Source organism: Acanthochromis polyacanthus, chromosome 21 (genome assembly GCF_021347895.1).
Source record: "Acanthochromis polyacanthus isolate Apoly-LR-REF ecotype Palm Island chromosome 21, KAUST_Apoly_ChrSc, whole genome shotgun sequence".
Lineage (NCBI taxonomy): Eukaryota > Metazoa > Chordata > Actinopteri > Pomacentridae > Acanthochromis > Acanthochromis polyacanthus.
Genome location: NC_067133.1, coordinates 10,622,920 through 11,776,352, shown reverse-complemented (window position 1 = coordinate 11,776,352; position 1,153,433 = coordinate 10,622,920). Strand labels below are relative to the sequence as shown.

Below are 1,153,433 nucleotides of genomic sequence, written 5' to 3'. Positions count from 1 at the left end.
GGGACATACTCCAGCATCCACATGACCCTAATGAGGGTTAAGCAGTGTATAGATAATGGATGGATGTCATTTCATATCATTTTTTCAAAGTGAAGTTACCGTAAAACGGGGCTATAAGGGACAGCGGGGTAATAAGGGACATTTTTCCGGAAAATGTTTTAAATGTAATTCTGCGGTTTTTACCTAGATTTCTTTAAGAATTCATGGATAATTGATAAAAACAACACAAAACCGCATCCTGCTCAACATAAAAACCGCAGAATTACATTTAAAACATTTTCCGGAAAAATGTCCCTTATTACCCCGCTGTCCCTTATAGCTCCGTTTTACGGTAATCATCTATCATCCAAAGTTAGTGACCTGGTAGACAAGAACAAATGTTCTACTTTTGAATTCAGTTGTGAAAATGACACATATTATCTAACGTGCTTCTTAGTGCAGAGGTGGTTCAAAGTTGGGAGTTTTGAAGGTGAAAAACAGCATAAAGTTACTTTAGATGTGTGACATCAAATGATTTCTGTAGGAGAGGAGTCAGTCATTTCAACTTTAAAATTTCAAAGACTTGTAGTTCGTTCTGTCTACCCTCTGAGCTGCAAAAATGAAATGTTTTCTTGTGCCATTTCACCTTGTTATATAATTGCAACAGCATATGTTGCACAAATTGGAAAAGGATCAAGCAAAAACTGAATACATGTTGTAAAGCATAAACAAGGAGGTATGTTTAAATGTAAAATATGGCCTCAGTCTAAATGAATGGAGCTGTAAAGTAATTGCTAAACGACAGAATTTTCAAAAAGCTGAATACATTAGAAACTGTGCATTGTAAACACATCCAAACAGTTGCTTTTATGTGAAATTGAGACTAAAATGTACATGTGGATCTATGTGCAGCACAGTGGATGTATGTTGGTGTGCTCAGTGCTTCTGAACTGCTTCCACTGCTTACCCACAGAGGACTCCAGGCCTCTTTAAAGGCCTTGTAAAACAGTTGCAGCTGTTCTAAATAACTTCATCTAACATGTTAAATGCACTGCATGTCAGATGCTGAGGAAAAGATAGTGTTGAGGGATAAGACACTAAAGGCTCATTGTATATTTTCTGTGCATCTCGGTGCACTGCGGGCAAGTGTGTGTGTGTGTGTGCGTGCTACTCATTAGTTATTGAAACTACATCTGCGTTTCCATCTAAACAATGTTCTTGTAGGGGATTAGGAACAATACGGAGATGGCATTGATCTTATCCCAGGAGGAATGGTTGGAAAATAGATGCCTCTTTTTTTTTCTGTCTCCTGAGCTGTAGACCGTGGGATTCTCTGCTGTCTGAGGCATGTTGATTTAATCTTACCTTTCATACGCCATCACCTGGCCATTTTCTTTATTCAAATCACATGCCAGCCATATGATGTTTCATATATATATCTACTTTCTGTTGTCTTTGATCAAGCTGTCACGGTCAGTTTCCTCATTTGATGACGCGTATGAATAATGCATTACATTGCAATCATCACCATTTGTTTAAGTCGTCTATGTTAATTCAAACAGGATTGGATTTGTTTCATAAAAATGATTTACAGTTTGTTGTTTTGCTGTCAGACATGCACATATATGTAGATCTATTGTTTACTAGTGTTCTCATATTCTTTTTTAATGATTGTCTCAGGGCCACCTCAAACAATGTGTGGGCCATATGAATCAGTCAAGATTCAGTTTTTTAAGGATGTAACGAACCGATTTCAAAGATAGGAATCGGTGCTGATTGCAGCAGATTTAAACTGGTATCAGTTATTTTCTAAGATCAGTCCTTTCTTCCTTTGTTTTTTACTATAGAGTGTCAGCTTGCGGAGGCAGCAGGTGAAGCAGGTCATTCCAGACATCGCTTTCCTGAGCTATGCTTTCCAGTTCCTCTTGGGCATCCCTAAGCCAGATGGGATATGAAATCATTTCACTGAGTTCTGGGTCTACCTTGTGATCTCCTCCCAGCTGGAAAATGTCTAAAGTAAGTCAACCAGGACAAGTCCAATCCTTTCTTTACATCTGTTGTCACACATGTCACAATAAATGTAAACAGGTTGTGCTGGGATGCTTCATTTGACTTAATACAGCTTTGGCCAAAGGGCATTAAGTTTCACTGATGTCTCTGTCATGGTGCTCCTTGCTAGCTAAACTCCTACAATGCTCTTTGCTTGTCAACCAAACTAGCTGTAGTCTGAGTTACCTGTTTCTTGGGTCACAACAGTTTAAACACTTATTCGTGCAACCAGATGTTACAACTGATCTACACTACAAGTTGACATGGATGTAGAAAATACAGGTTTTTGCCGTCTTTTGGAGTTTATAGAGCTGATGCAGGAATGCAGTTTTTCTCCTAATGCTTTGCAGAGTTGTTCAGTTGTCAGACCTATATCCTGGATTGATTTTAATGACTTTGATGAGTTTGAAGTCTGTATTATTCCGGGAAAGCAGTCAGTATTGGCAGAGATGAAATATTAAATATCTCAAATCTTGAACATCCTTAGTTTGAACCCTGAAGTTTGTAACTAATCTGCTCCTCACACACATGGGGTTCCACATTCCTCTACAAGCTGCGAAGCCCTCGGGTGGTTTGGTTGGTATAAAATTGTGGACAGACATCACACATCTTTAGGAGCCTCCACGGCACATCATGGCCCTCATAAAGATTTCATTTACGGCTGTTGAATCACCCTTCTGTCTCACTTGTTTTCCCCCCATCATTCCTCGTCGCTGCCACTGTGCTGCTGCCCACACCCTCATTGTAGATGACAGGGCTGCCTACCCGAAGCCGCCGTATTACTCATCACTCAAAAAATGGTCGATCTGTACTGCTTCAACCCCCTCCTCATCCTCGAACGCCACATCCCCCTCCTCTTCACCCCCCCATTCCCTATCTCCTCTAGTGTCTGCTCCACCTCCCTCACTTTAATCTCACAAGAGTGGATCTCTGATATAGCGAGTGAGAGGGCTTTTAAGTGGATGGTATTGAGGTTGGTATAGATGGTGTATGATGGGTGCGAAGCAGAGGGCAGAGTAATGCAATGGGCAGAAGGCAGGTGGTTCCTGTAATGGCTTCTGCCCCTCCACCTCCCACACTCCCTCCCCATCAGCCACTAATGAGCCTATATAGACACCCAGTAGTGGGTTTATGATGTTGTGGTGAAAATGAGAGCTGGACACTAAGAGAAAGGGGAGAAAAGAGACTGCAGGTCCACCGAGCGGCGCAGCACAGCCGGTCACTTACTGATATCGATCCGCATCCCGATCCATCTCAATTTGCCTCATATGTAGTCACATCCAATTATATTTTGCCCCATCTTGAAAGCAGCATGTTTTCAGCACAGGCATCCAGAAGCTGCATGATGAGCTCACATATAGAGAAAAATGCACGATGCTCGGGGACTCGGGCTTTGGACACAGTGTAGAAGAAGTGCACACCTTTTATGTGTACAATCCACTTTTCTCTGTCCAAATGCCTGAAAATCCCTGGGGTGAATGTGCTACTTGCTTTGTTGTAACATCTCCATTTGAGGAGAAGATGAATGCGTTCCCTTCTTCATTTCCCTCCCCTCCTTCCCCTCCCTCTCTCCCATATTCCCACTAGCTGAAAGCTGCAGTCTGGGTGGTAACTCTGTGGAGATGCATGAATGTAGGAAACTCTCTCAAAAGGCTGTCATGTACGTGTGTCTTTTTTTTCTCTGCATGCATGATAAATCTTGTGTACTTACTGAACAGTAGTTGTGTAGATCCATCCTCTGGTTCTTATTATACTCAAGGACACACAGAGAAAGAGCCTCTTTGTCTTAATGACAGCAGTTATTTCAGCAGAGACAGAGACCCTTGAAAAATAAGATGTTAAAGATATAAGTGCTCCTTACAGACTAACAATCAGTTGCTTGTGAATTGTATTTAGATGCACTCAGGGAAAAACTTCTGTGTTCACCTAATGAGTCTTTTTTTTTTCATCCCCGGGTACACAATGGTTTTTTTAGTTAATATTTTCCCTTACTTATCCAAGGGTAGTATCTCTATAAACCTTTTCATAATGAAATCTTTACAGCAATTTATTTTAGCCTTCTTTTATGGTTATATACATTATTTAAATACATTTAATCTTAGCATTATTGCTAGAAAAGCCTTGAAATTATCAGTTTAAATTAGATGTGTAACACTATAATGTATGCAAATAGACAAGTTTCTGTATTTATATAATTCAAAACATTTGTTCCAGAAAAGAATAGTACAGCCTGTACCACAACACCATCTGCCCTTAGACTTTACACATGACTGGCAGCAGAATTGCATTAACTTTCTGAACCTCAAAACCCACAGGCGAGTTTGAAAGCAGTGTTATCTTTTTGAAAAATCACCAAAATGACACCATTAATCAGAGCCAGAAACTTCTACATTCTACATGTCTCATTTAAAACTATGATCAAGAATCATGCAACAAAAATTCATGACTTTCCAATTGAATTGTAGGCAGTGTTTACAGAGAAAAACAACTTTTATCGATTTTTTTTATTTTTTTTATTTTTGGTAAAATAAACTATGAATGAAGTTTTTGTTGTCATGATTTATGGCATTCTTAATTTGCTATGCTGTACAAAAGACATTTATTAAAGCATCTCTCCTTCTTTGTGGCTGTGCTGTTTCCATAGAGGTGCAAGACTTCATGTTGCAGTGAAAAATGAGCTCGCAGAGAGTAAAAAAATAAAATTAGAAATGCAAGAATTAATACAAAGTGACAGCAAAGTAGTGAAGTGTCATCATGAAAATTGTTTAAATTCAAACTTGACTTTGTCATTGACCTTTTCCAATGCATAACTAAAACTAGATTATGATACTTCACTGTAATCTAAACTACAAGTAAACCATGAAGCCTGATGCCTGAATCTCTCCTAACTTTGGTTTCTGTCTGTCAGAAGGTGCCTTTAGATTGTGCAGGTTTGCTGCACATTGAGCGAGATGCAATCTACCATCTTCTCTTGCAGTTTGTATCAAATTGTACAATATCAACTTGAAATCCTGCAGAGTGTGGAATGAATCTGTGATGAATCTCAGACAGACCTGTGGAATGTGTTCCGTCTGTTGTGTTAAAGTGGAATACAGCAGGTGCAGATACGTCTGTGTTAGGTTTGTTGTTTGGTCTTTCAGGTGTAATGGTGTTTTTCTGCTACTTTGCATTTGATACATTTGATGCATTGCTTTACAACTCATCTATGAAGAGGAAAAATCACTTGAGAAGAGCAATAGGGGAGGGATATCTCTTTTTATTTGTGTCTTTGGGAAGAACAATTGAGTGAAGAGCAGGCTGCTATCTAGTTTTACTACTGTTCAATTAATGCACCTACCTGAACCACTTCACTATGCAAACCAGGCCGGAGATTCTGAATCTAATGCCACTCCTTAATGCGTAAAAATATGTTGCTTCATAACAAATCAAAAATACAAATTCTCTGTGAAGCCCAAACAGATTCTGTGTGGGGTTTTTTTCATTTGTTTGTTTTCGTTTTTTTTGCTCCCGTCAAGGTGCAAAAAAGCATGAAAAAAGAAAAAAATTGACTTCTTTATTTTACAAAATAAAAAATATGTAATCAATATGTGCATATTTTCACAGCTGTTACCAATACTGGATGAAATGCTGCCTGTACATTGTTTAGATATTTTCATACTTATATTTTCAGTTTGCCTCCATATTTTGCTCTTGTATGTGTAAACACAGGCTGCAGTTCAGCTCTGAAAAAAGTAGCCCAAATTTTGTGAATGAGTGTTGATCCTAAATAAGGCACTAATGTCTTCACCGTTCTGTCAGGGACTGCAGAATTGTGTGTGTGTTTTGTTTTTCAGACTATGGTTAGTGCAAATGGTTAATTTTTGCTAAATAAATGAGACGCAGCATAAAGTGTTTTTGAAGAGCTCTCGTGATTTTAAGCTGAGATTTCGTTAAGTTTTGTGGCAGAATTACATGTGGCAAAAGAGTGTTTTAAGCAACTGGAAAATTGAAAATCTGAGGAAGTTTTTACAGTTTTTGGCTCGAATGAATGGTATCATTTTGCAGATTTTTGTAAAAGATAAAATTCCTTTCAAAGCTGCTGGTGGGTTTTGGGGTTTAGAGGGTTAAAGAGTTAAAGAGAGAACAAAAGCTGTAATTTAAGTCATATTTCACATTGTAACCTTATCGGTTTTGCATGAGTGGGGTGAATATCCTGAGTCTGATTTCAACCTTATCTTCTTTTTATAAAGAAAAGATTTTTACAACATTATAGGAATAGGAAACTTGATGGAGAGCTTTTGTGCTTCAGTTCAAGAAAGCCTGTTGTGAGATGAATGATCTGTAATTCATCTCGGTCATCTGGGACTAATATGTGACACAGTTTAGAGGACCTCAGTTACTATGAACCCACTGAAAGCCTGACCTCTAGCATGTGACAGTCTATAAAAGTTCAGTCTGAAGTCAGTGCTGTAAAGTATGTTTTCAGAACCAGTTAACTGATGGAAAAGCCTGCTTTGAGTTACATGACATTCTCAGGTAAGTTTCCATAGCGTCTGCGAATTGAGGCCATCTCTGACTGGGAGTTATGGGACGGGACAGCCGACAGTGATGGTGCTGGGGGAGGTGTTAATGGACTGAACATGCACATGGAACTGTCCCAAGATTTTAACAACTGTCCCAAAGTCTAGTGAGGAAACCAGATGAGTCGAGGAGATCTTTATGCTGCAAATGGCAGCTGTTCAGGTCAGATTTGTGTTTCTAATGTTGGAACAAAAATATCAAATTATAGCCAATGTGAGGACATCTGTATAGTGTAAAGCCGAATGGATCTGGAAACCAATCTTCAGATGAATGAACAGGGTTCAGGGCCTCAATGCTGGTGTTTCCATAACATATTTTCTGCACAATTTGAAGTATTTCACAGAAACTGCAAAACTTGAAAAAACAAAAACATCCTCAATTTCACCAAAAACCTCTCCTGAAGTGGTTTTTCATGCCTTCAAAAAAAAGTTATTGTGAAGCTTTAGCTCAAATATTGGATCAGCTGTTTCCACTTCATGCATTGTCTTTGAAACATGGCAAGTACCCGCTGACATGTAAGAATAGATACGTTCCCAATTGAAAACAGTTTCTGAGGACTGTTTTTCTCTCGTCGGTGGCCAGCGTTTTGTTTGCGTTGTCGTCTTCTTCAAGCTTTTCTTGGCAAACAACTGGTTTTGTTTCTGGCTTCCTCTTCTCCGTTTATTGCAGCTATTTGTGACATGGTCTGTCCTTCTGATGACACTATGCAGCCGAGTTTATTTAGTCCAAAGCGGTAAATGGAAACAAGCCTACTTTGCGCTGGCCTTTTGAAATTTTTTTCACTTTCATTTGACAAGTATATGGAAACACAGCTAGTTTTACTGTGACTAATACAAGTTATAAGAATTTAAAAAGTTCTACAACTCTACTCTTATACTATACTCAAGTCCTCAGATCCGGTTAGCTGTCTGCATGTTGTGTATAGTGATTGTAAATGGTATTCACCCCTTTTGGAATTTTTTTGGCGATCAGACTGTATCAAACACCACCCATCATCACAAACACACTGTCTGCATTGTAGAGCATGGTGTTGACGTCATCATGATGTGAGGATGCCGCTCTACATCAGGACTTTCCGGACTAAACCACAAGTGAATGTTGAAAAGCAACTGAAAGGAAAAACTGATGAGGGGGCTTATCAGCACTGTATTAGATTTGTCCATGGTTGCCTTTCCAGTAGCTTTATAAAATGACTAATTAAAATATGAATTTCAAAACTTAAAAACTTCGCAGAACACAGGCACAGTAATCAGTTTTTACATGTCGGATAATAAAGGTTTATAAATCCATTAAGATCTCTCTTTGTCACTTTGAAATAAAAGAAACAATACATTTACATTTTCCAATCACAGTTGTCACAATCCTTAATTGAATGAACCTTAATAGAACCTACAGTATCCAAGTAAAATGTTGATGTTGTCAGTTAATTAAGAATCAGTTCAGGTTAAATCAAGTTTTTTGCATCATAACATACCCATATAGAGTGTTTTTATATCTTCAAGAACACATGCTGAGTGAAATAAGCAGTCAAAACTACAGCTGAGCATTTTCACCTTGAAGCTTCAGTGTACAGACGATGGTCTCAAAAACATGGATTCAGACTTGCTGGATTTCATACATTACAAACCGAAGTCCTATCAGCTTACATGCTGGGATTTTCTGTATCATTAATTTTCTTAGGCTTTCTTTTTGAACATGTACTGTATGGCTGAAATGCTCCAGTGTTACACCTTTCTGTTGTGTAGTCCAGAATAGTTTGAGTGTTTGAGCAGAGTTGGAGTTGAGCTGGGGTGCTGAGCTGCAGCGAGTCAGGAGGAGTGAATGAAGAGAAACAGAAACTTCATAGATCCACACATTCTAGAGGAAGCACTGGTGCATAGGTACTGTTAAGCTATTTTAAGGCAGGAAGGGATTGCTTTCATGGCAAAACTGAGTTTTTAGGGGGTTAATCGTTATTCAGAGATTTTAACTTGTTAAAAGGTAACTTAGGTTTTTGTTTGTTTCAGTTTGAAATGATGAAAAGTCTTTTTTTTCCCCTAAGACAGCTATTTTCTTGCATGTATGGTGTTCACTGTAACAGAGCTATGTGGAATTTATGAGGTAGGATTTTTCTATGTCAAGACACCTCCCAGTAAGTACGCCATATGTACGTTCATAAAATGCTCGCCCATATTGATTCAATATTTTTCATTCTCAATCATCCTCTTAAGTGCTTAGAATTGGATTTTTCATGTAATTTATCACCCGTGGGTGAAGCTATCTTTTTCCTCTTATAATTACTGCATTACTACCCCTCCAGGTGGTAGATCAGTTAAAAGAAGTGCTCCCGTTCCCACAGTTTCGACATTTATTGATGGCCTAAGCTAATCTCTAAGTGAATCTGCACTTGATATTGATAAATCTATCCATTAACTCAAAAGTCCCTGAATCTCTGCTTCATGGCTGCTGTTCTGTGGTCAACCCTGACCCTTAACCTGTGAGAAGAAGAGTGTATCTCCCTACAAAGATCAATAATGTCTCTATTAATCCCGTAAAGCGTTTTGTCATGTATGTCAACTAATACAGATATGTCCAGAAAAGATGGTCAGAAATGTTGATATTAGAATTTTGCATTACCTTTGATAACTTTTTGGCATGTAAAAACTCTTCTTGGTTAATAAGTGTTGGCTCTGATGTTCAGCTGGGCCTTGTATCAGTAGAAAATCTCCAGTTTGTTGTCAGTGGAGCTTTTTCATGCTGTAAAATCGTGACAGTGTTGATCTCTGGAGGAGATTTGTCCACATTTACAAACATTGATTAAAGTGTCCCTGGCCACTTGTGCTTTCTTTTAAGTTTACTCTATTCCCATTTGACTGAGCCAACACAACTGTAACGGATATCAAGTGCTAATGAGTAACAGCAGAGAAGCATGTGTGTCCTTAATTCCTTCTATGTGTGCGTAGGTGTGTTTCCGTGTGTGTTTACATGCAAAAGAAACTGTTGTGGAATTTGCTCAGTCAGTGCTGTCATTGCTAACTCTGCCCGAATGCCATAAACATGCATGCTCTGCAGTGGGACACCCACAGCTGTGATGGAGTAAACACCCTGAACACTAACCATCACCTCTGATTTTAACAACAAACTCATACAAAAGATTCTTGACAGTGTTGATGTGACGCTTCACCAACATCAACACAAGTGGAGGTCAGTCAAAGCGGTTTGTCGAGGGTTTGCAGACACATGTACAGTCCCACAGACAGGCCTCGCTTTACAGTCGGCCAGAGAAAAGAGGGGGATGTCATACTGGATGGTGTCCAGGTTTGCCTCTCCCACTTCTGTCATTAAACTTCAGGCCTGTGGGAAGGACGGTTTACTGGGCTCCGTTGGGCTTTCTGACCCCGAGATGAAGCCATCAGGACCGCCTCGGGTTACTGCTAACATCTCATCGCCATAACTCCCCAACAGTCAGATGCTCCAGAAGTCACGACGAGCATACAGTATTTATTGCTCACATTCTGCTATTAAATAATAATTGCTCAGGTGTTTCACTGTGCGCATGTCCCAGTGATGACATGTTTATTTCATCTGGCAGCTTATGCTCAGATTGATATACTTACTGCCCCGTCTCTGGACTTTACCAACAGCTGTGGGAATGAAGGAACTGACGCTGTGACACTTTGATCAAAGCATTTGCTGATCATAGCTGTCCATTAAAGGCCCTGCTCATTGAGGTGCCTCTCAAAACCCCACAGTAGTCATGTGAGTTTTGCTGGGAGAATTAATGTCTGAGTTATGTCTGTTAAGAAGCATTTTGCACAATGTGGCCATCTCACAAATCCAAATATAGTGTAAAAAGCTGCCTAACAGACCGGAGCATGTATCTTATTATTCAAATGTTTGAATAACAACACATACTTTCAGACAATCTCTGTTAAAAGGCATTCACAGTGTTGCACACAGTTGGCAATAGATAAAAAAGAACCAATGGTAGAAACAGCTTTACCGTCAAGTGACTTCTGATCGAATTTATTGCTTATTTAATCCCTCCCAAATAAAAAACACATGAACTTTGGATAAAAGTAAAGTCAACAATACGAGGTGCGATCAAAAAGCTCCAAGATGGTGTCTATAAAAAGCAAAAACCGACCTGATTTAAAATGGAAGCAATTTCCGTTCAAAGTTGTGCAGCGATATGCTGCTCCCAGTGCTCCTGCCACGTTTGAAACGCATCAAAGGAAGTTCTGCAAGTGGACCAGGCATCATATGCTCACTCGATCTTTTATACCATGCCAGAATGATGAAACTTCAAGTTGACTTTTAATTTGTCCAGGAGGCAAATCTGACAAAAAGCAGAAAATTGTTATTGTTGCGGCTAAAAAACTTGCAGACTTGCGTGGCAGATTATGATGGAGTATTCAGTTGCCTTAATGGTAAATTTCAGGTCTTTTGCACGAATATTCTCCCCTTATAGCAGAACTTTCAATTTTTGAAGACAAATTCATGGTGCGCAACCCTGTGAATGTCGAACAAAATGAAGAGCTTCCTCTTGGTCGCGCTTCTAATCTCATACAAGATATTTTGATACTGAATGCTCCTTCTCTGTAAAGACTGCTGTTTGGGCTTTAGGTGGCTGCAGATCAGTAGATTCAACTGTCACCACCAATGTTCCTCAACATGAAGGCTCGATCATCCCGGGCCTGTTGGCTGCTACTGCTGCAGATCCATGGTGAAATCACAAATGTGCACCAGCAAATCATCCCACAAAGTGACTCACGAAAGTTGCTGCTTGCTCCTGTTGCATATGCATGACACCTCATAGCACACAGGGAGTAAGTTGGGCTTGGAGAGTGCTGTGACAACATATCAACATATCACCAAAACACCAGGAAAAAGCTGAGTAATATACACCAGGATTGAATATCACTGGATGTCGCTTGTAATCTGGAGTGCACAGAAAGCTGTAAAAACTACTGAATAAAAGGCCCAAAAGTAATGTTAAAGGCTGCCTTGTCCTGTCAATTCCACTGAGAATCAACACCCACTCTGCTGCTACACAGTGCAGCTTACAGCTTGTTGTTTTAGTTTACCATAATCACATTGCTTCAGTTCTCTGTGATCGCTCATGTAAAACATTTAATAACCATCCAGGCCAAAAAATTTGACAGGTCAGTCTTGATCTTAGGAGCACCATTTGAAAAACATAATTTTAACTCAAGTAGTCCAAGAAACTGTCAAACTGAACTTTTAGGCCAACATAGACATGCTCATAAAAATGAAAACTTGGTGTCTTCCATAAAAACAAATCAGCAAATCTCAGAATATCTGACAGCAAAGGTGCCATGAAAAATAAATGAAAAATATATCTAATATAATGTTCAAGAGTTGTTAAAAGGGTGAAAATAATAGCAAATATCTAAAATAATAATATTTTTGCATATTTTTTGTTTTTTATTACAGTTTAATTTTACAGTCACAAACTGTGCATGAACAAATATTTATATTTTAAAAAACACATTTTTGATGTGTTTTTTTTACACTTTCCAGTTTTTTTGTTTTGCTATTTTTTCTGTGATTTTACCAGAAATTATTAGTAATTTAATAATGAAGTTCAAATCTGTAAAATAAGTTAAACACAACTTTTGCATCAATTTTATTCCGTAATATACAGCATTTATCAGTTGGTGATTGCATATATCTATAAAATTATACTTTGAGCTGATTTTAATTGAGTGAAATTTTATGGTCAAATGTTAGAAAAGAACAAATTAGTATTTTAAAAAACATATTTTTATCATGGAAATTATTTACAGACTTTTTCTAATGTGTGGTTGAACAGGTTTTGTCTGTGATTTTACTATCTGTAGTTTATCAAAATGGAAAAAAAAATCTGTAAAATGACCAAAAAAATTTTTTTTACAGTGTACAGTTTTGTGAGACTCAATTTTCTAATGAAGAGGATCATGCGATCTAATCAACAGCTATAAAACAAGTGTGAGTGGATTTTGAGTTGAGATTTCTACCTTGTTTGTGCAGTCACGAATGAACCAGTCAAGCTCAAACTTTCTCAAAAATGTAACCACAAGAACCTGAAGATTTTATACGTTTGATTCCACAGTTCTTTTCTGAATCTGCTTGTTTTTTCACCCACATGTGGAGCATTAATTATGACGTATGAAAACATATAAAAGTAATCATTTAGTATGAGATACTGAGAGTGAGGTGGATGAGTGTAGATGGATTCTGTCTGTCAGGGGATGAGTCAGAAAAACCAACCCTGGTGTTGACACCATTAACTGGCCTGTAGGAGGTGGGTGGGGGCCTTTCCTGTGCCTATCAGACACACTGGCTGTCTAATCCACCCTGGCAGCCGGAGGTCCAGTCTAAAAGGGTTTTCTCACTCCGCCGGCAGACAGGTGAGGTTTGATGGCTGCTGGGTCTCTTGAAAATGCTGTTATAACCCAGTGAGCGGGCGGTAATGCAGCAGAGTGAACTTTGACTCTGCAGGAGAAACTGGTTGCTGGACTTGTGTGTCCCAAAGTAACGCAATCATCTGTGAAGTTTTGACAGATATGCTGTTGTTCAACTAGTGAGATAAGAGCAGTGTGTAAACCGTACAGCATGTGTTCAGCCTCACATCACTTGTAATCGATTTGCGATGGTTACATGAGCTACAGATACAAGAAAAAACCCTGTAAGATTACTGACGGTGAAGAATGACTTTTCCCACGTGCTCCGTGTGGTGAGTGAAGCCATGCAGGAATATTACATGGAAAACTAATTTCATCCATTTCTATAAAGTCCTCATGTCAACGGTGATCCTTATGAATTGTCTCGCTCATGTCCTCAAAGTAGCTCCTTATTAAATGGGAGTTTTCTTGTTCTAGTTCACTGGTGAGGAAACCGATGCTGTGAAAACACTCTCAGCCACAACTCCTCCTTCTGACATGAGAGAAATTGGAGGAAACCAGTCGAGGCTAATGGTAATTCCTACATTCCTTGCTTTGATAATATCTGCATGCATGGTTAACCCTCGTCACTCAGCCAGCGGCTCCTGGGAGTGTTTGACAAGACGGTTTCCTCCGTAATTTGATGTGTGTGCAGCGACTTGTCCCACTCTCGAATTTACACTCATCTATAATGAACAAAAATACAAATGCAGCATGAATTGTTCTATTAAATTCAATCCAATCTAGGGGAATAAGTGTTTAGGCATCTCTACAATAGAATGAACATCATGAATGAACCAAGTATATTAAAATGATAGCGTGCAGATGGAGAATTGGATGATAGGCCACAAATGACAAATCATTAACGAGTGCAACATTTATGAAGCATTAACTGATCCTTGTGCTATTTTGTCCCACTAATTTTGAAGGACTCAGTGAAGCTGATGGACATTTTCATGGACAGGATTGCAATGTGAGATATCCAAAACTGTCTGAAATGAAATGGTGAAGTTGTGGACTTTTAAGTGTGTGGTTATTGCCGTGACTGATGTGACTCTTGTCATCTGTGGCATTGTGTCATTTGAATAAAGCTGCTTTCAAAGTAGCCTTTTATAGTCACTGGTCAAAGGAGTGTCTGGCAAGTTGTGACGCTGATCATTGTCCTTAACTCAGTGATCGAGAATTTGTCACTAGTTTAACAGCTCAAAAATTTTTTTGTGCACAGTTGGCTAACTCTTTTCTAATCAAACAATAGAAAAGGTAAGAAAAGAAGAGCATTAGCAGGCTGTGTTTGGACTTTTGTTCATGTGAAAATAGGATAAGATAAATTACTATCAGCGAAGATGCAACTTAATTAATCATAAAAGAAACAAAAAAAGCACTCGGAGTGCAGTACTCCACCAAGGCTCCTCAGTCGTATCGTTTCTGATGGCTGAAATCACATCACCATAGAATGTGACCATTTAATATAGATGTACCCACAAGTAAAATGACCTTGCGCTGAGCACAGGTGTGTGTTATGCATGTGTACAAAATGTATGGATACCAAATCGCGTGACTTAAATGTGTCGCAGCCGCTGTTAATTGATGGGACTAACACCCCCACAATTTAATCAATTGTTTCTTGTATGATTTCCGATGAGTAAGTCCACAGTGGTAGAATTGTAGTAGGATTGCGATCATGTGATTGTCAGCATTCACTTGTTGTCATAGTTACAGTTACGCCTTGGCGCTATCTTGCAATGATAAAGAAATCTAAGCCGCATCACTGCCAATGAGGTGGTCCCTGTGCCATTTCTGACCATCTCTGAAAGTTTCATCCAAATCCGGTAGTTTTTGAGTGATGTTGTGCACAGACAGAATGACAGATTAACAGACAGAAGAACAAACGTACGCCGATCGTAACATAACTCCACTGCACTCCTTGGTGGAGTAATTAATGATAAGTAACGTGCACAAATGTAGGAAAAAGTGAAAAGATACAAATACACAAAGAGCGACTCTGGCTGCCACTCAGTAGTAGAAGAGACACATGGAAGCATATAGGTAATCCTTAGCATATGAGATGTAACTGCTGTCACCATAAAAAAGCACGATGGCTCCGAGGACTGTCTTTAATTTCCTAAGGGAGCAGCAGTACCTCAAAGATGCAGATTTGTTTATTGTGGCTTCTGTCAACTGAAGGTTAATGTTTGCAATAAAACTGTTCTAAGGTGCAGACAGATTGTTAGATGTTCAGTAGTTTTAATGCATCAGATGCAAACTCCCAAGAAAGCACATAACAGAAACCCTCAGCATACTCCATCCCTGTTTGTTTTCTGTGTTTACTGTGCACTGGAATAAGGGAATTGTTGCAGCAACTTTATTGAATTGCCTCAAATAATATACAACATTGAACTAAATTTGGCCAATTTAAGTTAACAAGTAATTTCAATGTCACTGGTTTAAGATGTACTGAAGATGCACACTAGATGTGCTGAAATAATTAGTTTTCTCTCAACTGATTTACTTATAAATCATTTAATTTTAAATAACATCTTCTTGAAGCTTCAATTTTCCAACTTCAAACATGAGTTTGTCATTATAGTTATTAGTCATTCCTTTTCTTTAGTCTCTAAGTCTACTAGAAGAAAACAAGCAGGAAAAATGTAAGAAGTGCAAATGACATGACAAGTAGTAAAACACATTTTTGTGCTTCTGCTGACATTACGAGTTTAAGGAGACAGTGTGGTATTTCAAAAGTAAACTGCCATCACCAAAGCAGAAATATCAATGACATTCATTGTGCTTTACTTCAACTATAGCTCAAAAAGTCGTTTCAAGTCAGCATTGAAGTGAGATCATGTTTTAGCCTTTTTTTATTTTTGTTTATGTAATTGAATGGAATGGAAGTTCTTGATTGGCTTCGAAAACTTGCAACTAAACTAATCAATAATCTCTTAATGCATTATAAAGAAATACAAAGTGCATAAGTAGGTAGTAGGAATTGCGAGTAGCACTTAGGTCCAGACAGTTAGAGTGCACTTATGTGAGCACATTTATCTATGTTTGTGTTTGTCACTGTTGTGTTAGCATTAAACGTATTACCTTTGTGCCTCGATAAATAGGCTAAAGTACACTGACAGTCATGAAAAACTTTGAGACCATATTTTTCAACATAATTTTTATTTTTGAAGCCCGAAACTGGATTTTCTTCATATGAATCATTTGTTTAGCATATTGGCATACAGAAACAAAAATCTAAAGTTTCAAGAATGATTTCAAACTAAAGAATTTCACAAAAGAAAACGGCACCTGCAAAGTCACAACAGTCAATACCGAGTATGGCCTCCATTTGTTTCGATGCAGGCAGCAATCCGTCGGCGCATGCTTTGGACCAGGCTTCTGATTGTGGGTTGAGAACAGCCCATACGCCTGGCTACATCACTGTAGCTCAAACCGGCCTCCACCATACCCAGTGCCCGGAGACGTTGTTCATGTGATAGACGCGGCATGATGCTGTTCACTGGACTAACAATGGTGGCCTTTTTTGGGCCTTTATATAGGCCTTCAAAACCCATTCTCAAATTGTGCAGATACTCACTGAGTATTGTTTGGTGTGTATTTGGTTCACTTTTCCAAAGTGACCAACCCATGTGCAATGAATCATGACAAAATGACAACTCATCATTATCTCAACTACCAGGGCACTAGATCATCAGTAAATCCACAATGAATAATTACAACCCCACTACAAGTAGAATTCTGCGTACATTTCTACCTCACAGTTTCTATTGACTGTCAGTATAGTTAAATTCTTCAAATTAAGCCTTTCTTCTGCTGCTTTTTGTTTCAAAAATATTGATTAAAATGATAAATATTGAATGAAGTGGCATATTTTACTGTGGTAAACTTTGTATGTAAGCTGTCTGACTGTAGATGTGTTCGCTCTGGGTCATTTATCGTCTCCTTCGCTCATCATTTTTCCATCATCTTTTCTCTTGTGTATATTAGTGGACGACATGGGAATTATAGCGTGATTAGTTTGTTTTAAACTTTCTCTCACCGTGTTCGTCTCCAGGCGCTGCCATGATTAGAAACAAGCCCCAGTGACGCTGACATATGGGAAGCATCAACTCTTTCCCCAAGTTGTCGCTTCCTTCCTCTTTATTTTCTCTGCTGTGATGGAGGACCGAAGGCGGCGTCCATCCTTCACTGCCCCTGCCCATTAGAAAGGTCACCTCAGGTCATTACGCCAGTCGCCTGTGGGCCCGAGGAAGACTCTGGACCAATGAGAACGCAGCAGGAAGTGGCCTGTGAATGTGAGCGGGAACCTTACCTGTATTTTCAGTTGATCTTTACGAGGAAGGAAAGGCTCAGTGGTAATGGCTTGTTTACTCGGTTGATCTTTTGATTCATGTAATTGGCCTCCGACTCGATCAATCAAGGTATCAGTCAGCGCTCTGAGCTTTAAGTAAACATACTGTTTTCTGCTCTCCAATGTGGCCCCAAAGAAAAACAAGTGAAAATAGTGTAAAGAACCTCACTGGAGGCAGTTTTACATCATTAAAAAAAGACAAAGATTAGTTAAATAAGCAACATTGTCATGCAAAGAGCAAAGACTGTGTTTCTTCCATGGAGGCAGGAAGGAGCAGGTTATAAAGGCAATGGCTCCCAAAAGAGTTTGAAAAGTGAATTATCTGTTTCAATCAGCAAGAGGACCATTTGCCAGAACTGCACGTAGTGTTCTCAGTTTTTGGTGAACAGTCAGAGTCTGCTCTATTACTGGTGAAAATCTCGCTGTTAAAGTCAAAGAGGCAAAAAAGAAGTTCCGATTTGGTGAGTTTTATATGCAAAAGACCTGAATTAAAGGAGTTCTTTAGCCAGTTTATGGATGGTAACTTTACTGATGCAGCTTCAAGAAACTATGTTTAAGTCAGAGCAATGCTCACATTCGTTTTTTTTACATTCTTACCTTAAAGTAGACTCAAAGTTAAAATTTATCCTGCTAAAAAGTGATATTTTTTACTATGCTTGCGACTTGACTCTCAGGACGGAACTGGAAACCTTTTTGTCCGACTTTGGTGCAACTTGAAATGTCACAACAACTAGTGAGTAAGCTGCCATGGAACCAGAGGATGACAAACCTTTCTTCTCAAAATTAAGTTCCTATACAACTAAACTGCATTTACAAGTTGAAAGAACGGTAATTATGTTCTGAAAAAAAACATATTTTTGCACCTGTGACGTAGTAGATGGGGTTGGCTGTTTGAGACAACCAAAAGTAAGAAGGTAGGGCAGGAGGATGGAGACAGAGGTCAACGTCCTCACGCTCACCCTGCAGTCTGGGTCTCATATCGACTGTGGGACCATTATTTTTCACCCTCTGAATCCCAAAACCTGTCGGTGTGTTTGAACAACCCGGTCTCACGGGGATTCGTGAAACTGTGACGTAAGTTTTTGTTTCGGTTTCGTGCGCACCAACACGATGTCGTCATGTTTTTCGTCCAGCTCACCACGAACGAAACCGGCTGTGGTAATCACATCTGAAAGTGGTTTATACCGGCGGATTCATGACGATCTAAGCTGTCCATTGGCGTTTGCAGCCGCCGCGGCCACCGCCGCGGCCGCTGGACATTCTTTAAATTCCTATGCAAATTCGTCGGATTCATGACGATCTAAGCTGTCCATCGGCGTTTGCGGCCGCCGCCGCAAACGCCGATGGACAGCTTAGATTCGGCGGATTCATGACGATCTAAGCTGTCCATCAGCGTTTGCGGCCGCCGCGGCCGCCGCCGCCGCGGCCGCCACCGCGGCCACCGCTGCGGCTGGATGTCCGGCGGCCGCGGTGGCGGCCGCAAACGCCGATGGACAGCTTAGATCGTCATGAATCCGACGAATTCGCACAGGAATTTAAAGAATGACCGGCGGCCGCGGCGGCAGCCGCAAACGCCGATGGACAGCTTAGATCGTCATGAATCCGCCGGTATAAACCACTTTCAGATGTGATTACCACAGCCGGTTTCGTTCGTGGTGAGCTGCACGAAAAACATGACGACATCGTGTTGGTGCGCACGAAACCGAAACAAAAACTTACGTCACAGTTTCACGAATCCCCGTGAGACCGGGTTGGTTTGAAAGGCATGTCGTCTCTGAAAAATATCACCAAAATGACATATATCGCTGTTAGACACTATAAAACAGAAAGAATTGTCAGATTTTGTACTTTCTGACAGCCAAAAGTTAACCATTTTTTCTGAAGAAATTCTGTAAAAAAAAAAAAAAAAAAAAAAAGCTAAAATTCTGCGCTCCTCCATGCATCTGGCTCAGCAGTGACTGACAGTCTTGTGATAAAAAATTGTGGGACTTCTCGACTGGATTGAAGGCTTACACAAAGGGTTTACACAGACTGGAGAGAAGATAAGTATTGAAAATAGAAAAATATCTATAATATGTAGAGTTACCATTTTATTTGCAGTATTGGTAACAACTGTGGACACTTGCAAATAATGTTCTGCATGTTGACGAGATTTTTTTTCTTTTTTATATATTTGGAAAAGAAATTCTACTTTTGTTTTTTCTTTATTTCAGATTTATGATACCATACTTTTGTTTCACTGCACAGAGACTATTTCTGAGTCCCTTGCCTTCTAGTCATGCTTGTGCTGTTTCCATAGAGGTGCAGGACTTCAGGTTGCAGCAAAAAATGAGCCCACAATCAGTAAACATGTGACAGGCGCAACAAATACCCAGAATAACATGGGGGTTCAGAGGGTTAAATTTTATTTTCACTTGTTTACTTGCTGCTTTGTTCAGTTTACAAAAACTGCTTTGTATGTTGATTAAAATATAACTCTTTTGATTAAAATATTCCTTAAAATGTTTAAAGGTTCTGTGTGGACATCGTGATGAGCTTGCATCATCTCTGATACAAAATAAGTTTTCCTCTAAAAATAATCATCCTAGTTGTATAGGAGCATAGTTTTTAGCAGGTTTTTATTGAGGATGAATCCTACTGACTGTGGTGATCCTCTGACTTTTCCTTCAGCGCCTCTGCTAGACTGACATTTGTGGTTCAAAGTGGCACATTTTGACAGCTACTAGATGGATTACTGTGGTATATGGAAGCCTAAACGACAGGAACCAGAGCAGAGTCATTTCTTAACTGTGCATTGTTCATGACAGACTTACAGTTTGGTTTGCTGTGACATAGCCACCATCCTCTCTCTGTCTCAACCCTCTGAGGTTCAGCTGTTTCTCCAGAGCACCTCAGCCACCCAAAAATGTTTGTACGGCTCAAATTACTATCTGCCTCTCCCACTCATTGTCACTGCTGAAGTTTTTTCTCAGTCCTTTACATGCATGGCAACTTAGCCACCCCGGTGGTCTTTCACTCCTCTAATTGCCACTCAGCCCATCCCCACCTCCTCCATGCCCCCTTTGCTGCACCGTTCCTCCAATCACCAGTGGATCTGCAGCTGATCGCTGTTGCCATGGACTGTATCATCTTGTGCAACAGTAAAACAAGTAGTTATTAAATGGAGGCTCAAGCGGTCTTACCTTACAAGCTGAGTGAAGTGTTGCACGTCAGCGACCTGTCAGCTCTGCTTGGTGCGGTCAGTCAAAATGTGGTTCTTTATAAGGATTTGTCTCTTAAGTGTTGCACTTATGTCGGCTCCATTGGGGTTGAAAGGACACCTTATAAAGTCAGGCTGAAGATCAACTCGCTCCGGCTTCATTACAGTGCACAGACAGGCCGCTCCAGTCATTAGACAGATCCCAGCACTACTGTAACCGCACTGAGGCTGGCTCAGCTCATACACACCTCCTAATGGCTTTCCCAGAGCGGCCCCCGGCTGGAACAAACTCCTGTAATAAGAGGTTGGGATTTTAAAATAAAACAGACATGCCATACCTCCAGCTGGGCACAGCGCTGTAGAGAACAGAAGAGCAGAAACCAGGGATCCGTTGGATTTAGTGAGCTTATAATGGAGTACAGTAACACTGCAGGTACACTGTAAAAAGAAAAAAGAAAAAAAAGTGATATTTTAGCAGCTGGGGAGTCATAAAATACTGTGAAAACAATTAGAACTGATCATCTTTAAAAGAGGGGAAAATCTGTACATTTCCAAAAATGTTTTTTGAAAGGTATTTTTGGTGTTTCATAAAACACATTTACGTTTGTTCAAAAAAATGGAAGTGTTTATAATAGAGAAAAAAAAGAGATATTTCTGTAACCGGGGTGACAAAAAATGCTAGAAATGAATGTAAAATAACCATTTCTAAAAAGTCCAAAAATTTTACATAATTAAAATAATTTTTCTAGCCCTAAATTAACGTTGGTTCATGAGTATTTTTTTTCCACTTTTTAATGTTTAATGAAGAATAATTGCATGTAATAAAACAATGAAATTGCTTATAATCTACAATTACATAGATAAATTATATATAACGATAAAAATTGTATTTTGAGCTGTTTCCAAGCCTTACATATATTAATGGAAATAAATAATAATAATAAAATAAAATAAATGGATTCAATGTTGTCGTGAAAAGTATTCATTTAAAAAATAAATGTATGCAAAATTACATAATCAATATTTCTTCTGTTAACTATCATGAATTGTAATTAACTGTAGAAAATATTATTCACAGTATTAATTTTAACAGCTCTAATGTTTCATTTTTTTTTAAATGAAATATTTTTAGAACTACAATCATTTTATTAATGTGTTTTGATATTTTTCATGTTAAAACTTTAAAAACTAGATTATATATTTATGTTTATTCACAGTTACAGGTTTTAATGTTGTTTTCCATCAGTGGAATGTTTCATTATTATGTGTAATATTACTTTACTGCCAGTATTGCTTCTTATTTTTGGTGTATTTTAGCCTATTTGTTTACATTTGCAGTCTTGTATTGGATTTATATCTTATTGCTTTTCACTGCATTTATTCTCATGTTCTGTAAATTTTATTCTGAACAACTGCTGGTATAATAATCTATCTTATCTTACATATAAATTCACAGTCTATTTTGTAATTCTGTAGACATTTTTGTGTATAAAATGGTGTAGACATTGGTAAAATATAGATATTTTTTACAGTGTACTGCAGAGGAATAGAGGGAAATGTCTCGAGATGCTACTCATGAGAGCAGAACCTTGGTGTCCTTCCAGACATGCACTCCAGCGTTTTCACCCCCACATTCACTCCCCTCTTCACGGTTTCTCGTGTCCCAAACATCTTGGTGCTCTCTTGCAAGGTTAAGAGTTTGTTCTGATTCCTCCATTCTTTTTTTTTTCTTTAACATGGGATGGTGAGGCGGGCGGACATCAGGCATGTGCCACAGAGAGGATTTAACACTCATCACCTTCTCCTCCCCCAGAGCTCAACACACTCGATCTCACAGACAGCAGGTCCCAGACTTCCCTAACTCACAGCCAAACACATGCCAGACAGTGCAGAAACAGACAGGTAACCCCTCGCTGAAACGCAGCATATGTTGTCTTGTTTCCAAGCTTCATGTGTGACTCAACCGCCTGCTTCCCTGCATATATAATGTATATATATTGGACTTTGCTTTATGGGACTCCTTGAGCATGGAAAGCGTTGACCTCCCATCAAACTACCTCATAAATTAAAGTGTTCCCTTCGACATCACAAGTGCACTTAAAGACCAAACCAGCCCTGCAAAATGGAACATATTAAGATCATTGTTTTAATAAAAAGAAAGCAGCTAAATTCAATTATATTGAAGCAATCATGCTGGACCACAATAACGGCCCCGGGTCTTTTCTTTTCATGTGACCCGTTTGGTGCAAACATTTGAAGCCGAGCCTTGAAATAAGCAACCTTCACACCTTTTTCCTTCATGTCGCTGAGTTTTTCTCCAACACATTTCCAGACCACTGTAATATCAGTGTACATTAACTGCACTGTGGTGGCATGGCATTGACATTTCCCATGTGTGCATCATATTGCCTTTTAAGTCAAAGAGATGGGAAATGAGCTGTGCAGGAACTGACAAGAAAATCAAAGGAAAGTGGCCTCTAATGCTTAAATTCTTCCTCCATCTTCATTTTCTACTATCCGCTCAAGAAAATGTGTTAAAATTGGGCATCCGGCAGCCTCGCACAAGGACGGTGGTCATGATTCTTGGTGCCCACAGCTGGAGACTACCCACAAAAATTTCAGGAGGATTATTTTAGTTACAGTGAGGGTTTTTTTTTTTTCTCGTGGGGGGTCCTGTCTGACAGCTGTCTGGATTCTTTACCTTTTTCTTACTTCAACTCGCTTTATAAAGTTCTTCACTGTTTTGCTTTCCCACACTAAATCCATGCAATACCCACATCCAAAAAGGCAAAATGACCAAAAAGATATGGGAGCTGAGTCAAACAGGCTTGTATTGAAGCTTGTGTCATAAGTTTAAATCTCAAGGGAGTGAAAAAAAAATGTGTATTTTGGATGGAGATGCTGCGTTATGATGAGAGCAACGTGTTCGGGATTCGAGCCATCTTGTCAGTAGGTTTTTGGTGCAACAGAAAGCAAGAAAGAAGGGAGAGAATATATTAATGTGGGAAAGAGTAGAGAAGCAAATAAAAACCAGGACTGCTCATTTATGTGCACAGCTTTTACCCCATTGTTTAAATGTCACAGTCAAAAATAATAATAAGAAAAACATACCCGCCCACAACCTGCTATATTGGCTGTAGCCAAGCATGAATGAAAAGGCATTTTTGTGAGAATATCCAAAGAAACACCTCGGATAATTGTTGTTGAAAACCTGAAAAATACCCTGGTAAACAAAGGAAACAAGTCCGTCCTCCGCAAGTGTTTTTAATGAAGGTAAACGTGGATCCTGAGAGCAACTTGAAGCAGCATTTAAACACTGTTCAGGGTCAGGAGGAGAAAATCCGATTCAGAGCGAAGGGTCTCCTCTCGGGGGGTGAACGCATGAATGTGACACGAAGCCGGTTTGGCCTTTCGCTGAGGTTTAACACGGTCGTAACCACTGGCTGCATGTTGGCCTGTCTGCCACTTTTATAAGGCAATTATGTAAACTTAGCATTTTAAAAGGAAAACAGTATGGCTTTAACTTTGTTTCTGCTCTGTGTTGGGTGTCTGGCAATTTCTGTGGCTCTCGTAAAGTGGCCAAATGCTGAAGCATTTCTCAGAAGAATATGGAGGCTTCTGACATTATGAAATGCATTGCAACATGCATTTTTCATTATTCTGGCTGCAGTGGTGGGAGTCATTTTAGATATACAGCATTTGGGAACACTTAGATGATGAACATTCTGCTGCTTTATGGCTTCTTTTGACTAAAAACCAATAATAATCTTACATTATGTCGTCATATACATATAAAAGATAAAACTTTATTAATCTTGAAGCAACTTCTTCTGCTAGATATTGCTCAAAAAAAGAAATGATGTAATATAGGAAATGCAGTGCTTTAAAAGTAAGAAGCAATAACATTTGAGTAGGATACATAACTGAAATTACTGAAATAAATGAGCTAAAATAAGTCTGGAGTAGAACAGTAAAATGTAAAGTATATTAGTGTAAAGTGTTTTTTGTGCAAAGATAACTATTTATTTTTAACCTCCATGTTAACAGGTTTTGGGTTATAGTGTCCATCGGATCCATCATTTCTATGTTTCCCATTCATTGTCTATGTAAGCAGCTGTGCAATACATTCTAGTAGTGTAACCTTGCCTTTTTAAAGACAGGGCATCCGTTGGCAGCTTCTAATTGGAATAAATTTGGCAACTAGACCACTTTTTACAAACATGTTGTGTCTAAGGTGACTCGCCACTTCTGGAAAATCCCATAAAGCTTCTAAACTAATTGTTCTCTGTGTAAAATGAAGACTGATTCAGCAGCTACACAGCTTATTTCTCACCTCAAATGTTTCCAGAAACACATTCAGTGAACTATTTTTGTAATATGCATTTCTAAACAAGCTGCCATGTTGGTCTGATTTGGAATCTGGGAGCAGACAGCCCATGAGGGAAGCGTTTGTCCAGTCAGATGCACACAGTATTTGCTCAGTTGTAGGAGGCTGTAGCCCGCATTAGTCTTCTGTTTCAGGTGAGGAACACTCCTGTCAATCATCTGACTAGTCACACGTCCATCAAAGATCCAGTGTGTAGCAGCACGACCCCTCATGTCCAGAAACACCCCTGTGGACCCACATCATGAGAGGTGAAGCTTTAGCCTCTCACAGAGCCGGTTTTTACTCCTATGAGACACGAAGTTCAGTTAAAACTGTGAAAGGATCTGTTTATAGGTGTATTGACGTCACACTTTTCACTAGTTTTAGTGCTTATATTTTTTGAGTAAGTCACCTATATGAATTTTAAATAGTCATTTCCTTTTTATTTGTTGTATCCTTTTCAAATTAAGTCGTTTCTGTGGTCAGAGTTCCTTAATTTCTCTTTTACTGTTTTGTATTATGAATGCAGAAATAAGAGCTAATTTAACACTGTAAGAATCTTCCATTTGAACACAGTGTGACTTCAGTTAAAGTGCAGTAAAGATTCAAACATTGAAGTGGTGAATTATCCAACAATCAGTTTATCATTCAGCAGTTATTAGGCAAAAACAACTCACATTGCAAATCAGTCTGTCTTACAACCAAAGTCATATCAAGCTGCAACAAATGCAGTCTTTGTTGGTGACATAAACACGAAGCTCCACTCCCTGGATACTTGCCTCCTAGAAATTCTACTCATATACTACTGATTTGTGATAAATACGTTTTTAATGAAACTTAAATTCGCCTGGATTATGGCTTCTATTAACAGAGTGAAAAAATGTGTTGTAAATACCATGTTGCAAAATGCAAAACATTTTAGTGGTTATATTCAGCCTCTAGATCAGGAAACAATCATATTTAGTCATTGAATATTGGAAAAAATCAATATTTGACATATTAACTTAAGGAAGGATCTTTCTCTCACTGTGACCAAATGTGACCACAGACAACTTAAAGTGCAAACCTCAGGCTCTCTAGCGCCAAATTCCTGAACTTTATGCACCAACATTCCACTTTGGCCACATTCATCCAACTTGTTTGTGTCGTACAGTAACTACTCCTTTTGCAAAATTGGGAGCGAAACCTGCAACCACATATACTTCAAAACATGCATTTACATTAGGTGCTACAACTTGAAGTAAAGCGACTAAATATTGCAAACAGAATGCTTTCACGTTTACTTTATGAGACTGATCAAGCCTGTCGCAAGGCAACAGGTAACTGGTATTGACCTCTTGGTTTTCCTCCTCTTCGACTGCTGGCTGAGATGTAACTGATCCTGTTAGGCTGATATTGACTCCGATGGGCTGGCGAGCTCGTCCTTCTCCTCGATGCTGGAAGCACTGCTCCTATTGATCTCATTCTTTAAGTGTTACCATAAATTCCCTCCCCATTAGTTTAAAACTGGATGGCGTTTCGTCCACGCCGTGATTCATGCAGATGGAGAAAGAAGCATCCTCCTGTACGCTGTCTTCCTCCAGCTGCTCTTCATGCCTCCTGCACTCCTGTGTTCCCTCCTCTTATGTTACCTCTCCATCAGCTGCTCTTTCTCTTGTCTGTTTAAGTGTTATGCTTCCTGGATTCCTGCAGTACAAAGAGCCTCTATTGGGGAGATTGAATTCCCCCCGATTTGGTTTTCATCCTTTTTATCTGCGTCGTTTGCTTGTTGGATATGTGGCCACTGTCTTTGCTGTTGATACCTGGGACGGACTCGATGTGCTTTTAAAGCAAGAAATTTGTATAAATCTTAAAGGGGAAACAGTCAGTTTACAGCAAACAAGCTCTGACAGAAAACCTCTCCATGAAACTTAAGCGCTCCTCCTGAACAGGGCGTTTTAATGGACTACAGATGAGTTTCAGCAGTGCACATAAGAGCAGGGTGACATTGCATTTGCAAATACACTTTGTGGTTTGTTGGTTTGCACCAGATATATGTGGATCTTAGCATTTAGTTTCTGCGTTTTCTGTTATTGCCGATTTACCTTTCACTATCTGGTGTTCCTCTTGGGGTCTCTCCAGAAATATCTTTGAACAATTGCATAAAAAAAGTCTTAAATTTGACCCGCAGCAGCAGAGTCAGCAACAAACACCCCAACCAAACATCCACAACGATGCAAATGCTGTCAGATTTTGCTCCGATCGCATATCTCATGATTGCCCTTCTGCAGATTCTCAGGTGTCGAGCGATCACAAGAGCCCCGGGTTCAATTCCCCAGGTCAGTGTTTCTGCAAATTTATTCGAATTATCCCGCCTAAGTGTTCGGAGTTCCTGAAGTGTGAAACTCCGGGCTCGCAAATCATCCGCGGTCGAAGCCATATGTGAGGCTTTTAAATGCAAAGAGTGCAATAATAATGTTGGTCCGGAGCCAATGTCTGCAACAGAGGAGCTGTTAGATGGATGTCTGCATGACCCACCTGAGTTTCGGTAAGAGGATGAAATGCAGTGGTGTTTTCTGCAGTACAGAGCTCAGACCCTTGGGAAAACAATCCATGTGGTCTCTTGTGTGTAAGAAAGTTGATCTTAAGTGTTTTGAAGGGCTTTGTGCAGCTTGATTGTGCGTTTCCCACATGCATCTTCTTGCATGCACATATACATGCACGTGTGATCTGGCAAGGAGAAGCTAATTTGGCTTCAGGAGATCAAAGCAGTAATCTAATCTTAGTCTTTCAAACACACTGCAATTTGTGCAGGAAGTTTTGATTAAAAAGCATCAGTGTGAGGAGCCTTGCCCACCTCCATGGCAGCCAGTTAGCTGATTAATACCCCAGAGGACCCGATAACCAGCGGCCGGCCCATTACTGCTGCTGCACTGCTGCTCAGGAGGGAGGGGAAGAGGGGCGGATAGAGACCTGAACTGCAATAAATCAAGCTCCATCCAGCACACAAATGTACACGTTAATAAAATTTGTGTATCTAAAAACAACACCCGCTCGAACATCGACGCTAACAACAGTGCAAAGCAGCGCCAGGCTCTGTGGTTTGTCACAAATAAGAGCACAAAGAGCAGCACCTCCTCCAAATGTAAGCAACTGCAGAGAAAGAACAGAGACGCTAAAGTGGTTTAAGGAGTCTTTACATCACACTCAGCTCCACTGTAAACCTCTCAGCAGCAGTTAGACAACAGTTAAGACAAAGTCAAATAAACCACGTCTGCAGGTAGATTTGCAAACAGAGCTGATGATACTAGATGTACTGGACTGGGCATTTTAAAGGCTGCAACTAAAGTATATGTGTCATTATCAAGTTACTCTGATGGCTGTTTTTCCAATTTATCCCCAGAAACCCCAAGCAGCTTCTGGGCATTTTAGCTCCTGTTACATTTTTAGTCACCGTTGGCTCATTTTTCACTGCAGTATAAAATCCTGCACCTCTATGGAAACAGAACAACCATGACTAGACATAGAGGAGACTCAACAATGTCTTCTGTGCAGTTGAGGAAAGTTATAATGCCAGAAATCATCAAAAATAAAATTCTTTGAGTTATTTATTTTTTTCTGCAAAAAATTAAAAAACAAACAAACCGGAATCAACATCCATTCATCCATCTATCCATTCTCTATACACCGCTTAATCCACATTAGTGTCGTGGGGGTGGGCTGGAGTCTATCCCAGCTGACTCGGGCAAAGGCAGGGGACAATCTGGAGAGGTCCCCAGTCTGTCACAGGCCTACATATACAGACAAACAATCACTCTCACATTCACACCTACGTACAACTTGGAATCATCAGTTAATCTCAGCATGTTTTTGGACAGTGGGAGGAAGCCAGAGTGCCCGGACAAAACCCACACATGCACAGGGAGAACATGCAAACTCTATGCAGAAAGATCCTGGGCCCAGGTCAAGATGCGAAAAACCACAGATTGCACTTGAATAATTCAAGGACAGTTGGAAAGTTGAATATCCACTGATTCTTGATGTATGTCTGATAAAAGCCAACATGACTTCCAGAGCTCCTAGCAAGGTTCGGGATTAACTACTGCTTAATTATTTTATTATTGTTATAAGGTGTAAAGCTGCAGAATTATAAAAAGATGAAGTGATGACTTAATCATTTTGATATAAATCATGGTAAAAGAAATAAGACAAAACAAAGTTATGATAAACAAATCTGTGTTCAGTTTTTTTCAGGGATCTTGTTGCTGCAAGGCAACCGTCCTAACCACTGAGCTACTGTGTAGCCCTGTGGAATCAACGTGTAACATTTATTAACTGGAAAAAATGGTTCCTCCGATAACGGCAACAACTGATTACCACACTTTCCCGCAATCCAGTGTGGGATTTTAAGATGTTTTATTTTGTTCAAACACCAGTTCAAAAAACAGATCAACAAATGAACAAATTCACAGTGATATAAAACCAAAAAAGCAGCAAATCCTCACACTGGAAAATATGTAGCTGTGCAATTTTTGCTTGTAAAAATATATAAAAACAGGTGTAGACACATTTAATTGGTCTATATTTGTATAAAACCAGATTTCTTTTTTTCTGTGGGCTAATTTTAGGTGGATCTCTTCTTGCTGGTGTCTCATTTTCCAATTTGTCATCAACCTCTGTTGGTTTTAAACATTGGCTATAAATCTAATCCTTCAAAATGATCTAATCCATTCATTACAGAAACAGCTTCTGTTATGAACCGGTTCCTCAAGACTGAGCAAAACTATAATCTGCCTCCAAATAAAAGAGAACATTCAACCGTCTGCTTCTGCTTACGTCAATAAAAACTGGGGGAGAATTGGCTGCTGGAACATTATTTTTTTCACTGCTTTCCCATTAAGGGTGTAACACTGGAATGCTTGTAGGTTTTCATGGAGAATAGAACACACTGAATGACCTTCTGTCCCTAATGCTGCAAACATCCACCCGCACAGTGCCGCTGTGCTACATATCCACCTCATTAGCGCCGTTAATCCGTACTTCTGGCTCTGACGCTGCTTGTATGGACCTTTTTCATTATCTGGCTGATTTACTGCTCGACATCGCTGTCTTGAAGAGCATCTTGAATGCCCTCTGAAGCGGAAGGAGGAGTTTGATTCCTGGATTCTGGGTGTTGCTCGCCTACTGTACGAGTGCAGAGAGGCAGCAGTGTGACTCGTGTTGCACCAATCGGAGGTCACGGCTTCCTATGATGTGATCTAAGAATTAAATGTCAATGAGTATTTAATCTATTTGGTTGTGCACCGAGGTGTTTCTGGATAAGGTCGAGCCGAGTGTAATGACGTGTTAGGTTCGTCGTAATGTGTTTTTTAGTGGGCTGTTCTTGCACTAAAACTACATTAGTATGCGGCGTGCAGTGGAAAAATGATTTCTACCATCATGAAGAGCAGCGGAATAGTTGTTAGATTCAAAGTCACTCTTGGCAGCTAACAAAAGGTCGAGATTTAATCACTTCACTTCGTCCATCAGCCAGGCTAAACACTCCACTATTTTTTATGAGGTTAATCAAGAAAATGTGGCACTAAGACACTCCAATCTGCTGTAACATCTCTGTCAAATAAATGCTTCATATTGATGAGATAACATATCGAAGTGAAAGATTTTTTTTTAGCATTTATGCACTTAAAACCCTGTTGTTCAATAAGTAATTTGCAGATTGAGTTTTATTAAGAAAGGTGAGGCTGGTGGTCCATTTGAAAACATAAAAGAAAGATCTGACAGCTGCCTCCGCTGGCTGCATACACACTCAGTCCACCCAGTGACCCCATTCACCAGCATCTCCATTAACCAGAGCAGTGTGATTTCATTACACCGGGCTTAATTGTGTTCACTGCATCTGTACATGCTCTGGTAGAAACAGTGGCGTGAGGGCGGCTGGAGGAAACAGAAGATGGGAACGGCTGCAGGGCTACGGGGCAGAGGGGATGTCAAAGCTTTTATTCACAGGCTTTTAAAAAGCTCTCTATTCCACGCCACTGCATTTCCCTGTCCGTAGGGCTGAGAGCACTGAGAAAATAACCTCCAGCCTCTGTGCTGCCGCTCAAACAAACCACAATGACAATATGCGGATGGGTGTCTGCGCTACGGGCCCAATCAGAGGCGGTGTGTTTTCCAATTTAGTGAGGCAGGAGAGAGAGGTGATGGTCGCCGATGGTCATCAGCTCATATTGCTTTGTGCTTTTTGTTGTGCCGATGCAAATTAGACAGAAAGCAATGCTGTAAAAATGGGAGAAAGCTCACCAAGAACGAAGGTAAATGGGTTCAGAAAACAGAACAAGTGAAAGCAGGAACTACAAAATAAAAAGAGGAGCAAAGGTTCTGCAAACTCATTTAAAAGAACTGATTGTGGGTTTTATAATCCTTTCACATAGGCTGCTTCAAAAAGCTTGATTATGCACTTATTTCTTTCTGACAGCTGGTGCCTATTTACAGCTATTGTGTAATCAGTTTGGACAGCTTTAAAATAAGAGCAGTGAGAGCGGCAGCAGAAGGAGACCTCACAGTTTGGTAGAGAAGGAACTGGCCCCAGTGGGGATAAAAATTAAGGTATTTTATGGGCAGGTCTGTGGTCAACACCGGACATAGTTTGTTTTTTTTCTCCCCCCAACTGGAGTTGAAACACCTGTTGTGATTTTGTGGAGTTTTGTTCTCATGTCAGTCCTCTCAGACACCCACTGCTGTTTCAACTGTCACAACACAGCAGACACTGAGGTTCTGTCCACTGATTTCATGTCAAATAAGTTTCAGAGGGGTTTGAACCTTCGCCTGCATGTGCTCACATGACAGTATGTTTATCTAGTGGGGTATTTTGTGCTTTTGGGAAAAGCATTACTTTGGAAGGAAAAATCCCGTATTGGATTCTGCTTTTTAAAAATGAAAATGTTATTTTGGTAGTGTTTGGGCATCAGCCTGATTGCATAGCATCAACACATTCAACTAAGGATTTGGAAACAGTAAAAATTATACATACAACCAAAGTAGTACACCCCTGTGCAAAATCACTTAGATATCCAAGTATTCCACTCAATGCCTGCATTATTTCTATTTTTGACAAGTCAAGTATGTCTCTTAGGATGAATTTACAAAACAAATACTTGATAAACTTATTTTTACCTATTTTTCTAGCAGCCAAAGTACAAACACAAAAACAAGACAAATGGATATACCAGTCATCACTGAAACATAGTTAAGTATACCTGTGATTTCCAGTCACCCTAACAGCATGAACATTGTTATGAAGTTATCTGTGGACAGCAGAACTTTTACAGTTTTGGACCTTTCAGCTATGTCAATCTACTTGTCTGCATTATAGCTCCACATGAAAAAGAACTGCCAAAGAAGTGGATCTGATTGTGAGACATCATAAAGATGGTGAAGGATACAGGAAGATCAGTGACTCACTAAAATTAGTGGAAGCACAGCAGCACCAGTTATTAGAAGGTATAATTTGATTATTTGAATTTGATTGCCGTATAGTTATACAATTTGGAATTAATTGATACTAAGTGACATTGCACACATTAGTTATACACTCTGTATCCTGAGCAACCACATGTTAGTAGACTGACATTGCCATTTAGCTCAGCACAGTCCCACAAACTGGCTAACATCCCTGTAGACTCTTGTTTAAAATTTAGACTGCCAGCCTTTGGAAACAAAACCAGTAGCACTGGTCTAGATCCACCTTTATACATGCTACCTTTGATGAGCTGATCCGAAGCACTTGGAGGTCACTTTGAAACAATATGGAACCACTTCACAAGTTAAATGAGCAACCCCTGTAGGAGGAAAAGACAAGTAGCAGGTGTGAAAAAAATCGTAGAAGATGTAATAAAAAAAATGAGGTGCACGGAAGAGAGAAGAATGATCAGACTTCCCTGCAAAGTGCAATGCTTTCTTAAACTACAAATATTAGATGGTTTCTCGTGTATTAATGGAAAAATAAAGATAAAATCTGCACATCCTTTCAGCAACTGCAGGGCCTGTGTTCTTTCAATTAGGCTTTTCCTGTAAATATTCTTCCTGCAGCTGTTTGTGGGATCACAAACTGTTCCCTGATCTGCAGTAAGAGAGGAATCTACCTCCAAACCAGTTGAAAGGCCTGTGGTTAGCCGACGGCTTTGAGTGCACCTCGAGCTAATCTAACGCTGTAAACGTTTTCTACCAGATTTTAAGTTTATGATTCGGAAACTATTTGACTGAAATTGCATCCAGGCAGGTTCGGAGCGTCGTACCTTTGAAGATAAGACTCAGGAGATTTTATTGTTCCGAATACGGTGTTGAATTAAGGCAATAATGAAACAATTACGGATAACAAACACTCTATTTTCACATGTCATTTGAATACTTTATTGCTTGTTACCATGGTCGGATTAAAGACATCCGTGGGTGTAATTAGAAAAGACTCTGACCTTTATTAACGTGGCACGTGATGAATGTTTTGCAGCCACATTCAAGGAATGGTTCCCACTGTTACTTTTAACGTAGTTTTTTTTTTTTTTTAGCTCTACCTGTAAAACCCCTTTACACCAGCATATTAGACGAAACATTTACCACGAACGCATGTAAAATACCACTTTTAGACACTTTAAATAAACCAATCACAGCTTTTGTTTTTCTTGAATGTTGTTGGGTGAACATGTATTTGAAATGGGTTCCCGTGATGTCAGATTGCTATTTGTAGTCATGTCAGTAAGTAGAGTTTACAGCAGAAGTAAGCATGCTAACATGTGGATGTTCAGTGTGTGCAGTGAACAACAAAAGTATGCAAAATGACCTAAATGTCATGTCATTGAAAACTGTGTCACATCTCAGCAATTGCATCACCTCTAAGTTGAGCAGTAGAGCATTTACTCTAATGTAAAATTAATACCAAGAGATTAGATTTGCAAGATAAAAAATACCGGCCTCACTTTCATTACTGAGATTCAAATCTTTTAGATTTTCGATCCTTTGTATGTCCACCTTTACCCTCAACATGGAGGATACCAAATATCTGGAGAGATGTCCTGCCATTCCTCAGATACTTTCAGCAGCTGATTTGTGCTGGAGGGGTTGTGTTGCTTTGATGTTCACTTTAAAATACCCTAAAGTGTTCTATTGAATTCAGGTTGGGCAACATCTCTGATCAGGCCATAGTTTTCACTTTTTCCAATTTTCGAAACTATTGTGTGATTCTGGCAGTTTGCTTTCGATGGAAATCATGGTGGATTATTCCTCTTTTTCAAACTTCTCAAGACTGGGAGTCATGTTGTTAGCCATTATTTTTTTGGTATTTTCACCAACATGTGTCTATAAATGTCATCTACCAAACACCTTTTGCACCCATGCATCCCCATATCATCACACTCTTACCTCATTGGTTCACTGTCAGGACTATGCATTCACTGTGGTATTTGTGGTCAGATTTACACCAAACATGCTGGACACCATCTTAGCTGAACAATCTATTTTGGTCTTATCTGACCAAAAATGTTCTCCCAGTATTCATCACACGTCCATTCATGTTCTTTTGCAAAATTAATGTAGTTTTGTGCCAAAGAGAGTGGGTTTTTTTGGATGCACTGTTCTTCACACGGTCTGAGCTGAAATCTGCTGTGACAAGTATGAAGCACTTGCCCACACTTTATTCAGAGCCAGACTGTGCAAGTAGCGCCCTGTTTGTGGTGTAATTTTAGAACGATGACCACTGCAGCTCCTATTAGTGGCACTATGACTCATTCTGTACCTCCTGATTATTGCTGCCACCACTGACTTTTGGTGGCTGATTTTCCTGTATCCTTTCCCTTCTTTGTTAAATCACACAATCACATTGTGCCTTTCCTCTGTCAACTCTTTCTCACATGGACCCATGATTCAGACATGCAGATAGACAGTCCATAGGTCCAAAAACTGAGAAATGTGTGGTGTTCATAGGTCATTTTTAAACCATGTTAATGCATTTAGGGTGGTAGAAAAAAATCAGATGTACTCAGTTTGATTATTAGTTTTGTAAATTGTGTGTCAGTCATCACAGGTATATTCATACATACAGTGCTTAACAAATTTATTAGACTACCTGTCATAAAAATGAGAAGACACAAAGATCTTAAAAATCTGTCAAAAACTTGTTTCAAACTGAAAATTGCATTGTTATTTATAAGAAAAATAACAAATTGGACCAACTAAATGGTCCTTATTCACATATATTAACCAAAAATCTTAATATTTTGTATGACCTCCTTTGGCTTGCACCCTTGCTTGTGTTGTTTTTATGTACTTTTGGGCAGTCTCTTTTGTTCCAAATGCTTTCTAGCTGTTACCTAAAGTAACCTAAAGTTTGCAGTATTTTGCTTGATGGAAATTACGAACCAAATGAATTTAGACTAACTTTTGAGAGATTGCTTTCATTCATGTAAACATTTTAGATTTGTGTAAAAAGATAATTGGGAGTAGATTTCAGAGTGGAGCAGGAACATTTTCCAGTAGTTTGAACACTAAATTATCCACTGAACCAGACTGAAAGCAGACTGACTTCCACCGCCGCTGCAGCTCAATTCCTTTTTTAGCTTCATATCTTTTACTGGCCTTGTTAGTGTATTAAAATATTGCTATTAAAGCTTTTTTACTACTTGTTTATGCTCCCCAGTCAGTTATACAGTCCTCACTAGACCTTGATAATGTTTGGTTTTCAGGTGGATGTGACGCGATAGATAAAGGTGAAGATGAGATTTCTCCACAGAAGGGGCACCACGCAGAGGAGAGCATCTGCTGTCTGTGAGCTGCAGAATCCATCAGCCGTGACGACAGCAGTGGACGCAGGAACCTTTGAACCACAGAATACTGCATACATGTGCAACACGTGCAGCATGGCCGAGGCAGGATGTCACCGGAAAGAATCTGTAAGTTCCTACCAGAAGACATTCCCATAATGCATTTTAATGCAAGAGTTTGTGTGTTTACATCAACCTTGGTTATATTCTGACTTTAAAGGGTTAAAGTTTATGACTCCAAATCCTCAGTGACCTTTTCTTTTCTCATAATCGAACATCTGAGCCATCCTAATTATAGACCTACAGTAATATAAACAGCTGAATGACGCCAGACAGAAAGTGCAGTTTACATAACTAACGTTCTTAACTTTGCTATCACTGAGCTCATTATAGACCGAAAGAGAGGGCTCTATGCTGCACTGATGCTTTCATCCGAATCCATTAATGCACTGTTTGCATTTATATCTAAGCTCGCTGCGGAGACGGCGAGCTATCTGAAGTTGTGCGATATCTTAAGGGTGGCATTTATAATGAACATGTCCACTCTCCCGGATGGCCCTGCAGGCAGCAGCTCAGGTCTTTGTTTTTGATCTTCCCCCGGCTGTCTGGTGCATTAACTCATTTCTTTCAGTGAGATGCACTCACAAATGTGTCACGTCATTTTTCATGTTGAGGGGCGGCTCTGTGAGGCTCGTTGTAAAATCTGGTCCTCGCTACACAATGTGACTCTTCAGTACATTAGGACACCCATCTCCACACAGACACATTTAAAGCCGCGAACATATTACCAATGTTGTGCATTAGAGGGGCATTATGTTGCTCTCAACACGTAATGTTATTGTAGTTTGCACTGAATACAAATTAAGTTTAAACGTTTGGCTGCATGAGCTGCACAGGTTCGGAGCATGTCACTCTCTGGGAGATGGGTTTGATAAAATGTGTTGCTAATCTGTCACACTGTACACTACTGGTTATTGCCTCCTTTTCAGGTTTTATGTGGTGAAAATGCAGCAAAACTAAGAAGAAGTTTTGTTAATAGAGTTCTACTACCTCCAGTGTCTTTTTGTTTTGCTCCCATCTTTCATGCTATCCAAGTGCTTCAAGCTTACAGATATTCTTCTCTCTAATCTCAAACATGCACACACAAAGCTGGAGAACAATGCTGCATCACACATCACAGGATATTATTAAAATGATTGTGCAATCCAAAAAACACTGCACCAAATCACATGATCCCATGGGGAAACAGATGTAGATAAAACAGAGACTGTGGTGCAACAACTTGCTGTGATGCTAATAATGCTTTATACTAAAGTTGCCTGCATAAGAAACTGTATGATAAGATACATCCAGCATGGTTTTTCTTTGCTTCACTGAGAACCAGAAGTAAGTTTTTAATCAGTTTTAATATCTTTCGCTAACGTTAAACCCAAGGGTAGTATCGTATCCCCTGCCTCAGGCTCTAGCATGATAATCTTCACCATCTTAACAGTTTTTGGGAGGTTTATGGCTGGATCTATAATCCTCTTACAATACAAAATAATCTGGGCTGAATATCACCTCAGACCAAGATCCCAGACCTGATTTCTCCTGCGATTGTCACATGGGATAATATGGAGGTAAACTGGACCAAAACTCATAGTCTGACCTGGTATTACAGTGTGGTAGTATCCAGTACATTGTGTGATTTTCTACACAGTATTTTGAGTTGTCACTTTGCGAGAATTTGGTCTTGAATTTCTGAATGTTTATGCAGCCTGTCTTTGGGTTCCAAAGTTCTGAACTGCAATGTCTATGAAAATTCACAACTGAAATGTGTTCAGAAAAAAGCCAGAGTGTCTGTGGATCTTAAAGTCTGCTTGGCTTTGTCCATGATACTTATTTTTGTGTTTTTTGAGAGACATGGTGGAAATGCTTGACTGTTTGCTTGTTTCACTCATGAGATTTCATTTTACTCATGACAGTTTCAGAAACACTGATTCACACTTTCAGAGTTTCTTGTGTAAAGAACCTCAGGAACCAAGCTGATCCACTTACAAAATGAGGCTTCCTTCATCATTATTTTTTTTTCAGAATCCATTTTCACTTCAAACATATATGGCTGAATTGCTTCAGTATTACGACTTTCCATTGTGTAGTGTAATTTTCAGTGTTTATTAAGGGTTGAAGGTGAGCTGGTGTTCTCCAGCTGCAGAAATGTAGAGGTGTACGGGTTCTAGAGGAAATAATGGTGTAGATTTACATCTAATCCATTTTTAGGTATGAAGAGACTGATTTTATGATTGAAAGCACTTTTAAACCTGTAATTTTGATACACAACGAGGAGTTTTTAGGGGTTAAATCACTTTCGAAATACCTGGCATCTTCATCCAGATTTGAATATTATTAATGTTTCTTATTTTGCTTGATCTCAGTACCTGGCATCTTCATCCAGATTTGAATATTATTAATGTTTCTTATTTTGCTTGATCTCAGTACCTGGCATCTTCATCCAGATTTGAATATTATTAATGTTTCTTATTTTGCTTGATCTCAGTCAGAGTTGGTTCAGTTCGACCTCAGCGACCTTGTTTGAAATAAATCTCTGTGGCCCGTGAAGCCAGTTTTGTTGTTGTAGGTTGCAGACTGTGTGCCAATACCACCAGTGCCATAAAGCTAACAAGTGCTCATTTAGTTACTCTCCTCACAGCACTTAGTGCAATAATGCAGTTTTAATGACTCTCTCTAAGCACAACTTAACTGTATATCTCGTGTGTTGTGAACAGGACCTCTGGGTATTCCAGCATAGTTACTGTTACAGAGTAGAGCATCCGTTCTGTCCCGACAAACCCTCACAACCACTAACTAGATACAGACACGGGGCTTGTCCACTATTACTGCTTCACTGCCCTCATCACAGACCGGATGCTGCAAACAGTGTGTACTGAAACACAGGTCAAATAATCAGCTACTCTGACAGTACACTGAAGAAAATAATAAAATTATTATCAATGTTATTATTGTTGTTATTTAATCAATATTCTCATTTTTTATTTTTTTGCTGTATTTTTGCTATAAAATTACATGAACGGCCTGTGAAGTTACATGTCTAATGTAAAACAGCATTAAAAATCTGCAGCTCTAACAGTTAAATGTCTTTAGAAGAAAATTTTATTTTTTTATATGCATAACGAGTGTTCCAACACATGTGTAAGTCTACTGTAATTTTAAAATAAAATAACATTTAATTAATAAATATTTCATTATTATTTAATTGTTCAAACTGCATAATTGTATGTCACTATATATAATAGGTAATTTCACAGCTTGAACACGTGAAACTTACCTTAATTAAACATTCAAAAGCCAAAAAACCCACAGCATCGTATGTATAAAAATTTTATTTTTATTATAGAAGAAATACAGATTTTATTAAGATGATAATTTCAATTTGTTTTGTGTAATTTTTGCTGTTTTCACAACAAAATGTTGAATGAAAGTGGTTCGTAAATGTATAATATATAAAAGCATGGGTAATTGGTCAAGATACATTTTTAATAATTGTAAAAAGAATTTATCTAGCTGTCATGTATATAAATTATTAGATATTTTCACAAATGTTCTTGTTTTTATTAGACATCTAAGAATTCTGCATGAAAAAGCATTCATAAAGCCCCCAAAAAACACATGATCTCATCTAAAATAAAGAGTAGAAAATTCATTTTATGCATGGAAAGTTCCCTATTTATATGAAATTTTTATTTTCCTTTATTCTACATTATTATTTTGGTGTGCCAGCTGCCGAACTATTACTGCTTTCTTTATTATTTCATTTTTATACTGTGACTGGTGTTGCTTGGCGAGAGGGAGTTTTAGACCAGAGAGGAAGGGAGGGGAGGAACGCCAGAGTCTAATATAATACAATTTAGTGGGGGCATTTCCATAAAGATGGTGAGTGGATCCACGTGGGCTGACTAACGACAAGCACAGCTGCATCTGCACATTTCGGCTCGGCACAAAATGACCGTCTGGCTGTTGGTGAGCAGCGCTGCTTCGGTTTAAGGCGGCTGCTTGGCCCTTGTTGGCTTGCAAATTCTCTGTTTTTCTTTCATTTGGAAAAACACTGTGCCTATTCATGGTCTTGTTCCAAATCCGTGTCAATAGCAGAGTAATATATTCATCCAGTAGAGTGGAATTTCCAAAGATATCTCAGATTTTGGCTTGTGGTGAGATGTGTCTCTGATATTTTACTGCAGTGCCACGAGTGTGTCGTGAATTCTTGTCGATAAGTTCACCAAGTTGCAGTGTGGCGTCATGGCATTTGGAGGCCATTCGTTTTCCATCTGTTACAGGGACTTTATGTTTTAGAGATCCCACAAAAACAGGGACAGACTTTAACTTAACAGATGTTCACCGACTTTGTTTATAGATCAACCTGTTCATGCAAAGTCAGCTCTGCTACAGTGAAACCCAGTGCTCCATGTCCCCCATTCATTAGCTCACATGCTGTAACACCAGCTCTGCCTCATCAGACCGGTGGGGTCTCTGCAGGTTAGCGGCGGTTAGTCAGGGGTCTTTAGTTTCACACAGCTTTTCTTTTCTGGAAGGCCTGGAGGGAAACCGAGAGCTCAGAGGGCTGTTCGGGGATCCAGTGACGCTTTAGGAAAACACGGTGTAAAAATGGATGGGAACACTAACTTCTCCAGACAGATGTGTTGATAAGACCTCAGAAGGAAAAGGCAGCGAGAGGCGAGAGGCAGCAGTGGAGGAGGAAGGAGCACAAAAATACCAGAATAGGACGGAGATTGAAAATGTTCTTTTTTGTTCATTTTTTTTGCAGCTCGGTCATATTCTCGCTCTGAATTAGCGGCTGTCAGACGGACTCGCACAGCAGTGCTGATTGATGACCTCATCTGGGAGTTAACATGACACACTTTGTGTCGAGTGTTCAGACTTTTAGTCAGGACCTTGAACCATTCATTACCTTTCTGCAGCTTATTGTTACCTGATCTCTGCCGTGCAGCATGTGGCGAACAGACAACGACACTTAATGCTTTTGGCCAAGTAACAGATTAGAAACACTTCACTGTGAAAAATGAACTTCAGTTTTACTGTATGTTTTTGAATAATTTACTGTTATTTTCCAGATAATCACTTTTTTTAATTAAATTACAGAACCACCAAATGTAATAATTTTCCTGTAAACGCTAAAGAAGAGGATCAAAACTGTGAATACATTTTATGATAGCTGATTCATTCATTTACAACCATGACTGTAAAAGTCCACATTTTTTTTGTAGTACTTTCACATATATTGTAAATTATTTGTAAGAATTCCCTTGTTTTATTACATTACAGATAATACTTACTATGTCACAGAAAAATAATGTATTTATTTATTTGTTAAATTAATTAATACATGCCAAGGCATGATTCCAATGTTCTGGTTCTCCATCCAGGCTTTAATGGACCTTGTCGTGTGGCAAGGGGCATTGTCTTGTTGGAAAATCCAGGAAAGTGTTTTCCAGCTGATGGAAGAAGACTGTTTTAAGAGTAGCCCTGTACATGACCTAGTTCATTTGCCCTTCACACAATTGCATTTGCCCTGTTCCACCCACACTGAAACAACCCTAGATGGTCACTGATCCACCCCCATGTTTTATTGTAGGGGCAAGATAGTCTGGTTTTGCTTCTCCAGGCTTCCTCCTAACCAGTAAGTTGGCTGGAGTGGACATCAACTGAAAACTGGATTCATCACTGAAGATAACCTTATCCCAATCATCAACAGGCCAATCCTTGAAATCCCAAGCAAAGAGTAACTGGGCTTCCCTCTGCCCTTTTCCTTGATGAAGGCCTTCTTCCCTGCCCTGTGTGACTTCAAGCCAGCTTCAAGAAGTCAGTTTTGAACTGTCCTTACCGAACAAGTCACATTTCTTGAGAGTGCCCACTCCCTTTTAGGGTCCCTGGAGTTCTGACGACGATTCTTGACACAGGAACAGATGAGTGCATGGTCATCTCGTGGGGTAGAAAAACGTTTCCTTCCATGACCAGCTAGCAATTTAGTAGTACCATGTTCAGCTTGTTTTTTCTTGGTGTAATGAAGACCTTCAGTTTTTTTTTGCTACCTGTCTCTCATTCATGCCAATTTCCAGCAGTGCCAAGATGGCTGCCTTTGTGACTTTACATAATTCTTTTAAGGCATTATGTGAGAGCTGAAAACTTCTGAATTGTGTTACAGCTTGACTGTAAGCAAGAAACCACTCTAGACTTTTGCATGTGCAGTGCTGCTGATGACATGAAATGGCCTCTGATATAGCCTGAGAATACAATTAAGCTTAAGCATGTCAAATAAGACATAAAGTATTATGTAATCAGCTGCATTTTTTGTCATGTTCATTGTACTCTTCAAGTAATATACCTTTAGTGGTACCAGGCATTAAAATGAACAAGAAATTGAAGAAAACAAGGGCGGTCTAATAGTTTTTTCTTTGACTGTATGTTAAAGATGGAAAATCAGTGTATCATTATATAAAATGTATAGAATAAAAAATATAAAATAGTATTTTTTTTTTACTGTTTGACTATAAAAGCACACTGTTGGACTTTGTTTAAAACTACAGCTAAAAAACACCATTATTTTACATATATTTGCTGTTATTTTTAACATTTTTGCAGTTTTTGAGTTTTTCCAGCATTTTTTGGCACCCCTGCTGTTTGTCAGAGTTTTTTGCAGAATGTTTTCTGACAGTGTTGTAGAAGAAAAACGATTTGACTCTGTAGGTTTCAGTGAGGAAGAAGATTTAGCCATCCAGTCCCTCCCAACACTCCCACATCCTTGTGGTGTTGATGAAACTGCAGCTCTGATTGATGACTTCACCTTTACTCTGCGCTCTGGGCTTCATCTACAGTATGTGGGTGTCCTCTGAGTGGAACCTTTTATTTCCTGCACAGACTCAAGGGTGTGCATGCTTTCTTTTAAGATTTTCCACTAAGTAGAAGGACTTTTTTCCCCCCTTAATCTCCTCTTTGTATTGTCTATTTTGTGCCCTGTAATGGATCCTGCAGTCGCTCATTGTTTTAATCACCACTTTATCTCTCATTAAGATGACTCAGCAATCAGGCATCGGTCAGCAGAGGATTTTAGTGGGAAAAGAAAGCTTTTTTTTATGGCGATATGTCAACATGCCAAGCGTGTTGTGAAATCCGGCATTGTTTCGGCGTGGCTTTTCGGAACAATAAAAGCAGCTGCGGTTGGCGTGTGGCTTTTTACAGGAGAGGTAATTATCCATTAGATGTGTCAGATCTATTAGACGTCCTCTGAATGGTCAGTTAAAATGCATGTCTGGGATTTGAGTTTGTTCTGAAAGTCTGCTTGTAATGACAGGTACATACGTGACTTAAGTGCTGGTGAAGCAGCAGCATCTTCAGATCAATTAGCTGCAGCCAAAGTGGCTCCTCATAAATAAATACACTTAGAATAGCAGGTATGACATATTTTAGCTCTCAGTTCTTCTAGATGCTTTAGTTCTATCTATCTGAATCTAAAAATAAAAGCATAATTTGCAAAGCTAATCATAAATTTCATTCTGAATCATTTAAGCTATTGTGCCTTTCATTCCCTTTGTGTGTTTGACATCTTGTGCTCTGCATGTCTTTGTAGTGCATTCTTGGTTAGCAGAAAGCTGCAGGAGACTGTTTTTTTTTTCACCAGCTAATCAACAAAGCCACAGATATTGGTAACATGCACAGCTCAGTTCTGCATTTTATATTAGCAGATCCACATGTGGGTCAGTCACATGTCATTTCTGGGCTGCAGAGCTGTGCACATTTTTGCAGGAATTCAGGAGAAATCCATTAATGTGCTGCAGAAATGTGAAAGAAGCAAACTCTCAGTGAGCAATTCAAGTTTGTAATACAGAAGTTTTATTGCAAAAAGTGATAAATCTCTTTTAACAACAGTTTCGTTATGACAGCTGGGAAAATCCCAAAACTTTTGTGTTGACTGTTATTTCTTCTGTAATAAAGCTGTTAAATTCACTGAAATCAGAAAAAGTAATCAGAAAGCAAGTAGGGCTGCAGTTAATTATTGTTGCTGTTGATTATTGAATAGTTGTTGGTGTATAAAAACGGCTGAAACAGTCAATCAGTGTTTCCCAAAACTCAAGGTGACGTCCTCCTCACATGTCTTGCTTTGTCCACAACTCAAAGACATTCAGTTTACTGTCATAGAGGAGGAGAGTAACCGGAAAAGATTCACATTCGAGAATCAGAGAATTAGACTCAACTATAAAATGGTACAAAGGTAAGTGGTGAACTGCCAGGGGTAAAAAAAAATAAAACAAAAAGAGGGAAAAATGGTACCCAAAAATTGAAAAATAATGTACTTTTCAGAATTATACCACAAGGCCTTCTTTTAGGGAACAACAAATGGATTAACAACTTAAAGCTGTTCTGCAGCAATGAAGGTTGTTTCAGCCTTGAAAGTTGGTGCTACCGAATACTGCAGGTGTCCTAACTTTACTTGATTACTTACAACCCCCTCTCTCTACATAAACAACACGGTCTCACGGGGATTCGTGAAACTGTTACGTAAATTTTTTGTTTCTTTTTCGTGCGCACCAACACGATTTCGTCATGTTTTTCGTGCCGCTCACCACGAAATGTTTTTCGTGTTGCTCACAACGAAACCTGCTGTGGTAATCACATCTGAAAGTGGATTATACCGGCGGATTCATGACGATCTAAGCTGTCCATCGGCGTATACTGCTTGTGTGATCGCGTTTGCGGCCGCCGGCCGCCGGACATTCTTTAAATTCCTATGCAAATTGGTAAGTGTACCACCGGGTTATGGTTAGGTTATGGTTAGGTTATGGTTAGGGTTATGGTTAGGGTTATGGTTAGGGACGATGTCATGCAAAATATAGCGTTGGATTCGCCATGGTTTTACATTAAAAATATAATACACACATTCGTTTGAAATACGTTCTGGGTGGCACGAAAAGTCCGCCGTTTAAAATACATTGGTGCGCATTTCGTGGTGAGCGGCACGAAAAACATGACGAAATCGTGTTGGTGCGCACGAAACCGAAACAAAAATTTACGTAACAGTTTCACGAATCCTCGTGAGATCGGGCTGACATAAAAGTAGTTTTGGGACACACCATGGCACCATACCCTCGACGGCATTTGAACAGTACTATATAGGGAGGAAAAGGCAATTAACAATAGAAGAGAGACAGGCCATCATAACACTTAAACATGTAGGTCTTTCCTACAGAGAAATTGTGACGAAAGTCAATTTGTCAGTGAGTACAGTTTTCTTCACCATCAAATGACACTCAGAAACTGGGGGAAACTCTGACAGGAAAAGATCTAGAAAACCCAAAGCCTAAACAGAATCAGAAGACAAGTTTCTGAGAGTCAACAGCTTAGCGATAGGCAGCTCACCGGACAACACCTTCAAGCACAAATTAATAGTGGTCGTAGTAAGAAGTCTCAGTTTCAACTGTGAAGAGAAGACTTAGAGTTGCAGGTTTGACAGGTTGATTCACAGCAAGAAAGCCATTGATAAGACATCAGAATAAGAAAAAGAGGCTTGTTTGGGCTATGAAAGACCACCAATGGCCTACTGAAGGCTGGAAGAAGGTATTATGGACTGAAAAATTGAAATTTGAAATCTGTGGTTCATCACGCAGGATTTTTGTACATCATGGAGTACCCAAAAGGATGGTTCCTGAGTGTGTGACACCACTAATAAACATGATGGAGGAAGTGTGATGGAGGGGCTGTTTTGCTGGATTCAGGGTCGGTGACTTGTACAGAGTGAGAGGAACCCTGAACCAAAATGTCGACCACATCATTCTGCAGCGCCATGCAGTACCCTCTGGTATGTTCCTAGTTGGTCAGGGGTTCATCCTACAACAAGATAATGAACCGAAACAAGTCCAAGCTATGCCAGAACTAGCTTAGGAAAAAAGAACAAGATGATAAGCTTGCAAACATGGAGTGGTCAGCACAGTCTCCAGTGTTAAGCTCCATTGAGTTGGTTTGAGATGAACTGGACAGAAGACGGAAAGCAAAACAACCTACAAGTGCCACATATTTATGGGAACTTCTGCAACAAGAATATTTGACTTCCATTGTGGGAAGAATGCCATGAGTGTGTTCAGCTGTTGTATTTGCCAGTGGTGACTACTTTGAGTCAAAAGCTTAGAATATATTTAGGTTTCTAAATAGTTTTTTTTTTTTAAACTTTATTTGTTTTGTGCTTTCATTTCAGAGGACAATAAGACATTGACATGTATAGTTGCCTATAAAAAAACTGGAAATACTGGGGTGTTCTAAAACTTTTGACCAGTAGCGTATATTTTTGTCAAGCTTTATTACAGTGTAAATCATCAATGTTTGCCAAACTCTCTGCATTCCTTACTTCATTTTTAAGGGGCTGTTTCCTCATACTTGTCAAACAAGAGATTAAAATGACACATTAACATGCATTCATATGAGGATACCACATGATAATAATCTTATTTTATTGAATGCCTTCTGTAGCCCTTTTCAGACATGGAATATGTACCATTTATGGGTGCAGCAATCAAGATAAGATAAACTCTCTTGATCCCTCACTGGGGAAATAAAAACTTGTCCCGACTGCCAAAACCCTGTTAAAATAACAACATTCTTTCATTCAGACATAGATAACGCTATATGTACAATACGCAAGAGATTTGTCAGTACACAAAGTCATGTGTGATGCATGATAACTCATTATGAGTCCAAAGACTAAATCTAAGCCAATCACAATTTTATCAAGTATCAAAATATCTACCAGACGAGTTTTTTATGACTTTCTAAACATTGAAGATTATGTCCATGTATCATGATAATCTAACTTTACCTTCAGTAAAAAAAAAAAAAAAAAAAACCATCCCAACAGCTGTGATGAAGTTCAGGATTCAACCCGCGGACAGCCACTCTGTAACTAATGATTTAACTGCAGCTGATAAACTATGATTGTTTGTTTGATGCTGCAGGTTCTTGATAAAATCGAGCAAAGACTCCTACAAACAGTTTTAACCAATAAACTAAACTTAAGCTTCTGTTGAAGATTCGTTCATTAATGCTGAATGTCATTGTTCTGGCCCGTTATAGACACACAGTAAAGACAGATTTTTAGGGGTAGTTAAGTTTGTAATAGATGTGAAATTGTCGAACACAGTAAATGAGAAAGGTGAAAGTGCAGAAAACTGTGTCTTTGATGTGTATTCTGATGTTTTGGATCAAAATTTGATGCTGAACTGTAGAAAATTCCTCCCCTGAACCATTAGTTTGTACTTATCCATTAATGCAGCTGCAAACTTATACCGTGACAACAGTGACATGGAAATAATATAGAAAGACTGACATTGAGACTTTTGCAGAAAAGTGATGCTGTCAGATTAATGTAGAGGAGTGCGTGTCTGAAACCTTTGCATGCTAGACTTTCTGTTATGTTCTGTCATTTCCCTGCTAACGTGGACATTTATTAGTACTGACGGCAGCTTTTTTGCTTGGCAGTAACATGGTTTTAAATAAAAAATATTCATCACGCATATCAGATATTTTCCCCTAAAGCCGGGTTTCTTTTCACACACATCACAGGTTATTGCTGTTCGGGATTGTTTGCCCCCCAGCTATACAGCTATACATAGCTAAATATGAGCAGCAGGTCATCCACAGTCACAAAAAAATACTGAAAGAGCCTTTCGCATGTCAGCAGGGAGATTTTTTAACATTCGTACCAGCCTTTACTTAGAATTTGGTTTCTATGGAACTTCTTATCTCTATAGTACTTACCTCTACTGCTGCAAGTTCCCCTTTTTATGCCTTTTAAACTTCTCTTGACGTCCTGCAGTTTCTCACACCAAATTTATTTGATTTCAGCCACTCTTTCCCTTGAAACTGATCTCGACTGTTTGTCGGTCGTCTCCCACCAGTTCTAAAGTGATCAATTAGTAAATGTGCTGCTATGTCTCCATGATCTGTTCTTTCCTCTCTGGCAGTTCTACGTCCCTGCTGGGTGCTGCTCTCTAAATAGATGGAGTGGAAAATAGGATTTCGGTTAACACTGTAAAGGTCACTGAGCTCCCTACTGTTCTCATGTCTCAAGTCATGCAGGTTTGGATGAATTGAACACTCTGAGGGTTTGATTGTGAAAATGTTTGGCTGTGTGTAAGTCCTGTCTACAGCATCTATGAGGCCAATGCATGCTGGGAAAGGCTCTATAACCCCCTGCATCTCTGAACAGGAGGTAAAGAAGGAACATGACAAACAATGTGTAGCTACATTTGCAGCTCTGTAGTTCTGTGCTTAGGTCTGGTGTTAAAGTGTCCACATGTGAAGCAATTTGCTCTTCGCCCAACATTTTGTCTCTGACACTTGGTTGCTGGTGGATATTCCAGCCTCTGGTTGCCAAGGAAACCCAGTTTCCATGTTAAACTGGTTAGGTTTTGCTTCAACAGTGATAAGTCACCCACTTTTAATTAGTTTTAACTCGCACATAAACACACTGATCCAACTGAACAGAACTTGAGGGTCATGCCAAGGACCTCTAAAGGCCAAAGGAAGACTGAGCTGGTTAGTGTTAGAGGAACAAAAGAAGAAATTCACTGAAGATGAGGTGTGTTCTTGTTCCCAATCCATCATTATATTAGACTTGTTAATTCCTTTGAATAGTGTAGTTTTTATACAAAGAAAACCACAGGTTTTTCTTTATCCCTTGTCATTTTAGAGTATTTTCTTTATCCTTGGCTTTTCAGATATTAAATATTGTTTGAGGAAGGCAAGTCACCGTCGGCCCTCTCGTATTCTCTGCCTCTATAAATGATGACTTCTGCCAGGGAGCTTTTCCAGCAAATAGCAGAGAGGAATGGTAATAATTCCTTCCACAGTGAGACATTTGTGCTTTATTGGTTCAGTGTAATAGTCTGGGCCACCGACGTATGCAAAAGATAATGTTTTATCATAAAACCAATTTCCGGGTCTATTTGCTTGTGTAGCAGAGCAAAATGTCAGCTTACTGTCACCTAAACATGCTATGGGTATCCAGCATCTCCGGTCTCAAGGAGAAAACTCCATAACAACCCAACTTCTGCTGTTAATTTCCTCCACAAAACATCCGCTTTTCTTTCTTGTCATGCATCCGCTTGTATTTACAGCTTATTATTCATCCCAAACACTCCAGTTGCTGAATTGCCCACGCAGCTTCTCCACTGAGCAAACACTCAAGGGGGATTCCACCTGTCCTGCTTTTTTTTTTTTTTTAAAATATGTGTGGATATTCAGTGTTCACATTGCATCGAGCTGCATCACCCACAGCAAGCAAGAAAAAGCAGCTCTGAATGCATCAGTGTTGACAGAGAACAGAGTCCATTATAAGGTGAGAATGGCAGAGTAATGAGAAAAGCCTGATTGTTAGATTCACTTAAGTTGAAAGTTGTGTTCTTGCTGTTGGGGCTGGTTTTGTTGTGAGGCAGGCTGTGGAGCGCTCTGAGCATTTCACTTTATGTAACGGATATCAACAACGTTCTATGAAGTGGAGTTCAGTGCAATGATTGAAGATCTCTTTACCTTGCCCCGTTTTTTTCCCTTGTTATCATCGTAAATGTCAAAAAGCTGCTGCGATGCCTCTGATCAGCCTCAAGACCCCGAGATAGTTTACCCATCAACTGCCAAGTGCGGTTCATACCTCCGTTTGTAATCGGGGGAAAACGTTAATTTGTCCATACAAATGCTTAAATACATGTTTGTATGTGTGTGAGCTGTTTATCTTTTGTCATATACAGAGAAGCCACAATGATTAGAGGGTAAAAAATCAAGCCTGGTGCTGTAATCAAAGAGAGGAGAAGGTGTGTCACAAGAATTAACACAATCTGTGTGTTCTGTCTGATTGTTTCTGCCTGCTGGTGATTAAAAAGAAGTCCAGAGAGCACGAAACTGAGCATCCCAACTCAGTACAAGATAGTTTCTCACAATAGGGGAAAAATACATGATACACTAACTTAACCATTGGCAATAACTGGTTTGTAAATGTTTATACATCTCGTGGTTTTACATTATGTTCCATTTTTGGGGAGATGCTACCTGTGGGTGTCACATAAACATATTGTGTAGAGCTGTTGCTGTGGTTGAGGTGAATACTTGAGTAACAAGGACAGAGTTTCGACAAATCAAATTTGTTTGTTTTACTCACAATCAAGGGCGGTATAATGTCTCAGTGAGCTTCAGGATCTCTCCACAAAACAAGGATGAACAGTGAATGCAGCTAAAACCAATAATAGAATAACAAAATATCGAAAACATGTAGTGAGTAGTTATAATTCAGTTATATTATTTATGATAAGCCTAATACTATTGTATCTGTAAGAAACAAATGTCAAAGGGTTCACTGAAATAGGTCAAATGGAAAAAGTAACATGCCAATGCAGATTTCTGCTTGTTCAGGCATTTTGTTTTAAATGCTTCAGACACAGATCAAGAACTTTATTTAAACACAATTTAGTAAGAAATTCCTCGATTCCACTTGTCTGCATCCATTTATAGTCAGTTATTTGATGCGAGCAACATTACGCTCCAAAAAAAGAGAGAAACAAGAATATAAATGAATTCACCTTGCTGAGAAAACAGCCAGTAGCAAATGAAATTAGCTTTAAATATAGTTTCAAGTCTTGGCTACAGAGTCACAAATGGCATCGGTTGTAAAAATGGGAAATAATATTGCTGTATTTGTTAGAAGTTGCTATGGTAAAGATAAGTCCAGTATCCCCTATCTGGTCATAAAAGTCAGCTTGCAGGGCTGCGGTGTTTGTATTTGCTCATCTGTAGCATCGACCAATTGAGAGGAACAGTATAATGCCTCCAATGATAAGTAGTTGTTTGCTGTTACTGGGATAATCACACTAATGACGGAGATCAGAAGGTATTTAAAATAATAGCTTTGTGCGAGGGTTTACGTGCATTTAGACATCAAATATGTACATGTTTGGAGATGTGGCATATATACAAAGTCTTTATTACTCCACCAAGGAATATGGTGGAATTATGTGACGACTGGTGTCTGTTTGTCGTTCTGTGAATCTGTCAATCCGTCTGTGTGAAACATTACTCAAAAACGGACAAACAGATTTGGATGAAATTTTCAGGGAAGGTCAGAAATGACACAAGGACCACCTCATTAGATTTTGCCAGTGATCTGGCTGCTGTAGCTTGTGAATTTCTCCAATGGAGGATCATTAAAGTTGATCTTATCTCTAATGCAGAAAGAATTGATCATGTGATATACGGAGTGATTATGGGGGAAAAAAAGATGAATAGAAGTATATATAGTAGTGTGAAATGGGAATTTGCAGAATTTGTAATCATTCAAATGCACAGTTATCTGTATTTAGCACTGACTCCCAGGAATTATGATCTATAATACTGATTTGTATTCCTATTTATATTTTAACAAGAAGCATAGTAGCTGTCTAGAGTGTGTCAGTGTGTCTGAATATTTTCTAAATGAAACAAGTGTCATATATTTGTAGCACATAGAAGTCATAGTAAGGCCACGGAGTGGAAAACAACATAGATTGTACATAAACATGGGTGTAAACTACAAATATTTTCTATAATCCATCTTTCTACATCCAATTTACTTTATTTACTGTAATTTAAACAAAATACAGTAAACTTGTATTGATTGAGGAACACATAGAGGATGATTCGGAGTGAATCATCAACCCATGCACCCGAACTGACTTCCATCCCTTTGGGGAATCAGTTCCAAGTATACACGCCTTCATCTGTTACTGGGAATTATTGTTTAGTTTTGTTATTACATATGCTTGACCTCATTGTGGTTCAGTCTACGTTTTCAAAACATCATTGTGACAAATCTTGAATTATTAGTCAGTAAATATAAGAGCCTTTAAGCCTATAATGACTCCTTTATCAGCAAATATTGGTATCGGCAACTGTCAGTATAAATCATCGAATCATGTACCTGTTTTCTGCTTGCATGTTATCACATTAGCACATCTTTTTATTCTCATTTTCCAGCTCTCATAACAAAATTGTGTTTACCCATCTGGTCAGTTTCTCAGGTGACGACAGAATTATTGATTCGACCTCAACCATGAGGTAAACTTCTACAGGTTCTCTGTTTGTTTTAGATAAGATGTCGGGAAAATGACACAGCAGAAGCCTTTCGTCTGTTTCTGGTACCTTTTTTAGTTTTGCCATTTAATAAACATGAGCTTATTGTTGGCACTAGTTCAGTCTGTCATTTTTAAGGCATAATTGTAACAAATCCTGAATTATTTAGTCAGTACAAATAGGAGCCTGCTATCCTTCTAACAACCAGCAGGGGGCGACTCCTCTGGTTGCAAAAAGAAGTCAGATTGTATAGAAGTCTATGAGAAAACGAGCCTGCTTCTCTGTTAACGTGTTACTCAATTAAAAATTTTTCCTAAGTTTGTGGTCTCAGTTGGTAGTTTCAAGCTTTCTTCAAGACAGAATGATTATTGTTTTGAATATTATGGTCCCATTTAGAGTAAGATTGACAAAAAACAGTGTATGGTTTAAATACTAAATGCAAAATCAGTGCTTTAGTTGTTTCTTCTAGTTATTAAATAGGAGCTGAAGCGTGAACATTTTGCAACTAGTCAGATATGTTAATGAAAAGCATTCCCTAATTATGTTTATTATAAGCAATGACATCCAGATGGTATTGCATTTCTTTCAAAACATGCTGATTTGCTGGTGTAAACCAGTAGAATATAAACATATTTTCTCAGAGAGAGTCTATATGGGTTTTCTTTTCAGCAAAATGTGCTTTTTTGTTATTTTCCATACTGTCATTACATTGTGTTTATTTACCGTTTGTCACCTTTCCCGGTAAATATGACATAGTGGCTTTTCACCAAGAGAATTTCTGGGGGATTCAGTAGTGTTTGCTGCTGAAATGACCTAATTTCTGTGTCGCCTTCTGCTTTGTTTACTGTGAAACAAAGTATCTGCATCCTACAAGATGAATTGTCGAAGGTGGCTGCATTACAACGTTGGGCACACTATCATTTTTCTCTCTCGCAGGCGGAACCCAGAAAAGCAAAATAAGATCTAACTGCCCTAAAATAATTCATCTCTATCTTGATGTGAGGCGACAGTCAAGTTATGGATGTGGGTAAGCTGAATCCCACCAAGTCTCCATTAGTCAGCCATGTTGTCCACACTACTTTGTAGCGGTGCAGGAAAAAGAAAACCACATTCATGCATGAAAATCCATTTAGTTGCTGCACCACTGCTGTGTGAAGGCATATTTTAGTTTTTTGTCAATAAAGCTAAAAACACAGGGAGACAGAGGTATTTATTTCAGAGATTATTCATCTGACTTTGATGAATAAAATGAAAATAAAAACTATTTATGGCAATTTTTAAAGGAAATATGTAAAGCTTTTTCACGAAATATCACAATTTTAAGCATAGATTTGGTTAAATCCTCTGAGAATGGCGCTTCAAGGTCCATTGAAAAGTTGAAAATCCAGCACTTTTTTCCTGTTGTTGCAGTTCAGTGATTTTTTTTTAAAGATAATCTGTCTTTCAGACCTGCCACTGTGTTTATCTTTTCTATTGCAAAGGTGTAAGTAGTCGCGGGGTGCATATGGACTTGATTTATGGATTGTGCAGAGCAGAAGATGAATGTGGTGCTATGTGACACCTCGAAGTTCATATTTCTAGACGGACACAAAACACTCTTCCGTTTCTTTTTGTTTCCAGATGACATGCCTCAGAACTCCCTCAGCAACAAGTGCAACGTGATAAATTCAAATATTGCTGACTGATGAGGGTTTTGCGGTGGGGTGTGTTTGGCTTTGGTTGTCCACCAGAGCGAGGTGTTGCAGGAAGGAGCTCTCACAGCTGGCCGCCATCACTCTCAAGTCTCTCCTTTCCCCACCTCCAGTCCTATCTTTTAATCTTGTTCTTCTTTAGCTCTTCTGTCTTTATCCAGAGCTCTTTGTGAGTTGGGACAGGGTGGTCCCCCTCATTTCCACGTAGGCTGCAGGCAGATGGGAGAGGCCACGGGTGGACCGGTTGATTTGTGCTAACTGCTGGCGTGCCGGATGGTTTCCTCATGTGCCCGACACATGAAGCCGGTATTCAGGCCTGCAGCCAGCTCTCCCACGCAGACTTCTCACCCTGCAGAGACATGAATGAAAACACTGATAAAGCAGAAACACAAACATCACACATGACACAGATCTTGCCAGAAATCTCCCCATGTTCCCAGTTTGTTCTGCAGCTGCGTGTGCGCGCATGCTGGGTATTTATTCCTATGTCTTGTATGTTTATCTGTCAGGTGTTTCAACATAAGAGAGTTCAACCACTTGGAGCCTGTTGAAAGACCTCAGCCCTTCCAGTGTGTGGAAAAATGCCATTCTGATTGCAAAAATATCCTTCTTTGCAACGTCAGCTCACATTGTTTGCAGATGCAGATTGACTGGCTGAAACAACAGCCCCAAACTTGTCTGCACTGATGTGGTTTCAGCATTTTGATTTCACTCCATCCTTCTCTTGAGTCAGAGGTGCAGCATGTTGTGCCTAATGTTTTAAGAATGAAAGCCACATTTCCCATAAATCCTGGTTCTTTCTGTCTCGGCAGACGTTGCTGTTTTCTATCTCATCCTTGTTGTTGGGAGTGTTGAGAAAGTTTGCAATCTAAAAGGAAAAATAGAAATAAATGACAGTCCAAATGCATTCAGATAAGGCAAAACATTATAACCTGAAATTAAAATGTTGAGTTGGAATATTAGAAATATGATAGAATTTTATCGTAAATGAATACCACAATGAAAATCTGTGTCATGAAATGTGTAAACATACATAGGAGCTTGTTAAACCCCCTCAAGTGATATTATCCACAGCATACCTTACTCTGTCTCACTATTTAGACATCTGAAAATGGTAAATGTAGGGTATTTTGTGAACAGTATTTTCAAAATGATGATGACAAAGGTGTTTTGTGTACTTGGTGGTGACTTCTCAGTCAAAGGCAAGCAGAAATCTCCAAAACTGAGAAATCAGTGCAAGTGCTAAAAACTGCAGTTCCTTGAACGTCCACTTGATGCTGGTTCCAAAAATCTGTCACTCCCCATAGATTTCCATGTTAAACTGTCCAATTTTACAGCAGGAACAAACATGTTTATAGCCTGGTATAAAGAAGGGTTTTAGTTGTTATAGCAAATATGCTCATTCATGATAACTACACAGGGGTGACATTTTGCAAAACGTATTCTTTTAAATGGTATTAAGGCTTCGATTTATGCATAATTAACAGCATGGCTGCTTGGAGTGACAGGCGAGTACTGTCACAGAACAATACATGGGATGCTTCAGCTCCTTTTTGAATTTACCAAGATGGCAACAGCAACCAGAACAAGCTTCAAAGCTGTTTTTCGAGAAATGTCAGTGGTCTTATAAGTGACTAACGGGCTATATTAAAGTAGACCAGAGACATAACATTTAAAACCACAAATTTTTGTTGGGGTACAGAGAGTTAGTATTCAATATTCAGAAGGGATTTTTTCCTTAAATGTGATCAAAATCTATTTTTTCATCTTACTGTGTCCATATGGTGTGTTTTATATGACACGTCATGAGCATATTAAGCGTTTAGTGCCATGGTTTAGCATTTCCACTTTGACACAGTAGCGTACCGATGACGGTCTCAAAAACTTCCTGCAGAGTGGAGCTTTCTGTATCATTATTGTCTTTTTAGAGTTGGTTTGTAGTTGAACAGCTATGGCTGATTTCTTATGATATACCAACTTGCCATTGTGTAGCGTAGAGTAGTTTTGCGGTGTTTCAGTAGTTTCAGAGTTGAAGGTGAGTTGGTGTGCACAGTCTCAAGGAAACAGCCCGATCTCACGAGGATTCGTGAAACTGTCACGTAAGTTTTAGTTTCGGTTTCGTGCGCACCAACACGATTTCGTCATGTTTTTCGTGCCGCTCACCACGAAATGCGCACCAATGTATTTTAAACGGCGGACTTTTCGTGCCACCCAGAACGTATTTCAAACGAATGTGTGTATTATATTTTTAATGTAAAACCATGGCGAATCCAACGCTATATTTTGCATGACATCGTCCCTAACCATAACCCTAACCATAACCATAACCCGGTGGTACACTTACCTTTTTTTTTTTTTTTTTCCCAATTTGCATAGGAATTTCAAGAATGTCCGGCGGCCGGCGGCCGCAAACGCGATCACACAAGCAGTATACGCCGATGGACAGCTTAGATCGTCATGAATCCGCTGGTATAAACCACTTTCAGCTGTGATTACCACAGCGGGTTTCGTTGTGAGCAACACGAAAAACATTTCGTGGTGAGCGGCACGAAAAACATGACGAAATCGTGTTGGTGCGCACGAAAAAGAAACAAAAAATTTACGTAACAGTTTCACGAATCACCGTGAGACCGTGTTGAAGGAAACAACAGTGTAGAGTTACATCTAAGACACTTTAGGCAGGAAGGGATTATTTTCATGAGAAAAAAACTTTTAAACATGTAAGTTTGATTCACAGAGATGAGTTTTTAAGGGTTTAATCAGTGAGGCACTTTGTTGTTTTTGTCTGTCCTTGCGCTGTAAGTCTATGAGATGTATCAGGTAAAATGAATAACCAGTAACTTCAGGCACATTTCGTGTGTCATGTCTATGTATTTTAGGTATTGAAATGACACGAGAAATGCTTAAATCTGTGGTGACTCGGCATTTTATCCATAGAGTACTTCAGGATACCAGGCTGCACCAGATAAACTTTAGTGCAGCATGTGCTGATGGAGCCTGTCAGCGTCTTCGGCTGAGTAAAGCAATAATCTGCTGAATTAAATTACTAATAGAATCAGCTATAAACAAACAACAGCCTGAAAAACAGCCCAGACATTCTTCTTATAACTGAAGGTGACTGTCGTGTTTCTGGATGGACTGAGTTAGTCATGTAGACTTTGAGCTGTTTGACTTGTATCGCCTCAAGCGTCTTCTAATGTCTTTGCTTTTCCAGTTGGCATGTCTGTTTCCTTTTATCTCTTTATGGCCTTTTCCTGTCATTTCAGCTGCCTTGCAGTTTTGATTAATCTTGATAGAAGGAAAAACACATTTTGATTAGTGTCTCCATGTAAATGTTCCCTGCTGATCAAATTAAAATTTTGCAGACTATCTGTCATCCCCATCTTGGTCTGGTTTGCTGCATTCAGAGCTGCATATAGAAACCAGTCAAGGAGGGAAAAAAGGCTGTACAAAAATGTTTCAGGACTGCTCTTGACACCGCAGTGTTTTCCCTCCCAAACTGCAGCAATACAGACATCTCTACTGTACTTAGGGACTTTTCTTGTACTGTGACATTTTTTTGTGTGTCTGTGGAGGATTTATCACAGAGGATTAATCTCTGACACGTAGCAGGAGGAAAATCCCACAGCACCCAGAATGTTTAAGTGGTGATAAGACTGGAGAGAGCCACCCTCCTGGTCCAATGGACCTTCACATATGCTTCTGCTTTTAACTGTGGTTTGGCTGCCAGCCCACCATGCCATACTTTCTGGTTTTAGGATTTTATTTTCATTTGCTTGAGGTCTTTTTCACAAATGCTTTTGGGTGTTTTTGTGAGAAGGGGAACAAAACAAAAACTGCAGTTCTTAAGCCTAACATCAAGTCTCTGCATCTCACATTTGGACGATTCCTCAAGATTCTGACGGTGATAAATTCAACTTAATGTTTACACTAACCAGCTACCAGCAGCCATTTAGATTAGCTTAGCATAAGGGCCAGAAACAGGAGGAAACAGTGAGCCTGAATCTGTCCGAAGCAAACAAAATCAGCCTACCAGTGTCACTAAATCTCTCCACTTAATGTGTGAGTTATGGAAATGTTTAGACACTCCTTGGTAAACTGTAGATTTAAAATACTATCCCTGCAGCAAAAATACATCACAAAATGAGCAGACAATGTAGCAGGAAATGGAAAGGGGGAGGAAGTGATTCCATAAAATATCAGCAAATTCTGGATGCAAGTCAAGAAACTGAAAGGAGAATCCAAACAATCCAAGAAAGCTTACTTCCAAAATCTGATTCAATAATCCTTCAAATAGATGAGACGCTGAAGGCTGAAGCCTTTGCAGTCTTCAGTGCCCTCGGAATCAAAAGATCTACAAATCACAAGGAGACAGACGACTAGCAAGCTGCAAAAGCTTTTGCAAGTAGGGTTTTTACTAAGTGCTGACTTTGGGGTTAAAGTGGAAAACATACAGTATATATATAGATTTTTTTTCTTTTTTTATGCACATGAAATGAAAAGTTACAGTGCAGTAGAAGAAAGGCTGTAATGGACCTTTAGAAAATAAGATCTAACCTGTTGAAATTTAAACTTTTGTGGCTTCTGGGCAGCACCTTATGCTTTGTTCCCAACTTTATCTTGCAGTTCAATGACAAAGACCAGGTAAGGATGGTTTTTTTCGGACAAGGATGACAGTGTTTGATGTTTTTCCCTGTCCTGCACATTATATGAGCTGTCACAGAAACTCTCATTTCCATTTATAACTCTTGTGCCAAGTCTGAAGCACCTGTTCTGTTTTTCAGAGCTAAATTTTGAAAGTCAGGCACAATATTTGGCGTCATTTGAGGAGGACGACCACTGTGGCTCTGATTAGTGGCAGCTCGTTCAATACCCCCTAATTTCTGCTGCAACTGAGATTTGGCTGATTTTTAATTGTACACTGATCTTCCCGTATTCTTTGTGAGGTTTCATTATAATAATTTTTCAATTCCTCTGTCAGTTCTTTTTCCTCTGGAGCCATGATGCAGACATGAAGACAAACACGGCTCAGTGATTGAAAACTTGAGAAGGTTCTGATGTTTACAGCTCGTTTTCTGCAATTAGGTTGATTGGAAATCAGAAATGTATTGAGTTTTCTTTTAATCATCAAACATGCATGTCAGTGTCCACAAGTGTGTTTACTTCTGTGTTCCTTCTGAAGTGTCTGTTTTTCATAGTTCATAAGAGGAAATACTGAACTTATCAGCTTAGAAAAAAAATATTGAGAGCTGATGTAATTTGGAGTCATTTGACATTTAATTGACTTTGCACAGGGGTGTGCTCACCTGTTGTGTACTCTGAGTATTAATCTTCTCATTTAACTCTCTACAAGAAGCATATTCCCCAAAATGTCAAGCTCTTTTTATAATGAAATGAATCATTTCTCTGTGTGTTTGAACACAGCCAGTGATAATTTGGCTACAAAGACAAACTGGACACATAATGCAATGACATCTCTGTTTATTTTATTATAGATGTTCATTTCACTTGCACACATTTTTTTAAACATTTTATCGTGTATTTTTGTATCTTGTATCAACTCTAAGAAATTCACATTTACACAATGCATTTTACATTAGTAGCTAACTACAGATGACATTCAGCTTTTTTTGGGACCAGGTCCTGATCTGTCTGTATCCGGTAATAATGTCACAGAGAATCACAGTGAACCTCCCCATAGATTTCATGTTGCTGCAGATTACATGTCCTGTTGCCTCTGAGATGGAGGTACGTGATAAAACGTACGGTACATGCAAAACATCTGCACAGTCGAGCTGAGTTCTATTGACAAATAGCATATGTGAGTTTTAGAATAGTCGTAGGTGACATGTAAATGTTTTCATAATGCTACATGACCCTATTAGTTGCCAGTATCTATAGCATGTTAACATACAGTATGTGTTCACTGGCAACCTATTGGTTTGTACTGCAAGTCTCTCTATACTGGTGCCAGGTTTATACAGTTTGTTTGAGTCTCCAAGGTTCATCTATAGTGCTGACTTTGATTTACTAAAAACCTTCATTATCTCTCAAAATATTAAAAAAAAGAAAATTCACATAAAAACACAAAATAAATGGAAAACTGCCAAAAAAATATAGTCACACTTCTGAACTCAAAGACACTGGACACTGTACACAGGCACTTGAACTGTGGTACACTCTTTGAGTGCATTCATATTACGTCTAATAAGTGCTACAAAATAACATCAGTTAGAAAAAATACTGATTCCAAAAGTGTAATACTATTCAGAATACAAATAAAACAGGAAAAGCAAAAAAACAACAACAAAACAACTCAAAATTCTGGGCAAACTTAAACCGTATCCTTGAATATGTCTTGCATATTTTTTCGGTTTGTATTCAGGTTGTACATTCTTACACACAAGCTGTTGGGGAAACAGAATAAGCTGGTTCAGTGCGCTGCTGGAGGGCTGATTGGGCCTCAAGGGAAGATGGAGTCGAGGAGCGAGTGTGTCTTTCTTTTTCCGTTAAATCAACACTCTGGTCAGTCATACTGTAGCAAAGTCTGCTTTAATGTCACAGCCACAGCAAGAAGCAGGATGAATCATAGCGGTTCTCTCAATAGAGGAGTGAATCACAGCCTGCGTGTGTGTGTGTGTGTGTGTGTGTGTGTGTGTGTGTGTGTGTGTGTGTGTGTGTGTGTGTGTGTGTGTGTGTGTGTGTGTGTGTGTGTGTGTGTGTGGTCACATGTCCACACCACATCAGCTGTGAGCAAACTAGAGCCGAGGTTCATCTGCTTCCATTCATTACGCTGCAGTGACACATGAATCACAAGAGAGGAAAGCTTAATTGTGTTGAGATGCTGGCGACCATGTGATGCATCCACGCAGCATCACACAGGATGTACAGTAATGACTCACTTTCTCTTTCTTCTCCCTGCTCTGTGACCTTTCTTATCAGTGCAGCATTCACACAACTCCACAAGCTCTGCTAACAAGTAAACACATTTCACTTCCCTCTCAGTAGCGGTTTGTGTCCATACTCAAGCTCAGAGTAGAGGATTGACGCCACTTGTGCAGGGATAACGGCATGGACACCCCTGCTAAAACACTGTTGTGTTTTTAATTGTAGTTTTTGGATGAAACAAATGGGAATTGATGAGTTTATTAGTGAGCTTTGAAGGTGCTGGTTTGTACCTTTGGAAGGAGCCAGGCAAGCTCTTTGTCCTTGTTTCCAGTCTCTATGCTAAACTGAGTACCTATGAGTTATCCGGAATTCATTTGGAATTCAACAACAACAACAACAAAAAGGTGGAAAAAAGAACGCTTTAGATGTCACAATAAATGAACAAAATACCAACAAAACATGGTCTATGTTTGGTTATTGGCAATTTTTAGAGTCGTCGCATGAGTGTTTTGTGTTTCAGTGATGCTTGGTTTCTAGTGGATATTCCAGATGCTGGTTGCCTCAGTAATCCTGTCTGAGAGCAAAACAGGCTTGCTTACGTTAGCATTTTACATTTGTGTACAAGTTTAATGTGTTTTATTTTGCATTTATGCACTTTAATGGACACTAATAAATGGATGTTTTGTTTATGAACCATAAATTGTGGAAAACTAAACTGTAAAAGCCAAAAAAAATGTCTGAGGTGCCAAAAAATACCATAAAATAACAGAAATAACATGAGATCATGTGTATTTTGGGGCTTTTTAAAGTGTAGTGAAGCATATTTACGTGTGCAAGATGGATGGATGGATGGATGGATGGATGGATGGATGGATGGATGGATGGATGGATGGATGGATGGATGGATGGATACAATCTGTCCTGAATAGGAATTTGCAGAAAACAACATTGGAACATTTCTTTTGTTTGGTTTTCTCAGTGTTTAATTGAAAGCAAAAAATCTTTGGGTTTTTAGTTACTAAAATAGCTGAAACTAAACTAAAACCTCTCATGACTTCTGGTTGACTTCTGGTTTCCGAACAAAAAAGGGAAAGGAGTTGCCAAAACCCAAAAATGCACCATGCCTTATTAGTTATCATCTTTTGACTGTGACTCCTGAAACTGTCGGTCTGTTTTTGGTTTTATAAAGAAAGACAGAAATGTGTTTTTGAATTACAAATGAATTACAGATCGCCCAATGATATCCAGAGCTGCTGCCTGTAGCTTCATGGTCTCAATTTTCTTCATCCACATCTCAGCAAGAAGCATCCGACTTTAAAACCATCTGTTCCTGAATCATGCTGGAATTCGATTACTGAATCTTTCTTCGCGGCTTTATATCTCGATCATACATCTATAGACAAATTTACTAAAATTTCTTCATAATTTTTAGTTACCACACCAAGAGGGACCCTGAGAAGGACTGTGCCCCTGTAGGAATGAAAGCAGTGCAGTTCAGCTCAGCTACAGTTTGCTTCTTTTACAAGGTATCTACTGTTTGTCAGCTGCTTTTACGGATATTTCGAGAAGCAGGAGGGGGGCAACATGAAAGTGGTCCTCGGTGATAAAAGGTGCCACCCAGCCTTAGAAGTGAGCCTGCTCTAAGTGCTTTATATCACCATGGCGGTGTAGTAAATGTCAGCGGCCTCAGCGTTGGATAAGGGATCTGTAATGTCACGTTGAGGCTTGTGCACTCCGTCGCCTCTGTGCTGTCCGCTGCATTCATCCTGATGGGAGTGGAGCAGAGGGTAAATGAAGCTGAAACCCTGAGGTAATTACTACCTGCTTGTCAGGACGTCACTCTAATGGGCTCAGTGTTGAGCGCCGGTGACAAAGCATTAGCGCCTCGGCACTGTTTATCAGGCAGAGCTGTATGCAAGATGGTGAAAGTGAACGTGTGGAGACTGAAGTGCTTTTTGGAAAGTGTGCCTCTGAGGGGTGTCCCAATTTTCTGCTCAGTAAGTGTAAATTATTCTAAATGGGATTCCTTGTTCCAGATTTCAGCTTTTTTTTCTTAATGATGATGCCTTCCCTTTCCCCCTCATTGCAGTGAGTCAGCAGAGCTCCACGGTCCAGAGATGTTAAACTGGAGGCTCCCTGCTGAATCAGCCACAAAATGAAAGTGGCTCTCCGCTAACAGGAGGCAAGCATTTGGGGCGTGTTACATTGTGAGCACAAAATCACTGAAACGCAACCCCTGGAGGCACCGCCAAGAGGGATTCAGTCAGCGGGACGCTGTGGAAGAACACCGAGCGGCCTTGTACAGTAAATGGCGTCACATCCCGGCCAACGTGGCCGAACAATGACGCAAAGACAACATGACGTGAAACGCGGGTTAAGCTATACAAGAAAGTTCAGAAGAAGTTGGGAATGACTCATGACTTCCCCCTCACTTCTTTTTGTGTCACTGATGACGGCGGGGGTCTAATAGAGTGAATCCTATGGAGAGAGACAGAGGATTATCTGAGAGTAGTGGAAGATGCAAGGGTGGAAAAAAGCTTCCCCACTCTCTTTGAGGCGCAGGAAAAAAGAAAGAAGTCATAATGTTGTACCTTTCTGCCTATTTACCTTCCAGGCACAGACGTTTCATGGCATGTGGTTACAGAATTAAAAGCGTAGAAAGGGGCAGAAGATAGTAAACTGGCAGCTACTGACATACTGGAATTAATAGGAGATGCACTGGCGTATATCTACGATCTGTGTAACACTAGTTAAGATAGTGGTTGGTATTGCCGTAGAGGTCGTGTCCAGGCACACTGAATGACTGAGTTAGACTCTATATGCAGGGATGAAGAGTCACACTGTGGCCCCAAGGTGCTGGGAGGTCCGTAGAAGTCAAGTCCGCGGCCACTCGTCAGTTTTTTACATTCTCTGCATGGCCCAACCCTGCTTTTATTTTGGTCCACTCTCTTCTCCCTGTCTTCAGCTCCTCTTCCTCCTCCTCCTTGTCTTCCTCAGACTTCAGGGGGAGGTGAGTCAGGCTGGGGGCCGCCGTCCACCCTCACCACTGCAGGGAGAAAACAAAAAGAAATGTGTCAGGCTTGCAGGTAGGAGGGCATGGGTGATCTGTGGTGATATTTAAATCAGCGGTGGCTCCTTTTATTTAATCTATCTGAATTCTCAGTTGTGCCAACACAGCCTTCCTGAGTCTCCTGCTAAGCAGCTCCTTTTCAGGAAGTGGGAAATCCTTTGATTAAGGACACCTTGATTAGGTTCTGAATAGTGGGCAAATGTTTTTTTAATTAAATTTCCTCCGCACAAAGATTATAACTTCCTATGGTAATGCTTTAGATTACAGCCCGCCATGTACAGCGTAATTACCCCGCAGTTACGGTGTAATCTTTTCTCTACCTGTTGTAATGTCCCGGGACGTTGTTTTCTGTGTCTGTCAGCTTTCTGTCTCAGCAACCTCTGCAGTCCCCACACACCTAATTATGTGTTCTTTTTATTTCATTAAGACTAATTACCTGCGTTTATCCAGTTTTGTTTTCTCAGCCTCCTGAGCATGATCAGAACATACGGGGGCTCATCCGGGATGCACGGTTTGGCATCTGATAACATATTTTTGGTTATTTTTTCGAGATTTTGGCAAAGTTTGCTCCCTTAAGAAAGTTGTCTGTGTCTTCCTATTGACTTGATCGACTTGATCTTACAGAGAACCTGTGCTGTTTTTGGATTGCTGTTCTTTTACTATAATATGAGATGAGTTTGCTTGTGAGGTGAACAACATCTGAGAGGCTGACAATATCTCTGGCAATGCACTGTTTCTTGGAATTTTTTTCCCCTCAAAGTAAAAGGACAAATGTTTCCCATAGTTATGTGAAGTATCCCAAAATTATAAAGGAATGACCTGGTTTGAATATTTGTTGGTAATAAGGACATTTTGTCCACATACACTAAATTTTCTTAAGTGCTGTATTTAAGTTCGATTTTAAGGTACTTTTCGGAAATAGGTCTGTTTCATGCTTCTTTATACTTCCACTCTACCACATTTCAAAGGGAAATATTTCACTTTTTGCTCCACTACATTCATTTCTCAGTTTATTTTTAAGATGGAAAGCATAAGAATACAACACATTAAAAATTAAGTTAGTGGTTTCCAAACTTTTCTGGCTTTTTACATAAAGCAATGTGTAGTAGGGGTCGCATATCAGGTGTCTGTGAGTTGTTTCAAAAAGTCGACATTAAAGATTAGAGAAAAAGTCCAAAAACTGAGCATAGATTTGATTATCCAAACTTTTGTCTTATTTCTTCTACCATGATTCATCTCAGAAATACTAAGTCATCGCTACATCTTATTATAATTTTGCCGTTTTGCACTCTGTAATAATAATAAAATAGTTAAGCAGTAGTTAACTCTGAAATTTGCTAGCAGCTTTGGAAGTCATGTTGGCTCTTATCAGAACCAGAAACTGAAAACAAAGAATCACTGGATATTTAAATTTCCAACTGTCCATATTCATGTACAATCTGTGGTTTTCGCGTCCCATCCTGGGCATAGGATCTTACGGTGTGGAGTTTATATGTTCTCGCTGCGCATGCGTGGGTTCTCCAGCTTTTTCCCACAGTCCAAAAACATGCTGAGGGTAATTGGCGACTCTAAATTGTCCGTAGGTGTGAATATCAGTGTGTTTGTTTCTCTTTAAATGTAGTCCTGTGATAGACTGGTGACCTGACCAGGATGTCTCCTGACTTCACCCTAATTCAGCTGGGATAGACTAGAATGAGGATTAAGCGGTGTATAGATAATAGATGGATGAATCTGTGGTTTTGTTATCGTAAACTCTGGATTTTTGTCAAATTCACTTCGTTCTACTTCAGTATCGGCTGTTAAATTTGCTGAAATGAAAGTGTTTGCTGTGACCACATTCTGTTAAACTACATAAAATCACTCTCCATTCCTAGTGGAAACTGAGAAGCTGTGACCAACAGTCACATGACAAAAAGCTTTAAGGACTTTTCAGCTGAACTGCATTGCTGACTTAATACTGCAGTGAAAATGAGCCCACAGTGAGTCAAAATGTCACATGAGCAGAAGATGCTCAGGCACTGCTTGGGTGGGATTACAACTTACTCATTCACGTTGTACGTTAGAGGCTGCCATCTAAAGCTACCAATACACCAAAATACGTGAATCCTGCATGTTTTTCTTCATTTAGAAGCTCTACAACTCCTGACAATCCCAGTCCTCCCTGCAGGGGGCCCTGTGGCATCACTCACTCATCCAAACCTGTTAAACCAGAGTCATGAGGATGGGACACAAATGCTCTCTTTTCCCACAAACCTCTTAACCTGCTGTCAATTGAGGGGAAGCCATGGAAACCCTTTGGGAATGCAGAGGCGTTCCTGAGAGGACCCCCAAGTCCGCTGGGTGTTTTCTAGTCTGTATCAATGCATCCTTGTATGGCAGAGTTTATTTTAAAGCTTTAGAAAGAACAGGCTGAGCTATAACGTCTCCAGTCTTTCTACAAAATCCAAACATTTCACTGTCAGAGCTGCTTCCTTTCCGTCTCCACCCTGATTCTGTCCTCCTCTTCCGTCCGATTTAAACAGTCTGCAGACGTCCTAAGTGACACTGAGCAGAAAGAGGATGATGCTGGCCAGAGCTCGGCCATCTGGAATACACAACAGTCCAGGCACACACTCAGTGGTTTGCACCTGTACTTCAGTCCTGGCTCTGTTGCAGCACTGACAACAACAGCCACATGGCGCTGCGGTGTCTTATAGAGTCCGACCTCTTTCCCGGAATCAATACAAGCTGGCTTTCACTGAACCAGTTCAATCAGGTCTCTTCTGAAATGTGAACTCCCAATCAGAGCAGAGCTTCTCCTTTCTAATCAGCACTCTCACGCAGCCCTGATTGGACCCTGAGCCACAGTAAAGCTCTGAAATATTCTGGTGGAGATTGAATTTTAAACGACTGCACGGTAATCACAATACCTCCCAGGGACAAGTTAAGAGACGGTGTGATTGTTTAATAATTTATAAAATATGTTGCTTGTTTTTCATTTTGCTGCTTTGCTCATCGCTCCGTGGGGGGAGATGTTCGTTTCACAACTTACTTTAATACTTTTCTGTTTGAACAACAAAGGCAATAGGCAGATGATGAGTCAATAGGCCTCAAAAGACAGAAATATAAAAAGGTCCTCGTTTTACCTGCCAGAGAATCCCACACTGTAAAAATTAAATGTTTTTAACTAGTATTTTTTCTGTTATTTTACAGATTTTCTCTGTTGTGTTCAATTACAGAGAAGTAGTAAAATCACAGACAAAAATGCATTAATTTACATGTTAGTTGTAGAAAGAAACAAAAACATCACATCAAAAATCTGTATTTTTACTAATAAGTTTTGACTGGTAAATTTCAATTTTTTTACAGTATTGAAATGAGCAAAACAAGGTACTGAAAAACGAAGGATAGAAAAACATTTGTTCATCATTTTACCATATTTTTCATGCTTTCTTAAATTAGAGATTATATCTAGTAAAACCACAGAAATACAAGAAAATGCAGTAAAAAAAATGTAAATAGTGTCCACAGACACATCAAAAATCTTTAATTAATTTGTTCTTATAGACTGTGTGGGCATAAAATTACACAGTTATACTGTATTTAAATCTGTACTGTATTTAACAGGAACCTCAAATAAATGGATTTTGATAAAATATTTTTAGCTAAAATTTGGTTAATTTTCCCAACTGAACTGCATATCACAGATGATTAGTTCCAGGACTATCAGAGAGTTTGAAAATCCAACTAATTTTTCTGTATTTACGGTTTCTGGCTCCGATCTGAGAGCATCGATGTTCTACTGTGCATTAAATGAACTTTAGATGAATTCAGCTGAAACTCCAGCTGTCTCCTCAAATGTTAAATCCTTGGAGTGTTGGGGAAACTTCCAGCAAGAGAAGTTTGATCAAAACTTCCTCGTGTGGGAGGATGACAAGCACTTATGAATCATCCCCACTGTATTACTGACATTATGTTGTTAATTCATAACATGACTCAGTTACATTATTACAATAACATGAAGTTGTATAATTTTACAGACTGAAGAATGGGTTGTTCAGATCTTCCAAGTGCTGCACATTGTCATCCAAAATCACAAATTTTGGAAGACAAAGCAGCTGATTTTTACTCGTATCTGATAAATAACACAGAGTTACTTAAATCCTGGACTGCACACCTGCTGCTGCTTGATCTTCTGTGACTCTTGAAGCTCAAATTTCCTTAGTTAAAATCTGCTTTTCACACTGACCCTGTTGATCCTTTAAATGGTTTTTGAGCGACAGCTGCTTTGACTCCACTTTGTGTTGGCTGTGAGGTCAAACACAGGACAGGGATCCACGGGTGGGCAATATGATCGAGAGCTCGGAGTCTTGTTTAAATTTTAAATGCCCTGAATATTCAGAGACGTGGGGGAAGCAGGCGAGCAGAAGAGGTTGCACAGATAGATGGTTCTTTTTAATGGAGATGAGCAGCCAGAAATGAGGCCGAGCAGCCTTCATGTAGGAGGTGTCACCTCTCAGCAGTGACTCACACGGGGGGAAAACCTTTTTGGGGGCTGTCAGTAAAAAAAAAAAGACATTTTCATTGCCGTGTTTGTCTTTTTAAAAGCTCATTTGACTGAAGGCGTTCCCACCAGTTAAATATGGTTCGCTGGGAGCAGGAAACCTCCTGTGATTATCATGGATTTATTGTGCATATTCTCGCCCCCTCGTGTTTTTTAACAACCCCTCTCCTGCACAAGAGCTTTTGCTGCCTGTTTTAATGGCTTCCGGCGCTAATGCCAATTAGCATGTGCTAAACACTGATGCTACACGAGGTTTGGGGAAGGCAGGCCTGGGTCCCATCTCCTAACACCTGCTAATGAGCCAATCAGTTAGCAGAGGCGACAGGGTTAACCAGGCAGCCATCCTGTCACTGAACCAACGCCAAGCTGCCCCTCCAAAAGAAATTCCTTCTTTTCTTCGACATACAGCGGGCTTTGCATTCGTGGAGTGGAAGAATGGAAAGAGGTACTCAGACAAAACAACAAAAAACACAAAATAAGCTTTTCCCAAGCCTCATTAGGATGTAATGGGTATTCCAGACAAGACACAGTGGCGTGGATTGTTCGGGGGAGGATTTGTCAGCAGTTTGGCTTGTTAGCGCATTATTATCCTCGTATAACCATTTCTTAATCTTTACACAATAAGCCGAGGAAGGAGAAAAAATGAAATCCTGAGAAAGACAGCCAGCGGGAGAAGCATGAATGAATGAATAACGAGATCACGACTTCTTCTCCGGGTAAAAAAATCCTCTCAGGTTTGTGTGTGTGAGAGAGCTGGTTTCATTCCTGTAATGTAAGTGTTGTTTGAGTATCGAAGGAAGGTCGTGTCTTGTTCATGCACCACTTGCTTTTACTCTGCCGTCAGCTGTTTAAAGGTTATCCCCCCCTTTTTTTTTTTAATGCTCTGTATCAATGTCTCATTGATGCACATAGACGCAGTTTGTTTGTGCTCACTTCAGGTAAGTGAGTTAAATCCCCCGACAACTTCTATGGATACATTGAAACACAATTGGAAGGACAAAGAAGACTTCATTTAGCTGAAATATAATGAACATTTAATGTTTTTTGACTTTCTATAGACATTGTGATGGTGTAGTTCCTGAAATCTAGGCAGCTGTTGGGCCTCTTTTTGCTCTTTGTCACATTTTTATTCACTGTGGGCTCATTTTTCACTGCAAATTAAAGTCCTACACCTCTGTAGAAACATCTCAACCATGGCTAGAAGTAACAAAAACTTCAGAAATGTCTTCTTTTCAGTATGACACAGTGTTACAATGTTGTAAATCCACAAAAGAAAGAAAGTTTTCTGATTATTATTTTACAAATATGAAAAAAAAACTTCTTTCAAGTGCCCATAGGTGTTAAAATACTGGAAAAAAATGTGTTTTTTCATGCTATAGAGATTTAATCATCTAGATTTTTAATTTGTCTACTCTGTGTAAACACAGCCTGCAGTTCAGTCTAGCTTATTGTTGGTCACAGCTGAGTCTCTATTGGCTTCCACATATCGCCAAGGAGCACAGAATTTTTTGGATTTTTACCAAATCTGATTTGAGCAAATGTTTTTATGTTCACCAAATTTTTAAACGAGGCTTGTAAATTTGAGTAATTTTGAAGAAATGGCTATTTTCCAATGGAACGGCACATCAAAGATAATTAGAAAAGACCATCAAAAGTTGAAAATCCAATTATTTTTTTTTCTTTTTAGAGTTTCCAGCTGTGATTAATGATGTACTTTTGGATATTAGATAGATTAAACATTATTTTTGCTGAATTTTATATTGAGGTATGTAATATTAAGTGAATGAAATATCACAATTTCAAGATTCCATGCAACATTTACTGACAGAAAGACACTTGATTTTTATTAAGCCACGGTTGATCACAGTTGAGTCACTACATGTGTGCTATGGAATGCAGATTTTTTATTTTTTTTATTGAATCTAGTTAAAGCAAATGGTTAATTTTTGGTGTTTTTTTTTAGATGAGATATGTAGAATTAAAGGATTTTGATGAACTACCACAATTTTAAACTTAGATTTGGTGAAGTTAATGTCACACGATTGATTCAAGTCCATCTATACCTTGAGAATTCAATGATTCTTTAGAGTTTGTACATTAAGCTGAGAAGCTCTGGTGCCATTTCAATGATTTTAAAAAAAAAAAAGATAACCGATGCCCTTCTAACCTGCAAGTGAGTTCTGGGGTTTAAGTTTTAAAAAATAATGCTGACTAAATTCCATTCACTGTTTCCTACTGTTGGCAAATCCAGTGAAGAAAAGCAAAAACAACAAATTATTGATCCTTTTAACAGCTACTGTCTTTGCTGCCAGAGCTCGAATACTCCTTTCCTGAAGACCTCTTATTTTTGAGTGAGTCCCACACACACCATCCTGCTGCTTTCGCACTCACTTGACCATTAAATATGTATTAATCTCCAGCTGAAATTAGTCCCCAAAAATGCACAATTTTCTCCTGCTAGAATAACGCGTGCTTTTAGCAGAAACCACAGGCCATGAGGCTGACAGCCAAAAGTTGGAGACTTTAAGTAGTTTTAAATTGCACAATTTATATACTCTCAGGTTTTCTCAAGTCTCCCTAAGTGTTAATGCAGCGATGGCAGCTAATTGAAACAAACAAAAACACTGAGCCCTTCGTCTGTGTTGCTCTCTCTTACTGCACTGCACCACAAGAAGTAAATTAAGCACAAAGTAAATTGCTTTATAATAGATCAGTAAAGTGCATAATGTTGGTTCCCAAGCTAGACATCATTTACTGAGTTCGTCTTACAAAACCTTTTAGGTTTCGTCTGGATGGCGAGACGACGTGGCAAAACCTGTCCTAAAGACCTGCACTCAAAATACTGTCTGAGTCCCCGGAGACGAATATAGAGCAGCAGTAAAAGTACTAACGGCAAATATAGATCACACATATGCAGTTACGACCTGCTTATAGGTTACATTACCTATAAGTACTGGCTGAAATGGAAACTGTGTCAAACTTGTGTCAACATTGAAATTTCTAACCTCATTGAGAGAATGGAAGCAGAATAAATACAGCCGAGCTAATGCTTGACAGTTTTTGGTGATTTTTTTTTTAGGCCTCTGTTACATTTTTATTCACTGTGGGGTAATTTTTTTCACAGCAATATAAAGTCCTGCACCTCTGTGGAAACAACACAATCATGGTTACAACTCCTAAAAGGCTTTTGTGCAGTAGGACAGCTAGTTTAGTTTCTTTGATTATAATGGGTTGATTAAAAAAAATACAAGAAATATGTCCAACATGTAACCAATACTAAGGGAAAATGGTGACTGTACATACTATAGATATTACTCTACTTATATATTTTGATTTCCATACTTCTCTTTGCTCTGTGGAAACACTGCCTGCAGTTCAGTTGAAAAGTTTTTGAATTTTTGTCATGGGACACAGCTGCGTCACTAATAGATTCTCAGTTGTGCCCAGAAATGCAGAATCTTCACTTTTTTTACTAAATTATCTTCAAGCAAATGACTTAATTTTGGCAAATTTATGTACAGAGAGCACAAAAACATCATTTGTGCAGCTTAATGCAGGTATAATGCCAGAAATCATACTAAGGTTGAATTTTTAGAATATTAATGTCTACCAAAATGAGCAAAGCACAACCAATGCTAGGAAAAATATGTGTACATTCTATAGATATTTAACGTTTTTCTTTTTGTTTTCCATGATTGTCTTTTTTTTGCTATGCATAAACACTGCCTGCAGTTCAACCTAGTTCAGACAAAATTTAGAATTTTTGTTTGGTGACTAGTGGTTATGGCTGAGTCTCAGATGGATGTATTATGATGTCATGTAGCACATGATTTTTAGTAAACAATTCATTTTTGGCTCATTTTTATTTGAAACGCAGAATTTAGTGACTTGATGAAATTCAGTTTTCTGATGATGAAGTTGAAAATCCAACCTTTCTTTCTGTTTTTACAGTTTTTAGCTCTGATCAGGGGTGTACTTCTGCATAATTTTTTACATAAAGCATGGCTTTAAAACATACCTGTAGGTGTTAGGGTTCAAAGAGTTAAAGCATTCAAGCAAAAATACATTTAACGTTCAGCGCCTGCCTCACATTGCACTTCCCCTCAATCATAATCTTTACATTCCTGCCGTCCAAAACATCATGCATACATGTAAGATTTGGCCTCACCTATCTGCTGTTGGCAGCTACATGCAGGTGGGAGTCCTGCTGCTAGGTGATATATTGTTTTTTGATCTCAATCCCCAGAAATGTGTGTTTGCTCTGCAGGGAAAAACTTGCATAACGCTGAAAAAAAAAAGTCACTACACATCTCAGTTGATATAATCGATGATGACTGTCTTTGGCAGCTAGAAAACCGCAGTGTGAAGGAGGAATGTCTTCAGTCTGGAGTGAGTTTTCTACGATAAGACACCAGTTATAATGTGAAAAACACCTCAAACTCATCATTGTCATCACTGTTTTTTGGAACAAGGCTGCACAATTTCCAGTTTGTGCTTTCAAGGAACTCAGAAAGCGAATTGCAGAAAGCAAAAGGCAATCTGAATGTACTGTTTTTGAAATGTGAAGCATTTTAGATGCATGAATGAACACATTTGAGTCGTTTTCTTGCAAGTTTAAGTTCAGCTTTGATAAAAGTTGTTGAAGATGAGACTAGAGCTGTTTTTTGCTCATATTGTTGATTCTTTTATCGACATACACACAGTGTGTATTTGAAACTGCTGTTTATCCATAAAAAGAAAGCTTACCTATCTGTTCCTGTGTGTGAGAGCGTGAAGGCTGAGTCTGGACTTCAGCCTGGGCCTGCTGCTGCTGCTGCTGCTGCTGCTGCTCCTGCAGACTCTGACTGTCCACCGAGATGCCGCTGTCGCTGTGCAGCTTCTCTCCCTCCGGCGTCACCATCTGGTTGTTTGTAGCTGCACGGTTATTAGCCGCCTGCTTGTTCTGCTTGCAGCTATTCCACCTGTGGAGAAGTAGCATGTAAGATATGAGCGGATAAAATACAGATATGTGATCCTGTCTGATTTTTAAATACTCGCATTTTGCAGCCAAGAAACAATAAGTTTAGTTTGCTGTTTGTAACTTTTCCCATATGGTAAAATACTGGCAAAGGTACCCAAAATAGCAAAGGTAACCAAAGCTTAGATGTAGCCACACTAGGTTTTGTGGTGCTGATTTTAATTGCTCAAATAAATTGTTGCTTCGTGTAGTTGCAACAGCTGCAAGACACTGTTTACAGAAACCCCGTTTTTGGTCAACATCATCCTTTCTGTATCCAAAATATTTACACCATTTCCATTTTTTGCAACCAAATCTTCCTTTAATAATAATTTTTGTCTCCTGTTTCTTGCTCGTTTTGCTGTGCAAATGTGGAACCTCCATCTCAACAAACTTTGTACAATGTAAATTATGTGAAGGAAGAAAGTCCAACAACAGTGATTATCAGAGTACATAATGTTCTATCAGACTTCTCTTGTGCTTTAAACATGGAAAATGAGAACCAGGCAAGTTTTCTTTTTGTGTCAAGCAGCAAAAAACTTGTGGCATGATGTTTCTCAGTTATTTTGCTTTACTTAACATGGAACTCCCTGCAATGTGACTGCAGTTATGCATGTGATTTTGTATGCACACATCCCAACATCGATGCTGAAATGATATATCATGTGGCTCTAACTGATGGCCTTGGATGCTATTGTAAGATCTCTGAAGGGCTATTGACTGAATGTGTTTGCCAAGTATTTAGCTTGGCTCTCACTCTAAGAGTCTTTTCTCTTGACTTAAAATGTTTGCAATAGAGCTTATAATAGAGCTAAATGACAATATGTGACATGATCCTCATCATGCTTACACACTACCGTTCAAAAGTTTACGGTCATCCAGAGAATTTCATGTTTTCCATGAAAACTCACACTTTTATTCATGTGCTAACATAATGGCACAAGGGTTTTCTAATCATCAATTAGCCTTTCAACACCATTAACTAACACAGTGTAACATTAGAGCACAGGAGGGATGGTTGATGGAAGTTATCCTCTGTATTCCTGTGTAGATATTCCATTAAAAATCATCTGTTTCCAGCTACAATAGTCATTTACCACATTAAAAATGTCTCGACTGTATTTCTGATTAATTTAATGTTATCTTCATTGAAAAAAATGCCTTTCTTTCAAAAATAAAGACATTTCTAAGTGACCCCAAACTTTTAAACGGTAATTTATTACCAAGAGTAACTAGCTCTATGCTATAATACAACAACCTGGATTTTTTTTTTCATTCCTATCTTCTGTGTTGCTTATAAATTAGTGAAGATGCTGACTTTTTGCCAGGAATTTGTGCCTTAAGTGTCAATATATCAGCACAGTATTGTGCATTTGACTTTCAGCAGCCTAATGAAGGCCTGTTTATAAAGCATGTGTTGATGCTGGTGGACTGGAAACGATATAAAATCTAAATGGAGATAGCCTGTTCATGGACATGTCGTTAATTAACTGCTAAAATCGCACTGACAGTGACAGAAAAATCCAGTCATTGGCTTGAATTGAGGAATTTACTTTTGCACTGTTTGAGAAAATACTATGAATTAACTCTGCCTTCAATATTATTTCAAATTGCATGTGTTTCAGTTTTAATACTTCCATTTATTTGTGTGGAAATAGAATAAAACTATAATTAGATGCTCATAAAATGTTCAGAAAGCATGCAAAAGCTTAACAATTCCCTGCTGCGGCTTCTCTCGCAGAAGATAAATGACTCATGAATCTATGATTAAAATATTCATGAGGTATTGAGTGGTACAGTACAGTCAACACCTCTACTTGTAAAATATTGGGTGTTGTAGAAATTCACATCATTTACCGTCTGTTTATGCATGACAGTAAGTACATGAAGGAGTATTAGGCAGATGTGATTGTGACTCTGCTGATAAATCTGGCACTCAAATTTCCCCTGGTCGGCACTTTTCAAACAATCAATGTCTCTAATGAGCTTGTTTGCTTGCTTCAGATGTGTTTTAGGGCAGACTTGTATCTGTCTGTCTGAGTGCTGCATGTGTGGTTGCGTGTTCTGACTTAATGTGTTTGTGTGTGCGCGACCTCTGCAATGCATTAAGTGTTGTAAGAAGAACTCATTATGGTGTGCATCAGAAATGGGTCAAAGTCCTTTTCAGCTGAATATTTCATTGTTTACGGACACTTTTTGTAAAGACTGGATGTGTGCCTGAGGCTAACATCCATGTTAGAGTGACAGATGTTGCCCCCAGCAGGAGCCAGAACACCATCTCCATCACTGTTCTCTGTCCTGGATATTGCCGAGGCCGTGGCGCAAGACATGAAATGTGTTAATGACTTCCATGACAGTGCAGCTTTTCATTCTGTTTCTTCCAACTGACCTCTTAAAAACGATATAAGCCACAAAGCCGACCACCACGGCCGCTAGGATGGAGCAGTAGATGGGGATGAGGTTCTCGTTGAGGCCGTGACCGAGGAAGCGAGGAGAGCCGGCGCTGGACGTGGTCGTCTCTCCACCTGGCAGCGGGCTGTCAGAGCCGTCAGGAAATAAGTAATTGGGGAAGGAGGACGAAGACACGTCCATGTCGGTGGTGGTGGCATATGTAGGGAGGGAAGGATCTGTAGGGAAGATAAGGAAGAGAAAGGAGCATTTATAGAACAAGAAATATGCATAGATATTACTTTAGAGGTCCCATAATGTGCCCCTTTTCAGCAAATGAATCAACATTTGTGTCCCATTTAAATTTTTCAGCAAAATCCTGCAAAGATGGTTCATTATCCTAAGACTGTATAACTCTCAGTTTTAGCCCTCTCATAAACAGGCTGTTTCAGTGCCCATAGCTTGAAATGCAGCTCAGTTGCTGCTGTCCCTGCCTCCTTCAGGAAGAAAACTCTCTCTGCATCTGAGAGTGACAGTACAGAGAACAACAGTTGACCTTGCAGCCGCCGACAGATGTGAATGAACGTGTGTTACCAGGACTTTATATTACTTCTAACTTTCTCCCTGATAAATCATCTTACATAGAAATATCACTAAGCTAACAGCACTGCAGCACTGATGCTGTTTTTAGTTTGTGTGCTTGGTGAGTTTGTCAGACGACGTTGCTATTATGAAATCAGTCGTTCATGTTGCAGAACGGCAGCTGGGGAATGACTTTAAAGTGACTGCTGGTTACCATGTAGTCTTAATTGGCTAAATCTCAATCACTATTTTGGATTCGTTCCATTGTCTGACAACAGACACAGAAAAAAATATGTAAAGGCAACCAACTTTACTGGGAATATGACTGTGTTGAAATGCAGTTTATGTGAGCACACAGAGCAGGAGAAAAGTAAACAGCAGCTTCGTTTAGGTTGCACCGAAGCAAAGGAGGTGATGTGAACACACAGTATCCTACTCAGTCCTTGTTCACTGGTTTCAAATTGGTCCTACAGTTTCCAAACAGCTCTTACCTGTGAGCATACGATCAAAGCTAATGGGAACATTAGCCACATTAGCATCAACAATAAAAGTAATCCACTGGGTTCTCAGTTCCTCAGATGCTGGGAGTGCATGAAGACTTGTGTGTCCACTAGCAGCAAAACATGTGGCATGCCTTGGCCATGACTGATATATTTTAGAGTTAGCAGAAACAGTTCTAGAAACTAAATAAACCTGCCCAACTGTGAGAAAGCTGCTCGTTCTGAATGGCTCATCTCTAAAGCAGTGAGTGGGCAGAATATACAAATTCTCTCTCTGACTATATTCTTACTTCTGTTCCTACTTCCAAATGGAATAAAATTCTAACTTGCCTGTATAGCTGGGAGGCCATTTAGTTGTGGGGGGGCTTGAGAAATAGCAGAAGTAAACCTTTCCATATCTTAACATCTTTTACTTTACACCTCCAACAACCACAAAACAATAAAAATGGATTTCTACCATATGGGACCTTTTAAGTCATTGCTTTGAGCTAAATGCTAGCATGCTGATGTTTGTAATGTCTGCACTGATCGCCGTTTTAGTTTCACAGTTGATGATAACCGTCACTACTTATAGAGGAATTTTGACATAAATCAAAGCACTGAATAACTGAAGAGATCGCTTAAGTTATTACAAATTATCTTGAGGGGTTTGGAACATCTGGGTCAAATTTGAAAGCAGCCCATCTTGTAGTAGAAGAACATATTTCCACCTCATTGTTGTGGTACAGAAAATTGTCAATGGCTCACAAAAATTCTTATGATACATCCTCAGGGTACCATGAATGCATGTACAAAACTCTGTACAAGTCTGTTTGGTATATATTGAAATATTTTATTGGCTAAAGGGAAACTTTGGCCTTCAGGTGACTCGAGGAAAGTCAGAGGATCTCCAAAGTTATTAGAACTCATCCTCTGAACATGATGGACATCTGTACCAGATTTCAGTCCATCCTGTAGTTGTTGCTGAAGAGAAATGCTATCACGATGACACTTTAATATATTTGCAGAGCCCTCATTTGCTGGGTGTAGTCACCGAGTCCCTAACCAGATGTCTGATACGCCACATACATGCAGCAGCTGTTTCTGATAGACAGATGGGTTCTGGCTGAGTTGCTGTGTGCAAAAAAAGAAAGAATGTTCCTCAACTAGGGGGGCAAATATCTGTCACCCACCAGCCCACCCCACACCAGGCTTGAGCCCTGCACGCCAGGTCTCCCTTCACCACAGCCCCATCTATGCAATCTCTCTGCACATTGCATGACATTAAGGCCATATGGATCCATGTAGAACAAAGTCCGGGGCTTTAGGGAGGTCATCGCTCCAAGTACAGCCTTTACAGAGACCAGAGAGAGAAGGAAGGCACTGGGCTACTGGATGGGTCTGGTTTCTATCAAAGCTAAGCTTGTTCAGAAGTCATTTTCATAAATTGTCCTAGTTCCTCTTTCATTGTGAGCTCCATTAATGATTCAGTGTAATTTCTCTTCGTGCGGCAAACGCCATGCCCACTCGGGTGGGTATGACTTGTCCTGAAAACACAATTTATCCATCAAATCTGCCCTACAGTCCTGTCACTTTCTGCTTCTGCTTTGAGAAGCTCTGTAAGTAACACTGTAATGATTCTGTCCAATGGTAGGAAGGTTCACGGTGCAACCTGATGATTATTCCTGTCCTTGGGGTACGGTACAGCAGGCCGTGGCGGGAACCCGTCCGGCCAAAGCCAAACTCCTCTGAGCTCAGCGGGCCTGGTGGGGATGGAGAATGTGCAGACTGGTTCAGGCCTGAGTCTGTAATTCCCAGCAGAACCTCAGGCTGCTCCTCATTAGCTTTGTACTTGCGCTCACAAGATTAACTCTGCGGAGACCCCTGAGGCTTCCTTCAAGGCCGAAGACTGGGACGCTGGATCCCAAATACTTCAAGGGTCATCCCACTTCACAAATGTTATGATTTGTTGCAGCTGCTGACTGGTCAACATGTATTGTAACCCTGGATTGCAACACATATTTATCATGTATAAGCACAATGTAAACCTTTTAATAAAAACCCGAGAGCACACACAACAATGCAGCTCGCAATAAAAGATGGAAAATGTAGTTGTAAGCAGATGTGTGACATTTTAACTCTCCCTTTGCAGACATATTTTATAACTTTACAATTGTTTATCTGTTTATTCAACAGCCTACACTTCTTGGACTCCAAGGCAGGAGTGATAGTTGTTAACAAATGCATTAAAGAACATTAAAGCTACTTACGATGCATTATTGTGTGCTGTGAAGCAGTTATTGAATATACTGCCTATAAATGAATAAATAAATAAAAGTGAGGGTGGAAGTGGTTCCCAGAGCATTACATGTATTGATTCAGTATATATTTAACACTGAGGATTCAAACAATTACTACATGCTCTTATATACATACTGAATCTCCCCTGGCCTTGTGGTATATGTGCAGTTTTTCCATGGTGTATGGCATTAATTATCTTTTGTCTATTCTTCACTGCTGGAGCTGATCATACTCTCATGGCTGCTCATGCTTTTGCACTTTATGACCCGGACATTAATTTGTTTTTGTTTTGTTTCTTTAACTCACATTTGTACATGTTGGTGTCTCTTTTCACTTTATGTTGCAGCTCATGAGTTGTAACATAAATTGAGGCTCATCCAGGATGTTTTGGAAACTTGTTTTTCTATATTGTGTGAAGTTTGACTTCAAGTGTTGGTTGTGATTAAGGAAAACTTCTTTTTTTAGAGTTTCATCTATGCACTCGCTTTATTTTGTTGGTTTGTTTATTCCATTTGGTGGTTATCTGGTGGTTTGCTTCAGGGCTTGGTACCTTATATCTCTGGTCTGCTTGGTGTTTAAAGCTGCCTCCATTATGCTATACCACTTAAATATTAGTAGGTGTAGTTTGGCCTTCTTTTTCATCGGGTGTGATAGTTTAAGGGTTGTTCCATGGGTTAAAACCAGTGACGACAATGCCGTCTTTCCGTGACCTGTGTGGCTGTAATGAGCTTGGAGAACTTTGCAGACCAGTTGGGAGAGATGCTCTTGTGTTCAGTGCCATGCACATCAAATAAACCTCCATGTTACAGGTGTATGTGGACATGTCCGCTGCATTAGTGTACATCTTTACACTAAAGAGGTCAGTTTTGCTGTGTTTTTTTGTTATTTGACCTTTAATGTTGAGGAGAAGTTGGCCCATTTCTGGAGAATCACTTGTGGATGTTGTTTTCTGAGTAACTGCAGTTCTCCTCTAAATGTCTCTAATTGTGTTGTAACTTGTGCTTGGGTGTGACTTTCCATTTCTGGTTGGTCACTTGTGCTCACCTCACTGAATTTTGCGGATCTAGTGACGTGTGTGACCATTTGTATTGTAGAGAAAACAGTTTACTTTTAGTTTTTGTTTGCTCTTGCTTTTGGCTGATGTTTAGTAACTTAGTGTGAATAATCTTTTTGGTTTGACGCGAGTCTTAATTATAATCTGTATTGCACTGGATGAAAGTTGTTGGACATTTAAGAGATTGTAGAATTGTAGATTGTGTGATTTAAGCTACTTTGTTGGTTCATCTGTTGCCTTATTTAGGGGATTGGAGCAGCTCTGTGTAGGTGACCCTCTTGGCTGCTGCACATTTGTGCATTGATCCACATTTGTTTCCCCCAAAGTCTTTGTTTTTGTTCAATGTCTGAAGGATTGAAGATAGAAAGTCTTTGTCCTAATTTTTACGGCTCCGAGAGGAACCCTACATGTAGGTGGTGCATGGGCGTTGTCTTAATCCTATTCATGATTTTTTTAATGATTTATGGCTTTATAACTTTGTCATACTGCACAAACGACATTTTGGAGTTGTCTGTACTTCTAGTTATGGTTGTGCTGTTTCCATAGAGGTGCAGGACTTTTTATTGCAGTAAAAAATGAACCCACAGTGGGTAAAAATGTGACAGGAGTGAGGTTCAGGGGGTTAATAATAGAGCAGTTTCAACAATAGGGATTAATTTACCATAACTGACATTTAAACATTTAGTGACTTGTTAAGTTAGAATGACTCAAAGAGGCAGTTCACTCTATGGATATTACACTACTTAGACTGCAAAGAAAAGCAGACGTTCATTATTTTTATTCGCCACGGTTGGAGATACTGTCCTACTGAAATGTGTGCCTCCACTCCTGTGGCACTCGGAGTTTCATTTGTGGAGCTCACAGCACAGAAAAATTACATTTCAATAATTTAACAGCAGTGTGCCTTTCCAGAAACAATGTCCCGGTTCCTCTGAATCATCCTCAAAACCTCACTCACAACAGTTTTCACTTGAACTACTTTGAACCACCGAAATATGAAAACCTGCAAAAACTTGTGTGAATTACACACAGCAATTGGATTTTTAAGTCGTTATCTTTGCTTTTAGCACCGCAAATTTCATTCACCTCTTCCCTCATGGGCTGACAGACCAAAGATCTGAGTCATGCATACCAAAAGCTGTCGTCTTCTTTTTCTGTATGATGTTGTTTAGCTTCTATTACTTCATATCACTCAATACTAGTGACTGTAGAGGCAATTTTCAAGTGGATGAGGTCCCAAAAACTAATCATAAGAAGAGAAATGCATTAACTGCTGTGGACTACTCGAAAAAAGACTTTCAGTGGACCATCACAGCCAAAGACTGTCTACACATATTCACTGACATTGCAGATATTCAGGTTTCTCTGCATTGATTTGTTGCATAATTTACACATGGTCGCTTATTTTACGATTCTTTCTGTTTGTCATTAAAGGCCCATGTCGGACCGTATGCGTGGCAATGGCGACGCGATTCTGCCTCCCGTGAGGGGATTGGTTTACCGAAACGGTAGAAAATATCTCTCAGAAAAGCACAGCACATGTGCATGCCATACTTAGAAACACAGAAATAATGCGGAGATCTATTTAAAGCAGCGCTATTGATTCGGATCCGTCTAAAAGGAGGGAGTGTTCGGAGGAGTGGAACATGGGTGTCTGTATTACATGCATTTCTTGACCTTTCCTAGGATGTAGTCAGGTTTCCTCAGTGCTGCCATACATCATCCGGCTAATGCAGCCCTGGCTAATGGTATTAGCAATGCAACACGAGCTTGCAAATAGAATAAACTGTGAATGGAAGGTGTGAAAGTGAGCGAAAGTGTGCAGACCGTCTGGCTTTATATACAGTTTGTTAAAGAATCCGAACAGCCATCCTGCAGTAGTAAATGCTCTTTGATGCAGCGGATGTTTCCTCCATGCAGATGTCATTTGCACCTCAGGACTTTGAAAATTGTCTTTCTCATTCCGAGCCAAGAAGGCAGCACTCCTGGGAGAATGCTGCACATAACACCGACTCAAAGCAAGAAGCTGAAGTACAGCGAGCAGCGTCTTTATTGTAATTCCTGCTCCGGCTGCAGGACGCTGCATACCTTCAGCTGGAACAGGCAGCGGCGCTTTAACAATTTGGCTTTGGCGGGTTTAAAACACTCAAGAAGCAAAATAAAAGTGGATTTTATGAGCGTGGCGCCGTGTGCGCAGGGAGATGTGTTTATTAGCAGGGGTGTGGACGAGAGGTGGGGAAAGAGGGGGGAAAAAAAGATTTAATTTTTATGAGCCATTGAGGTCTTTATGGTGGAGTTAACCCAGGGGTCTCGCAGCAGAGGTGGATGTCTCGGCTGCTGCCAGTTCAGGGTGGAGATGAGCGACTATCGGGCGCAGCACATTGCACAATGACCTCTTTATCAGCCGCCAAACACTCTCCCTTCTGTCTCAGCTCAGCCTCTATCTCAATCAGCCGCCGTGAACACATCCATCACACTCGCACACTCTCAGATTATTCAAGTGAGCGCTCTGTCTTCTGTGAGGGAGGGTTAATAGGAAGAGCTGAGGGGTTGGGCAAAGACAGAGAGGCAGAGTGTTGGGAGAGAGTGAGGAGGGGGTGCACATGAACAGAGGAGCTGCTGTAAAGTGCTCTGATTAGCAGGAGTAATTATACTGCAGTGGCAGAGGCTCTGAATGCACACTGGCCACCTTCCACCGCTGCGAGTCCGGCCACTCGAGGGCCGCTGTGGGAAGAAATAGAAAGATGCTGAGAGAGTGGAGCAATTAAGAGAAAAGAAGTTGCTTTATCTGCATTTTTAATCTTCTCCAGCTCAAACAGATGCGCAACATTTCATGACCAAACAGCACCTTTTTTGGAAAATCCGGTAAAAGATGCACGAGGTGTTTTCAATTTCACATCAAAGCGTCTCACACATGTGCAGTGTCCGGAGTTTTAAATGAAAAATGCAGAAGTTAAATCGCACTTGGCAGCGTGCATGTTTGAATGCTATCAGCTGTATTGATTTTGGATGCTCGTGAAAAAAAGAATTTGTGTGTCTGAAGCCGGGCAGAGGACTGAGCTCTGAGAGTGTGTCCTGCAGTCGAGTGTGGGTGCTCATAGAGGTCACTCAGCGAAACCTGAGCATGAGCAGAAGAAATCCCAGGACTCATATCGACCCCCTCAGCATAGAATACCAGCACAGCACATATGCTGCAGCTCTCCCTGCCTGATTCCATCTCGGTTTCTTTCTCTTGCTCTCTTTCCGTCCCTGTCATTGTATCGCGTAATTGACACTTGGTGACAGCTGGATATGAAACGGGGATTTGGGGAATTCAAAATCCCCCCAATCCAATTGTGTTTTTTTACTGCATGCATAAGTTTGACGAAGATGGGAATTGGAAAAAAAAAAAAATTTTCCTCACATAAATAACATAAATAAATGCACAGACGGGATGAGGATTCCAGCGAGGAGGTTTCCTGTTTGCTGCAGAAAACATATCTGCTCCCGGCCATCAAAGACCATCGTGGAGGGTCTGGAAACATCATCACAACCACATGTGACTACAGCCGTTACCCACAGGCCCACTGGTGCTATTGGACAGGGCTCTTCTTTCAAACGGATGTCCCAGAAGGTCACTTATCGTGCCATCTCCAGTCCCCACCGTCGCTGCGGCTATCGCTAAGGACAAGCCGGGTCAAAGTTGAGCCTCCTGGGTGGGCGCTGAACGGTCAGCAAAGACTGCATTGTGGCCGACTGTACGTCAGAATGTCTAGAGTATATTGTGAGTGTTTAAGGGGGTTTCTACTGTAAATGACTGTCAGTCTCGTCACTTTAAAGGTTGTGGACATGGCCTCCCAGTCATTGTATAATGTAAATCTTCTGTTCTGATGAAAAATGAGGAAATTCCTGTGCTCTTGCCAGTGAGATCTGGTCTGCAGTCTTGCTTCCAGGAGTAAACTCTTCTAGCAGTCACACCGCCTGCATGAGTCAGGAAACTGGAATAATATTTTAACCATTATTTTTTTCCCTTGCTTCAAGTCTGTTGTTTTCATTTGAGTATCTTTTGCATCTTCTTTCTCCTCAATCCACAATTGAACATGATCTGAGCTAAACATTAATGTCAGCAGACTAACATGCACACAATAGCCCAGTCCCTGTCTCCACATTTGTGTACTTTGAGGCATATTTCTGAAAAAATAAAAACTTTTCGATGCTATTATGTATTTTTCTTTGAGTCTGAGCATCTGCAGACTTTCCTGTTTGCTATAGTTCATGGTGAAACTGGTGACGCATTAACGTGGTTGTCCTGCATCCCACAAAATGCAAGCCAACTAAGCATAGGTGGTGAAAGCAAGAAATCTGCTAGGACGTTTATGTGCAAGTGAACATATTAAAGTGTGGAGTCCCTCGGCACATTCTGGACGAAGCGACAATGTAGAGCTATGTCTAAGCCAATTATAAGGCAGGAAGGGATTTTTATTGGGGGCTTCTGAACTTGTAAGTTTGATGCACAGAGATGAGTTTTTAGGGTTTGAATCTATGACTGGAGAGGAACTTTAAAGGTCCACTGTGAAGTTTTTCACCTGTAGTTGTGCTCTGGAGCAGTTTCTTCATATGTCGAGTATTATTCTGTTCTTTTTGTCAATGAGGTTATACACACATGCAATAAGGCTAGTCAAAGTTGCATGTCATGACAAACAGCGCTGTGCCAACAAATGCTGAAGAGAAGAAAATTGAAGCTACTACCACATAAAGTAAATTATAGCAATTTATGTAAAAGAGCCAATTAGTTCTTGGTTCAATTTCTAGGAACCAATCTCTCTAGTCAGATGTTTCATACAGATGGTAAACTGTTTTTTGAAGGCTAAGCTGACAGGTTGCTGCTATTGTTGCTAGTACTTTGAGCACTCTTTTGTAATTTAGCATCGAACATGTGTGAGCTAAATTGTGACAAATAACAAAAGAAAATACATCTTGCATGCATTCAATGACAAGTTTTGTTTCAGACTTTGATTCACTGAAAGCAACAAAGCTCATGCAGGTGGAGCAATAAAATGGCTTCAAGTGTCGACAACAACAGCATTTTAAACTATTCACCACAATCCCCTTACCATTAGTTTCATCAGGAAGGAAATGCATTCAACTTGTTTGATCGATCTCAAGGAAACGCAGTAGTTCTTGCCATTTATCCTGAGTGAATCTTAAATGTTCATTATTACAATCCATCCAATAACTGTTGATGCACTTTCAGTTAAAACCACAAATCTGTTGGCAGCAGTAGATCAAAAGTCAGTGTGATTCATTATCAAAGAGCTGTGAAAGTTCCATTTTAGTCCATTTATTAGTTTTTTTTAAAATATTTCAATTAGGACTAAAAAGGTGGAAGATCCAAACTACTGAAAAACATCTCTCTGTTGTAAATCAATCTGACAAGTTTCGTTCTAATCTGACCTGGTGGCTCACAATTTAACATGCAGTCAAAGAGCCAAGTAGAAGTTCCATTCCAAATGGTCTTGTTTGTGTTCAGAAATCACTTTGGGTGATGATTTCTTGATAATAAAAAGCTAAAAGTAGCACCTCTGATGGTTGCAAATGGAAGGAAAGGTGTGAAGTCATCTCCTGTGCTGTTCGCCCTTCTTCCACCTCATCTACCTTTCTGCTCTTATCTTTCCAACAGTCAATTTCTCCGCTACTTGTCATCCTTTTAAATGAGGAATTTAAACCATCGATGTGGAACTTCTACATCCACTGGATGACAACAACAAGGTAGATCCAACTATCTGCCGGTTTCTGATGCCATGAAATCCAGAAAATTTCAACTGTGTCAGCCGTTCCAAGAGGGTTATGAAAGCTCAAGTCTAGATGCTAACATTTCTATCATTAAATTGTTGATATATAAATGATAATGTGCACAAACGATTGATATATTAATCCTCTATTAGGAGCTTACTTGGAGTGCTCGATCAATACACAACTGAAGTGCTTTATTGGTCAACATCTGCATTAATAATCCCACCAAGTAGAAGAAGGAGGAGCAAACTAGAACCACCAACTTCTGAAATTGAGTCCACTGAGGAGATTTTCACTCAAAAAAATCCAGAGAAGGACCAGCTAAGTCATTTCACAACCCAAGTTTGAGCCATGTGACCCCTGATGAGGTCGATTTCATGCCTCGTCTGACCAAGAAGAATTTACAGCTTCCTCGAGTCTGAGCTGCCTTTACTCTCGCATATGAGGACTCAGCTCTTCCAGACTCGGCTTCTGTTTGGTGGGAGATCAGAGTATTCATTGTCTCTGTGTTGACACTGCAGTCGACTTTGACCTTTTAATGCTCAAACCTTCAACTTCCTGGTGTTTGAGAATCCGACCTCCGAGACAGATGCATGTTGAAGTCACCCTTGGTGGCCTGCTGAGCTGCGATTATACATATAAGATGACTTTAATGCCACTTTAAAATACTTTCAGCCAGTTTGTGGTCCAGAGCTGCTTTTCGTCTTCTCGTATTGCAAACTGTGGCGGGTTTGCCTGTTTGTTTCGGTTCTGATGCAGACCAAACAACTGCACCCAACTGCTTGAAAAATGAAGGTTTTTGTTTGTTTTCTCTGGTCCAGATTAATAGGTGCCTCAGGAAAACTGTTGCAATCTTTGGTGGGTTTGTTTTCACACACACACGTGAGAATGTTCGCTCTGCTAATTGGTTAGATTTATCTAGTGACAAACTAAACACAGGGATATGATTCTATCTCCGCAAATATCAAAAAGCCAACACACTTTGTTATTTTTAGCCCAACCAGACCTTAGCCAGTTCTGTGAGAAGTCTCCACTTTGCTTGTCGACATCATGGTATGCAAACCGCTCCTGACTACAGCAGTTAGGTTGCTCAGACTTGCAGAGTCAAATCACGTTTCACACCACAAACAAACTGCAGAACCAGAATTTATTTGTGGTCCAACGCCAACCACTTCCTCTAAAGGGACTCTACAGTTGTTTTGGTCTGCACCCAAGAACCAGTTCTGTGTTCACATCTGCCCAAACCAACTGTGCTGAAGGTTGAGCTCAGTTGAAAGCACGCATCTTGCTTGAAGTAAACACTGGTTTTGTTTGAGGTGCAAATGCAGAAGAAACCAAGCACCAGGATGAATTCAAAGTCTGAACGTCTGCCGACTGTGGGAACTTGTCATGGAATAAATGTCATATGTTTGACTGATTGAAGCTCTATCCATGCTGGACTATTATTTCCTCTGGACAATGAATGAAATTTCTACGATGGGTCTATTTGATGCCATCAACAGCATTAAATGCTCTGAAGGGCTTTTTTTTTTTTGCTTCTGTCACATTTTTACTCACTGCTCATTTTTCACTTTAATGTAAAGTCTTATGTTCAGTCTTTTGCGTAGTATGACACTTATAATGCCATAAACTATAAAAAAGTAAAAAATAAACAAGTTGAACTTTTTACAAAACTTGAAAAAATAAGAATCCTCTCGGACAACATTTTTCTGTGCCCACAGGTGTTGTCTGGACTGGAGAAAATGGTGGTTCTACATTACATTGTTCATTTCTGTCCATACCTAACACCTATCTGCTCTGTTTAAACAAAGACTGCAGTTCAGCTGAAAAGTCCCAGATTTTTTTGTCACGTAAATGTTGGTCACAGCTCAGACACTAAAGGCTTCATAGTTGCACCAAAGAGCATGGAATTTCTTGTGTTTTGAAGAATCTCATTTATGCCAAATGCATTTTTTTTTTTTTGCAAATTCTTAAATAAAGAAATTTGGAAGAAACACCACCATTCAAATTTTTTTAGTTTTGGATAATTTTTCCTGACAAAACAGTATAGCACAGAGACGTAGCTCAAGATCCGGCAAAAAGTTGAAAATGTGGTGTTTTTTTCCTGTTTTAACAGTTTCTTCCTCTGATAAATGTTGAAATTTTGGTGATTTTTGAAACCCTGAAACGCAGCGTTTGGTTTTTGAGTTTTGGGGGTTAACTCACTTAACCATCCAATGAATAGTTCATCTATGAGTCATACACATTCAGGTTTCAGGTTCTTAATTTGTTTTGAATCCATATGAAATGAAGTAAAACCAACAGGCCTATCTTTGAGTGTGTGGCAGACTTACTGTGACAGACAGAGTCTCTAGTCGGCGTGCAAAAAGCCATCTGAATCTCAGTTTCTTCGTCACAGATGGTGCAGGGCAGGCAGGGTTCCAGGGAGCTTTCCCTGTCAGAGAAGGTCTCGTCCACGCACTCCTCACACACCGTGTCGTGGTAGTGGTCGCAGTGGGCGTACACGCCCTGACCCACCGGACACACCGTGCATGGCTCGCAGCGGTTTGACACCGTGCTGAAGAAGTAGCTGTAGTTGCAGACGCATCGGGCGTCGTTGGAGTCGGTGCAGGGCGTCTCCATGCGCATGAGGCCGGTACACTCGGTGCACGGCCTGCACTGCTCTGTGTGGCTGTAGTTCTCCGAGTAGGTCTCACCTGCAGATCAGAGGGAGAAGGAAAAGTGAGAAGGAGGAAACGGGAGAAGGGGGCAAAGAGGAGGGAATATGAGGCGATAAACAGGGAGATAAACAGTGAGTCTAATGACATTAATCATGTTTACTGCACATTCATTAGAAGGACGGACACATTGATCCACTGGGCTCTCAGTGATTTGTGCGCCGGGACAAGAAAGGTGCTCTTGTTGGGGAGCGAGTCAAAAGCCTGCTGTGCTCATTACGATATCGATCCCGATGTGTTTGTGCTGTGCTTAGTAAACTGCTTTAATCTTAGTCATATGCAGGGAGGATGGAGGTGCAGGTGCATCCACATATTGAAGAGCATCTTTAAATAGTTATCAAGACATGAGTTAGTTGGAATCAGATGCTTTAAGGAGCGCTCTGCAATCACTCTGCCAACATTTCTGACATCCCTTAACTGAATTTGTGTAAAATGTCAATGCCAATAAAACTGACTGGATTAAGTAGAATATTTGTTTTGAAGGAGCGACAACATGAAACATTTTCTGCCTATGAAAATGCAGAACAAGTTGGTTTGGCTTGTTGTACTGTTTTTTTTTTTTGAACAATGCACTTTTATTTAACAGATTTTCCCAGTCTTGTTTAATGCAGAAAAAGTATTAATTTACATTTTAACTGTTTAAAATAATTGAGGTAAAAAATATCAACATTAAAAGTCTGTATTTTTTAGAAATTACATAATTTTTTATTGTATTTAAGTCAGTACAAATATTATTCAAAAACAGATGAATGCCAGTTTGTAAAACAATTCAGTATCTTAGGAACTGAGTTTTTTCCCCAATTAAAATGAACTCAAAATATTCATTGAGCTTTTTTGAAATAAAATTAATCATCATATTAGCAAACTGATTCATCCTCTGGGCACCATGAATGTCTGCAAAAAATTATATTGCAGTCCTTCCAATAACCATCAAAGTGGTGGACTGACTGTCATCCTGAGTGCATTACTGCATGACTAAAAGGGATGTGTTAGTTCTGGTTTGTGTCAAGTCTTTGCTAAACCTTCATAAGGTTTGGACTTGCTGAGATAAATGGATGTACTTGTATAATCCGACTGTGTTCTCTCTCCGGTAGGATGAAATTAGCCCCTCTAAAATCAATGCATGTGTCCGAAAGACATTCTTTCTAAGGCACAACTTCATCGCGTTGTATAGATTTTCTTTTTGCTTTTTTTAAAGGGTTGTGAGCGGAGGAGATAGCAGACCACAGCTGAGTTGAGGAGAACAGAATGAGGTAAAAGCTATGGTGACTAATTGCCTGCTGCTTTTCAATTACTTCAAACACTTCAGATTTGCTCTCCAGGAACATTCGGCGTCGGGAGGATTTGGGAATTCATCACCAAGGAAGTGATGACCTCAAATTAGCTTATTCTTACACTGACAGTTCCTAGGGGCACCAAGTAATCTATTAATATTGCATGTTCATATAGAACTATTTTCAGATATAATTGGATGCCTGCTGAATTATGCATACAGACGGAGGGAGAGCGCCTGCGCTGCCCTGTGAGTGTGTTTTAGTGGTTGAATGAGATGCGGAGATGTGGAGTGGGGGGGAGGGGGGGGACTACAGCTCAGATTCATTACAGAAGCAGCTCCACTGTTCTCCAAATCCCTTTTTACGTTTTCTGTGGTGCTTAACATGAGATCGGTCACCTTGCACAAGCTGCAGGTCAGACAGGAACACTATAAAGCCTGACTTCTTAACCCTCTGCACTCCGAGCAGTTTCTGTTGCTCCTGTCACATTTTACTTGCTGTAGGCTCCTTTTTTACTGTAATATAAAGTCCTACACCTCTATGGAAACAGAGCAACCATGACTAGACAGAGACAGAACTAAAAAATGTCTTCTGTGCAGTAAAACACAGTTAGAATGCCATATATTATAAAAATGAAAAAAACAAAAGTTGAATTTCTCAGATTTTTTTGCTTTCCTAAAACTGAAAAATACTTAAGCATGTACAACATTTTTCCAAGTGCTCTTAAGTCTTACCGGTATTGGAAAGAGAAAACACTTCAGCCACAAGCTCTCTCAATTCATTTCCATATTGTCTCCTATCTGCTGTCTGTAAACACTGCCTGCTGTTCAGCCAAAGAGTTCCTGAATTTTTGTCACGTTACCATTGGTCACAGCTGAGACAATAATACAATTACAGTTGTGTTGCAGAACACAGAATTTTTTGGTTTTTCTAAAATCTAATCACTGCATTTAATTATTTTTGCTAGATTTTTAAATGGATATACAGAGATTTTCTCAAAAAAAAGACTTAGATTTAGTGAATTTTCCTGATGAAACAGCACAACACAGATGATTGATTCAAGACCAGCCGGGAAGGTAGAAATTTGAGACTTTTTTCTGTTTTTGCAGTTTCTACCTCTGTTTAATGGTGTAAGTTTGGCATTTAAAACAACATGCCTTTCTAACCCTGGGTTTGGGGGTTCAGAGGGTTAATCCCTGCTGCATACACAAAACATTAGAGGGGCGTGAAAGTGTAGCTGCAAGTTTAGTTTGAAAGTTTCATAACATGAGATTATGGGACAAAAATGCATGTGAAAGCAGCTTTGTAAACTGTTTAATTGACACCAGAGGCCGCCTGCTTCGCGATTGATTCCACAAAACGAGGGATGTAGCAAGTTTACACCGGTTTAAAGCCTCCGCTGTGGTGAAATGCTTTTGTCTTACAGTGAAATAAATCATCGTAAAGCCTCGTGACTGTGTGGATGTGTGAGACTTTTTGCGCAACTTTTATCTGCACATCCATATGTTTCAGACTGTGTGTTTTTCACAAGAGCTGCTTGGCGGGTGTCGTGTTGAGCAACAGCATATTGTCAGTGTGAAAAAGCCTGCAGCAATGTCCCAGCGCTTTGCTTTTTGCGTAGTAAGCGGCTCTGGCAAGTAAACACTGGCACCAGCCGGAGCTCTAAGCACCTTGTAAACAGCAGCGAAGCTAAGAGGGCCGACGATGAGGCCTGTCACATTACCGCCTGAGCCGAGCAGATGGAGGTAATGATATAGAGGCAGGTACGGAGACGGATCAGCAAGCTCCGCTGCTCGATTCACTCGAATGAATCTCGAGGCTGCAACATAATCGGAAACAGCCTTTGAGGGTGGTCCGGTGCTGCGAGTTCAGAGCGAAAACACGATTTGCTGATCAAAGCGCTGATGTACGGCTGCAAGGGGAAGGGTCAGGGGAAACAGGGCAGCAGGGGATGCAAGTTTCTTCCTCAGATAGATGGGTGAAGCACGAAATCCGGCGTTTTTCCGTTGCATCCGTCATCGCCCTTCGCTCTTATTGCTGTCTGGAGGCAGAAGTCATAGAGGAGCGCGACGCAGACGAACAGCAGACCTCCGAGCTAAACTTGAAGCCTTTTGTTTTCTTTGCAGTCAGGCTCAACCTCCTCATTCATTTCAATTATCCCACAGGCTAATTTCAACTCGCATGCATGAGCCGCTCCTTGTAAACACACCTAAACGCCACCATATGCAGCAGAACAGCCGCAGAGAGGGAGGTGTGTGTCTCATTTACGCTTTCATCTGAAGAAGGCCATCAAGAATAAGGCAGGAAGTGGATTCTTTAATAAAACGTGGCCTCCTTTCTGATTGTCCCCTGTCGAGCGATGACCGGCATTTAGAGTTTTCGTGTTTGTTGGTAAAAGGAGACGAGATGCACTTGAAATCTGCCACTTCAGCCCACGACTGATGTGTCTCGGGTCCCATTAGCGTTATAAATAATGTAGCTCCGGATGGCCTCGGAGCTGCTCAGTGATCTCTAACAATCAGCACTTTAAGGTGTGAGCTTTTATGGAGCTTCAAACAGCCGGTGACCCTCTGCTGACTGATAAATTCTGGGAAAAGCCGCGTGACGTTTTTTTATTTGTCTTTTAAATGCGAAACATTTCTGCGTGCAATTATCACCCCGTTGCGCCGGTCCACTGAGCTTCCCTTTAAGATTCGAAACAGGTGTTTAAGGATATTATCAAAGACATTATTAAGAGACCAAAGGATCCTAGCTGCAATTTAAGAATCAACATTTACTCTGGCATCCTGCGCTAATAGGGGTTTTTCCTCGCGAGTGCAGGGCAGAAGTTTCCTCCGCAGCCACCGCGGGGAAATCTCCATTTCCCTTCTTTCTTCATCCCTCATGATCCTGAAGTTGGAAACGATTCTGTGTTTGTGTGATTCTACTCTCCTTCCTGCTTCAAATCCCCGATGAGCCTCAGGTCCAAATCGGCCGGCACTGACTCACGAGGCCGTCCCCCCCCTAAGTCGGTTTGTAGGACAACAGTTTGTGAATGGTTCACTAAGTGAGGCAGGTCTCCCATGACAGCAGGGAAAAGTGGAGGAGACTGATAAATATTTCAGGGCTGCTGACGCTGGCACTCGTCCCGATGCTGGAATCGGGAGGCTAGCGGGGGGGTTACGCTGTCAGGAAGTGGGAATTTAAGGAGGGGGGTCGTGGTAAATACAGATTCACTCATCTTTACCATGAAGCGGAAATGGATGTGTTGGTTTTAACTCCTAAATTATTCATTTCTGCACTTTAGAAAATGTATTTATAGCGTTAGCTTTGCAGGTGAGGTCAGTGTTTTAGCCCCATGACTCCCATTCAGCTTGATTTTTTTAGTGCGGCCATTTGGGTACATTAACATTTTATCAGCAGAGACCAAAAAAAAAAACAATATAAAAATATATGAAAATACACCGAATATTGAGTGCAACCTCCCGGATAGTTGAGCCTTAATTGTGGAGTGTTTATCAGCAGTGTTCCTGTACTGCAGAGCAAGGTAATTGTTGCGCTGTTAGGAGCACAATAGGCTTTTCAATATGGTTTAATTAGCTGGATCAAATGGGTAAAAGATGCATTGATGTAACAGTATGCATGATAAATGAGCAGATCGTGCCCTTTGGTGCCTGGATCTCTAATACCATTTTATCCGCTAATACAGACGATGAGTCATAGCAACGAGGAGGAGGAGGATGGATGCAGGGAGGAGGGATGCTGGTGGAGGAAAGTAGAAGGAAGGGGAGACACGACAAGAGTTGGTGGGGTTTGCTGGGAAAAAATAGGAGGAAAATAAGGCTGCGGTTTAGCATCTACGCATCATCTGCCTGTGTTATACGAGTATGACATGCGAGACGAACTCCTTGTGACGTCAAAGCATCAAAGATAAAGTCCAGACGCTCGCGAAGCAGCAGCAGCAGCGTGTTTCCCTACAAACTCCAGGCACCAGCCACCCTCTCAGATGCATTGTTTAATCACGACTATTAATTATTCCGCTCACCCGCCATCCGAATTTTTCACAGGAGAGGTCTGCTTTCTCTGTCATGTTGGCACAGCGATCCCATTTTTCCTCAATTTCATGCCTCTACCTTTTCTAACATTGGCTTTGTTTGGCAGAGTTGGTTTATGTGAAATTGACTTGGACTGCTTTTTTTTTTTTTCCTTCGCCCCGTGGCACCGTCGCGCTCTAGATGTGGAGAATTGGCTCCCTGCCCTTGTAGCCGTCACTGCAGCTCTTGAGATACTCCAGGCGAAAAATAGGAAACTTCAAAGGTGCCAGACTTGATGCTTAATAACATAACACAACGCAGAGATTAGCATCGGTTGTGCAAACATGTCCACAAATCCAAGAATTGATTTTCTCCAAACACAACCAATTCCTGGTGTTGGGCCAAGCCCCGGAAGCTTCTAGGCCTGACTTCTTAACCCTCTGAACTCAAAGCTGCTTCTGGGTATTCTCTTTTGCTAATGTCATATTTTTCACTGAACCATAAAGTCCTGCACCTCTATGGAAACAGCACAACTATAACTAGAAGGAGAGAGAACTCAACAATGTCTCTAATGCAGTTTGACATGGCTACAGGGCAAAAAAAATCTATTAAATTAAATGAAACTGAAGAAAAATTGGTTAATTTATAATTTTTTTATGTAGACAAAGCCTGGAATCAAAAAGTACATTTTTTTTCCAAGTGCCCACAGATGCTATCTGGGGGGTGGCTGTGGATCAGGTGGTAGAGTGGGTCGTCCAATGATCGAAGGGTCGGCGGTTCGATTCCTGCTCTCGCCTAGTCATGTGCTGTTGTGTCCTTGGGCAAGACACTTAACCCACCTGGCCTCCAGTGCTCTTCACTGGTGTGTGAATGCGTGTGAAAGTTGGTGGTGGTCGGAGGGGCCGTAGGCGCGGATTGGCAGCCATGCTTCCGTCTGCCCCAGAGTGAGAATGTGTGAGTGTATGGTTGAATGGAAGCAACTGTTGTATAAGCGCTTTGAGTACTCTGATGAGTAGTAAAGCGCTATATAAGAGCAAGTCCATTCATTATCAATACTGAAAAAAAACAGAAGATCCACATACCAGAGACATTTTTCTGCTCACATTTTTGATTTGTTTCCATACTTGTGTCTCTTTGCTCAGCATAAACACAGTCTGCAGATCAACTGAAAAGTTCATGAATTTTTCTCACAATACTGTTGGTCACAGCTGAGTCATTTCTAGCTTTTCTGTTGCACCAAGGAATACAAATTTTTAATTTTAATCCAAATTGTTTAGAGCAAATGTTTTATTTTTGGAGAATTTTTAAATATGAATCGATAGATTTTCTCTATACTTTTTTCTATACTCCAGTCTGCTTAATGTTAACACAGCTCCAGTTTAACCATAAAGTCTGAATTTTTGTCATGTGACTGTTTGCTGCAGCTGAGTCACTAATGTTTTATCTGTTGCACCAAGAATTGCAGAATTTTTTTGCTTTTTTTGCCAACTTTGTCAAAGCAAAGACTTTACTTTTGGCTAATTTTTAAAACGAGAGTTGTCGAATGAAGTAAAAAGATAAAATATCACCATTTTATGAAGCTTAGATTTGGATCACTTTCCTGGTGGAGCAACATGGCACAGATGATTGATTCAACTACAGTTGGAAGACTGAAAAACTGGTGAATTTTTCAGTTTTTATAGTGTCTGGCTATAATGGAAGGTGTAATTTTAGAATTACTTTCAAAAATCAGATGCCTTTTAAACCAAGGTATTGGAGTTCAGAGGGTTCATCTCTGCTGCAAAAATAAAACATTTGACAATTTTTAAATCAGAGTGTTATTGATAACAAATCACCCAATTTTAAGCTAAAAATTTGGTTATATTTCGCAATGGGACAGCAGACCACAGAGGAGTAGTTCAACGATTTCTGAAAGCTGAAGATCTGGTGATATTTTTTCCTGGTTTTACAGTTTCTGACTCTGATAAATGGTGTGATTTTGGAGATTTTTTTAAAAAGATGCAACACCTTTCAAAGCTGCCGGCGGGTTGTGGAGGTTCAGGAGGTTAAAAGACTTTTACTGTGTGTGTACAGAAGGGATTTGTCAGTGTGTTTACATGTTGTCATAATGGATTAAAGCAATCAATCAATGCTCAGCGATCCTGCAGCTTTTCCTGAGCGATGCAGCGTGATGCTGGTGACCTATACTCTGACGTTTACTTAGCGTGCTGACAAAGCTACAGACCAACATCTTAAAGGGCAGAGAGCCGCAGAAAGAAGTTCTGAATCAAGAGGAACACATTTGTTTGCTGCATCGACTCTTCGTCTCTCTTCTTGGGGCTGTTGTAATGTTGGCACCTCTCCCAGCTCTGGTCTGAAGAGCGAGTGCTAATGGTTCGCAGCCACAGCCGAGCTGTAAGCGAACACATTTGGAGCCACTTAGGAGCATCAAACATATGAATTCCTGCCTTATTTCTCAGGACAACCGATAAAGGGAAATCATACACTTCTGACAAATGAACAAATTGGACAATAGCAGTTTGTTTTGGCTTTGACGATGTCTTTGTTTGGAGTTCAAGCCCTGAGCTTCATTAGAAGCCCGAAGAATGAAAGTGAATGTATAAATAAAGATGATGTGAGCGCAGAAACTTTGCATTAATCAGGTGTGAGACTGTGTAATACTCGTGGTGACGCTTGCAGCTGTGCATCAGTTTACATTTGAATATATACTGTATATATTTGATTTTGATTGTTTCCAGGTTGAATTTAATCCTCTTACACTTGACACATTTCAGGAAGTGGAGTAAAATGTCACATTTTAATATGAACGTTACTGGTCTATCAGTTTGTTAAGTGAAATCACTGTAATAAGAAACAGATTTTAAAATGCTTCTTTGAAACCAGACTGGCACAAAGATGAAAACTGTCGACAGTGAGGTTTCTGGTTCTTGTCTGTGGACAGACACGCTGCTTTTGAGTTTTGTTAGATGGAGCTTTCCAAGGCTTTTAGTGGATGACAATGAAAACTTTCAAGTCAGACATCTTGAAACTTGATGTCTTTCAACACTTGGAAAGAGTTTATAGATTTCACTTTACACTGTAAAAAAAATGGTAAAAACTGTAATATTTGGGCAGTTGTGGCACTGAAAAATACTGTAAAATAAGAGAGAATAACCATCTTATAAAAATACAGCAGTTTTCCACAATCAAAATAATGTTTTCTAACCTTAATTTTACATGAGACATGTATTTTTATGTCCAAATAAGAATATTTTCATGCATTTAAACAAATAAATTACTTCTAATATACTATATAGAGAATTATATGGATGGATATAATGATAAAAACTGTATTACCAGTGTTTATAAATATTATACACTGATGAAAACACATTCAGTCAACATCTTTGTAGTGAAAACTTATGTAATTATACAATATATCTCTAACAAATTAATGTACAATTTCTAAAAAAAATAGTTTCAACTTCTGCCCCTTTGTTCCTAATTTATCTAATTTTAGAGAAAAAATCTGCGATTAAACTGAAGTAAACTGTTTCAGTTCAGACACTAAATATTTATAAAATGTCAACACATACTCATTTTCTTGAACAAAAAACTATAGTAATACGTTTTTTATGCCTTTTCACGTGAGACATTTACAATTTTTGGGATTTTTTTCATAATTTAACGACATTTTTGTGTATTTGTCCATAATACTATAAAATTAATCTTAGAAATAACACTGAAAAAATAAAAATTCACAACATGAATTTATTATTATTCTCATTGTTTTAACCGTACAGTAGGGCTGGGCGATATGACGATAGATATTGTCTGGACGATAGAAAATGTCTATCGTTTTATGTGAAGATCCTATCGTTTATATTGCAGCGTCGCAAAACACGCTTTATGGCAGTATTTTACGTCACCGACATGCCTTACGGCAAGGCCAGAGTTGCCACCTTAGCGACTTTCTCCCTAAATCTAGCGACTTTTTTGTCAAAAGTGACTAGCGACAAATCTAGCGACTTTTTCTGCCGTTTTCGAGACACTGACAGGAAAACGCGGATCATTCTGCAGTTACTGTTTTCAACAAGGAGCAGGTGCTGCTGTGAGCTCCTCCCTGTCCCAAAGCACAGGCTGTCAGTCCAGTAACCCCGCAGCAGTCCCTGTGTCTGATTACCCCCAATTTCCACATCACGCGAAAGTGCCGCACTTAGAACCCATTCTCTTCTATCAGACAATTTCCACTGCACACGCTGCGGAGCGCCAGCGCCGCGTCCCTGAAGCACCGGCGCGCGCCACGGCGCTTGAGATTCACTTTAGGTCTATTTTCTGCGCCGCCGCTTCAAAACCTCGTTAAATTCACTGTCGTTGAGAAAGCACCAGACAGGAAGTTAAACCGGAACTTTCAAAATAAAACACAAGGCACGACCTCTCGGACGTAAATTTTTTCCTATATGTTATTATTAAGCCACCTCCGGAGACACAAGTATCAGGCCAACAGGGTCCCAGACACAACACGACGCCATGGACGAAGAGAAGCTGATCACTGAAGTGGAAAAATACGATATCATTTATGATCCAAAACATCCTTTTTACAAGGATACTGGCATTTATTTTCTGTTTATATCATGTGTTATCGTGTGATATCGCTATTCACATGAGAGCCTCTCCGAGGAGCAGCCCTCCCCCTCCGGACAGCGCGCCACTGCGCTGCGCTTCCAGTGTGCTTTGACTTTCGGAGCACGACGGCGGTGCTTCGCTGCACTGCGCTGTGCGGCGCTTTCGTGTTATGTGGAAATTGGGGGTATGCCGCTGCCCGGTCCCAACAACAGACTCGAACACAAGTAACTGTTTTTATCACCTGAAAAACATGCTATATCATGATGTATATCATATCGGGATATAAAATAAGCTATATCAGGATATAAAATTTTGGTCATACCACCCAGCCCTACCATACAGGATTTACCAGTAAACATTGTGCTTTTCTGATAGAAGTGGGAAAAAGAAGCAAGATCATTTTTGTTGTTTCCAAAGTAAATAGTCATGAGCCATTAGAGTAACAATGACTCACAGTAAAGTGAAGTTATAAATAACAATGAATCATAAAGGGTCCTCTTCTGGCTTTGATTAAACCCCTAAAAGCTCATTTCTGATCATCAAAATCACATATTTAGAACTGTTTTCCATGAAAGTAATGATAAAATAATACATGAAATTCTAAACCTTCATGTACTAGAGTGTGCAGATTTATTAATATGCAAATAAGCTGGACAGGATTGTTTTTTTTAGGTTTGTTATATATGAATCTGTGATTTTCAGTCCATCATCGCAAGTTTTAATGTGAAAATACTCAGCCACTGTGCTTGTTTCACTCATGATGTGTGTACTAACATATAAAAACACCATATGGACATGTTCAACTGGGTTTTCATTGGAGGGGATTCTTAACGGAGCATATTTACAATATTTAATCAAGCCAGTAGTTGTAAATGTTAATAAACACCTTTTGTAGGGGGAGTTTTCACAAGCTGGCAGCTGTTCTTATTAAAGCATGACTTAAATTATTTATTACCCATCAGGAGACGCATTTGTTTGAACTTCTGCAGCCTATGTAAAGGCTACCTTATTAGTTTGCTCAGTTTTACTGCTTTTTAATTGCACGAACAATCACAAGTGTTTACTCACTGTCCAAACACTGGGCGCAGACGGTCTGAGCAGCGCCGCATTTCTTCACCACTCCCTCCCCAGGTGGACACTCCTTGCAGCATTCTCCACCGTTGGTGTACTGACCCGAGTCGCAGGGCTGCAGCACGGCTCGCTCCGTCTTCGAGGCGGACGCCAACGCCGCCTGGCAACACCGGGAGAAACGGTTACGGTACGTCAGAGCAGCACACGTGGACAGACAGAGCAAACTTTCACACGAAGCAACTTAGAATATACACAGCAAAACAAATTGATGAAAATTACTGCCAGGTGCGTCCAAGCTGTTCCTCAAACCCACCCGCCATCAGGATTCATCATATATCACGCTGTCTCCGCCTACATTAGACACACTTTGAACAGAGCAGTCATCTAAACTGCCCTAATAGCCCCCCTGAAGGCACATCAGCTCCAATAGTGAACCTGTGAGGCGCTGTGGCCGAGGCAGTTAGCGTAAAATCATGTGTGCATGACATTATTCACATGCCCGTGCTGATTACTGTCTAAAGGTGAGAGCTGCTGTGAACGGTGCACACTGCTGGTGCACAGGCAGGGTTCTATTTCTATACTAGAGAGGACTTTTCATTGAGACAAACCATTTCCTGTCACTGAACTCCCAACTTTACCCATAACATGCATGTTTAAACCTGATTAGTTGAATATACTCTGCAAAAAAACAACAATTTTACCAAATTTGTGCTTTCCATTTTACAGATTTTTACCTTTTTTTTTGAAATACACAAAAATGTGCACAAAAACTTTACAAAAATAGTGTGTGAATTTTCTTGTATAAAAATAATATTAGAGTAAACTTCCTTCAAAAAACATTAAAAACACACAAAAAATGATTTCAAGAAAGCGAAAAAATATATTTTAATGACATTGTCTTTCATTACTTTGCAAACTTTTGCTTTATATTTTATGCCGTTTCCTATCAACTAATACTCAATTTTGCTTGTCATAAATTTAAACTGCAAAAACAATAATAATAATTAAAAAAAATCTGTAATTTTACCAGGTTTGTGCTTTTCATTTTACTGATTTTCCCCCCATTTTTTTGAAATATACAAAATTTGCACAAAAGAGATTACAAAAATAGACTGAATTTACATGTATAAATACAGACAGTATTTATATTTTGTTGTCAATTTCTTTGTTTTGGCAAATGTAAATATTCTTTTAAAAAAAAACATAATAAGCCACAATTTTATATTTAATCTAATGTAAAGTTAAGACTAGACAATGTACACTAATTATGAAAAATGACTGCATTTCCTTTGTAGAAATTGTGCTTTTTATTTAACAGCATTACCGATCACCCTATGTCGAGCTGAACCTTTCTTAAACCTAAACTGTAAAAAAAAAAATGTAATTTAACAAAAAATGTTTTTCCACCCTTTTCCATATTTTTGAAGTAAACAAAATATCAGCAAAATTACAAAAGTAGACCTTGAATTTGCATGTATAGAAATATACAGTATTTTTATTTCAAATTTAATTTAATTATTTTTGCTCAAGTGAATATCCTACATTAAAAAATAGAAACACAAAAATACACTTAATCTCAAGAAAATAAGGAAATTTATTTTAATTATGGAACATTTCTGTATTTTAATAATGACATTGTTTTCTGGTATTTTAATTTTTTTTTTAATTTTACACCATTTCCTACCAACTAAAGCTCAACTTTAAACTCCAAAAATCTAAACTGTAAACTTAATTTGAAAAAATACATAATTTTACAATTTTTTCTTTGTATTTTACAGCATTTTTCTGTATTTGTTTTAAATATGCAAAACATCAGCAACAATGACTTAAAAATTCACCTTAGAATTTTTATGTGTAATTTAAAACAGCATTGAAACCAGCATTTGTACAAAAAAATAGGAATTTTTTTTAAAGAATAGTGAATCGTTTTTTACATTAAAAAATGTTAAAATACATGAGTAACGTGACTGTTATTTTCCACAAATATGTCCTTTTTTTCATAATAGACAAAACTGTTGAATTCTAGTTTAGTATTTTAAATATCATTCTAAAATTACATAAAATTAGTGACAGTTTGTCACATGTAAATATCCTTCAATAAACATTAAAAAAGTTAAAATATGCAAATGATATCATGTACAATTAAAGCAAAATTTCAAAAGAGGGTTATTTTCTGTTATCTTTGGAATACTACTGTTTTTAGCACTAACTTCTCTCTTTACCATTAATCAGAACTTGCCAAAAAGCCCTCGTGGTCTAAAACCCAGAATGGTCATAATAAACATAGACGGGCAAGTTCTTGAGTCTGATGTTGCAGGACATTGACCTAAATGACCCAAAAAGCATGACCATGTTTACCTTGTGTGGATTTTTAAACCCAATTGGGAGGCTACCAGCTCGCATATTGTGACAGCGCGAACAAATATTTGTCCCAGGACTTTAAAGTTTAATTTCTACTTTTACGTTAAAAATGCCTACGCAAGTTACCTCTACCATTGTGAGCGTTTATATGTATGTACTGTTGTGTCTGCATGGCTCTGCAATTTCTTGACCAAAAACACTAGTTAGGAACGGTGTTTCAGTGTCACTGGGTTGAGTTTCTTTGTGTATTTCAAACAATTGTGGTTGAAATCATGGACTGTATATACAAGATGGATGTAGCGACCATGACGACGCCTCAGGTTTGGTTTGGTCTTTCGAAACTGGATGTAACGTGACTGGTGGATCTGACTGAATCACTTGAGGACACTATGTATGGTGATACGGTATCAACCGTAAATCAGAAGGTAGCCTTGCTTCAAAACATCCCTGCTTTATCATCTATTTCACTCTAAATGGAACCAAAATGTACTTAATGAACATCATGTTGTGTTGAATAAGACTTCAAACTATTGACTGAGATCATTGGCGCATGAAGAAAAGGTTGACTGAAGTAGCAAATGAAGTGAAAAATCATCTCACTTTCTCAAGTCTAAAGAGTTTATGAGGGGTCCCCTGCTGGCTGTCAGAAAGAGTGCAATTTTAGGACACTTTGGCATTCAGACCTGGAGGTTACTTTAATCGTTTATATATATATATATATATATATATATATATATATATATATATATATATATTAACTGATACCTAAAACACAGTGGATATTACTGGAGATGGAGCTAATTAATTTTGAACAGTTAAAGAAAGTCCTCAGAACTTCATACACAGTTTTGTAGAGCTAGGAAGATAAAGAAATTTTATGGTTTCATTTAGCAGACTCCCTTATTGTAGCATTGTAGAAAAATGGCATTGGGCTACTTCAGTAGAATACTGGCTCTTATGTTTCCATTGTGAGTATGACATACATTTCCAACATGTTTTATATTACATTTTGTGCCACTAAAGCATTATCTTTGCACAAATCAAACACAAAATATAAATACCAAGAGGACCAATCACAGCTATTTTAGAAGTGAAAATCGAGATTTACACAGAAAAAAATGTTACAAATTTTCACTCTTTTTAGATCCACAACACAGGTGATAAAGATGTTTTCAGATCTTTTTGTTTTTTACAGAATTATATTAATTTGAATATGTCATTTGAAAGCATGCTTTACTGTAAATAGTAGAGGTCGACTGATTATCAGTGTGGACGATTATTCCAATTATTCTTGGTATTGTCATTTTTAACAGATTTCCAATTAAATCATTTAGAAATTTGCTACTTTAGGTTCTGTAGTCTCAAGTATTGTCCCTCTAACAGCACTATAACATCGGCTTCAGGCTACAAATAACACCCAATCAACACTTAAAGTTAAGTACTGATAAGTTTTTCTATAAATAAAAAGGATGATTTTCATTATTCAGACATCAGTAATCCATTTCATTGATTACTAGTGATAATTATTAGCCTTTAAAACCCACACCAGTCGGCCTCTAGTACAATAAATCTGCTTTTTCTTGTGCACATTTTAGTTTTCCTCACATGCGCCTACTTCCATATATGATTTAGTTGAAGCTTCTTGCACACACAGTTCACTGTTTTCCCTCTCATCCCGTCTAAGATGTCTGATCTCCTCCAGTTATCACCTCCTCTCTGCCTGCCGCTCTTGTTGCTTCCTCTCTGATGAATGGCACGCAGCTTTACTGGAACAAGAACTGAGGCTCGTTCTGCTGGTGTGTATACAACAGCCAAAGGAGAATTCACATCCAGACGTTTCGGAACAAAGAAAATCGTTACACTGAAGCGCTTTCATGTCCTGTGGCTTTTATTATGCAACGAGCACAAGAAAAGAGGAAAAAAAGCCCCTTTCCACTTAATTCACATTTGCTGAGACATCATTTCGGTCTTTACTGTCTCTTTCTCATTCGTGCCTCAATGCTCCTCCTCTCTGCTGTCCCTGCTTTCATTCAGAAACAGATGTACTGAGCAGGCACCAGCTTGTTCTCTTATCCCTGCTTCTCTTGCTCAATATTTCCCTCTTTCTGTCATTCTGCTTTTTGCTCTCTGAGTGGATTCCTCCCCCTCACCTTTTCTCAGCATTTTATTTTTGCACCAACCTCAGTTTTTATTCAGGGAAAGAGATCAGAGTTCACATTTATGTCTGCAAAACTGAACTTTGGATGCAGTCCAGAAAGCTGCAGAGGAGAGGATTCATGTCCCAGCCTCCTCTGCCAACTCCCTTTTCCTCTGACATCTCCCTGGAATTTCGCTCAGCTGAAACACAGACTGATGACAAATTCTCTGGGAAATAAGCTCACTGACAACCAGCACAGAGGCACACATGCTCGCAAAGAAAAAAGAGAAAATAAAAGCCCAAACTGTACAGTGACGCAGCTGTGATGTGCTTGGTTTATATTCGGCCCAATTTCATGGTCAATTTGAGAGTTTATTTCTGAATTTAATTCTACCAAAGTGCACCCGACCGCCGAACACCCTTTAAACCAGCTGTCATAACAGAGCGTCCCCTTGCTCACATGATGACTGAAACCCCCAATTAGACCAGCTGCTGTGGACGTTCCAGAGAACTGGGGAGGATGTGCCCTCCTGCTCCGCGCTTTATTGCCACCATCTTCCATAATCAACTTTCTCATATTATCAGAGGAGCCTCATGTTTTATGCAATGACAAAAAAAAAAAAAAAAAAACTGCCACATAATTTAAGCTCTTCTTGTTGGATGCAGATTTAATGAATCAATTTGCCTCCCATATGGCTTCACAGCAGCATCTTTGTCTTGGTTAGGAGGTAAAACATGCACACATTATGCTAAAAAAAAGAAGAAACAAAGGAGCTCTTGGAGGCACCTGCACCAGAAGCAACTCACAGCCAACTTTTCCAACAGGGAGATGTAGGGGAATGTGTGCAGAACTAAATATAATAAAACCAGAGTTCAAAAATCAGAAGCAACATGCACCTGCATTATAAGCCTCTTAATATTTGTGAGGGGGAACCACCACACCTGCACTGCCTTCAAAATATTGCAAAAAGTCCACACAAGTCTCTGCAGGGTTATTTTAAGTCTATTATAGCAGTAATATAGAGTGATATCGATCATTTAAGACTAAAAATATAGAAAAGATGCAATGAAAGTGCATAAAACCAGCAAAAACTCACTTGATATGAGAAAATAAAGGGGGGATGCACAAATTACTCACCAGAGCGCACAAAATCACCAGCGATAAGGTAGAAGTCATCCTGCTCCGTCTGCTGGAGTCACATAAAATCAGCTCTTGTGCAGGGAAAGGCAGCGCTATGTGGAGGAGGAGGAGGAGAGGCGCGCAGCAGGAGAGCTCATTTTAATTCCAGCGGCACGGATTCTGTTAATGAGTCCGCACCATGGCGCGTCTGTCCGGGGAGCTTCTGGAGTGAGCTGCCGGTGCGCACCGTCCAACACTGTTATCACACAGCAGCTCACAGAGAAGAAGAGGAAGAAGAGGTGGAGGAGGAGGAGGAGACCGTCCTGTCCGGAGAGCTGCTCAGCTGCAAGTGCACTGCGGAGGAGGCGAGAGGAGCGTAAAGGAGGCACGTCCACCCTCCAGCTTTATTACCCGACAGTCCTGCAGTGCAACCTGCTCCTCTCTCTCTCGCTCTCTCTCTTCGGCTTTAGTCTCACGTGAGGTCTGATTCATTGCAAAAGTCTGACACATTCAGCAATAACACACCCCCTTTTCTTTATTTATTATTTACCATGTCGCCAAAAGTATGTGGACAGCCTCCATCGGTATAACCCGTCAAACTGTCCACATACTTTTGAACACGAAGAAGAGCTACTTTAGATTTGAGGCGGTTTTTCCTGGTTTGGATTAAACATCTTTGCACATGTTAAAGTAAATGTTCATTTTACATCATGTAGTGATATTTTAGATATCAGTGTGATGTTAGAAGGTTAGCATTGAGGAAATTGATTGGGCTTCCCCCATCTAGCTTCTCAGAGATGATCCTCTCTGCATCACCTGCATAAATTTGTGAGGGATTTCACTGAAGCTCTGGAGAATTAGTGTAGCTCATCATGTCAGATTGTATGCCTCTTTTAATATTTAGAATACATGCATTTGTTCCCCCCAAATAGAAACAAAAAAGCAAAATATTAAAATATAAAATGATTTGTATGTTTCTTTGTGTAAAACATAAAAAGCATCAAAACAAAGTGTAAAAGGCGCATAAAGCGAAATTTAAAAAGACAGCTCAATGTTTAAAATGTTGAACACAGAATATACAACACCACAGTTTGAGTCAGAATTGGTTTAATTAAAGGCATATGGAGAAATCTTGATGTCAAAGAAGTGAGAGTTTTAGCAGCTTTGCAGATTTTTAGTAGTTTGTTCCGGATTTGTGGTGCATAAAAACTGAAAGCTGCCTCCCCGTCTTTTATTTTGACTTCTGAAACAGAAGGTACACCTGTTCAGGATGACCTCAGAGGTCTGGCTGGTTCATAACCCTGTGATACATATCCATAGGGGTGTTTTTAAATGCTTCCTTACATTGGACATGTGATGGACATATGACCAGGCAGTGCCTCGATATATGTCTGACAGGTGCTCTTCAACAGGAAACTAATACGACTGCACCCTCCTACAGCTGCAAAAACACTGGATGCACCTGATTGGACAATGTTCACTCAAAGGTTGTCTGTGTCTGGATTTGAAAGTGGACCAACATGGTGGCTCTTTTGGAATTTTTTTTGGCTTATATAACTAAAACATTTCACTAAAATGTGTTTCTGAAAACATCTGAGGTGAGAAATAAACCTCACGGATGCTGAATCTGCCATCAATTTGGTTTGACAACGGTTAGTTTAGAAGTTTTTCAGGAGTTTCTCATTTGCGTAAGGTCGCTTTGACCTTAACTTTTTGCAGGAATTTGGACGCCTCGTGTCCAGACAATGCATTGTAACAATACTGGAAGGCATTAGTCAGCTGCTTACACAGACCATAAATGGGAAGCTTAAAAATAACGGCGCCTTTGTTCATATTAGTCAAACTGTCAACTACAAGCTGTGACACACTCCTGTATAGCCAATCAAAACCAACCTGGACATGGGAGACTGAACAGAGAAAAAGTTGATGTGAATCTGAAATCCCATATTTATATGGCACAAGTCTGAGCTTGTATGAAGACCTGAGGAGGAAAACTTGATCTTTAAACAGGTTTCCATTCAAGTAGGCTTGTCAGGTGTGTTTTACCCCTTATTATACAGATAATGGTTTTAACAGTCAGGTAGTAATTTAGCAATATGTCCAAACAGAGCTTTGGTTTGTAATGGATTTCCCCATATTTAAGCCCCATGAGCCCCATATTTTGCCGTCATTGTTACTCAGCCCTCTGCAACTCCCCACCGCAGTATAATGTATCCTAAATGTGCAAAAAAGTTCTGAAACATGAGCAGAAATCTTGCTGAAACATAAATTTATCCCAGTTATTAAAGTCCAGGGGTGTTGATATATCAGCTAAAAGATGTGAAGAAGTGCCATGTGAAAATTTAAAAAGGCTATTTCTGGAAGCACATGATCAAATAGATGACAGAAGAGTAAATTGGGCCTATATATGTGTGTTGAATCGGCAGGTATTATATTATAAAAGGAAAAATAATCCGTAGCAGGACACACATTTGAAAGCAAAACAGAATAACTGGCAGCTTTACTGCATTAGATTCCATTATATTTGGAACTTGTGTGTTCTCCACCATAAACTGACGCAGGAAAGATACGTGTCAGTGCATAAAACTTCACCAGAATGCAGAAAACAATGTGTTTGATGCTTGAAATTTCTTGGAGAACTTTCAGACCCCCCATCTATTTTACTCGCCACAATGTTCAAACAAACTCTTCAGTGTCCACAAACATTTGACTCTTTTTTTCTTCTTTATTTTTATTTTAATGTTTCTGACAAAGCACCACAGTCTGCATAATGCTTTATTGTAGTTTTGCTGCTTTGATGCTCTGGAATGCATTTGGCTAAAGTGTGTTTCTAATGCTTCTATATGTAAATGAAGGGCTGCAATATTTGAAACACCTTTCTGTCCAATGTGATCCACAACGAGACCACCACAAAGTCTCTCAGCCTCAAAACTGATACAGATGTTTGTGATTTTCTGCTCATTAATAAATGTCACTTCCTGCTGTTTTTTTTTTTTATTATTATTATTATGCATGTATTATGAATCTGCTGCAACAATGAAACATCTGAGTCCAAACTAGTTCCTCTCAGGTGGCCTAAAGAAGCTTCAAGGTTTGTTGTCTTCATGTGCCACAAGAGGGCGCCTCAGCTCAGACTCAGTTCAGTGTGAGAGCTTAACTATGACGGATGAGGTTGTTCTTTCACTTCACCAGGAGAACAGACTTCATTTTCACTGCATGCAGGTGTTACTGTAAGATGCTGCTGCACAGTTTGACACTGTCTATATTTGAAATGAGGTGAAATAACTTGAAACAAGGCGATTTGGAGTAAGATTGCAAAGATGTTTCTGCTGCTCAAATAGAACTTTATAGATTTTTTATGCTTTTTTAAAAAAAAAAAAAGATGCATCTTTTATACATGCATTGCTGCATTTGATTATTGTATATTATCTGTATATATTATTTAATGGGCAAAATATCATTGGAAATTTTTAATTACAAGGTATTTGTATTCCTCGTCAAAACCAAACTGGAAGAAAAAAAACATGTTTGTTCAGGTAGTTTTTTCCATTGTGACACTTTAAACCATTTTTTCAAATTCTATGTGGAAACAAAGAGTCATGCTTTGTTGTGTCTTCTTAATTACAAATGAATCACAGATTATCAGATGATAACCAGACTTTTGTTGAAGAATCTTCACACGGTATGCAGCTCTTCTTTTCAAGATGTAGTTTGCTGCACTTGTTTGGAACCCTGCCGAGCACGTTGAGGTTTCTTGAAGTTTGGATCCCATTAATCTAATCAGCTCTGTCTAGTCTGCTGCTGCACTTTTGTTTTTTCTTCTTCTTTTTTTTCCTTTGTCAAGATGATACTAAATTTGGTGAGACCACTCCAAAACCACTAATGCAGGTCTACGCGGTGTAATTGTGTTTGGTGCTCGTTGAGGTACTCACCCTTTACACTTAGGGGAAACCAGCGTTGATGAATATTGATCCAAGACACTGCAAGACAATAGAGCAGCTTTAGTCTAAGAATGGACTCATTTACCTGCTTCAAACATTTCTCCATCTCTACAGTCCTTCTCACTCTATTTCCACCTTCTCCACACTGATCATGGAGGATGCAGAGGCCGACGTCCTGCAGCAACAGCAGGACGATTCGGTTACACTGTTGGGATCCGAATGCTCTCCAGTATTGATCTTGGGACACATCAATTTTCCCACTTCCTACATCCTCTTTTGAGATCATCCCTGCAGCACCTACAGCTAACCCCCATTCTGATGACTTTGACAGCGCTCTTCTCTATCAATACAGCCTTCTTAGCTGCTGTGCTGGATCCAGTATTTACTACCTATAATCACTGCAGTGGGAGTAAATCCACTGCATCACCTCAGGAGCACAGTCACTGTGAGCTCAAACAGAAGCTAATAACTCAGCCGTGTTGTTGCTGCTGTCCGACTCCAACAATGGTGTAATGGAGATGTTCGACAACACAGCCAGAAATAGAAAAGCGCCCTCTGAATGTGAGCGCTATTAGAAGTGGTATGGATATATGATTATGTGCTGACAGCGCCTTCAGTAGGATCCATGTATTTTTCTCCACACGTATCACGTTACAGCCGTATGATTGGTCAGCAAACGGAAATGTCACGTCAGTGTGCAAGGTCACCAACAAAACACAATCTTGATGAAGACGACTTGCCATCTGACGGAGGTCGAGGACACTAACATATTCGCTGTCAGATAGTTTGTGATTCGATTTTTGATTGAGCACTTATTTATTTCGTCTAAAACTGATTGGGAAAAAAAGCCACAAAGTTATTCCTCTGTCCAAGAAACACAAGTGATACAACCTCTCAGCAACACCAGCAGCAGATCCCATCAATCATACTACCCCAAAACAAAGTAACTTGCAATCAAGAAGCTCAAATTCCGACATCTGGATTTGAGGTTGGTGAGGTAACTTCAGGTTCACTTTTTATAATGCTGAACAGCTAAACTGCTCTGGACCAGGTTAAATCCGAGATAACAGACATCATAGATAAAAATGCCACCTACTGACTGATCAATTTTCTTTCCGTGGATCCTGAGGATCCCACTGTGCAGATAGTGAAAGAGTCCGTGAGGAGGTCAGGAGCTTCTTTTCATCTAAATCTTTTTCTTTCCCTGGCAAGCACAGATATAAGAGATAGAATTCACAGTGGGGGTAGTTCCATTCTTACTTGCTTTATTTTTTTTCCTGTCAACCGCAAGCAATTTCAAAGCAAGTAAAGCATTAAAAATCTTTAAACACAGATTGAAAAAACACTGGAGCCTTGTACCAGTTGATCTAATAAGGACTGCAGTGAGAGTAGTGGGAAATTTTAATGTTTTATGTTTCTTATGTACAAACTATTGCCTGTCTTTACCCCCAAACTGTTAAACATTGCCAGGGTTGCAGCTGAAATAGTAAGACTAAATTGCCTCATGCAACTTAAAGGCTAAATCACATTTCTATGCTCACAAAGGTCTGCAAGAGTATGAATGATGTCAATTTTGTCATTCACCCAAGTTCACAATTGTACTAGTGACTGACATAGTCCAGGAAAGCAAACATAGTTCTTATGAGACTGTACGAGGACACAAAAGAAGTGTAATTAAAGTAGCTGCTGCAGAGCTTTGGAAGTGCTTTGATTTGTACATAGTTTCTGTCATTGGAGATCTGACACAGTAAGACGTTCTAAATTCTCCAGAAGTCCTCTGCTATATCCATCTCAAGGAAAACACAGTGCTGCAAGAGAGAAGGTGTAGGCAGCATGTTCAACAAGCTAAAGATGTTCAATATAATCAACTTATTTTACAGATTTGCTTCACTTTTACACTCTTTAAGTGTGAAGACTTTCTTCTTCCTTTAACTGTTAGAGAAATTTTTGACCAGATTCATTGTTAATTGTTGGCATAAAGGAAAAGCATCGATTGTAAGAACTGAATTCTGTATTAAGCGTTTTCATAATTAGAGGAGTTTTGAGGTTTACGATTACAAAAGACTGGCTTTAACAAATAAGAGTAATAAAAACATTTTATTAATAAAGTGCTTTACAAACAAAGACACAGCAAGTTTCCACCAACAAAAAGTTAATTTTTTACAGTGTACAGTTTTATAAAGTCTTGCATTTGTATAAAATAGAGCAGAAAGTCACCTGCTGAAGTGAAGCAGAAAATATGAGATGAAAATGTGAGTTTTTATGTGTTTTTACCAGTATTGGAGACTGTGTTCAAACATTAGACACTCTCCATGTCTGGTGGCCATCTTTGTACCTTTATTTATAAAAGTCTCCACGGATGAGTCCCCTGGTGTGTTTCACATTATCTCTCGGATGGTTTGGTCTGTCTCTCATGTTGCTTTACAAGCTTTTAGACTTATCACCCTCTGGCTCTGAACTTCTTTCATTTTTCATTTTCCAATGTACAAAAAAAAAATAAGTGCCAGCCCAAAACACTAAATACTCAGAAACTGTGCAGCACTTGTAGTAGTAGAATCTCAGCTAGAAGTCTATCTGGTTTTCTCACCTGTTTTAAAGCTTTTCTTCCGTGGCATGGCTTTGCTCAGGCTTGAACAGAGCAGAAGGTTTCTTGGCCGTGCATGTAAAGAAAAAGAGCGATCCGAATAATCAATCACTTCGCTCGCATCCTGAGTGTTGAAATAAGACAAATGACGTTCAGGTTAACACCGCTTTTGTCAGAACGTGGCTTAAGATCTGAAGGAAACTGAGAATTCAAACTGGAGGAATGTGTGTCTTGCATATTGGTCAATATAAAATACAGATGTGGCGCTGTTTAGACACAGAGAAGTTTAGTGAAGACTGCTGCAGCTCAAATATAGTGTGATCTTGGTGTGATGTTACACCCACGCCATGATTTCTTATCTGAGGTGACAGATTGGCGCTGATATATGAGTTGGATGGGCCACTGTGTAAAGTTACGGCCCAGCATGCATTTGGAAAAAAATCTGCTGGGATTCGAAAGAGTGGACACCACATGTTTTGAACAGACTGCCAAGTAGGGGATAGTACATCACCTGCGAGTGGTTACAGATCTAAAAACAAAACTTACAGTTGCATTGAATACAGGGGAGGAGATGCATTCACCCTTCTCAAATCATTTCACAAATATAAACCACGAGAAGTGCATGCTTGAAGGCTGGAGGCGAGCCAGATCCATAGAGGAACGTACACTTTCCTCCTGGCAGGCTGTCTTTACGCTGTCATATCTGTGGTTGTTTTTCATTTTCTCCTTGGTTAACTTTAACTCTGAAAGATTGCCTGTGTCCCAAACATTACACTCAAATATTGAAGGTTCAAAGAAAGGAATAGAAATGGATTTTTAAGCAGATGATCCCATCAGAGTCATTTAACCGGCATTGTTACGGCACCATTGAGGGACCCAGAGAGCTTTTCTGACCAAAGCCTTCCCATATATCACATACATTATGTAAAACAGATACTGTAAATGCCAACGGTGCTTTTTCATCTGGAAATTCCTGGTTTATTTCTGACTCAAGCTATAATCAGGGGTTTGGAATTTAGTGGTTTCTCTTTCCCATGGTTTTCCTATAGCATTTCCCGCTAATATATTTAGAAAAACGCAAGCTATTCGTGGCCATATTTTTGACCAAACTTGTTTTTGTCTGCTCTGTTCACTGTGTAATATACTTAAGCGTGAATTAACTTCCCTGCTAATGAGAGTAGGTGAGTGAGGAACGATTTCCACTGCACTAAAATCCACAGAACAAGATGAAATTCTAATTATTCTTCTGTAACTTTCATGTGGAAGTTTCTTTCTCATCTGCATCTGTCCATGTCTGATTGTAAAAGAAATTGTCCCTCTGGGTAATGAGCTTCAATGATTTCAGTGTTTACAATGCTTTTTCTTTTTTTTTTTTTTTTTTTAGCAAAGCCAGATTTTTTCTTTTTGAGTTCAAGAGCAATTTATTGGAAACACACAAGCTTTGCACGAAACCAAACGCACAGAGTCAAAACTTTTCATCATTCGGTTTGCCTCTCATCTGTTGGATGTTCAAAGCGCTGTTTTCAGCTGCATACTTCCAATATACATTCCATAGTGAAGGAGCAGGAGGGATGAGCTGCAGCCAACAGCTCACACAAGAGGCCAGAGGCAGACGTCAGAAACGTTTAATAAGATTTATCAGCTGACTGTTAATAATAAACTGCACAAATTCCTAAATAGTTTCCATAAAAATAAAGAGCAAATCAGAAACTAAATGATGATTAAACACTTAGATCATGTGAAAATCTTTTTTTTTTATTGTGGTAACATGTTCATATTATGTTTTTTATATGTTAGGAGACATATAATGAGTAAAATACACAGTCAATGTCATGACTGAGGATTTCCACCTTAAAACTGTACCATCTCAGAAACAGGAATTCAAATTTCCAAGTTGTAGTCGTAACAAACCCGAAGAACCAACTTTGTCAGCTTGCAGGGTGAAGTTTCTTCAGAATCCAGTGTTTGCACATGTATGGGTTAATACATCTGTATAGAACTTGCCATTGTGCATCACAGAGTAGTTTTACAGTGTTTGAGTAGATTTGTAGATGATCTCGTGTGCTCAAGCTGCACCGAGTGGGAGAGAGGTGAGATATCTGAGCCTTTTTAATGCAGGCAAGGATTAATTTAATGTAAAAGCTTCTAAATGTCTAGTTTTAATACACAGAGGTAAGTCTTTAGGGGTTTAATCAATGACCAGAGAGGGACTTTAACCAAGTCGCTACTGGTCAACATGTTGAAAATGTTAGATTACCTGAGAATGAACTTAAAAATATAACCTTGTAATCTGGCTAATGCTTTGTTCATATGTTGTAGATGCTACGTCAACATGTGAAGTCACTGAGGTGCTGTACCAGGATGATCTCATTGATGCACAAAGTCAGAGATAAAACTTTCTGTTGAACACATAGTCTATTTATTTTCCTTCTTTTTTCATAGAGCCGATTAAGTTTCAACATGTCAATAGAATACACGAAAAATACTTCTAGAAATGTGAGCAACAGGGATTTCCTGACCAAGTTTTATATTTAACAGCTGCCATTTTTATTTTTCTAGAAAAGAAATGCTTCAAATATTGTGCATTTGCTGTAGTACCTGGTTGCACCTCCAGGTGAAGCCTCTTCCTTCTGCTTGCGAGTCAAGCAGAGAGCATTGTGGGAGGTTTAGCTGGTAAAGGGGCACCATGACAGTCTTCTATGAGATCTAATGACCTCTGATGTTTTAAAGCAGTTTTGTAAATTTTGCAAATATTTGTACCCAAACAATAACATCATTGGGCTTATAAATAATGTGCTGATTTTATGTTAACAGTTATTGATTGAGATTGCTCCAGATATCACGTAAATATTTCTAAATTTATATGACGTGTGACAACAAGGGTTCGAATTAGCTACTTGTTAATACCAATAAGGTAAAAATTGATCATCAGGATCAAAGGATCAGACTTGGGAGATCTTTAATATAAGTACAATATACATTTTAATTATGGTATATGTGTTAAATTTCTACTTTAGACATGGTATTGTTTGATTCACCTCATGATGTCCACATTTTTGGGATTTAAATACGTTTTTTGCTTTTGCAGTTGATATGACCTTTGATATTGACATGTCTCTCATCATAAACTGCAGTCACTTTGTTGATCCAGCTGTCAAGTGAACTAATTAAGAAAATATTTTGGTGCAACATGAGATGATTGTGTTCAGTTTTTCCAAACAGTCACAGTGGATAGCTGCTGTCGCTGGGACATGATATCATTTAACACTGTGGATAGCAGCGCACATGTTCAGACAGTGTATCCTGGAAAACAACAGTGTGACACTTGGCTGAGCACAATAATGAGATAACAAATGAGAATGGAGAGGGAAAAGTTCAAAATCAGCCATTGTCCTCACCTCAACACATCTGCTTATTCACAATACGACATAAAAGTCAGATTGCAGGAAAGTTACAAAAATGGTGAGACACAGACCCCCAAGTCTAAAATGAAATATTTATATTCATTTCATTTTAATTCTGACAAGGCTGTACTGTTGTCCTTACCATAATCTTTGGCAGATTTTGGGTGGATTACTGTGAAATTTAATATTGATGTTACTCATAGCAGTAATATCTACAGCCATTATCAAGTAAAATAATTAGCAGAGTTTATGATGAAATACCAATGGCGATATGTAGTTTTTCACAAGAATCAGGGTGGATAGTTGTCTTTCACAGAGACATGATATCCTCGTGATAACACTGGGGAAAGCAGTAAATGTGTTTGGATAGTTTATCCTGGAGAACAGCAGTGTGGCACTTGGCTGAGTGTAGAAACAGTTGGATGAGAAATGAGAACTCCAGAGAGAAATTCAAAGCCGAGCTCTTTCTTCACCTCCACACAGCTGGTTGTTCACAACATAAGGTAAGAGTAGAGGAAAGTTTGTAAAGTTAGTAAAATGGTGACATACAGATCTCAAAGTCTGAAATCAGAAAGGTGTGTTCGTATTATTCGTTATTAAAAGTTTGTTGTGTTGTCTTTCACTGTGGCCATTTTTAGGACTTTGGCTTATTTCCAGTTTGAGTCAACAAAGCTGGTTCAGTGGGGGGGCTGCGTGACCTCATTAAAAATCTGGTTTTGATGAGAATATTTACCTCAGTTTATTTCTGTTGAATGTTCTTTTTTTATTAGAAGTCATTTTTCCAATCAGAACAACACTTCAGTTCAGAGGAAGAATTTTAATTACTCCAGCAGAGCTGCACAACAGAGGTTGTTCTTTATTTGCACTTGAGATAAGTGAGAGTTTTGGAGCAAACAGAACCTCCTGCATTCAGCTTTCTCGATGTGAACTCTGGTGTTTGCACCAAAATTTCTCTTGTCTCAGGCAGAAATTTTCATTAAATCTTCCTTGCAGATGAAGGTCACAAAACAGATTATCATCAAAACAAAAAAGTAATCCTGTGAGATATTGAAATACTGTAGTGTACAGGGTTATTAAAAAAAATTGACTGATTTCATTACGCAATATTTTAATAAGGAAAAGCAAGTAGACTACCTGTGACTTGGCTGGAGTTTTCTATTGCTTTTCCTTATTAAAATGTTGTGCAATGAAATCGGTTCCTTCTTTTTGAATAACCCTGTATTTTTAACCCTTCAAAGCCCAAAACCCACCAGCGGGTTTGAAAAGTCATGTTCTAGTTTTAAAAATTGCAAAAATTACACCATTTATCAGAGCCAGAAACGATCAAAACTGGTTGGATTTTCTGACTTTATGATGGTCTTTAAATGTATCGTCTATGTCATTCACTTACATCAGGAAAATTAACAAAATCCCAGCTTAAAATCAGATTAAATCAAGGTAGATCCTTCAAAAAATTAACCATTTGCACTGTCAAGATTCTATAGAAGACGAACAATTCTGCACTGATTAGCGCAATTATGAAATTATTACAGACTCCACTGCAAGCATCAGTTCAATAACAAAAAACCTGGGGACTTTTGGCTGAACTGCAGGCGGTGTTTATGTGGAGCAGACAGGGGAGGAGCATGGAAACAAAAAATGCTAAATATATTTTTGTGTCGATTTTTTTTTCCAGAAATGGTAAACTTGTGGAAAAATGTTGTGCATGTTGATTCCAGGCTTCTTCTTCTTTAAAAAATGTTTTTGTATAATTGACTTTCAAAGAACTTCAACTTTACATTTTTTAATTGATTTATGGCATTATAACTGTGGCCTACTTCACAAAATGGGTTTTTGAGCTCTCATTACTTCTAGTCATGGTTGTGCTGTTTCAGCAGAGGTGGAGGACTATGTATTGCGATGAAAAGTGACCTACAATGAGGGTTATATAATTTGCAGTAGATTTACACATGCAGCTCTGCAAGCAGTGTCACTCAGTAAGAACACAAAACTAAATATGTAGCTGCAATTTTGTGACTAACAATTATTTATTTCGCAGTTGCAGCGTGAGAACATAAAGTTGTGCTTGTGGCTTTGGTGCACATGTGCTGGATGACCAGATCTTCTCAGAAAGCCTCTATTTCCTGCCAGAGTGGGCGATGTTTTTACTCTGGCAGCCACAGGATGCAGTAAAACATCTGAGCCAGTGTCGTATTGCTCCTGAGATGGTTCACTGTGTTTACAGTGACCCAGCTCTCACACAGCTACCAGAGCTTTCATACCTGATGAAACCAGACAGACGGAGAATAGAGAACTGAGCAGGTGGACGGTTACATTTCTGCAGCATCGTTAAAGAAAAAAAAAAGAAAGAAATGCCCTCAGTGCTCTTCCTGTCTGAGTCTCCACATGGCTGGTGGTCAGAACGTGCTCGCATCCGCATTCAGCCTCAGATCCCCTGCTGTCACCGAGCGCTGGGGCAGTGGCTTGAAAGCATCAGGTTGTAAAACATGTGACCCCTCAGAGCAGATGACCCGCATGTACCTGGAACCAGAAGCTAAGAGCTGCAGCAGAAAGGTTGTATTTACAGAGGCGATGCTTGGACAACTGACACGCTCACTGCAGAGAAATTTCAACAAATCATTTCAGCTCATGTTTATTTAGAAATGATTTATCTTGGTGCACATGGAAAATGTCTGGCAACAAGATGAGATTGTGAAGCAGCTAAGAAATTCCCTACAAACTTAGAGGGACCACTCTGGAGTGAGCAAAATGTTCCGTAACGTTGGCTAACATTACCTACAAGCTCTAATATTATTTAAAAGAAAACGTTTTACTCTAATGTTCAAAGATTGTTTTCATTTTTAAACACTTCAAGTAATGTTCCTATGATGTTAAAAGCAAACTAAGACGGAATGTTTTAACGTTCAGGGGAGGTTTTGAGGATGTTGTCTATGGAGCCATAATGCTGAGTTTTGGCATTGAAAAATGTTGAATTGAAAGTGAAAATACAAACATTGAAGTTTCAATCTTACTGGCAGTGTTTTCGCGTGAGGGGCGGGGGCTAGGGGGGGCGGGGCTTATAGCGTGAGAACAGGCTTCTTGGTTTTGAGGAAAGGTGACAGGAGCACATTGCCCTGTACTGGCTAACGCCATTTTCGTTTGACCAAGCATGGATCAGAGTTCACCTGGACCTGGGACTTCGAAAACGCCAGTAAGTCTGTTTCTCTTTGTACGTATTAGTATATAATATTTTTCCACACAGAATCTTGTGGTGTTAAAACCACTTTAGGCTTCATATTATGCTAATTTAGCAAACGTGCTAACGTTCTCTAAGCTAGCTAATGCATAATCAAGGATTAAGCCCGCAGAATCAAGGTTTTTTTACTCGCAGAATCAAGGATTTTTACCTGTGTTTTTTCTGGAGGGGCTAAGTTGTGGCAAAAATAATATTTAAGTTATTTAATAAATAATATTAAATAATAATATTAACAAATAAAAATAATTTTTTTTTTTTTTGCCTTTTTATTGTGATTGCAGCAAAGGGCTGCAGGCAGGAATCAAACCCAGGCCGCTGCGTCGGATTCCAGCCCCTATACATGGGTCGCCTGCTTAACCCTATGAGCTATACGGGCATCGGGTGCCCAATAATCAAAATTATTTAATAAATACCAGCGTACCGGCCCTTCGGTCAAACGACCGAATGACATAACGTTCAATCCGCTCCTGAGGTGAACTCGGATCCATGCTTGGTCAAACGAAAATGGCGTTAGCCAACACAGGGCAATCTGCTCCTGTCCCCTTTCCTCAAAACCAAGAAGTGCGTTCTCGCGCTATAAGCCCCGCCCCTCATGCGAAAACACTGCCGGTAAGATTGAAACTTCAATGTTTGTATTTTCGCTTTCAATTCAACATTTTTCAATGCCAAAACTTACTGTCAGCATTATGGCTCCGCGAAAACACTGCCAGTAAGATTGAAACTTCAATGTTTGTGTTTTCGCTTTCAATTCAACATTTTTCAATGCCAAAACTTACTGTCAGCATTATGGCTCCATAGTTGTCAGATTATTTTCCAACACAGACAAAGAACGTTCTCAATCGAACATTCAAACAATGTTTTGAAGATGGTATCAAGGCCTTAGAAGACAGAATGTGTTTTTATTGAGATGTTCTGATAACTTAGGTGGAACATTTTACCTGTAATATTCTGAAGATGATTTGAGAATGTTGCTGTTGAGAACATTCCTCTGTAAATCGTTTCCACAGTGTTACATGACAACAAAGGAAGGACGTTCTCAATGCAACATTTGAGTGTCTTTTAAGAAATATGCCTTGATTTTAGCAGGAACATTCCGGGAACTACAAGAAAACTTCCCACTGAAAAGAATTCTGGAAGCCTGCAGAACTTGCCCAGAATATTTTCAGAATTCAAAAATACTAGCAGGGCTTCACCTCATTATCATTCTGCGACAGGTTAAAAAAAAACTGTTTGACTTATTTGTTGTATTCCTTTAAACATAATATTATAATCGTACTGGGGTGGAGCTTAGCAAAGAATGTTGCAGCATTCTTCCTCAAAATAGTGATCAAGGATTGTTTTTGTGGAACATTTGCACAATGATTAATAAATAAAATAGTAGGGCTACATCACTGCACGATCTAAATCCAAAAACTTAAAATTTTGTTGTGCGTTTCATTGCTGGCTGGAAGTTGATATTGTTTAGTGAAGTGGATTTTGAAAAAGGTCTCCGCATCAAATAAAGTGTTAAACTTGAGGAGAAAGCTACAGGAAATGTTGCCAACAATCGACATCCGAGAATAGAGTGTTCACTTTGTAATTTAGCAACCGTTACTGACTATAGGTTTGGAAATTAACTGAGAAAATTAGGGTGTATATTTTAAGAACAATGCGCTGGTTCCGCAGAACAATCATACCCCTCACTGAGAGATAGGAAGTACATTCTTTAAAAGAAATAAGGCAGCTTTCCTCAGGAGGAAGTCGGTTCGGCCATTAGCAATGCACCTACATTTCCAAGAATAGACTTCTAATAAGCACCGTGAGGCTTGTTGTTTCCATCGAGGTGTTGGATTTGACAGCTTCGGCCACGACGTGAACTCGGAATGCGTCACAAATACTCGATGTAACTCCAGTTCTATGTGCACACAGGAAACAGAACAATTGAGGTTTGCTATTTTAGCCTATACGGTTAATTTACAGTGTTGATGGTGATGTTAGATAGGAGACTGCTACTGGATAAGCACATTAAATAAGCAGGAAATAAACGATGTTGTCTTCTCTGAGTTTAACCAATCAGCACTGAGTCCCAGCAGTTTATTCAGGACTGCTGAGAAGCACTTCCCTTCAAGTAGGTACTTTATTCTCCACAAAACCAGCCCTGAAAAAGCTTCTACAGGGTAGCTCTTGCAGTTGGAACATGCACAAAGGTTTGGGCCTCCATAAAATGACCTTCAAGTTCCTGCAATGGAAAACTGCTCATAGTCCCTATAAAAAATTTTAAAAAAACCTGCAGAACTGTTTATAGTGAGGTTTGTGATTTATCCAGAGTAACCACAGTGTTTATTTGGAAAAGAAAGGCTTGGAATATGCAAACAATCTTCCAATTTTTCCCAAGGCAGCAGAAAAATGTAGATCTGTCAACACCTGCATCACAAATCCGAAATGATGTGTATCCTGATAGTAAAGTTCTGCACTGTAATAATGAGTTGGGTAAGAATTACTTACCCAAGACTTCCATCTTCGTAGATGAACTGCTGATTTAACATTCGGTAGTAAAAGTACGCAATGCTGATCCCCAGTGAGTAGGCATATTTAATAATATACTGAGCATCTGCTGCTCTCCACTGATAATTCAGTTTAATGTCGAGCATGATAATGTGGCATTTAGGATGACAAATCACATATTTTAACTGCTTTAAACTGGACTAAGGGAAAATGTGCAGTGTGTGGAATTTTCCTGGGGCTGACAAGGGTGAAGTTGTGCCTTGATTTGCTAGAAGAAGCTTTTTGAAAACACTGTGCAATTTTAAGGAGAGCCGTCACAATAAAGCACATGCAGACAGGTAACAAATTAAAAGGAAAACCAATGTAAAGCTCATCTCCATGTTTCTGGAGCTCCTAATCCTAGTTTCATGTTTTGATGATGTTTGTGTCTGTTATGCCAGTCCAATATCTCCCCCAGGTGTTCAGTTTGGTTGAGATCTGGTGACTGCGAAGGCCATAAGGTATGATTCACATTATCTTTAAACTCATGAAGCATTCAGTGACCCCTCATGTCCTGTGTATAGGAGTCATCCTGATGGAAAAGATGACTCCCATCAGGACAGAAATATTTCATCCTCAGGCTCAGAGCTGCACAATATACTGTAACTTTGCAATGTGTGCACGTATAATAGTCACATCACAGGAAGTGGGATGTGAAGTGAGGCAAATTAACTCAAACACATCCTCTCACGACTTTTTTTTGATGCTTGACACAAAAAAAGTCAAACAGTTCTCATTTTCCATGACTAATCCACAAGAGAAGTCTGTCTGATAGAACGTAATTTACTCTGATTTGAGGCTTCTTCCATACAGAAGTTTTAAAAAACTTTCTTTTAAAAGACACACAAGGTTTGTTGACCTGCAGGCTTCACATCGGCACAACAAAATAAGGAAGGAATAAGAGAGAAAGATGCAAAAGAAGGTTTTTTGTTGTGCGATGAGTGCAAAGCCAGATCTCAATAGTATCCAATGCCTTTGCCAGTGTGAGTAAATAACGTTTTTCAACTGTTTTGGGGCTGCACAGTGGAGGTTAGCACTTTCGCCTTGTATCTAGAAGATGACCAGTTTGTGTCCCAGCCTTCCCAGGTCCAGGTCATCTGGTGATAATTCCTGTATCTTTACATTTTGCAATGTGTATCTCAGAACAACAAAAGATTGGCTTAGTGACTCTACCCTCTAAAGGCTCTAGAATACTAACTTTCAGACACAGTTGTTATTTTACTCCTTTGTTTAGTCAGCTTGAAGGACTACATATACATATATCGTAGGTTTTATTTACTCACACATGCACACTGCTAGCAAGCACATGATTGCACCTGTAACACAAAAAAAGTAGACGCAAACAAAATGCAAAATGCCTCCAATAATACAGCAGAGCCCCTGAATCCTCTCACTGGCAGTACTTTTCTTCTGCTCTTTAATACGCTTAATTTTTTACTATTTTTTCTATTTTATTGTGTATCTTAACGATACCATTCCATGTAGTTTTTATATTATAATCTGTATTTTTTATTCATGTCTTTGACGTGTTTTTATTTTTCTTATCGTTGTCTTTTCCTTCTGTTTTAGGCAATCAGTTTTAGTTATTCTACTAAACTTGTATGTGCTGTGTTCAGTACTTGTCTTTACTGGCTTTTTGATTTATTTAATGTAATAGTTTAAATTCTATTCTGCTGTTACCTTTTACCTGTAAAGCACATTAAATATCCTCAAACTGTGTAATGTAAGGTGTTCTGTTATTTGTACTGTTGGGGGCCAGAGCTTCAGGGTTCTCCTTTAATTTGTCTCTTGTCTGTCTTTTATCTCGGACATGTGATAATGTAAAGAGAAAATGGCCTCTTGATTTTACTTGTTGGGGTTTGCCTTTCCTTGGTTTTTCCCTGTTGTATCCTATTAACTTTATGACTGTCTTTTTATTGCCCCACATGAGTACTTTAAATTTAATCATATTTTCTTTTTTTTGTTTCAGTTATTGCTTTGATCCTTTTCTTCCCCTAAAACATGACAAGTTTGGAAAGAGCTTCAAGGAGGCCTTTGCCAGTAAGTAATAACAGATTCTCCATTTGTCGCTTTCTCGTCTCCCTGGAGTAGATTGAAGCAGATAAGATCGCTCCATTATCCACTGTAAAGAGAGAAGTACTTCTTATCTGCTTTCTTACCTGCTTTTCTCGATCCTCTTCATGGCGACACTTCAGCTAACCATCATAATCGTCCAAATGGATGAGCTGCTTCACTCGGGGTGATGGTGATGGAATATTGATGCCGTTGTGCCATTTCAAACCTCGGTGTGTATCTGCGTTTGATTCTCTGCTCTTGGAGAGTGAATCGAGCAGCTCGGAAGGTAAATACGCCGTTTTCCTTGGCATCAATCATAAATGTGATTACTGTGGTGCACAAATTGTGATTCAAATATATTCAAAATTGAGAATTGCATTTATATTCATTGTACTTGCACAAACAGAAGCAAAACAACATCTGCATAATACCGCTGCAGGAGGGACACATTTAAATTTCTCTTGCTTCGTATGCAGTTTGTCTCATGCAGCCGTGACGTGCTGGGATCAAAGGAGTTTCATGTGCGAGAATAAGGCAGGACATTGTCATTTTAGGCTTTCTTTGATCCGTTGGAGCATCAAGGCCACCACAGTTTGACTTCTGAAGCAGCCAGAAGGAAGAATGATTGGTATTCAAGTCACGGTTACGGTCTATAATGCTGTAATGCAGAGTCTAAGCAGATTGGGTAGTTGAAAATAACCAGCAGGGTTAAAACAGCAATGACAGAACACCTGTCTTTCAACACTGTCTATGAAAAAACTGGTTTGAAAGACCTCTCACTCATTTTATCTTCAGAAATAATATTGTAGAGTCTGCAAATACAGCGCCTATCAAAAGCATTCACCCCCTGGAAGTTATTCCTCTTTTATTGCTTTTCAACATTTGAGCATGGTCAGTTTAGACAAGAATTTAGGAAAAGAATGAAGAAATTTCTTGTGGAAGTGAAAACAGATTTCTACAAAGTAATGTCCATTAATTGAAACTGTAAAATAAATGATTGCGTAAGTGTTTGCCCCCTCTAAAGTGGCTAATCCAGCACAGATGCAGCCAACTGGTGCAAGAAATGGGGATAATCTGAAAGCAGTGAATGTGTCTCAGTGATTGTAATATAAAGACAGGTCCAGTCTCTGGTGGATCAGTACTCCTGGAAATAACTACACCATGAAGACGAAAGAACACTGCAAGCAACTCTGGGAAAAGGTTAATACATAGCAATAATCAGGATGATACAAGAAAGTTTCCAAGTCACTGACTATTTGTCACAGTACAGTAAAAGAATCATTAAGAAAAGGAATGTGTACATCTGCCTCAATCAGATTGTCCTAAAAAAAACAGGAAAAGAGATTAGTAAAGGAAGGCCACCAAGACACCTATGACTCCTCTGAAGGAGTCACAAGCTTCAGCAGCTGAGACAATAACTGTTGTTCTTCACCAGTGAAAGTTTTATAAGAAATAGGCAAAAGCAGTTCACAGAAGGGATGTGAGAGATTCTGAAGTCAACCAGAAGAATGTTCTTTGGGTTTATGAGACCAAAACCAATGTTTTTGTTTTTTTGATGCTGTGTTTGGCAGACTCTGGCCACCATGCATCATCACAAGTGCACCATCCCCACGGTGAAGCACGGTGGTGGTAGCATCATGATGTGAAGCACGGTGGTGGTAGCATCATGATGTGAAGCATGGTGGTGGCAGCATCATGATGAGAAGCACAGTGGTGGCAGCATCATGATTTGAAGCAGGGTGGTGGCAGCATCATGATTTGAAGCACGTTGGTGGTAGCATAATGATGTAAAGCACGGTGGTGGCAGTATCATGATGTGAAGCATGGTGGTAGCAGCATCACGACATGAAGCATGGTGGTGGCAGCATCATGATGTGAAGCATGGTGGTAGCAGCATAATGATGTGAAGCATGGTGGTAGCAGCATCATTATGTAGGGATGCTTCTTACCAGCAGGTCCTGGAAGTCCTGTGAAGGTAGAATGCAAAATGATCTCATCAAAGTATAGAGAAATCCTGGAGAACAACCTGATAGTCTACAAGAGAACTAAGACTGCTGAGAAGATTTGCTTTCCAGCAAGTCAATGACCCAAAGCTACACAGAAATGGTTTTAAAACCACAAGGTAAATGTTCTGGAGTGGCCAAATCAGAGCCCAGACTTGAATCTCAAGACTTGAAAATGGCTGTTCACTCACGATTCCTGCACAACTTGACAAAGCTTGAGCAGTTTAGCAAATAATATATTTTTTAAAGTTGACTCAATGCTAGAATCCGGAGTCACATATTCTACCTTTTTTATTTGTATTTAATAGACATCCCATTGTAGAAATGCTTTTTTCACTTTGCCACGAAAGAGTCTGTATTATAAACTCTCATCTTAAAACCATAAAATCATGATTTAATGTTGAAAAACAATACAAGAGGAAAACTTCAGAGGATAGAAGAAACTGGAATGAAGGAATGTTTCCGTACATGGTTTTATATGTGTTTATTTTGTGCCGAGTTATGTATTTTTACTTTTATTATCATGTTGTCTGTAGTTAAGTTTGCATTACTGCCCAGAACAAATGTTCCATTGGGGACAATACACTATATCTATTTTATCTTTATAAAGCATCATATGGAAGGAAGCAACAGAAATCGAAGCAAATGAAAAGAGGTGCTCAGAGCAAAGCAGTGGAGAATAGATGCCCTGGTAAAAAATGAGCTGTTCACTGAGAGCAACCTGAGGATGTCTATTGACGGCCAGCCACCAAAAGGAGAGTAATGCGATTAGCTGGATGGAAGGTATTGAATAGCAATCATACATAACCTGATCCTCTTCCTCTACCTTCCTCCGAGCATCCTTTACTTCCAGAATGTGATCTTCCTGAGCCCTGGACTTCCACAAACAGCTCAATATAATTAAATAATATTGACTAATGAAAGCCCTAATTACTTAATCACATTCCGTACATGCAGAGTTGTGTGTTGCCTTCTGGTATTTCCTCATCTTGATTTAATTGTGCAACAACATGCAGGCTAATAGGGGCGTTTGTGTTGTCGTTACACGTGTTTGTTAGGTGTGTAGTCGTATTGCGTTTCCATCTCGTCGTGTTTTCTGTCTCGTTGGCTTCGATCAAAGGCCATAACCTTGTGCGCACCGGTCATGTTCACTCATGGCTGGCTCTTAATGTCCTGGAAATCCTCGACACACAGGCAAAATAAACACTCATTGGTGCGTGTGTGCTTACATAAGAGTCTGTGTAATGTAGCCTTTATGTCCATGTCCCGTAATTCTTGGCTCTAAACGTGAAATCTGTATTCATTTGCCTGCTTTTCTTTCCTGTTCTTGTTCTTTCCATTATCCCGTGTCCCAGCGAGCGCCAGCATACATCTCCCTTCACACAATATGCATCCAAATAACCGTTTTACATCCCTTTAGGTTGCTGTCATTCAGGTTTTCTCCACTCAACCATTCATTTTCTACCTCAGGAAGAGGTCACAGGCTGCAGATTAGAGTCAGTCATCTACGTTGAATGGTAACAGATCCTGCCTCGTATAGAATTTATGTGTTAATTTGCCACAACAGATAAGCAAATTAATGCTTTTTTTTGGCTTGTGCCACCTTAAAATGAAGGGTTTGGGTTAGGAGACATTCACCATCACACTGAGAGATGCAGGTCAGGTCAGAACAACCAGAAAACAGTTTTTCCGCATGAGATGCTTTCATTTTGTCTGCTTTCAATACATTTGAAAGAAAAAATAATAAATAAATGCATGAAGAAGTAAAACTGCCTAAAACTTCAGAGTTTAGAGAGAAATATTTACTCTGAATAGATGTGTTTAAATATATTTTTATGTGCCTTTTAAAACACTACATTAGAAGAAGTTAATAGAAATGGAAATTTTTTTGAAAAATCCCCAATTTTGTAAAAAAAAAAAAATTAGACGTGTATTTTTTTTTTACTTTTTTGATATTCAAGTAATTTCACATAATATGATACAGAAACATATTTTTTGAATGCCAACAAGTATCTTTACGATAGTGGTATATTAACTGATATAAATACACTAAATTAGCCACACACTGTAAAAGAAACAGCTAGTGTTTGTTAAGACACATTTTTGTTCACATGTACTGATTTGGTCTGTCTTTATGCCATGTAAATTCATACTTTTCCCTCTAGTTTTACACTAAATTTTCCTCAAATTAACAAAACAGGCAAAATGTGTGAAGAAACAGTGAAAGGCAATAATTATAGCATATTTGCTGTTCCTCTGCATCCTGCACAGTCTGTGGTTAAGTTGTAAGAGAAGTTTGGACTCCATGATACATTTCTTTTTTAAGTGCTACTGACACTCTGCAGTGATAAAACGCTGTGAAAGCATTCTGCTTCATCGGCCGTAGCTGAGAGTTGAACGTCTGAAGGTGAAATCGACTTCAGGGTCAAACCACAAGCCCGGTAAGCCTCCATTGATTTACAGGGGGCTCTCCTCTCATCTCTCCCTGTAATAGCTCTTGTAATAGCCACTTGCCAAACAGATGGCGTCTAAATTTTTAACATACAACTCTGTTACTTTTCCTCTCTTGTGGTCTCCAGTCGTCGGGGTTAATGATTTAACGAGTGAGAAACAGACACATATTCAAAATGGAAGTCCACTGGTGTGCAGTTATTTTCCTTAATTGTTTCCTGAACTCTGCCCTTGAGGTTTTCCCTGACCCGGCATATCCTGATGGGGCACTGTGACAGACGTGCATTTGGGAAGATGGAAGAGGGGAGTTCTGGATGTGTGTGTTGGTGTGTGTGTGCGTGGTTGTGGTTGTTCGGGTCTGGACCAGGTGGCAGTGAAGCCCAAATGTAGCTCATTTAGTCCTGACACTCGCTCCTCCATCACCTCCTCATGTGAAGCCTGGATTTATTCAGACTGGTCCTGAACCATTCCAGGGAAATTGTTCCCACCGGCTAAATGTGATGCTGTAATGGGGTCACATTAAAGGCCTGTGTTGCCTTGATTGATAACAGTTTGGAATCAGAGCTGAAGATCTGAAACCTTTTGTCAGACTTTACTGGACAATCATCCATTTTTCCTTCCATCTATTCTCCAAGATGACCCAGATGTCTTTCCTCTCACCTCCATTTACGATCTTTTCCTCTTTTCATGTCCACTCAGTGTGACTGAATTTCATGATAACAATAAAAGGGAAACCTTATTTTCACCTTTTTTCCTCCATTTTGAGAGTACCATCCAGAGCAGGGCGTTCTGTGATTCAGAAATAAGAGCGAATACATCAGACCAGTGGCTTCATCACCTGGAAGTCTGAGTTTGTTGTGTCGCCTTTGTGTTTCATTTATGCAGGTGGGACTCAAAGAAAGTTGAAAAAAAAAATGTATTACTGCTAAACAAAAATGGACCATTCTTGTCAAAAAAAATCAAGACTAGCATGTGGCGAAGCACTATAAAGAGGCACAACAGAGCAAATATTTGTCCTTAAAGCCTTTCAGTGCAATTCAACCTTTTTTTGTCTTGTTTGTATGTCCATATGGTGTTTTTTTTAATAAACTGGACAATGTACTATCAGCAAAATATGTAGCCGTCACTGAAGCTAAGCCATTTTCTGCCAGACAGCGCTTATTTGTAAGGGGGCTAAAAGGAATTTTTAATGGTTTAATCAACAATCAGAGAGGAACGTGTAAGATTCAGGACACTGAGATTATAAAATCATTCTTAATTAGGGGTGACAGATTGAAATTGTTGCATCATTGTGAAAGATTTTGGATTTAGAAATTGAAAGCTATGGAATATGGAATGCCATTTTATTTACTATTAGATAAACACATATGTAAACGTAGACATAATCCTATGACATAAATAATGGCATCTATGAAATAAAATCCTGACATAAATAAATGTGGCATTAGGAAATAAAAGTCATCTAAAATAACTAGAAGTATTCCATTTCAAAATGTCCTTTTACTAAAATATAAACCTACATAAGTATTGATTAAAATGGCATTCCATCATGAAATATCCTATAGTCCCAACGAAGAAATAAATTTTAGACCTTGTTTGTGAAAGTTGAGTGGTTTATATGTACAAACCAACATAAAACCCTTTTCTTCAGTAAGAATGTGTAATTTTCTGTGCATTTGTGAGATTGTGTTGAATTACTTGCAAGTAATTCCTTTCATGTAGGTTCTTTTCTTTTCTAATTCTTGTCCTTGCTGCTGTTTCTTAAGTGGCTTTGGAGCAGAGAGACATCTCTTCACATCAATTTACTAGATTATCTGTCCAGTGAAATTCTACTGAAGGACTTTCGAGCATTGTTAACTGAGAGCCTGCACCTGTGCTCCTGCTTGATTGATTCATTGAACTTCTATATATTTTGACCCGCCTTCCTCGGGGCATTTGCAGCTTAGCCTGAAGAAGGCTTGAGCTGCTTTTAACAGTCCAGGTAGGACATACCAATAAAATAGACATTTTAATCAGAAGAGTGCCTGGGTTTGAAGAGAGTCATTTTCTCTGCAGCTTTTGTTCCTTTTGTGATCACAGCATATATTTAGCTACATAGTGGCTCGTCAGTGTTGGGTTTTAGAGAAGAGATGTAGACTTGAGATTTACAACTGTGAAGAAAGCAGGACTTGAATTAGATGTTATAAAGAGTTCAGGAGGTTGCAAATAAACTCGGTTGTGCAAAGCATCATCTGGACATGTCTAATGGTGTTTATATGATTTCACTTGAAGATAAGGTAAAATACTGCTGTCTTAAAAAAGGTGAAGTGTAACGGATTGTGAAAAGGTAGAAAAAAACAACCACAGTTCAAGAGAGGTTCTTCTTTTGGGCATTAATTGGGCCCATCTTAATCAGTTTTGTTGTCAAACTACGTGAAATTTGACTCCCAGCATAATTAAAATACTTTATAAAACAGTCTATCTGATTTATTTAATAAATGTATTTTAATATGTAGATCTCATATCTGTACATAAAAGTAACAACAGCGGTCTTGCTGGCTCTTTTTGTAAATTTAAATTTTATTTTTTGCTGTTATTGTCATCATTATTGTAGTTTTTGAATATTACAGTAGTCCGCCATTTTTTCGGACATCCTTGTTACCAATTTTTTTTTCACGGAATTTTTTTTGTTTTACAGTGTTGGTTTTAATCTGCAATGAAAAATAAAAGCAACATGCCTCGTATTTACTAGATGTATACTGCATAGGAAGGAATTCTTGGCACAGCTTTCAAATTAAGACGTTCACTTTCACCCTTTGACTGCTGGAATCCATCTGGAACTGAGCTTTTATCTGAGACTTGACTAGGATTTGCTTTGAATTGCTAAAGATTTAGGTTGTCTTTATTGACATGAAACTTGTCTGGGATCCAAGTCAGTTCCAGAAAAAGCTCTTTTACTGACATGAATGTGAAATTGACCCAACTGAGGCCTAAAAGTTCGTATCTTTCTGTTTATACAAACAATCCTTTTAGCACTCTCCATGTCCACACCCTGAAATAAAGCCTCTTCCTGTAGGTCATCACAGCACCGACCTTAATTAAATTTCAGCCTCTGAGATTTATGCATTTCCAGGGACTTGCATCACATATCCATGACCCAGTCTGATCATCTGATGCAGCTGTTCCTATGCTACACTATCATTGTGAAACCTCATGATGGAGACTTTCTTTATGGGCTGAAAAAGGTAGAAAAGTTCCCACTGAGGTGCGCCGGTCGACACCAGACATCACCCCACAGTGAATGTCAGCGTATCGGAGCATGAAGGGAAGTGGAGGATGGATGATTTCTTTACGCCAGGTCTTAATCATCCCTCTCTTCCTCGATCTACATTCCCATTCCCATCGCTGGCCACTTCGACTCTCCGCCTGGCCTTCTTTTTTCCACCTGGAATAATAGCAGGCAGTGAAACGTGATACAGAACAGCGGGTGGGGGGTCGCGGCAGTTGCTGCGCCGTCCCACTAATGGAGATGGATGTGGGCTCAGAATTGTCTCCTGAACAAGCCTTCGTGACGGAGAGAGGCTGGAGATCCATTTCTCCCGTGCTTCCTCCTGGACTGCAGAACTCCTTTAATGAGAGGGGAGGACTGAGCAATCACAGCTTGATTTCGGAGAAGGAAGGCAGAGAGAGAAAATACATGTAGAAGGATAAAAAAAAGAGGCAAAATGAGCAGCGGGAGAGTCGAGAGGAGCAATGACATGTTGATAACAGAGGAAGATGGATGATAAGACAGCAGGGAGAGAGGCTGGAAGGAGTAATGATATTCAAAGAGGTATAATGTGAAGAGAGGAAATGCCAAGATCAAGACTGGCAGAGATAAATGGAGCAGGATCGCGGATAAATCACTTGTTTACTATTACGCTTTTATAAGTCCATCCTCAAAATGTGTCTGTCCTTTTCCTGCACCTCCATTGTTGAAAATTCTTATCTTTATCATGAAATTTTTGAGATTTGGACTGAATTGGGAGGTTTCCTGCCTCTCAAACTAAAACTATACTAAAACAAGAAAAGGCACCCAGAGCACAGTAATCTGCCCAGTGTTAAAACAGCAAAGATTTAAGGAATATAGTACAAAAAATTAAAAATAAACCAAAATATGTATCAATATGAGCTCTAAAAATAACATTATTATCACAAATCAGTGGTATCGCACTGATTTTTTTGATTAATAGAAATACTAATACTGAGTACTATTATTACATAGATTGTACCTAAGTAGAATGCTAATGAAATAACATGTATCCTGGTGTTTTTAGAAAAATAGATATTGCACAGGGTTTTTAAAGTAAAAAATATACATAGATAATGTAACTTTTGCTAACACAACACAACCAGTGTCATACACAATGCTTTGGACACCACTGTTCTCACATGATGTTTGCTTTAAACAACATTATTTACATTCTTGTCTCCAGAGGTTGATCCCTGAGACTTTCTTCCAGATGTTATCATGGAAGACAGCAGTCTATGATTGGATCTGTCTTTGAGCCAAGTTACTTCCATCATATATTTAGATACTCTGAACGTCTTATAAGACAAAACTATTCTGTTCAGCTTCAGTAGTCTGAACCTGGCATAACAGTATAAGATACCATCTAACCATTTTCTTCAACTTATCCAGAATCGGATTGCAGTGGCAGCAGGCCAAGCAGCATTTTCCAGTTTCTCCTGAGCGGTTCCCAGGCCAGATCAGATGTGTAATCCCTCTAGTGAGTTCTGGGTCTTTCCTGGGGTCTTCTCCCAGTTGTACTGTACCTATCAAACGTATTCACAGGTGCCATTAATAACAAGGGTTTTCTGAATGTTGCGCATATCCTTGCAGTAAAATCTCAAGTTGAGTTTCTTGAGTCAAGTACAACTGCCTTCCTGTAGAAGTAAAATACAAATCAAAACTCGTACTTGACTTGAAAAGCAAAACACTGGTTTCATAATTGTGACTTGGTGTCTCTTTGGTTTAGTGACATTTTTACTTTAACTACAGTCAAAAATTTTTAACCGTGCCAGTAACATGGCTTTAGGCAAAGAAATGTCAGTCTGTCAATGAATTGATGAGTTCACCGTTTTGATCCTGACTGAAATAGTCCAACCACAAGATGGACTAGAAATATATTTTTCTCAAATTCTATGACTTTGGTGGTCTTGCGATTGCTAATCTTGAGTTTCAAGGTTTGTGGTTTTGAGTGAGATTTCTGAACAGTTATTAGCTGTAATGTGCCAACAAGGATGAATTATAATCAGTTTGGCCATTCCTGTGACATTTCACATAGGTCACAGTGTTGATTTGATTTTGATCAGTAGTTTTTGCAATAGTTTTTGATCAATTTTGCAATCAAATACCAGCAAAACTGAGCAGCCTGAGCAGCACTTTTGTGTTAGTTCTAATGCTAGCATGCTAAAACGCAAATTTAAGGTGGTATTAGTAGCTTTGCCATTGCAATTGTGTTTATTTCTGGCTTAAACCATTGCTCTGTCCAAATAAAGCCATGCAAGTTATTAATCACGCCTGACGTACACGTCAGCGGGGTTACTGCATTCGCTTCGGTTTCTGGCTTTCGGGCTGGGTAAGTATGTATGTGTGTGTGTATGTCCGTTCATGGGCGTGGTTCTGCCATCTGCTGAGGGCTCGTCTAGTTTATATATGATGTAGCCTATTTTTGTGCACATTTTGAATTATGGCATCAGAAAAAGTTCGTGGACATGACAAAATTATTTTTAAAAAAGTCTTCTGTTTTGCAAAAATGTTTCCATATATCCCAAAACACTTCTTTGTGTGTGTGTGTGTGTGTGTGTGTGTGTGTGTGTGTGTGTGTGTGTGTGTGTGTGTGTGTGGATGTCTCAAGTTTCATTTGTGTCTGTTACTAAATGTTTTTTAGCTGACAGTGGCAGAGAAGTGGTTTTGTTTTTGGCTTCTTCTGCTCTCTTTATTACAGCATGGATAATGGGGTTGGATGTAGAGTAAACCAGTTTATCAGTTTCAAAGCATTTAACGAAAGAAAATCTGATTTCCAGTTCAAAAGTTCACTTAAAATTCCACTGACAGTTACTTGTCGCAGCTGTAGACTCCTAAAAAGTCAACATTTTTACATCATAATCATGACTTGACTCCCTATATCATCGGTTTTACTTGATCTTTTCATCATAATGTTATTATTTTTTGTTTAGTAAGTCAAACTTTCACTCACAATGTCATATGTGTGACTGTGACTATCCTATCAAATCACATCCTTCTGTCAGTAGGAAGCAGTTCAGCAAACCTCAAATTGTAATGAGTCATAATAAATTTCATAATCTTGCAAACAGATGGCATTTGGTTTACTAATATCACCTTTACACGATATCTGGTTTCAGAAGTTTAAATATTTCAAGTTCTTATCTGTCGACAACATGTGGCGAAACCGACTTGCAAAGATGCTGAATGCAGCTTTAATGAAACGGATGGAAACAGTTATGTTGCTGAGGATGAATGAATGCATCACGCCTTTTGATTTCTTCAGATTCCAGATATTTAAATACTTCATATTTGCATCCAAAGAAGAAATCAACAACATAAAACAACTTCACTCCCTGCTGTTGCCACATATTTATATTTAAGGGCATCTGTATGAAAATCAGCTTTGGAGTCGATGGACTTTCACTATGTTGACTTTGCCGCAGCCTTGTTGGCCTCTGCTGTTGTGTGTGTCTTGGTAAAGTCTAAAGAGTAAGAGCTGTGCAGATTGTCTGTTTCCTCTACAAAGAAAACAGTAGGTTGGATGATCTTTCTATTTTTGAACACTGTCAAATTCTTGGATGGTGAAGAGTTTAAACTGGAAGAAACCAACATGTGGACTTCGCTGCATAAATGAGCACAGTTAAGTTCAATCTTTGAAGGCTTTAGACCTTCTGCAAAAGGCCGTTAAATTTAATTAGATCCAGTGTTTACTTTGTTTTCCCTCTGAAGACTCTGTTCTGACTATAAGGCCAAAAGTTTCTGGACAGCCTGACTGTGCTACCTACATTGAGTCTTCTTTACCCAATAATCAGGTTATGATCTTCTTTATTGAATTAATTTTGTTATTTTGAGCTTCCATTGAAGTATTTGTGTCATTGTTTTCTTGCTTGTCTTGATTTGCAATCATTGTTAGAATGCACATCTGAAAGATCTTTGTTTCACCAAATGTTTACAAAGTGGACTGTACCAAGTGGGACTTTATGTCAAGTAAAACTGGAAGTACCTGGAGTTTAGATGGTTGGTCGTAGAGTTGTACATCTCAGTGCCTCAACAGAAAGGCTTTTACCTTCACTATTAGCAAAATAGGCTGACCAGGAAATACTTAAAGCTGTTATTTGATTGATCTGGTCTTTTGTCTGTTGGTAGGACCCTCTGAGAAAGTTTTATTTTGCCACTCAACAACCCTTAATCATCAGATTCATGTGAAGATTGCCAAATTGTCTTTGACCAGAGTTTGTAAAGTTCTCTGGAAATTTCCTGAACCTGCAATGCCAAATCCTGTTAATTCATCACATACACCTGGTGCAGTAATTTTAAGAATGATGCTGTTAAACCTCTCCCTTGATTTGTGGTCTTTTGTGTTCTTTTAATTTGTAGTTTCTAGTAACTCGTAGTCATTTGGCTTCTTGTATAGTTTGTCTTCTCTCCAGAGGTCTGTACTGTGAAGCTGGATTTGTTGTTGCTGAGGTAACTTCTGGTGTAATTCTGTGTTTTTAGGGCTATGGTGGTGCTTTACTTCTTATATATCATTATGTTGCACACCTGACCTTCTCTAGAACAGGTTAAGTTTCAGAAAACAGACCAATGTATATAAAAACTTCACCTTCTGACCAATCAGATCTCTTAGAAAAATGATAACACCACTTCTAAAGCTCAGTGCACCAATAGTGCAAGGCCAGAGTTTTTGCAGTCTGTCTAAACCTTTTTCTTTCCCTGACAAGCATAAATACAGGGTATTAGTGGTAGGAACTCTGGTGGTGTTTGCTTTATTTTTTGTGTTGACAGAAAAAATTTCAAAGCATTTTATTTTTCCACGGGCCTTTAAACAGAGACTGATTAAAGCACTACTGTCAGGATTCAGCCCTCTGGCTGCCTCTTGCCCCACTTTTCCTCCCTTTTCCTTCCTCCCCTCGTTTGAATTTTGACCCTTTGTGGACTCTGTTGTTTTCTGTTTAAGATGTGTGCCCGTTTGTTCCTTCTGTGTTGGTTGCTTGTCTGTGTGCATTGTTGCTGGTGTGTCTTTGTCTCCCTCTGTCTGTGGTCCTTCTCTCCTGTCACTTCTCCTGGCTTGTCACCTGTTTTGATTACAGCATGAGCATCAGCTGCCACCAATTAGTCAAGTCTAATCACCTGTCTCCTGTTATTTAAGCTCTGCCATTCCCCTCAGTCTTCTCTGGCACATAGTTAGACAACATGCAGTTTCCTCTTCACTCCCCACAACCCTCCTCCACTGGATTCTCAATTGTTGGACTTCGCCATTTTTCATCCCTTCTCTGGATTACCCTCACTGGACTTGTTACTTGTTGAGACTTTAGTTTGTTCTTGTGTTAGCTGTTCGTTCTCCTCCTGTAAGTACCTCTAAGTTTAGCCGTTGTTTTTGTCTATTTTAGTTTTTGTCTCCTCTTTTTAGTCTTGCTGTGGTCTTTGTCTAGTTTAGTTCCCTCCTGAGTTTGCTGTTCTATTAGTTTTGGTCCACCTAGTCTCGTTTTCAGTTGTTAATGGTTCTTGATTAAGTTAATAAATTCTTTAATTATGCCTAACGTTTTGTCGGTGATGTCTGCACCTGGGTTCTCCACAACCACCAGTCCTAACAACTACAGCCTAATACTTGTTGTCCTTGGCATTGGCAGTAAGCTCACTTTCCTGTTATGTTTTAATACTTGTTCTTTACTTGCTCTCAGGTCCATGCAGCTGAAAGAATAAAGCCAAAATTGACAATAGAAGAATATATCTAAGGAACACTATAATTCAATGGAATGCACAGTTGTAATTATAGTCGGATCCCCTCTTTAGGAAATGATATTAAAAATTTGTAGACTGACACAATCACACAGTTTGCCAGATTTTTTTTCCTGACTTTGGCTGCAGCCACTAAGCTGCCTTTGCTTTGTATTATAGTTTTAAACTTCTAGTTGACACTAAACCCAACTTGAACCCGACCTGGAAGCTTTAAGCCAAACTTGAACCACAAATGGACACAGTAAACCAGAGCTAAAACCTTTAACCGACACTCAAACTATGGATACTTTAAAACAGACCACGAGTTGATACTAAACTAGACTTGAACTGGACTTGGAAGCTTCAAAGCAGACTTGAACCAGACTTGGACGCTTTAAACCAAGCCTTGACACAATTAACCAGATCTAAACCAGACCTGAAATTTTAATGCATACTGGAATCCTGGAAGCTTCAAGCCGTATCCGGACTCCTCACACCAGATCAAAACCAAACCTGGAGACTTTAAACTAGGTTTAAACCCGACCCAAACTCTTCAAACCAGACATAAACAGAGTGGGACTTCCTGTCTCACAGCATGCATCACTGTTTTTTGGTGTTTTTTTTTTTTCTTCTTCTTTTTACAGTTGTATATCCTGATCAGCTTATTCCAACACTACAGTTTTTTATGCTAACATGCTGGTACCTACAATTGTAACCTCTGGATTGGAGTTTAACAGGCTTAGTGAAGCCAGATGACAAATACATATTTAGTTTGTGGCGAATTTGCAAAAGTCATGTGGGTCAGGAGCTTTGGCATCTGGAAACTGCCTGGCATCCTCCTTGATCCATACTAGTCATATTTTTACAATCTATGATCTTAGAATTGTCTTTTTGTTTCTCAATATTGTCGTCTATACAATCCAAATCGCATCTACAGAAGAAAATGTCAAAACATGCATGAATCATAATTGTGTGATTTGTGACTTTGACTTGTTTAAATAAAATGTACTGGGCTCTGATCTCAACCCCATTCAGTACCTTTGGGATGAACAGGAATCCCACCTGCAAACCAGACCTTACAACACTAATTCCACTGGAAAAATAAAATGGATAAAATTAACTGCAGCCAGACTTGAGTGAGGCGGTTCCCTGCAGATTAATGCCTATGATTCTGGGATGAGAAGCTTAACAATCACATCTGGCTGTAATATTACAGTTTTTACATACATTTGGTCTCTTCATTATGTCATCTTAGTTTTAATTGTTGTTGAAACTGCGTCTAAGCCAAGACTGTAGTTTACGGCTTTGTACTGTTGGATCCAATTATGTTCAAGTATGTTTCTAATACTTTTGTTGCCCCACACATGTGAAAAAGAGAGAAATATTAATGCCAAATGGCTGCATTTGTCCAAAGCGCTTTGCAGAGTTTCAAGTCTTTTGTGAGCATTGGGTCATGACAGCAGAAACTGAAGAACTTTGAAGGAAAAACTAGAGATTTTTCATATTCAGTGTGCAACAATGTTTATATACAGGACTGTTTTATTGGAGAAAATGTAGCTTTAATTACAAAATCATCCTTAATGCTTCATCTATTTCAAGAGTTCTGATATTTTCAGAAAAAAAATAGAAATTCGAGGAATCAGCAGAAGCGTACTATAGAAAATCTACTCTTATACAATGGCTCCCTCTTGTGGAGAAATGGCTTAACTGCTGCCACATTTCTTTTTCTTTACATCCATTTATTATTTTGGCTATGAAAAAATGATTATTTCTTTTTTTCCTGCCTGAAGTTCTGATAATTGACTCTTCTTTATTAACATGTGTCATCTTGGCTCCGTTTGTTTTTGTCTCCAAGCTCCTGAATGGCTCTCCAGATTCAGTTTCAGCTCCACCAGATCACTCCGGATCTCCTCGAGGAGCTCCAGCTTTGAAAGTTTCCTGTCAATGGAAGAGAGAACCTCCTTTTCCTTCTCTTCTGCAGCCTCCTCGATGACTGCGTCCAGCTCTGCAGTCGCACGGTCGGGTTCGGCATCCTGACATGACCCCATGGTCTCCTCCCACACCATCTCAAAGTAGGAGTCGATGAAGGCCTCCAGCTCCTCCAGGCTGCTGCTGCCCCACTGATCGATGAGCATCTGCAGGCCTCCAGACTCAGAAAGCCTCCTGAGAGTCCGATCCTTCAGTACAGGATGGCAGAGGCTGTGCACACTGATGGTGTCTTCCTCTGCGAGTGTCCTGTGGTGATTGTGAGATGAAACCAGAAGCATTGTTTGGTTTCTGGGATGCATGAGGCTGTTCAGTGTCAGGTGAGGAGCAGAGAGCCAGACAGGTATATTCCCCGTCGACCACCTCAGTCCTTGTGCGCCAGAGAGCACTGAGCCGATGTAGGACATGTCCACGATGGTGAATCCAGTCCTTCGTCTGGCTCTGTGCCCTGGTAAAGTCACAATTTGAGCAGCAGCGGTGCAGTCTGGCGTAGAACTGGCTGATTCAGGCACTGTAAAGGAAATAATAGCACTTAATGTGATTTCATGTGAGCTATAAAAAAAGTCCAGCCCTTCTTTTAGCAGCCGCCTCCACCCATCCTCTGATAGACATCTGCTTATCCCTCTTTTACAGCCGCTGCTACCTCATTCTTTACACTGTCAACCATATTTCATTTCATCTCTCCCCATGTTACACCTGATAGGGCTGTTTTTCATATTTCAGCTTTGTGCTGTTTACGCCATATTTTTTTTTAGAATTTTCAGTTTCGTATATTACACAAGAACTGATTTTGTTTATCATGCTTTATGTCTGATTACTACCTCATCTCTGCCCAAAGACTATATTTACACATTCATTTTGTTTTATTAGTACACTGTCCCTGTTAAATAAATCAAACATACCGACTAGTTTGTAAACATAATGAACTGATTTTGGATAATTGATGATATAATAGTTTATATGTTGACAAATCTAAAAATAGTAGTTACATCCCATTCCTCTTCTTCAAATGTATGACAAAGGTTCACTCGAATTCGAGGATGAACTGATTAGATTTAGATGTTCAAAGGTCACTGAGGCAGATGCTGTAAATTCCCAACTGGGCAGGTGATGTTGAATTGTGACTCATTTGTGAAGCGTCCTTGTTTGTTGTTCACGAAAACAACAAAGCAGCCAGTCATCAATGAGGAAGTCATTTTTAGGTTTGTGTTAGTAAAGATATTCTGTAACCGATGAGAAAAAATTCTAAACTCATGACTGATTTAAAAATAGAAAAATATTGTTTCTAATTTCTGTTAACTGTCTTGTGGTCCCTTGGACAGCATGTAATACATATAATAAAATACAATAGGTAAGTCAAGTTTTGTTCCCTTTTATTCTGTCATAAAACACATTTATGCCACTAACTGCTGCATTAAAATTCCTTCCAGTAAAAAGGATAATGGTTGGCGGTACTAAAGTAACCTAACAAGTGTAATTTTTTGGGTTATGACCCTTTCGTGTCATTTATGATGATTTTACTTGAGTAATTTACATATTTGGGATAAAAACCAACAAAAGCTAGACAAAATACAACTCTGCTTGACTATAATACATATTAAGGCTGAAACATTGTATTGTTCATTATACAATATAACTTGACCATTGTAATAATAAAACTAAGACTTTACAGTTTATTAAACTGCGGCACTGACCCTAACTATTATAAATATAATGGGCAGGACCCCACAGTACTGTTAATTATGAAAATAACCCCAATGAATTTAGTTTTGATCTGACAAAATACACATGAAAACCCAACAGTTCTGAGGATTCTTTGTTTTCTGTTCTTGTTTTATGAAAAGTCCTTCAAACAGAATTCAACCCACAACTAAAAGGCTGAATATGTATTGGTTAAACATACTAGTGAATAATACTCACAGTCGCTGAACAGCTGATGTCTTCTCTTTATGAGCTCCTTTATATCCTTCTTACTTAGAGTCATTGCATCTCGTGCCGAAGAAACACTTTTGGACATGTGGTCACCTCCCTGGAGAACATCCATCCTTTCTTCAACCATCATCTCCTCCACCAGCTCCATCAGCTCCTTCACCTGAGCTCCATCCCTCCAGTGCTTGTTATCCACAACATGATATCTGTTCCCACATTTCTCCACCAATCTCTGCAGAGACTCGCCTTCGCTCTCGATTCGCTGTTCGATGCTCGTGTCGCCCAGCCAGTCTCCGTAACTGAACAGCACCATGGTTCTCCTCCACAGCCGGCCTCCTCCGGCCTCCAGCTGCTCCTCCAGAGCTTCTCTGTGGGCGTCTTTGAACGAGGAGCTCACGTTGATGACCAGAAGGATTGCACTGGATGCTGTCAGGACATCAGCGGTCACTGAGAAGCAGCCTGGTGTGTCCAACACTGACACCAGCTTGCCGCCGATTTCGCCTCGTTTCTCTGCACAGGAAATGGTTTGGACGTCGGTGTCGAAGCTCTTTTGGTTGAGGATGGTGTTTCCGCAGGAGCTTTTGCCTGTTTTCCTGCCACCAATGAGGACTATTCTCATCTCTGGCAGAGAGTTGAGCTTCTCTGTGAGAAAAAAGAGTCATATTTGTTCAAACAAAAAATCCAAACAGAACAAGTAAGGATTAATTAAATGTATGCAGCTCACCCAGCTGAGACTTCGCCATCTGCCTTTGCGTCTTCCTTCTCATCAGCCTATCTTTGGCTCTGTCTTTCTCTTGTTTCATCTTCCCCTCCAGCTGTTCCAACACTCTCCTCTCTATTTCATAATGCCGTCCACTGCTGCAGCCACTCATCATTATCTCCTCCAGCTTCCCAATCAGCTCTCTGACCTGGAACTCGTCTCCTTTAGTTTTACTGTTCAGAATGTGATACCTGTTGTTGCATCTCTCAACCAGCCAGCGTAAAGGTTCTCCTTCACTTTCTATGTACTGCTCCGTGGTCGTTCCTCCCAACCAGTCGCCGAAACTGAACAGCAGGAGGACGCGGCTCCAGATGTGCTGGCTGATCAGCTCTAGATGCTCCTGAACCGACCTCCTGTAGGTTTCAGTGAAGGCTCGGTCCACTCGGATCACCAGCAAGAAGACGTGAGGTCCAGGAGGGCACAGAGACAAACCCAACACCATCTCCCTCTGATCAAAGATGGCACTCTCAGCGCAGAAATAGTTCATCCACCAGCCTGGAGTGTCCACCACGGTCACCTGCCTCCCAAACAGAACACCTTTTCCCACCACACACTGAGCTGTTCTGCTGGTTTGCTGGATGCTCTCTCTGCCCAGGATGGTGTTCAGTGCTGAAGTTTTCCCAGAACCCTTTGCTCCGAGCAGCACGATCCGGATGTCACTAACTGGCCTTAATCTCTCTGCATGAAAAAAGTGGTAAATGTAGAGCAGAGGGAAGGATTTTAGATGATTTTCAGCCAAGATGAAGTGAGATGCTAAGGTTGAAGGCATAGTTTGGAGACTCAAAACCTTGGCATTCAGTCTACAAACCTTTGGAACTCTACTGAAAGGATAGATAACCATTCTCCCATAACATATTCCCACAATTGTTGGGTTTTTTGATAATCAGATCAGTTGTAGATGACTGTGTTTTCAATGAAAATGATTCATATTATTTTCATTGAAAATATTGACCTGTCATGTCCTATGAATGGGGACACTATCATCTTGGAAGAGGCCACTGCCATCAGAATAGAAATGTTTTAACATGGGATAATGGTTCACTTAGAACAACTTTGTTCTAATTTGTAGTCACTCTTCCCTTTAAAGGAACAACTGGAACCAAACTATTCCAGTTAAATGCCCCAGATCTCCCAGATCTCCCATTGTAGAAGCCAAGCAATCTGGTTTTTCCTTCAGTTTGTCAAATGTTGAAGCAAGTTTAGCTTGCTGTTTAACTGTAGCTATCACATTGTGATTTTATAAGTGGACTGTTTGCTCTCTGGTGTCCAGCTGTTTTGGAAACGTTCTTACTCATTTACCATGTGTTATCTGTTTTCTAGAGTTTGCATATTCAAGAACATATGGAGCTTGGTACAGGGAAATCAGAAAGTACTGAGAGATAACACAAATTGGTTTTGGTGTTTGATTTGCTGACTGTATTAGTAGGTCTTTTTCCACCGAAGACACTTGTGGGCTGTTTCAGATTGGCTTAACTCCTGGTGCATGTTTTGAGTGTAAGAATTGCCCTTGTAGTAAATCCTTTAGGGCCATTTTTGGAGAAGAAATAAGTACCTGCGCAGGTCTTGTTTTGTGAGACTTTGAAAGGACGATGATGCCAGGCAGTCACATGAAACTGGTTATCAACTCTGTAAGTCTGTTTCTAATTTTACCTCTAACCACGTTCACATCAAAGGGTCGATGTTGGCACCAGATGACTACTGACATGAACGGGTCTGGAGCTGCATGTTTCTAACAAGAGCTATTATCTTAAATCAATATTAGGAATGTCAGAATAATCCAGGCTAAAAGCTACACAGCTGTTGCATCCAGAGTAGGTGGGAAAACTTGTTGGACCATGTGAATGTGCAAGTTAATGCACTTTTTCTGTTTTCTCATTTGTGGTTCATTTTAGGGTGGCCTGAACCTTTGTCTTGTTCGGACTACAACAGTTGTCCCTGTAAATCCTCTCGGCCTCGGTTCCAGGGTAGGTATTCCTAAATGCCCTTGAAAAACTGATAAATGCTAAATTCACCGTATAGGAAACCTCTGTTGTTTTATTTTTTACGTAAAACTGAAGTTAAGTGCAGAAACTATAATTTGCTGTTTTGGTGCACTTGGAGTTGATGTCATGGTTGAAGTTGTTGGATTCCACACTGCACTGGAAACAGAAATGCTGAAATGGTGCCATTCATGCAAATATTAGTGCAGCTTTGTGTCTGCTCTGAGTTGATGCAGTGGAAAACTGCATAAAAGGAAGACTGAAGAACACCACCAGTCTTACACTGTGTCGGAGCATTGAAAGAGGTGGAGTTTTCAAAAGTTACAGCAGATCTACCTTACAATATCTTTTCAAGTGGGAAACTCCTCAGTTTGTTGTAAACACCTCAACAACGAAGATGCCTCATTTCTGTTGGCTACGTGGCCGTACATCATAGCTGATGATTTGGTCGGCACAGCAACTACAGGGTTGATACATGGAAATGCTGTTGTCTGAAGGACGACTGTCTTTTAAAATACACACGTGGACAAAATTGTTGGTACCCCTCAGTTAAAGAAGGAAAAACCCACAATTCTCACTGAAATCACTTGAAACTCACAAAAGTAACAATAAATAAAAATTTATTGAAAATTAAATAATCAAAATCAGCCATCACTTTTGAATTGTTGATTAACATAATTATTTAAAAAAAAAAAAAACTAATGAAATAGGGCTGGACAAAAATGATGGTACCCATAACTTAATATTTTGTTGCACAACCTTTTGAGGCAATCACTGCAATTAAACGATTTCTGTATTTGTCAATGAGCGTTCTGCAGCTGTCAACAGGTATTTTGGCCCACTCCTCATGAGCAAACAGCTCCAGTTGTCTCAGGTTTGATGGGTGTCTTCTCCAAATGGCATGTTTCAGCTCCTTCCACATATGTTCAATGGGATTCAGATCTGGGCTCATAGAAGGCCACTTTAGAATAGTCCAACGCTTTTCTCTCAGCCATTCTTGGGTGTTTTTGGCTGTGTGTTTTGGATCGTTGTCCTGTTGGAAGACCCATGACCTGCGACTGAGACCAAGCTTTCTGACACTAGGCAGCACATTTCTCTCCAGAATGCCTTGATAGTCTTCAGATTTCATCGTACCTTGCACACTTTCAAGACACCCTGTGCCAGATGCAGCAAAGCAGCCCCAAAACATTACTGAGCCTCCTCCATGTTTCACCGTAGGGACAGTGTTCTTTTCTTCGTATGCTTGGTTTTTCAGTCTATGAACATAGAGTTGATGTGCCTTACCAAAAAGCTCCAGTTTGGTCTCATCTGTCCAAAGGACATTCTCCCAGAAGCTTTGTGGCTTGTCAACATGCATTTTTGCAAATTCCAGTCTGGCTTTTTTATGAGTTTCTTTCAGCAGTGGTGTCCTCCTTGGTCGTCTCCCATGAAGTCCACTTTGGCTCAAACAACGACGAATGGTGCGATCTGACACTGATGTACCTTGGCCTTGGAGTTCACCTTTAATTTCTTTGGAGGTTGCTCTGGGCTCTTTGGATACAATTCCAACGATCCGTCTCTTCAATTTGTCATCAATTTTCCTCTTGCGGCCACGTCCAGGGAGGTTGGCTACTGTCCCGTGGGTCTTGAACTTCTGAATAATATGAGCCACTGTTGTCACAGGAACTTCAAGCTGTTTAGAGATGGTCTTATAGCCTTTACCTTTAAGATGTCTGTCTATAATTTTTTTTCGGATGTCCTGGGACAATTCTCTCCTTCGCTTTCTGTTGTCCATGTTCAGTGTGGTACACACCTTTTCACCAAACAGCAGGGTGACTACTTGTCTCCCTTTAAATAGGCAGACTGACTGATTATGAGTTTGGAAACACCTGTGATGTCAATTAAATGACACACCTGAGTTAATCATGTCACTCTGGTCAAATAGTTTTCAATCTTTTATAGAGGTACCATCATTTTTGTCCAGGCCTGTTTCATTAGTTTGTTTTTTTAAATAATTATGTTAACAATTCAAAAGTAATGGCTGTTTTTGATTATTTAATTTTCAATAAATTTTTATTTATTGTTACTTTTGTGAGTTTCAAGTGATTTCAGTGAGAATTGTGGGTTTTTCCTTCTTTAACTGAGGGGTACCAACAATTTTGTCCACGTGTGTAGATGTATGCACATTTAGGACTGCAGGAAAAGTATTGTTCAGATAGATAAATGCTTTTTATGGCTGCAGCAGCATAAAAAGCAACAGAAAATATGGCTGCAGAAACTGAAACTTTACCAGAATACCAAAAAAATCTTTGTGAAGCACCTCAGACAACACAAAATATTTGCAGCACTTGATCATTAAATTGCACAATTTTGACTGTATTTAAATTTGCAAAAAAAAAAACTATATTCAAGATTTGTAGGAAGTATGTGGTTTTTCAACTGTTATTTTACAGATTTTCCCTGTTTTGCTACATTACAGATAACTAGTAAGATCCTAGAAAAAAAAGTATTAATTTACATATTTAAATGTATGTAAAAAAAAAAAACAGAGACCAAAACAGTACATAAAAAATCTGCATTTTTACAGATAGTAATTTGTTATTTTACAATGTGTGATGACAAAATGATTTGTTTTGCTATATTGAAATCTCCTAAAATTATTTTCAAGATACATTTTTCCTGAATCATCACTGTTGATTTAAAGGATTAGTTTTGCAGTGTCTAAATATTGATTATAATAATTACAGTTAATATTTTGCTACAATTTCACACGGTAAATGAAAACACACACTCATATTTAACTGCTTTATACACTGCTGGGTATTAAGACCTAATTTGAGGGTGTCCCCTTGAACAGACAAATTATACAAAGCATTTTGGAAATCGTCACTGACTCACCTCTCATCTGAGATCTCTGCTTTTTCATCCTGATAAACCTTAGCTGAGCCCTCTCCTCCACCCGCCTCTTCTCCTCTGCAGTCGCCTGTAAGATGTTTTCCTGCATTTCAAACACACTGTTTCCGTTTTCCATGACCAGATTCTGAATCTTCACCAGCAGTTCCGTGACTTCAGCACGGTCACTCAAGATAACACTGTGACACCTCTGGCTGCACTTGTCGCTCAGCCATCGGAGGGCCTTTCCTCCTCTTTCCAGACACTTTTCTGCTCCAGAGTGTTCGACCCTGTCTGCAGAGGTGAACACCACGATGCAGTGGCTCCACACCGTCTCACCCAGCAGGGCCACGTGCTCCTCCACTGCCCGGCGACGCCTCTCCGAGAAGGCCGAGCTGGCCTTGACCGTGACCAGGAAGACATGTGGGCCTGGTGAGCACAGAGAGACGCTGCTGAGGATCTCTCTCTTCACCAGCTCAGATGTGTCTTGAACACTGAAGTCGCACCACCAGCCCGGAGTGTCGACCACCGTGATCCACCGTCCAGCCACCACACCCAGCCGCCGGGAGCAGGAAGTCCTCTCTCTGGTGACAAACTCCTCTTTACCCAGGATTAGGTTCCCCACAGAGTTCTTCCCTGAGTTTCTGCCCCCAAGAAGCACAATCCGTAACTGTGACATACACCAGCCATCCACTGACAAACAAAAATGATACAAAAGTATGAGAAAGGATAATTATAGCTAAAGCTTCTTTGCCAAAAATCACCTTTCTTGTTCAAAACTGATGACTAATTTTCATACACTAAATAAAAATTCCTAAATGATTTACACCATAGACCTGTAGATCTGGAAATATTTGTTAAAAATAAGCAGAAATTGTTTTGATAATCCATCAGTGAAGTCAATTTCTAGACAAAAAGGCCAAACACTCACAGATGCAGCTTCTTAAAGGCGAATATTTACTGTTTTTCTTTGTCGTGTCCTATTTTCAACATATCTGATTACTTCAGAGAAATTACAGTCAGTGATAGAAAAAGAAAATAGTCTTTTTCTTCAGTGAAAGCAGCATAACTGCAGTGTAAATGAACCGTTACGAGTGAAAGTTCTGCTGTTTGAAATTATACTTGAGATAAGTACAGAAGTATTGCCATCAAAATTTTGAAATGGGAAAAATATTACTATACTGTAAATAAGCATTTCAAACAGATTTTCAATGTACAACATTTACTGTTTATTTCTGTTTCAGTAAATGAAAGATAATTAATAGTAAATGCAAGGAATAAAATATTAAATTATTGACATACACTGTAAACCAAGACAATGAACAAAAACAAGTTGCCACATTAAAAAAATCTGTTTTTATAATTATCTTTTGCTCTTTTACAACATTTCATCATAAAATTACACTATTTTCACTGTATTTAAATCAACAAAAAATATTGTTATTTAACAGATATTTGCATCTTTTAAAAAAATAATTGTATACATGAAAGATTTTTAAAAGTGGTAAAACATTTTTCAACTAATTACCCTGTTTTCTTAAATTACAGATAATATTATTCACTTGTTTTCAATATTTTGTCTGTATTGGTATTATAGAATTTGTGTCATCATATGAAGGCTGGAATAAAAGAAGCAACCTGCACAAAATGAAAATACTCAAGTATTTCAAGTACAATACTTGAGGAAATGTCCTCGTTTCCATCATGGATTATATTGTGCATTTTTGGCTATGCTCAAACACTCAAATGACCTTTTACAAATGAAAACATTGATTATTTGCTTGGGATCTCAATGAAGCCGCTAGAGGAATCAATTATGAAAGTAAATGGCATCAAATTTCATGAAACAACAAACAATTACACATACCTATATTACATAACTTGTTAAATCAATATAAGGACATTTGAAATATGATGCTGAGAACTACTGTTCAAGTTTTGCAAAGTAAGACATTGTTTTTGTTTGAAATTGAAACAAGCAAAGTCATGGATGTTATTTAGTTGATAAGATTCATCAGATATGAGAACTTACATGCTGACAGCTCGCTGGTTGCCATCTCAGATTCTGCACCATCTATGAGCTGCTACATTTAAAAACAACTGTCGCTTATTCACATGTCACGTTTGTGCTTCCGTGTTTCAGCATGACAAAATGTGACCAAAGCTTGTTGCTGAAGGAGTTTGTGTTTAATGAGTCTGAAGGTCATTTGTAATGAGTAATCACACTGGCATGCAGTGGACAGAAGGAACCACACCTCTGTAGAAATAGCATTTATCATTTACCAAACACAGACACACTGGACACGTCATTATGTAACACAGAGACACTGTGATGAGCAGGATAACTTTGCTATCATGCGGCAATGAATATGTAAATGAGAAAGCAAAAATATGAAAATAAGAGTAAATCATGTCAATATGCATAGTGATGTAAAAGCTGCTGATTTTGGATGAATAGTAAGAGTTTTGGTGGGATCCTTTAGAGTAATCGTGTAAATAAATACATTTATTGTATTATGTATCATCAGTATATATTATCTATCTCTGGTAATCTGTTAAAGGTTTCTAGTATTTCATATATATAATTTATTTATCTATCATCTGTACGCACACAGACATACATATATAAATATTTATGCATCTGACTGCATGTTTATGTTTATACAAGGGTAATTTCATAGTTTTATTCCTGTAAACATCCTTCATTAAATGTTAGTAAGCCAAAGATAATACATGTGATCTCATGTAAAATAAAGAGAGAAAATTAGTTTTGATCATGAAAAATGACTGTATTTTTATGATTTTATGAGCTGTTATCAACCCTATTGAGTGATTAAACCTGAGCAGCAGCTTCTCATAATCTCTGTAACTGTTTTCCTTTTTACGTCAGAACTGCGTAGACTTAAATCACTGCTTACTTTATCTATTTTTTGTGTTGTAACCTTTTACTTTGATTATTTTATTGCCTTTTATTTTGATTTGTTTTCGAGTCATTGTGCTTTATTGTCTTTTGTGGCCTGATGTTTTAAATTTACACCACTTTGGTTCAACTCCTGCTATTTTTAAAGGTGCTTTATGTATAAATGAGACTGTGACGTTTGCTGTTGCTATGCTTTAGTGCAGCTTAGTTTCTCTACAGTGCCTATAAAATATATTCACTCCCCTTAGAAGTTTTCCATTTTTATTTGTTTTCAATATTGAATCTTGACCAGTGTGATTGGGCTTTTTTGATTTTACAGATTTTACAAAAAATAAACAGTTTCATGTCCAAGTGAAACTTTGATAACTGTCCACCTTTACAAATTTTCCAGGGCCTGCTACCGAGAAGATGATGCTGCCACCACCATGCTTCACATCATGATGCTGCCACCACCATGCTTCACATCATTATGCTGCCACCACCATGCTTCACAGTGGGGATGATGCATTTGTGGTGATATGCTGTGTGTGGTCTTCAAAAAACACAGTGTCTAGTCTGGTGAGTCAGTTTTAGTCACATCAGACCAGAAAACCTTCTTGTAGTTCACTTCAGAATTTCCCACATCCCTTCTGAGAAACTGAAGTCTACATTTATTATAAGCTTTATTCAACAGTGGCTTCTTCTTTGCCACTCTCTCATTAAGATTTGACTGGTGAAAAATCCAAAGAGCAGTTTTTGTGTACACAGTCTCTCCCATCTTAACTGCTGAAGCTTGTAACACTTTGAGGGCACTCTCGTAACTGTCTTGGTGACCTCGTTCACTAAATTTTGTCTTGCTCTGACATTCAATTTTTGAGGATAACCTACTCTTCTACTGTGGGTCCTCCTGTGTCATATTCTTTTCATTTCTTAATGAGGGATTTAACTGTACTCCAAATGACTTCTTGTATCCATCTACAGACTTATTCTTTTTATTAAACTTTTCACAGAGTTGTCTGGAGTGTTCTTTAGTCTTCATGTTGGAGTTATAGCCAGGAGTGCTGATTCCCCATAAAACGGACCTTCCAGATACAGCTGTCTTTAGAATACAATAACTTGTGATGCATTTCCTTCCATAATTGTGTAACTCGAAGCACTAACTGACCACACCTGTGTTGAATTAAGGGAGTCATATTAAAAGTTGGGGAATGACTGTGTATGATGTATATTGATAATGTGTGTGTCTTTTATATGACATTGTTTTAAATTAAATTTTTGGTCATCCTCTGTATGTTTGACAAAGATGTGAAACAAAAAATATCGAATGCTTTTTGTAAATGTAAAAATTAAGGTGTTTCTTTCTTCACACTGGTTTCGGATGTGTTGATTGACAGCTGCAATTTAGAATAAGCCCCGCCCTTTCCGGCAGTGTGGAATAAGCCCCGCCCCTTGTCGGCTGTGTTACGAGAGCTGCTGTTAGCTACTAAAGCAGGAGGAGATCTGCTCTCGTAACACAACGCCGCTGGAGGAACAATGGTAGTGAAAATTGAAGTCGAATACTGGTATTTATCATTTTTCATATCTATCCTCATTTGCTGTGACAGTATTTGCTCAGTTGTGCCCGGTTTCTTCCTTAAAATCTAGGTTTAAAGACGGTTACAATGTACATTACCGATCGCTAGCATCATTAGCTCTAAGCTAAGTGACTGTCAGAAGCCTTGCTAGCAGTGTTTAGTTTCTTATTCTGCAAGCTGCTGTTGAACTATGTGTTTTTTTCCCATTTAGTGGCGCTTGAGGCTACGGACCCCGCTATCAGGAGCTCCAGCGAGTCGTGGAGGGGGAGTTTCCTGATGCGGATGTGTCGGGCTTCGTGGGAAGATCAAGTAAATAAGTATAGTTTTATGTGACAGGAGCAATGTTTGAGCTCAGCACCCAAGATTTATGTTCTCCGTTCGTCATACTGAACCTTGATCATACGTATAGTACAATAAATAATTCAGTTATTGCTTGCAAATCAAATCAAAGCTCTCCTCTTTTTTCCTGGTGATTGTTTTTGCTGATTGTTTGTTTGGATGGGGTATTCCAGGCAGCTTTGAGATCAAGATCAATGGGCAGCTGATCTTCTCCAAGCTTGAGTTGGGCGGCTTCCCACAGGAAGATGACGTAAGTACCTTAAAGACAAACTGCAAAATTACATTTAACTTAATACACTGATTGCACCAGTGCACCTAACCGGTTTATCAGAACGGAAAAAATGTCCACCTCACCTTTTGGCAGTGAGTAATACGTTCTAGGCGTTCCCTCTATTGTCAGTTTCCATACATCATGATTACTTCTTAGCATATTGAAGAGGAAAGGTTAACATGTTAAAGAGGAACAAAGCTGCAGATTAGTGTTTGTCAGCAGGATTTAGGTTTTGAAATACCACACACTTGTCTTAGCAGAGGGCGTGTTTCCTGATGACGTTATGTTTATTAACTTAAAATGTTCAGTGCTCTGACAGGTTTGATGAATCGTGTTGTTTCTTTTATTATGTCTCAGTGTTCCCCACAGGTTGATAATTTACCTGTGGTGGTGGGCTGCAGTCGTGAACAATGTGAAAGGAGAGATTTATGCAGTTTAGTCAGAGAGATTGTAAGCCAGGTTGAACTTAGATTACCGCCTCACATGCCAAACTCTTGGTACAGAGTATCAGTGTTCAAGCCAAATAATTTTTATAGTCATTCCAACTCCACACACAAGTTGCATAGTGGAATGAAACTGCATTCCCTTCAAGACCAATGCAAGACAACAGCTATGACAGGACAAAATGCACATATCATGAAGACAGAGCACGTATCAAAAATAAACAAAAATCACGGCATGTAAAATGTTTTGTAAAAAGTGAGTTAGAAAAGTGGTTTAGTGCAATGAAAATAAATAATAAATATTGTTCAATTGTGGTGTGCCCCGTTATGTATAGAAACTAAAAACTACTAGTTTTATATAAATTTAGGTTTTCAAATACAAGGAATTTTACTTGGTGTTTTGGTGCGTGACAGTCATTTCAAGATTTTGTCATTTCTTGCGTATTTACATATGTAAAAACAAAATGCTGTTCTCCCAAGCTCAGTAGAGTGCACAAATACAAATAGTGATACTTTTAAATAAATAACTATAAAAATACATTGAAATAACTATAAAAATACAACTAATGACCTCAAAGAGTCTTATGTATAACTAAGACTAACATAAAAAGATTTAAAAAGCAGGTATTGCATGTCAGTAAACAGTGATGTAACACAAAGAAACAGCAAGTGTAGCGATCCAAGGAATTATACAACATAATTAAAGTAATAGAAATATTTACAGTCTGCAAGAATGTGCAAATTATTTACCTGAGAATGTAAGAAGTTAAGCAGTATCTGGTGTAGACAGCTTGAGATATTGAGGATAATATAGCTATGAAATGTCAGTGCTCCCTGCTGTGACTAGAGCTAAAAAACTACATAAAAAGAGCTAAACTATATACCCAACTTGCAGACTGTTGGTAGAATTTGCTGATCAAATGCCACTGGGAGACGCTACAATTTACCAAGGTTCATAAACGCCTCGCAACAATAGACAGATGCTAACCAGGAGGCTGCGGAAAAATGAACACGCAGACTGGACCATACTGATGCAACTAATTCAAATATTAGCTACACTGGAGGCCTGATATGTAAATCACAGCAGCCTAAGTGTGCGTTTTGTATTTAATTTTTCCTTCTTCCTGCCACAGGTCATGAATGCGATCCAGGATGCCTACGATGGGAAACCCGTGGCGAAGATCACCAAAAGCCGCCCACCATGCGTCATCATGTAAACCTCCCTCCGTTGCTGCTTTAACATCTGCAGCATCACAACAGGCCGGTGCGACTGCAAACTGCCGATGCCACCTCTGGTTCCTCCGGTCTGACCTGCTGGGACCCACAGCACTTAATTTTAACCCAGCAGAGAAGCACTAGGTGCTTCCTGTGATGCCAAACACCAAACATGTCTGCTCTCTGGCTCCTCTCTCTGCTCCTTTTCTGGTTCTCCAGGCTGTTAATGATTACTGCAGCTGAAAATGTTGAAGGTTACAGTATGATGAATCCATTCCTGGAGTTTCCCTCGTATAGGAGCAGAGATTTGGAGAAGATGTCGCAGATATTTAGGAGGGAGTTCACTTTTATTTTTCCAATGGCCTCATTGCCTTTTTTGCTCTTGATCTCGCATGCAAATTTCAGTCAATGCAAAATAGTTTCACATGAGTTCTAAAAATAAAGGGAGTGTCAGCGCTGTTCTCAATGATCTGTTACTAACACATCTTACCTAATTTTGATTGATTGGAAACACTCTGTTTACGGGTATTAAGTAGTGATGCAGTGTCAGTTTGTGGTGGATGAATGCAAAATTTGCTTTCCTATTTATGCATATCAAATTGGAATATTCTTAAACATTAGTAATTGGTTTTAATGCTGCTGTTGTATGCAGCAGCTTAGCTCTGCCAAGTACCCGATCTGAATTTGTGTCCATTTTTTGTACAAATGGTACGTTATTCCAGATTTAAACTGGTAAAAAAAAACTGGAGCGATCATCCATTGTGCTTCTGAAGACCATCACCCACTGGTCTGTCACACTCACAATGAATAGATTTCAAGCTCTTTTTCCTCAAATCACCTCAGATTATTTACTCTGATGTCAAAACTGTAGACTTTCAATAAAACTAACGGTTGTTTAAGTTCTGCGGTTGTCACTGTTCATGATTTTTATTTCTCATTTTGAAGATGTCTCGAGATTCTTACCATTACGTTATAATTTTCCAGTTTGGGCATGGTGTTTGTGCACACACAGCTCTATTCTCTGGTTACATTCCATTATTGGCCCTTTGAGAAAGTTGACCAGCAGCTGCCAATTGTCCACCAGCACATCTAAAACAGGTTTTTCAGTTTGTTTAATCAGCCTACATAACAACCGTTGCCATCGACTGTAGTCAAGTGCAGTGATAGTGGCATTTCAGCAAATAAAATACAGATTTGTTTAAACAACTCATGTTCACTACTGGGAAAGAAAGCAACAAAAACACTTTATAACGCTGCTAAACAACAGAAATCATGTTTACACAGCCTTCACAGTGGAGAGCTTTTTCATAATGGAGCTCTGTGAGGCAGAACAAAACACGAATCCTTTAGTGGAGCAGCATTTTGTCACATTGTTTACACTACGGGGCGCCAAACTCATCAAAGACCGACATCCTGAGCACTGAGCCTCCGGCATCACCTCAATCAAAGATACTGTCACACTGGAGTCAGGGTTTTGCACGTTCTTTAGCTATAAACTGTTTTTAGACATGAAAAGTTGTTATTTTATAAAGACTTTCAAATGTAGCTGTGAACTCATTTTCGTCTTAGACATAACAGACATAAAGCACTGCAACAAATTTTTAAAGAAACGTGAATGTGCTGAAATACTTGATCCAATATCTGAATAAGATACAGTATGGTCATGGTCAGGCCATGAGGAATATACATTTTTAAGAGTATTACTTTGGTGATAGGCCACACTGTATTGTCTTTTAGTTAAGCGATGGTATGTTGTGTAGCAAAGTGTGACTAGGTGGGTCTTTGGTCTTCATTTCTGGCTCTTGGTGATAACTCAGAGCAGCAGGCTTCTTGTGCTGATAGAGCTCATCTATGCTGCCTGACCAAACTCTAAAACAAGAGGTTTGAAAAGGTCTCAAATGTATTTTTAAGCCTGACCTTCCAGCTGCATGTACACTGTAAAAAATTTAAGCTTTAAGCTATTTTTAATGATACAGATTGTCCTCATTTTTGTTAAATTATGGAAAATAACTAGTAAAATTTGACACAAAGTATTAATCTGCTCATTAACCATGAAAAATACAGGCCACCAAAAAACTTCTATTTCTATAAATGATCATTTGTTGTTTTACGTTTGACCATGAAACTACGCAATGTTTCACTGTCTTTAAATCAGCAGGAAATATAGTTATTTCACAGATGTTTGATGTTATTTTTAAGAAAAAACTTTGTATTGAATATTTTCTCTGTGTTTTTAAATTACAGATAAATCCAGTACAATCACAGACAAATGGTATCATTGTACATGTTGACTGTTAAAAAACAGACCAAAACTGTACATAATGTCCACATCCCAAATCTGTATTTTTATAAAATCTGTATTTTGTCTTTTCACATTTGAAAGAATAATTGCGCAATATTTAGAGAAAAGATTGGTACTTCACAGATACTTGTAATTATTTGAAAGAAAAATGACATATTTGTATATGGATTGAAAAATTGTTAGTTGTTTTGCTGTTTTTTATAATGTGTCATTGTAAAATTACACATTTGCGTAAATCAGCTAAAAATACAAATATTTTACAGATATTTGCCACTGGACTGTTTTTCTAGTACTGTTGTTGCCACATTTTTTACAGATCTTTTCTTTTAAGTGTTTGTTTATACTTCAGTCGGTCACTGCACACAGGTGAACTTCATTTAACTAATTATGTGAATCTTGAGACGAGCTGGCAGCAGCAGTGATGGTTTGGCTGCATCTATTTAAAGAGACTGAATAGGTGAGTACTTACTCACGCATTCAGTATATACTCTAGTTTTTTAATTTGATCAACTGCAAACACTCATATGTTTCAGCCACTTTGTGTTTTATCTCATCTTTTCCATCTTTCACTTGTAATTTATTACCAACTATGTTAAAGTCCAACTCACACATTGATTACTTAACACCTCATGTTTTGTCCTTTGTCAGATATTCTACCAATTATTAGCTGTTTAATCTTTTCATACATGACATCCAGTACAGTTATTCAAGCTTCAACTAAAAGCACAATATTTACTCCAAATCAGACGCAGATGATCCCTCCGGTCCTCACAATATTTTTATAGGATTATTGTCATTATTACTATTTTCCAATCTGGAAAATTACATCATAAATTAAAAATGGTGGTTGAAATGTGCTTGTTGGCTCTGGAATATCTGTGAAAAACTTTTTTTTTTCATTCCACAAGAAACTTACAGATACAAAATTATGCTCTGATCAACCTCAGTGTCAAGAAAACTTTGATCAAAGTTTAATCCCAGTGGATTTGTCTTTTATTTTTTTCCCTCAATGCATGAACATGTAACTCTGCCCTGTAGAGGACGTCATACATCACTGGTTATATTCTGCTCAGCAGGGCGTTGTGTGGCAGTTTAGTGAAAAGCTATATTGTAAATGACTGTGAACACTGCAAGACAGACAGTGGTCATACGTTTTTATTAAAGTTTCGACCTGTGTTTGTTCACTTTGAATCTTATATGTCAACGAAATGACACAAGAATTTTGACGCTAGCTCAGATTTCTGTTCTGGAAATCAAATTGGCAACAGTTAATCTGCATATTTTAACATAAAAACTTGTAACACAAAAATTAACTGTTAGTGTAGTAATCAGCTAGGTAGACTTCACAGTGATACAGAATATTTTTTTTTGCACTGTTCATCTGTTGCTTTTTGCACATAAAGTGCATCTTAAACTGTTGATGCATGGTGTCCTCAATAGTGGATAGTTGTGTGTCTCACTTAAAATAGATGAAGAAAAATCTTGTTTGGGAGTTTAAAAACAAAACTTCTCATTTAAGTTTTTTAATGATCCATGCATGAAAAAGTTCAATCTTGCACTGTAAAATTAAATTGTGTTTCTCTAAAATGTCCTAAATTGTGTGCAAAGACTAATGCAGAAGCAGTTGCGTGTTCGGATGAAATGCCCATATGAAGACTGGGAGTGTCTGATGCTGTATGTTGAGACACATGGACACAGCAGATAGCTTCTATAATTGGTGATAAGTGGAGTCTTCAGCTGGGGCCCGTCGTCCTTCACTGCAGGGTGTATGGACACAACACAAATACAAGAAAAGCACTCAGAAGGGGCAGAACTCTGTCAAATTTCAATTTACCCAATACTTGTTTTTGATTAAATTCATTCAACACTAATGACACTAAATCAAAGTCAAAATGAACTTTATTGTCAATATATTAAATCCAGAAAAAATTCAAATTCCACAGCGTACAAAAATGAAAAAAATCAATATATAAAGATATATAAAAATATATATATAAAGAATATGAATACATCTATTCACAATTCAAATTGAAAAACAAATACAGTGTAAATAAATATAGGATTGCAGTCATCATCCTCCCTGTTAAACATTAGCATGTTAGCATTTAGCTTTGGCTGCTCACTCTACAGCCACACAGAGCTGCTAAAGCTGTAGCATGACTCTTGTTTTGAGGTCTGTATTTTCTTTTCATTTCCTGTACTGTTTAAACATATTATGGTGATTTGTTCACGTCTGTGTTGTCAGGATTTTTTTCAGCTAAAGCTCTTTTATTAGATGGCGAAGCGCGATTGTAACCACGATTTGCTTGTATAATGTAAAGGCTATGATGTGTTCATTAGTTTGACAGAAATCCATATAATTTTTTGTGTTATTTTTAATCATTTGTCAAACAGAAACGTCTATTGTTCCTTCTTTTTTTGCAGTCTATTTTCTACTGCTTATCTGGGTCATGGCAGCAGCAGGCTAAGTGGGGATTTCCAAACGTCCTTCTCCACAGCTTCTTGTGATGGACCCCGAGGTGTTCCCAGGACAGATGAGATATGTAATCCCTCCAACAACCTTTTTGGCTATCACCTGATCTCCTCCCAGCTGGATGTTCCCAGAAAACCTCCAAAGGAAGGCACCAAGGAGGCAACTTAATCAGATGTTAAACCACCTCCTAGTCAGATGCTTAGCTTTTCACCTTAAGGCTGAGCCCAAACACACCATGGAGGACATTTATTTTGGAAGCTTGTATCTGCAATCCTCTTCTTTTAGTCACTACCCAGAGCTCGTGACCACTGGTGAGGGCTGGAATGCAGACAAGTAATAAACTGAGAGCTTTGACTTCCGGCTCAGCTCCCTCTTCACCTTCACAGCAACCATATTACTGTTGAAGCAGTAAAGTCTTCTATGTAACCTTGGAGGTGGGTGCCAAAAATTCCCCTATGCTGGAAAAGCCTACAAACTTTATATAAGACATGTGATGTCGAGTACTATTGGGAAGCCTGAAGTTTAGCATTTAGCTGTCTTTTGAAATCAGCCGTAACAAGCACTATTTAACTGTAAATGGGACTGCGATTTACACTGAGCCATTGAGGCTATAAACTCATTAGGAAATGTTTACTCAGGTAACAAATTAATTAAAAAACATGCTCATTTTGTCATAGACTTCTATACAATCTGATTTCTTTTGGCAACCAGAGGAGTCGTCCCCTGCTGGCTGTTAGGAAAAGTGCAGGTGCAATGAGCAATACTCCCACTGGTTGCCTTTCTATTATACGAGGAAACCAAAATGCTCAAATTTGCTCAAATATCACAGTTACTGAAGTCATGAGTCTGTGAATGCAGCTGACAACAGTTTGCTTATTTTCAAAACACAAAAAGCTTGTGTTGTGGCGGATGGAAATCTGAGGTTTTGGCAATGTTTTCTGCAATTTACACAATAATTGCTGCTAAATGACTTCAATAGCAACCTCAGACAGTCATGGAGCCCACATCAAAGCTTCTCAGCTGACATATTACATATCCAGCCTTCATGGTGGAGCTGCTGCAAAGAAACCACTACTGATGGAGACTAATAAGAACAATAGAACAGCTTGGGCCAAGACTGGACATTAGACAAGTGGAAATCTGAACTTTTATTTCCAGTCTTTGTGAGACTCAGAGGAATCTGCATGTGTGGTTTCAACCATGAAACATGGAGTTGGAGCTGTTTGTGGCTTGGAAGCTTTGTGTGCAATGCTATTGGATAAGCCGACATCCTGCAGGGACACTATCACATCTGCTTTCAGCTTATTTTTAGTTTGTTTTCCAACTTTCTGTTAAACATACATTATTAAAATGTTTTTCTTTCAGATTCAACTTAATAGAAGTTTGAAAACTTGTAAAACAATCATTAGTTAGTCTTCAAAATACAAAAGTACAAAAATAGGCAAAAATAAGTTTATAGATGCCACATCACCCATAAACTACAATATAAACTGAAGAAATGTGTAAGTATGGACTGTCTGTAGTGTAACTTTCATTCTGTTGTTTGTGCATTTTGCAGCCTCAGTTTGAAAGTTACTTTTTTTTCTGCTGTTCTTTGCTGATTTTGACTGAATAGACTTGTCTTGAAATATCTGACCAAAGAATGTGCTCCCAGTATTGATCTAGCCTTGTGAAAGTATAATTCTGCAAGTTAAAGCTGAAGAGCATAGAAGAAGAAGTTGATGTTATCAAGTCTCCGTCACACTGTCTTGGCTATCATAGAATCTCTGATTTCCATTAATAACCTCTGTGACAAGTCTGAAGCCCTTGTCCATCTGTTTTTCAGCGCTAGATTGTGCAAATAGTTCACTGTCTGTGGCATCATTATAGGACTTCCACCACTGTAGCCCTGATCAGTGGGAATATGACTCTTTATCTCCTGATTACTGCTTCACTGATGCTTAGTTGATCTTCCTGGATTCTTTTCTGTTTTTATGATGTCTCACAATCAGATTTTCCCATTCCTCTGGCAATTTTTTTCCCATGTCTGCCTGCTTTGCAAAGAGTCTTTGAGTGTTTTAAAAAGCGCATTATAAATATTATGTATAAATATGGAGCCATGATGCAGACGTGCAGACAGACAGACAGTCAGTAGGTGCAAACCTGAGAAAGTTCGAGTGTTGACAGCTCACTTTAAAACCATGATCATACAGTCAGACTGATTGTACTCAATTTCAACTTGTGTGACAGCGATCACATAGTGCCTTCATTTTTTTTGCTTTGTTTGTGTTTTTTTTGTTATGGAACCTATAATTTCAATACAGTCTTTCCAACACCTGTATTTTTGATTATTCAAAAGAGGAAATGCTCTATGTGCAAATTTAGAAATAGTGCAATTGTTGAGAAGTGATGCAATTTTGATTTATCTGACATTTAAAAGATATTGCACATTCTTATGTATAGTTTTCTGTTCTTTGACAGCAGTGTCCTTGCACAAATTGACTTTTACAGTTTTATGTAGCTTTATGGATTGCTTTGTTGCTCGTATTAACCTTGACGTTTTCCTCTTTCACCAGTCGGCCCTACATCCGCCTATCACCAGCTGCACAGGCCCGATGCATCTGTGTTACAAAATCTTGAGGGGAGAAAAGCTGAATTGAATCTCTTGGAAAAACCCCCAACCTGCATCATGAGGGAATCCCCACTATGTAAACAAGATGACGTAGGAAGATGCTCTGATCTTGATATTGCATGTTGCCCCCTTAATTACCCTCTTTGCCCCTGGTGTGCCCCTCAGACAGGATGAGCTTCATGCTGTTGCTTCGTCTGAAAGCATCTGTCCAGGCCTGGACTTGGTTCATTCTGAGAGGGCGGAGCGGGCAAATTTGGGCTGGGATATCCCTGCATCAAGGTGTCTCTGACTGATAGGGATGTTTGTCAGCCGTAGACTCCACCCCTGCGCCAGGTTGCGTGGCAACCAGAGGGGTCGTGGGGTACTGCACCTCTTCAGGTCGACGTAGTTTCGCATGGGTGTTCCCGCTCCGCCACTTGTCTGTCTTTATCGTTTGTCCTGGCTCACTTTGTCACCGGGTTTGTGGAGGCTGACAGAGCAGCGATCGTCCTGTTTCCAGTGCTGGAGACCAGGTGGGAGTACCTGCATACAGGTAAGGGTGTGACCTTCACTGGTCAGGGGTCTGGCATGGCTAGTGGTACTACTGGACTAAAGGGTAGAGGTCAAACAATATGAATGCAACACAACAGGGAAGAAGTTTATTCTCAGCTTTCAGATAAGCACAGGAGGTCAGTTATATTCTGCAAGTTACCTTCTAGGAAACAAAGCACAAAAAGTTTGTTGTGCATATTCTATTACTATATTTCAAGCATTTTTTCACTCATTTAAACACACGATAGAGTGCAGTTAACATAACTATTTGCAAAATTGTTGCATTTTTAAAAACACCTAACATTGTCTAGTTTTGTGCTAAAATATCCGGATATTCTCAGTGTGACAGAGGAAATCTTTTTTTGCCCCATACATTGGCCATATTTATGTTGTTGTTGTTTTTTCCCCAAGAATTGCAGCCAATGATTCCTAAAAATTCTGAGCAGATGCATTTCTACTAATCTCTCTTAAGGCTGTCTGGCAACAAACAATGTTTCAGTGCAATTTACAAAAACAAGAAGTGCCAGTCTCGTTCTGTTTGTTAATGGATCTGCAGTGACATTCTGTAAACTACACTGTCACTAATTAGCAGTATTTTTGTCTAAATGTTGTGTGTTACTTGATGCTGCAGTAGCTGCACAACTTAAAGTTTTTGACTTTCTTGTTACTGAGGAGTACTGAGATGTCTGGTTGATGGGTGTAACTCCAAGATAAGACTCAGTACGTCAGCTTTATAAACTACAACGTAGTTCACATTCTCAACGGCCGACTGGTTATCTGCCTGAGCCACGACTCAGAGGACAAAATAGATGGTAGATGGCAGTGTTTTCAAACAAGGGGCCTCCAAAAGGCTGAAAGCAGATCCAATTGTGAAACAGCTAACACCCAACCAAGTTAATTATCAACCAGTGGTGCTTTAATTGTGATAACTCCCATAGTATATAATAAATATTATTGGTAAATCACTTTTTTGAATGCTGTAGTGCATCTACCAGATAGAACAAACTGTCTGAATATGCAACATAGTTGATCCCCAGTGAGCCATTTATGGTTTCAAATTTGATTAAGGGAACTTTTGTGAATCTAATATGTTAATTTCTTGATTTTTGTGTGTTTTAATTCACTTTGTCTCAGGTACTGTATAAGCGTAGCTGAGAGTTGGAGACCGATAATTCAGCATCCATGGAAAACAATTTAACTTTTGATGAGGTTGGTCACAAAACAATAAAGCTCCAATTGTTGTTTCTGCAGAAATAGGTAATTTCCCTTTTCAGCCAACACTTTTCCATTGATTCTTTTTCAATCTTCCTTTTATCCAGAGCAGTGACATGTCGTATGAAGACAATGACTCAGCCTTCCCCTCCCCACTGGCACTGTGAGTTCATCCTCTTATCGAAGTCTCTGTTTATGCAAAACTTAGACCCTACTTTGTGTTTGCATGGAAATTCTGCATCCAGTTTCTGATAAGATAATGTCTTGTTCTGAACTAAGAATGTTATGTATGATGGAGCAAATCTGTGGAATGTTTTAGCCGAACTTTATTGCTCCTTTTTACCACTTTAATATACAGCTGTCCTAAGTGGGATAACCTACAGCTTTAGAAATATTTATTTTACATTTCTTTACAAATTCTACTCAACAGACCATCATTGCTCATTTTGGTTGAATTTAATTACAGTGTTAAACATGACATTAAAAATGTCTAATAATTCCACATGTATAGTCATTTATGTTTAACAATATGATGTATCGAAGCTGTAAAGATTTTAAAACATATTTAATGACTGAAAACATTTTTCAGGCAATATTATTTTATCTTTATGATGCACATGCAAAGTCAACAGACAATGAAAAATAAATTATCACTCAACAATGCCACAAGGAAGTATGTGAGATGACGAAAAGACAGATGTCTTGATGTTGCAAACTAGCTTGGAATCAACAAAACAGCTTTAAATTACAACCCTAAGAAAAAAACAGTGTGGCTCCACTAAGAACTAGAAAGAATAAGGTCGAAAATTGTGGTCACAGTGGTCTAAAAATGATTTCCAAAGCTGTAAATACATTACATGCCCACTTCTGAACAAAGATTTTAGGAACACAGACCAAAATATTTCCTTGAGGAGCTGGTGGAGACCAAAGCAGAGCTGGGAGTAGGTTAAGTATGGCACTTGCATTAATCAGATGGCAACAAACATGACATCAAGTCGCCCTCCAGTGGTAAAGTTTGGGATTGTGGCAATTTTAGGCCATGTGGAAATTTGGAAAAAAAATGACTTAGATTATGGATACAGACCAGTTGTCTGAACTTTGATGCTGCTGTAAACATGATACGGCTTTAATAACCCCTTTAATACTAACACCAGTTCTGGCCAGGACTGTCATGCAACCTGTTGATCAAGATGCCTGACCATCTGAAGTCTCAAAGCCAGAAAGAAAGTAGCGAGGAAATTGGTTGAGCAATCCTGCCATCTTGTGGCAACAGAATAGCACTGTCACAATTTGAAAATGATGGGCAGTTTGACCGAGTTAATCACTGACACTGAGGCACTGGAGTCACAGGCTTCAAAGTTAGTTTGCCTACAAATGCATTTATTGGAGTGCATGTCCAAAAAATAAATAAGAGCTGAGTTGCATCACTTTACAAACAGAAAGAGCAACTTCTGCAATGTTGTCTGTGGGATCTGATGGGACACTATATTCATTTCCACCTCTGATTTTATAGAATGTTTCCCCACATCGTCAGCTCTCCACCAGACTTTGGCTTTGGCATGAGGAGGCAGGATGAGGAGGAGAATGAGCCGCCGTCAGAGGCCATCGTCATCCCCAGTGATTCAGAAGGTAAACTTTCCTGACGGTCCAAGCAGCTGCTGCTCATTCAGCTTTAAACATATGTGCATAAATCACTTCCCTTCCTCTTTATTCCAGCTTTTCTGAATGTAAACACCAATGCTACCACGAGAGGGGACGCTCAGGTTGGTCAGCCTTCTTTAACTCCTCTGATCAGATGACATAAACAGTCATTTATTGATATCTTTTGTAACAAACACAGTGTGTTATCTCAGGCCTACGTGGAGCTGAATGAGCTCCAGGGCAGCACCTGGCAGGAGACGGCCCGTTGGGTCGGCTATGAGGAGAACTTCAACCCTGCTACTGGAACATGGGGTCCTTCTCATGTCTCCTATTTGACCTTTAAGAGCCTGATTCAGCTCCGCAAGACCATGAGCACAGGTGACTGTGGAACCTTAAACTAAATTCAGTCATCCAGGTCATGGTAATTGTAGGAGATTCACTAGAAATGAACTGGACCTGTTGATTTGTACTTAAGCTCCTATGATTAAATGAGTGCATGTTTCCATAAAATTGCATCTTGCTGACATCTTGAAGCTTCTGTTCCATGAAGGTGCTGTCATCCTGGACCTGAATGCCAGCAGCCTGTCCTCTATTGCTGAAAAAGTAGTGGATGAGCTGCTGAATAAGAATGAGATTCGTTCTAGTGATCGAGATGGTCTCCTGAGAGCTCTCCTCATGAGACGCAGGTATCTCAATATATTTCTCCTGCAAGATTCTAATGTTTTAAACATGTCTGCAACATTCATTTAATGCCGCATTTTATCTGCGTTTCCAGCCAGACTGGGGGACCTGTGGTGACTCCCGCTGGAGACATTCAGATGCAGACTTTTTCTGTATCAAAGCAGGTACATTTTCTGCAGTTTCATCCTTTATTTAAGTGTTCTGTTTTAACATAACAGAGTTGATTTTTACTGTATTACTGCTATGTTTCTGCAGAGAGACTGCTCTGACAACATGGAGGCCTCAGTTGTCCTCTCAGGTGAGTTTCTTTTTCGTATTCTGATGCCATCATGCTTTTCTGCAGTAGATATCCCTAAAGAATGTGTTTGCTGCAGGTGTGGTGGAATCCCTGGAGAAACCTGTGGTGGGCTTTGTTCGGCTGGTGGACTCTGTGGTGATGGAATCTGCTCTGGAGTCTCCTGTCCCTGTGCGATTCGTCTTTATCCTGGTGGGCCCAAGCCAGAGTGGAATGGACTATAGCGAGAGTGGCCGAGCCATGGGAGCCCTGATGGCCGACTGGGTGAGCAGCAGCAGATGTAGCATTGAGTTCACACAATCTCACCAAAACACTGTGTAATTTAATGAGTCTGCAGCAAAGGAGGCTGCAGTCTCAGGACCTATTTTTCAGTAACTTCGTCACAACAGCACCTCCTGCAGAACTAAATGATCACTGAAACAACTGGTTTTAAAGGTTTATTCCACTCAGGTAGAACTTTCTAACAAACAAGTTGTGGTTTTAAAGATTTATTCCACTCAAAATACTATTCTTTGTCCAAGTACTTACAGTTTTAAAGATTTACTCATTCAAAATAATATTTTTTAGTGGAGAAGTTATGTTCTCAAAGGTTTACTTAATTGAAAACACCATTTTCTACTTAAGTTCTTATAGTTTCAAATGTTTATTCCATCCAAATAGTACCTTTAACAAACAAGTTGTGTAAGATGTAAAGTTAGTTTTAAAGGTTTTTTTTTTACACCCAAATTGTACTTTCCAACTAATGAGTTATGGTTTAAGGTTTAATATCGCCTCAAAAATGTGTTTACTCTTCTACTTCTGTCAAAGTACTTATGGGTTTAAATCTTTATTTCATCCAAATAGTTCTGTCTAATGAATGCATTATGGTTTTAAGCTTTGTTTTCCCCTCCAATAAACTACTTTGTTTTCAAATTCCTGTAGTTTTAAATGTTCATTCCATCTAAATAGGACTTTCTAATGAACACGTTGTGGTTTTAAAGATTAATGACACTCAAAATACTACTTTCTATCAAAGTACTTATTGTTTTACAAGTTTATTCCACTTACAAAGTATTTCAAACAAACCAGTTATGACTTTAAAGGTTTATTACACCTAAAATCACTTTGCATCCAAGCAAAGATAGTTTTAAATGTTCATTCCAATGTTCATGGCTCTTTGTTGTGGTCTATATCCAAATCTCAGGACGCTGGAAAGCAGAGATTTGCTTTCTAGCGTCCTGAGATTTGAATACAGACCACAATAAAGAGCGATCGCCGGGTAATGTGGAGGCTTTCGTTCACTTCTCATCTCTAGTATGTTGTGGGACCCTCATTGAGACTATCTGAGCCGGTCAGTGTGGGGCAAAAAGCACGTTAGGGCGGACTTTGACACAGGGGGGTCAGCTGCCCCATACTTCTCGCTAGCCGAGCTGGTAGCTGAGCTGCTAAGTTGCCTGCCTGGCTAAATACTGGAGCTATGTCGAAAATTCATTTCTCCATCACTCACATGTATGAAATGACATATGAAAACGGACCCCAGGTAGAAAAAAAACCTAAGTTCCCCTTTAATTGACCTGAAAATGTGTGGGTTTTTTGTAGCCTCAATAAAAACATGAATTGATGAATGTTCTGTATCTTTTCTCTGTCAGGTTTTCTGTCTTGAAGCCTTCTTGGCCCAGAGTGACAAAGATCTAACCAATGCCATCGCTGACTTCATGGACTGCAGCATCGTGATTCCTCCCACTGAGATCCAGGACAAGGCCATGCTGGAGTCCATTATCGACTTTCAGCAGAAGATACTGCGAGACAGATTGCGTCCCTGTGACTCCCGGCTGGCCTTCGGAGACAGAGTTAAAGGTCAGCAAACAACGTAAAGTTATATCTTAAACCCGAACCCAGTCTTCTACTGGAGTCTAAAAAAACAGTTTGGCAGAAAAAGCAACACCCCCTAAAAGAATAACTTGTTTTTTGATTTTGATTTGTGTATGGATTAAACAAACAAGACATATATTTATGACCTTTGGTGCTACCATGTACAAAATATTGCGGCTAAAAAATATTTTCAGCCATCAAGTGTGAATTTTGAAATACACAGATTCAGTACATCAAATCTCCAAACATAATTCAAAGTATATATTGATATATTAGACTATTTGTTTGCCCCATAGAGATACTGTAATGAGCTTATGACTCTCAAACAAAATAAAAGTTCAAGGCTGGTCTAATAATTATTTCCACAGCTATACATGGAAATTGAGGCTCTCAGTCTGGTCATCCTTGAGAAAACTGATGTATAACTCATCATACCTCCAAAATCTGTATTTTCATGAATCTGTTCTTTTGCAACATTTTAACATAATATTACATTATTTTTACTGTATTTAAGTCTGCAGAAAATATTAATTTACAAATATTTGCCCTTATTAGACAGAAAACAATCAGTATTTAAGGATGGGATAATGACAGTCTTTTTCTATGCTAAATGCATAAGAGAAAGGTTTGAACTAAATATTTCAAATTTGTGTATACGCTTTAGACACATAAAAGAGAAAAGAATATAAACAACATAAACAAAAGAGCAAAGATGTAGATATAGGAGAACAGTGGCCTTCAAATCCACTTTATCATGCATATTCATTAAAACACAGTCAAACAACAATAGAAATTAGAAAGGAGGGTTGGCAAAGCAGGAGAACAGAGAACATCAATGTTAAAGTCAGTTTGATTTGGGTTTTTTTGTCCAGTTGACAAAGGTCCAGAAGAGCCTAGGGAGGACCCTCTGGCCCGGACAGGTTATCCCTTTGGTGGGATGGTGAGAGACATGAAGCGGCGTTATCGCATCTACCTCAGCGACTACACAGACGCTCTGAACCCTCAGGTGCTCGCCGCCGTCATCTTCATCTACTTCGCTGCCTTGTCCCCGGCCATCACCTTCGGAGGGCTTCTAGGTAAAAAAACAAAACAAACAAAAGCAAAATACCATCAATATCAGCTCATCTGCGTAAATTCACAGAGTCTTTAAGTATCTAATGATTCTCTCCCATCTCTCTTTGAGTCTAGCCGACAAAACAGAAAAAATGATGGGAGTGTCAGAGCTCATGATCTCCACCAGCATCCAGGGAATCATCTTCTGCCTCATCGCCGCCCAACCAGTCCTGGTCATCGGCTTCTCTGGACCCCTGCTGGTGTTTGAAGAAGCTTTCTATACTGTATGTAGACTGAGAAACACTATCATACAAGAGAAACTGTGAAAATCTGGCAGCAAGGATGCCAGAGATATATTCAAAAAACAATGGAATGCTGTAACATTCAAAAACTGGAAAAAGTGTGAATGGATATTATCTGTAATTATGTTAAAAACAAAACAAAACAGAGAAGCTCTGTAAGATTTAAGTGCAGTAACATTTGTGTAATATTACGGTAATTAGTTGTAAAACATTTTTTCACTGTCAACATACAATTTGGTTAAATATTATCTGTAAATTGACAAATTTTAAAATCTTAAAAATATCATTTAAAATTGAACTGATCATTTTTAAATCCTTAAATACAGAATTTTTGTAAATTAATATATTTTTTGCAGATTTAAATACGATAAAATAGTGTAATATTTTCAAATGTTGAGAAACACTAGATCACTAAAAGAGGAACATCTGTAAAATAGCAGGACATTGTACAAAAAAATTACACCTAAAAATCACATCTTGAATCACACCTCTTACAGGGTAAAAGCTGTCAAAGTACTGAGAAAGTCCTTCGAAAGCTTCCTTTCCTCATTAAAATCCATTCTCCATTCCATACTAGTTCTGCAAGACCCATGGAATCGAGTACATCGTGGGTCGTATCTGGGTGGGAATGTGGCTGATCGTGATCGTGGTGATCATTGTGGCCGTGGAGGGCAGCTTCCTGGTCCGATTCATCTCCCGCTTCACCCAGGAAATCTTCTCCATCCTCATCTCACTCATCTTCATCTACGAGACCTTCAGCAAGCTCTTCAAGGTCTCCTCATGTCACAGCTCGACTCGTTTCACACCTCAGAGATCTGTTCTGCTTGTGGTCTCACTCTGCTTTCTCCTCCTCAGATTTTCAAAACCCACCCTCTGATCCTGAACTACGATCACCTGAACGACAGCCTGGACAACCCCTTCCACCCGATCATCCACAAGCGCGAGGAGTCCCGTCCGGATGGCAATGTGACCGTCGTAGAGGTGGAGTACGAGAGGCCGTACCCCAACACTGCCCTGCTGTCCATGTGCCTGATGTTTGGCTGCTTCTTCATCGCTTTCTTCCTCCGTCAGTTCAAGAACGGCCATTACTTCCCTGGCCCGGTGAGCCCAGCTTTTCAAATATTTTAAATGGAAACAACTTTTAATCACATAGGTGCAGAGCTGTATTTTAAACCAAGCTCTTTTTCTCTCTAGCTGCGTCGCTTGATTGGAGATTTTGGCGTCCCCATTGCTATTTTCTTCATGATTGCTGTAGATATCAGCATTGCAGATGCTTACACTCAGGTGAGAAGTGCTAAAAATGTTCATGTTTTTGTCCCTAACAGATAAAAAAGTCATTATTTCATAGATTTTTAGTGTTATTTGAAAAAAAAAGTACACTAAGGACTGAAAGGGGTGAATAACTTTTTAAAATTATGTTACAGATTTCTACTGTTTTGTTAAATTACAGATATCTAGTAAATATGAAGTTATATGTTAAGTATAAAAAACCTGTCATGTAGCAGTTTGTTCTTTTACATTACGTGACTATAAAACATTTTTAAAATACTGTAATTAATTCAGCTAACAAATATATTACATATATTTCCAAATTTTTAAAGTTACAATATTATGCTTTTTTTTAGAAATTTTTTTTCTGATTTCTTTCTTTTCTTTTTCTTGTTTTCTTACAGTCCATAAAATATCACCAGAGCCAATGTAGCCATTATTTGTTTATTATATATTTTTTAATCAGGAATATTTTTAGACAAACAACGACAAAAAATTGTCCTTATAATATGGAAAATGCTGAATATCAGATCAGACAACCATCCGGGCCGATAATCACTCGACTACTCTGTTTCATTTGTTTTAATTTTTGTGTGTCCATTTAAAAATCTCTTTAAACTCATTTCCTGCAGATAAAAAAGGAAGATAAATTCCTGTTGTTCTCCATAACCTTGTATTTAATCTAAATCCTGTAATTTTTATCTCTTCAAAACTCAAACAGTCTTGTAGATTCTCATCAGATCAGATAAATTGCTAAAAGTCTAATTCTGTTTGCTTTTTGTTTCCGAATGAATCAACACCACCTTGTCGTCTTGTAGAAACTGGTTGTGCCAAAAGGTGTTGAAGTGACTAACCCTAAACTCCGAGGCTGGTTCATCAACCCGACGGGAGAGAAGAAGCCTTTCCCCATCTGGATGATGGGCGCCTGCTGCGTTCCTGCCCTGCTCGTCTTCATCCTCATCTTCCTCGAGTCCCAGATTACTACGTGAGTCTCACTTCCTGTGAACTTAATCAAAGTTTGGAGCAAATTTGTGAGAAACGTCTGTTTTCTTTGGATCCCAGGCTGATCGTGAGCAAACCTGAGAGGAAAATGGTGAAAGGATCTGGTTTCCACTTGGACCTGCTCATCCTGGTCACCATGGGAGGGATCTCCTCCATCTTCGGGGTGCCTTGGCTGAGCGCCGCCACCGTGCGATCCGTGACCCACGCCAACGCCCTCACCGTCATGTCTAAGGGCCCCAAACCAGAGATTGAGAAGGTGGTGGAGCAGAGGATCAGTGGGATCCTTGTGGCCATCTTGGTTGGTAGGTGCTGCCGTCTATCACAGCAGGGTCACCAGAAATAAGCAGTATATCTACCAGTTTAATAACCGTCGTCTGTCTGATTGTCAGGTGTTTCCATCTTCATGGAGCCCATTCTGAAGATGATTCCGATGACAGCCCTGTTCGGTATCTTCCTCTACATGGGTATCACCTCTCTGAGTGGAATCCAGATGTGGGACAGGATGCTTCTGCTCATTACGCCCAAGAAATACCATCCCTCTGATGCCTATGCCACCAAGGTATGTATACACCTCAAATACACGTCATGTTTCTTGAAGCATCCCAGATTTTCATGGGGCGCACACTCATGTTTGGAGATTCGGCTTTAAGCTTAGAATAAATAGAATGTTGTGTTTATTTGTGGTTGTTTTGCATCTCTGTAAAGGTTTTGTGTCTTTTTTTATCACCATTGCATGTCTTTTTGGTCATTTGGTGTGTCTTTGAGGACGACATATGTCATTTTGGTCATTTTGTCTCAGTTTGTTGTTGCTTTGTAGCTCCCTGGAATGATTGTGTCTCTTTTTGTGGGCATTAGATGCCTCTCTGTGGTCATTTTATATGTCTTTGTGTTGTTTTGCATCTCTGTCATGGTTTTGTGTCTTGTCGCAATATAGTGTCTCTGATGTCATTTTGTTCCTCTTTGTTGTTTTGTGTCTTTTTGTTGACATTACGTATGTCTTTGTCATCCTTTTGTGTGTCTTTGTGGGCATCACATATGTCGCTAAGGTCGTTCTTGTCCGTTTGTTGTTGTTTTGTAGTTCTCTGTAACAGCTTTGTATCTTTTTGTGGGCATTACATGTATTTATGTGGTCATTTTGATCCTCTTCATTGTTGTTTTACATAAGTAATTTCTACGGGTTTTCCAATAGACTTGTTCAGCAGTCCTTCTATGCATAAGCCTGTCACATTAGATTACACAGGCTACTCCACTTTTCCTCATATTTCAGAGTCCTTAAACTCATCACATCCTCCCTATAAATGATAAATATGCAAACTGGCATCTTCTTCTTACTTCCTGACCTAATGTCTGTCTGTTCAAATCCTCCTGTGTTGCCGTTTGTGCAGGTGAGCACCTTGCGGATGCACATGTTCACTCTGATCCAGCTCGTATGTCTGGCCGTCCTGTGGGTAGTGAAGATGAGCTCCTTCTCTCTGGCTCTGCCTTTCGTCCTCATCCTCACCATCCCTCTTCGCATGTTTATGACTGGAAGGGTTTTCTCTGTGAAGGAGATGAAATGTGTAAGTATCTCACTGTTGCTAAGTTATTTCACATGTATATAGGTTTCTGTGCCGTTAACGAGATGTTTGTGTTGCAGCTGGATGCAGATGATGCCAAAGTGGTGCTCGACGAGGACGACGATGAGTTCCCACTGGCATAAACATCACCGATAATATTTGATTCACAAACTTTTAAGTGAAGTATTTTTTTCTTTGCAGTTTCATACTGCTGTCATTGTTATTAATCTTTTGAAGAAATTACCTGTCATTTTTAGAATTCAGACATTATTCCTGCAGCTGTTTTGTGATCACAATAGACAGCCATCCATGTCGTCATTAGGATGCATCACTGTCTGTCCTAATCTCTCTCACATTCCATATTTTATCATTTCACGTGGCATTAAAATACTTCCCTTTAGTTTTCTATTTCAGATATTGATAATGACTGTTTATACTATAGTTTTTTTTAATGCTTTAACTTCGGGACATTTGAATTTTGAAAATGAGAGGTATTTTCCTGCAGGATCTGAGGTAAAGCCATTTATTCAGTGTTGTTTTTCTTTCAGTATTACAAGAGCAAGGCTTTAAAGTGACTATGGTGCAGTCGCAGTTTAGATCTGCCCATATAATAATTAAATGTAATGGTATTTTATCTTTATTACTTAAGTTAAGCATGTTTAATGCAGTCACATCTTTAAACACATGCACAGATAATAAACTTTATGGTGCCATTTCCACATACACAATCCTGTACTTTTCCCAAAAATGTGTGTTTCTCTTGGTGGTATGTACTTGTATCTGATTTTAAATGTGTAATTGCTTTATGATTTTAAAATTGATGAGCATTATAGGTCAATAGTCAGTGATGACATATAATTGTTTGAGTGAGTCAAGGAAAAACTTCTTTGTAAATGTCATAATATGCATTTTGTGTTGCAGATCAAGTTTGTGTGCTTGAAACACTGTACATGCTTTGGTTTTCACTTTATTAAAAATAAAAGAACAACCTTAAAATGCTTGTTTTACCTTGTATGAATGCACTAGGAAGCAGTATTTCACATCATTCACAGGATTTCGCTCTATTTGATCCTGAAGTAACAGCAGAGGGGGATCACTGGGACCGTGATGTCTGCTGCTCAGCTGCATGCTGCGTTCAAGGAGGTCAGGTAAACTCCAGCTTTTTACTACTGCTGTCTGATTACATACTGTTTAGCTGCTCTTCAATATCATTTATCACCGGGATAAAATAAATAATCGTTCTATTTTCTTACTGCTGCCGGCAAAATGCGTTCAGAGCAGATTTTCTGCACATATGAGGTCATTAATTTTTAAGAGTAAACGTTACAAATGAGGATGAGAAGGTTCAATAGTGCAAAAATGCTGCACAGAAACCAGTGGCACTACAAAATACATCACATGCTGACATTCTGTAATTGATTCTAAATAATACTAATTCTTAAAATTGTTATTTTTCAGCTATATTACTGTCATAGTAATAGTATATTTCTTTCCAGCTGTTTCTTTTTCCTCCTGCATGCATTTTTAAAACTGCTGTACCATATTTATACTTCCTAATACTTGATTTGCACCCTGTTATTCTTTTGCGTAATATGTGTGAGCTGTTGGATACTTTGACTTGGTTATCTATGTATCTATTATTTAGTATGGCTTTATTTCATAATGCCATTTTCAATCCAAGTATTAAAGGAGGACAAAAAATATCTGAATCAATTCTGTTTGGCTACTGCTTTATTAGTAAAAATCTGTTGACAAATAATGACATTAAACAGCAAAAGAGGAAATTTACACTGAAAAACAAATATTAGATTTTTGGAAAATTGACACTTTGAAAATGAAAACTGCAAAGTCCTAAAAACTACATGTAGTATACCCTTTTCATGTAAAAATAAGTGAAATAATTTTTCAAAAAAGAATGACTTTACACTTTGTGCTGCATAAATGTCAGACTTGCCTGTTTATAAGTATTAAGTTTCGAGTGTAGGAAAAAATACAGTAAAGAATATGAAATTTAATCGCCCTGAACTATTTGGGTCACCATGCATACTACCCACATTCATTAATCCTTGTTTAAAGTCTGAATACAATGAGATATGGAGTCCTCCTTCATTTCTAGATACATAAATAAGAAATAAACAAGTGAAATAACTACAAAATTAACAGCTGCAAGTAAATAAAAAAGGAACTTTGCATATTAATCCAACGTAATACACTGTATTAATATACTTTGCAGGTCCCTGTAAGACATACATAGTGAAAAAAGACAAACAGAATTTATAATTTAGCTAATGAAAACTGAAAACAATGAATTACTGGTGATTCAAAAGTCGTGACATATATAAAAAAATAATTTTTCCCACAGCATTGGAACGCAGCACTCTTTAACAAGGCCGAGTGCCTGAAAGTCATTTGTTTTCCCCGAGTCGGACCCACTGGATTGGATGGCCTCGGGTTCCGCCCACAAACACACAAGGTGGAGTTGAAAAGAAAAAACACGCTGAGGCCAAAATGAAGCTGTCAAACAGCCGCTTACAATTTACTAAAAAGAGCCTTTGGAGCAAAGTAAAGAGAGCGGGCGCTGCATGGTGGAGCTCCCACATAGTTTAATCTAAGAAAAAAGAGTGGCACATCTGACATTGATAAGTGGAGATAGTAAAGTTTTAAATTATGTTGTCTATATTAACAGATGAGCCATTAAATTGGACAACTTTCACGGGGCTACCTGATCAAACACTCGGGGCTGCAGATGTGAGCGGCTTCGGCCTCCGGGAGCGAAAAAATAACGCGTCCGAGAATGTACCGGAGCGAGGTCGGAAAAAATGTCTCGGCGTAGCGAAATGGTTGGATGGAGAGAGACGAGCTGCTGAGCGCTGACTGGAGGGAGACAGCGAGTGAGATGGAGGCGGGGGGGAAGGACCATCTCTGCGGGGACTGGAGCCCAGGACCGACGGCGCAGTGCTGGCTATCGTTCAACCCTCCCCTTCTTCCTCCACAACGACGCCGAGAGACAGGTAAGCCCGCACAGCAGACGCTCAGTTTCATAATACGGCTAGAGAGAGCCAGAAAAAAACACAAACATAAGAAAAAAATGCACATTTATCGTCGGTGTTTATGTTCTGTAAGGGCGCCTGTGAATGTTCGGTCGGTAGCTTCTTTGTACTAGCGAGATAAACCGACCGCGGTGGCAGCGTACACACGAAGGCGGCCATACCCGAATTTTTGTGCCGAACAGCGGGGAAGGAGCTGCACGTAGGACCGGGAGGTAAATACGCTATTAATGATAAAATTACCCCCGCTCCTTTAAGCTAATTCCTGACTCGAAACGTGAGCATTTCGGCTGTAACTGGGGGTATCTGCGTAGGGGGGAATACACGGTGGTTTCCGCGCCGAGACCTCCATGCGGCTGTTGGCGGAACAGCGAGCCGCCTCTCGGTTAGCCATCAGGGATCTCGGTTTAATATCTCACCGTGCAGAGACTCGCCCTCTCTCTCCCCCTCTCTCTCTCACCGACTAGCCCAGAAACAGCGACGGACCGAGCTCGGGGAGAGAACCCGCCTTCCTCGTCCTCGCTTATGCGCTTTTTGGATCGAGGGAAGGGAGTCTGCAACGCCCTGGCTTTAGCTTTAAGCCCCGTTTTCTGTGTTTGCAGTGCGCCACTGGACCTTGTCACGGTAGGTTTCCTTGTCGAGCTGAAGCATGGCGGATCTGGAGCTTGTTTGTCGCGCCGGAGAGGAGCCCCTCAGCCGCGGAGGGTTCATTTTTGACCGGTTTTGGCTAGACAAATGTCGGTGTAGTTTAACTCTAAAGCACCGCATCCTCAACTGTTAATGAGCGACTTGTAAATTGACCAACTGGGGTCGATTCTGTAAGGTTTTCAAACCAATATTTCATATTTTCCTCTCTTCACCTCCGCAAGTCCTTCCAAGCCAACCGCGGTGATTCTTCTCGATTTTAAACCTTGTTTTCCCGTACTTTAAGCGAGGGAGCCTATAGCGGTTTTAAACAATTTCTTGTAAACACCATCCGATCGTATCATGTGTAAAAGCTTTCGAGGTAATCCAAAAATCTCATTAGAATCTTAAATATGTGTATAAAATAATTTTTTCTGGTAACATTTGCCGATAAATATGTAGGAGAACCGACCGATTTAAGCTACATTCTCCGTTGCCCTTGGTCGTGTAGCGCCACGGTGCCCAGTTTTTAGAACCTCCATATGCTCTATTTCCACCGAAATTTAGGCTCAATTTGATGTAAACGGCTTCGAAATCACGAAATGGCGTTTTTTCGGTTGCATAAACGGAGGTATCGACGGTTTTAATGCAGCGAGGTCACACGGTGGACACCACATTGAGCTGGGGGCCATCAAGGACAAGATGAACAACGAGCAGCCGCCATCATTGGAGCTCAGTTCGGCTACGCCTCGCTGAAGAATGCTCTGGGTTGTGTTCTCAAAATACGGCAAAAAACTCGAACAAACCGCTCGATAAATGCTCTTTAAACATATTTATTAGCTCTACTCGAGTATTATTTGGGTTTCCCAGCTCCTGCCTCGGTGAACATTGGAGGAGAAGATTATAGGGTTTGATGGCGGAGCGAGATCCGCGTCCACACGGTGATGAGGCGCCTCTGCCGAGTGGCGCATTTGGCTGCAGTGCTTCCAAGCTACCATTCCCCCTTCTCGGAGTCCGAAAGCAGATCCCCCCGTCCGTGGTCAGCTGGTCGCCTACAGCTGCCTGTCCGTCCACGTCCATTCGCTTCCTCCTTCCGTGGATCCTCCCCAACCTCCGCTCCCGACAGAAAATCCTCCATTACCGAGCGGGCCGAGCGAGAAAATGGTCGCTGCGGTGCGTCCACGGTACTTTTGTTGCGGAATAAGGACAGTGTTAATACGCCAAAAAATTCCAGCTGGCAGAATTTGCTCGACGGAGACGCCTGTTGTCGCCGCTTTAGTTGTGCTAGTTGAAGCCCTCCGCAGTGTTATTTGAGATTTGAAGCCGTCACAAGCAATAGCCTATGTCTCACCATGTAGCGTAAACGTTTAAGGGGCGGTGTAATGAACATAAACCATTATGTCGAGGCAAATTTAAATTCCAAGACTGGAAATCATCGCTGACAACAGACTAGTTCCAGAAATCACTTTTAATCACATGAATAATATACATATTAAATAACATTATTTAAAAATGTTACATTTAAAAAACACATAATTTCCTGATTCTTAGAAATGAGTATGAACCTATGTATTACAGATTAGTTCAGGACTGAAGTTCTTTTAGGAGATTTGTTTGATAATATGTTTTTTTTTTTTTGCTTTTGCTTTTGCAGATCCAAGAAAGTACACTCACAAATGAATGGAGAAATGGAGGCAACGACTCAAGGCCAAGGTGGGATTTAGCACCAGCTTTGTTTTTGTTTTTTTTTCACAAATTCTGCATAGAAATAAGTTATTAAATATTTATGCTGTATTACTGCAACACTACTACACTATGTGAATGCACTTTTATTAAATCGAACAAGGCAGTGACACCCTGTGAGGTTAAAACGGGAACAGAATTTATGATTTTTCCCTCTGATAATCTGGTATTACACAGTATCACATCCCATTATTTAGTAAACAAGACTGAAATCTTAGAAACAGTCTTCAACGCTTAGTTATTCAACAGTTATATGTCCATACATACAACAGAAGCAAAGAATAAAAGAAAACATGTTAATCCAACAGTAATGGATTATATTAATGTGCTTGTAGGAAAGATAGTATTGCAGTGACACCCTTTGAGATTAAGAGTAAAGCAGAATGTATGATTTCAGCCACTGAAAACCCATTATTGTGTGTCACCGTTTTTTTTTTTACTCAGGAGGGATGAAAACCTTGGAAGTATTTTGTTCATAATGAAAACAGTGAACAAAAACAGTAAATGCACAGTGATTCAGCAATTACATATTCCTGCATACCGCAGAAAGCGACATATTAATTAGCAAAGATTAATACATTGTATTAATGTACTTTGCAGGTCCTTTAAGAAATACGTGTCATTACAAAGACAAACAGAATTTATGATTCAGCTACTGAAAACAACAGCTTATTGATGATTCAAAAGTAGTGACACACATCAAAATTCACTTAATCTTGTTTGGACCACATGTCAATTCATGTTTTGTCATTTTCGAAGGTGCTACAAACTACATTTAGGTATTTCCTCTCATCCAAAGAGAGACTTTATTTTGCATTGTTGTATCACTGTTATTGATACAAATTCATTTTCCGGTGAAAGCTAGGAATACAATTTATGGCTATTTGTATTGTTGAATATTCTGACGATTATGATCTTGATTAATCAATCAGTTATTTGATATTTAGAAAGTCAAAAAATGGCAGCAAATGTTGATCAATGTAGAAGAAGTTGGAATCTAGGGGATGGAGACTTGTATTCCTTTTAAAACTTCTCACACAAATTCACTGATTATTATAATAGTGTGCCATTGATTTAACCCTCTGATGCACAACATGGGTCAAAAGTGACCCAAATCCAATGGAAAATGGGTATCTCCTGACCCATGCTGCACACCAAAAGGAATAATTGCTGCAACTCCACTGAAAAACACAGTCTCACAAAGTACTACATACACAATCTTATACCTTCATATCTTCCCCCCACGTTACTAGAGACAGCTAAAGGGGGTAAAGGGTCATTGTAATTCTAATTTCTGAATCATTTTAGAGACAAAGCGGCTCTTGAACCTTTTGGAAGGGTGAGTTAATAATTTTTGTGTCTTCTTTTTGTTGTCTTGTTATTACAGTGTGGGCGCAAGACGACCTCTTAAAGCTGCTGGAAGCCATGAAAGTTGCTCTGCCACAGAAAGACCTGACTAAATACAAAACCTCAGAGTCCCACCTTGACTGGCAGAAGGTGGCTTTCAATTCTTACACAGCAGAGATGTGCAAGCAGAAGTGGCAGGAGGTCTCTAAAGAGGTGAGACGGTCGTGGTGATGTTGCACGGATTATTGTCTGTTCAAAGCCAGATTTAGTGCCCCTCTTATTTACTGTAAATTTTCTTTTTCTGCCACAGATTCGTAAGTTCAGGACCCTAACAGAGCTGATAGTTGATGCTCAAGACTACATAAAGAACCCATACAAGGGCAAGAAAATAAAGGTGAGTGGAACCCAATATTTAATGTCACTAACATACAACTAGCTGTGTGAGTCAAGCTCAAGTCTTTCAACTTGTTTCCCTGTTACAATACACAGAAACACCCAGATTTCCCCAAGAAGCCTTTGACTCCATACTTCCGTTTCTTCATGGAAAAGAGGGCCAAGTATGCAAAGTTGCACCCTGAGATGAGCAACTTAGACCTCACTAAAATCCTCTCCAAGAAGTACAGAGAGCTTCCTGACAAAAAGAAGGTCAGTCAAAAAGAAAACACTACTACATTTCACCACGAAGCTTTGCCGTTTCTGAAATTCTAACACAAACGTTTCCTTTCAATGGCTACAGAAAAAATATGTTGATGACTTCTTACGAGACAAGGAATCCTTTGTGCATAGCATGATGAAATTCAGGTGAGATTTTCTCATTTTACTTCATTATGAAACCTAGTAGTCACTCTGGGTACATCAGCTTTCTGAAGTCCAAGCAATTTCTGCAAGTTTATTTGCTCCTGTCAGATTTTTACTCACCGTAGGCTCATTTTTCACAACAAACTAACGTCCTGGTGACTGTACATACTACAGATATTTTACTACTTACAATTTTAATTGGTTTCGATACTATACTTGTCTTCAATCTACTCTGGAAACACAGCCTGCAGTACAGCAGAAAAGTTCCTGAATTCTTGTCGATAATGGCTTCACAGTTGTGCCAACGAGCACGTCGCTTTTATATTTTTCTACAGAAACCTGTTAGTCCTGACAGTATATTTTTTGCAAATTTCTGAGACCTATAGAGTAAAGTGATTTCGATGAAATATCACAATTGTAAGCTTTGATTTAGTGAAGTTTTTTAAAATAGAATAGGTGTCACAATGTTGAAAATCCAATCATTCTGTGTGTTTTTACACTTTCTGGCTTTTGTGAATGGTATCGTTTTGTCTTTTTTTTTTTTAAAAAAAAAAGGTCATGTTTTTGGGATTCAAACAGTTAATTCTAAAATTTAATCCTGTCTCTGGGTTCTTTAAACATGTACGTACGGCATCATAAGGGATAAAAATTGTGCTTAAATGTTGGTTTAATGGTGTTTAAACAGGGAAGAACATCCGGACCTTGTGGAGAGCATGACCAAGAAGGGCTCAAATGTACCAGAGAAGCCCAAGACGCCCCAACAGTTGTGGTACAACCATGAAAAGAAAGCCTTCCTTAAGACGCGCCCAGATGTAAGCTCCACAACACACAGATTGCGGCATCTTTATTTAACTGTAATTTTATTATTCCAGAGATGTTAACTTTCATTGTCTGGCACCAGGCGACCACCAAAGACATTAAAGACAGTCTTGGCAAACAGTGGACGCAGCTCTCTGACAAAAAGAGGCTCAAATGGATCACCAAGTCCCTGGAACAGCAGAAACAGTATGAGGTAAGACAGCATTGTTGGTGATACGTTACATATAGCGTGTTGAAATGTTTTCATTCGTGTTAACTCAGTTTTTTTTCTAATATTCTAGGAAACAATGCGGGAATACATCCAGCAGCACCCAGAGTTAAACATGACCCAGGGGGATATTGTAAAATCCACTCTGACCAAGGCAGAGAGGCACTTGAAGGACAAATCTGACGGCCGACCCGACAAACCTCCTCCGTGAGTCGCAGCTACGAAACCTCCACTCATGCACCTGAATTATCCTGTAAACTGCGAGATAAGACCACTGCAATGTGAGTGAGTTATTTAGACATAACATATGGCATGCTACTGCTTTCAGAAATGGTTACTCTATGTTCTGCGCGGAGCTGATGTCGAGCATGAAGGACGTTCCCAGCACAGAGCGTATGGTGATGTGCAGCCAGCGGTGGAAGCTGCTGAAACAGAACGAGAAGGACGGCTACCAGAAACGCTGCGAACAGGTGAGCTCAGAATCATCAACTCACGCAGTGTAAAAAACCAGCATCGTTCAATCTTGTCTAATATATAATCATGTTTGTTTTTTCAGAGAAAGAAGGAGTATGAAATTGAGATGAACAGATTTCTCAGTGTAAGTCTTATTGTCTTCGTTCCTTGTCACTCAAATCATTTGTGTGCAACTGGGAGAGTTTCTGATGCTGTTTTGAACATCTGCAGAGTTTATCAGAGGAGGAGCAGCAGCGAGTGTTGGGTGAGGAGAAGCCAGGTTTTAAGAAGGGCAGCGGAGCCAGCAGTCCTGCCTCCAAAAAGAAAACATCCAAAGCAAAGGTAAGACCAGCCCATTTTCTTTGTGTTTTGCCACTTTTATGTTCAGATATTATTTTCCACTTGTTTGATTCTTTGATCTCTTGAAACAACTATAACTTTTTACTTTGATATGTTTATGTATTTTCCTTGATCTTCTCTTATCTGTGCCTTGTAGACCAATCCAGAGAAACCCAAAAGGCCCATTTCAGCCATGTTCATATTCTCTGAAGAGAAACGCCCCAAACTGCAGCAGGAGAGGCCAGACCTTTCTGACAGCGACGTCACAAGACTCCTGGCTCGCATGTGGAACGAGCTGCCAGATAAGAAGAAGGTAACATGTCGACTGGATGTTTTAAGTTCATTCTTATTTGTATATAGCACCACTTCTCTTCATGAATCTTCTCATCACACTTCACATTGTGAGATCAAGACTTTCCAGTGTTATATTAGTAAAAGAGTCCCAACAATTCCTCTGAGACAAAGTACTTAATGACGGTGTGGAGGAAAACAACTTCCTTTTAGCAGTAACAAAACACTGTCCTGAGCAAAATGCCTCAGCAGTAATGTGGATCAGGGGAGCCAAGAATTCTGATATGTACAGCTTGTAATTCAGTTGTTTAAATATGTTTTCTAATGTTCTGCTTGTCTTTGCGATTTAGGAGAAGTATAAACGTTTAGAAACAGTCCTGAAAGCAGAGTCTGAGAAGAAAGAGAAGGAGGATCGTAGTCGTCTGCCGGATCCGCCCAAGACTGCACAAGACATCTGGCAGCAGAGCGTTATAGGAGACTACCTGGCCAGATTTAAGGTATGCTTCAATCTCAAGACTACTGCTACAGAGACACTGCTATGGCTCTTATTAGCTTTAAATAATAACACAAATGCTTTGCTTGAGTTCTGGGATTTTACCATTATATCAAAGATTATAACACTGGAATAAAAGTTCATAGATACTATAAATATTAGGGATGGGCATTTCGACTAATTTCCCCACCGACTAGTTGCAAATTTTGGGGAGGGGAGGAGGAGCAATTCTCTCCCTGGCTGCTCAGCCTGTTTACAAAGAAGCAGAGGCACGAAGAACAAGGTGCATGATGCTTAATGCAGTGTTTAACTGACTAGTAAAATACTAAACGTTTAGTAAATGAGTAGGCGGTTAAACGAACAGTCACGCACATCCCTAATAAATATGTCCCAAAAGATGCTGTTTTTTTTGTGTAGACAGCCAAGTTAAAACAGTCTTTTGCTAAGAAATACTTGGAGAGATTATTAAGAATAGAAAAATACAACAGTTTAACTACAGCTGTACAGATCTTTGACTCTCAAAGCACTGGAAAATACAAAGAACACACCTTAAAGTGTATTTAACGTGAGCTGGTGCTTTGCAGAACGACCGGCCAAAGGCACAGAAAGCAATGGAAGGAACCTGGAGCACCATGGAGAAGAAAGAGAAGATCATGTGGATCAAAAAGGCAGCAGAGGACCAGAAAAGATACGAGGTTAAGAAACAGTCTTCATAACATCTACACTGTCTGTATTTAATGCTAGTGAGAGCTAACCGCTGATTTGTGCGACCTCTGCAGAGAGACCTGTGCGAGATGCGCTCACCTGCTGCCGTCATTGCCTCAGGGAAGAAGATGAAGTTTGAGGGCGAACCCAAGAAGCCACCATCGTGAGTTTGTGATTTCCATTCCGCCTGTGCTGCGTGTTTAAATCAGTTAAAGCCTGACGATTATTTTTCCTCATTTTTGTCTTTCCAGAAACGGATATCAGAAGTTCTCTCAGGAGATGCTGTCCAATGGAGAGCTGAATCACCTACCGATGAAGGAGCGCATGGCTGAGATCGGCAGCCGCTGGCAGAGGTTACCGCTGAAGGAGAAAGACCGCTACAAGAAGATCGCAGAGGAGAAGCAGAGGCAGTACAAAGTCCAGCTGGAGCAGTGGCTCGCTGTAAGAAGCGGTTGAATGTGTTAGAGGGGAAAGTAAAGATAGCGTTTGAAAAATCCTTATCTAATATATGCTTTTGGTTTTCCACAGAGCTTGTCTTCCCAAGAGAGGAACACTTACAAAGAATATAATTCACAAGTAAGTGTTTTTTTTTTTTTTTTTACTCAGCCATGGCGAGCATTGAGTTCTGACAAACCAGAAAATACAAAATATGAATTTCTTTTGGTTAAACTGACAGCATCTGAATGTGTTGGCTTGATGTCTGAATGAATTGAGTGTTCCTTACCATAAGTCTGAAAGGGGTTTTGATAGGTTTCTTGTTTTTTTAATTAACTGTTTATTTCCCTCAATGTTTCAGAAAAGGAGAAATACAGCAAAACCAGGAGGCCCCAAGGCAAAGTCCAAGAAATCTGTGAGTGCTTTAATTTCTTCGTTTACTGTCACAGAACTCATCCATCAGCTGTGTGTAAACTATTTATCTGCAGGCAGGCCGTGAATTTAAAGGACAACAAATGCAAAATGCCTTAGTAAATTGTTGGGTCACCAGGTCCCTTCTTAGGAACAAAACAGAACTCTCTTGGAAGAATAAAGTATTTCAAAGAATGTTTTGATGATGCTGGAAAGGGCCGTCTGACAGAACGCTCCAAAATCTCCCATCTGGCCACTGTGAAGGTCATAACATATGATTCACAACATTTTCATTAAAGCAGTCGGTGACTCTTTGTGCCCTACGAATCATCATTATCATCCTGGAATATATCACTCCCATCAGGAGGGAAACAGGAGGATAAAGCTGATCTCATCTTCTTCCTAATGATTTGCTGTGAGCCTTCCCTCTAAGGCAGGGCTGTCAAACATACCAGTTTGACTAATGTGCAAAATTTATATATTTAAAAGGCAGGGGATGACTTAACCTTTTCCTGAATAATTCCCACTTTAGTTTGTATAGAATGTCAGGATTCCCAAACGGATGTGAAAATTAATGTAAATTTAGAATAATCTCTAGCTCTTGACACGCCTTTTGTGCCTTTGTAGATACACTGTGATCTGTAAGTTGGAATGCACAAATGATAAACTGAGGTATATTGTTAAAATTGCACTTATTTTTCTGAAGAAATTTCTGATTGTTCGCAATGTTTTGTAAAAAGATGGTTCATTAAATGTGAACAATTTCAGAATGTACATATTTGCACAAAACAAAAGGAAGAATTTGAAGTTCTTGTTACTTAGAGGTTATTATGCTGTGATTTTACTGGTCCAGCCCACTTGAGATCAAATTGGGCTGCATTTGGCCCCTGACTTAAAATGAGTTTGACACCCCTTCTCTGAGGTAACAAGCAGACCCTGTCCATGCTAGCAACATGCTGCACATAGCATGCTGACGAGCCCCTCACTGTAGAGGTCGAGGGTCTGTGTTTTGTCTTTAATCTGCTGCTTGTTTATTGTCGACTATTCAATCAATCACCAAGAAACAAAGTACAAATGATCTGATTCCAGCTTGTTAGATGTAAATATTTTCTGTTTTCTTTCCTTCTTGATGATGGTAAACTGAATGTCTTTGTGTTATGGACAAAACCAGATTAATTAGTAATGAAAACAATTGTGTGTCGCAGCCTTATCTAACAATCTTTGTTTTCACAGGACACTGAGGAGGACGATGATGATGATGACGACGACGATGAGGACGAAGATGAAGATGACGATGAGCGGGAGAAGGCTTCTTCTGAGGCTGACTCGTCCAGCGAGGAAGACGACGAAGACGATGATGACGTGAGTAAAAAACGTCTCTTTGCTTTGAGATAATGACAAGAAGCAAATGAGAACTGAAATATAATATCATGTTTGGACTTTGTGTTCTCTTTATATCTAACTCTTTATTCCCTTTTTCTGTCTTTATTACTATTATTTTTTATGTCCAAGATGAAAGGTTGAATGTTTAATTGTAAATAATTTTGCAAATGCCATTTAAAGACAAGCCAAACTTTATAAATGCTGTCAAATGCACTGCAATTTATTTTAGGCATGCATAAAACTTTGTAAATCTACTCGTAGCAATACTGATACTATAAAGAATGATAAATATGAGATGAATGCTTTTCTGAACTAAAAATGCAATTTATAGAGTAGAAAATCATGCTAAATATGTATTCTTTGAATTATTTGTTAAAAGAAGGAGGCAGACGACGATGATGACGACGAAGACGATGACGACGACGAGGACGAGGCGGAGGACAAGGAAAACAAGTCTGAGGACAGCAGCAGCGAGTCGAACTCTGCGGGGACGTCGGACTCTGATTCGGACTGAGACGGAGGCCGACGTCGTCCCCGAGACGAACTGAGCAGCGCTGAGCTGAGCCAAGAGTCCAGGGAGCTCTGCCACTGTGCCAACCCTGCTCTCCTCCCACCACTAGAGGGAGCCCCTGCACCGCCTCATCCATTTCACTCTTTGTGTTGCTGGTGATCTGTACTCAAGGAGGGACTCTGCCCCGATCTCCAAAATCCGTTTAGCTTCCTCCCCGCTGTGTGACGGTCACATAAATGCCAAAAAAATAACAAAACAAACAAAAAAAACAACAGCATCCCACTGGTTTGGTGATGTCATGAACGTTTCTGCCGCTGGTTTCAATCTGGTTTAAGGGTTAGAGTTTCAACATGTAGGATGAAATAAAAACCCTTCAGTGTTTGTTAGTGTTAGAGTTCTGGTTGTTAGTTACAGTCAGGTGGCAGGAGATGTAAACAGGCTTCATTGAGCCAAAGAACATAGAACGGTGGATCACTTTAGGGAGGGGGGGATGTGCGGGGTACTGAAAAAATTGCACTCTTCAGAATGTTTCCTTTTAATTTTTTTTTCCAGAACATTGTTGTTGTTGTTCTCTATTCTCAACTTATGATGTAGATTTTATGATTTGGTTCTTAAAGAGGTGGTGTTTTTTTCAGGAAAAAAAATCAAGCCATGATGAATGTCTTTGTTTTTGTTGCTGGAAAACTATTTTTTTTTTTTAGATTTTGTTACTTACCCATGTTCTCATTTAACAAGAAGATTACAGTGCCTGTAAAGGGTTCACCCCCCACTTGGACTTTAATGTTTTATTTTACAAGACTGAATGGAAGCAGATGTAATTAGGCCCTTTGACACCGATCTGCATGAAAAAGAAAATGAATTTGGGCATGTTTTAAAGTGCTGCAGGCTGTACAGTGCTAAAGTAAAAGTGATGTTATGAAAATATGAGGTTTTCTTGTACTACACTGAATATGAATCTTTACAAATGCATCTAAGTTAAGCACAAATATAAAACACAAATGATCATGTTATTTGGGTGTGTAGGAATCTGTACACTCATTAAGGATGATCATTTTCAGTTACCTTGCTGCAGTTTATTCGTCTTCGTACCAGAAAAATAACTAATTTGGGCTTCCGGGTGTAGGTCAAACTTTTTAATCAAGTAATTTGATTTTATATTTGTATTTAATTTAGATCTGGTTCTAAAGGTTGTGTTCACGTTGTCAAAAAAGCCTCATTACATCCACTGTTTCTCGTATTTTACAACATAAACTGCAGGTGGGGGTTGAACAGGCGCTGCAGGATCCATCGCCACGTGTCTGAAAGTTCTCGTCAATCCGTCAGTCTTAATCAATCCTCCGTTAGTTCAGCAGGTTGCTCTGGCCTCTCCGTGATGTGAACAGTGTGTGACCGGAGCACTTTGTCATTGAAGGGATCCGCGTTTTGAGCTCGATGTGACTCAGTGTTTTTAAGAATACATATATTTGTTTTCTTCTTTTACATTTCAGTTACAGTTTATTCGCTTCCAGGTTTGTTTTAATCCATCTGGAACTGAATGGTTGCATCTGTTCTTTGTTTTCAAGGTTATCTTGGAATTTTAATGGTATTGACTGTAATCCGTTTGGGTTTTAGTCTGATGCTTATCCCAAAAAGAGTGTGCACTTAATGTAAATCTGTCCCTCAGTGTGAGTTAGTGTGCATGCATGCACAAGACTGTATATGAGGGTGTGTGTGCGTTTCTTTGCTTTAATGTGTGCTGTTCTTGCTGGTTCGTTGCATTACCATGATGCGACTGCAGTGTGCATGTATGTGCCTGTGTGGGGACATCATACCAACACCATGAATGTAGATATTGTTGACTCTTCATTTTTTTTCTTCCAAAGGTCTTTGCTGTCACGCATTGATTACCTGAAAATGGACTGATGGCTTCCTATCATTTTTGGGTCAGACTAAGTACATGGCAACTATTAGGACTGATTTTGACCATTATGAATCTCATCACAGACTGAAACAAAACCAGCGTGGACTATTTAAATACCTGGGGGAGGGGGAGGGAAAGTGATTGCTCACGTTGACCGATGGGAGTTTGTAAAAGGGATCTGGGGGAACTGAGTTGCCAGTGGACTTTGGGTTTAAAAACTGTAATTTTTCTGTAAATACTGTTTTTTGTATTGAGTGCTTATTGTTTTTTTGTTAGTACTTTAATTTGGCAAAACCCTCATCTGTGATTTTCGAGGCCAGTGAGTCTTTCACTCACGGGGGAGAGTTTTTTGGTTAAATTCACCTGTTTTAGTTGTTTCTTCTCTCCCTTCTGTTGGTTTATAGAGATATCTAAGACGGCAAAGCTTTACAAAGTTTGTACTGCTCATCATTTGACAGAATTTGATGTTTTCTATAGCTGAGGGTGTTCTTATGTCCTTGTAGTTCAAGTATTTGGGCAAATAAAAAATTATCTTTAACAGGTAGAAGTGTATGTTCTTTTTCAGTATGTTTTATGACCAAAAATATGCAATTTACCCTGTTGGGACACAATATTTTTTGTGGCAGTAGTTAAGGAAGGCTTAGTGCTGAGGATATATTAGCCTTCTTTGTCTTAGATTCAACAGTTAGCATGGCCTGATTAACCTCCTTTTCTCACATTTTCTACACAAATCTTGCAGTTTCGCTGTGCTGCACTGCTTCTTATGCTGATTCAACACAAGGCAACGTCTGCAGACCATCTCTTTTAATGTCTCTGGGTTCTTCCTGGTTCAAAATAGGACCACAAATGAATAAGTAACAAAAAAGTGGGAATTTAAGAGACAACTGTAGGGTAGATTTCAAGGGTGAACCATAAAAAACACAGATCTGACCTGTAAAATGACATTCAGATGATGAAAAAGACTAGACTATGAATAACTGCAACCATAACCAGTAGTAAAATAAAGGCAGTTGGTCCTGACAGAAATCTTTACATTTTCTGTCATTTCTCACCGCTTGATTTCAAAAATAAAAGTTTTTGATGCTTGAATAAATGAAAGCCCAGTTAACATAACTGATTTATGAAACGACTTGCTTGTGTCTATTCATAATTCTTGTCCTTTTGGTGCTAGCAAGAGTTTCTTTGGGAGGCTCCAAAAATTCCTCCATGCAGAAATACCCCAGACTTATGAATGTCCCCTCTTAAAACAACATAGTTATTTTAGGGCATCCAGGATTTCAGACAAGGAAATGATTGTAAAAGGTTGTTTTCAATTCTCTCCTGTTCAATATTTAATCTGATTATTCTTTGACCCCTGTAGAACTCCTAGCATCTACTTTGTACAGTACCAAACTGAAAACAATTCTATAGTGCTGGATTAGTTTCCATGATTTAGGAATGAGATTTCAGTATAATGTTCAGGTGTCCTAATACTTTTGGTCATTTATTGAAAGTGATGACCTCATTCAACCAGTCAGGCCAAACAAATTGATTGTAGATAAGAAGCGAAACTCCAGTGATCGTTTATTGATGTCTGCAGTGAAAAGTGAACATTCAGGCTGCCAGTAAGAGCAGAAACTGGACCTTCAAAATAAAAGCACCAAACTTGTATAACAGAAAACTCAAGCTTCCAGCTGGAAACCACAGCTTGGCTGAACAGGGATGAAACAAGGATATAATAGGGACAGTGTTATGCAGGATGACAGGTGACATTTCTAAAACAAGGACATTTTTTAAAGCAACACACTACAACAAATAAACGCTTGAATCAACTCTTCTCTGACACCTTCCCAATAGAATTTATCAGGACTTGTCTGTGGTGAAAGAAGTGAAAGCATCACTTCCTGTCTGCCAACCTATTTTCATAGGCCAATAACAAACAGGAGTGACCAAAAAAATCCTGTCTTCTCAGTTGGGATTTGCTGCTGAAACAATTAATATGATTTTGTACCACTTCTTAGTTTGACCACCACCACAAAAAAAAAAAAAATGACATTACAATTTGAGTTATACTAACCTGTGTTTAATTGTAATTAAACTGTTTTTTTGGAAAGACTTCAATTTTAAATTAACATTTACAAATTTTAACTGTTTTAACAGACTGGCGACCTGTCCTCCAGTAGGGGGGGCAAGACCGATTTGTGGCACTGGCAGCTAGCAGTGACACTTTTTGTGGCACCGCTGCCGTGCCACGGTTAATGCCACTGTTTGGGCGAGATGCCACAGTGGCATTTCCAGTGGCCTCTGGAAATGCCAGCAGAGGTGCCACGGTTAATGTCACTGTTTAGGGCAGGGGTCAGCAAGTAGATGTGGCTTCGGGACAAAATGTTTGTAAACAATCGAACAGCGGGCCAACCTGCGAGGGGGTGCGCTCCGATACCGCGAGCGGGGGGGGCGATACCGCGAGCAGCGGAGCTTCTACAGCTGATCGCTGCTGCTTGGGATACACGTCTCAATTCTGATCACAGATGTATTAAAAATGACTCCCGAGACACACACACGTTTTGCACACACTGTTGCTCAGTGAAATCTGGCTGGTACAACCGTGTCCGACCAGTAGCGCAAACGCGGAAATGCCCGGCAGCAGCCGACCACGCGAGTTTCGTGTTGCGGTGACGGACTGGCTTGGCTCCGTGCCAAATCAAATTTTCAAAATCATCTGGTGGGCCAGATATTATTCCTGACCGGCCAGTTTTGGCCCACGGTCCGCCAGTTGCCGACCACTGGTTTAGGGGATACCACGGTTAATGCCACGGTCTGGTAGAGATGCCACATTTTAAGCCAGTAGGCTACTTTCACCGCTGTTTGGACGAGATGCTACGGTTAATGTCACTCTTTGGGGGAGATGCCACTACTACTACTACTATCTGGATGGGGTTATCCGATTCTGTGGTTTGTCCAGTGACCGTATTAACCTGAACGAACTAGTGGTCGTTGCCCCTAGGGGCGCTAAAGACACTAGTTATTTGAGGGAAGAAACTGCTGCCAAATGCTGGCAGACTGGAGTAATGTGAAACAAATTCATCCTGAGTTCTCTTGAAATAGGCTATTTTATTTCCATTTTCATTCAGTTGTTACACATGTTGTGTGGATTGTCACCAGAAAATATGTTTACTAAAACTGTTTGAAATAACTTGTCTGTGTGCTTTCTTGGTTATTACAGCCTTTACCAGGCGTGGGTTACAACTGCCACAAAGATGCCACAGCTGATGTTGCTTTTTGGGAAAGATGCCAGGGATGTAAACATGATACATGAATAAAAGCATATAAACAATTGTGCTACAATTTTGAGGAACAATTTTACAATTTATATATTCTACATATCTAAGTCTACTTCTGTAGACTTTGACTTGGTCTGACTGTACCGTTACTGGACTGTCATGTCTTATGCTGTTTGTCTTTCAGTTACGTCTTTCAATCATGCATTTTGCCTCAGGTTTTGAAAGTTATATGTTGCCAAAATATGTTTCTTGTAGAGACCACAGATCCAGACATGTCATGCTCACAGTGTCAGTACATTAAACCAATCAGCCTTGAAACCAGCCTTCTGGTTTTTCTGGTATATTGCACAAAGAAGAAGGTATTTTAGGTGTTAATTAGCCTCGTCTTAACAGGTGATAGAGATCACAACATGCTTGATTTTTCAAACCAGGAAAAAGGATTATAAAATCCAGACTAATGAAACTGTTGCATCTTAACAATAATACCAGGTCCACACGTTCAAACTGTTTAAATTCTGGTAAATAGTTGCCACATCATGTAGGCCTACATCGACCACTTTGTTACTGGATTGACGCTTCAAACTGGACCTGGCAACCCAGCAGGTCTTCAAAAAGGTAATCACACAGCTCACGTCAGCCACTCTGGATTTGGAGAGACAGGAGCGATGGTCTTGTGGCATTCAATCAGCAAGCCTTCCACGACACACTGGCTACTGGCGAGGCCTTGCTAGGTAAGTAAGTGTTGCTAAATGATTTTACTAATGATTTTTACTATGTCACTTTTTTCCGAGTGAAATGATAGTTAAGTAGGATGCAAATTTCAACCACACTTGAAGCAAGCAAACCCTCCCCCACCCCCTTAACCTGTTACAAGGTAGTTACGGTTTTGCCCGTAATTTCTTATGCAAATACTCCATTTAACTCCGTGCAAACCCCATACGGTAGGTCTATCCTTATTAATGAGTCGGGATATAGTAAGGCTGGGCAGTTCCTAGGTTATTTACCTCCGCCAAGAAGGTTGTGTTTTCGGGAGAGTTTGTCCGTTTGTTTGTTTGTTTGGCTGTGAACACGATAACTCGAAAAGTTATGGACCGATTTTCATTAAATTCTCAGGAAACTTTCAAAATGGGACAAGGAACAAATGATTAAATTTTGGATTGGATTAAAGGATAAACGGGTATGCCTTGGCAGAGGTCTGCGCTCTCTTGAGTGCTTTTCTAGTATAACGCTGCTGAACAGCGGGCCACAGGGGTGTCTAGTTCCAGTACTGGTCCCAAAATCTAGCAAGATTTTTTGTAGGCCCTACTCCCATACAAAATGTGTTTACCAAGCAAAGTAGATCCAACGCGAATATTTTGTGTTTTATTAACACAATGTTAGCAATTTAAATGTTTACAGTCAAATTTAATTAACACATTACACTAACAAACATTAAAAAAAACTTAAAAAAAATTGCCTCTCCACATTTATAGCTACTTTTACATTGTGATATACAAGCATAAGTGATATTCATTTACTATCATTCCTTGTTGACCATTCAGTTCAATATTTCCACAGAGTTTTGAGTTGGTGAGAAATAGCAAATGGAAATTAAAGGTGAGAAAAGCCACTTTCCCAAGTACCTAAAATAACTTCCACCTTGACTTCCACCTAGCATCTCATGGTGGAACGTGCTGTTATAACCAACATTGTTACTGTTCTTCACAGGTTCTCATCAGGTGTTCTGTGATACGGAGTCATTGTTGGCCTGTGTTGGTTCACAGTGCATTTTCAGAGGAAAATACAGAACCCGTAAGAAATTATTCTATTTCTGCACTAACCAACAACTTAATATCTACTTCTCAGAAAGTAAAGTATGTGATAATATTTCCTTGAAACTCTATGCTCTGTGTTGCTTGAAACTTATACAGAGATCTGTACATTGTCATATTCATTATTTTATGTTCTTATAATGGCATAACATTGCAGCTGAATAAAAACCTGGGAAATGAAGTTTTGTCAGTGTTCTGCTGCTTGTCTGTAAACAGACACAGACATCCTTCACCTAAGCAACACCATTCTGCTTCTCCTAAGGGATCCTGTAAATACATAAAAAAAATAGAAAATACAAAAACTTTAACGTTAACCTAATTAATCCCATAAAGTTTTTCACATTAGATATATGTTGCATAATAATGAAATACAGCAATACTTAACTACGTGGCATGAGGCAGATTTTATTTGCTGCCAGTATGCATTAACTGGGACAAATATAATAGACAGTTTTAATATGTACCAAGTGTGATCTCTTTAAGAGTGTATAGTAAATACTCTGTAACTTTAAAAACTAGTTGTGAAAGATGTATACGCAAAATACCTTGATGAGGTTTTTCTCTTTACTGCAGGGAACAGTGCTTCTAATGCATGCCATAGCTGCAGCTGACTGGTGCAAAAATTTCAAATTTGGGGGAGCCTTGAAGCTGCCAGCTGTCATTTCAATGGACAAAGGGGAACAAATGGAAGTCCTCAAAGAACTGCAGAGCTGGGAGGGTGAATTTGATGAGTCCTCTCCAATGGAAATGATGTCATTTGTTTTTGAAAAACATGATGACTATGAGAACTTCATTAAAGAAATAGTCGACAAAAAAAACCCTGAAAATATTTGCCAGGTTTGAGGTTATGAACCTGAGAAAATAAATTAATCCAGGAAAACACCCCCCCACCCCACCCCCACACACACCATATATGTTGTATTTACTATTTTACTTTATTTTGTATTCTGTATTGTATTTATAGTGTATTAAAATGGTTGAGTTGTTCGAGACAAATATGATGCACACACCTCATATTTTGTATTTTATTACTGTATTTACTAATCTACTTTTTGTATTCTGTATTGTATTTAAATCTTGATAGTAACTAATATTTACTTTCAATTTAATCAGTTTAAATTTCCATCTGCTTTTAACTGCACAACTTTATTTCTGTGCGAGGCTCTGATGAGAATTCTTCAAAACCGCATGGAGACGAGGGAGGGGGCTAAACGCTGATTGCCATTCATAGCAGAGTTGCTGGAGTGCTGGTAAAAACAACAACAACAAAAAAAAAAACTTTAAGATCCCAATGCACCGTGGCATGAACCATGGCATCCAGGGGTGAAAGTAGTTGACCGTTCCGGCTTACTTTCACCCCATTCCGTCGATGCTAACCATTGTAAATCCTGTTGAAAGTTTTTCAGCCAATCACAAGAACGTGTGGAATTTCACGTGTAATTTATTGCTTGTCCCAGTGCAATAAATCAAGCGCACCTATTTGCTATTGGCTGCTACTGGCCATAACAATCGCTGTGTTACGGAAGTAGACACGCATGCGCACTCACGTACTGCTGAGTGAACTCCGGTCGATATCTATGGATAGCAGGCAGGCCGGGCGGCGTACCGGCGTACCGGCGTACCCATAGATACCGGTGGAAGAGCGGCGTACCACCAGCAGATCTTTTGCCGGTACGCAGTTCCGGACCGTTCCGGCTTACTTTCACCCCTGGTGGCATCTCCCTCAGACAGCGGAATAAACCATGGCATCTCGCCCAAACAGCGGTAAAAGTACTGGCATTAACCATGGCATGTTCCCTAAACAGTGGCATTAACCGTGGCATCTCTGCTGGCATCTCCAGAGGCCACTGGAAATGCCGCTGCGGCAGTGGCATCTCGCCCAAACAGTGTCATTAACCGTGGCACGGCGGCGGTGCCACAAAAAGTGTCACTCCACAGTGGCATTAACCGTAGCACGGCGGCGGTGCCACAAAAAGTGTCACTGCTCGCTGCCAGTGCCACAAATCGGACCTGCCCTCTCTCCTGTCCAGGGTGTCCCCTGCCTTTGCCAGAGTCAGCTGGGATAGACTAGGCTCCAGCACCCCCACTGTGGTATCCCCGAGGATAAAGCGGTGTATAGAGAATGGATGGATGGATGAAGTTTTAACTGTAATTTCTTGAACAATTTGTTGTTATTTTACAGATTTTCCTTGTTGTAAATTACAGAAAATAACTAGAAAAAATGTAGAAAAATATTATTTTCCATGTTAAAAGTAAAAACAAACAACAAACACGCAAGCAAAAAAAGGCCAAAGGTGTAAATGACACCCACATCAAAAATTATAACCTTCACAATTTTTTTTTTTTTTTTACAATGTATAACAGTAAACACCAGTGCTTGGATTAATTAAACTCAGATAAAAATATAATGATTTTGCTCTTTTTTTCGCCATTTTTATAGTTAATGAGCATTACTGTATTCCATCCCTTTTGGAAATTTTTATTTATTGGTGTATTTATTTTTTGTTAGTTAATTAGTTGATTTGTTTGTTTTAAACGGCACAATGAAGCGTCTTCTCAGCTCTCGGGGCTTTTATTTTCCCGTGCTAACCCGGAAGTGAGTTGTGCCGTATTTGTGTTTCTCAGCTCTCTGTTGTGTTTGGCCTCCTCTCTGTGAAGCGGCTTCCTCGTTCAGCAAACCTGTCGACACCTGCGACAGCAAACACTTTGACGAGGATTTTCTTTCACCGGCGACGTAAACGATGGCTGCGGCCGAACACCGGAATTCTTCTTCTTCTGGTTCTTCTTAACGGTTGTTACAGCGGCCCGACTCGGTGATGTTTCCTCCCGCAGAAAAGATGCCTGCTTCGGGCTGAGTTTTCTGTCAACACCGGGTAAGCTCAAACTGGTTTTAGTGACATTATAATGCAGCTAACGTCTCTATGTTGCCTGTATTAATGTCAAAACAGTTTTTCTTTATGTTGAGGTAGCTTAACAAGCAAATACGAACACCGAAATGTAGCTAAAGTGCTAATTTGGCTAACAAACTGTCATCACCTGCGTCTGTATTGTGTTCACGTTAGCTAGCCGTTTGTGAGGTGGTTTGGATGTTAGTTTTATGTTATGAAATCTAGATTTTCTTGCAGTGTTCATGAGTACCCCACACTGAATCCCATTTACCGCCGCTGTATGATGTCCTAAATTAAATGCAACTGTCTGAATATTCATGCTTTAAAGCCAAACTATTCTTCTGTTTGTTGTATTTTATTTTTATTTTTTTGCTGAACAGCTCTGACGGTGCTTATTCCTCCTGAGTGCCACCGCTTTGTTCTTAATGGTTTCTCTGTTAAAAATAAGAATCAGAGATGTCAGAAAAATGAAGAAAATAAATGAACTCAACTGCTCTTCGTGTGTAATGTTGATTCTATATTTAGAATTGCTTAGTGTTGTTTAATTCAAGAAAAATACAGTGTGATACTTGATATGTGGCATCAGCTATTGATTTAACTCTTCTTTTCTTCAACAGCATGAAGATAGATCTATACCAAGTACCAATAACAATTTTAAAGGTGCGTATTGTGCAGCTCGACTAGATATGGACCCTTAATTTCACATTAGCTTTGCCATTTAGTTAAATTAAATGTAGCTTTAATTTGCGTTTGTCTTTTAGTTATTGTGTTTGTATTGCTGCTATTTTAATTGTGCAGCTTTTAACTTCCTCTTGTGCTGTTTTTCAATGAGCTTTATGAATAAATCTGACTTTAACTCACTTGTGCATGTTCGAAATCCTCAGGTCAGCATCTTATTACCTTGCGATCAAGATTTCCAATACAGATTTTCAAATGAAAATGGAGGATATGCCCCTCTCAGGCCCAGACAACACCAAGCTGGAGGTGAGGCACTGATGTGTACAATAGTTTGACATTTTTCTATCTTAAGCAGGCATTTATTTTTCATCCAATCAAGTTTGTGTTCAGTGTCCCTTTGTCTCTTTGATGTTCTAGTCCTTGGTCCATGACATCTACTCTGAGCTGGTGGAGGATGCCTGTTTGGGCCTGTGTTTTGAGGTGCATCGTGCAGTGAAACAGGGCTACTTCTTCTTAGATGAAACGGACCAAGAGAGCATGAAGGAGTTTGGTTGGTGCCGAGGCTTCCAGTTAGTTTTGGTCCATTTGTCTTTGGTGTTTCTGCTTGCATTATATTCGGTTTTTTGTCTTTTTTCCTCCCCCAGAAATCGTGGATCAACCGGGTGTGGACATATTTGGGCAGGTGTACAATCAGTGGAAGAACAAAGAGTGCGAGTGTCCCAACTGCAAAAGATTAATAGCAGCTTCTCGCTTCGCGCCACATTTGGAGAAATGTCTCGGCATGGGACGCAACAGCAGTCGCATCGCCAACCGCAGGTCAGTCAGTGGAGGTCCTCCAGGACTGATAATTTTCTTGATCCAGATATTTACATCTAATATTTACTCATGTTTTTGTTCTGCTTTTAACAGGCTAGCCAGCAATAATAACATGAGCAAGTCAGAGAGTGATCAGGAAGACAACGATGACCTAAATGACAATGACTGGTCGTATGGGGCAGAAAAAAAAGGTGAGCATTCAAAAACAATTCCGTTTAACTTTCTGGACCCAAAAATCACCCAGCAGTTACGAAAGACATGCTGTCATTGCCAAAGTTACATCATTTATCAGAGCCAGAAATTGTGACAACAGAAACAATTGTCGAATTTTCAACTTTCTGATGGTCCTTGAACTGCCATCTTTGAATCAACTCCATCAGAAACCATATACAAGCTGAATCAATAATAAAACATTTGCACCAGATTCTGTAAAAAGAATTATTTAAGAAAGCTCCAAGTTGCTTTCACATAATAAACTTCTGTCTTGTTTTTTGCAGCCAAGAAGAGAAAGTCAGACAAGGTGTTTTTATTTATTTTCTCATTTGAACAATTTTGTAGTAAATTTAGATGTTTAAATGTGTATAATGAAGGAGTTTTAACTTCAGCATTTTTCTTTGTGCAGAATCAGAATTCTCCTCGAAGATCCAAATCTATGAAACACAAAAATGGTGAGTCTATGAGATGTTTAGTGAGGAGACTCCAGTATTTTTTGGAGTTGAACTTCAGCAATCTTAAAGCTGTTAATGCGTTGTAACGCTGACCAAATAATCGTATTATCAGCATTATCGCAGTATGAAAACACAACTAGAAGCACAGTTACAAAACACAGCCTGAATGCAATGAATATGAGAAATTCCGTTAATTCACACACCGCATGCAAACTCCAGCTAGCTGTCAACTGCTCTCAGATTATTTGTTACAAAGTTACCAAAGAGAGAAGAGCAAAGACAATATTTTAAAGAGAGTAGCACGCAAAATTGAACTTTAAAAAAAAAAAAAGACATCTAATTAAAATTTTAAATGTTAGCCTGTTTATTCTGTTTATTTTGTTGAGTATTCATGTAGAATTTGTTCAATAAACACAAATTCAAAGTTTTTTGTTCTCTATTCAGTGGCAATAGGCTATTAAATGTTTGGGAACTGTGTTAGCAGTGTAGCTAAAGCAAAAAGAGGAACTGTGTATCTAAAGTTCTTCAGTTTATGTTCATTCATCGAAAAACATGTCGTCATTGCAACATTGAACAATGGTGAAGTAGATTTTTGTCATACAGCTCAGGCCGGTTTTGTTGCAGATCAGGTTGTTCTGTTCATGCAGTTTTATCAGTCCCAGTAAAGTAGAATACAGGCGCCTGCTAATACAGATTAACAATAACGGTGAAGTGCAGACAGCAAGATTAGCAATGACAGCGACATCTGTGTAATCATAACTTATGTGCTGTGTAGCTGCAAGGTACTTTCATAGTCGATAGCTTGTGACTTTATGTTTTTCTTTGATGAGGACAGTTTAAATTTGATGATGCTTTGTTGTCTGGAATAAAGAGAATCAACAGTGTGTTTTTTTTGTTGCAGGTGAGCTTGGGACTAGTGTCACTTCGGAACCTTACAAGGTGACGAATTTTCCTTTGTTCTTTTAACTGCAAAACCATAAAGTACTGTAAACTGTCTTCTATTTGATTACATAGTGCAGTGCACAGTATTTTAATGGGCTCTCATTCTGTGTTTTGTTTCAGTACAACTTTAATACCGGCATCAGTTATGAAACTTTAGGCCCAGATGAAGTCAGATCCCTTTTAACAACGGTGAGTAACTTTCATTAATCCGCTTAAGCATGAAAATCTCTCTGCAGGTGATTAACCCTCTGAAACCCCCAAGCAGTATCTGGCATTTTTTGTTTGTCACATTTTTGCTTACTGTTGAGCCATTTTTTTTCTTTGTTTACTGGAATATAAAAGCCTTCCCCTCTATGGAAACAGCACAACCATGATTAGAGCTCCAATATGTGTTTTGTGCAGCATAACAAAGTTAGAATGCCATAAATAATAAAAAGTTTTACAAATAAAACAAAAAAACTGGAATCAACTTGTACAATATTTTAAGTGGCCCCCAATACTGGGAATGCTGAAGATATCCACTACTTGCATTTTTAGTTCGCTGTGTTGTCACTTATCTGCTCTGTGTAAACACAGCCTGCAGTTCAGTCTAAAAAAAATATTAAATGACTTTTGATCATGGCTTAATCATTATTAATGGCTTCATAGTTGGGCCAATCCGCACCGAAGTGTTAGTTTTTTACTGAATCTGGTTAATACAAATTGTTTATTTTTAACATGTTTTTAAATATAAAATGCAGAATATAATGACTTCGATGAATATTAGAAGTTTAAGCTTAAATTTAGCTGCAAATGGAGTATACGCCACACATCATTAGTTCACTGACTAACAGAAAGTTGAAAATTGGACGAGTCTTTCTGTTTTTTGTCTCTGATGAATTGAGATGATTTTGACAACTGAAAACATACCATGCCTTTTAAACCTACTGGTGGGTCTATGTTCAGAGGGTTAAGATAATATTTATTCTTCTCTTGTTTTAATTATCTCCATATTGATTATTAAATCACTATTTGTTTCTACAGCAATGTGGTGTGATCTCAGAGCACACCAAGAAGATGTGTACCAGGTAATTATTCTATAAGCGTCTGACACAAAGATGAATTCCTGATTAAAGCTTTCCACTTTCAGAAAACAGTAAACTGCTTCTGTGTAGCTCACATTTGAAGCCATAGTTTCAGGTACTGTAAGACCTGGCCGAGTGTTGGTGTCACCATATGATTTGAATCCAGATTCTGAGTTCTGTGTTTTCATGTCCCATAGTTGTGTGAAACTCATAAAAATTCTATGTTTAAAACTGAAAGTGAAATCTGTAAGCATGATCAGTTTCCGTGTTTGTGGAATTGATCATGTATGTTGGGACTAACTCATGGGTACACAAGTGGCAACTCTTTTCATTTTCTATTTCTGGATCAGCAATTGACTTTTTCTTCTCAAAATTTCACACCAAATTCTGCAGAGATTTCAGAAACGGTAATGTTTACATACCACGGAGGACCCCGTCACTGACCAACCTCTAATACTTTGTAACCCTAACAGCATATTGGTCACTGACTGTGTCCCAGCAGTCCGTCCCACCTCTGTGTGGTGGGTGCTGGGCGGCCGTCAGTCAGGGATCTATAATGCCACCTTGTGTCCCACCAGGTCTCAGCGATGTCCCCAGCACACGGACGAACAGAGGAGGGCCGTCAGGGTGTTCCTCCTGGGGCCGTCCGCGTGAGTCTGCCCCGTCCTTATAACACAGTCATGCTAGTGTTGTGGCCCTCATGGTGCAGGTGTTTTGCTGATACAGTTCACTGGTTTCAGGAGCAATGCTGCTGGTCAGTGTTGTCAGTACGCTGTTGAACAAGCTGGTAAAACAGGTGTTAAAGGAGAGTTCTGGTTTATTCATTTTCCATTAATGTGGCTTCAGCTGAAGAGATTCAAGGAAATAAGGAGCGTGTGAACAGCGTTCAGCGGGACAGTTGCTATGAACTCCCAGCAATTTTAGCTCTTTATAGAGTAAGAAAATTAAAAACAAAAGTCTTAGAATCATTTATGTAAAATCTGCCTTCAGGGAGGTGATGCTTATTGCCCTGGAAATGAGTGCTAAGCTGATGTGACATTTCGAGCTAAAGTAGCCACATTAATGGACAATATAACAGGTTGAAATAAACCAGAGTTGTCCTTTACCAGATTAGTGTGTTACATTTGTAGAGCCTTGAGTGTTACGTGATCTTTTGTCGCTGAAATGCATATGAATACTGCACTTAATTTTTTTTTTGAGAGAAACACCTGTGTCAGTCTGTACGTGACTTACTTACAGTTTAAGTATGTGTCACTCATGCATCTAACTTTTAGATCACGAACCCCACAATGACTTCAAAGCTTTCAAAAATGTTCTATGGTATTTATTCAAACTTTTAGATTATTTTATGGTAGAAGTCCCAGACATACCATGTATAAAAACTTAACAGAACTCTGGTTTATCACAAAAATATTGACAAAGTGTTACTGACTTCTCAGGGATGTACTGAATTTGTTGCAGTATTAACTGATAAATTGTTGGTAATTAAATGTGACTGATATTTACTTCAAGGAACCACTGAGAAGAAAACAGAAAAATCAGACGTCATTATGACTGTTTATAGCTGCCACAAATCTATAACAAAATAACATTCATGTGTAAAGGGGGAAATAATAATACTAAACCCATCCCTTACAACTCCATTATGTCTGTATTTTGCAACAATAATGTTACAGTGTCATAGTACTTTTTCATTTTTTTACATTTCTATATATTTTTTTTAAATTTTGAATTGCGTTCCATAGAAATATTATTTTCTTAAGTAACTGATAAACACTTTATTCCACAAAATTACAAAAAGTCATTAGACATTGTCCAGATCGTTCCAGATCTTTTAGTGCAATATTTAAATGTTTTGTTTTACCTGAACTGTCCAAAATATATTTTATATCTTATATTCATGAAAGATGAACAGCGAATTTCCACGTTTCCAAAGCTTTAACCAGAGAACCTTTTTCACTTTTGTTTGGAAATGTTTTGAGTTCATGTATTAGTCAAATACTGTTAGTTGAATGAATTATGTGTTGATTAACTGATTAAATGACAAATTCAAGTCTAGATATAATTAATTTTAAAAAAATGAAAGGTGATATTTTAATGTGCAACTCGTGTAGCTGTTAGAAGAAGTGACTGAGTGAGAGACCTTGGTTGAAAACTGTCAGATTGTGATTTTTAAAAAGCCACAACCGTCAACACCTGATAACTGAAGCGCTGCAACAAGCAGATAAGTGACTCTGTTCAACAACTGCAAATCCGCTGTGGTAATTTTGTACTGTAGAGCTGATAAACATCTTACTGGCCGTGAAACTGAGGCTTTAGGAACATGCAGACATTTGTACTTTTGTGTGGTTAAACTGTTGTGTTACTGTGTCTGGGTTTCGTGTAACAGGCCGGCGCTGCCTGACGCGGATCCTGTGGTGGAGAACGACGGCTTCGACATTCCAGATGGACAGACTTTAATGAGCCGCTTGCAGTGGGAAGACTCACCTGATATTTCACCCACTGACTCTGCCTCATCCAAAGCCAGTAAGAAGCAAACACTCCGTACGCTTAGAGCGCATGTCCACCAAACTGCTTATTACTGAGACAGTGTGTTTTGTTAGCTCGTTGCAATGGGAGTGCTGAGTACAGCGTCCTCCATAATTATTGGCACTTCTGGTTAAGGTGTGTTCTTTAGCTTCTAATAATTCTTTTTTTTCTAAATAATATAGGACCACAATGGGGAAAAAAGAGGAAAATCCAACCTTTAATTCAAGTGCATTTTTTCAGTGGGGAAAAAAAAAATCTCACATTAAGAAATAATTCTTTTACATCAAGTCATGTGTGCCACAATTATTAGCACCCCTGATGTTGATACTTTGTACAACCCCCTTTTGCCAACAAAACAGCACCTAATCTTCTCCTATAATGTATTTTTCTATAAATTTCAGTGTGTGAGTATGCTTCTGCAATAAAAATGTAATTTATTTTAAGGCTTTCAGCACATCTTAACCAGGGGTGCCAATAATTATGGAGGGCGCTGTATGTACATGAATAAATGGATACCAAAGAGCCATAGGAATAGAGACCTTAGGATTAATATGCTACTGTCACAGCCAGAGCATCATCTGAACTGCGGTTTAGAGATTTTGTTTCAGTAGAGGAAGAGCAGGATGACTTGTACAAATAGCACTAAATAGCAACGGAGAAGAAGGTAATATTGCTGCCCTCTAAGTGTCCATGTCTATACCAACTGACATCCTCAGACTGCCACAATATTAATATGAAAAATACTGCTTGGTAGAACATTTCAATCAAGTAAGAAGCAGTCAGCTGAGTCAGTCAGTGGATTGTGATTGCAACGAACAAGCATCTCAGCTGAAAATAACATTAATATCACTATTTATAGAGCAGTTGTGCACACGGCAGCACAAAAACAGAAAAGTCAGAAAATCATCACGTTTTCAAAGACAGAAAGAAACACAATTTGGTGTGTAAAAGTCAGTACAGTGTAAAAATATAACTGCATGAAATTAAAGTTCTTTCAAAGGAAACTAAAACTGAAGTAGTATCAGGAAAAACTGTCTGATTAAAGTATGTTTTATATATGTATGTCAGCTGCATCAATGGACCAGACACAAGATTGTACAAGTGTATAGTACTACCAGGTCAGAGATTAAGTTGGGGAAAAATAGAACAAACTGGTTTTGTGTAAAGATGCTAAAACAAGAGTGATGTGATCATGTCTCTTGATTCTTGTAAAAACGCTGCCAGCTAAGTTTTGCACAGTTTGTCCATAGATTCTTGGTTCATGCAGCTCTAAAGGCTGTTGTAGTCAACCAGGCAGGATGAGATAAAATGTGTAAAATGCTCTTTGTGTCTTTAAAAATGAAGATGGATTGCTTTATTTGCCGTAGTTTTGTGGTCTGCTACTGAAAACTCAGATTACTGTCAGACCAGATGCTGAGATTCTTTACAAAAGGTTTGACAAAATGCATCCAAAATGCTCCCAGCTGGGTGTTTTCACAAGAAAGCCTAACATTCTCAGCTGGCAACATACACTTTAGTGGACATAAAGCCTTGAAGCCATTTTTGGATTAAACTTGGAGTTAATAAATGAATTTCTGTCCCTCTCACAGGCACCAACCATTCAGATTCCCGGAGGCCCAAGAAGAAGAAGAGGCCGTCTCTGGGTTTGAACAGTGGAGGTGGAGGAGGGGGAGGAGGAGGAGGAGGAAGCTCGAGTCTGACTGGAGGCAGCAGCAGCTCTCAGAGTAATATCAGTTTATCAACCAAAAAAAAGAGGCCTAAGCTCTCTGCACCGTCTATTCCAAGCATCTACGATGACTTAAACTAGCCCAGGCCTGTCTGTCAGACCAGCTCTTGCCTCCTCTGGTAAATCCCTCCTCTCAAACTGAGATTTATAAATCTGAGCAGGATGGGATGAAACTTGACTTCATAGTTCTTTCATCATTTGGCCTTGACAACATCTACATTTTAGAGATTTCTTCTTCTGCATTATGAACACAGTGTTCTAAGAATGGTGGTCAGAAAGAGTCCAGACTGAGTATCTGCAGGTACTTATTGACCCAGTTCCATCAAAAACTGCACATTCATCCTGATGCTCAAGTCAATTTTAACCCTCTGAACCCTTAGTAGTTTCTGTTTCTGTCACTTTTTTCCCCTCAGTGTGGGTTTATTTTTCACTGTACCTTTATGGAAACAGAACAACCATGACTATAAATAGAGAGAACGCAAAAATCTCTTTTTGTGCAGTATAGCAAGTTATAATGGCGGAATGAAAATGTAATTTCTTTGATTACTTTTAAAGACTTGCTGAATTTTTGTCACATGGTTGTTGATTTCAGTTGAGCCCGTCATCACTTTAAGGCTGCACTTAGGAGCACAGAATTTTTAGTTTTTATATGTAATCTGGTGAGAGCAAATTGTATTTTTTGGTAAGTTTTTCAATTAAGCATATGAAATAATGTGATTTTGATAAAATATCACAATTTTGAGCCTTGATTTGGTTAATCTTCATGGAAAAGCACGGCAGAGATGAGTAGCACAAGTTGATTAAAGTTAGAGGTTATTTTTCGGCCAGTTACTAGCGTGAATTTGGTGGACATAACTTGCCTTTAAAACGTCCGGTGGATTTTGGGGTTCAGAGGGTTCACGCACTTAATTTGATGACTTAATGATGCATTCAGGTACCAAACCAAACTGGTAAAACCTTCCAACCAATATAGAACCTTCACCAAGCTTTTGCAACAAGGAAGGAATATACTAGTAAAATATTATTACTAATAAAATATCATTAATATGTTCAGTACTTGTCAGTGGAATTAGTTAATTTTCATGAATCCAGAAAAGACATCATGCCTAGGTCTTCGATTCTTCCATGTGACCTTCAGGTACTCTGTCAGTGTTTTGGCTGTGTAGCTTGTCCAGCTGTTAGACTCTGTGTTCTGTCACACTCAGTTATGAGCAGACATATGAACTGCAACCGCTTTCAGTTCAACACTTGACACGTGTACTGGAGTACTCATCAGTGGCTTTTAAATTCTAGCATTATATTGCACAGTTGTGTGTGTGTGTGTGCGCGGGGGTGTGCGTGCGCCTCTATGCTGACTTGCATTCAGTCTGAATGCTATGTGGTTAGAAGGTGTGTGTGTCTGTGTGTAATCATTTGTATTCTCACAAAGTTATGCATCCTTGAATGTGACTTTTTGTGAAAGAATGCGTGCCATTTTAAATATTTAACGTTATTTGTTTACATCGACAATATATTTAAGTTCCTATTTGTCACTGCCTATGTAGTGATGGGTATATTATTTGTGTGCAAATGCAGATTTTGATATTTGATGAGCCAGTAGGGCTCTTGGGGCACATGTACAGTACGTGTGAGATGGAAAATGAATCATGAATCAATGAAACTTTCTTTGTTCCTCTGTATTTTTGCCGATTTTCTGTTTATAGATTCCATCATGCATGAAAGTAGATCAGTACTTATGTTTGTTGCTGACTGTATATAAAAGATGGACCTGGACATAGTGATGTCATTCATTGATTTGTGGGCTGCCGTTTTGAAGGCTCAAGTTTGGCATTTTTGATCGTTGCCTTCTTGGTCTTTGGAAACTAGATGTGACACAATGTTGTGTAAAGTGGTCTGGCTGCACCTCCTTATCATTCCACTATAGAGAAAAAACAGTCTGGCTTGTTAGTATTTCTTTAAAATAAGAACAATCGCCTTAGATGCTGCTAAGACCAGGATGCAGTGATGATGCCCCTGCAACACATAGTGACAGGGGAATAGTTTTCATGTTAAACTGGGATGTGCGGAGATGACCGCTGTCATTTTAAAATGACAAATTAACAGATTAATCAAGAAATACAAATCTTCAATGTGTTGCTCAGAGCTTGTTGATGCCTACTGTCGTGAATAGGATTTTAAAAATGGGGATCGATAGATAGCATAAACAGAGGGGAAAAAAGTCTTGTGATCTGTGGTAGAAATGGCAGATTTATGCTTGAAGTCGACATTCTAACAGACTAATCACAAGGCAATCCTTCCCTGAAACATCCCCTGGCTTATTGTCTATTGCAGTCTAAATGGGACCATAATTTGCAAACGAAGCATCACAATGTATTGAAGGACACATGGAACTAGCAGTTTCGACCATAAACCCATTCAGAAAATGTTTCCTGAGGTAGCAGTTCGAGCGTGAAGCAGCTTCATTTTCTCGTAGACTTCTATACATCTGACTTCATTTTGCAACCAGGAGTCGCCCTCTGCTGGTTGTTAGAAAGAATGCAGGTTTGAGGCACTTCAGTGTTGGCCACACCTTTCAGGCCTTGAGGCTACGTCTGTCCTTTATATACAGTCTGCTTCTTGTAAGCTCACATTGTCTGATGTACATTCTAAAATGTTTTTTTGCAGTTAATGTCTCAAAAGAATTTCCATTTTTATTTCATATAAATTGGCTTCACAAACCCAAAGACTTTACCTGTGCAGTTATCAGAAATGCATAGGAAAATACATGGATGTTGTATGTGAGGGCTGTAGTCTCCAAGTCGACTGATCGATTAGTTGGTCAATATGGTGTTCTCCTGCCGAACAGTCGCTGGTGTCACTTCCAGGATTAATTGCCAATTTAGAAGTGGTCCAACCCAGTGTACACTTTTTTTTTTTTTTTTACATATTTTACAATATTTATTTGGAGTAGACTCCAAACTATCTGACAACACGTCAAAGAAGTCACTGATATGGCTCAAAAAGTTGAGTATCAACAGCATCTAACTTACCTGTGTTACATTCCTCAATAGATTTTGTGTTGGATCATGAGTAGTTCTTTCAGAAATCATATGAATATCAGCAGGCGTCTGTAATCATTACAGTATAAGATACTGAGGTTAAACTGTGGCTAATTGGGCTCGCAGGTAAAGATCATTCAGTAGCCGACCAATCGATTTAGTTGAAGAATAGATACGATTTTCTTTGGTCGACTGTAGCCCCAGGAAATTAAATTTGTATGCATCACTGTGATGCTGTACTACTTGGGGATTGTACAAAACTTATTTGTTTGGAGACAAAAGGCTTGGAAACCTGAGAGGTGGAGGTTAGTTTGTGGCATTTTCATGTCTACGCTTGTATATCAATACTAGAAATGTGCACCTGAAGAGGCCGCCTGAAAATGTGCACAGTATCTCTATTTTTATGCCCTTTTAGCAGTTGGGTTTCCACTGCAGGAACTTGGGGCAGGCAAAAGTTTCCAGGAACAGCACTTTTAACTGACTCTGAGCATTTCTGTTTCCATTTCCCTGTAGAATTGGACACATAGTGGACATGATTCCAGTTTGAGGGGTTTATGAAAAATAGAACAGCAGAGATTTGTTTTGTTAGCGTATGTATGGTGAACTTTACATTGCTGTTAGAGAGGACAACACTGCTACTTAACCCTTTGATGCACGACATGAGTCAAAAGTGAGCCAGTCTGATGACAAATGGGTATCTCCTGGCCCATGCTGTGCATCGAAGGGTTAAATGGAATCTCAAGATGGTAGAAAAATGGTGCAAATCTTTCTGTTATAGTTTAATCAAGCACCGGGCGGTAAGAAGTACTACCTACCCTTGAGCAGGTACTTTTTTCTCCCTGAAAGCAGCCCTAAAAGAGATTGCACAAAGGTTTATTGTGCCCTAAAATGCCCCATAAGTTCCTGTAGTGGAAAATTGCTTTATGACGAAGTGGTTTTCCCACTCTTTGCCTGAATAGGTCTGCTTCGGATTGACTACTTTTATCTTTTGTCTTAGTTGAACAATCCGTCACATGAGCCCGTTCTTTTAGAGCACGTATTACTCACCGAAAGGCTGTTGGCCTGAAATTTTCTGCAGTTCTTGCTGTGAGATGTATAGGGGGAAAACTCTATTTCAAAATCCACAGATAATAATCGTGTCTGTAGCAAAGCTTGGTTGATACAGTTGGACTAAGAAGTTAGTTTTGGAAGAGGAAGAGAATAAATTGTCAGCAACAGCAGAGACCAGAAAGCATTTGGTTGATGAAATAACAACCAGTAATGTCTCCTTATTCAAAATGGCTCAAATGTTCACTAGGTTTTAGCTTTGTCAGTATTCTCAGGTATTTGGGAAAAGGTGCACAAAATAGATTCATTTTGGTCATGGAGAGCTTTTTATCAGTTGTAAAAAAAAAAAAAGTAACATTCAAGCCTCTTCACCTTCCAAATAATTTTTATACAATCCCTAAATTCAAGTGCATTCACTTTTTTTTGTCTCCAATGTGACAATCTGCCAGAGCCTGATTTTAATTCCAATATGGAGCACATTTGTCAGGTTTCTGTTAGTTTCTGCAGCAGCATTGGCTGTGCCCTTGTGAATCCTGTCCAGTAAAGTCTTGTAATGTGCACTAACGATAAAATGAACTGTAACTGAGGTAGTTAGCTAAGTATGATCCGATGCTCACGCCACCTTTAGCGAATGAAGCTAACAGCAGATGTTCTCTTGTGGCTCTTTGTGTATCTGTGTGCAATGACAAAGAATGCAATGTTGAGATATTTTCTCATGCACAAGCACAAATTATGAGTGCATGTGTGAGTGACTTGTATCTGAACATGATGTGATACATGGGTTATTTTTCTTCACTGCCATGCATTCTGATGTTTGTATATAAATAAACACATACTGGACGTAGAGACTGACTTCTTTAGAGCGCAGGTTTGGTTTGAAATGCTTTAATTTGAGATACCACTGACACCAGAGCAGTCCAGCATAATCAGAAGGGTAGAACGCCCCTCCTCCAAATCTTTAAGTGCCAGATGCAGGTTCACCTGATTCATTCTATCATCTTATTTACAGAAAATACACAACATATTTACAGCATCTTCTCAAAAGGTGTCTATTTCCATGTCTAGTGATTGTTTAAATTAGCCTATTTCTACAGAGCAACATTTTGGAGCAACAGAAAATAATCATAATTCAGTCTGCATTGAGGCAGCTGTACAGTTTATATTAGCGTACAGAGAGCTTGAATCAGTCAAATAACATAAAATAAAGATACAGAGTCAAACTGGCACACACAGCACAACAGTGAGTGGTTCAGAATGATTTCAGATTCTTGCATCTTGCGCTTTTTTTTTTTTTTAAACATAGAAGCAGTGCTTTGAAAAAGAATAACGCCCAGGAAAGCATGATGACGAGATAAACCCAGAGTGTTACAACATGGTGTGAACCACTAAGTCATGTTTGCAGAGAAGCTAAATTAGGTTTCAGTTAAAGCAAACTCCTCACTCACTGCAGATTATTATTTACTGCACTTGTACTGTACAATCACTCATCTGTCTTTTCTTGGTATATGCACCAACAGGCTCACCTATCCACCCACAAACACACACACAACGATCAGCTGTAGCATCTGCACCCAGGCCCTTTTAGTCCATCTCTCCAGACGCTCGCCCACCGCTGCAGCTATTTTTGACTTCATCTCCCAACATTCAGCTCTAAGCGTGAGCCCTCTTCTTTGCCTTTTCAGCGGCTGTGCATCCCAAATATCAGAAAGCTAAAGAACACAGTGACTCCCACGAGGGAGATGGTCGCGGGGGCGGTGAAGAACTGCCGGTAGTTGATGCGAAAGTACCACACCACGGCCAGTATCACCACGAACACAGGCACCACCAGGCTGCTAGTGCTGATTGCCACGCCGGCGGCCCTGAACCCTCCGGAAACCCCAGACCCAGCTCCTGCTCCGGCCCCGGACTGAGCCCCTTCCTCTGGACCGGCCTCGTGCAGGGTCTGGGAGACGTGGCAGTGGATCACGCTGTTGTCCGTGATGTTCAGGGAGAGCAGAGTCTTCTTGGGATCCTGCAGCAGCTGGCCTTGGTAAATTAACTTAATTTGATGCTCCCGACCTGAGAAACATTTGCTGGAAAAGAGGACAGGAGAAAAAGAAGAGCCATTAGAAGACATTCCCAAAATGACTCCCATTTATCAGAGCACTTTATTCTACATGCCTCATTTGAACACTGGCCCAAAATAAAACCTTTGCACTAATTAGGTTCTGTAAAATTAAAAAAAAAAAAAATGCTTCAACATTTTCCCACCTGATACAACTCCTCAAGTAAGTACAGAAACAAATGTCAAATTCTAACTACTGTAGTAAAAATCTATAGTATGTAGAGTTTTCTTGTGTGGGTAGCACATGTTGATTCCAGGCTTTTCAATTTTTAAAAAATACATAATGGAAGAATTTCAAGTTTGCCCTTTTTTAAGCTTTTGATTTGTGGCATAATTGTCACTTTACAGATGACATTTTTAAATTCTTCCTACTTCTAGCCATAGTTGTGCAGTTTTAATAGAAGTTTAGGACTTTACATTGCAGAGAACAGTGAGCCCACAGCGAGTAAAAAAACACACCCAGAAACTGCTTGAGGTTTCGAGGGTCAAAGGAATAGTTTGTGTTTTGTTTCAAGAGTTGGATGAAAGCCCACTCTTGTGTCTGTACAATAAACCTAAAGTTGCAGCAATCTGTCAATTAGCTTAGCTGTAAGCCTGGAACCGGTTCATCTGGCCCTGTCTCAAGGCAACACAATCTGTCTTCCGGCACCTTTGAAGCTAAATAAAATGTGACATCTTGTTTGTTTAATGGAAACAAAAGCCTACGTGACAAATCCACACATGGTCATTTGTGCGTGAAGTCTCGTCATCAACGTTAACCAGCAGAGACTCCACAAAATAGTGCCAAAAACAACTTCCTCTAAAATCACACGAACAAGTTTTCATCCTTTGTTTCCTGTCAAATTTAATAAGAGAGGAGCAGCATTTTAATTAGGAAGCTTTACGGCTGGCAGGCAGATTTTTTTAACTGCTGGACAGAGTTGAGAAAGCTGGTTTCAGTTTTTCTTCTAAGTTAACTGGCTGCTGGCTTGTCTGCATGGAAGCTATTATGCAGATGTTCCTGAACTTTTTCTTTAACCAGCTCTGCATAATGCTTGATGGAGGATGTTCAGGGTTATTTCACCAACCTTTTCAGTATTCCCACTGTGTCCTGTGGTTCTACGACTGCCACTTCCTCTGTGTCGTTTAAAAACTTCAAGCGGACAGAGATGGAAGTGGTCGTACTGGCGGTGGTCAAAACTGGCTTTATAGCCTTCTTTTCTTCCTCCTCCAGCTCCTCATCTTCCTCATCATCCTCCTCATCCTCTCCATCGGAAGTGTTCAGTCTTCCAGCCTGAGGTTGTTTGCTCTGTATGTCCAGCAGAAGATCTGTCCAAACCCCCTCAGCCCCTTCCCCCGTCCCCTCACCCTCTCCCCTCTCGGCCGACGGCTCGCTGTCGTCCGGCTTGTTCTCCTGTGAAGGTGGAGGAGTTTGCTGTTCGGGGGCGTCAGCACCGGCAGGACCCCCGCTGTAGTTGTCATGGCCCCCCAGTCCGATCAGGGAGGCGTGAGCGCCCACAGTGAGGATGGTGCCCAGGATGTGGTCTCCCCGGTCGGCCACGTGGGTCGAGAGCCAAGCCAAGATGAGGGCCAGGACCAGCAGCAGAACGCCGCCTGCTGCCGTCACCTCGTCCTCCATCCCATCCAACATGGTCAGTGCACACACTGCCATCTCTGTCCTCCAAACCTGTAAAGCACAAGACACACATGAAGAGCAAGAATAAAGTTAGGTGACACAAGTTTCAAAGGGCTTTACAGTCCTAATAGTAAACTTCAGCAGAATATAATAATTTATATAATTTAAAATACTGCACATGGTTGGAACCTGTACAAATTAAATTTTAACTTTTTGCACAGACATCCATCCATTCTCTATACACCGCTTAATCCTCATTAGGGTCGTGGAGGGGCTGGAGTCTATCCCCCTGACTTAGGACGAAGGCAGGGGACACCCTGGACAGGTCACCAGTCTGTCACAGGGCTACACACAGAGACAAACAATCACACTCACATTCACACCTATGGACAATTTAGAATGACCAATTAACCTCAGTGTGTTTTTAGACTGTGGGGGGAAGCCAGAGAACCCAGAGAAAACCCACGCATGCACAGGGAGAACATGAAAACTCCATGCAGAAAGATCCCAGAAAGACAAAAATGCTAACCACCAAGCTACTGACTTCTTCTACATAATTTCCTAAACGACTATGTCTTGTCCGGTACAGGCTGTAGCAATAACAGAAAAAAAATATCACGATTTCTAGATCACGTTTAGGTGAAAAGAAATGTTAGAATTAACATTCATGCTATGATTTGCAGTCAGATCACATTAGCAATATATGGACAAACAATTACAATCTCATTTTTTTGCATATCTTCTCTCTAAAATATATCAAACTGTAGCAATCAATAGGGAGTCTAAACATTGAGTTAACTGGGACAAAGTACCTTCATTTATCACATAAAAATGTCACATTTGAAGTTACGATAAACATACTGCAACACAATATTAGGACTGCATCAAGCAGTTTTTTTTTATTACTGATTATCTTGTCAGAAAAGAGGGACAAAGTTAGGGACAAATTAGGAAAAGTTTGGATCAATTCAACTGTTACAACAGCTGTTGGCTGGTCTTCAGATTGCAGACTAATCATTGCAGCTCTCTGTCATGTAGTTAATTTCAAGTTTAAAGGTCAATTTGAAACAATGCAAAAAAACAACTCACAGGGCTACAATTTAGCATCTATGTCATGCATTGCAGAGTTGAAGCTGTTGTGTTCATAGTTTTACCAATTACTGCTGGCTTCCTTGAGTGACAGTCACACTTTACATGGTATCTCGTGTGTTATTGATCCATCACGTGTTTTAAATCTATTACCTAGAGAATACTGAACTGAAGCTGGAATTGAAAAACTGCTAGAAAACCTGCAATGGGTAATTTTCCACAAACCATTCAGACTTTATGTACAGTAAAATTAAAATACAATGTTGTGGAAGATAGATTTTTTGCATGTTCCACACATAACTTGGATGATGACAGAGACAAACTAAACAGGATTCAATATTTGAGTACTGTTTTGGGGTATGAAATGCAGTAATAAGGGGATTGTAATACAGAATTAATTAATGAATTTCAATAAAGCTCAAACCTAGCATCAGTGACAACTAGATTCAGGTTAAATACATTGATCTCCTGCAAATCAGGACGACACATTGATAAAGACTGACAAAATGGCCTTTGTTAACATTTGTTTTACTCCTAATCTAAAAACAAACTATACTGACGGCATTTCACAGCTCAGCAGTTACATATAGTGATATGTTGTTGTTGCAGAACACACATTAATGTTTCTATTTGGTATTTACATGGCCTCATTCAGGATGAGTTAATTTACATACAGCTAGCTAGCACTTCTGCTCAACAGCTGTTTCTTGTATCTCTGAAGCTACATCTAGCTATGCAGTCATGTCAGCAGTGTTTGTCATGCCATTTTGTTCAACTCGACATTCACCCTTTATCTATACATTAGCCTTTATGAAAGAAAGCCTGCGGAGGTGCTAAGTTGTTATGTTATGCTGTTGTTGTCGAGCTAACTTAGCCTAGCAGCTAGCGACTAGCTGGCTTGAAAAATAAAAACGACCTTCGACTGTTTGCGGTTCGGTTTGTTGGTTTCGGTCGCGACAGTTTTCAAACACAAAACAGAGACTTCAAGCGGAGAGCTAAAAGTGTTTGGTGTGTGTGGGTGTTTGTGAGAGAGCTGGTACCTGGCAGGTGTAGAATCAGAGCATGTTTGAAGACGAGGCTCGGTGCTAGTTAGCAGCTTCTGCTTCAAAACCACATAACAAACACAGAGGCGGCGTGACGTCAGCGCGGCGCCGCTTTTAGACCTGAGTCTCAACCTGTTGATCCTCCGAGCTGCCCGGTAATAACCGGTAATAATGGCGCTGGGACGGCTTTATGACCGGAATTTATTATGCCATAGTTTTTATTATAGGAAATGTAAATTATGCATAGTTACATATAGACAGCTTTGGCGTTTCTTGTTAAAAAAAAAACACAAAAGTGTACCAATATCCAAAATATATATCAACAAACAGACAGAACATTCAGCTCATAAGTTTTGCACCAATATTGTAGTAGTTTACAAAAAATAATGGAATGAAATTTGCTGTAGCCTGAAAATCTATTAGGGTAAATAAATAAAATGTAGAAGAAAAAATGACATCCAAACTGACATAATTTGGATTTGTTGTTGATTTTATTTTCTCTATAATTTTGTAAGATCTTTACTTACTTCAGTTAATTGAATTATAACCCTTTGTCAGCCAGTGACCACACATTTATAACTTACTTACTCTCTTCTTTTAAGTAGAGCTTGATCAGTTTATTCGTTGATTGATAATTGTTATTAATTCTGATACTTGCAGCACCCAATAATGTCGTAATTTACTGAAAATGTCATCAAATTTGCCTTGAACCTTATCAAACATGTAGTAAAACCCATTTGTGTCATAGCTTGACCAATAGCATAATAGCAACTGCAGTTGCAGCATACAAATCCAAGAAGATTAAAGAGCTGGAGGCTATTGCCCATGAGGATTGGGATAACGTTCCTCAGAAAAGCTGTCAGAACCTGGTGTCTGGTTATACATCATGTTTGCATCAGGTCATAGCAGCAAAAGGGTGGTCTACTAAAGATGCTTGTTAAGAAAGGGTTGAATAATTTTGAGACAGCAGTAGTCATTAAGAGTGACATATTGTCTTGAATTTGGAGAAACCATTTGTAATACTGGTTGTATTGAGCTATTTCAATTGTTCTTGTTTGAGATCTTCATCATAACAGCTGTAAGTTTGTAAATTTTGCCAATAAACCTGATTTGCAATTAGGGTCGAATAATTTTCAGTGCAACTCTATGTGCAATTTAATAATGTTTGGGCAGTTTTTTGTGGACAATTTTTATTATAATAGATACAATTTAAACACAATTTCAAAGAAATAGTCCTGGGATTTGTTATAAAAAACAAAGAAAGTGGAATATATTCATTATTTCAGATACTGAACCAACAAAATCCACATAGAACTGAGTTATGAAACAGTAGGATTCCTGCGAAGATATCTTCTTTTGGTGTGTTAAGATCACTATGAAAACAGTACTGTAATAGAATGCAGAAATGTAGTGGCTTTTAGTCGTGCAAAAAGTACATACAAGACGTACTTTGATGTAAACATTTGTGCAGGTCTAGTACAAAAAAGAAGGTACTTTTGTTTGGCAGAATTCAGCGGCAGCAGAAGTTGTTTTTCAATGTATCTGTCTGTGATTCCATGGACCTGAAGCGTCTGCTGGAGGGCAGCGGGTCGAACAGATGGTGTTCATCTGTTTACTGCCTTACTGGGGCAACAAGAGCTGAATAGGTCCTCCAAAGAGGGCAGTGAGCAGCCACAGAAATCAAGAAATGATAACATCTGGTTTGCACATGCTATAACTCCATTATTAATGCCAGTGTTAGGCCAGTCTTTGGTCTTAATTATAGCTCCTGCACATACAGACAGCTGCAGAAGTCACAGATGAGTCGTCGTTGTAAATGAAATAGTCGAAATATGCCTTCAGTGTAATCTAGAAAACAGATTTTCAATATGGCCTGTCGGCATAAAGCTCCACTCTCAACACCAGTCGGGACATTTTATTACACTTTCAATCTAATTAAGTACAAAATCAATTACATTTCCAGTTAATTATTATTACGGTACTTGGTGCTACAATATTTTCAGTGCAAGTGTGAACACAAGACTTTTACTTTATATTATGATATTGCTGCTGTTCACAAAAAGGTGTGAATGCTTCATCAGCATCTGTTTGAAATATAGTCAAAGATTCATTTGGAATTATGCACCTAATTACTGATCAAAATGTGCAGGTGCTTGAAAAAGACAGACTGTATTTTGGATAGAATTTTGCAAAATTTGTGCACTTTCGCCTGAAATCTGAAAGCTCCACACTCTGATAGTATTCAAACATGGATTCTTGACTTATAGCTAGGAAACATATGGAGCACAACTTCAAATATATTTACTGTTTTTGATCTGCTCTTTCATGAGTTTCAGGCTAGAAACGAGGTAAATGAATGGGAGTTATTGGAAGGGATGCAAGAGAAGACTCAGTAAAGTGGGCTGTTATTTCCTCATTTCTGTTCGTCCATGAATTCATATTTCATTCAGGTATTTGAAATAAATATTTTACACTTTATTGGTTTATTAACACAATCCGACACTCCAGAAACACCACCAACCAATCCAATATAAATGACAAGTTAACCCAAAAAGAGGTAAAATTGTGTTTATTTGTAATTCCACAAACTCCATCTAAGTATTTCAAGTTGGCAAAAACACGTGTTAGTTTAAAAAAAAGCAACAGGTTATTGCAATGTAAAAATAAATCTTAGATACTGTTTCCAAAGAGGCACCATACTGTTAAATATATATAGACAAAGTGTGAAGTCAGTACAGCGTCCCGTCGTTACTCAGCAGCAGGTAATCCATCACAGAGCCGGGAATGTCCAGTTTACTGACCGCCGAGTGGCACCGAGCTCCTAAACGCTGACGTAAAGCGCATCGACAGAGATGCTGCAGAGATCGAGGCTGGCCGCTCCGCTGACGCAGCAGCTGGAAGAAAGGCTCCTGAGGCAGAAAACGGAAAGAGTGGGAGGTAAACGAAGAGCAGCAGAGGAGGTTCAACACTGCAGAGAGACAAACTCACCTCAGAAACATCAGAAGAGTCCATCCAGTCACAGGGAGAGATGGAGGTGTAGGAGTTCAGCATCACCTCCAGAGTGGCAGGAGAGAGGAGGCACTGCTTAAGCTCCTGTAGAGGAAGGATAAAAATAACATTATTGAACTTATTTAACTAAGTCTCTTAGGTTAGAGTGGTAATACGTCAAAAGAGTAAAGAAACCAGATTTTAGGGATTATTCTTTGTGTGTCTGAGTGGAATTCTAGAACATATTTAGTGTGGTTTTTTTTTTGAAATAGTTTTTTTGCCTTAGCTTGCACGATATTTCCTCAAACAACTTCTCATTTATCTTGACTATTAGTGCATGAAAATACTGGTCAGATTCAGTTTTATTCAGTTCAATTCAAAAAACTGAATTTGTCCTCCCGGTGCAATTTAAGTGGAGAGGATTTAGATCAACAAACAAAACATTTAAGATGGCTAACATTTGACTGTTCCATGTGAGGTTAACTGGTGGTCCTAAATTGGTCGCAGGTGTGAGTGTGAACGGGCACGCTCGTCTGTCTCGATGGCCCACTCCCAATCTCCACACTTGGTGACTTTTAAGGCTTCTTCCCTCCAAATGTCTGAGTGTCAATGCCATTATGTATCTCTTCTGTAAGATTGCATTTCTGCACACTTTCCTGAAGGACTTTTTCATGTTTAATAGCAGAATTTGTGATGTATAAACGGGGTTGTCTTCCCCTCCACAATATATGAACAAGCCAAGCATGGATGGTAAAAGTACAGAAATCTTCAAGGAACTTTATCTGGCTACTTTCTGTTGTGGTTATTTACTGCACGTTTGCAGAGTCATATGTGTTTTCACAGGATCAAAGATCAAAGGAGCATCATGTGTTTGACTGATAGGATAGACAATGTGAGTCTCTACACTAACAGAATGTGGTAACTGCTGATTCAACATACAGCAGTTACCGCATTCTGCCAGTGTTGCTGTTTGACTGAACCTTTGGGGAAACCGGCTTCGCTCCATGGTTCAGAAGAGACCGTGCTATTGCTTCAGGTTGCTGGTCTGGGAAATCCTCGACCACCTAAAGGACCAAGAACAAAAGTATGACTGTATTTACAGCAATAAACTTGTTTTCCTTAAATCTCCAACAGTTCTCATCTGCTACCTGCAGCAAACAGTCCATCGGCGTGTATCCCGCGCAGTTCTCAACATCAGCCTTCGCTCCATGTTGCAGGAGGACGTCTACGATCCTGTGGCAACAGTTTGCACAGGCGTTGTGCAGCGGGGTGTGCTGCTTCCTGCCGGCAGTTTTAGGATCAGCTCCTGCATCCAACAGTCTTTGAATCACACGGAGGTAACGTCCGGCCTCAGATGGCCTCTCGGCTCCAGAGCAGGCAGCGTTCAGAGGCGTTTCCCCCTCTCGATTTGTGGCTAAAACGTCTGCTCCGTGGCTCAGGAAGAGCTCCACGTGCTCCTCCAGGGCTCGCCGAGCGGCCACATGTAAAGGTGTCAGTCTCGACTCTCTGGTCCTCACATTGACCTCTGCACCTCCTTCTAGAAGCAGGTCAGCACAACTTGGAAAAACACACATTATGGTCATGACTTACCAGCATCATTTAGTTTCAGCTGGAAAACCATTTGCTTCATTATACTGTATATAAATAATATTTGACAACAGTAGCAGAAATGTTTGTTAAAGATGAACATTTTTGTACAAATTAGGACGAAACTCAGCTTTAGTTTACATGAGCCTAATAGAGAACAAAATTTTTTATGCAGATACTAATGTGAATTATTTAAAAAAAAAGTTGTCAACTTCTCTTCCACTCACTGGAATGACTGGGCAGAAGTACAGAGGTGAAGAGGAGCGGTACCATCTGCAGCCAAAAGTTCAGGATCTGCTCCATGAGACAGCAGCAGCTGGACACAGACAGAATGACCTCCTATACAGGCATCGTGGAGGGCCGTGCTGCCTCCAGGGTCGTCATTCACCTCAGCTCCACGAAACAGCAGCTCCTCCACACAGCCGGTGTGTCCTCTGCTGGCAGCCAGACGGAGAGCTGAGGTCTGTTTCACCTTTGAGCTCAGCGTCCACATGCCTAACACAGGAGAAGAAACATAGTCCAATCAGTAGTAGTGGTGATATCGGTATAAATGATCAGATGTTCAAAGTCGTACCCATCTCTGGAGTCCACACCATCTCCTCGTGCACCGTCTCCATCAGGGCGTTGACCATTGCAGGGTCCTTCAGGACAGCATAAACTCCTTTCATGTCTCCACACATGAAGGTGTTGTGGATGCTGGTGTCTCTGCAGTGGACCTGCGGTGGAGGAGCTCGGACCTCCTGGAGCCGCTGCTGCTGCCTGGGAGGAGGCCTGGGAGCACGAGGCAGCGGGGCCCGGGTCATGGCTCTCCTGTGAGCCAACGCTCGCCGTGCATCCTCCCAATCCTGCAACTCCTGCTCCAGCCTCAGAGAGCGCAGTGAGGTAGAGGAGAATGGAAATGTCTCTTTGGACATGACACCTTAAAGTCATTCAGATAAAAATATTAATTTTTACAGCTTATTAAGAGAAAGGAAACCATTTTTCTGTTTTATCTGAGCAGGTAGTCCATACGTGAACCTTCTGAGTGTCTTGTCTCTGAAGCACTGTGCAGTTACTGTTTGCAGAAATGTCAACCTGCAGCTGCTACTCACCCTTTACTGGAGCTGCCCAGAGTCACAGGAGTCCGAACAGAGGTCAGGTAAACACTTTCATTATAGGAATCAGTCCCAATTTGCTTAAATTAAGCTAATTATGGAGAAATTAAATGTCCTTGCTTTGTGGACACAGTCACAAGATTGTTGCTCAAGCACAAGTTCAGCACTAGTTATTATTAGATCAGAATGCAAGTTGATACCAGTCTTGTCCACAGCAGCCACTGGATGGCAGAGTAGACCCAGGATTAATTTCTCTGAACAGTAAAGCAAAGCAAAGAACAAGGGAATGTCAAGATCCACTGTGTCTTAATCCAGTTTATAGAAGAACAGGTCAGGATCACAACTAAAAAAGAATGTGCTGCAGGGCACAGACTGAAGGATTTTTGATGCCACAGTATTAGATTTTCAGGAATATAAGGATTAAAGCTTGTAAATGCATGCTTCCAAATGATTCAAAGACTAGAACGAGGAAATTTGCATTATGAGAGTGTCCTCAAATCCACATATTATGCAAAAGTAAGCTATAAAATAAATATCTGTGAGAGGAAAAAAGGCAGTTTGACTTTACAGGGGATATTTGACTAAGAGCTGTTTATTTAAGTACTTATCGTTATGATGTAAAACCATGTAAATGCATGAATTGTTTTTTTGCACATCAATTTTCCTTCATGGGATTTTGTTGACCATTTAGAGATATACATTGTGTAGAAGGCTGGTCGTCCTCACCCAGTAAGTTTTGAGCATCAAGGACCTAATATAATTTCCTGCATGCTAGTGATTTTTTGTGAACTATTTGTTCTACTTCCAGATCAATTCATGGTGGAAATGTTCTTATTTATCTAAATGAAAACAAAAAAATCCAGCCACCAGGTTACACTTCAAAATATAATTAAATATAATGCAGTTAGAGTCTGAGGAAATCTGTGTTGTTATAAAATATTTTTTCTCCTGTTGCCACATCAGTTTTCACATATGAGAAATTTGATGTGGTTATTTGGTGCATTACAGTAAGCACAGACAAGTACAACATTTTTAAAGAAAGATCAAATATTCAGAAGAAGGGAAGAAAGCAAGCATTTCAGGTTAACAAACAGTATGTATTACAAGTCACAAAAACAGCATGTGTAGCAAATCCAATGAATTTTAAGAATTTAAAAAATAATGGATGTGCATGTGTTAACTCACCTCCAGTCAATGTTTTTTCTTTCTTTCTTTTTTTTTTTAAAATTTTACTGACTTTGCCTTTTTGTATTTTTAAGTTGTTGTTATCCAAGTTTCTTATTTGTGTGTCTTTTATTTTCTCATTCAGCTACATTATAAATAAGACCTCTATACTTAAGTGTACTTTGAGTGTAAATTAAGCTTTGATTAATTTATGCATAAATGAATAGCATTAAATGAGTGAAATCTAGTCCTATGAAACACGCGTCAGATTTGATGAGGAGTGAGTCATCTTGCTCTACTTCCACACTCTTTGTATAAACACGCCTGACGTCATCACGTCATGTTTGAACGTACGGCGGGTACCAAGCAGGAGCAGCACCAGTCGAGAAAAGATTCTACTAGCCTGTTAGCTAGTCGCGTTTTCTCGCCAAAGCACATATATCGATAAGAGAGAAGAAGTTCTATTCAAACGCTGATATTGGATGGCATTGTGTGTCTTATTAAGTTTGGTGTGTTTGTCCAAACTTGTGAAAAACGGCTTTCATCGCGATATCTCATGACTGCGATGGTAAGTGAGCCAAACTACAAACTGAGCTAATGTGCTAACAACACAGTCACCACTCACAGAAACACCAATGAAGGACACGTTTTTGGTTTTTGTTTTTGTTTTTTGTTTTTTTTTGGGGGGGGGGCATTTTTATATGCTAAGTAGCATCTGGACGTTTATTAACGCAAATACATTTTTTTTAAACTTCTGTTACAGACCTGCAAATTAAGTGGCCTGTTCAGCATTGGCGAGGACTTTGATGATGAGGTGATTAACAGCAGGCTTTTGCACACCCGATTTTCACTGTTACTTAATTGTCAGTGTTCTGTAATATAATGATGCTCCTTCTGCTTGCCTTCCCTCCCACTGTGTGTGTGTGTGTGTGTGTCTCTCTGTGTTTTTTTTTGTGTGTCCCAGGACCTGCTTGGGACAGACTGGGCTGCCTGCTCAGCGTCCGGACCAGCCGATGTGGCAGCTGCTGTGTCATCCTGCGCCCTGCGTGCCTCCTCGGTTGCTCACAGAGAGATGGAGAACATTTGCCTTCAGCAAACTGGAGGCAAATCAGCTGCCCCGTGTGGTGGCACAGCATTAAGCAGTGGCACGAATGCTGCTGCTGCTGCTGCTGCTGCTGCTGGTCGAACTGTTGCTTCGGGTTTGAGGCAACTCTCCTCCTTCTCATCCTCCTCTTCAGCTCAGCTCCCTCCTCCCGCACATTTGGCATCACAACAGAGTCATTCAACGGTGCTGCTGAAGCCCTGCGTGGCTCAGGATGATTTCGATGACTGGGATGTTGACCTGGCAGACCTGGACGAGTGTGACGGCCAAATGCAGCAGCTGCCTCGACTTCCTGCTCCCTCTACACCTGCTGCTCCCACAGTCAAGCCTTCATCTTCGGCCAAAACGCTGCGGCCCTTGACCAGTGGAGGGCCACTATCTGATTGGACCCTCAGGGGGCTCAGCAAGACCTCCAGCTTATCTAATCATAACGTTCCTCCTCGGACACTTTCTGTTTTGCAGGCTGTGAACTCCCGCCCCAGTCCTCTGCACAGTCCTGGTGTTTTCCCCAGTCGACCTGCGACCTCTCCTTCCCCCAGCACCTTTTCCAGAACACTGCAGCAGCCGCATAATCCACAAGTAACTCCGAGACCCTCCCCTCAGACCCGCAGCCTCTTTGAAACAATCTCCCCAGCTCCTTCTTCCTCTCCGTCCTCCAATCTGAGCCCTCATCCCCTTCACACACCGGTTCTAACCAATCGCCTCGTCCAGCTTGTATCTGCATCCAACAAGCTCCCAAAGAAGAGGCCTCGCTCTGAGCCTCACCGAACCAGGACCCGGCGCTTCCCTGGTCCTGCAGGACTTTTACCACAGCAGGTTGGTCTCATAGTATCTCCCTCTGCCCCCTCTGAGCAGCGAAATCGCATGTTGTCCCACCTGAGATGTTGCGCTTGTCAGAATTGAATAAATCATTATCAGAGAAATCTGTCAGTTATGCATTTGTCTTTCCATCAAGGCACAAACCTAATGATTGAAATCGTCTTTCTCAGCCTCAGGGTCAGAACCTGGAGGAGATCGTGGTTTCCGTTCCTCAGACCCCTGCTCACGGGGCTGTCGCCCGACTGCCAAGCCAGGTAAATAAAGCACGTATCACATGAAAGCATTAACCAAAACCCTGACACATCTTCAACTGATGATTCATTTGTCTATCAGTCAGTCGGTCTGTAATTTTCTTGATTATTTGATTGTTTCATCACTAAAATGTCAGATAATAGTAGAAATGATGTCTCAGTGCCCAAATTTACATAATTTAATGTCCAAAAAGCTGACCAAAAATTAGAATGTTCAGTTTAACAGCATATAAGGCCTAGACAGACAGGAAATATTCATTCTGCAGAAATTTAAAACAGTGAATTACTGGAAATTTTATTAAACAGACATGCCTATTGTTGTTATTTTGATTTCTTTTAGCTCTAATGTAATTATTCCACTCGGTCGTTGTATCTTGACAGGGTTTCTGCAGGACATTAAAAAGCATTAATAGTCATTAAGTTGATTTTGCAAAAAATAAGGCATTAAAAATCATTAAATTTGATTCTCAGTAACATTAAAAATTCTTGCTGCAGTTTTCAAGAAAATATTTGGCTATAATAATATATAATAGTTATAGACTGCCGTTCGTCAGATATATGCATCTGCGTGAACATGCTGAACCATCGCGATAGTTGCTACTGGCCAGTTGGGTACAATTGCCAAAAACTGTGTGTTTTTAGTGTGGCCGACAGGCTGGACCAGGTGGAGGAGCTGGGAAATGGGGGAACGCAAATTCGAGCAAAAATGGCTAGAAAACGTGGATTTCAGAGAATGACTGCAGCCCATGGGTAGTCAGGAGTGGTTTCCCAATTCAGAAATAGTGAAATATAAGGACAGTTTTTATATAAAAATCATCTTTTACAAAAAACCAAACCCATGTCATTTGCTGAGTTCACGGTCATGCCATTCAAATTTTTACAGTATAGCATTAAAAAACATTAAATTTGACTGGTTGATTTCTGCAGAAACCCTGTGACATAAACAGTGGTTATATTCGTTATCCTCCACCTCCTTCAGTATCAGAATCACCATCTCACAGACTAACATAAACCTTGAAATCTACTCTGACTGTACAACTTTGCCTCCTTTTCTTTGACGTTATCAAACAGCTGTAATAATACCGCAGCATGATCCACATTATACTTTATTCAGTTGACAACAGCGTTAACTTCATTAACTATTTACGCCCTCTGACATGTCATTGTGACTGTGCGTAGCTTTACTAACCACAGCAAACGGAGCGGTTGTGCTCAGATTCACAGTGAAATCATCGGGAACAAACCGATTGTGTTGTTGATGAATCCAGCACCATCAGCTACAGTTTTATTCTCAGCAGAAGCTCAAATGTCATTTTCTTCAGAGAACGTCATTAAATTTTTCAGTTGTATGAGGTGGATTACTGCATGGATTTGTCAATTTGGCTGCTTAAATGCTGTAACATTTACAATCATTGCAATTATTGCAAGAATGGAACTTATCTAATCACTTAAATGAGGCAAGAGACGGGCGCCTGAATAATGAAAACAGTTATTATCCTCAGTCTAATGGCTGCTGCGGATGCTTTAGTTGGGACTGTGCAAAGTGTTTTTAATGAATGGCGGAAATGTCAGCGTTTCCTGAACCGTCAGTTAAATGCAAATATTTATCAGACTTGTTAAATAGAAATTAGGCGGCAGCGTGTTTGCAAATAGGGCTGTATATTTGAGATCATGTATTAATATCTTTTGGAAATTCACAGAGCTTAATAGAGGGGAACATTTTATTCATCAGATTAATTTAAATTGTTGCATCATTCAAAGGAGCAAAAGATACAGAAAGTGCATACATCAAATGGAGTGTAGACATTTCGACAGATTTAATTGGACACAGCATACTGTACTTTTTTTTTTTTAAATTTAGTTTTTAGTTTGATGGCAGTTACAAAAATTCAGCTGTAATATTTCATTCCAGGAACAATTTCTTGCTTGCTTTGGGAAACCCACAGAACACAATGCTTACAGGTGTCACTGGAACAACTTTCAATCAAAGAAATGGTCTCTTTTTTCTACAGTCTGTAGTTTGGTCTATGAGCCCTGACCTCACTGAATGAGGGCTCCTATTCTTCACAAACCCCATTTTAACCTCTGGTCACAAGTGATCTGCTGTGTTTAGTCCCGCTGAGCTGCTCCTGGTCACTGAGTGTTACCTTCACGACCTGCTGGGAAAATGTTACTTTAAAGTTTTAAACGATTTATCTTCCTTGAAACCAAAAACTGAAAAGAAAAGTGTTTTTATCTTCAGTGGAAGCAGATTGTGACACAGTAGCTTTCCCCTCTGCTTCTCACTCGGTTCACTTTGGGATAAACTCCACCTTCCTACAACACAGAATCAGAAAAGAGGACAGAGATGCTGCAAACGATGAGCGTTCATGTTTTGATCACTTTCCAACAAAAGATATGCGGCACAGTCATTCTTTTTTTGTATGCAGAGCGGAACAGAGGAGCAATAACTGCTAATTTTCCTGCCTTCTGCTCACATGACTTTGTCTGTTTCCAACATGACTGTTTGGGCTTCACAACAAAAGCCCTTCCAAAAGTCTTTGTGTTTTACTACTTAATAATTACAGCGTGCTGAGATTTGTGTGATTTGACTTGAAGGCTGTTTTGATCTCCCAAATGCTCCAGTATGCTTTCTTCCCTTTGTGTTGCTTCTAAAGTAGATAAAATGACTAAAATGACACAGAAATAGACAGTGGGAGATCAGGAAACAGATGTTTTGACCACATGGGGGCAGCGGAAACAAGATGTGAGAAACAACACTGAGCTGTGATGTTGACAAGCGGGAAACCTGTTGGCAAATGTTTGCTTATTTACACATCCAGCTTGTTAGTGGCCAACATATGTAAAGTCAGTCTGCTGATTAGTGCTTTGTTTTCACATAACACATGGCATTGTGTACATTTCTAGACTAAAAATATCTTTTTTTTCATCACAGTGGGTTCTTTTTTTTACCGCATTAAAGTCTTGCTCCTCTATGGAAACAGCACAACATTGTCAAGAAGTAAAAAAGAAAAAGCTGAAATTCTTTGATTATTTCTTTTATAAAAGCTGAAAATACCAGGATTCCACATGTCTGACATGTACTTTAAAGTGCTCACAGGTGTTGCCAACAGTGGAAAAAAATGAGCTCCACATGCTGCAGATATTTTACTACTTACATTTTTACGTCAGGTGTTTTTCACACTGCTGTGCACATTAACTCTGGAAAGATATTTCACCTTGCTGAATGTGTCCTGCAGCAAAATTGCGCCACCGTTTTTCAGCCGCGCTGCATTTATTTTATTGCTCCAGTCTGTTTTATTTCCCTCCATACTTGTTTTCAATCTGCAGCCTGCACCTAAAAAGTCTGAATTTTTGCCACGTCACTGTTGTTCACAGCTCGATCCCTTGTGGCTTCTTGGAAGCACTGAGGAACGCAGAATTTTTTGTTTTTTATATGATTTGTTGAGTGTAAACAGTTGATTTATGGCGATTTTTTAAAATAAGACATTCAGAATAAATAAATTTTGATGATGCATAAAGACTCCTAGTGTCTGACTCTAATAAATAGTGTAATTTTGATATTTTTTAATTGAAAGATAACATGCCTTTTATACCCTCTGAGAGGTCTTGGGCTTAATGATCTGGAGTATCAGTAGCATAGTAGCTTTTTTGTGATTTTATAAACAGTTTTGCTTTATTTTAAGGGCTCCAGCTCACAGGCTGAGGAGGATGAGTTCAGCGGCGGCGCCTGGGCAGCGATGAAGGCAGAGATGGGTTTGGATGAGAGGAATCCGTCATGCTTCCTTCACTCCTACAGCGTGGTCATGGTGCTTCGCAAGGTATGCTCTCATTATCATCACACATCTGCTGCTGTTCAGAGAAACCACAGGAAAACTCCCTCAGACTGAAGCAGCGTTGGGTATGCAGGGATATTTAGGCCAAGCAGTTTCTTTAAAGTTACTTATCCTCCATCATCGCAGCCTTGGTGTCACTGCTGGATTGATTGATATAATCAGGATAAATGACGGCGCTGCTCCGGAGGTGTTTTGTGATTATAAACAGTGCGATCATTCATCAATCACGCTAATGGAGACCGGGCCGTTGTTCTGCTCTCGCTGTGCAGCTACCGGAGGCGGCCTCTGTGCAGCAGCTTTGAGTGGCAGTCGTCCTGAGTACTTACACATGTCGGTTTCTGCTGTGTTTGCTCGTCGGCGACTCCATTTATATGCGCCGAGTCACCGGCAGGACGCTGGCTAAGCTCATTCAGGTTAAGCTGTTTACATGAATGTCGGCTTTCCAAAATCCTTGTTTGCATGAATAAACAAATTAGCACACAGCCCTGACATGTTCCATCTAATGCAGTGGAAAGAAAGGATGATCCCAGTAGTAAATCCTGCTCGCTGCTGTTTATTTATTGACGTTGCTTTCCTTCCCCTCTGTTTGTGCTGTTAGAGAGAGAGAGAGGAATAGGATTTCAAGCTGAGGTGATTAGATATTCAGTAGGTAAACCTTGATTCAGGTTTTGAGTTTCCTTTAAGAACAACAGGGAGCAGTAATTTGTCAGAATGACTAAACACCCCTCAGTTAATGTTAAACAAATAAAACTGCAGCTGTGTGCGTCCCTGTGGTCCTAATTACTGGCTTAACTTCATGGCAAAGACAGCAACTGTAAAAAATGTTATAGGTGTAATTTCAACCAGTCTGCAGATAAAGAGTGAGACTGAAATACAGAAAATGTATTCATTTACACTTTTAAAAAGCTGTTATTTTACATATTTTCTTGTAGTATTTCTGGGAAATGTGTGATCCCAGCAAAAGTAAAATGTTTAACCCACAAGCTAACACTTCTGTTATGATTCAGTATTCCTGAAAATTGTTTTGCCTGAAAAAAATTCAGAAAAGTCAAAATATTTCCTGATTTTTACTGGGTTTTATGTTGTTTTCAACATATAATTTTGAAGAGTCGGTTTGGTAGTCTGTTTAAATGTACAATATTGTTGGTTCTAATTCTAATTTGAATCTTAATATTGTGTTTATATTATATTTTTATTATTTTTTTGGTGAGGTTATTTAACACTGTGTATATTATTGTCGGACTTAACCTGAATATTTAATTTCAACTGGTGCATTTGTATTTTATATAATAATACAGGGTCTGAACAACAATATTTAAGCTTTCTTGTGCTCGTATTTCTGTATTTCAAAGCACTTTGGTTCCATGGCTGTTGTCTAAAACATGCTGCATTAATAGTGTAGACTTCACTCTACCCAACAATCGATCAGCCACAACATGAAAACCACCGACAAGTGAACTGAATAAGATTAATGACCTCATTATAATGGCACCTGTCAGTGGGTGTGACGTATTAGACATCAAATGAACAGTCCGTTCTTAGAGTTGACGTGTTGGAGGCAGATAAAATGGGCAAGCATAAAGATCTGAGCGACTTTGACTGTGATGACTGGACGATGGAGTCAGAACATCTAAACAGCAGCTCTTGTGGGGTGTTGCCGGTATGTAGTTGTTAAAAGTGGTACAAGAAGGACGACTGGTGAATTAGTAACAGGATCATGGGCGCCCAAGGCTCTTTGATGTGTGGTGGGAGCGACGGTTGGCCTACAGACGAGCTCATTTAGCAGAAACTGCTGAAAACCTTCATGCTGCTACAATAGAAGGGTGTCAGAAAATACATTGAGAAGTGGAACATGGAGCAAAGGAAGAAGGTGGTTTGGCCTGAGAAATCGTGTTTTCTTTTCCATCATGTAGACAACCAGGTGTGTTATTGATATTCTGGGTTGATTAATTGCTGTAAATAATAAACCAAACAAACTTATGTAAAGCTATAAAGCAGAAGACATGCATGTTAGAAGATGTTTTGTACGTTAGCCGAGCTTCTTCTGGTTTTGTTTGTTACTTGGTTACTCTGGTTTTCTCTTCAAAAGTCTTTCACCTTTTGCTAAAACTTCCATGTAGAGAGACACCAATGAGCTTAGCCTATTTTTGGCAGGATTTTCCGCCTGTCAGAGCCGCATTTTTCAGAGAACTTCCTCATGGGAATGAATAAAATGTCTGTCTGGTGTTTAAAAGTATCAAGGACTATTCAAGATGGAAGCCTGAATTTTTCACTTTTCTTTCTCATGTCATTGATTCAGAATCTGCAATAAATGGCTGAGTTGAAATACGAAAAAAGAATGAAGCCATCATGAAAAATTCCATCGTGTGAGCTCTCAATAACCAAAAATGATCCTAGAAAGTATTTAATATGACAATCTAAAAACGTATGGATGGCATTTTAATTCAATAGCCATGGGTTATGATTAAAAAGAAATTGCCAGCAAATCAGAAATGATAATTTGAAATGCAATAACTCAGCTTTTTTGGCAGCATGAGCAGGACCTATTTGATATTAAGGTGGTTTTAATGTTGTGGCTGATGAGTGTATTCAGCTTATTCTCATATTTGACACAAAGAAGCTTCACATCATTGCATTTTACAAGCATGACTAAGCAAATGTGACATTTTTGCTTGAAACGTCATGAAAGATTAATTATCAGAGTGGCTGCCAATTAATTTAAGCTGTCAGTTAATCCATCAATTAACCAATTAAAAGGATTCTAATCAGTGTGCCGGTTTCTTCCACTCAGGCTGCACTGAAACAGCTGGCGAGGAACAAAGTGCCCAACATGGCTGTGCTTCTGAAGAACATCATCCACACGCATGCTGACGCCAGGGCTGTGTTTAAAGACCCAACAGGTAGTCGACACACACACACACACACACACACACACACACACTTATGAGGTGATGCAAAACACTCCAGGCTCCGACTAAAATGTAGTAGAAAAAAGACATTTTGTTTGTGGGGGAACAGCAAGCTTCCTGCCTGACATTTGACATTTGACTGAGCTCCACATAGTCTGGGAGCAGAGTTCAGCCTTTGTTACATGCTTGACTACGCCGAGACGGACACACGTACGTGGAATACACAACTATGGCCTCTGCAGCACTCATTTCCCGCCTTAAGCCTTCACCCTTTTGTCTGATCCACCTCTGAGCTGAGCCGGTTGCCATGGCCCCCAGAGAGCAGCCACACGAGGTGTACAGATTATCAGCGCTCCAGAGAGGATGTTGTACTCAACAGAGGCCTTAAGTGCTTATTAGTGATTCAATAGCAGTAGATTGGCATTAGTGGTGGGTGGGTATTAAGTGCTTCCGACACCACCAGGGACCATTCTCTCGGTAATGTGCCTCCCACCTGCTGGACACTTTGCAGCTTTTTATTTCCCCTGCAGGCAGTTTTCTGCTGAGAGCCTGTGGTGATTCCACACTAGTTGCAGGGAGATTAATTGGTGGTAAATAAATCAACAAATCAGTGGCTCAAGGTGTTTATCTATTCCTCTTTCCTCTTTTTAACCTCTGAACTCCAAGTGTTTTTTTTTTGTTTGCTCCTTCCACAATTTTAATCGCTGTGGGCTCACTTTGACTGTTTCAGGATGAAAAAAAGAATGGAATAGACAAGTGCAACATTCTTCCAAGCAAACCTATGGGTAGATTAATTGCTGCTAATAATTAAGCCAAATGAAAATACATATACTGATAAAGCAGCAGACAAAGGATATGCATGTTAGAAAACGTGTTGTACGCTAATTTGTCTCCTACCTGTCTTTGCATAGACACATCCTGCAGCTCAGCCCAAAAGTCCCTGAATTTTTGTCTCGTGACATTTGCTCACAATTGAGTCAACAAAGTCTTCACAGCTGTGCTGAAGACAGCAATTTTTTTTTTGTTCTTTACAGAATCTAGTTAGCAAATGGTTAATTTTTGGCAGATTTCTAAATGAGACGTGTTCAATATTCCTCATGTTCACAGGCTTTTGAGGCAGAGGCTCCTGCTTGTAAAATGTACATGCACAGTGAATTGTAATTTGTTAATTTAAACTATTTTCTTATTTTCTTAGTCAAAAATAACTGAAATACATTAGATTTATGATAAATGAGTTGTCAGCTTTTTGATCTGAGCTAAAGCTCTGACAGTGGAAAATACAATTGCAATGTTTACTTGATTAACTGATTAAATGATTCCTTTTATCAGCCATGAACAATTTTGATAGTTTAAGTGTTTTTTTAAAGGAACAAAACATAAAATTTCTCAGCTTCCATCTTCCTGTGGTTATTTTCTGGTTTCTTTCCTCCTCTATGACAGTAAACTGATTATCTTTGGTTTGTGGACAAACAAGACATTTGTCATCTTGGGCTTCTGGGAAACACTGATTAGTATTTGTTTTCCGTTTTCTGACATTTTTAAACCAAGCAACAGATCGATTAATCAGTAAAATACCCACCAGATCAGACAGGAGTGGAAATAATTGTTTCCCTCAGCCCTATTGGGGAAAAAAAAAATTCATCTGCAGTAGGTCTGAGTCATTCTTTCATTAGCGAGTCCATGTTTTGTTCTTATTTCGTGCAGACACACGTGCACAGGGGTGATGTGATACATATTCATGCTGAAGGATTCGTGCTATTTCAGCAGCGGATGTCGGATGATGGTTACACATCCAGAAAAATAAAAATGACCCAATAAAGGGAAAGAAGACGAGGACTGCTGACTAACAGACGTGAATGTAAATAATGCAGGACTTCAAATATTTTTAAAAATTTACTCATGATGTCTGTCTGGCCTGAAGGATACATGCAGTGTGTTTGGGTGACCTCAAACTTAACATTTTTGACCAGAAAATGCCACAAGGCCTCTCCAAGACAATATTTAAGAAGAGGACAAATAAGTGAAGAGCTGTTACATTTCTACTCACTGCAAAGTAAAGTCCTGCACATCTGTAGCAACAGCACAATTCTGACTAGACATAGAAAACACTCATATCTTTTGTGTGGTATAACAAAAAGTGACTACAGTTAAAATAGCACAAATCATATCAAAGAAAAAGTCAAATTGCTGTGATTATTCGGTTTGCATAAATTGAAAAACCTGCAATCAGCATGTACAACATTTTTCCAAACTGCAGCTAATGTTAGGTAGACTGGAAAACATGATGACTTTACATACTGTAGTTATATTCCTACTTATGTTTTTAATTTGTTCCCGTATTTGTCTCCTGTCTGCTCTGTGTGAACTCATCCTGCAATTTAGCTGAAAACTCCTTTAATTTCTCTCACATGGCTGTTGGTCGCACTGATGGCTTTGTGGTTATTTTTTGTTTTGTCTAGAGTCTGATTAGAGCAAATGATATATTTTTGATGAATTTTTTAATGCAACATGTTCAAGATTTTGATGAACTATCCCAAATTTAGGTTTGGATTTGATTAGTTTTTCTCAGGGAAATTCACATCTTATGATTATTTCTGTTTTTGGCTCTGATGAGTGGTATAATTTTTGTGATTTGTTTTTAAATTTTTTATTTGTTACAATTTTAATGTAATTTCTTTTTTTTAATTTTTTTTACAGATAACATTTCAAACCTCAGTGGGCTCATATTTAGATTTTGAGGTCTTGTTGTCTTGTGTGTATTTAAATGCTATTTTATGTTTTTCACACACTCCTCTACATTATGTTTTTATGGTTGTACATATTATTTACCTTTTGGAGTAAAATTTCTTTCTGTTAGAACTGATGCTAGTTCAGTTGCACCTTCCCTCCAGTATATCTTGTGCTTCTAACCAGCCATTTTTGTAACACTGTGCTGCTTCCTCTCATTCTGTCACACTCTCAAGGGGAGATTCAGGGAACTGTGCATCGGCGTCTCTTAGAGGACAGAGTGGAGGAGCTGAAGGTCGGAGCCGTGCTGCTGCTCAAACAGGTAACTCTCAGTGGCCTCCATCAGAGAGAAATATCTCCCCTGTGCTTGGCCTGATTCTGTTTTCTTGCTGGTGTCAACAGGTGGGTGTGTTTTCTCCCTCCCATCGTAACCATTACCTGAACGTGACCCCCAACAACCTGCTGAGAATCTACTCCCCTGATGGAGTCAGTCTGTCTTCCACTCAGCTCCCCCCACTGGTCCTGGTGAGCACCACCGCCGCTATCAGCTGAGAATAGCGCCGCTACATCCCAGCATATATTAAACCTCTCATCCGGAAATGTTCTGTCAACCTGTCATGTGTCCCTCTGAAACATTTTCATTCCAGGAGCCGCTGCTGCTGTCACCCGCTTGGCGTCCCGATGTCCTCCGGGAGCCGGTTTCTCGCATGCAGCTGGTGTTCGATGAAGAGGACGAGGAGGGAAGAGGGCCTGGAGCTCCGGCAGACACTCGTTCCAGCAGAGGCCCCCAAGAGTGCGCAGGGAACCCAACGCCGCAGGAGCCCGGCTGGGATGCAGGTGGGTCTCCGTGAATGTAGTCAGACTGGTCGCCAGAGATGAATTCTGGTCACATCCCGAGTTTGCCAAATGTCAGGCTGCAGTATAATTTGGCTTTGCTGAGTGAAACATAAACGCTGTCTGGTAATGTTGTGAGATATTAACATTTGGCTGTCCTCCCAAAGCCTGTGGAAGTGGAGCAAAACAAGAGCTGTGTATCTGGAGATACAACTAAGCAGCGTTACATTTCTGATTAACCTGTTGATTTCTACTTAATATTCATTTAGCAGTGAATGTAGATGCAGCGCCTGATGCCGGATTTGAAAACTGTCTGCTTTGTCAGATCTGAGAGCTCGTGTTTCATTTGCTGTGCCAGGATGCATCTGGCTTACCTCCCACTGGCGCAGATTACCGCCCAACCTCGTCCGTGCAGGGCCAATGATCATCATTTATCTGATATGGATGTGTTTGGTTCGATCTCTGTACAGAGGTGAGCCTTTGATGTACTTGTGTGGACAATCAAGATGGCTGCTGCTCCTGAACTGGACAATATATTTTCTCTAAAAGAAGAAGAGCAAAACCTTTTGGCTTTTGTCAATTGCTCACCGCTAATTCACACGTTTCATTCCTCTGATTGGTTGTCGGTCTCTGCAATTGCATCCAAAGGCATCTTGATGACTTGGAAATTGAAAATGAGCTCATAGGTTTCAGGCTAGTTTGTATTTTTCACATTTGTCTAGATCAGCAGCTCGCTCGTAAATATTAATCTACTAATGATATTTTGGATTCTAAGTCAACACTTGAAGCTATGAAGATGCTAAAGATGTAAGATCGTGCTGTGACATGTTCTGTAAGCAAAGCGTGAGACAAAACCTGCAGTTGGACACTTGGTGAATTTATTTTCCTTCATTGTTCATGTGGATTATTAAGCTGAAATGTAGACTTAATGACTTTTGCAGCAACCTGTTGTCTCATCAGTCAAGAAACGTTTTATCTTTCTGAAAAGACAAGACAAAGATTGATTCCTGAGAGCTGACTGACTTCTACAGATATGAAACCCAAAGTCTACAATCATGTCCCTCAGTTTCATTTAAATATTAAGCACAAGGTCTTTTAAACATCTGTCACCTAATTTTCCACATTCTAATGAGTCTTTATGCAGCAATTTGTGCCTTTTCTGCATCAATTCATGTTGGAAATGTCTTCATTTATGGAACAAAAGACACAAAAATGTGGCACCAGGTGGTCTGGTCATCTTTGGGAGCTCTTTAATCTCCAGCAGCTGTCTGTACGTTACTGTTTTTAAAGTCAGCTTTGCTACAAGAAACAACAACCTCCGACCAGTGACCTTCCACACTGAAAATGTCAAGTTTTGTTGAGGATTTGGACTGTGCAGTAAGGCAGCCCTGCTCATTTAGTTTTTGATTAATTATACATTTTAGTGACAGTACTTGTCTACTTGTGTGCGAATGTTCCTCCAGAAGAGTTTCATGTTTTCCCTTGTTTCGAGGGAACAGGAAGCCACTTTCTTAGCTTAACCCTGCCACTGTCGACTGTGATTTGTTCCAAGAAATACGAACAAGTAAAACAGTTTTATTTCCCCTATAGCAGGATGATGATGAAGTGCGGCCAAAACGTTGTTTATTGCAGAATGTTTTGGTTAAATGACTTGGCACAGTTCAAAATATAACGGAATACATATATATGGATCTAATTATGTTTCCTCAGTGGGTTCAGTAGTTGTGTTTAGGTTCAGTGGCTCATAATTCCTCATTTGAGAGTAAAAAAAATGACCTTGTGTTGAAGAAAAAACACCTTCTCTGAGGCCTTGTTCTGTCTGATAGTAATGCCATAGTGTTTTTTGTTTTTTTTAAATAAGGTCTTCTGCTTCATTTATGTTATCATTGGGGGAGCAGATGTCCATGTTCTATATAATGAGGAGGACATCCCCCCTGTAAAGCCTCTGAAATCTAAACCTGTGATCACAATAGTGAAATGGCTCTAAATTCTCTCCTTAATGTTAATGTGAAAGTGAGACTGGTCCAGAGGCAAAAACTGCGATCACATGAAGTTTTGTAGAAATGTTCAGCATCTCTGCATGATGTATTCTAGTCTATCAACAGATCAGAATTTCCACTCGGAAATGTGGAAACGCTGCATATTGAACTGAATATACATAACGTGGAGCAATTACGGCGGCGGAGGTTCAGGAGGTCGTGGTTCATCCACAGCTCGCAGAGTTAGCAGTTTGATCTCCAGCTCTTCTTGTCCACAGTTACAGCAGTGATTTGCATGCCACCGGCGTGTGCGAATAAAAGGTAAAACCAGATAGAACTGCTACATGCAGTCCATTTACTCTGTAAAACTGTTTTGATTTGACTAACAACAAGACCTTTGATGTTGCACCAGCCTCAAGCCACACTTAACATTTTGCCGTTTTCAGTAAAGTCTAATAAAGGAAAAAAGGCCTCACTTTGTTTTTCATCATCCAACAGGATTTTGTTTTTGATGTTGAAAGAAAATTATGGCCTATTTGAAGGGGAAGCCTCGCTGTAGACTGTGTGTTTGTAAATTGATGATTAACTCTGTGAGCTCTAAGCAGCCTCTGGCCGTTTATTTACTCCTGTCACATTTTTACTCACTGTGGATTCATTTTTCACTGCAGTATGAAGTCCTGCACCTCTATGGAGACAGAACAACCATGACTAGAAGTAAAGAAAAAACTCATATCTTGTGTGCAGTGTGACCCAGTTATAATGCCATAAATCATAAAAAAGAAGTATGAGACTTTGAATTTTTGTGAAAAAAATCTGGAATCAACATGTGCAACATTTTCCCACGTGTCCAATGTTGGTCTTTCCAACACTAGACAAACAATGGTTACTCTAAATATTATAGTTGCCTTACAATTTACATTTTTTTCTACTGGTTTTTATGTTTATTATTGACTATCACCTATGTGTAACACGACTTGTAGTTCAGTTGAACAGTCCCTGAGTTTTTGCCAATGACTGCCATCCAAATCATTAATAGCTGATCAGTTGTACAAATGTGCGCCAAAATCTGGTTACAAATAATTGATATTTGGCAATTTGTTAAATGAGACATGTAGAATGTAGTGATTTTTAATTAAATACAATTTAGTTCATTTGCAAACAGAACTCCATGGCACAGAGGAGAAGTTCAAGGGCTGTTTTAAAATGAAAAATCTGATGATTCTTCCAGTTCTGATGAACTGCGTCATGCTCACATGCTTTTCAAACCCTCCACTGAGTTTTGAGGTTCAGAGGGTTACCACTCATAGAACTGCAGATATGGATTATTTTCATTTCCAATCAATCTATGGTTATTTTTTTCCATTAAGTAATTGATTGAGTCTAAGAAATGTCAATAAATAATTAACCAAGTCCCATTACAGTTCCTCAAGGCCCAAGATGATGTCATCACATGTCCTATTTTCTTTTTCCAACCAGTTGTCTGAATCGATTAATCAATTATTAAAATACTGTTTAATGTCCTGTGCTGTGCAGATGACGACCTGGATGAACTGCTGGGAGAGTTACCTGAGGACACCTACAGCCTCTGATTTATTGACTGACAGCCCTGAAACACTGTTTTCCTCACGTCACCTCTTCAAGAAAACCCCTTCTGACGACTGAAGAACTGGTGAACAACCTGTGTTGATTGTGTGCATTACTGATGACTGTGGTGTTTCTGGAACATCTGCTCATTATTTAATTGGCTCCACATCCCACATTCTTCGTAAGGACTTTAATTCAGATTGTTTATGCATTAAGGATGTTCCTTTCACTTTCCCATTCGTTCTTATCCGTTGTGCCTGCTTCAGTGTCCTTGAAATGAAAAACTACTCGAGACGTCATTGATTTGCTAATTATGTTAAATGAAAGCAACATCAGACTTCTTTGTCTGCCGTGTTTTTTCTGTTCGCTTTTGTCCTTGACCTTCATTTTATCAGTCGCATCTTTGTCTCCGAGCCTCGACGTGGGGGAGCGCAGACTGACCCTGTTTGTTTGCTGTGCATTAGGAGGTGTATCGGAGGTTTTCAGGCGAGGATTGCAGGGAGGTAGTTTCAGAGAACTCTAGCAGTGTTTACCCAGCTCTATCTGCATCAGGGTGGAGTTGCACTGTGACTAACAGGCTCTTATGGAGGCTTTCCCAGCGGCATCTCATCCCCACATCCAGACTCCTCCAGTAGCCCTGCCTCACTGTAACGGATTCAGGTTAATCCTCATCCTCTTTGTCATTTTGAGCGTGATGCAGCTGCTCCAGAGTGCCTGGTTTTATGTTCAGTGGGAAGAGAATGGGGATGATGAAATGGCTTGTGTTTACGGTCTCCACTCAGAGCCGTGCCGCTTAAATAAGTACAATTTACAGTGCAATCTGTAAATATTAGGACAGTTGCGCATCTTGCGTTGTTTGGGCTCTTGGCTTCTGCACATTGGATCTGAAATGAACCAGTAAATGAGAGTTTAAAGTGCTGACTCTCGGTGTCGGTGGAAGGGTGATTACATGGTAGCCCTGTTATTGCCCTCACGCTTCAGCGGCGATGTTGCCAGAAACGGTGTCCTGCTACTTTATACTGCAGATAAACCAAGAATCATTTTGAAAGTGTGGTCAGTCGATTGTCCCAAATCACCGGGGGACTCTTTCTGAAGTGTTATTTTCCTGGTAAATTTCTCAGATGGACATCTCAAATGCTTGTCACACAAACAAAAGTAGATCTGTGACAAGATACAGTTATGGTGAAAGTTTATTCAAGCAAACTTTCGATTTATCATGAATTTGTCTGTGACTAATGGGTTTCTTCTGGCTAGAAATGACAAACAAGCGACAAAAGACAGGTAGACATTGTGTTGGAGATGATGATGATTAATTTGAACTATTTCTACCTCCATTTCATTTATCATGCCCAAAGTTATTTACACCCCTTAAAATTGTTGCAAGTGTTGGGGTAAATGCAGCTTCGATCCTATTCCATATGATTCTGGTAATTTCTATCTTATTTCTAATGCTTCTTAACACACTACAAACAACTGTTGCAGTTGTTCTCTAGTCAGTTACTAGTAAATTTTAAGCCTAAAATCAAAGATCTGAGTGAACTACTGTTATGGAAACAACTGACAGAGCTGTGCATTGTCAGTTTGTAGTAGTAGTAGGAAAACAAAAGTGAGCCCTGCACTGGCAAAAATGTTAGATGCCATGGAGAGTCTAAGATCAGCACGACGGCCACCCTGATGAATCTGAGCAACATGACAGCAAACGAGAAGGACTCCACTACTCTAAGGCAAGCACAAAGAAGAAGGCTTTCTGTCATTGGTTCTGTAGTTGGAGGAAGTTGGAGTTGTTTGGACACAAAGAGAATAGAAGCATTCAACCCTAAGAACACCATCCTCACAGTCAGACATGGTGGTGGGAATGTGATACTTCAGAGGCTTTTTTTTTTTAGCCAGTGGACCAGGCAGCCTTGTCAAAGTAAAATACATAATGAGAAAAAAGAATAAAAACATCTAGCAGTTGCCAGAAAAACATGCCCTTTGGCTGCAGTGAAGCTTCCAACAAGACTGATTTGAAACAAAGTGATCAAGAGATGGTTAACAGAACATGACCATCTAATGCAAGGTGTTGCTGACGTTTGGCACTGATTTATGTATGTTTCAGCCAGAAGAAACCTATTGGTAAAATGCTAATTCACTATAAATCAAAACCTCTTACTACGTTTTTTGTCTTTACGGTGTATACTTAAATTGCAGACTTGTCATTGTGCTGCTACTCTAATAATTTGGGGAATAGAAAGGGTTTTAGTGTTTCCCCAGTATTGATTTGAAAACCTGAAATGCAGAAAGTCAGCAATCGATTCTAATAGCCATCGATTCATTTCAAATGAAAAAGTGCTGTGGGGCAAAATAACAAATCCTAAAGAGCTGCAGTTCGCACCGAGCAGATGAGTGGTTTCCTAAACTGTGGGTCGGTGCTTTCCAAGAAGTCAAAAGATAAATCTGAGGAGGTCATCAGTGTTTCCAGACTTTTGTTTTTGTCTTGTGGCCCTCTTCAAAGGCTTACACAGACTTCAAGGGAAAGCTCACCAATAATTGACAAAGAACACAATTCAGACAAATAAACCAGTTCTTTTTGTAGCACAAATGTATATTCTTGCTTTTAAATCCTGCTAAACATCTCACAAGCCTTCATATTCATAACTTTATTTATATTGCACAATTTATACAGTCAGGGCAACTCAAAATGCCTCACATTGGTAAAAAAAAAAAATTGGAGAATAAAATGAAAATAAAGAACATATAATAAAACACTAAAGTCCTTAAACAGGCCTGGTACCAGTCACTTGTGTTAAATATATTACCTAATACTACTTGAATGCTGCCTAAAAAGAGGAGTTCTAAGGTTTCATTTAAAGGTCTGAACACCTCTGGAAGGTTTTTCCATTAGTGAAGGCTGCTGACACACAATGTGTCCTTAAAACTACACTAAAGTAATGAGAATATATATTCATGTGGCACAAAATTCAGTGATTTTTTTAAATATGTATTTTCTGAAATGTTTGAAACCTGTTGCTTATTCCAAAAAAATTAACAACCCAAATAGTCTTCTGTCTATACCCGAGGTTTTTTGGGGTCAGAAGACAAAAAAAGGCAAAATAAGTTGAGATCCACTGTTGGAGATGCAGCCGTCTACTGTATATAATACATAGAGTCAGTGTTAGAACCAGCAGGGGGTAGCATTTAACACCCTGTCTGACAGCTCAGGTCCTTGTGGACTTCATTACTCCTGTTCAGGAGCTTATGAGAGCGCTCAGACATCCTACACCCAGCTAACAGTCCTGATGATAAAACTCCAAATTGGAAGGGAACTTAATTTGACCAGAATAAGGCTCTTTGAAACTGTCTGTGTTTATATGTGTGTGTGCAGACGAGGGGCTGCTCCTTCAATAATCTGCACATCTACCAATTAAGACCTTCACTAAAGGGTGGGGGCTTGGTTCCGATGAGTCTGCAGCTATTGCTGCCACGTTAGAATAATTTGCCCTTCGACTTCAATTGCCTCTCGCCAGAGGTAATAATCAGCTGTGCCCAGTCTCTCCAACTTTGGTACTTATGCTGCCTAATTATCTCCTGGTAAGAGCTTATTATTTTCATAATCCATTAAGATAGTCCAAGAGTGTAATTGCTCATCTAGTCTCGCCATGTAGCCTACATAGTTCAAGAGGTGCCTGGTGACCTCCCAAAAAACATTCAAAAAGATATTTTAAAAAGTATTATCTGTGGTTTACTCATCTATTATGTAAAGCACTGTTAACTTTATGAGATCAGATTGAAAAGTCCCACCATACACAGTGTTTTTAACAAGGTTTTAATAAATAGTTATTAATATGAAAAATGCAATCAAATTTGCTTTTTGTTTGCTACTACAGAACCTAAAGAAGTCGCATCGCTGCAGTGTTGATTGTCTTACGCATATGAGTGAGGTTTTGGATTAAAAATTGGGTCCAGATGTGAAATGTCGCTATGGAGTTCATAAAACAAGACTAATAAACCATACAAACACTACCTGACAGAACAGCTTCAACTTGAGGTCAATGAAACAGCTGGTCTGGAGACTTGGATTGTATGAGGCCCATAAAAAATATTCACTTGACTTTTTATTGCTTTTCAACATTGAATAATAGCCATTTTGGGGGGGCAAAATTCCAACAAGAATAGTTCTTTCATGCCAAAATGAAAACGTATTTCTTCAAAGTCATGTCAATTCATTAAAAATATAAAATCTAAAACAAAGTGGCTGCATAAAGCGACTCAGCTAGTTGTTGCTAAAAGTCACACAAGAGGCTATTTAAGTGCAGTGAATGTGTCTTGGTAATAAGTCACACCAGTCACTGGTGAATAAGTACTTCTAGCTATAGCTGCACCATGAAGACTAAAGAACACTGTGAAAAAGTTTATTGGAAAGCATAAGTTAAAGGATGGATTGAAGAAAACTTCCAAGTCTTTGAATATCTCTTAATGTACAATTAAATCACTTAAATTGGAAGGAAAACATGGTGGTGGCAGCATCATGATGTGAAGCATGGTGGTGGCAGCATCACAATGTGGGGATGGTTCTTGACAGCAGGTCCTGGAAGACTTGTAAAGGTAGAGAGTAAAATTAAGTAACAATGAGCCAAAAGGAAACAAAAATTAGTTTAAGGATAGCAAAGTAAATGTTCTGATGGAGTCGATTCAGAGCCCAGACCTCAATCCAACTACGGATGTATGACTGGACTTGAAAATGGCAATTTACTCATAAGTGCTGTATAGCCTGGTAGAGTTTGATCAGTTTTGCCAAGAAGAATGAGTTAAAATTGCAGTGTTCAGATACACAAGGTTGACTGAAACTTCTCCATTCAGACTAACTTCAGCCAAAGGTGCATCTACTAAAAACACTGATTTGATTTACTACATGTCTTGTCAAAAAAGCCAAATTACACCATGATTTATTGCTGAAAAGAAGAAGGATGAGAATTTTTTAACAGCACTGCATTACATGGTGGTTGCCAGTTGTCATGGGATTAAAAATGTTATTGAATGACTCTCCATTTGTGTTGGTGCAAACACACTGAAGTCAAATTTTATTCTCAAAGTTGGAACAGCAGTTGACAAAACGGTTTGTGATTTACTTGGTTCTCTTAAATTAATATTTATTTGTTTTTTAAAAAAGTGTTCAAGGTCATGAATGAACTTTGAATTTCTGGTTCTAGTGTTCATGTGCTCAGACCTTGACTTGGGATTCTTTAGTTAATCGCAGTTAACAAGATCAAGATTGAGGTTTTTAACTGTGATATCAGAAGAGACACAATAACAGTGAAGTAGAAATGTGTTAGTAGATTGGTTTCAGTTTAATTTCTTTCTTGTATTCTGTTCTGTACATATAAAATATACTATTTACTTTAAGGGGAAAACATGAATAAATGAGTGCAAGTACAACAAATGCAGAACACGGGAGGTCACTGATGGTTTGAAGAATGAAAATGATTTGAATCCTGGCCTTCGTGGTCACAGATCTTAATCCAGATTAAGGCCGGTGGGAGATTATAGAACAACATATTTATTATCAAAAAATCAAAGGAGAGAATATGCAATAATGCTCTTCATACCTTCAGTAGAGGGAATCTATGTCAAGATGGACTCCATAATGAAACCGCTTTTTGGTTCTCTTTTAATTTCTTGGTGTATCTTTAATTTGACGCCTCTAAATTTCCGACTGATTATTTGCCGTCAACGTTCAGTGAAGAAGCATATTTACACTTTAACCCAGTGACAGAAAAACTAAACTCAGACTCATATTCCAGAATGCTGCGCTAAGCTTTTTAGCATTAATACCATGCAAATTAAAAAAGAGAAGTATGAGGAAAGGCTAACAATCCTGCCGCCTTTTCTAATCCGCTGGATAGAAAGTTGGTTGGATGGATAAAGGCAGATAAGATTGCTAACGCATAAAGCCTTATTTTCAACCCCGGAGACTGTTTAATCCCTGTAAAACTACGCTCATTACCTCAGTGGAAAAAAGGGAGATTTGCTTAATTAAGTTGTTAAGAAACCAGCAAACCCTGCAGCTGTCGGAGACCACAGCAAATTTCATTTGGGAGAAAAAGCTGTGAGATCGACTGACAGCGTGTGTGCGCGGATGAGTTAGAGATAACACTAAAATATTCTATCTTTCAACTTCACTCTTTCTTTACTTTTAATTAGGGTTTCTGTGTTGTTGCAAATTGCTGAACTTAGTCTGAAAGGGCAGAATGATGGATAGATTCCTCTAAATGTGCTCTAACATACACTCTTATTAGGGACAGAGAGAGTAAAGGCTGCCAAGCATGGACACAGTTCAATCATATACACTCATTAAATGGGGAAATTAACAAACAAATACAATGCAGTTGGTGTTACAGGTCCAGCAACTTTTAGAGCTCTTTTTCCAATTTGTGCCAGACAGTATTGAATAGATTAGAATCAGAATGTTTTCCCACAGCTAATTCACCACCACTGACTGTCTGAAAACTATTTCAGCTTTTATGAAAGTTTGTTATATTCGTCTGAAGCAGGAAAAAAAACAAAAAGACGGAAAATGGCGGCTGGATTCACCACCGACGAGGGTGAAGAGCAGCAGGATGTGAGGGTGAAGTTTCTGCACCAAAGTGGACCAGCTGCATCTATTAAGTGGACTCCATATGATGGTATCTGTTGGTGCCAAAAGTACGTATCCTGTCAGCACCCCAGCTCCAACCATATGAGGAGGAGAAAACATTACAAACTGGACATTTAGACCGACAGAGACATCGAAATGGCTTCTGAGAATTTCCCAAGTGTGATGTAAATCATTTTAATGAATGATAGCTCTTTGGCTTTCTTTTATTGCTTTTGCTGCTGAATTAATATCTCGTTTCATTTGCCTTCCAATAAACATGAGATTTATTGTGATGTGTGTTAATGTGATGTGCATTTCAAGTATATTCATTAAAACAAATCAAGCCCCATTTGTTGCTAAATTCAATATAAAGACAACATGGAAGCAGCTTGTAACTGTGCACATACACTGAGAATATATAAACCCCCATGAACACCGGTTTTAGTGCTTCTACCAGTGAGTCCACATCTCTGTTCTGAAATGTCAAAATGGCAAAAACTGGAACCTTAGCTTACTATTCTTGCCAAACATCAAATTCTACGAAAGTGAGAGGCCTCAAACGTTGGTGAAATGTCCACTAAAGACTGCATTTTTAGTTGTAAATATGGACACTTCCAACTTAAAATATGGATTTTTAAAAGATAAAAATAATCAAAAGAATAGATTTTTCATAATTTTTCTTAAAATAAAGATACATCAATTAGAAAGCACTTTGCCTCAATGCCTGCGGTCTTAAATTTTCTTAATGAATTGGCAAAAAGGCTTTATAGTTAAAAAATAAAATAAAATCACAAAAAATTACATTTATTTTCAAAGCTAAAACCTTCTGAATTTTTAAAAAAAATTACATTATTTTTCTTCTTAAAAAAAGAAAAGCAAAGAAAGCACTTTCCCACAGTGACTGTAGCCAAAATTATGGGTATCGCCAATTAAAATGGCAACCAAAATGAGAACATTCATCAAGGCATCAGTGTAATTCATCTTGCTCTATGGATCTGACTCATGGTCACAAACGAAGACACTCTCAAATAGAATTACAAAACATCTCCTGGAAATCACACCTCACCAGCAAGTCGCTATGTGGTTCACATCCACACATGTCAACCATTAAGGAAGGTGCTAGAAGAAAACACTGGTTTGGAAGGCAAAGAACTTTTAACTGCAATGCTGGACAGAAGGAGCTGGATGAAGAACTTTATTCATGTCACCAATTACAGCAGACTGACTGACTGATTTATCTAAATTGCTTTCTAGTAAAAAAAAACAAAACAAAACAAAAAAACCTCAAAAACAAATCAATGAAAAATGTTTTACCATTCCTAAATTTTCAAGGGCCAGTGTGGGCTCTGCTGGAGACGTTCAGTCATTTGGATCTGCTTGAAACAACGTCTGTGTCCTTGCCGATTTTCATGGCTGTGAGAGTTTAATTTCTGGAGATACTGAACACTTTAAATAGCTTCTCAGGTAAGATGAGACTTTTTTGAGCGTAAAAGTGAAAAAATATGCAATTCTCAAAATGCAGAATATTTTACTTTGGGTCCCAAATAGCAAACAAGTAAACTCATATGAGTAAAATCTGAGGCTGTGCAGCAACATGTCTATCTGAAAAGACATGAACTGACCCAGATGTGAAATTACTGTACAATATTTTACTGTTGCAAATGCATTGAATTCAATATATTGAACTGAAATCTGTCACTGGTAGATATCATCTTACTGTTAAAGTCTATCACATCAGGAGGTTTTTATGTTTAACTGTAGGATGTGTGCAGCAGAAACGCATCATTGAGCATCTCATTTTTGAAGTACCTACCAAAATACTGCAACAGGTCGCCAAAGAAAACACATTTTACTGAATCATAACTTGATAAAACCTCATCACACATGGACAGTGTTGAAATCATGGGTAAACTCTGGATGTTTTTGTCTTTCAATATGGCAGCATCTCTTCACCTGGACTGTTTTAAACGGTGATCCAACAACCAAAACTGCACCCGCATTAGTCCATGCACATTAGATTATTAGTAACTGTGATACAAGCTGCCAAAATACATCAGTATATGATTTATTATGTCTCATACTGACTCAGTTTTCAATGTTAGGACCTGTATTGACTTTTTGAAAAGTGTAAAACTGCATAATATGAGTTGAATTAGTCCTTTCAAGCGATTTTTAATGATAGAAGCAACTATATTGGTTAAAATATTGAGCGCAGATGAGGTAAAATAATGCAGAGACTTTAGGATAATTGTAAAAGAGATCATTTCTTTCTATCCCGTGTTTAAAATGGGTGATGCTTCTTTAACAAACGGACTAATCAGTTCCTTCTTGAACACCTGCTCAGCTTCATCCAATCAGTTTCCAGGTTAGCAGTACAAGGATGTTCAGCGGTTTAGCTCGGAAAATACGGAATATTTATTCTTTACAGTCTATTTTAAACGTGTTTACAATGCGCTCATGAGCAGAGAGAGCGGCTAAAAGCGTAAATTTATTCAAAAATGGATGAAAATGCGGATTTAAATGGCGAACTGGGCGACGAAACCAACGTGTTCCCTGGACATGCGGTTCTCCACACGTGAGCTAATGCACCACATACACGCTCAAAACACTGTTAAGCAGAAATAAACCCCCAGAAAAGTCTTTAAAAGTAGTGAAATGTGGATTAAAAAGAACATTTAGCGAAGAAAATGTGAAGAGTCGAACTGAAAATTAGCATACAGGTGATGTAATTAATGAATTGGATGTTGAACCTATAAAAAGTTGCATAACGTTGGTGGAAAAATTAACTGTGTTCAATGAGTGCCAATAATTACTCACTATTTATTAAATTATTGAATTATTCAGTCCAGAATTCACTTTACATGGGGGGGTGGCGGTTCACGTAAATTTAATGGAACTGCACACTGCTCAAACTTTGGGTTTTATCCTGGAGGTATTAAGACACATTTTTATGACCGCTCATTATTTTTTAACCACTTCATTAAGGGTACACAGTAATTGGCCCAGTAACTTGAGAAAATGAGGTTCTGGTGACAGCAGATTTCACCCACAGGGGCTCTTGGATTTTTAGAGGAGTTAGGAATTTTTGCAGCAGACTGACCTGCTGGTTGGACTGTAAGAATCAGTGTTGTCTTGTGGTGTTCTTTTTCTGTGTAAGTCATGTTTACAGATGGGAATTAGTTGTAAACATGGCAGGTGTAATTCATCTAGTGTCAGGTAGAGCTGCTAATGACCTGGTAATGACCCACATAATCACTGTTTTATACATAAATACAGATCATTTCTGTTTAATGTGACATTTAGGTGATTTACTGTTACATTTTCCCTGGAGTAACTTATCTTGCAAATATTATGACGCTCTTGTTTGGTCATAAATTCTATAGAAGTCGCAATTTTATTGAAATTCAATCTGTTGACAACAATAAATAAAGCTTTCCTGACAGAGGAACAATAATTGGTAACAAAAATTAATGACCTGCATCTAAAAGAAAAGAAACTTGTCCACACCTCGTGCCAATTAGTGCTAGTTGTTTGTTAGTTGTTTTCTGATTGTTATTGATAGAAATTTAAGTTTGGGGTGGCAACTAGCTATTGTTTGTTGGTCCATAAAATGTCAGAAATTGATTAAGAATGTGAGTCTAAGCTCAAAACGATGTGTCCACAACCCAAATATTTTTAGTTTATGGCACTGGAAGAGTAAAGAAACCAGGGAAAATTCAAATTTAAGAAGCTGGGATCAGAGAATTTACATTTATTTCCTGAGTGAAACTGATTGACAGTCAAAATAATTGATGATTAATTTAATAGTTCACAAAAATGTATCTACTGTAGCAACTTTAGTGAAATTTGTGCTTAAAATGTTTCTGCTACTGTTTATAGGGACCAAGATTAGGAAGTCTTTGTCATAAATGGTAAGTTTTTATGATAAAAACATTTCACCAACTGCAACCGAGTGCATTCAAGTTTTTTTTTTAAATTAACTGAAATTTTATGTCTATAAATTAGAATAATTAAATCATTTTTTCAAATCTTTTAAAATGGCTGTGGCTAAAGTGCTTTCTAGTTAAATAAAATTATATATGTGTATATGTAATTTATTTATTTGAAAGTTATTTAAAGCTTTTTTCAGAATGTTTTTAGACAAAAAATAATTGTCTTAAATTCTTAATTAATTAGCCAAAATGCTTTCTAGTTAAACAAACAAAAAAATATGAACTTAATTTAAAATCCAAGAAAAAATTATTAAATTTTTGCAAAAAAATATTTATTTTTATGTATGTGTGTATGTGTGTGTGTGTGTGTGTGTATATATATATATATATATATATATATACATGGCTGAAATTGAAAAGAACAGCTCTAACAGTGTGCCAAAATCCCAGTTCCCACATTTCATGGAGGAGGGTAAAATTGCAGTTAATTAGTTTATATACGGTATTATAAAATATGTCACTTTTACCACAGATATTTACATTTACACAAGGGATTAAAACCCTCAAAATTATATCTAATACATTAAAATGTGTTTTCATATTAAAAGTAATATTTGCTTGTATTTTGTTTGAAAGAACTCTCAGCTGTCAGCATTGGTATTTAAAAACCTCCAGTATCAACAGTGTTCCCTCTGTTTGTGCTATTTCTAGTTTAGTAAGCTTTAAGTTTTCTTTCAGCTGAAGGTGATGGGTGAAATTCAGACTTTTTTGTCAGCCATCACGTTGACAGCTTGTCTATTTCCATCACGTCTGAACACACGCCGAGGCTTTTTCTTTTCCTCTTTCACCACCTTTTAATGCTCCTGCACCCTCGTTGTTTTCTTCTCGCCACTTTTCCTCCTGCTGTCTCCTCGTATCGTCTCACGCTGCTTCTTGCCTCTCCTTATTGATAAACACGCTGCTTCTCGGGTGAAGGATCAGTCTGATTCCTCTGCGATTTTAAACGTCCCATTACGCCCGACAGACGCACTCTGCGCCTCTTATTATTCCCTTTACATCTGCGTCCCTCTGCTGCGACGTCTGAATTACTTCCCTCTGCTTGACATCGCTGCCGCCCGCCTGCTCTTTTTTTAGTTTTCCTCTCTTTATTTTTGTCCTCATCCCTCCCCTCAACCTACATCTCCCTGCCGTTACTCCTCCATCTCCACTTCTGCTTCACTTCCCATGACATCCAGTCCCCTCCTTCTCCATCTTCTATCTCTCCATTTTTATTATTTTTTTTGTGTGTGTTTGGTGAAAGTGTGAAGGGATGCACAGCGAGCAAAGGTGGTGGTGTTTGCAGGAGGATGAAGAGGGAGGTTCAGTGAGACTTTGAAAAGGGAGGAGAGCGTTGTCTTACCTCCCTCTCCCTCCCTTCCTCCCTCTCTCGCTCTCTGTCTCTCTACTCTCTCCTCTCTCTCTGTTGAAGCATGTGTGTTGGTGTGTGTGCCTCCTATCTCTCCCGGCTCCGCTGTTGTTCGCCGCGGCCACAGATGAGCTGGAAAGAGGAGGGAAAGCGGATGTATCTGGCCAGAGGAAAACAGGAGGAGTTTTGGATCGGCATGCGAGACTAACCGGCGGCTCTTATCATCAACGTCTCTCTCTCTCTTGCTTTTGCTTTCCCTCTCTCTCTCTCTCTCTCTCTCTCACACACACACACACACACACTCACGCCGGCTGGATGTCTTCTCGCTAGGCTGCACGAGAGAGAGGTGCTCAGGCTTGTCATTAGTTGAGGGCATGGGAAGAAGCCTTGTGTGTGTCAGTCTGCATGCGTGCACGAGCCGAGTGTGTTTGAATGGAGATGAGTCGGGATGTTAAAGCACACAGAGGCAGCTTTTCATTTCCTCGCCGCTTACAGTGGCTCTCACCTCTCGCTCTGGGTGTCACAGAGGACTTACCTCGTGGTGAAATCGAGCAGAGGGCATGAAACAGGAGGGAGGCGGGCAATTTCTGTTTGGGATTTTGGGTTGAGTGTGCGTTGAGGGTTGTAGGAGCCACAGGCAGGCTGGCAGCCACAGTAACTCTCAGCTGAAGGGAGTGATTGAGCGGAGAGGGATGCCCTGAGGGAGCATCTTTCTCCTCCAACTCCCCGTAGTAGTTATTTGGGTTGTGGAGATCTTCCTGTGTGCACTTTCTCTTTCCTTGTATTTTTTTCCCATCTGCTGTTTGAGTCTCTTTCATCCGTGCAGTCGACGTGGATTGTGAAGTATTGACTCCCCCCGTCTGTGCAGGTGTGAGTGAGAGGGGCTCCCCGGCTGAGGAGGCGGTGGGCTGATGATGGATCTGAAGGAGAGCTGTGGCAGTCAGGGGAGCCAGGAGAGCTCCAGCCTGCGCCCCACCTCCTGGCAGGCCTTTGCCCACACCAGCACGCTGCACGGCCTGCGCTTCGTTTTCCCGTACGGCCAGCCCAGCGCCCGGCGCCTGCTCTGGGCCGCCGCTCTGCTCGCCTGTCTGGGACTGCTGGCCCTGGAGAGCGCCGAGCGGCTCGCCTACTTCCTCTCCTACCCGCACGTGACCAGCGTGGACGCCGTGGTGTCGAGCAGCCTGGTCTTCCCCGCCATCACCATCTGCAACCTTAACGCGTACCGCTTCAGCCGCCTCACGCGCAACGACCTGTACCACGCCGGCGAGCTGCTGGCCCTGCTGGACGTGCACCTGACGATCCCCCAGCCTCACCTGGCCGAGCCTGACGTGCTCGCCTTCCTGCAGGAAAAAGCCAACTTCACAGCCTACAGGCCCAAAGCGTTCAGCATGAAGGAGTTCATCGAGAGGGTAGGCCATGACCTGAAGGAGATGATGCTCTACTGCAGGTACCAGGGCCAGGACTGCAGCCACAGCGACTTCAAAACCGTGAGTCCAGTCATATCTTCTTGTAAATGTCAGATGTGGTGTGTGCTTCGTTGGGGTCAGACAGTCTCTGCAGTCTGGTAACCTTCAGAGGACTTGGCTTGTGAGGTGCTCTGAGCTTGGAAGGTTGATTTCATGCTTTTTCTGCAAGTCAAAGGACTTGATGTATGCTGGTAGCTGCACTTTAAGTCCAAGGCTGCACCGTTTGGCTGTTAAGATTTGCTGTTTGAGCTGTTGCCTTGTTGTTGTCCTCGGCCTTCACGTAATAGCAGTGCACCGCTTGCAAATATAGTCCTGCGACAGGTCTCAAGTATTTTAGTCACCGAGGCGAAGTAACTGTTGGTGACACTGAATAGCAACTTCCCTGAAATCCTGCAGCCACTTTGTTTTTATCTGTGCAGCCAAGTATTTTCTTTCTTTTCCAAGCAACTCTGCACATTAAAAGGATGTTGGTCTCCCCGTTGGACTGTCTGATCAGGCGTAAAATCACAGCCGTTATTTGAAAGCTTGCAGGTGTTAATTTCTGCCTGTAATTTGGCTTGATGTTGAGCGCGGCACCCTGCTGTTCTATTTGTTCTGTGTCGGCGCTGTGCTGTGTGAAACTTGAAGCCACTGACCAGAGCAAGGGGCTGTTCTGCTGCTGTAATGTGCAGTATGTTGTTGCACCTACTGATTCAAAACTGAAATGCTGATCGTTTATGGCGTTTATGCTTCAAATCTTCTGTTTTTTTGGCAGATCAAAGAGAGCAAGTTCTGGCATGAAGTTGGTTTTGACACTAAAACACAATATTCTCAACACCCACTTGTTGCTTAAGACTCCCTCTGGTCGATTGTTAGTCCATCAGTGAGTAAGTGAGCAGCACGCACGCTGCCTGCAATAAATGAGAGCTACAAAAGGGAACGTTGAAGCTTTTACAACAACCTTGTTTTCATGTCATTTCACACTTCTTTAGATCTTCTAAAACATTTCAGGCATTGGAGTTGGTTGTTTAGTGTTAAGATTATAGGGATCATCCCAGACTGTAAACCATAAATCTCACATATGTAGCATTTCTGCAGACCATTTGAAATCTGTGCTGCACACTTTGAGAGTTTTGGGTGCATTTATTTTGCTGTTCCACTGTTGGCAGCCTCTTGAGTTGTATAATCCATCACACTGAGTCCGTATTAGTTTTGTCAGTGTTGCACTATTATAGCCTGCAAGCTGAAGACTTTTTCAAAATCAATCTGCACCTCATTATAGTAATAACTTAAAGGGTAGAAGTTGGATGGCATTGTATAAAATTTGAATCCACTGATTAATTTTTGAGCGCTTTAATTTAGCTGGAACATCTGATAAGTAATCAAAAGCAGAAGTAACTAAATCTGTAAACGCTTTGTGGTGGTGAGAAGACAAAAGCTGTTCTGTTTTTTTTCTGGTAACAACCAGAAAATCAAACCAACAGTATTGACGAAAGATTATTAGCAGTTGTGTACCCACTCATTTGTCATGAGCCACTTCAGTTCACATGCTGACTCATAACTAGAAAAGGTAACGTCATTAGATTGTGGTTGTAGACCGGAGTTACAGATTGTTTCTTTTAGAGATGCCCTTTACTGTTTGCATGTTGATAACGGCATAAGTCAATGTAACCTCATGTTCCTGTACATAGATTTGTCCCCACTGATCTCCATGCAGTCAGAAAATTGATGTCAGATCTGTACGTAGCATTGGCAGTGTTTTTTGCATCCTGTAACATTTGTCATCACTGTAGGTTAATTTTTCACTGTTATATAAAGTGCTGCACCTCTTTGGAAGTAGCAAAACCATAACTAGAAGTAGAGAGAACTCACAATTACTTTTGAAGTATGAACCAGGTATAAAGCTATAAATTACAAGAAAGAAAACAACAGAAGTTAAAATTTTATGTAGTATTTATTTTTAAAACAAATTGATAAACCTGGAATCAACATGTACAACACTCTTCCGACCACTCACAGGTGTTCCCAATGCTGGGGAAAAAAGGTGACTATACACTATGAATCTTTTGCTATTACATTTTTCCATTTGTTTTCAGACTTGCATCCTAGCTGATTGGTGTAAACACAGCCTACCATTCACCTAGAAAGCCCTCAATTTTTGTCATGTACCTGTTGATTGCAGCTGAGTTATTATTGGCCTCGTGTTTGCACTGAGGAGTGTAGAAATTTTGATCGTTTACAGAATCTAGCTAGTGCAAATGGTTTATATTTTTGAAAGGCATGTACAAAGTGATTTGTGATATTATATTAGGTTTAGTTACCTGACTGTGTGGCTTGTTACACATGATTAGTTCAAAGACCATTAGAACGTTGAAAATCCGAGGAGTATTTCTGTTTTTACAGTTTCTAGCCAATTTATATATTAATTACCTTTCAAATCCGCTGGTACGTTTTGGGCCTCAGACGCTTCGTTAAAGGAATTATATCAGACGAGAAAAATCTTGAAACGATGCATCTTTTAATTTTCAAATAATGTTTGGCTTAGTTGTACAGAATAAGTGGAGAGAGCACAAACTGTAGTGACACTATTTGACCTGATGAAGACGCGTGTTACTGATGTTGCAACCTGAATGTTTGGGACAACATGGTTTTCCACTTCAGAACAATGAGAGATAAAGGGTTCCTGAAGATATTTGTCAGTGTTAGAGAGCAGCAGATCTGTTATTTTGACTGTGAGCGAGATAAGAAATGAAAATGGCTATTATTATGCAAACATGATGTTCGCTGTGATGGATTGCGGCTTTCAAACAAACTTTAGGAGGTTGCCAATAGATTTTGCACAGAAATGAATGGGATGGAAAATGTATTCAAATTTCTAAAACACAATTGGGTTGATTGCAGAACGGTTCACTGTGTACGTGAGAGCAACTATGGAAAGTAAGTTAACTAAAACTTGCTGAAGTATTCACAGTACACAGTCTTCTTGTACTTTCCCAGTGAGGTTTAGCTTTGTTCCTGTTTCTATCATGACTCGAGGTCACGTAATGTCATGGGTTTCTATTTAAAACTTTCACACAGATTGCAGTGGATACAGATCTGTATTAACTAGATGTTCTCTTTTTTTTGCTGACCTCAAATCTGACTAGTGATGCGAGCAGGATGCAAACAGCTTTATGAAGCTGCCCCTGGGACTTGATCTGCTGTGATGAGCTCTTCATTTCATAGAGTGGACTCTGTTGTCATTCACAGAACACATCAGCGGCTTTACTGCGACTCAGTTGTGCGTAATCTGAGCCATTAAAGCTGCTGCTGGGTCTGTGTCAGTTACTCTGGGATTGATATTTTCATGTTTCACGCTGAGTGATGCTCAATGCGGAGACACTAATTGGAAAAACAACAATGGTGGATCACACGTCGGCTGTAGTGATTTTCTATTCGTGCCTTCAGACGGATGCTACCCCTGGAGCTCTGATCCATATTGTTTCTTCTGCTTGCAGCTGCCAGGAATTTTACTCGGTCGGATCTTGGGAGAGTTAATGCAAAGCTCGCTGGGCCCCATCTTCGTATGCAGCCCCATGAGTCTCAGTTTAACTCCCCTTAGTAACCGTCTTGTGTGTTTTGTGACACGTCTCTGACCTCGAGCTGGGTTCAAAGATAATCATGTTGACAGAGAGGCTACTAGGAGGCACTGTCATCCTCTGTGCCCTCTGCCTGTTGCTGCTGCCGCCTCTCTGTCGACTGCTTCTCCTTCCTCTGTCACTGCAGCGACACACCTTCATATTCCCGATGCCTTCTGAGAGGAAAGAAAAAAGCAAAACAAAACAGCAGGCCCCCCAAAATAGAAAAAAAGCGCACGCATGAATGCGCTCAGACACATGCATTCAGACAAACGAATACTCAGAAACGCCAAAATATATGCATACATGAATGAGTACAAACACACACACCGAGGAACGACATTACCACGACACTCCAGGGACCAGAGTCAGCGTTTGAGTGACACTGTGATGAATGACCGTGGGGAGGATTGTGGGGACACGGGAGTCAGTGTGATGTGACTGATGGAACTGGAGCAGAGCACTGCACAAAAGGGAAACAGCAACAGTGGGCACATTTCCACCTATGTGCATGCAATGTGTGTTGCCTCACATAGTTTTTAGCATTTTCAAATGCGCCGACTGCTCATCTTTTTAATTTATGTTCAGACGCGAGTTCCTCTGCAGCCGACTTGACACGATTCCTTCTAAATAAGCACGTCGGTACACTTGTTTTTCAAGGATGCCGGAAAAAGGAGGGCACGTCTCAAGCCAAATTCAGCATCCTGCCTTCCAAACACAGCTGGTGAACAAGACGGGAAGCCTTTTTTCTTTCAACGCAGCATCTCTGCGAGGATGCCGAGTGGTCGCAGCACTGCTCCATCCCAGTGTGTACGGTGTGACTTCTAATCAACTGCAGAAAGTTGGATAAAATAAAGAAACTCCAGAACTTGATCTCCAGCCACGTCCACCTCTCCAATACAGACAACTGAATCTTTAAAATGCAAGGAGGAACGCACAGACATTTCACATTTATTGCATTATTATTTGCAAAATATGTTAAGGACATGATCATATTACCTCATCATTAAGAATAACACTCTTGTTTGAAGTCTTGATTCCCAGCAAACTGTTAACTAAAGTTGTTGATACCTTCAGCTGAAAACTAAGAAGAAACTGCATCCCAGAAATACAAAGAATTGAGGTAGTTTAGAAGCTAACAGCTTTATTCTCCAACTGTAAAATGTATCTTCATCACATTTCTTAAATAACATAACTTCAGGCATCCTAATGTTTTCATAGAAAAAACTTGGTAAAATATATTTAGCATTTTTAAAAATCCCATCCCAGATCACATCTTGGTGTTGTAGTGCATTGTGTGTATGTTGTGTTGGCTAACTTGTAGTTTTGCAGTGTTTCCCCTCCTATATGACCGATGAGGCGGGCCGCCTCGCTGGTATAGGCCACCGCCTCACTGCAATTTTGCCGAAATTGCCGCCTCACTGGTCCGCGCCCAAAAAAACAAACAAAAAACCCCCCAGAAAGCACCAAGCCACCGGAGCTGTCATTTTTAACTCTGCGGGTCCACCGGCTGCTCTCCCCCGCTAACTGGTCGGCTAACACCTGGCGCCGCTCGTCTGCCCGGGACAAACCGTGCCCCCCCCCCCGGTGGCCCTTGCCTACACCCCACCGCCTCACCCCTTACCTCTATGAAAAGTAAAAGGAGGGTTCTGTTTATATCTGGTAAATACAATTTCAATATTGATGAAAATAATTGTGATTATTATTTTGACCTTAACTGCGCAACTTTATTATATTAATATTAACTGGGTTTTTTTTGGTTGTGCTGCTTTGATTGTTGGATAAATCCCACTTTTTTCCAGAAACAAAGGCCACTTCTGCTAAGCTAATAAGATAAAAAAAAAGATGAAATAAAGCTTTAACCTTAAATGGATAAAGAGCCAGTGCCAGATGCCATATATTTAATGAGTGTGACCATCACTGAGGCCATCATCTATTAACTAAATTGACCATGAGCTGAGCTGCGTGAAGGCTAAATATTTTCTTAAGCTAAATCGTGCTCAGCCTCAGGAAGCTGTGATGATGCAAATGGATCATATGTAAAGCGTATGTGTATTAATGGACTTCTCCCTCGTCTGTGTTTGTGATGCCGGCTCTGATTACAACTATGATTAAAAGCTGATTGATCACAGTGACAAGGCACATCAGTGTCTGCCAGAGTGAATCAGTTCAGTGTGCTGCTCCTGCACTCCCTGCATGCCTCACTAATATTAATATATATATATATATATATATATATATATATATATATATATATACCCCTGGAACAGAGCAGGCCAGGGAGGATCCTATCACACTCTCAACCTTAATGTGAAACCTGATAGCAGCCAGACCCTGAGCTCTGTATCACACAGACACTAATTAGCCACTCGTCTATTCCTCTGACCAGAGCCTTGTTGGAACAGCATCGCCAACGTAATGGTGTTGGCTGTTTACAGCTACAGCAATTAGCCATTACATGCAACCTGTGGCCTTAGCACTTCACTGGCAGATTATTGCATGGCTGGATTCGCCGAGCTCTCGCCAGCCATGGAGCAGCAGCAGGACAAAGCTGTCAGTCACCCATTGGCAGGGGGATTGTATGCCTTCTAATCTGTCCTGCCCACCCCTCTTCCTCCTCTGGCCACTCCATCTCCCTACCTGCATTTCATCACTTTTTATTAATTCCTCAGTGTTTGAAAGCCCAATGTGCCACCTTTAGTAGACGTACTGTATTAATCACTAACGTGGCATTACCATGGCATTTTACATTCCTGGCAGGCATGATGTCTCAGTCTCTTAAAGGGCACGAAAAGCACTGCTGCCACCCACAAGCCCGCCTCTCTGAAACACCCCGGAGAGGCAGCGGCAACCTGTGCTATTTAACCAGCTTGGAAGAAAAGCTGGAGTGCAGCCACAGACAGACAGCGCCGTGTGGATAGTGCTTATGTGGTAGACACTGCAGCTGTCTGCAGTGGTGGATTACGGGAGGCTGATGATGGAGTGTGTGTTGTGGTGAGGCTTAAAGGAGCAATAATTTCCCCTGAAGGGTTTTCCTCATCTTCAAACAACTGATTTGGGGCTGAAAGCTATTGCCTCAGTAATTCACAAAGTTATTCATCGATTTGGTATGTTGAAACTAAATTTTAACAGAAAAGACAGAACATAGATACATCTGGGAATGTTGTGGTTTGTAATTTAAATTACTGGTGTTAATAATTTAGTCTATAAAAAAATTATTTTCAGATGAAGCAGAAGAGGGATGTGCAAGTCAAAATTCTCAATCTATCATTTGTACACAACTGGGTACACGTTTTTCTCTCAACCTAAAAGTTGATATTGAACATATTTGCTGGAAAGGAATGTTGGGAATTGGAATATTCACTCTGAGATTGAAATGGCAGTGGTAATAGACATTTTAATCAGTGAATACTAACTGCAAAGGCAATGTGTGACAAAAATGAACGTTGATGGATTATTGTCAGTATTTTAATTGCTGTTAATTTATTTTAAAAATATATTCAGGCAGAAGACAAGGGATATGCATGTTAGAAAATATGTTGTCGATTTGCTGTAGTACCTGGTTGTACCACCAGGTGGAGGCTCTTAGAGATGGAGTTACAGTTGTGGTTGCATAAAACAAATGCACCTCCCTGCTGTCTAATTACTAACTGGCAATTGGTACCTGGTGAACTTTGCTGCTTAAAGTTGTTAACATATGTATCTGGTGGCTGTCTGGTTTAACTATTTGAGGGTCATGCTAGCAGTGCTAAGCTAGGATTTTTAGATGCTAACGCAGACTGGGAGCTGAGAAATGCTGCTAGCGTTCAGAAGCAGCAGGACTCTGAATCCTTTCAAAAACTTATGAAATTGATCAGCTATGCTCTGAGTATAAACACATTTTATAAGTGGCTGTTAATACTGACAGATTGCTAGTGGGAAGAAGTTGCTCTATCAGTAGCCATCTGTACACTGCTGTTTCCTGCAACTGGATTGACAACAGAGAAAAGGTCACTGCATTGTGTAGATCAGCTATGAGGACAGTTCCAGTTATTTGCTGTAAAAGACAGCAGTTCATTTGCTGTGTTCAACACTTACAATTTTGTTGTAACAGTCACTGGGTAGATTTTTTTTTTTTAATATTTCAGGCAACTTGGTAATGGGTAATAAATTCTTTACATCTCAGAGGTAACTGAGCAGATTTTGTTTTGCAAAAATTAAGTGTTAACGGAAGAAAAAGGGTTGATCAGGCTATGACAAAGCAAATTTAATTTCTTCGATAGTTTTCATGGCCGATTATTAGTTCAAGAAATTCTCCAACCCTACATGCAATGCTGCTGTCTTTCATCCACTTCCAAGTTTTAATAGTAACAAGGACACATAGATGCTCTTTAATGCTGCCATTGAACCAGGTGGTGTCATTCAACCTCGACTCACCAGCACATTAAATTATGTTTTAACAGTAGGTGAGCTGAGTAGTTGCAGCTGTATAGAACAATGCAGAGTTGCATTTAAGTTATTTTGAGGAAAAAAAGAAATTGACAAAGAACTTGTAAATATACAACTTTGATAGGAGTTTTTAGTGGATTATTCAACTGCTCATCCCATATTCCATGAAACTGTTTTATTTTGTAAAACAGACAAAAACAACAAATTTTAGAATTTTGTGTTAAAAATGGCACATGGCTGATTATTAATCTGTAAATTCATTGACTGATTAATCGGTTAATAGTTACGGCTCTTTTATTAGTTGATGTGTACACTTCATTGTGCAGTTACAGCATTTTAATGGAGCACAGTTTGACTCCACGTGGTTTGGCAGCATATGGATCTTGTAGATCAGATGAGGACATCTCTTAATAACAATCCATTATTTTCCTGGCCGAGTTAATCACCTCGTAGCCCCGTTAGCAAGGCAGAAAATGAGAGATCTATGGCAGAGACGGAGCGCTGTGTCGATGCGTGACATCGAGTCGTGGTTGGAGATGTTGGCTGCACGAGAGGAGGCAGTACGGGCCATTACCTAAGCAGCCTGTCTGGAGACATACTTCATCATGGCCACGGGAGGAGGAGTGTGTGCACTGGTTCACGATTGTGTGGTTTAAAGGTGCTGCAGGGTGTGTTTATATTTTTGTGTGTGGGGGTTTGGGTTGTAATGTGCTGTCAAATGCACTCTGTTCTGTCTGTGCTGCAGCTGCTCGGATGCTTCAGCCGTCAGTTGCTTTTAGCAGATATTGACTAACGGTTATGAAATCGAAGGTCAGGAGGCTACTTAACTTGAAATCGCCGGCCTGTTCTGACACTGCTGAGTGGAAATTACGTGTTGTCCGCATCAGTAGTTAACATCCCAGAAATACTGTCCTGCGCGGTTTATTGATCAGCAGAGGAAATCCTCTTTTTGTTTAGCTTCTTGTGCAGATGATCCGGTCGGCCATGGAGAAGCACTCAGGGACATGAGAACACAATGAGTCAGTCTGAGGACATACAGTATGATGACTAGATGTAAGGGTGCATTTAAATGGTCTTGCTGATTGCACTTTCACTAGGACTGCAACTAATGATTCCACTCAATCAGTGAAGGACAATAGTGCAAAATACCAATCATTGTATCCCAAAGCCCAAGGTTATGTCCTTAAAGGTCTTGGTTTCTCCATAACTCCGTAATTTTCTGCCATTTGCTGTCACAGAGGAATAAAGAAACTACACAACTATTAAAATTCAACAGGCTGAAATCAGACAGTTTTCACTTTTTTAATTCATCGTTGCAGCTCCAATTTCCACAACCAAACTGAAACCGAAATTCTTTTGTGTTGTTGAAACTGCAGCATCTAATTCATAGTGAATTTCTGTTTTAGTGAGGAATTCATAAAAATGTTAGGTGGCTGCCTGTTTAACCGCCATTCTATTTATATGCTGTCTTAGCATAGAGTTTACTCCATACATCATCTGGTTTCTCATGTGTCCTTGGAAAAGAGTTTTCTGTCCTTGGAAAATTCTTGGAATATGGTGGTGATGGTGCAGCAACCCTCAAATGTATTCTCAGACATCAGCATAAAATCGTATCGATCATAAAAAGTCAACATATGTGAGGTAAAAGTTGAGTCAAGCTGTTTGCTGCATTCATTGGCCAGTTGTGAAGTTGCAAAACATAATTTCAGTCCTCACTACATCTGTCAGGGCATTGACTTTTACACATGCATGCATCTTCATCTGTAGCTGATTCGCTCTCTGATTCCTCTGGTGCAGTTTCGATTTAAACTGTTGCTTTGCATCATACATGCTGTCAGTTTGACTTCTCACACTAACTGTGCAGACTGTGTGCTGTTTTGCTGGTGTGATGGAGTCATTTTGTTCAGTCAAGTTGTAATATCTCATACATTTTATCACCTTTCAGATTAGTATACAGATGCGACAGAGTTGATATAGAATTCATGGATTTTTTTCTGTGATACAGGTGGGAATCTGAAAGGCTTGACATGTATGATAGAGAACTGGAATGAACTGTTAAGATTAGGATAATGATAGTTTCCTACTTTCCTTCTAATGATGAAATGTTCATGAACTGGCAGATGTCGAATTGCTGCATCTGACTTGGTGAAACATTGTTTGGTCCGTTTTTGATTAGTTGTGGTGTAATGGTACACAAAATTTCTGATTAGGTCTGAATGGTTGAGTGATGGTTTAGTATGTCTTTGGTGCTGCTCAGACAAAAATGAATATGTAAATGTAATATGTAAATGAAAGTGTTACCCATTTTGTCAGGATGAAAACATTCAGAAGTGTCTAATTAATCATATTCTACTGTAGTTATTATGACTCTGAAATGCTGCACACTAAAATACTGGCTTGTTTATAAAAGGAGGGATTATTTCTACACAGATGCAAACTTGTCGCAGTCAAGTGACAGTTTGAAAGTGTAACTTGTTTTATCTGGTTTGTGTCCATGGTCTCAGCATTTCCCAGCAGTTGTTTGATGGGCATACAGCTAGGTTCTTTCAAAATAGATGCAAACAGTGACTCCACCTGAACGAAAGCCTGACTTATGTGTTGTCTGCTTCCGGATTTAAAACCGGACCAACATGGCAGCTCGTTTTGAAAACTCTTCACTTAACAGGTCATCAAAATGTGTTTCTGGAAACATTTAAGGTGATAAATAAATCATGCAGCTGTAGAATCTGGCTTCATTTTAGACCCACAATAGTTAGTTTTTGCTCCCGAGTTGCATATAGTATTCCGTAGACACAAAATTGAGGATCACACAATTGACACATGTGGCACCAATATGAAACATTTGTATTTTAAAGAGTTTGCTGCGCGGATGGAATTCAAACATTACACTGAATATTAAAGCTGCAATGATTCATTAATTGCCAGCTATGTTGATAGATGAATAATACGTTTGACGACTTTTTTATGAAAAAGTGTTAGCTCTCAGCCTCAAGCTTCTCTTCTTCTGCACCTGACCAGGGATGCAGGGAACAGATGTAAATTAACTGCTAGCCAATTCTGGAGTGTATTGCTTTTAATTGTGCACTGTCCTTGCAAAAATAAGCAAATAAAAAATAGAAGATATTTTGTTTTCTCAACTCTGCTGTCATGTCAAGCCAAGCTTATTTATATAGAATGGTTAAAACGACCAGAGTTGACTGAAGTGCTGTAAATTTTATTAGTCAGGCAGCAGAAAAATACATGCAAAAAACTATCATTTCGTAAAGGAGAATAAAATGGTCTGAAATGTTAAAACAAGACAAACAGGATAACACGTTAGTAGAAAAATACTGAACATTAAGGCCATAAAAAGCTACCAAAAGCCATTAAAAATGTGTTTGTCTTGTATTGTACGCACAGCTCCACGAATATCTTTGGTTTGCGGACAAAACCAGGTATTTGAGGATCTCATCTTTTCATATTTTTCACCATTTTCTGACGCATTATTGACCAAACAAGCAATATTCCAGAAAATAAACACATTATTCTGCAATGAAAATAATCGCTACTTGCAGCCTGACTGAAGATATGAGAAGAAGCTGAACCTCATCCATCACCTTTCCACTACATGATCCTCATTGCTTAATTTCCTACTGTGGTGACATGAATGTGGTCGATATTCAGCTCTCCTGTGGTGTAAATGCTGATAAAGAAGACTGCATCTACAATTCCTCTGCAGACTACAGACCGCTCTGTGGGTTTTATCAACACAGTAGCCAAACATGCGATTTCATGCTGTCTGCAGTGATACCGTGCCTCCTGCACTCTCTGGCTCTGTTTCCCGATTACCTTTCATGTCTCGGCCTTCTTCTCTTCTCCATAATTTACTACACAGTGTCTGAGCCGAGCATTAGATGCTCAAACCTGACTGGCTCATGTTGAAACACCACATTCCCTCCTTAAACAGGTTGACAGACTCTTTCAGACTCCCTTTTTGTCCACCTGTCTTTCTCTCTTTAATCTCTGTAAGCTGCCCAGGAGCTCTTTTGATCTCCGAGTTCATACTCACCTGAGAGCTGTGTGTTCTGGGTCTCATGTGTCTATTTGCTGAAGCAGAGAGATTTAGGCAGCTTTGATGGAAAGTGACCACTGCTTACTTTGATGCGTTTAGTCATCGTGGCTTTTGTCACCTTCACTTGTGCGCCTGTCACATTTTGGAAGAGCGAGGAAAGCACTTCCTGCATAAAAGTGTGGGCATCAAACACAAAAGGTTGCACCCATTGTTATGATTTATCGGTTAAAATTGACAAAATCCTTCAAGGCTTGACATTGTTTAAGCAAGTTAGCGATTGTTTTACTTAAGTATCTTTTGGTTTGAGTAAGCACAGAATGTTTGAAGAGGCGCTTTAAATTGAAATGTAAGTTTTTCTTTCTCTGACTTTATCAAGACACCAGAGTAAAACTTCTGATGTCAAGATATCCTTCCAACAGCTCCTTATCTCCAGGTGCGTCTGCTGTCCTGCTGGAAAGGACCTCTCATCGATGTCAGGACAATGTGCGCTCTTTTTGTCAAATTGACGCTTGTGTGCAGGACAGCATAACGAGAAATCAGACATTTGCCCCACGAGGCCAAAGTTTGGGATTGATTCTCTGTCTCGTCTGTTTCTGTTTCTCTTCTTTGACCACAGGCTTTTTCACCAAATAACAGGGTACATAACACACTGACGAGTAATGTCAGTCGAAATGCACAGTACATTTATTTGTGTTATCTGAACTCTCTGGTCAACTGAGTTCACCATGTTCAACCCTCAGAGGCTGATGGTGAATGTCGGTAAGAGATCAAAGTATAGATGAAAGCATCTGACAAACACTGCTGTTATAAAGATACTAAGAGTTTGTTTTAATATGAAATAAGTCTGAACATGGTCGAGCATGCAACAGCTAAAGAAATGGATAAGATAATGTATAATTTCATTATTTAGATTTTTCACTGTCATATATGGATTGATTGACGGTAAATCAGTTTATTTCGAACAATAATGGAACTAAATATGTTAAACAATAAATCAGAAAATGGACATGCATTTCAAAAAATATATTGCTCATTAGCTATAGGATCTTGCTGGGCCACCAGGTGGAACTGTTTTGTCTACAATTGGCAAGAAGTAAGCATTGTTGGGGTTTAGCTTGCAAAAGGGCCACCATGACAAAGACTTCTGTGACAGGTAATAGCTACCCATAATGAAGTCATGCATTAGTCTACAAAGACAGAACTTCTACAGCCTATAGGCACATACAATGAACCGTGTTAGTGGCAAATGTCTTAACCGTTGACAAATATGGCTGCATAATTGTATGCAGTAGTGTTTGTTGCACTCACGTCGTTTTCACGATTATTTATTGATCGAGCTGCTGACTATTGAAGAAAATGGTTCAAAATTTGCTTTTCTATTGTATTACCAATAAGTAGATGCATACCCATTCGTAATACTGTAGCACAATTCCATTCATAGCAGTTTGTTTTTCTAGGGCAGTAAGTACACATTTCAGACATTTCTTGATACCATCTTGTTTAATATGTGCTAAAAGAAGGCCTTTTTCTTTGAAGAATTTGCTGTCACTCAGGAGAATGTTGCAGGTGTTGCAACAAAGTCAAGTGGACTTTGTTGGACTTTGTTCGATTTGCTTTTGCGCTCTAAAAACATGGTTAAATCATTGTAGTTTGTTGACATTCTGGCTGCAGTGAATTCCCACACCTGTAGTTTATTTTTGCTCTTGCAGCCTAGAGGCACATGCAGTCAAGCAGTGTTGATTGCATGTAGTGTCTCAGTTATCAAAAATGATTATATTATCATGTACAGTAGTTACTGCAATACTCACTTCATTTTATCACTTAATCAGTAATTGGATATTGCTATTGCTTATTGGTTATGAAAGTTGTTCCAAAATTGTACCTCTAGTGTAGTAGCAATAAAGAAAGGCATAATGTGGAAATTACATTTATTATTTCAGGTCAGTAAGTACACATTTAATTAATTTCTTTATAGTATATTGTTTTATAAGTGCAGTAAGAAGTACTTTACCTTTGAAGTACAGCTAACTATCACCTGAGAGAATGTTGCATAAACCCAAAGGTGGTAGATTTGTATCCACAAAGTCCAGTTCTTTTTCATCTTTGTCAGTAACAAATGGAAATTTGATCCACATCAAACTTGCATTTCTTCACTTTTGTATTATTAAAAACATGTTTATTAGTCTTTGTATCCTCGTTAGTTGTCTCCATCTTTCTGGTTGCAGTCAATCCCCAGACCTGTACTGTATTTTTGACCATCTACTCCTGCCTGCAGCAAAGTTAAAACTATCCACTCTCATGAGATTTGCGTTCTGCTGGATCTGAATACCAATGAACTCTTTAATATGCTTCTTAGGAATTGGAGAAAATATTCAAAACACTGCAAAATTTGAGTAAATGTTGAATTTAGTGTTTTGAATTAGTCATGACCACGACTCCAAATGAATGCTATTGCTGCTTGGTAACTGTTAGATATCTAAATGGGCAGCTGCTTTCAGGTTTTGGTTAGTTTTGTAGATCAGTTTTTCCCGATGACTGCTTTAAGTTACAGGAAAAGCAGCTTGATATGCCCACTTACCATCTTGCAATTAAGTGATTGTCACACAAGTTTTAAATTTACAATACAAGTCTTTTTTTTTTTTTTTTGCTTCATCATGCCATCATAAAGTTAAGTTTGATTCCACAATATAATGACAATATAGTATCAATACCATCAGTGTTTCGACTGGCTCCCTGTAAGCTTTGCTTTGACTGTGCATTTCTGTCTGTTGCTGGGTGTGACATCTCGTGGGAAAATGAGCACTCAATTTACAATACAAAGACCAAGTGGAATATCTGTGGAAACTCTACCTGGCAAAAGAAAAAGATCTTTGTTGTCAGAGGATGCAAAGAAGACAAAGATAGAAATCGAGGTAACACAAGAGTCAACCTCAGATGGATATTTGCTCGATGGATAGAGCTCTGGGACTCGAGAGGGTTCAAAATCAACATTCAATTCTTTATTTCTAGATCAGCGAGTCAAAAATGCTGCCTACTTGTTAATACAGCCAGATGTTTTACTCAGCCTTTGTCAGGGTTTCAACTTCACATTTGGATTCTTACGATTGTTTCTTGGTTTAGACAGTGGTTGGGCTGTTAGCAGTTGTCATGTTGCTACTGTTAGCAGCTAGAAAATGAAGGAGGATGTACTATCTCCCCTTATTTTATGAGTGAGCTTGACTATGTTGTGTCCTATGTTGCTGGTAGATGGAAAAAGGATCCAGTCTTTGTGAAAGTGAACTGCAGTTCCTAAAATGGCCATTTGAGGCTGGCTCTAAAAGTGAGTCAATCAATCTACAAAAACCTCAATGTTAAAATGTCTAACTTTACAGCCGAAATAAACATGTTGTCAGCCTGGTACAAAAACGATTTTGGTTTATTTAGCCAATTCCCCCATTCATGAGAAACGTACATGGGATGAATTTTTATACAAGTCACCCAATTAAATTCTGTTATGGCTTAAACTGAAGCATAATTACAAGAAAGGCCACTTTAACAGGTGATTCATACAACAGTTTATTGGAATGTAGTCAGTTTCTCTTTTAAATATTTTCATATACTCCATTAGTTAATTATTCTACATTTCTCATATTGGCTTTTTTAAGCCACATAATGGAAGCATGGACTCGCTGCTTTCACAGATGCGCATGTGTTCATGTAAATTTAATCAGTTTAAATGTAATGCCAATGTGATTCCAAACGCAACATGTCCTGAAGCTACGTTTCATTCTTGTCTGTCACTGAAATTAGACTTGGGAATATTGGAAATTCCCTTTCTCTGCGCCACTTACATGTTGTGATGCAAGACACTGACCCCAAAACTTGTTTGCTGCTGTTTTTAAAGATTAAATTTTTGTTCTACCCAGACCTTGTGATGTCTCACTTCCAGCTGCCTCCCTTCTTGGTTTGGCAGTGGCACCATGGATGAAATAAGGCAAAGTCTGCATGAACAACGGTGGCTGTAGCCACTGTTATCGTGGTCAGTGAAATTAAAAACAGTTGAATGAATAAACTTTGCATTATTCTGTCCTCTGCCTCACCAGACCTTACCTCAAAGGGAGGTGTCTGTTTTAAAAGCACAGGGCAGCCACATAAACTCTGTTACCATAGGTACAACAGAAATAAACAACAAAGCAATGCGAATACACGAGCTGATGGCACAGGCAGCACACGGCATGTCCCCATTTCCTTACTTAGAGGAAGAATAGGTTGGGCAGCAGTGACACTGAATTTGAAGCATCTGCCTGATGAAATGCCCCCAGTGTTTACTGAATCTGCTTTGTGAAACACACAAAAGCCTCAGATAACAGACAGATCTCAGATGCTGTTTCATATGCTGTCTCGCATAAATCCAGACTTTTCCACATAATGCGTCGGTGCGCTCTTAGGTGTGTTCGCTCCGAGTATCCTTTGAGAGCTCATTTGGGTGAATATTTTACAAATTCTAATCCTTTCCTACAACTCTGTGTCATAACCACATGAGTTTTCTTTTCCCCTACAGTGAAACTATTTTAAAGAAATGTATTATTTTCCTACAAGTTACACGTAAATGAGCAACAAACAAATGTCTCAATTTCTCTTTTCTAACTCCGTCACCTCTTCAGTCGTCCTCAGTCTGATAATATTTTGCTAAGTTTGTGTCTGCTCTGCCTTCTTTACTTTCTCTCTTCAGCATTCACACTCGGCTGTGCTTTGGCAGTTGCCGCCTTGCTTTCCCTCCCCATTCATTATTCAAGGAGCAGTTGCTTGGATGTCCACGGATCTGGATCCAAACTCCATCCTGAGATACCACATGTGGCACCGTAGGGTGACTAGTACCATTAGTAACTGTCTCTATCGCGTCACGCCGCAACAACACTCTGCTGTACCACTGTCAGGAGAGGCGGCGGCTGGTGTTCCTGACAAGATGAGTGCATCCCTGTGAAGTGAACGTGCGGCCTTATCGTCGGTGTTGACTGATGCAGGATGGTCGGCAGTTGTGGCATTTTGACTTGTTATGAATACGTACTGACAGCAGGTGGGCAGCAGAGGCACTGTTTGATCTGGGATCTCCATTTGGTCGGCATGAGGCCGACTGGCAGGGAGAAGGCTGTAAGGGAGGCAGGAATGTGGAGGAGTGGAGCTCAGCTTGGACGTTAATGTTAGAGCGAGCTGTGAGGAGGCTGCTGACACCCAGAGTGGTGCCGTCTCACGCCTGGCTGACTGCATGATGAGGCCAGAATGAGCAGAGAAGGTAGAGTTAGTGGAAGTTTGTGTGACAGACGGAAAGGGAGAGATTCAATGATACACGGGGCAGGTTGGCTCAAACGTCAATCATAGTTTGTTTACTCAAGGACTCATTTAGTCCACACACATTACATAAAATATAAAAAACATTATATATTATTGTGAGATTAATCAAGTTTAGACTTGAAGCAAATCCTCATATTTAGGAGTCAACGGAGAACCGATTTTTACAAGAACAATCGAGATATGACTGAACAACTAATGAATTACAGCAACTGTAAATTGTTCAGAAGAAAATGAAAAATTACTCCTCTTCTTTTCTCTGACACCCAAGATGGACAAACATTAACCCTGAAAAATACTCATTCATTCCAGTGAAGTTCCTGCTGATACAAAGTAGTGTACACTGATACACTGATACAAAGGAACAGACATGGAAACAACTTCAGAGTTACACTGGACAAAGATAAATGAATCATAATGATAAATGAAACACAAGAAAGCTTTTGTAAGTAATGCTTCTCTAATTTACTGCATTTTTGTTGATTTTAATTGTCTTCATGTTTGTCTGCTTAGGTGTGGAGTGTAGCCTATTTAAGTTCTTGCCTGTAAAAAATACTTTAAATTACAAGTTTATATATCTATATATATCTATCTATATATATCTCTATCTATCTATCTATATATATATATATATCTATATATATATCTATATCTATCTATATCTATATCTATATCTATATATATATATATATATATATATATATATATATGTCAGGGTAGAGACTGCGATTTGGTAGAATTGGAGTTTCTACCAATAGAGATTGCGATTGGAGTCTCTACCAGTAGAGTTTGCGATTGTAATCTCTACCAGTAGAGATGGAACTTTAAATCTGACCCCTGACCTGACCCTAACCTTAACTAACCCTGACCTTTAAATCTGACCCCTACCCTGACCCCTGACCCTAACCTTAACTTACCCTAAACTTTTAATCTAACCCCTGCCCTGACCCTAACCTTAAAAGTCTAACCTTAGCCTTGACAAATCTCTACTGGTAGGATTGGAGTTTCTACTGGTAGAGATTGCGATCGCAATCTCTACCAGTAGAAACTCCAATTCTACCAAATCGCAGTCTCTACCATGAGACTGCGATTTGGTAGAATATATATATATATATATATATATATATATATATATATATATTATTAGACAACCCTTGTTTTCTTCGATTTCTTGTTCATTTTAATGCCTGGTACCACTGAAGGTATACTACCTGAAGAATACAATGAACACGACAAAATTCTAGTAACACAGTTGAGAAATGCGACTTGTTCAACAAGGACAGCTCAAAACCAATTCAAAACTGAAAATCTGAAGTCACACAGGGCACGGAAGAAGCCCTTCATTAACGAAAGGCAGAGGAAAGCCTGGTTAGTCCTTGCTGGAGATCACAAGAATTGGACTGTTGATGATTGGGATAATGTTCTTTTCAGTGATGAATCCAGTTTTCAGTTGATGCCCACTCCAGCCAGCTTACTGGTTAGGAGAAAGTCTGGAGAAGCCTGCAAACCAGACTGTCCTGCATCTACAATAAAACATGGGCGTTGATCAGTGACAATCTGGGGTTGTTTCAGTGTGGGTGGAACACTGCAAATACTATTGTGTGAATGGCAAATGAACTAGGTCATGTACAGGGCTGCTCTTGAAAACAGTCGTCTTCCATCAGCTGGAAACCTCTTTCATGCCTCAATTGACTGGATTTTCCAGAGAGACAATACCCCTTGACACACAGCAAGGTCAGTTAAAGCCTGGACAGAGAACCAGAACATTGGAACTGTACCTTGGCCTGCTCAATCACCAGATCTAAGTCCAATGGACAACCTGTAGAAAATCATCAAATGCAAAACGGAGAACCACAAGCCCAAAAACAAAGCAAATTTGTTTGGATTTGTGCAATAGGAATGGGTTGCTGTGACAACAGAACCATGTCAGAGGCTGGTGGAGAGCATGCCAAGACACATGGCTTCAGTCATCAAAAAATAATGGTTATGCAGTCAAGTACTAACTCCTGTGTGTACCATGTGACTAAAACAGACAGAAAAGAAAACATGGAATGCCTAAAAGCACTGTTTTTGGCAGTACAGTGCCATCGCTATTGATGTAAGAACTTAAGTGATTTTGGTGATTATGAAGAAAACCATGAAAATGGCTAGATATGAGCTCATAAATTAATTCTGTATGAGCTATTTTTGTTATCATTGTATTTGTCCAAACAAATGTACCTTTAGTTGCACCAGGCATTAAAATGAACAAGAAATTGAAGAAAACAAGGGTAGCTGTACTCTGTCATATCTGTAATTTTACACCAAATTAGTACCGATGTTAAAAAGCAGACAAAACTTTCTTGGATAGCATCTGTAGGTAATCACACCTCTGAGTCATTCCATGAACTAAACTTCTGTCGTTAGCTCGGCAATGCTAGAAAGACACAAGCAACACAATTTTCTTAATTTGTTTGGATAAATGAATACTTTTGGAAACTAAATATAGAGCACAGAAAAGCTTAGGATAAGTGGAAAAGTTGTTTGTTCTTGTCAGTCCAGATGTTTTTAATGACTCTGGGTGTGTATTAGTGGTTGCTGTCATGCTGTAGAATTCATGAGCGATCAGCTGCACAAGATGCACAGTTCTGTATCTCACCATATGTACTATTTATTTTGACACTGAAGGCTGTTTTTAAGTCAACCTTGTGCTTTACTTTCATCCTCTGCCTAGGAACCTGTAATTCTTTCTCCTCCCTTTCTGTGTCATCAACCAATATAATCAACTTGTGCTGCGATACACTCCGTCACTGTCAGTGTCATCTGGCGACATCCAGCTCACATTCTTGGCACATTATTCTGCTGTTTACCTTCAATCGTCAGGACAGAAGATTAAATCATTGTTGCCACAGAGTTGTAAAACCCTCAGTGAGTTATTGACTGCTGTCAGGAGCTGTTTTGGACACTGAGGTCATGTCCTTGGTACATTTTTCTGCAGACCTGAGGGTTTTAGCAGCCTGATGGGACTTTAAATTCAACAATTAAATACTTACACATTTCATGAAGTTGCTGTGATAGTATTTGGAGGCATCTGTTGTTTCCAGCAGCTGTATTAACTACAGTGAATAAGTCACTGCGTCATGTCTGTAGATCAGTTATAAAGGCAGTTGCATGTTATATACTGTGGAAGACAGCACCTCATTGGCTGTGTTAAATACTTTGGATTTTGATGGGTCATTTGTAGGATTGTAAGTATTATTTTTTTTTTTTGCTTTTTAATTTAAAATTTGAGTAACTTGTCATGTTTTTTCTGTTCTTTAAATTCTTGATGTGACCGAGCTGATTTTGCAACAAACATTAAATGTCAGTGGTTAAAAACATTGAACACATTGCATCAACTTAATATTATATTTAACTTAAACTCAGAATTCAGGGTTAATTGATTTCAAACTAATTTGAAGTTGTACGTAACTTCAATTTAGTTATCAAGCCATTAAAACTGGCTTTATAACTTCATTTTTAGGGTCCGAGCACCGAGGGTGCGAAGGACAGGCGGTGCCAGGGCACCGACTGTCCAAGGCACCAGCGGTGCCAAGGACCCTATTGAAACCCTAGGGTTTATTATTAGGGTCCGAGCAGCACCGAGGGTGCGAAGGACAGGCGGTGCCAGGGCACCGACTGTCCAAGGCACCAGCGGTGCCAAGGACCCTATTGAAACCCTAGGGTTTATTATTATTATTATTATTATTATTATTATTAGGGTCCGAGCACCGAGGGTGCGAAGGACAGGCGGTGCAAGGGCACCGACTGTCCAAGGCACCAGCGGTGCCAAGGACCCTATTGAAACCCTAGGGTTTATTATTATTATTATTATTATTATTATTATTTTTTTTTTTTTTTTTCTCCCGTAAAGTAAATTGGCTTTTTGGCGGCCTTATCATACTCCAAAACGCGTGAAATTTGGCATGCACATCAGGACTGGCGAAAAATTTGATATTTTATGGGAGTTGCGCATGTGCGTGGCAAAATGGCTCTATAGCGCCACCTGCAAACTTGAAAAAGTAGTCATTAGGCCAACTGCCACAATGTTTCATGTACAGCTACAATATTTGGTGGGCATATGCAGAACATCTGGACACACCAAAAAGTCAATTACAGCCACGCCCTAAACCCAACAGGAAGTCGGCCACCTTCAATTTGCTGTAAATTTTTCAAACTTAATCGCTCCTCGGGAAATGACTTGCCTTTTTGGCGGCCTTATCATGAACCAAAACGCGTGAAATTTGGCGTGCACATCAGGACTGGCGAAAAATTTGATATTTTATGGGAGTTGCGCATATGTGTGAAAAAATGGCTCTATAGCGCCACCTGCAAAATTGAAACAGTGGTCATTAGGCCAACTTCCACAATGTTTTATTTACAGCTACAATATTTGGTGGGCATATGCACCACATCAGGACACACCAAAAAGTCAATCACAGCCACACCCTAAACCCAACAGGAAGTCGGCCATCTTGAATTTGCTGTACATTTGTCAAAATTTATAGCTCCTAGTGGATAAGTCTGAGAGAACTGAAATTTGGCCAGTACATGCACCAGACCTTTCTGATGAAAAGTTATCAAAAACTCAACCAGAAGCCAAAAGGTGTGGCCATGGCGGAGCCTCAAACAACTGATCCTTCGCCATGAAACAGGAAGTGGTGTCTAATTCTTCTCAACATGCTCCAATCTGCCTGAAACTTTACATGTATGATGACAGTCCTGTCCTGATGTCATCCACATAGGGATATTCATTGACAGTCATAGCGCCACCTTGTGGTTTCAGGAAATAGACATCTTTTACACTTTCATGCCCTATTGTTACCCGGTTGATCATATTCACTTCAAATGCAGTGACAACAGCCTAAACACATTGATGATGCATCCCAGTGAAAATGGTGACTTGTCATCAAAGGGCGTGTCTGTGGCGGCCAAACCAATTTCGATGTTTCGCCATGAAAATTTAACGATTCATATCTCAGCTGAACAACATCCTATCTGCCTCAGACTTCACATGCTGGATACCAGGTCCAGTCTGAACACATCCACACTCATAAATTTTGAAAAAGTCATAGCGCCACCTGTTGGTAATAGTAAGTTTAAGGCCTTATATTTTCAGGTACAATGGCCCCAAACTTGGTGATATCATGCTGGAAATTGGTCAGTCGAGTCTTCACCTCTTGACAATCACACACTGTGAAGGGTGTGACATTTCATGTAACGCTGTTGCCGTAGCAACCAAATATCGCCATGAAAAACAAAGCCCTTTCTGACAGGTTAGGAATACTCCAATGCTCACAAAAATTACCACACACATCACCATTGACCCAAGGAACAACACTGTATGCATCTCGGCACTGCACATGCTATAGCGCCCCCTACAGTATTTTTAACAAACAGCCCCCCCAGCACGTTTCACCTACATCCATGAAATTTGGGAGGCTTATAGAGCACATCAGGACGCACAAAAAAGCCTCTTGGAGCCATGTCCTAAACCCAACAGGAAGTCGGCCATCTTGGATTAATTGTGAGATTTTTGATGATTTTTCTCATTTTTGAGAGTTAATACCTCCTAGGGGATAATTCCAGGAGACCTGAAATTTTGTCAGTCCACACAGCAGGACTTGGTGATGAAAAGTTATCAAAAGTTTAACCAGAAGCCAAATGGCGTGGCCATGGCGACCATCAGCGTTTTGATGCTTCGCCATGAAACATCAACTGCTGTATAACTCTCCTCTGCATGCTCCAATCTGCCTCAAACTTTCCATGTGTGATCACAATCCAATCCTGATCACATCTACAGGCCAACAGACACTCTCAGTCGCAGCGCCACCTGATGGAGGGACAGTAAATGCTGTATAACTGGCCTCTACATCATCAAATCAGCCTGAAACTTTTCATGAGTGATCAGAGTCCAGCCCTCATCACATCCACTGTGTGAAATACACTCTGAGTTACAGCGCCACCTGGTGGATAGACAGGAAATGCTCTATAACTGCTCTGAACATGCTACAGTCTGGCTGAAATTTTAAATGTATGATTGGACTCTGGTCCAGATGCGATTCAGAGGCCGACATACACTCTCAGTCACAGCGCCACCTGGTGGACGTGCGTGGATTCACGACCAGCATGGATGCGAGGACCCGTCCATCGCTGCTTGCAGCTTTAATTATTATTATTATTTTTTTTTTTTTTTCTCCCGTAAAGTAAATTGGCTTTTTGGCGGCCTTATCATACTCCAAAACGCGTGAAATTTGGCATGCACATCAGGACTGGCGAAAAATTTGATATTTTATGGGAGTTGCGCATGTGCGTGGCAAAATGGTTCTATAGCGCCACCTGCAAACTTGAAAAAGTAGTCATTAGGCCAACTGCCACAATGTTTCATGTACAGCTACAATATTTGGTGGGCATATGCAGAACATCTGGACACACCAAAAAGTCAATTACAGCCACGCCCTAAACCCAACAGGAAGTCGGCCATCTTCAATTTGCTGTAAATTTTTCAAACTTAATCGCTCCTCGGGAAATGACTTGCCTTTTTGGCGGCCTTATCATGAACCAAAACGCGTGAAATTTGGCGTGCACATCAGGACTGGCGAAAAATTTGATATTTTATGGGAGTTGCGCATATGTGTGGAAAAATGGCTCTATAGCGCCACCTGCAAAATTGAAAAAGTGGTCATTAGGCCAACTTCCACAATGTTTTATTTACAGCTACAATATTTGGTGGGCATATGCACCACATCAGGACACACCAAAAAGTCAATCACAGCCACACCCTAAACCCAACAGGAAGTCGGCCATCTTGAATTTGCTGTACATTTGTCAAAATTTATAGCTCCTAGTGGATAAGTCTGAGAGAACTGAAATTTGGCCAGTACATTCACCAGACCTTTCTGATGAAAAGTTATCAAAAACTCAACCAGAAGCCAAAAGGTGTGGCCATGGCGGAGCCTCAAACAACTGATCCTTCGCCATGAAACAGGAATTGGTGTCTAATTCTTCTCAACATGCTCCAATCTGCCTGAAACTTTACATGTATGATGACAGTCCTGTCCTGATGTCATCCACATAGGGATATTCATTGACAGTCATAGCGCCACCTTGTGGTTTCAGGAAATAGACATCTTTTACACTTTCATGCCCTATTGTTACCCGGTTGATCATATTCACTTCAAATGCAGTGACAACAGCCTAAACACATTGATGATGCATCCCAGTGAAAATGGTGACTTGTCATCAAAGGGCGTGTCTGTGGCGGCCAAACCAATTTCGATGTTTCGCCATGAAAATTTAACGATTCATATCTCAGCTGAACAACATCCTATCTGCCTCAGACTTCACATGCTGGATACCAGGTCCAGTCTGAACACATCCACACTCATAAATTTTGAAAAAGTCATAGCGCCACCTGTTGGTAATAGTAAGTTTAAGGCCTTATATTTTCAGGTACAATGGCCCCAAACTTGGTGATATCATGCTGGAAATTGGTCAGTCGAGTCTTCACCTCTTGACAATCACACACTGTGAAGGGTGTGACATTTCATGCAACGCTGTTGCCGTAGCAACCAAATATCGCCATGAAAAACAAAGCCCTTTCTGACAGGTTAGGAATACTCCAATGCTCACAAAAATTACCACACACATCACCATTGACCCAAGGAACAACACTGTATGCATCTCGGCACTGCACATGCTATAGCGCCCCCTACAGTATTTTTAACAAACAGCCCCCCCAGCACGTTTCACCTACATCCATGAAATTTGGGAGGCTTATAGAGCACATCAGGACGCACAAAAAAGCCTCTTGGAGCCATGTCCTAAACCCAACAGGAAGTCGGCCATCTTGGATTAATTGTGAGATTTTTGATGATTTTTCTCATTTTTGAGAGTTAATACCTCCTAGGGGATAATTCCAGGAGACCTGAAATTTTGTCAGTCCACACAGCAGGACTTGGTTTGGAAAAGTTATCAAAAGTTTAACCAGAAGCCAAATGGCGTGGCCATGGCGACCATTAGAGTTTTGATGCTTCGCCATGAAACAACAACTGCTGTATAACTCTCCTCTGCATGCTCCAATCTGCCTCAAACTTTCCATGTGTGATCACAATCCAATCCTGATCACATCTACAGGCCAACAGACACTCTCAGTTGCAGCGCCACCTGTTGGAGGGACAATAAATGCTGTATAACTGGCCTCTACATGATCAAATCAGCCTGAAACTTTTCATGAGTGATCAGAGTCCAGCCCTCATCACATCCACTGTTTGAAATACACTCTGAGTTACAGCGCCACCTGGTGGTGGATGGGCAGGAAATGCTGTATAACTAGTCTGAACATGCTCCAATCTGGCTGAAATTTTACATGTATGATTGGACTCTGGTCCAGATGCGATTCAGAGGCCGACATACACTCTCAGTCACAGCGCCACCTGGTGGACGTGCGTGGATTCACCGACCAGCGTGGATGCGAGGACCCGTCCATCGCTGCTTGCAGCTTTAATTTACTTTGAATTTCCTCAGCTATTGAAATTGTGACCACATTAATTTCAACAATGAATCGGTTAATAATTGGTCATTTTACGAGAAAATTTGCATTACTGTTTGCACTGCTCAAGTCCCTTATTAATTTCTGAAGCTTTAATCAGATCAAGCTATGACTTTCCAACTTTGATTGACTTTGTGAAGTTTTCCTTGATGAAACTCTAAGAGAAAGGACAGAGGAAGATAAAAAGGAAGGAAAATAGTAGGTGCATGTTGATACATATGAAGTGTATTTAATTTATTCTACCAATGAATCAATTGTTGATTAATGTGGCTGACTATTAGTGAAGGAAATTGTTTAAAACTTGCTTTCCTAGTTTGAAACAACCTGTAATGGTCTTTAAATGCCATATGTTAGAGCACTTTTGATACTTACATGATTTATTATGGTAAAAACTATGGCCACCGAGAGAATCTTGAACAGTTCTGGTTTAAAAAATGAATCACAAATCTTAATTTCCTGCGTTTTTTTTGTTTCCTCTGCCGTGTCAACCACGACCTCAGAACCTCGAGTTTTGTTCCTCCCCTCTGGTCAGACGTTTCCCCATCTTGTCTCTTTCTCGGTGCAGTTTCAGTAAAACTCATCAGGCTTAATGAGAAACTAATTTGCACCAAATCTCTGGCGAACAATCTGCGGCCCGATCACAGAGAAAAGTGTGTGATGAAAGAGTAAAAAAACACCAAAGAGATTGCTGCCTTTCATTTAATTCTGGAGTGTACACATAAGAATTAATGTAGAACAGTGCACATTATATTTTATTTCTGCTAATATTTTTCCTCTTGAGTCTGCTTTTGAATATGAATCGTGGTGGATTCATGCTTCAGATGATGTGAGGAAAAAAAGTTATTTTATCTCAGCGGGAGAGAAGAAACAAAATGAACTTGGCGAGCACCACTAATGCAATGCAATGCAATTTTTTTTCTTTTTTACATTTGTTATGAACAGCCTTGGCAAGATCCCTTTTTATCTCGGCTTCGTCTGCAGTAATCTTGATTTTTATTTTCAAAAGCTACAGAAAACAAACACATGGCCTGCAACATGAATAAATCTGGGCTGATATACAATCATTTATACATCAGATCATCACATTGTAGAAGGTGGAAACTGCTTAGAAAAGGGCTGAAATGAAAATAACAGTAGCTGTAACGACTACTACCTGCAAATTCAACAATATCCAGTTTGTTTATTTGAACACATTTGCAACAACCTGTATCGGCAGCTTGGGATTATGGCACTAACCTGCCTTTTGCACAAACCAATGGAGTGTTAAGAAATAAAAATGAGCACATTTCAAAGCAGAGCAGATAATCTGTCACTTGATGGATAGAGAACATATTGTCTCACAGCGCAGACGCAATTATTCCATGCTCTGTTGAGTGCTTAGGAAAACTGCATCCGAGTTTTGCAGGTCTGCCGTTTGTCATTTGCACTGATCAAAAACTTTTATATATTTCAATTTTCTATCTGTTTTCTCTCAAGCACCAGAAATGTAGAGACAGAAATTTAGAGGAAATGTTGCTGTGGCCATGATGTTTTTTTCCAAAAAATGCCAGAAACTTGCCATTTTTACGACATATTTATTCAGTTTTTCATTAGCCTGACTGTTTATAGTAGTGTGTGTTTAGAATTGAAGACGTCGGCAAAATGATCTAATTTGGAAAAGAGGTAGGAGAACTAGCTATTTAAAGGAGATTATTATCATAAGAAGTCTAATTAAACTCAAGAACTCGGCACATCCCACCCTTCCTTCTGAGGCTTGAGCATGTTACTGTTATTTTGAACTGACCAGGAGGATGAAAGGAATAATACAAACAGGTTTCACAGATGTTCTTGCATAGATGAGGTGCAATTAAATCCAAAAGTGCTCTATTTATTTTTAGGTGACTCAAAAGTTCTGCTATTCATATACTACTTCTATGCAGTAGCTGCCTTGACAAAACTTAAAATCTCAGTCAAAGATGATGTATGTCCTTGTGGTCGTTTGCAGGTTTCTTTGTATCGAGGTTGTGACAGCTCCTAGGCCTCAGGACCTGTTCCTGTTCAGCTGGTTGCCAGGAGCTAGGAGAGTGGCTCATTGGCCATGATGGCTGACACCTGGGTGCACTGCTGACCTGATTGCTGACACCTGGGTTGTCTCCTATATAAACTGGTGTTTAGCTGGCAATGGGGCTTATCCTCCATTTTCTGTTGGGTTTCCTAGGGTAATGTTTTGGCTGGTTTGGTGAAGCTATTTTCTTCTCTCACACACGATCACACATCCATTCACTACAGACATTATTGATGAACTGATTGCACATTTACCTCAGTTTTGTCAATAAATTGCATTTAACTTTAATTTGCCATGGGTCATCTCCATCTTTTGTCCTTCCTTTGAGCCAGGTTGTGACAAAATGGGGGCTCGTCCAGGATTTGAACCCGGGACCTCTTTGACTTTTTTGTGATGAGCATGTAGTTCTGAATTGTTTGGGGGTTCGTGGTACTTTGACTGGTGTTCTCCTCTGTCAGGTGTAGCAGCAAGTTCTAATAGAGAATCTGTTGCAAGAAGTTCTTAGTGTGACGGGGAAAGTGGTTGGAGCCATTGACTCGGGATCACATTCATGGCTTTTGGAGTGTCGCTGTATTATACAGTTGCTCTCCAAGACCACTGAGTTTAAGTGAATAAGTACCCGCTACAAGTACCTGTACGAAGACTAGGGATGAGTTAGTTAATTTGTTTGGCTAGGTAGTTAGCAAGAGGAGATGCTGGTTTTGTTTGGTCACATGCATATGTCAGTGATTTGTACGGCAGTTTGATTTGGTTTTGATAAAGTGTTGACTTTGATTGGTGGGGATGACTACCATTGTTAAGTTTATTTAGTCTCCCACAGAAGAGCTGCTGGAACAATGCACCAAGGAACAGTTGGTGAAGATTGCTCAGCATTACTCTATTGAGGTTGATCTCAAACGCACAAAGGAAAACCTCAAACGTGTCATAATGGCTAACCTGCAAGAGGGTGGGATTCTCACTGGTACAGAAGGTAAGAGTGGAGTAAGTACCACTCAAACTTTGACATTTGAACAGCAGAAAGAACTGCTGTTATTGAAAATGGAGGATAAGCCCCATTGCCAGCTAAACACCAGTTTATATAGGAGACAACCCAGGTGTCAGCCATCATGGCTAATGAGCCAATCTCCCAGCTCCCAGCAACCAGCTGAACAGGAACAGGTCTTGAGCTGTCACAAGGTTTTCTTCATAATCCTTCCATGAAAGGAGGCATCATTTGGCTGTTCTTTCACACATTATAGACTAATTGTGGGCCACCTACTTCAGTAAAGAGAAACAGGTTGTTGTAATGGGGAGCTGTGAGGAAAATAAAAATTCATTAGGGTAAAAAGCGCTGTGCAAATGATGCAAGAGAGAACTGCTGGTAGAAAACGGTTAATGGTGCTAGTTAATATATTTATTTTAGCACTCAGTTCAGCGGCTTATTTCTACTACAACAGCAGCACTTTTGAGCTTTTAGGCTTTAAACAGACTCAAAGAAGTGCATTTAGGTCTGACGCTGTCTCATGATGGAGACGTGGAAATCACTTTAGCCAGATCAAATAGAAAAATAATGTTGCTAATTGAATATTCTGTGATCAGCGCATAGCTTCATAGAATTACTATTGACCTTTGCACATTGCAACTTGTTTACATATGATGTTGTGCAGTCTTGCACATTCTCAGATGAATATTTCCTTCACATCATAACTACTTCTTTTACTTTGATTTTTATATTTTCTATAATTGTGTTTAATTGGCATGTGATGTTTGCTTTTTTCAATCTTTTATCCTGCTTTAAAATATTTTTTCTTGCCAGTGTTTGTCATTCACTTGAACACCATATCTTGTAGTCTTTGTGTGTGAAACCTACCAACAAACTTATCCTTTTTCTCATCTGTGTTCTACAAGTTGCGCTGCAATAAATTGGGACTGTGAATGTGAACGTGTTTGTGCATTTTTCTGTATCCCTACCTGAATGCATGCAGGTTCCCATGGCAGCACAACACATACCATTTGCCTGCTCTAACCGCACAGCTTGGTTGACTTGCAATACTGATGTACAGCTCAACAGGTTGTATATAATCTGCATCATTTGTAGATTATATCATCAGTAGAGCTGGCCCGAATAGTGGTTTCTGGCCTCCGGATATTCGGGCCCTATTAAAGACGAATATCCAAATATTTGTTCCGCCCTGTAACGTCCGACGGAGGGCAGGGCTTGTGGCGGAGACGGGCCGAATATTCGGATCCATTCGTCTGGTCTCCCGGGTCCAAATTTTGCCTTCATTTTGTCTTCAGTTAAACTGAAGAATCCTCGAAGAGCGGAGGTCTTCGGCATCTTGTCTTGTGTTTATGCAACGAAGTGAAGCGTTACGTCCGAGTCGGCAGCCACCTGGCCATTCGATTGGTGGTAACAAACACGAACGGATGAGCCGAAGTGGGCCGGAGGCAAAGGGAAGAGACGAGCTCCGAATATTTTTTTCTAGGGTGGTGGGGGGTGGTAGTGATCACATAGACATATGTGTATATGTCATAGACATATATGTATGTTTATGTGATCACACGACGGGATGAGCCGGTATGAGCCGATGTGGGCCGAAGGCGGAGGGAAGACGGTAATGCCGCATATTCGTTCTGCCCGGTAACGTCCGACCGGGTGGCGCGAATATTCAGATACCAAAATTAATATCCGGATACCGTCGTAGTGAATGGATATTCGGGTCCAGCCCTAATCATCAGAAGACGACTTTTCTTACAGCTGATCTATCTCCCAAACTCTAAACATGACCTACTCCATGGGAGGCTATTGGTGTAGCATCAGTTATCATGGCGATCGCCTTTGTGATTTTGCAACCAGTGACTTTACTCTTTATCCCATTCAACTCACTTTTTAGTACACTACTCTGAAGAGCATATATCAGCAGCTACATCATCCTTGATTGGCCTCCACCTGTGCTCATGGTTGGTGTCACTGTGCATATCAGTTAGACCTGGAGGCAACATTTACATGAGGTCATTGTCCTCTTTGAAGAAAAATCTCGTTGCACTTGTAGCTGAAGCTCATTAAGCTCCATGAGGAACTTTCAAAGGGCATTTACTAATAAATCCAAAACAGAGCACAAAAGGTAATTAAGCTACACGATGAAGTGAGTGATTGTTGCATTTTAGTGACTGCTCCCTGAGTTTTCCTCGGCAGAGCACTCTACGTGCAGCCACTGTGTTATTGTGTGGCGCTGGCGCGGAATGCTAAAATATGAAGGAGCTGTGGAGCAGCTTCCTAAGTTGTACTTTGGAAAAGATTAAGTTGACATGTCTGAGCATGACTGCCAATAGAGGTATTCTTTCTAATGTGTAGGGAAATAATGACACCCTCGAGGAGATCTGCTTGTCATTTTCTGATATCTTGATCAACAACATTTACTTTTCAAATATTGACTGCACATCTCTGTCTGACAAGTCTTTCTGCAGTCTATTGCCCAGATAAAATTGGAGATGATTTGAGCACAGTTGTAGATTCATCTCTAGACAGAACCAACAATACTGGAATTACATGCAACTTTCAGGCAGCAGAAATCTTAACAACTTTTCTCATCACTTTGGGGTTGGTTAAGGCTTGAAAACGCAGCTGCAGCCTCGTTGAACAAACACTTTCCCACCAAAATGCATGTTCACCCTTAAAACCAAGTGTCTGCATCCTCCTGATTGGCATATCCCACTGTTCAACCTGTAATTTTACATATACAGAATATGTAAGATTGATTTGATTATAATTGATTCTGGAGCCAAATCTGCATGAATACTGACCACATGACTAAAAATAGATCCCTGCCTTAAGGATAGAAGAATGGAATCACATGCCAGGTCAAGCTTTGATTACAGACCTCTGTTTCACCACATATTGTCAGTTTTTCAAACAGGTCAGGTGTTACAGAGTTGTGAAGTTAGAGGAGCTATTTTAGATACCTCTGATTCCTGAAGTAAGAATCCCACGCATTTTTCCACATGGATGGCATGAACGTGACTCACACTTGTACGGTGCTGATTGGCATGAAATTCTCCTGGTTGAATCACCAGTGCAGGAGATTAACCACAACATTAGGAAATATGGTCCTGCAATTAAGAAATTGGAAGTTCGTAAAACCCATGTAAACCACGACTCATGAGCTGCATTGCCGCAAGAAACCTAAAACTACCGAGCTTCAGATTTCATTACGTGTGTGTGCTAACCCTATGAAGTCCCAAGCAGTTTTTTTCCATGTTCTTCTTCACTGTGGCTCATTCTTCACTGCAGTATAAAGTCCTGCACCTCTGTGGAAACAGCACAACCATGACTAGATGTAGGAGCGCTCAGAAATGTATTCTGTGCAGTATAATAAAGTTATGATGCCATGATTCATAAGTACTGCAAAAACTGAAATTGAATTTGTGTATTTCTTTTCCAAAAATTGAGAAAAAAACTGAATTCAACATGTACGAACAGGTGCTACCAGCACGTGGGAAACATGGGGACTGTGTATACCAATGGTTCTCAACCCTGTTCCTCAGGACCCACTGTCCTGCATGTTTTAGATGCTTCCCTGCTCCAACACACCTGACTCAAATGATCAGCTCGTTATCAGGCTTCTGCAGAGGCTTGATGATGAGCTGACATTTGAATCAGGTGTGTTGGAGCAGGGAAGCATCTAAAACATGCAGGACAGTGGGTCCTGAGGAACAGGGTTGAGAACCGCTGGTGTATACTATAGATACTTTACTACTTACGTTTTGAATTTCTTTTTGTACTTGTCTCCTATTTGCGCTATGCAAACACAGCCTGCAGTTCAACCTGGTTTAGCCAAAAAAGCCTTTGGATTTTTGCCACATGGCTGTTGGCTTCTGCTAAGTCAGTCGTTGCTTCACAGTTGCACTGAGGAATACTGAATTTTTTTGCTTTTCCTGATTACGATTTATGAAGGTGTTTTATTTTTGATGGCTCTTTGTTTTAAATGTGTAGAATAAAGTGATTTGGATAAAATCTTGATTTTAAGTGTAGGTATGGTCAAGAATTTTCAACAGAACGTCACACCACAGACGAGTACTTCAAAGAAAATCTGCCAATTTGTTGTTTTAACAATTTCTAGTTGACAAATGGTGTAGTTTTGGTAATATTTTAAAGATCTTTTCGGGGTTCAGAGAGTTAATTGAAGGAGTGGAAGCTACAGTTTTGAGATAACCGAAAGTACAATCTGCAGTTTACACTAATTCTCTTTTTGTTATAGGTGGATAAATTTAGGAGTTATTGTGGTTTGTTTTGTTCTCAGCTATAACAAGAAAACATGTTGGATTCACTGTTGCTCTAAATATCCTTGATATTGTGTCAATTTGTACCACAAACCCTCTCCAGCATGTTGAAGCCTTGATGTAAATGAGGAAAATTTTGCAAAAATAGTTGGTTGTGCTTAGTTTACCTTAGCAATTTTCACAGAGCAGCCATCTGTCATGGGTTTTAGCCACTCTGGGTTGGCAGAATAAGGCTGCTTCTGGAATAAAAAGCTATTACTGTCTGCCAAAGCTGCACAAACTGCAGGAATAGATTTTATATCTATATATTTATTGGTTAAGACAAGATGAAAGAAAATACCATCATTACAAATGAGAAATTAGCTGACAAGAGCAGAACATCAGGCCAAATGAAATGGAGTCTGATTATTAGATTAGAAAATAGTAAAAAAAAAAAAAAAAAAAAATCACAGATATAGCAATGTATGCAGGAAAGGAGAAATACATCTTCTTTAAATGTTCTTATTCCTTGCATTTAGCCTTTGAAGTTGATTTTTCTTCCCTGTAGCCACCACTTACTTTCTTTTGTCCTTGTTTTTTTTTTTAATCTTTTCCTTTCGACTCTGTCACATTAAGATTTGAATGCAACTCCTTTTGTCTCTCATTTAATCTTCAGTTGTTTTGCAATTTTACAAAACAAACAAATCCACACCAGTGTGTTAATCAGTCGAAAATGTGCTTTTTTTCTTTCTTTTGTTGAACAAAATGACAAATCGGTGTGGGATTTGATGGATGATGATTGCAACTTAATTACAGGGAAATAATGCAATCACCATTTCATTTTAATTTCATAGTAAATGTTGAAGTGTGTTTGTGCCCTGTGTGTATTTTACTCTTCTGTGCTTCTTTCATTGCTACTGTACATATTGATTTTGCAATGCGGTATTTTCACTCAATTAAAACTGTGACAGAAGCCTGCAGTTTACAAGCCCTCCTCGGTGACCTGGTATAAAATGCTTTGCCATTTAATTTGCTTTCATGTTAACTGTGTGTTTGCATCCTGAATGAATACTAGGTTACAACATGTGTGGTGATAAATTCTTGAGATGCTACCTCAGCTCTCACTGTCTCAGCACAAGGTCACTGGTGAAGGACATTTTCCTCCTCATCTGTCTGGCATTTCACTATCCTCTTACTCTTGTACGATGTCAATATACCCTCATATGCCTCTTTTTGACTAATTTGATCCAAATAAGCAATTAAATGCATGCATACATAACGCACATCAGCTGAAATATTCAACTAAGCAGACATCCCTGCAGCAGCATCCGTGTTATAGTTTTTAGCCGATGAATAATCTATGATTTGCAGGGATTTGCAGCTCACCATGTGACAAACTGACACCGCCGAAGCTCTTAAAGTGTGCGCTTCCCTTCCTGCATGGTGATATTTTCCTCTGCTTGGCATGTGTGCATCTCACCTGTGATGTGATAAACTGACTCGCCTGCGAAACAACCTGGACTCGTGACAAATCCTTAGCGAGAAAATGTTGGTCTAAGTGAAAAACACCTCGAAGTAAGAAGGAGAGGAAATGTTTTTTCGTGCTACACATGCATAAAAGTGTAGACAGAATTGACTGCTTTGCCTAAATGACGCACATTCTCACATATTCTGATTCATCTCTTGTTTTAACGATGGAAAATGAAGTGGAGGAAGAGATGAATTCAGGGCACAGTTCTCCTGACTGAAACATTGTTCACACAGAATAAATGTACGACTAGATTCCAGGCAAATACAGGTCTGAAAGTTGATGACTAGTTTGAAATATTGAAATCATCAAATGAAAAAAGCCAACTTTTAAAGAATGTGTTCACTGTGCTGTGTTTTCAGAACATTTAATTGGCATTAAGTGTTAATCCAATTATCTGTTTTCAGATTCTTTGTGTGCTTGGCAAGACTATTTTCTTTGCTCTTTATTCTCAGAATCCTAAACAATTTGTAGGCATTTTTGCTCATTGTGGACTCAATTTTCACTGGAATTTAAAGACCTGCACCTGTTTTTTGTGCGGTATGACAAAGTTATAATATGCATGCAAAGGAAGACCATGCAAAGTCCATGCAGAAAGATCCCAGGTCCAGGCCGGAACACAAACTGGAAATCTTCTAGCTGCAAGGCAACAGTGCTAACCACTGTGCAGCACAAAAAAAAAGATTATCTTACAAAAAAAAAAATCAACACATAATAACCTAATAACCAAAAATGGTGACACTGTGTACTGTATTTGACTTGATTTGTTTCCCTGCTTTACTTACATCTATATGTAAACACGGCCTGCAATTCCATTCAGTTTTGCCAAAAATTTCCAAAATTATTTCATGTGACTGTTAGTCACAGCTACGTATGATAAATATTTTATTATTTCTGCTTTTAATTTGTTCCTAAACTTGCATCCTCTCTGATCTGTCTACATATAGTCTGAAAAAAATCCCAGAAATTTTGTTGCATACCTGTTAGTTGCAGCTGAGTCACAAATGGTTATGGTTGTGTCAAAGAATGCAAATTTTTCAATTGAACATGTAGAATAATGTGATTTTGATCAAATGTCTTTGATGTGGTTGTTCTTCCCAACAAAACTGAAAGTCATGATTGATTCATGAGCTGTTGGAAAGATTCCTCCTATATTTTCAGTTTCTTGCTATGATAGTAATATAATTTGAACCCTCTGAGCCCCAGGTGGGCTTTTCGGTTCAGAGGGTTAATGTCTATGGGCCACATCTCTATTTATACTGCTGTACTCATTATGTAAATTTAGGGACGCTGCTTAGCTGTTCCTGTTACAGTATCCTTAGAAACATACCATTTGTTCTGTGCACCAGATGTTTTTTTCCCAGGAAAAATGCACAGCACATTGTGTTTACAGCTGCAAGTAATTGAATAACGGCTGTTATTCAGCCCCATCACCGCTCTCCTCCACTGTACTGCCTCCGCTTCTCATCCTGTTTTCACGCCTGTATGTGCTTCTTCCTTTTTACCCTCGGTCAGAAATATTTACAGTTCTACCTTTGCCTGTGAGCTCTGTGAGCCCTAAAGCTGTGGTAGCAGCTTACAAAGGCTCAAGGTCAAGGGTTACAGGAATCAGAGTGCAGCAGACTTCCCCATATCTCACAGCCTCAGGTTTGGGTGCATTAGTTGAGCTGGTATCGACTGGTTTCTGCTTTGCATTTACACCATTGTACTCCCAACTCCCTGCTACGAGGAGGCTTCTACGCTCCGAGTCGTCCTAAGGCGTTCATACTCTTACCATAATCAAATCTGTTCACTTATGGAAAGCTCCAAACACTGCTCTGCTCTGTGTGCATAAATATAAATGAGCATTTGATACCACTACAGATACAGAGCTGCAGGCCAGCTGACGAGAAATTAGTCATCTTCTGTTCCGTGTTGGTATAGAGGAATAAATGTTTGTGAACATGCACCGAGCAGCTTCACTAGAAATCCTGCATAAACACGCATGTAATGAAAATTTCACTTAAAGGAGTACAATTTTCTGTCACTGTTGATCTAATTTCGTATCTTGGTAGTGATATGCAGTAGATTTGGAATTGGTTTACTTGAAAATCAAATGAGAAAAACATTCACATATATATATATTAAGAACGGGGATGTTAGCCGATTGTTTATGCCAGTAAATATTCTCTGGATATGTGGCCTTTGCTGTGTGGTTTAATGCCTCGGCTTGTTTATCTTGAACCCTATTATTACTTTATAGCTTTAATTTCTTCTAAGAATGGTACGGTAAAGATACATGAAATGTAGTTGGTCTAAACCTTGGTATATCGACAGATAAAACAAAACAATAGCATAAATTGCGTTTTTGTGACTTATTTGGAAAAATGTAAACAGTGAGTCATTGGCTGTAATTTTGAACACTGAAAATGCATATGCATATCATAGATGGAGTGAAAATATCTTTTTACATGCTCCATCCGCCGTGCAGACATGGTGTAGGGTTGTGTTTCATTAGAATCAAAAATACTTAATTGATGCTCGAGGGGAAATGCTTACGTTACAGTTGACCCCATTCCAAGTCTTAGAAATCTAAATAAAATGTATATATAAACATAGCTAGAAAAATATGTCCTAATATATAAGCATAAGTGGAAAAGTACAAGCTTAGCATGTAAAACAGCATGTAGAATGTGCATTTTCTAGGAAATTAAATGCAAGTATACAGCGTCATAAGTAGTGTGTTATTACACATTCAGTGTTAACTGAAGAAATGAAGTAAAGACAGAAATTACAGGTAGAATAAGAATGTAAATGTTCATATTGGGATTGTCTTCAATTCAGCACTTTGAAAGTTGAAGTTTTCCAAAGTTCCAAATCTGTGCATTAAATGTATGTTAACGTTATTCGACACAAGTAGACTCTGTGAGGGATAAAGTTACTAAGCCACTGATAGCAGCTAACTAGCAAAATAAACGTTGACGGTGATTAAACTGTTAGATATGATGTCATTGTTTCTTGGCTACTGGTTGTTTGAATTAGAAAATATATGCAAACGGTTTATGACCCGTATCTGTGTGTAACAAGCTGCACACATTATGAAACATAACGCATTACGCAGCCTACTTTCCTTGACTGTAGTAGAAGCGTAATGTTGCAGCAGCTGCTCCACAAATAGTCCACATACAGAATGTTACATGTTCAGTGTAGAAACAGCTTTACTGATAATGCACTGAAATGCTGCCATATTAGAAACATAAAAATCCATCCATCCATCGCTTTATCTTTATTTGGGTTGCGGGGTGGCTGGAGTCTCTCCCAGCTGACTTTGGGCGAATGCAGGGGACAGTGTCATGTTTTTGGACTGTGGGAGGAAACCAGAGTACCAGGAGAAAACAAATGTATGTAGGTCGGGATGCAAACCGGGGATCTTCTAGCTGTAAGGCAAGTTTATTTGTGTAGCACCCTTCATGTCCAAGACAATTCAAAGTGCATGACAACAGTGCTAACCACTGGACAACAGTGCTAACCACTGATCCACTGTGCAGCCCATTTCATAAAAATGACATAAAAATTACGTTGACCTGAATATGTTCAAATGTAAATCAGCAACAGCAAATGTGTGGCATATCTATCCTTCACTTGGCAATTAAAGGTAATACAGTTACAGTGCTCAAATTTAAAAAGTTTGTGTCAACATTGAGGACCAAACTTTCCAGTTGAAATAAATTTCTGTACTAATTTTGTTTTTTGCAAGGCTACTGGCTGGTTGATGTCTGTGACATGTGGGCAAAGAAATTGCAGGTTGTGGTCTTGCAAAAAAGCCAATTTAAAATGTGTAGAGTGAGTTAACACTGTACAGGGTTAATACAAATTGCAGTGTCTGTCCATCTTTTATGGCTTCCTCTATTAGCATGCTAAAGCTAAGAAACAACAACGATTTGTTGCAGCTGTAAAGATCACAAGGTCTCATACTCAGCTGAATTTGGCATACGAAGTGGTTGTGTGCAGGTGCACATGTTGTTGCTCCTCTGATTTCTGACATTTTATATGATGTTCTGCGTTTCAGGCGGGGTTAAACTCTTATGAAACAGAGAGAAGCCTTGAAAAATCCTGTAGGTTGTATTTGTTCACCAATTATGCATCTTTAATTAGTAAATTGAAGAGAATGTCGTCACACTGAAGGAAAAAATGTTTGCTCTAAACAATTCTAATCTTTCCATGCAACATAGCCTCCTCTAGCCCAATACATCTGGATTTATTGAGGGAATGTTAGAAATGGAACTAAATGACAAATTTCTGTGAAATCACTCGACCCTACGTTGCTCAGGTCACTGTTCGGTCTATAGGTAAAAGTTTATATTTACATCCACAGTGATATTATTGAGCAAACACATCTCTGTTGAATAGCATAGATGAAGCCTTTTCACTTTTCTTTTCTCTTTGTGGCTTTTTGTTGTTGTTGTTTGGTTCCAAATTAGACGGAGCCATCAGACGGCGGGGAGTACGGTTGATTGATACCCTTTCTTTGCATGGTTTGTCATTATCAGAGACAATCAATAGGACAGAAACCCAAAATTAATCTCATCTTAGGCTGCAGTATGTGAACGGAATGCTGAAGGCTCCGGCTTTCTCATGCAAATAGCGATAATAATTATTCCCTAAGTGCCTTCCTCGCTCACCCCAAATAGATTCTAGTCAGTCAAAGAATCAACCAGCTTTAGGCAACGGGGAGATAAAATGAAAGACATGTACATTCGAAGACAATTAGAGAGCTTGGATGTTAAAAATGTGCATTTCCACAGTGTCGGCTAAGTCCACGCTTGCTCTTTATATCTCCGGGGTGTCAGAACTTGCAGTAAAAAAGAAAAAAAGAAAATTAGATGAGAGACTGTCATTAAGGATGACAGCGTGACTCTGACACCCCGAGTGTGGGAGAGAGCATGTGAAGGAGAGATGTGGAGAGCGATAGAGAGACATCATTACAGCAGGGATCACAGCGAAAACTGGAAGAGGCCATCAACATGGTGGGGAATAGATGCAGCAGATAGATGGCGGAGAACAAGGAGGATGAGGGAAGGAGGGTTGAAGGCAGAGCTTCAGAGAGAGGCTGTCACATATACAAGTGACCAAATGCAGTGCGAGCGACATGGAGCTCGGGGGTTAAAGAAAAAGTCTGTAAGAGCTCCCTGCTGTGGCTCTGGGGGCTATTCTGAGTGACTCAGTTGGCGGTGATAAACCTGTCATCCTCTGCCTTCACCTCTTCCTCTTTGCAGATGCATCTCACTGTAGGCAAAATCCTGACACACAATCATCACATCAGGAAATTGAGCAGGATTACTTTTTTAACTAAAAAAAAACAGACAAGAATTGGTGTAAATTAAGCTGTCTGAGAACCCAAGGAAACTAGGAAATGTGATGAAGTGTCAAATGTTTTACAGTTGGATTTTCATGGACCACTCGCATGTATGCGTTTGTCTGCATATAGGTGAGTAAAGCAGCTAGAGCCTATAGGTCCCATCATTTAGCTTTATCTTTAAGGCCATAGTGAACTGTGTGGATTAGCACAATAGGTGGTTATGAGCTGAGGGAGCAGAGAAGCTAGTTATGAGCTCAGGGAGGGAGAGGATTTGTAAAATGGAGTGTGATGGAGCTTTTGTTTGTCAGACACCTTGGTTTTAAGATGCTGTTTTAAAAACACGAAGAAGAATCCATCCTTGGGCGCTGTGGAGAGCAGATACACAGAAAGTAGCTACGAACAAAATGCTGATGCATGTCAACCCTGGTTGGTGCGTTTGTTTACCCTGTGAGCAACTTCGCAGTCACTTGATGTTATTATCCTCATAAGGAGAGCTTCACTGATTTTTTTTTTTTTTTGAACTTCATTTTTTTGCACATGAACACAGTTTGCTTGTGGTTGGGAGTTCTGGAAGAGCAGTCTTCAGTGGTTCTGGGGGAGCTTTATCATGACTGAGAAAATTGCCTTGCCACGATTTTCTTGGCTTGAGCTTCGAGGCTACAAATTTATGACGGAAAGCCGGCGTGTGGAGTTTGAAAAATATGGGCATCCACCAAACAGGGAATGTGAAAGATGTTTGGGGGTGGTGTTGTGGGAGAAATTGGAGCCAGTGTTTTGGAGCTTGACCTACACACAAATTCGGGATATGCTTTGTCAGTTCTGGAAGTAGTTTGTTGGTGGCGACGATGACAAGAGAGACTTTATTACTAAAGACCCCCACTGATTAGCATTTCCATTTGGTCCTTTTCATACACTGCAAGACACAGCATGAGTGAAATAAGCGGCAGATGCCATAGCTGAGCATTTCCATCATGAAACTGCAGCAATTACAGGTTCAAAAACATGGATTTAGACTTTTTTCAGGGTTCTTTCAGCCATTTCAGGGCAGCATAAAGCCTTGGAATGTTTTCTGACCACAAAAATAGACCCTGTAGAACCTCTTTCAAGGCAACAACAAAAAGTACCTCCTCCAGGGAAAGAACTTATGAGACTTAAAAAAACTGCTGTGAAGGTCCTGATGCTAATTTATCAAACTCATAAAAGACCACAGCCACCATTTTTCTGCCTTCTCGATGTCCTGCAAAACTGTCTATCCGCAGCGGATGGACAGTGATATAAGCTCAAGGCTCAAAAACTGAAATGTTTGACATCTTTTCTTTCGAAAATCACTAGGTGAGAGGAAAACCAAAAAAACAGCACAGTTGGCAGAAGCAGCCAAATGTGCCTTTGAACTGAACCTGACTTGCGCTTGCTTGTTTCCCAAATCTCACTTACACACGTGGACAAAATTGTTGGTACCCCTCAGTTAAAGACGGAAAAACCCACAATTCTCACTGAAATCACTTGAAACTCACAAAAGTAACAATAAATAAAAATTTATTGAAAATTAAATAATCAAAAACAGCCATTACTTTTGAATTGTTGATTAACATAATTATTTAAAAAAACAAACTAATGAAACAGGCCTGGACAAAAATGATGGTACCTCTATAAAAGATTGAAAACTATTTGACCAGAGTGACATGATTAACTCAGGTGTGTCATTTAATTGACATCACAGGTGTTTCCAAACTCATAATCAGTCAGTCTGCCTATTTAAAGGGAGACAAGTAGTCACCCTGCTGTTTGGTGAAAAGGTGTGTACCACACTGAACATGGACAACAGAAAGCGAAGGAGAGAATTGTCCCAGGACATCCGAAAAAAAATGATAGACAAACATCTTAAAGGTAAAGGCTATAAGACCATCTCTAAACAGCTTGAAGTTCCTGTGACAACAGTGGCTCATATTATTCAGAAGTTCAAGACCCACGGGACAGTAGCCAACCTCCCTGGACGTGGCCGCAAGAGGAAAATTGATGACAAATTGAAGAGACGGCTCGTTGGAATTGTATCCAAAGAGCCCAGAGCAACCTCCAAAGAAATTAAAGGTGAACTCCAAGGCCAAGGTACATCAGTGTCAGATCGCACCATTCGTCGTTGTTTGAGCCAAAGTGGACTTCATGGGAGACGACCAAGGAGGACACCACTGCTGAAAAAAACTCATAAAAAAGCCAGACTGGAATTTGCAAAAATGCATGTTGACAAGCCACAAAGCTTCTGGGAGAATGTCCTTTGGACAGATGAGACCAAACTGGAGCTTTTTGGTAAGGCACATCAACTCTATGTTCATAGACTCAAAAACCAAGCATACGAAGAAAAGAACACTGTCCCTACGGTGAAACATGGAGGAGGCTCAGTAATGTTTTGGGGCTGCTTTGCTGCATCTGGCACAGGGTGTCTTGAAAGTGTGCAAGGTACGATGAAATCTGAAGACTATCAAGGCATTCTGGAGAGAAATGTGCTGCCTAGTGTCAGAAAGCTTGGTCTCAGTCGCAGGTCATGGGTCTTCCAACAGGACAACGATCCAAAACACACAGCCAAAAACACCCAAGAATGGCTGAGAGAAAAGCGTTGGACTATTCTAAAGTGGCCTTCTATGAGCCCAGATCTGAATCTCATTGAACATATGTGGAAGGAGCTGAAACATGCCATTTGGAGAAGACACCCATCAAACCTGAGACAACTGGAGCTGTTTGCTCATGAGGAGTGGGCCAAAATACCTGTTGACAGCTGCAGAACGCTCATTGACAAATACAGAAATCGTTTAATTGCAGTGATTGCCTCAAAAGGTTGTGCAACAAAATATTAAGTTATGGGTACCATCATTTTTGTCCAGCCCTATTTCATTAGTTTGTTTTTTTAAATAATTATGTTAATCAACAATTCAAAAGTGATGGCTGATTTTGATTATTTAATTTTCAATCAATTTTTATTTATTGTTACTTTTGTGAGTTTCAAGTGATTTCAGTGAGAATTGTGGGTTTTTCCTTCTTTAACTGAGGGGTACCAACAATTTTGTCCACGTGTGTATGTATACCATTTTTAAAGTGATGAGGATGAAGTCATACATGCTATTAAGTTTCTGGTGACTCAAGATGCGACCGTCTCCCACAAAGAGACAGTGAAGCTTTATAATTAAAGTGCAAGTGTTGATAAATAATTTTAAGAGCCATCTTTCTGCTGTGATAATTTCTGGTGATACTGAGAACTTTTTGAAGTATCCTTAGAGACTAATTTAACTAACCCTCGATTGTTCTCTCTTCTTAATGCTCATAGAACTGATGTTATGATGCTGTTGATGATGCAGTTGAGTCAAAGGAAACGGACAGAATGGAAAAAGCCAGTTATGAACCATTCATGTCAACGTTTGCACCACCACAACAAACAAAAAAATTGAAAGAACCGGTCCTGTCAAACTTGCAGTGTCAGCCTTCCTGTATCATAATTTTTCTTCAAAATTGGTTTCCGGCTCAAATATATATGACTGAATTACTCTAATGTTGCAGTTTGCCAGTGTGTAGTGTATAGATGGGGTGGTGTGGTTAAATTGCACTGAGTGGATGGAGGGGACTTCATAGATCTCGGAGGTGTAGAATTGCATCTAAGTCATTTTAAGACATGGAGGAATTATTTTCATGATTAAATGAAGTTCTAAATATGTTACTTTAACACACAGAAATGAGTTTTTAAGAGGTTACCCCATGGCTAGAGAGAGACTTTAAATTTTCCTGGCGTCTGCAAACATTCCTAAAGACGTGCATTCACTATGGTGATGTTAACGTCTTTCTTTTAACACCATCATCCTTCTACATGTTGGGTTCACGAAAGACTTTACCTGCTGACATGATATCCACTCATGAATGAGAAATGCTGTAGATTTCTTCGTCTAAACTGCGTCCACTGCAGCACCATCAGGCTAGTATGCAGTAAGGAGATTCAGAGAAGTCACAGTAAGCAGCCTTTGTTTGCCTTGCAGAGACAGAGAACAAAGTGTATGGGCAGTCAGTATACTCGGGGGGTAAAGACAATGGTAGTGGGCTGTCCTGCAGGATAACAGCAGACTGAGGACAGTGCTGTGGGTAGAACAGTAACAGAAATGCAGAGTGGGCAGCCACAGTTAAAAGCCATGACGGCATTGGTCGGTCTCAAGGACAAGTACACGGGAATGCTTTTAACTGCTGGTCCCTATGGGAGAAAAACTGAAATTTTATTAAATCAAATTAAGTGGCTTGCGGGATGAGCCAAGACTGAAATGTCTCTCGTGAAAAAGCTTTGTAATTTTCGTGTCTGTGTTTGTACAAATGCTTCCCCTTATAAACATCTTGTTTTTCCTTCCATTTACAGGCGTTCATTTAGCCGTAAAGACTCTGAAGTGAGTTTTTATTTGTTGCTGTTTTTGGAATTGATGCATCTGAAATCAAAATGCAGCCAGTATCATTTGACTGTTTGACACCAGCAGTCCAAACTGTGCCATCCAGGAGAGGGACGTTTCTGCTGTGTAGGCGTAGACACTTGGATCATCTGCAGCCAATTATGTTTTAGAAAATAGTTTGTTTTTTTTAAATATACTGATTAGAGAAACAGCAGAACTGTTCTTTCCAGTAACCTTTAAAAGGTGCCTTATTTCAATGTAGTGAATAATGTGTTGAATCACTGCGTCTTTTCCTTTAGATTGCTACTTTGGACAGCACTTCTTCCAGCCCTTTTCTAAATTAAAGTCTTCTGCTGTTGTATCAGTTTTCTTGAGCTGCTTGAATTGTCATCAAGTTGGATTTGGATTTGACATGGATTTGGAGATTTTATTAGGTTTTGATTTACGATGCTTCCACAGCTGATTGAAAAAGGCTGAATGCAACTAATTTGATAGTCTGTCAATATCAAGTTTCCTTGTTGTACTACTTAGGAACGGACGATCTGGCTGAAAGTTTATATGATGTTTTTTGGAGTAGAATTAGCATCCACAATCAGAACTATTAGTCTACCCAAAGATTTAGTTGAACGTGTGTGTTCTGACTAAGCGGCGACTTGTGTCTTTGGCACTTTGGTAGTTGTAGAGTTTCCACTCGATATGACCACCTGGAAAGTCATTTTAATAGCTGCAGAGAACCCAGAGTGCACTTTACTAACAGCATAACATCAAGCTAAACAAGCACTTAAATTTCTTAGTGTGGGAAGTAATAATAAAAATAATTTTGACTGAACACTATTAAACAGGAAAAAAACTAATTTGTGTGAGAAAACTTGTCGCCTCTGGCTATACCAATACTAGGGATACAAAAAATTAAACTTTTTCCTAATCAGTAGTTGGCAACACTATCAGCAATCAATTAATTTTTTAGATGAATAAGTGGGGTGGATATTGGTTGTTGTGGCATTTTAAGTTTGAATGACTGTTTCAATTAGACAAATAAGATGTGTAAATCAGATTTTAGAACAAACAAGACTGGAAGACCTAACATGTCAACTAAATCTGAAACATGAGTGAAATGTCTGATATTCACAAGTTGCAAAATTTTCTCTGCTACAGCTGCACTAAAAGCAAGTTTGATTTTTAAATTACAGATTATCCCCACTTCTGTGTCCTGTGTGGTGCATTTACACGGAATAAGCTTTATTTGCCTTTTAGTTGAATTTATCCACTTTATCTCTGGATATTATATGACTGCGCTGCCACATAATTGTTGAGTTGGTAGAAGGACAGAAAAATTTTGGTGTTTTTTTTTTTTTTTTTTACCACAAGTTGCCATGCATGTCAACCATCTAAACATGCATGAAAATGTTGCTAATCTGATGGATTTCAGTTTGGTCTTTCTGTGAATGGGTCTCCATGCTGTGAGAATTTCCACCTGAAGTCTGAAGCCGGAAATAGACGGAGAAAAAAATCAGAGAGATACAAATTTACGTGGGACTGTTATCATCATCAGACCTCTGTGCAGTTAATTTGTGGTGGAACTTTAACTTGAAAAGTTACAGACATGGCAAATTCACACAGGATTAAGATCACAGATGACTGCAATTACTACAAATTACCAGACGTCCCCAGGTAGTACTGGCCCTGTGTGAATAGAGCTTTAGTTATTGCTGCAGATAAGTAGGTGAATTATGAAAACATAAACGTTATTGAATGTGGATGAGAAGTTGAGCAACCTCCACTGACATTGAAGAGTTTATTCAACACCAGACGATAATGACCATCATTGCATCCACAGATACCTTTTTATTGTTTTTTTTTGCTGTCATGGCTGTAAGATTAAATTAAAGATCGAAAAAACAGTATAATGTTCATGTCCATGAAGATAAAGGTCATAACCCCGCTTTGTAATCTGGTTTTTCTCAGTTCTATATTGAAATGAGGAGAAAAGGAAAACAAAAGAGGCAGCTTGTCCGATTACCTAAATGAAACATGGTTATTTGTGTCTCTTATCAGTGTGGAGTGTGTTTGTAGTTGTGGTGGTTCACTTGTTATCTGGAGTGTCATTAACATCCTACCTGGAAAAAGACCTGCAGTGTTTTTCCCTGTGTCTGAATGGAAACTGCAGTGGCAGCCTCATCATACTGTTACTCGCTTTTATATAATGTATGTGTTTTTTTTCTCCCGTGTGTGTTTTCATGCAGATCAATGCACATGGTTCGTCTTCAGTGACAGCATAGAGAATATGTGATGCATTATTCTTGTTTTCCCATGGCAGAGCTTGTCCTTCACAGAGATATATTAATGTGAGAGCATATATCATGCTTTTATGGAGACACAGGAAGACTGAACAATACACTTAACCGAGATTGGCATTTTAAATAGAAAAGAACCAACGCTGCAGTATTGACTTTTGTTAAAACATTTGTGATGTGTGCAGGCTGTGAGTGAAGTGTAGAAGCTTCTGACAAACTCAGATTTATTAAAATCTGAAATATTGCGTGAGGTCATAAAAAAACCCACAACACTGACCTTCAAAAGCAAACTATGCCTTGAATCACATGAGACCTAACTTGAAGATTTATCTGTGCGTAGTATTACATATCTGTCAGAGTAATAGCGTTTTAAATCCATCACACAATATGTATTTATACTCAAACAGATCCTCATGCTGACGTTTCTTTGTGGAAACTTTATTGAATTGACCGTTGGCTAACCTTCAGTCGTCCAGCTTTTTGTTCTTGCACTGCACATAATGCAATTTACAATAATAACGGTGACAGATTTCCTATCAGAACTCACTGTAATGAGCATCTGATTAAGGTGATATTTATCATTGAATACACTGAATGATAAAAGATAAATCAGAAACGTCTTAACATCAGAAACCAATGTGCCACACATCGATTTGAAAGCTCCTCTTTCTGAATTTCTGGGAGCAGAATATTGTCACAAATAAGCATAATCTGAAATCCAGCATCACTAATTAACGTGCCCTCAGTGGCTGGATGCTCTCTGTAGCCTGCACCCTGTAAATAATGCAGAGAGTCTGGAGCTAAGTGGGCAAACGAGGCGACACTCTTTCAAACTTAGGTCAGCAGAGGTGTCCATTTATTCTCATTCTATCTCTGGGGGACTGATAATGTGAGCTACATATAGAGTGAGAATGCATTTGACCAATCTTTCATTATAACCAAACCTCCTTAACATCAGGCAAATGCCCTTTTTTTTTTGCATCAAGACTCATTAGTGTTATGTTTAATATTTTCTTTAGGCACTCAATCGCCTAATTGTAGCTTGTGTTTGTCTGTTTTGGACAAAACCTTTTTAATCTGGATTCTTTAGAGGAAAAATGCCCTTTTGGCTGTTACTGATGTAAATAGTTTGTAGTCTGTATTTAGCTCTCTTTCCAGTTGTTGCACTAAGTTTGTACTAGTGTTTATAAGTTCAAACTTCTGAACCTAATTTAGTTTCTGGGCATCTGTGTTTGCACCTGCCACATTTTTACTCACTGTGTGCTCATTTTTCACTGTAATATAAAATCTTGCACCTCTGTGGAAACAGCACAATTATGACTAGAAGCAGAGAGAACTCAAAAATGTCTTTTGTGCAGTATGATACATCGATAATGTTATACATTTTTTATAATTATTTTACAAAAAAAACATGCAATCAACAAGTATTATAGGAGTAATAGTGGCTTTACATACTATAGATATTGAACTGCTTTTTAAGTTTGTTTCCGTTCTTGTCCCCCGTCTTAATTGTGTAATCACAGCCTTCAGTTCAGCCTGGTTCAGCTGAACAATTCCTCAATTTTCCTTATCATGCTTTTCAAACCTGTCGGAGGGTTTTTGGGTTTAGAGGATTCAAGGAATCTATGTTTGTGTGTGTGTGTGTGTGTGTGTGTGTGTGTGTGTGTGTGTGTGTGTGTGTGTGTGTGTGTGTGTGTGTGTGTGTGTGTGTGTGTGTGTGGTGTGTGTGTGCGCGCAAGCAAATTAATAAAACAATATAAACTCTACATTATTTTACATCTATTTTAGACTATCAGGTGGCATTACAATTGCATCCACAATCTAACAGCTCATGTTGTGTTGAAGACATATCAGCTACTGGCATCTTACAAGAACATTTTTTTTATAGTAAGAACATCCCAGTGTGATAAATGGATATAAGCCCGCAGTACTTCTCTGAGGACTTTCTTCAGCAGCCATTGCCTTCTGTCTCTTGCTTGTGCTGTAAAACTTGACTCGTGTTTGTAATGGACTCATCGCTGTTGTGATGATTCCACATCTTCTCCTCTTTGCTGTCTGCAGCTGTTGAAGAATTTTCTGGAATCATTCCTCTGAGCTTTTCAGCCTCGTATTTGTTGTTTCTCTTAAAGCTTCATGTAAAGTGAGTCAGTAGGAATCCTGCGCTGGCTGCCTCGGTGTTTAAGAGATTATAAAGTTGACAACACAACGCATAAGCAGGTGGGTGGGGCTATCGTTGGCTGGGACACAGACAGATGTGATGGGAAATACGACCACACAGTGGGCACCCAGCTGCACTGAACTGATCGCCTCCTCGCTGAAATCCATCTCCTTTATTATTGCACTCACTTGCTCTCTCTGCTGCTCTTTGTCCATCTGGTCTTTTAGCTTTTTATCATACAGGCTCAGTTTATGCAGCTGGAATAAAAAAGTCCTGATGCACATATACAACCGTTCAAAAACACTTTGTTTCAACATTAAATTAACCAGAAATAAAATCTAGACATTGTTAATATGGTAAATGACTATTCTAGCTGGAAATGGCTGATTTTTAATGGAATATATCTATGGGGGTACAAATGGACTTGCTCTTATATGAACTTGCTCTTATATAGCGCTTTTCTACTCATCAGAGTACTCAAAGCGCTATTACAACAATTGCTCCCATTCACCCAGACACACACTAATGTGCAGGTTGCTAATCAACCTGCAACATCAGTCAGTATACATTCATACACCAGTAGAACAGCCACTGGTAGGCAATTCGGGGTTAAGAATCTTGCCCAAGGAAACTTCGTCATGCAGCACATGACTAGACGAGAGCGGGAATCGAACCGCCGACCCTTCGATCATTGGACGACCCACTCTATCACCTGAGCCACAGCCGCCCCATACAGAGGAACATTTCCAGCAACCATCACTCCTGTGTTCTAATGTTACATTGTGTTAGCTAATGGTGCTGAAAGGCTAACTGATGATTAGGAAACATTTGTGCAATTATGTTAGGACATGAATTAAAGTGCGAGTTTTCATGGGAAAACACGAAATTGCCTGGGTGACCCCAAACCTTGAATGACAGTGTATATATATATTGTTTTGTGGGTGTGTTGTAGGATCCCCTTATTTTTATGCTCCGCTACAGATGGAGTGGAAAGCACAGGTTGCTCTGTTTGTGTTTTGTTGTGCATATTAATGAATCATGCAAAATTGTAGCAGCGGTGCTCATAATTCATGTATTGGTATCATCAGACCTGTATCAACTGTCCTCCCTCTTCTCTTCGCCCTCTTTGGGGATTAATTATATTACCCTTATCCATCATCGGGATATTTTTTCTGCTTTGATGCAGCTACAGCTGATATTTGGCTTTAATAATGTATCAAAGGACAAAACTAGCCACAAAGTGAAAGAGATGCTCGTGCTGATGAAGTTACTAAGAATGATCACCTGAACATGTCCCATATAGCAAACTATGGGTGAATCAATGTTGAATCTATGTTGAGACCTAACGTAGAAATTATACAGAAAGCGCAAGGTTGATAAAATGCTGAGTCAACGTTTGCTTTTCAACCATAAATCACACTTTACCCAGATAGCAAAAGATGTTAAATCAATGTTGAATTAGGGTTAAGAAGGTTGAATTGTGGTTACGGTTGAAGACTGATGGTTGGCTCAACGTTGATTCAACAACATTTTGTCAACATTTAAGTTTGTGTTTAAAAGATACCATTGAATCTACATTGTATTTTGGTTTAATTAAAATGTTTGACAGGTCAATGTTTAATTAATGTTGAATCTATGTTTGCAAACATGTAAATCTATGTAAGCAAACGTTGACTCAACATTTTATCAACCTTGCACTTTCTGTAGAATTTCTACGTTAGGTCTCAACATAGATTCAACATTGATTCACCCATAGTTTGCTATCTGGGGTAGCTCCTCTCAGCTTTATGGAGCTTTAAAGACCTCACCGATATAACTTTGTTCAGCACGAAACAACTGACAGATACAATTAGAGATAAGCTTGTGAGCATAGTTGAACATGGAGCAGAATGAAGTGAAATTTTTCCCACTGAAGTCAGTAGAGACTTCAGTATTGTCCAAAAACAGAGTGAAAATATTAGATTTAGATTCTCCAGGTTGGCCAATCTGTGATTCCAAATGAATCCTGTTTGTGCTCTTAGCTACGAGATGTACAGACATTTTGACTATGTTGCAAAAAAAGGAAAAACTGTGTCCAAAGTCTGTTTTTGTAAATGATAATTCACTCTTTTACAACATTTGACCCTAAAAATTATGTTTTTACAGATATTTGCAGTTATTTCAAATAATGTTTGTTGAAGGTTGAAAAATGGTAAGTCATTTTTCAGATTTTTCCTGTTTTGTTAAATTACAGAACATCTCTAGGAATTCAGAGAAACTGAATTTACATTCTCACTGTAAAATAAGAAACCAAAAGAATTAACAGATGAAAACTGTAAATGATGTTCACATCAATTATGTTTTTACATTTGACAATAAAATTACACTTTTTACTGCAAATAAATCAAGGAAAAGTATTTTAAATATTTATTTCAAAGACAGATTCCGTATATTAAGGATAGAAAAATGGTAATTATCTCACAGATTTTCCCTGTATTGTTAATTTTCATATAATCAAGCTTCTCATCAAATATCTGAAGTAGTGCTAAAAATGTCCACTATTTTTTATTTATTTATTTTTTACATTCTATTTGTATTAGCTGTACCAACCAAAAATGTGACCATGTGTCAGTACTGGGTTTATGACTTGTTTTTGCTGCCTCCAGTTGACCAGAAAATGAGTTACAGCAGGTGTAGCTGAAGCAAGAGAGCACTGATAATATTCAGGTGATGAAACTGGAATCTGCAGTCACTTTTCTGTTAATATACCCAGTATTATTTGTAAACTGGCACCTTACAAGTCAACATTTCTTGTACTACCAGTTAGTTAAAGATGCCTGTGGTTCATCTTAGTGAAGGATCCTGAGGTGTTTATCTAGGCCACCGATGTGATGTCGAAAATAACTTGCCTTCCCCAAAGCAATCTTCCAGGGAAAACTCCATGACAAGTGATGATGGCCTATTACCAAAAGCAGCCTGTCCCTCTTGTCTCCCTTTTTAAAGATTAATAACTGTGTCCTGATCTGTGAGTGCACAGGAAATACACATTTTAAAAAAATCTGCATCAGAAGTGCCAGAAAAACCCAAAACAAAAAACAAAGTAGCTGGCAATTAAGTTTTAGTGCTCGAGATCACATCTTTGTCCTTGTGATACTGTAAAATCCCTGCTGATCGCTGCACGCAATTTAGAGGAGCTGAGCTTCCTCCACTCAGCTGCTCTTCAGCTAAATGTCAGTAAACTGCAGTCTGAGGTCAGCAGCCACAGCATTAGCAATGATAAAAGTATTCTCAAGTAGCATCAAGAGGGTTTGTTTTCATGTTTATATGATGACTAGCTCTGCCACATTTGCATTACAACCGTTTCTGACTCTTTAATGGACTTAATTCACAGTTTTGTCTTCACTGACGAAGCACAAATGGCTGCTTTAACTTCAGTCGATGTGTCTGTTTTCTAGTTTATCATCACCTCTCAGTTGGATAGCTGATTTATGTGGAAATGTACCTCATGTCTCTCTGTTCTCTCGGCACTCCCAGTGGGTAGCAATTTATACAAGCCCCGGAGAAGTTTACAGTTGTTGTGTTTATTGCAAATATTAAATATACAGCTTTCCAGCTTTGTAGTGAATTTGAAAAACATACTTCTGAAGCTAGTAGGTAGTGCAACTGCTTGCAGATAACTCAAGGTGACAACAAACTGCTGCTCAACAGGAACAGCAGTGTATTCATTTTAAAGGAAACAGACATCTTCCACTAATCCTAAGAAAAAATAATTCTACAAAGTATGTCCAAAGCTTGATATAGCTGATTTAGCTCCATTATTTCCACATTATGTTGTGGCTAACTTGTAGTGCTGAGAGGATTGAGGAAAATGTGTGTTTTTTGATAGATTCTACAGTCAATCTCCAGTTAAATATTTACTGTTTAACAAATTTAAAACCTGTGATGAAGTGTTTCCATGAGATACCATCAAAAGTTTGACTTGCACACACTGCCGGTCAAAAGTTTAAGAACCCTCCAATTTTTCCAGTTTTTCATTGAAATTCAAGTATTTCAAGGCCAGTGAATAGCTTGAAATGGTACAAAGGTAAGAGGGGAACTGCTAGAGGTTAAAACAGGTAACGTTACCCAAAACTGAAAAACAATGTACATTTCAGAATTATATTCCCTTTTTCAGGTAACAAGAAATGAGTAAAGAACTTAAAGCTGTTTTGCAGCAATGAAGGTTGTTTCAGCCTTGAAGGTTGGTGCTCCTTGGTCCTACAGGTGTTCCAGCTTTACTTGATTACTTACAACCCCCTCTCTCTGCATAAAAGTAGTTTTGGAACACACTGTGGCACCATACCCTCGACGGCATTATTTGAACAGTAATGCAGAAAATATTGTGTTGCTATAAAAAGACGAGGAAAAGACAATTAACAATAGAAGAGAGGTAGATCATCATAACACTTAAAAATGCCAGTCTTTCCTACAGAGAAATTGTGAAGAAAGTCCAGGTGTCAGTACAATTTTCTTCACCATCAAAAGACACTCAGAAACTGGGGGAAACTCTGACAGGAAGAGGTCTGGAAGACCCAAAGTCACAACAGAGGCAAGTTTCTGAGAGTCAACAGCTTGGTAATAGGTGGCTCACAGGACAACAGCTTCAAGCACAGATTAATAGTGGTTGTAGTAAGAAGTCTGTTTCAACTGTGAAGAGAAGACTTGGAGTTGAAGGTTTGACAGGTCGAGTTCCAACAAGAAAGCCACTGCTAAAATGTCAGAATAAGAGAAATTAGGCTTGTCTGGGCCATGAAACACTGCCAACGGACTACTGAAGACGAGAAGAAGGTATTATGGACTGATGAATCAAAATTTGAAATTTTTGGCTTATCATGCAGGAATTTTGTATACTGTTGAGTGGGAGAAACGATGGTTCCTCAGTGTGTGACGTCAAATATGAGTTTAAACCCATGGAGCTGGTTAGGGATGAACTGAACAGAGGAGTGAAAACAAAGCAACCTGTATGTGCCCCACATCTATGGGAACTTCTGCAACAGTTTGGAAGAACTTTCTGAAGAATATTTGATTTCCATTGTGGAAAGAACACCACGAGTGTGTTCAGATGTTATATCTGCAAAAGGTGGCAACTTTGAGTCGTAAGTTTAGAATAGTTTGGTTTCTAAATTGTTTTTTCTTATTTATTTGTTCTATGCTTTCCTTTCAGAGTACAATAAGACATTAACATGCATAATTTACAATAAAAAAAAGAAAAATTGAGGTGTTCTAAAATTTTAGATGGGTAGTGTATGAATTTGTAAAACCACTGACATGAATCTTGAAATCCCAGGTCACGTGCTGCATAACATACGAGGTGCAGTTGTTAAATAATGAAACTGGGATGATGTCAGTTAAACCAGAGGGTTCATGTCTCTACTACTTATTCATTGATCAATGAGCTACCTAAAAAAAACAAACTTGAAGTTTCAATCCTTTTGAATTAAATACAGTTCAAATACAGTGTTTGTGTCATTATTTCAAAGCCACACTTCATATTTCAAATCGCAATTTTGATTTGAAATCAGTTAACTCTCAGAACCCCAAGCAGCTTCTGGGTGGTTTTTTTGTGCCCTTGTCACATGTCTACTCACTGTGGGCTCATCTTTCACTACCATTTGAAATCATGCATCTCTATTGATAAAGCACCATCATGGCTAGAAGCAAAGGAAACTCAAAAATGTCTTCTGTGCAGTACGGCAGTCATGCCATAAATCACAAAAAAATGAAACACAGAAGATGGATTTCTTTGATTCTTCAGTGTGAAGTGACCACAGGCATTACCAATATTGGAAAAATGTCGGCTCTACATACTGTAGACATTTTGCTATTTGCATTTTTAATTTTTTGTCTATACTGGTATCCTATCTGCTCGGTATACACACATCCTGCAGCTCAACCGAAAACTGTGTTTTTCATGTGGCTATTGGTCAGAGATGAGTCAGTAATGATTTCTCAATTTGCCAAAAAAGTGCCAAATTTTTTATTTTACAGCATCTTGTTTTAGCAAATGTTTGTTTTGTGTGACTTTTTAAAGAAGACATGTAGAATAAACTGACTTTGATCTAATATTACAATTTTAAGTGTGTGATTTGGTGACATTTTTGACTAAACAGCTCCAAGGACCAGCTGGAGCTCTGATTATTCTTTTGTTTTAATGATTTAAGCAGTTTCATTTGGGGTGTTTAACTTATTTATTTTTAGATGTAACACCTTTAAAACCCATTGGCTGGTTTTGGGGCTCAGAGGATTAATTGTTCAGCCCAAATAACTTGTTCCTTTACCATGACTGCAAGCATCATAAATTATTTCAGTTCACTCCTCTAGTTGCTTTATTAAATACCCACCAGATCACTAAATCTGCAGCTCAAAATAGCCTCCAACAAGTTATTCCTACTTGACTGACATTTGCTTAAACCTGCAATGCCCTACTCTTTTAAGAAGTCACTTAAATGCAACATGCACTGTCTGTATCTGGGAGTGTCGCATCATTTGACCCATGAAATTAATGCGTGTACGCTTTAATGCGTCATACAGAGGGAAGTGGAGAAGGTGCACTAGCCGGAAAGTGTTAATCCAGGGTCTCGTTTTTTTGGAGAGTTGCAGTGAATCACTGCTTCAGAATATGACAGTAACTTTTTGACAAGACACTGACAGTGTGTGTGGGAAACCACATACAGAAAACCATGAGCGTAGGCGTCTTACGAAGTGCGATTTGCCTTTAATGTGTGCTGTCATTTAGAGGGGGAATTTAAAGGTGGTCTGCTCACTGAAGTGCAGGAAGATTCCAGTATCATCCTTGGCTTGCTGCTGAATCTTGTCTGTTAGCGGTGATGTGGTCCAGCAGACTGGTGCAGTGGTGTTTAAACAGCCACAGCCTCCTCCCGTGTAACCCATCCACCACCCAGTGGGCAGCTCGGCTCGCTGTAGCCGCCTCATCCCAGCAGCCGCCTCATCCGTGAAAATCGCTGGAAATGTGACTAAACCGACCTGTTCTGGGAAACACTGCCATGTTGAGCGCGTATCGATCTCGGTTGCATGAGTCGCCTGAGTTGTTATCTCATTAGCTGTGGGGCTGCAGCGCCGACTCACTGACGGAAGCGATGGATCAGAGGCAGGATTACCATCAGACCATTTGCCAATTAGCACCCGTGGCACAGTAGCCACCCAGGGTCTGAGACGGCAGAGGGCCGGGGCACACCGATGAATAATACAGAGAAAGAGGCAGTGGCAAGATAATAATGAGCACGCTGAAGAAACACACCAGCGGCTGCTCTTTCAGACCCCAGCTGGATCTTATACCGAGCAATAAGCCGTATCCACCTCCCATTTGGTTTCATTCTGTTTTATATTCCTTCGTTCGTTCAGCTCATCCTCTCCAACTGAGCCTGAATGTTTACTGTCAGTATGTGCTCTCTGGTCATAGAAACGGAAATCGGCTCATCTGAATTAATCACACCGCTAAATGGTGACTCGGAGGTGTGTGCAAGCATCCACCCATGGCTTTTGGAGCAGTGATGCCATTCTAGTAATTATGCCTCTGCACCACGCTTAGGGCAAGCTGTTTTGATGCAAGACGCAGTACAATGGCAGACGCTCATTTTAGCATGCAAAAAAATACCCTACCTCAAAGCAAAATTTATTGTTACTTCAATTAAATCAAAACTGCGTTTTCAAGATAAACCTCCTCAATGTGGGGCTTCTTTTGTGGAAAGTGATGTTTAATGTTTTGGCATCTGTGTGTCGTGACTCTGTAATTTATGGGCTCTGGCAAGTGTAGCAGTGATTTTTGCCCATTTTGAAGCATCGTAAATGCATTATATATGTCTGTGGTGCAGCAATTTCTAGCCACAACTCCTGTTTGAATGTTATGGGAGAGAAGCTGTGGCCAAACTACCGCACCATCTCTATAGAAAATTGTGTAATGCATAATACATAACCTCCAGAAATAAAATCTCTTATTCAGTGGCACACCACAGCAGGTAGAAGCGAGTTAATTTCCTGAAAGGTGTTTCTTTTTCACACTTGAGTAAAATAACAAAACAGACGAGACAGATGAGATGATATATTGTCTGAAAGCCTGTGTACTCTGTTGCTAAAGTTTTCTAAAATACAAATTTCCATATTTCTCTAATGCCCTGCGCTGTCATAGTGGTTATCACTGCTGACAGCAGTTCGGTGAAAGCGTATAGATGGAAAATGCAGGTTAAGATAGGGGTGTAAGGAAAGATGAAAACATCCGAGCCCAGAAATGACTGACTTATCTTTCATTTTCTCACCCACTCTATTTGTCTTGCACCTAAGCCTTGGGAAAACTTCTGAAAGCTGCAGAAGTCCCTGTTTTGCTGCTCGACCTTTTTCTGTATCCCTAGCAACTGCATGCATTACATTCATTTTTATGATCTCCCATACCGTCAGAGTCTCTAGTTAGGTACTCCACCAGTTAGACGTTTATCAGGAGATATGTGATAAGAAGATAGCACAGAATTTTCTTGGGAGAATGCAACCAAGTAAAATTTGTCATTCCTCTTGCAGACATGTGGAGTGCTGAGGGCCGTCTAAATTCACAATTCATCAAGTCTGCAGTGGCCTCAAGTACACTTTGTGCTGACTTTCAGAGAGCAGGTTGAGACATCACGAACAGCTAAAACACCGGCATCTATCATTAAAGCACCCATGAATCATTACTTCCTTCTGAAGTAACTTAACACTAAAACCACTTTATTGGGTTAGTATGTATGCAGACTGACTTTTTAGGTTATTGAATGTGAAATTATATCACACATTTAAGCACGTCCAGAATTTTCTTTGCTGTGTCGCTGTTTAATGTGTTTGAAGTGTTTTCAGTTTTTTGTCATGTCCCATACACATTAACAAAAGCACTTTTTCCAACATGTCCTTATCTGCGCTCTTTGCGGTAATTGCATAATGTTGATCATTTTGTTATATCCTGGTGTTTCGCAGAGGTTTAGAATTTACTTGGTCCTCGGTTTCAGAGAATTATACAGTTGAGAAGATTATAACCCAGGCTGTTTGCTGAAACCACAATTTAAAGATGTAATGGATGCATCAGTAGACGCCACTTTGCAGATTGACATAGAGAAGCCTCTAGTCTCCAGAGTTTAAAAAAAAAAAAATCATTTCTGACTCCTTGCTGCTTCCTGGCGCAGAAACACTGCCAGGAAGAATGCTTCTCTATCGTTTCATCTCAGAACCTTAATGCACTGATAGCTCAGGCTGTTTCCAGCCATGCTTCGACTCTATTTTTTGCGGTAAATTCAAAGCATAATGTTTGTCGTTTTCTTATACTTAAGTTTTTCCTGTGGTGTGGCATGATCAGTGTGAATACAGGCACTCATGCATTTTAGAGGAGAGTGCAACCCAGACTGATCTCTGAAGCTACAATTTAAAGATATTTTGGATGCATCAGTAGACGCTACTTGGCGGATTGGCACAGAGAAGCTCCTAGTCTCCACAGTTATTTTTTAAAAATATTATTTCTGTCTCCTTGTTGTTTTGGTTTGTGGCTACCTGGTGCAGAAACACTGTCGTTTCACCTCAGAACGTTGACACGCTGACAGCTAAGGCTCTGTTTCCAGCCATGCTTCGCTTCTATTCTTTGTAAAGAATGTATTTCCTGTGTTGCTGGACTATTGTGCATGCAGACTCATGTAGTTTAGATAGGGAGATTGTAGATATCTTCTTAAAGTCTCTGATGCGTCAGTGGATGCTACTACACTGCTGTAAATGCAACTCTGACAGGAATTTCTTATCATTTCTGACTATTCGCCGATTCGATTTACCTTCTTCTTGCACTGAAACCCTACAGGGAAGAAGGCTGTTCTGCTGGGCTTCCACCTGTCATGTAACAGGACAAGTTTCTTGAAGACATTGGGCTTTTTTTAATGTCTGTTTGGAAGGTTGCTTCTCTGATAGCAAAAAAAAAACAACAAATCCCTGTTGTGCTTTGGTTCCGCTCTCTGCAATAAATGTATTGCCTAATGTTGTCATTTTATCATGTTTCATTGTGTCCTGTGCTGCATGACTAATATCATGCAGAAACTTATGCAGTCTAGAAGGGGAGAGTGTAATCTAAGTTTATTTTCTTTTTCCTTTTCCTCATTTCCTTTTTCTGTAGATGCATTCTACCAATGTTCCCTAGAGGTGCATTAATTCTCAGCATATGTGCACAGAGAAACCTCGAGTTCCCACTGGCACATACTTTGACAAGTGTTCAGACAAACCTTTGTAAGATAGAAAATAGTTCAAAGGAACTCTTGCAGGTTTATCTACATATGTAATCTGTAGATCTGAGTCTTTCTGAGAATGCGGCAGGCCTTAAGTATTCTTATCCTTGGTAGTATTCATGATTCTCATTTTCTGTATGGTTCTGAAAGTAGTTCTGTGGAATGTTTTAGTATTTCATACCTGTTTATGGAATGTGGACTATGTGTCTAGCACTGAAACATTGCGCTAATAAATGCATCTTTGCAAATTAAGGTGGAAGATAGAAAGTAATGAGATAAGGCTTTTTCATGCCAGATTTAACTCTGTTCAACCCAAGGGATTTTATCTACCTGTGCAGATACACACAGATTGACCTGGTAAATGTCAGGCAGAATGCTGCAGCTGATTAAAATGTTTAGTCATACCAGAGAAGTTTTTGATTGCATGCTGGAGAACTGTATAGTCATATAACTGTATAACTACACAGCACATCTACATATGTAAATATTAGAGTTTTTGAAATTGCATTAGCATTGTTTCAAATCGTGATTTGAAGGTGATTAATTGTTCAGTCCTTGTAGGTGTGAGTAATTTGCTCCCTTGACTCTCAAAAATCCTACAGTGTCTCTTCATGTCTTCTGCCATCATGTGAAAATGCAAGCAAAAGGACAAGGATTCATCGAGTGTCCACTCAATGTGGAGTAGCACATTGAGTGTTTGCTGTGGAGCCAACTGTAAATTAGCAAACAAGGGAAATCCATCCACTATAACAGAGTGAGGATATTCTCAGATACACAAACAGTGATTCTGCTCTATTTCTAAGATTACAGACATGTTTATGAACACTCAAAAATAACACAATATTTCAAAGTTCACCTAAAATTCAGAGTTAAACAGTCACCTTTGGGGGTTTTCTTACTGTTTCTGTTTAGCATTTGATGTTGACCCTCACTGAACGGACTATAAAACAGTAAAATATTGGATTTTTGAAATTGGACAACTCTCCCCTTTAAATCTGCAATGCTGATTTACCCAGGGGTCATGCCAAGCAGCTAAAAAGCTTCTAAATCCTCTGGATATTTATTCCTTTTGCATTATACTGCTGTGTGTGCGCGCATGTATGTGTATATGCGTGGTGTGTGCACGGTCTCACATCTTGTGTGCGCGATTATCTGTGCATCGTGCCCCTTTGTGTTCGCCTGCGTCTGTGCTGTGAGAAGCAGGCATGCTGATGTCTGATCCAATCACACTCAGCTCTGGTGGGCTGTAGGCCTGCAACAGCGAGAGAAAATAACGGGAAATGCAGAACGATGGAGAGTGTGTGGGCTGTGCATCTATAATACCGTGTTCAGTTTGGGGTATTGTACTTCACCGTGGTCAGGGCCACACTGAAATCCATTACACATAAATGAGGACATGGCTGAAATTGGTGTGACGAAACACCTGATTAGTGCAGCTCTGTAACGTATGCTGCTCTCCATTCCTTCTCCTGACTGTGTTGACTGCAAGTCTTTTGAGGAAGATATCAGTGTAATCCAATTTACAGATCGCATTGCAGATAGTGCTGTCATCAGCAGCTGTAATCAGGTTAGCCATCTTGTCGTTAGTCTTTACACCCGTTTAACTATCAAAGCTGCGTCTTTTGTTGCTCTGTCAGAAGTTTAGAAGACAGTAAATGACAATGTATATAAAGACTTCTAATTGTTCCAACAGGCCCAGCAAACAGATTTCTCTATCTTAAACAGAACAAAAATGGACAGTGTTGCTACTACCTCATGTTTTTTTCTTATATCATTTATTTATCTGTCACATTACAGCAAATGGAGTATATACATACACGAGGCCATATTTAGCAGCACAAGGTTTTTCGTGCAAAGCTGTAAGACAAATAGACAAAAAAGAGATGGAGAGAACCCAGCACAAGTATCACATTGACAGTACAGGCACACAAACCAGGCATACAAGCCCTCGGCCATTATATGTCATGCACATGGTAACCAGTCATGACCAGCCTGTCCATTCAGTTAGTCAAAATAAAACTCAGTCCAGAGGAGTCCCCTGCCTCTGCTGCAAGTTGCCAAATCTTAAAGGTGCAAAATGCAATATTTATATGCAACATATACAACATTAATACATCAATCCAGCAGCAAACGACTATCTGCTATGTGAAGATATAGTCAAGCAGTGGCATCATTACCAAACACTGAATCCACACTTTTTTGTGTGTGTGTTGTGATCTGAACGTCTGTTTTATATTTTAGCAGTGGGCCCAGCATTGTTTTAGTGCATGTTGATGCATCTGAATCCCTCCCATTGAAATTGCTTGCTTATAAACAGACCAACTATTCTGCATTTGTGAAGTGAAATGGCAGTCCAGCATTCATCTGGTACCCTACAAAGCCAAAAAATTTCAAACAAATCCTTTATTATGTTATTTCCCTCATTTATGTGCACTCATATCCTTCCTGCTCAGTGTGAGAATCTGTACCGCTGTTTTAAGACTCTCTTCTGCTATTCCACCCATCAGCAAAATCTAAAAAAAATCTGAGCAACAGCCAGATCTAATGTGTACCTGATAGCATATAACCCATTTGCACTACACTTTCATTCAATTTGTGTTTAAAATCTGTGTGAAATTAGCATCTGATTTACTCGGGCAACAACTCATCATACATTCTGATGACATGACACCTTGTCGATTTTTGTCAGAGAAGAACAGCTCAAAGGAAAAGGATCAGGGCTCACACTTGCTTGAGCTCAGAAAGATCAGAAAAGAAGTAACAGTGCAGAAATTTTAGTTAATTATTTTACCTCAAGACCACAAATAAACCTTGATTTGTAAAATATTTTGCTTGTCTTTTGCCCTCATGGTAATATTTATTTATTAGATTTGCCCAAGAAACACACCCAGCTAACAAACCCATCAAGAGGGGATATGGAGTAAGCAAAAAGGAAAGATTTCACATTAAAATACAAACCACAGCAAATAATCTATGGGGAATATACTATAACACAAAGAAACGCCAAGCCATACGTGAAGAATTCCCCATCTGCATAAAGAAACCTTCCTTGAACAGTGTGTTAAGAGCTTCAAAGGAGCTGAGGTTGTTTACGAAGTGTCGAGACCGATGGGTGTTAACATGTGTTCAGCCTAATTAATGCAAATAAGCAATGTGCTGCACACCTGGTTTTTATCCACTCTTGTTTCCTGACCCTCCATCTGATCCTGACGGCGATTTTAAAGTAAAACTGGCAGACTGACACTGCAACAACACTTCTGTTCTTTTTATTTGGAGTAAATTTACTCTTATACAGTATATTGGAGAGAACAAATGCCACTGAAAGTTTATTTTAGACCCACTGATACCCTGGATTACCATGTGATCTGCATTTGATAACTAATTTAACTCGGGTACAAGTGAATAGAGAACAGAAATGCAGTTTACTTGCTCAATTTGACCACATAACTGAGAAAATAATCTGCACTGCAAGTTAAATTGTCACCCACTTTTCCCTCTGCCTGCTGTCTTAACCTATCAGAAAGCTACAGACTCCATCTTCAGACAAGCTAAAACAAGTATAGCAGCAGACCCAATGCCACTTGTCTGGCTCTCTACCAGGTTTGTTGACAGCTCTGCCTCCCTAATTACAAATCTGACATTGCATCACTATTGTAAGCCTTTTTCACAGCGGGCATTTTTTGACTGGTTAAACCAGTGTTAATAATAACATGGATTCAAGTGTGACAGCGAGCAGCTGCATGGAGTTCATGCAGCATTAATTTTCTGATTTACATGTGTGATTTTCGAACTTGTAATGTGAAAAAATGGCAAATCTGTTGAGACAGTGTTTATTAATACCAGGTGTAAATGGGGTTTGTGATAATCTGCACTGAGATTGGTGAAGTGTGATTATTCATTATTTATATTGCAAGTGAGACAAAGCTTTTCTTCTTTCAATGTAATTACAGAACTGAACATCTTATTAGGGCTGTACGATATATTGCCATGAGCACAATACAGGATCTGCACAGTATTCTTAGTATTAAGAGTAATTATGCAGCCACTTATTTTACATTTTAATAAACTGACATTATGTAATCTGTTTTCACTTTGACATGACAGTCTTATTTTGTGAATTAAATTGACCATGATTCAATCTTGAAAAGACGGCTTCCAAGGGAGGTAAATACTATTTTTTAATACTGTTGTAGTTGCATTTAGGCTTGTCACGATACCAGAAATTTAGTAGTCGATACCAATACCACTTAAATTCTACGATACTCGATACCACTCGATACCACGGTAGCGGAGGTAGCAGGCGCGTTGTGCCACAGAAATGACCGCCCGTGTCAAACACCGTGAGCTGTATAGTAGTCCAGATATATATTTTAGATATATTTATATATTAAACGAGGCTTCGAGGCACACAATTTGCCCCGAGGATATTTTGTAATCGAATTATTCGGATTATCCGAGGAATCTTTTCAGCCCGAAACGTCACAAAACTATTATGCGGGACAAACAAGGCTGGACACGCTTGTTATTTTGCCATGCAGCTCATTTACTATGGGCTGGGCTCATCTAATCATTGTAACGTAATTAGATATGAGCAACAATGAGAACACGTGAATTCAAATGCACTCACCTTGAATTCTGTGTACAACTGTGTACAACTCTGGTACAACGCGGGCTGTTTTGATATCTGCATAAGCATTTTTCGAAATAGAACGACACTGCCAACTCGATGATAGAAACATTATACACCGATGGAAAGCTTAGATTCTCATGAATCCGCCGGTATAAACCACTTTCAGATGTGATTACCACAGCGGATAATATAAACACATTTGTCCGACAAACAACGAATATCCATCCATCCGTTCTCTATACACGGCTTCAACGTACATAGCGCGACTCACAGTTGCGGGCTCATTATTACATGCAGATGAAAATATTCCACAAAAACCGGCCATAATCCAACCTTGGACATCCAGACGAAACAAGCCAGTAAAATATTTTGTCCAAAACATGTCTTGAAGTTGGTATATAATCCATGAATAGGTCGTTTTCGAGGAAATGCACCTCGCGATGCGCGTCCAATATTCCCTGTATTTCTCGTCATATTTTTATTTACAAATAAAATATTAGCGATTTTTTTTTTTTTTTTTGTACTGAAAATGCCTGGAATTGACTGTACCTTATAGGGCTACATGTTTCGCCAAGTTGGACGTGTTGCTCCCCTTCGCTGTGCTGCGGTGACGGCATTTTTTGCAGACGGGTTTTTCAGGATCAATAACCAATCCGTCCTCCTCAGCCTCGAATCCAAAATACTTCCAGACGCGACTTCTGGCGGGTTTTTTTTTCCAACTAATTGAGGGGCAGCTGCTGTTGTCGAGCCAGGTGCGTGTGCCTCCGCCATGCTGCATGTAGTTGATCTCTTTGCAGCGTAGTCAGTCATGTGATCAGCACTGTGTGAGGGTTGCCAGATAATCGCTCATTTACAGCCAAAAAAAAAAAAACGCTAAAGAAGCGGCCAGATCTGGCTCCTCGGTACCTACGGTACTTTGGGTAGTCTAGAAAAGTCAGTACCGTCACATTTTCTGAATCTTGGTACCGACGTATCGGTTCTCGTGACAAGCCTAGTTGCATTGCAGGAACATAATTTGCATGATTTAAGGGTTTATGGAAACAATTTTTTGGTCCGTTACAGCTCATTCACTCTTGGAACCATGTTTGCGCTGAGCGGTGCAGATTTTTTTTTTCCTTTTTCTGAAAGAATCTTGTTGGTGCAACTGGTTGATTTATGGCAAGTTTCAGAATGACACAGAATAAAGGGATTTCGATGAAATGTCATGATTTTAAGTTCACATGTACGTAGTTAATTTTTCCAACAAAACTGCAAGTTGCTCATTATTACTTCCAGGCCTGTCAGGAAATTTCAAGTTTGATGGTTCTTTCTTCTTTTACAGTTTCCTGTTCTGATAAATAGAGTAATTTTGGCAATTTATTAATAGTAACATGACTTTTTAAAACCTGCTGCTGGATTTTGGTGTTCAGAGATGAAATGAAAAGGTGACTAAATGAGACATGCTTTATTCTAGAGGCTGGTTTTAGTGTTCAAATGCTCTGTGAGTTGCTCTTAGATCATGCAAATCATGTGAACTTGGACATCAGGTGTTTGGTGTGGAGCTCCGGTGATCAATCATTTACTTTGTGACACTGGAAGCAAATGGTTGTCAGCTCAATTATTTAAAAAAAAAAAAAAAAAAAAGTTGTGCTAACACTTCTCACAAAGACCTGGTCCAGAGTGAAGTGAGTGATGCTTGAAATATCCAATGGATATCTCCCACCAGATCTCTTGATTTTTTTTTTTTGTCTCTTCTCTATCATTGCTTTTACAACATCTCCTGTCTTATCCATTTCATTACTCTTCCAATCTCTCATCACATCTTGCATTGATACGTACCTCTCCTTAGCCATTTCATCATTCCAGGTCCTCTGTGTCTCCTCCCGCTTTGATATATCGGATGAAATGCATGAATACGTCTTTGAAAAGCTTGAATGCAGCCTGATTGCCTGTACTGCTCTCATTAATATATGAATAAAACAGGTATGCCTGCACATTAGCTGTGCATTCTGCATTAGTGAGATGAATACAGAATAGTGTTATTCTGGTATGAACATATATGCCACGTTAACCTGGAGCCGACTATTTTTTGAGGCTAAAAAGCTTTGCTTGACATAATCGCATTTAATCAGATGCAGGTACATTGCTGAAGTGTGGAGAAAGCAGCCCGAAATAAATGAAGAAATGTTCTCAGGTTTCAGTGCTAATATACACTGAAACGGTTGTCATTGTTGCCCATCGCACATTTCTTGCAACACGCTGCCTCTTCGTATTAATGATGGTTATGATTAACTGACGCTGAGTCGTCATTGCGGTTTGGAAGATCCTGTTCTCCACAGTTTTCCGGAACTCATCCATCAGTCAAACTCTCTCAGGTGATTTGTCTCAGAGTTGAGGAGCAGATGCCGTAGCCAGGTAGTATGGAAACGTCTGGATGAATAACGGGTTCGGGACAAGACGGGGTCGGCTGGGGCGAGGTCCTGACAGGTGACAAATAGTATTGATAGACTGAAGGATATAGGACTGCCTGGATGGTTTCCCCATCTCCTTCTGCTCTTCTCTTTGCTTTACTCTGAGAATCGATCCGAGTCTGCAGGTCGACTACAGAGAGAGGTAGACATCCTTCAATGCCTGTCCTGGGTATTACCTTATCACCCGCTAATGTGATTCCCCTCCCCTCACCTGCCCTCAACTTTTACTCAGTTTGGCTCATTTGGAAGTGGAAAATGGTTATTGAAAAGCCAGTTCTTCCTCCTCTTTAAAAACTGAAGATGGAGTTGTAATGAACTGAAATAACCACAACAGCAAGTCTCAAAAGGCAAAATTTTTATGGATGAAGGTAGACAGAGGCTGCAATCTGGTGCACTGAAACACACTTCATCTGATTGCATGTAAGTCTGTGATATGTGCCATACCAAATAGGCTTGTATCTTTACAGTTAATCTGCAGACATCATGCATTTTTTATCATAATAATAAACATTCATGTAATCTCAGCCACTCAAGACCCAATAATTTTTTGTGTTTAGTATAATTACCAAGTAGGAGAAGCTGCAGGTTCTAGTTCTGTTTTCTCAACTGTATATCCCTATACTTTGCGGTTTTACAATACAATATTACTGGACAGAATTATGAGTCTCTCGGATAAATACAAAGTACCACATGGGCATATTTGCTGCTTCAAAGTGTTTCAACTTTGTTTCCATGGAAATCATCTTTTTCCATCTATTTTGTGTGTTAAAATCTGAGCTAAATACTACAGTGCTCATGAGTAATGTTGTGCAAGTAACTGAAAATTACTAAATGGTTTCAGTTGTTACTTTAAAAAAGTAATTCAATTACTTTTCCATTGACTGTATTCAAAAATAATTTGTTCTTATTGATGTGAACTTTTGCGTTTTACTTCAACTTGACTCCTCACCACTGTCTGCTCAGCTGTGATATGTACTCTGAACTCCCCCTCAGTGGGTCAATAATTTTATTTTCCACTGTCCTGTCATTGATCTACACCGTGTAATTTGTTGAGAACAAAATGACATAAGAATGAAGTGTTCCCTTGCGATTTTTGCAGTCTAGTTTGTCTGATTTGCTGGACAAACTACATCATGACACCATTTCTAAACTATCCTACGTATCTTTTTCTGCATTATCTTATATTTTATTAAGACAGTTGTAATATTTAGATATTTCAGACAATCTATGTGATGCTGATGTATTTGCAGTATGTATTCATGGATATATTGGCTCTGCACAAAGCCACTGTCAGATTTGAATTCTGAACACCCATTGTGCACAAGCATCGATCAGGCTGAAACTGGCACACAGTAGTGAAGCAGCTGTTTTTAGAAGCGTCCACTTCAGATTGTTTGATTTTCCTGTTTTCTTTGACTCAGTCAAATTCAGTAACTTTCTCTTTTGATCAGTTACTTTCAGTGGAATCCATCTGGGATTTGAACAATCAACTGAAAAGACCACAGAGAAACATTTGCTTAAACACAGAAAATAAATACTCTACATCTGTCTCCCAGAGAGACATTTTTGATGACATTGTATATAAGGCTTGATCCATTGTTGAGTCTTTTCCAATTAATTTCAACCTTCTGTTGCTTCAGATGACTTTACCTAGTGAGGGTTTTGGTAACAAGCCTGAGATTCTTTTGTGTTTATTTTTTTGGAAAATAAAAGTAGTTGAAACAAACCCCCCAAAATGAAGAATGCCTCTTTCAGCCCTGTGTGATTGATCAAACCACCTTCTCATTTTTTCTCCTTTCACGTTCTGACATATCCACTCTGTTTGTCAGTCTCTAACTCTCACTGCATCTATTATTTACAGACTCTGAGCATCCTCAAGTTCCCTCCCCGAGGCCATGCCTTTACACCGAGCTGGAATATAGATCTGGGTTCTGCTGTTAATGAGTTATCACCACAGAGCGAAGAAATCATCGCGTTTATGCCAAATGGCCAATTTTATGTACTCTATGTGAATTTGTTTTGGCGATTCGTTCTGCCCAGCTGCCTCTCTATAAGTTAGTTTTCCCCTGCCGTTTCTTTTGTGATAAATATCTCCCCACTCCTCTCTCCTATCATCCCCCTGTATTTTAAATGTCTCAGGATTTAATCTCAGCTAATATATCAGTTGATCTGATTCCCCTAGGCCATTTGTGTTGCATGGGAAGACAAAGCAGGGGATGCAATCATGCTTTATTTTAAAGACTGATTAAAAACCCGGGGTGTGCTCTGACTCCCCTCCGGATCCATTCAGTTATTAGAACCAACATAAAAAATACAACAGCAGCTCTCTCTCTCTCCCACTCTGACTCCTTCCCTGTTGCTTTTATTTATACTATCTCATATAGGGAGAACCACAGAGCAGGAAAGGGTTGAAAGGCCTGAACTCTGAAAAACAAGAGACTGGACTGGAGTGTTCAGCTGAGCACGGTGGGAGGGATTTAACACTTTATTTGGACACTGAGACTTATGAGGAATTTCTTCCTCTGTTCTTCCTTTGTGCATAATTGACCAATCAATACAGAGTGAGTGTGCGATCATAGCTTAGCAACTGTAACTAGGCACAGCAGGCCTGACAGGCTGTGGAGTTCTCACATGGTTGTATTAAAAGAATTCGATATTGGACTCCAATGTTGGCTCCATTTATTTTAGATGAAAACTTCTCGCCCAGCTCATAAACAAAAGCTATTTTCTCGCTTCCTCTTTTGCTTCTAAATTGCAACATCAAATTACATAGCACTCAGTGCTCCTCTACCTTTGACTTAGTGTCTAGACAAGACTTTGGGAAGACACATAACTGTAGCTCCTCTTCTTCTCTCTGAATATTTTGCTTGTACAGGGTTTCTGTCAGTGTGTTGCAAGTCCAGTTCCAAGACTGTGCCTATGAAGATCAAAACTGCACCTAATCTTAATTTGCCCACTGTCCCTGTTCAAAGCTTTGCAGCGATACAGTGCCTGGATCTTTAAACTCAGTCAAAATGGTGACTCTTCACTTTATTTTGGCCAAGATAAAGAAGTTGCAAAGAATCAAATCTGCAGAGTAAGGCAGGTGGAGAGTGATGATTGTGTTGTTTTGGCTAAAAAATCCCATGTGTATTCGCAGTACCGCAGCACCCATGGGCCATTCGGTGCAGAATAGATGCTATGGCAGAACTCTGGCTATACAGTCCGACCCTGGGAGACAAATTCATGCTGCACAAACACGTGAATGTTGAAGAGAACATTGAGCCTGCTCGTGGTGCTCCTGATCTGATATACCATGTCCAATTTTAGAAACTGTTGATGCTTTCACCATGAAAGCTGTTATTTCTTCTCCCATTGGCAGCTGCAAACCCACCAGTGACTGACACATGCTGACACAAAATGCGGTGTTTGTGTGCACTTCTGCCAGTTATCACAAAAACATGTACTTGACAGGTCCCATTATTGATACTGTGGTGTCATGCAGTCTATTGACAGACACGTGTTGCATGTTGCGTTAATGCGACACGTTCTCTGCATCACGAACAATGAACAGTCCCAGAACTTTCCAGAATTTTTGATTGTCATTCATAAACTACAGTGACAGTGGGGCAGCTTGTTCTTTTTAAATGATTTAATCAGAGATATTTAACCGTTGCATATCCACCAAGTCAAGTGCGCTTGGCGAGCACCACTACCTTCAATTTTTACAGAATTATAGGGTCCCACCATTGCTGCCATTAATTTATTGATGGACTGCACCAGCCAAACGCTTAGCTACAACGGTATGTCTGCCATCGGACTGTCAAATAAAAACCACAAGGTTTTTAACAGCCCTGTCTATCTGTTTATCGTCTATCTGCATGTCTTTTAGGGTGTGCGTAAATATCATGCACATGTATTAAGTAGCTGCAATTTTATTATTTCAGCCGACAAGAAAATGATTTCCCTTGAATAAAATGCAGTATGACGTTTCTCTTGTTTCCTCTGCAAGGCAACTTTCTTTGAAAGTTTGAGTTGTAAATCTACATCCACACAAATATTACTACTACTGACAAACACAGCAACAGCAGCTGTCATTCTTTAATGCGTTTTTATGGAGGTGTCATATTAGAAAAAGATTATGCAAACTATACATTTTGAATATATGTGCTTAGTTTTGAAAAAAAGTTTTCATGCATGCTGTGGTTGTTTTTTGACTTTTATTCTGAAAAGAGGCAGTGTGCTTCATGGTAGATTGAAACACCTTTTCAAGTAAGTTCTGATTGATAATCTGTTTCAGCCTCCTCTGCTGTCTCTGGACAGTATGAGATATGGTTGATATCGGATGACAAAAGATTAAGTAGAACTTGCCTGATTGAAAACATTTTTTTTTTTCAGTTTTTCTCGTAGATGGACAAAGTTTTTTTTTTTTTCTTTAGTCGGTGGCAAACGTCTGCTTTTGTTTTGCTTTCTTGTTCTGTATATTACAGCCATGAGTAATATAACATATTGCGCCACCTCCTGACACACGATGCAGCCTGGTTTGTTTGCTCCAAAATAGTTTTTGGAAGCAAGACTGACTTCCATTCTCTTTTTAAACATTTTAAACAACTATTCAGAAATTTCCTATAGATTTACTTGGCAATTTTATGGAAACATGGCTCATGAATAGTGTTAATGGGGTTTACAAACAGTCAGGTTGTAATCTTCTTTCCTCAACTCCAGCCAGTGTCTTTTGGTATTTCACTGAGGAGGAAGAAGATGGAATGGACTGAAAAGACTGACAACCTCTTGCTTTAAAGATACTCAGTATTTTTTGCTGTCACACTCAGGGCAGATAATGAATCAATCAGCAAAGAGCAGAAATGTGGCTTCACTATCAGTCCCCCTTGAGCTCGCTTACAAATGTTTGTCAGACCATCTACGCGTTTGTGTGAATTTTTAAAACATCCAGTAAACAAGAAATATCCTTTAATAATCTTGTGTGCCGGAGGGGGGGGGCTACTTATTTATATCCTTCATGTATTTTATTCATAAACGTGTAAACAATGTCTAGATGTTTGACTCAGCGTCTTGGCGTCTGCATTGTGTTGGAGTTGCAATCGAGGAATTGTACTTCATAGAAATTTCCTTTTGTGTGCACTACTTGCCTGAAGGCCTATTTTACTGTTGAAAAGCTCTTTATAATCAAACAGCAGTTCTGCAGCTGCATGCCTCCACGCTGTGATCATTGGTATTCTCCTTCTCTTGTCTTTTATCGAGTGTAGCATTCCTCCAGCCAAACACAGTGATGAGGGGTCAAGTTTCAGAGCAGCTTCTTTGTTTACCAAAGGTCCGTCTGCACTGTCCGCTACGGCGGCGGCATGAGATGAAACAAGGATGTGGGAGACGGTAACAGGAAGGTGAGGGAGTGGAAAAGGTGGACTGATGAGTCGGAGGGCGAAGGAGGGGAGGCACTGAAGGTTGTGGTGTTCCCTCTAGCTCACCCCAGCTCATTAATTTTCTCATTTAGTCAGAACAGTGGAGTGTGCAAACAAGATCGGGGGCCTTGCCTACTAATGAGGACAGGAGGAGAGTAGCAGACAGCTTCTACACTGTGTGCTAATGGGAGTTTTTGTATGACAGAGTGAGTGTGTGAGAAGAAGGGATAGTCAGGGAAAAAAAGTGTTTTTGTTGGGACTTATGGGAGTTTCTTTGCTGCTGTCACTTTTTCATCATAGTGCGTTAATTTTTCACTGCATATTGAAGTCCTACACCTCTATAGAAACCGCACAACCATGACTACATGTCTTCTGGGCCGAATAAAATAGTTAATGCCATAAATTCTAAAAAGAGAAAAAAAATCTTTATTTATTTTGCAAAAACTGAAAAACCCTGGAATAAACATGTAAATGCGCACTGGGGAAAAAATAGTGACTCTACATGCTATAGATATTTGAAATTTTACAATTTTAATTTGTTTTCCTTCTTGTCTCTTTTGACCCTATGTAAAGTCTGCAGTTCAACCAAAATGTTTCTGAATTTCTGTCACGTGACCGTTGGCAGCATTTCAGTCACTAATGGTTTTTTAGTTGCACGGACAAGTGCAGGATCTTTTGAATAATTAAGTTTTTTATTTATTATTTTTTTTAACATAATCTAGTTAGAGTAAATGGTTTATTTTTGCTGTGTTTTAAAATAAGACAGAATTGAATGATGGTGAAGTAGTTCAAGGATTGTTGCTGTTATAGATTGTAGTGATGATCGACTGCATACCGTTTGTGTTGTTATTAATTAATTAATTTTTTTTTTAAAGTTGAGAGGCTTTTTAAATCCACTAGCAGGTCTTGGAGTTCAGAGGGTTGAAGGACCTACACGGATACAAACTTAAAAATGTCAAGTATCTTCAGTCTTTAGATTATTTGTCGGAGTAACCAGGCTCTTGGCAGAAAGAAAACATCTCTGTCCACAGATGCTGTTCTTTTGCTTTGGCCTTGCTTCCTTAAGAAGGCAGTATGGAGCTTGACATTTTCTCGAGCTTCTAAGGCAATAAACTGTTTGTGAACTACAATTTTAGACAATGTAGTGCTTCCAGCTTGGTGACAGCACTTTAGCAGAGACTCTTTCGCATTTCTGTGTGACATGACCTGCGCAGAGCACTGACATCAGCAGGAAAGCCAGCTTTTTCCTATAGTTATAAGACTTAAGAGCTACGTCTAAGCTGAAATACATGGGAATGAAGAACACTATGCTTCGAGAGAAAAGATGTTGTATTGGTCTAAATATAAGTGAGGATTGTGTTATATTTGCTGACTAGACCAGCGGTTCTGAAACATTTTCAGTCACGACTCCACAGAATATTTTGGAAAATCATTACTGTAAGCCCCACAGCTAAACAAGTGGGTGTTTGTGCTGTGAAATGACTATATGGATAAATTAGAGGAATAATGTGTAGGTGGGATGCTGTCTATAGCACTGAAACAGACAAGAAGGGAAAAAAATGTCTTTTAAAATTAAACTGGTTCCAAACACGTGCAAACACTGAACTCACAACCCACTATGTATGTTTCATGTTGTTTTAGACTGTGCATGTAAATTTCAAAAAGTCAGGCTGATATTTCTGACGTTTGATGGAAGCTTTGAGCTCTCGTAGAACAGAAATGCAGACTTTGAGCTGACGCACCTCCTGTTTGCCCGAGTCTTGAGCTGTTACGTTTTCTGGGAAGGCAGTGCTCCATAATGGTTCCATGTATTCAAGATTTTAGATTTTCAAGACTCGCATGCGATTATTGGCTATATAGCTGCGTGGTTAAGCACAATGCTGCTGCACCAAAGCTCCAAAAGGAGGTGGTTTTGTTTTGTGTCCAATCAAAATCTCATCTGTACACACATTCTGGCTTTCACAAACACGCTCAGAATCCATGCTAAGTTTATTATTTCTCTGGTACAGACACTACAATGTAAAAACTAGGGCTGAAAGATTTGGGAATAAATACCTAATTGCAATGTTCCTTGCAGGATTTGAGTTGCAATGTTATTTATTTACACTCAAACTTCAGTCCAGTATTCATTGTGCAGTAAATATTTAAACATGTGATGAAGTATTACAACATGAAACATTAAAGGTGCGACTGTCATGCAAGGACACAACAGTTTAAACTCTGGCTCAGACACACTGTTGTGGCTGTTAATTAATGACTTTTTTTTAATGTCAAACACAGCTTGCAGCCTGAACCACTGAGCATTCATTGATCAATAAGGAGCATTAACAAACCCTGAAAGTTTCAATTTGCGTAAATTAAATAGAATTGTATTACAGCATTTGTCTCATTATTTAAAATCCATATCTTGAGTGGTCTAAATTGCAGCCTTTGTGATTTGCTTTTTGCATTGTTACAAATTTTAGCTTTGAATCAACTAAGTCTAGTGTTACAGCAGAAAACATTCCTCCCATTATGCTATTATTTTTATTATGTTGTTTTTTTCCCTCCAGAACGAAGAGGCAATTCACGGTTCATCCACTTGCGACCCATTAGGTATTTTTTTGAATGAAGTAATTACAAGTGTAATTAAAGACTTAAGCAGAGAGTGATGTATTTAATTTTCTTTTTTCGGGTAGCTATGGCTCACGTCAACAGTCGAGCGATTTTTGGGGTTTGATTTTGTTCCTCCTATTTGCTGAAGAGTCTTTGGGCATGCTACTGAACTCTGAGTTTTACAGACAAGCAACTTGAATGGCAGCTTTGCAAAGCAGTTTATACACACGTGGACAAAATTGTTGGTACCCCTCAGTAAAAGAAGGAAAAACCCACAATTCTCACTGAAATCACTTGAAACTCACAAAAGTAACAATAAATAAAAATTTATTGAAAATTAAATAATCAAAATCAGCCATCACTTTTGAATTGTTGATTAACAATTATTTAAAAAAAACAAACTAATGAAATAGGGCTGGACAAAAATGATGGTACCCATAACTTAATATTTTGTTGCACAACCTTTTGAGGCAATCACTGCAATTAAACGATTTCTGTATTTGTCAATGAGTGTTCTGCAGCTGTCAACAGGTATTTTGGCCCACTCCTCATGAGCAAACAGCTCCAGTTGTCTCAGGTTTGATGGGTGTCTTCTCCAAATGGCATGTTTCAGCTCCTTCCACATATGTTCAATGGGATTCAGATCTGGGCTCATAGAAGGCCACTTTAGAATAGTCCAACGCTTTTCTCTCAGCCATTCTTGGGTGTTTTTGGCTGTGTGTTTTGGATCGTTGTCCTGTTGGAAGACCCATGACCTGCGACTGAGACCAAGCTTTCTGACACAAGGCAGCACATTTCTCTCCAGAATGCCTTGATAGTCTTCAGATTTCATCGTACCTTGCACACTTTCAAGACACCCTGTGCCAGATGCAGCAAAGCAGCCCCAAAACATTACTGAGCCTCCTCCATGTTTCACCGTAGGGACAGTGTTCTTTTCTTCGTATGCTTGGTTTTTGAGTCTATGAACATAGAGTTGATGTGCCTTACCAAAAAGCTCCAGTTTGGTCTCATCTGTCCAAAGGACATTCTCCCAGAAGCTTTGTGGCTTGTCAACATGCATTTTTGCAAATTCCAGTCTGGCTTTTTTATGAGTTTTTTTCAGCAGTGGTGTCCTCCTTGGTCGTCTCCCATGAAGTCCACTTTGGCTCAAACAACGACGAATGGTGCGATCTGACACTGATGTACCTTGGCCTTGGAGTTCACCTTTAATTTCTTTGGAGGTTGCTCTGGGCTCTTTGGATACAATTCCAACGAGCCGTCTCTTCAATTTGTCATCAATTTTCCTCTTGCGGCCACGTCCAGGGAGGTTGGCTACTGTCCCGTGGGTCTTGAACTTCTGAATAATATGAGCCACTGTTGTCACAGGAACTTCAAGCTGTTTAGAGATGGTCTTATAGCCTTTACCTTTAAGATGTTTGTCTATAATTTTTTTTCGGATGTCCTGGGACAATTCTCTCCTTCGCTTTCTGTTGTCCATGTTCAGTGTGGTACACACCTTTTCACCAAACAGCAGGGTGACTACTTGTCTCCCTTTAAATAGGCAGACTGACTGATTATGAGTTTGGAAACACCTGTGATGTCAATTAAATGACACACCTGAGTTAATCATGTCACTCTGGTCAAATAGTTTTCAATCTTTTATAGAGGTACCATCATTTTTGTCCAGGCCTGTTTCATTAGTTTGTTTTTTTAAATAATTATGTTAATCAACAATTCAAAAGTAATGGCTGTTTTTGATTATTTAATTTTCAATAAATTTTTATTTATTGTTACTTTTGTGAGTTTCAAGTGATTTCAGTGAGAATTGTGGGTTTTTCCTTCTTTAACTGAGGGGTACCAACAATTTTGTCCACGTGTGTAGAATAGAAGATTTTTATTGTGAATTTCTCTATATATCCAGAACATATAGAGGAACCGAAAATACGTTTGTTTCACCTTTGGATTAGTGCCATACATTAAAGAAAAACTAAATAGTCAAAATACAATATAGATTTAAAAAAGTATAGTGAAATATATAAATATCAGCCCATGTACACTGGCAGTAGTGCAATATATTGACGGCTTATTGAGGTGAACTGGTTCAGAAAGTGAATCATTAAGTTCATTTTCAAATTTAAATAAAGCTAAAAGATAAGAGCATGGACCATTTCGCATGTGTATGTTTTCTTGAATGTTTTAAACTCTCCCAAATTGAAGCCAAGATGTCTTGGAAATGTGTGTTGTCATCTTGCAAAGATGCTTGCAAGATGATCTGATTGCAAGTTATGTCATCAGTGTGAAATGGCTTTTTTGACATATTTGACTTCACTTTAGCACAACTGGATGAAGTAGTGACACATTATTTATCTTAAATACAGCCCTAATGTTTCTCTGCTAGTGAGTCTCTCAGTTAATTAGACATCACCATTCCATCTGCAGGAGTGATTGAAATCTCTGTAGTGTTCTGCTGCAACGGAGAGAAAAAAAATTCTTCGCTGCAGAAATGGGAGGGAGAAAATCCAACTAAATCAAATCAAACAACCAAGAATTACGGCTGTCACACATGATGAGTTCAAAAAGAGAGTTTAAAAAAATGCTGTCAGACAAAATCATTCAGAGAGGAGAGAAGAACTCACTCACTACAGTAAATCAGTTAGCTGGCCAGGGGCTGCACTCACCGAGGTGACCTCCCTACAGACATCTGGCCGAGCTGTAATTTTAGTAAGTTGCCAAACACTGCTGCAATGTCAACTGACTATGGGCATGCAAAAAAAAAAAACATTTTGGTTGAATAAGATCAAATTTTGTTGGGGAGAGTCACCACAGCAGCTGCAGAAATGAGGAAAATCCTGAAAACCAGAGCGACGAGGATGTCAGAGCAGCAGATTAGTGATTATAGTTCAAGAAGGAGATGCAACAAATTACACATATGGATTAATTTTATGTTCAAAATATGTGAAAAATCCACATATTTTAAATATAAAATTGATCAAAAATTAAGATATGAAAAAATGACTTGTGCAGTCCAAAACCCGAAGATTAATGCTGAATTCTTCACACTTGAGAGGCTTGTAGTTTTCAAACATTCGTGTTTTCTTCTTGAATTCATGCCAGTTTATGACGATGACTGTTTATGCCTGTGTGCGCCAAGTTTTGCTTCAAAGCTGTATGTTCTGTTCAGTTTGTGCTTTACTTTGAGGAAAGTTATCTGTACTTTGGTGTAAAGCCCGTGGTTTATGCAGCCAGTTCAGCCAAGGGCATCATGCATCTTCATTTGCTCACTGTCATTTTTTTTTTTTACCCTTTTGCTGATACTTATTCTCACTGCTGCTGGAAAAAAAATCCAACATGTCTTTGAAACTTTGATTTCTAGAGTTTTCTGTGTGTTGTGAAGAAAAATATCAAGAGAAGCATGTCTTGTGAGAAGCTGTGGAAGACTGGCAGGCGTATCTGATTGAGCCCAGACTGTTTTTAAATGGCATCGCCTTCATGAAGCGGCTCTGGTTTTTCTCTTTTTTAGCTCACAGCCTAAAACCCACCGACTATCCTCATGGTAGATAATCAGATTGAGTCTGTGCAAATCAACCAAGTAGTTTTTTTCCTTCCTCTGTGATTTAAAGGCAGTATAAAGCACTAATTGGAAAAGGAGGCCATTCATTCCAGTGTGCGAGTTGGTGTGTTCTGCCTGTTTCATTATTAACCATTGTTTCCCAGGGTTACGTGTTAGCCAACACTGTCTGTTTGTGAACAGGGAGATTAGTTTTCTGGTCTAATCACAGAGGACAGATTAACTCTACAAGGGTCTTATTGCTTGACCCCTGTTGATAGAGACGGAGTGAGACTGAGGGTGAGAGCGTAATTTAGTGCTTGATTTAAAGTATTCAAAGGAGTCGTTATTTTCAAGTGGTGACACAGTTACTGCAACGTTTTGTGCCATCCTCCCGAATGAAAAATGAACCAGTCCAATAAATTATGAGCACTTGGAGCTGATGGAGGCTCATGTTGAACTAGAATCCTGGGAGGCTGCAGTGGGTGTGGAGTGTGATCGTGGCCATGAAACCGTGTGTTTACATCGATCTGTATAAGTGGAAGCAGCACATAAGGACGCTGTAATTAACTGCTTTCCTGTTTGATATTGCCATGCTTGCTGTCAGGATGTATAGATGGCAAAGTTACTTGTTTCAAAAGTTTGATTCAACAGGAAATATCTCCAAAAGTGTGTGGAGTGCCATGAATTTGGAGCAGAAAATCATTCATTTTGATCCAAGATTAGTCTTTAAGTTAGAATAAAGAAATAATTTAACAAGTGAGGTATCCAATATTTGCAGCTTTCACCAGAAGTTAAATATTGTTGGATTGTTGATTCAATCAACAATCCAAAAATAAACTACCTTTTAAACTGCTTTTATGCAATCAACTTGATTGTAAGAAAGCAGTTTAAAAGGCTGTTTGTTTTTCTCACTTTTTTTTTGGGTCAGCGGATCTTCATTTTTTACATTCATCCAAAAGTCACTTTCCATCTCATCTGTCTGTATCCAAGTTGTCCATAAAGCTAATCCCTTTCTACCTTGAAATTATCAAGATGTAACTATATATTACTGGTTCCTCTAGTAATACCCCATATTTTGATAGTGATTTGCCTTAGTAGCATGTTAAAAAAACAACAACTTCATTGTCACTGGAGAGGGGTTTGAACTACTTTAACCTGGTACAAAAATAGATTATTTGCTATTTTTAATTAAATGACTGACTTTGAAAGGTGAACATTGACATTTGTGCCTTTAGTCTGTTTACATGTGTATGTTACATCTAATACTTGTGGTAATGGTGACGTTAGGGTTGCTCAAAGTGCGAAATGTCTGTATTGTGAAAATTAGTTAATAGAATTTGTATATAAGTATTAGTTTGAGTCACAAAGCAACATGTGACGGCTGCTTTCATTTTAAAACAATATACAATGTTGTATTAATTTTGTTCAAATGAATTTTCAAGGATTAAATGTGACAAAACTGAATTTACATTGATATCAAAGCCAATATCCAACTTAAATCCCTATTATTTACAGCTGTGCTTTGGTGATCCTTTGGCTTTCCATGTTGCCCTACCAACAGGTCACAATGTCCCCTTGTCTACTGCCTAAATTCCTCCAGAATGCCTCTAAAATGACTCTGCCAGCCACTTGAAATTCCAGCTGAGCCTCAGAGCTGCTGTGAACTCAACAAAAGAGCAGGTAAACAGAGTTCAGTCTCCCAAATTGAGGTGGCATATTAGACCGGTGTGGGTTAGACGGCATGCCTGATTATTAGCCTGAAAGGTGACCGTGGTGACTTGTGTGATGGCAGAACACGCAGCAGTTTTTATTTCGTGGCTGTGAATGTGTGCGTATACAAATGCCTGCAGGTGTTTAGTGATTCACAGCCTGTGCAGGCCATAAAGCTAAGCTCTAGGTGAGGAAAGGATATTTTCTGAGGTTGATTTCTGCAGAATGACAAGGAAGCAATATCCAACACGAGTGGCTGAATACATATTTACAGGAGAATGGAAAAACAGGTTTTCTCAAGTGCCAGTGCTGATGCAACTCTCTGCCTCTTTTCACCCTTTTCCGTTTTCCCACATGTTCAGTTTGTGGAGAAACGCATGTATTTAAGTGCCCTTGGTGCTTGTTCTTGGGTTAGACAGCTGAGACACTGTAAACTTGAAAACACATGCCCCGAGGCTGCAATGCATTATTCTTGTCAGTTGTGACTACACTGTGTGGCAACGGGGAGGACTGTTGTCGAGTTCTGTCAGACTGCAAGTCCAAAACCCTCAAAATATTCAGTTTATTATAATGCAAGACCAAAAAAAGCAGTGTAGTGAAGATAATTCTATTTTAACTGATTAATTGATTTACACACTCTATGTTCCAGCTCCAGTAAGTAATATTTTGGGCATCTTGTGCTTAAAAACAAATATTTATTGCTGCTAAAGGAACATGAGCAGTGCCACAATGCTAAGAACTGAGAACAGGGCAAAAACAATTACACATAATAGACGTGTTTATTAATTACTCATGAATGGCAGGAAAATGCACAAATGAAGCAACACAGACTTGGTGACTTTGTTGTGCACTCATGCTCATAACTTAAGGCTCATATGACCCCCCCCCAGAAATGCACAAATGCAGATAAATATTAACAATGGTGCAAACAGAACCCAACAGTTTGGAAGACACAATAATCATGAACAAAATGTACCAAGTGTGATGTTAACAAACTCTATTTAAACAACTTAAATTACATTTTTGTGTCACTGAGATTCTGAAATCCAGCAGGACTCCATGAAACACATTTATTTTACTCGTCATTAGTGACCAAACTGAAACGCCTCAGTGTCCATTTTTGTGGTTTAGATTGTCAGTCCAGGAAGTAAGAGATTTTTATAGCAATATACCAAATGGGTTATGAACAGTGAGATGGGATTAACTTGGTGCTGGTTCCTCACCTCACAGTTGATTTTTGAACGTCAGCCATTTATCCATTTGTCTAAATCTAACCTTGAAGATAGACTCATTAGTGTCCTTCTACTGTGTTGTCATCTTGTTAGCATCATCTGGACTGTAGTCACACTGGACAGTTTTAAATGCGAACATTGCTCACAGAGAAACCCCCAGTGCAGCCAGAGACAACATACAAAATCTAGCAAACTCATGGGACAGTATGTCATATTTTGCAATATTTCTGATTTTCTGGACAGTCTCTTGCTTGTATGACTCCAGTCTGATCCCCTCAGCTGGCGTTGGTGAGTCATTGCTTGATTCACGTCATGATCAGATGAAAGAACTCCACTTTTACTACCATTAAAAAGTTATGCCAGCAACTAAACTGTAAAAATACGCTTCAGTGCTGCTGGCGGTCAATATTGAGCAACTCTCCGCTTTGAAATCTATGACGTGCATTTCAAGCATGCTTATATCTGATGTCTTACCTGTTGTGCAACATCAAAACCATCTGTGCGCATTTATTGACTCGCTGCTCTTGTCTGGAGGTTGTTTTTCCTGAAGCAGCTGCATGTAAAATAGACAGCAGGTCACTGGCAGATCTCATAAATCAACAACAGCAGCTTTACATCATCCTTTGATTCTCTCTTCCTCCCAGTTCACAGGAAGCTAAAGACATTTTTACATAATAAAGGACATATTGAGCACTTGTGTTGTAAAATTAATCCTGCTAAATTAAGGAAGAGTGTCCACAAGGAACTGATATCTTTAAGTACTGATCTTTATTGACGGTAATAGGCAGGATGCCTGTATCAGAGTTATTTTGCTGTAAAACTGTATCAGAACTATTTTCCAAACATTCTTCGACATAAATTATTGCTGGTGAAATCTGTGTGAGAAACATTAGTTATCATTAAGGCTGCAACTAACGATTGTTTTCATTGTCGACTAATTATTTTCTCAACTATTTAATTACTTGTGCAGAATGTAAATATCAGAAGATGATGAAAAATGTTCATCGGTATAAGCCATAATCTAAAAATATTCCATTTACCCTCATAGACGAGGAACAAAACCAGAAAATATGTAATTTTAAGGAACTGCTTTTACCTTTTCTTCTTAAACATTAAAATTAATTAGCCATTTATCAAAATGAATTGTCGACAACTAGTCAGTCGATTTGTTGCACCTCAGTTTATCACTGATCCTTGTCATGTAAAATGTATATTGTGCAGTGAATTTCCAACTCCTTTAGCGTGTTTTTTTTATTTCTACATGATGTATTCCTCAACAAAATGATGTATGATCCAAAAACATGACAGCAACCATCTGCTCCATGCAGCTGTTTGTTATTTCTGTATTTACAAACGGATCAACTGTCAGTGACACCTCCCATAGGTTTAATAAAGAGCCAACCCAATCTGAATGTTCACCCCATACTATAGCCACAGGACAAGGTGCTCGGGAAGATTTAAGTAAACTTTGATATAAGTATAAAACTGATATAAGTAAAGTTTGATTAGCTTCTCAGTTGTTTTCTTCTTGTTTATAAAATTCAACTAAAAGTCAGGAAAGGCATGAACATCTATAAACTCTGTGTCCACTGTGCAAATGTGCAATAGATAACCACAACATCAAGCTGCGAGATGAGTTAATTACACTTGTAGATAATTTCTTCTCTTCACCATGTATGTTTGGTTTGTTTACAATTTGTCAGAAGCAGAACAGCCACATTTATACATCTGTAGTTTTTCTAACAATGATGTCATCAGGAAAGTCTTGAGATATGAATGCTGAAGAAATGCCACACAATAGCGTTGAGAAGTCGGATCCCACATGTGGGCTAATGCAATGACTCTGGCTGTTGACATCTTGGCAGTGGCAGACACTGCCTAATACCAGGCTGATCCACAAATGAGCAAAGAGATGAAAAGTTAGTGGAACCGGGCGTGACTTTTATAAAAAATTTCAACCCCTGCAAAGTCATCATGAACAAAGAAACTAGCTAAAAAGACAAAAATCTCTTCTCCCACCATTCTGTGAATATGTTTATTTATTCTTTAAAGCAGGGCCACACTCAAGGACTATTCTGCTTTTGCTTCATTTTCCATTCCCAGAGGTTGCAGCTTGTTCTGAACAAGTCCAACCTGCTCCTGCGAGGCTGCAGTTGACCCTCTCTGTGACCTCTTTGAGGCAAAAAAAGCAAGACAGGGTCAAGAGAACCTCCTATTATTATAAGTTCATTCCTATTGTACCAAACCAGATGGATCTTTCTTGTGCTCCGTTAAGTCGAGTGGAGTTAAGCATTTTTGTTATTGCCAAAAAGGAGCAGAGCTGTAGAAAGCAGCAGGCAGTATAGAATTAACTGAGTGTGGAAAAAAAACCTCAGACTTGTGTTGCATAAAACTGAGACTCAGCCAGAGAGAGAGAGAGAGGGAGAGATTTGGCTATTGTGCTTCTATATCTGTATCCATCCCAGAACAGCAAACAGAACAGAATGGAGCAGATGATTTGGATTCCCTCCTAATCCAAACGGCATTATTGGCATTAATAAATGTGTCTCCAAAAGCCTTACGTATAATCAGCTTAATGGTAAAACCAGCGCGAGCAAACACAAGACACAAGTCTGTCTAATGCGGCTAATGACGGTTTAGTGCCACCCACTAAAGCTAACCGATGGGAATCTCTCTCAACCCCCCTCCAACCTCCTACTGTTGACTTTCCTCTATTAGCTATTTCCCGTGAGCGCTCCCAAACAGTACAGAGCAAAGAGAGGGGATTTTTGTTTCAAACGGTGCAGAGCAGGGCATTTATCTCATGTTTGAAGTCAGGTTTCTGGTTTGTTTGTGGTCTAGAGCAAGCATCAGGTGCTCAGTCACCATCTGAGCGTCTTTTTGTCAGTGGGGGTGTTTCTGTGAAAGCAGAAATCACAACTGATGGTCTGGATCCTGCTGCATTCTAGCCGATCGACCTCGTGTTTTCCAGTCGACCCTGAGAAAGTGTGTTTGCTGGTTGATTGTACACGGAGGTTCACATGATACAAAGATGGGTGTTCTGGTTTTTGTGGTTTCTTCCACAGATAACAGAAAAATATATATTTAGAACTTTTTTTTGTGTGTGGAAATGTGAGTTGCACTATTCATTTATTTTTCTCCTAATGAAATAATAGTGCTGAAGCATTTAGTCAAATATTGTGATTTCATGCAGTTTTCTCACATTTTTTTTAATAGCTCAAATGAACATTTGATTGAAAAAGTGATTCATCCATCCTTTAATAATGCACCGTATAGCTTTCTGTGAATGCATTGTGCTCTCACAAAGAGATAGAAATAATCACAAACCATAGATAGAGGTATTGACGAGTCAGCTCCTGGTTGGTGTCTGCATTACTACCTTTGCTGTCCAGCGTGCCTTTTAAACAAACATGAAAAAAAAAACAGATCTAAGCCAATTCATGCACAGTTGCTTATTAATCTCACATCATTTTTATACCTGAGGTAGCCAGATGTCTAATGCGCCCACTCTCTGCTCAGTATTGTGAGTGAAAAACTGTGAACTTGTGAGTCCAAACAGTAAATAGAGCGGTCGTATGTCAGTGTGCAGCATAAACTGTCAGTGGAGATTTAATTTGATTTAAAAATGTAGATGATTTGCATCTGCTGCATGTTTCTTCTGCATTATACGTTTCTCAGTACTATACTCTTTGTAAAGGACTTAAATCCTAGTCTGGCACCACTGTACTGCAGTTGGTCAATGTATACTCTGGCATAAACTGATCAGCCACAACATTAGCTTGAAGGTGAAGTGAGCAATTAGTCTTTGAAGTGGATGTTTGGAAGCTGGAAAAATGAGCAATGTGAGGATCTGAAAGGTTTTGACAACTGTGTCAGAACATCTCCAAAACAGCAGGTCCTGTAGGGTTTTGTAGATATGCAGTGGTTGACAAAAATAGTCCAGATGAAGAATTACTGAACCAGCAACAGGGTCATGAGTGCTCAAGACTTATTGATGTGTGCTACACAGTAGCCTTTCTGTGAGATCTGACAACATGGAGCAACCTTGACTGTACAAACTGTTAAAAACATCAATGCCGCAATGAGATGAGACAAAGATATCAGAACATAGTGTTGAGCAGCTTGCTGTGTATAGAGCCGTGCAGCTGCAGACTGGTCAGAGTGTCCATGTTGACCTCAGACAACTACTGAAAGCTCCTACAAGGACATGTTTGTATCATAACAGGACCATGGAGCATGGAGAAAGGGGTGATGGATTATGTTTTCTTTGACATCATGTGGATGTCTGGGTGCATTGTTTACATGGTGAAGAGATGATATCAGGATGTATTATTGGAAGAAGGTGAGCTTCTTCGCATACCAGCCCTCTAAACATTAGTGCAGACTAAGTACATCCCTTTTTATCAACTGTATTCTGTGATGGCATCTTTCAGCAGGGTAATGCTCCCTGCAACACTACAAACATTGTTGGGGAAAGGGTTGAAGCACATGACAAAGAGTTGCAGGTGTTGACTTGGACTACAAATTCCCTAAATCTCAGTCTAGTAGAGCATCCGAGAAATGTGCCAGAAAAAGGTTGCAGAAGCTCCTTAAAGTCTTGGAAGCTTTAATTCAACTCTCAATCCTGACAGGATCTTCTTTTAACATCTTGGTGCCTGAAACCAGAAGACACCTTCAGAGGTCTGTGGAGTCCAGTCCTTAATGGGCCAAAGCTGCTTCAGTGTTTTCGTGTTGTGACTGATCAGTGTATTTCTGTAAGAAGCTGATGTATTAATGCAGATGTGGTCACGTCACATCTCAACTTCTCTCTCAAGCTCCAAAATATCCTCTTGACTTCTTAGACGATTTGCAAAGCTGACCGAAAAATGTTAAATAACAGGAAAGGAAAGCTACAGAAAAGCATGTTGTTGTCCCTGTGCACAACTCACCTGTTGCTATGATTGAAATATTTGATTTTTTGACATGACATCTGTAAAAATCAAAGAAGTAGTGGTATTAGCTGAAATTATGTTGTTTTAGCTGATGGAAATATCCAGTGGCTTGAAGATGCTCAGCATTCATTCTTGAGTAACTGTTTACATCTAAACATGAGGCCTATCTCATTTTAGCACGCTATTGTTGTGTACGTTTGTCCTCTTCGTTGAGATCTCGTACAGTAATTAATTTGTTGGTGGTTGCTGAAGGGTAAAATCCTCCCAGGAGCTGCGTCATATCTCAAGGTCTCTTTCAAGCCGAAATTCCCTTCAGCATTATTGGGGGGGGAGGGGGGGGGACTCTTCTCTGGAAATAAATTTATTAAAATAAATTAGACCAAGACTTTTTGCATATTCATGCCAAGTGCCGTAGATGTAAAAACAACAGACATGTCTTGGTTCAGCAAGAGCTCCGGCTATGTGTCTGACAATGAAGGTGGGTTTGCTGATTACTTGTGAAAAGGAGACGCTAGGAGGAAATCTCCAGTGTGAGAGGACTGCTCTGCTAACTGAATACATTAACTTGCATTGTGTGGGGTGTTCTTTGAGTATAAATGAGTACTTTGAGTATAAAATCTTCATTAAATCCTCAAAGTGCTTTGATGGTAAGACGTAGCTGTATTTCTGCACTGTGTGGTGTTATAATTATCCAGGGAGAAGCATTATTTATTCACAGAAGAAATCTGGAGTTTTTCTGACTGAGGCAAATGTGGCGTGTTTTAATGCAACTGTGGAAACAACATCAGAGTTGATTTTTCGCAGCCTGGTTAATTATAGTGTTTCCCAAGGACGTTGGACTTTACTGGTTGACTGTGTGGTGACTGAGATGTGTAGACTGAGAGGATTTTCATGTGGTTCTGTAAATCAGAATCAAGTGTTTGACCTCAGATAGTCTTACACTGGTCCAGTAGGATATTTATAGGGTTTCCAGCCTTATCCCAGTGGATCCATCGAGAATGCACACAGAGAGCGAAATAAATATATATTGAACTTGATTTTAAACATTCTAGTCAACAGTTTTTCGAGACAAATGAGATTTTCCAGGAATGTTAACAAGCTGCTGCTTGACCCTGAATATTTAGAGATCAGGATCAATGTGATCAGAATATTATTTAGATTTACAGGAAAATATCTGTTTGGCTTAAAATACAACCCAATCACAACATATTTGAAGCTGTTTCTCAGTTTCAGGCTGACGAGTCCCTCCACATCTAAGATATGATTATAAAACCATAAAAGAAATGGCAAATATATTTGTAATGTCACCTAATTCAGATGTCATCAGATGATGAAATATCCTACTTTAGTCACTGCCATTCACTATTAAAGTACAGGGGCCTCATTTATAAAGCTTGCGTACGCACAAAACAGGGCTATAAAGTGGCGTATGCCACTTTCAACGCAAAGGTTGTGATTTATAAAAACAAACTTGCCGTGAGAATGTGCGCACCAGTGCACCAACCTTGATGCTTGCGTATGCACAAAACAGGGCTAGAAAGTGGTGTAAATCACAACCTTTGCATAGAAAGTGGCATACGCTGTGTACGTTGTGATTTCTAAAAACAAACTTGGCGTGAGAATGTGCGCACCAGTGCGCCAACTTTGATGCTTACTTACGCACATTTTGGAGACGGAGGGAACGACAGTGCCGGAGGGTGAAGTGGTGAATTGAAACCAGATTGATCTCAAACCTTTATTGTCATCACATATTAGACTTGTAGAGCCGGATAATCATAACCCCTCATTGTTGTAGATGTTCATATAGTGCGCCATTCGTCCTACGACTGTATTTGCAGAACTATGTTCATATATCAACAGTGGCGGATTGAACGTTATTTCATTCGGTCATTTGACCGAAGGGCCGGTCCACATCTAGGCCGGTGAGCTGGTCTTTATTAAATAATTTTGTTTACTAATCAGCCGGCACCCGTATAGCTCATCGGATTAGGCAGGTGATCCATTTGTTGGGGCTGGTCTCCGATGCAGCGGCCCGGGTTCGATTCCTGCCCGCGGCACTTTTATGCATGTCTTCTCCCCATTTCCTGTCACTCTTCACTGCAACTATCACAGTAAAAAGGCAAAAAAAAGTAAATAATTTTGTTTATTTATCCATATGCGGCCGAATGGGATGAGCGTCCAACCATTAATCAGCCCTGTACAGGCACACAGGCACTCAGGCACGCAGGCCCACATGTGTCACACCACAACCACGCTCAGCCCCCGGCGCTGTGTAAAATGCCGTGGATCAGCAGCTTATTTATATACAGATACATTCATGAGTTACTTTGCATTGACCATTCATGGTAAAATGTGGGTGTGTTGTGGGCGGAATGTGAGGTGGATCCACCTGTGCAATCTTCCAGCTGGTGTGTGATTTATAAAGAAATTGCGTGCAGCTGTGCTTACTCACAGTTTTATAAATCAGGGGCGAGGGGCATAAGCCCATTTCAGATTTTCGGCGTACGCAAACTTTTAGTATGGATCCTACGCAATGTTTTATAAATGAGGCCCCAGAACAGTTGCACAATAAGAAGAATATCTGCTGGTTTAGCTGATGTTGGTTTAATCTGCAGACTGAACCTTTTCAGTTTAATAATGGGTTTGAAACAAACATGTTGAATTCACTAGACTGACCTAAATAATGACCTAGTGTGTTTTTGATTTTTTTTTTATCCTCAAAGTAGAGTTAACCTCAGTTTTGCACTTCATTATTTCAACTTTTGTTTCATACTGTACTGCATTATGTAATGACATACAAATTGTCAAAATAAAATAAACATGGTCATTTTGCTTTTTTGAAGTAAAATTAATTAACTTTTAACTAACTGGTAAAACAGATGATAGATTAATAGAAACTTTTCTTTACCCAGCTCTACGAGAGTAAAAGAGAGCAACATAAAACAGATTGTTTTCGGTGTAGCAAAGTTATATGTTGTGTTGTAGCATTGTTAGTAGAAAAGTAAAGAGGCATCGATGGAGAGAAAAACAGCCTGTGGTTGTTGTGGCCTAATATTATTCCAAATTACTAAATTGCCTACAAAAGTAAAAAAAAAAAAAAGAAAGAAAGCAAACTGAAATACAAAAGCAGCGGCGCCCTGCTCTGCGTGTAGCTACCAAAGAATTACTGATAAGTGTGTGCAGGTGTGTGAAATTAGCAAAGTCTGGCCCAGTTTCCAGACAGTGGAATAAGTGTTTCAGTACAATGGATCACAAAACTACATTACCAGTCAAAAGTTTTGACACACTTTCTCATTTAATGGTTTTTCTTTATTTTCATGACTATTTACATTGTAGATTCTTACTGAAGGCATCAAAACTAAGAATACGCACATAGAATAGCCTTTATTGTCACTGTACCAGGTACGAGATTAGGATACCAGTTCCCATTTGGTGTCAAAGCAAAAAAAAAAGTAACACTTTAAAAAGAACAATAAATATATGTACACAAGGGCATAAATGCAATATATGAAATATATATAAATATATATTTTTTAAATGTTGCATTCCAACTTTGTAATTCAAAGTGACGTTGGTATCTGTTGAATTGTTTTTATTGGACCCCAGGAAGAATAGCGACAGCTCTGCTGTGCTAATGGGGATCCCCTTCAATAAATAAATAAATAAATGGAATTATGTAGTGAACAAAAACATGTGAAATAAGTCAGAACATTGTTATACAATAATTATTGTTTTATTATAAAACATGTTTTATATTTTAGATTCTTCAGAATAACTCCCCTTTGCTTTGATTACTGCTTTACATACTCTTGGCATCCTTCATGAGGTAGTCACCTGAGATGGTTTTCCAACAGTCTTGAAGGAGTTCTCAGAGAATCTGAGCAATTGTTGACCCTTTTTTGCCTTCACTCTGCAGTCCATCTCATCCCAAACCACCTGGATTAGGTTTAGGTCAGGTGACTGTGAAGGCCAGGTCATGTGACGCAGTACTCATCATTCTCCTTACACTGACTGGAGATGCGTTTGGGGTCATTGTCCCGTTGAAAAATAAATGATGGTCCAACTGAACGCAGATCGCATGGGATGGCATGTTGCTGCATGATGCTATGGTAGCCATGCTGGTTCAAATCCAAGCACCCCCACACATCACACCTCCCTCTCCATGCTTCATGATGGAAACCATGCATGCAGAGACCATTCGTTCACCTTTTCTGTGTTGCATAAAGACAAAACGGCTGGAACCAAAGATCTCAAATTTGGACTTATCAGTTCAAAGCACAGATTTCCACTAGACTGTCCATTCATTGTATTTCTTGGCCCAAAAAGTGTCTTCTGCTAGTTGCTTTATCTTAGTAGTGGTTTCTTAGCAGCTATTTGACCATAAAGGCCTGATTGGTGCAGTCTGCTCTGGACAGTTGATGTAGAGATGTGTCTGCTACTAGAACTCTGTGTGGCATTTATCTAGGCTATAATCTGAACTGCTGTTAACTTGTCATTTCTGAGGCTGGTGACTCGGATTAGCGTCTCCTCAGCAGCAGAGGGGATTCTGGGTCTTCCTTTCCTGGGGCAATCCTCATGTGAGCCAGTTTCGTCGTAGCACTTGATGGTTTTTGTGACTCACTTTAGGATACGTTCAAAGTTTTTGCAATTCTCTGGACTGACTGGCCTTCTGTTCTTAAATCAGTGATAGACTGTTGTTTCTCTGCCATAATATGGATTCTAACAGTTGTCAAATAGAGTTGAACTGTGTATCAATCTGACTTCTGCACAACTGATTGTCTCAACCTCATTAAGAAGGCAAGAAATTCCGCAAATTAACTTTGACAAGGCACACCTGTTAAGTGAAAACCATTTCATGTGACTTCCTCATGAAGCTCATAGAAAGAATGCCAAGAGTGTGCAAAGCTGTAATCAAAGCAAAGGATGGCTATTCTGAAGAATCTAAAATGGAAAACATGTTTTGACTTATTTCACACTTTTTGTTTACTACATATTTCCCTGTGCTCATTCATACATTTGAAGCTTTCACTGAGAATCTACACAGTCATGAAAATAAAGAAAAAACATTTAGTAAGAAAGTATGTCCAAACTTTTGACTGATAGTTTACGTTGACCTACGAGAAACTCATTTTTGGTGACTACAGATTATAGAAAGACAACCAGATATCACTCTCAAGCAATTAGGGAATTGACAAAGACAGCTAGTAGCCTCCAACTAGCAGATTATAAAGAAACACAATGCTGCAGAATTACAAAGAATGCACAAGGATAGCAGAAGATGTTGAATCACTGTCACAAAGGCTTATAGGTTAGATGTATATTTATGCTCAGGTATAGTGGTTGCAGCAGCTTGATTGGTGCAGGAGATCAAGTTGGAGAAGGAGCAGTCAGGATGATAAGCACCAATCCTGGGCAGCGACTGGTATGGCTTGTGTAAATGTGCGTCCAAAATCAGGCAATGTTTAGGTGGTTTCATATTTGTTTGTGACAACCAGGTGCTTTATCTTGTGCCTGGATAGCACACCGTTACTGTCTGCAAGAAAACGGTTGCTGGCAAATACATTGACTTAACTGTGTTTTTGCATGTAAAATGAGTAAAACCAGCAAAGACAATATGTGCAGCTTCTGCTGTCTCTCAAACAACAACAGCAATCTTGCTAAGGATCACAACAGTAATGTAAGATGGCATGGTTTCCTTGGAGACTGCCAGGTGTGATTAGTATGACCAGACAGGGTGCTGAGGAAGGAAATAACACAATAGTTGACATTTCATACGTGGAAAGGCATGATTCCTGTCCATCAGTGTTGTGTTCTGTGACCGTTGCACAGCTGCTCCTGGTGGCTTTCTCAGAATGTTTACAACATGTAAAATGATATTAGTGTGGCTCTGTGGTGCTTTATTGAACATACAGATCTAGTTACTGTAGAAACACTTCAGGTACTGTTTTGATCTGAGTTTATGTGAAGAGAAGCAAAACAAAAAGCATGATCTGTCCATGAGACTGAGAGTTTTTGGTTGTCCAACTCTTAAAAAAAATAAGAAAATGAATATTCTTGTCTTGTAAGTAATGCTGTTGTTCTTGTTTATGATTCGCTTGACTCGCATAAAGGGCTGATTGTGTGCACATGATAGGAGAGCTTCCATTCCTATGCATGATCTCCATACATTTCTGCTCCTCAAAATGCAGTGATGCTTTCAAACGCGTATCCGCTGATTAGAAAATCTTGCAGTGATGCACCAGCAGGTTTGATTAGCCAAACACAAATGCATACTTACATCCGCACACACACACACACACACACATGCACACACAGCGCGACAACAGAAAGAGAAAGCAAGACAAACGCAGACCAACAAACAAGTCCGCAGCAGGAGAAATCTCACCAGCTCAACATCACATCAATAATTCAACAGCCACTGGCGTGAGAGGCAACACAAAGACGAGAATGAGAGAGGGAGAGGAGGAAGAAAGGCAGACTGAAAGAAAGGACGAGGCTCGGGAAAGCAGAACAAGAGAAGTGATGGAAGTGAAGGATGACTGAGGGATACAAAATGAGAGACATTTGCCTAATGGTATTATTAGAGGAGGTGGGGGTTTGCCTGCAGGGAGACGTATCGTCTGGTCTCTGAACTGATCATCATTCTGTCCTCAGAGGAGTTAACCTCAGTGCAGAGGCTCAGATCCTATTAGTCCAAATCACTCTGCCATAATTAGTGTCTCACCAGTCGCCTGACCCCTGCTCACCACATCTGCATAACTCCAATATGTTTTCCTTCACCACTGTGCCCTGTCTCACCTCGGACATGAGGCACTTCCACTCTGTGTCACAGTTGGACTTACTAACCACAAAAAGTCATTTTACATATTGTTTTGTACCTATTTAGTGGAAATCCAGTATTTTATCCTGTCAAAAACTGACCATGTCCATTTGGTGTTTTTTATGCTATACGACTCAACATAAGCCAGATAAACAGTCAACATTTTACAGATGACAGTCTCAAAAACAGAAATCCAGTCAACTTGTAGAGTAGGACTTTCCATATCATCAGTCTTCTTCAGAATTGGTTTCTGACTTTAACATATATGGATCATTTACTTTAAAGTGTTTGAGCTGTCTTAGGTGAGCTGATGTGCTCAAGATCCCTATATTTGGTCTAGAGTTGTATTAAAGCCATTCTAAGACAGGACTGGATTATTTTCATGGAAAAGAAAGTTGTCAATATGTGATTTTATTACATGGAGCTGAGCTTGTTTGAGTTTAATCAATGACTGAAGAGGAGCTTTAACTGTGTCTTGGCTGAAAGCAGTTGCTCATTACACTGGTCATTGTTGTCGTTCCAGCCACAGCCATGAAATTCTTTCTTCCCATCAGACAACTGGAAAAAGAACTTCTTAGTCATTCACACTTATTAGCTTATGTGTGAATTATCAGACAAAGTAGCCTGAAAGTCCACTTTTGTGCCCATTTTTTGCAGTAAAATTGAAACAGAGTACTACCTCTAATTCTAGTTTCCTACTGAAACCTATCTAAACCCTATGTGGGCTGGCACCAAATAAGTTTAAGTGAAATGTTTCAAAAGCAACCAAACTACAGTCATTACTATCAAGAATACAGACAACAAACTGAATGCAGCTGATAAGTAAACACTTTTCCTGAGAGCACTAATGGGAACTAATTTTAAATTTGATACTGTTCATAGTTCCGTGTTGGTGACCAGAGAGCATTGTGGGGGTTTGGCGAGTAAAGGGACACCATGACAGTCTTCTCTAACTGTTCATGATTGCCACTTATCATTCATGCAGATAAGATTAAGATGAACACTGTTAGGACAGTGTTCCTACAGCCCAATGGAACATAATATTCAGCTGTTTTATTGGGTGTTATGTGTTTATCAAAAATAATTATGTTGTCATATGATATCCTATTTACTACATTCAGTTTGTGTTGTGTCAATTGATTATTGATTGATAAGGCTGCCTATTATTATTGGTTAAGAAAAGTCTTCAAAATTTGCATTCCTGCTACAGCTATGAGCTCCCTTATTTCTAGCTGCATTTTTTTTTTTTTTTTGTGTGTTTGCTTTTTGTTTTGCTGGGTTTGACACTTATGGCTGAAACTTAGGGTGCACTTTTTTGAGTTTATATGTCCACACATCACTTATGTGCAGCAACTCATCTAGTTGCCTGGCAACATCATTGTGACAACAAGACCTTGTGAGGTCACTGCATTTTGTTGGTGATTTGACAGTAAGCAGTAAGAGGCACCACCATCGGATATTGGTGATTAAATGATGCTGTGACGCTGTCCGTGGTGCTGAAAAGTAAATCACAGCAGAGTATGATTTCCGAAAAACACTGATGCAGTCCTAGCAGACTTAATGCATTAACTTAATTTGAGTCAAAGGTGAATTGAGTGGATACTCAAAACATCCACCTAACTCGTACTATCACTGCGACTGCACACGGTAACAGCATGACAGCGCCCCTTTGGCTTGACTGTGGATGTAATTAAGCTGTCCAAGTGGCTCATATCACATGACAGTGGTCAAAAATGGCAACATCAGCATATGCAATAATGTCTGCTGTAAACATTTTATATTAGTCTATCACTGATTGATAATGCTGTTGACTATCATTGAAGAAAATTGTTCAGAATTTGCATCCCTAGTCTAGTATCAATCTCAGTTTACCCTCTCAACCACCGCTGAGATGCTTGATTAGCGGGTGAACATCAGAAATTGTATAATTATGTTGTAACAATCACATTAATTGGACAAATGCTGCTACAAAACACTTTGCAATGATAGTTTTATACTGTTACAGTAAAATACCTGGAGTAAACACAAAAATACACAGCAGCTAGTTATAGTTATCTGGTTATATCACTAATAAATAATGCTACAGTAATGTGATGTGAACAGAAGCTCTTTATTTGTCATCTGTGACAGCAGACACAACTAGTCAGCTTATTGAGACTTGTTACAGCTGACTAAAATAACTGCACTGCCCTTACAGCAACACTTCATGCTTTTTTTCCAGCAGTGAAGTGCTGCTACTTCTCCAAAGCACCAAGAGAGACTTGATTCATATGACAAATTCACTCTTCTATGTCACCACTTTTCTTAAAGGGGATTTGTAGTCAGGCTGTGGCTTTGTAACTTCACTGGTTAGCAGACGTAGTAACCTAATTAATTTGTTCAATAAATAAATGCACTAATACCACACTCTAAAAGTCCTGCACTGAAAATGTTACTTAAAGTTAAAGAGTAATTGGAAATATATATTATACTTAAAAAAAAAAAATACTCAATACAAAACAATATATTTTTGACTGTCATATTATCATACACTGTATCATTCGATCATTGTTTCTCATGCATTAATGTAAAAGCAGGATTTTGTTGTTGTCCTAACCACCTCTCAAAGAATCAGAATTAAGAATTGTTAAAATACAGACGATACCTGGGCGCCCAGGTGGCTCAACTGGTTGAGCTGGCAACACACAAACGCAGTGGGCCTGGATTTGATTCCAGCTCACTATAGGTCTTCCCTCCATTGTTCTCTTCCTTCCTTCCTGTCTGCCTCTCTACTGAACCTGTCAAATGAAGCCAAAAATGGGCAAAAAAATTCAGACGATACCTATTCACAGCTGCACACTACTCCTGACCACCTCTGTAATCTTTACCCTCATTTCTTTTTGCTACAGTGGGTCTAAAATAACAATTTTCTCACCTAAAAAAGTTTAAAACAGACAAACTAAGCATTAAAGGTGTATACTTTGTAGGGCTGGAAACAAATATCCAAATATTGTGTCGTGATGATGGTATCTGAATATTTTGAGTTTTGAGTAGTCCCACCCCCTCCGTCGGACAGTGTCATGTGATCGGTATTCAACTCGTCGACGATACGAACTGATCCTATTTTTCGGCTGCCCCCCCCTTCATAAAGGCAATTTTTAAGGGTCACACTGGCCAAATAGACCAGGTGTTTATAAAGTATCCTTCTCTGTGATGACAGTGTTTTTCTATAGTTATTGCCCCTTCATGTTCAAATAAACCTGAGCTCACACTAGATTATTCTTATCAAGGCACCTCCTGTGGTTTTTAAATTTTCCCCTGTGTGTCAGTTGAGTGGTGCATTTGAATAAGCAGATTCCCCATTTGACAGGAGTGTTCCAAGAAAAGATGGATGATTTTAATATTATTTTCACTGATCAGTTATACAACAGTTATCCAAAGCACATATGTAGTTTTTTGTTTTTCTTCCCAAATGTTTCTTATCACATTTAGTCCTCCAGCTTGAGGCGGAAGAGACACATGGAGCTGCTGGTGATTTAGCTCAAATCATTTCCCTTTAAAACGCCCTGGACAATTACTGCCTCCATCCTGTGATTTGTCACTGACTAAAATGCTGTCAGGAATGACGAGTTTGGTTACAGAGCTGCATGTCAAATATTTCATTACCCAGCTCTCTCTGGAGCACTAATCCAGTTCCGACGATGGTTAACTGAAATTTACTGACTAAGTTTATCTCTGGAGAAAAGCAGCCTTGTCTTTAAGGAGTCATGTTGAGCCTGCTGGAGACAGAAAAAGGTCCTTACCAAATGTTGCTGTGCATCTGATCTAGTTTATTATCTTTAAAGGTCCCATATTGTGTCCTTTTTCAACAAGTTAATGAAAGTCTTGCATGTTCCTAGAATGTCTTTTTTTCTCGTATTTCACCTCAAAATACTGCAAAGATGGTTAATGTCACCATGACTGCATATCTCCTGGTTTTAGTCCTGGTCTACATGGCTGGCTTCAGCATCTAGAGCTTTAAAAGCAGCTGAGTTGATGCTGTAACCTAGCCTAGCTGCGCTAGACCCATGCTCTGAAGATGCAAGGGTCTAGGCATGCTCGACAGGGAGGGAGGCGGGCTAAAAGGTTGTCTATCAAATCACTCTGCAGCAATTGGGTAGGTATACAACCAATCAGCGCAACGAATAGACTGATGTAGTTCCTAGAGCGCCGGATTGTGGCTAAGTCCCATTAGCTTCCCAACCAGTGGAGCCAACTGGTATATTAAGGATTTGCCATTTCCCGTCAGCATAAGTCCAAATACGTCTTTCTTCTCAATGAAACACTTCAGTGCCGTCCTTTGTTTATCTTTCAAGTTGAATTTTAGCTTCAAATCTTTAAGGGCTGTGGCCAAAGCCGAGTCGAAAGATAACTGTTTATTGTGCGCCGGTTGTTTCTGTCAGAATCGTCACGCCTCTGTCGTCACTTAGTTACGCCCGCCTTCTGACTCTACACTTCATGAGGATTCGTCCGGCCAGTTTTAGGAGCATCCAACCTCGAGCCTTATGGAGGGTGACTAGACCCACCCTGGCAGAGAATTAAATTCGTTGCCGTGGGTTGTCTAACGCGGCTAGGCTAGCTGTAACCAAAACCTTCAGGAAGAAAACTCTGCCCCCTTATCTCATTTCACTAATTGTGCGTCCTCTATTCCTCTTAGACAGATTCAAGTGGTGGAGGTGATAAAAAAAAAGTTGATTCAACTGGTTTTTAACAGAATGAAACATCCTTGTAAGTTTAAAGCAGTGTCAATTAAATATGACACATGCTGCATTGCCTGCCCATTGTTTTCTTATAACCTACCATTGTTTTATGATTTCTGTGAGATGAACAGAGCTTTGTTTTAGATGACTTACAGTATATATTTACTTAATCAAGTCACAATGCAGCAGAACGTGATGAGAATGTACGGTTGTCACATGATCCACAGTGTGAAGTATTAAAGAGCTGTGGCACACAAAATAGTACCATACAAATCGAATGACATATATTATTATATATACACGTTTGTCTGTGCTTGGTTGTATGTTCCAGCTGTGTGTCATGCCGTATTTCTAACGGGCGTGCTAAAGACTTGATCGAGTATAGATTTAGAGTACACAGAAAAAACAGTTTGAAAGTTTGGGGTGACTTAAAAATGTCTTTTTTTTTTTTTTTTTATAAAGCATTTTTTTCAACCAATATAACATTAAATCAATCGGAAATCCAGTCTACACATTGCCAGTGTGGTAAATGACTATTCTAGCTGGAAACGGCTGATTTTTAATGGAATATCTGCATAGGGGTACAGAGGAACATTTCCAGCAACCATCCTATGTTCTAATGCTACATTGTGTTAGCTAATGGTGTTGAAAAGCTAATTGATGATTAGAAATCCCTTGTGCAACCATGTTAGCACATGAATAAAAGTGAGTTTTCATGGAAAACATGAAATTGTGTGGGTGACCCCCAAACTTTTGAACGGTAGTGTATGTAAATGAGAACAGCTTCATTGGGAATACAGCTGTATTAAAATGCAGTTCATGTGAACACAGAGGGCAGGAGGGCAGCTAGCAGATGTAAACACCAGCTGAGTTTAGGTTTCACTGAAGCACATTTAAAAACAAAGTAACCCGCCCAGTCCTTGTTTAGTGATTTCAGATTCAAGCTTTATCACCTGAATCTTGCCTTTACAGTTTTCACAGAGCTGGGCAGATCATGAACTAAGGATTTTCCTATTGTTGTGGTGAGATTACTATTAAAAATAAAAATGACCCACTGGATTTTCAGTTCCTCAGATGCTGGGAGTGCATGGAAACTAGTTGTACTACTACTTTTTCTTTTGTCTTCACTCTTGCAGCCAACAGCAGCACATTTGGTGAGCTTTGAGGTTTTTTAAGAGTTAGCAGAAAGTAAATAAACCTGGTAGACTGAGAGGCAACTGCTCGTTCTGAATGGTTCATCTGGAAGCAGTGAGGGGGTAGAATTATACAGAGTTACAGCGAAACAACCAGCGGTTCTTCAGGTGGAAAGTAGCAGCTGAGTAAAATTCTTTCTTTCTTCATGTCTTAACAGCTTTTGGTTTGGACTTCCAAGTTTGTAACAACCACAAGACTATACAAATGGATTTTCACCATTTGAGACTTTAAACAGTTTGTTGCTTTTCCATCAAGCCTTCCTCTGGTATTCATGGTTTGCAACAAATTAAATCTCCTCAACTTGCACACAAAAATGCCATCAACTGCAACCTTAATAGAGCTCAACCCAAAAGAGAAAGGAAACCAGTATAGAATAGTTCTGACGCAGATTGGTATAAGAACGATTTTTAATGTTTTGTCTTATTTTTCTTCTTTGCATTCTTATATATGAATGTGTATTTTCTAGATAACTGGTACACAGAGTCACACAGCATACCAACCACATGAAGCAGCCCCCTGAGGTCTCAACCTAGTAAGCAGTCGAGTCATACGCCATCTTTAGATGCATAAAAATGACTCATTGAAAAGTCATGTGGGGTGGAAGCTGCTAGCCTAAATTGCTAGATTGTCCACAGAACAGTTCAGGGCCCAAAGAGATTTTAGTTCAGTTGATTAGTTGTCAACTATTACTAGCTGTTCTGATCCTCTGTTAATCTGTTTGAATAATTGTTAAAATACAGAAGTCACAATTCCTTGATTCCAGCTTCTTAATGTGACTATTTTCTGTTTTTTTTTCCTCCTCTGTAACAGAAAATTGAATAGCATTTGAAGTTGTTGTCTTGGGCTTTGGGAAACACTGATTAACATTTTTCACCATCTTCTGACATTTCAAAGACTAAACAAGTAATCAATTAATGGAGAAACAATCAACTGTGAAAATAATCAACCCTAGTTCATAGAGAAAGCAGAAGCAATCCTCCAAACTGAGAAGCTAAAATGAGGCGATATTTGTCATTTTTGCTTGACAAGTGACTGAAGCACGCATTAGTGCCTCGGCTGGAATTACTGACGTTTCGTTCCCTTAAATGTCACACGGAAGCCTGAGTGAAGTGTGGATTATCTCAGCTTCTTGCCAGTGGACCGAAATGACGACATCATCTTTATGGTTTCATATATTCCACGTTTTGATTTGTGGCTGCTGTTCTGACCTGCAGTCAGACCATGATCTCTGAACCTTTGAGCTCAGTACAGTAAAGTCACCAGCAGAAGCCTGTTAGCATCCTGTGGGAAAAGTCCGAACCAATGTACTTTCCCGGCAAGTTTAACCTTCTGTTGACCTCATTCAAGAACAGAGACAACTCACTATCTTCCCTCAGACAGCAGTGTTATTTGACTATCTTCCTCTGCTCCTTGTACCTCTGTTACAATAGAGGTCTTTAAAATATACTTTCGGTCAAAAGACCTCTCTTTTATGGCACCTCAGGCCCTCCGACATAAAAGGTTTTTGCTGAGCAGGTGCAGAGCTGTGGTCATTCAACCTGAGCGTCCGAACAAGGAAGTAAAATCTGCTGTTGCCTGAGTGTAATTACTTGCCTACAGCTTAGCACAAATGTAATGAAACTTGCATTTTCCTCTCTTCCTCTTGCCTGCTCCAGGACATGAGTGGGCATATGTTAAATCATTCACAGGCTGTCTGGTGTTACGAGTAGGTCTGCGGTTAGAGGACATGGACAGAGGAGAGGCATAGAAGACAGAGCTGATACCAAACATCCTGGAATTTGATAATGTCTGCATCCAGAAACCAGGCAATTACTATCAGATTTTCAGCTCTGACTACATCAGTAGATGGCTTGCTTTGCTCGTGTGTTCGCTCCACTGCAAATATACAACAGCAGCATTAACTGGGATGCTTTGTTTCGCTGCTCTTTCTGCAGGTTGCCAGTATATCTTGTATACACTGTACAAACTGCATTGGAGCTGGAGCTGAAGAAAAGTTTGCATTTGCGGATTCTACCAAGTTGAACTTAAACCTTTAAACCAGTTTTCTTGCTTTAGCCAAAGTGCAGAATTAGCTTTGCTAAAGGTCTCAGCATTGTGCAAGTAGCGTCATAATGTTCATGTTTCTTTCACTTTTTCAACTGCTGATTACAGAGTAAAGGACAGGGAAAAGCAGTAAGTCCAGTAACAAAATCATATTTAAATGCGCCAGTGCAAAAGCATCGAAGTACACTTTCTTAAACATGTTGCTCAACTTGAAATGATGTGTTTTGTCTTTTTGGTAGTGATTCATTTTACGGTTTTTATAACATTTGAACTAAACTGTTTTAAAAATCCCCATTGACGTGAACGTGACGTCTGCTAGACAACTGCCAAACCCAGCCATCTGTGGAACTGTGTAGCTCGGCACATGTTATAGTAGAAACTTCATTCAGTGTTTAAATGGGTCATGAGGCTTTGAATGTTTTTTTTTTTGTTGTCCGAATGCATGTTTTGATATTCTTTGAGGTTTTCATGCAATTGCAGATTAAGTTTTTTAAAATTCTGAATTTTTGTTTGGCTAGAGTCTAAATTTTGATCTGAATTTTTATTTTAAAAAAAGTATGGATAACCTTGTCTCCTTAATCACAATTTCAACTCGACATGAGTAATTTATACATAGAAATGTATTTTGTCCTTTCACCCCATCACCTGAGTCTTATTGCTGTAGGACTTCACATTTTTCATACATCACCTCAGCGCTAAGACCACAACTCTGACTCTCATTATATCTACGCTCCAAAATGTCAGGTGAAAATCAGAAACGGTGAGTCTCTTTAACCTGCCACCGAATCTGTATAATACACAGTACGGACACGAAAACACGACCTTATCAATGCAAAATGTTCATTTAAAGGATTCAGATGATTTAAGTCCATCTTACTCAGAGAGACATTAATATTTCTTGCTCTCTTAATTTGAATGAACTTAGTACAGTTGTGTGTTTCTGATCAAAGCAGTTTATTTAAGTTGGACCACAAGTTCTCTTTTTTTTCCCCACAGGGTAACGCCAGAAACGTGCAGCGCTTATGCATCAGATAAATAATAGTTTTCCGAACTGACAGAGGTCATGTTGTCCTTTATCCTGAGACGCTAAGTGACAGAAAATCGATGGAGGAACACAAATTAATGCTGTCAGTGAAGAATGTTTCTGCGCTTACAGATGCGGCACATTTGTTTAGCACTTTGCCTCATTGACTTAATTGTATAGTTATTGACTTCCCACTTCTCCCAGAACAACTTTCAACAACCTTCAGAAACAGTGTGAAGATGTTGCTTATCTTTGGTTTAACACTGAGACCTGAAGGTGTAAATTCACCTGACGGCTACAGAGCTAGTGCCAAGAATAAAATATATCACTAATAACAATAACTGAAATAGTTAGTCAGCTCAGGAGACTGGCGGAAAATGTAAATTCTAAAAACTATTGGTGATGTATAATTAGCAATTAAGACTAAACCTACCGTTTAAATATTTATTCAGCAAAAATGACAAACTTTTCTTGGTCCCAGCTTCTTATTTAAATATGATGATTTGCAACGTTTCACTGAATAATATGGCTGTAAATTAAATATCTTTGGGTTTCAGACTGTTGGCATGGCAAAACAAGCAATATAAAGATGCCTCTTTGGGCCAAGATGAGTGTTCCCCTCCGTTTTGTCGTATTTAACAGAACAAACAACCAATCAGTTCACTCTCCGAATCTCAAACAGTTTCTTGCCATTCGGCACATTTTCACTCACCGTAGATTCATTTTTCACTGCAATATAAAGTCCTGCACCTCTATGGAAACAGAACAACCATGATTAGGAGTAGAGAGAACTCAGAAGTGTCTGCTGTGCAATATGAGAAAGTTATGCCAAACATTGTAATTATTTTACAAAAAATAATTAAATCTAGAATCAACGTGCAAAGTTTTACCAGTGCCAACAGATGTTAAAAATACGAGATACGATACTTATTTAGCTGCTTTGTATTGAGAGGAAACAATAAAAATAAACAAACAAAAACACTAATGCATTGAATTATGTATTTATCTAACAGTTTTCAGCTGTAATTTTCTTTTAGCAATTTACTGGTATTTTGCAGATTTTCCCTGTTATTGTAAATTAGAGGTAATTACCTGTAAAATCACAGGAAAATGTGTCAATTTACATTTTGACTGTAACAACAAAACAACAAAAATGTTCACTTAAAAAAATCTGCATTTCTACAAATAGTTTTTACATAATTTTATCAGAAAAATGACACAATTTTTATTGTATTTAAGTCAGCAAAAACCTTATTTTACATATTTGTCGTTATTTGAAAAAAAGGATTACATATTGACTAATAAACAAAACAAACTAACAAATATCCAAAATTGTTCATAATATCAACATCATATTTTGATGACGACAATAAAATTGCACAATTTTACTGTATTTAAAGCTAAAATTCATGTTGTTTTACAGTTTTTCTTTGCTTTATTTTCAATTTTTTATCATTTATGAGAAATATATTCTAATGGGTTCTTTTGACTGTTTTTTCAGGCACATTTGCAGCCAGATATTTACAGTTTTGTTTTTTGTTTTTTTACAATATACAATCCACTTCTAAAAAGTGCAGTATCAACAATTTTACAGACTTTGTGATTGAAATTGAGGCTCAGGATTTATTGCAATAAAATTCCAGCTTTTTTCCATTTGTTGCAGGTAAATGTCACCGACTCTTTATTATTATTAGCTTTAAACTCAGACATGAGCATGTTGAGCGATCTACAGGTGTGTTTTATTCACCGGCACACTGAGGACATGAACATTTTCCTGTTTCCTCCGGGCCTCTTCCTTTAATACATGCTTGGTCTGACTGCCTGCACACTTATTTACACATGATGAATGCTGAAGTGAGGCTGAATCGAGGACACTGGAGCTGCTCAGGTGTGAGGTGTGTTGCAGTTTGCTGTGCAGAGATTAGGTGTCTCTCTGGACCAGTGACCGTTTACAACATTATTTTTGCAGATGGAGACGAGATGACATTTTTATTTCACCTCTGCCGTCTCGGCTTGCCTCGGCATGCTGCCGGGTGGAACCGCTCCTTCGTCTCCATATCTAACTCGATGCCGGGTGTTAACAGTTAGTGCCTGCTTGGTAAACGGGCTTTTGTTTTTACTGCTTCTTTGGGAGGAGTGGCTGATCCTTGCAAAGATGTTTTGTCTCCATGACAATGGTTTTTAAGAGGGTTTCTTAGCCTCCTCTCGAGCACTCCTGCATTCGGCCCGCCTGCCTCGGTCTCATCATGACTGTTGTCTTGTTCTCCCGCCTCCGGATAAATGAACTTCCCCGTGAGTGGCGGGAAGTGCAGATTAAAGGTGGCACAGAGTATTTCCTGGAAAGGTGGGCAGCCATGGAGGAAATGAGCTGACACAAGAAACTTAATAACACAAAAGTGCATTGCGTATGAGCGCCAGGAGGCAGACAGGCTGCTTTAGGCTCTAATAAATGAGAGCTGCTGCATTCGTACAGTATATGTGGATATTTGTGTCTGCAGCTTTTTCCCTGCATAACTTTTTGATCTGGTGTATCATTAGACAGTATAGATATTCATGTGTAATTACATGAGATTAAGACAACCCTGATGCATATAATCGCTCACAACAGTTTACCTCTCCTCATTTACTTCCATTGAGTCATTATGACTGAGGTTCTCTGCACAACATATGCTCACCTCACCTCCACCATATCAGAGCATTTTCACGCTTCCCCTCCCCATTTTCCCCAAGAGTTTTTTTTTTTTTTTTAATGTTGTTGTCTTGCACACTCTTTGGTTCCTACACACTTCCTCCTCATCCGTCGCCCACTCATCTATTATTTATTTCCATCACTGGCTTTCTTTTCCCGCTTTTTCTCTTTCTGCACCTCTTTTCCTTTATGTATCCCTGTTGCACCATCCGCCGTTTGATTTATAAGTGATCATAGCTGTGTGGTGAGCTCATCTTTCAGCGGGTAAAGGAACCATCTGGAGCCCAGAGTGACTGATGACAGAGTGGTGAGGAGGTTTGAATTCATACATATAGAGAAGAGAAACAAGTGGACACAAAAACAGGAACATCAGAGCAGCTAGGAAGAGACACTACAGTTTTCATGCACTGGTCAGTTTTAGGATTTCAGCCTATTTTGCTTCCATAGTGTGTGCTTTTTCAGACTAATGGAAAAACATTTAAGATACACATTTAGGTGTGTAATTTACTACACTTGATGTGTTTGGTGTGTAGAATATGATTTTAATCCATATCTTCAGGCTGCTTTTTCATAGAGATTTGTTTTATCACTCTGAGCCACAAATCTTTTTTTATTCACACACACATCCATCAAGCTGTTTTGAACATTTTTAGACGGGTTTGTTCGTCTTTCATTCACAGCTGGATTTAAAGAGCATTTTACTTTTTAAACATGTAGAAAATAGCTTTCACAGTTGACAACTGGTTTTGTCCAATGTTCAGATTCCTGCTCTCGAATTGAATGCAAATGTGGGCATCTTTAGATATAAATGAACTCATTTGCACACTTTCAATGTATATTATATTGATACATAACAAAACCTATTGCAAGTAATTAACTGGATAAGTGTCATGATGACATTGGAGTTAAAAATGTTGTCAAAATTACCTGTAGTGTCTACCAGTTCATGCAGTGGACCCATAACCTTTAAAATTACAATACAAAAAACAGAGTTTTGCAAGGATTTTAAAATTAAAATAAAAAAATCATATGTGATACTTGGGGTATCAGCTAGTTAGCTAGCAGTACAGCAAGCAAATATAGCATTTGATTACTAACTTAACATAAAATCAGCTAGTTGGCCTTTTGGACAGATAATACATGTTTACTTCTTTGCTTTTGTCAACAATCTCGCATTAGCAAGGTTGGAGTTAATCAAATCATTGATATCCATATTACAGCTATAGTTCTAGTTAACTAATGGATAAGTTCATATGACTCTCATGTTAGCAGTGAAGAAAATTGTATGTATGCACATTGCTTTAAAAAAAATCCCCACAGAGATCTATTTTGTAGCCTGAAGTCAGAATATTACATAATCTGACCTAGAAACAACTTATTCTGATTTCCTCCCACCAGTAAAATGATTTCAGTACTATTTAAAGATTAGTGAGGTCACTAACATCCAAGAAAAGACATGGAATATCTAGTGGTCAGCAGAGGAAATATGTTGGAAAGCTTCTGTTTTTGCCATTGGCATGTACGAAATCGCCAGTAAATAAAAAAACCTGCAGACAGAAAGATATGCTCTGCCAGTTACATTTCACTTACTTTTGCTGCTTTCATTGCAGAGACTCATTAACAACAAATGTGTGCAGGATTAAGTCATCGTGTTGAAGAAAACCGTAAATTAGCTGTGTGCAAATGTCATTTTTAGAGAACAGGGTTGCTGCAAGAAACTGTAGCTTCCAAAGTCATTATAGATCAAATCTGCTCCTCTCTGACAGCGGCTCAACACTATCAGCTTCACAAAGGTTGTATAAATAGCCCGGCTGTTACTCTGTATTACATTCTATTGTAAAGGTCGGTATGTTATTGTGGCCTCCCCTGTGCACGCTGACATTTTCACATGTGGTCGCTTGCAAACTAGTGGACGAAATTCACTATTAATATAAACTGAACGCATACTGAAAAAGCCCCGACATACTCACATGTGCCTGAATGCATACTGATCTTCACTAAACCTTGTAGTACAAATGTGTTGCACACACACAACCAAACACACACTAATCTTTCCCTTCTGTCACTGACCAGATTGATCTTACCATCCATTAATAAAGATGAGGTTCCCTCTGCAGGTGTGATATACCAATAGGCAATAAGTGCTCAGCATTGATGCCATAAAAGGTGATTTGCTGAAGCCTTAATAATGGTTGTTTGCTGCTGACTGTGGGAGTCGAGCACCCCAGGGAACCTGCTTCTTTTGCAGCTGGAATAACAGTTTGAAACCCACTGGTGCCTGGAAGGAGTGGAGACTTGAGTCAGTTTTTTTTTCTTTTTGGGTGCTAATACAGACACAGCTGGAATCCACAGACGCCCTCCCATACTTCTGCTCATTTAGTGTCTGCATGATTGGGCCAATAAAAGTACTGATGAAATCATAATTGCGTTTGAACACAAAGGAGTGAGAATTAAGTCGGAGCATGGAGGGGAAATGCATGATCAAGCACAACTGTCAAAGTAATGGAACAAATTATTCTTTCAGTTTCAGTTACGCAATTGTTAAATGGCTTGGAAAGGTTGTTTTGTGGCTGCCTTGTAATCGTGTAATTTGTGGCCCTATGTGCACATTAAAAGCCTCTAAAAATATGAGAATACAATTAGGTTCCAATTTAGAGACATTGCATTTTCCTTGCTTCTTGTTCACTTACCTGTGTACTTACAGTTTACAGCAGAAGCGTGTAATGTTACTTAAATGTCAAATGATTTAAAGCAGTACAATACCTGCATCACTTCAAAGTAGAACAGTAGGGTTCCTGTTCTAGTGTAAGATTCAAACAAACCATCGAGCTACTACATTCAAAATACAAAAACCACAGTAGGAACAAAAGATAGTTCCTGTTTCACTGTTGGGATTTAAATCTTTCTTTTTACCCAATACTTGATCTGTCCTCTTATTCTTGATGACAGACTTTATCTTCCTCTCTCTACATATATATATATATATATATATATATATTAGCTGCTCTTTGCTCTCGGGTTGAGCTGCTCTGCCATTCTCTTTAAAATACCCCAAATGTGTTCTATTGGAGTCAAGTCAGGTGACATTCTAGTCCAGGTCAGCTTTTCTTAGTGTGGTTTTGGCAGCGGGCCATGGATCAATATCATGCAGAAATATTCCTCTTCTGTCAAGCTTCTGCACACTGGGAGCCATATTGTGTTTTGACAGATCCATAGATTCGCAAGGTGTCATCTCTTTTGTCATCTCCACATTTTTTATGTGTTTCACTGTCAGGACTATGCTTCCACTGCGGTTGTCCCGGTCAGGTTTACATTAAACACAAAGAACCTCATCTGAACCTCTTCTAGTCATCAAATGCGCTCTTCACATTAATCAGGCTGCTTTTGAAGTTCTTTAGCAAAATTATATCTTTCAGTTTTGTTCCCAACAGCTAGAAAGGATTTTTTTCTTGGATGCTGTCCGTAGAGGTTGATGTTATGAACCATTCTTCATATTCACTGAGCTGTCACAGAAACTATGATTTAAATTAATAATCTCTGTGCAAGTACAGCTACATTGTGAGAGTAGTTCACTGTCTGTGGTGTTATTTTAGTAAGATGACCACTGCAGCCCAGATTAGTTGGACTATGGCTCCTTTTGTACGCCCTGATTGTCATTGCATCTGTGTTTCATCTGATTTTTAGTTATTCATTGATCTTCCTGTATTCTTTATCATCTTTGTAATGTCTCACAATCGGTTTTCAGTTTCTCTGGCAATTATTTTCCATGTGGAGCCATGATATAGTCATGCAGACAGACATAACCCACAAGTCCAAAACTGGAACAAAAAAAATCACATCTGTACTTGAGTTTCAATGATCACAGGTGAATACACTTTAGCTGCATTGAGTTTACCTTTGGGGTTTGTAATTTCATTAGATCCACTTGACATTTGAATAAATTTTACTGTATTCAGCACATTGTTTTTTTTCTCCATACAAATTTCTCAATTAAATGTTGTATTACCCCCCAAAAAAAGCCATCACAAGACGAGCAAGGTGAATGAAGTTATTTCTGCTAAAGAGAAATTTGAGTGTGAATATGGCATGACTCTTGCTTGGCTGATTGATTTAGTGTCAAATAATTTAATTTCATCAAGACAACCTGTCTTAAGAGGTGAAAACTGAAAACTGAAGTAGTTCAGTAACAGAAACAGGGATATGCCAGTCTTACTAGGGCAAAATGTATCTATTCCAGCGAAGAAAATTTGGAAATAAAGACCTGTGTCTTATAGCAGAATTCTTCATAATAAAGCCTTGTCTCTGCAGTTGAGGTAAATCCAGGTAAGTACAATCTAATTTACAGTTCTCTGGTGGGCACATTTCTTTCACATTAATTTTATTGAGCACAATGAAGAGAGAACTCCGCACGTCTTCATTGTGATATTTCACTGCGGTGAAGGCACGAGTGCATGCACTAATTTTCCAATTTTAAGTGCGAGTAATTTAATAAGCACTGTGGCAAATGATTGCTCCGAGGGGGTACTAAGGAAAGTAGTAACAACTTTTGGTATTAGCTGTGAGTAATGAGTATTACTTGAGTTATGAGCTCCAGCAGTGCTGTCGGATCTTTCTTCCTCATCTCCTTCTTTTACTTTTCACAGCTAGAATTTCTGTCACTCATTTTCTCATTTATATCCATCCTTCTCTGTAGGACGCCACTGTGTGCGAGACAGTTATGATGTAAGTCTTCTCAGTGACATCCAGCACTCGTTTTCTTTCATTTTTCCAAACTACTTTTACCCTGCAGCTGATGAAAAGGACCTAATGAGCTAAATAAATGTAATTATGTACGGGCAGTTTTTGGGTGTCATTTTGCTGCGATATCAAGCAGAGATGCTGCATATTTTACAAAGAGGACACTGTGCGGGTATATATTTGCAAAATATTTACACTGGGACAAGGTATTGCACACATGGCACCTCCATGGGGTTTATTTCTGCAGGGAAAGAGTCTATTCAATGAGCAGCTGTGGCCTTGCCTGGTGAGGGAGAGTTTCTTTATTAATTTGATTTAATTAGTAATACTGCAAATAAATCTATTAAATCTATTCACCAAGCTCCTCTAAAGGATATTTTATCCTGTAGAATGGGCTGGTTTTCTCTACTCATTTTCTGTCTTCTGTACTTTAGTCAGCTATTTGAAGAATTCTCTGCTCAAATACTTTGCAAGCTGAAAAAAATATGTGTTAATATTGCCAGTTTCTAGCAGAAATGAAGTCATAACTGTGTCAGCTTTATATTCTCATTTGTGTGTTTTGGTTTGTCTTTTGGCCAAGCTGGGTTCTGGTGGATTCTGAAGTCTTTTTTATGCCGCCACAAAAAAAAAAAAAAAGCAGCCACCAGTTGAAGGATTTATTTCGGAGCAGAAAATACAGAAATTCAGTCCAGTCAGAGGTCTGTTAAGTCATTGACAGCTTCTGTCATCAGCGTTGGAGAAATACGCAGCTCTCTGAGCCAGAAAATGAAGTGGGACATAAACTTGTGCAAGGAACATGCCGTAATTGGAGGCTGTCTGGACCGGAGTCACACATGACATTTTTATTAAAATATGACTTTTACATTTTTTGGAGTATTGAAAATGTATTTTAATGAACAGAGTCAGATATTATGAAATCAGGTCACAGCCAAAGTCTCCGATATTAAATTAAACACTGTAATATGTAGAATGCAGTGCTTGTTGTGCTTTGTTGAGGATTAAAAAAAAAAAAAGTTTTGCTGTACTGCATGAAAAAATGCAACACAACAGACACAGAGTCTGGATGCCAGATGTAGAGCAGAGGAAGATGGTGTGGATTGGGGAAAAGGTCTAATTGCAATTTTTCTGACAGATACTGCGTTTAGATATACGATAAAACAAAAATTAAGTCTATCTCCTAAAATGTAGTCTTCGCTGTATGTTTTAAATTTAAAACACAAGATGGACATCAGCACATCAGAAAGCTTGACTGTCGTACAACAAGGATGAATTTGTGAAACACTAACACACTAGTTTGAACGCTGGTTCAGGATATGCAGGAAACATAAACTAATAAGTGATATTACATCAGTGAATAGTACTGCTTCTTACGCTCACCATGCTAATGTCTGGATGTTGTAAACTAGCAAAGTGGAAAGTGGGATGATGACATCTGACAAACCAGTGTGGATGGGCAGTAATTGTATTAAGAAAATAAAATAAGGTTGTATATAGGTAAAGAATATGAACACTCGAGTGCAACCTCACTCATGTAGATGTTAACATGCAAGATAGTTTTCCTTTTTTATTAACTTTTACTTACTGAGTTGTCATTTTTTGGGGATAATGTGCAAAATTTGCTGCAACATTAAACATGATTTGAAATATGATTTTGTTATTTAAGAATTAACTGATTCCTAAATAGGTACATGGAACATTTTTCCCTAGAAAGTATTCAATCTTATTTCTAAATTGTGATCAGTTTTGATAGTTTTTCAGTTTCTCACTTTAAACTCCATGAATAGCAACACTTTCTGGATGTTTTTCACTCCTGTGACATTTTTGTAGCCTAGCCATGCTATACCCATGTTTCTGACGGCACAAGGGTCTAGGGAAGCTCGACAGGGAGGGAGGCGGGCTAAAAGGTTGTCTATCAAATCCCTCTGCAGCAATTGGGTAGGTATACAACCAATCAACGCAACGAATAGGCCGAGCATAGGGTTCTGAGAGCACCGGCGGATTGTGGCTAAGTCCCGTTAGCTTCCCAACCAGCGGAGCCGCGGAACCAACTGGTATATTAAAGATTTGCCATATCCCGTCGGCATAAGTCCAAATACGTCTTTCTTCTCAATGAAACACTTAAATGCCGTCCTTTGTTTATCTTTCAAGTTGAATTTTAGCTTCAAATCTTTAAGGGCTGTGGCCAAAGCCGAGTCGAAAGATAACTGTTTATTGTGCGCCGGTTGTTTCTGTCAGAATCGTCACGCCTCTGTCGTCACTTCGTTACGCCCGCCTTCTGACTCTACACTTCATGGTGATTGGTCCGGCCAGTTTTAGGAGAACCCAGCCTCGAGCCTTATGGAGGGTAACTGGACCCACCCTGGCAGAGAATTAAATTCGTTGCCGTGGGTTGTCTAGCGTGGCTAGGCTAACATTTTTGCTCACTATGGGCTCATTTCTTACCGCAATATGAAGTCCTGCACCTCCATGGAAACAGAACAACCATGACTAGAAGGAGAGCTCATGAATGTGTTGTACAGGATAGCACATTTATAATGTCGGAAATCTTTCAAAAGAAAGATATTAGTTGTACAAATGAATAGGAAAAAGCTGGAATTGACATCTGTTGCTTGCTGGTTTAATCTTTGCGAATTTTTAAATGAGACATAGAATGAAGTTATTTGAAGTGATGAAATATCACAGTTTTAAACTGCATTTCACACACTATTAGTCTAAAACCTTCTGTTTTTAGCCTTCCTGGTTCTGATGAATAGTCTAATTATGACCTTTTTAATTAAATTTTTAATTATTTTTTAAAGCACAATATGGTTTTAAAAAATGCTGATGGGTATTGCGGTTCAGAGGCTTAAACTAATCAACTAGTCTATATTAAAATTTCTGTTTAATTGACTCGGAAATCACTGATTAGGAACATCCCTATTACAGACTGTCGGCTAAAGAAAATGAATGTGTGTTTTCATTTGCTGTATTTATGTTTGAACTTTTGGCACATGCAGCCGGTTACAGTCGCTCCTGCTCGCTTTCTAATTTAATTTCTTTGAACTGTCTTTTGTTTTGTTTTTGTTGTGCTTGTTCGCATTACTGCTGGTGACTTTATGGAACGGTGCATGATGGTTGGGAGAGTCTTTTGTTGTTTCTTTGTTAATACTTTAATTCAACTGCGCTGCTTTTGCTCAGAAACTTCACGCTCGCATTGTTTGCACCAGGGGACCAGTGAATCATGCTAAAGGTGCAGAAATTAGGATACAGAGAGGGACGAAGTAGAAGAGCTAGAGATTGGTGGACAAACGGATATTAGCTGCATTTTTACTGTATTATAACAGGCAACATGAGATCACTTGACATTAAGATGAGGGACTTTTGTGAACGTAGTTTTATGTTTCACAGTGGCATGGTAACAGGAACGAGTCTGGATCCCATCAGATGGTTCAAACAGACAAGAATCAATCTGAAGGTGGAGTGCAAAGAGACGAGGTCTTGTTTCCACCCTGGTCAGTTTCTGCAGCCCACATATCGAGCTGTGAGACTACAACTACACTCCGTACCGAGGGAGGTTCACATGCCATGTTGGTTGCTGTTTACATCCATCCCTCTGCGAACCAGAAGCTGCCCTCTACTCTGTTATTGGCAGACTCCAGAGCTTTGTTGCCTTTTAAAACATTTTTTGGTCTTCTTGTGTAAGTTTACAACTTCTACATTTTTGAAAAAAACTGCTGGAAAAGCAACATCTCTGCAGGGGTTGGAGCAGTGTTTCTGATTTACAAGTTTCTTGTGAAAGAATTAACTTAAATGTTGGTTGGGTGCCATTAAAATACAATGAGAAAAACACAATAAAATGGCTTCATTAAAACAGTGCCTGTGGAGTGTTATATGTGGAAAATAAAAATGTAGTGTTTATGCTGGTTTCGTGTATTAATTTGAAGAATGATAGTCTCCTTGTCGCTCCATTGCACATCTCCTCAGCAGACATTGAGTCGCAGGTTCGAGTACATTGTTCTGAGAAGTTAAGGAGAGATTTGGTGACTTTGATGCCAAAAACTCTTTTTCTTTCAGCTGTCAAGGATGATTTCTTTAACCCACTGAACCTTAAGCAGTTTCTGAGAGTTTTTCTGCTCCTGTCACGATTTTACTAATTTTTCACTGCAGTGTAAAGTCCTGCAGGTTTATGGAAACGGCACAGTGACGACTAGAAGTAGCAAGAACTCAAAAATGTTTTCTATGTAGTAAACACAGCCTACAGTTCAGCCAAAATGTGGAAAAATACTTTTTGTCAAGTGACTTTTGGTCATGGCTGAGTAATTTATACCTTCACAATTTTGCCAAAGAGCTCAGATTTTTTGGTTTATGCAAGTGATTTGTTTTTAGTGAATTTTTAAAAGATGTGTAGAATAAAAATTGCAAATGTCACAAATTTAAAAAGTTTCCCGACAGAATTGCACGACAGCTGAGTAGTTCAAGCACTGTTGGAAAGTTGAACATCCGATGATTCTCTCCTCTGTTTTCACAGTTTCTGGCTCTGATACATGGTGTTGTTTTGGCTCATTTTATTTTAGACACTTTCAAACCAGCCATCTGGTTTAGGGTTTAAACCACAAACATAATCTTGGATAGGGGAAGTAGCGTGATTGCCTAAAACCTAAACAAATCTTAATCATAGAGCAGCTAGATTTAGAAACTGCCAAGTAAATTAGCATATGGTTTTTGAAAGCACGACAAACCGATGTCAAGTTCCTACTGAGGAATTTAGTTTAGTTTTTTTTTTTTTTTTTTTTTTGGAAAGAAATGATACACATCTGTCATGTTGTGTATATTTTAAGCTCTTTTGTGGTTTCTGCTGTATGTGTAATACTTGGGCTGAATATTTCTGCAGCTCCTCTCTTGAAGCGGTTGATGATGGCAAAACAAATCTCACACCTGTATGGCTCCCTCTGGAATTTAAAACTATTCAAACATGCTAATTAAAAGTATCATTTAGAAGCAGCATGAAACATTCAGTCATTCACAGGGGTTTACTCTTGAAGTCCCTGCCAGTGCTCGTTGAAAGCGTTTGTGATATAACCTTGTTTATCCCCGACTTTCAAGAGGTTTTTCGTCACTTGGAGGAGCCTCTAAAAGGATCAACAGTCTGTGCTGTTTTGTCTCCAATGAGCTGCCCTAGTACATAAACGCTGCTCCTCTTTGTCAGCAGGGTGTTGACTGACGGCTACTGTATGTCGCCGCTGCTGCTGAGCTGTGTAGTTTTCGTTTTACAGCCCTCGATTCATCCCGGCCTTTTGTTTGGAGTGTCAGCCGGTGGCCTGCTGGGCTTCGAACAAAACTGCTTGATGAGTGTTTCCTAGGAGACTGCTGTGCTCAACTTATCACATGAGTCTCTTAGCCTCCAGTGTGAGCCTCCAGCTCTGCAGCCCTGATTGTTCCCGTCCCTTTTGCACTCTGCAGTGAGTGATTCAGGCTGTCCGGCTGCTTGGACCGAAAACCAGTGGAGCTGCGGCGCCCCGGGCTTGAATTTAACTTGCTCTGACTCAGGACATGCTTTGCTGCTAACATTCGAAGCTTTGTGTTCCAGTAAACCAACTCGGAGCAAACACAGGTTGAGACTGTCAACATGGAGCGCCATCAGTAATTCATCATCCTCCATCTCGACACTCGCTGAGCTGTAAATTAACTTATTCTCTGATCTGATCGTGGAGCTTCCTGTGAGATGCTCCTCTTGGCTTTAATCTTTCATCTTGCTTCAGCCCATCTTCCTCCTCCACCCTCCTTCATTTATCTGAGCCTGGAGCTGCAGTAGGTGGCGCCAGGTTCTCTCCTGGGCCGCCGTCCTGTGGGAATTTCCACTATGCTGGTGCAGAGTATAATTTTCTCCACCTCCGTCTTTTCCGTTCTTTCCATTTTCTCCCTGTCCCCACAGCTCCATTCACCTGCAGCTCTCAACAACCATAAATACTACGACTCCCATGATGCCGCTCTCTTGTTTGCTTTGCTGAGAGGCATTGAGTAAACAGGAGCACAGTGAGGAATTTCAACCAGGTGTGCGATGAGTCAAGCTTGTCTGACCTTGGCGTACGACATGGCTTTGCAGAAAATGACAAATGACAGCAACAAGAAGCTGTCAAAAAGTGGCTCCTTCACAGCCGATCTGAAATTCAGATCGTCGCTCCCTTTGAAGACAAACTGTGTTGGTTTTTTTGGGGGGTTTTTCTTGCAGCATCTTCCTCTCGTCTCTTGCCTCTCCACCCCCGATCAACACACACATTGCGTTGGCCTCATTTGGCAAAGAGAGAAATGGAAGGCGAACGCACCAAAAGATTCTGCTGAAAACCTGCATGTAGGGCTCTGTGTGTGCTCAGACACAGATTTTGTGTTATTGCTGTAGATCTGTTCTCATTACACACTTTTGCCCACGGGGCATGGAGTGATGATTGCTGTTTTTCTCAGCCAAGCAGCCAGACAACCATTTATACAGTGAAAGATTTGCATAAAATTGAGGAAACTGAAGGAACACTCTTTGAAGCGACATCGTTTTTCAGTTTAGAGTGGATCATGTGTTAGCATGTTTTTTTTTTCTCCCCCTCATCACCTGTGCCGTTTTATTATTTTCCCTGCATGACTCGTACTGCTGCTGTGTGTGTTAGTCATGTTCCCTAAAGACACATGATTATTTAAATTGAATTCAAGTGGTGATTATGAGGACTATTTGTCTGCCAGATGTCATGTTCAGTGACCTTCACTCCGAGGAGAGGAATGTTGTGTTACAGGTATTGCTATTAAGTGAAGGTACAGTTGTGTTGACTAGGTGTTTGGGCTGAGGGATATTTAAAAAACAAAACACTATGTTGTGAGTATTTTGACAGATATTGCAGTAAGAGTCTTAACTTTTGTGAAAATGGTAATATTGCAATTCTTTTTCACTGAAACAAATGTAGAAATGATTCGATTTTTGCTGCAGTTTATCCTAAACAAGTTATCTAGAGAATACGATTGGTAGTTATACATTTACCTTATTCTAAAAATTGCACCTCCTGTGATTTGAACATACTGCAATTTTGATATTTCAATTAATTATTCAGCCCTGCAATATATTCTAATAGCCTCATTTTTTGGTATAGGAACTGTATGCACTTTGAGATCCCTCATACATCACCTTACATGTCTTTAACCCTGCCAGACTTTCTTGTGTGGTCAATTAAAATAAGATATGCTTATTAAAAGCAGCAACCGGAGATATAAAGCAAGCTGGGTTTAGTCACAAAGAAATGAAAATAAAGGCATACACAAGATGTGTATGTGCATGTAGAATACTTACCTTTAATAGCTATACAGTCGTAGCCACATGGCATCCTCAGTATGAATATTTCATGAGATATATTATTTAAATAATGTCTTGGATTAAGTGAATACATATTAGGTCTATATGTTGTACTGTCATATAATCTTCAGTTCCATAAAGACAAATTTAACTCTCTCCTCCCCTAATTTCACCGTTATGTTTTGAAGGCATGTTAATTACGCCTTCTGTTGTCTTGACAGTGTTCCATTGGGCAATTAACTAAATATTTAATCAGACTGATATTTTCATTTACCCTTTTACCATACCAACAGAGCATTTGGAGTAACCAAGTTCTGTAAAAAATGAATTTGTGACCATCAGCAAACTAAATAAAACAAAATAAAAACCGAACAAGTCCAAAAACATTTCTCTTGTTGACGTGAAAAAATGTTGTATATGTCTGATTTTTTTTTTTTTTTGGTACAACTAATTACCATGGTTGTGATTAATGGCATAACTTTGTTGAAGTGGACACAAATCTTTTCACAACTTCTAGCCATAGTTGTTCTGTTGACAGAACTTTATAGTGCAGTAAAAATTGAACTAACTCTACTCAGGAGCGATGTAGGTTCAGATGCCAAACTGAGGAATGGACTTCAATGTCCCTCCCGTTGGTAAAGACTATATTGTCTGTAGATCTTGTAGCTTTGCTCAGTTGCAGAACATTTTTGCTTTCTCTCGTAATCCATTGGAAAAGTGCTGCACACATTCCGAATTGCTAAAGTGACAGAATTAAAGGTAATAAATATTTTGTCACTGCAGGAACTGACAGACCATCTTAGGACAGGGCAAATGTTTGTACCCGTTCTGATCACGTGAATTGTCCCATAGAACCTTTCTCAGGGGAGGAAAAAAGTACCCAGTTCTGAAAAACTGCTGTTTGGGCTCCAGCATGGATTATTTAAACTCAGTGAAAAGAACTACTCTTCTACCATTCTGAGTAGGCTAATGAACAGATCTCCATTGTTCCATTTTTATATGAATTGAAGCAACTGGATTTTCATCTGGTATGTCATTTGTCATTGTTTTAGCAGACTCTTAAATATTGCCGTCAAATCTATCAAATTTCTACACTTAGTGGAAACAGAAGGACCGAGGGTGAAAAACTGCCTAATCTGGTTTATATATCTGTATTTTCACAACCTGTTTGATTGTGTTTATTAACATAACTAATGAGATGTTTTCAAAATCTGAACCAGAGTTGTAATAAACAGAAGTTTTCCATTAAAATAATAAGGAAAAATAAAGTATTTCACATTGCTCTGCTGATTGTCGTGAAGATAAAGTTTTCTATTTTGCCTCTTTCACTTCACCAGTTTTGTCTTTACTTTTGCCAAAGAGGATAAACATGTTGGGAGTGTTTCTCCCCCCGTCAGCTCTCCACTCCCTGCACCATCTGACACTGTGAGAAAGTTTCAGCCTTGTTTGGTGCCACTTGAGCAAACTCGCTGCCAAAATCTGAACCAGTGTCGTATCATCTAACATTCAGTGTGGCGGCTGCCAGTCTGCTTGGCAACGCTCTTGTTTACATGCACTGGTTATACTAATGTCTCAAAATTAATGTGTTGATCTTTTATTAATGTGAAAACGCTGCATTTAGCACCTTTAAATATACATGACAGTGTCTCTCTCACACAAACTGACACACACTCTCTGGCTTCTTTTCTATAGAAATCTCTTGGACATCACAGTTTTTCTTCTCGAGAGATGAAATAATTAAGCCACTCGAGGAAAGCAGTAATCACAAATGTCATCAGAGATATTGCTGCTTTAAAAATATTTAAAACGGTTGGAAATGTGTCTCCTTTGTGTGGATAAACCATCTTCAAAGCAGTAATCTGACTACTCTACTGCTTCCTCGGGGATCTGACTTCGCGCTGCCTATATGTGATTTAATTCCACTCTGCATTCTTTGGTAATTGAATTCATTACGAGGACACCGGGCCAAATCGGCTGTTATTTCGCAGTCAGTCGAGGTTGCTAATTAGAAATTAGCTCAAACATTCTGGTGCGCAGCCCTTGGGGATCGGCGGCGTCACTCTAAATCTCTGACATACCAACCAATAGCTCGTAATTACCACCACAGCTTTGCAGATAAGTGTACTGTTATCATTATCTTGGTGTTGATTGGCGATGCTCTGTCACTCACTGTCCATATCTGTGTAAATATACAGGCTTCGTGGTGTCGATATGGAGCCTTTTTAAATTCCAAGCTCCTCTGTGAAGGAAAGCTGCTGAATGCTGGTCGTATGTGTATGAATGGCTCTATATCATGACATGAAAGATTTATTTTTTCCATCTCTGGGTGTAGGAGAATTCATGTTCAGAGCTCCCACAGGAGGCACAAGACTCAGGAAATTGTAGGAGTGCAGTTTTTCCTCCCGTTAAATCCACAGACTGAAATTGAAAGACGAAGGGGATTGATGGAGAAGAATTTTAGAGCTTTAAAATTAGTTTTTCTACATGTAAATACAGGAACTCGTTAGCAGTACAACATCCCCAAAAAGTTTTCTGCGTGATTTTTCACTTCAGATTGTTTTCCGAAGTCTGAACACTGATATCTATAATTTACAGAAACAAGGGAGAAAATAACTACAATTTAAAAAAAAGAACAAGTACAAGAAATATGAGGTTTCTGATTGGGAATGTGTTCAGATACAACAGGTGATGTGAATGCTGGAGTGATGCTGGTGGGTTCAGAGATTACAGGTAGTAGAGGAGCGTTGTGCTGCAAAGCGGATAATTAAAATGGATGTCAGCGGGTTGTAGTTGAAGATTTTCTCTGCCTTATAAGCACAGAGCACAACACTGCCAGGGTTTAATGTTTGTTTGTGATTCGGAAAACTTCCCACCAGGGACTCCTACATTTTGTAACCATAAATGAAGTTGCTGTGGGTACTCAAGAATAAAATCTCTTGGCTCCCTGGATTTGTGTTCGTGCTGGTAAAAGAGAAGTCTACGAATAAAGCTCTATTCACACGGGACTAAGTGGACTTCTTGTAATTGTAGTAACTGCAGAGTTCATCTGGGATCTCCCACCACAAATTATCTACCGTATTTTGCAAAACACAGAGGTCGTGTGATAATATCGGTACTGTGAGAATTGACATCCCTGCGGGTAGTTTTCTGTTTCCCACTTTGGAATTATGGAGGCTGCATTTGCAATTAAAAATGATAGTTTGGGGCATTTTTGGTGCAAATTCAAGAGGCTTGTGTTGCTGCAGAACATGGAGACTTCGTGATAGAAACAGCAAATATAATAGAAAAACTAATTCTTGAAGCTCGTTTAGATGGATGGCATGCAAGCAGCATTCGCTGAGCAACATTTAGCTGTTCTTGAGCAGTTTTAACAGTTATGTGGCCCATTGACCCTCTGAACCCTCAGTAGTTTCTGAGTGTGTGTTGCTCAGTTCACATTTTTATTCACTGAAGGCTCACATTTCGCTGCAACCTCTATGGAAACAGAACAACCATGAACACAAGAAGAAAATACTTAGAAATGTCTTCTGTATAGTGTAGCAAAGTCATAAAGCTATCAGACTTTAAAAAAAGAAATAATGTCAAATTTCTTTGTTTATTTTACAAAAATGTGGGAAACCTGAAATCAACATGTGCAACATTTCTCAAGGTACCTACCGGTGTTGCCAATCCTGGAAAAGAGGTGGCGCTGCATACTATGAATAGTTTACTGCTTACATTCTTATTTTGTTTCCATACTGCTCAGTGTAAACACTGCCTGCAGTTTAATAGAAAAGTCCCTGAAATTTTGTCATGTTGAGCCACTAGCAGTCTCATTGTTTCATCAAGGATCTTTTTTTTTCTTCCAAAGGATCTAATTTTTGAAAAATTTTCAAATGAGACATGATTTTAAGCTTAGATTTGGTCAACTTTTCTGACAGTATGACACAACACATCATAGATAATAGTTCAAGAACTGTTGGAAAGTTGAAAATCCCACAACTCTTTAAAAAAAATGCAGAGCCAGAACCTGTAAGAAATAAATCTTTAGATTTTTGGGTTAAGAGGGTTAATCCAGTAGGGGTATAAATAGAAACTGCAATTTGATGTGCAACATAATTTTAAATGCAAACAAACAAAAGCTATTTTCAGATTTAAAACATTTGAAAGGGACATTATCACATAGGTAGTATGACTGTCATACAAGGAGGATATCATGAATTTTTAAAGCCACAGATGTCCTGCAGCATTTCTGATTTACTAATTGTGTTGTTTCAAATTGTGATCTGAGTTGAAATTTATGAATGATAATGATGGTATCAGTAAATTTTTAGTAAAACACAGACTTGACTTGTCCCATGTGAATACACCTCTACTAATTTCTAAAGCACATCAGGTTTTCAGATATTCTTAGCTCTGTGCAAAGTCTACATTAATACTGATGTTTTGTAAAATGAATATTTTCCTTTATGTTTGGGTGTCTCATCTGCGTGCAAACATGAGGAGTCTTTTTTTTTTAAATCACCCTCTATGAAGAAGATTTTAGTTTATGTGCATCTTGGTGGAAATGTAAAATGTAGAATATGAAAATTATTGATTTCCTAGCTCAATACCTGCACGCCTAATGCTGCTTTGTGTGAGGAGCATACATATGTGGGTTTCTTCATGTTTGGTGTACATTAGCAGTTGCAAGTTTACAACTGAACTTGGCATTGCTGCACTAATAAACCGGCACCCTGAAGCCATCTAATATTACCTGGTTTGTAGCATCTGCAGTTTGTCTGCAGATATGATTATTGTTCCCTGCTACTGGATGTATCCTGATGTAAAGCAGCCTGATGTACTTGTTAGATAGCTGGTAGTCATTTTGGTGCCCTTATGCATACGCAAATATTTTGGTAAATGATGCTTGCATGGACAGAATATAAAATATCCGTATTATTGTGTAGAAGGCTTCAGTTTCATTTTATTCTACCTTAAACAACAGTATCTAAATTTGCTGTTCTAATATTATAATATACAATATTTGTATGCGCATACTCTGAAGTAGAGGGAGCAGGGGAAACAGAGGCAGGATGTTTTTTGGATGTTGGTAGAAAGAGGTAGGAAAGTGACTGTGTGGAGTGAAGTTGCTAAGCAACTCCATTTACCTCTGCACAAATGCAGTGGGATATGAATCAACGTGCCAAAAGAGTGACTGAGAAGACAGCAATGCAAAGGAAAACAGTTTGGAGTTGACATTTGTCGAGAAAGACTCTGTGTGTGCAGGAGAAGATTTACATGCTTGGCTGCAGCGGCCCGAGACGACATTCCTCCCTGCTGCTACCACCACGGCGCTGCACACATCCCATCTGCAAAGATTAGCCTCAATTGTAGAGACTTGTACTATTTTTAACTGACCTACCAAGCACAGTGGCCAACGAAGAGGAGAGTCAGGTCTTTCTCCATGAAACAAAGCCTGATTTGACAATCCTCCTTTATATTCACTTCTGTGTTCTGCATCCATCCTCATTTAGCTTTTCTGGGACATTATTTGATCAGCAGATGGTTTAATATCAACATTAATCTAATATTTTTTTTGCATGCTGGAGCCAGTTTATCTCAAGTAGAAACATTGTTTGATTCATTTACCAGCTGATTTTTCAGTTTGTCTCAAAAGGATGCAGATGCTGATTTCTATTGCAGACGTGTACGATGGCTTTACATGATGGTATTAGCACAGTGTGGTGATAAATATGGGTCTAATTGAAGTCGTGCTTCAGCTCCAGGTGTCCTGTTGTTTATGCATGGCCTCGGTGTGACCCGCCAGCACTGAGTCATGCTCTAAAAGCTCACACGCTCGCATTACCGACTGACTGGAGCATGTGCAAATCCATCATCAGCTGGCACTGCAATACCCACAACCCCCCTCTCCTCCATCAGTCAATCTGTCTCCCTGCGGTACGTCTCTTTCACTCTGTTTCTCATTTACTCTTCATCTATAAGAGCCTCCTTTCTTTTGTCCTCTCTCTGGAGACATCCCTTAAACCTCTCTTCCCTTCGTCTTCCTCCTCCTCGGCTTATTTAACCTTGGCTCGTCTTCGCTGTTTTGCCCTCCATCGCATAAATGTGCTTCCTTGCTGCCTCAGTTGCTTGTTGTGCAGGTTGTGTGTGAAGGAATCTGAAGGCAGTTTGAGTTTTGTGTCCCACATTTACTCTTGGAGCATTTTTGGGATGTTTGAATCACAGGAATTTAGTCTGAGACGAAGGCAGCTCAATGCTTCCTTATGTTAGAGCCCTGTGTGACTTTCAGCTTGTCACATCCTGCTGCTTTGTCAGAACCACTTGGTATTTAAACACTCTGGGGAACTCTTCAGAGTAATTTTTCAATCTGCAGGATTGTCCAATAGATCTCTAAAAATCTGTGAATGTCAAAAACAGACGCAGTGACTGTTATGCTCTCGATCAGTCTCTACTTTTCAGCCAATGTGAAGTTGAAACATGTGGTTAATGTTGTGAAAAGGTGCATTTTAACCCAAATCACAATTTTCCTAACCTTAACCAATTCATTTCCAGAAAGTAAAAAAAAACAAAAAACATTGTCAGTCATGGAATATGAACATCTGTCACCTGTTTGAAAGTCTTGTAACTCACAACACTTACACACACATGCTGAAGTTCTTTTAAAATGAAAAAAAAAATTGCCTTATCTGCAGCAATGTTAGCACCAATGACACAGGACAATCTTTCTGGTGACATAATTTTTTGATGCGCTGGGAGTAAAAACTGGTTGGACATTAATATTATAAAACCCTGTCTTCAAATGTTTGATCAGATTTGTAGCTAAATAAAATGGAAACTTTCAAATATTTACTAAGTTTGACCTTGCTCCCCCCAAAGAGAAAACATTTGTGTAGAAAAAAGAAAAATGTTTTTATATTAGTTAAAGTAAGGTGTCCAAGAAAGCATGGTCTGTGAATAGCTTCAGAATCTTGGTGATAAAATTTTAACCAGTATTATGAACAAATGTAATTTTTAAACGGAGCAAGAACTAGAATAATGTTGTTGATAGCTCATTGGATTTCAGCTAAACTTCAGTATGCCAGTAAACCGTAGCACAGTTTGGCTGCAGTACAGTGTTTCCACCTTTGCTACTACATTTGAATTCTAAGGAGAAAAATACAAAAATCGGGAAATATTTTGCCCATATTTCTTCATTTATGTGCACTCGACTTGCTACTGGTCATTGTGAGAACAACATTTTGTAGTTGCTAGTTTCTCTCTTCTGCTCTGTTTAACTGTGTACAACCAGCCTGAATCTGGCAACAGTATCAAGGATGCTAGAAGTCTGACCAAACAGGAGGACAGACTTTCACTATTCTTGGTGCTATGTGATCTATATTGTTCAGAACTTTACAGTTTGCATTTGTGAATAAATGCCTGTGTGTTAAAACCCTAACATGTATTTGTACAAGCACAGAGAATGATGACTTAAAAGCAGTCACAACGATGCAGGTCAGAACACAGAAGCATTAACAGACTTTGAATGCAGAGTTTTATTCAGTGACCTGCAGCATCTGTGGAATCACATGCTGCAGCTGAAAGCTTGTTTAGTAGGTTTGTTTTTTGACCTGTTGTTCTGCCATTAAAGAGCAGCACCTTACAACAGTAACGTTGTCTGTTAGTAATGTTACCTGGAAAAACAGGCTCATGAAATGAACTCATTACCATAGAATAGAATCACTTTATTCATCCCCGAAGGGAAATTCAGTTGTCAGGGTTCTTATCTGTTTAATTTTGAATTGAATAGCCTGACTGCTGATGGCAAGAAAGATTTCCTAAATCTTTTGGTCCTGCAGCGCAGGGATAGGAGCCGTCCACTGATGTTTCGTTGTTCATTGAGGCAGATGTGAAGTGGATGATCCATGTTTGTAAGAATGGCCTCCATCTTGCTCAGTGCCCGTCTCTCGACCTCATCCTCCAATGTGTTCAATGTGATTCCAACCACAGAGCAGCTTTTTTAATCAGTTTGTTCAGACGCCTTGCATCCTTGTTTTTTATACTGCCTCCCCAGCAGACTGCAGCATAAAACAGGACACTTGCTACCACAGACTGATAAAACATCTGCAGCATCTTACTGCAGATGTCTAGTGATCGAGGTCTTCTGAGGCAATAAAGTCGGCTCTGGCCCTTTTTGTAGACGAAGTCTACGTTTGTAGACCAGTTCAACTTATTATCAAGGTGGACACCTAAATATTTATATGATGTCACCACCTTGATGTCCACGCCACAAGTGTTCACTGGCTGAAGAGGGGGTTTGGATCTGTGGAAATCTATGATCATTTCCTTTGTCTTTGAGGCGTTGAGTAGCAGGCAGTTTTTGTGACTCCAGTCACTGAAGGCACTTATCAGATCTCTGTATTCAGCTTCATGTCCATTTCTGATACATGCCATGATAGCAGTGTCATCAGAGTATTTCTGAATGTGGCAGGACTCAGTGCTGTATTTGAAGTCAGATGTATACAGAGTGAACAGGAATGGAGCCAGTATTATAGCAACACACTAAAAAAGAAACAACAATGTGTTGGCAGTCGTCGACATTTAAGCTAATTATAGCACTGCTAATGTAACACAGACAATGTGGAAACTTGTCTTTGCATATTTTTGCATGCTTTCTTCACCTGTTTATGCTCAAATTTATTTCATTTCATGGCTCTGCAAAACAGAATAATAATAATAAAAAAGTAACTGCAACCAAACTTTGGGCAGTTATCACTCAACAGTAGTCATCTCCTCTGAACAGCCGACAGGATCTAAAAATGAATCTAACTGATGCCTAAAAAGCATCTCAGAGTGCTTCCAGTTTGAGATTTTCAGTGTCTGAAATGTCAGAAAGAAATGGTAATGTAGGGAAACCGAGGAAGGCAAGACAAATTTGTAAGATAGAGGAAAACCTACAGGCAAAACTGTGAAGAAAAGCAAAATAAGAACTTAAATATGACAGCAGAAGGAGCTGCAGGAAGGTGAAGAAGAAGCCTTACCTCTGAACTCATCACAAACGTAAAGTTGTGAGAAACATTTTGTTAAACCCGAGTGAGTTTGGAAACTGGAGCTGTGAGTAGATGTTCAGAACTGCTGAGCTCTTTGGCCAGTCACTAAAAGTACAACTGAAAAGAAAAGAGCAGCATTTGATGAAAAATCACCTCACCAACCATTGACTGTGAGGTTGTTTGTTGTGTTTTTTGGTGCAGGAAACACTGTAAAGACAAGAAGGGGTTCCACCAAACTTTAGTCTGAAAAGAGGCTGTTTGCTACAACATGACATCGATCCAAAGCATACCACCACGAACTACTTCACCGAACACATGCTGATCCTTTTGGAAATGGCCCTCACAGTTTCTTGACTTGAACATCAATGAAAATCTGTGGGCAGATCATAGTGTTTGTGACTTAAGGTGACTTAAAATCTGCCAAAAGGGGATTACAAATTACTGACTTAGCAGGGTGCTCAAACTTGTCATTGTTTTGTTCGGGTTTAAATTTCCTGAAACAAAAGACAACAGTGCATTTACACTGTGTATTTGCTGTAGGCATTGTGTTTAAAATGGAACATGTTCAGAGATGCTCAAGTTTTGCACCCACCTGTATCTATCAGCACCTCGATGTAAAACAGATGGTGGTGAGTGCAACTGTAAAAAAAAAAACAGCAAAAAAACATGCTGTCGACTTGCTTCACGAGAAGTGTGTTTGAACAGGACCGGGCCTCTTCACTGACGTCTGACAACAACATTTACCTTCAGTGTGACAACTGTGAGTGTAAATCGAAGCGACAATGCAGAAGTGGGTCAAAGGAATAAGTCAGAAGTAGCACAAAGTGACTCAGGTTGAGTACAGGTGTTCAGGACTGAGAGTCTGGAACAATTTTTGATTTACTGTGGATATGTGGTGATCTGCAAGAGTTTAATGCAGCATTGGACCTGAGGGCTAACAAAACCTAAAACCCCATGTTACAACAAAGCTACTGCAAGTTTGTTACTGTGTTTTTAGTGTTAAAATTGTAATTTAATTAAGTGGTTCATTATTTTATAAATGATTCCAGTTACTCGACAGTAGAATGAAGTTTACTTTTAAATACTATGACTAGAATTTAAAATAATGTATTTCGTGTGTTCTTTTTTGTTTTTTCTTGTATTGCGTTGTCAGTGTCACCAACATTAACTTTAACTGTATTTGCCTGTAAACTATTACATTTTCTTCTTGAAAAGTACAAACATTGGTGTGTTATAGGAAAAAAACCTAACAATTCAAACAAACATGAACCTTCCGTGAATGTTCCCTGAAGTGTCTTTCATATTTAATGCAAAATTGAGATCTACCAGCTTTGCTTCACGTTTAAAATGCATATAGAACTACAACATCTAAAACGATAGCATTTTTATGGGTTGGGAGCATTCATTTAAAGGCAGTAATGTATAACAAATCTGCTACATGTATCTCTTAGGATATTAGTGTAGAATTATCAGTAGTATTAATAGCTGCCTAAATCAAGTCGTTGCTCTAAACAGTGCTTTATGGTTGTATTTATATAGCGCTTTTATATAGCGCTTTTAGCGCTTTTATCCAAAGCACTTTACATGATACGTCACATTCACACACCGATGGCAGAAGATGCCATGCAAGGCCCTAACCACGACCCACCAGGAGCAATTAGGGGTTCGATGTCTTGCTCAGGGACACCTCAACATGAGCTCGACGGGCCAAGGATCAAACCGGCAACCCTCCAGTTACAAGACGGCCACTCTACCCACTGAGCCATGCCGCCCCGCTTTATGAATGTTTAGTTCACAATATCAGTTTATACAGTACTTCTGTTAATGGTCATTCTTGATTTCGGCTCCAAAACGCATCAACTATGACAGTTTTTAACCATATTTTGAAAAAAAACAACACTTTACTGTATTTTTTGAGTTATTACAGTGCAGTTACAGATGTTCTAACTATTGGTATCAACATTTTTTGTTAAGCAGGTTTTCCTCCTCAAACTCTATGTGCACTTCTCTAAAATGCGTTTGATGCCTCATGTGACTGATTTCACACAAAGTGGTCCAATCTAATATGAGCTGTGAGGGTTAGAAAAGATTTATTTATGGCAACAAAACAACACTGTAGCTGCCAATAAGGCAAGAGAGGACTACTCTGGAGGTGTTTATTTTACCGCTCAGCACACTCAATGCAGCTGATTATTATATTATGCCAGCTGCACATTAAATGTCTTAAACTTTAAACTTCATTCTTTTAAACATGAAACTCAAGCAGTGCATTAACGAGGGATACGTTGGCTCAGTCAAAGTGAAATTAATGTCATTGATTAAACATGCTCTCCTCAATAGATACCAAGAGATTCATAGATTTTCTAATCTGTGTTCTGTTTGCTGAATAGAATGAATTTAGCAGCAAGACATGTTTATATATAAGAACATATTTATGCATTTTCTGCCTCACCAACAATGCGTATAGATGGCAACATGATGCATAAACTTTTTGCTACTTAAACTACACAGCTTCATTCAGTTTCATTTGTAGTGTAGAGATAGAGCTGAGAATCTATATTGCACAGAGAAAATATCAGGAAAAGAACTGGTTGAAGGGAGACGCTTACAGCCAATTTAAAATCCAAACTTTGAACAGAACCTCCTCTAACTGTGCAGCATCAGTTACCATGGTGATCTAGCAGGTTAACAGAGGCTCAGTATACCTCACTAACATGAATTTTGCTTCATAGATGCCCCTTAGATGCCTTACAGCCCTCTAATGACATTTTTACTCTGTCTGATTTAGACTTTGGCCACATCCACATGGTATTTATTTGAAACGCAGCCTCATCCGTCCACACACAAACATAGTTTTAAGTCACTGAAGACTGACCTTTTCAAAAACTCCTTCCAGGAGGCAGATTTTCAGAAACTTTGGTTGCTGTGTAGATGAGGAACAGACTTTTGGTCACAGAAACCCACACTTGCTTCCTGATTGGGTCTCATTTTAGTTTTTAAATTGCCATTTTGTGATGGAAATGCATTAGTGTGGACATTGCCCAAACTCTGTGCTGCTGCATCTGTTTGAATTGTACATTATAATCCAGTACATATCTGAGTTTGTTAGATGGTATGAATGCAGCACGCAGCCCTGTGAAGGCTGAGGCTCTTGTGCCGTGTGTGCAGAACATATTTGCTGGCTGTTTGACTCTCCTCCCTAGTTGCTCCTCTGCCTGCTTGTCCCTGAGTGAACTGGTGAGCAGATGGGAGGTTGTGGGGGCTGAGAGGGGCTGGCGACAGTCAGGGGGCCTGGCAGGCGGAGCTGTGGGGGAGAAAAGAGGAAGTAATGATATGCCGTGTCTGCTACATTAACAGGCCTTATGTTTAGGAGAGCACAGCAGACGTTGCATGTGTATTTGTCATTGGGCCTGTCATGCGCTTTAAAAAGGAACTCAGTTGGACTTTCATTCTGAACACATCTTTCTTTTCTGCAAGTTTGCATATTTTCCTGTATAATTTGTCTCCATCTCTGGTGCTGGAATGTTTCTGAAATCAGTTAGCTGCTCTCTGATGCAGGAGCTTGCAGGCTTTCATCTTTGTGCATGTTCTGACTGCAATAACTGCCTCGAAAGGGCCTCTTTCTACCGACAAACACAAGAGAAAAGAACGTCTTGTGTGTCTTGACGCAGGCTTCAGGTAAAAAAAAAAAAAGAATATTAAAACTCCATTACATCAGCAAACAGGACGATGTACATTTTTTATCACAATTGTTCATGTTTATTTCAGGGTGTTTCTTGATTCTCTGTTCAGCTAGTCATTCTCTGATGCCGAAACTTGCAGCTTGTTTTTGTGGCAGCTTCAGACTTTGTGCATGTTCTGACTGCAAGAACCACCTCTGTCGAGCCTGAGGAGAAAAGAGTATCTACTGCAGGTCAGGGACTTCTGCAAAGCTACTATGTAGGTCTTGATGCAGGCTTCAGATGAAAAACTAAATATTCAGACTGTATTACATCACCAAACAGAAGTATGTACATTTCATTTCTGTGTGATTCTTCCAACAACTGTGTGAAAATATTACAGGTTTTACATTTGTGGCACAAAACCCTAGGTGAAAAACAAAACAAGACAAGAACAGAAACAGAACCGCTGATGTTATATTATATGCGCGTAACTTCTTGCCGTGTTTTTATATTTTTGCTACACCTCCACGTGAGCGCTGAAGTAGGACGTTTTTACACCGTGCAATCCACTGAAGATAACCATCTTATAACACCTTATCTCCTCTCTGAAGGTCGCCTCTGTGTTGCAGGTAATTTCCAAACCCATGGATCTCTGCAGTCGTGTCGTTGGTGCAGTGCTTCGTGCACAGTTTACCGCCTAATAACACAGCTGGTAATTAGAGAGGAGGAAACTGAAAATGTGTTTGTACAGTCACTATTAGATCAATAAGTACAAAGATGTCACATGATTGCCTTTAGGATTTTTCAGCTGAGTCCACTGTTGCTGTGATGGATTATTAAGGCCCTGGATGGATTAGAAAGGCGAATGATGGGACATTTCAACAGATGAACGGTGCACTGCAGAACAGTTTCAGATTTTTGAAGCCTCCCATTCCTGTATTTATGCATGTAAACACCATGTTCTGATTTTAAAAACCCAGATAAGCCCTTGTGTTTGAGAAATCTGATAATTATGCTACTCAGGAAGAATCCAGGTTACAATTTATCCCAGTTTGAGTGCCTCCAACTACCTGCAGAGGCACTTTGCTGTAATGGAGCCTGTGCTTGTACTGTTGTTTCCTTTGCTTTCTCCACTCTCAAGAAGATGCTGTCATCCATTCAGATCACTGACAAATAGGGAATAACCCCAATAGACTTGTTGCAATTGTGTAATTAAATGAATGTACAATCTCTGGTCATTACTTCAGAGTCATAACTCTGGAAACATCCGCAATGGAGCTTTCACATATGTATTATGTGTAGTGACAGCATGCCTCAACTTAACCACACCCCAAGTGAAAATGAACATAGATTTAAAACAAAAGTCAAAATGAGACTTCCGTGAGAAAAATGAACTATAATTGTAATATAAGATGCAGCTGGAACTGAAGTCCATTGATCACACCTCTCTTCAACCCCAGCTTCTATATTTTGACTTTTGTTTGTCATTAGAATAGCTAATTCAGACCTCCACTGCCTGTAAATGGAGTGACGAAGCACCTACTGGGATGTGGAGGAGGTTCCTACTGGTCCACATGTGTGGAGGCCATTTAATAGACTGATAACATCTGAATCGGCTGAAAATTTTGTCTCTTTCTTTGCTTACTGACAACCTTACCCCATCAGTCATTGCTGCATACCTTGATCCACCGTTCAGTGACCTTGAAAAACAAAAACCGGTAAAAGTAGAACATGTCTAATACTTAGGTGGATTTATTAGTGCGAAGCTCAAAGTCACAGTCAAATTAATTCAAAATAGGCTAACAGTTACACTAGCATGTTGTTTTCTGTTCAGAAGCCCCTTAGCAAACAGCAGGCAATAATAAATAACTGGGTTTCTAGTATTTATCACATGTATAGGGAATAGGTGATCCCCAGAAGATTGGTGGAGATTATTTAAATACATATTGTTTACTTTTTTAGAGCACAATATCTTTTTAAGTACAGCTGCAGATTCATGTAAAAATATATAGGTTCATGGTAAGATATTTAGTTTCATTGATGCCACAGATTTAATTATGCTACATCTGCTCAGATGTATTCATTTTAGTGTTGTGGATCGGTGAGTAGTTGACTCCGTTTGTATCTTCTACACACTGCAGATGTTCCACCCACAGAAACCTACATCAAGTGCACAGAAAAGGTTCAGTGCTTCCTTTGTTTACACTGTGAAATTAATGAAAGAATAGATATAGAAACCAGGATATTAAACAAAGTAAATGCAGGCTCAGTTGTAATTTCATTTCAGGACGCTTCAATTAATTCAGTTGAGCCTATTTGATTAATAACAGAGAATATATCCTGCGTTGCTCTACTATAGCTGATTTTGTTGTGACTGTGAGAAATAATGACTTCAATGGGAAACCTTTTTGACCAGTGAGAAAATAAATTAGTAGTATCTTCACTGAGGCTTTGGGCCGCGTATTATTTCACATTAGAGTAATTTAATTGAGGCGTCATTAACACAGTCCAGGCCATCGTCCCCAACAGGACTCAGAGGATAAATTTAGCAGCTCTGCACCTTTTCAGGGATAAATCAGACATTATATATTGGCTTTAAAAAAACATTCATCCTTTCGCTTTAGTCCGTGAACAAAGAGTGCAAGAGAAGGTAATTATACAGTCACTTCTTATTAGCCGCTCTTTATTCTTGGCTGTAAAGCTGTTCTGTAGCTGCTCATCCAGGTTTTGTCTGCTCCGTTCTCTGTGACAGGTTTTCATTTTCTTTATTTTGCAGCTGAAGCACTGTGGTGCCCTTGTTTTATCCCCGTGTCCGGCTGTTGATCCAAGGCGTGGAGAAGGACAATGAGTGGATCAGAGGTTAGCGACTATGTCCTCGCCTCCACGTCTGTGTGTCAGAGATCAGGGCCTCGGAGCTTGTAATAGAGGATTTCAGAGAGCGATTCTCGACCTTTCTTCTCTTTTGTATCCCTGACATGGATCTTGGTTAGTCTGGGAGGTGTTACATGAGATCAGACAGGAAGCTGTGCGTTTTCAGAAAGGAGACACGAGAAGAAATACTTTACGATTGGCCAGGAGGAGAAAGTCTTTTCAGGCTTTTGAAGAAATTTCACTAAATGTAGCCTCAGCATCAATATCATCATCACTTTTTTTTTTTACCTGAACTGATCAGGGGAAGATTTGTGCTGCAAAAATCAACAAATGAATGCTGTTATGAAGCATTTAAAAGTGATGGACCTGACATTTCATGGCCTCTGTTGTCGGTTTACAGACAATGTTCCACTTTCCAGCAGTTAAGATGCAGCAGTCGAGCAGCGTCTATTGATCTGAAAGTTTTGGTGTCGCTGCAGGAGAATCGGAGAGCAGAGGGATGTTTCCAGACAAAGTATAGTGTATCGACATTCTGTAATCAAACAGAGACACAAATCGTGGAAACAGGCAGAGATACAAATGTCTTCCCAGCGGCATTCTGCTCAGATCACAGTGCAGTTGTGGCTCAGCATTAATCCTCCACTGGGCAGACAATCTGCTCTCTCTGAGTGTGTGAATAAGAGGGAAATGTTTTTATTTACCAAATTATGTATAATCAATAATTTTGTAGGTTTCTGATGACAAATGTGCTATTTTCTTTGGTCAGTTTACGTCAGTTGGGGCATGATGCAGCACATGTGCATGAGTTCTGGCTGGATTCTCCACTGAAAGGGATGAAGCAGGATGTGACGGCATGTCAGTCAAGTGGTCTCCATCTGATTATATGCGTTGGTGCCAACAGTAAATCTTTTGTCACCAGTTGTCCAGCTCCAACTATATGAGATGGAAAACACAACACAATGTGGACATTATCACCAACAGAGACACTGAAAAGGCGTTTCTGCAAATGAGTGAAATGTGAATTCTTCACACTTTTGAAAAAACTGTTACCTTAACCTTAAATGAACTGATTGAACATAATTTTATTCAGTTTGTTTTTTTCCACAAAAAACTTGTTTTAATTTCTCTTTCCAGTTTTCTAAACATTTTATTTATTTTTTTGAATTACAGTCCTTGATGCTTTGGCAGTGTTGATGAGTAGAATAGTATGAATGCAGCTTTAATTTAAAGGTAGATTTATCTAAACACTACAGAACCTTGCATAGTTGTCTATTTATTGTTATGATGTACTGCTTTTCAAGTGATAATGAAAAATCCGTATTTTTGAGTAGCAATTGATCTCAGTTTTTTTTTAGTCAGCCTGGATTCACTCTGCCGGAGTTTGTCAGATTTTGAAATCGTGTTGCGTCATGCTCATAAGGAGAAACTTCACACATTTTTCTGTCTTATCTCTGACATGCAAACAGTACAAGATCTGAAAATAATGACACACATCACATACTACAGGATATTTTTAAGATTACTGTGCATGAGGTAAAAATCAGGGAGAAGTGAATCACATAACACAGGAGGTAAAAATAATGCAAAGACTCTGAAACAACACCTTGATATGTTAATATAAGTGAGAGAAAATGTAGATTGACAGTATCATTCCAGTAGGTCAAGTGCCAAAAAGTTATTGTAAAATAATAATAAACGGATCATCTCATGTATATACATTCATTAAAATGCATCTTGTAGCCTCAATTTTACTTGAGATCGTAAGAATTTTTGAGTATTCAATATTTTAAGACAGATATTTAAAGATAAACATGAAATTATCCGTAATATGTAGTAAGGACAATACAGTGTGTGCATAACTAGATAAACACACATGATAAATGCAGTTTTACATGATAAAGTTTTTGTTGTGAAAACTTGTGTACATATTTAAGAGATCTTTAATGTACCAAATAAATTAAGTAGAATAGCTGAACATATCCTCCTTTTTCTGTTAAATGTTGCTAATTGTACCTAAATGTAGAAATATTTACAGTAACATTTTAAGTAGTTTGAGCAACTAAATGAAGTAAAAGTTTGTGAAATTAAGAAATTTGCACATGTATTTTAAATTTTTTTTTCAATGTCATTGTCCTGTAAACACATAATTGAATAAATACAAATTAAAGGAAATTGTATGTTTATTTACAGTGACAGATTTTAAATGTTACCTCAGGTATGAAAATTCACAGTATATATATTTTTTATTCTTATTGGCATTTTTATGTATTTCACTATACATCTGAAGAATTTCATATTTCTTTACAGTGTACTTTGGAGTAAGAAAGAACAAAAGTCGGTTTTAATCAGTATCAGAAAGAAAATGACTGCAGAGATGCTGTTGGTATGGGTTTTCTGTTCTTCAGTAAGAAACATTCAATTAAACGGCCAAAATGTTTAGTCTTGCTTGGAAACGATGTCCACTGTGTCGTGTCTCAGTCTGCCAGTAGGAGGTCAGTGATGATCTGGCAGCTTCATCCATAACTTTCTTCAAAAATCACTTTTGGATCAAGCATTAAAATCTTTAAAGCTCTTCAAGACACGTCTTCAAACAGTCTGATGTGAATGTTTATTCAATACAACAAATTATAAGAACAAACATAAGCAAAGTCTCTTAACTATCTAAACAGTGTATTGCAACTTCTCATATACTTTGCAACTTCTTCAGTTCTCCCCTTCTTTAAAAACCACAACCCATTCTTTTTTTTTTTTTTTTTTTTTTTTTTTTACAAGAATTCTGCCATCATTATAGGACGGAATTTAGTCATATGAGTGTATGATCTAATCGTGGATAATTTCTAAAGGCCTCCTTTTTAAAATATATACTGTATTTAAAAACAACACTCTTCTCTGGACTGCACCTGTGGATGCTAGCCATTGAGAAATCATTGCTAGTGCATTGCTAGCTGTAGAGAGTACATTACCAGAGCATTGCTACGCACGATAGGAGTACCACTGGCACAAAAAAGCTCCTGCTGACATTAAATTCTGCTGCGGTTTTCGTTTTAGCTCCATGGACACCATGACCCACCAGCACACACACACACGATCCTCACACATAAATAGGCTCAATATATTTACAATATGTTTATAAGCCTTTATAAAAATATCTGCATACTGTGAAAGAGAGTGGAAGCTGTGCCGTCTAGTCAGAGTGCAGAACTGAATGAGATGTACAGAAATGTGCTTTATGTTTATGAGTGGCTGTAAACAGTGGCTCTGCTGTATATTCTTTATTTTTAGTCATCTGAGGAAGCCCCATAAACTGCTCGTAGTTGTGTGTATCTTTGTGAGTGTTCTCGCATCTCCACCAGTAGCTTTGTTTCATTACTTTGGCACTACGGGGTATCTCTCGATAAACTCATTTCTTCAATCAGATACCATTATTTATCTGTAACTTGTGAATAATCGGAGCATTCTCTCCCACAAACTCATAAAATACTCGCCGCCGTCTCTCCATCACTTGTCTGTTTACTTTATGAGCTCGGCGTCCGATGGGACCGTGGAGATGGAGATGGATGTTATCTGGAGCTCATTAACAGCACTGAAAGATGGCTTAATGGGAGAAGTTCACGGCCTCGCTAAGCTGGAAACAGACACACAAACACTCCTACACCAACTTATTTGCCGATTGTGTACATGTGAACGTGATAGAGGCTGATAATCCAATGAAGACTTTTTATTTACAGCAGGGGAGATGTTGTCAGGTGTGATCTGTAAGAGCTGTGCAAAGACTTTAAGGGAGGTTAATTTTTCCTTTTGTGACCTGTTGGTCTGTCTGTGGGATGGCTGGATGCAGCAGCTGATGTCTCAGGTGTTCACTATTGATTTATAGTTACTTGTAGGATTAAGCACTTTGGTTGTTGTTGCACTGCAGAGGTGTTGTGGAGTAGCTCTACCTTCTTATTTAAAAGGAGCACGTTAGGCTTCCATGCTAGTATCCAAACACTGAATGTAAATTACCTTTGTAGCTCCTCACCAACTGATTTGTACTGTTTATATGCTGATGAAACTATTGCCTATTGTTCATCAGTAGAAGAATTTTCAGAAGTTTCGCTTTTAAATTTCTCTTCTGATCCAACTTTATGCTGTGAAGACAAATCTAAAACCTTTCCTCTGTGTTTTCTTTAACTTTAAAGGATTTAATTGACCATTATTAATTCTCTGTAAGACCTCGTGACATTATCTTACTTTGTTTACATTGTTAGCACTGCATTTATTGATACACCAGCGTCTTATTGTTTGTTGAAACTTTGATCTCCAGGTCATTCTTGAAAAAAATGTTTTTCAGGTGGTTACATAAAGAATATGCCTATCATATTGTGCTTTGTGTTCAAGTTTCTATCATTTCAAAGTCTTTTCATGTATACTTTTCTTTTTTGCAACTGTTGGCCTCCACCATAAGTGAAAAAGAAAAGTGTATTAATGAAAAGAAAAAAGTTACTTCACCTTTCTACAAGTCTTTCTATGTCTTTTGAAGCACGTATTGGAAATAGAAGCTTGTTTTATGCCTCTGTACCTTCATAATGCCTTCAGCCAAAGCTGGAGACATTATGTTTTCTACCTGTCAGTCACATTCTGCTGAATGCAATATCTTTTGAAGGCCTTGAGGGAATTTCTTTAAATTTGGCACAAACTTCACTTGAGCTCAGTGATAAATTGATTAGATTTTTTTGGCAAAAGGTTCCTAAGTCTTCACATTTGCCTCATAAACACAATATATGAGGAACCTTGAGATCATTTCTTCAACTTTGGCACAGATGTTAACTTAGAAAGTTACTAGTCTCACTTAGCCAACATATTCTGTAGAACATCATGATTTAGCTGCATGGTTGCACTTCACTATCATTCTGCTGTTGGGTTAAAAAAAAAAATCCTTGGCTTGTCAGGGCAAAGCTGGGGATGCTGTGACTGTGGCGCTGCAAAATAGTGATGATGGAAACTTGTGTTGGTTGCACCAACTTGTGTTAGTTGGTGTCGGTGTTTCATGTGCCAAGGCGAAAACTGTTACTAATTAACAGCTAAATCCTTCCAAAAGAAATTGCTAGAAAACCTCCTAAAAGATGTCTCTCAGCTTGGTGATGTGACTTTTAACAACAGAAGAGACAAAGGTAATTCAATAATCGATTCCCAAATGATGCAGCATACACACGTGGACAAAATTGTTGGTACCCCTCAGTTAAAGAAGGAAAAACCCACAATTCTCACTGAAATCACTTGAAACTCACAAAAGTAACAATAAATAAAAATTTATTGAAAATTAAATAATCAAAATCAGCCATCACTTTTGAATTGTTGATTAACATAATTATTTAAAAAACAAACTAATGAAATAGGGCTGGACAAAAATGATGGTACCCATAACTTAATATTTTGTTGCACAACCTTTTGAGGCAATCACTGCAATTAAACGATTTCTGTATTTGTCAATGAGCGTTCTGCAGCTGTCAACAGGTATTTTGGCCCACTCCTCATGAGCAAACAGCTCCAGTTGTCTCAGGTTTGATGGGTGTCTTCTCCAAATGGCATGTTTCAGCTCCTTCCACATATGTTCAATGGGATTCAGATCTGGGCTCATAGAAGGCCACTTTAGAATAGTCCAACGCTTTTCTCTCAGCCATTCTTGGGTGTTTTTGGCTGTGTGTTTTGGATCGTTGTCCTGTTGGAAGACCCATGACCTGCGACTGAGACCAAGCTTTCTGACACTAGGCAGCACATTTCTCTCCAGAATGCCTTGATAGTCTTCAGATTTCATCGTACCTTGCACACTTTCAAGACACCCTGTGCCAGATGCAGCAAAGCAGCCCCAAAACATTACTGAGCCTCCTCCATGTTTCACCGTAGGGACAGTGTTCTTTTCTTCGTATGCTTGGTTTTTGAGTCTATGAACATAGAGTTGATGTGCCTTACCAAAAAGCTCCAGTTTGGTCTCATCTGTCCAAAGGACATTCTCCCAGAAGCTTTGTGGCTTGTCAACATGCATTTTTGCAAATTCCAGTCTGGCTTTTTTATGAGTTTTTTTCAGCAGTGGTGTCCTCCTTGGTCGTCTCCCATGAAGTCCACTTTGGCTCAAACAACGACACTGACACTGATGTACCTTGGCCTTGGAGTTCACCTTTAATTTCTTTGGAGGTTGCTCTGGGCTCTTTGGATACAATTCCAACGATCCGTCTCTTCAATTTGTCATCAATTTTCCTCTTGCGGCCACGTCCAGGGAGGTTGGCTACTGTCCCGTGGGTCTTGAACTTCTGAATAATATGAGCCACTGTTGTCACAGGAACTTCAAGCCGTTTAGAGATGGTCTTATAGCCTTTACCTTTAAGATGTTTGTCTATCATTTTTTTTCGGATGTCCTGGGACAATTCTCTCCTTCGCTTTCTGTTGTCCATGTTCAGTGTGGTACACACCTTTTCACCAAACAGCAGGGTGACTACTTGTCTCCCTTTAAATAGGCAGACTGACTGATTATGAGTTTGGAAACACCTGTGATGTCAATTAAACGACACACCTGAGTTAATCATGTCACTCTGGTCAAATAGTTTTCAATCTTTTATAGAGGTACCATCATTTTTGTCCAGGCCTGTTTCATTAGTTTGTTTTTTAAAATAATTATGTTAATCAACAATTCAAAAGTAATGGCTGTTTTTGATTATTTAATTTTCAATAATTTTTTTATTTATTGTTACTTTTGTGAGTTTCAAGTGATTTCAGTGAGAATTGTGGGTTTTTCCTTCTTTAACTGAGGGGTACCAACAATTTTGTCCACGTGTGTATTTGTCCTTCAGGTCCCGTAGAGCTCATTGGACCTATTAAAACCCCAGATGATTTGATGGGGCTGTGTGGACCTTGCAGAACTTTAACCAACTGATATTATTGACCCTTACAGGAAGTGAAACACATCTGTACATTGGTCAAGCCCATGTCACTGACACGTCGCTTCCAGACTTAGAAGATACGTCAAATCAACTCTGACTGACCAGTGCGATGAAATAGACCAATGTTAGGAATCGAGAATCTTGGGAGACTCAGATTTGATAAATGTGTAATGTAAATGTAAGAATCAAATAGTACTGTCACTGATGAAAAAACAGGGGCTCATGACCAAATATACAAAAGTGTTTTTCTACAGTGTTCAGTAACCGATTTTAAAAAAAAAAAAAAAAAAAAAAAAACAGATGTAGAATAGGCATGTCACATAATGTATGATACATTTACTGCAATACCTGGTTGCACCACCAGGTGGAGTTTCTTATTTTTTGATTGGAAGAAAGATGGCAGCTTATGGTTATGTAACACCAAAGCAACTTAAGGAGGTGGTCAGTCAGACTGCAGTTTTTTTGTTGTTGTTGTTGTTAAGCTGAAAACCTTGTGTCGGCTTAGCTTGCACAGGGCCACCATGACAAAGACTTCTGTGATGTTAATAGCTACCATTGAGAACTCATGTATTGATAAAGTCTACCACAACAATTTGCTTATAGTCTGGCACATGCAATCAAGTCCTTTGGAAAATGACTTTATCAGCATGTGGAAAAGTGTTTACTCTCTGTGTTATTGATTAATAGATATAATGATCGACAACGCTGCCAATTTCCATCCCGAGTTGAATATGGTGGATGTTTGTATTGCACAGGCATGAATGACAGTTATTATCTTCTGCAGTGATACATAACTGCTTTGATATCTTCATGTCTTCATTAAGATGAGAACAACAACGCTGTATTTGCCAGAGGGGTAAGAAATAGCAGCTCTAGAAATGTTTGTTGAGATACAAGCCATCTTTTTTGCACTTGTGTGGCTTCTTTGTGATGTGATTGTTCAGTTTTAATCCTGAGAGATTTATCTCAGTGTTTAGTCTCCGAGGCTGCAGCCGTCTGTGATTACTGATTCCTTTGTAGTCACCAAGAAGAGCACTTTAGATCAGACACATCGAAACTGAGCTGTCTGCAGGGATTTCAAGCCTGGAAAGCATCATTTTGACTATATTCTGTATATGCTTGCAATCTCACATTGATATTGTTTTACTATAATATTGAAATGTTTCTTCTGGAGTTTAGTCATAAGTAACAGATATGTTGTTAGCATATATTTATCGTCACTCAGTCACTTCACTTAATTTTTCTCCTGCTGCTCTTCTTTGGCTGATGACATTTGAAGCCAGACCTTTGCTGGGTTCAGAGGCTGCCTGCTGTGAGCTCTTATCAGTCAGAGGAGTCTGATAAGGAGACAGTGAGGAACACAGATCAAATCTCGCTCGGTTAATTCGCTCACATTTATACCTGCGACCTTTCTCGTGGCAGACCTCTTGACATGTCACTGCAGGAAAAGCACAGGTGCATTAATCTTGACTGTTTTTGTGGTGGGCCTTGATATTTAATGCAACTGAGCCATTGTTAATGTTTTTTGTATCTTTTCCTGCATTGCAAACAAGCCTACTGTAACTGTATGACACATTTCAGTGTGAGACTGGCTGCTGGGAGGCCGTGACAGATGGCAGTTTACAGCTTGGCAACGAATTGGCCACTGTTGTTTGTGTCTATATATATGTATTAGAACTGTATTAGGAACTATATTCTGCCCTGTTTCTAGCGACATACCTGTTTTCATTCACATTCATTCATTCTTCCCTCAGTGTGAGAGGAAGTGTGGTTACAGTCAACCATATCATAAAACATCACATTTCACCACAGGTTATAGGCATTCTGGCATGTGTAGCTTATTATGGCATTAACATCACGCTTTACTGCACTGTTGACGTGCTACACGAATGTTAAGGGAATTCCGTGTTATGAGTTGCATCAACCAGCTGTGAGGTCTGTATATGAAAGGAAGGAGGCTCTAGGTTTCTTTACTGCTGAACTGTTCATCACATGCTGCTTTAACCATCTGGATCTCAAGCAGTGTCTGGGTGTTTTTGCTTCTATTATATTTTTAGTTATTGTGGAGTCATTTTTCACTACAATTTAAAGTATTGAACCTCTATGGAAACAGCACAACAATGAATAGAAGTACAGGGAGCTCAGAAATGTCTTTTGCAGTATTACATAGATATGAAGCCAGGAATCACAAAGTACAATTGAAAGTTTAATTTCATTCTTTATTGATTTTGCAAAAGTTGAAAAAAGACTAAAACTAAAAAAAAAATCTTGTACAACATTTTTATAAGTGCTTACAGGTGCGATCAATTTGTTTTTAATGATGGACACAGGTAGAAATGTTTTTTGATAAAATACATTTTTGAGATTTGGCTAATGTTCTCGACTTAACTGCAATACACACATTTACTTCAAAGACTACTGGAAAGTAAAAAAATCCAATGATTCTTTTTTTTTTTTTTTCACAGTTTCTGGCTCTGAAAAATGTGATGCAATTTCTTTCCCCCAAAGATAACATGCCTTTTCAAGTATTGGTGAAAGTAGATGCTAGTAGAGCTTTGGATCCAGACTTCATAACTTTGTCATCTGGAGTCAGATGGTGATGTCTGAATTTAACCTAAGATATTAGTCATCCCTATAGATAAAAAATATATAAGTATGCCTCTATTGTCTAGCCATCTAGCTGCCAGTGATTTCCAGCCAACACTGTATGTTGAGCTGAATCCAAGGACATGGGTCTGAAAACTACACTTCCCAGAATGCACTGGTAGCAGCAAAGAAATGGGATGGACTGGGGGAAAGCTCAGTGATCACTCATTTAAAGCACCTGGGAAGGACTGGAGAGAGCTCCGTCAGTCAAACAACCTTTAGAGGAGGAAGAAGCAAGGAAAAGAACAAAGGAGATCCAAGTCTACTCATGGATTCAGTCCAAAGATTCCAATGGTTGGTGAAATGTTTGCTTTCTTGGTGGTTTAAGGTGTTGATATGGTCAAGTTTGTGTTGGCTGGTGTGTGATTGGTTGGTGAAGGCACTGTAACATTTGCTTATTTGATTTTCTGTTAAGAGAGTTTGAATTAAGATATTTCATTTTGAGTTTATGTAAAGCAAAAATATAGGATATATGTGCTCTGTTAAATGTTAAGCTTCTAAACTTCACTAAAATGTTTTATTTAATTTAAAAGGCTTAAAATGTGGCATTTGATAGAAATTAGATTATTCTTATTTGCGTTTTCATTTAAATGGTTAATATGTAAACTTTTGGGTTCTGTGTTGGATGGTGTCTTTAAAGGTTTACAACCTATTGCTGTTGAGATACCATGGCCAACCAACTAAAAGGAAAATAAAGTCTGAGTTGGAACTCTGAATTGAGTTGTCCTCCCGTTCCTTTGAACTGAAAGAGAGGTGGACTTGACACTGTACCTCCCAGCGATGAGCGGGATAACTCTCTGCAGTAATGAACCACAGGGTGGTGTGGTGATGGTGTCCTGTGGTTTAAAGGTGATGGCAGAGCGTGAGACTTTTAGATATCTTAATCCATTATGGATAGTATGCTGTATGTTATTTTCTGCATTCACATCAGGAGTCCACCTGAATCTACATCAGAATGGTCTGCATGAGTTTTGTAGGACAATCTGTCATCCATCAAAATTCCTACAAAGTTGTAATGCGAGACTTTATCAATTAGAACACCATTTAGAGTTTCTATATGTCAGATTCTGAACATTAATGTAGCAGAAAGCAATTATTAGCTATATAAAGATGTAGAGGAGTAATGATTCCCTCAGCAGAAAATGAGGTCCCAGCTGTGTGTGTTGTAATAGTTAGCTTGAAGTCATGGCCCCCCAAAAAAGCAGCAGTCTAAATTTGGTAGTAGAAGTCTGTCAATAAGTGATTGTCATCCAGAGCAGAAGACTGCAGTAGATCTGTATGACTTTAAGACAGCCTTTTTTAATCTTATTCACATGTCTTGGTCTATATGGTGGATTTTATATCCGAGTCATGTCATGAACGAAATCTGCCATCAGCTATACACAGCAGCATTTCTACCTTGAAACTGCAGTGTGTTCATGACAACAACATAGATTCATCAAAGAAAGTTTGACCAGGTCAGTTACAGCTGGTTTTGGAAGTTGTCTGATTACTTTGTGATTTGTATATATTCAGATCCTTTCTTACAAAAACATCAACAGCTAGTTGCATCATTTGTGTGTTGCCCAAGGAAGCCACACTGGTTAAGGAACAGCTTTAGCTGAAGTAAACTTCGATGAAGTTCACTCACCTTCAGTTGTCTCTGTAGGCTATAAAGTTAGCGTTGCCCACGCCTCTACATCACACAGACTCTCTAAAGTGCAAATGTCTCTGTATACGCAGGGGAAGCTGCTACTTTCTGTGTTTATTTTGGTACAAGAGCTTGATAATGTTGCTCACCAGCGAAGTTTGGTCATTACTGACCAGTTGCTCAGTGTGAGAGCTGTTGTATTTAAGCAGTTATACTGTTTCATGGTCCTTTATGTGTGGTCTTTGTGGATTTTAGGTCGTCCTTAGAGTTGTTGCACCAACTACTTTAATCAGTTACAAAGACCGTGTGTAAGGTCCTTCCTCAACTTATTTCACATTTTACTACATTAAATACAGTCTCTGCTCTATGTAACTTTTGTCTCAGATTCAGATCTTCAATACTCCCTATGTCCACGATTATTTTTGATGACAGACCCATTCCCCTTTCTGCGTGGAGGATGCTATTGTAGCACAAAGAGATGTTCTGCCATTCTTCAGAGACTATTTTGTTTTAGCTGCTCTTAGCTAGAGGGCTTGTGTTGCTCTGCCGTTCTCTTTAAAACACTCCAAAGGTGTTCGATTGGGTTCAAGTCAGATCACGCGCTTGTCCAGGTTGTTGTTCGTCCTTCAGAAACTATTGTGTGATTTTGGGAGTGTACCTTGGATTGTTATGATGCTGGGATATTATTCTTCTGCCAAGCCTCTACAGACCGAGCGTCATCTTGCCAGACAGTATTTTGTGTTGGTGTTCATGATGCATCTATCAATGTCATTTCCCAGCACTGTTTTCATTCATGCAGCCCCATATCATTACACTCTGTGCTTCACTGCCAGGACTATGCTTTCATTGTGATAGTCTTGCACAAGTTCGCATAAAACTTGTTGGGCTCCTCCTCAGCTGAACAATTTTTTTTGACCAAAGAATGTGCTCCCAGCATTCCCCAAGCCTCACTTGGCTTCTTTTGGAGTCATTTTGCAGTTTTGTGCAGAACAACAAAGTATTTTTCTGAGATGCTGACCTTTTGAAGTTGACTTAATTACATTATCTGGTTATGCTGACAGATATACTAGTCACTGGTATATGTTGTGCTGTTTTAGTGAAATCTAATTGAAAATCTTCATGATTAATTTTGAAGACGTTATCCATGTTGCTTGTTGTATTTTTCAGTAGATACAGGTCATATGTCAGTAAGCTAATGTTAGTTTTCAGCATTGCACTTGCCAGTTTTTGGGTGTTAATGTTTTGCAAGAAGTATTCTCTGTTGGATAACTAGTCTGTGTGGTGTAATTTGTTTTATTTTCGGAATTTCTACCTTATAAACACTTACAATAGAACCAAATTAGGCTGTGGTTATTTGAATTTTACCAGTAGGCAACCAAATTACCATAAGGATGAAAATTTCTGTTGATTCTGCAGTTACTGTCAGTCATTGTACATAGTACTTTACAACCATTCATTGAAACAACAAAGCAGGCTTTACTGCACAATCCAAATCTTTGTCAAAACTTGACATTTTCAGTGGGTTGGTTGCTGCTCAGGCATTGTTGTTGCTTCCTGTAGTGAAGGAGATTTTGAGAACAAAAGGATTGGATACCAGGGGAAATATGTGACCAATGTCTGATTTATATTGACCGTGTGCATCTGATGAATCAGACTAAACACACTATAATTCCTGTGTGGACACTGACAGTGTACCACCTGAACACCTCAGTTCACTTCCATCCTTCCAAGTTTAAGTCCAAACCAGTGTTGTCTCTGACTTTCAGCTTTCTATAAAACATTAACTATATGCTGCTGTTTCTTTGTATTTAAATTCCCTGCAACTGCATTGTAAAATATAAGAACTTTGCAAATGAATTTTCTGTATGGCTTTTTATAGTAGGACATTTGAGCATTATCTCACTCTGTTGTACTTGTTAATGCTCCCAGTATCTCACAGGAGGACTTTATCTATCCTGTGCAATTCCCAGTAGTAGCAACAAAGCCTCATTTTTTTGGCCTCTAGACCTCTAATCAGTCTCTTTACCAGATAAAGCTGAGGGTCTGAAACCAGGAAAATTAAGGCTGCAGTCCTTCAAGCAGCTGCTTGGACCCACAACTTGGCTTCAGAACAAAATCTCTTTTGAAGCCCATTGCTGGTAGCGCTGTTCTCTCCCTCTAAACTGTAAAAAAAATGCTGCAGCGGAGGGACATCTCTGTTCCAGGAATACAGACCAGAAATTGAGTTTTGAAAGCTACTCGATGAAGTCATTGGTTTTGATCAGGGACCCTATCAGCCTTCTGTTGTTATATTCTGATTATTATTTGTGTTGGTTCAGTGAATGATGTCCCCCCCCCCCCCCCCCCACACACACACACACACACACACACACATTATAATCATGGAAGAAGGATTGAATATTGATTTAAGTAGCAGTCATGTGCCAAAAAATAGTGCACTCTGGACCCCAAGTAAAGTTTTCTTTGCTTCTGTCATAGTTTTCCTCACTGTGGACTTATTTTTCACTGAATTATAGTCTTGCATCTCTATGGGAACAGCTTAATCATTGCTACAAGTAGAGAGAACTCAAAAATGTCCTGTGGGCAGAATGACAGTTATAATGGCATAAATCGTAAAACAAATACAGGCTGCTATAAATATTTAACTATTTACATTTTTACAACCTCAACAAACCTGGCATTTTTTACACTAATTTGCACATCAGCTCCACCAAGATATTTCACTGAATGTGTTGTTTAGCAACTTGCAGACAAGTTCCTCCTCTGTATACTGTTTTTGAGTCATTCTGCATTTGTTTAATTGCTTAAGAATGTTTTGTTTTCTTCTCAGTCTCTCTAGCCAGTTTCTATACTTGTCTATTTTAAGTCATGCGAACACAGTCCGCAGTCTGAATTTTGGTCATGTGACTGCTGGTCACAGCTCAGTTACTTAGGCCTTCATGGTTATGCCTGGGAGTGCAGAATTCTTTGATTTTTAGTGAATGTAATTAGTGCAAAGTATCATTTTTTTTGTGACTTTTGAAGAGAGGCATATAGAAGAAAGTGAGTTTGGTGAAACACATTTTTTAACTTAGTTTTGGTTGATTCAATGATTACTGCAAGGACCATCTAAAATTTTAAAATGTAAACTTGAAGTAGGTTTCATGAATGGTTTCATTTCTTTTCTTTTTTAACATAAATAACATGGCTTTCAAACCTTCTGGCTAGCATTGAGGTCGAAAGGGTTAATATGGTGCCAGGGTGAATGAGCAATGTAAAGTTTTCATAAGTGGTCATAAATATTCTACATCATACATGTTTTCAAAGACTGCTTAACATGAACTATATGCAAAGCAACACTTTCATAAGCATAAGGAGAGCCAGAAATGAGAGCAGTTGTTGATGCCTGTAGCCCATTTAAGTGGCGTTTGCTAGGACTGACTGAAGTCTTCTTTCAGCATCTAAATGCACAAATGGGAATCTTTGAGTTTATTCCCAGATGAACACAGTCCTATAAAATGATGGAATCCGGAGTAGCCTGTTCAAAAAATCCGATCATCAAGTATGATGGTTTGTTTTTGTTAGTATCTGCATTAAACCTTCTCTCCATCTTCATCATTTAAATAATCAAAGAACTTAATGAATCATGGAAATCCAGAGTAATAGACTAAATGTGACCTGAAATTGTAGATGTTTTCTTATGCTGTGAGTGCTAATTGAGAAGTAGGCTACCTGCAGAGGCTTATACTCAGGTTTTTTCTTGACAGAATGCCTATATGAGAAAAATATAGTGTCTATAAAGCATGTGCTCAGTTTTTTTTTTTTTTGATTTTGTTTTGCATTTCAGCCTGCAGCACAAAGAGTGTGTGGTAGCCGCTTTAACAGCAGGACGATTACTGCATTATGGCGTCTTTGAAGTCAAAACTCATGAAAGAAAAGCACGTCAGAGGTCTGAACAACTCATATGCAGCTGAAACAATAGTTTCTTCTGAATCCTCCTTGTCTGTTTCCGTTTCCAGTCATTACTTTGCGTCTGATTCAAATGCTAATTCCAGCTCATTTGAGAGATTAATGTTTTGACTGATAACACATTGTGCAGAGCTGAATGACTACCTGGAATCATTCTGAGTTGCAGAGGAGAAAAAAAACGATCTTTTCCACTTGTATGAGTTATTATTCATGCTTTGCCACCTGAAATGGATTCATCTGTAGCTCCTGCAGCCCAGTTATTGCCTGTTTTTTAGTATTTCTGGAACAACAAAGTTATGGTTCCTCTGCCTTTCTGCTGGATTTGAACTCAAGTTACTGGATCTTTTTTGGAAGTCACCGTGGCCTAGTTTCCCTGCCTCATATTTTCGCAGGAATATCTTCACTTAATGCTGCTTCTAAACAAGATTTTATTCTCCCTGCTTGTCAAATGCGCCCACACGTTGCTTCACTCCACGGCTCGAGTAGTTGTACTCTGAATTTTTTATTTTTTGTGGCCGCTTGGTTTCCTTTCCAGGAATAAATGAGTATCGTAGTAGAAGCAAAAGCGAGTAGCATGAGGAGGATTTCTGGTATCTTGGTGAAATAAATATGTAAAGAAAATTTAAAATAGCTATTCAGTGTAACATAAGATTGGTTACGTGAAAGTACATGTGGTATATGTCGAGCATTTGTCTTAAACATAAGGGTGTAGGAACATTTTATGTTTTATAAGCAACAGCAACACCTCATTTTTACTACTGAATACTTACTTTTGATATTTGAACATCAACAACTTAACATTTCTTATGTTCTCATTAAATCTGCTTTTAGAGAGTGTTTCAAGTAGGTTATGTTAAGTTGTGCAGCATGAAAAACATGACCTCAAGGTTTTTCAGATAGATTTCAGTATTCAATGTATCTCATCGGGGGCAAACCAGCAATAAAAAAGCAGCCAATTTAATATAACAAATTCAAACTGACACAACTTGTTTGTAGATAAAAGGATAAAAAAATGCCCACAACCATTTATACTGTTTTTGTGAGACTAATGGGTGGAGTAACGAAACTAATTTTCCAAGGTTTTCATCTGTCCGTTTGTACAAAGAGCTAAATTCAAAGCTCAATGAAGTTATTGAGCTTTGAATTTGACCTCCTGAAACCTAATTTGACTGAAAAGGTTATGTTTTCAGAATTATTAGAAAAAATACTGTGACATACTTGGGATTGATTCTATTTATTGAAAACCCTTGAATGAACCTTCAGTCACACAGTAACATTCAGGAATTCACCTCTAAGTGGACCTGGGCTGGTTCGTTCTCCATTTCTTTTTTTGTTCACCCGTTAGTTTAGATTGTAGGGTCTTTTTTTTTTTTTTTTTAACTCTTTACCCTTCTTCTTACTCTTCTTAGTCTTATGTGCCTTATAAGTTATAATGCAAAAACTGAGTAGCCCAGAAGAAAGTGCTATTTTGGCCACTCAATTGAAGTTGATTACCACATCTAATAGCATTTTTAAAAGCTTTGACAATTGGACTCCAGAATTGAAAGCCAAAAGTTACCAAAAATATTTTGCCTTTAATTCTTTAAGCTATTTCACCACACAGAATGCTATAAAGACTAAACAGCTGCTCCTGGCTCATTTTTCTTCACTGGCAGTTGTAGATTTTCTCTTAAGCAACATGAGCTCAGTACATTCACAGAAACACATTCAGTTAAACATTTGCACCTGCTGTGCTAACTGCTACCTCCTGTATTGCTTCAGCAAAGATGTGACCTCTTTAGTAACCTTTGTGTAGGCTTTTAAATGCAAGATTAAGAATGAAAACACCAACCTGAATAAGACTGGTTCACAGGAAGCACATGAACCCACCAGTGTGTGCCAACTAAAAATTCGAGTCCAGTAAAATCAGAAGTGATTAAGACACAGATCTCTCTTCCCAGGTTACATTCATTGAGGTCATGATCACATCTGCACTTATGGTTGGACTTGTTGCACGAGTTATTCTATGAGGTGTCTGTTGGAGGGATTTTTTTCTGTAAATTATAAGCAAATGCATGCTAGTAAGCTGCTCCACTGGTTTTGTTTTTGTTTGTTTGTTTTTTAGTATTATAGCAAAAATGAGTGCCATTGTGGTCTGTTTGGTGTTCTGTGTTAAATAAAATGTTTATTTTTTGGAACAAATGCCGAAGCGTTCTGAGGGCACAACAGCTTTTGGCTCTTGGCATTTTCTATTTCGTAAACTGGAACACTGAAGTTTTTGTGTTTGTGTAAAGTATTCTCAATGTGTCTTTTATTTGTAATAACATTGAAGCATTGTGGGAAAAACTGTAATTAAAGTGGAATAACATTATCCAAGGGTTAAAGGACTGGAATTATTCCATAAAAAATAAGTAGTTTAACTTGCTCAGCACTGTAGAGACACTGTCAGGTCTGAGAATATTAATGGTGATTTTTATAAATATTCCAACTCTCCACATTAATTAAGCTGACCTTTTAGTGTTGATTTGCTCTTACAGATACAAATCAAATCTTCCATTATTTTGTAAACCATACTCAGTGCTGTTTCATTCACATCACTTTTGACTGGTTCATGGTTCACACTCTGTCTTTGTTTTTTTTGTTTTTTTTCTGGGCTCCATTCTCCATATACAAGTACTGGTTACAGTTGACATTAACACATAATGAAATATTTGAAGTGCGCATTCTGTTTTTTTTTTTTTTTTTTTACTTTCCCCTTTGATTTAGTGTCTCATTTAGCTTTTATGAGTTTGTAAAAGGTCTGCAAAGTTGCAAAGATAATGAAAATGTTGCTCTTCACCTGTCTTCAACACCTCGTTGGCAGTTTTTTTTTTGTAGTTCATCATACATTTTAATATTTGCATATATGCATTTGTATAAGTGAGCATATGCATTCTAGTCCATTATTATTTTGCTAGAACTGCTTCTAATAAGAAATGGAAAATATTCTGTTGTTAGCTGCAAGAGGGAACACAAAAGTCCTCATACACTCCCAGCATCGAATGAACTTAAGACCAAGTGGAGTGATTTTTACTTATGACAATATTGTCCCCACAGTAGGAAAATTCATATATACTTAATGTGGGCAAGCCGTATGGTTAATATGGCTAGTGTTAGCATTGGCTTGGCTCGTATTCCCACAGGTAAGCACTTAGTGGAAATTGTACCTGAATTACAATCAGAAACTGTTGAAACTAACATCAATTTGGCATCAATAAACAAGGAATAGGTATGGCTTACTGTGTTTTCATTTTAGTATTTTGTGTTGTAATGGAAACTAAATGCAACAGGCTTTTTGGTAGTATTCCCCAATGATACCTATGTGGGAAAAATAAATGGTCACAATGGCATCATTATGTGACACCAGCACATGGAAACACTAACATAGCAGCATCTACAGAATTCTTATGTTCTGGCTCAATTCTGGGGTGTCAAGAGAGGACCTTAAAGAGACATGAAGCTAAAATGACCCCTTTCAGTCAGATAGTCAGACGAGGTGCTGCACTGTGTACAGTATGAGAAAATGTGTTTGTGAAGATTTAAGAACATAAACACACTTTATATTTGACCCCCAAAATACAATCATGGTTCTGTAAAGATGCACAATATAGTCTCTTCAACATGTTCCTGGAAGTATAATGCTGGCAATTTTCAGTGAAGTTTTTAAAACCCCAAACTTTTTCAAACATTTCAGTTGCTTGTGAGCTGCATTCAGATGGGAACTTGGTTCAATCCTGGTGTCCCTTAAGGTTTGACCAGTTCTGAAGATAAAAGGGAATCTGGAATTACTGTTGGCGCTGCAGATCAAACTGAAGGCCAAAATGTAAAAAATAAATTTGGAGTTAACAGAGTAAACGTACAGGTCTACATTGGGAGTAATTTGGTAGGTGTCAATGCAAATATGATAACTGACTATTTATTGCAGTTCTTGATTGATTTTTAGGAAGCAAATTTTGTACTTTCACATATGAAAAGATTTCTGCTGTCACTTCGGTGTTGTGCTACATTCCAGCTAATATGCAAATCTGCATCAAAATAGACTTAAAGTTCCTCATCTCCTGATTTTAGTACATCTCCTTTAGGAAAAATACAAATGAAATTGGACCCACCATAATTTGCTTGCAGAACATCGACTTGCAGATAGAAATGCACTTTTCCAATGTTCCCTAAATGCCTCATATACAGACTGTAGTAGAAGTTAGCTAGCTGACAATGCACAGAGATGGTTCGAGTCTCCCCTCAGTTACTGCAGCTAAGAGAGGAAAAACCACAAAAATAAAGTGTTGTAGTCTGATCTAAGTGAATTTGTAAGCAGTGCAAAGCATTTTAAACAGCAACATTGCAGTCAGTCAAGTTTAACTGTTAGAAGCCAAAATATTGTGATCAGTTATCAGACAGCCCTTTAACCAATTCAGAAATCAAGAAGATATTAGAAGAGATATTACTTCTGATAAAGACAACTAACATTTCAATTTAAATGTCATGTCAAAGTGTTTTCATAATGAGCAAACCAATCAAATATACAGTTTAAGTTCTGCAGTAATGAAAGCACAGGGTGATCTGTGATTTTCTCCCTTTTTCCTCTTCAAAAATTGGCAGAATTAGATTGTAAAATGTGTAGTTAAAATGACCTGGCTCTCTTGCTCTTGGATCTGTGTGGCCTCAGTGCTGTAGCAGTGTATATATTGACCCAATTCCAATCACCATCCTGAGGCCTGAGCAGCAAAACCTCAGAGACTTTACTGACGTCACAGCTGTTGTGTTTCTTGAATTTGTGAAGCTCAAAGCTACACACTATTGTGACAGCACATGTTGCTTAGAATCAGTGCGTCGCCATTTTTAAAAAAAGTGAATTTGGACTTGTTTCATTCAATTTGGGCAGCTGCACTCCTTTTGTGACACTGCACACAAACAAACTACCAAAGGTCAGGAGAGAGATGAGCATCTGTAAATCCTATATTAGACTGAAAATACAAACAACCCTGCAAACATGCGATAAATAGCCACAACAGAGAGCAGCTACATGCCATGAAATTCATCCCTTCACCATCCAAGCCTGGCTTGTGTACATTTTGTGGTGGATCAGGACAGCTGCATTTATACGTTATCAATCCTGCTATATACTATGGACAGACCCCTCAGGAACAGCTACAGATCTGCACAGAAAAGCATGAAAGTCTGCATGAGGACCCTCATGTGCTTGACGATTTGACAGTAGACAGCCTAGAGCCTTGAGGCACTTAGCGAGAACGTGACTCAAAGTCCATGAGTGTGGAGATTGGAACTTTGCCACAGAGCTGATGGTGAAAATGCAGACAACAGAAGGCCTCGGAGGCATTTCTGCATTTAGCCCACTGAACTTCAAGCAGTGACTGGGTGTCATTTGTCCTATCACATTTTTACTCACTGTGGGCTCATTTTTCACTGCAATATAAAGTCCTGCTCCTCTATGGAAACGGAACCATGAAGGAGGAGAGAGAACTCAAATGCGTTAAGTGCAATTTGATGCGGTTTTAATGCCACAAATCGTGAGCTCATTTCTCACTGCAATATTAAGTCATCCATCTCTATCGAGACAGCAACAACCATGGCTAGAACTCAAAAATGTATTTGGTGCCATATAACAGTTATAAAGCTGTAGACCATTAAAAAAGAAGAAACATTGAAGTTTAATTTCTTCAGTATCTAAAACATTTTTTAAATGCTAACAGATGTTACTTAAAGTGGAGGTGGAAGGTGACTCTACATACTGTAGATATCTTATTGCATTTTAAAGTTGTTTCCATACTGTTTCTATACTGCCTGCAGTTCAGCTGAAAACTCTTCCATCGTGTGACTTTGCAGCTTATTTACTACTGGCTGCATTTTGACTTTGACAGAATCTCATTATTGTAAATGGTTAATGTTAAATTGGCAGTGATTTTGTTAAAATAATGATTTTTAAGGCTAGATTTTGTTCCATTTGCAATGAAACAGCTCGTCACAGCTCTGGAACTGGCAAGATTTGAAAGTCCAATTGCTTCGTTCTGTTGCTGCACCTTTTGGCTGTAATAAATAACATAACTTTGCCATTTTTTTTCATTAAAGGAAACATTCCTTCCAAACTGGGTTTCAGTGGGTTAAAGTAGTACTAAGGATTTTCAGAAAAGGTGGCCTAAGGGGAAAACAGGAGTTGCCTGCAATTGCGAGAGAGGGGGGAAAAAAGTCAGAAAATGCTATTCAAAATTTTTGAAATAATCTCTGTTCACTACAGCCAGTAATTTAACAACAAATTAACTGAATGGAAATGATTGCAGGCTTTAATGTTCCGGTGTCTAATCAGAGTTTGTGGTTGTTACAGATGGACGACGGAAACTGAAAAGGCAGGACTGAGGCTGCATACTGTATTTGTGGGTGTATAATAACTATTCATTGTTCATCTTCTTTAGGACCTCTCATCTGTCTGACATCTCTTTCTGCTCTACTTCTATTTACTGCTTGTCTAAGTAGTCTTTTGCCACTTCAGGGGCCTCATTTATAAAGCTTGTGTATGCACAAAACAGGGCTAGAAACTGCGTACGCCACTTTCTACGCAAAGGTTGTGATTTATAAAAACAAGCTTGGCATGAGAATATGCGCCAACTTTGATGCTTGCTTATGCACATTTTGGAGACGGGAAAGGGCAGTGCCGGAGGGTGAAGTGGTGAATTGAAACCAGATTGATCTCAAACCTTTATTATCGCATATTAGACTTGTAGAGCTGGATAATCATAAACCCTCATTGTTGTAGATGTTCATATAGTGCGCCATTTCGGCCTACGACTGTATTTGCAGAACTATGTTCATATATCAAACTTCCATCTTCAAATAATAGAGCGGTGAGTGGCACTGATTGATTACTAATTTGGAAAAGGCATGTGACAATCAGTCCAATCGCTGATCAAGCGGATAAATAGCGGGTTACAGCCGTGCATAATGTGACACAATGGATGCGCTGGCATTGCTGGAAGTCACATAAATGATAGATAAGAATGGAGAAAGATTTCAGGGATCACAGAGATTTCCTTGCCCATGATGACTGGCTAATGAGCCGATTTAGATTCCCTAGAGCAGTGCTCTTGAATCTATGTGCTGAACTGGACCGTCTTAGACCGACCCACCCGCCGAAACCACGCCATCTCGGTACAGGCACAGGAGCTGACGACTTGGGGGTTTCTGGCGACCGGCTCCTTCCAGCGGGAATTGGCCGACAGGTATGTGTTTTATATGAAGAATATATGAGGTTACATTTGTTGTCTAAATCCCGTTTGGGTCTGATATACAGTTACATGATGTCCTTTAGGTCTGGGATATCACAACCATCCCTCAGCGCAATAATGCCAGCTGTTTTGGATGACATTATAAACATGACCAGTCAATACATCAGGTTTCCTTACACTGTGGGTGAACAGGCCAACATTAAACAGCAATTTGCAGCAATGTCCGGTTTCCCCAAATGTAATCAGCGTAACTGACTGCACTCATCTTGCTGTAAGGGCTCCGAGTGAAAATTAATTTGTCTATGTGAACCGAAAAAATGAACATTCAATCAGTGTACAAATATTTGTACATTGGACATGATCATAACAAATTTAGTGGCAGGGTGGCCTGGGTCAACACATGACTCATTCATCCTGACGCACAGCAGGGAAAAGACTGAGGCCGGCGCTGCATAAAATGCTGTGGATCAGCAGCTTAATTCTATGCAAATACATTCTTGAGTTACTTTGTATTTGTATTTATTCTGAACTCCATTAGCTGCAACATGTGCAGCTACTCTTTATGGAGTCAGTCCAACAGCATTACAAAGAAAACATTTTACACCTGTTTTTCACCACATAATACCAAAATAAAAGTGACCCCCCCAACCATTCACACACATTCACACCCACACACACCTACTTAAAGATCTTACAAAAGCAAAGACAAACAAAAACAAAAACAAATAACTTTGGACCAAAAAATTAATATAACAAAAGATGCCTTTTTAAAAGAAATGTACACTGCCGTTTACTGTTTGCATGAGTGATGTCACTTGGCAAAGAGTTCCAATTTATCATAGCCCTGTACATTACACTTCTTGTTCCCATATTTCCTTTTACTGAAGGTAATTTAAATTTGCCCTCTGTGGCATGTCTTGTTTCATAACAATGAACATCGGAACTGAAATCTAATCTTTGATAGAGTATATTTGGTCATTTGGATTCAATAATATTTCTTGTCAAATTTAGCAGTGATGCTTTAAATCTCTCATTTATCTTTAGCCAAGAAAACACATTATGTATCCAGTTTACATTCGTTCTAAATGGACATCTGAGAGCACATCTAGCTGCTCTGTTTTGAATTATTTGTAAAACGTTTAAATCTGATGCAGCGGCACATGACCAAATTTCAGAACAGTAATCTAATTGTGACAGTACAAGTGTTTTTATAACATCTGTGGTCATGTTCAGAGGTAACATGTGAGAGCATCTTCTAACTGTTGAGAGACTTCTGCCCATCTTACGGGCCACAGTTCTAATATATATATCCAATATTTAGATCAGGATAGCTTATTATCAATCTCAACACCAAGAAGTTTTATCTCCATGACCTGCTCAACAGTTATATCTTTGACCACCAAATTCAGTTTGGGTTCATTCAACAGCATATTTCTGGTTCCAAACACAATGCTTTGTCTTACCAATATTTAAAGCAAGCTTGTTATTTGTGGCCCACTCGTCTATAGATCTTAAATGGTCAATGGAGAGAGATTTCAGGGATCAGAGATTTCCTTGCCCATGATGACTGGCTAATAAGCCGATTTAGATTCCCTAGAGCAGTGCTCTTGAATCTATGTGCTGAACTGGACCCTGTCTTAGACCGACCCACCCTCCATTGACCATTCATGGTAAAATATGGCTGTGTTGTGGGCGGGATGTGAGGTGGATCCACCTGCACAATCTTCCAGCTGGTGTGTGATTTATAAAGGGGAAATTGCGTGCAGCTGTGCTTACTCACAGTTTTATAAATCAGAATATTTGGCGTACACCCATTTCAGATTTTCTGTGTACGCAAACTTTTAGTATGGATCCTACGCAATATTTTATAAATGAGACCCCAGGTCTTTTTGAAATCTGCCTAAGGTTTGAACATCTCTCTGGTAAAGGAGACGCTATCTTCAGAGGAAGCATTAGTAGATTTTTCAGCATCAAAGTGAGAACCAGACAGGGCTAAGGTCGCAGAAAGTGATAGTTGACAAAATGCATATATTAAAAAATAAATGAGAGAAATATAAATACCGGTATGAAAAATGCTGCACCTCCTCACAGCATCAAGCACTATGTTCTGCCACCTGCTGCTGTCGAAAGGAGCATCAAATGTCGGAGAGCGTTCAAGTGAACAGAACAGCCGCCGTGTTTGCCCTGAACAGGAATACCAAACGCAGCTGATGGAGACCAATTAGAGGTTCTTTTTAGGTTTTTCCACTTCAGAAAGGTGACTGTCCTCCACTTGTCTCTCCTGCTGCGATGAAACACAGCAGCTCCACTCCTCCAGTCATGTCTCCTCTCTGTGGGCGTGTTTCACCAGCATTTCTGGCTTCTTCGCCACACTCTTGCAAGCCTTAATTGCCTTTTCACACAGCCATGTTGAGATCATGATTATATAATGAATTCTTTATCGGTACATGGACACCACACAGCGTCATGCATGTTTCCACGCTGGTGGTGTGAATGTCAGCACCTGTCTGTAAGTAAACAGGATGGTATGGGGCGTCTAAAGGTCACTGCTTTGATGAAAATGCTTCTTTGGCGGCATGTGGATGTTTGATGTCACCCAGAGAGAATAAACTGACAGATCTGCATCTGCAAACATGTGAATGAGCCTCTGTGTTTGCACCCATGCTTATGTTCAAACATGGTCACTCACCTTCCCCAGTTTAAATGTCACTAACTAGCAGTATGCTGACAGCGTGACACCTACAAAAAAAGACATTTGTTAGCAGTTATTTTGTGATTTCTTGTGAAGCAAACTTAGAAGGCTTTTTGGACCGAGACAAACATGAAACAAGTCTGCCTAGAACAAAGCTAGCAGCTCTGGGAGGTTGCATTGTTGTTTTTGTCAAGAAAACCAAAAGCCGAGGTCGAATGTTTGCTGTTGATCCTTTGTGGCTGTGGAGAAATAACTGTAGAAAGAGCGATATAGGAGTAAAGGTCTTTGGGAATCTGTATCAGACAGGTTCTGATGTTGAAAGCAGATAAATTGAAAGGGGGGTTTAAATGGCAGTGTTGCCTGTAAATGCAAATATTAATCTTTTTGGTAATAAGCTTTTTGGATATTCTCCCGTGTCACGTAATGGGAAAATATTCATAAAACAGGAGTAGAATTGACACTTAAGGAAAAAATATTAACATAAACCAATGCCCAACTGACGAAAAAGCAACACATAGACTGCACACTGTGTAAGGAGACATGACGGTGGCAACATACAGCATGTAAGATCCCAAGAACGTTTTAAATGAAAACTCCACCGGAGGAATCTACATCAGAGCGAGAATCAACTACAGATGAAAATATATGTGGCATGACAAATGTGAAAGGAATAAAGTTCTGCTTTGCACATTCTGCTGAAGGTTGTAGAAAACCACCAAAGTGAACTTTTACAACACATATACTGACTTTTTTTTATGATTTTATGTAGACATCTGTGAGCAATTTGAATAGCAGAAGTCTGTATTATTTAGTCATTCCTCCAAGTTGACTTGTGTAATAACCACACAAAAGAAAATAAAATTTGTCCTGTGGGAAATGGAAATATACCAACCTTTATGATTAATTTATCCAATAGCTGTCAAGACTTTTACTCTAGCACCACCACTAAACAAAGGCTTTTATAGAACACATTACACACAAAGAGGCAATTCAAAGTGCTTCATACAAAAAAGCATTAGAGCAATAATCAAAAACAAATGCAACGAGAAACTGAATAAAATCCAGAGTATAACAAGATTTGAACAAATGCTAAAAATGAAATAAAATACAAAAAGGAAAATAAAATAGTGTTGTAAAAGAATGCAGTAACTTATGAATGCAATGAATGAATCATAGAGTACAGTAGAAAAACCAACAATTTTTTTCATTTAGATGGTAAAGTGAGTCCAGTTGGAGCATATTTGAGATTAAGAAGTTGGTTCCATCTGTGAGCAGCTTAATAGCTGAAAATAATGTTACGCCATTTGATCACAGGGAATCACGGGATCAGTCGCACTGTTGGGAAACATTGTCTGGACTCATTCAGTGTCGGTACCAATTCTGTCCAATGAATTCTGCAGACAGGATAAGTGGAAGTGGCTCAATCGTAAAAGCAATCCATCTATTATTTGGAGAGCTATTTCACTGGAAACAAAATATCTCTAAATTGGCAGAAATGTCAGAAGAAATGTAAATATGCTGAAAATAGTCTTCACTGTGTTTGTAACTTTTGAGAAATTTCTGTGTAGACAAAGTGGATCAACGGAACCGACATAGAAATATATTTATCATTATTTTGGTGATGATAATGCATTTTTCTGTAGTGACTGTTAAATAGAGGTCTAATTTTGCAGTTATTATAGTTCTGCTATGATGTTTGTTGCGCTATTAGTCTGTGAATTGCAAACAGACTAACCTAAGCAGCAGTGAGTTCTTCATTTGTCTGGATTCACTGGAGGTATTCAGGTACTGTCGAGTTGTGCAGGGTTTTGTTCAAGTCCTGCCCAAACTTGAGCGATCAGTTAAACATTAAGGAATGCACAAGACAACTGGCTGTTCTTTTCTCTTCATCACTTCCATTCTACATTGTGACACATGTTTTAAATGAAATTATTCACATTAGGTTGATAATCTTTAAAGAAAACAATGGCAAAATGTTGTCTTGAAAAGCACTTGAGGTTTTCATCTACAACTTCAGATGCCATTTTAGATGTCTATAGTTTATGATGTAAAAGTTTCAAGCAAGTTAGAGATGGTCGAGCAGACAGATTTGATGATTTGAGATGGAATTATTATTCAACATTTAATGATAATCTCCACTTATAGCACTTCTCATCCTAGTTGTGCTCCTGGCACTTCAGTGTTTTCCACTTAGACATAAATAGCAGCAGAACCTTCCATATTGGTGTTAGTGTAATGTTTTGCCTTAACCTTATCCTAAATGGTTGGACCTGCTGCACCTTCTGAACACAGCTGGTTTCATTGAGCAGCATTTTTATTTTTTTTGGATAAATCCTGAATTAAAAGTGACTTAAGTGTCAGCACAGGTGTTCCATGTTTTCACTGTCACTTTTCTTTCTTTTTCCAGCAGTTGATAAAACAGCAGAGAGCTTTCCTTGTATTACATTTAATTGTTTTTTTAAATTTTTTAAGATGACTTTCCTTCCTTTACTTTTCGTGGCCACAACATTCATTGCTGAGTGTCAGTCATCCACCTTTTAGAAGTGCTCAAAGCTCTGCATACGCTGGCTTTAGTTAGAGGCATAAATTTATGGGAAAATAGACTAGAAATCTAATAATATGCTTCAGGTTGTAGCAGTGTGGATGACACATGAACAGTTATGTTGGTGGTGCCGTCAGCTGTATTGATTAACAGAAAAACTCATTGGTTTGTGCAACACGCATAAAGAAATATCTCAAATGTAGCCTGAACAGTGTAGATACAGTGTCAATGCAAGAGTTTGGTCTGGGCTAAACTTTTTTTTTTTTAAAGCCATTCATCGTCCTCAGATAATGAATCTTCATGACTAACAGGTGAAAATTTCCACTTTTCCTTGTTTCAGTTCATGTCCAAAACTTTCAAAACACACAATGAAAGTTATGTCAGTTGTGGTTTTCATTATACTTGCAAGTTAATGTACTGAATACTACTATTCTCAATTGTTGTATGCACTGTCATACAATGACAAAGGCTTTGATTTGATTAGATTATTGAGTTGTAGGTGTTTTATACTCGCCTACCTTCATCCGGCTTCCCGGTATGCAGTGCAGTGCAGTTTAGCTAGTCCAGACTTGGATGAGATTTCCACTCTGGTCCTCTGTCACATTTTTCAACTCCTTTTCATTTCCCCCCACATTCGATTTTGTGGTCACGACATCTTTTCACTTTCCTCAGCACCCTTGTGACATTTTTTTCATACCAGCGGCTGCCTGCCACTGTTGAGCTGATGAAACACGGCGCTTTATCCCGATGTGGTTCACTCGGTTCTATCAGTATTGTTTATGTTCCCTCCTGACTAACTGTGACTGATGAGGTGTGCATACAGCAGGATTTCACTTTCAGTCAACATCGGGGCAGTTTGTTGACTTTACATGCTAATTTTCCTCACTTTGCTTGGATGTGTGTGTGGCACATTCCACAGCAATTAGACTAATTGGAGTTTAATAAAGTCTAAATATGCATATGATGTAGAGTGTCGAAATAAGGGCACACATCTCTGGAGTTACAGGCTGTAATTAAAGATATGATTTTAATTGGATATTTAGAATAACAGCATTGCTTGACGAGTGCAACAGTGGGTCACAAAAACTTCTTAAACTAGTCCATGTTAACAATAGCTTTAAATCTTCATGTAGTCAGTAGAGAGCAACCTTTTATGTTTTCATCATAGAAACAGTCTGGAAATATTAAAGCCTCCAGCTTGTGATGTGCAGGCAGACAGCTCAGACCTTTTCCAGGTAAACTCAGGTCCCCAGTTGTGGCAGGAAACCGACAGTCGGCAGCTTCTTTGATGGCTGTTTCAAGTTTTGACAGGGTGTAAGACTCGGATCAGAACAGAAAAGATTATTGCATCAAATGGTTATACAGCTCCAGTAAATGGGATGTTGGAAAGGGAAAAAAAATAATAAACCGAGCACAAGCAGCGGGTGGAGAGTGAGTGTGTCATTTTGCCGGCTGCTGCCAGATTTTTGAGAAGCCCGGCTGGGGGCTGCAGCTATTACTGAGAGCCCCGGTGACACATTTGACTGATCATTATAAAGCACTGCCGTCCTCCTCAGCGTGACGCTGCTTGGCGTCTTTGTCACATGATGATTAATAATGCAGCAGTAAGAGGAGCCGTGATCTCTCATTAGTGCACGTATGCATACATATGCATGCAAACAGAGCGGTGGAGATTTTAATAGCGAATTAATCTGTGGATAATTGCGCTAGCTGTCAGGGTCATTAGTAGTCCTCCAGCCTGTCTCATTAATGGCTCGCAAAAATCACGGCTGTATTATGATAATCTGTCTCTTTCTTTTAAAAAAAACCAAAAACTAAAAAACTCTGCCTTTCTCCACACGGCTTGACTAAACTTTATTGGGTATTTAATTACACACTATTTGCTGCATCCATGTGTCCATAAAGATACTTGTAAATCAAATAGAATTTAAACACAAATCACTTTCATTGTCTGCTAACTTGTGTAGTTATTCGTCATGTACTTAATGTTTAACTGGAAATGTTTAATTTTGAAGCAATTTTTCATCATTTTTAGGGGCAAAATTCTTCATCAGAACAATCAATACACTTATAAATAATGAACCTTTAGCTGCAGCCCGACTCCACACTTTAAACTCAATGCACTACAGAAGGCAGTGAAGCTTAGAGAAATAAGATGCATCCAGAGAGGACAGGCAAGCAGGAGCAGTCTTGTTTTAACACCAAACTCAGCTGCTGTGACATGCTGCACAAATGAGTCTATTCTCTAGAGTCCTTACTTTACCCCATCTGCTGCATCATTATCATTGAACTGGTTGATGAAGGGGACAACACAGTTCACTTACAGCGGCACAGCAGTCTCACAGCAAAATATGTAGTAGCTAGTAAAGATCCAAATACTTTCTGTAGTGAGTCCAAGGTTTGGACTCAAGCTGCAACAAAAAGTTAATTTCATTATTTATGAACATAGTTATTGTTTTGATAAATAGTTTAACCCCTGAAAATCTAAAAAATATGAATTGCTTCAAAGTGAAAGATTTTATTAACAGTTAAACATTTAATACACGACTAATAGCTTTAAAAGACACCACACTGCAAAAGGTGTCCTGTAGATGATTTGTATTTTGTTCCATTTAATATGTGGTTGATTTAGGGCTAAAACTTGCATTACTTTTACTATTCACAGGATAAACAGTGAAATTTCAATATTTTTTCACATATCTTTTTAGATTGATCTGCATAGGGTTATATGATTCTCATAAGAACAGCAGCTTGCTTCCTATTTTAACACTACATAAGTACTTAATTTGGACATTTACAAAAAGTAGGTTAAAACACACACACTAAACACTTGCCGCTTGTTTACTTACATTTTCAGCCCCTGTTTTGAGTCACTATTTTTAACATGACATAAATATGTGACTAAGTTCAGGTCCTAAACCTACTTGATTAGATTTTGGAAAAGATCATGGTTTTAAAATATGCCTATTAAAATACTAAACACAAGGGTGCAATGGTGGCATGCTGTGAAATATCAACTTTTTCATTTCAGCTAAAATATTTGGATCCAACCAGCTGTTTTTCTTTGTACAACTTGAAAATGAGCTTAAACAGGGGAATGACGGCTATAGTCTGGAAGCTTAAGGGATTTTTAGTGAGAATTCTGATTAAGTGATCTCCATATATGCTATTCCTACTGTCAATGTGAATCTCTACAGGCTGTCCCAGGATAAAGTTGACATCAGGACTGCAGCTAAGGATTATTTTGATTATCCAGTATTTTCTTGATTACTGGATTAGTAGTTTGGTTCATAGTGTATCACAAAAATGATGAAAAATGTCAACAGTGTCTAGTTTTGGCCACAACCCAGAGATATTCACATTTAAGAAGCTGGAATAGGACAATTTTTACCACTTTTGTTGCTACTCATAGTACTTTCAATTAAGCAATTGTCAAAATACTTGGTGATTAAGTTAACAGTTGACCATCCATTCTCTATACACTGCTTTATCCTCACTAGGGGGTTGCGGGGGGTGCTGGAGCCTATCTCAGCTGACTTGGGCAAAGGCAGGGCACACCCAGGACAGGTCACCAGTCTGAACTGGCTACATATACAGACAAACAATCCCACTCACATTCACACCTATGGACAATTTAGAGTAACCCACTGTGCAGCCCAACAGTTGACCAGTATTTGATTAATTGATTATTGCAACTCCAGTTGACAAACATGATTTAATTTTTGGTTGTTGAACCACACACACACCAGCTACAAATTCAGAGGTTTGGTGACTAAAGTGTAATTATTTTAGATAAAAATTCTCAGACTAACAGTTTCTGTGACCAACTAAATCTAAATAAATGTGTGTGGCAAAGGTGATATCTGCATTTGGTCACTGATAGTTCATTCTTTGAACCATAAATCATTCTCTCAGTGCACTTTTTTTACTTGTAAATTTTGTTTGATTTAAATGTACTAATCCTTTTGTGATCAGCTCTTGATCTCAAGTATAAGCTGCAGGTTTACAGTTTGGGCTGCTGTTGCAAAAAAAAAAAAGTGACATGTTGGAGTCTGAGTGTGATGTTCTTTAAAAATAGGAGATCAGGGCTTGTTGAACTCTAAAGATAGATTTGGTGTTGGTTGGGATGCCAGTACTTTGATGCTGAATATCTCAGCTCTGCAGTCCATGCAGACACAGCCCTAATTCCAACTTCGCGCCCTGTAGCCAGTAAGATAGCAGCCGTGCTCCACAGCGCTGTTAGAAGTCTCTGGCAGCACATCTGATGCAACTTCAGTCACAGTGTTTCAACCTAGTAAGATGTCATTGTTCTGCTTTTCAGATTTTTACCTCTGACACTTGTGTTGAGGAATCTATCTTGTGCATCTACTTTCTGAGCTTGTTTGATGGTCTGTTTGTCTCTGGGCAATCATAGATTTGGAAAGACAGAGTGACAGGGTTAAATTATTTTCCTGGCCGTTCCTAGTTGTCCTTGAATTACATGTGGTAACAACTGCTGTGTGTTTTGCAAATGCACTAAGCAACTGGTTTCATTTCTGTATTTAAAACAAGCTTGCAATTGAAGTGTTTCGATCTGGCGGTCTTCAGAAAAATGCATCATTAGCATCTGCCTCGAGCGTCGGATTATGTTAATTTCTTTGTCAGAAAAAGTTGAAAATCACTAACATCCTTCTACAACCACAATGCTAGCTATGTTTTTGTCCTTGACAAATATGTTTGAGAATTTGCCCATTGTCTCAGATCCTTTCTGTGACATTTGTGGATGGGATCTGATGATGTAGCCGATGTAAGGAAGATGTCCTTCATCATATTTGCTTCTTTGCAGATGATGATGTTCTTTTGGCATCATCTTCTTGAATGGAGAACAGTGGATTTGGATTTAAACATCTTGGAGTCTTGTCACCGGAGTATAGACTGAGATGGACAAGCGACTTGGTGCAGCCTCAGTAATGTACCAGACCATCATGGTGAAGAAGTTGCTGAGTCTTAAGGCGAAACCCTTGATTTAACAGTTGATCTATTTTCTATCCCATGCCCAGCATCCTAAGCCCTGGATAGTAACTGAAAGAATGAGATCACGGATATGAGTGACCAAAATGGGTTTCCTCCATAGATCAGTCTTGGCGATATTAGGAGTAGCTTGAAGTAGAGTCACTGCAAAATTTTATGGGCTTGTCCAGCAAAGAGGAGATCCCGGAGTGCACCCCAAATGCCTCATTATCCATCTGGATAAACGGGAAAAAAAACCTTGCTGGTCTTCTCCCAACCACACCCTGGATAAGTGGAAAATGAATGAATAGCAATTTTAAAATGCCTTCCAAAAACTGATATTAGGGGTGAGTGATGCTACAAATTCAGATTTTGAGTGAATACCAAAAATACCAACACCAGAATTACTAATAAATGCATTTTATGATCAAAAGTGACTAATGTAGAGGAGGGCAAAATGTCATTCAGATTTCATTACCATTGAATATATTTCCAAACACATCACTTGTCTTTCTTGTATGGTATTTTATGTTACCGAGTTATGTGTGGGTTAAAAACCATGAATGCGTTTTAATTATACTTTCAAAAAGTTTATTTTAATTAAATTCTGTAAACCAAAACACAAGAGCCGGGGAAAAGCTCGGAGCATTTGTTTGTGCTGATGAAAGATCCTCGTACTGATGCTCAAAATTAGATTTCATCTCTGTGGTAGTTATACTTGACGGGGTGTATTTGCCAACTTGAAGTGGCGCCCGAGAGCTTATCTGTTTTGGTTTGGCCTCATCATTCATGTAATATTTTGACTTGTCAGCATGCCCACAGCTGCCAAATATATGGCAGTAAATAAGCTTATTTTAACTATTTTTGAAGCTTTGCTGCTGGTGTCTTTTTTTTTTTTTTTCCCCCTCTGTCTCACCTTAAACCTCTCAGACTTTGGTGTTTTTTCGGTCCTTTTGATATCTCAATTTAGACCAATCGCGCTCTTACACCTGCTTCTGTGAGGATTTGCGGTGGGAAGTGAAGCTTTCACCCCCCAGTGTGGACCGCAAACGTGGTAGAGCTGTAACACGCACTGAGGTGAGGCTGTCGTCTTGAACAGTCCCAGTGCTACACTTGCTCTCAGCAGGCGGGGCGTGTTGAGATGAGGCTCTGGGGGATCTGGGCGGATCAGAGCCACTGCAGGGCAGCAGTCATACTGTGGAATCAGCAGCACACTCCCCATCCGCTGCCTCGAGCCTGTCAAGGTGTCTGTGCTCCTATAATGCCTGACTTCAAATCCAGCTCTCGCGGGCCTCAATGCAGTGGGAAAAGACTCGCCCTGACTCATTTTCTGACACTGTGCTGCTCGGTGTGTGGGAGGATTTAGCGGTTTGTGTTTTTTGTTGTGAGCTAACAGCTAAGAAGAAAGCTCTTCCTGGCAAAGGTGCAGATTCCAGCGTGCAGCATAAACTGGAAAGACTCGGTGTATAGATTTAAGTAATATGTCCCTTGTGCATTTCAGCTAAACCCCTTGACCTTGGAACACAGCAGCATTCTTTTCTGACATGAAAGCTGTTTTCTACATTGCAAGGCTGTCTTTTCAAAACAGCTCTTTCCCACATTGTTCCCATCCTAATCTGCTGCACTCTAAAGCTTCTTGATAGTAAACTCTTGGTAGCCTAGCCGCGCTAGACCCATGCTCTGAAGACGCAAGGGTCTAGGCACGCTTGACAGGGAGGCGGGCTAAAAGGTTGTCTATCAAATCACTCTTCAGCAATTGGGTAGGTATACAACCAATCAGCGCAACGAATAGGCTCCTGGAGCGCCGGAAATCAGAGGATGCAGTAGTTCGGTGAAGCCTTATTTATACAGTCAATGGGTGAAGCTCAAGTATATTACAGACATATTAACATAAAGATTATTCAGAGTCGGTGCTAATGGAGCTCAGCGACTGTTGTCGTTTTTGTTGTCGACCCTGGCAGAGAATTAAATTCGTTGCCGTGGGTCGTCTAGCGCCGCTAGGCTAGTTGTTTCCGGTTGTTTCTTTCAGAATCGTCGCGCCTCTGTCGTCACTTACAGTAGTTACACCCGCCTTCTGACTCATCACTTCATTGTGATTCGTCCGGCCAGTTTTAGGAGCATCCAACCTCAAGCCTTATGGAGGGTAACTAGACCCACCCTGGCAGAGAATTAAATTCGTTGCTGTGGGTTGTCTAGCGTGGCTAGGCTAAACTCTTGGTTATTTGGCTTGAAAATCCCCCCAATCTTGCTGCTACTCCAAGTAGGAAACGTTTGTGTTTTTTAAGTCGTAAACCTCACACTCCTCAGTGGTCGAGACCCTGACCTGTTTGGATGAATCAGTTTGAATCATTGCTATTGCAGTTTTTCCCTGCTGAGTGCTCTTTGTGCAGACTGAGACCTCTTCTTCTCAACAACTGTTCCTCGCTGATGTTATAAATGAAGGTTCTTGTCTGGTGCCATCTGTGAGTACACATAATGCAAAAATGTCAGTGCATGACCTTTCCAAGGTCTTCTCATAAAATGCCTTTGTATGTTATTACAATTGTGTATCTAATTATTTCACAGTCCACATGTCAGAAAGGATCCATATTAAACAATGTTTAGACAATTTCCCTGCAGGGTTTTACCAAAATTCTTCTCTTTTTCATACAGAAACATTTTTTTCTCTGTTGAATGCACTGAGAAATTCAGATAAAACTCGACAGGATCCAGCATGGTCTAAAGGCAGTTCTTGAAATAATGATGAAATTTAATATATCGATTTGTGTACATGGACACAAAAACACATTAAATTGTAAGACCAGGCTGAACGATCAGTGAAAATGATCTTTTTTTTAACTGTAGCATGTGTTGATGCCTCTTTAATTGATAATTGCCGCATTTATTACCTACAAAAATAATCTATATGTTTGTGTGTACATGCCGTTCATGCAGGTGCGGGTAACTTCTCATTTGACCGTACAGAAAAGTGAAAGAATAGATTTTATGATTTATTAATGCAAAACATGATCTGGTTTCAATTTGTAATATGTGAATTGTTTATGCTTTTCTTTGTCATATACAATAACAAATGGATTATATTTGGACCATTGTTCAGACATAAGACATCTGAAGACGTAATCTTGGATAACAATGTCTGTAGTGTGTAAAGACACCATTTTCCCTGTATTGTTAACATCTGTGCACTTAGAAAAATGTTGCTCGTGTCAATTCAGTAAATTCAACTTAGATTTTCTTTTCTTCTTTCATGGTTTGTCATTATAGCTTTATTAAACTGCATAAAAAAAAAAAACATTTCTGAGTTCTCTCTCCTTCATGGCTGCTTTGTTTCCACAGAGGTGTGGAATTTTATATTGCAGTGAGAAATGAGCCTGCTTGGAGTTCAAACAAATAATGACCAGCAGGTTTGGTGTGATGAATTAGCACCGGTGCTCCTGGGGAAAAAAAATTATAATCGGCGTACAAACAGCTGCTGCACCACAAATTAAACTAGCTGATCCAGATAATACTGAAACTTTGTGCCAAAGACTTTTGAATCCATTACCTGTGGTGGAAGTGGTTTTCCTTCTGAAAATTTCTCAAAGTACCCCTCAACTTCTCCATCTTTGGCAATTTTTTTCATCAAATTTATTTTTGTTCATATCAAGTCTTGCCTATTCATGCTGGGTGCTGAACTTGTGTTGGTTCAGCAGTAATGCCAGACGGGAGGTAATTAAATCTAAATTATAGCTTATACTTAAGGTGATGTTGTGCACAGCGTGAAATGAAAACGCTATCTGCCTGTTATTCGGGCAATAGGCTTTCTCATCTTTATTTCCTCTCTGGGGAGCTGCTTTGTCTGTTGCCTTCCTGTTGTCCTGTGAGCTTGTCTGTGATGCTAATGTTTAGAATCGTATCAGGCTGCAGTTCAATAAATCTGTCAATATGACTGTCAGTTGTGCATGTTTGCCATTAGTTTACCACCAGACTTGCGATTTTGTAAAAGTTTTCCATAGCTTATAAACAGTTTCGCAACAGCATTTGTTATATTAAGATTCTAATTGCCAGACAATCTGTTTGTGCTGCTCACCTGCTAATTAAGCAACTAAGCTGAGCAGGTTCACTGGGAGCAATGCCAGACTGATGATTTATTTAGACAACTGCATCAGGAGATGGGAAAACACAGATATATTTGACACTCATGACTAATGGTAGATGTATAGTAAGTGTACACTGTTTATTAATCGGACCAAGTGGGATAAGTTTAACTGAAGTTAAACTTTCTCTCTGAATTTTGGAAAAGTTTCCCAATGACCAACCTTGTAAAAATGTGCACAGATTCCTTGTTAGGATCTTGAAATGCTGGGGGGCATAACCCCTCCAAGAAATCTTTACTTTATTACCAGATTTTAATTTTGCTGCCAAATTATTTTGGTGTATTATGAATAAAAACATAAATTCAGCCTTTTTTCTTTCTGTGCTTCACTTGTGTTCCACAGTAATATCACTGAGTTCAGGCTAACTAATCTCACCACTTCCAAATGAGTTACTTATGATGATTTACAGAGGCACTACCATATATTTAGCATGAAATCATCTGAAGTTTGTCTGCTTCTACACATCAAGGACACGAAATGCAGGTTATTTGTATTTTTGATCCACTGCATCATTATTTTTGGGGTGTCTTGCATGATTGGGTTGACAGATGAATGAGTTCATGGCAATTTTTTTCATTTTGTTGTGAGAGAAAAAGTAAAGTAACATATTCGTGGTTATAGCTTCAAACGCCCAGGGCTACTGCAGTGACTGAGTGTAGTGGATGTTTTCTGTTTCTCAGCCCGCACATTAGTCTTGTTGATGATGTATCTTGCTCTGTGTATGAAAAGAAGTGTACGAACAATGTTAAAACTGGTACACAGTAATCCAACCATAGTAAGACGTGGTTAAAATATACATGTAAGCTGAATTATTATTATTAAACTATCACGCATACAATGACTAGATTTGGGCTCCAATAGCTGAAGCTTATTTCCTGGTAATAATGAAGGCCGGTGAAAAGGCTCTCGGCAGTCACTTTGGCACACAGTTAACGGTGGTCATTACTCTCTCTGGATGCATCTGTCTACGTCCTCTCCCTTGTTTCCTTCTGTCACTTTCCCCTCCATTTTTCTCGCTGGCTGACAGTGGAAATGAACAAAAAATCCCTTTGATAGGAACTGTCTGGAGTTTCAGTGTCTTGTGGCAAAATTCATTACCTTGAGAAGAAAGCTCCTTGCCTGTTTTCACAACCTGTCTTTGGCTCTGGGATTTCACTGCCGGCGCTCCGTTGCTTATCCAGTATTAACAGGAGGTGCCAATCTACTTTACGCACAACAAATTTTCTCGCAAACCAATTTAAGCTCAGACAGGCATAATAAGGTGATGCGCATCTAAGTCGGCGAGAAATTCTGATTTCACTTTTCATGCATTTTTAACTAAGACACAGTCGGTAGACACAATTAACCCTAAACTATTCAACTCACTTGTGTCTGTCGCAGAGATAAGAAGGAATACACTTTATGTGAAACATCAAAACGGATCTGTGTAATCTTGACTAATTCCTGTTATTGTAATCACATTCTGACAACAGAGCGCTTGTTATGGAAATGTGCCTGGCTTAAATCTCTGCAGAGATGACATTGGACATAAATGCTTAATTTGCTCAATCTGACTGCTCTTTTTCTCATCCTTTGTACTTGTCAGTGCACATAGACCTACCTATACACAGTGAACACACACACACAGCATCTCCTGTTTGAATAAACTGATAATAATCGGTTGCATGGAAATGGTGGTTCCATTCACAGTTTTATAACTGAAGCTGATTTCAGATGAAATGGTGCACTCGATCTGCTAGTAAAATGTTGAACTCTTTATGGTCTGAAATATGCTACTTTCCCTCTGCTAGTGGCGTGCAGACTGCTGAAGCAGATCTTGGTAATATCGTTTGCTGATAAGGTGACACATGGGAGAGGCAGTGCCAAAGCTCTGACAGCCGCATTTATGTTACACTTTTAAAGTCGCTGCACCAAATAAGAATTTAGTGGTTGTGGAGAAAAAGTAAGACATTATTAAAATGAGCTTAGAAACAGCATGGGCCTTGACAACCTCCTGCAGCCAGCTTGTTGCTCTGCACTTCATTACCATATAGACCCAGAGAAGATTGGAGGGAGTGGAAGTTATTTGCTCTATGTTGGGGAACAAACTGACACTAAAAGAGAGAATCCGAATGCAATTTGTACAAGATTGTGACTAAAGACTGCATTTGATGCCCCCAGCTAAATTTCAAAATGGCATCATGACACTGGGTAAAAATGCAGAAAAAACACAGCAGCTCAGATTTTCAGTGTCTGCCTCTTTACAGCATGAAGTCTGCTGCGCCTGACATTTGTAAATACATTTTGCTGCTGCGAAAAAAGCAAGAGCCTCTGACGGGAGAGCAAAGGGAGGACAGCCGTGAACAAAATAAAACAGATATGTGTATTGTGTACAGGGACATACGGTGCCTGATGAAGTGTTTTCTGTGGCTGTATGGGATGAAAGTAGGGACAAGGAGGAATGCAAGATCGAAAATTAGATTTTCAGTTAAAATGAACCAATCAAAGAAGCTGCACATTAGGATACACATCATAAAGCACATCTGCTACAGGATTTTAAGCTGTGGTGTCGGTGGTTTTACAAATTCAATTTGTCCTCCATGTACCTACCCCCCACCCCTGTCGGACGATGTCGCACCATCTGTATTCGGCCGACGTCGGGCATTACGATATGCACCAATCCGAATAGTCGGCTCGTTCTCTTGTTCACTTTATATTCCAGTGAAAATTGAACCCACAGTGAGCAAAAAAAAATAACATGAGCAATGAAAAGCCCAGAAACTGTTAGGGGTTCAGAGGGATAATGAAGAACTGGCACCAAATCCAGACAGCGACATTAGATCCTCTTAACCTCTTTAAAAGCACCTTAATGTGATGACAGCTTGGAGTCAACCCAACAGAGAAGCAAAGAGGCAGAGCTGGTGTAGTTACTGGGCAGCAGGAAGTTATTAATGGAGGCAAACAAGCCCAAAGAAGGTGACAAAAATGAAGAACTGAGCTCATTACCAGCAGACAGGTAAATCTACCGTAGGCATCGGTGTTATGGTGTAGCAGCTTCACCACTTTATTTCTCAAAGTGGGAAAATGGAGTATTTGCATTTCTTAAATCTGGTTGAAATTCATCTTTGTTTCTTTAAAGCGCTTGAAAATCCAGTAATCAAGCATGAGAAAAACAAAGGTTGTTATATTTTTACATTTAAGGTGCGTTCATTGATTTACAACATTGCACTGAGCAGCATGCAAGAAAAAAAATCCCCTTTTTATTCTAGTCTATATTTCACAAGCAAAGATGAAAAGGCAGCAAAACATCCTTTCACTGTGCTGGATCAGCGTCAAATGCATTTAAAACCTTTCTCATTCATCGCTATTAATGGTAGTCTCCATCAGTATTGGTGTGAGAAGTTTGTTTGCAGCACATTTATTTATAAAAAATGGCCCACATTCTGCAATATAATGGTCATTTGATGACAAGATACTGAGACAAATATGTAGATTCTCCTTTAGATGGGAGCATTAAGCTGTTGTTTTTGTAAATAAGTGCAGCGTCATGACTTCATGAATTATTCATAAAAGCTTTGATGTGATCAGTTGCATGAGCAGGTGATGAAGTAAACAGAACGGCATCGAAAACAAAGACCGTCATCTCAGCATTAATGGTTGAATTTATAATCCACAATACTGTGGCAAACAAGTTATCCAATCATAATTACATGACAGTTCATGCGCACACAGTACTAAAGTGGGATGCTGAAATATCCAATTAGCTGTCATGTTTCCTGTTAATTATATTCTGACAATAACGTCACTAATGACATGTTGATCATCTTCAGGGCGCTTTATGTTTGATCTTTGTGGCCTTTTCCGTCATCTCCATCTCACCCCGACAGAAACACAGAGGCCATGAGGTTAATGGGAACTCTACGGTTTATTTTTATTTTGTATAAGGAAAGCAGCTGATGTTTAGCTGCTCTCTGTGTAACAAAACGTCCACTTTGTTAGTCTGCTGCAGAGCCACAAGTGAAGTGGTGGGAACTGAATGCACAGAGATGTGAAGAAGTGTTGGCTGGAAACTTTCAAAGAGTATTTTTGGCCACTGCCAGGCTGAGAGACCTCAACCACTAAACCACAGAGAAGCACTGTAGGCATTTTTTAGGTTTGAGCAGATTTAGTTCATCTGCCTGGACTGTCATTTCTTCTAAGAGGAAGATCACTGGTGGAAATGTCAGCACTATCTGTGTGTCCACGGCTGCACTACTGAAGGTGCGTCTGCGTCCTCACACTTTCTAAAATCCCTCCGCTTGCTGCTGGTTTTCTCCCGGCTCTGCTGGCCTGTCAGCTTCAATGAGTGTGATCTTAATATGATCCAGCAGGGCCACAGACACGCAGGGCCCGCTGAGGATGATGGGATTGGTTGGATGTTCTGGCGGTATATTCCAAGAAGGCGAGACATAGATATGCTATTGGCGGGGCGGGAAAAAAAAGCTAAAGAGACACTTTGGATGGAAGGTGAATGTGATTTTTCAAAAGCAGGATTAATAGTGACATTGACAAAAACGGTCCTAGATCAACAAAGAGCTGTGATCTAATCCACCAGAGCCACTCTCACTCCGTTTGGTCATGTTTTATTTACATACTGCATCTCTGCAGGGGGTTCCAACAGGCTTTTATGTACATATAACTATATTATGGATAATCCCCATTGGAGAACATGTTTTGACAAACCGGTCTAATAATATTCAGTGCAGCTAAATTTGAATAAATCTAAACTTGCAGCTTGTATAACATGGATTCACACAACATTCAAACCACCTGTCTAATATTATGTTGAACATCCTAGTGCTGCCAAGCAAATCTGAACTGTCAGGGCAAGAAAACAAGACAAAGGATGGGGTGTCTGCTACCGGGATGTTGGTTGCAAGTACTTTGGGTCCTATCGGTTGAGGGGTGAGGCGTTCATGGATCAGGCATATTCTAGCATGTCCTAGGGCTGCTCTATTAGATTTGAATGTGGGAACTTTGGTGGGGAGTCCTTGAGTCTCTGGCCAGTTTTTGTGATGTGGTAGGGCACATTGTCCTGGTGCAGAAGGCTGCTACTATTTGAGAGTACAGTCGCCATGTGGGGAATGCACTTCATCTGCAACATTTCTTAGGTAGGAGGTAGGATGGAGGCAGAAGTCAGTGAAGGTGTTTCATGTCAAAGTAAGTTTGTTTTCCAACAGGTCATTGCACTTCACCTGTCAGCAATTTTATTGTTGTGGCTGATGTGTTTAAAGCATTTTAGAGCATAATTCATAGGCAAGAGTAATTATTTTATGAGCTTAAACATGCAAGTCAGTTCTATCAATAAATATTCAAGTATAATACACCATGCTAACAGTAATCCATGTGTAACCAGCATCCACAACTGTCTTCCAAAATTATGTTTTTATGCGATGAAACCACATTCTCTGTTTGCAGTCAAGTGGGACCATTTTTCTTCATCTTTGGTTGACACCCTAAACGGTGATAAATATTTGCTAGCATGGCCAGAAGTTTGCTCAGATTTAGGTATCAAAATTACTTCCGTTTAATAGAGGAGTGATTGGATGAAAAAGAGCACTGAGTGTGTTCATTTTTGAGAGAGAAGACAAGCAACTTCTTTCAGTTAAAGTTTTTTTTTTTTTTTTTCTGCAATGCCAAGTAACTTGATATCAAGGACTATTACTGTTCAGAGGACTATAGTTAACAAAGTGTGCATCTGAAGGCGCCTTCCCAGTAATGGATATTACAGTTCCTTCTTTTTATGCAATGTGCAACAATCTCATTGGTGAAAACCTATTGGAGAGAAGCTGTGTTTTTACTCAGCCCTCTCTTTGTTGATGCACAGGCATGGACTTAGCCTCTTGACACACGATCCCTCCAATCAGAAGACCCCAGATACCCTCCCTATTGTGATTCATATGTGTCTTTCTGTACTGTTCCCTTCTCCATTAACTGCTGACTTTTGTCTCAGTCATATTATCACAGCTTCTAGTTGATGAACCAACTCATCAGCTTTTTAGCAGTTCTTAAACACAGCAGCTTTTGTTTTCACAGCAAGTCTTTATGACATGGAGTGGCCTTCAGTACTGAGTGAGTGTGTGAGAACGTGCGGTGTGTGTGTATGTTTGTATGCATGCGTGTCAGCAATGAGTTGGTGTGTTTGAGTGTAGGCTGCTCGCATTTTGCCCTCAGTTAGCCTTGTTCTTTTCATCTTTGGTTTATCCTAATTCACATAGTGTGGGATAATGTTCGAGACCCTCTCATCTTACAGAGGTCAACACAACTCTTCTATTTAGCACTTAAGCAATGTGTAAATCAGTATTAAGTCAGTTGTATGTTTAATAGAAATGGTAAAAGAGTAAATCCTAACAAGAGCAACAACAAAGTAATAAAATACATAGCAAATACATGTTGATTAGAAACATGATTGTGATACATCGCAAATACACATAATGTGACAAAATGTTTCCCTCAAAACATAGTTGAGTGGGATTTAGTTGTGTAGTAACCAAATTTTTAAGATACAATGTTGACATTTATAAGCTTTTCCTCAATACTTGAGAGGTGCATTATTTATGGTTTGCGGATGATTGTAGAGACTTAAACTGACATTTTCAATCAGACAATCTTAAGTTCTGACCAACAAATGATCATATTTTTTGGAAAATGCTTCAGTGGGATTTTGAAAATCAATGAATTTCAGATAAGCTTGTGAAAAAATTTGCCAGAGGCTGACTTTAGTGAACTTTCATGAGGACAGTTGTGCTGTTGAACTTCTCCACAAAAGTTGTGGCTGCAAATATGTGCCTGTAATAAACTGTGTGAACTAATTGTCCTGTTAGCGGAAAATAGTAAAGTGGACTAATTCAGATTGGAAGCTACTATCCATCCATCCATCCATCCATTCTCTATACGCCGCTTTTATCCTCACTAGGGTCGCTGGGGTGCTGGAGCCTACTGTATCTCAGCTGACTCGGGCGAAGGCAGGGGACACCCTGGACAGGTCGCCAGTCTGTCGCAGGGCTACATATACACACAAACAATCACACCTACGGACAATTTAGAGTAACCAATTACCTCAGCATATGTTTGGACTGTGGGAGGAAGCCGGAGTGCCCGGAGACAACGCATGCACAGGGAGAACATGCAAACTCCATGCAGAAAGATCCCAGGCTCAGGCCAGGACTTGAACCAGGGATCTTCTTGCTGCAAGGCAAAAGTGCTAATCACCATACCACTGTGCAGCCCCCTTGAAAGCTACTATGTAGAAGCATTAATTAGAAAATGGCATAGTAAAGTTCACCCACACATCCTTATTAGCAAACTAGCACATTTAAAGAGTCAATAGGACTGACTAGCTCTTGCTTTACCTCTTGGTTCACCAGCTGCAGTGGTTTAGCAGTTAGTTTTGTGATTAGACATGACATCACAAGTTTGTTCAGTGATCTTCAACTGAACTGAAGAGGTTCATTTGATGTGAACATAAACTTCATAATTTTTGCCTTTTTTCATGTTTTGTTTAGCAAGAAAACAGATCTACTTTGTCCAATATTTGTAAAAAACAGCATTAGAACTTACATTTGTTGGAAAGCGGGACTGATTTATAGGTATCATTACTTGCTTGGAAAGAAATACACCATTTTCTGTTCAAGGTAGGGTAATAAAGCACATTACAGAGATAAACAAATAAGACCATATGACCATCTTGGATTTATTTATCTATATTAATCGTGCATAGATTCAGCAAACAGAGTAGCCTGAGTGAATGCAAGGAAGCAGAAACAAGAAAGGAATGATCGCTGGCATATAGATGTCTTTCATCATTTGGTTTTTAAATGAGATGAAAAGAATAGAATGATGACATGATTTGTTTTATCTCTGAAAGCGTAATTCTAATGTTTCAAGGCACCTGTTTTCAATTTGTAATCAAGCTGCTGTGTGTGTGCGCATTTTTGGAGAGACACATTGTCTGCTCATCTGGTTGTTTCATTCCTTTTTATCCCCCGTGGAGGGGGCCTTCAGTACGTCCGCATTTCGTTTCCGGAGCATATCTCAGAAACTACTTGAGGGATTTCATTCATATTGCACCCAGACCATCTCTGTATAGTATAGATGTGCCTTTTGGGGTGTATGACCTTGACCTGATTTTCAAGGTCATAGTGAGCCACTCCAAATATTTTTTTGTTTCTGGAACATATCTCAGAAACTACTTGAGGGATTTTATTCATATTGCACACACTAAGCCTGTTGGTAATGTAGATGTGCCTTTTGGGGTGTATGACCTTGACCTGACAGTTTTTTTTTTTTTTTTTTATTCGAGTGAAGATGTACCATTTTGTAGGTGTATCGTCCAGTATATATTATTTCTTGCACTTAGAGGTACTATATATAAGGCGGGGAATGTTTTAAGCGGAGCGTGTTTATTCCATTATAACTCTGCTTCCTGTTTCAGTGCTTTGACACTGATAACATTAGCAGAATCCCCTGTGCATGATGATGCAACTGTATATAAGTACACACATTTTAAAGAGATAATGTTTGTAATGGACAGATCTTGATTATTTCAATGACAGTAATCCTTATCGTTTCTTTCAATATCACTTTCTGTAGAATAAAAGTAAGGCAGTAACAAGTTGATTTAAATAGGTATCATAGTATGTTGGGAGATGGTGGTTTTCTCAGTGTGGACTAGAAATTCAGCAAGTTTTTGGTGGTCAGAGGGTTTGCAGAAACAGCATGTTGAATATAAAACACAGAAGTCATATCTGTTATCTTCAAATCTTTATCATATACATGACTGCGGTTGTGACCTTGTTCATTATCACCATCATCAGTCAGCAAGTCACTGCAGACACGCAGGTCGACATTAATTAGAAAATATGAAAAACAGTAAAATAAACAGGCATCAGGCCGGATGCTGTGTGCAGAATTAAGGGGAAAGGGTTCTAACCTTGAAGTTGTAGAATGTCATTAGAATTATACGGTGATTATGCAACATTTTTCATACATGCAAAGTGTTAAGAAGCTACTAATGGAAAAACTCATACTAAATTGTTGCAACTTCCAGCAGCAGAAATAATGAGCAGATGGGTAGATACACTGAATATTTGTCTAATTTACTTTTGTTTCCAAATATATTTAGTTTAAATGTAAAACAGACAGTGTTTAGAGGAATCCAAATCTGCGTCAGTGAACATTTCAGCACCACGGACAGTGTCACAGCATCATTTAATCACCAGTATCCTGATGTTAGTGCTTCTCACTGCTTACTGTCAAATCAACAGGATGCAGTGACCTCGCAGGGTCTTGTTGTCACAGTGATGTTGCCAGGCAACCAGATGAGACGCTAAACAGATAACCTGAGTAACTACATTTTCAAATTCTGCTGGAATGAGAGACCAACAAATGTAGTAAGCACGAAGGCTTTGCTGTAGTAATTCCTAACCCATAATTGTCAGCCTTATCAATGAGTTAATTCGTCTTTCACACAAACTGATTGCAATGACGATAAATTCATATGCTGATAAATTACTTTTTAATAATTGGCATGTATCAGAAACTGCCGAAATGACCTAATTACATGTCCTATTGTGATGCAGAAACACTATCCTAACAGATTTTGACTTGATCACAATTCTCCGGTCAGTAAGCATTAGCAATCACTGAAGACTTTGTCATGATGGTTCCACATTTTTGATGTGGCAAGAAACAAAGATATGGACACTGTGGCAAATGTTTAGAGCACTCAACAATGGTGTCATATGTCAATCAACGGCATCCATTTCTCCCACGGATCGTTGCTTCAGCCGTGTGGGCTCAAAGTTAAGATTAGTTTCAACTCAGTACCTGCTCTATTGACAGTTACTTTGTCTTCTTGTTGCATGTCACCGTATTCCATTGACTTTCCATGTCCTCTTGTTGTGGCTCATTGATGGTGTCTTGTGTATGCTCAGTCCTTCAACGTAGGATGAGCAACATGCGGAGTAATGACTCTGATGCATTTTTTTTACTACTTCTTTCTTCAACAGATTGTTGTTCTGTCTTCTTGAATCTAGTCTTAACTGCTGTCAGCTCTCCTTAACTGCCATTTATTAATGTCAATTTCAAACAATGGAAATTACAAGCTGGGGATTTACTGACGTTCTTATATTTTCCACTGTTTTGTGGCATCAGCTAACTTTATCTCGTAAATGAGTTTATAAAGCTCTTGAATTGTCGACTGCTAGAGTTCACCTATGTTTTTGGGGTGACTACTTCTTCTCAAAGATCAGAATCCATGGTATCTGTGATATGTCAGTTTTCTAAAAATCTCACCAGAGCTACAGATTTCACAGCTGCTGTGTGAAAAAATATAGTCTTTGGGGCAGTGGTCCATTGGGTCCTCTTAGAACTTTGCTGTTCTTTGTGTTTCAGCCCTCACAACATTCTAATGTTTTGCCCTTGGACAGCTTTATAGAGAATTGAGCTCTGATGTCTAGAGGTCACTTGTCAACCCCCCCGAGCTCCTTGTTCTCATGGGGAGAATGAACTCTAAAAGCCGGCCTTGGACAGACAAGATTTGTTCTTTGTTTTTTTTTTTGTTTGTTTGTTTTTGCCCTCTTTCTTGACTTGGGATCAGCTTGCCTCTTCAGAAGACAGTTGAGCCTTCCCCATGAAGGAAAACTGGTTTCTGGCTGCCAAAAGCTCCTCCACATGCAGGACTGCTTCTCTGGTGATGAAAAAAAACAAGCTGCCATTGATGTATTCTTAGCATTGTCCCTCTCTCTGTGATCAGGATGAATCGCATGCCGAGGCATTATGAGTCTGCTTCTGATAAGCACAGTGCGCTACTTTGTCCTCTCTGTGTACCAGCATCTTTTTCACAATAGAGAAGCACCACAGATATGCTTTTTAAAGGGAGAACTATCAGTTTTTTCCCCATTTATGGCTGGTCCTGCCTCACCTTAATCTCTACCCAGCTCTATACACAGCAGGAAATGCTGTTATTCCAGTGTCTCTAATGCAAAATGTATGAATGGCCTCTTTTCTGATAATAACACAGGAGAGGGTTCTTTGCTGTTGTGCTACAAGAATAATGCCTGTATTTCCAGTAAGCACATTATGTTTGAAAAGGGTTTTATCACAATAGAGGAAACTTCAGCCTTGTGAGGACGCCTGAAAGATTTCTCTGTCTGTCTTGTTATAAGAGTTAGTGTTGCAATTTAAAAAGGTTCGAGGCTTTCTCTTGAGTCGCTCATAAGTGAGTAGATTTGGGGCGTTTCCGCACTGAGCCTTGTAACTTACGTACTTGTTTTATGTTGCTGCTCCTCATTTCCTGTGTGATCTTGTTTTCTTTTATCCTATGGTAAATGGAAAGCTGTTGTGCTATAATCAGGTTCTTCTTCACTATGCTGAAGATCCTTTACATTGTGGAGAAGAGTAGAAAACAACAAAACAACCACATTTCCAATGTAGGAAGCAAAGTAAGTGATGTTCATTTGTGATCCTCTGCTGCAGAGGAGGTTTGCTTGTAGATGAAACTTGTTTTGGGGGCAAAACATTTTTCTGTTCCTCACAAACAATGCACAGAGCAGACTATAAATGATGGCTTTTTTTCAGATTTCATGCAAAATCCCAGAAAGCAACTAGTGCTTCTATTTAGAGGTCTCTGTGTGTGTCAGTTTGGGTGTTTGTGGTCGACTGATAAATCATCTCTGAAATAGTGAACTTGTTCTTCCTGTCACCAAGCTGACAGCTATCCATCCCACCTTCCTGGAGAAGAAAAATTAACAGTCAATTATCAAATTCTCTGTGAACAGCTGATTATTTACAGTAAGGTAATTAAACGTACAAGAAATATTCACTTTAAAATTGATAATAATTGAAAGTCCACAACATGAACTATCTCAAACTCTTTTTCTCAACTGTTGTCCTTTTTATTAACCATGTTTTTTATGAAGGCTTGCTGCATGCTTGTTGACTCAAAAGTGATCTCTTCAATCTTATAATCTGGATGTATGGCTGAGTGAGATTGGTTGAAAAAGCTAAATACTGCCATAAATATCATAGACTGAATGTAGAGTAGCTCAAATGTTAGATTATTCAAGCCTCCAAGTGGAAACCAGTCAACAAATATCGCAACTCTTGAGGTAAATTGATGAGTCATTCGACATTTCAGGATCCACTGTACAACAGTCACATCTGACAAAATACCCTATCAGAGTCTGAGCTGAACTTCAGCAGGTTGACATTAAATCGATCATGAAATGGTGATGACACTGTGAGAAATCGCACAGATTTCCGGTGGTGTCATCATAATTCACCGGAAAACGATTTCTTGCTGAGGAAATATTTGATTAGCAGAGAGATCGTCTTATATAGGTGGGTTTTCCCTGGCTCAGAATGGATCTTTGAGGGGGAGACTACTCATGACTGATGCTTATAGTAAAGACAGTGAGTCTGTTTTACCTTTTTTGACAGAAATCTCTGCATTTTCCTGTTTTTTTTTTCCTGACATTTGAACAACATAAATATCTGAGTTAATTATCAAAAATACCTACTTGTTTAATTTCTTAAAATCTGGCTCTGGTGATTTTCCTTTGTAGTTTCCTAAAACTTCTTTAAGGAGGCACAGAAAAAGCATTTCTGCAGGGGAAAAAAAAACATCATGCATGAAGCATTGTGTTGGCAAAAAAACAAAAAAACAACAAACTTCTAATTTTCCCTTTGACAATGCCATGTAGAGCAGGTAGCACCTAATTTTGTTTAGTTATTTTTTTCATTAGAGACTTTAGAGGTGATTGAGCCTATTTAGATAAGAAAAAAATCAAGGTGAGATCAAGAAATTATCAGATTGTTATAAAGCACGTCCCTTTCTATTCTTCTCTTACTCTGCATGTCCTCCTTCACTGCTTTAGTTGAGGCTCTCATCAAATCAGTCTTGTCCTTCATCTGTGGAATTATTCTGCATCTAAATATAACTGCAGTTCTTGAATATGTTGCAAACAGTGCCTCTTAAAACCAGAGTGTGTTTTTAGAGGATTTTGCATGTCAGCTCTGCATATTATTGAGTTACTTTCTTCTTTCAACGGATTTTGTTTTAAAATCTTTTTTCATTTCACACATAATATAGTAATTAAACAGGTTGTCTCCTGAATAATTAATTAAAGCAGAATTTTGTGAGCTTTATCTGTGTGAGGTTATAACCTCCATGTGTTTTATTGTTGTTCCCTATTATAGATTACACAAATTTCCCAGAAATTCTTTTTCCCTTTTTGTCTGCTTTGATTGTGCTGCAAAATTGCATAGAAAGAGACGATAAAAATTTGATTTAGTGTGACAGTCCTGTTTTATTGGCAACATTAAAAGTTGCCCAGCGGTTTCTGCTATAAAAGCTGAGCTCTCTGACACTTTGTTGATTTTATGAGTGATAGCCCATTCAGCTTTTACCAATTTGTCAGTAATGGTCTTTCAGAGGATGTAATTGTGCTAATAGGGCACCAGAGAGAGGGAGACAGCATGAGATTTAGGCATACAGTGGCTATAAAAAGTCTTCAACCCCCTAGGAAGTTCTCCTCTTTTATTGCTTTTTGATGTTAAATCATGGGCAATTTAATTTGGATTTCTCACCAAGAATTTACAGAAAGTGTTTTTTCATGTTGAAGTGTACAACGTGATGTCAATTGATTAAAAATATGAAACCTAAAATAAATGATTTCAAAAGTATTCACCTGCTTCAAGACACTGTTTGGTAGATCCACCTTTGGCTGCAGTTACAGCATTGAGCATGTGTGGATGAGTCTCAGTCTGCCTTGTACAGTGCAATTTTTTTCTCTTTTGTTGTGAAACTGTTCAAACTCTGTCAAAATGCACAGAGATTATGAGTAAATAGCAATTCTCAAGTCCAGCTGCAAATTCTTGATTGGGTTGATGCCTGGACTCTGATTTCGACACTACAGAACACCCATCTTGTAGTCTTCACACCATTTCTGCGTATTGTTTGCTTTGAGTCATTGTCATGCTGGAAAACCAATCTCCTCCCATGTTGCAGTTTTCTTACAGACTGAGTCATGTTGCCCCTTTAGGATTTCCCTATACTTTGCTGAAATCAAATTTTACCCTCTACCTTTACAAACCTTTCAGGACCTGCCACCAAGAAGCATGCTCTCATCATAATGCTGCCGCCACCGTGCCTCACAGTGGGGATGGTGTGTTTGTGATGATATACAGTATTTGGTGTATCTGCCAAATATAGCATCTAAGGCCAAAAAGCTCAATTTTGGTCTCATCAGACCAAGTAATCTTCTTCCAGTTGACCTCAGAGTGTCCCTCATGCCTTCTGGTAAACTCTAGTCCACATTTAATGAGCTTTTCTTCAACAGTGTCTTTCTCTTTGCCACTCTCCCATAAAGCTTTCACTGGGGAGCAACAGTATCTGAGATCCCAGCTGCTGAAGCGTGCAACTCCTTCATTGGAGTCATTTTGGTGGCCTTCCTCACTCTTCTTGCATAGTTTTTAAGGACTGCCTGCTCTCAGCAGATTTGTATGCATGATATTCCTTCAGTTTCTTAAAGTTGGGTTTAACTGTACTCCAAGGGATATTCAGTGAGTCGGGAACTTTCTTATTTCTATGCCCTGACTTATGCTTTTTAATTACCTCCCAGAGTTGCTTGGAATGTTCTTTTGTCCTATGGTGCAGCTATATCCAAAGTACTGATTCAACACTGACTGGAATTTCCAGATACAGTTATCTATATACTGCATTCACTGCACCTGTGCTGAAGTAGGGGAGTTGCTTTAAAGGGGGTGAATACTCACACAATCACTTATTTTACGTTTTATATTTTCTATTTTTAAATAATTGACATAACTTTGAAAATTAAACCCTAAAAGGGGAAAGCTTCCAAGGAGACAGAATACTTTTTAATGGCACTGTACTGTACCAGCTCTGCATGCACAGTCTTGAGCTAAATTCCCACATTCTTCACTCCTGTAATGCCCCTCGAAGGTCTGTGCGGATGGAGATTGTTAAGGGACACTGGTCACTGTGGAGACAGAGGAAGAGCTCGACAGAATCTGAAGCAGATGGGGCTGCGTTGTTTTGGCCGTCAGCTCTGTGTGAGTGTGTTTATCTGCCCTTCTGTGTGTCTGAGCACATATGTCACAGCCTGCATGTGAGTGTTTGGGAATCTGAATATGCAGCGAGGCATTCATCATGCTGTATGTGCTACTGTAACATAATGCAAATGAGTGTATCCCACACGCAGAGTGTGCAGATTAAGTTTACCGTGGTACTTTAAGAGAGAGGCTTTTGAAGAGCCAGCCTTCGTTAGGGCATGTTTACTCGATTTCATGCCTTGGTACTGACACACACATTCAGGAAGCACAGTGTCACCAGGCTTTAAGTGCTGAGAGAGCATGCTGCTGTGGTGCTGTTCTGTCTGACTTTGCATATTCTGTCATGTAACCACCGTGGTCTGAGCCCAGAATGCTTAGTTTACTAATCTGGGTGATTTATTTTCCTGCAGAGTGCATGCACAGCTGTTTCATTAACCTTTTCTCAGCTATGGTAAGATGTGACAAGTAAAACAATAGAAAATGCTCTATTTTTTGCAAATGCAATATAAATGGTAATTTAAGTGAAAGCAACTTTTTTTTACATGGTTTCTTTTTATGCCACCAATGTATTCATATATGATGCGTGGTGAAAATTAGATGCTGATGCTGAGGATATGCTCTATGAATGAGCTGGGATTCTTTCCAATATAATTAATCCGTAGGTGTTGTTTCTGCACAGCACAATGGAATGATGCTGGAATGTCCTGATGGACATACCTGATGAGGGAATAACGTTTTGCAACAAAGACAAAAGAAAAGCTATTAACGAGGGTCATGTTTCACAATGATGCATGACTTTTTGAGTAGAAAAGTAAGTTTTAATTGTTAGTTTTTGTGGCCAACACTGGTATATAAACAATGGCAGAATTATGTGACTATTTTGAGAATCTGTTACTGGTTAATTAACAAAACTGTCAAACATTTGTTGGTTCCAGCTTCTTAAATGCTAATTTGGGCATATTTCTTCAGTTTTGTGTGACTATGAATTGAATATTTTCAGTTTTGGGTCATTGGTCAGCCAATAACTCTGACTGAACAATAGTCCAAAACTGAAAATGTTCAATTTGAAGAAGTTAATTTGGATTGTTTGAAACTGTATTGAATTTGCTTTTTTCACCAACTTATAGATAGATAAGATATTGCTATTAGTAATTTGTTTATTTGATATTATTATAACTATTTGATCATTTAATAATAACCCTCTAAAACCTAAGCAGTTTCAGGGTGATTTTTGCTCCTGTGGGCTCATTGTTCACTGCAGCATGAAGTTTTACACCTCTGTAGAAAACAACACAACCACGGCTACAAATTTGAAAATCAAAATTAAAGAACTATTTTTTTTTGTTTGTTTTATAATTGCTATCAGTTTCAGATAACCGTTAAAAAAGATAAAAAATAAAAAAAAATCTGGCACCAGCATCTAGAAAATATTACGATTAAAGACAAACTGGTTGCTGTAGTCTCTACAGTTTACTACTTGTTTTTTAATTTGTACTCATACTTTTGTCTGCTCTGTAGACATATTACCCACAGCAGAGACTTTTTGTCTCTGCTGTGGGTCTCTGCTGCATTTTTGTCATATAACCCAGCGAAAGCTGCATATTTGTCATTATTATTATTTATTTATTTTTCACAGAATCTGGATAGTGCAAATGTTTGTTTTTTTTTTTTTTTTTTTTTTTTTTTAATTATCTACACTACCAGTCAAAAGTTTGGACACACCTTCTCATTTAGTGTTTTTTCTTTATTTTCACGACTATTTACATTGTAGATTCTCACTGAAAGCATCAAAACTATGAATGAACACATATGGAATCATGTAGTAAACAAAAAAGTGTGAAATAAGCCAAAACATGTTCTATATTTTGAATTCTTCAAAATAACCACCTTTTGCTTTGATTACTGCTTTGCAAACTCTTGGTGTGAAAACAGAGTGGTCGGATCTCAAAATAAATATTTGGAAACCACCGTCAGAACCCGATATTCGGGTCCAGCCCTAGAATCTACAGTGTAAATTGTCCTGACAATAATTTAAAAAAAAAAACATTAAATGAGAAGGTGTGGCCAAACTCTTGACTGGTAGTGTATGTCGAAAAAGTGTGACTTTGATTAAATGTGGTGATTTTAAGCTTAGATTTGAAAACATTTAGATTAAATGCTGTTGCAGATAAGTTCACTGAAAGTTGGGAATTTGACAATTATTTCAGTTTTTATATTCTTGTAGGTAATAAATGGTGTAATTTTGGTGAATTACAAAGCAGCAACAACAAAAACAAACCATCTTCTCCATACTTGCTGGTGGGTTTTGACATTCAAGTGGTTGTGCCACTCATTATATATTTTAGTTAATTGTTTGCTTTGCAACATGTCCTTCAGTTTCACCCAAAGCAAAACTTGCAAATATCCATTTTTGTGAGGATAAAATGTGTTGTATGTTTGTCTGGAAAATGACAAACTATTCAAGGATTTTTGACATTTTTTGACAGATTTTTTTGTTGTTCAATTCAATAAATCCATTTACTCATTTAAGTTGCATATGAATTGGTATGGGTTATCTTTTGATTCCATTGTTTGCTTTTCAATGCCTCATTTTGGATGAACACTTTGTAGCAAGATGTGTCTCCATTGTCAGGTACTGATGCAGGATGGGACAATGGGGAGTGATTGGTGCTTTCCACTTATCTCTGCCAACCAGTCAACAGATTGCAGGCCGATCTCTGCATGTCATCCCTCTGCCTGGGAGAATCCTTGTGGGTGGGAGGAGAAAATAAAGCCCTGACAGATTCTGCTGTCCTGCGGTGACGGCAGCCGAGCCAAAGTACCTGGGCAGGTTCCAGGCCTCATGGTAATGATTACTGGCTGACTGACCCGTGATGAGAGCTGGATGGGGCCGCTCCATCAGCCGATCCTCCGGGCTTCAGAACATCCGTCTAATTTGCTGCTCTCTTTAGTTTGTATCTTATGTGTTTTCTGATGTGTTTTTTTTTTTTTTTTTGGCGTTCAGCAACCTTTTTGCTGTTTACTGACCCCCGTTGTTTGGTGTCTGTTTGCCTTCAGTCAGAAATCTGCAAACTGGGACCTACAAACAGATGATTAGAGCCCATTAGCCTTGTTTTAATTGCAGTGAAACACAGATCATCCTTGCCTCTATGGCAACAGCAAATGAAATCCGACAGTCGCTGAACCAGACTGAGCTGCTGCTGCTGCAGGAGTTGGAACTCTTTGTATAGACTTCACCACCAGTCGGTGCCAAGCAGTTAACGTCTGCCAAAATAAATGTTTCCTGTCTTGCTTTACTCACGAAAAACATCTGCATACAAACAAACAAGATGTTCATTTGAATAGTGAAGCAACATTAGCAAGGCAGTTCACAGATCTGTTATGTTAACAGTCTTGTATTGTCTCATTTTCTGTTCATCTGCGGACGTCAGAATGAAAGATGAGGATGTGCCGAGCGGTATTGGTCGGTGATTGGTTTGGTTTAGTGACTCGCATAATTCAGCGGTGCAAATTGAAGCCAGCGGGCGTTGTGTAAAGTCAGCATGGAGGCAGATCAGCAGAGTGTGTACAAATGGAGTTCACAACAGGGTCATGAGGATGTGATAAGATCTGAAGATGCAGGGTGATGATTTGGTCATTTGCAAGAGTTTTGTGATCCAGTAAGACAATTAGGTCTGTCCACATGCGCATAGATTTTTCTGTACGATTTAGACTTTAATGCACATGCAAATGTGGATTTAAGTGACTGAAATCCAAAGGTTAAGATAATCTCAAACTCTATTTGCAGTGCTGATAGGAAGAAACTGAGATTTTTGAAGGCAGAGTGTATGCCATTATGGCCTATATTTCTGAGGTGATTTTGCATAATGGCCAAAATAGCTGGTGCTGAACTTTATAACAGTCCACAAAACTCAGTGGCAGGTTTGATCTTTTAAAAAATAGACAAAATTACACCATTTATCAGAATCAGAAAATGTGGAAATGGAAAGAATCACTGGATTTTCAACTTTGAGAGTCCTCGAACTACACGTCATTCTGTATAGTTGGAACACTACCAAATCTTTCCAGCTAAAATGAAAGCTCAAGATGAGTATGGAAACAAAGTAGAAATGTAAGTGGTAAAATATCTATAATATGTAAAGCCACTATTGGGAACACCTGTTTGCACTTGAAAAAATGTATAAATTTAGTCTTTTTTAAAAAAGTTTTTCTAAACAAAATAATTCAAAAAAGTTGACTTTTGTTTTTGTTTTAAGGATTTATGACATAACTGTATCATTGTGCAGAGAACATATTTTTGAGTTCTCTCTACTTCTAGCCATGATTGTACTGTTTTTTTTAGTGGCACAGGACTTAATATTATAGTGAAAAATGAACTAACAGTGAGGAAAAATATGACAGCAGATTTAATTCAGGTTCAGAGATATAATGTACACTTACTCTTTCACTATACAGAGGAACAGCAGTGTTAGAAACAGTCCACACGTGATTTCCTCCGAGATGCAGTAGTCACTTTTTTTTTTTTTTGGCCTGCGATTAGCCAACATGACTCAAAGCTTGTATTGCCACCTGTTATTTTGACATGCTCTTTGACAGCTCTGACAGATTATATTTTTCTTGAGAACAAATAAAGAAAAACCTCGTTTTAAAGAAGACATGTTGTCCACATGTTCACACAATCTCCATTTGCTCTTATTCAGTTTCTTTATTAGCAGTTATGTTTGGTGAAATCCGGCCATAATTCTATTCAGAAACTAATGTTTTTAAGTTGTGATAATGTTCAGTGGCAACATCCAGAAATGTAGGATGTAGTGCGACTGTCATACAGGATGGTGCAGTAAAAAGTGAGGGTGTTAATGGCCCTGTAAGCTTTATAAGCTTTATATTTCAGTGTCTCTGGCTCACAGCATCTCATAGTGCAGCAGGTTTTATGTTTTGCTTTTATGGGACAGCAGAGAAAGTTTGTAAAGAGCAGCAAAAGATTCACAGCCAGAACTAAACCAGGGAACCTACAAGTGACATGAAATTAATCTGAGAGCACTGGACCACACTTTCTGAGCTTTAAAGTATATTGACACCAAAAACTTCAAACATATGTGCTGCGTGAATGTTCTGATGGAAAGTAAAATATTATACATTAATCGAAAGTGCAATCTGGGCAGCATGAAGTTTGCAGTCATACAAAATAGTTTTTTATTCATTAAATAAGTGGATCTGGTTGCTAAATAAGAACTTCAGAATCTGATTTAAGGACTTTGGGGATAATTGTGTTTTGTTGTATTTGCTTTCCCCAAAGATTAAGGATGAATGTCTAAGCAAAAATGACTGAATACTTTCCACCTGCAGTGATTAGTTGTTCAATTGCTCTGTTGATTATTTTAATAATTGATGAATTGCTTTCATCGTTTCTCAAGCCTTCCAAGATGAAATTTGCTGGCGTCAGCTTCTTCAGTTTATTGGGGGCAGCCGAGGTTGCAGTGGAACACGTTCTCTGCTAATTGCATGGTTCAATACCTGGCATCTCCAAAGTGGTCCTGAGCAGCTCAACCTCCACAGGTGTCTGTATTAATGGGTAAAGACATTTTACCTTTTCAGAATGTGTTGCTTTTCTTTGTCACATGATGGTAAATGTATATTTTAGCTTTGGTCTCTTGCACAAAGTAACATTTTTCACCTTTTTCTGACATTTTCTCAAAGAAATGATCAGTTCAGTAAATAACCAACAAGCAAATGTTTTTTTTTTTAAATCAAATATCTGTAATCATTTTTCAGAGAAGTAGCTCTACATTAGGTGCAACAGAAACGTCTTAGAATGTGCATATAAAATATTGAACTAGACTCCTTGTGGAGTGATAAAGTTCTCCAAGGGTTTTTAACACTTCTTGTAAGTCCTGTCACATAAACATGCCAAGCACCATTCACTCTGAATGCTGAATCACTTGAACAGTGTGAAAATTCTTCAATTACAATTTCAGTTTTGAAAGAAAGTAACAGGAAACAGGAAGGCTGGCACAGTAGTGCTGATATCTGGGTCTACTGGAACATCCACATGCTACAGTTCAAGCAGTTTGCACCAAATGTTTTTCTCAAACAGTAATACTTGACATTGACTCAAATTTGCTCCTCTTGCTTCTGACCTGATGATCTGTGTCCAGTCTTGTGAACTGTGGCCTCTTGATCCTAAAATTAGTATCAGGGTCAATCACAGGCATTTTTAACTGATAAATTTCTGTAAAAACTGACTCCTCATTCTTTATTTTTATCTGTTGTCATGCAGAAACATGAAGAAAAAGCCACTAAAATGATTGTTTGATATTCCACTGGGATATAGAAACACTGTCCTTGGTAATTCCAGCTTAATTAGCACTTGTGCGCTGGCTTGAGGTCAACAAGCTTTAGTCATGGTACGCCTTTAACAGCTAAACTCCCACAATGCTCTGTTTCCCAACAGACTCATGCTGCCTTGTGTTACTACAGTATGAAATGGTACGAAGCTGCACCTAGTAACCAGGTACTAAAATTAATCTGCAATATTTGAAGTGTGTATTATCTGTGTGGAAAATGATATCAGCAGGTGCTAAATACTGAATAACTTGGATCATATTGAGATTTTTTTTTTTAAGTGTTGAAAACTGTTCTATCTTCTTTTAGTCCTGGCTGTAGACCTGCCTCTCATAACCGACTGACTCAAAATTGGATTTTTGCTCCTTGCTCCAATTTATGGCCTATAGCAAAATCACAAACATGCACCTACCAGTGGACACAAAAACAGGCAACACAGGTAGCAATGTTTACAACTGTGTCAGTCTGACCTTCTGACTTGTCACAGTTAAAGTTTGCAGATGTTTAACGGCCATCATGTACATCTTCAGATCCTTTAAACTGTGCAGAGTATAGAAGCAAGTCTGTAATCCAACAGGTTTTTTGTGAATTTTAGGCTGTAAGTGTCTGGACACAACAAAAATGATCTCTAATTATCTGAGACTGAACATTCAGCAGTGATTAATTTAAGTTCTCACTTATATGCTGCCAGAACCATGAAAACAAGACTTCAATCTCTGCATTTTACACATGCTGTCTCTGTGATGGCAGTAGTGTTGATTAATTGAAATGCTGATGCCCCCAAATGATTCTTTTATCAGTAGTTGCTGTTTACATTAGTCGTTTTGAAAAACTCTCATTGCTAAGTGAATCAGTTGGGCTGTCAGTTGGGATGCCAGCGTGTAAACTCTGTCAAATTGATTCCTTTTCATAGTGTTGAACTGTAGGAAAAACATTGAATCGTCAACATCTGACGCAGCTTCATGTCAGACTTCTCCCGTCAGCTACTGAACTGGACTTGTCGAATAGAAATGTGCAGATGTTTATGCAGCTTTCCTCGCTGTGTCGTTCTTTGCCCTCTGGCTGTTCTGAGTGGAAGTGTGAATTTCAGAGGAGGAAAAACTAGGAAAATTCTGACAGAAATGTATGATGGTCTGGCAGGCGGCTGCAGCCTGTAATTCAGCTCTGTGCAGTGTTTTTGCTGACTGGTCTTGTCTGGGAGCAACACAATGCGGAATGTGAAGCGTCTATTTGTCTTCGTGTCCCGCACCAGGCCCAATCATTTCCAGACCAGGGAGCCCAAATGGTGCCAGACAAAATGACCAGTATCCTCTCTCTTTTTTCCTCGCATTGTATTTCTTTGTCATCTTTCTTCAATCTTCATACAGCTAAGAGAAAAGTCAAGCAGCTTTCAGAGGTCACGCTGACTCAGAAAGAATGAGGCAAATCGGTTTATTCCAGTCTGAGAAAGTGTAATGCTACCGTTTAGCCTTTATTTAAAGGTGATATAACTTTTTACCGTCAGTAGCATAGCATTTAGCAAGTTTAATGTGACATCTTTTTTCAAAATAATTGCTTCAGGTGTCATTGAGATGATGGCTTTAACTCTAAAAAAAAATTTTTTTTGTTTCTGGTTTTGGATGTGAAACATGTGCGGAAGTGATTTTTGTCCATATATTGTGGACATTTCTTTCTTTTCACATTCATATTTTCACAGAAAAGGTCAGAATATATTGATTATATGAAGCAGATATATTGAATTGCTAAACTGGAAAATGCAGAAAGGCTATTAGAGAGAGTTTTTTCTTCAGGTGGTGTTTTAAAACTTGCATTTATGTTAATTTAGATCTTGATATATTGGCCTTGGTTTGGAATGAAACTTTCCACAATGAATATTTCTAGCTGAAGCATCGGTGCATCAGTTGTCCATCAGCTATACTCTGCTAGCAGGATTAGCCTCCACAGTTGGTAGGCACGGTCGGCTGTTTTTATTCAACATGTATGATGTGTCAACTCGCAGTTCTCGCATCATCAGGGGGAAAAAAAGCAAAGGTATAAAGTCTTAACCCCTCGTCAGACTGTTGTTTGTTGTATTGATGCAGCTTGTGTGGTTGTCAAATTGGTGACGTTTAACTCTTTTAGCTCCAGGCATTTTTTAGGCTGATGTCACTTCCTTTACCTCTACCTTCTTATACTGCTCATTCTGAGGCCTAGTCCTATATGCTGGATCTGTTTTTTGTTTTTTCAGAACAGTCTCGGCTATCCTGGTCTTCCATCATTTGATATGATAAGACCTGCAGATGCTTATAATGGACATTAAATCAAGAAAAATTTTGAATTGTAAAATGCTGTTCTTGCAAGTGCCTCACCATAGAATTTAGGCAAACAGATATTTTCATGACTGTGTGGATGAGACTGTCTACAATCTGGCAATATATCAGAGCCACGATGGTGGAAAACTGTATTACTTTGACTTATTTGACTGAGATACGAGAGATTAGTAAATATACTACTTCTCATGAATTTGACTTACCTCAGTATGTAAACAGAATAATTATAATGCTACAGTTCTAGTATTAACATACAGAATATGTGAGTAAATTTGGTCAAAAGCAACTAGAATTTTTACTTTGAGAGCAATTAAATGATTTGGATGCAAAATAAGTCCTTTGTGCTTGTATAATAACCCTTCAACAGTTAAGAGCTGTAAAATGCTGGATAAAAATACTAAATGTGAGATTTTAAAAATTGGTGCTGCATATGGAGCGAACATCGCAACATACAATAATCTTCCATGGCTGAATTTGTTGTGATTTGCCTTAATAGAAATGTATATAAATTTGAACAAATTTGCCAGTGGAATTTTTTTTTTAACTTTGGAATATGGTTTTCAAAATTGTTGTACATTCCAACATGATCACGTTTTCACAAACTACGACTTTAATATGTTCATAATATGTCAAGTCTCACATTTTATGCCAGTAAACCAGTAAATATTTGACATTTCTTCGTCTTTCTGTCTCCCAACTAACTGATGACTCAATAATTTATTTCCGCTCTACTCAGGTCCACGGTTCTGGTCGTCCGTTTTGAATTGTGCAGTATTTTTCCTGTATTTTGTTGGAGGAAAGCCGTACTTACCATTTAGCAGTGCAACACAAAAAAAAAATAAATTGGGGTTAGGCACGGTCCGCTGCCATCTTGTTACGGCTGTTTTTGCCTTAAGCCTGTGCAGTTGCACTCCGAGATTCTCCAAGGATTCATTGTGCAAACCCACTGGCAAGGAAATGTTAATTATTGCAATATTTTCATGGGGTTTTGATTTAATTAGCAGCTCCATTAAGAGATTTAATTTGGAGTCGCTCGGTGCCACAAATAATCTCCTGAAAAGCTGTGACTCTCAAGCACAGGTGTTAAGTGATTGACTCTTCTGCTTTATTTATTATTTGGTTCATAGCGTAAGAAAGCCGGAGGCAGGCTGCTGTGTTTCTCTCTGATTTCACTTCCTGCTATGGGCATGTTTTCTGGTTTCTATCCTCTACTGCGGTCTTGACCTGTGGATGAATCACACCTTTCAGACATCGCCGAATGCCATGTTGCATCAAAGAAAAGCTTAAAGAGCTGTAGTGAACAAAGTCAAAGTTAATGTAACCTTGGCGTGCCTCATTACAGCCTATGTACTGTATTGCTGTCGTTAACACTCAGGGAGGCTGCACATCTCACTGCTAGACAAGCAACACCAGCTGTAGAGGAGACAAGCTACTTGCTGCTGCTGCATTTTTTTCTATAGTCTTTTCTTTCTTTCTCAACTTTTTCTCTCTAGAGTGGATCTTTTATAAAAGGCAAGTGTGTTAGGATTATATAAATGCACACCCCAGATCAAAATGATTGCCCGTTTATTGAACGCAGATGTGTATTCTGTTTCCCCTACAACGTCCTGTGCTGAAAACTCTGAAAAAGAGAACACTGGGGAAAAGAGGCGCGCAACTTCTGAGTTTGATTGAGTTTGCTCGGGATTGCTTTCCAACGCCCACAGCACAACAAAGAAACAAAACAAAAACAAGATCAACAAGTCGCAGAGTTGTGATTTATGGTTTTGGCTTCACACCTAAACAAGTTTGTGCTGACACCGCTGGTTTGTTGTTACAGGATACAGCAGAGCAACAGAGGGCTGCGTTAAGTCAAGCCATTGTTTTTTTGACACCTCTCAACCCCGGTTACAGTACAACTCTGAGGCAGTGTGAGAAAAATGTGCAGTTAAATAATCATCAAGGCATAACCACAACCAATGATATCAGAGGGATTAGAGGATTAAACACAGATCAGTCTCATAATTCATGCCAGTCAGTCGTGTAGATGTAGAGATAGTAAACAGAATAGGTGAATGCTGGATGAATGTGCAAAAAATGCAAAATTTCATTGCATCTTTATTAGTTTATAACAAAAAATCTTGAAGATATTCCACTTGTGGCCTCGTAAATCTGTGATTCGTATTTTGATACACAAGTGATTAAGATCTGCAGTTCTCTAACATCTAGGTGTAGATCCCTTGAGGGTTTGTGTGTATTTCTTTTGCTATGAAAAGTACTGAGATTAACTGACCTGTTAAACAGTATTGAGTGACTTCAGCTGAATGTGTAAACAGGGTTAGGATTAAGGCTAAACAGTTAATCAATTTCAAATTACAAAGGCTGCAGTACAAAAATATACATTATGCAGCACAAGCAACTAAGGATTTATTCTGTTATGTCAATGCTTTTACAAATTTGTGTAAAATCCTCCTTTGTGTGACATTTTGGATGATGTCTCATGTGCTAATGGTCCATTATTAGGTTTCAAATGTATTACACAGTGAATATTGAACTCAAGCTCGACTTTATTCAGCTCAAATTGCTCATCAAATTGCAATCTGTCAGAAAAATCGATGAGAAATTTGCCCCACATCATTCAGCCAAGATATTTAGCCTGAAAATATTCCCATTTCAGAACACTAGCAGCAAAGAAATGTCATCTACACAGTGTTCAGAATCCCAAATGGAGAGAGGTTTAAGGATGAAATCAGGTGACAATAACACTTTCAGAGGAAAAACTGTTTCTACTGTATATTTTCTGTGCATATTGACCTTTTTGCGCTCTTCTTTGTATAGTTAGCATTATCTGCCTCATTTTGTGTCAGTCAGATAATGCACTGTTCTCATACATTAATATTTATTAATAACTCGGTATGTATGAGGACATGTGATTGATGAGTATGTCTGAATGAATGTACTCTGCAAACAGGTTAATCATTGCACCAGATGAAGACAAAAGAAGTAAGAATTTGATTGCATTGACAGCTTGTTTATTGCATCATATGGCAAAAAGGTCTTTGAATCCTTTAGCTGTGTATGGGACAGTCATTCTAAATAATTTTTCATTTTTAATATAAAGATTTTTTAAAATAAACAGTCAGTTTTTTTTAGCACCATGCATGTTTAAATTCGCAATTATATGTCATGTACAAAATATTAATTAGAATTTTCAGGGAAAATAGTTTCCTGCTCATCTCTGCTGAGCTGCTTGGGTGATGGAGAAATCGCCCCTCCAGTGCGACAGAGCAGCCAATTACCGACAAGAGATTCGACATAGCAACAGAAATTTATCCAATCAGTGTCGTCGAATCTGATGCCCAGAGGGGCAAAATCAATATCGCCCCAAGCCAAGTGAGCATGCGTGTGTGCGGTGGATAACTGTGACAGTGACAATGATGGACGAGGCGGACGGTGAAAGTGTACGGTCTCTTCTCCTAAATCCATTTGAAAGGAGAACATTGGTGGAAAAACTCAAAATAAAACGGCGAGGCCCAGATCAACCTAATATCAAAATAAGTCAAACCAGCGAGAAAGGTAAATTTTACACAAGAGGCTCCTCTCGTAATTGGTACAAGAGGAAGGCTTGGCTAGCTGGATGCAGTCAAGCAAATGCCTTATATTGCTTCCCGTGTTTGCTCTATAAAACGGCTGGGACAGACATGGCATGGACTGTTTCAAAATATTAAGTTAAGGGTGCCATCGTTTTTGTTCAGGCCTGTTTCATTTTCATTCAAAGTAATCTTCAACAGAAGAGTACTGTCTGTATACACACACACATTTATTTCCTTGACCAGATTTTTCTTTGTATAAAGTTGACTTTAGCACAACACATCATCCAGCAATGTATTGCACTTAGTAATTTTGGGATATTTTGTCTAAATAGTTTGTGTTTGCTTATGTAATCTGCTCCTCATTTTCTGGCTTGTTCACTGAAATGTTGAAATCATCAAAATTGTTGCAGATTGTATTTTTCTGTCTGCTAATTGAAAAATCACTTAATTGTTGCAGTTCTGATCAGTTAGTAACATTTAGCTTCATCATAAATTACTGTACAGTATTTTTCCGTTCTAGTATTAATTTCTTAATATACTTAACACTTAACATAATACTTGAGTCGTCAATTCAACACTAATGCACGGTTTCATGTGCTCAGCTGTATATATAATTTATTGCCAAAATTGTGGTTATGCAATATGTTGTTCATGTCTTGTGCAAAAATGCCTCAAGTTATTAATATTGGCATTAAATAATTATTTCACAGAGCACTGATATCCTGCCGTTTCTGTTCAGTTGTATCAGGATGGTTACTAAAACTGATTTGATATAGCACAGCCCCACCTAGAATATTTTTCACCAGCCGCCACTGGCAATATCATATAATTTCCCTAAAAACTGAAATATAATGATATGTAACAGGTGGAAAACGGTGTTTCTTTGTTTGCAGGGTTAATGCCTTGTTGACACATTATTGATCTAGACTGGTCTGGCTTGCCTGTGAGAGCGTTTGTGGCTCTCATGTGTGCAGATATTTTGTAAAGTCAGGGTAGTGTGGACAAAACTGAATGGAAAGATATCTGTGTAGAAAAATATCTGCATTATTGTTGACAAGGCCTTGGTGTATGCACTGGTTTTAGATGGTGAAAATGATTTCTGTGGTTACCTCATCATAATTAATACAAACTGCTAATTAAATAGAGGTTGTCTTTGTGATTTTTTTTTTCATTTATAAGGACTTTTAAATTAAAACTGCGGCTTTAAGGCAAACCTTGAAGCATTTTCTGGTTAATTCATATTCTATTAAATGCACTTTTAGAGCACTTTTTTTTTTTGCTTTGTAAGAGCCTCAGATGGGCCTGAGACATTATAGTGCACCAACACAGCTTGCTGCTGCTCTGTAACTGACAGGATTAGGTTCCACCATTAACTCCATCTGTCCCTCTATGCTGTTTTCCACCAAGAGCCGAGCTCCGGAGTGCATCTAAATTCTTCTGGTGGCTTCTTCATTGTTACATATTCAGAAGGCACACAGATCTAATATGAGTTAGTGTGTCAGTCCAGACACTCATCTTCTCACTGACAGGAAGATGGATAACTGTCATGGTTTTTTTTTTTTCTGCAGGCTGACATGACTGACTGCAGAAGAACTCCTCAATGCATTCCATCTGTCAAACTGCTTCTTTTCCCCTCGTGTACTGTAAAGTCTGTGAAGGTTGTTGCTTTCTGTCAGTCACAAAGTCTCATCTGAAGCTTCTTGACTTTGCTGATGCCGACAGCCATGTGGAAAAGCTCTTAAATCACTTTACTTTATAGCACACCCATTCATGAATGTCATTGTTATAAGATGATGATTAACATTTATATTTACTGTGTACATCCCCACCATGGTGTTTATTCTGATTGTTGTAAAGAAATATGCAATCAGTGAGGTTAAAGTGAAGAAAAAATGGTTTCATTAGGAGCAGTACAGAACGGCAGCAGTAAAGTAGAAGCTTCTAGGAGTGAAGTAGTAAAATTCTACAACTCTATCAATTTCAGTAATAAAATATCCATTTAGTATAATTAAAAGTGAACTTCTCATTCATTGCCTGGATGGCAGGCTCACTGAAGTATCACCACAGTGTTCTGTGTGGAGCAGTTTGTACAGGAAGAGCATTGTCTAGACATGATTTGTAAAAATTTATGCCAAAACAAACTAGCATCTGCCATTTCCCCCCATTTTGTAATTTGCTTTAAACTGAATTATTGTGATGAGAGGGGAAAAAAGCAAATAACAAACATTTGCTAATGTCAAGATATGCAGGAGCAGTCTGAGCTTTCCCTCCAGTATTAAGTTTGTGAATTGTAAGCCAATTTGGTGCAAAGAAGTAAATGAATAAATAGAATAAAATTTTCATATTTGGAACATTTATTTGTGTTGCCTCAGGAAAAAAAATCTCTTCCCAGATATTTAGTGAAGCAACGGTTTTTGAACTCCAAAAGCAAAACTGTATATTTATAATAAATAATTCAAGATGCAGTCATCACCAACATCTAATTATACTTTAAGCTGGACTCATCTTTTCTCCGTTTTGTGAATGACATCCCCAATTGTTTCAATGACAATATGCTATCATATTTAGGTGTGTATATTAATAATTAATAGTTTTTTTAGCATGAAATTTAAACCTGGAAAGAACAAAATTTCAATTATTGCTGCTATTATTTTAGGATAAGCTATTATCAAAATGGATTTTTTAAGGGACTTTCTTCCCTGTATCCCCCTCATCCAACTATGTTTACTCTCTGGTCTTGTAGCTGCACCAAATTATCACTTAATAACATATAATTTATGTATTTATGAAGGGATGACACAGAACAGATGTATAATGTAGCTGGTTGAGTTCACTGGAAATGATATCTGGATATAATATTTCTCACCATCTGGGCCGCTTCCATTATTTCTGATCGATGAGTTTGGACACATGGCGTAACCAGAAGACTGTGAAAGAACGCTTGTGTGAATAACCTCGTAATTGGTGGGATTTGGGTTTAAAACCTTGAACAGGATGACAGGAGCAAGTCAGCGCAGTGACAATATAGGGCAGAATAAATGGGCAGCAGTTAGCAGAGCTGGCTGCAGTCTATATAGTGATTTTGCTGCTGGTAATGCTTCTGCTGTTTCCATGATCTGCTAATGTGTCTGCTGCTGTGGAGGCTGAGTTAAAATGAGATCAACTTTATCGATCCCTCACTGAGGAAATTCACACATTACAGTAGCTAGATAAAACCTGAAGCAGAGTAAAAAAAAAAAAAACAAGACAAGGAATATAGAAGTAAAGATGGAAATGGTTATAAAGGTTGTTACTGCACTTGAAAAATCAACGAAAGTGTAGCTGTAGGTGTTGGAAGTTGTGCAGCTGTGCAGACCGACACTATTCTGCAGACCTAAGAAATTCCCAATGTCATTTAGCTTGTTGATTAAACTCACTGTGCAGCAGCCTTAGCAAGAGTGCCCACTCAAAACTTACACTTGAATGACCACATATTTATTACTACAGGTGCACAATACTAAAGTGAGGCTGTATCACATGCTGTTACACCCCTGTAGAGCTCGGTCTGGGCTAATGTGTCCTGTGTTTGTGCTTTTCCAGTGCGTGTTCATGCCATGCACCTCATCCTGCTGAAGGTGTCCAGCTGCTGGAAAATAGACATTAAAGGTGTTAGCGAGCTAGTTTCTGGAAAAAACAAGCCAAAAAAAAACAATGTAGGAATCATCAAACCGCTAATGTTGGCAACTATTTTCAGTGCATGCCAGCTGGCAGCTCCTCCCAGCTTAAGTCAACAACTGAAGCAAGAAGCTACTTTATTTTCAAAGACAACAAGGTGACAGTAAATACCCGAAAATTGGCAGTTAATGTTGATTTGTTTTTTTTGTTTTTTTGTTTTTTTTTTAAATCTAAAGAAACTTATGTAGAGAGCATGTTAAAGTTTTGGCAACATTTCTGTCACTGAATATCTAAGTGAAGAAAAGATGACACATTTCTTTAATATTTTGAGAAATATTACATTTTATTTCCAGTTTTTGAAAGGTTTCCAAATGGTCAGCGTTTGGTACAACCTACTTTAGCAAGAATCACTTCTTGTAAATGGTTTTTGCAGCAGCTAACACTCTTCAATTCTTCTTTGTGTGCTTTTTACCCATTCCTCAGTACAAATGGCCTCTAATTCAGTTAAATTCTTGGGCTGTCTTGCACATGCTGCTCTTTTTAGGTACATCCACACAGTTTTTGATGGTATTTAATAATTGCAGAAACCTTCAGCTCGCAGCTCTTGAGGTCATTTAATGCGGATTTTATGATATGTTTAGGACCATTGTCCTGTTGTAGAAGCTGTCCTCTTTTTGTGTTAAGCTTTTTATTTAAAGACAGTGTGATATTTAGTTTTTTTGTTAATTGAATCAATTCTTTTATTCATCACTGAAATGATTCCTTTGGCACTGGCTGCAGCACAAACCAGGATCGATTTAAAAGATATTTATGAAGCTTTGAAAGTTGCACCAGCTGGACTCTGAACAAGGTATAGCACTAACAAGCTAATTATGCTGGGAGATCTTGGCAAAGTTATGAGATCAAACCTTTTCTTTTTTGTCTCTAGAGTTGCACAAAACAAAAACATTATGCAGATTATGTTTAAAATGTTGCTAAGAATCTTTCAAGCTGAACTTTGAGCCTTTTGGTGGTCAGTTCATATTGTATTTATTCAACAACCCACATTTAGTGTTTGAGTGCACATTGCTATTGTTAAAAAAAAGACATATTTCAAGATGTCTAACTCCTTCTTCCAAATGTTCACATTAAGTTATGTACACTTGAAAATAAAACCTTTCATACACTTGTAAAGACCATGTTTTAGGGCCCCTGCATCTAGCCCCCCCCCCCCCCCCCCCCCCCCCCCCACCTGACCTCCTTTTAGCTCCCTCTTCCTCTCGTTCTTTTGCTCTCACTCTTTTTTTAATCCCTCTTTCTGTTTTCCTTCCCTTTCCCTTCACCACTCTGCTCACTCTTCGTTCTGCACCACTCTCCTGCGGCTGTCAGTAATCTGCTAATGAAATCACCAGGAACAGCTGCAGATCAGCACACCTGCCTCATCAGTGACTCCATAAAACCCGGCTCATGGCTCCACTCCCTGCCAGATCATAGCCTTAGCATGAGCAGCAGCTTTGTTATCTGTTGACTGCACTGTCTGGTTCTGCCCAGCTCTGTCTTACCTTGGCTGCTTGCCAGCAACCTGGACCACTTCCTCCTGAAGAGAACCCGGACCCCCCGTCTGACCCGGTGTCAGATAGAAAATTGACCCCCATGGAAAAGTGACCCGCGGGCCACTTTCCTATTATAGAATTTTGACACCCCCCCCCCCCCCCCAATGGAAAAGTGACCCACCCCCAATTATTATTATATATATAATAATAATAATAATATATAAGATTATAGGAAAAATCATGAGAGCCAATACTTTATAGCATATAAGAGAGACTGGATGAAAACTTTACAACACATTATTGAAAATAATGATTTTATTTACAAATTCATTGTATTAACATTAAAATATACATTGAATCAGCTTAAACAGAGAAGATAGGCTGGAAGTGGCTGCAGATGTTGCTGATAAAGATGGACCCAGGAGCTGATGGCTGAAGAATGGGTGTGGTTCCTTTCACTGGTAAGTTGGCGAGTCACTTGTAGATGGTGGAGTTGTTGATCTTCCCTGATGCGCTGTAAACATGAACTGTGGTGTTCAGCATCGATGCGAAGGCCAAAACCTCCACTTCTGTGCCCCATTCACCCGGTGTTGACATTTCGCTGCTGGCTGGGTAATCAATGGTGTTAGCGAGATCGCTGAATATGGCTGTGTTGCTGGCCATGTAGTCAACAACTGCCTGGCAGATGAGTCTGTGGTCTGACTGTGCTCCAGTTAAGAGATGGCTGAATGTCCAGAAAACACACACATGCATACATATACATACATAGATACATATAGAAATGTACTTTGTAGAATGTTCATTAACATATGTAAATTATAGACTATGATGGTGAAAAGATGTTTTTTCTAGTAAGTATAGCAGAACATTTTTATTAGTAAAATTTCATATAGGGGGTCACAATTCTATGGGCCGGGTCAGTTTTCTATACTAGAAAAGTGACCCGCGGGTCAGAATTCTATATAGAAAAGTGACCCGGGGGTCAGATTTCCATGGGGTCAGATTTCTATATGACACCTGTCACTTGACAGTTACATGAACCTGCCTCCCTGATGTGAACCGGCTTCTTTCCTGGCTCTCCCTTCTGGCCACCGCCGCTCACCACCGCATGTCTTGCAGTGCTGATATGCCCCCTCCAGTCTGATGGACCTCATGCTCTGGGGCTGTTTTGCTGCCAGTAGGACCTGGTGCAAAGTTAATGAACGAAAGAAAAGGTTTACCTCTACATTAGGAAAGCCTAATAACATCATCCAGACACATGAATGTTCCAAAAAGACAATGACCCCAAACACATCACAGGTGTTAAAGAAATTAAATCAGGCTATAATTAAGGCTTTAGACTGATCCTACCAAAATTCTTACTTGAACCTCATCATGAACCTGTGAACCATCTGTGTCAGAAAGCCAACACATTCAGTGAAACGGTACCAATTCTGTCAAGCGGAGGGTCAAAGATAAAAGCAGAATCTTGTACAGGGCCACCAAAAGTGTCTAGTTGATGCTAAAATGACCAAAATACATTTCACTGAATATTAGAATTGCTGTCTGTATATTTTTGACCCAACAGATTTTGTCATATTTCCAGAAGACCTATAATAAATCTCTGAAAATTATTTTTTGTGAAATTGATGCATGTTTCCCTCATTCTCCTATAAAAATGAAGTGTTACCGGAGTCACTGGAATCTCACACCCATCATGAATGCCTGTACATTTTTCACAACTACATAACTTGAAAAATCAAATAATCTCCACATTGCACCTAATTGTATTATTGAATTGAGTATGTATTGAGCTACTTATCGAACCATGTGAGAGTTGAAGGGTACATACACAGAAAATGAAAGAAATTTCTCAGGTCGACTTCCCTGTGGACTGACAGACCTTGGATCAGAGTCAGCTTTTCCAAACACCATAACTCAGACAAACAGCTCAAGGTGTTTGGTGCCTCAACAAACTTCCCTGCAGCAGCGAGTCGGCCGGAGCGAACGGGGACAGAAATAACTTGAGCAGAAAGCAGCTGCGAAGTGAGCCATAAAGCACGAGTGTGACATCCGAACGGCCTGAAAATCATCTCAGCCTTAATGGCCCTGCTAGGAATGATGAAGCAACATCTGCTAACAGCTGCCGCATTGTCTCAAAAGCATAAACAAATGGAAACCGACCTGCCTGATCAGACGTCTCTCTTCCCCCTGTGCTCATCTCTCACCACCCTCCTCTGCTCTTGTAGTTGTTTTGTGCTTTCTGCATCCTCAGTTTATCGCTATTACATTTTGAGTGCTGGCTCGGTGTCTTGTCTCGTTGGGATTCCATTTGCATGAACTGGAATACTGGAGTCAAGTATCAGGAGTCAGCAGGGCTCTAATAAATTGAGAGGCTCTGAGTCGTAATCCTGCTCTTTTCCCGTCCTGTGCTGACAGAGTGCTCCACAGAGGATGCACTAACAGATTAAAAAGGCTCACAACTTTCTACACACTGCCACCGCTTTAGGTGTGTGTGTTTGTGTGTCCAGCGGTGAGAGGATCCTCTTAACATCCTCCCACCGGCACACACTGATCTACGGCTCTGGGTGAGAGTCAGCAGCATCAGCAGGGTTCACTGCTGCAGGGCCTCAGGGGGAAATAATTTGTACTCTTCACTTCATACGGAACTGTAGTTTCCTCTTTTCTCTCTATTTTTTTATGTGTAATTGGCTCTTTTGATCACATCAGAGCAATAAAAACCAGAGACTGTCCTCCTCACCGGAATGACAGCATTTATCATTTGTGCGAAATGTTTAAGCTGCTCTATGGGATGTTCGCAGTCACATTAATGACACTGAAAGACATGAAAAACAGGTAATGTTCTGGCAGCTCGGGGGCAAAAAATACTGCAAAACAACGTAAAATAGCCTTCATAATAACAATAATCATTACAATATGTTTTCCAGCCTTAATTTTACATGCAAGTGTATTTTCTTTGGCTTTTTAGTGCCTGAAGGATAATTACAGTTGCAACAATCATCAAATTACTTATACTAATTAATAATAATGTTTATAATGATAATACACACTGATAAAAACACATTCATCTATGCTGTGATTTCAATTCCTTATTCAGCATTGCTATTCATAGTGGATTAAATGCTGAATCATTTTCAACCTATTAAATAACAGTTGAATAACTGTTATTTTATAGGTTTGCCCTTTCTTGGTCAAACTACAAATAATAACGGATGACATCACAATAGAAACATGTTGCTCTTGGAAAAAAAACAAATCACTAAACAGGCCAAATCATTACTGAAAACCCATTTTTAATGGCATGCTTTTATGCAATTTTAATGTACTTTATGTATTAAGTTTTTATTTTTTTTTTACTATTATTCATATTTCTTAAAGCCTTTCTTTATTGCTTTATCTTCCATTTTCTTTTTACCTCATGTCCTTTTTCTTAATTTGATATGACATTTTTGGTGCTCTAATTAGTCCATCTGGTGGTGTTGTACTTTAATCGGCAACAAGAAAATATTTTATACATATTTGTTGCAATCACTCTTTGATTGGTTCCATGATTAAACACCCAAACAACTGCAGCATCTATAAATTATTTCATAGAAAACTCGTCATGCTGAGAATACAGATGTATTTATTACCAGCTATAAAGCATGATTTTCTTGAGTACTCTTGGCAGCATTTGATTTTGGAGAGGAAGGTAACTCGGAAGAAGCAGTTTAGTGTGTGAAGCTGAATAGATCAAGTACAAATATCAGACAATCAGTTGCTTCCACAGTGGTTGAGACAGGGAGGAATAAAAACACGATTGAAATTTACTTTTGAGGACAAATATCTGTTAGTGTCTTCTGAAGGACTCTGAAATGTCCTTGTTGGATCCTCTGCATGAACTTTTCTTTTTAAAACCCGCGTCACTGTAGCTATTGTCGGATTGGCTGTCAGTCAGTTAAAGAATGCTCAGTGTCTCCTTTCACACCAGAAGATTAGAAGCTTTTCTCATGATGGATTATACACTGTAATTCCCAGTTATTGTGTGACTCTTGAATAACAAGCAGAAGAGAAAAAGTATTTTCACTTAAGCCTTTTCATCTGCATATGTGGGATCAGTGGAGCGCAGGTTTCAGTGGTCGTCAGGAAGGCAAAAGAGCGGTATTTTGCCTCATTTTATGATGTGAGTTGAGTGTGTTTGTGGGCGGATGTGATATTGTAATTGTTCCTTGAAGGTTTTATTCATTCAGTGATGAGAAGTTGTGTGATTAGTGACGTTACGCTGTCAGTCCTCTGCTCGGCAAATGGCTCTGTCACCTCTGGAAGCAGATTATTGAATGATATTGTTATGATTCAGTGTGAGTCTGTTTCATTTGCCTTTTACACTTCAGCCAGTTTTTGTGCTGCATCTATCATCTGCTTTTGTCCCACAGAAGCATAAATATGCTGTCAGTGAAGTATCCCCAAAGTACAGTCAGTAATAAATTTAACAGTTTACTGTTATTTTCCCTGGTATGTAAAAATTCAAAATAAATGACCAAAAAAAGCTTCAAGTTACAAAACTGTAAATAATGCCCTCAGCAAAAATCAGCATTTCTTTAAACAAATGGTATATTATTCTTACACTGTATTTAATGAGCAAAGAATCTATTTTAAATATATTTGCTGTTAATTAAAACATACATTCTGTATTGAGAGGATTGGAAAAATTGAAAATAATGTTTTTCTTCTTAGTTTCCTGATTTTGTCAGATTTTTAAAAATACAGATATCTAGTAAAGTCTCAGAAAAAATATTCATTTGTATGTATTGAACACAATGCTTACATCAAATATCTTTATAATTTTCAAAACTGCATTATCTTTTACTGTATTTAAATCAGCAGCAATATTATATTTTGCATATATTTGCTGTTGTAAAAAGTACGTATATTAAAGACAACAAAATAATTTTTGAAATTGTGATTGTGCAGATTTTTCCCATTTTGTTGAATATTTTGATTGTAAAAATCATAGGAAAAAAATACTCATTTGCACCTTTACTGTAAAAAATCTGTATTTTTTTTTTACAAATTACGGTTTGTTTTTATAAACTAAATTATTTTACAGATAATTGCTTGTATTTTCACAGCTTTTACAGGTGTTAGTGTCACAGTATTCTATGGTTTAAAAAATTATTAAATAAAAATCACTTTGCAATTTATTTCTATACTTTATCTATATGCATCATCTATCCACTGAACACCATAGTTACTGATGTCTACAATTCAGTTTTAATTAGTTAAAATAAAAGCTGTAAGCATCATTGACTGAACTCATGTGAGACTTCTAATTGAATATTGATCCGTCAGTGTTATCAGAAGTAACGGCAGCTGCTGTCATGGATAAGATTATTAGAAATTGCTGTTAAAAAGGAAGAACTGACCAACACGGAATCTCTGCAGAACGAGGGCTTTGTTTATTGGAGATTTAGAAGTTAGAAATTTACTTGCGTTTTGCCCTCAGGCAGTAAACCGGCTTGTCATATCTGGTTACCGTTAGAGTTCCACAGTATGTTTGAAAAGCACATCTCCCACCGACTTGCCGTAGCTTCTGACTTAAATATCTGCAGCATCATTTTGCCTGTTGGAAGCTGTGTAATTACATTTTGACTGAGCAGAATTCCAGTTTGAGATTTCTATAATGACATTTGACTAGTTACTAATGTAAAATATTTTAAAAGAAAGTTGTAGATATCTTGAATTAAATACCTGTAATCATGAAACTTCATTTACATGAATGGTTGGTGGACGTCTTTTGTCCTGGTGGAATGACCATGTTAGCATCTAGAAATGTTCTTTTTGGCTTTGAAGAATTGAAAAATGGACATATGCAAGACATAGTCAGTCCAGTGATATAATGTTAAAATGCCTGATCATGCAATAAAGTATAGCAGATCTGTCACTGCATGAATTTGGGCAGGATGGAGGGATGTGGGCGGCAGCTGCATTTGCCGAGGGGCTACTTGACGTTGATGTGAGTCAGATTGATGCCAGACGTCCTCTGCAGAGCATCAAGCTTCCCCCAGAGTTATTTTATTTCAGCACCTCATCGTGCGTGGCAGCTTCTGTCTCTTAAACAAAGCACTGTTTGTGTTTCTGGGGAAGATGTAAAGTCTCAGAAGCAGCTTATGACAAGCGTAATCATTTACATCACCTCTCAGAGCACAACAAACCTAAGCACTGCCTGCTAATCAGAAAATCCTTACAGCTTTACCGCTTCATTCTAATGTTCTCATTTGAACAAATCCAAGAGTCAGAACTGAGAAAAAAGCACTTTTCCTTCTCTTTTGTTTCTTTCAGTAGATGCAAGCTCATCTACAGAGTTAATGTCTATTCTTTACACAAATGCTTTTTAATGAATCTGTATAATACAGTGTGATGACTTGAGCTTTTGTTAAAGCTTAAAAAAATCTATGTATAGCCTGATAAACGTCATTATTTAGCAGATATGTCATAAATTGATTTTTTTTTTCTTTTTGCAATTTTTGAACATTACAGCATTTGGTAATATACTTTTTTCCACTGTCTTTTAGTAGCATTTTCCTAGTCTAATGCTATAAAGTTGTATTATTTTGCTGTGTTTGGCTGTACTGTGTGATGTCTTAAGTAAATGGGACTTTTCACACACTCTGATGGCTTGTGTGGTCCTCATTGCTCAGCCTGTTGTTACAAGCTGCTGTTGTTCTGCACGCGAGTCTGTGATCCACCTTAATGGTCTAGGGATGTACACAGGGATTTGTTCCTACAAAGTGGAGGTAAATGGGTATTAACACTCACCGGTGACGAAGCTGCAAGACTTTAAATCCCTTTCTTTCCTTGCATGGATTAATCTAAAGAGCATCCAGGGACAGACATGGCTTCAAACTCAATCTGAGACTCAAAAGCTTCTGCATATCAGTGTGTACAAGCCAAATTAGGTTCATGCATTAATGATATTTACACAAGAGTGAAGGGATTTTGTAGGCTGCCACTGATATTATTCGTGCCTGTGTATAATAATAGTAACTGAATTGAAATAAATGATATTGTAAACATATAGTGCCAAAAAACTAAAGAAAAATGTCTGTGTATGGAGATATCTTCATTTTATGGACCTTTGCCCTTATTTGTTATAGTTTTATTACCAGTGTCGCTGCCAGTTTTTCACTTTCATGGGATTTTTCTTTTGCATTCAAATTATGCCTCATATATGTAGCCATTTAAATCTCTCTGACCTGTTGGTGAATCCATTATCACACTTTCGTTCTGTGCCCTAAAATGTTATTTTCAATCTTTTTGGAAGCACTGTAAAGAAGTTGTGAACACATATTTTGACATAGCATGATCTCTGATTTTGCTTATTGATACATTGAACACTTTCAGAGCAGCATTATGATTTATTTGGAGCCATGCTTTGGTTTCTACCAGCTACTGGAGGAAATGTTTGGCTTTTAAGCTCTTAAATGGTTGACTGTATTCAGAAGCCAGTCGCTTACTTTGTCTGTCAGTGCTGAGCAGGGAGCGTACAGTGGGTTTCTAAGAGCTTTTAGTTGGAAACAGCTGCCTACTGCGACTGAAAATGACTGAGAGCAGCGAGACTGAACCAAAGGACTGAAGTTGCCGGACCGACAGCTGAACAATAAGCTGAAACTCTGTATGGAGGCCTGTGAAGGCTGAGAGCAGCTGCAGATTCAGACTATTATAACGATTTGAGACGTACTAAGGGAGGGCAGGTAGCAACATCGAGCAATGGTGACTGTAAATTCAGAATAATTTGCCCCATAGAGACTAATTCTACAGTTTAAGCAGCAATAATAGCGTATATTTAAAAGAAGCATTTCAGTGCTTCGAGTCTGCCACTTTTGACAAACTGTTAATATATCGAAGAAACCTCTGCACACATAACACCTAAATCTAGGAGGCCTAGAACACTGGGCAATCAAATTGCTAGAAATGTTGAAGATGATGTAATTCCCATACTGGCCTCTCTGCCCCCTACATTGATTTTTAAACACTGTTTTGGCCCCATCTGAGATCAACAGATGTCCTGGTCCTTCCAGAGTGCTGCATTTGTGGTTCAGGCTTCTAAACTCTGGAAAAACTTACCTGAGATTAGATCACTGCTTTTTAAATCTCTTCTTTGAACCCTTCACTCCATTGTGAATTTGTATGCATTTTTCTCTTTCATTTCTAACTTGTTTTAGTTTCGTCTTATTGTGATTTTTAATTCTTCTGTGAAGCACTTTGTAAAAAAAAAAACAAGCGTTTTTATGCCAACATTTTAACTTTAAGAAAAATATTATTATTTTATGGTCACTTTCATTAAATTCATAATATTTTGGTAATTGTAATTTTTGTGCATTTGAAAAATCCAGAAAACAAATATTCAAATCTTTAAAATTTCTTTAAAATTACACTTTTTAACTGTATACAAATAGTTTCTACTTTAATTTTTACAAGTATACATATTTTTATTAGTCTATGGTGTATGTGTTTTTATGTCAACATTTTAATTTCCGTTAAAATCTAAAAAAAATTACTGACATTCTTAGTAAATTCATGGTATTTTGATAACTGTAATTTCTGTGCAGTTGAAAAAAACAAACAATGTATCTTTGAAAGTGCTTACATTTTTTAAGTGTATGCAGATAGTTTTGTATTTTTATTATTATAAGTATTGCTAAAAACTGAAAAAGCTCCCAAATGGGGCAAAATTTGAGAAAATGGTGTCTCAGGGCTTCATAATTTTAGTACCTTTAGACATCTAATTAGCATGGAGGATTACTTTGACCTGCTGAATGATAATCTACACGGATAAAAGTACACATGGAATTAATAAGACTCGAGTTGAAGGTTTTCTTGCTCCTTAACTTCATGTTGTGTAGTTCTCAGTGTTCTCAGAAGTCTTTTAGGGAGGTGCAAACTGTGTGTCGCAAAAGTACAGAAAATAAAGCACAAAAATCCCACTTTGTCTCCCTGCTTTCATATCAAAATCCATTTTTGAATAATGAATGGCAGCTGTGGTAACACACTGGACTGTTACTGCAGGGCTTGTTTAATGGTTTTGTACACTTTTAATACACGTGACAAAAGGCTGTATTTTTACTGCGATATTGGTGCAGTGTGTGATAGATTGGTGTGCGATTGGCTGTAGCAAAGATTCTCATCGACCTCTGGAGAAGCAGAGATGCTGACTCCTATCAGTGAGCCTTCCCTTCTGTGGTTTCACATCCCTGAGCTCATGTCTGGGGGGGGGGAGGCTGAAACAAAGGCGGAGATGATCCTCAGCAGTCAGGTCGGATGTGTGTTTGAGGGACGAATAGTGGATGTTGTGCTGTGAAAATTCTTAAAAAAACCTCTTCCTCAGAGGCGTGAGAATTTCCTCATTCCGCCTGTTGGCAGCAGAGAGTGATAGATGGTTCCCATTAAAGAAGGAGAGGCAATTAAAAACGGGACATGGTGAGCCAGACCGTCTGATCTGTAATCGCTCTCCTCTACAGTGATGCTGCACAACTGCAAGCATGTGATGCCAGATTTTTCACACGTTTACTTTCATTTAATTTTGTTGGTAATCGCTGTCTGATCAGACATCCTTTTGCTGCTTAAAAAAAGGAGAAAAACCCACAATACTCCCTGCGTGTATGAAAGTGCACATTTTTTCCTTCTCCTTCAAAAGCATAGCAACTTTTCTGTCCAGCTGTTTGCTGCAGAGCTGGCAGGTGAGTAGTTTTTATCAGCAGCTAGAGTTAGACACCCTGCTAAGTCCTGCTCCCACTAAAGGGATTACCTGCACCCTTACAACTCTGCCCGGCCAGGATAAGCATTTCTGTTTGGTCACTTCCTCGTTGTCTTGTCCACTCTGCCAAACGGTGCACAGGAAGAGAAGTGGGGACTATTACCTTGGGAACAACACAACCTAATAATCTGGCTCTTGAAGCGTCCTCTGCAGGCTCTGGACAGAGATTTGAAAGCAGATCCATTTTCTTGAAGTCCTCCCTAAAGTGGTTGAATTGTCGCCGCAGCTGTAAGTTGCTGATGCATCTTCAGCGTGCTATCACCAGTTCAGCGTCTATACAACCATTCTTCAGCGCTGTGGAGGATTTTCATTCGCTAGTGTGTTGTTGGATGTGGGATGAGCTGAACTTGTTTGTACTTGGTTATTGCAATATTTTAGAGGAGAAGTAAGGAACTTCAGCACTGCTGTTAATGTCTGCAGAAACTAAGGGTGACCTGCTTATGTTTTCTTTCAGACCTAATGCAAGTATCTGGCAATATCTGACACCATTTTCCTAGATAATACATTTACAGTTTTATAAATTAAGATAAGATGGAACTTTTGGAATTTGTTTTCATAGATATTACTCAGTAAAACAAAATTAGTTAGATAGATAGAGAGGTACTTTATTAATCCCAAGGGAAATTTATGTAACATCAGAAAATACAGTGCCTAATAGAAAAGCAATAAGAGTATGATACATTACTGAGAATAAAAATAGCTGAGCTACAATAAGACTAAAATAGAAAAGTAATAAGTATTACTCGAAATGATTCTGAGATATCCAATACACATAAAGATGTAATATTACACATGAATGTGGATATTCTACATGAACTTTATATATGAGATATTGGAAATGAAATTGAAAATGTAAAAATGACATGCTGCAAATTTAATTGAAATATTGCACAAGATGAAGAAATATTAGAAACACGATCGAACGATTGCAAATGGTGAGGAAATATTGCCAATGGAATTGAAAAGTCAAATACAAAGTAATATCATAAATTATGCAGAAATATTGCAAATAAAATAGAAAAATTGGACCTGATAAAGGTAATCTTGCACATTAAATTGTGTTGTACATGAAGTAAAGGGGCACCGTCCTCTGTAAAGTCTAATGCCCTCTGACCAGTGCACATGTATTAAATGCAGTTTGGATCTAATACATTGTTTTTATATCTCATTAGCATATGTAGCTCCTATTTATGCAGATAGTGTTCTGTGTCTGCAGCTTTTGCTACAAATGTCAATAAAAAAAGTACGCTGAGTTTATTTTGTCAGTTCATCAATTCTGCACAAATTAAGTCGCTTATTCAATTCTACAGCTCTTTGTGACAGCAGCTGTAAGCAAAAGGTCGGGCTTACATTCTTGCCGATACTGTTCATTTCAAGTTTGCCTCGATTGACACCTGACACTTAATTTAGCTGAATGTTAACCTTCAATGAAACAAAGCAGAGATGCTAAATGGCAGCCAGCACAGACGCCAACATCTATAAGTTGTATTAGCTCATTGGTAAAGCATCTCAGTTTTCACAAGGTCGTACAAGTTGAGGCGAATGACTGAAGCAGTTAAAATCAGCACGGGATGTGGGCGGAAAGCTCACTACACAAGCCCAGAAGATTGAGATTCATTCGCCGGACACTTTCTTTTCTCTGTTGCGTTTCAGTGAACAGAGCTTTTCACTTCCACTTTTACCCAGAAATCAAATCATATTGCATCAGAAACTTTTAAATTGTGCATATAAATATATGCAGATTAACAAATTTGTGTATTACAAAGTGGTTTTCTTGTGCTGTTATTTAATTGGGTTCCCTTTGTAAATCGATTAGTTCACTTTGTATCTTTCTCTCATTTTCTCAGATCATGCTCGTTCATTTTCACTGCACTTCATGAAGGTAGAATCCAGCTAATTTTGAATAAATATTGGAGAGTTATTCATCTTCTGGTACCTGCTGTCTTACATCCCCTATCTCTTAAGCTTCATTTCTTAGCTCTTTGTTCTGTTTTATTCCTGGCTGCCTCAGTTTCACATATAATTGAGAGCACTGACTCCTCGGCTCCAGGTGTTTCTCTATTAACTCAGATTCTATAAATATAGCGCACAGTTTTATATGCTACTCCCGTTATTTGAGAATCCATTATTCTTGCTGTTAAATTGTTGGCTGGTGATTGACAAATGCTTTGAGAGCTCGGGGACAGAATTAATTATTGCGTTTGTCAAATTGTATGATACTAATTATAATATAGAAACTGTAAAAACAGTAACAAAATAACTGGGTGCCAAAAGAAAACTGTAATTACGATTAAAATATGTAATGCATTTTATAGCCTTAATTTTACATATCTTGTAATTTTTTTTAATGTTTAATGAAGAATACATACATGCGTGAAAACCATCAAATTCATAGATATTAGATAGTATACACTGCAGTCACATTTATCCCACATATTTGTTGTAAAAGCTTCTGTAATTAGGCATCTCTCATTTAACACAGAAATTATGTAAATTTGTAGAAAGACACAATTATCTAATTTTAGAACAAAATTGCAATATATTTAAATTAAGTTTTATCTTACATGAAAATGAAAAGTCTGTAAAATTAAGATCATTTTAAACATGTCTTTTTATGTCAAACTATTTTAATTTAGATTATTTTATGGTTAGTTACAATTACCAATTTTACATTAGACTCATAAATTCACAATCTGTCTTTTAAATTTCATTATTCTTTTTTGTTGCAATAAAAATATATGAAATAAGAATAAATAAAATGGAAAATTCCTTTCAAATGATATATTGTTTTTGTAAAGTATGAATTTTTGGTGCAGAATGTTTGATCAGTTAAAGAGTAAATGTTTTTCTTAAACCTGCAACAAAATTTCTTTGTACAGTTGTAAACACAACATCTACTTGCAGTCATTTATTTGAACTCGCCTTAGTCTCCATGTGATCAATTTAGGACCAATATCTTGTGATGTTTGCTCTGGTTTTGATCTCCACCAACTTCAGAAGGAAAAATCTGCCTTCATTATGAAATATCCACTCGAGCTTCTTCCACTTTCATGTTAAGCAGTAGTTATGGGTTTTTGTAAATCACTTTTTTCTTTTTTTTGTAAATGCAAAGTCTTTCCAAACAGTCCTCATTATTGTTTTTTCTGCCACAGTGGTGGCCTTTATACTTGCCCATGGTGAAGTATTTCACAAGAAAACATGTTTTCTTGTTCTGTTATAATTTCTCTCCTTTGAGTTTTTATGTACTGTCCAAATAATACAGTAGCAGCAGGTGAAAGAACATAAATGTCATGATGTGTGCATGTGTTTCTGCATCACCATTGTCGCTTTTGTCAGCCAGGTGGATCTGGTGAGGCTGCAGAATATTTGTCTGTGTGCTGATGTTCGCTTGCAAGTAAATTCTGTGTTCATGGTCAGTGCTGTTTCCCAGAAATTACTTTCCAATACAAATAAGCTGCTTTTTCTCATTTGTTTTCAGGGGAAAAGATTTTACCCTCAAAAATAGGACTGTAAAATGCTAGAAGAAGCTTTCAATGTCTGTGAGGAGGCAGGAGGAAGCATGGAGCAAGTTTAGGCACCAAGACTACATGGTTAGTTGAGGGAAATATCACAGTCTGGGTTGAATTCCTGCCTTGCTTGAACCTGAATATGTGATTAATGTATGTCGAAAAGTAACAGCAGTGGCAACAGTGAAGCAATAAAACAATTGCCATGTTTTGATGTGTATTTTTGATGCTGCAAAAACAAACCAAATTCAGCAGAAAATACATTTCCTTATAAAATAATTGGACTTGCGGTTAAGTTGTATCGGAACAACATTTTTGAAAACACGGGTATCCAAAAAAGCTTCAGGCTTTAGGTTAAAATGTTAATTTGCAGTGTTCTTGTAAATGCGAGTCTTAGCACATTTACAAGAAGCACATTTACATATGAATAATTTAGATTAATCCTAAAATGTCTGCAAATTCACCAGAGAGGAAAGTCATATCGTCAAATATATTGCTTTTTCCTATTTCTGAGAGATCTCAAAGACAGTGTCTCCGAAGATATTTAACAATGTGCTGAAAAGTACTGTGTAACACAAATAACATGAGAAAAATCAGGAAAACTTACTTGGATTATTTATTTTACCAAAAAATGAAAAGGGCATCATTGCATCACAGGTGGCTGCACTTGCAGTAGAACTTAGCATGTTTAATTTATCACTATTCTGCATATCAACTAGAGAATGACATATCAACGGGCTGAACATATTTTTCCTGAGTATAAAAGAGTTTGTCCTTGAACTAAGAAGCACCAGTTTCAGCTGCATTTTGCTGGAAGATGCACTGAGAACTCTGCCTGGTGTGTTTTATTTTCCTCTAGTGTCCTCTACTCTGCTACTCTCCTGTCTGCTTTGTGTAAACACAGCCTACTGTTCAACTGAAAACACTGAATATTTGTCACATGACTGTTGGTCGCAGCTGAGTCACTCTTGACTGCTCAGTTGGACTGAACATCACTTAAATTTTATTTATTTACAGGATGTGGTTACAGCAGACAAACTGTACTTGACAAATATATATATTTAAAATTTTTATTAAATATCAAAATTTTAAACCATAAATTACACGTGATTAGTTCAAGGACGATTATTTCTGTTTGTACAGGTTCTGGCCCTGATAAATGGTGTAATTTTGGCAATTTAAAACAAAAAACAAAAAGACAAGGCTTACCAAGGATAAGTATCTATGATATCAGCAACTCTTGATAAATGAAGGATGAATTCTAAAAATGTTTGAAAATGACCTGCCTTTTTGATAAATTGTAAGCAGTGGCCCAAATTATTTCAGAAAGCATTTATATTAATATGCAATCACAGATTACTTTGCATAAGAAAGTACTGAAACCAACACATTTATTTGTAAATTAAAAAAAACTGTTGGTTAAATTACATTTATTTATGGCTCTGACTGTACTATAATACAAAAATGATGATGTGGGGTTTTGACTGTACCACGTTCTAAATCTGTCTTTGTTTTTCTTTCTTTTTTTCTTTTTTTTTTTTGGCTGGACTGTCCTCCATGACCTTGCTCCTGCTGGCTCACCTTCACTGTTGCCTTCATCCCCTCTAAATTGGGTGTTTCCTCTGGGCACCATCACCTCTCCTCTGGCTCTCCTGGCTTAGGTAAGTACTCTGTTTTTAAGTATTACTCATTGTCTGCCTCCTCTGGCTATGGAGCTGTGTGGGATGCTCCTCCACTCACAGCAGAGGGTCTGGCAGAGATTTGATACTGGACCAGAGTAGCCTTGACTGGACTGGACTGGACTGGACTGGACACTTAGCCCAGAGCAGTCCAAGACCTTCGTTCACTTCAGTCTGCTTGTAGAGACATAATGATTTCAAGCTGAATGTGGGGCTTCAAGGTTAGAAGTCACTGATTTATTCATGTAGTGAGAAAATGAGTGGGTTTCTACATGTTTTGGCGATAAATTTGAGGACGCATTGGGAATAAATAAGATGTAATCTGCTACAACAACAAGCCACAATCATTTCTGTGAGACAGAAAGCGAGAAAATGAGAAACGCAATAATCCCACCGTGACCTCGCTTGCTCAGATATTTTATCGAGACGTGTGCGGTCGAAGGAGGCAGGTAGCTGTTACAAATTGCGGCTGCTGCAGAAGATAGCACTTTGTGAGAAAAAAGTAATTTCTCCATTGATATAGAAATGAAAAGTGAAAATTGATATCAAAGTGAAAAATGTGAAAGAGAAAAGGGAGCAGGTCAGGAAGATTACCAAGGCAGAGGGAGGATTGTCGTTGATGTTTGAAGCTTTGGGGCTGATTTTTACAAGCTGTATTTTTAGAATGACTCACACACACACACACACACACACACACACACACACACACACACACACACACACACACATCTGTGATTGCCACACGTCTAATATCAATTTGAAAATTTGTTAATGAGTTTGCAGCTGATGAGTCATGCAGGTCAGAGGAAAATAAGTGTGACTGTAGCATTGCTGAATTTGGGTTTTACTGAGAGAAGTCATGGGCTTCTTGTACCATGACACAGCGCTTTTCTGTCTGAACTCACACTTTTCCAGACTCAGTGCTGCACAAACACATCATCTACCTTATGTTTCCAGGATGTGTAGTTTCATTTACATGACCAGTGATTTGAACTTGAACTGTTGACTCAAATCTGATCATTGCTCCCCCTGGTGGCGCATGAACTCAACACAAGTCAGTCAAACTGCCTCCCAGCGCCTTTCTCTGTCCAGACATCAATGTGGTCACAGTAATGCATTGGGTTTACTCCCCGGTGTTGATTTTTCACAGCGCAATAATTCATCTCAGTCAAAGCACCGCTGAGATCTGCTTCCAGCCTCTTTTGTTGCTCTCTATCGTGTTCAGTGGCAGGTTCATAGCTGGAGGTCCTCTGCAGCCGTTTTCTTTCCCCCCACCCACAGTCACCTCTATGCAAAGAAACGACTGTGTGTGAAGAAGCTTTTCGCCGAGAGTACGGCTGGATGCGAGTGTTTCTGATCGATACTGAAATCCAACCCTGAGCTGCTTCCTCCTCCTGCTCTACCATGGAGCTCCACTAGATGGTAGAGTATGGTCAGGAGTGAAACAGTAGCTGCTTGAGGAGGGAAGATGCTGCTGGAGTGTGTGTGCTGTATGTCTTAGGGTTTCATCAGATTAACCGGCTCTTTATTCGGGAGAGGAAGAATAAACATTTGCTTTTGTCAATCCTCCCCTGTGATCCCTCTCATCGCCACAGCTTAGGGATGAGTTTGGTTCAAAGTCAGTGCACATGTGCTAAAGAGGTTTCTACATACCACAGTGTGTGTGTGTGTGTGTGTGTGTGTGCGTGTCAGCATAGATATCCACCTATTTACACCTGCCAGTTGTCTGAGCGGCCCCTGTGTTTGCTAACACTGGCCTCATTAAAGCTCCACTCCTGCACCGGCTCTGACAGTGATTGCTGGTTACAGAGGTTCATAAGACGCACGGCAGCAGGATAACAAGACCTGACAAAACCTTGATGGTTAACTGCATAAAAAAAATGGGATGTTGTATTTTCAAGTGCGCAGGTACCTGGGATTAGTTGAACCATGTTGCAAATTGCACCACGGGGATGTGAAATCAATGCTGCTTGTTTATTCACTTGAGGCAGCTCCGTCAATCGTTTTCTGGCAGCCTGCAGGTATGAGTGCATCAAGTTCAGGACGTTAGTTTGGCCGCAACACAGCTGCCTCTGCATGACGGCTGTGAGGGCAGGAGGGGCCGAGGCACAAACGTCTCAAGTAATTGCTCTTATTCCCCAGCTCGCATGGCACATAACGGATGCTGTTTGTAAGCTAAAATTGTTTCAGAGTGTTCGCTTTGCCTCAAGAGCTGACCTGCTGTTGACTTCTGCTTTTTAGAGGGTAATTTTTTAAACAACCACTTGGTTTCTCCAGATATAACAGCCAAGTGTGCTTTTGCAAAGACGCGGCTCCCCATTCAAAAAAAAAAAACAAAAGTCTGACAGCAGCTTAAACAGGCTTCAGAAAAACTTTTTTTTTTTTTTTTTTTTTTTTTTTAGTACCAGAGCCAAAGCAAAGTTCTGGAATTAAAAATATTCCTCCTCTCTCTTGCTCTGTGATTTCTCCTCCCGCTGTTTTCTAAGGTTGCTAAAACCCTAAACCAAGTTCAAGGCAGTGTTGTTCAGTCTAACCAGCGGTTGTGTTCACAGTCAGAGTCAAAGCTAATTACGATAACAGTGAGTAGTTGTAGCGGCGCCTGTGCTTGCTAAAGGTCATTTACTCTAATAGATTCAACAACCAGAGAGTCCCAATTCTCAGCTGCTAAGTCTGATGATGTGAGAACATGCCAGTACATGTAGTTTTGTAGCACTATTGCAACACTATTTTTAGAGGTAGTAGGGATGTCACGAGGACCAAAACTTATGAAATTCAGAAAAAAATTAATTCTATTTATTTTTCAAATTATACCGAAAGTACCACAGTGCACGTAGACCAACGGGTACCATGTGATATGTAGGAAAGAAAACACTACAAAAGGCATGTATGTAGATATTTTGTGTTTGAGTTGGCGATCGGGGAGCAGTTTAAAAGCAGAATTCATAGTGTCACATTTGAAAGCGACAGCAGAAACACCTCAAACTGATCGAAGCAGCTAAAAGACAAACTGGACACAGAAGTCAAGCTAAGTAAATTCCAGTTTTTGCTTTATATTAACATATTGTGACAGTGATGTTCACACCCTGAAATATTGCTGTTTGGTTTGCTGTGAGAGTTGCATCTGTTGCAGACAGGGCCGGCCCTAGGACTTTGGTGGCCCTAAGCAAGATTTTTTTGTGGCCCCAAAACATGCACAGGGCAACTACCAAATCACGTGCACAGCTTGTAATTGGGTTAAAACACACATGCACATGATTAACAGCGAATATTCAGCCCACTCCTGAACTTCCTTTTTGGAGCCATGATGCCATCTCAAGTGCTACTGCTTTTCCATCTGTGGCTTCTCCAGACCAGTGTAATCGATCAAGTTTGAAACGGTGCCGTGGTGTCACAGTAGCCTAACTTACGCACGAAGCATGGAGTCACCAACTGACTACTGGTTTATTTTTTCTTTCCTGTATTTTTCCCGTATAGTTTTCTAATAAGCCAGTTTAAATTGATATATTACCATGATGATTTATGTTTTATTGGAATAAAGACAGGCATGGGCATAACCACCATCTCAGAAGTGAGGGGGACACATTTTTCAGAGCAATTTATCATTCTCTTACATTTAATTGCACCGTCCTTAGTGGCTAAAGAACCACATAATCCCTAACAGCCACAGTGCAATACCAGGGGACCAACTAGGCTAGTTCTTTAAACTATAAAGTAGAAAACTTTAAACTATAAAATCTAAAGTTTTAGTGGCCAAACTCTAGTTGAGTTGACAACAATGTCCCTTGAACATCTACTGGATGAGTAGCCAAAGGTGCCAAACACTGAACATGAAATGATCAGGACTGGTTTCTCCCTGCAATAGATATCTTATTTTCATTAAGTTATAATCTCTCCTTACCTGTAAAGACCCTACATCCTTGTCCCTGCTGCTGGCCTCTAATCCATCTCCTCCCTGACTCTGCTCTTTCTGTTATGGCAATAAACATAAAAAAATGTGGTAAGAAAAATTCTGAAATAGCATTAGGAAGAGTAAAAATTGCAGTAGAAATAAACCTCAAAATCACTTTAACCCATAGATACATATTTTTTTCTCAGCCACTTATATATGTTTTTTCACCTCTGCAGACCCTGCATGGTTACTGCTGGCCGCCGCCTCTGGTCCATCTCCTGCCTGACGCGGCTCTTTGTTATGGAAATAATCATTAAAAAATCTGAAAATCAAAATTCTGAGAAAGAATTAGAAAGAGAAGGAGTAAAAAAACAGTTGCAAATGTATACCATAGATAGCCTATTCTTTTTTCTCCTCCCTGACTCTCCTCTTTTGGGACCAAAAGACTTAAATACATGGAGAGCAATTGTGAGCACATCTTCTGCATAGAAATGAAAGAGGACTGGGTTTATTCCAAGAATAAACTAATTAGCAGTATTGTAACAGAGGCAACCACATTTGAATTATTGTTAACTAGCTTAAAATATTGATATATTGCCACGTTTTACCTTGTCATCATTTAGCTAACAAGTCTAACATTGTTTGCATCCAACAAGGTCACACAACTTACACGGTTTGTTTGGAAAAAAACTGTGTAAAGTTTTTTGCTTCTTGCTGGCCCTGGCTGGTTTGCTAAACATTACTCCAGACGCACGTTCAGCACTGCTCAGCACAGCAGCACGTCTCCGGTGGAACACCTGCGTTAGCATGCGCTCATGGTGCATTCAAAGACGGCTCGGGAAAACACGTTACTGGATGCTAATAACGGGTTTAGCTGTTGTAACGGCTGATAAAAGTGCGGGGGGGACAGAGGGGACAGATGTGGAAAGTTCGGGGGACATATCCCACGCGTATCCCGCATCCGTTACAGCCATGACAGGGACAAAATGCGAATCACACACTTACTGTGGTGTGGCCCCCTCTAGTGGATGTGGCTATAAACAACGGCATAGAGTGTTTATGCCAGCGGCCGGCCCTGGTTGCAGAAACGCTCCATAAACACTATGTTAACACAGAGCAGTTTGGCTTCGCAACCTCTGGTTTTCCAAATGGTCTTTATTCAACATTTCCATGAGGACGATATTGATCAGGAGACAACAAAACATACACAGAACCAGCTATAAAGGAAAAGTTTCCTCAAAAGGAAACTGAACTAGTGAGTTTCAAAATGCAGTATTGTTTGTTTTAAAGTACTTGAAGGCTACGTTTTTCAGCTTCTTGTAATGAAAATGTTTTCAAATATATTTATTACACCTTAGCTGCTTATTATCTGCATTTATTTTTCATCTGTCAGACAGCTGCAGTAGAAATGCTAATGCGGCAATAAAAGAGCAATAAAATCTTTTTATTGCTTGAAGTTTCCACCCAAGTTTTTTCAGAGATGTTGAAATGCATTGATTTTATTGGCTTATTTTTTACCCTAGTATCAAAATTTCCTTTGAGAATTGAAGAATTTCAATGGTATTGGTACAGACTACCACATTTTTGGTATTTTGACATCCGTAATTGTCAAACCAAAACTTTGTTTTGTTAATGAAGCCTTCCATCAGCTTTCTACTTTGTGTAGCTCTGGCTCTGGCTGCATGGAATTTGTATTAGATATTATGATATATATATGTTAAAGCTGCACTAGTAAATATTTTTTTAAAAGAACAATAGATAAGATGGTGTCATAGTGACAAATACAGAACAAATTAGTATCTGCGCTTTCCTCATCTTTGATCCCATTGTTTTAGTTCGACTATTCACTACTTTACTGTTTTGCTTTTGATTCACATTTCTATTCAAAAAGTTATTTTCCAACACCATACAACATATGGGCAAAGTTAGCGATGAGCTGGTGGTCCTAGTGGAGCATTTAGCGTCAAAAAAGACAGATTTTTGTTTTCCTCAAGAGTTACTGGAGAACAGCAGAGTCAGTAGGAGACTTAATATCCGACTTATATTCATCAGAATTACGAAATAATGTCTGATAATGAATGATGTTGTGTGTCTGTTGCTTGTTCATATATGCCCCTGTCTGTTGTTTTTTCAGCAGCTGCCTACATACAAATGACCCAAAACGATCAAATGCTCATATAATATCCTGCAGAATATTAGTAGCAGTTCATATCTTAGCCAATAAAGCTCTTTAACGACTGTATTCTGTGATTCTCTTGAGACGGAATACAGACATGCCAACATCCAGCATGTGAGTCTCAGCTTCTACACTTTCTCTACTTTGTTCAGTCCTACTTTTGATAATCCTCTTTTCACCTGAGTCATGGATTTAGACTGAACCCACATACTGTGAGCCTCAGGCCTCCTGTAGGAGGTGCTGTGGGAGTTTGGGGGGGAGATGTGGTCACTGCTGTGAGCAATCCATGATATTCTCATCCTCAGAGTGAAAGCTGCATCACATTCTTAGCTATGAGGCTCATCATAAGCGAGTGTGACAGCAGTGGTTTAACTGTGAGTCCTTTAGGAGGAGCTGAATGCTTCAGACAGATGCTTGTGTTAGGAGGACATCAAACGCCAATGTGCGAAAGAGTAAGTCCAACACAGTGATATAAACATACTAAGGGTTCTATAAGGAGAGACAAGAATGTTATACAGACTGAAAAATCTAATGTTAAATTGTTCAGTGCAAAAGGAAAAAAAAACCATAATTGAAGAAGCAAATTGAATAGAAGTCACCAGAATTTATTAATGCATTTCATGCTTTGCCACTGATTTGAATATTGAAGTGAGGCATTTCTGCTTGGTTCTTTGGTAATTTAGCCAATTTAATGACAGTGTTTGTCTCCCTGCTTGTAAATGTTCCAAATAACAACTCTCCCTGACATTATTTTGCTGGGACAGCATTGCTGTATCCTGGACTTAGCACCTCCCAACACTTTTGTGATTAGTTTAAAAAAAATATGTGCATGCCAGAGTGTTGTTTTCTCTATATAGTCAAATGACAACAAGGTGTGGCCAGACCACTCTCCAGTTCTGACATTGAAGATAAGTCTGGCAATACGAGGCTGTTTTAGAATTAGTATGTTATATTGCATTGACTGGAGGTTTGTGTACGTCATGAATGAGTATTTTTGTGTGTGCATTTTCTGCTTTCAGTGAATTAAACAAGCCAGTTATTTGTATGATATACACGGCCTCATAATTAACTGTTTTACCTACAGAAATGCTGGACATCATATCTCACAAACTAGTATCTGTTGAGGGAAAATAGCACAATATTCACTGTAGGAACTTGATTTAAGTTTGAGAGGTTTCAAAATTGAAAACCAACAATAGATCATAGCCTGCACAAACATAAAACATGTCAGATTATTGTTTAGTATCATCAGGGGAGTTTAAGTTTCATATTGGACTGGCATTGTAAAATACTGACCTTTACAATAGATGTTTAAATGGCTGCAAGTGCTAGCTGTTTTTACTGAGCTTAAAAAAATCCAATTTAGTCAATGTGCTCCTGCAACCTAGAGTTAGATTGATTCATTTTTAACCTTAGAGTAATTCAGGTTTGTTATTTGATCTTATTTTACTTCCAGTTGCTGTTCTTTTAGTTGATATTTTGCTAACTTTATCTTTCAATATTTTATTGCTCTCTACATTTCTTTTTTGTGTGCTCACCTGCTTACATTTATAAGTGAGACATTCATGTTTCAGTGTACTCAAAGTTGAAATAAAGGTTGAGTCAATGAATATCCAACCTACTTTAAAACACTGGGATCAGCTGTAGATCACCGTGCTCGGTGTGCTCTCATTTGACGAGCCTGTCTTCAAACAACCACGTAGGTCGTCTGTACACGCCCGTATTACGACCGAGTGTTACGTTTTGACGTTATGCGACCTCTAGCGGTTGAGTAAATATCGACACTCTGGTGTCGCAGGTGAAACATCACCATGAACAAAGTTTTATCTAACACTATCTCTAACCATAACCATAACCCTAAACCCGTGTTGGGAAAGTGAGGAAAAAGCCGTTTCGCGAGGGGAAAAGCCGTTTCGTGAATTAAATCCCGTAATGCGTTCCTTTTCCCAGTAGGGGCGCTAACGTAAATACGCTCTCATGGGTCGTATTCCAATGCACGTTACATACGACCTGTGTGGTCGTATGAATTGGAGGACTTGTTGCATTTGACCAATTTATCATTGCTTGGACAATCATTTGACCATAAAGATGCATATAAGTGAGGAGGAAGAGGAGGTCCCCGTCAAGTCAAACTCTTTTCTTAGAAAGACTCAAGATCAGCACAGAATGTCAACTGGAACACTGTAGTCTTTCTGACACAAAAAATTCATTACATCAGGCAAAATAGTGATATGTATGGTCCACTGGGGAGCCAGGTACAGCTGTAGGAACATTTAGTTTGACCTTTTGCACTCTGTGAGGACCAGAGACAACCTTGTTTTGGCCTCAAATGGACCATTTTCCTTTGCAAACACAATTTGTTTCTGTTGTTCTGCTGCCCCCAGAATTACTCTTGTTGCCCTTGATTGTGCCACGAATCCATATTGCTTCCATCTCTGCAGAACAGGGAAAAAAAACACTGATATTTTCTGAAAGCTGACCAAAGTTTTCTTGCTTGAAGTTGAGGAGCTGTTGGGAGAAAAGTCTGCTCAATTTGGTTAACTGATATCCAGATGTTTGAAAGTCTACATTTAAATGCACTGCAAAGTCAGCTGCTTTGAAAACATCCACTCAGACTAAATAATTTCAATAGTGTGAATTATCCTTCACTTCTGTAGGCGCTCTATGCAGGAGAGTTTTTATTGTTGCAAAGAGGAGCAAAGAGAAGCGATGATCCCTGCGGTGATCTGCAAAAAAAATGACGTGACAGTTCTCAAAGCGGTTCTCTAACCTGCCCTAGATTTCCATAATTGTTCAAGTTCTTTTCAAAAAAGCTGCACACAGTTGTCTGCAGCACTCAGAGAGCTTCTGACTGTGGTGAATTGTTGTATTTTGGTCATAGTTCTGAGAATAAAGCTGTTTTTTTTTTGTCTCTGCTTCACATCTCCGCTGTCTGCCTTGTTGTATAAATTGTTTGCCTTGCGTGTTTACTCCGGCAAGATCTGCGGTCATGTGGGTAGCTGCTAATAGGGATCCAGGTAAGATGAAAAAAATCAAATGTTGCTCTGCAGCCCTTTGAAAGAAATTTCTCTTATCTTTATTACAGTGCCTGCTCATGCGTCACACACTATCTGTAGGACACCAAGCGGCCCTTGAAATTTCTGGTTTCATAAAACTCTTTTTTTTTTTTTTTTTTTCCCTCCCGCCTGAAGATAATCAATCACAACAGAGGGCTCTTAGGCACTCTTTAGCTCCTTTTCTCTTTTCTCTGTCACTGTCTTCTCTCTATTCTCAGAACTGCAATGATTTACTAAAAGCCTGAAATGCTGAATGCTGCTGCTTGTAAAATGCTTTCTTCACATTGTCATTGCACAAGTGGTTGTAATGTGAAATATAAAACAAAACAAAACAAAAACTCAACAGCGCGATAAATGAAAGTGTTGAAATAGAAGAACATTTGATGTCGGGCTCATAATACAGAATGTAATGGAAGCCTCAGCTGTGCAGCCGACAGTAGGTATCAATAATTCCCCAGACTGCAGAAAGCCGGTTTCATGATTTAGAGCCATGGTCCAACACTACTCATCTTCTGATTTTATCTAATGTATCCAGTTTTACATCTCTTATTGAATCTAATTATGTTTAGCTTCAATTAACTGCAAGTGGCTTCAGTTATAATTAACTTAAAAAATCAAGATGGAATTCTGTAATCAGCTTTTGCTGGCTAAAAAGCCAGAAGCACTGCAGTTGTTAGAGGCAGCTTTTAATGTTGAATATTCACAAATCATGAAGAATGTATCCACAATCTAAAAACTGCATTAACGGCAAGAATTGACATTATTCAAACTTTTATTTTCACTTATACTTTATATTTCACAAGTATTTTAAGTCACAAATAATCTTTTGCCAAGTAAAGATGTTGGTTTGCAGAGCAAGAGAAGCTGAATGTTTCTTTAGAGCTGTTACAGAATTAGTGTTAATTAGCTCCAGCTGATATAATCTGCTGCCTGCGACTTCTCACTTTAGGTGGCAAAATCAACACGCAGCGTCAGATGATGTGAGCCTAATGTTTAACCTAAATGTTTTCTACTTGCTCTTTAACAGTAATAAAGGCAATCCAATCAAATCAGATTTATTTATACAGCTCTGTTTGAAGCTACCTCAGCTACCTGAGCCAGTCTGATTGCATTGAGCATGCAATGGAACTGGCAACAACACATGTGCAAAAAAGCAATACAGGAAACACGACAAAAACATGCAAAATCAATGTCTAAAACAAAAGCTTATGTATTAAGATCATGAAGAGCAACTAAAGGACATTGGAAACAAGTGCATCTTCAGAATCAGTGGAGTAGGGAAAGATTATAAAGGAAGACTATTTTAAAGTTTTGGAGTTCAGCAAGATAAAAAAGTGAGTAAGATCAGGCTTAATGAATTCAATGCAATAGATTAGATTATATCACATTACATGTTACATTTAACTTCACTGTCTCTGCAAAAAACAAATACTAGCACAATGAAAGACAGTTTAGCATCTTTGAATTGAATACGCCCTAGATATATTTGTGCCCGATAAATAACAATATAAAGTTGGATAAATGTAAATATGAATATATGGAGATAAATGACAGTGTGAACAGTGGATACGAGACAAGATTGGAGATATTCAGCTCTGTCTGATAAAAAAAAATAGCTGAACTAAATTCTCAATCATGCTTTGAGCAAAGCATATTTTCTGCCAGATGACATTTGTTTGTGATATATTTCAAATATGTCTGTCGTCAACATGTCTTATTTATTTTATTGCTTTCCTGTCGCTTCTTTTCATCCAAACAATCAAACATTAGATGGGATGTTACTTATCACCCTGGTAATTCAGAGAACAAAGTAGATGTTGTGAAAAGTTTTTTATTTTTTTATTTTTACCCAAACTGTGATATTTTCCTCACTTAACTACATAATTTTAATGCATAAATCTAACTACACAAACAGTTAAAATGAAACTTGCAATGCAAACTCTGGTCTCCATGGTGAAAGCTGATTTATGCCTAGATCCTCAACTCCTTGCAGAGACTTCTCTTTCAAACTGGAAGCCTTTCCTAGTAATGCACAATCTTACTTTTCAGGTAGAAATCATGATTGTTAAACAAAAATAATAAGAATACAGCTTAGTTGTGTAGGAACGTAATTTCTGCAGGGTTATATGTTGTTGACCAGACCCAAAATGGACGCAACAATACCCTCTTCTTCTGCTCTTGTTTAATTGCAATGAAGTCTAGAAATAGTGTCACCAACAGTTTACCTTCATACATTAAATTCCTACACTGTAGTTCGAAGGAGAAGTGCATTAATTCATGATTCCTTCTGCAGATTTTCTGGCTACATTTGGAAGTAAACTTACTTTTCTCAAGTTGGAAAAAAAACGATGTTTTAAAATGTTGCAGAAGTTTAACTTTAGTCTAAATTATTTAGCACAAGTTCTGATGGAGGTTCGTAACATATGTCATGACCTTAGAAAATTACGCAGAGAAACCCAACAACTCCAAGGTTTTATTCAGATTCCTTTCAGCAAGAACTCTACAACAGAAGGAAACAGTGCAGCAGAATGTGTTCCTTCTTGTTCGTGTTTTGACATTGAACTGGCAGTGAATGAATTCAACAGAGAAAGTGTTGATTGTTGAACAGTTTTCATGTTTTTACAAACTTTAACTCTAATTCTGTACGTCACTGACTGACATTTGCAATATTTCACAGCTTTCCATCAGGCTGTTTCATGTATTTCAAAGTAAACTCCTTAATTCATGTGTCGAGATATTTTCCTTGCATCAGGTGGGATGTGAGTTACCTCAGCTTTGTGCCAGAGGCTAATGAGATAGTAATGAGCGATTTTTAGGCCTGTCTGTATCTCAATTATTGTTTTCCTTCTCTTCCTGTGATAAGATCCAACTCCACGTGATGAAGTGGTTTTACATCCAGATTTCAATTTCATGAGAAATTTATTTTGCTCTGTTGGCAGCGTTGGTGTGAGCGTGAGTGATCTGATGCTACGTTGCCATGAGCAGAACAATCAAATCACTTTAATAAGATTAATCATTCCAATAATTCACGCTTTGTCTGTGTTCTTCCTGAAACTGATGAAATACCCTCCTGCCCCCCTAAAATCTCACTTATCTACCACCAAGCCAAAGCAGCTTGTACCGAACTGAGCCCTGCATCCAATCATCACGTTGCATTGCTCATTCTGCTAGCAGCTAGAGAAAAAAAAAAATACAAAACTTGACACTGTTATGATTCTCTGAGTGGTGTATGGGGAGGACGGCTTCATCTTGGTGTGCTTGGACGTCATGGAGAGCCTGTTGGTTTAGCAGATTTGTCCTGCAGTCTGGAATGAGTCCAGAGAAGCATCCCTGCAGATCTCTGTCCCTTTGCCTGGGGAGGCTGCAAAACCAGGAGAAGATACTACCATGAGCCATGCTGGATGTTGATGCTGAAATGATTGTAGCAGCGGGGCGACGGACCGAGCTGTTTTGCTATTTAGATGGTGGCAAGGACTCTGAAACATGCGCATACACACACATAGCAGACAAACATGCATGCATAAAAAAAGAGATAAACACACTGTTCTCCCAGTCGGCCTCTGTGCAAGAACAAAAATCAATAAATTGTCTCTCCGAAAAAAAACTTTCAGCCCACTGTTCCCTCTTCCCTGCAGTTTTAAAAGCAAATAAAGGCGAGAAATCACAGAGATTCTTCACTTTGGCAGAGTGAAAGTAAAGAAACCAATGTTTTGGCCCACAGAGTGTTGAAAATGTCCTTTCATATTGCAATAGTGCTATTTCGGTTTCAGGAAACCAGAAAACAATTATTGCTGAATTAGTGTGCCACAACGGCCGACACTCTGGCTGTTATTTACACAATTGCAATGTATGTTCAGAGTGTAGTCAGACCCCACAGAGGAGTGTTTTGCACATAATTTATATTTGCTGGTAGTGGTTGTTTGGGAAGGAGTCAGCAACAGTTCAGAGGATCACAGAGAGTGTAAAAACCCAGCTCCTTGTGGACTTGTAGTGGTTCAGCTCCAGCTTCTAAAAGCCATCAGTTCTGTAATGAAGTGGTGCACATTGGAATTGCAGCCATTCAATAGCTTCTCCCGCAGTGACCCGGCATGAGTTTCCCTCTCTTGTCTGTCCTCCCACGCCTTCATTTCCACACCTAACTCTATATCCCACTCATTCTCTGTCCACATAGGTGTTCTGCCAATATCTTGCTCTCCCTGTAGAAGATTAAGAGAACCGCAGGGGACAGCGCCGAATGTAATACTGCAGCCATTCCTGTCCTGTCTCTCGCAGGGTGTGAGTTGGCGTTTGAACTAAATGCTTTGATTAGATCGGTCCTTTATTCCAGCACAAGTCCTGCCCACCCGTGCCCCGAGGATTTATGCGTTTTCCACTTCCACTAAAAGCGTCACATCTCCGCCTTTGGGTGCCAATGTGTCATTTGAGCGAAGCTGTTTGGTAAAGTGTGGTTTGTTGTGGAACCCCGCAGAGAGGGTGATGATTGAGGCTGATGGGAAGCAGAGGAATAGCAGCGAGCGTCTCAGCCCTGCAGCGCTGCATATTGGCTCAACCGACATCAACGGTATCATTAGAATGGATGGACAAGAAGCTCCAGGAATAGAAATATGTCCTTGTGCGTTGATGCATGTGAGGGTACACACATTTGTAGAGGTTACTGAAGTGGTGTTTGAACAGTATTTGTTTAGGGTGCAGGGGATTTTGAACATAAATATTGCTGCAAACACCTTATAAATACACAATCGAGGAATGGTGTCTTGAGCAGAAACTGAAGCCACACTGTGTTTTGTATTCAGAGATTCTTTGTTCTATGTTTTGGCAGTGCGTCAACGTTTGTGCACGTGGATCCGTCCTTTTGAAACAGTTTCCCCACCCTGTGTCTATTATTTGAGTGTGACCTTTAAAACTACACAGTAAAAGTGCAGACGAATAACAGAACTTGTTAAATCCATTTGACGTATTTTGCAAGGCTAGTGTGAGCTTGTGGTTGTTGCTGCACTATTTCTTGTTAGCTTTTGTGTACACAGCCTTTCTAGCCATAAATTAAAGTGAGTTAATAAAAGTGCATTCTCAGTTGCATTTTGAGGAAAACGTATTTTCTATTGTTACTCCTTTTAACTCAAAACTCACTCCCCCCAATCCCTCCGTGATTGTCACTCCTTCTCTACTTTCAAATCTCTGCTCAAAACTAATCTTTTCAATCATCATTTTGCCTCCTCCTCCTTGCAGTTTTGTTTTTGTTTTGTTGTTGTTCTCTTTGTTTATGTAAAGCGACCTTGGGTTTGTGAAAGGCGCTAGATAAATTGAACATTATTATTAGTATTATTATTTTAAGTGAACTGATTATTGGGAGTATGTTGCATTGTAATCCAAACTGTTTTTGTTTTTTTTGTAACAACTCATTTTGGTGTCTCACTTTAATCAGTCTTTTAAAATGTAAAGCTTTGACTAAAGCATGATGTTTTCCTAGATCTAACCACATTGTTTTGGTACTTAAACCTAATCAGAAACCAAGTGAAAACTTGAAGAAAATGGCAAGTGGCACAAGACAGAAAATATAATCTAAGTCACAAATTGATGGTCTCTTGTCCATCATATGCTGTGACGCGGTCTTCTTGGTGAAAGTCTGGTTGCTGGTTTAAGCCTCCATCCTCCCCTCTTATCTCCTAAAACGGTCTTTTTATATTTATTTTTTCTATACGCAAACTTTTCTCCCCTCGCATGGGAATCTAGTTTAGTTGTATAGGAAAGTCATTTTGTGGAGGCAAGGTTGTTGGTTTTGATCTGATATATTATCAATCCAGTGACGTCCAGTAATTCTGAAAGTTGCACACAGAACCTTAAAAGAGAAGCTGCTCATAAAAGTGTGTAACTATCATCCATACATGCATTCATTTATCACAGCTGCAAACTTAGTTGAGTTGGTTCATTTTCCCTTTTTGAATAGGTCTGAACCCAGCTGGATTTGAGTACAGGCTGAAGCAACCTTCAGCGGAGGTGATCTTTGACTGGTTCTGGAACAGTTTATTAGATGGAATCTGTTTAAACTCTCAACAGATTTAAAGTGCACTCTGCAAGCTCAGCTTATGTGGCTTCCTTTGTGCGGTGTCCTTTTAATAATATATTGAGGATACATGAATTCAACAGCTTCTAGCAGCAAGCTGAAGAATAAATCCAAGTCTGAGCTGGACTGGCGATAAAATACACAACCTTTTAAATATTTCTATAAATTACTTTTTCACGTGCTAGCTTACATATTCCTGGCCCAAGCGCATCTGCCTTGAACTTCTGTGTAAAAATTAATCAAACCAAACTGGGCCAGTTAAAGTTTACTTGCTCATGTGAAGATATGATCCAAAATAAATTACCTAAATATTAGAAAACGCCTCTAGCCTAAGCACATCTTCATGCTCCTTTAGAGGGATCTTGAGATTTCAGTCTGGTTGAGGAGGTCAGGTACAGACTTTCTAAATTGATTTCAGAATTCTCAGGCTAGTTGTCAGAAAATGTGCTTTTTTTATTTCTGAAAGGGAGTTTTGTCCATCTGTTGGGGGTTAGGATTTTACCATCTGTACAGTGCTGCTCCAACTAAGTGCTGGTATGATACCTGAGTTTTCTTTGCCAGTAGAACTACAAAAACATCCTTTTTATTTTGAGCGAAAATGTTTTTCTGAGATACATTTTTTCATTTAAAGGCCCAAACAGAGCTGTACTAAGCTTTACCAGAAAAATACTGTCTGGAAGTGAAAAAAACATAATATAAGTGAAGAATCAAAGATATCATTAGAATTCCAACCACAATTATGAAAACATTTTGCAACATATGCTATACAGCAAAGGTTGTAGCTCTGCAGAATACATATTAACTAACTAATCTTTCTTCAGGATCTTACCAAATACAATAGTGTAACCTTATTCCCACCAGGGTGGAAATTTCTGCAGAATTTTATTTTTACTTTTATTACATTTTTTTCTTGCTTTCTTTCTCAGATGATCTCTGCAAAAACTGGAAAACATGAAGGCATTTGAAATGTAGCATTTGCCTTCAACGAACAAACAAAAAGAAGATCCTCTTCAGTGATTACGTTTAGCTATAGCAAGGCTGAATTTCCCCCTCAATTAAGTGCTTAACCAGGGAAATCCAGCCGTGAAGAATCTTTATTTGTTCCCTGAAAATAGAAATGTAACTTTAGTTGTTTTTTTTTTTTTCTAGTTAAACCGGTGTGATATTCTGGCAGCAGAAAGGCAACAGTCCCACCAAGGGTTTTAAAGGAAGTGCTGCCCCTGGGCGAAGCACCTGCTCAACAGTTTCAGCCAAAACCGTTTCTGTACATGTGTGTATATGTGAGATGATATACACTCAAATATATCAATATATTCTTTCATCCATATCTGTCTTGTCCCTGCCGGGTGTTTACTGGGTGGGCAGGAGAACACACCAGAGAGATTTCAGCGATGAGAAGCAAACAGGACTTAATTCCTGAGCTGTCATATGAGCTGTTATTGTTGTTCTCTGTGTTGTTGGTACATCGTGCTCAAGATGAAATTCCAGCCTGCATGGATGTATAAAGCTCATCGTGTTCTACATCCCAGGGCGTGTGTCCCTGTTATATGAGCGTAGTATTTGATTATATGTCCTGCCTCCATGAAGGTGAGGGAATATGTGCAATAATATTTTACAGTACCTCCAGTAATAGTCGAGTATCTCTGCCAAAAAAAACAAACATTTTACACTTATTAGTTTACTTTGTCTTGTTCACGTGAACATGCAGTAAATCTGTGTAGTAAACAAACACTCATTTTATTGTGTTCTTGCAAGACTCTTTGTGCAACAGTGTCTTGCAGAAATATGCAACTAAACTGCTTTTTTTAAAAATATATGTTCTGTCCCTGAAAGGTAGCGCTGTAAAGAAGTAGGAAGGATTTCCTTTTTTCCAGTGACTGTTTTGTTTTTGCTCACTATCTAGAAAGTTTAGACACCAAAAATATGCTGTTTGGTTTCGGAAAATATTATATTTTGGCCTAAAATGCAACCATTTCACAACATGTTTAAGGATTCTCCTCCATTTTCTGGGTAACCGTGACAAGTTCTTCCCTATCTAATATTTGCTTGATATGCAACAACAAACAGAATCCAGTAGATTTTTCTGAAACCAAAATTAAGAATGCAGTTAAATTATACAGAACATATTTTTGCATGTACGTATCTGCATTGACATTTATCATCCAAATATTGGTATTTGTGGTGCCATTAAGCTGAGAGGGAAATTATCCTCTTCATTAACACCGACTCTTAGCATTAACACAAACAAAACACAAAAATGTTGTCTAATTTTGCGTGAAGGACTTTGCTTTTCCACTAAAAGCAACATAATTCATGATATTTACAGGTATTGGTATAAATGTAGGCGATCTGTTGTGTTTATTCCAAGATAATCACCTCCACCCTGCAGCTCTGTACTGAACAGACACGAATGTAAGATTGACTTCTTTTTACTTTACTAGCTAAAGAAAACTGTGATCCTGAATGACTGCATTGTTCTCATTTCATGTAATTCAAATATCTAATTTACTGAGAAACAATTCACATTAGAAAAACATGCTTCTTTATTTTATAAGATATAATCAATAGTGGATCATTAATACAGCTGATTATATATGAAGGGCTTTGGTTAAGTTTCACAACTACCTCAAATTTTTATTGAGCTGCAATTTTAGCACATTGTGTAGAGTTCATGTGTTTATAATGAACTGTATCCGTTATTACAGTTGTCATTTAGCACCAGTCCACGCTGGGATTCAGACGTGGACTGAGTTGCGTTGTGCCACAGACCTGGTGTCCGTCAGCTGATCCGATGGGAATCCAACACGGACTGGATTTGGGATTCGAGCTGCTGTGCTACAAGGTTTCTGTTGCGCCTCTATTGTTCAGTAACTTCTCAACAAAGAATCCCTCTGCTTCTTGTTGTTAGGTACTTGCTTTGTGCTGACATTAGTGGGGTCCCCAGCAATCACCACGCCCCCTCGGCGGCCTGGCTAACACCATTTCTGCAGACGCGCGCCTATTTGACTGTTCCCTCATTAATAAACCTCTAGCTTTATCATCTCTGTTCTTCTACAACTGCTTTCTACTAGTTTGAACGGCCAGTATTATGGTCCTACAACAAAAATGGTGAGAGCTTGTCACCTAATTGTTCTTTAACACAGCCTGCAGTTCAACCCAATCAGCCAGAAAATCACTGAATTTTGAAATGCAGTTGTTTGCAACTGAGTCACTAATGGCTTCACAGTTGCATTGAGCACTGCAGAATTTCTAGTCTTTCTGCGAATTTGGTTTGCCCAAAGATAGTGTCTACAGATACGGACCCGTACCGGCACTTTCCATTTGCCAGACAGATACGGACCCGTACGCGAGTCAAGAAGCTGCTAACCACTGCAAACTGTTGAAAGGTAAGCAAAGGTTAAGGTTAGGGTTAGTGTTAGGGTCAGGTTTAGGGTCCGTACCTGTAGTACCGATGCTACGGGTCCATACCGCTAGTGTCTACCGGGAGTCATGTGACCAGATCTCGCGTATCTGATTGGCAAATGGCAAGTGCCGTATCCGTAGTCCACAGGCTACGGGTACGGGTCCGTACCTCTAGCAACAACCTTGCCCAAATGTTTTGATTTTCACATATTTTCAAATAAGAAAAGTGGAATAAAGGGATTTTGATGAAATATGACAATTCTAGGCTTGAAGCTGATCAAGTTTTATGTTCAAGGACCATCAGAAAGTTTAACATTCAACATTTGTTTTTGTTTTTACAATTCCTTGCTGTAAGAAATGGTCATTTTTAAAATGTTTAACATGTTTTTCAAACCTGCCTGCGAGCTTTTGGGTTCAGAGGTTTCAAACAACTGAAATCTGAGCAGTTTGAAGTTTACAAATTTTTGGCAGATGAGAACAAAGATCTTCATGATGGTAAATGGTAAATTGTTGAATTTATATACCGCTTTTATCACGCACAAAAGAAAGGCTTCCTGAGAAGCTGCACCTTAAAAATCTCACCTTCAGCACAGGAAGAGTTATTGGAAATCCTTTTCGAACAAGCACAGGTCTTGTGTTCATGACGTAGACTTGGAGTGTGTGTCGAAATGCCTGCGGATATAAAGCTTGCCAATCCATACAATACTGTTGTTATACAACCTCTTACTTTAAAATTCACAGCTGAAATGCAGTGTACATGGCAGTAAAATATTAAACATAGTTATTTGTAGGTATTTTGTTGCTCCAGATGTGACTCCAAGCTGTGATTTGTACTGCTGCACAATGAAACAGCATCGAGGTCTAATTAAAAACTGTGTGTGAGTGTACAAGATAGATTGCTTGGATGTTTTTTGAGTTTGTTGCTGTTTTCTTCTGAAAAATGATAGGAAAACAAGTTTTCTCTTTCCTGTTGTTGCAGACCGATGCGAAACAGACGCCTTGTTCATTCAACTCATGTTGAAAGCAGAATTTGCCACAATGTTGTTTGCATACAGAATCTATCAACAGGATGCAATGTCTCTTTGCTTCAAAGGCTGCAAAATCACTCCAATAAACAAGGTCATTTTGTGAGTACCAAGTGAGAGACAATATATCACCTATAATCTAACACTTTGGAGAGAAATCCTGCCATCCGTGGCGCTGTAAGGTGGTTTTCCATTATGCCGCTGTCAGACACATTTCAAAGCAGAGGCAAAAGAGAAAGCATCATGTCGCATGCAAAGTAGAGGCTCGGGAGAAATGAGAAGTTAACAGATGATGCTGCTGGGCTAGTGATGACTGTTTCCAGTTGTGTGTTAAATTGCACATTTTTATTTGTGTGCCTCTTTTTCTGTGCTCAAAAAGACAGCAATATGTTTTTTTTTCCTCTACTGCTGTGCACCAGTGGGATTTAAAGCTTCGTCTGATGAGATTTGGCTGCTGACAGGCGAGGATGTCTTAATGCACGGCCACTTGTTGTGATGAACGAATGACAATGATTCATGGAGAAAACCACCAGCGAATTAGAAAGTTCTCCTCATCCAAAAGGGACCAAATGAATGATTTCTAGCAGCTCGCAGCACAATGCATGTGCACAGCATGCTTTCTTTGTTCTCTCAAAATCTGCTTTTTGGCTACATAGGAATAGAAATTGCTTTAAATCTATTTGTTTGTTACTCTGACAACTTATGCTTCTCGAAACAACGGCCAAGTCTGTCAAAGCTGTTTGGATTTAAATTTTTTTTTTGTTAAAGTGCACACAGAATTCAGCATGTGAATTCAGTTTCATGATTCATGCAGCAAGTATTCCAGAGTGAAAAGAGATGTGAAATGTGAATGAACTCTGGCGCTGAGAGTGTTGACTTTTCTGTGGTGTGACTTAAATGTGTGAACTTTGTGAAGTGAAATCTGTCCTGCTTATGTGGCTGCCAGTGAGAGGAGGCTGAATTTTCCAGTTGCAAATGCTTTCTTTCCTTCACTGAGGCATGTCTGCATATTTCTTTGGCTGCACCAGACAATTGTGGAAGAAAAATCAGTACCTTGCCACATTATGAACACTTGTAGAATTTATGACATGAGCACTCAAGATGCATTTATGATGAAGGGACATGTTCCAGAAATAGGAACAGTCAGCTCAAACTAAATAAAACAAAAACAATCATAAATCCACTTATAACAACAGGTATAAGAAGCCTTGATCATTTTGCATTTTTTGTAGAATACATGAATCAAATATATTGTTTAATATACATATATACCTTTTTTTATAGGTTTATTTCTTAGTTTCTACATTCATTTGTGTATTTATTGGTGTGTTGCTCATGCAGGATGTGCTTATCCTCAGAGTTCAGCTAGCAGTCAGTTAGCAAGACTAGTTAGCATCATGTAGATTAAATAACAATCATCTGATCAATTAACTTCACACTGAGGTTCATACCACTCACCTAATAAATAATTAAATCATAAAGGGAGCACTGAGTACTTGCAGAATTATATTACGAGTTTTACTCACGTCAAGTTAAGAAATTTTGTCAGTAATACCATTAGGCAGTATAGACATTGGTATCAGTGAAGTATTGCTCTGAATACAGCATTATTAGTTCTGTCTGTGGGTTTGGCTGCCATCGATGACTGTACGTTCTTCACATATTTCTTTTGACAGTCCGACTTCCATGTTCAGTCGTTTCCCTCGGTTACCATGGTAAAAAAAAAAAAAGTTAAATTTCCTGATCTTTTCGTGCCTGTGGAAAATTAGCACTTCCGTCGAGGAGCTCTTAACAATCACTCTCACTGTTTCCTTTGCTACTCAGTGAAGGCCAAATCCTTGAGTGTTTTGGTGGTTTGACTGATCGCAGGAAATATAGACAAGAAAATAGCTTCCTGATTGAATCGGTCTTCATTCTCATTTGCTGCCAATTCACAATCACTTGTCTGTATTTGACTGCTTGTCGACATTAGCATGTCAGAGTCAACAACGGTCACCTTTGCTGGCGGGAGACAAAGAGAAAAAAAAGAAAATTGCATGTACTGGATTATAATTACTTGATTCCATCCTCTGCAGTTACAGAATCTTAAGGTAAAGGTCAATTCATGGTTTTCACATAATTACGTGCACTTGCTTATGTCATACTGGAATAGTTCAGTCTGCTGCAGACACTTGCATTACCCCACATATTGAAGACCCGTGAATGCTTTTGAAATACTGTAAATTTGCACTTTTTACGGGACATAGCAGTGCTATGGGCTGTAGCACCATGTCAGTGTGATTATTCCTGAAGTGTGCCGAGCAGAGCGGCTGAACATAGGAAAGAATATCTGAAGATTTAGTACTTCCTACTGTGTCAAATCCAGCAGTAACTAACTAAATTAAAGCTCTTTAATGAGTTTTAAAGGTGTAGATGACTGAGAATCCACATAACCGAAATAACCATGTTAATTAGCCAGTTAACACTTGCTAATTAATATAAGCATAATATAGTGGGTCCTGAGCACAGGACCCACTCGAGGATGTCAGGCCCTCAGACCACTCTCATTACATCTTTCTGATTGTTTGGTCAGAGACATTCACACCAGTGGCCTGCTAGAGGCCATTTTGTAGGGCTCTGGCAGTGCTCATCCTGGTCCTCCATGCACAAAGGAACAGATACCTGTCCTGCTGATGGGTTGAGGACCTTCGACAGCCTTGTCAAGCTCTCCTCGAGTAACTGCCTGTCTCCTGGAACCTCCTCCATGCTCTTGAGACTGTGCTGGACAACACAGCAAACCTTCTGGTAATGGCACATATTGATGTGCCATTGTGGAGGAGTTGGACTGTCTGTGGAACCTCTGTAGGGTCCAGGTATCTCCTCATGCTACCAGAAGTGACACTTACCCTAACCAAATGCAAAACTAGTGAAAAACAGTCAGAAAACACAAGAAGGGAATAAAATGTCAGTGGCCTTCATGTGTAAAACCAATCCTGTTTTGAGGGTTGTCTCATTATTACCCCTCTAGTGCATCTGTTGTTAATTTCACGAACACCAAAGCAGCTGAAGCTGACTAAGAACCCCCTCTTTTACTTACTTGACCAGATCAGTATCCCACATGTTTGACTGATTTGATGCAATACTTCGATTAAAAAGTGTTCCTTTAATTTTTTTTGAGCCGTGTACATCAGTAAACTGCTTTGTAGTTGGTGCTGGATGATGATCCTAACTTAGCGGCACATAACTCCATCTTGATAGGAAACTTAAGTGCTTGTTATGTGCTTGAGAAAATACCACTGACATTGTTTTCTGCTCCACAAATATTATCAGCAGAAGTTAGGTTAGGGAGGAAAACAGCTTTCCTGCGGCAGGAATAGTCAGAAATCGTGTGTATCACATTTACCACAAGGAGAACTTTACATTTTTCATCCTGAGAAGTCCAGGCTTTAGTTTATACAGCCCTGTATTATAGTGTACATGCTGTTAGTCTAAACAATTCTAAACCCAGATAATGAGAGAGGCAAGAGAAGGAAAGGTAATGTTATATTTGCTAATGTTTTCCTCCTCACTTAAATCTGTGTGGGCTGAGAAGGTGACTCATTTTCCAAGTTGCTGCTCGAGCCTCTCTACGAGTGATAAACATTTGCACTCTGTGAAAGCCTTATGTTAATTACAGGACATGAGTAATTGTATTCTCTGAATTATATGCCTCAAGTTTTTCGAGGAAGGCAGTGTCACAAACAACACAACCCTTGTTAGACATAATAATGTGTAATGCCCTGTCCCATTTACTCTTAAAAATAAAAACATGTTAGTCTGGGTTGCCATGCATACGCTCCAAACTCCTCATGCATTATTTATAGACGGACTCACCTCTGTTTATCTGCTGTCAAAACATTTGCAAGTGCACTGGTAGCCATTGTCACCGTGCACACACACTGATGACATGAAACCTTGTCTACTGTGTGCCAGCCACAAATTAAAGAAAAGCAACTAAAGAGAATAATGTTTTTTTACGTTTGTTAGCAACCGACAACCAGCTCCCATTAGCACTAGGATTTGTCATTATATCACACCGAGCAGACATCTCTCTGACTGACAGGCCATCTCCCTGAACATCTAAACTGAAAAGACAGAAAAACTTTTTATACTTTGGATTTTCTTATGTGAAGTTGCACCATCAGTCCAACAAGCATAAAGGGAAATTATACAGTGGCTACAGCGGAATGAAACGGGCCTCTTCAAAAGGAAGCTCTGTGGTGGAATGTGTTATTCTCCATCTCAAAAAGAGACACAGAGACCCATTTTTCAAAGAGACGAGGCTTTTGAACAATGCTGATGGGGGGCAGAGATGGAGAGGGAGGCGACAGCATAATGAGAGGATTCTCACCATTTACTCCTCCCTAATGGGCATCCCCAAATCACACAGCTGCATGGCTATATCCACATTATTAAAGCCCATCTCTTAATATCATTTATTCATACTTCAAGGGATGAATCTACATCCACAAAATATCCTGCGTGTATATCCCAAAATTTGACCCGCCATATTAAAACATCAGATCTAACCGTTCATTTTCCACTGCATATGCTATATATTAATCAGGATGCTATAAATGATGAAATTCCAGACATTATTGAGCTTCTAATAGTAACAGTTTACAGTTGACTGCAACTTTGTGATGTATCTTCAAAAATAACTATCACATAAGGGAAAAAATTGAAATTAAAACATTACGTTTATCTGTTTAGGGGTGCAATTCTAAGTACAGACAGTCAGCTATGTTAAAAAAAACAATCAATTAATTATTGAGATGAAGGAAATACATTTGTCCATATGCTGGTAAAACGGTTTTCAACCACTCTTGATTTCCGTACAAAATCAGCTCAGTTACATTAAGAATTTAAAGAACAGACAGTCACTTACATTAAAAATGAATTATGAACATTACTATTGTTTCCATTAGGTTTTGCAGTTCATACATAAGAAATCCTTGGTAAATGGTACAGCATATGGGCTGGAATATGTTTAACATCACTGCCAAGTACATTTCACAATTTGAGTGCAAAATATTTTTCTCCTTTTCATTCCAACATATCGTTTCCAACAAATACAGCCATTAAAAATGAATCATTAATACCCTTACTTTTGTTTATCAACAAATGAAAAATCCTCTCAGCTCCAAACTACATCAGTCCCAAAACTGTTCCAGTTCCAGAATATCCTCCTACTCTGACAACTTTTGAATTTCACTCAAAATACCATCAGTGGAAATGACAGTTTGCTGCAGGAGTGTTACTTTAAAGGCTTTCCATTAGTTTTAAAGGTGTAACAGGATGTAAAGGCTGTGCCTACTTGAGTTGCTGAAAGGCTTTTACTGTGATGCATTAGTGCATGAAGACCTGAGTCTCCTTAACAGTGTCTTAACAGCAACTGAGAAAACTGAATAGAAGCTGCTGGAACTGATTGATGAATAAAAACAGTAAATCTGTTACAAAGAGAAACTCAGCAGCAGAGCAGTGAGTGATACGTCTTCCTCAAATATGATTAATTATGCTAAAGCAGCGGAGAAAAGAGGAAACGCAGGTCTCTGTGTAAAATGAATTACCATGTAAGAATTTAGGGAACCTTTCATTTCTTAATGTCCAACTGTGAATCTGGGCCTTGACAAAGAGAAACTGTCAGGCCAAAGAGTCTTCATTATTCAGCAGCAGTACAGCAGATTTTGGAAAGTATCATTTAACATGGCAGAACAATTAATTACCAGCTCACTTACTTGACCAGCTCTCCAAAAATACACCCTCAGCTCCAGGATTTGGACTCACGGTCTCTGGATTTAGATTCTGGAGGCGGACGATGACTAAAACGCTTAAAACAGTCGAATGGATGATCTCCGCCATCTCAGTCTTTTCTCACTTTGTCTCTCACTACAGTGTGATTATTTTAGTGCCGCGGGAACACGAGGGATTCTGTTATTATGATGCATGTTTCCATTTGCTGCACCTGCTCGGCCCTCTCGGCTTTTACCTGCTGCTTAGCATGGCTGTCACATTCTGTTTCAACCCTTCGTCCCCAGTGACCGCAGGGCTAGAAGAATATTATTAAAGCAGCTATCGAACTGTCCGCTTATGAACTACAGTTGGAACTGACTCATGGAAATATTACTCTGATCTTTGACTGTTAAAGCAGACATTAAAGACAGATTCTATAAATTTCTTTTTTTATTACTTTGTAAAACCCTATTTGACTGCTTTTTCTGTTTGGCATTGGTTGAGATTTCCAGAAATCCGTTGTCACGCCAGTAACACCCTGCTCATGTTTTCGCATTACAAAATGTGAGAGTGCATATGAGAGGAAACATGCACAGGTATGGCTGGAAACAATGGGATGGGGAAATGCCAAAGTGGGGATTTTGCAGTCAGAAATGAAGGATGAATACTTGGCTGGAGTTCCTTTCAGAGGGGATTTGTTTTTCATTAGTGTTTCGGTTGTCAACTTTCCAGCCTCCTTCCCTCTCTGTTGGAGTGATTTGTGGCATTTTGTGCGCATCTGTGTGTAGAGGAAGGGAACAGTGAGCAGCAGAGAAGGTGAGATGTCTGTTTCTGAGTGAGAATTCGTCGCTGCTCTGAGTGTTTGATGTGCTGGCTGCACATTGGGAGCAGGAGGCGATTTCCATGAATGATGAACCATCCACTGGCATCTGTGACTGAGTGGAAATCGCTTTAGTGCCAACAATATTTGGTGTGATTTTGCTCCACAAACATCTAAGCGCTTTTCAAACATCACACAGTTTTGTTTTGTTTTTTTGCTTTTTTTTCCATGTGCATCAGCCATGACATCCCTCTCCTGCTGTGGACTGGGTGATAGCAGGGTCCTTCTAGCTAAGTCTCCACACTTGGCCACCTTTGTCACCCCAGGGCAGGGTTTTGCAGGCTAGCAAGATCAGGCTCCCATTGAAATGAGCGAGAAGAGAGCAAGAAGTGCAACTTAAATGCTCACTGGGACATGAAAATGAATAGTATCCCCAGTCAAATCTGATAAACACGCTTAACTCCTCTGAATTCCAAAAATCTGCCAGTAGGATAGGAAGGCTGACAAAACAAACAGTTTGCTCCAACTAGATTCTGTAAAAATTTGAAAATTCTATGGTCTGCAGTGCAACCGGAATGTCAATAGTGACTAGTGTGTTATCAACAGTGATTCAACAAAAATTCAGGGACTTTTTGGCTGAACTGCAAGCTGTGTTTTGAATTTTTTGTAAAATGAATAAGCAGACATACAACTTCAGCCTACTTGTTTATTATTATTTTTTGTTTTTCTGTGATTTATGACATAACGCTGAAATACTGCACAATAGACATTTTTGACTTCTTTCTACTTCCAGTCATGGTTCTTCTGTTTCCATAGAAGTGCAGGTTTTTGTATTGCAGTGACAAATGAGCCCACAGTGAGGAAAAATATGACGGAAGCAACAGCTGACTGGAGGTGTCCCGGTTTGACTCTTAGAAAGCAGTTTTTTGGGTTTCAGAATGGGACATGTCATAAAATCACCGTCTTCTCTGTTAGAAAATCCTCCCATAGATTTCTACTCAGGATTCTTCCTCTCCATTATAACTTCTCTAATGAAAACCAACATTTAAACCTATGTATGTCAGAAAGGGATTTTTTTTATAGAAAGAAACTGTTTATACAAATTGAATACACACTGAGGAGTTTTCAGGGTATTTTAATGCATAGTATTCCACCAATCAATGCAAGGCTGATGTCATGTTTGTACTGCCTGAAGATATACTGAAGTCGTAGAACTCAACAAGAACCACTCAACAAAGTGGATGCATATTTACATTTAAATAAAGATTGATTCAAAGTTACAGTTTGGAGTAGGTTAAGCATTATGAGGTTAAATAAAAGGTCTTTCAGCTGACTGCATAACATGTAGCACCATTAGAGAGAAAACATTAGTTTTTTCTCTGATGAACAAAGTAAAGACTTAGAAAAAGCTCAAAGTATCATTGTGTAGTCAAAGATGCCAATGAAAGCTACAGTTTGATGCCTTACAAATGAAAATATAGTTCTATTTGATTATTCTGTGGATCCTGCAGCAGCTCCACAGCTCCAGTGTGATTGGATCTAATAAAACAATGGCAAACATTGTTAAAGTAAGTTCCATGTTCTACAGCCAGCTGCTGCCGTGAAGCCCAGGGGGGCCTCTATCCACCGACTCAAGAAAAATAAACAAACCATCTGCTCTCATTGTGTAAAAATAAACGTCCAAATGATCAAAATCAAACTTGAATGTAAGTCGACGTTAGCAGCGCTGCCTCTGCACTCGTGAACACATGAAATATTCCTTGCACATCTCCATCTGATTGTGATTGAGTGAGCTGTCTGCCTCCAATATTTAGTTGTTGTTTTTTTTTCCTTTTGCTGTTGCATTCTGCTCTAGTTCCATACAGTACAGCAAACATGCAGTACAATAAGCCAAAGACTATAATCTGCTGAGATCCCAATTGGATCTGTAATCTGTAATAGTGATGGCTACAACTGCCGGGTCATTGCATTGTGTGAAGCAGCGCTCTGCAGCACACTCACATCTGCTCTGTGAATTTTAACCAGATTCTTTTCATCCTCCTATGCAAAGCAGCAGCTTTTGAAATATAGCTATCATCCTGCTGTGGCTGTCAAGGTTTTTTTTTTTTTTTTTTTTTTTTTTTTTTTAAATAAGAGGATTTCTGTGTATAATCTTCATTAAAAAGTCAATAAAAAATCTAAAATTGCTTTTAGGGCTCATTGAATGGCTTTAATGGCGCTGAAGTATAGAGTGAAGGAGCTCTGCTGTTATATGATTCATCAGGGAGAGACCAGGCACCCAGCAAATGTCTCTGTGTAGTAGCATGAACAAAACAGAGATTAGGTAGTAAGAACGTGAAGGCAATTTGTCCATATGAAATGAATTCAGTGACTAGTTTAGTTTCGTGAAGAGGATATGGTCAAAGTAGTTACATTAACTTGAGGGTTTGTATCAGCTTGGTTAGCACAGCGCAAACAAACAAAGGCCAGATGAAAAACAAAAAGGGTTAACGTAACCCATGGTGTTGTCTATTACAGCAATTTAAGTGGTAAATAAACAAGAGTGTAATTCATTTTATCGTACTAGTTCTTGCTGCTACAGTAATTCAGGTGAGGTGATGGCTGTATCATTTAGCAGAGCCTTAGAGATAGTAAGAGTTGCGACACTCCCATAGGGTGCCGTTGTACGCTTTCTTTCGGTCTACTTCTGGGTTGTGGAGGCTTGTTTAGTTCCAAGCACGGCTTCGACAGTGATAGACACCGTTCATTTGCACTGCAGGTCGTTGAGTATATGTGGAGGTAAGTTGATGAAATGCCTACCTCTTTTGAATTGTCAACTGCCTATATTTTATCAGAGGCTCTTTATGATGCATATGCTGAGCTTTATTTGTATTTGCGCAGCGTAATTATATATATTTTTTTTATCTTGGTAGACGACCGAATTTCTGCTACTTTTTTTAGCTCGACTCTGCTGTTAGCTGTGAAGTTATCTCCAGGGATATATTGACGGATTAATTGTTGATGAGTCGCTACCTCTTTTTTAATTTTAACGTCTTTATATTGTATCAGAAGCCCTTTGCGGTGCATACATTTATCTGTATTTGTGAATATTGGCAGATGACCGACTTTCAGGCATTGCCATGTGCTTGTTAGCTCTTCTTTGAAAGCTACCTAGCTACATCGCTACCTCTTTTTAATTGCCAAGACTACGTCCTTTATATGAGACCCTTTATAATGCATAAACTTATACTTGTAAGTATTTAACAAATATATTTATTAATATCTATCATATCTATCTATCCGCCAGTATCCCGAGAGCCCTCACTGAAGACACGAAGACCCTCATTGTTTCTCCCATTGTCAATAAAAACATACTATTTCATTCATCAAAGCATAATGAGTTGTTATTCTTGAATATATATTTTGTGTATGTCTTAAAATGGTTATAGTCAACTCCTGCCTCATCAGAAGTGCCTGGACACTATCTGCTGAATGGACTGTTGTGAATAACTCCCAGACTACGGGTAAGTGAATCAGAGAAATATAGACATTGTCTGGAAATACAATAATCCAGCTGGGCAAAAATTAACATCTTAAATCATCTTACATTTCTGTGTAAAAGTCGATTTTCCATGCTAACACGAATGTGAAACATTCCAAACTCCAAAACCCCAAAAGTGTCTTTAATATGTCACCTTACGGCTCAAAATGTAAAACTGACATTTACATACATATTCCAATGAATTAATAATCAAACAAGTACTTGGAGGTGTGATTTTATTCCTTTTTTACCGTGAAATCGCCGCTCTCAATCCCATAGAAGGAAATGACAGCGCTGCCTGTTTGGAACTATTCAGGCTTACATGAACCACGTGACCGCCCCGCTGCGAGAGCATGAGTGTCGCAACTCTTACTATCTCGAGGGCTCTGTCATTTAGTTTTCAGAATTCATGTCCTCTGCTGTTAAAAACACAACTAGACTACTAGGTTTGTGCTGCTACTGGTGCAAGGCACAGTCCAAGATTAGATTTTTGGAGTTTATGTCAATGTTAGGACCAAGTGTAGCAAGAAGTGGCTGTATTTGTTTTGAGATTTTAAGAAAGCTGAGGAACAGTCTCTGTAACTGTTAGTTTCCTAATCTCAGAAGGTTTAAATGCCAGGAACAGTTTTGTATCATCTATACAGCTAAATAATGCTATGCTTTTCTCATGGTAGCTGTGTTTTTATAATGTACTTTTATGGGCATTTTGAAATATTGCTTTAGAAATGGTGAATGGAAACTGCAAAAGTTTCCAATTTCACAAAAAAAGAAGTTTATCATGATCAGGTGAATTGGTTTTGTGCTTTTTTTTGAAAATGAGTTGATGCACTTCATGGTACACGATAATAAAATAAGACAATTTTTTTAGTTTGTTAGAAACATATTTGTGACACATTGCAAACTACAGTAAAATCAATAGAAAATACCGTGTATTTCTCTCAAAACATATTTAAAATGCAGTGTAGCTGTACAGAATGTAATTTTAGGAGACGGAGTAAATTGAAAAGGTCCCAAGATGGATCCTTGTTGTAGCTCACATTTAATCTCAGAAGCTTTGGCCTCACCACCTCTCTTAAGTTTCTGCTTTACAGAAAAATAGTTCTTGCTTTATTAAAATTAATTCTGCCTCTTTTTGGTGAATAGTTGAGTGAGAAAAGTTTAGCTTTGAACTTTCAGTCATATTGTAACTGCTAAAAGCTTTAACCCTGCTGTTTGGCCACATCATACGGGACTGCAGAAGTAATTCCGGTACTGATCCTCTTTGCACACAGCAAAGTAACCACTCTTTTTGTCCCTTTTAAATGTCACTGAAAGGTTTTGAATGTGAACACTGTCATTTTTCAACCTCATGTTGTGCCATTCGGCGTTTTGGAAACTTTACCTCGACCGGCTGATTATGAAACTCACTCACAGCTGCTCTCAAATCTCTTCAAGTAAATAACAAAAAATCAAAATGAGCCAGCCTTTAAAAAAATATAATACAACTTGCAGCTTACTTTTAGCATTTAAAATCAGTGTGCACTACTCAAAATTGATTTCACTCTCCTGAGTCGCTGGAGTGTTAATTGCATCCATTCTTGTTTTAAAGGTAAAAATATCAACGGGGAGCAAACCAGTACCGAGTGATGAAGTTGGCTCTCAAGAGTTGAAAGTGGCAAACAAAAACAGAGTGAGAGGTTTTCTGAATCTACTCTGCAGGAGGAGGAGAAAGCTGTGGATGCATTTGACCACTGCTCATAGGTTTCTTGTCACCTTTTAAAAGTGCTAAATGCTCAAAGTAACACCAGTTACCAAGCTCTTACCGGCTCCATCCAGACACATGTCTTGCTGAAAAGCACATCATCCACAAATAGATAACTGCTCATTTCTTGGAAATATCTCCTGGTTTGTTCGCTTGCTGGGGTTTGGAGTTTAGTTTAGAAATGTTGCTCTGTCTCTTTCCCCAATCGTTAAAATGCCTTTCTGGACTCCAGTGGTGTCCCGCACTTTCAGGCAATTGCTGTGAGCTGACCTGCTTTAGCGCTCCCTCAGAGAGGAAATGTCAGCTCCAAAAGGCTGCAGGGAACAAAAGCCCAGTTGGTTAGGGCTCCTTGATGAATTTGTGATGACTGTAGTCACTCTGTGCCAAAGAACATTAATATTCATTTCTGGATGTACACCTCTACATCGATGCAGGGGGGCTGAAATAGCTCAGAGGGCCGAGTGTGAGTGATTAAATACTGGCTGTGGATGGAAACTATTTTTGTTATAGCAGCAGTGATGTATGATTTATCTCCCAGTTATTAAAATAAACCAACAACAGTTTGGATCTGAAATTGCACAATGACTTTTTAGCTTTCAACATTAAAACTTAGCTTGTAGTAAGTTTTAGGAATGTGTTAACTAACAATGGGCAAATTTCCACCATCATATAACTGGTTCTTATAGTTCTATCACAGCAAGGTTGTATTATTGAAGACCACATGCACATATCAACGAGCCCACTGTATTTCAGGACTCTGTCTACAATCTTTCTCAAGTTGTGCCACTTCAAACATTGATCCACAGATTGGCGCAAAAAAAACAATTAAAAAATTGACACATGGCTCCACTCCTCTCTCTCTATAAATGCTTTACTCAACACTATTTTGATGGTGCATCAACACTGATATATATATATATAGGTCCTTCTCAAAAAATTAGCATATTGTGATAAAGTTCAATATTTTCTGTAATGTACTGATAAACATTAGACTTTCATATATGTTAGATTCATTACACACAACTGAAGTCGTTCAAGCCTTTTATTGTTTTAATATTGATGATATTGGCCAAAAAGTAAAGAAAAAACACAAATCCCTATCTCAAAAAATTAGCATATTCCATCCGACCAATAAAAGAAAAGTGTTTTTAATACAAAAAAAGTCAACCTTCAAATAATTATGTTCACTTATGCACTCAATACTTGGTCGGGAATCCTTTTGCAGAAATGACCGCTTCAATGCGGCGTGGCATGGAGGCAATCAGCCTGTGGCACTGCTGAGGTGTTATGGAGGCCCAGGATGCTTCGATAGCGGCCTTAAGCTCATCCACAGTGGTGGGTCTGGTGACTCTCAACTTCCTCTTCACAATATCCCACAGATTCTCTATGGGGTTCAGGTCAGGAGAGTTGGCAGGCCAATTGAGCACAGCAATACCATGGTCAGTAAACCATTTACCAGTGGTTTTGGCATTGTGAGCAGGTGCCAGGTCGTGCTGAAAAATGAAATCTTCATCTCCATAAAGCTTTTCAGCAGATGCAAGCATGAAGTGCTCCAAAATCTCCTGATAGCCAGCTGCATTGACCCTGCCCTTGATAAAACACAGTGGACCACCACCAGCAGCTGACATGGCACCCCAGACATCACTGATTGTGGGTACTTGACACTGGACTTCAGGCATTTTGGCATTTCCTTCTCCCCAGTCTTCCTCCAGACTCTGGCACCTTGATTTCCGAATGACATGCAAAATTTGCTTTCATCTGAAAAAAGTACTTTGGACCACTGAGCAACAGTCCAGTGCTGCTTCTCTGTAGCCCAGGTCAGGCGCTTCTGCTGCTGTTTCTGGTTCAAAAGTGGCTTGACCTGAGGAATGCGGCACCTGTAGCCCATTTCCTGCATACGCCTGTGTACGGTGGCTCTGGATGTTTCTACTCCAGACTCAGTCCACTGCTTCCGCAGGTCCCCCAAGGTCTGGAATCGGCCCTTCTCCACAATCTTCCTCAGGGTCCGGTCACCTCTTGTAGTTGTGCAGCGTTTTCTGCCACACTTTTTCCTTCCCACAGACTTCCCACTGAGGTGCCTTGATACAGCACTCTGGGAACAGCCTATTCGCTCAGAAATTTCTTTCTGTGTCTTACCCTCTTGCTTGAGGGTGTCAATTGATGGCCTTCTGGACAGCAGTCAGGTCGGCAGTCTTACCCATGATTGCGGTTTTGAGTAATGAACCAGGCTGGGAGTTTTTAAAGGCCTCAGGAATCTTTTGCAGGTGTTTAGAGTTAACTCGTTGATTCAGATGATTAGGTTAATAGCTCGTTTAGAGTACCTTTTCATAATATGCTAATTTTTGAGAAGGACCTGTGTGTATATATATATATATATATATATATTTTTTTTTTTTTTTTTTTTCTATATTTCGGTCCATTAATGGGGCAGCCACTAGGTTCCCACACTGCAGCCATAACTTTTCTGATTTTCAGCTGATTGCAGTGTTAAGGTTGGCTTGTTAGTATAAAAAACTTACAGAGGAAGCGGTATTAAACTAGCTGCATGATGTCGACCTGCTGCTGTGCTGCTGCTGTTGACTCAGTGGAGCTTCGAGGGTTGGATGGTGAGCTTCCAACCATTATATCTGCCTCCAACTGAGCCTGCCCACTGTAACTTTCTCCCTGATACTGAGACCAGATTGGGAGGTGAACTGAGGCCATACAGTGCACTGGTGAAAACCACAGTTATTACTCTGGTTCATCGGTTTTCTTCAGATTCTTCTGCTGAACTCACAAGTGAACTTGGTCCACTTGCAACATATTCGAAATGAGAAACTTTCTTGTCATTATACTGCAGGACAGCGTTACAAAATGTCAATGTTCCTTCCTGAGTAAAATGCATGCAAAACAAAAGGACAGTCCCTTAAAAGACATTCGCGAAAAGATTAAAAAGAGTAGAACATTTGAAAACTTATAAATATTTAGAAGGTCAGTGTTTAAAGTGCAAAGTGTGTCAGCAGGAATAGCAGATAAGATTAAATAAGTATATGTCCCCAGACTGTAAGAAGGCCATAGTGCTTTTATATAATCGCCTCAAATCAGGAAGTCACCTTTTTCAGCGCAGTGTGCCGTAATGTTTACCTGTCAAAGTGTTCTGAGACATCACCAAATAACTGACAGTTAAAATTGCCTGCAAATTATTTTGTCATTGATCTTCGACTTATTTGTTGCTTTCTTATTTTTAAAGCCTGTGTGACTCAGAGCTCCACAGAGTGACCCAGTTAGTGGCTGTATTGCTTTGGTCAACATAATGATGCAATCCTGCACCAGAACCAACCACAAAAAAAAATTCATCAAACACGGACAAACTTTGATGAAAATGTGGTGGGAGCACAGATTCTGAACATCAAAATATGTTGCTCCCAATAACTACGTCACAATTACAATGAAAGCACCACAGCTTTTTGATGGAGGGGTTATGGCAGAAATCATTATATGTTCAAGGGCATGAAGGATCTAATCAGGAATCGCAGAAAACCTGGAAAGAAGTTGCGTAATCACAGTCGTATAAGCTTGTGTTTCTGGTTTTTTGAAAGAAAATCCAGACATAAAAGCGCTATCTGCTGCTCAGGGTTTAACATGGCAGTGGATTGGTAATGGCATGTAGACTCTCGTCATTATCTGATGGCAGCTCTGCATAGTGATGTCGCATCCATTTTGCAGACGGAGAGAATTGCACCTCAGGTACAAAAACACGCTTCCCCTTTGATGTTCCCTCATTCCAGGACGATGATGCCCCCTGACACAGCGGTAAACAGATTTAGGGGGTTGTTTATGAGCAGCGAGATAAAACCAAACAGAATCCGCAGCTTTCCTCAAAACACAGATCATTGAAACTTTATGGGAAGTCGAGTGACACTTTGTGAAAACTCCAACAGAACTGGAGGCTCTTTCTCTTCAGGAATGATGCAATATCAGGTTGTGATCTGTTAGAAAGTCATGGCCCTACTCCTGAGTGCTTTGAAGTTGAGTTTATTTTCATTCACAAAGAATCCCACAAACATATGTTTAGAATGACAAAAAATAAGAATAATTGTCATTTAAGAACAAGAAAAACACTGCTGACTTCAAAAACAGTCCAAATAAGAATTTGCCAGTTCATATTAGTGCCTATACATCTTCATTTCATTTTAGTGCCAAGTTCATTATTGTTTTCTACATTTGAAAATGATAATGAGATTTCCTAATAAACAAGACATTCCCAGCATTTAATTGCCAAGTTCTTACTCCCATTCTGCAAAATACTGTCAACAAAGACAAACTAGACAGAATGTATTAAAAAAAAAATGACACAAATTGGATTTGAATGAATATTTATGACCATGTTGGAAATGTAAATCATATCGTGACCAGGAAATTATAAACTCCAAAACACGCTGTTATTATGAGAATGTGTTATGCGTTTTTGGTGAGGCAGAGCGGGGCAGCTGTCGAGAAAAGCGACTGATTACTGTATGTCCAGCACATCCTGCAGCTCTTCCAATCCACCTCCTGATGACTGTTATTTGTTGTGTGACAAGGCAATTATGATGTGTGGCGCTTTGCTTGTCAGTGATTGTTGATCAGCCCCAGCATTTGTCTTCCTGAGCTGGTAATAAGAGGGAGCCGTAACACCATTAACTCTTATCAGGAGGCAGACAACACAGAGCACACTGTAAAAAAAACACAAAAAAGTAGGGGAAAGCTAAAATTCCAAGGCAACAAACATCAGTTTAACTTCAACTTAGGCTATTTAACCTAAGTATTGACCAGCATTTTTTTTTTTTTCTGGAGTCAGAGGAGTCATAGCTGTCTTGGTGCCCACCTTCATTAGTCACTTTAAAAGGTGTGAATACTGATGCAGATGTCTTTTTTTTTTGTATTTTAATTTTTAATTTATTGACATTACTTTGTCAAAATTGGTCGCTAACATGAACATGAAAGACAGTTTTTCAGTTGTATTTCAGTGCAGTGGGTCTATGATTTTTCCCTCATAAAAATATAAAAAATGTAAAGATTTTGAGGCTTGAGGAGCTGGTGGATTTACATATTATCTGGCTTTGACCCAGGAGACTAGACGTCCTTCTTGGAACATTATTATAGTTGGGTTTATTTTCTACTTAGGCCTTGTTTTTGTCATGATTTATCATTTTTTGCTCAGTGTTTACTTGCATTTCAGTCAGTGTTTGGTTAAATTTAAGCACTAAAACTACACTGAACTGTAACCCGCCAATGTCTGCTGCTGCAGTTTGTGTTAACATTAGCTTTAGCCCTGGAGATCGGCACCGTTCATGAGGCTCACAGTTTTAACTCCTTCATGTCTGTGTGTGAATGGTTATTTATTGTCTGTTTCGCTATCTGCCAGTTGTAAATAAGGTTGCAGGCAAATAATGATGCTATAGTACAGCTGATGTCTAACTAAGGTTAAAACACCACTTCATTTTGATTTGAAATTAGATGTCTCTTATTTAATAAAGAAGTCTATGTATAATGACAGGACCCATACTACTTTTTCTCCACTATTTGTATCTAATTTAGAAATATATTTATAGTAGGCAGTAGTAATACGAATACCTCTGAGATGTGTAAAATGACAAATCCATTATGAAGCTTTTTTTCAGACAGGAAACACAATTAAAACCTGAAACAGACCAGTCTATCTCATTACATTGTACTTTCCTGCAAGCCCCGTAACTAAAGAACACAAGTTGGCTGAATGTTCTTGCTTTGTAATGAATAATAAACATTCAAAGTTGTCAGGACTCTGTTGAAAGAGGAAGCTAGCTTGATTTGCTGACTCCGTTTACTTTCTCATTAACTGTTTAAAATTTAAGGTTCTAATGGATAACAACTTCTAATTATGTTTGCCAAATAATCTAAGTTGCCATTTTTACAGTGTACATACATCTGCAGTGTTTGTGATGTTTTTCTCTGCCCTGTTTTCTCTTCCTCCCTCTTTTCTATGTGACTTCTCAGAGTAGTCATCAGGTTAATCACAGGCACTTTGACAGGAGCTGCAGTGGCCATTTTACCATTTAAACTGATGCTACCTGTCTGACCGGTGATACTTTCACTGCATACTAATGTCAACAAGACACAGCAAAGACACAAGCAAACATGAAATATAGAGATAAAGATGTTACACTCAGATAAAATACATAAAATGGACATTTTCTCTTCATTTCCATAACCAACATACATAAAAACAGTCGCACATTAAAAGAAGATACCCCCTTACATGTATCACTCCTTTAAATGTTATATTCAGGAGTTCCAGATTAGGAGCCAATGATTAGAAAATACTGAGAAGAAGAACTTGTCGTATTTAAACCTCTAACATCGAGGAGCTGCTGTTCTACTGCTGAAGTGTTTGGTGTCACTTTGCCAAGATGTGAAGAGCTCTCAGAGTTTCAGGAAAAAAGGCTGTGTGAGTCTTGCAAGGGAATTTAAAATGGAAATCATCTGCAACTAGTGTAGATTTGAAAACATCTCCATAACTAGTACTATTGAATAATTTTAGCCATAAGTGTTATAGCCAGGTAAATGTGTGTTTTGTGTAGGTTTCTGTAGTTTTAATCCCTAATATTTAAATTACTGCAGTAAATTCTGAACATAAACAACACTATAGGGTCTTAACATCAATAATTAAAGCCGCTAGATTCCTCTGTACTGCTTATCTTGTTTTTCTGAGTGGCTGTTGATTAAATGTGACATTAAGTAACAGTGATTGAACTTGAAACAACTCCCAGTTCAGCCAGGACTAGCTGCACAAGCAAATTCACTTTGATGCAAAAACAAGCCTTCAAAAGCCCCCAAATTTCACTGCAAAAGTCTTTAGGAAACTGTTGCAAGTGTTGGTGCCAAAGTGCTGTGTCTTTCAGAAACTACACATTTGACCTGCATGGGAGATATAGCAGGTAAAAGGCTCTGCTTTCTAGATGAGAACACAACTACAGTTTCCAATTGAACTGACTGGCAAAGACCAGAACCTTTGGGGTAATTTGTTCCGGATGGTAGACAGGTTTGATCAGAGCAGAACTTCATTTGGAATGTAAAGCATGGTGGTGGAAATGTGGAGTTGTTTTGCAGCCTCAGGTGCTTTACAGCTTGCAATAATTGATTCAACTCTGAATTCTGCATCATTTTCAAAACTTTAAAGCATAATACAAAACCATCTCACCAGGAGTTGAAGAATAGCTTAAAGCTGCTGTCCGGAGTTTGAATCGCAGCGTCTCCCAAAACACTGGTGGTCCCACCCTCCCTCTGATTTCGCCCCTTTATTTGTGCACGCGCGCAGTACATGAGAGAAGTGCCCGGAGTGCTGCAGCATCTTGCCTGTTTTGCTGTTTTCCCCTCTTCTACATTTAGTACATTTAGTAAATAATAAAGGAATTACGTTAGAATGCTGTATTGAGTCTAACTTGTCTTAATACCAAAATAACATGAATCTGCTAGGACGAACGAGTAAAGTTTCAATATGTGATTACACTCGTGTATCCCTCTCGATGACGTTGTTTATCAAACTTAGTGCATTTACGTGTGTATATGTGTTACATTGTTTATTTATTTCTATCTAGAGTTCAGAATTGCATGACTCCTCTGACGAAGAGTATGTCCCAGACGCCCCAACATCTTCCTCCAGAGGTCGGGCATCTAAACGAAGCCGTCAGGCGGGCTATGGAGGCCGTGGTCGGGGAGCGAGGCGAGCACCCCGACGACAGCATCTAAACGAAGCCGTCAGGCGGGCTATGGAGGCCGTGGTCGGGGAGCGACGCGAACACCCCGAGCCAAAAAACGTCCTGCAGTCTCTTGGCCTGACAAGCCATGGGATTGGTAACTTTTCTGGAAGTTGCTGAGCCCTGATACTCTCTCCTCCACAAGCAAAACAAATGTGCGCGCGGTTGCGTAGTGCGTAGCTCGCCCACCTCTGCATGGGCTTGCTTGCTGTGCGCGTAACTGTTGATTGACAGCATGACAAAGCTGAAGCTCGAACTTGATTGGTTGGCAGCAGCCGGCGCTTTTTGGAATAACATGGGGGTCTTTGAGAGGAAGGCGGAGCTCAGGAACAAATTTTCATATCACGTTATACTAACTTTATATTATAGTATCGAACTAGACTAACACATTTAAGCTTTGTTAAAAAATGATACATAAATTGAAAACAAACGGAAACTCCGGACAGCAGCTTTAATGGTCTAAAGCACACTGACAGATCCACAAAGGAATGGGCTAAAAAAGAAGAAATAGAGACTTTATGACGTGGAAGAGTCAAAACCCAGATGCGGATCTCATCACGATGCTGTGAGGGGATTTGAAAGTGTAAGATAACCCTTAAACATCTTCCAACTAAAAGAATTTTGCAAGCCAGTGTCTGTGAATGGTACAAAATCATGCAGAATACTGACTTTTTCCACTCAATTTTGTCATTGCTGTTGGGTAAATATCCATTTGAGGTGGTTATCAACAGTTTCTGCATTCAAAAATGTTGGTAAAAGTTAGTGAAAACAGTCTCCATGGGAGACACATATTTTTCACACAACTGTTAAATCAAAAAGATAAGGTCATGGAAAAGTTTTATTTTGCAAGTGGGCGTCGTGTTTAAAGCATAACCGTGTGTGAAATTCAAAGATGATAGTTGGCAAGTGGCAAAATGAGCAGCGCTGCTTTGGAAACGGCTTTTTTTTTTTTCATTCTGAGGCACAGGGTGCACTGGCACAAATGGTGGGATGATTATTTTGTGATTTTGCACAATGGAGCCTTGTTTCATCAGGAGATTGTGTCAGCGGGTGTAAATACAGAGAACATCAAACAGAATGTCTCTTTTCAGCCATATTTGTAGGAGTTCATTAAAATATTCAGTCCGCAGTGTTCAAATGCTCACAACTTATATCCCTGTGTTTCTAGAAACTAAAGGTCAGGGACAAATATTCAGCATTCATCTGAGACTTATAATAAAATCTCTAAATTGTGCTGGTATAATTATGCATGGCAGCAGGTTTGCAGTGAAATAAGCTTTGTTGTACGATGCAGAGTATTTAAATATGTAAAGACTCCATGTTCCTTCAGCACTGAAGCTGTGCAGGGCAGATCTGTTTATCATCTATAGCACAGGTTTTCAAACTGTGAGGCAGAGCACTTTTTAAGTCTTTTGAACAGAATCCAGAACATCTCTCAGCTTCTTAGAATGCAAGTCAAAGTCAGGAATTATGTTTTTTTTTTCGCAGTTAATCGGTGCTAAGTAGCAGAAAAATGCACAGAAAATATTTGGAAACAGAATGTTTAAAGGGTTTATGGAAAATGTTAACTGCAGTTAGATTTACACAACCAGTCAAAAGTTTGGACACACCTTCTCATTCAATGTTCTTTCTTTATTATTGCTGCTTTCTACATTGTAGATACATAGTGAAGACATCAAAACTATGAATGAATGAATGAACACATATGGAATTATGCAGTGAACAAAAGTGTGAAGTAAGTCAAAACATGGTTTATATTTTAGATTCTTCAAAATAGCCACCTTTTGATTAATGCTTTGCACACTCTTGGCATTCTCTTGATGAGCTTCATGAAGTAGTCACCTGAAATGGTTTTTATTTCACAGGTGTGCCTTGTTAAAGTAAATTTGTGGAATTTCTTGCCTTCTCAATGGGTTTGGGACCATCAGAAGTCAGGTTAGTACACAGTTGACAGCCCTATTTGACAACTGTTAGAATCCATATTATGGGAAGAACCAATCATCTAAGTAAAGAGAAACAGCAGTCCATCATTACTTTAAGAACTGATGGTCTCTCAGTATAGAAAATTACAAAAACTTTGAATGTATCCCCAAGTGCAGTCGCAAAAACCATCAATTGCTACGATGGGCCTGGTTCACATGAGGACCACTCCAGGAAAGGATGACCAAGAGTCACCTCTACTGCTGTGAATAAGTTCATCTGAGTCACCGGCCTCAGAAATTACAGCTGAACAGCACCTCAGATTAGAGCCCAGATAAATGCCACACAGAGTTCTGGTAGCAGACACATCTCTGCATCAACTGTTCAGAGGAGACTGCACCAATCAGGCCTTTATGGTCAAATAGCTGCTAAGATAAAGAAACCACTACTAAGATAAAGCAATAAGTAGAAGAGACTTTTTTTGAGCCAAGAAACACAAGGAATGGCCATTAGACCAGTGGAGATCTGTGCTTTGGTCTGATGAGTTCAAATCTGAGATCTTTTTTTCCATCCACTGTGTCTTTGTGTGATGCAGAAAAGGTGAACGAATGGTCTCGTGAGAATCTACTGTGTAAATAGTCATGAAATAAGATATTATTAAATGAGAAGGTGTGTCCAAACTTTTGACCTGTAGCCTATGTTTTCATTTTCATGTTAAACTTTAATTCAGTATTCACTTCAAACATGTGATGGAGTATTAACACATGAAACACCATCAAAAGCACATGGATGTGTTTAAACTCTCCGTCAGACATGCTGCAAAATGTACAACTTGTAGCTGTTAAATAAAAGAAGCTGTTGGTGTAGTGTACCCACATACATTGATTTATGTGTAGCATAAACAACCAATGAACATTTCAGTCTGCTCAAATTAAGCAGAATTGAATAGCAACATTAGTCTCATTATTTAGCAGTTACAACTCGTAGATCTCAACAGAGTTTGTGATTTGCTGATCACCTTGCCTCAAATTGTAATTACAATGTCAAATGAATTAATATGTCAGTCGTAGTTGCAAGTATGCATCAAAATCATCAGTATGTGTCAAATAGGAACTTTTAAAAACATACGTGCAGTTATACAGAAAGCCTATTTTAGCACCTTTCTGCTCTATCAAACCAATCTCGACTATACCAGCATTCAAGCTAACACTCAATGCGATCAACATTATAGCAAAGCCTATAATGATCAATCACTGCTGTGCATAAAGGCTCAAACTCTGTATTTCATGTTAACATAAAAAAATTAGATCAAAGAATTTGCACAAATGTTTGTTTTGATGAACATGATGTTAAATGAAGCCAAAACCCTGGAAGGAAAATCATCATAGCAGATCACACACATGTATTTTACTATCTTTAGCTTAATTAACAAGATTCAACTTTAGTTTTAATTACCATGTTCCCCTCTGAGGATTGTGATTACAAGACTGCTGCTGACAGGTATGTTTTTTTTTATTTGATATTAGCTTTTCATTAGTTTTTCACAGAAGGTGTTTGCCTCTTCCAGCATCTCATTTACAGCAGGATTAAATGAGTGTCATTATTTCTTGTATTGAAATGAATTTTAAATATTTTACATAATCAAAGATCTATTTTCAATAGATATTTGCTAGCTCCAATAGTAGGGGCTAGCATATTTGTGCTTTGGTGTCACTTCTGTGTCCACAGGGAAGAAAAAAAAAGTGATTCAAGTGGTGGAAACTGTTTAGCTTCTCGTTTATAGACTATAATTGAAAGTGTTCATTAGGATATGGGGGCTTTGCAAGTTGCGTGCTTGTGGTATTAGTTAATAAAAACATTGTTTGCTGAGCTCCAAAGCGTACGGCTGCATTCAGCAGAGCATTTCACAGTATTCATGATCAACAAGTTGAGTATCATCAGCTGTAATCAGGTCAAGTCTGGAGGTGAAGCAGGTCTCCAATGAATTGAGTTTTAGTCACAGAGGAGGAAGAAATATTCCATTAGGTGGAAGAAACAGGTGTACCTTGGTGCTGTGAAATGGCACAGAGGCGTTTCATTTGTCTGACTGGTTTGTCCTTTTCATGGTCAGAAGCTGGAGCAGCAGCAGAGGCTGTGACTCAGTGGAGGCGCTTAGATTTCCTCAGCGCCCGATTATAGCAATTTATGTCAAAATTCATAGTCTGAGTCATGCCGCAGTTAAATATTAACATAAAGCAGAGACATGAAACATATATTTATAGATTTTGTGTGACTTACACTTTCCACACATCCCAAATCATAAAAAAAATCCACATAGAATTCAGAGATAATGTGTATATATATATATATATATATTTAGCTGTTGAGGAAATTGAGAGTTTGCCTTCAGCCTCCCTGTAGGCCAAAGAACACTGAATAAATTGGCACAGATTCTCCTACAGAACAGCAACAAATACCTATAAAAATATCAGCAATACCACATTTGTGGAGGATTTTTCATCTACAGTGTGACGGCCCCCTGCTGGTGCTGGTTGGCCTCTACTAATGTTTGTATGTGTTAAAGGCATTATGGAGGATGTTTTTTTTTTTTGTTTAATTTGTCTGATTCACATAAAATGAATATACTGACCTTTATTGGACTTGTATGTATGGTCTCTAAAAGAATAAAAATAAATAAATAACTGTGGACATGGCAGGACCTAAAAAACATCAGCCAATCAATGCGCTCGGACCGAGGCGTTTGGTTTGCTCCCTTTCCTGTCAATGAAAAATCTTCCGGCTCAGGCCTAGTTACGTAGATTACGTACGCCTTGGACTTACGTGTTTTGTGTATGTGTTGCTTTGGTATAGCTTCGTAGTTAGCTGGCGACTTGTTTTGCTCATCTTTTTTACATAATGGCAGATAAAGATCCAGGGGGACCCAGCTGTAAAAGACAACTTCACGAGTCCTACGCAAGTTTCTGGAGGGGGGCGTTTCTTCATAAATGTTAAGAGGGGGGAGGTTAGAGGAGGGTGAGGGAGAGGTTGTATGTGCGCATGCGCATGCTACGTTCAAAGTCGTAGGAAATTAAATCTCCTCTAATGCCTTTAAGAGTGGACTGGAGGAGGCGTTGGTGGTGATCTTGGGACCTGGCAACACTTCCGGCCTGACCCCTTTAAAAGCTGGCTTCCACTGCGGCTCTCTCTCTCTCTCCCTCCATCGGCTCCTGGGTGAAGTCGACCACCCGGGCTGCCCTCCATCCTCTGCACGCCATGCTACGCCGCTCCTTTTAGGTTATATTTTTGCACTACACTCTTGCATCCAACAGCACACACACCTGATGCAGGTTTTCCCATTACATCCAACATGCACGACAGCTTACCTTCCACCGCACTTCACTTACACTGACGACATACAGATATCGTTTATTTGCTTTTAAAGGTTAATTATAGTTTAAATAAATAATTTAAAACTACGCCGTTGTCTTTCCCCCTTTCTTTTTGTTGCGGCTTGTGAGCCAGGGTTGTAACAACAGTATGTTTAATTTTTTGTATCAAAGTAATCCAGTGGTATCTTCTGTACTTGCATGGGAACAAGGGGTTTTTCAAGGTCCCAGTTTGCCAAAATAAACCCTTAGAGCCTGATGGATGCACTTGACATCCAAATTCACACCCTTTCTTCTCAGTTGGATTGTTTTTGAAGTCTTTATTGCAGAGGTGCAAAACTTTAAATGAAACCACAGAAGCTGACCTATCCAGTGATTGTAGAATTATTTTAATCATAGTTACAACCTGCCTGCAGCTCTGCATCCATTTTTCCACCCGTTTTTCTTGTTGCGTGGCATACATGTTCAAATTTCTACACGTTAATATCTGTACAATGATATTTTAATATTATAACCCAAGAAAGAGCAAAGGTGGAGCTTTGTAATTATTATCATTCTGTCAATACCAAAGTAATATTGTTAGAAAGATAGATCATGTGCAAAGTAATATTTTTAATAATTGAATCACCTATTTTCACTCTTTCCATTTGATTAAATCCTGAAGTATTTATCATTTCATAACATAGATCCATCACATCTTAAAAGAAACGAGGCAGTTTTCAAACTACAGTTGTCACTTCTGAACTGTCTTTCACACTGAACTCACATTGCACTCCGGTTTATGAAAAAAGAACACAAAACAAGGATTTTGTTTTTCAATCCAAACTCCAGGGTTCCTTTGTTTTCCACCTCTGCAAATAGACTGTTATATGGGGGCGGCATAGCTCAGTGGGTAGAGTGGCCGTCTCGCAACCGGAGGGTTGCGGCCCATCGTGCTCATGTGGAGGTGTCCCTGAGCAATTGCTCCTGATGGGGCGTGGTTAGCGCCTTGCATGGCAGCTCCTGCCATCAGTGTGTGAATGTGTGTGCTCCAGGGGGGCGCAGGGGGCGCTGACCCTGCGCTCTGAAACCCCAACCACCCACCCCCACCCCAGATGGGGGGGGATATGCAAAAAAATCTGAATTTCCCCTCGTGGGATTAATAAGGGATATAAATTTTTTTTTAAATGTACTTAAAAAAGTAAAAATAATGTTCTGATGTTGCCAGATTCAATACAATGTCCTTGATTCAAAAATGAAAACAAAAATTACTGCCAGAATTTTGTGGTGGAAAACCTATAAAAACTTAATATTTTTGAGGACAGCTATTGGTATATGTTTGCATTTGTTGTTTGAATCTTGATCAGACCTCTGAACACGAGCCTGGTGTTGGAGCTCTGCCCTTCAGCTGGAATATTCATTCTGCTGTTCTGTTCTTTATTCTTCATTGTTCATCCTTTTATTGTTGAATACATTTCAAAGACAAATGCTGTTGTACCTTGACAGAGGCAAATGTCAAAAATCTGTAAATATTTTCCAATGAAATGTTGGAGGATCTGGATAGCTGCAGATGTTCTGGATAAAACAAGTTCCATCATGTACAGCTAACCCTTATAGTAACCAAGACAAGAGCTTCAAAGTAAAAGTGGTGAAATTGCCCTGAAAATAGCTTCGGGCTCGCAGGCTTTAAAACAGAACAGTTTTCAGGTTGTAGTTCCAAGCCAAATCACTGACTCCATGGCAACGTTGCATTTTCATTTCACATCCCCCAAGGCTCAGTGAAAACATATCCGAGTAGTTTTACAACTTGTAGCGTGATTATCCACCAAGTAGGAAAACGGAGAATATATCTTCTCATTATCAATATTTACTTGACAGTAGTAAGACTCAGAATTGTCCTTTAATGTAATTCTTGTACTCTCATATATTCTCTTTTCAGAAGTTTAAATTTAAAACGTCTTTGTAGTCGTCAGTTACTTTCAACTAGAAACCAATCTTATCCTGGGAGTTTTCAGTTGTATATTTCCTCCCATTTGTTTCGTCTTGTAGGATAAAGGTGCATGAAACTCCGAGTGCTTTTAGCACATTGCCCTAGTTGCTATCAGTTTTATGATCTTGGAAGCCTGTGGCCTCAGTTTACTGTGCAAAACGGCATTTAACTAAATGAGGGGAGAAATAAAAAAGGTGGCCGGCATTATGGCTGGAATCCACAGCTATTTGATGTCACCTCACTGCGTTTCATGTAGCACCGCTGTAGATTTACATGCACTAAAAAAAAAGTGCTTAGATCAAAAATGCGGATTATCATTGTGATGTGAATTTAAGTAATAGATCTTATATCAAGTCGATTTTTTTGAACAGACAAAGCATTTATTTGTAACTAAATCAGCTCTGAATAGTGGATCCATTTCCATAAAAATGTTCCACAGATATGTATTCACCTCATTTTCTTAGAAGCTGATATTTGCATATTGTGACTCAGTCAGCAGGAGAAATTTAAAACATTAGTACTTTGTTTTTCTGATTGTTTGTTCCATGCTACAACTTAGTTTTTATTCCAAACTGAGGTTTTCTTTCCCTTTTCTTGACAGCACTTTGGTTTGTTTTGCCTTTTCTGTCAGAAAACATAAATATGATGAATTACTTCTTCTGTAACTTGCAAACAATCCTTTATATAAATTCCACACTATCTTCAAAACATCAGGTACTTACCTGACATTATGCTGTCGTGATACAATAGAGCTGAATGAATATAGTCCGACTTATTGTAAGGAAAGGGTGGCAATTACTAAATAGGCAGAAATCCATATTCTTACATGATCTTTTATATGTGAACGTGCTATAATAGCCGTTCAGCTTTGTTTGTGTAGCACATTTCAAACACAGAGTTCAAAGTGCTTCATAACATAAAAAGCACAGTAAAGGACACAGCTGTAACATTTTAATCATTTAAAATTCAAAATTCCCAATTAGACTTAGTAAATGTACAGACGTGAGATGCAGGAGTAGAGTAGGCGGTATGAAAAATGAAAGGTTTTTAGTCCATACAGACACTGAAAAACCTAAATCAGCAACACTTCACTCATAAATGTGAGTCTGACAAACCAAATTGCAAATTAATTGGTGCAAGGAGAAAGTTATTTCAACAAAAACAGACGACTATTCATTTAAATCCCGCCAGCTACTTTATTATATTCACTTGATTCTGTTCAAAATGGTTTTGATTGAAAAGTTTGAATTGGTTTTGCTTATATACCTCTAGACTGCCCCTAAAACCAACAATACGTTGTCTGAGACAATAGAAATGTTCTTATCTGTACCGTCTGTCTGCACATATTCTTTATAAATGTGTGTTTTTGAGCCTTCAGCTAAGAGTTTGTGTCCGAATAATAAGAAAAGAGTCAATAATTGAGGACAAAACACATTAAAAATTGCACTGATTGCTCAGACAGGGGGCAGCCTCATTAGACGGCCACCTCGGGGAAAAAACTGGTGGCAGCGACTTGACGACAGCAGAGTGATCATTAAAAAGTCCTGTGAAAGTGCTGCATTTTTAATAAATGCCACACAGACGTTTATGGGCCTAATGCGTGAATGAATCATCTTTGTTTACATTCCACTTGTTTATAAAATGGATTCACGTGATTAGAGTCATGTCGTTCACGTTTTGGTACTTTGGAGCCATTCTTGGCTCAGTTTTAATTTAAAACCAATACATAGGCCAGATGAAACGTAGTTGAATAAGTTGGTTTGTTGATTAACAACAGCTTTAACTGCCATTTTTGGCATTTATTGATAAAACTAACAATGAAGTTGTCAATAAATAAATGATAAATAAGGTCTGGAATAGATGTGGTTTTTAAATATTCACCTTCTCGACACCAAGCTTTTTCTGGGTGTTTTTTTTGCTTTGGACACGTTTTTATTCACTATAGACTTCAGAGCAACCATGAAGAAAAGAACTCAGAAATGTCTTCTATGCAGTATGACACAGTTAGAATGCTATAAATTGTTCATAAGTATCATAAAATTGTATTATCTTTGCTAAATTAATTTGCAGTAATTGAAAGTCTAACTGTAACCAACATCCACAACATTATTTCTAAGTACCCACAGGTCTAGATGTTTCTTGCACCAACTCTACAAAGATATTGCACCGCACTGAATGCAACAACTTGCTGCCAACTTGTTCCCCTGTGTACCATTTTTGAGATATGCTGCATTTATCTTAGTACTCAAATATATATTGTGTTGCTCTCAATCACTGTAATTTATTTCCATTCTTCTGTTCACTGAAAAAGTCATGTTTTGTTGTCATATGTTGGTTCCAGCTGAGTCAATCACAGCTTTTCAGTTGTGTGGAGAAATGCTGATTTTTTTTTTTTACCAAATCAAGTGCAAACAGTTCATTTTTGTTAAAATTTGAAGAAAGACATGCACAACAAAGATGTTTTTAATGAAATGTGACACTTTCAACCTTAGATTTAATTACTTTTCCAGACAGAACTGTTCATTGTAAGTTGTTTGAAAATTCTGTGATTTTATTTTTTTAATTTTTACAATTTATTGCTGTCATTTTGGTGACTTTTTTTTTTTTGCAAGGAAAACATGTCTTTTCAAACTCACCAACATGTTATTGGCTTCAGAGGGTTAACGGTTATTTGCAGGCTGAGAGTGTTTAAATACACAAGTAGCTTAATTCTCCACGTTTACAAATGAGCAGATAAATGTATTAAATATGTAATGGAAGAGGAACACTAAAATGTATCAGAGGTCACCAAAGTTGAACTTTTATGGCCACATTTTTTGCACCTGAACCTCAGGTGCACTTATGGGAAGCTATGTGTGAGAGAAGCATTTAAAATAAGTCAAAACTCAAATTCCCAATAGCACGCTACATATTTACCAAACACTCTGACAAAGCAAGATGTCTCTAGACAGACTTGTTCTTTTCACAGACTTCTTTTCTTTTTTTAATCTGCTGCTTTTCTCAAAAGCAATAGATTGAAATTGTCACCTGGTGCATTGTTGCTTTGTCTTCCCCTCACATACAAAGCCATATAGGCGTTATGGCACAGCACTTTCCGTTTCTCGTTGCAACGTGCCATTAACTCATCGTTTTTGACCCCACTAATAGCACGAGTCTCCCTTTTGTCATCCATCAGACAAATTTGTCTCATGCTGTATAATGAGCTTCGCAGGACGGCTGGTCTGCTGGTCTGCTGCAGGTTTTTGTCTTGTTTTTCTCCAGTGTTACATTTTCGGCTGTCGAAAGGTTAAAAGCAAAGATGAAATTACTCCTTAATTACAGCACCAGCAGCTGTTACCTCTGATTTGTCCGCCAGTGGTTTGACAAGCACCCAGACAGCTTAAATTTATACCTTCTGCTCCGTATTGATTCCTATTTGCCATGAAACCATTAATAAGGCATTTTACTTTGGGGAACAGTCTGTGTTTCTTTGCAGCTACGAGCGGTTTGACTTTAACGTATGGTGCTCTCTGCAGGATACGTACACTTTTAATTGTTTATGCTTGGATGCTCGCTTGGTATTGTTACTTATGAGGTGCCTCTCAGTCTTATAGCGAAATCAGCAAATTGATTTACTTTCCATTAAGCCCACTGAGAGCACCAGGAGCAATTAAATTAAAACAAACAATTAAAACAAATCCAGGTCAATGAGCAGAAGCCGCCAGGCTGCTTTTTCTTTATCCACTTCGGATTGTGTTTCGCTCAGAGAGAAAACTTGACTAATTGCTGTAGCACCGACACATCTGACCTCGCATACTGTATACGGCATCTGAGCTGCACCACATCTGCAATAACCCAAACTTAACCTGAAGGAAAAATCCATACAATACAAATTATGTAAAATAAAAACAGAAGAAAAAACAAGAGAAATCAACTTTTTCTGAGAGGTGAAAGTGTGAGTTAATGAGTGACTGAACTCGGGTAAACAGCACAGTGGAAACGATGCAGGCCTGACTGGACAAGTGATGATGCTTAGTGGTTAGAATGATGGGCGGTTTGCCACCCTGTATGACAAAATTACAGTTCTATACAACTACACTGCATAAACATTTTGAAAGAAATGGCACAGCAGCCACAAGAAGCTTAATTCTCTACATTTTCTCCCTCAGAGGTGATTCGCGGGCTGCACTACCAAACAAGATCAGTGGGTTAGACACTTTGAGCTGCATGTTACTAAAACCCCTGAATGAAGCCGTTACAGTGTCACGTTGTATGCATTGTGTTGCCATGGGAACCCCACATATATCTAGTTGGTGATGCAGAAATTGTATAAATATGTTAAGTTTGATCCTGATCCACTGTCTGTTTCACTGCTGGTACTGTAACTGATAAACACAGATGAAAACACTGGTTATTATTCTGTTTTTTTGCAGAGAATATTCAAACCGTAACATGAATTTCGTCTTGGTTTAGCCACAAATTAAAGTGATTTCCTGCGTTATCTAACAATGTCAGACCTAAATGCATCATGTTTACACATATGAAGTTTGAAATTTAGTAACTTTATTGTGCAGCTGTCAGAAATAATCAGCTACAGTGGTCGGTGAAAGAAATACATTCTGCACATTTACAAGTTCTCCACCACCATTTCTTTCTTGCATCATTTCCAGTAGCAGCACTTTTTAACCGCCATAGATTTTTACATTCCTCATTGTTCTTTATTAAATCGACCTGCTGACTGAAGCGTCTGCACACGATCGTTTCTTTTTGGGCAGAAAAGGAGTTACATGACGTGCTACATTCAACATTCAAGACCTTTATTTGTCACGAACACAATTATACACCGTATAATGCACAGTGAAATGTTTTCAGCACCTGTTCCAGACTGAAACAATAAGAAGAAGAATAAAGAATGAAAACACACAAGAAATAAATATACACTACCGTCAAAAGTTTGAACACGCCTGCTCATTTAGTGTTTATTTTTTCTTTATTTTCATGACTATTTAGGCATCAAAAGGCATCAAAACTATGAATGAACACATATGGAATTACGTAATAAACAAAAAAACGTGAAACAAGTCAAAACATGTTTTATGTTTTAGATCCTTGAAAACAACCACCCTTTGCTTTGATTGCTGCTTTGCACCCCCTTGACATTTGAATATTGATTGAAAAAAATACATTTTTCCACAAAAAGAAGCTCAATTACTTTGTTAAATTCCTCAAAATGGTGTCTATTTCCTTCCCACATACTGAATAAACAATATTAATATACAGAACAAATCAGAATGTCAGCTGACAAGACTTAAGGAACTTTTTTTTTACCATTTGAAGATATTAATTCGGTCAGTGACTTTACTGAATAAAAAAATCTGGTTTGAGCATCTTTCAATTGAATTTCCGAAATATTACACATTAATGATGTCACATTAATGAAGCCAAGCGGGTATAAATCTCACTCTTTATCTACAGTGTAAGGAATGGAACGTCATTTTTAGTCTGATTTTGTTCCCCCTCTGTTAGCGACAAAGGCTCTATAAATATATCAGAATAACAAAACTAGCTCATTTCGAATTGAATTATGTCTTAAACATCTAGAGGTTAGACTTTTTTCTGCGCTCTCAGTGTGCAGTCCACATATCTCTCTGTTTCAGTCTCTTTCTCAGCTGTGTTAATTTAAAAAGAACCTTATATAAAAAAAAAAAAAAAAAAAATGGATGTAACACTGTTTTCCCAAGAAACAATCTTGCCTGAAAAAATAACAAAATCCATTGAAGGTGACATATTTTGAGAGGACATTTTTGTTTTGCTGTGTAGGACTGCAACATAGGTTATTTACACCCAGACCTTTCTCGATTGTAATGAAAGATAAAACACTCGATTTGGGATTTTTGGAAAATAAAGACCCAATGCATGCAGTTGTTGAACTCAAACAAGCCAAATTTAGCCTCAAAAATGCCAAATTCCTCCAAAAAAGTATAAAATGAATGCATTGTTTGCTACAGCCTACTGCTTCCTGCTTATGATATCATGTTGGAAGTATAAAATAACATTTTTAAAACAAACAACATCTCATTAGATGCTGTAGATGCACATGTGCTTTTTCATGTGCTTTTTCGTGGCTGTTGATTTAATCAACTGACAGACGAAATGGTATTTTAGGCTTAAAGACGCGGTGAATCATGGATTTTGGAACAAACAGCAAGAAAGTCTTTGGCAAGTATACTGAAACTGTCATTTTTGATTTAATCCAATTAGTCACCCTTTTTTAAAAAAAAAAAGTGTGTAAGAGATGCAAAATGAATAATTACAGCCAACAAGCACAATATACATTAGAGGGATTAGCAGTGCAACCATGTGCTAAACACTTTATAACAGTTGAGAGCATTAATGCACAGTCCAAGCATGACATGGGTCACTTGTGGCTTCCAAATCCCTTTTGTGTTATTTACCCTCTATTAGCCTGCGCTGATTTGTCCTCTACAGAAGTGTAGAGAAAGGTGAAAGTATGGACTTCTTTGTTGCGGTGCATTAAGCCTCATTGTTGTTGTGCTAGCATGCTGCATGACTTAACATATGTCTCCCTAGGTTTCCTTAAAAACCTCTGCACTGAATTATCTTGCCTCTTTGATGGAGCGATGCAGCAGTAACAAAGTGTCTTATTGAAATATATTAAGTGAGGTTTTGGCTTGGGAAAAGTTAACGGAAGCTGAAAAAAGCCCTCAGCAACTTAGTGACTTGGCAGGCTGTGTGTCTTTCCAAGGCCAGGATGTTGTTTGTTTTTTTCCCTTTCTTTCGGAAGATGTATTTTTTAACATCTGCTTGCTTCTCTGAGTAAATTATTGTAATAAGTCGGCATCCAGGGGAAGAAAAAAAATCTTATTTAGTACAGTGGTGAAATTAAATCAAAATGCAAAGTCAATTAGAGTGGTGTTTGGCTCTTGAGTGAAGATGCACACTGGCAGGGCTCTTGTTTTCAGAGGCGCCAGGAAGACATGAAGCCCCGTTACTGACTTGCAGCGTGTTTCCTCTGCCTGTCGTGTGTTTTTCCATAGATAAACAAAGGCATCATAAGTCACTTCAATGTGACTTGTAAAGAAATGTGTGCCCATATTGTTGTTTTTTCATATTGTGCTGCTTTAGTTTCATCCACAAAAGATGCTTCTCTAATCTATATGCTAATTGCAGTTTCCTTTATCTGCAAAACATAGATAATGTCTCCCATAGGTACCTGTGTTTATTTGGCATTGGCTAAACGGGGTGTGCAGGTATTGACTCCATCTACTGTGTTTGCACTTTGTCAATATTTGTGAGTTTTAGGTTGTCTAAGCTGGGAAACAAGTATTGGTTATTGATCTCAGCATGCACAGACACCAGCAGATATCATGGCTTGGATCATGTTGAATGGCTGCTCAATACAACTTTTTAAGACGCTTATGCATGGTTATACATTTCTGCTGCAATGACTTAGATGATGCGAAATGTAATACTTATGATTGCAGATGGAAAAACTTTAATGGAATTGGTCACCGTGTTTAGGGAAGTGTCAAAACTTATGGTGCACATTTTCTCAGTTTTGGTTGCTGCAACATGAGGCTGAATTACTTTTCTCCACTGGGATTATCTCAGTTATTGCAAACTTCATCTCCAGCCCTTGTTGTCTTGGGAGGTCGACAGACATTTCTAGTCAGCGCTGCACCAGCAAGCCAATGAGAACACACCAAAATCCTTTACAAGATGCAGCAGCAGCTTTACTTTCCGTCTTTAAGTCAGTTTATAGCGAGTCTTCACAGTACTAGAAATTTAACAGATGACGCAAATATCACAGAATTTCCCCAACTCTCTAACAGTTTCAACATAATGGCAAAGAAATAAACCAACGGAATGACTGAATTTCAATACAAAGTCTTATTTGAACCTTCAGGCCATAAAAATCAACATTACTGATCCCTAAAACAACGCTGTGTCAGGAAAATAAGTAATATTTTTTTATTTGAAGCAATTTGTGATGGAGCTTTCAAGCAATAAGAGACATTACTGTGCCCGACTGCCTGATATGAAAATGATATAAAGAACTGCAAAATAAAGAATGCAGGTCATGAGTAGCTTCAGTGCATTGCATATAGTAACACTGAAATGTAGCCTTCAAGTATTTTAAACAGATAATACTGTACTGATAAACTCACTCATTCAGTTTCCTTGTGAAGACTATGATGTGAATGTTTTATATTTCCAAGCCTCTGAAAAGCTTCAGGTCCAGCTGGTTCCCTCTGTGTGTGTTTGTCTCTGCTGCTTAACATCCTCCTCCAGATGTTTCACAACATCTGCATGAGGAAAACCACAGGGGCTACACACACACACACACACACACACACACACACACACACACACACACACACCACTGTAGGTCGACAGGCCTAAAAGTAATGTCTGTAGCCTGCTATTGTTACAGGCAGCATCCAGCTCACATTATATGCAGTGTCAGTCTCATATAGTCAGAGCACTCTTTAAACCAATCTTCCTGGGCGGGGCTAAGAACAGGATGCACTGATGGCGTTTGCTTAGAATAATGGTGGAACATTTGTGTGCAAGGAGGTGAGAGCTGCTGTTAAAATGGATAAATTACTGAAAAAATTAGCAAACCTTCAGGAAAAAGTCCAATTTTTAACGTGCATCTTGCTGTTTGGAGGTTGTCACTGTTTTCTGTAGTGAGGGGGCATTTAAAAATGGTGAAACAGAAGGAGAGGAGAACGCTTTGTGAAATGCGTGGGGAGTGAGAGGCTTAAACCTACATTCTGCAACTGTAAGTGAGACTGTTGCTGCGTTAGCCTAAACAAGCAAGTTAGCCTCTGTTAATGTTGTGTTGTGAGCATATCTTGATGTCTTTCTTCAAGCTTCCTCTGGTTTTGAGCATCTTTAACTTGATTTTCTGACAGGCTTTTTGCTTTCATGAAGCTAAAGAAGTTTAAATCACATCCTCTTTGATATTTTTTAGGTATAGAAATGCAATTCTTGGGAGAAGGAGCTCTATTTTGTCACCGAAATGCAATTTTAGAAAGCATCACGAGCAGGGCTGTGTTTTCTAAGGTATGGGGACATAAACCATATGTCACTCTGGGAAGGACAGAACGGTTCTATAAAGCTAGGGGAAATTTTTGACAGGCCTATATTTGCAATCTATGGTTAGTGAGTCAGACTTTTGCTAAGTTCGCCTTTGTAAACAGTGTTTTGCGTACATATCTGGATATCTGTCTTTGAGTTTCTGAGATAAGTTTGAGGTGTTTCTGGTCATTCTTTCACATTTATCAGTATTTGTATTCTGACTTTTGCTCATCTATAACTTGTCTCTAACCACCGATTCAAGCATTACATATCTCTCTCTCTGACTTTTGTGCTATTTCTTTCCCCCACAAGTTGCACCTTTTGCTGATCCTGCAGCATTTTGAAAGAATGCCAATCTCCAGTCGCCTAACAATGACTACTTTCAGTACCTCAGTAAATAAATATCACATTTTCAGAGTTTTGTTATTAGCTTGGTACAGAAATATTAACTCATGTGACATCCCTGTTACAAGCAGAGACTCCAACAATGGAAAGAGTGGAATCACGACGGAGCATTTCTCTATTTCTGAAACTAAAAAGTGACACTATTGTGGAACACTAATGCCATACATGTCAGAACAAACGAGGAGCCAAAATGCACATAATCCCCTGCGCTGGTCCTCTTACAGTTCCAGGACTCGTAGATCGGGAGCAAACCTCTTGAGCCTCTCTGCCTGCTGCACATTTGCATTGGCACTCCAACTGATAACACCCACCAGCCCAACATGAAACTCCTGACACTGAGTCACTCATTAATTATACATGAGCCACTTTTGTGCTGTCTGAATGGAACATCTTCTTTTTTGGCTGGTTAATTCATTAAAACCAACTCTGCAGACACCATCGCCTCCCGACACTTTGGGCATGGTAATTCCAGTTTGTTTATTCAACAGTGAAATAAATGATTAATAAGGTTTTTTTTTTATCATACTGGTTCAGTTGCGATGACCTAATTTTGCATAGTGTGACAGTTCAAAGCCAAAGCTGACTAACAAAGACGCATCTCAGGAGGTCATAGTTGTTTCTAAACTTGTTCTTTTTACGTCGAAGCTCTGTGGATGTGAGTAGCGGACGTGTTTTGTCTAAAAGTGCGAGTCGACCGAGTTACTGAGAGGCCGCTAAGTCGGGGCTATATTCAGCACACCTTCAGTGATGAAATAATCAGGCGCTATTGTCAGTCGCTGTTAGCCTTTCACATTAGAAGGCGCTACAACACCAGTAGGAGGAGGCCAGTCATGCATAGGCTTGATGCTGATTGGGTTTGAAGCTTCTTTGAAAATGCTGTTACTCATTGTGTGTTAGTGTGCTATTTTGGAGGGTTTATTTTCCCCTCATGTTTGTTTTCGCCTCAAAATGTCCAGAACACTTTGTGCTCAGGAGGCCGTGAAGCGGCAGGCAGTGGTGATGACTGCGTCATGAAAGGCCTTTTCATTAGGCCTCCGTTTGAAGCCCAGTTATTCTACACATCAGTGTGCTACACGCATGCTGCCACGCTCTAATCAATCCAGTTTCACATCTAGTCATTCCAATTTATAAAACACCGAGGATGTATTGTGTTTATATGTCTGTTGTGTCCTTTTGAATGAAGTTGTGCGGTTTGATGCTTCTTTATATGTTGTCCTTTGGGAGGTGTCATTCTGTATTGTTTCCATGGTTTAACCCCATTTACAAGATTCTGTTTTTGTTTTTCTCAAACTTTTGCAGTTCACATCTTCAATTTCAGAATGGGTTTGAATAGATCAACTGCAGATTTTTGTGAGATAGTGTTCAATGAGAATAGTTTTGATATAGAACAGTAACACCATCAGAGACTTTACTTGATCCCACATGGGCAAATTTTACATGTCCAACAAGCCATTAGCCTTGTCTATGCACATTTTTATGCACTGTTATGCAAGTATCTCATTAGAGAAAGTTAATGGAAACATGAAAATTCAGAAAAAAAACTTTTCCAATTTCACATTAAAGGTTTTTACATTTGCTTGAGGCGCGTTTTACTTTTCCAAAACAGAGATAATAATCGGAGATTAGCTTTGAATCCCATGACTGATCAGCTGGTGTCATTACAGAGATCTACTTAGGATGTTAATTAAATACAGTTTTCAAAAACATAACTAAATATATTACAAAAGGTTTGTCATGCCACGCTTGAGCTGGAAACTTTTTCCAAACATTTATCTCACATGACTGATCAGATGTCTCAGATTCTTTCATTGTTTTTGTCTCCAGTCAGTATGAAACATGGCCAGTAGTAGTTGACATGAAAAATATGAACAACTTTCAGGACAAAGAAACTGTTCCCGAAAACGTCTCAAGTTTTGTCTTGTAGGTCGCCAAAATTTTTAATTCTTCTTTGGTTTTCTTGAGCATTTTTGTTTCTGGTACTTTTCTCTGTTTATCACAGCCTTGAGTAACATAGTCTCGACCCCTACCTTCTGATGTTACTGTATGTCATAGTTTATTTACTCCAGTGCAGTTTTGTGACATTTCAAAAGTTCCCTGCAAAATTTCTCTCCAGGCTATCGGCTGTCATTGCTTTCTTCTTGTGAGGCAATATCTTGCTGTGGTAAAACTGCTCAATATTGTGGAAAAAAAACGTTTGACCTCCTTGATTTCTTTTCTTTTTGTGTGCATGTTTCTTAAACCGTGTCAGGTCTTTCAACAAACTAGTACAAAACATGGAGAAACGTGAGTAAATAATGATGTATACCAGCTGAAAAAGTATTCACTTCTTTGATCACTAATTCCAAAAAAGGCATTGATAACTGGTTGCAGCGGGACTGGACACACCCAGACCTGACAGCTCACAGCTATGCTCAGTCAGACCGTTGATTAAACCATTTTCAGGAGCATGGAGTTGGTTTGAAGCTTCCACCAGTAGCATGCTGCCAAAATCACGAGAAACTCCAGAAGAGATGAGGAAGATGAGGATTGGAATGTATCATCCTGGGAAAGATTGAAAAGATATTTCAAAGGCTCTGGGATTTAACAGATCTATGGTAAGGAAAATGGAGAAGACTTGGAATAAGAATGAACCTACTAGAAGTGGCTAACCTTTGAAAATTCCTCAAAGAGCACAGAGGCAGCTTATCTAGGGTAGTCACAAAAGGGCCAAAGAAAATTTCAGAGGAACTATAGGTGTCTCTCACCTCAATAAAGGTCAGTGTTGATGCCACTGGGCAAAAAGCAGCATCCATTGGAGATTTGTGAGGTCAAAACCACCTCTAACTCAGAAGGAGATTGAAGTTTAGGTGTGAATTTTGCCACAAAACACCTTGATGACCCTCAAACAGGTTGGAAAAATGCTGTATGGTCTGATCATTCAAAAGCTGAGCTGTTTAGAAGACAGAAATCCCATTAAATCTGGCATAAACAGAACAATATATCAATGGTCAAGCATGGAGGTGGCAGTGTAATATTTTAGGGACGGTTTGCTGCCTCGGGGCCGATTTTCCATAATTAAAGAGAAACATGAATTCTGCTTTCTGACAGAAAATCCTGAAGGAGAATGTCAGGTCATCAGTCTGCTGAAGCTCACATACACGTTATGCAAGACAATGATCTTGCACACAAGAGCGAGTGCATCTCTGAAGGGCTCAAAAGGAAGAAAATTGGAGTTCTGGAGAGGCCCAGTCAAAGTCGAGACCTGCAGCTCATTGAGATGCTGTGAAAAGATCAGTGCAGGCTTGCAAACCCTCAAGTGTGGCTGTTATAAAACACTTCTGCAAAGATGTTTGGGACAAAATCCCACTGCAGAAATATCAGATAGTAATCATTCGCAGCTGTTGCCTTTGTATTAAATTTAATTTTATCTGAGAAGCCAGAATCGTTTATGAAATGCACATAAAATAGATAAAAATCCAGAGTACAGCTGTACTGTATACATCCTCACAATTATCATCAGACTGCATGATTTAAAAAGACCTTTTTCACAATTGAAATGCTCTCAAAACATCTGTTGATCGGGTCTGTAAGTGCTCTAAATGCATTCAATTCGATGTCACTGCCAAATGATTTTACCTGGTAGAACTGTACAGCTGCATAGTCCCAGCGAACCTTATTCATCTGCACCACAGAGCTAAATTGTTGGCCCATTATGTGTTTTTAATGTATTTTGGAGCACTCAATACACTCTAAAAGTAATCTAAGGGACTTTCCCATCAGCTAATTTAAGGCTTGGTTGCAGGATAAAAAATATTATTTATTTCTCATTGAAATAAAACTTAAGTTTACATTATTTTGAGGGTTGTGTTGATATGATAATGTTGCATCAGCTTAACATTTTATGTAATTTCAACTCAAACTTCTGTGTTGGTTGATTTAAAGCTAATTAAAGTTGAGGTAGCTTAAATATTTCTTGGCTTTGAAGTCAGGATGTCAAGTCACCTTCCATTTAACACTGAAGCATTTTTTTAAAAATATGTCAACTTAAAAACTTGTGTTCAAAATGACAATAATTGTATGTACATAATGTACATAACACTTTAAAACAAATCCTTTTTAATACTGTTGGAACAACTTAATTTTTGAGTAACCAACTAAAAATCTTGAATTTTTGGTAAACATTTGTTATAAAGTGGGAAATCAAAAACTCCTTTTATTGTACTGGAAATATTATTTTGTTGGTTAAACATGATTTGAGTAGAAGTTCATTGATTCAGTCATGTAACATTTTATACATATACATAGCACATTCAAATGCAACAAAACGCGGACAAAAATGCACAACATCAGAGAAATACAACCTATGAAACAAGCAAAAACAAGAAAAGAATCACACTAAATGTGCAGTAAGAGCTAAATAAGTCTTTACTGTTGTTCGACTAATCTTTATTAAAAATAAAAATATAGAGCGGTCGGGGTCTAACTATATTATTTTGATCTACTGTGGCATTTGTTGATAATAAATACCAAATACATTTTAGATATTTCCCTACAATGCTTCAGTGTAACTTGGAAATGACTTGAACTCTAAAAAGTTCTCAGTGCTAATTGTAGTTCAAGTCAATTAGGTTAAATTTGGAATGTTAAATTAAGTACAAGAGTGGGTGTTAAATTAGGTCTTTTCCAAAATTCCTAATGAGGCATTTCATGTAAGAATTCCAGTTCAAAGTATTTTATTTAAAGAATAATTTTCAGAGAAGCTGCTCAGCGCTCGTCTAACATAAGCTTCTGTGCAGAGCTGCAGCCCTCAACGTCTGAATGTCAACCTGCAACAGTTTGGCTGATAAATCCCAGCGTTCCTGTTTATCTCCAGTCTGGAAGCATGCCTCTATAAATAACTCTCAAGCTGATTTTGTGTTTACAACTTGTAATCCTGCGAACACTAAGTAACTGTGGGTTGATATGAAGGCAGTAAATCTGTTCACAAAGACGCACAGCATAAATGATAAATGCAGGTGATTCTACAGTGTGTTGATTAGTCCAGTAAACATTATATATATCTATACGTGTGTGTGTGTGTATATATATTATGAAATATTTTATTATTTACCTTTTGTTTTCTAGCTCATCTTTCAGAGTCAAGGTGAAATGTTCTGATGATACCAAACCAATTAGCAAAGCCTCAACACTGTAGAACTGAAACATAAACATATGGAATCTGCACATAATGTTCTATATGGAAGCTGTGTATCAAGGAATGAAGGGCAAAATGCAATGACAGGTTTGCAGTTAATGTGAATAAGATTTTTCAATTGACCCAGAATACTGAAAGCTTGTAAACCTACTGCGGCTGTGTCCTATTAACCCCATCCCTTATGAAACTCCTGGCATTTGTTCTGTGCAGGTCGAGCCCCAAGTGGCTCCCAACAACACTCAGCAACACAATAGTTCACACTATTGACTGCTTTGCTACACAAGAGTGTTGTTATTTTTGCACAGCCTCCCTTGAGATTACTGGGAGGAGGCTTTGAATGAAGTCTTCAGTATTTGTGGTAAACATCGAAACTAGTTTTTGTCGCTTACATTACATTCACTTCATTCTTTTCTTAACCTTAAATGAAAATTTAGACCAAGGAAAAAATATATATTGATAGCAAATTATATGTTGATGTGTACAAGTGGACATGAAACATGGCCAATAACCTCCAGTTTTTCCTCATAGATAAACAATTTCTTCGTCTTGGTCTTCTTCTTCTTCTGACATTTTAAAAGTTTCACTGCAACCATGATATCTTCTAACATGAACACAAAACCTAAAGCATCATCTTTCCTAAAACCAGTTGTTTTTGTCCCCAAACCTAAATACAACTTTAACCAAAGTTCTGTCAAATCAGGCAACATTTATCCTTTCAACAGTTATTCAACACCCACTTCCAGTGGCATCATACCAATTAGTATTGTTATCCTTGGTGGTCATTCCTGTACATGTGGACCAGTAGGTGCCTCTTCCAGCTGCTAATTGGCTCCATATGCACTTTGTCATCTCATTTCAACAGGTTGGCAGTGATGCAAAGCTTTGATTATGAATGTGCTTATGCGTGACTGGTGTTGTTATGCTGCTTTTCTCCTCCACTTGAGTCCATTCAAAGGACGCTGTTCCATACATGTGCAGTAGATTTGGTCTACATCCAAATGGACATACACTCTTCTGCCCTTGTGGTGTAATTGCTTCGCATACTTAGATATAATTATTATGATTATAGTTGATTAATGAGCCTCCTAGAAGGTGGATGAGGTTCAGACTGACTCTTAAACATGGAATTGATGTACAGAGATGTCCATTTATTGGGCTGATAATGTCAGAATCAAGTGAATTTGTACAAATTTTGCAAGATGTACTTTCAATAGCGATGTCAGATCAGAAAACTTTGGTCTGAATCTAAATTTAAGAGTCCTTGAATGTTTTGAAAAGTAGTTTCTTTTGGAATAATCTCACATCTTGACTGGGGTGCAGTCCTGTCTTGGGAAGTCTAATCAACTAATTCCAACCCGAAGTAATGACACACTGCCTCCCCTCAGCCGACCCTGTTAAATTATTAATTAAAAAGCCAGATTACTTATACTTAAAATGTTCAACTCACTCTCTGAAGCTCACACAATCTGTTTCAACAGGTTCCTACGGAATTGCATCACATTTCAGAAATGATAATAATATTCTCTGGATCTTTATTCTTAACCCATAATCTTAAAAGTTAATCAAGTATTCTGTGAAAAACTAGTTTAAGTCCCAACACACCTAAAAAGTGATTTATGTCTTTGTAATGTGGAAGAAATCGGATATTTTTTTTCCTCTGGATGCACTGGTTCAAAAGAAAAATCTTGTTTTTTAGATGAGAGGAGCCCGCATAACAAAAAGTCCTGCCGAGTATAAAGGATTATTTCAAAGCCCAAAATCATATTTGATAAACGTCTGTGATACAAAGCGAACAGGAGACCAGCTCAAAGTGCAGAAAGTCAAAATGAAGCAACAAAGGAAAGCTGTGACTCTCAGACTTGTCCCCTGAACACCAGAGGAAAAGGCCAAGCCGACACAGAGCTGCAGTTAAAGGCCGATGCTGCTCTATTGATTATTTTGACAACAGCAGTTTTTGTACTGCGACACACACTTTAACATTTCAGTCGCAGCCCCCACCACGCGTTTGTATCCCCCAAAAATTTACTGCCACAGATGAAGAAAACCAGTTATGCACTGAATGCACTGCCTCCATTCCCGGAGCCAATAAATCTGAAGCAGGGAGATGATCCATGGTTAATACAGTTTATGTTCTGTCCACCAATCAGCATAAAGCGCCATACATCTAATAAGCAGTCCGCCCATGGGGGACACTCAAAGCTGGTAATTCTATAGAAATGAAATCGAACTTTCACTAAATGGAAGTGCTGCTGAAGACGGCTGGGTGAGGAATTGCTGCCACATGAGTTCTGCTCCTAAAATGGCACTAATGGCTCCTGAAAATCACAAAAAAAGAGATCTGAGGAGACAGATTGTCCTTCTCTGCATACTAATGCACAGCAAGTGAACAGAAGTCCTAACTTTGACCTGTCGAATAGAAAGTCATTCGTCTTGGAAATGAAGAATAGTTTCTACCGGGTTCACAATATTTCTTCATATTCCCAGAACTGAAATCTGAAAAGCCGTATCTAATTACTTAGTTTCCGCCTGGGTCTTGACGCAATCAGAAAATTAAGCAATTTTTACACTCTAAAGATGGCCCTCTGTGCTACAGTTTCTGAAAAATATGTGACTGGCAGCTGGAAAATAGTGTGACATTGAAACACACAGTGCTTTAAGTGTTTTTTCTCAGTGTGTCAACCTTTCAAATCTTCCGCAATCAGAGAAATTGTGCATTTAGAGAACATTTAGTTGCACTTTAGGCACTTTAAAGAAGCCTTGTCACGGGGGTGGAGGCTTGTTGTTTTGGCTGTTTGAAAGATGAGCTATACTCAAAAGTTCAACAGAAAGTTTCTGTTGAAATAGCTGAAGAAAAAGATTTAGTACTGCATGTATTTATGATTAACTGTCATACTAATATGCAAATAATTAACTTTTGTCCACAGGGTTTGTCCAACTGGTTCTTTTTCTTACAACCGTCCAAGAGAAACAACTTTGCTATTGTTTTTTTGTTTTGTTTTTTCAAAATTGCATTATCTTATATTGAAAGTTATACATGCCGTACTATTTTGTGATCCCTATTTTAATTGGAGCGGAAATAATTAGAAGATTCTACAATTATTTAATGGAAATGTAAGCAGCAGTCATCATAAGGGATTAGTTGGCAATGTTTTTCAAGCAGAAAATCAAAAAAGAACTCATTTCTGTTATGATTTTCTTTCATTTTCAGTAGTAAATAGTTACAGCTATAAGCAGGACTGTAGTGCTCAAATCAAAGAGGGTAAATATGTATTTAATGTACATGCAATGAAGGAAATGAAATATTAATACATTAAAAATGTATAACTCACATAAAGTATAATAATGAAAAAAAGTTTGCCCTCACCTTATTAAACAATTAAAAGACAAACTTTTACCTAATTGTTTGAGCTAACAAGCAAATCAGACTTTCTTTATTACTAGTTGCTGATAATAGATAACCCTGGTTGTCAAAACTTCTATCTGCAGATGTGATGCTCTAGAAAAACTATTATTCAAACACTAAGTAACAATTATGTTTGTTCAAATTCTACACTTCTGTTATCCAGCCTCCCTGCTTTCCAATTTAAATAGTGTTCAGAAGTCATTATTAGTACGGAGTCTCTGAGAGGTCGATGTAGGAGACCTTTTTTCAGGACTGTTTTTCCAGTACTTGTAGAAAGTCCCAATACTTTTGCATTATCTTGCACTAATTATTGCATTTCCAATAGAAGCTGTGTTGTGAGGGTATCTGACAACTTTATTGACACCTTACTCATGTGTATATCATTTTTGATCTATGCTGCATTGATTTTATTGATAGTTTGTTTTATTTTGTTTTCCATTTCTGTTTACTTTCTACCTCCCATCTGCTTTGATGGGAACACAGCTTGCAGTTCAGCCAAAAAGTCTCAGAATTTTTGCCTTGTCACTGTTGTTCACAGCTTAATCACTGAGTGCTTTTTCATTCTGCTTTTTCATTGTGTCGAATAGCGCAGAATTTTTCAGTTTTTATTGCTTCTGTTTAGTGCAAATGCTTTATTTTTGGCATTTTTAAAATACATGGAATGTTACGATTTTGAGATTAGATTTGGTGAATTTGAACCAAACCAAATGTCAAATTAAAAATTAGATTTAAGAGATTAGATTAGTTGAAGGACTACTGGAAAGTCTGAATTCTCCTGTTTTTACATTTTTTTTCTTTGATAAATTGCATAATTTTCCAGATTTTAAAAAAAATAAAAAACACAATATGTCATCAAAATCCACTGGTGGATTTGGTTAAGAGATAAATGCCCACAACAAACTATCAAATTGACAAGACAAAATTAACATCATCAGGGCCACCACATGGAAGATTTCACAGTTATTTGTTCTCGCTCCACTTGGAAAGCATTGCAGTGAACAAAGCATTGAACTACTTAATCAAACCACGGTTTGACTTTCCTGCATGGACTCAGTCTCAGAGCTTAATTAATACAGTTTCCCTGCAGACGCTTGTTTTGAACTTCAAATCAGAATTTAAAAATATATATATGCATATCGTACAACCAAGAGAATAATACAGTCTTGATTTTAATTGGGTCTATTTTTCCATCTCCTTAAGTTTGAATCTTGTAATTTAGTTGTAGCAAACCTGTTTTGATAATTAGATTTAATGTGCTCTCCAGCCAAAGCTATATTAGAGCTGAAACCTCTCAGTGAGGAAGAATGTCACCCTCTTGAACGGTGTGACATTCTGCTGAAAGCTTTTATTTGAACATCGCCAGTGTCATATGTAACAGTTCCCTACACAGATGGATGAACATTTTTAATTAATTCTCAGCTGTAAATTAATTAGACTGTCCAAGGAGAGATGAGGAAGGGAGGTTGGGAGATTGAACAATGGTTTCTGGGGTCAGATCGGGAGATTTTTTTTTATTCCCTGGTTGCTCTGCAGTACTGTATTAGTGACCTGAAGTCCACGCTGACAGCTCTACATAATGAGGGCGGGCGGGGGTGTTTACTTGACTCTGGCCTCAAGGCTTTCATCCACTGTCAGGTCAGTGACCATCATGTTAACCAACATGAACAGCCGGACTTTAGTTGTGTCGTTGTAGCTGCTGAGACATGCTTGTTACTTTATATGGGTTCATTCAGCGCTGCAGGGCCGAGTATCAATCACACACCTGGGCCTTGAATACAATAAATGCAATGGACAGAGAATGGAAAAGATGCCGGATCCAACTGAGGAGAGTCAAATCTATTTTGAGTCATTTATTCATAATTTAGGGCTTTTTGTTGGTTCAACGAGGCACAACCGGAGCTTGGCCTGCCTTTTCCTCCTCCCAGTTCATTCCCCTATGTTTCTGTGGAAGAGTTTTGGCGTTCGGCCAAGTTGACAGAGTTTATTCTGGCTGGACTCAGCAGCACAGTGGACATTTTCCTGCCAGATTTCAGTCAAAAAACTGTGCCACTTTCGGCTGTATTACTATTAATGACCCAACAGGAGCTCACATGAATGACAAACTAAACTTGGCTCGTGTTATGTTGGGCCTTTAAAACGTGTTCAGCCCATCAGTTTTTGCTCTGATAGATTTATGTGCATTGAATGGCTGATCAGTCCTAAGTATGCATATGACGCAGGCACCAGATTGCATTGTGTAATTAGGTGAAATGATTGCTGGTTAAACAAAGGCCAACACACAGAGAAGATTTGCACCAAGGAACAGTTCAAAATATTCTATTAGAGAAGCATATCAATATGCAAAAGACTTATTGAATAGTTAAGCACAAGCTAATGGGCTATTTTCCAGTTAGGCATTCAAAGGCAAATGGCTTGTGCATAAATATACCAGCAGTCACTCAGTCACATCCTGAATGTGGAAAAAAAATAGACAATGTATTTGGCACAGCAGCAACAATCTAGTTAATACTGTACACAGCTGAACTTAGAGTTTGACATGAATAAAGAATGATCCTGTTTGTTAGAAAATGTATTATTCTGCAGTATCTATACTTGAATAAAGACTGTCTGAAGGTTAGATGGAAAGCTAGGAATGGTAGAATTATACCATAAAAAAGACTATTTCTGATACAGAATTACCGATTCTGTTTAACATTTTGCATATAGCACTAAAATAAAGCAAACAATAAAGGATATGACAAGGTACCTTTTTGTGGATTGGGAACATGTATTCAAAGGCAGCATATACACAGATTGTAGTCTGTAAGTATATTTTAGGAATCAAGGAAAAACAATTTCACGTCATGTAAAAAACAAAAATAAAGTTTAAAAAAAAGTTGCAAAATTGTAAGAAAAAAATTCACATCTCAGCAACAATTTCTTGGCAAATTAGGCTGCAAGGCTAGTTTCCCCCCCCCCCCCCCCCCCCTACACACACACACACACACACACACACACACACACACACACACACACACACACACACACACACACACACAGTAGCATGCTGTTAATAGTTATTGCTGTTTTTGGCTGCATTGAAGCATCAAAATTTACTGTTTTGAATAATATTTTGTAAAAACTGAACACTACTGTTAGAATGTGTGTTTTTATAGTAATGTATTACAGTATACTACAGTACAATTACCATAAAAATAACTACAGTAGTTTTACGGTAAAATGAAATACAGTAATATGCTGTTGTGAAAACATCACTTTAAATGTGTTTACATTGCTAGTGCACAGTACACTGCTTTATTACAATTAAGATATATTTAGCCGTTTACCTAAAACAAGGAAAAGAGAAACTGAAGACTAATAGCATTATTTACATCAGTTTCTAAGAATAATTGAGAATACAGTCCTAATAGCATGAAAACAACACACAATGTTTACAGTGGTCAGCATGGTATTAAGTTAATGCTTTGAACAGTAACTCTGTCCTCTCACTCTCCTGTCAGCATCACTTTTTTGTTAAGACACTTCATTAATATCAGATCGAAACCTGGAACAATACAATTAGCAAATCGCAAAGGCTGCAGTTCAGTTTATGTATTTTGCATCATCTGAGCCAGAGTTTAAACTGTTGTCAATGATTTTACAGATTCATGTCAGCCACACTTTTGATGATGTCCAATGTGACAGTACTGCATCACGTTTAAAATCGCTTAGAGGGCAAATATTGAAGTAAAGCTGCAAATCAAGTCACAATTTATGTCAGTGCCAGTTCAGCTCTAGTTTTTAGATGTTATTTTTATGTTTTCAGCTCACCGTCTTCTCTCATGACTCGCTGTAGCTCCTGACTTTATGATTAAACTTCAGTATCCATGTGTAATAAAGATGACAGGAGACGTTTGTTGGAAAATGTGTTATTTGAGAAACAAGTTACTGCAGAGAGTTGATCCTAAATAACTCACAGAGTCACCACCGATGGAGTGTTAAAGCTGCTAGACTGGGACACCACATTCAGTTAGGAGTTTGCTCTGTCAGGTAGACTTCGATCAGGGGTGCTGCTGCCTTTATGTTTCAGTTTTGGGATGGAGTTGAGTCATTTTGCAGCTTATTTAGCAAGCTGAAACTCCGTTAGCCTTCTTTTCATTATATTTCTTTCAAGCTATGATTTTCTTTCTGTCCTTTCTTTCTACCAAGCAATAAATAGCATCGTTCATGTGGTTTCTCTTCAGAGCTGGGAAGTGATGCTCTCAGATCTGTCACTTTGAGTTGCAGCAATTGAATGTCCAGCAGACAACTTTGAGGTCACAGTTGAAGTTTTGAATTATAAAACATCTTTATTCCCATATAAAAATATTCACAAAGCACAAAAATCATTAGCTATGGTTGGTACCATCCTTTTATTCCCTCGACAGCAAAATAATGGAGACAGTTAATACAAGCAACCAGCAAATAAGGCTGAGATTTAAATTAACAAGGACACAAACCTGGCAGAGTTATAATAAACTTCATTTCATTTTTTAAAGTCGGAGTAGCAAGGTACTTGACAAAAGGATGAGCAAAACATAGAAAGGCAACAATGAAACATTTAATTAGAAATTATAAAATGTTCTGGAATTAGGTTTTAAAAGCCTCCTTTGCTTGTTAATCATAGAACTTAGCGATAAATGATCTTACCAACTTTACTAAACAAAAAACATTTACTTTTATGTTGCTTTGCTTCACTCTGGAGAATGATAATAGACTTAATTTCTCTATGATGCTTTCTATTCCAAAACCAGAGTAACAGAAAGACTTGCAAAAACAAGTGGCAATAAAACATTTAATTAGACATTATAAAATATTATAGGAATGCCTGTTTGTGGGTTTTTAAAAGCTTTTTAAATGGATTGAGTTTTTCTAATCTAAGGGTTCTGGGTGCAGATGAGAGAGACTTAAAAGTAAATAACGGAATCTTCAATTAAACTCTATAACGAACAGGGAGTCGGGGCAGGAATACTGTCTTCCTCATGTGTTTTCAGTGTTGAACTCGCTGTAAATGTGTGATTGCTGCATCATTTAGGTGAGTGAATAACGAGAGAGTGGGCTGCAGAGGTTGAAATTGGAGTAAATAACGCTGTGGATATGATGAGTTTGAGAGCATTGCTTTGACTTTGGCAATATTTCTCATTTGCAAAGAGCGAGATTGGACAAGAGTCCTAATGCACTGATTGAAGTCAAGGTATTGATCAAAAACGGCTCCAGTGTTTGTGGCCGACTGTTTTGTGGTTATATAGGAGGAACACAAGGCGGTTATTATTTGTCCAAAAAGCTAAACTGCTTCCTCAGGACTGTGTGTGTGTTTTAATTTGACATTCAATTCACTGTGGCCTGCTAACATAAGCAAAGTACAAGTAATTTGAATCAAATGGTGCATGGAAGTAAGTGGTGTTCCTCTTTACAGCTACAGAGAGAAAACAACAAATACAACTTTACCACAATATGTTATAGTAAGAAGCAGAGTGGAAACCGAGATTTTCATGGACTTACTGATACTAAGAGAGTATCAATCTGTGTAATATTAATACTATCAGTATTTCTTTTCATTAAAAGTCCCTGATATGTGCAATAATTGTATTTTTAGAACTAGTACTTGTGTATATTTTGGTTTATTTTTGTTTTTGTACTACATCTTTTCTGCTATAACACTGCAAATTTACTGACTGTGGGATTGATAAAGAGTTATCTTAACCCTCATAGCCCAAACTTTCTGGGCATTTTTTTTGTTCCTATCCCACTTTTTACTTTCTGGAGATCATTTTTCTCTGAAATATAAAGTAATGCACCTGTATGGAAACAACACAATCATGACTGGAAGTAGAGAAAACTTTCAAATTGTCTTGTGTGCAATAAAGTGCAATTATAATGACATAAATGATAAATAAGACACATATAAAAGTTGAATTTCTATGATTGTTGGTGTTACAAAATAGAAAAAACACTTAAACATGTGCAATATTCTTCGAAGTGCTCACTAGTGTCACCATAGCTGGGAAAAGAAAAATAGTGATTCTACGTACTGCAGATATTTTATTACTTTTTTATGGTTTAATACTTGTTTCCTGTCTGCTCTGTGTAAGCACAGTCTTCAGGTTAGCTGTAAAGGCTAAATTTTTGTCATGTAATTGCTGGTCACTAATAACTTCAAAGTTGTGTCAAAAAGCGCATATATATATATATATATATATATATATTGTTTTTTACAGAATCTATTTCCTGTTTATGCTTTAATTTTGGCTATTTTTTAAATTAGACCTGTAGAATAAAATAATTCTGATGCAGTTTAGAAGTGTAGAAGTTTTCCAATGTAGTGGAACGTCACAGATGAAAAGTTCAGGGACTGTGAGAAAGTTTAAAATGCAACAGTTCTTTGTGTTTTTACAGGTTCTGGCTCTGATAAGTGGTGGAATTTGTGTCGTCTTTTAGAGATCATGTGTCTTTTATGGTTCAGGAGGTTAAAATGAAAGACTCGGTATGCAACACTCAACCTAATTCTGACTTCTTGTAGAGACAGCATCCTTCTTTCAATATTCATAGGAGCTAAAAGTACAAAGCAACTGGGTGTCTCCTTTAAGTTCTTGAAGATGTTTCATTCGAGAGGCTTCTTCAGCTGCTTTTTTACTGACTTTTCTAGGATTACCATGACCTGGATGGATGAGAATCTATACAGCCATTTTCAATTTCTACATATCAAATCCTCAAATATGAATATTTAACAATATATCTTCCTGAAAGACTGCTTTTTACATTTAGATAAAGCAAGATTTCAGCCTACTCAACCTTGTCTGTATTCTAACTATGTAGCAACACCACACATTTTCTCCACGCTTCTCCAGTTTTCCCTCGATTTTATCAAAAGCTTCAAAGCAGAAATGAGGATGCTGTGACCAAATCATCTGAGACAAATGTTAAGAGAGTGTTTTGTGCTTCAATTCCAATTTAAATGAGATCTGTAGATTTTTTTTTTTTTTTTCCACCCAACAGAGTACAACAGAGTGTGGGTTCTTGTGCACAGCTTTGAAGTGCTTTGAGGATTAGTTGAGATTTGGGTGCGGTGGGGGGGGGTCACATCAGTTTTGACTAAATGTTCATCTGAAGATGGGGGTGAGCGTCTGCCAGCACCAGCTTTGAAAAGGGGCCTCCAGTTAATGACTTGGCCTCCAGTGGTTTATCTTATTTTTCACTTTTTCTCGCAGTCATACATCTGCACTCTGTTCTCCCGGTGCATTCCCAGAGGATCGCACTTTAACATGCAGGAGTGCATTCACTGCGAGCACAACAGGAATGTAATTTCCCCTCATCTGAAAAAGGAGGTAAGAAGTTGAGCGATAATGACGACCGCTCCTCGTATCCCTCCACACCTGTCTCTTCTGTTGGAGTATTAAAATCCCTGAGGAGATCCATCAGATCTGCAGCTCTGTCACCTCCACCCTTCTGTTCTTTCATCCAGGTGTCATCACATTTGTACACCTCTGTTTATAAAAAAAGAGCCAAATAGAAATTCTCTCCACAATGAGTCGAGGAGATATAAACACGCAGTAAAAAAATTTTAATCTAGCAGAAGGCAGTTTCGACACCTTCGGCAATTAAGGGAACATAATAGACACATTTCTATCTCATTGAGGCCAACCTCCCTGATTTACAGGCCTCAGCGTTTCACATTCAGTTTCTGTCCTCCGTCTCTCAGGCAGCTGTCGCCTCTGATCTGCTGCATAAGTGGCTGCGATTATTCCACATCAGACCCACACTGCTGCAGTAATTTCATCTTATATATATTAGCCAGCTTTTCTGCACTTGACTGAGGACATTTCTCTCTTTCAGAGATCCTAAGAGCTTCGGCAACGCTTAAAGACCTTCTTACTGTGTGAGGTTCAAAGTTCATTTTAAACCTTGAAAACAGCAGCTGGCAAAACAATCTTATCTGAAGGTCGGCCTCAGTGCAGATTGAGATCAAACCTTTTGACATTAAGTGCTTTAGCAGTTGGAAGCCTCCTAAAATCCTGTAACATGTAAATATGTGATTTTTAATATGTTAGAAAAGTGAAATAAGCGGTACGACTGAGCATTTCTGCTCAATTATGGTACTTTAAACCTTTATGCTGCCTTTAACCCTTACAAGGCCATGTTTCTGGAGAAGTACATATACTAAAACCATCTAATCCATAAAAATATCGATCAAGTCTTGCGAGGTCGCATTGTCATGGATGTTCGCCATATTGAATTTTGGCCGGTACGCGGCCCTGATAAGAGCTTCGTAATTGTGGCTTTGTTTTTATGGCTCATACGGCTTTATCGTCTGAAATAAGCAAATTTGGGGCCAATGTTTATATCTTACCATTGGTCGACTTAAACATACGGGTGTGTGCATATTTTATGTTAATTAGCAATAATAAACAAGTCACACGTGTTGAGCCAAGAATGTTCGGTTTCGGCTGTGTGTACGAGTAAACGAGAACCGAGTATACTCGGTCCCGCCTTTTTAAGGGTTAAACTGCTCTGTACCGATGATATTGTCAAAAACACAGATTCTGGAGTGTGTAATAAACCTAAAGAACCAAACTGGTCAACTCACCGGATGGGATTTTCTGTATCATAATACTTTTGCTGTTTCCAGTGTGAACGTGTATGGTAATTAATAGTACCACAATACTAATTATATTAATATATTATGAGACTATAAATTAAACGATTTTATCCATAAAACTACACATGACAAACTAGGATTTTCCCACAACCTTTGTGGTCGCCACAAAATGCATGATATACTTCTGAACTTGACAACATCCAATCAACGCATATTTTTTACTATAAATAAAACGAGAGGCCTAACTAATTTTGCCACCTAAAGTGACTTCTTCAAGACAAAGGACAAAACATGATACAAGTTTAAAAATGTTCTCCTTCCAAAACAGCAATCTCAACAAGGGAGATTTCCATCCATAATCTTCAATGTGTCAGCCAGAGAAGGATGTTCAATACTTGCAACATTTGCACTTTGATTCCCAGTCCACATTTGTCCCAGTCCAACCGAAGTTACGGTTACATCAGTGCCATTTTAAAACTGAAAAGGTTTATTGTCATGGAAAAAAATCTACTAAATATGTTACTTTTGAGTTTTTAGAGGTTAAGTCAACAGCTGCACTTAGGTTTGCAGTTTTTTGATTATCTAAATATAACTGGTTTTAATTTTGTTTTTAGTCAGCTATGAGACTCACCTTATTGTCTCATAGATTTAGTTGCACAGGAGAAGAAAATGAAACCAAAAACAGCACAAAATATACGCATTTAAAGCACCTGTCAAATTTCAAATGCTAATTAGCTGCTAGCTAACTTCGATGCAATTACTTTTAATTGTGCTCTGTCCCTGCAAAAATAAGCAGCTCAAATCTGTCAAGGCTTGAATGTTAGACCTCTGGGGCTTTCTCCTGGGTTCTGTGGGGTTGCAGGGTGGATTCTCTGTGGATCAGGCTTGTTTTGGTGCATTAGCAGATTCGGATGAGGGGACTTTCTGGAGCCTGAGTCAGAGATATTACAAGGAGACTCGTGACTTAAAGAACCTTGAATAATGGAGTAATGACAAAAAATCAAAGGTTTTTTATGACACATTTAAGGCAGCTATAGTACAAATGGTAGAGAATTATGTTCACTAATCGTAAAGTTGGCACTTTGATTCCCAAACCCTCCATTGCATTCTGCTTTTGGTTGTGTTCCTCGAGCTCTTCCTCAGTAGTATATGGTTTGTTTGCTCTGCAGCAACGTTAAGGTGGGTGCTACATTTCAAAGTAACATCCACATGAATGCTAGAACTTAAGGTTTTCCAGCAGAACATTGCATTGTAACGAGATGATCAAAGCCATTTAGGGTTAAACCATTAATCAATTTCAAATCAAAATTGCAACAATGCAATTAGCGAATCACAAAGGTAGCAATTTAAGATATACGAGGTGCAAATAATGAGACTGATGCTGCAGTTCAACTCTAATTAATTCCAGCTGATTTAAACTTTCTGGGTTGCTTTAGCAGCCCATTAATCAGTGAATACTGCATGTTTCATTCATGCACAGCATGGTTCAACTTATATTAGCTCAGTCTTATTATTTAATAGCCACAGACGTTTGACCTGAGGGTTTAACTGTCATGTCAGTGGTTTAGAAATTTATGAGCCATGCTTTTGATGTTGTCTTGTGGTAATGCTGCACCACATGTTTTACTTCTATTACACTGTGAATATTGAACAGAAGCAGGGCTTTAAAAAAGTTTTTTTTTTTTGTTGCAAATAAATCACAACATCCATCAGAAAAATCACAATTAGACATTTTTCCCAAATCACTCCATCCCAATGTCATTCACTTCAACTTTAATATTGTGACTGATGTGCATATTTGTTTCCATTCGGTACAAATTGTATATCAGGTAGCAGGTAAATTCCACTTAGACTTGAATCACTTGAAATAAATAACTGTGAAGCATCATATTTTGTGTGAGAAAGCACTTTACAAACTTTGCTCTATGACGTGCATTTATAATTCCCTGTGAGCTCCGAAACACACCTGCATATTAGAATAATTGATAGCCATCAATGCAAAACGTAGGGCTTGGATAACTTCACATTTGAAGTCCATTTTCAGGCTTCACATAAACACGCTGAAATAAAATTATAGGTTTGTGGTAGCTGATTTTAAATGAACTTTACTTTTCTTTAAACGGTTTTCATCTTTTTGCGCTCTTCTTTGTACATTCAGAGTTTGTCCATTTTAGTAATTTTGAGTAGAATCGCGTGATGGATGCATTTGAATGAGTGCATTTAAAAAAAAAAAAATCATGGCATTAGGTTGAGGCATAGTGTGCCAAGAATTTCATTGCACTGGTACCTTCTCTATTTCATAAAACCTCTGCTTTCTTTGAATTGAATCCTAGTTGATTATATTTCATGATTAAAGCCTTGTTGAAATCCTGCATCCAAAGTTCAGCATCTTCTCTCTGAAAACTCAGGTACTTTTATATTCCTCTAACTGGAACCTTGTGAGTGCTTTAAGTGAAACGCCAGTCTACATAAATATTCAAACAAAAATGGGCCTCAGAATCAGAAAGAAACCTAAACATAACTACGCAAGAAAACACACATTTTTATACATTAATATACTACAGAGGGGGTAGTCTGTTTAAAATCAGGGAGTTGACTGAGCTTCATTTTGAATGTTTGTCACATGAAAGTGCAAATTACAGCTTTCTTTTATATGAAAACAGTGAAAAACATGAGATAATGTGAACTTCACACAGGGCATTATTTCTTTTTATTATAGTATTTGTTTTTATTTCTATTTTCACACTAAATATATAGAGAATTATTATTTATGTTGTTATTAGTAGTAGTAATGACAGCAGCAGTAATAGTAGTAGTAGCAATAATAATAATAGCTGTTTTTGTTATATTGTAGTATATGTCAGTATACATACTGACGCTATCTTTATAGCTCACTAGAATTTTAACAGAGTGCTACATCTGAACATTTCTACCCCTATTTGGATATTAAACGCAGTAACATAGTGAGACATCTTCTTACAGTTCAATCTTTGGGTTACACTCCTGCTTTTATATCATAGTAGAATTTAAAAAATAAACTATAAACACCTTTTTTTTTCTCTTATCTTTGCACTGTACCCTAAAAGGACAGGCTTTACTGCAGTTTTTATAGTGCAGTAATATTTAAACAGAATGGGGCATCTTTTTGGCTCAGCAATCTATTTTTGTTCTGATTAAAATAATTTTTGTTCATTCACACGTTTGGCCACATTTACAAACTAAACCGTTTGCTTTTCTGGTGAACACTTTACTCCACCAGACTCACAGAGATCAGAGGTACAGATAAGCGTTGCTTTTTTCACTTTTCTCCCCCTGCTGAGTAAATATCATCTGCCAGTGTTTCTGAATCCGATGTCTCTCCGACCGCTGTCATGTTTGTCGTGGTTATCTTTTGTTTAGTGTCACTGTGAACCGGTCAGTGATGTGTGAAATGAAACCTGCTGCTGCCTCGCCCTGGTCTTTTATGGGCTGAATCTCGTCGGTAGAGGCTGGAGCTACCTGCATCATAATGACATAAGTAAAGCAATAAGAACAGATATACTCAGGCGCATCACGCTGTCACACAGGTGAGGAAGCGAAGGTTTATATGCGGGTGTAATTCCCACTGGGGACGTTTCCTCTCACTTTTCACAATCCTATTTTTGTCCCTGTCACTGTTATTGTTCAGATTACGGAAATTTATCTCCACATTGTCCTCTTCCTGTCCGCACTGCCACCATTGTCTAAACATAAGCTGGTAAAAATGTCCATGTTTTTGTCTGACTCAGCAGAAGTTTGCTTCCAGCAGTGGTGCAGTGCACAGTATTACGGATATATTTTTGCCTCTAGGGGTTCATATTCTGCCCTGACTTGTCAATGGAGGTTATTGGTGCTGAAAGAAACCCTGCTCTGCTGCATGGTTTTGTCCTCAATGGTGGTATTTGTGGCAACAGTACAAGAGGTTTAGCCAGAATCACAGTAAAATCACCAAAATGGTTCCAATTAAGCCAATTTTGTGAATTGCGCTTTTGTTTGTTGAAGCATAACAGACATTTGTGTTTATCAAACACTCAGGAAAGAACAGAAAATACACAGATTACTGTCAAAGTAAAACAGGTCGGTTGGCTTTAGTGTACGTGAATCAATTATGGATACGGTCATGTGTAGTTACTCCACAAAGGTCCATTCTGAGCCAGGAAAAACCCAGGCAGTCTTTTTCAAAGGTTAAAAATTAAAAAAAAAAAAAAAAAAGGTTAAATAGTATTCTGTAGTAAAGAAAACTATACAAAAACAGTAATGTTTTGGTGCTGGAGCATCAAAAATACTGTGAAATAATTAAAAAATAGCTATCTCATGTGGTGGTAAATTCAGCAAAGTAAAGTACAAAATCAAAAACATTTCTCATTGTAAGTTACATTCACAATCTAGTGAATCAGCTCAGTCAAAATGAGCAAAGAAAGAAGGAATACAAACGGGGAGTTTCGAAGGCCAGTGAGGCTGTTAGTCTCTGTTTTCTTAGAAAAATGTCTTTGGAGACACTGTATAAGGCTATATTTATCTACACACACTGGTATAGAGGTGAAGGAGTTCTTCTATGTGGTGCACAAAGCAGTCACACCGAATATTTATTGACAGCTTCTGTTGCAACACGTCCTTGGGTTGCCCATAATCTATATTACATAGACCTGCTCAGTTACCTAAGCTTTCTTTATTATGAGTTTCTGTCACACTGGTAGAGAAATGAACATTCAATACACGAGCAACAGCTCTGGTTGGCATTCCTGCTGTCAGCATGCCAATTGCACGCTCCCTCAAATCTTGCCACATCTGTGGCATTGTGCTGTGATAAAACTGCACCTTTCAGAGTGGCCTTTTATTTTGGGCAGTTGGACAGCTGTGCACTAATCATGGTGTCTAATCAGCATCTTGATATGGCACACCTGTGAGGTGGGATGGATTATCTCAGCAAAGGAGAAGTGCTCACTATCACAGATTTAGACAGATTTGTGAACAATCCTTGAGAGAAATGGTGATATTGTGTATGTGGAAAAAGTTTTAGATCTTTCAGTTCATCTCAAAAAATGAGAGCAAAAACAGAAGTGTTGCATTTATATTTTTGTTGAGTGTACATAGGAGTACAGAGGAACATTTCCAGCAACCATCACTCCTGTGTTCTAATGCTACATTGTGTTAGCTAGTGGTGCTGAAAGGCTAATTGATGATTAGAAAACCCTTGTGAAATTATGTTATCATGTGATTTGAAATGTAAGTTTTCATGGAAAACTAGAAATTGCCTGAATGACCCCAAACTTCTGAATGGTAGTCTATATATATATATATGCAATATTTCAATATTTTTGTTGAGGAAATTTCTAGCAATACACAAGATATCTCTGATGTGATCAATAAATCGATGTAAAACTTTCTAATCAATGCTTATTCTTCGGCTAAATGACAGCACTCGTGCAGAAGGTGGTATTATGCTTATTAAATGTCAATGAATTTTAGAATTATATTTACATTGTTGAACTTGAATTGATTAGTGTCCCCTTTAAGCAAAAACTACTGAAATTATGAATTTTTTGAAAGTATTTTAACTGTCATTTTATGTCAAAAGGTGTCAATTAAAATACACTTTCTCTTTTCATAGTTAAATTAATTATATATAATTCATTTTGCATTAGATGTGCAAATTCCTTGTCTTTTTTGTGATTTTATTCATAATTTCACATGATCCAAAATATATTGTAAAGAAATCTTTAAAATAAAAAAAAATCTGTAAAGTTAGATTTTTGTTTGTTTTTTACAGTACTTATGCAGAGGTTGTATTATGTTTAATAAATTGTTACTTAATAATCTCCTTTGGCAGACATCACGCTTCTTAATTAGAGCTGCGGCGAATGATTATTTTCACTTTTGATTAATCTGTCAATTATTTTCTCGTTTGCTTGATTTGTTGTTTGGTCTGTTAAATGTCAGCTAATGGTGAGAAATGTCAAACAGTGTTTCCTAAAGCTGAAGATGGCAAAGTTTACTGTCACAGAGGCGGATAAACAGGAAGAAAATATTCATGTTTACAGAGCCGGAATCTGAGAAGTTTGACCTTTTTTTTTTTTTCTCAGAATAATCAACTGTCAGAATATTTGCAGATTTCTTTAATAGTTGACATCTAATTAGTTAATAAACTAATCGTTGCAGATCCACTTTCAAGTACACATTGTAGAATTCAAGTTTTTGTCTTCTTGATTTTGGGAACATGCACAAACTGACTGAATAATTAAGATTTTCCTACCGTTGTTGAGTGATTTTCAGGTGTTTGGACTGTTGGAACGCTTTCCCTTTAGCTTCTTGCAGTAGTTCATGGTGGGTTTTAAGGTCTGTTTGGGCTCATTATCATGCTGCAGAAAGCTGCCTCGTGTTTGTTTCACTTTAGTCACTGCATTAAAATTTGCTCACACAATTTACTGATATTAAACAGAATGGACTTTTCTTCTATTCGTCTCTTGTGGCTGCTGCACAGCCCTCAAAGTTCTTCTTCATCTTCCCTCTCTTGTCTCGACTTCTGTTGTTGTTCTTGACAGCCATTTGATGATGACTTTTCAGACAGAAGAAACTGCAAGCTGAAAATGCTTTGATTTTTTTTTTCTTTTCATAATCTTCCCCTCTTTTGTAGGCGGCAATTACCTTCATTTTCAGATCCTCAGTTGGTCGATTGCAGAGTGCTAGCATGAGGTTTGAAGAGTCGGAGAGAGTGACTGTCATCAGCTGATTACTCTCAATGACAGTTCTTGACCAGCCTGAGGCCAAATGTGCAAATTAAGGCGTAATGAGTGAATGAAGTCCTCCCCAGACTTTTGCAAATGCTGCAATTACTGTTTAATTCTTTTCCGCTGTGTAGTTAATGAAATAATAAGTAACAGCATCCTAAGTGCGTACATGGGATGAATTTATATTTGCTTTTTTAATTTTTATATTTACAGCGTCGTGCAAAAGAAATCTTCTATTTTTGCATATTTGTCACACTTAAATGTTTCAGATCATCAAACTAAGTCTAATGTAAGACAAAGATAACCCAAGATAACACAAAGTGCACATTTTTAGAGAAATGCTAATGTGGTCATGGGATCGTTTGAGGACATGGGCGACTTTGAATTCTGCTCTTTATCAGAAAATCCTCCTGGAGAGTATCTACCCGTCAGTTCATGACCTAAAGCTCAACACAGATGATTTATGCAGCAAGGCAGTGAACCAAAGCACACAAGCAAGTCCACCTCTGAGTGGAAATGAACAGAATTAAGGTTTTGGAGCAACCAAAGTTTGGACTTAAATCCAACTGAGAAGATGCGGCAAGACCTGAAAAGTGCAGTTCATGATAGAAAGACATCTAATGTGACCAAATGAAAACTATTCTGCAGTGAAGAGTGAACCAAAATTCCTCCACGATGATGTAAAAGGCTGATAACTAACATTTAACTGCTGCTGTTGCCACCAAGGTTGTCCCAACCAGTCATTAGTTTCAGGAGGGCAATTACTTTTCCACAGGGGTGATATAGATTTTCAGTAAATCATCATTTAAAACTACATTTTTTTTTGTTGTTTTGTAGGCTCTCTGTCAATTTTTCAATAAATCTGAATATTAGTTTGATGATCTGGAATCTTTAAATGTCAGAAATCTGCAAAAATTAAAGATTTCTGCAACACACTGTATATATTTAGACACACAGCCACATTGTATGCATGCTTGTACACATAAAGACATAAACTCCACAAAGAGACTCATAGCCTTTGCTGATAAGAACTGAAATGAATGTGCAAAACGGAAACCACGTTTCTCCGTGTGAATCTTTGCCGTCTCCTCCCGAGTCAGATGGAAACATGCTGTTCCTGACAAGTACAATGACAGCCGCGATCCTGCTTCCTTTGGAGCGACGAATCTCAGATCACAGGTGACTCACTCAGCAAAGAAAAAAGAAGCACAAGAAGTCACCGGAAGATTCAGTGTCCTCGTCTGTTCGAGGAGAAAATACAAGAGCAGAGCTTTTTCTAGAGTGCCTTTAACATTTCCATATTGCTGTGAATATTCATGGAGTGTGGTCAGAATAAAAATGCCGTAGCGGGGAGTTATTTCCCATCTTTATTCAGTGTGGTCTTTCGATTTGAGAGCCTTATTGCTTCATTTTGCATTCAGATTTCCATAAAACACACATATCGCTCTCTGAAATAGCTGCTGTTTGAGTGTTTCTCTGTTATTCTGATCTCGGTGTTTATAAGTAGGAAAACTAACCCAGTGATACCACCAGCTATTACATTAGACAGTAGAAAAACAACAGTTGCTCCTATGAACTATGGCATTTTTTAAGAAGCTGCTCATAGATTGTCTGGATTTGTTAAGAGTAAAGAAGCTTCGTGCTGTTTATGACTTAAATGTTGATTTTGCTGCATTCAATTCAGACAAATCCCCTGATTGCTGTACTTAATGATATAACACGAGATGTTCTGGTATTTAACTCCAATCAGAGAAACAGTTTAATTGTTTGCTGCCTAGTAACAGTTCTGACACTAAGACCCTTGACAGTCAAACATATTATGGTGGATGAATTCCCACTTGGCAAATATGCCTTCACCAGTTAAATCTGAAGGAAGTGATAGAACCATTAAAATACAATATTGATGTGTTTGATCTTTGTGATCTAAGCTGGCAGACATTTTCAGAACTTGCTTCAGCAATAAATGGCTGTAAAAAAAAACTCGATAAATCTACGCTGTAAAAAAGAGGTAAAAAAAAGTGAAATCATGCAACATTTAATAACTGTAAAAATAGTGAAAATATGGTGAAAATATTTTTATGAAGTTGCTATAAATATCTGTAAAATAATATTTTTTAAATAAATTTAAACAGTAAAATTGTGTAGTTTTTTGGTCACACATTGTGAAATAATGATTTTTTTTTTAAATGCAAATTTTTGGTTTTGACATTAGATTCCCTTTTGGCCTATTTCTTATGTATTTATTTTTAATACAGTTAGCAGGATTTCTCTCTCCGTGATTTATACTCAATGTCATCTGTAATTCACTACTGTTGTTATCTATCCTTTATATTTATTTTTCTGTCATATAATGATGCCTGTTAGTAAAATAATTATAGTTTTGCTGATTTGAATAGGGTTGCCGAGACCCATTTCCAGCAACCATCACTCCTGTGTTTTAATGCTACATTGTATTCGCTAATGGTGTTGAAAGACTTATTGATGATTAGAAAACCCTTGTGCAATTATAAATAAAAAGTGTGAGTTTTCATGGAAAACATGAAATTGTCTGGGTGACCCCAAACTTTTGGACAGCAGTGTGTGTAGTTTTTCCAGTAAAAAATATGGGCACTGATTTCAGTGGTCAAGCTGGCATTGTATTACTTTGGGATGTTCACAAAAATCCAAGAGCACAAAGCTGAAGGAGCACATTCAGCTGAAATCCATGACATTGTGCATCCAAGGTATATTTAAATGCACAAAAAAAACAATTTGTTGCAAGAGCAGAGAAGATTTGCACAGAGCAGGGACCATTTGAGGAGAAGCATTCTGAAATCTCTTGTGCAAACTGAAGAAGTAATGCTCTTAAATTGATTAAAAATGGCAAAATAGTTCCATACTATTGCGCAAACACTACAACACGTACTTTTTTCAGCTGTAGCTGTAGCACCGTAACTGTAACTCAGAGCTTTTATCCTCTTGATTTCCCAGTTTGCTGTTAATCGCCACCAACACACCGAGCGTTTGGCCCTTCAGTCATTATATACAACACGGCCATTGTTACTGAGGTTCAGAACATCACTGACTCCACTTCAGAGCCACTCATCACTCCTGTTGGCATCATAACAACTGTTGAGCAGCATTTTGCGGCATCCCCTCCATCACTGCTTCACTCTTCAAACCACTTGTTCCCATTAAACGGTGCAGGAGCTTTGTCAAGAGAAGAAAAATCTGCAATCTTCCTTATTTTTGTACTTGTGTGAATTTTACATTGAGCATGATGTTATATCAATCAATTCATGCACATATTTTGTTAAAATATATGTCTGATTGCTTTTAAGCTGTCAATATTTCATCTGGATGGTTGTCGTTAGATGTTACTGGAGATAATATCCTGGAAATTTTAATGTGAGACAGCAATTGCTATGTTGTGAACAATGTGCTGTTACTAGAAAATGGTACAGATTAGAAACTGATCTGATTTCAAGGTAGACAGGTGTGTGTTTAGTTGCAAATACCTTTAAAATACTATACCGATATTGTACTTCTCCAGGTGATATTTGTGGATTTGTGCTTGTTAAATATGTAATTATTTGCTTTTACGTATTTCTGCCATTGGATTTTTTGTGAAACATTACGTCAGATTGTGAAAAGGGTTCAATGCCTTTGACTTTCTGTTAGAATTGTGTGTAGAAGAACACACAGATTTATTATCCACATATTTTTGCTTATTGCTGTGATGAGTTTAATGGCCGCTGTAGTCAGTTTCTGTATTTCAGACAAAGAATAAGCATTGATTTGAAGCACATTCCCACTCAATCTGCCTCTTTTGTGCCCGAGTATTTTCTCCGAATAGAATTTGAGATGGCGGACCAACCAGCAGAGATAATGCAGCGTTTGTTTTGTCTTATATAATAGGATCCAATAAGAAGATACAATGACTGAATAGATTCTGGCCATCTGCTGCTGAAATAAGAGCCAGCATTTGAAGAGTGAGGGCATTTATTTCATGTGAGATGTTTCAAGAATTCATCCATCGAGGTTTTCAGGGTTTTGTTCAGAGATTAAATTGAATTCATGGACAAATACTCTAGATTTTTTTTCTCTAGAAGATTTTTTTTTTTTATAGCCCTATCTTACAAGAAGTATCATTCTACAGCAATAAACTTCACTCTTATTTACATTTCCTCTGAGAAAGGTAGTAGGAAGTGGGTTTAACAGGAGATGGAGTACATCTTTGACCCAGATGCTTGGCTTTTGTGCCCTGTATTTGAGCATTACTCCTACGACTCATCTAATTTCTTCATTTTGATCCACACATCTCCTCTGGCTTCCTGCCTGTGACCCAGAAGTCAATCATCTTATCACTTTGATGGATGTTTACATTCCTAGAATACATCTCTAGGAGGTGTATCATCTGCGGGCAGCGACACACAGCTGGAAAATCCAAACCATGTCAGGAGCAGGACTGACTAATGTGTGTACAGTAGATATGACTCAATGCTAGTGTTCTTGTGTGACTTGCCTCTTTGGTACATCACAGCATGAGTGTGTGTGTTAAATAAGAAGACGAATGTGTTTGACATCTGCAAATTTCTGTCACATTCTATCACGTTTTAAATTGAATTATAAGTAAATATGCTGCTCATCAAACAGTAACGAAACACTGGAACAGATGATGCAGCTCTGCTTAAATGTGAAGTTTCTGGTTCTTACACAAATCAGTTTATATTTCTTTTTTTCTATCAGACTAAGAGCTTTTCAACAAATGTGAAATTATCGAAAGCTCATTTGTTTAAAGCTAATGTCATTCAGTAACAAAGTGAGACTCACATCTGAGCAGCAGCTTCTGTCCCCCCCAGTTCCGCGCAAACATTGACCCTGTTTATAATTTTATTCCACAAAACAGACTTCCGTCACCTTTATCAGTGAAGCCAATTAAACTTGTTCTCAGAAAATTAATCTCGGCTCCGTGAGTCCTCTCTCGTAATTATAGCTCACGTTCCCAGCAGAACTGCGTTACTTCTGTTTGAAGGCTGTTTAGCATTTTCCTGCAGCCTCCGGGTCCTGCAACATTTAAATCCTCGCTGTTTGCTCCAGACTGCGTTGGGGTCAGTCCAAAAAAAATTAAATAAAAATCTAAATTTCATGATTTCTCGCAGTCTGTGGGATAAAACTTTGAACTCAAACACGCCTCTGTCTCCTCATTAGTGTTTACAAGTGATTCCTCATATATATTTTACTCTCTGCTAATTGGTGCCATGGCAGAGTGGGTTAGTGTGTATGTTTTCGGCTGAGAATTAGCATGGACAGAAACGCACCCGCTGTGCTTTTGTATGTTTAAGTGTTTTCTCTGTGCAGAAACTGCAATGATCGGATAAACAGTGAAGATAACTCAAAGTTTGTTTTGTCTGTTTTAATAAGATCTGGCAAGAAAATACAATAACTGCTGCAGCAGAAAGGGAAGAGCAGGAATAAACAGTGCAGATCGTATTTTTACAGCAGTAGAACAACAGACAAACAGCAGAGACTAAACCGCCCATGTTTAGTTTCTGTCTACACACAGTTTTAAAGGTAACAGAACTGAGACAGAATGAACTATTGACTGACAGCCGTGCCTGCATCGCACCAGAGGCTTGTTTCACACAAATAGGTTTTTACCACAGCTTGGACACTAACAAATAGGTCTTACTTCATCAATTCCCAAAGCTGTGTAGTTTTGGACTGTAGCAGTGATTCCTTGTTTGTTTTCAGCAGATTAAGATTGAATTTAACCTTAAAATGATGCACCTGATTGAGGAAATCGGTTCAGTCTGTGCAACTCTGTTCTCTCCAACAGAAATATGTGTTAAGAGAGTTAGTTAAAAATGTTTACTGGCAGAATTTAGTAGGTTCAAGCATCACAAGATGTCTTTATTTTTTTAACAAGTGTTGAAAATGTATTGTCATTGTTGTTAGCCGACAACAGAGCCGTAAAGCACAGAATTCAGTTGCCTAAATAAGCTCTTAGATGGTATAAAAACACCGGTTTCTACATTTATCCATTCATACATCAACTCTTCAACCTGTTGATGCAGTTTATAGCAATACCCTTAGGTTCATGACTGGAAACAGTTTTAGAAGGCTTCATTTTTGCATTGTATTTGATTTATTTTTCCACAAAGTAAAGCACGTTTGTGGTCTTTAACTATAGATCAGTTTCATATTGTACAAAGTTACAAGAAATAATATGTAATTCTTCAAAAATCATTGTGTACATACTAAAATAGCTGGCTTTTAATTATTTTAGTGTTGCATTCTACTATAGCTACTAATATTTACAATTTTCCATTAGATCTGAATCAGTTGAACTCATTTAACTCCAAAAATTCACCAGCAAGTTTGAGATTCATGCGATCTGTGCAAAATGACATCATTTCAAAAACTGTATAAACAGATAAATGTTAGATTTTGACCTTTCCCCTGGTTTAAAAGTCCTTATAGTACTCAAGCATCACTGTATTCTCCAAGTCTTATTGAACATTTTGTGAAAAATAAGCCCCAAATTCTACAAAGGAATCAACATTAGTGGCTCAGCTGTCACTGACAGTCCATTAACAAAAAATATGTTCAGCTGAACTGCAGGCTGTGTTTACATAAAGCAGATAGGAGGCAAAAAACATTTTAAAAATGTATGCACTAAATATCTATAGCATTTAAACTCACCATTTTTTCCCCCAGTGTTGATAACACTTGTGGATGCTTGGTAAAATGTTAGACATGTTAATTGCATTTTTTCAAAATTCTTTTTCATGAATTATGGCATAATAGCTTTCGCATTCTGCGTTCTGCATTCTGCAAGACATTTCTTGTTCCACAGTGGTTCCATAGAGATGCAGGACTTTATATTGCAGGGAAAAATGAGTCCACAGCGACTGCAAATATCACAAGAGCGAAAGAAAACATCCAGAAGCTGCTTGGTGTTCAGAGGATTAAACCCTTTTGACTGGCAGAGACCAGTGTGAATGCTTGTTTTTCTTTTTATTTATGTCCTTGGTTAGTTTGTTGTATTGTTTGTCAGTTCATATGGTGCATTTTGTGTGCTGTTACTATTTTTTTGTAGTGTGGTCAGGGTGTCCTTGTAAAAGAGCAACTGAAAAGTACTCAAAATGTAATATAATAACAAATCACTTCAAAGAATAAATGCTTATGTTTTCTGCTGTATTACGAAGTTCTTAAGACGTCTGAAATTAGATGTACTGAAAGCTGCAGTAGCTCCAGGGCTAGACCAGGAGCAGCATTCTGCAATACCACCTCTAAAGGCCCTGTCACACTCTAACGTATAGAGCCAGCGTATGAGGAACGTATCGAATATTTCAAAAAATTGTTTATACGCACAACTTTACAGCGTATGAGGTCGATTTTCGGTTAATGACCGTTAGAGTAACGTGAGCCTAGCATACTGTCAGCGTATGAGTAGCATCCGCATAGCGTATGTGATGTGATGTGTATTTGAGTTGGACTTATACCGACGTATGAGTAATGTATATCAGCGTACCCCCAACGTATGAGAAATGTATGCGGAACGTCAGCCTAATGTATGAGCGTACACAGCTGGTGATGTTGGGACCAACCGTGTCCAGCAGTTCATCATACATTTCTGGAGGCATGCGTAGGAAGTTCCTGAAGGCTCTCTGATTTTCATTTCTCAATTCAACCATAAGCTGGTCATAAAGGCTAAATTGACGCCGCCTTCCAATCCAAGGTTTCACCCAGATTGCACGTCTCATTCTACGCCTTATTCTTCTGTGTCTAGCATACTCAACTGCCAACTGTAACAAATCTTGGTGATGTTGCAGCACAGCAACCTCCATCTCTGAACTGCTGGTACAAACTGATACAGATTTGGAAATGTGAGACTTTATGTACCTCCCATACACTGGAAATACGCATGGGATAAGTTGGCTGTACGCTCAGAACACGCTACGCGTAAGTTGAATACGTTAGACTGTCGTTAGAACTACCATCATAACGTTAGCCATTCGTTAGACATACGTCAGACACACATTCATTATACGCTCCTCTAACGCTAGGTTTCCTGACCCACTCAATTTCAACGTATGAGAAGCGTACTCGACGTATGAGTAACGTACCTTCAGCATACCTCTAGCGTGTTCAGCGTATGAGGAGCGTAAAATTCATACGTCGGCATACGCTGAAAATTTTTGTGCATGTTCAAAAAATTTTTTGGCCATCAGCGTACACCGACGTACCTCGGTGTACTAGAAACGTATTCCAGCGTACCCCTAGCGTGTTTCAGTGTATGTCAGTGTATGCCCAAAAAGTCCATACGTTCCTCATACGCTGGCTCTATACGCTAGAGTGTGACAGGGCCTTAAACTGCTATATAAGTTCATCCATCACTTTCCTGTAGCTCCTTATCCTGTAAAGAGTCACAGCGAGCTGGAGCTCTTCCAGCACACTCAGGGTCAGAGACAGTTATCAGTCTGTCAGGACCCATCAGATTTAGAACAAATCTGGCCTTATTCAATTTGACCACAGGTGGTAGGTTTGCGCAACCCTCCAGTACCTTGGACAGGTTCAGAAGCAACAGCAACCTCAGAAACAGAACCTCAGACTGTTTGTACTATGGCTTCATTCAGAAATCATTTAGTATGCTGCAATAGATAGTATGTCAAATGTGATGTACCAAAAATAATCAGATGTCCGACTACATCCGGATGGATATTGCAGAATGCAAGCAATCTTCTGCACAGTTACATCACTGTGCACAGACAGATGACAGGTCATTTTGTTCTAAGACTACAGAGGTCTAAATTTACCACAAATTATCATGATAAAGCAGCCTGTCCTGGTAGTATACATCAAACAGTACACACTTAATCAAGGCAGCTGTTGGTATGCAGTTTGGAATGCAGTCTTTACAGTTACTTGAGAACCAGCACCTTGGACAGCACTCAAAGCGTACCGTGGCAAGTAGTCTGTCCTAGTAGCCTATTGCATGGAACAGTATTTACATTATGAGGGCAGTTGTAGTACATATATAAAGGTCAGCACTTTGATGATGTCCAACAGTTAACTCAGATTAGGCACCTTTGACAGCATCCTGGGTTACTAGGTATTTCAGCACAAGCAGCTTGGTTAACACTCCAGTTTACTAGTTATGTCACAGTCAGCACGTCGGACAGCACACTGGTTAATAGTTACGTCGGAATCTGCACCTCAGACAGCCTGATTTAATACTTATTTTAAAATCAGCACCGTAGACAGCATCCTGGTTTACTATAGTTACATTGGAATCAGCACAGAATCTCGGTTTAGTACAAATAGTGATTCTAGAACCAGCACCTCAGCCAGCACTTTGGTTTACTATAGTTACTTTAGACTCAACATTTTAGACAGCAACCTGGCTTAGTATTTAGTTTGTTTATAATGAACACCTTGGACAGCACTGTAGTTAATTAATGGTTGTTTCCGAATCTGCACCTCAGACAGCCTGATTTACTGCTTAAGGCCCGGTCACACCGCCCGAACTTTGCTGGAGCGTTCCTTGAACGGTAGGGAGGGGGGGCCAAATTTCGACAACGCTCGTCACCGCGCACAAAATGGGGAAAAAAATCGAAAACACGGGCGTTGGCTTAGCAGTGCACCGCTGAAGCCGGCTTTGCTTTAGCGTTGGTTTAGCGGTAGCGAGCATTGGTTTAGCGGTGACGCGAGCGTTGGCTCGGCGGGGGTATAAAGTTGGTTTAGCGGCATACCGCTTGTGACTACGTAGCTAAACGGATCGTTTTGACACAAGTTCTGATAGATTTTTGATAGAAGTGCTGGAAGGCTCGTGGATCCTCATTCCTCAGCTCCACCATCAGCTTGTCATACAGTCCATGTTCAGGCCTTCTCAGTATCCACTGTCTGACCCACACAACTCTGTCTCTCCTTCTTCTCTCTCTTCTCCTTCTGTCAACACCTTGATGCAATCTGAGGAGGTTCTGATTCTGCTGCTGGACTGGTGCACCAATCATAGCAAGTGTCTCAGCATCCATGGTGATACAGTTTTACTGTAACTTTGAGCAAATTCGATATAGATGAGGTCTGAACTCAACGGCAGCTCGATTCCAAATGAGCTCCTGGTCCATTTCTCCCCGTATTTATAGCCAAATTCTGGTCCCGCTCCGACACCTCTATACCAACGCCAAACCAAAGTTCATCGCCGCCATGGATCGCTGCTTCGACGCCCGACACCGTTCCAGCAACCCCATGTCCGCTCGTAAAATGCTTACAACTGCTCCACCGAAGTTTGTGCAACGTTTAATCGCCGCCTGGGCAATGCTGGCGAAGCAGCGGTGGTCCAGCGTTCAAGATTTCTGCGTTGGCCTAGCAGACCCAAGCATCCACGAACTTGCGTCTAGCGGTGCCAAACTTTGAATGGGCGTTGGTGGAGCGGGGGTGAACTTTGCCGGGGCGGAAAATTGCCCCCTCCTCACCGCTCGCAATATTTTGTGCAGCTCAAAACTTTCAGAGCGGTAGGAGGGCCCTTCCAGAAACATCAGCGGTGGCCGAGCGTTTACGGCGTTGCTTTAACGGGGGCCAACTTCTGTTAAACGGTGGTGAACGGTTACGAGCGGTGATGAATTTTTTTCACCGTTCAAGGAACGCTCCAGGAACGCTCCAGCAAAGTTCGGGCGGTGTGACTGGGCCTTTACTTTAAAATAAGCACCTTGGACAGCACTCTGGTTTACAATGCAGTCATAATGCAATCAGCACCTTGGACAGTACCATGGTTCACAAATAGTTATTTTAGATTCAGCACCTTGGACAGCACTCTGGTTCACTATGCAGTCATCATGCAATCAGCACCTTGGACAGTACCATGGTTTAGCACAAATAGTTATTTTAGATTCAGAATCTTGGACAGCATTCTGATTTAGTATATGGTTACTTTTGAAGAAACATTTTGGACAGCACTCAGGTAGAGTTACTTTAGAGTCATCTTGGACAGCACTCTGGTTTCATATAGAGTTACTCTATAATTAACATCTTGGACAGCAGTCTGGTTAATAGTGACTTCAGACAGCCTGATTAACTATGTACTTTAAAATCAGCACCTTGGACTGCACTCTGGTATACTATCTAGTTACTTTAGAAACTATATATGTATAGCTGCTTTAGAATGAGCATCTTGGACCGCAGTCTGCATCAGCTCTGTGTTGGTTACAATATTAGTTGTCGTGGGAATGTACAATTCATACGAAGATGGCAGAGACTAATAACACAAAAGGCAGCAGAGTTATTTTGTTGGTATTTTCACCGGGAGCACATTTCCTGTGCCAGATGACATCTCCTTTATAGAAACATTTGTGTTGCAATCACTTGAGAAAAGGATTGCTGCTAATGTTTCGAACAGAAAGTCACCAAACATCAGTTAATGTTGTTATTCATCACCTTATTATGTGTGGTATAATATTGCATATCACACTTCTTTAATAAACATTAAGTGAAATAAGAATATTGTACTGTTTGTTAGCTAATTAACATTTTCACTGCACTTAGAGAGCCCATAATATAATCATTTACAGGGTCATAATTGTATTTTTATGGTCTAATAAAATGTATTTACTTTAATGTTCAAAGAATGCAACTGTTCTGATACTGTACATTGCTTTTTTGCTTTATAGCTCCTAGATAAATGTGAAGTATGTTATGCAGGCCCTATAGCTGTGTGTTTAGTGACATTTAGCAGAAGTGCAAGGAAGGATGGCAAGACTCCAAAGGAATCAGAAAAGATAAAGTCCAAAACTGATATGGCCAAAGAATAGCTATCTTTTGCTAACACTACGCTTCAGTTTATCATGACAAAGAAAAGGTCAAATGTGCAAAACTATTCTCTGCATCTTTTTCCCTATTTACAGTCAGTTACAGAAAACACCAACATATATAAAAATAGAGACATCAAGAGGCACAGAAAACCTAAATTAGGATGAACCCAAAATTGCTTGTGCATCTTCAGGTAACAAATTTGGCACACCAATGAAACAAATATATAGAAAGTTACTCCAGACTCTGTTGAACAAGGAGTTTGTATTTTACACTTAGTTAATTAATACATTTACATTCAGCTGGTAAAACAAGCAGCTTGTATTAGTGTTATTCTCTGTTATGTCGTGTTCTCAGACCGTTGTCCACAAATTATCTCTCCACCTGAACTGTCAATCCTAAAATGTTGAAAATATTTGGCCAACAGTTAGACGGTGTGTATTTCTCTCTTTCTAATCTCATTTTGTTGTTGTTTTTTTTGCCTGCTGTCTAGACACATCCCGCACCGTGGCTCATCCATCATTCACTCTGTGCCCCTTTCATTTATTTCTGTTATCCCAGCTGCCGATTATTTTTTTTTTTTTTGAGTGATTGCTTTGCGAGTCATAGAAACTCTTTCATGTGTTGTTTCCCTTTTATGAAGCGGACATTATCTAGATTACCTTGTTTTCATTCGTATACTTGTGTCTTTCTATACATCTATCATTGCTAGAATCTGAAATTTGAAAAGTTTGTCTCATCTGGAAAGTTTGCTGTATTTTTTTTTTTACTACTATTGATGGAGAAGCTTAGTAGTAGTGGCATGTTTATAACAGTCGATTATGAATTGCAGCGTGTCTCTCCAGTCATTAGCTTTCTGCTGCTGCTGTCAGCTGGAGTTCTCCGTAACACAAACATCGGACCCCCCTCATTTAGCACAGCAACTTACAAAGACAATATTACTCCTGTCTGCATCACTTGTCTTAGTTGTTCCCCTCCCACCAAATGAGCACTTATGCAAACTATACAGCGCATTCTGGAAATTAATTGAGTTTGACTGCGACAGTTTGTGGCGTGATGAATGTGTGGTTTTATCACCCATCTCCCTCCACTGACTGCATAACGTCTCACTTTGGTCTGTGATTAAAAACCCAGATATTATCTACTACGCGCTCATGTTTGTGTAACAGAGATGCTAAATTACCCAGCGACCGAGTCTTCTCTGAAGCTGAAAATACATGGTAAAGATTGCGAATGGAATGAAGCGATTACAGACCGACGAATGCAAACAAACTGGGAAGAGCAGAGCAGAATTATCACTGACCTTGGTACTTTCAAACAAAGACCCTTCTACTTTGTGGACATGAAATCATATAATACAGTTTTTGACATCCAGCTGATATCATACCAGAATTAGATTACACAAGATGCACTTTTTATATGATGTGCTGCTTCCGCAATGTCTGCTAAGGTTTTTGTTGTAACTTAAATGTCAACAGACTATAAAGCCCTTTCCAGACATGGGCTATGTAACATTACTGCTTTCATCAATCTGTTAAAGTGACAGCATTTCTATCAGTTAGACAGAGGTTTCTTTCATGTTAATGCACTCTAATAAACAAAAAGCTAAATCTTAGCTAATCGCAGCTTATCAAACTGTCCAAATGACTAATAGCCTCATTTATTTATGCTTTCCTAAGTACTGATTTTCAGTCTGTCCATGTGTGATGATAATATAACCACTGCTTTATAACACATTATGACACTTAAATATAAGTATCATGGCTGCTGTGAAACAAATGATTTAACTGCAGCTGATAAACTGTGACTGTGTGTGACAGTTCAACTGTCTAAGGTGAAGAATAGACCACATTGTGACCTGCTGTTAGACCCTGACTCATCGTGTCTCCATGTCAGGGAAAACGTATAATTCTAAATAAATGATATGCACTGCTCTCTCTTTGGAGATGCTCCTATGTATCCTGCTGATGTCTGATGCTGCAGGTATTTAATGAACTCAGAGGAAAAACCCCAACAGACAGCTGGAATCAACAAACTGAACTTTGCGTCAAAACCTGGATTACATTTATTATGAGCTGTTAGTTCTCTCAAAATTTCATTTTTATAGATATGAGTTTGTAATAGATGTGAAATTGTAGGGCAGAGAGAATAGCTTTACATCTCCTTCAACACAGCATGATGCTAATTTTAAACAGAGTAAAATAGACAATAAAGCAGGGGATGTTTTTGTGTGATCCTCCGTTCAATTTCAGAAAAACAAGATGAAGCGGCCAAATTCTAAATCCTGAAAAACAGTTGTCAACAAGCCAATGGGTGACAATATTGTGGCTACATTCTTCTTTTATATACAGTCAATGTGTTAAACGTAATCTATCATGATGTCCAGACAAGCAAATGTGATCAAATAAGAGAGATCTGGGGGAGATTTGAAACACTCGACAGACAAATCTTTTCATTTCTCCATTGCTGAGCCTTTTATTCACACAATGATAAATCACGCAGTCTAATATCACGCATGTGTTTCAACTGAGCCAGTATTTGTCGTGTTGTTTCATTTGATTAGAAATTAAACACACTAAGACCAAATAATCTCCAATAGAAATCACCCTAAGCTGCTCTGTTCTGTTTCTTCCCAGCCTACCGTGTAATTATAGTGTATCGACTAACAAACACGTACAGTAGCGTGAATCATCCGTCAGTCTCCGCCAGTTATCTGGCATGTGTGATCGAGTAACATATGAATGCTAGTGGTGTATGAATTTCTATATAGTCACTCTCATTTTTCAGACTGTTTTCCTGCTTTTATCTGCTGACAGAAGTGTGCAGACATTAGTTGAAATTCAATGTTGTTGCCTTGTCAAAGGGAGCCTCATAATTCATTACATACTTGATTAAGTGAATTTGTTTTTGTGAAATATTCTGCCACTGAAAACCCTATTAGTGGAATGTTTTCCTATAACAACGCACATTCTCTTATGTTTGAGGGTGAAAAATAGTCCTTCAAGACAGGTTTTTTTTTTTAACTTGAGCATACTAGCCCCCAGCAGGTCATTAATTTCTGACTCTGAGGTCTTTGGGTGCCACCAATAGGAAGGCAGGTGCGTGTCAGAGACTCTGATACAATCCTGGCGGCTGGTAGGACGAACTGGACGGATTGATGGCCGCCGAGGCGCTGCCCTCCTCCCAGCAGCCTCCTCAGGGCTCAGTGAGCGTTATCGGTCCTTCAGATCAGCCGCAGTGACAGTCAATAAGCTCATCTCTGGCAGGGCTTTCTCCCTCATGTCCACATCACATCACTCCTTGAACAGCTCACAGAATATTCAGACTGAGCCTGCAGCCCCTAATCAACGCTGCCTTTATATTTATGCATGTTTTCTGCATTTACAATACATATATGTATGTCACTGCTGCCCAAGTCAGGAATAATTGGCTTTGGTAAATTATTGAGCGATGAAACATAGTCACATCTACACATAGAGATGCAAATTTAGATCAGTAAAAAGTGATGTGGACTGAAGGCAAATATTTCCAGGGAATTCTAAGACATCTGTAGCTTGTGAAATGAACATTGGATTAATATTTGATCTAACAATGGAGATGCTTTCTAAGAGGAGCCAGCCACGACATTATTTGTGACATATCACAGATGCATTTTGAATAAACGTTGCCATTTATTTTATTAGTTTACTATTACTCCTTTTCATCCAAGCAATCATATTTAAGAGGCGACTTTATTGTAACCCAGTAAGTGGAGGAGAAGCTTCTAACATGTTAAGGGGGTCATATTTTATCCCAAACTGTGCTAGTTTCTTAAACTTAACGAAACAATGAATGAAAATGAAACTTAAATGTCACCCCACCCCGATAGCTACTTTTTTTCAATTAATCTCGTAACTTTTTACTGAGTACTTGTCTAAAAATTTAGTTTTCCTTAATAAGCCAAAAAGTTGGTCTGTATATATTTAACAAAAGTGCAACATTGGCACAGTGATATGTGTGGTAGTTTTCTGACTTTAGCTGTAGCTTTGAATTCGATTAAAGAATTGCAGAATTCACTCCACAGCTGTTGTAGTGTGCATGGTGAGGTTCTAGGAGGATGATGTGATGGATAAAATCTGAATTTCAGCAGTGCTGAGCAGCAGTTTGTAGTAACAGCTGGTTAACGTGTAATCCTAGTGAGCTCTGCTTCAGTCACTATTTCCTACTTGTTTTGTTATCAGAAATAGAAACAGCATGTAAATAAGAACAGCTTTATTACACATTTTGCAGAATGTGATCAATCCCATCTGTTATGATCTTTCTATTGTTTTTCTGTTGAGCTACCTGTACATTATGCTGCTGTGATCTGTCACCAAAACTTTGCACAGTATACAAACCAAAGTTTTGCTGTTTTGATCATTTGAAGTGCTTTTGAAGTTACTGATTTCTGGAAAGCTTCTCAAGTTTGAAAAACTATAATGATGGCTGCAGCTGTTTTGCTCCAATTATGTACTCTTGCTGAAGAAAGGTATCGTAATAAATGGTGCGTCTTAAACCTTTATTATGGAGCAGTTGAAGAGAGACAGGAGATGTAGGAAAAAAAACAGAGGCGGAATGACATGCAGCAAATCCTGCCATGTCTCAAAATTGATCCGAACTGATCAGTTAAAAATATTGACAGTTCGTCATCGATTATGTCCATTAATCATTGTAAATCAAATGTCATCCTGAGTGAAAGTCATGTTGCTGACTTTTGCCTTTGTCTTTCCCTTCTACCTCCTTAATCAGACTTTGTGACTCTTTCAAGCTGGAAGCCTTTACTGTTAGTTTTGCCTTTCAGTGGGAAAACACATTTTTTGCAAAATGGAAATGAGAATGCATTTCATAGGAAACTAATTTTTGGGCTTGGAGCAGCAGAGTTAGTGTGAACTGGTATGTACTGTAGCAACCACTCAGCGAGATATATTAACACAAACAGGTACACTGTAGAGAAAATTATGAAAAAAAATGCCTCTAATTTAGTATACAAATAATGATAGATTTGTGTTATACACATGTTATCTGGTGATCATGGTTGTTGAATCAGCAATGTGGTCTCCTTACCCAGTGTTAAAGCTACTTGAATAAATTGTGTGCAGTGATGTGAGCTGCAGAAAGGTCACTCACGAACGAGACGGTTGGACGGAGAGAGAGAATCTGAGGCCAAAAGATGTCGGATATCCTGCTCATGACCTCCAACCAGAGCGGCTGAATCTGTGGACATAGCCAGGAGCCATGAAAATGATAATCTGCAGCGCGAGGACAGTGAGGGCATCTGCTATCAGAGGACCTTGTTCTGTATTAAAGCCCAAATGCAATTAAACCACATTCTTTTTGACTGCTGCAGCACACAGATTTGCTCTGCAGTTCACAAACAAAAAGGAAAAATGTGCAACCTATTTATTATTTTATTGTGTATCCCATGGTGGTGTCATTTTTTGAAATTAATTGGACACAACAGAGCAGAAATTCAATACAGCAAACCAAATATTTGGATAAAGCTGGAGCGTCAGCATTGTTTCATAGGCAGAAAGTCACAACAGTTGCCAAGCAGGAGCCGGCTCCAAAACAACAATTCACATTAGCTTCGCTGCTAAAGTCTCCCAGAAAACATGGACATAAATCTTTTTCACCAGCCTTTTGAACAAGCAGCTCAACTAATATTAACTCGAGAAAGCTGCACAGTTAAGAGTCCACAGATAATAAGCTGCTCAAATGCAGCACATTAAACACCTTGTTAATGTAGTTCCGGTCAGTGGCTGGCGTGATTCTCACTCTTTAATATCACATACATGTCTGTGACTTTGTCCTTGCTCTCTGCTGTGCAGCACAAACACTCTGGCAAAGGAACATCAATGATATTTACCTAAAGATCTTCAGTTTAATGAAAAAAAATAAATGCATGCAAGCAACTGTATGAAAAATATGTTGCATGTGTTTCACCAATCTAAAATGGATTACTTTATGTTAAACATGAAGGTACACTCAACTTCTGCCACGGTATTATTGAGAAATAGTTGGGGGAAAAATACGTAATTTCAGTTGATATCAATAGTATGCAATGACGTTTTCGATTAAGAGCGGGAAGAAATGTTTCATTTGAATATACCCACTTTAGCCTGATTAACGTACACAGCTATACATTTTAATAACACAACAATGAAAAACACACAAACAATACATTTGTGTACATAAATAAAAGTAAATAAGGATGAAGGAATGATGTCACTTTGATGCACATTTAATTAATAAAGAAAGTAGGTCAATCCTGGAGGGCGACCAAGCTGAGGTCAAGGTTCCTGCTGGCCAGCTTCAAATAGACCACAGGGAGTCTGTCAGGGCTGTTTTTAGACTTCACAGCTCTTCCTGCAAGGGCGACTATCGGTCCCTGGTGGCCTCCAAAAGGTGAGATGTGGCCTCAGACTCAGAGACATGCAGGACAATAGAGGGTGAAGAGGTTCCATATCGAGGGATGTGATGGAGGGAACATGCTTTGAGTTGTTTCATGCAGTCGATCTTTGCGTTCTTGTTATGTGCATTCATCTAAGTTTGCATCTAATGCATTTGAAATTGAACTGTTGAAAGTTCTACCCAATAATTTACTATCACCGGAACATAACGCTGTCGTTTTAACAGCCAGGCCTACATGAGGACAAACCTTTCTGGGACGGGGACAGTATGTTGTTGTTGAAAATTTGGTTTTTAGATCTTATTGGCCTTTTAATGTTACATGTTTGTTTTGGTCTACCTCTGAATTGGGATTTAAAAATTCAGTCATTTACCTCGACCGCTATGAGGTAGCAGCCCTACTTTAAACGTATATAAGCCTTAATAGGTGCTTGTCTGCCCAATGTATTATATTTTAACAAATTTTGAGGGGAAAATGCTTTGTGAATACCTTTAAAATAATGATTAAAACACTTTTTAAAAATTTCTTTTGTATCCCAAACAACAGGGTTTTTTTCTTTAACAAAGGAAACTGGAAAATAACGCTTGCTTAGGGGCATTTGATTTTGACAGAGTTGTAATTTTGCAGTCAAGAAATGAAAAATAACAATAATTGTGTTCAAATTTTAACATTTTATTTTAGTAGATAGAATTGACATTTTTTCTCCATTGTTTTTTTTTTATAAATGGAGTGTAATTTTACAAAATTGCCTGTAATTTGAGGAAACAGGAAAAAATCTGCTAGATGATGCTGAATTGTTGAAGTTGACATTGAATAATGTTCATTTTATTTAGCGTACATGCCTCTCAGGTGTTTTATGGTGCTTGCAAAGTTGTCAGAAGTTAAATGTTTACATTTCACACACAGAATCTTGTTCTGCAATGCAATTATTACTCAGCAATCAAATCATGAGCTGAGCTTGTGTTCTGCATCCTCGTCTTGATAGTTTTGTAATGACACTTTGCTTTCTGCTTCAGTTTTCCTCAGATTCAGTGTTCCCTGATTAAATCGAAAAGGAAGTTTTTGTGTGTCGTGCTGAAACTAGAGAGTCGTGTCGTTGCTAAGCTGCAAAAGGAAGCATCCGATTGGGTGGCAGCTGTTTTAATACTCAGTCAGGATGACTTCAGTCCTCGATTGCCCGAAACCAAAGCAAATGGGAATACATTACACTGTCAGGTTTTTACATTCATGTTTAGTATTCCAGAGTACAATAACTGAAACAGTACCCAAGAATAATTGGCTTTTAAATGAAACAACCTCAAGTCTCTCTATCCTGAAGGTGTTCTGATTCTTGTCCAACCCTGCAAAAAAGAGACGGTATTGACCGAAACATGCTGCAGCAGACGTGTCAATAATGACAGTTTTGTTTTGTTTTTATCTCAGTTAGCAGAAAAGGTGAGGTAACCCCGGTGATTTACGGAGCTGCTGGATTAGCCGAGCGTTTTAATGAAAATAACTGAGGGAGTCATCCATCAGCTCCAGACAGCATCATATCTCTGCTGAGCGAGAACAAAGCGCCCAGGGGAGTAAAACATGGGCACTCTGCTGGTCAGATCACCTTTCAGAGGAAATGTTACTTTACACGAATGCTGCTTAGTCATTCAGCACATGTGACTCTGCAGATGTGTGAATCATTGAAACCTAAAAATCACCAAGCGTGGGAGAAATATCTGATGACACCTTAAATTCATTAACATTTCTGGTATCGAATGTGGAGCATTAACATTCCACTTGGTTAATGATAACCACCTACATGTGTACTTTGGTTATATTTATAGTAATGAAGCCAAGTAACACACTGATTTATGACTCAAGCTCTTTTTATATAATCCTCAGTGTTGCTTTCACACAAGCAATATATTAAGAACTACAGGTGTCCTAATTAAAGTTTCTTTGTGTGTATCTGCTGAGACCAAATCCAGTCTGACATTTTTATTTCACCAAATGCTGTTTTAGTATGTAGCTGACACATTAAAATAGCAGCTGTAGCTATTAAATCCCACATACTTTTTGTATTTCATGAGCTCATTCCGGCCCTCAGGGTGCATTTTAACTAGACAGTAGCAGAGGTTAACTTGTCATTAAGTGAGTCATGAAATTAGATTGATTAGCAGCAGCTGATATGACGTTTGTCATTTGAAAGTGAGGGCCAGCGCTACCTGGAAACGGCAGCTGCCACTTGAACGTCACTCGCTAATTGGAATGAGAGAGGAGCGAGAGCAGTGTGTTGGCATCAGACTGAGTCCCTCACTTCATTGTGTTTTACTGGCTTCATTTACGTGGATAACAATACATTAATATGAGCTGTGATCAAAAAGTTCAGAAGCTGTGTCAATAAATATCGATCTGATTGTGCAGTGATGCTGTGCTCCCAGTGCTCCTGCAGCATCTGAAAAGTTCCCTGGAAGGTGTGTTACGTAAACATGCTGAATCTTAACTCAGTCTTAAAGTATTCAGCATATATTTGGTAGAAGAGAAAGTCATTAAAAGCCTAATCTCGTGAATAGAGTGGCTGTGGAGTGAGAGTACAGCAGTCATACTTCATTGTGCCATAGTTCAGGTTGTTTGCAGTGAATGTTCCCCCTCAAAAATCTCAAGACTTTACCGTAGAACTCTGTATTGACATTTCAGGGTGACTACTCCATGTTTCAGAACCAAGTGAATATTGAAAACACACTGGAGATGCTCCTGGTGTTTCTTACCAGGTACACTTTGTCAATGCTTGGAAACTAGGGCCTCTTTGACTGTTAGAATTGTTGTTTCTTCACTTGATGGTAGCTGCAAACTCATCTCCTTTCACAATGATGAACCTTAACATGAATGTTGGATCATCCAAACTGCAGACTGACACAGTATGGGATACAGCGACACTTTTATATTTTTGTACAACTCAGCTGAATTCCTCGTCACACCTAATGTAATTTGTGGTATGCCACAGGTTGGTTAGTGGCAAAAACCAGGGACTTGACTTTCACCTGCAAGACCAAAGTTTGTCTCCTGTGATGTATGGGCTTTCTGGTTAGGATTAAGCACAGAAACGTTTTGGTTCGGCCTAAGAAATTATCACGCTCTGTTGGACACTTTAACATGTTAGAAATTTGATTAAGATTTGGCACCAGAGTTATTTGGTTAAGGTTGCGATGTCAAGAAGAATATCACAGCTTGGGTTAAAATATGGCTCTTTCCCACATATTGGAAGCTTCTCCTCCGTCTTCTTGGTTGGTCCAGCCCCATCCAATCTAGGATTTGTTGGCTGATAAATAGCAAAAACACTTCACACATGTGCCCCAGAACTTTTTGATTCCACCTTTTATATGCCTGAAGAACATCTATATCAGAAACTTTTTAAGTCTTAAGCACCAAGTCAGTTTCTGTTTCACTGCTCAGTATAAATAAAATGTACAAGTCCCAAAAATAAACTACAGGTTTAATTATACTGCTATATCTATGCTTCTCCAAAAGCCATATTGGGTCTTTTTGGCATGATTTGGTTCACGCCTACTATAGCCACGTACAATATAATGCCGCAGCAGCATTGTGGGTGGTGATCAGCTTATTTTTATCACTGCACTTTGTCTGTTGAGATTCTCAGTAGCTGGAGTATCGGAAAAACTCAGCATTCTGGTGAACTTCAGACCCAGCAATACTCTGAGACAAAAGCTGTTTCACCCTGAGGATAAAACGGCCAAACAAAAGTTCAGCAGTGTTGTAGATGCAGCACAATGCAGCAACCTTTATATAGGGGAGGCTAAACAAAAGATCCACAAGTGCAGCTCAAGTGAGTGTGCTGCTCAAGCGAGTGCGCTGCTCAGGACAAAACTCAAATATTCAGCTGCATCTAAAGGAAGAGGGTTGTTCCTTAGAGGATAGTACACATTCTGGACAGAGAGGAGTAAAGTTAAACTGGAATGCCACTTATCGGGTACTTATAATGCAGTACTGGGATCCTACTGAGTCAGATGTGATTTGGGCTTGAGAATCAATATCTAGGACTCCCCTCCAGTCCATTAAATGTGAGGAAGCCTCTTAGATGAAAGGTGAATTGTCTTGAGGAACCAGAAATAGGTTTAGTTTCCTACTACGTCAGCACTTTGGATTGCAATGGATTTGCCTTTCAGAGGTAATTTCCCCAACATTCTTTGTTTGTTGCTTATGATACGTACCCATCCAAATGTATGTTTAGTTATATCAGCATTTCCATCCCATCAGGTCGTGTCTAGGGCATGAAGGACAGAAAATTATATTTAATGACCGAGAGAAGCAGAGCATGGTGTGAAATGTCTTTAATTATGGCTTATAATTCCTCAAATAGATAGCTTCGGCTTAGCATCGTATACACTCTGAAATTGCTTATTATTGTTGTATGTTCTATATTTAATAGTGGTCAAAAGCAGTCAGTATGAGACGAAGGATTATTTCTGTAACTAAGCTCAAACCAGGTGATGATACTTGCTTGTAATTGTAATGTTAGCACTGTAATTTGTGGATTTGCTTGAGGAACCATCACGGGCAGCTGTAGTAGTGCAACGGAGTTGATTCGTCTAAAAACATTTAACATGTTCACATATGTTGTTCCATTATCCTCTCCTGTCACTGTGGTTTGTTGATCACTGTGAGCCTTTCACTTGAAAATGGATCCAACTGAGCAGAAAAGTGCCACTCTGACTGGCGGTCCCTACAGTTCTTCCAGTAATTAGCTCTTTTTGTTCTTTCCTGCAAATTTTCAGTGTCTGTGAATTTCCCTCCAGGCCTCCAAATCTCTCAGGTGAAGATAATACATGATGAAATGAGGGGATTATTTCTGACTGTAATAAAAGCAAAAAACACACACAAAAAAAGACACTTGCCTCCATGCAAACAACAAGCAATTATTTCCAGTAATGCCTCACATCAGATTATGCTCTTAGCAGAAGAGGTTTGCTCCTTGCACATAGTTCAGTGAAGCAACTTAATAGAGAGGAATGGCTTGGAAAAAAAATGGTAATGCTGATGTTATCAATATAAGATACATTAAGGTCATCACTGAATTACACGTTCCATTTCGAGGTTATTTTATTCCCTTCCGTCTCTTTTCAGCTATGCAAGAGGGAAAGCAAAAAGCACTCTCCGTCAGGCTTTTTTCGAAAATTATTCACAAATGGATTTGTTAAATGTACCACAAATGACATTCGCTGTCTTACTTTATGCTTCCTCTAAGTGAGCAGTCGGATGCCCTGAAGCTGCTCTTTATCAAGAGAAAGGCTTTAATCAGGAGGAGTGTGTCCGTTTTTGCTGACCTAGCCATCTGTTGCAGCTACATGGGTGCAGCCACACGCGTGTTGAGCTGACCATATGGGAGCAGAGCTACCGAAGCATCAAACCGTTATTTGTCTTCCAGAACAACGTTGCAGAGCCTCCCAGTGAGCCTCCCACCGCACGGTCACGCCTTTGTGCTCAGTCATGAGCATAACATGATCCTCAGAGCGCTTCACTTGCTCAGTCCTACACTCCCAGACCTCTAAGGGAGAGAATAAAAGTCTCCTTCGACTCAGTTCAAGGCTGATGAGGAATGTGTGGGCGTCACTGCTGCTGCTGCACATGATTACACTTCATAGGTTCCTGAGTAAGTGGTGAGACGAGCAGTGGGAGGAACCGTTCCCATGTGAACTGCTGCGTTCTTTATTAATACACCGGAGGGAATAACGATCGAGGCCAGATTAAGACTTCAGAGTCCAAATCGTGATCATATGTGTCATTTTTCTTTCCCTCATTTCTTTTTCTCACACATTTACACTGACGGTAGAAGTCCATGTATAATGTAGGACAGCAGTTCTCCGCCATTTCGGGTTGTAATATGTTTTAATTCATGTCAAACCACAACCTCCAGGGCTGGAAAATAAAGCCAATTTTGAAGGGCCAGAGATGGCACATCCTCAAATGGAGGCTGCCTCCAAAAGCAAGTCAGTCCCAGCAGTCATGTTTAAATGTCCAACTTTACAGCAGAAATAAACACTGGTTTGGTCTAGCTGTTTTTTCTGCTCATGACAACTGTATGAGTGACAGATTTTCATATGAATCAGCCTCTTAGGTTATATTAAGGCGTAATATTATGTGTACATCATTAAATTGTGGCTACGAGTGACCTTTTTGCCCATCATTAGATTTAAGGGAATAAGGAAAAGTCAAAATGGCAACATCCAAAACTGCCACACTGAGCTTCAAAACTGCGGTCCAGGGATTTCACAAAGGGTGTGTTTATTTGTTTTTGTCAACAAATTCCTCACAAAGTTAGTCCATGTCTTGATACTTTCTCATTTGCCTTCCTTTTCTAAAGCTTTTCCCTGCAAATGCATTGGCCACAACTAAACGATGTCATTTTCTGAATCATAAATAAAGTCCGCATGTGTGGACAACTGCTTTCAAATCAAACACTTGGCACACTTATGACAATTTATGGTAGTCGGCTGGTGAATGTAGAATTCAATATAAACTAAAGTGCCTACTAGGAATGCTACAAGAATACAAAATTTGGAAACATTACAGTGTTTCTTTTCTATAGCACCAAAAGTGCTGCAGATGTTGTAGATGGTCTACCGGAGGTCATAGGTCAGTGTATAGAAATATTTGTTTGACCAGTTTGCATTCTGACACCCTAAAGTCAGAATGGAGGAAACACCTCAAACTCATCTAAGCAGCTCGGAAACAGACATCTAGATCTATACACAGAATTCAAGCAGAGAGGGTTTCAGCAGTTGCTTTATTTAAACAGCATGTTGTCACGACGTTCACATCCTGTCGCCTTATATAAATTACTCCACACAACGTTCACGAAGGCTAACTTGGCTTGTTTCGGCTAATGTTGCAACAGCTCACAATATGACCTTGGTGGTCTTTTCAAGACATCTGCATGAGGAGAATGTTGAGCAGGAAAGATCAATACATTCACAGAACCAACTAAATCTGATGCTTTTCAGAGGCTCAGAAAATGTAATAAAACTCAAAGCAAAGTCTTCAAGGAAACAGAATGAGTGACTTTCATAATGTAGTATTCTTGTTTTAAATGCTTAAAGGTTACAGTACACTTTGTTTTGTAACATTAATATTTTTTCATATTTTTCATTGCACTTAGTCTCTTTAATATCTGCTTTCTTTTTTTGATATATCAGGCAGCAGTAAAAGTAGAAGTGATAATGCCACCATAAAGCAAAGCAGTTTCAGATTTTGAGAGGAGGCTAAAAATGGTCTTAAATAACATTGAAACAACATCTCAAGTTCTTTCAATTAAATCAATACATGTATTTTATTGGTTTAGTTTTCGCTGTGATACTGAAACTGACATCAAGAATTGTTGAAATTCAGTGATAATGAATAATAGTTAATACATTAATTTTACGTATTAAATGTATTGTACATTAGCTGGGTTACCTGGTTGTTCTACCAGGTGGAGCTTTTTATTGTTAAACACTGCAGAAACCAATGGGTGTGGTCACTTGGACTACAGGGAGTTGAGTGAGCACTGAGGAGGGTTATTGAGCAAAGGGGTCACCATGACAAAGACTTCTTTGACACCAAATGGAGTCCACTCAGAGCTCACATACTTAAGACAAACCAGAATCAATGAAAATAGTAATGTTGTATGCCAGGGACATATATACAACGGGCAAACAGAGTGCATTGTGGGGGCTTATTGAGCAAAGGGCCACCTGGACAAAAATTTATTTGACACTTAATGGGCCCCACTCAGAGCTCACGTACTTAAGATAAACCAGAATCAATATAGATAGTAGTTTCATATTACAATTACTTATACACCTGAGCTGCTTTAGTGGCCCATGTTGTGAATTGATAACTTTAAACATATCCGTACGGGGATATATGACCCATGTACTCGATTAGTAATGCTGTCAATTTGAGAAATTAACTCAAAATTCCAATCCCTAATTGGAACTGACCACCAAGTTTCTGATATCACGACATCCCTCATACCCACATTCTTTGTAGTACAGGCAGTGTCACGGAGTGTAAATATTTCCCTCACTAATGCATTTTTAATAGCTTATGAAGAACAATAGAGCTCTGTGACACAGCAAAATAAAGTCTATAAAGCTTCAGATATAGAGACAGCACTTTTACTAGATCAATATCTTATCGTTATGGTCCTTTAATGGCATTTTTTGACAAGAAAAATACAGAATATCACCACAATTATCCCTAAAATGAAGAATGAAGAAGCATGTTCTTGTTACATATATGTACTTGCAGTTATACCACAGAGTAATTTTCAGTTTCAAAGCCCTCAAATTGTTTCCAAATAAGAAACCAGGAACCAGAAAAAGTAAGTCCTCGTTCTTCATTAATGCACTTGTGTCTCAGAAGGTATACCAGATCATTTAGCTTTTAAGAGATTAAAATGTTGCTTCTGTTTTGAAAACTGGAACTCCTCCTATTGCTTTTTGCATTAAATCACTTAATGAATTGACCTGCGTAAAGTTTGAAATAAGCAATAATTAAATTTTTGCAGTCTGCACACCAAAATGCTCGTTGCACATTTTGTAGTGACACAAGACACCAGTTTGTGTATAATAAAATCATAATATATCCGACTGTTTTATAGCATGTAGGTTTGGAACACAAAGTAAGAAATCAACCTCACATGACCTTTTGACATTTTGGATGTCAAATAACATTATTTCATCAATCCATGTGACATCAAACAGTAAAATTGCCTTTCTGATATTACATAGGTCCCTCAAAATAGCTCTGAATCATTCTGCCCAGGTCAAAAGCCATTGGTCATGTTCCTCAGGTTGGTTCTGAGCAGTTGCAGTGTGAATAGGAACATCGTTTTGCTTCAGAAGGCTTCTGTTGTTGGGGAATGTGGTCTCAAATAAGGTTTAGATACATGTCAAAATACAGTAATGTCAGGTTTCCCAGCAGGATATTGCATTATAAAGAGATGAGTTATGCTATGGACTTCAACTGTCAATGGTTTTAAGGTTAGCTGATCGATATATCTGACATAAATGTGAAACTGTTTTAGAATTAGAGCTTCAGTTTATTGAGTTATGGTCAAAAAAATGTGTTGTGTGAGGTTCCAGCAGCCTCTGACCAGCAGATTCTTATCAGTTCAAGTGCCGCCTGAGTGGACGTTTGTGCCAGACATAATGAAATTGCCTGAAGGACTTTGTGATTTATTATTGCTCACAAGAATGGCACGGACGTGAGGTCACTGTAACCTTTGACCTTTTCCCACTGAAATCTAATCAGTTTGAGTCCAAGTGGACGTTTGTGCCAAATATGAAGAAATTCCCTGCGGGTGTTTATGAGGCATCAGGTTCTTGAGAATGCCATGGACGGACTGATGGCAAACCTGAAAACACAATGCCTCCGGTCATGGCTATCACCTGGGCTGAGGCATATAAAATAATAGATGGGCGATGGATGAAAGTGGGAAAAATATGATTAATTTGCACTGGGCTCAAATGGTTGCTGTAAGAAACAGAGGGGAAAAGAGAACATTATGGTCTGCGATCCTGTTCTCTTACCAACAGTTCCTCCTGTATCGCCCTCCCACTGACATTCATTGTGCTTTTTTTATTCTTGACACATGAATAAAAATGCCTCAATAGCCTGTGAATTTTAAAAATGAGCCCGATGCTGTTACCTCATGTGTTGAAGGCCCAGAACAATATAATACTTGCCTTTCAAATCCTTCCATTGCTGCTTTTCACATTTTTTAATGATTTAAGCAAACAAAGGTGCACTTTGTTTGCTTGAATTGCCAAATGGAATCTGTACAGCTTTTAATTGCTTGACCAAAAATTAGTCTTGGACAAAAAAAAAAACAGAGCAGGAGTGTAACAGACCAACTGTGAACACCAGCAGTGCCTTCTTTCTTGTATAATGGATATGATTTAGATAATGTATTCATGAGAAAAAGTTTTCTGGGGACCAGATTTTTCAGAACTTTCTATACAGTAAACTTTACTGTAGGCCAGCAGTGACAGATTGCAGGAGCATCTGGTTCAGTGTTGTCCTGATGCTTAAGAAAACGACGGCTGCACGACAACAGAAGCGTGACAGCAACATGTGAATCTTCCCGTCAGTGTCCACGCTGGTTCTGATCCGTGATGCTTCTGCTTTTTCTACATTTGATGTGTTCGACAGTTTCTAAATGCAGAACGTATAAATTATCGCTGAATTGTTTTTTGTTGTTTTTTTTTTACTCTTTTAATCTGACTAACTGTTGGTAAAGGTTTCCATCTGGAAGCAATGATTTAAAGTATATGGAAGTATTCACTTCAGCACTGTGCTTGAGCAGTTTTACGCAGTATACCTGCAGTCGCGTATTAGTGTCACATTTGAGTATTTCCATTTTGTGCTGCATTGTACTTCTACCACTCTATGGTGTATTTCAGGATGAAACATTGCACTTTTTACAGTAGTCTCTATAGTGAAACTCTGCTTCATTCTGACCAGATGGGTCAATAGGTCAGTTGGTCTGAACCTGAAAATCTGCCAGTGTGTTTGATATATACGTTATCTTTTCGAATATTGGAGAAGTTACACCATTTATTAGATCAAAAATGGAAAACTGTAAAAATCATAAAATTTACAATCTCCTCATGGCCCTGGAACTACTCTTAAATGATGTGCTGTTCAACTGGGAAGTTTAGCCAAATTGGAACAAAAAAATGGGATATTGCATCTACATGTCTTATTTAAAAAGTCACAAAAAAATAATTTCTGCTTCTCTGTAAAAAAAACTAAATATTCCGCAAGCCAGCAAGCCATTAATGACTTGAATGTGATCAACAAACATGCAAAAAAAAAAGAAAAATGGAAAATTTTCATCAGAACTGCATGCTGTGTAGTTCGCAAAGGATGTATGCAAACAAATGACATTTTTAAATACTAAAATATCTATAAAGATATTTGTATGTATTGATTCCAGGTTTCTGTTCGGCTTTTTTTTTTGCAAAATAAATTTTCTTTTTAATTACTTTTTCTTTCCTTTATAGGTTTGTGGCGTTATAAATTTATTTTTCTGCACAGAACATGTTTTTGAGTTCTCCTTTAGCAACGGTTATTCTGTTTCCATAGAGGTGCAGGACTTTATATTGCAGTGAAAAATACCAATTAACTGTAATCACGGAAAAATATTGTAATATATTTTATCAATACAGTAATATAGGAGGACATACTGTGCAGATTTAGTATTTTTGCATTTATATTTTTGCACATTTTTCTGACAGTCTTGAGCCTTGAATGGAGCTTACATTGTATTCTTATTTTAATGAGTAATCACAGAACCTTTTCTCACTTGTAAATTCAACAAAGCATCCCTTTTTTTTTTTTTTTATGAAGACAGCCAAGAGATGTCTCCATAATTAGGGAAAATTACATGTTGCCAGCTTTGAAATGTAACTTGCACTAAAATTGTTAGGAATTATTGTAATAATTGTCTGGGTAAATGCTACACAGGAGCTCTTTGACTTCAGCTTCTGACAATCAGTCTGCATACAGCATCATTTAACTGTACCCTTTGATTTCCTCTTAACAAATTTCACTCAGACTGTCTCGCTAACATTAGAGCTTTTAAATAAATTATGGTGCTTTACTGCGTTTTCACTCCCATGTTGAGGATTACAGCATGTAGAAATGTAAACATTCTGTTTAAGGACATTGCAGGCACAAAACATTTCTTTCCAAAGAAACAAACAGCATTTTTTTTTTTGAAAATCACATGCTGCACATACAATCATATTTTTTTATTTTCTCCGGACATCATATTATTTTCCGTCCTCTTTGAAAACGGCCACCGCCACACTCTCCTTTCACACTTGTAAATGTAACTGCAGATTACGTTCTTTCAATTGGTTGAGTTCTCCCTTGGGGGAGACTGGCACCCACTATCAAATTTCTTCCTTTTTATTATTAAAAGAAGAAAAAGATGATTAAATGCGGGCTCTCAGCTCTTCTGCCTGTTAGATCAAAGCAGCTGGACCGCTGCTTGTGGAAGTAATTCAGCAATCTGTGCAGTGCTCTCTTAGAAAACGAGGCCACCTTACTTTGATGACTAAACCATTTCCCTCCCGCTATTAATCTCACAGTATTGACTTGAAATGAAGGAAAGGTATGGCTACATAAGCATTGTCAGCAGCTGGGTGTGTGAACGTACCGACAGAAAACACTTCTTCCTTTGCTCCATTAACTCTGCACAGTTGTCACTTCTTCTCTGCTGCTTCTGAGCACCTTGTTTCCAGCCCTGGGGGGCAGTCTGATGACAAAGTGTGCTTCTCGGGGGCACTTAACAAGCAGCTGTATTTCTTCACCTTACATCAGTCTCCACTTTAAACCCCTGACAAACCTGCTGCACACAAGCCTTTTTCGAGAGGGAATTTGTCAGGTCAGAGCTTGAAGTCATTCCAGGTGGCACTTGTGGACATCGCACTGGCTTTATTTTCACTCCACTGTTAATTAAGTCATTACCTTGGCCCCAGAAATGGAAAATCCTCTTTGTCCTCTCTTCTTTCGCTGCTTCTCTATTACCAGTGAGGCAGTAATCTTTACACACAAATCCTTCCAGAACCAGGGATTAATGTGCTCCACACTAAGAAGAGCAATGATGAGCTTCGACGCTGCTATATGAAAACTTCCGTCCTGCTTTTTCCATTATGGGACTGTAATTACTGCTTATAATTGGAACTGAACATTCAACACCTGTTTCTTTAATATGCACAGTGACTAGGACATGAAGGAATATTGGCTGAGTCCAATTTTACAAGGCGTATTATATCGCCTGGAGAACATGAATCACACCAACTGAGACGCAGTTTATGCTAAGATGTGTATACGATTCCTCTCAGCCTCGTGAAGGACACTGAATAAATCCTTGGGCATTATATCACATTAACAGAGCAGATTTATTCTAATATAATCCACAGGTGATGCAAGGGAGGTCTGCAGGTATCACAGATGCAAGACTGATGGGTGAGAATGAAGAACTCTAAATACTATTACATTCCTCTTGTGATTTTTCAAGCATTCTCACCACGTAGGCCACCCGCTCCTTAATTATTTAGAAAAGATGCTAATTAGTAAGTAAAGGTGACACCTCTCAGTGTAATTCAGTACAGTTCAGCAGCAGCACAGACTACAGCCTAATAAAATTTTAAAGTGGTTTTAACACCTTTTTGAAAAAGATTCCCACTGTCGTTAACCCTATGAGCCCCGAGCTATTTTCAGAGTAGCTACCTTTTTTTAAGCTTTAATCTTGGTCATTATAAGGCTATCTACACTGTATCTTTTCTCTGGGCTATCCAGATCTTCCAACATTTGATATGATAATAATTACAGATTTTACGTGATGTTTTACAGGTATTTCACCATAACATGCTTACAATGGAGATATCCTTTCTTAATTTTGTCGAGGAGATTGTCTGGAATCTGGTTATATCAGAACCATGATGATGGGAAACTATGTGACTTAGAAATTGGGCTTAGTATGTATGCGCTTACTACCTAATGTAAATAGCTGCCATTGTTTTATTTACTGAAGTGTGAACATACTGTAGTCTTCTTGCAGGAATATGAAAACCAGGCAAATGTTTGATGAGGGAAAAACATGAAAGCTATAAGTAGAATGGGAGCTGATTGCTGTTTGTTGTAAGATCTGCTACCGTTTTGAGAGCAAAATCTACTTCTAACCATTTCCATTTTTTTTTTTACCTTGTTAATTTGTCCATATAGGTCCTGGAAGACATGAGATGTAATTTATCTGCACATTCTAAAGGAACCAACAGTAAAAAGTTTCATGAAAGCCTTTTCAAGTCAGGAAGGAATTATTTTATGGTTAAAACTTCTAAAAAGTTTAACTTTGATACTCAGAGATGGGTTTTTAGAGGTTTAATCAACAGTCTAAGAGAACCTTTAAATTACCCAGGAGCAGAATATTTTAATCCTTACCTCCTCGTGTGATTCTGATCATATTGGAATGGTGTTCTAGCCTAGCCGCGCTCGACCCATGCTCTGAAGACGCAAGGGTCTAGGCACGCTCGACAGGGAGGGAGGCGGGCTAAAAGGTTGTCTATCAAATCACTCTGCAGCAATTGGGTAGGTATACAACCAATCAATGCAACGAATAGGCTCCTGGAGCGCCAGAAATCAGAGGATGCGGTAGTTCAGTGAAGCCTTATTTATACAGTCAGTGGGTGAAGTTCAAGTATTTTACAGACATGTTAACAGAAAGATTATTCAGAGTCGGTGCTAATGGAGCTCAACGACTGTTGTCGTTTTTGTTGTCGACCCTGGCAGAGAATTAAATTCGTTGCCGTGGGTTGTCTAGCGCGGCTAGGCTAGTTGTTTCCGGTTGTTTCTGTCAGAATCGTCGCGCCTCTGTCGTCACTTAGTTACGCCCGCCTTCTGACTCTACACTTCATGGTGATTCGTCCGGCCAGTTTTAGGAGCATCCGACCTCAAGCCTTATGGAGGGTAACTAGACCCACCCTGGCAGAGAATTAAATTTGTTGCCGTGGGTTGTCTAGTGCGGCTAGGCTAATGGTGTTCAAGACTTCTTATGGTTTAATATTTAATATACACAGCATGTTGCATCAGTGATGTCCACTCTGACGTCATCATCATAAATAAATCCAGAGAGGTTATGAAATGTCTGTCTAACTCTTATTAAATAGTTTCAAATGACACAGATGGTTTGTGGGGTACCAGCTGTTTACACTGATTGTAATATTCTGAATTTGACCTCTTAAAGACAATTTCTCAATATGCAATTTCCATTCAGGCAGGGTTCTTCGTACAGATATTGTCACAGCCCCTCTTGGGCATCGCAGAAGCTAATAAAGATCCAGACACAGAAAACAAAAAGCAGTTGGAGTAAACTTGATTGAAATCAAAGACACGAGGAGAATCCCAGTTTTAGTTGCAGTCAGGTGGAGTCTCCAGTGGAGTTATTGCATTTTTCCATAAACATGCCCGTTTGTCGTTTGTGCATTTTAGCAGCGCTCCACATGGAAGCACCGACATGCCAAGATCCTGTAATTAGCACATTAAGACACGCTGCATTTTACGGAGCCTGCAGAGGAGGGGAATGCAAATGTCTTGTGTACACTATTGCTTCATATGTCAAGCTGTAGGTTTTTGGCAGACTCACACATATGGGGTTTGAAAACTCCAAAACAGACAGATTCTACCAAATGAAAGGGATAGGAAAAATATTATGTTTAAAAAAAATAGGAAGTGTTTTAATTATTCTTTTTGCAAATACATAGTTTGGTCATATTTGGTTTTCTTAATAAATTCTAACAGGTAACAATAACCTGAAGCAATAAAAGGCAATCTGAAAACTAGCAACAGTAGGCCTTGTTTTATGAAATATGAAATGCACTCAACATGTTTGTTCCGCCTGAGGGGAAAACATTGTGTGTTTGGGTGAATGTAAACAGAGTCATGTTTGCTTCTTTGGTTCAGAAAAAACTCAACTTTTCTTCCAAAAGTCTGCACGAATGAGAAGAAATCCATGTACTGTATCATAATTCTGATTTAACTCGAATCAGTCCGGAATAAAACCTGTTAAATAACAATAATGACAACATCGAAAACAACAATAACAGTGGTAGCAGTAATAATAATAAAACAACAATGACAACTACGAAAATAACAATAACAAGGGTATTACAAGTACAATGACAACAATGAAAAAAAACAATAACTGTAAAAAATAACAATAACAATATCAACAACCATTAAACCTATAATAACCACAACAGTGGCTGTATCAATAATAATAGCTGTAACAATAGCAACAATAATATTAACAATGGTAACAACAGCAATCACAACAACACTGGCAACGATAACTGTGACAAAGGAAACAACAATTAAAAACAACAATGGCATTGGCTGTATCGATAATGGAAATAATGACAGTAACAGAAATAATGACAACAACAATAGCTATAACATTGGCAACAACAACAATAGCAACAGTAACAACAGCAATCACAACAACAGTATCAGCAACAACAGGAACAACAGCAGCAAAGGAAACAACAGTAATAATAGCAACAGTAGCAACAATAATGACACCAATTTTAATATCAACAAAAAATAAGAACAGCAATAACCATAATAACTGCACAAAGCACAATTAATCAACCAAGATGATCCCCTGTATTCAAAGATATGTTTGAGATAATGTTGATAATTGCATAGTGTGTCCACCAGAGACAATAGATTAGAGATTCTTATCATGTTTACACTAAAGAAACAGCATGAGGCAATTACCGCCTGCTGATTTTTTTAAAGGTGCCCTTAGAAGTGTTTGATTTCTAATACATCTCTAAGAGCTAGTCTGAGTTTTTGTTAGACTTGTGCTCACACAAGGATGAGCAGGCACACATGCATGAAGGAGACTCAGTAATGGACAAATGAAGGTAGAGAAAAATTGCGAGCTAGTAAATGCAAGCACTGTGAGATTCAGAATTCTTATTTACGCTGCATTTTGGGTGGGTAACGCTGTAAAAATGCACCAATCACCCACTACATTAGAAGTGACAGGTGAAGTGAATAACGTTAATTATCTCATTACAGCGGTACCTGTCAGTGGGTGGGATACACGAGGGGGCAAGTGAGCTGTCGGTTCTTGAAGTTGATGTGTTGGAAGCAGGAAAAATGGATGTGAGGATCTGAGAGACCAAACTGTGAATCATTTCCAAAACAGCAGGTCGTGTGTGACGTCCCTGGTGTGCTGTGGTTACCAAAAGTGGTGCAAGGATGGATAACAGGTGACAGGGTTGTGAGTGTTCAAGGTTCATTGATGAGGATAGAAGGCTGGCTGGTATAGTGCAATTCTGCAGAAGTGCTACTATAGCATAAACTGCAGAAAATCTTAGTGCTGGCTTTAATAGAAAATCGTCACGGCACACAGAGCATCACAGCTGTCCATTCAAAGTGTCCAAGCTGACTTTTCTACACCGCTGAAAGCTCCTTCAGTGGTCATCTTACCATCAAAGCTAGAACTGTAGAAGGTTTCGTCTGGTCTCATTTATCATGTTTTTATACATCATGTAGACAGCCAGGTGTGTCATTTACTTGTATAGGAGTTGGCATCAGGATGCATTATTGAAAGAATGTGAAGCGCTGTGTAATGTTCTGGGGAACCTTGGGTCCTGCATTCATTTGGATGTTGTACCCTACACATTGTTCCAGGCCCCATACACCCCTTAATAGCAGCTGTATTGTCTGATGGCCTCTTTTAGTGGGAAAATGCCCTATGCTAAAAATTGTTCAGCATAGTTTGTGCAATAAAGAGTTAAAGATGCTGATGTGGCCACCAAATTCCCCAAATATCAGTCTGATTGAGCATCTGTGAAAAAAGTAAGGCTGATCCTGAAACCATAGGACACCTTGAGAAGTCTGTGGAATCCAGGACTTGTTGAATCAGAGCTGTTTTGGCATCACAAGAGAGACGTACACGATATTAGGCAGGTGGTTTAGATGCTGTGGCTGATTAGTGTGTCTTTTGTTTGTTTACAGAAAAATAACCTCCACATGGCGTCTATCAATTGGCATCAATGGTCGACAGAAATCTATATCTATATCAGCGTGAAAATTGCTGATCAGCCCAACAGCCTGCGTTTTTTCATCGAGCAGGTGTCAGTGGCATCAGAGCGAGTGCATACGTTTGAAATGAGAAAATGCTTCCACTTCACCATTTGAAACAGACGCCAACAAGCTAATTGTAAATTCAACAGCTGTCTGTTCTGCTGTCCTCTGACTGTCCAGCCTCTGTGACAGATCATTGCACTCTGACTGTCCCTGTTCCCGACTCATAATAGATTCCTGTGTAAAAACACAGCTCCCAATCCTGTTGTCTAGTCAAATTTGCTTTGAAGTTTACTCATTTGTTCTTCGAAAACGATCTAGGGCTGCATGCGTATAGGTACGCCGCATTAAATACCAGCTCTTCCTCCGAGCCTATTCTATGGTAATGAAGGACGCTAATGAGAAGTGGAGGCTAACAAAGACACAGTTAATGAGGACCAGTGTTTGCCTCCACGTCTTTCATGCCCACTCATTAGGACTCCCTTTTAGCCACCGGCCGGCCTGCATTAGCAGGTTCCCTCCCTGCCAAAAGTGCACCGAAGACATCTAGGCCGTGTGCTGTAGCGGGAGATAAAAGGTGACATCGGATAGGGAGAAAGGGAAAACGTGATCTAAGATGGATGTGTTTCCTCCAAGTGGAGCAAAGGTATGAGTCAGACGGTGATGACACCATTAAAAAAAGAGCTTTTAGGAGATCAGAGTGAAGATTACTGCCTCCAACCTCACAGAAGGGAGACTTCTGCAGACGTGAAAGGAAAATATAGCATGACTTCTTTAATAATCATTAGAAAAGGTCACGGGAGTCAGATCATGAAATTGGTGTGTCTTTCAATATGTGGCCTTTCGAGATCATTAAAAATACGTGGGTAGAGTGCTGGGAAAGGAAGTGGTTATTGGATTACTGAGCGCTCTTCTCCCAGCGCTGCATTCAAATATAGTCAATGGGACTCAGCATTCCTGTTTTTTCAGACTTGGCAACCAAAAGCTTCGTAACACACATTATTTGTGTTACTTTTGGCATCCGGTCTCATTATTGGGTGCCAGCTGATTTGAAAGTGGATAGTCAGCCTGAAAGTTTTTCAGGACAGAGATCAGCTCAGGAAATTTCCAGCTAAATTAGAGCAAATCAGGCTTTGTGGGTACATTGGAAACAAATCCTTTTAATTTGCACTTAAAAGAGCATATATTTATCACTTTTGAAATGTTTTCTTACTCGCTGTGCTCATTTGTAGTTACGCACCAGCGTTCCCTCCCCGATCCTTCTGCAACTACAAAATAATGGTTTTAATTAAAAAAAGGACATGTAGGATTATAGTTAAGAATATAGGACTCCCCGAAGAAAGAAGCTCAAGTTACTTTGGTGTTGTGCATAAATACACTTTATTTTTAATCTCAGAGCATATTAGGAGATTTTGCTGCTTGAAGATAAACAAAAGGAGGAGAGGAAATGAAGCTGAGAATTGTGGGGAAAGTAAGAAAATGAGGCATCTAGAGCAATTTATCCGCTTGTTCTCTGATGTGTGCTGTGTCATTGTGTTGAGAACAATATAGTTATTGGCTGTTATCTTGTCTGAACAGCATGACATTTATTGAAGCAGAAGTGGTAGATCATCAGTGCTGTGTGGTAAAAGATAGATAAGAAGGAATTGTTATACTTTTCTGTGAATTAAGAAGTCCACTGTGGGTGGAAACGGGCAAAATCAAATGTGGAATTAATGAAACAACGTACAGATCGGTGTCAGATTGAAGGTTCAATGTCCTTTGATGTTGATTCTCTAAGTCTGTGGAACTTTAATGGAGGGATGGAAAGTCTTTTTTTTTTTTCTTAGATATGTCCTCATCTGGAGTTTTGATGTCGGTTGTGGAGAGTTCTGTCTCTTAGCTACACTGCATCTGTGCTGCCAGCATCAAATTTCCTCTGTCTGCTATTTATATTTTTATGCAAGGCATGTGCCACCCTTTTGCACATAAATGAGTCCTAAACTCTCCATATTTTCCGTGATTAAATTGCTAATATACAGGAAATCTATCATCCATGGTTGTTTGGTGTTACTGTTTTCAAAATCCCATGCACTATAGTAAACAACAACAACACCCTTTAGCATCAACCTACAATATCTAAGTTTTGTTGAAGGTTTGGATTGTGCAACAAAGCAGCCATGCTTAATTAGCCTGTTAATTAGCCATTTTAACAGCAGCGCTCACCTCCTCTCTTGCAAATGCTTCACCAACACGCTTTCCTGATCACTATAGCATCACAGATCTGCTGAGACGATCAATTCAGATAGCTGTGTTGCTGCCCAAAGTCGATTCATTTGTTGTTTGGGACCAAAAAAAAATTCACTTAAATATTTTGACTGAGTTTTGCGAATCTCTTTTGTTTTAAGACCTGAAAAAGCTTCAATTTTAAGTCTACAGCAAGTTTGAGGGTTTTAATATCTCCAGAAATATAACTCCCACTGGCATGAAATTTGTTGAGGACACACACTGAATTGTTTCCAGCAGATCAAAGTGATTGAATGTCTCCAGCAGAGGCCAAATCTATAAATATCTTCCCTTAAAAACGCATCAAAAGTGTCAAATTCTCAGACAAGAGGGTTATTGGGTGTATATATACGGATGAATCTATATTTCCCACTAAAAATTGGTTGACATTTCACCAACTTTTGAGGCCTCTGACATCAGTAGAATGTGACAAGTATGGCAAGTCAAAGTTCCAGATCTTAGATATTTTGACATGTGGAAAAGGTGATGTGGACTTTTTGTAAAACCACAAAAACTGGGTTGCAGAGGGTTCCATGTATTGTCATATCTAATGTGGTTTACGTCATTCATCACACAAGTGTTTCATCATATTATAGGATATAGGTGACTACTTAGAACAACTTTGTGTAGGTTTGCACTTATCTTTTGTTCTGAAGGTCAACAAAAGGCCCCCTACAGCATAACACAACCACGAGGTCTTCTCACTATAGGGGTCAATGGTCCCATTTGTTCCTTTAATCTTTTACTCGTCTGTATTTACTTCAGCTCACTTGCAGTTTGTGGAAAGAAATACCAAAAACTGGCCCCTAATTTGATTCTAATCACTAATCTGTGCACATTATCTGCCCATGGATTTGGATTTTAGCAATATTTTTAGTAGCAATCTCATGTTTAATGCATGTTTTGGCATTTCCAGTCTCTGAATCACTAGAAAATGTGATTGTCTTTGTTTCTTTCCAGTAAAGGACTCTTTAAAATGCTGCAGCACATTATACTGTATGTAAATGATGGTTCCAGTAAATGGCATAAAGTTTGGAGATTTCAGAGTGCCTTTCCTTTTTTTTCTTTTCTTTACTCGTGACATATTTTTCTTTTGCAAGTGCTTTTCTTGATATACACACTGTGTCCTTCTGTTGTGTTGGCCCATAATTTAGCAGAGTGGACCGAAAACACTGCAGCCAATCTGAGGGTCACTGCAGTGCAAACTGGAGGAAAAGAGGAGACCATAAGATAGAATTTATGAAGCAGTAAAGGCAATAAAGTGGTATTTTGTTTGTGCGCTTGGCTTTGATCACCATCGCTGTAGATTTGGGGGGATGTTTTTGTGCTCTGTGTGTTGATGAGTTTGTCGAGGAGCCCTTAGGGGACAAACAAACACACCCACACTTGAGCTCTGCGAGGCAAGGCAAAGCTGGCGAAGAGCGAGACTAACTTAAAGCCTGAGTTCAGTTCACATGCACTGACACCACGTGTGGCTTCGCAAATGGATAATCTGCCACGTGTTGCTTTTGACATAATTGTTTGTTTTTCTGCAATCCAGAATGAGCAGGGGAGACGCACTGAAGCTGAAGTTGCATACGAGTGAAATATTCTTCTTTTCATGTGTGCTCAAATTAACTTTGAGGTTGTTTTTTTTGTTACATGCGGTTAGTTGGAAGCAGATGAAAAGTGTCAGCATGGAGCTTCCAGTTCTTTGGTCATTCTGTTTTATGTTTTGCCATTTCTGAGAGCGTTGCTCAGGAATCTCAGCCACCTGACAAGACCGGACCCCCCACCTCGATGCATCTGGCTCAGACACACAATCTCTCTGCAGCACTAACTCTAAACCGCCGACAATAGCCTCCACTCCTCTGCTCATTTCTTATCTGAAGAGTCCATTTGGTACATTTTTAATATAGAACCAGCGTCAAGGTCATTTATTGATGAGCCTTCTTACTGATAAGTCAGCATTAACTGTGGCCAAGCCTGGCAGTGTCTCCACAGTAAACAATGCATGCGGATGAAATGATTACTGCAATCAATTCCACAGCCATTATGTTTCTGCAGTACTTTTTAGCCCAAATGCTACTTCCCTGGGCAGGTCCAGACAAAAACATTACTCCTTGGAAGTGAAGGAGGAGCAAACAAATCAATAGATGCTATAGATAAAAAAGAAAGTCATCTTTAAAGTTGGGTGAAGTCACTGTTTTTGTGCACTGGTGACTTTGAAATAAAAGCATAATTTTTATGTCTGTATGAATTAAACATTATTAAAGCTTTTATTATATCTATGTTTATGGTTATAGAATATGTGTGTGTGCTTCTCTTGGCACATGGTTCAACGGTTATGGAGCATTTTATCCACAGAAGGAATGACATATGGACAGCTAAGAATGGGAATACCTTGCTAAATAATAATGGAGGTTTCATGGTTGTTTTGTTGGGCATAATTCAATTTGGAAAGCAGGTTTACTTGCTGGGGCTTAAATAATAAATGCAATTGTTTACCAACATATAATCCTAGCTATATTCTGGAGTTTGACCTGCAGCTGCAGCCCTACACAAACGGCACCGTTACAGTCTCAATAGTACTTTCACCAGTGGAGAGACTTTCACAAGTTTATGAACCAAAACTACATGCTTAGGTTGAGAATAAAAGCACGGTTTGGTTTAATATAACGTTTTCACATCATGTTTGAAGTTTGACATCCATTTTCTGGGTTATCAGGATGACAAATTACTTCCCAGCTAGTATGTGGTTGGTTGGCTATAAAGAACCAACATTACAGCAATAAAATAAAGAGCGCACACTTGCTGATGAGAAACACATTCCTGATACTGTATCAGGAAAAAGCAAATACCATCTGGTAGAAAATACTCCTCAAAACATGATTTAGAACACAGTTTAGTCATGTAGAAACAGATTTTTTTGGAGACAAAGCTGCCTATTTTCAAGGATTTGGAAACTTTTTTGTGGTACTGTTTCAACATATTAACTAGTAAATTCCAAGAACATTTAAAGAATCAAAATAATTCTTGAATGAAACTAAATAGTGTTTTTGCTAATGCCAGGTCAGATCAGTGTCCGTAGTGGTGAATCTTACAAGAAAAGCAGACATATTTCCTTGAAATTCACAAATTTTCATTTGCTATCAGAGTATAGAATATTCTCCTTTTTTTTCTTGATGTGGAGAATGCAGTTTCGCTGTGTAGAAATATGATTTTTGGGACACACAGGACTAATTCGATGATGTTATGTTTTTCTATCTCTGTGCTTACTCAGAGATGGTCTTCTGTGTCTAGTATGTGTTGAACAAACAAAATGGAGTCTTTTGCAGTATGGTATCCTACATGTTAGGTTCATATGATGCTTAATGAAACAGTTTATTAGCACTGACAGAGCTATAGTGAAGGTCCTTTTCGCTGCTGTTGTCAACCAATTCCATCCATCATTTTCTTTATTTTTTCTCTTCACATTGTGAGCTGTAAGATGGCCTTGCTTCTCCCTCCTTACTTTATTTATGAAAACAGCAATGATAGTAGTCATTACATCATTTAACTTAATGCTTTGAGCATCATTTTCTACAATGTTTGCTTCACCTATTGATGTGTTATGAAAAATGTTCCAACAGAAATGCAGTAATTGGCAGTAGCATGGAGCATCAAAACATCAGCCAGCATTTGGTCTAAATACTTAAGTATAATGAACTGCTGGACGATAAAGATAATATCAATAAAAATTTTGATTGCTCATATAGACTCGAACGCTGATTAGTATTGAGGCTAGTGGCTGCTGGCCAGTCAATTCAGCAGCTCCTCTGGCCATCGACCGCCTGTTCTGGACTTTGACTGAATGTCCACGCTGTCTATTTATTTGATCCTCAATCTGCAAACTTGCAAATTCTGCAGACATTAATAAAAACAAGCACACGAGCTGTAGTTTTAACTTTTCATCAGTGTTCTCCCCCAAAAGCTGACATCATCACCCAAGCATCTGATCAGAAATCAGGCCGCCGACCTGCAGAGCATTTGCCATTTGCACCCCGTTATTAACCGAACAGCAGCTGCAGCGGCTTCTGTGAACCCCACGCATGTCGTTGAGATGCTGATGAGATGTCGCTGCTGTTTGAGGGCATGCGTTTGTGTACTGTTTCCAGATTGGAGCATGTCGCGGTGCTGTTGAAGATTATCCCTAAGGGCTGTAAAGCTAAAAGTGTGCCGAAGGACCTGCGGTGCTCTGCGCTTAGTGTCATCAGTGCAGTCATTTTAATGAAACCCTGAGGTCCAGCAGCAGTCTTTAGCGGCTATTATTCCATCATCATTCACTTCTAGCAGTATCACAACACTCATACTTCTTGTTCACTGGAGGAAGCAGTTAAATGCTGTTTTTCTGCAAGTATTTAAAATCCCTCAAGCTTGTGGCTTGAAAATATAGATCCAAACAGTGGAAGTGAGTATTCATAGTTTCCTTCAGTTCCTTTGGACTGTGCACAAGCTTGCTCAGTCATTCTGTTTCTAGCGAGTTTCTTTGTGTGTCTTTTAGCCCTCACAGTGTTAAGTGTGAATCCCATTTCAACCTGTGGGAGTTTCTGACAGCTTGTGTAACACGTTTTGCCGCCACAGAGGAGATAAATTCCTGATGAGTGACAATTAGTCGAGAAGTGTCTCCCTACATCGACTGCTGCAAAACACCAGGGTCCGAATCGTCTGTCGCATAGCCGAGAGTTGCCAGTGTCACAGATAATGAGGAGCTTGAGGACACTGTGAGAGAAATGCTTAGTGTCATTATGGACACATTCAACAGTAGTGTGTGTGTGTGTGTGTGTGTGTGTGCGCTGGTACAAAATATCCCTGTCGTGTTCACACATGTGGCTACATGTCCTCTGTATAGTGCAGCAGGCTTACAATTCATGTGGATTTGGAATGTATGATTTGAGCTTCAACTCACTGTGTTATTAGAGTTTGATAAATAAAAAAAAGAAAACAAGAAAAATGTGTTTTTCAGAAATATGATTATAGTTCTCAGCCGCACCACACTTCTGTGAGAAAGACTGTAATTATATTACCTATGTGCTCCTCCAGTGTGTAATATAGCTGCTCTTTTGTGCATGTAAATATAAAAGATCTGTAAACTTACAAAGCTCAAAGTGTAGGAGTGTAGGTATTCTCTACCACAGAAACATTGACTTTTACCTCCTACAAATGTCTCATTTGAAGTCCTTTTTTTCATTACATATTTATATCACATGTAATACATTGGCATAACGCCTACCAAGCAGCTAGTTTGGGCCTCCAACCAACAAGGGCCAGCTTCTTGGCAGTCTGGCATGATTTCCTCACTAGAGTTGCTTTTGCTGGTGATTTCTTTCCATATAGTCATAGATTGGAAATCATATCTAACCAACCATTTTTTTAATAGGGATCCTTGAAGAGACAGAAGTTCAAATGGAAAGTTTCAGACAATTGGTGGGAAGAGGTACTGCAGCTATGTACAATATGAGAAAAAAAAAACTATCAAGTTCAAAAAGCATGCTAGCTTAAAAAAAAACATCACCAACTGACACCGTTAATTTAGGCTAAAAACTGAAAGAACCATCTGATTTCTAAGTTTCCATGAATGTGTCATGTGTGATGTTTAGTCCCATAGAGAACAACGACCAAAATTAGACTTGAAATTGCAATATTTCATAGTTACTTCACACTTTATGTCTTACTTAGAATTTCCCCTAAAATAACCAGATTCTATAAAAAGCCAATAATTCTACACTCCTCGGGGCAACTGAGAAGCCACGACTGACTCAGCTGTGACCAACAGTCATGTAACAAAAATTCAGAGTTTTCAATTAAAATCTGAGTTTTATTTACATGTATTTTAGCAGATAGGAGATGACGAGAGACTATGAGGAAAATAAACGCATAACATCAGTGAAATAAATACAACCTGACTCACAAACCGTATACAGAGAAACTGTGAGCACGTTGTTGGAAGATGCATCCGGTTTGGAGAAATGTCTTTATAGAGTTGATGTGCAGAGTAGTTTGTAGAGGTTGTGAAAATGCAAGTAGTAAAGTATCATTAGTATGTGGAGCCAGTGTGTTTTTTTTTAACCTGAGGGCACTTGGAAAAATGTAGTAGATATTGATTCTAGTATTTTTCAACTTTTCTGAAATAAATATTTAAAGAAACTGAACTTTTATGTTTTTTTTCTTTTTTATGATTTCTGGCATTACAACTTTATTGTAGCTCAATAGAGACATTTTAGAGTTATCTCTGCTTCTTTCCATCACTCTGCTGCTTCCAGGACTTTATACTGCAGTGAAAAATGAGTAAAAATGTGACTGGCACAGAAAAACACGCACTACTACTTGGAGTTCAGAAGGTTAAGCTCCAACGTTTGAGGTGACTTCCCTGCTTTTCATTGACTTTGTTCAGTTTTGTCATCAGTTCAGCGTCTCTGTTTCATGTGATGCTTCTAGTTTCATGTGATATTTGATGTCGCGCTCATCAGCTGCTTCTTTAAAGAAACATCTGCATTGAGACTGCCTGTGAAACAAAAATAGAAACGTCTGAGCTGCCTGTCAGAGATTAGCCAACTTTGTAGAAAATCATCAAGGCCATGTCACGGTGGCATTCTGAAGATCACAGGCAGTTTAGATAAAAGGTCACAGGGAGATGGAGGACAAACAACCTTTTTTTCTTTTCTTTCACAGCAACACATTTACTGTTTCTATTTTGGACTTGAAAAAGGGCCACATTGGTGTAGATCTAATGCAGGTAACCTTCAACAAATCTCATTACTTCTTTGCCCTGCATCAATATGTCTGACCTTTACAATTTTCAGCTCCATCCGCTGTATGTGTAAGAGTAAAGGTGATGTGTGAGGGACAGCAAAATAAAATGGCCAATGTAAGTATACCAAGTCACTGAGAAACATGTTCTATATTTCTCGCATGTCTGTCAGTCCGCCCACTCTTTGTCTGGAGTTTGAAGGATGTGATACTTGAGTGTTTGCCTGAGAGCTCTGGGCTGTTTGTTTTTTTTCTGAGCTGCGTGTTCTTTTTATATACTCTGAGGAGGTAATGACCGGTGTTTATATGTCGCCACTCATCAAAAAACACACATTAGAAGGAGTTATTGGTAAGAGCCATGTGTTTACAGTACATTATTGTGTCTATATCCCCAGCTGATATTCGCGCTGTGTCCCTATTTGTGTTTGTCGGCATGATGCCGTTTCCGAGGGTACTTTGACTGTGTAAGGGCTATTTGACCAAGAAAGAGAGTGATGGAGTGCTGTGTCAGATGTCCTGACCTCCACAGTTACCTGATCTAAACTCAATCCAGATGGTTTGGGATGAGATGGGCTGCACACTGAAAGCAAATGGGCCAACAAGCGCTCAGGATCTCTGGGAACTCCATCAAAAGTGTTGGAAAACCATTTCATGTGACTACCTTATGAAGCTCATTGACAGAAAGCCAAGAGTGTGCAAAGCAGTAATCAAAGCAAAGGGTAGCTATTTTGAAGATTGTAAAATATAAAAACATGTTTTGACTTATTTCACACTTTCTTGTTTACTGCATAATACCGTATGTGTTCATTCATAGTTTTGATGCCTTCAGTGAGAATCTACAATGTAACTAGTCATGAAAATCTAGAAAAACCATCAAATGAGAAGTTGTGTCCAGACTTTGTACTGGTTAGTGTATTTTGTTATTGGTCAGAAATTGATCAAGTCAGTCTTCAAGTTTCCACCATTTCTGAATGTTTATCAGTGTTAAAGTTTCTCAGTGTTAAAGTTTCACAGAGCTCTGACCTGTGGGCATGTTATCAAAGCTAATAGTAAAGTTTGCTGTACCGCATGCTAACACTAAGGATTTCCTATTATTGTGGTGACATCAACAATAATCTACTGCATTATCAGTTGGCTCACCAGGAAGCGCCAAGGGGGTGGAAATGTACAATTTTTTTTAGTTCAATGACTATGGGCTACCCAGTTTTATGCACACCTTGGATAAAATTCTTACCGGCTTGTAAATCTAGAAGGGCATCTAGTGGAATGAGAGCTAGAGGAATGGCTATCGTAAGCATCTTCATATTTTTAAGGTTTCAAGATACGCAAAACACAGTTCAAATGGATTTTCACCTTATGGGCAAATCATGACACGATGACCTACTGTAGGTCCCAGTGTATACCTGGCCACAGCACCACAGCCTGCTTTGTTTTGTTTTTTTGGCCCTTACAGCAGAGCTGTTGCCAATGCCATACTATGAATGGAGCATGCTGAGAGAGTTTGCCAGCTCATAGGTTTGCAAGGGGCCTTCACTGTCAGCATAACAAAGAATCAGGCAGGGTGCAATATAGAGTGCACAGTCACATTTTTCTTTCAAGTTTTCTTTCCTTTTTCCCCTACTGGGTGAGAATAAAAAACAGTCAACTGAGCTGTGCTAGACCTGAAAGAACTCTTGATGTTCTTTAGGTGTAAAAGGACACCTTCTAGCTTAGCATTGCACCTCTCACTTTTCTTTCTTGTAAGCCTAGTGCTTGGGTAAGAGTTGCCTCCAGGTAATATGCTGGAGGCAGAGGCTCACTGAAAGGTAAAATGGTGGAAAATTCCATGTACAGCTTTCGAAGTCATGTAAACCAATTGCCTATTGAGATCAGATTGTACAACTTTTGTCCAAGTACTGTTAATCCATCTTGGTGCAGTTAGATTTTTAAATTTCTAGCCATGATAATAGAAAAGTTCTCCACTTTAGTGCCAAATTAAATAACTCTTGAATGAACTGCACTGATATTTGAAGTATCTGATGTCTTTAATTTGAGGTCCACAGAAGATTGAATTCACTGATGTGAGTGAGGTTGACTTTTTCAATTTTAGTGAAATGTTTCAACAGTAATTGGATTTGTTTTAAAATGTTGCACCGAATCCTGATACCCAGAAAATGAGTCCTATTAGCTTTGTTGGTTTCTAAATTGTCCTTATTGTCAGTGAATCAGTTTGGTGATGAATCTTACTGACTTTGGTGATCCAGTGTATTTTGTTTTAGAACTGCTGTGAGGCTGACATTTGTGGTTTTGTGAGAAATTTCTCTAAAACCGATAGATTGCCTTTGAAATGTGGTTCAGACATTTATGCTCCTCTAAGGATGAATTAGAATCACTTTGGTGGTCCATTCATATTCCTGTCTGTCAATACTTTGCCTTTTCATCAGCTTCAGCTTCACTTTGTGTTTTGCACTGATCTGCCAAGGGTAATATACAAACACACTGATTTTTTTTTTTGTTTTTTTTTGCGGTGAACATGGTTAACATTATATCTACAAAACATGAGCGTTCTCATTGTGAGCTTGACGGTAGAAATTAGGTCACAGCTCTGCACACTTCCCCAATCCCCCAGCATGGCTGTAGACTCTTCCTCTTGATCTTTTAAAAGTATGAGCTGGTGCAGGGATGTCTGTCTTTGCGCTTTTGAAAAGACATCTGTTTCCTTTCAAAGGCAAGTAAGTACACTAACTCCATCAGTTCTGTAAATGGAGCAGCTAAAAGCAAACCTAACTGGAGTAAGTGCTTGATTCACTCTGTTGGACCACAGCAGCTACGCTTGTCATGATGCCACTCTGCCTCATTGGGGATTGATTTAAAATGGCTGGTCCAGAACACTGACTGTATATAAAGATGGACGAGCACTACATGACGTCACCTATAGATTTACTGAGTAGCAGTTTTAAATCTCTTTTTGTTGGGCCATGCTAGCATCTCTGGGTCATGGACCATCGAACTGTCGTATAACGCACTCGCCTGTCATGAAAAGTGTCTATTCCCCTAATTATGCATAACTTTAAGCCTTAATATGACTTAATCATGTGTGTTATATATAAATTCCCTCTTGTACAGTGGTCATGATTGGAGAAACTCGGCTGCAGAGACCAAAAGCATTCTTTGTACCAGACTTTAGACATGTTTCTTTATGCTGTAACTTTGGGCATTTTAACATGAGGATCGATGCTGTCTGACTCACTTGTGGAGTCTACCTCAAGTGGTCATTTGAGGTACTGCAGTTATTGCTCTTCTTCGTTGGCTTTATTTTGTAGCCTCAGATGTTGCCACTTGGTGTGGAATAGTGTCCAGTCCAAGTCATTCAACTTTTTTTTTTGTCCTTGTCACACTTGTCTAAACACCAAACACCCGATTCACCGTATCTGCCGTCAAGGTGTCTTGTACGGTCACACTTGTCTGCCTTTTAGGAGTGGCAGCTGCACTATCAAGCAGAGATGGTGGCGGTTTGACTTCAAATGCACCACTGTTCAAACAGCAGAGTTGGTAACACACTTGGGATAAGGAGAGTGGCAACACTTCCTTTGAGTCGCTGTCACACAAATTGGTTTCAACAAGACAGTGGAGTTGTCGGGGAGAAAGTTGTGCCCCGGGGAATTGGCAAGTCTGGGTTTGATGTTTAAGGTCTGGAGGTAAAGTGAGGTTCTTTGAGGTTGTCATGCTGTTGATAGGAGATCACTTTGCAAATCATCTGAGATGACTTTTTCAGGGATTGTACAGCTTTCTCTGCATCACATATTATTTTATGACATTTCGTTGACCTGAATTAATTATTCCATTTGTTGTCTGAGAATCTCCACACTCTGATTATTCTGCATGTTAAAATATGGTGGATTTCCTCCAGTAAGTATTGCTTAGAATAGAAATAACAAACCTGCTTTAGAGACAGTTAGTTGTTAATTCTGAAATAGTACCCTGGCATGCCCACAAACCTGACCGTAGATGTTTCATACGATGGTGTAAATGAAAGAAGGTGCGAGTTATGGGCGTGCAAATAAAATGCAAATTGTAAATCTGTTCCAGTCAGTTCAAGCCAGAAGAATAATTTGTGGGGCTCATCTTTAATTCATGGCAGCGCTTACAGTGCGGTGCCAGGTCAATATTCTTCCTGCACCCTGCTAAAAGCAGTTCCCCAGAAGGGTCAACATTTCCTCAGGGAAACAGCTGGACATGGGCCTCCCGTTGAATGCGGTCCATAGTTCTCATCCCATTCTAATACTTCTCTGCTTCTTCTTCCTCCTTCTGGAGAGGCATCCACTCTTTGTGGCAGTGAAGATATTCAGTGTTGTCTTCTCTCATTGCAGCTATATGGAATTTATAATACAGAAAGATTACATTAATAATTCATATTTAATGAAAACTGGCCAATCTGACATCTTATGGTACCAGTGATAAAGTCTGATGGTTGATTGGTGTAATAATGGAACAATTACATTATGGGTCATTATTTCTCTTCTTTATGTCGAACTAAATTGTTAAATATAAAAGATGGAAATTCCCCAGGTCCATGACTATTATCCTTTTTTTTAATTCTCAGCCTTGTTTTGTCTGAGTATCTGAACTGAGTGTAATTTGCACTTCTGTTTGAGAGTGTTCATTACACAACAAAAAAGATTGTTTTTTTTTTTTTGTTGTAGGGGATTTGGAAATCATTTTCTTGTGCTCTATAAGGCATCACCACAATTATATTTGTGGGAGCAGATGATACAAGTTGGTTGGGTGTCTTGTTTTGTTCTGTTTTGGTATACATGAACAAAAAACGTCTTTTAGGACTAAGAAAACAAGTTAAAGATCTCTGTTACACTTGGAAAATGGTTTAATTTATCTAATTGTGCACAAAACTGAACTCATACTGAACTCAACAACTCGACTGGTGACAAATTCTCAACCAGTGAGTTAATCCACAGCTTTGGTACTTTGGTAGGTGCAGCTTTAAATGATAATGATCAGAAAGCATGATCAGTAAATTAAAGGTTTTATGATGCAGCTTTATTCATTTGTTATGGTGCAACAGCTGACAAGAAAAATAAAGATGCTGGCTAATCAATTACAGCCACAGTCAAGCACTTGTTGTCAAAGAAATCATTTCAGAAGCTCCGGTTGATGTTTCTGACAGTATGACCCACACGCAGCATCACCAACTTCACTACCTTCCTGTGTTGCAGATGTTAAACTTGTTACTGACTTACAGTTTCTGGATCCCATTTCCCATCTACATATTATCATTTCTACTGTACCTGGTTGTTTCGTAACATCTGTTCTGTTGTTGAGATGCTGTTTTGGAACAACATATATTTGTTCTCATATGTTAATAAGAACCGATAGTACAAATAGCATCAAAGTCTTTGAGTTTCCATTTCTCAGCTTAAAAAAACAACATGAAAATAAAGAAGGCCACATAACTTTTCATGCAGATTTTAGTCAAACACAAAAAATACTTGCGCTACATTTTTATTTTGAAGACCATACCTTGTGTGATTTGGAAAAGAAATTCAGTTTTACATATTTAGAAGGAACACACAGACTTGCCTGCCTCTCGTTATCACCAGGCCTTAGTGATCGAGTTTATTTCTATGTTCCTAAATTAGTTTGCAGTGTAAGATCAAAGAGTGCCGGCTTGATGAAGGTATTTCGGTCGGTGGTGCTGGCAGTGTACAGGAATGATTTCCAACTCCAGCCACACTACTGCTGCTGTCTCTGCTGTGTGCTTTGATTCACAAGGCTTTGCTCTGTGGCAACTTCCTGCTGGTTAATAAGCTGTGGCATGAAAAGAGTATGAAAGTTGTTTCTTGGCAATAACATGACCCCTAGTACAGATAAAAAACAACATTTAAGAGCAACAAAGGAAGAGCAGGAATAGTTTTAATGCTTTTTATGTGTAGCTAAAAGCACCAGTCAGACTGATGATAAATTCAGGGGTTTATATTAACTTCAGAAAAGCGTTGGCGATTTTCATCTTGTGTGAATCATCCAGAGGAGATTACAGAAGAGAAGGTGAATTCTGGTGCAGTAAACAAGTTTCATGATAATCCTCATTCTTAATAAAGTGTAATTTCAGAAGCAATTTGTTTTTGTGAGTCATTTGTTTCTCATCCGTCTGTGACATTGTTCTTTTTTTCTTTTTGAATGGATATGGAACACTTTGAATCCCTTTTGAGCACCAAGTTTTCCTTTTAAAACCAAAGAGTGATGAAAAGCTAAATCTAAAACGTACTGTGCAAGATCCAGCCGATAAAGCTGAGCACTATCCTGCAGGCAGGTGAGATGTTAAGGTGCTATTTCAGTGATGACATCTTTTCATTAGCCCCGTGAAAAAATACACTGTTAAACATTGATTCAAAATGACGGATGAGTCCAAGAACTAAGCAACTCTGGGATTTTCTTGTCAAACTGTCCTCAAATATTTCTCTGTCAAGCACTGTTGCTTGCACAAGGTTTTTGCCACTTGCCACAGATTTTTAGACACACATTCTTTTCTTTTCTTCCTCTTGAGTTGAAGTGGGAATAGAGTACAATGCCAGTTTTTCGAAGCTGTTCAAATGTACTTCTTCTCTGTCTGTTTGTGTTTTGTTTCTCAGTATATACTGTATACAACAGAGGTGAGCACAACCCTTTGAAATATTGCTTGAATATCAAATGGCTCAACATTACGGTTGTAGTTACTCAATTATTTCTAAGTATTTCCTATTGTTAAGTATTAAACATCCAATACTTTGGAAAGACTACATTGAAAATACAAGCCTCAAAGTGGAAATTCAATGCAAATGGAAAAGAATTGTCAGAGGAATTGGAAAAATTTCATTGTGGGGAAAATTGGTCCCCAAGTATAATCAGTGGGAACACAGTTGCAGGACAAATCAGGAGGTTTAGAATGAGTGCCACTAATCAGTAGTGCAGCAGTTGTTTAAAACTATGTCACAGTGTGCTATTTTCACAATCTCGCTCTGGAAAACAGATGGGCAAATGCTTCAGACTTGGCACAGAGGTTATCAAGGGAGTTTAAAATTTCTATAACATCTCAGATAGTGTGAAAGATAGTGTATAATGTTAACTTTTTGTGGATGGTACCCAAGAAAATACACTTTTGTTTGCTGTTAGGTACAAAACTGCAAAATTTAAGAGCATGAAAAGAAGCCTGATGACTGTTGGAAGCACATTCCTTGGTCAGTTGAGACTAAGATTGATTTGTTTAGCTCAACAGGGCTCCTGCATGTTTGGATGTGAATGTGACCAGGATTCCCACAGTGAACGCATAGCCCTGACAGTGAAGCACGAAGGCGGAAGTGTGATGATATGGGGCTTCAGGAGTGGTAAAAGCTGAGTGTTGGGAAGATTATATTTATAGGTGACACCATGAAGGCCTGTGGATAAACCAAAATATTGGCTGACAAGATGACTCCCAGTGTGCAGTAGCTTGGCAGGAGAGGAATATTTTGGTATGATAATGAATCAACACCTTTGGGGTATTTTAAGAGAAAGACAGAGCAACACAGCCCCTCCAGCAAAGAGAAGCTGAAAAAAATGGCAGAACATCTCTCCAGAACTTTGGTATCCTCCATGCTGTCATCAAAAATGGAAATTTGGAAAAAAAAATGCAATATTTAAATCAGAGGAGTGAAGTATGTTGTACTTTTGTTGCATTCAGTTCCTACTGCAGGGCCTGTATTTTTAATTGAGTGAATCTAAGCTGCTAGTTTTTAATTTCACATAAGAGCAAATGCCCTACTGTTCAACTAAGAAGTGATGTAATTATTGGCATTTAAGTGACATCGTCTTGGCGTTTAAATGATAGTCCACAGGGGTATACGCAGCTCTGTGATGTTCTCCACACCTGTGGCTCTAAAGGTAGACTGCAGATAGAAACATGGCCGTGATTAACGTCACATAAATCTGTCAGACTTTGGCTAATATCATCTCTGTGACTCACACAACTGCTGCATCATTAAAATTCTATAAATAACCAAGTAATCAATATTTTATTAGCTCTTCTGCATACTCTTGAACATACTAATTTCCCATTTGATCACCATTAACTATGTCTGTTTGGTGACATTTACTCTCAGCTTTCAAAATGTCAGACAGTTCTGCTACATCTTCCTGACATGTCTCCCTTTTGAACCTTTGCTTTAAATCGAGATGATGTTTCCCTTAGAGAGGTAACATCTCAAAATGTGTTATTCCGGAGTCATAAAATCAACCTGATTAATTGGAAATAGGTCAGGTGAATAATAGCCGATGAATTTCCATGGTTACAGTTAAACAGCGGCTTTATCGCTGCCCTTGGTGTTTTCTCTCTCGCTTCACCTCAGCACCCTCGTCTGGCCTGGCTCAGTGTCAGCTCAGTGTGCTGCTGCTTCTCCATTATAGCTTCTGACTGAACTGCTTTTAATTTATTTTTATTATGCAGCACAAAGCATTCGGACCATTAATTCGCTTGTCATATGTTGCAGACGCACAGGGAAAAAGGGAGTGTTGCAAATCCCGCTTGAGTCTTTGCTGAATGTGTATCCAGTGTTTGACTAAATGTAGGTGCAGCTTTACTTCTTCTTCATGATAACTTAATGATGCTGTTTTACATACTATTATAAAGGCCATTTGTATTTGCTGCCTCGCTTTCCACTGTGTCACTCCTCTGCTTGCTGCACATGTTGGACGAGTGGAGTCTTGAAGGTTATACACAACACATCTGACTAATGGTCTGGCTCTCTGTACATGCTCATGCTAATCACTTCTCTGATTGATTGTGCTGCTCCGAAGCACTAATAGCATCATTAGCTGGGACTGTTATTGCAATCTTGGCTCTGAGCTTTCTGTTCCCTCTCTGGAGTTCCTTTTATTCTTCCTTTTTGTTTTTTTTGGAACGTAGATTGGGACAGGTTAAGTTTTAATTGGCTTTGATTCTCAGTGAGAGTAAAACGGAAATCATCACACAGCAAAACTCATTTTATTAGCATTGCTGTCGCCACACCCATTTCCGTGGGTCAAGCTGGAGCTGCTGTTCCCATGGCAACCTTGGGACAAGTCTTGTATTAGAAGAAATGACAGCACAAAGAAGCGTAATTGCAGCTGGACCTGTGTGTATCATTAGGCAGCGCGTCATTAGCACCTGAGTGTTAACTGCATGTAACCACCAAGCAGGTGCGTTTTCTGGAAAGGCGTCAATAAAGGGTTAGCAGCTACTTGTCCCAAGTGTCAAAGAGGCACAAAATGGCCTTGCCGACAGTCTTTAGATGCAGCGGGAGTCGAATTTTCATGCTTTAATCAGCAGTAGACTGCAGTCTCACATGAGCAGTCGGCTGTCTGAGCTCACAGGATCGACATGCTGAACCTCACCAACTGTTAAGCTTGTACAACAAGAATTTAGCTGATAAGTACTGAGTCACAGTCTAACACGCAGGAAGCTGTGAGCATGGTGGGAGTTCACAGGCTTGTTAGGCGCACAAAGAGGGTATAAGCAAGAAAAAAAGTTTTTCAAGTCTGTTCTTTTTTTCAGGTAGTTGTGACTGCCTATGATTTTGTGCAATTATTTCATTGGTTACAAATGGAAATTATGTTTTTGGGGGAAGAAGAGGAAGAAAGTAAGAAGAAGAAATTGCATGTCAGTCATGATTCCGCAGTTGCACAGAGGGGTGAAGAATTTTTAGTTTTTTACAGAATTTGTTTAGCAAAAATGTTTATTTTGGGGCAAAACGTTAAATGAGACATGCAGAATCAAATATCACAAATTTACACTTAGATGTGGTTATTTTTCTCAGTGGCTCCATTTATCACACTTACTTCACTTAAGGGTTGTGAGAGAGTTTAAAATCTGATGATTCATTCTGTTTTGCTTTTTTGGTTATTTGTTTGTTTTTACCGATTCTGGCACCGATAAATAGTGAAAACTGTTCATTTTAAGCATTTTTTGTAGATATTAAGCCTTTCAAAGCTGCCAGCATGTGTTGAGGTTCAGAGGGTTACCATAGGTGATAAATAAAGAAGACTGCAACAGAGAAAGCATCGCCAGCTTGTATAACACACTTGAACCTCTTGAACCCATTACTATTGAAGTGCAATAATGGACACAGCATCAGGGTACAGCATGAACATTATTTTCACCAGCCATTAACCTTCTGTTTACTTTCTTGATGAATCATTCAATTGTTCGGTACATAAATGTCAGCTTGTTTTGCTGCCCTACCGGGAGACTGCACTGTTTGTCAAAACACGCCATGGAGCGCTTTAAAAGATGATCTGGAATCCACATTCTAACCTGTTTATGATCTTTATTTTTGCAACTGTTGATAGAGGAGTGTGTTTATATGCAAATGAATGACAGCATTGCTTATGTAGTTAGTAATCTTGTCATTTGGTTGATTTCAGTTGTTCCTTTTCTCTTTGAGTTCAAAGTATTACCATCAGCTAAGCAGTAAATCATAACTAAGGGTGGTTTTTGGTGAATAATCTAAACCTCCGACGACATTTTAATCATCTTTTTGAGCAAACATGAAGCTGCAGGTATGTTGATTTTGCACAGATACAGAGATGAAGCCGGTTCGGTTGCATATCATCCTGCTGACATTGCACTTTAATCAGTGTTCCCACATTCTTCTGAATAATTCAAACAATGTACGTTTTAACGTTATGCCCGGCTGCTTCTGCCTGACTGCTCATGCACTGACTTCAAACTTCCATGTTAAAATACAGTTGGACGGCGTTGTTTGGTATTAATGATGCTGATGTGTTGCTTTCAAGTGCCGTGTTTCCTTTATAATACATACAGGGATCGTGTGGTTCTGAAAGGTCGGCACGGTGACTGATTCGTGACCGGTGTTTGCAAAGTGAGCGGATAGCCGAGGGGAGCAGTAAAGGGCAGGAGTGTGTGTGCAGAGTGCAGCTGGGAGACTGCCAAACTGTCAGACAGTGTTTAGGTAGTGTCAACGGGGGAAAGATTATTAGTATAACCGGAGCTGATGTTATAATCATAGAGATGGGAGTCCAGCTGGATGAAGAACACACCAGCGTTTGGGGAATCATGACGAAGACACACTTATTGAAGTAATTCAGAAATACCAACCAGACCTTCGTTGCCACTGCATGTTCACGCACGGTTTTTAGGCAGCTTAACGTTTCCGTAAATTCCAGCCAGGTGTGGAGTTTAAGCAAAAGCAGCTGCTCCATATTGTCTTTAAATGAAAAAGGTGGCAGCAGTTTCATAAAAAGTGCAGCAGCATGAACATCTACCTAATCAACCATTAAATAGGAGAATCAAAAGCAGCAGCAAGAAGCTTGAAACTCTTTTTTGTTTTTTAAGCCTGATTCTACAGCATATGTCTTTGTACAGTTTGCCTGTCCTCCTCCTTTTGGCTGCTTCTGTTGCTGTTGAGTTCACTTCATTAGCGTTTTTATACGGAACATCTGTGGACAGGAGTCTGTTGACTGATTTTGATGAGATGTGCACCTCTTATCTTAGCTTGAAGCGAGCAGCTCCAGGCTACATTGGCCACTATTAACCACATAATAAACCATAATGTTTGACTGAATTCTCAGTGCCAAGTTGCATTGTGGGCATTTTAGGTTTTGACAAGAACCGAGAATGCATAGAATTAAAAAAAACAAAACATCCTTATTCCGCTGAATTGATATTGCTCATTTGTTAAACTGAATTTTACTGTGTAGGAGTAAACAAAAACAACAGAGGTTTTAATAATGGTGTTTTTTGTGGCGTTGCTGATTCATTGTAGTTTGGAAATGCAGAAAGAACACAATATTCATTTGTGATCATAGAAAATGCCCACCATTCCTATTCAGCCATTTTTAGAAACACCTGTGTAATCTGATGCAGTCCAATACAATCGAGTTGCCTTAAATTCTACTTTCATAAAGCTTCTACAGTTTCAGTTGATCTTCCTGTGGTCAAGAATCTACTTGGTCTTCTAAAACCTCTCTAAAACTTGAGGTCTGTGTGTTAAAATAATCACTTCATGCCTTAAAGGGACTTGGGTATAACCAGAGACATAAGTAAGAATTGCACAACTCAAAGAACCCTGGAAAGAAATCACAGTGAGAATTTTGTACCTCCAAAGTTGGTTTTTGTATGACACATGTCCTGTCCATCCCTCCAAAAAAAGTTGATTGTAACTTTATCCTTGTAACAGTCAAAACAGGAAACAAGCAGCCAATCATGTTGCTTGTTGTTGAACTGGTACAAATACGGCAACATTTAAGTGAACACGTTAAAAACAGGAGCATAAAATGTGGGGTAGAACACTTTTTAAACCTTTTTTTTTTTGCGGTAAAGAAACTGGCAATTCTATATTGTACATTCAGTTTTTAGCTTCTAGTGACCACTGAAAATACAGTTATGGCTCCCATTGATTTAGATAAGAGCCTGGTGGTGGTAAACTGAAAGGTTTTACACTACTCTGTAACATACATTGGTAAGTAGTAATACTGTAGTAGTTCAGCCAAACATGTTTAAACCAGAAACTAATTTTAAAGAAGAATAATTGAATGGAAAGCCTCACAAAGTTGGCTTCTTATGTTACGTATGAAACGCTGGCAGTCTGAATGTCTGTTTTTGACACTTTCATTGCTGCACTGCTGTTTTGCAAAACTCAGCCATGGGGTTGACTCAGTGTCATGATGGGTCTTCCAGCAAATAAAAAGACACCATGTGAAATGTTATCAAGATTGAAAAACCAGGAAATATCTTCAATAGTGTTCCTAATATGCATGAACCTACAAGTTAAATTGGACTGCATGAGATTTAATAGCTGTACCTAATAAAGTGATGCTTTGGGAGTCAATTGAAACAAACAATGCAGCAGCAGCAGATAAAATTGTTACAATCATGCAGTTGCAACCCAACAACCAAATGCCATTTCTTAGCATCAGTTGGCCATTTAGTTTCTCTTGAAATATGCATTTTTTTGTGCGTTTTTCTGGCCACAGAGATCAGTTCAAACCTGATTGATATCACACTTAGTGGAGGCTGTTGCAGGGATGTTGCAGGATTGGCAGCAGCATCTTCATGTGACCTCCAGGCTGCCTGAAGCATGCAGGGCTGCAGTCGGTTCATCGATTTAGCTGTAAATGAAGTGCATCCCCTGTTCATTAGGCGGCGATGAGCTGCTAATCCCCAATTATCAAACTCTAATTGTGTTGAGGGGGAAAGGTAATAATCAAATTAAAGGCAATAATTTTAGACATGTAAGGTGATAAATCCAACCTTTAAACGTCATCAGTGTTGCATTAGTTTTCGTTAGCATCCTCAGGATCTGTTTTCGCATCACACCGAACACTCTGCATACGTTTCCATTCTTAGTCACATCCTTCTCTCAACCTCAAATCCCCGTAGAGATCATTAAAGCGTCATGTAATTTAATGTTGTTTAATCTTGTCCTGACCTGTAGCCTGCGAGCGGCGATGTGTTTAGAGAGTTGTTGAGGTCAGCTGCAGTACAGACTCAGGAAATCTCCACTCACCTGCTGTTATTAAAATAAGTCAAGAAATGAAAGTGCTCTTCCCGACTAGGTACAGCAGTCCCCCTGTGGATTCTTCTTAACTCAGTGAAGGATTCTTCCCTTTTTCTGCCTGAAGGCTAAATTACAACTCATCTGAGCATCTCCATCACAGGTAAATGTTCAGTTTTACTTGCAGGGGCTTTTTTTTTATTATTATTATAATTTCCTTTGAGTCGTGTCACCTCCTGCCCTGACAGAACAGACAGCTGTGCTCTCTGCAGGTAGAGTGAACTCCACCATGCTTTGTTCTCTGTGTGAGTCACAGCATTAAAAACTTTGCAATCAGAATGAGAGCGCAGGTGATATTTGATCTGCAACCGAACCAGTATCTGTGAATCTGTCGTGTTTCTGCGGAGTTGTGCAGACGGCTGGTTCCAAACAAAGAACAAGATCGTTTCTGTTTGAGCTCATCTCAATTTGATTATCGAAGGTCACTACATGCAGAACATTAATTCATCCTAGTCTTTGCAGAAAAGGACTATAGCTCAGTTAGATGGATGCCTCAATCAATATGTAAAACATTTATCTTTAAAATAATCACCAAAATTAAGTAGACCTTCTTGGCAGTCCATGAACTACTCATCTATGACTAGTTTCCATTGACGATTTCGTCAAATCTAATTCCTGATGTTTTGTTAAAATCACCTTTTTATATATAGTTAAAAAATCTACATATTTTCAATCAAGATTCTGTTAGATCAAATCAACAAACAAAGAATCAGCTTCTTGGCATAATTGTGAATGTACTATGTACTGAGTTGTGAGTAAAAGTTGTGTGACAAGAGTCCAGGGACTTTTCAGATGAACTGCAGGCTGTTTCTCTACAGGGATAGGTGAACATAAAGACACCAAATAAAAATGTAAATGGTAAAATACCTACAATACGTAGAGTCAGTTTTTCCAGTATACTTAATACCAGCGGGCACTTGGAAAAATGTTTTTTATGTTGATTAAAATTCTTTTGTTTTGTTTTTTTGACAAATAATCGCAGAAATCCGACTTTAGCTTCTCCTTTTTTTCATGATTTATGGCATTACAGCTTCCTTATGCTGCAAAGAAGACAGTTTTCTCTTTCTTCATGGTTAGTGTCTTTCCACAGGACTTTATATTGCAGTTATCCCTCAAAAACGTGAGAAGAGTGACAAAACTGCTTGGAGTTCTGACAGTTTACGCCCTGTCAGACTACATATACAGTGTATAAATAAATACATGCTCTCTTTCCAAAGACGCTTAATTTCATGCACTAATTAGCATTCATGTAAATAATTCATCAAATGACTGATATGTAGGGTGTTGCTCCTGGTAGCAAACCCACATACAACTGTCAGTCAGCTCAAAAGTGTCTTTTTTAGCTCTACAAAGCTTTTTAGTCTCTTTCTGTTATTGTTTGTATCGATCCACTGTTTCAGCTGCCTCATCTTGTTTCTAGCCGCAGAATGCAGTTGTCTTTTCTTTTTTTTTTTAGCAAACAGATCTGTGATAAACCCACAATACACTACCTGCCCAGCTCAAGTGACAGACACTAACTTAGTGAGGTAAAGAGCCTGATATTTCCCTTTAGAGCTGCAGCGAGAGGGAATATCAGGCTCGGCAAACATACAAAGCAGCAAAACAACTGTATAGGGTTGTATTTTATCACATTTTCAAAGGTTTTTCCTCTGCAGGGGAAAGAATAAATAGAAAATAAATTGATCCTGCTTTAGAGGTACCATGTGGAGTTCATGATTAATACTTAAGGTATTGAGCGAAGTTTTTTTGTTGAGTACTTTCTGTGATCAACAGTTGGCAGCATTATTGTAGTAAGAATTCACCAGCAATGACAAAAAAGAAGACAAGACTTCTGTTTTTAAAAGCTATTTGTTTTGCACAGTGCATGCAAAGACAGCATGGAAACAAGGCACCCGTGAGGCCTCCAGTAGGAAATTATTTAAATTTCGTATAGATAGTGTGAGTTGCACAGATCTTGTGTATATGCAGAGCAGCTGTAACCATAACGACACTTTTTCCTCCAGGAGGGAGATGCAGCAGGACAGTTCTGCCTGCATCAGCGACATCAAAAGGATTTTTCATGTTCGTGCGAAGCCAGCAGTTGGTTTAAGGTTAAATCATGAGCAGGAAAATTAAGCTAAGCTGATGAACACTGCAGCATTTATGTATGAGTGTGTATGGACACTTTGACGGGTGGGTGATTGCCCAGTGTGCTCCTCTGTCACATCATCTCCAGATGTTTCTACGACAACAGCTGCTCTGCGACACGGTGGTTAACTGAGCAGCTACATGACACCATCAGTCTCTTGACTTAATCAGTGGCAGCCAAGGGATTTATCCTTTATATTCCTTTAAAAACTGACCCAGGTCTCGGGAGAAGATGGAAGGTGAAGCGTTTTCTCTTCCCTCAGCAACATGACATGCTACCGCAGTCGGCTTAGAAAACTCATAAAGCAGAGAACCGCCGTCGACTAGCTTTGCCTGCCATCACTGTCACTTTAAATCAAACTGGGGGTTTTTGATTAATGGCAGCCTGCCACGGGATACACTATTTTTACTCTCCTCCCTCATCTTTCATCGACTTGCCACTGTCGAGGCAGCCTCACCTGAGCGTTCCTCGACAAGGCCGACATGAGGCCCGCATCCTCATGAATCACCCCCAACTGTTGCCTTCCTCGTAGAGTTTTCTGTCGCACTATTAGGCATTTTTAATCCCTAAAACATTCTTGGAGCTCATTAACATGAATCTATGAATGTTTAATTGTCGGATTATATTCACAGGCTGCTCTCTCACAGGGCGTTTACTGCTCTGTGTCTTTTGATCTTGGTGGAAATATAGAGGTTGGAAACGCCAGCCGTGGCTTTGCAGCTATAGAATGCTGTGTAATTGTATGTGACGCTCGGCTTGGCTGTATCCCTAATTAATCTGTGATTTCCCTTATGTTTTAGAATTGCAAATTGGATATGTAGAGCTTTTGGGCTGTTCTTTACACTCGCTGCATAGCTGGACTGACAAACCGTCCTCGTGGCTCCGAGCTTATTCAGCCTGCAGATCCAGTGGATTCAGGCTCTGGAAGGATGCCTCTGACTGTAGCTGCAGGCTGCAAGTGTGTGTGTGTGTGTGTGTGTGTGTGTGTGTGTCCAACAATGTACCATATAGTAGGCGTATGGTAGAATAAGTGTACGCTTTTGACATTTCAATACTGCTGTTCTATTTTTTTTGTGTGTGTATTTGGACCACTTATGTTTTTACATGCATGTTTTTTTAAACATTTTCACAGTCCTGACTCTGCTGCTGGGTGCCTCATTGTGTGTGTGTGTGTGTGTTTCGGGTTTCTATGCTAATTTCTTCTGACAGTATGAAAGGTTTCTTGGAGCTCGTGTGTGGGCATCACGATTCTCGAGGTAAAAATGTCTTTTCATTACACATTCAAAAGACGAGATCACAGGGAGTTTTTCAGGCAGCGTTGCAGAAACATTCAGCCGCACAATGAAGCCCACCGTGTGTCCACGTCAAAATAATGTCAAGCCCAAACATGCAGCTCATCCTGCAGCAAATGCAACATTTGTCTCGTCCCGTGTGGCCACATAAGTGTTTTATAATAATATGGTTAGCCCCTGTGACTCATCACACACAAATGCAGAAATTATCCGATGCTGTGATAATGATTCATATATTGCAAAGCTATATTGTGGGTTTCATTCCCACCTCTTTCTGCAGAAACACTGAGCAGCTTAGGGGAGTTTAATTAAGAAATTCTTCCAAATTAAATAAAAAAAATATCCCTCTTCATCGCACGGGGAGAAAATGGTCTCCTTTGTAATTGGCAGAAGAATACTGATGAATGCTAATGAGTGAAACCTTGGATTTTTATAAAACCGTGCATTAGAGCGCTGGGTGAACAAGAACACTCAATGGCGTGCTGGCTCACAAGCTTTCTGTTAACTTCTATTGATGGACTCTATTTAACTCGACCGTGTGGGACAGAAGGTTTCTGTGATAGTTGCAGAGTGACTGTAAACTAACCCTGCCACCATTAAAAGCAGTGAAATATAGAACAAAAGCTGAGAAACCAGGTAAAAGGATGCCATTCTGTGTGTGCAGGGTGGTTTTACAAAGAGCCACTGAGGGTGTTCTTCATCACTGACATGCTGCTTTAATCCAAATTTTATGGAAAATAAATATGAATTGTTGTAGTCGGATGGTGGTGTCAGTTGTTTGCTTAGTTTATGAGTGCTGTGGGCAATTGTTCTTCATATTTCTTTAGGAAATAGTAAATACTCTCCTCTTACAGTGACACACTCTTTATTAGGAGCACCTGTGGAATTTAATATAAAATCTAAGGCAGCAGCTCTTCTGTAAACTTGACTTTGACAAAGCTTTTTTTCATTTTCAGTTTTTGTTGAGGCTGTCCAAAAAAGTGATGCTTTGTTTGTTATTGGGGTCACAGTGGGTCGCGTTGCTGCAGTGGACTACAATACATTTAACAAATAGTGTTTTGTTTGCTTTGTCCACTAAAATAGCATACATCATCCCTGACTAAAGTGGTTTGCTAAATTGTTTTGAGATTTTTTCCTGTAAAATTCAAGTTTTTGACCTTGTTAACACATCAGTGTCATGGGGTTTTGTGTGGATTAAGCAATAAACAACACAAAGTAACAGTAAGGAGTTACGTTTAGGCTGTTTTAAGTTAGGATAGTGTTGTATTTAATGAAGGAACCTCTAATTATGTGACTTTGATGCCCAGAGATGAGCTTCTAGGGGTGCAAGGAAAGACTGGACTTTTTGACCTCAAAAATTACACCTGTAACTGTGGTTACTATACACAGGAAAAATGACTGTACAGCACAAACACTGTTTCCATAAAATTATATTTCTTTCCAACTGTGCTTCATTCTGAGCTACATTTTGACAGAAACTGTACTTTCAGATATATCACAAATGTGTCTCTAATCAACATATCTTTGCCCTTTATTTCATGACTTTAATGCTGTCTATTTTCAGTCAACCAGTCAAATATTAGACATGGTGGGACTCATTGCCCTGGTAACAAAGGAAATGGAGCAGAAGGTTAAAGCAGTAGCTAATAGTTGCACTTTAAACCCAAATTGTGTTATTTTCCTCAACCAAATCAGGTAACTTAGGTTCCTAAATTTAACCAAGCTTCTAACATGTGCTTACTGTTACTTTATGCACTCTTAGAAGTAGACAAGCCTTAAGGAACCTTTTGGGGTTCCTTGTCATTGCCAGTGTGGAGGAACCTTTTGAGTTCAGAATAGTTCCTAGAAGAATTCCTGCAACAGATATTACCAACCCGGTCTCACGGGGATTCGTAAAACTGTCACGTAAGTTTTAGTTTCGGTTTCGTGCGCACCAACACGATTTCGTCATGTTTTTCGTGCCGCTCACCACGAAATGTTTTTCGCTGTGGTAATCACATCTGAAAGTGATTTATATCGGCGGATTCATGACGATCTAAGCTGTCCATCGGCGTATACTGCTTGTGTGATCGCGTTTGCGGCCGCCGGACATTCTTGAAATTCCTATGCAAATTGGTAAGTGTACCACCGGCTTATGGTTAGGTTATGGTTAGGGTTATGGTTAGGGTTATGTTTAGGGACGATGTCATGCAAAATATAGCGTTGGATTCGCCGCGGTTTTATATTAAAAATATAATATACACATTCTTTTGAAATACGTTCTGAGTGGCACGAAAAGTCCGCCGTTTAAAATACATTGGTGTGCATTTCGTGGTGAGCGGCACGAAAAACATGACGAAATCGTGTTGGTGCGCACGAAGCCGAAACAAAAATTTACGTGACAGTTTCACGAATCCCCGTGAGATCGGGCTGATATTACTGGAGGAACTCCTTAGAAAGGTTTTTCAGAGATTAAGTTTGTGGGGTTTGAAGCTCCATTCTTTTCTTTTTTTATTACAATTTTTTTATTACAATTTTTACATTGGTGTTAAGAGTCATTTGCAAAAAAAATCTGTCCGCAGAAATTCAGAAAAGATCGGCTCAAGTTTGGCTCATATACACAAAACCAGCCTTTTAGATTTGAATTAAGTCATTTATAGCCTCCAATATTGTTCAAAAGAGCTCCATTGTTAATGCCAAAGAACTAAAACCTATCATAAATCCTCAGTATGTTTTGTTTTGTAATTGTATTAATTCTAATACACATAAACTGTTTTCTCTCTATGTTTTGAAAAAATCATCCCTTCCCATGGCAGAAACATTGTCTTCTGGCTTTGTCTTCCAGACCCCAAGGCCCCAGTAGAACACATGTAGGTTGCCTTTAGTATGTAAACTTGAAGATTTTACAAAAAAAACAAAAAACATCCATATTGGACTGAAATTGCTCTGATACTCTTTTGCCATAAAATTAGCCAAACAGATTGTATTACATCTATGTTGAACTATTGGGAGGCTGCAATGAAGCTTCAAAAATAAAATGAATAAAACAGTGTCAGTTTGGCCTCACACCTAACTCAACAAAATAAATCTGGAGGGACCCCTTTTGGGAAGGTCCCTCCATGAACATTTTTTGAGTTCTTACAGCAATGACTCATGCTTTTAAAGGTTCCTTAAGGAATCCCCTCAAGGAAGAAAGGTTCCTTGAATATCCCCAGAGCTCTTTGAGGCTTTCTTAATTCTAAGAGTGATAACCAAAGGGTGATATTTCCCTAAATCTAACCATGTAGTTTTGGTGTCTATACCTAACCAATAATTGAAAATGAAGCTTTTATCTAAGAATAATGCTCCCATATGGGATGCACATCTCAATTTTCTGAGTGAAACTTCTGTTGGTGAATTATGCCTCCATTGTGTTCATGTGCTTATGCAGACTTTCAAACTAGAAGCTTTTCCAACTACATTTTCAGCGAGAAAATACATTCTTTTTAAAGTATAAATGCAGTTTAGTCACATAGAATCATATTGGGTTTTTTGTTGCTTTAGCTACTTGTATTTCAAGAATGTGTTGTACTTAGATTTTACTACTTTTCTACTTTTACGGCACCGTATTTTATAATGTTGTGTCATTTTGTGTTTTCTGAGCAAAATCTGACACGAAAATGAAATAGTTTCATCTTGTCTTAATTTTGTCGAGACAGGGTTGGCTAAGAATGCTTACAATTGGCATTTAGGAGTTTCTGAGGCTGAAATGAGTCAATTTTCAAGAATCCTCCAATGTCGTTTGCACACACAGTAAAACGAAAGAAACATTCCTCACCGGTTCAAGATGTAAAATAGGAAAAACACTGACAACTAAAATTATGTAGTGGATGTCTAAAAATAGCAGCAGGTTAAAATTTAACAAGCAATAAAGGTTACTGGCATATGGAAATTTATTTTAATGGGGTTTAACTGATCAGCAAAAGGAAAAGACTCACATTTGGAAAAAAGCAACTACTATAAATACCAATATTTTCTCTAACATCTTTAATTCATGATCCCAACTGCCCTCCCTATTCACAAACAGTTTGCAAAGAAATCTCCAGTGTCCACTACGGTGACAGAGAGAAGCCAAAGATAACAGTTTGGACTCCTGCTCGGAGGCTTCCACTGGCTGCCACTGTTGTTGCGCTGCAGGAACACAGCAGCTTCTCTGTGGCTCAGCAGCAGCAGCAGCAGACGAACGGAGGGGGGCGAAGAACGGCGAGCGAGTTGGCGCCGAGAGACGGGAGCTCTCATCAGTGACGGACTCACCGGTGGCGTGGACAGAGCTGTGGCGCAGGGAGACGAGAGGAGCTGTATAAAAAGGAAAGAAAAAAGGAAAAAGCAGGAGCTAAAAAAAGAGAGAGAGAAAAAACACCTCGAGAGAGAGAGAGAGAGAGACGGAGGGCGAGGGGGAAAAACAGCGATCACAGAGGGGAGAGAAGTCATTCAGAGAGAAAGTGGATGGAGCTGACAAGGACACAGAGGGAGGAGAGCGCAAAGAGAAGCCTTTCCTGACGGGAGGAGAGGAAAGTGGAAAAGAAGAAGAGGAGGAGGAGGAAACGGACAAGAGGTCGAGCTTATGAGGGCTTGACTGACACCAGAGAGGAGGAGGAGCGTCAGGGCAAGTTGATGGATTTGATTTGGGGAGAGTATTTTTAGCAGAGAGGAGACATGAGAGGAATGCTGAAATTAGAAATGCTGTTTCGGAGAGAGAGGAGAAACTCGGCAGAAAGAGGGAATAACAAGGAGATGAAGGAGGGGAGAGATGTTGAAATCAGAGTGTGACAGAACAGATTATCTCTGGTCTGGTCCCCCCTCCTGCGGGAAAGCGCTGAGAGTCGACGTGCGTGCATGAGTGGCTCCTTGTCCATGTGAACGCGTGTTGTAGTATGTTTCCAACTGTGGCTGCGCCGAGGAAGAGAGATGGAGCTGCCCCGTGGATACCAGCAGCACCTGATCACACCGCTTAGAGCCGAGTGAGACCAGCAGCAGATCAGTGACGAGGGGGGAAAAAAAGTGAGAAGTGGAAACAGACGAGGAGACGGGAGACTTTTTCAATCAGAGCTCGCAGTGACTTGATTGCCACCTCTTGCCTACGAACGTCTCTGCAAGCTGCCGAAACTCAGGAGAAGAGAAACCACAACACTGGAGCGAGGCGAGCTCTCGTCCGACAGACTGTAGCACCGACCGGTTCCCTCCTCTGCTCTGCCGTCTCATTATCTTAATTGCCTTCCCTTCTTTCATTTGTTTTTTGTATTTTTTTTGGTCCTCTCTGCTGAGCCCTTGGTGTTTTGTATTCTATCCTCCCTCTCTCTCCTCCCTCCCTCTGCCACCCTTGCCTTCGCTCTCTGTCTCATCCTCTCTTGTTCACTGTCACACTAACTGCCGTGGATGCTGGAGTCACTCATGTAGAAGACACCTTGCTTGGAGCACATTTGTCGAGCTGATTTTGAATTTTTTTTTTTTTTGCCCCCTCGTCTTCCCTTCCCCTGCTGAGATAAATGATTGGAGCGCCTGCAGATTGAGAGAATCAGGGGGAGATGACCAACAAGTAGCCGGTGCTGCTGAGTTCATCTGAGCTCCAGCAGGAGACTTCAAAACGCACAGCTTTCCCTGACGCTACTTTTCTTTTTTAGAGTTGCTGCAGCTAAGACTGCACAGGTCCATAGAGTTGGTAAGGGCCAAACACATATCCATGTGTGGATTACAGTAGTGGATTTATCCTGGAGCTACATGTGGGCCCCAGCCCCTGAGGCCTGGCTGGGAAATGATGCCTTTCCCGCGACTGTAGGAGTGCTGTGGGCAACTATGGCCCTGGAGGGCCGCTATCTCCGGAGGGGATCCCCGGCCATGATCAGAAAGGGCCATCAGCGGCGTCGCACAAAGCCAACTCTGGCTCAGGTCACTTCCACTCTGCTGTCAAGGACACGCCTTCATGGCCTGCGGCATGTTTGTGTCCCCGGCGGCTCGGTGGGCCGCAGGGCCTTCTGGCTGCTGGCCCTCTGCACCTCCCTGGGGTTGCTTTTATCCTGGTCCTCCAACCGCCTCCTGCACTGGCTTTCCTTCCCCACGTACACAAGGGTTCACGCTGAGTGGGCCAAAGAACTTGCCTTTCCCGCAGTCACTATCTGCAACAACAACCCCATCCGCCTCTACAAACTCACCAAGAGCGACCTGTATTTCGCCGGCCACTGGCTGGGCCTGCTGCTGGCTAACCGGACAGTGAGGCCCATGGTTTTGGACTTGCTTCAGGAGGACCGCCGGGCCTGGTTCAGGAAGCTCTCCGACTTCAGGCTCTTCCTGCCACCGAGAAACTTTGAGGGAACCAACCTGGAGTTTATGGACAGACTGAGCCACCAGCTGGATGACATGCTGCTCTCATGCAAATACAGAGGGGAGCCCTGTGGAGCTCACAACTTCTCCTCCGTAAGTCCTCTGCTGCATTTTGTGTCAGCATTAAACAGTCCAGTGTGTCCTCCTGTACCTCCATCCTTTTACATTGTCTTTACTGTCAGTTATCTCAGCCATCAACTGCAGTGTATTAAAGTTACAACAACATTTGCATCATGCTGAAGCAGCATATTACTTCATTACATTATCTCAGAGGAGAACATTCTCCTGTGCTATAGTTAGCCTTAAGTTACAAGGCTGTAAAAGTAATTGTTAAAACAGTATACAAGCTGTTGTAGCTTCCTCTTGTAGCTGACTGTTAAATGTAAGCAAATCTGCACGGGGCAATTTTTAAATCACCACCAGAGCTCTTGGGTGAAGGCATAAAACATTTGCAGCTTAGAAAAATGTAGTCATGGTCATATACATGGCTGACAGCTACAACCTCTAGATTTCAGAAAGATTCTCCCACAGCACCGTGCAGCCCCTCAGAGGAGATTACTGCCTCTGTGTCTGATCTCTTTCATATCTGTCTTCTTTCTTTTTGCTGTGTGGATGTTTGTGAGTTTGGGGATTTGTGTGTGCACTCTTCCTTTAGCATGTTTGAACCGTGGCAGACATCTCCTGTAATGTGGACGCCCAAACTCATCTTTGAAACTCAGAGGCTGACAGAAGAAGATACGCTGTATTGATATCTGTGTGCAAAGGCTGCAGGTGATGGTTGCCGTTTGTTGTGTGCATGTTGCTGCTGTGGAGTTTGTTGACGTCTCTTTGCACACTTTAAAGTTGTAGCTGTTAAAATGTTCACCAGAAATAACCAAATAAATGGTGTTTCCAGTCGTATTTACAGGCATTTTTCACAAGTAACCATTTGCTGTTGCCTCGATTCTTAGTGGCGTATTCAGTTTTTTCTGCAGTTGATTCAAATTACTAACCAACAATAGCATACAGATTAAGATAAAACAATGCATGCATATATTGAATCTAAAGTAGACTATAATTAGCCAGCTATGCAGCACTTAAACTGAAACTGTTTACTGGCTTTTGGAGAGTACTGCAGAATATGTTGGAAAAGCTGTTTTTGTGGTTTATTGGCAGAAATTCCTCTTCTTTTTTTTTTTTTTTAGAAGAGGCTGTGTCAGATCTGATAAATTGCCTGAAGTTATTTCCCTTCATTTTAGGACTGAAATTGGAAACTTCAAACAATAGGAGGGATATGAAGTTGCAAAGAAGTGATCTTATCAACCATCTGCAGCCTATTGCTTTTGTACTGGATCTTTGGCTAAACTGTTGATGGGGAAGTGGCATCGTATGTAATGCAGGCTACATGTTTTGACAAGAAAATGGAGTGCAGATGGGTAAAGAAAATGACAATTTTTGTGCTTACACATATCACATTGCAGTGTAATATTTTGAATGTCCCAATTCATACTACGACAAATGCAACATGAAAAAAATATGAGAATGTCTTCATTTGCCTGGTTTCGTTTCACAATATGCAAGCCAGCATGCTTTTCTGACCCACAGTCCTTTGCACAGCAGAAGATGTGTCACACACATTGTGGTATAGAGTAACATGCTTGAACCACAAGAAGCACACAAACAGGTGATTTCACACTGCAGAAAGCAACGGATTTAAGAGCAAAACAGTCTGCACGATATTATAGTGCACAACAAAGAAGTATGTCCAAATAATGTGTGCACGGAATGCAATGCTGTGTACTTTGTAACTGTGCTATGTTTGTGATTTGAAATTCAGGGAATATCTCTGGTTCGGCTTCAGTTTTGATCCTTTCTTTTCAACTGGAATGCAATGCTAAGTTGAGTCATTTGGTCATGAGTTCAGAATGTTTTTTTTTTTTTTTTTATAGCAAAATTCACTGTTTTGCAATTAAAGTAGGTCACCTTTTAGATTTGGGCAGATCTGAGGAGAAATTATTTTTTCAAGCAGGATCGAGATGGGGACACAAAGTGTGATAAAATGTGTTTTTCTACTAATTCTAGCAATCCAGAATATTTTTTATAATACACAATAATATAAAATAACAGTATGACAGTATTTTGTAAGCATAGACTGTATGTTAAACATGGATGTAGCGACCGTGACATCACCTGCTGGTTTGTGGGGTTTGGAATTTGGCAGTCACCTTGTTGGTTTTTGAAAACTACACATAGCAAGCAACAAGCGATCTGACTGAAAAGTCCAAGAGCACTGTGCAGCATATGTTAGCGACCTGTCAATGACCAAGGTAGCCTTACAACATGCACGTTTTTATTATCTATTTTGCACTAATTGGAATCATAATTTACACATCATGCTGTGTTCAAAAAGTGTTGAAACTAGCAGTTGGGGCCATAAACTCAGAGAAAATGTTTTCTGAGTTAACAAATCACATTAGAAATAGATTCATTTTCTCATTGACTTCTATGTAATCTGACAGTTTTTGCAACCAATAGTCGCCCCCTGCTGCCTGTTAAAAAAAATGTAGGTTTAAGACGCATTTTCATTTTTTTCACCAAGAAACTACATCCATCTTTTTTATTTGTGCAGTTTGTCTGTACAGGACTAACTGAGAATGTCACAAATTTTCTAAGGTGATCTTAGAAATGTGGAAAAAGTCAACTGGATAAGTTTTATGACGGCTTTAGAAATCATGCTGAGAGTATGCTTAGTCTGACACTGAGTTCATGCACAGTGGTTCCAAGGTGTTTTGGTCATGACTGTGCAAACTCTGTTATGAATTACTCTAAAAGTGGCATTTTAAGGACACATGAGGAGAAAGATGCCGTGGTCTGATATGGCTAAGCTGATTTCCAACATACTTTTTTTTCTGGTGTGCTTTTGTTTTCATCTTGATAATGCATTCAGCTCCCACATCTTTTCATTTTGTGTGTTTGATTTGAGCTTGCATTATTCCATAATGGCTGTCCAGGCAGCTCCAAATATAACTTGAAATAAGTATGTAAAGCAGGTCTGCAAACTTACCCTGGTTCAGACAGGTTTTTTGTATCCTCGCACATTACCTTGTCTTTAGTTGTCTTGCTGTCAGCGTGACATGACGGACACTCTGTTATTGAATAGCTGCGCAAGCAACCTGTAATCATATTAACCACCGAGCATATAACACCGATACGTCCTCATTCGTACGCCATATTACCACAAGATCCGGCTGCATTGAATTCTGGCTCTGCTTCAGCTCACTCAGGTGTTGAGCGTCTTCTCCAGCGAGCAGATTTGTTGTGGTGTCGTATTTTATAGCATATTGAACGTACATTTTCAATTTGTTTAGATGTTTTGTGGCTTTGTTCTCTCTATCGGCCTGTCTCTTGCTGCAGTTTTGTTGTATTTGTGTTAAAGCCAGCATTGCATGAAATCAGCAACAGCAATAAGTATTTTTTTTTTACTAAATACAGGCATTTAAATGTATTCACAAGTGAATTTTATGCTCTGGAGATGCAAGGTGTTTTGGCAAAGATTGACCCAGTACATAAACACAACTCTGCAGAGAAAAATACAAGGCATAAGACTGGACTCATGTAGGTGGACACAAACATGCTGGGTGAAATGATAGTGGATTGTCTCAGCGTATTGATTGCTGTGGACATTGTGGGTTAGAGTCCAGTGTTCTCTGTCTACACTGTATTCAGCAATGCCAGACTGGCAGGGGCTGCATATTATGGTATGTAGACCCTGATTTAGGGCTGCAACCAATGATATTTTCATTGGTAATTAATCTGTTGATTATCGTTGCAATTAATCAAGTTTAGTCTTTAAAATGTCAGAAAGTCGTAAAAAAAAAATGGTGATTTGTGTTTCCATAAAGATAACCAATAAAGGTAACTGTCACAGAGAAGGAAAGAAACCAGAATATAAACACATTTAGGGCTTTTGTTTTCTTAAAAATACATGCTTTGATTTTAAAAACAGCTTTCGATTAATGCAATATCTGACAACTAATTGATTATCTATTGCAGCTCACAAGAAAAGTCTCAGTGACCCACAATGGTTGAAGGTCATTGGCCTTACTTTTTTCCCCAATGTCCTTTATAGTATTTTTCTCTGTTCTTTCCATGGTGTTGAATTGCACTAAACACATAATCGTTTTCCATTTGGCCAAAGTGAGCACGGAGGAACTGCATTTTTTCTGGCACTGTCTAGTCAAATAAAAGTTTTTTAATGAGTTTAACCTCCTGAATGTCAATCAAATTATGCAGTAGACTCTCCAGTGTTGGAAAGAAATTCATGATTGCTGTTTGGCGGCAGCATGATTACAATGCTGACAACACTCCAGCAAGCATAAAATAACAACTAAGCAACTGAAATGTTGTATATAAAATAACCTTTTTAAAGTAATGGTTGGTTGTTTATTGGTTTGTGCACACGATTTGATCAAACGGGATAATTTTTCATAATTTTTATCACCTGTGGTTGGCAGCCCTGACTTTCTGCACTCCTCTTTTATTCGAATCATGCCTCTAAGCCGGTATCTGTTAAAAAAAAAAAAAAACACTGTTTTTTGTATGTGGAGAGACATATTCCTATTTGTTTAAATATAGATGGCAGCTTCAGTGCAGCTTTGGAAAGGTTCTGTTGATTTGTTGGTGTCACTGCTTTGTTACCTCAATATTGGCAGGTCACTTCCTGTCAAGGCAAAGCATTCAGTCGGGTGGAAGCGATGATTCATTACCAACATGAGGCTTGCGACTAAGTTGAGCATATGAGCGGTTTTCATGTGGAGTCTGGTGCTGCAGCGGTTCGCTCAGGCTGAATGATTTACTCGCATTTAATATGTCTGAACACGATGTAAGAATGGATCAAGCTGCGAATGGAAAATCATCCTCAGAGCAACTACTGGGCAGACTTAACCCTCTGAACCCCAAGGTTCACTGGCAGACATGTTGAAAGGCATGTTATCTCTAAAGCCTGCCAAAGTGGCACCACGGAAACTATAAAAACAAAGAATCAGCCTTGAAGTGATCATGATTGATGTGCAGCTCTGTCGGGAAAAAGAACCATGATATTGCATCAAAGTCACTTTGTTCTACATGCCCTATATTTAAAAAAAATGCCCAAACTCAGCTCTTTGCAGTGACCAAAATCTGTTAAAAGAATTAATAAATAAACTAAGACTTAAAAAAAAAAAACAACAACTCAAGAGTGACCTGTAGTTATGTGAAGAAAAAAATCTGGGTTTTCAGCTGAACTTGGCTCAACTGCAGGACAGAGAGAAGTTATTTTTGCCTTGAACTGTATTTACACAGAGCATATAGGAGACAAATATAAACCCAAGAGAATCAACATTTTTCTTCCAGTATCGGTTACACTTATGGCCACATGTTGTACATTTTGATTCCTGTTTTTTTTTTATTATTTTTATTTTAAACAAATTAAACTTTTGTTCATTACTTTTTATGATTTATGTCATTATAATTGTACTATACTGCACAAAAGACGTGTAGAATCATCTAGCCATGTTTGTTCTGTTTCCATAGAGGTGCAGGACTTTATATTGCAGGAAAAAACTAGCCCACAGTGAGTAAAAGTGTGACAGGACCAAAAAAACCCTCAAAAACTACCTTGGAGGGTTAAAAATTCTCAGCATCTACAAAGTTTGTTTTTTCAGTGTTCACAAAGAGCATATACTTTAGTTTCTTTTTCTTCGTGTCTTGATGTTATTCAAGCCTGGTTGAGCTGATCGATGTTAACAAAAATGATACCCACGGTGAGTAAAAATGTGAAAAAACACATTTAGAAACTGCTTGGGATTCAGGGGGTTAAACAACCAATCAGTGCAATCTCTCTGAAATATCAGTAAATCCGAAGAGGTGACACCATGAAGGACACAGTTGCTGCAGCGGCTCCACTACAAAAACAAGAAAACTGCAAATAAATCCAGATGTATTTGATCCCAAATTGACTGAGACCGTATTTATGAGAATATAAGTCGTACATTCTGGATGTTTTGACCATTTCACGGACAGTATTATTAGATGCTGTCAGCTTTACTCTGCACATCAGAGACCCGTTGTTTGCCCCCAGTCCTGCTTTCTTTCTCATCTTGTTTTACCTTAAAGGGGGGCCTCATGCCGTTAACGGGGCCTCGGTGGTTTGCTAATCTCATTAGCCTGCTGCTGCAAGTCAGCAAAGACTCCCCGAGGCCAATTCATTATCACTGCATTTAGAGCACTGTCACTCTCAGGACCGAAAAGGATGCAATGAAAACATTAAAGAGGACACAGGGAACACACAGGAACACAGACCTGCGAGTAAATGTGTACGTGAAAGCTGCTGTCTTGTGTGTTTGTGCACATTTCAATGATTGTTTTGGAGATCAAGTGAGAAATCCAGTCTTTAGGGCTTGGATATTACAGGCTTAGGAGCACAGAGGATGCTTTGAACTGCCAAGAAGCGAGAGGTTTGGAGGGGGGAAAAGGTAGAGGTTGGAAGTGAGAGGTGGTGTGGAGAAAAAAACTGGTGGGGAATACAGATGGGTCCAGCAATCTGATCAGCCTCTTTGCGGCAGCAGGATCACATCTGCTGAACCTACTGTATCTCAGCAAACTAGTAGAAGGTTGCCTGATCAATAAATCTGTTAGCTTCGTACTGTAGTTTATGGTGGTCTATTTTGCGCCTACATCTCCAATACTGATGTACTCTGAGCAGCCAGCAGCTAATCCTAACAGAAGCGTATGACAGGGTTGGAGGAAGGTGCCGGAGCGTCCTCACCTTCCTCAGTAAGAGCAAGTGATACCTTATCAAAGCTCCCTCTGTGTGCAGCAGATACTCATCTCCAAAGAGGAGTAGATATCTGCACCTGCAAAGACAAATTAAGCAGTGTTTGGAGTTGGAGAGTAGCACCTAATCATGTTCTGAGGTAGCGAATGGGGAAAAAAAAGAAGGAAAAAAAGGTGAGCCTCTTTCCCTGGCCAGTGTAATGCATCAACTGTATCTCCAGAGAAATCTCATAACTGCTGAGCTGCACTGCACTCTGAAGGTGTTTGGCTTCAGGAGGTTTGCGCGTACGTGGGTTTGAATTGTGAATTATGTGGTGCTGTGGGTAAAATGTAGTGTTATTAATGCAGGTGTATTAGTTTTTCTATCAGCACTGGTTCGAGCAGCTACGTGTGTGTGAGGCGGTTTGCTCCAAGCGATGACCCAAGAAAAAGTGATCACCAGGCTGCGATTTATCTCAGCTGTGTGAACTAGTGCGACTCGAGTACTTCCTCTGTGATGAACCACTCAACCAGTCCACTCGACACTGAGTGTGTTGGGTTGTCAAAACGTGAACATTTGGACGAAAATTAGCTGAGGTAACTATGAATGGCACTGGAGAAAGACTCTCTCTACGTGACTGTGGATCTAACAAACTCTAGGCTTTTAAATCAAGTGATATAACAACTGTTTCAATTATTGTCAGGGTTTTTTTTTTTTTATTGTATTAACCCTCTGAACCCCAAGAGGTTTCTGGGAGTTGTTTTATTTATTTATTTTTGGTTCACTTTGGGCTCATTTTCACTGCAACATAAAGTCCTGCACCTCTAAGGAAACGGCACAACCATGACTAGTAGAGATAAGTCAGAAATGTCTTTTGTGGAATGTGACGGTTATACTGTCATAGATCATAAAACAAACAAAAAAAAGTTGACCGTTGTCATTTATTTATTTTACAACAATAAAAACAAATTTCCAAAATCAACATGTGCAATCCTTTTTTTCAAAATGGCCACAGGTGTCACTAATACTAGACAAAATGGTGGCTCTCCCGACCATATTTTAGTCCTTGTATTTTTAATTTGCTTCCATACTTCCATCTCACGTCTGCTCTGCACGAACCCTGCCTGCAGTTCTGAGTTCACCCAAAGTTTTTGTCACGTGACTGTTAAATCATTCACGGTTGCCCCCAGGAGCGTGGAATATTCTATATTTTTTTACAGAACATGGTGCAAATGGTCTATTTTTGGCTCTTTTTAAAATGAGACATGTAGAATAAAACATTTCTGATTGAATATCAAGACTGTAAGCTTAGATTTGATTGTTGTTCTTGATGGAACGGCACGTCCATGACATGGTTAGTTCAAGAATTGTCATAAAGTTGAAAATCTGATGATTCTTTCTGTTTTAGCAGTTTCTGGTTTTGATGAATGGTGTCATTTTACCATTCCTTGAAAGATAACATGCCTTTCAACCTCTCTGATTGGTTTTGGAGTTCAGACAGTTAATGTAGTACTTGTCCTATTCATTTCTCAACATTTTTTCAATCGTATAATTACCATCATCTAATTTCTACGCCACTGCTGTTATGATGTCAGTCCGAATGATAAATCCTACTTGAGATGCTTGATCAGAAGAATAGTGGATTTTTATTTCAACTGGACATGTACATTATTAAATATATCAGATAAATGTTTTCCCTGAAGTGGAGAATCACTATTTTTACCGAAGGACCTAAAACTAAAAACGTTCATGACATGGATTCATCACTGCAGTGATATGTAGTTAAGACAAACACTGTAAAATGTATTTCAGCATCACTGTGGGACAGCCCTGCATGATGTTTTGTTTTTCTGAAATGCGATTTGAAAACAGCTTACAGCTTGAGTGCAACTCAACAACTGTAGGTGCAGTCTGGACCACTTGTTCAGGGCAGCAGCTACTTCATGTTCACCACTTTGTTGTTTTTCAGACTTGACGTCTTTCATCGAGGCCTCAAGCAGGTTCTTTCATCCTCACCGTGATGTTCTCACTTGTATGATCATCTTGGAAAAAATGCTGTTTTCAAACAGCGACTTTTCACTTGTTAGTCCCCGTTAATAAAGCGGACAGTCCGACTCACGTAGGGCTACTTTGTGTGGCTGGAACACAAGACCGTTGTAACTGTACAATGTTCTGCTTGTGACAGCTCAGCTTGTGCCTTCCCTTGTTCATACATCTCGGCAACAGAAAGGAAAAAATAATGCAGGCACGAGATAGTTTCACATCGTGCTTCTCAAGCGACTGGATCGCATTTGTGAAATCCTCTCCAGTAATCGTGTTAATTGGTGTCATGTGTTTTGCGAGGTGAAAAGTTATCGCATCAGTGATTCTCTCTGGTGTTTGGAACCTTTTCTCATGTGGTGTAACACTGGCAAAGACATCCAAAAGGCTTTCCTGTTTATTTTTGGTTTGGATGAAATTCAGATGTGGTTTTGCACTTGTCACATAGAGCAGTCAAATTCCAATGTAATGGAGATTCAAACAAAGCAGTACCATTGCATCATGTGCCAGAGTACTTGATTTTAATTATCATTACAATCTGTAGCCGAATTATCTTCAAGTTACTGCTGTTGTGTTGGTTTTTGCAAACAAATCTGCGTTTTGAGTGTTGCTTTCCTATTCTTTGTGCATTTTGCTGTGCACATGTGAACCTTGTATGTTAACAAACTTTTCATCTTGAAACAAAGTAATAAAAAAGCTTAGTGTATCTAAAACAAAACTAAATCTGTGGAATATTTCCTTTGCATTAAGCAATACAAACAGTTGTAATGGAATCTGTGATGTTTCTGTGATGTGACAAAAGCTCACATCACAGTGTTGATGCTGTGCAACTCTAGAGTGGTGAAAGGAAAATAACTGAAATGATTTACACTGTAATGTTGGATGGAGTCATTTTCTCCCCCATACGTGGGAAGAGACAATAGCAAAAGGCCAAATAACATGAGATGGCAAATGGTGTAATGATGAAACCTCTAGAACAAGATGTACAACATATTAGGAGGTTTGCCAGTGCTACATCTTTGAGGAAGTTGGTGTGAAGATTTCTACGACCATTTCAGACTTTCTGCTTTTATTCTCGTGTCAAATCCAACAGATTCGACTACGGAATTACCTCCAAATGCAGCAAAACAACATTAAATTATAGTTATTGCATGTTAATCAAGCTCTCCAGACACCTCAGTGGTGGATTTTTCATTGTTGATGCGAATGGAACCTGCACAAAGACTTGGACCGCCTTAAACTGCCCACAAGTTCCTGCAGTTGTAAACTTTAAGCTTAACCGTAGACAAAAAGTCAACAGGATGATGCTGTCTGTAGCTGCAGTCTTAGCACAGCCTTCTGGCACCACATTGTTGGGTCTCTGGTTATAATACTCCCACATTCTAAAAGATCGTGATGGAGGTTTTTGAGGTTGCAGCTTGTTTTTCAAGGCAATCCATGCTGCCATTTTTGAGACACACTTTTGTAATTGTCACCCACATTCTACAATGGTCACCCACTGCCATGCAACGTTACTTTTCTTGAGAGTCACGCTTTCAAGTGACTTCAAATTTCACACTGCACTTTACTGGGTCCCCACAAATACACCTGCCAAGTTGTAACCATACTGGATGTACCACTGTTGGAATATTAACAACTTATAAATATAACCAACATGAATCTCCTGCATTCCGGGATTTTAAAGTAAGATTATTTCAGCATCTTTTTTTGATGACTGTTTTGATTTACAGCATGCAACTTTACCGTTTTGTTTCACTTTTACCAACCTGAAATGTTTTAAAATCCTGAAAACAGCTGAAGCCTACCAGCTTTAGAGATAATTCACTTAACCGTACTTGTTAAAATGAATGGTAATGTTGGTCTGTTGCCAGATGTGTAATTACATGAGTTGATTTGACTAACAAGTTTTTCAGTTTAAAAGGTGATAAGGTGTCCCAGTTGTGTTGTTTCTGTTGCCTGCCTGTAAATTTAATTTTATTAATCTGTTCTCTATTTATTTCTTTAATAGAATCCAACTGGGCTTGAAGAAGTAAACTTTGGCCGCTTGCTAGAAAAGTAAATAAGAAACTCATTGCTCCAGTCATGAATTTACAGTAATCAAATGTCCTGTAATTCTTCAAGCAATTGTTTTACTTCAGCTGAATTTGCTATTTCCATTTTCCTCCCTGAGTTCCCTGTTGGTACTGTGGGTTAGAAAGTCACACTAATGGACTTGGATGTTTGTTTTAACTGCTCTTCTCTGTCAGATTTCTCTGAGTCTTTTGTGACCTTTTGAGGAAAACGCCTGGTATCTTTGAAAATTCATCTCTCCAAAAGGTTAATTGATTAAACATGCCCTTGTCTCCAGCTATAGGGCATGTTTATGGAATATATTTGAGAGCTGAAAAGGCGAGGTTTGCTCAGTTAGTCGGTGGGTTTATTTTCAGCTTCTATTTTCATTCTGTTGCTCTAATTATTTGTAGTTTTAGGGTCAGCGCTGAGGGAAAAGCAAGCTCTGCACCACCTGTTGACTCTCCCTTGTTTTACTTTGCACACTGAGCCTATAAACACAATTAAGAAACTGACAGAGGCTTATTTGCGGAGGGCCCCGTGAAGCTGCCTTCAAAGCCCGGTCAATCACTGTGGGGGCTGTCGATTGAGTTTTAAACACATCCAGGCAATAATGCGCTACTCTTCTCCTGTCGTTTGTCACTGACCTTTCAGTGGGATTCGGTAAAGCAACACCGTAAGCTCTTGATTTGGCTCAAAATAAACAACATTGGGAGTCAGGTGGAAGCTGCAGCTCCAACCAAAGCAATCTCATTATCGCAGGTGGCTCCGCGCAAACCAGCACCTCACAACCCCCCAATCCAATTTCCCTCTTCAGAACAGATGGCTGGAGTGGTTTTCTGAGCTCCAACACTCAGTTTCCGTATTAAAAACCATAACAGTGCTGTGTCCTATTATGACTGGTCATTGATATGCCACAGCCACCGGATACACCGAGCATCTATTGCTGTTTGACAGCAAGCTGTAGGCCACGATGAACAGTCCCCTTAATCTCCCGGTGTAATGCAGGCCCTGAATGCAGATGGAAAGATTATACATGGTTAGCATTCATCAGGACGCGCCGATGCATAAGCCACAGGACTTGTAAAAGGTTAGTGTTTGAAATGGAAAGCTAATGGATGTTGTTCTCTTCCATGAATACCATTAGCAAAAGCTGTATCCAATCTCAAGCACAGATGATAAACGGACAACTTACAGCAGACTCTTTGTAATATTGTGAAGAAAAACCATTTGTCTGTTGTCGAGTATTTATGCGAGACATAAGTGATGACAAGGGCAGTGATGGCAGGGTTTTAGAAATGTGTTGTTTTCTTGTTTGTCTCACCATTGACTTTAATCCTGACAAACACACGTGTACTTGTCTAGTGTCTGTCTTGTGTAGATACAGCCCGATCTCACGGGGATTCGTGAAACTGTCACGTAAGTTTTAGTTTCGGTTTCGTGTGCACCAACACGATTTCGTCATGTTTTTCGTGCCGCTCACCACGAAATGCGCACCAATGTATTTTAAACGGCGGACTTTTCGTGCCACTCAGAACGTATTTCAAAAGAATGTGTATATTATATTTTTAATGTAAAACCGTGGCGAATCCAACGCTATATTTTGCATGACATCGTCCCTAAACATAACCCTAACCATAACCCTAACCATAACCTAACCATAAGTCGGTGGTACACTTACCAATTTGCATAGGAATTTCAAGAATGTCCGGCGGCCGGCGGCCGCAAACGCGATCACACAAGCAGTATACGCCGATGGACAGCTTAGATCGTCATGAATCCGCCGGTATAAACCACTTTCAGATGTGATTACCACAGCGAAAAACATTTCGTGGTGAGCGGCACGAAAAACATGACGAAATCGTGTTGGTGCGCACGAAACCGAAACTAAAACTTACGTGACAGTTTCACGAATCCCCGTGAGACCGGGTTGGTAGATGCTACCTGCAGCTCAGCCTGAAAGTCACTAATGGCTTCTCGAGTGTGGATTTTTTATTTTTTTTGCAGAGTCTAGTGCACATTATTTGTATGTGGCTATGAAAAGGGAGATCTTGATGTAGTATCTCAAATTGAAGCTTGGATTCCGTTATTTCTGTTGGTGATTAGTTCAAGGACCTCTTCAGAAAGTTGAAGTTATGATGCTTCTTTCTGTTTTTGCAATTTCTGGCTTTGATAAATGGTGTCATTTTGCATTTTTATGTTAAACAATGATATGCAGTGGTGGAAAAAAGTTTTCGGACAGCCTTAAAATTGAAGAAACTAAATTCTACCAAAATCACCCAATGCTCAAAATTTCTTATTTTCATGGAACCAATCAATTTTAATTTTTGAATTACTTTTTTTTTAAATTTGGTTAATATTATGACTGTGATTACACTAAAGGAAATTGCACTTGAAGAATGCACCTAAGAGTGATTCTGAATGCAGTATTTCACAAATGTATGGGGTGTCTGAAAACTTTTTTACATCACTGTAGTTGTATCAAACCTTGAGTCTTTAACAGAATCTGGTTGCTGCAAACAATCCATTTTCCAGTAATATTAAGATTATACTTGTAAAATAAAGTCTTCTTCCATGAATACCGTTAGCAGAACTTGTATCAAATCCCCAGCAAACCTGATGAGAGGACAAGTTTCAGCAGACTCTGTAATATTGTAAAGGAAAACCATTTGTCTGGTGTCGAGTATTTATGCGAGACATAAGTGATGGCAGGGGCAGCGATCAGTGTTTTTCTTGCTTGTTTGTCTCACCATCGACTGTTTTATCCTCACAAACGCGATAGGTGTTCACTAAAGATATAAATACTACTACGCCCAAAGTTCAAATCTATATGTGGTGTTTGGGCACACCTCTGGGCAACAAACACCTACCTGCGAGTGTGTAAATGTAGGTGGACACTATGAGGCTTTAGGAGAGTACAATCCGAGAAAAATACGACATTCAAGATTACCCTAGAGTTGCATCAACAACTCTCTGACATAGTCAACAAAACTAAACATTGTAAGCTTTGCAAAGGTGAGATATTATTATTACAGGGCTGTTGTCCCACATTGCATTACATTGCACCACTTGTCTAATCTCAATACAGATAATGTATTTCTCAGCGTGAGCTTTTTTCCCCACCACCTACACTGTAAAATGTAATTCAAATACTTAATTACCTCTGTGTAACTAGATGATTTTGTCACTTACAGGACAGGTAACCTCGTAATTATCAGCCCTTGTAATTACCACATAGGAGAACTCGTCGTCAGATGCTCAGGTGTGTGTTGACAAAGTTAGCCTTGTGAGGATTAAAGTAGTGTGCATTGACGATATAACACCATATTATAGCTTGTAAGGTAATATGAACGCTCTCTGTGTCAGAAACTGTAATTACAATAGCTTTGATATGATATGACATCAAATTAAGCGACTGAATTAATTTGACACTCTGATTTTTGCATTAGAAAAAGGAATAAACAAATTACCAGTTTGGTGGAGATGTTTTTAATGCAGCAAGTCACTCACAGTTTTATGTTGAATCAAAGAACTGTTTGTGTAGTGATTGTTTATATGAGCCACAGTACCAGTATTTCTTTTATATGATCTAGAGTGGACAGTGTTATACACATTTTTATTTAGTGTGTATGCTAATCAGACTCAGTCAATTTATGACTCTGGGCTTTTGTTAACTCTCTGAGCCCCATTTTATGCTCCTGTCACATTGTTACGCACTGTTGACTCATTTTTCACTGTCAATATAAAATCCTACATCTCTATGGAAACAGCACAACCATGACTAGAAATAAAGAAAACTCAGAAATGTCTTTTGAGGAGTATGAAGAATTATAATGTGATAAATCATTTAAAAAAATTTTAAAAAAAAGTTGAATTGCTTTATTTAATTCAAAACAATTGAAAGAACCTGGAATGGGAATGGACAACATTTTTTCAAGTGTCCATAGGTATTACAGTAGGGAAAAAATGACCTTACATACTATATATATATTTTACTACTTTTAGTTTTACTTTATCAATGCTTTCCATATATTTGCTTTTTTTTTAAACAGGCTCTGGTGCAAATGGTTGTATCTCAAATTTTTGGAGACATGCAGAATAAAGTTATCCTAATAAAATCTCACAATTTAAAGCTAATATTTAGTTATTTTTACTGATGAAACAGCACGAGTTCAAGGACTTTCTGAAACTCTTACGTATGATGTCATTTTGCTGCTTTTTTTTTTTTTTTTTGAAGAAGGTACACATTTTTAAAGTGGCCAGTAGGTTGCTTATATTGTTGTGCCACAGAGTGCAGAATTAAAAATTTTTACATTTACAGGTTGCTGCAAATTGGGTTTTTTTTTTTAGAGGTTTTGATAAAACATACCGACTTTAAGCTCCAATTTGGTCAGGTTTTCAATGGAATGCCTTGCCACAGATGAATAGATGAGATCACTCAAAAAGGTATTTTGTGCACTTTCACAGAATACCAGCAACCAGAAAAAAAAAAAGAAGAAGAATGAAAGTTACATCTTTAAGCTTTTTGGGAGTAAACAGAACAGAGAATTTTCCCAAGTGCCCTTCAGTGTTGGCAGTACTCGTAATTTAAAAAAAAAAAAAACGGCCTCTAAAATCTTGAGATATTTGTCCATTTACTTTTTCACAGCCTCTACAACCTTGGCAGTTTTTTACATAACTCTGCTCATGAATGCCAGAAAGACATTTCACCATTCTGAATGTATGTTCTGAAAACTTGCTCCTCTGTATAGCATTTTGGAGCCATATTGCATTTATTTTATTTGTTAAAATATGCCTCTTTTCCTCAACACTGCCTGCAGTTCACTTGACAATAATCAGAATTTTTGTCACGTGACTGTTCGTCATAGCTGAGTCAATCTAAAGTCAGAGTTTTATATAGAATCCAATGTACATGTTTTAATTCTGATGTTTTTTTTAACTACACATCTAGAAAATAGTGATATTGTTAATTTTTTTTAATCTCAACTTTGAGCTTAAATTTGGTTGTTTTTCCTGATGAAACTGTACGTCACACATAAGTTCAAGAACTGCCATAAATTTGAAAATCTGTTTCTAGCACTAATAAATGGTATAATTTTGCTGATTTTCTTTTCCTAATGAAATAAGCCTTTCACCACCATTGGCAGGTTTTGTGGCTAAGCGGGTTAAACTAATTAGTTGGATGACCATTAATAGCTTGGTGTGATAGTCTCGGCACGATTCGTATAAACAACCTTGTAGGAAAGCACATGGATGGAGGACAGAGCTGGCAGCGTCCTCGGGGCTTGTTTGGTGGATCAGTCACCAGCAGGTGCAGCGCTGACACTAATATGAGCTTCTCAGCATGTGATAGCAGCTCTGTAAGGCTCTCCTCATGCTGTAGGTGTCTCTTATCATTTGACAGGGCAGCAATTGGCCCATATAGCCATAAACACTCGCACACCAACAGACATGATGCTGTTAGTGTGAAGAAAATGCTGCATCTTAGCTTCTGCAGCTCATAATATCTCTCTCACAGGAGCAGACTAAACTTCACACTTTTTCACTTAATAGCACTGAATCCTCTGTCTCCTATAAAAACTTATTTACCAAAGTACAGGGCGGCACATATACAGGAATCCATTTGGCACAGGGAAAAGTTATATTCCATTTTCTAACACATTGGAAGAAGGCCAAGAACATATTTCCAATTCATTACATCCCACACACTCTGTGTTTTAACACTCGGAATATGAACTCGTCAGGGTTCTGACATCCTCTGCGGCTATTAGCATTCACGTGACATCTGACCATCTCGGCGTGCATGATTCTGACCATTTCTAGTGCTGCTTCCAAATATAGATCACAAATATGAGGTGGGATTGTGTGCAGTTTGGAATCAGCTGTTCAGGTCAGACTGCAGCTCAGGAGGCAAAAGTTCTCAAACTCTGGGCCAAACAAAGAAAAAAAATAAGGAGAGCGTATATTCAGCTTCTGTTTCAATCTCACCTAGCTGCATCCTCCTTATCACGCTAGAGCTCCCTAATGCGCATTACTGGAGTCTGATTTGATCAAAGACTCATGGATCACAATGGTGCCAGTGTCAGAGAATGAAGCAGCCATTTCATCTTATTCTCTCTTTTTTTCTTTTTTTCTTTTTTTTAGTTTTTATCGGATTTCTTGAATGCAACACTTGCTAGACTATTTCATCCTGGAAACAGAGCTGCCGGTTGAATTTTTATGGTCTCTGGTGTTATCTGTCAGACACATCGCAGTTCCTTTACGCACCGCTAGTTTCCTATTCCGATTCCAAATAAGAAAAGAAAAGCTAGATTTCGGCTATAACCCAGTCTCCCTTTTCAATTTTGTTCTGCCCGCGTGCCTTTCAGCAAGCACTTAATCCCCAGACGAGTTGCAGGATGAGGTGTGTCTGAAACTTGCAAACGTGTTTCAACCAGGGTCGGGGGCGAAGGTCTGCAGCAGAGGCAAATGTAAACAGACTTAGAACGGCGAGCGCATGTTTGTTCTCACTTGAGTCTCACAAGAATTTGCTTTTTGAAGGTGGAATCAACAGGATACAATTCTACTCTCCCGACAGTCTGTTTTAAGGTTGTGCATCTTTGATGAAACCCTGTTTCTGCTGAAACAACTTTAGCCAGCATCCATCCTTGTCTACATGTCCACATATCTGATTTCTTTTCTTGCTTTCCCATGACCTTTCCTGACCTGTTGGCCAGTCAGCTGGATTGAACTGGATGTTATTGATGTCTGATTTAATCCATATTTTATACCTTTTCCTTGTGTCAGCGGTTCACTATTTGATTCTGAGCTCATCTTTTGGATCTTGTAGCTGGAGCTGCTTGAGAAATTAGACGTAACATAGCATGTGTTGTGAAGTGGAGAAGCCTTAAAGTGTGCATTTTGGATTCATTTAGGCGAGTCTAATCTAAGAAGAACAAAGTGATCGCCCCTCTCTGCTTCATCACCTTGAGATTTGGGTAAGCCTTTAATATTGCATCCCGGGAGTCCGTCGTCTTGTTCTGGAGGAAGCTGAGAGCAGAGGAAGAGGTTTTGTAAGTCAGAAGGAGGAAAAAATAAAAAGGTAAACAAGTAGGAAGGAGTGGGCATCAAGAGATGGAGAACACAGATTTACCCTGAACAGTATCAAAGAGAGAAACCTGTCTGAGATCTCAGGGTTCCGTCAATAATTTAACACGCTGAACATCTCGCCATTGTTTGTGCCTCTGCTTCAGTGCATTTATGAATAATGGAAACACGAGGAGCAATTCACGCCAATTCATCCCGTCTACTTGACAGCACACTTTAATCTAGCTTTACCTTCTCACCCATTTTCTGCTGTGTATATATAAATATATAAACATGTGAATCATTTCCATTGTTTGTATCTGCTGTGGGTGGCAGATTAAATATTCAGGAGATTTCTCCCAAAAATTGGAAAACAGGCTTTAATTACTGAGAAAACCGCCTCGTGCTGCTTGTCCAACTTTGCAAGAGGCTACGTATATATTTATATTATTGTGCTTGTGTGTGGTATTATGCTGGCTTAGTCAGTCTGTGGATATTAATACTGCTATTGGCAAGAACTGAGATGAAACAATGTGTGGAATTAAGCAACAGACTAAATAAAAATGAGAATAAACGCAGTCGAGCAGAAGCAAAGAGGAACAAAAATGTGGAAATGTTATTCTTTTTTTTTTTTTTTATCTCTACATGTACATTCAGATTGGAGTTGTTTATTTCCTTAGGCTTTGGCTGTTTGTGGCCAACAAATCCAAGCTTGTTTTTATGATAGTGGCCTTTGTAAAGGATTTTTGCAGGTCATGAACAAATATTTCAGTCAGTATTTGTGGAAGGAATTTGTGCACCCAAACACACACAAATACAATATTTTTACAAGCAACTACACTGTCAGTAAACAAAAACAGCATATATGAAAGTAGACATCAAGCAAAAATCAAGTTTATAAAGCTGTAAATTTTCCAAACTAAAGGATAGAATTTACAGTGCCAAAAAAAAGTAATGGGAAAATATGTATTTATGTAAAAAAATCTTCAACTTGAAGTGATGAGTTAAAATTATGAGCAAACACAGTCTGTTTTAACTAATTACTGGAGCTGGGCACATTAATTTATTAACGCTGATGATTACTTTTTTTGGCCTTTAACATGTTTTTTTTTAATTATTATTATTGTAGTAGCCCTCTGTGATGAATGAGACTTTATCTTATTCTCTGGTCATTTATCAAACCTTCACACAGGCTGCTGTGGGCCGTAGTCAAGGCCAAAATAACTACAAAAAGCCTATAACTTAGCTGCAGAACTAGCCGTCATTCCCAGATCTCTCTCGCTCAACACACACCGACATGGAGCAACACACACACTACTGTTGACTCTGAGACAAGCAGAGTCGAGCTAACTAAACATGGCAGGTTCACTGACATTAGGTAAGTCTGGAACTGAACAATAAACATTGAAACATCAACAACAACTATCAGTCCATTACATTATTATTATTATTCTGAAAGTCTGTGGCTCACTGGCTCTGAATACACAGACAGACAAACCATGGATCACAGGAGGGCTGGATGTTGATCAGTACTTGGGATGGGCGTCATCACGTCTCATCCAAACTAACAGTGGAGGGAGCTGGATGCAGCATGGAGGAGAAATAAAGATAAACAAAAACAAGACAAGCTAAGAAATGCCACAGTGAAGTAGTTAGCTATAGACTGCATTCAGATTAGTTTTGTGGAAGATGCCGGTGTGAGGAAAGTTTTTAGGATCACAACAAATGACAAGACGTATGAGCCTCAACTTGCATCAATGGAAGTTTTTTTTCGTGTGTGTGAGACTGTACAAGCCGGGACTATAGCTCCCAACGCAGCGGTCATGGGTTTGAATCAATCCCACGACTATTTACTCTTCTCCCCACGTTTTCGGTCTCTCTCCACTGTCGTATATATTACAGACTAAAAGGCCCCCATGAAAGAAGTACAAACATGAACTTCACAGACTGAAAAGTCTTTTGCACAGTCAGTCCCAGCTGTCTACTTTTTTGTGCTCGACCACTTCACCTCACTCTAAGGGACAGTTGCTACTGAACATATACTGTTTCTGCTGCTCCCTGACAAAAGAAAAGTGTTTCTGCTGGTACCTGCTCATAAAAAAATAAGAATACAGATTTAGAAATTGTTTGGAATTATTTGTTTGAAATTGTAGCTCAGCCTGTTCTGCCTCCTACATGCTACCTTTAGCATCCACGCGGGTCTCCCAAGGCATGCTAGTCTGCTTAGGTCCCTTCTTCGCTTGCAATATGAAATAAAGCTACTTTTTCTACTAAAAACACCCAAACATAAAGAAATTGACAGAAATGAATGTTGATTGATATAGTTTAGTTATTAATCAGTCCACAGTTAGATGGTCTGTTTTATAAAAACAGCAAAGATCACCTTGAAGCTCCGCAGCTGCAAATGGAAAATGTTTTGTGGCCTCATGAAAGCAGAGTTAAGAACATGCATCACTACGTCCGCCACAACAAGGGCATCGTGCTCAGAGGCGAATTTGTCACGAGATCCAGAAAGTGACAATACCAAACTGCAAACGTCATCCCAGAGGTGAAGTACAGTGGAGGCAGCGTTGTGATTTGTGGCTGCTGTCTCTGGTCCGGGCAGTTTGCCATCACAGGAGGGAGGGAAATGAATTCCCAAGTTTATCAAGTTATCTTACAGGATAATATCACAGTGGCCGCCTGCCAGGTGACGCTCAGCAGGAGCTTTGTGACGCTGCAGGACAGTGACCCCTAACACTGAAGCAAATACGTAACACAATGATCTCAGACAAAGGACATTCACCAGATATATGATAAATAATCAGTACATCAGAATAACAGTCCATAGATGCTGTGCTAATTTAACTGATAAATATAAAACCTGAAATTAGGGATCAACTGAACTCCGTCGTTGCTGATGATTGGATCCAGTATTCTGCATTTTTAGGGTTATTACTATTGCTAATTTTTAACTAATTCCCTATCAATTAATCTAAAAATATGCAAATTTTCCTCTTATGCAGCCTCCTCCTTTTTTTTTTTTGTAGTTACTCTGTACTGTTGAGCAAAGTCCGGCTTCCTTTCAACAAAGTTTTGTGTTGTTCTACTAAAATTGGACAGCTTTTTGACCCTAATTATTTATTTCAACTGCAAACATTTCAAATTAGTTTCAAATCTATAAATAAACACTGAAAACAATTATTTATGTTTCTTATTTTTTCTTTATTTGTGTTTCTTTCAGTTTCTTAAAAAACATAATTTCAATAAGCTGATACGATGACAAGAACAAACAAGCTACACAACAAATAGCTGCAGTTTTGTTCATGTCACCCTGCTGACTTCACAGACACTAAATATGAAGGGAGACATACATTTCTTTACTCTGTCGGTGGCACTCAGGCTGAAGATGTAAATCTTTAAAAGCAGCTTCCAAATACACAGTTTCACTTGTTAAAAAAAAAAAAAAAAAAACAGACTCAGCATTTTCCTGAAACAGCTCAGCACTGCAGCTTTTAGCAAACTTAGACCAACCGGAGCTTATGGTACATTTGTTTGGGACTATGTTCAGCAGCAGTAATCCAGCTTTGGTGATTTTTCTGCAGCAAGGATGAGTTATATGTGGCCCTGACTCAGAATAAACTGCAGTAGTAATGAAGGAACGTGTCACACAGAGCAAGAGTGTGGCTCATGCTGCTGAAAATGTATCTCATTTTACCTTGTTAACATCCCCACATGGTGTTTTTTATATCCTAGAAGTTGCATTATGAGCAAAATCAGCAGTCAAGGCTGAGCTTTGCCACCATTTTCAAAAACACATATTCAGACTTCCAGGGTTTCGTGTGTAATAAAGCTAAGAAATAGAAGCAGAAGAAATCAGATGTTGATTGTTTTATGTAACGTTGATATGCAGAGACAAGTTTGTAGGGGTTTAGTCAATGTTTAGAGAAACATTTTTGGACATTACAGTTCTATGGCAATAGGTGATATTATTACGTTTTATGAGGCTTTTGAGGCACACAGCAGGAATAATTCATTTCTGGTATTAGTCATCTCATGGGATTTGTGGACAATGAATACAATAAGGAACATTGCTGCTGTTACCCTACAGTGGAGCTTTATAGATTAATAATTAGCCCTTCTTGGCAACAGGGAAGTGAGTTCAACTTTGCAATGGACTTTCTGTAAATACTGGTTCCGGCTGTGGCACTGAAAGCGATGTTGGTCGATTCCTTCCTGGCTGAAAGTGTGAATACGAGGCCCAGGCTAAAATGTGGAGTCGTTTTTATAGCAGCTTGCTTTTTAATGCACCTATACCTTTTCAATATACATTAACATCCATCTGTGGGAAGAGTTTGGTGCATTTTGTCGTTAAGTGTTTAATGAAAAAGCCTTTCTGTGAAAACTAATTGCTGCTCCCGTAGCACAGCAATTAGCAATACTCTTTTTTTTTTTTTCTAAAATATGAGTGTTCCCAACCACAGAGTTTCTGAGGAGGCCCACAGTGCTGCGAAATGGGCTCCCACACCATCCTCCTCAGCAAATGAGACCCAGGACTCTCTTTCACCATAAACGCTGCTTTCTTTACAGCGTCCCGGCAAAGCATTTGATACAAATGTGTGAAATGGGAGACACAAGGTTCTAGCAAGGAGTATTTTCCAAGATGGATGGAGATGTAAAGAGGGGGAACGGAGGAGCACAGTGTCACATTGGCCCTCAGAAGCTCATCAGCATGATAGTCCACATCCCCATGGTACTGTGGGCACAGGTGGCACTGGCTCATTACTCATACCCCTATGGCCCATCTTTCATGGGTAAAGGGAAATATGGAGTCCCATTAGCACATCCCCTGCTGTGGCATGCAGTGTTTGTGTGGGTCAGTGCTTGTGTGGGCGGCTGTAACAAAAGAAGCAGCCGGGAAAAACTGAGAAAATATCACGTATTTCAAAGCAAAGAACTGACTACACGGTTTATTAAGATTTTCCTCTCGCATTGTAGAAATCTGTGTTTCCCCTCATTATAAACTGCAGGAGCAAGTCAGGCTAAGTAAATTAGATTCCAGACTATGTGACCCACCAATCCGCCCATGTCTCTAAGCGAGATTTATGCAGAGTGTGTAAATATAGAAAGGTACAGCGAGGCGGAAAAACAAACAAGCACACAGGTAAAAGTAGATACTGTATATACAGAAATAATGCGGGGAAAGTTTTCTAGACTGGCAGAGATTGTGTCACACCGGGTGAGATCAAGGTGTTTTTGTAGCTGTCACTCTGTCGTACTTTTGCAGACACATGTTCATGATACAGTCAGGGACACCTGAATACATCCATGCAGGTTAGCATAATATAACACAGAAACTGCATAAATGAAATGAATTTAGCTACTTTACTTAAATACATATGCGTAATAATTAACATTTTAACACAACAGTGAAATACAAATAAAAACAAAGGAACATTGTTATCTTGATTCACATTAAATAAAGAGATGCACAGAGGTTGTCCAACACTCGAAAAAGTAATATATTGAACCTATTCCCCTCACCGAATTTGGTGCGTAATTGTAAGACAACATTTAATTTGCTCATTTAGATGCATCTTCTGTGCTGCAAACATGATTTTGGTGGGTTGACTTGGCATAATAATGGAAAATATGTATTCAGCTTCATATTGTGTGTAATTAAAATACAGAATTCTGCAGTAGTTGATTTAAAAATAAGCTCAAGTTGAGGTAACTGAGTGGATTGATTACTTCATTGTTAGTCAGTCTTGGTTCAAGATTTCATGTCCCCTCCTTTTGTTGACAAAAATTCCATACTGTAAAGACTGCTAATTTAAAATCCTTTGGAGAGTAGAGGTAAAGGTAATTCCTCTAACTTCGCGTAGTATGCTGGTTGAACATAATTTCATATAACATAATACCTTTTGTTTCATTAAAAGTTATCACATGTCAAAGAAATCGATGCAAGCCCTGTCCAACATCGAGAAGCGGGTCGCTAGGTAGTTACTCAGGTGAAGGTGGAACACATGAAGTTTGGTGTTTTTACACCATGAGGGCTGTTTTACAACCACCCCGCTTAAAAGTAAGCTACATGCAGGCATGAAAGGTGGTGACGATGCACCTAAGCAGACTAGCATGCCTCGGGAGACCTGCATGGAAATAAAACAGGCTCCATTATCAAGGGATATGATTGACTTTTATGATCCAGGGAGGGAACGTGCTTGAAATTTGCTCATGCAACCCAACTTTGTGTTTTTTAGTGTTTTGGTGGCGGTTTGCATGAAAATTTGAAACCTCAAATCGACAGTCAAATTTCAGGCTTTTTGAGTGTTACCACTATTGGCTGAATACATAGCTTAACAAAGTATTTCGTGTAATCAGAAATATATGAGCGTCTGAGCAGTCCTCATGCTCACTGAAAGCTGCACCTGGTGCCCCATGGTGGGATAGAAAGAGTTTTTTCTCTAAACATGACTCTGTATGAGAAAATGAGGACAAAAACATACAATTTTTTTCCACCTGACTTTTATGCCCCATTTTAAAAAAAAACTGACAGAAATAATGTTCCAACAGCCCATGCTGACATCTTGACTAAGTTATTACAGTATGTTGCATTAGCAGACTCCTGTCAGTGTGCTCATACTCCTCACTACTCATTGCTTCTAAAAATGCATGTGTATATGTGTTGATTTAGTTCTTTGTACAGGTGAGACGGTGGATGTATTAAGAGAGGAGCTGAAGCTGCATATGTGCGGCCCACATTTTTGCACTACACCGCTGTTGTATGCCACTTGGCTATAATTAGAAGCATTCAGGCATCCATTCCTGTCGACTTTGAAAAGCATTAAACTGTCATTAGCAGCCGAGCCACAGCATACCAGGACTTTTGAGTGAAAAGTTAATAATCTGGTAACACGGAGGTGGTCTGCAGAAAAATCTGAAATTTAACATTCTGATAGATTTTTCCTTCTTTTATCCACTGACAGGTACCTACACAAAATTCAGGTTTTGTTGAAGGACATTCTTCTATATAAATTGCATATGTGGACATCTATATGGGTGAACCTCCTATTGACCATAGAAAAACATAATTTAATTCAGTGTGCTACTAAAAGACATCCAGCCCCCTTTAAGGATCAGTGTTTTCTTGCATGTTGCTCAATACATGTTGTGAGATCGTAAATCAATCAACACAGCAGAAGACAAATATCATTGTGACAAGTCTGACCTTTCACTCTCATTGTCTCTGTTGCCTGACATACACTGTAATCATGATCAGACCTTGAAGCGATTAAAAAAAAAATGCAGATGAATTTCAACTCGATTATTCTGTTTCATCACGTGGGGGGCGGGGGGGAGTCGAGGAGCATCGTTCTACAGTGCTTTAGCTATATCTAACAGCTCAACAAAAATGCATTGGATTAATTCTCATTCTCCACGTTGAAGCCCATTCTCTGGCAGTGTTGTCATACGTGTTGCTGCATTTTGATGCAAGTTGACACATCAGGGTCCACAACTGTCACTGATCTGTTGTGTGTCAAAGCTCCAGATAAGTCTAGTTTCATCAAATTTTCTCATTTTGTATGCACAGTGGTTGCATTCCGATCATAGATCGATTTAAAGTTGCCTTCTTTATTGTTGCCAGCAGAGGGCGACTCCAAGAAGTCCAATTGTATTAGAAAATGACCAGACTTTTCCCTCAATTTTCTATTTCTACCTCAGTAAACATTTTCCAAGTATACTGACAGTCAATAGAAACTTTGAGGTAGAAATGTACGCAGAATTCTACTTGTAGGGAGGTTATAATTATTCATTGTGGATTTACTGATGATCTAGTGCCCTGGAAGTTGAGATAATGATGAGTTGTCATTTTGTCATGATTCATTGCACATGGGTTGGTCACTTTGGAAAAGTGAACCAAATACACACCAAACAATACTCAGTGAGTATCTGCACAGTTTGAGAATGGGTTTTGAAGGCCTATATAAAGGCCCAAAAAAGGCCACCATTGTTTGTCCAGTGAACAGCATCATGCCGCGTCTATCACATGAACAACGTCTCCGGGCACTGGGTATGGTGGAGGCCGGTTTGAGCTACAGTGATGTAGCCAGGTGTATGGGCTGTTCCCAACTCACAATCAGAAGCCTGGTCCAAAGCATGTGCCAACGGATTGCTGCCTGCATCGAAGCAAATGGAGGCCATACTCGGTATTGACTGTTGTTACTTTGTGTTTGGCAGGTGCCGTTTTCTTTTGTGAAGTTCTTTATTTTGAAATCATTCTTGAAACTTTAGATTTTTGTTTCTGTATGGCAATATGCTAAACAAATGATTCATATGAAGAAAATCCAGTTTCGGGCTTCAAAATAAAAATTATGTTGAAAAATATGGTCTCAAAGTTTCTATTGACTGTCAGTGTATATTTCTGGTCTTAGTAGTTAGCTTGAACACTTTTGTGTAAAGCATGATTGGCATTTTTCAAATTCTGTTTATATTTAAAGTAAACTAGATGATAAAACGGGGTGTGTTTTGACAAGTTGTTACTTCATCGCCATGCATGGTGTCCTTGAGTCTGATTCACGGCTCGTTTACAATGTTTGGTTTCAAAAGGTCATGATGACGGCATCCAATTTCAAAACTAGAGGCTTCCGAATAGTAATCCACAAACAAATAGATGCCGTCACATCCTTCATAGACAGTCAACCTTCAGTAATGTCGTAAATAAACATCATCAGCAAAGTCACAAAGTAAAAACCATTTGGTTAAAGGGAGTATTAAATGTACGATTGCACACACAGAATCACTATTGCTCTTTAACTCGTTCTGAAGCTTCATTTCACAGAATGAAGCTGCCAAATTCCCCACTGTGGGCGATTTTCAAAGGCCAGTTTAAGCCCTGCAGTGATTAGTAATCAGTAGCATGCCTTGGTTTCTGTAACATGAGGATGGTGTGCACCACTGTTCTCTTCCTACACTCTGGATTTCAATCTTGTGTCCTCATCACCTCTCCACTCCCCCCCGAGGCATTTTGATTTGCAGGAAGGACAGCGGTCTTGACAGCACTGTTGGGCTGTGGCCGAGCTGTCCTTCTGAAGGACAGGTGCTTCTTCCTCCCATAGGGACTTTGTTGGACAGAGGACAAGCTGAGGCTGTCCTTACTGGTGATGACAGCTTTACAAATGCTTTAACCAAATTCACTAAGATGCAGAACAAGGAGAAGCCCAGGAGCTGGAATCAGGCAGCCTGGGATGAGCCAAAGTCCTGGAGGGAGGACTCCGGACTGACCAAAGCCTCTACTGGCTTAACCCAGCCGTGTCAAAAGTTGCTCTGTGATCACTGATGACCAGAGGAGAAACTCACATTTTCAAAGTCAAGCATGCAAAATGGAAATCTGCCTCGATCATGTTACCATAACTGGGAGGCAACATGAAAACCACTCTGGATTCATGTTTTGCCCACTTCCCTCTGCTGTCCTCCGTGATGCTGCCTTGGACAGATTCAGTGTCGTGGAGAGGTCTGAACCTGCCGACGGTGGTTTCGGCTGTTCGTGGTGAGTGCTGTCCTCCTGAGAGTAGCCATTTTCTCAAAATATTGTACTGCACCATCACCCTTCTGTCAAGTAGTGATCAGCCCCTGTTGTATCTGTTAGATGGTCCAAGGCTTGACATGCATGGGAGGCAGTAGGAGGGGATTAATCATAAAGACATGTTGGTTTTTTTAAATTTATCTATGTATGTTTGTATGCATGGGTGATGCTATATATTCCACGTTGAGCTCTCTTCATATTTTTCATCCTCCAGCTTTGAAATTATTTTCACTGGTTGAGAAATTGAAAGGGTTGTCTGCATAAATGCCCAACCAAAGCTGCTAAAACACAGAATGATTACACATTGGCTTGATTTCACAGCTCCTTTAACAGACGACAGCTTAAAGCAGCTTTGACATCACATCATTTGCTGCGGTTGTGATTGTATTTTACACTGATTACACTTGTGCAGCGAGAGCTGATTCTGTCGGTCTATATAACAAAAGATAATTTAACGAAAGACTACACATATGATTTTTTAAGAATAGTCTCTGAGTTCAAACCTTGTCTTTCGTCTCACTTGTTTAACACCAAAAAGTGAAGAAAAGCTTTGGCCTTTTTGTGTTAATGGACAGAACAGGTTTTATCCTAATATGTGACTTTTATATTTTGGAATCACCTGTGTCTTTTTTGACATTGAATTTAGGAAACTGACTTTATTTTTTGCATTTTCAAATCTTGCTACTTCATGAAGGACTGAATCTATGGCAGACTTTATCTAAATGATAATTTAAACTTGAAAATGAAAATGTTATTTCCCAGTAGCATAATAATTCTCCACAAACGTATGTGTTATCTGAGTGAAAATGAAAGTGCAGTAATCCAATTTGTCTTTCCATTTTCACATACCAGAACGGGTGTTCTATTAATTTCATATTAAAATGAGAAAGTAAAGGGCATTTGAAATGCAATTTTCAAAGAGTTAACCTGCTCTACAGTGGATATTATTCAAATGTGTTAAGCCCTCAGTCATGTGTATTCACATTTATGTACCACTGCGCTTTTTGGTGACAAAATTAAACTGAAAATGCAATTTTTTTAACAATTTGAAAAAAGAGAATGAGTACAGCTTTTAGCATTTCATTTTCAAAGAGCTACTCTGCCGTATTTCACTTTCATCTCAGTTGAAATGGCTTTTGAGTTTGGCAGCAAGCTTCTATTGCAAAGCACTTTATTTAATATTTTAGGTGTGAGAGAATTGTAATTATAAATGAAAAATTTCTGTAAATATACTTTTTTTGAAACTGAATTGGGGACTTGTGCATCTTCTCAGGTAACAGCACCGATCTATTTCTGTTGTTTATATTCATCTGCTGATGACTAATTAGATTTTTATCCAATTTGTTATTCACTGTACCTCTGCTGACTCACGCTATTGAGAGTTATTTTCAGCCTTATAATTAGGGGAGAATTAACGCCACTTACTTCCAGTTGGTTATGAAGCCGGTGAAAAATACCTTAAATTAGGGAAACAATTAAAGGGGATGTCAGAAAGCTGTGGGAACTATTAGTCGCTTCCCCTCCCATCTTTAATGACACCATCAAAGCCGGCACTCTGATTCAAGGTGTCATCTGCCATATTTCCATGAAAGTCATTGCTCTCAGGAAAAATAAATCCTTCATTGCAGTGTTTTTCAGTTACCAGGCAGGCGGCAGCATGTGTTTTACTGCCCTGTAGAGGCTGACTCCTCACACATTTGCCCTCTTTAGTTTTTCTTCTGTTTTGATTTTCTCTCATATGCCACCTCTCGCTCCGTCAGTCGGAGTTAGAATCACAAGGCGGTCCGTGTGTTTTTCTGAGCTGTGAATGTATGACAGGTGGTATTTTGTCAGTCCTGTCTAAACATCATAGAATCCCCCCCAGTCTTCCTCTTAGTGCCTGCAGAGGTTCAGGCCAGTCTGTCTCTTGGACCTCCCAGCAGGCCTGTGGAGATATAATGCCGAGCCACCGTCCTCATTCAGGCCTCAGAGGGCCACATCAGAGTGATCAAAGACACTCAGCTGTCAAATCTCTCTCCCTTTGCGATCCAACTTATGTGGATGTGGGAAGATACAGAAAGAGAGTGTGGGCGGATGGACGGATGCATTCATGTGTTCTCGCATTTGTGTATCTATCTGTTAAGCTGCCCACTACCTCTGAGACTGTCATCCATATTGGATGATTCTGCACCTGATGCTGAAAATTGGCACAGGAAAAAGGATAGAAGCCTTTATGTGGCAAAAAATGGAAGATGTGGATTGGGAATTGTGCATTAGCATGTTGCTCCTCTGGCTTTACACGTAGGCATGACTTTTTATTTAACGCAACCGAAATCTTTGGCCGTTTGCAACCGAGTGTGAAGCATTCGGGATAAAAGTTAGCACCTCTGAGACTGAGGCCACGGCTGCTTCCTTTTGGAGAGTTTTCAGCACTTCATACTGGAAACTTTCGAAAATACATGAACAAACTGCTGTTAGGTACAGAAAAAAAGCAGCATTTGTAAGTGCAAATGTTTGCAATTGTCAACCAAGTCAACAGGATTCTATATGTAGAGGGGAACATATTTTCTGTGAGATTAAATTTGTTTGTAACATATCAGACAGCACAAATACATTTCTAATCAATGCATCTTTGCCATGTATTACATCAGTTTACTGCTGTTTCTTCTTGATTAGGGATTGAAAAAAATATTTACATGTTAGCTATAAAAATAACAGGCCAAAACTGTCAAGAATGTTTACACTGAAGTCTGTATTTTTTGAATGGAAATGTTTGTTTTTGTTTTTTTTAAGTGTAACTATGGAATTACAGAAATTTTTACTGTATTAAAATAAGTATATTATATTACTATTTTACAGACATTTGGTGTTTTTTAACAGAAAAAAATCATGTATATTAAGTGTTGAACAAGAGCAAATAATTTTTATAGGGTTATTATACAGAATTAACCTGGTTTCTTGAATTACAGATATGTACTAAAATCAATGAAAAACAAATAAATTACATACCGACTGTTAAAAAACAGGATAAAACTATCAATAATGTCCACATCAAACATCTGACAGAAAATGAAGCTTTAAACATGGAGTCAAATGGTTGTGTTTTAGCCCAGTCTCTGAATTCTCCCTTCTTAGTGTTAAATCTTGGCTTCTATCAACCAGAGCATGATATTTTTTGAAGCTTAAATGAGAAGTTTGAAATCAACGACTCGAAAGTCCAGTCTCCAGTTGATGGATCCATCGTCCTCATAGCCTAGCTTAGCTAGACTGTATTCCCGTTATAAGGGATATACGGGAATACGGTCTAGCCCTCCACCATTGACATATTTTGACAGGTTTTCAAGCTCCGACCAGATCAGACCGAACCAATCAGAGCACCAGAGGTGGGGGTTAACGATGCGTCATCTTCAGGGCCGAGATTACCCATCTAACACCTGTGCACCTCCCGCATACAAACAAAATGGCGACCGCAACAGAGCGAGGTTTCTTTCGTGTGCTTTCCTCTGTTTTGCACGGGCTGAATTTGTCCTTTGTCCTCGACTGGTCGCCATAACTGTTTGGACTACTTCTTCTTCTTCTTCTTTTAATTCCGGCAGGCTGTACGATAGAATGCGTAATGCTGCCCTCCACTGTTGAAAGGGAGAGCTTAGATTTTCCTCAGGACCCCTATACGGCGAAGGAAGCTGTTAAAACTACAAAACATCATGGCGGAAAGGCAATTGTTAGGTCGCTTAGTGATTGCGTCACACATGTGTTACGCTGTTACTGTCTCCAATTCAAGCTGTGATCGGTAGTCCCGCCTCTGGGGTAGATTTGGTTCAATGGAGCAGTTCCAGACTGACTTTATGTGTATTTGTAATACACAATATAAAGACTGTCTGGTCCCCAGGCAATCGTCCTCATGCCTCTTAATACCCATAATGCTGATCTTTTTAACTGGTCACCTTTCCCAACACATGACAGGTGACAAATTGTGTTTGTTACGAAACAAAATCACTTGTCCATGTAATGAGGTAGGATGGGAAGATGGAGGCATAAGTCAGCAACAGAACTTTCAACCAAGATTCAGAGGTTTGCATCTAGTATAGGAACATTATCGGTCCGTGTACGTCGCCGTCATTCTATTTTCGATTTGGGGTCAAAACACCAAAAACGGATAACAGCCGTTTCCCGTTTTTCGTTTTCAAAATAAAAATCAGAAAACGGAAAACCAATCCGTTTTCCGATTTTCTTTTTTCAATAAAAACGGATATCAAAAAACAAATTAGAAGTTAAATTTCATTTTTTGATATCCGTTTTTTATTTATTTATTATTTTTATAGCCCAATATTACAAGAGTTACCCCAAAGGGCAAGCAATGGATTTCACTGCTGTCTTATTTATTCACAGGACTAGCAGGGTGACTTAAGAAATAAATGTAATAGTCAGAACAGCACTGCCGAAGCGGTCTATCATAATTGCATGCCCAGTTTTTATGTACTTTGTGAACAATCTCATCCACTATATCTGAATGTCATAGTAATAATGTGAACATCGCCACCTTCTGGGTGCTCTAGCTCAGAATACACAATTTTCAACATTAAATGTTCTTCCAGACTGGATCATCATTTGGCCGCAAAATGATGACCGGCTACCTGTCATCAAGAAATGTCAAGGCTTGTGAGGGCAGGGTTAAGGGTAAGATCCCTGCATGGACCCTACCACCAAGCACATTAACATGTAAGAGAAGCACTATGTGTTTGTGCAGTTTAAAAACTTCAGTGTACCGCCGGCGGTACACTTACTAATTTGCATAGGAATTTAAAGAATGTCCGACGGCTGCAAACCCGATTATACAAACACTATACGCCGATGGAAAGCTTAGATTCTCATGAATCCGCCGGTATAAACCACTTTCAGATGTGATTACCACAGCGGGTGAGAAAAACACATTTGTCCGACAAACAACGAATATCCATCCATCCGTTCTCTATACACGGCTTCAACGCACACAGCGCGACTCACATTTCCGGGTTCATTATTACACACAGATGAAAATATTCCACAAAAAACGACCATAATCCAACCTTTTACATCCAGACAAAACAAGTCAGTAAAATATTTCGTCCAAAACATGTCTTGAAGTCAGTATATTTACCAAGAATAGGTCGTTTTCAAGGAAATGCACCTGGCGATGCCCGTCCAATATTCCCTGTATGTCTCGTCATATTTTTTATTTAAAAATAGAATATTAGCGATTTTTTGTACTGAAAATGGCTGGAATTGACTGCAGCTTAAAGGGTTAACAACATTTATGTTATGATTTGGTTCCAGGAGAGTGGGTCCGTGTACGTCATCATTTCTGATGTTTGTCTTGCAAAAGTGTAGTTAGAAAATGGATATCAAAAAATGAAATTCAACTTCTAATTTGTTTTTTGATATCCGTTTTTATTGAAAAAAGAAAATCGGAAAACGGATTGGTTTTCCGTTTTCCGATTTTTGTTTTGAAAACGAAAAATGGGAAACGGCCGTTATCCGTTTTTGGTGTTTTGACCCCAAATCGAAAATAGAATGACGGCGACGTACACGGACCATTATCCTTAGACCTAAGGTTTGTTTTTACTCTTTCAGTGTGGGTTTTCACTCGCTCTTTGGTTGGCTTTGGCTGATACTTTCACAATCATATAAAATTCATACAGCCTTGGTTAAGTGTTGGTAGCAAAGTTAGTTAGGTTTACGAAAATGTCATGGTTTGGGTTCAAATGGAATCCTTTCACAACACATTTGAAGCTTCTCCAATTGGTTGACTGAAGAAAAAAAAAAGACAGTGAAGCAATCAAATAAATGATATGCTGATTTGACATGCATTTGTGATCCATCACAAAAAAATGGCAGAAAACACGTTTCCCTCAAAACATGTTCAGGAATGCACTTTAGATGTATAGCAACCTGATTTTATGGAGACTGGGTTGTATTTGTAGAATACCACGCCAACCATAACATGTTTACATGCTTCACATTCACCTTCATATACAGACACTGAAGTAGAGCTGAATCTACTCCACATTTTACACTTATTTACTGTCCCATATTGCTCTGATACGCTTGATCAGGAAATATAGAGCAGAGCTACTCTGCACTTTGCAGTCTGGTGGTGTGATACGAAACATGGGTGGTGGGTCTCACTCAGAAATGATTAGTCCTTCGTTGTCAAGCAAAAGACTCATCAAGACACTTTCTATTAGTTAATCCTGCAAACCTGCAGAACAGAGTTTAATCCACTATGACAGACTGAAGCTGTCAGACAAATGGGCTCCAGTGGAAGTAAAGGAGAGGCTTTAGACTGTTGAAAGTCAAACCAACTCAATACAGGAAAGCTTGACAAGTCGAGTCCTGGAGCGTCGTCTGCACAGAGGAGGAAGAATTTTCCTCTTTTTCTTTTAGTCTCAGGTAACAGCAGGATTTTTGGACTCCACCTGCAGGCAAAACTTGACCATGTTTGCAGATCTGAAGAGAAAAATGCATTTTTCCTTTCCATATTGCATCCATCTGACAAGTTTAGGTTGTGTTTTTTTTTTCTTATGGGGTTCCTCTTTCACTGTAACTGTAGTTTCAATGCCACACTATTCACTGTGCTTTACTGCAGACAGAGCAGTCTGCAGAATTTTTTTTTTTTTTTTTATCTCAGTCTGCTCCGAGCATCATGCGCTGCCCTCCTCTTGAACCATATAATCATCCCTCACTGTTTTTTTTTTTGGTTTGTTTTGTTTTTTTTGGAAGAAATTCTAAAAATCCACGAAACTGCTACATTTTCTGTGTTGGACTCAAGGGCACTGCATCCTAACATCTTTCAATCTTTTAGATGTCATTAGTCAATGAGAATGATGAACTGAACTGTAAAATATTTTCTTTCTTATTCATTTAGTCATTAATAAATTTGGCAGATCTCGGTAGTTGACAGCGTACTCTCCCCTTTCGTACTTCCACTGGCTGAGTGGTGCATAAATGCCTCAGGACCTAGCCCATTTATTAGGGATTCTTTGTGATGTGGCTGGAAGAGGGCTGTGGTAAATAATTCACCTTGGATGAATCAGACTGTATGGGAAATGGAATAGGGAAACTTTTGCACATGTGATAGAATATAGTACTCCAGAGAAACTGGATGCATGTAATTTGTTAGTGCTGCACAATAGTCATGAGATCTTTAAGTAGTATTGAGATTATTATGTGACTCACCAGTTTCCGAACTATTCAGATGGGATTAACTTCTGAGGAGGAATTTGATTTTAATAGTGTACGCACTGCCCAATGCTCTTTATCTCATCTGAAGCACATGAGTGTGCAACTGTTTGCTTTCTAGCCACATAATAATTAGAATTCCAATTACGAACAAGTTTCAGACTCTCTGAACTCAATAATTGGACTGTTGTAATGTCACAGCTGAGGCTACATGTACTTAAGTACATGCAATAAAACTACTAATATGCACATTAATATAACATTTTTATTTACAAGAAGAGAACCAGCTCCTGTAGCTTCCCAACGACAAGTTTCATTTGCAAAAAGAGCAAGACAAACATTATATTACCCACCTCTACCTTTAATATCAAAGACCCCATATGGTGAAAATGTATTTTTATTGTATTTTGTGGTTGTTGTAAACTTTCAAGTGTAGAATACAGCTGTAAGAATATGAATACACATAATTCTGCTATTCCTCTAACATAGATAACATCCAAATTTCATAATGCAGTGAGAATTTTATCCACTTTCCATATAAATATCTATTGATCACAGATGCAGAGAGAGTTTTCTTCCTGAAGGAGGTGTAAATGGCAGCGCTTCACCTGCATTTCAAGCTATAGACTCTACAACAGCTGGTTTTAGAACAGGACTAAAACCGGGAATCATACAGTCACATTAAAATGAAATATCTGTATGGTATTTTGAGTTGGAAAAAATATAAATTTTTCCCATGCATTCATAAATCAGACAACATTTTTCAATAATTTTTAAGTACAGTACTAGATGTGCAAATACAAACAACACATTCGAGGTGCACGTGAGACTATCATTAATGTGCTTAAAGGGGCACAAATTAGAAAAATTAATTTGCTTTTATATGCGTGTATTTACGACATTTTCTACATAATATGCACAGCTTGCGCAGTAGCATTTCCCAAGATGTCTTGTCAATTTGTGATAGTCATGGTGGTTGACACAGAATACTGAAAAGAAAAACAATGTAGGGATGCAGGTTTTTTCCTCATGAGCAAATGACAGTTGTGGTGATATTATATTGTGTTTTCTGGGGATGTTGTCAGCAGTTGCAGCTAATTATGATGTTACTGCGGTCATTATGACTATCTTTCAACCACAAAATATACCTCTTGTTTTATTTAACAAGGGAGATTAGTTTTAATAATAGCCACCATTAGCATGCATTAGTATTTGCTTATATCTAATGCCTTGCATTCTCCAGGCTGATGGTTTGTTTGTGTGCAGTATGTGACATTTATGTGCCACATTGTCACTGGCTTCACCTCTCAGATAAGATGGCGGTTTGCTTTTGTGCAAATGCAAATTAGTGCTGTTTATGAATTCAACCATTTTTAAAATGAGACCATGATTTGCTGTCATTTATGTGCTGCCACAGTGTGAACGTGTGCACTCCCACATGTCTATGTGCCGCTCTGTCATTATCAGTGACACAGCAGCAGGTTGATGCAGCTGTGGGGGCATGAATACATTCATCCCCCCTCTGATATCTGTAATTAAACATTTAATCTAATGTCATCAGCAGCTCCTTCCAGCCACAGACATGTGCTGCTTAACCATGAGAGGGGAAGATCGTATGCCGCTGACTTTGCTGCAAGCTTTGCTCAGGCACCAACTGTAATGCATTTTAAGGTGCAGCATGTGATTCTAATCCAGTGCACTTTGTGTGCAATTCACTGGATATCACTTCACCGTCTTACAAGTCTGTGTGTGCACTGAAACAAATCTGATGTTCACACAGGCCTGGCTCTGTAAATGGGAAACAAAGTGGCTCAGACTGAGCCACACTAAGCTATTCCAGCATGTCTTTTGCACATTTGTGTGTGCCCCCTTTTCACATGTTATCAGCCCATTCGTTACCCCTATTATTATTCATTATTTCAGTAGATATGGGCCAGCAGGGACTTACTCCACCTAATAGTCCACTCAGTAGTATTTTAACCCCACTATACAGAGCTCCAGTGGTTCTGCACTTGGAAAGATTAACAAAAAAGTTCGTATTTGGATGTTGGAAGGTTGGTGGCATAAAGAGGCATAAATTGGGTGTTTTTTTTTACCTAGAAGATTTGATTGATGTCTGATCTCAGACCAAAATTATAATTTTCTTTTTTAGGTGTCATTTTAGCTTAGCTACATTTAGAGAAGGATCATGGTTTAAGTTTAATATACCCTGTTAACATTAATCCCATGTTAGTTTTATTTTTCACCAGAGATTTTACATGCATCACCACAAGAAGTTGTCAACATTATCAATGTACCTTTGTGTTTATCGAAGATCATAATGGATGGTGACTTGCCTACTGAGGTTGCAAGAAGATGGGTGATGTCCGTACGCCAGTAGGGATCTGGTAATCTGTGGTTATAATGGCCATTTTATTGGCTGGTAGTGTCTTAATCAAGCGCTTGAGCACTGTCCAGTTGGATTTTTTCCTCATAAGTCTTGTTCTGAGACTTGAAATTGATGTTTTTCGCTCTGTGTTGATTTGCATGTGCAGTTGGTGTTTGGTTGTATGTTTAGCTACCAAAACGTCTTGGGAGGTTTAGACACCAAAACTCCTCTATTAGGTTTATCAAACAACTTTAAGTTGAGATACCAAAACTACTTGGTTAAGTCAAGGCACCAAAATTGCTTGATTGAGTTTAGAAAACAAAACCACTTGACTGAGTTTGTGCATCACAATTACTTCATTACATTTAGGCACCAAAACTATTTAAATATATTTAGGGATCAAAACTACTCACTTGGATTTGACATCAAAACTCCTTGGTGAAATTTAGTCATCAAAATACTTGGTTATGGGTATCTACCAAAGCTACCTGGTTAAGTTTTGACACCAAAACCACTTGTTTGGGATTAAAATAAACTCTCTGTGGTAAACACGTCTTATAAGGCTCCATTTTCCATGTTTCCAAGGTGCTGACTCCTCCAGAGATCTTATATGTGCTTATTCACACAAACTCAACAGTTTACCAATGTCATCAGGGTTATTTTTTGTTTATCAGTGATCAAAATGGATGATTAACACACTATTAGATGGAGGAAGATGTCCCTGCTGGCCCATATGTATTGTCCTGATGTGCAATGATAATGGCCATTTAATGGACTGATAACGTCCGAATCGGGTGCTCGAGCACAGGACGGGGGAAACTAGACGGGCAATGAGGGTAAATGATGCAGTGGAAGCATAAGGGATGATAAATCTGCTGAATGCTGATGATCTGAATATGCTAACTCGTGAAATATCAACAGTTTTTCACCAAAACCAGGCAACACCTTTAATGATACAGATTTTTAAAAACAATTTCAAAGTGATTTAAGTTCTTGAGACAGAAGTAATCAAGTAATCTCCACATCTGTACCTGCTTCATTCATTATCAGAGTTGACTTGGGTTAGGACGGTAATCATTTTTGTTATCCTTTTATATCCATTAATGTAGACAAGCTGGGAGATCCGTCTCCATAAGTCTCGGTGACGACCTGCCTTCTTGTCTCTGCAGCCTCATTAATAAGACACATGGACTCGGTGGCATGTGTCGAGACGTTCATCACAGCAAACAGCTTCCACCTCCATGTTGATTACTGCTGTAACTTATATCCACTTTCCCAGATGCGGGGCCTTAACTCATCTGCTCAACAGGCCCTCGCCGCCTCTTAGCCACTAGGAAGCTGCGTGCCTCAGATAACTCGCTTTATTCATCCGAAGAAATAGCAGCCATTATCTTTCCCCTTTATGATCCATTCTCAGCGTGTCGTTGGGGGAGGCGACAGCAGCCCACTTCCTTTTCAACCACCTGCCATCCCCAAAAACCACACTTCTAATTAGCCAGAGGTTGAGATTGGCCCAAACGCAGCAGAGACACAGAGACAATCAATCTAGTTAAAAAGACTTATAAATAAGATTCATAAATCTCTCCAGAGATTAAACACATCCTTTCCCATGGTGCACAGCATTTGTTGACTAGCTCTTCTTGCAGGCTTTTATAATCATAGTCTATTTGAAGCATTATAATATCATGCAGTCTCTCTCATGACTGGCCGTTCGCTAACAAACACGAATAAAGAACCTCGAAGGGTCCTAGCATAAATTTTCATTCCTGTTGTGAACATTCAGCAGGACACACTCAATATATCATGGATGCACATCTTCATTCTTATCTACAGATAGCTTATTCAATAGACGGCAAGTGCTTGGCAAAAGTCATTGTCATGCATGCAGCAAAGTGTCTGATGTGATCCCATCATTAAGACTTATTGGGCATCGTAATTTGCAGTGCGGATTATATGCAGCTTTGCAAGCTAATAAACAACAGTGTGATCGGTGGGCCTGAGCTCTCGAAGCATGACACACCTTCATTCCACATGTGCTATTTTGCAGATTTTCTTGTAAACATACCCAACAGACCAATAACTGTCATAATGATCGGCTTCTGCCCTTGTTTCCTGATAACGGTTGCGACTTTCATCCAATAATCTGACTTTCTGGGGCCGTTCTAACAAATGACACTCATTAAAAGGAAGCAAGCTACGTTAATTCAATGAGGAAAAATTAATTAACTTTTATTTAACATATTGAGATGTACACATTTACAAGTTTAGTTCACAGTCATTTTCAGATGAAGGGAAGCACAGGCTTGTAAACACAATAATAAAGGTAAATTACATATACAGTTGCTGTAGCGGCGCTAATAAGAATCCATGTGTTCTTTCTTTGGGAGTTGTATCACACATCATAAACAATTAGGGCACTAATTAAAAAACAATTGCCATATAGTCAGCTGATATGATGATAGACTTAAAGAGCAGTTTGCAAGTTGAGTATTCCCATTACATTTGTACTTAGAATCCCTCATTAAATCCTGAGAAGGCAGAAATTTAAATGGATGCATTCCACAGTGCATCATGTGATGTCACATAAGGCCTCAGTGCAGTGTGGAGTCTGAGCAGCTGTGACTTAAAAAGTTATTATTTTTTGCTACATACTTTGCATTTTACAATTTTGTGTTCATGCAAGCTGCACAAACTCAAACCTGTCAATACATCCGATCCACATAGTTCCAAACTTAGAAGCTGCTTTCATGCTTTTTCCAGTTTCGTGCAGGTGGAGAGACTTCTCTGCTGCATAAACATGGTTGTGTGCAGAAGTCATTTTAGCGAAGAGTTTTGGATGGGGTGTCTAAGTCGGGACGTGTTAGACTGGTAACAGAACAGCAGCAACTTCACTTCCTCCATCAGCAGCGGCTTCTTGTGCTAGTAGTGGTGACTTATTAAAGATTCAGCTCCATGAAAATAACAAATACACGTTCTAAATTTCCTTTTATGTTTGCAGACTTCTATATTAGCCAGCTCTCTTTCACCTCTCCCTTACTTGACACCATTAAAAGTAGTTTCACTAATCGTTGCCCATTAGTTCCTGTTAAGTGGCAAGTATCAATCATCCAATATTAAACAACCAATTGTTGTTGTATTATACGCTGACATTTGATAGCAAACTTTACAGTACTGAGTGTTAGCTAATGTTAATTAAATGTCAGTCAGTCACTGAGCTCTCCGGCTCTCCACCAGTTCGCTTCACTAATTAATTTCTGACTGTTGGCTGTTTTTTTTTTTTTTCTAATCCTTGTCTGTTCCTGATCTCTGTGACACCAAGAAGGTCCATAATTACAAAGCTGCGATCCGTCATACACGTATAAATCCACATTTTCAACCTATGCAGTAATAACACTACAGTTAGAACCAAACCTGCTACAAGCACGTCTCTAAAATGTTAATTGAGTGCTTATACAGACATATTTTCGAAAAGTCTAGTTTCTGCTTCACTTAATGCACATTGATTGACAAGGGACACTGGCTTGCAAGTTGCTATTTAATCAAAAGTCATTGTGAATTCCGTGGTGAAAGATGTTTTTGCTAATTGTTTCTCAAATATTTGCCTTTATCTGACGGTTGAAAGTGCAGAGAAACGGGGATAAAAGAGATGTTGAATTTATGTTTTGTCCTTTAACCATCAGATCAGAGCATTGCCTGTGTTTTTATCAATTTTCTTAGCAGAGGCAGTTGTTTCGTAGCATGTCTTTTCCTTGAACCTTGCATAGAAACTTGCGTTGCTCTTATGCAGTGTAGGTCTTTGTGTGTACCCGATGTTGCATTGACCTGTCTGAAACTGTGATGCTGCTGTCCCGATGAGGCCTCCATCAGACAAACATCGTTGGATTTACCTTTTTAAATTAAGGCTAAATAAATACATAAATAACACAAGCATATTGACTTCTTCCTTTTGTGCACATCCTCAAGGACAAGGTACAATGCATGATGTATTCCTCTGACTGTGAGACGTTAAGTGGCTTTAGAAGTTTTCCGCTTTATCTCAGCAGCGGAGAGCTTCTTTTCATATATCTAAAGCTCATTTTGAAAACTTCAGAGCTTTATTTTTTTTTTTTTATCACTTTCACGCTTCTGTTATTTTTACTCGGCTGCTTCAAATCAGGAATGATATTTCTGTTCTGGCTGTCAGTCTTGTTTATTATTTCAGGATTATCTCGAAAGCCCCCAAGACCCTCAAACACTGCAGTAATTTTGAATCATATGTATTGTGCAGCCATTCAACTCAAATAGCTTCTTTTTTTTTGTTTATGATCTGTTTGGCGACTGATAAGACTGCCGCAGTATCTGCATGTACTGTGTAAAATGCTGCTGTAAAATGACTGTTTTTCCACAGTTCTCCTTTCTACTGCGACCAGTTGCCTTCGTCCTGACCTGCAGAGCAATGACCTTTGTCTCCATCACAGCTGGGCTTGTAGTGCTCTGTTTCTGCTGAGCTGGAAAGCAGAGCCATCGAGGCATACTATCACATTTTCCAACCCTCTGAATCCTCCAAAAAGCATGTTGCATTTGTCCTCTCTTGCTCCCTTTCCTTGCACTTTTTTTAAATTCATCCAAGCATGCCTTTTCGAAATAGATTCATAACTCGGTCACACCAGCTCAGATTTAGCTCACAGTTATTGTCCTTGTCATAATAGATTACTAATTAACTAATCTGTAGATCTAAGATGATGAAATAAGGAGTGTGATTGCAGGAGTACAAAAAAAGGTCACAAAACAAAACGAGTACCGTGAAGAGAAATCACAGCTGTGTGAAAATGTGAAAAATGAGCTGCACAGCGAAGCAGAGAAGATGGGAAATGAGTTGAGGGGAGATATGTGCATGCAGTTCATGTCAGTGATGTATCGGAGCTCACAGTGGCACAGTTCTGGTGCTCACAGCTGCTGAGTTTTGGTTGGAAGTAAAATTGCCTGAGTCTGTTACAGTTCACAGCTCATAGCAAAGTCCATTGCAGACACCTTCCCAAAGTGATTTCCCCTGTGGGCGGGATATCTTTGCCATTTCTCCTCTCGAGCCTCGAATTGGTTCCAATCGCCAAGACGCGGCACGTCTTGGATGTGCGTTAACATATCTGTTCATCTCACTGGATTTGGAGCTCAAGAACAGAAGCCAATTAGCTTATAAAAAGCCCATCAGTTGTTTTCAGCCGAAGATAAGCCTCAGCTGTCACTGACATCCTCCGTGGAGACCAAACTCTGGTGTGGCAGCCAAACAGGCCTCGTTACTGGATGTGCTGCTGGCTGGACAGACAGTCCTTGTCTCCGGAGGCTTTCGATCAGGAATACTGGCTACTTCGTAGGCTAGGACTTGCAACCCTTATGATTCACATATCGCTGCTCATCTTGTCCTCTGCACTGTAAAAACACCTCCTGCTGTCGTTTTTGGCACCTGCACACACATGAATCGAGAGGATGTGACTCAGCGACACCAACAGTCGAGATGGACATCACGGAGTAGAAAAAAGGAACATGGATGATGCAACGACAAACTTGCGTCAGCCTCCAGAATGTTTCAAAGTAAAGTGTTGGTCGGTTCACTGTACCTCCTATCAGCTGTCGTGATGTTAGTTTGGGTGTAAAACCATGTCGGTTGTCATGAGAGGACCTTCGTACTCCAGCAGTGCAGCTCAGCACTGTAGCCACACACACAATGCATGAAAATTTAATTATGGGATGGAAATAAGACCCCCCAGTAAATAAGAAGCAGTTGCTGATGAGTTTATTACTCATGCTGCCATATTGTTGATTTATCAGCCTTTTATGTAACACCCCAGAAAAACTGCACAGGCAGGTTTTATATGACTTTGATTCTGCACCTGGCGGTTTAAGTGGGGAGAGAGTCTGTTTGTTTGTGACATTAAAGCAGGTGTATTTTCTTCTGTATTGGCTTGTGTTAACCTGCTGAGTTTTACATTCATAGGTTCAACTCATTAACTCCCTGCACACTCTACAGACTCCTGCTCTTATTGTTAAAAATGACTGTGAACCCTTCTGTTGGCATTCAACTGCAAATGTTCTGTTCTATATCTTTGTGCACCTGTATCTTAAAGGTTCTTTGCTTGAGATGTTGAAAAGAATAATAGCATAACAGCAAACAACTATTTTCTAGGTAATGTTATAGTGGAGTAATGGCCTACTTTGTGTAATCTGAGCTCCCTGTGCTGCATACTTTTTTGTAGCTGCACATGCATGTCGGTGCATGTGAGTTCCCTTCCTTTGAAATTGTTTATCCTCCCTACATCTATCAACAGACAGTAAACTCCCACATTACATTGTAAAAACAAGATGGCAAAGTGCAAAGAAGAGCATTCTGTGTATGCTAATTGCTTCATTTGTGTGCATTTGTTTCAATTCACTCCATTGTGTCTGTACTGCTGTTTGGCTGCTGAGTAATTCGACTGGTTTTGTATCTGGTTGTGCCTCAAAAATTATTTTCTAATCACCTCAGCTCCAAGCTGGACACTGACCACAGGCCAGTGACCACCATTGCTAGCATTTGCAAATGAGACTCGCTACTGCCACTTCAACTTTCCAAGTTAAGCACAAACAGCATAGTAGTCTTTCAGTTATTATGTAGAGCTAAAGAGCTTATACAGCTGTTTACAGATTATATATGGAGCCACAGACTCTTAAAAACTGTAACGTGCCTGTTGGTTTGTAGAGTAATACTTTCAAGACTCACTTTCTTGCTTTTCTGAAACCACTTACTTGGACTAAAATACACCATGCTTTATCATAATTTTACTCAGAATGGAAATACTTTGCAAAATAAACAGCATTCTTTTATGAAAAAATCTTGGAACTACAAATGAGACCATAAAGTCATTAGGAAAATGTTTATGAGAGTAATGAATCAACTGAGAAGTAGAGTCATTTTCTCATAGGCTTCAATACATTCTGGCTTCTTTTTGCAACCAAAGGAGTCGTCCCCTGCTGGCTGTTGGAAAGAATGAGGGTTTCATAAACTTCCACATTGGCTTCACTTCTCAGACCTGGAGGTTACATCCATCTTTCATATGCAGTCTATGTGTGAACCCGTTGAAAAAGGAGGATGAAGCGTATTGTGCTCATGTTTGTACATCATACGCTTCTCCAGTCAGTAGTACACTATGCAAGTTGACAGCCCGTTACCTAGCAACACTGCCTCTCAGATGTCAGTCAGCCACTGCCACATTAGAGCCCTCCCAGAGTCACTGCTTCCACAGATGTTCAAAAGCATCCTTTTTTCTCTTTTGAAAAATTAAATCTCCTGCACAGGAGCCGTAGCATCATTATAACTCATATTTTTTGTTGCTGTGATACGGTATAATGCACGAAAAACTATGCACAATATTTTAAAAATGATTTAGGACCACATGTACAGGGAAAACAATTGGTGTTTCTGTTGCATAATACCGTAGAAGAGATGACAGACAGATGATTCACAAGCTGATGGTGTGTAGCTGCATAACATTACCATCCAAAGATTGCTCTCTCAGAGGTAGCTTTACTGTGATTAGCTCAGTATTTATTCAAGACTTGAAGAGTGATGCCTCTTTGTCTGGTTTCGAATCAGGTCAAGCAGTTTCTTGGCTCCACTCTGTTCCTTTATATCTGAAGGAACAAAGACTTCCTCCTCAAAAAAAAAAAAGCTCCTTTAACATTAACAGACCAGGCAGGGCAAACAGAAGGCAGCTCCTCCTGTCTGAAATCACAGCTTATTTTTTCCTTTCACTTCCCTCACCGTGAGTTGTTGCAAGCTTCGTCATCAGCACATTTCTCTGCGTAGAGAGATACAAGTGAGCCGAATCTTCACTGGGTTTTGTTCTGCGTTCTTCACCAATATCTCGAGCAAACAACCCCATTTAAAATCTGCAGCGCAAAAATTCAGCCTCTGTTGATTTTGTCAAGACAGATCTCATTTTATTTTTGATGACACCGTTTTGCGGTATGTTTGTCAGTCTCATGCCAATCATACCTCCCCAGTAGGGCAACGCACTCTGATTCCCAGATGTGCTGGTAGTAGAAATGTGTGTGGATATATTGGGAACCTGGCGTGCCTTTTAGTGGTGTGGGGTTTGTGAATCCAGAGGGTGTGACGCTCTTGTCAGATCGCATTATATAAAGTGTGACGTCCACTGCAGAAATGAGGCCAAAGATTTTGGATGTGCAGAGCTCGCCTTTACCAGACAACAGAACCTACCGTCACTGATTCATAAACTGATGTATCTATCTATGCATCTGGCTGTTTATTTTTAGTTTTTTGTTTGCATGTGCACTGTAATAATGCTAAAACAGAAGAGTCAACCATCACAGTGCACCCTAGTGACACCTCCTTTTAAACAAATAATCAAAAAATGACATATTTACTCATCTAGTGAGTTGTGTATAATAGATGGATGTAGTTTTCTTCAGTACATGGCCAAAAGTATTTGGAAAAGTAAATGTCTTTGTGTACAATGGGTACTGTATGTATCTTGTACAGTGAGAGTCAGAATGTCTTTATAGTTATTGTAGGAGAACAACGAAACTGAAAGTGCAGTCCTTAAAGTGCATAATAAATAAAGACCATCAATATAGAAACATTCATTAAAAAAAATTCATAAAACCATCCAATGAAAGACTAGAATTATTTAATGTGTTCTGAGTTTAGCGCATAAATAGCATTTGCATAGAAACTATTTCTGAGTCTATGTGTTTTTGTTTTCAATGCTCTCTAACATCTGCCTGACAGCAGAAGACCAAACAGGTGATGTCCGGGGTGGGAGGGCTCTCTGATTTTATTTTGCGTCTTCCTGAGGCAACGAGAGCTGTACAGTTCATCGAGGGAAGGCAGAGGACAACCGGTGATTTTCTGGGCCATATTGATGACCCTCTGGAGAGCCTTCCTGTCTGCTATTGTGCAGCTGGCAAACCAAACACACATGCAGTAAGTCAGAATGCTCTCTGTAGAGCAGCCATCAGCAGTCTTTGCAGCAGGTTGTTGCTCCTGAGGGACCCTCATACACCTTTTGTATCTGAAAATGGGATCCTAATTGACTAAATAAAAAAAAATAGTGTTTTCAAAAAATCTTGCAACTTGCAAATTACCATAAAGTAATTAGAAAACTGTTTACTGAGGTAACAAATCAACTAAGAAGTCAGTGCAGTTTCTTGTTGGCTTCTAAACAATCTAACTTTTTTTTGTCACCAGAGGAGTCGCCCCCTGCTGGCTGTTAGAAAGACAGCAGGTTTAAGACATTTCAGCATTACTTTTCAGACTTTGAGGCTGCATCCATCTTTATTACACAGTCTATGTGTGGATCTAGCGTCTGTGTACACTGAGCGTCAGGCAGTTATGCTGAATCTTAAGATCCAATTGATTGGACTCTTAAACCTGCATCCCACAATGATAGTTTAGACAATAGTGTGCTTCCAGCTTTGTGCCAGCAGTGTGAGGAAGGCACGAAGCCAGGTCCATAAAGAATTGCTTCTCCCGATTCGGTGCGGCAGAACTTTGCTGACCGCCCGACACCTTTGGGAAGAACTGGAATGCTGACATGAGCCGAACTTCTTCACCCGATGTCAGGGTTGGGCCTCATTAAAACTCAGGTGGCATTTACAGTTCTAGCCTAACCTGGTGGCAAACCATCCCTGCAGAGCTTAGGCTGTTTATTCAGTTCAGTTCAGGTCAATTAACTTTATTTACTTGGCAACAATTCACTGCGTAAGTCATGTTAAGGAAGTAAACATAGCTTTGTATCATAGAGACAATCTGAATAAATCCAAATTATTCCCTTTAAGCAGCACTTCAGGGACAGTGGGAAGAAAAAACTCCCTTTTTTGACAGGGTGGAGATCAGCCTCGACTGGTTGGGGTGATGTTTAAAGGTGAGAGAGAACAGAATAAGAGATAGAAAACAACCATTCCATAAGAGATTAATAAATGGCAGGTGAAGCCAGTAACCTGCAGAGGAAACAAAATACAGACTTCAGCAGAGAGAAGACACTAAGTAAATGGCATGCAGTGGTGGCGTATAAATATATGGAGAGTTAAAGTGAGGAGAAGTACATCATTGGAAGTCCCCAGCAGTCTGTTTCTGTAGCAGCATAACTAAAGGATGGTTCAGGGTCACTTGAGCAGCTGTAACTCTGAGCTTTATCAAAAGTCTAAACAGTAGAGAAACAGCCTTCAACTGAATCAGCTTTATTGTCACTGCACAAAGTACTAAGGCACCAATGTTTCAAAAGCAGCAGTAAAGTGCATCTTATCCATATACAGTACGAGAATCAAGAGAATAAACAATATGGATGGAGTGTGTCATTACATACACAAATGAATATATAGATGCGGATGCAATATAAAATTGTTTATGGAAATGTGCTGGTCGAAATAAATAGTGGTATGAAAATGGAATGAATCGAGCTATGTGGCATTTATGAATAAATATGTCTGCCTGCATTAAAGTGGAAATTCTACTGTAACAAAGCAACATTTTAAGAAAAATGGTTGTTTCAAATGGAAATTTTGACCTTAAAGTGTAGATGGGGGATAAAGGAAAAAACTAACCTGAAGTTGGCTAGTAAGGTTTTAGGATATAATTTATTACCGGAACAGCTTCAGTGAACTTTGACACTGATTTTGTAAGTTCATGAGCTCTGCTGGAGGTATAGAACACCACTTTACAAAAGATATGTCTTTATTTTGTGTTTTAATGGTGTCTGATCAACATCTTCACTATCTTCGAGATACAGATTTTTTTTTAATCATATGGTAAAAGTAATAACCTAGAATAAAATTTTATTGATTTGCAGTATTGCTTCCTACAAAATACACCCAAAGTGTGATCCCATCACTGTAAGGGTCAAAAATTAAAGGTTTTCCTTTAATTTGTCACCCAGCCTGATGTACTGAGTTTGAGAAGCATCACAATGATCAGATGTGACACTAAACTGAATAGTTTTGCAGTTTTGGATTGCTGGTTGGCCAGGAAACCTTTGACTTTCGGACATTTTACAGGTTTAACAGTTAAGCATTTAATTGAGGATGTTGCATGTTAATCAATACTAAAAAGCAGTTGAGTTATTTAAGCCCGAACACCGTCTGTAATCTTCCTTCCTGCAGGTGTTTCACGTCACCGTCCAGCGTTCAGCAGACCGACGGATTGAATTGTGTATGTCCTCATGGAAAACCAACAATATTCCGGTCTGCTGAAGCTGTCGTTTCACTTTTAGGAAGTCTTAAAATAGTCAGCAGTCTCAGGGCTCATCATTATCATTTCTCCCCTCACTGACTCTCTGAGTTGCTTCCCTCTCGCCTTCTGTCCCCTTCCCGGCGTCCGCTTCACTCACTCCGACTTCATTTTCCTCTCGCCGTTTTCCTGATGTTTTATTTATTCACACCCCCGGGGTATGATGTTTTCTGTTTAGCCTTTTTATTATTCAAGCAGATCGAAGCAGATGTTTGTTAGAAATGATCAGTCAATCAATCCGTCAAGCGGTTTGGAGAAGGCGCCCCGATCCGGTTGGTGCGCCGAGTTTGTGTCTTCTGAGTAGGAAACCAGGTGAGGATGAGCATGTCAAGGACAGCGATGACAGATATGAAATAAATCACAGTCCGAATCACCTCATCATGAGCGCTGCAGCTACAAGTCTGTGAGAAGCAGTGTTTTGTTTTTTTTCCCCCTCCCTTTTCTGCAGCTGTCATGGTTGCAGAATGGAATCTATATTACAAAGTAAAGAAAAAACAGAGGGGGGGAATGAGTGAGAAAGAGATCCTTTGACTAAAAGGCTTGAGAGGCAACCGAGTTGGAACTGCCTTGACACTACTTGTCATCCGATTGAAAGCTTTTGATGTGGAGAAAACAGAACGGTAGAAAAAATAACTCCTGGCAAGACGCTGAGCCATGGGCTTACTTTGAAGACTCATGAGTGCATCTCAACTTCTTTTTTTTTCCCTGTGCATATGTGTGTGAAGCAAATGCCCGTGTTGTGTGTGTGCAGGTGATGCTCTCGCACTCGAGTTGTGTGAGTAGTTTGGGATCGACAGGGGAAGGCGGGGGGATAATGAACGCTTCAGTATTCCCCTCAGTTACAATGAAGGATGTGGATTGAGGTCACATTGAGCACCGCTGCAGCAGAAAACATCAAAGTCCTCCGTGACTTCGTACAGTGACGCGTTGTGTGTTTACAGTGCACAGCCATGTGTTTCCACGCCACAACATGGCAACCGCTAATCTCCAGAGACATCTACGCAGCCAGTACGCGCGTTTGTCTGCAGAATTTGACTGACTGCTTCGGATACGTGGAGCATGTTAGGTTGGAGACACGGTGTCAGAAAAAATCCTTTTCTTCCATATTAATAGACCTGCCTGTCTGTGTAATTTGAACCATCCTTTTCCTCTGAGGACCTCCCGATCGCTTTCTTTCAATGTCAGCAGCGGCTCTTTCGTCTCTCCTTCATCTGGTGCTGCTGTGTTTTTTAAGAGAAAACACACGGGAAGCACAGCCATATCGGCGCGTCATCTGTATGGGCCGATAAAGGCTTTGAAAAGAGATATTGTGTTGGGCCATGATGAACACTGACAGGCGGATAACACCTAAAAGTTTACAGTTTTACTCAAAAATGTCACCTAAAACTAAATATGGCAGGTTTTACACGTAAGTTGGAGCAGCTTTCTTGTTTTGTCAAGTGAGTTTGTACATTAGAGGAGCTTTATTTTGGCGTTAACTCCACTACAGGAGACACTTAAGCTTCTTTCAAACATACACACTGAAAATCTGACTACATCTGAATGAGCACCCTGTAACTTTTCCATCAAATTTACAGCAGTCATGTCCGCCTTTTTAACAGTTTTATGTCACGTTCAGCACAACAGAAGTCTAAACTACATGCTGTCATATAAATGGGTAGGCATGCACAAGATCACAGCATGGTTCTGAGATTTTTGAAAGGCTTTTTTCCCCATATTTCAGCACCAATATTCATCCAAAAACATCACAGAACACATAAATTGTGGCCAGAATTACAATTCCTTTACATTTCCCTACGATTTCAAGTTTTTTTTTTAAACCAAAATGTCCATTAAAATCAAACTTTAACGCAATAATTACAGAGATTAGAAGCTCATATTAATAGGGTTTACCAGTATTTAGTGTAATCCAGGATGTTACCAACTGGAGCTGAAGTTTAGTTTGTTGCCTTCAGTTGTTCAGGTGTTTTTCCTCTGAGTTTATTAAGTAAATGCCATATCAGACAGCAACAGGATCCTTGTTATCATTGCACATAGACACAATTTTCAGTGTTTAGGAAATCATGAATAATTTAGAATATAAGTCATTTGGACAGTTTGATAAATTTGCTCTTAGTTCAGGTTTAGCGTTTTATTTATTAGTTCATTATAGTGGATTATGCATCACTTAATGTACTGTGGCTCGCTCCATCACTTTTGTGTTAGATTGAAACTGTGAGGAACATAAAAGTGTCTGAATGCAGAGACCCATCACTTTAACAGATTAATGAAGCAGCAAGTTTACAGTTTGCATGTTTGAAAAGGGCTTTAATGTTCTCTGCAATTAGGTAGACAAAATATGTGCATGTATCAGCGTCGGCAATCGGCCAATATGAAAATCCAAATGAGATCCAATATTGTGCCCTCGATACTGCTGATTGCAAAAGTAATGTTGGGTGACAAGGTGGAGTTTGCATTCCGGTCCATCCCAAAGCTGCATTTCTTTATTGAGCCAGGTGTGTGTGTGTGTGTGTGTGTGTGTGTGTGTGTGTGTGTGTGTGTGTGTGTGTGTGTGTGTGTGTGTGTGTGTGTGTGTGTGTGTGTGTGTGTGTGTGTGTGTGTGTGTGTGTGTGTGTGTGTGTGTGTGGTGTGTGTGTGTGTTGAACCATTACCAAACTGTTGTCTAAAACATCCAAGCCTGCTAAAAAGTTGAAACTTTTCCCATTTTGAGCAAGGAAATGTAGCCATGAAAACAGCCCAGGACAGTTTTCCGCTGCACTAAACCCAAATTTCTCCATCAGACACATAAGCTTGATTCGGCTTCAGAAAACCTCCTCCCAGTACTCCGGACTCCGGTGGCAGTGCCAGGCATGCTGGATGGAGATGTTAGGCTTGTCTGGCTGCTGCAGAGTCATGAAAAACCCCATGTCATGAATCTCTCAAGGAGCAGTTTTTTGTGCTGATGTTTGCTTCTTGAGGCAGTTTGAAACTTGCTAGTAATTGTTGCAACCAAGGACAAATTATTTTTACACGCTATGCGCTTCGGGACTCAGCAAGCCCTGACTGTGAGCTTATGTGGCAGACCGCTTCATGGCTGAGCTGTTGTTGCTGCTAGGTATTTGCACATCACAATAACAGCCCCGGTGCTGTTGGCCGGGGCAACTCTAGAAGGGCAGGAAACTCACAAATAGATTTATTGGAAAAATGGCATCTTGTGACAGAACCACTGAGCTCTGCAGTTTGATCCACTCCGGTGCAAGCTGTCTTTATGGGTTTGTCATTGAAGACTGCTCCAGCTTTTATGGACATTAAAAATCATGTCCACTTGTTGCGAGATTTCCCTGACATTCAGACGTATTCAGTTTATATCCCGACATCTGAATAACATGAGAGATAAAGCATACAGGTTTACAACATCCATTGCAAGTGCTGGTGTGTTTCCTTGTTGGTTCTGTTTGCTGTCTGTCCCCACTTGGTGTTCACTTGACATTCCTGGTGTGTTCCAGCATGTATTAGAGTCTCTGTTCTCTGTTTACTTTATTACCCGCCTCCTCAGTTGGCAGCACAGCCCTCGCTTGACAGCGGAGGTCAGGGCCTGCTGCTCCTGGACAGGCCAGAGGAGGATAAGCTGGCTGGAGTCCTCTTGAAGACAAGAGAGAGCGAGTCTGCAATCCCCTGCCTCTCATCACATTTTATCTGGCAAAGGAGCAGCAAAGGAGAAACGCAGATATTTAATAGAAAAAAATTGCCTTAAGGATCTGCCCTCTTTCCGACTTCGCCCATCTGCTCGAGGCTATTAGCGTCGCAATCTCATCTCCTTAAAAGTTCCTCGCGAAGGGAGCTGTTTGCAGAAATCGTGGACTCCACGGCGGCACCGATAAGCCCAAATTCCCCCAGATTGACAAATCAGCACTCTCAAAGTGGGCAGAGTTATCCCCACTTTCTATGCATTGGTTCAGATTGTCATTGCTGTTTTTCCAGCTCTCTTGTTTCAATAAGAGTGCGTGCAAAGGCTGTTCCCCAGCAGGCCTGTTAAGCCATTATCGGTCCTGTCTGGGCTTTTATGTTTTCCCACCAAACACGGCCGGCATGCCTCTGGGACTAAACTGCTGACTGCCACAAGCTCACAACCTCCACCTAAAAGCTTATCGCCGTCGCTCTTCAGGCAGGGATTATGCAAATCGCAGACTCAGGTGAAACGTCAAACAGTCCTGGGGCTTTAAGGGACAACTGTGCTTCACACGGGGCATCTGACTTCACTTCTGTGTGCACTGTGCCGGGTAACCGCAATTTCCACGATTGTCACAATGCCAAAAATTCAAGCATCACTGTGTCAGCTTTGCGCTTCTTCTGGATCCTTTTATGTCGATGCTTTTTCCTCTCACCTCTTAGCCTTTTTGTAAGTGTATGACGATGAATATTTATCAGATCCGTAGCTACTATTGCAGCTACACCAGAGAACATGGAGGTCATGCCCTGAGTATTTGTAGAAATTTGACTGCCAAAGAGTTTAAATTATACATTTGCATCCAAATTACATACTTAGTCCATATTCTGCACATTTACAGGTTTGTAATTTTATGTTTGGGGTCTACTAGAATATATTTACATGCTTTCGTGTTCAAACAGCTCATTATTTCTCTAAACATTGGTCCAGCATCTCTTCTCACACTCTGTTTTAGTTCCAGTCCATTTTTTAAAAAGCTCAGTTGGTCCAGTGGAAGCAGTGTTGGTTACTGACTGCAACCCCAGATCTTTGATTCATAGGAAACAATGGTAGACTGTGAGATTCTGTGTCATGTAAATGTGTTACATGATGACATAGACAAGTAACAGAAGAATTACTCTCACTGCAAACGAGGTGTTTCAGGAAGGCGAGGAGACAATAATGCCTTTTTGTGTCAACTTTGGGCTTTGTATGTCTGTTGACCTATTACAGCAGCTATATAACACACTGTAAAAAACAATCCTGTAACAAAAGAAATGGTTCAAATGTTTGAGTGCCAGAAAAACTGTGTTCAAAATGGTGCAATACTGTCATGTTCGTAAACTATACAAAAAGATTAAACATCTGTAAAATAAAGATAAAGGGAATCATTTTTAAAAAGTGTAATTTTATTGTCAAACAGTAAAAGAACAAATGACTATAAAGACAGATTTATTTATTTTTTTATGTGGACATTATATAAAATTTTAGCCTGCTTTTTTCACACTGTAAACTAAAAACACTAAACAAAAAATGAATAAAATCTGGCAGTAACAGCATCATAGAAATGATTTTTAAAAATGCTAGAATATTGTACAATTCAAACCGTGAAAATATTTGTAAATATCTGTAAATTAACTATATTTCCGTGCATTTTAATACAACCATACAGAGTAATTTCATGACCAAACGTCAGAAAAGAGGAAATGACCATTTATAAGTCTATAATTTTTAAATAAGGGATGTGGATGGCATTTACAGTTTTGGCTTGCAGCTATATAACACACTATAATAAAACAATATCATTAAAAAAAATCTAAAATATGTTTAAAAAAACATCATGGAAGCCTTTAATGCTTAAAACTGCAAAAATTGAAGCAAATATCTGTAGAATAACATTTATTGGTTTTACACAATTTTAAAATCATGTAATTTATCGTCAGACATCAGGAAAGAACCAGTTACTATCTAGAAATATATGGATTGTTGATGTGTACATTATTTACAGTTTTGGCCTGTCTTTTATAATGGTTAACATCAGCTAATATTTTTAAGTTATTATTTGTGATTTAACAAAACAGTGAATGTCTGTAATTTAACTGTTAATTGGAAACTTTTTTTCTTTTATTTTTTGATCACATTTAACTGTAGGAAAGGGAAACATCCAAAATGCATAATACAGGCTCTTTAAGATCCACTGTGAAGTTCATTCAAGTTAGTATCTTAGAATTAGTTTGAAGTTCGGTTATATCCACTTGAGTTATATTTCCAGCAGAATTTGCTGAAACTGTAATCGGGACGCTTTAGTTCTTCTGTTCAATAGTCAGCAGAAGGGAGGACGTCTCATGAATCATCATAATCTGTATTTCTAAAAATGCAAGCCACAGCCGATGCTGTCTGCTCTGCTGTTGCGTTATATTTCATTGTGAAAAATCTTCCCTGAAAATAGCTTTAAACAGCTACTCTGCATCTCACTGTGCTGCCTGTGGTTCCTCTGGTTTCTGGAAGCTGTTGTTCTCTGTATACTGTTTTGTATGTAGAGGACATGAGATGAAGCAACAGAAATTATACTAATTATATACACGAACCAGTAGTAAACATAAAGAAAAGCAAACACCTAGTAGAAATAAGGCATCTGTGTTTAGAAAAGCAAAGAAAATAATCTGACAGCTGCAATCGCATTATTATATCATCGCCTTTTTATATATTTAGTTTAGGCTGCTCCTTAACATTCTCGGCCTCAGATGGCACCAGAAATAAGCGATCACTCTGAAAGATCTGCGCTGCTTAAAACTGCATGAGATAATTGAACCAAAGACTGACACATTTCTCACAGATGCCACTGAACTTGTCTCCGAGCTCGCGGGCTTCACTGGCTTCATTAAAATGTTGCAAGCTAACGCTCAGCGGTGGCTCGTTTCTTGTCACCGTCCTACAAATGCCGAGCCAAGGCTACGCCGCAACAACATGCTATATTCTCCATTCCAACGGTTGATTAGAAACATATCGACATAATTGCATGTTCCATAAAAATATGTCAAACCATCTGTTTTCAGTTGGGGATCAATCAAGCACTGAGGGAAACATTAGAGAAAGAGACAAATTAGATTTAGAGCTTTATTGGTCTCCTGATTGTGTCTCCACTTCACTGTGAATTGAAATAAACAATGAAAACGTACTGTTTTTTCCTCTAGTTTTATGGTGAAAGTTCAGCCCATGCTGATTACATTACCTGGTTGGTGTTGGGTTAATCCAACATTAAAATGTCTGATGTCACTCTGTTCACAGTCATTTTTGGGTTCACACCTGTCTAAGCTGCAGTGACTGATGGAGACACTCTGTGCATAGCTAACTAGCTATCGATAATCAGATGTTCAGCAGTGGGGCTACAATTTCAGTTCTATTGAGCCTTCAGTTCATGAATTCAAGTGACGATTATTTTAAGTGTGATTTTGATTTTTTTTAAAAATGTGTACATTAGCAGGAATGTAGCAAAAAATGAAGTGAAAGCAACACTCTGTTTATTTAAATGTGAAAATGCAATGAAAATATAGTGTCTCTAAAAATCAATGAATAATTTTGATGAATATTCTTGACCTCAATCTTGATCAAAATAATTGTTTTTATCATTTGGCCATAGTCCTTAACTATGCAAAATCTTCTGGTACTTTGTCAGAATCGGGTTCATTGGTCAAATATGTGAACAGATACAAGAAATCTGACTCCAATGTTTATTTAGCCCTCAAAGTTCTTACACAAAATAAAGCATACATGCATTTAAGCAAGGGCAACAGTTTACAGAAAGAAAATAAATGTTGAATTACATACAATCACAGATATGTGTAAAAGAGCATCTTCAATCATTTTTCATGCAAAATTACAGTGGACCGACGTTTAGACCAAACACAGTTATTAACAATAGTTGTACAGAGTTGTTGGCAGTGTCTTGCACCACAAACTTTATGTATGACGAGTGCAAACTCAAATCTGAGTTCCGTGCAAAGCAAAAGTCTATTTCGGCTGCCTTTTCCAGTGTTGCACCATATGGCAAAGTTTGTACAGACTGCACAAACAAAAAAAGTCTCAACAGTAAAAACTCATTTTTCATCTTTTGTTAAATTATTCTTTTACTTTTTGTATAGACAGAGTTCCCTACAAAATCTCCCCTATCATTCTGCAATGATGAATTCTGTACAAATAGTCATGGGACTCATCTGGCGAAAATCCTGCAGTTTTTCATATTGTAATATACTCCTGTGCTGCAGAAAAACAAAATATCACAACGTAATTTTTTTTTTCCGATATCATGCAGCCCAGCATAATATATAGAGGTCAGCAAGATATGAGTGTAGTTTGTATATTTTGAGATGTGAGCTTGTTCAATTTAGCCTCTCGATTTGCATTTCCTCTTTATTCTGAGGGAGAGTTACTTGTTTCAGCTTTTCTGGACCTGAACACATGGAACTGGGGTGAGAAGTGGTGCTGAATTTTGCCGAAGTATAGATTAGACCCTGCATAGCCTCCTGTTCCAGAACCCATCCCCTGCTGCTGTCCTTGAGTCAGCCTTGTCTCTTATCCCTGCCTGAACTGTGGAAACTCCAATTTAACAAAGTTCACCTCACTTTTCTCCATGAAGCTCCTCCACTTCCGTCTCATATTCCCATACTTTTGGTACCATTTTTAGAAAATGTTTCTTTTTAATCTCCATTTAGAGCAAGAGACAATCCCTCCTAATCAAGGATTTACACATTTCACACGGCCTCATCAATGGCAGGAGATTCTCCTCGGCTCCTCCTCTTCACACCTCCACAGTTTCACCACCCAGACCCTTTTCACGCTCGTGTCTACTAATGTTCAAACCGACCGTTTTAAATCAAACCATTCACCTTTGCACGCAGACACAGAAATATGAAGTTGACGAAGAGAGTTTGGTGAGATGAGCTCCATAATGATGGCATTAATTTGAGTTGGCGTTGCTATAGTAACAAAGGAAATGGGGAAAAATGTGAAATCAAACCTCCACGGATGTTGTCCAGGAAAGAACTGAGACATTACAAGATATTGACTTTTTTAGAATATAATGAAGTAAAATGAAGTAGGAAGAAAACTGCCGTAATAGCTACTGGGTTATAAAAAGAAAACACATCCACGAGATTACTTTGTTGTGTCATAACTGCCGTGGGGGTATTTGAAGTTTGCTTTATGTTTTCCGTGACATAATGAGAAGGTCAAGTTGAAAGCTGCAGCTGCAGTGAAATTGAACCAGGACATTTCCCAAATGGCTCTTCAACAACAACAAGCAGAAAGAAAATGTGAAGAGATCAAGAGGAAAGTTCTACCGCCTCGCTCCAGGCTGTAGCATGAATTTTACAAGACAAAGGCGGCCGTTCTAAATATACACAACCGCTGCCTTTAGATGTTGGTTCAAAGCTCAGGTCTCCTCACACACAATGCGGTTAAGAACCTTTGACCGGAGCTTCTTGGGCAGCAATTACACCGAGGCCGTGCACCTCCCCCGAAAGGATCCACCGGGCAAAGGTTAGTGTAAAAGTGAGAAGGTTAAGATGAGGTGGAACCCATAATGAGCCCGGGTTAGACTCCCACTGCATGCATGGTAGAAACTGGGTATTCGTAATAGAAACTTGACCTGTTTAGATAATCATACATGACCTTACACCTTCCTATATTAGCATCTAATTTTCAATTTGTGTTACAACAGCTGCTCTCAGTTCTTCCTCTTCATTGATTTTACGTCTTTCTGGTTTAGCTGCTTTACGTATTTAGGGTTCAAAATGGAAGACTATCTTCCTAATAGATCATTACACTTTTCAATCAGACTTACATTTCCTAAAATCAGTTACTTGTGTTGGTTTAACGGTTTTGTGAGAAAATGTCGGCGTATTGTTCATCAGTGTAATCAGGTCAAGTAGAACCCTGTTGTGATGTTCTCATGGACCTCGTGTCAATATGTCTAAAGCCCCATTTGATCTAATCAGAGTCTTAATCGCTCTGATTTCATAGTTCATCATCAGAATCAAAATAGAAATATGGATTTTTGAGGTTAATCAGGCTGTGGGATGCAGGTGAAGCTTACTCTGATTGCTTATTTGGTCAGCCATAACATTACAACCACTGTCAAAGTGAAGTGACATTGATCGTCTGGTGGGAAACCTTAGATCCTGGCATTCATGTGAATTTTACTGCTGTCTACCTAAATATTGCTGTAAACCAACAAGTAGTCACCTCCAAAGTTGTTTTAGTGCACAAAAGAGAAACATATACAGTACTAGACACATCATTTTAATTCTGTGTATGTCATTTGGAATGCAGATGCGACAAACCTGTTTTCATCATCATCATAGACAGCAAACTGACCTCTTTTTTTGGTTCTTGAAGATGTTCGCCTCACACCCGAGAAGCTTGCTCAGTTTTTACTGACTAGTTAACCCATCAGCAAACAGAGGCTCGCCTGATTCAAGGTACTGATGGTGACAAAAATAACTGAATAGGGATCTCAAGACTGTATTATAAGTACCCAAAAGTGTTGTGATGGAATTTTTTGGGTGAGAAAAAAAAAGTTGAGACTCTTCACCATTCAGCCAGAACGCAGGAAGCGTCTTAGATTAAGGTGAAATATCTTGAAGAGCCAAATAAAGAAGACAAGTCTGGTTGTCTTCTACTAGGAGAATCTACACAGACAGATCAGTTTAATAGTTTGCTCTAGTTTTGCTAAAATACTCAGTGTAATAGAATACAAAGGAGAGCAACAAGTTTTTACATTTGAGAAAGTGAAGCTTTACTTGAATACTTATCAGCTCTTAACTCATTCATTTAATGAAGTAATGAGAAGTGTTTTTGCTTTGTTTGGATGGATTGCATTCTGGATATTAACTACTGTTGGTTGCGTCTGGTCAGGGTACGTATACCTTTACTGGATCCAAAAGTTTGTGAAAACCTCTAATGCGCTATTTCCTAATCTTTCTCCAGCCTTGTGTTGCTATGGTGCAGCAAAAGTATGGAAAGTGAGTTGTGGAATGAGGGAAAGAGCGGTAGAAAAGTAGGTCAAGGGAAGTTTTTAAGAAAATGATCAAATTGTTTCTATGTGTCTGCTGGCATCAACGTGAGCGATAGAGCGTCTCTGAGTTCGTCTTTGTGTGTCAGTAATAGCTGCGTTTGACAAATGGTTCAGGACGAGAGCTGAACTATTGACAGCTTCATAATAACAAAAAAAGAGGCTCCACTGGAGAACAAAAGGCAAAAGAAAAATACATGACAAAATAGAAACAAATGTTGAGTTGAGTCGCTGCAGGGCGCTTTGTCAAAATTCACTATGCAGCAGGTCATATTGGGACAATACAGGTTCCCTTTTCTCTCCTGTTTTGTTTTGCAACAGCATTTTGGTCTCTTAGAACCTTGTTTTACCCAGTAAGAGAAGAATTTTTGCTTGCTACGTTGTGGATTCCTGCATTCGTGCACATCAGGCTTTTATTACGCTGCTGCATCTGAAATGAATGGTGAGTTTAGAAAACGGAGTGAAGGCATTCTCCCACAGACCTCACACATGCAAGTCCAGTGTGAATTTATTCAGAAGGGATTTTTCTGTAGAAAATAAGTGAAACCTGCGAGCAGACCTCCTCCTGCGCCCTTGAATGAGGCAGGAGCTCAGACTCCATTTCTTTTTATTCTTTCTCTTTTTCCTGCAGCCTGCCAGCTCGAATCATGTATCTCCCGTTTGCTTCTGACGTGTGTAGCACAGATTTCTCTTCAATCTTTAAACCTCCCCTGCTGTAAAAAAGAAGATTGGGACTTTATTTTATGGCCTAAAGTCATACCTCAAGATAAAAGCGTGTGTTCACTATCAACAGTAAGGTCAGTAACATAGAAACAACTTCCTCCACATTCCCCATAATGTATTTTTCTGCAATTTTTTCTATCTATACTTGCCACTTATTCAGCTTTATATGCTGCAACGTTTCATTTCAGCCACATTACATTGACAGATAAATAGTGGTCAGTCAAAGTTTTACCAGACAAAAATGTGTCAAGACTGTGATTTATGAGACTTTTGTTCTTTCTAGTATTAATTATTTTTTCTGTCAAAGTTTGATATTAAAAAAGCTTTAATAATAAAGTTTTTCTGCTGTCTAAGGTTAAGGTTCCAGAACATTTTATTAAATCTGAATCCAGCGTTGAGTCTACGAATACTTTAAAATCCCGCCTGGGCTCTTTTGGATTCAGCTTTCATCTTTTTTTGTAGCAAGTTATAACTCAAAGATTCAGCTGAGACCTGCCTGTATTTTTTTTTTCCCTGTGCTGAGAAGTCAGAAACTGTTTTGAGTGGCAGCTTATTAACTGTTCACAACCCACGTCTGCAACCCGAAAATGACCTGCAGAAGATATGAAATGTGGATTGACTACGTGACCGATGCACTGAAGTCGACGAATTAGAAGAAAAAGCATCAAAAAGTGTTTTAGTCAGGATGAGTGGGTCACAATGTGCCGCCACAACAGCTTTAATGATCCTTGCCATTAATGATCAAATTCTCTGGAACTTCACTGGAGGCATGAAGCGCCATTTTCTTAAAAGATATTCCTTCACTTGGTGTTTTGATGATGGGAGAAAAAAGGCTGCTGACTGTGAAGACCGTACAATATGATTCATCTAATTTTTATCAAACCATTCATACTCTACTGTTCTCTTAAAATTCACCACACATGCCTACTTCTGGAAAATATAGTGAGGAATGACTGGGTTTTTTTTTGTCCCCCCCCCCCACGTTTCTATATGTTTCACATAGCCAGAACTTTCTCCACAGTGCTGGAGATTAGTCTGACTGCACCTCATTATCATTGGACAAAAACACTCTGGCTTCTTTGTGTTTCTTAGAACCAGCCACAATCGTCTTAGGTGGTGCTAAGCTCAGGATGCAGTGATGGTGCGCCTGCAAAATAGTACCAGGGAGGAATTGTTTTGATTGAAAAATTGTACTGTCATTAAAATGGCTAATTTACTGATATATATATATATATAAAAAACCGCCTTCATGCTTGATCCAAAACTTATTTTCAGCCTCTAGGTTGCTGCTTGGACGTTGACGTTTCTGTTTCCTATTGTGAATGAATAGGGAAAAGCTGCATTAAAATCCAGGCAAAAATTGCAAATTTATACCAGAAGTCTATATCCAATGAGTCAGGCCCTTTAGAGCCCTTGACTCTGCGCCAATGAACCCTGAAATGTGCATTCATCTCTGTAATGAAAGCTTTATGCACTGCAACCCTACTGTATTATTCCTCTCTGTAAATGTCGACAGATTGTTTTTGTGGTCTAATGGCATCCTGCATTGACTTTTATCTGAGGAAGAGTTCTGTTTTTTGCTATATATTGAACTAATACATGAGCATCACGGTTATCAAATGTGTTGACCACAATTTACAGAGTCTGTTTACTGAGGTCGTTCCCATAGATGTAAATTTAGATGTTGCTTTCGTCACTTTCCTGTAGAAACCAGTTGGGAATCCAGACTGAAGCTCCTGTCATCTGTGCCCCAACAGTGAACCCTCTTTTTGAGTAACTTAGATGTTTTCTTCTTACAATTAATGCAAAATCAGAATCAACTCAGCATTTTCATACTTTATATCATATTCATTGTTTTTTTCCGGTCATTTATTCAGGTTTTGCCATCCAAATGTGTGGCATTCATGCTTTTTCATATCTTGTTTTACCGCAGTTACTTAATCCAAATGCTGGAGGTTCTGACGCAGAAAATGCCAATTTGTTATCTCTACATTACTGTTATGAAATGGTTAAAAGAACCCGAAGAACTGCAGGAAATTCAAAACAACAGAGTACTTAGTATTCTGCAGCAACACAAAAGACAAAAAGTATCCCTAACGCTGAGTTTGTCCAAAAGAGCAACAGTTACTGTAACGCTGGAGAGCTAGATTTTCTTCTTTTGCTGCTGCCAGCGTTTTCCTACTGTTTCAGGCACTGTGCCCAGTTGTTTTCTAATGAAAAAGAAGCTCGAGTTTGTTGTTTTTTTTCACCAAGAGGATGCTGGCAGGGTCCCACAAATAATTTAAGCTAGTCAAAGGACGGCAGTAGTCATAATAAAGTGTGAATTTATTCATGGCCCCTCTTTTGTGCCATCTTATTTTCAGAACACTGTAATAAAAGTCAGTGTTATTTCTTCCTTTAATTCTGACCTGAGTTCACGCTGAAGTAAGAAGAGTAATTAGCTCTGTCAGACTTTTTCTTCATTTGTGCATCTAATAAAATCGCAGCACTATTCACTTATGGCACTGTTTATCTAATGCTCCCATTGTGGAGGAATGAGTTGCTTTTAACATTCTGTTTGGCTTTGCAAGCAGGTTTTGGGTTGTAGATTTCTGTTTACAAAGCTGAATTACATTAGTTTATGTCCTGTATTTTCAGTGTAGCATCTGTGTTGCAAAGCCCTGTATTTGTGGGCCAGGAATCGGTAATGCGTTTCAGGGCAGTCCAGCAGTTATTCTGATGGAAGGGAGTCGGGAGAGGAAGGAGAGAAAAATACCCCAGCAGCCTCAGTCTCAGAGGTTCAAAGAGGATTCTGTTGGCTTGAAGCTGTGGGGAATGAATGACTCTTAATATAAGAGCAGCTTCAGTCTGAATTTCTTTATCAGCGTGAAGGGAGGAAAAAAAATCTGGCTTTCTGAAATTCATCAATCAATATTTAAAAACACAGATGGTTCAGTGCTCAAAAACAGAGCTAGTGCGTGTGAAAAGGTCTTAAAAAAGACTCAATTCATTAGCAGCTTAAAATGCACTTCGCATTTCTGCCAGCAGTCTTTTTTTATTATTATTATTTTACAAACTGGATGTTATTTTTCTGAAAAACCACATTCAGTATTTTCAAACAGAGAAGTGCTCTTTTTTTCTCCTCAAACTGCAGTGGAATTAGCCAGCATTAGAGTTGGTGTCACATCTTTTTATTTTGCATTTCAGCAACAAATAACCCAGTTTACAAATCATGTAGCCTCAAAAACCATTACCCCAGAGTCAGTCAGTGTTTGTGAGGGCAAGCTGCATGTACTCTTCAAATATGTTGGTGTAGTGCCACTTAAATGTTCCCAGTTTAGTGCAAACTGTTCCTTGTGTAACAGGTTTAAAAAGAGAGACAGAGCCGGTAAATACCCACCGATGCTGCGGTGCATCAGGATTTGTACCAGTTTGCCTGATGGCCAGTACTCAACTGATAATGAAAATTTGCACTTTGCATAATTCATTTGCTGCACGACTCTCATTCACCCATATATCTATTCTCCTGTCCTCTCTCTCTCTCTCTCTCTCTCTCTCTCTGTGAAATATTACATAAGACTCTTCCTGAGACTGAAGGCGCATTTTTTTGCACGTAGCATTGGAATATATAGTATGCTAGAAAAGACTTTGCATGTCAATACAGTAAGCCAAAAATACCAGGTTATTCAACTACATCAGTATTTTGCAGCATGGAAGTAAACGAGTACAATCCTCTACACAGTAAAAGGCAGGTCAGTTATGTCGATCAAGTAGCAGTCTATTGCAAGCCAGTTAAAACTAAGGGCACAATATTATGATGAAGTACATGCCCTGATTGTATGCATACTGCATGAACAAAAGGTGCAGTATGAGAACTGGAGTGCACTTTGACAACCAATCTGTCTGTCCTTTAATCTGAACAAAACCCAGGATTCATGTATATTAAGCAAGAAATTTGCAAGTCTTGTTATTTTACTGTTCCTTCTCTGAAAAGTATGTGCATTTATTATTGACCACATCCAGCACAGAGTTAGACAGTCCAGCAGGCAGACTGGAAAAAATTTCGCACAAAAATAACACTGAAGTTCAGCTGATATTGACAGAATCTGGTACTTTTAAGAAATGCTTCATATATAGCATGTATGGTTAATAATAGTATAAACTGATCTTTAACTGCTGTTATTCTGAGACATTTTTGAGAAGAGATAAACATCAATTTTGCGCACATTGTCAGATAGTTTTCAATAGTACTGCAGTAGATTGGGTTTACAGTAGAGTCTTAGGTGAGCTGGTGTGCTGAGCTGCAGTGAGTGTATCAAAACCATTTTAATTCACAATTCCCTTCTAAATATGTGACTTTGACACACAGAGAGGGTTTAATCAGTTAACCAAGAGAGATTTTAAGACCAAGAAAGGTTGATATCCACCTATATCAGTAATTTAACCCACCAAAATCTACTGCAGCCATATCTTGATGTGCAACTTGAATACTATATTATATTTAATATTGCCTTTGTGAAGTCTATAATATTCAGCTTTTGTTGAGACTGTGTCTTGGTGTTTACAGTGGGGTATCCAAATGCTTTTTGTAATTATTCACTCTGAAAACAATAGTACTTGAGGTGAATGAAAAAGTTACTGCAACAATTTCTATTATTATTTTTTTAATTTTGACAATATCTAATGAAATTTTGTTCAACCAATAAATTAGAGTTAAGCAGATTAACTTCTCCTCTACAATCAAAGATGTATTTTCCATTTGAAATTGTCCATGCGTGTTAAGATACAGAAAAAGACTTAACCTCCTGAACTTAAGGGGAAGAAAAATTAACTTATCAAGCAAGTTTTAAGAAGTTTCCCCAATTTTACTTGCGTTTTACTTCAACTAAAGCAGAAATTTGAGTTTAAACCACACACAATGTTAAGTTGAAGCAGCTACCAACATTATTATGTCAACCTAAACTATCAAAATAATGTCTATCTAAATCAGTTAATTATGCTTTTTATCTTCTAACTTGAAACCATGGATTTATTAAGTTGTCGATAGGTCCGGTCAGTTAGGCGTGTGATCAGAATTGTTTATCTAACCATCTACAGGCAAACCACCTGTATCTGGTGTAGATTTCTCCAAAGCCTCCTGCTTTCGTTACTGGTTACAAGAAACACGCAAAATCTGTTTCCTACGACGTGACCTTTATTTCCTTCTTCCTTGTTGTGTCCTTGTGCTTGTAATTGGAGCCCACCAGGAACAAAACGTTCCCCTTCAACACTTTCATTAAAGCTGGACTACAAAAACAATCCGGCTCTGAAATGTCATTGGGGATTAGGGCTTAGTCTGACTGAGACATCATTAGTTTTTCATCCTGTGTTCTGGGCAGCTGAGCCTTCCTCTCCAGCTGACATACATACTCTGCAGTGACAGTGTGGATGTTGTGTTGAGCAGCTCTCCGGGCTCTCAGATCCGTCCTGTCGTCGCTTTCCATTCATCTGTTGATGTCAACCAAAGGTGAACCTTATGTCACGGCCATTTCTGCTTCACCTGGAGCCCTCCTGTTTTTTGACGGAGGATCTGAAGTTTGTGGGTGTCAGAAGCTAATCCAGCAAGACTAATAGCAGCCAACTTTCATGCCCAGCCTCCCCCGCCCCGTCTTCCTCTCACCGTCCCCCATCACCGCCGCCTGGGCTTCCTGCTCAGCGACGTCCCCTCCAGCTGGAGAAGCGACTCAGCAGCTTGGCTTCAGCTCAGACAATTGATGGGAAGATAGCCGTGCGCGGCGTTGCTGCCGGTGCTAGATGGAACAGAGTGGGCTGTTTATAATGCAGTCTCACCGGGGATGGAAGCATTTAATTGTGAGCCAGTTTACAAGCAGGAGCTCAGTACTTTAAGCATCCATCTGCATGTTAATTCCTGAAACACAGTATGACAGGACACAGTGGTTTGCTTCAAATCACATTACAGTAATTCAGGGAACTGATGTAAGGATTACAGCAATTATACGGCGCTCCCCCAGTGGTGGGCTGATTAGACCCTGGGCTGTAATACAGACTGCTGTGACGTGAATATACCCTGATTAATAATCCAACTAATGGATTAAACACCTTTCTGCTCTGACCTGTAAAGGCTCATACAAGTTAATCACCTGTGGGGATCCACTGTTAATGAGACACACTGATTCAAATCACATTTGACAATGCAAATCCAACAAATGGATTCAATTAGCTTCGTAGGGAGGAATAGTATTTGCATTATTCATGTGATGAACTAACCCTCTGGAAACCCAAACCGCTTGGCGGGTTTGTAAAGTATGTTACATTGTGTAAAAAATGCTAAAAATACACAATTTATCACATCTCTAAACTGTAGAAACAGACAGAATAACGTTGTTTTATAAACTTTCAATGTTCAAAATACTTATCTAAGATATGCAGGAAAACTTGCCCAAAAGTTGCCGAAGTCTAAGAAAAACCACTGCAGTTTAGTTCAAAGTATGCCTTCATCCACCAGTTTTAGGTTTGAACATCTTTAAAAAAAATCAGTCCAATATTACACCGTTTACAAGATTTACACAGTTCTTGAAGTACTCACTTGTGACAAGTAATACCATTTAAAAATGAACCCTTTCTAAGCTATCTAAGCTCAGCTAACCTAATCTAACGTAACCTAATTATATTTCAACAAAATCACTTTATTCTGTACTTTTCATTTCGAAAGTCATCAAAAACAAACCATTTTCACGAACCAATTTCTGTGAAAAACAAAAAAATTCTGCACCTTTTAACACATCTGTGAAGCCATTAGTGACTCAGCGGCAATCAAAAGTGATGTGACAAAAATTGAGGCCATTCTTGGTTGAACTGCAGGTTGTGTCTGGAAACAAGGATGTAAAGCATTCAAAATAGCAAAATATTATATGTAGTCAAAATATATTTACTTTTATGTTTGCATATATCTTTTTCTAACATCAGTGGCACACGGAGATACTTGGAAAAGGGCCGCACATGTGGATTTTTTTTTTTTTCAATTTATGCAAAATAAATTATCTCAGAAATTAAACTTCTGTTTTTTTTGGTGGTTTTTATGACATATGGCATGGCTTACTGTGTCATACTGCACAGAAAGCATCTTTGATTTCTGTCTACTTTTAGTCAAGGCTTTTTCCATAGAGGTGTAGGACTTTATACTGCAGTGAAAAATGAGCCCACAGTGAGTAAAAAAAAATATGACAGGAGCGACAAAAAAAAGTGTTCAAAAACACCTCGGGGTCAAGAAGGTTAATGACTTGAATTTTTCTCTTTTTCTTAATCCCTCTGCATGCTTCGTTTTTGTTTCACTTCTCCCCTTCAGCAGCTCTTATTATCTTTTATTCTCTAAACTTAGCGCTCACATCCTTCAGACTCTCTCCCCGATTGCCTCCCTCCACCTCTGTGCCAAAGGATTAGAGTCTCCTCTGCAGAGAACTTCTTCTCCATATGATTTAGAAATTATTCATCAGTGAAGCAACATGCCACAAGCAACATGGGAACTCTGAGCAGAGCCTTTCCTTCTTTTTTTTACTTCCTTTATCAAAGGCGCACCTGAGCTAAAATAGACGTTAAAGACGGAAAGTACATATGAGAGACTTAAATGCCGGGTGACCCGATCGGCTGTTTTTTTTGTTTTTTTTTTACAAGGTCCCGCGGCGTTTTCAGATGTGTAAAAGTTTGTGGTGGCCCAGTGGTCCTTGGTGCTTCTCAGAGAGCCTGACAGCATCAGCAGGGACTGGGAATGTTTGCCATGAAGAATTGATCTGTGTTGGACAGAAGATGAAAGAGGCGAGGCAGAAAGGAGCACGAGAGACGGCAGACTTCTAATTAAATTGGACAGATAAAGGGAAGATGAAAGGCTGGGAGAGAATAAGTGCTAAAAAATGTTTGACTGTTTGAATGCAGCTGTACTTTCAAATGGAAGATGTGACAGAGGTAAGAGACGAACGCTTTGAGAGGCTTATTTGGTGGACGTCTCGCTATATGTTTCTGGATACAGCATCAAAACAAAGTCTGACTGCAAAACTCATTCCTTTTCCAGTAAAAATTGACAAAGCTCTTTCAAGTTTTATATTTTTCTCAGTCGAAATGGAAAAATAAAGTGCTTGTAATTGTTTGTCAGTAATAAATCCTCTAAACTAAATGACAAAATTTAACACGGGGTTTGTCATGGCCTTGAAAAACTGATTTAAGTATTTTCTGACCCCTTATTTATTTGAACATCCCCCAAAACTGGTTTAAAAAATGACCGTGTCCAAAATCTTTATTTGAAGCTCTGATTTGGTAGTATTCATGTTCAAAAACACTTTCCATGGTCACTAAAGAGATAAAAAAAATTTAAACCATGACACTGATAATATAATGTGGTTAAATGAGAGAAAAATTAAATGTCAGTTCACTTTATAAAAGGCCACAATGAAATTAACTGTGTTCAAAGTAATATTAGATGGAAAAGAATTAGTAGTTTCAGGACTTTGATGGTGAACCAGTTATTGATGTGATTTTACTTCAACTGAACCAAAAAGTTTGCTGGTCCCACGAATAAGAATAAAATGTTATCAAGTTAGTAATGTTGACACTCTTCTCCGCTAATATGTGATACAATGCACTGATGAGACAATTTTAGCATGAAGTCGCTAGCCGTCATGCTTTGTGATATTGTTAACTTGTGCTGAAAAATGTAACCTAGATTTGATTCCACAAGCTCCTAATGGCAGTAAAAATTCTCCACACTGTATTCTCCACACACCATGTTAGAAAAGGTCTTCTGTAATACCTGGTTAGATGAGATGAGATAAGAAAAGATCGGATAAGAAGGATGTGAAAGGATAAGTAAAAATAAGACATATACATGAATAAATGTTTATTGTACAGATTCTTCGTCTACATATAGAAAGTCTAGATATTGCATAGATTCCTCTGAATGTTGAAAATGACATTACTGTAGTTGCACAGAACCTTCCATGGATAGAAAATACCAATACTGCAAAGATTCTTGAATATGTAGAAAAATATTAATAGAAAAAGTAACGGAAAAGTGGAGAAAAAAACCTTATGCTGTAGTCACTCCAACTGTGGGCAGTTCAGGCTTGGCAAGCAGCGAACATTGTGGGTGTTTAGCTGGCAAAGTGCCACCATGACAAAGATTTCTGTAATGCATAATGTCCTCCGGTCAAAATTCATGTGTTTAAGACCAAACTTTCCTTGACTGGGCCTGCGTCTTTGAGATCATATTCAGACATTTCTAATGTATTCTGTATAGTGGTGCAAGACTGTTTGATATTGGCATCACTTGCCTGCTGTGTTAGTAAAAACTGCATAACTTTGCTGCCTTAAATGCGGAATGGTTTTGTGTATTTATACACTGGACTTTGTCAGGAATGTCTCTGATTCAGTGACAGTTCAGATCCTCTTAATTCTGATAGGATTTAGGATTTATGGTGGTACGTTTGTCCAAAGCCATGGGTTTCTCCCAAAAGTTTCCTAGTTGGGGGTAAGTTACCGTTCCAAGCGCAGGGTTGTGAGCATCTTGAAGTTTCTTGTTCATGAGTGGTGGTAAAATATAGCATGGGATCAGCAGGCAAGTTTTCAATTTAGCCCTTGATTTATGTTCCAGTCCTCACCATTGGTCATGAGCATCGAATGGTGGCCTCAGAAACAGGGGGCATCCAGAGGGATCTTCTGCTCTTCCATGTAGAAAGGAGCCAGCTGAGGTTTTTTGGGTACATCCAGCTGGTCGGAGACATCAGGTCAGAACCGGGTCAGGATACGTCTCATCTGGGCTGGGAAGCATTCAAGATCTGCCGTTTCGAGCTGCAAAATGTCACTGGAGGTAATAACTGGTGCTAATTTATCACTTAAAGCTCGCTTAAAGCGACATATGAAGTAATATTTTGTATATTCTACTTTTCTGGGGCTACTCAGTTGCTGCAGCAAAACATTATTATTTTCATTTGACCGCCAGCCGGCATAAAAATGAACATTGCCTCATTTGGGCTGTTGATCTCTTAGCAACTAAAGTCTCAGAACAATGCAGCAAATGTTTTGTTCAGTGTCTTGTTCTGATTAAAAGAAACACAAAGTAGCTGTCAGAGAGAAATCTTTGTCGTCCTCTACATCTGTTTTTCTTGATTTTAGTCCCTCAGAGATAAGGATTGGTGGGAGGTGTGAGAGAACAGTGACAGCTACACATCTCTAGTTTGTTGAGAGGCAAAAAAAGGAGAAAAGCTTTAGAAATCCATCAGCCTGTGGACTTCAAATCACTGTATAGCTGATTGACTCGCCATCACCATTGGTGCTTACACCACATAAGACTGCTGAGGTTAAAGCTGGTCTGCGTTGTACATGAGCAGGTCAGTCGATAATTTCATGCTGCAAAGAAAATCGATCACTTACTAAATGAGGTCTTGATTGAAAACCCCAAATACATTTTCACTCTGAAAAACTCCCGCTGTCGTTTTTCTGTCTTCTGCCTCCCATACTATTGATTTGATTCATTTTGATCATCTCAGCCTAGTTTCTAAATTTAGTCCTTACTTGACTCCATTTCAGGCTTTCTTATTTGAAATTCACTCAGGTATTAATGTGACTTTTCCATCACGCTGCTCCCTTCCCACCATGTCGCCGTCGCTCGCTTGTCATCCGCATTTTATTTTCTTTTTTCGTTTAAATAATCCAAACTTGTATCAACATGCCGATCTCTCATACTGAGAGTGTTGGAGCAAATATTGAGATGAGATGGAGGGTCACGGCTGCAGGCGGATGTAGGAGGGAAAAGATAAGGCCAGAGTGAATCTGGAGAGAGAAAAAGGAGAACAGGAACAGATAAAAAAAAAAAAAAAAGCAAAGGATGAAGAGGCGCATTCCTTCACTCAGCACAGAGTTGAGTGAAAAACGTCTTTAAGGTCAACTCAGGGAGCAGGGTTAAAGTTAGCATTTTTCTTTCCACATTTGCAGTCAAGACAGGAAGAATACAATCTTTTCTATGCCGTACTAACCTTGCAATTTCACTGGAGAGCCAAAAGTCAGTGCCTTTTTTCCATTTCCATACAATTAATGCTTTGAAAACTGTTTTCCAGTTTGAATGATCTCCATTATTAGATTACAAGGTAAAATTAAAAGGAAAAAAGCAAGAACAGCTTCATCGTGAATGTGGAAACTCTCTCAATTTGACCGTTATTTTAAGGTACCACAATTGAACTTTCATTTATCTGCCAGCTACAGTAAATTCACCAATTTCTTTACAGAGTTTTTTGGCAACACTGCACAGTCTGATAGGAAGGTATACATTCAGAAAGTTTATTCGACTTCCCGACAAGCCGGAGATGCTTCTTAAGATCTTAAGAGATTATAGATGTAATTCATTTGTGCTCCTCTTGTAGCTGAAGCTTTTCTAAGTTCTTTCAAGAGTTGCAGTTTTTATGGCTGAACTTTAAAGAGCAACTTGCAGGTTCATCCTTAGTGGAATGAGTCGGAAAATAAAGCAGAAAACAGAGGGTTTGTTTTGTTTGTTTTTTGGGTTTTTTTTTGGGGGGGGATACGTCTGGATGTTCTCCACAACAACAATTTGTTTGTAACCAGCTTCAAAAAACTTCAAGGTCTCACAGGTTCAAGCAGGCGAGCGCTGCTTAACGGCAAGAAATATGGATCCTAACAGCCGTTTTGGCTCAAAGAGGTTGAAAATGTGAATATGATATATATATATATATATATATATATATATAATGAGAGTAAAGGTGCATCATTGCAATGAGACCTCTTTTCCTCATAGAAGAAAAAAATTAGCTTATTTCTAACAAGACGGTGAACAGTAACTTTTCCTATTTGCTTGTTGTAAATAGTTTAAACCTTATGTTTATTTAAACCATTAAAACTCCTTTATGTGACATAATGTGACATGTGGGAAAAACATTTTTTCATCTAAATTTCTTCCTCAATATCTCTAACAACTTAGAAAATCGCACATTAAATTTTCAAAAAATCATTTAGAAGAAAATGTAATTAAAAATAGAGTGACTATCGCAAACTGTGAGCTGCTCTTTAAGTTTTGCTTGTAGCGATTTATTGCAAAAAGACTGAAAAACTCAACAGCTGGACATTTTAGTGAACTTTTTGGAGAAGCTACCTCAAAATAAGGCATCAAAAACTGTAAATATCTTTCAGTTTGCTAGATCCTGGCAGGACTGTTGCTTTAAAGATCTTCGCCACTGTTCAGATGGCTTCCAAATAGATCACCAGTCTAACAGTTTAGGACGGCACACAGAAACGATGTCGGCCTCAGATCAGAAAATGTCTCCATGCATCTTTCCGGAGGACACGAACAAATAAGTTGTTTGAAATCTCGTAAAAACAAGCCTCTCTGCACATCTTCCAGCCGAATCAAAAGCTTCTCATCTTGACGACAGCAGACTCTGCAGAGGACAAAGAGGGCTGCAGCGCACCAATTAATTCCCAGCCTTTAATTATGCAAACAGACTAATGTTTCGACACGTTTTTGGCTGTTTGTGCAATTACAGACTGGAGATAAGTCGGTGTCTTCAGCTCCCTTTTGTCCTTTGGAACTTGTTTGAAATGTTGCAAGCTGAACAAAATAAAACAGAAAAACAAGGAATACTGATGAAAACAGTGGCCATTTGTAATGAAGTTTCACTCACAAGTGTAGTGTGGGTTTAATATTTTAATGCATGATTGTGTTCCTCATTCTCTGGTATCTCCAGAAAACTTTAATTCTGTTTTAATTGCTGCGTTTCTTGCTTGTGTTTTCTGAACTTGTGCTCTCTCAGCCTCTATAGCAACCCACTTTATATATAAACTCTTGGATAAAGTATGCAAATGTATTAAATTTACATACAGCTATGCATACATGCTCGCTGAGTAAACTGTGATACTAAGCTGCTCTCAGCTTCTGCAGCTCTCCGTCGTCTGTTGTTTCAGATTCCGAGTTGTTTTGCTTTCTCAAATGTCAAATCTGTCTGAGCTCCAAAACCCCAACAAATCTTCTTGCTTAAATCCTTCAAAATAGAGAAGACAAGAGATGCAGGAGGTAGTTGAGGGGACAGTGGAGGGGTGGATTGACAATCGCCCCGGGCAGCAAGGGGTATCAAACTTCCATTTTCTTCTGCAACAAGAAGGACTTAGCTGCCTGACACAGTGTCCTCCGTGCTGCGGTTCAAACTGTCAACCGAAGCCTCTGGGTTCACCACAGAAACACAACAACCAACCCTTCAGATCGCTCAAAAGAGCTGATTTGGTGTTTTGATCACATTGTGTAGTATCAGTGCAGCCGGATGCGCTCGCGATATTTTCAAAATTTACATAAAAACATGTCAATCTTCACCGACTCGCTTTACTTCTCCAATGGGAATTTTTATAAACAGATAAAACAACATAAAATGTCCTGTCAGGTATTTGCAGAATATGGTTGGATCAAACTGTCAAGCAACATGTTCTCAGTCTGAACCCCAAAAAGCCACCGGTGGGCTTGAAAGCCATGTTAGCTTTTTTTTTTTTTAAATGTAAAAACTACAGCATTTATCAGAGCGAGGAACTTTAAAAACAGAAAGAAAAAGCATCTTGTCAACTTTCTGACAGTCATTGAACGAATCATGTGTGACAGAGGTACCCAAATCTAGGCTCCTCAAAATTTCTTATTTGAAAATTTACCAAAAAGTAAACATTTTCATAATTGAGATTCTGTATAAAGTAAAAAATTCTGTACTTCCTGTTGCAACAGAAAAGACATTAGTGATTTTGCTGATATTTTCTGCTGAACTGCAGACGGTGTTTATTCAGAGCAGAAAGGAGACACACATGGAAGCATACTTTATTTCATAATGGTAACACCTGTGTGCAAAATGTTGCACATATTCATGACTTTTTTTTCATTTTTTGATAAAATACATAGTCAAAGAAATTCAACTTTTTTCATGATTTATGGCTTCATAAGTGACAATTATGTTGAAAAAATTAACCAAATCGAGGCTCCTCAAAATTACTTTATTCTACATTTGTTATTAAAATTCACCAAAAATCTACTGTTTTCCTTAACAAAATTCCATCAAAAACAAAAACCTCTGTGCTTTTTGTCATAGCAGAAAAGCCATTATTAGCTGTGACGAACATTCATGTGACAAAAATGGGAGATTGGATTGGAAATTTTTGCATGAACTGCAGGCAGTGTTTCTACAGAGCAGATAAACACACATGGAAGCATCCTTTGTTTCCAGGACTGGTAACACCTGTGTGCAAAATGTTGTACACATTGAAGAAATACAACTTTTTACGAATTTATAAGTGAATAACAGAATCTAGGCGCCTTACGAATCACTTTATTCTGCATTTATTACTGTATTCAAAAATTCACAAACGAAATACAGTTTTCACTGACAGCATTCTATCAAAAAACAAATTCTGCACTCCTTGGTGCAACAGGAAAGACATTAACGACTTAGCGCTGATCAACAATCACGGGAAAAAACTCAAATTTTTCTGCTGAACTGCAGGCAGCGTTTGCACACAGCACATAGGAGACATATACATGAGCAAATTAAACTTTAAGTTGTAAAAAATCTGTTGATTTATTGCATGTAGAGCTGTCATTTTTTTTCCATTATTTGTAATCCCTGTGTGCAAAATGTTGAACATGTCTTTAATTTTGATAAAATACATAAAAAATGCAACTTCATTTTTGATGATTTATTGCTTAAGTGTGTCATCCTGTACAAAGGACATTTCTAAGGTTTCTCTGCTACTAGCCATGATTTTGCTGCTTCCACAGAGGTGCAGGATTTTATATTGCAATAAAAAATGAGCCCACAGTGAGTAAAAATGTGACAGGAGCAAAAGAAAACACGCCCAGAATCTGCTTGGGGTTCATTGGGTTGAGGGAAAAAAATATGCATTGCAGACAAGCTCCAAGGCTAATTTTTGATCCCAAGTCCCAAATTATATTAGATGAATGATTTAGCTCTTCCTTTATGCCCGGCACATTTCTGCCCCTCGTGAATCCTGTTAACGTTAGAAAGATGTCGAACTCCAGCCTGCTTCAGACTGTTGCCAGTCGCCTGCAGCCAACAGTCTGCTGTCACCCGCAATTTGAAGAACAATTTGTGACTGCTTGGCTATGCAACAAGGCAGCTGAACCGTAGGTACAGAACAGTTCCAGACACTCGAGAAACAGCATCACACATCCAGAGACTTCTGAGGAAAGAAAGGGATATATTTTATTAATGTTTTATTTCTGTGTAGTTGTACACAGAAGGGAAGCGGTGGCGAGAGGACTGTGTAAAAACAACCCGGAGAATTTGAATCCGGCATTAGTTTACCCTAAAAATATACACGCTGCCTTTTTTGAAGTGGCGATGATCAAACTAAACCACATGACTCTGCTAAAAGCAGTTATGGATTGATGTAACACTTCACTTTTTTTAGAGTCTTTTTGGGATTTCACACGAGGAATTGCCACATTTATTGAGGCCACTGTAGTGCTAAAAAAAAAAAAAAGAAAAAAAAAACGCATATACAACTCCCACCGCCACTGTAAACCGTCAGAATTCAGTCTTAACAGAAAGGCAATAAGCTCGGGGACGAAATGAACAGATGTGAGGCTAGAGGACAAAGCGAGACCACAAAATTCATTAGCTGCGGCTCTCAGCATCCATCTGCTTATGGAAAATGAAGCCTGCGTGCGCGACACACACAGAGAGCCTCAGGTTGACTCATTGGAGGTGCAGAAATCTCACCATGTTGTCATTTTCTGTCGCTTGCAGATCACCTGTTTTCCACTAATTGCTGCAACTCCTTAACACTTAAAGCTAACAAGTTCGAACTGTTGCTAAGAATGTAGGAAGCGGTGGGAAAAGAAATGCTAATTAATTAGACAGAAGCTGATTTTCACGTTAGCGGAAACTTTCTGTGTGTGGAGTAGATGATGTGATTAGATTTGGGTGTTTCTCGCTGCATGCATTTCCATACTGATGAGCTAAAACAGTCTTTCTCTTCTGACATCTCATCACTCTGCTGCTTTTCTGTCAGAGCCGCCTGCAGTCTCTCGAAATCAAACGACGGCTTCATTAGCGGTTGCTCAAAGAAGTGCTGCAAGAAAGAGGCAATATGATTTAATGTGGAATTTCATGTTAAATTTTCAGTGTGTTTTGTAAGTAAGGAGCTCTTCACCTTTTATCTTTTCGCGCATACTATATATATTGAATTTTTTTTATTTTTTGCATTCCTGTGAGAAAGCTTTAGTGATGTGTGCGAGCCTGTGTGTAGTTAATAACTTATGCAGCAGGGGTCTCTGAATGGGAGGTTGTTTTAATGATTTAATGGGCCATTCAAAGCGTTGCTTCCAGTGGGAGCCGCGGTGGCTATCTGAAAGATATGAGGCTGCCATTTTATAGCTGGCGGGGATTCAGCGGGACTTCTGTCCTCGCTCCACGCTCCACCTGTGTTTACCCTGCGTTTGCCCACGTAACACTTTATTTCATGTTGCACATTTCCAGGCTGGAAGAAGCTCAGCCGGAGTTTGCACCGGCTTTGTTACCCATTTTGACAACTCCCCGAAGGATTTTTTTTTTCCTTCTTTAAAGACCTCACACCTAGACACTTCTGCTCCTCAAGGGGAGGGAAGGGAAAGAGACAAAAAACAGTGGCTGTTAGATTTCTTTCTCGCTTCCTCCTCCCGAGTTCATCTTGTCCTCCATCTCAATCCTCAGCTCGCCTCGTGGAATAGCAGATGGTTTTGATACAAGACGATCATTTTCGCTCATAAATGTGGAGATTTGAGAAGATGTGGGTGTGATTCTCGGCTGATGCTGCAGTCACTCCGGGGTAGCTGTGCAGGCCTGCTAAGTATGAGGAATGCTTTTGATAATATTCAAGCCTCGCACAACTTTTTGAAAGTAATTTGGAAACCAAACTCTGAGTGAGAAGTTGAAGTAGTAATACTGGGCAGCACTTGAAGCTCCATCTGGCAGCAAACTCCAAACTCCACATATATAGTATATCCTATGTAAAAACTACTTGTAATTCTATGTTTTTTGACTATTTTGATACTACAGATGATCGAGAACAGATTGATGGTAAACCCAGCATATTGTTTGTAGGATATAATTAGTGATTCCAGTAGCTTCTTTAGCTCTTTTTATTGAGTTCCACCCATAGCCTGTATAGAAAAGACAGATGTAGCAACCATGATGTTTGTCTTCTACTGGTGTAAAGCCTCGAGTTAGAAGTTTTCTGTTTCTATCGTGTTCTTTTGAAATTGGATATCAAGCAAGCATTGGATCTGCCTGAGAACTTGAGGACCCTCAGTAGGCCGATATCAAATAATACCCTGTTTTATCTTCTATTTTACTCTAAATTGGATCATTGTGTATAAAATTAACACCATTTTGGATTAAAGGAGACTTGAAATTACTAATTAAGACCATAAACTCATTAGGAAAATGTTTATTGAGGTAACAGATCAAGTGTGAAGTAGGGTCGTTTTCTCATTGACTTCTATGCAATTTAGCTTCTTTTTGTAAAAAAAAAAAAAAAAAAAAAAAAAAAGAGTCGCCCCCTGTTAGCTGTTAGAATGAATGCGGGTTTAATGCACTTCCATGTTGACTTCACTCTTCTAACCTGCATTTTTTATATGCACAATTGTACTGCCATGTACAGCTCCACTAATCAAAGAGTGGCTTGTAGCATGGGAAAAAGAGCACACATGATTGATCTGATGTTTCAGATGTTTAAATGAAACACACCAGCTGACATGAAAGAATAACTGCAGCTTTATCATTTGAAAATAATTCCTGAAATCTTCTCTGTTCTTCTGTAGATAGACCAAAAAAAATTGTCTTTTCTTCAAGATTTTTAAACAGTTAACTTCTTCTATTCTGTTTATTACAGCCGTGTGTAACGTAGCTTAGAACACCATCTTTTGATGACACTATGCAGCCATGTTTTTGAATTTCATAGCAGTTAATGGAGACATGCCTAATTTGCATTACATACACATTTTAATACTGTTTGCTTAAAATTCCCTTTGCAATCATATGGATATAGCTACTTATAAAGCTTAGAGAGCTGTAAATTGATGAAACTAAAAAATACAGAAATCTTCTGGACAACTAAAAAATTTTTTGATATTCCATTTCTGTTCCTGTAAATAACTTTAACTACAAAACAATTCTTCATGGTTGTACTTTGGTAAGTTGCCAAATGTGTTTGAAATTGACCCAGAATATTAAAAGCGAGCCTGCTTGTTAGAGGCCAACTTTATTACCACTGATTAGAGTTGAGAAACAGATTTAGTTAACTTTAATTTTTATATATACTCGTTCAGTTTTTGAACTGAAATTCAGCCAGAAGGGTTTCATGCTGCAGCTGTCAGTCCTTCAACTCAATATACAGATAATACACTGACTTTCCTTCATTATTTCTGGAATGTTATAAAGGAACTTATCCAACTTTTGGGCTCTGATCATATAATAACCAGATCCAGATGAGGGATGTCCCCGGTGTAAATCACATCCCGGATGACCTTTTGGCTCAGTGGAAAGCAATGTGTTCGATCTTGACCTTTCATAATATCAGCTGGAGTAGATCCACCCAGTGGCAGACGAGTTTTAGAAGACCGTTAATAGACACCACAGTCGGGGAGAAGCTGCTCTATGTGTACGGCACATTAATTCATTGATAGAGGTGGTGGATATTAATCTTTCGCTACTTCGCGTTTGCCCCCATCGCTGCACAATGAGCCCAATCAGAGAGGACGCTGCCTGATTTCCCTCCGTTTATTGTCGCAGCTCGCTAAAGTGTGGCTGAGTCATTGCGGCTGGCCCATATCATCAATCCTCGCACAGAGGGGTTTTTATTCCTGTCAGAGTTAAATGTCAATGACACCGCTGCCCAAGGTGCTCCACTCACACCAGGAGACCACGATGCCTATTGACATTCACCTCGTAGGAGAGACCATATCAGGCTCAGATGATTCATCTATGCACACTGAAATACCTGGATGTGACGGAGACGAGACGATATCTCACCAGAGAGTCCTCATTTCACTCTGCTGGACAAGAGATTTCCTCCCAAATCCTAGTTGATTTCATTGTAAAGCTCGTTCTGTTTGCGTCCCCAGTTTCCACAAAGATCTTATCCCCTCTGCTGTTTCTTCTGTTACCTCCTTTCCATTTTGCTTTCTGTTTCTTTGTCCACCTAAAGCTGTGCTCAGACCTCGGTAGGCGTGACAGGATGCCGAGCTCACAGAGGAGGTGTTGTTGATCCGCTGGTGACAGCCAGTTTTGCCATGAACAGAAAACCATGACAGTCTTCAAATTAAACGTTATTATCGAGACCTACCGCTGTGTTCACCGCCTGGGGTGGAAATGTGAAGGGAAAGGCTGGGGTGAACATGGAGACGGAGGAGTGACAAGAGAGAAGTGGACATGAAGACCGAGGGGGAGGACACAGGGAGGGAAGCAGCAATTTGAAGTGTTCATGATTTAGTTTTATCTTAAATGAGCCACAACATCAGAATCCACTGACATGAAGTTACTAACACATCATTTTGCTAAAATGTAATGTTCTGGTGGGAAACCTTGACTCCTGACATTCATCTAGATCTTACTTTGACTACTTTTACTTGATCTAAAAGAAGGAGGAAGTCTTCCAGTCTAAAAAGTGACTCATGCGTGGAAGTGCCTTAAAGCGGAACTTCGTTTTTTTTTTCAATCTGGGATCTGTTTTCATATTTCATTTCATACAAGTGAGTGATGCAGAAATGAATTTTCGACGTAGCTCCAGTATTTAGCCAGGCAGGCAGCTTAGCAGCTCAGCTAGCAGCTCAGCTAGTGAAAAGTATGGGGCAAATGGCCCCCCCACGTCAAAGTCCGCCCTAACGTGCTTTTTGCCCCACACTGACCGGCTCAGATAGTCTCAATGAGTGTCCCACAACATACTAGAGATGAGAAGTTACCTGGCGATCGCTATTTGTTGTTGTCTGTATCAAAGCTCAGGACGCTAGAAAGCAAATCTCTGGAAAGCAGATCGAGCCGGTCAGTGTGGGGAAAAAAGCATGTTAGGGTGGACTTTGACTCAGGGGGGACAAGTTGCCCGATACTTTTCGCTAGCTGAGCTGCTATGCTGCCTGCCTGGCTAAATACTGGAGCTACGTCGAAAATTCATTTCTGCATCACTCACTTGTATGAAATGACATATGAAAACAGACCCCAGGTTGAAAGAAACCGAAGTTCCCCTTTAATTCTGCATTCTGTCTAACAGCCAGTGGGGGGCGACTCCTTAGGTTGCAAAAACAAGAAGACTGTATAGAAGCCTGTAAGAAAATGATCATATTTCTCAACAGATTTGTTGCTTTAATAAATGTTTTCCCAGTGAATTATCAGTATAAATAACTTATTTCAAGAGTTTTTAAATATAGCATGATGGTCATTTTGTAAATAATGGTTCCATCTATGTGAAAGAATTATAAAATATGATTTACATTAGCACCGTCAGATTCACCCCTCCCTTGTTTTGTCTTTCACGAAAGGATGCAAATTTTAAACAATTTTCTGAATAGTTGCCCATATTGTCAATCAACAAACAAATATTCATTAAACCGTTCAAAGCACAATAGTTGCTTTTCTGTATGCTGGATGAAATCATTTTTAATCTAATTAGCAACTGGCATTAGGAATACTGTCCAGCAAACTTTTGCTTGTTCTCCACACAATAACACTTACATTCACCGCTACAGAAGCCTCTGTCATGGCGGCGCATTCTTGGTTAAACCCTGACGATGCTCACAGTCACTCAAACAGCAAAAATAAGTTCTCCCATCCACAACTAAACTACAAATTTAACATGTAATACTCATCAAAGGTTGGACCCACTGGCTTATGGAAGGGATTGTCTTTATTTTTTGTCTGTATTTTTACAATGTAGAATGGTACGAAAGTGCAAAATTACACTGTTGAATTCTGGAAGCAAGGGTGCTTGAAAGAGTATGCTAAAATGGAATAAAAATGAAAACTCTGCAAAAAAAAAAAGAAATTAACAGCAACAATCGCCAATATAATTAGATTTTTAGCTTATTTAGATACAGTAAAACAGTGTAAACTTATGCAAACGAACAAATTTGTATTTTTAACACAAATGGTTCAGATTGATTTGGGCATTTTACTGCAGTTTTAGTCATTTTTGATAGTTAACACATTAGTTAATCCTTTGTTTTATGTGACTGTTTTGAATGTATATGAATGTATTATTATCTGTAATTCAACAATCAGGGAAAGCTTAAAAAAATACATGAAACTATGTAGTGGGCAAAAGAAAATAAACACAACAAAAGAGAGCAAATAAGTTTTACGTATTTAGATTATTCTCAGTTGTCACGTTGTCTTGGCATTCCCTCAGCTGCTTAAACTATTATTCTTATTTTCTTGGGTGTACAGTGATTCAGAGCTAAGGAAAGTGAACTGACAACAACAGACTCTTTGACTCGTAATAGAATTTGGCATATAGATGGCAGCCCAATGTGAAGTGCAGTGAAAGTGTGAGTTTGCAGTTATTACACCAAAAATATAAGTGATTTAGTAAACACCTGCTGGAGGTGATTGAAAGGAAAGTTGGATTGAAAGCTGGATATTAAACCGTGGCAGCCTATTTGGCATCAAGCACTCAGAAGCACTCACAAAACATTAAGCGTAAGGAATCCTTCGAGCAATTTTCAGAGTATATAGAGAAAATATGCATGGCAGACCTCTCAGCATAAACATTAGAGGAGTTTCAAGGATTTCCTAAGTGCTATGGAGTGTTGTTAAAAGAACTCTGCCTCGCAGGTGTTCACACAACTTTCAAACATGTTGGTATTTCACTCACAGGAGGCTTTGAAATACTCTAGAAATAATTACAACCGGAGAGGTCAGCAATTTTTCTATGTATAAATTACCTTCTTTTGTGTGAAATGCCTTTATTAAAGATTTCTAAATTCATACTTAAGAAGAATAGGTGGTTCTTTTTGCTCCTCTGCTGGAAAAATCATCGTGGTTGTTATTCCATTCACACTCTAAGGAGAAGCGGTCGCTGTTACTGAGCTGCAAGGTGGAAAGTTCATAAATTAGTGTTCCCCAGTGGTCCTGGAACGCAATGTGCAGTAGTTAAACGTAACAGTGTACAAGGCAATTTATCTCCCTTGAAGATTTAAAGCTCGGGACATGTTGTAAGTGCGGTTGGTGTCTCATTTTTCTGCGCGAAACCCTCTTCAAATGCAGTTAATTTGCTGTGAAGTGACACATTGGATGGGGAAGGACGTTTTGTGATAACCTTGGCGTCGAGGCGGTGTCGTCGTTGGTGTGTGTCGCCGGGGCTGCATGTGTGTTTGATCAGACACTAATTAAAAGTCAATTAGCCCGCAGCCCAGTTGGTGACTGGCCTCTCTAAACACAGTAAGGACTGGGGATATGAGAAGCTCCCCAAGCTCATTATTTACTGTGACACCGTCTTTATCCCTCTATTTACCGAGGGATTTTTACTGCCTGTCCACCTGCATCTGTCTGTGTGTACATTCTGTATGTTAAGGAGCATCGTCGCAGCTGAAACACACCAAATCTATCCCCTATCTCCTGATCGTCATGGTTAATCTTGACTTGCTGTCCTCTAAATGATTCCTAGAAAGTGCCTGCAGAATCCCTCTATGCTGCAAAGCTGCCTTTCACCTCATCTTAAAATTGATTGACTCAGTGACTTCCCTTCTCTTGTATTGTTTTTGAAATAACGGGACAAATATAGAACTCTCCATCAAAACCATCACTGCTATTTACCACTAATGCTGTGTAATACTGCAATTTAGTTCCCAGTGTAAGTAGTTATCGACTGACACTCTGAGAGTTGTCAAGAAAGTGTTGCTAAATCCTTCTGCCGGATCACAAGCTTGACAATTGAACCATTTATTCTCTCCTTTGAGAGCCAGGGAACAAATGTTAGAGACATGCATTAGCACCTAGACAACAAGAGGAACTAAAGATACAGTAAATCCTCCACCGGAAACCGAATTTCAAAGGTTTTGGAAATGATAGAACTCAATAGAAATTATTTCAAGAAGGGATTTAAAGTGTCGTCGTTAGCTTTCGCCAGAGAGCAGTGGCTAGCTAACCTACAGAGATCCAAATTCACATCCCTGCTTCTGGGTTGAATCGCTCACAAGCTATTTGCTGCAAAAAGGTTCTGTGATGTCAGATGAAATTGCACAACTTCAACTTTCCAAAAATGCTAGGTGTGTGTGCGACAAAGTGCTGGCAAGAAAAGCTCAAATGAATTTACACCAAATTTAATCATAGTTACAGCTGAATGTGCCTCGATGTTTAGCCCCATTACTCTGGTTTAAATTGCCCAAGAACTCATTGCACTAATGAGCATCCTCGACTCTGGCGTGCTGAAGGCAAAGTGGCTCTGAGGGCCCTTTGTTTGAGGATGGAGGTCAAACATTTGTCTGGTTTGCCACTTCTACAACTAGGCTACCTTATATCAGCACATAAAGTGGATAAAACATTGATTTTTATCTCCCTGCTGGCACTAAGCACATGTTTTACTAATTTCTCAGTCATACAGTGTCCATCATGGTTCTGATATTTCTAGACTACACACAATCTCCCTTTCCAAATTATGAAAAGATATCTCTACTTCTGGCATTTTATAGTGAGATACATGTAAAAGCCAAATCATTTCAAAATGCAAAATATAGTTTTTCCTTACTATTAAGGCTAGCTTAAAGTCGGCACATCTTAATATGGCACATTACCGCCAATATGTTTGTTCCATAACATGCTAATTGTCGGAAAGCAAACTGAAGTGTGGTATTTTGAAATGTCATGCAGATGAACTAAACAGTAACATAGATATATATTTTGAATATTTGAGATATTATTGGTAAATTTTAGTTTAAAATTGAATTAGTTTTCACATCACTTAAAAAAATCCATATTAAAACAGTAGAAATCTGGAATTAGGAGTGCCAGTATAAAATAGGAAAAAAAATTAAACGTGGAATATTGTAACCTCCAAAATCTGTTAAAAACAGTGAAAATAACAGCATATAGCGATAAAATAATAATATTTTAGTTGATTTAAATACAGTAAATTTTGTAATTTTGCAGCCACAATTTAAAAAGAACTACTTTTTGTACAAATAGATAACATGTAAAATTCTGTTCCTTTTTAAAAGTTAAAAGCTAATTTCTTTTGTGAATTTCCTAGATATTTAACAAAAGTGAAAAAATAATTATTTCCCAATTTTGAATCCTTAATTTTAAAAAATGCTTTCAGATAACCACAGACATCTGTAAAATGCCCTATTTTCTGCTAGTTTCAATTCAGTTTAAAGAAAAATGTAATTTTGTAGTCAAACATTGTAAAATCACAGTCTGTAATTTATAAAAATTCAGATTTTGATGTGGACATGACTCAGTTTTGGGCTGTGTTTTTAAAAAATATATATTTATTTTACATGTAACAGTTACTAACAATAGTTTTTGTGCCATTTTGCTAGTTATTTTCTGTAGCTTCTCAAAACTAAAAAATAATATTACTGTTAAATATGTCCATTTTTTACAGCGTAGGTTTAACGTTACGCTAAAACGTAAAAGCACCAAATGTAGAGATCGAACTTTTTAATCTTTTGTACATCAGTTGTGACGATGAAAAGGTTCTCCTCCAAAATACAGAGATTACGAGGCTAACACTAAGCAAACACAGATGGCACAAACTGTCAGGGTAGTTTAAAGTCTCTCCAATATGCAATCAGAATACATTAAAGACAAATTCTTCTCAGGGGAGTTTTAAATATTTGGAAATTTTTCAGTATCCCAAAGTAAAGTCTGTAGTGTAAGCTATGCAAAGTGTGCTTGTTTACCAAACTGTCTGCTCTGTCAGGCAGCAAAGGATCCAGTACAGGTTGGGGTTTTTTGAAAGCAGAGTGCAGAGAAGCCTCATTTTTCAGTCAGGAGTAAAGAATAATTAATCCATCTTGTATGTTCATGTCTTCATAGCAGCACTCAGTATTTAATGGTTTGACCTTTAGCTCACGTGCAGGTATAAAATGATTGATGATAGTGTCTGTGTGGTTATTAACATGCAGTAATTGTCTTAGCTGCATCGTGTGATGTGAAAAAGTGCCATTTTACAGTATAAGGCTGACTTGCGTGTTTGTCACGGATGAGTAACACACAGAGAACTATGTAAATCAGGTATTGAAAGACAGCCTTATGAGATTTAACAGCGTGGAAATGCGGACCGCCTCCATATGTGCAGTGGAAAATGATGCCGATCAGTCATTGTGATTCATAGCCAGAGATGTATGTTTATGGCTTCTGCATAAAAGTCTGCTTTGTGTCATAAATATGTTGGACTTGGTGGAGAGGAGTTGGCACCTCCTTGTGTGATCTATGTCCCGATAAGACCAAACATGGAAGTCTGCTGAAGAGTTTTCTGCTCAGGTTGTTAGCCCAGCTCCCCTCGGAGGCATCTGGATGAAATGAAGGACGATGGTTTCCCAGCGAAGGTAATGAGAAGTGGATCGGCCCTCCTTATCACCTCAGAGTTTCATTTCACTTTCTCTCTGTAGAAACATATGAGCATTAAGGGAACAGTATGCAGAAAGCCTAACAGAGGAGAGTCTTTGGACAGGTTGTGAAAAGACTTTCTGGCTCGACTCCATGGGACCGTCGGGGCTTAAAACGCCTCATCAGACACTCTCTGTCCGGTCAATTACAGCTGAGAGCTGAAGATGGCCACACAGCTGGAGGCAAAACCTGACTTATTTTCTATATTGATGAAGCTAAAGGTCTAAAGGTGGTGCAGGAAATGTACAAGATGTATCCAAGGAAGTGTACATTTTATACATTATTAAGAGCTTGCTGTAATATTAATTATTGTTCGTTTTCCAGCAGCAGCAGCTGTTATTTACAGACTGTATTCATTATTTAGCTGAAATGGCTGCATATGATGGAGGAGATCTCTGCCGGTTTGCATTCCTGTAACGATGTCGGACTAATAATGGATGTATAATGAATGCAGCAGAACTGGAGATATTGTGTTATTTTGTTCCACACAATCTCCTTTGTTGTCAAAGCGGTTGCCCACAATGCAGTCATTTAGCTCGGAGATTCAGGCGTTACAGCTTTGACACCACGTGTTTTTATTTCCTGTTACTGCTTCAGTTCAGTTTAGGTGGTTCTAGAATACTCTCCTGTAAAGAGACGTTGATCTGAGCTCACTTTAAGCGCACTTTAAAAAGTGACTGTACATCCTGGTTTGTTTTTGCGTTATTGTTGTGCACCTGCTTGTTAAACAGACTTTATATTGTTGGTCAAGATGCACTTTTTTTTTTTTTTTTTTTTAGCTAATTCTGAGGCTTTAAACATCTCATGTCGTCATCATCTGAAGCTGGTTTATTCTTAGCCTGAAATGGTTCAACACTGCAGAATGTTTGTGTGTGTTTTATATACTAGAAGACACTGCATGGGGAAAATAAGCTTAAGCCTGTTCTCATTATTCTGCTGTACTGTCCTTCTGTCTGAATTCACATGTTTTTGTCCTAAACACACTCTTTTTAAAAAAACAGACCAGAAACTCACCACACAAGTGACTGATGGATTTTTCATCATTTAATAGGCGAAGGCCTCGTGTTTTTCTACATGCCTCCTCACGCTGCTTTCATTGCTGGTATGTCAACACGTCACATTTGACAACACGCTCGACGCCCACACTTGTTTCCTCTCTCATTCAATCAGGTAATTGGGGTTAGCTATGAGCCAGCATCCAGGAGATCAAATGATTAATGAAATAGACTGCAGAGTGCGACCGTGTGCCATCGCAACGCCGGTTCTGTTCCCTAAATGAGGGACATTTTAATGAGCGATGATAAGAAATACACAGACGGAGAAGAAATGAGTTGGCGACAAAAAAAGAAAATCCAGCATACAAATGCAGAGAGAGAAAGAATAATGAGTTGACATTATCTCGAAAACCTGTGGTAGATGTTCTCTTGTGAGACAGTTTGTGAGAATGATTTGTCCAGTGATGGTATCGGTTATCATAAGTGTTTGTATTACGAATGAGAGCCTGCTCGGGCTGAGCCAAAATCTTGTTTTATGCGGCGTTTCATTTTTCACATAAAGCTCCTGTTTTTTATTCCATGTCTCAAACAAATGGCACTCCAAGACTAGACTTTTTGTATCCACACATAGATAATAAAGAAATACTAAATATTCATGCATCCAAGCTGCTTGTAGCCCTTAAATTTTACTCTTAATGCAAGCAGGCAAACAAGATGTGCTGGTGTCAGTGCTGGGAGGCTCATTAATCTTTCTTGTTTCCTAGAAAGATTGTTATTCATCACGCTGAGGCGCTGTTCTGCCCACATGCATGAGGCAACAATATACATGTCAATATCAGCCAAGTTATTTATTTATTCTTATGATTCTTCGCCTGAAGGAATAGATTCTTTTTTTAAATGCCGCTGGCGACCATTTTTCTTGAGCTTTGCCAGAAGTGTAATGAATGTGAGCGCGAGGAAACCTCACCAGCGCACCTGCTGATGATGATAAAGGCTCAGCGGAGGGCAGACATGTTGAGTCTTACCCCATACCGGTGACAAATGGACCGCCAGCCGATCCACAATCCATATCGAAAATCTCCGAGCTGTATAGAACAGGAACCCAGGAGCGTCCATTTACTCAAGATATAACATTTAAAAATGCTCCTGCTGTAGATAGCAACAGCACAAATGACTCACCTGCAGTTTCAAAAGATAGGTAATAAGATTTATGGCGACTTGATGCTTTATTTTTTGCTGTACTTTGATCCTGTGTTGATATCACACTGTGGTTAAGCATTTCTCCAGACACTCACTTGAGATTAGTTCATATTGGTCTCTTTCACAAGATTTGTTTTTCAACCTTTACTCCTGTGTGGAGCAGTTATTAGTATGATCGTGTGAACCTTCTGAACCCTGAGGAGTTTCTGGACATTTTTTCTCACTATAGGCTCATTTTTCACTGTAATATATAGTCCAGCACTCCTACTGAAACTGCAGTAATGGCTAGAAGAAAAGAGAACCCAGAAATATGACACCGTTAGATTGCCATAAATCATCAACAAAATGAGAAAAACAGTTGAATTTCTTAGATTACTTTACAAGAATTTGAAAACACTTGGAATCATCAGGTACAAACGTCTCTCCAGATGCCAGCATTTGTCACCAACACTGAGAAAAAATAGTCGCTCTCGATACAAAAAATATTTTACCACTTATATTTTGAGTTTGTTGTCATGCATGGTGCAATGTTGTTGATTTTAAAAACAAGATGCCTTTTAAACCTATCCGCTGGTTGTGGGGCTCAGACATTTCAGTATATGTTGATATGTTCAACCATATGTTGATAAAAGCATAAACAACCCCTAAATCCCAAATTGCTGCTTTTGTGATTTTGCTAATTGCATTGTGATCAATTGTTCAGCCTTGAGAATGCAATAGTTACAGCTAATAAAGGGAAAATTTCAGATTGGGTCACCGATGCTTAAATGTCTCTTCAAAGCAGAATAAAACCAGGACATGCCAAAATCCTATAAACCTGGAGCTCTCTGCTTGGACTGATCGGGTTTGACGACCTAAAAATGTTACTTCAGGCAGGAAAGTATCGCAGAACCCCAATCTCGTGCTTGAGTTTTTCAGAATTTTGTCTGCAGACGGCTTCAATTAGTTCATTAGAGCTCAATTATTTTGTGTGATGCAAAGCCCAGCTAGCAGACTGAGAACAGGCTGGCGTGGACGCTAATGTGGATGGAAGGGATGAATCTGCCGAGCAGATGGACGTGTACACGAGCAGATGGACTTGCTCTCCACCTCTGAGCATTCACATGTCTGTCGGGGACAAGCCTTCTGACTTTGTACTACTGCAGCCATTGACTCAAGTTCAGCCATCAGGAAAAGAGAGCAGGATCAATACCTTTCTGAGTGTGTGTGGAGGGAGATGGGAAGGTAATTGGGGAGATTTCTTTCAAATTCGGTGTTTGTCCTTGATGTAAGCGAGGTAATGTTGCGTGATGACTGCTTCATTTAGTGAAAGTGATGTAGTGAAGGCGACAGACTGTTGTGAATCTCTGTTTTCGTCATCTTTTCTGGAGGTGAAGCTTGACTGTCTGGCTCCTGCATTCTTTGGAAAAGGCCAGCAGCTCACGACTGAAGACCAGACATTTGTTAGTTTCTTCTGTGCTGTGGGTTGAAGCCAAGGGAGTACTTGCCCTGTTGCTGACATTCTCCAGGACTGATAGGATTTCTTTTTCTTTTTTTCATAAAGCCAAGCATGCGAGAGGTTGTCCTTTCCTGTCCGACGCTTGATAATGTCAGGGGAGTGCTTTGGATATATTGATGTAAGTACATGACACATCAGTGTTGCCAGTTTCCCAGACGACGACACCTCGCTCCATTGAGAGGATGTGAACAAAGTCGGCTGTTTTGCTGCTGTTTGAACTCGTTTTGCAGCCATTATTGTTGCAGCAGGGCCACATAAATCACGCTGCGGAGGACTAAACCAATATTTTTCATATTTGCATGAACAGATTGGGCCAGATGTAGCTGCTTGAATTTACTTTGGTTAATTATCTCTCCGGATATCTCCCTCAAAACTTGTTTTCCAAAGTGGGTGGAGTCCAGCCTGGTGCCAGACCTTCAAATCACCATCCAGTAAATGAAGTGCTTCATAGTATCTAATGCAGACAGTTATGTACGAACCAGATTGCAACCACATTCAGATGCAGTTTTTAATTTGTTGTCAGAGAAAACTGTAAAAACTCTACAAAAACTGCAATAAAAACACATTTGTCAGTCATAAACTCCCATAATCTATTAATCTGCCCTGGATATCAAGAGATTTTGTAGATATCTTTGGTAAATAGGATGGAGAAAAATCTAAGTACGCTACATCTCACCATGCACAAGCTAAATGTTTTACACTTGTGGTGCTTGAGCTCCAAATAATAACTTTCTAAAACAAGTAGACATGAAAATATAGTGGATAAATAACCACAATGCATTAGGTTTATGGGAGAACAAGTGCTGCAACTGTAAAATATACAAGAACTAAAGAAAAATACCCACAATAACACCAGTTAGGGGCAGGCCGTATGATAAAATAAAATAAAAAATGCTCTGTGTAGTGTTTTAGAGGGAAACAATTAGACTATGAAGTCCTCTGGGAAGGATTTCCACATTTTCAGAGGATGAACAGCAAAGATATGAGAATCTATGGTCACAACACGAGAATCGGCACCAGTCAAATGGTTGATGTCAATAAAGGATGTACCAAATTGCCGGACAAATATGAATATATAGGCTATAAAATTATAGTATTTTATTTAATGCAAATTTGCTAGACTACTTTAGATATTAGGTTCCACACTATTATATGTGATAAGAAAAATACTACAGTATTGTATAAAGTACAAATTAACCTGATTAGTTTAAATATAAATCTACAGACTCTACAATATTATATGGAATATAAACTAGCCTGACTAATTCACATATAAAGATGCAAACCCTATCTTTTGCCCAAATTTAAATATTTATATTTAGAGCCAACCATACTAAAAATAATACAGATTTACCTGATTAACTTAGATATTACCTTCAATAATAAGACCCTTTAATATTATTTATATTACATATTTACCAAGCAGAATGTCAAGAGCAAAAGTCTGCATTAATGTATACATACTGAAATATCAGACTAATTTAAAAATTAAGATTTAGACCCTACAATAATAAATAGAATTTAAATTGACCTGATTTAATTAATAAGAAACTGATGTTTCCCAAAGTCACTAATTTAAATATCTATATTTAGACTCTACAATAGTACATATAATACAGATTCACCTGATTAACATAGATATTACCTCTAAGACTCTCCAATAATATTTATTACTATATTTACAAATCTGCCCTACCAATTTAAATATCAAGAATATGGTGGAAAACTCAAATCCAAACAGTCGCTATCAGCAAAGCTCTCGATGACAAGTAAAGGATGTTAAAGTGTTTTGTTGGTTTTTTCTTTCTGGTTGAAAACAATCAATATTAATCTCCTCGTTAGATGCCTCTGAAAACATTTGCATAGCCTCTGCCAAACAACACACAAACTGCTCTTTCAACAAAGCTGCTCTGGAAGACTGATGATCTGTTGATGGGATGTTTTTGAGGGAATTCGAGGCTTTTCTCAGCGACTGCGTTCTCCGTACACGAAGCACGCAGCGCAGAACAACCGCTGGCAGCAACTTAATCAGATTTCACATCGCTGTGTCTCTCCACCCACTCGCACTGTCCTCGACAAACTAAGGGAAATGTCTTTTTATGTATCTGTTCCCGGCGCTTCCCAGCGTTACTGTTCATCTATTCCCCGTCACTTTATCCAATTTCATGCAGCTGAATGAGACAATATAGACATTATCAATTCCCCCCCCCTCTCGGCTTCCACTGTGAGAACTCCTGCATGATGGATCGTAATAGAGGGAGACATCGTGCAGTTTTTGACATATTGGAAATGCAAGATCAGCTATATTCATTTCTGCAGATGGCTCCCCAATTACACTTTAGCTGTCCGTGTCACTCGTCATCTCGGTGCTGCTGTAATATCTGTATAGCAGCAGGGACACATTGCGGTATTGTTATTTCGTTTCGCCGCTGTGCTCCTCATGCATGACTCTGCTCACCTTAGACGATGTGAGCTGTCTAATGCACTTCACTTTTATGAGCGCAGGGATCACTAAAAGCAACTACAGTGCAACTCTCTGTTACAGGGAAGGCTGGATGGGACTCATGATTGTCTGGAACTTAGCAAACAGTTTCTGACATGAGTTTCGAGTATGAAACACTCACTGTAAGGCTGGAAACAGAAATTCATTAGGTGTCTTTAAAAAATGGACTTAAGACGACAAAAACCAGACACAAAACGATTAAAACCAGATTAAAACCTGACACAAAATGACTAGAACCAGACACAAATTGACAAAAACCAGACACAGAATGATTAAAATCAGACACAATATGACAATAGACAGACATAAAATTAAAAAAAAACACACAAAATGACAAAAAAAAACAGACACGAAATTACAACAAACAGACACAAAATGATGGAAAATACACAAAATGGCAAAAACCAGACACAAAATGAAAACTCTGCACTAATACTTAAGGTCTTTTTTTGCCCTTAAAACATCTTCACTTGTTTGTGTCATGAATCCACACAACACTGTAAAAATGTCTTCAAATTTGGGACTGTGCAGACTGCAGCCCCACACTCACTCAGTGATGTTCTGTGTGATTATAGAGCGGCAACGATTAATTGATTTGCTGTCTGCTAGTAAATTAAAGGCAAAATGAGACATCCATGAATCTGTACATGGTCATACTATTTAGCTTTAACAGAATTTCAGTAACATTTTTGAAAGCTAATATTCACAATTTGTGTTTTTGATGCTTTTTTCCTGCTTTCTTTCCTTCTCTAAGACAATAAATTGAGTAACTGTGACTCAAACATTTGTCATCTTGGATTTTGGGAAGGAGTGATTGGCTGATTATGCCTGATTGGTTGATTGGATAATTGCACCAATCAGCAGGTGAATATGTTTTCTTAATAAAGTGCTCTTCCATGTAGTTCCAGAGTTTTTAGTTTTCACTGATAACGGAGGCGATCGTCAGCTTCAGAGTCTCCATCAGAGGTGTCAGACGGCTGAATAGCAGCTTCTCACTGCAGCTCTCTGGCTGAGGATTATCGAGGTCTGACTGATTCTGTAAATCTCTGACACCACGAATCTGACATTCACACCTTCTTCTATGACTGGCCAGGCATGTGGAGGTGAAAAGGAAGCAATGTCTCTCTGTAGCTGTCTTTTTTGTCTTTTCTTCCCATGTGTAAAAGCAAATACAACACTATGATGTTTTCATGGAACGATGCTCTGAAAATGTGCTGCGTTAGGTTCTCTATGGCGACTGTCTCATTCCTCTTCTTTCAAATGGTTGGACAACAGAGCCTACGAAACAGATCTGATTGAATTCAAATGGACCTTTTGTCTGATAAACTGAATTGCGATATGGATTTTACATCATTATTTAGTCTGTTGTTGCGTTCAGAGTGGCTGCTTTTAGTTTCCATCCCACCAACGTAGTCTTTGGTCGACATGCAACATGCAGCGGAGCAGTTAATATAATATTGCCAATCAAATACAGTTTTCAATTTAAAAATCCGCACAGTTGATTCTGTCCACGGTTGTTGCCGTTTGTCATAGCCATTTTTCTGGTTTTTGGCACATGAGGATGACATTCCCATTCGTATTCCTACTAACTGGACGAAAGAGCCGTCACCAGACCTTGACTGATAATTAAGAAACTTAAAAACTATAGAAACATATGGTTTTGTGCTGTCAATCACAGACACAGAGACGGTCTTCTTCCTGAAGGGGGCGGGAACAGCAGTAGCTCAGTTGCATTTAAAGCTATAGATGCTGGCAGTCTGTTTAGATTAATATTTTTTGCACAAAATACCGCAAAGATGGTTTATTTCACCATTACTGTATATTTGCAAGCTTTAGTCCTAAACACTTTCTGAAAGCAAATGACAATTTAGTTCATTTGCTCAAAACCATAAAATGTGGGACCTTTAAGGCTGCAGAAGGAATGAAAATATAAGTTTCATTCTAACAGTGTCTCTTGCTCTTTGATATGTTATTTCTAGAGAACTGAGTATAAGTTGTGTGAATATCTTAAGGGTTGAGATAGAAGAGATTCAGTAGGATTTACAGTCAGGTCATGCGCATTCGATGCAGGTATGGACTTACTGTTCCCGTGGAGTTAAAATATGTGGGTGTGCTGTATATTAGATGAGGTCATGTTCAGGAGCATGTATGCAGTTTGAAATCTAACTCTATGGCTGCAGCAGTAATCAGATTTTTGTTTTGTATCACCAAAAAGAGTCAAATATGTGATAGAATATGGTTCAGTAAATGAACATAGATGAATGTAAGGTGAAATTAATTTAATACTCATTTATCAGTCTTTCCAAAGCAGCTTTTAAATCACCGTCCTTGAGTGCGAGAATATTGGGCGTTATATGTGAAATCAATAACAACCTGATGTGATTCAGTGAATTCTAATCCTGTTAGATCTGAAAAAAGTGAAAAAAAAATATCAAGCCCCATTGTAAGCTTCCTTCCAGATGGCTTTGTATTTGTGGTAATTCACATGCTGATTAAGTAGCTGTGGGGAAACGCCCAGTTGCTTGGCTACTTACTTGCAAATAGATGGGTTTGGCATGCAGTTGATTATTATTTTTTGCTAATGTTGTAATTATGGTTTCACATAGTAGCAGGTGTTAAACATAATCTTTAGCACTCATGGGATTCCTCCCATTCCTGGCACTGTTTTTATTTAATATGGACCCAACTAAAAATCACCAGAGAAGTCTCTTTCCTTGTATATTTTTCCTGACCGGCTGTACGCACCTTCTCTTGTCTTTCTGCCACACATAATCTTTTAAATGGTAGCTCCAAAATCATTAGCGATCTCTGTGATATTTCATTTCAGTCTGTGTTATTTCATGGACCAGTGACTCTGCTGCGCAGTAGATATGAAATGCCGTCCCAGCATGGCTGCAAGCTGCTGTCAGGTCCGTATATTACACTGTGTTATTATCTCAGGGTCATTCTTCCTCATTTTCGGGGGAAACTGAGCCAAAATCACTGATTTGTGCGGCGGTATCACTTACACAGGGAGGAGGCTAATGGATGCTGCATGACTTAGTTTCTCAGCAAACTCCCTTTTCTGTCCTCTTTTGGCCTCTGCTGTTGTTGTACTTTTTAATTAAAAAAAAAAACGAGACCTTGTCATAACGTTAGGATATTTCATTCGTAGGCAGGCCACTTTGTCTTCTTGTAGAAAAAATGGTAAATCTGTGACACCATGGATGTGATAATATAGTTACACTGTTTTTTAACTACATTTTGACAAGAAATGTTATTAACAAATTAAACAGTTCTTCATTTTTAAAAGTACTCATTATTATCTCCATACCACAAAGGCTATCTTGGGCAAAACCCCTAACTAGTTCTCCTAGTTAGGGGTTGAACAAAGTGTTTTTTTTCCAGGTCAATTTCAATATGGATTCCAAATCAAGGAGACCAATACTAACTGACATTTAGAAGTGATACACATCTGTAGAAAACTTAAAGATCTTGGTATCAAAGTTCACACTAACACAAACTCCAACACAAAGCTTTGCTAAAATGCGTGTTTTGTTTTCTGTGTTGATTCATGGTTTTCATCAGTTTAATTTTAGCATTCATTCTTCAGTGATAGTAGGCTCTTATTCGCAGAATCTAACCAATCAGACTACAGACTGATGACTACAGATAGTGTTGCTAAGAAGGATTTTGGCAGTTTTGTTGTTAATGTCAAGATTTTATACATTTTTGTGCGCTAATATCAAGGTTTTGGACTTGTATCCAATCATGCCCTGGTTACTGGTACTGACATACTTTTAAATTAGTTATTTGTTTTTTTTTGGGGGGGGAATCATTCTATATAATAACAAAGATAAGGATAATCTAAAAAATGCTGAATATCAGATCCAGTAATTAGCTTGGCTCTCCCTCTAACTAAACCAGGCGATGCCTTCGTCTCTATTTATTTCTTTTTTTTTTCTTTTTTTTTTTACTAACAATCAATAATGCATGTTGACACATGAAGCACAAAACCCATTACAAGTGTTCGGATCATTTAACTTAGCTGAAGGTAAGAACACCAAACTGTAAAAATACTTCACTAAAGTTAAAGAGTTGTTTTCAAAGCCTTGCCTCAGTAAAGAATGTCACTGTGCAGTAAAATGGTCCCTGTCAGCATTTTAGTGGCTCGTATATTGTGTTTTTGGAATATTACAGCTGCATGTGTTGCATTCTACAGCAGTAGATGTTAAAAAATGAGCTCCTTTTACTTCTGCTTATACTTTTGCGAAGAATAATCCACGGCAATGCATCATATTCTGTACGATCAGCAAATGTTTGTAGTGTCACTGTGCTGCGAGAAACACATCTCTCAAAAAAAAAAATTTGCTTTTTGAGCTCAGAAAAACTGTTGTTTGTAGCTTTGCGACATTTTTCAGCTGATCAAAAGAGGTTATTAAAATATGTTTATTAAGAAGTATGAAAATGTTCTCAATTCATGAGAATAACTTAATCTTTAAAGTTGATCTCATACATGCAAAAGCACCAGGTTTAGAGATACATGGTTTTCACTGCCTTTTCACTGAATATGGTAATAATAAAGCTGTCGGACAAATGTTGTACTCAAAAGCACATTGCTTATCTCTGAGATGTAGTGGAGCACTAATAGAAAGCTACACAAAATGGAAAAAAAAAAACTTGAATTTGTACTGAAGAACAGTATTTGAGTGAAAATGCTGACTGCTTTCCAAAATATGCACGCTGTTTGTGGAAACTTCAATAATTCTCCCTTCACTAATCTGAATATAGATCACTGTTGGGTCCACTTCAGAAATATTTTACCAAAAAGATCAGTAAGATGTTTCTCGCTGTGTTGTTTCACATGGCTTGCTGCACTCATCAAATTCATGAACTTGTTTGTCTTCCTCTCTGCGAGGCATCTTCGGGCCCACCACCTCCACAGAGGAACCACCACAGGGTCTTTCTTCCAAACATCGTGGATGTGGATTTCTTTCTAAAAGGATCATTTGATGCAGCAAACTCTCACAATGAAACTCAGCGGGGATGCAGCTGTCTAACCAAGTGTTTGTATATGTGGTCAGTGCTGCCTACTGAGTCTGAGCGGCTCAGTCTGAGCACGCAAGGCGAGCCGAGAATGCCCTTCAGCGTTCACCAGGGATCCAGTTTGTCTCCACCTCAAAACTTCTGAAAGTGAAAAATGTTGATGTTGGACAGGATTTCTTTCAATCACTTTTTGTAATCTTGCTTTAAAATACATGAATGAAAGATAAGATGTTGTAAAAGCAGGGAAAAGATTTTGGGAGTGGCAACTAATCAGTTTTTTATGTGTGGCTTTGGTGAGACAACACTTGGTAGGAAAAAGACTGTTTAAAATAAGCCTACAGCTTTTCTAGTGGCTCTTAGAGGCTGTTGTTAAATACAGTGGTCCCTCTTCTCAGATTCACTTGTTCAAATCGGAAACCGATTCTAAGGATGAATAGTGATGCAGAACGTCCCATCCTGCAGTTTCACGGGATTGGTTCTGTGGGCTTGCTGCGTGTTAAAACCCTGGACATCTTATTGCATTTATATCTGTACTTTTGAGTTTCACAGGTATTGAACAAATTATGAATTTGACCCAGTAGGGATGATCCACCTAGAAGTTTCACATTTTATCCTGAGGTGGACACGAATATGTGCAACAAATTTTATGACAGTTCATCCAATTCTTCTGCCAACATTTTGCTCTAAGTTATAGGCGGGGTTTTTTTTCCCCCCATTGTGAGAGCTCCGTAAGGAAAATATTCGCAGGATCCAGCCCCATATGCAACCTTTTTAGTCTTTGTTTCCATTGTAGTGTTGGATGTGACAGATTCAGGTATGGCAAAACAAGAAATAATAGCTTCTGGAAGTAAATCCAGTACTCTTAAGGAAATAGAACAGTTCAGGACTGTTATGTTAGTATATATGGTGGAGCTTTACGTTGTTGAGAGTGATGTAGCATAAAACTGCCTCTCAACGAGGCAAATAGGAGCTGGACAAGTTTTTTCAGAAGTCTCAGACTCCTGCATGCTGTCTAACTTGTAAAATTACCTACATTAGCTAATTCGTGCCATTTTGGTGTCAGACTTCCATTTGCTTGATGATGCAGCCAACAAGCTAATATATGGGCTTTTGCAAGTTAGGCTGTCTGCAGGAGCCTCTTCAAATTTAACCAGTCAGTGTTGAGATTTGCACAGCAGTTTTTCAGGGAAGTTCAAACATACTTATCCAGGAGTAGGTCCTTTTTCTCCTCCACAAATGGCCCTGAAAGAGGTTCTACAGGAATGTTTCTTGCAGTCAAAACATGCACAATTCTAGGAATTAGCAGCCATTAGCCACTGCTAAGAAAGGAAGATGATCACCAAAATTCGAAAAATCCACCACTTCAGGACCACAAGTGTCTTTTTTCATTGCAATCTATCCACTTATTAAATAATAATTCCATTCTAGACCAAAGTGGTGGGCTGGTAGATGACATTGCCATGCATAGTAAAATAAATGTATTAATTGCAGACCTGTGACTCGACATAAACTCCAGCTTCCCATGAGTTGAGTCAGAGTTGCTGAACACTCATCCTCCACTTAACCTCCTCTCCTTTCCCGCATTGACAATGAATGTTAACTATGTGCCGCAGATCCATCCATTATGAGCCCAGTCCCCGGGGTTACATGGCTGGTTAATTCATGAAACAATGTGTCTGTTTTTGGAGCACATGTGACTGGAGCCGATGTTGTTGTTGCCACATTGAACTGAGTTAATGGATATTTTGTTTTGAACCTATTAGTCGCCATTGGGGAACTCAACTACAAGCCTCATTGGATATTAAGAGATAAATGAGGCTTTGCTGCTGGTATTGATCACATCAGGGTTTCAGGAAGCTGCCAGGTCGTATATATCAATAATGTTTGCCTGAAGATAGAGCAGATGTGAGGGAAAGTCTCACAAAACAGGAGTAGTCTTTTACTCTGAGCCCTTTTAAAAGGGTTCCTCTTGAAATTCCCTGAAATCTCAGTAGGTTTAGCCTCTTCAAGATGGCCTTTTTGTGCCACCGATGTCAATGACTATAATCTCAGCAATCCTTTAAGCACATCTTAGGAGCCATAAGCAGCTGACAGCATCCCAAGACATTCTCCAAACAACAAAACAGCCACTACAGCATATATTGCCGCTTGAATAAGTGTCTGGCTGTAGTGCATCAATTTAATGTGAGTCCACACATGAAACAGCGAGGCTTGCTAAGAGCCCTAACTGTGATTTAACAGTTTGACAGACGGAGGAACGAAAGAGTGCCGCAGTCTATTCAGTCGAGCCGGTGGGAAATCTTCTGTTTGATGGAAAAAACTGATATTCCTCAAATAAAACATGAGACGTAATATGACCTCTCAGAGACGACATGTACAATCTGGATGTGTTCTCTAGGATAAAGCAGCGTCTGTGTAGATGCCTAAATATTTATAGGAGGAAACTTGGAGAGTAGAATTGGAAGAGAATAAAAGTGTACTCGAAGGGAGAAAATGATTTCTTGCGCCTTCTTCGGACATGGAATGCATGATATTGCTGGCTTCATCGCTCTGTTAAAGTGACAATGTGTAAAAAAGGACATCGGCTATGTAAGAATTTACCTTTATCTAATAAGCTTAGACTCTGTGTGACAACTCACCTGTCTGAGGTGAAGAAAAATCCACGGTGTGGCTCTGCTGTTAATTCCTCATCCATCCTGTCTCCATGTCAGGGATAATTTAGGATTTTTAAATAAAGAATGGCACCTCTTGTGTAAATATGCACAATTTTCTTGCTCTGGGAATCTTATATGGATCCTGCTGCTGTCTGATGCTGCAGATATGTAATAGACTTAGAGGAGAAATTCATAGAAACAGTTGGAAGCAAGCAACAAACTGTACTCTAGCTTCTGTTTGTGTGTGTTTTTTTATACAAACAGGTCTCATTGATCTGAGCTGTTCTGTCTTCATTACAGTAAAGTTTCATTTTCATTTCAGCTTGTAATGCATGCGAAATTGTAGAGCCTCAGCCAAGTGACTAGAAAAAGATTTGTTTGGATTGCAAACTGTGTATTTCCTGCTCTCTGTGATGTTTTCAGGACAATATTGGTGCTGACATGAGGGAAAAGCCTTCCCCAAATCACTTCACACAACTTTAAGTATGTCACTTGTGCCTGTCTGTCCCTAAATGTTACAGCATGCAGCTCAGAAGTGTATTGAAAGTGATAGGGAAATTTCACCAGGTCCAATCTAGTTAGAATGCTGTCGCAACATTTATGGACAACTGAGCAGGAAGCTTGGTTAAACTTGAAGCCGATACATTCAGATGCCATCGCATTAGAAAGAAATGCACATCTGAAACCCCTCTAATTTATCCTTGCAATACTTAGGTGTGAAATGTGAACAGCACAGGTGAATACAATTGAGTCTGTCCTAACTTTTACTCCCTGTGCTCAGTTTGTAAGAAATAGTGTAGTTGAATCCGACCAGGGCTGCACTGTGGATTGGTGGTTAGCACTTTTGCCTCGCAGCTAGAAGATCTCTGGTTTGCATCCTGACCTTCCCACAATCTTTCTGCACGGAGTTTGTATGTTCTCCCTGTGCATGTGTGGGTTTTTCCAGGTACTCCCACAGTCCAAAAACATGCTGAGGTTAATTGGTGGTTCTAAATTGTCCATAGGTGTGAATGTGAGTGTGATTGTTTGTCTGTATATGTAGCCCTGTGACAGACTGGTGACCTGTCCAGGGTGTAACCTGCCTTCACCCTAAGTCAGCTGGGATAGGCTCCAGCCCCCCCCCCCCCCCCCCCCCCCCCCCCCCCCCCCGACCCCAATGAGGATTAAGCAGTGTGTACACAATAGATGGATGGATAAATCAGATGAGGATGAACCTTCATTTGATTCATGATTTTCCGTCAGAGCGCTGGCCGATACTATTGATACACCACTGACATGAAGATGCATACAGCCAGGTTTCCTGCTGGTGATAAGGAGCTGCCACAGGTCCTTCACCCCTTGGCCCATTACTCAGCCTTACATCAGCCCAAACAGAGCCAGCCGGACTGTGACAGGTGTAATGGAGCTCCACCAGCCATCACCGACTTATTAAAACTAACGACCAGCTGTGTGTGTGATGCCATTGATGAGAGTGGGGTGACAGCTCCGAGTCCATAAGCTATATCTGGACACCTCCTGACTTGACTGACATGTCGGACGAGATGGAGAGCGAAGGAGAACATGTCATTTTAATATTTAAAAATATCTGCCTGCTGCAAGAGGAAAGTGCCATTGAAGGGAAGAAGAGCAATACAATTATTATTCAGTGAGTACACGATGTTCAGCACCCACTTTTTAGTTTTTTTCTTACTTGATGTATTTTTTCTGAGGCGCAATCTGAACCTGAGGATCCCGAAAATTACAAACTATGATAATATGGAGAATGTTATCACAGGGGAACAGGGTTTTAATATAAATACCAGGGACGGCTGGTATAAATGGGCTAACAGGGCTAAGCCCTCCCAGGCCAACACAAAAAAGATGAGAAAATTATTTTTCAAATAACTTACAACAGATTGTTTTAAGTTTAGGTGAAAACAAAGGTAGCAACAGCACCAATCAGTCAAAAGAAAAACATAGAATATCTCTAAATGGGCTTATTTTTTTACAGCCCCAGCAGATACAGTCCACTTTCATTCATTTCGTTCTTGTAAGTGATTGACAGGTGTCATGTCCCGCCCCCGTGATTTACTGATCATTTGGGCTACCTTCGCTCAGCCCACAGGCCTTTGACGCAGCAAGAAAAAGTTAAGCTATGGCGGCGTTAGCATGAACGAGGTGGATTATTTGCTTTCATGTCCACCTCAATGTCTTTGGAGGAAAAGCTGGAAGTTAAGAGACTGGGATCACATCGGCAGTCGACGTGAGCTTCTTTTCAAATAAGGTAGGCCCATGTTAAGGACTGTGACACCTTGTTTTTGCTGAGGTCATCTGTTGTACTGAAGGCGTGTTTTGCACTACATGTCGCCAAACAGTTGTAATAAGACAGTAGCAGCAGGCTATCTGTGGGCAGTCGTTGCAGTTGGAACACATTTTGTAGTTGTGTGTGTATGTGTGTGTGTGTGTGTGTGTGTGTGTGTGTGTGTGTGAGTGAGTGACTGAGTGAGAGAGAGTGTTGATGTAGAGCACTAAAAAAGTATAGTGTACCTGTAATTGATGTAACTGTGTGTATCATAGGTGATGTTGCTTTTGCAGCTGTGTTAACCATTTAATCAGTATTATGCATTTGTTAGCCCACCCAACAAATTTCACCACCAGCCGCCACTGATAAATACATCTTATTTTCTGTTTTCAGTGGAAACACACTGCCTTACTTACTGAGCAAAGTTTTTTTAAACCAAACAGGAGATTTTCAAGTCAGAGGTGACTTTAGGCTTGAAGAAACATTTGAGAAATATGCTTATTGGCTTCGTATTCAGTTTGAGCAGAGAAGATTAATAACAGCAGAAGAAAAAAATACACCTGAAGTTAATTAGAATGTTTTGTCTCATTTTTTGGAGCCTCACATAAACAGGATTAGCCAGAGTTATTGCTCTGGGTGATCAGCTCAAACTTCTCCCCAAATGAAATGTTCTTGTTTGTGTGTTTCTGTTAATTTATGTGCTGGTTAGACAAGATACTTCATTTTCAGGAGCTATATTTGAAAACATAACTTACCTTCCAATTAAGGTGTCTGCAATCTGAGAAGTTTTCCATCCATGTTGCAAGTTTAATGTGAGGATGTTACTGTTTCACCCTCATTAATGGCTCAGGCTTCTCGAGTGGGCGGAAAAGTTTTGACTGACTCATAGCTGTGGAACTCAACTATGTACCAAAGTACCTGCAACTTTTACTCACATGAATGTTTTTAAGGTACTGAAAGGTTTCTTCTTGCCACTGGTCATTTGCATTTCCACTGTGGCCGAAAGACCTGCAGGGATATTTCTGCAGAAACTTAAGACATTTTAGAGTATCCCAAATCTTTGTGCATTTCCCCACCACTCGAAAAATCCCTATAGAACCTCTTTCATATGTACTTTGGGGGAGAAAAAAGAGTAGGTACGTGAAAAACTGCAGTGTAGGTCTCAACAGTAATTGGTTTAACTTGTGGATGACAAACACTGATTTATTAAACCCACAGCAGGCAACATGCACCATTTTTCTGGTCTCAAGTAGAAGTATTCTCCCCTCTAACATTACAATTTACAACAGAAAATTAGCCATAGAGGTTAACATAGCAAACAGCCCATTGATCTATTTCCTTTATGCTCATAGAACTAGAGTTCAGGCCACTATTTCTTGTTAATTTGGTGCATGCTGAGTTTATTTTGCTGTTCGAAGTTGTTGGATCCTTCATTGCAATGGAGAAACACACACTGAAAGGGTCGTTATGGCAGCGTTCCTGTAAATATTCTCACCAGCCCAAAGTTTATGAAGTGGAAAGTTGCTTCATGTGGTTGTGTCAAACCACAATGGAGAAAACAAACTGTATATACACAAAGGTTGTTGCTGAAATAAACTGCTGAAAAACATGACAAATCTGAAATGTTCAGTGCTGCATGCTCGGCCCAAAGTTCCTGTACTTTTGAAGGAATCGTTTCCCCAGCAGGGACTTCTGGTAAATTACCAGAAACCTAATTAAGACTGATAAGCATTGGCAACGATATGGTGTTATTATGTGCCATGATGTGACTAATCCACAATGAATACTTCAAAAAATTCAGTGTTTTTCTTGTCAGTTGCATGCATTAAGTCACAGTGGGCCACTTGTATGCGCCACACTAATACTTGGGCTTGTATCTGACATAAAATAACCCCAGTGACTTCTACACTGATATATACAGATTTTAAATTTGGGAAAAACAGACCACTGCTACTAAGCATCAGAAGGTGAGCTGACAATTCATAGTAAGACAGAAAAAGTTGGATTAGCGCAGTAATATCCCCAGTGATACCGAGAAAAACCTGACCCTCCGGTTGTTTGCTCCAAAACAAGAAGATACAACATATAGTGATAACAATGGCAGGTGCTGCTAGACATATTTTTTTCAGTTAGACAGCGAGGGTAGCTGTTTTTCTCCAGCCTACACCCAATAAATTAAGCTACACTAACCCCATCCTGACTGCCGCTCCACACAGACATTAGATTTACATCAATCATACCATGTCACTTTTTCGAGGGGAAAGCAAATAACCACATTTCCTTAAATATTGAACTCTTCCTTTAAGGCACCATTGGAGCTGATAGGATGGCCTTTTGCATATTGGAGAGCCAGGAGCCCGGAGTCTGTATATGATGATGGATTATACTGCAACACTTATGTCAGATTCTGTCTGTCCTGATTTCTACTGCCTCTGCTGCAGTATGCTCTGCCTGTAACGTCATGGTGAGTTTAAAAGGAAACTTAAGACGAGCTGATCCTTGAAAGCTGTCTAACTTGATGGATACTCAGTTTAGATTGATAAAGATTACCCATCTATCCATCCGTCCATACTCTTGTGCTTATCCAGAGCTGAGTCACTGTGGCAGCAGACTAAACAGCACATTTCAGACGTCCCTCTTCCCAGAGATGTTTTCCAGTTCCTCCTGGGAGATCTTGAGGCGTAGGAGATTTATAATCCCTCCAGAGAGTTCTGGGTCTACTCCAGGGTCTTCTCCCAGTTACCTAGAAAATCTCCAAAGACAGGTGCCCAGCATGCATGCTAATTAAATGCCTGAACCAACTCCGATGGTTCTTTTTGACCTTGAGCTCGCTCCAGATGTCCGAGCTCCTACCACATCTGTACAACTGAGTCCAGCCTCCCTTCAGAGGAAACCTGTATTCGAGATCTATTTCTATTGGTCACAACTCAGAGCTTTTGACTAGCAATGTCCTGAGAGACCAATTGAAATATCAAGCCCAGGGCAGATCATGGGAATTTTTAACTTTTTGCTTACATCTGTAGTCATCTGGATGCATAAAAGTGTCACAGAATTGTCCATTTCATATGACTGTGGGATTTAGCAAAACTGTCCTAATTTATTCCGGTTTACACTAACTCTTGTTTGCTGGCCTGAACTCAGTTAGCCTCATAGAAGTCTTTGTCACGGTGCTCTTTTACCAGCTAAACTCTCACAGAACTCTCTGCTTGGCAAAACAGAACTGCCCAGCTCCTTAGCTTGATACAGTAATAAACAGTAAGAAGCACAACCAGGTACTACAGCTAATCTACAATACTGAATTGCCTATTATCTAAGAAAATGATGTTGTGGATACTTAATATTAAATGACATGGATCAGTTGGGGAGCAAAAACTGCTGATCGTTAGTGAGAGTTGGAATGTAGATTGACTCTAAATTAACAGCTACTTCTTCACCATGTTGTTGGGTTTGGTTGTGTTATTAAGATCCTGGGAGCTATATTGTTGGAAGAAATATTCCCAAATATTGCCTCTGAAGTCAAATTAGTCCAAGGAGAGGGTCAGATAGGAACAATTCAACCATCACAGTGGTTTGGCGATCAAAGAGTAGCGAGACTTTGCCTAGAATAACTCATGTGGCCACCACCTGCAGGGATAAACACAACTGTGCAAATAATGTTCAAAGCAAACAATAAGTTATTCCATAACAACAAAACAGCTGTTCCCAAGCAACACTAGAGACTATGAATTCAGAAGAATTTTACATTTAAAAAGTTATTTGCTTGCACCACCACGAAGAGTAGATTATCATCAGTTTGTGCGGTTAACTTGTTGAATGCTCTGGACAGTCTCAAACTGATTACAACTATAGAACAATTTAAGAAAATGTATTAAAAAAAGAGATAAATGTGAAAAATGGAGTTTGACACAAATAAGAAACATTTATAAGTGGGAGTTAACAAGTTAGACTTCATCCGACATGTTTTCAGATATTACCTTAAGGTTTTTGGAGTTTTTTTCATTTGGTGTAATTTATTTTCTTTCTTTTTTGCCTTTATGATGTTATGGCATGTCTAAAATTAATCTATAAGTAAATAAATAATGGAGGTTGGGTGCACTGCAAGCCAGGCGTGTTGACCCCTGGCATCACAGACTGATAGAGAAGCACTGAAATGCACTGAAATGAGTGAGTTTGATGATGTGGCCTCGCTGATGATGACGAATAAGAGAGGAAATTAAAACCGAAAGGCTTTGCCAAAGGGAGCAGCTGCCCATCCGAAAGCAGCAACGTAATCGATCACGTCCTCTGTTTCCGTGACCCCTGCACTCCCTCGCTGTTGTCTGCACTGTGCTGAAAAAGTCCCGAACACACAACTGGCTCTGAAGACAATAACCTCGGTTAGAGTTCAGCCACAGGGATTTAATTCACTTTGTCACTTAAGAGGGGTATTTGTCTGTTTTCCTCCTCTCATTTTTTTTTATCTCTCCTGCTCCCTTTGTAGTTTGTATCCTCATCGCTCAGCCTCCACTCTCTCCACAGGCATAAATAACCGGCTGGCAGCGGCGCCCGCAATCCTTTGTGTCCTATCGCGGCCCTGCCTCGCTTATGTGCCGCCCTGTAAAAAACGCATTATAGACTGGGATGGTAAAATTACATTAGGGGTTGCAATGATAAATATGTTCCATAAAACTCTGAACATGTCACATAAATGACAGAATTTGTTTAATGCAACAAGAAATATGCTCCGGGATGTGTTTAAGCTCCACGGCGAGCTAGCTTGGCATGCAGGTAGCGGAGTGCCGTGCATAAAACCATAATGATGAGTGAGGCTGCTCGAACCCCTCCTTTCTCATGCTCAGCGCCAACCCTGTCGCTAACGCAGCATCTCCTCTGCATTATTTATCCCCACAGCAGTCCAACCACTTTTACTGCTGCCACACAGCGGAGAAAGTGCACACCTTGCAGCTCAAAGACCTTTTTCATAAACTTATCTTTCGGTAAGCCCTAAGGATAAAGGGTCCCGCTTTCTTCTAACCCTCCAGCTTCCGTTTCTGCTGGGTTTTTAATCATAAAACGGCTGCTAAATTCCTCCATAATGGATATTGATTTGTCAAACAACACCAGATCACAACAGATAGCTAGCCGCCCACTTACAAAAAAAAGTGCTGTAACCTTGAAAAGTTAGAGGCGAGAACTGATAAAACCGGTTTGCTGGCTGTTATGCTCAACATTTCAATTTACTCTTCAGTGGTTTTTCACTTCATATCCTGCCTGCCAGCGAAAAGCAAATGGGATGAGCAGAAGAAAAAGTGTCTTATTACCTGCTTATTCTGGAATGGGAAAACACAAGAGGGCTGACGGGTGGGATGTCATCCAGTGACAAGCGAACACAAGCTCTCCGCTCTTTTTTTTTTTTTTTTTTTTTTAATTTACAGAAAGGAATGTCATTGTTTCATAACCCCAACCTCACAGCCGACAGAAAATAACAGCAAAGTCAGCACGCAGCATCTGAATGAACACGTTTCTTCATCCGGCCTCAAACAAAGCGTAATATTACAAAGACAAAATGCTCATCATCTGGTTTTCTGTTTATCGATTTACAGCACAAAATGGTCCGGCCGCATCACTGAGTCAACTCGATATAATGAAAAAGATATTTGAACAGTGGCAGATATGGCGAAGCTCTTTTCTTGAGGTGCTTTGTTGCGTCGGGAGCATTTATACATAAATATGGTGATGCACTTCAGGGGAATTTTGACGCTTCGGACAGCACATGGACGGAGAGAGATAAATAAGGAGGCCAGTGGGAATGGGGGAATATAAAAGAAAAGATAACATCCTCTTTCTGAAGCAATAATCTGCCAGTTTTTCTCCTGTTTTGCTTTGGCATCGTGTCAGCAAGGCGTTTGCAAAGCAGCGATAACAAAAATCGGATTGTATGGAAGAAAGCAAGATGAATTCACAATGAGAGGGTCTCTGAGAGGAATGAATTTACAGATGCAAAGATGGAAACCGCAATTCTTCCTCCATTCTTGCTCATATACTGTATATTTGCATTTCTTTGCATTAGCCAGGAGCAGCATGTGTAAGAGTGTAATTTGTGGGCGGCCGGTGTTAACAACTGACCTTTCATCATGACAGGAATGTATACTAATGGCCGTGTCATCTTTGGCTTGGACTCTGTGGGAGGCGAAACAGGCGAGGTCATGCCATGTTTGCCGCTCTCCTCTTCCAGACATTCGCGCTCGCAGCTGTGAATGCTAATGAGACTTGTTTTGTTGGTCAAAAGGCATTTTAATTGGCAGCCGAGATGCGCGCACTCTCTCGCTTTCCAGGTTGGCTCTCAGACCTCTGGCTTGAATAGGAAGGGTAAACTAAAGCGGTGTATTGGCAGCAGCCGGGTTTGACTTTCTCTGACATTTTATACAGAAGCTTGATTCAATTAAAAATGTTTAAAAAGTTAACAGACAGAAACTTTGCCGTTGTTTTGACATAAAGCGTGAAGTTCGAGCGGCGTTAATTGTTTTCAAATGAATTCCATTTAGCTGCGGAAGAACACTCGGCAGAAACAAGGCTGACCTTGTAAACTGATTTAATTCTACTGTCGCGTAAACAAAAGACCGCCTATTAACTTATCCATCAGGCGCAGAGCAACTTTAGCTTGGAGGTTACATGTGATAATTTGAGAATTTGTTAACATAAAAAACCCAATGCAGCTTTAATGAAAGGAGAGATAAACAGTAAGTTTTAGTTTTGACTACATGTCATGTCCAAAATTATTCATTCAGTCATCCATGGCAAAGCATTTTTTTGGCACCACATCTATCAAACTGTTCTTTTTATTGCCAACAAGCTTTCTTTATGTCTCCACTGGGATTTTTTGCAGTTGGAGGCTTCGCCGGTTGATTCTCGATGGGATTCAGGTCTGAACTCCGTCTTCTGTTAACCATTTCTTGACCTTTTTTGATGAATGTTTTACATCAGTGTCTTGTTGGAAGCTCCACTGCTTCCCAAGGACGAGTTCTTCTGCAGACTACGTGATGTTTTTCCTCCAGAATCTTAATGCACTCCTCATTTCTCATGATGCTGTTTACTTTGACAAGGTTGTCTGGTCCATCGGCCGAGAAACGCATCCAAATTATTACTTTCCAAGCACCATGTTGAATGCTTCATCCCATCCAAACACAGAACTGATGACCAAAAGCTTTCTTCTTAATCAAGTCGAGCTTTTGTGCATCTGTCTTGGAGACGTGGTGTCCTTCTTGGTTGGCGTCCAGCATGGTGGTACCAGTGCTGCTCAGATTCATCATGACGCTCTTAGTGCTGATCCTCGGATTCTTTTTGGCTTCTTTCTTGCCAGTGTGAGATTTTTCACAATGTGGAACTCCTTGTACTTTCTGATGATGCTCTGCACTCTGGCCACTGGCACTTGGGAACACTTGCAGCTCTCTCTCAGTGATGTATCCTGATATTAAGCTCATTCAGCTCTTCAGCTGTAACCATGACTTGCAATTTGCTGACTAGAGAACTACTGCATCAGCTCTTCTTAATGTATCATATATTAGAACACTCTAGAGCATTTTTAGAAATTATCAGGCCCATTTGGTATGATATAAAAGCTGCATTTTCTCAAAAAAAATGCCAAATGTTTTTTTTAAAAAGAAATATAGAGATAACACAATATCATACCATCTTCTGTTACTTGTTTATGTGATTTCCAGCCACAGCAGACCTCTAGAATTCACCATAAATCCAAATTTAGCAGGGGTATGAGTAATTTTGCAGTGTGTAGTGGCTCACTGGCATTGATGAAGTGCCAGCTGAACACAGGTTATTATGGCCTTGTTTATTACAGACAACTTTCTTCCGGGACACCTGCGACAAAAACCTCCTCATGCAGACAGTGCTACTCAATATTATCTATTTTCACTGGTGCAATCTACCTGTTAAATGAGAATTGATAGACCCTATTTCTTTCTTTTTTAACCAAAACGCATTTTTCAGGCAGAGTAGGGTCCCCTGTGCTACTTTACATTCCTGGACAGGTTTGAGAACTCATTACCTTCTCCCATCTGACAGCTCTACCTGAGGTGGCAGCTCAGCGGGGAAGTGAGGAAGAGGGGGAGGCGAAGACAGGGTCAGCGGCGAGGCTTGGCAGAATAACAGAGCCTCACCGTCAAGGTTTTTGTTAGCATCTTTGTCATCGAGTGGCCGAAGAGGAGCCTCTCTGTCTGGCTGAGGTCTAATGGGATCTTGACCCAACCGTGGTCCTGTCTATCAAACTCCATCTGTCTTGACAAAGGAGCGAGAGAGGGGCGAGCAGCGTCCCCATGAAAGCATTTCCTTCCCTTAGAAAAAAAATACAGGCACTGAGAGATGTTGACGGTAGACATTTGGGGGGAAGCGGCTGCTCTGAAGGAAAATATTCGGTCCAATCTGTGCTTGCGTCACGCACAAATGGCTGGGTAATTACGTTTAATGGTACAGGCTCTGCCCAATTAGCCGGGGAGGGTTAAATGGAACAATCTCGGCAGGGTTTGGGCAGCCGCGCAAATGAAGTTCATCTGAGGCTTCATTAGAAAATGCTTTCATTCAGGAGGAGTCAAGGTAATGTGGCGCGTGTCAACACCGGGCTAATGAAACTGAGGTCTGTGCAGTGAAGTTATGGCCCAGTAGTGTTTAGTGTTAACCCTCTGAGCTCCAAAAAACACTGGTGGGTGTGAATGAGATGCTATCATTTAAAAATCAGCACAAATTTGAGTATTTATTAAAGCCAAAAGTTGCAAAAATAGAAAAACGTCATATTGTTAACTGTCTTATGGTCCTTGAACTTATTATATGATTTCCACATCCATCAGGAAAATAAGTCAAAGCTTAAAATCATGTAATTTCATCAAAGTCACTTTATTCTACGTCAGAACTAAACATTGTCCAAAAATGAGCCATGTGCTCTGCCAGATTCTATACTAAACTAAAAGTTCTGTAGTCCTTGGCACGATTAAAAAAGCATTACAAGACTCTGACAAAGGGATCATTTAGATAAGAAAAGATGTATTATTTGAACTGTTTCTCACCTGTTGCAATATGTCAATCAACCTGAGGTCCAGCCAGTGCTTTTGGGTTTTTTGTTTTTTTTAAGGCCCTGAATTACACTATTTAATTTACACTATTAGAATCAGAAACTGTGAAAACATACCTAAGGATTTTCAACTTTCCAGTAGTGTTTGAAATAGTCCTTTTTGCTGTACAGTTGGAAAACACCATCAAATCTAAGCTTAAAATTGGGATATTTCATCAAAATTACTTTATTCAACACGTCTCATTTGAAAATGAAGATAAAATAATGAGCTCTTTCTTTTAGATTAGATTCAAAAATGTAAAATAAATCCTGCATTTGTTGACACAACCATGAAACTGAGATACTCACTGTGACATGTGACAACAATTCTGATTCTTTTCAACTTTTGAACTGCAGGCTGTGCTTATACAGGGCAAATAAGCGATAAGTATGTAAATTAGAAACATAAGTAGTAAAATACCTATAGTATGTAGAGCCACTATTTTGTCTAGTATTGGAAACATGGTGAGTCCAGGTTTGTAGAATTTTTGTAAAATGAAAAATTAAAGAAATTCAGCATTTTTTAAAATATAATTTGTGGCATTTTAACCGCGTTAAACTGCACAAAATACATTTTGGAGTTCTCTACTTCTAGTCATGGCTGTGCTGTTTAAATATAGAGTGAAAAATGAGCCCACAGTGAGTTAAAATGTGACATGAGTAAAAAAACACCCAGTACTGCTTGAGGTTCAGAAGGTTAAACCACCATATTGTGCCAGACGTGGTGTTCCTCTTCTTTAGAAGTCTGCGTTCCAGCAGAATAATCCACAAAAAAAGAAGAAAAATCCTGACACATCTTGTACCTGCAAATGAGGAGTGATGGTACTATGAATATTTATTTGCCGTCGTCTTCACTCTGCTCCAGCAACTTGTGGCGTGTCATTTATTTTGTGCAGATACATATCTGTCGCAGCACCTCTGTTTCTCAGAGGTGAATGAACCTCTAATGTGCTACTTCATATTCTTCCCATCCGCACCACCTCTGTGGCAGTATGGCATTAACCAGTCGATCAATCACATCCCGTAAACCATCCACAAGAGGGCCGGTGTCAATAAAGGAGGAGGAGCATGAAATGAAAAATCCATCTTAAAACACCGCAGCTATGAAAAGCCAGCTATTGGACGTGCACTTTGCCTTGTGCTTTGCTGTCTTTCTCAGCAATATAAAACATCAGGTCTGGTTTTAGCTCCTCAGAACTGAAGACAAAGTGTTTCGCTCTTGGCTCATACTTTTTAAACAATCTTCCACAATCAGAGGAGAACATTTTGTACAATAGAAGCTGAGGTTAACAGCAGGCCTCAGAACAGTGCAGTCAAAAAGTAGAACGGTATTTTTTAGTAAGCGGCATAAATCCTACTTTTCCCCAGCTGAAGTGCCGCTTGTTCTTTACCACTGTGTTTATGGTGATCGCAATCAACACTTTTGTGCTGAAGGATTTGGTGAGAATGTACAACTGTGATTTTTGTGACAAATATTACAATTCAGTTTGCAGTTTGAAGTCAAGCTGTGGTTCAGTATTCACTATGTAATAGAACTGAGGCATCATTACCACGTGAGATATCACATATGAAATTAAATTATGAGGGGTCAAAATCGCAATTCCAATTTGAAATCAATTAATTGTCCAGCCCTAGTCCTCATCTATATAAACAGTCGACCTTAAATAGCCTACTACTGTGTTGAAATCATGCAGGATGGGAGAATGAAATGGAAAATTTCCCCAAATTAATGCTGCATAATTGCAGATTCAGTCATATGACGGTATAGCTTGTTGTAGCAATATATACTTTAATCGGCACTTACTTACCCCTCAGAAACATACTTTGGTGAACACTAATCAACAACAAAGCCCAGCCTTTGCACTGCTGGACCATCACAGAATATCTATTAATAACCCCTGTGCCAAGCCTGAAGCAGCTGCCCATCTGTTTTTCAGAGCGAGACCGTAAAAGCAGCCCCTTTCCTGTGGATTCACTTTAGAGGGGCGACCACTGTAACCATGATTAGTGGCACTAGCACTCATTCTATACTTTCAAATTGCTGCCGCAGCTGCCTTAACACTGATTTCTGTATCTTTTTCCTTCTAAGTTTTACAATCAGGTTTTTCAGCTCCTCTTGCAGTCCTTTTCCATGTGGAGCCATGATGCATGCATGCAGACAGACACAGCCCAGTGTAATTATGCGAACAGGTGTACTCAGATTTGTCTCATTGAACACAGGTGGTCTAAATTGTGGATGTATTCACTTTTATTCCACTCTTTTTTCAATATAGTCTTTCCAGAGTATTTGTTTGTGATTGTTCAGAAGAGAAAGTGCTCGACTTGTCGGCTTTAATAAGAATAATAATGCTGAGAAAAGACACAATTTTGAATCATTTGACATTTGAGTGTTGCTGCACAGGATTGTTTCTACTTCTGTTGTCTTCTATAACTGTGTCTGGCTGTTGTTTGGATAATTTTATGGTCTTTGCATTGGCAATAAAAGGGATTCTCATTTTGATTCTACCCACGTTGTGAAAAAAATCTTAGGGTGCTAGTTAGCTAACGGGGGCTGACAGCGAACGAACACTAAAGTGATGCAAGCTGCTCTTGAGGGATTGGTGAGATGTTGAAGTCAAGGGGCGCATAATCTGTATAGGCGGCTGCTGACATTACTTACACCGTAACACGTTTGGAACTTGTTAGTGCTCGTCTTAGCTCAACTCCGAGTGTTTCCTCAAGAGTCTTCAAAAGTAGAGCTGCTGGACGGGTTCTACTTCTGTTTTCTTTGTAGAAGAAGCGTTGGTCTGCAGCTTTTTCTTTTTCATGGGCAGCTTGAGAGGCAGAGTCAGAGGACATTAAAACAAAACGCATTCTGCATACATTTACACCTTTTACCAAAATGCATCATTTACATAAAAGGATATGCACTCAACTGTCTGTTTATTAGCTATGCAGTTCAACAAACGAATTTAATGCAATGTTTTTGTCGAGAGGTGTTGATTATTCAACAGTTTCTGAAGCTGCAGGTTGCAGTGGCGCTTTATGAATTATGTTAAACAAGAGGTGTTTGCAATATTTAGTCCAGCTGATGTAAACATGATGGGTGAAATATTAGAAGCACTTCAACTCTAATGCATGGTGTACACTGTTTGCTAATAGCAGGTGTAAATGGTTTTACAGTTCAGAGTACAGAGATCGTACATCACAAAGCAAAATCTGCAAGAACATCATATTGATGATTAAATTTCCATTTGGTTGTCAGGGGTCCGGAGAGCATGTTACTCCTGAATTATTCTCCATCAGTCACTTCAATCAGTCATTGCAGCGTCAAAGTGGATGGTTGTTGTGGTGATTACTATTCATGATCGGAGACCTCACAACTACGGTCTCATTTACATGTTGGCTTGCGCTACACGAACGCACACACACTTTGCAAACAAGCTGCAGTTTTAACTGGATCTATTATTCATCGATGCCTCGGAGCCGTTCGGTGGCTCTCGGTGTGGGGCTGGAAGACGTTGGTTGTCCACCTACAGCAGCTCTAATTGGAGCAGGATACTGGCTTGTTAGCACAAATGAAAGGAATCCAGGGTATATGCTGAAGTCGAGCCCGGATGCTTCCTGCTTTTAAGTGATTATACGGGAAATTGCCCCCGTTTTTTTTTTTTTTTTTAAATATATACTTGTTGCATGTTTCTGTGAGCGCTACAGCTGTGCACATTTCTCCTGCAGAGGGAAATGTAGATAATGTGAGAATGAAAGAAGGTGTCCTTCTGGCAGCCTGCACTTATTGCCAAAGCTGTCCTTCACTGAGAAAAACACTTAACAACAACACCTGTAGCTGTCAGGGGTGTGTGTGTGTGTGTGTGTGTGTGTGTGTGTGTGTGTGTGTGTGTGTGTGTGTGTGTGTGTGTGTGTGTGTGTGTGTGTGTGTGTGTGTGTGTGTGTGTGTGTGTGTGTGTGTGTGTGTGTGTGTGTGTGTGTGTGTGTGTGTGTGTGTGTGTGTGTGTGTGTGTGTGTGTGCGTGCGTGCGTGCGTGCGTGCGTGCGTGCGTGCGTGCGTGCGTGCGTGCGTGCGTGCGTGCGTGCGTGCGTGCGTGCGTGCGCGCGCGCGCGTGCGTGCGTGGTCTCATTGCAATTTCAACACACACTAAGGATTTTTCAACAGATGTACACTACCAGTCAAAAGTTTCTCATTTAATGGTTTTTCTTCATTTTCATGACTATTTACATTATAGATTCTCACTGAAGGTGTCAGAACTATGAATGTACACATATGGAATTATGCAGGACACAAAAAAATGAAAAAAGTCAAAACTTGTTTTATATTTTAGATTCTTCAAAATAGCTACCCTTTGCATTGATTACTGCTTTGCACAGTCTTGGCATTCTCTCGATGCGCTTCATGAGGTAGTCACCCGAAATTACAAAGCTGTTGATGACTAAGAATCTCCTCAAAAGAAGCATTTGTTTTCCTGGCACATGTGCAGTCAACGTGTTTGCAGTGAGGACAGTCGGTCACAAATTTTGGGCTGCACATGGATGTCTGCAGCGGGGTCCATGCAGACCCTCGCAAACCTGGATAGATGACAAAATAATGTACGATTGCAACATTGCAAATTTATGCAATAACTGTTCATACTAGCAATTTCTGAAATCCGGATTGAATTGATTCTGCAGGGAAAAGCTGAGTGTTCCTCTCACATGTTTGGATCCACAGATGCGTCCAATGCAACTCTGCAATTCAAATTGAGCCTATTTTGAGTTGCTAAAGAAATAGAAAATCAATATGTGGTGCTCTTTTTTGCGTAATGGCAGAAACTTCTGTGAATATATCGCCAGTTGTTGGATTGCTGGTGGATAAATATCAACATATCGTCCAACTCTAGTGTGACTTTTGATCTAAGCTACACTGCCAGTCAAAAGTTTGGACACACCTTTTCATTTTTTGTCAAAATTGCCGAAACACAGTAAAAAGTGCTAAAATCTCCAGACATCTGCTGCTACTTCCGCCCACTGTGCTCGACACACCTTGACACAGTGCTCCAGTCTAATCTGTAAACTGCCTTCAGAATCATCCACAGGAGCCTTGTAGGGGTTTTTTGGCTTTTTTTTTTTTTTTTTGGGGGGGGGGGGTTGTTTAATATTACCTAAACTGTTGTAGCATGATTCAAGCCATCTGCACGTCTGCTGTCCATCGAGAGCTGGCCCTGAGTTATACCCCGTCTTTATGTCATGCAAACATCGTATATATGATGTGGAAGCCAGTGCAGTGTATTACTTTCTGTGATATCTGTGTACTGACTCTCCACTGAGGATAAACATCTATTTAGAAATCTTCGGAAAGGGGCGCTTCTTCTAATCTCGCGCCTCCACATTGATTATTTATATTCATTTTTTCTCCTTCCATATCAAACAATAATCCCGGTCCTTATTGTTTTCACTCTCGGAGTTTCTGTAAATACAAGAACTGCTGGAAGCTCAGGCTGCGTGACTTTTTATGGTGCACGTTTACCAAACTGTAAATATTAGTGTTCCGTCAAAGCCATTATGGAAGCCATCAGAGCATATTTATCTGGAAAAGAAAGGGACAATAAAAACACAGACTTTTGTCTGTTCTGTTTTACATAGTCACTAATGTTGGTGCGACCAAGGCCGAGGGTGTCCAGTGAATGCAGTTCATACATCAACCTGTCCTGTTTCTGCTCTTCTACATTATGTGTTGTTGCTGTGTTCAAACGTGTGCAAATAGAGACAAACAGCATGTGCAGATTCCAAATGGAAGTGCTTTGTTTTCATGAAAGCAATCTCGAAATGTGCAGTTTAAGAAGACACAACCTGGTGGTAAGTTAGCACCATCGATGTGCCGTTTAAGGTGTCTGCAGTGAGTCCTGACAGACATTGTGTCGAAACAGGTTGGGTGCTGAACTTAGAGCAACGCAGAACATTATTGCCGACAAAATCAATCAATCCTGTGTCAATGGAGTCTCTGCTAATGTGCCACATCGGTAAATGTGCGCATACTCTCAATTTATAGAAGCGCTCACTGTTTCTGCTGCTGTGTGAAGCTGCAGGTTTTTATTCAAGGAAAGAATCTTGACTCAGTGACACCTTTCTGTGATCTTACTGGTTATAGCCTGTAAGATAACAAAACGAGGAACATCAGTCATTAGTGTTCTTACATTGGCCGACAGCTGATTTAAATACGATAAAGCTGTATTTATAAAGTCACACATTGTAAGAGAAGTTTTGACCTGTTTTTTACAGTCAGTGTCTGAATCAAATTTTTTTTTTACTCAGAACAAGCTACAAGGAAAATTTGTAAAATTATTTACCATTTTTCACATTTTTTTCAGTCCTTAATATACATAAGTTTTCTTTCTAAGAAAGGCAAATATCTGTACAATAATGATACGTTTTCCTGAATTAAATGCAGTAAAAAATATCAAAGAAAAATACTTATTTTAAATATGCTTTCAATGCTGATGTTATTTCCAGTTTTTGCTTGTTTTTTTTATTGAATCCTGTTTAAGTTTTTTTTTTTTCAGTGATTTTACTAGTTATTGTCTGTATTTTAAGAAAACAGGCAAAGTCTGTTGAATAAAATTAGGAAAATACCATTTGTCAGTCCTTAATATACATGTTTTTTTAATTTATTTTAAATCATGATGGATGTCTGTGAAATAATGGTGTATTTTGCTTCATTAAATACAGTAAATGGAAGAAATTGCAATAGAAAAATTATGTGGATGTTTGTATGTATAGGTTTGGCTTAATTTTTGAGATCTCATTTGTAAATGTTATCAGTAATTTAAAAAAAAACAGGAAAAATCTGAAAAATAACAGTAAATTGTAAAAGAATAAAATAAAAATAGAACTAAAAACTATTTGAAAACAATCTTTTTTTTTATTAAAGACACGTAAGATGAGGCTTTTAAACTCCGGCAATTTTCATTCTGGACTGCTCTCTGTGCAGAAATGTAAAAACAAGCTCAATTTCCTGTAAAATCTACTTTATTGTCAGTAGGATGAGTTGTTTCTGTCTTTTAAAGTGCAAGAACATATTCTTCTCTTATTCTGATGCTCCATATTGACTTCCTCACTGTGAAATTAGTTTTTTAGGACCAGAAAAGGGCAACACTCTAAATATTTGTGTCCTCCAGGACCTACAGAACTGAGCCAAAGAGAGACAAATGTGTTGGCAAAAGTTCACATAACTAGAATATATTTAGCATATTCTCTATAGTAAATTGATAAAGGTCAGAATGGTATTTTCTCAGTGTTGTGGGAGCACAGTCACCCTTATTAATGCGTTTTAATGCCTTCGTCTACAGTGATATTTTGATAATGGATTTGCACATCATCACTGATCAGCCCTCTCTCTGTCCTTTCAGGTGTTCACCAGGTACGGGAAGTGCTACATGTTCAACGCCGCAGAGGAGGGGAAGACGCTGCGCACTACAATGAAGGGAGGGACGGGGAACGGCCTGGAGATCATGCTGGACATACAGCAGGACGAGTACCTGCCGGTGTGGGGTGACACAGGTAAGCCTGGACACAAGCTCACCTGTCCGACTGACCTTGAACGCATCACAGAGAGAGTCTAAAGAGTCCCTCTGCTGCTCTGCTGTCTTCCAAACCTTTTATTCTAGTCTTAAACAACAGCATCTGTCAATTATCTTTGCTTTTTTCCTCATCTTATCTTATGCTGCCTTCAAGTGGAACTTATTCTCAACAGGTGCTTTAAGTCAGGAAATCACAGTTGCCAGGTGACTGAAAGAAAAAAAAAATCACAAAAAAGCCTGAGGTTGTCTTGGTTTTTCTTTTCAAAAATAGCTCAGTACAGTGTGTTTGTATATAAGACTACCAGGTTAAAAACAAAACCATGGCACTGATTTAAACTTTCAGTCTTTCTGCTCACGAAGTCGAGGACTTTTTTTGTCTTCACCACTTACGCTCTTGATTATATGATCCATGATATTGACTTACCTTGACTGACTTTAACTTCTGCCCTTGATTTGAGTGGATTGTATCTGTTGTGTGGACCAGTGCAAAGCTGGCTCTGGAGATTCATCACATATGAGTCACTCATTCCTGTTCTGAATGAGCACTTAACACCAGGCTACCACAGTACTTCTCCACCACACTGGGTGAATCCATCTAAACTCAACCAAATCAGTCATTTCTTTATGTACAGTAACTTACATTTAATGAACGCGATCCTTGCAAAGTGTAAAATTTGAAATAAAACCATCAAATTCCTGCAGCGTCATTTTCCTGTCCCGTAGAAAAGACGAGTGTTGGAAACTAAAATTGCTCATCATTACTGCTGTTCACAATCTGAAACAGCACAAACTGGCAGAACCAAATCTGAAAAGTATCAGAGGACATGTACTGAATGTTCCAGACTTCTTTGATGAATGTGATTAGTACAAGCCACTATTTAAAGCGTGAACACCCGTTTTGTTTCACAGCCATAATCTGCATTTGCAGGTGTTAAAATGTGACTGTAATAGAAAATGAATTTGAGACAGAAGGAATCATTTCTAGAAGATGATTCTGGTATCAAATGAGGCTTTTCATTTGCCATAACTTGTTCAGACCAACCACCTATCACGCATGCTGATGTGAGCCTTGAAAGTTCATCAAAATACAATATTTCAAGTTTTCTCCCTTCTCCATTTGACTTTATAGAATTGATATTAAACTGCTGTAGTTTTGTTATTGAAAATACAGAGAAAATTGCAGTGAACAAAAACATGATCATGGCTTCAGATTGTGACGTCTGGAGTGGATGTAAAATTCATTTGGTTGTACAGGAGTTTCCAACAGAACTCAAATGTATTTTTCATCAATGAAAAAAATCACATCTATATCCTGTAGTTCTGAAAAATTTTGACCCACCCCTATGTCCTTTAAGGGCCTGTAACTCTGAAAATACCGACAGTGTGAGTGTAAAATTTTGCATGCTTTCAGTAAATGTAATGAAGTTATTATACAAAATAAATCAGCTGATTCTGAGTGAATAAGATGAGCATTGCAATCACTGATTCTTCAATATGTGGATATTCAGGTATAGCTCAGCATCTTCTGTATGTGGAAGATAACAATATTGGGTTTAAATCCTAAATGCATGAACAACTTTTATATGCCTTATGTTATATACTGCAGTGGCCTCACATGCAACTTTAGTTTATTGACATGTTAAAGTAATATTTCTATCTGAGGTTTTAAAAAAACAACAGTGAAATTCAGATGTTGGAAATCAATAAAGTATTTAAAACTTTATTTCCCCGGTTGATTTTCAAGCTGAGCCTTTGGGCCGCGAGTATTTTCCACATTATTTAATTTGGCCGTAATTAACACAGAAATGACTTACTATCTTCCTGATTAAATTGCTTTGGGGATGGTTTCACACCTAGAAGTTCTAAATCGAATAAAGCCGCAGAAAATTGAGTGTAACGTTTTGGAGATATGCGAGATCATCCGCTTGTGTTATTCATTTAGTCCAACCGGCAGCTACAAATCAGTGAGAATATATCTTTACTTTCTGTCTGATGGTGTCCTTTTTAAAGTTTCACATTGTTCCAGTTGAGCGTGATGTGTACACAATAACTAAAAGGCTGATTTGTTAAGAGCTGGCAGCTTTGCTCATCAACATCAAACACTACAAATTGCCGTTTTTAAGCATATTCTGCTTTTGTTTCCACTCTGAATGAGACTCCAAATAAAGTGCTCCAGACATTGTTAGTCGCTGTCAGTTGTTTTCTGTCAGCGGGGATATTCCTCTTCAGAGAACATACACTTCTCAGCAATCATAATGCATATTCACAACCCTTTCAAGTTGAGCACTGGATCCTCTTTGATTATCTCAATCATTAACAGTGCAGCTTTGAAATTATCCTACTCCCTCATTTTCAGATTGAGTGTTTTTAGGGCTTCTGGATGCCTGATCAACTCCAGGTTGAAGCTCATTGAGTGGCCCGATCACGTCTGAACAGTGTGGAAGGGCAGACAGGGGAGTTTCCCAGCACACAGACATTATTTACCCTTAAAGAAGATCTATCGTGAAAAAGTCCTGCCATCTTCTCCTGCACCAGGCCCCAGTGGCTCCCTCCGTCCTCAACTCCTCTCTGGTTTTATTTCCGTTTGAACACTCCACTACCCAGGCGGCATGTGGAGCTCCGTCTCGCAGCAGGTTCCACATTTTCCGTGCCCTTGTTTATCCCTGTGTGGTTTAATTAGCCGAGATGAGCTGACTCAGCCTCAGCGGGGAGTTCGTTGTCTCCTTAGCTGAGCCACGACAGCCGCACTCTGCAGCCAGCATCTTCTCCCACCAGTTACTTCCTGCTTCCATCCAATCTAAACACCTCTGACCCCCTGTGGCTTCCTTTATAGTCCATCATCCAGAGGCCGGTGGTCGGGCTCTGGGGTTCTATTAGCGCCAGGCCGGCCGGGATACTCCTCCTCACTTTATCACAGTGGACAAACATTACAAGAAAACACGTTTCATTCGGTGAAAAATGAACAAGACAGATATAAGTGAGTGGTGAGAGAAAAGCAGATGGCCTGTTGCCTGGATACCCAGCATCCTCCTCACTGCACCGCTGACCAACTTGCTCAGCGAAGGAAATAATAAATGATTTGGATGTGCGTGCGTTGGTTATTTTTGTTCATTCCGTGCCTGTCTACATGATCTTTTCTCAAGCAGACCTTAAATAATTGTGAACACCAGCGAATCAGTCAACGTGTTTAGAGTTCAGAATCGAGACATCATTTACCCACTGGTGGTTCTCCTACAGTTTTGTTGTATGGAAACTGTAGGGGTTCAAAAGTTGAACCTCTACTTTATGTTGCCCTTTCTTAGCTTTCGACCAAGAAATGATAGGCTTGTTTATATGATGGCTTGGAATAATACAGTGGGTACGGAAAGTATTCAGACCCCTTGAAATTTTTCACTCTGTGTCATTGCAGCCATTTGCCAAAATCAAAAAAGTTCATTTTATTTCTCATTAATGTACACTCAGCACGCCATCTTAACAGAAAAAAAAACAGAAATGTAGAAATTTTTGCAAATTTATTAAAAAAGAAAAACTGAAATATCACATGGTCATAAGTATTCAGATCCGTTGCAGCGACATTCATATTTAACTCACATGCTGTCCATTTCTTCTGATCCTCCTTGAGATGGTTCTGCTTCTTTATTGGAGTCCAGCTGTGTTTAATTAAACTGACTGGACTTGATTAGGAAAGGCACACACCTGTCTATATAAGACCTTACAGCTCACAGTGCATGTCAGAGCAAATGAGAATCATGAGGTCGAAGGAACTGCCCAAGGAGCTCAGAGACAGAATTGTGGCAAGGCACAGATCTGGCCAAGGTTACAAAATAATTTCTGCAGCACTCAAGGTTCCTCAGAGCACAGTGGCCTCCATAATCCTCAAATGGAAGAAGTTTGAGACGACCATAACTCTTCCTAGACCTGGCCGTCCAGCTAAGCTGAGCAATGGTGGGAGGAGAGCCTTGGTGAGAGAGGTAAAGAAGAACCCAAAGATCACTGTGGCTGAGCTCCAGAGATGCAGTCGAGAGATAGGAGAAAGTTCCACAAAGTCAACTATCACTGCAGCTCTCCACCAGTCGGGGCTTTATGGCAGAGTGGCCCAACGGAAGCCTCTCCTCAGTGCAAGACACATGAAAGCCCGCATAGAGTTTGCCAAAAAACACATGAAGGACTCCCAGACTATGAGAAATAAGATTGTCTGGTCTGATGAGACCAAGATTGAACTTTTTGAGGTTAATTCTAAGCGGTATGTGTGGAGAAAACCAGGCACTGCTCATCACCTGCCCAATACAATCCCTACAGTGAAACATGGTGGTGGGAGCATCATGTTGTGGGGGTGTTTTTCAGCTGCAGGGACAGGACAACTGGTTGCAATTGAAGGAAGGATGAATGCGGCCAAGTACAGAGATATCCTGGAGGAAAACCTCTTCCACAGTGCTCAGGACCTCAGACTGGGCCGAAGGTTCACCTTTCAACAGGACAATGACCCTAAGCACACAGCTAAAATAACAAAGGAGTGGCTTCAGAACAACTCTGTGACCGTTCCTGACTGCCCCAGCCAGAGCCCTGACCTAAACCAATTGAGCATCTCTGGAGAGACCTCAGAATGGCTGTCCACCAACATTCACCATCCAACCTGACAGAACTGGAGAGGATCTGCAAGGAAGAATGGGAGAGGATCCCCAAATCCAGGTGTGAAAAACTTGTTGCGTCATTCCCAAGAAGACTCATGGCTGTACTAGCTGAAAAGGGTGCTTCTACTCAATACTGAGCACAGGGTCTGAATGCTTATGACCATGTGATATTTCAGTTTTTCTTTTTTAATAAATTTGCAAAAATTTCTACATTTCTGTTTTTTTCTGTCAAGATGGGGTGCTGAGTGTACATTAATGAGAAATAAAATGAACTTTTTTGATTTTGGCAAATGGCTGCAATGACACAGAGAGTGAAAAATTTCAAGGGGTCTGAACACTTTCCGTACCCATTGTAACTCTAAGTGTACTGTAAATGACTCAGGTACACAGAGATCAACTATTTTAGTATTTGTAAGCTTTCTGCAATGGCTTTTAGATCTTTCATATTGGGAAGTTGACAAAATGAAAGTTGACAAAATGACATTTTTAAAAGGTCACATATTGTGCCCTTCTGTGTCTTTCAAAATTTTCAGCTCAAAATACTGCAAAGTTTGTTAGTGTTACCCTTCATGAAAACAACATGGAAAGATATTGGATTCTCTCAATTCACCAGAAACCTCTGAACATCTCCTGAAAAATTAACCACTCTAGCCCATATCTCTCTTCAAGAGGTATAGGCTTCTGAAAGTGGCATCTTGTTCAATTTCCAACTTGTGTTTATTGAACACGGGAGTCACTAAGATTGTGTTTATGACAGAATTAGTAACACATTAAAGGGAAGCTGTGCTTTAGTGAAACTGAGAATATGGAATGAAGTGATGGGGTTTAGTTAATGGTATCGTTAGCCACATTAGACACACAATGCGGTAACGAGTGTTTTCCTATTGTTGTGGTTCAGTTCCTTCGATGCTGGGCGTCCATGGAGACTTTTGTGTTCATGCATGCAGCCAACAGCAAAACATTTAATGACCTTTGCTCATGGCTGAAACATTTTCGTGTTAGCAGAAGCTGCTCTGGATAAAAACACCTGGCGGACTTTTTCTGAATAACTATTTTTCAGTTTATACACAGAAATAAACCAGAAATGAATTCTGTGAGATTATGTAGTTGCTAAGGGGCTGCACAAATGGCAATAATAAGTGTCTGTACATTTTCACAGCTTTCACTTTACACCTCCAACTTTCTAAAACTTAGAAGACACAATAAAAAAAAAAAAAGGATTTTCACCATCTGGGACTTTTGAAAAGCCATCAGATCTTGCAGCGTTGGACTGATATCAGATTCCTCAAACAGACCAAATCAAAGCGATGTGTTTACACTCTTATCACGCATTACATTCAGCAGCAGAGCAACAAAATGTTTGCAGTATGATGAGAATCCCTTCAAACACATCACAAGCTGTGAAACTGTGATGACAGAAGTCCCATTCCTTCTTATATCAGACGACTATCTTATTCTTTTAATCGTGCACATCACAGAGTTTTGTTTCAGATCAAGTCAGCTCTCATGCTACAGAAGCTAAGCTTGGAAACCTGACATTTTTGAGTTCCCAAGCAACCAATTATGATCTGCTCACCCACCGTTTCTTTTTTTAACAGCAATATTGATGGAGTGATGCAGATTGTGAGCGAGCGAGGAGTTCTCGAACTCTGTTTTATCTCCTCTCTGTAAATGGGAGAATGGCATGTTACATATCAAGTTTTTTAATGTCTCCGTTTTGCTCTCTTTGGTGCATGTCGCTGCGTTATTTGATCCCTTTCCCTCATTGATTGCTGCTTCACTTTCTACTAAAGATTTATCTCCTTTGGGCTGCTGTCTGAGTTCTGTTTGTTTCTCTAACAAAGTTTATTTACAGCTACAGGACTTTGTAGGTACACGCTAATGGGACCCATCAGCAGCCTGAGCTTTCTGTCTGCTTCTGTTTTCTATTTCCCATCAATGTGTCATCCATCATTTCAGATTTTAACTCCCCATTTTATGTGGCAAACAGGAAAGTAAAGCCCGGAAAGCATTAGAGTGCACCGCTAAAGTCCTCGCCATGCCTCTGCACTTTCTCTGCCTGGTGTTATTAAATCAAAGCGAAGCGAAGGAGAAAGCCATTCTGAAAAGAGCGAAAAAAGGATGTTTCTCCAACAACAGGTTGGACCGAGTGGAAAGTCCTTGATCCTTTTTATCTTTTCCTACTTGCATCACTTCCCTTTTTGGTGTTTAGTCAGTGCGATGTTCTCATCTGTGAAATCTTCTGCGTGGGTTTGTGGCGAACTATTGCTTTTGCTTGTTCAGTAAATCAAGCTGTATTTTATATAGCACCTTTCATAGGTGAAAGTGCCTCGCAAATGACTGATCAGCCGCTAATAAAACACAACAAGGTTCATGGACGTTTCGAGCCGTTGTCCTTTTAGTGCGCATACGTTGGCGAGTGAGGAGCTGCTGCTGAAGTTTCAAGCATGTCAGTATCCAGAAGTCATTTTCGCTTTTTTGCTGTTGTTGCTGAATGTGGCTAATAAAATGTGGGTCCAGGAGAAGCAGCTGCAGTAGAACGGGTGACACACGGCGTCCCTGGATGATGTGCTCATTTGCTGCCGTTTAGAGGTCATTTTCTTTCATTTCCAGTGTAACTGTAAAGTGCTATTTGCCTCGACATCCACACAAAGTAAACCCAAGAGCACCCTGCAGCGAAATTATAATACTATTTTGCGCTGGCTGGGCAAAGACAGCATTTTAGCTCAGCGTGATGTGACAGCTGCTCTGTTGTAGCAAGAGATTGTGAATTAAAAAGAGATTGTTGTATATTTTTTTTACCAAAGAACATGCTTAATGTAGATCTGATTACAGTACTAGAGCTCAGTTTAAATGAAATACATCTGAGGAGAAGCAGAGTGGTAAAGGAATGACTGAATTGGAAAGCACAAACAGATGTGATGCTCATGAAGTGTTTCGAAGATATGGAAAGTCCAACATTTCCATGACAACCGTGAAACTCATGGGCTGTTTAGGATCATATGATACAGTACCTGTTAAAAGGATTAACCTCCTTTGGAAGTTGTCTCATCTCATTGTTTTTCGACATTAAATCGTGATCAATTTCATTTGGATTTACTGTCCAAAATTTACAAAAATATTCTTTATTATCAAAGCGAAAACAGATTTCTAAAAGATAATGTTATTTAAAACGTAAAATGTAAGATAAGTCAGAACAGGTGCAGCCAGTTGATGCTAGAAGTCACAAAATTTGCAAAATTGAGATTATCTGAGCGTAGTAAATGTGTCTTCAGTAACTAGTTTAAAGACTCATGTATCTAGAAGGTGCGGTCATAAAGAACACCAAACAACTCCATGAAAACATTCTTTCAGAGGGATGCAAGAAAAACTTCTAGGTCATTTAATATCCTTTGGAGTAGAGTTCCATCCATCATTAAAAAATGGAAGGAATTTGGCACATGCATAAATCTACATGGAGCAGGCTGAGTTACTGTGCAAGAAAGAGACGAATAAAGGAGGCCACCAAGACACTTCCTCATATTAAAATGACCATAATTCAGTGTTAAAAAGCAATAAGCACTTACTTTTTATAACGACTTTATAGTCAGAAGCCCACAACAGCTACTAAATTTACCTCTTGGTGATAGTTTTAAAGACAAGCTTGCAGGTTGGCAACCAAAGTCAATTGTTGTGGTGGGAAATGAAACAAAAACTTCATTTAAAAAAATACAATAAAAACTGTCTCTATATTCTGCAACAACATTTGAAGTGTTATTCACCAGAATTTTATCCAAATCTCAAGAAAAAGCACAGTGTAACAGGATGAAAAATGGATCAGAACAGTACTTTTTACAGTGAAAGGGTGAAAATGTATATTCACCTGGATATAACAAACCACAGCTTTACAGTTATGAGCCTGCTGCAGTTCACAGAGACCAGCAACAGACGAGGATTAGAAGAAATAATAGGCATCGGCGAAGAATGAATTCTAGGTGTTTTTAGTTTAGTTTATTGATAGGATCCCCATTAGCACAGCTTAAGCTGTCGCTATTCTTCCTGGGGTCCAACAGTAAATACAAATTAAAACAATAACATATATAAAAACCAATACAAATCAAACAAGACACATAAAATACATAACAAGCCACTTCAATTCGTTTTACAGCTTAGTCAACATCCGATTTCTTTGGTCCCATTTTCAATCCTAGTTCGATATTTAATCCACATCTAGTATTTCCTCCCGATTCACCTTCACTGACACCCAATTTCACCAACTGACTGCATTCTACACAATTTTCTCTTATCCTATGAACTTCCCTTCTGTTCTTTCAATAGGAATGTCTTTAGTTGTTGTTTGAATTTATTTGTTTTCTCTTCTAACGTTATCCTTTCTGGCAATTTATTCCATTCTGACATTACTCTGCAAAGGAAAGTTCTTTCCATAGTATGTGATTTTACTTTAGGAAGACAAAATTTTTTTGCACACGCATGTCTAGTATTGTAACTGTGTTTGTCACAACTGAATGAAAGATTGTTGTAAAGTATTTTAGGATTTTTATGAGTTATAATATTTATTAAAAGTGATAACGATGAATATAGTATCCTCCCCTGCACTGCTAACCAGTTTAATTTATTTAGCATTGATTTAGAGCTACTTTCCAATTTGTAGCCTAAAACCATACGAGCTGCTCTATTTTGTAAGATCTGTAACCTTTTTAACACTGTTTTTGTTGCATTTGACCAAACAGGCGAGCAATAATCTAGATATGAGAGGACCAAGGCGTGTGTGATTTGTATAATTGCTTTCCCTGTTAGAGCATGTTTGTACCTTTTTAACATTGAAATTGCTCTTGCCATTTTTGTACACATCACTTCTACATGTTTAGCCCATGTTAATTTATTGTCAACTATAAGACCTAACAATTTTGTCTCTTGGACCTGTGTTATTCTTACTCCATCTATAAATAATTGTAAGTCATGTATATATTTGATACTATTTCTTGATCCCACAACCATTGAAACTGTCTTAACTGTATTTAATACCATTTGATTATACTTAATCCAACTTATAACATTTTTCAGTTCTTTATCTAAAATACTTTTCAATTCATTTAAAGTCTGTGCTGATGAATAGAGTGTAGAGTCATCGGCATACATGACAACTTTAGCTTTTTCTAGAACTAGTGGCATCTCATTGGTATAAATATTGTAGAGCAAAGGTCCAAGGCAACTGCCTTGTGGCACCCCACATGTTACAGTTTTTTCTGTTGAAAAATGACCATTGAAAAAAACAGACTGTGTTCTCTTATCTAAGTAGCTTCTAAACCATATTACTGCTGACTTCTCGAAGCCATAACTTTCGAGTTTATCCAAAAGTAGTTTGTGGTTTAGAATATCAAATGCAGCCGAATAATCTAACATAATTGTTCCTACAATATTATTTTTCTCAATTTCTTTTAACCAATCATCAGTCATTTGTATTAGGGCAGTGCCTGTTGAATGCTTCTGCCTGTAGGCATGTTGATAATCAGTTAGCAAATTATTTTCGTGGAAATATGCATTCACTTGTTCATATACAATTTGTTCCATTACTTTTGCTAATACAGGCACTAAACTTATGGGGCGACTATTGTGCCCAGAGAATGTGCTTTTTTTATCTTTTGGAAGTGGAATCACTTTTACTTTCTTCCACTCACGAGGACAGTAACTATTATTAAAACTTAGGTTTATTATATGACAAATTACAGGAGCAATGTAGTCAGCAGCCATCCTCAAAAGGCATGGATCTAAACCATCCAGACCTGCTGGTTTGTTTTTTATATTTTTAAGGATTTTCTCAACTTCTTTTGTTGTTACACTTTTTAAATTAAATCGACAGTGTTTGCGCTCCATCAATTTGTCTCTTATTAATTTGTTTGATCCGATATTATTATCGGTTTTTGATAATGTTGTCTTAAGGTTTTCAACTTTTTCTATGAAGTAACTACTGAAATAGTTTGCAATCTCCTTCGGTTTTGTTAGGAAGACACCTTCAGCTTCTATAAAAGCAGGTGTTGATTTCCTGTTTCTTCCTATGATGTCATGTATTATGTTCCACACTTTCTTGCTATCATTTTGAATATTATTAATTTTATTTTCATAAAATAATTTCTTTTTATGTCTATTTAGTTTTGTTATTTGATTTCTTAATTTACGATATTTAATCCAATCATCCTGATTTCCTGAGGAGTTGGCAGCTTTCTTTGCCTGCTCTCTCTGGTTTATCATTTGTTTTAATTCTTGATCTAACCACGGTGTTTTTATATTTTTTGTGCAGAACCTTCTAAGAGGAGCGTGTTTATCTGCTATTGACCCAAAAACATTGTTAAATAATTTTATTGCTTCATCAGCATCAGTTTGCTTCTTTATTTTTAACCAATTTACCTGTTTAACTTCATCTAGGAAATGTTCCAGTATAAACCTTTTATACGACCTTTTATATATTATATTAGGTCCAACTTTATCTATTTTAACCTTCCTAACCGTAAGAATTAAATTATGGTCAGTACATCCCACAGGAATGGATACAGTGCCTGTACAGAGTTCAGGTGTATTTGTAAAAATATGGTCTATACACGTAGCAGTTGTTGTCCCATCATTTTTATAACATAATCGTGTAGGTTTTTTTTTTTTTTTGTGAGGAGAAGCAGTGCATGACCAATGTAAATCTGTACATATTAGGAAAAAAACACAACTCGTATTGACTGTTTAATCCTGGAGGATTGATACTTGCCACAACAGAAAGCTGGTATCATTCCTGTCCACAGTAAATCAACACTACGTTTTATGGTGAGAGAGACACAGGCTAAGAAGTAAGTTAAAAGTTTGCAAACATAAAAAAAAAGGACTTACTGTATAGTAAAGTGTTTGTGTAGGGAAAATTATAAAATGCAAACTAAAATAAAACTAGGAAAGAAGACCAACTTCAGCTACCACCTACTACAGCACAGTGCACGACTCCACCATGACTGTTTAAAAAAAGCATTTTTTTTAAAGCATTGCATCTAAATTTCTGCCTTTATGTCTCATAAAACTGTAGAGCCATCATTTAAAGGAATTTTAAGGATCAATTCTGTGAAAATACTCAGGCTGAAAGTAGTCCTTTAAAAGGTCATGAATAAACTATACAACTCAAGTGTCACATTTTGTGAATGATATGATATTCAATTTGACAGAATCGGCAGTTTAATAATTACTGCACGTCTCATGGTGCAAAGAGGAAAAGTCAGGGATATACAGTACTACGCTATGTGGGATTTATACATAGATACATAGATAGACAGAAGAAGCAGCTTGTTTCAAAAGGTTGACAAGAATCGATATGAAAGAAAAGTATAAATGAAAGAAAGGTACAAATAAAAGAAATTATAAAGCAGTGAAATAATCTGGAACGTGTCAAAAACAGTTTCAAAATTCTGGTCAGTATGGGTGGTGGCAAGGAAGGTATTGCTGCAAATGCACGCCTGTAGTCATTGTATGTGCCAGGAAAGTGTGTGTCAATAGACGCACTTTCATAAGAAAGGCCTGTACACTGCCACAGATTTGGCTTTTTTGTTTTAATTCTAACATACATGCGTCTACAATCATGCCAACCTCCAAATAAACTGTTTCCATATTGTGTTGGAAGAAACCTGTTTTTCCCCCCATAAATAAGACTGTTTCAAGGTGCCACAAAAGCCACGTAAAGCTGGATCTCAGGCTAGTTTGTGGTTTCCACGTTACCAATGCAGATGTCAGCACAGGATATCCTGAGAATTTAGAAATTGCCACAGCATCTGGGCTCCATGGGCGATTTAATGATGATTTAATGATGAAAAAGAAGTGTGGATGACAAAGAATCTCCTCGTACAAATTTGTTTTTCTGGCATGTATCCAAGCAGCACACTTGCTATGCTAACACACACAAATTTTGAGCTACACACAGACGGAGGCTGTATGTTTAAGCCATAAAACACAATGTGGTTACGTTTAAAGATTATCATGGTTTGATTAAAAATATGGCTCTTTAACAACACATCTGAAGCTTCTCCTCCATTTTCTTTGTTACCCAAGTGATGACTCCCACTCCCTCTGATATATGATTGGTTGGCTGAAAGGATGCAACACTAATCAAGCAACGAATGAAATGGCAAAGATGTGTTAACAAACAAACGGAATCCAGCGGAAAATACATTTTCCTCAGAATTACATGAAAACTGGTTGTATAAGAAAGTGTTTTTCAGGAGGCATGGCTGATCTTGCATGTGAAATGTGAAAACTGAGTGGTTTTTCACATTTACGCCATCACACCTCCTCTCTCCCTCTCATGTTTGCCCACATGAGGAATCACTTGAGATGCTGGAGGACGACGGAGCTGAGGTCAGAACACCACCTGCATTTATTCGCTGCCATACGAAGCAGCAGGTTATGAGCAGAGACGCAGGTAGCATCCTAATTCAGTCTGCGCCTCTTACATCTTCCACCTCTTAAGTCAAATGAGCGTGATAGCGGTGATGAAACGCACAGTAACTGCAAATCTGCGGAGCTATCTGTGATTCCGCTCGAGCCGTGGTCAGATGTATCTTTGCCCATGATCCTCTTGATCATCTTCTGATAAGGAGAGCTGGCTGGCGCACAAACAAGCGCAGCGGTCCCTGTTTGTTCTGCTCTCGAACACTAACACAGTGTCTCAGAGTCTCCTTCAGATGGAGAGATTCAGTGTGGCAATACAAATACCTAATTTTCACTCTTGGTAAGAGGTCATTGTCTCCTGTGCTGCATCTTGTTCGGTGCAATTTACATCTCGCTGTAAGAAATCGAGGTGTTAGTCGGATTCCAGCGGAGAAAATCTAGCAGATGATTAGTTTTTTCAGTGTTCTGTGTGTTTGTATCGTCACTTTTCATTAGCGTCAGACCACTGTAATGCAGGAACACTGGGTCTGAATCAATGCTGGAACAATCAGTTGATTAATTCATTATAGGTTGTGTATGATTTCAGGCCAAAATTCCGGTTTTAGCTTCTCACTTGTATAGATTTTCTGCCTTTCTTTGTGTTCAGTGATAGTAAACCAAATTTGTGAAAATAAGACTGTGAAGGGTGGGTTTTGCTCCTTTATGACATGGTAGATTAATTAATAATGACAATAATCTTTAGATACACATGGAACTGGCTTCAAATCGATACAAACCAGAATCTCAATACAGTAAATTGAAATCCTGCCTCATTTGCTGAATATCTTTAACCCAACTCATGATTTGGTTCCTCCAAGCCAAGACCTCCATTACCAACCATCAGTCCTTGTAATTGGTCTTGTCTCCTGCATCTTGTGCTGCACTAGGCTTGTTTTGTTTGTTAAACACCTCTTCTTCTGCCTGCTTTATGTCAGGCTGTTTTGAGTGCAACTGACATTTTCACGACTCATTTATTTAAAGAGAGTTTTTCTCACATTACTGTCGATGTGATATGAGCCGCGCTCGCATCGATATATAAAAAAGGAAAGCTCTTCAAATGCAGCTTGTTTTGGCTGAGGAAGTGTTTCTGCTCCATCCTCTGTTCTCTGTTACCCAGTGTTCACCGCAAACGCTCCATCAAATCCAATATACATACATTCAGCCAATACATTAGCATGTGGTTGTTTGTGTTACAGCAAGAGCTTTGGTTAGAAAAAACGCACTGCACACAACAGCTGAACTAACAGATATGCAGTTTTTCGACAGGGAAGGAACAGTTTGAACAGTGGCTAATTGGTCACAGTAAAGTTATGTGCAGCGAGCACGTAACAGCAGAAAATGGCATAATTTGGAGCTTCTGCTTACATGAATACTTATGTTAAAGGTCAGAAATTACTTTATTTCCCATTTTCTGTTGTTGTCAACACGTGCTTTGACAAGACCAAAACCAACATTTCTTACTTCTTGGATGCAAAAGTCAAACATATATTTATTGTGCAAATACAGTGTAAGGTGGAAATGAAGAAAGTCAACGCTGTTGACCTTAGACTAATTGCAATGCTTTTAAATATAACAGCAAGTTATTTGTTCATACGTAAAATTAAAAAAAACAGCAGTTTTTATCCACTATACTAAAAATACAGGCCTCATAGCAGGACTGAGATTCAGGTCTTAAGTGTCTATGTTCACCTTTATCTTTGAAGACTTAAAACTGACTCTTAAAAATCCCAAAGTCCTCATTCTCCAGGGAGATATTTTCTTTAAACTGCCTTTTGATTGTGTTGCTCTAAATTTCTCTCCTCTCCACAACCTTGAAGGTGTTCCGTTGAATCCAAGTCAGACAACAGACTCATCCAGGTCATAGTTTTCACTTTGTTCTTCTTTTAGAAACTCTTGTGTGATTTTGAACTTCTGTCATGCTGAAATATTTCTCTTCTTCAAGCTTCTGCCGACTGGGAGTCATCTTATCAGGCAGTATTTTGGTTTATCCACAGGCATTCATGGTTCCATCTATAAATGTCATGTCTCCAACACCTTTTGCACTCACACAGCTTCATATCAGCACCTCTGTGCTTCACTGTCAGAACTATTTTATCTTGGCCTCATCTGACCAAAGACTCTGCTCCCAGTTTCATCAGACTTCTTTTCATGTTCTTTTGTAACGTTTCATCTTGCAACTTTGTGCCAAGGAGCAAGCAAGGTTGTTTTTTCTTGGACGACATCCATAGAGGGTGATTTTATACGTTGTCCTTCGTACTGTCTGAGCTGTCACAGAAACTGATTTCCATCAGTAGCTCCTGTGCCAAGTCTGAAGTGCCAAGCCTCAGTTTTTCGGATGCAAATTGTACAAGTACATCACTGTCTGTATTGTTATTTTTAATAGGGTGACCACCCCAGCCCTGATTAATAGTACTATGACTTGTTCTATACCTTCTGATTGTGTTTTCACACATTTTTCGATCTTCTTTTATTCTTTTCAATCTTTTTGAACTCTCACAACCAGATTGTTCAATTCATTTGGTAATTCTATTCCATGTGGAGCCATGATGCAGACATGCAAATGTACACAGCCCATAAGTCCAAAACTGAGAAATTTCTGGTGTTAGTGGTTCATTTTGACTGGAAATCACAGCTCCACTTAGCTTCAATTTAATGATTACAGCAAATTTGTTTATGTGTCAGTGACCACAGGTGTTTTCACTTTTGTTACGCTGAGCCTCCACTTTCAGGTCTATAGTTATAATATAGTCCTTGTTAAGTACTTGTTTTGGATTGTTCATAAGAGTAAACACTTTACTGTTCAACTTAGGAAAAATTCAATTATTCAGAGGTGACGACATTTGAATCACTTGACATTTAAATGCTGTTGCACAGGGGTTGCTGTTAAAACAAACTAGAGAGCCACACAGTCCGACTCAACAAGAACATAATCTTTTATTGCAATAAATAGCCAGTAGAGTTATACTTTTTGGTTGTTTAAAGGTCACTATTCAGGCTTAAGGATGCGATTTTTTTGTTTGCACTGTTTAGTGCTCATGGTGATGGACAACAATGGCCCAGTTTGTGAGATCTAACAGTGCTGTGGCTTCTGATGGAGCATTTACAACTAATATGACACACATTAGAATATCAAGTGCTTTAATTCTACATGCCACATTCGCACTTGAAAGATTTTTTAAGGCAAATTTAGCTTCTTGAAAAAAAATGTAATTTAATATTTACTCCTTTGGTATTACTGAAAAATCCAGTCTTTGATTGTGCACATGTTCATTGTAAAAGTTTAACTACTAGACACAAGATGTATCCTCCTTTGATGAACAGTCTATTCTCACACTGTGTTCTGAATCTTATTAATTTTCTTTTTGACTTTTAGTATGACCTGTAACTGTCCCTACAAAGTGCTTTCTGCTCCAGGCAGTATGAAGACACTTACTCATATACCCAGTGGGAGCTGGTGGTGAAATTTGTTGGGTGGGCTAACAAATGCATAATACTGATTAAATGGTTAACACAGCTGCAAAAGCAACATCACCTATGATACACACAGTTACATCAATTACAGGTACACTATACTTTTTTAGTGCTCTCTATCAACACTCTCTCTCACTCAGTCACTCACACACACACACACACCACTAGAAAACGTGTTCCAACTGCAACGACTGCCCACAGATAGCCTGCTGCTACTGTCTTATTACAACTGTTTGGCGACATGTAGTGCAAAACACACCTTCAGTACAACAGATGACCTCAGCAAAAACAAGGTGTCACAGTCCTTTAACAGGTCAACATGGGCCTACCTTATTTGAAAAGAAGCTCACATTGACGGCCGATGTGATCCCAGTCTCTTAACTTCCAGCTTTTCCTCCAAAGACATTGAGGAAAATGGACATGAAAGCAAATAATCCACCTCGTTCATGGTAACACCGCCATAGCTTAACCTTTTCTCGCTGTGTCAAAGGCCTGTGGGCTGAGTGAAGTTAGCCCAAATGATCAGTAAATCAGGGGGGCGGGACATGACACCTGTCAATCACTTACAAGAACGAAATGAATGAAAGTGGACTGTATCTGCTGGGGCTGTAAAAAATAAGCCCATTTAGAGATATTCTATGTTTTTCTTTTGACTGATTGGTGCTGTTGCTACCTTTGTTTTCACCTAAACTTAAAACAATCTGTTGTAAGTTATTTGAAAAATAATTTTCTCATCTTTTTTGTGTTGGCCTGGGAGGGCTTAGCCCTGTTAGCCCATTTATACCAGCCATCCCTGCATATATCTATCACAGTCTAAACTGTGAAATGAGGTGTCATCTGCATAAAGTTGTTAATGCTCACACAAATCCCTGTAACACATGTTATGTGACACATCTTCTTCTGGGTAAAGGATTGCAGGTGAGAAAGCTACAATCTGCAAAATGTGGTATGATATAGTCGGACATCTTGTTGTTTTTGAGATACTGCATTTGACCCATGATGCTTTCTGACATACTAAATATTTTTCTGCCATGCTTTATTGTATGTTAGAGAGATTATTGGAAGGTAACCTCACTCATTCCACAATCTGTTTTCAAGTTGTGATGCACAAAACTAAGAGTTAAAATGAGCACATCAACTTTCCTCGAGCAGATGAATTCAAAATCAGCATGTCAAATGAAATTCAAGCTTAACTATTATAAATTTAATTATTAATTATAAAATTGTGATCAAACAGTAGAGGAATGAAGACAACAAATCACAGATGAGCAAACAAGGGACACCTCACTTTTGTTCTGGGACTGATTTTAATGGTTCAAACTTTTGAAACAAGGAGTCAGACCAATATCCACGTGCCTGTAGCTCGGTGCGAGCAATTCCCAGGAATGTTTGCAGCGCTCAAGCCTCCACATTTCGGCCATATGGTGGCAAACTACATGCACAGATGTCGCGCCGCAGTTGCATGTTTTGTGCAAATGACGCTAATCCAGTTACAATTTGGTGAGACGTAAAGCATGTGAAAGTTGTCAGCCACACAAAGGGCTGTCATCACACATAAAATTATAATTTAAAGGATGGAATGAACACGTTTCTCTATCTCCGATTGCCTCTGAAACATGGACTCTAATTATCTCTCTCTGACAGGCGGTTTCTTTCATACTCACACATACTGTCCTCTTTCATAGAGATGGAAAAAGCATGTTTGTTCCCTTCATCCATCCCTTAATGTGAACGCATCCAAGCTGTCACCGTATCAGTCACAGCAGATGTTTGATTGATGACTGTATCATAGTGGAGTGATGCTGCAGCACGTCTGTGTGTGCAGTCTGTCGATTTGTAACGCTGGTGGCACTGAAAGTCTCCAGTGTCTCGGTTTCAGAACACCCCGAGGTGTCCGGCTGATGAGTTAGCAGAGTGGATGTCTGGGAGCACACGGCTGAATGCGGAGGGGAGAGTATTATCGATTTGTGCAAAGGCAGCTCTGGCTTTGCCTATAAATGTTATGGCTCCTTTCGTCCTTGCTTGTGTGCAAATGCTCTGAATGGATGAGTAAAGACCCTTTCATCTACGGAGTTAGCACTGAGCCTTCTTAACTTCCTGCATTTGACGTTGCGACAAATGGGACAAGTGTGTCTTAAAGCAAAAGGTAATCTTAAAAGCCCTTAGCTTTGACTCCAAAAAGCCCAGGATTCATTGCTAGAACAGTTTTTTTTCCTTTGGTTTTTGACTGTTGAGTGTAAAAAAAAAAAAAAAAAAAAATTATGTCTTTCCATTCCCTAAACTGTTTATCTGAACCAGTCAAAAAGCCAAAGATATTTAAAGTTTCGCACATTTCTGCTTTCTGACTGCTTTTGAAATCATCTAACTCGGACTCTCCGTCTGTCTTTTCTGCAGAGGATACAGCCTTCGAGGCAGGTGTACGGGTGCAGATCCACAGCCAGGCGGAGCCCCCGTTTGTCCATGAGCTGGGCTTTGGAGTCGCCCCCGGCTTCCAGACTTTTGTAGCCACACAGGAGCAGAGGGTAGGTGTTCCTGCTGCATAGTTAATAACGCTTTTTTTATCACCTCTTTTCTTGTGCTGGTTTTCACTGCTAGTCCACACGTTCAACGTATCACTCAAAGAAAACTTGCCGTGGTGGGATTTTGTGGGTCTCACTACTCACTGGACCCTGATCTGGCCTTTGTCTTCTCCTGGTGAATGTTGACAGACAGATGATGAACTTCCTCATCTGTCTCTGGCTTTGACCTTTCTGGTAGAGAAGTTTTCCACTCAAACTCAGCCCCACTCAATCATGTTGAAGCTTTGTTCACACAAGGACACTATTAAAAACTTGCAGGGCTTATACAGGTTGTTGTTGTTGGCGTATGATGTTGGTATCCTCCTCTCTGTTACCGTGCTTCTGCTTCTCATGGTTGTTTTTTTTTTTTTGCTTTCCTCTCCTTTTGGCTTGACTTGAATAAGCTCAACAGAATGTTTTGCTGCACCGCCAAGCTGAGTGTCTTCCCATTGTGACTCCTATCAGCTTTGTCAGTTCGCAGAGGTTATTAGCTCTGTCTTTTCCTTCTGCTATTTGTGCCTGTGTTTCTTTATTTTCCTTTCTGACTCCCTTCCTGTCTGAAAGCCAAGCTTTTCAAAAACTATTGTTTGGCTCAAAAGTGGGACTTGACTGTATTGCTCTACATTGAGCAGACAGATTTCTGTCAAGATAAATTCATTGCCCTCTCATTTTGAAAATGGCCCCTGTCTCTGGCATATCAGTGATATTTCCCTTCCCTTGGCAACTGCTGGATGTCAGTCAGTGAGTGTACAATATGTGGACTATTGTGGGTGGTTTTTCAGTCAACTGAGGACAGCAGAAGCAAACTGCATTCACACCAATGTCTGTTTTTTTTTTTAAGTATATTGTTCCTCATCTAGTCATGTTTCTATCCACCATGGTGAAACCAGGACTACCTCTGCTAAATATATCTCTCTTTTGGTGCTAAATGCTAAATTGTGCTCATCAGCTAGTTGCTAACCTTGTCTTTCTTCTGTTATCTACTATATATGCCAGAAAACCATAACAATCAGTGTAAGGTTTGAGTTATAATCATAGACTATACAAAAAATTCAGAAAAGCCTGAAGCCTGCATTCTTTCTAACAGCCAGTAGGGGGCGACTCCTCTACTCACAAAAAGAAGTTTAAATATCCAATATATATATGTTGTAAGTTTGCAGATTACTTGTCTAAAAGATAAGTAATCAGGTCTTGAGTCCAGTTGATTACTTTAACAGACTTATTTAATTCATTTAGTTCTCTCCATTCAAATCCATTTTCTTATTTGAAAATTTATGATAAAACAACAACAAAAAATAAACTAATTGCCATTTGAAAAGATGCCGGTGTCTTATGTGGACATTATTCACAGTTGTGGCATGTTTTCTTTTTTCTGTAATTTGCAATAATCTGTACAATAACAATAAATAAAAACATAGCTATCAGTTGTTCTAAACATTAGGTTTAAAATCTAGCCACAGTTTGCAAATTAGGCACATGTAAACACATTCTGTTTTTGTTTTTTCTGGGTAACTTTTTACTTCAGGTCCATGCAAACCTAGTGAAGAAGACTGAATGGAATAAGTAAGTCTGATTTTTTTTTTTCGGAAGTTTTCTTCAACCGCATTCAGCTGAAACCTCAGCATCTCACTGTGGTGCAGCGATGCAAAGAGTCACCTGATCGATATCGGCCTGAAGGAATGGAGGAGATCCATCCAGAGATGCTTCGGTCTCTCGGGTAATGAGCCTCCAGGGTTTCAGCTCATCTGTCAGCCCAGTTCTGTGACTGGCAGGGCGGAGACGAGGCCAATCCTCTGCCTGCCTGCTGCGAACACACTGCTCCTCTCCACAAGCCTCCACAGCGGGAAACACAGCAAATTTAGCTGCAGCTAATTAATGCAGAACTGCTCTTTGTGTCGGGAAGTTTGGGAAAAAAACTCCTACTGTGAGAAGTTCCCACCTGTCTCCTCGAGCTTCCTCTGCTCCGTAAGCCAGCAGGGCGCTTTCAGATGTGTCCAAAAACAATCCCGATAATAATGATTTGTTGGAGTATCTGGGACAAAGATCTTGGAAAAATGCCTTCTGGAGCAAAAATTAATAAATAAAAAAGTGATGATTGGATCTTTGTAATGGAAACCAGTCAGTCTGCTCGTGAAAATGACTTTGACAGAGAGTTTAAATGAACTCATTTTGGCTAATAATATTAGGCTCAGATCAAAGCGGCTTTAATCAAGTGAGCTGATGGCATAAAATACACAGCCTATGGTAGGGGCTGAATGAGTCCTCACACACTGGCAGCCAATTTTAAATTTAAACTCTCCAGACACAGAAATTGCCCTTCCGTGGGCTTTTAGCTGGAGCTGAAAGGGCACAGTGTTCCCTAGGTTGAGAAAGTCATTCTTCCCAAAGATGGAAAAAATTGTCTTCATGAGACCATTATTCCTTTGCTGACTTTTGATTCAAGCTCAGGGTCTTTGTGTTGCAGTTGTATGCTATCAGGAAAATAAAACATAACTAAGATGAGAGCAATTTCATGGGGATTGTTGTTGAGTTTAAACCAGAGAATTTCCTTTCTGACTCGCTCAACCAGAGCCAAAACACAATGATCTCGTTCTAACCCGCCACGTTCTCAGCTGTCTTAACGACGTCCCTCGCTGGCCAAGTCATGGAGCCTAATTAAAGCATTGCTCTGCTGTAACAGGAGAAGAAGAACAATGATTAATAACACCAGAGTGGGGCACAGGCCTCGGCTCTTATTAGATGGACCATAATCAGGTCAGCAGGTCTCAGCACGGTGAAAAGTGATATTGAGCACCTTGGATTATCTGATTACAGAGAAAATAATCAGATCTGGAATCAGGGCTCAGCTGACTCTAATTAGGCTGGGAGTAAAGATTAGCCGAGCCATGAAGGTGGTTTTAAAGGTTAAGGATAGCTGAGGAGCGCCTTTTCTTATAACGAAATTAATAGCGTCTGGATGTCAGTTTTTATTGTTCGCCGAGAACATGGTCAATTACCACAGGAGACTTTATGCACGGAAATGGCTGGAAGCTTCTGGACGCTGTAATATGTCGGCTACGGTTAGGATTTATTGTTCTAAAGTGGAGTGATTGTGTCTGCAGAGCGAAGCAGAGATACAACATCGCCCGACAGGGGGGCAGAGTTTCAAATTCTGTCAGTGCTAACAAGCAAGACTGTGGCCAAATTTCACCTGGCAGGATGTTGCATTTTGCCTCATCCAAAAAAAAAAGAAAAAGTGCTCTTTTGGCAGAGGAAACAGCTCCGTTAGGGAGGAGCCGCTGTGACAATGACGGGAACTAAGGAGCAGAGGGTGGTAGTGATGGATGCAGTGCAGGGCCAGGCCTCGGCGAATGTGTTCGGGAGCAGATGGGCCTCCACGCTGCTCGTCCCGGTGTCCCTCGTTTCTCATCTGTCGTCCCGGTCTTCAGAGCCACAGGAGCTGGAGGAGAACATTTGGAGTTTTTTTTTTTTTTTTTCCCTGCTCTGCCGTCACCGGGTGTTGTGGGATTTTTGCAGCAGACTCTGGCTATCTGTTGCATTGTTCTGCGCGGCGCCTGGTTTGCTGTGTACTGGCTGCATTTCAGGGAGGGAGGGAAGTGTGCTGGAGAGCTGCTGTCACTGTCTGTCCACAGTTTGGACTTGATGCAGTTTATCTGCAGGTCTGGAAAAGTTCGCCACAAAAAAGTTCTAAATTTCATTTACAAAGGTCATGAATATTTTATCTTTTATACTGCAGACAAAAATGAGCGATAACAGATTTTTATGAAAGCTGCTGGATGAAAAATGAGTTTGGTGTGGCAGTGGATTCTACTGCAGGAGACTATAGCGAACGCTGCTTCTCCACTCAGTGAAAAACTTTACTAACTTAAATTCATTATTTTTTTATTATTGACTAATTCATCTGGCTGCTTATTTGGATTCACAGCTTCCTAAATTGTTCATTATAATAACAGACAGTGCTATTTATGGCTCAAACTGATTGAGTTTTGGTCTTTTTAGTCAACTTTCAGTGTAATTTCTTTTGATTTTTAAAAATTAGGCTCAATTTGTCAATAATATTTGAGTGTTACTTTCGCATTTTTTTATGTCATTGAAGCAGTTTGACAAATTCAGCCATTTTCATGTATGGTTACCATAGTTACAGATGTTATTTTCATCCATAGTGATTTTAATGGAGGAGACTCAGTGTATGGACTCTCTTTAATAAATCTAGTCAATAATTTCCAAACTCTAAACTGCCCTCTCTCTGTTTGACATGCTCACTTAGCATTAGCATCTCTGCATCTACGTGTTCATGCTCATTTAGCTGAGGATTCACTCAATTTTTCCACTGAAGTCTTGTTTCCTCTCTGAGTTCAGCTTGACCAGAAATACTAAATGGTTAGAAAACATTACCACAGTTAGCCAACGTTAGACGGACCTCCGTCATTAATCCTGGAACGGAACTGATTCATCTCTTCTGACAGCAGCACGAACTCTGAGTCATCACATCACCTGCGTTACATCAGCAACATTAGATTAACCTTTTTATAAATGTCAGCTGCTGCCTGCAGGTTCGTAGTCTGTCTGGGCTGCCTTGTTGCTGCTTCTCGTTGCAGTTTGTGGACAAGTTTAGTTCTTTAATCAGTTTACTTTCAGATCCCTTTACTGCCTGTAACGAGCTTTTTAATTAACAGCGGTGCAACAGGTCAAGCTGATGTATTTTGGTCGGTTGAGAATCTGCTGTGTTTGATTCCACAGATGGTGCAGGTCACTGAAAAACATTTTGCATCCAAACTTTGATGAATTAATTTCTCCATCAGTCTGTTTTAAATAATTTCTTTGAATTTTGTATTTGTTGATGATAGTTCCAGTCATGAATTACTGCTTTTCATTCGTCTCTGTGCAGATACTCAGTCATCCATGTCATGGAAATCCTGAATTCTTCAGTAGGAGGCAGCTTGACTTTTCTTTTTGGTTTTTGGAAATGTTATACCTCTGATCCAAGAAGCTCTCTGAACCGAGAAAGCCTCTTGGATCAGAGCTAAAATGCTTTCAAGAACCAAAAAGAATTGCTTTCTAGTGAAGCACTTAGAATTACTTATTTAGTTTTCATTTGCTGGAAAAAATTGTTTGTAAATTAGTCATTTCTGTCTTTGTTTTTGGCAATATTAAGAAGCGTGACGACAAAAAAAAAATGCAACAGTAATGTCAATCGGTGCATGTATTTAAAGATCCTCTCCATTGAAAATCATGCCTTTTTACTTTGATAACATGTGCATATCGTGTTTTTTTATAGGCTTTATCTGAAAGTGTGTCAATGACAATGTCAAACAAGGATTCAGACTTGAAGAATTTCATTTTATTCTTCTTCAAAATCAGTTTTTGACTGAATTACTTTAATATTGCGAGCTGTCATTGTAGCATAGGGTAGCAATCATAGGCGAGCTGGTGTGTTTGAGCTGTCATGAGTGGGGGAAGAGGAATGGACTTCATATACAGTATGTGAACATTATAGGGGAAGCAATGATGTCGAGTTACATTCTGAGCTTCTTTAAGGTAATTAGCATGCTTTTAAATATGTAGATACACAGAGATGAGTTTATAGCAGTTTAATCAATGACCAGACTGGGAGGTTGAAAAAAATATTGTTCCAGTTACTTTTCTGCAATTCTATAACTGGTGTGAGTGTGCAAAAAGCATGTTCTTAAAAAATTTAAAACTTAATAAGCACACATTTTTCTTCCTCCAGGCCTCACTAACCCCTACTTCTCTTCTCACCTGTAGCTGACCTACCTGCCTCCCCCGTGGGGAGAGTGCGAGTCCAAAGCTCTGGAGTCGGGCTTCTTTCAGGTCTACAGTGTAACCGCCTGCAGGATCGACTGTGAAACACGCTACATCGTGGAGAATTGCAACTGCAGGATGGTGCACATGCCCGGTGAGCCAATCTAAATGAGCACACAGATGTATCGAACATGCATTCATAAACAGGGGCTTTCAGCAAGGTTGCAGTATTTTACATGAGATTAAACAGCACCGAGAGGCTTCATATTGATATGACAAGTCGATTCTGGATTAGGTGTTACCATTTAGAAAATCCCCGGGATTATGTGTCTGGCTGTGAAAAAAGTGCTGTGCAGATAGCTTTATTCGTCTACCTGTTTAAACTTTGTTTAATCAGAATAACTAAAACTTCATTTGCAGGGTTAGTTGCTTATGTCGCCTCATAGCTGTGCATTGTGAAGCATTCAAGGTTAATTCTGCTTCGAAAACATCTCCTGCCGCCTTAAAAATGTGACTTGACTGCACTTCAGTCGATTAATTACTTCAAAGTCATGCTATGAGTTGTAAAAGTGTAAAACAAGCTGAGTTAATTAACCGAACATGAGAAAACAAGTTCAATAACCTATGGATATTAAGTTGAATCAATTAGTCACAACCTTGCTTTCCCTTTAGATTTTCTCAGTATGAAGAGTTCTTTCTTCATTTATCAGCTTTTCACACCAATCTGTGTGGCTTTTCCTTGAGATGAATTAGAAGCTTACAGGCATAAGGAATGAATTCGGCACTAACTTTAAAAAAGAAACAAGCGTAACTTAATTTAGGTTGTATTAAAGACACAGCAAGTTTCCAGCATGCACGTCTATTTTTTCAACTACAAAAGCAAGAGTTTCTGCAGAGCTTTATCTCTCTCATCCTGTGAAATATACATTTTGCTTCCTATGGGTGTAATTTAATGAGCCTAGTGAACTGATTATTTAGCTGTCATTCATACAGCTCAATATTTTGAGTCAAAATGTATCACGTCATGAAACCTTTTTTTCTAACTTCTGACATTTTAGGTTGAACTAACTAGAAATGAACAAAAGTCATATATTTGCGTCAAGTAAACTGGAAGATTTAAGTTGATTCGACTAAATTCCTTTGTGATGATGGTTTATAGTGTATATTTCTTGCATAATAATGCTATTTTGAGTTATTTTCCTCTGCAAAGTGACAGTGCAGTCTCATTTCATTACAAAACCACTTTCTCCATTTCGGAAGGCATCAGTCACCCTCCTGCACACTCTATAGAAGACCTCTCTGTGCTTTTCTGAAATGGAATAAATATTTTAATGCAAATTAACTCTAACTCTATTTACACATTTCACTGAAGTCACACAATACTTTGTGAGTATCCAATTATGCTTCCTCTTTATCATACTAAAAGGAATCTGTGCAAACCCCCAGAGCACTTCCATCTCCACATTAGAGCACATTCACACCTGTTCCACCCATCCCGTCCCAGAACACTGAGAACCTGTTCTTTCTGATGCAACACGCAGCTTTTTGAGCAAATGAACAAAATCCAAAACAGTTAAATGTATTTTTTCACTGATCGGATACAGATTCAGTCTCAGATGCTGCTACAGAAAGACTTTGAAGTGCTGTAACCACAAATAATTCATTTGTTCAATTTGGGTCTAAAAGTTAACAGAGAAAACACATTAAGATCTCAGTTGATCTTTCCCATTTCTGAACTTGTCAGAAATGCAGCGTCTCCCACTCTCAACCAGATACTTAGAAATGCAACAAAGACAACAACAAACTCAAATCCAGCTGTCTCCAACAGTAACTAAATATCTACACATTACACTGGGAAAAGAAAACACAAAAAAAATTATATATGTAAGGCATTTTGTTTACTTAAATCTTGACATATCCAGCCGATTAAACCACAAAGACGCAATGTAAAAACAAAAATCTTTTTAAAATGTCGACAAAAGTAATAAATATGAAGTAAAATGTCATAATTCTGACAAAGTGCAAAAATTTCCAGAAGTTTTCATCATATATTTTGCCGAGAAGCATTGTTATTTTAGAGATTTGTCCTTAACTATAAGTGTTACTGTTTTGGAAGACAAATGAAATATTCATCACCATTGATTTCAAGTCCCTTTTGTTGAATTTATTCATTTGTCACAGCAGTATTCACAAATAATTGTGTAAAGCTCCTCAGGAGGAATTAAAAAAACTAAAAATGGCCTTTGGTTATGACCCAGCTTGTGGGCTGGAACATGAACCAGACAGTGGAGTAATGCAAAAAAGTTGATTTCTAACCAGCATTACAGAGTTTGAGTGTAAACTTTCCCATGAATGTATAACTAATAAGTTATAATTCAGGCAATAATGTTAAATTGCTACATTGGCATATGCCTTTATGCAACAAGTTTTACATTGAATTACAGATCATTTTTGTCATTGTACGTAAAATTGTGTGTAATTTAAGAAATCAGAAAAGGCTATATACATAATAAAGTAAATATTTTTGTTTAAAAAAGGAGAAATAAATGTAATCTGGCCTTTTTGATATATTACTTCAAATAACTGTTGGGTTATTAATCGGGTAATGTGTGTGATACTGTAGACTTTTATATACAGTCTGAAATAGAAATGCCCCAATCAAGTTTTTTTTTCTTTCTGATCTGATCCAAGCCATGTAATATTTAGTATCTGCTGACCCGATAACTTTCTCTTAGATAATAAACACTTCAAGTTCGTTAAAAGTCATTAAAATCAATGCAATGTACAGCCAATGCTTAACAACTGTAGTGCAGTAAGAAAAAAGAGCATTTCTACATCCAAGCTGTTCCTTAAAGTTACATAGGTGGTTGTAAACATTGTTTTACAGCTCCACCACAACACTGTCTTCAATGTAGTGTTAGAGTGTAGGACCCAGAAATCCTGTATTCTCTACATGCATGTCAGATAATGTATCATAGATCAGCTGTAGTACCTGGTTCTTCCACCAGATGGAGCCTCTTACTGTTTAATACCGTAGCGACCAGAGGAGGGCATCACTCACTCCAGTTAGAAGTTCATGTTGCCAAGCAGAGTGTGATGTGTGGGTTTGCTGGTGGAGGAACACCATGACAAAGACTTGTGTGATGCTTGATGACTTCTGACCAGAGCTTATGTATTTAGATCTATGCTCCTATATTCCAGTGACTTGTATAACAGAACCTACATCATGTGTTTGTTGAATAAATTAACAATTTTAACACCGGACAAATGTCTGCTGCGCTCCATTTGTGCTATCAGTCGATTATTTCTTGATGATGCTGCCCGTTAGTGATGATGAAAATGATTCAAATTGTGCATCTCTAGCATCTTGTCAGAAATCGTGCTTCTCCTTTATTACACCTGTGTGACAGCCAATGTAAATAAAGGATCAGGCGTTAGTGCTGATATCGATCATTTAAAATCAGTTAAAATGCCACGATTAGCTCTGATCCACATTTTTTAAAATTAGACATCTCTCATTTTAAGAAAAGCAGAATACGACTGTAATTTTTTCAGTAAAATTAGGATTTTTGTTTTACTGTGCGAGTGTAAATCAGTTTACAGGTTATGACCCAATTTCCAGCTGTATATGTTCACATGTATACTATCTAATAGCACTGAGAGGCTGAACAATATGACTCTGACTGTGTAAATGTGGTCTTAAAAAATAAAGACCGTGTATTTTTTCAGGTCCTTTAAATGTGATGTGTATACATTTGCAGCCTTACACAGTGTTAATGTTCAAACTGTGTGCTATTTATTGATTTGTTTCTAGGTGACGCCTCCTACTGCACACCTGAGCAGTACAAAGACTGTGCTGAACCTGCCCTCGGTAAGTCTGCAGAGACCAAACACACTCATAAGCATGAGCCCAGATGATGCACACACACCCGGTGTTCTGTTTTACATATTATTACTGCTTTCCAAAGGGATTAGGATTAAGTTTTTTTTTCTGTTGACACTGAGCTTTAATGCTGAAGCTGCTTTAAAGACGAGCAACAGTGGAGAGAATTTCAAACTAGAGTCAAGTTAAGAGCGTCTTCAGCCATGAATGAAGACCTGTAGTAAGAACAACAGTCTCCTGCATGCAGGCACACAAGTGGTCCACTTAAAAGGCTGCAGAAGTTTCAGAGTATATTATATATTAGAGAAAGTGTCACTTTTTGAACTTTGTGATTTATCAAGAGGCGTCATCTTAATATTTCCCCTTGTGTGTGAAGGGCTCATCAAGCCTATAAGCAGCATCAGAGCAGACAGCGACTGCAGAGTTCAATTTAATGCTTGAGTAGTCACAAAGATAATGCGTCATAGTTACTGCATTGAGGTAAATTACACTGCTATGTTAAAGGTTTTGGCAGCCGTGGCTCACTCTGTCAGAATCTAGATTTGATATTAACTTTGCTGGCTTTATTAAATATAAGCTCATCATAATGCGCTTTTCATTGTTTTTAACTCTTTATGAAGCTGCCCTAACACCTCTGTAATATTTTACGCTCAGGAGAGACACATGAAAGTCAGATCAGGCTGATTCTGCGATTTTGATCTAAATTAAATTCCTTGGAAAGTGCTTAAAAGTCATAGTTTCACCTTTTAAAGCCGACAGAAATCATAAAAAAAGGTGTTCTCATACCTGATAACAGTTTTTGATTTTCATCTTAGGGGCCATAATAAAGTCTGGTCAGTTTAGTTATATGATGTATTGACTAAAGTAGTGCAGTTTTCACAGATATAAACATCAAATCAGTCAATTAAAAAACACTAGACAAAGTCAATAGCACTGCATATCAAGATAACGTTTTAATTTGCACCTAAGCTGATGACCCAATGAGTAAAACCTCCGCCAAGGAGGTTATGTGACACCCGGCATTTGTGTGTCCGTCTGTCTGTCTGTCCGTCCGTCTGTCTGTCTGTTAGCAAGATAACTCAAAAACGCCTGGGCAGATTCACATGAAATTTTGAGGGGATGTAGACTATGGTAAGAGGAAGAGCTGATTTAATTTTGGTGGCAATCCAGAAAGGATCCTGGATTCTGGATCACTTTGAATTTTTTAGTATGTTTTAGTATGTGGCCCAAAATAGAACAAAAAAAACATCTTAGGTTTGTATGTCGTCCAACAAATTGGAACAAGGTGTCCAGATAGCTCAACTGGTTAAGAAGGTGATTTGTAAACAGAATTGTGTCAGAGATGCAGGTTCAATTCCAGCTCGTGATCCTTTACTGCATGGGTTTCCTGTTTTCCTCTCTATCCTTGGCAGAGGTCTGCACTCTCTGAGTGCTTTTCTAGTTTTGACTGGGATTTAAAAGCTAGCGGTGAAGCTTCGAATGGGATACTTGAGTGTTGGAGCTTCTGCTTAGAAAGCCCAAAGGTACCAGTTGAGATCTAGAAGTACTAAAAAATTGTGATCTAATGACAAAAGCAACCAATATGGGACATAATAACACCAGCAATGAAAACAATAATCTTTGTCTACACTCCACTTTTTAAATTCTATGTTATTAAGGCAGCAAAATAAAACAAAAAGTCATAAAATGATCCCCTTTTTATTTTATTTGGCATCTATAAAACAGTACAGTGTTGGAAAATTGGTGATGTGTTGATACATTGTTAATGAAAGTAAAAGACAGTTCAAATGAAATTATAAAGGAAAGGCCCTGAGTCCCTAACAAAGCCCATGAAGGGCCTTGAAAGTAAGAAATAAAATCTTAAACCCTGTGATCACAAAAACCCCAGCAGCTGAAATTTGTCAATCAATAGTTCTTTGGTTCAGGCAGGTAAAAAGTCTGTTGCAGTAATCCAGGCAGGACGAGGTGATTTACCTGTCTTTAATAGTTAGGATTGATTGTATTTTTTAGATATTTGTGAGATGATTGTACAAGTTTTGTGGTGTGCTGCTCAAAAGTCGCTTTAACGTTGTGCTGCTATCAAAGACAGAAGTTTCAGTTTTATCTGCTGGAAAAAAAAGTTTGACATCTAATTTTTTGACTTCACAAAGGCAGTTAATAAGACAATTCAACTTGTCATGGTCAGAAGCTCTTATAGTCAGGTACACCTGTGTGTCATCAGCATAGAAATGAAAAAAGACATGTTTATGAAAAACCTGCCCAAGTAGAACCGTGTTTAAGGAAATGTACTCCTTTCCATTCATCTGACAACATGTGCACATGTTGGCTTTGTATCTGAATGCAAATTTCTGGTCCTTTTTCTGAAAGTCTATAATGGCAAACTTGCTAGATCAGACTTAGTAACGTCTCTGTATCATTTTCATTACTGCACAAGTCTGAAATGCAACACACAGACATGCACAATGTGTTAACGTAGCACATTTTCTGTCCCTGCGATCCACTCCCAACGAACCCCAATGTGACTGCAATGAAGAACTGTTTTGTTGGCCTCTTGGAGAAAAGCAAATACAAAATGTCTGCAAATTCAGGTTTAGGGAGCTACTTTCCTTTTGTGCTGAGGATGAAACCTTAAAGGAGATAAATGAGATAATAAGGCAAGCTTTTGTTTGCTATAACATAACCACCAGCCTGCACAGAGGAGGTTTACAGAGACGCAAGCCATGAGCAAACTTTAAAGTCTGTAGAATAAGTCTGTTAGTCTAAAGCGATTGAAAGAATATCAACAGGAGGCTGTATCGACGACACTTTGAAACCTATTTAAACCTCCCATTTGACAGATTTCATGAAAACCATTCTGAAGCTGCACCAAAAACCTCCGTCTGCCTCAGTGTGTCTTGCATGATGCTGTTTTCAGTCATGTCAGAGGCTCTGAGGTCTAGCTGTAAGAGGACTCGACACACGCCATTTAAAGCTGTTCAGCAACCTTGTAGCAGAGCAACCTCGGTGCTGTGAAATGTCCATGAACCCAGACTGAAAACATTTCAGACACTTTGTCATTTTCCAGGGCAGAGAGAAACTGTTTGGATGTTTTTTTTCTTCTAAAATTGTTGATATAAAATGTAACTTCGAAATGCATCTGCAGTTGAGAATTGGAGAGAAAGATTCAGCCAAAACGAGTACTAAAGGCCAGAGGTGGACTTTCACTGGACCTGTTGGGAGTTTGTGAAAAGGCAAACACAAAAACATGACACACAAATTACAAAATTCTGAGCGTGTGTTGTATGTATGGAAGTGGAGATTGTTTAAAGTAAAAGGAAATCTCACACTAATTTTCTCTTTCAGAATAAAGCCCCTTTCAGACATACATTTGTCTGTTAACCTGATGGAAACTGAACATTTCAGTTTAATATCTGAATGAGAACCCCGCTTGCTTTTCTGTAAAATGTTGTGACCCCAATATTAGTAACATACCTACACATTTTTCAAGTCTAAACTGAATGCATAAGCGACGCACAGTACTTCAAGTCTTGTAAGGGGATTTTGGAAAGCATTATCAGCACCAATATTGATCTAAAAGTACCCCAGAGAGCAAAATCTCATTGACTTTGGTCTATAAAATTTGTGGGACTATACTACTATGATAGATTCAATCAAAATAATGATAAGTAGCAATTTTATTTATTTTATTTTTTTGCCATTTTCAGTACATAATATATATTACAGTAAAAAAAAAGTGTAATTTTATGGTCAAATGTAGAAGAAATTCAGCTAAAAAAAATTGCCATATTACCATTTTGTTTTGTTGTTTTACAGTTTAAGCTATTAGTCATTTAGACAGATTAATAAGCTCTTAGTTTCAATTTAGTCTTTTGCTTGTTGGTTCATTATTATGCATTAGACATCACCTAATGTCCTGTCCAATCTCACCTGGCTGATAAATATCACGAGTGAGGAACATCATTGTAAAAGTGACCTCTGTCTGTCTGACTGACAGAATGGCGTCACTTTAACAGATTAATGAAGCAGCAGAGTTACTCATCTCATGTCTGAAAAGGTCTTAACTCTCATTTAATAAAGCCATCACACTGCGTAAATTCTTTTGTCTTCACAATATAAATGAAAAAAAATGTGACCACAATGTTTGTACAGTGATAAGAGACAAGGTGAAACATTATAATACATCTGATCATACTATAGTAAGCCCATGTAGTGTTACAGTGGTGATTTTAATGAATGAAATCAGACTGTAAATCACCTAAACTCCTAAAATCCAGCTTTGATTACCCCTGGGTGTTTTCAGACTGGATCTAAATGAGATGAGTTGTCTTATTTTGAAAATGTAGTAATGTTTTTATGAGGTAAGTGTGGGGGAAAAAAATCCGGTTCAGAGGGCTTTATACTCATTTAGCAACTTAAGTGGTGGCAATGGGTTGGTTTCATAATTAAAACGCTCTTGCACAGGATTAATTCATTTTCGAGCGTGGTAATTAAAAAGTTATAGCATTTTTTAAAAAATTATTAGCCGAAGCTACTTTTAGCCCATGCTAATTATGCTGTAATCTTATTTTTTTGGGGGGTGAAATAAAAGAACATAGTCAGGGAAGCTGTAAATAAATAAATAACAACTTCTAGTGAGTAATGTTTGACCTTTATCACCTTCCGCTGCCAGCCGGCTGGAGTTACATCAATGAAACTTTCTCTCCTCCCACGTCATTCTTCTCTGTGCTCAGCCTGCACCTCTCCCACCCTGTAGTAAAACTATTTCTGGGAAGCCAGAGAGGTGCAAAGTAAATAGATAAATAAATAAATGAAACATATCCAAGGGCAACAAAACTTTCAGGCAATCAGCATCAAGGTTGCAGACTCCCACACCGTAAGAGCATTCGGTGTAACTCACCAATGTCATTAACATGCACTCCAAAAGCAAAGTGTGTGATGCAGGAGTCAGTGCAGACAACTCTTTTCCTTTTCCTCTCCTGTAATTGGCTTCATTTTTGGAACAGTAAGACGTTCACAATCCCAGCACATGCATGCACACACACACACACACACACACACACACACACACACACACACACACACACACACACACACACACACACACACACACACACACTCGGATCATCGCATGCAAATGAATTCCGGTTTTAAACTTCCGAGTGCCAATTTGCTTCGAACCACCAAAGGAGATTCGGCGCGTCAAAGTTTGATTGGGTTTTTCTATCTCCGTAACTGTGTCACTCAAGATTTTTTGGAAGCGGCACCAAAAATATTTTCATTTTAATAGGAGCCAGCTACATCTGTTGTCTGCGAGCAACTTTTTTCTTATCTAGTCATTTGCTTTTTGAACAAACACGGGCGGATTAAAATTATACATCCAGACAGAGACACAATTATTTCCAGTTTCTGAGCTGCCAAAACTGCCACACACACAAAAAACGGTGATATCAGTTGTCTTTCTGTCAAAAAGATATATATTCATACTTTTTTATCAGGTAGTATTATGAGGAAGAAACATTAATTTGCTCTTTTTGATATAAGTGTGCGAGGACATGGGTTAGAGGGTTAGACAAAGAAATCAATCATTTGGTTGCATGAGACCTTGCTCCCGTGTTTCCAATAACACCTCATTTAAATAAAAATAAGAGACCGCTGAGGATCCATATTGAATTTCTTCTCGCCATTACGTGACCATGTAGCCCTGCCAGCTATTAGATCGCCGTAGGGATATCTGCTTCCTGCTCTGTGATCCAGAGGTCCGCCACAGAGCTGTCTCACTCAAGAATAAGCCTGATAACATTAACCTCTCCTTTACTTTTTCCATTTCGAGCATAGCAGGGTGGGAGATTTTGAATCAGAAGTTGGTGAGAAAGCACTCGGGGAAACAAAAACCTAAGTGAGATCTGTTTAAACAACGTCAGAGTGGAAGAAGAAGCTTTCGACGGAGCTATATTTGAAAAGCTTGCGTCGCTTAACATTAGCATCAGTGCCGCAGGAGAGGTTGGTGCTGTGGAGGAGGCCGTGGGCTTCACACGGAATTACACAGCATTTTTTTCTTCTTCTTCTCTAAGTCGAACTGCCTCGAATAAAGCTTGGCATTTGTGCATAAGGACTTTGTCTCTGTCAGGGTAAAGGCTGTTTTCGCAGATGCAGCTCGAGGGCTTGTTTGTGTTTGGTGCTTTACATTCTGGCCTCCATGACACTGACAGTGACATTGACTTGCACTGTCATTAAGGCTTTCATGGAGTGAAAATCAGCATGACTTGAGACATAGTACCAATGCAGCCATGTGTGCAGTCACGTCGTAATTGCTGTGCTTGCATCACTAATTTATAGTAGCTATTTAAATTTATAGATTTATATATCTGACATCCTGAGTGCCAGAAGCTCTGTGTGTTGGATTATTTGGAATATATCAGCTTTCATTTTCATTTTTGGGTTTGAAATGTGTGTTATTTCTACAAAATCTCCAAAATTACATCATTTATCAGAGCCAAAAGCAGAAATAATCAGTGCATTTTAAGCAAACTTGTTTCATCAGAAAACTTAAATCTCAGCTTAAAGTTGTGCTATGTCATCAAATGCACTTTATTCTACAGGTTTCATTTAGAACAATTGCCAAAAGCAAGCAGTTTGCTGTGAGGAAAGATCTGTAAAAACAGAACGATTCTGCACTCTACCATGCAATTGTGGATTTATAAATGGTAGAGCTACAACATAGTCACATGACAAAAAATCAAGGACCATTTGACTGAACAAAGAGTTACATATTATATATACAGTCACCATTTTTTTTCTCCAGTATTGGTAGCACCTGTGTCTTTAATTTTTGTAAAATAAATATACAAAAAAATCACCTTTTCTCATTTGTGTTGATGATTTATGGCGTCATAAACTGTGTCATACTGCACGAAAGGCATTTCTGAGTTCTCTCTACTTTCTGGGCATGGTTTCTGGGATTTTATATTGCAGTGAAAAATAAGCTCACAGTGAAGAAAAATGTGACAGGAGCAATTAAAATACCCAGAAACTGCTTGAAATATAATGATAGCTAATTTAAAGTAGTTACTGTAGTTGGATATGTAGGTGAATATCTTATTTTCTTTACATGTTAGTCCATATTCCTGAAGTTTTGGCTTTAGCTAAGATGATGAAAATGGAATTTCCTACATTTTGAGTTGTATTACATCAGTTCTATTATACCTGTATTTGATTTCTAACGAAGTAAAATGATTCATTTAGTCTATGAACTGTCTGAAATTTGTACCAGTGCACTTTCTTTCAGTCCAAGGTGACTTCTGTATGATGCTTTGTTCTGTCTAACCAACAAGCCAAAATCCAAAACTGCTCCATTTGCAGTGATAAACCAGAGAATCATCTCATCATTTACAAAGCTGCTGCTGCTGAATATTTGACAGAAGGCAAACATTATTAAAATGTTAAACTGTTTCTGTCACTCAGCTAATTGCCTATTTTAGCAGAGACTGCTTAGAAGCTGTTTTTTTTTTCTGTCACTGCAACATACTTTGCAGCTTTTATCTCATTTCTGACATCTCTACTATATTTAAAAAACATCTCAACAGTATCTCACGTCGTCTCTCTGTCACTTAGTATTAACTTGTGACTTTATCAGATTTTGTGTTTTATCACATCCTTTACTTGTGATAACACATATATCCTGTGGTCTCAACTGAAAGATAGGTCTCTCGTACAATACTAGACGAATATATGAGCTGTTTGATTTGTGCAGGTAACCCTCCTCCTGACTCTTTTTATTGCGTTTTATTATTACACCAATTCAGTCTGGGCAGAGGTTCTTTAAACATAAAAGATGAGCTGTCTTTTTTTTCCAGTTGGATATGAATTGTCACTGAGGTGAAGCCCTTTAGTCAAACTTGCACATTGTCAGCAGAAAATTTAGAACCGCATGAGGAACTTCACCCAAATCAATAATGTAGAACTTTATGAAACTCTGGGAAAACACCACTCAGGCAGATTTTGCCTCTTCTTTTGTTGCCTTTATACTGGATGTCTCTGGGATTCTTATACAGAAAACTTTGCATCTAAATGTTTTTCCCTTTGTGTCAATCATCTTCATCCTCATCCTCCCACGTTTTGTTCTGTCTTTCCCCTCCATATTTTACACTACTTCCATCTTCCATCACCACATCTGTATGCAGCTAAACTTTCCGCAGTAGAGAGCAGTAACTGCATGTGCCGGACGCCATGCAACATGACCCGCTACAACAAAGAGCTGTCCATGGTCAAAATCCCCAGCAAGACCTCGGCCAGATACCTACAGAAGAAGTTCAACAAATCTGAGAAGTACATCACGTGAGTAGACGCCTCTCCTGTGCCTTATGTTTGGTAAAGTTGCAAGATAAAGTCTCCATGTGTAGCTTTAATTAAACCCATTGAACTAATCATTTAGAGCTAATTCGTGCAATGTTCATATCCACTTATTTAATCTTCATTAACATGTTCTTTGGGGATTTCTGTTTTAATTTTCTCTAAATGTTCTTGGGTAAAACTTGACATTTGGGACCACTCCTACACGGATCAGCCACAACATTGCCTGATATTACTTTTTGCTGCCAAAAACACTGTAACAAGTTGAGGTCTGACCTCCATAGACCTTTGAAGATATCCTGTGGTTTCAGGCACCAAGATTTTAGCAGCAGATCCTGTCAGTTCTGGAAACTATCAAGTGGGACCTTCATGGATCTGACTTGTTTTTTTCAGTACATCCCAGCGATGCTGAGATCTGGAGAGTTGGGAGACTAAATCAACACTTAGACTCATTGTCATGTTCCTCAAATCATTCCTCAACAGTGTTTGCAGTGTGGCAGCGAGTATATTATGAAGAAGAAGCCACCGTATGCTTCCATGCCAGGGCTCATGTAGTCTGCAACACAAGACCGTTGACAGGTGAAGTGAACAACATTGATTATCTTGTTACAGTGGCACCTGTCAAGGGTTGAAATATATGAGGCAGCAAGTAAACAGGCAATTCTTGAAGCTGATGTTTTAGAAGCAGAAAGAAATGGGCTGTGTAAGGATCTGAGAGACTTTTGCAAGGGCCAGATTGTGATGGATGACAAGGTGACTGGATCTGAGGAGCACCAGAACAACAGGTTATTTTGGGTTTTCTCGTTACACAGTGGTTCAGAACTACCAAAAACCATCCATTATTGAGGTGCATGACTCCTGTTCAACTCTGAAAACACCAAAAATGGACATGTGAGCAGCAGAATTGGACCATGGGACAGTAGAAGAATGTGGTGTGGTTGATCATGTTTTCTTTTATATCATGGCGACATCGAGGTTTGTCATCTGTCTAAGAGATGGCAGCAGGATGCATTATGGGAAGAAGGAAAGGCCAGCAGAGGCTATGTGCATTGCTGAAACATGTCCTGCTGCGAAACATTGGGTTCCCCTTTCATGTGGATGCTACTTTTACATGTAAAACCCATTTAAATATTGCTGCAGATCATTTTCAACCTTCATGGCAGCAGTATTACCTGATGGCAATACTGCTTTTATCAACAGGAAAATACTTGCTGCTGTACTGCAAACATTCTTCGGGACTTCAAGGTGTTAGCTTCAAATTCCCCATATCTCAATTTGATCAAGTGCCTGTGGTGAAAACAAGTCTGATCCATGGAGGTACCACTTCGCAGCTTTCAGGACTTAAAGGATCTGCTGCTGACGCCTTGGAGCCAGAAACTACAGGAGCTCATACACTGATGAGTAAGAGCTGTTTTGGAGTAGAATCTAGACAATGTTAGTCAGTTGGTTTTAATGTTGTCCCTTATTATGTGTTCAGTTGATAATGTTTCTTACCATATTCATGAACCACCAGCCCAAAATTTAGAGTTTCCTATTTCCCCGATAAGCTGAACGTCCTGGGGAGACACATGATAAAAGGAAAAACATGCAAACTCTGCACAGAGAGGACCTCTGCAGAATCAAGCTCAGAGTCTTCTCCCTGCCTGACAGCAAATAAAACCACTGAACCTCTTCACTGCCCACATTGTTTCCTATAGCCCTTTTAATAAAGATTCTAAATAAGTGGAAGCTTCGACTGGCTCCAGCAAGCGTGTTGTCCTCCCACACAGCGCTCCTGTTTCCTCCGGTCGCACAGCTCTGTAGGAAATGGATGGACTGTTGTTGAGTGTGTTCATGCCAAGTGATTACCTAAAGTGGGATTCATTAGATAAATGCCCTGTTTGGCCTTTTGCAGAGACAACATCTTGGTGCTGGATGTGTTCTTTGAAGCACTGAACTACGAGACCATCGAGCAGAAGAAAGCCTATGAGGTGGCAGGTTTGCTGGGTAGGTTTGCACAGTGGTGCCCTGGATTTTCACAACCTCATAGCTATGTTTCTGAGATGCCTAATTAAATGCTCAACAAAGCTACTGATGATGCTTTTGCAGCATGTAACAAAACATGAACAAAAGAACAAACGGTGGACTAGGGAAAACTGGTATGATTTTATTCACAACAGGCTAAATCTGTCAATTCTATCTGTTCTTTTGCAGACACAGTAGCAATAATGGGTAAAAATTACAGTAATTACCCCACACACAAGCATAAAGGAGTCACTGGACTTGTTATGGTTTTGTTTCTTTAACAATCATTGGTGTTATGAGATCTCCTGGGAATGAGGTGCCTAATTTGCAACACAAAAATAACCAAATGTGATTTGTAATCCTGGTTACCTGGTGCACTATATGTAAATAAGCAATAATGCTTAAATTGCTTAAATTAAGTGCAATTTTTCTATTTGACTTGAGGGGACTAAACCTAAGGCTTATTATAGATATTATATTTCTGAAACTGAAATTGCATCGGACTGTGCGCAATGCTCCTGATAGGTACCAAGGCAAAAAAACAGGTACTCAAAAAAATGCACAGAAAGTAGCTTTGTACTGATGCTGAGCACATAATAACACATGGGGCTCCAGGTGTGTCGAATGCAGTGGACGAACGTAACACGGGATTACTAGAGAATTAAAGCTTCCCACTGTGTTTAGGCTCCATTGATGGAAAGCAAATCAAAGCACCTCCAAAATGTTTGAAAACTGCTACTTAGGTGACAACTCTTCTATTTATAAACTGCAAAGTTGTCTATGATAGTGAATGATGACATTTTCAGTTTATTTTGGTTGTGGACTGTGCAAGTACTAGTTAAACAAAATGCTCTAAACAAATGCTTGTTGTGAGGAGAAACTGTACAGGTAGATTGTCTATTATCCACACTTGTTAATCTATATTTAAAATAGTTGTAGTTACAGTTGTAGCTTTTAAAATTTAAAGGTGCTTTAATTTGCTTCCCGTCAATGGTGCCAAAATACAATGGGGAGCTCTAAATTCTCCAGAAGTCCTGCGCTTTATCTGCCCCACTTTGTTTGACACATCTCAGGAATGAAATGACACAGTGTTACAACCAAATCTGTAACCAGCTGCTATATCCTCTAAAAAATGCAAAGTCACAGTCTTTCAGAAACATCCTCAGAAGCCCTGTGTGTTTTGCTGTGTTTGACACGAGGAAAAATGCGACTGTCTGGGTAGCAAATCTTTTGTAGCGTAAGTAGAGCTGTATGTACATCAGGTGTCCACTTCCAGAGTCCACATCGGTAATATGGAAGCCACAAACTGCCATTTAAACAAAGTTTTGTTTACCTTGTTCAGACTAACATAAGCTGGCTCATTCATATAAATAGGACCACTGTTGTGCAGAGGGCTCTAGTGCAAAAAAAAAGTAGAATTGCCTGAGATAATAAAGTGAAACATGAACTTTCTGTACAACTTAATGCACTGTTATCTAGCAAGCCATATATGGGTCAGTCAATGGGTAGTTTATTTTGTGTAACGAATGCTGGTCATTACAAGATAATGTTGCAAGAAAAGGTACGGTTATCGACTATGTAATGACTCTCCGGAGATGTGAAATCTTTCGTCTTTGTGCTGTAAACTGCAGTGCAGTGTCTTGGATCTATCACTGCAGCTGGACTTTCAGGGGCATATTTTATCATCTCACTGGTACCTGAAGTAACACACCTTCTGCGATTTTTAAAACCAAGCTGTTTCCAGTCTGAAAAATTGCCTTCCTCTCTCCTTGTCTGTGCCAATCATCTGAGTCTGTGCTGCAAGTTGATTAGAATATTTTTTTTTCCTTTTTTGGTATGTAAAAGACTGTCCAATTCAAGCTGTCTCTGTGCTTTCTTTTTCTACATGTCTTGGTGTAACCGTACTTATATCCTTTTACAGGTGATATTGGCGGTCAGATGGGTTTGTTCATCGGAGCCAGCATTCTGACCATCTTAGAGCTATTTGACTACGCTTATGAGGTCAGTCTGAAATGGCAGTTTTACTCTCATATACCTGTTGAAACGCCTAATTACTCCCACACATCACTCCTCCGCCGACAGCCTTTGCAGTCCAATAAACTTTAATAACTCTAGTTTTTTGGTGTTACAGTGAAGTACCAGACCATTGACCGTGAAAGCTGACAGCAGAAGCAAAGTTGCTGATATAAAAAGCAGATAAAGAGCTAGATTTACTTAGAGGTGACTGAGATGAAGGACTGTGTAATGGTACTTTTCCATTACCTTTGCTCTGCTTTGCGGTCCTTTTAGAGCTTCTCATGCTGCTTTCAGCTGCACAAGCTTCTGATAAGCACATAATAGACTTGGCCTCCCCCTAGGGTTTTGGAAATATACTGGAAAAGATTTTTTTTTTTCATTTTAATGACCATAATGGATTGCTGGGAAAAAGAAACCCTCCTGTCACTGACACAAGCAGTTTCAGAGAAACTTTTAACAGGTTTCATGCTGAAATGATTGTAATGATATAGTCTGCTGCTATGTTCGCCACCTTATTACCTTCTGACTTTGAAGTTAAATGTTGATTACAGGAAAAGCTCATGGAGATCATTCTATAACAGACTGACTTTTGTTTTCTGATTTGCAGGTGGTGAAAGAAAGACTACTGGACCTACTGAGCAGAGAAGAGGAGGAGGAGAGTCACGGAGAGGATGTGGTAACAGTGGCCTTAACCCTAAACTTTCAGTCATTCTCCAATGAAAGCTTTGCATAAGTGGAGCGCGTATAATTCTGTATAATTTCACTTTCTCTGATCATGCATATCAAACCTTGCACTATTCCTAACCATCCACGCGAGCATGTAGAGGGAGCACTCAAGCAAGACTAAGAACGTGCTCAGGCCCACTGTAACGTGCCAATTTGTCAGGAAAAGCTCAGCTCCTAGAGGGAAATCTCCATGAATTCAAGCAGCAATGAGGAGTGACTGTATGATCTTATGCCCTGTTAATACACACATACATGAATATCATATCTGAGTTAAATCAACAAAACTGGAAGCAAGAGCATAAGGAGGAGCTTTGGGTTGCTTTGACATTGGGCATCTGCAGAGTATTCAGTAATAAATACAGTGCACAGCAGAAGTGTGTACACCCCTGTGCAGTATCATTACTGTATTTACACGAGAGTATTTTATGAACAGTCCAGAGATACTTTAGAAAGATTATATTAAAAATTCAATGTTACAATAATATCCCCTTGATGCCTGAATTTTTTTACAATTAAGTAAAACAATTCTTTTGTGTGTGTTTTGTTTTCCAGCTGATGCTAAATTAAATGGAGCTTGTTCATTTATCTATTACACAGAACAGATAATATTAATAGATATATAATAATTAGGTCCCACTCCAGCCAGTCCTATCAGAAACCAGTGCTTGCAAAAGGTTCTAAGGTGCGTATTGAATATGCACAAACTGGCATCAGGGGAATGGATATGCTATCTCAGCTGCAGTCTTAATGAAAGCGGTATGTTGCAAATTCGCGACAATAGGCGTCAAGGGGTTAAATATACCTATGATCACTGACACACAAATTATAAAACATGTGGTCACTGAAATTTAACTGAGTACATCTGTGATTTCCAATCAGCGTAACTTCATGAACATGGTTATAAAATGAAGAACTTTCTCAGTTTTGGTACTATAGGATGTGTCTTTCTGCAAGCCTGTATCATGGATTCACATGGAAAATAATTGCCCCAATTAGGAAATGTGATTGTAAGACTTCAAAAAGATGGAAAAAAGACACAGAAAGTTCAACAAAATAGCTGTGGAAACACAGATGCAATACTAATCAGGAGGTATAGAAGGAGCTGTAGTATCACTAATCTGAGCTGCAGTGGTCATCGCTCTAGCATGATGCAACGGACAGTGGACTTTTGACACAATGTAGCTGTGAAAATCAGATGGACAAGTGCTTCAGAATTAATACAGTGGTTATCAGTGGAAATCAGAGTCTCTGTAAAAGCTCAGACATTGTGAAGTATATTACATAACATCAACCTTTATGGAAGATGTGCCACACAAAAAAAACCCCGCTTGCTTTTAAGCACAAAACTCCATGATGATACTTTACCAGGGAGGGGAAAGCCTGACAAAGAATGGGAGCTCATTCTTTCATCCAATGAGACCAAGATAAATTTATCCAACTCAGATGGAGTCCAGCATGTCTGGTATGAACCTGGTCAGGACTGACATAGTGAATTCAAAGTCCTGACAGTGAAGCATGAAGTTGTGTCTGTGATAATATGAGGCTGCATTAGGCTAAAATGTATTGGGAAGATGGCTGCACAGTGGGGTAGTGGTTAGCACTTTCGCCTTGCAGCAAGAAAAACTCCGGTTCAAATCCCGGGCTGGGCCTGGGATCTTTCTGCATGGAGTTTGCTTGTTCCCCCTGTGCATGCGTGCGTTTACTCCAGCTTCCTCCCACAGTCCAAAAATATGCTGAGGTTAATTGATTACTCTAAATTACCCGTAGCTGTGAGTGTGATTGTTTGTCTGTATATGTAGCCCTGCGACAGACTGGTGACCTGTCCAGGGTGTCCCCTGCCTTCGCCCGAGTCAGCTAGGATAGGCTCCAGCACCCCCCATGACCCAAGTGCGGATAAAGCGGTGTATAGAGAATGGATGGATGGATGGATGTTGGGAAGATGAGATTTAGAGATGCCAGTGAATGTTAAAAACTGGCTGACAGGATGACTCCCAGTCTGCAGAAACCTGCCAGAAGTGGAATATCTCAAAGCAGAGTGCCAAAACCACAAAAGAGTTGCTAAAGAATGAAAAAGTAAAAACTATGACCAAGCCAAGTACAGTACCTGACTTGAATCCAATAGACACCTTTGGGGTATTTTTAAGAGAAAGACAGAGCAACAGATGCCCTCCAGCAAAGACCAGCTGAAAAGAATATGATCTCTGAAGAACAGCAGAACATCTCTCCAGAAATTCAGACTCCTCTATGCTGAGGAAGATCGAGTGTGTCATTAAAAATAAAGGCGGGCACATGACGTATTGAAAAAATAAAAGATTTGAAAGTCAGTAATGAATGCTGCGTTGAGTTCTGACAGCGGTGCCTGTATTTTTTAAAAGAGCAGATCAGAACAGTTAGTTTTTGATTTTAAATATGAGCAGATACACTACTGTTCAACAGTAATGCAGTTACTGTAAGGTCATACAGTGTTGACTCATTTGATATTTAATTACCATGATTCAGAGTTCAGCTTGGAGTTTTGTTTAAGATTTGTTTTCTGCGTACTACAAGGTACTCTCCCAAGAGCTTCAGTAGAAAGAAACTGGATTTTCTTTTAGATTTTTAAAGACATTTCACCTTCATCCAAGAGCCTTCCTAAGTTCTGAGTTTTCAGGAGTTTCAGATGGTTATAGTCCCTCACTTTTAGACTCTTTCAATCTTCTTGCAGAGTTCCTGTGACCCAGTGGCGAACCACTCTGAGTCCATCAGCCACACCGTGACCGTCCCCCTGCAGACGACGCTGGGCACTCTGGAGGAGATCGCCTGCTGAAGCCCTCCTCCCTTCCCCTCAGAGCCAACACACATCCAGCGGCTGCCTCCCTCCACCGGGTGGCACTACATCCTTTGTTACGGCATCCAATGGGACCTTAACAGGGGAGGGGAGGAGACGAGGACAGGAACGGGGGTTGGTCTGAGGACAGCACTGCGCTCCGTCACACCCTCCTGTCTGAGGCATTAATGGGGATTAAGGGGCTGTCAGCTGGACTTATCAGCGCTCTCTGTCAGCCTGCACTGTACTGCTGTGGGAGGGCGGCCTCTGCTACACTAGACCTGCAGTGGGCTCCAAGTCTCCACATACATGCACACACAAAACCAGACATCGGGTGGGGCAACTACCCATAAAAAGGGGGACTCATCCCTGTGCAGCATATCTATGTAACAAACACATTCATATGTCGCTCACTGCCAAATGAACTGTACAAAAGAATTAGTTTCGAACTGTCCAAACTGCATGCGTCGCTCTATCTTGCTCTCTTTGCTGATGCATACGCTGGACTGCAGTGTTGCTTTACTGTACATGTGTGCCATTTGTCTCTCTATCTGCAGGACAGACCCCACGACGAGGGTCCCAGGGGAGAAATTGAATGTACAGATTGAACATATGGTTGTTTAAAATCATAGTTCAGGTGTGACCAATCCATCTTTGAGCAATTTGTCATTTCTTACTTAAGTATCGTGGGGTAGAACAGGGTCAGAAAGGGGGGGAGAAATTAATATTTGGCTTTGTTTACTGAAAACAGAGTGAAATCTGACCATTTTGCCGCCCGCGTTTTGCATATTTTATTCACCTGTCAGTTTCAGTTTAATCACTTTACGAGAAGGCGGGTTTTGCTACATGACTCCTGCGGTGCTAAGCTCACGTTTGCAGACATCTTTAAAGGGATGTCTAACTGGTAATTTATGTGGATAACAGAATGGCTTCTGGGTGCTGCAGCTCACCAGGGCAGCCCAGCAAAATGAGGTAGAAACTAAATTTATCCGCAGCAAGACGAGTCCAGTACACCTATGAATATAGCCGGGATGTTGTCAAACTGTTACTTCATTAAGAACATGCCAGGGTGATATTTCGGACAGTTATTAATTTTTTTTATCAAGGAATGCTAAAAGAAATCCCCAGGCTTGACAATTGTAAACACTTTTTCAAGATGATAAAAATTACTACAAAAGCACCGCAAGCAGAGTTTAGCTGGGATGTTTGTGTGTTTTTTAAGATACATACAGGGTCTGCAGTGTTATGGTGTAAATAATTGTTTCTTTTCCTCATAAAAACGGGTACCATGCAGACATGCCTGAAGCAGATCTAATTTCAAATAATTTTGCTACAAACATCAACTCCAAGTCCACAAGGGTCGACATATCTGTCACTTTTTTTCCTTTTTTTCCTCAATCTGCAGTTCTCAGTAGGTGAGTATGTTATGTAACCGCCAGTAGCATATTTGGGGTAGTCGAATGTCGTGCTGAAAATGAAGGACACACTTTGCTATGAGCACCAGACATCCTTTTTGGTACAGGTTCAGAAACAACCATTACATGTATACGGCTTTACACCAAAAGCTTTTGTGAGACTATTTGGAAGATTTAGTGTATCTGAGTTTTCTAGTCCATGATCATTTTAGCATGGTCTCTGTCATCATGGTAATGTACATTGCAGGTAGGAATGAATTCAAGTGCTTCGTGAGACTGTCTGAATTATAATTTCCCATCTGTGGCTCAACCTGCTGTCTCTGTGTACTATCTCATGTTGTGGCTTCAGACGAACACGGTCCTCAGCCGACCTGCAGCGGCGGCAGACAGACATGTCTCGCTTCTCTCTGCTGGCGGCAAACAACACTGGATGTTTCTTCTCTCTTCTTTGGCTTCAATTGTTATCGCAGGACAGCGTTTTCTCATTTTGTGATGCAGCATACAGTGTGTGTTTTTAATGTGAAACGATTAAATGAAAAAGTTTGTTTTTGCAGTGGTCGGCGTGTTGTTGTGGGAAAGCAGAGCTACAAGGACATCTGAAGGGCTTTACGCTGGATATAAAAGATGATGTCTGAAAGTGAAATGAAAGAGACTTGCATCTGTTTTCTTTTTAGCAGCCAGCAGGGAACAACTACTTGGGTTTAAAAAAGTCTAACTTTATAAAAGCATGAGATCTGCTACCTCAGTAAGCACTTTTCTACTGAATTTATGTTCTTAATTGCTACATTCAAGAGCTTTTTAATTCATCATGATGTTAATTTTGCAAACTGTGGTCCCATTGGGAGTAAAATATTGATAAGGAAAGGTATGTTTTAGTGCAGGGCTACCTTGTGATTGACAGGTCAGCACTGTATGGCCTCCACAAACCAGTGGCTGACGTCACGGTGCCTCCGTTCATATGTTATATACAGTCTATGCCTTTACAAGAGAAGCAGTGTACAAGAAACACAAAATAATACAACTGAGGCCTTGTTTACATACGTGTATTTCTAAAATGGGCATTTCTAACTTTTTCGTCAAAAACCTGATCAAGTGAATCACATCTTTTAACTTTGTGTTGATGTGTAAACATGTAAAAAGTTCTGTTAGCAAAGTTAGAACCAGCACAATTTTCGCCACTTTTGCCACTGCACAAAATTGCCTGCAATTGCCTGTACACACTTTAGGGATGTCACAGAGCAGATCAAGACAATCTTGAACAGATCGGTGCCAACAAGAACCTAAGCTCGATCATTTGTTTACGTCCACTGTCACACATGTAGAAGAATTTTCTTATAAAGTATACTTTTTATTGTTTATGCACCTGTGTTGCTGGGAAAGGTGGAGACACACGGTACAAGCCACAAAAACCGCGGGTATATAGTATGTCACTGGGATATAGCAATGATGTTCTAATTGATCCTGACTTTTTTTTTTGACTTTTTTACGCAACACCGGAGTCTTTGTCACGGTGCCCCTTTACTAGCTAAAACCTCAAAATGCTTTCTTTTTGCCTCCTCTGGTGATTACAGTATTAAACAGTAGCACTAACTACGAAAATTGTATCGGCAGGTACTGATTGATACAGGGCAAGAAATTCTTCATCAGAGCACACCTAATCTGCATGCTAATGATAAGACATTTTGTTGCTGTGCATAATCTGGTCTAGTGATAGTCTGCTGATCACCATGGCTGTACTCAGACATGTCATTACTTGGGAGTTGTACACTGTGGCATCTGAATTGAGTTCACTCTCAGCCTTTATAAGTGGGAGTTGGAAAGGATGGCAGAGTGAGTTAGCACAAAGCGCCTGACAACCCTACAATAAGAAGGGAAGAATAACAAGCCATGCTGGATCAATTGTACAGTAGCTTGGCAAAGGTACAATTTCTCCCCGACATCTGCGCTACATTCTCCTAATATCAGATGACGTGTTCCTCTATTTGGCCTCAAATGATCATAGCAGCCTGGACAATGGAGTGGTTCTATTACAGCAGCCAAAAAATCCACTTAAAATCCGATTTGACTCAGTAGTCAGGTTTTATTATGCATCACGACTTTTAAGAAAAATCTAATCGTTGAGGCAATGAGCTCAAAGGTTTCACATTTGTTTTGCTAATTCAGTTTATAACTAAAAGGATTCTTTGAAGGAAAGAGAAGATGTTCAACTTTAAAACTGCCTCACAGGTAAAAGTAAGAATAATAGCAGTAGCTACTGAGTGTACTGGGGGTGAATTATCCTCGCAAAGACTTCCAGTTCAGTTTAAATTCAGAGCACAGCAGCAGTTAAATTTAGAAAGTTAACTGTTTTGTAAAAGGACTTCTTTTTGGTTTATGTAAATTGATATTCTTCACATTGCCAAGGACTCTTATCTGCTGCAGGCTGAAGTTCAGCCCCAGTTCAGTCTCACTTCATTTAGCAGATATTTAGGCATCTGAAATTGCCTGCAGGTCAGCCATAGTGCATCAGCAACTCATTGTAAACACCCTGATTGCCTTGGTGGAGTGGGAACTCACACACACAGAGGAGGTTGCACTAGTACTTAAAAGAGCATTGTCGAAACAATAAGATCAAATCCTTTGGTGTGTTAAAGTGTTCCGTGAATCAAGTTTGTGTAGTAATGCAGGAAGAGAAAAACTCTGAGCTCAGCCAGCGGCAGAACTCGATTGTAAAGTCTAACAGATTGTGCACCCAAATGTCAGGAGGCTCTTGTATTCATCTCAGCTTTTGCAAAAAGAGTCTGATTTGTAAACCCCAAAACAAAATTACTAATTTAGATATTCCAGCGACCAAGGTGGTTCAACCTACAAAATACTGATGGCAGCGTTAAGGGGTGAGAAGTCAGCCGAGGATCATGTCTAAGTTGCTTCACTGGAATTTGAGTCAACAAAACTATATTCTCATTTAGGTTTTCTTCATTGTGAAGCACCCAAATTGCAAGGCTTTTACTTTGAAAGTGCCACAAAGTCTATAGGGTCAGCAACTGGACTTTGCCCCAGGAGATTTTGTACCTATCTTAAGTTTTGTTTTCACTTGTTTCATTTCAGTTTCCAGTCACTGTTTTTATTAGGTTGATGCACCAAAACTATACAAACAGATTAGGAAAAAAGCAAGTACTTGCTAGAAGTTTGGCTAAGGTTAAGTACCAAAATTACTTTGTAATGTTTAGGAAAATAGCACAATTTGGACTAAGACATCCCCTTTTCTCAACACATTTGAAACTTCTTAATTTTCTGGGATGCATCCAAGCCATCTAATATATGATAGATTGACTGAATAAAGGTGACAAAATAAATGGCAATGATATGCATATGATGTTGCAAAACAAACCTGGCAGAAAAAAAACCTGAAAACCCTTTTGAGAATGTAGTTTAGTTGTACAGGAAGGTAATATTCATGAGACAGGACTGGTAAGCAAAGATTAAGACAACAATGCACATTTGAAAGGCTGGAAACTGTAAAAAAAAAAAAAAAAAAAATTGCTCCTGTCATTGATAAATTATTGAAATAACCACCAATAATGTTCTGTTTGTTGAGTGTATTCCTAATTGTTTCAGCTCTGCTGCAATCTAATAACATTGAGGTGAATTATTGCCTCTCTTCATGAGATTTTCTGTTTAACTTTTGATGGTTGCTGCTAACAGGTAAACTTAAAAACAACTTTGTAGATTTAAATTAGTTTTGCTTTTGGCACAGAAAGAGCTTTGGAGCAAATTTCACTGCTGGATGAGAAAACAGAATTTTTTCCGGGTTTGCTTGGTTCAATGACGGTGTTTTGACCATTTTTGTCTGAAGAGATTTTTTTTATAGTTTATTCCATCTTCAAATTTGTTTCATTATATGTACTTAAGACATTTTGGATGTTTTCCTAAATGGGAAATAATTGTCAAGACAAACTGAATACTCCAAAACAGGCCCGGACTGGCAATCGGGAGAGGCGGGACTTTTCCCGGTGTCCTGCCTCCTTATTGGCCTGCCTGGACAGGCCAGTCACGGACTGGCAGGCCAATGAAAAAAAGTTGATCAGCTTTTTGGCAGACAGGCCAGAGACAGCAGCGCTAGAAGCCTTACAGAGTACACGCCCACCCTCCTGTCACTCACACAAAGCAAGTGCTCTGAGCGCTAAATCAGAAGGATAGGGATTGGTCAAAGTGACATTTTTTTTAGAAGAAACGTGCCATGATTGGTTAGTTGCTTTATGGCCCGCCCCTTCACAGCGAGAACGGGGAAGCATGCACTGCAGAGCGGTGATATGATAGTGAGGCCAGAGAGTGGAAGGAGCGAAGATTATGGAGCACCCTGAGAAAGCTGGCGGCAAAAAACGAGAAAAGACGAAGAGAAAAGGTGGACATGAGGGAGATGGAGTAGAAAAAGGTTGCTCGAGGAGGAAGGGGCAAAGTGTTATAAAATAGCAAACGTTTCATCAACCCCTGCCCAGGTCCAGCAGTGTACAGTTGAAAATAAATGATGCTGCTACTTCAAGTAAGTGTACAAACGGTCGGTTCTTCTCACAAATGCATCATCAGACTTCAAAGGCCAAAATATAATAAAAAAATGTCTGGCCCAAGTAAGCTCCACAGGTGTCAGGTGGGTTGCAGGAAGCCTGAAAATGTTTGAGACCCCCTCTTCAGGTAGGATAGGCAGTTGACTTACAATTTTCAGTTATAAAATGAACATTGGTGTTTGCATATACTGTTAGCTATGACCAGCTGACGTCTAAATGATTTGCTGACAAAGTAATATATATTTTTTAATTCCACATGTTATATAAATAATAGGAAAAGGAAAACGTTGGAAAAATTGGTGAGGGTAGTGAAGAGATTAGAGAAGAGAAAAGTACTGGACTGTATGGAGCTGTCGTTATGGTTGTGTTTAATAGACTTACTGTCTGTTTAGTAGTGTTGTAATTGCTATAATATAACTGTAAAAGGCATATTTTTGGAAGGAAAAAAAAAACAAAATTTTGGTGCATTATCCCATGTGACACAACCCTTGTGGTGGCGGAAGAGGCCTGACTGATTGGAAATCTCCCGGCCTGAATTTCTTTCCCAGTCCGGCCCTGCTACAAAACCAAGCCAGTGGAGCAATAAGACTGGATGGCTGCTTTATATAGTGCTGCCAGACCATAAACTGTATGTCAAGATGTGTTTTTAGGTGCTTTTGGGGTTTTGAAACTCTGGTCATCTTGGCAGTGTTTGACTCCTGGATAATCCAATAATGAGCAAAAAGATGGAGCGTAAATGGAGCTGAACCGAACCATAGACTGCCCAATAATATTACCAATCTCAAATCAGTCTCACTGTTAAGCATGCATAAATTTAAGCCTTGAAACAGTTTAAATGAAGGAGTTCTAGTATAAAGTAATATCACAAAATAATCAAAGATATCATAATTTATTAGTCCCTTTTACAACATGCAGTGTTTTTTGTGACCACTAATTGTCGCCAAGTCATTGTTGGCATAGTATCAATCATGCTTTAATTTTCCTTCAGAGCAAAGTGCCGTCTCCCTTATTATATCTACTTGTTATATTGTAGCTCAAAATATGATTATTAACCATAATGCCAGTCATACTGTATTTTATTATAACCAATGTGACCTAAAGATTAAACAACAAAATTCAAATTACGAGGTGTGCCATTTTAATAAAACTCACCCCATGTACAGTTATCGTGAATAGAGAAATAAGCTTTAAAGACCAAAACCGTTTATTTGCACAAGGATGTAAACATGTTTTTTTCTCCTGTAAGTCGGACATTTTAACGTGGAGGTCTATGGGGATTCATTTGTTTTTGAAGCCAGCCCCAAGTGGCCAATTGAGGAACTGCGATTTTTGGCACTGGCTTTACTTTTTGCCCCAGAGGTTGTCACTTTAGCCCCAGCTGCACAATAAAATGACAACCTAGTTTGCATTATGTAATGGCTTTCCACAGTACACTCATAAACAAAAGAGCAGAGCATCAAGCTGGATTTGAGTCCTGCAGGATTTAAATCCAGCTTGATTCAATTTTCTCAGCAAGCGCACCTAATCAGACATCACACGATTGTTCTTTTCATTCATGTCAGCCAGAGAAAGGCAGTTAGTGCAGAGTGAGCAGATTAAAGACAAAATGACACATAATTGGAGTTTGACAGTTGTATGATCAATGACAGTGAGACATCCACAGGAGAACTGAATGAAGAAAGCACTGAACATCAGAAAGAAAAATAGAGCTTCATTTTCTCTTTTTTGCTACTTCTACCAGTCATTGAGACAGCAGATTTTTCATTTTACTCTCAGTGAAATGCCACAGGTGCTATTTCCAACCTCAACTGTGGAAACTTTCACTTCACCGAGGACACAATGGGGACAAAGTGTTTAACCTTCGCATCTATAATTTAACGCCTCCAATTTCATCTCACAAAAGCAATTCTGAGCACATAATTGCATTCTTAACTCTTAACAGGCGCAAGTTTGAGGGGCTGTTGACTATTCCAGACTGAATGTGATCTGTTTGAGCACTGGAATAATCTGCATCTTTCATTTGTGTGCGCCGTTACCTGAGGCTGAATCGTATTTAATTACCTGTTGACTCTGCTTATTGCTTAAGCGAGTTGATCAGGGCGCTCGCCTTTTCATGTGTTCCTAGCACGCCCCGGGGAAATCAGTGGCATTCGGAGGAGTTAACGAGGCTAATAATCGTGCAGCTAATGAAATGACGTACACATAAACCTGCCTTCCGCTCTCGAGTCGAGTGTCAACATTCCTGAAGCTCCTCGAGACAGTTTTGCTATCAGGGAGTCTGCGTGTGGTGTGATAATTACTGAAACAAGGCTGCAGCATCCCACACGTCTCGCAAATCATCGTGGCCTGATGAGCTAAAGCCCCATACAAATTCCCTTAAAGAGATTTACGGGAAGACTTTGAAAGTGAAGTTGCACAGTGATGTGTGTGTTGGCTCGTGTTCATATGCACAATAGAAGACTGGATTCAGATTGTGACTCATATTAGACTCATGAGTCCGTTCTCTAAACTTTGGTTGGTCTGAGTAGGAAATATAAACTCATGGCACTTGATAAAAACCGCAGATGGATTTAAAATCATCGTTGTCGACTCGATTCCTCAGGCCAACTTAACCAACATGGTGTCAGAGCCGACTTTGTCATGAACTCTTGCTCAGCTTTTGCTTTTTTTTGGTTTCCAGGCTTTTGTATTCAGGGCAAAAAGGAACAAGTTAGACAGCCGCTAACTTTTAATCTTTAACAAGGCGTTTATTATGTATTTTTCTTTAATGTAACATCTTCAACTAACATGTAAAGCTTTCAATTAAATGCAATGGAATAATAGGTACAATGTTTGGCTTTGAAAGGTGGAGGAGCAGAAGTATAAAGTAGCATAAAAGTTAAAGTAGACCCATTTAATTACTTTCCACCTCTGACCCAAACTTCCCAGATTTAAGAGAGTTTCAAGAAATAATTGTTGCAACAGCAATTGAGGTCAAGCTAAGACAGAGCAAAATAGCTGTTATATAAATGTGACTGAAAAATAGAAATAAGAATGTGAAAGGCTGTATCCATCCTTCCTTTTTCTACAGAGTCGAGCTGCTTTGGCAACAAGCTGAGAAGGGAATTCCAGATATTTTTTCCCCAGAAATGTTCCTCCTCAGGGATCCCAAGCAGTTCCCAGGCTAGATAAGATCTGATAAGATGGTCTTGTATACACCTCTATTACTGTGTTCCATCTCACAGTCCATTTTCCTGTGAACAAGATGCTAAGATACTTAAACTCCTTCGCTTGGGACAGCAACAAGGGAGCAATCCCTCCTGTTTCAGAAGAGAACCACGGCCTCAGACGGTCTCCAGGTACCGAGGTCTCGAGGACCCGCAAGATGATGAACTGTCTGGACATGCTTTGGAAAATCACACAAAGGTGTGTAGCGCCAATGATGTACACATCAGTCCTGACGAAAGGGTGAAACACTTAATCACAGCATCTACAAGCTGGTTCCTTCCAAAGTTTCCCTCAGGATAGCTTGTGCTCAGAGTCTTGTAGTTTTATCTCGTAAAGCGAATGATTAAAGTTGTTAGGCTTGACACAGTCTCAACCTTGTATCAAACTTTAAATCAGTAAGAAACCCGACTTGCTGGATTTGAGCCAGCTGTAGAATGCAAGCCACTTAGTGTGACACTTGTAGTGAGCAGAACAGGCACAAGGGATGAACTGAACACCGAGGTTCTGATTGCTTTCCCGGATGTTCCACACTCAGCAGTGCATTACCTGCACAAAACAGAAACACAACCCTATGATTCCCAAACTGGACATCCTTGTCTTTGTACCGGGAGATCGTTTTTAAAGAATTGTAATGATATGTGTATAATATGGGATTCTGGTGAAATATAACATCATGCTTGATTGGTTCAAAGACCACCAGAAAAAAATGTAATGAAAATCTGATGGCTTTTTCTGTTTTTACCACTAACTTCTGAATGAAGATACTGACAAGTTCACAAATCCTTAAAGTTCCTCTCAGGTCATTGATTTAACCCCAAAAAAACTCCAAATTTGGAAGCATTTTCATGACTAGAACCTCTTCCTAGCAATGGCAAATTGTAATAGTGTATTTAAGTTTTCATTTTCAACCAGAAAGAAATTTCCCTCTGCAAGGTGACAGAAGTCTGAATCTGTGTTTTTGAGACCGGGACTGTCATGGTTTACTGCCTGTTTTTCTCATGCTGTCTCCTAGCATAGAAAAAGTGCCAAGTGAACTACCTGAAACACTGAATTTTTGCAACAGTGGGTGTTTAATAAGAGAATAAATACAACCCTTACACATCTTACATACTATTTCAAACTACTCAAATCCCAAAACTAAGAAATACACACATGCAAAGGTTAAATTTAATTAAAATGAACAAAAGAATTTTAAAAATAGAGCACAAATCCCACAGCAGACAAGGTGATAATGGTGTGTTATTGTGTGAGCTGCTCAGTAAAATGTACTGCAGCAGACAGTGACAGATAACAGGACCTGCGGGGCAGATGTGGGCCAAAGCAATGAAACAGAGGACTTGAGGGGAAGCCTTTAGAGAAGAGCCTCCACAATTGCAGTCATTTGTTCAGCGGCTCATCCATCACGGAGAAATGTACTTGGTGCCGGTTACATTATGGAAAAAAAAAAAAGTCATCTGGAGAGATTACCGTGTGGCCTTGCTGCCGTACAGCACCTAAGAGGCGGCGCAGATTAGATTAGATGGGCCGATAACAGAGGAGTGTCATCATGACCAGATGTGGAGTTGTGATTCAATAACACGTGGCCTTTATCAGCGTCACTCCTGAGAAATATGTATTTACAGGCTTTTTATTTCACCCCCATATCTCGCACCACAAGCGAGTAAACAAAGTCAAGTGTGACATGGCTCTCAGTGCCTGAAAGCAATTACAATTAGGACGCTGGGATTAGCGGCACAAGATGATTTTAGGGTAGATGTCAACACCGTCTCCTGCCAGAACCATCTCCCCCACAGGCAAGCTGGGTCGTGCTCTACTTCTGCCATCTAGTGGTGAAGCAGCAGCTCATGGTCTGCAACTGGAAAAATGTTTACCTCAGTGTAAAGACTCCAGTTAAACTTTCACATTCAGGCTGTAAGTGGATCAGTTTGGTACGAAAAAAAATGATTCAGCCTTCTGAACTCCAAGCAGTTTCTTTTTTCTTTGATCCTATAATATTTTTACTCGCTGTGCAATACAAAGTCCTGTATCTCTATGGAAACAGCACAACCATCAAGAAGGAGAGAGAACTCAGAAATGTCTTTTGTGCAGTTATAATGATAGAAATTAACATCAAAAATGAAAATAAGTTGGTGTTTTTTGCTTATTTATTTAACATAAATTGGAAAAAAATGGAGTTTTGCATGTTCTCCTTGTGCATGCGTGGGTTTTCTACAGGTTCTCCAGCCTCCTCCCACAGTGCAAAAACATCCTCAGGTTAATTAGTGATTCTAAATTGTCCATAGGTGTGACTGTAAGTGTGATTGTTTGTCTCCATTTGTAGCCCTATGATAGACTGGTGACCTGTCCTGGGTGACTCCTGCTTTCGCCCTCAGTCAGCTGAGATAGACTCCAGCCCCCTAATGAGGATTAAACCGTGTATCGATGATGGATGGGTGGAAAAAAACTGGACTCAACATGTGCAAAATATTTCCATGTGCCCACAGGTGTTTTATATTTATCCAGGTATCACAATCCGAAGACTAAATTGGCATTTTGTTCTTTTTTTTTTCTCGAACCAACTTCAAGCATCAGTATTAGTAAAACTGCAGCAGTTTAATGTTCATGAGTGCTAGAAACAATCATTGATACCCTGCATGTGTGTCTGTTGTGTTTGTCCACAAAGCCAAAATTTTACCAACATATCCAACTTATTTAAATGTTTCCCAAAGCTTCCTACAAAGATAAACAAAAAATTTGCCAAAATGACAATTGAATTGTCCAAAATACCTAACCCTTCTGGGAAATTTCCCCGCCTAAAAATGCTTTAAAATGACTCAAAAATGACTCAAAAAAAAACAAATGCTGATCTTCATACTCAAGGTATTTTGTTCCTGACATTTTTAATTTGCTTCCATACTTGTCTCCTCTCTGCTCTGTGTGACCACAACCTGCAGTTCAAAGAAAAAGTCCTTGATTTTTTGTCAAGAGGCTGTTGGTTGGAGCTGAGTCAGTCATGGGTTTCCCATTGTGTCAAAGAATGCTGATTTTTTTAGTTTTTGACAGATTCTGTTTAGTGCAAATGATTTATTTTTAGCATTTTTTGACAATCGACAAAGTGATTTTGGTGTAATATCATGATTTTGAGCTCATATTTGGATCATTTTCCTGCACATCATGCATGGTTCATTTAAATATAATAAAAAAATTAAATCTGGTGATTTTGGCACTTTGTGACTTTAAAAAGTGGTGTCATTTTGACATAATTTTCAAAGGTTAACGTGTGTTTTAAACCTGCTGAGTCATTCAACGATTCAGGAGGAGCACAGAGTCTGGTTACGGTAAACAATCAATTTTTTGGCGTGTAGCATATACTGACAAGATGAATTATTAGTTTTAGGCTTAAATTTGAATATTTTTTCTGATGAAACAGCATGTCATAGATGAGTAGTTCAAGGACCATCGGAGAGTTGAAAATCCTGTGATTCTTCACATTGTTTCAGCTTTTGGATCTGATTAATGGTGTAATTATGACATTTTAAAAAAACTAATAACTTGCCTCTAAAACCTGCCAGCAGGATTTGGGGTTCAGGGGGTTAAAAAACAAATATTATTTAAATAATAGTAAAACGTTTAGCTAATTATGTCTTTGTGTGATTTTCTCTTATGCTATTTGGCTTAAAGTGAGTAGATGCACAATTAGTTACCCATATTTGATTCTTTTCTTACTATCTCACCTTAACACTGTGAGCATTAATCTGCAGCGATAACAGTCTGTGTTTCTCTGGAGTCTTTCCACCAGGCTGGCTGCAGAAATGTCTTCTCATTCAGACACGGTGGCACTGGAGAGGTCGGCCGCTGATGTGGGAGATAAGACCTGCCTCACAGTCAGCAGTCAGGTTCACGGCAGGTTTTCTGCCCTCAGCTGTGTGGAGGTTCACAACTCTGCAGAAACTAAACCCCCCCCCCCCCCCCCCCCCCCCCCCCGGACAGAGCTCAGGCAGGCAGGGAGGTTTATAAGCCAGAAACAGAGAGCTGTGCGTACATTTTCAAACAGTATTATATGAAATACATGGCCTGCTTGAACAGATTTTAAATTCGTGGCACAAACATTTACCAAAATATAGTGGGAAAGGAAGATACTTGCTAATCTGCTCTGTGTATTTAGGATTTAAAGACAAAGTGAGAAAACATAATCACCAAATGCTGCTTTTTGGGAATCTTAAGATTTGTTGATTTTTCCATGTATAAATTTAAATCTAAACCGATCTAAACTTTCATTTTTCAGTAAATTTGTATATTACAGAATATTGTAAACTCCCAATCCACATTAAAAATCTGTACTTTTAAAAATGTTTATTCATTCTTTTTACATGCTAATTATTTTGGGGGGTGTTTGACATATTTTTTAGTATATTAGTATATAGTATATATTTATTATATTAGTATATATTTTAGTATACTAATGACTAGGGAAAGGGATACATTTTCCCCATTTTGTTAAATAAAATATCTTGAAAAATGACAGAAAAATCTATTAAACTTAACATGAAAAAAGAAGAAATTAATAAGCAAATAATGTACATGAATACGAAATGTCAACATCACAAATCTGTCAGCTGTTCTTTGTGTGTAACTGTAAAATGACTATGTTTTACTGTATTTAAACATACATATATTTACCATTATAGTCTTTTTAAGGTTACAGTAAGTCACTTTTTTTACTGATTTTTTCTAGCACGTTTGCTTCCAGATTTTCAGAATTTTATGGGATTTTTCTTTTTCTCGTTGTACTAAATAGACAAAAAGCTTTAATGCTTTAAATGCTGCAAAAGCTTTGTATTTAATCCAAATCGGGATTTTCCTCAATCTCACTGAGTTTTTATGGCACCTAAATGTCTCTAAACAGTGACTGAAAACTAAACTTAAGTCTTTTTAAAAGTGGAAAATGTTCCTATGGTGTCACACTGTTACTTACTCAAAAGATTTTTTCTGTCTTTCAAAGAGAATGAAGAATTATTGCACATGAATGTAATTTTTGAAGGAAAGAGCTGCACTATTAGACCAAATTGAATTTAGGAATATATCCAGATGATAAAGTCTCTAATGGAATTCCTACATCTGGCAGCAGCTCCTGTTTTCCTCCCAGAGTCACTGTGAAGCCGGTTAATCAGCTCATTGGAAACACCTGCTTCAATCAGCAGCTTCAGACTGGCAGTAACAGGCACACAGAGACAGATGTCGGCTGGATTCATGACAAATGATCACTTTTTCACAGAAAAATCACACAAATACACGGAGTGGACAACGTGACAGGTAGGACGGGACTGTACATGTGTTGCAGTGTTGGAATTTATGACAAGAAAACTCATTGAATTTAGTTTTACGTTCAGCAAACAGATGTGAAAAACCTTGTCTGTAAACCGTTTCTGCCACCAGATTCTGAGGTTTCACAAGATATTTAAAGAGGTTATTTTTTCCAGTGGTGCAAAATAACGAAGTATATTGACTCAGGTGCTTTTACTTCAGTGGGGTTTATCATGCAGGACTTTTACTTGTAATAGAGTATTTTTACGTTGCTGTATTGGTATTTAAGCAATGACTCTGAAAGCTGCTTCTAGCTCTGATTTTCTCTGCTCAGAAGAACTCTCACACTCCACTGATCAAACACGTTTTTCTCTGTGATTTGCATCCCAGCCACATAATTCAAACAGGAAAACGAGCGTTAGGTTTTCTGCTTCAACTATGAAGGTCATCTCATCCATCTCCAGACGAGAGCCGCTCTCTAAACTCCACTATATCTTCAGCTCCTAAGCCCGAATTACAGTCTGGCTCAACACCATATTCCTTTAATTGAATTCCGATTCAATTATAGCTCAATATATCATCATCGTTTTCACCGCCTCCGTGGCCCAAATGAGTTCAAAGGCAGATAAAGTTCAGTTTATTTTTAATAAATATATATTTCCTCTTGTCTTTAAGCCACTTTATCGCTACTTCAGCCTTTTATATGTTTATTTATTGATGTCTTAAACCGCCCATGGCCTCGTCTAATTACGTTTATCACAAGCAAACAAAGAGAATACAAATGTCTTCTGTTCATATAATTAATTAAGTTTAAAAAAACTAATTACATGGCTCCTGTCTGTGTTTTGTTTTTGTCCTTGAGGAAATCTTGAATTCATTTTATAGCAAATGAACCATTTCATGTAACACTGTAGACCTTCTTAGTGTCAACATGTGCTCATGTTCTGTATAAAAACTGGGTTATGTCATCTTTTCCTTTGGCTCGTAATTGTTTTGCATTAGCGCCACATGGCTTTAAGCTCTAATAGAAATCTAATGGGAAATGTAGGTTTGACGCACGCAGAGATAATGAAGCTGTAAGTTTTGGAGTGGATTTATTCCCCACTGCTTCAAAGCCTGCGGGGTCATTAAACTGCACATCACACGGAGGCTCGCAGCCTGTTATCTGCAGCTTTTTACATTTTGGGGAAATATGCTCATTTGCTTTCCTCCAGACCGTTTTCATATCTGTGTGATAAATGTGGAGCTTAGGACTCAGGTTAGTTTAGTTTAACCCTCTAAACACCGAGCAGTGTCTGGGTTCAGTCTCATTTTTACTCACTGTGGGCTCATTTTTCACTGCAAATATAAAGCTCTACACTTCTATGGAAACAGAACAGCCATGGCTAGAAGTAGAGAGAACTCAAAAAGATCTTTAGTGCAGTAAAATAAGCTTTGAATGCCACAAATCCAAACATGTTTAACACCTTCCTACGTGCCCACAGGTGTAACTGATACAGGGGGGAAAAGATGGCTCTACCTGCTAGAGATATTTTACAAGTTCCATCTCTACAGCTGTTTTACAGATGTTTCGCTGTGCTGAGTGTATCTTCCAAAAAACTGGAGACAACTTGTTCCTCTGTACACTATTTTTGAGCCATGCTGCAATTATTTTATAGCTGAATTATGTTTTATATAACTTACATTTGTTATAGTTTTTTTCTATATCTGTCTTCTCTGTGCTATTTGTAAACACAGCCTGAAGTTCAACCTAGTCATAGAATTTTGTGTCACAGCTTGACAGTTGTCAAAGAAAGCATCATTTTTTTAACATGATCTCATGCAAATATCTTTTTTTAAGCACATTTTTAAATGACTCATGTAAAACAAGAAAAACACTCAAAGTGCAGTACTGTGCCAAGGCTGTTTTTTCCTCATATGGCAATGTCAAAAGCGCGGCATTTTTTTTATTTTTTTTTTTAGAAATGAAGCATTTGTGTATTAGTTATTGATGGTCAAAAATCAAGGCACTATAGAAAGTGGCCATTTAATATAGATGTACTTAGAAACAAAATGTATGTGTATGTTACGTACGGACACCGAATCAAGTGACCTAAATATGTAGTGGGCAACGGGAGCTGATGGGACTTGACAACAACCCCTCAATTTAACCAATTGTTCCTTGTATCATTTCTGACAGACGATTTGAAGTAGGATTGCAATCATGTGATCGTCAGCAGGCAGCTGACATAGCATTCACTTGTTGTCATAGTTACAGTGACACTGTGCCGCTAGCTTGCAATGATACACAAATCTTTAAAAAAATCCATGTATCCAGACTATAAGCTGCATCACCGCAAAAATCTAATCACTTGGTCCTTGTGTCATTTCTGACCTAACCTGAAATTCCTTGAAATTTGCATTCAAATCCATGTGTTTGTGAGTAATGCTACGGACTGACAGACAGACAAACGTACCTCGATCATCACATAACTCCGCGGTGGAGTTATAAAGTTATTTAAATTATTTGATTTCAAGGTTGGATTTGGTTAGTTTTGCCAGCAGAACAAGTTCAAGAACAATCAGAAACTTGAAAATCCAATGTTGTTGTTTTTTTTTATTTTACTGGTTTTGGCTATGAGAGGTGAGTTAATTTTGTCAGTTTTTTTTTTTAAATGTCTCCAAAATCAGTCTGTGGGTTTTGGGGCTCAGACAGCTAAAACCTTGAAGAAACTGTGATGGAGCAGCTAACTTGGCTCTGTCTAAAAATGCTTAAGATTACCACAGTTTATCTTGTTTGTTTAATATGCACCTAAACATGTTACGTTTGATGATTTCAGAATGATCTACATGTTACAAGTATAATGGTTCAAAATGTGGCAAATTTACAGTAAGAACACTTTAGAAAAGAGTTTCACCATATTGTGTCTTTGAAAACCATAAATTAGAGGTTTGTAGTTGATATATTAATGCCAAAGACAGTCAGTGATGAAGTTTTCTTGTCTAAAAGTAGAAATACTACAAAGAAAAATCATTACAAGTAAAACTCTTGCGTTTAAGCTGCCTCTTGGTAAAAGCAACTGATTTTAGTTGTCGTAGCTAATTGTTTTGCCAATTGTTTTCTTAGTTTATTCTCTAAAAAGCCAGGAAACAATGAATACAGTGAATTCAACAGTCGGCAACAATAATTGCTATGATGATGTGACAAAATAAAAAGAGGAATTCTTGCATTTTAAAAGACAAAAGAGTCGAACTTTGTGACATTTTTGCTTCACTAATTGCTGCAGTTCTATAAATCATAAATATTTTAAATACTATGGGCTGGTTTAATCTATATAAATGCACTGTATTTTATAAGCTCATTATACTGACTTGTATAATATAATATAATACAATATGAGCACCTGATGCAGTGACAAGCTGTTCATGAAAATTGCTTTGCGACCAGATGTCTCAAATGCATGTAACTAAGCAACAGAAAGTGCCAAAATAGTTTCATGTTTATTTGAGGGGTGGCTGTGGCTCAGGTGGTAGAGCGGGTCATCCAATGATCAAAGGGTTGGCTTCTCAATTCCCGCCTAGTCATGTGCTGTTGTGTCCTTGGGCAAGACACTTTACCCGCCTTACCTCCAGTGCTGCTCTCACACTGGTTTATGAAAGTGTGTGAATGTTGGTGGTGGTCGGAGAGGCCAGAGGCGCGGATTGGCAGCCACGCTTCCGTCAGTCTGCCCCAGGGCAGCTGTGGCTACAAATGTAGCTTACCACCACCAGAGTGAGAATGTGTGAGTCAATGAATAATGAATCCATTGTGAAGCGCTTTGAGTGGCCAAAAAAATGCTTTATAAATCTAATTCATTATTATTTATTTTCAGTACATTTTCTTGCTTTTTAGCTGTCAGGAGTGGCCAGTTAATATCAAGCAGCAGCTCCTGAGGATATTATGTGAAAACAATGCATAAAAAATTTAAAAAATACACGCATTGTGCCATCTGAGAGCAGCAGTATGATGCTGTATGAAACTTTTTGATTTTGCCGCTGCTGGAATTTTGAGCAATTTGTGAAATAATTGGAGAAATAATGAGTACAAGCTTTCTGTAAACATTTTGACCACTATAATTGTTTGGAAGCAGAAAAAAAGAAATGGTCTCCAGTTTTGGCACAGCTTCTTTCATCATTTTCCAGATGCTTTCCGTCAAGACAGATGTTTGATTAGGCAAGTTTGATGAGTGTGAGCCCTCCATGTTAACCACTTGGGCCTCTGAATCACAGCCAATTCTGTTTGTCCATAATGACAGCGGTTCTCTGTGCAGCCTCAACACACCTTCACATAATGCTGCTTCATTTTCTCTACAGAGCCGCTCAGCTAATTGGAATGATTGTTACCCAATTTAATTGGCTCTACCAGCGGAGTCGCAGGAAGCTCACTGAGGTAATTGCAGAGGAGAGGGAGAGAATTGATGATGCGGCCTCACAAGACTTCTCTAAAAACCTGCAACACACAGGCACTGTAATGGGCTTCCTATCTTTTTTCAATTACAGACACTGAATGGGGACGGTAATGAAGAATTAATGCAAAGGCCAAAAAGGTGTTTACCACAGTAATACTAGGTATTTTTTTAAAAAAACTTAGTTATGGGGGTCCTCAGGGAACATTTTAAATCATGACAAGCAGCAGGTTGCATGTTTTTATGTTTAGGTTTTAATTGAATTTTTGTGTTTGGATGCGTACTTGGAATTTGTTTCCTTCATCCACTCCAGCTGGGAGAAAATCTTGAAACTGATTTATTGACTGGGTGTTGGAATTAATTTTAACGATATCATCTGTGGTCCAAGTAAACAATTTAAGACACTGGATTCAGATTTGATATGATCACTTTGACTCATGAGTATTTTATCCTACGGGCTGACACAAGTCTTCAGTAGAGAAGAAATATATTTACTCCACCAAGGAGGCAGAGCCTTGGCAGGATTATGTGATAATCGGTGTTTGTTTGTTTGTCTGTCTGGCAGTAAGCAGCATTTCTGAAAAACGAACAAACGGATTTGGATGAAACTTTCAGGGAAGATCAGAAATGAAAAAAGGACCACCTCATTCGATTTTGGCAGTGCTGCGGTTTATAGTCTGGATCCACAGATTTGGTCAAGATTTCTGTATCATTTCAAGATAGCGAGATGGTGTCCCTGTAACTATGACAACAAGTGAACACTACGTCAGCTGCCTGCTGACGATCACATGATGGCAATCCTACTATAAATTTACTGCTGCGGACCATACATTTTTTAAAGACTTAATCTGTCAGAAAAAATACAACAACTGAGCAGCCTTGAACTCTGTAGGTGCATTTCTTGTTCAGGATGTGCTGCAAAATGTGAAAAAAAAAAAGTCAAAGTTTAGTATGTCGTAAAAAAGTGAAAAAAAGTCATAGTTTGGATGTCGTCCAAAATCTGCAAAGAATGTCACTGTTTAGTGTGTCATCCAGAATGATAGTTTAGTATAGCATACAAAGTGTGATTTAAAAAACGTGATAGTTTAGTATTGAGTACAAAATGTGACTAACAACGTCTTAGTTTAGTTTGTCGTCCAAAATCTGTACAAATAGTCATAGTTTAGTATATCATCCAAAGTGTGACGACAAACGTCATAGTTCAGTATGCCATGCACAATCTGTGAAAAACGTCATAGTATGTCATAACATGTCGTTCAAAATGTCACAAAAACGTCATAGTTTAGTGTGTCGTCCAAAATATGACGAAAATGTCATAGTTCTGTATGTCGTCCAAAGTGTTAATTAAAAGTCATGGTTTAATATGTCGTCCGAAAATAGACAAAAAAGTCTTTGTTTAATATATCATCCAATGGGTGCCTGTATAGCTCACTGGGTTAAGCAGGCGAATCATGTATAGGGGCTGTCCTTGACGCAGCGGCCTGAGTTCGATTCCCGCTCAAGGCCCTTTGCTAGATGTCTTCTCCTCATTTTCTGACACTCTCCGTCTCTCCTGTCAAATAAAGCCTAAAAAACTCCAAAAAGAAATGTAGCAATAGTATGTCGTCCGAAAATAGACAAAAGTCATAGTTGAGTAAGTCGTCCGAAAATATACAAAAACATCATAGTTCAGTCTGTCGTCCAAAAAACATTATAGTTTCGTATGTCGTCCGAAAATGCAGAAAAACATCACAGTTTAATATGCCATCCAATGGGTGCCTGCATAGCTCACTGGGTTGAGCAGACGAACCATGTGAGGGGGCTGGCCCTGATGCAGCGGCCTGGGTTCGATTCCCGCTCACAGCCCTTTGCTGCATGTCTTCCTCCAACTCTTCTCCCCTTTCCCCCACACTCTCCGTCTCCCTTGTCAAATAAAGCTGAGAAAAAGCCAAAAAAAATGTAGCAGTAGTATGTCGTCCAAAAATAGACAAAAAAGTCATAGTTTTGCACGTCATCCAATGAGAGTCCTGTGTAGCTCACTGGGTTAAGCAGGCGAACCATGTATAGGGGTTGTCCTCAATGCAGTGGCCTGGGTTCAATTCCCGCTTGAGGCCCTTTGCGACATCTTCTCCCCATTTTCTGACACTCTCCATCTCTCCTGTCAAATAAAGCCGAGAAAACTCCAAAAAGAAATGTAGCAATTGGATGTCGAAAAAGAAGTCATACTTCAGTGTGTTGGACAAAAATGTCATATTTTAGTATGTTGTCCGAAAATAGAGAAAAAAGTCATAGTTTAGTATGTCGTCTGAAAATGGACAAAAATGTCATAGTTTTGTATGTTCTCTGATGGTCCCCTGTATAGCTCACTGCGTTAAGCAGGTGAACCATGTATAGGGGCTGACCTTGACACAATGGCCTGGGTTCGAATCCCGCTTGAGGCCCCTTTGCTACATGTTTATACCCAACTCTCCTCCCCATTTTCTGACACCCTCCGTCTCTCCTGTCAAATAAAGCCTCGAAAAATCGACAAAGAAGTCATACTTTAGTATGTCGTCCGAAAATGGACAAAAGTGTTATAGTGTAGTATGTCGTCCGAAAACGGACAAAAACATCATAGGTTGTCCAAAATGGACAAAAAAGTCATAGTTTAGTATGTCGTCCGAAAATAGAAAAAAAAGTAATCTTTATTATGTCGTCCGAAAATTGACCAAAACGTCATGGTTTAGTATGTTGTCCGAAAATGGACTAAAACGTCATAGTTTAGACTGTCGTCCGAAAATGGACAAAAACGACATAGTGTAGTATGTTGTCCCAAAATGGACAAAAAAATCATAGTTTAGTATGTCGTCCGAAAATTGACAAAAACGTCATAGTTTAGTATGTCGTCCAAAAATAGACAAAAAAGTCATAGTTTTGTATGTTTTCTGAAAATGGAAAAAAAGTCATAGTTTCGCATGTCATTTGAAAATGGAGAGAAAAGGTTGTTATTTGTCAGAAAATGTAAAAAAAAAAGTCATAGTTTAGTATGTCGTCCGAAATTGGAAAAAAAAATCATAATTTAGTATTTCGTCCGAAAATAAACAACAACGTCATAGTTTGGGATGTGGTCCGAAAATGCACAAAAACGTCATAGTTTAGTATGTGGTCCGAAAACGGACAAAAACATCATAGTTTAGTATGTCCATCGATAATGGAAAAAAAACATCATAGTTTAGACTGTCGTCCGAAAATGGACAAAAAAGTCATAGTTTTGTATGTCGTCCGAAAATGGACAAAAACGTCATAGTTTAGTATGTCGTCCGAAAATTGACCAAAACATCATAGTGTAGTATGTTGTCCGAAAATGGACAACAACATCATAGTTAAGTATGTCGTCCGAAATTGGACCAAAACGTCATAGTTTAGCATGTTCATCGATATATGGAAAAAAAACGTCAAAATTTAGTATGTCGTCCGAAAATGGACAAAAACGTCATAGTTTAGCAAGTCCTCCAAAAATGGACAAAACAGTCATAGTTTAGTATGAAGTCCAAGAATAGAAAAAAATTATCTTTTTTATGTCGTCCGAAAATTGACCAAAACGTCATGGTTTAGTATGTCGTCCAAAAATGAACATAAACGTCATAGTTTAGTATGTCGTCCGAAAATAGACAAAAAAACTTAATGCTTATTATGGCATCCGAAAATTGACCAAAACGTCATGGTTTAGTATGTCGTCTGAAAACGGACAAAAACGTCATAGTGTAGTACGTCATCCGAAATTGGACAAAAACGTCATAGTTTAGTTTGTCTTTCAAAAATAGACAAAAAATTCATAGTTGAGTGTGTCGTCTGAAAATAGACAAAAAATTCATACTTTAGTGTGTCGTCTGAAAATAGACAAAAAATTCATAGTGCAGTATGTCGTCCAAATATGGAGAAAAAAGTCATACTTTCGTATGTCGTCCGAAAATAGACAAAAAATTCATAGTTTAGTATGTCGTCCGAAATTGGACAAAAACGTCATAGTTTAGCATGTTCATCGATAATGGAAAAAAACCGTCAAAATTTAGTATGTCGTCCGAAAATGGACAAAAACGTCATAGTTTAGTTTGTCTATCGAAAATTGACAAAAACGTCATAGTTTAGTATGTCGTCCGAAAACAGACAAAAAAATCATAGTTTAGTATGTTGTCTGAAAATGGAAAAAAAGTCATAGTTTCGCATGTCCTTCGAAAATGGAGAGAAAAGGTTAGTTATCAGAAAATGGAAAAAAGTCATAGATTCGTATGTCGTCCGAAAATTGACCAAATAGGCAAAAACGTCATAGTTTAGTATGTCGTCCGAAATTGGACAAAAACGTCATAGTTTAGTCTGTCTTTCAAAACTAGACAAAAAATTCATAGTTTAGTGTGTCGTCTGAAAATAGACAAAAAAGTCATAGTTTAGTATGTTGTCCAAAAATGGACAAAAATGTCATAGTTTAGTATGTCGTCCGAAAGTAGAAAAAAAAGTAATCTTTATTATGTCGTCCGAAAATTGACCAAAACGTCATGGTTTAGTATGTTGTCCGAAAATGGACTAAAACGTCATGGTTTAGTATGTCGTCCAAAAACGGACAAAAAAGTCATAGTTTAGTATGTCGTCCGAAATTGGACAAAAACATCATAGTTTTGTATTTCGTCCGAAAATGGATAAAAACGTCATAGCTTAGTATGTCATCCGAAAATAGACAAAAACGTCATAGTTTAGTATGTCGTCCGAAAATGGACAAAAAACCGTCATATTTTAGTATGTCGTCCGAAAATGGACTAAAACGTCACAGTTTAGTATTTTGTCCGAAAATGGATAAAAACGTCATAGTTTAGTATGTTGTCTGAAAATGGACAAAAAAGTCATAGTTTTGAATGTTGTCCTATAGGCGCCTGTATTGCTCACTGGGCTAAGCAGGCGAGTCATGTATAGGGGCTGACCTTGATGCAGCAGCCTGGGTTCGATTCCAGCTTGAGGCCCTTTGCTACATGTCTTCACCCCATTTTTCGACATTCTCCCTCTCTCCTGTCAAATAAAGCCGAGAAAACTCCAAAAAGAAATGTAACAATTGGATGTCGAAAAAGAAGTCATACTTTAGTGTGTCATCCGAAAATGGACAAAAATGTCATATGTTAGTATGTCGTCCAAAAATGCACAAAAACGTCATAGTTTAGTATGTCGTCCGAAAATAGAGAAAGAAGTCATAGTTTAGTATGTCGTCTGAAAATGGACAAAAATGTCATAGTTTTGTATGTTCTCTGATGGTCCCCTGTATAGCTCACTGCGTTAAGCAGGTGAACCATGTATAGGGGCTGACCTTGACACAATGGCCTGGGTTCGAATCCCGCTTGAGGCCCCTTTGCTACATGTTTATACCCAACTCTCCTCCCCATTTTCTGACACCCTCCGTCTCTCCTGTCAAATAAAGCCTCGAAAAATCGACAAAGAAGTCATACTTTAGTATGTCGTCCGAAAATGGACAAAAGTGTTATAGTGTAGTATGTCGTCCGAAAACGGACAAAAACATCATAGGTTGTCCAAAATGGACAAAAAAGTCATAGTTTAGTATGTCGTCCGAAAATAGAAAAAAAAGTAATCTTTATTATGTCGTCCGAAAATTGACCAAAACGTCATGGTTTAGTATGTTGTCCGAAAATGGACTAAAACGTCATAGTTTAGACTGTCGTCCGAAAATGGACAAAAACGACATAGTGTAGTATGTTGTCCCAAAATGGACAAAAAAATCATAGTTTAGTATGTCGTCCGAAAATTGACAAAAACGTCATAGTTTAGTATGTCGTCCAAAAATAGACAAAAAAGTCATAGTTTTGTATGTTTTCTGAAAATGGAAAAAAAGTCATAGTTTCGCATGTCATTTGAAAATGGAGAGAAAAGGTTGTTATTTGTCAGAAAATGTAAAAAAAAAAGTCATAGTTTAGTATGTCGTCCGAAATTGGAAAAAAAAATCATAATTTAGTATTTCGTCCGAAAATAAACAACAACGTCATAGTTTGGGATGTGGTCCGAAAATGCACAAAAACGTCATAGTTTAGTATGTGGTCCGAAAACGGACAAAAACATCATAGTTTAGTATGTCCATCGATAATGGAAAAAAAACATCATAGTTTAGACTGTCGTCCGAAAATGGACAAAAAAGTCATAGTTTTGTATGTCGTCCGAAAATGGACAAAAACGTCATAGTTTAGTATGTCGTCCGAAAATTGACCAAAACATCATAGTGTAGTATGTTGTCCGAAAATGGACAACAACATCATAGTTAAGTATGTCGTCCGAAATTGGACCAAAACGTCATAGTTTAGCATGTTCATCGATATATGGAAAAAAAACGTCAAAATTTAGTATGTCGTCCGAAAATGGACAAAAACGTCATAGTTTAGCAAGTCCTCCAAAAATGGACAAAACAGTCATAGTTTAGTATGAAGTCCAAGAATAGAAAAAAAATTATCTTTTTTATGTCGTCCGAAAATTGACCAAAACGTCATGGTTTAGTATGTCGTCCGAAAATAGGCAAAAATGTCATCGTGTAGTATGTCGTCCGAAAACGGACAAAAACATCATAGGTTGTCCAAAATGGACAAAAAAGTCATAGTTTAGTATGTCGTCCGAAAATAGAAAAAAAAGTAATCTTTATTATGTCGTCCGAAAATTGACCAAAACGTCATGGTTTAGTATGTCATCCGAAAATTGACCAAAACGTCATGGTTTAGTATGTCATCCGAAAATGGACAAAAACGTCATAGTCTAGTATGTCGTCCGAAAACGGACAAAAAATTCATAGTTTAGTGTGTCGTCCGAAAATAGACAAAAAAGTCATAGTTTAGTATGTCGTCCGAAAATGGACAAAAACGCCATAGTTTAGTCTGTCATCCGAAAATAGACAAAAAAGTCATACTTTAGTGTGTTGTCTGAAAATAGACAAAAAAGTCATAGTTTAGTATGTCGTCCAAATATGGAGAAAAAGTCATACTTTCGTATGTCGTCCGAAAATAGACAAAAAATTCATAGTTAAGACTGTCGTCCGAAAATGGACAAAAACGTCATAGTTTAGTATGTCGTCCGAAAATTGACCAAAATATCATAGTTACGTATGTTGTCCGAAAATGGACAACAACATCATAGTTACGTATGTCGTCCGAAATTGGACAAAAACGTCATAGTTTAGCATGTTCATCGATAATGGAAAAAAACCGTCAAAATTTAGTATGTCGTCCGAAAATGGACAAAAACGTCATAGTTTAGTTTGTCTATCGAAAATTGACAAAAACATCATAGTTTAGTATGTCGTCCGAAAATAGACAAAAAAAATCATAGTTTAGTATGTTGTCTGGAAATGGAAAAAAAGTCATAGTTTCGCATGTCCTTCGAAAATGGAGAAAAAAGGTTATTTATCAGAAAATGGAAAAAAGTCATAGATTCGTATGTCGTCCGAAAATTGACCAAATAGGCAAAAACGTCATAGTTTAGTATGTCGTCCGAAATTGGACAACAACGTCATAGTTTAGTATGTCGTCCGATAACGGACAAAAAAGTCATAGTTTAGTGTGTTGTCTGAAAATAGACAAAAAAGTCATAGTTTAGTATGTCGTCCAAATATGGAGAAAAAAGTCATACTTTCGTATGTCGTCCGAAAATAGACAAAAAATTCATAGTTAAGACTGTCGTCCGAAAATGGACAAAAACGTCATAGTTTAGTATGTCGTCCGAAAATTGACCAAAATATCATAGTTACGTATGTTGTTGGACAAAAATGTTTATAGTTTAGTCATAGTTTAGTATGTCGTCCGAAATTGGACAACAACGTCATAGTTTAGTATGTCGTCCGATAACGGACAAAAAAGTCATAGTTTAGTGTGTTGTCTGAAAATAGACAAAAAAGTCATAGTTTAGTATGTCGTCCAAATATGGAGAAAAAAGTCATACTTTCGTATGTCGTCCGAAAATAGACAAAAAATTCATAGTTAAGACTGTCGTCCGAAAATGGACAACAACATCATAGTTACGTATGTCGTCCGAAATTGGACAAAAACGTCATAGTTTAGCATGTTCATCGATAATGGAAAAAAACCGTCAAAATTTAGTATGTCGTCCGAAAATGGACAAAAACGTCATAGTTTAGTTTGTCTATCGAAAATTGACAAAAACGTCATAGTTTAGTATGTCGTCCGAAAATAGACAAAAAAAATCATAGTTTAGTATGTTGTCTGAAAATGGAAAAAAAGTCATAGTTTCGCATGTCCTTCGAAAATGGAGAAAAAAGGTTATTTATCAGAAAATGGAAAAAAGTCATAGATTCGTATGTCGTCCGAAAATTGACCAAATAGGCAAAAACGTCATAGTTTAGTATGTCGTCCGAAATTGGACAACAACGTCATAGTTTAGTATGTCGTCCGATAACGGACAAAAAAGTCATAGTTTAGTATGTCGTCCGAAATTGGACAAAAACGTCATAGTTTAGTTTGTCTTTCAAAACTAGACAAAAAATCATAGTTTAGTGTGTCGTCTGAAAATAGACAAAAAAGTCATAGTTTAGTATGTAGTCCAAAAATGGACAAAAATGTCATAGTTTAGTATGTTGTCCCAAAATGGACAAAAAGGTCATAGTTTAGTATGTCGTCCGAAAATAGGCAAAAACGTCATAGTTTAGTATTTCATCCGAAAATTGACAAAAACGTCATAGTTTAGTATGTCGTCCAAAAATAGACAAAAAAGTCATAGTTTTGTATGTTTTCTGAAAATGGAAAAAAAGTCATAGTTTCGCATGTCGTTCGAAAATGGAGAGAAAAGGTTGTTATTTGTCAGAAAATGTAAAAAAAAGTCATAGTTTAGTATGTCGTCCGAAATTGGAAAAAAAAATCATAGTTTAGTATTTCGTCCGAAAATAAACAACAACGTCATAGTTTGGGATGTGGTCCGAAAATGCACAAAAACGTCATCGTTTAGTATGTGGTCCGAAAACAGACAAAAACATCATAGTTTAGTATGTCCATCGATAATGGAAAAAAACATCATAGTTTAGACTGTCGTCCGAAAATGGACAAAAAAGTCATAGTTTTGTATGTCATCCGAAAATTGACCAAAACGTCATGGTTTAGTATGTCATCCGAAAATGGACAAAAACGTCATAGTTTAGCATGTCGTCCGAAATTGGACAAAAACGTCATAGTTTAGTTTGTCTTTCAAAAATAGACAAAAAATTCATAGTTTAGTGTGTCGTCCGAAAATAGACAAAAAAGTCGTAGTTTAGTATGTCGTCCGAAAATGGACAAAAACGCCATAGTTTAGTCTGTCATCCGAAAAGTGACAAAAAAGTCATACTTTAGTGTGTCGTCTGAAAATAGACAAAAAAGTCATAGTTTTGAATGTTGTCCTATAGGCGCCTGTATTGCTCACTGGGCTAAGCAGGCGAGTCATGTATAGGGGCTGACCTTGATGCAGCAGCCTGGGTTCGATTCCAGCTTGAGGCCCTTTGCTACATGTCTTCACCCCATTTTTCGACATTCTCCCTCTCTCCTGTCAAATAAAGCCGAGAAAACTCCAAAAAGAAATGTAACAATTGGATGTCGAAAAAGAAGTCATACTTTAGTGTGTCATCCGAAAATGGACAAAAATGTCATATGTTAGTATGTCGTCCAAAAATGCACAAAAACGTCATAGTTTAGTATGTCGTCCGAAAATAGAGAAAGAAGTCATAGTTTAGTATGTCGTCTGAAAATGGACAAAAATGTCATAGTTTTGTATGTTCTCTGATGGTCCCCTGTATAGCTCACTGCGTTAAGCAGGTGAACCATGTATAGGGGCTGACCTTGACACAATGGCCTGGGTTCGAATCCCGCTTGAGGCCCCTTTGCTACATGTTTATACCCAACTCTCCTCCCCATTTTCTGACACCCTCCGTCTCTCCTGTCAAATAAAGCCTCGAAAAATCGACAAAGAAGTCATACTTTAGTATGTCGTCCGAAAATGGACAAAAGTGTTATAGTGTAGTATGTCGTCCGAAAACGGACAAAAACATCATAGGTTGTCCAAAATGGACAAAAAAGTCATAGTTTAGTATGTCGTCCGAAAATAGAAAAAAAAGTAATCTTTATTATGTCGTCCGAAAATTGACCAAAACGTCATGGTTTAGTATGTTGTCCGAAAATGGACTAAAACGTCATAGTTTAGACTGTCGTCCGAAAATGGACAAAAACGACATAGTGTAGTATGTTGTCCCAAAATGGACAAAAAAATCATAGTTTAGTATGTCGTCCGAAAATTGACAAAAACGTCATAGTTTAGTATGTCGTCCAAAAATAGACAAAAAAGTCATAGTTTTGTATGTTTTCTGAAAATGGAAAAAAAGTCATAGTTTCGCATGTCATTTGAAAATGGAGAGAAAAGGTTGTTATTTGTCAGAAAATGTAAAAAAAAAAGTCATAGTTTAGTATGTCGTCCGAAATTGGAAAAAAAAATCATAATTTAGTATTTCGTCCGAAAATAAACAACAACGTCATAGTTTGGGATGTGGTCCGAAAATGCACAAAAACGTCATAGTTTAGTATGTGGTCCGAAAACGGACAAAAACATCATAGTTTAGTATGTCCATCGATAATGGAAAAAAACATCATAGTTTAGACTGTCGTCCGAAAATGGACAAAAAAGTCATAGTTTTGTATGTCGTCCGAAAATGGACAAAAACGTCATAGTTTAGTATGTCGTCCGAAAATTGACCAAAACATCATAGTGTAGTATGTTGTCCGAAAATGGACAACAACATCATAGTTAAGTATGTCGTCCGAAATTGGACCAAAACGTCATAGTTTAGCATGTTCATCGATATATGGAAAAAAAACGTCAAAATTTAGTATGTCGTCCGAAAATGGACAAAAACGTCATAGTTTAGCAAGTCCTCCAAAAATGGACAAAACAGTCATAGTTTAGTATGAAGTCCAAGAATAGAAAAAAAAATTATCTTTTTTATGTCGTCCGAAAATTGACCAAAACGTCATGGTTTAGTATGTCGTCCGAAAATAGGCAAAAATGTCATCGTGTAGTATGTCGTCCGAAAACGGACAAAAACATCATAGGTTGTCCAAAATGGACAAAAAAGTCATAGTTTAGTATGTCGTCCGAAAATAGAAAAAAAAGTAATCTTTATTATGTCGTCCGAAAATTGACCAAAACGTCATGGTTTAGTATGTCATCCGAAAATTGACCAAAACGTCATGGTTTAGTATGTCATCCGAAAATGGACAAAAACGTCATAGTCTAGTATGTCGTCCGAAAACGGACAAAAAATTCATAGTTTAGTGTGTCGTCCGAAAATAGACAAAAAAGTCATAGTTTAGTATGTCGTCCGAAAATGGACAAAAACGCCATAGTTTAGTCTGTCATCCGAAAATAGACAAAAAAGTCATACTTTAGTGTGTTGTCTGAAAATAGACAAAAAAGTCATAGTTTAGTATGTCGTCCAAATATGGAGAAAAAAGTCATACTTTCGTATGTCGTCCGAAAATAGACAAAAAATTCATAGTTAAGACTGTCGTCCGAAAATGGACAAAAACGTCATAGTTTAGTATGTCGTCCGAAAATTGACCAAAATATCATAGTTACGTATGTTGTCCGAAAATGGACAACAACATCATAGTTACGTATGTCGTCCGAAATTGGACAAAAACGTCATAGTTTAGCATGTTCATCGATAATGGAAAAAAACCGTCAAAATTTAGTATGTCGTCCGAAAATGGACAAAAACGTCATAGTTTAGTTTGTCTATCGAAAATTGACAAAAACATCATAGTTTAGTATGTCGTCCGAAAATAGACAAAAAAAATCATAGTTTAGTATGTTGTCTGGAAATGGAAAAAAAGTCATAGTTTCGCATGTCCTTCGAAAATGGAGAAAAAAGGTTATTTATCAGAAAATGGAAAAAAGTCATAGATTCGTATGTCGTCCGAAAATTGACCAAATAGGCAAAAACGTCATAGTTTAGTATGTCGTCCGAAATTGGACAACAACGTCATAGTTTAGTATGTCGTCCGATAACGGACAAAAAAGTCATAGTTTAGTGTGTTGTCTGAAAATAGACAAAAAAGTCATAGTTTAGTATGTCGTCCAAATATGGAGAAAAAAGTCATACTTTCGTATGTCGTCCGAAAATAGACAAAAAATTCATAGTTAAGACTGTCGTCCGAAAATGGACAAAAACGTCATAGTTTAGTATGTCGTCCGAAAATTGACCAAAATATCATAGTTACGTATGTTGTTGGACAAAAATGTTTATAGTTTAGTCATAGTTTAGTATGTCGTCCGAAATTGGACAACAACGTCATAGTTTAGTATGTCGTCCGATAACGGACAAAAAAGTCATAGTTTAGTGTGTTGTCTGAAAATAGACAAAAAAGTCATAGTTTAGTATGTCGTCCAAATATGGAGAAAAAAGTCATACTTTCGTATGTCGTCCGAAAATAGACAAAAAATTCATAGTTAAGACTGTCGTCCGAAAATGGACAACAACATCATAGTTACGTATGTCGTCCGAAATTGGACAAAAACGTCATAGTTTAGCATGTTCATCGATAATGGAAAAAAACCGTCAAAATTTAGTATGTCGTCCGAAAATGGACAAAAACGTCATAGTTTAGTTTGTCTATCGAAAATTGACAAAAACGTCATAGTTTAGTATGTCGTCCGAAAATAGACAAAAAAAATCATAGTTTAGTATGTTGTCTGAAAATGGAAAAAAAGTCATAGTTTCGCATGTCCTTCGAAAATGGAGAAAAAAGGTTATTTATCAGAAAATGGAAAAAAGTCATAGTTTAGTATGTCGTCCGAAATTGGAAAAAAAAATCATAGTTTAGTATTTCGTCCGAAAATAAACAACAACGTCATAGTTTGGGATGTGGTCCGAAAATGCACAAAAACGTCATCGTTTAGTATGTGGTCCGAAAACAGACAAAAACATCATAGTTTAGTATGTCCATCGATAATGGAAAAAAAACATCATAGTTTAGACTGTCGTCCGAAAATGGACAAAAAAGTCATAGTTTTGTATGTCATCCGAAAATTGACCAAAACGTCATGGTTTAGTATGTCATCCGAAAATGGACAAAAACGTCATAGTTTAGCATGTCGTCCGAAATTGGACAAAAACGTCATAGTTTAGTTTGTCTTTCAAAAATAGACAAAAAATTCATAGTTTAGTGTGTCGTCCGAAAATAGACAAAAAAGTCGTAGTTTAGTATGTCGTCCGAAAATGGACAAAAACGCCATAGTTTAGTCTGTCATCCGAAAAGTGACAAAAAAGTCATACTTTAGTGTGTCGTCTGAAAATAGACAAAAAAGTCATAGTTTAGTATGTCGTCCAAATATGGAGAAAAAAGTCATACTTTCGTATGTCGTCCGAAAATAGACAAAAAATTCATAGTTTAGTATGCCTTCCGAAAATGGACAAAAACGTCATAGTTTAGTATGTCGCCCGAAAATGGACAAAAAAGTCATAGTTTAGTATGTCGTCCGAAATTGGACAAAAACATCATAGTTTTGTATTTCGTCCGAAAATGGATAAAAACGTCATAGCTTAGTATGTCATCCGAAAATAGACAAAAACGTCATAGTTTAGTATGTCGTCCGAAAATGGACAAAAAACCGTCATATTTTAGTATGTCGTCCGAAAATGGACAAAAACGTCATAGTTTAGTATTTTGTCCGAAAATGGATAAAAACGTCATGGTTTAGTATGTTGTCTGAAAATGGACAAAAAAGTCATAGTTTTGTATGTTTTCTGAAAATGGAAAAAAGTCATAGTTTAGTATGTCGTCCGAAATTGGAAAAAAAAATCATAGTTTAGTATTTCGTCCGAAAATAAACAACAACGTCATAGTTTGGGATGTGGTCCGAAAATGCACAAAAACGACATAGTTTAGTATGTGGTCCGAAAACGGACAAAAACATCATAGTTTAGTATGTCCATCGATAATGGAAAAAAAACATCATAGTTTAGACTGTCGTCTGAAAATGGACAAAAAAGTCATAGTTTTGTATGTCGTCCGAAAATGGACAAAAACGTCATAGTTTAGTATGTCGTCCGACAACGGAAAAAACGTCATAGTTTAGTATGTTGTCCGAAAACGGACAAAAACGTCATAGTTTAGACTGTCGTCCGAAAATGGACAAAAACGACATAGTGTAGTATGTTGTCCCAAAATGGACAAAAAAGTCATAGTTTAGTATTTCGTCCGAAAATAAACAACGTCATAGTTTGGGATGTGGTCCAAAAATGCACAAAAACGTCATAGTTTAGTATGTGGTCCGAAAACGGACAAAAACATCATAGTTTAGTATGTCCATCGATAATGGAAAAGAAACATCATAGTTTAGACTGTCGTCCGAAAATGGACAAAAAAGACATAGTTTTGTATGTCATCCGAAAATTGACCAAAACGTCATGGTTTAGTCTGTCATCCGAAAATGGACAAAAACGTCATAGTTTAGCATGTCGTCCGAAATTGGACAAAAACGTCATAGTTTAGTTTGTCTTTCAAAAATAGACAAAAAATTCATAGTTTAGTGTGTCGTCCGAAAATAGACAAAAAGTCGTAGTTTAGTATGTCGTCCGAAAATGGACAAAAACGCCATCGTTTAGTCTGTCATCCGAAAAGTGACAAAAAAGTCATACTTTAGTGTGTCGTCTGAAAATAGACAAAAACGTCATAGTCTAGTATGTCGTCCAAATATGGAGAAAAAAGTCATACTTTCGTATGTCGTCCGAAAATAGACAAAAAATTCATAGTTTAGTATGTCGTCCGAAAATGGACAAAAACATCATAGTTTAGTATGTCGTCCGAAAATTGACCAAAACATCATAGTGTAGTATGTTGTCCGAAAATGGACAACAACATCATAGTTAAGTATGTCGTCCGAAATTGGACCAAAACGTCACAGTTTAGCATGTTCATCGATATATGGAAAAAAAAACGTCAAAATTTAGCAAGTCCTCCAAAAATGGACAAAACAGTCATAGTTTAGTATGAAGTCCAAGAATAGAAAAAAAAATTATCTTTTTTATGTCGTCCGAAAATTGACCAAAACGTCATGGTTTAGTATGTCGTCCGAAAATAGGCAAAAACGTCTTAGTGTAGTATGTCGTCCGAAAACGGACAAAAACATCATAGGTTGTCCAAAATGGACAAAAAAGTCATAGTTTAGTATGTCGTCCGAAAATAGAAAAAAAGTAATCTTTATTATGTCGTCCGAAAATTGACCAAAACGTCATGGTTTAGTATGTTGTCCGAAAATGGACTAAAACGTCATGGTTTAGTATGTCGTCCAAAAACGGACAAAAAAGTCATAGTTTAGTATGTCGTCCGAAATTGGACAAAAACATCATAGTTTTGTATTTCGTCCGAAAATGGATAAAAACGTCATAGCTTAGTATGTCATCCGAAAATAGACAAAAACGTCATTGTTTAGTATGTCGTCCGAAAATGGACAAAAAACCGTCATATTTTAGTATGTCGTCCGAAAATGGACAAAAACGTCATAGTTTAGTATTTTGTCCGAAAATGGATAAAAACGTCATGGTTTAGTATGTTGTCTGAAAATGGACAAAAAAGTCATAGTTTTGTATGTTGTCCTATAGACGCCTGTATAGCTCACTGGGCTTAGCAGGCGAGTCATGTATAGGGGCTGACCTTGATGCAGCAGCCTGGGTTCGATTCCAGCTTGAGGCCCTTTGCTGCATGTCTTCACCCCATTTTTCGACATTCTCCCTCTCTCCTGTCAAATAAAGCCGAGAAAACTCCAAAAAGAAATGTAACAATTGGATGTCGAAAAAGAAGTCATACTTTAGTGTGTCGTCCGAAAATGGACAAAAATGTCATATGTTAGTATGTCGTCCAAAAATGCACAAAAACGTCATAGTTTAGTATGTCGTCTGAAAATGGACAAAAATGTCATAGTTTTGTATGTTCTCTGATGGTCCCCTGTATAGCTCACTGGGTTAAGCAGGTGAACCATGTATAGGTATTGGGGCTGACCTCGACACAACGGCCTGGGTTCGAATCCTGCTTGAGGCCCTTTGCTACATGTTTTTACCCAACTCTCCTCCCCATTTTCTGACACTCTCCGTCTCTCCTGTCAAATAAAGCCTCGAAAAATCGACAAAGAAGTCATACTTTAGTATGTCGTCCGAAAACGGACAAAAACATCATAGTTTAGTATGTCGTCCGAAAATAGAGAAAAAAGTCATAGTTTTGCACGACGTCTGATGAGAGTCCTGTGTAGCTCACTGGGTTAAGCAGGCAAACCATGTATAGGGGCTGTCCTCAATGCAGTGGCCTGGGTTTGATTCCCGCTTCAGGCCCTTTGCGATATTTTCTGACACTCTCCATCTCTCCTGTCAAATAAAGCCGAGAAAACTCCATAAAAAAATGTAGAAATAGGATATCGTCCCAAAATGGACAAAAAGTCATACTTTAGTATGTTGTCCGAAATTAGACAAAAACGTCATAGTTTAGTATGTCGTCCGAAAATAGACAAAAAAATCATAGATTAGTATGTTGTCTGAAAATGGAAAAAAAGTCATAGTTTCGCATGTCCTTCGAAAATGGAGAGAAAAGGTTATTTATCAGAAAATGGAAAAAAGTCATAGATTCGTATGTCGTCCGAAAATTGACGAAAACGTCATAGTTTACTATGTCGTCCGAAAATGCACAAAAAAGTCATACTTTCGTATGTCGTCCGAAAATAGACAAAAAATTCATAGTTTAGTATGTCGTCCAAAAATGAACATAAACGTCATAGTTTAGTATGTCGTCCGAAAATAGACAAAAAAACTTAATGCTTATTATGGCATCCGAAAATTGACCAAAACGTCATGGTTTAGTATGTCGTCTGAAAACGGACAAAAACGTCATAGTGTAGTACGTCATCCGAAATTGGACAAAAACGTCATAGTTTAGTTTGTCTTTCAAAAATAGACAAAAAATTCATAGTTGAGTGTGTCGTCTGAAAATAGACAAAAAATTCATACTTTAGTGTGTCGTCTGAAAATAGACAAAAAATTCATAGTGCAGTATGTCGTCCAAATATGGAGAAAAAAGTCATACTTTCGTATGTCGTCCGAAAATAGACAAAAAATTCATAGTTTAGTATGTCGTCCGAAATTGGACAAAAACGTCATAGTTTAGCATGTTCATCGATAATGGAAAAAAACCGTCAAAATTTAGTATGTCGTCCGAAAATGGACAAAAACGTCATAGTTTAGTTTGTCTATCGAAAATTGACAAAAACGTCATAGTTTAGTATGTCGTCCGAAAACAGACAAAAAAATCATAGTTTAGTATGTTGTCTGAAAATGGAAAAAAAGTCATAGTTTCGCATGTCCTTCGAAAATGGAGAGAAAAGGTTAGTTATCAGAAAATGGAAAAAAGTCATAGATTCGTATGTCGTCCGAAAATTGACCAAATAGGCAAAAACGTCATAGTTTAGTATGTCGTCCGAAATTGGACAAAAACGTCATAGTTTAGTCTGTCTTTCAAAACTAGACAAAAAATTCATAGTTTAGTGTGTCGTCTGAAAATAGACAAAAAAGTCATAGTTTAGTATGTTGTCCAAAAATGGACAAAAATGTCATAGTTTAGTATGTCGTCCGAAAGTAGAAAAAAAAGTAATCTTTATTATGTCGTCCGAAAATTGACCAAAACGTCATGGTTTAGTATGTTGTCCGAAAATGGACTAAAACGTCATGGTTTAGTATGTCGTCCAAAAACGGACAAAAAAGTCATAGTTTAGTATGTCGTCCGAAATTGGACAAAAACATCATAGTTTTGTATTTCGTCCGAAAATGGATAAAAACGTCATAGCTTAGTATGTCATCCGAAAATAGACAAAAACGTCATAGTTTAGTATGTCGTCCGAAAATGGACAAAAAACCGTCATATTTTAGTATGTCGTCCGAAAATGGACTAAAACGTCACAGTTTAGTATTTTGTCCGAAAATGGATAAAAACGTCATAGTTTAGTATGTTGTCTGAAAATGGACAAAAAAGTCATAGTTTTGAATGTTGTCCTATAGGCGCCTGTATTGCTCACTGGGCTAAGCAGGCGAGTCATGTATAGGGGCTGACCTTGATGCAGCAGCCTGGGTTCGATTCCAGCTTGAGGCCCTTTGCTACATGTCTTCACCCCATTTTTCGACATTCTCCCTCTCTCCTGTCAAATAAAGCCGAGAAAACTCCAAAAAGAAATGTAACAATTGGATGTCGAAAAAGAAGTCATACTTTAGTGTGTCATCCGAAAATGGACAAAAATGTCATATGTTAGTATGTCGTCCAAAAATGCACAAAAACGTCATAGTTTAGTATGTCGTCCGAAAATAGAGAAAGAAGTCATAGTTTAGTATGTCGTCTGAAAATGGACAAAAATGTCATAGTTTTGTATGTTCTCTGATGGTCCCCTGTATAGCTCACTGGGTTAAGCAGGTGAACCATGTATAGGTATTGGGGCTGACCTCAACACAACGGCCTGGGTTCGAATCCCGCTTGAGGCCCTTTGCTACATGTTTTTACCCAACTCTCCTCCCCATTTTCTGACACTCTCCGTCTCTCCTGTCAAATAAAGCCTCGAAAAATCGACAAAGAAGTCATACTTTAGTATGTCGTCCGAAATTAGACAAAAACGTCATAGTTTAGTATGTCGTCCGAAAATAGACAAAAAAATCATAGTTTAGTATGTTGTCTGAAAATGGAAAAAAAGTCATAGTTTCGCATGTCCTTCGAAAATGGAGAGAAAAGGTTATTTATCAGAAAATGGAAAAAAGTCATAGATTCGTATGTCGTCCGAAAATTGACCAAAACGTCATAGTTTACTATGTCGTCCGAAAATGCACAAAAAAGTCATACTTTCGTATGTCGTCCGAAAATAGACAAAAAATTCATAGTTTAGTATGTCGTCCAAAAATGAACATAAACGTCATAGTTTAGTATGTCGTCCGAAAATAGACAAAAAATTCATAGTTTAGTATGTCGTCCAAAAATGAACATAAACGTCATAGTTTAGTATGTCGTCCGAAAATAGACAAAAAAACGTAATGCTTATTATGGCATCCGAAAATGGACAAAAACGTCATAGCCTAGTATGTCGTCCGAAAACGGACAAAATCGTCATAGTTTAGTATGTCGTCCGAAATTGGACAAAAACGTCATAGTTTAGTTTGTCTTTCAAAAATAGACACAAAATTCATAGTTTAGTGTGTCGTCCGAAAATAGACAAAAAGTCGTAGTTTAGTATGTCGTCTGAAAATGGACACAAATGCCATAGTTTAGACTGTCGTCCGAAAATGGACAAAAAAGTCATACTTTAGTGTGTCGTCTAAAAATAGACAAAAAAGTCATAGTTTAGTATGTCGTCCAAATATGGAGAAAAAAGTCATACTTTCGTATGTCGTCCGAAAATAGACAAAAAATTCATAGTTTAGTATGTCGTCCAAAAATGGACAAAAAATTCATTTTTCATACTGTCGTCCGAAAATGGACAAAAACGTCATAGTTTAGCATGTTCATCGATAATGGAAAAAAACCGTCAAAATTTAGTATGTCGTCCGAAAATGGACAAAAACGTCATAGTTTAGTTTGTCTATCGAAAATTGACGAAAACGTCATAGTTTAGTATGTCGTCCGAAAACAGACAAAAAAATCATAGTTTAGTATGTTGTCTGAAAATGGAAAAAAAGTCATAGTTTCGCATGTCCTTCGAAAATGGAGAGAAAAGGTTAGTTATCAGAAAATGGAAAAAAGTCATAGATTCGTATGTCGTCCGAAAATTGACCAAATAGGCAAAAACGTCATAGTTTAGTATGTCGTCCGAAATTGGACAAAAACGTCATAGTTTAGTCTGTCTTTCAAAACTAGACAAAAAATTCATAGTTTAGTGTGTCGTCTGAAAATAGACAAAAAAGTCATAGTTTAGTATTTAGTCCAAAAATGGACAAAAATGTCATAGTTTAGTATGTCGTCCAAAAATAGACAAAAACGTCATAGTTTAGTATGTCGTCCAAAAATAGACAAAAAAGTCATAGTTGTGTATGTTTTCAGAAAATGGAAAAAAAGTCATAATTTCGCATTTCGTTCGAAAATGGAGAGAAAAGGTTGTTATTTGTCAGAAAATGTAAAAAAAAGTCATAGTTTAGTATGTCGTCCGAAATTGGAAAAAAAAATTATAGTTTAGTATTTCGTCCGAAAATAAACAACAACGTCATAGTTTGGGATGTGGTCCGAAAATGCACAAAAACGTCATAGTTTAGTATGTGGTCCGAAAACGGACAAAAACATCATAGTTTAGTATGTCCATCGATAATGGAAAAAAAACGTCATAGTTTAGACTGTCGTCCGAAAATGGACAAAAAATTCATAGTTTTGTATGTCGTCCGAAAATGGACAAAAACGTCATAGTTTAGCATGTTCATCGATATATAAGGGGAAAAAAAACGTCAAAATTTAGTACGTCATACGAAAATGGACAAAAACGTCATAGTTTAGCAAGTCCTCCAAAAATGGACAAAACAGTCATAGTTTAGTATGTCGTCCAAGAATAGAAAAAAAATTAATCTTTTTTATGTCGTCCGAAATTGACCAAAACATCATGGTTTAGTATGTCGTCCGAAAATAGGCAAAAACGTCATAGTTTAGTATGTCGTCCGAAATTGGACAAAAACGTCATAGTTTAGTATGTCGTCCGATAACGGACAAAAATGTCATAGTTTAGTATGTCGTCCGAAATTGGACAAAAACGTCATAGTTTAGTTTGTCTTTCAAAAATAGACAAAAAATTCATAGTTTAGTGTGTCGTCTGAAAATAGACAAAAAAGTTATAGTTTAGTATGTAGTCCAAAAATGGACAAAAATGTCATAGTTTAGTATGTCGTCCAAAAATAGACAAAAACGTCATAGTTTAGTATGTCGTCCAAAAATAGACAAAAAAGTCATAGTTTTGTATGTTTTCAGAAAATGGAAAAAAAGTCATAATTTCGCATTTCGTTCGAAAATGGAGAGAAAAGGTTGTTATTTGTCAGAAAATGTAAAAAAAAGTCATAGTTTAGTATGTCGTCCGAAATTGGAAAAAAAAATCATAGTTTAGTATTTCGTCCGAAAATAAACAAGAACATCATAGTTTGGGATGTGGTCCGAAAATGCACAAAAACGTCATAGTTTAGTATGTGGTCCGAAAACGGACAAAAACATCATAGTTTAGTATGTCCATCTATAATGGAAAAAAAACGTCATAGTTTAGACTGTCGTCCGAAAATGGACAAAAAAGTCATAGTTTTGTATGTCGTCCGAAAATGGACAAAAACATCATAGTTTAGCATGTTCATCGATATATGGGGAAAAAAAAAAAGTCAAAATTTAGTACGTCGTACGAAAATGGACAAAAACGTCATAGTTTAGCAAGTCCTCCAAAAATGGACAAAACAGTCATAGTTTAGTATGTCGTCCAAGAATAGAAAAAAAATTAATCTTTTTTATGTCGTCCGAAAATTGACCAAAACATCATGGTTTAGTATGTCGTCCGAAAATAGGCAAAAACGTCATAGTTTAGTATGTCGTCCGAAATTGGACAAAAACGTCATAGTTTAGTATGTCGTCCGATAACGGACAAAAAAGTCATAGTTTAGTATGTCGTCCGAAATTGGACAAAAACGTCATAGTTTAGTTTGTCTTTCAAAAATAGACAAAAAATTCATAGTTTAGTGTGTCGTCTGAAAATAGACAAAAAAGTTATAGTTTAGTATGTAGTCCAAAAATGGACAAAAATGTCATAGTTTAGTATGTCGTCCAAAAATAGACAAAAACGTCATAGTTTAGTATGTCGTCCAAAAATAGAAAAAAAAGTCATAGTTTCGCTTGTCGTTCGAAAATGGAGAGAAAAGGTTATTTGTCAGAAAATGTAAAAAAAAGTCATAGTTTAGTATGTCATCCTGAAATTGACAAAAAGGTCATAGTTTAGTGTGTCGTCTGAAAATAAACAAAAAAGTCATAGTTTAGTATGTAGTCCAAAAATGTCATAGTTTAGTATGTCGTCCAAAAATAGACAAAAACGTCATAGTTTAGTATGTCGTCCGACAACGGACAAAAACGTCATAGTGTAGTGTGTCGTCTGAAAATAAACAAAAAAGTCATAGTTTAGTATGTAGTCCAAAAATGTCATAGTTTAGTATGTCGTCCAAAAATAGACAAAAACGTCATAGTTTAGTGTGTCGTCTGAAAATAGACAAAAAAGTTATAGTTTAGTATGTAGTCCAAAAATGGACAAAAATGTCATAGTTTAGTATGTCGTCCAAAAATAGACAAAAACGTCATAGTTTAGTATGTCGTCCAAAAATAGACAAAAAAGTCATAGTTTTGTATGTTTTCAGAAAATGGAAAAAAAGTCATAATTTCGCATTTCGTTCGAAAATGGAGAGAAAAGGTTGTTATTTGTCAGAAAATGTAAAAAAAAGTCATAGTTTAGTATGTCGTCCGAAATTGGAAAAAAAAATCATAGTTTAGTATTTCGTCCGAAAATAAACAAGAACATCATAGTTTGGGATGTGGTCCGAAAATGCACAAAAACGTCATAGTTTAGTATGTGGTCCGAAAACGGACAAAAACATCATAGTTTAGTATGTCCATCTATAATGGAAAAAAAACGTCATAGTTTAGACTGTCGTCCGAAAATGGACAAAAAAGTCATAGTTTTGTATGTCGTCCGAAAATGGACAAAAACATCATAGTTTAGCATGTTCATCGATATATGGGGAAAAAAAAAAAGTCAAAATTTAGTACGTCGTACGAAAATGGACAAAAACGTCATAGTTTAGCAAGTCCTCCAAAAATGGACAAAACAGTCATAGTTTAGTATGTCGTCCAAGAATAGAAAAAAAATTAATCTTTTTTATGTCGTCCGAAAATTGACCAAAACATCATGGTTTAGTATGTCGTCCGAAAATAGGCAAAAACGTCATAGTTTAGTATGTCGTCCGAAATTGGACAAAAACGTCATAGTTTAGTATGTCGTCCGATAACGGACAAAAAAGTCATAGTTTAGTATGTCGTCCGAAATTGGACAAAAACGTCATAGTTTAGTTTGTCTTTCAAAAATAGACAAAAAATTCATAGTTTAGTGTGTCGTCTGAAAATAGACAAAAAAGTTATAGTTTAGTATGTAGTCCAAAAATGGACAAAAATGTCATAGTTTAGTATGTCGTCCAAAAATAGACAAAAACGTCATAGTTTAGTATGTCGTCCAAAAATAGAAAAAAAAGTCATAGTTTCGCTTGTCGTTCGAAAATGGAGAGAAAAGGTTATTTGTCAGAAAATGTAAAAAAAAGTCATAGTTTAGTATGTCATCCTGAAATTGACAAAAAGGTCATAGTTTAGTGTGTCGTCTGAAAATAAACAAAAAAGTCATAGTTTAGTATGTAGTCCAAAAATGTCATAGTTTAGTATGTCGTCCAAAAATAGACAAAAACGTCATAGTTTAGTATGTCGTCCGACAACGGACAAAAACGTCATAGTGTAGTATGTTGTCCCAAAATGGACAAAAAAGTCATAGTTTAGTATGTCGTCCGAAAATAGGCAAAAACGTCATAGTTTAGTATGTCGTCCGAAATTGGACAAAAACGTCATAGTTTAGTATGTCGTCCGAAAACGGACAAAAACATCATAGTTTAGTTTGTCGTCCGAAAATGGACAGAAACGCCATAGTTTAGTATGTCATCCGAAAATTGAAAAAAAGTCATAGTTCAGCATGTCGTCCCAAAACGGACAAAAACGTCATAGTTTAGTATGTCGTCTGAAAATTGACCAAAACGTCATAGTTTAGTATATCGTCCGAAAATGCACAAAAAAGTCATACTTTCGTATGTCGTCCGAAAATAGACAAAAAAACGTAATGCTTATTATGGCATCCGAAAATTTACCAAAACGTCATGGTTTAGTATGTCATCCGAAAATTGACCAAAACGTCATGGTTTAGTATGTCATCCGAAAATGGACAAAAACGTCATAGCCTAGTATGTCGTCCGATAACGGACAAAAAAGTCATAGTTTAGTATGTCGTCCGAAATTGGACAAAAACGTCATGGTTTAGTATGTCGTCCGAAAATAGGCAAAAACGTCATAGTTTAGTATGTCGTCCGAAATTGGACAAAAACGTCATAGTTTAGTATGTCGTCCGAAATTGGACAAAAACGTCATAGTTTAGTTTGTCTTTCAAAAATAGACAAAAAATTCATAGTTTAGTGTGTCGTCTGAAAATAGACAAAAAAGTTATAGTTTAGTATGTAGTCCAAAAATGGACAAAAATGTCATAGATTAGTATGTCGTCCAAAAATAGACAAAAACGTCATAGTTTAGTATGTCGTCCAAAAATAGAAAAAAAAGTCATAGTTTCGCTTGTCGTTCGAAAATGGAGAGAAAAGGTTGTTATTTGTCAGAAAATGTGAAAAAAAGTCATAGTTTAGTATGTCATCCTGAAATTGACAAAAAGGTCATAGTTTAGTGTGTCGTCTGAAAATAGACAAAAAAGTCATAGTTTAGTATGTAGTCCAAAAATGTCATAGTTTAGTATGTCGTCCAAAAATAGACAAAAACGTCATAGTTTAGTATGTCGTCCGACAACGGACAAAAACGTCATAGTTTAGTATGTTGTCCGAAAATGGACAAAAACGTCATAGTTTAGACTGTCGTCCGAAAATGGACAAAAACGTCATAGTGTAGTATGTTGTCCCAAAATGGACAAAAAAGTCATAGTTTAGTATGTCGTCCAAAAATAGGCAAAAACGTCATAGTTTAGTATGTCGTCCGAAATTGGACAGAAACGCCATAGTTTAGTATGTCATCCGAAAATTGAAAAAAAGTCATAGTTCAGTATGTCGTCCAAAAACAGACAAAAACTTCATAGTGTAGCATGTCGTCCCAAAACGGACAAAAACGTCATAGTTTAGTATGTCGTCTGAAAATTGACCAAAACGTCATAGTTTAGTATATCGTCCGAAAATGCACAAAAAAGTCATACTTTCGTATGTCGTCCGAAAATAGACAAAAAATTCATAGTTTAGTATGTCGTCCAAAAATGAACATAAACGTCATAGTTTAGTTTGTCGTCTGAAAATAGACAAAAAAACGTAATGCTTATTATGGTATCCGAAAATTTACCAAAACGTCATGGTTTAGTATGTCATCCGAAAATTGACCAAAACGTCATGGTTTAGTATGTCATCCGAAAATGGACAAAAACGTCATAGCCTAGTATGTCGTCCGAAAACGGACAAAATCGTCATAGTTTAGTATGTCGTCCGAAATTCGACAAAAACGTCATAGTTTAGTTTGTCTTTCAAAAATAGACACAAAATTCATAGTTTAGTGTGTCGTCCGAAAATAGACAAAAAAGTCGTAGTTTAGTATGTCGTCTGAAAATGGACACAAATGCCATAGTTTAGACTGTCGTCCGAAAATGGACAAAAAAGTCATACTTAAGTGTGTCGTCTAAAAATAGACAAAAAAGTCATAGTTTAGTATGTCGTCCAAATATGGAGAAAAAAGTCATACTTTCGTATGTCGTCCGAAAATAGACAAAAAATTCATAGTTTAGTATGTCGTCCAAAAATGGACAAAAAATTCATAGTTTAGACTGTCGTCCGAAAATGGACAAAAACGTCATAGTTTAGTATGTCGTCCGACAACGGACAAAAACATCATAGTGTAGTATGTTGTCCGAAAATGGACAACAACATCATAGTTAAGTATGTCGTCCGAAATTGGACAAAAACGTCATAGTTTAGCATGTTCATCGATAATGGAAAAAAACTGTCAAAATTTAGTATGTCGTCCGAAAATGGACAAAAACGTCATAGTTTAGTTTGTCTATCGAAAATTGACAAAAACGTCATAGTTTAGTATGTCGTCCGAAAATAGACAAAAAAATCATAGTTTAGTATGTTGTCTGAAAATGGAATAAAAGTCATAGTTTCGCATGTCCTTCGAAAATGGAGAGAAAAGGTTATCAGAAAATGGAAAAAAGTCATAGATTCGTATGTCGTCCGAAAATTGACCAAATAGGCAAAAACGTCAGTTTAGTATGTTGTCCGAAATTGGACAAAAACGTCATAGTTTAGTATGTCGTCCGATAACGGACAAAAAAGTCATAGTTTAGTATGTCGTCCGAAATTGGACAAAAACGTCATAGTTTAGTTTGTCTTTCAAAACTAGACAAAAAATTCATAGTTTAGTGTGTCGTCTGAAAATAGACAAAAAAGTCATAGTTTAGTATGTAGTCCAAAAATGGACAAAAATGTCATAGTTTAGTATGTCGTCCAAAAATAGACAAAAACGTCATAGTTTAGTTTGTCTTTCAAAACTAGACAAAAAATTCATAGTTTAGTGTGTCGTCTGAAAATAGACAAAAAAGTCATAGTTTAGTATGTAGTCCAAAAATGGACAAAAACGTCATAGTTTAGTATGTCGTCCGATAACGGACAAAAAAGTCATAGTTTAGTATGTCGTCCGAAAATTGACAAAACCGTCATAGTTTCGCATGTCGTTCGAAAATAGAGAGAAAAGGTTGTTATTTATCAGAAAATTGAAAAAAAGTCATACTTTAGTATGTCGTCCAAAATTGGAAAAAAAATCATTGTTTAGTATTTCATCCGAAAATAGACAACAACGTCATAGTTTGGTTTGTGGTCCGAAAATTCACAAAAACGTCATAGTTTAGTATGTCATCCAAAAATGAACATAAACGTCATAGTTTAGTATGTCGTCCGAAAATGGACTAAAACGTCATAGTTTAGTTTGTCTATCGAAAATAGACAAAAAAGTCATAGTTTAGTATGCCTTCCGAAAATGGACAAAAACGTCATAGCTTAGTATGTCGTCCGAAAATGGACTAAAACGTCATAGTTTAGTTTGTCTATCGAAAATAGACAAAAAAGTCATAGTTTAGTATGCCTTCCGAAAATGGACAAAAACGTCATAGTTTAGTATGTCGTCCGAAAATGGACAAAAACGTCATAGTTTAGTATGTCGTCCGAAAATGCACAAAAAAGTCATACTTTCGTATGTTGTCCGAACATAGACAAAAATTCATAGTTTAGTATGTCGTCCAAAAATGAACATAAACGTCATAGTTTAGTATGTCGTCCGAAAATGGACTAAAACGTCATAGTTTAGTTTGTCTATCGAAAATAGACAAAAAAGTCATAGTTTAGTATGCCTTCCGAAAATGGACAAAAACGTCATAGTTTAGTATGTCGTCCGAAAATGGACAAAAAAGTCATAGTTTAGTATGTCATCCGAAAATGGACCAAAACGTCATAGTTTAGTATGTCGTCCGAAAATAGACAAAAAAGTCATAGTTTCGTATGTCGTCCGATAACGGACAAAAAAGTCATAGTTTAGTATGTCGTCCGAAATTGGACAAAAACGTCATAGTTTAGTTTGTCTTTCAAAACTAGACAAAAAATTCATAGTTTAGTGTGTCGTCTGAAAATAGACAAAAAAGTCATAGTTTAGTATGTAGTCCAAAAATGGACAAAAATGTCATAGTTTAGTATGTCGTCCAAAAATAGACAAAAATGTCATAGTTTAGTATGTCGTCCAAAAATAGACAAAAAAGTCATAGTTTAGTATGTCGTCCAAAATTGGAAAAAAAATCATTGTTTAGTATTTCATCCGAAAATAGACAACAACGTCATAGTTTGGTTTGTGGTCCGAAAATTCACAAAAACGTCATAGTTTAGTATGTCGTCCAAAAATGAACATAAACGTCATAGTTTAGTATGTCGTCCGAAATTGGACTAAAACGTCATAGTTTAGTTTGTCTATCGAAAATAGACAAAAAAGTCATAGTTTAGTATGCCTTCCGAAAATGGACAAAAACGTCATAGTTTAGTATGTCGTCCGAAAATGGACTAAAACGTCATAGTTTAGTTTGTCTATCGAAAATAGACAAAAAAGTCATAGTTTAGTATGCCTTCCGAAAATGGACAAAAACGTCATAGTTTAGTATGTCGTCCGAAAATGGACAAAAACGTCATAGTTTAGTATGTCGTCCGAAAATGCACAAAAAAGTCATACTTTCGTATGTCGTCCGAACATAGACAAAAAATTCATAGTTTAGTATGTCATCCAAAAATGAACATAAACGTCATAGTTTAGTATGTCGTCCGAAAATGGACTAAAACGTCATAGTTTAGTTTGTCTATCGAAAATAGACAAAAAAGTCATAGTTTAGTATGCCTTCCGAAAATGGACAAAAACGTCATAGTTTAGTATGTCGTCCGAAAATGGACAAAAAAGTCATAGTTTAGTATGTCATCCGAAAATGGACCAAAACGTCATAGTTTAGTATGTCGTCCGAAAATAGACAAAAAAGTCATAGTTTAGTATGTCGTCTGAAAATGGAAAAAAAGTCAGTTTCGTATGTCGTTCGAAAATGGAGAGAAAAGGTTATTATTTATCAGAAAATGGAAAAAAAAGTCATAGTTCAGTATTTCGTCCGAAAATGGGCAAAAACCGTGATAGCTTAGTATGTGATCTGAAAATCGAAAAAAGTCATTTGTGCAAAAATTGAACAAAACGTTATAGTTTAGTATGTCGTCCAAAAATTGACAAGAAAAATGTTGTAGTTTAGCCTGTCATCCAAAATGTCACAGTTGACTATGTCATCCAAAATATGATCAACATGTCATGGCTTCGTATGTCGTCCAAAATGTGACAAAAACATCACAGTTTCATATGTCTTGCAAAATTTTATAAAAATGTCATAGTTTAAAAAAAAAATGTCAGTTTAGTATGTTGTCCAACACGTCAGAATAATGTCATAATTTAGAATGTTGTCCAAAATGTCACAAAAACATCATAGTATATTATATGGTCAAAAATCTGACTAAAAATGTCATAGTTTAGTATGTCGTCCAAAATGCAACCAAAATTTTTCCTTACCTGTTCCCATTTCATGTAGTTTCATTCCAATAAGTCTTCAGATTATGTGATATATTTGCAAAAATACAAGGCAAGCGATACAAGGTAACGATTTGTCTATCAGAACTTTTTGTACTTGTTTCATTTCCAGTCAGAGTATCTAAAAGTGGATATAAAATAGTTTAAACCTACAGCAGCTCCATCAGTAACTTTTGAGTCAGTGCTGCTTCACTCTTAATAAAATTATAGAAGACGGACCAAACCAGGACTTTTAATTCAATATGCTATGTACTTGCAATGGAGTTGGAATGAAGAGAAGTTTCTTGCTGACATTGTGTGTGTGAACAACAAAATTAAAGAATAGTGTCATTTCAGTGTTTTATGTACATATCAGTAGGGAAATATTTGGTTCCAACAATGTTTGACATCTTCATAAGGTATTGATGATTCTTCATTTAGCCCTTTGCTTCAACAGTGACATTAGATTAAGGCATTCTGTTCTCAGAGCTGACCACCCTGCCGACGTCATGGCGATGCGAAGTGTGGGTGCTGTGATGGATTGAAGCTGAAGAGTTCCGGTGGTATTTGGATGGACTGAAGTCAACAACAGCTCAGAGGTAAACACACTCAACATTTAAAAATAAATAATGACATACTCACAGTTAGATTCAGCTAGCTTTATTATGGCACTTTGTACATTTCAGGTTACAAACTCAACATTCTGGGTTTCTTGGTTCATACAGCAGTTTAAATATTTCATGTTATACAAAGAAAAACAAAGAACAGAGGGGATCTGGAAGCTGCTTTGGCTTTGCAAATACCTGTGATACAGAGTTTTTACCTGATTGGTTCACTTTTTTTTTTTTTAAATGATGCATAACACATGCCAAAGAAAGAGCTGTTGGTTGCTTCAATTCTTCCTTTCATTGTGGCTGTGAGAAGATCTCTGTGATCCCTAGTTTTTAAGAAAAATTTCTGGACTTGGATTAACCCAAACCTGGGAAACGGAGCAAGATTTCAACCCATTAATTCCATTCCAATAGGTATGTTTTCACAGCCAGTGCAGGGAAAAGGAACAATTGCAACCTTTTTATTTTGCTACACTAAATGCTTGGATGATATAAAATTTATACTGTATTTTATGTCAATGCCAGGCCTTTAATTGGATGTAGAGTTTTCATTTTAAAGAATTATTTGTGTAACATCATGCCTTCAAATTGTTACTTTCTGCCCAACCAAAACCCCAATTTGTGATTTTACTATCACATAATGCAAAGAAAAGCCAGCTAGTGTCCAACCCTGTTTTACAGTTAAAAACACAGATGCTGTATGTACAAAGAAACTGTACAAAATCCATTCCTGTATGTAAAAGGAGCATCGCAGGTTGGCATACGTGAACACACACTGTGACATCCATCCACACACACTTTGTGCACATCTTTGTTGTTTTTTTAAACACACAAACTGACGTGGGTTCCCGGGGATCCAAGGTAAACAGGTTGCATTGAAGTGCTACGAGACGTTTCGTTGGCACACAAGGAGTAACATTTACACTATTTACATACTAAATAATCATGCATTTCCTAAAAACAGACAGTTTGGTAGAAAATAAAATTCTCACATTCCATTTGGATACAATCTCCGTGGAAATTATATTTAGCAAAAACAATGAATTAGTGTCGGATGGCATTCATTTAACTCTGTATTTCCTGTTGTGTTGGTTGTATAACAGGCTCGTATACTGTACAGGATGCATGAGCAGTAGGAATAAACAGGAAGCATTCTGCAGTTGGCGCTGAGTTGAGTAAAGCTGTTTAACTAAAAAAAAAAAAAAACATGCTACTAAAAGTTACTCCAACAGGAGTCACAGTAAAGCTGACTGAGAAATCCTCTGAGTGGGATCCCAAACCTGAAGCTCTCAGTGTGAGGAATAAAACATCTGGTCTATTTTATCACATGCTTTCCAGATAATTTCATGGATCAGTTTCTGCAACATTCCCCCAAATAGCTGTAGTTACAAGAATATATCCAGGTTCAGGAGAAATTTATTAAGAACCTGCTCAGTATATTTAACAAAAATGTATGTATTAGATAAGTAACCCACTTGAAAATAAAGTATTTATTAATTTGATTCCATGTGCTGATTTGAAGTTTTCTGAAAACTACAAATAAGTCTTGAAATTTAACCAAAACACTGCATAAATGTCGAATAAATCAATAGTTACCCACTGATGTAATCAAAAACCTATTGCAGGTCAGACTGAAATGCATTTGAATCAATACAAGCAATTCTAGTTTTCAGCTGCACTGGAGGTTCTGTAGTTTTATGTTTTAACATCATGCTATGAAAGCATGTGACTGCCACACCAGAGAACAGGACACTGGTCAATTTCTTGTTGTATTAAAAAATGTCATTGTTAGAATGTGAAACTCGTGTTTTAATGAGAAAACTGTGTGCAGAGAGCAGATAAAATTGAAATATGGCTCATTTATATGATTTCATTAAGTAGAAACTTTGGCTGGACAATTAATTTCAAATTGAAGCAGTGCAATTAGCAAATCACAAAGGCTATAATTTAATACATAAGAGGTGTGGTTGTTAAATGAGGAGACTACTGCAGCTGAAATGTTCAGGAGCTCTTTTGCTGATTAAATGATGACACTGAAGCGTCACTGATCGACAGCCGCAGCTCTTACATTTTGCAGCACATGATACTTATCAGATTTTGTTTTCTTTGCGTGATGATCCACAAACTCACATCCTGAGTAGTACACTTTTTTTTTTACAGACAAATGAATTAATTTTGATTTAATTAAATGCATAACATTTTCTAAATAATCAATAATTTTCATTCTAGGAAATTTGGCTGTATATTGGAATCCCTTAATCATCTATTGTTTTAGTTGTCTGCAACATAAATTTCTGTTTGTCTCTTAAATTGGAATATAATGAGCAAGCACTACAGCTACAGCTTCCTGGTTCCCCCTTGAAATTAGTTCCAAATTGTGTTGCATTGATGTTTTTGTAATTTACAGTTAAATAAAAGATAATCGTTGCAAAATTATGCATGAAATTACTTGGAAAATACGAGAGCAATAAAATAAACCATTACTTTTTAAACTACAAACTTTGATCCCTTTCTTGCCTTTGAAGTCAATAAACAGATTAAAACCAAACCTGAATAAATTGGAGGAAGTAAGACTGTGACTTTTGGGCAATGTACCTGCTGCAAAACTGAGGTGATCCCCTGACATCATCCTCTCTTTCGGGTGCCTCAGTTGGTTTTTGGCTGACTAGCCCTCTGACAGTCAGGTTGTGGAGTTCTGCAGACTCCAGGCTGGCCAGCAGGCCAGGAGGAGGGGATCAGCTCATCAGGAGAGGAGCAGTGCAGGGCTTGGGACTGTGAAGTTCCTCCAGAAGGGGTTTTGGGGGGGGGGGGGGGGGGGGGGGGGGGGTGTTGTTAAAGTTTAGGTCCGCACCCAGCAGAGAGGCACCCAGAAGGATTCTCGCTCCAGCCTCTCCAAAATACCTCGCAGTTCTGCACAAGCGCTGGCCGAGTCCTCCTTGATCAGGACGCGGTCCACCAGGTGTCCGTACTGCTGGTCGATCTGGATGGCAGACTGACGCATCTCCTGGAGGTCTTCATCCTGGAGGAGGAAGCAAAAGGAAGGATCGTTTTAGAGATTACTCATTATGTCCCCACACGGTCTGGATCCTCTGGAGGAAGAACCCGCTGGACAGTGTCCCCTCTAAATGCTCCAGTGTCTGCTCAGTGTGGCCTCTTAAAGGACAGAACGGTTTCTTTGAAAGAGGCGCTGACAGTAGATTGCAGTTGGCACCCAGAGAGTACATCTGGGAGTGAACAAAACCTCTATCAGTTTAAATGCATGCTATATTTAGACACCTCATTTTTCCACATGCTGTGCTCTGTGACACCACAGATCAGCTGTCAATCACAGCTTGACAGGTGAGAATATTGGAAATGCAGCATACACTTAAGCTGATTTTTTTTTCTTATTTAGGAGGTTAAAATAGACTTTGCTGCTAACCTTGTTACTCACTGCCAGCTGCTATCTAAAGAAGTGACTCTGGATAAGAGCCATATACAACCTTACTTCATGTTTGCCAGCCTCAAGGCTGAACCTGTTTTTTGTCCAAAAAGGACAAAACTAACTACCATTTAGCTGCTGCTGAAATTATCAAAAATGTGCACAGAGCCAGTTTTACAAATTAGTTTCACGTGACAAAGAATGGTAATAGAAACTGTCATATTTAATATTTGGTAAAAGAGTTCCAGAACTGAGATGGCTGTCTGACATTAAACATCAGGGAGGCGGCATCGCTCAGTGGGTAGAGTGGCTGTCTTGCAACCGAAGCGTTGCCGGTTCGATCCTCGGCCCGTTGTGCTCATGTCGAGGTGTCCCTGAGCAAGACACCTAACCCCTAATTGCTCCTGATGGGTCATGGTTAGCGCCTTGCATGGCAGCTTCCACCATTAGTGTGTGAATGTGTGTATGTGACGTGTCATGTAAAGCGCTTTGGGTACCTTACAGGTATAGTAAAGCGCTATATAAATACAGACCATTTACCATATTATGGACACAAAAGAATGTCTTAATTTACCGTTTATCATGTGGTACTGCAAATTTACAAGTTACTTAAGCATTATAAGCCGGTTGCACTTTTGTGGGGTTTATGAATTAACACAAATAACCAGCCTGCCGTTACTCCAACAGTGTAACTTAGTTTGAAAGTCATGTTATCTTTTTTTTAAAAATGTCAAAATGACACTATTTATCCAACGCAGAAACTGTAAAATCAGCAAGAATTGTTTGATTTTCATCTTTAAGTCATTAAACTAATTACATGTAATACAATTCCACCAGGAAACATAAGACAATCTAATCACGTTTTAAAAAAACCAAAGATTTTGTGCTTGTTGGTACAACCATGAAGTCTTTAGTGACTCAGCTGCTACTACTTGTCAAAATTTAGGACTCTTGAACTGCAGAAAGCGGATAGCAGACACTGACATAGTAAAATATCTACAGTATGTAGTGTAACCTGTCGTCATTACGGCATTCTTACTTCAGCTGCACACAAGATTCTCCACTTCTCGCCATAGTTGTGCTATTTTTTTTATTATAGAGGTGTAGGACTTTAAACTGCAATTAAAATAAGCACAAACTGAGAAGAGCAGCTTGAAACTGCTTGGGGCTCAGACTGTTAAAGATATTTGCACCCTGAGGCTGGCAAAAAGAAGCATACATTTGGAACATTATGAAAAGAAATCAGGACTCACCGTGATGCGGCCGTGCTCGCCCCCTCCTGGTGAAGTGGCTGCACTGCGGCGACGTCGGCTCTCAGGAACACGAGGTTTGACAAATATAACGTATGGCTTGAACTCTGCCGTCCGCAGCCTCTTCAGGGCCTGGAGTGGGGGAAGATGTACAAACAACCAAACAGAGGTCAGAAAGACGACGTGGAAGGACAAAGTCAACGGTCAGAGAATCGGCTCAGTGAGCAGATCTGAGCTGACTGACTGCCTTCATCCACTCAAGCTCTTAGTAAAGTGCTTCTGCCTGAAGACTGTAACTCAACACGACATGTTATGATAGTACATTCTGATAGCTTTAAATGACCAGTGACCCTCACCTCAGGCTGCACGTCTACTATGCACATCTTATTCTTGGCCTGGACGGAGCGGATCGCCTCTATACTGGTGCCATACTGGTTCTCCTTGTATTCCCCGTGTTCTATGAACCTGCAGAGCAAGAATAAAACCTTCACTTCTACAGGAAATCAGGTTCACAAAGCAATAAAAAAAAATCAGCAGAAACCTACTTGTTGTTCAAAGCGTCTGTGTCAAACTGCTGCTTGGTGACGAAGTGGTACTCTACACCGTCCTTCTCATGAGGCTTCTTGGGCCTGGTGGTGTCTGTGGGAACGCAAAAGAGGAATTTAATTGGCATTTGCAGCATATTGTTGGTGCATTTTTGAGAAGTGAGTGCAGAAATGCTGAGCGACTCACGTGGTACAGCTACTGCGTAACGATGAGGGTTTTCTGCAATCACCCGCTGCTTAAGTTCATTGATTCGCGCTCCGAGAGAACCTTTGACAAACAACATTGTGTGTGCATGAAAGAGAACATAAAATACTCAGCATGTTGTAAAGCAGGCTTTAATCCACTAGATGTCACTGTCACCACAGGAGACTATTTGTGCTGCTGATGTAGGGTAAAGAAACACATTTTGCCTCAGTTCGAGTAAAAGTTTACCAATAATTAACACAGAACAGACATCATGAACTGACAGAAGACAGTCTTATGCAAATAGGTGGCTATGAGGCAGAGGGAAAACTAGACTAGCCAGGATTCAGTGTGAAAAAGGAAGGCTGTTGTAAGAAAATCTATGGTCATCCAATACCAAAGATGGCAGCCATTAACAAGATCTGCAGGTTCTCACCCTTAGTATGTTTTGAAAAGGAGGTATGGGGCTATGCTTACGGACTATGGTGTGCCACTTCAACGGAAAATAACAAATAAAGGTCTAAAGATTTAGATTTGGATGATGATGATTGCCACATGTGACTGAAGGGAGCTGACTTGGGCGTATAAGGTGATGTTTTCCCACTTAATATTGGAGTCAGTTTGTTGTATTTTGCTAGAACAAAATCTAAGAATCTCAGAAATGCAACGGCCTTCATTTCTAATTTGATTTTTGAGTTCAGTAGAATTCATCTGTAATTTAAATCATCAAAATACTGGAAGAATTTCTGCTCAACCATATCTGATTTGCTTGAAAATTTCATAGCAAAAACAGATACAATATTCATGAAGGCATTTATGAAATTTTAGATTGCTTTTCTGGATTGTATTTAAAAAAAAAAAAAAAGGAAACTCTGTCAAACCTGCTCAATCTAGTATGAAAGTTCAACAAAAGTAAATAATTTGTTTCTTTTTTGTCATTAACTTTTTCATATTAAAAAAGACTCTATATGAAAATATTACTAGGTGACTTTTGCATTTTTATGTTTTTTAGTTAATGTGTTCAAAGATGGGATTTTTCACGACAGCTTCACTTTGTTTTATTATTTCAATTCACCCATAATCAGAGAACATTTAATCTACTTTTCCAGTACTACAGACTTTAAATTAATGACATAATGAGATTGTTATCTATAATAGTTCCTCAGATATTGTTGTTCAAACAGCTTCACTTTTTAATATGTGGAAAAAAAAATAACTGAAAGTGCGTTGATGGGTAATTTAAAAAAAAAGTTTGATCTACTAGTGTAAATTTCACAGATATCATTATTAACATCTATATTTTATGCTATTAAAAATGTCAGGCAAATCCAGAGATAGTCAAACAAAAGTCCCCTGATGATTTGAGATGTAAAAGCCCAGAAACAGTTGTTGTTTTAAGAATTTCCCTGCTGGAGAGTTTTTCTGCACTAATCAGCGGCTCAGTCTTACCGATCAGAACCACCAGTCGTGGCCTCTCATTGGGCCTCTGCTGGTAGCGGGTCACCTCTTCATAGGTCAGGAAGTCGGGGTCTCCTGGATCAGATCCCTCCCCTGATGATCCCTGCCTGTCCTTACGACTCAGCCGGAAACTCCTCCGTAAACCAGCTACAGCGTAGAGCCAGAGAGGGGAACAGAAATCATGAAAGTTTGGTTAGATGTGACATACAATAATAAAAAAAAAATATTTACATAACATTACATCACACAGTTTATCAGGTGAATGCAAACACGAGCTGGATAAATTCAAGACCAACCCATTTATTGTCATGCATTAAAGAATCTCGATAAACAGTGCACATGGATGAAAATAGCTCACTCTTATCTGAAGTTCAAATACTTCATGGTGAGAGATATTAGCAGAACTCTGAGGCGATTAGATGTCATGCTTCAACTAAAAATTGCATCACATGCAAGTAAACATGTTAGGTGAAATATTAAAAGCCTGAGAATGAAGCAGACTCTGATCTATTTTAAGCATCTTCATTAACACTTCAAAACAGATTCCAGTGACCCAAGTTAAACATAGATTTCCAGCATTATGTTCCCAGTAAGGCATGCTGTTTTCAACAAGGCTACAGTGCTGAGGCAGGACAGACAGTAGAGCCTGGTCCTGGGAGACGCCACGTCAAAGATCAGGGTCTCCCGTGATCAGGACTGTCTGTATCCCCCCTGTCAGTGGTGTGTACCTGCAGGAATGAGCCGGGGCACTGTACCTGAATAAAATTCCCAGGAAAACACCTGGCCACAGGAGGGCGCCACTGCTTTACACTTAGGAGAGACTATAACTGGCGTTAGAGCATCACACAACCCAGCCTCACACCTCCACACAGGGTGAACGAGCCACAAACGTGCCTGGTTGAGTGTGCAATGCGTCCAACGCAGCAGGGCCCTCGTGAGGGTGAGAGCGGGTCGAGGCGGGGGTGGTTTGTTTTTAGTGGGAAGGAGGAGGGGGGGCAAGCAGTGCACTGACCACAGCAGCAGCACGGGCAGTTAGTCAGATGCAGGGCGGGAAGGGGACGAAGGGAGCGGGGTTTATAGGAGGATCCAAACACTGCTTATGTGGAGGGATGGGAGAGGAGGTGGGGAGGGATTTACAGCTCCAAGCAGGTGGGGACAGAAAGCACAAATACTGTCAAATAAGGTGTTTCGTGTTACGGTGAGAGGGTGGTGTTAAGCTTTCAGCCTGTGTTTAGATCGCTCCTCATCGTCATTCCAGCAGCAGGACTGGGGGGTCGGGTTGGGTTGAGGGAGGGGAGGGTTAGAGAGGGGTTGAGGATAAAGGGGACTGATATAGTCCATCCGCCCCATTATGGATTCAGTAAAGCCTTTTATCGCAACATACCTGTGGCCTGGCCGTCTATTTAAAGGCTTATGACTCACTGATATTTCTCTATTTAACCCTCTGACCCCCAAAACCCACTGCTGGGTTTCAATCAATCAAACCTTTATTGACATTGCACACTTACTGGTTTGAAAGGCATATTATTATTTATTTTTTTTAAAGAAGAAAAAAGTGCCAAAATTATATCATTAATCAGGGCCACAAAACAGAATGAATTGGATTTTTAACTTCATATTGAAGAAAACGAGCCAGTTCCAAGCTTGAAACTGTGTGACGTCATTAAAATCACTTCATTTTACATGTCTTATTTAAAAATTTGGCCCAAAATATACTGTTGGCAGTAGCCAGAATCTTTTCTGTAATTTAAAGCATCAAAATATTGGAAAAATTTCTGCTCAACCATATCTGATTTGCTTGAAAATTTCAATTTTGCATGATAAGTAATTTTAAAAAAAATCCAATTTTCATTTTTTCTTGTTTTATAATTTATGGTATAATAAAACAGAATACAACAGAGTAGAAAAAAATAGAATAGAATGCCCCAGCAAAGGAAACATTTTTGAGTTCTCTCTCTCCTTGTAGTCATGCTTGTACTGTTTCCATAGGGGTATAGGTCTATATTTGAATGAAAAATGAACCCACAATGAGTAAAAATATGACAGAAGCAAAAAAAAAATGCCCAAAAAATGTTTGAGGTTCAGAAGGTTAAGTCACAGTAAAAAAAGGAACTCTCTTGATAGTACAGCTCCTTTAAATCCAAATGGATTTTCATGTATTAGCAATGCATTATTCTCTGTTTAAGTTGAATTATATGCTTTGCACTTTTTCTAGCTGCTTTTTAGATTTGATCACATTAAACATCCAGACTGAGTGCACCATTTGAACACAGTTTCTCTCCATATAACAGTATTTTTCTGGAAATTTCCAAAGAAATAATCATACATACTGCAAATTATGCACCAACCAAAACACCAATGATTCGTTTTGTGTGTTATTCAGTCTGTTTGTTGTGATTCTGTGCTGCCACACTTTGATGCATCCCTGAACCACCACCTAACTAATTATGCAGCGGAGTCTCTGAAGAGGCAAATCTGTTACTGGCACCTGCAGAAGTGTGAGACGATACTTCCTACACGTTTTCCAGACAGATTTTTTTTTTTGACAACTCATTAGCAGTTGCATGTCTCCTGTCTGGTTTTCAGTATACTCATCAGGTTTCTCAGATTCCCCTCTTTAGACCCTCCCCTCAACCCCAAGCTCCAGACAGGTCGAACCCTACAAGCATGTTTTTGGCGCCCCCAGCCCAAAGCACCCAAAGGGAAGTAGCGCACAGCCAGGCTGCGACAGGCAAAGAGCAGATAGGGAGAAGGAGGTGGAGAAAGATGTGCACGCTCTCACCTATGTACTGTCCATTGAAATAGCCCTCACAGTCACAGTCCTCTGTAGGGAGGCAAGCAGGGAAAAGAGGGGGGTAAGCACAGGGTAAGAGACCTGGAAGAGTTAAGGGGAGGGGGGATAGTTAAAGGCGGCCCGTGGGTGCTGGAGAGGGGAGGCGGGAGGCCCAACAGGCAGCAGGCAGGCAGACAGCAGGGGCAGCCAAGAGGTAATGACGGAACGCTGTTGAAGGCCGCTAACAAAGGCTTCGGAAAGAGATTTGAGGAGAGGAAAAAGGAGAGAGACGGCTCTGCTTCATCTGTACGTGAGTCCAGAGTTTGTGCACAAAAAGATGCACACAAACAAAAAATATATCTGCATTTTTTCCCTCAACTGTGTCTGAATATGCACCGAGTTTACAATAAATACGGGAGGAAAAAAACTGAAAAACAGAACAAAGAAGATGACGCAAAACAAAAGAGAAGCTATTGTTATCTTTAACAACCTCTGCTTGCTAAAGTCTCCAGGGAAGCAGTTTCTGCCTGCACATCACCTGGTACACACAAACAAGCACAAAAAATAAAAAAATCTCTATTCTGGTCTGGTACACTAACAGCAGGAGGGGAGGAATTAAGCTGCGAGCAGTAGAAATCCCAAATGCACACCCCACTAGCACACATGCGGGCTCTACACACAGGCTTTAAGGCCTCGTGAACATTTTATGTTTTTTGTAACTGTGTGTCTCTCTGTTGAACGCTGCTGTGTTTGCGGCTGCACATGTACCCACCTTTATCACATCCTTGGTCATCTGATATAGCGAGGAGGGGGATCAAAGAGTAAAAGCATTAACGAAGGTAAAGCAGAGAAATTCACGACAGTGGAGAATGAAGTTTTACAGATGCTAAATATAAGTTCATTAAGCTGACGCTGCTTGGAGATGAGGAGGGGGGGACCCACATTTTAAAAAAGCCCCTGCTGGGATTTGTTGGAATTAATAAAGCGAGCTGGAGGAGACAGAAGAGTCCCGCAGGTCTGCTTGCTGTGTGGCGTAGCAGGGCTAGCTGCCATATTGCTAAGCTCTTGTTGTCTCCCCACGGCTCAGGACTAATCGGATCGCCCGCAGCTTATGCGCCACGAAGAGCCACCACTCGCATTATCCACTCACCTGGCTGTTTACATACACCGCTCCCTCTGCAGCATCGCACGAGAAAGTGAGAAGTGCTGCTGCCGCTTTGTTTCTGCGGCGGACGGCTGCTGGTACACTGTGCGGATCTGCCTAAGCTGAACTCGCCGCCTGCTTGCTGGCCAGATGGACTAAACATGAAAGAGATTAATTCATATCTGTGATCCCTCCCTCCTCCATCTCCATCTCATCCCTTTTAAAAACATGTCTACATAGCAGCATTTAGAGGACGGACAATGAATGCTAATGGATCCGAGAATGCCAATTAGTGGCAGAAATAAAGGTCAATAAATGTCAGTGAAAACATCCAGCGGAGTTATTGTTGTCCTGTAATGACACTGACTGAGCACACTATTAGAGAACGAAGCGCTGCTAGACAGAGAGATGCTTCAGGTAGTGAACTGTAATTACGCACAGATGCTGAAGATGCAGTGAAATCCTGGGAAGCAGAAACTTACAGGCAGGCTTTTTAGGGGATTTTGGATTCGGAAGCGTGCCCATTTTCATCCTGTAGGCCAGTCGCCTGGAGGAATGAGCAGCAGAACGGAGACACGGATGATAAAAGGCAGGAAGAGAATCATCAGCAGAGAAATGAGAGTAAGCAGAAGTAAGGAGAAGCTGTCAGGAAAACGAGATGTAATCATGAAAGGCAGAAGAACACACGACACACATGGACAGATTGAGAGACAATGAGTTGCAGAGTAAAGTAGCTGTGTCTGCATCTGTTTTGTGTCTCTTGTCTCTCTGAACCCCCAAAAACAATGTTAAAAGAAAACTATCTAAAAAGACCATTTATCAGAGGCAGAAACTATAACAACGGAAGCTGTACAATTTTCTGATAGAAAAATAACTAAAGCTTAAAATCATAAAATTTTTAACCATATTACTTGATTCTGATCTTTGATTTTTTCAAAATGTCAAAAATGAATAGCATAGAAGTATAGAAATTCATTTTAAAAGTAAGTAGTAAAATATCTATATCTAGCAGGTTTATTGTTTTTAAGAAAACTGCCAACATTACAGCATTTATCAGAAACAGAAAAACAGCTTGAGAAAGTTGTAGTTCTAATGGCAAAATGACCTAAATCTAAGCTTCGAACTGTAATATTTAATCAAAATCACATTATCCTATACATCTGATTTAAATAATTTTTTTTTTTAACGAAATAAACCATTTGCTGAAACCAGGTTCTGTAAATAAAAACAACCCAAAGCTCTGCATTCCTCAGGGCAACCGAGAGACTATTTATAACCAACAGTCACAAAACTTTCAAGACTTTTTGGTTGAACTGCAGGATGGGTTTACACAGAGCAGATAGGAGGCAACTAAAAATGCAGGTAGTGAAATATCTCTTCTATGCAGAGTCGGCCTTTTTTTCACTACACGTAACACCAGTGAGAATTTAAAAAAAAAAAAAAAGATGTTATCGGTTCCAGGTTTTGACATTTTTTGTAGAAATTCAACTTTCATTTTTCCTTCGGTTAATCCATTATAGGTTTGCTATGTTGCACAAAAGACATTTCTGAGTTCTCTCCACTCCTAGCTGTGGTTGTTCTGTTTGCATAGAGGTGCAGGAGTGTGTATTGAAGTAAAAAAAAAGAGCCCACAGTGAATAAAATGTAATCCCATCACATTTTTCACGGTGTTAACATCACTGTGGTCATTTTGAGTCTGTCTTGTTAGAAAGTCAAATGACTGCAGCCCCTTCCAAGAGAGACCTATTAAACCTAACCTCAAATCACGTCCTGCTGATGGGTTTAAAGCCATTTTTATCGTTTATCATTCATTTAACCACGAGCTCAAAGCGCGGCAGTGACCCACAGCATTGTTTCATCCTCTACATTTATTTAACCTATTAAAAAATCCTCCGTTTAGGCTTTTCTGACTCGTATCTCTCCGTGCGCTCGGCCCACAGTTATTAATCCAGATGCTGCAGTGTTTGGCAGGGATCTCCCAGCCTGCTGAGATCATCTTACTGATGGATTATGACACTTACGGTATCAGCGTGCGCCTATTCAAGGCTGTGTTTCGATTTATTTTTTTCCATGCTGCTCCGATGCTCCATCTAATCATAGTTGACCCCTCAAAGTGGAACACATGAATGTGGATTTAAAAGATTACAAATGGCTGGATGAAATAAATATCGGTGGCGTGCGGGTGAGCAGTTCAGTCCTGCCACTGATTAGTTTCCACCACCAGCTGTGAAGTCGTGGGATTTAAACCTTTGTCTCGGTGTGGGCGTTCTCACCTCTCCTGGAACTGTTTGGACGGGACGAGTCCGGCCCGCAGGTTGCTGTCTCCGACCCGCTTGGCCTGCCACCACGTGGGGTCGTCCTGGGTCACGACCTGCAGGATGTCTCCTCGTTTGAAAGGAAGTCCCGCCTCCTGGCAGGGCGTGGCCTTGTCTTCCAATGGGATGTAGTCAAATAGGGCTCTCATGTAAACCTGGAATCAAACGCACAGGTTGGAGCAAACATATTTGATATTCTTAACTGCAAAACAACATGTACAAAAGTAATCTTCATTTTCTCTGACATATAAATGGATTTGGAATCATAGCTGTGCCCATAAAAGACTATAACTATCCCATACAAGTATTAATGAATCTCTTCATTTATTTTTTATTTTCTACTGATATTCTTTAAATATTTGCACTATCCTTTTTGCTGCTGTAACAATGGAAGTTTCCTCACTATCTTACATTAATAATAAAAAAATTCAAGTCATAAAGTGCTTCACAAGGCAGAAAGATAAGTCAGAATTTAAAAGACAGATGAAATGGCAACATGGTGAATAAAAACCGAAACACTGTTAGAAAAGGTAAAAAGAATACTAAAGAAGTAAAGACAGTTTAAAGGAAATAACACAAACAAAAAAGAACAATATGTTTTAAGAAGAGATTTAAAAGATGTCACAGCACACTTAGGTATCATTTAGTATGTTTTTCTATTCTTGTACAACAGATTATTGACAGGATAAAAAAGTTGGTCTATACCAGGGATTAAAAGTGAGATAACGTGTTTTTACTCTGGGGTATTATTTGGGCAATTTAATAACTCTTCTAGGCCAGATTACACTCTTTACATCTGACAAACAAAATATTTAAAATTACAATCTTACACTTTTGATTTGATTTGATTTTACACAACTTTATCCAGTACTATACACAGTTTAAATGACAAAAAGAAAAACAAGTGCACTTCACAGTTCATCATGAATTGAACAAAACATGCAATTAGTTTTGCATAAATAAGCTATCCTCTGAAGTTATTAAAGAGAAAACATATATTACTGCAATTGTTTTCAAACATCCAAGAAACAGCTTCACGTTTGTCTGCATTGTGACTGACAATGTGATATTTAGATCTAAAGCTTAATAGCTGTCAGGTACTGTTTGAAAACTATCAGAATTCTAATTAAATTAAAGCAAGATTTGCCACAACATACTCTAATTACTTTATACACTGCTTACCAAAGTTGAATTATGCTACTTTGGTGGAGGTTTTCCACATCCAAATGTTAGTTAGCCTTCAAAAGAAAGCCATCTGTACTGTCACAAGACAAAATAGGATGCTCACAAACGCCCAAATTTTAAAAACCTAAGCTGTTATTTTATATCGGTGAAATCCTTGGAGGTCCAAAATCTGCATGGTCTCTTTCTTTTTTTCCTCTTGTAGGTTTATAATTAAGTGAAGAAGCATCGTATTGCCAAGAGACATGATGTGATTAACCAATAATTATACGATTATATGACCAACTTTTGAGATACTGCCACTTTGTCTGGACTTTCTGGCATCAAATTTGATTGCACTGAGTTCCTTTTAGCAGAATTTTTCAGCACATGGGGGATGGGTTTCTTGTCAGGAAACCAGAAGTTTGCTTTGTAACGTAATTATTGCTGTGAAAGGGTGTACTTCAGTCCAAAGCTAAACCTAATTAAGTAGTTTTGTAGCTGTCCAGCATAGAATATGACCCTCAATCTCCTGGATACATACAGTGCCTTGTGAAAGTATTCGGCCCCCTTGAACTTTTCAACCTTTCGCCACATTTCAGGCTTCAAACATAAAGATATAAAATTTTAATTTTTTGTCAAGAATCAACAACAATTGGGACACAATTGTGAAGTGGAATGAAATTTATTGGATATTTTAGACTTTTTTAACAAATAAAAAACTGAAAAGTGGGGTGTGCAATATTATTCGGCCCCTTTACTTTCAGTGCAGCAAACTCACTCCAGAAGTTCAGTGAGGATCTCTGAATGATCCAATGTTGTCCTAAATGACTGATGATGATAAATAGAATCCACCTGTGTGTAATCAAGTCTCCGTATAAATGCACCTGCTCTGTGATAGTCTCAGGGTTCTGTTTAAAGTGCAGAGAGCATCATGAAGACCAAGGAACACACCAGGCAGGTCCGAGATACTGTTGTGGAGAAGTTTAAAGCCGGATTTGGATACAAAAAGATTTCCCAAGCTTTAAACATCTCAAGGAGCACTGTGCAAGCAATCATATTGAAATGGAAGGAGTATCAGACCACTGCACATCTACCAAGACCCGGCCGTCCCTCTAAACTTTCACCTCCAACAAGGAGAAGACTGATCAGAGATGCAGCCAAAAGGCCCATGATCACTCTGGATGAACTGCAGAGATCTACAGCTGAGGTGGGAGAGTCTGTCCATAGGACAACAATCAGTCGTACACTGCACAAATCTGGCCTTTATGGAAGAGTGGCAAGAAAAAAGCCATTTCTCAAAGATATCCATAAAAAGTCTCGTTTAAAGTTTGCCACAAGCCACCTGGGAGACACACCAAACATGTGGAAGAAGGTGCTCTGGTCAGATGAAACCAAAATTGAACTTTTTGGCCACAATGCAAAACGATATGTTTGGCGTAAAAGCAACACAGCTCATCACCCTGAACAGACCATCCCCACTGTCAAACATGGTGGTGGCAGCCTCATGGTTTGGGCCTGCTTTTCTTCAGCAGGGACAGGGAAGATGGTTAAAATTGATGGGAAGATGAATGGAGCCAAATACAGGACCATCCTGGAAGAAAACTTGTTGGAGTCTGCAAAAGACCTGAGACTGGGACGGAGATTTATCTTCCAACAGGACAATGATCCAAAACATAAAGCCAAATCTACAATGGAATGGTTCACAAATAAACGTATCCAGGTGTTAGAATGGCCAAGTCAAAGTCCAGACCTGAATCCTATCGAGAATCTGTGGGCAGAGCTGAAGACTGCTGTTCACAAACGCTCTCCATCCAACCTCACTGAGCTCGAGCTGTTTTGCAAGGAAGAATGGGCAAGAATTTCAGTCTCTCGATGTGCAAAACTGATAGAGACATACCCCAAGCGACTTGCAGCTGTAATTGCAGCAAAAGGTGGTGCTACAAAGTATTAATGCAAGGGGGCCGAATAATATTGCACGCCCCACTTTTCAGGTTTTTATTTGTTAAAAAAGTTTAAAATATCCAATAAATTTCGTTCCACTTCACGATTGTGTCCCACTTGTTGATTCTTGACAAAAAATTAAAATTTTATATCTTTATGTTTGAAGCCTGAAATGTGGCGAAAGGTTGAAAAGTTCAAGGGGCCGAATACTTTCACAAGGCACTGTATCTCTTGGCGTTGGGTGCAGGGAACACCGATGCTAAAGAACATCTTTTCTGCATCTCTGAGACACCAGCAGCTTTGACAAAGCAGCAGTATCTGCCGCTCTGACAACGAGAAGAGGTTGGAAGTGTTTGAACTGATCCTAATCGGTCGGTCGTGCTTCGTCTCACCTTGCTCTCCTTCAGTCGGTCCTCCTCTTTAATGGCGGGGATTATCTTTAGAGTGATGGAGCCTTGGGACTGGGACTAAATCACAAATAGATAAGAAGAAGAAAGGGAGGAAAGATTGTGACTGCAGCCTCAAATTAAAGACAAACACTACACATACTTGGCTTTAAAATGCATTTTGATGTGGATTTTACTTTTAAAGGAGTATCACTATCCCTGTGTGTGTGTGCAAATAAAAGAGGGACATTTCATAATCCTACAGAAAGTCAAGTTGTTTATTTGGCATTTTCTTTACTGACCTCAACTTAGAGCTTAGATTTAGCCCAGCATTCATTCATACAAACCTAGAACACAGGGGGGCAAACACTAAAATGCTTTTTTCTGAAAATCAAACTGAATTTTGTTCTGATGAGTTGTTTGTAATTTAATGCACAAATGCAGTAGACTTTAAGTGCACATGTTAGTGCCATGTTGCTTAGACTGCTGATATGAAATAGTTTTGGTTTAATTCAAACATACCACAAGTATGAGCAACATTCATCAGATATTTATAAAAGCATTAATCTGATTTGCATTTGTAGCTTTATCAGTGGATTTAGACTCTTTGTAGGCATTAATGATGAAGCATTAAATACACAGGTGCTATGTTCAACCCTGTGGCCCCCAAAAGTCAACAACTGGGTTTGAAAGGCATGTTCTCATTTTAAGAAATAGCAATATTACATTTATAAGAGAGAATCTGTAAAAACTAAAGGAACGGTTTAAGATTTTCAGCCTTCTGATGATCATTGAACTAATCATTTATGAATTGACCAAATCTATGCTTAAAATTGTCATATTTCATCAAAAGTGTTTTATTCTCTATGTCTCATTTTGCCAAAAAAAAAAACCTATATTCTCTAAAAAAAACCACAAAGTTCAACACTCGTCAGTGCAACCAAGAGGATATTAGTAGATTTTTGGAGTTTTTTCAATTGGTGTAAATTAGAAAATCAAAAATACGCAACTTTTTTTTTTTCTGATTAATGAAAATATAACTGTGTTAAACTGCACAGATTTTTCTGAGTTCTCTCTTTTTCTAGCCAGAGTTGAATTGTTTCCATAGATGTACAGGAATTCATACTGAAATGAAAATGAGCTCACAAACATGAACAAAACTTACTCCAACTGCGTTTTGGACTCTTCAGGGAGTTAAATTGACGAATTTAGATTGAGAAAGCCGCATCTTCAACTGATTTGATGCTGTACTAGATCATTTGAAGTGATTACTAGTAGTGTATAAATGTGAACTGGCCAGTCCACAATTTTTTTCTTTAATAGCTTAAAATGCAAATCTGAACTGTATTAACACACTTTCCTGTTATAAAACAGTGGCTTTTACTCTGCAAAGCTGACACACATTCACTGAGAACAATCAACCTCTGGGATTAAATAATCTATATTGGATCATTAAAGGGAAAATGGGGATTCACGGAAAAATCTATTCCTATCCTCCCTCAACAGAAACTCTCGGACTTCTACATTTCTCAAATTACAACAGAATGGCATTATTTCTGCACACTAAGTCTGTCTGTTTGTCTTACCAGCAGCTGACTGATCTCATCGGGCCTCTTGTGGATCACAGAGACTCCGTTGACCTCCCTGAGTTCATCTCCGACATGGACGAGGCCTGCGACGAGGGGAGACAGAATGAAGACACAGATCGAGTGGCAGATACATGAATGACAATCAGAGAGGCTTCCTGGGTCTTTGGGGTTTATCGGTCATATCTGAACATCAGCACTGTTGTCGGAGCCACGGATTCGGGGGGCTTCTATCCTCAGCTGTAATCTTTTATCTGCAGCCACAACAATGAGACCGAAAGGCTGAGAGAAACAAGATGAATACAGTTTTCCCCTCAGGACGGAGAAGCACACAGCAGACACATAGTTTTGCAGTCATGTAATGTATGCTTTACCAGACATACGAGTTCTGAAATGTCTCTACAGCTTCTGTCTCCACGCTAACGAGAGCTTTTTCCATCACTTGACGCAGCAAGAAATCGGAGGAAGACATTAATGATTAATGGATGTGGACACTGATTGGTTTATGCGACCAGCATGCATTTTCCTAATGTCAATAACACACCTGCATGTGGCTGGTATTTCCATGGTAACACCCATGAAAGGATCTTTGCCGAATGTATATCATACGTGATTGATTGTACCTCCAGCAGAGCTCTGGATTTCAGCGAACTACTGCACTATCCTTCTCATTTTTCTCCTGCTGCAGCGTCTCTCTCCTCTGTGCTTTGATCTCACCATCGTTAGAAGATCGGGTTTTGATTTGTTGTCCCATACATATGTGCATATTTTCCAAGAAACAATTTCCCTCATCCGCCCTGGTTGCAAGAAGAGAAAAGTAATCACACTACTATAATAGCCAGAAGCGTCCCGAGGTGTCGAACAGACTCGGCCTCCCTCCCTCAAGGCTCTGCTACATTTCTGCAGCAGTCTGGCTCAGTTCCACTCCGGGGGCTTTTTTCTTTCCTGTCATTAGTGACTTTTTCCAATTTTTTAAAATATTAAACATCAGCAAAATCCCTTAAAAAGTTATCTTTTACCTCAGCAATTCGCACTATCATTTGCACACATAGGAATCTTTTCTGTCCTGCAATCTGAAAACCTCAAAACCAGCAAATCGTTTTTCTTTTACACAAAAAATTACCACCAAAATTACACTCTTTATCTGAGCAAAAAAACTGTAAATACAGAGAGAATTACTTTCCGATTTTGTTCAATTTAATCATTTGAACCAAATCTAAGCTTAGAACTGTGAACAAAAAATTATCATCATGTAATAAAAAACATGTTATTCTATAAGTCTCATTGAAACATTTGCAAAAATATAATGAGTTTGCACTAAACAGATTCTGAAAAAAAAATATCTGCACTTCTCTGCACTCTGCAATATGTTTCTAGAGTTTGTGTAGTACTTTAAACAATGCCTTGTCTATTGAGATTGGTAAAATGTGAATATTTCAAAATCTGTAGCATGTAGATCCGCCCATTCTTTCCTTGTGAACACATGTGGGTACTTGGAAAAATGTTGTACCAGTTGATTAGATGTTTTTTTTCTTTGTAAAACAACAACAACAACAAAAAAAAAATCAAAGAAACCCAGCTTCTCTTTTCTTATGGTTTATGATCTTCTACCCGTGTTCTACTGCACAGAAGATATTTCTCACTTATCTCTACTTCTTCATAGTTGTTCTGTTTCCATAGAGGAGCAGCACTTTATATTGCACTGAGTAAAAATGTGACAGCAGCAAAGAAACACCTAGAAACTGTTTTTGGTTAATACACAATTTTATCTCTATTATGGAGCATAACCAGAATCTATAATTCAACAAAAATAGCTCATGTTATCGGAGGTAGATTCTAATATTTATTACATTCAGTGTCTTTAATTGGTTTTAGGGCAAGAATGAAATAAGAGGATTCAGATTTTATGAGCCAGAATTAAATTCCTGTCAAAGTTGCGTAGGTTTTAAAACTGCAGTTAGACAATCATTGAGGAAGATAGAAATTAAAATAAAATACTTTTTATTTAATACTTTTATTTTCTACAGTTATTAAAATAGAAAAAATATGATTTTTTTTTTTACATTAATTGACGGTCAACAATTAAACATCTTGGAAGTATGAAGCTACACAGGGACATTAAAATAATAAAGAATAGAATTTAAAAACTGTGGCTATGGCCTTGAAACTGTTCAATATTTCACAATAATAAAGCTGTAATCTGTAATTCTTTACCCACAAACTGGCAAATACTCCTACTGATAGTCGAGTCCTACAGACTCACCGCTTCGATCAGCTGCTCCTCCTCTCATGATCCGAGCTACGATCACTGCCCCAGTGGCTTCATCTCTCCTGATGGTGGCGCCCTGGAGCACAGACAAAGAACAGGCTCATTAACAGAAGAGAGCAGAGGTCTCACTTCTATAATCCCTTCCTCTCTTCATCTAGCGCTCTGCAGGCTATAATACGTTTTCATTAACGACCTCATCCTTCAGTCTCAACTCACCAGAGGCTCCTTGTTCTTCACCAGCCGGACGATCTTCACCGACTCCTCCTCCAGCTCGTCCTCGAAGTCGTCCGGCAGCGGCGGCAGCACCGGGTCGAAGTTCTTCTGGGCCACGGTGTCGTGAACCGAGAGGACTGCCTGATGGGACAGAAACCAGACATTCAGCTGCTGAGAAGCAGGAATAGCAGCCTGACATCTGCCACGATGTGTAAACAGCTTCAGAGATGAATCTACAGAACGATATCAGAGCAAATAAAATCTAGAAGCGTCCAAAGTGGCAGTGTGGAAGCACATTAGAGTAAAAAAGAAATACCAGCATATGTGCTGTTATAAGTTTTGGCACCTGATCTTCATTTATTTTCAGTCATTTGACAAAAACATGCTTTAATTTTAGTCTGTCATTAGATTTTGACTGATTTATTCTAGTTTACGTCAACAAAAACATTTTAAACATTTTAAAGCGTTTTTTTTGTCAGTGACACTTTGATCTCATTTGTCTGTGAAGCTTTCATGTTACCAAAGAAAATTTTGCGGTTTACAGCATAATCAGAAAAGATATCGACTGATAACAGGTAGTATTACTTTTTTTTCCAGATGTTTGGGGCGTTTTTTTGGTCTGATAATCTCGGGTACATTTCGAAACAACGCTATAATGATATCTTTTGCAGTTATCCTATGGACTATAATCTTTAAAATACAAACTTCACATATGAAATCAAGTCATTTTGATGCATTATTAATATTATTAGCAATGCAGGAGCTGTAATCACTTTCAGTTATCAGTGATCAGTTATAATTTGAGGCACAGAGCAGGTAAAATAATGCAGACGCCGGCAGATCACTACAAAACGATCATTTCTTTCTGACTGCTTGCTCCCTTCTTAATTAACGGAAGTACAACAGGTCAAACTCATAAATCCTACTGAATGATTCTACAGATGCCACAGCTCACTGAGAAACACTGCATTTAAACAGTTCATATTTCTGTTCATGTGTCTCGAACATTAATGTAAAACATTTCCTCATAGTTCCCGTCTTGAAATATTACTTTTAACCTGGTGTCAGATGAGTTTTTGTTGTGAAAAGTAGGTCATATACATACATATTTAATCATAGTTAGTGCTGAAATGAACTCACTGGAAGTCATAAAACCCAAATTACCTGAAAATGTGTCTCCATTTTAACAACACCACATTCTCTAATACTAATTGTTCATGGACAAAATGACCTGTATTCTTGTTTTACGTCAGCCTCAGTATAGCGGTCGAGATGAACGTTGTGAAAAATAGGTCATCCACTGTATTTTTTGTCATAGTTTTTGTTGAAATTAACACATTTAAAGCTACAGAAACCTAATTTTGTAGAAACTGCATCTTCCTGGAGATGCAGTTTAATTATTTTCCTGAGTTTAGAAGCTTTAAGAAGGTCTACTCTTCTAAGAAGAATCGGTTATGGCCAAAATGCATTCTATTCTTGTTTTTTGTCAGGTTCAGTTACACAATTGAGGTGAACATCGTGAAAAACAGGACACTAAATGTATTTTTTGTCATGGTTTTCACTGAAATGAACACACTCTAACACACTGTATTTATCTTCTTGAATAACAAGGTCTCCTACTCTGATAGGTTTTGGCCAAAATGTCAGTTTGTTGTCAGTCAGCTTCAGTAACATAGTCGAGAGGAATGCAGTGAAAACAGGTCATCAAGTCTTATTTTCTTCACAGCTGTTGTTGAAATTAACCCGCTGGAAGCCAAAACAGCTTTACTAGCTGGAGGTGCGTCTACAGTATGATGAGGCATATTTAACAAAGTCTCCTTTTCTGGCCAAAAGGAGTGCCTATTCTTGTTTTTAGTCAGCCTCAGTAACACATTGGAGATGAGCATCTTCAAAAACACATTATCAACCGTATTTTTTGTCAGAGTTTTTGTTGAAATTAATGCACTGGAAGCTATAAAATGCAAATTAGCTGAAAATGTGTTTACTTTGAGATGCGATATATTTATTTTCTTGAATTTGGAGACTTTAAAAAGGTCTCCTTCTCTAATGGGAATCGATTTTGATGTAAATGAGTTCTGTTCTTGTTTTTATTCAGCCTTGGTTACAGAGTTAAGATGAATGATATGGAAAAGAGGTCTTCCAATGCATCATTTTATCATTGTTTTTGCTGAAATGAACTCACTGAAAGCAAAAATAAATAAATTAGTTAAAAACGTGTCTACCTTGAGATGTGGTGTATTCATGTTCTTGATTTTAGAGGCTTTAACAAGCTCTCAGTCTCTAATACGAATTCATTATAGTCTAAACGTGTTGAATTCTTGTTTTCAGCCCAGTCGAGGTGAAAATCTTGGGGGAAAAAAAAGGGCCATGAACCACATTTTTTATCACGATTTTTGTCTAAATGAACACACTAAAAGTCAAATAAACTTCATTAGCTGAAAGTGAATCTACCTTGAGATGTGATGTTTTTATTTTCCAGAATTGAGAGGCTTTAAAAAGATCTCATTTCCTAATAGGAATCGGTTACGGCCAAGAAAAATAGGTCATCAACTGTATTTTTCGGCTTTGTTTTTGTTGAAATGATGACACCAAAAGCAAAAAAAAAAAATCGAAATCAGCTAAAAATTTACCTTGAGATGTGGCGACGTTAACAGGTGCAGCAGCTCCTTCTCCTCTGTGCTCATTGGTCCACTCTGCAGCTCCTCGGCCACCTGAAAATCACAACATATGAACCCTCAGCCTGTAATTCCTGTATATTCCGGTAATGCAGACTGCTGAAGAATAATTGCAGACAGATATACACAGACGCTGGAGGAAGTAGCAAGCAGCTAGGGTCAGCAGTTTCCCCCCACTGATAGCTGGTGGGAGTGAGACAGCAGCAGGATATGGAGTTTCATTAGATGAGCATCAGGATGATTCAGCACTTTGAGAACATTAAAATTCCCTTTTGATACCTGCATCGCTTCTCTGTCGGAGCTAACTCATTGTGACTGACTGCTGTGCCCGAGTGGAAAAGTAATTTAGGGTTTGTGGGGAGTGTGTGCGTGATGAACTTACATCCTCTGCCAGAGAAGAGGCACTGTGGAGAACAGGTGTCGGACTCTGCCGCTCGTACTGTCGCAGCTTCTCGTGAATCTGTGACAAACACAATTAGCATATCAGAGGGGCGCATTTCAATAAAGCAAGGCACAGTTTTCAGAAAAGATATGAGTCAAGCAGTTTGATATGACATGCCACACAAACAGGTGAGATTTGCATTTGCACCACCACAGAAAAACACGAAAAAGGACTTTTATTATGAAAAACCACTAGAATGTTACTTGTGGATGCAACAATGCCTTCTGACAGGGGCAGATCCTTTTTCCTTAAAGACTAAATCTTATATTTTTACTCACAAAAAGTTCATTATGAGCTCAGACAACCACTAAATCTTTCAGTGTTGTGATATCATCTTCTCCTCCCCTCAAGGCGCCACAAATAAGCAGCTTTATATTAGAGCATTTTTCCTCTAAAAGTCTCAAAACCAACTAAATTGATGACTTTGACTGTCATTGCTTGTCTGTAGATTTAAACTTTGAGGCTTTAACGAGGCCCCATACTCTAACAGCAATGGCCAAAATGTGTTGTATTCTTGTTTTCAGTGAGCTTTAGTGACACAGTTGAGATATTTAAAAAAAAAAAAAAAAAAGAGATTCCTAAACATCTGCCGAAAACACAGATACATGTGATATTTTCTGAAAGTTTTTAGCATGAGCAGAAATCGTCCTGAAATCCACATAAGACACTGAAATCCAAGGTTTATAAATTAATCAAAACAAATTCATTTATCATTGATGTAGATAGGCTGAACATGAAAACAGTTAAAGCGCTTTCTTCCACAAACAAAAGACAGCAAAAAGGACGAAAAGAAGAGTAAATCCAGAATATATGTGTGCTTTGACTCAGCAGGGTTAATATTACGGGAGAATAAATATTTGAAAGCAACACAGAATACCTGAGAGCGTCACTGTTTTATATTCCACTTTATGAATTTTCAGCACGTGAGTTTTCCTTTACATAAATAAAGACATTTCCAACACAAATTGATGCAGAAAAAGAACAAATGTGTGCAGAAAACTGCGTGTTTGATGCTCGGAATTTCCCAGCGGAAGTATCACAAGACCACCTACTTATTGTTCTCCACCCTAGATGTTTACATGAAACCTCATCCATTCAAGTCCAAGTACTGTGGCAATGGCTTATTAAACAAAACACAAAGCTCTATCCATATCTGATCTTCACGAAAGACATATCCTGATGTCTGACATATGATAAATGACTTATGAGCCAAATTTTTCTTATACGATGAAGCATTACAGTTGAAGAAAAAAATGTGAAATTATGATAAAATATTGTAAAAAAAAAAAAAAAAAAAGTAAAAAAGATATGCTCATTAATCTTCAATCTCACCAGAACTGGAAAAAAAATAACACATTCTCCTTTGATTTAGGTTTAATATCCAATAATTTTACAGTGTACATTTGAAGTTTTTGTCTTGGAAGAACACTTTCAGGATGATGTGTAGCTCCTCGGCGACCCGAGACAGCTGGTTGTAATGTTTTTTGAGCAACACACCATACTATGATGTTTTTACAGTGATGGTTCTACTATGAAACCAGTTTGGCATGTTCAGGTGTTCTATGTGTGAAAACTCAGAGATTTCAGGTATGGTTCAGGTGGTTCTCAACTTTCTCTGTTAACTTTCTGCTTCAACTTTAAACTAAATTTACTTCACTAAGCCAGCCCTCTGGACTTCCAGTAAGCTGTGTTCCTATTGGCTGTCCAGGTGGCTGCTTGGTGTTATCAGGAACACCTGAGCAGCTCACTGTCTTTATTTGTCTGCAGTCAAACATTTCCTCTGCTTCTCTTCACCACTGATCTTGGTTTAGCTCCGTTGCTTTAGTTTGTTCTTTAGGCGTTGGCTCGCAGCTTCCAGCAGTGAAATCGTCTTTAATGTGTTTCTTGGTGTGTTTTAGGGCTTTGTAGTGGATAGTTGTCTTGGTAAATGTGGTTCTTTAGCCACAGTTAGCACATGGTACTAATGTGTGCAGTGATCAGTGGATTTGGTGCACCTGAGTTGTGTCTTTATCTTGGCTATAGTGAGTCTTTAGAGGTTTTTGGTCAGACACATTCTGTATTCTTGTTTGTGAACCAACGCTGGTTGTTCAGAAGGTAAGAATTCCTGTCCTGATTCTCTGTTTAAAGAGGTTCTCTGGTAGGCTGCAGGAGACTTTAGCACTTGGGTTGTGCTAGTTTGGTTTTTGTACGGTTTCATTTGGATGACTATCTTGAGGCCCCTCCATGTGGTTTAGTGAGGTTTTCTGGAACAGTTCTACAAAGCAACCTGCAGCAGAAGAGACTTTGAGAGTTTTTAGGAAGTTCTGGAGACCAGACTTTGGAGCAGCAGAAACATTTGTTAGCAGTTTGAGCAGGAGAAAGTGAGCTTCAGAGTAGAAATAAGAAGGAAGGATATTTCATGGGGCTAGTGAAAGGATCTGGTGCCCTAAACACTATATCTCTGGTCTCCACTGGGCTCCAAGTCTGACACACAGCTGTGTTAACGAACACGCATTTAGGGAAAGCTGGATTAGTCTCAGAAAGCTCTGACTCCTCTGTCTCATCACTGAAGAAAAACAGATGAACACCCAAACTGTTCATCCGTTTTCATCAACTCATCATTTCTCTGTCCTATTCCTACATCACCACTTCCTGAAACTGAGCCTGATCCTGAGTCGGGTTCTGTGTTAAGTCCAGATTCAACTTCTTTGTTCTTTATCTTTGTCAATTCTTCCTGAAGAAGAGCAATGTTCTTAAGTTTCTCATCTGTGTTCTTAGCTCTGGCTAAAGACTGAATTCCTGCTACACTCACCAATGTGGACGCATCAGAATTAGATTCAGATTGTGTTTTATTAGACTTATTAACTGATTTTACATTTGAACAATGGGTCTTGCATGATTTGGACTGATGACAACCCATGGTTAATTTCTTTCACTCAACAACAGGCATTCATGCACACACACAGAAACAGAGCACAAACAGCAGGCGCATAGCCATCAGTCTCACCTGCATCTGAACTCTTATGCCTGTCAATTTTCAAATATGATCAGGGAAAACTTTAATCTGATATGTTAGATGAATTATAAAATAGTTTTTACACAATTTATAGGAATTTTCGTGCCAGAATACAAAATTTTTAGTTCCGTGTTAATAAAGAACTTAAAGCTTTAAGTATGGCGAAATGTTTTTTTTTCAATTAAATATACCACTCCTTGGATGGTAGTGGCCCCAAATTCGGTAAAGTTGGAAAGATATTCACAGATTCAGACTTCCAGCATCAATAACCCGTTAGATATAGGTTGTCAAAACATAATCAATGCCTCTTTCCCATCGATGTAAGGCAGACAATGTGCTACAAGCCCAGTTTTATCAAAAGTAGCTGTCTTTCAAGCTGCAAGAATAACATTGGAGTGAACAAGGACTGTCTGCAAATTGCAAAACTGCTGCAACAGCAAAGAGAGAGACAAATATTCAATAACTTCACTCTTATACATTGTAATCTCCCCAAAATCACTGCAGCCTTCAACTGGCTCCTGTTGACAAAGTGTTTTAACAGAAATGTAAATGCTGTGATTTGATTCTTTTAATAAACCATGTAACTTGGATGGATGCGATGCTGGTGTGACCACAGTGCACACGTCTGATGTTGCTCACAGGGATCCAAGGGACCGGTCAGGGAGTGTGTGTGTTTGCTCAGACTCATGAAAAATTAGAGGAAACATTGCTTGGAAGTGCTCTAGGAATTAAAAAAATGCAAAATTCAGCCCCAAAAAGCATTGAATGCTGAATACTTTTCAAATCAAAACCTCCATTTGAAACAGAGGAATTAGCAAATCGAAAAGACTGCAAGTTGAGATATACGTTATCCAATACGTCTGGACTGGAATATTAACTATCATGTCAATGTTTTACCAAATTAACAGCACCTTTTATTGTGATAAGTCACAATTTTGATACTTTCGCATGTTGAAATGTTTAATTAAGTGTTTAAAATCCTTTATACAGTGAATACTGAACTAAAAAGGAATTTATTTCGCAAATAAAATCACAATATTTGTCTGAAACCTTGCAATTTTTCCAAAATCGCTGACCTCTAGTTGCCTCCTTGGCAAAAAGTAATCCAAATAACTTCCAGATTATTACAGTTGTTGCTAACCTGACACAGTTCTTCAATAAATACACCTTCTAAAACATCTAGATTATTGTGTTAACTTTTAATTTCTAAGCCTCATGAATGTGCGGGCTTGGAGAGAGAGTATAAAAGCATAATTCCAAGGCTGCTTTGTCTTACAGTATTGCAGGCTGATGATACTGTAGTTGCATCATCACACAAAGAGACTGTAGGACCCTTGAAATGACATTAAAATGATGTTCTCCTGGCAAGTGAAATGAGCGTCATCTCTCTGATGCAAATGCACAAACCTCAGGGAACACAGTGGTGGCAGCTCAGTTGAGGAAACCGTAGTGACATTTCAGAAAGTTTTACAAGAAATACGCCTTGCTGACCTTCATGAGGTAGCCCAAACTCCGCTCGCTGAAGACGTCTTTGAGGAACACCATGTCCTCTTTGTGGTTGGCATCGGGCCTCAGCTGAGAGGTCAGCAGGGCCAGCGTTTCGTGCAGCCCTGCGGACGACAGCAACGAGAAAACCCATCATGTACATTAAAGACGAACAGATGGAGCGCGGTGAGCTCCGAGCGGTAAGCGTCGAGCATCTGTGCCGGCTTGTCTTACCCGCTCCTGCTGTGAGAACCGGCATGGCTTCTTTCATGGGTCAGTGAGGTGAGGAGGGGAAACCTGTGAGGGGTAAGAAGGAGAAGTAATTCAGATTAGCCTTTCCTCTCACGCTCATATGGGCTTTCACCATCCGAGAGGATAAAAAACTATTTCTTCTCCTTGTAAACTGTGGGAAAAAAAGGTGTGTTTTCAGCATGTAGACGTGATCTAAAGGCACCCGGAGACCCATGTTTGGTAATCACAGCCGTGTATCATGTTCTTGTAGGCTCGCTGCAATAAATCCTGGCTGCACTTTCCATTTTGCAACGCAGTTACCTCATCTGTGAATGTGTAGGTGTGGATGCGTAAGTGCGCCTGCATTATAGAGCAGTACTACTAAGATAAACAGTCGCTGCTGGTACTATTAATCACACCAACTCTCACCAGGCCCTCTGAGCTTTGTGTTGGTGTGTGAGAGAGCAGCAGAGTGGGATACTCTGGCACGAAAACCTGTAAGAAATAAACACTGTGTCATACCTCAAACTGATACGAAAGCTGCTGGTAGGACAGAGAGGAGGCTTTGTTTTGTCCACAACCCAAATATAATCACTTTACTGGCATAGTGAAGGAACCAAACCAGAAAATATTCACGTTTAAGAAGCTGGAAATAGAGAATGTCAAACAAACTGATTATTCTGTTATCAAAATACTTGCAGCTCCAGTGGTAAAGATATATATATGTAGCAAAATATATCCATGTTGACAAGTCTTTAGGTCCAAATTTTTGCATTTCTGAAGGTTATTTTTCATTTAAAGAAGAAAAAAAGTCACCATTACATGTGCCAGGTTGTGTTGTATGAAGAATTTTAATTTTTTTTTACACAATAGAATGAGGCAGATCAGTGAAACTGTATCATTACATAATATTCAAAATTATTTCAAGTTGATTTGTGTATGTAGCAAAACATACCCATGTTGGCAAGCCTTTACACCTAAATTTAAATTTTTTATGCTGATTTTAATAAAAAAAATTAATGAAAAAAGCACCTTGAGCTTGTCCCAGTTTGTCTAGTGTGAAGAATTAATTTTTTTGACATAACTAAATAAGGCAGATGAGTAAAATTGTAACAATACATATTATTTGAACTCATTTAAACAACTTGATTTGTGTATGCAGCAAAAGATAATCAAGTTGGCATCTGCTTAAGTCTAACTTTTTCATATTTTTTACGGCTTATTTTAATAAAAAAATAAGTAGCCTGAGCTTGCCCCAGTTTCTCTGGTGAAGAATTTCATCTCCAAATCAGCAGTTTGGACTTAGTTCTATCAATACATATTACTGCAAATAATTTAAACAGGTTGAGTCACATTGGAAATGTCCTTATTTTCTTGGTTATTAGCTAAATCTGATCTAAATCACATGAGCTGAATTACATGTCTAAAGAACATTGGTGAAACTGACAGACACTGACACAACCTGTAAAGTATCAATATATTCATATATACTGACAGAACTCTAAGTGACTCACAGATACAGTCAGCACAGACTGCTGCATTATTGCAGGCGCTACCGATCAATAATCCTGTCGCTCCGCTCAATATTCACCATATTTCCTCGCTGGAAACCCGAGTCGATAAGAAAAAGACTGAGACTCCCTCATGCCACATAGAAAATGCAGCAAGGCCAAAGCAGGGCATTAAAGAGAATTAGCTTTTTCACATATTTTCAATCATGTTCAATGACACTTGTGTTTTTTTACACTGTCACAAGGCAGTTAAGTGAATGCTGTCAAAGCTCAAAATCCTGAATTGTTATCAGAGGACAAGATTCTAGAATGATGTCATACCTCAAACTTAGCGATACTAGTGGTAGAGCTGCAAGGATTATTCGATGAGTTTAAAACAATGAAATTGATCACCATCTGTTTTGAGAATCAATTGATTGGCTTAGGTGACTTTTTAAGCAAGAAAAACACCAAATTTGTCTGAATTCAGCTTCTTAAATGTTAATATTTTCTGGGTTCTTTCCTCTTCTATGACAGTAAACTGAAGAAGACACTGGAGGACATCGTCTTAAGCTTCTGGAAACAATTTTTTTGACATTTTAAAGACCAAACAACTAATCAATTAACTGAGAAAATAACCGAGAGATTGACTGACAGTGAAACTAACCATTAGTTGCAGTATGAGCACACAGAATCGCAACACATGAAGCGATTTAACTGCAAAACCCATGACATTTCCATTAGCCATAATAGTATAAAATGCTAATATGCTTAACTAAGCTAGTGAAGATGGTAAATCTATCAGTTAAACAACAGCATGTTGTAAAAATGACGTGTTTCATGACTGTACCTAATACACAATCAGCCGTAAGAAGTTGTCCTGCAGTGATGTAAACCAGGATTCATGCAAGCATCAGGTCAGAGCGATATTCTTGGGTCTCTAACCTAAAAACATCAACATGGATATGCAGAGCAGCAAGTGAAGAGTTCCTGAATGAGGACATGAGCAACCTGAACCAACTGCATCTGTCTGAATTCTCAACTTAAAATCAGATTATCCTCGTTAATGCTGCTGTTACAGTGAACAAAAGCACTCATGAACTCATGTCACCTCTGACTGATTCCATCTAAAAGCAAAGGCAAAAATACCAAATCTTACCTGAATATTCTGACACCATCCTGCTTTTCTGTGAGTTTTAATGTGTCCCAGGGACTTGATTTAATTTTAAATCTGTATGTTTTTTGTATTCAGTTATGTTATTACAGTTGCTCCAAACACAAAGGAAATTCATAAAAATCTGCAACACATACTGCAAATCTCAAGCAGTACTGTTAAACTGCAGAATTTGAGCACCTATTCGGTATTTTTGCAAGCTTCTACATGTTCTGTTACTGCAGTAATGCAGTTTTCGTACTCCCGAAGCATTTCTAAAACATTGTGCTTTGATGGTTTACTATCAGAATATGATTAAGATCAGCAGAGATGTAGACAAAGGCAGCAACGAGCTCATGAATAATGAACAGAGGCAATATTACAGCAGCGGCAGCAGCAGGAGGAGGAGGAGAGAAGCACAACTTTTTTTTTTTTTGTTCTGTCACGAGAAACGGTCGGATCAACACCCAAGAGACATATTCTTTATTCTCTAGAGTGTCAGCTGGGGTTTTCTCCATATAACCTCGCTATATATAACTCAGAGGAGGAAAAATATCAATACAGCAACTCTGGGAATGATAAAGTACGGGCTTCATTTTGTGCCCTGTATCAATATATGCTTTTCAGAGATATATTTTAATGTCAAACAAACACTTCGCTTCGTCCCATCTCCTCCCACTCATCTTCTGATGGAGAGAACTTGCAGACGAGGGAGGATTAATGGGCAAATAAAAAAAAAAAAAAGTCTGCCTTTGTAATATGCAAACAGTTGATTTATATTAAAAGCTTGACTAGACCAGGCTTCAAAGCGGAAGCTTGAATAGAAATGCAAGGTTAGTAAAGGTTTTTATTAGATGGCATCCTTTATAATTTTAAATTTGAATTTGTAATACCATTTAATTTCTTCAGTATCCATTGAAAGCTGTCTGCAAATTATTTATGGATGTAAGAGAAGAAGAACTGCTGATACTTATTTCATCAGATTTTTAGTGGTGCCAGTTTGCCCAAATGTAGCTCACAGCCTAAACTACTGAATCCATAGCAACAACAACATATTTTAATACTGCATGCCATTGCTTAGACTGTATACTCTGCATTTTGGACACACTAGCAGGAATTTAAGACCCCAAACTGTTTCTCAGAATTTCATCGGCAATGCATTAGTGTTAGATAATTAAAATTAGAATGTGACTTATAATTTTTTTTTTTGCCTTTGCAAGAGTAGAAACAATTGCAAACATCAAAAACAACACAATAATGTTTCATGTTTATGCTTGAAGCTGCTTATTTGCACAGCCAGCAATTACAGAGCAACTTTGACATTAATTTAAAGACATCTTTCTGGTCATCTAAACCAACATTTACTCTCTTTTAGTTCGGTCTCTTCTAAAAATGAGGGACATATCTGAGTCTTTTGTTGCTAAATGCTTCACTAAGTTCACCAGCATATTTCTAACTTTGTGTATCCGCTGCTTGGGGCTGAACATGTTGAATAAAATGGGCTTTTACAGGATTTTTGTTGAATCTGCTGCCTGCTGTTGTCAAAAACAACACTACAATGAAATAAGAGTGAACCAAAATGATAGCTGAATTTGTCACGAGGAGCGACCTCTTTCACCGTATCACTTTATTGATCCATACCATATAATGATACTGAAACTGCTGGTAGAGATCGAGATGATGACATATGACGACCACAATATCTGACTCTGGAAGTTAATTTTAGTCTCAACAGCTTTTAACATGTTATATGTCTCCTTTCATCATCCACATCTTCACAACATCATCAGTTTCCTCATTATTTCCACCACTGACAACATCAAAATCAGCTCCAAGTGAAGAAAAGTGCTTCGCAAGGGGAAAAAATACATTTATTAATGTCAGATTAATTAGCTGAAAATGGCAGCCAGATGATATGTTTCTGAATAATTAAATCGGATATGGATGTGTTTAGAAACTGCAGCCTTTAAACAATCAAAAGCGTGTGGTTCATTACATCTCCCTCTGCAGCTGTTCGGTAACAGAGCTGGGACATCATTTGCATCGCTGCCGACACATCGACATCTTGGGGACATCAGAGGGAGACATTATGGGGACGCCGCTAAATGACACCCATGGGGCGAGTCACAATCGAAGGAAGATGTAGATGGATCAAGGCAGAAATTAATGTCTTCATTTGGGGGAAAATGACAAAATATTCTGACTTTAGGAAGGCATTTTTGCTAAGCTTTTAAATGTGAAACAATCACAATTAGTACTTTATTTACTACTTAATTAGTACCAAGCAGTACTTCATATTCTTGTGTACTAGGATAGCTGCCACAATAGTACAATGTTGGCATTGGTTAAATAGAACTGAGACACTTGAAAAGTTTTTTCCAATTAGCAGCTGGATTAACAGTGTAAATTAGACTTGTGCTCTCCATAATATAAAATTATGCCAATGAATTAATTTGTTGTTGTTGTGGCAAACTGGATATGATTAGAAAGAAAGATCCGATGCTAGTATTTAATGTCCACTCGTCTAAATAGTTCTAAATCATAAAATCACAGCAACACAGGGTTAAATCAGCAAGCTAAAAGCTGGACGGTGTGTCGTGACAGTCTGCGCTTTCCCTTACGAGACAATGACATATTTAATTCAAAGGAGCAAATTTGGACCATCTTCTATTTTGGATTCTTCTGTACTCTGTTTCCTCAAAGGTCAGTATTGTCAAGATGGTTTATAAATGTATGAGACTCGCATGCAAAAGTCCAGAGTTAAAGGAGCATTCCAGACCTTCCAGAGATAGTTTAACTCTTTGAACACCTTCTAGCAGTTTAGAAAGCATGTTATCTTCGAAATAGGTCTATAAACAACACCACATCTAAGTGACACCATTGATCAGAACCAAAAACTGCAGAAACTGAGAAAACTGTCAAATTTTTAACTTTGACAGTCACTAAACTATTAGGTTTATAGATTCAACTTAAAAATGATGAAGATGTTATGTGAGACATGATAATTTACCAAATCTAAGCTTAAAATGTTAATCAAAATCTGTTTATCTACCGAGCTTATTTAAAAATTTCCCCAAAATAAAGAACTTGCACTAATTACATTCAGCAAAACATTCTAATTCCTGCACCCCTCAGCTCAACTGTGAAGCCATTCAGCTGATCTATGGTAGCATAACTGTGTCATATGTGTCATTCCATGTCAATTAACCCAGATTTCAGAACTTTTCCTCGTTCATGTCATGTTTTTTTTTTCTTTTAAATCATGCAAACTTCTATCTAAACAATGGAACCTTGCAAATCTTACAGTTTTACTCCAAATACTTCTTGAGTTCGGAATTTTTGAAAATAGGCGCCAACTTCGGCAATTCTTTTAAAGTATCTTTAAAGTCTCAGCAATGGCATATTTTTCACTGGATTTGGCAGATTGTTTTTTTTTTACTGAATATCCCAAAAACCTTAAGAAAAAGTTGTAACTTGTAGTCATGTCAACAGCTTATGCAGATTTTTTGTGTTTAACAAAAATTTTAATAATAAAAAATAAAAATTTATCATCAAAAAAAAAATTCATTTTCAAAAATATCTCAACTAATGCTCACTAATATTCCAACTTATTTTTTGTTGCTGGTAGAAACAACTTAGTTTTGTCATATTAAAATGTCATATGGTGCTACATCAAAAACGGATTGCAATAGGTCTTCCCAAAAAAGGAAGGATGGTTTTGATTTCTCTGAAACAGGAAAGTCTTCATATCCATTGAAAGCACCAAAATAAATCTTACTAGTCGGAGCACAACTGTTGCAAGATTTCATGGTTTAGGTAGAAGTTTTTGCTTGATATATTTCAAGAAACTCAACTGTGAGGCCCGATTTGAGTTGGCATGGAATGACCCATATTGTACAGAAGATATTGTCAAGTTCTCTTTAGTCCAGAAACTGCTTGGGAATCAAAACTGATGCAGAAGACCCAGAGATATTGTCCTTGTTGAAACCTGGCACCCATATTACCCACAATGCAACTCAAACAGTGAAAGCTTTAGGTGTGGTATGCCAGCATAGCAGAGATAGACGCTAACTGAAGCATTTAATGTGTACAAAATCTGCTAAACGACCATTTAGAAGTCAAATCTATAAATTCTTTATTTTGTAGGAAGCAGTTATGCTGTAAATCTTCCAGAGACTTGTAAACAAACTTGTTTAAATGTGTGAAATTAAAAGGAGTCAGTGTGAACCTATAAAATAAATGCAAGAGCTAAATTGCAGCAACGTCTGGTTCCGTTAAATTAATTAAAGAATTCTGGCAACACCAGCTTCCTCAGCTGGGATTCAGACCGCCAGACAGAAACAACATTCAATCTCCCCATCATTTAAACAAACAACACTTGTATCAGCACTTTCTCTCATCCACTGACCTCTGGCTTCACGGCTCTCTGAAAAACCTGCGGGAGTCAGTCCAGGTTCCTGCAGCTGAACGGGCCTTTGGAAAGCACCAGATTCCTGCCGGCTCACATCGACACGACTACACATCAGCGCCAAATCACCACACGTCACCGATCCAGAAATAGACTCAGACATCACCCTTTTTCTGCGTTTGGTCCCAGCAAAAATGACGTTTTCACTTCAAATCTAGTTAAGAGCTTAGCTGCAGATCACACAAACATGATGGAGCGCCGGTGAAGCTCAGAAGTCAGCTGATCAGATAACCAGCCTCCGTCATGCAACGTTCTTAGGGGCACATTTTGCAAAAGTGCTAACGATCAGCCATTTCTACCACTAATAACATGATCCTGCCTTAAATATAAAGTCTACAGAGCAAAATAACACCGCATGTGACTTCCAGTGTCATTCAGAAAGAGATTAGCAGGTTGGATTCACATGGACACAACATACTCGGCCAGCTTCTCCTACTTCATCTTGCTCCGTTTCTTTCTGCTCCAGAGTCATCTTTTATCTTTGTTAGCCGGCTCCTGAAGCCTTTTATTCCTGTGCTTTCAGTCACGAGCCCTGGAGGTGGCGTGACGTCAGCGGGTTCAGCTGGACGGCAGTTGGCCCTCGCAGCAAATCAACAGACTGCCAAGAGTTTCATCAGGTCTTCATCCGAGTGACTTTGATGACGCTTCGAGTGAAGACCTCACAACAGCCTGAACGGAGCTACGGAGCAGCCGCTGAACTGGGTTTCAAACTCACAAGACAAGAGAATGATGTTGGCTTCAGGGCAGCTGCTATTTTTTCATCATCTATCAATCTGTTGATTATGTCTAAGAGTAATCAATTACTATTTGATTCTAGAAAATGCAAGAAAACAGTCTTCAACTTCGAGTATATGAAATTTACAATCAGATTTAATCAGAGAAAAGTAGCAAACTACTCATGCCACATAAGAGTCCTAAATAATTTTCTGTCTTTACATAGGTTTTTATGAAAATATAGGACAGGATGTTTGTATTACAACTAAAATATCTGCACAATTGATGAAATTCCCATAACTGCCATGCCATGCTAATCAAAGCATTTACTTCATGTACTTCTGTGCACAGCTCCTTGCATGGCTCTAAACTAGGGTGCAGGTTAGAAGGTATAAATGTAAAAGCGGCTGGTATCCTACTAACATTTAAACTTTCTGCTAGTAGGTGACTCGGTTCTAATCCAATAGTATGAGTTGCATCACCTTAACCAGACTTTAACCCCTTTCCTGCAGAGTCTACTGTTTACAAGCTGCTCATTAACCGCAACTAATTAACTCTATCAAATATTTGCTGGTCTCATAATGATTTAAATGATCACTGTCAACTTAGAAACTGCAACTTTGAAAATGTAATAGAAGTTGTACTTCTTTTTTGTAATTAATAAAAGTTTCTTCCAGTGCCTTCTCTGTTTTCATTACAACCAAGTGTTCCATGTGCACATTAAAGGCAATTTAAAGGAATTTAAAACTACTTTCACCATCAAAAACTGATTTCCTATCACTGATATACCCTGAATATATGACAACAAAATGTTTTACTTTTTCAAGAAAATTTTAAATAACTGGTGTATTGATTGTATTATAATTTCCTATAGACGACTAGATTAAGTAATTTATGCAGATGCATTCAGTGGGACAATATCATTCTACAGCTGAAGCCTTTAAGAATGATTCTGTGATGTTTACATGAGAAGTTATAAATTATCAAGCAGAGCTGCAATGACTGATCAATGAGTTATCAGCTATTATGAATGGCCAACCGTTTTGGTAGTTGATTAATCAGTTTGAATAATTTTTCAAAAAGAAGCTCAGACTCCAGCTTCTTAAATGTGAAAATATCCTGATCTCTTTGCTCCTCTGTAACACTAAACTGAAAATTTTAAAAACTGATGAACAGTTTTCATCCTTGACTGACATTTTACAGACCCAACAACTAAAAGACAGAAAATAAATATGCACAGAAGCAGCTGATCAAAAAACCCACTCATGAGTAATTTTGGAACAGTGAATTGTTTTTGGGAGACACTGATTATCCATTAATTTTATCATGAAGGTTTCAGTTTTAAGAAATAAAACACGGTTATACGAGTAGTTCGTTTTGTTTCTCTGAGATGCATATTTTTGTCTAATCATCTGAAGACCCAAGTGGAAGTCCAGCTCATCCATGTCCACAGTATCTCCATTAAATGCAGCGGTAAGCCATCATGCTGTGGTGTTGCTTGTTATTGTTTATGCGCTGTTAAAATACGCTCCATCACTGTGTGTGTACGTCTAAAGATGTGACAACATAAAATCTGCCATCTGGAGTGTTTACTGCGCTGCCTATGTGTGTGCAGGGATCACTGGAAACACCCTCTTGAACATAACAGCTCTTAATGAAAATGTATTGTCTACTATGCTGTGAAAAGGCACTGGCATCGAGGCACTAAAATAACAAATGCTCGGTCAAGCTGTTCCAAGCAGGCTGCTTTTCTGAGGGTTTTACTTTTGCCAGATTGACGAGGGTCAGTCGTTTGTCTCCTCAACACTCGGAGCTTTTTACAATATGGTGGAGGAAATCACCAACGTAAAGAATTAAACCTCACGCCAGCGCTGCAGCTTCGTGTACGACACTGTTTTCCACTTGTACAGACACCGGTGGGTATCTATGTCAGCCGAGAGTGACAACACCTCAGCCAGCACATGATTGAGTGTCTTGGCTCGCCTCGGGAACGAACGCTGCTCACATGAGGCTAATCCACTGCCCTGACAGTAATGGGAGGCAACACTAAGCATGTTTGGCCGGCATCCAGCACGCCTTTCACACACACATTTCCCAGACTGACACCCTCGCCGACACAAAAACCGCCCCGTCGCCACCTAATCTCATCTCGCAGGAGGGTGTGGCCACGCAGAAACTTAGATCACCTCCAACATGGAGGGGAAACTAGTACTGATGTTGACAGCTGACACACTCCTGCACACTGTCACTCAAAAAGGCTACACCCCCTCTGCTAAATCCCCTCCATACACCCACCCCCCTCAATCCTGCACAGCAAAACAGATGCCTCTTCCACTCCTATTCTTACTTCCTCGTGTCCGTGGAGCATAATAAAGCCTCCCCTCCCTCCCCCATCCCTCTCTGCATCACTCCGCAGTGCTACAGCCACAGTCAGCTGGCAGACGGAGGAAGACGATGAAAACAAGCGCCGGAGAGCCGAGCGTCTTCCAGCTGATGCCTCACGTCGGCGCTGGGAAACAGAAAGGAGTGAATGGGAAAATGAAGCAGCCTTCTTACCTTCTCTTCTATCTCCTCCTCTCTCTCTCTCAGTGTTTGCGTCCCTCCTGACTGCAGCCACACTGTTTCTCTCGCTCTGATTCCTCCTCCTTCCTTCTTTCTTCCTCCTCCTCCTCCTCCTCTGGCTGCTGCTCTCACAAACCTGCTGCCTCCCAGTGTCTGCCTCTTCCCCTCTTTCTCTCTCCCTCTCTCTCTTTGCCTTTCTGCCTCTCTCAGCCCCTCCTCCTCCCTTCACATCTCCAAAGCTCTATCTGCTCACAACATCAGTGAAAGATGCCACAGAGGGCCTGAGATTTTGCATTTCTCCTCACAATTTCTGCCTCTTGAGTCACACAGCCACTCTTTTCTTCTCTTAAAAATGAATACCGGGCCTGGCCAGTTATTGCATTTCTCCATTTGTCTGTATCTGTACTTTTATTCACAGATTATTGATAAACTAAACGCAGTATTTCGTGTCGGATGCAGCATTCTCCAATTGCCTGAAGTCACTCTGTGCTCTGTGTAAGAAACGCAAACCAGAAAATTAGCTTCTCTCACAGTGGCTAAAGCTATGCTAACGGCTAGTGGCTAAGTTAGAAGGTAGCCAGAGATTAGCCCGAAACAGAATCTGGAAAACAATGATTAATGAATCTTTGAGATATGGATTTTAGTTGGCAAGAAAGAATGATAAAACAGTGAAAGATTAAGAAAACATCCCATATAAACAGAGCAGAGCATCCTAATTTTGTCACTACTATTTCTATTTTACAAATTCAGTTATAGTCGCTCTTATGAATGAAAAGCCTTGTTATGAATGACAGGTTATATCTAACATACATCGGTTATCGGCATTTCTTGATCACCAAAAACCGGTACCGGCCCTAAATATCCCAAATCAGTCAATCCCTGTTATTTGGTTACATTAATGGCTGTCCAAGTAGCTCATTTTTACAACATGTTTGCATATATTTAATAGATATGCTGAGATATACAGTAATAGAGGCTGAAAAATAATGATGGTAATTATTTAGGAGAATGAAAACCACACTAATAAACTGTATGTGTGTAAGAAAAGGCCATATGTTAGATCTTGTGACTCATGAAATATAAGCAAAGTCTGAAAAGAAGCTTTGATAAAGTTGCTCTTCAAGCCCTCCATGCGTCACTGTGCTGGTTAGGAGTTATTCTGCCAGCTTTGACACTCAGATCACAACAAATCACGGATTGTAAAGGGTTCGAATGGAAACAAAATCCTGACGCATGTTGGAAAGGTTAAAGAATCACCTTTAGCCTCGAGATCTGCTCAGTTTGTTGTAGGCTGCTCTTTGTGTTGTGCAATAAATCTGCAAATGGACTGAAGAACATCGATTCTGCCCCACCTCTCATTTTCTCAAATGTGTTATGATTATTTGATGTTAGAGTTATTTGGGGAGTGTGGTAGTCAGATAAGAAACTCACCACAAACACTTGTAAAGCATCTGTATGTAAAAACATGAAGTTTGCCACACTGTTTTTTTTCTTTTAAACCTATTTCATTAATTGTAACATCAGTTCCTTACAAAAACTGCAGCCAAATCTGACAAAGGTTTATCATCTTGCCAGTTAAGCATCACATAAAAATATATTTTTTATAAACATTTAAAAAAGAGAAAATACCATTACATGTACATTTATGAAACATTTTAAATGAATCCTCTGAAGTCCAAAATCTGCAAAGAAATTTGAAAAGTATACTTATTTGTTTTTTTATACTTAAAAAAATTCAAACATAATTTATCACAGCAAGAAGAAAAAGAAAAAAAAAAGAACAATTGGATTCCCAACTTTCCAATAAATTAATCTTGTGTGACTTTCATTTTCATTAGGGTTTAAAGAGTCAACACTGGGTGGAATTACCAGGGCTGCTTGTAGAGAAACATCCCCCAATGCTATAGTTACTCCGCCAAGGAACACAGTGGAGTTATGTGACGATCGGCGTACGTTTAACTGTCTGTCCTTCTGTCTGTGTGCAACATTACTCAAAAACGGATTTGGATGAAATTTTCAGAGAAGGTCACAAAATGACACAAGGGCAACCTCATTAGATTTACATTTATACTTATAGTCTGGTCTATGGATTTGTGGATCCAGACTGATTTCTGTGTCATTGTAAGATAGCAGCACGGCGTCACTGTAACTATGACAACAGCTGCCTGCTGACGATCACGATTGGAATCCTGCTACGAATTGACCACTGTGGATTTATCGCGACTTATCCGTCAGAAATCATACAAGGAACAATTGATTATATTGTGGGGGTGTTTTCAAGTCCAATCAGTTCCGCTACATATTTAGGTCATGTGATTAGGTACACATGCCTGTGATCAGCTCAAAATCATTTTGTTTGTGGGTACATCTACATTAAATGGCCACATTCTGTGGTGCCGTAATTTCTGATCATCATAATAACATTTCTGACAATGAACAGCTTGGCGAAGTACTGTGTTTTCTGAGTGCTTTTTTTGTTTTGTTTTTTTGTTTTGTTTTTAGCATCTTGAAGCTAACTGCTTTGGTTTTCCAGTCCCCATTTTGATTTGGTTCAGTCTCTTTTCTAGCTGGTTAGTAGCTAAAGGGAGTAAGTGGAGGCAAGCATAGAGCGAAAAGAAATAATCATCTGGTAGCCACAAAGACATCTTTAAATGAAAGCTAATGTTTTTAATGTCTTGACATATTTGCTAACATTAGTTTTTCAGCTTGTTTCACAACCTCCAAGTGCCATCAAACATATGTCCTGATAATAACACTTTAAAAAACTTGAAAAAAGGCTAAATTGAACAAATATGTACCTTCTGGTTATAATCTCTGTTTGGCCTTTCTGATTCAATATCTCAAGAGGATTATCTTGTAGAAAAACTGATTGTTTTTGAGAGGCAGATGTAACGACACAACTAAAAGTGGCACAAACTGGAGCTACGAGATGCTGCAAAGATGGTCACTACTGCCCAAGAGAAAGCTTCCTCTTCTTTCTTTTAGTCTCTCATTGTGCCTTGGTTTCACTCTCACATGTTGTGGCGTCTAATTGGATCTGATTGGCTGCTTCTCCCTGAGCTTCTCCCCTCCCCCTCCTCTTCAATAAGGACAGGACTGAAGCTGAGGTTGCTGCTGCCCACATCCAGCTACTCAGCGGCTGCTCGCTCTTTGTCTGGCTGCATGGAGCTCACAGACTGGACACACAGCATCTTAATGGTGCCATAATCCCCCCCACCTCCATCACACACACCCTCACATTCACATGGTAATTGGGGGTGTTTCCAGTCTGTCTCTGCGCCCCCTTCTTTTCATGCCCTGACCGCCACGAACCTCAGGATACAAAGAAGTGAAATGCACACATAAACACGAACATGTGGACACGGAGACACGAGGTTTCATTCAGTTAAACTCTGAGTTGACCCACATGTGTTGCTCTTCACAGGGAGTCAAATCAAAGGTAGAATAATAATGCTCAGTTGATGTAGCAATGTGTTCAGTTATACACTCAACAAAAATATAAACGCAACACTTTTGTTTGTGCTTCCATTTTTTAGGAGATGAACTCAAAGATCTAAAACTTTTTCCACATACACAATATCACCATTTCTCTCAAATATTGTTGACAAATCTGTCTAAATCTGTGATAGTGAGCACTTCTCCTTTGCTGAGATAATCCATCCCACCTCACAGGTGTGCCATATCAAGATGCTGATTAGACACCATGATTAGTGCACAGGTGTGACTTACATGTGGTCTGCCGTTGTGAGGCTGGTTGGATGTACTGCCAAATTCTCTGAAATGCCTTTGGAGATGGCTTATGGCAGAGAAATGAACATTCAATACACGAGCAACAGCTCTGGTTGGCATTCCTGCTGTCAGCATGCCAATTGCACACTCCCTCAAATCTTGCCACATCTGTGGCATTGTGCTGTGATAAAACTGCACCTTTCAGGGTGGCCTTTTATTGTGGGCAGTCTAAGGCACACCTGTGCACTAATCATGGTGTCTAATCAGCATCTTGATATGGCACACCTGTGAGGTGGGATGGATTATCTCAGCAAAGAAGTGCTCACTATCACAGATTTAGACAGATTTGTGAACAATATTTGAGAGAAATGGTGATATTGTGTATGTGGGAAAAGTTTTAGATCTTTGAGTTCATCTCATAAAAAATGGGAGTAAAAACAAAAGTGTTGCCTTTATATTTTTGTTGGTGTATGATAAAAGTATTGGCCTAAATTAGTCTGATCAGCACCCACAGATCTCACCATTAGCAAAACTTAGATTCACATTAAAGCAGCCATTCAGTGTGAGATGGGACCAAAGGACTAATCTCCTGAACTAAACATATATTTTTTTAAAAAATGTGCAAAAAATCCTGAAAGCTATCTGCAATTTTGTTGTAAATATAAAACTAAATGTACTACTATGGCTACAAATAAAGGCTTAAAATAAAGGTTTCTGAAAGAAAACTTCAAGAAAAAGCATAAAAATGAGCCTTGACTATATGAATATATATGGTACATACAGTATGTGCCCCCTGTTGAGCTCACATGTAAAGATGAATGGAATATCCATTTCATTGCATAATTGTATTTGCTTAGATAAATGTTCAAGACATCAATTTATGGAATTTATTTCTTCGGAAATGTTATCTCATTTTTAATTAAAAAGAATTTTTGCAGATTTTAGTTTGAACCAATAGTATTGTAACTGACCCGCTAGAGATCCGACACAGCTTTATTATTGTTATTATTACAAGTTAGATGCTACATTCTATAACTTGTCATGTATGTGCAAAAACAAGTTATCTTTACAACTTATTTTATCAGGTTTGTCCTGCAATTTAGGTACAACTATCCAGAAAGTGTGCATATTCTTTATTTTTTACCTTTATTGCTGGTTAATATTTCTTGTTTTGTTGTTTACTGTGCTTCATTTTGATCTAGCTGCTGAAACGTGTGAATTTTCCCAGAAAGGAATCACTAAAATTGATCTTATCTTAGTTTAGAAGAAGTTGTGACAATGGTTTCTTTTAGCTTTAATTCATTACTTTGTCATGTATCCTAGGGTGTTAAGGTGAACAATTAAAAGCTGCTGCTGATTTTTTATCTGCTGTCCCTGTGAAATAAACTTAAAAGTAATTAATATTAAACTCACTTTGAGTCCTGACCTGTTGCAGCAGGTCAGCAGCGCTCTCTGCGCTACAAACATCCCCATTAATTGCAGCGGAGGTTGTTACGGGTCTTTGGCCAAATTGATTTAGAGACATCTGCTCACCTCCTCCTCTGGGGAGAAAAGCCGGCCTGATGTCCACGATGAAGGCTGGAGCAGGAGGGCCAGGCTGTCTTCTGACCCCACAAATAGGCCATAAACTGGGTCTGTGTGCGTGTTCAGTCAGCTCCGGAGGGACCAGCTAGATGGATCTGCCATCAGATAATAGGACGCAGGCAGGAGATTGTGTGAGCCAATTCTTTGTGCAGAGTCCAGATGTGGTACAGCACAGAATGATGAGCCAACTATTGACTGACTATTAAAACTGCAGCCAGACGTCCCTGCAGTGAAACAACACAGCCTTTCATGTCAGTCCCTTCTCTTGTCTCATCCTACAAGCAGAAAATGACAAAGGAGAAATGACTGAAAACGTACATATTTTGTGCTAAAAGAAATCCCAACACCCTTCTTTTTTCTTCTTTCAAATATTCATTTTTGCAAAAGCAAACAGAGCACAGAAATCAGATAAAAGAACGGATGCTGGAGAACAGCGATGAATCATCTCTGCATTGCAGGAGATGTTGTGCATCAAGCCTGCATCATTATTATCAGAGAGCAAAGCATAAAGGATGGAATTCTCTACAGAAAACACCACAGAAGAAATCTATCCAAGCATTGTCCCGTAGAGGGAAAAATGTCAATATGAAACCCATATAGTAAAGCAAAATACATGCACTATTGGACAGTGCGGTAATGATACGATAATATCCTTCTGGAGGACGTACTGCAGACTCTCAGGACGCTTTTCTCCCCACATAGTAATTAAGGAAGCCTATAGCCGGAAAGTCAGCGGTTTAATTACAGTGATTGCCAATTAGAGCACACGCAGATACGTGTTTCTCAGGAACAAACTACCCGAGAGCAACACATTAAAACTTACTTTTGCCTTTATGATGCGATAAACGTCTGGAAAGAAATGTCACCTTAAGCTTTTGCTGTGCAGTGTAAGCTTCACATAATTAAACCGGTCTCAGGAGCACGTCAGTCTATAGACTTTTTAAAGAAGATAACCTCCGTGCAAATTGCAAAACCACTGCACACGAGACAGCTGTAATGCACTCACATTAAGCTGTCTGTTGTCAAACAGATGTGTCCTTGCAGATTTGCTTTGCTTTGTTTAACCAGTAAAAGACAAAAACGCAGAACCGACTACACAAACTAACTGCAGCACGGTGGATTACTGTACACAATGTGGTATTTACGACTTACATTGCTCTTCAAAATGGACTAAATCTGCATCACATCCCCTCTGACAAAAAGATGCAAGAACAAAAGCAGATAAATAAAAATAATGCATATTATCATGCAGGTCAAACAAAGTACAGTTTACTGTGCAGCTGATGGTGAAATGAGTGTCAGGTGTGTAGGGGGAGCAGGTCAGGTGATCGGCAAAAGCTAGAAAATTTACAAGGACAACTGGTGGACAGGAGTGGCATAACAAGGTCTGTTTAGGGCAAAGAAAATTCAGCTGGTAGAGAGAAAGTTAGTGGCTAAAAAGGATGAAATAGAGACAAAACAAGTGCCATTATACCAGGTAATTCTTCTTGGGTTCTTCCTTTGCTTTTTAAAAGTCTACTGAGTGCATTTAACCCTTTTTTTTTTTTGTCTAATGGCACGTGATAAACACAACATTACACATCATACAGCAACTCTGTAAAATAACTAGTTGGCAAAGACACAGTTTCAGTTTCTAAAGAGATTATAGATTCACAAATCATCTCTTATTAAATTAACACTGCGCTAGATTGCATTAAGCAGGGAAGGATTCATTAAAATAACCAAATTGAAGAGAAAAAACAATTACAGCAGGATAAAAATACATATTGAAAAAAATATATGCAACAAAAATTGTTTGATTGCAGTTACAGTGCAGTAATAAATTGCCCCTCATTTCTTAGAGTAAATAACAATGCAAATAAAGGCAAAGAAAAACATTAAAGCAGTCATTCAGCGTGAATGTGACAAAAGGACCGATCTTCTTTAAGTGACCTATTAGCTAAAACTAATATAAAAAATGATATGAATGGTGCTTATTTAAAGGTAAAATCTTTAAAAATTGTGCATACATCATCAAGACAATCTGCAATTTTGTTGTGCGTACATATAGAGTAAATATAAAACAAAACATTCTAGAATTGCTCAAAATAAATGGATATTTTTGGAACGAAAACTTTGATTAATAGCATCAAAATGAGCCCTAACTATATGAATTTATATAGTACAAATTTCCAAGATAAATACAGGGAAGTCAGATAAATAAAAGAAAAAGCCTATTCTCAAACTAAAACCATAACCCTACAAGAAAATATTGCTTGATTTTAAGGGTCACAAGTCAAAAAATAATCAATATATCTTGTTCAGCCCATGCATGTGGATCTCTAAAGGCTCAGCTTACTTGGCCTGTGAGTGGAGGGAGACTAACAGAAACACAGTATCACCTCTCTGAGAGATATTAACTGCAATCATATTTACTGTTGGGCCTTTCCTCGGATCGCTGCAGTTTGTCTGGAAGAAGCAGGAGGCTTAATGTCTTTTCAGACTAATGTCCGCACGGCGCCACATCTTTCTCACCGTTCTCTCAGCCCCCAGGACTCATCAATATGATTGTCTGTCTGGATCCTCCCTGCATTATCTGCTGGCACTCAGGCTCCTCCAAGGTCTCCGACTGCTCTCCGCTAACCGAGCTAACGGGGGCGAGATGGAAGGATAACGAATCTGATTACTAGACCGCTCTGACAGAGTGAGGTGATCAAAAACGAGCCTGAATCCATATTTCTGGAACAATTTAGCTTGTTTTTTATTCAATTTACTAGATGATATTTTCGATTTCATAAAAGTGGTGGCACAAGGCCCTGCACTATTAGAGGGAGAATCTGATAGACAGTGGGCTTGTTAGTGTCACAACCTCTGTTTAAAGCAAATTGTAATGTTTCTTTGAAGGTCTAGTCCATCAGGCAACCACAAAGAGACACGAAACAACCACAAATTGAAGAACAAATGTCTACAAACTGACGCTAAAACCACAACTTAAAGCAACGTTACCACAAGGGAATGCAAAACAACATTAGAGAAACAAGAAACAGATACAAAATGATATAAAAGAATGAAGACATAGAACACAAACACAACAAGAAGCAATATGATCACAAAAAACGCAATAGAAACACGAACAATGGCTAAAAAAATGTTTGATTTCAAATTGAAATTGTAACTTCAAACAACGCAGAGGCAATGCCCCATCACATCACACATACAGCAAATTAAATTGCAATTACAACATCTGCCAGAAAAATCGCAATTAGATATTTTCGCACAAAATGTTTAGCTTTAATGTAGCACAACCAGGAAGGGAAATCCACACAACACAAAGAGGCAAGAAACAACCACAATGAGACATGAAAGAAGCACAATGACACGGCAAAACAACCAAACAAAGATACAAAAGCAGCGTAAGACAACTGCAAAGTGGTGCAAAATTAGTATAAAGTTACATGGAACAAACACAAAGAGATGCAAAACAGCAACAATGAAATGCAACACAACCACAAACGGACACAAAACAGTCGTAGAGAAATGCAAAAACAGCAATGAAACGGGAAACGACCACAACGTGATGCAAATTGACAAAAAGAGAAGCAAAAACACCACAAAGTGACACAAAAAAACCCTCCGACAAAGCAGCAACGACATGCGCAAATACTACAAAAAATGCTAAACTACAAAGTGAGATAAGCAAACTACACGGGAATGCAAAGTATCAACAATGAAACGTGAAACAACCAGAAAATGACACAAACTGACCACAAAGAGATGCAAAACAATGATGAGATGCAAACACAAAAAAATGCAAAACAACTACAAAGTGGTGGGGAAAAATCACAAGGAAAAGCAAAGCATCAACAATGACGTATGAATTTTTTTTTTTAAATGACACAAAGGGAGCACAAAGAGCTGCAACAATGACAAAAATACGACAGAGAAAAAAGTAAGCTACAGATAAAATTATGCTTAAGATTCACTTAAGCTATTTTACTGTGAATAATCACATCTATTCTCTTCATTTTTGCAATAAAAAGTCCAATAAAGCCTCACTTACACACTGAGTCAATAATACTGCTGAACAGTGATGTCTTTTCCGTACATGTGAAACACTGGTGTCAGCCTGAACTCATTAATGAAACTAAGGTTTTGCATAAAAACAACTGGTGAGATGAAATGAAATAGCTATACCCTCCATTGCACCTCCAGATATAATTTTATCAAAAGGTGTAAGGCCAAGGAAGATTTTTTTTTCTCATCTGGAGCTGAGACGCCCGAGATTGCTGGGAAATAAGTCATCATAATTTTATGTACTTTAGCGGCTGCTGCAGAGCTGCATTAGTGAAAGTGAATTACAGCCTTCTGTGGGACTTAATAGAAGAAGAAGAAGAAGAGGAAGAGGAAGAGGAAGAGGAAGAGGAAGAGGAAGAAGAAGAAGACGAAGAAGACGAAGAAGAAGACGAAGAAGAAGAAGAAGAAGAAGAAGAAGAAGAAGAAGAAGAGGAAGAAGAAGAAGAAGGAGGAGAAAGGAAGGAAGAACAACGGGTGGATTTCTCCTCATTCGCAGCAATAAAAACAGGAGAACAGGTGGCTTCGGCTTCCTTTGTGGGCCTTTTGGCAGAAATTTATTAGATCGTTTTGTGGGCGTAAATTTAAGTGTTTGCAAACTATCATCGGCTTCATACGCCCTAGTTTATTTGTGTAGTTGTTATATCCCCGAACTGTGCATCACCCATGTAATATAATATCCTCAGATAGGATTTTGGTTGCTTTTATGATCTTGGAAATAAACATGAACCGTTAAATTTAATGCTGAATAGCTGCTGGACTTCCAGAGTCCAGGGAGGATTAGCAGTTTTATGACACACTGTACGCTAGCTTGTGAAAACCATCCAACTCTAAAGTGTCTTCTTTTTATTTACCTGAGGGGAAAAAAAACAGCTGCATTTGAAGACAATACAAAAAGAAAATTTTACTCTGATGGAATTTAAAGTGCAGAAAGATGCTGCGTTTTCTGCGCTTTTGTCATTTTCATTAAGTTACTTTGTGATTTGTTACTAGAAAAAATTGATAATGCAGCTTGAAAAAAGATGCATAAAACTATTTTTTTTTAGGTTTGAAGCTTAATTTTTACAGTACACTTTAAAATGTATCTCATTATTAACAATGGTACACAAAAATGCTGTTGCATTCATATGTTTGCACACTGAATGTACTTTTTACCAGTTTACCATAACTAATGATCACTTTCTCTGTCATTTAAGCTGCTCATCTTGATTAGTTTCTCTATTTTTCTCTAAGATATTAGACAATATGAAGAAATAATGCTAGTCACAGGTTTTAGAGCTCAAAATGACATATTCACACATCTTATTTTTTCCAAATAATAGTCCAAAACACTTTTAATAATCAAAATTATTACCTAGATGAATCTGAAATTTAACCTTTACCAGCAGAAAATACAAGCATTTAAAAAGCTGGTTCAAACACAACAATATCCTAATTTTCAGCCAATTTAATTCTTAAATGTATTTAACATGTTGCATAAGCAAAACACATAATTTAAAGTCTTTTCAGCTGTCTCTGGCAAAAATGTGTAGTAAATTAAGTTTTTAAAAATCAAATCTTCTCCTGCAACTATTGTGAAAAACTGGGTTGGGGAACTATTTTAGGTGCCTTTCGTGCACAATTTCTTCCTTAACATTAAGAAATAATCACTATCTCTTTGTGGAGTCACATCTTTATCTTCTTATAAGTATATAACTACAGCTGAAAAACGTCTGATCTGCCGAGCGGCTGATTCTGGATCACTCCTGGGAGAAGGAAGTTCCTCAACTCGGCGGTCCAGCTCGGTTGTCTCTGTGGCTCGATGCTTATTGGATTGCGTGCCCATTCCCACAGTTTCAGCAGGTCAAATGACTGGAATGTGTAGCTCACGGCCGCTAAGTGGTCCATCGATCAGCCGGCTGAGCCTGTGGGCTGACGGGACACGCTGCTGCAGACAGAGCCAGGACTTGGCAGGCTGGTAATGGCTACAAAATACAATACATTCATGCACAGATGAGAGGAACCGCTGGCCGGGCTCAGAGAGAGTTGTTCAATACAAAGAAGAGTGTAAGTCATATTAATGGGCAATTCAAATTGCCTTGGAAATTTGGAAATGCAGCCTTTTTATCTTAACTCCTACACTGAGTTTGGAAGATATAATATTTGCCTATATCCCACTGAAGAACAATAACGGCAAATTCAGCAATATACAAGTAATTTTCCCTAGAGCATCAACTAAGAGGGAGCCACACAGTCAATCACCTAATAAGTGATGTATATGATTAAGATGATTTGCTGCTGCGTGGGCTGAATTTTTGTGAGCATAACTGAGCTTTAGTCAATATCTGTCGGAAAAAATGCATTAATCTCAATTACAGCTAACAACAGAAGCTGAATAAGACAGAAAATAAAACCTATAATTTAAGTGGTTTGTGTTGTTATCAGATTTGCTTTTGGGAGCTTAAATTATTGCTAATATAACTGAATATTCAAAACTGTTTTAAGAACTTGTGTATTAGATTTTGGCCAGTTATCTTTATCATTCAGCCTCAAGCTGAACTGAAACACTGCGAGGGAGTAAAGTTTTTGTAGGCACAAACCTTTTATACAGAAAACAGAAGAGAATGATGTAAGCTTCACTTTATCTCGTCAAAATCAGTTCAATTAAGACAGTGGAGTTAAACAGCTCACACAGATTTTCTCAATGCAAACAGCTAAAAAAAAAATCACAGTCTCTTTCTGCCTCATGCGTGCAATTTTTCTCTCAGATTAGCTAAAATTAAACCCTTTAACTGGCTTTGGTATTTAGCTACAGATCAGGATGCTACACACATGTATACTCTATACATGATAAACACAAATCAACACACATCATCTGATTTGTCCCTCCATATGTCAGTCACAGTCTGTTCCAGTGACCCGCTGGCCAAGATTAAGGCCTGGCAAAGCCAGATTTAGCTACCAGCAACCAAATCCTAGTTTTTAAAGAGCCTGTGAGGAGAACAGTCCTGGACTTTAATACCACAACAACACACTGGCAGCCAAGTTTTCCACCAACACCAGCATAAAACTTGTGAGGCTTCCAAACAGCTCGTCACTCTTGGTGACAGAGTGCAGCACAACAGACAGGGAGATGGAGAATTTCTGGGTAAAGTGCACAGTCAACACCAACTCCACCTCCAAGTATAAAATAACACTATGATTCATGTAGCCATTCAATTAGGTCCAAGCCCTCTGCAGCTATGAATAATGAACTGCACCAGGACACATTTATTATTCAGCTGAAGTGACAGTGGTAATGATTGCAAAGCAATACTGCTAATTAAATGCTGAACTTTGCATACGATTTTCAGGGCTTAAAGTAAATATTTCGTAGTGTCTGAAATGCATCAGGTTAGCTCCAGATTTGACTTTATATAATTTTCATACAATTGAACAGTCAGTGCTTTGATCAGCTTGGAAAACTTTGTTTTCGTGCTACTATTCAGAGGCAGAACATAGATGTGTGAGTCATTAGAAAATATTACATTTTGCCAAATATTCAACTATTTTTCCAGTTTTTAAAGACCAAATCATCCATCATTTTAACTGACTTTTAAACTGTTACTGATCACATTTAAACCATTTTCTGTTACACTACTTCAAGCATTCTAATTAATCTGGCCATTTAAATGAACCATTTATCCAATATTGAAGTACATGTTTTAACCATTGATCTGTTAGTTTCAGCTAGCTATTTATTAATTTTACCAAATCATTCATCTTTTACTTTATACTAGTTAATTATTAGTTGTACCTAGCAATATTTATTGTATTTTCAGCCAGTTAAGTATTGGTTATAGCTAACCATTTATTCATTATAGTCAGTTAACTATTAGTTTCAGGTAACTACTAATCAGTTATTTTAAGACATACAATTGTTAGATTAGCAAAACATGTATCTGTTATTTTCAATAGCTTCTTGTTTGTTTTAGCTAACTGTATATTGTATTACTTCAAACTCACTATTTATAAGTCTTAGTTAACTATTCATTCACTATTTTCACCTACTTAATTGGTAGTTTTAGATAATCATGTATATGTTACTTTGGGCTAATTAATGATTAGTTTTACCTAAAAATCCATCTGTTATTTTCAGACGGCGAGCAAAAGTTCCTGCAAATCGTGTTTCTGTTATTTTAAGCTAGCTCTTTATTAGCTTTAGCAGACATTTCTTCACTACTGCCAGTAAGCTTCATCCACGGCTTTCAGCTGGCTAACTACTACTAGTAACTAACCATTTATCACTTACTTTCAGCCAAATGTTTAGTAGTTTATTAAGCCAACTATCTACTTTAAGTAACTATTTCCTTGAAGTTGGCTATTTCTTACTTTTAGCTATTTCAATCATGTATTAACTGTTTTAAGTCAACTAGTTCAGTCCTTTTTGCTATTTAGTTTTCATTCTTTTCACTCTTCTTTTTTAATCAAATTTCAGACTTTCTAAAATGTGTTCAACTAATCTTTACATTAAACTAATCCCTTGCAAACGGCAGCATTACCCTGGGGTGGAACGCCTTCCGTTTGGATGCTAAAAACATAGCCTAGCTAGCGAAAGGTCAGAAACTGGAAGCAAAACAGAAGAACTCTACTCGTGACTAAATGCGAATCCTTACATGAATCCGAAAAGGCAGAAAATGCAGCATTAAAGGTATTAGAGGAGATTTAATTTCCGTTGAACGTAGCATGCGCAAGCGCACATACAACCACTCCCTCACCCCCCCTCTAACATCCCCCCATTTACGAAGAAACGCCCCCCTCCAGAAACTTGCGTAGGACTAGTGAAGTTGCCTACAGCCGCAGTATAATACAATAATACATTTTACCTGTCCAGAAGGAATTTAGCCATAGATATATACAAACACTAGATGTCTCATGAGCGCTGTCAGCCTATGGGGATCTATGCTGCCATGTCCACAGTTATTTTTTTAATTCTTTTAGAAACCGCATACAAGTCCACTAAAGGTCAGTATATTCAGTTTACGTGAATCAGACAAATTAAACAACAAAAACATCCTCTATAATGCCTTTAACTTACCTTGTCATTGGTTCTTTGTCCTCTTGAAGTCTGGTGGTTTTATCCAAGTCCATCTTTTAAACAAATTAAAATAATGCAACAGGCCTCTTTCAAGCTTCCCCTCCCTCAGCTCCCTAAACAGCGCATGCGCCAGGTTAGGTTTACATGCCTATGTAAATCACCTGATGTATTTAATTGTAATTTTGAAATCAGAACATTTTAGTTATCATATAAACAAATAATGTAACAAAGTACGTCCATACAATATTTAACACACATACGTACAGTGCCTTGTGAAAGTATTCGGCCCCCTTGAACTTTTCAACCTTTCGCCATATTTCAGGCTTCAAACATAAAGATATAAAATTTTAATTTTTTGTCAAGAATCAACAACAAGTGGGACACAATCGTGAAGTTAAACGAAATTTATTGGATATTTTAAACTTTTTTAACAAATAAAAAACTGAAAAGTGGGGCGTGCAATATTATTCGGCCCCCTTGCATTAATACTTTGTAGCACCACCTTTTGCTGCAATTATAGCTGCAAGTCACTTGGGGTATGTCTCTATCAGTTTTGCACATCGAGAGACTGAAATTCTTGCCCATTCTTCCTTGCAAAACAGCTGGAGCTCAGTGAGGTTGGATGGAGAGCGTTTGTGAACAGCAGTCTTCAGCTCTGCCCACAGATTCTCGATTGGATTCAGGTCTGGACTTTGACTTGGCCATTCTAACACCTGGATACGTTTTTTTGTGAACCATTCCATTGTAGATTTGGCTTTATGTTTTGGATCATTGTCCTGTTGGAAGATAAATCTCCATCCCAGTCTCAGGTCTTTTGCAGACTCCAACAGGTTTTCTTCCAGAATGCTCCTGTATTTGGCTCCATTCATCTTCCCATCAATTTTAACCATCTTCCCTGTCCCTGCTGAAGAAAAGCAGGCCCAAACCATGAGGCTGCCACCACCATGTTTGACAGTGGGGATGGTGTGTTCAGGGTGATGAGCTGTGTTGCTTTTACGCCAAACATATCGTTTTGCATTGTGGCCAGAAAGTTCGATTTTGGTTTCATCTGACCAGAGCACCTTCTTCCACATGTTTGGTGTGTCTCCCAGGTGGCTTGTGACAAACTTTAAACGAGACTTTTTATGGATATCTTTGAGAAATGGCTTTCTTCTTGCCACTCTTCCATAAAGGCCAGATTTGTGCAGTGTACGACTGATTGTTGTCCTATGGACAGACTCTCCCACCTCAGCTGTAGATCTCTGCAGTTCATCCAGAGTGATCATGGGCCTCTTGGCTGCATCTCTGATCAGTCTTCTCCTTGTTGGAGGTGAAAGTTTAGATGGACGGCCGGGTCTTGGTAGATTTGCAGTGGTCTGATACTTCTTCCATTTCAATATGATTGCTTGCACAGTGCTCCTTGAGATGTTTAAAGCTTGGGAAATCTTTTTGTATCCAAATCCGGCTTTAAACTTCTCCACAACAGTATCTGGGACCTGCCTGGTGTTTTCCTTGGTCTTCATGATGCTCTCTGCACTTTAAACAGAACCCTGAGACTATCACAGAGCAGGTGCATTTATACGGAGACTTGATTACACACAGGTGGATTCTATTTATCATCATCAGTCATTTAGGACAACATTGGATCATTCAGAGATCCTCACTGAACTTCTGGAGTGAGTTTGCTGCACTGAAAGTAAAGGGGCCGAATAATATTGCACACCCCACTTTTCAGTTTTTTATTTGTTAAAAAAGTATAAAATATCCAATAAATTTCATTCCACTTCACGATTGTGTCCCAATTGTTGTTGATTCTTGACAAAAAATTAAAATTTTCTATCTTTATGTTTGAAGCCTGAAATGTGGCGAAAGGTTGAAAAGTTCAAGGGGGCCGAATACTTTCACAAGGCACTGTATATGGTCCGTGTACTGATCTGGTAATTGGATTTTCTGTTCTGAAACAGTATTGAAAAACCAAAAACTAGTGGTTATTTGATTTTCATTTTAAAACACAAAAAATAAAATAGAAATACAATGAGTTTTCCTTTTATAACCAAAAAGGGATATACGTACTTTTAAAAATGCTTTTTAAAAAATAATATCAGTAAGAGACAGAAATGAAAAAAAGGTCCATCTCTTCATTTTCTGAGATCGGAAATGGTCATCAGCAAGTGTGGAGCCAAACCATATACATGCATGTATATATATATATATATATATATATATATATATATATATATATATATATATATATATAGGTCAAAGGACAACAAAGCTCTGATGGCATCTCTGGCTGCTGTTGACCTTGTTTTTGGAGTAAAACATGGTAAGAAGATAAATACTTCTAACCGGTAGCATTGTTTTGTTGTACGTTAAGTCGGCGACTTGGGAAAAGTTGTGTTTTGTCGTGTGTCAGCAGTTGGTCCGGACACGTTAGCGAGCCTTGACGAGTTTTCCCTGAGTTTCTTGACTTTCCACCAGGTTGGAGGCAGAACAAGTTGTCATGAAGAGGTGTTGAAGTCGACGAGGATGGAGTGACTTTTACAGCGACTAGAAGAGCAGGTCTTTAAACAGCATCCCTAAAATCCATGGAGTTGACTCCAGAGAAATGAAGGGAGGTCAACTTTTATCAACCTCCATCCAGATGTTCAACTTGATATCTTTACTTTGACATTTTTAGCACCACAAACCTTTAGTATCACACTTTATTATCATTTATTAGGACTTTAACAGAATCCACCAGCAGATTTACTTTTTGCTGAGAAACTTTATTCTTGTCGTCGTGGGACTGCAGTATTTAAAACTGTTCCTTCTATTTGACCTCATGTTTATTAGTTTTAGTAGAGAAAGTTATTTTAATTGTCGAGTCATCTCTTAAAAACCAAATAATAAATTGCATTAGTCAAGAGGTTTAAATTTGAAAATATAGAGCAAATTTAAGTGCTTTTCAGTAGAAAAGAATAATAGTTTAAATATTGAGGTGTCATGGGTGCATGACACTTAAATAAAATATATTCATTCATTCATATTGAAGTTAAGATCCTCCATGTTATTTATGGTGTGAATTTATTTCAGTGAATTAAATGCTAAGGATTAAAACTCTAGAAAAATTACATAAAATACAGCTTTTCTTGTCTATAATAAATACTAAGCATAAAAATACACAGTTTTATAAATTATGGAGATGAATGTGACTAATTAAGAACAAAGGTTATGGCTACAAAATATATGATTAGAAAAACAACAAATCCACAGATTGCCTGGATTTGCTTGTATATTCTGTTGATTTTTTTTAGAAACTACCTTTTGTAATAATCCAGTTTTATACTTTTTATGTTTACTTGTGTTTTTTAAATTGTAAACCAGTTTCCACTTTAATTACACAATAGTTTTCATTTCTTCTTCCTCATTACCAAAGCGACAACCTTGGGAAATTTGATGATGATAAAAACAACAACCAAAAAAAAAAAAAAATGGTAACCCTAACTCACATAATGAAATGACATGTTTTATGAGCATGAAAAAGTACGTTGTCACTCAGCAAAAAGACTGTGCATAGAGCCATTTAGATTCCAGAGGTTAAAGTCTGCTTAAAAATAACTTAGAAAACTCAAAAAAGACAATATGCAAGATGAAAATCCACATACAGTAATTTAGGTTTTGCAGCAGAGACCCCCAAACAAAAGTGACATTTTCTAAAGCTTCATCGTTCTAAAATCACCAGATATTCTCATTAGAAAAGCCATAAAGTCATGTTTAATATGCTGTTTGAGCTCTGACCTATCCTTTTTTAAATATTGAACAGCAGCCATATTAGTCCTGCAGCATTATATTTCACAGTTTGCAAAAAGTCAGCGAGCAAAAAAGTTGAAATTAGTTCAAATGATTCTAAAACATGTCTGTTGCATTTAAATTAATTTATTTCCACAGCATAAATTCACACATTCTCTGCCCAGAGGTCTTCAATTATGTACAAAAACTTTACACACTTATAAAATAGTGAACTCTCTCTCAGACACTCAAGGATAAATATATTTATATATGTATAGAATCTTTGAAAGAAATGTATACAAGTGATAATTGGCACATCCGAGAGACAGGCTTCTTCAGCAGCTTTGCATAATGCTTCCTATTTGTCAGAGCGACCAGTATAACAGGCACATTTCTGCAAGTGCAGCTTCAACAAATGCGGAGTTCTCAGTTGCAGACTGCTACAGTAAATCCCTTTTAAAAACACTCCCAACCAGGGATCCAGCCCCTTTAGTCACTTCAAGATTTGTTTGTCTAGAAAATAATCACACCCTTAAGAAAAAAAAAACAGTTAGGAGCCACAGAAAGTCCCACATTCAGTTTGATTTCAGAAAAAACGGTGGTAAACTTAACAGACACTTTAGTGCAATTAGTAATGTAGGAGTCTCCAGTTTGAACGTCTACAGAATGATTTCTTTAAAGCATAAAAAAATACCAAAAAAAAAGCATAAAAGGTCAAATGTACCCTTAAAAAAACACTACTGTACTAAATTTAGAGCGCAACAGCGACATCTACTGGTCAGAATCATTGAAAGCAGACATTAAAAAAAAACGTTCTTGCTTGTATAAATGATTCTCTTTGGTCACTGAGCTCTGCTTGTCTTCTGTGATTAATCCAAGCAAATATCACAAATAAAATAGTCCAGCTCAGGAAATGTCCGTGAGTTCAAACCAGTGACTTCTTTTTGATCCCGTGTCCCTCGTCTCTTCGCGAGTTTCAGTTTTTACTCTCGTCTCCTGGTAGGAAGTAGGGGTTCTCGTGTCCTTGGACCAGATACGAGTAACGGGACGGGTTTTTACCTTTGAACGTCCTCAGTCCGTCTGGGGCGAGATCATACGATCCCGACTGAAATGTCAGGAGAAGTGTCAGTTTCTTTCACACACAGAGATTTTACACATTTACAAAGAAACACCAATTAAAACCAAACACACAAACACATTTAACCCCAAGTGAAGTAATTATCCGTGAGGTGTTTTGTCACACTGTTGTATATAATTAAAATCACTTTAATTTACTAATGCATGTCCACAGCAGTTTATGGGCATTTTTTTCCACTCCTGTCACATTTTTTTCCTTCACTGTGGACTCATTTTTCAACTTTATGGAAACAGAAAAACTACAGCTAGAAATAGAGAAAACTTAACGATCACTTTTGTGTAATGTGACACAATTATAATGCCATGAATCATTTTTAAAAAGGGGGGAAAAAACACAACAGTGGAATTTGATTTATTTTACAAAAACATAATGAAACCACTATTTTTCAAAGAGACAGTTTTCGTAGGTGGTCAAAATGCTCCATTTTTACAACCTCTACAAACCATTTTTGAGTTTTTTTTTGTGCTACTCTGCACTTAAAAATATATTTCACTATGTAAAATGCATCTTCAGACAGCTTGCTCTTCTCAACACCATTTTTTTTAAGCTGTGCTGCATTTATGTATTATATGTTTTGCTTTTCTCTCACTATTCACTGAATTTTTGTGACATGACTCTTGGCCATAGTTGAGTCACTCATGAGTTTTTAGTTAGGAAAAGGAGCGTAGAATTTTTTGGCTTTGTGCAGACTCTGTTAAATGCTCTTTCTTTAATGAGTCATGTAGTATAATGTGATTTTGGTGAAATTACATATTTTTAAGCGTAGATTTGTTAGTTGTTCTGACATAAAAGCATGACTAGTTAAGTGACCATTAGAAAGGTTTCTGTTCATATAGTTTCTGTTTTATAGGTTCTATGTGTGTCATTTCAAAATTCACCAAAAATAAACTGTTTGCTCTAACCAAATTCTGTCAAAAACAAAAAAATTCTGCGCTCCTTGGTGTGACTGTAAAGCTATTAGTGACTGAGCTGTAAACAGCAGTCATGTGACAAAAATTCAGGGAATATTCAGCTGAACTGCAGGCAGTGTTTACAGCAGATAGTAGAAAAGCAAGGGAACAAATTAAAGTTATCAGTAGTAAAATATTTATAGCATGAAGGGACACTTTTCTTCCCAATGTTGGCAACACCTGTTGGCCCTTGGAAGAATGTTGCTCATACTGATTCTTGGTTGTTCAATTTTTGTAAAATAACGAATAAAAGAAAGTCAACTCTTTTTCCTTTTATTGATAATTTATGTCAATACAGCTCAGGCATACTGTTTAGAAGACATTTCTCTCCCCTTCTTCATGGTTGTTCTGTTTCCAAAGAGGTGCAAGATTTTATAGTAAATGAGCAAAAAGAAAAAAAAATGCCCATGAGCTGCTTGTGGTTCAAAAGGCTAACCGTAGTCGCCGTTACAGATTGAAAAACTCTCCATGACTATTCCCAAACTAACCATCAGACCTGCTTCTTTGAACTGTCACTCACTAGATTTAGAGTTTAGATGAAAGCATGCAGCTTTCCACAAGAGATCAGTCTTGAAGCTTCCCATCACCCGGAAAGACCATCACCCTTATTCCCACTGTGGTCTGAATTATCAGCAGGGATGCATCACAGCAAATGAGGATCTGAAAGCAAAGCCAGGCCTTACCTTCTTCCATCCTTTCGGCTTCAGCTGAAACCCCTAAAGCAACATACTAGGAGTCAGGCAAAGCAGGGAGCACGAGAGGGAGGCTATGTGCTAGCAGTGTGTTTCAATATCTACGTGATTGGGTTAAATATGTGCATTTAAAATACAGCATCAACACGCCTGATCTGTCTCTGGATGGTTATGAGCCCAGTGAGCATGGAGGGGTTGATTTGCAGGTCAAAAAAAAAAATCAAGTTGTGTAAAGTAAAAACAGCTAAATTTGGCAAAAAAGCAAGTCAGACTTGTTAAAAATAAGCTTTAATTCCTCTAATTTCGCTAAATTTAACCTACAACTGAAAAGATTTTTCACCTGCAAACTGTCAGTTCCATGTTTTCTGAGCGGGTTAGTACGCAAGTGCACAACGGTGGGACGACACTGAACAAACTACATGATTCAGTGGGTGAAAGACTGTGAGTCTCTGTTAAGAAAAGTGGTGAGACGATAGAAGAAGAACCGTAGTAACTCACCAGTCCATTGCTTTGGTGCTTTTTGTCCACCAGATTGTGAGTGCTGCCCCCTTCTGTCATCTCTATGGATGGAGCTCCGTCCCATTGAGTTGTGGCTCGAGGGATCGGAGTGATGCCAGTCGGCCACGGCTGGTTTCCCTCACCCGATGAATACGGACTGGGGCTGCTGAAGTCGGTTTTGTTTAGCGAGCATCTCGTCCTGAAGTACAGAAAGCAGAGAATGCTGATTATTATATGCTTTTCTTGATTTTTTTAAACTCAGATACTGAACTGGAGTATTAAACATTGACTGTAAATTAATCCCACATACATCATTCTATTGTTATAAATACTGAGCAAAACATCAAATATGAGACTCAAAATAGTCCCCAAAAGAGGTAATAAAGAATGTTTGCTGAAGCTATATTGGCCAAGAAAATCACCGAGCCTTGCTAAAACATTTAAAAAATGGGTTTAACTATATAATAATCTATTTTTAAGACTTATATCTGTAATATGAGGATGTGAGTTTCATGGAAAGTGAAAAAGACAGGATAGAGAAATCAGAAAGTATATTGTAAATATGACTAAAATTAAATTTAATTAGTCAGATTAATCTCTATACTTAATAATACTGAGGGGTCCTAGCTCTTGTATGTATTACAGTGAGGTGAGGTTGTATTTTTTCTTTTTTGCAGGGTTTAAGTCATCCATATTTTAAATACTTAAGCAGATAGATATTTTAAAGAACATCATAAGGCCATAATGCCACTCTTATTATTCCCTTGGTTTCTTGAGTATTAAATGAAGTGCTAATGAGAATGACTTTATGGCCGTTTGAAGACAAAGTAACACATTGCCGGCTTCAGTAATTTCATGAAGTGTTTTTTGTTTCCTGACAATAAAGAAATTGAGAAAGAAACAAGTTGAAAATTCTAGTAGGTATGTATTTGGTGATTTCCCAAAGCTAATACCGTCACCCTCAAATGCCAACAATTACATGATATTCAGTTTTCTGTCATAGAGGAGAAAATAAACCAGAAAGTATTCACATTTAAGAAGCTGCAATCAGAGAATCTAAACCAGTTTTTCTTAATAATTACTCAAACTGACAACTAATCAAATCAAATGACCCAAACCACATTCACACAAGTACAGTGGCTAATATTTGCACAATGCAGAGCCTTTTTTCAATTTTACTATGTGTAGAACTGCTTAAATAAAATTAATTCTATACTAGTGGTGTTAATGTTAGAAGGATTAACGATCTGAAATCTTCTCACCAGCAGCAGAATATGAGCAGAGCCAGGATGAGGATGAGCAGAATTCCTCCTAGAACACAGGAAATGACCACGACTGCCAGCAGAGACGCTGTCAACACACAGTTAAAGACACATTCAGAGGTTTATGTGGCTTCTGCTGCTACCTCATTTCACTTTTTATACTGCATTGCCACTCACAGTCATTGCAGTTGAAACCAGCGTAACCAAACGCACATCTGAAAGAAAACACAGAGATATTCACATTTCAATTCTGTATAGGATCACAGCTTCTGGAAATTTGGTGACTTTTGCGAAGAAATTGTTGCTACACACACTGTAAAAAATTTAACTCTTTACATTTTTCTATGAACTCAAGAGTTTTTCTGTACTCTTCTGCACATCAATTCCAGAAAGATATTTCACCATGGGCCATGCAGCAGACCAAATATGTTTTATTTTCCTTTCAGTCTCATTTTGTTTCCACACTCTGCTTTGTGAAAGCACACCTGGCATGTTCAGTCGAAACATCACAGAATCTTTGTGACAAGATTTGTAGGCATCTAATATTTAGGTTGTATATGTTCGTATCATTCATCCATTATCTATAGACCACTTAATCCTCATTAACGCCCCGGGGTGCTGGAGTCTATCCCAGCTGACTCGGGCGAAGGCAGGGGACACCCTGGACAGGTCACCAGTCTGTCACAGGGCTACATATACAGACAGACAATCACACTCACATTCACACCTACAATTTTAAATCACCAATTAACTTCAGCTTGTTTTTGGACTGTGGGAGGAAGCCGGAGTACCTGGAGAAAACCCACGCATGCACAGGGAGAACATGCAAACTCCATGCAGAAAGATTCCAGGAAGGCCGGGACACAAACCAGGAATTTTCTAGCTGCAAGGCGAAAGTGCTAACCATAACGCCACTATGCAGCCCATGTTAATATCAGGATTTCTCAAATTTTGTGAAATAAATAACTCGTCACGTCGCAGATGCATTACTCTTTGGGTTTTCAGTTACACTGAGAAGTACAGACTCAGACTGCTGCGAATAGTTAATTTTTGATGATATCTTTTAATGAGACATGAAATATCCCAATTTTAACTTCAGATTTGATTAATGTGTCACAAGACTAATTAAAGAGCCAAAAGTAATTTGAAAATCCTAGTTTTTTTTTCAGTTTTTATAGTTTCTCCTCTAATAAATGGTGAACTTTGGGTCATTCCTTAAAATATTAGATGCCTACAAATCCTAAGCAGGTATTGAGGTTCAGAAGGTTAATGGAGTGCAACTCTGAATCCACACGGTGGAGCCAGGAACATCAAATCAACATGCACCTGACACATATTTACACACCTGTGCTGATAGCACATGTAAAACCTGCCCTGTAAACAGAAAATAAGCTGCGTGTACTCACGGTTGGCAGACACCCCCCACCGCTCTCTCCCCACTTGGACACGCTGCAAAAAGAAACACAATGTTTTGTACTGAGTGACTGACAACGAGAACATAACAAGCTACAGTTTCAGCCACGGTGGATGGAAACATATGCTACGCCTGGCTGGACATGCAATCAAAGCAGACGCACACAGCCTGTTCCTCATGAAGGCTGCATGATGACTGTTCCAAACAACAGTACGTCTTGTTTATCTGAAGCTATAAAGGTCTTATTCTTTAATAGCTCTTCCTACAGCTGATCTCCTTGGTCACAACCCGACACACTGAGGCAACGCTGCAATCATTCCACGCGTTTCCAGGGTAACGTCCACGTTAAAAAGAAATAAATTAGAGAGACAAATGAAGTGAGGTTCAAGGGTCGGTTTGGAGAAAAGACGACAGCTCTTGACCTTGTCTGAGAGTCTCCCTCCCTGTTGTTTCTTTCCCTCATTCCCACACACGAGTTTTCCAGTAGGGATAAGGAGGTTTTGTTACAGTTTTCTTGACTGTAGATCGGCAAAGAAAATTTCACTTGAGTTCATTCTCAAACGCTGCAGGTTGTCAGCTTTTAGAGTCCATACATGAGGTTTTAATGATGTATAGCTCTATGGCAGAAGGACGTTGGAAAGAGTTATAATCTGTCCATTTAAACACAACGCTAGTTTTGTTTAACCCCAAGCAGCGTCTAAGAATTTTTAATGCTCCCATCACATTTACTCACTGTGCGCTCATTCTTCCCTGCAATATAAAGTCCTGCACCTCTATGGAAACAGCACAACCATGACTAGAAATACACAGAACTAAAACAAATGTGGTTTTAATACCTTAAACTATGCAGAAAGAAGTAACAAAAGTTGGCTTTCTTTGATGACTTATTCGACAAAAACTGAAAAGATCTGGAAGCAGCATGTAAAGCACTTGTCCACAGTTGTTACAAACATTGAAATAAACAGTAGTCTTGCTTACTATAGATATTTTACTATATTTTTAATTAGTTTCTATACTTGTCTTTAATCTGCTATGTGTACACAGCCTGCAGTTCAACTCAGTTTGACTAAAAGGTTCCCGAATTTTTGTCATATGACTGTTGGTTGCAGCTGAGCCACTAATAACTTCACAGATGCACAGATGAGCGCAGAATTGTTATATTTGTACAACTGTTTATTTTTGGTTAATTTTTAAATAAAACACATAGAATAAAGTGATGAAACGCCACGATTTTTAAAATTACTACTTCAAGGACCGTCAGAAAAAAGTTCTTTCTTTTTTTTACCATTTGGAGGTCGAATAAATTGTGTAATTTTGGGGTTCCGAGGGTTGAGAAGCTAATTAAAGAATATTACATTCCAGTTTTACCTCTGCAACTGGTGTTTGAGTACACAATGGAGATGTAGCCATCTCTACAGGAACAAACAGCTCGGCCGTTTGTGTTTGTGCACAGTGTCGTGGAGACGTCGCAAGGTAATGGCTCCTGGTTACACAAGTTTGTAGCTAAGGCAGAGTGAGCAAAAGACAGACATGTAAGAAAATAATCTACTTTAAATAATAAATTATGTATAGAACCACTGACTTGCGTACAATCGGTACTTACATGTAAACGTGGCGTTGGCCAGTAGTCCCTCTGAACTGGCTGCAGCCTGACTAATGACCTGATCAACAGACTCTTGAGTGGCGTTGGTTTGCTGAAATACATTATTCACAATTGCCTGCACACTTCCTGGCCTGGAGAATCATAAAAAAGAGCATCGACAGACCTTTAAAATTTTTTGCTACATGCGGTATAGTGTCTTTGTGGAGCAGAAGCGAGAGGAAACACTCACTCAAGTTGCACAACATCAGAGCGTACGTAACCCGGCTGATTTCTGAGGGCACCTTCCAGCTACGAAACAGAATAAATACGGTTTAATGGCGAAGAAAGGAGCATTTATAAGAGCTATTCAACACGCTCCGTGACCTGTTGACCCACCGCTGCTGAGATCTCCGCCGCTGTTGTCTGGAATATGCTCGAGGATCTGTTACGCATTTCATCTTGAAATGTCAACGTGACGATATGAAGCTGGCCTGGGAACACTTGGGCTGAGTGAAGAGAACGAAAAAAGAAGCATTTAAGCATATTATGATCTTTGTTACAGCAAGGACTTTCTTTCATCTGAAGAGGTATGGAGTTCTTACCAGGTGTACAACGTCCATTCAGCAGGAAGCTTCCAGAGAGACACTGGCAAGTACCATTTAGACAAACGCTCTCTGGTGGACACGGGACAGCGGGACACACTGACATGAGAGAAGAAAAATGATCCATTAAACAACTCAGCGTTTTCTAATGTGAACTGATTTTATCACGCAACATTAGATTTTTTTAAAGCCACTGGAGGGCAGCAGAAACAAGCTGTGAAGACATCGACATCAGTTTTTTGGTTAATGTGCAATAAAACAGTTGCATTTTTACACACCCAGCAGTATTATCATTCATTTTAAGTCTCTGGTAACATGACACATGCAAATCCAATACTTGTATGGTAATATTTTCTATTTTAGCTGTGTTCGCTCTGTTTTTGGTCTCCAGCAGCTGCTATGGGAAAACACTGTTACTTCACTGCTAAAAGCATCTCTTTCTTCACCAGCTGTGACCAAAAATAATGCAGAATGGCAGCTAAACAATGAGCTACAACTAAAAATAAGGGTCTAAAAAGCTGAAGGAAGTTGCAGATTCAGGTGTTAATTCTCTGCAGGTACTTGCATATTATGTTGCACACTGGCTTTCCCTTTTTCTTTAAAGTAACATGTGAACCACGGGATACCTTGAGGTTGTCTGCAATGATTCCTATTAACTGGATACAGGCTGAGGTCCTCATTTACTGACCATTGGCTTGTTGATCAATGCCATATTACACAGATGTAAAATGCAGGCTACAGTTAATGCTAGCTAGACGGCTGTGCACAGAGGAGCCTATAGTCTCCACTAAGTTGCTGTAGGGCAGCAGCTCAAACAGCTGAGACCAAAAAATGATTGTAAAAATTGTGAAAAAACGTATTCAAATGTCAGACTTACAGTGAAAACCAAGTTATTTTATTTATAATGGCTGTTTTCTATGAGCAGAGTTGTCTGTGAAAGTCGCGGTTGGTCATCTTCACATGACTTTGGAAGGGTAAAATCAAATTTGTTGTTAGTGTGGGTTTAGTTCTGCAGCACTAATACTGCATTAGCTTTTTTTCTTCATTGGCTCAGTTCGTTCCTGCCCTCACCTGTACTTAACTCATCAGTTATGTCTGAGTCTGGATATTTCACTCAACCAGCTTCCTCCTGCCTCTTCCTATTTTGTTTCTCAATACATTCTGCAGTAGAACAGTTCTTCTTTGGAAAACAATAGAGATAAATAGACAAATGCTTCAGGCACCAGGTAGGGACAGACTGACTGACTCAGTCAAGAGGACAAAGTACTACTTTTAACCACAATGGCAGATGCAGCAGCTATCCATGACAGCCAGAATGGCACCAAAACAACCTAATGATTATCATGCACACATATGAATGCAGCAACGTGAACTTTTAACTCGCACACTAAACTATTTTGGCTGCAGTCTGGAGCCCTGTGACTGGCCACTTTCACATGGCCACATTGGTATTACATTGTCATTTAATTCAATTAAATTTCAAGGATTTTGGCTTCTTAAACTTCCAGTGCAACCTCCAGTCTTTTCTATTTTGTCATTTTAAACTATCTTAGCACAAAATGCATGGCTCCTTGTGTGCAAATCCAAACAAATCAGTCATATTTTCCTGCTTATGATTGAAATGATCCTCTAGAGTGTTTCATTTGAGTGAAAACCTGCATACACACATGCACATAAAACACAGAAAAAGACATTAAACAGATTAGACAATGGCACAAACCTATAATAGGGGGAGGCGGAGCCGTTGTGGTCGTGTTGCTGGTGGTGACTTCTGTCGGTGGGACGGTGGTGGTGCTGAAGGTTGGAGTGATGGTGTTGGAGATCGGAGTGGTGGTTGTAGCTTCAAAAATAGAAATCAATTACTCCAAGAACAGATATCATGTTATACTGTTTGTACAGTTGGGAACAAAAGATTGCTATCCCTGTGAAAGCTGCACAAATTTTCATTTTTGGACAATTTATCATGTTCTTTAATGTCCAATTATGCAAATGAAAAGCTGCAAATTCATCACAAAATGTGTTGTGTCATTTTACAGGCATCACTTTCCTCGACCATGAAGTTGACTTTCTTGTTTTTATGAAAATATCTCATCAAGTATTGGGTGGATTTTCGAGGAATTCTTCACTAAAGTGATATTCATCTTAAGGATTTTGACACAGTGGAGAAGATCCAGTGCACATTCAGAAAACATTCCAAATGTGGCAGGAGCACTGGGAGGAGTGCATCCCTGCACAAGAAGACTACTTCAAAGGGGGCAGAAATGAAATTAGTTTTGCTTTTAATGTGCACAGAATTCTTGACACATAAAAATGCCTTGTGCAGGTTTACTCATGTTCCTTGCATGTTTTACTACATTATTCATAAGAACACACATCAACATTCACCATGCTGTTAGCGTTACCTCCTGGGGTTGCTGCTGAGGGATTAAGAGTGCTGGTGTTTCCGGTGGGGGGTGCGGTGCTACTGCCTGGGGAGGTGCTCGGTGGAAGCGAGTTGGAGGTGGATGCAGGTGTAGAAGTTGAGGGTCCAGCTGTGAGCGTTGTGTTTGTGTTCGCGGTGGAGGACAAAGGTGTAGCAGCAGACGTAGGAGTGGTGCTAGTAGAGTTCATTGGTGCAGCCGTAGTTACTCTAGTTGGAGTTGTGTCGCTGCTGGTTTGTGTGGTCGCTGTAGTTGCGTTGTTGGTTGTGGGTTGGATTGTAGTTGAGTTGTTGGGTGTGGGTTGGACTGAAGTTACGTTGCTGGTTGTGGGTTGGACTGTGGTTACGTTGTTGGTTGTGGGATGGATTGTAGTTGCGTTGTTGGTTGTGGGATGGATTGTAGTTGCGTTGTTGGTTGTGGGTTGGATTGTAGTTGAGTTGTTGGGTGTGGGTTGGACTGAAGTTACGTTGCTGGTTGTGGGTTGGACTGTGGTTACGTTGTTGGTTGTGGGATGGATTGTAGTTCCGTTGTTGGTTGTGGGATGGATTGTAGTTGCGTTGTTGGTTGTGGGATGGATTGTAGTTGCGTTGTTGGTTGTGGGTTGGATTGTGGTTGCGTTGTTGGTTGTGGGTTGGATTGTAGTTGCGTTGTTGGTTGTGGGTTGGATTGTAGTTGCGTTGTTGGTTGTGGGTTGGACTGTAGTTGCGTTGTTGGTTGTGGGTTGGATTGTGGTTGCGTTGTTGGTTGTAGGTTGGACTGTGGTTACATTGTTGGTTGTGGGTTGGATTGTAGTTGCGTTGTTGGTTGTGGGTTGGACTGTAGTTGCGTTGTTGGTTGTGGGTTGGACTGTAGTTGCGTTGTTGGTTGTTGGATGGACTGTAGTTGCGTTGTTGGTTGTGGGTTGGACTGTAGTTGCGTTGTTGGTTGTGGGTTGGACTGTAGTTGCGTTGTTGGTTGTGGGATGGACTGTGGTTGCGTTGTTGGTTGTGGGTTGGACTGTGGTTGCGTTGTTGGTTGTGGGATGGACTGTGGTTGCGTTGTTGGTTGTGGGTTGGATTGTCGTTGCGTTGTTGGTTGTGGGTTGGACTGTAGTTGCGTTGTTGGTTGTGGGTTGGACTGTAGTTGCGTTGTTGGTTGTGGGATGGACTGTGGTTGCGTTGTTGGTTGTGGGTTGGACTGTAGTTGCGTTGTTGGTTGTGGGTTGGACTGTGGTTGCGTTGTTGGTTGTGGGTTGGACTGTGGTTGCGTTGTTGGTTGTGGGTTGGATTGTAGTTGCGTTGTTGGTTGTGGGTTGGACTGTAGTTGCGTTGTTGGTTGTGGGTTGGACTGTAGTTGCGTTGTTGGTTGTGGGTTGGACTGTAGTTGCGTTGTTGGTTGTGGGTTGGATTGTAGTTGCGTTGTTGGTTGTGGAATGGATTGTAGTTGGATTGTTGGTTGTGGGATGAACTGTAGTTTCGTTGTTGGTTGTGGGATGGATTGTAGTTGGATTGTTGGTTGTGGGATGGATTGTAGTTGCGTTGTTGGTTGTGGATGTGCTTGTACTTATCTTGTTGCTTGTGGGAGTGACTGGTTTGGTGGTGCTGTTGGCTGTAGGAGTGTCAGGTGGTGTTGTCATTGTGTTGTTAGTTGTGGGTGTGACCTTTGTGCTTGTAGTTGCGTCTTTGGTTGTGGGTATGTTTGGTGTTCTTGTAGTTGCATTGTTGGTTGTGGGAGTGATCTGTGAGCTTGTAGTTGTGCTTCTGTGTGTGGTAGCTGTACTTGCAGGTACAGGGGTTGTGTTTGTCATCCCACTGGAGATGGTGGTTCGGGTTGTCTGTGCAGACGTAGTTTCTGTCATTCCTACAGTTACAAAAGAAGCATAGAAAAGGTCAACAGTTTTCAATCGGACAGGACAAATTCTCTAGATCTATAGTGAACCAAAACGGTGCATGCTGTAAACCAAAACAACAAGTGGCAGATGCTATTAAAAATCTTTATAGCTATGCACAGACAAGCCTCTAGTCTCCACAAATCTCCAACAAAACAGATTTTAAACCTCAATAACGCTGCTGTTCATCTAGTTTTAGAAGCCAAATGATTATTTGATTAACTGTGTAGCCCTAATACATGCTAATTAGCTTGGATAAATAATCTATGAATTAGCAAGTATTTCCATATCAATGTACTCGTCTTCACATGTTCAAATTCACAGCAAATGGGAGGTGTGAATATTAACAAAGTGTTCAAAGCATGAATAATTGCCCAGTCTATACAGAATTGCCTGTGATGCAGATCATGTTTCTGTAATATTTACTTATCTTGGCAAATGGTCAGATTATTAAAAAGATAAATATAACCATCAAAAGAAGCTAAATATTTGGAAGTATTTTTATCAAGTAGGATACTGTTAACATGATCTTAGTTTTGCTACTTAATTTTTCAGTGTTTCCTGTTAGATTCATTAGGGCTCTAAAACAATAAAAGGATCAAAGTTATGAAATACACTTCACATAAAAATCAATTTTTAATTTAACCCCCTGAATGAGGCTTATTTCTTTTTTGCTCTGGTCGCATTTTTAATCACAGAAGGCGATTTTTTTTTACTGTAATTTGAAGTCCTGCACCTCCATGGAAGCAGTGCAACCATTGCTAGAAAAGCAATGGTCATAGTTATATTGACATAAATGATACATATGTGAATTCTTTACTATTTATGTTTTTTTATTTTCAAAAAAAAACTGAAATGAACATGTGAAACATTCTTCCAAGTGTCTCAAGATGTTACACCTACAGATATATCTACATACTATAGATATTATATTACATAGATTTTTAATGTGTTTCCATACACAGCCTGCAGTTCAGCACTTGTTTTTGTCAATATCTGATTTTATTCTTGGGAAATTTCTAAAAAAAACAAAAAACAAAACACCACTTTATGAAGGATTGTAAGCACTAATGGGTCACTATCAACTCTGATTCAATTTATCTCAGTTTAAGAGCTTAGGTTGCAATCACAGCCATTTCTTTAATAAACATTTAACTTCAAGTGTATAGAAAAGTGGACAGAAGGTGCGACTCTGCAGATAACAACTAACGCAATTGACGGCTGTGTACAAACAGAAAAGCGTCATCGACTGGCTCTAAACACCTCAAAGCAAAGAGCTGACGTGTGTTTGTTCAGTGTGCTGTTTTGATGCCTGTTCCCACTTAGCCCGCTGACACTCTCCACTTTTAGTTTATGGGGGAACAGAGGAAGCCGGAGGACAGCTGGAGGAGGATACAAACAGTAGGAGGTTTTTTGATAATGGCGTCTCAGCCTGTTTACCTCAGCTCCTCATCTGTATGCATTGAACGATCGCATTCAGCGACATACAACCAGCAGCCAGATGGGTGGACGCCCTCCACAAACAGCTCCCTCCACTAAGTCATCTCCGAGATGTAAAAATTAAGATTTATATCAGATCCTGAACTTGATTTGATTATTCTCTGTGCGCATGAAGCCCTGGGTGAACTAATGTCTTTATCACTTAATAACCAAGACTCATTTAGAGATGAAAAACCACAGAACACCCTGTGACAGCAGCTGTTTATGGGTATGATGCACTTAATGAACACACACATGCACACCCTGACATGTTATGTATAAGGGGAGGGGAATACGACATTATGCAATCACATGTGACAGATGAGGAAGCAAGAAAAGGTGGAAGTACATGACGTTTTAATGCTCAAAGTAAAGGAGAGGCAGAAGCAGCATAGCGTGAGATCATTGCTGTAAAACACACATGTATCAATTTGGGACTGGCTGTTCTAGATTAAGACTTAAATACATGGGACTAATCTTACTGGATAACCAGAGATCGAGATTAATGAAAAACCTCTTAGATCAGATCTGACCGACTCCGTTTTAAATTAGCCCATTATCTTCTCCCTGTGTTACATTTTAATTAACCTTTGAAAGGATGTGCGTGTTTCAAAGCATCAAAGGTTCATTCCTGCGTACCTCAAATTCTGTAAAACCTCACAGGGACACGTTTTATTAGCTTGTATCAAAAAATCACCACATTGCAGCCGTTTTTTAAGACTCCTGTCGCTTTTACAGAAACCGAGGCCAGTTTCAGTTTACACGCCTACCTGTGGATTAGTCAGGCATGCGGGATTTGCTGCACTAAAGTGGCCGAATGTCGAGATGTTTCAGTGCCAGCAGGAACATTTTAGGAATGCAGTTTTAAACACACATCATCAATCAGCGTGTAAGGAGTCCCAAGGAGGCAGTTAAATAAAGAAAAGAAGCATTAAGTCTGAGTGTGTGGACTCAAACTCTGTCAAACAGCCTTATCAGCTCTGTGTGTGTCCAGAAACCAATTTCTTATCGGCGTCTTTCATCTCCTCATAACTGAAAGAAATAATGGAAAGTTTACTGTTTGCCCATCTGTCTCTGTGTCCTGACTAATGGTGCACTCAGGAGGAAAGTGTTTGTTAATCGAACACTGAATAAATCATAATGACTGAACATGGGTCCACGGTGAGGACAGGACATCTTAGAGAGACACTTATTCTGAATACAACTATAGCTTACTGTTAGATTTACGGGAAAAAAGAAGAAAATATTCTTATTCATTCTTTAAGTATGTTTTTTGCCCTAAGCCTCAGCTGCAATTTATGTTCAATGCTAATGTTCGCAAGCAAACATTTTATAAAAAGGTTGCAGTGGAAAATGTGTCCCATCGTTTCCAAAGCACTTTTCTTTGACCTTCATTGGATGGTTTGACGCCAAGTTCCCTAACATACAAACTATGCTGGATGCATTTAAGGCCTCACTACGAAGTACAACAAATCCACCAAGGTATTTTCAAATGCTTGAGCTAAGAAAACCCTGATCGCAGTCGAATAGTCCAGAAATGACATCCCATCCCACATTTTCTTGACCTCAGTCGAAAATGCCACAAGGTCAATGAAAGATGTCAACAAGAATTGGACAGCGCCCACATGAGGCCGCATACAGGGTGACCCAAAAGATTGGAAACAAATGAAAAGTCTATAATCCAAATAATATGTTATTTCAATAAATCAGTACCACAGATATATTCAGAAGAGTAACAGATTAGCGTAAAACAAACAAACATATTTCGACATGTTCATGTTTGTTTCTTATACAAAGTTGTGAACGTTTCCACCAACTGGTTACACTGGTATCTTCTGGAATGTATCTTCATTCATGCTAATGAAGGTTCCTCAAACTGGCCAGTAAATGTTGCCTCATAGTATTTTTGGATGTTTAAAAAAATTAAAACTGTCAGATACTTTACCATCAAGAGTTTTGAAATCTGACACTGATGGCCTGCATTTTGAAGTTATGCTCCAGCATACCTGTACCATATGGTTCTATTAATTTTCTTCCGATTTATTGCACTCAGCAAATACTATGCTTTAAGTTATTTCATTATGCTATAACAAAAATGGGTAAAATAAGAGTGAATTCATGCACCCCCAACACAAATAGACACTGCCGTTAAACTTTGTTTCCAAACTTTTGGGTCACCCTGTACCTGCAATGATGGGTGCTGGCTGACTTAGGTGGTTTGAATGCTGCAAAAAAGACATAGAAGTGTCTTAAATCTGCCAGCAGGAGGCACCTCCTCTGTCTGGAAAAAGACGTTAGAGAATATAGAAGCCAATGACAAAGTCACTCTGCATCTCACTTGATTTGTTACTTCAGTCAACATTTTTCTAATGAGTTTATGGTCTCAATGGCTAGTTTCAAACCTTGTTCAACACAGCATGAAGTTCATTTCGTAAATTATGGTCCCATTTAAAGTAAAATAGACAAAGCATGGGATGTTTTCGGATGGGGCTGACTCACCAAATGTACTCCTGCCATTTGCGAACATTTCCCTCGCACTATCTACTGTTTTAAAAATCCCCTTTGCTACAGGAAACAACCACAACAACCTCCAGGCAGCAGCCTACAGACTTTTAACAAAGGGTTGGATAACGCAGTAAAGCCGGCTGGCTAGTTATTTTAAGGTCTTGCCTCCCTGCCTGCAAATGTTGCACCAAAACATTTCTCTTCATCATAAATCCTTTTATTAAGAACATTTATCAGTGTTTTTCAGAGATTTTAATTGCAAACAACTAGATAAAGGCCAGAGCATTAGCGAGAGATAAATTTCGTCACAGCAGTAATGAGGTAATGGTTTCTTTTAATAAACTTTACCTTGATCAGTGCAATATTGTCATCCGTATCACCCGCTACTACACAGATAAGACAAGTCTCACCTGTCAGTAATGCCAGCATAAAACTAATATGATACGTCCTACATTCTGTGATTCATCCAGTAAATCCACATCACTACACTGACAATGGAAAGGCTCAGCTTTACAGTTTCCTTTGAGACCTTTCTACATCGCACAATATATAACTGCAGCGTAAAAAACCTGATGTGTGCAATAGTCAGGGTAAATATATTTGCTTCTAAATACATAAAGGAAAAACAAACTGTTTTCCATGAATAATCTACAAGAGAAGTCTGTTTCACTCACATCATTTACATTTAGCTGAATTTCTAACTTTCCGATGACCTTTAAACTAATCATGCGTGATGAAATTAACCAAATCTAAGCTTAAACTCCAGAAATTTCTTCAAGATAAATTTACGACATGTCTTGATTAAACATTTGCCAAAAATCAACAATTCACATAAACAGTTTGTAGTTTGTGCACACTTCAGTGCAACCAAAAACAGACAAGTGGCTGAACTGTGAGCAGCAGTCAGCTTAACTGTGTATAACGAGACAAGTAGGAAAACAAATTAAAAACATTAAATGTTCTGTAGTGTATGAGGCTGCTATTGTTTCCCATTGTTGATAACACCTGTGGGCACTTTGAAAAATGGTGTTCATGTTGATTCTAGGTTAATTTAATATAATAAATATATAATCAAATAAATTCCACTTTCGTTTTTGTCTGATTTTCCTAATGGCATTATAACTGCACTTTAACATGTATTTGCTGCTTCCACGGAGGTGCAGGACTTTATATTGCATTGAAAAATGAGCCCAGAGTGAGTATAAATGTGACAGGAGCAAAGAAACTCACAGGAACAGCTTGGAGTTCAGAGGGTTAACACTAAGTCTTCAACAAACACTGAAGCTGAAACCTTGAAATGGTGAAACTGAACAAAGGTTCCTGATACAATGAGAGATTTCTGCTACAAAGAACCGTAAACAATCCAGACAGAGGTGAGAGAATGTCATGGTCACGTCATAAAAACCCGGAGTCCATTTATGGATACAGCTGAACACAGTGGTTCTCTTTTTACTGTCATTTACATAGAGAGTGTTTGTTCAACCAGTTTGCTTCTCTATTTACAATAACATGGAAATGTCAGCCATAAATGCATACAGTACACAGAATAAAGCACAAACAAGGTTCCATAGTTCAATCTGACTGAACAACAGCGACAAAAATGTGTGTTTGAGCTTCTCCCACTTCACCACAGACCACATAAGTACTTGGTAGCAGCCCGAGGCCTTTGGTTTTCTGACTGCGACAGAGCTGCGAGTCAAGTGTGCGATTGCGAAGCGACTGGAGGAGGTTACGTCGACGCATACAGGCAGCAAGTTAGTGCAATACTGTTAAAACAGTGGAGTAATTAAGAGCGCACTCTGCGTCTAACAGGGAGCCTTGTCTCTGAGGATTTAACCTACAGCCGGATAATCCCCTGCAGACACAAAAGGGATGACTGGGTCAGGCAGGGTGTCAAGTGGGTCTAAGGTCGAACTGCGAACAGGAGGATGTGGACACGAAGGTCCGGCTTTGCTTGGACTCCAGCTATTTAAAAAAAAATAAATCACTAAAAGCCACCACGCCTCCCCTCTACACCTCTAGATTCCCTTTTTTATTTGTCGAAGCGGAAATCAAACAGAGTGTATCTGTTGCCAGGGAGATCGCCGCCTCCAGCTGTCAAAGCTTCGCCTCACTTCAGATCACTAACAGAGAGACGGAGCTCGACTTTGTGTCTGAGCTCGGCGCTGCACTTCAGGGGACTTTCTATTCATGCGACACAACGGCGCTCACTGTTAAGTACCTGCACATGAACCGGCTGTCAGATCCAGTTCCCCAAACACAAAACTTCCTCTCTGCGCTGCCACTCCCTGAGAATAAAGGGTGTTGATAGCAGCCACAGAGAAGCAATCCTGAGACGAACAACCGGCGGTTTATTGTTCCAGATTAAGGGAAAGTGCGGTCCTGAAATTTATCACACCGGCTTGATTAAAGCCTGCAACACACAGCGGGACCTGAACTGACAGGTTGTGACCCACCAGTCAGGAAGAGCCTGAGGCCAAAAAGCAGGATCTCATTAGGAGACAGAGGAGTCATGCGGAGGCCCTGACCTGCAGTGATGTGTTTCAGAAATCATGTTGTATGACATCTGACACAGGCTGATCAAAGCGGAGAATGCTGCAGGCATACCGGACAGATAATTACCGTGCACGCTTTGGGTCCCTCTGCCAGCTAATGAGAGCCAACATGTCTTACAAACTCCTTTATGACCTCCTGGTATTTAAAAGGTGCCCCGTCCTGTGTTCCAGATACATGCAGGTCAGTTTCCCTCAGGACGGGACAGAGAGGGAGCTTTTAGTTTTATTAACCAACAGCTGAGTGTCTCGTGTTGACGGTCCTGATCACAGGACACTCATAATGTGGAGGTGAAGAGCTGAGGATACAGCTGAAATCAGTACTAAAATATAAGCAAAAATATTGATGGACAAAGCTGAAAAGATTGCTTCAACAACCAGTGAATTAACCCTCTGAACTCCAAGCAGTTTTCTTGGTGTCGTTAGTTTATTTTTCATGGCAATATAAAGTCCTGCTCCTCTATGGAAACAGAACAACCATGACTAGAAGAGAGAGAGAACTCAGAAATGTGTTTTATGTAGTATAGCAATGATTTACTCCCATAAATTATCAAAGAAAAACTGTTGTTTTTATATTTATTTAACAAAAAATGGCTTAAAAAATGGGATTATAATGTACAAGTTTTTCCATGTTCTCACAGGTGTTACCAAATAATGAAGAAAAGGGGACTCAACATGCTGTAGATACTTTACAACTAACATTTTTAAGTTGTTTTCATATTTATCTGCTCTCTGTTCTGTGTAAACACAGGCTGCAGTCCAGCCTAAAAGTCCCCGAATTTTTGTCAGGTGACTCTTTGCCACAGCTGAATCACTAATGGCTTCATGGTTGCACAACAGAATCCAGAATTTTTAGATTTCCACAGAATTTAGATAGTATAAACTGTTTATTTTTTTAGCACATTTGTGAATGAGATATGTAAATTAAAGTGATTTTGATAAAGTATCATGATTTTAAGCTTAAATTTGGTTGCATTTTTCCAAATACCTACAGATGTTACCAATATTGCACAAAAAAGGGGGGGCTTTAAATCCTGTAGATATTTTACTATTTACTTTGTTAATTTTTTTTTCATACTTGCCACCAAACTGCTACACACGTGGACAAAATTGTTGGTACCCCTCAGTTAAAGAAGGAAAAACCCACAATTCTCACTGAAATCACTTGAAACTCACAAAAGTAACAATAAATAAAAATTTATTGAAAATTAAATAATCAAAATCAGCCATCACTTTTGAATTGTTGATTAACATAATTATTTTAAAAAACAAACTAATGAAATAGGGCTGGACAAAAATGATGGTACCCATAACTTAATATTTTGTTGCACAACCTTTTGAGGCAATCACTGCAATTAAACGATTTCTGTATTTGTCAATGAGCGTTCTGCAGCTGTCAACAGGTATTTTGGCCCACTCCTCATGAGCAAACAGCTCCAGTTGTCTCAGGTTTGATGGGTGTCTTCTCCAAATGGCATGTTTCAGCTCCTTCCACATATGTTCAATGGGATTCAGATCTGGGCTCATAGAAGGCCACTTTAGAATAGTCCAACGCTTTTCTCTCAGCCATTCTTGGGTGTTTTTGGCTGTGTGTTTTGGATGGTTGTCCTGTTGGAAGACCCATGGCCTGCGACTGAGACCAAGCTTTCTGACACTGGGCAGCACATTTCTCTCCAGAATGCCTTGATAGTCTTCAGATTTCATCGTACCTTGCACACTTTCAAGACACCCTGTGCCAGATGCAGCAAAGCAGCCCCAAAACATTACTGAGCCTCCTCCATGTTTCACCGTAGGGACAGTGTTCTTTTCTTCGTATGCTTGGTTTTTGAGTCTATGAACACAGAGTTGATGTGCCTTACCAAAAAGCTCCAGTTTGGTCTCATCTGTCCAAAGGACATTCTCCCAGAAGCTTTGTGGCTTGTCAACATGCATTTTTGCAAATTCCAGTCTCGCTTTTTTATGAGTTTTTTTCAGCAGTGGTGTCCTCCTTGGTCGTCTCCCATGAAGTCCACTTTGGCTCAAACAACGACGAATGGTGCGATCTGACACTGATGTACCTTGCCCTTGGAGTTCACCTTTAATTTCTTTGGAGGTTGCTCTGGGCTCTTTGGATGTTTTTTTAAATAATTATGTTAATCAACAATTCAAAAGTAATGGCTGTTTTTGATTATTTAATTTTCAATAAATTTTTATTTATTGTTACTTTTGTGAGTTTCAAGTGATTTCAGTGAGAATTGTGGGTTTTTCCTTCTTTAACTGAGGGGTACCAACAATTTTGTCCACGTGTGTATGTGTAAACACTGAATGCAGTTCATCTGAAAAGTCCCTGAATTTTTGTCATGTGACTGTGGCTCACAGCTGAGTCACTAATGGCTTCATACTTGCAACAAGGTATGCAGAATATTTAGTTTTTTACAGAATCAGGTTACAGTCAATTTATTTTTGGCATTTTTAAAGCAGAATAATGTAGAACAGCACGTAGAATAAAGTGATTTTGATGAAATATCACGATTTTTCACAAAAGAGCGAGAATGTTACCATTGAGAAGTTCAAGGAGTGTTAGAAAGCTGAAAATTTAATTATTTTTCTGCACTTCACAGTTTCTGACTTTGATAAATGGTGTAATTTTGTATTTTTAAAAAAAAATATAACATCTCTTTCATTCCTGCTAGCTGGTTTGGGGTTCAGAGTGTTTCTTGTATGAAGTTTACAGCTTAAGAGCGCCAAGGTGCAGGGGTCACAATAGAAATAACCAACACACCTGACCACTTCCTGCTGCTGTGACAAAGGCTCCATACATGACGTACACAGATGCAAACAAACATTTAATCTCAGTGCAGAAAAGAAAGCCACTTTTATTGAACAATTACTAACATGGAGCAGCATCACGGACAAATTAAATATGGCTGATCTCATATCTAATCTCAGTTTCTATGTATTCCAGCTGATTATGTCATAGTGTTCACTTTTATTCGGCTCCTCAATCATCAGACAGTCTCCTGTTAAAGTGGTGTCCTCAATAGAAGCAGGCAGACAGAAATGAGTCCTCTGTATCTGAGCAAACAGAGCTCTTTCACTTTAACTCGGAGGTAACAGATGGCTCCCTGGAGCAGCAGCTCACTCGCTGGGCCTCTGCACATATCATATCCAATTAAAGCTCCGCCAGCACATGCTTTCCAATTACAGAGTGAGATTTACTGGCCTGGAGCAGGTCTAATCCAGCAGGATGCAGCAGGGACGGAGGGAAGGAAAGACAGCCGGAGAAACCAGCAACAAGTGGTCCACGAGAAGTGCGCGTTAGAACAATACAGGTGGGAGGCAGAGAAATGAGGAAGGTGAGCAGAGAGAGGGAAGCTTGATGTAGCAGCAGAACTAATATCAGATAAACAAAAGGGGGAGGAAGAACTGAGTGACGCACAAAACAACACTGGTGACAACTGGAACTGAGCGATCTGCAGGCAAATCACTGAAAAATAAGCATGAGTGCATGGATCTGTAGCTAGCCATCATATGTTGCAGTAAAGTGAAGACATCACCATGACTTCAAGTTATTTCGCCCCTGATTTGACCTGAGGTATTTAATATTTAGTATTTGTTGATGCTAAATCCCAAACTGAAACCATTTCACTTGACAGGACACACTTCAAGTACATTAAAATTGCAAAAAGTCAATCCAATGTATGCGTGACAACTGAATATCTCCGCAATGCATAAAAAAAGAACAGTGTTTCCATATGCAGAGGGGGTATGAACCTTACTGACAAGTTCAAGAGTGTATTGTGGCTCCACACGCTCTAAAAGATGGGAAAAACTCAAACACTTTACATGCTTGTAAAAAAATGTATTGTACATTAGTCGTAGTACCTGTTTGCACCACTAGGGGGAGACTCTTACTCTTAAATACTGTTTTAGTTTGACTCTATGGATGTAGACTGTGGGTATAAGCCAGCCATTGGATGTGTATTTTAGGAGTTTTTTGCCTTGGTTTGTGGTATCTGTGTGTTGTCATTGGGAAACAACAATGGAACTTCTGGAACAGCAACCTACCACATTAAAAAGTTCACGTTTTCCCAAGGATTGTAATCGTGCAGTAAAGCAGCCCAGTTAGTTTTTTTGTTTTTGTTTTGGTGGATTATCCATCTTAATCATAGCGCTCATCTCAGTACATGCAAATGTTCCTCTACAACAACTCTACTCGTCACTTTTGTTGAAGGAGCACTGAAATTGCAACAAGCCAAAACTTTCTTTTTTAACAATAAAACGGACTGCGGGTGAAGTTCAACAAGAACACTCAGTGCTGTAGAAAATGCAGGCAAAGTAAGACTAAGACTTTAGCAGTCAGTAGCACTACTGGTAGTTCCATATTCACGAAGAGAGAGCATTGAGGAAGTTTAGCTAGCAATGGGCACCATGACATAATCTTCTGTGGTGGTTTAATAACCTCCGACCACAGCTCACGTGCTTTAGACAAACCAGGACTGACTAGCACAGCGTTACTTAATCCCAGTGGGTTGAAATAGCTGCTTTTGTGGCCTAAATGTGTTTATTGACTAAAACAGTAATATTCGTTGAGGATGAAGGTACGCTATGCTCAATTTGTGTCGACTAATATGTTACTGATGAAGAAAATTAGCCAAACTTTGCATCCCTTCTGTGACAGAGAAAGTTTAAAAAAAAGGGGGGGGGGGGGGGGGGGGGGTCGCGCCTACAACTGTCCGTTAACTCCTGAGCGTGTCTTGCGCGCTCTGATAATGACCTCATGATGACTATCTGGCAAACCATGACACATGCTGAGGAGATGCAGCATGTGGTGTTAATGGAAGCAGCAGCAGAAAGAAGAGGAGAATGATTTGGAGGATTTTCTAACAGGGAAGCTCAACAAAATGAGGCGCTAGAGTCAGAGGAGGAGAAACACAACCTTCAGGAGGTCCTTTCATCGCTTTACGGCGACTTCAGACTCCAAAGTGGATCTTCAGCTTCCTCTTCACGGCCATTGAACTTTGTTTCTATACCAGCAAACACATGACAGGAGGGGAAACGCACAAACAGCCTGCAGGCCTCCAGCGCATGACAGCGATCGTATAGCAAATGCGGACACGCACTTCAGAATGATCCGACGTGAAGCAAAAAGAGTGACCAATGGGTTTAGTTCAGCTTAGAGCGAAGCATACAGTGGAGAGGTCATCAAAATTCCTCCAGCAGCTTCACCACACTGCCGAGGACAAGCATCAGTTCACCCCCAGAGAGCCGTGAGTCACACTGAAGCAGCAGTGAGTCAGACAATTTAGGAAAAACCCCATTAGCATGTAGTGAGACAACTAGAAAACATGAGAAGTGTTGTATTCATCTTTAAAAACCTGGATAAATACAATTAGCCACGCCCCGTAGTGTGTGAAATGCTTCGAAACAATAGATATTTATGAGATAGATTACACTTATTTCTACAAAAAATATTATTTGTTCGTATGATTCAATGTTCTAGATCTTTAATTCTTATTTTGTATAGTATTTTCTATTGCAAAAACATTATCCAGTGTGTGCTTTTCAGTCAGAAAATATCCCTTTACAATATAACAGATGATATACATACATAGGCAAACATACAATGGCAAAAGAAGATCTCTGCTTTTTAGAAAGACTGAGTAAATATAGCATGGGTATACTGCAGACACATGTAAAAAAAAAAGTACATACTCGTGTACATGCAACAGATGCGGAACAAGCACTTAGATCTTGTACTAGGGCTTTAACTAACATCAATTAATCGGCAAATAATCTGTTGATTATTTTCTTCATTATCTGATTACTTGTTTGGTCTACAAAAATATCCGCTTTCCAAAATACAAAGAAGGAAAGAAACCAGAAAATATTCACATTTAAGAAACTGCAATCAGAGAATTTGGACATTTTCTAAAAATAAATATTAAAAGCAATTAATTATTTACCAAAAAAAAGGCAATTAACTCAAAAGCTGAAAACTAATCAATTAGCTGTTAAAACTCCAGCTTGCACTTAAGTAAAAGTCCCAACACCACACTATAGTAATACTCAGCTACAAGTAAACATATTACTGTTTACTTAAAGCACAAAATTACTACTATTACAATAAACTGCAGTTACTAAAAGTACTCATTATTCTGTATGACATAATAATGTTATACTATTACATTATTGGATTATAGTTATTGATGCATTAATGTCTACATCATTTTAATATTGGTGCCGATAAAGGTGGTTCGACTGACCTACTTTCCATGTGTTGGTTAGCTTGAGTTTGTTTTATCTTTAGTAATACATCCTAACTTGTTTCTTAATGGTATTTATTGTCATTAATGTGAATATGAACAATAAATAAAGTTGTAGAATAAATAAAGCAGAACAAAATAGTACATTATTTCCCTGTGACTTGCAGTGAAATGGAAATATAAAGTCGCAAAAAGTGAAAAAAACTCAAGTAAAGCAACTAAAAAAATTACAAAAACGCAATAGTTGAGTGAAAGTACTTCCACCACTGCTGCAAAACATCTCTGTGATCGAGAAAGGTACCTGGTTTCACAGAAAACACAAAATATTGCTGGTTATAGTGACACGTGTGGTGTATTGTTGCAGATTAAACTGTAAGTTAACATTATGAATGTAGGAGTTTAAGTAGAATGGAGCAGTTTGTAGTCTCATATTGTCATTTCTGCTGAAGAAAAAAAGATGATTCCTCTGTTATTATATATAATTAAGAGCACACGTGGATTAAAGTTCTTCTGAATCCAGTTAAAGTAGTGAAAAGGCAGATTGAGCTGCCGAGAAACAGCGTTCAAGTAAAAACTTCTCTCACCTTTAGCGAAAGCAGCGAAGAGAAACACGACGGGCAGATATCGGAGCTTCATGCTGCAGCCGGTAATCACGACGCTCCGCCGCTGTACCGGACAGTATAATGGAGAGTATAACGGAGTGTAACGGTGCAGACAGACTCCTCCGGTTGCTACAGGTGCTTCAGTCTGCAGCTGAAGCTCTGACACCATTAAAAGCTTTAGTCTCTGCTCTGATTGGCTGCTGCTGCTGTCACTCATCATTAGTGCTGCAGAGTTCTTCCTTCTCCTCCTCCTCCTCCATAAACCTCCCATCAGCAACACAAAGCAGCTCTACTGTACAATAAAACTCTATTCTTAGCTCAGAATTTATGTAAAACTACGCAGCGCCTTGCTCAAGAACATCTGGGCAGAGTGTTAACTGAATACGGTGAATTCTGCCTGGAAAGAAGCTGCTGCACCTCAGAGTCCACCAGTCAGACCCAATTTACTGCTCATTTGTCAGGAAATAAACCCATTCAATCACTAATTTGCAGGCTCAAACCCAGCAGAGGATGATAGGAAAGTCTCCTCTGACGATAATATAGTCATAAAATGATTTGAGCAACACATTTTTCATACCAAATCGTTATTTAAAATTAATTTAGTAGATTTCTTTGACTAGAAATAGTAAAACAAGTGATAAAAGATGGTAAGATGTTGTGCTACAGATATGAATAATGAATCTGAACTATTTCTATGTTTTATTTTGTGCCCAGAATTATTTATATCTGTCAATTATTTTCTCAATTCGTTGACTACTTGTTGGGTCGTCCGACTGGAAATTACGTTGTCGTAATGACATTGTGCTAAAGGTGCTATTCATGAATTTAAACTCAAATTTCTATCCAGTATTATAATACATATCATTCTAATACACCACACTATTCATTTTAAATTTTGCTTGTTAAAAAAGGTAAAACAGGATGAGAAAAGAAACTAAGTCTCTAAGGTATTAGTACATTGTAGACAAAAGTGTACTTTACACGTATAGAAAATGTCATTCATGCAATCACAGGTAGAAGAAGTACTCCGCTGCAGCAAATGATTATGTTCCTGATTAAACGATAACTTTTTTTCCGCAAACAAGTGACAGAAGATGGTAAGAGATTTTGTTGAAGTTGTTAGCGATGACTTAACTTCCTTATATCCCTTTAAATTTTAACAATGTGGCTGTTCAAAGAGTAAGAAGTTAATTTTTAAAAAGTATGAAAAATATCAAATCCACAAGACACCTTATAATTTCTCCTATGTTCTAGAGCATTTTAATAAATTTTAAACTGAGAATAGCTGATGAGGTAGTTCCCAAGCCACATACTAGTCATGGCAAGACATGGTTTAAGCCAAAAAAGCTTAGTGACGTGATGTTATATTCTATCACTGAGAGAGAGAACTGTGCATTCTGACTATAAAGCCATATTCAAATGTTTTCAGGTGTCAGTTATCATAGCATTAAAGAGTACAAGGAGTTCCACATTGTCAAAAAATGTGACCTCTTGGCTGGCAAGAACGGTAGCAACCAAGAGGAATACAAGGATCAGCACCAAGACCATCCTGACGAATCTGAGCACTTCTGATGGCAACATGGTGAACGCCCAACCAACCAGGATAAGGTGAGACTGGAATTGTTTGGACAAAAGAAAGGAGAAACATTCAAACCCAAGAACATCATTCTCACGGTCAAACGTGGTGGTGGGAAAGTGATGCTTTGGAGGTGTTTTTCAGCTCATGTGCCAGACAACCTTGTTAAAGTAAACAGAGGAAAACTCGTCCTTGGGCAGCATTGGATCTTCCAACAAGACCTGAAACATACAGTTAAAGAAGTCAAGAAAGGGTTCAAAGACAACAATACCGACATTTTAGACGCCATAGCTGAGACCTAGCAAAAATATGCAGAGGAACTAATGACCAGATTGGTGATAAGGAAGCGTTAAACCACAAAGGCCTGAAGATCAACACAAAATCCCATTGGAGATCTGCAGACAGCTTGTAAGCAAATATAGGAATCTGTTTGATCAATGTGGTGGCAAATAAAGACTTTGGCATCAAATACTGACCAAGAAATAGTCTAAATGTATCATTAACATCTCAAACACAACATTTAATTATCATTTATCCCTTGTTTATGTCACTTCCAGCCAAAAGTAACCTATTGGTGACAAAAAAATCACTATTAATAAAAATGTGTGCATATGAGTAATGTAGGGCCTAGCTGTATCTGTGCCATGAATCACACAAGTCCATCAACATTTCATGAAAAAAATGCAGCTTCATAGCGGTCAATGAAAAGCTTAAAGTCTCATGATTCATCCTTTTTGCATCACCATGTTACAAAATGGGTTAAACCAACAACGCCATAAAGACACATCACCACTTTGATAAAAACTAGAATAAATAGTACTGTGACCATCATTTTGCAAGTATAGAATGCTTATAAAACCAAGAATATTCCTCCATTGGCAAACACGGCAAACAAATTCCTCTCATACTGAACTGATTTTATCACTTGCCTATCAAGGTTTCAACAGTGGACGTTACACAGAGACGCCCTAAATTCAAATAACACAGTTTTATAGTTTGATGCAATTTTTCCAGACAGATATCAAAGGTTGTTTTCCAAAAGGTGCACCACAGTACTAGAAACCAAAGCATTTTATGTGAGAAATCTCAATTTCTCCCTAAAAATTTCCAAAAGGTTAAACAAAAATTGTGTTATTGAGTTTTATTCTGTAATTCAATAGCCCTTTCACCTCTTTGTTTCCTTACCGAGGTGCAGAATCAACTGGTTTGCTTCTTTAATGTCTCAGATTTACTTCAGCATCATCAAACAAAGAACCAGGATCAGGTCAGCTAGACTCTGAACTGAATTAGACTTCACTCTCTTTCATTTTGTTTCTCATTTCTTTATGAGTATTTCAAATGAGATCACAACAAAATAAACTCTCCTCAGTACCCTCTTTCTTTCCTTCATGTCGTTATTGTGCACTTCTAAATGGGTTCAGGATGATTTTGTTTGGTCAGGATGTGAAACAAAGGGATCCTTATTCATCGTTCTGTTGCATTTTCAGTTATTATGCAACCACTGGGAGAAACTCATTGAAGTAGTAAACAAAATATATAATTGCTGCCAGACTTTTGCCAATTGTCTTACTTTAAGGGGCTTAAAAGTTTGTTCAACAAATTGCAAACTTTTACTTCCACTTATTTGAAGTGGTTTTAGATTCTTTGGAGGTTTTCAGATGTCCTTTTCGTCAGCCCAGAGATTATTTGGAAGGATATGATAATATTTATGGAGCGATAAGATAATGAGAAGAATGTTTGTAGAGCAGAGACTCAAATGAAGGAAGGAGATAAGAAAGGATCCATCTAGATGTTGGTGGTGATTGAGTTAAACTAATGGATTAATGGAAGACTTCCATGCAGTAGTAGGTGTGGATCATAATTCAAGATGATTTCTGTTGAAAAATGTTTCAAGAGTTTCCAGAAAATTGGAACGCATCCACCTTGAGTGTCATCTGTGGCTAACTGTGTGGTACATTTGAGTATTTTTAATTCTATGGACAGTAAATTCAGATTGATATCAACCAATTAAGGCCCTTAACCAACAAATTCTGTAATGTAGCTTCTTTGGGGGTTACTACATTGAATACATTGCCTTTACCAGTGGTAGGTTTACCCTCTCAATCCCTCTAAATCAGGAACCAACTGAGAAAATACCAGTGGAAACGCCTCCAATGAAATGTTCCCTTGCATCAAACAGTTTTCCTGGAAGAATATACAGACAGCACATTTATGCATAAACTGAAACCTAAAGTTAATCAGTAAATATTGTTCCCCTCCTCCAGAACCATGTTGCCTGAGTTTTGTCGGAAGCACTCCAAAACCGGGCCAACTTTTCATGACTAAAAGCAGCGGCGGTTAAAGATCCTTTCTATTCCAACACTCATAAAAAGAGATGACCTTTATCATACAGCGTTTACAGCCTTTTTCACACTTCACATCCTCCTCAAGGACACAGTTTACTGGTGGCTCACTTGTTTTGAGTTATAGGGAGGAGGAAGTAATACTACATAGATGGTTTTTAAAGAAATGTCTTTTCTCAGAAGTGGTCTTGAACAACTTCCTGCAAATGACACATTAAGCCTTTGAACAAAAGCAAACAGATCAACTCTATAGATAAATTTGTCATAAAGCTGTTGACAACTAAGAATAAACATCTCTTTTGTAGGTCAGTCTGATCGTAATTTCTGATTGCACAGAATGATTAGACAATTTCCTTATTCCTAAGAAAGGGTTTTGTTTATTTTCCTCTGCCAGTGTAATTATATGAACGATTGATGGTGTTATTATTTCAATTAGTGCCACAGAAAATAATGCTACAAACAGCAGCCAGGTCTCAACAACACTCCTGAAAATCACAAGCCTGGTCTCAAAAAGGTTCTAAAAAAAAACAAGTACGTCTCAAAAGTCCTCCTAAAACACCAGCCCAGCCTCAGAAACACTCCTAAACAATTCAACCAGGCCTTCACAATGCCCCTAAAACACTGGCCAGTTCTCAAAAATGCTACTAAAACACCAGCCAGGTCTAAAAAACATCAGCTAGGTCTCCACAATGCCCAGACCAACCAGGCCACATACACCAACCAGGCCAAAAAGTATCCCTAAAACATCATCTTGGTATCCAAAATTCTTCTAAAACACCAGCCTGGTCTTTGAAGCACCCCTAAAGATGCCCACCAGATCTCCACAACGCCTCTAAAATACCGACCAAGTCTCAACTGTGCTCCTCAAACATCAGCCAGGCCACCAAAGCACCCCTAAAACACCAGCCCAGTCTCAGCAACAACACTAAAGACACCAACCAGGTCTCCACAATGTCCACATTATGCTAGCCAGGCCTCAGAGCACCTGTCAAGACACTAACCAGGTCTCCACAATGCCCCTAAAATACCAGGTACCTCTCAAAAATGCTACGAAAGGACCAGCCAGGTCTAAAAAAACATCAACCAGGTCTCCACAATACCATGAAAATGCCAGCCAGGCCAAAAAACATTCCTGCAACATTGACAAGGTCTCAAAAATTCCCTGAAAATTTCCACCAAGTTTCAACAACACCGCTAAAACAGCAGTCAGGCCACAAAAGCACCTCTACAGCAACATTTGTAAAGATGCCAATCAGGTCTCCACAATGTCGATAAAACAACAGCTAGGTCTCAAAAGCACCCTTACAACATCATCCAGCTCTCAAAAATGCTACTGAAAGACCGGTCTTGTCTAAAAAATGGTTCTAAAACACCAGCACAGTCTCGGCAACACCAGTAAAGATGCCAACCAGGCCTCTACATTGATGTTTACACCTTGTTTCATCTTCAAGACAGTGTTTAACTTGTTTTTAAATTTCCCATTGCAATGTTTCTGAAATTGAACCTTCACTTGCTCAACAAACATTTTGTCTACAAAAATGCTACCAAAAGACCAGCCAGGTCCAAAAAAAAACACCAATTAGATTTCCAAAATGCCCAGAGTACACCAGCCAGGCCAAAAAAGCATCCCCACAACACGATCTTGGTCTCTAAAATGCTGATAAAACACCAGCTAGGTCTCTGAAACACCCCCACAAAAGCACCCTTTAAACTCCAGCCATGTCTCAGCAACACCGCTAAAACATGGAGTAGTCTCCACAAGGCCCCTAAAAGACCAGCCTTTTTCCACAACACTCCCAAATTACCAGCCAAGTTTCAAGAACACTCTTGAAACACCAGCCAGGACACAAAAGCACCCCTAAAACACAAACCCAGCCTCAGAAACACCCCTAAAGGCATCAGTCAGGTCTCAAAATGCTATCCTGGTCTAAGCACTGCTTCTAAAACACCACCTAAAAGTATCCCTAAAAGACACTTTGGTCTCAAGAAACACCTAAATGATACTGATTTCTTAAGGATCTAGGTCTCAAGAAAGTTAATAAAAGGCCAGTTTGCTCTTAAGAATGCCCTGAAAATGCCAGCCAGGCTTCAAAAGACCATGCAGGTTTCCACAACATTACTAAAAAGATAGTCAGGCATCAAGCACGCTGCTGAAATTTCAGTCAGGTCTGAAAATCGCTGCATCATTGACCCTAAATCATTGACCAATCCTGTCTGGGAAAACAGCTTCCTTGTTATCGAAGCAGGATTGTTTGTTTTCCTCCATAGTTGTGACATGTGGATGATCTATGGTGCCATTACTTCAGTTCGTCAGCATGGAGTGTTTATCATACACTTGAAGCACACTGATTGTATACAAGCTAAAATTAACGGTAATGTCAGGAACTGCTTGAAGGAATAACTTCCTTATTACCACATAACAGCATAAAATATCATCATTTAGAAAACTGTAATGTTGATATTCTTGGCTGATTGATGTACACCTATGCTTGAACAGGAAAAACTCACGTATCATAATTTGGACATTAGCATGTTGTATAGTTTACAGTACAACAAAATATAGCAGTCAACAGTTTGAAGACTTAATATTTCAGATCTTATCCGCTAATTATGTGAGTATTTTTATTGTGGAACCTGGAAACATTGTGTTATCGTTTAACCAAGGAGTGGACTTTGAACTTAACATAAATGCTCTATTTTTCACTGCGACCTTTCAGCTACTTATCACTTTTCTGCTGTATAGAACGTAATTGGGGCAAATTCATACTATCTGCTCACCGTGTCACCACTGCCCAGCTTTTATGATTCTGCTAAAGGACACGCCTCGATCAGATGCACAATAAACATCAAACAGTGTATAAAGCTGAACGCTGTGCTAACCTCACTCTTATCTCATGCAAATACTTGAGGACATTGTAACATTTTTCAATACCTTGTGTTGATTTTCCAGCCTGGCAACCACCAAGTTTAATTCCACTGGCCTAATTCCAACGTCACCACGAGTGTGTCTTATTTTAGGGCTGGATTCTGGGAAAAAGATTGCTAATTCTTAATATTTTTAGACTGGCAAGGGTGTGGTTTTTTTGTTTTTCTGGTGCTGCAGGATTACTCAGTTGCTACCTTAAGTGAAAAAAAAAATGTTTGAGGAGAAGATGATTCTTGGACCAATGAGCAAGTTAAATCACATCGATGTTAATTTTTAACTGTGTACGTATTAAGCATATTTTACCTTTTCTAATGCCTGATACAAATGTACAAATAAAAGTATGAAGAATGGAAAATGTCAGAAGTGGACAATAACTACTGAAGAGTAAATATCACCTTTCAATGACTAGATTATCTCTTAACTGGAAAGTAGAGCATTTGCTCTTATGACTGATCAAAAACAAATACGAAAGAAAGACAGGTTCCAAAGAAGAAACTTATGCAACCAAAGTAAACACACATGTGATCGCTGAAACTAAACTGAGCACACCTGTGATTTCCACCCAAAGTGTATAAACGTGGTTATAAAAAGATCTATGAACACTCGAACTTTCTCCGTTAATGACAAATGGGCTGTGTCTGCCAACATCATGCACGCATCATGGCTCCGCATGGAAAGGAATTTGTGAGGAAATGGAAAAATCTGATTGTGAGACTTCAGAAATATGGAAAAGGATGCGGGAAGATCAGTGACCAAGTGAAAAAGTAGTTGAAACACAGGTGTAGCAGTCATCAGAAGGGTTCAGAAAGAGCCACAGTGCCACTAATCAAGTCATCCTCTGAAAATGACGCCACAGACAGTCAAGCACTTGCACAATCTACACTGGCTGTCCGAATAAAAAAGCATTCCCCAACAGCTCAGAGGTGTATTGGTGGCACATAGGGAGAATACACGACTTTTCAATGTTGTGTGTGACTGGTAAATGTGAGCCTCATGGTGGTGGAGTATCAACAAAGTCAGTACAATCCATCATTTGAATGTACTTAATTTAACAGTAACCTGTGAAATACTTGAGATATTTCAGTGTGGATCAAACACATTTACAGAAGCGACTCCCTAATCAGCTCTCTCAGCCTTACTATCTCAGTTGTCACATTTTCGACCGCGACACAAACTCCAATCGTTCCAAAGTAATGACAAATATGTAAGTACTGTGTGTAGTTTTTGTTCAACAATGGAGGGTTGTTGTGTTAACCGGTATGATAAATTGTTCTGTATGACGACTGTTACTCGACAAGGACATTAATAGGGCAGGAAAAACATGGTGGTTGATGTCCTATTTGAATTTCACCAATCAGCAATGAGTCTCAAGAATTTTTCAAAGCTGTTAGAAGTACCTACCCGAGGCACCTTTTTTTTTTTTTTTTTTTTAACCAAAGGTTAAGTCTGGCGTGGCTACAAACACTAATGTGCATTCCTTGTTTAATTGCACTTTGCCTAAGACTTGTGTCACAACATCAGGACTCACCTCTTTTTCATTTTATTGCTGCTGTTCCTCATTTATTATCTCGCTGTGTAAACAAGTATGTGGCCATTTCCAAGCTCTGAAGATAAGAACATCATGCGCGTCACTCTCACATCCAGCCTGCCAACAGAGCTGGAAGCAGAAAGAGTCAACAGAAGCAAAGACACTGAGGGCAGAGAGCTGAAACACTGCTTGGCAGGCCTCCCGCAGGGTTAAATCTGCACCTGTTGTACTTGGTTCAGCCAAGGAGAACCCTCAGCGAACATCAAGTACCGTTTTATCCAAGCAGCACAATTCCTTCGTGACTCAACAATACCTCACTGCATTCCTCCTGGTCACACCTTGATTCTTGCTTCAACTTTTACAGTCTGATTTTTTTTATTTTTCCAGTCATCAATGAGCAATTCAGTCCTGACTCACTATGATGCTCGGAAACTTCTGGATAAAATCAACAGACATGGAATTTTGGTCATATTGTTATCACGCTGTTGAATAGAATAAGGAAATCATTGATTAACAAGCCTTTGCATGCGGACAAAGTACATCAAATACAAATTTGCAAATTCATCAGATGCATTCCATCTGTGGCAACAGGAAGACAACCTAGTTCTGTTATTCATTATAGGAAGCAGTTAAATTCCCCAAACAGATCATGAAAATGGAGTGATCTGACCTGTGAAGTTAAAGGTTAAATATTCGGACCTGAAGTAGTTTCAGCGCTCATAAAGACCTAGAAAATACCATAATTCAGATGTTATTTATTCATACAGATCTGCTCAGGTCTTATGTGACACAGTCTGATCATTTGTGGCTGAAATTTTGTATTTTTTTGTCTAAATTCACAGAACATTTAGGCAATTTGATCTCATATGAGATGTTGAAAAAGAATCATGCTATGTTAGAATAATGGCTGTTATGAAGTAGATGAATACGATAAAGTTGGTGCTGGAAGGTTGGGTTAATCTTTAGGAGAAAGCATTTGCATTACAAATTAACTTTTCCCTCAAACACTTTGATATATTACAGGAACCAGACTACATGTCTGTTGATTCAAGCTTCCTTTTTAAAAAAAAATTTCATTACTCAATTTTTTATTAAATAAGTGATAGAAAAAGAAACAAATGTTTCTAAAAGACAGAAGTAGAGAAAAAATTGCTTGTTTTCACTGACCTATCATCAAATGAATAAAAAAATGTGTTGAACAAACCAGGAAAAACAAGAAAAAGCTCTTGCCAGTATTTTTGCTGTATCTGGAAACTCCAGCTCTCAGGTCAGAGTTTTATGAGGTGACATGGGATTTTTATAGCAGTGACTGTACCATCCAGTTCATTAAAGCCCTCTATTCGTAAAGGGAAAAAAAAGAAAGCCTGCCGACATTCCTCTTAATGCCTAGATGTGCTGCTGAATGAACCAATATGTCATTGTAGTCATGCACAATGGACACTCATTCTCATGCAGACATTCCGTTTCACATGTCCTGCCTGTTTAATCTGTTCATTTGGCAGTTTGAAATCAAGCTTAAAAGCCCGATCAGAGACTGGAGCTGCAAACTGTCTTTAGCTAGATGTTCCATCCATCCATTCTCTATACACTGCTTTATCCTCACTAGGGTTACGAGGGGTGCTGGAGCCAATCTCAGCTGACTCGAAGGCAGGGGACACCCTGGACAGGTCGTCAGTCTGTCGCAGGGCTACATATACAGACAAACAATCACACTCACATTCACACCTACGGACAATTTAGAGTAACCAATTAACCTCAGCATATTTTTGGACTGTGGGAGGAAGCCGGAGTGCCCAGAGAAAACCCACGCATGCACAGGGAGAACATGCAAACTCCATGCAGAAAGATCCCAGGCTCAGGGATTTGAACCGGGGATTTTCTTGCTGCAAGGTAAAAGTGCTAACCACTACCCACTGTGCAGCCCTTAGCTAGATGTTGCACTGCTTATCTTTATGCAACCATCCATATAATCTAATCTATATAATGCTTTTGCAAATAGCTATGCATTTGCATAGCAAATACATAGAACCACCTGAAAAGCTGGCTTGAAATAGAAACACTAGAAACTGAAGCTAAGATGAAGCTCAAGTCCACATTTTCCTGAATAAAATCTCACATATAAGATCAATATATTGAAACAAAGTGAAACAATTGTCTAAAGAAGTATGATGTGCACTGCAGCAAGTGATGCAAAGACTCACTTAGAACATCACTACCATCCAGTGGTGGAAAAGAGTACAGCTACAGTAACCTTCAGTGAGCCTCCTCAGTGCTACACATTGCATCAACCATTAGTGTGCAGAAGGTCCCATATGGTGAAAATGCATTTTTACTGTGTTTGGTGGGTGTTATAAACATACAAGAGTACAAGATATGAAGATGTTTGCATTCTCCCATTGCAATCACCCACTCTACCAGGTTTTCTTACTTTCTAGAGCTGCTTCTGCTAACTCTAAAGTGTCTCAGCCACGAGCAAAACTCACCAAATGTTCTGCTGTTGGCAGCAGGAGTGAAAGCAAGAGTCTTCAAGCACTCCCAGCATCTGAGGAACTGAACACCCAGTAGATTATTTGCGTTTTTGATGGGAATGTCCCCACAACAGTAGAAAAATGTTAGCACGGTTGCGTGGCTAATGTGGGTAATGCTACCCTTAGCTTTGGTCCCACAGGTCAGAGCTCTGTGGAAACTATAAAAGCTGAGGGAAATCCAGAATTGATGAAAAGTTTAAGTTTGAAACCAGCAAACAAGGACTGAGTGCATTACTGTTTTCACATCCCTGTTGTGCTTCAACTTGTTTACATCTGTTAGTGCTCAAATATACTGTATTTTTACACAGATTCCCAATAAAACTATTTTCATTTACATACACTTTGTCTCTTTTATCAGGCAACACAAAAACTATGAAATAGTGCGCCCATTAAGATTACATGCTAACCACCATTCATTTTAGTCAAGCTGTTGCTCTGCACTTAAAAAAAAATCTATTCATGTCGTTTCAGAAACTGACCATACACGAGGTAAAGTAACTGTGAATTAAGCCATATTTCAATGTAAAATGGAGCTCTAGACTGCTACAAAGAATATAAAGTTCTGATCTCACTCATGTCTGTCAGCTGCCACGTCTGAAGTGCAGAGATAGTCTTCTTCCTGAAGGGGGCGGGGACACAGGGAAAGCTACCAACAAAGCTACAGATACTGAAAAAGCCTACTTAGATAGCCAAAGGTCATATAGCCCTGGTGAAATTAACATATTTGCTGTAGCCTGAGCTGAAAAATTGAAGGACACATACTGAGGACATACGACTTTCACTAACTTGCTAAAATAAGGCACAACATTGGATCCGTGATATGAACAGCATCATCACCTCTGATAAGAACCAATGAAGGCAAAGCACTTTTCCTGGTAACAGTTGTTGTTTTTATTGTTTTCTCCCTAAATCAATCAATTTTTCATTCATTGGACAAGTACAGCCTCGTGAAACATGTCGCAAGAACCCGAAAGAACAAAAAAATGGAAGATATTAGCAACAAAATTTGGTGCTGATAAAAAAAGAGGGGGGAAAGATAGTAAAATAAATTTTATACAGGTGTAAGAAAGATGTAGTGTTTCGTACATTTTTTTTCTTGTAAACAATACTGAAATAATATGGCAAATAAGATCTGGATGAAAGACGAGGCTGAACTGAACAGACCGAACACTGGTTGGCAGACATTTACAGAAACCCCGAAACAACGGCGCCTTAAAGGGTCACAGAAATGCCACAAACGTCTAAAAACAGCCGCACAGAAACATTTTTACACATATGACAGCATTTCTGCTACATACATCAAACCTTCACTCTTTTTGTCCCTGGTTTACTGTGATATGAGGTATATGCGAGGCAAATTCTTTGCTTTGATGCCTCAACGCGGCATTTTCTTTTGATATTACAGCATTGCATTCACTCTGCCATGTCATATGATTGCTTGAAACAACATCCCATCGGGGCGTAAAGGGGTTCCTTCAGCGGAGTGATATCGTTTTCCAGCACTCAAGGCCAGTTGTTGCTACGGAAGACAGCGCAATTCATGTTTTTACAAAAAGCAAAAAATTTTAAATCATCAAGAAATTACATTTAACATTTTTTCTAAACATTATCTTGCACCTGTACTTCTGAGGAATAGGCACCCAATATCTAAGAGGACAAGTACTGCCAGCACACACGAAAAAAAAGATCTAAATGGATACAGTTTCTGGCCAGCCACCTCTTTTTTTCCTTGTTTTTTTTTCTCTTGCTTAAACTGCATATGGCTGCCTCAGTAACAGCTGAAGAAATACTTGATCACTAACACATTTTGTCTTCAAAGTCAATAAGAAAGCCGAGCTGCTAAATTGGGTAACAAGTCAAACTAAAACTAGGGGTTTAAATTACATTTACATTATCCCGATTAAATATTTTAAAAGCCCGCCCTCCCTCCTGAGCTAAACCATCCATAAGGAGAAAGAGAAATATCAATGAAAAATCCCACGTTTCACATATCAACCCTCCCCTCCCTTCATCCCATATTAACCATGCTGCCCAAACAAAGGGGAACTCCCGTTCCACAACCCCCAACACCCCGTCTGCATATGCCCAAACAGCAACACGTCTGTCAAAAAAAGCCAGTTCATTCCTGATGTTTTGAGCTCCCTCGATCTGACAGGGTACTTTTACTCAATGTAAGTAAGAAAGCGGCTCAAAGTGCAAACTGGATTCTTTTAAAGAAATAAGAGGAAGAAGAGGAGGATGGGAATAGGGGAAGGCCATTCTACCGCTGTCCAACAGCAACCTCTATTGGCCAAAGAAAAGCCCTAACATCACTTTTGTTCTCCAAAAATATACCAAGGACAACACTGAACCCCTGAACCGGCCCTCATTCTTCCTCGACTTCAACTGGCAGATCCCCAGAATGATTAAAACTGTTATTTTACACAATATATATTTTTTATAAATATATATAGATATATATATATGGCCCTTATTGAAGAAAACGAGTTCACATTGACATGAAAGTACCATAATCTCTATATAGCCAAGTAGAAAGTGTTTTCAGTGTTCAAGTGAGCTGGCAGCAGTCTATTTATCTCACACTCATTCAACAAGTAATAAAACATAAGAAAAAAATCCTCTTTGAAGTCGCAAACTTACACTTCTGAAGAGTGCTCACTGCACCTCGTAAGCTTCTCCTTTTCCATGTATTCCTGAGTAATACTTTTAACCTTGTAACAGACAACAACATTATTTTTTCTTCTTTTTTTTTGCCATTTCAATTCTGGGCTATTCCCTGCCATTGCGGTTATTTCTATTATTATTTTACACTTGTAAAGAAGTTGATTGCTCAAACACTTCAGCTCGTTGGAAAAAGAAACATGTCCGGCACTACTCTACGAAAAAATTACTTTCAGTTCGAGACCAATGACCAGACCTACTGTCACTAGTATGATGAGAATAAACAGTAAAATACATATTTAACTTAAAAATAACAGATACTTTAAAAAAAATTTGCATTTGCGGGAAGCCTCGCAGGCTTATTGCGGGGAGAGGAGTGGGCACAAAGACAGAGCATCAGTATAATTAAAATATAGATGCCACTTAAAACAATAATAATAACAATAATAATAATAAAATAGGAGCACTAAAAAAAATTTAAAATAGGAACTTTAACGACAGAGTGCTCTCTCCCTCTCAGGCTCTCATCTGTAGCTTTGGCTTGTTGGAGTTTTGGAACCTGTACTTACTGGCTCATTGACATCAGATAACAAACTAGTATACCCTGAGAATTCAGACACAGGCGTCCGTATCCTGTGATCCACCTCCCCGCTCGAGTCAGTGCCGTAAGACAAGCCACGGCCGTCTGACTTAAACTGGGAGCCAAAGGCCTGGGCAAAGTTTTCAATCTGGTAGGAAGGCTTCGAAGAGTCCAGAGAGGCCAGATCCTGCGAGGGGGCCAGAGGGTAGACCGCCTGGCCGTTTTTCACCGGCTGCTGGTCCTTCCGGCCGCTCAGGTCAGATGGGCTGATCTGGTAGGACGAAGGGGGAGTGGAGGAGTGCTGCTTCTCCATCTGGTCGGTGAGCTCCTGAGAAGGGGTGAGCTGCTGGTGAGACGCCTCCAGGCCGCTCAGGTGGAAGCTGTGCTGTGGCGAGGAGCCCGTCAGCATCGCAAAGTGAGACTTTGGCACCGAGGAGGGCAGCGAAGGCGAGGCCACCGACTGGCTGAACCCACACTCCAGCGGGGACGTAGTGTAGATGTTCTTGTCGGCGTAGAGAGGGTTTCCTGGGTGGGAACTGGTGAAGGGGCCCGAGGCTTGAGGCCCGGGGCCCAGGGGGAAGCTGGCACTGTGGCTGGTGCGCTCCAACGCCTGCAGCAGGAAGCGGGAGTACTCATGCATCATTACAGTCTTGTCTCCTGACGGGCTGGGGGCGTTGTGGCCGAGGCCGGTGCCGTCGGCCGGGGCGGGGGTCAGCTCCACGTGCTGGTCGCTGAGGTCGAAGTGAACGCTGTGGTGCGAGCCGTCGGGCTTCTGGGTGTAGTGGTCGAGGAGGCTCTGCAGCACCTCGTCGGGGATCCCTGACTTGTCAAGACTCAGAGGAGCGTCGCTGTCCATCACGCTGGAAACAACACCCTGGATGACAGACGGCTGGGAGGACAAGTGGACGTTGACGTCGTACTCGCTGCCGGCTCCTCCACCCACCGCAGACCCTGAGGCGTTTGCATTGTTTGCTGCACTTAGGTAGCGTCTCTTCTTCAGAAATTGCATGGCGTCATCGTAGTTGGTGCTGGTGGGCCCGACTTTAGCCCCGTTACCCTGCATGAGGCCAAGGCCGTCCATGCCCCCGTCCTGCTCCAACGAGCCTGCTTTGTCCTGCTCCAGCTCTGCTTTGTCCAGGCTCTTCCGATTGGCCTTCTTGAACGCCATCTTTGGAGCTCGACCGTGGTGGCCGTGCTGCATGCTGGGACCTGGCTCAGTAGAGGAAGACACTGTTTGATTCTCCACAGAGTATTCATGGACGCTGTAACCTCCAGATACAGCGTCATGAAGGTGTGACGCCCGCACCCCTCCTCCATCCCCCTTCTTCTTCTTGCGCTCCCCTCCCTCCCCTGAATTTTTGGACCTCCCCTTCTTCCTACCGGTACTCCCAGCGTTTCCCTGAGTGATTCCATAGCTGCCGTCTCCCATGTCTACGCAACCCAGGTCCATCATGGTTGGATCCAGGCCCTTCTTTATGGCTTCTCCACAGGTTCGCTTGTGCTTAAGCAGTCGGTCTGTTCTAGAAAAATACTGAAGGGCACAAACACAAGATGCTGCATTTAAAGTAAAGACAAAAGCATTTCAAAGTATGAGGGGTGATAAAAAAAAAATCTCTGGGACTGTTCAGGGTGCACGTGCAATAAGCGTGCAACAAGTGTGAGCAGCAGCTTTTGGGAGAAAGTAGACTTCTTGACATGATCGAATGAACATCAGGACCTGTTTTACATGAAACTTTATGACCACTAGTAGGTGCACATTTGTAGTTTCTCCATCAACTGCAAATTAGAGCAGAGAAGGAAATTCTGTTTCAGCAGCAGGGATGATCCAAGCTTCATGTTAATGATCACTGGTGACCAGAGTGGGGTTTGTGGCTACCACCAAGAGAAGAAACAGCAGTTTTCACAATAGAAAGGCTCATCAAGTCAGGAGTGCACCAGGATCATTGTTTTCTATAACAGTTACGTGATTATGTACCTTGAATTCATCCCTCAGAGTTGGATTGCCAAGGCAGAGGTCTACCGTAAGGTTCTGTGCTGTCTTGGTGAAAAACATTAAGTGTAATTGATTTGAACTGTGCCGCAATGGTATGTGGATTTGTGGCCACATCATTTATTATGTACAGTTTTTTTTCCAGCCACAACAACACAATCACTGCTCTCCACCCACGTTAGTCACTAGATTAGTTTCCTTGTGACTTATTTGTCTTCTCTAAAATGAAATTCAAGCTGAATCACTGTTTTGATATGGTTTAGGAGGCTCAACACTCATCGCAGACGGTGCCTGACTGGTTTACATAACAGGAATTCACCGGAGCATTACGAGTGTTGCAGGAGCACTGGGAGCAGCACATCACTGCACAGTAGACTATTTCAACGGGGAAGGCAGCCAAATTTAAAGCAGGTTTTTTATTCTTGGAATTTTTCTATCACCCCTTGCATTGTACAAATAATAAAAAAGGAGGATTTAAGGTTCACAAACCTGTTGGCAGGTCTCACATCTGTACGGCTTCTCTCCGCTGTGCGTCCTCTTGTGCCTCTCCATGTGGTATTTCTGAATGAATCGCATGTTACACTGGTCACAGCTGAATGGCTTCTCTCCTGTCACACAAACAGAAACACCACCACTCAAGGTTAGTTAGATTCTGCGGCACTGGAAGCGCACAATAACTCACGGGTTGCATCAGGCCCTGAGGGGTGGTATGAATAGCTGCTATTAATCACTCACCACTGTGGATTTTCTCATGTCGCTGGAGAAGGTACTTCTGAATGAAACTCATGTTGCACTGACTGCATCTGAAGGGTCTTTCACCTGAAATGAAACCACAGGAGATGCATGTGATGCATCCACTACATGTTCGTTAGCCTTCCACTAAGACAGCACTGACAGGAAAAAGAAAAAAAAAACAAGCACCGGTACAACTTATTGTCATTCAGTGCATTATTTATGATGTTTGGTTGTGTGTCAAAGGTGTTGATTTGACTCTGGCATTCCTGGCAGGTCAGACCAAACCCTTGACACGCTCTTCACCAAACGTAGTGCACGTTGCATGGCTATTGCAACAGATTGCACTGTATTTTACAGGTGCCACTGTGTTTATCTCTTGGTGAAATACTATCTTTTATATTCTAACTGTTGCCTATGGGAGTACAGTCTACTATTTTCACAGAGCAGAGAATGAAAAACTTCCAGACTCAACTAAGAATTGTTTCACTTTTCCCCTCACAGCCAAACTGAGCTAATGGCTATGAAAGCATACAGTATTTGTCAAGAAAAGACACAAATAAATAGATAAACTTCACAGTTAATGCCTAATATGATAGATTGACTTGAAGCTGTTATTCCAGTCTTAAAATAACTTTTTTTAGATCACTGAACTGGCAGTTTTGGGACAACAGAATTAGCATCTAAGAGCTAATCAGTCAAACACATACAGGAAAAGATTTAACACTTTGAAGCCCCAAAACCCAACTGTAAGTCTGAACAACATTTTTTTCAAACAAATACAATTTATTAGAGACAAAAGAGGAGAGGACAAGACAGACTGAAAGGACAACAAAGCACACTGTACCAATGAAATGAACACAGCATGGCATAAACATGATGAAATATCTTTGTAGAGTTCATGAGCCAAGTAGTGTGAGAACCACTTAATTTGGAAAGGTTGTAAAAATGCAAATATGTGTAGTACAGTAGTGTATCTACAGAATATGAAGACATCTGTGTTTTCCAGTGTTTGCTGTTTTTTTTATGATTCACGGCGTTACAACTTTGTTCTGCAGCACAAAATCTACTTTTGAATTCTCTCCACTTCCAGCCCTGGTTGTTCTGTTTCCATAGAGGTGCAGAACTTTACATTGTTGTGAAAAATGTAGTCCACAGCGAAGAAAATGGACAGGATGTGAACGCACTCAGACATCAACACAAACAACATCATATCCAGCATCTGCTGGCTGGCATCAATGTTTTCTTTCCAATGTTTATAGTTTTAATCGAAATAACTGATTAAGCCCCACACGAGCAAACGCACAGGGAACAAAAACAAACATTATGGTGGAAATTAGGGCTGGCCCGAATAGTGGTTTCTGGCCTCTGAATATTCGGGCCCTATTAAAGACGAATATCCGGATATTCGTTCCGCCCCGTAACGTCCGACCGCGGGGGGTTTGCGCGCGGCGGCGGAGACGGCCCGAATAGTCGGATCCGTTCGTCTGGTCTCCCGGGTCCACATTTTGCCTTCGTTTAGTCTTTAGTTTAACTGAAGAATTCCCAAACAGCAGAGGTCTTCAGCATCTTTTCTTGTGTTTATGCAACGAAGTGAAGCGTGACGTCAGAGTCGGCAGCCACCCGTCCATTCTGGTGGTGTTTACAAACACTAATGGAGGAGCCGAAATGAGCCGAAGAACAGGCGGAATGAGCCGAAATGGGCCGAAGGCGCAGGGAAGAGACGAGCTCGAATATTTTCGTCTGGGGGGAGGAGGGGGTGATCACATCGACATATGTGTATATGTTATAGACATATGTGTATATGTTTATGTGATCACAGGACGAGATGAGCCGATGTGGGGAGAAGGCGGAGGGAAGACAGTAACGCTGCATAGTGTTTCCGCCCGGTGACGTCCGACGACGGGGGGGGGGGGGGGGGGGGGGGGGGCGAATATTCGGATACCAAATTAATATCCGGATAGTGCCGTAGCTAATGCATATTCGGATATTCGGGTCCAGCCCTAGTGGAAATCTGAATACCTGTGTGAATGAGGACATGTCGGCGCAGGTGGTAGGAGCTTCTGAAGGCTGCAGTGCAGTGTTCGCAGATGTGAGGCTTGTTTCCTGGAGACAGGCTGCCTCCATCTGCATCCAGCATCATTGATTGCTGTAGAAAAACAAAGAAGAAAGAGAAAGAAGAGTCACATTCAGTCTTCTATGTCAACTGAAGGTATTTAAGATTCTCTGCAGTCAAGGTTAATCTTTGCAAAGCCCATATACTTTTTTTACTTAGCAAAGATACACAATCTGTTTTCCAACCCTGACTTCTACTTTTGTCAGTTTACAAAGTATAAAGCTGCCAGTAACTGAAAATACAAGAAAAATGAACCAGCCACCTGAAAACATGCACAAATCTTCACTGATAATTTCACAGTGTTGGATCAGAATCAGTGACTCCACTTTCTTTGTGCTAATGTGGAACTGCAAAACTGTTTCATAAGGACAGAATAAAATATGAAAACATTCACAGATCCATAAATAAAAGACAAACCTTTGTGTCGTTTCTCTTCTTTCTTGGTTTACCCTCCTGTCCATCACCATTTGACCTCCGACCTTTCCTCCCAGTGGGCTCCTTTCCCAACTGACTCGGCAGCTGTGAGGACGACAAAGGGAGAGGCAGAGGGCCGTGAGAGCGGACCACGACGAGGAAATCACTTGATTGAAGGTTAAGGGCCCCCGCTTCTAAAACTACCATGCAAACAGATCCAATGTTTGTTGCTCGTGCAAACAAACAAAACAGTTGGAAGACGTCTAGCGATTGTCTGTTTGAAAACTCATTGTGCAAGATGTGGTCCCAGTGGGCGGAACAACAAAGCACAAAATTTATGGCCCCTTTTATGGAGACGCAGCCTGTAATTCATTCGGATTGCCTTTTATTCTAACCAAAGAATACACACAAACCGCTCACCTAACAAACTGAACATTCGACGTGATTACTCTTCGGTAAACTTCATCGCAAACAATTCAGAGAGGGGTATTAATTCAGCAAAGGCAGAAAATGGGTTTATGATTCCCCCTTTTCTTCTGTTTACCATCCAGCCCTGCAGTTCTTTCTGGTAGCTCGCTGCCATATGGAGACTGACAGGACAAATGTGGGTGCACCTGCTGTTCTTAAAATCTGCCGATCTTTAGGGGAAATCCAGCCAAAAGACAGAAGTAGTCATATTCTGGCTCAAGCAGTTCAGGGTGGAGGGTAAAACACTGCGACATAAGCAAAAAGTGGCAAGTGAACGCATCAGCATCTGCTTTGCTGTAGCTCTTAGTCAGTTGTACGGCTGAACAATTAATCAAAACATTACAGAAATCGGAAAATATCCAGGAGCAAAATCCAGCTCACGGAGGCTGCAAAATTCTGATAAAGGTCAAATGTGCCACAAAATAGTGTAAATGAAGCATTGTGGAGCTACGGAGACATTCCCAGAAAACAAATCATACTCTCAAGACACAAAGGAACATGTTTATTCACAGACTAGATTATCATTCTATTCTTTTTTTTTTTTTAAATGTAAAGAAAATTATTATTCCTCCTAAAATTTTGACTCACAAAGAAATAACAATAATGGTCCAAATATAAATTTTTCGCATATCACTTAGCTCCAGTTTATTATTTTCAGACTATTTATCTGCAGCACAGTCGATGATGTAAAATACTCTTTTGTTGTTGCTTCAATGTAAGAAAAAAGCTTGAAAAACGCAAAATCTGTTGTTTCTGAAGATGATATATTGTTCTTGACTTGACAGTTTTCAACCAAAACATGCAGCTCAATGAATTAGATTCCTACTAAAACTACATAAAACAATGCAAAACATTAAAAAAAAACTGCAATATGATTTATTTTTGTGTATCACTGAGCTGTACTTGATGGCAAGAAAATAAATCTGCAACTAAATCAAACATTTCCTGCTTACAAATTCAAACATTTGAGGATTTGCAGCTTTCCCTCTCTTTTGTATAATCCTTAACTGAGTATCTGAGTTGTGAATGAACAAGACAAAAATGTGACGGCTGTTTTCACTCTTTCCTGACTATTTATCAATTAAAAAACAACCTGCAGTGCAAGCAATCACGTATAAAGTATTGCAAAAGCTTAAAAAAATGAAAATGTGTGGTTCCTATAGGGAAGACATTGTCCTTGACTAGACTATTTAAAAAAAAAAAAAAAAAAAGCAGCTCAATGAGGGTAATAATTGATTCGTTTTTTTCAGTATACAGCCCTGATGACCTCTGTTGGCTTGCTATTGTTGGAGAGTGTGGATGTGTATATTTCTATTTGAATGAGCACAAAAGGCGTCTGAAATGAAGTGCATGCCCAAACAAGACAGCTGTGTCCTTGCCAAGACGTTCTCATTCAAGCCGAGGCTGCATGACATCAGCCCTCAGCCCAGAGAGAAACTACTTTGCATCTGAAGCCGTCAGTAGATTTATGTCTCCATAACTAGTTTCACACCAGGCTCCTCCTCCTCAGGCGTTTAAAATACGAGCTGCTTGACAACGCCGAGGGGCCGTGTGGGGACAAACTGACCCAAAATAAAAAGATGGCACCTTTTATAGCTAATCTGGCTGGTATTTGACCCCGCACTGATCTCGGTTACATTAAAATGACCAAATAACACAATAATGCACGAAAAGGACAAGAGAGCACATAAAATATTTTGCCTAAACAGCCACGAATTACACAGACGATGAGCTCAGAAAGAGTCTGAAAAATGCAAACTGTCAGAGAAATAGCTTCTGACCACATCAAGAGCATGACAGGAGAGAGTGTGAGGAGCTAAATGTGGGTTTTGTGTATGTTATGTTTCACTTATGAGAAAAATGGGGAAAAACTGCTATTTATTTGGATAAAATTTCTCAAGAAAACATGTCAGAAAAGGCAGAAGTACAACATTCAGGCTAATATGCGAGTCAAAAAATGCTTATTGTTTCATTACAATCAATGCATTTTGTGTAATATTTCACTATTTTGTTTGTATTGATTGCATCATCTTCTATTTATCTTTTACCATCTCAACTACCTTTGACGTATTTCATCTTATGCAACTTTTTCAGTGTGCTTTAACCTCGACATCTATTTTTGCCATCTTAAGTTTTGTCAGTAGCTTATAAAGCAACAACTATTTTCAATGTTGATTAATCTGTCAGTTTCTTGATTGATTAATTAGTTGTTTGGGCTATATGTCAATCGCCCTTTCCCAAAGCGTAAGATGACGATCATCAAATGGCCTGTTTTGTCCACAATGCAAAGATATTTAGTTTACTCATAAAGAAGGCTTTAAAAAATGGCTCTGACCAATTTATTGATTATGAACATAGTTGACAAATAATGTAGTCGTTGCAGCTCTTTAAACTGCTTGATGTGCTTGAAAAGCACCGTATAAAGTTGATTTGAATAAAAGCGGATGTTTTCACAAGCAGAAGAAAAGTGACAATTTACTGTATTGAATCCAGCAATCTTCAGAAATCATGTTAATGATGAATCATTCAACCATTTTCCCAAGAAAAAATACAAAGAATTCTTTTGTGCACATCTTGTATGACTAAAGTGATGCCAAAAGAGGCAATGTCAAGATGTCACAATGAGCTCTAATAGATGTGATGGACGTTTTAGAATATTTGTCTGATGCTCTGTAGAACAAGCAAATAATTGTCTGAGAAATTAACTCACAAAATAGACAAAAATGTCGACCAAACTCATAAATGTTCCATTTATTGTGTGATAAGTCAAAGAGTTCTCACTTTTGACAAGAATTATTTGGGCTTTTCCTTTCAACTGATGATCAAAAGGGTTGCTGATGGCTCTTCTGGAGGTCAATTCCTTGTTAATTATATTATCTTTCAGCTCTAAACTTCATTAACAGAGGAAATGTAACTGTAACCCTCTGCACCCCGGGCGCGTTTTTGTTCTTGTTACATTTTTAGTCACTGTGGGATCTTTGTTTTTACCGCAGTATAAAGTCCTGCAATGTAATTAATCATAAAATATAATAAGGTTGAATGTCTAATTATTCATTTCACAAACATTGACAAAATCTGCAGACAGCATGATTACATGACAACACTCTGACTCTATATATTATGGATATTTGGTTATTTGTCGTTTCACTTGCGTTTTTACTTCTACCTGCTTTGTGTAAAAACAACCTGCCACTAAGCCAAAAACTCCCAGCATTCTTGCTACATGACTGTTGGTCACAGCTGAGTCATTATTGGCTTCAGAGTTGTGCCAAAGAGTGCAGAACGTTCAGTTCAATTCCAGCCATTTTCAGTACAAAAAAATCGCTAATATTCTATTTTTAAATAAAAAAATGACGAAAAATACAGGGAATATTGGACGGGCATCGCGAGGTGCATTTCCTTGAAAATGACCGATTCGTGGATTTTATACCGACTTCAGGACATGTTTTGGACAAAATAGTTTACTGGCTTGTGTCGTCTGGATGTAAAAGGTTGGATTATGGCCGTTTTTTGTGGAATATTTTCATCTGTGTGTAATAATGAACCCGGAAATGTGAGTCGCGCTGTGTGCGTTGAAGCCGTGTATAGAGAACGGATGGATGAATATTTGTTTTTGTCGGACAAATGTGCTTTTCTCACCCGCTGTGGTAATCACATCTGAAAGTGGTTTATACCGGCGGATTCATGAGAATCTAAGCTTTCCATCGGCGTATAGTGTTTGTACAATCGGGTTTGCAGCCGTCGGACATTCTTGAAATTCCTATGCAAATTAGTAGGTGTACCGCCGGCGGTACACTGAAGTTTAACGGGTTAATTTTCCCATGGAAATCTAAAAATCACACAAGATAAATTCAAGAATCATCTGAAAAGTTGAAAATTCAAAGATTTTTTCATTTTTACAGTTTCTCACTCTGATAAATTGTGTAATTTTTTAAAGATAAAATACCTTTCAAACCTGGCACTTAGTTTTTGGGTTCAGAGGGTTAACGAACACTCGATTTATTCCCTAAATAAAGTGAAACTTACTTCCCATGGATGCTACTTACGTCGCCCATGTTGAGGTCATGCACCAGCAGGTTCTGGTTGTTGCTGACAGTCACCTCCAGCAGCTCCGTGCTCTTCCCCAGACCCCCGGGGTAGAGCGGCAGGCGGTAATCGTGCTCCGACAGCTTCTCCTGCTTGATGCCCATGGCGTGAACATAGTCCCCCGCCCCGACGCACCCCAGGCTGCCACCCTGGGCGCCCACGCTGCAGTCGGGCGAGTCGCGCTCCTTCTTCAGGATCATCTCTTGGGGCGGGAGGTCCTGCATGACGGAGTGGGCGGCCAGCCGGGTGAAGCTGGTCACCGGGGGGAGGTGGCTGAACATAATCATGCCCGCTCCGAAACTGGAGTCCACGCTGCCGTTGGAACGCAGGAATTCATTGCCTAGTTTGTCTTGAATGATGTTCATGGTGAAGGCCGGTGGGGAGGCAAACTACGGGGAGGAAATCAGTGTCATCCTGTGAGGGAAAACAAAGGAGGAGACATTTAAAACAGTAATAACACACCTAAGGAAGCACCGGCACTGGTAAACAGAGGATGCAAACACAAATAATAACAGATAACAGTTATGAAGCCAGTTAAGCTCGGTCTTCAGGAATCAGTGTCATGGCCTCCTGATCTCACAATCAGCCGCTTAGTCGGATTAAACCGACAGTTTGTGGGTCAACAAAAGGCCGCAGTCTGGAACAAATGGAAACAAGCCGCAGAGCCAGTGAACAAAACTCGATCTGCTCGATTGCAACGTGTCCGTTTTCTGCAGTTTTCAGGGTTAAAAAAAAAGGTCACAGCGACCGTACATCGACAACATGAAAGAAGGAATGACGGGATTGAAGTTGTGTGTTAATCTTCTGATGGGTCTATCTGGACCAGTCATCCTATTTGCATGAGCTTATCTGCCAATGAGAGCGCACAAAGGCCGCATTAGAAGGTCTGCTGCTGTAATTATGGGACTGCTGCATAAACAAATCATGTTTATGTCCTCAAATAGCTCTCAATGAGCACAGTTGGACGTGTATTAGTAACACAGGTTTGAGTTTTGTCCCAGTTTTGATTATTTTTCAGATAGGGAATTCACCAAAAAAAAAAAAAACTCAGCGGATCTGATTTCAGCATTTTTCTGATTACTGGTTCGTTTTTAACCCCATTTCTGATCAAATATGTCGATTTAAAATGCTTTCTTTTAGCTCTAATGCAGCTTCCTCTCTATTTGTGGCGTCCAAGCTGTGGTTTTAGCAAAGTCCCGCCCACAACATTACCGAACAATAGCCAATCAACACTTTTCAATTGAAAAATGTAGTTTGAAACAGTGCAATTAGCAAATCGCAAAGCCTGAAATTTAGGATACGTAGTGTGTCTGATGAAGGGTTTAAACTGTCCTGTCAATGCTTTTACAATTTCATGGCATCCTCTGTGTGTGACTGTCACACTTTTGATGTGAAGACGCTTCATCACATGTTTTAAATTGATTACTCAGTGGATATTTAACTGAATCTTGACTGCAATAAAATATAATGCAAGACAAATCACATTTTCTGTCTGAAAATGTAAATTATGTAATTCAATCCCACTCAGGCGGTAAAAAATCGATGTCTATATTTAAATTAAATGTCACCAAATGCAATTTCTAAGACCAGAGAGTGTTGGTGAGGCGTCTCTGTGAAGCATACTTCCATTGTTTTAAATCAAAGCTACATTAGAAATGATCATAAATCATAATTAAGTATTCTATATGTTCCCACGATACGAAGGACGCATTAATAACCAGAGCTTTATGACTGCTGCCAACTGCAATAATTAATCAGCAAGTACACAGGCCGACTTGGCTGATAAAGGAAGAAAAAGGTACATAAAAAAATATACTGATTGGTTGACAAATTCACCTAAAATTATTCCTATGCACAATAAAGCCACTAAACCACAAAAAAAAAAAAAAACAGAAACTAAAGTCTGATTAAACACCTAAAATCTACAGTCACCACAGATGACGAGCTTAAAAATACTCATCTCTTTCCTCAGTATTTCAGTGTGTCACTAGAAGCAATGTGTTTTGTGGAATACTTCATATTTTTTGGAACTTTTCTTATCAAATAGTTAATTTAATTCATTTATTTAGTGTGCAGTAGCCTCTTAATCTAGTTTTAGCCATACTACATTTTGTAAGTCACTTGTAAAGCACTTTAAATTGTATTTGATATGATTAGAAAGTGAAGATTACAATTTCCTTTGAGTAATTATTCTCAAGAAAACATATTTGAAATGGTAGGAGACCAATATTCTGGCCAATACAGTAGTAGAAGACACCCATCCCTTTCTTCAATTGTCCAACGTTTCAGTATAATCACTTAGTGTCATATTTATCTTTTACTATTCTAACTATTTATCAAATAGTTTGTCTTATACAGTTGTTTTAGTGTCCATCCGTCTTAAAATGTACTTTTACCGTCCTAGATTTTGTCTGCCGCTTATAAAGCACTTTGAGCTGCAAGTAATTTGATTAAAAACTTACATATTCTATGTTCTTTGAGTAATTTTCTCTCAAGATCTAGTAGTAAAAAAAACACCAAACCTCTTCTTCTATAGTCTACAAAGACTAAGAAATTAAAAATGATAAAGGTTTCTGATCTGACAGACCACGGTTATGTGTTCTTTACCAGCAGAGAATATTCCAGAATCTGGCAAATGAGTATTCAGGTCTGTATCAATGAGAATTCCAGGTAGCATTTCCAAAATCAGAATCAGACCTTGGGTAGGTTTGTGAAACCAGAAAACGATGTTTATATCCTGTATCACACAGCCAGATTACTTTGTTGCCTGTAAATACACCAAACGTGATGCTACATATTTGAGTTTATGTGTGAGTAATGTGTCCTTTTTCATCAAAATTGACAAGAAGTCATAAATGTATGTTTTAAAATCACATTTCCCTACCACATGAGCGACCCATCCATAATGAGAGCTTCTGACTGCTGCCAGATTTGATGGTTCGCTAAATAAGCTAGCACAAAGACAACCTTGTTAGAAAAAAAAAATGAAACAAAACTTGATTTACTCCGGCTAACTTTGTCAGACATGTTAAAGCAGATTAAGAACGAGCTGCTCTGAGCACATTAGTGGATCCTGCCACGCTGGTTGCCTGTGAAATTAGCTGCCTTGCTAAGGTTTGGCTAACAGTGTTGCGGGGCCCTTCTTTGTGATGCAGGATCAGGCAATAATTAATATGGCCATGCAATAACAGCAACCGATCTGCGCTCATCAACGCCAAAACCGCGGAAACGTTAGCGCAAAACCGTGCAAAACCTCGAGTAAAGTCGCTGCGATTTGACCATTTCAACGCGATAACTTCTGCACTTTTACAGTTGACACTATTAAAAAAAAAATCTGAATTTGAGGCAGAAATCACCACACAGGAGCTAAGCAAAATCTGCGAGCAACAAAAATTGATGCTAAAGCTGGTTTGCGACTCGAAATAAGACAAATTATCTCACATCGTCCGTTTGTGACCTCCAGGTAGTTGGGGTCTTTTTTTGGTCCCCGGACGACCGTAAAGTGATGGAGACACAACACGGACATGACCCACAACAAACGGCCCATTCAACTCCAGCGAACAATGATGCTCGTCCGACTAGCCGCTAACTTAGCGGCTAACTAGCGGCGGCTCAACGTCGGTGCGCTGCGCTTTGTTGTCCGTCCCGTCCGGAGGAGTTCAAGCGCAGCGGCCGCCGGTTCCGACCGTGAAGCCCGGTTCGTATAAAGTTCTCTTACCGGTGCAGAACCATGACCCGCTGATTTGGCTCGCGTAGTTCACCCTCAGCGGTCCGTTTTAATGTCTAGAGCCAAAACATTGTTCTCCCACAGCTGCTGGGTTCTTCCATCTTGCCTCGGCGCAGAGCATTCTGGGTCCCGCAGGCGTCCTGAAGAACAGAGGACTACAATAATGAGGGCAGAAACAGAGCTTTACTCACAGCCTGCAGGAAGTCAGTCAAATCATCATTATAACAGCATTTTTATGTATGTTAACCAGATATTAATGAACTAGAGATTAATTTACATTATTTTAGTCCATTATTTTAGTCCATTATTATCATCATCATTTTATTATTACACTGGCATCTGGCGTTGTTATATATTGTCATAATAGCTTTTTTTTTTTTTTTTTTTTTTTTGCTTTTTTTGGCTGCCTTGTAAAGCACTTTGTAACATGTATTTTATTCCATCTTCCATTATTCCACTATTATTCCATTATTTCTTTTTTAATGTTGTGAATTATTGACTTGTCTTGCCACTGTTTTTTTGATGTTTTCAGTCCGTTTTTTAAAATTAAATTCTTCATTTAGTGCTCTCTGACAGAAAGTGTGATTGTTGTATTGTATTTTTTTGTGTGTGCATCTGTTAAATTCTGATAATTTTCTGACCATTTTTCTGTCTTGTGAAGCATTTTGCAACTTCCATTTTGAAAAGTGATGTGAATAATAACAATACTTAGGCTAATTGTTATTTTTTATTATTTATTTAGCTATTCTGAATTGTTGACTTGCAATGCCTCTGGTTCATCCTCATCACATGTATTTCATTTATTTTCTGAAGTAGGAGCATGAGTGTTTTTCAATATTCCTTTTTGTTCTATAAATCACTTTGTTATATTCTAATTGTATTAAAAGTTAAACAGATATAAAGTCTGATTGACTGCTCATAGCTTATTCTATAAGAAATGTATTTTATGTAAATCTTTGTTTTTTATGCAAAGTTTATCAAAAACCTTAAAGGCCTACAGACTATTTGATTAACAGGGAGACAGAGGGCTGCTGCTAAAACCTTTACAGACCACATTCTTTCTTCAGCCTCTGTATAATCCTTTATTTGTGTGCAAACAACTTCAAATGCTGTAAATTTTAAGCAGGAACTGAGGGGGAAAAAGTACTGAAATCCTTTACTGAAGTGCTGCAATGGGACAATTTCTAATGAGGAAATGAAAATTTGCATGGAAAGAAAACAGCCTGCAGGCTCATTCATTCCCTTTGTTTCAAGAAAATAAAAGCACACAGTTAAGACATGATAAAGTGAAAGTAATGACTTCAGTTTGTTATTGTGATATGCCAAATACATCGAAGTATGAATATACAAAGTGCCAGGATTTTTGTCAGTTTTTTAAAAATAAAAAGTGGCAGTAACCTGTCATATTGCTCAGCAGGATATTGTTTCATGTAACCTGTAATACATGTTATTTGATATATGTTGTAAGTGAATGTTACTCTTACTGACAATGAATCCTAATTTACAAAGTAATTATTAAAAAATGTACAGAATAGTGTTAAAAGAAGCAACAATATTTACCTCCGATATGATGTGGAATCACATAAACCACTGAAAATAAAGTGCAGTACGAAATCTAATTACTGTACTCCCTTAATTAATTTATAGAGCATGAGCAGTGATTAGTAGGAGGGTTGTGGCATTTTTCCACATTGTCATGTGAAGCAACTCAGTTCTGCCTTTTTGTTATTCCTTCTATTTCCAGCCGCATAGCATCAATTAAATGATTAATGCAACGAGAAAAGGAAACCCCAGTTTGAATGGCGGTGGTGAATAAAGCTCCCCTAATTCAAAACGCCTCAGACTTATTGTTCCCACAATAACTGTGAGAGTCTCAGAGCGGCCATTCAGATGATGGTGACGGATCTATTTAGAGGGAAAGCTCTTAGATGTGTTGGATGAATGACTGTGTATACACCTAAAAGCACATCAGAGTCGGACCTCGCGCTCCCACTCCTAATTGCCTTTGCTAATGAGCCAATTAATTCAGAAAGAAGAGCATAATTGAAAAAAGCAGACAGGAGAGTAACGCAAAAAAAGGTCAGTGAGTGCATTTTTTTTACGTCCCAGCTCTTTTCATATATCCATAATGATGACCCACAAGGCTGGCAGTGATATCTCTGAAATCACCTTCCCTCAGAGTATTTGAATATTTATGATGGTCTGGTTGAAAAATCCGTAATTGGAAAAATGGCAATAAGGGTTTTACTTCAAATGAGATAATTAAATGAGTGGGTAATTAATTAATTCAAAGATTTAATCATGCAATTTAAAAATAGCTGCAATCACGATGGATGACAAGAACAACCTGAAGCCACTGAAACATTTACATACACTCAAGAAAAATATAAACGCAACACTTTTGTTTTTGCTCCCATTTTTTACGAGATGAACTCAAAGATCTAAAACTTTTTCCACATACACAATATCACCATTTCTCTCAAGTATTGTTCACAAATCTGTCTAAATCTGTGATAGTGAGCACTTCTCCTTTGCTGAGATAATCCATCCCACCTCACAGGTGTGCCATATCAAGATGCTGATTAGACACCATGATTAGTGCACAGGTGTGCCTTAGACTGCCCACAATAAAAGGCCACTCTGAAAGGTGCAGTTTTATCACACAGCACAATGCCACAGATGTGGCAAGATTTGAGGGAGCGTGCAACTGGCACGTTGACAGCAGGAATGCCAACCAGAGCTGGTCATTAATTGAATGTTCATTTCTCTACTATAAGCTGTCTCCAAAGGTGTTTCAGAGAATTTGGCAGTACATCCAACCAGCCTCACAAGAGACCACGTGTAACCACACCAGCCCAGGACCTCCACATCCAACATGTTCACCTCCAAGATCGTCTGAGACCAGCCACTTGGACAGCTGCTGAAACAATCGGTTTGCATAACCAAAGAATTTCTGCACAAACTGTCAGAAACCGTCTCAGGGAAGCTCATCTGCATGCTCGTCGTCCTCATCGGGGTCTCGGCCTGACTCCAGTTCGTCGTCGTAACAGACTTGAGTGGGCAAATGCTCACATTCGATGGTGTCTGGCACGTTGGAGAGGTGTTCTCTTCACGGATGAATCCCGGTTTACACTGTTCAGGGCAGATGGCAGACAGCGTGTGTGGCGTCGTGTGGGTGAGCGGTTTTCTGATGTCAATGTTGTGGATGGAGTGGCCCATGGTGGCGGTGGGGTTATGGTATGGGCAGGCGTTGGTTATGTACGAAGAACACAGGTGCATTTTATTGATGGCATTTTGAATTTTAAACTAGATAGAAGAAATCATCTCTGATCACTGAAAATTCTTTATATTCATACACGGGCACAATATATGAAATTATTTGCCAGTCATGAGATAATTCAATGAAGTTAGCTAAAGTTTTTCACTCACCTTCCTTATTTACAACTGATATTTTAATTTTTCCCCAATAACTGTAAAAATACTAAGTTCAAAATCACAGTGTTTCATGAAACTGACTTCGTTCTATGCCTTACACAAGTGTTTGCTAAACACCACAATCTGTGAAAAACAAACAAATTATGCACTCCTTAGCAAAACGGTAAAGTAATTCGTGGTTCAGCTGTGACCAACAGTCTTAAGACAAAACTTAAGAACACTTCATTATTTAGGCTGAATTGCAGGCTGTGTGTATACAGAGTAGATACAGGACGAGTGTGGAAGCAAATTACAAGGTAGAAGGTAGTAAAATATACATTTTTCCAGCAAAAAGACATTGCACATACCGATTCCAGGTTTTTGCAATTTTTGCAAAACAAACAAAGAAATTCAATTTTCATATTCTAGTCATAGTTGCATCATTTCCATAGAGCTGCAGGACTTTATACTGTAGTGAAAAACTGATCCCATAGTGATTAAAAACATGACAGGAGCATAAAACACAACAAACTGCTAGGGGTTCAGAGGGTTAAATAGTGGATTATACTGTCATTGCTTAAAGCTGAGCTCAGAGTTTTCCTCTGTTTCCGATCTTTATGCTCAACCAGGCTAATTAATTTGTAACTGTAGCTGCAGATATGACAGCGGTACTGATCATTTACGTCTCTGTATTCATGTAAACTTAATTTTTTTTGAAGTAATCTGTCATAAAATCCAGTTAAACTTGTAAAAGCACAAAGAGAGAGAAACCAAGGACATCCTGGAGCCACGTCATGTTATTTCAATGTCATATTTTGTTTTGAATCTTCAATGTCGGTCTAAGGCGGGAAAACATCAATGCGTGGCTCAACTTTCCTTTCCATCAGCCTCCATCATCAGCTGAGTGTTTGGTAAATGAAGGTCAGAGACATTTGGACTCCAGCACTTTGAGTCACTCCACTGACTCCACGCTGATTGAATGAGTCGACCGCCCTCATTGTGGAGGGGACACAAGAGCCAACATGTCTTTGCCTGTGCCCCGACCACAGCTATGGAGGAGGTTAAACTGGAAAAACAGTCCAACATTTTCATCTGTGGCAAGTTGTGTCTCACATGACAGAGATGGTTATCAATTCTAACGGCTCATTAATAATTCAGTCCGTGCAGCACGCCTTTGTTCCTTCTCCCTCCTCCCATGCATCCATACTAATCAAAAAACACACGGAAATGCCGATATTCCTTGCTCGTCTGATAACGAAAGCCAGGAAAACTGTGCAGCTGAATTCCTGATTTGGATTCGTCTCTCTGGGAAAGCCCGATGCCTTCACATAACAGATGGCGACCCTGGCTGTCTACACACTAATCCTCCATTGTCAGGAGGACCACAGCCACACGAGTTCCCTCTATTGAGATGCATCAGTTATTAGAAAACTGTGCAGTGGGAGATTATACCTGCTGCAGTTGGTAGCTGGTGATGCTACAAATCAGAAGCTCAATCAGTCATAGCCTCCTAAATAAACATGCAAATCTTTTTATAACCTCAGAGATTATATATATATATATATATATATATATATATATATATATACACATACACACGTGGACAAAATTGTTGGTACCCCTCAGTTAAAGAAGGAAAACCCCACAATTCTCACTGAAATCACTTGAAACTCACAAAAGTAACAATAAATAAAAATTTATTGAAAATTAAATAATCAAAAACAGCCATTACTTTTGAATTGTTGATTAACATAATTATTAAAAAAAAACAAACTAATGAAACAGGCCTGGACAAAAATGATGGTACCTCTATAAAAGATTGAAAACTATTTGACCAGAGTGACATGATTAACTCAGGTGTGTCATTTAATTGACATCACAGGTGTTTCCAAACTCATAATCAGTCAGTCTGCCTGTTTAAAGGGAGACAAGTAGTCACCCTGCTGTTTGGTGAAAAGGTGTGTACCACACTGAACATGGACAACAGAAAGCGAAGGAGAGAATTGTCCCAGGACATCCGAAAAAAAAATGATAGACAAACATCTTAAAGGTAAAGGCTATAAGACCATCTCTAAACAGCTTGAAGTTCCTGTGACAACAGTGGCTCATATTATTCAGAAGTTCAAGACCCACGGGACAGTAGCCAACCTCCCTGGACGTGGCCGCAAGAGGAAAATTGATGACAAATTGAAGAGACGGATCGTTCGAATTGTATCCAAAGAGCCCAGAGCAACCTCCAAAGAAATTAAAGGTGAGCTCCAAGGCCAAGGTACATCAGTGTCAGATCGCACCATTCGTCGTTGTTTGAGCCAAAGTGGACTTCATGGGAGACGACCAAGGAGGACACCACTGCTGAAAAAAACTCATAAAAAAGCCAGACTGGAATTTGCAAAAATGCATGTTGACAAGCCACAAAGCTTCTGGGAGAATGTCCTTTGGACAGATGAGACCAAACTGGAGCTTTTTGGTAAGGCACATCAACTCTATGTTCATAGACTCAAAAACCAAGCATACGAAGAAAAGAACACTGTCCCTACGGTGAAACATGGAGGAGGCTCAGTAATGTTTTGGGGCTGCTTTGCTGCATCTGGCACAGGGTGTCTTGAAAGTGTGCAAGGTACGATGAAATCTGAAGACTATCAAGGCATTCTGGAGAGAAATGTGCTGCCTAGTGTCAGAAAGCTTGGTCTCAGTCGCAGGTCATGGGTCTTCCAACAGGACAACGATCCAAAACACACAGCCAAAAACACCCAAGAATGGCTGAGAGAAAAGCGTTGGACTATTCTAAAGTGGCCTTCTATGAGCCCAGATCTGAATCCCATTGAACATATGTGGAAGGAGCTGAAACATGCCATTTGGAGAAGACACCCATCAAACCTGAGACAACTGGAGCTGTTTGCTCATGAGGAGTGGGCCAAAATACCTGTTGACAGCTGCAGAACGCTCATTGACAAATACAGAAATCGTTTAATTGCAGTGATTGCCTCAAAAGGTTGTGCAACAAAATATTAAGTTATGGGTACCATCATTTTTGTCCAGCCCTATTTCATTAGTTTGTTTTTTTAAATAATTATGTTAATCAACAATTCAAAAGTGATGGCTGATTTTGATTATTTAATTTTCAATAAATTTTTATTTATTGTTACTTTTGTGAGTTTCAAGTGATTTCAGTGAGAATTGTGGGGTTTTCCTTCTTTAACTGAGGGGTACCAACAATTTTGTCCACGTGTGTATATCGACCTGATTGCACAAAGAACTCAGCTGACCAGCTCATCGGACAAAGAACAGAGCTTATAACTCGAGTGACTTTTGAACTTTGAGAGCTGGTTTCACTTTTCTGTGACAAGATGTTGGTTTAAAATGTTCTCGAGCTGCAGAACTAAACAAAAGAGCAAGACAGCTTGTCAGCCACACCCCCCCCCCCCCCCCCCTTCAATTTCATTTACAATTGGAAAGGTTGCGCACACAAAAGCCAGCAAAAAATAATCCAGCCACAAACATTAACAGACGCCGGTTACTCATTAACTTAAGATTAATTCAAGTTCGATTTATGTTACCTCAGTCTTCTTGGGCCTGATCCATTGCATTTCTGTCTGTTTCCACAGTCTGTCGGACTGGAGTGGGCCTTTGTGTGGAAACAAACAATACAAAAAGTGGAGTTAGAAAGGACACATGTAAAGAAGTAGCAGAACAGAGTCTAAAAACGACAGTATAGACTCTGACATTGAGCTGAAATTGAAAAAAAAAGTGTGCATATACTTGGTAAATAACATTAATAGAATACCACACTTTTGCTTTTTGAATTTGTTGTGGCAGGTCACTCTCAGTGGAGGACCGATAGTTTCAAAGGGAGGGACTCACATGCATTAACATTCACGAGCATGCACAAGTAGTCAGACATGGAATAGAACGCCATTCCTCTATTATATCTTTACATAATTAGCAATACTACATAGTTTACAATATAATCGTCTTCTGATATATTAATGCAATATTTATGCTCAAAATCTTGCATATTGTACCTTTAATAATAACATGCAATACAAACTTCAGACTGTGAACCAGGGATGTCCTGATCAAGTTTTCTGTTTCTGATCCAGTCAGAGTAATTTATTCTTTATCTAGCAATGCCAAGTTCCAACCTGATACCTAAATATACTTATAATATAATACTTCTGAGACAATACACACTTCAAGTGTTGTAGATTAGCTGTAGTACCTGTTACTGTAGTGGCCAGAGAACCTGGTCAGCTCTGTGTTGTCAAACAAGGAGCATTGTGGGGGTATATTTAGTAATGGTGCACCATGCCAAAGTCTTCTGTGACTCTTAATGACATTCAGCAAGCAATAATGTGTTTCTTTTAGACAGCCAAGATGTGAATTAAAACTTTTTTTCCTCAGATTTTGCTGGTTATTATCTGTAATTTAACAAAACAAGGAAGATCTGTGAACTTCAGAGAAATTATTCACCATTTTTCAGTCTTTAAACATACATAATTTTTCTTTCAAATAATGGCAAATATATGTAAAATAATATGATTTTTTTTGCTTATTTGAATATAATAAAAATAGCTTAATTTTACAGTCAGAAATTCTAAAAAACAAGACTATAATGTTAATGTTCTTTATTTTGTTTTTACAGTCAACATGTAAATCAGTATTTTATTCTTGATTTTACTAGTTGTACTCTGTCACTTCAGAATCCGTAGCTTTTAGTTTTAAAAGCGGCTAAAAATGTTCATTTTTTACGTCTCTATAGTAATACGAGGATGATATTGCTCTTTTAATCAAACTCTGAGAACAACAGAAAGAAAAAGCAAGGTATTGGTTTAAAAATCCATAGTAATTTAATCCCATTTGGATAGATAGGGTTGGAGAAATATACTTTCAGAGTCTCAGCGACTGAATTTCGACTGCATGTAGATCAGGAGCAGGCTGACTGCAGTGATTTAGAAACCTGTCTCCAAACCTGTTCTTTCAATCACCAACAGCAGCTCATTTCATACAACAACAGTGGGAGTCAGCACAACGCTGCTCGGATGTATCCTAAACTAACCACCAGTCCCGAGTTTGTTCTTTTCTCTTTCAGAAGTCTGTCTGAATAATTTGTTCTTGTTTCTTCCTGTGCTTTGATGTCAACGGCAGACAAAATGCAGCAGCTGCACTACACGAAAACCCTTTCTTTTCACTACATTCGGTTATATGTGATGCAAATTTTACCTCCTGGTTAATGTTTAAAAACTACATTTATTCTGCCATTTAAAACAAATGTCATATAATTGCAGTTTGAATACCATTTTGTTGCAGGTTGTCAGTTTTATCAACTGCAACAGGGCTGGTGAAATATCAGGTCTGCCATTCAGAAGAACTGAAAGGTGAAACAGCAGACAATCAAAGAGCAAAATGAATCGGTTTGTATCGTGTGAAATATTTCAAAGAAATATGCCTCATCAGTGTCTGAAGCCATTCTGTCATCCTCTTCTTATGTACGTGGCTTGAAGATAGGAATGTTTTTCTGTAATAATGACTAAGCCTCTAGTTAGTTAGTCACTAGTTCCCCTGAAGATTTGCTAGATTTTCCAGGGATGAGTAATTTAATATGATACAGCATAAAGCCTAATAAGGTACAGCTTTAATACTGCAGCTGTGTTAAACATGCTGAAAAACTGAACTTAAAAGTAATACAAGTAAACCCCTATGCAATATGGCTCAAATGTCAAATGATTAAACATTGTATGACCCTACAGGAACGGCATTATTTCTAAGTAGAACAGTTTTATTTGCTCTTTTGTAAATATAAAACCCAGCAGTTTAGATTTGCTATTTTAAAAATGCAGGCCCCAGTCAAGGAACTTCTTACTGAGCTTCAAATCTTTCATTTACCACCACTCCTTTATTATATTTTTAATGAAAAACTCGGTTCTCCTCATCATGGTGGATATCAGTGTTGCACAAATTTCAGCAACATTTTTAAAACTGCTCTTTGCTGCAGGGGTTGTGCTGCTCTACATGTCTCTTAACAGTGCTGCAAAGGTGTTCTATTGGATTCAAGTCAGGCGACATACTTGGCCAGGTTGTAAATTTCACTTTGCTCTTCTTGAGAATTTCAGAATCTGGATTTGGCGGGGTGCTTTGGATCATTATCATGCTGGAATGTTCCTCTTCTTCAAGCTTCTGCAGGCTGGGAGTCATCTTGCCAGCCAGTATTTTGATTTATCCACAGACATTCACGATGCCATCTATAAATTTTATCTCCCTAATATTGTTTATGTTAATGCAAGTCCATATCATCGTACTCCCGCCTCCGTGCTTCACTGTCAGGAGTATGCATTCATTTCGTATTGTAAACATGCTCAACTCCATCTGAGGTGAACAAATTTATCTCATCAACCAAAGAATGTGGTCCTGACATTCTTAAGGTCCAGCAGAAAAGTTTAATCTTTCAGGTTCGTGCTGAAGAGAAGTTGTTTTCTTGAATGCTGTCCATAGAGGCTGACATTATGAACTGCCGTCGACACAGTCTGAGCTTGATCTTTGAGAAACCCTACGCCAAGTCTGAAGCAGCTGCCTGTCTGTTTGTTCAGAGTTAAACTGTACAAGTAGCACAATGTTCGTGGTGTCATTTTAGCAAGATGACCGCTGCAGCTCTGATTAGTGGTACCATGACTCGATCCGAAGTTCCCGATTATTGTTGCAGCTGATCTTTAGTCGGTCACAGATCTTCCTTTATCACCTTTGCAAAGTTGCACAAAGAAGAATCAAGGCGACGTCTATATTACTGCAGAGATCATCTCTGTGTACTAAAGTTACATATTTCGAAGTGTTTTTTTTCCATATGGATATGTTAATGAGGTAAAAAAAAAAACACAAAAAAAAGCTTAGTTTTCACATGCTTTCAAGTTCAAGACAGTCAAAATAAATTCCAGCCTGATGAAAGAAAAAGCATTTTTCTTCCCTGCAATCAGTTGCATCAGATTGAACCTGAATTTGTGATCAGGCTGCACCACAAACGTCACATTTCTTGTGATTGGATCAGCATGACACTGAGGCGGACACAGCTCAGACGGTTAGTCCACTAATATTTATGACGCCGACATATTCTTACATTCACTAGTTGTTGAAACTGAATACATCTTTGGTTTCTGCTGTTTAGGAACTGATGGAAAATTTTCTGGCTCTCTAGTAGTAAGCACTACAACAACTTGTCAATTCATAGATCAACAATCAATCATCAGTACTGGACAAAATGTTTGTGCTTCTGGCAGTATTTCTCCTAATTATTTTGTTCTGACACTTGATGGCTCTTAGAACTTGAAGTCTTTTCAATGTGTTGTGCATTCTACTCAAAGAAGCTTGACTTCAAGGTGAAGTACAACTGTGTTTTGGGAAAGGAATTATAAAATTGAACAAAGTAAACAAAAAAAACACAACAGTGTATGATTAATGTCTGCATTTCTACACAAAAAGGCTTCCATGCAGCCATAGAAAGAGCTAATGTTTCCTCCCTGACTGCAGATTTGCATTTGAAAAAGCCTGTAAAAGTAAGAAACCATGACTGAAGACTCTTGGCTCGCATAAAGACAACACTCTTTAGCTAATGTTTTGCTGTTTTCCTGTTGGTTAGAATCAATCATGCATTGTAGATGCTGGAAGAAGCACAACAAAATAAAAGTAAAATAAAAAAACTGCATGGTTTTTGTTGAGGCGGCACCAGTTGTCACCTACTATGATACTCTAAAATGAAACGAACAGCTGCTCTAACACCTGTCGATTTGGTCTATTATCTGGCTGATATGTTTTGTCTAAACCTTGCATTAAAAATCCTCATGCTTGCTTACCTTTGTTTTGAAGATATAATAACCTTCATTGTCTTTAAAGGGACACAAGCTGCTGCTGTTAGTCGTGACACACAATAACAGCCAGCAAGCAAACATGCAGGACAAAAGAACAAATCACAGAAAGAAAACATAAATGCTGCATAAAGACTACGAACAGAGAGACACTGTATTTATGCTGGATAAAAAGACACTCATATGACACTCTTGTGATTTTAACAATGAGATTTTAGAAGAAATGAAAATATAACATTAAATTTAGTCCATTAATGTTCGTTTCTTAGTATTTAAGAGTCTGAGGTGGTCAGAGTTGCACTGTTCCAATCTCAAACTCGTTTTACTTATCAAGGGTGATTAGATATCACTGACTTTTGAAGGCAATGATCCGCTAAGCTAAAGGAGTGTTTCTATTTTTTCTACCCCATTTTTCTAAATAAGAGAACAGAAACATCTCTGCGTAATTCAGAACAACTTAACTGCACTAAAAGTCTTCTGCAACTAACTAGTTTTAGATTACAACTTTCATGAGGTCCGGATGTCTTGCAGAAGTGTTGCATTAGCTGTGACTAGTTCAAAATTCTAATTAATATCTGACATTTTATTTCATCTTTTTCCGGTTTGATGCCTCCCCAAAGCAGCAAACTCAAAAAAGTACGCATAGGCCAACAATCATTAAAACCAAAATGAGACATTACATCATTTATTGATGAGCTGCTGAAAATACCTTGAAAGAGGATCTTCTGAGCGACTCATCAATAAATGATGCCATGAGCTGATTTTGGATCTTGTTTTTAAGAGCGAACCGACTTTCTGAACACAAATCCCTCGCATTAAAAGCGCTGAATAAAAAAAAACAAAACACTGGAGCAGAGGGTTGGTGGTGAAATGAGATCAGTGAAGAGAGTCTTCATTCTACCTGCGTGATCGAAACTGTAATTAGGCATCACAATAGCACCGACCTGCAGCATAGACCTTTATGTGCAGTCTGATTAGAACCAGGCAGCAGAAATCCAAGGGCAACTCATCCCTTTTACGATCATCCTTCGGGAGGATTGTGTCCAGGAAATCCTCCACTACAGCAGCCGTCAAATCAATACGGAGGCTTCAGAGCAAAGAGCAGGAGCGCTGATTTAATGTCAGACTTAAAAGGGACAAAGCAAAGCAAATGGTTTGTGCAGCAAGCGGTAAAATTTAATCTGAGGCAAAAAACATTCAGATAATACGATTTCAAGAAAATACTTAACATTCAAATGTATTCTTTCTTTATTTAAGGGCATTGTTGACTTACTTAACATTGTTACCTCAGTGTAATAAGCTTCAATTTGGTTCAGGTTAATAGGAGCTCAGAGATTATCTGCAGCCAGTCAGTAAATACACTAGAAGAGACTCAAGGATTCTTCATTTTTGCTACTGAGGAGGAACGTTTGGCCTCAAAAGTGTTCCGTAAGAAATCAATGCAGCAGAGATTACCGGAGGAATCCCTCAAAATCAATCTGTAGAGTTTGGGGTTATTATTGCTATAGATTTAAAAAAGAAAAAACATCAAACATAAGTTTAAAAAATAAAAATTAACAATACTGTACACTTTAAGCAAATATTCCATAAAACTGGGGTATTTGGTAATTTTGTGATCACACATTGTAAAAGGATTAAGTCTTAATTCTAAAAGTACAGATTTATTTCAAGTCATTATTCACATTTTTTTCCTGTTTTTTTAACAAAAATATTTTTTTTGTGATTTTACCAGATATTGCCTGTAATAAACAAAACTGTGAACATCTTTAGAATTACATTAATTTTTATTATTTTTAATTTATTTATTTACCATTTTTCAACTCTTAATATAATTTCTTTTCTTTCAGGTTAAGGTAAATGTCTGTAAAATACAAATACTTTTTTGTTTATTTAAAAAGCAAGGAAAATAGTGTACATTTATTCTCAATGTTTTTGAAAGAGCAAATGACAGTTTTTGATGTGGATATTTTGTTCAGCCTTTTTTTAGTTAAAATATTCATTTGTATTTTATTTTTCTGTGTTGTTACAAGATATCCATAATATAACAAAATGGCAAAAATATGTACAATTACACTAAACTGTAAAAAAAATTGTCAACTCATTTGCCAACGATTTTTTGCCAACGATTAAAAAAAACACATATAAACAAAGAATATAAGGGAAAAAATAAAGCTTTATAATACCTGAAACCTTGATACTTCTTTATCAAAAATAAATCACACTCACGATATTATATACATACTGAAATACTGCAGCTCCAGTTACAATAAAATTAAGTTTAAATGCTGCGCTGAGCTGCTAAAAGTTCCTCCAGAAATCCCTAAACAAGCAAGCAAGCTCTCTTGAATATTCCCAGAGTACCTCAGAGTTTTAAGAGACCATGTTTCCTCACTACAGCAACTATTAGATCAAATCTGCACATCCGTTGTCCCTCCAGTAGATGGCACAGTTTAACTTAACAGGACAAAGATCCTCCAACCTCCTCACCTGATAGATTCTTGCTGCTGTTGATCATTCGGGAGGATAAAAACAATGTGAGAACAAATCAGAAAAGAGTGAATAAATTTTTGAACTCACTGATTACTAAATTAATTGAGCTTTACGCTGTTTTAATTGAACACACAAATGAAGAGCCAAACTGTCCACATCTCTCTCTCTCTCTTACACTCAAACGTCGTCTTGTGTAACTCTCTCCTCCTCCCTCCCTCCCCCTTCCCTCCCTCTCCTCACATCTCTTCCTCTCACTCTTCCCTCTTTATCCTCTCCAGCCCACCAGAAGCTGTGAATGACACACATCCTCGTATTTCGCTCCACTGGTGAGCATCAGAGTCAGAGCGAGTGGAGGCTGAGCGGAGCGCACAGCTGCAGCCACAGCTCCCCTGCTGTCATGTCCAAAAACTGGACGAATTGTGGACATTTTTGAATAAAGGGATACCAACTGAGCTTTAAAAGCGTTCAAACACCCCTGATTTTTTCATTTAATCCTCGGGATTTACTGCGCGCACTAACGTCTCCATGGCGCATTTTACGCACTGCAGGTAACCAGTGTTCTGGAGTCTAAAACTGACAGAAACATGGATTAAACTGCGCGTATTTCACCTTTTGCTTCAGTGGAGCTGAAATGGCGGCACTTCGTAGAAAATTTGGCGAGGACTACCAGGTGGTGAACACGAACAGGGCCACCACTTTCACTGCTCCGGTCAAGAAGAAACGGCAGCGCTTCGTGGAGAAGAACGGCCGCTGTAACGTGCAGCACGGAAACCTCGGCGGCGAGACCAGCAGGTACCTCTCTGACCTCTTCACCACTCTGGTGGACCTGAAGTGGAGATGGAACCTGCTCATCTTCATCCTCACCTACACCATCGCATGGCTGGTCATGGCATCTATGTGGTGGATAATCGCGTACATCAGGGGGGACCTAAATCACGGCCACGACTCGTCCTACACCCCCTGCGTGGCAAATGTTTACAACTTCCCCTCAGCTTTCCTCTTCTTCATCGAGACCGAGGCCACCATCGGCTACGGCTACCGGTACATCACGGAGAAGTGTCCGGAAGGCATTATCCTCTTCTTGTTCCAGTCGCTGCTGGGCTCCATCGTGGACGCGTTTCTCATCGGCTGCATGTTCATTAAAATGTCCCAACCCAAGAAGCGCGCAGAGACGCTCATGTTCAGCCAGGACGCGGTGATTTCTCAGCGAGACGGCAAACTGTGCCTCATGTTCCGTGTGGGAAACCTGCGGAACAGCCACATGGTGTCCGCACAGATCAGGTGCAAGCTCATAAAGGTAAGCTGAACCTCTCTGGTGGTGACAACTCCCTGAACACGGAGTGCAGGAGCAGGTGCGCATGCTGTGCGTAAATCCAACCAATAAAGCGATGCACTGAAACATGATTGTAACTTATCAGAGCTCCTGCTTCTGTATTGAATCTGCAGTGGAAACTAGAGCACTTTCTTTACATACTTTGTGCAAATTGCAACTTGAGGAAGCACTTCAATGGCTGCACTCCTGACTGACAGTTTCCATCTTTTTTTCTCATTACTTCCTCATTTGAGCCCCCAAGTGGAAGAAACAGCTGCAAATTGCATATCAAAGGTTAAAATTAACATTTTTTTCCTGTTCAAAGCTTCATTGTAAGCGTGTCCCACTACACATATTCGCCCTGTTAAACAAACCGGGCTTAAGATAGCATTACCATAATCCTCCAGCTGCAGGATAGAGAGGCTGAGTGGCAGCCAGGCTGGAAAAAGGCTGAAGTCCCAGCCGGCTTCAGTTTCTTCTCCAGCTGCCGGTGACACCTGGACAGATAGGCGTGTGTCAGTAAGTGGATGTGACAGAGTGACGACCCCCTGAGGTGGAAAGTTAGGCTCAGTGGTGAAGAGGCAGCTTCACACTACCACGGAACACTGGAGTCAGTAAAAGTGCACTCCTGGGAGAGAGTTTGGAGACATAAAACGCTATTTATGGCCATCGTAAAGTAGTGCGTTCATTTCCTTCTGCTCTTTAGGGTCTTTTTGGTTACATTTCCTCCTGTCTGAGGTGTTACGAGGCATTGCAATGCTTGAATGTGGCTGCAAACGACAGGAAAAGCACCAGATATATCCACTAATAAAGATTTTTGGGAAGGAAAATCGCTAATGAACTCCAAGATGACCACAAACAGAGCAAAAGGTCGACCGGCTCCTCTTAATTATCATAATAGAGCTTCTCCCAGCCACATCCACGTTCAGTGTGCAAAATGGGCCATGAAGAAGACAAACAGCATTAGCAGAGGTGCTTGGAGCTTGTTTATGTCTGTGTTCTCTTGCGCACAGCCACATCCAGCACAGCGTCGGTCAGCTTAATGATGCATGCAGCCAGAGAGGGAGGCAGCTCTTCCACAGTTAAAGGCATGGATGATGTGAAGAGCCCCATAGGCCCCAAATACAATCACACTCGTGCATGAAAATCTCTCTCCCCTAAGCTCTCAGCATCTCAATTAGACTCTCTGCATCTTTGTAAAACACCTGTGATTTCCCCACAAGAGCTTCAATGATGAATGGCCAGTTTTAAGTAGCAAAAAGACTGTTTTTGAATGCAAAAATCAGCATTTGTGCTCCTTTCAATGCAGCTATATAACAAAGGAGACAAGAACAGATGTGGCATCACAAAATAATTGAAGCTTGGGAGGGTTTTTTTGTGCTGTAGAGTCACAATCCTTTTACCTTTCCCTTGTGAGCTGCAAGAAATACAATCAGTATAAATTCCAAGACCTCTCTCTGTGCCAACCCCACGTCGTTTTAACACTCCCTGTCTCTGTGAAATACAATAAATACAGCATCCACTGTGTGCTCCTTGCTATTTTTTTTTTATATATTTTCGCTCCAGGGCTTTGTGGTCTAACCTTATTCTTTCGCTTCAAAGAGTCTCTTACTGAGACAGAATATTTGCAGCAGCTCTGCCAGAGTACAGAACACACGCACACATGAAGTCCCTAAAATCACGAGTCACTGCACAAACAGAGGCATTGTTTAGCATGTGCATACCTTTCAAATATTGCACTACACATGCAATGCTTTAATTAAAAAAAAGTCATGTGAAGCTGGATTTCTCTTGGTGCAGTCCCTGTATGGAGATGTTGGTGGTGCTGTTGAACTGCAGCCCTCTAAGTCACAGCTCATCGTAAAATAGTCACATTACTGGTAGAGGAATCATTTTTAAAACAGTGTAGAAGAAAGCAAGAGAGAGAGAGAGAGAAACTGGCTTGTTCATCAAACTGCATCTAAAACAGAATAAATCTCTCAAAGATTCCTATAAATCAAAACGAGACGATTTCTTTGACATCAGCTCAGAATAGGAAAATGTTTCCTGTGAAAGTTAAGCTGTTTATGATTCGCTGACTGTAGTTAAATTGTAAGCCAGAATATGATGTTTTGTCTGGTCCAGTTCTTCTAATGGGACTCCAGAGAGCATAAACTTCGCTGACATGAGTGCAAAAGATTTGAGTGCATAAATAAAGGCGGATTAAGTCAACTTTGTGAGTTCCATATTTATAAAAAGACTTCGAAATCTTTCTAACTTAGGCTTTTTATTGCATTCAACAAACCTGAAACTGCAGTGTGCAACTCTGATTGTGCAGGAATTTAACTAAACTACACTTTGGTGATTGATTTAACCCCTAAAAACTCATCTGTGTCTGAAACTTAGATTCTTAGAAGGTTTTTGCATGAAAATTGCTCATTCCTGCCTTGAAATGGCTTAGATGCAACTCTACTGTTATTTCCTTGAAGCCCTCCTTTCTGTCTACCACTCAAGCACACCAGCTCACCTACAACTCTGCTCAGACACACTAAAACTGCTCTACAATCCACAAGCTGTGATAAATATTACCACACATGTTCAAACAGGAAACTGATTCTGAAGAATATGGATCTTCTAACACCATAAAGACATTAACAAGGCAACAAAACTCAATTTTGATCTCAAAGATCTTCAAGACACACTAATTCATGAGGGTCAAAATAATTAAAACACGTTCAAGCCAAGTGGGAGAAGCAGCACAGTTTGCTTGCAGTCAGTTGCATCAGTGACCCCTGAATTCATGATCAACTACAAGTATTAGATCTCTTGTGATTGGGCCAACCCAAAGTAGACGCATCCAAGACTGTCAGTCTGTATTATTTTGGGTCTATTTTTGCTCATTGTGTAGAAACTGAAAACAAAACATGGTTCTGTAGCTGCGATTTTGGAGCCGAGAGCAAATTCTCTGACGTAACATGAAGTCAAAGTCCAACAATGTAAGTTAACAGGATTAGTTTATTAGGTTTGTTACATATGAAAGCCGAAAAGTCTGAATCTGTTTTTCTGAGACTTTCATTGGTGCACAGCAGTTTCAAGGCAGAAATGACCAGAAATGGTGTTCACTTCTTATTTTGCTCATGATGTTTTTTTCTGTATGTTAAAAAAAAAACACAGACATGTTTACAACGTTAAAAAAACTTCTCTAGAGGTCTCTAAAAGTTGAGTATGTCCAGTGTTATGTCAACAACTTGTTTGCACTGCCTCCAAGTGACCAAAAAAATCTGTTATTGCAGATTTAGGTGTCTTCAAGTGTACAAAATATTAAAGTTTACCAAAAATCTGTTCCTAATCTCATTCATTTTGACATCCCAGTTATCAATCTAATGTTCAGCCATGGTATCGGCTGTTATTTTGCTCATGATGTGTCTTCTAGCTTATAAAAAATGCCATATGGACATTTTAACAAGACAGTTTCACCAGAGGGGGTAATGGGGTTTTGTGCATCATCTTTCCTACTCAGCTTATTAAAGCTGTGCTTTAAGGAATCAGGACACCATTAAACACAACAGTCAGCTTCCATCTGCTTTGTATGCATCACTTTACTTTGGTCAAATTGAAGAAAATTGGGAAAAGTTTTAGTCTAAACAGTCTTGGGTTGCCCTGGCTTGTTTCTCAAAGTTTGTTTTGAGATGAATGGCATCTTCTTACATCTCCAGTATTTCAGTCTATGTACATCCCAGTTACCTGATTAGATCCTTAACTGACCCAGAAATCATTCCAACTCTCCGTCCAAAAGCTCTTATTTCTGGGATCTCTGTGGAGTCGTGAAGGAGGAACCAAAACATCGCTGCAGTCTGCCTGAGAAAAGAAACTTTAATTAGAAACATTTCCCTTCATGATCTCTTTCTTTCCTGTTTTAATTAGTGTGTAAAACATCTGGCTAAATCAATTATTACTGCAAAACATTCCGTCTGCAACTGGGATGATTAAATAAAGGAATAAACTGAATATCAGCAAATGCAGATACGAGTATTAAAGACGATTTTAAAAGTTCATGTACACTCAGATGCTTGTCACACTGTATAAATGCATCCAAACATACAGTCATGAAAATGCTGGTATCTGAGCAACATAAATAGAATTTGAGCAGTGAGTGTTTGGGTAAATCCAAACTGTAGACCAACAAAGCGGGCACAGGGATCTGAAATGCGACTGACAGCTCATCCAGCTGTGCCACCGTCATCGTAAACATGGACGTCACTTCATATGAAGGGATGTTCAATTGAAGGACATCTCGTTTCTCTACAAATCTCCTTTTCTCTTGTCTTGTGACATAACTGACGAAAGCATGGATCTGATTATAGGGGTTGGATTTAACCAAGACGTGTAAAAACAAAGTTAGAGAGGCAGAATCTGCCCATTTTTAAATCAGTTTTTTTTCTGATAGGATGTTTTTAAATAACTAGAGTAAGCTACAGTTCTGTACATGTTAAAAGACAGGCAACGTCAAAAATGTGTGCAAAAACAAAAAGAAAACAGGATGGAACTTGTAAAATCAGTTTCTAAACTAAAGTAAGTCTAAAACATAAAATATTAAGACCACTGAGAACAACCAAAAGTCATGGAAAACCTGCAGTCTTGAGATTTTTCTTTATAATGTCAAAAGTGAAGGAACATTTGACTGAAAGACCCACTAGACTTGATTGTGGATCAGTTAAAAGCAGCTGTTCTGAGGATGTAAGAGCCTTAAAAGTATCTTAAACCTCACTACAATATAAAGTCCTGCACCTTTATGGAAACAGAACAACCATGGAGGAGGACATTCTGTGCAATATACCAAACTTATAATGTTGCAAATTATTAAAAAAAAAAGAGAAAAAAGTAAGGCTGAATTTCTTATTAAATTCTTAATATTTGACAGACATCAGAAAAACTTGGAATTAACATGTTCAACAATTTCCAAGTTCCTATTTTTTCACTTGTCCAAATGAGGTGTCTTCAGCACATGAGAAGTCTTTAAGCAATACTCAGATACAGAGAGTTGCAGTAAACCAGCCTTCTTATCATTTAGACAGAGGATAGGTTTCGATTTGGCAGTGTTGCTCAGTTGAAAGTAGTACCACAGAAGGAATCTGTCAACTTGAAGTGCGGAGTCAAAGATGGCACTAAGATTAATTTTCATAGAGCAAAGGTTGTAATATGTAGCTACTTGTTTGTTTTGTTGGAGGAAGTACAAGCCTGCCATTACTCTGTATGTCAGATAAAAAAAAACACCATAGCACACTTGTAATGTGGAGATACACAAAATAACATTTTACAAAGTGAAAAACTGATTTGCATTAACCATGGTGAAAAAACATTTATATTGTGCATTGCAGTTGGTATAAACGTGGAGGCAGCCTTTCAGCTTTATAAGCCGGTGAGAATTTTTACTGAACTCCTACGTTCCAATAGTCGTTGATCTCCAACTTTGTATTTTCCTGCCCCCTCACTGCTTCCAGGTGAACCATTCAGAATGAGCCACTGCCTCTGAGTTCACCAGGTTTATTTACTTTCTAAAGTTGCTTCTGCTAACGCTAAAATGTCTCAGCTACAAGCAAAACTCACCAAATGTCCTGCTGTTCTGTGAAGGAGTAAACACAAGAATCTTCATCCACTCCAGAATCTGAGGAACTAAAGATAGTGGATTCCCTTTAGTAGTGATGACAATGTTTTTGCAATAATCAAAAAATGTTTAGTGTTACAATGTTATGCAGCTAATGTTGGTAGTGTTGCCATTAGCTTTAATGCTACTCTGTAGAAACTAACACTTAAGGACATTCAGAGATGGTGGAATATTAAATTTGAAACCAATAAACAAAGACTGAATGGCTTACTGTCATTTCATGTCACTTATTTAGTGCAGCATAAACTCAGCAGGCCTTTACATCAGTTAGCTTCTCTCGGGCTCTCTGTGCTCACAAACTGCATTTTAAAACCCAATAAGGTTGTTCTTACTTTATTGTTTGTCTGTTTCTGTTGTCAGACAAAGGAATAAACATGAAATAGTGACTGAAACACAGCCAGTTAAAACAAAATGTTAACCAGTAGTCACTTCTGAACTGCATGCAGCTAAAATGCTAATTTTAGAACCACAATGACGTCTGACAAACTCAACAAGCATTCTACATCAAAAGCAAAACTCAGAAATTTTTGACCTGTAAATTCCAAATACATAGAGAGTTTTCTTCCTGAAGGGGGCATGGACAACAGCGGCTCAGTTCCATTTAAAGATACAGACACTGAAATGAAGTGAAATAGAACAGGAATAAAACCAGGAGTTATGCAGTCAAGGTGAAATGAATCATCTTTGCAGCATTTTGAGCTGAAAAATATAAAGTCACATTCTGGGAACATGTTAGACTTTCAGTAATTTACCTAAAAGAGGAACAATATATGACATGTAAGGCCAGCCCGTGTCTGACCACTTCAAAACAAGCCGCAGTGAAGCCAATTGGAGGGTCACATACTCACAGTACGGGTGTCATTTTTTAACCCACATGCAATTTAAACTGTAATATCAACAATTAAAATAAGTCTCCTCACGTTGTACTTCATCGTGACAGTAATACCTCCATAAACGAAGGATAATAAATGACCAAGCAAATTGACTATTTGGCCTCCAGTGATTTGCCACGCAGAAAAATAAATAAAAAATTGCAGAGATATCTACACCACCCCAGTGTGAGTAATGCTCTCAGCCTGGCCACCCCCATAAAAACTGTCTGGTTCCGTCACTGGCTGTAAGGGTGATTACATTATTGTAGTCTGCTGTAAATGTCTAGAGAAGCTCAGAGTAAAGCTTGGCAGTTGGTTAGACCATGTATTATGTAATTCAATACTCATTTCTAAGGAAAGACATCAAATATGTGCAGTTTCTGACTTTTAAATATAGCAATTTGAGGCTTTTTTTCCCCTCCACATGACAGAAAAAGGAATATCTTTGGGTTTTATACTGCTGGCATAACAAAACATGGCAGATGAAGATGTGAACTCAGGCTGATATCAATTTAATAATCCCAAAATATATTCAGCGGAAAGATAGATAATGAGAATAACCCGATTTTATCCACTCTGCACCCACTTGTTTGCGCTTGCCGTGTTTTGGACATGGTGTCGGTGTGCCAGAGCTCCGCTTGCTCTGTTGTGGATGATTACTGGATTGACAGAGGTAGCAGAAGGAGGAGACACCAAGCAATGGAGCTGTCATCCAGAGTCCCACCATAAGCAGCTGAAATGCAGCTTTGCCGTGCATCCATGACAGCCTCAGAGGCATCCTGCTGGAACATCCTATTGAAAATATGACTCTGAGGGTGGAAGGAGGGCGAGAGAGAGCAGGGAATTGATTGGAAGTGGTGAAAGGGCTGCAGAGAGGCTTGTAGTAAGAATTCCAGCAGATTTTTTTTCCCAAATATTTTCATTGCACGTTCCTCAGTTTATTTGAGACTTATACAAGGGAGTGAAACCGTTCAGCTGTACGTCTTCCCTCGGGATTGCACGATGGGTTACATAGTCACTTGGAGTAGAATTGATTCCTTTTTTTTTTTTTTATTTTAATAAGAAGAATTCAATTATGCTATCAGGTTGTGGACGGCTGGAGAAAGAACCTGAAGCCTGCAGTCATTGATTAGAGCCCAGAGCCTGAAAACCTCATGAGTCTGAGCTGCTCATGGTCCCCTTTTCTTTGTATTTGTAATTGAATAAGTCTAAACAGGCATCTAGAAGGTTCTGTTGTAATCAAGTCAAGTTGGTTTATATGTAATGCAACCTTTAACACTGTGACACCATTTCTGCCACAGTCACTAAGCGCACAAAGAGAATTAAAACGCTGTCCAAGGAAGGAAACTAAACCAGAGCGCACAGAAAAACATCACTAGTGGACTTAGTATTTCAAGCAGACCTAATCTATCTAGTTCTGGAATTAGTGGAGCACAAGCCTCCAGAATGATCTAACTGTAGAACTTTGCTCTCAGCAAAATCTGGCAGGTTTTCACTTTCTGACATGCTAACTAGTTAATATCTTAGGCTACTGTCAACAGGCAGCCCATTACAACCTGCAGCACCCAATTTAGCTTTTGCAGCTGTTACAAGATAGGAAGCTATAGTCGAGATGGAGACGCTCTCGTAGTCTGTGTAAGACTGTTCATGTTCATGAGTCCATTCGTGAGACCTAAATTCCTTTTAGGAGAGTCCACATGGACCTTCTAAACGTTTGTGTGGTAACTACGATGTAGGGCAAACAGTACATGCGTCTTTGATTAGGTCCATTGTAGAAGTTCAAATTATTCACCGTAGTCAAGGCAAATTAAAAACCTTGAATACGAAAGGGAATCTGGCAACACACTAGCGACGAACAGAGGTTCCATGAGGAACACATTGATTTCAATTCATTCACATATGTCCACAGAATGCTGTGAAACAAAGAGAGAGTGCGCAGTCAACGTGGTAATGGGTTGTAGTTTAGTGACGTTTACTCTTGAGGCTTTGAGATTGATCCCTAAAGATAACAATTAGGTTTAAAGTAATTTCTTGGTCTTTTGTTTTATTATGCAGGACAGGAGTAGGAAATGACCTGCAGTAATGGGCTGGATTTGAATCCTTGATCGCGCCATTGGAGACTATAGCCCTGTTTATGGGTCTCCTGCTAACCAGCTGAGCTATATGGGCCTGCTCAGTAATCTTTACAATACTTTAAACAATGCAAAACATTATTTAAATACCACTGCATGCATTTGGTGAAAAGGTTCCGGACATTCTTAATGGGCCATGTGTTTTCATTTTTGTAACCTAAGAAGTTACCTGTCAACAATAGCTCGTCAAGCCAAATTGGACCAGATTTTCTTTCTTATGCAAATGTACCATTTAAGTCCCTCTCTGGTTATCAACTTAATCCCTAAAATTCATCCCTGTGCATCAAAGTGAAATATTTAGAGGATTTTTCAAATAAAATAATCCTTTCTGCCTTAAAATGGCTTAGATGTAACTCTACAACATTGCATCATCTAGATATGTTCTATTCACGCTCCCCACTCGAACTACCACTTTTTGAATCAGAAGATGCATCTGAAGAATAGTGACACAGAAAGTAAAACCCACAAGGTAACAGAAGATTTGTTCCTTCAGTTTGTTCTGTATGAAACCCTGGCAGGCGATAAAGTGCAGTTTCAAGGTCTTCTAGTAGAGTAAAAAAACATGCGGACATGTTAATGTTAAAAAACAAAAACAAAACTTGATTCTCAACAGAGTCTCTAGAGAGCCATAAAATTGAATCAAACCACCTACAAGACTTTTTACTGTGTTTATCCACATCTGCTTTGCTGCCATTATTCACAAGTACAACAAAAAGTAAAAGTGACTGCAACAAGGTCTAAGTTAAATCTGAAAATCAATCTTTTCATTGTGGCCTTCTGTTCGTTGACATTTTCACACCTACAAAAGGAGCTTTTCTGACGCACACTCCCTCGAGTGGATAAAGCCACAAAATGCGTGACTCACTGATAAAACGGTGCTCAGCTTAACTTTGTTTCACCTCCGAGCCTCTTTGTGATCTCTCATTTTCAGTGTTTGAATAGCTGCTAGCACAGCACAGGTGTTTTCATTAAACTGTATTTAACCCAAACTAGTGAATTGTACCAAGCAGAAATTGTGGTTTGACTTGTTGACAGCTGCAAAATGAATCTATTTATCTGCTGTTCAGTTGTCTGACAAGAGAAGAACTTTTCACATGAGAAATATTTAACTGAGTGGTTTATTAAAGCTCTTGGTACAGGATTATGGTGCAAAACAGAGAACATAACAGAGTTCCACAATAAAGAAATTCAGTTATATGCTGAGAATTCACAAAAAAATGAGTCCAAATAAGCGACAGATATTTACAAGAAACAGTATTTTAAAATTTAAACCTAAGTGCAGTTGTAGTCTTGGGCGTTGTCCATGCTGGATATTTTGCAAAACATTTTCCACTTGTTTGGATCTCCAATCACACATGTTAAAGGAATTTTAACCTCTTGACGCCTGAACATATTTACAATTAAATAAAAACATTTTTTGTGCGTTTTTGTTTACCAGCAGATGCCAAAATAAGTGCATATTGTTACTTTAAATAACAGACATATAATATTACTAATAGATATATAATAATTAGGTCCCACTCTGACCAGTCCTATGAGAAACCAGGGCTTGCAAAAGGTTCCGAGGTACGTATTGAAAATGCACAAAGCAGCATTGGCGGAATTGACACTTAATGTCATTTTGACAAGTCTTATTCCAGATGTCTGTACTGTCATTCTGACCAATGACAATAACAGTTAGAAAGACCAATAATTCAGTTTAGACTGGTCAGAATACTAACTGCAGATATCTCATGCATCATTACGATGTTCGTCATGTAAATCATTCCATTAGCCATCTGTCCAGCAAAGCATTTGAACGGGGTCAGCAGACCAAATGGTGACTACTTTGGTGAATAAGATCATTAGATAATTGCATGAAATAGAAAGATGCCATCAGTGAAGAGTTTGCGGGGTAAGATCTTGGTTGATTAGGGACTTGTGGTTGAAATTTAATAGAACTTTGGCCTCAGGCTTCTCTGGTGTTGTGGTAAAACAGCTTGTCATAAGCGATTACAGTTGTAGTGTCACAGCATGTTTGGAAAAAAAATAAACCTGCCTCTCTCCAGTTCCTTTAGTAGCTTCTGACATAACTGCACATATCTGCAATGTCATTTCACCGATTCAAAACTCGAATTCAAGATATGTTTACTTGCAGTTTGACTGGCCTGAATTCCAGTTTTAGAAATCTATAGCATGATACTGACTAGTTACAATTTAAGGTATCGAAAAGGACAATGTGGACATACTGAATTGGGGGGAATTAAAGATATATTGAACTAGAATTAGGACTAGTCAAAACAAACTGTAGATATTGGAAACTAAAGTAACAAAAGCTATCCACAATTTACAGTTTGGATAGATCTGGGCAAGGAGAGACCTCACGTAATTGGTAAAAGGAAAGTAATTTTTCCTGGGATGAATAACGTGTGGATATCTGAAATGTTATTTTCAACTAAGACGAACTGAATGACACAAATCTTCAATACATGTCCAAACTGCTCCCCACAGTAGATAAATCTATTTTTCAAGTTTATAGGAGCAGAAGAAAACCATCCAATCCATTCCAAGTTGGTTTACCCGATTCATTAACTCCTGATTTGACCCATTCATCTCTCTCATGCTGCCTGGACTGGCTGAAATGTTGGAGCGGTCCACCCTCTCTACATGCACTGACCAGGCTAAGGCTATCTCAGTGTGGAGCTGCATGATTCGGGAAGCTTGTCAGTTGATCTGATTGCCTCCAGGCTCCTCCATCCCCTTCTCTGCTCTGATTGATGAGGCTCTGGCAGTGCATGGAGTGGAGTTGAGTAGAAAGATCAGGATACTTTAGGTCTAATCAATTTTATTTATCACCTGTCTTCGCCCATGAGCATCATTCACACGGCTGAAACACTCCTTATGATGATAATGAACAGCTCAGACGTCGGCTATCAGATGTGACGGGTAAAATTTTCTTCTGCTGCCCCCAAAACATTGCAGAAAATGAATAAAGAGAGTCCCGCTCTGCATACGTGAGAGCTCAGGGAGGAAAATCTGTTTATTTGTTGGAACGGCATGTCAGATTTACAGAAAAAAACAGTAGACAAGCCAGGCTATCTCTGAATCTTTGTGCATGAAGCGAGTGCAGGAGTCTGCCAGCGGGTCTGTGTAAGGAGCTTTGCCTGTCAGTGTTTGCATACAGCCATCCATCTTTTTAATCTTAAGCAACAAAGACAGAAAGTGAAAAGCAGAATTTCCCTAAGCGAGCATGCGATAACCCTCATGGATGAAACGTCGCCAAACAGCATTCAGTGGCCTGTAAGCACCTGACAAGTGAACAATGCCCTCCCTCCTCCCAGACATTAAAGTCACTCTCTAGCACAAATCCAGAGGAGCATCTCATTGATATTCACAGGAGATAGAAATAGAAATGCAGTGTTTTCTGGCAATGCAAAGTCTGTTTACTCACACTTCATTCACAGTTTGCATCTCCGAGGGACTACAGGGCAATATCACTGAGAGGTCACGATGAAATTGGGCTCTCACTGGTAGCTACAGTACAGGAAAGGCCTGAGTGAGAGAATGAGGTAGAAAGCAGATCCAAAGATGTAAACTGAAACCGAATTTATTACAAGCCAGGATAGCCCAGCTGGTTTTCTTTCATTTTGTGAGTCAGCCTGTGTGTGTCATCATGGTAAAACGTGGTCTAAAATAGCAGGAATTACCACAAATGGTAATTGGTTTTGAGTATTTTGATGGGTGTTTAAGTACAATCCTGTCATTACACAATACTTAAGGAAGACTACATGGCAAAAACAGACCAAAAAAAAAAAGACTCAATGCAACAAAAGTGATTGCACCTATGATCACTGATACACAACTAAGAATCATCTAATCATCTAAGAAGATGATTGTTGAAGCAAAACTCAGTACCCCTTTGATTTCCAATCAGCCTAGCTACATGAACACAGTTATAAATGAGCTGTGAACATCAGAACCATCCCACTTTTAGATCTATGGACTGCGTCTGTCTGCATGTTTTCATTATGGCTTCACATGGAAAAGAATTGCCAAAGGAACTTTAAAAAATCTGATTGTGAGACTTCACAATGGTGAAAAAGGATACAGAGAGATGTATAACTGACAAAAGATTAGTGGGAAAACAGTTCCAGCAGTAATCCGGAGGTATAGAAAGAAAGACCACTAATCAGAGCTGCAGTGGTAGATGTTAAAAGGGTAGCTTTGAAACACAGACATGCAGGTGCTTCGAACTTGAAACAGGGGTTCTAACAAAAAGTCTGAGTTTCTGTGACAGCTCAGTGTAAAGGACAGTGTATATAATCCATCTCTATGGATGGAAAAAAAAATTGTTACCTGTGCTTCGGCAGAAAATTGTTAGATGAAACTTTGCTAAAGAACATAAAAAGAGCCTGTTGAATTTTGGGAGGAGATTCTTTGATCAGATGAGACCAAGATAAACTTGTTTAGCTCAGATAGAGTCCAGCATGATGGGTGTAAAAGTGACCAGGACTACCACAGTGAATGCATAGTCCTGACAGTGAAGAATGGAGGTGGGAGTGTGATGATAAATGGCTACATGAGTGCAAAAGGTTGTTGGAAGATAACATTTATATATGACTATGAATGCTTGAGAATATAACAAAACACTGGCTGGCAAGATAAGACCCAGTCTACAGAAGCTAGAAGAAGAGAAACATTCTTACATGATATTAATTAAGCAGAAAAACACACAAAACGTTCTACAGAAGGAAAAGTGAACACTATTACCTGAACAAGTATGCTGTTAAACCTTAGCCGAATAAAAAAACATTGAGTTTAAGGTGATATTTCACAGGGGTGTCCTCACTTCTGTTGCATGCTGTAAATAGTTTTAAAAACCTTGCTCGTTACCAGATCATCCACTGTGTAGAAGCCACTGCTGGATGCTATCAAAGTTTGGGCTAATGTTAGCAGTTCTGCCTGCTCTTATTGGATTTAGGGTTTAAGCTTCCACTCCAGCAGCTCCAGCCGACGTTATGTAAGAAAGAATTGCGTTTGCCAAACACATAAGCTCGTTCTCATCCTTCTACGGCTTTTTTTTTTTGTTTAACACTGAAGCTGAAAACTTATGGAAGCTAAGCATGCACACATGGTCAGAAAAAAAAACTGAGTTGGATTTTTACCCTATTAGGATCCCTGCCATAATTATGACACTAAGAATAAATGACTGCAGTGTCGTTTCTTCCATGGATTCTTCCTTGTCACCGATCGACTGGAAACATTGAAAAGAAGCTGGTTTTGTCTGAACACAGTTTCAACACAAAAAATTCATGCAACTACTGTAAACAGTATTTATTAAGCAAGAGATTAAAGCGACAGTAATGAACTGGTTCAGCACTAGTTGGGTAATACCAAACTGTTAGTGTGAGCAGAGTTCAAAGATCAGCTGCTGCTTAGTTTCATTATCAGGTTCTGGGCTGTGGTGAAAGGCTGGAAGAGGAAACTGTCTCTGTGCAGATGATGTGTTGATTATTTTAGGATTTACAACAAGAACAAAAGCTCCAGAAACAGCAGAAAGCATTGTAGAGAAGGGGGTGAGACTGTGTGGGAGATCATTATGAAGTTGTGTGTGGTGGAGGAATATTTTGTGTGTGTGTGTGTAGGTGGGTGGCTGGTGTGTGACGCATCCAAATAAAACAATGCAAAAACTGATAAAAGGGTTTTAAAAATTTGCTTTAAATTAAATAATATCTTGTAAATCAAGTCTTACAGATTTTAAGTTATGATGTTAGTTGGTGGCTTAAAAAAAAGTTTCCCGAGCCGTGAGCTCCTTTGTGATGCAATTTCATGTAAAAGAGAACAATACAGTTCATTAACACCAGATATAAAGTCTGATCTCAGCATTGCCACAAATTAAATCTCTGTTGCTAATGACTATAAATTAGATGTTCTGCAAAGATAACCTTTGAAAGGTTTTATCTTCAAATGGCACTGAAATAAACTATCTAATCCAAACCAACTTGCAACATGAGCCTCTTCAAGTTTTTACACAGGCATATTTTGCATTATTCAGCCTCTTTGCTGACAGCGACGTATAAAGACTATACATAAAGGATGGCAATGGACTGCTAACCGAGAAAACAGGAAGAGAAAAGGTGAACAGATTGATCGGAGAGAGAAAAAAAACGGCAAAAAAGAAAATACATTCAGGACCTTGATGTTAAAGTCTAACGTCATCTGGGCAATTAAATGCTTCCGCACCAGTTAACACTCTGTGGGCAAGTCCTGTCCAAACACGGCTGTCTTATATGTTGACCTTGAAATCAATGTGAAGCGCCAAGTCTGTAAACAAGACAACAATGGATAATCAGGAGGGACTAGATGGAGAGAAAAAACATCTATAACCTTTTCAGGAGAGCTAATGCATGTATGTATCTTTAGAGTATCATACCTTTAGAAATGTAGACTGACAGTAGTGGAATCTATTTACCTGAAGTATTAATATTTCTATTTTCTACTATTCTTTACTGCTGCACCATGGATAAAACACATTTTTAATATAAATGAGCAACAAAATTCCAGATTTTGTCTATGTGGTGTTAGTTGTTCATCAAGCAAAGCCTCTCCAGTGGTTTTATTTAGGTAAGTGTCCCAGACCTACTATCAATCCATACCAATAATAAACATAAAACATCCAAACTTTAACAAACTTTGTACTCACTGTACACAACATATTTAAAATTAGCTCCATCTTGTCCAGTCGCAACAAGAAAATTCACTTTACAAAGTAGCTGTTTATGCACATTTTGAAGTATTACCTCAAAAATTAATTTAAGTAGCAAAGTTAAAAAAAAAATCGCAATCTATTTTGCAAAGGTTTCTGCAGTCATTTGAGCTGGTTTTTAAGAGTTAATATGCTTCACAGGAGACAGAAACACCTTTTCTGAATATGCTCTTGTGTAACAAACTTTAAACTCAGATGACTAAACATATATTTCTGCTTGTTTCGTTGTCTTGGTCTATGGAAGGTATGAAACATGGCGGATATCAGTAGACACACATCCATTTTTGGCAAAAGTTACATTTGTTTCCTTTACTTTTGAGGGGGTTTTTTAGCATTAAGTAAACAACACATTTTATTACAGCCAGGCTATAGTGCCACCTACTGACAACACAATGTAGACTGTGTATAAAGGACAGAAGTATCCTTCGGGTCTGAAAAGTTCCAGGACTGGAGTTCAAGGAGTGCATTTCCAGGAGGACATATTAGGAAACAGGTTAACTCTGGGAGTATTAGTGGGTGGCACTGTTGCAAAATAATACAATGGTCCTAGAAATGTGGTCCTCAAATTAGAGCCTAATTTACTGCATGTGCTACTCCAACATTGTGGTATCTCACACTTGTATTCCTGCTAATGACCAGCAGAGGGCAGGGTCTCTGGTTGCAAAAAGAAGCTCAATTGTATAGAAGTCTAGCTGACTTCTCACATGCTTTTTAACCTAAGTAAACATTTTCCTAATTAGTTTATGGTCTCAATCTGCAGTTTCAGGACTTTTTGAATACAGCATGTTGTTTATTTTATAAATTATGGCGTAAAATAGATGATAAAGCAGTTGATGTCGGTCCTTGAGATTGACAGGTTGCTACTGCATCACTGTGCGTAGTGTCCTCCTAGAGTTCTTAGTCAGATCCACCTCTGCTCATTATGTCCAGTTTCAAAAGAACAATAAGACAACAGCCAAAAACCAAACTTCACAATTGCCCACAAATCAATGAGTAACTTATCGGTGGTTAAATCCACCTTTTATACATCGTCTATGTTCACTGCAGCCTTTTAAAAGTTTTCTTCAAGTTCACTTGACAATTTAACTGCTGATGCATTTGTAAAAACAACCTAATAATGCTGCTCACAGGGACCATTTTTAAATATTACCATTACATCTGACACTTAAAGTGCATTTTGTCGCTCATAATTACAGATTTGTACTTGGGTAACATTTTGAAAGCAGGATTTGTCAGGCAGTCTACTTAAAGGCATTATGGAGGATGTTTTTTTTTTTGTTTAATTTGTCTGATTCACATAAAATGAATATACTGACCTTTAGTGGACTTGTATGTATGGTCTCTAAAAGAATAAAAAATAAAAAAAATAACTGTGGACATGGCAGGGCCTGAAAAACATCAGTCAATCAACGCGCTCGGACCGAGGCGTATGGTTTGCTCCCTTTCCTGTCAATCAAAAATCTTCCGGCTCAGGCCTAGTTACGTAGATTACGTACGCCTTGGACTTACGTGTTTTGTGTATGTGTTCCTTTGGTATAGCTTCGTAGTTAGCTGGCGACTTGTTTTGCTCATCTTTTTTTACATAATGGCAGATAAAGATCCAGGGGGACCCAGCCGTAAAAGACAACTTCACGAGTCCTACGCAAGTTTCTGGAGGGGGGGGCGTTTCTTCATAAATGTTAAGAGGGGGGAGGTTAGAGGGGGGTGAGGGAGAGGTTGTATGGGCGCATGCTACGTTCAAAGTCGTAGGAAATTAAATCTCCTCTAATGCCTTTAATGACGTATTCAGTTCTAGAAATACTTGCTTAATTCTTACTGAAGTAAAAGATCGGAATACTTTTTCTTTCGCTGGCCTGAAGAACTGATTTTTATGAGGCAAAATGAAAACATCTGTCTAATTTCCTGTCCTTTTCCTTCTCTTTTTCTGCCTTTTATTTCACTTTCCCCGTCTCCTCCCCCATCGTCTGTCCACCTGTTTCTTTCTGTTGTCTTCTAGTCTCGTCAGACACCTGAAGGCGAATTCTTGCCTCTGGACCAGTGTGAGCTGGATGTTGGTTTTGGGACGGGAGCCGATCAGCTCTTCCTGGTTTCCCCTCTCACCATCTGCCATGAAATTAATCCCAAGAGCCCCTTCTTCGACCTCTCCCAGCGCTCCCTCATGAACGAGCAGTTTGAGATTGTGGTCATCCTCGAGGGCATCGTGGAGACTACAGGTGAGGAATTTCTTCCCATCATCTCTCTAAGCTCTTTGTATCTCTTCCCACTCTCATTGCTACTCTTCTTCACTGTCCTCACTCCCAATTTAAATGTAAATTCCTATATCAATATCGACCCACATAGCACATCTGTCTAATAGATAATCTGGACTGTGTGAAATCTCATTTCCCCACCTTCCCAGTCCTGCTTATTTGAAGAACTGGAGGGCTGGAAAACAAAAATGGGAACAAGAACACCACATGACTGAATTATGACGATATTTTATTACTGCAGAATGGGTTTATGCCCACTCTATGCATAATAAAAGCCTGTGGTCATGGATGCGTGTGTCACTTTGATGAATGAGGTGGGTTTTAGTAGAAGTTCCACTCCATTTTTCAGATGACAGCTGAGAGCAGGAAAACTCTGAGGCGCCGCTGTAAACTTGGAGGCCTCAGTGACAACAGTGCTCTCTCTGTTGCATATTCAACACAATGCATTGGACTTCAGGGAAGGATCAAATAAATCCATCTCCCTCTTTTCTTTCCAGCTCTGTCTCCATCCATCCCTCATAACCCTTCATCTGCCGCCGCTGTAGGAGAAAGCAGGGAGCTGAATAGGCTTATAGCAGGAGGGAGGATCAGCAGGGAGGCAGGCAGCAACACGGTCTGTGCTCTGGTGATAATACCATTAAATCAGGGTGCAGCCAGAAGTTTACTGTCGCAGTGCTGAGGAGGGAAGCCCTGCCGGTGTCACCTTCAATGGTCCACAGTATTCTGTCAGCCTCACATTAACACTCAGTCCATTAAAGCAAACACATTAGCAGCACATCCAGCTGCTGCTGACACAGCTGCTCGGCTTGTTGATTGTCTCCCTGTCTCGTTTCAATTATTTCTCAACCAGACTTGACACATCACCACGCAGCGGCTCTAGTACTTGTCAGTTTTGGTTCATGTCTGAAAAGCATTGTTTTCTGTTTTCAATACCGCGACAGAACTGCATGAGGAAAAAAAACAGCAACAGATCGCCAGTTTATCGACTTTGAATGGAACTTCTTTGTTGAGGAAGAATCTGACAACTTAAACTCATTTTGAAACAGTCATCTAATCAATTTAACACTCGCTTGACAAGTCCCGTTTGGACTGTATGAGTATCTTTGGATTTTGGACGAACAAAGTCAATTTTCTCCAGTTTCTTTGTTATGTTTAGAAAATCCTGCAGAGGAAATCATTTTTCTCCATCATAAAGCAAAAATACTCATATGACCTACTTTTTTTTTCTTCATCAAAATGACCAAATCAATAGGGATCTCAGTAGAGACCAAAGGACATCATCCATCCATTACCTATAGGCATTTTATCCTGTTGAGAGTTGCGTGGGACGAGAGCGTATCCCTACACTGTGACAAAAGTACATGAAAAACAACTACAAGTCATCAGTTTGATCGACTTTGAATGGAACTTCTCTGTTGAGGAAGAAGCTGACAAGTTAAAAAAAAAAAATCTATTCAAAGCTATCAACTAATCAATTTAGCCCAGATTTGACGAGACCAGTTTGGATCATATGAATATCTTTGGTTTTTGAAAGGACAAAATTTCTTAGTATAAAACCAAGCAAGCAAAAAGAATACCACTGCACAAATCTTTGAAAACCACATTTCACAACAAGTCCCTTTGCTCTTTTTTTTTTTTGCCTTGGTATACGGATTCCTTAAGTCTATGGGGTTACACTGTTGGTAATGTGCAGATGATGCACACTTCTCTTCAAGTGTGCTTTATTCAGATTCTTGCTAAGTAACAGAGCTCAGATGCAAATGAGAGTCAAACAGAAATGGAAAATCATCATTATGCACTCTGTAAACACTCCCAGTGAAGGCTACTGCCAGAGTTTTTACATAAAGTCTTCTTCAGGGGCGCCCTGTTCGCTGTCTGCCAAGTGTTTGCATAGTTGTGCTGAGGGCTTTTATTTTTTATGGAAGATGCAGTCAACATTAACCAGCTGGTTGAATACCCATATGATGCCTGAATGATGAAACTAAACTGGCATGCCTGTCAGGCTCCAAACCCACAAGCTTCCCCCTGCACTGGTACTTGCTGCCTTCGTGTGCATCCACAGGAAAACGGTCATCCTCCTGCTAAGGCATGAAGATACAGATGGAAATTATCCTGGACTCGGCATTGTAATTAAAGCTAAGCCTTTGGGCTAATTGGGAATAAAAATGACCTTTGAGTAGATGTAGGACCGTTGAAGGTTCTCTGTGGATGAAGATGAGTAGCGAGCCTGGAATAGCAGCGAGCTATGACATAACACTGCTCGTATCATCCCTCAGAGGGATGGGATCAGACTCCTACTCCTCAGCTAACTGTAGTGTTTAACAGAAAAGCTCAGGTTGTAGCAGAGCCACTGGATCAGAACAAATATGGCCTAAGTGCTTATTGATCGCAGAGGACCTCCGACGAAAACCCAAATGTCAAGAAAGTTATTTTACAAGAGCTGAGGTCAAATGGAAAAAAAGATGTGTTCACATCGCTGGGATAATTTGAACAGACACCAGCGTTTCTAGAAAACTGTTGCATTTCTTCTGAATACATCATCATTAACTCACCAACCTGAAGCAGTTTCTGGGCGTTTTTTGCTTCCGTCTCATTTTTACTCACCGTTGCTCTGCAATATAAAGTCCTGCACTTCTATAGAAACTGTACAACCATGGCTAGAAGAGAGAACTCAGAAATTACTACAGAAATTGAAAAACCTAGAACCAACATTTTCATGCATTTTTCAGGCTACTCTCTACATAAAATCTCAAAAGATATTGCATGCATCTTCCGATATGCTGACGTGTGCTTCTTTGTATGCCCTTTTGAGTCATGCTGAATTTATGCGATTGTATGTTGTTGTTTTTTTATCCCCCATTTGTTTCTATGCTGGTCTCTTATCTGCTCTACACCGCCTGCAGTTCAGTCAAAAGTCTATTTTTTAGTCATGTGACTGAGCGTAGAATTCTATATTTTTAAAAACATTTTTAAACTTCTATTTGTAATGTCCATCAATACTGTACTTTGATCTGGTCTGTACAAACACTGCCTGCAGTTCAACCCCATTGAACCAAAAACCCCTGAATTTTCGTCACATGATCAAAGCACTAATGGCTCTCCATTTGCACTCTTGTTTTTCCATAGAATCTAGTTTGCACAAACACTTTTAAAAAAAAAGTAAAATAATGGGATTTTGATGAAACATCACAATTTAAGTTTAGATTTGATAAGTATTCCCAAACAGCTCATTACAGATTACAGTTCAAAATGTAATTCTCTCTGTTTGCACAATTTCCAGCTTGATAAATGGTATATTTTGTTTATTTTTTAAAGACAACATACTTTTACAACCACAAGTTCCAATTCAAGACATGACAGGACATTTTGCTCCTGACATTGACGTATTGATGCGAGAACATGGCGCTGGGTGATTGCTAATTATGTTAGCATAACCGACCATCACAAACCGCGCTGATAAGAGTCGCTGACCTCTCACCTGCATTAATGGCACAAAAGGTGAGGAAACAAACTGCACAGGAAGTAAAAACTCCAGAAGACTCCACTGTTTTTTTCTTTTTGTTAAAGATGCCCTTCTGCTCATGTAATGTGTATTCTATTTCAGTGCATTAGAGGTGGTGTCTTGTGAAAATAGAAAGACGTGAAGCAGTGGTAATAGCAGGCTTTAATGTCTTTGTCGTTGCTTTTGTGAAAATGGTAGGTATTTAAATCCCTTGTATGTGACTCAATTGAACAAGATGATTGCACAGAAGGTAGCGTGAAGCCGTCTTCATAAGTAATACAGCAGAGAGGAAATGGAGATAATAGCAGGGAGCGCTGCCCTTTCGCAATCCGCCTTATCAGTCAATAATTGTTTTACTGCAACCCCGTTTAATGGCAGCTATTAAATTTATTACTCCCCTGTCACTCTCTTGTAGGGATGACATGCCAGGCACGGACGTCTTACACCGAGGACGAGGTCTTGTGGGGTCACCGCTTCCTGCCGGTGATGTCCCTGGAGGAAGGCTTCTTCAGGGTGGATTACTCTCAGTTCCACAGTACATTCGAGGTACCGACGCCACCGTACAGCGTCAAGGAGCACGAAGAGAAGAATTCACTCCCGTCGCCGTTATCTACTCCAACACCAGCACTGACTGAGAGCCACGGCGCCCGACGCAACCGGGTGTTTTCCGTGGACTGCATCAATACCACAGAGGAACGGGGTCGCCAAGGAGGGGCCGGGGGTCGGCTGCCGAGCAAACTGCAGAGGATGAGCTCGTCGGGGAAGGAGGACCTGCAGAGGAAGGTGCTGCTGCTCAGCTCGCAGCACTCGGAGAAGGCCTGCAGCACCGGAGATCTGCCGCTGAAGCTGCAGCGCCTCACGTCCTCGCCCGGCCCGGAGACGGAGACCCGACTGCAGCTCAAGTCCTTCAAGGTGGGCTTCGACCCCATGACCCAGTCCACCGGGAACCTGTACCAGCAGAGCCTGCAGCCAACGCTGTCCCCGGCCCCGGTCCCCATGCACAGCCCTCTTCTTTCAACCGGAAGGAGGCCGGAGGACAATCTGCCAGCAAAGCTACGAAAGATGAACGCTGACCGCTGAAGCCCAGAACCACAAAACCAAACTTTCCCTCCAACCGGAGACACACAGGAGGAGACATGCATGGAGGTGGACTTTACCTTGGGAAGCCAAAGCAGACGGTTCACTGGCAATTTATTGATTTGTTTTTTCCTCGAGACTTTACTGGAATTACTGTGATTTTTTTGTGTTTCATAGCAGAGGCGTTCATGCAGGCTTTGTTACACACAAAAACGACGAGAAAACTTCATGCTTAAAGCAATCTTGATCATTCTGCAAGAGGTGTGCATGTATACACTAAATCCATTGTTTAATGTATGCGCCACAACACTTAATAGTCAATCTTAGTTTTATCTAAATATAAATTATATTAAGATTACAATAAATGCTGTTTGATCTTTCTCTTTCTTGTGTTTTTATTGCTGTTGAAGCAAAACATTTAAATTATGAACTGAGTGGGTGCACCCCTGTGAAATATCATTTAAATGTCAGACGATTCAAATGGATTGCATCATGTCTCAATAAGTCTATCATTTCTAAGTGATGAACAATTAGAAACAAATGCTTTAGGATCTCTACACTGAAATAAGAGGCTGTCAAATAGAAAATTAATGCAACAAAAATGAAAGCACCTGTGATCACCTATGAGTTCCAATCAACCCAACGGTGTCAATATGGTTAAAAAATGATCAATTTTGGATCCATTGTCTATCTACATGCCTTTATCATGGCTCCAAATAAATTACAAGACAAATTTGAAAAAGCGTGATTGTGAGACTTGACAGAGATCATAATGATCCAGGAAGATCAATGACCAACTAAGCGCTAAGAGAAGCACAGTTGCAGCAGTAATCAGGAGGTATAGAATAAGCGATAGCACCACGAATCAGAGCTAACAAAACGGCAAGATTAAATTTTGCTAAAGAACATGAAAAGCAGCTTGATGAATGTTGGGAGCACATTCTTCAATCAGACGAAGATAAATTTGTTTGGCTAAGATGGAGTCCGGCATGTTTGGTGTGAAGATGACCAGGACTATCATAGTGAATGTGTCGTCCTGACAGTGAAGCATGGAGGTAAAAATGTGATGATACAGGGGGCAAAAGGTGTTGGGAAGAGTGTATTTATAAATGGTCCCACGAATGCCTGTGGATAAACTAAAGTACTGGCTGACAAGATGACTCCCAGTCTGCCGAAGCCTTGCAGAAGGAAAAATATTCCTGCATGATATTGATTCAAAACATAAAATCACACAAGAGTCTCTAAATAAAAATGTGAAAACTGTGACTTGGCATAGCATGTCGCCTGGCTGGAATCCAATAGAACACCTTTGGTGTGTTTTAAAGGCAAGAGCATCACAAGCCCTGCACTAGAGAACAGAAGAAAGGGTTCCTGAAGAATGGAAGAACACCTCTCTGGATATATAGTATCCTCTATGCTGAAGTGATTTGAGTTGGTCTTCTAAAAGGTGGACCTATGAAGAAGTAAAAAATTAGAATCTCAAAAATAAAAATTTGTGTGTGTATTTAGTTCCCACTGTGAGATATTTATTTTTAGTATAGTAAAGCTAAACTGTTAATTTTACATAAATGTAAATACCTACTGTCCAACTTAGAAGCAATGCAATCACTGGAAGGTGATGCAGCGTTAGAACAATTAGCATTTAAGTAATAATGCACAGGAGTGCACTCACTTCTGTTAGATACTGCAGCAGCTTTTTCAGATATTATTTAGCAAACCAACAGTGTAATGCAGAGTAGCTTTAGTAGGCGGAAGTTATTGCTCTGATGTTATCTCTTGGGTAACCAACACCGTGCAGGAACAATTCCATAACTCCTCGGTGCATAAAGTACATATTTATAAGAGAGGCAGAGAATAATGAGATATACAAGTCAGAGATATGAGCAGTGTTTATTGGAGAATGGAGGCTGATTATAGTCAATCCATTGTTCTAGGAAGAGGAACAACGTGGTCACTGAGGCGTCATGTCTAACTAACATACCCAAACAAAGCATTAAGTAGCCTTCACTCCAATTTATGTCAGAGGAAAGGATTGCAGCATGCACGCTAATAGATTTTATATCTGGCCAGATTTTACAGCAGAAACCAGCAAAATGGGAGGTTTTGTGATCTGTAAAGCATTACAACCATGTGAAACCGAGAGTAGAATACAAATGACAACACACTGTCCACATGTAGCTCCACGAAAAACTCAAGTTATAAGCTCAGTGAATCTCAAGTACCTACAAACCTTAATATGACCACTACAGCAGCACAAAGACACAGAAATCAATGAAGGACGGAGATTTCCCCCCTTGCTTCGACTCTCAGAAGCCTCCCCCTCCTCAAATCCACAGCTTCGATCACCCACTCAGTTTACACAGAGCTTAAACCGCTTTGTGCAGCCTATTCTTCTGATTCAGCTGCACACAAAGCCTTGTGTTTGTCCACTTATTCACCACACACACGCTTTGCTGTCCTTAACATGCTGCATATGATTACACAGAAAAAAGGGAGTAGAAGAAAAAAAAAACAATTACAAGACGCAGTATTTCACACGAAACAGCTGGTAACGACACTGATGGTGATGATTTTGCAGAAAGTCTCACAGTAACTGACCCGTCGCTTAAAGTTAATTACTATTTTCATTAAATGACCTACTGTTCATTAATTAATTGAATTGAAATACAAAGGTTTATTTTATGAATTAGGCTATTTCATGGTAACATTCACTCTCTGGCTATTGTTTATTCACTGAAAACTGACAACCACCCATCGTGCAGTTATTACTGACGCTGGGAAAGTTGCAGTTGGAAACCGCTTTATTTTTTATTTTATATGAACAAAAACCAATCCGCTGTCCTCTTTTTTTCAGTGGTATAATGGCCAGAAATTGTCAGTTTCTCCCACTTTGCTGCAGAACCAAGGAAACGTATAGAAATATGTTTTCAAGTAAATACCAGTTGAAGCAGATGTCTGCGAATGTCAGGTCGGACCTCAGACTGACATTTTTATATTCAAGCGTTGCAGTTTAAAGTTCATGTAAAAGATTAAAAATTACTGTTTGTTGGTTAACATGGGAAAATAGTCCTAAAAAAAACTGGAGAACATCAGCATCAGTGCTTCTCCCGTTGGATTACCAGTTAATACACCTACAACAGCCTACAGTTGATACCTTGCAGCAAAAACACAAACACTGGATGACAGAATTTGCAAAACAGCTTGGCCTCTTCATTTAAAGTTCACATGTCATGTCCCATTTTGTTTGTTTTTGCTTATTTTTTTGGCAAAATTACTGAAGCTCTCAAATGTCTGTAGAATGGGACTTCCAATTTTCACCTGAAATTATTGCAAAAATGGTTAATGATGACAGTATACCCCAGGTTTTATACCAGTTCTGTAGCTTTAAATGCAGTTGAGCTGCTGCTGTTCACACTCCAGAAGACTCTCTCTGTATCTGCAGAACAGTTAACCTAAAGGAGTGTGCAGCTTTGTTTTTTCCTCACCTGACTATTAGTAACTGGATAAAGTCCTGCCTGGTTTGTAAAACTGGTAGCATATCTAGTTGCAGCATCTTCAACAGCTTTTATTGTTCAATTCCAGGTTTATACAAGGTATATACATACCGTAAGACTTTCAACAGTTGACGAGATGAAGAGGTTTTTATTTTGTGAAGAGTTGGTGGAGAGCTGAGCATCACCACCGTCTGCCGTTCTTTCACAATGCGTGACCCTAAAATTAAACTGTTTTAATGTACTAAAATCAGCTAAATTATCGTTATTTTGCAGATATTTGACAGTATTAAAACATTACAGCATTTTAATGTTTCTTTAAAACATTTTTCGAGCACCAGATTTTCATTTTTTTTGCCGTTTCTTTTTCAAGCAATAGAATAATGTACGATTGGCATTTTGGTGTTCTTTGACATCGACTTTGAATACTACAGGATTCTGCTGATTTATTTATTTTTGCTAGATTTTGTTGCTGCCATTTTTATTTTTTTTTTACAAAATTGGCTTGATTGGTTTTTCAGTATTCTGTGCCATCTGTACAAACCTGACTACCACATTTCACGGTTATTTACCTTACTCAGTGAGAAAAGGCTACCTTCCTAATGCCGGCTTACAGACTTCGTGTCACTATTACATGTTATAAATCTTCCCACAGTATCCGAGACACTGCTGCCGCCTCCTCAGCTTATTCAAACCAACTACGATCGGACCTCGCCGACACCATTTTCATCACTTTTAGAGAGTTGGGTCCTGTCTGAGGTGTTAAGAGCTGTAATGACCTCGACACTGATGTCTCCATGGGTTAAAAATAACCGGACATGAATACTTAATAACAAGACAAGGCATGCAGAGGCTCATTAGGAACTCGTCTCACTGACTTTCCCAAAGTCTGCCTCGACATCAGCATGGCAAAAAGCATCAATCTCATCCTTGTGCTGAAATTAAAAGAAAAAAAAATTTAAATGAATTTCTTCGCCATCAGATAGATTTGGTGCGGGGATGTTTTGACGTATAGCTGATCCGTTTCTAATCCACAGTGAGCCATTTCTTTGTGCTGTGTGGCACCAACTGTGAATGAATGGATAATTAGGCCACTTGTGGTGTCTAAAAGGGAAATGTGCCTGACTGAACCACCACACCGGGACTCACATACACATCTGAAGACACACAAAAAACACATGCAGCAGCCGTCAATCAAAAGCAAGCCACTTCTTTCCACTGCAGTCGCCACGGCAACGTGGGAGCCTCTTTGCCCTGCAGCGATGGGGGCTACAGATAAAGTGTATATATGTGTACACATCATTGTATTCTCACTGAGCAATTACAAATCGAGGATTTAAATTCTAAGAGTGTTTGTGTGAGTCCTAAGCTGCAGATATTAAGCGCAGCACTGTGACTTATTGCCCTTTATTGTCTGAGAAATCATGTAATATAAGTATTAATTAAAATATTAAACTCCACAAAACAGGTCAAAACTGTAAAAATGTCACAAACGCAAAAGAGTAATTTGTTGTTTTACACTTTGTGACAGTAGTGTTAAAATCAGCAAAAAAATTTAATTAAAAATACAGATATTTGCCATTATTTGAAAGAAAATGCATGTATATTAATATATGAAGAGTGTAAAATATCTTAAACAGCTGTCTGACTAGTGTTTCTTTAAAAGAAAATGTTTGAATTTTAATAATTGAAAAATGCTAAATCACTTTTTAACTGCTTTTGTACATTTTTACCATGTTTTGTAAAATTACAGCTCAAGTAAAAATAACACACAAAACCGAAAAAATATTAATTTACATGCCAACCAAAATACATTATTAAAACTTGACATACAATCCACATTAAAAATCTGCAGTAATTATTTTTTTCCAAATGCATGACCATAAAATTATACATCTTTACTGTATTTAAATCAGCTAAAAATAACATTATTTTACAGATAACTGCTGTTACTTTCACAGTTTTTCCAGTTTTTGAACATTACAGTATCCCACCTTTATTTAACATACATTTTGTGGCACTTTTGCTGCCAGATTTTGACTTTTTTTTTTTTTACAGAATTTTCTTGATTCTGTGCACATCTAAGGAGATCATTTATTCTTCAGATCTGTCATTGTGAAATTTCAAATAGTGTGTGTTTGTGTGAGTCAAACTGCGGATTTAAACTGCAGATTTTAAACAGCACTGTAATTAATGATCCGTGGAGAGTAACTCAGTGTGACTCAAGAGGGAGCATTTTTAATTTCTTCTTGTCTGCTTTTACAATAGAGACAACCACTGCTGACATCCTTTGAAAATAATGAATGTGTGATGCATTGCATATATTATCATAATAGTTGCCTGTGGGCCCAGCGTAGGGAATGTGTAAATATTAGATCTTTAAAGCAGCATTTGTGGCTGGACTGAAAAGCAGGAATGAATGGTTCATCTGAGAGAAGCAGCGAATGTGAGCATCCTCTGGGGAGCTCGCTCTCATTGCTCTGACTAACGTAGCCGGGCTAAAGATCGCAGGTCCGATCAATACCCGTCTCGCTGCTGCAACCTGACCCGTGATCCTGCGACAGGATCCGAAGGAGCCTCGGATAATCAGTGAGACAGCTGGTGTCAGGAGATGGAGGTCCATCCATGGATCAGAGAGAAGTTTAGTGCAAACCAGCCACAATGACCTCATGACCCCCTGGACAGAAGTCAATATCTTTGAGCATCTCTTCACCACAGCAACACACCAGAGACACTCAGACACACAACTTTCCCTCAAAGACGACTGTGACATCCCAAATAGGGTGTTGGTAGATACTTTTTGGAGTTAGTCAACGAAAAGGAGGCAGTGAGTCCAGCTGTGCTGCAAGGCAACTGACCTACTCCCATCATTTAATTAAATGCTTGATTGCACAATAAAATTCTAATTTACTGATTTAGATAAAGGATAAAGTGGTGTATAGAGAATGGATGGATGGATGGATGATTTAGATAAACATTTAAAGTTGCCAATATTGGTTTGATGGGCTGGATTGATATATTTGCCACAAACAGTACAAGCAGCGAAATGCGATGTGACTGTTCCACAAAGCCGTCCAAAAACCAGACATGACGGAAAAAATTAAGAAAAAAAACGTAAGAATTTAGAAGGACAGATACTGTAAGACTAATGGTTCGTGTCTCCTTGATCCGTTTTCCCACATGTAAACGCACTGCATCTGAATATCGTCCCCTTTTAATGTTTTTTTCAACTGAAACGTATTTTTTTGATGCATGTTTGTCAGAGATATGCTTCAAATCAACACATCTTATTACTTTACAGCTACTTTATAGCCAACCAATCATATATTAAATGGGTTTGTCACCGTGGTAACTCAGAAAATGGAGGAGACACTTCAAGTATGTTGAGAGAGGGTCATATTTTAACCCAAACTCTGCCTTTGTTTTGTTTTTTTAATCTGATTATTTTTCCTGCTTAACCTTAGCCATACAGAGTAAAAGCTAAAAAAGTTTAAGAATAATAGTCCCACATGAGATTCAAACTTCGGCCTCTTAGGTTAAAGTCTTGTTGATGACTAAGAAATCCAACTTAGAAGCCTTTCAGACTTTGTCTCGGATGAGAAAATATGTTTGCTTCAAGTTTCTTTCAAAACATAAATGAGAAAGCAGTTGAGTTGCGTGGGACTGTAACTTTTGGGAGATGGGGTCGGCTCATCGAATGATATTTGGGATTTTAATTATGTGTGGGATTTGCATCCCGAAGCAAACTTCGGAGGCGTGTTGATTAATTAAAGTTCAAGCCTGCGTCCTCCTAAAACCATCATAAAGCCCCAGTTAGGTGACTCACAATAAATGAAGCCTAATGGCACTGTTAACCTCTCATACACACATTAACACACAACCCCAGTGGACCAGAGCACTGATAATGAGATACTTGACAACAAACGATGAGAGACTCGATGCCAACAGCTACACATTTACTTTCCCCGTCCGTTTGTCAAGGCTTCAAACAGAATGCCCCCCTGTCAGGAGTAAATCCATGCACCGCTACACCATCATTACATTACACTAAAGTCTTCGTGGCTCATAAACAGAAACCTGCACCCTCAGACCTGAAAACACGAGTGATGGCGTTCCTCCCTGCTCCATTCTTCTATTCACTTCCGTTTTTATTTCTTTTTGCTCTGTGCAACATTGTGCCTGATAAGCACTTTTTTCTCCCTTCACAGACAAATCGCTTGTCTGACGCTACCTCTTCTGTGAAATTGTACTTGTCACATGCAGACGAAATATGATCACACAACACATTTCAACATCAGAGTCCCGATTCCCCTCCTTGTCTCCAATTCCTCACATTGCAGCTTTTGATGAAAGAAAAAAAAGCAAGAGAACTTATTTGAAATCCATCTTCAGACGCTCTTTTTACTTTTTAATCACGCTCTTTTTGGGAAGGACTTTTAATCATTCTGGGTGCGAGTTAGAGGGGGGAAGAAAGTGTGACAGTGATGTGGGCATTGAGTGAAAGCCGCGAGAGTAAAAAGAGACCCAATCATTACACGCTGCCGTTCCATTAGAAAGAACAAAATGACCCTCATCACCCTGTCTTCCTTACACGGACGTAATTGGGTTTTCAGGGGGAAATTTCTCCGGACTTAAATTGCATTTGTTCCGTCTCTTCCCTAGCGCTGCCCACCCCTGCAGCTGGCCGTCCTCCAGGGATCCATTGGAAATAATAATCCCTGTTGTCACACACTAATGGTCATTGCATCATAGCTGCATGGCTGCATGGAGAAAAACGACATTAATTCTTGCAGTGAAGGGTGTCGTCGACGTACACGAAAAGCCAATTTCTCCAGATGAAGTTGTGAAATTATTAAAAAGCGCAGAAGGAGCCATTGGTCATTTGGATTTTGATTGCTTTTTGTCCTCTGGTGATACTTGACACATGGGTGCGGTTAATCACTTCAATTAAAATAATAGAAGGATTTATTCACACGGAGAGGAAGGTAATTGTGAGCATGGCTGCGTTTAACTGCTTTAATGCCCTGCAACAAAATGAGCTGTGGACCCTCTGATACATTAGGAGTTCATCATTTATATGTTTACTTAAGATAAGATAAGATAGACTTTATTAATCTCACAAAGGAGAAATTTAACATTACAGGGCTCTTAGAAACAACTTCCCTTAGCTGGGATGCTGACATATTGCAAACTCATATATAACACTCTCTGCATTCATTTAGTTTATTTGCATCGTATGTTTTAAGTTCTGTCTATGAATCATATGGATGTCTATGGCTGTTTGTAGACATGTACAGTGAATATAAAAGTTTTACTGTTTAATTGCATTTTAAAGTCAAGTCAATGAACTTTTTTGACAAGAGTTTACCGAAAAAAAGGCTTGTCAAAGCAAATGTCTACTTTTCAAGCATATAAAATGGAAAATAACCATTTAGTAGATCTACCTTTGGTCCCAGGTACAGCATTTAGTCAGTGTGAATAGGTCTCAAAGGTCTGTGCATCTGGACACCGCAATTTTACCTCATTCTTCTTTGTTGAGAGATAACAGCTCTTGCCAAATATAGCAGGAAATTCTTGATTAGATTGAGGCCTGAGCTCTGATTGGGTTGCTGCAGAACATTCACCTTGTTGTCTTTAAACCATTTCTGTGTAGATTTGGCTGTTCATTTCGGTTCACTGATGAAAAACAAATCTTCTCCAAGTGGCTGCTGTCTTGCAGACTGTGTCAGGTCTGCAAGACAGCATCCTGTTGTCCTCCAGGATTCCCCTATACTTTGCTGCATAATGCTGCTGCCACCGCCATGCCTCACAACATGATGCTGCCACCGCCACGCCTCACATCATGATGCTGCCACTGCCACGCCTCACATCATGATGCTGCCACCGCCACGCCTCACATCATGATGCTGCCACCGCCACGCCTCACATCATGATGCTGCCACCGCCACGCCTCACATCATGATGCTGCCACCGCCACGCCTCACATCATGATGCTGCCACCGCCACGCCTCACATCATGATGCCGCCATGCCTCATGATGCTGCCACCACCACGCTTCACATCATGATGCTGCCACCGCCACGCCTCACATCATGATGCTGCCACCGCCACACCTCACATCATGATGCTGCCACCGCCACGCCTCACATCATGATGCTGCCACCGCCACGCCTCACATCATGATGCTGCCACCGCCACGCCTCACATCATGATGCTGCCACCGCCACGCCTCACATCATGATGCTGCCACCGCCACGCCTCACATCATGATGCTGCCACCGCCACGCCTGACATCATGATGCTGCCATCGCCACGCCTCACATCATGATGCTGTCACCGCCACGCCTCACATCATGATGCTGCCACCGCCACGCCTCACATCATGATGCTGCCACCGCCACGCCTCACATCATGATGCTGCCACCGCCACGCCTCACATCATGATGCTGCCACCGCCACGCCTCACATCATGATGCTGCCACCGCCACGCCTCACATCATGATGCTGCCACCGCCACGCCTCACATCATGATGCTGCCACCGCCACGCCTCACATCATGATGCTGTCACCGCCACGCCTCACATCATGATGCTGCCACCGCCACGCCTCACATCATGATGCTGCCACCGCCACGCCTCACATCATGATGCTGCCACCGCCACGCCTCACATCATGATGCTGCCACCGCCACGCCTGACATCATGATGCTGCCACCGCCACGCCTGACATCATGATGCTGCCATCGCCACGCCTCACATCATGATGCTGTCACCGCCACGCCTCACATCATGATGCTGCCACCGCCACGCCTCACATCATGATGCTGCCACCGCCACGCCTCACATCATGATGCTGCCACCGCCACGCCTCACATCATGATGCTGCCACCGCCACGCCTCACATCATGATGCTGCCACCGCCACGCCTCACATCATGATGCTGCCACCGCCACGCCTCACATCATGATGCTGCCACCGCCACGCCTCACATCATGATGCTGCCACCGCCACGCCTCACATCATGATGCTGCCACCGCCACGCCTCACATCATGATGCTGCCACCGCCACGCCTCACATCATGATGCTGCCATCGCCACGCTTCACATCATGATGCTGCCATCGCCACGCCTCATGATGCCGCCACCGCCATGCCTCATGATGCCGCCACCGCCACGCCTCATGATGCCGCCACCGCCATGCCTCATGATGCCGCCACCGCCATGCCTCATGATGCCGCCATGCCTCATGATGCCGCCATGCCTCATGATGCCGCCATGCCTCATGATGCCGCCATGCCTCATGATGCCGCCACCGCCATGCCTCATATCATTATGCTGCCACCACTACGCTTCACATCATTATGCTGCCACCACTACGCTTCACATCACTATGCTGCCACCACTACGCTTCACATCACGATGCTGCCACCACTACGCTTCACATCACGATGCTGCCACCACTACGCTTCACATCACGATGCTGCCACCACTACGCTTCACATCACGATGCTGCCACCACTACGCTTCACATCATGATGCTGCCACCGCCATGCCTCACATCATGATGCTGCCATCGCCATGCCTCACATCATGATGCTGCCATCACCATGCCTCACATCATGATGCTGCCATCACCATGCCTCACATCATGATGCTGCCATCACCATGCCTCACATCATGATGCTGCCATCACCATGCCTCACATCATGATGCTGCCATCACCATGCCTCACATCATGATGCTGCCATCACCATGCTTCACATCATGATGCTGCCATCACCATGCCTCACATCATGATGCTGCCACCACTACGCTTCACATCATGATGCTGCCATCACCATGCCTCACATCATGATGCTGCCACCACCACGCTTCACATCATGATGCTGCCACCACCATGCTTCACATCATGATGCTGCCACCACCATGCCTCACATCATGATGCTGCCACCACTACGCTTCACATCATGATGCTGCCACCACCATGCTTCACATCATGATGCTGCCATCACCATGCCTCACATCATGATGCTGCCACCACTACGCTTCACATCATGATGCTGCCACCACCATGCTTCACATCATGATGCTGCCATCACCATGCCTCACATCATGATGCTGCCACCACTACGCTTCACATCATGATGCTGCCACCACCATGCCTCACATCATGATACTGCCACCACTACGCTTCACATCATGATACTGCCACCACTACGCTTCACATCATGATACTGCCATCACCATGCCTCACATCATGATGCTGCCATCACCATGCCTCACATCATGATGCTGCCATCACCATGCCTCACATCATGATGCTGCCATCACCATGCCTCACATCATGATGCTGCCATCACCATGCCTCACATCATGATGCTGCCATCACCATGCCTCACATCATGATGCTGCCACCACTACGCTTCACATCATGATGCTGCCACCACTACGCTTCACATCATGATGCTGCCACCACCATGCTTCACATCATGATGCTGCCACCACCATGCCTCACATCATGATGCTGCCACCACTACGCTTCAGGGTGGGGATTGTGTATTTGTGATGATGTGTAATGTTTGATGACCTCCAAAGTGTCCACTCTGATGGTCAAAAAGTTCCATTTTGGTCCCATCTTACCAAAGAACCTTCTTCTTTGAGGAAAAGACTACAATGTGTGATTTAAATCTCTGTTCACACAACTCCTTCGTTAGGGGTCGGGATGTATCGCCAGCAAGGTGTCTAAACCGAGATAAAGAACAGCTCCTAATTTGGTGATAAAGAGGCTCGCTTTGCTCGAACCACTCCTGCTCAATAAATCTGTCCTCGCTGGGGCTCCCTCAACCTCCTGAATCTCAAATCGACACACCTGATGTTCACTCTGTTTCCTCGTCTTTGATATGTAAAACCTGCCCGCTCGACCCACAAAACACCGGCCGCACAGCTTGCACCTAATCTCCATCACAGTGTTTCAGAAGCAGCCAAACACAGCAGCACCTTCCTCACAAAAGGACGACTCTGAACATCTGCTCGTCTCCCAGCCTCTACATTCACCTGTTGGAGGACCCACCAACATTTTCACACTGGCAGTTTAATTAAATCACGCCGGCCCCCTCAGAAGTGGGCTCTCCACTTGGTAAACATGCGACAGATTCGATGGGATGCGACTGCTGAGAGCGTTTGTGTTTTTCCACAAACATCGCAGCTAAAAGGTCTCAGCATGCCTCAGATGATGCGCTTGTCAGATCATCCAGCGGCGTCTGGAACAACCTTTCTGATCGGGGGAGCAATCACGTACGCAACCTTTAAGAAGACAAGTGTTTGCCATTATCCCTGTTTGGCTGGTGAAACACCTGAATTGGTTAAGCTCTGACAAATCTCCTATTCAGGTTTTTTTTTTCTAATCCTTCATTTGGCTCTTTCTGACATCACATGCATCATTAAAAAGAAAAGAAGATGTGAATTCAGCAACAGTAGTTACAAGAGTGAAGCAAGAGAAAAAAAAATACAATTTATGAAGGAGTTTACTCAAAAGGAGGATGTTAAAGAAAGAACATGTGTTTTAGGCAGAACTGAGAAGTTTTAAACTGTATTCGGTGCAACAATCATTTGTGCTTGTAGAAAAATCTTTTACTTAACAGTCAACATGTAAAATAAGCAATTTTTCTGTAATTTTACAGGAAGTTATCTATAATTTAGCAACACAGGGAAAATGTGCAAGATAACATTTTCCTATGACTTAAAGTAAAAGAATATTTGTGTGGTAAAATGTAAAAGAATGAAATACTATTTTGGTAGTTTTGGCTTGTTTTCTTACCTTTAACGTGTAAATTAATACTTTTTCAATGATTTCACAAGACATTATCTGTAATTTTCCAAAACAGGGAAAACATGCATGTCACAGATTTTTTTAGTGACTTAAACAGTAAATTTAGTTAATTTTTATGGTTAAAGAATGAATCACCATTTATATAAACACTGATTTTTATGTGGCCGTTTTTACAGTTTTGACTTTTTTTTTTTCATACAGTTATCATATAAATAAATACTTTTTTCAATGATTTTACTACTTTATTTGTAAACAAACAAAACAGGGAATACAAATAAGACTTCAAAAAATTATTTACCATTTTTCAGTCTCTAATATACATCAACTTTCTTTCAAATAATGTTGATTTGAAGGCATGAAAAAAAAATCTGTCAAATGGAGTAAAAGAACAGATTCCCATTTTTAAAAAATACAGATTAATATATACATTACATACAATACATTTTCTCATGTGAATTTACTAGATAACTGTAGTTTAACAAAACAGTTAAAATCTGGGAAATAACAGGAAATTTTAAAAATGACTATTCAAAAACACTACGTTTACATAAAAATATGGTGCCTCAGTAACCCAGTCATAGCAGGATATTCAAGTCAACAGTCAACAAAATCTATAAACAATTTGAAAAGAGTGGAATTTTTTTATGTGGATTCAAAACCATATATAGATTCTGAAAAATGTCATCAAACCCATACAGCTAGAACTAAGAGGCTCCCTGTAGACAAAGACGAAAACTTCAAATTATTTTACCGTAGACTGACGGACGGCTCTTTATTGGCCTTAGACTTCGTTCAGACGTGTTCATGATGATCGGTGAGCATTTCTAAAGACGGCTGAACATATCTGTTGATTTTTACAGCTCATCCCAACGACGCTCAGTGCTGCTGCCAGCCTCAGTGTGAGACTCCAGTGAATCAGCACATAAAACAGTGTGTTTTACAGCTTCCACACAGGATTCGTGCCATAAACTGTTTGTTGTTCCAAACTGTTGTTTGGAATTGGGGACTTCAGAAACAGAAGGATTGTGTTTCATTATACTAGTATGCAAAAAACAGAAAAGGCTCCGACTGCATCTCCCATTTTACTCCTGAAAACACTCTCACAAAGGCAGTATTTTAGCTTTTAGCACTAATTTGGCATTAAGCTAAAACTAACTGTTTTCTACCAACAAATACTTTGAACTTCCATGTATGAAATTGGCACAAATAAGCATTTTTTTTTCCTATTATAACATGAGTCTATTGCTAATGAGACTGTATTTAAGCTTTGAGACAAATTAGATTACATAAGATTTAGGACTCGTAACTAGTTGAGGTAATGTCATTGTTTCTTACAAATTGTTTGAATCTAAGCAAGATCTTTACACTGTTTGCAGTTTTATTACAATGATTAAGAGAAGCCAGACTAGTAGATTCAAAACCAGGCAGAAAGGACACTTTAATGGAAAGCCATTGCAGATTCATATTTGTTATTAAATATTTTAGCTATCACAGAATGGTAACAGCATGAAAAATTACCAACAGTTCAGGCTAAAACTATTTATATTCATGCTACATTTGTACTTACAGTGAATTTTTACATGACAAGTAGGTTTATTCTGACTAGAAATGACATCAGCAGGTGACAAAAGACAGAAAAAGATTGTGTTAGAGATGGTATTTATAGATTTTAATTATTCCTGGGGGTTTTTTAGCATATGAATTGTTCATACTCCTTTTCAAAGCCTTTATTTGCCATCACATCACACAGTTCTTATAACTGCTAACAAGCTTTCTGCATGTCTCCACCTGGATTTGGTGATTATCTTCCATGAAGTTGGTGTTAGAAGGCTTCTTTGCCTTCACTCTGGTCTTCATTTCCTCCACAGATTTGATGGAATTCAGGTCTGGAGGTCAACATGTTTTTGTTTTCTGGTGAACATTTCTTCACTTTTTGACAGTTTGTTTTAGATCATTATCATGTTGGAAGGTCCAGTGCTTCCCAAGGACTGCCTGATGTTTTCCTCCACTATCTCTTTCGTGATGAAGTTCACTTTGCCAAGGTTGTCTGTATCATGTCTTTCATTTAGTTCTTAGTTTACTTTTCGTTTTAGTTTGAAAATATCCCACTCTGTGTGCGTCTCTCGTTGTTTACATCCTCCTTTTGTCGGTTTTCTCTCCTCTTTTGTTTGCCCTCACTCGCTTCACCTCTATCTTGTTTCCCCAGTTAGTTCTGTTTGTATAAATTGTTTTGCCTCTTCCTCCTCTTTTGCCCATTTGCCTGTTAAACCTACTTTGTTTACCATCTGTTCGTATACCTCATGTTCACCTGTCTGTGTTCCCTGGCCGATTTCTGCCTCATGTTTGTGCATTTACATCTTAATGGATTATTTTCCTCAGCTATGGACTTTGTGTTTTCCCTGGATTCTCTATCCATCTTGTGTTTGCTCCAGACCTACTCTAAGAAAGCTTGCATGATTAAAATTTCTTTTCGGCACAACCTGCCTGCCATCTGACTGCACTTGGATCCTATTATCTGATTCCTCCATGACAGTCTGGCCCATCGATTAAAAAAAAAACTCTTCCAAAGCATCACATTCCTGTGAGGATGGTCTTCTTGGGGTCGAATGAGTGTCCAAATGTTTGCCTCCGAACATTTTCATCTCATCTGACCACAGAACTGGTGACTTCTTTGTCCAGTTGAGCTTTTGCGTATCCATCATGGAGAATTAAAAATCCTCTTTGGTCAGCATTCGACATGTACCAGAACTGCTCGGATTCATCACGATGGTGCTGATCCAAGGATGCTTCTTGTTTTCTACCATTCTTGCCAAGGCAGCAGTTGTTGCATGAACAGTTTCTACCATCTCAGCTGCTGAAGCTCCTTTCGAGGGAGTCAGATGTCTCTTTCATGCACAGACATGATGAAAAATAAGAGCGAAAATTTGAGGCTTCCTACCAACTTTTTGAGATTTTTCACAAGATAGAACTCCTTGTACTTTTTGATGAAGCTTGGCCACTGGCACTTGTAAACATTTGGATTTGATTTTTATAGCTTTTAAGAATCTTGTGAGGAGCCACAATGCAAAACTTTCTCTCATAGATGGACTCGGCAAACTCAGAACACCATTTGGCTTTGGTCATCACTTGAAATCGACTAGTAACGAACTAGAAACCACTACATCAGCTGTTCTCAATTTAAAGTGTCTTAAAATGCCTTAGAACATGCTAGAGAGCACCAGGAGAATTTGGAATGGGACGGACGCTGCATTTGCTCAAACATTTGTGACAATTGCAAAGGGTATGGATAGTAGTGGAATATGATATTTTTAGTAAAAACCATAAAAAGCTTCTCTAACACAATGTTTTATCGCCTTTAATAACTTGTTTAATGTCATTTCTAGCAGAAGAAACCTACTGGTGATGTATAAATCTTCTTTAAATCAAAATTTAGGCATTTGTACGCATCATTTTGGGCTTGTGAACTTGTATTGTACATAATGTAGTGGTAGATAACGCTTAGTAGTTTCCATATTTTTAAAGAAAACTGCACTACTATGAATCCATGGACGATGCTTGGCAGATTTACTGCTGGAGCCTTTATGGTATCCATGGGGCTTGGTTGCACAAGAGGCTATTACTGAACAGGATAAAATTTATTGGCTGTGCAAGTTCTATATAAAAAACCTCACTGCTGTGAAGTCTCACGATTTAGAATCAAACTCAAGAGGCTTCAGACTTGTAGCTCTGTGATTCAGAAACCTGTAATCTTGCTGCCTCAACCTTTAAAAAAACCTGTCAGATCAACCATAAGCATGACAAAAACAAAAGAAGGACGACTGACACAAGAGCTCAGCCGCTTTCTCTCGTCATCCGTCTGCATTGTAATCTTTCTTCTCTGCATATTTGACACCTCTGACAAAATATGTCAGCAGCATGTCAGCAAAATATGTCGCCCTGCTCAGCGACATGCAGCGTGATGTCAGATAATCTCTAATTATCCTCCTCTTATACGTTGTGGCTTCCCATCACCGGCGTCATTGTAAACTGCAGAAGAAATGCAGCACATCATTCTCTGCATTGTTCCTTCTACATGCACACCTTTTTATTATCCACTCTGCTTTCATCTCCGCAGCATGTTAGACACAGCTTAGAGGTAGAAACAAAACCTATCTGCACTCATTCCTGCCCTTTCTTATTAGTGGCAGCACTATGAATGAGATGTGATGACAAAGTGGAACAGGACAATACAAGGCCTGATGGTAATTATTTTTCCCACACTCCAACCTGTGATTACTGCAAATGAAAACTATGGGACTGAAGGTGACAGAAATCTCTTGGCAACAGGGTCATTCCATATCATTTCAGCCAGTGGTCCCCACCCAACCCTCTCAGATTTTTCTAAGTTTTTACATACATTTAGTACATTATATATGATGGGAAAATCCAAAATTTGAATGCTTTATTGTCATTAGTTTCAAAGTTATAGCCATTTGAAGTAGGTAGGGGGTACCCTAAAATTGTGGCCAAAATTAAGATTTGAAATTTGACCATTTTCAGACTTCTATAACTTCTGAACAACAAAAGATAGAGATCTGAAATTTTCAGAATCATTTCACAGTGACCTATAGTCCTCAGAAATGTACGGAGCCCCCGAGGGGACATCCTTCCTGTTTGTGTTATATCCCTTCCTGTTGTACTTTTTCTCCTCCGCGTTTGTATTTTATTCCTTCGCGTTTGTGTTTTTTTTCCTTCGCGTTGTACTTTCTCTCAGCATGAAGCTAAAAGGAGCGCTCGTTTTGTTCAGTGGGACCGCGCGCGGGACGGTGCGCTTTTTATACATTCAGAGAAACAGTCGCGGTTTGGTCAGTAGAAACGTTGACAAAAACGAGCGCTCCTTTTAGCTTCATGCCAGCGTGCAAACCGAAGCAGTCCAACTGCGATAAATACAGAAAGGGCTAATGTGACTTGAGATCAGCAGAGTTCAGAACAATAGACGAAGCACAGTGGTATTCATTAAAATAATTATTTACCGTTTGGCGTGTAATGTCCCAAGGTGATGATCAGCCGGTGTGCCAGGCAAAGCAAACCTCCAAACTAAGTTTGGACAGGAAGTAGTACCGTAGGAATCCGTCCTCTGACTCCCCTGCTGCACGCTCAACAGACTGACTGAGTGACACTGCTCGGGCCCAAGACGGAGTTCGACTTTGAACGCGGAGTTCGACTTTGAACGCGGAGTTCGACTTTGAAAAACAACTTGTCAACAGCAAAAATGACAAAAGTGTTCCTTAAAAAAATAAAGGCGGAGGGCAAAAATGACAAAAGTGTTCCTTAAAAAATAAAGGCGGAGGGCAAAAATGACAAAAGTGTTCCTTAAAAAATAAACGCGGAGGGATAAAACACAAACGTGGAGGAGAGAAAGTACAACGCGAAGGAAAAAAACACAAACGCGAAGGAATAAAATACAAACGCGGAGGAGAAAAAGTACAACAGGAAGGGATATAACACAAACAGGAAGGATGTCCCCTCGGGGGCTCCGTAGAAATGTCAAAATATTTACTTTATATTTATAATTGCATGTTACAGAGAATGACAAAGTTGCGATTTTATCCATCATGAACTTCTAAACTGCTACATTTGGCCACCCATTACACAAAAATTAATCATCATATCCATTAGAAATTTTATGTGGTATAATTTGGCTATCTAAGGATTGGATCTGTATAAAATTAAAGTCCTATGGTATATAATGCATGAACTATGAACAGCTAAAAATCTAAAATATCTGTCCGACCTTCAGATTCAAAGCTCAGCATATCAGCATGTGGGATAGGTGGCATCAAAAAATAAGAGACATCATGTGAAATTCAGTTAATGATTCTGAAAATTTCAGATCTCTATCTTTTGTTGTTCAGAAGTTATAGAAGTCTGAAAATGGTCGAAAATTTCAAGTCTTAATTTTGGCCGCAATTTTAGGGTACCCCTACCTACTTCAAATGGCTCTAACTTTGAAACTAATGACAAAGCATTCACATTTTGGATTTTCCCATCATATATAATGTACTAAATGTATGTAAAAACTTAGAAAAATCTGAGAGGGTCAGGTGGGAAGTTGTGTTAAAATTGGTTGATTTCATAGGGAATGACCCACCGGTTTTATTTTATACAATTAAAAGGTGGATAATACATTATTTTTTTCTCTCTGATTTGCCAGAAAAAAAATGCAAAAAATAGCAATATTTTAAAGTAATCAGGGGATATATTTTCTTGATATATTACGCACAGATTTTTTGGTAAAAAATTGCTGTCTACCCACTTTCAGCCTGTTTTTCCAACACGGTCTCACGGGGATTCGTGAAACTGTCACGTCAGTTTTTGTTTCGGTTTCGTGCGCACCAACACGATGTCGTCATGTTTTTCGTGCCGCTCACCACGAGTGAAACCTGCTGTGGTAATCACATCTGAAAGTGGTTTATACCAGCGGATTCATGACGATCTAAGCTGTCAATCGGTGTTTGCGGCCGCCGGACATTCTTTAAATTCCTATGCAAATTTGGCGGATTCATGACGATCTAAGCTGTCCATCGGCGTTTGCGGCCGCTGCCGCGGCCGCCATTGCAGCCGCCGGGCATCCGGCGGCAGCGGTGGCCGGATCACATCTGAAAGTGGTTTATACTGGCGGATTCATGACGATTTAAGCTGTCCATTGGCGTTTGCGGCCGCCGCTGCGGCCGCCGCTGCGGCCAGATGTCTGGCAGCCGCAATGGCGGCCGCGGCGGCGGCCGCAAACGCCGATGGACAGCTTAGATCGTCATGAATCCGCCGGTATAAACCACTTTCAGATGTGATTACCACAGCGGGTTTCGCTCGTGGTGAGCGGCACGAAAAACATGACGACATCGTGTTGGTGCGCACGAAACCGAAACAAAAACTGACGTGACAGTTTCACGAATCCCCGTGAGACCGGGCTGGTTTTTCGCACATTAAATCATGAGGCTATATATATTTCAAGAACTATTAAAGATAAAAGCGTTAAAATTTTGCTTTCATTTCTCATGTCATTGATTCAGAATCTGAAATAGATGAAGTAGTATCTGAATGTGGGTGAGTTGAAATAAGAAAAAGACTTAAAGCTGTCATGACAAGTCCCATTTTCAAAACCATATGTAGCTGAATGTCACAATGCAAACCAGAGCATATAGAATCATTTATCATATGAAATATTTTTGTTCAACTTTTAAAACTAATTAAGCACAAAGACAGCTTTGTTCAACTAGAACAGATTAAGCAGTTTCAAAATAAACATCTTTTTGTTGTTTTGTTAATGACTTTTCATGACAGCTTAATTTTTTTAAAACTCAGATTATTTCATCTACTTTTAAAAAAAGGGCTAAAAGTGGGTTTATTGAAGAGAAAATCTTGTACAGTACTAGAGACATCAATCTAAACTCTGTAACAGACACCATTTTAAATATTGGTAGTTCATGATGAAAAATTTCATGGTTGATGATTTCTGATGGAATGACTGAGTAGCTTTGATTCAAAGTAATGACAAGAGATTCAAATGAAAAATAGAAACATTTTTGCCATGAACCTGAATCATAAGTTTGTTTCAAATACTCAGTTTCATTACAGCAGAAGTTCTTATAACTCTAAAATGTCAAAAATGGAAGCAATACAGAGAGTTTTGGGCAAGGAGACAAATACATGCTCAGGCTAGGCACTGTTCACACGGGATTCCTGCTTCTTTTCAGGCATATGAAGTTTGCCTTGCACATCTGGATATTGCTGTTGAAAGGGTACATTTGAACCCAAACCATGATCCATCTCAAACTAGTACATTCATTCTCAGTAAGCGAGTGATTAAGAAATTATTTCCCAAAATGCCAAACTTGCCACCTTAAATTTGTTCAACATTTTCGGGACCAGTCTTGTTTTCATGCTAAAATTGAAATCAGGAGGAATCAACAAGCCTGGCTCTCTACAGATAACACAATGAAACTAACAGCCTATGCACAGACAACACTGAATCTTCAGCATGAATCACGGTTGTCACTGACTGAATAAGTAGATGTTATCAGTGCAGCTCATCCTTGGTGGCTGAGAGTTCCTTTGTCTGCTCGGCTGTGATTCACACCTTTTTGTTAAGAGCTGACTCTCTTCAAAATTATGTTTATTTACAGCTAATTCGCAACAACAAATATGTTTTGAAGCATTTGGAATTGCGAGCAGATTTTCTATGATCATCATGAGAGAACTTGATAGACTGGTTTAACACTCAAAATTTCCAGTAAATTCAGACACAACATGTCTGTTATTTTCAGTAAACTAAAAACAATCTTGGTCTGAGAGTCAGGTGCTTTGTGAACCCGTCATCCACCTCAACAATATCCTGGAGACTCTAGTGCAACACATTAAAGCAGCGCTTCATTTAAAAAATTCTGCCTGTGAACACGATCATAATAAAATTTGATATGAAATGAAACTACAGGGACCCAGGTTTGTAATTTAAGACCAGGGAAATCAAAGTGATTGACTGCTGAATTATTAATCCTCTAAAAACTGATTTTACATGCAGGTTTCATTCTGGAAGGAATTTAAATTAACTACATGCTTCACGTACAGTTTTCTATGAATATATCAAGACATGCACAACTATGGAAACAGCACAACCCTGGTTAGAAGTACCCGAGAACTCAAAGATTTACTACAAACTGACAAAACCTGGAACTGACATGTACTTGCATTTTTCACGCTACTCTGGATACCAACTCTAGACAGATATTTCACCATGCTGAATGTATCGTACAGAAACTTTGTTGAGCCATGCTGCATTTATTTAATTGTTAGTATGTTTTACTCTGGTTTCATCTCATTGTATTATAAGATTTGCTCTGTTTAAACACAGCCTGCAGTTCAAGCAAAAAGTCTACCATTCTGTTGTCATCTGATTGTTTCAGCTGAGTCAATAACAGGTTCCCAGTCGCGCCACAAACCACAGAATGTTTTTGCTTTTTTAATTAATCTATTTAATGCAAACCATTTATTTTTCAGCAAATTTTTAAATGAGAAGTGTAGAAGATAAAGCCATTCTGATTAAATATCTCCACGCATCATGCCTCAGTCCACAGAACATCAGAAAGTTTGAAAATCTGACAGTTCCATCTGTTTTTAAACTTTCTGGCTCTAATTTGTAATTTTTAATCCATCGTGCAAGTGATCATATTTGGTAACTTCCGTAAATGTTACATTACTCCTGCCTCTCAGTGAGGTTGAAAAGCATGTGGTTTTCATCTAGCAAATCTACACACTCCACACTACATTGTGGCATTTGACCAATCAGCAGAAGCCTGGAACGTATTACACCTTCCCTTTTCTCTGTAGTTGGAAAAAGACAAACTTGCCGCTCGGTATTCTTCTGTATTTGCGGTCAGAACATCAAAACTAACCATGGTTAGTTGACAAAGCTCACATTTTACGGCTGAGTGGTTGGGCTAAGTGATGATATATATACATTTCTTGGAATTATTTTTTTGTTTTAACCACTAACAGGCAAGGAACCGTGTATGTGACTTCATCGACCTTGAATTTCAACATTAAAATTAAAAATTTTGTAAAGTCACAAAAGTAAAGAAGTCTTATTTTGTTTTCCAATAACACTCTAGGATTGAAATTTTGAATTTCAAAGTATTTCAGTGAGTGCCTTTCAAAGCTGCTGGTGGCTTTTAAGGCTCAAAGAGTGAAAGGTGTAATCTTACAGTTGTAGATGCCTTTAAATGGTGATGTTCTGCTTGGGACACCTGAAGACTTTGCTTCAACCTACAAAAACAGGAAAAAAAAAATCACAAATGAAGAATGCTTCCACCAACTTGCACAGATAGTTTTAGTTTATGATTGTCGGTAAAGAGCTCAATTATCACAACTGAGAGAATACAAACTGCAAAACAAACTAAATCCTGGCAGTTATTGCATCTAGTTGTACAAAAACAAAGATGGAGAACAGCAGTGGTTATATTCAAAAAGATCAAAAACAGGGAGACGAAGTTTGGCTGAAATCTTCAATTTCAAGTATCAACCATGTTTAAAAACTGGCAGTGACTGGATGTGAAGATTTTAAATCTTCAGCAAATTACACGCTATGTGATGAACACCAGCTGACCCTGACTAGAACCAATTGGATCCAACTTAATCAGTCATCATGTTAAACTCATGAGTGTCCTCGCCATTCAAACATAGATTTAAATCAGCAAAATGGTTCATATTTTAAACAGACAATGTTTTTCCTGGCTGTAGCTTCACATTTAGCAGATATGAAAGCGGCGTTTCCTAAAATGTGCAACTTTTGATTCACAAAGTACATAATAGAACATCTTTGCATGTTAATCAAAAAGAGAAACTTAAAAAAAAAAAATGTGCTTGAGGATAAACAAAGCGTGTAGACAAAGATGCAACATTTCTCTTTCAGATTCATGGTTTGTTGTCTCAGATGAAATGAGAAAAAGCTGAGGAGCTGTTGGACAAATTTCGACCTGATTAAATCCTCGTGCCTGAAGCAAGACGTCAAGAAAGAACGAAAAAGCAGAACATCCAAGTCTGTTTCATCTTCTTACTTGTTGGTTCCACATTAACTTAAAAATATTTTTAAGGAAAATGAAGCAGAAACCTGGGATGCATGCTGGTGGGATCTGACCTCTCTTCGCCCTGGAAAGTAGTCTCTTGATTATTTTGGCATTTTACACAGGCAGGAAACATTTGCTGTCTGACAGACGGACAGATGGCTCTCCAGATGATTAATTTTTCTCTGCCAGTCATGACTGACGTTTACCAGCAGGGACACGAACACACATTTAATGGAGCGCACACCAACATGCACAAACACACACCTGTCTTAGTATATAATGAGGCCCTGGAAGAATAATGCAAGAAAAAAAAACAAGAAGAAGTGAAGCAAGCTTTCTTTAGACTGTTGATTGCAGATAATATCCTGATAAATAAATAAATATTCTAATAAATAAATGATGAGATCACTGCAGTACGGTCGGACAGAAGCAACAAACTAATGTGGAGCTGCAGTGCTGAGAAAGCTGATTTCTTTCTCCCTCCCAAATAAAACTGAGTGTTCCCGTTAAGAAAATGGAAACAGTTCAGAAAGCGACGTGACGAAAAGGAAAAAAAAAAATGTGGCAGAGACGTGATTGAGCTCTTGTAGCTTTGTAATGGCCTGCCGGAGGATATGATGGTAACCGGATCTCTGTATTCTTTTAAAACTCAACTTCAAACGTGCCTTTGTGAAACTCTGGCACAAAAAAAAGGCAGGAAAACGCTGAATATGGAAATTGAAGCTCTGCTCTCGACTCATTTTCTCAGTTTGCTGCTTTACGCTCAGTATTTGAGGGTAAAGACCATTGATTTTCTTTATGTCCATTTAGTGATGAAGACAATTAGAACACAAGTTGAACTATTGTGCCATCAAACCATTTGGTGACCACTTAAATGGTGTAAATGGAAACATTGTTTGGAAAGAAAGTCCTATCAGGGTTAATAAACTTCTCTGCAGGAAGCTGGAGGGCAGTCAGAATGGATTTACTTGTATTAGTGGGCATCTTTGCCACTGATGAGTTGACAGACTAATTCGTGATAAATAATTAATAATAAACAAATACGAGTGCTGTCAGCTCACATTTGTGGAAGTTAATTCATTGTGGTGCGTTTTGTGAACACTTTAGAGACGTTTCTGTGAGCAGAGCTGAGCAGATGAAACAAAGATCCATTTGAAATTCTAGGTTTCTACTTCATTGCACAGCAAAGACTGTTGCATTTGTAAAATTTGCTGAAGTTGCAGTCAGAGAAAAGTCAAATTCAGTATCACGGACCTGAATTTAAATTTCATAGTTTTGGTTGCTGCTCAAAAATATGGAAGCTTCAGCCAATTTAGATGAATAACAATGAAAGAAATCCGTCAAGTTTCTCAAAGTATTTCTTAGTAAAGGTCGACCACCTCGCATGAAACAAATAACATATATTCCACCATTATTAAAACAATAACCATTAATAAAATTAACTGTCAGCATTGTTTCTAAATTTATCATGACACAAGATGCATCAGGACCTGAGCAGAAATTTCCTCAGAGAAACTTAACTACAGTTACCTCTCAAATATATATTGTGAAAAATTGTCTTATATTGTTTATAATGTGCAGAAAATGGTTAGAAAGATATTGTCTGTCCAAGATGCAGAACATTTAGGATGCATTTCCAAATGAACAGTTTGCATCCTTGTTTCCCAGATGAGCGCAGCTTAAACGTCAGACAGGTGACAAATTGAGGGGTAAATTAGAGTTAATAAGTTGAGAAACAACTAATCCAAAAGCTTTGCACTGCACAGTACAATTAAGAGATTAGCATCCAATCATGCTCTGTGGTATTAATGTTGACCAGGCACAGCTGGATATGAGGTTGTACGAGGAAAATGTGCAAGTGACTTTAAAAGACCGTTTATTGCTGGGGCACAGATGGCAGGAGCTTCAGTCACGAAGGCGGTCCAAGTGGGTTCAACGGGAACAGTGAATAAACTGACATCTGCATTTACTCCTATATATATATATATATATATATATATATATATATATATATATATATATATATATATATATATATATATATATATATACATATATAAAAAATCTAATCAGGATCAGAAATTGTTGTCGATAGCAAAAAAAAAATAAAAAAAAAATATAGAATTCTTCCTCAGGTAAATGTCAATGCAGGATATAATCGGACTGTAAACAAGAACAGTAAAGCAAAAACTATACAGAGATGGATAACTTAGCATCCCTCAACAAATTTCACAATGAAATTCATTTTTTTTAAAAATATAGGGCCGGTTCACAATGACATGCGATCGTGACATAATTGTTGACAGATGCTCAATGCATCATTGGAAGTCCCCAAGCTGCCTACATCTGGTGCAACATAACTAAAGGATGGTACAGGGTCACTTTAGCCAGCATCAACTATAAGCTATGACAAAGGAACCTGCTGAGTACAAACTAAAAAGCTGGTTCCACAGCCAAGGAGCTTGATTACTGAAAGTTTTAACTTAAGGAGCCACAAATGAGTTTCAACTCGAAGAGTAAAGTGCTCTGCTGGGACAATACAGTACAATAAGAGATAAGAATGGAGCTTGGCCATTCATGGCTTTGTATGTTGGAAGTATTTTAGAGTTTCAGTATTTTCAAGGGCACTTTTGAGAGTTTAGTGGTGCAAAAACCGCTGAGATGTAGGAAAAAAGACAAGTTATTCTTCACTATTTTCAAGTGGGTGAGTCAAGTCAAGTCAGGTGAGTTTGTACAAGTGCATGTAAATGGTCTGCACTTATACAGCACTTTTCCACCTTAGTGATACTCAAACTGGTACTCTGTCACCCATTCACTCAACACACTTGCCTGCAATCTGGAGCAACTTCAGGTTCAGTGTCCTGCCCAATTGAATAGTGGACAACCCTCTCTACCACCTGATGTGTCGACCAATAGAACAGTAGAAGCTTGAACAATGGCGCCATCGGGGGCATTTTGCTGTCATGCTTTGGTTTCTCTTTGGGGGGAAACATCACTGCAGATCAAGATGAAATTGTTCTGAGAGACTACCTTTATCCTGTGATGAAACATTTTTATTCCATCAGCGATCCCTTCCAGGTTGTCAATGCTCCATAGGGTATGAGGGATCATTGAGTTGTTCATCAAAAAAATTATGTCAATTTTCATGCTTCACCCAGGCGTGAACTAACCGTGACATCACCCGTTGGTTTCAAAGGCGAGAAAATGAAGCCCGGATTTTGCTACTTCCTGATCGCCATTTTGGATTTTTTGGAGCCAGTGACGTAAAAAGCGTCATCAAACAGGCTGGACCGGAGAGCAACTCGGGGCAGGACCAGTCTATGGGCGGGCCAGACTGAGAGCTGAAGACTCTTATCCCGCCCACATTTTACCACAGAGGCTTCTGTTGCTGTCAATCGTTCCAGACAAGACTGTCTATCAAGTATAGCCATGCCCCCTGGCTCCGCCAACTTTAATGATTTATTTAAAATTCAGTATTGATTTATTTTAAGATCGGCCACCTGACCTCTCATTTTGACCATGAAAACTAACGGGGAAAAAATCCTGAACTGTAGAAAATCAGCCTATCAAATTTTATTTTTTCCAAAAATGAATTGGGGTCTATGGAGCAAAAGCTTTTTGGAGCCAACCCTTGCGGACGGCGTGATATTGCAAGTTTTTGACACTTCCGGGTGGGCTTTATTTTTGGAGCCAGATGCTACGTCCATCTTTATATACAGTCTATGACTTCACCATCATCTCAACGAAGCTGAACACCTATGCAAGACTTTGGACCACAGCACTGTCCACCACCATCAACAAAACACCTAAGGGAATATCTTTTGTTAAAATTGGGCTTAGTCCCTTCAGTAGTGTTCCACAGACTCGGAGATTCAATGATAGGGAGCAGTGAAGCTGGTCTGGTGGCACATCAAAGCCCAACATCTTATCAAGACATTTTCTCTTAGTTTTCCTGTGAAGGTGTATGCATCTGTACTTTGAGAGAACCTTTATTTTGAAGTAGACGAGCATGATCTGAAATGTGAAGTGAAATTCCTTGTCTTGTTGGCATCTCATCACATCTGCTCTTAAGTTTCAACAAGTCCATTGGGTTTGAAGCAGTTCAACACCAAAATAACAACAAAAACAAATAATGTGTGAAAATCTCTAATTGTCCTGAAGAAAACAGATATGGCGCGGTAATATTCTTTTTACAGAACGTCTTTACAGAGTTTGATGAGTGCACACTGGAGGATACTCTGAGCTGATTGGAGAGCACGTTTCAAAGAGGTCTAGGGGTCTTGACATCAGGCAGGAAACTATGTGTTTGCTATTCTATCTCAGGGAGGCACCACTGTGAATATCTCAGTCTCATTAGAGAATAATGAGACTGAAACCTTCCTTCTACGCTGATAGATGGGAGTCTAAAGGGAAGGAACTATGCACCAGTCCAATTTGTTCCCATCAGGTAGATTATAAAACATCACAAGGCCAGTTCTAATCAGATCTATTCAGTGAAGTGAAAGTCAACTTTGTCTCAGATAACAAGCTCCCTCTGCCTTTGTGACTCTGTTCAGGGTACAAGGCAGAGTCTGATTAAAGTAAACAAACTATTCAGTTACTGCTTCTTTTAAAAAAAAAAAAAACAATTTGGCAGAATCCTTCCTTTGGGAGCAGCAGCCAAATGCAGCGTTTGAGTTTCTGACAAGGTGCGTCAGCTGCAAACCAGAGTTGGTTTCCAAATGATGCTGACAGGTCTGTGTGGAGAGAGACTGAACCGCAGGTCTGCTGCATTTAGCCCTGTCAAACACTGTTAGTACACAGCGTGCCAACACCTTCCCCCGGTGCTGACTGTATCAGCCATCATTTGTTTATCGCCTCAGATGCAGGAGCTGCCTGGACACAGCAGCGTAAAGACCAATTAGCAAGATATACTGTCATCAGCTTGTTTGTTTATTCCACTCAGAGCATTTAAACGTTCTTTAGCATTGGTTGACTGACATGGTTTTGTTCTGCTGCTTAACATGCTACAAACCCCTATATTCACCAGAGAACATAAGGATACACCAGTCAGGGTAGCAATGAAATATAATAAATAATACAGTTAAGGATGCTACACTAACTCTTAAAGTCATGCAGCATTCATGGAATAAGCATTCAATAAAGTTTGACGGATACAAATAAGGGTGTATGAGGCACTTAGGCACTTCTCACAGTTCACGACACAAAGAGAATATGATAAGGAAGAAAAAAAGTTTGGAGTTTAAGCATGAATTTGAGCTGAGCAGGCAAAAGCTATTAAATCTAGGAAATTTTTATTTTCCAGTTGTATGATCCCAATTCATTTCCAAGTCAGATGAACTATGTAATCCCTAAAACAAATTCTGGTTTACTCCCAAGTCTCCTTCTAGTAAGACATGTCCAAAAGAAGCATCTTAATTGGAAGCCTGAACCATCTTGGCTGGTTTCTTTTGAGCAAAGGAGCAGCAACTCCAAGCTCCCTCCATATATCTGACTTCTATACTACACCTCTAAAGCTGAGCCCAGCCATCCTATAGAGGAAATTCATTCTAGCTGCAATCTCCTTCTTTCAGTTACTTTTCAGAGCTCATAGGTGAGGGGTGGTGAGGTACAACAACCAACATACTGCTGACACTGCACCAATCAATCTTCCCAACTCACACTACATTTTTCTGTCACTTGTGAACAAGCATTAAGATACATAAACTCTTTCACTTGGGTCAGCAAATCACCCCAAATCAGAAGAAGCTATCGACCAGTTTCCAGCACGGAACCATCACCTCAGACTCGGAGGTGTGGACTCTCAAACCTCCCCAGTACGCATTGAAGGTTGAGGCTTGATAAAGCAAAAAAAATACATCATCTTCATAAAGTAAAGACTCAACTCTGAGATTTTAAAACCGGAGACCCTTCTTACCCCGGCTCCCATCCATGACATCGCAAACAGGATCAGACACAAAGACAAGGGGCCGTCTTGGCGGTGTCAAACACCCACCAGAAACATTCCAAGTATGCGAACACAGCTGTAACATGGATCAGATGACCCCAGTACATGAAAGCCTTCTGAGAGTCCACAAAAACACATCCTGTGCAGCAGCAACCAGATGACAAGAGGACTGAAGATCACTCGCTTTAAATCATCCACGCTTATGGAGGATGTTGAGGAGAAGGTTCATCTTTTCATCTTAGTATCCAGGCCATTTGTGTCTTCGATAGTGGCGAAAGCTGACGGTGGCTTCAGAGATAGTTGTTAAAAACTAAAGCACATACCTTTAATCTACTTTAGAGGATCCTTTTAGAGGATCAAAGCCACTGGCCCCAAAGTCTGTGATCAAATTTTATTAGATGTACTTTGGTTCTCATCTCAAAGTGCAGGATAATTGGCGCTTTACTTTGGGGTGCACACAAGAAAATCAAAAGCATGGCAACATTAAAGAAGCTGCAATCACTGTTTTTATAATAACTGCAGATCTTTACATGCTATGTGCAGTGTGAACTGATGAACCCACAGAAAGTGATCACACAACTCTGCAGCTCTAAGGCTTTTGTAGTGACTTTCATTTCATTGTTTGGGCTTTTCGGAACGCAAATTAACTAGAAGCACAGAGTTCTCATATCGCTGTATTCTGCTGCAGGCAACAGTTTTCAGTCTTTTATAGGCAACTTGAAAAGGTTCTGGATTTTCTGTATCAATACTGTGTGCACAGCTTCTTTCCAAAAACAATCTGTTACTGCAGATTTCAAAGGCCCAATTTAGTTATTAAAATGCACAAAAATGCTTTTCCCGCCCGTATATATTGCAACAATATTCCAACACATTCAAAGCAAGATAATAGAAAAGTCAATATCATCTTCAGCGCACCAACTTTAAACTTTAGTTTGGCAGAAACCTGATGCACTCATGACTGATGAGCTAATGTTTTCCAACCTGAAGCTGCCCGAGTCAAATTAAATAACTATAATAGCCCCATACAGTATGTGTGGCTTTGACAGGTAACACTGGCAAAGGCTGACTGTAGCTGTGAAAGGACAAAATCATCTTTTCCAAGGGTAAAAGAAAATACTGGTGTCAAACTGTGGCACTGGCACAATAACTTTATAACAATATAATTCACATATGGTGGAAATACACCAACACAAACAGTGCTGGTGACAGGAAGGATAAATTATGCCAGCAAGAGAATTATTATGGAAATTAAATTCTGTTTAAATCTTCTGGAATGAGCATTACTTATGAATTACATCATGTGGTAACACAAAGAGGGCACAATTTTTGCATTTTAATTTCTTTTTGTGGCAACTATAGACCACTGAAAGCTAATTAGTTTAATAGGTTTTCTGATACAGCATCTGTGAGTTAAGGACCCGAAGACACCAATCGCAGGTATTTAACATAAAGCGAACCACAGTCTTGATAAATCAAAAGCATGAGCAGCTGGCAAAAATTTACCAAAAATCCAAAAGCATAGCAGAAAGTGAAGCAAGAAAAACAGAAACAACAAAAGGCTGAAAAAAATTAAATGGAGGCAATAGGACAGGAAGTCCAACATGAAGGTAAACTGGGTAAAAGCAGGGCAAACTGGCGAAGGGAGAGAAGACTATTTAAACACTCGGAACTTATTGAGAAGACAAGACACAGGTGAAACTAATCAAGACAATGACAGAAGAAAAAACAGAAGTTACACACTAAAAAAGCAACTTCAAATTAAAACAGGAAGTGACTGAATAGGGACACTAAATCTAAACATAGAACACAAACAGGAAGCACAGAAAAGAAAAACACAGCAATTAATGACAAAAACAAACCAAGTCCTTGACAATCTGGCCACTTTAAAGCAAACAGTACTGATCTCACCTATAGTAAAGTTTTTACTGCAACATTCAGAACTACTGAATACCACCAGAGCACCAGCATCTCAGACCAAACCAAACTGGCATGTCGACCACATCTCACCTCACTGTCATTTACAATCGGAAAAGTTGTAGACATGACCGTTAGCTTGGCATATTCAGACCACTGTGCAGCACAACACCTCATTATCATTCTGCTATAGAATAGGAAAACACTCGGGCTCATGCATTTGTATAAGAAACACCCACAACACTTCATTCCCCTGAGTGCCTCAGTGACCCTCCATGTGCTTATAAAACTATCTGGGTTTTTTTCCCCAGTCTGGGATTAGGCCATATCAGGTTGAAAAATGTTATCTTATGTCGTGGAAACGAATGCCGATAAATTAGATCAATAACATAAATGAAATACTCTGCTTTTTAATCTTTTTGGGGGGGTATCAATTGAATGCTGGACTGCACTTTTGCTTTTCTTGTGTGGTGTTGGAAGTCACTACCAGTGTGTAGGTACAGGAAGAGAGAAACTTTCAAAGGGAGGGGCTCATATGCTTTAACATGTTCAAACTAACATGCATGCGAAGTTGGACTGACTACCAAAACATACAACTTGAACAAACAAAGGGAGGGTAACTTTAGTCTCTCCAAAGAAAACCAGTACTCCACTGTATCGTTGCATTGCAGTATTGTTATAGCTACATTCAAAGTCTTGCATCTGAAACCATGAAGCACACAATACATTCAATAAGAAAAGAAATTAGTTCAAAAAGACGTCAGCAGACAAGGAGAGAAAATTGGAAAGACCGCTCGGTCGATAAATTCAGGCTGCTGACGTTATCTTTGTGATTATTTTCAAAATCTCCTCTGGTAATTCATACCACATCTGAGCACGAAACTAAAGTTGTCAGAATATGGCATCTCGGTTGTCAGTATTGGCTCCAGAGAGAGACGAGACATGGAGATAGAGCCGCTCAGGCAGAAGAGAAGGCGAAAAGCTGTAATATTATCAAAAGCGTGTCATATTTGCACAGGTTTTTTTTCTCCTGACAAAGTTTTCAGGGTGTCATGATGGTTGTGAACACTGAGGAAGACAGATGAGAAAAAGAATTGGGCATGTAGCATTCTTGGCAATGTCTCATGTGGAAATTTACACTGGGTCAAAAATATCATCTCAACATGTGTATCTACATGCTAATGCGATGATGGATGAATCAACAAAATACATAATTTATATGTGTTCTATTTCTCCGTGAACAAGAAATTGCATGGTATATTTTATTCATGAACACACGGGCCCAGAATGTTAGGAAGAAATTAGGAAAAAACAGGTAAAATGTTTATTTTCATTGAAAGGCAGTAAAACCTACAAAACTATACCTGTTATTTGCAACAGTATTTGGTGATCATCCAAAAATGTTCAATTTTCAGAAAGTTTGGGAAAACTTCAAGCTTCACTCACAGAAACTGGGATCACATGTCAGAAAACCAAGATGTGGGGATAAAAACCTGCATCTATCCATCATCCTCCCTTGGTGGGTCAACACATTTCCCTCACAGTTGGTACATCTTTGCATTTTAAAATGCACCGTGCTCATTTCACCAGACTTCAGTCGAGTCAGAAGTGACTGATGTAAGCATGTTTTTGGGTCAGTGGGAAGCAGCGCTGGGTCTGATGTGATCTGGGTCTGCTGATCGACCCAGGAGGCTTTTCGCATCTCCAGTTCCTGAACTGGAGCAGAGCAACTGGGAAGCGTCACGTTCACATGCAAGCAAAGTTAGCCAGTAGCCTGTAGGCCGCCCATCACTCAGAGAAACCCCAGGGTTCTGGCCTCAATACTGAAAGGACATTGAACTCTACCTTACAGTATGAAGCAAGTAGGAATCCTGTGCAATCAGGTAGTTTTGAAGTGTCTGATATCTATTCTAGGTTGTAAAATGTGAATTTTTCCACTAATTGCAGAATGTTTTTTGGTAAATGTCTTGTTTGCTCTGGTTTTAAATCACAGTGCAATGGCCTGCATGATGACTCTCCTCTGCAGTACAAGAGCAAACTAATCTTTACCTCCATGTCCTAGAAACAAAACTGAGTGCGTTGAATAGTCATTTTCCCTGACAGAATTGGCAGCCTTTTTCATTAAAAAACTCCTCTGACTCAGGCTGTTGTCAACCATGATATGCAATCGTTGCTTCTTTATTAAAAACTCAATGAAAGGCAGCCAAAGCCTGTCTGCTGTAGATTGCTTAGTTTTTTATACACCAAGAACAAAACAGCTGAAACTTTCAAAAAGAATTAACTTGAAAACAGGAGACCATTGATAAAGTGGATGTGTGATTAATGGTGATGTTAGACTTTATTCTGCCAAACTGTGCTTCGGTGTCTATATACTGAGCCATGTTAAATAGTTCTTATGCGTCCATCTAGTTTTTTCTGCTTACCCGGGGTCAGCAGAAGATCATTCCAGATGTTCTTCTCCCCAGCAAGGGCTTGGAAAGGTTTGGGCCTTCCCTGGTCAGATGAGCTGTATAAGCCCTCCGGCAAGGACTACCACAAGGTCTACTTCTCCAGCTGGATTTGCTCTGAAAACCTCCAAAGGAAGTCACCAAGGAAGCATTCTAATCAGCTGTCCGAATCACCTCAATTTGCTCTTTTGGACATGAAGGAGCAGCATCTCTACACTGAGCTCCCTCCAAATGTCCAAGTCGCTCATATGATGTTGAAGTCCAGCCACTCTGAAGAGGTGGAAACAAGGGAAGACACGAATTCGCCCAGATTAGGAACACTGGGGTCCCCTCCTGGAGCAAGGCCAGGGAGGGGAGCTCAACTAAGCCTTGACCTGTGGGACTCTGCTGGGTAAAGCCAGAACAGACATGATACCTCAACCCAGTGGACCCACCACCCACAGGACTGGACCCTGGGGTCAAGAAGTTGGTGTATTGACGTTTGGTGACGGAGTTCTTACCATAAATATTCATTGTGTTGCCATGTCATCTGTGTGCCTTCACTGCTGTGTGTGTTAATGAGTATTTGAATGTCAAATTGATCAATGCAAAAACTCTTGAAATTGACAAAGGATTTAAACATTCCACTTCAGGGCCAAATGATGTTGCCTTAACATAGAAAATCAATATAAACTGGTATTTACGAAGGATTGATGTCTCATGAGAACGGTTTCTCTCTGCCTCTCAATATTGCTAGATTTTTTAAAAGTAATTTTCCTAGATTTACTACAGAAATATCCTGGTTTGGGTGAAAATGACTACTTCCTTGAGGTTAGTCATCCTATACGCAAACTTTCTCTCTGAATTAGGTGCACAACAGTGCAGGCAATTTATAGGCCATTTAGATCAGTCTCTATAAAATAAAGCTGTTTTAAAACAGTGGAAATTAAGAACAGTCTTTAGCTTCCTGTTATGACTACAGACCTACAAGAGACTACTTCTGATTTCATGGATCGTGATAAGTTTTGTTTGTTTTTTTCCAGTCTATAGAGCAATCTGAAAAATCTCTATCAAAAGCGTATTTAAAGACAAAAATTTGATTCATTACATCTTGAAGATTTAATCATTTCATTCTTTTAACTTTGCACTGGAAGCGTAATTTAATTTCTTTGTGTGATTAATCATCGATTTGATCACTGCAATATAGAGTAAATCAGTAATTACTTTACTTTGCTGATGCTACCAGAGATCCCACAGTGGAGCATGTAGCCAACAGGTGCATGTGATGATTTGAAGATAGTGCAGATTAAAAAGCAGCCACAGTTGTGCATATTGATGCTTGTTTTGACTGTGTTGGAGAATCAAACTCCAGTCACACAGTATAATTGCAGTTCTTGTTTGCAGCTTATTACACTGACAGCTAAAATGAACGGCAGAGTACCAATATGCAAACAAACAATGCAGGGAATATCAAACTTGTGTACATGCATCCACCTACCAAGTGATTAAGACTTACAAAAAAAGAACCAATACGCACAAAAAATCCTACGCATATTCCTATATTTGTGCACAAAAAGGAATTTAGTAGTATATTACTTTATGCATCTGGCTTTTGCAATCTGGACTTAATTGGCTCCGTTTCTATATACCGTTTTCTTTTTGCAGTCCTATAATAAACTCAAAGCTTTAATGTGATGCTGTACAGTTACTATAGAGTTGAAGCCAAAACAAACAGCTCTACGTAATTAACTGATCTGACAGCTTTATGCGCATACTCCCCTGCTAATATCAAAGTACAATGGTTTATTAGAGGCAGTGTTATTGTGACTGATCTGGAGAAAATCTTGCCTCTTTGTCCCTTTTACCTATACACTCTGTGATAATGCAGTCATGGCTTTGCACTCTGTCGATAAGCTGCACAGGAAAATAGTGGAAAAAGAGAAAATGAGTTTCTGAGCCTTTGTTTCTTTTTACTGCTCAAATCATGCCTGTTTTTCACACAGTGAGAAAGGAAAGACACTCATTCACATGTTAATCACATGCGCAGCGCAAACACTCCCTTCCTGTTTATGCCTGTCTGTCACACATTCCCTGGACATCACTTTAAATGATGCCTGACAAGCAAACGGCGACCGAAGCTGCTAAATAGGCAGGGATATAAATAAATCCCACACATCTGTCTCAATCAGTCATTTCCCGTCTGCAGAGAGAGACGAGTGCTAATGGACAGAGTTAATGTAGCCGGTCATCCTTGATGTGTACGAGTCAGAGATGCCTCGTCCTCTGCTCGACTCTGAAGCCTCCAGACAACCTGGAACAAACCGTCCCGCCTGTCACCGAGTGACACAAACCGACCTTACTAATAATACCAGAGAGGCCATCACCTTCTAAACTGTGCTGAAGGAGGAGAAGAAGCGAAGGTGACTGATACGATGGAGAGTCAACAGGACAAGATGACAAAAAACACTGCACAGTGATAACTTCAGGTTGACTGACATGATTATTGTACACAACATGCATGCATGTGTGTCCGCGGTGCATAAGTAAATAGAATGTCTTGAACTGAGCTCAGGTTTATTCTAAAAAATTTGATTAAGGAACTAATTTATCGATAAGTTCGTTTTACGATTCATAAAGATAAAACATGGCGCTCAGTGCAGGTAAGACTGTGCATGTGGGTTTTCTTCATAATGAATTTCAGTTCAGTGTTGACTCCACCTGCCCAGCAGCTAAATGCACGCTTAGCTCGTCATCAATGTGAAGCACTAAAGAGCCTCAGAAGTGGGGAAACATCAGAGCTAAACAAGAGTGAATAGTAGTTTCCACATTGCACAAGTTTGAACAGCACATCTTCAGATTAACACTTAAATACATAGTGATACATCAGCTCTGTGAAGTGCTTTGGAAAAGACCTTTTCCACATTGCAGCATCATTACTGACCTAAAATCGTCACAAACTGAAACTTTTAAGGTGCTTTCCTGCATAAATGACATATTGCCTGTCTGTACTATACTTTAAAGATTATCTCTCCTCAGTTGCTCCTCTTGAGAACACGGTGTTGAATGCCTAAATGAGGGAAATTTGTGATATGAGATATAAAATTTGTGGTTCTGCAATAATAAAGTGGAAGACACTGAAAATAGTTTGTTCCTTTGGGGCCTACAGTTCACCTGAAGAGACCTTAACTGTATAAGTGTCACCTCAGAAAATTAGGATTTATTATGCTATATGGAAGTATTGACAAATTCTTGTTGATATATGAGGCACCCTAAAAGGGCAATGCAAAATTTGTACAAGAACTTTTCCATGTAATTTAGAGGACTTGCTGTTCCGTGAATGAAACTTTATCTGTTGTAGAAAAAACAGGCCTTTATGAGTGACCCAAAAGCATGTTTTGGTAATTGAAAACAGAGGTGTGCACAACTTCCGAAGTTCAGACTACCAGTGAAATAGCAAATGGTACAAGTTATTCTCAATGGCAGCTGGTGATATAAGTCTACAAATGACCAATACTTTTTCTCCATAACACCAATCAAAGTTGAGCTGGTCTCCATTTTATTTTTCAAAATGAATGAATTACCTGAAAGAAAACCATATTCTTGCCTTAAGTCACTACCTAGAGCTGTTTAACCCAATCCTTGTTTCAGTACACTGACACCACAGAGTGCTTTAGCAACACTTTAGTGACCACTGGGCAACAATACAGCTGACCATGCTTGGCCTTTTTGCAACTTTGTTGCTTGTAATGTGACCACAACATAAAGGATTGATAAAAAGTTAGGCTTCAATTTGGAACCAGCCTAAAATCATTTACAAAGTGTGGGCAAATAGCTGCAAAAAATGTGCAATATCTGTACTGTGATGGAAATAAGTTGTCACAAAAGAATCAGGAAAATGACCCAAGAGCAGACACAAGACGGACAGGTTATGATAACACAAACATCTTGAATTAAACTTACTGAAGCGATGCAAAAAAAAACAAAAAAAAAAAACACCAAGTCAGCTGAAGAATCCACGTAATCTGAAGAAATAATCCAAACAGTAGAATCCAAAAAGCTGCAAAACATGGACAGATGGCAGCTCAGCAGCCAGGTGAACAAAGGAGGCAAAACCAGATTCAAAAAGTCACAAGCAAAAAGCAGATGCAAGTGAAGAACTTGAGTATGAAGGTACCAAAAAGGACAAACTGGACTATTTCTGTACAGAGAGCTAATTGGGAGGACAAGACACAGGGGACACAGGTGAAACTCATGAGGACAATCAAAACAGACGGTAAACAGGCAAATGGCAGAAGTAAAAACACAAGCAACATGCAAGGAAAGGCAATTTCAAAATAAAACTCAAAGTACCTGAGAAAGGAAGTGAAACCTACACAGACAAACACACAGGAAAGAATTTACAAAATAAAACTGAAAAGCAAAACCTATCACCTATGATACATACCAGACCAGCTATATATTGTAATCCTAGGTGCCACCTGTTGATGAACTACCAGATATTCAGCTTTTGAGCGAAGCAAACAGACCCTTCTGGGCACCCAGCCCTCAACTGGCCCCTCTGGTTTGACATTTGGGCAGAAATGAAGCAGAAAGGTTTCCCATCCGGCAGATTCTGGTCCAGCAAAGGTTTCTAAAAAGGGCACTTTTGCACCCTATTGCATGAACATAATTTATGGAAATTAAGGTTGCATTTACAAATGATAATTTAGGTTTTCATGGTGCTCTTGAGCAAATTATGTGTAATGTGTCATCTAAGTACTCTACATTACAATGCACACTATGAAGAGGATAAAACTAAACATCAGGAGTTAACTAGTTCCAACTCCCCATGTTAACATTGACATTTTTGGATATATAATTTCAGGCTGGCGAAACAAAATGGTGAAAATCTGGCAGTAAGAACGCCAGAAATTTTATTTTTAAAAAATTATGGAATACTGTAATGTTCATAAACTGCAAAATAATGAAAATGATGGCAAAGATCTGTAAAATTCATTGATTTTAGTTGATTTAAATGCAGTAAAGCAGGGTCATTTTATCATAAATTGTCAGTTCAAACAGTTCAAATAACTACAATTTAAAAAAGTAACAATATGTTTAGCTATTTCAAATACAGTGCAATATAGTTTAATTTTGCAGTCAATTATTTACAGTCTTAGCCTGTACATAGCTTTTTTCTGTGATTTTTGCAGTTATTGTCTAGAATTTAACTAAACAGGAAAGACCTGTAAAATAACAGTATATTTTTAAGAAATAGCATGTAAAAACTGATAGTTTTTCATATTGTAGATGTAGTCAAACACCAATGTCAAAATCACCGTGTGAATTACAATGTGATGCTTCATAAGTGTCTAAATAGTTGTGATTAAGGGACAAAAATGCTCCTTCACATTTTCATTTAACGAGCCACATGTGTCTCTGATCTCCTCTGAACACGATGATTACATCTTATGAACTTTAGGTGCTGTGTGAGATTAATAAGACTATAATCCATTCATCCAGGCTGGATATTAGCAGCAGGTGGACTTTATCTCCAAGGAGAACAGTCGGAGGGATCAGAATAATCACTCAGTGGGAAAGTCTGTCCACCCTGAACCTCCCTGCTATCTGAGCTCCGTCTGCTTCTCTGAGCTTCACACCACCAGAGAGATCAACACGCTCCACCACTGACAGCTCAGTAATATGTGTGAGGACACTTAAAAGCAATCTTTGTCCCCTGGCGGCCTCAAGAGTCGGCAAATAACACGACCTCCGTTGGAAGCGGCAGATAGTTTCCTATCAGACGACTGACCAGAGGACTCCTGCAGCCGAGATGAAAAGGTTGTTTTATTCACACACTGCTACAGAGAGGAATCACTTCAACAGTTGTCAGCTTAGCATTGAGTTTACAAAGTAGAGATGCTTGTTTAAATCCTGGTTTGGATCACAGTTAACTAAAATGCACCCCCAATGATAAAATACTATGTTCTAAAATTGTCTTGTGTCTCGTTTTTGTCAATTTGTGTCTCGGTTTTGACGTTTTCTGTCTCGTTTTTGTCAGTTTGTGTCTCAGTTTTGTCCCCATGTGTCTCGTTTTTGTCATTTGTCTGTTTTATCATTTTCTTTCTTGTTTTTGGTCTTGATTTTGTTGTCTCGTTTCTTGTTTTTGTCATTTTGTGTTTCGAGTTTGTCATTTCATGTCTCAGCTTTTTTTAAAAATTAATTTTAGACTGCACAACATCCACACTGCAATAATATGAACATTTTTAACAGTAGCAGTTTTGCATTTTTCTACATATTTTTGCCATCTTTACTGGCAATTTTGAACACAAGTTTCAAATTTTATCTTTTATCCCATATTGCATTTGTATAAAACAAAAGACATGTGAAAGAGTGTTTTCAAGGAGACATTTTACACTTCTTATGGATGATAACAGTGGAGAGCTGCAAGTAAATTAAACTCAAATTGAAAAATGTCTGTGCAATCATGAGATTCCACCAGCATTAATAGAAAAGCCAATTCGCATTAACTCTAATGGACCTCTCAGGTGTTTCTTCATTATAAAGAAATAATGAAGAGGTCACTTTTGATCTATAATGCAGCAAACTGAAACAACCATTTGTTTGGATCAAAGCCTATTTGACTTTGGTTTGTTTAATGTTGTGACATTTTCTCAATGAGAATGAGTGTTCTTTTCTCTCTCTTGTTTCTCATGCATAAAATGGTGACTATTTTTTGATGTCAGGGCTAATTAGATATCATCTTTTTGCATTTAAAAGGGGTTACTTTAAAAGCCTTTGAACTCCAATGGGTTTGAAAGACATGTTGAAAAGCAATCACAGAAATTGCACTATTTATCAGAGGCAGAAACTACAAGAATTATTGCATTTTCAATGGTCCTTGAACTACTTGCCTTTGATGCGACATCCAGTCAAAAAACTCAATCAAATCTAGGCTTAAAATTGTAACATTTTATTAAAACCCCTTTCATCGACATGTCAGTTTAAAATTTGCCAAAAACAGGATGTTTGTGGCAACCACATTCTGTAAAAAATAAAAAAAATTCCGCGATCTTTAGAGCAACAAGGAAGCCAGGACTAAGCTACAACCAAATTTCATGTGACAAAAAAATCATGGACTCTTTGGAATTGAACTGCAGGCGGTGTTTACACAGAACAGACAGGAGTATGGAAACAAATTAAAATGTAAGTTATACAACATCAATAGTATGTGGAGCCGGTATTTTTCCAGTATTTATTAAAAATAATGTTGAAATAAACGATGTTGCACCTCTTAATTGCAGTTTGTTTTTCATTTATGTAAAATAAATATTCAAAGAAATTTAACATTTGTTTTTTCTTCTTTTATCAATGTATGGCATTATTGCTGTAACATTTCTGACTGTTTTGTTTGTTATTCTCCTCTGTTGTTTTCCACAACATCTCAATTGACTGCAGACTTCTATCATCAGTTTCGTATTCCCAAAGAAAACCATCATGTAGGAAGCTGGGGCCTCTGGTGAGCAAAGCTCTGACTTTCCAATTCACAGCTCGCAGTGACGTGAAGAAAAGTAAATGGAAAGACAAGAGGAGCGTCTCCACGGTGACCCGCACAGACAAAATGTGTATACAGATGTGTGTAGCATACGTGGGTGTTTGTCCACGCAGTTTTCCGCTCATCTCGGTGTTCAAGGACATGCTGGATGGGTGTTATCGGTGCACTTAACGTTCCTCCCGGACAGCAGTCCATGTAGCACTCAGCGGGGTGTCGGGACTTCACACGTCGGTGAAGCAGCAAACACGGTGTGAAGGAGGTGACAGTGAGACAGATGAGCTCATGTAATGCAGGAATGAGAGCTTCAGGATGTCAGATGGAGGGCAGGTCGCTTTGCCACATCTGGCTGCATGAAACGCACTTTAATTAGAAACAAAAGGTCAGCTTTGCACATTTTAGCCTGTCAGCGGTCGCCCCAGCTGACGGCTGATATTACAGACACGCCAAGTCGCCCAGAGGTATCTACGCCGGCCAAAGTTCCCTCAGGTTCATTGGGTCTAACAGGGTTTCCTCAGAGGTTTGGCATATAGTTGAAATTCAAAACGATCCTCAGACCATCTGAACTTGATACAGAGCAGCTGAGGTGACGATGGAGCTCAGATGTAAAGCATATTAAATGTGACAGACCTCCCTAAATGTCACTAACACTGTGTACTGGTGGTGTAACACAAAATGTGTCACACAAATAACAATAAATATTTAATATGTATTTGGTTTTATTCTTGAAGATTGTGAAAATTAGTTTTCTATTGTCATTTATACTTTTATAATAGCATTTGAAGATACATTTAGAGATAAGTGCAGTGCATCACTTTTAACCAGCTTCACGCCAATATTATGATTACTAACCACATTCTACAAAGTTATTTCAGAATTTCCACACACCAATGCTTCATAATGAGTCAAGATTAATATTAAATCTAAGATTTTATCAAAATACTGTTCTAGACTTTCAAAACACATTGTATGTGTACACATTAGGCAGTAACCATTAAAATGATATACTTCTTTGTCAACATACAGTGGGTTTACATGCTTTGTCATAACTGTTAATGTCTAAATTAAAGGTATTATTGCTCGCAGCCCCAGAATTCCTGTAAGATTTTTTTTGTCACCTTATTAGTAGTGTTTGCTTGATTCTACCAAAAAGTCAGCTTTGCAAATGTTTTAAAAGGAGGTGCCTTCAATAAATTTGTTAATATCCAAGGATGCACACAATGTGTTTTGGTAACACTGAATATAAGGAATGTTTTATCTTTAGTGCAAGTACAACAACAATATGATCACACTCATATACACTAATTAATCTTAAGTCAAACCCTTGAATGAACATCAATCGCTAAATACTGACCTCTGCAGGAGTCGACAGTCTTCTTCAGTCTCGTCTCCTGCCTCCTCTCGGATCACCTTCAGGGCTGGCTCCTCTTCCTTCTCTTGGACATTGGTCTTTCCCCATCAGTGGCGGCCTTCCTCTTATATGACATCCTCCTCAGATCCTCCACAGATGTACAGCTGCTCTACATGAGAAAAAAACCAAAAGAACTTTAGCTTTGCTGACACTTTATTGATTTGCTGCATTTATCATCCTGTCAGTGAATGTACCTGTTAACTTTTGTTCTGAGTGAACACTGATAAAATAGACCAACATGTGTAAAGACCTATTTCTCATAGATTTAAGTCTGGAAATGTGACAAAATCTGCGGAGTGAATGATTACAATTGACTACAGCTGCTGACTTCTCTGAGCCAATTTAAATAGGGCTCATGCATGTAAACTTTTGTTCTCAACCGTATAATCTACAACCAACTATAGCTGCACATGACAAGCCTACCTCTGCTGGTTCCTGCTGAAGGAGATGCAGATTTCTGATCAGTCTTTGTCCTTTTTCTGGACTCACAGTCAGGACTGGCCTTCCTTTAGGTCCCTCTTATCTTGCATTCTACAAACAAGCCAAATACAAAACACTGTCAATTTGCAGTACAGTTGGCTACTTAGACTGTATGAACTCATCTGTGACGTGACATGAAGCGTGTCTGAAGTGATGTGCTACTTATCTGCAATCCCATGATATCACATGAATATTTCACAACTGCACTGAGCCATATTATTTGTCTTTAAAGTCTGTTAGCTTTTAAAATATGCCAAAGTTATGAAATTCTGGTGAATTCTGATAAGGATTCAGATCGAAAGGATGTTAATCTTCTATTTCAAATGCAATTAAAGCATGATTTGTATTTGAACTCTATCTCCAAATTAGCAAAGGTGAAAAACAATTAGGTGAAAGAGATCAGAAGCTATATAAAAATTAGTTTGTGTTATGAAGACTTTTTTTGCAATTCATGCCATGTAGTCGCAACAAATGAATGACTCATCTATTTTGTTTGTTACTGTAATGCCATATAATGACACACAGAAGACCTAAAACATGAAGACTTGTCACGTCTCTCAAATGGTTTGCTATTTGTAGACAACCCCATAACATCATCTGAACATGTCACATCATTTTCCCTTTTAAAACTGGTGGTTTTATAGTACACAAAAATGAAATTCAATTGAAGATCTAAAGGCCCAGTCACACCGCTCGAACTTTGCTGGAGCGTTCCTTGAACGGTGAAAAAAATTCATCACCGCTCGTAACCGTTCACCACCGTTTAACAGAAGTTGGCCCCCGTTAAAGCAACGCCGTATACGCTCGGCCACCGCTGACGTTTCTGGAGGGGCCCTCCTACCGCTCCGACAGTTTTGAGCTGCACAAAATATTGCGAGCGGTGAGGAGGGGGCAATTTTCCGCCCCGGCAAAGTTCACCCCCGCTCCACCAACGCCCAGTCAAAGTTTGGCACCGCTAGACGCAAGTTCGTGGACGCTTGGGTCTGCTAGGCCAACACAGAAATCTTGAACGCTGGACCACCGCTGCTTCGCCAGCGTTGCCCGGGCGGCGATTAAACGTTGCACAAACTTCAGTGGAGCGGTTGTAAGCGTTTTACGAGCGGACACGGGGTTGCTGGAACGGTGTCGGGCGTTGAAGCAGCGATCCATGGCGGCGATGAACTTTGGTTTGGCGTTGGTATAGAGGTGTCGAAGCGGGACCAGAATTTGGCTATAAATACTGGGAGAAATGGACCAGGAGCTTATTTGGAATCGAGCTGCCGTTGAGTTCAGACCTCATCTATATCGAATTGCTCAAAGTTACAGTAAAACTGTATCACCATGGATGCTGAGAGACTTGCTATGATTGGTGCACTAGTCCAGCAGCAGAATCAGAACCTCCTCAGATTGGAACAAGCTGTTGACAGAAGGAGAAGAGAGAGAAGAAGGAGAGACAGAGTTGTGTGGGTCAGACAGTGGATACTGAGAAGGCCTCAACATGGACTGTATGACAAGCTGATGGTGGAGATGAGGAATGAGGATCCACGAGCCTTCCAGCACTTCATGAGGATGCCACCAGCCATGTTTGATGAACGATCCGTTCAGCTCCGTAGTCACAAGCGGTATGCCGCTAAACCAACGTTATACCCCCGCCGAGCCAACGCCCGCATGCGCAGAACGCTGCTATACCAACGCTCACTACCGCTAAACCAACGCTAAAGCAACGCCGGCTTCAGCGGTGCACCGCTAAGCCAATGCCCGTGTTTGATTTTTTTTCCCCATTTTGTGCGCGAAATTCGGCCCTCCCTCCCTACCGTTCAAGGAACGTTCCAGCAAAGTTCGGGCGGCGTGACCGGGCCTTAAAGGATCTTCATCTCTATCTTTAACTGCAATTAAAACAGGATTTGTATTGAAACCTTAAATTAGGTAAGATCAAAATGAAAGATAACAGAAGGTTTTAACACAGTGTTGCTCTGGAATGTGATTTTTCATATATAAAGACTAAATTATGATCCAACTGATGAAATGAATCACTCTCTTGGTCATATGAATCCCTTTTGGGACCATGCCTAATCCTCAGTATATGTTCAGACTGCATTATCTGTTCATATCTGTACAATGCCTTTGTATTTGATTCCCTTGTGTGTGCTGACCTCTGGCAGGCACTAGATTAGCATACAGACCACCTACACTTGAGAAATCCATTAAAAATAAGAGTGTTTTTCTGCCCACTATTCTCCATTGCTGTGTGTTTCGTGGCTCCAAACGGCGAGACAGTCAGGAAACCTTCCACATGGAGCGATAAAGAAGCACAGGGAACTATATTGCATGGTGGCTCTCTGAACATGGCACTGTGCCGTACCATCTGCACACAAGCCAGGAGCTCCAGGAAAGGATGTGGGGCACAAAATCAATTTCCTTTGTTGCCTCACCAGGACCGGCTGCTCCCTTGGACCAAATAAAATTTAATCCTGCCATGACTCTTCAATTAAAGCGAACTAAAAAAGTATATTACTGTGCGACTTCTCTCTATCCTTTACAAAAGGAGATTTGCCACGGAAATGACTTCTTGACAATAATAGAAATATTATTGGGGGGAAAAAAAAAAAGCAGCAGAGAGCCGATTGAGGGCACACTGGTCTTTCTTCTGCTGCCAGTCGGTGAGCTTCTTGTCAGAGACAGACAGTGGGAGAGATGTTTCAAATTAATTTGTGTGTTTTTACAGACTAAATCTCATTAAACAATAATAGCAGGTTGTCTTCTGCCAGCCAGGTGAATTTCAGAACATCACTCTGCAACGGAACAGCCACAGAAAAAGGCATAATGAAACAGCCGCCGGCAAAGTAGGTAAAATAAAACCGTTTGGCACTCGAATGAATGAAATGCATGATGGGGAAATGAGGCCAATTTCTTCTCTGTAAACTGTCTCCTTCTGAGATGCAAAACACATATTTTCAAGAGGGAGGCAAGTGTGCTGTTAGCGTGGGAATGACAGCAGAGACAAAGCTGAGTGAAGAGAGGGGATAAGGTGTAAATTAAAATGTGTCATCCGCGTATAAGCCCCTCTAGATTCTCTGAAGCTAGATGACTTCGCTCAGCCCTTGACCCTTTTACTGGGACTCAAACATGTGGATGATGAGAGCAGCAGGAAGATGACAGCTTTCAGATGTCTTTTACTGTCACACAACTCCTCGACTTGCTGAGCGAGAGGCAGAAAATGGACAAAAATGAGAGGGGACAGGACAGGCTGATGATCTCAGAATATGTAAGAGGACAAAGGGAGGAATATTTCAAGCCATAAAAGGGCAGAGAGTGTATAAATTGAAGAAAATAGTAATTATATAGAAGGATGGCAGTGGTGAGTTTTTTCTTCATAGACTACTGCAACTTTATATCATATTTCTTGATGTGCTTGCTAATGACTGTCAATTGAATAACGGATAAAATGGGATGAAATATTTCAAATGCATATACAGCATGTGCAATTCCACTTAAATGTCAAAATATTCCAGCAGCAATTCCTCTTATGAACAATCAAAAACACATACTGTAAACTATATTGGAAATATGAGACCCAAAGTAGAAAATTCAACAAAATGACCTGTGATCATTGACCCACAAGTTAGAAAACCTGTGATATCTGAAACAAAGTAGAGTACCAATGCAAGTTCCAATGTGCCTAATGGCATAAAACATGGTTAGAAAATGAGCTGTGAACATGAGAACGGTCTCAATTTTGGACCTCTGTTCTATCTGCACGTCTCCATATGGAAAAGAGTTGCCAGAGGAAGCGAAAAAATCTGATTGGGAGACTTCACAAAGGAGGCCAAGTTTAAAAGAAGATCGATGACCAACTAAAAGTCACTCAAAACTCTGTTGCAGCAGTAATGAAGAGGTAAAGAAGGAGCCATAACACCACTAATCAAAGCTACTACGGTCATCCAAAAACGACAGACAGTGCACCACTTTCACAATCTTGCTTTCAAAAAGGGACAAGCAAGTGTTTCAGACTTTGCACCTCTAAGTAAAACATTGTTCAATGCAATGAAAAAAGCCTGATGAATACTGAGAGCACATTCTTTGGTCAGATGAAACCAAGATAAATTTGCTCAGCTCATATGAGGTCCAGCATGTCTGTTGAGAACCTGACCAGGACTGCCACAAGGAACGTCCTGGCAGTGAAGCACGGACGTGGTAGTGTGAGGAGATGAGGCTGCATGAGTGCAACATTTATAGACAGCAATCATGAATATCTGCTGATATACTAAAATACTAGCTGACAAGATGACTTCCAGTCTGCAGAAGCTTGGCAGAAGAAGAATATTCCAGCATGAAAACCATCCAAAACACAAAATCACAAGAGTTTTCTAAAGAAGAAAAAACTAAGATGTCTGACTTGAATCCAATTGAACACTTTTGGGGTATTTTCAGTACAAAGGTGGAGCAACACAATCCCTGCGGCAAATAGCAGCTGAAGAAAATAGCCTGTAAAGAACGGCAGAACATCTCTGCAGGAATCTATTATCCTCCATGCTGAAAAGGATTGAATATGTCCTTAAAAATAACAGTGAACATATGAAAAGTGTACTCATTTTTGTTGCACTGAGCTCCTACTGTGGGACCTGTAATTTGAAGTTGTAGGTTTTGAGCAAAAACTTTGCATTTTGAACCATTTGACATTGAAGTGATTAGCACAGGGTTGTTCCGGAGTCAAAAAGGGGACAGGAATTCATTTACAGTCATCATTGTTAAAAGTATTTTCATTTTGATTAATAAAAGCAACAACCAGGACTTATTTTTCTATAGTGCTTATCTTCTACAAAAAAAGAACATCATCTGGATAGTTGTCCTTCTTGTACAGTGCATGCTGGGAAGTCTGCTAAAATGCTAGTTTTGTCTATTTAGAAACTTAATTTATTGAAGTCTCATTTATTTACTGCATCACGAGACCTTGAACAATGCATATTTCTATGTTCTGAAGTGGTCTGAAAAATAAAGCTACACTGGAAACTGAGTCATATTAACTTGAAATGTATAAATATTCACATGACGTTACATATTCAGTGTGTCCCTGTTTGCAGTTCTTACTAGCTCAGCTGTTTCTGCTCTGCATGCTGCTGTCGGGAGTGATATTGTGCATTTACACTGTTCACAGATGCGAGCACCTCGGAGGCACAGTGTGAATGAGTAATCCTCTTCTTGACCTTACACACCTCCCACTGTTTGAACAGCCCCACCTTGCAGCCTCTGGTAAATGTTGGCATTTGCATTTTGGCATTTGCACTGTTTGTGCTGTTTGCATGTGCGATTTGTGCTGCGTTTCAGCTCGAGTGCTCAGCCAAGGCCCCGCATTACTGTAGAACCATGAGACATTTTCACAGTTTTATTCCCCTCCAACACTCCGCCCAAAAAAGAAAAAAACCTCTCACTGTCATGAATTCTGAAGAAGTCTGATCTGAACAGGAGGAGGGCAGAAATCTTAGACGTCAAGAACATCCTCTGTAGATATGCTCAACATGCTGCCTGCCCTTTTGAGGGGGTCAAAAGCTCACTTTTCACTGATCTCATTACAGTCAGTGGCATTTCATTAAGCAGGATCTATCATAAAGCACCATTATCTCTCCATCTGATGGAGTCTGCTCCTCACAGCCTCCCAGGCCTGCTATAAATGATGGCTAATCTAATCCTGGAGCTCAAAGTGAGTAGAGGGGAGAACAAAAAGAGAAGACGAGGGAGGAGAACTTCAAAAAAGTAAAGTTATTTGTCATCCTTCTGCTTGGCTTTTGTTCATTTTAATTGCTGCGTCATGGGAGTTCCAATAATTCTGCATATTTCAGCTCTTCAGTAGTCGTCTCGATACAGCTTTACAGGTCAATTCTACACCGTCAACCCAATTTATGCCTTAATTATGTTACACTGTGCTCTGTATGATAAAGATAGCTGACTTATTCCAACCCTCAAAGACTCTTTCATCCCAAACTAAAAGGTTTTCAATACTTCCAGCCAACATGTCCTCTGCAGCCTGAGCAGCTCTCTGCAGGGAGGCTGTGTAGGTGTTTGACCTGTTGACCCTCCGAGTGTGTGGGACGCATATGAACAGTCGAGCTACGAGCAGTAATTAACTTTATTACAGCAAACTGCACTGCCGCATTATGTTATAGGCTTTAATTAATGAAGGAAAAGTGGCCCGGCCCTCCTAATTTATGGCTCCTTGAAATAATCGCGGCTTGATGTACTGATATCACAGCTGGCGTCGCTGCATGCTTTCTGCTTGTAATTCACAGTTGAGCAACCATAAAGACGAAGGGGGAGGAAAAAAAAAGACACATGGATTCATTTGCTTTTTGCAAGGACCTATTTTTGGGCGATTTGTGTGAAACACACATCGTGTTCGCTGTCACAGACAGGCTGAAGTGGCTCTCCACTGCCGGCTGTCAGCGCACTGACAGCCAATCTATGAAGGCTTTTGAAGAGTAAAGCACCGGACCTGTGTTGTGTTGAATCATGTCTAAACGTTTCTGTTGATATGGACATTGCCTAGTGTTACCAATTAAATGTTGACTAAAGGAGAAAAAAAAAAAAGATAAATCAGTGACCAAGTAAAAACGAGTGAAAATAAGGTTGCAGCAGTAATCAGGAGGTATCGAATGAGTCATAGTACCACTAATCAGTGCTGCAGTGGTTTACCTCCTGAAATGACACCACGCCCAGTGTACTCTGCTTGTACAATCAGACTTGGAACAGCAGTTATCAGTGGAAATCAGTATTTCTCTGACAACTCAGGTAGTGTGAAGGACAGTGTATAACATCAACCTGGAAAGTTCACAGACACCCTGAATGTCTGCAACAACCTGCAAAACTACAGCTGCTGGACAGCTAATAACTAAATATCATCCCTAAAAATTACACAAAAACGCACTAATAGAAGAGTGAGTCAGTGTTTGTGTGTGTCTCTGAATTGGAGGAAAAGGTGGAGAGGAGGAAGCTCTTTGTGCATCTCTCTGCGAAATAGAATAGATAATGAGCAATTAATAGGATTTTACAGGCAGTACGTGGAGACCCATAATTCCCATAATCCCAGTGCCCAATAAGACTAAACACAGTTAACAATCAGCAGGGCAGTCACTTCACGATCTCCTTCCACCCACTCGCCACCCAGCACCATTCCTCGTCTAATAGGAGGCCTGGATATTAATCCCTCAGAGATATTAGCTTCATCTAGAGTATCAGGAAGAGAACACAATGTGATTAACAGAGGGGAGTTGGCTCGCATGAACGAGCTCTGTTGAATCCCTTTTCACTTCTCGTTCTAAACCCCTTTGTTTGGGCTATGATATCTTTTCAAACCATTTTGAAGAGACAGAGAGTGCACAACACTCTGCTGTGGATCATGTTTATCTCATAGTACTGACCCAAGGTACATAAAACATGGCCTGTGCATTCAAATTCTAGGCTATTGTTGTTTTAAACTTACAACTAAGAGTGGAGTAAACAAAAAAACTTTCCTGAGTCCAACTTTCTCTAGACAAACGCTGCTCATTAGTTTGTTTTGGAGACAGTTTGGACTTTGTAAACTCTGCGTTTGTCACTTTTTCCACCACTTTTAATTAGAAACTGCAGAATAAATTGTCAGTAAGAGGGGATAGGTTGTTGTTGTTGTTGTTTCCCGTCTAGCTTCAGTGTTTGAATGACCCACGTAAGATGGAGGATTTAAAGCAGAAAACGCAAAATAGTTTTAATTTTACTAGTTTGTTGTTTTTCTTCCATAATATTGTATATCTGGTTTGATTTTGGAATTGAATCTCATGAACAGATCAAAAACAACAATAAAGTCAAATTGCTAACAAGTGTTTTCAGAACATTTCTTATTCTTCTGTGCCATACTGTTAGCTAAAAAACTAATCTTTTTTGACCCCAGTCATTAACTGTGTAGGAAACTAGCTCCAAGCCTCACCTATGCTTATGAGCTCTGGGTTGTGACCAAAACAACAAGATACAAGTGTCCAAAATGGGTTTTATCCATAGCGTGGCTGGTCCAACCTTTAGAGATAGAATGATGATCTTGGACATTTGTTCCTTCACATTGAAAGAAGTCAGTTGAGATGATTCGGGCATCGCATTAGGATTCCTCCTGGACCCCTTCCTTTGGAGGTTTTCTGGCCAACTGGTAGATTCAAGACTATGAAGGGATTAAATATCTCATCTGGCCTTGGAATGCTTCAGAATCCCCCAAGAAGAGATGGAAAGGATTGCTAGGGTGAAGGATGTCTGAAATAACACAACTCAGCCCTTTGATAAGTGGAAGAAAATGGATGGATGGATAGAAATCCACTACAATGATGATGTGTAGAGCAGTTTGTTTTCTGTAATGAACCAAAAAGCAAAAGTTAGATGTGGCGTCACAGAAGGGACAGCGCTAAAGCTCAGTCCAGTTTAACAATACGAAACACTGATCCAAGCAGTAGTAATGGTCCAAAATGTTTATTCAAATGAATATTTTGTACCATAACTTTGAAATTTTGAGCCTGCTCGTCATCAGAGACACACAAAAAAAACTTTTTTAAACAGCACTGCTGAAATTGCCTCGTTTTTCATATGAATTTCTGCCGTTAGGTTTCATAAAATATGTAAAATCATGTATTGACTCAATCATTTACAAGAAATCTGAAGTTGCTATTTAAACAAACTGGTGAGCCTCACTGTTGCACTATTGTTATATTAAATTTATATGATATTATAATGGGTGACAGGTTCCTTCATCATAAACACATGCACAGTGTATTCTTGTGCTGCTTTATAACTTCACCAGAGAACCAAATATCTTTTGGTCCTCCTCTGAAAATAGTCCTGAGCTGTTTGAGCATCATTTGTGAAAACTACAGTGTCCAGCTTTTATAGGAAACTACTGAACCTTCTCAGAAATTAAATTACAAATCTGCTGAGTGCCACAAAGCTACACATTGTAAGACTTCTCATGACATCCAGCTGCTATAAAAATACAGAAATACAAATAGTCTTCGCGATTAAAGACAAATTAGTTTTGTTACCCACACAAGTGTTTTTAACGTGTTTCATATGACTCCGATTATTAACACATTTTGCCGACAAACTGAATTGATGAGATGTTGGGAAGCAGCCAACACAGCAGCTATTAATTCCAAATAATTTGGTTTGCAAAGTACAGATGAAGCAGAAGCAGCCTGTCTGATAACCATAGTTCTAAGACAGTGTCTGGTAATAAGAAACACTTAAATGAAACAGACTTTTAAAGGGAATAAAGCTGTGAAAAATAAACAAGTGACACCCGCTAAACACGAGTCGACAACGCTAACTCTAGACGTAACATCAATCAGACAAACAGACTGATTTACAAAATTGGAAAACATGCATGGCACTAGAGTGGAGTTTTGCTTGTAGTTTTTTGGATTTTTATGATTCTGGTTTCTAAAGAATCTTAATTTTGATTCTTCAAGTTGCATAGAGTTACTACACCGGTTAAATTTAAAAAAAAAAAAAAGAAGGAATAAAGAAGAATATTTCTTTTAAAAAAACGATAAAACCTGGAATCAACATGTGCAACACTTTTCCAGGTGCTCATAGGTGTTACAAATGCTGGAAAAAGTGATGATATTAAATCCTGTAGATATTTTATTATTTACATTTTTCATTTCTTTCTATACTTATCACCTATGTGGGTTGTGTAAACACCGCCTGCAGTTCAGCCAAAAACGTGACCGTTCACTGCAGCTACATGAGTCCTGGCTTCTCATTAGTACCATGGAGAACAGAATCAGTTAGAATATGTACAGAATATGGTTCCTGCAAAAGTTTGGTTTATTTTTTTAATAAATATTTGAGATGAGACATGTAGAATAAAGTGGTTTTTGATGGAAAAAAACGACACCAGGGTTTGAATTTAGTTCATTTTACTTTTGGAACAGTACACAAGATACCATTGAAAATAAAATTGTAAAACCCAGAATTCTTCCTGTTTCTACAGTTTCAGATTACAGTAAAGGCATTCACTTTGTATGAATAATAATGCATATGGATAGTAGTTGACATACAGAAGGCGTTTGCAGTACACTGTGAAACGACATTAGAATTTAGCAGAATTAAAATGAATGATTCCTTTAGAATCTGGCTTTTGGAGCTGGTTCTTGATGCCTAACCAACTCAAGCAGCAACGTTGGAAGGCCAGTAAGCAAAATGTGAAACATAACCTATCGAGATCATTTTAAAATGTTAAATTTCGAATCAAACTACACCCAGACTGTCAAATTGGGGAAAAAAAACACATACATTTTTAAAGTGTTTACTATTTTCAGGAGTCTTCACTGTAATTGTCCTTAATGACGTAACACCTATGAACACACACAGAGAATGTGACAGTGTGTTTATCAGTATTGCATCACACTTAAGGCAGTTCTGCTGCACAATAAGACTTCAAATGTGGGGCGAAGAATACAGGAGGGAGACCGAACTGCTGCTGTCAGGGTCTCAGTCGACTGCGAGCTTCAAAGGGACTCGAGTCAGTAAAACACAGAACAGAAAACACCTTCACTCTCCTCAACTGAATCTGGATTCCTGCACTCGCCAGATTCCAGTCTTGCTTTGTTTTCTGGTTTTACATTCAGCTCTCACTCGCAACAATGCTTTAGTTATCCCTGATTGGCAATTAGAGACTTGTCGCTTCCAGCAAGCGCAGAGAAAAGATGACAGACGTGATTTGGCGATTAGGTCTCATCCTTCAACGTGCAGCTCCAGATGCATGCAGGGCTGCTGTGTGTCTAACCTCATCACTGCCATATTAGCCTCTATGGCCGAGGAGAGCTCAGCCACAGGTGAAGCTAATGATGGAAAAGATTCTCCCCACTGGGAGCGTGATTAGTCGAGGGCCTGGGCGGCAATGTTACTTATCAGTGACATGATGAATAAAACATCAACTGTCAAACCAATGGTAATGAGAGATGGGAATCGAATTTTGCAAAAACACACTGTAGACGGGATTGAAAGGGCAAACGCGGAGAAAACAAACGAGCGATGCAAGCTCTGACAACAAGCCCACGTTTGCTGGGTAAATATGCTTTAAAATCAATGGGATGCAGCAAACAGAAGCCTTGTAAAGTGAAAATTTGTTGGCAGTTTCTACGCTTTGACGATGTGATTATGTAAAAATGAGACAACTGAGATTTATTAAATGACAGATTAGTTGCTGAAAATTTGTGGCTGTGATCCAGTTTGAGTCCCAATTAAGGGTTCAAAGATAAATTGGCAACAGCAAGACTATGAACAAGACAGTAAAGTAAAAAGAAAATCTGCGATACACAAAATTACATTTATTATTCATTCAATATTATTAATTCTGTTTATTTAGCAGACATTGCTCTTTATCTTTTGGTAATTACTGGATGCGTTTTAGTCTTTAAGCATCTAAAAATGATTAAACTAGGCACTCTTAGTATCAAAGAGACAATGCTTTATTACACAGGGTCACAAACCAACATCAGTATTTGGCCAAATAACTAAGCTGACGATAACAGTTATACAACTAGAGAAAGTGAAGATAATCAATTATAAAGAAAAATACAACCTTCCTAGATGGCTTATCTAATAAATTATCCAAATACTGACTATGTCACAGATGAAGTGGATGATAAGGATCAAATCTTGTATCATGGTACTATTTGTCATATTTGTTGAGGTACAGGATATTGCCAGGAAAATCAATTGTGAAATTGTTTGTTTAAATAACAAGATAGTAATTTATCTTTCTGGCTAACCCAGCTAATCAAACACATCAAAGTATTTTGGTCCGCTGATATAAAAATCTAATTCTCTCATAAATTCATCCTGGTTATTGATATGCAGCATTGACCAGTGATATTAAAGGCATACTCACCATGCTGTAAAGATTAGAACTATGTCTACCAGTCAATTCAGTTACATTTTCACACAGTGTATTCTGTGATACTCAAAACCACTAAGATATACTTCAAATGCAATATGAAATTACATCTACCACAACAGCACAACGTTGGATGTATGATATACAACAGAAGTGAGCACACGCCTCTGCAATATCAATTAAATTTCAAATGAGTCAGAACTACATCCTCTTACAGCAACAGCATTATTTATAGATGGAACATCAGGGGATTTTTTCCCCTAAATATAGTAAAATGGAAAAACTACAGTTTAGATTTACTATTTAAAAATAAAAGGTCCCACAGTAGGAACTCAAAAGTGCAACTAAAGTCAATACTTTTCATTATTGAGATTCAGATCTTATTTTTTCAGTACTTCATATTTCCAGCTTTATTTTTGATAACGGACTGAATCCCCCTCATCATGAAAGATATCAAATTTCTAGAGAGATGTTCTGCTGTTTCAGGAAAGTTTTCTCAGCTTCTCATTGCTGGCAAGTCAGGCAATAAATCTCCATGCTTCATTGTCAGGACAATGCATTCAAAGTGCTAGTCCTGGACTACATCAAACATGCCGGATCTATCTAAACCAAACAAATTCTCCTGATCATCATCTATCCAAAGAATGTGCTGCCAGTATTCATCAGGTTTCTTTTCATGGTATTTAACAAAGTTTACTTTTCAAATTTTGTTGAAAAAGTGTTTTTGGATGCCATTCATATAAATTGACATTACGAACAGTTCTTTAAACTGTCTGCGCTTTCACAGAAAATTTCCACAGATAACTCCTCTGCAAAGTCTCAAATTTTCACAATTAGATTGTGCAAGTAGTGCACTGACTGTGGGATGGCCACTGCAGCCCTGATTAGTGGTACTGTCATTTTGTTCTCCTGATTACTGTTCCAACTGTTATCACTGATTTTTGGTCACTAATTTGCCTGTATTAAGATCTTTGTTAAGTTTAAATTCAGAGTTTTGAGCTCCTCTTGCTATTCTTTCTCATGGGGAGCCATGACGTAGACCTGCAGATCAAAGCAACTCATTGCTCTCAGTTTACATCTCTTTTTATAACCATGCAGGTAGATCAGGAATGAGTACATCAGAGGGACAGCACATGTTAGAGCCTTTGGAGATAAAGTCAGAGAGGCCAGACTGAGATGGTTTGGACATGTCCAGAGGAGAGAGAGTGAATATATTGGTAGAAGGATGCTGAGTTTCCCCACTGTCAGGCAGGAGGCCTAGAGGAAAACAAAGAGGAGATTTACGGATGTGGTTATGGAGGACATGAAGGTAGTTGGTGTGAGAGAAGAGGATGCAGAGGACAGGGTTAGATGGAGGCAATTGATTCGCTGTGGCGACCCCTGAAGGGAAAAGCCGAAAGGAAAAGAAGAAGAAGGCAGACTTAAAAATCAGAGGTGTACTCACTTTGGCCTCTGTGTTATCAATAAAGTCTCCCTAAAAATATGCATCTTAATGTTCACAATACGGAACACTACTTGTCTGCTTAAAAATAAGGCAGCTGAGAGGTGATATAATTCTCGATCATTTGACCTCTAAGTGACATTGTACAGGGGTGTACTCACCTCTGCCATAAACTGTATTTGTCACCTCTAGTAGCAACAGAAACTGTATTCAGTTGCCATGTTGGTGTACAGCAGCAGTTATTCATGCAGAAACATCTGCTGTGGGCAGTGTAATTTATCACTGGATGTGTTGGTGGGCAGAGTGGAAGAGGCTGAAAAATGGAGGCGAGAGGAAACGACACAATGGCGATTAGAGATACAAAGAAAGAAAGACGCCACTTGATGTCCTTGACCATGAGGAAACATATCGGTCCATGCTGCACTTATCACCGACTCACCTGCTCTGTATTCATGGGAAATATGAGCTATGGACCACTGCTACGACATATATACTCCTCCATGAAATGCACAGTTTTGGCCTCTCCGACTTCGCCAGTTGAATCATTTGACCTCATTTGGCTCTCACGTCGGTGCACAGACACGCAAACTGACAAGACAAATATATAATAAAGCCCATTCGGTTTTCCTACGGTGCCATATGGAGCTTGACAATACAGCGTGGAGGACATCCCTGAGGACGGAGCTTCACAGCTCTCTGGGCAATGAGCCTGGAGTGCAATGTTTTCCAACAACTTCACTGAGACCGTTACTGAGTAAAGCTGCCATGGACTCCACTTTTATCTCTCTGCTGGGCTCGACGCGCTAACAACTACAGCAGTTCATCCCCCGACTATCACAGCATCCATCCACTTGCCTTTGCAGTACACACTGGCATGCATCACCACACACAACCTACAAGCACACATACTTATGATAAGCACATATACATCGTGTACAGACTAACACATTAAAGCAGGAAGGTGGGGGATGCTTCACCACCAATAACCACAGCCATCTCTCTTCGGATGTTTTTCTTTTTCCATTCATCTACAGTCGAGATGTACACGGTGCACTTGAGTAATCACATATATAAGGCCTGAATACAAGTACTGCCAGGTGGTAAAACTGAAAATGAAACCGCATTAGAAAGAGTAATGGAGGCAGTTTGAATAGACCAAAACATCACATATAAAAACGTCTGCAGACTTCTGGACTCACACTAACAGGGATATTAAACAGTGACAGCAGGTTTGATATAGCCAATAAAATTAAATCTGCACTACAAACTATAAAGTACAGACTACATCTGGCTCTGTTGTACACCATTTTAGTACAGAAACAACTATAATTTCAAGCCCTTTATTATTAAAAGATTAAACATATATAACCCTAGACACCTGAGAGGAAAACCAATAAAACAGACAATAATAAACCTGAAATTACAGATTTTTTTTCAGCCATCTGTCTCCCTACTGGTGCAGCAGGACTGAGTATGACTCACTCTAGTAACCAGGAAAATGTAACATGCTGTAGATGTTGTAAATGGGCAGAATTTTAACTGAACAGTGATAGTGTCTTTAATTTTCCTTTGGTGGCAAAATTTAACCAAACATTGAAACTAACATTTTTTATGCTTTAGATGCTTTTAAGACACATCAAGGGCAAAATAATAATAAAAATACAAATACTAAGTTCAACAACAAACTAATGTCCCCAAGGAATGCAGCCTATGTCAAATAATTCCAAGTTATTACAACGTGGAGCTGAAATTTGTAGGTTATGAAAGCACTGTGTTAACAAACGCCAATCTAGGAGCATGGAAACATTGGTAAAATGGATTGAGTAGAATAGAAAACATAAGTAATTCAATGTTGACATTATCAAACACTTTTGCAGGATGTTTGCCCTCTGCAAGAATGCACTGTTACTGTATTACATGCACATGGTTTCTATAAAGTGAGTAAGCTGTGCAATCTATTTGACCGTCGCATGTTTCTCATTCCACTGGATCGTAGCAGTTTAGTGAGTACAGGGTTATTGTGACTGATAGAAAGAAAGTCTGGACCTATAAAAATAAGAATTATTTTTAAGAATTATCCCTGATTGAGGGTCTGTACAGTCCCACTGTGTTGATCACAGCAACAACACTGAATGATTGGCCTGTCAGAAACAGACGGTGGGCGAGTAATAAGGGACGGCAGCAATACACCAGCGTGCAGAGATGTGCTGAATGTGGAGCAGCGATGAAAAGTGACGCTGAGATTGAAAGAGGTGGGAGAATGGGACTGTGAAAGGCGGCTGCAAATGGAAGACATAGATACGGAACGAAGGTGAGAATGGAGGTTGAGACTGGGGCCACCGAGAGTCAATCAGATTCCCAGAATTGACGGATGGATGCACGCCAGACAGATGATTAGCAGATGTCTCCATGCAGAATCGGCCCTGATGACACGACTTCTGAATGAGCCAATTAAATGGTCCGTCACAGCGATGGGAGGAAGTCGTCTGTGGAATCACTCTGCTCCATTTACACCAACACCACCGGGTTGTCTTGTGATTGCACCAATCAGTGATGCTGCGGATAATTTCAATTCTGTTTGAATTTTCCAGGAAACCTTCAGAGCAATTTACATCCCCGTCATGGCCGGGGACGGCAGTCGTGAGACGGTTTTATTTGGGACCCCCAAACCTTTCATTTTTCTGAATTATTTTTAATATCAAAGACCCACACTGGAAATAGTCAGGTACTCCTATCAGCTTCTCATTTTTGTCCCGTCTCTGGTTATAAAACGATCACACCAATGACTGATTTGTATCAGCTGCAGCTAATTAATGTTAATTCTGCAACAGCTGCCAGGAAACTCCAGTCTGTTGGTTAATGTGTTCTTTCAAAACTACAGAGTGTCGTCTGCCAAATACTATTTGAGTAAAAGAAACATCGGTCTGTGATCCTACGACAGCCAGTCAGTTGGGATTTTGGAGTTCAGAGAGAGTGATCTTTCAATTTGAAGAAATTATTGCCTCATTTTTGGTTCAGATTTTGTAATGTTTTCCCTCCAAGCCATGCTCTCCCTCTAAAATGGCCACTACTTGGGTGTAAATCTGGCCTGTTATTGTTCAAAACTGGTAATCTGCACTCAGATTTACTGCTGCTTACGTAAGTATCCTGTGCTTCAGTTTGAGTGCATCTCTTCACTCTGGTGACTTTAGTTTTGAGTTGCATCTTCACTTTCTGCAGATGAAATTGTTTCATTTGTTTCATCAGGCCTCGACTTTTAGCAAACACTGAAGCAGTTTGCAGCATGTTCTCTTCTGGAAGCAGGTGGCCAAAATGAAACTTAGACTGTCTTTTTAGGTAACTGTTCAATAAGTATAGGTTTACAATTCTTAGTCAAGATAGTTTGGATACTGAATCAGTCAAAATGGAGCTTCGACTGCCTGTTTAGATCACGGTTGAATCAATACTGACTCAGTGCCAGTTCTATTCTACAACCAACGTTTACCATCAATCACAAGAAGCATTTTCAATTTGGTTTCATTTTTGGATGTCAACTCTTTTCAGTGTTGGTTTGGTCCGATTTTGCTATTTGGGCTCCTCCACTCTAAGTTTGAGGAGAGTCGCTGCCCCAATAGTTTCAGTATCTTTGGCTCTTATTTACGAGTGACAGGAAGATGGATTGTTGCAGATTCAGCAGTAACGTTGGCTTTGTATCAGACTGGTCGTGAAGAGGAAGCTGAGCTGGAGAGTAAAACTTTTGATTTACCAGTTCATCGATGTTCTGACTCTCACCTATAGTCCTGAACTCTGGGTAATGACCAACAGAATGAAAGCATCCACATGATCCATCACTTTGATTGCATTCTGGTAGCATCATGATGTTTTCTGCCATGTTTTTCATTTTACAGCTGTTGTTTATTACACAAGACTAAATTTATCTTGATGACATTTCAAAGGATTCTGAAGAAACTAAACTTTGAAGATGTAAAATGAAAGTCTGTCTGCAGTCTTTCTCCGTGTGACCAGTTGATTCAACTTGATATCTCAAGTTCATTCATCTAGTTTTCTCAGCTCAGTCAAGTTAACTCTTCTAGTTTAACATTTTCACAACTCAAAACATAACTTTGAAGTAAATATTTAACTTGAGTGGAGTTAATTCACATTTTTAAGCTGCATTTAAATCATTTATAGTGCAGACATTTTTTAAATCGTTGCCTTAATTGGGGGAAGTTTTATGTTCATATCAATAACTTAAAATCCACCTGTAGTGTATATGGAAATGCAGATCATTACCATTTAGCACCAATTTCAGATAAATTATAGTGATTATTTTTCTATATTGCCTTCTGGAATTACCTTCAGAGCTCATAAAATGTGCATTAAACTGTTAGGATGCACCAGTTTCCCACTCAGACAACAGGTTTTTCCAAGTGAACTGCAAGAGAACATTATCCTCTCTAACATACGCATCAATGCAAGATGTAGTGATGATGCTACTGTGGATCCCAATGCGAGTTACAGCAGAAAATCCAATAGGGGGCAGGAGGGGGCCAACACACAAACACTGAAATGCCGCCAAAGATGCCAGCGTGTAGCGAAAGCGTGCGCAAGTGAGTAGAATGCATAATGTTAGCATAAACTCAAAGAGGCTATTTGCTAATTCCACACGAGCCCTGGCATGATTTAATAACACTTTATGGATGAAAGCTGCTTTCTCGTGTACGGGACACGCCGTAATTATTATATCAGCACTGAGGCGGAGAGGAGGGGGAATACAAGGCAGAGAGGATGGAACATTACCCAGCAGTTATTTACATTTTGACAGAGAGCTATTAACATGCTTCTGCAAACACAGACACATAAATAAATGACACACAAATGCAAATTTGCTCGCGAGACAATGCCTTTACGCTCCAAAATTTCCATGCAGGTTATGTAATTTTTCATCAAACTGGCGTGAGGGGAAAGGAACAGACGAGGAAAAATGGCAATTAGTCTTTTTTGAAAGAGGGATTGATTGTCCATATTTAATGACTGTTACATGGTTCTTTGTGGTGCATGGGCTGGGCGGCTTTCATATTCAGTTTGCTGGCTAACATGGGAACAGAGCCTGACTAATTGAATTGCTGTGTTGTAACAGATGTTAATCAGGCGAGAGTTTCAGCGCGAGGACAGCAGGTTCGTCTGTCTGCAGGCCTCACATCTGATTGCAGGCAAGAACAATTACAACGCGATGCACCGGCCTGCTGCTCCGGTGATAAAACAAGCAGCCGATGATGGCAGAATAGCGCTGCTCTTTAAGCTCTCTTAGCGTCTGTTTCCTGCACATTTGCAATTTAAATGCACCAATCAGGGTTTGAGGGGGTTTTTCAGACCCTCCATAATCAAGAAGAGGAGCGTTTTAAGAAAAATGACAGTTAAGTGTTTATATGATACTCGGGGCCACTTTAGTGGGACACACTCTGCATATCAATGCACTCTAAAATAGAAATAACAGTCAAATCACTAGAGCATGTTGGTAATGGCTAATGCTTGAGCATGCATGTGCTCAAATATTCCCCATTTGTTTTTAATTGTCCACATGTATGTAAATACTGTCAAATGTCGAGAGATGCAAGTCACTGTCTGGAAATATAGGAGGTGGAATAAATATTCAGATTCTGCACTTGACCACAGATTCTACATGAAAAGCACCTATGTAACAGGTCTGTATTGCTAATATATATTTTTTAGTAGTACATTTTATTACATAGAAGCAAGAATTCTGTTTTCCTATGAGCTTAAATGTAAATTTGCTGTTTAATGCCATTTGCTGGTAAACAATCATCTTTACATTCAAAGATTTTGCTGGTAATTTCCTCAGATTTGTATACATGAGTCTACAATATGCATAACTCCAGTGGTATAAATGTCTCTTTTGAAAAACTGGTTCATTCACTAATATTTTGTAGGCGAAGTGTGGTTGGCTGTAATTGAAAAAAAATGAAAATAATTCACAAAAAGGAGTTTAAACTGTCTAAATGCCCATTAATGGTTTCCACATGACCTGTTCATACTGCAACACACTTTGCCTCTGACATCAAACAAAAATAAATCACATGGACGTTTTTCAAGGCTGTGACCTGGCACTTTTAATATAATGTGAACCGTAGAATTTCACTGTAGCAGTGGTTTATTCCTGGGGTGTACACTGAGGGTGGATATAGCACGGGATGTCTGGAGATTTTAGGACTTCTCAAAGCCTGGCTGTGGCTACGTCAATTAAAAACCTTTTAAGGTTTAAGTAGACAGCTGTGTATGATGGAGAATCTCTTCATAGCAAGCATTTGTTTTAAATAGAATTCGGCAGTGCAGGCAGTTCATGAAGGAGTGGAAGTCAAAATTTCCATCAGTTGTTCCCTACAGGCCTTTGTAGACACACAGATAGGATTTTAACGTCAAACATCTATGCAGGACAGTTTTTTGGACCTGCTGTCTTTTGACAGCATTGACGTTAAGGATTTTTTTTAATGCAACAAATGACAGAAATTCACTAAGGTAGATCTGTTCACTAATACTCCATTGTTGAATATTCTCTCTGCTCCATTCAAATCCAATGCTATGAAAATCACTACACTCCCAATAACTGAGAGCCACTTCTTTTGTTAAATCTGCCCACATCAGTCAGCTGGTTGGCTTTGCTGTCATCCCCACCTTCCAGGACACAAAACATTCATCCTTCATCCTCCCTATTGCCTTCTTATCCAGATGTTCAAGACACTTCACCCACTCTCCATAAGGCAACTGCCAACTGTACTTCACCGCCACCAGTCTCTAAACTAAAAGGTCCTGGCATCATCTATGACACCATTCCATCACAGTGCTTCTCTCCGGAGTCCAACCACCATATCACTCATAATAGCATGTTCATAGTCTGCAACAAGAAAAGCACTCAGAGAGCAGACCTCCACCCAGGCTGTTCATTCCCTGATATGTCATTGTCAGAAATGCAGCATTTGTTTATTCGTCATTGATGATCAGAAATCATGGCACCATAGATTGTGGCCATTTAGTATAGATGTACCCACAAATAAAATGACCTTTCGCTGAGCACAGGCGTGTGCTATGCATGTGTGCGTTATACACTTATATCGAATTACATGACCTAAATATGTAGCAGGCAGTGTGCTCTGCAACGCACCCACAATTTAATCAGTTGTTCCTTGTATCATGTCAGAGGAATAAGTTCCGATAAGTCAGCAGTGGTTGATTTGTCGTAGGATCGCAATCATGTGATTGCCAGCAGGCAGCTGACGCAGTGTTCACTTGTAGTCATAGTTACAGTGACACCATCTTACAATGATACAGAAATGCTTAACAAATCCATGGATCCAGACTAAGCCCCATCACTGCCAAAAATCGAATCACTTGGTCCTTGTGTCATTTCTGACCTTCCCTGAAAATTTCATCCAAATCCATTAATCTGTTTTAGAGTAATGTTGCAAACAGACAGAAAGACCGACGGACAGAGAAACGTATGCCAACCATCGCATAACTCCTCCGTTCCTTGACAGAGTAATGAACTCTACTTTTATACATCCTTTCCTTAATGTAATTAATTTAGAACAAGCAACAACCTCCAGTGTTGTAAAATGAAGCCAAAAACTGCAGTTCCTCAAATGACAGCTAGAGGCTGCCTCCAAAAATGAGTCAATCCCCATAAACTTCCATGTTCAATGTGTCCAATTTTTCAATGGAAATGAACATGTTTGCAACCTGGAACATTAAACCTTTTTGATCACTTTTGCAAATTTCCTCATTTGCTACATCTGTGCAATCGGTAAATTTTTATGGTGCCTGTTTAAATTTTATCCAGGCTTAAAGTTCTGTATATATAAGGGCATAGACACTTGCAAAATAGTAGACTCTGCTTGAAACAGGGGCTTTGTTTGTCTATGTGCAATCTATGGTTTGGAAATAATCATTAAGCAAAAATAATGTAAAAGAAACTCAGAACAACAGTTTTGCTCATACAATATTACTATATTGTTGTATTTATGCAATCAGTACTGTGATAACATAGAAAATACTGAACTTTTACACAAGCTGTTTTAACCATATAGGTCTTTTATTTGAGGTTTCACAGTAAAATATACTGTATATATTCATATCCATAACAGTAAATGTGTTTATGCCCAATGGCCCCTATGAGAGCTCTTATGCTGATGTACTGGAGTATTACTGACGATGCATTTAAGCATAAGGAGCATTTTATATCATTTATACTGCTGGATGAGTTGGTGTAATGTATCTGTAATGTAAAATAAGTAGCAGCTAGCTGTCGAGTAATTCCGGCTCAGTAGAAAATATTTTACTGTAACATACTGTAGGATTCAAGCAGCAGAATGAAGTGCAACCATATGAGTGTATTTTCCAGTATGGGGAAATGCTTTGGCTTTCTCAGAATTTTTCTCTGAGAAGTGTGAGAATATCCGGCTCCTCAAGATGGATTTCATTCAATCTCGGACTCCCTGCTGCTGATCCAGAGGAGGCCCCGCAGCTGGAACACCATTACTCTGCTTTTATCACCAAACTCTTCACTCACTCTGCTCTCTGAAAACAGCCTCTTCTATCTATCCATCTCTGGCTGGATTTAAAATTGCCTGGGCTATCTGTCTTGGAGCGCGGTGTAAATCGTGTTCATCGTGCAGCTCCAGTGAAACACAGTAAAATGGCCCTCACTCTCCCATTGTAAATAAAAATTAAAAAAAAACGACAATAACAAAACACCCGCTGTGTTGGCTGCACTGATGAGAGGAATGGGACCATTCAGCGCAGCGCACGAGTAGCCACGGTCCTGTGAAACCTGTATTTTTCGCTCAATGAAAACATCAAAAACACAATCCAAATCGCATCCCTTTGTCCCGTTAAATCTCCATATGAAACGTATTTGCTGAAGAGGTGCTGTTGCTGGCGATGGAGGGCTCCATATGTTCCACATTTGTTTACCCAGTCATTACAGGCCTCTTCACTCTGTGCGACCACGCTGTTGTCTTAGCGGGAGCGGCGCTGGCAACGCACACACCTCGTCTTTTTCATCTCCATCGTCACGGGAACGGCAGCCACAGGGGAGAGTGTGTCCACAGGAAATTAGGAGTGTGACAAGATAAGAGCCGGCGTTCACCTGATACTGTTCCTTGGCAACCAGTAAGAGCAGTAGAGGAAATAAAACAGAACAATGTGCAGGAAACAGCCCAGTGTCACATCAGCTGTCCCACTACATTCACCTGTAGACTAGAAATACAAAACTCCAGCACCTACGTTAATGTAGGTCATGTGTGAGTAACATCATTTGTGAGTCGATGTTTCACTATCGTCCTTCAAAACACTGCCAGGAAGACATGAGCCTGAATCACACACTGAGCTTTATGGGTTTCCACATCAGCATGTGCTGGTAAAGTGCTATTAAAGCAGATGTCCAGCCAAAACAGTTGCAAACAAACTCATGAAAAGTTCTCCAGTTACACAAAATCACACAAAAGTTGCAGAAGAAGTGTCAAACGTGGAAATGTAAGCAGCTGCTTCTGACACAGAACACTGTAAACAGGACTGTCGTTACAAAGCATTTAACAGGTTACAGTAGTCTTACTAGCTACCAACTCCAACAACCCGCTACTACTTTGACATTTTGTCAGCTAATTTGCTTCTAACACTAGATGCAGGTCAGTCAGTGTAATTTCAGATAGCAGTGTTGGTCCACCACCTCAAATTTGGGTCAGAGTTTATTCATTCGTTATTAAAGACTCAAAGTTCTGTAAAAATATTTTGGCTGGTGTCTCTTGGAGCCAAAAGTGCATGTTCTGTCACCATCCCAGCTCCAACTAAATTAAAACTAAACTAAATGAAATAAATCCACCAAGGAATGACGACTCATCATTTTTTCTTAGTGGCTGTAGTACAACTTGAATGTCTTGTCGGTTTAGCACCTGCAATGATGTGTTTCAACACACATTAGATTTATTGAAATGTGCACTGAATCGTCATCTGTTTGTCTGTTCAATATTCATTTCTAACATGTATGGGAACAATCTGTAAGGCAAAACAAGGTCTAATTTTTTTTGTCATGTTTCAACATGGAAGCAACTTGTGACTTTGCACAAATGACAATATATAGGCCCCAATGAAAACCAGTTTTTGTGATCCTACCAATAGGTCCACATCACTATTTTAACATGTAAAATAGCAAAAAAAAACCTGGAACATTAGCTTAATACAATTGAGATGCATCAAATTATAATGTTAGAATTCTGAAAAGTTGGTAAAATAACAAAGGCTGTATTTTAGTAGAAAATATGAATACATCTATATACACATTTAGAGGAATTTTCTGAGGCCATAACATCACCCTCGTTGGAAGGTTTGCAATTTTTTAAGGGCCAATCATAAAAAGAGGCCTCTACCAGTGTCATTTAATCATTTCAATATGCTAGTAATAATTTTGTCCATGTCCTCACCTGAGTTGATGACTGAGAGTAACATCCCTCATTAAACACTTTAAATGGCTTCCCAGGTAAGATGTATTTTTTTGAGGGTGAAAATACAAAAACTTCCAGGTCTGAAAACATGTAACTCTCAATTCAGTCCAACTGTTTTTTAGAACTTAATTTTGGAGTCCCAAATAAACACACAAACTATAGTAAGTCTGGAATGGTGCAGCAATATATTTTCTGAACAATCACTGACTGACCAATTACCATTAGCTTGACGCTAGGGGGTCAGACGTTTACTTTATGTCCTAGTCCTACATTCTTTTTTGGTTGTATATTACTGAATTGCATGAATTGTTTTACTTTTCTGCGGATAGGTCATCTGCATATGCATCCAATGCACGCATATGTGTTTAGGTTACGTGTCTGAAGCCGTTTTCTTTGGACAACCTCATTGGACCATTATAAGCGTAGGTCATTTCAGTTTGAGTCAGCTGTATTTACAGGGAGTGAAGTGTACAGACAAGGAACTAAATCAGCCTGAACTCAAGACTCAGAGAATGGAGGTAGAAAGACAACATTTTTTTGGAAACTGGTAGAAATGTGAGTCACATAGGTTCAGAAAGGCTTAATGACTTCAGGAGAGGTGGGTCATAAAGTGCCACATTTAAACAACTCACTGAACTATTGGGTGCAATGGCCTGGGCTGATTAATCCAACCCATCTTCCTCTCTCTGTCAGTACTTCACTTAAACACTCACACCAGGATGGTTCAGGTCCTGTTATGCTCTGGGTTGTAATAATCTGCAGTGACGAACTATAAAGCAGCCATCATTCACATCTCTCTGCACCAAGACTGCAGACTCATTTTTATGTGCACTCGCTGAGGAGAATCATTGCATCTAATATTTATATTTTATAATCCTTTAATGGGCCATGTAGGCCCATGTTATGATGATGTATTCCAAGATAAGCATCTGTGCTGCTAAAAATACACCGAGCCACATCTATAACAAAATATTACCATGAAGACATGGTGGATACAGTTCTGGATATTTGGTGTAACTTGAAAGTGAAGCAGGCCTCCTGCATCCTGAACATGGTTTGGCTCTGATTGGGTTCAGGTGGTTGATTAACACATGTACTTGCAGATTGTCTCTTTGAACGGGTTGGATGAAAACCTCGGACCTGCAGATCACAACTGGTGGTTTTCTGCCCTCACAGGTGCTGCAAAGATTGAAACCTGCTGATGCCAGACTTGAAAAATTCCCATTGATGAGAGGAATCCCAGGTGTGGAACAACAACTAATGAATATGAGCCCTTCTGTGCCGAGTTCAAAGACTGTCAGCTACAAAGGGGAGTTGGAGGGTAGCGTCTACCAAAAGAGAAGAAATACTTCCTAAGATCCTGGCAATTTTTAATTGATTGTATTGGCAGAATCATAAGCCTCATCCTTTACCTTTGTTTATCTCCACTGTCATACAGATATTGTAAAAAAAAAAAAAAAAAAAAAACCAACAACAAAAAAAACAAAACAGCATTATCAGTCAATCAACCATAAAATAATGTAAGCTGCATACATTTCATATTTATCCTGTGCTAATTTTGTCATTTAAAGCCATGGGCACATGATATAGGCTGTGAAAGTATACTAGTAGTATGCTACTGGAATATAAATACACAAATGTGGTTGCTATGACATGTGCTGGCCAGAGGTCATTAAATATCACAGAAGTCTTTGTCATGGTGCCCCTTCACTAGCTAAACCCCCACAATATTCTTTAACACAAACTGCCCACCTTCTCCAGTCCCTAGAGTACTAAACAGTAATTGGCTTCACCTGGAGGCACAATCAGGTACTACAGCTACTCTACAATACGACTAGTGTATATTATCTAGGAAAATGGCATTGAATTGGTATCAACAGACACTAAATTCTAAATGAAAGCATCATGGCAGGACATTTCTACTTGCTACTACTAGCCATAGATAGAGGTGCAGAGTAGGGAAAGATTAATAAGTTATTTTTTAGAGAGTAAATGCTGAATCAAGGACATTTTTCACCAATATGTCAAAAAGATACATATTTGCAGTAACAATAGAAATCTTGATGTGAACATTTAAAATAAAGCATACTCAGACACAGAACAATTGAATCGTTTAAGTCTTATAGATACTTAATCTAAAGTTAACTTTGACTATGTCTCATGATGACCCACAGATAACAGCACATTTTAAAATCTACTTATTTTATCTAAAATCGGTGAGAAAAAAAGACAGATAATCAGAAAAATGCTAAATGTCAGAGTCAATAATCACTATAATAATCAGATCATTAGTTAGCCATCTATTACTGATGAGTAATCAGTGAAGTATTCTTTCAAATGTACTTTTTAAAAGATGAACAACATGAAAAGAGTTTGACGAACTTCACACAACACTAGTCAGCAATTTGGAAGTCAGCCAGTAAACTGAGAAGTAATTTCCAGGTCTCATTTTAATCTCATTCAGTCTAAATTATCCTGATGTGATGAAACCTGCAGATAAAGTGAATGCCATTTCATCCTAGATTGTTCACAGATGATAGAAAATATTTTCATTTTCTTTCTTTAAGATTCAGCTGCTCACAAACTTCTGAGCAGAAATACATCCCATCAAAAAGACTATCAGAGCCCATGCAGCAAGCCTGCAACCCCGACTCACAGCGTTATACACAGCATGAACATAGCCTCGGGTAGGTACACAGAGAAAAAGAAGGTGATGTGTGGGCCAGGATCGCAAGCAGTTAACCTGGTTCATGCTCAGAAAGAAAATACATTAAATTCTGGATTGCCTGCTGAGGTCATGAGTCCATGAACCAGAACCGATGGGTCAGAGCCGTTTTGGCAGCATGAGGAGGACAGTATTCGGCAGGTGGTTTGAATGCTGTGGCTTATTGGCGTTGAGTGCATTGCGAGCAAAGACAACCATAAATCTACAGGAATATAGATTTGTGTGACCAATGAACATTTCCACTGTAGATATTTCTGAAATCTTGGTTCTACCTCTGCGTGCCGTACAAGACTTGTGTAACGAACGGGTTATTTATAATAGTAAGAGCGCCGTACGCTCCAGCTGAAGGGCTTGTTGGATGGTTGATCGGCATGTGAAACCCCCTCCTCCCACACTTCTCCACTGTTTAAATTTGAACTATTTCTGTAAAAGACAATTCCAGAAATCACACCTACTTCATGCAGAGTCTGGATTAAGCTTCTGCATTCTTTACGCAACTATTTGTGCTTTTATGTGTGAATGTTCTCTTGGAGAGACTGGTCAAAAATATGTCCTGTTCAGTGATAATCTTTAAGTGCAGCTGAACAGAACACCTAGGAACTCTTCAGCCTTCAATTGCGGAAGGCTGAAGAGTGAAACTGCCAATGTAGTGAAGAGTTCTGGGGTTCCACATGTAAGAAACCTCCAGAACTAATTTTGGTCAACTTGCAGGGAGGGACTTTCTCCATCATTACTCTTCTTTAAAATCTGATTACAGGTTGAATTACATTAATATCACAACTTGCTATTGCATGTTAGAGTAATTTTACAGCATTTAAGCAGTTTAAGCAATTAAGAGTTGTAGGTGAGCTGATGTGCTGTGGCTGCAGAGTGCAGGAAGGGGTGGATGGAGAAATAGACAGGGATTTTACAGATCTGCACATTCTGCAGAAAGACAGATCTAGACTAATGCTGGGCTCACAATATGAGGATATTAACAGAATTAAAAATCTGGTTGTATCTTGCACATTAGGAGAAACTAATTCTTCTCTTATCCTCAGACATAAAGACATTTGTTGCAATAAAAATAATAACAGATTAGAAAGTATTTTTTTTAATCCCAGACACCACTAAAGACTGCTGACTTTAAATTTAAAACACTTATGTACAATCTGTTTTTTAGATTTTCAGTGCAGAGAAATGGTGCCAACTGAATGTGGGATTGTATTAAGCATATGTGGCTCTTATTTTTATTTTATACAGCTTCATGAACATTATTTTCTAAGCATTTTGTTTTTACTGCACAGATTAAGGACTGCACTTTTTAATTTTTTTTATATATGCACACAATGACAATAAGAAATTGATATTGAAAAACTGTAACATGGTATATAATGCACAGCAAATGTGAAAAAATGGCATTCTGGTATAAAACAAAACACTTTTGTGACATCAGAATGGGGTTGCCATTCTTTAGTGAGAACTGGCGGAGACATTTTAACTCATATTTGGTCGTTTTCCTGGTAAAACCTTATACGATTAGTTCAAGAACTACCAGAGAAGTTGAAAATCCCAAAATGTAATCCTGTTTTTTTCAGTTTCTTGCTGCGATAAATTAGAAGACGCTTTTATTCAAAGCGACGTATATCTAGGAGTAGATACAACGCAAGCAGGGATCTAGTCAGGAGGAAAACAACCGTGATAAGAACCATAAAACAAGTTCAAATGTGATAATAGGACCTTGATTATGTGGCTATGAGGTTTCAGACTCAATCTAAAAAACACATCACATTAGCAGACAATATGCCTTTCAAGGTTTAAAATCACGATCTTAGACCAGATCCAGTTGTTCAGAGGGCTGACAGAGGTAAAATGGCCTGAAAGGTACTGTAGCCTGAGCCTTAATTAAGCCATTTTAAGGTGAGAAGTAAGAGTCTGACAGTACGAATTTTTTAGGTTATCGGGCTTTCAGTCTGCACATATAACTGTAGGGTTTTTTTTAGGAGTTTAATCAAAGGCCTGGAGCAGTACTTGAAAGTAGATTAGTCATTATCATTAATCATTATTTAAAACTGGCACACAAAGAGCTAAAACAGCCAAATTTGTAGCCTTTTTGATCTGCTCATTACACACTGAGCACAACACACTCCGATATCTTCGTCAGATGCTGATCCACTAATCGGCTTCTATCCCAGCTTCAGTGCTAACTTGAAACCCTCTGGTCACCTAAACCATTACTGTGGAGGTCAGATCTCATCTCCACAGCTTCACTGGCATCATTAGACATAATGCTCTTTCAACACACCATCCACTGATTTCCTGCTTCTCCTTGAGAAGATTAAGAGCAGCCAGAGATCACAGAGACCTCTTATGGTCGCATGGAATCGTTTTCAATCAAAGTCTGGACACGTGTGACAGACAAATTGGTTCTTCTCACTGCTGCTGTTTATTAAAATAGAGTCCGTTTGCCTGATGGGATTTTCACTCATGTGCAACTCCTGTGGGCCACTAAGGCAACCTAGATGGAGGTCTATGCAAATAAATGTGTCAGTCGGCCTGAAGAACAGCATTTTAACGTGTGCCTGTATTCTGCAGAGGGAGCTGACAACCAAAACCAGATCAGCGGCATCTGCAGAAATCTGCGCCAGGTGTCATTTTCCATTACAACAAGACAATAGTGAGCCATCGGGCTGAAGGCAGCGAGATAAATCGCCTCTGACGGGCGATTTCTCTTGTCGTTGGACATGCAGGAGAAAGGGAGCATCTGTTCACATACATGTGCTGCCATAAATGAGTCTAGTTTTGTCTCTTTCCACACATGCAGGTAGGAGAAAGTAGGGCATCATGATAATTACAATGCACCACGCTATGACTAATGTTAGTCACTATATAACAAAGGAAATCACGCAGTCACTTGCTCTCATTGGTATTCCTAAAAAGTGACTGAAAGAGGATAATTATCTCTGGATTTCATTTTTCTCTCCCTGTCCTGACCTCCTCACAGAATTTTTTTGACAATTTAATTGATCAGCAGCGAAGTCACAGCAGGGAACCCTCTCAGCAAAGAGGGAGAAGCCGAACATCGGAGGTGCACTTTAGGAAAAAGGACAGGAATGCTGAAAATAGATCATAAACACTCCCTAACCCTAAACCCAGTGCCCTCCTCCAGACGACAGGGAATCTCAGAATCAATAATCAACATGAGACAAATCTACAAGAGACGCTTAGATTACACATTCACACTTTTCTCGTCACAGTGACAGCCGAAGCATTTAGGAGAGACGCTGCCAGTTTTTGCCACCATCTTAAATCGAATAGCTTCTTTTATGCAGTTTAGATTGCAATTAACAGCAGCTATCAACCTGATGAGCTCATGAAAACAAAAACAAATCTGAGGAGGAAAAGTGCTGCCAGGAATTGATCTATATTTTCTACACATTCAATTGCCAGTCAAGATATTAACTTGAGTCACAACAGTCAAAAATGCCGCATAACTGATTTAATTTTAGGACTCAGCAGACCATTCTCCAGCACAGAAGGATGGTCTGACTTCACCTCGTCAACATTCTGCTAATAGGGGCAAAAAGGAAAAGTTCAGGTTTGTTTGCATTTCTTTAAACCAATCACCGATGTTACATGAGGAGCTAAGCCCAGGATGCAGGCAACGGTGCCCCAATGAAATAGTAATTTGAGAGCTAGTTTTAATGGAACATCTGCAAACACTGTCATTAAAATGGTTAATTCACGAAAAATACCAAGCCGACCTTACTGCAAGCCTAATCTTCATCAAAATTTTCCATTTTGAGCTTTCAGGTTGGATGCCCAGCAGTTGCCTGTTAATGGTTTTTTTTCCCCCCATAAGTGGAGGAGATTTATGAGAATAATGACAGGCAGATAATGGAAGTTATCAGTTAAAACACTAAACTTACACTGGAAGTTACATATTGGTTGTCAGACCAATTCAGGACCAAATTATTAGCTAGTAAAGGTTAAAATTGCAATGTGTTTGTTGCTGAAAAGGACAGTAGATACCCAGGTTATCGGTTTCATATTGGCGTGCGCATACCACCGGCATTTACTTTTCTGGGAATGTTGTTGCCTACGTCACATTTTGTACTCAACTGTGGGTTCATTTCACTGCTATATAAGTACCTGCAACCTCTATGGAAACAGAACACCTCAGACCAATCCTTTTGTGCGGTAAGAACAAGTTTTAAAGCCATAAGTCATTGGATTTCTTTGATTATTTAAAAAATATGAAAAGTAATGGAATCGATATGCACAACATTTTTTCACGTGGTAACCAAGACTGAAAAAAAAAAAAAAAAAAAAAATGAGGCACCAAATGCTGTACATGGGCTATTTGACTAAGTGTATTTAGATTTTACAACCTCTATAAACTGGCATTTTTTACACTCATTACTCAAGAAAATTTCACCGTCCTGATTGTTATGAAAATTTCCAGTCTCCAGGTTTTATTAATTTCTTCCAGAATGAACTGTGTGTCAGAATTTGCTGACTTGAAAGCGTGAGGCAAATCCTTACATGACTTAATTTAATTCAGCAGATTTGACAAGAGAGAAGACCTAATGAATCTTCCAAACCTGAGATAAGGCATGTGAGTCTGTATTTTAATCACATTTCTGACATTAAAACAGGATCATGAATTAATTCATTAACCAAGTTATTATTTATAGGCTCCAAGCCCTAAAGAAAAACTTTCAGTAAGCGACTGAAGATCCTAAAGCATTCAAAGATATCAGTTATGAGGTGAATAAATTACTGATTAAACACGTGCTCTGCAAACATAGAAAACTAAGAAATCAAAAAAAAAAAGGAATGAGGTATTGCTAGATGAATAAGAGTAAAATAAATGACAGTTTAATTCATTTTAGCAACAAAATGGCCTATCAAGGAAAAACATTAAGCGTTTTCATATGTCTTTATATCTAAATGTAACATTCACAGCTGTGAGCTATGAATATGTTGTACAATTAAAAACCTTTTGCAATGTCTTTTTCTACATATGCACAATACCATCCTTTGTCTACTTTCAGACAAACCTGTGCAATATTAATACTTCTCTCACCATTTCTATTTATGAAAAAATCTGTGCAAAATCACTGAATATGTGCAATACTTGTTTCTAGAACTACTATTTTATTTTGCAGGCCATTTTCCCTACTGTAGGATTATAAAAGGCTCATCTTACCTTATTATTCCCATCCTTAATTATATGAACTGACTGTTTGTGCTTGCTTACTTACGTGTGACTTGTCTTTACGTTTAACTCGCATTTTGTTGGCTTTTGGGAGAAACAAAATGAATGCACATTAGAGAATTACTTCATTCAAAAAGGAAGAAATGGAGGAAATAGCATCTTTTTTACTCAGGATGCAGTACATAAAGGGCTTTTCATTGTTTCAAAGTATAAAAAATATTTTTTTTTTATCCCCAAACTATGAAAAATTTAAGACGTTTCATAGAGATGTAGCAGTTGGGATGCCATAACTGTATTTGGACCGCTTTTCACACAAAGTTTTAAAACAAGATTTTTCAACAAAACGCTGAGTGTGTCTTTGCCCCGATGACAGTGAACAAACCCTCATCTCTCCTCTGCCAGCCGGTTTCAGTTTCTCAAACCAGACGTCTCATGTTTAGCGGGGCGTCGGCTCACCGCTGGGCTCTGCCTTCACAGGAGCATAACATAAAAGCTTTGTGTCAGTCCTCATCACGTATCAGATCTTCTCCCCCACATGCAGCCTCTCTGCTGTCCACATTTCCCTCTGAGCTCCCTGCACCATTCCTTCGCCGTTTGAAATGTGCCACCCGATGTGTTCTGATGGGATGCACCTGAGCAGGGCGGTGACTCGGCTACAGGCGCGCAGCTCTTCCTGATTACATAACGCCGTGTGATGATGGTGACGTCAGGCTGTTACCAGATGGAGCAGAGACGATGATGATCCTTTTTGCATCATGGACCGTCTGAGATCACCTGCAGTCTCCTCTCTTGGCATATTGTATCGCATGTGTTGTCTTGCCAGATTTTTACAAGTTTCACAGTCTTGCCAGCTCTCAGCAACATCTGAAAATTTTATCCTCTCTGATGCACAACCTTCACTCAAAACTCTTTCCTTCTTTTATCTCTTTTGTTCAAAGCAGAATAACCCTCTGAACCCCAAGTGTTTCTTTTTTCCTTCCGTCACATATTTACTTGCTGTGGGCTCATTTTTCATGCACATCTTTGGGGGGAAAAAAACACACCCATGAAGAAGGACAGAGAAAACAGAGATGTCTTCTATGCAGTAAAAGAGTTAGAATGCCATAAATCACCACTCACAAAAAGCTGAAGTTGAATTTAGTTTGATTTAGTTACAAATTATTTATTTTAGTTAATTTTTAAATGAGACATATAGGATAAAGTGATCTGGATGAAATATTGCAATTTTAAGTTTTGGTTTTCGTGTTTTTTTTTACATTCAAAAACTGTTTAACAGGTAAAACTAATATTTTTTTCTGTTTTCACTGTTTCTGGCTCTGTTAAATTGTGTAATTTTAGTGATTTTTAAATGATAATATTCCTGTCAGATCTAGCAGAGAGTTTTGGGACTCAGACAGTTAAAAATAGAGGGTGAAAATATGTCAAAATAAGTTACAATTGTGGATTAGTTTCCTTTTTTGCATGTTTAATATAAAGTAAATGTTTATAGTGATCAGTCTGTGTAGTTAAGATTCAGTGAGTTAAGGTTGGAGTAAATAATCAAATGCACTTATCTCTTGTCCAGAGTCTAAAAACCGTCACTGATGTTCCTGCATCACAAGACTTTGCAACACTGTACAATAAAGTAGAAACATGTGGTTATGGAGGACTTGAATCTGACTAAATATCACTGCAACAATATCCTCACTTCACATCCAGTTCCAGGAAAAATTTATGTAAAGCATCAGTCACACATGAGGGAGGCTGTTGGGCATGAATAACGTACGGAAAACACACTTTGTAACACTACAGAAGCAGATACAAGAGTATATGCAGCTAAACATTCCAATATATCAGAGCAGGACTCACCAATAAAGAGTATCTGACTTGATATTGTAAAGTCAGTGTCCGGTCATTGATTAAAAATCTTAAAAAGTCGCCAAATTTGGATGTTATCAGCCCATTTAATGCACATCTAACTACGTACGGGCCAGTAGAGATACCCCCTGTGTGTACATTATCCTCCTTTCACCCTGGAAACATCCAATATGGACCTTTGAAACATGTCGTAAATGCGACTGCAAGGCGTACAACCAAACCATGATCCTTTTGTAAACCTAACCCAGTAGGTTTGGTGCCAAAATTTAACCAAGCGGAAAATGATGAATCAGTGAAGTTAAAGAAAAAGTTTAAACTAAGTCACCTAGCTTACACTTCTGCTAACCCCTCTAACCTCCAAATTCGGACTATCTTCCCTGTTTGTGATTGCAAAATGATGGCTGCACCACCATTAGATGACGTGATAACCCAGCTCCATTAAACTGGGTGATATCTTACCTACTACGGCTACCAAAAGGTGCAGGAGATCCCTACTGGTCCATCTATATGGTAATGATTTCCAATGAAAACTGACATTTATTGGGCTGATAACATCTGAAACGGGTGAAAAACTCAGTTTGTCCCACAGTTACATAGTTATATGCTTTCTTCCATGAAAATAATCCCTTCCTGCCTTTGGGCTCAAATCTGTGCTACGCTGCACAGTGGTGAATTGGAATATTGGAGTAATTCAGCTACACATGATAGAAGAATAATGATACAGAAATGTGAACCTGCACATTAAGAGGATTTATTCCTTGATTTGAAACCCTGGAAGTCCAAATCCATGTTTTCGTTATCAGCACAATGCATTAGAAAGCAGCCATGGAGTTCACCGCATATTTTGCTCTTACTCTCTACTTTAAAAAAAAACACAATGTGGACATGACTAAAAGGTTAAAAAAAAAATGGATTTTTACTCAAGGGGTCCTTGAAAAACACCTGCACTGCTATTCTGGTATTAACAGTCATGGAAGAAGTCAGGTTAAGCAACACTACCTACAACTGCCAACACAGTTAAAATAGAAGTCCAAAGAAGGCACTAAAAGAAGATGATGAAAAGAAAAATGGGAGTAAATAAAAAGCAAAATATGTCAGGGTGTCAGGCTCTACTTGAATCAAATGCCAACAAGACGAAGTGGCGACTTATAAATTTTCTTACATGAAAAGGTAAACTGTTTTAGAGACAGAGCGGTCACTTGAGCGCCTGATTGGCTTTATTTCTGTGTCTGGATCTAAGAACATCCAAGAAGATTTGGTTCATCCGCGTTCTAATTGGGGTATTATGATGCAAGAATCTAAAAGGTGGTCCAAATCCATTTACATCTCTAAAAACAAACAAAATCTTAAAATTAGCCAGTGAAAAGAGTTCCTGTTCCTCCTGTTAGAAGACTAGTCGTTGCTGCAGATGCTGAAGAGGCGACTGCTCTATGAGCTCATACAAAAAAGTTTGAGATAACACCGTGTACTAGTGTAACTTTCAGCTCGATTAATCCATTTGTCAGGGAGTTGGTTTCACAACAGAAAACATTTGACAAAACTTAAGTGGTACAGCGTCTCAAGGCACAGATATCCAGACATTCCATTACACTGTATCAGACGTTTGCTTCAAACAGCCCCAAATTCTAATCTGCAAAGTGACAAGAAGCTTCAATCAAATAAATGTAGTGGAATAAAAGTACAATATTCAACTCTAAAAAGATGCAGAAAAAGTGTAAACCACTCCTAAATGTAACTTCGGGCACTCATATCTGGGGATTCCAGATGCTCCTCTACCCAGCAATGTTTTCCAGTTCCTCGTGTCAGATCTCAAGGGGTTCCCAGACCAGATGAGATATGTAATCCCTTCAGTTTCCCAAAAAACACCTCTGAAGAATCATCTCAGATGGCTCCGTTTCACAAGAAGAACTAGCAACTCTACTTCAAGCTCCTTCCAGATGTCCAAGCTCCTCATCCTCTCACTAATTATACATCCTAAAGGTCCATCATCTCTACACTTCCTGTTTGTCTAAGCAGTCATGTTATGAATTTTGGTAGCAGCACACTGTTTTGTGTTGGTTTAGAACATCCAATCTAAAACAAACCAAGGATTTGCAAAATTAGCCTCATGATAGAGCTCAGGGTAACTACTTGTATCCTGACCTGAGAAACTGACCAGTTAGGTTAATAGAATTTTGTTTAAGAGATGTGAAACAGAGCTTATGTAACGACACATCAGCAGAAAAGTGATGCTACTGATTAAAAATTAGAACCGACAGGTTTAATCAAACTACTAATATGTGCTCTGAAAATAGTTATTAAAGGGCAAAAGACCTCATTTTTATTTGCCAAATAGATCATTATTTCTGACAATTTAGTTTCAAAAGGCTAGATTGAGTTATGGCCAACAATGAGGCCCCAATATAATGTCAAAACAAAAATATAATGATACTGTAACAATTGTCACTCTGGCCACTCATTTACATAAAGCTGGGGTCTAAGCTACTTTATCCAACTCAAGTAGCTCAACCATTGTTAATGTAAAATGAGACAGGTTCTGCAGCTGCATGGCTTATTTCATGCCTCAGATGTTTCCAGAACCACTTTCTGATGAGCCACCATTTTTGTCCAGTTTAAAATTCAGGTACACCTACGTATGAGGCCTATGAGCGAAGCATTCATTCAATCAGATGCAGCCTGTGTTGATGTGGTTGCAGAAAGGTGCAATCTGGATTTCCTGTTGGGGGGGCGCCTATTGTGATGCCTACTAGTTGTAAACCCCTGAAACGACCAATACTGGGAAATAGCGTGCCAAAAAAAAAAAAAAAAAAAAAGAGCCCTTTGGACATGACTCATTTCAGCTGTTTACATCTTCAATCGTATTTATGACAAGATAAGAAAACTTCAGCAGATGCATAGAATAATCTTCCACTACCTAGTGTTTGATGCAAAAAAACAAAAAAAAATCAAATTCTGTAGGAGACAGAGTTGAATTATGTATATGTCGCAGAACAGCAGAATCTACGCATGCAAACTTCCATTTTCTCCTTCCTTTCTTGCCTCCTCGCTGCAGCAGTCACGTGTAACTCGCCTCCATGTGACCCCTGACCTCTACATTAGTATGTGAAAGTCAGTACATTTACCAGGTCCGCAGGCGGGCAGTCAGACAGGCTGTCAGCTCCTATCAGCTGCTGTTCATCCATGATTCAGCAGCTGGATGCAGAACCAGAGGGAGGCAGAGAAGAGGAAGACAAGCCGGATGTTGGGTAACACGCTGGGCCTGGACCCTCTGTCATCCAGAGCCCTGCCTCGGCTTCCCACCAGCCCCGGAGTCACGCTGCTTGTCACGATGGCAGCAAACGGATGACGAGGAGACAAGAAGGCACAAGCAGGCAGGTTAATGGAGGCCCAGATTTAGTTGCAGAGCTCAGTCACCTCCCCGTCGGACCCTTTTGACTTTTACAAATCGCAAAGTCATTCATTCGCAGCCCGCTTCCTGCACGGGCGTCATCCTAACACCTTTTGAGGCTACAGTAAAGTGTGTGTAGTTCACTTGGTTAGTAACTGCGGGCTCCGTGATTAAACCCTTTGCTATATTTAACAAAGTTTCAGTCTGACATCTGAGGTCCTGTGAGTAACACGGCCATCTCCTAGATTGACAGCACAATGACAAATGCCAGTTCTGATTCAGTGAACAGACCAAGTTTGTGATTTAACAACATTTAGCACTTTAGGTTTCTTAAAAAGCTTCATTTTTGATCAAGCGAATTTGTAGTTGTCAGCTTGATCACAGCAAGTGTTCACAGTGAAAGGAATAAGGAAGAAGCAGACCAGTGGCAGTTTCCTAAACCCACCAAAATGGAAGCTTTTAAGTTCGACTTATGACAGCCATATACGACTTCTTCCTGCATCCATTAATCTGAGTCCTTAGGTTCCTGCATTACCGTCCATGCTTTGGCAATGCATGTTTAATTTATACTAGATCACTTCTTTTGTTCTGCAGCAGCAGATTAGGAGTATATTAAGTGTGGAATTGCCCAAGAAATATGCATGCCACACACAATATCAATACTATTGCAGAATACTGTATTGTAGCATAGAAGCAGGCCTGGTTTTGCACAAAAAAAAAAAAAAAAAAAGATATTTCTGTGTGTCAAAGTTGCACATTTAGAGGTTTTGTTTAAATAAAAAGCATCTCTTCCTGCCTTAAAATGGCTTAGATGTAACTCTACACAATTGCGTCCTCTAAAATATGTGGATCTACCTCAATATGCTCCCCTTTAGCTCCATTTTCTGCAAACATGGTTTCCTTCGACAGTCAGTCTGATAACACACGAGCTCCACCTTTATTACATCTGTCCTAAACTGCATTTAGAGGAGGTGAAGTGTTGGATGGCCAAAAACAGTCACCAGAACAACAGGAAGTCAGAAGTGACCGTTTTTGGGTTAAAGGTTTTTGAAATTGATCTTACAAATTGAGGTCCTGTTTCTAGTTTTAAAATGGGTAATAATAATTGATTTTGTGTATTTTATCATCTTTTCTGACTTGCTCTCTCGACTCACTCCTGCTTCATTGCTGCAGCTTGAGCACTCCAGCTCACCTACAACTCCGCTCAAACAATGTAAAACTACTCTGCACTCAAAGGATTATTCAGAACATACATGTTCAATCTGGAAATCAAGTCTAAATGAGAATAATGATACACAAAAAGCCTCACTCTGCAAGCTAGCACTGTCAACAAGGTAAAATAAAAATAGATTTTCACTGGAGGGGGTCTTTAAGAGACACCGTTCCAGATGGAAGGACACACCTGCACTGCTAACTTGGCAGCAACACGACTCGTGTATTAAACTACACAGAATATTAGCAACGTTGTAGAAAAATGTAGTTTGGCTCCAGAAATGTGATTCTTTAATAACTACAGTAGGCTTGGTTTTGTTGCGACACACTTAAATTAATACATTCTAAACTGGCATTGGTGTGAAAACATTAAGTTACCTGCTTATTGTAAACAACCCTTCTTCCCAAGTACAAAATTGCAGTCATTAACACAATGTCAGACCGACTAATGAAACAAAACCAAATTGCAGTTCACGCTGATCATGAAGGAATGTCATTGAAATGCAAGAAAATGAAAAGCAAAAGACGACCTTTGAATCATCAAGCCAGTTGTTTGGTTTCAAATGTCAATAAAAACACACAAATGAACCAATTACAGAAATATAATACCGATTGTGCATTAAAACATCTCATATGTATGCAGCTTCTCATATCTTGGGTGTGATGAATCGGTGCCTGAAATCTGCATTTATGGTTATTGTGTCTGTACAGTAGCACACAAACACTCATAACTGTGCAAACAAACAAAGCCTGGAGCATCATCTCTGGCCTGATAATCGAGGAGAGCGCAACAGAAAAACTGGAGCTATCGAAGCCATCATCAGCGAAGTTCACCTGCAGTTGGTTTCATTTCAAGTTCAGTTTCTTTTGAAGCCACAAGATACATTTGCTCTTTGTTTTGTGTGAGGTGAAGAGTTTTTCACAAGCTTTGAGAACCAAATTTACCGTTTGCTTTCCGGAAAACCCTGCATTATCCTTTTACATAATGTCTCGTTAACCTTGCATGATGCATGTGAAGCTAATGAACTGAATCTGAGTGAGAGGGAATCCCCAGGCAACGTCTTTAAAGCCAATACTATGTTTTGTTTCGCTTTATGTAGCATGAAAGCTGCCATCAGGTCAAATGAGAGCTTATAATGTGAAAAGGTGTCTCTCACAGACTATTATTCAGTGCTGCAGTTTTAGCATCTTTAAACTCACCGTTTCGCATTTTTACTGCTTTAAGTCAGTCATGGAGCTTTTAACCAGCTTGTCAGTGTTCAGTGGTACATTAGAGCCAAAAAAGCTCTGAGGTACATTAGGGCAGGCTTAGGCAGTTTTTGTCTTTGGAGGGCAAAAGTAAACAATTGTAATTCAATGTGCGGCATCCTCTTATAGGTTAAAAATTCCACACAAGTCATAGGTTCATGATTTTCTCAATGAACGTTTTACTTCTAACAGTTGGAAGGAACCACATTTAGTTGCATTTTGTCATAGATCATTACTGAAAACATAAGTAAAAGCTATTTGCTGCTATGTCAGTTGCTTTTGAAGCATAATGTTATCCTTGCTTCAATCGAGGTTGACTCAGTCTGATCCACACTGGAAGTTTTATTCCAAATCACTTGGCATACTGCAGATTTTTTTGCATATGCATGCTACATTTTGAACAAATTGGTACATACTGCTGATTTGAAGTCTCGCAGCCAGTTTCAAAGACTTCAAAATGTTGAGTTGACCTCCAAATTCTCCAAATCTAGAAAACAAGAGGTATTTTGTAGCCTAAAAGACTTGTTTGCTTCTAATATCTTGATGCCTGAAACCACAAGACACCTTCAGTGTCCTGCAGAATTCACGTTCAGTTGCTTTGGTGGCACTAAAGGGAACTACGCAACATTAAACAGGTGGTTAATCAGTGTATGTACGCAAAATTCAAGTGTCAGTACAATAATACGGTGGCCTTTGGACAGCATCAAGTCGGTAAAACGGTGTCATAAATGCAGTCGGTAAGCTGCCGACTGCTGTGGTCGGCCGGTCAGAGAGCAGAGAGGAGGCTTCTGTTGCCACATCAGTAACACTCAGCGGTCTCGTTGATCTCTCCCCTGCTGCTTTAATTACTGCAACCCCGAGGATTATTTGTGTGGCGGTGGTGGAAAATTTACACTCAGCAGGGAGTTCTGACAACATAAAACCCTCTCAGAGAATCCCCCAAATCAGCCTGATGCACGAGTGTCCGCCGGTCTTCATCGAGGCTCTGAAACTTTTCTGATCACTTTGCACAGAATGACTCACCGCTAAAGTACAGAGGGGGTGATTAGTCTTTTAAAAAGTCAAACGTCAGACTGCATCAGACATTTTAGCCGCTGTCGCCATGTGGAGCATTAACCGGAATTCAACCATGTAAAATCCTAAAGTAGAGCAGAGGAAACATCACGTGATGCCCATGAACGAAGGACATTTGAATATTTCCTTCCAGATTTAGACGCTCAGCACTCAGTACAGTCACAGCTCATCCAGAATTAGCAGAAACATAACCAGAGGCAACATATTTTCATCTGCCGACTGACTGAAAACTACTCCGCTCATCCAAGAAGACTCACATCTTAGAGGATGTTTATAGATTTACAGAGTGTAATAAATAGAATGTTTACAAAGACAAAACAGGTTTTAATCCTCTAGAAAGATGCAGCAGATAGCATCCAGACACACAGGATGATCCACAATAGCATTATTTATTAGACATTTTGGGAAAGATGCTAGTTTGTTTTGCTGCTCAAAGATAGAAAAGACTAAAAACACTCATATCTGTGTAGTAAATACGTAAACGGACCCAGTGGCTGATTAGCTTAGCATGAAGACTGGAAATGAAGGGAAACTGCTAGCATGGCTGTAAGTAAAGCTGACAAAATCCATCAACCTGCACCTCTAAAGTTCAGAAATGAACATGTGGACAAAATGAATTGGTAAAACGGTCAAAATCATGTTTTATAGGGGCTTATGTTCCACACAGTTTCTAAAGCACAGCGAAAGCAAATTAAGTTAAGATAAACTTGATCTTGAACAGATACAGTAACTCCTATTAAAATACATCTCAATGCATAAATATTTCACTCATGCACACAATACTAACACCACACATACAGACTGATATCAACCAACAAGCAGTGCAATATCCGTTGTTCAGTAATCAGGAATGTCTAGAGTTTAAGTTTTTTTTTAAATTTGTGTGATAAAGCTGAGTAATATAGTTGATTTGGTTTATTTCAGGCATGCTACAGTACCAACGAGGCAAAAAAGACAAAATAAATCAAACAAAAATGAAAAAAAAAAAAAGAAAAAGAAACGAATCTTGAAATGTTGAAAAACTGCAGAAAAAGTAATTACAAGAAAACATTTAATCTCAGCAAACATTGAAACTCAATGCCATTTATTAATGGTGTATTTTAATAAAGACCTTCATTTTTTTAAAAAGCGCTGTAATTTCAAACTACTTTAACTTATTTATTGTTAATTTGCGGAGTTTTGCACTCATTTATTAATATGAATAAGGAACACTGTGTGATTTCACCTTTATAGATATTAAATAAAGAAAGCAAGTAAAACCTGAATGTGCACAAAGCGCAGTCTGACGCCACACTGCACTGAACTTACAGTTGAAAGTGCTCCACAGAAGCCAGCATGGAGGCTGAAGACACTCCATTATTATGGGATATGATGGGCTGTTAACGAACCAAGGAGGGAGCACACTTGGGGTTTGTTCATGCAAGCAAAGTTTGCATTTTGTTTCTGCACTTTCACATTGCTTTATATTTAAGTGAAACCACAATATTCTATTAAACGGCTTTTTTAGTGCCATTAATTCAGTGTCTATCGTCGGCTCACGTTTTATTTTATCTCCCAGGTCCAGTTTACTGACTCCTGAACTCTCCAGATGATAGCAGAAAGCCACTAAAAGGCATCATTACACTCCGTTAATATATGCACAATCAGTTTTTAGCCTCAGTGCACCTTTCACCTCATGAGGGGACACATTTTCCAGCTACTGAAGGCAACGTTTAATTTATGCATGGCTGTTAACAGAGAACAATGAAGTGGATGTTAAGTTTTTCAGTCTCGTCTCTGTTAGCCTGTGCAGCGAACACAATCAGAGCATTTAGTCCTTATGCATAACATGAATCTCTGTTCCTTTGTGTTTGCAATGTCTTTTGCCTCATTCTCCATTTATTTAAGATCCTGCTTGAAATGAGCCACTGAGAAATCAAGATCTTTGGCATTAAAAGTGTCTGCACTACGTAAAAACCAGGGTAAACTACTGACAAAACAACTAGTTACCAACATTATGCAGTCAGATTTAAGAGCAAAAAAAAAAAAAAAAAAAAAAAAAAAAGATTTTACTGCAGTGATAAAAAAAACGCACAATTTTGTTTACTCTAATAAGTTGCAAACACTTCAACCAAATATTAAACCCAAATGACTGAATGCATTTTGTATATTTATTCTGCTGAGATGATTGTGAAAGACTCGAGTTATGTTTTATGTTTCAGCACCACGCTTCGATGAAAATTTAACGCTTCCCTTGAGGAAACTGGGCTGTTGCTGCAGTAAATGATGACGGGAAAGAACATATATGGTGTAAATAAGAATTGAGCGAATGAGGTGAAAACAAAATGCAATTTAGATCACAGCATGTGCAAAAATAACATTAGCAGGACATGAGACATACAGAAAGGATGAAAGTTTGTATTAAAAATCTGCTGTAAGAGTGAAAAATATTCAGAAATTCATTAATAAATAAAGAATATGCACTTGTTCACACGAGAGGCACAAACTAAGAACTAAAATATTTACACATGACAACACAAAGAATATGAATGATGTGTTATATAAATGTATATTATTTATGTACTTGAGTGTCTGCACTTTGTAAACGCTGCCTGCAGTTCAGCCAAAAAGCAGAACAACTTTGGAAAGAATTTTGACTGTTGTGGTTGTGTTGTGAAGCACAGATGTTTGTTTTTCACAGAATCTAGTCAGTGCAATTTACTTTACGTGGCTTTTTTTTAAATCTATTTTTATACAACACATAAAACAAAGTGGTTTGGATGAAATATCACGATTTCAAGCTTAAATCTGGATCATTTTTCTGACAAAACAGTACATCATTGATGAGTAGTTCATTTATCTTTGGGAAGTTAAAACTCAAATGATTTTTTGTGTGTTTAAAGTTGTCGACCAATGGTGTAATTTTGCAGATTTTTAAGAAACACATTCCCACTCACAGATGGGATTGAGGTATAGACGGTTACCTTTGCTAAAAAAAAAAAAAAATCACAAACAAAAAAAAGAAATGCACGGAGAGAGTACAGTGCCCAATCGTATGATTTCCTACGGATAAGTCCTGATAAGTCCACAGCAGTAGATTTGTAGTAGGATCGCAATCATTAGCAGGCAGCTAACCTAGCATTCATTTGCTATAGCTACAGTGATGCTATCTTGCCAGTGATACAGAAATCTTTAACAAATCCCTGGATCCAGACTATGAGCCTCATCACTGTCAAAATCTAATCAGGTGACACTTGTGTCATTTCAGACCCTCCCTGAAAATTTTAACCAAATCTGTTATTCTGGTTTTGAGTAATCTTGTGCACAGACAGAATAACAGACAGATAAATGTTTGCCGATTGTCACAGCGGTGTTCCTTGGTGAAGCAATTAAAGAGCCTGTAATATACCTTTTGGAGTTTTCCTGTGCCTTTATTTTGCCGTCTGAATTTTGTGCATATAAAAGGTCTTCAAACTTACTAATTCCACACCAAAGTGGAGGTAAGGTCTAACACAGAAAACATTGCTTCTCGTCTGCCTTTTTGTGCTGTGAAGTGCAGATTTTATAGTTTTTCCACAAAATCTATTTATTTTTGATGGTTTTTTTTGAATGCAACATGTAAAAGTGATTAGGATGAAATGTCACAGCTTTAAGCTTAGATTTGGATAATTTTTCAGACAAAACAGTACATCACAGATGAGTAGTCCAACTAGAAAGTTGAAAATCCAATGATTATCCGTTTTTACAGTTTCTGATAAATGGAATAATTTGGAGTGTTTTTTTTTAATGACAGCATGCCTGTCGAACCCTGTAGTGGTTCTTGGAGTAACTGTACTTAAACTCAATTGAATATTTGCCTTTTGAGGTTTTGCTGTGCTTTTAGTGTGCCATTTAGTTCTTTTTTTGGCGTGTATAAAAAGTCTACAAACATACAAATTCCACACCAAAGGGAGTTATTCTCTCACACAGAAAACACTAACTTGTAGATTACTTGAAACACCTCATTTGAAGTCCAGTCTTTTCTTCGGTTACTTGTCTACATCACTTTGTAACATTTTCATACCAGCCCAGCAGCTACTTTGACACTAAAAGATCGAGCAGCTTTCTCAGTCTGTCATTATTTTCTCACTAAAGCTTCATCCCTGTATTCATAGATCTGGTAACTATAAGTAACCAGCATTACCTCATTTGTCGGGCCTGCTGACGAATCAGAGCAGACTGGGTTTTTTTGTTGAAAGGCAGGCTTTAAAGGGACAGGAGATAAATCGAAGCATTTCCGAGAGATGGTGAGGAGATGCTGAAGCAATGTATAGTTTGAGGAAAACAACATGCTTTTGAAAGATTAAAACATCTAAATGTATTCTAGTAGACGCCAAAAATAACAATTTTAATCTGTAAATGTGGGCAATATGGGCTCTTTACTTGATAATCAGTTGTGAATTCAGCGTCTCCTGCCCTGGTTCTGAATGGGTCTGGGTAATTTTGAAATAATAAACAGGTCCAATTTGCTTCCAGGTGGTGCATTAACTGTTCTTTGGTGATGAATTTTTGCTCTTAGAAAGACCTATTGTACAAACCAGTACTTTTCATAAATCTTTCTGATATACGAGGCCGATTTAACAGAGCTGGAAGGTGGAAGCACCAGTGTTTCATGATATTTCACCAAAATAAATATCAAAGAGTTTCACTGGTCTCATTTAGTGGAATTTGTTCCTGTGAGAGGCATTGAAATTACCTGACTTTTCTGATTTCACAGAAGAGAGAAGGCCATTTGCTTCATAACGACATAAATCAAATGAACATAATTAGGTTGCACATTTGGCTTGATGTGGTCAGCCAGCTGGAGAAACCAGTGAGCAATAACTGATTATGCCACGATTCTGGTAAACTGTACTACGTTTGGGGAGGCAGTGGACCTGAGCATTTATAAATCAGCAGCACTGCTTCACTTCAAACAGAAGAATACAGGACAAATGAGAAACATACAGTTAGAAAGCTGTACTTTGGCTCATTCGAACGCAACTGAGAAAATAAAGATGCATTTTATATGTTGTATTTTGGTTCAGTCTGCGCTTTAAAGCTTATGTGCATCTTCATATTCGCAGGGAAGAATAACTGATTTTGTTTGTGGGTCATTAGTGTTGGCTGCAAATGGATCACAAATTCTGAATAATGACAAACAGTGAAAATGTACAAAAAGATTCTCAAATGAATACTGAGGCCGGATTTAATGAAACCCAGAGGGGATACCAACACAACAGACAGTTTTCTGAATTATTGATCAAAGAAAAATCCATGATTACATGTTATGATTTACATGAACAAATGCAAGATCAATTCTTGAACAGTTCACAAACAAAAGATGAATTTATGAGCCGTCCTCAACAACCAAACTCATTTCTTATTTCCTTTTGGAAAGAAAAGTAACCACAGTAAGTTTGTGATACTGTAGGAAAGTGATAGTTTGAAGAAGCCACAAAGTTCTCATCTTGTGTGGGGACATTCCAAGAACTAAGTTTCATTTTCACCAACTTTAGGTACCAAAAGTACTTGGTTGGGTTTTAGGAAAATATTCTTTTTTGACTGGCACTTTCACAATGATAAAGATTTGTTAAAACCTTGACTAAATTCCTTCTCTCTTTTTTTTGCAAGAAAAAGCTAAAATCCTTATGTATCCAAGAACCCTTAAATTTAAGTCCATTACATTCTACTGTAGTGAACAGACCTTTAGAGGTTAGCAAAGTAGACTTTTACAGGTTTCACGCAGTGTTGACAGCGTGGTCACAAATTTTGGGCTGCAGATTTTGGGGGAGAATTAATGTGATGCATGCATTTAGGGATGTATACGAGGAAAACATACTAGACTGTACTATACATACAATCCTGCACCGAATCAAAGAGGCGGTCACTTGAACTATAGACAGTTCCATGTTGGCAAGCAGAGAGCATTGTGGGGGTTTATATCCTAGTGTCCACTGCAATCATGTTTCAACTGAAACAACAACACTAATGTTTACTGTGCTTAAATTGTGTTATCATGCTAATCCAATATTGCTAAATAATACTGCTCAATTCTAGTTTAAAAAGCTAGTTATAATTTGCATCCCAACATTTTGCTACAAGTTCTGCTCACTTTAACATGACTGTGACAGTAGGCAAACCGGATCAGCTGAGGTTCACGCCAGTACCACTCAGGAAAAAGAAATGTCTTGATTGGCCCCGATCCAGATGTAATAACACTAAGGTCAGGAGGTGAATTGACTCCAATTCATCAGAGAGAATTCTGGACCTTCGGCTGCTTCGTCTGACCGATGCATATTGGCAACTGCCTGCACAGAGATGATCCAAATTTATGTCAAGTGTATCCAGAAAGCATGAATTGGCTTTAATACTGCCGTAGTCCAAGGAGATAGCCATGTGGGCTACAAGCATGTTGGCAAGCAGAGAACATTTTGGGGTTTTAGCCAGCAATGGGCACCAAGACCTCTGTGATGCTTAATGACCTCTGGCCATAACATATGCATTTGGGACAACCTCGGATTGACTAGGATATTTTCCTCATATTCCAATCTGTCATGTTTGTTGACAAACAACAATATCAGCACAAGACTATGGCTTAATGCCCATCTGGTTTAGAAAAAAAAATGCCTTGATTTGCCCTGATCCAGGTCTCTGAGATGGAATAACACTAAGGTCAGGAGGTGAACTGACTCCAAGCCATCAGAGAGTGTTTTGGACCTCTGGCTGCTTCATCTGACCCATACATACTGACAACAGCCTGTACAGAGATTATCCATGCACAGCATGACTGCGCTGGAAAAGGTCAGCAGCCGTGATTAGTGCTTTACTTTTTTACCAGAGCACCTGCCCCCGATGAGCCTTGACATATTAGTGTGTACAGAGGCGTGGAGTCAGCGATTTCACGCCGTTTTTCATCTACCGTTACATTTTCCACGAGTGCGCACACAACTGCTCTCGTTTGCAGTAAATACACTATGCCAAATCTGGAGCAAGCGAACGTTAACGGGTTTAAAGGGATTTGAATGGGGTTCAGAAAGTTAGAGTTAACTTTAAATATGCATGTAAGAAATCATCTTGGCTCAATTAGCGCTTCAGTTTTTTAAGCCTCCTTTGAAAGCACCATCCTCTCTGGAGCTCCTCTCTCTCTCCGTCTCGGAGAGCTCTTCTTTGGTGAGTCAGCCAGCACCGAGAGCCAGACATCAATACTTGATCAGGGTCCAAGACAGCCTGCAGCTACCCAGCTCCACCAGCTGGTCAGGGTAGCTCCACTGTGGAGTGGGAGAAGAGACGGCCGGGTGGAAAAGACCGGAACAGGCATCGCTCGCAGGCTCTGGCAGCATCCAGAGAGGCAGCAGGAAACAATCTGCAGAGCACAGTCAACCTCAGGGGGCAGCTAGAGGCCACGACAGGGAAACGTCTTAAAATATCCCAAACACAAAAACTGGAGGAAAAAAAAAAAAAATACAAAAATGTTGCCTATCGAGCAGCCGAGGGATTGTGTGTTTTTAGAGAAGGTATTGTTTGTTTCTCGAGTCCCGCGGGGTGGTAAATGTGTTAAGTCCAATGTGAGACAACGTGAGACAGAAACCAGCACTGGCTTCCTCCATTTTTTTTTTTTTTTTCCATCCACAGAGCGAAGCCACGGTTCACCTGGAAGGAAGCATTCAGCGACATCCGCAAAGAGCTTCGTCTCGAGGCAGACGAAGAGTAAAAGCTTCCATTATCACGCTAGTGATTAAAAAGAACGTATGAAAACTATTTAATTATCACATCATGAATAGATCTCATCATTAGCCATCAATGAGAAGAATTTAGAATAAGACAGAATGGGCATCTTTCTTGCACAGTTGTGACGAGGATTAATTATAATATGGAAAGCTGCAGAATGGCTTCAAAGGGAAACTGTTTATTGGAATCAGTGGAGGAAGACGAATTAAGATCCTTCAGCTGAGAAAACAATAATAAATACAACAATGTGGAAATGCTACTAGGAAGTCTTAATACCGTTTTGTTGAAGCTTTGGCTTCTCATGTATAAAAACAGTTGTGTCAAAGCACAGTGTATTATTGGATTATTATTACTAATGCTTTAACATGGAACCGGATTCAATTTCCACTTTATGGGTCGAACCAGAATTATCAACTGCATTTTGTAGTTGAGCAACTTCAACTGAAAGCTCGATAGAATTACTGAAAATTGACCTTAATTTGTTTGCAGTCTGTCTCTGGTCAGTGCTTTAACCCCTAAAAATTCATCTCTGTGTAGCTAATTTACCAAAATTAGAAGTTTTATGTCCATGAAAATAATCTCTTCTCTTCTTAATATGTCTTAGTTGTAACTCTGCTGCTCCCTCTAAAATGTGCAGGTTTATGCCTCTTTTATCCTGTTGGCTGCAACTCAAGCACACTTCAGTCAAAATCAGAAAAACCCCCAAACTTATGATGGTATTCCATGTGGCAATGACCCTGCTACACTTTAAATCTGCTACAAAGTGCATCTTTAAAAGGATTATATTGCAAATCCAAGTACACTTGCAATGTCTAGAAGAACAAATGTAGCTAGGCATCTTATCCAAATCATTCAGCTCTAAATTCAGTCGCACGTGTTCAACTGGAAACTGCATCTGAAGAAGAACGATGATACAGAAAGCTGATGTGCAGGTTCACAGGATTGTTTCCTGGAAGTCTAAATCTATGTTTTTGTGTGAGGTGATATCATGGAACTGTATATGAATAGCACACCGCTTCTGCCACATTTCACTTGTCATTTCTATGCATTTTACACTTTGTGTGTGATTTTATGGCATTTACATGACACATGAGATGGTTCAATTTAGGAGAAGAGACAAGGAGGCTTCATTTATCAGAACTACATGCCGTGCAATGAAACACTGAAGATAAAAAAGGCATTCTGCTGGCATGCCTAAAAATTCACCGTTTTTATGATTTCAAGCCGTTTTGTATCATCAGTACACAGCTCCAGTTTTAAGGTGGACCAGCTCAGGCATGGTGTTTAATTTTCCTCATTAACACTGAAAATATTTAAAGATATTTACAATTAAAATTAGCTGCTTTGCAAAGATTTCAAAATATAATAATTGTAGGATGAATAGCATCTGCTGTGCCAGGATTTATAGAAAAATAAACCTCTTCTCCAATTTGACCCTAACCCCAACCAGGCGGGGCAGACGTCCTTCCTCTCTGAGCCTGGTTCTGCTGGAGTTCTTCGTCTCCACTATTGCCAATATGCTGCTTAAAAGAATCTTTGGATTTTTTGGGTTCTCTATAGTTTTTGTGGGGTCTAAATCTTAAATTAGTCAAGTAAAATGGTATGTTATTGTATGGCTGTAACTAATATTTTAATTAGCGTAAATTTATAATACGGTTAAATTTGTTTAGTGATTTATAAACATTTCTCTGTTTAAAAGAATTTTTCCTCCTTATCTGTGAATGTATACTGTAACCAACAGCAACTTGACTATTGATGAGCAGACGCCAGCCTGAGGGATGTGCAATACATTTCCTTTGCAAGAGTTTTTCTTCTGAGACCGAGAAATATAAAAACAAGGCCGAGGCGTGCAGATCTCCACGGACTGAACTAAACCACAGAGAAATGTGCAGAAATTCAAGGGGTGTGCAATCTCTGTGTGGATACTACAAATGTGTCTACATGAAGCTTGTTACCGAGCTGTTTGTGTGTGCAGCAAGGCCTGGGAGGATTCGCCGTTTTATAAACCTGGCTCAGACTCTTGGAGGAGAATCAGTTAATTCCTGTGAAATTTGAAACTGCAGGCTGACACTCATTTGTGCTGCCAGCTCGGTTAATGTCCTCTGATTGCGAGGGAAGTATTTTACATTTGCAGATCTCGTCTTGACCAAATACGAGCGTCCCGTCGAGATCCATTTGCACTGCAAATGTTAGACGGGTTGACTCTTTAATCACTCCTGGCCGGAGGAGTCAGTATCGTTAGCCGTTGGTGAGAATTCAGCCCATTGTAGTATTTATAGTTCATCAGCGTACAAAGCTGTCCACTCCACCAGCACTCACATGCTTGAGCCCAATTAGCCCATCAGTGTGCCGAGTTTTCTTCCTCACAAACTGCGACCTAATTTGAATAGAGCGACAGTCTTGGCGGAGTGGAGCAGCGTTTGCGTAGCCGACATCCAAACGTTCGATCAAAGGCTTTATGTGGAGCACAGATCTGAGTGTGAGACTTGGAGCTGCGCTTGGAGCTACAATGAGCAGACTGCAGAGAAAAGTGTCAGTGTGTCACTGGAGCTATGAAGCACAAAGACGAGGTCGAACCGACGGTAACCTTCGATCACTGGTACAGCCACGGGGGGCACAGCAGGGAAAAGAGGTTAACATCCTCAAAACCACACAAAGCATGTTCAGTTTGGTTCTACACACTGCTGGGCTAATTTTTTAGATATATACTGATAAAATGTGATCATTTCTTCTAGTTTTCCCTCAATCCTGATTTTTCCTTTTTCTAGAGGTGATTGCAATCTGATTTCCAGAGTTCACAGAATGGAAAAGTTGTATTTAAACATTAAGCAGTAACATTTCTTCCCAAAAACACCCTGGTTAGTCTGGATTAACAAGGTTGGATTTCTATTTTGTTTCTCTTGATTGTCTTTAAAATTTATTGTGTTCCATGACAAAAATTAAGGTACCATACTGTACCAGTTATGGATTTCTAAATGTGTTTTAATAAATGACATTCTGTATGGCAACAGGATAGGGTTTCTCAGCATGTTGTAGACATTCTTTTCTCAATGTATTTGGCTAAACTTCAACATTCACAGGTAAGTAAAGGCTGAAATAAGCATCATTTGCAGCTCATAATCTCCTTATGTTGGTTTCCAAAGGCATAAATACTTATTTCTAGAATTAGTACACTACAAACTGTACTAGGTTGGAAATTATTGTAGCATGATATCTTGAAAATCCATCTATAAACTTCACAAACTAGTCCCTCCACATTGAAGGAAGTAGCTTTAGATGGACAAGCTAACTGGTTCTGCACTATTAACCAATATTAGCCTGCAGCCATTTTAATGTCACTACCTTTACTTTAAAGCTCTTATCTTGGTCAATGCAAGGTCAAGCCCTTCATGCTAGGTCTTTTTATATTCAGACAGTCGAGACGATCTGAGTGTTCCATCATTTGATAAGATAATACTTGAAGATTTTATAAAATAGACTTTATATCGACAAAATAAATCATACAATGAAATATTTATGTGTATCTCAATGAAATCCTGGCAGCAGATAGCTTTACATAATCGTGTAGAAGAGATTGTCCGGATTCTGGCAACATCAAAATCAGATACAGCTTAACTGCATTACTGTTTGAAGAAAAACATTTTCTCTGATGGAACAGATCTCAGTGTATAGCTTGATTGAAACCAAGACAAAATGTTTGCTGTAAAGATAGATTTGTGGATACTTTCTAGAAAAGTCCCATTCACCCCCATTGTAATAGACGAACAACAGATGCTAGATATCTGAAAGTCTTGGGCAAATCCTAAACCTTCTGCATAGCTTGAAGCCACAAGAAGTGAGAAAACATGCTTTCTGTAATCTGGATGCAGTGACCCATTTCTTCTAAATCACTACTTTTCACAGATATACTGGACACCCTCCTCCTTGATTCATCCATGACCTCCCCCTTTAGAAACGTCATGACATGGAGCCTTGGGAGCCTTCAAAAAAGCCTCTCTGTATCCCATGAGCCTCTGGGCTCAGCTTGCAAAAGTGGAAATCCCCTGAGAAGCATCCTCCTCACCAGGAAGGTTCACTCACGAGTGAAGTTGCCAAAGTGCACATGTATGAGCTGTTCTATATAAACACTCTGAAACAAAAGGCCTCTTCTGACTGACAGTGAGTGGTGCAGGTGCTGCGGTTTACAACCTTTAAGCCCTGCAGTCAACGGTGATTCTTTAGAGCTCAAATAAACCTTCACATCCACTGAAACGGTGAACTCCCGTCAGAATGACACACAGGCAGACTTCCTCTCTGCTCCACTGCTCGCCGTGCACCTGAGTGTCTACCCTCTCGCCTGGACGCTCCGCTGGAGAGATGGATCTCCCAGGGAAAAAAAAAAAAGATTGCTCATTCCTGCGAGGTTGGAGGAGGGCTGGAGCAGGTCTGATCTGGCTTTTATTGCCTCTCTAATGCTGCCCACCTATGGACTGCAACACACAGGACACCGTCATGCATCCAAAACTGGCCTCCTCTGAACCGAGCCGCAACACCAGATCAGAAAACGACAAGCTTCACAGGAGGACGGACAAGGATGCAGCAGCGAATCATCTCCTGTGAGCTGACATTTGATATGATTGCTGGTCTGTATCTTCAGGTGCGTGTCAGTAATACTCCGCTCCCACCAACACAAGATGAGCCCGAGGATGGCCTCTTCCTGTTTATGTGGCATCTCGCTCATTACTGTGGCATGCATGACTCACCGCCAATAGCTGGAGCCACTGTGGGAGTGAGCGCTGCATTATGTATTTGTCTATTAAATACGTGAGGATGTATTTTGTGAAGATAAATTGCGATAATATGAAAAGAGGAAGGTTGCTGGTGTTTATCGATTTCTCTTTGCAGCTGAATCACGGCAGAGGAATAAAGTAGAAAAGTCATTATGAGGGGGGGGAGAAAAAAAAAATCATTTTGCACGCATCGATATGCGTTTGTTTCTACGAGGCAGCCAGCCGACCCTGACACCTGCAGAGAATACAGAACACAGGGCCGATGTGTGACGGCTGAGCTGCTGCCATCAGCCAAAGTGAGCGGCAGCGTTTCATCTGCAGCGAAATGAAACTTCATGCAGCTTTCTCACAATCAGCACATCAATACTTTAGTCTATGTGGACAAATTAGGTGTCAGGTTTGGTTGTGTATCTGTAGCAAAACAATATCTGGATTTTGTGAATGATTTAACTATATTTGCAAATATTAGTCAGTTCTAGTTGCAATTAACAGCTAGTTTAATAGTTGAACAATCTATTGATCATATAAACAATAATCTAATATTCAGATTATGGGTTGCACAGTTAGTGAAGGCTCTAATTTATTCTCAGCTTTTACATTTGGGTTTGTTTTAGCCATGTGTTAAAGACACACAGATGCTTGTTTGTTTTTGTAATATGGGTGTGTATGTAAATTGCTGCTACAAAGCTGCAATTTGGAGCTTTATTATGTTACATTACGCTGAAAAGGTCAGGGCACAGAGCGACAGATGGGAAGAACTTTATGGATGTTTTGACGGTCCATCAGCCAGGAGGCAACACAGCTGCACAGGCCAAGAACAGAGAGCAGGATGGCACGACTCACATTCTGCAATTTCATTTAGCAGATTTTATCCAAAGCGACGTACATCTGAGAGTAGATACAACATACCCTAAAAACTCATCTTTGTGCATCAACTACACATTGACACATTTTTAAAAACAATCCATTCTTCCAACTGCTTAGATACAACCCTACAAGGATGCTCCCTCTAGAATGTACAGATCTATGAAATCCCTGCATTTCTCTGCAGCTTGAGCACACAAACACTGTAAAACCACTCTAAACTACTCAATGGGAAGTTGTAATATTGGAGTAATTTAGCCAGACAAGTTCAAAACGGAGAAATTGTTTAATAATAATAATACAGAAGGCTCCACTCTGCAAGTTGACAGGATTTATTCTTTTGGTTTGTTACATTTAAAACTCCAGAGGTCTGAATTTGTGTTTTTCTGTTGCAGTTTCAAGGTAGAAATGTTCTTCCAATGTGTTGACTTCTAATTTTCCTCATTATGTGTCTTTTAGCATATTTTCAAAAACATACCTTGACATGTTTACAAGGCTAAAAAGGTTAAAAAGTTGATTTTCACCAGAATAAAGCTGAATAGAAGAGATGGCCTCAGATGCTTTATGCCTTTACACGGTGACTAAACTTGCAAATAGACCAAGAACTCTGAATAAACATTTTTGAAATTACACTGTAATATTTATTAATGCTACTCCAAGTCCATAATTGCTGCCAGTTTTACCGAAAACCCTCAAATGAATTAGATTTCTCCTCTGATAAGCTGCAGTTTGTGACTAACTAGCATATTAGATGTATGAATAGCATAAAATTAACTTTATCAGAAAGTCTGCATGCATAAATCTTGAATGCAACTATTCAGACCATGTTTTATTCGCTGCAAACATCTTTATTTGAAGCTGGCCGGAGACTCAGAGGCAGATGAATGGAAGCAGCACAAACACCACCACAAACATCATGACAAGGTGTGTTGTTGTACTGCTGCTTTTGTGCACACCTCTGGATCATCTGTCTCCCTGCAAACACTTTGAATCACATGCAAGCTACAGTTGGCATGTTTGGTCAGAGGTGTTCTAATCATGCATGTCAGGTGGGTTTAAGTTGCATGAAGGTAAATGTCAATTAGTGATTTCTCTCAGGAAACGTTGCATCTTTTATCACGTTGCTTTTCTGTCACTAAACTCACTCAGAAATATCTTTCATTTATATAAATTTGGACTCTGCTCACTTTTCTTTCACACAAACAAGCAGCGACCACACCAACACGTCAACAAACGGATTTATTGAACGTGTGCCATATGATTGCACGAATAACCATGATTCTTATGATGAATGATATTCAGAGCCACGATGTTCCAGCACAAGGTCACATTTAGTCTGGTATCAACCGCCTTTCCAGGAAGGATGAATAAATGAATTCTTATTTGGAAACAGCCCCAGTCGAGGCCCCAGATGTGAAAAACAGGACATCAGAGTCGAGCTGAAGACACGAGATAATCATCATCATGTAACGTTGCGCTCTTTTTCTAATAGTCAAAGAACATACACTAATTAGTGTGCTCTTAAAATATTGCCTCTTTAAGCTATGCAGAGATAAGTCATGTTTGAAATCTTCAGGAATAAAAGAGCTTCTGCATCCTCAACTTTAATATACAGAAAATATGAGTAATATTACTTAAATGCCAAATGATTCGAAGTTGAAGCACCTTACACTAATTGTATTATTTCTGAGGTGAACAGTTGGTACTTGCTAATTTTTAAAACTTAGATTTACTACGTTAAAATACAAGCTCCACAGTAGGAGCTCAATGCAATGAAAGTCAGTCCACCTTTCATGACTGAGATTCAGATATTTTATTCAGTACTTCATAAGTTCACCTTTATTTTTAATGACATGAGGGTTTAAATTGCTCCTCCTTCCTCTTTAAAATACCCCAAAGGTGCTCTATTGGATTCAAGTCAGGCAACACACTTGCCCAGGTCATAGTTTTTACTTTTTTGAAACTCTTGTGAGATTTCGTGCTTTGGATGAATATCATGCTGGAATACGTGACTTCTGCAGACGATAGATATACCAGAATACACCAGACGTTCAAGGTGCCTCTATAAACATCTTCCTTTTATACTCATGCAGCCCCATATTTTCATCATTTCATTCAATTTTAACATTTTTTTTTAGAAATGTAAAAAAAATAGAAATGTAAAAAAATGTTTAAGAACATTCAGAAAAAAAATGACCAAAATCCAGTTTTTAAAGAAAATACTAGAAGCTTTTACTAATATACATGTAGTCACTTGTGATATTATTGCAATTTTCTGGAGGAATTTTACAATTTTTTAAAAAATTTACAAGAATTTTGGTGCCAAATTTTATATAAAATATTAAATTTTTAAGGGAGACCTTTAAGGAATTATTGAAATTTTCTTCCTGAAGGTTTTTGCAAATTTTCAGAAATTTGGGGAATTTTTTTGGCTGAATTTTTGGATTTTTTTTTTTCCAGACAAGGAAACTATTTTTTTGGTGCCCGTAAATGAGGACAACAGGAGGGTTAAAAAAAAAAAATTTGAGGATGTGTTGAATGTCGGAACAAGCAGGAGTGATTTGTAATCGCCGTTTAAAGAGGTTGTCATTATACATGATCCTTCACACCGTCCGTCACAGAACTTTCCATTCATAAGCCCTGCTTCAAGTCTCAAGCAACTGCCATATTTTTCAGAGCCAAATTGTGAAAGTGGTGCACCGTTTGTGGCGTCATTTTCAGACAACCACTGCAGCCCTGATTAGTGGTATACGGCTCTTATACCTCATGATTATTATAGCGGCTGTGTTTTGACTGAATTTTAGACTCCAATAACCTTCCTAACTCCTTTTCCATCTTTGTAAAATCTCACAAGTCTGATTTTTCAGTTCTTGTGTCAATTCTTTTCCATGCAGAGCCATGATGTAGGCATGCAGATAAACAGGTCCAAAAATCATTCACTTTTCTTGCATCGAGTTTTGACACCAGGCCCTGGATTTCCAATATATTCTTTCTAAAGGATTAATTTTTGGCGGTTCATGACATAAAATAGCAAACTTCTCAACTTGGATATAATGCGGTTGAGAGGCGATACAATTATGAGTGAGAACCACCTTAAAATCTCTTATTCCTTTAATAAACAAACTAGTTGGAGAGCTCTACTTTTCTGATAAACATCTTCATATACTTCTCCCAGGGACAACTACTTAACAACCTGGCAATCTGTAAAGTTATCCAAGCAGGAAACAAGTACAGCTCTTCGAAATTCTAAACAGGCTGGGAGGTATGGTATGGTGCTCTTAATAATAAAACTTAAATGCAAACTGCTTAATGAAAACCTGGAGGGATGCTCCATCCAGTCAGGCTTTTTAGCCTCCGCTTCACGATTACAAATTCAGAAGCTAATTAGCAGCAGTTGTGAGGTGAAATTACCAAACACCCAGTGACCAGAGAAGCGCCCTGGCAGCAGATGTGCAAGATAATCATAATTTAATGTTTAATTAAAACAGATTTCAGTGTATTGAGGGGGGATTTTGCAACGTTCGAGTGCTCCGAGTGCGACTTCTGGATGTTAGGTAATGCAGAGAATTTGTTCCTGTGCAGGAAATGGTGAGCACCGAGGGGAGGGAGTCTTTTAATTATCACGGCTGAGCGCGTCGCACAAACAACTGCACAACAGAGTCACCGCGATGGATACAAAACTGACGGCGAGCATCTTTGCAGCATCTGTGGCCGCCTGTGGCCACTCGACATGTACAGTTAGAGCTTAAAAAACCCACAACATGCAGATTCTTGATAAAAAAGCAACAAGACTCTTGCTTGGATGTTTTTTTGTCAGATTGTGACTCATGTCTTGCACCTTTATTGATTTAATCAGTGAAAATATTTAATATTTGCAGGCCTGACTTGTTTGACCTGCTTCTCCTGTGCTGCTTTAACATACCAACCTTGTCCCCTTTTTTTTTTTTTTTTTTTTTTTTTTAAATGGGTAGTTTAATGACAAAAATGTGAAAATCATCCACATGGAAAAGCGTACGAGTGCTGTTGATCAATATGCACAATGTCAGAAATGACTCTGGAAGCTCCCGGGCTCACCTGTTGGCACAAATAGCCGAGGCTCTTGATTAGAAATTCGAAGCACGCCGACGCCATTACAGAGTTCAGGCACATTTGACTCTTATGGTTCTAGAAAAAGCCTTTGGGCTCAGTGGCCCCTTTTTGCATCCATCTACTCCTTCCTGCCCTCTTCACATTTGAAAAAAAAAGATTTAAAATTATCCTCCTGACAAGTGTTTGCTTCACAATTAATGTGACACCACAGGCGGGTAATTCTGCCAATTTGGGCGTTCTGGCCCAGGGAGTGCTGCTGTATGGTAATTAAGCTGTGGCGTTAGCATCCAACAACAGGGAACGAGCGCTATGAAATCCCAAGAAACCTCACCTGAACCTCCAGTCACATCTTCAGAGATGATATTAAACAGTTTCCCTGTGGAGCCGCGATCCGGCATCATTAAACAGGTGTTAAAGTGAAGCACGATGTGTCATGTTGCAGCTGTGAAGTTGCCAATGACGTTCATATAAGGTTCAGAATTTATGCATTAAAGTTCACACCTTGTCTGCGCTAAAGTGGTGGATTTTATGTCATTAAAAAAAAAAGGTGAAAATTCTACACTTGCAGCATCTGAGTCTCTTTCATGTCTCACTGTCATAACATTTGGAACGATGGTCAATATTAGATCAGTAGTTATGTAATGCTGCTCCAGCTGCTCGCCACAGACATGGAACTACTCATGCATGCACCTTAAGGTAGTTACAGAGACAACAGAACACGACACTGAACGAGGAAGAAGAGGAGGAGCCAGAAGTTTCAATTTTCTGCCTCTCTTCTTCGCTCTTGATCACCTCGTCTCCCTTCGCCGCTCGGTCACGCTTCAGTTCAGCCGTCAGCCTCACGTCTCCAGAACAGATGTGATTTATCAGCAGCAGCCCACCCACCAACCCAGCTCTGTCCTCCCACAGAAACACCGCCGTCTGAGCCACACTGGGGCTTCGTGTTCTCAGATCACAGAAAGACACTGAAAACTGACACTATGGTTACAGGAGAACTGACATTCTACACACTGTTTAACAGAGAATGCAAAATGTCTGAAGTGGTCCAATAATAGAGACGAAGATCACAATATATGAAAAGAAAAATGTGAAATAATAAAAAAATCCACATCTTTCTGCATCAATATGTAGTTGGATGCATGAAACTAAATATCCAGATCAACATATGATCACTGCAGGTTGGTGCTTAAAGTCAGTCTCCGGTAAAAGAAAAATTCCTAAAAGCTCATCTCTGTGCATCGTGCTGCAGCCCGAGCACACCTACAACACAACCAAACACTGTAGAAAGACTTCACACTGGTAATGTCAGAATCATTCAGAAATACACTCAATCTAGAAAATGCTCCCGATAAGGAATAAAGACGCAGAAAGTTCCATCCTGAATCTGTGTTTTTGCAATTACAATCACCACACTAAAGGTGGAAATGTTCAAACAGTGTTGACTTTATTTTGCTAAAGACAAGTCTTCCAGCTAATAATCATATGTATCATTTCATCTTCAGCTACAGTTCTGAGAATTTGAGTATTTGCATTCTTTGCAACTTGAAGTTTCATGCTCTGCTGTTTTTCACAGGAAATTATCTGTAACTGACTTACATGCATCTAAATGGATATTAGAGCTGTGGAGATCAATCAATAAATTCTGTCAAATACAGATGTAATTAGGGCATGACCTCCAAAGTAACCAATATTAAATCTATATTTTTAGCTACTTTTAAGGCAAAAGGGATGAATTTGTTTTCATGATGGGATAAATTTGCCATTAATTTTTTGTATTATTTATATAGTTTTGACCTTAGGTCATAGAGTAGTGGAAATTCAAACTACAGTGTCTTAAAGTAAATGTAACATATTTCGTTCAAATATAAAACTCAATCATCTAGAGCTGCAAAAATGAATTCAATCTGGTATCTGTGGTGATATTCCCTCACTGGTGCAATACTGATGCATTTTATGTCAACCAGCAATGATTGATTTACCACAGCGACTGTGGGGACTCTGAATATTGCAAAATCTCTGGAAAAATCTCATCTAAGAAAAGTTTTTTTTGCCCTCGGTCAAAAAAAACAACAACAAACAAACAAGGCATTCAAACTGGTGAATGGCGATAAAATACAGTCCATCATAAACACGCATGAAGAGTTTTTGTGTAATTACTCTCACTGCCTGAAGGGGGAGACAAACTTTCTGCAGGTTTAAGATTTTACAGGCAAAATGTGATTAAATTTCGTAGCTGCATTAAAAAGTGCACAAGTGTATCAGCACCAATGTATGATTAATTTAATCATTTTTATGTTACAACCTTATCTTAAATGTAATTATTTTATGTGTTATTGCTTTTCTACTGGCCTCAACGTTTTCAAATGTTATGGACTTATTTCTGTGCAGGATCTGGAATTTCCTTCGGGATTAATAAAGTTTTTTGTCTTATCTTACATCATTATATAACTCAGCTGCTTTTATGTACAGTAAATATGTATTTTTGTATGGTTTTATACTGACGGCAGTATTTTTAAACTGACGTGTAGCTGCTGTTACATAATTATTTTTGAACAGCAACATTTTCTTTCTAGAAAGTCCCTTATACAAGGAAAAGCCTGCAACTGTGCGATATGACAAATGTTTGAGTGGATCACCTGAGGATCTAGTTTGGAAAGATTATTGATTTTGGTATCCATGTTCTTATTCTTCAAAGACCATTGACTCAAACTGTGCGCATTCGTGGAAAAGAAAAAAAGTCAGAAAGCGTGTTGGCTGTTAAAGCTAGTATTTACCTGAAGCTGTTTGTGATGCAGATGGAACAAATAAGTAATTAATAATTGAATATGAAAGCTGGAGGAAAGTAAACAGAGCAATGAAGGGTATTTTTGTTCCATTCAGGTTGCTTCGACACTGTGAGCCAATCACCTCTGTGCAGAAACCTTCATCAGTAACTCTGAGGATCAATGAGCGAAATGACTCCATCCTTTACACGGTTCCAAAGCATGTGGCTTATTGATGACCGTTGCAGAACTACTTTAGCTGCTGAATGTGTCGGAGAAAAACACAAAGATTGAAGGTGAGACGAGAGATCAAAGACGGCAACGGTGTTGCATCATAAACGTGACAAAAGAAAGGTTCAGTTGAACAGCAGTTCAGCTCTTCATGCACAATTTAAACCTCGCACAGATTCACAGAGGGAAAAGGACTTCAAACAAAAGGTATGAATCAAAAATATGATGCATTAGAATAAAAATGTAGTATGCAGATTTGATTTATACACTTTTCTATGAATACTATTAATCCAATAATGAGTAGCAGGGCCAAACACTGGAGACGCTTTAATTTTGCTACAAATGAGTTCAACAATTTAAGTGAGAAGTTGAATCTCTGAAAACTCATTTCAGAATATTGTTATCTAGTTTTCCACCTTTCACTACATGGACTAGAAGTTCCTGCACAGCCTGATAACATGTTAATCCAACATGTTCAATATGTTTAGCTTAACTTCATAAATGTTCAGTGGGGCTGAGGTCAGGTGATTGTGGAGGAAAGTCCATGACAGGTTTTGGTGTGACCTTTAAAGGTTTACTTTGGAACTGAATCATTTCAAACAAACTGATCGAGGCAGAGACATTCTAAAAATCTCATGTTCTGAGGTAAAATGACAGTTTTTGCAGCAGTCCGTTTTGAAGACTGCAATATATTGACTTTGGTTTTCTGTTCGAAAGAGTCGTCTGACAGCAAGGTACATTGGTGAAAAGACTCCAAATAAAGCAAACACTTAATCCTCTGAACTCCAAAAAAAATGCCAGCAGATTTCAAAGGCTTGCAATCTTTTCAAAAAATTTCAAGATTACACCACTTACTGAAGCCAGAAACTAACAGAAAAAAGATCAGCTTTTCAACTTTGATTGTCCCTGAATGCAGCATGTGGTTCCATTGAGAAAAATACCCAAATCTGAGCTCAAAATTGTGTACATAATGAAAATCAAAATGGTTTTATTCTGTGATTCGTTTTTTTTTTTTTTTGTAAAGTTTGCAGCAGATGCTGTAAAAAATATTTTGCATTTCTCAGAAGCCATAACAACTAACCATCATGTGACAAAAATTGTGAGTTTTCGGTTGAACTGCAGGCAGTGTTTCCACAGAGCAGAGAGAAGACGTCAAGAGGGTGTAAGAGGAATATAAAACAGACGTGGCCAATAAAATAAATGCAGCATGGCTCAAACACAGTGAACAGAGGAGCGAATTTTGGGAGATACATTCAGCATGGTGAAGCACCTTTCTAGAGTTGATGAAGAGAGTAGGGTCAAAACAATGACTTTGTCGAGGATGTAAAAATGTAAACAAACTCCTATAGCATGCAGAGCCACCATTTTTTCCACACTACTGGGAACATTGGTGGGCAAAAAAAAAAAAAAAAAAAAAAAAAAAGTTGTACATGTTAATTCCAAGTTCAAACAAAGATATTCAAATTCAATTTTGTCTTTTCGATTTTCAGCATTACGCTAGGCTGCACAGAAGACATTTTAAGCTCTCTGTACTTCTATTCATGGTTGTTCTGTTTCCACAGAGGACCAGGACTTTACAATGCAGTGAAAATGAGCCCACAGTGAGTAAAAATGAGAAGCTGCTTGAGGGTTTAGATGGTTAAGCTGCTAGACTTAGAAATGTTTTAAAGGGGATTTAGAGACATTTTGCTGCTAAAACTATCCAGTACATTGAGTATTACTGCCTGCTTCCCCAAACTATGCTGAGCACCATTTACTGCAAGTAATACACAAACTACAGATGCTTAAATCTGTTTGTAAACCTACAATTAGTGCAGCATTTTAATATTCCTTTCATTTTCCATGACAGAAGTTCTTTAAAATCCAAAACTTCCAGATTATTTTAAGGTTTACATGAAAATGACATGTGGTCTCAGACTTTTGGACCCCATAGCATGTAGTTTTAATTTTCCATCAAAGAAATGTGTCTAATGTTCTTGTAAAACAGCAACATTTGTGTTTGCATCGATAGCTTATTTGTGTGCATAATGGAGCTCCAACAAACTTCTTTTTTAAATAATTGTTACCCTAACATTTGTATATTTGATAGCTTTTTGTCAGAGCATTACATCGTTTCTTTGCTGCCCACCAGTGGAACAGCTTCTGCACGGGTTCAGGCATGAAACACTTTTATTTGGTCCTTTCCCTTCAGTGGTGACATTAGGCAGCATGGTGCTACTGTAAGAGGTGTGATGCCAACTTCTGTGGTGTTTTACTAATTGGAGCGAGTCACAGCTTCTGTACAGCCTGCCGATGATAAGACAAGACAGACTTTTCCCCTTTAACAAGCAAACATTTAGTTGCTTATGTACAGTGGAGCGATTTAAAGCAGACCCCTACCGAGTCTCCCACAGCGCTGGTCAGAAGCAAAAGAAAAAAGCTGATTTTAGCCTTGTGGGAATTTACATACAAAGTACAAAAGTCGAACAAATCAAAAGCAGAACACTGATTTTCTGCATGATTATTTTAGTTGAAATACCGAAAATGTGTGTTGAAATGGTGCAAATGAGCTCTGTATTTAAAATTGTGCAAAATTGCTGGAAGGTGTGTCCCGTTTTCATCTTTTCAAGCTTTTGTCTCGTCTTCTAATCCGTCAATCAGCTCAGATTTGACAGGAAACGGCTATAAATATTGGTTCCCGCCTGCAGGTGCTCAGCGGTTCATCTAATTATCACGACAGGAAAGGTAATCGGCACTCAAAGCCTCGTAAAGTTAGACTCAACACCGTTGCAGATCCTGAACTCTTCTGCAATCAGTGATTCTACATATAAACCTTTTACCCCCTGAGGACGCCTGCGTTACCTTCAGGAGCACGACATGCACAATCCTATTTGCAGAACAGAGAAGTCATTACTGTCCTGTGTGCGCACACAAGCCTCTTGTGTAACAAGCCAGAGGTGCCGTTTTGTTCAACTGAGTCATGAGGATGAAAACAGCAGTGTGAGGTTAGCCGAAGGCGCGAGTAATGTATGCACATGCGGGCCTATTCGTCACCTAAACAGGCACACGTGCTACGACATAGTATATCAGCGGAGCAGTGTACGAATACATACTGCACATCCTTCACACCGTTAAACCATCACTCATGCATCCACACAGTGCTGGAGAACAAAGCGTGGGCTCTGGTCTGTACTGACGAAAAGCTAGAGTGGAGCGGCGTTGTCTGAACTCTTCCCCCACTCGATTGTGGGCGATGAGCAGGGGTGATGCAAGCTCAGGCAGTGGCAAATTCTCATTTCCCTGCTTCAAAAAGCCGGCAGCTCTGTGGCGTTTCATGCCCTGGCAGCCGAGGCTTTCCCTCTGCTCTGCCGGTGAATGCAAACCTGACCCAGAATCATCCAGTGCGGGGGAGCCGACTGCCGGGATCGCCTTCTGTTCCGTCTCTGCTTTCATGTGGAAGTGAGGAGCGTTGTGGGCATTTTGTCTGAGTGGGTGTCAGGCTTCGGTGAGATGCTCGTTTAATTACAGCAGCAGCATGATTAGGCAGAAAAATAAAGTGTGTTAATTCCAGCGCCTCTCCATCTGTTGACCTGTTGTTCAGCGTCAAGTACGAACTGGACTCGTCTCCAATCAGCACTAATTGAAGAACACAACGATAATTAATAACGATCCGTAATTGGCATGTCCCCGCTTATTTTCCACAGCATGTGAGGTTCTGCGGGTGATTAAATCTTCATTTTTCCCAACATGAACCGTAGTTTATGGGCAGTTATAATCTAAACAAGACAGATGACAGACATTTGTGATGTACAGGCCCCGAGAAGGCTGGTGTTGGAAGGATTTGCACAAAATCGGCCTCTCTCAGATGAAACAGATTTGACTACTGTAGAGAGGAGAGTGCAGAAAAATCCAACAAATTTTCATGAATAGGAAAAAGAGGTAGCTTAAATCTGCAAGCAGAAAACTAACTGATATATTATTCATTTGTCAGAAGAAGGTTGTTTTACTGTGCAGTTGTGGTTGATTTAAAAGTCGATCCAACCCTCCACCTGTGGTCCTCAGCTCTGGGTAGTGATTGAAAGAACGAAATCGCAGATATATCCTCCATAAGACAGTTGGGTTCACCTTAGAGATGTCTAAATGAATCACCCAAGGTAAATCCAGAACTTTCTGAAAGGACTGCAAACCTAATTTGATCTGAAAAGGCCTCAGGATTCGCCAGGAGAAGCTGTGAAAAATGCTGCTTCCATCATGACTCGACCCCAGGTAAATGGAATAAACTGCATGCATGTCTGAACCGATTTGTCAAAAACAGTAACTGTCCATCACTTTGAATAACTATTTTTGTAAATGTAGTCAAACCAACAGTGCAGAACTTTTATCTCCTACTTTCACGGGACTTCTATGATACACTACTTGCCATGCAATTATACACCACAACAGTACTAACTATGTCGCCTGACTGTTTGGTTTCTGCATTTGGAGCTACATCTTTCTTTTCTGCAGCTTTACCAACCTCCAAAATATTTGTTGTTCACTTATAAATTGTTTGTTCACTGGTGGAGGTGAGTCGGCAGCCTGTATTAGGCTACATACAAGTATTAGAACTACAACTATTGCGTGTTGAGTTCTTAACCAAGACTCAGTCATATTTTCTGATGGAAGTGGAGTGGAAATGTGTGTCTGATATCGGCCAGATGGATGGAGCAAACTGCTGTGGTATACACCTAATCATCATCAGGGGCACTGACGTGGAGGTGGTCACCAACCACAGGTACTTTAGTGTGCAGCTTGACAGCGAACTGGACTGGAAGAGTCATTTGGCGGCAGTGTACAGGAATGGACAAAGCAGACTCATTTTCTGAAGGAGGCTAAGGTCATTTAACATCTGCCAACCCCTGCAGTGTCTACCATTCAGTGGTGGCCAGTGCTCTGTTTGTTGCTGTGACCTGTTGGGGAGAAAGCGACGGCACAGCGGTAAAAAGCAGATTGGACAAGCCGATTAGGAAGGTCAGCTCAGTGGTCGGGGCTGAACAACAAACCGTCCAGCAGGTGGCAGAGGCCAGAACTCTGAACAAACTCGTTTCAATAACGACCAACCCTACAATTCCACTCCACACCCTGAAGGTGATCAATAGCAGCACCTTCAGTCAGGGACTGATTACACCAATCTCCAAGTTTCACCAATAAAACTGCTGTGGCACTAATTTCCTGTACATTATTATTGAAGGATCTAGCCATCCATCCATCTCAGTCTACCATCCTGTTCTCCCTCAACCTAACCAGTTGAGGTAGATGGCTGCCCTCCCTGAGCCTGATGCTGCCAGAGTCTTGTTTTTGTGTGTGTCTTTCCTGGTAAAGGAGAGTGCTGGGATTCCAAAAGAGACTTTAGATAAATGGTCAATTGAATTTGACATGTGATGCTAGTCTTACTTTCTTTAGCAGACTGCAGTTCTTCCTGAACAAGTTTCTCTTTTATCTGGTATATCAGAAACTTCACATGTATATTTCCTAGTTTTTATACATCTTATTTAATGGCTTTAACTTCATTTTTTTCCTAAGTCAGTCATTCATAGATGAGTTGGTACTTATGACCCTGGCAACCCAAAAACGGAGGAAGAAGCTTCAAACATGCTGTGAAAAGCTCATAGTGTAAGATTTTCCTGAAGCTTAAGAAGACGCTTGTGTGTCTAAACTTAACCAAGCGTCAAACAGTAGTTATTATTGAGTATCAACCGAAGTGTGATATTTTCCTTAACCTAGTCACAGTTTAGGTGACAAAAATCAAACTTTAGTCTAAGAATATTGGTCCCATGTGGCTCTTTCAAACAGGAAGTTAACCGACTTATTCAGCATTGTGCAATCTTGGTAAGAACTTGAAAGTAGTTTATAGTCATTTATATACAGAAGTCTTACATTATAGCTTGAAATATGATGTTATTTATGCTTTTAGCAGATTTTTTTTTTTTTTTTTTTTTTAGAACAGAATGTCAACATTTTGATTTATATCATGAACCTGTGAGTTTTCACTGGTGGCGTCTTCCTGGCAGAAATGGGTTTCCGTAAACACAGAAATACATTCATTTCTCGGAATTTCATGTCTTATTGACAATCATTAAATCTGTTTTCCCAGTATGCAGAAGAAATAGTCCGAAGTTGCTGGTAGAAAACAGCTAAATTTTTTCCAAGAAATAAGATTAATTTTAGAATTACAATAAAAACACTGATTACTGCCTGACAAATTGAATTTGTGTTTGATGGTAGAGGCATAAAAGAACCAAACTCACATTACCGAGCAAGAAATTAACAGAGAAACATTTTCACTGTTGCTTTTCAATTTGCTTTGTCATTGTAACTGGTATTTTATAATTAACCTCTGGGGTTTTATTGGAGCTAAATGTCAGTCGTCTCTCATGCAATTTCACCACCACCAGGAATGATGTGGCACATATGCAGGTTTTTTTAAATTAAAAGTTCCATGATCGACTCAAGCACGATGCTTGTGTTTCACAGAGAAACTAGGACTGCTGAGAGATAAATCCTCTGTTTGCTAAGCATTCGTAGACAAACAGGTAGAAGGATTATGTTGACAAACAGGAGGATAAAGAAGAGTAAGAGATGCTCTGGAAACTGTGATAAAAGCTGCTAAACAAACCTTTTTCAGGGTTTTTATCATATTACAGAGTCAGATTTGCCACAAGAAATTTAAAATGAAAGATAAATCATAGTATTATGTAAATGTGACATTTTACCCAGAATACATTAACATCATCCCATGAAATCGCCCTTCAGCTGATTCATGAGTCTGGACTCATGTAATTGAACAAGCAAAGCCTCTCTTGGATAACTTGTGGACTTTTATATTTAGGTAGTTTTGTTGAACTGTGCTTTAGTTAACCCTTGAAATCTCTTCGAGTTTCACATTTACGTTTCATTCTAAAAAACAAAGGCATTTATTCCCAGCAATTTAACACAGGGTACAAGATTTTTATTATTTTTTTTTTAAATCTCTTACTGGTTTAGATCAACTTTTAAAATTTCAAAGCATTTTAATGAAGAAGTTGACAAATGTGGCAGCAACTTCATATTTAGTGTAATTTAACCTTAAATATTTGTCTTGGTCTTTTAAAACCAAATTCAAGTTGAAGTAACTTAATGATAAAATTTTTCATAACTTTATGTTCAATATTTCATTTCTTTAGTTAATTAACAGTTGCTGTTTAGAGAATACAGTATTATGTCTTGTAACTTCACCATCTTTAAGAATAAAATTCTAATTTTTTTTGTAAAAGAAACGGCAACTTGCATCACCATTCACAAACAACGCAAGACTTTGGGTCTTTAAGTCCAAATTTAGCCTCAAGAAAGTTAGAAAGAAATTCTGGAATCATGTAAATATATGAAAATAAAAAAATTCTAGATATAAATAGTGACATTTTACCCAGAACACATTGACTGCATCCCATGAAATCGCCCTTCAGCTGATTTATGAGTCTGGACTCAGAGATAATTGAACAAGCAAAGCCTCTAAATCAGGGGTGTCAAACTCAGTTCCTGGAGGCCCACTATCCTGCATGTTTTAGATGTTTCCCCTCTTCCAACACACCTGATTCAAATGATCAGCTTATCATTAAGCTCAGCAGAAGCCTGATAACGAACCTGATCATTTGATCAGGTGTGTTGGAAGAGGGAAACGTCTAAAACATGCAGGACAGTGGGCCTCCAGGAACTGAGTTTGACACCCCTGCTCTAAATGAAGTGTATGTATTTTACATCTGTTACCATGAAGGATTTGCTACAGAACAACTGCACACAAAGAGGAAACTGAGGTTCTTCACACCGTTCGATCGATAAAACCTCCAATAGATATGTAGGTGTCGGGGAAACGTGCAGGATGTTCGCTCCTTTCCTCACCTCTGGGATTGTAACTCATTTTGTCCGGTGTGGCGGCTGTCCGTCCTTTTTTTCCTGCCTCTGACTGAATGTTGCTGCTTCTGTAAACAGACAAATGTGCCCTACAGGAGCGAGCGCCGCCCTGCAGCTCCCCCATGCCTCAAACTAATGAATTTTTAAAGACAGCATCAATCAAACTGCAGGCCCGATCAATACAGCATAGAGTGGATTTCAGTGGAGCTCTGGAGGGAGGTTCGGGTACAAATACTGCTTCCGCTCTGTTTTGTCACCCGCTTTGGTTAAACTTAGGCACTCGACCAAGAGCAGCGACATAATGAAAGCAGCTCTGAGCACCAATAGTCTGATTAAAGAGATTAGGGAGTGTTTATGATGTCTGAACCTACGCTGCTGATTAGGACGTCCGTTGTTGAGTCAGAGCGACACCACAGCATCCAGCATTCATTTGAACCATTTTAGAAAACACTGAAGTCATCGTGAACATTAATCCTCATCAGAAACTTGACATCTGTCCACCGGCGTCATTACAAAACGATGCAACCAACCTCTGTTTTACAGGAAGAAAACAAACACGAGGGACCAACTGAGCCACCAGGACACAAGACACAATCTCAACAATTTTCACTTGACAGATGGAAGATTGTAGTTTCAGCCACTCAAGAACTAACAAAGACACAGCACTATTCTTAAAATAAATAAAATATTCTTAGAACATTAAATCTCATGAGGCAAACTGGGACATCTGAATTACAAGGAGGAAGTCTGCTCAAAACATGATCAAAAGTCTACTTATTTGATTATTTTGTAACAAGAATTTCTAAAATGTCAGCAGACTCTCAAACCACATAAATATCGATCAGTGGTTGATGCTAAGTTAGATTTTAAATGGCATCTCCCGCTAACTTACAAACTTTTACATTAAGTAGTTTTGTACAACTTTTCAATTTTCCCATAAATTTTCCTTCTTTTAAGTCCCCAAACCTTCACAGACCTTCAGTTAAACTTTTAAACAAGTTGTAATTTGTCATTTCTACACACTGTGCTAATTTTACACTCTAAAAAGTAATTCAATGCATTTATTCTCACTATTTAAATGCATGGCTAAGGGCAAAAAAAAAAGCATTCAAATTTATTGATTAAAATAAAACCTTTAAAGAGTTTTTATGAGTTAGGTTGGCATAATGTTGCATAAACTTATTTTATGCAATTTAGACTCATTTATTGCCATAAAGTGATTTAAAACAATTTAAGTTGGAGAAACTTGATGAAATTGGCTTAATAATTTAATATTTCTTCACTTTAATTACTAGTTGCTTAAACCATTTGATAAAGAGGAAAAGTGAATTTTACTAACTCAGTGTAATTTGTTGGTTGAACAAAATTTTATTAACGTTGCATAGCACCAAGACAAATTGACAGAAACTGATGCCTAAATTTTTATAGTGGAGTTGAAACAGTTTTTTTTTTTTTTTTTTTTAGAGAATGCATCTAAAGTCTTGCAGCTCTATAGAAACAACACAACCATGAAGAAGTGGAAAATTCAAATATTGTAGAATTAACTTCGAATCAAACTGTACAACACTTGTCCGAGTTCCTCTAGAAGTTGCCAGCTATTTTACCACTTCCATTTTCAATTTGTTTCCTTATGTCGATTGCAAAGCCATAAAGTCCAAAGTTTTGTCATACGACTGTTTGTCACAGCTGAGTCACTTACAGCTTCATAGTTGTGTCAAAGAACACAGAATTTTTAGGTTTTTACCAATTCTGGTTTGTGCAAAGGGTTTATTTTTGCCAATTTTTGAAATGAGACATGCAGAGTGAATTGATGTAAATGAAATATTTTCACTTTATTCTTAGCTTTTAGGGTTTTTTGGAGAGTTCAAGGTATTAAAAAAGCTAAAAATCCTACTTTTGTCATTTTACACTTTACATTTCTGATAAATGGTGTAAATTATGCCATTTAAAAAAAAAAAAAAAGCAGCATGCCTTTCAGATTCACTGATGGGGTTTGGAGTTCAGAGGGTTAAATTACAGTTATTACTCTCCTCTCTGACGTCAGTGAATATCTGCATCACTAATGGAGCGTGGAGGTTCATCCACTCCATCTTACATGAATAGTTCCAGAGCAGCAGTCAATCTATCCATTTACCTGCTGCTTAGATAAAAGTGTGGTCTTTCTCACTTCTTCCCTCCAGTCAGCTTTTGGGAGGCAAGAAATTGCTTAAAGATTAAGAGCAGAATCTGAAGAGGAAGCAATTTCTCAGCTCTCCGGTGCCGCGATAAGAAATCGAGAGGGGAGTAATCCCTTAAATCAAACATGATTCAATTAAATTAGAAATGTTGGGAGGATTACAGAATAGGAGCAATATCATCAGAAATGATAAGTGGACGCAGAAATAGAGCGAGAAAGATAAATGAGAAACAAGCGCTCAGATCCCAGAGCAGAATATTCATTTGTCACTTGTGCCAGTTTCTATGCGAGCTGCTCTGTGTAACAACAGAAAACCTCCAGAGAAAAAGGCAAAATGTTCCCGGAATTCACCGGAATAAATTTGCTAATTGGCAAAAAGAGTAGACAGATGTCTTATCTGTTTGCTAACAATATAAAGAAACATTTCTGCCTGTGAGCCAGAGTCCTTATTTGGAGTCAGAGGGAACAGAGGTGGAGCACATGGACACTGAGGGCCGGAGGCTTCGCATGACGCTAAACTAAAGTTCATTTCAAGGATGAATCTGCTATAATTTCGGTCTAGTCAGATATTCTATGGCTGCTCTCGGTTGAGACCGATTTCAAACTCAAATCTGGACAGCGCTGCCTCTGGCTCTCAGGAACCGTGCAGCCCATAATAATATTAACCCTCTTGTTGTCTTCATTTACAGACACCAAAAAATATTGTTTCCTTGTCTGAAAAAAATCCAAAAATTCAGCCAAGAAATTCTCAAAATTTCTGAAAATTTGCAAAATTGTCAGGAAGAAAATTCCAATAATTCCTTAAAAATTTCCATTAACTTTTTTTCTTAAATCACCCAAATGTGGCAATTAAATTCTTATGTTTTCAAAAAATGAGTACAAATCTTCCAAAAAATATTTAAAGTGATTACACACACACACATATATATATATATATATATATATATATATACACACACACACACACACACATAAAAATTCACAAAAAAAACCCAACCAAAATCCAGCAAAATTCACTGGATTTTGGTTGATTTTTTTTTGTCAATGTTAAACATTATTTTAGCATTTTTTTCCCCACCAAAAAATTTTTTCAAAAATGTTGAAAATGTGGACATCAGAAGTTTCATTGTGAAAATATATTTTTTCCACATTTTCAAACAGGTCAATTTGACCCACAGGACAACATGAGGGTTAAAGGGAGGCTACAGCAAGAATCTCAGAAAGCACTAATTTAGAAAAACCTCCCATGACAAGTGAAAAGTGAATTATATTGTCTGTAAGCTGCGCTAATGTGGAGTGAATTTTCTGCTGGTTACGTTGAAGTGCTGAGGCTTGCGTCACAGATGACTGAGCAGAGCAGGAAGCCTGAACGCATTGGAGGCCAATCATAACAGCACAACAACACTGGGAGAATTACTTTAATTCAGTTTTTTACTGAAACAAGCATCCAGTGAGTCAGATTTGAATATCACAGATTCTTACCATTTCTCATTTAGAGGAACTGGTGAGACTTTTAGCAGTGCATCTTCTTGTAAACAAACATGTCACTCTTTTTGAGGCATATTTGTTTATTCGTTGAGGAGGGTGACTTGTTGGCGGCAGAGTTGGTTTAGCACATTTACCGTTTTACAAGTTACCTTGATTTTAATCTATATTTATAACCAAGAATCAAATGACAAAGGCCTGATGATAGTGCAGCACTGGAATGTCATGAATAAATGTGTTTTTGCAAGGTAAGACACTTCTCAGGAGTCTTGAAACTTTTGAAATGAATTAAACAGGAAAATTAATTTTAAAAAAATCACTCATATCAATGAAGCTGCAGAAAATTATCACAAATCTGTGGTGCGACTCAAAAAAGACATTTATTCTCATTAAAAAAAAAAACAAAAAAAACGCTTGCTCTACCAATAAAACAAGAATACTATTGTGGTATTTCCTCACTAACTTCAAGATGATAAATATTCTGGTCTGTAACTCTGGTTGCCGTAGAAACCTTCTTGAATTGAAGATCATCATCACCGATTGATGCCCAGAAAACAACCCAACTTCCAGCCCAACTTAAATGCGATACTTCCTCTACTTAATGTAAATGAATGCAGCGATGGCAGCCCACGGTATAGAACCAGTCTTTGGTGGCTTTTAACCAAAAGGCACAAATCCAACCAAGCCGAAGCACAAACTGACAACTAAACACCCAGAACATGAGTGAATCTAGAGGCTCTCGAGCAGAAGGTTGAGGAATAACCCAGAAGAAGGAGCAAGTTCACTATCAGTTAAAGTACGAGAAGACATCTTAGATGGCTCAGATGGACCGATTTTAAAGCTTTGACAGTCAAAAAGAATCTTATCTTTTGTTCAAATAAACACACTAAAGAAGACGTTAAACAAATGATTAGTTAGTCATCACTAATCATGATTGGCTACCAACAGTCAATAGATGAAGCTGTAGTGGATGTTGTTGAGCATCACTAAACTGATCATATAAGATAAGTCTTGCTTTTTGTGATGTGAAGAACTTAAGTTTATTTACAGATCAATTCAGATGGTTGTGTTGCTAATTCAGCCATGCACATAATCCACATGTACAGGGATTCTTTAATAGCCGACACCATCCCATAATCTGCCACAAAAAGCAAAACATTCACTGTTTGTTTTCCTGCCAAGCAAAAGGATTTGACTGAGGAGACCAGCATGAGCGAAATAAAGAAGCAGAGCTGTTTGGATGAAAGCCGGCTTCATTCTTTGATTCTCAAGGACATTTGTGCGTCCTCATCCTCCACCCTTTATCAGAGCCCACCCCACCCAGCCCCATTGTATCGGCCTCCGTCACAGTGAGCTTCCCGCAATTCCAGCTGCTTAGAAAACAGAAAGCCATGTAAGCCCCTGGAGTCGCAGGGATTGGAGATCCCTGGAGTAAAGCCGGGAACATTCACAGAAACTCCAGTTTTTCCTTTGGACTTTTCTGAGGCGCGTTCCAAAAGTGAAGAGATTTTTAAGTCGCTCTTTACAGAAAATTGGCTTTTTAAAAAGTTGAAAGGCCAGAATCTCATGAGCAGTACAGGTCTTATAAAACAGGGTCACTAAAGGCAAAACTGCATCAAAAGTGGCACTCAGAAGTGGAAATGTTCTGCATACCCAGAAAGCATATTCAGCAGCTGATCCATTCAGATTCATCCATTTATGAAACATGCCAGTGATTCAGTTCTTCACCGTCATCGGTTGTGTCATGAGCCTCAAACATTATAAACCCTGAAGATATACAAAACACTTCTGCTGCTGCTGCTACATTGTTGTGACATTGAGGAAACTCACAATGAACAAACCATTGAATCTGTTCAATATATACTCATGCTTTCTGCATACAAGAACTTCCTTTAACAATGTACGTCACATATACTGGGGAGGAATAGCAGGACGTGCAGGAGTCTCCTTCGATTTTTACAATAGGGAAAGCTTCATAATGTGTAATTTAATCCAAGCAACAAAAGATTCAATGTAGGAGTTTTAAGATTGTGTAGAGCTGTTTTTTGCTGCCATTTCTTTGCTTCTACTCAACTTTTTTGGTCTTCTGATGCCAAATACTTTTTGACTTTCCAATTCAATTTGTTTCTCAAATTAAGGCTTTAGGACAGACTGTTCACATGTCTTTTTAAAAAAAAAAAATCAGATCATATTTGTTACCAACCTATATGGTAGCAACTACATAGCTATGTTAGTCATGAAGCAGGTTCCTCCCAGCTTCGACTATGCAGAATCATCCCCACAAAGTGAAAGTAGACAGTTTAATTTGGAGTCTGTCCATGGATGGTTGTTTTGCTTGGATAGATTCTGCTCAGCACTGTGTTATTGCATTGCAAGTGATACAAAAGACAAAATTCAATTCCATTGTCCAGAGCATCAAGACACTGCATTTCAAACCAACTGTGTGTCATTTGCCATTTAGACTTTCTAAAATTAATCTGGAAATGTCAAAAATGTGGATTTCTGGTGGCAGTCTGAACATGGCTTTAGAGCATGATTGGTCCAAAGAGCAGTCTCATTCAGTTTGTAACGAAAGACTACAAGTCAGACTTCCTGGATGTAGATTTTGGGTAAAAGTCTGCCATTTCTGGAGTGCAGTTTATATACTGTATATTTCTCTTTTTTCTGTAATCTACATGTTACATTTTTAAACAATGCAATATTTGGATGTTTCTGGGGCACCATCACTGCATCCTGGCTTAGCAGCGCCCTAACAGAATTATCATGAATTTCAAGAAATAAAAACAAGCTAGAGTGTTAGAATGACAATTAGGCATAGTCAGACCATTCTCAGGTGTTGCCAGCACTGTGGAGATAGCTCTGCCTAGTTAACTATGTGAAAATAGCCTCCATTATTTTGTATTGTGACCAGCAGCACCACCAACAGCCGAGAGGAAACTCTCAGATTTGAGATGACTCATACGCAATGTATTAGGGATATAATGTGCTCAGCTGGATGCTTCTCTTAACGACTGAGGGCTTTAGAAGCAATATTATAAAATCTAGGACTGCAGCAGCAACTTTTACTTTAATTATACCAAATTTATCTAATCTAAAACCAACCAGGACCAGCCGAGTCCTACAGAGAATGGACAGAAAGACTGTCTACCAACTTGCACAGACTTTAAGGCTTTGACAGAGAATCCCACATCTTTTGCTAAAGTAAGCACATTAAAGATGTTCAACAAATGATTAGTCGGTACACAGCCTTACAAATCCTCCAAACATGCTGGAACACCGAAACAGACAGCAACCAGCAACTTGTACTGTTTATGTTCACAGCAATTTACAATTTAAAAAAAAGGCCAAAAAAAAAAGAGGTTAGCTCTAAAAGACCAGCACTAAACTGCAGATAGACATAGCTGGTGAACGTAGTGGAGCATTCGGTAGTACGAGGGTCAAATATTTGCCCAGTAAGTGAAAGAGATTCAATATTGGATGCATATGCTTTACCCAACCAGAAACAACTCAAATTACTGCCATCATCTTGTTCCATAACAGCTGGATGTGTAAACAAACAACTGTTTACTGACAAGTTTGCCATTCAAGATTAAATGTGAGTAAATTCTGTGTTCACAATTCATTTCTGCTGCCCCCAGGTGGCCAAAAACATCTGCCATAGCTGTTCTCCATCCCTGCTGGTGAGTGATTTTTTCCAGACGAAACCAAGACCTGACTATGAGTAAAAGCTCAGGGCTGAAACCTTTGACTGCAATCAATACACCGCCTCATTCAGCTGAAAGAACCACAAGTTTAGACTGAAAATCCCAGTGTGACAGTAAAAAATAAACCAGCCGCAAATGCACTCAGTCCTCATTGTGTTCACAATACAGGTGGGAGAAGAAAAAAAAAAAAAGAAGCTTTTTCTGGCACAACTTGAGCACTTTTGCCATCAAACTATTCATCTCACACTGTGCTTGAATCCCTATTTACTGGTTTATGAAGGCATATGTGTTCATTGAAGCTTAATGCAGCTTCACATTTGATGTATGATCAAGCTCAAGGTGTAAAACTACAAGTAAAAACACAAGGGGATGTTTTGTATGCAAGCTGCAACCTAAACACTCTTAGACCACACTTCAGGTCATGGGGAAAGTATTTGTGTTTTAATCTAACATGCATGAAATAAAAAGTTTCTGTTCAGGTTTGTACTTTCATCTCTTACCTTCTGCACCACATCTTCGCTGGAAGAAAAGCCTCATTCCCAGTATGTCAGAGTTGTTTTTATGCTTTCCCTACATTTCTTGTACAGATGGTGTTGTCATGGTTTGCCTCCAGCTTCAGAGTTCTGATAAAACAGAGAAAACAAGAGATTTTTTTAAAATCTGGGAAGCATAACCGCCTCCACAAACTACATAAGATGGGCAGAGAATACAATGGGGGTACATAGGCTTCAAAAACAACAATTCTCCCTGCAGACCGGACAGCAATATTCTCCCATATATTGTTGCGAGCAAATCTTCTCATTTTCTTGCATCGGCTCTGATGAAGGGATACCTCAATTCATGTGGGACAATATGAGGAAGAGAATGTAGTCGAGCAAAGAGGAAGAAAAATTTAATTACATCTGAAGGATCAAACCACAGATTTAATATATAGCTGTTTATGAGGGAACTGAACTTAATCTGAATGAAATAATGTGAGATAACAGCAAGAAATTGCCAAAGACCATTGATTTTCTGCTTAAACGGCCACACCTGCCTGGGAGGCTGAGCGTATTTGTACAGGCTGCCAGTCTGTCAACATCAAGCGTCAGACACAAAGACTGTTGTCAAGCAGAGACGGTGAAAAATGTTTCCCACCGTTTTCTGATTAAGAGACAGCAAGGATCAGATAAATCACCGTGGTGCTGCTTCAGAGCCACAGCTTCTCAAAGGCCACCCTCAGCGATCTATTAAGGAAAGACAGATCCCCCTCCTACTCACTGATACACACTTAACATCCCTCCATTGCGTTGCCTGCACAGCTGCATGAGGCCACAAATGTCACGAAAGGCCACAGGGACTGTAAACGAACATGCATCGATCAGCTAAAAGCTAGACAGTCTAAAGCACCCGCGACGATCCTCAGTTTCCATTTCTGTTGAGAGTTGAAGGACAGAAACCAGAAAGATGTGGACTAATGGCGTCTTTTGTCTTCATGAATGCGTTCATGTTGGGAGGAGCACGCTTGAGGCCTTTTACTACCTACAGTCGACGGCAGCTGGTGCGCCAGTTTGTCTCGTACATGTTCAGGAAATGGTAACAGGTGGAGATTTGTTTTGATACAGTCCATTGGTTCTGATTACGGACAGAAGGCAAACCTGCCAACTCACTGACAACGGAGTAATGGCTGCTTCTGTAAACCTGCTGCAAACAGAATGCAACAGAACAGAGAACACCTCTGTGCATTGTCCCTAAATTCTCAAACAAGTTAAAATTGCACTCCCTCGTAAGCTTACAAATAAAGCATTTCCCCTTATGAGCAATCAAAACCAGATTCTTCAGAGAAACTACATTGAAGATACAGGCCCCAAAATGGAAACACAATGTAACATAAGTGAATACACCCAAAATCACTGGCACCAGTTGGAAAACCTGTAATCAAACTAAAAATCGAGTACATGTGTGATTTCCAGTTACCATAAAGGCATAAAATGAGCTGTGAACAAAACTTTCTCAGTGTTAGATCTATGTTCTGTGTCTATCTTCATGCCATGGCTCAACATGGAAAGAGGAAATGAAAATAGAAATAAAGAATTAAATTCTGGACCTTCACAAAAATGGAAAAGAATACAGGAAGATCAACAAATTTTGGGAAAACACAGTTGCAGCATTAATCAGGAGTTACAGACAAGCTATAGTACCACTAATCAGAGCTGCAGTGGTCGTCCTTCTACAATGACAAACATGTTCTTTAGATTTTGTATAAAGAGTTATCAATGGGAATCATGGTTTCTGTCAACTCAGTATCAAGGACAAGTGCATAACATCCAAGAAAAATAGCTTGCTTATTCTTCAACACTACACTAAGATTGCTGAAGTACTACCACAGTGAATGCATGGTTCTGACAGTGAAGAACAGAGGTGGGAGTGTGACGATTTGAGGCTACATGAGTGCAAAAGGTTTTGGGGAGATGATATTTAAAGATGAGTCTCTGTGGATAAACCAAAATACTGGCTGACAAGGTCTGCAGTCCCAGTCTGCAGAAGCTTGAAGAACAGGGATATTCCAGCATAACCTTCCAAAACACAAAGTCAATACGAAAGAAGAGCTTCTAAAGCATGTTGTCTGGCCTGAATCCAAAAGAACACTTTTGGGGTGTTTTAAGGAGAAAGGCAGAGCAACACGACCCCTGCAGCAAAGAGCAGCTGAAAGAAATAATCCCTGAAGAATGGCAGAACACATCTGCAGAAATGTGGTTTCTTCCATGCCGAGGAGGATTCAGTCAGTTACCAAAAATATAGGAGTGTACAAGAAAAAGATTAGAATCTCAGTAATGAAATTTGCACTGACTTTTGCTGCATTGAGTTTCCACTCTGTAGTCTGTTTTTTTTTTTAATATAGTAAATCTAAACTGATAGTTTTAAATTTTACTTAAAGAGAAAATATTCTGCTGTTCAGTGTAAAAGTAATGCCAGTACTGTAAGATATATTACATTGGGTTTTCCTCGTCCATGTTGCATGTTATAGTCTTTCTTGATTGGGAAACTTCAAATGAGGGGGGTAGAAGCAGAGCGGTCTGACCCATAGAAAAGCTGAACTGAGTTTTTTTTTAAATAATTTTTGTAGAGTTAGTTACTTTATGGTCTAAATTTTAGATACAGAGTGGTCTATCAACAACCCAAATACAGCATTACAGTGGTGTATCGAATGTTAGACCATTCTTGAAAACACAAAACTCTTGAAAGTGTGTTAGACCACTCTGCTGCCAAACCCTTTGAATATTCTGATGGTAGTTTCACAAAATTTCACTAGTTTCCTACCTGAATGACAAAACTGTTTGTTTCTCAGTGGCAAATACAATAAATTCTGCCGCCATGCTGTAAAAACCCAAGGAAAAATCACAAATTTTCAGTTAGAATCTCAAACTGCTAGGAGCTCATCTTTACTGCTATTTTGTCCACCGGTTTGACCAATTTACGTTTAATTTTCCGTTAACTCTGGATAAAGTCAAAGCAATTCCGATGCAGCCGCCGGACTTTGAAAGCCACCTCCAAAGCACCGAAGACAGTTAATAGTTCAATTACAGCTTAGCAGGTCAGTCTTCAGGAGAATCGACTGTTAGCGGCTGATTAGCTCTGCAGCAGCTCAACGCAGTGACTGGATAACGTTTGTGTGCCGGTTAACTGGAGCCACTTCAAAGCTCGCTGCCTGTCGATGAACCATAAGAGCTGCATAGGTGAACAGAGCAGAAGAGGCTCAGTAAACTTTAAGATAAAGATGTCGGGGCACAAAAAACACACAGAGTTCCTGGTTTGAGTCCCAGTTGACCGGACCGTTTGCTGCAGGTCATTTCCCTACTCTCTTTCCATCTATTGAATAAAAGAAAGAAAAAGATCCAAATGTCACTTAGATGAGAAGAAAGGTAACCGGCTACCTTCAGGCAAGGTGGAGAGTGTTTGTGTTTCTGTGGGCTGCTGAGCTGCAAACACACAAATGACTGCAAGATGAGTGGGGAAAAAAATAGTTGAGTGAAACTGTAAAATCCATACTGCTGCTCTCGGTCCAAAAATATAGAAATATGTATTTCAGCTAAATGCCAGACCAGTGTGCTCTTGTTGGAAAAAACTTCAAAGACAGAATGCAGCACCTAATGATGCTTCGTTGTGATTGACAGGATTGCTCAGACATTAAGCAGCTTTTTGCAGACTCTGTGCAGAGTTGCGACGCTTTTATGTGGGATTCTGGAGTTGGAAAGAGGATAATTATCTCTGCTGATGGTATGGATCCGCTCAAGCAAAGCAGAGCGAGCAGGGAAGAGTGGATGTGGGACATTAATGTACGAGGAACAGTACAGAACTGTGGTGCGGCAGACGTGGATTAACTGGGACAGCAGACAGGAAGCCACAGTTTTACACTCCAAGATGGTTTCATACGGAGTGAAAACACAGGAGTCATACCTCTGATGATTCTTCTGCAGGTCTTTAAGGGAAACCAGCCTTCAGTTCTTCACACATGCATGGACTGAAAGCTCTGCGAAAGATAAAGAAATGGTCACTTTATAAGCAAACCACAGTCACTTCTTTCCACATTCATCCCTTTCTCATAACTGTAAAGTGGTTTTTAACATTTCAAACTGTTAAAAACATGAATATGCCTTTCAGAAGAACATTCACAGCAGCTAACAAAACCCATCTTAACTCAAGATGCTCTCAGAAGTCGATTTGAAGTTCTCATTATATCACTGTAGCGTCACCAGCAGACACATTTATCAAACAACATCCCACTTGTGGATCTTTAACTGCACAAGCCAGAAAATAAAATAAAGAGCCTATAATAAATCAGCTTGAATAAAAGAAATGGTAAAATTGTAAATTTATGAAGGAAAAACGCATATATCCCTTTCCAGATACAGTTTTTTTAAATTCAAAGTCAGATAAAGCAGCTTTAACTGACCAAAAATACAAAACAAATACATGAAGAAAAAATAAATGAAAACATTTTATAGTAGACTGAGGGTGGGAGGTACGTTTAAAAATTGCAAATGAGAAAAAAAAAAAAACAGCTTTAAAAAGATCAAAAATATTCAGAAACTGGCATACAGCAACAGGACCAACACATCTAGCAAATAATATGCCAAAGCAGGGCTAGTTAACAGAATATACTTGAGGAAATGTTGCTATTAATACAAAAGCACATGTATAAATTCAAAAAGAAGCCAAAAGGAGTAACAAAACCTTCATTCGGTCTTCTATTGGTTTTCATTCTGAGCATTTCAAGGACTCCTAATGCATGTTGGCTTAAAAATTGAGCATTAAATGTCATTCTTTACCTTTAAAAACAAACAATCTAAACCCAAAATCTAATTACTTTTCAAAACATACCACTTACTGCTTCACTCTTCAACAGGTGATGCTGATTTCTCAGTGGAAAAGCTGGAAACTTGCACTATCCATGACAACCAAGCTCCTAAACCCTCATAGTAACAGTTCATTTCAGTGCAAGAACAATGCATATTACATAAGCTGTGGTGAAACCGTCTCTTTCGGAGCTGAAAACAAACCTTTTTTTCCCCTCCATTTTAACATGAAACGGCTAAAATCTGCGGACAAACACAGGTGCCCTTAATTACACTGATTAGGGCTGCGTTTTGGTTGGCTGTTCCATGTTTGTTTGTCTGGACAATAGAACGAGGACAGGAGCCAACTTTAATTAATGCTATTAGCTACACCTGAGCTGCTCTTGCCATCATAGTCAAACTGTGTCTCACAGAAAGGCTCTAAAATGACAGTTGAATTTAAAACCATCAAAATGTTCACTGCAGTGAGAACATTTTGACATCCATCCATTCTCTATACACCGCTTTATCCTCACTAGGGTCGCGGGGGGTGCTGGAGTCTATCCCAGCTGACTCAGGCGAAGGCAGGGGACACCCTGGACAGGTCACCAGTCTGTCACAGGGCTACATATACAGACAAACAATCACACTCACATTCACACCAAAAGACAATTTAGAATCATCAATTAACCTCAGCATATTTTTGGACTGTGGGAGGAAGCCGGAGTACCCGGAGAAAACCCACGCATGGACAGGGAGAACATGCAAACTCCATGCAGAAAGATCCCAGGCCCACCCCGGGATTTGAACCAGGGATCCTCTTGCTGCAAGGCGAAAGTGCTAACCACTACATCACTGTGCAGCCCCATTTTGACATTTTTTTCTCAAAAAATTACTCAAAGTCATTAAACAACTATCAAAGTATAGTTGGTGATTAATTTAATAACTGACAACTAATTGATTAATCGTTGCAGTTCTACCAGTTTTAGTATATTGTTTATTAATGTGCACAAGATAGCTTTATGCATTTATCTATGTTGGTGTGCTGCACTGTATTGTTGCAGCTGATAAAGGCCAATCTAGTTGTATTTGATGTTTTTATTCTCATCTTCTCTTTACTTATAATATATAAAGATTTTTTAATGTTTTATTTATTTTTACAGAATTTATATTTTAGCATTAATGAGCTGAATTTGCTAAGTAACGACTGATGTGGAATAAATTTAGGAGAATAAAGTACAATATTTCCAATTTTGTGTAAAGTACAAAGTACCTAAAACTGTACTTTTACATAGAACAGTTCTTAAGTAAATGTACTTAATTAGTTAAAAACGTTCATGCAGAATCGCCAATTTTAAACTAATTTATATTACTGCATGATTTTTTTTGCATTAATGTGCATTTAATCTATTTTATTTTAATCTATTCATTTCCTTGTTTTATTTTGGTGTATCTAAAATTACAATGTCATTGATTGATTTGTATTTTTTTGTATTTATATTCTACATTAAATAGCTGGATCTGCAAAGTAAATGGAGATATTAAATTAATATGAAGTGAAATTTTAATATTTGACTTTTTGTATATATAATAAAACATTGGCGAAAACCTGTGCAAGTACTGTATTTGTTATTTATATTTATTTTCTGGGAGGAAGTGAAGATAATAGTTAAGTACATTTACTCCAGTACTGTTTGTGTACTAAAATGTGAAGCTGAAAGTAATCAAGTATATTTACTTCAGTGATGTATGGCACAAAACTACACTTTTAAGGTACTTGTACTTTATTTTTTGCTACATTATATTAAAAACAAATATTTCATTTTATATTTATACATTTAGTCAATGGTTTCTTTGCAGATTCAAGCTTGGAATGCAAAATATAGATTTTATAAAAAATGTTGAAATTGAAATACATTAATCACATAGGTGAAAAAAGATCAGATAACCAGTAAAAAATTAAAACTTGAGCAAAAGTTCATCAGCAGCAACTTTACAGTGTTTCGTCATTCCACTAATTAATAAATAATAAATTTATGTACACACCGCAAAAATAATTATCATTTGGTGGTACAAAACTGCACTTTTATGGTGCTTTATTTGTGTAATTTTCTACCACTTCATACTAAAATTTAAATACTGCACTTTATACCACTATTTTTATTCAATATTTCTAGTTACTGGTTGCTTCGTAGACTCAAGTTAATAATGAAAAGTACACATTTAATGTAGACAACCAGTAAACACATTAATAAAAACCTTACTGGAGGCAATTTGACAGATTCATCATTCCACTTATTAATACATAATTAATTCATGTACATTAATGCAAGAATATTTAGCATCCGGTGATATAAATTATTGTAAAGTCGGTCATTCTGCATAAAAATGTCGAAAAAAATTGAAGTTACCAAATAAGTGGATTTAATAAAATACTATTTTTGCACTAAACTGTGTTTTATAGGGTAATTAAGTACATTTACTTGAGTACTGTTGTGTACAAGTACACCTCTGACTCTTTACTTCCACTCTGTGACTACAACATACAGCAGTGAGGTGACGCCACCTACCGGAAACTGAACAAACACGTTTCTCTCTGGCAGCGGGAGCGCGCTTTACGCACACGCAGCTGCCTTCAAGGGGCGCGTGGCCGCACACAAAGCTGCGGGGCGCGCACTGGGAGGTGAGAGAGAAAGCAAAGTCCGGTGATCTGTCATCACCGACAGCCACGGATCCGCTTCTACCGGAGCCTTTACCGGCCGCTGCTGCTGCTGCTGGGCGCGTTCACGAGCAGGTCCGGAGATGTCGGTGCCGTCTCCGCGCTCCCGCTGGAGGAGCGAAGAGTGTTTTGTCTCCTTCAAGAAATCGACTAAAAAGGACAAAATGTGGAGGTAAGTGACTGAAAAACGGGTTCTTTCGAGTAAAAAGTGGTTTCGGTTCAACTTTAGAAGAGTTTAACGAAGTTTAACAGGATTTAAACATTATATGCAACTTTTAGATGTTAAAATAGTCGGACAAAATACACAAAAAATTCAGTCTGACTTGTTTGTTAACTTTGAGGAAGTGAGAATGTGGGTGTGTTTTCACTTTTATGGCTTTTAGGAATTAATAATGTAGTGGAAAACTTACATTTAGTTTGTCATTCATGCAGAACAGGGGCTTTTGTTAAGGTGTATTGCTCTTGTTGATTCCTCTAATGACGTAATACTGAATTATTTTGTTGATTCTTTTAGGTTTCTGTTTATATATGCTTTAAATACTTGTATTTATCACCAATTTCATCGTCTTTAGTTTTATAGCCACTTAAGTTTTGGGTTTTACAGTGTTTTTCTGTCTGCTATTGTGCTGTATTTGTTGTTGTTGGAAGAAATAGCAGAAAGTGCACAAAAAATGGATAAATCAAGTTTTAGTGCAGGGATTGACCTCGTTAAGCCACAAAAATCTATTAGTTTACTTTTACTTTTTTCTTTAGAATTAATTGATTCTGGTTTTGTGTACAATAATGTATTTGTAGCCATGAAACCGTACATGATTTTTCAGTGAAAGTTCGAATAATGAGGGTTAGAAATAGAGTCAAAGTCCTGCAATCACAGTTGCACATTTAAAGGAAAAGCATAAGTAAGCTTTAATATAATTTTTTTAATTTATTTTAATGTTGGAGATTCTTTTCACATCTTCACATGCAGTTTTTAGCCTTGTTTTCTAAGCATATTGTATTTCTTATGCAACATCTAAGTGTGAAGTGTAACTAGAGACTTAAGTTTCAACAAATTAATTAAAAGTACAACATCTTCCCTTAAAATTGAGTAAAAATCAGTGGTGTTGCTCTGAATTACCACAGATGAGGCTGAGGAATGTGGGAGCGACTGTTCTGCTCCCTGAAACCTCCAAACGTATTTATTTTTTAACTCTGATTTTCAGAAAGCTTCGTCCTGTGAGAAAGAATCAAGAGTCAGAAAAGCTGTGATTCAGGAGAAATCCCCGTATGATACGACGAGCGTAACGCAAATTAATCAGATTAAAGAATTACAGCATTCCACGGCAGAATCTCACATAATCGTCTAAAAAAATGCAGCTTTACAATGTTGTAATGTTGAAAGTTCAGCCGCACGCTGCTAAAATGTGGAGAAAACTGCACTGCTGCTGCTTTGTGAACATCACAACTAATTAGAAATTAATTATATTTTACTGACATGGTACTTAAAGAAGTTTTTTAAAAAAAGCTGTATACTTAAATAAAATAAAAGAAATAATTCAAGAATTAACACATAACTAGCATTGCATTTTTACTGTATATTTTCTCTTTTAGTAGAATTACAAACTATTAAAATATCTCCTAAACATAAGAAAAAAATCAATGAAATACATCATAAATACATTTAAAGTATCCATTTTGAATGTTGCCATCTTTTAAATAACAGCAAGAATAATGTTTTTTAATTATTTAATCAACCTACAACATATGGATGTAAATGTCCAGATTTCCATGAGAAAAATGAAGAATATTTCAATTTCAAGAAATCTTATTTTAAAATGGTGGATTTTTGTGATGGAAAGTTACATAGTTTGACTGCCGATTTGTTTTGTTTTTTTAAATGATTATTTTCCTTTATTTCTGTATTTATTAAGATGAATGAATAAAAAATATAACACGTAAATAGATGTTGTCAGGCTTTACTTGAATGAATCCTTTTTTGTCTTTTTGGTTTTGTTTTACTAAAGCAAGACTCTAAAATGGAAACAAAGAAAAAAAATCTTATAAAATGATGTATTCTTGTGATGTAAAGCTACATAATCTGACTTTTACAGCAGCTTTGTTAAAATTAATTTTATTTTCCTGTATTTTACAGTTATATTCTCTTAGTAATAAAACGCAGAACAAATGTTTTGTTTTTTGTGGGGTTTTTTTTTGCAGTAAATGTCTGTAAAAATAATTACATTTTACAGTGCAGAGAGCGGACAGCTTCTCTTAGTTTGCAGACAAACTCAGCAACGAGGTGTGTCAGGACGGTTAATAAATAACTGGACTGGTCAGAGGGCACAAATACTTTACACTATGAGACAAAAGATAAATATGACCTGAATTCAATTGTAGATAAAGCTAATAAATGTCAGAGAGGGCTTTAAGCAGAGAAAATGTAAGAAAAGGTCAGAACTTGTGAGCTCTTCCAGGTTCAGATGTGTAACTGCAAATCAAAGTGAGTCTTAACCAGCCGTGGACTTTGTATCGACTTATTAGGATTAAAGAGGTACGTTTGCAGTTTGTTGTTGTATTAATGTCCCTGATTCTGCTAAATAGGAGCCAAATGAAGTGTAAGTTCACCTCCTGCTCTCAGATAAAGATCAGTTTTATGTGTACACTGTAGGAGTGCCATATTTAGAAACCTCTCTGAGGGTTCAAAGGTTCGTTGTGCTTCAACAAAAATTAAAATTCCCTCAGAAACATCTTCAAGTGTGGCGATAATTTCCCCAATCAGACTGAAGGCGCCGTTTAATCTCCTCCTCAGCAGATGAGCGACTGTTTGTGACTGAGCTTGGACGATCAGCCGACCCTGATTGGACTCTCTGCTGGCGTCGCCATGGAGACGGTGGTGATCGTGGCCATCGGGGTTCTGGCCACCATCTTCCTGGCCTCCTTCGTGGCCCTGGTGGTGGTGTGCAGACACCGATACTGCCACCCCCACGACCTGCTGCACCACTTCGACTCCAAGTCAGTGAATCAGCACAACGCCACAAAGTTTGTCTGCTAGCAGCTTTTATTTCTGTGGAAGTTTATTTAGTTTGGAGTTCTGCAACTTCTGCTCCTGCATAAAACTCACTGAAATATCTGCAGGATTATTTGCATTGGACTGTTTACATCCAGTTTACATTGTCTTGGATAAGCTAAGTGTAGTCTAATAGAGAAAAAAAAATCATGAAACAAATTCTGTTTCATGATCTTTTTTTGTAACTGAGTAAATTACAAATACAATATGCACCTTTTTATGTTCTTTATGACTGAACTCCACTAACCTCCTCACTTAATGTCTTACTATATACTGCCTTTTTACATTATGGATACTTAACTATGCTTTTAAGTAGAATTACAAATGAATACTATCAGAAAACATCTTGTAAATATGAAAAAATCAATGAAATACAATGGAAATACATTTAAAATACATCTTTTGAATGCCACTCTCTTTTTTCTAACAGTGACAGAATGTTAGTTTATTGAATTATTTAATTAATCAACAATATATGGCTATAAATGTCCAGATTTCCCTTAGAAAAATGAAAACAATTTAAATTAATATTAAAATTTTCTACAATATATGGCTATTAATTCCAAAAGTAAAAATTAAGAACATTTAAATTAGCACTTTACTGTCATTTAAATCTGCTATATGTGATACACGTGTGTGTGTGTATTTTATTTTTTTATGTTTTTTTAAATTACTTCCAATTACCTCAATAGAATTTTTTTTACTATAAACCATTTTTTTTCAAAGGATTATAGAATCAGTCTACAATCTATGCCTGTCAGTGTGCAGATGTCTAATAGAACAATAAAGAAAATTTAAATTAGAACTTGCTTTACTATCTTTAAAATCAGCTTCCCTCAATTAGAAAAGAGCTCTAACTATTAATGAACGGCTACATATTGTATTTGAGGCACATACAGAAACTGATTGTTACAGTATTTAACCGTTATTTTCCAAAAAGTTACGGCGAGTGGGAGACGACTCGCTTTTCAAACCCACTACGTCACATAAGACAGCCGTTTTATCCCCATGTCAGAGCAACCTGAGGCACAATTTGTAGTAAATTTTGACCACAAGTTTAATCAAAGTAGCTCTCAGGAAGGTAAAAACTCCCTTTGTAAGTTTGCAGACCTTTTACGTGTAGAAGAAAACAACTATACACCACACTGAAGGGAGAAACCTGAAATACATGATATGGGCTCTTTAATCTTTTCTGTCCTAGAGCATGAATACAGGAATTTACCATGATTTCCAAAACACTAGTTTACTTTTACAAGATAATCAGATTAAATAGGATTATGAGGGTGGCGAGATTCACATAGTTTGTCTGTTTTCTCAGCTTATAGTCATAGTTTTGACAGAGATTATTGCGTAAAATGCCACACATACTTACTTTGAGGTGTCCAGTGTAGTCTTTTCTCATCTGTCCTGTTGTTTCAGACCCACAGTGGATCTGATCGGAGCCATGGAGACCCAGAGCGAACCTTCGGAGCTGGAGCTGGACGACGTGGTCATCACTAACCCTCACATCGAAGCCATCCTGGAAAACGAGGACTGGATCGAGGACGCCTCGTACGTCTCAGTGGTGACGCTGTGGAATAGAGCTGCAAGGACAAATCCATTAGTTTATATAAGTCGCCCCCAAAAAAGCCCAAATTCTCTGATTCTAGCATCTTAAATGTGAATATTTTCTGCTTTCTTTCCTCCTCTGTGACAGTAAACTGAATATATTTGGCTTGTGGACAAAAGCTTTGGGAACCGTTGACATTTTTTTTTACCATTTTCTGGCGTTTTATAGAGCAAAAAACTAATCGATTAATCGAGAAAATGATCATCAGTTGCAGCCTTGTTGTGAAATGACAGTTTTACATGTTGATGCTCCTTTTGCTGCTTTCTGTCATTGATGAAAACTTTCAATTCTCCTCCAACAGTGGTTTGGTCTCTCACTGCATCTCCATCCTGAAGGTAACAAGTGTTTAATTACTGCTTTAGCCGAGTTTGAATTTGCTTTCCGGTACTTAACTGCAGGGATGTAATTTAGACTGCAGATAAGGAAGACTTTTACTGTTCCGGGTTGATTTTTCTGACTAGAGTCGCTTGCTTTGTAGGATTTTATCTATCGTTATTCATCTCATTGAAACTATATTGTTAAATAAGTTGACAGGGCATTTAGTTTTTGTTATAATTTGTTGTATAGTTTGTAATTTGGAAAAAAAAAAAAAATGGCCGATGCTGGTTCCACATTCAGATCTGCCACACTCTGACCGAGAAGCTGGTTGCCATGACGATGGGCTCGGGGGCAAAAGTCAAAGCTCCAGCCAGTCTGAGCGACATCATCACCGTGGCCAAACGCATCAGTCCGAGGTAACGCAACAAATACACAACTCATCACAGCTTTATATCAACACGGTACCGACACTGACCGACCGGATTGTTCTCTCAGGGTGGATGACGTCGTCCGGTCCATGTATCCTCCTCTGGATCCCATCCTCCTGGACGCCAGGTAATGCACTTTCATTGATCAGTCAGATGTCTGGAGGAGCTGGAGGGGAGCGAATACACAACTGGATTTCTCCATAATGTAATAATCATGCAGATACGCAGAGAGACGGGAAGGCAAACGAGCGAGTGTCACAAGAAAATAAATGCTTCTAGAAAAGCCTCGTAAGCCAAAATGGATGTTGTTCATCATTATTGCAAACTGAAATTAAATACAATCTTTCATGCGCTGCTCAGTCCCACATACCCATTTGGAGTGTATTTATTCTTGATTTTAAGATTCTAAAACTTAAAATGCATGCTATCTTTCCAAAAAATCACCAAAATTACACCATTTATCAAAGCCAGGAGCTGTAAAAAAAAAACACAAAGAATCATCAAATGTGCAGCTTTCAAACTTCAAAATTGACATTTCCCCCAGTCTGTAAAAAAACAAAAAATTCTTTGCTTTTTTTTTGCACACCTGTGAAGTTACTAGTAACTGAGCTGTGACCAGCAGTCACGTGACAAAAACTGAAGAGTTTTCAGTTGAAGTGCAAGCAGTGTTTATACAGAGCAGAGAGGAGACAAGTATGGAAACAAATAAAAAAATCTAGGTTTAGTGTAGCGCAGAATATAGCATAGAGGCACCATTTCCCCACCATTAATTACACTGGTGGATACAAACATTGTCATACTTACATCATTTTTCAGAGCCAGTAATTGTAAAAATCAGAAGGAATCATCAGATATTTAACTTTTTGGTGAAACCTGAGGTAATTGTGTGACTTTCAACAAACTCATTCTACAGTTTAGATTTTAAAAAATAACCAAATTAAGCACTAACCAGATTCTGTAAAAAAAAAAAAAAATAAAAAAAAATCTGTGCTTTCTTGCACATCTTTAAAGCCATTATTGAGTGTGACCAACAGTCACATGACAAATTTTCAGGGAGTTTTCAGGTAACTGCAGCAGTTTTTACACTCAGCACATAGGAGACAAGTATGAAAATAAAATGTAAAATAACTACGGTGCAGAATACAGTATCGAGCCACCATTTGCTTTTTAATATTGGTGTCAGTGGTGGGCACAAAATTGCCATAATTAAACCATTTTTTTAGAGGCAGAAATTGTTTAAAAAACCACTGAAAGAATTGTCAGAGTTTTAACTGTCTGGCAGAACTTGAAGTAATCATGTGTGACTTCTAATTCCACCCGGGAAATCAACTCAATCTGCATATTTCACTTAGAAATTTGTCAAAAATAAATTGTCTGCACTAACCAGATTCTGAAAAATTCTATGCTCCTTACTGGAACATGCGTTAACCCTCGTGTCGTCCTGCGGGTCAAATTGACCCGTTTTAAAGTTTGAAAATGTGGAAAAAAAAAGAAACCAAGCAAACTGTTTTCACAGTGAAACTTCTGATGTCCACATTTTTGGGAAATTTTTGAAAATCTTTTGGTGGAAATAAAAGAAATGTTTCAGAAATGTTTCATTCACAAAACATTCAGCGAAATTCGCTGGATTTTGGTTGATTTTTTTGTGTGAATGTTCTTAATGAAAATATTGGAAGTTTTGCTGATATTTATGTCATCACTTTCAATACTTAAGGATTTTTTTGGAAGATTTTTACTCATTTTTTGAAAATATTACAAGAATTTTCTTCCCAAATCTGGGGGATTTTTATAAAATAAATTTTTAGGGGAAACTTTTAAGGAATTATTGGAATTTTCTTCCTGAAGGTTTTGCAAATTTTCAGAAATTTGGGGAATTGTTTTGCTGAATTTTTCATTTTCTTTCAGACAAGGAAACAATATTTTTTGATGCCCGTAAATGAGGATAACAAGAGGGTGAACACAATAAATAAGCATGCCTACTAATTATTGTGAGTAGTATAGCAGTTATCGTATGTACAGCGAGTCTATTTTCCCTGGTGTTGTGAACATTATTCTTTTTCACTTTGTAAAATAAATAATCAAAGCAGTTTAGCTTTTATCTTTTTCTGACATAAATTGTGTCACACTGTTTAGAAGACATGTCTCTCTCCTTCATGGTTGTTCTGTTTCCATATTGCAGCTAAAAAATGTTTTTGTTTTTCTTTTAAGTGTTTCTCATCCAGCAGTAGCTACAAGAAAGTCATTTGAGTCTTCCTGTCCTCCTCTTCTTCAGGGCCACTGCTCTGCTGCTCTCCGTCAGCCATCTTGTGCTGGTCACCCGAAACGCCTGCCACATGTCGGGCAGCCTGGACTGGATCGACCAGTCGCTGCACGCCGCTGAAGATCACATGGTGGTTTTGCGCGAGGCGGCGTTGGCCTCCGAACCGGACCGAGGCATACCTGGAGCCGACGCTCAGCGAGAACAGGCCATCTGAAGCAAACACAGAAACAAACAGCAGCAGCAGGACGGGAAAATGTGCCAGTTTTATCCTTCAGCTGCCTCTTTTTAAAATGGATTGAACAGGCACATTTTCTGCTTTAAAACTCAGCACACAGGCCAAATTAACAAGGACACTCGTGAGCAGTAAACAGGGTCCCATTTCCACATCTCACATTTAAAAAACAAACAAACCTCGGACGATTTTAAAATCATATTTGCAACCACAAATGCTGGAGCTCGTTTTGCATTCGCTGCAGCTTCAGGTTAACATTCTTCTTTTGTAGAGTCTTTGGAAATTTCTCCTCCAGTGTGCCATCACCCAGCGGTGGGCCTAAATCCAGTCTAACCAGTCACATGGAGGCTTAGTCAGCTAATCCATTCTGAAGAAAATAACCCCCATTAGTCAGCGAACCCAAAGAGACTCCGGCTTAGTGGACCAGTGGAAGACTGACCGGACTTATTTACAATTTGTGGGACCAGCGTGACTCATGGATAGTAGAAAACATCCCTCAGACACTCCTTCGCTGTTAGAAATCACCGGGCTGTGAGGTTTTATAGACCAGCAGTGTGAGTTTTAGCCGAATCAGCATCACAGTAAAAGGATTTTCCAGTGGTGTGAAGCACTTCTGGTCTCTGGTTTCTCCCCGGTAGCAGCATTTTCCAAGGAATGTGGTCCAAGAGTTCACAGATTAATTTCTCATCACCAGCTGCAGCTGATTTGTATGAAATTATAAACACACATTCATGGATGGAGAGGATGAATCCCAAACACTTTGGTGGTCCTCTGACTTTTTCATTGGGTTCAATGTGTCCTGACATCATGGATTGTCATGAAATTTGGCACAGATGTTTGCGTTCGCCACAGGATGCTTTATAATATCAGATAAATTAAAGTCCCCCTCTGGTCTCTGATCTAATCCCAAATAACCAAACTGGTTATCAGCCACACATGTTCAGACTGAACAAAAAAAAGACAATCTGGTTGGTTGGAGATGAGCTGCACCTGAAAACTGGACAAGAGCAGATTTAAAAAAAAAAAATGTTATCCAACATATACACACGTGGACAAAATTGTTGGTACCCCTCAGTTAAAGAAGGAAAAACCCACAATTCTCACTGAAATCACTTGAAACTCACAAAAGTAACAATAAATAAAAATTTATTGAAAATTAAATAATCAAAATCAGCCATCACTTTTGAATTGTTGATTAACATAATTATTTTAAAAAACAAACTAATGAAATAGGGCTGGACAAAAATGATGGTACCCATAACTTAATATTTTGTTGCACAACCTTTTGAGGCAATCACTGCAATTAAACGATTTCTGTATTTGTCAATGAGCGTTCTGCAGCTGTCAACAGGTATTTTGGCCCACTCCTCATGAGCAAACAGCTCCAGTTGTCTCAGGTTTGATGGGTGTCTTCTCCAAATGGCATGTTTCAGCTCCTTCCACATATGTTCAATGGGATTCAGATCTGGGCTCATAGAAGGCCACTTTAGAATAGTCCAACGCTTTTCTCTCAGCCATTCTTGGGTGTTTTTGGCTGTGTGTTTTGGATGGTTGTCCTGTTGGAAGACCCATGACCTGCGACAGACCAAGCTTTCTGACACTAGGCAGCACATTTCTCTCCAGAATGCCTTGATAGTCTTCAGATTTCATCGTACCTTGCACACTTTCAAGACACCCTGTGCCAGATGCAGCAAAGCAGCCCCAAAACATTACTGAGCCTCCTCCATGTTTCACCGTAGGGACAGTGTTCTTTTCTTCGTATGCTTGGTTTTTGAGTCTATGAACATAGGGTTGATGTGCCTTACCAAAAAGCTCCAGTTTGGTCTCATCTGTCCAAAGGACATTCTCCCAGAAGCTTTGTGGCTTGTCAACATGCATTTTTGCAAATTCCAGTCTCGCTTTTTTATGAGTTTTTTTCAGCAGTGGTGTCCTCCTTGGTCGTCTCCCATGAAGTCCACTTTGGCTCAAACAACGACGAATGGTGCGATCTGACACTGATGTACCTTGGCCTTGGAGTTCACCTTTAATTTCTTTGGAGGTTGCTCTGGGCTCTTTGGATACAATTCCAACGATCCGTCTCTTCAATTTGTCATCAATTTTCCTCTTGCGGCCACGTCCAGGGAGGTTGGCTACTGTCCCGTGGGTCTTGAACTTCTGAATAATATGAGCCACTGTTGTCACAGGAACTTCAAGCTGTTTAGAGATGGTCTTATAGCCTTTACCTTTAAGATGTTTGTCTATCATTTTTTTTTCGGATGTCCTGGGACAATTCTCTCCTTCGCTTTCTGTTGTCCATGTTCAGTGTGGTACACACCTTTTCACCAAACAGCAGGGTGACTACTTGTCTCCCTTTAAATAGGCAGACTGACTGATTATGAGTTTGGAAACACCTGTGATGTCAATTAAATGACACACCTGAGTTAATCATGTCACTCTGGTCAAATAGTTTTCAATCTTTTATAGAGGTACCATCATTTTTGTCCAGGCCTGTTTCATTAGTTTGTTTTTTTTAAATAATTATGTTAATCAACAATTCAAACGTAATGGCTGTTTTTGATTATTTAATTTTCAATAAATTTTTATTTATTGTTACTTTTGTGAGTTTCAAGTGATTTCAGTGAGAATTGTGGGTTTTTCCTTCTTTAACTGAGGGGTACCAACAATTTTGTCCATGTGTGTAAATCAGTTCAGTCTCTCTTATTTATGACAATGTTGCCTGCTAACAGCTGATCTGTGTATCGTTCTACCTCCATTTTACATGAATTCTCATAAACCAGCGTCTTATCACCTCTCTGATATGAATATACTTAAAACACCATTAAATAGTGAAATACACATTAAAGAAATACAAGATGAAAGCTTTCATTGTTGATATGTTAGATTTTCTTGTCAGGGTAAAAACATCTGTTGTGATGTTGCTGATAAGTACTTCTAGAGTTAAATCAGCCCAGTGTTAATATACAATTGACTAAAAACATATTTGCAGTTTGGAATGTGTAATCTGACTGCTAAACATCCATAAACCACTCAACATTTTCTCTGTTTTTCAAAATCAGACTAATAAAATGTAAATATCTCAAAAGGGTCACTCCATCTCAAACATTCTGCTGCACCATCTCTGATAAGCTAGCAACTTTTTTAATCAGAAAATTACATGTTTAAAATGGTATCTGTAAAATTTTCGCTTAAAATATCAAATATTTTCTAAGGTACATTTGTTGAAAATTTCCCCGTCAACCTACTTTCAGGACATTTTTTTTTTTGCATTTAAAGTTGAGGCTGTTTGGACGACACTATCTCAGGAACTATTAAAGACAAAAGCCTGAAATTTCCAGAAATATTTGTCATCACGTCATTCAGAAACTACAATATTGGACAAGTACATCAAATGTGTTCTGAAATATGGGAAAAAATGAATCGAACATGAAAAGTGAAACAAATTGAAACGGCAGAATTTCACTTGTAATTCAACTCAATTTTCTGAACCCTTTGTTGTTGCAAGTCGCAATAAAACAATTGTTTCTGAAATACTGTTCCTCCAACACAGCCTGAAATTTCAAAGTGTGAAAAATCGGGTCGACAGGCAATTTAAAAAAAATGTTTGTCTCAGAAACTATTTGATGCATCAAGTATTTTTGATAAATGTTCATATAAATCAGAGTTGGTCAAGCAGAAATTGTTCTAAAAAACAAAGCGACAGGAATGGCCCAAAACCGAACAGTTTCCATCATATTGTTGAGCCAACATCTAAACCGATCAGCTGTTAGGTCAGGTGAAAGCATTTCCTATCATGCCCTGAAGGCTGTGCAACTGCTTTAGCGCAACTTTGATAACTGACTTGATCTCATGTTTTTAATGCGAATATCAGAGCAAGCTGGGATCAAGTCAGTACAAGTCTGACAACAATCATTCATGATCGATTTTACACAGGTCTGGCCAGTTTTGCAGGCTGGCATGATTGGCTCCTTACATTTGTTACATGTTAAACTCATGGCTTTTGGTCTTTTCTGCTCATGGTGCATCTACCAGCCTGTAAAACAACAACAACAACAACAAAAAAAACACCATATACTCATGTTAGCAAGGTAAAAAAGAAAAACATTTGATTTCACCAGAGGGGGTCTTTAGTTTGTCAAGAGTTTGGTTGATGATTAAATTCCTGCAAAACTAAAGACATTCCCATCAGCACCAGCTGACTGCAAAGTGGAAAAAGCGGGTAAAATCTGCTGCCAAAACTCACCTGGAGCTGTGGTTTCTATCCTCATACTACTAGAAATAAGGAAAATACACAAATATCAAAGCAGAGAGCAGTGGTTTAAGTGTTACACAGATGATTTCTCCATTCAGAGATGTTTAGGGTTTCTTATTCAGAATACAGTACATACAGGATGCAGTGTTGTTCTGGGCCAGAGGGATGTTATTGGAGCATGTCTATCTGGTCCTTCATGCAGAGCTAACACTGAATCCCAAAGGAGCCCTAATAAGGCATCAACACGTCGGCCTCGGCTGCAACAACAACAACAACATACACAGCATCAAGCGTTGTGCACACAAACGAAGACACGACTGTAAAACTCACATCATGGATTATTTCTAAGATTTTGGTGACAATCATGAAGTACGGAAAGAAAAGCAGCATTTTTTTTCATCTGATTAATTGAAGTGAGCCTGCAGCTCTGTGCAGACTGAACGACATGCATCAAGCAGGAAACATTTAGAGAACGTTTAGCCTTCCGTTTTGTGTTTGTTTACATTGTTTATTAGCATTGATCTTTTTGTAAGCACTCCTTTTTTCTTCCTCATTCTTATCCCACAGTTTGTTACTGATACCCTTCCTTTAATCCCACATGTATTTTTTTTTAATCTTTCGTTGATTTGTACAGACACAATTACGTTTCATAGGAAAATGTCTTTTTTTTGTTGTTGTTTTAGCTCTGAACCATCTGGTAGCTACAGAGAAATCCATGTCCTATAAAAAGTCCACGCACTAATTTGACATAAATAAAAGTGATTTTTCTTCTTGTTTTTATGACGTTTTTATGAGCAGTTCTTTGTGCAGCAGCACGTTGATGATGTCCCCAAAACATCTTGCCGGAGCATCAGTCAGATTCGACGTCTAACAAAACAGCCCTTTGCTTTTCTTCAGATCTATTTGCTTCCAGCTCGGGAGGGAGGCGTATTCATCTCTCTTCATTTCCATAATCGTCTGAAACACAATTGTGGTGATTTATTTATGGAGGAAACAATGCAGAAATGAGTTGAGAAATACAATGAAATATTAAAGTCCTGACAAAAGTTCCTCTCAGGATTTATTATTAGACACAATGTAAAATGTGGTGAACGCTGCACCCTGCTGGTGGAAAGGTGTCACTGCAGGCTGCTGCCGCACCAGTTTACCTGGAAGTCCTGGTCGGACAGGTAGACCTCTAGGTGCTGGGGGTCCACTCCTTCAGGTAAAGGGCTCCTCAGCAGCTCCTCCAGGGGGAACTGGGTCTTCATGAGCTGGGCCAGGGCGTCCTGCACCAAGGTCAGCTTCACTTGGCCTGAATCGCCCTGAAACAAAAGGCAGAGGTGGTTATAACTGTCAGTCCAGACTAGAGCCGAAAGGTTTAAGGAAAACAGTTAATTAAAATTTTAAAAAGTGCATCTTATTATGAAGGCAATTATATTATGAATACACGTGAAGCCTGTTGCATTGACACCGAACAGCCACAACATTAAAATCACTGACATGTAAAAGTGAAAGAACTAGATTCTTGTCATGCAGAGACTTAATGCATAGCTTCAGATTTTTAAAACTGTGATTCTGTTTGTGAAAATGTAAAAAAAAAAAAAGGGGGGAGATTTCACAGTTTTTTTTGCGTTTAGCTTGTTTGTTTGCTTGCATCTGGACCACATTAGACCAGGTCCAGATCAAAAACCACTGAGCTTAGGTGGGTCGAATCTTGAATAGATTGACATACGAAGGTGAAAAACTCTTTAAATATAATTTTTGATGTAGACAATCATTATTTTCTGTGTTAAAATGGAAAAACATGGTGATTTTACTGTGTTTTTTTGCATCTTGACTGCTTTAGACCAGATCCAGATCACAAGTCAAGGAGTTTAGGTGGGTTAAATCTGGGGTACATCGTATTTTTGTACCAACACGATTTGTCCTGGTACAAGCCCGATCCATGAAGGACCCATCCAGCAGCCCAATGGACCCGAGGGATCCACTGCCAATGTCCTGGGACCAGACATATCAGGACACTCATGGAGGTCCCATGTTTATGTAAAAATGGTCAGAGCTGTTGTGGTTCAAAGTCTATATACTTGTTAGCCGCACTAATTACTTCCACAAATTGTTGCTCATCCGATGACATCATACTACAAACTACAGACTACAAACATGGTGTCCAAAGCAGCAACTATTATCTTTTGTCGGTGCAGACTGACAACAGATTCTCCTTCAAGAAGAACTGGTCAATTTTTCAAGTGTTGAAGATTTGGTAAATTAATAGCAATTAGTTGAAATAGCGGTGTGTCAAATGACTCCCAAAAACATATCTCAATAATGACAGTGAAAATAGCACACAGATAATACCAAACACTAACAAATAATGTTTTTACATGGTGAACTTCACTCTTGTCTGTAAGATAATAGTTTTAAAACCCAAAATGTTTCTTATGCAAACTCCCTGTGATTCATTTAAGGGACTGACAGTTCTACTGGATAGATTAGATGAATCATTATTAATACAGCAACTCTAATTTAAATTCTTTCATAATGAATGGCATTTAAAGCACAATTATGCGCTTTATTTCTTCAGAGATGAAGATGATTTTCAATATTCCTGATGCATTTTGATGAGGAATTACTTCTCAAAAGCAAAAAAGTACAATTGACGAGCCATAAAAATTAAAGTGAAAAGTAATTGGAGGTTTTATAAGCTGTCGTAATGTAGCTCTGACAGGTAAAGAACTTCTGTCAGAAGTAGACGAATGAAGGGTCTATTAAAAATATTCACTGAATATCGCTTGGAACACAATTAAATCAGTCATTAAGAAATGAAAGGAATAGGACATGTGCTTATCTGACTAGTGCATGTCATCCTAAGAAACTAACCAACTGAGTAAAAAATGATTAGTGAAGCAGGAAACCAAGACACCTAGGACTCCTCTGAAGGAGCTCCAAGCTTCAGCAGCTGAGATGGGAGAGACTGTTCATAAAACAACTGTTGTCTGTTCTTCACCAGTCAAAGCTTTAAGGGAGACAAAGCAAAAGACGCTGTTAAAAAACAGCTCATTAAATCTGGACTGGAGTTCACCAGAATACATGTGGAGACTCTGAAGTCAACTGGAAGAAAGTTCTTTGTTCTGATGAGACCAAAATTGAGCTTTTTGACGGTGGCAGCATCGTGATGAAGCATGGCGATGGCAGCATCATGACGTGAAGCACGGCGGCGGCAGCATCATGAGGAAGCATGGCGGTGGCAGCATCATGACGTGAAGCACGGCGGCGGCAGCATCATGACGTGAAGCACGGCGGCGGCAGCATCATGACGTGAAGCATGGTGGTGAACACTAGCTAGTAACTCCTTTAGATTTCTTTTAATGTTCATGTGCCATAATCCCTGCATTTCTTAATGTTGGATTTAACTCCAAGGGACATTCGGTGACTGGGACATTTTCTTGTATCCATCTCCTGACTAATGCTTTTCAAGAACATTTTCACAATATTTTAAAAAGTTTCTTTGGTCTTCATGGTGTAGTAACATCTGGGAATACTGATACACTGGTGACTGGACCTCCCAGATACAGAGGTCTTTCTACTAACATCAGTTTCTCGCACTAATTGAATATTTCAATCTTCAATCACCTATTTCACTTTTTGGATTTTTGTAACTCATTGACACTACCTTGTAGAAATGTGTTGACATGAAAGAGTCTTGTTTTTGCAAATTCTTGTCAGAAAAGCCAAATGCATTGACCATGACAAAGCAAAAAAAGGGGAAAACTTCCAAGGAGGGTAAATACTTTTTATAGGAACTGTATCTAATCATATGAAGCTATAAATTACACAAATCTCCCAGTGCTGTTTTCAGGTGCAGAAACCCTCCTCACAACATTGTTTTCGTTGAATAAGCTGATCCTGTAGCTTGTGTTTGTACCTGTGTTTGGGGTCCCAGGCTTTTCTCCCAGCGTGGGAAGACGTTAGTGAAGGTGAGAGGTTCAGACCCCTCAAAGATGAGGTAGGCCTGCGGTGGTCTTCTGGGGTTCATCTCTGTGATATGGGAGCAGAAAAAGCATATTTTAAACTGCGATATCTTCATTTCCAACCAGTTAATAATGACGGCTCTCCCTCCTCACCTTTGCAGTACTGCAGAGCCGTCTGCATGGCACACTTCCTCTCATCATGCCAGAGGCTCCAGGCTGAAGCCGAACTCTCCGTTTGCTCCGGCTGACCTCTCTGCCATAAGTAGACCTCCAGACGATTGTCGAGCAGAAACAGAGCTGCAGGCAGACGGCAAAGAGAGGGAAAATTGGACAATAAAATGGAATTAGATTGGATGATGTTTGACTTTAATAATCCTGTGGGATGTTTGGGTTTTGGAGGCAAGAAAAAAAGGACAAAGCAAATAACAAGTTAGACATAGAGGAGTACTCTTAACCGAAATATTCTAACATTTAATACTTTGCATGTTCAGATTTCATACTTGTATGGAGTAAAGTTCAGCAGAATGAATATGATTTATGCTATTGTGCTGACATTAGCTTCAATAAAATCACAATTTAATTAATTTGATCAGTTGCTTCCCCTATTATTGTTAATGATTGCTAAAAATTCAAGTCTCTGGAGTGGGCCATGTCAAAAAAAATAAATCTTAGTGCAAACTGCATCTATACGACAACTAAAACTCCAGTCAAAGTCATAGTCATGTAGGAAATAGGACACAAAACATGCTGCAATTTACACCAAGAATTCATTTCCAAACTGCTTTTCAAATCCTAGTAATTACAGTTGAAGCTCAATACTGATTCATGATTTAGAGAAAATTCACAGAATCATAGAATTCAAATTACTATTATAATGGAAATTTGTTTATTACTACTATAGAATACTTTGTAACAAGTTATGTTTTAAAAGGTTTATTTCATCCAAAATACTTCTTCCTGTCCTTGTACATTTTAGTTTTAATGGGTTATTTCATCCAACTAGCACTTTCTAACTAATGAGTTATGGTTTTGGAGGTGTATTCCAAAGAAAATCAAAATTTCTGTCCGAGTATTTCTAATTTTAAAGGGTTATTCCATCCAAATAGTACTTTATCGAACGAGTTACAGTGTAAGGGTGAAAAAAAGTTTAAAAATTTGATCTGTTCTTGATTTTATTAGCCAATAACGTTTTCATGTAATGTTGGGTTTGTTAATAAAACTACAAAAGGAAAGACGTGGGGAATTGAAAACTAGAATTGCATGAAAGAGAAAACTAAATATATTTTTGTGTCTGCTTTCACCTGGCTCTGGTACAGAGAACAGAGTCTCCTGGACGAAGGGCATCGCCATGACGAGTCCCGGCAGTCGAGTTGGACTCTTGAGCTCTTCGGCCTTGAAGCTCCCAGAAGAGACACTCAGGTGGAAGAGGCGAGGTGTGAAGTTATACTTTCCTGGATCTGTAAGAGGGCAAACATGTAGCTTCTAAGCATTATTTGAAGACTTGCAGAAGTGTAGAGCAAAACCAAAATGTGTTGCACCTTGCAGCATGCAGTCGTAGGCCTTCCTGTCCATTTGTCCCAGTGCTGTCCAGAACTCTGCAGGTTCTGAACCTTCCTCCACCACCTGCACCTTCACTGGGCTGCTTTTACTGAGACCCAGCTCTGGTGGACACCTGACAAACACCCAGAACACATAAAAGTTGACAATCTGGACAATTATGCTGCAATCAACCCAGATTCTCTGACTCACATCTGGGTGAGATGCTCCACTGTTCTCTGGCCGACTTCTCTGGTGCTGCTGTGGGCTTTACAACCTGTCCAGAGGTACAGCGCCCCCTCCTGGCTGTTCAGCAGGACAACAGAGCCCCTCGACCTCAGACCTGCACAGCAGCAGTCCACCTCTAACAGCAAACCCTCCTCTGGAAGTTCCCCTCGTACGCAGAACAGACGCCATTCTGCTGCAGGAAAAACACAAAAGAGAAATCAATCTACCAAACATTAAAAAAAGAAAACTGAAACAGTGGAAAACAAGTTGATTTTACTGCACCTGCATTAGTGGAAGCTTCCTCTCTCTTTCCCTTGTGAATAACCAGACCTCCCTGAAAGAGCTGCAGGAAACAGGGAGGCTCCTTCCCCTGAGGCACAACCACCTGTAGAAACAACACAACAAAAATGAAGCCTGTTAACAACAACAGTCCTGATGGAGTCCTGATGAAAATGGCACATTTGACTTTTGTCTGAGGAAAACATAAAAATCTTTTATTCTAAAGAGATGGTTCCTTTCATTCTTGTAATACTGTTGCATTAATTATTAGTTAAGTAATTAGGGATGTCAAGTTAATTTTCCCCATAATTACAGACCCTGGCAAAAACAATATGTACAGCACAGTACAGTTTTGACTGGAATCAACCTTTTACACCATAACGCATTAGTTAAAAAGTAATATTTAGGTGGTATGACCTTTCAAAATGTTTAAAGGTACTTTAAAAAGTACCTTGCAAACAAGTATTATTTTGAGTGGAATAAAGATTTAAAATCAGAAATTGTTCATTAGAAAGTAGTATTGTGGGAGGAATAACCCTTTAAAACTCTATGTACACGGACAGAAAGGAATATTTTGGGAGGAATTAATCTGTTAAAGCAAAACCTGCTAGTTAACTCCTTAGTTACAAAGTACTACTTTGGTGGAAAAACCTTTTAAAACTACAAGCACTGAACAGAAAGTAGTATTTTAGGAGGAATAAACTTTTAAAACCATCATACATAATTTAGAAACTAGTATTTGATGGGAATAAATATGTAAAACCATGAGTACGTGGACAGAAAGTCAGATCTGCATGAAGCTATCAGTACTTAATGGTCTGAAGTGCAGATTCTTTTTAAGTACTTTAATAGTCTACTTGAGAGAAAGTATTTCTATATTTTCTGTCCTTCCAGTGTTTCTACTTCATGTTTTAGTCATGCATATGACTAGATGATCTATTTCATGGCCATTCATGTACCTGTGCCTCCTCCTGGTTGCTCATCCCTATCGAGAGGAAAGCTGCAGTGTCTCTTCCACTGACGCTGGAGTGTCGACCTCTCCACAGGAAGAAGGCTGTGTTCTCCTTTGCACTCTTCACACATTCATCTGGGCTGTTTATCGTGCTTTCTACAACAGACGAAAAGTAAAGCCTCATTCAATGCTTTTTGCTCCTGTCCCATTTTTCCTCACTGCTTTTTTTTTTTTTTTTTTTTTACTGCAATATAAAGTCCTGCACATCTATGGAAACCGAAGAACTGCAAAGATGAAGAGAGAACTGTCTTCTGTGCAGTGTGATACAGTTATAATGGCAGGAATCATTTAATAAAAAAACCCACGTCATAGAAAACATCTTCATTTTAACCCTATGAACTCCAAAACCTACCAGCGGTTTTGAAAAGCATGTCATCTTTAAAGAATTTGACAAAATGATTTATGAACCATTTATCACCAAGAAACTGCCAAAACAGAAGGAACTGACAGGTTCTCAAATTTACAATGGACCATGAACTAATCATGTGTGACTTTTGCCCAAATCTAAGTATAAAATGCTGATATTTCATCTTTTTCTTCTACATGTTCCATTCAACAATTCCCCTTAAATGAACTCTTTGTAGTAACCTGCTGAGTCACTAATAGCTTAGTTGCAGTGAAGAGCACAGAACTTGTTGTTTTAAAAAAAAAAAAAAAAAAAAAAAAATCTGTTGGGAGCAAACAGTTTAGTTTTGGCATATTTTTGGAATGAAACATGTAGAATGAAGTGGTGTTGAAATATTCTGATTTTCAAATTAGATTTGGTCAAAATTTCCAACATAAAGGCACATCCAAGGTGATTTGTGGTCAACGTTGTGTGGAAAAAGTTGAAAATCCAACATTTCTTTTTGTTTTTACAGTTTCTGGCTCCAATAAATGATGTCATTTTGGTAGAATTTTTAAAGATAAAAAGCATTTCAGACCACTGGCAGGTTTTGGGGTTCTCAGGAAAAATTCTCATCAATCAAAGCTGAATCAAAGGCGCTGCAGTCCAAAATCAGATTTGGATTCTAAAACATCAGATGTAAAAAAATAACTTGACTGACCGACAGTGCTGATGCTGTACGTCCAGCGGATGACGTACGAGTCTCCTTCATGAAGCTGTCCGCTGCTCTCCACCGGTATTTCACTGTCATCAAACTCCTGGACATGCCAGGTGTCCACCGCTACAGTTTTCAGCTCCATCTGACGTCCTTCCTCCAGCGTGATGACGCCACAGCCTCTTTGGACATCGACTCCAGACAGAACAGTGTGGACCGAACCGTCTGTTTCTGACTGACCCAACACCAGAGTTTTAGCATCGCAGGGACTCAGGAGGTCTGATGGAGAAGATTCAGGCTGAGACGACTGAACAGAGATGGACTGCAGAGAAGGACAGCAGATGGAGACTTTCAGTGGGGTAAAAATGACTAAAAAGTCATAACTTTAAATGATCTGAAGGAGATGTGGAACTTTTGCTTTCTGCACATATATGTATCTGTATTTTGTTTGGCATATTTCACTAGAATATTTCCATTTTCTCCAACTTGTTTCTTTCACTTCATTACATATCGTAGACAAATACACACTCATCAGCCACTTTATTAGGTACACTTGTTCAATTGCTTGTTAACACAAATAGCTAATCAGCCAATCACATTGCTGCAACTCAGTACATTTAGGCATGTAGACGTGGTCAAGATAATTTGCTGAAGTTCAAACTGAGCATGAGGATGGGAAAGAAAGTCAGCTGAAGTCACTTTGAACATGGCGTGGCTGTCGGTGTCTATGCCGAGCCGCCATCTTTATCCGACTCATCTATGTGGCCTGCTAGTGACCGCCCACCATCTGTGCAATTTTCAGATGCGGTGGGTTGCCTTACGGGAAAAATTGCATCTAGTGGACACGCACTTTAGACTGAAAGCTTCTAAACTGGCTGAAATGGATTCATGATTTAAATTCACAGATATTATAATAACTCGATGAACTGTGAGATGAACCTGTGTCTCATTAAGGCCTGGATCGACCTCCTCGCTGCCTCCACTCCTGCAGGTCCAGTCCAGAAACTTCTCCCTGAACAGAACCGTCTCGTTTCCCTCAGAGACGACACCGAACAGAGCCCAGCCAGGACGACCTTCTCCCCTCCTGAGGACAACAGCACGTCATGAAATTGATATAAGAATGAACACAATCAACAAACTGTGTCTGAAACAGAAAATAGTCTGACACACAGTTCAGACTCTAGGATTGCAGAAAACATATTCCCAAACACACATTTTAGAAGCTAAAGCTATTGTTATGTTTGAAAAAAAATCTATAAAAATTATCTTAAAAAACAAAACATCATAATTTCACCATTAATCAAAGCCAGAAAATGAAATAAACAAAACAAGATTTGCTACTTTCTGCTGGAAAAATGAACTAAACTTAAGCTTAAAATTGTGATATTTCACCAAAGTAACTTTATTTTACATGCCTCATTTAAATAAATAAATAAAATGAACCATTACCTCCCACCAGTCTGTCAAAAACAGAAACATTCTGCAGTCATTTGTGTGACTGTGAAAGTATTAGTGACTCAACCAGCTGTCATGATGCATAATTTCAGGGACTTTTTGGCGGACATGAATTAATTATGTGTTCATCTGGGAAAAAAATAACAAAATCTAAGCTCAAAAATCATGAAATTTCATCAAAATCACTTCTGTCCAACATGTCTCGCTTTACAATTTGCCAAACAAAAAATAAACAGTAGAATTCTGTACTCCTCTGCAGAACCCAGAAGCCACGAGTGAGTCAACTGAAACCAACAGTTATGTGTCTGAACATGAAAGTAAACAGTTCAAATAAACTCCACAATTATGATTTGTGGCATTATAACTCTGTCATTTCTGAGGTCTCTCTTCATCCAGTCATGGTTGTTCTATTTCCATAGCGGCGATAAATGAACCCACGGTGTGTCAGGTGTGCATAAAAACACCCAGAAATTAGGTTAAACAACAGAAATCAACACAGTTTGTTTGAGCTTGAATCCTAAGTACATAAAGCCCTTAAAAAATGATATTCTACGTTAATATAATACCGACTGTTATGTTAACCTAATAAAGTAGGAGCCTTAGTTGCAAAAACATACATGATTATGTAGAATAAAATGACTTCAACTTACTTTGATAAATAGCGTCCTACTTCTAATTAAAGGAAATATTAAAAGATACAGCATGTCATTATATTTTAGACAACAGTGCTGATGCAAGATTCATATTAATGCTGCCTGTCCACAAAGAGAAATCCACAGAGAAAAGGTTTGAACAGAATAATGCATGTTTTTGGAATAAGTTGTTTACCAAGCACACCTTGGTATAATTTTGCCTGTCCACATAGATTCTGGTACAGCTAATACAGTGAAGTGCATACTTTTCTCTCTGCAAAAACTCTGTCTTCTGCCAGCTGCAGTGTGTCAGAGTGTCTTCTCAAGTTCTAGCAGCATGCAGGGATTTTACAGCATGTCACAGGGACTCACTTCTGTCTGCTAGGGTTTCCTCATGTGCAGTCAGTGTGGAATTACATTCTGCAGTTTGCACTTTAAAGACCTACAGTGGATTCTTCTGCACACTCTCTCCATTCTTAATGTTGTTTACTGAGTGCATTGAGGAAACACAGTCATTGATTGTGAGCTCAACAACCCCCGGTCCACATGGTGGGTGGCGACTCTTGTTTTTGTGTGTATTACGTGGAATAATACATAGTAGATGGAGTTGTTTTTCGTTGAGGAGCTCAGGCTGTATTTTGACTCACCGCTGAATGCTGGCGTTGCTCTGAGTGGGATCCAGTGGGTTCACTCTACAGTTGCTGTAGTCGTAAGCTCCGGCCCACACTTGGTGAGTCAGCTGCAGAGCAACGTTCCTCCTCCTCAGGGAAACTTCCTGTCCAAGCCACAGATACACCTCGCTGCCGAAATCAAACACCAGCGCCTGGACACACACAAACAAACAAACATGAGACACCAGCAGCATAATAAGCGGTGATGAGCTATTAAAACCTTCCTGGGGATTCACTCTACAGTATGGACGATATAAAAGCCTGCATTTACGAAACAGTGAAATATCTCCATGTAAAATGAAGAAGCTGACCTCAGCGGAGCCCAGCAGGGAGACACTGGGGACGGAGGCCCAGCCCTGTTCATGAGGCACCAGTCGGTTCTCCACCAGCTGGTAAACACAGTTGGACTCAACCACACCGCTCTCATAGAGATCATCCTCCTCTGGTGCACCAGCTCCTGTGCAAAGAAAGAGAGAAGGGAAAATAATAATCACCCTTTTGGTAAAAAAATAATAACAACTGTATTGTTTCTGTATAATGTACAGTTATTTTACAGTGTTCCCCTGTTAAATTACAGATATTACCTATTAAAAATCACACAGAAATTAGTAACTTTACATGGTAAGCATAAAAAAAAACCTGTCCAAAACTGTAAATAACATTCACATCAGAATATTTCATTCTTTGACAGTGTTTACCCTAATTACACTACATTTTACTGGGTTAAAGAAAATAATTATTTTGATAAAATATTCCTTATATATAAAAAAATATCTATTAATTATGTCTTAAATTAAAAAAATCCTTATCTAAGGACTGAAAAATGGTGAATACTATTTACTGTTATTTTACAGACTTGATTTTTTTAAATTGCATGTCTATTGAATCCACATTTAAAAAGCGTTACTTTACACATTAAGCGTAAAAAAAAAAAAACTGACCAACACTGTAAATACCATCCACATAAAAATGTTTTTACAAATAATAATTTGTTCTTTTACCATGTGCGACCATCAGTCAGATGAAAAAAAAAAACTATCATCTTGCAGATATTTGCCATTATTTGAAATAAAAATGATGTATATTAAATATTGTAAATATTTTTTACGTATATTTTACAGATTTGCCCTGCTTTTGTAAGTTATAACATCTAGTAAAATCTATAAAATAATTATTTATTTAAACAATGGCTGTAAAAAAAACAAAAACAAAAAACAGGTAAAAACTGTACATAATGTCCACATCAAAAATCATTTCTTCGTATAATTACACAGTTTCACTGCCTTTAAATCAGCTAAAATATTTATATAAAATTTATCGTTGTTTTTACAATTTTTAACATCTCTTAAAAGTTACAGTGAGGACACTTCTGCCTTCACAGTAGCTGAAGCTGTAACCTTAAAGTACATGTGCATTACAGCAGTTCATTTCTTATTGAACATTATTGTATACACTTATTGCCATTACAATGTCCTCGAGGCTTCTTTTTGCAGCACACACACAGTTCCATATTTGTGGCATTTCAGATAAAAACCTTGTGCTTCATGTAGAACACATTTTATCAACAGTTGCCATATGACTTGGGGGCAACCCCTTCCTACTAATCAGTATGATCTGTTTCAACATACAACTGAACTATCAAAATTATTTGTATTTTGGGACTTATTGATGTTGAAATCACATTTCAGGTGGTTGAAAAGAAGGTTAACGAAGCTCTTAGACGTTCAGACTGACTAGTTTATTACTAAAAATCAACACTTGAAATCCTGGTTGGTGCTCAATGAGAAATAATACCTATGACCGTTGCATTTTCTGTGACATATTTCTAAAGTCCACATATTGACCTCTGTACTGTGTTCTTCCTCCGAGAAGGCTCCAGAAGTCTGCAGCCAAACTGCTGTCAGAGTTCAAATCCTCCTGAAGGTGGACGACCTGAGAGGCCTGACAACCGAGATCCCTCTGAGTCTGGATGAAGGACGCCAGCTCTGAGGCCTGAAAACACATTTCAAGGGTTTAATCTGATTAAATAGCTTGTCAAAGAAATTGAACTTTCATCTTTATCTTTTTATTTAAGATTTGGCATTATAATTCTGTGATATTTCACATAATATTGGTACCTTGGCTTTTTCCTGTTCGTTGGCAAACTCTCCGCTCCACAAGATGCAGTTCTCTGGACTGACCAGCAGGAAGCAGTCTCCACTGTTCAGCGAGCAGACTGAAGGTTCCACCAGACGGGCCTGAACACGCCGCCTACCTGGTATCACAGACGTTGGTTAATAAAGAACAGGCAAACACAAACACACTATCACACGTGCACAAATCTGTCCTGACCTTTGATGTGAACGAGCATCAGGCTGCTGAAGGGAGGATGAGACTTAGTCACTTCAGAATCTGAGATGAAGTCTGAATCTGCAGCTGAGGAGTTCTTACGCTCTGTAGAGAGGAAACAAGAGGTGAGGCAGCTGGGAAGTGAAAAGGCAAAGAAGGAAACCATTAGATCGACTCACTGTTCTCTGTCTGGACTCCCTCTTCGGCAGCTGTGTTGACTCTCTCTCCCATGTAGTCCTGCCTGATGTCCTCTCTGGCTGCCAGAGCTCTCAGAGGGTTTCTGGAGCCTTGAGTCCGACGAGACGGACGGACAGACCGCCGGTGTTCTGCTACTGCTGAGCTCAGTCTGCAGGAATAGTTCAACTCAGACTTACTAGTTTCTGAACTCAGTGGGCCCAAAGATTTGGATTATGCATAAACTACAAATGAATTGAGTGTGCATAAAGGACTGTGTCAGAATTTAGAATTTTAACCAGAACCAAGAAACATGAACACATTTGTCCCGTTTCAGTGTTTTTACACATTTTAAGACTTTACTGATAACTTTAAGACTCTTTATGGCTTTTCTGCTTATCATATTTTGGAGTTTGAACCAATTCGTGCACCAAGAGCACTTGAGGATCTTTAAGAAGCTGAAAATTAAAGTGGGGAAGCTAAGAGCATTTGGAGCCTCGAGGATATAAGTGAGATGGAAGATTTTAATTTTCTTTAAACTTTTCTTCCAATATTATTTACAATTTTAGTTAAGTGCCATACTGCATTTTTATTCATCTAAACAATCCGTAATAATTCATAAATCCTGATGATTTTATGCCCTCATGTTTGATTTTGATGCTTTAGGAAGCAGTTTGTAATTTGAAGTACTCTAGAAAAAAGATTATTATTACCATTATTATGAAATAACTGAAAGTAAAATTATCCTAATATTCAAATAAAACAACCTGCTGCACTGAAGCGCCAACACCTGGCACCTGCATCAATTAAGAAGTGTCTGAAGGTTTTTTTTGTCCAAGTAGGAGTCACCAGCAGAAACAGAGGCAGAAGTAAAGACGTCTGTAAAATGCGTGATAGGTCTTGCTTGCCTGAACCCAAACCACATCTCTTTCATTTATCTAAAGTCAAATAATTATTATATTCGTCAAATAAAAGAACTGACCACTAAAATCATATAATAAATGGTGACATGACAAATGCTGTATAATTTATTCTAAATAGAAACTTTCTTGAGAAAAATGCAGCTTATACCGGATGCCTCTTAAAATTCTTTTAACATTTTGCTTCAAACTTCAGGGACATTCTTGTTTCTAAAGTTTCATACATATTGACTCAGTTGTCACTAAATTGCATGAGTGCAACATTTGGAAAAAACTGTGGGGTAACAACCACCTGATGCTTCTTGAGGTCACTCTTAAAATGTCATATTCGTACGAGATGATACAAACAATAAAAACTACATCAGCTAGCTAACAAATTACACTATTTGTACTCAAAATCTTACAGTTTGTGGTAAAACCAGACTCACATGGGTGTGTTGGTTTGGCAGAGGATACTTAGGTCTTGTTCACTCTCTGCAGCAGCGACGCCTCCATCAGCTGGAGGGCAGCAGGCAGAAGGAGGCGACGGTTCGCTGTAGAAACCTCCATCAAACGATTCATCTCCCGCCATCTCCTCCTTCACCTCCTGAGGAGCTGCAGCAGAGGCTGAAATGTTAACTTTAAAATACTTTAAACTTCAATTAATCTTGTACAGATTTAACTCTTACCTTTAAAGTCCATCTCAGGCTGTGTGGAGATTTCTGCTAAACAAAAGAAACAAACTGAGAAACAAACTGAGTCCCAACAGAGCTATAATTTTACAGATTTAATGCTGCTCTGACCTTCATACGTGCATGAAGGAGCTTCATTTCTGTCGGATTCAAGACCTACAGAGCCGTAAGCACAGAAAACATGAATCAGGGAGGCCAAGAACAAATGCTGGAGAATCAGAGCGAAATCCAGAGCGAGTAAACTCACTTCTCTGCACTGTGAATCCATTGTCCTGCTCTGTGCTTTCCAGCTGTGTGTTTAGTTCTTCATTTTCAACCATCTGACATTCAGACTCAACTTCTTTAGCCTGTGCAGCCACAAAAACGGCAAAATTATGACATAGATGAGCTCCTCTGTGGGCATAAACAGTAAAAATATATCAAAAATGAAGATATGTCACCTTCTGTCTCCACTGAGGCTGATTCAGGTTCTTTGTAGGAGACGAGACTTCTTGAGCCTCGAAAGACAAGTTGGTCTGAGGATGAAGTGAAGAAAACAAAATGCATTGAATGGAAGGCAACAGGTGAGTTTTGTGTGGTAGGAAAGTGGGAGTGGACTCCTTTAGAGATGTGCACGACCAGAGGAGGCAAAGCATGAAGCACCAAATCAACATGTAAAGTACAAGATGTAGATTTTACATGGAGGAAAATTCAAAACAACATTCTGTGACTTCCTGTTCTGCAGTAAGACGATTGCAAAATGCACATTTTTTTCTTCTCTGCAATAGAACTTAATGAGAAATGTATAAAAAGAAACATGCATTTGTTTTTGCCGATAGTTTGTCTAATAATTTTGCAGGTTTGACGTATCTTTTTACTCCAAAAGTCTGGAAACTGTAACTGCAAGGGAACTATGAGTGCGAACACAGGATTCAATGCAAAGTGTGAAACTAGAGCTGCGATGTGCCACTTTGAGACAAAAAAAAAAAAAAAAAAAAACACCCTGCAGGTGACGAGCTGCTCGTTATCGTGAGCGAAACTTCACACATCAGCTGCAAAAACACACAAAAAAAATAAATAAAAAAATAATCACATCCACCAGAGTCTGTGTGACGATGAAAACTTTCCACTGCATACAAAACACTTCAAAAAGAAGCAGCAAATTAATCTCCCATGCAACCGACTTCGCACTTTTACCTGATTGAAACACATGACATATTGGGCTGTATTGTTAGAATAGACAGACGCAAAGACAGGCTCCTGGAGGGGGAGAGAGAGGGGCAGGCTAAAGCTACTTAAAAGCTATTTGAAAAGCTGTTTATTTAAAGTGAAGATGGATCGATGGATTCTGAATCATCAGGGACTCACCCAGCACTCGAGATGAGAGTTTTCTGATTCTTCCTGCGGATGGAAAACAGGGAGACATAAAGAAATATTAAACTGAGACAGAAGCAAACAGGAAAAACACTAAAATTCACACATATCCAGTCATCACAGTGAAGATGAGCTCCTGAAGGATCACATTTAACCACCAAATAATCAGTCTATTTACATTCCACATCACGGTGGAACTCATCTCACTACATAAACACTAATTACTTTGAATCTATTCCTCAGTCACTGAAGCTTCATCTCAAGACATTTAGCACATTCCAAATCCAGAGCGCTGCTGCGAAGTGATGCTGTATCTGGTTTCAATGGAATGACAAATACTCAAATCTAACCGCAGTTGGCTCTCCAGCAATAGTGAACCCAGTAACCTCCGTAATGCAGAACGTTAGCGCTAATTCTGGGCTGCTTTTTTAGAGAAATCAGATCAAAACTCTGCCTACAGTTCAACCACTATTGTTATTTTTGTCTTTCCACAGAATCTCGTGCAAACTGTTCATTACTGATTTGACCCATGCAGAAATATTACAATAAAATATCACAATTTTGAGCTTAGATTAGGTTAAATTTTCTGAAATTACAACAGATGAGTAGTTAAAAGACTATCAGAAAGCTGAGAAATTAATGTTTCTTTCAGTTTATGCCGTATCTGGCTTACAAAATGCAACAATTTTGGTGATTTTATTTCTATTTTTTAAGAAAACACGGTTTGCTAACTTGCCAGCATGTTCTGGGGCTCAAAGAGTTGAAGCTGTAAATAAGAATGACCTCCTGATTGGCTTTATTATCTGAAGGTCTTTGGTTAGTTTCTGTTTTTGTAACAAACTGCACTTTCCCTGTAGAGTACAACATTCATCCACATGACAATATCAGTCAGGATTAATTGCACTGAACATCATCACCATGATACCAGTAAGATTAAAACAGATGTGCATGTCGTTTATGTTGCATCAAATGTAGTAAAACTGTATCTGAGAATATTTACAACAAGTTCAACAACATAAAATTGTAGGGACTCATAGTTAAAAGGGTATTTTTCATCTTTTTATTATGTAAAGATTAAAATTTTTGCTGGTTTGAGTTTTTCTCATCTCACTCTGGCCAGGTAATAGAGACACAGAAATGTACTAGATTTCAAAACCATCCAAAGTGTGTCTTATCCTTAGAAGCCAGAGTGCTGACCTTCAAGTTGAGCAGCGGAATGAATTTGGGTGTTTTTTTTCAGGTAGAAAATGTCAAAAGAAATACCTGAAGCTACAGAGGTTGACCTCTAGTTGAGCAGCTGCAGATTCTGCCTTGACAAACCTTTACAGTGAGTCGTATTTTCTATTTCTTACCTTATTTCTGCTGCTTGACTCTTGTAGTTTAATCGTGCGATCGACTGCAGTGACCTGAACATGTCCTGCAGCTGTTGGTTCTTCAACCCACTTCCTCGTACTCTCTGGATCTTCATCTTGCCTTTTGAGCAGATCACATGAGCCGTAAAACATCTCAAAGCACAACTACAAAAAACTATGTTCTAGTTCAGTTATCATCCTAAAACTGCTAATAGATAAAAATGTGTACAAAAGATTTCTGATTAGTTGTAGAAAAAAATCCAGATTATCATCATTTGACCACATCATGCAGAGTCTACATTACTTACTGGACTCTCCCAGTTGTGTCTAAGCTGTTTCCTACACATGAAATATGTTCCTGTGGTTTGTTCTGGCAGGGTTTCTCCTCCTGAGGAGCATCCAGTTCTGACGTGGTTCTTATTGGTGTACAGGCGATAGTTTCCCTCCTGTTTCGAGCTCTTTGCCTCCAGGGAGCAGTGGGTCCTGAGCTTCCTTCCACAGCTGAAGCATCACGTCTTTGCCTCCTCGGTGGTGCACAAATCTCCTGCTTCTCAGTTCTCTTGTGTATCTCTGCTTCTGTGCATCCTCCACCGTTCTGTTCGTGGCCGAGCAGCTCATCGTTCTGACCGCCGTCCGTGTGGCTCCAGTCCGAGGCAGCAGAGCGGCTCTTCTTCAGGATTCCCTTCAGGCTGGGCTCAGAGTCGCAGCGCTGTGGGTCCTGCTGGGTCGGACCGGACTCTAAGTGACCAGGGTCCAGTCTGGGCTGTGAAAGACGAAGCTCGCTGGGCTTCAGGTTAACAGACAAAGACTGCTGTCTGTCAGACAGATGAGTGGACAAACTGAAGGCAGGGAGCTGAACGGGGCCTTTCTGGAGCTAAAGAGGGAGAAAAAGGTTTGATTATTTCAGATGCACCTCAAGCAAAACAAAGCAGGAATATCTTCTAAGACTAACTTGAATTTTAAATGTAATTTTGATGTAATTTTTTGTAGTGTGTGTAACAATATGTGTAAAAATTTAGGTGCCAACTGGAACCAAAAATGGTTCTTCATTGCGATACCACAGAGAAACTATTTTTATTCTGCAATGAAGCAAGAGCCTCCGTAAAGAAGACCTAAATGTGCCTCAAAGAACCATCAAGATGTGATTTCCTTCGTCACTTTAGCAAACAACTTTAGCAAAGAAACAGGTTCTTTAAGGAGATAGTTCTTTCCAGATAGTTCTTTGTAGACCCACCTGGCTTTGTTTGGATGACAAGATGTGATTATTATTGAAGTAAATTTAAAGCAAAAAGTAAAAAAAAGAGAGTTTACAGCATTTTGCACTCCTTCCATAATTACACATTTAATAGTTTGGGTTCTTTATCAGACATAACGTATTACAAGAAGCTAATCTCTCGATTTTCTGATTATGTATGGAGCAAATGATAAATCAATGACAAAATAATGGTGAGTTGCAGTTTTCATTTCAAACTATCTACTGGCACCAAACAAAACAAAAAAAAAAAAACTGGGTTCTGTAAGAAACATTTTTTCAGCAGTTTTTTGTAGATGTTCTGTTTTGAAAAAAAAAATTAAATGTGAGAGTTTTTAGCATTTTTGTGTCACTCACATTAGAACACTTTTTAATATTCTTCAGATACAACATGCTGAAAGCTGCAAACTTGGGATAGTGAAACTGATGAGCATTTCTCAATGTTTTCTGATGTTTTATAGACCAAGATTTGCACCTGAAATTTCATGCCACCACCTGCCAACAAACTAAATAACTCCAATAAAAATGAAGAACCTTTAGTATTTTCAAGAACAACAACCCCTAAATAAAGAGGTTCTTTAACTGGTGATGATGTTTTCAAGAACCAGAGACCCTTCAGAAGAACATTTAAGAGCAGTCATGTTTTCCTCACCAGGCTGACCTCCTCCACAGTGATAGGCTGCGTTCGATAGCGAGCCCCCTTCTGCCTCCGTCTCTCTGGGGGTCCATCCGGGGCCGTTTGCCTCCCAGGCAGCGACAGTTTGTTGAAGAGAGCCAGTTTCTCGCTCATGCTCAGCTTGCAGCTTTCATCACCGTCTTCTAGCGACTCATTCTGCTCAGACTGAACTTCTACTGGAGGAGCAGGTTTAGGTGCACTGAAGGGGAACATCACACAACATAAAACAGGGAAATGAGACTTTTGTGCAGTGAAAACCCGGCTTATTTCACTCCTCTGTGTCTCACATCTCCACTGTGGTGTAGAAGCTATTAAGAACACATCAGCAGGCCTCATCGCTGCATGTTTCTTCGTTACCATGAACACACTGTAGTTTATTTTTAATGCATCTGACAGACACCATCCTGCTGCTGCAAATACTCACGGCAGGACCAAATGTGCATCTGAAAATAGTCTAGACTGAATGCACTATTTAATTCTGTTGGAGTAATGTTTGGTCTAAAAACTACTGACACAGACGTTTAGTTTCCAACCTTCTGACCTTCTAAAAATATGTTTTTGTCCCATTGTCATTTGCTGCATTGGTTATAGTAGGTAATTCTACCAAATGTGGGGTTTTAATGCCTTCACAGGTTGTTTTATTTAAATGATTCCAACATTGCAAAACCCAACTTATGAAGTCTGAAAAATTACAGTTGGGGAGCAGACGTATATTTCCCTTCTAGATTACGGTGTTAACTCTGAAGCGCCAAAACCAAAGGACAGCTTTGAAAGCATGTTATTTTTATTTTAAAAAAAGGCTCGGACAAACAGAAAGAATTATCAAAGCTTCTATTTTGCAATGGTTAGGGAACATGTCGTGTGTGAGATGTTAAAATTGTGATATTCTGTCAAAATCACTTTCTTCTATATCTCTAATTTAATAAAATAATAACAAAACTAAAATATAACATTTGCAGTAGCCTGATTTTATTAAAAAACTAAAATTCTGCGTACATTGGCACAACTAAGTAGCCATCAGTGACTGAACTGTAATCCTTGTGGCAAAAATTCAAGAATTCTTCAGCTAAACTGTAGGCTTTATTTACACAGAGCAGATAGGTGAAAAATATGAAAACAAGTTTAAAAAGTAAGTTGTAAAATGTATACAGTATATAGAGCTAACACTTTTTCCAGTGTTGGTAACACCTGTGGGCACTTGGAAAAATGTTGTACATTTAGATTCGAGATCTTTTTTCATGATTCATGGCATTTAAACCGTATCACACTGCACAGAAGACAGCTGGAGTTTTTCTACTTCTAGGCGTGATTGTACATTTTCCATAGAGGTGCAGAACTTCATACTGCAGTGAAAAATGAACCCACTGTGAACGAAAATGTGACTGGGACAAAAAAAAAAACGCACAGAAATTGCTTGGAGTACAGAGGGTTCATCATCTTGTTATTGTTCAGATTTAAGTTGTGATATCTTAATTTCCGAGACAGAACCTACTGGAGAACACCTGCATTAAATCCTCTCTAGCTTTAGTTTGTAGCTGAAAACACATCAGGATAAATGCTCTGGTTTAGTCTTGATTGAGTAACATTTATGACAACTATATTTCCATGATTTTAAAAGCGACACAAAGCATAAATCTACATGCTGTTTTTTAAGATTGAGGTCTCCAGTTAGAATAAGTAGGGAAAAGCAAAAGAAATACTCTAAAATACATGCGATGGATAACAAAACGCACAAGCTTATCCTTTAAATACAAAAAAATGCATGAACTAAATGGTGAAAAAGAAAACAACTATAAAAAAACTCTGAAATCCTGTCACAAAAATGACAGTTTATTTTATATGGTGTATTATATTTTAATTTCCTGTATATGAAACTGCTCTGAATTTAATTCCAACCCTGTGAAACTAATAAGCTTATATTTATGTTCAAAGTGGCTGTAGATCTTCACTTATATACATAAAAAGCTCAAAGCAGTGATCTTATTCTATAAAACGTGTTTGGTGTCACGTCATCTCCTCCCACCTGATGGCCACTATTTCCTCACAGGTGATTGGCTGAGTGAGGAAGCGATGGTCGTCGCCTCGTCTTGTCCTGTGTTCGTGACCGACGCTGCCGGATCGAGGCTTCAGGAAGGCCGAGGCCTCCGGAGCTGCCGACTTCTCCAGCTCCTGCAGAGTAGAGGCGCTAACATGAAGGTTCAGGTGAAACAGCAGCTCCATCCACCTGCTGAATTAGTAATGAGGTGAAAAATGGCAGCTAAAACTCCCCTCCTGACGTCTCCTGTTCTATTTGAATGGACGGGTGGAGGCGGGTCGGGTAGCTGGTGAATAAAGCAGTGAACTGTGAGGTGGAGCATCTTGGCTTCTCGCTACATGCAGGCCCAACAGGTCACAGTGTAACCGGAGAGGTGCAGGTTCGGTTACCCTGCCTGCCTCCCTCCACGGAGCAGCAGCTAATTATAACGCAGCTGTTAACAGCAAAACAGAGCCGGTGACATTTTTACCTGATGCTTCACGACCCAAACTGTGCAGGAGCCGAGAACCCACAGTACGGATTCATCCTCCAAATACAACACCGACAGCTTCTGGAGGACTTCCACTGTGCATTTATCACACTGTAAATTTAGCCGCTCTTTTATGAGCGCCAACAAACGCACCGTTGCGTCAAACTTCCAAGGACAGCACCTGTTTGTCCATTCATATTCCCTCAACATGATCAGGCTCAGTTCTGCAGGCTCAGCGCTGTAAGGTGAGCAGCCGAGGTGAGCTTTCTCTTTAGCTCTTCGATATGTTACTCAGCGGCTCATCACCAGGCTGTGATATTAGCATTTAACTGTAAACTTCAACGCTTTAAGGACCGTGTGTGTTCTAGCTGGTGAAGATGTGGCATCCCAAAAGAAGTAGGTCATGAGACTTACCTTAAACAAAGACATCTTGGCTGCGACGCTCATTTTGGCTCGGTCATCTGTTTTCACGTCGGCTGTGAGGAAAAAAAAAGGACAAACCATTGTGTCAATAAGACTGGAAAACTTCCTCACACACCTCAGACAGTCAGCAGCAGGAAAGAAAAGTGATGCTGGCGATGAAACGGGCACTAAAATATCAACATAGGTGTAATTTCCGGTGACATTTCTCAACAGAACTGTACTGGAATACAGTGTTGTACTGATACTTTTTCAGCTTCTGCTGCTTTATCTGACATCTACTAATTATTTTAAGTTCAAACCAACTTTTTGGCTTTTGTGTCACCTAATTTTAGAGGTCTGTACTGCAAAACAAGCTCAATATATTCATTATTTGGTTTTATTAAACCGAACCATGCAGTTGAGAACCAATTTGCTTGGTCAACTCAGCATTTCTGAATCCAACGTGGTTATTTCATAAACGAAAATATGTTTTGGTTTGCATTATTGTGACATGCAGCTACATATGGCTAACTCTTAGATGCATAAGTGAGTCAAGAAATGACCTAGTGAATTTGTTTTCTTGCAAAATCTTTGTAATGAAACATTTCTATCATTTCATATTCCATCTATTCCTCAAAAAACATGTTTTTGATGTCATTCCATTTACATTTTTAAGTTACGTTGTTGAAATTGGAATATTTGTATGATTACCCCAAGCTCTTAATTACTGATATTATACAAGAGGTGATGCAGTGCACAAACTTGGAGGGACAGAGAGCAGCAACAGTCGGAGGAAAAGAGTGGAAAAATTAATACAAGATGGATGTTCTCCTATTTTCATTCTGTGTAATATTCTTCAAAATCTGTTATAAAGCGAAAAATAACCATATTTGAAGTGTGAAACTATTCTTGTGTAAACTAAAATATAATGCAAACAACAATAAAAGTTATTATTCTTCACCAAAATGACAAAAAGGCATAAAACACATTGATTCTTATAGGGATAATTGTTGATCCACTTGTGGAAGAATGTAGGGTCCAATCACTCGTGCATCTAAGGGTTAAAAAGTACCACTAGCTGACTTGTGAATTATCTTTTTTTTTGTTACTGTGTGCTCAAAGATGGGACTTTTCATGATGGTTTTACTTGTTTTTTTTCCACGAGTCACCCATATTTAGAGATTATTTGATCTACTTGTCCAGTGTTTCTGATTGTGAATAGATGTCATGATGAGAAATACAGAGAAACATTAAACAGGGAAAATGTAAAGCTTTTATCTTTAATATTTCCTGAGATACTGTTGTTCAAATAGCTTAAAATTTCAACATGCGAAAAAAATGTGGAAAGTTAGTTGATGAGAAATTGTTAAAAAAAAAAAAACTATTAAGTTAAAATTGCACAAAAAGACCAGGCAGTGCAGACATAAAAGGATTTTTTGTTGTTTTTTTATTATTATTCTTATGGCATGTAAGAAAATTTCTGCCTCATTCATTCAGCTGCAGGCCTGGTGGTAACAGTCTTAGGAGCAACTAAAGAACAAATATATAAAAACAGAACTGGTAAAGCAGCATCCTGCAGATCTCATAAGTCAGTTTCATCAGTACCTGTTTTAGAACTATATCATCAGAGAGGCCTGTTTAAAAAAAAAAAAGAACTGCTTGATGTGGGGGAAACAAGATAAAGCAAGGTCGACTAGAATTCTCTCCACAGACAATCTACTTCTTTCATATTTATGACCTTCAAGGAAAGAAAAGGGTTCAGACAGACTCTATAAAAAAAATGTTCCTGAAGAGATCCTCTCACTATACTCATACATACTCTGCTCCACCCAACAGATATATTCACTCCTCTTACATATTTTCATTTAGCTGTGGCTGCTCAAGTCCCAAAAAAGGGAAATTAAACTATATTTTACGCTCAAAAAATGCAAATGTTTGTATAACAGCTTTGCTTTTTCTAATCTTTCTGGCTTTATTAATCATGTTATGACCCCACAGATTTATCTTTAGACTCTTTGAAAGGAGCTGGATACATGCTTGCTTTTATTTACGTAAATGACTTGAGTCCTTCTTCCACCACAAGCAGGCAGTTATTAAGGATATTTTAAATGTCATACAGCCTGACACTCATAGTTGAAACGTCCAAACAGCAATAAAATCTACTTGTTCCTGCTTTAACAGTGGTGCAAATTCCCAATAAGTATATCTTGGCAGAGACCTGCTTGTAATCTTTTTACAGCGGGGTCAAGAGTAGCACCGACTTAAGAGTTGCTCCTCGGCCCCAGGCATAAATCCGTCATCGCTGCAGAGATTAAACATCGTGAGCCCTAAAAATACAACCCGGTTTATTTCCTGAGCTATTAACTGAATGTATGCAGGTGGCTGCCCAAATTGGATGCAAATATTTGTTTCTTGTCACTTTTTAACAGCTCATGTAAGACGATTCAAATCCTTTTCTTATCTAAAAAAGTATCTCAATTTTTGTCACATGACTGTTGGCCTGAGAGGAGTTATTTATGGTTTGTCAGTTGCACCAAGGAGTGCAGAATTTTTAGTGTTCACAGGAATGGACTAATGCAAACTATTTATTTTTGGCAATTTTTTTAAATGAGACAAGAGATTGTGAATAAATTTCAAGACTTCAAGCTTAGATTTGGCTAATTATCCCAATGGAACTACATATGAAACTTGAAAATTCTACAATTTTTTCCCTCTTTTTACATTTTATGGCTCTGAAAAATTGCATAATCATGGCAGTGATGAATAATTTTTCTGTGTTGCTGTTTAAAATGTACAACTTTAACAGAGAAAATGGTGAATCTATGAAGAAGGCATCTTTACCTTTACCGTTCTCCTCTTCCTCTGCATCCAAGAGCCTAGAGAAGACAGAAAAAGGCAAAATATGAGGTAAAATATGAACAGGAAGGGGACTTCAATTCTTAGCTCTCGCGTTCTCTTTGGGATCCTGTATTTTACAATGCCCGTCTTTGTGCAGTCGAGATACTGCGTCATATTTGCATGTTCTCTGAATGTCATGACACACTCATGCAAAACACACAAGCTGCTGCCGTCACTCCTCAGCTGAAGGTGTTTTTATTAGTGAGGACTGACTATCAAACTATAGTCAGCAGATAATTCAAGGTTATATGGTAGTTTTAGTGTCGCATCATGAGGAAAAGTTGTTGTTTTCTTCCAGAAATTAAAAAATATGGGTAAGTTTATGAGTTTTGTTGTCAGAAGCACTGCAAACTCAGCAGACCTCCCCTACCCGCTGCTCTCCTCCATCTCATTGGCTGTGATCGGCTGCGTCCTGAAGCGTTCGCCGCTCTTGCGGCTGCCGCCTGACCCGCCCGGGAGGTAGCGCCGGGTGCGTCGCCGGCCGCCCTCGAGGCCCGGCTTCACGGCCAGGTCCAGGGAGGACGTGGGGCTGCTGGTGTCCACAAACACAGAGCAGAAAAGGGGAAGGAGATGCTGAGACGAAGGCAGGTACAGTCACAGAGGTAACACAGTCTGGATCACACCATGCAGGCCACCCTACGCTTTCTCGGCTCCGCTCTCCGTCTGCTGCAGGAGGGCGCTTCTCAACTGGCCCACCGACACCCGAGTGCGGAGCTGCGGGGCGTCGAGTCCGACCCAGTCACCCTCCCCACTCAGCATGCTGGCAGAGTCCTGGCAACCCTGCCTGGAATGAGGGGGGAAGGAGGTGAGGATGCAAGAGTGGGGGGGTCGAAGGGTGCGGAGAAAGGCTCCAGAGATGTAGCTTTTATTGCTGAGAGTAAAAGGTGTGGCCTTCGTCTGTTTAGTAAAACCAGCACGCAGAGTACCGACCGAGAGGGGAATCAGACTGGCTTTAAAACTCCCTGCTGGGACCCACTGATTTAGACTTCTCAGTTTTAATTAGCAACAAAGGCCACAGAGCAACTGATCAAGTCAAGGATCTGGTGCTGCTGGAAGGTCGCGGATGAGGAGAATGGGTAGTTTTTTTTGGTGGAAGAATCGTCTGCTTGAAGGGATTGACACCATAACCTCAAGATAAGCTTTATTCTGTCAATTATAAATACATATGTGCATTTATTAATAGTTTAAATACATGCTCATAATGATTGTCATTATTAAACTAATTGTTTGGAGTCGGAAATCAAAGTACAAGCCAATTTGAAATCCAATTTGACCCACATCTGCAGCCCTCTACTCAGAATAATCACAAATATAAAGACACAGATATACCTAGTGCATGCATTTATATATATATATATATATATATATATATATATGAGCACAATATGCAAGGTTTGAAGTCCCTCTGCATTTAACCCCTAGAAATTCATACGTGCTTCAAAGTTCCACATTTCTCAGTTGTTTTCCATAAAAACATAACCCCTTCTTTCAGTAAATTGCGATAAATCGGCTTAGATTCACCATTGCTCCACCCACAATGTTTTTCTTCGGTCTCCCTGTAGGTTGAGCACACCACCTACAATTTTGCTTTAACATTGTAAATCTACTCTATTCTACACAATGACAAGTTGTAATATTCGTGTAAGTCATCTAGGGCTGCAACTGACCATTATTTTTAGTGTTGCTCATTTTCCAAGTTATTCTTTTAGTAATTTGGTCTGCAAAATGTCAGGAAAAAAAAAAAAAAAAAAATCAGTGTTTCACAAAGCCAACCCATGGCATCATCACAGAGTAGGAAAGACTAAAGAGAATATATTCCAAGCTTTAAGAAGCTGGAATCAGAGAATTTTGACTTCTATTCTTAAAAAACTACTCAGACCTACTAATCAGTTATCAAAATAGTTGATTATTAATTCAATACTTGACAGATAATCACTGAATTTGCTAATTGTTGCAGCTCTAAATTCAGCCAAACATGTTCAAACAGGGCTGCTCAGTGGCATAGTGATTAGCACTTTCGCCTTGCAGCAAGAAGATCCCTGGTTCGAATCCCAGGGTGGGCCTGGGATCTTTCTGCATGGAGCTTGCATGTTCTCCCTGAGCATGCGTGGGTTTTCTCCAGGCACTCCGGCTTCCTCCCACAGTCCAAAAACATGCTGAGGTTAATTGAGTACTCTAAATTGTCCGTAGGTGTGAATGCGAGTGTGATTGTTCGTCTGTGTATGTTGCCCTGTGACAGACTGGCGACCTGTCCTGGGTGTCCCCTGCCTTCGCCCGAGTCAGCTGGGATAGGCTCCAGCACCCCCCGCGACCCTAATGAGGATAAAGCGGTGTATAGAGGATGGATGGATGGGTGTTCAAACAGAAAATCAATTCTGAAAAAGACTAACTACAAAGAAAGCCCAACTCTCCAAGTTGGCAGCATTGTTGACCTTCTGTCTGCAACATGTACAACTCCAGAAGGCTGCACTGCAGACTTAAGGTGGAAAAACTGCTTGTTTCGCACAAGATGTGTCTTCTTGCAAATAAGAGTCACCCTATAAACATGGTAACAATGAAAAAAGAAACCCTTGACTTTCACTGGAGAAAGTCTTAAATAGAAGGCTAGAAGTAATTGAGACCGTTTTCATACCTCTGAAGAAAAGAAGTACACACAAAAGGTGCTGCAGTCAATCTGCCATGTCCCACATACATATGTACGTCCAATATATTAGACCCTCCAGAAAAACATGGACAAAAATCCTTGATTATGCGGGCTACAATCCTTGATTATGCAAATAAATATGCAGGGTTTTTATGCCATTTTATGCGGGGAAATTGCGGAAAGTTGCAAAGTATGCGAATAGTTGTGAAATATGCAAAAATATGCGCGATTCACCTGCCGTCTCCCCGCGGAGGGATGTGTCCTCTAATCAGACACAGGGACTGCTGTGGGGTTACTGGACTGACAGCCTGTGCTTTAGGAGGAGGAGAAGCTCACAGCAGCACCTGCAGCTTGTTGAGGACAGTAACTGCTGAATGATCCGAGTTTTCCTGTCAGTCTCCAAAACGGCAGAAAAAGTCGCTAGATTGTGGCTAGTCGCTTTTGACAAAAAAAAGTCGCTAGGACACTTTGGAAAGTCGCTAGATTTAGCGAGAAAGTCGCTAAGTTGGCAACACTGTCACCGCGCTCCGCATCAGCTCATGCTTCTAGTGTGTGTGTGAATGCGCAAACTGATGACGTCAGGCCGGGCATCACATAAAAACTCACTCACAACTCCATTTATATTGGTTAAAGTTTTCTCATTTCATGCGGAAATTGTGAAATCAAGCGGGACCCGCATATTTCTCTTTTTTTCGTGGAAATGTGAGATTCTTGCGGGAATTATGCACCGTTTTGCAGGGATTATGCAGCTTTTTGGGAAATAATTGACCCCCGCATAATCAGCGGCATTTTGGTGATTAATGCGGGAATTCATGCGATCGCATAATCGCGTTTTTCTGGAGGGTCTAATATATAGACACTGGGTAGTGTCAATATACACTGTCACAAGTTGAAAATGAACCCTGTGTTATCATTTACATTTAAATATGTTTCCATATGCGCCTCCTTTCTGCTCTGTGTAAGTATGTAACTGTGTAAGTTCAGCCAAAAAGTACCTGAATTATTGTTACATGGTTTTTGTTGCACCTAAGTCACTACCGGCTTGTCAGTTGGATTGAGGAGCACAGATTTTTTTTGTTTATATATGGGATCTGGTTCCTGAAATTTTTTTTTCAGGAATATTTACATGAGACACGTAGAATAAACCAATTTTAAAATAATGTGACAATTTTGACAAGCGAGTTTGTAAGATGTTTGGAGCTAAATACAATGGCTTACATCTTGTTTATGTCCTTAAGAGACTTTTGCAGTCTGGCTAGCTGATTAGTTTCATCTGGATTCATAGATAAATACAAGTGAGTGTCATCATGCTTCCTAATACTATTGCCTATAGAAAACATGTATAATGTGAACAGTATCGGCCCTAAGACAGAGCCCTGAGGAACTCCATGATTAACCTTAGTATGCTCAGAAGAGTCATTGTTGACATGCACAAACTGGAACCTGTCTGATAAGTAGGATTTAAACCAGTCCAGTGCTGTCCCTTTAATGCCAATAGAACGTTCTAGTTGGCGGAATAAAAGTTTGTGGTTGATAATGCCAAATGCCACACAAAGGTCTAATAAAACAAGTATAGAGACCAGTCCATTATCTGACACTACGAGAAGGTCATTAGTAACTTTTACCGGAGCTGTTTCTGTGCTGTGATGCACTCTGAAGCCCAACTGAAACTCTTCAAACAAGCTGTTCCTTTTTAGATGTTCACATAGTTGATTTGCAACTGTTTTCTCCTGAATTTTAGAGAGAAATGGGAGGTTACATATTATAGGACAGAACCTTCTGCATGTATTGATGTCAAGGACAAAGTTTGAAACATCTACGTCTGTATTGATGTTTGGACAAATTAAACCCAAAGTAACTGCTCACCTGCACATCCATGCAACAAAATATACAGACATCTCCACTTTACAATTACCCAATAACTTCTATGTTTGCTGTTGGTTTCAGCAACAAATTACAATTAGTTGTTGATAAAGTTTACCATTTGTGTGGCTTCTACAGTTTGAACTGATCTTTATAGAGATTTTATGTCCTTGTGTACCAAGATGTTGTTGTGTTTCCAGAGATAAATCACTGAATGTTGCCTTTAATTACATAAGTGGCAACGTTTGCAGAGTGTATACTTTTTACGACTCACCTCATCGTGTAGTTGGACTCTGCAGCAGTGTCTTCCTCCAGTCCGTTTGTAAGTTCCCGTGTTCTGCCGTTGACTCCTTCATTGAGGCCATCCGAGTGGGTTTGGGTCATCGGTTTGTGCACCTCTTTCTCGTCCCTCCTCACCCACTTTGAAGGAAGCTCCTCTATAGTTCCGTAGCGTTCGGCCAGTTCCCGCCTCCTCTCAGCCTTGTAGCGGGCAATCCGCTCTGATCTGGGCTCCAGAACTGGGTTCTCCATGTTCCTCACAAGGTTTCAGAGGATTCTCCTCAAGTAACTACAAAGCATTTAGGAGCAAAAAGCAGACGGGACGTTTTTTCTCCACTTCCCAGCTGAGGATAAACAAGGGAGCCAAACTTTAATCCAGTAAAATTCTGATTCCATCGGGCCTAAAGGCTTCTTGGTTTGCATATAGATTCCACTTATCAGGAACTGGAAACCGGTCTGCTCCACAATGAGAGAGGTGTTCTGCCTGAAACATGAAGAAACAAAATCAAACAGGTGAGGAAATAAGCAAATTCATGTCAGAACTTTGCTCTTCAGTCTCTTCCTCAAAAGATCCATGACAACACAGATGAGCTGCTGCCTTCATTATAACTTAAACATTTTTTTCTAAAAGTACAACCTTCATCTAAGTCCACCTTCTTTCCTCGTGCTCAGGTCCATGTAAGTTGACCTGCTCAGGGCTGCAGGAATCTCCCCTTGCACTGAAACTCAACACCACAGCTCAGCTCCTCTCTGGCTCCAGGCCTCCATTGCTCTGACTCTGCAGACCTGTTGGTCTTTTATGCAAAACTGCAAGGAACTGAAGCCTAACATGGCAGTTTTCTTCTTCACACACACAAAAAACAACACACTGACAAAGATTTTCAAAATAACTTTTTGCTCTGGGTGGCACTAAGATCTATCCTTGCATTCATCATACAGACATCATGGAGGCGATTTAACTCATTAGTCATGCTGCCTCATGTTGTGGCAACGACTGCAAGACACCAAGTTAAGGAACACTTCACAGTATCTCCTGGAGGCTAAATATAAATTAAATTGCACCCAAAAGACATCATAAGTTTATTGACGTTCCCTAAATCTCTCGCAAGCAGGCTGCAGTAGAAGCTAACTAGTTAGCTGAGCACAGAGAAGCTTCTAGTCTCCACTTAGTTACTGCAGCAGCTCAGACAGTTGTGAGACCAAAAAATTACTTTCATAAAGAGTGAAATAAGGTGTTTTAATGTCAGATTTACCTATTTAGATTTTAATTATTAAAATTAACAAATTCTGAGTCATTTTTAACAAGGTCTGATTAGTTTTGGACAGGTTTTTGTCATTTCAGGTAACAATAGAAGCTAACTAGATAGCTGAGCACAGAGAAGCTTCTAGTCTCCACTTACTTACTGCAGCAGCCCAGACAGATGTGGAGCCAAAAAAAATACTTTGAAAAGAGTGAAATAAAGTGTTCTATTGTCAGATTTCCCTGAAGCCAGTTGATTTTATCTGAACTGTTTCCTAGGAGTAAAGAATTTTAAATGATAACATCACAGTCAATCATTTAACTTCAAGAAGCTAAAAATCATGGTCGTGATTAATACTCCATTTTAAGTGCCATCCTACAGCTGATGTTTAGGTACTTTTTTGCAACCAGAGCTTCCTTTTCAATGTTTCTCTTCTGTTCCTCGCTCATTTTGCTGTGCACACATGGAGCCTGCATGTCAAAAAAACTCTCTCTTAAATAAAATTCAGAAAACTGCTGTATTCAAGAACCTTCAAATCGTAGTAAATGATGGTCTATCAGACAGACTTCTCTAAAATGAAAACAGTGTGTGTGTTTTTTTGTGTGTCGAGCAGCAAAACTGTGCAGCATGATGTGTCGGAGTCAATTTGCCTTACTATTCCGCATGTGCACATCGGAGAGTCAGTGTTGACACCAAATATCATGCAAATGTTTTGCAACAAGCTGTACCACCCATTTTACTGTTGTTTGTCAAAACAGAGCATTTGATCTGACAAACACACACAAACTCTAACTGGCTGTGGTTCCATGCTTGTTTAAACAGACATATAATGGCCTACTTTAAACAGGCCTAATGTGATCCGATTTGCATTTAAAAACCAACAACTAACCATCTGACAAGTTCAGAAAGGAGTGTATGTGAGCTCACACATGTGTACAAACATAAGTGTGTGCTTGCATGTGTGTGTCTGTGTGCTTTCCTAAACTGTGCATGTCAGCATTCCTGGTGCAGGAAGCACAATGGAGCCAGAACAAAGAGGCGTGAGCCACAGACTTAGTGCACCAGATGGATCTGCTGCAGGACTCAGGGGTTCTGGTGGCACTAAGTAAAAGATTCTGTGTTATTCTGAGCTGGATGCAGATTTCACAGCAAAAAAGTGTCCAAATATGCACAAATAAAGGCCCAATTTGACTTTAATCTCTACGGAACTCCCAAAAGTCGAGTCATATTGAGTCACCTGAAGGCCACATTTGCAGCAGGAGGGTATGGATCTAACTGTTCTATGCCACAGAGAGCTTTATTGAAGGTGCAGTGATCCCTACATGAGACAACAAGCTTAAGGATTTCTGTTGTCACTTCGTAACACGTGTGCATGTACTCAGGAGAACTCACCTCCTTGTGTAGACAGAGCAACACTCCAGCATCCCCAGCCTCCCTGACGGCACACTCATTTATGTTTTTGCTGGCAAAACATGAGTAAGGGTTGAGTGTGGCCGCACTTGTGTAAACAGCGGCGGTCATGTGACAAGCTGGAGGATTGTCGATTGGAGGGGAGAATGCCATTGAGGCTCAACCGGGATCATAAGCTTCTAATCTAGCGACACTAGTTGACACCAAAGCTGGTGGATGAGAACACAGGAGTGATTCTCTACATCCTGCTGGAGATCTAAGCTTCAGCAATGCTTCAATATTCAACTAAATGGGTCCAGAGGGTCAAATAAAAGGTCATTATTTGCAGATTTATAAAGATTTATAAATTTGCAGATAAATGCAAATTTTTCCACTTATGACTCCTTTAACAGCACTTTGAGGACAATATTACAGACCTGAGGTGGATATAGTATGTCAAGGATAATTATTCATTTTCTACTCCACTGATATCATGTAAGAGTGCAAGCACAGACATTGCAGATACTACATAACAATATGCACTCAGTGTCCAGCAGTAGCATCGTGAACCAGATTAAAAGTCTGGCCAAGAATAAGCCTCAGACCAATTACACCTGCCCTGCTGGCTATCTGCACTAAGGCCCCCCCACAGATCTCTATAATTCAAGGACAAATTCTCCAAAGCCTTTCCTGCATGCCACCAACTGATAATAAATAATGAATGCAGATGGGTTTATGTAGCTCTGCACTGTCCAATAGCAGAGAAAAGGACATTTGAATTTGACATGAACAGCTCCAGACCCTGTTAAGCCTTTAAAATGATGTTTGCATTGGAGGCATGTGACTGGAGGGCTGAGAGGAAGGGCAGGTTTCTCAGGCAACCCCCATAATCCACTCATCAGCTCCCAGTTGACTGGTCTGTTTATACATTGCACACATAAATTGTATTAACGTGATATCCAATATCCTAAAACTGGCGAGATTAGTTCAAATTCTATCAGTTTATTTGTTGTTGAGTGACAACCTCCAATACTTCCGTCGTGCTTGATACGGAGTTATTTTAACCAATTTACAGTAATTAGTACCAAATAAACGTAAAATATTACATTCATATACTTTTGTTTGGGAAATGACATCCTAACTTAAAGGAACCTCGTGCGTAAACTGTGCGTAAAACGCGTTTTGGCACCCGAAAACATTAAACTGTGCAAACGTCACAGAGTTTAGATTGTTTTGGGTTTTTTTAAACACATTTCTTCATTTTGCTTACATGGCACACAGTCACTCAACATCAAAACGACACAGCCAGAACTTCTACAGGTCGCACAGAACACCAACAGGTGACGGAGCGTAAAAAGCGATAAAATATTCAGAAGTCGCTTCAAGCGGTCGTCTGGTTGCAATTTCGGCTCCTAGCAGCTGCTTGGTTATTTTTGTTGTTGTTTTAGAGACATAATTAAGCATTACAGGTGTACTTACCGGCACTGAGTGCCGTGTGCCCTCCTCAGGCCAGCAGTCCCTTCCCAATGATCCTCCACCGCCGTGCGTCGCTCCAAATGTAGTCAGACTCGCAGCTGCGGACGGTTCTCCGTATTAAGGGGGGAGAGTATAAATAGATGAGCAAACCGAGGGACGCCCCTTTGCGCTGTATACGAGGCTCCCGTGAATATGTCAGCCCAGACACGCTCCTCCAGTCCACCTCTTGTCGTTCTGGTCATTGTTGAGGCGGTTAATAGAGACTCTGAAGGTTCCAAGGTCGCTTCAGGTCAGCTGACGATTTAACTGATTGCAAATTTGTGAATTTGCACCTCAGAATTTAAAAGAAATTACAAAAAAATCTACTCAAAGCCAAACTGGTGCAGTAGGGGCAAGACCGATTTGTGGCACTGGCAGCTAGCAGTGACACTTTTTGTGGCACCGCCGCCGTGCCACGGTTAATGCCACTGTGCAGTGACACTTTTTGTGGCACCGCTGCCGTGCCACGGTTAATGCCACTGTACAGTGACACTTTTTGTGGCACCGCTGCCGTGCCACGGTTAATGCCACTGTTTGGGCGAGATGCCACTGCCACAGCGGCATTTCCAGTGGCCTCTGGAGATGCCAGCAGAGGTGCCATGGTTAATGTCACTGTTTAGGGCAGGGGTCGGCAAGTAGATGTGGCTACGGGACAAAGTGTTTGTAAACAATCGAACAGCGGGCCAACCTGCGAGGGGGTGCGCTCCGATTCCGCGAGCGGGGGGGCGATACCGCGCGCAGCGGAGCTTCTACAGCTGATCGCTGCTGCTTGGGACACACGTCTCAATTCTGATCACAGATGTATTAAAAATGACTCCCGAGACACACACACGTTTTGCACACACTGTTGCTCAGTGAAATCTGGCTGGTACAACCGTGTCCGACCAGTAGCGCAAACGCGGAAATGCCCGGCAGCAGCCGACCACGCGAGTTTCGTGTTGCGGTGACGGACTGGCTTGGCTCCGTGCCAAATCAAATTTTCAAAATCATCTGGCGGGCCAGATATTCTTCCTGACGGGCCAGTTTTGGCCCATGGGCCGCCAGTTGCCGACCACTGGTTTAGGGGATACCACGGTTAATGCCACTGTGAGGTACCACGGTTAATGCCACGGTCTGGTAGAGATGCCACATTTTAAGCCAGTAGGCTACTTTTACCGCTGTTTGGACGAGATGCTACGGTTAATGTCACTCTTTGGGGGAGATGCCACTACTACTACTACTATCTGGATGGGGTTATCCGATTCTGTGGTTTGTCCAGTGACCGTATTAACCTGAACGAACTAGTGGTCGTTGCCCCTAGGGGCGCTAAAGACACTAGTTATTTGAGGGAAGAAACTGCTGCCAAATGCTGGCAGACTGGAGTAATGTGAAACAAATTCATCCTGAGTTCTCTTGAAATAGGCTATTTTATTTCCATTTTCATTCAGTTGTTACACATGTTGTGTGGATTGTCACCAGAAAATATGTTTACTAAAACTGTTTGAAATAACTTGTCTGTGTGCTTTCTTGATTATTACAGCCTTTACCAGGCGTGGGTTACAACTGCCACAAAGATGCCACAGCTGATGTTGCTTTTTGGGAAAGATGCCAGGGATGTAAACATGATACATGAATAAAAGCATATAAACAATTGTGCTACAATTTTGAGGAACAATTTTACAATTTATATATTCTACATATCTAAGTCTACTTCTGTAGACTTTGACTTGGTCTGACTGTACCGTTACTGGACTGTCATGTCTTATGCTGTTTGTCTTTCAGTTACATCTTTCAATCATGCATTTTGCCTCAGGTTTTGAAAGTAATATGTTGCCAAAATATGTTTCTTGTAGAGACCACAGATCCAGACATGTCATGCTCACAGTGTCAGTACATTAAACCAATCAGCCTCGAAACCAGCCTTCTGGTTTTTCTGGTATATTGCACAAAGAAGAAGGTATTTTAGGTGTTAATTAGCCTCGTCTTAACAGGTGATAGAGATCACAACATGCTTGATTTTTCAAACCAGGAAAAAGGATTATAAAATCCAGACTAATGAAACTGTTGCATCTTAACAATAATACCAGGTCCACACGTTCAAACTGTTTAAATTCTGGTAAATAGTTGCCACATCATGTAGGCCTACATCGACCACTTTGTTACTGGATTGACGCTTCAAACTGGACCTGGCAACCCAGCAGGTCTTCAAAAAGGTAATCACACAGCTCACGTCAGCCACTCTGGATTTGGAGAGACAGGAGCGATGGTCTTGTGGCATTCAATCAGCAAGCCTTCCACGACACACTGGCTACTGGCGAGGCCTTGCTAGGTAAGTAAGTGTTGCTAAATGATTTTACTCATGATTTTTACTATGTCACTTTTTTCTGAGTGAAATGATAGTTAAGTAGGATACAAATTTCAACCACACTTGAAGCAAGCAAACCCTCCCCCACCCCCTTAACCTGTTACAAGGTAGTTACGGTTTTGCCCATAATTTCTTATGCAAATACTCCATTTAAATCCGTGCAAACCCCCATACGGTAGGTCTATCCTTATTAATGAGTCAGGATATAGTAAGGCTGGGCAGTTCCTAGGTTATTTACCTCTGCCAAGAAGGTTGTGTTTTTGGGAGAGTTTGTCTGTTTGTTTGTTTGGCTGTGAACACGATAACTCGAAAAGTTATGGACCGATTTTCATTAAATTCTCAGGAAACTTTCAAAATGGGACAAGGAACAAATGATTAAATTTTGGATTGGATTAAAGGATAAACGGGTATGCCTTGGCAGAGGTCTGCGCTCTCTGAGTGCTTTTCTAGTATAACGCTGCTGAACAGCAGGCCACAGGGGTGTCTAGTTCCAGTACTGGTCCCAAAATCTAGCAAGATTTTTTGTAGGCCCTACTCCCATATAAAATGTGTTTACCAATCAAAGTAGATTCAACGTGAATATTTTGTGTTTTATTAACACAATGTTAGCAATTTAAATGTTTACAGTCAAATTTAATTAACACATTACACTAACAAACATTAAAAAAAACTAAAAAAAAATTGCCTCTCCACATTTATAGCTACTTTTACATTGTGACATACAAGCATAAGTGATATTCATTTACTATCATTCCTTGTTCACCATTCAGTTCAATATTTCCACAGAGTTTTGAGTTGATGAGAAATAGCAAATGGAAATTGAAGGTGAGAAAAGACACTTTCACAAGTACCTAAAATAACTTCCACCTTGACTTCCACCTAGCATGTCATGGTAGAACGTGCTGTTATAACCAACATTGTTACTGTTCTTCACAGGTTCTCATCAGGTGTTCTGTGATACGGAGTCATTGTTGGCCTGTGTTGGTTCACAGTGCATTTTCTGCACAGGAAAAGAACTAGCCAACAGAAGTCATCTTAGTAAAAAGCATCTTAAGGCTTAAACCACAGTGACAGAGGAAAATACAGAACCTGTAAGAAATTATTCTATTTCTGCACTAACCAACAACTTAATATCTACTTCTCAGAAAGTAAAGTATGTGATAATATTTCCTTGAAACTCTATGCTCTGTGTTGCTTGAAACTTATACAGAGATCTGTACATTGTCATATTCATTACTTTATGTTCTTATAATGGCATAACATTGCAGCTGAATAAAAACCTGGGAGATGAAGTTTTTTCAGTGTTCTGCTGCTTGTCTGTAAACAGACACAGACATCCTTCACCTAAGCAACACCATTCTGCTTCTCCTAAGGGATCCTGTAAATACATAAAACAAATAGAAAATAAAAAAACTTTAACATTAACCTAATTAATCCCATAAAGTTTTTCACATTAGATATATGTTGCATAATAATGAAATACAGCAATACTTAACTACGTGGCATGAGGCAGATTTTATTTGCTGCCAGTATGCATTAACTGGGACAAATATAATAGACAGTTTTAATATGTACCAAGTGTGATCTCTTTAAGAGTGTATAGTAAATACTCTGCAACTTTAAAAACTAGTTGTGAATGATGTATACGCAAAATACCTTGATGAGGTTTTTCTCTTTACTGCAGGGAACAGTGCTTCTAATGCATGCCATAGCTGCAGCTGACTGGTGCAAAAATTTCAAATTTGGGGGAGCCTTGAAGCTGCCAGCTGTCATTTCAATGGACAAAGGGGAACAAATGGAAGTCCTCAAAGAACTGCAGAGCTGGGAGGGTGAATTTGATGAGTCCTCTCCAATGGAAATGATGTCATTTGTTTTTGAAAAACATGATGACTATGAGAACTTCATTAAAGAAATAGTCGACAAAAAAAAACCCTGAAAATATTTGCCAGGTTTGAGGAGGCTATGAACCTGAGTAAATAAATTAATCCAGGAAAACACCCCCCACCCCCACACACCATATATGTTGTATTTACTATTTTACTTTATTTTGTATTCTGTATTGTATTTATAGTGTATTAAAATGGTTGAGTTGTTTGAGACAAATATGATGCACACACCTTATATTTTGTATTTTATTACTGTATTTACTAATCTACTTTTTTGTATTTTGTATTGTATTTAAATTTTCATAGTAACTAATATTTACTTTCAATTTAATCAGTTTGAATTTCATCTGCTTTTAATTGTACAACTTTATTTCTGTGCGAGGCTCTGATGAGAATTCTTCAAAACAGCATGGAGACGAGGGAGGGGGCTAAACGCTGATTGCCATTCATAGCAGAGTTGCTGGAGTGCTGGTAAAAAAAAACAAACAAACAAAACTTTAAGATCCCAATGCACCGTGGCATGAACCGTGGCATCCAGGGGTGAAAGTAGTTTTAAATTCTTGCCGGAACTATTAGTAATAGTTCCGGACCGTTCCGGCTTACTTTCACCCCATTCCGTCGATGCTAACCATTGTAAATCCTGTTGAAAGTTTTTCAGCCAATCACAAGAACATGTGGAATTTCACGTGTAATTTTTTGCTCGTCCCAGTGCAATAAATCAAGCGCGCCTATTTGCTATTGGCTGCTACTGGCCATAACAATCGCTGTGTTACGGAAGTAGACAGGCATGCGCACTCACGTACTACTGAGTGAACTCCGGTCGATATCGATAGATAGCAGGCAGGCCGGGCGGCGTACCGGCGTACCCATAGATACCGGTGGAAGAGCGGCGTACCGCCAGCAGATCTTTTCCCGGAACTGCTTTCCGCCACCAGATCTTTTGCCGGAACGCAGTTCCGGACCTTTCTGGCTTACTTTCACCCCTGGTGGCATCTCCCTCAGACAGCGGAATAAACCGTGGCATCTCGCCCAAACAGTGGTAAAAGTACTGGCATTAACCATGGCATGTTCCCTAAACAGTGGCATTAACCGTGGCATCTCTGCTGGCATCTCCAGAGGCCACTGGAAATGCTGCTGCGGCAGTGGCATCTCGCCCAAACAGTGGCATTAACCGTGGCACGGCGGCGGTGCCACAAAAAGTGTCACTGCGGCAGTGGCATTAACCGTGGCATGGCGGCGGTGCCACAAAAAGTGTCACTGTGGCAGTGGCATTAACCGTGGCACCGCGGCGGTGCCACAAAAAGTGTCACTGCTCGCTGCCAGTGCCACAAATCGGACCTGCTGTCTCTCAACTGGTGACCTCAAAGTGAAACTATGCTTAGATCTAGCTTTAAACCTTTAAATATTCTAGTTTATGTCGTGCGCACGTGATGCACATTCATTAGGCTAGTTAAAGCCAAACAAAGCAGCTGAATGTGAACATTTGACACTGAACACTGCAGTTTCTTCATATCAGAACTGTTCTGTATACTCTGCTGTGCACACTTCCAAAACTCAGAGAGAATAGACTTGTACATATACATATATATATATATTAAGTGTGTATAAATACACACTTAACCACAATAACTTATTGCGTCTGTTAAGGATCCGAACAATAATACTTGAAATTACTTCCAGATGTCATTTTTGTTAAATACAACTAAACAAAAACTAAATGTATTGAAAACAAGCTTATTCATAATGAAATTTACTTCATGTTTGTAATCAGGATTAAATACCTGAAATGTAAAGTAACATTACTTCAAAATTACTTCTGAATGTTAGTAATTGTTATATAGACACAAATGATAAATACAATATATTAAATACATGCTAATTCATGATAGCATTTACTAATTACATCTATTTATGGTTGACTGCCAACTGAAATGTAAAATTTTACATGTAACTTTGTTTTTCTGCTGTGCACTTACAACTCTCAAATTTACATAAAAATTAAAATTAAATACATCAACTGTATATGTATTTATAATATTATCTAATTGTATGCTATAAGGATTAATTGATGATGAAAATGTAAAATAACTAAACACTGCCTTAAAATGTATTTCTAAATGCTGCCTTGTTTCCTTGCTGAGTAAATTTATAGACTCTTATATAATAAAAACACACAAATGTAAAAAATATATATATAGAGAATACAAGCTTGCAAAGGTCAATTACTGTGAAATTTAAAATAACTTCACAATATTACTTTAAAATCGCTCACTTTTGTTAGCCTGATATGAACATTTACAAAAACTCTTGTACAATACACAGAAATGAAAATGAAATATAAATATATTTCATAAAAGCTTTTTCATGATTGCATTTACTTGGTGTGTCCATTAAGGGTCAATTATTAATGGAAT

General features: G+C 39.1%; 16 protein-coding genes across 23 annotated transcripts; 8 read left to right on the top strand and 8 right to left on the bottom strand.

Annotated features, from left to right (window-relative positions):
• Positions 1 to 59,032: 59,032 nt before the first annotated feature.
• Positions 59,033 to 105,388, bottom strand: ngfra (nerve growth factor receptor a (TNFR superfamily, member 16)). The gene is made up of 6 exons (XM_022196179.2): positions 104,958 to 105,388; positions 99,319 to 99,481; positions 87,975 to 88,337; positions 75,455 to 75,692; positions 72,816 to 73,030; positions 59,033 to 63,502 (listed from the first exon to the last, which is right to left on the bottom strand). Exons 1-6 carry the CDS (start codon positions 104,994 to 104,996, stop codon positions 63,450 to 63,452), a joined length of 1,071 nt encoding a protein of 356 aa, XP_022051871.1. The 5' UTR covers positions 104,997 to 105,388; the 3' UTR covers positions 59,033 to 63,449.
• Positions 105,389 to 137,684: 32,296 nt separating this feature from the next.
• si:ch211-214j24.15 (GTPase IMAP family member 8) lies at positions 137,685 to 146,675 on the bottom strand. Its single transcript, XM_022196177.2, has 4 exons — positions 145,635 to 146,675; positions 140,743 to 141,456; positions 140,010 to 140,660; positions 137,685 to 138,600 (listed from the first exon to the last, which is right to left on the bottom strand). The coding sequence occupies exons 1-4, from the start codon at positions 146,305 to 146,307 to the stop codon at positions 137,927 to 137,929; spliced, it is 2,712 nt and encodes a 903-aa protein (XP_022051869.2). The 5' UTR covers positions 146,308 to 146,675; the 3' UTR covers positions 137,685 to 137,926.
• Positions 146,676 to 149,945: 3,270 nt separating this feature from the next.
• On the top strand, positions 149,946 to 153,272 carry LOC110952578 (migration and invasion enhancer 1). The gene is made up of 4 exons (XM_022196180.2): positions 149,946 to 150,089; positions 150,313 to 150,410; positions 150,614 to 150,690; positions 152,288 to 153,272. Exons 1-4 carry the CDS (start codon positions 150,061 to 150,063, stop codon positions 152,369 to 152,371), a joined length of 288 nt encoding a protein of 95 aa, XP_022051872.2. The 5' UTR covers positions 149,946 to 150,060; the 3' UTR covers positions 152,372 to 153,272.
• A 6,694-nt stretch (positions 153,273 to 159,966) lies between these two features.
• Positions 159,967 to 172,144, top strand: slc4a1a (solute carrier family 4 member 1a (Diego blood group)). 2 transcript variants are annotated; one of them, XM_022196182.2, is made up of 21 exons: positions 159,967 to 160,287; positions 161,421 to 161,495; positions 161,606 to 161,661; positions 163,033 to 163,127; positions 163,215 to 163,261; positions 163,352 to 163,517; positions 163,690 to 163,825; positions 163,915 to 163,984; positions 164,076 to 164,118; positions 164,195 to 164,379; positions 165,744 to 165,951; positions 166,839 to 167,042; positions 167,155 to 167,303; positions 167,899 to 168,093; positions 168,177 to 168,422; positions 168,516 to 168,605; positions 169,409 to 169,575; positions 169,653 to 169,894; positions 169,982 to 170,151; positions 170,978 to 171,151; positions 171,229 to 172,144. In XM_022196182.2, exons 2-21 carry the CDS (start codon positions 161,469 to 161,471, stop codon positions 171,289 to 171,291), a joined length of 2,733 nt encoding a protein of 910 aa, XP_022051874.2. In that variant the 5' UTR covers positions 159,967 to 160,287; positions 161,421 to 161,468; the 3' UTR covers positions 171,292 to 172,144. The 2 variants fall into 2 exon arrangements, with proteins under 2 accessions (XP_022051874.2, XP_022051873.2); XM_022196181.2 differs by having other exon boundaries at positions 159,971 to 160,287; positions 163,012 to 163,127.
• Positions 172,145 to 173,586: 1,442 nt separating this feature from the next.
• Positions 173,587 to 187,193, top strand: ubtf (upstream binding transcription factor). 2 transcript variants are annotated; one of them, XM_022196184.2, is made up of 21 exons: positions 173,587 to 174,819; positions 176,474 to 176,532; positions 177,950 to 178,122; positions 178,220 to 178,303; positions 178,399 to 178,554; positions 178,646 to 178,710; positions 179,393 to 179,519; positions 179,609 to 179,719; positions 179,808 to 179,941; positions 180,063 to 180,204; positions 180,291 to 180,332; positions 180,419 to 180,529; positions 180,684 to 180,839; positions 181,168 to 181,314; positions 181,895 to 182,005; positions 182,090 to 182,178; positions 182,267 to 182,456; positions 182,544 to 182,591; positions 182,812 to 182,865; positions 184,095 to 184,223; positions 184,627 to 187,193. In XM_022196184.2, the coding sequence occupies exons 2-21, from the start codon at positions 176,496 to 176,498 to the stop codon at positions 184,756 to 184,758; spliced, it is 2,238 nt and encodes a 745-aa protein (XP_022051876.1). In that variant the 5' UTR covers positions 173,587 to 174,819; positions 176,474 to 176,495; the 3' UTR covers positions 184,759 to 187,193. The 2 variants fall into 2 exon arrangements, with proteins under 2 accessions (XP_022051876.1, XP_022051875.1); XM_022196183.2 differs by having other exon boundaries at positions 184,624 to 187,193.
• A 7,129-nt stretch (positions 187,194 to 194,322) lies between these two features.
• Positions 194,323 to 207,968, top strand: atxn7l3a (ataxin 7 like 3a). 2 transcript variants are annotated; one of them, XM_022196185.2, is made up of 14 exons: positions 194,323 to 194,599; positions 195,232 to 195,274; positions 195,499 to 195,598; positions 195,710 to 195,842; positions 195,937 to 196,108; positions 196,202 to 196,299; positions 196,606 to 196,628; positions 196,731 to 196,776; positions 197,678 to 197,715; positions 197,839 to 197,907; positions 198,742 to 198,785; positions 199,361 to 199,432; positions 201,172 to 201,308; positions 202,901 to 207,968. In XM_022196185.2, the coding sequence occupies exons 3-14, from the start codon at positions 195,548 to 195,550 to the stop codon at positions 203,116 to 203,118; spliced, it is 1,101 nt and encodes a 366-aa protein (XP_022051877.1). In that variant the 5' UTR covers positions 194,323 to 194,599; positions 195,232 to 195,274; positions 195,499 to 195,547; the 3' UTR covers positions 203,119 to 207,968. The 2 variants fall into 2 exon arrangements, with proteins under 2 accessions (XP_022051877.1, XP_022051878.1); XM_022196186.2 differs by lacking the exon at positions 199,361 to 199,432.
• Positions 207,969 to 207,991: 23 nt separating this feature from the next.
• On the bottom strand, positions 207,992 to 213,112 carry tmub2 (transmembrane and ubiquitin-like domain containing 2). The gene is made up of 3 exons (XM_022196187.2): positions 212,971 to 213,112; positions 210,294 to 210,892; positions 207,992 to 209,194 (listed from the first exon to the last, which is right to left on the bottom strand). Exons 2-3 carry the CDS (start codon positions 210,875 to 210,877, stop codon positions 208,801 to 208,803), a joined length of 978 nt encoding a protein of 325 aa, XP_022051879.1. The 5' UTR covers positions 210,878 to 210,892; positions 212,971 to 213,112; the 3' UTR covers positions 207,992 to 208,800.
• Positions 213,113 to 215,607: 2,495 nt separating this feature from the next.
• Positions 215,608 to 218,659, bottom strand: asb16 (ankyrin repeat and SOCS box containing 16). Its single transcript, XM_051941026.1, has 6 exons — positions 218,123 to 218,659; positions 217,776 to 218,043; positions 217,110 to 217,518; positions 216,942 to 217,025; positions 215,971 to 216,066; positions 215,608 to 215,879 (listed from the first exon to the last, which is right to left on the bottom strand). The coding sequence occupies exons 1-6, from the start codon at positions 218,460 to 218,462 to the stop codon at positions 215,703 to 215,705; spliced, it is 1,374 nt and encodes a 457-aa protein (XP_051796986.1). The 5' UTR covers positions 218,463 to 218,659; the 3' UTR covers positions 215,608 to 215,702.
• A 1,481-nt stretch (positions 218,660 to 220,140) lies between these two features.
• Positions 220,141 to 236,212, top strand: hrob (homologous recombination factor with OB-fold). The gene is made up of 10 exons (XM_022196189.2): positions 220,141 to 220,374; positions 220,570 to 220,620; positions 220,771 to 221,724; positions 221,898 to 221,981; positions 225,665 to 225,799; positions 228,606 to 228,714; positions 231,687 to 231,772; positions 231,853 to 231,975; positions 232,098 to 232,287; positions 235,797 to 236,212. Exons 1-10 carry the CDS (start codon positions 220,363 to 220,365, stop codon positions 235,850 to 235,852), a joined length of 1,800 nt encoding a protein of 599 aa, XP_022051881.2. The 5' UTR covers positions 220,141 to 220,362; the 3' UTR covers positions 235,853 to 236,212.
• Positions 236,213 to 247,737: 11,525 nt separating this feature from the next.
• On the top strand, positions 247,738 to 778,197 carry asic2 (acid-sensing (proton-gated) ion channel 2). 2 transcript variants are annotated; one of them, XM_022196191.2, is made up of 11 exons: positions 247,738 to 248,143; positions 248,666 to 249,284; positions 731,401 to 731,551; positions 750,519 to 750,646; positions 756,449 to 756,599; positions 760,260 to 760,316; positions 768,509 to 768,662; positions 770,572 to 770,663; positions 772,603 to 772,682; positions 773,305 to 773,373; positions 776,128 to 778,197. In XM_022196191.2, exons 2-11 carry the CDS (start codon positions 248,709 to 248,711, stop codon positions 776,227 to 776,229), a joined length of 1,560 nt encoding a protein of 519 aa, XP_022051883.2. In that variant the 5' UTR covers positions 247,738 to 248,143; positions 248,666 to 248,708; the 3' UTR covers positions 776,230 to 778,197. The 2 variants fall into 2 exon arrangements, with proteins under 2 accessions (XP_022051883.2, XP_022051882.1); XM_022196190.2 differs by lacking the exons at positions 247,738 to 248,143; positions 248,666 to 249,284 and adding an exon at positions 611,216 to 613,468.
• Positions 778,198 to 824,716: 46,519 nt separating this feature from the next.
• On the bottom strand, positions 824,717 to 863,724 carry mpp3a (MAGUK p55 scaffold protein 3a). 2 transcript variants are annotated; one of them, XM_022209495.2, is made up of 20 exons: positions 863,542 to 863,724; positions 853,164 to 853,226; positions 852,936 to 853,054; positions 848,390 to 848,467; positions 847,963 to 848,043; positions 845,336 to 845,473; positions 845,114 to 845,195; positions 842,851 to 842,936; positions 841,271 to 841,345; positions 837,732 to 837,928; positions 835,941 to 836,005; positions 835,087 to 835,107; positions 834,324 to 834,365; positions 832,297 to 832,362; positions 831,533 to 831,688; positions 830,087 to 830,167; positions 829,900 to 829,993; positions 829,711 to 829,819; positions 829,358 to 829,486; positions 824,717 to 827,702 (listed from the first exon to the last, which is right to left on the bottom strand). In XM_022209495.2, the coding sequence occupies exons 2-20, from the start codon at positions 853,198 to 853,200 to the stop codon at positions 827,523 to 827,525; spliced, it is 1,836 nt and encodes a 611-aa protein (XP_022065187.1). In that variant the 5' UTR covers positions 853,201 to 853,226; positions 863,542 to 863,724; the 3' UTR covers positions 824,717 to 827,522. The 2 variants fall into 2 exon arrangements, with proteins under 2 accessions (XP_022065187.1, XP_022065188.1); XM_022209496.2 differs by lacking the exon at positions 832,297 to 832,362.
• An 18,123-nt stretch (positions 863,725 to 881,847) lies between these two features.
• On the bottom strand, positions 881,848 to 908,116 carry si:ch211-198m17.1 (mucin-2). The gene is made up of 14 exons (XM_022209493.2): positions 907,507 to 908,116; positions 892,257 to 894,113; positions 891,575 to 891,694; positions 889,855 to 889,953; positions 889,649 to 889,758; positions 889,503 to 889,561; positions 889,274 to 889,404; positions 889,039 to 889,173; positions 887,663 to 887,705; positions 886,434 to 886,471; positions 886,257 to 886,344; positions 884,995 to 885,193; positions 884,488 to 884,520; positions 881,848 to 882,821 (listed from the first exon to the last, which is right to left on the bottom strand). The coding sequence occupies exons 1-14, from the start codon at positions 907,793 to 907,795 to the stop codon at positions 882,693 to 882,695; spliced, it is 3,330 nt and encodes a 1,109-aa protein (XP_022065185.2). The 5' UTR covers positions 907,796 to 908,116; the 3' UTR covers positions 881,848 to 882,692.
• An 11,175-nt stretch (positions 908,117 to 919,291) lies between these two features.
• znf281a (zinc finger protein 281a) lies at positions 919,292 to 949,686 on the bottom strand. Its single transcript, XM_022209492.2, has 10 exons — positions 949,562 to 949,686; positions 947,407 to 947,549; positions 942,170 to 942,237; positions 935,190 to 935,338; positions 931,432 to 931,885; positions 926,921 to 927,022; positions 926,410 to 926,536; positions 924,391 to 924,474; positions 924,145 to 924,263; positions 919,292 to 923,196 (listed from the first exon to the last, which is right to left on the bottom strand). Exons 5-10 carry the CDS (start codon positions 931,834 to 931,836, stop codon positions 921,610 to 921,612), a joined length of 2,424 nt encoding a protein of 807 aa, XP_022065184.2. The 5' UTR covers positions 931,837 to 931,885; positions 935,190 to 935,338; positions 942,170 to 942,237; positions 947,407 to 947,549; positions 949,562 to 949,686; the 3' UTR covers positions 919,292 to 921,609.
• kcnj19a (potassium inwardly rectifying channel subfamily J member 19a) lies at positions 949,584 to 972,866 on the top strand. Its single transcript, XM_022209491.2, has 3 exons — positions 949,584 to 950,249; positions 967,654 to 967,870; positions 971,824 to 972,866. The coding sequence occupies exons 1-3, from the start codon at positions 949,584 to 949,586 to the stop codon at positions 972,486 to 972,488; spliced, it is 1,548 nt and encodes a 515-aa protein (XP_022065183.1). The 3' UTR covers positions 972,489 to 972,866.
• Positions 972,867 to 1,100,303: 127,437 nt separating this feature from the next.
• tmem98 (transmembrane protein 98) lies at positions 1,100,304 to 1,109,343 on the top strand. 2 transcript variants are annotated; one of them, XM_022221549.2, is made up of 7 exons: positions 1,100,304 to 1,100,555; positions 1,103,175 to 1,103,374; positions 1,104,849 to 1,104,980; positions 1,105,340 to 1,105,373; positions 1,105,657 to 1,105,772; positions 1,105,852 to 1,105,911; positions 1,108,057 to 1,109,343. In XM_022221549.2, exons 2-7 carry the CDS (start codon positions 1,103,244 to 1,103,246, stop codon positions 1,108,256 to 1,108,258), a joined length of 675 nt encoding a protein of 224 aa, XP_022077241.1. In that variant the 5' UTR covers positions 1,100,304 to 1,100,555; positions 1,103,175 to 1,103,243; the 3' UTR covers positions 1,108,259 to 1,109,343. The 2 variants fall into 2 exon arrangements, with proteins under 2 accessions (XP_022077241.1, XP_022077240.1); XM_022221548.2 differs by having other exon boundaries at positions 1,103,172 to 1,103,374.
• A 3,686-nt stretch (positions 1,109,344 to 1,113,029) lies between these two features.
• Positions 1,113,030 to 1,147,149, bottom strand: svilc (supervillin c). 2 transcript variants are annotated; one of them, XM_051941016.1, is made up of 33 exons: positions 1,146,754 to 1,147,149; positions 1,142,640 to 1,143,128; positions 1,138,229 to 1,138,390; positions 1,137,802 to 1,137,836; positions 1,134,973 to 1,135,034; positions 1,134,078 to 1,134,223; positions 1,132,031 to 1,132,253; positions 1,130,435 to 1,131,000; positions 1,130,127 to 1,130,247; positions 1,128,769 to 1,128,801; positions 1,128,598 to 1,128,660; positions 1,127,862 to 1,127,936; positions 1,127,669 to 1,127,768; positions 1,127,533 to 1,127,577; positions 1,127,419 to 1,127,451; positions 1,127,179 to 1,127,344; positions 1,125,836 to 1,126,002; positions 1,125,660 to 1,125,761; positions 1,125,446 to 1,125,582; positions 1,125,173 to 1,125,320; positions 1,123,640 to 1,123,785; positions 1,123,305 to 1,123,480; positions 1,121,510 to 1,121,654; positions 1,120,577 to 1,120,892; positions 1,119,478 to 1,119,626; positions 1,118,522 to 1,118,624; positions 1,118,225 to 1,118,429; positions 1,118,014 to 1,118,147; positions 1,117,777 to 1,117,932; positions 1,116,629 to 1,116,772; positions 1,116,430 to 1,116,542; positions 1,113,674 to 1,113,829; positions 1,113,030 to 1,113,482 (listed from the first exon to the last, which is right to left on the bottom strand). In XM_051941016.1, the coding sequence occupies exons 2-33, from the start codon at positions 1,142,894 to 1,142,896 to the stop codon at positions 1,113,393 to 1,113,395; spliced, it is 4,674 nt and encodes a 1,557-aa protein (XP_051796976.1). In that variant the 5' UTR covers positions 1,142,897 to 1,143,128; positions 1,146,754 to 1,147,149; the 3' UTR covers positions 1,113,030 to 1,113,392. The 2 variants fall into 2 exon arrangements, with proteins under 2 accessions (XP_051796976.1, XP_051796975.1); XM_051941015.1 differs by having other exon boundaries at positions 1,118,225 to 1,118,432; positions 1,146,754 to 1,147,148.
• Between the last annotated feature and the right edge of the window lie 6,284 nt (positions 1,147,150 to 1,153,433).

Coding starts and splice junctions, on each gene's coding strand:
- ngfra (XM_022196179.2), bottom strand. CDS start 104,996: ATGACTTCTACCTTATCGCTGGTGATTTTGTGCGCTCTG. Junction 99,482..104,957: donor TGGTGATTTTGTGCGCTCTG/GTGAGTAATTTG, acceptor CGGTGTTGCCAG/GCGGCGTTGGCGTCCGCCTC. Junction 73,031..75,454: donor GCTTATATCGTTTTTAAGAG/GTCAGTTGGAAG, acceptor ACTTCTCCACAG/GTGGAATAGCTGCAAGCAGA.
- si:ch211-214j24.15 (XM_022196177.2), bottom strand. CDS start 146,307: ATGTCACAGTTACGGATTGTGCTTCTTGGGGGCAGAAACTCAGGGAAG. Junction 141,457..145,634: donor GCAGAGATCTCAGATGAGAG/GTGAGTCAGTGA, acceptor TTTTTCATGCAG/AGAGATTAAGGCCAGTTAGT. Junction 138,601..140,009: donor ACATCAGCTGTTCAGCGACT/GTGAGTATTATT, acceptor TTTCCTTTACAG/TGCCTGAATCAGCCAGTTCT.
- slc4a1a (XM_022196181.2), top strand. CDS start 161,469: ATGGAAAACAATTTAACTTTTGATGAG. Junction 164,119..164,194: donor GGCCTCAGTTGTCCTCTCAG/GTGAGTTTCTTT, acceptor TGTTTGCTGCAG/GTGTGGTGGAATCCCTGGAG. Junction 164,380..165,743: donor GAGCCCTGATGGCCGACTGG/GTGAGCAGCAGC, acceptor TTTCTCTGTCAG/GTTTTCTGTCTTGAAGCCTT.
- ubtf (XM_022196183.2), top strand. CDS start 176,496: ATGAATGGAGAAATGGAGGCAACGACTCAAGGCCAAG. Junction 180,333..180,418: donor AGATGAACAGATTTCTCAGT/GTAAGTCTTATT, acceptor GAACATCTGCAG/AGTTTATCAGAGGAGGAGCA. Junction 181,315..181,894: donor ACTACCTGGCCAGATTTAAG/GTATGCTTCAAT, acceptor GGTGCTTTGCAG/AACGACCGGCCAAAGGCACA.
- atxn7l3a (XM_022196185.2), top strand. CDS start 195,548: ATGAAAATGGAGGATATGCCCCTCTCAGGCCCAGACAACACCAAGCTG. Junction 195,843..195,936: donor AGAGAGCATGAAGGAGTTTG/GTTGGTGCCGAG, acceptor TTCCTCCCCCAG/AAATCGTGGATCAACCGGGT. Junction 196,629..196,730: donor AGAAGAGAAAGTCAGACAAG/GTGTTTTTATTT, acceptor TTCTTTGTGCAG/AATCAGAATTCTCCTCGAAG.
- tmub2 (XM_022196187.2), bottom strand. CDS start 210,877: ATGGCAGTGTGTGCACTGACCATGTTGGATGGGATGGAGGACGAGGTG. Junction 209,195..210,293: donor ACAGTGGGAATACTGAAAAG/GTTGGTGAAATA, acceptor CCTCTTTTCCAG/CAAATGTTTCTCAGGTCGGG.
- asb16 (XM_051941026.1), bottom strand. CDS start 218,462: ATGTCCAAAGAGACATTTCCATTCTCCTCTACCTCACTGCGCTCTCTG. Junction 217,519..217,775: donor ACTTCTGCCCAGTCATTCCA/GTGAGTGGAAGA, acceptor TGTTTTTCCAAG/TTGTGCTGACCTGCTTCTAG. Junction 217,026..217,109: donor CGATGGACTGTTTGCTGCAG/GTAGCAGATGAG, acceptor TTGGTCCTTTAG/GTGGTCGAGGATTTCCCAGA.
- hrob (XM_022196189.2), top strand. Junction 221,982..225,664: donor TCGCCCGACTGCCAAGCCAG/GTAAATAAAGCA, acceptor CTTTATTTTAAG/GGCTCCAGCTCACAGGCTGA. Junction 232,288..235,796: donor GGAGCCCGGCTGGGATGCAG/GTGGGTCTCCGT, acceptor TGTGCTGTGCAG/ATGACGACCTGGATGAACTG.
- asic2 (XM_022196190.2), top strand. CDS start 612,776: ATGTGGGCCCCAGCCCCTGAGGCCTGGCTGGGAAATGATGCCTTTCCC. Junction 756,600..760,259: donor CAGGATGGTGCACATGCCCG/GTGAGCCAATCT, acceptor ATTTGTTTCTAG/GTGACGCCTCCTACTGCACA. Junction 772,683..773,304: donor TATTTGACTACGCTTATGAG/GTCAGTCTGAAA, acceptor TCTGATTTGCAG/GTGGTGAAAGAAAGACTACT.
- mpp3a (XM_022209495.2), bottom strand. CDS start 853,200: ATGAAAGAAGCCATGCCGGTTCTCACAGCAGGAGCGG. Junction 845,196..845,335: donor TGAAGAACAAGGAGCCTCTG/GTGAGTTGAGAC, acceptor TCTGTGCTCCAG/GGCGCCACCATCAGGAGAGA. Junction 829,820..829,899: donor ACAGACGCTTTGAACAACAA/GTAGGTTTCTGC, acceptor CTTGCTCTGCAG/GTTCATAGAACACGGGGAAT.
- si:ch211-198m17.1 (XM_022209493.2), bottom strand. CDS start 907,795: ATGGGAGGTTTATGGAGGAGGAGGAGGAGAAGGAAGAACTCTGCAGCA. Junction 889,954..891,574: donor TCCGCCTCCCCCTATTATAG/GTTTGTGCCATT, acceptor CTCTCATGTCAG/TGTGTCCCGCTGTCCCGTGT. Junction 882,822..884,487: donor AGCCGAAAGGATGGAAGAAG/GTAAGGCCTGGC, acceptor CTGACATTTCAG/TCGGGATCGTATGATCTCGC.
- znf281a (XM_022209492.2), bottom strand. CDS start 931,836: ATGAACATCATTCAAGACAAACTAGGCAATGAATTCCTGCGTTCCAAC. Junction 926,537..926,920: donor AGAAGAGAAACGACACAAAG/GTTTGTCTTTTA, acceptor GTTTTTCTACAG/CAATCAATGATGCTGGATGC. Junction 923,197..924,144: donor GATGTGAGACCTGCCAACAG/GTTTGTGAACCT, acceptor TGTGCCCTTCAG/TATTTTTCTAGAACAGACCG.
- kcnj19a (XM_022209491.2), top strand. CDS start 949,584: ATGGCGGCACTTCGTAGAAAATTTGGCGAGGACTACCAGGTGGTGAAC. Junction 950,250..967,653: donor TCAGGTGCAAGCTCATAAAG/GTAAGCTGAACC, acceptor GTTGTCTTCTAG/TCTCGTCAGACACCTGAAGG. Junction 967,871..971,823: donor GGGCATCGTGGAGACTACAG/GTGAGGAATTTC, acceptor ACTCTCTTGTAG/GGATGACATGCCAGGCACGG.
- tmem98 (XM_022221549.2), top strand. CDS start 1,103,244: ATGGAGACGGTGGTGATCGTGGCCATCGGGGTTCTGGCCACCATCTTC. Junction 1,105,374..1,105,656: donor ACTGCATCTCCATCCTGAAG/GTAACAAGTGTT, acceptor TTCCACATTCAG/ATCTGCCACACTCTGACCGA. Junction 1,105,773..1,105,851: donor GCCAAACGCATCAGTCCGAG/GTAACGCAACAA, acceptor TTGTTCTCTCAG/GGTGGATGACGTCGTCCGGT.
- svilc (XM_051941015.1), bottom strand. CDS start 1,142,896: ATGGAGAACCCAGTTCTGGAGCCCAGATCAGAGCGGATTGCCCGCTAC. Junction 1,126,003..1,127,178: donor TGCCAAACCAACACACCCAT/GTGAGTCTGGTT, acceptor CTATTCCTGCAG/ACTGAGCTCAGCAGTAGCAG. Junction 1,113,483..1,113,673: donor TGTCCGACCAGGACTTCCAG/GTAAACTGGTGC, acceptor ATTGTGTTTCAG/ACGATTATGGAAATGAAGAG.